This window comes from Tursiops truncatus, chromosome 15, assembly GCF_011762595.2.
Source record: "Tursiops truncatus isolate mTurTru1 chromosome 15, mTurTru1.mat.Y, whole genome shotgun sequence".
In the NCBI taxonomy this organism is placed as follows: domain Eukaryota; kingdom Metazoa; phylum Chordata; class Mammalia; order Artiodactyla; family Delphinidae; genus Tursiops; species Tursiops truncatus.
Genome location: NC_047048.1, coordinates 16,605,202 through 17,758,634, shown reverse-complemented (window position 1 = coordinate 17,758,634; position 1,153,433 = coordinate 16,605,202). Strand labels below are relative to the sequence as shown.

At 48.7% G+C, this 1,153,433-nt stretch overlaps 10 protein-coding genes and 1 long non-coding RNA gene across 40 annotated transcripts; 6 read left to right on the top strand and 5 right to left on the bottom strand.

The window, feature by feature from the left end:
• Positions 1 to 242,057: 242,057 nt before the first annotated feature.
• On the top strand, positions 242,058 to 288,189 carry KDM8 (lysine demethylase 8). 2 transcript variants are annotated; one of them, XR_012326065.1, is made up of 9 exons: positions 242,058 to 242,191; positions 250,683 to 251,178; positions 253,515 to 253,681; positions 255,091 to 255,223; positions 256,965 to 257,009; positions 261,092 to 261,241; positions 262,058 to 262,150; positions 262,243 to 284,035; positions 285,485 to 288,189. XR_012326065.1 is itself a non-coding variant. In XM_004315765.4 (8 exons), the coding sequence occupies exons 2-8, from the start codon at positions 250,711 to 250,713 to the stop codon at positions 262,405 to 262,407; spliced, it is 1,221 nt and encodes a 406-aa protein (XP_004315813.1). In that variant the 5' UTR covers positions 242,058 to 242,191; positions 250,683 to 250,710; the 3' UTR covers positions 262,408 to 288,189. The 2 variants fall into 2 exon arrangements, 1 of the variants encoding a protein (XP_004315813.1); XM_004315765.4 differs by having other exon boundaries at positions 262,243 to 288,189.
• Positions 266,955 to 297,964, bottom strand: NSMCE1 (NSE1 homolog, SMC5-SMC6 complex component). 4 transcript variants are annotated; one of them, XM_033839123.2, is made up of 8 exons: positions 297,845 to 297,964; positions 292,420 to 292,566; positions 275,492 to 275,613; positions 274,645 to 274,722; positions 273,282 to 273,428; positions 268,581 to 268,697; positions 267,642 to 267,762; positions 266,955 to 267,197 (listed from the first exon to the last, which is right to left on the bottom strand). In XM_033839123.2, exons 2-8 carry the CDS (start codon positions 292,553 to 292,555, stop codon positions 267,019 to 267,021), a joined length of 900 nt encoding a protein of 299 aa, XP_033695014.1. In that variant the 5' UTR covers positions 292,556 to 292,566; positions 297,845 to 297,964; the 3' UTR covers positions 266,955 to 267,018. The 4 variants fall into 4 exon arrangements, with proteins under 4 accessions (XP_033695014.1, XP_033695013.1, XP_033695016.1 ...); XM_033839122.2 differs by lacking the exon at positions 297,845 to 297,964 and adding an exon at positions 297,348 to 297,445; XM_033839125.2 differs by lacking the exon at positions 297,845 to 297,964 and having other exon boundaries at positions 266,955 to 267,172.
• Positions 297,965 to 323,142: 25,178 nt separating this feature from the next.
• IL4R (interleukin 4 receptor) lies at positions 323,143 to 364,434 on the top strand. Of its 15 annotated transcripts, none has more exons than XM_073792184.1 (11): positions 330,623 to 335,709; positions 339,583 to 339,655; positions 341,507 to 341,594; positions 341,994 to 342,168; positions 343,891 to 344,042; positions 345,225 to 345,376; positions 350,365 to 350,521; positions 353,683 to 353,782; positions 355,587 to 355,665; positions 357,084 to 357,133; positions 358,619 to 364,434. In XM_073792184.1, the coding sequence occupies exons 3-11, from the start codon at positions 341,525 to 341,527 to the stop codon at positions 360,153 to 360,155; spliced, it is 2,472 nt and encodes an 823-aa protein (XP_073648285.1). In that variant the 5' UTR covers positions 330,623 to 335,709; positions 339,583 to 339,655; positions 341,507 to 341,524; the 3' UTR covers positions 360,156 to 364,434. The 15 variants fall into 15 exon arrangements, with proteins under 15 accessions (XP_033695002.1, XP_033695008.1, XP_073648288.1 ...); XM_073792186.1 differs by having other exon boundaries at positions 330,624 to 335,709; positions 342,030 to 342,168; XM_033839115.2 differs by having other exon boundaries at positions 330,624 to 335,709; positions 339,583 to 339,661; positions 342,030 to 342,168.
• A 26,049-nt stretch (positions 364,435 to 390,483) lies between these two features.
• On the top strand, positions 390,484 to 434,886 carry IL21R (interleukin 21 receptor). 2 transcript variants are annotated; one of them, XM_073792183.1, is made up of 11 exons: positions 390,484 to 390,757; positions 391,233 to 392,046; positions 399,753 to 401,695; positions 418,941 to 419,004; positions 421,774 to 421,876; positions 424,899 to 425,098; positions 427,445 to 427,590; positions 428,232 to 428,409; positions 428,872 to 428,968; positions 429,959 to 430,043; positions 431,827 to 434,886. In XM_073792183.1, the coding sequence occupies exons 4-11, from the start codon at positions 418,956 to 418,958 to the stop codon at positions 432,589 to 432,591; spliced, it is 1,623 nt and encodes a 540-aa protein (XP_073648284.1). In that variant the 5' UTR covers positions 390,484 to 390,757; positions 391,233 to 392,046; positions 399,753 to 401,695; positions 418,941 to 418,955; the 3' UTR covers positions 432,592 to 434,886. The 2 variants fall into 2 exon arrangements, with proteins under 2 accessions (XP_073648284.1, XP_033696060.1); XM_033840169.2 differs by having other exon boundaries at positions 391,097 to 392,046.
• Positions 434,887 to 442,003: 7,117 nt separating this feature from the next.
• On the bottom strand, positions 442,004 to 514,764 carry GTF3C1 (general transcription factor IIIC subunit 1). Of its 3 annotated transcripts, none has more exons than XM_073792181.1 (38): positions 514,509 to 514,764; positions 512,333 to 512,542; positions 509,385 to 509,561; positions 508,492 to 508,635; positions 506,787 to 506,883; positions 501,940 to 502,063; positions 487,938 to 488,096; positions 486,224 to 486,339; positions 484,853 to 485,162; positions 483,860 to 484,074; positions 481,142 to 481,278; positions 479,396 to 479,549; positions 476,360 to 476,463; positions 475,206 to 475,390; positions 473,479 to 473,733; positions 473,067 to 473,212; positions 471,755 to 471,852; positions 471,164 to 471,260; positions 470,868 to 471,045; positions 468,002 to 468,143; positions 467,544 to 467,679; positions 467,024 to 467,105; positions 466,702 to 466,890; positions 464,773 to 464,930; positions 462,797 to 462,939; positions 460,606 to 460,687; positions 459,367 to 459,528; positions 458,139 to 458,251; positions 456,389 to 456,451; positions 455,408 to 455,501; positions 451,758 to 451,930; positions 450,281 to 450,568; positions 449,329 to 449,588; positions 447,972 to 448,252; positions 445,696 to 446,248; positions 444,977 to 445,028; positions 443,947 to 444,139; positions 442,004 to 443,009 (listed from the first exon to the last, which is right to left on the bottom strand). In XM_073792181.1, exons 1-38 carry the CDS (start codon positions 514,727 to 514,729, stop codon positions 442,797 to 442,799), a joined length of 6,504 nt encoding a protein of 2,167 aa, XP_073648282.1. In that variant the 5' UTR covers positions 514,730 to 514,764; the 3' UTR covers positions 442,004 to 442,796. The 3 variants fall into 3 exon arrangements, with proteins under 3 accessions (XP_073648282.1, XP_073648283.1, XP_033696966.1); XM_073792182.1 differs by having other exon boundaries at positions 459,367 to 459,513; XM_033841075.2 differs by lacking the exon at positions 459,367 to 459,528 and having other exon boundaries at positions 514,509 to 514,762.
• Positions 514,765 to 514,944: 180 nt separating this feature from the next.
• Positions 514,945 to 716,352, top strand: KATNIP (katanin interacting protein). Its single transcript, XM_033841133.2, has 28 exons — positions 514,945 to 515,017; positions 535,025 to 535,086; positions 566,412 to 566,488; positions 575,266 to 575,435; positions 577,034 to 577,131; positions 589,181 to 589,312; positions 611,202 to 611,469; positions 618,003 to 618,134; positions 632,779 to 632,951; positions 633,955 to 634,014; positions 635,490 to 635,608; positions 637,186 to 637,288; positions 641,191 to 641,406; positions 652,421 to 652,558; positions 671,074 to 671,941; positions 685,330 to 686,055; positions 686,864 to 687,069; positions 689,265 to 689,343; positions 697,481 to 697,658; positions 702,529 to 702,694; positions 705,969 to 706,126; positions 707,631 to 707,695; positions 709,016 to 709,126; positions 710,846 to 710,985; positions 712,862 to 712,963; positions 713,534 to 713,694; positions 713,818 to 713,906; positions 714,439 to 716,352. Exons 1-28 carry the CDS (start codon positions 515,011 to 515,013, stop codon positions 714,495 to 714,497), a joined length of 4,863 nt encoding a protein of 1,620 aa, XP_033697024.1. The 5' UTR covers positions 514,945 to 515,010; the 3' UTR covers positions 714,498 to 716,352.
• On the bottom strand, positions 627,538 to 641,227 carry LOC141276476 (uncharacterized). The gene is made up of 4 exons (XR_012326064.1): positions 641,116 to 641,227; positions 629,488 to 629,523; positions 629,239 to 629,385; positions 627,538 to 627,617 (listed from the first exon to the last, which is right to left on the bottom strand). It is a non-coding gene; the product is annotated as an uncharacterized lncRNA (long non-coding RNA).
• An 8,186-nt stretch (positions 716,353 to 724,538) lies between the features above and the next one.
• On the bottom strand, positions 724,539 to 942,633 carry GSG1L (GSG1 like). The gene is made up of 7 exons (XM_033840695.2): positions 942,101 to 942,633; positions 862,497 to 862,544; positions 802,217 to 802,369; positions 765,798 to 765,909; positions 750,779 to 750,946; positions 736,824 to 736,891; positions 724,539 to 725,225 (listed from the first exon to the last, which is right to left on the bottom strand). Exons 1-7 carry the CDS (start codon positions 942,453 to 942,455, stop codon positions 725,128 to 725,130), a joined length of 1,002 nt encoding a protein of 333 aa, XP_033696586.2. The 5' UTR covers positions 942,456 to 942,633; the 3' UTR covers positions 724,539 to 725,127.
• Positions 852,926 to 853,141, top strand: LOC101322629 (cytochrome c oxidase subunit 8A, mitochondrial). Its single transcript, XM_004314177.2, has one exon. The coding sequence runs from the start codon at positions 852,926 to 852,928 to the stop codon at positions 853,139 to 853,141; it is 216 nt and encodes a 71-aa protein (XP_004314225.1).
• Positions 942,634 to 949,306: 6,673 nt separating the features above from the next.
• On the bottom strand, positions 949,307 to 1,071,554 carry XPO6 (exportin 6). 7 transcript variants are annotated; one of them, XM_019921790.2, is made up of 25 exons: positions 1,070,925 to 1,071,554; positions 1,041,863 to 1,042,031; positions 1,036,583 to 1,036,673; positions 1,033,504 to 1,033,616; positions 1,032,508 to 1,032,705; positions 1,027,321 to 1,027,480; positions 1,025,109 to 1,025,186; positions 1,015,833 to 1,016,286; positions 1,012,427 to 1,012,553; positions 1,006,273 to 1,006,382; positions 997,497 to 997,605; positions 995,951 to 996,043; positions 994,524 to 994,593; positions 987,858 to 988,017; positions 984,659 to 984,751; positions 980,887 to 981,031; positions 979,078 to 979,224; positions 977,984 to 978,173; positions 972,347 to 972,502; positions 971,273 to 971,387; positions 970,926 to 971,097; positions 969,357 to 969,518; positions 967,968 to 968,066; positions 967,582 to 967,812; positions 949,307 to 949,612 (listed from the first exon to the last, which is right to left on the bottom strand). In XM_019921790.2, exons 2-25 carry the CDS (start codon positions 1,041,944 to 1,041,946, stop codon positions 949,580 to 949,582), a joined length of 3,390 nt encoding a protein of 1,129 aa, XP_019777349.2. In that variant the 5' UTR covers positions 1,041,947 to 1,042,031; positions 1,070,925 to 1,071,554; the 3' UTR covers positions 949,307 to 949,579. The 7 variants fall into 7 exon arrangements, with proteins under 7 accessions (XP_019777349.2, XP_019777348.2, XP_073648278.1 ...); XM_019921789.3 differs by lacking the exon at positions 949,307 to 949,612 and adding an exon at positions 964,327 to 965,031 and having other exon boundaries at positions 995,951 to 996,040; positions 1,070,925 to 1,071,553; XM_073792177.1 differs by lacking the exon at positions 949,307 to 949,612 and adding an exon at positions 964,327 to 965,031 and having other exon boundaries at positions 1,070,925 to 1,071,552.
• A 31,071-nt stretch (positions 1,071,555 to 1,102,625) lies between these two features.
• On the top strand, positions 1,102,626 to 1,153,078 carry SBK1 (SH3 domain binding kinase 1). 3 transcript variants are annotated; one of them, XM_033839969.2, is made up of 5 exons: positions 1,128,717 to 1,129,551; positions 1,134,737 to 1,134,927; positions 1,146,878 to 1,147,110; positions 1,148,547 to 1,148,749; positions 1,149,501 to 1,153,078. In XM_033839969.2, exons 3-5 carry the CDS (start codon positions 1,146,885 to 1,146,887, stop codon positions 1,150,332 to 1,150,334), a joined length of 1,263 nt encoding a protein of 420 aa, XP_033695860.1. In that variant the 5' UTR covers positions 1,128,717 to 1,129,551; positions 1,134,737 to 1,134,927; positions 1,146,878 to 1,146,884; the 3' UTR covers positions 1,150,335 to 1,153,078. The 3 variants fall into 3 exon arrangements, with proteins under 3 accessions (XP_073648277.1, XP_033695860.1, XP_033695862.1); XM_073792176.1 differs by lacking the exons at positions 1,128,717 to 1,129,551; positions 1,134,737 to 1,134,927 and adding an exon at positions 1,102,626 to 1,103,446; XM_033839971.2 differs by lacking the exon at positions 1,134,737 to 1,134,927 and having other exon boundaries at positions 1,128,718 to 1,129,551.
• The last annotated feature ends 355 nt before the right edge of the window (positions 1,153,079 to 1,153,433 follow it).

Here is a 1,153,433-nt window from a genome sequence, read left to right as displayed (position 1 = left end):
GCACAGCAACCGCCCTGAAAGTAGTGCCTAGAAAAAAAATTTATTGTATTGAATATATCAGAAAAGAGAAGTATCTAAAATCAATAATCTAAGCTTTTACTGTAGGACACTAGAAAAAGAAAAGTAAATTAAATTCAGAGTAAGTAGAAGAAAATAAATAATTAAAATCAGAGCAGAAATGAATTGAAAATGAATATTGAAAATCAATAGAGACTATCAACAAAATTGTAAGGTGGCCCTTTGAAAAGGTCAGTAAAATTGATATGCCTTTAGCCAGGTTGACTAATCAAAAAACAGGGAAGACACAAATTACTAATACCAGAAATGAAAGAGGTGACATCACCACAGATCTCATGGACATTAAAAACATAATTAAGGAATATTATTAACAACTCTATGCCCACATATTTCATAACCTAGATGAAATGGACCAGTACCTTGAAAGACACAATCTGCCAAAAAATACACAAGAATTAACAGGTAATCTGAATAGGTTTATATCTACTAAAGAGATTGAGTCAATAATTAATAACCTTCCAAAACAGAAAGCACCGGGCCCTGGTGGGTTCACTGGTGAATTCTTCCAAACACTTAAGGAAGAAATTATACTAATTCTCCACAATCTCTCCCATAAAATAGAAGCCAAAGGAATACTTCGTAACTTATTCTATCATGCTATCATTACCCTACTACACCCCAAGATCAAACACATTACAAGAAAAGAAAACTACAGACCAACATCACTCATACACATAGATGCAAAAATCCTCAACAAAACATGAGCAAGTAAAATCCAACACTGTATAAAAGAATTATACACCATGACCAAGTGGGGTTTATCCCAGGTATGGAAGGCTCGTTCAACATTTAAAAATCAGTAAACGTAATTCATCAAATCAGCAGGCGAAAGAAAAAAATTTTCATGATCATTTCCATTCATGCCTTTGACAAAATCCAATATCCATGCATGATAAAAACTCTCATAAACTTAGGAATAGAGGGGAACTTCCTCAGCTTGATAAGGAACATATATAAAAAAAGAAAACTTACAGCTAATAATGGTGAGAAACTCAAAGTTTTTCCACTACGGACTTCCCTAGAGGCGCGGTGGTTAAGAATCCACCTGCCAATGCAGGGGACATGGGTTCAAGCCCTGGTCTGGGAAGATCCCCCATGCTGCGGAGCAACTAAGCCCACGCGCCACAACTACTGAAGCCTGCACGCCTAGAGCCTGTGCTCCGCAACAAGAGAAGCCACTGCTATGAGAAGCCCACACACCACAACAAAGAGTAGCCCCAGCTCACTGCAACTAGAGAAAGCCAGCACACAACGAAGACCCAACACAGCCAAAAATAACTAATAAATAAATAATTTTTTTAAGAAAACTCAGTCAACAGCAATGCCACTGAACAGCATCTCAATATAGGACAGAATGTGGTTAGACAACAAGTATTTGTGAAGTGCCTATGATATTCCAAACGCTATCCCAGGATCCGGTGTACAATAGTAAACAAAAATAAAATATCTTCGCCTTATGAAATTCACAATCTGGTGAAGAGACAATGAGTAAACAAGTAAGTTTGATAACATATTAGGGGAAAGTAGGGTGGGGTAAGAGGTACCATTTCAAATAGAGTTGGTAGGGATGGTGTTGAAAGATGATACATGAGAAGACTTAAAGGAGGTGAGAGAAAGCCATGAGGATAGCTGTGGGAGAAGTATTCTAAGCAGAAGAAACACATGCAAAATCCCTGAGACAGGAACATGTAAAAGTAACAGCAAGGAGAGTGACAGGAGGTAAGAGCAGAGGGGAGCAGATTATTTTCCAAAGTAAGGACTTTGGCTTTTATTAGGAGTGAACTCAGAAGCCTCTGGTTTCAAGCAGAGAAGTGATATGACATGGCTTGTTTTTTTAGTGTAATAGGTATTAGCTTCCATCCTCAAAGTCAGAAAGAAAAGGAATATCACTTTATTTCCCTTAAGGCAACCTAGCTGTGACCCTTCTCTCACAGGAAAGCAATTCCCTCTCCTCCACAACTGCATCTCCCTCCTTTGCCTCATATCACTCTTGATTAAGGGCAGTGTATGAAGACTGGAGTGCAAAGGTCTGCCTGTAATGAGTTACATCATGGTCATTGCCGGTGTCCTTGCTGTCTGATCTGCAAGAGGTCCCGAGTCATGGATAAAGCATTGCTTGAGATCCCTTGCCAACAACCCTATCCTCCTATGTGGGGTTTGCAAACTGTATTTGTTCAGGTAACTCCAGTTGCTGTAACAAATAAATTCAAAATGGCAGAGGCTGAATGAAATGGGAGATCATTTCCTGCTCATGTGATATTTCAGATACCCTGGTGCATGGGGAGCACTCCTCCAAGTGGTGATGCAGGGACCCAAGCTTCTTGCATATTAACCTCCACAAGCCCCTAGAGAATCAAAGTTCCTCTGCCCCCAGAGAGAAGGGAAAAGAGAGGAAAAGCACATCCACTTCTTAGCCACCTTGACCTAGAATTCATACACATCACTTCTATTCACATTCCATTAGGGAGAGAGAGTCACATGACCTCACATGGAGACAAGGGAGGTTGGAAGAGGCTGCCAGCCAACACTGGGAGAAGATCTGAACGGTAATGAGGCTGACATGGGGCCAATGGCACCCTGATGAACCGTGTGTAGGCTGAGTGTATATGAGTTAGGTTAATGTCAACGTACTCCATAGAACATGGACTACCAGGTGGGAAAGGCTGTCTGAGTTTGAGTTCCCACTCAGTCTTGCTGGGAACTTGCTGAGTTCCATAGTGCAAGGCAGGCAACCTCTCTGAGCCCCTGTCTCTCCCATTGGAGTCAGTGATCTATCACTGTCTCTCCCATTGGAGTCAGTGATCTATCACCACAACCTGCAGGCACCTGAAATCCAGAACTTCCGTCCTATCCAAGGCCTGTATCCACGAGACCTGACCCTGTTAGAGGCTCTGTGCTAGAATTAAGAGGTTCTGGTCTCCTTACAACTCCACGTGTTTGTCTTATTAGGACCCCTCTTGGGTGGGCCAGTGTGAGTGGGCCTCTGTTTTGGGGAACGAAATTCTCCCAACAGAAAAGCAGATCAGGCTCAAGTGAGGTTAAGGGATTCCTAGAAATTTAAGGCAGAGAATGAAAGTTGGTGTTTTAATAAGATTTCAGGGAAGGGAGAGAAGGAAGAAGAGAGAGAGGTAAAAAGGATGGAGGGAAGAGTAGAAAGAAGGGAGAGAGCGTGTTAGGTAGAAATTTGGGAAAGGGAAGATATAAATTAGAAAGGAGGAAGGAAGAGAGAGAGAAAGAGGGACGAAGAAAGGGAAGAGGGAGGGAATTGGAAGGAGGAAGAGCTGGACTCTGAAGGCTCTTGGAGGATCTACAGATTCCTTTGGCCAGAGGCAAGTGTCACTGTGATCTGGGCTTGGTGCCAAACGCCCATGAGCTCCCACCTACCAGCCTCGAGGGCAGCAGCAGGCCCACTATATGCACAGTTTCATAAAGGACTCATCATTTTATTGTCAAGAGCACGTGCCGATCTCATCCAAATCAATTCATTCCTTAATCACACTGGGAATGGAGCAGAATGTGAAGCACCCATGTGGGAGCGATGAATATTAGCAGTATTTAACGTCCAAACACTTCTGATACCATAAAAGCATCCTCGAGGTTGCACGATAAAAATCCAAAGTTTAATTCTTGGGTAACAAGGCCCCAGGCAATTGTGCCTTATTAATTCTGACAACAGGAATATGTATGCGAGGGCGTGACAGCCGGCTACTTAGAGCCATGCCAGCTGCCAGCCCCAGGACCTGGAAGTGATTAGTGTGCGGCCCAATTGCAGAAAGATTTAGGATCCCTTTCACTATGGGATCTTTCTCAAACACCAAGCTGTAAATACATCATCTTCCCCACCCACCTGCACCTCAAGGGATGTTTTGGAAAAGGCAGAGGAATTGAAACTAGAGGCTTATGGGTGCAGGGAGGCAGACACTGGAGAAAGATCTGATGCAGGCAGGTTGGGACAAGTTATGTACTGCACAAGGCCTCCAGCTGAAGAGGGGTGAGCAAGGGCTGAAATTCTGGTCTGAGCTCTGCCCACCAAGCCATGTGCCTTGGCATGAGGCTATACCTGCTCTGAAAAGGCAGGTTTTTCCTTAATCCAACCACCCAGAGGGTGAGCTGCATAAACTCTTTGAAACTCGATTTCTCCATTTGAAGAGACTGGACTAGATGAGAATGTGCCTTTTGAATGGAACATTGCTTAATCCCAATTTGTTCTTTCAGTCATTCAACACACATATATACAGGTGCCTATTGTCAACTGTATAATAGATAAGACTCTGGAGATATGGAGATGGCCTCCTCATTTTAGAGGAAAGACAGGTCCTAAGGCAAATATTTACACTAGCAGTATATGGGGGGTTATGGTGGGACCACATCTCTGTTCCAGTACAGGAAATGCCTGAGGCCTTATTTTTGTGGCGTCTCTCCTGCAGCCCAGAACAGCAAGGGCAAACAGTAGGATATTAATAATGCATTTCTTATATTGCTTTGATTTTTTTTCTTACCCAATTTCCACCTTTACCAAGCTGGGATCTCCTGGAAGTCATAACTATGCCTTATTCATCTCTGGCACCCCAAAACCTAGCCTAGTGTCTGACACACAGCACAGGCTCATAATGGGTTAAGTATTTGCTGTATGTTAAAAATCTCTAGTAAGTACTTTATACATACTAACTCCTTCAGTCATCATTTTTGTTCTGCAAGGGGTCATTTATTATCTTACTTATTATCTCTCAGCCCCCAAAACACTCTCTAAACCATACTGCACACATTTTCTGTAAAGGGCCAAATACTAAATATTTTAGGTTTTGCGGGCCTAAGTATTTGTCACAAAGGCTCAACACTGCCACTGTAGCACGAAAGTAACCATAGGCAACACATAAACCAGTGAACCTGGCTGGAATTCATGGACGCTGAAATTTGAATTTTACATAATGTTCCCATGTCAACAGTATTATTCTTCTTTTGATTATTTTCAACATTTAAAAATGTCAAATTATTCTTAAGTTGTGGGCCGCATGAAAGGAGGCTAAATTTGGCCTGTGGGCTGTACTTTGCCAACCTCTGCTCTACTCTGACATTGTGGGGCTGGCTGTCTTCACACTTCATATCCCAGAATTCCTTGATGCCTGGCTTCCTTTGGGGTTTTGCCAGAAGGAGGCATTGCTGAAAGATCGGTAGAAGGGGAGAAGGGACTCGCTCTCTCCAGTTTCTGGCAGCATCTCTGCAACAGCAGAGGACAGTCAAGGCTCTAGCCACTCCCAGGAGTTGTCACTTACTGCCCCCATACGTGTAAACACCAGTGACCCAGTGTCCCCTAAGGTGTGAGGACCTCCTGGGGAGGACTTCCCTTCAAGATCCAGAGGCCCACCTACCAGGTATTCTCCCACGAGCACCTAAATGCTGTGGCATCACCTCTTGCCTTTCCTACCCAGCACTAAGGAACAGTTACTGCTGTCTACATTTCTAATATTTAGGATACTTTCCCTCCCCTTTTTCACTCTTCTAGGCTCCTAACACCTGTGTAACCAATCCCCTGTATTAAATCTTCTCCATTTGAAATACCTAGCATGATGAATGTTTTTCTAACCAAACCCCAACCAATATATCCCCATTTTATAGATGAGAAAATGAAGGCTGCTAGAAGTATAGGCCTTGTCCAGGTCATTGTAGCAAGTAAGTCAAGAATACTTTGTCCAAAATACCATTTCTATTCAACGTTGGGCAAAAGTTCATAAAAGATACAAACATTGAAAAGAAGTAAAGATACCTTTATTCAATTTGACATGATTGTGTATGCAGAAAATCCAAAGGAATCTACCCCCAAAGCTACTAGAACTAATAAGAAAATTTAGCAAAATTATTAAATACAAGTTGACTATTAAAAAATCAATTATATTTCTATATAATACCAATAAATAATTGGAAAATTAAATAAATATTTAATAGCATGAAAACTATTAAAAAAACGTAGAAGTACATTAAATAAATGCTATGCAAGAACCCTTTGCGTGCTAAAAAAATTACAAAACATCAATACATTGCTAAGTGAAATTAAACAAGACCTAAATAAATGGAGAGGTATCCTATGTTCATAGGCTGGTGGACTGGAGGACTTAATTTGTTAGGATGAGATCTCTGTACATTGATCAATAGATTTGATGCAAAATCAAACAAAATCTCAGCAGCCCATTTGTAGAAACTGATGAGCTGATTTTTAAATTTGTGTATAAATGAAAGACCTAGTATAGGCAAAATAATCTTGAAAAAGAACAAAGTTGGAGGACCTCCACAACCTGACTTTAAAACTGATAATAAAGCTACAGTAATCAAGAGACTATGGCATTAGAATAAGGATCATTGCAACAGAAGAGAGAATCCAGAGAAAGACCCATAATTACACGGTCAGTTGTTGTTGTTTTTCTTTACTAAGGAGCCCAAGCAATCCAGTGGGGGAAAGAAACAGCTTTTTAACAAATAGCACTGGAACAACTGAGTAAACATGGGGGGGAAGATGAACTTTGACCTCTATCTCACACCCTGTACAAAAGATCAAGTCAAGAAGGATCATGGATAGAAACCTAAAAGCTAAAACTATAAAATTTCTGAAAGAAAATATAGGAGAACAATCTCACAGCTTTGGCAAAGATTTCTTAGGAAAGAAAAAGGGCTAACCATGAAAGAAAATAAATGGAACTTCATCAATATTTTAAAATTTTGCTCATCAAGTTATATCATTTAAAAACAGGTCAGCCACAAACTGGGCGAAAATATATATCTGACCAAAAAAATAGTATCCATACTACATAAAGAACTCCTACAAATCAATAATAAAAGACAAACCACCCGATAAAAATTGTCAAAAGACTTGAACAGACATTACAAAAGAAGATAAATTAATGACATATTAGCACATGAAAAGGTGCTCAATATCTTTAGTCATCAGGGAATTACACGTTAAAACTCATTGAAATGCGTTAAATACTCATTAAAGTAATGAGATAAAACCTCACACCCAATATAATGATCCCTGTGTAAAAGACTGAGAACACCACATATTGCTGTTGGGAGTGTAAAATGGTTCAGCCACTTCAGAAAACTGTTTGGTGGTCTTTTACATGATAAAACATACACCTACACTATAATGCAGCAATTCTACCCCTGGACATGTGTCCAAGAGAAACAAAAACATATGTCCACACAGAGAGTTGTTCAAGAATGTTATTGAGAGCTTTACTTACCACAGCCCCAAACTGAAAACCACCCAAATGTCCTTCAAGAGGAGAATGGACAAACAAATCTTGATATAGCCACACAATGGAATACGATTTACCAATGAAAAGGGACAAACATTGATAATAGCATGTATGAATCTCACAGACCTTAAATCAATCAAAAGAAGTCAAACATTGAGCTTCCCTGTTGGCGCAGTGGTTGAGAGTCTGCCTGCCGATGCAGGGGTCACGGGTTTGTGCCCCGGTCTGGGAAGATCCCACATGCTGCGGAGCGGCTAGGCCCGTGAGACATGGCCGCTGAGCCTGCACGTCCGGAGCCTGTGCTCCGCAACAGGAGAGGCCACAACAGTGAGAGGCCTGTGTACGGCAAAAAAAAAAAAAAAGATGTCAAACTCAAGAGAACACATCGTATTTATATGAAGCTCAAAAACAAAAATCTATGGTGATAAATATCAGAGTAGCAGTTGCTTCTTGGAGCAGGAGACAAAATTGGCTAGAAAGAGGCCTGAGAAAAACCTTCTGGCGTGATGGAATTTGTCTTGACTGGGGTGAGAGTTTATGCAACTGTCAAAACTGTACAGTGAAGGTCTGTGCATATCACTGTTTATGAATCATACCTCAATTTTTTAAAGCCCCCGAAATATTTGGTGATAAATTGTTTGCAAGGGTGTGAGGAAATTCACTAGCATACATGCCTGGTGAGAGTATAAGTGTGGTGCAGTCTCCCTGGAGGGCAATTTTGACAATACCTATCACAATGAGTAATACAGATACGCACTTGACCCAGTCATTTCACTTCTAGAAGTCATCCTACAGATATATGCATGCATGATGTAGAGACAGTTGTAGAAAGATATTCTTTGCAAAATCGTTTGTGATAGCAAAAGACTGCAAATAACAGCCAACCATTTATAAAAGGCAGGTTAAATAAATTACAGTGCTATATGTTAATAGAATACAATGCAGCTGTTAAAATAATAAGGGAGATTGCTATGTACTGATATGAAATGATATTCAAGATGTATGATATATTGATACACAGGAAAAAACGTGTAGAACAAAGTTTATAACATTCTTCCATAGGTGTAAAAATAAACGTGCACATGTAATATATCTTGAGAGGTACATAAGAAACAGAACATAGCTGTTGCCTCTGGGGCTGGCAGGCTGGGAAGTGGGAGATGAGACACTGGGGGAGAATTATTTTCAATGTATTACCTCTTTCATTGTCTGAGTTTTTCTTTTTGTTTTTTACCATATGGGTGTTATATAAATCAATAAATTTTTAAAAAACAAAGAAAAAGACCAGCATAATGGGGTCAGTCCATTTTCCCTGGCGCTTGACCCAGACCCTTTAGTTCCTGTGCCCCATATACTCTGGGGCTGTCCTGATTCCTCCTATAATAATCACCCCATCATTTGTCTCCATGGCCTCCAACCTCAGATCTGACTCCAATCCACCTACTGTCTCGGTTTTGCTTTCCTACAGGACCACCAGTGCTTGGGTTATCAGATATTTCCACCCAGCACTGCCCTCCACCACTCAGCATTTCAGTTGTTGGATTTTCCAGGCTTTTCTTTATTCCTGACTTTTCCCAAGCAAAACAGATCTACCCATAGCTAGCACCATGCCTATGCCCCCAAATGAGACTATGAAATATCCCTGTAATTTCCAGATGCCTTAAGATATACACTCTTAAACAGTTAGTAGATTATAGATGACCTACAGCTTTAGTCCAGCTTTTAAACATAACTTCTTAACGAGGCTACCTGGACAGTTCGCCTCCAGGCAGAGCGTAAAGATAATTGTGACCTCCCTGATGAATACAAGGGTGGGCACAGGGGAATTACTGTGCATTGTTCATGAAGGCATCCTGGGGGCCTTGCACCCACTTCAGGGACAGATGCACTGCTCCCAGCTTCCTCTCTGATCCTGCAGTCTGTAGCCTGCTGTACAGAGATTTGTGGGCAGAGAATCAAAGAGCACGGTCTGAAGCCTAACTCTGACTTCCTGCGTGGTCTTGAGCACATCCCTTCTTTGGGCCTCTGGGCCTTTCTCTGTTGCATCAGGTAACCTCTCAGGCCCTTGCAGCATTTAACTTGAGACTTCCGCGTGTCTGCAATTATAACTATTTAGTAAAATTTATTTCACAATCAAAAAATGAAAAAGGAAGCAGCAAGGATTTTTTTTCAACTTTTAAAAATGGGTTAAAAATAAGAAATATTATATTTCTTTCTTTTTTTTTTTTTTTCGGTATGTGGGCCTCTCACTGTTGTGGCCTCTCCCATTGCAGAGCACAGGCTCCGGACGTGCAGGCTCAGCGGCCATGGCTCACGGGCCCAGCCGCTCTGCGGCATGTGGGATCCTCCCGGACAGGGGCACGAACCTGTGTCCCCTGCATCGGCAGGCGGACTCTCAACCCCTGCGCCACCAGGGAAGCCCAAGAAGTATCACATTTCTTTTAATCTTTGTTTTTCCAGCAGCACTGGTACCACCATGGAGCTCCTTAAAATGCAGAACCTCAGGCTTCATCCCAGACCTACCGAAGTAGAATGTGAATGTTAACAAGATTCTAAGATACTATTTTTTTTTTTTTTGCCTCTGAGCCCCCAAGGGAGATAGAAATGCATCAGAGATCTTATGTAAAACTGGCAGCTCTGGGAAAGAGTCTTCTCTGTATCTTCAGGTCTCTGACACAGTAGATGAACTAGATGTAAAGTAGGACTCAAAACATTGGATGCCTACAGAGGTCAGGAAAGTAACAAAAACTAGCAAAGGAGCCTGGGTGGAGCAATAGGGAAGGGTGGCAACTGTGGTTAAGTGAAGTGCTTGTTTCATCTTAAGTGGCCTAGTATCAGTTAACGGTTGCCATATGGAAATGCAGGATCTGTGTTGCCACATACTGTGTTTTTGTTTTTTTGTTTGTTTGGGGGTTTTTTGGTTTTGGTTTTGGTTTTCGTTTTTTCGGCTGTGTTGGGTCTTCTTTGCTGTGTGTGGGCTTTCCCTAGTTGCGGTGAGCAGGGGCTACTCTTTGTTGTGGTGCACGGACTTCTCATTGTGGTGGTTTCTCTTGTTGTGGAGCACAGGCTCTAGGTGTGTGGTCTTTAGTAGTTGTGACACATGGGCTCAGTAGTTGTGGCTCGCGGGCTCTAGAGCGCAGGTTCAGTAGTTGTGGCGCATGGGCTTAGTTGCTACATGGCATGTGGGATCTTCCTGGACCAGGGATCAAACCCATGTCCCCTGCATTGGCAGGTGGATTCTTAACCACTGTGCCACCAGGGAAGTCCCTGTGATTTCTTTTATAAGTTAACCTGGATATTCAGATTTCTATGTGGAATCTCTTAATGATAAAAACATCATCAGGTCAAACACAGCACAGTTTAAAGCCAAATGTAATAACCATTTCAAAAACCCTGAAGCAAGAATAAACTTGAGTTCAAAACACAAAAGGCAAATAAGCTGGCTGGAGTGTGATGAGTAACAGGTAAAGTAAAACAAGCCCAGAAGGGGAAAGAAGGGGTGTTGGCTGCTGACAGGAGGAGGCAGAATGATGTGGGGTTTATTGGTGAACATGGTGGTTAAAGGCGCAGGGACTGGAGTCCAAGCCTGCCCTTTTCTATCTCTGTGACTTTAGACAAGTTATTGCATGCATATGTACCCTCTCTTTCTTATCAGCAAAATGGATTTAATAATGGTATGCACCTGAGAAGGTCAAAGCAAAGAAGCAGAGATTAATGTAACAAGGTTCTTAAAATAGTGTGTAAACCAAAGTAAGCCTCAATGATTGTTGTGATTGTTATTATTTGCCTTCTTTCATTAGCACTACAAACGTCATGAGTACCTGCTGGGGGGCCAACCCACACATTAGACTTTTTACAATGGGCTTACCAGCTCTTCTCCTCCAAAACTTTCAAATAAGGAATGGGCACACAAAGATCTGTCTTCTCCCCTCAAGATGCCTCAGCCTGTCCTGACCCAGACCCAGCCAGGCTGTTTGTCCTGAACATTCTTTCTCCCCCTCCCCCCATAATTTGTTTTGTAGAGTAGCTCAGTGTTCAAGGCCCTCTGCAGGCTGCCCACTATCAAAGCAAGGCCATTTATTCATTGAACAAACATGTATCTGGCATCAACAGTGTGTTAGGCACTGAGCTAGTTCTTAGAGATTCAGGTGTGAACAAGATCCCTGTGGAGTTCCATTCTAGTACAGGGGATGGATGATAGCACATAAGAACATAAATAAATAAGACAATGTCAGAAAGCAGTAAATTCCACCAAGATGATGAGATCAAAGTAGGGGTGACCATTTCAGAATGGGCATTCCTGCTATACCTCTAGGTAGAGAATTAATTTGCCTTGACAGAAGTTTGAAGCCCTGAATGATTTAGACAAGAGCCCATCTGACACTCACTCATTCATTCATTTATTCATTCATTCCACAAATATCTAATGAGACCAAAGATTTGCCAGGCTTTTTACTAAGCAGTAAAGAAACGGAATGAAAACACATGATTCCTACCTTTAGTGGACTTCCCAGTCTAGTGATAAATGAAGACATATTAATAGACAAGTAAAGTCTGAAAGAATCTTTTTTAAGCAAAGTTTTAAGGAAGGAGTTTATTTCATTTTATAATAAGCAAACTTGCCTGTGGGTTATTATTCTTGGAGAAATTCAATTAACCTTAGCTTTCTCAACTTCTTGACTCTTAAGGTCCAGCTGGTTCAACTAATAGTAGTTCCGTCTAGTGACTACAAGGCAAAATTGCAGACACCAGATCCCCTGAGAGATGAGCCCATCTCATCTAGAGATGCTGTCATAAAATGTTAATGCCTGAGTTTATGCTTGTATAAGGATCACTACGGTTTAAAGTTGTGTTTCCTTAAGTGGTCCTGGCTAATGAAAAATGTACAAAAAGCGATGGATTAATAAAAAACGTTTTATCCTAAGTGATGTTTCCTCTCTTGTATAATACCCATGAAAACATCAAACGCTCATAAAAGTTTACTTTTATAAGATGATTTAATCACGATAGCAACACTGTGATGTATCTATTATCATCCCATTTTGTAAATAAGGAAGCTGTGGGCACAGGGATATTAATAACTTGCCTGAGTCCCTAGCTAATAAATGGCAGGAACAGAATTTTAACCCATTCATGTTGGCTTCTCAAGTTCATAGTCTTAACTATCATGATGCAGATAAAAGAATTTTGCAGTTGTCAGAATTTGAAAAGATTTTTTCCATCATAACACTGACAATACACTCAAAAAACCTTTCCCTAAAACTGTCAATACCATATTCACATTGCCAATGAAAAGCTATTTAAGCAACTCCACATCATCTGTCATCTTTAAATTAATGTCATCAATTTGAATATATGCTGAGTGAATCTTGAAAGATAAGAAGGAAATATCCAGGCTCCACGCATGAGGAGCTATACGGACAAAGGCAATGATGCAAAAGGAATGATGGAAGAAGGTGTGGGGTTCAGGTGGAGAAGCAAAGGATGATGAGGGAGTTTTTCCTCCTGACTACAATTTTCTTTGCAAAACAGAAGAATGGTTAGTTTGCTGAGGAAGGGGAAAATGGTGGCGGTGAGCTCGTTAAGAGGAAAGGCTTGAACTTGTGTTGAGTGTGGTCCTGCAGGAGGAAGCGTTCACCAGCTGAGACTGGAAGCCAGAAATTTGTACATGAGCTCCACGAGAAGATAAATTCCATGAGGGCAGAGCCACTCTCTGTGTTGGTCACTGCCGTATCACCAGGGTTAAGTTTGGTATACTTGGTAAATACTGACATGAACAAACGTGCTGAGGCACCAGTCTGACATTTTATTTCCTCGACAGCAATAGAGACGCCAGGGATAAAAGCCTTGAGGCGACTCAGTAAAGCTGGAGTTTAGGGTTCGAGGATATGAAAGATGTGTCCTGATCACAGAGCATCAGATAGACCACCTGAAAGACCATGGGTTTTATCTTGAGGGCAAAAGGCAGAGAGACAGGAAAGATCTGTGTTCCCAAAAGTCCACTCTGGGCTTTGAGGGGATTATCCAAGGGAAGAGAGAGGCTATTCTAATCATCCAGGTGAGCAATGAGGAGTGAGGTAATCCTGGAAGACTGGTGAAAACGGAGGGTCAGTTTCAAGAGGGCAAATTCCAAATCGTTATCAAGGACAGCTTTACAGTCGTAAGAACTGCCCAAACACGGCTGCTTTGAGGGGCAACGAGGGCCTACATCTACCTTGGGGGGATGCTGGGCTGAGAGAGCTGAGAGCACACTGTGAATCTGTGAAAGCCAAGTTGCCATCTTCACTGCCTGCCTCTTTGGGAGGCCTTGTGGCCTCAGCCGGATGGGAACCGTATCCCCTCCTCCCGCTTACCAAATTGCTGTGCTGTATTTAAAAGTCAAAGAGGAAAACAAACCCCAGCCCAAGGAGGGAGCGATTTTGGCATTAAATAAAGGGAATGTTTTTATCCTGCAATGAAACCACTGCGATCTTGGAACACAATTTGCATAAACAGACAGTTTGGCTATAAACAACCTCACCAGTAACTGGTATTTACATATAGAACAACTCAGTCAAAACCCAATTAAAGGCTCTGATGGATTGGGGATTGTCAAAACATTTAAAACACTTCACAGCAGCCAGGACATTTATACGCCTCAGTTGGACCAGGAGCTCCTGATTTCTCCTCCCATCTGCTCTTTCTCCTACCCCCAGTCGCCTACCAGACTGGTGACTCCCAACCCAGCCCCCAACCTGGCAGCCTGGCCTCCGACAGGAGGGAGAGGTCTCTAAGTGGAAGACTCAGAGGAGAACAGAACAGGATCCACCTGGGGTCCCTGACCTGCCTATGGAAAGCCGAAACCAGAGTCCCATGTAGCGTTTGCACATATGATGCTGTCAAAAGGGTCTGCTCAGATGAGGCAGGATTTCAGGATGATCCAGACAACACGGCACCTGATGTTGGGCAATCAGTACCCAACCTGTGGTTCTAGGTTCCAAAGTTCTAAGCAAATGGTTGAGGAGCAAGTTGGAAATTAGCCCCCCACCCCCACCGACCCATGGGGAAAAGAACTTGCTCATCAGGGACTGAGGCCAGCCATAGGAACGGAGTAGACATGCTGGGGAAATTGCGGACAGCTTTAATGGGAGGGGGAACCACGGAGCGAGAGGTTCCCCTGGGGCTTGACAGAGCCCACCAGGCTTAAGGCAGAACGATGACTTGGGCTAAGCCTCCAAAGTGTTCCTGTTCTCGGCACAACTGTATAGCTTACAGGGCCACCCCATGTTTCTATAAATGCAGTGTGATTAGAACACAGCCAGCTCATTCATTTATGTGTCTTCTGTGGCTGCTTTCACGCTGCAAGAGCAGAGCTGAGTAATCGCATCAGAGACTTTAGGTCCAGCAACGTCTAAAGTATTTACTATCCGGCCCTTGAAAAAAATATTTACTGACCCCTGGCCTAGATGGTCTGAGGTCTTATCTGGATGTCGCTGGTCATGTGTTTTGTTCTGAATCCAAAGAGAATTCCAAGGCAGAAGGAATCTGGCCTTCGATCTCTTCTCTTCCAGCTCTCCATGCAGGTAAGGATAATAGAGTCTTTGATTTCCTTTCCTCGACTTGAGTTGGGGTCCACTGAAACTGCCCCTATCTTCACAGTCTTCTTGCAGGAGGGAGCCCTCTCTGGCTAGTCTTCTCAGCCTCCTTCAGTTAGATGTTCTATCTCTTCCTTCCAGGAGCCCATAGATACGAATGGGGGAAAGGGGAACCACACCTTTCAGAATGGTCTCTGGGACACTCAGAGATAGAAGGAAGCTATAAAGTAGTGAGACTGGCAGTGTACAAGCAGAGAGGTCTGCTGTGAAAGGCCCTTTGGGCCTCAAATCTTGCATTTAGCGGCTTCTCAAACACTAACTCAAGTCCATGTGGTTACTGCCCTTGTTGAGTTCAGTGGCCCCCTCTGTGACCTCCCTGCCCCAAGCTTGGCAGCCTCTAATCCACCCTCCAAGAGCAGCAAGGGCCAGCTTTGCAAATTCAGATTTATCCTTGTTACTTCCAGGATTAAACTCCTTCAAAGGCTACACATCACACCCAGGATAATATCCAGACCCCATCTTAGTGTTTACTCGTCCTTTGGCCCTGCCGAATTCTCCAAGCTCATCTCCTACACAACCCACCTCCCATGCTCCAACCAGATCCAACAACTACTTATTCTCCAACCATGTGTGTCTCTCTACCTTTCCTCAGGCTGTTCCCTCTTTCAGGTATGCACGTTCCCTCACCTTGTGCATATGACGAACTCCTATGTATTCTTCAAAACCCAGCTCAGATGCCCCTCCTCCTGTTTAAAAGCTTTTCAAGATTTCATTTCAGATTAGTTTCTATTACTCAGTTCCTATGATGTACATCTTGATCACAGCCCTATTTAGAACTTATGACATTGTACTAGAGTAAGGTATTTGCAGGAATACATCCCCTAGCAGATGGAGTTCCTTGAGGGAAGAGACAGTGACTAACTCATCTTCACAAGCTTAGTCCAAGGTCTTGCACGTAGCAGATGTTCAATATATGTTCCATAAATAATTGAATGAATAAATAAATGAATGGGCTTTAACAAAGTCAAGATTCTAGGAGGTCAATCCACCTGATCAAACCAGGCCTTCTACCCACTTGAGGATTTCACAGCCATACTTTGTCTTTTTCCGTTAAGGCCAGATTTAGGACAATCTCTCATTCCAGATCTTTTTCCTTCTTTCTGTCAACTTCCTACTACTTTTCTGAATCCTGAGGCAGAACGCCTTAGTGGAAAGATGGGATCTATAGAGTCCAACGGAACTGACTCTAGACCCAGGTCTGCCCCTGGTCCCGTGTGTGGTCTTGAATAATGATCTGCATCTCCCAAGTGGTAAAATGCAGATAGTCAATCAACCAAGCACAGCTGCAGCGGGACCTAGCAGGTTAACATACATTCAAACACCAGGCTCCAGGCTCATAGTCACTACCTCAGAGATATATACTCCCTTCATCAAGATTCCTGAAGACCATAAATCCTAGGAACCTATCTGCTGCTTGAATTTGATACCTGGGATAGGTAGGCATTTGGCCTCTCTGTGATACCCAGCGATGGGGAGTCGTAATAAAAGTAGTAACAGTATCAGTAGCATGTTCACAGATCTTATCATTACAAAGCATGGTTGTAATTTCTGATTCTCACCAAAAAAAAAAAAAAAAAAAAGAACCATAAATCAATGTCCCCAAGTAAAGATGTGGCTCTGAGGCCCAGGGAGGTTGAAGACTTGGTCACTCAGAGATGAGCTGCTGAGCCAGAATTTGGTCCCAGGTGCCCTGCCTTGAGCCCTGGTTTCCAGGTGACCTCTGTGATCAGCGTGAGGTTCTTTGTTGTGTCTTTTTCTCCATGTTTCCCCCTCAACATACACAGTGGGGACAGTGCAGACTTTCAGATCTGAAGGCTCCCACAAATCATCATTGTCACCATTCCCTCCATTCCCACTGCTCTAGCTGAAGGACTGTATTGATCAAGGCTCTTGGTTAAGTGATAGAAAATACTACTCAAAATGATATAAGGGTACATGTGTCTTTTTGAATTATGGTTTTCTCAGGGTATATGCCCAGTAGTGGGATTGCTGGGTCGTATGGTAGTTCTATTTTTAGTTTTTTAAGGAACCTCCATACTGTTCTCCATAGTGACTGTATCAATTAACATTCCCACTAACAGTGCAAGAGGGTTCCCTTTTCTCCACACCCTCTCCACCATTTATTGTTTGTAGATTTTCTGATGATGGCCATTCTGACATAATTCAAAAAGACACATGCACCCCAATGTTCACTGCAGCACTATTTTACAATAGCCAGGACATGGAAATGCCCATCGACAGATGAATGGATAAAGATGTGGTACATACATATAATGGAATATTACTCAGCCATAAAAATAAATGAAATTGGGTCATTTGTAGAGATGTGGATGGACCTAGAGTCTGTCATACAGAGTGAAGTAAGTCGGAAAGAGAAAAACAAGTATCGTATGTTAATGCATATATGTGGAATCTAGAAAAATGGTACAAATGAACCTATTTGCTGGGCAGGAATACAAAGGCAGATGTAGAGAATGGACATGTGGACACGGGGGGGAAGGGAAGGGTGAGATGAACTGGGAGATTAGACTTGACATAGATACATTACCATGTGTAAAATAGATAGCTAGTGGGAACCTGCTATAGCACAGGGAGCTCAACTCAGTGTTCTGTGATGGCCTAGTTGGGTGGGATGGGGGCTGGGGAGGTCCAAGAGGGAGAGGATGTGTGTACGCGTATGGCTGATTCACTTCGCTGTGCAGCAGAAACTAATACAACATTGTAAAGCAATTATACTCCAATAAAAAAATGATATAAGGAAATAATAACAGTAATAATAATGATGATAATATAAGCTCTTTCTGTTTCATGTAACTGAAAGGTACAGATGTGGGCTCTTGAGGAATGGTTAGGTCCAGGCCTAGATGTCATTAGATCTCCATCTCTTCTTAATTCTCTTTTCCTCTTCACTGGCTTCAGTTTAGGCACCCCTCCCCTGTGGAAGCCCCCAACAGCCCCAGTCTTACACATATTACAACCTCACTGTTTCAAGCCCCATCAGAGAAAGGGCTTCTCTCCCATAGTCTTCCTAAGCAAAGCTCCAGAACTTAGTGGCATTGTGCTGGTCTAGGTCAGGGGGCCATTCCACACATGAAAAGTGACTCTGGTCAGGGGACTAATCTGTACCCATCAGCCAAACCTGGTCGTATGCCCACTTCTAGAGCTGGAGGATTCATCAATCTTATCCCAATTTCATGAACTGAAAATGGAGGATGGGTGATTTCCCCAAAAGAAAACCTGGCTTCGGTTACCCAAAATGTGTGTAGAGTGGATGCCAGTCTAGCAAAAACAATAGATGTCCTCATCTGTGACTTTTTGAGGCTTCGATTTCTGCCTGTGAAAACTATGGTATAAAAGTATCTACCTCTTTTTGCTGTATCAACCAGAAACAGAAATAAAAAGGATTGTACAACTCCTATTATGCTACTATAGCCCTGTGGTTTTTACCCCCTTCAAACACTCTGCCCTCTGAATCCATTCCACTGCCTCTGTTCTGGTTCAGGACATTACTGCTCACCTACACTGTTACAACCCCTTTGGTGCTCTACAGCCAGATTAATCGTCCACTTCAGCAGAGTCCAAGGAGCTAGAGAGCTCAGTGGTATTTAACTTGGCTTGTACTCCACCTCATGAATTTAAAGCCCATCTGATGGTGAAATAAATGAGTTAAACTGTTAAAAAAAATAAAAAAAGAAGAAGATCTAAATAACTGGAGTGATAGCCCATATTCATGAATTGGAAGACTCAAAATTGATAACAAGTCTTCCCAAATTAGATTCTCCCCTTAGATTTACTGAAATCCCAATCATAATCCCAACAGATTTTTTTAAAAGAAATTGACATGCTAATTTTATATGAAAATGCAAAGAACTTAGAATATCCAAAGCAACCCTTTAAAAAAGAACAAAGTTGGAGGGCTTATGGTACTTGTCTCCAAGACTTATTATAAAAGCTACATTAATCCAAACTGTATGAACTGACGTAAGGATCCCCCAATAGGTCGGTGGGACAGAATAGAGAGTCTGGAAATAGACTCATATATCTATATAAACATTTGATTTTCACCAAAGGCACCAAGTCATTGTAATGGAGAAAAGGAAAGTCTTTCCAGCAAAAGGCGCTGGAAGAACTGGATACTAACATGGAAAACTGAATTTAGGCCCTTGCCTTACACATATACAAAAATTAATTTGATATGGAACATAAATTCTAGAAGCTTCTAGAAGAAACTGGGAAAATATCTTTGTGACTTGGAGGTAGCCAGGATTTCCTAGACAGAATTAAGGAAGACAATAACCATAAAAGAAAACATGGTTAAATCAGACTTCATAAAAATTAAAAACTGCTCATCAAAAAGCACTATTGAGAAAGCAAATAGGCAAGCCACAGATTGAGGAAAAGATCTTCAAAACATATATCTGACAAAGGACTAGTGTCCAGAATATATATATCATTCCTGCAACTCAATAATAAAAAGACAGACAATTCAATAAAAATGGGCAAAGATCTGCACAGACATTTAACGAAGGAAGATTAATGAATGGCCAATAATCATATGAAAAAAGATGCTCAACCTCATTAGTCATTCGGGAAATGAAATTAGAACTACTGCACACCCATGTGAATGGCTAAAATTAAAATGACTGACATGACTGACGGCACCACTGTTGATGAGGATGTGCAACTGGGATTCTCAGATGTTGCTGATGGGAATGAAAAAAGGTACAATTACTTTGGAAAGTTCTGGCAGTTTTTCATAAAACTAAACACGCATCTAACCCATGACTCAGTAATTTCATCCCTGGATGTTTACCCAAATGAAATGAAAGCATATGTGCACAAGAACTATTGTATAGAATGTTTAGGTAAGCTTTGTTAATAATTTCCCCAAACTGAAAACAGTCTAGGTGCCCATCAGCAGGAGAATGAGTAATCAAAACCTGAGATATTGGTTCAATGAACTACAACTCAGCCAGCAAAAGGAATAATTTACTGACTCACACAGCATGGATGAGGCTTTAAAACATGCTACGTGAAAGAAGCGTTATGCAAGAAAGTATGTACTGCAGGCTTATGCTTCCACATGTAAAATCCTAGAACTGGCAAACAATTCTATGGTAAAAAAATAAAAAATCAGAAAGTGCTTACCTTTTGCAGGGAATGGGGATGGTGCAGAGATTGACTGGAAGAGATATGAGGGGACTTTCTGGAGTGATGGTTTGGGTTATACAGACATGTGCATTTGTCAAAACACATCAAATGGTATATTTAAGATAAGTGCATTAACTATACGTAAATAACACCCCCAAAAAAGAACTGTAAACAAATAGTAAACTCTAGTTAATGGTATGTATACTAAAGTAATTAAAGGTGAATTACATTGATGTCTGTAATAGACTTTGAAATGCATTAAAAATAAGATTAATGGATGGATAGATGATAGATATATGACAAAGTAAGTATTCTAAAATGTTGATTGTAGAATATAGGTGATAATTATACAGTATTCATTGAAAATTATTTTTTGGACTTCCCTGGTGGCGCAGTGGTTCAGAATCCGCCTGCCAATGCAGGGGACACGGGTTCGAGTCCTGGTCCGGGAAGATCCCACATGCCGCGGAGCGGCTGGGCCCGTGTGCCACAACTACTGAGCTTGCGCTCTAGAGCCCACGAGCTACAACTACTGAGCCTGCGTGCCACAACTACTGAGCCCGTGTGCCACAACTACTGAAGCCCACGCACCTAGAGCCTGTGCTCGGCAACAAGAGAAGCCACTGCAATGAAAACACGTGCACCACAACAAAGAGTAGCCCCTGCTCACCGCAACTAGGGAAAGCCTGCATGCAGCAACAAAGACCCAATGCAGCCTATATATATATATATATATATATATATACACATATATATATCTTTTTTCTTTTCAGTCTGTTTGAAAATTTTCATTAAAAACTGTTGGAAAATTAAATAAATAAATAAAATAAATAAAGGCCATCTGAACTGGAGCATTCATCTGCTCCTTCTTGACTCCCCATACTGAGGACATTTCCACACCCTCCTTGCCAATACCCAGCCACTTGAGCTGCTTACACGTATTTCTTTCTCAGGAAAGCTCAGAGGAAAAAAATATCTATCAAACCCCAGAATTTGGAACCTTTCTTCTATTATCTCATAAAACATCATGTTCATATCATAATTTCAATCTAGAGAGAGGATTTGCCGTGTGAGCTATGAGATGCATACAAATTGCCCTTCTCAACCTCTGGCTACAATAAGCAAACTTCAGAAGCGGACAGTTTACCTGATACATACCTAATAAAGCTTAAATAATTATTGAAAGCAGACAAATGAAAGAGTAGAACAGCAACAGGTGTTGTGCCGGTAAATCATAGGGAAGAAGGCAGAGCCCCAGCAGCTCAGGGTGAAGCAGATTCCCAGAAGCAGAAGAGAGAATCAGAAGCAGAGACCCAGGACTAGAAAGAGTCGGCAGTGCGTAAGTGGCTGGGGAGCCACTGATGTACAAGATGGGCTTCTTTGGGGGGACCAATAAGGACCCAATGTGTGACCTTTCTCAACTCCTCTGGAAGAAAGAGAATCCAGGAAGATTAGTGCACCTCATTGTCTGTCTCTGTCTACCCAGCTGTGGAGGCGGGTCAGGACTCCAGATATCACACCTCATTTATGAGCTCACCCAGCCCCAATTCCAATCTTGAGGCTGGAAGAATTCAAATCCTTCTAGGATGCCATCACCTGAACTTGACCTAGAGTCACCATCCCTGATGGACTTCAGGAAGGTATCCCAAACTCTTCATTCCTTCAGTTGTTCAACAAACTTTAAGTGCCAACTACGTGCCATAAATAATGCTCAACAAACTTTCAGTCTAACCAAGGATGGTTGTGGGAGCGGATCATTAAACAAACAATGATACATGCTGAAAATAGAAGCTTTGGGGGTTAGTAGAAGTTTAATCTGGTCTGGGGCAAGTGTGGGGAGCAGAAGGCTTCGTAAAGGAAATAGCACTTAAACTGAAATCTGAAAGATGAATAGGAGTTGGAGGAAGGGTGTTTCAGGCAACAACGATAGCAAGTACAAAGGCCCTGGGGTGTACAAGTTTTGTTGAGAGAAATCCTGAGACCTGAGCTCCCACATTGATGCTAATATGTGATTATTCCCATCCCCTGAGCACCCTCCCCACAGGAAGAGGTTCTGACTCCCATGTTTCTGAGTCCGTTACTGGTAAGTTGCCATTAACTGAGGTAGGTTTTTGATGCCCATTTTAGAGATCAGGATGCTGAGTCTCAGAATTGATATGGGATGGCTGTCACCTATGTGGTCATAGATTGTGTTTCTATTTTGGAATCTATCCTCCAAACACTCAGACCTGCCTTTTCCCTTTCCTCACTCTTCAGCTCCAGCCTAGCCAACCTCCCTAATTATTCAGAATGCTTCTGGGAGAGGATGCTTCCCTGTCCTGCCAGATTCCCAGCAGGGACCAGAGTTCTCCTGGATTCCCAGCTACGTGGGTTCCCAGTGACAGGATGCTTCTCTAGTGCATCCCTGGATGTCCAACCATCACTACACAAATGCACACACACGCCGCCACTGCCACCACTACCACCACACACAGACTACTTGCCTAGACTTCACAGGCCCTCCACGTATGCTGGGCCTTCCCCTCCCTCCTGATCCCCGATGTCAACCTCTACAGGTGCCTCTACATCCACAGCTTTATCTGCTGAGGTGACAAGAAGGCAAAACCGGATGTGAGCACTCATTCTGTTGGGATGACCCTTCCAAAGACATTCTGCTTGAGAAATACAGAAATGACTCAGGCTCTTATTCATCCATTCTCACAGTCATTTGGACTAGCCAACAATACTGCTTGGAGCTACAGTATCCTCTCCTATAAGATGGGCATAATTCTGACACATCATGCCTCCTGACAAAGTTCTAAATACTTTAAAGACCCTCACATTTGTATAACAGTTTACCAAAAAAATTCAAACATCATCACTAGGGTGATATAGGCAGAGACTCCCTCCTCAGTTGAAGGCTCGTTAATGGCTAACCCTGGTTTTTTAAGACTGGATGTGACTAAATTAATCTTTCTTCCCAAATGGTATCCACATGTCAGAAACTACTCCTCCCTGTTTTGCATCTAATCTTTCTATGGAAATGTGTAATAGCCACAGCTCTTGCAGTTGTAAGTAACAGAAACCCAATCTAAACTATTAATAGCTTAAGCAAAAATGTCATTCATTGCCTCACAAAACTGGGAAGGGTTCCAAGGTAGTGCCTGTGATCAACTCCCACAAAACCAGAGCCTCAGGGGTTCAGTCTTATCCAAACACTCTTTTCCCACTTTCTCAAATCCTATGTCTTATTTCTGTTTAGCTCTAGTTTCATTCTAAACACAAACCAAAAAACAAACAAAAACCTCTCTATATTGTGGGGAAGATGGCCACTGACAGCCCCAAATTCACATCCTCCCAGCTTAGAAAAACTGGCAGATAAAAAAGTCTCTCTTCCATTGTTTGTATATAAATCCCAGGGAAGAACTCTGATTGGCTCTCCTTGGATCATGTGCTCATTCCAAAGGGTGGTATGCAGGGAGATCAGCTCGGTGCTTTGTGACCACCTAGAGGGGTGGGATAGGGAGGGTGGGAGGGAGATGCAAGAGGGAGGAGATATGGGGATATATGTATATGCATAGCTGATTCACTTTGTTATAAAGCAGAAACTAACACACCACTGTAAAGCAATTATACTCCAACAAAAGGGTGCTATGATTAGTCAGGTCTGGGTCACATGACCACCCTAGTCACCAGGAGGGTTAGGGACTGTGATCAGAAGAAGGGAAAGAAGGGTAGAAATGTTCTAGGAAGCCAAAAACAATAGATCTCCAGCCTAATAAATGTTGCTACATGAGGAGGAAGGTATGTAAGTGTAGTATGTTTCAGGGCATGGGAAAATAGGAATGTTGATTGATACAATACTTCTATTGAGAAAATGTTAAATGTGTTTTCAAAATACCTAAAGAGTTTATACCTTTGATCCAGAAAGTCAACTTCTATGATTGCATCTTTAGGAGGAAAAAAGAATGTAGAAACGTGTGTACAAGAATTCTCACTGTAGCATCATTTTAACCAAACTGCACAACATTTATGATACATTAATTAAAGGGCATACTATTAATTTTTAATGATTCTGATGTACATCTATATACACTGACATGGAAAGAAATGCATGGTATGTTAAAAACTTTTTAAAAATCAGTTTGCAAAAAATGTTTAGTCAAATTTTTGGTTTTTAAAAAAGAGCATGTTTACCTTTGGGGGTAACAAGTGGAACAGGGAAAAAGGAGGATTTCTTGAGTGTAAGAATGTTCTGTTTCTTGATATGCTTGCCAGTAACAAGGGTATATTCACCTTATGAAAATTGATCAAGCTATCCATTCACGATATGTGAACTTTTCTTCATGTATATTATACTTCAGTAAAAATATTTTATGCAGATGTGTATGTTTAAAGAAAAAGATTTAGGGTAGTTTCCTCTGGATGGTGTAATAATAGTGAGTGAAACTTTATCTTTGTGCAAGTCTTCATTGTCTGTTTTCACAATAAGCATGTATTAATGTTGAAGTCGGTAAAAAACAAAAAAAAGAAAACTATTTCCATTGGGAGTGGGAAAGTGAAGAATGGATGAGATCAAAGAACTAAAATCTCAGTAGAGAGTAGGTCTAATTAGTTTGCATAGGACCTGAAGACATACACTAGACATGCCTACAGAGATAAGGCATGATGGAATGTATTGGTTAGAAGCAGCAAAAGTGCTGTAACAAATAGACCCAAATATATAATAGCCTTAATACAATAGAAGTTTCTCCCCTACACTGTGCGTCTAGGGAAGGTATTTCACATGGGCAGGGGCTCTGCTCCACACTGAGATTCAGGGGCCCAGGCTGATGGTGACATTTCCTTCTCAAACACTTCCAAGGTCTCACTGATCCATTCACATCACAGCTGTTTACCTTCCCTTGGAAAAGAACTCAGTCATGGCCACACCTAATTGCAAGGGAGGCTTGGAACTGCGGTCCCTGGCTGGGCATCCACGTCCGTCTGTGATTCTGTGGCTGTGGGAGAAGAGGAGAACGGATTTTAGTGGCAATTCACAGTTTATGCCACCTTGGGGAATGGGGAGTAGAAGCAGGAAGGAGAGGTAAGGAAGAGAAAGTTGACTTCAGCACACAACCACGACAAGGTCTACATCAAAGAGGTCCAGATACATGGCATGTGGCCCTAGTCCATTCCAGGTCATGGTGGTTCTCAGAGTTCACAGGTAGCAATGTCGTGGTTCCAGCGGAATGTCTGCTTTGGTGTGAGCTTCGCAAGGGCTTTGATCAGAATGCAAAATAGAAAGACAGGCACCTCCCTGGGCAGAAGTCTGGAGCACATACTCTATGGCAGTAAGACTGGCTGCAGGGCTGCCCTTCCCCAGGGACCCGTCCTGATAGGCTCCCCTCAGAGTCTGAACAGGGCTCAGCTTCCAGATAATTCCAGTGATTCCACCTAGGGTGGAAAGGAGCCAAGAATCCATCTGATAGACGAACAAAGGTGAGTGGTATAAATGCCTTCATTTGCCCCTCCAGTAAGGGGTAATAATAGAACAAAGGATTGGATTTGATGTTTTAGAAGTCGCCATTCTTCCCAGCTTCCCCCCACCCTCCGCCGAATAAATTGTGCACAGAAGAGGTCTCCACACCCCTCCCCCTCTGCATTATTTAACCCTTGAGGAAGGACATTCCACAAACCCCAGCCTCTTTATCTACAATGAGGGCAGTCAGCGCCAGAACACTTCGGGCAGCACCTGCAGGCAAAGTGTGGCGTGCACACGCAGGAAACAGGCAGCTGATGAATATTATCCAGAATGTATTAGCTGATAACAAATGCGCCCCCAAATCAATGAGGAAATCATCTCCTCCGCACCATCGGCACAAAAGAAGGACATTTGCAGTGTCCCTCCAACACAGCCCAGCTATTGTCAACTCTGGCCGCGTGCGAGATGATTAATGCACATGTGACTACGCGCCCAGATTTCAATTCCTAGGATGATGTGCACGGACAGCTTTTCCCCCTTTATGGATCCTCGACACTTAACCTGCTCAATGGTTTTTATTTGCATTGATCCCATTTTATGGTATGATTAAATTTGTATGGAAGAGAACCAATTAGTTTTGTTTTACACTTATTGAATGCCCTTTATAGTTAGACGAACTAACTCTCCACAGTTAGGTTGATTTGCGGCGGGAGGCTTGATGGGCCATGCAGGGTCTTGTGGGCTGTGGGAGCTAGAAGGGCTGATGCCTCCGAGAAATGGGCTTACTGTGCTGAGGCTAATGGCCCAGCCGATCACCCAGGTGTCCAGGTGGGATATCTCTCAGGAGAGTAAATACAGGGCTGTAGCTCGATGTAAATTTCAGGAGCCGATCAAGGATTTGTCTGAAGAGGAAACACTTTCTCTTACAAAGTGGAAAGATCAATGGAGTAGAATTCAGTTCTAGCTTTGACTCTTTTACTCTGCTGCTGTGAGATTGGGCCAATCATTTAACTTCTCTGAGCCTCAGTAAACAAAGATGATAAGAAAGCGGAGGGAGGCGGGCGCAGGGGAGCAGAGGGGAAGGAAGGGAGATCATCTTTCTACATAAATAAATTCGCTGTGATGATCAAATGTGAGAGTATGGATGAAAATAATGTATAAACTGTGAAGCATCATCTCTATGCTAGTCTTCCCTTTAAATAAAAAAACAGGAGCAGCACAGCACTGTGTAACACAAGAGTAATATGGAATCAAAAGACAGAGGTTTGAATCCCTGTTGCTTCCCAGCTGTGTGGCTTTGTGGATGTCATTTAACCTCTCTGAGCTCACATTCCCTCATCTGTAAAGTGCAGAGCATCACAGGATCTGATGAAATATTTCCGAGGGCAGTGCTTTCTTGACCGTCCTCATAAAATACCAGCCTCCTCATTTTCCATCTCTTTTTTCTGCTTTATTTTTCTCTGCAACTGCTGTATTCGTTTGCTTAGGCTGCCGGAACAAAAGCCCACAGACTGGGTGGCTTCAACAACAGAAATTTGTTCTCTCACTGTTCTGGAGATTAGAAGTCCAAGAACAAGGTGTCGGCAGATTTGGTTTCTCCTGAGGCCTGGGCCCCTCCTCACTGTATTCTCACGTGGCCTTTCCTCTGTGCACGTGTGCCCTCATCTCTCCTTGTGTGTCCAAATTTCCTATTCTTATGAGGATAGCGGTTAGATTGGATTAAGATCCACCTCAATGGCCTCTTTTGACTTAATCACTTTAAAGACTGCATCTCTGAATGTAGTCTTCTTCTGAGGTACTGGGGCTTAGGGCTTCAAAATATAAATTTGGGGGGACCCAATTCAGCCCATAAAGGCACCTAACATTATATTACATATTTCTCTGCAATCATAAACTCCACGAGAGACCTTGTTTTCTTCACTACATATGCCTAACACTTAGTGCCCGGCACATAATAGGTGCTCAATAAATGTTTGTTGAATGACTTAATGAAAACTGCTTAGAATAATGACAGTTCCAACATGGAGACACCTGCCAAAGGGCCTTCTAATCATTGGTTCCATGATTAGCTTCTACTGCACTTGGCTTGTGACCCTAGAATTCAAAGAAAACTCCACGACATGCTTATTTAATATTATATTCCCAAACTCAAGAAAACCTCCAGCTTCAGTGTTGTAAGGGAATTTACACATCATCAGATTCAACTTAAAAACTAGTGAAGGAAACCCCTTTATAACATTCCTTGATAAGCTTCCCCGTGATCAACTCCAGGGACTGGAAGCCCTTGACCTCTGGAAGCAGCCAGTTCTATGGTTAGAATGTGTTATTTTGTGCACACGATGAAGCATAAACAAAGACGTGCTTTTCAGAACTAGTTATCACAGTGAAAAATGTAACTGAATATCTCTAAGTAGGCAAACAGCAAAGGGTTTATCTGTACAGTAGTGGTAGTCTGCAGTCATTCAAATAAATTCTTTAGATCTACATGCAACTGAAAGGATGTCTTAAAAAAACACTATATTGGTGCATACAATATGATACTATACACACATATCTATTCATTTACATATCTCTCATATGTGTAAATATTCATTTAACAATAATGTATGTTACCTCTAGTAAAAGTACAAACACGTGCATGGGACGGATACACACCCACCACAAAGCAGTGGTGGCCTCTGAGAGGGGCGAGGGAGGGGGGAGGGAGGGGCCTCTAACGCTATCTGTAACATTTGTTTCTTTAACAAAGAGGCCTGAAGCAAATACGGCAAAATGTCAACATCTGATGCAACTTGCTGGTAGGTACATAGTATATGTCTTTTATTATCTGAACTTCTCTGATGTTTAAAACATGTCTTCGTTGCTTTTTTATTTTTTTTAGTGTATTTTAGTGAAGAGGGGAAATTGTCATCTTTAACGGAACCGACATTAGGCCCCAGATCATTCCAGCTACTGGTCCCAGTTGTGACCTCTGGGACCACTCAGAATACATTTTCTTCCTCTTTCATGTCGCATCCATGGCCCTCCTAGAAGGGGTGAGGGGAAACATAAGTGATCTCATCACCAGCCTGTGGCCAACACTTTGGCTGAATTGCATGTGGACATACAGACTCCCTGTTCCCCCTACTTATGAGTCAATCTGTGCATGTAGAGTACCTGCTGCTTACACACGTATTCATTTATATGTATTTCGTATATGTAAATATGCTATTTAAACAATAATACTCTTCTCCTCCCAGCTCATCGTCTAGTGAGAAAAACAGATACACAACCAGATAACTACCGCACAATGTTCTAACTGGAGAGCTTGCACCAAGAGCTTTAAGCTAGAGGAATTCCTGACTAACCTGCCTTAGGAGCAAGGGAGCCAGAAGGTTGGAGAAGCTTAGCTAGAAAGAGTGAGCCCTCAGTGAGCTCTGAAGGATGACTAGGGCATTTCCTGGAGGGTAAGACAGGGAAAGTGTCCCACGCAGAGACACGATGGCGTGAAAAGGACTGGGTCATTTGACAAATAGAAGGGTGTTTGCAATGGTTGTAGCAGAGGGCAGGTAATGGGTAAACAGCAGAAGGATGCCTAAAGATTCTTTTTTAAAGCAGTAAGCACTGACTAGGCTCACCCACTCTGTATCACTCCCACGGACGTCTTTATGTGTGACCATGGTTCCATGTGTTCCATATGCCATCTCTTGTAAAACTTGTTAATAGAAAATGTTATAAATAGGTGGGCCCAAAGGCAGCCGGGGTCTGGGTGTATGAATGCGCTGACCTCTACAAACACAACTGTTCCTTAAACTCAGTGAAATCCAAACTCACCTGCCTGTGTCATAGTAATTGCCTGTATCCAATTCTTTATGCAATAAGTAATATCTATGCTCTCTGTTGCATGGAAATCATATTTTAGTGTGCTCTGTTTTTTTTTAAGATTTTGCAGGGTTCACTGAGGAGACAAATAAGAGATAAAATAAAAGATGCAGGAAGGGCCAGCTAATAAAAGACTTGAACTTTATCTTGTAGGCATCAGTGAAGGTTCTTCAAGCAGAGACGTGCGTGCGTGACCGTGGTCAGCCTTTGTTATTTGGATTATTGCTTTGGAAGCCATATGGAAAGAGAGCTGGGGGAGGAAGACCCTTGGAGGGGCTACTGAAGATAAAGTGGATTACTGCTGGATCTCGGGCAGTGCAAGTGGATTCTCTAGACTCAGGATGATTCCTCTAACGAACCACCCCTTAGACATCAGTGGCTTGGCACAAGGGACATTTATACTCAGTCCAAGGCAGCTGCTCCTGGCTGTCTACCAATCCCTCATGAGTGTCCCGGAACTCAGCCTCCTTCCAAGCTTCCTTCCTGCTTTGCCATCTCCAGATCTGCCTCCCACAGTCACCGTGTTCATCGGTCTCAAGCTGGCAAAAGGGGAAGGAGACTGGACAGGCTCCCAGGAGAGGGTGGGATGGACCTGGTCTGGAAGTGGCTCCCATCGCTCTGCCCACATTTCATTGGGCAGAATTCAGTCACATGGCCACACGCAAGGGAGGAGGGGAAATGTGACCCAGCTGTGTCCCCAGGAGGAAGAGGAAATGGGTTTGGTAAGCTTTTCCCGTCTCCACCCCAAGTACTCAACAGAAAGGGCCAGATGGGAGGGTTGTTTTTAAACTACTGAGGGCAACCACAAGCACTCTGGATGGAGTTGTCGGCCGATGGCTGGGGCTTCTCAGCAGATAATTTGGCCTTTTCAAGGAAGAAAATTCAGAAACTGACGCACAAGAAATCAGCGATGCAGCCCCTTCCCTGGCAAAGTCTCACATGAGGAAAGTAACAGAGTCTCAGAGAAGCAGGGAGGGCAGACTGAGGTCCAGAGTGGAACACAGAGGGACAAATGGGGGCTGTGACTCAAGAGAGAGGAAGGGAGATGGGGTGGTCCTCACGTGTCAGGTCCAAGTACTGTGGGGAATTAAATAGGCTAATATTCAGGGAGCTGGAAAAACAGATTCTGAAGAGAGAAACAGTCTGAGGATCAAAGGCCAGAAAATATCCGGTTCTTTACTCAAAGGAAAAAAGTTTTTAATACAGAAAACTGCATTCACAGGGGCTGAACCCTCAAATGCTAATGCTAATAAATAATATGCTAATAAATAATAATAAATAATGCTAATGCATTAAATAATGCTAATAAATAATCCCAAATGCTAATAAATATTTATTGAGCACTTACTGTGTTCCAGGCATGCATCTAAGCACTAACATGCAATTATCTCATTGATTTTTCATGGTAACTCCAGAAAGTAGACCCTATGGTAAATGCCTCTTCCCAGGTAGGGGAAATGATATACCAAAAGTAAGTAAATAATTCGCCCAAGATCACAAATGTGGTGTCTAGCATTCAAATCCAGCGAGCCTAACTTCACAGCTCGGCCCCTTCACCTTATCCAAGAAAATGACCGGAAGCAACGCATGTTTTTCTTCCCTGCAGTAACTCCTACCTGTCAGCTTCGCCATTTGCGTCCCCAGATTTTGTTACTGTTCATTGTTCTTTCACATTTTTCGTGGCGCGCTCACAGTTCTCACCTAGTCCACACTACAACCCTACAGGGTGATTTTTTATCACTCTCCTCCTCTTGTTCATGGTGAAAGGAAAGCCCAGAGGCAGCGAGAGATGCACCCAAGTCACCCAGCAAATTAGCAACACATTTGGATGTGGGTCTCTGGCTTCCTACATCAGTGGACTTGTGGCCATAACTGTGTTTCCAAAAATGTGCTGCCCTATTTAAAAAATAATATTAATTAATTATCACGGGTAAACATTTTTTTAATGTATTGCCCACCCCTCTGGTAGAGCATGAGGTGACTTAGGGAGTTGAGGGATGCAACATTATAATTACATCATTTAAGATAAAAATTTCTGGGACTTCCCTGGTGGTCCAGTGGTTAAGACTCCAGGCTCCCAATGCAGGGGGCCTGGGTACGATCCCTGGTCAGGGAACTAGATCCCATAGGCTGCAACTAAGAGCCCACACGCCACAATTAAGATCCCGCACGCAGCAACGAAGACCCCGCGTGCCACAACTAAGACCCGGCACAGCCAAATAAATAAATATTTTTTTAAAAAGAGATAAAACTTTCCATCCTCCTCTCCCAAAAATCCAAACTGTGGTCCAGGAACTGATCTCCAAAGAAAACCATCTGCGTGAAGCTGAAGTAAGGAGTTCCTTCTGTGCCAAAACCTTTTTCAGGCGCTGGGAGAATAAAGCTTTGATATGTTAATCGATGTGTACCTTTTTTTTTTTCCATTCCTAGAAATGTCTGTGGCCCAGAGAGGCCTCCTCCATTCACAGAGCATCGAGGGTGTCCAACATCCTGCCTCAGAGGAGGGATGTCGGAGCTCTGGCAGATCTGAGCACAACGACCAGAGAGTGGAAAGACCTTAGATGAACGTATAGTAAGGTAAGCATCTCAAAAGCATACAAAGACACACTCCCAGACCAGATAAACATTTGGCAGGCTTGGCAGAGAGAGGAGAATTAGAGGGTAAAAGAGTGTGACTTTGGTGAGTGAATGAGAAGGGGCTATGTGCCCTTCCCCCAAGGCCAAGTTCAGAGTAATGGTTGGGAAAATTACAGAACCCCAAGATACCTGTGGGGACCCCAAAAGAGAGAGGAACCATGCTGTCTATCCCAGGAGGGAAGTCCCAGAATACAGCAGGATCCCCTGATCTCCCTACACCAAGCCAGCGTGAGAGCAGAAAAACCACCTGTGTGCAGTCTGTGAAGGAGGCCCTGTGACCCCACCCAGAATGAGGACCACAGAATGTTCCCATGCACCCTGGATGGAGAGAAGGGAGGCGGGGAAAGATGTGAGCTAAAGCAGACTTGAAGCTGGGTGTGAAAAAAGACACAGCAGCAACCGGTAGGGACCAAAGACCAGAGCAGAAGGGACCACACACAGCACAGGGGAACCAACAGACAGATGACAGCACCAAGTCCAAATTCTCCCTCCTCCGCGCTCCCACCGAACCCCGCTGAGATCTGGGCACTTCCAGACTTGGGCAAGACCCTGGGAGAAGAAAGACGCCCACCTGACCGAGGTTCAGTTCCTACCATCCGAGTCAAGCTCAGCCACATAATTGTTTAGACTCTATGTCTCACATTGCTAAGGTGATGAGATGAGATCTGTACCCACCACGCAACCAGGACACGTAACCATTTTGCTCCCTGAACCACCAGGACCCAGCTTCCCCTGCTCCCGGGGTACCAAGCGACGCCGGGATAGGATTTCTGGGGAAACTGATGCTGCCGCCCAGCTCTCACTCCCTCTGCACCAGGGTTATTTGACTGCAGGTGACAAGAACAAAGGGCTCTGTCAGAGCATTTGATGGACAGGTCCTGGCAGAGGGACCTGCTGTAGAAGGGTTGCCATTGGCCCACTGGGCCTGCTGTGACCTAGATGGGGACAGAATGCCAATCCTGAGAGGTTACTTCTGTCCCTGGCATCCCTTCTCCTCTTCCATAGAGCAGCCCTCACCTTCACCTGGGGAAATATGCTGCACCCCCCAGACGGCCCTCTTAGCGTGGCTTGAAATGGGGCTTATATGCTTCCCTCCCCCCTCTTGCCACCCCCAAGGACAAGCCCACTCGCCCTTTCCATAATTTCAGGGTTCTACCTGTGACCTTTGGGAACAGACAGATTGGAAGCACTATAGTCACAGTGGAGAAAAGTGAGACAGTTATTATCAGTATTATAATGATGATTAATATAATGTTTGAGGCACGCCAGGCCATGTGCTAAGTGCTTTACCATGTGGTTTTCTTTAACCCTCACTACAACCCCAGGAGGTAGATACTCTTATTTGCCACATTTTATAGATACAGAGACCAAGGCTTTGAGAGGCAGGATCACAAGGCTCGTATGTAGTGAAAAGAATATTATGGGCCTCAGGGTTTTCTGACTCCAAAGCCCATACTTTAACCACTCTACGCCACAGAAAGGCTGCACTTGCACGTACCTAGGGCTCATCTCTGACACAGTCACCTGGCTGTGACAGCAAAATAATTCTGAATCCTACTGGTAGAAAAGCTGCCTCTTCCCTGAACCAGCCAGGTGATGGGCTGGAATAAAGCTGGCTCTGAAAATTGTAAGAATCTGCACTTATGGCTGAAAGGATCTGGGAACAGTTCAGTTAGGCAAGTCATTCTTCTCTACCTGTGCGTTCCAGCTGCCAGAATAGCTAACGGAACACCAGGAGTCCTGCCATCCGTCAGGCTGTCTCATCTAAGCAGCTAGAAGACTCTGCAGATGCTTGCCTGCATTGTGGGTTAATGCGGCAGCATCACCACCTGGCTCTCACCTGCCGAAAGAATTACAGAACAGAATTTGCTCTATGTCCCCCTAAATACTTTGCATGAAAGGGACTTATGTCATAGCTGGAGAGTTAGGCGTTGACCCTCAGGAAAGATTATCCAGGAGGCATAACTTGAAGACGTTAGATCATTTGCTGTTCTATAGGGAACAAAACAAAACAAAGGAAAAAAGGAAGCAAGGGAGAGGTGGGGGGGAGGGACTTACTAGCTCATGTAACTGAAAGGTCCAATCAGGTTTCAGGTGCGGCTAGATCCAGGAGCTTTAACTATGTCATAAGAACTCTATCTCCTGGTCTCTTACATCTTTTTCTCTTGTGCTGTCTTCACTCTAGCAGATTCTACTCTCAGGATGGTGAGGTAGCTAACAAAAGATCCAGACTCACATCCTACCAGCTCGGAAGTCCTAATGGAAAGAGTGTTTCTCTTTTCCAGTAGCTCCTGGAGAGTTCCAGGGCCAATTTATTGGTGCAGTTTGGAGCTCTGGGTCTCGGTTCTGGGTCTCAGGTTCGGTTCTGGAGCCAGAGTGATATATGCTGACTGAAGGACAGAAAATGAGTGAGGAAATTGGGATTCTTCTGGTGAAGAAAGGAGAGTAGATAATCCACTGGGTCGTCCACTCCACCAAGGAAGGCGAAGTGGTGGGCCAGAAGTGACTGCCTCTGTAAGCCTGGAGACTTACGGTGTGCTAACCCACAGAGCTCCACAGCATCCCCATGGACTCACTCCTATCTTCCCAATATTTTCGTTGTTAAGGAAACTGAGACTTTAAGAAGAAGAATGGGTTGATCTATGCAACGTGAACTCATGTTCAAACTCACATCTGGCTGATTCCAACAGCAGCTCCATCTTTCATTCTGTGTCTTGGCTAGAAAGACAACTGGGAGGTAAAATTAAAAGTGGCCGCAGCTCCGTGATAAAGGCTATTTGGTTGGGCTCCTGTGCACCGATTACTCTTCTCCTCTGAGTTTTAGTTTCCACTATAAAACGACATTTCAGCATTGACAATGTTGTCCTAAATTAGTGGTGCTACCAGGTAGCAGAGGGACCTAGGGGTGACAGTTTTCTGAAATCCTATAGGATTCTGTCTCTTTCAGCCAGCACGACCAACCCTAAATGTGACATGCGGCTTCCTCTGCATCCAACGGCCATGACCTGGGGCAGTCAGTTCAATAATCACAATGATAATAACCCCATGTCACCTCGGTGCTTTGGGTACATTATCTCATTTAACCTTTTCCTTTTCCTAGTTCTGTTCAAACACACAGAAAATCATGTGTCAGACACATATACCCTAAGATTAAACAGATGTTAACATTTCACCATATTGCTTTCAAACACTTTTTAAAGAAACAGAATGTTACAGACGCTAGTAAACTCCTCTTCATCAATACCTTTTATTCTTTTCTCTATTTCTGTCCTGTCTCAGAGGTAAACTTAATACTGAATCGCTGTGAATGAACCACAAATATGTTAATGTTCATTGAATTTGTCTATATAAGCATACACTAAATTATACATGTATATTTATGTGCGTGTAATATACACATATGTGTATATGTTAAAATTTTTGCATGTTTTAAAATATTACATGTAATAGCCTTTAAAACTTGTTCTTCCTTCAAACATATTTTTCTGAATTTATCTGTATTGATACATGAGTCTCATTCATTCATCCAAACCGTGATATCATATCCTACAGTGAATAAACCATAACTTATTTACCATTTCCCAACAGAGATTCAGTCAAAAGTCATCATTCCAACCATTTTCCTTTGTCCCTTAGTCCCAGAGCTGTAAGTAATTCCTGTAGTTGCTGTCTTTGTGCTATCTTTGTGTCCTTTATTGCCTTTTATTTACCTAACCAACAATTTTACAACCGGTTTACAGTTCCTTATATTAAACTCTGTTAAAACAGCTGGTGCGGTTTCTGTCCCTTGACTGGACACTTACTGATAGAGCAACTTCACAGTGAATCTTGATGTCAAAGAAGGAAACGTTCTCTCTTTATTTTTCTCCTTCAAAATTGCCGTGATCTTCTTAGCCTTTACTTTTCCACACCGGTTTTATGGTCCTTCTTGTGAAGTTCCACTAAAATAATTAATATTAAGCATTTGGATATTTAAATATCAATTGCATAAATTTATAGCTAAATGTGTAACGAATTGACATCTGAACTGCGATTTTTCTGATCCATGAACACAGCATGGTTTTCCCATTTTTTTAGGTCTTCTCATATATTTTTCAGAAGGATATTATATTTTGCTCTACAAATTTTGCGTCTGTCCTCTGCTGGATATTAATTAATTTATAGGTTTTGTCGTTATGGTACATTGAATCTTTTTAATTACTGTTTTTAATTGTTTCGACTGGTGTTTAAGAACACAATTGATTTTTTTCTGTATATTGATTTTTTCTGTATATTAAGCAACTCACTGAACTCTTATATTTGTTATTAATATGACTATATTCTGTAGCATTTTTCTTTTTTTTCTGTAGCATTTTTCTGTGTAATCACATTAACTTCAAATAATGACAGCCTCATTGCTTTCTTTACAAATCTTATACCTTTTATTTCTTTGTGTGTATGTGTGCAGGTATGTGTGTGTGTGTGTGTGTTTTGTTACACTATCATTGTTCCTTCAGTTCAATACTGAATAGAAGCACTTCTTTTTCTGGCCAAGATGGAGCTACAGGAATTGGATTTACCTTCTCACATTTTTTAGATGTTTAGAAACATCTAAAAAAGTCATTTAAAACTTTATGAAACAATGGTTCTCAAGATATTGGAATTAGTCAAAGAAGGTCAGTGACCTCTGAGAGACAGGAAACAAACCAGGTAGGCTCTGGATTGGCCCAGCTTACCGCCAGGAGAAAGTTTCCAGGCTGCAGCATGAGGGGGTGGTGACCCCAGGCAGAATGAGATCCACCTGAGATAAGAAGATGGCGCTGAGAGACTAGGAAGGCCAATGTGGCTAGAGTTCACAGGGCTATTCAGAGATCTTCGGAAATCTGCGGAAGGCCCCCAGTGAGTCTTCAGCTGAGTACTGATCAGCTCATGAATGTGACAAACCGTCACCCCCTCCCCAAAGTGAAGTAAAGAACCACCATAAAGGATTAAGACATATAATACTCAGGAACTACACAAGACCAGGAAAGAATGCCTATCGTCACCAGCCACGCCAGAAAACCTCATCATTCACAGAGCACTGGGTGGAGTACCAGAAGGATTTTGTCACAGTGGTGGGGCACAATTAGCCCTAAAAGCTGCTCTGGCCCTGCCTGACAGTGCTTAAATGCAAGACACAAAAGGATCAAATAGGTTTCAAGTAACGTAATTACACGTAAGAACAAAGCTCAAAGTAGTCATCGGAAAGGAAAATATCTAGTCACTGCAAGGTGAAATTCAAAATCAAAAGTGGCACTCAAGAATTACTGAGCATACAAATACGCAAGAAAATACAACCCATAATAAGGAAAATAATCAACTAATCAAAAGCGATGCAGAACAGATACAGCTGATGGAATTTATAAATAGAAGGTAGGGAAAACATGGAAGAGGTTAATTAAGCACATGGAACAAAGAGAAACCACCAAATCAACTGCTAGAGATGAACACTAAAATGGCTGAGATGAAAAATTACACTCGATGGGGTGGATTAACAACAGACAAGACATGGCGCAAGAAAAGATTAGTGAAACGGAAGAAACGGTAAAAGAAACTACCTGCAATAAGACGCAAGGCTTTTAAAAAATAGACAGCACTTCAGTGAGCTGTAAGACAATGTTAATTTCCCTGATATACATGAAATTGGAGTACCTGAAAGGAAGAATGGAGAATAAAAAATATTTGAAGAAATAGCAGCTGAAATTGAAATGTATGAAATATATGAGTAGACATTTTGCCACAGAAGATATACAATTGGCCAATAAACACATGAAAAGATGTTGTATATAATGAACAATTAATGAAATCAAATTCAAAGCACCATGAGACATGATTTCACATTGATTATAATGGAAATCATCAAAAACACAGATAATACAACTATTCGGAAGCTTATAAAGAAACTGGAACCCCAAATTATTGCATGTAAAATGATGCAGCCACTTTAGGGAAGAAAAGTTTGGCAGATCCTCAAAAATTTAAACTTTTTTTTTGCGGTACACGGTCCTCTCACTGTTGTGGCCTCCCCCGCTGCGGAGCACAGGCTCCGTACGCGCAGGCCCAGTGGCCATGGCTCACGGGCCCAGCTGCTCCGCGGCATGTGGGATCCTCTCCCGGACCGGGGCACGAACCCGCGTCCCCTACATCGGCAGGCGGACTCTCAACCACTGCGCCACCAGGGAAGCCCCTAAACATAAATTTAACATAACATGCTATAATTCCACTCCGAGGTATCTACCCAAGAGAAATAAAAGATTATATCTGGACAAACACTTAAACCCAAATACTCATAGCAGCATTATTCATAATAGCCCAAAACTTGAGACAGCTCAAATGTTCATCAACTGATGGATACCATTCAGAAATAAAAAACAATGAACTACTGATACATGCAACAACGTAGATGAACCTCAGAAACGTTATGCTAAGTGAAGGAATCCAGACCCATCACCACACACTGTAAGACTCCAGTTATATAAAATGTCCAGAAAAAGCAAATCCAAAGAGTCAGAATAAGATTAGTGGTTGCCTGGAGCTAGCGGTGGGGACAGGGAATGTCTGCAAATACGCAGAAGGGATCTTCATTGGTGATGAAATATTCTAAAGTTGAATTGTGACGTTATCACACAGGTCTGTAAATGTACTAAAAATAATTCAGTTCTGTACTCAGAATAGGTGAATTTCAAGATATATACAGTATACCTCAATAAAGCTTTTAAAATGACTATGAAAAGAATAAAAGACAAAATACAGAGAAATTACTTGCAAATCACATTCTTGATTTTTTAAGATTGCATCCAGAACATATAATAAGAAAACAAAATGAAAGCAGTATTTGATAAAAAATTTGAACAGATACTTTACCCAAGAAGATAGAGATGGCAAATAAGCATGAAAAGATGCTCAACATCATTAGTCATTAGAGAAGCACAATGAAACCCCAATGAAATACCAGTACACACCTATTAGAATGTCTAAAATTTTAAAAACTAACCACGCCAGGTGTTGACAAGAATGTGGTACAGCTGGAAATTTCATACACTAATGGGAATATAGGAATGTGGAATGGCTCCAGGCACTTTGGAAAACAGTCTGGCAGTCCCTTAAGAGTGAAACATACACCTTACTTATGATCCCGCCATCCCACTCCTAGGTATTTATACAAGAGAACTGAAAGCACATGTGTATACAGGACTTGTATACAAATGCTCACAGGAGCTTTATTTGAAATAGTCAAAGCTGGGAACAATACAAATGTTCAACAGATGAATGGATAAACAAACTGTGGTATACCCAGGATGGAATACTTCCCAGCAATAAAAAGGAGTGAACTACTTATGCATGATACAACATGGATAGATTTTAAGGCGGTTATTTGAATAAAAGAAGGCAGATGCAAAAGGCACATATTGTATTATTTCATCGGTATTGAATTCGTTAAAAGTGAGCAGCAATCTATAGCAACAGAAAGCAGATCGGTGGTTGCCTGGGGTCGGGGACGTATGGCAGGCAAGGACAGGCAGGAGGGCGAATTACAAAAAGCACAAGGAAATATTCGAGGGGTCAGGAACATGTTCATGATCTTGATTGTGATGGTGATTTCATGTGTGTGCACATATATCCAAGCTTATGTGCAATTTACTAAATATCAATTATGCTTCAACAAAGCTGTTTTTTAAAGTAGCAAAAATATGGGCTAGAAGCAGAAATGCAGGCATACTTGTTCCATTGCCAGCTCTAAAGAAAATGCCGCTTAAATTTCACTGTTATGTATGTTTGCTCTTGGATTTTGGTACTTGATGCTTTTGGATGAAAAATATTACATCTCATGCTCTTTTTTTTTTGCGATACGCGGGCCTCTCACTGCCGTGGCCTCTCCCGTTGCGGAGCACAGGCTCCGGATGCGCAGGCTCAACGGCCATGGCTCACGGGCGCAGCCGCTCCGCGGCATGTGGGATCTTCCCAGACCGGGGCACGAACCCGTGTCCTCTGCATCGGCAGGCGGACTCTCAACCACTGCGCCACCAGGGAAGCCCTTTTCATGGGTTTTGAACTTTAAATCAATAGAACCATACTGTATTATTCATTGACAATTTGCTTTTCTCACTCAATGTATTATGTTTTTGAGATTCATCCTTGTTGTTACTTGTAGCTGTAGTCCATTTTCACTACTGTTTAGAATCTCATTGTATGTACCAAAATTTGCGTTTCCATTCCAATGCTGATAAGTATTTCCGGTCCTTCTGCTGTTATTAAAAGGGGTTGCTACGTACATTCCTGTATGCAACTCATGCTGCCCATCATCTTTATCAGAGAAAGCCAAAGTGTTTTCCAAAGCAGTTATAAATTTATAAATTTATCCTCCCACCAGAAACGTGTAAGATTTGCCATCATGGCCTCACCAACAACTGATATTGTCTGTTTGTTTTTTTTTTTGGTGGGGGGGAGTTTGGCCAATTAGGAAGTATGATATGAAATCTTATGGTTGTTTTAATTTTTATTTCTCAGACTATTAATGAAGTTGACCATCTTCTTCAGTGTTTAATGACATTTGTATTTCCACTTCTGTGATAGCCTTTATAAGTTGATTATCCATTTTTCAATTTGATTATTTGTCTTATTCATGCTGACCTATAGTTCTTTATTTTGCCTAATACTCATCTTTTACCAATCTTGCTGCAAATATCTTCTCCCAGATTTTGGTTTTTATTTTAACTCTCATCTTTGTGTGTTGGTTTTTTTAACAGGAATTTTTATGCAGTCAAGTTTATTCATTTCTCCCTTTATGATTTATACTTCCCACATATTGTTTTCAAAATATTGTTCCCTGATGCATAGTCACAAATATATTCTCCAATATTGTCTTCTAAAAGATGTTATGTTTGCCTTTCACATTTAAATCTTTAACCCAGCTGGAATTTACTTTTGTGTATAGTATGAGGGAGGGATACAATGACTCGTCCATCTCATTGTTACACTGTCTTACTTAGTACAGCTTTTTCATGATTTTAACCAATAATTTTATACTAGTTCTTAATATGAAGTAAGCCAGGTTTCCTCTCATTTTTCCCCTTTATGGGTATCTTATTCTTAGCCCTTTACTCTTCCATAAAATTTAGTATTAGCATAAAATGCTACAAAGAAAAAAAAATCCTGTTGGACTCTTAATGAGAATAGCATTGACTTTTCAGATCAACTTGGGAAGAACTGGCAGCTTTGTGAAACTGTCTTCTTATCCATGAGCATAAAATATCGCTTTATGTCTCCTTTAACATCTTCCAATAACATTTTATAATTTTCTCCTTAAAGGTTTCTTACAAATCTTTAGATTTCTATTTCTTTATAGATACTATTATAAATGGTATGTATCTTATTACAGTTTCTACCTATTGATGGCTGGTAACTACCAATGCCATTTATTTTTATAGATTAAATTTTTGTGCAAGAGTTGTGTTAAATTCTCTTACTAATTCTAAGAATTTATCTGTAGACTCTTTTGTGTTTTCTACATAATCATACCATTTTGGGAATATTGAGTTTTTCTTCATCTCTATCTTTATAGCTTTTATTTCTTTTCTCACATTACTGTGCTGTCTAGGACTTCCAGTACAACACTGAATACAAGTAGTGACAATAGATATTACTTTCCTGTTCCTGATCTTAAAGGGAATGCTTTCTTCAATTTTTCTTTAAATGCAAGGTTTCTTAGAATATTTTTATAGCAGTCTAAGAGAAATTCCCTTCTATTCTTCTCTTGCTAAGAAATGTTATCAGTTTTTTCTATATATACTGAAATTATCACAAGATATTTCTCCTTTAATCTGTGAATGGGATGAATGACATTAATCGACTTTTTAATGTGATCCAAACTCACATCCCTGGAATAAAGCCAAATCAGACATTACATATTATCTGTTTAATGTATTGATGAGTTCTTTTTTGATAAAACTTTGGGCTTTTTCCATCTACGTTCACCCATGTGATTGGCCTGTAATCTTGCTTTCTTATGCTGTCCTTGTTAGCTTTGGGTGTCGATGTTTTGTCACAGAAATGAGTGGAGAATGTTCTCTCTTCTTCCATAGTCAGTAAAAACTTCCAGAAAAGAAAAATCTGAGACTGCTGTTTCATTTTCTCAGCTTGAGTGTTCTCAGTATAAATTTGAATCTCAAATGTATGTGAGGAACAGCCAGCCTGTGGTTTTGAAGATATACAGGGACTCTTCCTACCCAGACATCAGATGGAAATAGACAAACTTGTTGTCTTGCCCCTTTACTGGCAGGTGGATTTTTTTGTCTACTCTCTCAGAAGATGCAGCCTTTTTAAGGGTTCTGTTTTACTATAGGTGTGGCCTCAGTCTCAACACCCCACCTCAAGGTTTTGTGTGGCTAAAAACCTTGTCTCTTGTCCTCGCTGGATATTAAAACCCACCTCCCCAAGTTGCTAAGATTGACACCCCACCCAAGATGGTCACACTGCCCATTTACATGCTTATTCTTCTAGTTTTCAGCCAATTAAGGATCCCCTTTATTGTCTGCAAACTCATTTCTTCATTTAAAAGTATACCTAACTATTTTCAGCACTTCTAGATGTTTCCAGTGGGACTGTCTTTAAGTTTCTAATCAGTCACACTGTCAGTACCACAAGTACTCCTTCAGTGACTCTCTACAATAACTTTGTAATAAGGGATATCATCCCAAATTTACAGATGAGGAAAATAAACTCAAATAGGTCAATACTCTACCCAAGGTCATGCAGCTAGTAAATATGGGAACCAGGAGTTGAACCAAACTATGCCTTGAGACAAAGTCTATGTTCCTGACCACAACTCCAAATTTCCATCTTTTATTAGTTGCTTGTAATCTGAGATCACCCATTCTTTACCAGGAAATGGTGGGAGGGTCACAATCCTGTGATGCAGGCACAAGCTCAGTCACAGATGTGGCCTAAAGAGGAAATCCTTTTTTTTTTTTTTAAATCCCTATAACAAGGAATCTGGTCTCTTTGCTTATTATATGGTTAAAAAATAATAATTTTTAAAAGTAACTTTACACAACAAGCAAAATTAAGAGGCAAAATACAAACCAGAAAATAAAATTGCAGCAAATAAGACAAAGTGCCAACAACCAATATATAAATTACTTATGAAAATCAGTAAGATAAAAACCAGCCTAATGGGAAAATGAACAAGGCAAATAAGCAGAAAGTTCACAAAAGACAAATTGTGAATATGCAACCTCGATACTCACTTTTTTATGCAATAGGCCTAAATGTAAGATCCAACTCTATCAAACTCCTAGAAGGAAACATGGAAGAAAATCTTTCTGACTTTGGGTTAGGCAATGGTTTCTTAGCTATGACACCAAAAGGACAATAGGCAAAAGAAAAAAATAGATAAATTGGACTTCATAAAAATTTAAAACTTCATGCTGCAAAGGGTATCATCAACAAAGTGAGAAGACAATTCACAATTTGAGTGGAAATATTTACAAATCATATATCTGATATATATGATTTTTATCCAAAACATTTAAAACTCATACAACTCAAAAATAAAAAGACAATAACCCAATTCAAAAATGGACAAGAACCTGAATAGACTGTCTCCAAAGAAGCTATACAAATTGCCGCCCAGTGCATGAGAAGATGCTCGATGTCATTAGCCGTCAGGGAAATACAAATCAAAAACACAATGAGATACGACTCCACACTCACGAGGATAACTGTAATCAAAAAGACAGACATGAAACTTATATAATGTTATAAACCAATGTTACCTCAATAAAAAATAAATCTGAAAAAAAGGAAAGACAGTAAGTGTTGGCAAGGATACGGAGAAATTGGAACCCTCGTTTATTGCTGGTAGTGATGTAAAAGAGTGCAGTTGCTTTGGAAGACAGCCTAGCAGTTCTTCAAAAAGTTGAATCTGCAGAGTTACCCTATGGCCCAGTGATTGCAATCCTAGGTTTATACCCAAGAGAAATGAAAACATACATCCACAGAAAAATTTCTATATGAATGTTCATAGCACATTATTCATAATAGCCAAAAGGTGGAAACAACCCAAATGTCCATCAACTAATGAATGGGTAAATAAAATGTGGTATATCCATTGAATAGAATATTATTCAGCCGTAAAAAGGAATGGAGTGCTGCTACACGCTACAATGCAGATGAACCTTAAAAACATTATACTAAGTGAAAAAACAGTCCAGTCACAAAAGACAATATAATGTATGATTCTAGAATATATATGAAGTGGAATTTATATGAAATATTTAGAATGGGCAAATATAGTTACAGAAAATGGATTAGTGCTTGTCTTGGGAGGAGAGAGGAAACAAGGAATGAGTCTAATGGGTACAGGGTTTGTTTTTGAGGGGGCGAAAATGTTTTAAAGTTAGTTTATAGTGATGGCTGCACAACCTTATAAATATACTAGAAACACTGAAGAGTACATGTTAAATGAGTGAATTATATGGTATGTGAATTATATCTCAATAAAGCCATTTATAAAAAGAAACAATGAAAAATGAGACACTTCTTTGGCTATCAAGCTGGCAGCTTTTTTTTTTTAATGATGCTAATATCATGCCTCAGCAAGGGCACAAGAAAATAACTATTAGCAGAAGTATAAATGGATGCATATTTTGTGGAAGACAGTTTTAAACACATATCAAAATCCTGAAAATTGGAACAGGCTTTGCTCCAGCAATTCCCCCTCAAGGAGACATAGCCTAAGGATATATCCAGAGACCCACGCAAGCTTTATATGTCACAATGCTAATTACATTAGATTTTTAAATAGCAAAACAAGAAAACTAGAGGCATATTAAATATCCAACAATGGATAAATAAAGACATTATTATACAAATATATGAAAAAATATTACCCATCCATTAAAAATCATGTTGTAAAAGGCAAACAGCAAGAAGAAGTCACCACAATGTTTCATAATAAATGAAAGACCAGGCTACAAAGTAATGTGTAGAGAATCATTCTAATATTGTAAAAAAAAAAAAAAAAAGCATTACTGAAAATACATACTTTAAAATATTAACAGTGATTTTCTTAATGTGACAGGATAATGGAAGACCATTTTTTATTTTCTTCTTTTTTCTATAGTGTTCTAATTTTCCATAGAGAACACTCACAGGGCTTTTAATGACAGGAAAGTAGAATTTTAATGTGTTTTGGATTTTCCACTTTCCTGGCCCATCCTCCCCTAAAATGCAATGATTGATGGGTTGTAAGACTTGAAAGTCAAGGACCCCTAAGTTAGATAATTTCTAAGATGCTTTCTATTCTTAAGACTTTGATATTCTATGCTTAGACTGTTTATTTTCACAGCTGGCCTAAGAAATTCTCAGAGACACATTCTTCCTATTTTCTTATAGACTGTGGGCCCCCATTTCCAGGCAGGAAGAAGCTGCAGTCTTGAAAAATAAGGCTATTCAGCAGTCTGGGGACCAGGACACCACAAGATGAGACAAGGCAACCCCTGCAGAGACCTGGAAACGATTTTTCTCTCTCAAAATATAATTAATCAATTTTGTCCGAAGAAGTGGAATCAATATTTTTATAAATGAGATGTTCATATGCCAAGAAGGAATTGTTGCAGTGGTCACATAATCTTTCACCTGCTAATCCAATGTAAATTTTATGGGCTTTTTAGCCAATGTCTTCAGCATTTGCCAACCGAACTTTTTTCCACTTTGGCATTCTGATCACGACCTTCCAATCCTCTTGTCCAACCCCCCGGCAGACGCAATGTGCCAGGGTCTCAATAAGCAATATGCCACCAATGACAAAACCTCGTATTCACTGGCTGCCCTGCTCTCCCAGGCCTTTGTAATATTGTCACATTGATCTTCCCGCCCTCCTGTAGGACACAGGGAAATGATGTGCGAGGGGGAACACTGGCAAGGCTTAGATAAATTGCAGCTTGATTGAATCCTTTTAATGCAAGAAACATTTATTAAGTGCCTACTATGCACCACAATGACTCCAAGCACTAGAGCTACAAAGGTAAATCGCAACAGTCACTGTCCCCGAGGCTCACGATTTAGTAGGGGAGACAGGCATGGAAATAAGGAGTCACATTACATCATCAGAGGCTCCACGTTGTACATCAAAGCACAGCATCACGGGAGCGCAGAAGAACAACGAACTCTTCCTGTAGCGATGAGCATCAGTTCCCCGAAATTCTTAAGTGTGAAAAATTGCTCAGTAAACAGATGAGGGTAAGAGATGTTCTGGCAAAAGAAGGGAAGCTGAGAAAAAGAAAATCACATTCAGGGAATGGGATGAGGGAAGGTTCCAGAGAGATGGGCCAGGGCCAGGGCAGGGCACGCTTCATTCACGTGCTCTTTTTACAGACATCTGTTGTTTTATCTACCCTGCAACCATCCCTCCTTCTTCCGGTACAGTACTCCAGTTTGCCTGTGGGGCTCCGCCCCTTCCATCTCCCAATCAGCTGAGGCTAATGGCACCCACTCCCATCATCAACTTCAAGGCTTGATATGCAACGTGGACCACCCTCATCCTGGTCACAGTGATAGTTTCAGGGGTGGGCACATGGCCCAGTTGAGTCCTGGAGAAGCAAATCCTGGGATTTTTAATAGATGATTGGGAAAAAAGGCACTGACTGTACGTCAATTATATCTCAATAAAACTGGAAATTTTTTTCAAAAAAATAAAAATTTTAAATTTAAAAAGAAAAGAAAGAAAACCACTGTCTTCCACCTGTGGTTACTAGGATGGAAGACTGAAAACCCAAAGCTTGCCAGCACCTGGGAAGAGCCTGCCTGAGAAGGAAGCCAATACAGAGAAAAGGAAAGCCAAGAAGAGGATGGAAATGTAGTCCTAGTGACGTCATTTTGTAAACCAAAAAAAAAAAAAATCCCCTTTTGCTTCAATCGATTTGATTGTTGTTTTTTAATTACTTACTGCTGTAAGAGTATTAGTGAACTGATACACCATTCCAGTATTTTGGGAATTAAGCCGGTGTAAAACAAGGCAAGTTAAAGAGGCCTTTGGGTTGACTTCAGATGGGGAAATTGAGATCCAGGGGTATTAAGGGGCTTACTTCAAATCACAGGGCCTGGGAAGAATTAGGGCTCGTGACTCTGGGGTAAGCACTCTGCTTTACAGCACTGTGTCCTGGAAGATTGATAACAACAGCAACGGCAAGAGTAATACCATTGGGTATGACATGCCAGGCACTGTTACAAGCCCTTTACATGTGTTAATTCATGGAATCCTCCGAACTACTCCACAACGTAGGAATTATTTAGTGAAGTAAGGAATTTTGGGGAACATTTCCAACCATCTGAAATGGTTGAACCATCTTTCAGCTTCCCATCTGAAAGACCAAGTTGGGACAAGGTCTAGGACTGAAGTTGCACTCGATCCAGGATGTCCTGGGGTCACCCAGGGAGAAGGAGACCTCAGGGTGACACTGAAGTTCAGGTGATCAGAGTCTTACGACTCTATTAGAGACTTGGGAGTCACTTTTGGGGGAGCAGGACCCCCCACGAGGAGTTTAGGAATATAGGAAATGGAGTCCTTGGAGAAGATCAGGGCTGTAGCCCGAAATGACTTGGGCTTAAGTCCAAGTTAAAGAAACAAAGGCAGAAATGTAGTCAGAGGGCTGGAACTAATGTGACCTCAGCTGCTGCCATCACATGGCCACGAGCAAGGTTAAGCGCTGGAGCCCTGGCCCAGCCCCCGGAGGTGAACTGGCTTGCCCGCTGCAGGGAGCTGCACACGCCCAGCTCTAACGCTGCTCAGGCTGCCTGTGCTTTACCAGCAGTTTCTTCTCCTTGATGAAAACCTCACAGGTTTGACGTATCAACCCTTTAGCTTTGTGTCCCACCCTGCCCCCTACCTCTTGACCGAAAACATATTTTAAACTCACATTTTGACACTTCAATATTCTCCTTCAGATAGGACTTAGATATTTGCCCACTTGTCCTGTGATGGCAAATAAGTGCATCTCCTATAAATTTTGAAAGGGTGGCAGAATCAATGAATGTGCAAATGAAACTCCACGGTGATTACCGAGCGCCTGATACATAGTAAATCTTTAGAAGCTTGTCATCCTGAATGACTACTAGATAGAGTGGATGGATGGATGGATGGATGGATGGATACATGGAAGGGTGGACAGATGGATGAGTAGTTGGGTGGAAAGATGGATGAGTATCTATGGGTAGAGGAAAGACAACGATCCTTGGCCATTGTTTTACTCTTTAAGATCCCTGGCATAGTGTACCTTTTATTTTTTTCAATAAATACACTGTCTATCCTATGGCGTTTATAAACCAGTGAGAGAGAGGTGGACGGGAGACTAAGTAAATAACTACCCCAATAAGTAATGAATTTCAACTGGATAGGTGCTAGAGGAACTTCCGGTGCTAGGCGGACATAAAATAGCAGCTAGAAAATCAGGTAAGACCTCCCCAAGGCCAAGATCGAAAGTACAACTGGGAGCTGGCCTAGGAAAGGGGGATCAGGCTGGGGGCAGGGGGGATCAGGTGGGAGTTTTAGGCAACAGGAATTCAGGCTGAAGAAATGCCAAGTGCACAGGTCCAGAGGTATGAAGGAGAATGGCCCCATAGACTACATGAAGGAAGAACAACATAGCAGGATCAGAATGAACAAAGCTTAAATGTCAAGAGAACAATGGAAAGGTAAGGAGAATGCTGGGTCACAACGAAATTGTGTCAGATGAAGGATTTTGTGCTTGTTCCTGCCTGTGATTGCAAGCAAATGAGGGGTCTGGCACGATCAGACCATGAGCATTCCATCTGGAATAGTAATGAAGCTGAGAGAACTGGGGAGACTGTGCCGCCATTCATTGCCTCCGACAAGGTGAGCAAAGAAGGCAGGCCCATGGGCGTTCCTGGTGGCGCGGTGGTTGAGAGTCCGCCTGCCGATGCAGGGGACGCGGGTTCGTGCCCTGGTCCGGGAGGATCCCACATGCCGCGGAGCGGCTGGGCCCGTGAGCCATGGCCGCTGAGCCTGCGCGTCCGGAGCCTGTGCTCCGCAATGGGAGAGGCCACAGCAGTGAGAGGCCCGCGTACCACAGAAAGAAAAAAAAAAAAGAAGGCAGACCCCCTTGACCATTTTTCTGCCCTATTTTCATCAGCCTCCCGGTGTGACGGTTTGGCTGTCGATGTAATCTCATTCTTTCCTTTAAGTGAAGTAAACGGCTGCCCTTCTGTTGGGAAGAGCCTAGTTCCCATTCACCTCAACATCCGTGGAGGCACAGGGATCTGTGCAACGCCGTGAAGCAGCGCCATCCTGCTTGTTCCCTCCAACAAGCTTTGTGTCCCTCCCTGCCCCCACCTCTTGACTGAAGACATATTTTAAACTCACATTTGACACTTCAATATTCTCCTTCAGATAGGACTTAGATATTTGCCCACCTGTCCTCTGATGGCAAATAAGTGCATCTCTTATTATACTCTTAGGCAGAGTGCTGTTGAGTAGATTGGTGAGTATATTTAAGGCTTCAAGAACTGAGCTGTCCTCCCCATAATAGCACCTAGTTTACTGAGTGCTTACTCTATGCTTGAAACTTGCTGTAAGTGTTACTTGAATTACCTCATTTACTCCTCCCAACATCCCTATGATGACATTTGACATGATGCCCACTTTACTGATGAAGAAACTATAATTGAGAACAGCCGTGTCACTTATGCAGAGCCACAGTTAGTAAGTGGTGGACCCAACAACCAAACCCAGGTCTATCTTACAAACTTCTACTCTTTCTACGAAACTACATTGGGTATGGGTGGTCTTCCTTTGATGCCTTAAGCACTGGTCAAGAGCAATTTCACTAGCCATTGTTTTTGCCGGACATTGGGTTCAGAGAACTGTTCATTAAGACTAGAAGACACATACCCACGGGGAAGGCCTCCAGGTTTCTACACGCCTAGACTGAATTCTTACGGACTAATCATATACTGAGCCTGGGCCCTACACCTTGTCTTGTTGGATCCCACCATTTATGTGGCTGTGTTTTTTAATCAAGCCATAGATTTCCCCATGCAGTCTTGCCCGTACTTGGACACAGAGCCTTCTGCTGCGGTGAGGATCCAATACATACCAGTCTTCATCCAAAATAATTCGCCCTCAGAGATAAGGGTTGAGACCTCTCTTGCATCTCTTGCATCCGCAAGAGGGAGGAGATATGGGGATATGCGTATATGTATAACTGATTCACTGTGTTATAAAGCAGAAACTAACACACCATTGTAAAGCAGTTATACTCCAATAAAGATGTTAAAAAAAAAGATCTGACTCCCTTGGACACTCCCTCGGACACTCCCTCCTTAAAATACTTCTTTCATAAGCGTCCAGGACATCAGTCTTCTGCTTTTCCACCTGCCTCTCAAAGCCTTCCCGTTTTTGTCTTTCTTGCTTTACCTCCTGCTTCCTAGTGGCACTGGCCAGAAAGGCCAGGATTTGCTTTTCAGACGGCTTCTCTAGCTACACTCACTCCCAAAGCGATCTCACCAAGTCCTCTGCCTTTCAATGTTATCTACAAGCTGGTGATTCTAACTTCCACCGTGATACAATCACCTGCTTATCTCTGCCTGGATGCTTCACATGTGACATAACCAAAGGGGAGCCCAAACATACGGCTACTCGCCTGGCAGGCTGCCCCATCTCGGTAAATGGCCCCTTCAGCTTGGGGTTCTTCAGGTGAAAAAGCCAAGACTCATCCTCAACCCTTAGCTTTCTTCCACACCCCACGTGCAACATAACAGCAAGTCCTGCTGGCTCCACAGGTAAACTTTATTCCGAATCTGCCTTCTTCCCATTACCTCCACGGCTGCTTCCAAATCACCGGCAGGGCCCTGTGGGGCTGCTGGGCACAAAAGCCTTTCTGGGTCCCCCATTTCTTGGTTACAGGTAATAGGCTTCATTCGGCCTCCATTGACCTTCCCTGAGTTCCAAAGAGCAGGTTCAAATAGCTGCTAATCAGGGAAGGGAGGGGACGGGAGACAAGGGAGAAGCAGCCTAGAAACAAGAGTGCAGCCTTGGGGCAGGGTCCCGGTTCCCCCTGAAGGGATACACATAAGAATATCTTTGAGCTGTTTTGCAGATACTGAACCCCACCTGGTGGAAGAAGTTAACCGTACGCTGCCCACAAGTGCGTAGACTCCAGACCGGTTGGAACCAGAAGGTTGATGAGCCTGACTCCCAGTTACCTCAACGCCAACCAATCAGAAGAATGTCCACAAGCTGACCACACCCTCTTTGAACCACTACTATAAAACTCCTCACTACCCGCTCCAGGTCAGGACACAGAGTTTTGAGGGCACTAGCCTGCTGTGGCCCCCTTTGCCTGGCAAAGCAATGAAGCTATTCTTCCCTACTTCACCCAAAACTCTGTCTCTGAGATTTAATTTGGTGTCAGGGTGCAGAGACCAGATTCGGCTTCACTATCACCCCTTTACTCAAAACCATCAATGACTACTCATCACACTGAGAATAAAACCCGTCACCAAGGCACTCGCTCCACGACCTGGTCTCTGCCCAGCCCTACGCCCCTGCCCACCTCACTCTCACCTCTCTGCCACATGGGCCTTCCTGCGGCCCTGCAGTCACTCCAAGCATCTCAGTTCTTTTTGCCTGGAATGTTCCTTCCCCAGATGTTGGCAGGGGTGGTTCCCTCCCTTCATTAAAGCCTCAACTCAAATATCACCTCCTTAAAGACAAGTCTCCTTAGTTTCCTTCCTAGCATTTATTACCGCCTGACATTAAAATTCACTTGTTTATTCTGTCTCTGCTGCTGGAGTGGGAGTTTCCTTGAGACAGAGCGTTTGTCTTTCTGGAGCCTTGTTACCTACAACAGGCTGGGCGCATGGTACACACTCTATAATACTGATTGAATGAATGGACGGATAGATGAATATCCAACTTACTAATAAGAATCTCCATTTAGATGACCTATCACACATGGAACCCGAACTCAGTATGCCCCGAACTAAACTCTGCACGCGCCACATCAGTGCTCTGCCCACACCCCCTGGATCCCTTTACTGGCTGTTCTGGGCATGCCGTCCTCCCGTGGCTTCCACACGCGACAGCCAGCACCAGCGTCGCTTTGTTGGAGGGCTGAACACAGGCTGCAGAAGAGACTTTTCCTGTAGGTGCACAGGGCCAGAAGTGCCCAGGGATTGATGTCGCCACCGAGGGCATTCTTTAACCAAAGATTGACAGGTGCAGGAGTATAAATACTCCGGGTCTCCTGCCCATGACAGGGACCCCTCTGAAGCGTGAACTTCAGGGCTCCCCTGTGGGTCTGAGTAACCATTGCCCTGGACTTTGCTACTTATCATACCACTGCTTGGTCTCCTTCCCTTCCCTAGGTTCCTACTTCTCTACCAGTTTTTTCTGGGATCACTTCCTAATGAAACACTTGACATGAATCCTCCTCCCAGAAAGAGGCCTCTGCTTCCCAAACCTGGTCCTCCTGTCTCTCCATCTCAGTGATGATACCTCTGCATATTCAGTGATCCAAGCAGAGACCAAACCCACCCTACCCTCCTTCTCTATCGAACCCCACCCATCAGTCTCCCTCATCCTGACCGCTCTCAGTCTTCATCCACTTTCCTCCACCCCTCTCCCACTGCCCGCCTCAGGCTGGCCCCAGTCGTGTTGCTGGCTGACTGAAGCCTGATGGTCACAGGAATGTAAACATTCTGCAGACTGCTCTTAGCTCACCAACCAGCGCCATCACAGCGTAGCCCTTAAAATCATCCACAAGGTCATCTCCACCCTCCCGCTTTAGAAGACTTAACACCAAAGAGTCTCCTTAGATTCCTTGCAGGTTACTGTCATTTGTATGTTATGATAATCGATTCCTCCTTTGCTTGAGGAGAAACAATTAACTAGCTACATAGCAAGGCACTGTGCAAGAGCCGCGTGGTATGGTTATAAAAGGCACAGCTCTAGACTTCAAAAAGCTCATTGTTTGGGGAAGAAGACATACATGCAAATACTTCATTACAATGGTGAAAGTGCCCCTCAGGCTAACTCTGGAGATTCCACATGGACCTGAACTATGTCACGTCCATCTTTAAATCCCTACCGCACTGCCTAACACAGAGTCGGCTGGTAATAAATGAATGGATTTAAGTCAAGCAAGTCAAGTGGAAGTCTTTCCAGAAGTGACATTTTTGCTGGGCTTTGAAAAACGAGAAAGGAGAAAAAGGGCTTGCCAGGCAGATGTCAGAGTATGTCAAAGACATGGGGAATGAACGAATGAGGTGTTTTAAAGAATGAGAAAATTGCACAGAATAGCTGGACAATGATATGCATAATGAGGAATAGCTAAGATGGGTTAGAACCAAGAGTGAAGGAAGGGGAATACAAAGTTCATGACTCTACACTGAATCTTAAGGCAAGACGGAGCTGTGGAAAGTTTTTGAGCTTCGCTGCTGGGTAGGAGCCCAGGGAAGCAAAATCATTAGCCTGTACCAGTCTCCAGTCACATAAATGACTCTTAAAAACTCCACTGGTGGCTCATATTCTTTCGGCCTAAGTAGCTGTGCCCCTAGTTCTGTCGGCACTGTTCTAATCTTGCATCCTTAAAAATCCATCACATGACACTGTCACCAGGGTTGGCGATCACGAAGCAGAGTCATCATTTCTCCAATTTTCTACCCCAAATGCACAAGAAGTGGGTTCTGCCATCAGATGAGAACAAACCACTATCCTCAGCACTGGGAGACAAGTGTGTGCTTGTGTGCGGATGCACGGATGGATACATGTGACTTTGTCCTTGGGTCTGGGTGTGAGTCCAAGGATGGGTTTGGGGTGTTGGAGTGCACACGCATGTGAATTTTCATGTGTGTGCATTCGCCTGGGCGTGGTGCCCTTTTGAATGTGTGTGCTTATACATAAATGTTAAGCATCTGTTTGCATGTGGACCTGTGTATGAGGTATGTACACACGTTTGTGTTTGCATGTGCACGTGCCCATGTGGAGGCATGCCCACACGTGCACATCTCCACGTGTGGTGCACACATCTTCAACCTGGCATATTTTGCTTGCGAGGGGCCCAGAGCCTGCCTTGGGGCATAGCCAGCCCCATCCCTTCCTACTGCCGGCCCCCGCCCACTAACGCAGTCTGCATTGGCTAGGCCCGTGGCAGCCTCTGCAGAAAGCGTTAGATATTGCAACTGAAGTCCTCAAATTGCTAAATGCTAACAAATAAAGTACTGCTTGGGCAGTCTCTTTGTAACCTTTGATCTGGAAGAAAATAATAAAAGCTCCCTATTATGTGTCAGGCATGAGCAAAGCACAGAGCATCTGCTAATTTAAATAAACCCAGTTGCGCAGCCCTTACTATGGGCCACGCCCTCTTTTAAGTGCTTCACTCACATTACCTTATTCAATCCTCCTAGTTACCTTAAGCATCCCCTTTTTCTTTCTTTTTTTTTTTTTTGCCGTACGCGGGCCTCTCACTGTTGTGGCCTCTCCCGTTGCGGAGCACAGGCTCCGGACGCGCAGGCTCAGCGGCCATGGCTCACGGGCCCAGCCGCTCCGCTGCACGTGGGATCTTCCCGGACCGGGCACGAACCCGTGTCCCCTGCATCGGCAGGCAGACTCTCAACCACTGCGCCACCAGGGAAGCCCAAGCATCCCCTTTTGATAGAGAGGGAAACTGAGACACAGAGAGGTTAAGTCACAAAGCTAGCAAGCAGCAGAGCTGCGATTTGAACCCAAGAGCTCTCAGTCCTAGTGCTGGTTCTCAGCCACTCCAACTGCATTGCCCCAGTGACTTCTCCCAACACATTTCACAGAAGAAGAAACTGAAGCCAGAGAGGAATAGCCACGGGTCACGGGGGTCCATCTGACACCAGTGCTGGGGTCTTCCTAAAGAAAACTCAGAGAACTTGCACAAGGCAAGGGTGGGGGGCGAGGGACTATTAGACAGGATTGAGCGAAACATTTCTAAGAACGCAAATGTTACCTTTTTCTCGAAAAAAAAAAGCTACTCTAGCTGTCAGACCATAAGCTGCAACCTTTATGTTTACAAAGCAAAAAGGGCAATTAAATGAGACAAAATAAATCTTCTTGGGTCTCCGTCAATGGGCCTTGCAGGTCTGCGGTCTGACGCCTGATTGACAGGACACATTACATTCGGGAGCAGACTCAGCCTCTTGACATTTCTTTGATGCAGCACTGAAGCAGGAGGGCCAGTTTCTTAAAGGGCCCCTGCCCCTTTCCGGGCTGCAGGATCCCCTCCAGCAGAGGAAAGAAAGGGCCGGTGCGATGCTTGGCTGAGACGGGTGGCGACGGCCACATTCACAGTGGAGACGACAATCACGATCACGGCGACGCCTTGACAACTGGCACGATTTGACAGTAAGGGCTCACTATGTGCCGGGCACGTAGCCACGTGCTCGTCAGTGAGGGGGGTCCATTTGTGGTCGCCATCTGTCAGGTGCCAGGACCTTCAGGGAATTCCACAGAGTCACACAGAATGGCTTTACTGGAGACTTAGAAACCGGGGTCGGTAAGAGGGGCCAAGGTTCCCCAGGCCTCTCATCGTCCTCAGACAGATGTGTGCCAAGGCCAAGGTGCTCTGCTAGACCCTCTCTGTGGGCTTACGTTCTGGGGAAAGACCCCACCCCCACTGTTACTCTCCCTTATCACAGCGTAGGGTGAGCGCAGCCTTGGCAGTGGGGAAACACAGCCTGGCATCAGGAATTCTGGTGTTCTCTGGGAAAGACCCATGGAAAGTTGGGTTTGCACACAGCTCCTTCTTCTGGGAGGAGGAAGCCATGCGTTCCATGAGAAAGGAGGTTTGACCCCAGCTGCTCCCTCTGGGCGAGGAACACCCCTGGTCCTGGTTGACAAATGTCCAGGGTTCACTTTGGACCATCCTCCTTGGATTCTGTTATCTCATTTGACCGTCAGTCCTCCCCAGTTGACACAACCAGTCCCTGTTTTTCAATGCTGTCCTGCAGATACAGCCAGTTTTTCTTTCACGTTCCCATCCCTGACCATAGGCTTTAGGGACGTGGGATGTTGTGGCACAGGGGCTGGATTTCGATTCTATTGATTCACTGATCAATTGATCAATCCATGACTGTTTCTGCTTCCATCTGGAGAGGCAGCATAAAACTCAGGCTCGGGGCCAGAGGGGCCCAGGTTCACATTTCTGGCTTCTGCATGAACTCCAGGCAGGAGTCCTGTATGACTCCACAAAGCCACTTAATGTTCTGTGCTCGGCTTCCTCTTCTGTCAATTGGGGATAACATCAGAACCTATTCATGGGGCTGTTGTGAGAAGTCAAATAAGTTAAAGTGTGTACAGTACCTAGCCACTCACTGAGCACATAGGGTGCTTGGTAAGTGTTGGTTCTTGATATTCTAATTGCTGTTGATGACGCTCTGGAGATGACATTCATGATGACAGTGACAATGATGACGATAAGATTGAAGTTGCTGTCCTCCAGACATCTTGTACCACATTCTCAGAGGAAAGACTTGAGCTGGGAAGATGTATGGCATCTGGGGTTTTGCATGTTCTCAGTAAGAAGGACAGTAAGGCCATCTTTGGCTCATGGGGGCTTTAGGCGTATAGATAGGACTTGAAGACAGTTGAGCTGGGAGAGCATAGGATCTGAGCAGGCACTGGGTTCCTTTCCTGGTTTTATTTGAGAGCCAGAGTTATTCTGGGATCCAGACTGAAACGATCATTCCTTTAGGGCTGTCCCTCACGTCTGCTGCTTGTCTGGGCTAATGAGCAACGCTGGACCAGCCTAATCACACCCAGCCCTCTGCCCTTTCAAATGCCACAAAAACCACGGTGGTGGTGGAATCCACCTAGTGATGTCCCAGCCATCCCATTGTCTTGGGTTTAGAGGCCAGGACACAAGATTCCTACAGCCCAAGATGATGACCATTCAGATCCCTAAGTGTGCTTCCTGGCATGTGAACGTTCACGTGGGCTTTGGCTGAGCCCTAAGGAGCCTTGCTAGTCATGAAATTGTTACAGGGCAGGATGACTGCAGAGTCCTCCCCACTGGAAATGAGTAGAGAAATGAATAAAAATCGAACACCACCACCCAACGTCTGCTCCAAATAGGACATTGTGGTTAGGGATACTAAAACCGAAGTCTGAAGACCTGAGTTTGAACATCTGCCTCTCCATGTCCTCCTGGGTGACCTGGGGCAAGTCATTTCCATTGGAACCTCATTTTTCTTGTTCATGAAATGGGGTAAGGACCTCAGCCCAGACCATCTTGCTAGGTTGTAGTGAAGGTCAACTGAGAGAAAGGATGTGCGGGACCTTTGAGAGCTGTAAAGCATGGTGAAAAAGCATGCTATTTATTAATAGCTTGTCTATTCTCTCTGACAGTTACTAAGGTGGAGAGAGAACCCCATTAAGGAGAACTCCTCCGCACCCAGCAGCAGTCTTGAAGATCTCTGCACCTGTGCTCGAACTACCACCCAATGTCATAATGAGGAGGAGGGTGGTGATAAACAGCAAGGGGTGAGGGAACATAACTGTATCAGTAACGTTTTCAGCAGCAAGTAACTGACTCAAAATGGCTTAAACAGTAAGACAATTTATAATCTCATAAGGTTGTATGAGTAGGAGGATGGGCCCCAGGTGTTATACGATCCAAGGCTCAATGAAACCATAAAAAACCCCATGTGTTTTCCATCTTCCCCACTCTGCTCTCCTCGTGGACCCAAGATGGTGTCCGCAGTTCCAATATCCAGTACATCGTAGGGGAAAAAATGGAGGGAATGAAGAAAACAATGTAGGGAAAAGAAAAGGGGGCACCTCTTCCTGGGCCTCCTTCTTAAGAGTGAGGAAGACTTTCTCAAGAAGAACACCAAAACGCTCCCCTATTGTTTTCACGACCTGAATGGATCCTTGCTCACTGGCAAGAGGAAGGGATCCCCAAGATTGATCTAGACCTGTGCTGTCCAACACAGTAGCCACCAGTCACACGTGACTATATTTGAAATTGAAATATGATTCACACACCGTAAAATTCACCCTTCTAAGATGTGTAAGTCCCTGGGCTTTCAAATATTCACAAGGCTGTGTGGCCATAACCACTATCTATTTCCAGAACATTTTCATCATCCCATAAAGAAACCCTGTACCCATTCCCTCCTCCCTCAGCTCTGGCAACTGCTAATCTTCTTTCCATCTCTCTGGTTTGCTTGTTCTTGACATTTCATACAAATAGCAACATCCTGTAATATGTGGTCTTTTATGTCTGGCTTCTTTCACTTAATGTTTTCAAGATTCATCCACACTGTAGCAGGTATAAGCACTGCAATTCTTATCATGTCTGATTAATTTCCATTTATGACAATTTCCATTTATGAATATACCACATTTTCACTATACCACATTTATCAGTTGATAGGCATTTGGGCTGTTTCCATTTTTTGCCTATTGTGAATAATGCTACTGTGAACATTCATGCACAAGTTTTTGAGTGAATGTATGGTTTCAGTTCTCTTGGGTATATACCTAGGAGTGGAATTGCTGGATCATAGGGTACTTCTAGGTTTAACTTTCAGAGGGACTATCAAACTGTTATCCAAAGTGGCTGCACCATTTTACATTCTTACCAGCAATGCATGAGCATTTCAATCCCTTCATATCTTTGCCAACACTTGTTCATTATTTTATTATAGCCAATGTGTAACTATTTAGTTTTAAATTTACAATAATAAAAATTAAATAAAATTTAAAACTTCAGCTCCTTCCTCAGATGGACTAGGTACATTTCAAGTACTCAGTAGCCCCATGTGACTACTGGCTACCATGTTAGAAAGCACAAAACATATCCAGCATCTCAAAAAATACTCACTAGAAGTCCCAGCCAGAGCAAGAAAAAGAAAGAAAATAAAATACTTAGGAATAAACTTAACAAGAAGGCAAAAGATTGGTACACTGAAAACTGCAAAACACTGCTGAAGGAAATTAAAGAAGACACAAATAAATGGAAAGACTTTCCATGTTTATGGACTGGAAGACTTAATATTGATATGATGTCAATAATACCCAAAGTAACCTACAGATTCAATACAATTCTTATCAAAATCCCAACAACACTTTTGCAGGTAGATAAAAGTCCATCCTAAAGTTCAAGAGATCCCAAAAAGTCAAAACAATCCTGAACAAGAACAGACTTGGAAGTCTCACACTTCCTGGTTTCAAACTTACTATATGTCCATGGTAATCAAAACAGTGTGGTACTTGCATAAGACAGACATATAGACCAATGGATTAGAATAGAGAGCCCAGAAATAAACCTTTGCATATATGATCAAATGATTTCAACAAGGGTACCGAGACCATTTAAGGGGGGGTAAAGGAAAGTCTTTTCAACAAATGGTAAAGGGAAAACTGGATAGCCATATGGGGGGAAAAAAGTTGAACCCTTATTTACACCATATATAAAAATTAACTCAAATGGGTCAAAGACCTAAATGTAAGAGTTGAAAGTATAAAACGCTTAGGCTAAAGAAAACATAGGGGGAAATTTTATGACATTAAATTTGGCAATTATTTGTTGGATATGACACCAAAAGCACAGCAACAAAAGAAAAAAATAAGTAAGTTGGACTCTCAAAATTTAAAACTTTTGTGCTTCAAAGGACACTATCAAGAGGATGAAAAGGCAGCCCATGGAATGGGAGAGTATTATTTCCAGAATATATAAAGAACTCCTATGACTCAACAACAGAAAAACAAACAACCCAGTTAAAAACTTGACAAAGGACTTAAACAGACATTCTCCAAAGAAGATATACAAATGATCAATAAGCACATGAAAAAGTGCTCAACGTCATTAATCATTAGGAAAACGGAAATTAAAACCAAAATAAGATAACCTCACATCCATTAGCATGGCTACTATCAAAGAAACAGGAAATAACAAGTGTTGGTGAGGATGTGGAAAAATCTGAAAGCTTTGTACATTGCTGGTGGGCATGTAAAATGATGCATCCGCCGTGGAAAATGGAATGGTGATTCCTCAAAAACTTAAACATAGAATTACCAGATGATCCAGTAATTCTACTTCTGGGCATGGACCCAAAAGAACTGAAAGCAAGAATTTGAACAGATGTTTGTACATCTATGCTCATAGCAATATTATTCACAATAGCCAAAAGGTGTCCATCAACAGATGAATGGATAAACAAAATGTGATGTATACATACAATGGATTAGTAGTCAGCCTTAAAAAGGAAGTTGTGATACATGCTACAACATGGATGAAGTCTGAAGGCGTTATGCTGAGTGAAATAATCACAAAAAGACAAATATTGCGTGTTTCCTCTTTTATGAGGTTCCTAGAATAATGGCATTCATAGAGACAGAAAGTAGAATGGTGGTTTCCAGGGGCTAGAGGAAGGAAAGTAAGGGGATGCTGAGGTTTAATGGTTACAGAGTTTTAGTTGGGGAAGATGAAAAAGTTCTGGAGACAGATGTTAGTGATAGTTGCACAAAAAATATGAATATAATTAATGCCACAGAACTGCACAGTTAAAAATGATTAGAATGGCAAATTTTACGTTACAGATATTTGGCCACAATTTTAAAAATCCAGCCCCCATAGAGCGCTTTTGCATCCATTCAGCCATTCTAAAAGTACAAATAAAGGTATTCAAATAGGAGGGAGGAAAGACACCCACGAGGATTTAATATAATCCTACCTTTCCTAAAAATGCAGCAACATTAATACTCAGCAGATAAAAGAGGCGCTCATGTATATTGGTTTAAAACATCCTTAACATGTTGAAAAATGATGAACAAAAAGGAAACATGGGCAGATGCAAACCTTCCAGAGGCGGTTCTCTTCTAGGTCCGCTAGTCATTATGGTAACTGATCATTAAAGAAGTTGATGTCTTGTGAGGGACTCCACCAGGCCCACTCCCGAAGATGCTCCTGCCCAAAGGGTGGAGCCAACAGAGGACGTTGGGAGAGGGTGTGTGCTGTGGCCAAGTCCAGCGGAAAGAGCTACAGGAGAAAAGAGACAAAGAGTCGGGGATGTTGGACTTACCTGAACCAAGGATGTTTCTTACGTCTGGCTCGAAATGAGTTTATTCTTTTCTGGCCCAACCTCCCTTCACCAAGGTCTCCCTCAATTTCCAGGAGAGAAATTCATTAGGAAGATCCCAGCTGGGACAGAGGACACCTGGGACCCATCCTGCCTTTGGCTCAGTTTCACTTGCTGATGGGGAAGAAGGCCTCTCCCTTCCTCTTTGCTAAGCGAGGATGCTGCTAATAATAGCTGTCATTTACAGAACCCTCACTATTCCAAAGCACAGGTTGCAACTAGACCATGCCTCAGAAACAGAGGACCAAAGTGGAGAAATGACCTGTTCAAGGTCACGCTGAGGAAGGAGTTCCAATTTTAGACAGGGTGGTCAGAGAAGGCCTCCCTGCAAAGATGATACCTGATGAAGACCTGAAAGTGGGGCAGAAGCAAGTCATGAAAGGGGAGCATTCCTGGTAGAGGGACCAGAGAGGACCATGCCTGGGTAGAGGGTATGCAGCAGGTTTAAAGGACAGTAGGGCGTCAGGCGTGGCTGGAACGGAGTGAGTGAAAGAAAGGCAGTAGGAGATGGGGCTGGACTGTGCCGGGCCATGCAGGCCAGTGTAAAGACTTGGCTTTTACCATGAGCAAAATGGAGAGCCATTGAGGGTTCTGAGAAAAGGAGGAGTGAGATCTGACTCGGGTTTACATGGAATTCCTCCGGCTTCTCTGTTGAGACCAGACCATGAGACGCTCAGGAAACAGAAAACCCAACTATCACACAGGCTGTTAGAAGCAGCTGGGGAAAATCACAGGGTGACGAGCCAGAGGTCTGGATATCTGTGCCCTTCCAGGCTGGGTGCCAAGTTCTCCCCAGCAGATTTCCCACTGTTGCATTTGATGACTAAAAACAGATGTTAGCTGTACCTTCCCCTTCCCTCCCCTTGGAAAGAGAACGCACAGGTATCTCATCTCAGAGACCACCTAACCTCTGCCTCTGATGGTGGTACACACTGGCACCAACCAACTCATCAGAGATATAAATAAATTTGAATTCACTTGTTGAACGAGTTCAGGTAGGGAACAGGGTATAGACTTCTGGCATTTGAGTCGAGAAAAGGTTGCCTTCGTGCGCAGATGGGCACACCCATGTGCACAAACACAAACCTGGTCTCCATCCCTCCTCCCCACCAGCTGGGCGGTCTCTCATCCCTTCTGGGGTGAAAAGGGTGCAAGACTTGGGCTCCCAAGGGGCAATGGAAGGCATGTCATTCGATAAGCCTGTGTTTGAATACTGACTCTGCCAACCACTCAGTTTACTCATCTGTAAAATGGACGTTTAAAATACCAGTCTCGCAAGGTTGCTATGGGGATTCAATGAGATGAACAAGTAAAGGTTCAGGAAGCAATACCTGGTCTCTAGCAGTTTGCCCACGGTCACGATACACACTCCCTTGCTCAGATCCCGTGTGTAGACCTCAGTGGCCTCTCCACCACACAACTCTCCCCCACCAACATACTCTCCGCACTAACTACTTAATATCTGAATAGGATTGTCTCTGGAAAAGAAATACTTTGGAATGTTCATTGTTTGGGCTCTTTATATTTCCACCTTTCTTTTCCCCTGCGTTATTCAAGCAGGAAAAGCAGGACCAAAATCAAAACTTTCCTGCAATCCTCTGTCTTCTATGTTCCAAGAAGCCCAAGCCCTTAGGAAAATGGGATTTACTGGCAAAGGCAAAGTGAGAACTATGAAGGAAAAGCATTTCTCCCAGCTTAAAAGAGAGGTACTGAAAGCAGAGAGATTGGTGGACCCCGGAGCACGTGTGACTTGAAGCCTACTTCCTGACAACACTAATGGACTGACAGCAAAATCCAAGTAAGAAAGGTCTGCATGGTGTGTCTGGAGGAAGCCATGATCACAGCTTGCAAAATATTCCCACGCCTAGCTTGGCCACTGATGGCCGCCGGAACACAGGGGTCACTCATGCGAAGATGGTGGACACCTCATCATCCGTCATCCTCATGACTGGTCAAGAGTGGACAGACTGCCTGAAGACCAATGGACTTCCCCAAATTCCTTGACACCATGTAAGACCCCAGAACATGAGATCATCTCAGGGACCTTCCTTAGAGGACCGCCCCCCCGAAATGATTGGGATTAATGTTGAAATGGGAGGGCTCAGATTCAGAAATTAAGTTGAGTTATACAAAAGAATTCGATTTTTTGTGCACATTCGAATTTGTGAGTTGAGATTCACACCTGCTACATGATTGGATCCCTCCTATGACCCCTCATTGCCCTAGAACATCAAACCTCTCAGCCATCTTTAAAGTCCCTCAGTGGTCGGGCTTCTATTTCCTACCAGGCTCATGTCTCACCACCCCCAACAGTCAACATGTTACCTGCCAGTCGTACTAAATTACTCGTATTCCCTAGAGGTTCCTGTCATGCTCTCTCACCTCCACACCTTTGTGTTTTTTCTTTCCTTTGCCTGGAATGCCCTTACACACTGAGGCCACCCTGAGAATTCCTATCATCTTCCGAAAATCAGCTCAAACATGAGACCAGCCCATGACCCGGGATGAATTAGGGGCCCCACCTTGATGTTCCTACAACATTAACACCGTTGTCATATCATACACCAAAGCTCGTTGCAGTTGTTGACTCACTCGCCATTTCCACCACCTGTTAGAAGTTTATTGAGTGCAGGAATAATATTCTCTTCATTTGTGCACCCCCATTGTCCAGCACAGGGCCCAGCACCAAATACACTCTTGGTAAATATTTGGTGAAGACCTAATTGAGTAAAGTAAATGACATCTCTCTATTGCCTCAATGTCCCCATTTGTTAAGCTGTGAAAGCAGACGATATGTTAACAGCTTTGACATCCTATGATTCCATGAACTTTCACTTGCTTGATAGAACCATTAGCAGGGGTTCAAATAGATTTTTTTTAAAATAGATTTTTATAAGCTCTTATGAGTCGGGTAGGATAGGAAGGGGTTAAAATGGGGAAATATTCATGCTTATCTCTTTCAAACAGGATCCTTACCAAAAAGGGGAGTTAACGATTCATGGAACTTGAAAACCTAAGGCTTCTGGGCTGGTTTAAGACAGAACTAAATGCAGGGGCTCAAATGATATGGCTAGGACCCTAACCTCTCCATCCCTCACCTCGCTTTGCATTCCCCTTAAATTCTTAATCAGGTTCTCTGTTGGGACGAGATGGCAGCCCAAGCTCTAGTTTCATGTTTAAATCAGTGGGAGCGTGTAATCCACTTCCTCAGTAGCTCTAGTTCGCTCTGACTGGCCTGACTTGGCTCTGGTGCCTATCCCTGAATGAATCGCTGAGACAATGGGACTGGCGTAGGCTTGGGTCATGTGATTCCCCCTGAGACCTGGAGTGCAGAATCACCATGCTGCCGGGGAAGAGACTGCAGTACGGCCACTCAAACAAAAATCAGCATCTGTTGGTGCAGGAAGGGGAAACCATGTAGACCTCCAAGTCTCTACACCCTCACTCGGGTCCCCGAGCTCTACCCAGCCAGGACGTAGAAACTAGAAATCCCATCTCCATCAGCAGTTCTGGAATTAACCTTGCTGCTCCAACTCCATCCCCCAGGATAGGGACAACCCCCCACGTACCCCTGAGCTCCCAGAATCTTAAGCTCTTCTGATTGACCCCCACGCCCTCCTCCATATATCTCTGGTGTTTAAATCCTGCTCTAGGATCAAGCCAGTAGTCTCAGGCCCACCTCCCTGCTACCCTCCCCCTTATAGTGGCTTACTCTGATCTCCCATGTCTGAATATCTGTCTGCCCGGAATAGACCAATCACCTAGAACGACGGTACTGCCACCAGCTGAACTGGGTACCACTTTCTGCATTTACCCCAGTGCCCAGCCCATTTTGGACCTTGGTTGTTAAGTGGTGACCACCACCCTGGAAGCCAGGCAAAAGCAGATTTTTTTTGTCCTAAATAAGCCCCCCTGATTCCTATTGCCTCTTTCTGCTGACCAGCTGAGCCACCAGGTTACAAGAATACACAAGTGCACATGACAGCCGCAGCTCCAAGGGGCTATCCTCCGGTTTCTCTTGGCAAGTATCCACTCACCCATCAACATGCCTTGAGTGTCTCCTGTATGCCAATTGCTGTGCTAAGGGCTGGGAATACAACGTTGAACAAGACTGACACTAGCCCTGCTTCCCAAGAAGAAGGTTTTTAGGCTAGAGAGGGAAGTGAATATTTACCAAGCAATTATGCAAATGATTATTTAATTTCAACTGTGACCAGTACTCTGAAAGACTGGAACAGGTTGCTATGAGAACATACAACTGGGTCTGGAAGATAGCCTTGAGGAAATTTTATTTAAGCTGGAAGCATAAGGTTGAGTAAGACTTAACCAGGTGAAGAGAGGGAAGAGGAGTGAGGCAAAAGAAGTAGCCCATGCAAAGGCCCTGAGGCAGGAGAGAGATGCCAGAGGACCAGCAGCTGTGTGAGCCAGGGGAAGAGGACCAGGCTGGGAGGTGTATTTAAGTCAGTGTCTTCCAGAGCTGTGAAGTTTTAAAATTTCTACATCTCATTTCAGTAGAAATGGAAAATCTCTGTAAAGCAGCCAGAACTGATTTTTTTTATTTTCTTTTACCCTTTCTTCCCTATTCTCATCCAATTCAGACTTCAAACAGCCATCCCTCACACCGCCTCAGGGCATTTAACCTGAAGCATCCTGAAACTCTGCCAATTACAGCACTCCACTTGTTAATTCCTCCACCAATAGGGCTTCCCTAAGAAGCAAGCCTGGTGCCTAAGGGGGCTGGAGAAGTTGCCCTGTCCCAGCATATACCCTCCCAGGAGCTGCCAGAGCGTTGAGTCCACTGATGCGATCTTGCTGCTCCCCATGCAGTTAATAATGCAATGTCTGAACGTCTCTCCCATTTGTGGGGGAGAAAAAAAGGTTCTGCTAAAAACAAACAAATAAAAACAAAACAAAAAAAAACACACACCCTGCCACTCAAACCCTCTCCAAACATGCTGTCACGGGCTCTGTCCCTTTCTGTTGATGCTGTTGGAATGATCCTCCCTCCCTGCCTGGCTGCCTGGGCGACCTCCATTATTTATGATGGGGCGTGAAACTGATTGTGGTTGAAAGAGCCACACTGGAATCAAATGAGCTCTTCAATTATCGCTGCACAAATAAATCTCTGTTTCCAGAGTTCCCCTGGGGAGCAGGCATCTACCCCCAGGTTCAAGGTAATAGATATCTCTAGATGGCAAAGTACAGATGACTCTATTGTAATGACTGTCAAATTATAAGATTCCCAGGGTCAAGTGATTCTTTCTCTCCCTCTCTGTCCCCCCTCCTTTAACAATTCCAAAGGAAGCGTATTCTGACGGTCCTCCCATTGTGTGCCAACACGGCCTTTCCCCGGCTGCTGCGTACATGACAGATAGTTCCATGCTGCGGGCTCTGGTCATTTCCAATCCTTTTTCACAGGAAATATGCAGTGAGTGTTAATGGGGTTACGGAAAGATTAATAGAGCTTTCAGGGTGTTCGGGCTTGGCTGGTATTTCTTCCACAGAAAGCCATCAGCTCAGGAAAATTTAATGATGAGACTCAACCCATTGAGACAACAAACAGACAACCTCCACCCATCTTGGGCTTAATCTTATTCTCCTTCCTCATCATACAAAACCTTTCTGGAGAGGGAAGGGAGGCAGAGAGCTCAAGGATGCTGAAGGGTAACTTCACGCCAGGTGTTGAGCTGCGTACGTTCACAAACATCTGACAGCAAAGACCAGTGATCGTGGGCTACATGTGGCCCACAGTTGCGTTCTGTTTGGTAGGGCCGATGTTTTTGGAAAATAAGAATTGGTGAATTTCACATACAAATCTGGATTTCCTTAAAATAAGATTTGGCTACATCTCACCTGCATATCTATGTGGCCTCAGTTGGCAGGAACTGAGGGGTATTGCCCCCTTCAGGTAGCAAAGGGCAAGTACCTTTTCCTATGCCTTAGTCCCTGCCTGGCTCAGTTCATTCATTTAACTGTCTGGACCCCATAAGCATTTGAATATAAAGGCCCTGACACTTCCCATGTCATCAAGTTGTCACCACTACCAAGTTCTCCCCTCAGTAGCTGTGACCACATGTTGCCCCAACACAAGACAGAGAAAATGGAAGTGAACCTGCGCACATGACAGCTGGAGTGAAGAGACTTCATGACAGCTTTGGGCTCTATGGGACCGTAACCGAGCAGGACACTGTGGGGTCTTCCAGGGGCAGACCGCTCCCCTCCCTATCCTCTGCTGTAGCTCCTCTCTGAAGTACCTAGATAACAGCATCTGGTGCACATTCCTGAGTGGTTTTACAGATGCTAAAACTCCCACAAAATGGAAGACGCTAACTACTTGATGACCCTGAGCACGTAGCCTCCACACCTACTGGAGCGTGAGGATTGACAGTGTGAACCCCTGTGACACCGCCCTGTCACCCTGTTACCTCACCATCAACCAATCAGAGAATGTTGCACTTACCCTGCTACCCACCCCCCTCGCCTGGCCTTTAAAACTGCTTTCCTAAAACCCATGGGGGGTAGTCGGGGGGGCGGGGGTTTGAGCGCTAGCTGCCCAGACTCCTTGCTTGGTGTCCTGCAATAAACGCTGCACTTTCCTTCACCACAACCCGGTGTCAGCAGATTGGCTTCACTGCGTGCAGACAAGCAGACCCAAGTTTGGTTCTGTAACAGGACCTGGACAGACAATGCCTCAAGCCTAGCTTAAAAAAAACAAAAACTAAAATTTAATAAAATAAAATATATCCTTATTTTTTATTTCCACTGAAACATTTTATAATCACACCCCAATTTCAGCCTCTCGTGTCACCCTAATGGCCCCCATTTTATGGGCTGGTTTTGAACTGCGAGGATAGGGAGACCAGGAGAAGAAGGTCACAGGACTGTGTTAGTGAGATTTGGGGGCACATGTGTGCCTGCTGTGGGGCCCAGGGGACTAAACCAGTTATCAAGCTGCCACCATCTTCCCCCCGTCAATTCAGAGGGGCCGTCCTCGCTGCTCTCATCCGGAAACCACACCACCTTCTTGTGGAATTTGGCATTTTGTGCTAGGCAGCATCTTCTACCCATGCAGGAAACTAAAGTTTCTAGCTGTTTCCAGGTGATCTTAATGTCTTATGAGCAAAGATTTCACTTGCATCTTTCACGGTGTTTATCATCAAGAGATTCAACTGGCAACCATGTGACACAAGGCCACATGGTTTAACTGTTGCTTTTATGCTATGCCAGTCATCAGTTTCAGGAGCAGGAACATGATAAAATCAGGTCCATTCGCATTTCAGAAACATATCCACTGCGAAACTGTGTACAGGACTCACCTGTAAAATTTAAATTGACTAAAGTGGAGTGGACACTCTCTAGCCACTCTTTTTGTTTTTGTTTTTGTTTTGGCGGTACATGGGCCTCTCACTGTTGTGACCTCTCCCGTTGCGGAGCACAGGCTCCGGACACGCAGGCTCAGCGGCCATGGCTCACGGGCTAAGCCGCTCCGCGGCATGTGGGATCTTCCCGGACCGGGGCACGAACCCGTGTCCCCTGCACCGGCAGGCGGACTCTCAACCACTGCGCCACCAGGGAAGCCCTCTAGCCACTCTTTTTCAACATATTGCTATCATTTGCCTCTTACGTAAGCCTCTCTGGACCATGTGCTTTCAAGTAAAACCAGACATCACGGCTCTCCCTGGCTGGACTCACGCACAAGGCAATGGTCATCATACATGGGCTGGGCAGGTGACCTGGAAAGAATTCTGTCCAAGAGGGGCATCTCATGATACACGACGGCATCCTGAGCCAATCAAATCCTCTCTTCTGAGCAGGTTAGTGCTAAAGGAGTAAAGAGGAAACATGTCCCCAAACCCCAAACTGTCACCTCGAGTGACACAGACCTCTTCCGCCTCTTCTACATAAAGCCTATCGTGCAGCTCAGCCTATGCTAGCTGGAATCCAATAGAACAGTGCAGCCCAAGGAATGAGATCCCTCCTAATTCTACTTTTCCCCTAATCAGCCTGTCTGTGCCAGCTGTACCACCCAGAGGACCTAAGTTCCCCTACTCTTGGTGCCCTGAGCCCTTACCTGCTCATCTAGCAGTGAGTTTGGTCTTTCCTCTGATTTCTCCATTCGAAACATCCCTCATAATTACCAAAGATTCTGACACTTGCCCTGACATTGGTCCTGCTTCTGTTCTCTACCTACTAATGAACCAGGAATGGGGTAAGCCCTGGAACACAGATTCTGCAACTTCTGACCCTGCGACAGCCTAGGGGGGATCTCTCCTGCCTTCAGGATGGAGAAGGAAACCTGTCCTCACTCACCAGCAGTGCCATTACCAAGACATCACAGTCTAAGCCCCAGCAGCCACGTCACCAATGGAGCGTTCCAACGAACCTCCCGGGAACGTATGACTTTTGCACAACTTACGATAAACTCTTCCAAGTGAGGATGGGTGTACGAACTGAGGGGAGACCACTCCCTACCATCAATTATAGTCAGGGGGCCCTACACAAATTGTCCACCAAAGTCAGCTCCTAATAGAGTAATTCTTTTACTACACATACACACACGCACACACACATTTTCCCCTAGGAGAAGCCATGACTAGCGATGACATCTAGGTAAAGATGGCCACATCCAGTGCTCCTGGAACAATCAGACTCTTCTGAAAGTTTGCCACAGCTATTTAGTGAGCTATCGGCTTGGTAGTGGTGCGAGGTTCAAGCCTGTCAGGTTCTCCTGTTTTCTAGAAGGAGGTCACTCACCCATCAGCCCTCAAGGGAGGTCCTTGGCCAATGAGAGCCTTTTCTGTACCAATACGCTTCTCCCAGGCCCTCTTCTGAGCACTGTAATGCCCACTGGTGGTCACCCTGAGCCCACAGGGGCACAGAAGCTACCCTGCCAGGAGAATGGCCAAAGAATGACTCTCTTCCTAACTCTCGCTCTTGGTCACCTACATTTTCAAGAAGCCCTGGTTGAGCCCATAGCATCACAAGGTTATATATGAACATAGCTTTCCTGGGTGTCCAGCTTGGAGAGAGGGAGAACGAATAGGATATATCCTATCGGCTCTGTTTCTCTGGAGACCCCTGACTAATACAGAGGCTGGCTAGAATGACAATGTACAGTCTGGCAGGAGCAGAGCTTCCTGAAGTGTGCGGAGGAGAGAAGAGACTGGAGATCCCACAGGGGCTGCTTGTGAAGGGTTTTGTGTACCATCCTACACAGCTTGGTTCTCATCCTGAGGGCGAGTGAAACTGCTGGAGGGATTTGAGCTGGTAGTGACCTGGTCAGGTGGATGTCTTAGAAAGATCACTCTGTCTGTAATGCCAAGAAATTGGAAGGAGAGAGGCTGGAGGCAGGGAAGGCAAGCACACTGCTGGACTGACTTTAGGCAAAGGTGAGAAGGACTGCTTAATGCAGACCTGGAGATGCTGACTAGCTATCAGGTCTTAGCAGTATTTCTAGGGTTCTTGCAGCTTTGAATCTTAAGGAAATATTCCCTTGTTATTCCTCTTCTGTGGTCAGAAATACTGGAGAAGGGGCTAAGGCACACTTAAAAGCAGAGGTTCAGAATCCCTGCATGTGACTGCAGGTATATCGATGCCTGCTTTACAGATGGGGAAGTTGAGGCACAGGCAGATAAAGTGATGTGCCTGAGGTCACCCAGTGAGTGAGTTGAGGGATCAGGAGAAGAAATGCCTGGTTATCGGTTACTGATCAAGAGTCAGCATCGTGTAAGGCGTTTCCACTGATCTGAAGTCTCAATGAAGGTTCACAACCATCCTGTGAGGTCGTAATTGTATGTCTATATTGTAGATGGAAAAACACGCTAGAGGCACGGGAATCCCAGTGGAAAGGAACAAATAGTAATATTCATGATCACAGCTTAGCATCCATCCTCCCTCATTCAGTGTGTGTCAGGCACAATGCCACGGGCTTTACACAAGTGAACTCACCTAATCCTCACCAAAACCCTCAAGAAAGGAAACCGAGGACAAAGAGGAAATGTCGCCTACCTGAGGCCACACAGCAACCGCCGAAGCTGAGAGCAGGCCATCGGACCCCAGAGCCCGTACTCACGGCTCTGCTAGTCTGGCTTTCACGTTGTGGTGGAAACAGTCGGGGCCTGAGGGCCAATCCGTGTCCCTGCTCAGATTTCCCAGCTGTGTGCACCTGGGATGTCCATGGTCAACTCCACTGGTGTGGTTTTGGACAGCCAGCCCCAAGTGGTTGGCTTGGGTTGCTAGACACTTCGCTGGAAGACTTAAAGAGTATTCAGAACTCAAGTCATGGAGCTGGAAATGCCAGACCATTCAGTAAATGCCTGCCCAGCTTATAGACAGAAACAAAACTTAAAGGGCCAATAGGTCCTATATGTCAAATACGGGAACTGACACCCAGACAAAGATAAGATTTGCTCTGGACACCCTAGCCAGGCCCCTCCTTGTGCTTTTTGTTCTTATTAGCTCTGGATTCAAGACAAGCGCATTTCATCCACTTGCCCACACTATTCGAAGCCCTAGTTAGCTTGTCATGACAGTGTGGCAGTCATTCTCGCCATTAACCAATATTTCTGGTTTTCTCCTTCGAAAGACTAAGTACATTGAACTTCCCCAACTCCTTCAACTTAAACGGAGCCATGGGACTTCCTTTGTCCAGTGAAACGTGAGCAGAAGTGTCTTGCAACTTATAGGCAGAGCCTTAAGGTCCCGTGTGAAATCCACCATGTTTCCATCCCACTTCTTTGGCGACTGGCAACAGCCCAGAAGTTCCATCAATCAGCCTGCAGGCCAGAGCACGAGGGACATGGAGCCCAGCCCAGCGTCACCCGTGATGGACACACACATAGTGTGAGCAAGAAATCAGCCCTTGTCATCAAAAGCCACTGAGGGTCCAGGGTGGTTTGTGGTTGCAGGACCACCTAGCCTGTCTTGATGGTTACAGGGGACGTGATGAGACAAATACAAGCTGGCTCTGCCCTCAAGGTAATCACAGTCCAGTGGATAGAAAAATCAGTCCACAAATACCAGTAACCCCGACCTGACTGCAGGGGATCTCTCTCAAACACAATGTTCTCCTGCACAAAAGTACTCACTCACGGGACACATACGTCCTAGAACTGGCCAGAGGGGGACGGGAGTATGTGAGTGCACTTCTCTGCAGGGAAGAACAAGCTCTCCCCCAGACGTTGTTTCCTGAAAGGCCCATCGTGTGGATGTGTGGCCCATCTAGAAAATTCATTTTTCTCCAGCCGAGTGATATGGCCCTATTTACCCTTGAGTCAGGAATCGCCCTGTGGGCAGCTGTGTAAACTCCAAGGGAGATGGAATATCGATTTGCAATCTCTTAGATACAAACACACACACACACACACACACACACACACACACACACACACACACAGCCTCCTTCAAAGCCATGGCTTCCAGCCTCTTTGTTGCCAACACCTTCTGATTCTTTTTCTCCTTCAGCTCAAGTTTGGAAAGACATTTTCTCCAAAACAACTGGTCTATAGTAGGTAATAGTTCCTTTCTTCCAGGCAGGTAATATCTCCTTTTTTTCAATGTCATTCCAGATTTTAATCCACAATCCTTAGTCACCAGCTTGTCTTTATTTCTCTGTCAGTGGTTCACAAATTGATGTGCATATAAGCACCCCTGGGTCCCAGCCCCAGAGATTCTGACACATTATGCTTGCACTGGCACCTGGGAATCTGCATTTCAGCAAAACCACCCAGGTCGATCTGGTGCTGGAAGTCGATGAGTCAGACGGAACAAATGCTGATTTTAGTGCTCCGTCAGAAAGGCACTGTACACCCCCGACTCCAGTAACTGCTGATGGCCTGAGAATGTCCCTTGACTCTCTCCAGCCCCACTGCCAAGGCTACATCCGCCTCCCCATCAACTCTCCGTATCATACCATTTAGGCTCGTAACTGATCTCCCTGTCTTTAGTTCCCCACCCCTAGTCCATCTCCGCACAACATCCCACATCCAACATGCCACCCAGCTGCAAAGCCTCCCAGAGAACCCTTTGCCTACAGTAAGCCTTTATTGAACACTTGCTGAATGCCGGGCAGGTACTACGCTAGCACTGTACATCTGGTGCCCTATTTAATCTGCACAAAATCCCTGTGACATAAAGTCTACTGTTAGTCCACCTTACAGAAGAGGTAACTAAGAAGCAGGCAGTTGAAGTAATGAGCCTTCCCTTGACAGTTATAGCCCTCTGGCAAGGGCAAGCTGTGAGCCCACAGCCCAGGGTCCTTCTCTTTCCATACTGGCTCCATCCCATACATCAAGGGGCTTCATCACACACGCGTGTGGACACCCCAGCCTGCCCATCGAAGCTTCATCCATATCCCCTGAAAACTGCCACACCTTGGGCACTGCTCAGAAGTGGGAATGTTCACACCAGTAGCAGGATGCATTCTCAGGGGGATGGGCTCAGCAAAGTGGTTCGTGCAGACCCTCGTGCAGAAGTAGGTTAGGGGATGTTTGAACAGGAATCATAAAGTTGCATGGTCTAGAGTGGGTTCTGGGCAGGCATGGCCCCTCGACCCCCTGCTTCCTCACCCCACAGAGGGCAGGGTCGGAGGAAGACCAGAGCCAGCCCTCTGCAGTCCTCTTTGCCAGGACCAAAGGCACTGCTGTGAAGGTGTTGCCACAGGGGCGAAGATCAGAGCACAGCTGGACTCCAAAGCCCATGACCTCAGTTATCACTTCCTTCCTCCAAGTTCAGACTCCTCAGCACAGAGTCTGCAGTCTGGTCCTGGCTGCCCTTGGCAACTTCCTGCTGCATCCACTCTCCTCTGCGCACGGAAGCTCCTCTCTGCTTCAGACCCAAGCTCTGTGATTTGCCAGTTCCGAACCATGGCATGCTCTCTCACTTCTCTCTGGCTTTGTAGCTCTAATTCATATATTTGAAATGTCCTTCTCTTTCTTTTTTTTCTGGACAACTTCTAATTACCTAAAGCTCAGATCAGATGTCCAGAGCAGAGGTTTCACCCCTCTCTTATGGTCATTATCATGTAAAACCCTCATCGCAGTGGTGTGTGGATGGACTTGAGCTTCTCTATAACCTCAGAACTGAGCACAGGGTCTGGAACATTCATTGCCGAATAAATGTTTTTGACAACAATCATGACAAAGCTGTTGACAAATCACTCTTAGCTGTTTCCCAAATACAAATAATTTTCAAGAGATAGAAACCTATCTTATATGGGAAATTCAAAGTGTATATATCTTAAGTAGAAAAAGAGGTTCATCATTAGCAAAATAATTGGAAATAACCCAAATGACCATCAAGAAGACAACTGGTTCATCAAATTAAGGACACACTGTATAACGGAATACTATGCAGATGTTAAAAAAGAACAGGGCTTCCCTGGTGGCGCAGTGGTTGAGAGTCCGCCTGCCGATGCAGGGGACACGGGTTCGTGCCCCGGTCTGGGAAGATCCCACATGCCGCGGAGCGGCTGGGCCCTTGAGCCATGGCCGCTGAGCCTGCGCGTCCGGAGCCTGTGCTCCGCAACAGGAGAGGCCACAACAGTGAGAGGCCCACGTACCGCAAAAAAAAAAAAAAAAGACAACAAAATACATTTATTCTGACACTAAAATGTAAATGAAAACAGTATATTACAGATCCGAAGATAATGATCACATGTAAATGTAGATATGTAAATATATATTAAATATATGTATTTATTTAATATACTCATAAAATGTACTCATAAAAAATGCTTGACATTCCATGTACCACACTATTAAGCATCATTTCCCCTTAGCATGCAGGATTGAGAGATTCACTAACGTCTTGCTTTAATGAATGGTTAGATTATTTTGTATTAAGAATATTTATTTTAGGCTTTTAAAACAAAGATACACTTTTAAAAGAAAGTGGCCTAAGGTTGGAAAGCTCCTGGTGATGCCATCTTTGTTGGAAGGTGCCGGCAGCCTCCCAGGGTGTATGCTTTGAAGAGGCTGCCCCTAGTCTGCATGCCTCAGTCCTGGGGTGTCTGCCAGAGCCCAGGCCTCGCAGTCTGCTCTGGGCCAGATGGGAAAGGTGAGCCGTTGACTCCCACACCTCTCCTTGCCATCTTGAGAAGAAGCCATGAGCCTGCACCTATTCCCCCGTTAGAGGATATGGTCCCCAAGAGTAGGGCTCCAGGCTCAGAAGTAATGCCAGCCTCGGGTGAGGAAGGATCTCCAGTCAGAGGTGGGCTTTAGGACCTTGGGGGAGGGGGACAAAAATGTCAGTTCCTCAGAAGGAAGGAAGCAGTGACTTATTAAGTGTCTGATTTGTGTCTAGTTCTTGTAAATACAGCATCGGTCTGATCCCTCCAACAACCCTGTAGACTAGATGTTAACATCTCCATTATACAGATGAGGAAATGGAGACTCAGAAAGGTTAAGCAATTTGCCGAAGGCCATTTGGCTAGGATGAAAGAAAGCAGATATGGAAACCTATTCACTGGACCAATGTTTGTTGAAGTCCTTCAGTGTGCCAGGCACAAAGTGGACAAGAATAACAAAAAGACAAGGTCCCTGACCGCAGAGAACTCACGTTCTGGTCACCCCCAAAGTTGAACTGTATTCCCACAGCACCACCTGATTAGAGCGGATGCTGCATGAAGACAGAGCTGAGCACCAACTCCTAGGAGATGTGCTTCCCCCCCAGTGAGAGAAGTGTGCCCCAGTTTCACCTCTGAAAGAGTCCCAGGAAGAACTATACAGTGTCTTACATACATACGGCAGGTCAAAAGACACAGCTTTCCAAGGCAAAGGCTCTTGGAAAGTTGAGGATGAATTCCTGACAAATATAAAGGGGAGTCACATCATCAACTAGGTTTCACACACGGTGGGGCTCAGAGGCAATGAAGATGAAATCCCAGACTCCAGAGGAAGGCTGCCGCACAGGAACTGTGCGCGGTGACACACCCAGGCTACCACGCTTGACCCCTGGGGGGCTCTGACGTCCTGGCCGTGTCTGCCGTCAGCCTTCCCCTGTTCACACTCCCCCCCCTGACCTAAACAATGTCCTGATGGATCATGACCAACACCTAAGGGAGTCACCGACATCGACCAGCGCCTAACCTCTCGGACTACCTGGCCAGACCCCAAAGCCATGGTGCAGAGGTTCACCCAGGCCACCTCTGCTCCCCCGGCCTATCCCGCTTCCCTTGCGTGAGCCTTAAATTAGAAAGTCACTATTGACTCCTTTGAAATTCTGAGCAATGTAACTGCATCTTTCCCTGCAGAGAGAGAAACAAAACTGAATAAAATTAGAACAAAAGGACGCTGAGTATGGTCTTCAGGCCTGGGAAATGGACCCTTAAGGGAAAGTTCCAGTCTTGTAGGGAGTAGGGCCGGGACCTGGGTTGGTCATCTATCCCATCCCCCATGGTCCTCGTCACCCTCCTCCGGATGTGCTTTGTGTTGCTCCTATCCCTCTTAGCGAGTTTTTATTTATTTTTAAATTAATTTTTATTGGAGTCTGGTTGATTTACAATGTTGTGTTAGTTTCTGCTGTACAGCAAAGTGAATCAGTTACGCACACACGTATACCCACTCTTTTTTAGATTCTTTTCCCATGTAGGTCATTACAGACTACTGAGTAGAGTTCCCTGTGCTATACAGTAGGTTCTTATGCGTTATCTAGTTTATATGTAGTAGTGTATGTATGTCAATCCCAATCTCCTGACTTATCCCTTCCCCCCTTCCCCGTTGGTAACCGTAAGTTTGTTTTCTACATCTATGACTCTGTTTGTGTTTTGTAAATAAGTTCATTTGTACCAATTTTTTAGATTCCACATATATCATAAGATATTTGTCTTTCTCTGTGACTTACTTCACTCAGTATGACCATCTCTATGTCCACCCATGTCACTTAAAGCGGGAAACCCAAAGCAAGGAGTAGAGTGTAAGCCTGGTGTTGTTCAAACTTTTAAAACTATAATTTATGGTAAGAAATACATTTTTTATCACAAACCAATACAGCCATATGTGTATATACGTGTCCACATACGTAGCAACAACACAGGGGTTCCTGGATCAAAAGATTTGCAGAGCAGCTCTACTCCTTGCAGTGAACTCTGGTATTTTCTGAATCTGACCATGACTCGTAAACGTGATTGCCTAACTCGAGGTGGAGCATGGCCCTTGGACTGAAAACCATTTCTTCCTGGTTAAGGACATTAACTTACGTATTGTTGGGAGCTGAGTAAGTGACTTATCTAAGCCCCAGTGTCCTCATATGTAGAGTTTAAAAAATACAGTTTGGGGGCCCATGTGCTGTTGTGAGAATTAAAGGAGGTAACGCACATGAAGCGCTTAGCACACACAATGCCTGGGATGATATGCAGTCAATAAATAAAAGCTCTCGTCGTTATCATTTTATTCTCCAACTGTAATCTCATCCCCCTAGAGCAGAACGAGGCCATGCATCCCCTACTTCTCTTAAAGCAAGTGAGGATCTTATTTACGGCCTTACAAGCACAACGACATCGTCATTATTGGCTGATACTGACCTTGCTCTCAGTCAAAAACTCTTAAATCCTTTCAAGCATGCATTGTTCTTTCTCCAGCCCTCTCCCATCCAGCAGGTGAGCTGAGGATGTTCTGAACCTAAATGCGTGCGCCTACGTTTATACTAGTCACATCTCATCTCAATGATTTTAGCATCTCATTCCATTTTGAGACACAGGCTGGCCCGCCAGGCGGCAGAAGCCCTCAGTGTACACTTTGGGAATTATACAAGGGGACCTGGACCCTCTCCTCACCCAGAAAACTCACCAATCATAATCCTCTCTTGCAGAGAGCAATTAACTTGTAGTTTGTCAAGCACAGACAATGATTTTATAAAAGACGGAGGAGAAACAACCCAATCCAAAAATGGGCAGAAGACCTAAATAGACATTTCTCCAAAGAAGACTGCCAGCAAACACGTGAAAGAATGCTCAACGTCATTAATCATTAGAGAAATGCAAATCAAAACTACAATGAGATATCATCTCACACCGATCAGAATGGCCATCATCAAAAAATCTATAAACAATAAATGCTGGAGAGGTTGTGGAGAAAAGGGAGCACTCTTGCACTGCTGGTGGGAATGTAAATTGATACAGCCACTATGGAGAACAGTATGGAGTTCCTTAAAAAACTACAAATAGAACTACCATATGACCCAGCAATCCCACTACTGAGCATATACCCTGAGAAAACCATAATTCAAAAAGAGTCATGTACCAAAATGTTCATTGCAGCTCTATTTACAATAGCCAGGACATGGAAGCAACCTAAGCGTCCATCATCGGATGAATGGACAAAGAAGATGTGGCCGTTTATACAACTGAATATTACTCAGGCATAAAAGAAACGAAATTGAGTTATTTGTAGTGAGGTGGATGGACCTAGAGTCTGCCATACAGAGTGAAGTAAGTCAGAAAGAGAAAAACAAATACCGTATGCTAACACACATATATGGAATCTAAGGGAAAAAAAATTTTTAAAGGTCATGAAGAACCTAGGGGTAAGACGGAAATAAAGACACAGACCTACTAGAGAATGGACTTGAGGATACGGGGAGGGGGAAGGGTAAGCTGTGACAAAGTGAGAGAGTGGCATGGACATATATACACTACAAAATGTAAAATAGATAGCTAGTGGGAAGCAGCCGCATGGCACAGGGAGATCAGCTCGGTGCTTTGTGACCACCTAGAGGGGTGGGATAGGGAGGGTGGGAGGGAGGGAGACGCAAGAGGGAAGAGATATGGGAACATATGTATACGTATAGCTGAGTCACTTTAAAGCAGAAACTAACACACCATTGTAAAGCAATTATACTCCAATAAAGATGTTAAATAAATAAATTAATTAAATTTAATTTAATTTTAAAAAAAAAGACGGAGGAGAAGTCATTTCCCCCATTTTACAGATGAGAACACTGTTTCACACAGCATGGTTAGAACACTTGCAAAAGAAAACCCTGCTAATTAGTGGCAGAAGCTAGATGAATATTTCTGTCTCCTGAGGCCTAGTCTAGGAGAAGCGGTAGTGAGTATGTGAGTGACTTACAAATGGCTGGGAATTTCTGACTATATTCCAAAACCAGTCGGGAGTGGTTCTTGGGTTGTCCAAGGCCATCTACTTTTTCGGGCCAGAATACGTACGACATAACTACATACACTGATCAATGACTTTTCTTTGCCTCCCCAAGGGCCCAGCTATCCATTATCCCTTTGCCCACTGTCACCACAGACAACTAGTCCCTGGCCCTCCAGTCAACACTGCTTAACATTTCTGACCCCCGAAGAAGAGAAAGGAAGAAAACATTTGATGTTCAAAATATCTGAGATCAACCGTTTAGAAAGATGACACGCCGCCGTAATTGCCAGAAGCACGCGCTTTAGAACAATTGCTGGATTTGACTCCTGGCCCTTGTACCTGTCCAGCCACGTGACCCTCGGCTGGCTCCTAACCTCTCTGAGCCTTCACAGCCACGTCTGTAAATAAATAATACTACTATGTCAAAGCGTTGTTGAGAGGGTTAGATGATATGAAATATATCAGACACTTGTCTTAGGCTGAGTTCTCCAGAAACAGAGCCTGAGACGGTCTTCTGAGATGGGGAGCTCTCTCCAGAGAAGGGGAGTGAGGGAAGCAGAGTAGGATGAGGGAAGAGAGAAAAGCAAGGATATGATCTCACCCCAAGACTGGCTTCAGCCTGATCCCACAGGGAGCTCTAGAGCACAGAGATAGTCCCAAATCAAGGCGAGGTGGCCAGCCTGGGTCAGTCGGTCATCAGCTGCTGGCAGGGGCAGGTGAGGGGGGACAGCTGTCCAGCCAAGGGGACAGATGTGAGCTGTTAGCAGCTGGACAGTGGGTGTGCAGCCAGGGTAGGGTTTCTGCAAGGCACCGATAGCATCTGCTACAAAACAGAGCCTGGCAAAATCAGTGTTCATTTGATGGTAGTTATCACTATTATTTTAAATTGTCCTCACAAGTTCCAGGCTAAGCCAGTTTCACATTCTATAGCAGAAACCATTACAGATCTTTGGCATTTGTTTCTGGTCCCAAGACCTGAAGCAGTCAAGACCCGGTGTGCGGTGATAACCTAATGACAGGAAGAAAATTTCCCTTCTCTGATCTGGAAACCAAATACCCTGAAGAGTCCCAACATAAGAAACCTCAGAAAACCCTAACAGGATGTTTTGACATACATAGTTCAGGCTTCAGACAACTGCTTCCCAGTGGAAATATGAACTATGTAAAGAAAAAGGCAAGGTTTAGGGAGTCAAAATGACAGGACAGATCAATTTGAAAAGCTTAACGTGCAGAGCTTGGTATGCAGAGTGATTATGCTGAAGTGATGGTTTTTCAAAGCAGATTTTCTTTGCCCTTTCTGGGACCACAGGAAATGGGGATATTTTCCCAAGTCACTAAGAAAATAGCCTTGTGTCATCTGCACCTGTCATATCTGGGGCCCAGACCTTAGAAGAGCAAAGAGCTACAGATGCAGGTCTAGCCTCAGGCAGGCAAGAAGAGAGACCCCAGCTTTATGCCCCCCTCTGTCTCTTGTCTGTTCTTCTAACACTATCTAAATGCTGATGGTTCCTGTGTTTAAGCCCTGGTTGGGATCTACCACATGAACTCCAACCTCAATATCCAGGAGTCTACATAACAACCCCACTGGGATGTCTAACAGTCATCTCAAAGTCAACACAACAAAGAGGAACTCCTGATGCGAACCCCCACCTGCTCCTCCCACAATTTCCCCATCTGTATATAGCGCAATGCAATTTTCTTAATCGCTTGGATCAAAAACACCATCTCCCTCATTCTTTTTTTTTTTGCGGTGTGTGGGCCTCTCACTGTTGTGGCCTCTCCCGTTGCGGAGCACAGGCTCCGGACACGCAGGCTCAGCGGCCACGGCTCACGGGCCCAGCCGCTCCACAGCATGTGGGATCTTCCCGGACCGGGGCACGAACCCGCGTCCCCTGCATCGGCAGGCGGACTCTCAACCACTGCGCCACCAGGGAAGCCCTCACTCATTCTCTTGCATAGCACATATTTAATCTGTCAGCAAATTCTGCTGTCTCTGCCTTCAAAATATTCCCAGAATCTGACTACATTCAACGTAGAAGCTGGATTCCCAGCAATGTCCCCCAGGACCCTGCATGATGCCACCCCCTCGCTAGCTCTCTGATTTTATGTTCTACTACTCTCCCCCAGCTCCCTCCACTCCACATAGAACGGATTCCGTGCTCCTCTTGGACCATGGCAGGCATGCTCTGGCCTCAGGGCTTTTGTCCCTGCTGTTGTCTCTGCCAGGAACACACTTTCTCAAAGACCAGTGTGGCTAGATTCCTTGGATCTTTCCTCAAATGCCACCTTCTCCAGGAAGCATTTCCTGCCCACCCTATTTAAATTGCACCACGACCAGCACATTACTTCCAATTCAGCTTTTCTGCTTTCCTTATTCTTTAGGACTTATCAAATACCCTCCTTTTACCTATTTACTTTGTCTCTGCCTTCACTACTAGACTGAAAGCTCCACCATGTCCCAGGGTTTTGTCTATTTTTACTCACCGCTATGTTCCCAACACCCAAGACAGCGTCTGGTAAATAGCTGACACTCAAGAAATATTTTCCAAATGAATGGATAAATAAATTCACTTAAACCTTTTTGTGCTAAATTGATTCCCATTTTAATGTAAGTAAATTCATTTTTAAAAGGAAATGTATATCTAGACTGTAAATGAACCAGAATCAATAGTCATACAGAGAAGTTACCCAGAAAAAGAAATACAATGAAAAGAAAATGCCATTATTAAATCTAGCTAGAAGATATTGTTGCCAGCCCAAGTCTCTAAGCCTGCAGCATAATCTCTTTTCCAAAAAGGGAGATCAGCAGGTGTTTAAAGACACACTAACACCAAACCGAGACTGTTTTTTAACTAATCAAAAGAGTCAATAAAGAATTGAAAGATAGGGCTTCCCTGGTGGCGCAGTGGTTGAGAGTCCGCCTGCCGATGCAGGGGACACGGGTTCATGCCCCGGTCCGGGAAGATCCCATATGCCGCGGAGCGGCTGGGCCCGTGAGCCATGGCGGCTGAGCCTGCGCGTCCGGAGCCTGTGCTCCGCAACGGGAGAAGCCGCAACAAGTGAGAGGCCCGCGTACCGCAAAAAAAAAAAAAAAAGAAAAAAAAAAGAATTGAAAGATAAATAGTTTTCTAACTCTTTGATTCAATGTTAACTGTTCTTGGGTCTGTGTATCATGTCCCTTCCACCCATAAATATAGAGCGTCCCACACTTCTGGAAGCAATAAAATAGATATTCATGACCTTCCATTTTCTGAGCGTCAATTCCTCCCACAATTTCCCCCCTGTCTAGGGCAACTCAATTTTCTCAATTGCTCAGGTCAAAAACAATATCACCATCTCCCTCATTCTCTTACATAGCGCATACCCAATCTGTCAACAAATCCTGTTTGCTCTGCCTTCAAAATATACCTAGAATCTGACCACATATTACTATGTGTAGTATCCCCCTTCTAGGTTGATGGGTGGAGAGGTAGCAAAAGTGGTTGCATATGAATACTGCCCGGAAGAAATTCACAGGGTGGGTGGGAGATAGAGCGTACACGCAACTGCCATGCACGTAATAGAGAGTAGAATGTTGTAAACTCCGCAAGAGATGCTTAGATCATGTGCTGTGGGACCTGTGGTTCGTTAATGTTCAGCAAATATCTGTCTACATACATACACGCACATCCTCACGAGAAGAATGCGCTTCTTTGCACACTGATATCAAGCTTGGATGTGTGGCTTGCTTTGCCCAATGAGACGTGAGTGGAAGTGACAGTTTGTGAATTCAGAGCCAAGGCCTTAAGAAACATTGCACATTTCTGCTGGCCCTCTGGGAGCATCCAACTTCTTTCTCGAGAAAAGCATCTCAGCCAGCCATTGCCCTTCCAACCTGAAACATGGGGAGCAGGGCTGCCACCACTAACCTGCAAGTACGTGGGCAAGAAACAAATGCTTATTTTTATGAGCTGCTGAGTTTGGAGGCTGTTTGTTATACATCATGATTGTGGTGAGAGCTGACTGAGATAGAAACTGACAGGAAGAAGAGATGACTTTGACTGAAAATCAGCCAGGGATATTTTCTGATCAAGGTGGTGTTCCAGGTGGGTTTCACACCACACACACCATCCCCAAAGCAATCTTACTGGGTTGCAGACCAATGGGGTCTCAGAAGAAAATAGCCCCAGTAAGACTGTGCCAGGGATGCAAAAACTCCTCTGAAAACTGCTTATGACCTCACAGCTCAAAGAGGTTAAGAAGCTACGATAAGGATAAGAAAGAAGGGAAAAGAAGAGAAAGACGATGAGGTTTGGGTTTTTTTCCCCCTAAGTATTCGGTTGTCGGTGTTTGCTCTTGGGTGATTTGTTCATTCTGTGTGTTTTTAGGAAAACCCACTCTTCTTCCTCTGCCTGCCTTTTAAGCATTAGTGTTCCCTCTTCTGTTCTCATGCCTCCCATTCTTCCTGGGAAATCTGCTGCGGCCTGGTCAGCCAGCACCATGACGTACATTCTCACGTGTGTGCCCTCGGGAACTGGTAAGAGTCTGTCCAGATTTGGGGACCACCGAAGGCAGATACTGAGACAAGGACTCAGCGCAGGGAGTTTGAGAGGTTTCTTTGAGAAAGCAGGAGTGAGAGAGTGGGGGCAGAGTGAAGAGAAAGGCCAACTGACATGTACACTGGATAGCAGGTGATGCTGTGGGCACCCAGGCTCAGTCCCACTGGAGATCCTCTGAGGAACCCTGGAGAATGTTCCCTGGAACTGCCCCCCTCCCAGAGAATGGGAAGATGGAGGCTTTTATCCACCTCCTCTCATTCTCCTTCGTTTGTTTGTTTGTTTGTCTGTTTGTTTTGGGTCACACTGGGCAGCTTGCGGGATCTTAGTTCCCAACCAGGGATTGAACCCTATACCATGGCAGTGAAAGTGCTGAGTCCTAACCACTGGACCGCCAGAAAATTCCCTCATCCTCCTTTGACTGAGGGTCTCCCCAGCGATGTGAACTCCCCTCCACCACTTCCTGGTGGCAGCTGCCTTGAGCTGACGTGCCTCCCACTGAGGCTGGCACGGAAGAGACAGCAGCACAAGCTTGGCTGGACACTGGCCACACCCCCAGCGCTGACATCAGAGGTGCCGAGGGGATGCGGCTCAGAGCATCACACGTGTCTGCTGTAGCTGGGAGTGGGAGGGGGCATTTCAGCAGAGGCTTTTCTCCTGAGTGCCACATACACACCTCGGATTCAACATGCTCCCAACTAGGTCAGCATCCCTTCTGCGTGACCCTGCTCCTTCCCTCAAATTCCTAGGCTCAGGGAATGAATGGCTCATCATCTCCTCCACTTTTGAAACTTCGAAGGTATCATCCATTTCTCCCTCCCCACCTATCAAATCAAAATATGGACTCTGAGTCCGAGTTCGGATATTCCCTCACCACCCTCACCGCGGCTCTGGCAGTCACCCTCCCCCATCACCCCGGCTCTGTTTTCTCACAGCGTCTTCAGGCCCCCAAACGCACTTGCTTACTGACTGTTGAAGTGTCCGTTGTCTGCCTTCCACACCTGGGATGTAAGCTCCGGAAAGTAAAACCTTCTCTTCCTGGTTCACCCCTGTATCTCCAGCGCCCAGAACGGTACCTGGTACGTGATGGGTGCTGGATAAGTGTCTGTTGAATGAACAGGTAAGCTGATGGGGAGAGGGGTCCACAAGGGAGGCTTGTCTGGTGGCGCCAAGGCAAAGGCCCGCTCACCATCACTGGGTCTGTCCCCTTCTGGCTGGCCCCACGTGTATGTGGCATACGTGAAGCATGACATCTGAACCCACCCTTTGGACAGGGAGGAAGCCTACAGGAAAGGGAAGTAAACAATTCTGAGCAGGCCATCCAAGCTGAAAAGAAAGTCTGCTGTGATCACTGAGGTTCAATACATAAGCTGTCGTTCTTTTCAGCTGTACAGTTGTGCATTTCAGTGACCGGCAGGGGAGTCGCCAACAGCCAGCACTCCGGCCCCGACCCACTCTGCCTTCTCTCCAGAGCTGCAGCCTCCCTGCCTTGCCCACCAGCTCCTCCATCAATACCGGACCCGGGGGAACATTCCTCTTGCTGGTGCAGACGGCATTTCCTCCCTGAGAGGGGAACATAAAGATTAACTAGGTGAGGAATTTTTCCCTTGGCTCTGAAGCTCAAAACATTTGTCTGATCCAACACAAATTCTCCTGGAGACAGGCTAAATTAAAATACTAATGGACTGCTGTTTTTAAAATATATTTACCAATGATTAACAGCTCGGTGGGTGATGTATGTTTCAATAGTTTCTTATTACAATGTGTGGAAACCTCAATAAATATTCTCAGGGTAATTAGCGGGTGCTTATTTAACATTCAGCTCTGTTTTCCTGCACACCCAGAAGGGTGTCATTGTGTCAGCCAGGCCCCTCCCTCATACAGAGATGGACCCAGCCCTCGGGAAACAGCCCTCCTGCAGAGATGTTTGGTTTGGGCCAAGTTATTGCTGAGTAAGTTTTAGGTGATTCGTTGCTATCATTCAAAAACAGTGCACATGAAAGTTTTCACTTGCAGCTTCTCTGACATTTCCAAAAATCTGGCAATACCCAGCTTTCCCCTGGAGACACCCTCAGTGGAGCCTGAGTCACAGCCATCCACTGCACCACTGTGTTTATTGAAAGATCAGCCTGGACCCCTAGATATTTACGTTTGCAACTCTGACATGCTCTGACTAATCTTGCAGTGAGCCACCCCGAGGGTGATGCCCAAACCCTGCACAAATGCCACAGCCAGGGATGCTAGCAAAGGAGTGGGTGGAGGGGCAGCCTCCAAGCAGAGGGCATCCCCGCTCAGACCTCTTGGACATAGGCCAGCTGGACCAGCTGGAGCTTCTCTTCCCTTGACCCCCAAACCAAGCAGTGTAGAGAGTGCTGGGTGGTGTACAGTCCAGATTCAAAGCCAAGAGGGTCTGGCTCAAAACCCAGTGCCATTAACCACCACTGACTTATTGTCTGGGCAGCTGTGGTGATTGTGACCAGGTGCCTACCACACGCAAACATACACACAGATACATACACACACACACACATACACACAATATATACACACACACATATATACACATACACACAATATACACACATGCACACACATACACACATACATACACATGCGCGCACACACACACACACACACACACATCCAAGCACAGATTTTGTCCAGGGTAGCAAGGTGCTCAGCTAAAACATGAATCTCACCACCTCCTTTGCACATAAAGGCACCAATGTGGCCCAATTCTGACCAGTGGTTCTAGGTGTGCATCCCTGGAGACAGCCTTCCTTCCCCAGTAGCCAGGCAAAGGCTTCCTAGGGTAAAACCCTTAGCCCGAGGGACGTGGGCACACTGCTGTGTGCCACTTCCCAGCCTGATCCAAAAACTCCCACGCAATCCTCTCACTCTCTTCATCCGTCTGAGCTGAGAAGGCAGAAGAGTCCAGAGCCGTGGACTGGTGGACATTGGGTCCCTGACAGACCACATGGAGAAGAGCCCCTGTGCAGCCCCTACTGGACTTTGATGTGAGTAAGGAATCTTTGTGTCTCACTAAAGCCGCTGGCATTTGAGGATTGCTTATGACCACAATCAGCCTATCCAGTTGAACATACCCATTTATCTCTCTTACCAAAGGAGAGGCGGGGAGACAAGATTTTGAAGACCTTCGCCTTGACCGTAGCACTGATCCCCACTGTGCAGGCTCCCAGTGTGGGGAAGCAGTCCTCCGTCTGCCCCTTGAATGGGGCTCACCCAACGGCCCACCAAAATGAGAGAGGAAGCTGCTCTTCTGAGTCAGAAGCGCTCCCCTGGGGTCAGCCTTCACAGCGGTCCCAGTCCTGGCTAACTCAGGTCAGGACCCTGGGAGGGAAGCAGAAACACTGACCCTGCCTCTCTCAGCCTTGAATTGCAGAGTCCTGACCTCACCTCTCACCGGAAGGCTGCCCTGAGTCCTCCCTCCTTCAGGTCCTACCCCTTGGCTCCATTTCTCCTGCAGCCAAGAAGGGAATCGCCGTCAAATCTCCCAAGGAAGAGGCAAGGTCAGCTGAGCTGCTGTGGGCTCCGTGAGCAGCTGCAGCCCAGCGGACAATCTGGGGGGGTCTCCCTGTGCCAACAGCTGGCTTTTCTCAACCTCATCACTCCCAGGGAAATAAATATGCTTGGATGCACTTTCCACGAGCATCAGTATTGACCAAGGGTGGAAGCTTCTAACTTGGACGAATGGCTTCAGCTCTTCTGGAAATCCCTTGGGTAAGCTCTCTTCAGGGCAGATGGCTGGTCCTCCCCAACAAGCCTCACCCTGAGGGGCTCAGAACTGTGACCAAAGAGAAGGTTTCCAAAGAGATGGAAACGCCCAGCCAGGGAAGTCCATCCTCTGCACAACCCCCGTGTCATCCCCCCAACCCCAGTGTGACCGCCCTCCCCTCTTCCATGAAGGTCAGTTGTCTGGGCAGTGCGCCAAAGGAGAGCAGGAGGAGAGGGAAGCTAGAAAGACTCTGGCTGTTAATGGCGACCCAGAGAGGAAGCAAAGACTGAATATTAAGTCCAGGCTGTCAGTCCAAGGGTGAGGGGACTGCTGTGCAGGGAATGTCCCAGAATGAAAATCCAGTGGGTGGGAGGAAGATGCTGCACCCTCAGTCCATCAACCCGTCCCATGCCATAAACTTCATCCAAGAAGCTTCCATCCAAGGAGCCCCCGCCCATCTCCCGACCTCTCTGACCCTTGCAAAGTGACTCCATAACAACTTTTGTTGGTCCCTACCCAGATTCTGCCCTCAGGGAAAAATGGGCAGTCGTGGCATCACCTTACCCCTCACACCTGACTTCCGGTCTTCTTCCCCAGTGCTTCTCTGCCCTCCTTACCTGCCTTTAACCACTCTGGGAAACATCCCACCCCATCCATCCGAGCCCTGGGATCTCACAGTATAGCACAGAATGGAGTCCAAGAGCCAGCAGATGGAAGGCCACCTCCACGATGGGTGAAGAATCAACCCCTACACCCAAGTGATCCCTGGGACCTCAGTCTCCAGTGTCCCCCGAGAAATCAGGCCTCAGAAGAAACAGACTTTCCTTTTAATGTACAGTTATCCCTCCATATGCACAGGTTCTCCATCCGTGGGTTCAACCAACCACGGATCAAAAAATATTAGGGAAAAAAAAATTCCAGAAAGTTCCAAAAAGTAAAACTGGAATTTGTCGCATGCCAGCAACTATTTACACAGCATTTACATTGTATTCGATACTAGAAGTAATCTAGAGGTGATTTAAGGTGCATGGGAGGATGTGTGTAGGTTATATGTTAATACTACCCCCTTTTTATATAAGGGACTCGAGCATCTGCAGATCCTGGTATCCCCCAGGGGCCCTGGAACCAATCCCCGCCGGATACAGAGAGATGACTATTATTTGATTAACAGGACTGTAGAGATTTCTCATCTGAATCTTGTTCAAAGACTGCCTTTGTAGAGAGCCAGGACTTGTGAGGTAACTCAAACAGCAAAACACCAAAGGGACTCACCTTCCCTTTGGTTGCCTTGGCCTCTGTGCGGGGTGAGGAGAAACTTCCAGAGAGACAGATCTTTGTGCCAGTGTCAAGCAAGGAGTGTGATCAAGCAAGAAGGAGCCTCAGTTGGAGAAAGAAGGATTCCATGTGAATGGCACTGGTCCTGGCCAGCTGGTCACCTAGAAGTAGGTCGGATCTAGACTGTTAGAAGCTCTAACCTCTGGAATGAGGTTGCTCAGGCGTCTCTGCAGGCGTCAAACATCCTCTTGCCCTGATGAAGAAAAATCCTTCCAGACGTTCCCTCCCTGAAGAATGTGACCACCCCCAGCCCCGCCTCAAGCCCTACCAGAACCATCTCCAGCCCTGATTTGCAACGGCAGAATCAAAAGGGAAAAGGAGGGGTCGGAAACCCAAGGACCCAGAGCAAGGCCTGGCCTCCCCTCTGTTGGTTGCTATGTCTGAGGTCAGAGAGAGGCTTTGGATGCAGGTCGGGTCAGATGAGCCCCAGGTCACTGACTTCCTAGCCAAGTGACAGCTCAGTTTCCCCATCTTTAAAGTAAAGGCAATGATGTCTCTAGCCCAGGAGGCTGTCACAGGGTCAAACAAGAAAAAAAATAAATATTTGTAATCAACAAATATATATGGAATCCACCTTGACATACGAGGTCCTCAAAAAATATCAATTCCCCTCTCTACCCCTTTCCGTAGGCATGCTCCCCAGATCCCTGCATCCTATCTGGAGCTCTCTCTTCCTGTCTCACAGCTTCCATCTCTGTGCCTCTCTGTCGCCCCCCTCTTTGACCTGAACTACATTCTGCTTTGTCTCTCTGGATTATTCTTTTATTTCCACATCACCTCCTTGTCTTCTCGGTTTGCCTCTCCCAACTCCATAGTTTTCTTTCCCTCTAGTTTTGTCTTGGTCCCTAGAAAGTTATCTCTTTGTCTGTCTGTCTGTCTTCCTTTCTGTCTCTGTCTATCTCTGTCTGTCTCTCTGTCTCTCCCTGTCCCCCCTCCCTCCCTCCATCCATCTTTCTCTACCTCTCTGTTACATTTTCTCTCTGTCTCTCTCTCTTCCTCTTTTTTTTTTTTTCTTTGCGGTACGCGGGCCTCTCACTGCTGTGGCCTCTCCCGTTGCGGAGCACAGGCTCTGGACGCTCAGGCTCAGCGGTCATGGCTCACGGGCCCAGCCGCTCCGCAGTATGTGGGATCTTCCCGGACCGGGGCACAAACCCGTGTCCCCTGCATCGGCAGGCGGACTCTCAACCACTGCGCCACCAGGGAAGCCCTCTCTCTTCCTCTTTATCTCTGTCTGTCTCTGTGGCTCTTAGCTCTCCCAAGTCTGTCTCCTTCTGTCCTCTCGTGTCTCTTTGAATATCGCTATTTCTCTAGATCCCTGGCACCGCCCCTACCCACCCCTCATCCCTCCCTCATCACTCAAAATCCCATCTCTGGGGGAATGAGGGGGAGGCCAGTAGGATGAGAAGCCTGAACAGAAGGCAGTGTTTTATTTCTCTGCAGAAGGGCTGTAAAGTCTCCCTGCCACTCTCTGCAGGAAGACACCTGTCTTATTGGGTCTCAGTGACTGGGGGTGAGGACAAGAGGCACAGACCCGGGCAGGCAAGAGGCTCTAACCCAGGGTAGGGGTTGGAGGAAAGGGGGTGCAGGCCCAGGGGCTTCTCTTAGGTCTGCTCACATCAAAACCACGTCTCCCCTCTTCAGCCACTTCTGCTCAGCTTAGCCCAGCCACCAATCAATGGTGTCCAGTGGGACACTGAGGAACATTCAGGTCAAACTGTGGACCCCAAAGAACCCCCCAAAGGACTCCAGCTGTTAATCACTCCCCATCATCCTCTGGGTTTCTCTCCACGTTTCCGGGACTCACGGCGCTCTGCAGCCCTCATTAGCATTGCTCTTTACACACCTAAAACCCAATTCTATTGCTTTCTCTGACCCTTGATAGCTTTGACGGATTTGGCCGACGGACATGCTTTGAGCAGCCTGCAGTATTTTAGAATCATTTTAATTAATTGCCAACTTTTAAAGACTGGAAAATTCCATGTGAAAATTTACTTCTCAGGTTCTGCATCAGTGTAGTCAGCCCAAACAGGGAGTCTCTCACCCTAAAAAAGAGAAAACTCCAAATCATCCACAAAGTCATTTTTCTCAAGCCCATCAGAGAACTGAGTCTGAACGGCTTCCACGTAGCTTGGAATCTGAGGGCATAGAAGCCAGTCCAAGGAGAGTCGGGACAGGAAGTTGGAACAGGAAGCTCGGCTCAAGAGGAAGGGGTGGCCCCCATCCCGGCGACACAGAAAGACCCAGCTCAGTTTAGAAAGCCGCTCAAGTTCCCGTGTGGGCTTGTGACTCTCAAGACCCCCTGGGAGCCCTGATCAAGAGTTCAGCCTCGTTGGAAGGCTCTTACCCGCTGACCCTCACGGGGCTCACAGGAAGGACAGAGGGCAAGGTGGCAACCAGAGAGGGCAGCCTCTCCTTGTAAGTGCAGGCTTGGGGAGGGGATCCAGTGCCCCCATGAGAAAGGCCGGAAACCCACCCCTCACACTCCCCACTGTCTGGGCTCAGAACCTCCTCTCATTTGGAGCAAACCTTGCTGTCCCTCGGGCTCAGATGAGGACCTGCTGTCCTCTGCGAGGGAGGGCAGCAAAGAATAAACCTTCCACCTAACAGGGATGGGCAGGAAACAGGGCACCATCAGCCAGAATCGGGCCACAGCAAGAGCACCAGGTAGAACTGTCTCCATCTCCAGAATCCCTCTCAAGCCCTGGCAGTCCCAAAGCACCTGCCCCCACCCCGCGCATGGCCCCACACAGCATTCCCTGAACCTCCAACATTCCATCTTTACTGCACTCATCACAGGACTACTCACTAATGGCTATAACAGCCCTAAAATATCTGGGGGTTGACACAACCAAACGTTTGCTTCTTCCTCATGTTACAGTCTGATGTGGGTGCAGAAGCTTGCTCAGAATCAAGCAGTCAGAAAGAGGCAGAGGTGAGACCAACCCAAACAGCCTGGCCCACCGCTCCTGCCCTTATCTGCATCCTAGGATCAATGGCTAGTAAGGTCTCGTTGTGTTTGTTTTGTTTGCACAACCAGCTCTACCAGCATATATGGCACACATGGAGAGGGCACCTCATGGTCTCCCAGATGGATATGTACCAGGGGCCTGGGGCATCCCCTACCCCAGGGCAAGGAAATATCCTGTTTGCCTTCAAGCTTTCCAACCACAGAGCACAAGTCAAAGTTTTCAGAGGCCTGAAAAATAACTAGGTTTGGACAAGGGCTTTGATCAGAGAGATGGGCCAAAGACCGTGGACATAGGTCTCAGCTTTGGACAAGTTAAATGCTGTGTCAGACCAGGAGACCAGGGCCCCTGGTGACGCAGTCAGAGGCTACATCACCCCTTCTGTGGCGTCCCTGCCTCTCCGCTCTGTTCTCTCCTTGAGTGAGCAAATATTTTTGAGTGGCTAAGCTAATAGTCATGTTAGCCAAGCACATAGTAGGTGCTCAACAAATACTTACGGAAAAATTTTTATTTACTTAAATAAATGAATAGAGGAACAAATGATCTGCATATGGAGTCCATAATCTGCCTTTTCTCCTCTGTAGACTTGGGCTTGAGCTGGGCTAAATGTGTCTCCAGAACCAGACAACAAACTGTTTCTAGAACATTCTTTACTCTTTTGCCATATCCTCCCCCCCGAGGGGGGTCTCGGTTAGGGGTTCTAATGAAACGAAAGGAATTCATCAAATCGGGTGGACGTGAGTGACAGGTTAGCAACAGTGACAACCAGCAGGACAGACAGCGACAGGCAGAAGAGCTTTTTGGGTGGTTTGGATAGGACCGCGAATTCGGGAACCTGGCGCTGGAGTGTGAATCCTAACTGAGGGTGTTACAATCCATTCTTCTGCTTCCTCATTTGTCAAGCGGGGGGAATAATGGTTTCTACCCCACGAAGTTGCCGTAAGTATTAGGCAAGTTAATGTTAACTGTGAAGAGTTAAACGTTGAGAACTGTATGTGGCTCATCAAACATTCTACGGAAGTGTTCTCTGCTATTGTTATTGAAAAACTGATCTATGCCAGGCACACACCCACTGTTATTTCAAGCCATACCTCTCCGAAACCAAACCCGTTTCCTGAATGCCAACAATCAGAAAGCCTTATCAAAGATCTGACTTCAACAAGGACCTACTGTAGAGCACAGGGAACTATACTCAATATTTTGTAATAACTTAAATTGGAAAAGAATCTGAAAAAGAATATATAAGTATATATATTATATACAGATGCATATACATATATACGCATGTATGTGTGTATAACTGAATCACTGTGCTGTACACCTGAAACTAACACAGCATCGTAAATCAACTGTACTTCAATTAAGATAAAAAGATCTGACTTCAGAAAACCTAACTGAGAACAGCCATTTCTTTCTGTTTGGCAGTGAGAAGCCATTCACCCGTCCAGGGCCACAAAATGCTTCAGCTTCTGCCACGTCCCCCGCTTTGGGAAACCAAGGATACATTCATCAGAGAGCACAGGAAAAACACTGAGATACCAGCCCAAAAATAACAACTCCTGGGCAGTCTAGACAAACATCTCAGTCTTACTGTTCCCCAGGAATCTGCTGTCCTGTCTTCACCCCAACAGGCATGAAGGTCCCGTCTTGATCCCTTCTTCTGCAGCCCTTGAATAACAGGTACACTGCATGGGTCTTCTAGGACTTCAGAGAGAGCTACTCTGAAAATATGAAGTGCTGAGATCAATGCCTTTTAGGAGTCCCTGGGGAGAGAACTCTGGGATGCCCAGAGGTCAGTGCCCCTTTCCCACCCACCATGGCAATCCCCTCCCCTCCCCCATGCCTTCTCCATTAACTGAGAGCCCTGAGCTGGTTAAACAGCTGCAGCTCCTGTGAGACACAGAGGTGCAAAGGCCATTTGTCCAGCTGCATGGGGCTGAGAATCTGAGAGAAGCAAATGTCAGGCAAGATCAATAAAGCTCTGAATGGATTGGAGGAATGAGGTTGGAGTCTTGGAGCACATGTTTAACCAAAGCACTGGAGACTGGGACGGATGACAGGTGATGAATGCCACAGTCAGCAAGTGTGGCAGCCCCCAGAGAGAGGGCAGGGAAGCCAGGCCAGAAGGAAGATCTGGAGAGATGTTAAGAACCTGAGAAGGGGAGACAAAAGATATGGGTTCCAGTCTGAGGTCACCACTAGTTTCCAGTGCAATGAGCACCTCCATTCAGCCTGGAGTTAGGATTAGGGTTAAGGTTAGGGTTAGGGTTAGGGTTAGGGTTAGGGTTAGGGTTAGGGTTAGGGTTAGGGTTAGGGTTAGGGGTTAGGGTTAGGGTTAGGGTTAGGGTTAGGGTTAGGGGTTAGGGTTAGGGTTAGGGTTAGGGTTAGGGTTAGGGTTAGGGGTTAGGGTTAGGGTTAGGGTTAGGGTTAGGGTTAGGGTTAGGGTTAGGGTTAGGGTTAGGGTTAGGGTTAAGGTTAGGGTTAGGATTAGGGTTAGGGTTAGGATTAGGGTTAAGGTTAGGGTTAGGGTTAGGGTTAGGGTTAGGGTTAGGGTTAGGGTTAGGGTTAGGGTTAAGGTTAGGGTTAGGGTTAGGGTTAGGGTTAGGGTTAGGGTTAGGGTTAGGGTTAGGGTTAGGGTTAAGGTTAGGGTTAGGGTTAGGGTTAGGGTTAGGGTTAGGGTTAAGGTTAGGGTTAGGGTTAGGGTTAGGGTTAGGATTAGGGTTAGGGTTAGGGTTAGGGTTAGGGTTAGGGTTAGGGTTAGGGTTAGGGTTAAGGTTAGGGTTAGGGTTAGGGTTAGGGTTAGGGTTAGGGTTAGGGTTAGGGTTAAGGTTAGGGTTAGGGTTAGGGTTAGGGTTAGGGTTAGGGTTAGGGTTAGGGTTAGGGTTAGGTAGGGCAGCATAAAGAGTTCAGGCTCTGGAACCAAAAGTTCAAGGTTCAAATCCTGACTCTACCGCTCACCAATAGTGTGACATTGGGGAAATGACTTAGCCTCTCTGACTTTCAGTTTCCTCATCTGAAAAGTGAGGTTAATAAAAATACTCACTTCATAGGATTGACGCAAGCATTAAATAAAATCAATGCATGTAAAGCTTTTAGAAGAGTATCAGATGCATAGGAAGCATTACTAACATTAGCTTATGTTATTGAAAACAAAGAGAAAGAGTCAGAGAGCAGGATTGTTCTGGAAGAGAGATGGCAGGCACAGTGGAGGACCATTCCTGTGAATTTTCCCTGTGCGATTCAAGGTAAATATCACAGAATGGCTTCTAATTGCCGCTCATTTCCTTCATCCAGTACCCAACAAAGAAACAATCATCTGTACCAAAGTTAGGAGAAAAATTGGCTGAGTCGTACTCATTGAGAAAAAACACAATGTACACAAAATAACAGGCATTGTACTTCACGAGCAATTTGATATACTTTTCCAAAATTTTAGCTCTCCATGATTTTCTCCTTACATTCTGGCTTGGGAACCTAATCTCCACGCACAAAGCAATTGTCCAGGATTCACTCACCTGCCTACTCTGGAATTTCAACTACCTAGAATGTTAGGTGGAGGGTGATTTTAAGACTTGGTGACCAGGAGTTCTGAGATCGACTGGCGATGTCTGGCATGGGCAGTGGTGGGACAGGTGCCATGTTATGTATGCCTGGTCAAGTTAACCTCCCAAGGGGCTTCCACTTCTGAAAATCTAAGAGCTTATGAAACTCACCAGTGGGATGAAGTGTAAAGATGCAGGAGCAGAGAAACAGTAAACTAAGGGCCTGTGTTTAAGTGGCAAGGTCCACCTGATAGAGCCACCGCTGTGCCTAGAATCTGGTGCCTACTCCCACTGCCACAGAGACCTATGAAATCACCTAAGCACAGAGAAAGGAGGTGAGCGTTCTGCCACTAACACACTGTGTGAGCTTGAGCAAGTCCCTTCCTCCCCAAGCCTCAGTTTCCACATCTGTAAAATGAGGTAGATCAACCTTGAAATTTAAGGAAAGGGTCAGATATTATATATGCTTGACCTCACTTCTGATGCCACAGACTGAGGTGACACGACCTTGACATGGGAGCCAAATGTCTGCAGGGGACATAAGAACAGGGACAACATCATTAACCCCATGACAGTAGGTGGCATATATATGTCCAAGCTCTAGATTTGAATATCGAGTTACCCACTGGAATTTCTTGGAGTTCTCAGAGGCATCTGCAATATGCTCTGTCCAAAATGAAGTTCTTATTCATAACCTCTGCCAAAACGACTCCTATCACATATTAGTAAAAGCAACCAGCTCCTGCCAAGATGCTCAACCCCAAAACCTTGGAAGAATACTTGGTGAATGAATGAATGAACGAATATGCATATTCTACACTCACATTAATCTACTTAAAGTTCCATCAAAGTCCAAATAAACCCACCATTTGGAACACACTCCTTCCTGTCGTGCCCTTCTCCTGATTAATGCCAACACGGGCCCCTCATGGGAAGCTTCATGGAACAGTGTTTAAGAATGTGGAGGATCCAAACTAAAAATAGAGTTGCTATATGATCCAGCAATCCCACTCCTGGGCATATACCTGGACAAAACTCTAATTCGAAAAGATGCATGTACCCCTACGTTCATAGCAGCACTATTCACAATAGCCAAGACATGGAAACAACCTTAATGTCCGTCGACATGTGAATGGATAAAGAAGATGTGGTATATACGTATATGCAATGAAATACAACTCAGCCATAAAAAAGAATGAAATAATGTCATTTGCAGCAACATGGATGGACCTAGAGGTTATCATACTAAGCAAAGTAAGTCAGAAAGAGAAAGACAAATACCATATGATATCGCCTATATGTGGAATCTAAAATATGACACAAATGAACTTATCTGTGAAACAGAAACAGACTCACAGACATAGTGAACAGACCTGTGGTTGCCAAGGGGGAGACCTGTGGTTTCATTGGGATTAGCAGGTACAAACTATTACATATAGAATGGATAAACAACAAGGTCCTACTGTATAGCACATGGAACTATATTCAATATCCTGTTTTAAACCATAATGGAAAAGAATATGAAAAAGAACGTATATGTATTTATAACTGAGTCACTTTGCTGCATAGCAGAAATTAACACAATATAAATTAACTATACCTAAATAAAATAAATTAAAAAAAAAGGGAATGTGGAGGATCCAGACTTCATATCCAGTCCTGTCACTCACTAGTTCTATAACCTTGAGTATGTGTATGACTTCAAAATGCCTCAGTTTCCCCATATGTAAAATGGGGATGATAATAGAGTGGTACCTTCCCCATGAGGCTGTGATTCCAAGAATTCCATGAATAAATACAGAAATAGCAATGGTTCTCACACTTAGCCACATGTTGGAAACACTGGGAACATTTTTTTAAAATACTGATGCCTGGATCCCATGCCCAGAGACTCTGATTAAGTTAGTCTGGGGCCAGGCCCAGGCACCGGGCTTTTTTAACTCTCTCCAGGCAATACTACTATGTAGCAAAGTTGAGAACCACTAGTGCCAACTGCTTGAAACTCTACCTGGCACTTAGAATGCATGAGGCAAGTACTAGCTACTTGTAAGTTTTAGGTAACAGCATACATTTCATTTCCTGCAGGAAGTCTTGTCTGAGTTCCAAGACCACGCTGGGTGCCTCTCCCACCCTGTGCTTCCTCCATAACAACACTCATCACCCGGGATTGAAATTGTCCAGTTCTTGCCCATCTTCCACACTAGACCGTGAGCTATGTCCCAACACGTGGAACGAGGCTGGGCGAAGAGGAATTCTCAATAAAATTGACCAAACAAATCCTCTGACTCCCTAGATGATCTCAGGCAGCCCAGTGGCTTTCCATACTGTACACCTGACATCCCCAACCTTTCCACCGAACTCAGACTCTGGCACCCAACTGGCTGCTCAGCATCACATGTGACTGTTTAGTGGGCACCTCAAGCCAAATATGTCCCAAACTAGACTTTATTTCCATCTCCAAACTTGACTTCCTGCTCACTCTTCCCATCCCAGTTAACCGGCACCTTCACTGTAGAAGTTTCTCAGACCAAAAATCTTGGAGTCATCCTTTCCTCCTCTTGTTCTTTCACACCCTACATCCAATTCATGAGCAAATCACATCAGCTCTACCTGTGAGCCAGGATCCAGCCATGACCGCCTCCACCATCACCACGCTGTGGCCCAAGTCACTGTCATCTCTCACTCAAAAGAGGACCAGATTCCTGTCTCCGTTCTTGACCCCCAACAGTCCATGACAGCACAGCAGCCAGAGAAATCATATTCTATAACATGAATAAGACCTGAAACTCCTCTGCGCGAAACTCTCCAATATCTCCCAACCTCACTCAAATGAAAATCCGAAGTCCTAGCACAGCCTAACATTTCCTGCCTGATAAGCCCCCAGCTCCCTCTCTGACCTTTTCTCCTGCCACTCTCTCATTCGCTCACTCCGCTATGGCCATGCTGGCTTTCTTGCTGCCACTCAAACACACCAGGTCCACCCGTGCTCAGGGCCTTTGTACATGCCAATCCCTCTGCCTGTAACTCTCTTCCTCAAATATCTTCTTGGTTCGTTCCCTCATTCCCTTCTTGTCTTTGCCTAAATGTTATAAGGAGGCCTTCCCTGTAACATCTAATGCAGCCCTCCAACCCCTATCCCTCACCATCCCTCTTGCTCTGCTGTGCTTTTTATCACAGCACTTATCACCCTCTGACAGAACATCTATTCTTTATTATCTGCCTCCCCACATACCCCATACTAAAAAGTAAGCTGTATGACACAACTCACAATAGCCAAGGCATGGAAACAGCCTAAATGTCCATGAACAGATGAATGGGTAAAGAAGATGTGGTACATATATACAATGGAATACTACTCAGCTATTAAAAAGAAGGAAATAATGCCATTTGCAGATACATGGATGCAAATAGAGATTATCATACTAAGTGAAGTAAGTCAGACAGAGAAAAACAAATACCATAAGATATCACTTACATGTGGAATCTAAAATATAGCACAGATGAACCTATCTACAAAACAGAAGCAGACTCACAGACATAGAGAACAGACTTGTGGTTGCCAAGGGGGAAGGAGGTAGGGGACGGAGAGGGATGGGCTAGGAGTTTGGGGTTAGTAGCTGCAAACTATTACATATGGAATAGATAAGCAATAAGGTCCTACTGTACGGCACAGGGATCTATATTCAATATCCTGGGATAAACCATAATGGAAAAGAACATAAAAAAGAATGTGTATAACTGAGTCACTTTTCTGTACAGCAGAATTAATACAACATTGTAAATCAACTATACTTCAATAAAAAATAAATTTTTAAAAATATTAAGCTGTAGGAGAGTAAGAATATTGCCCATTTGGTCCACTGCTGAACACAATGGCTGGCACCTAGTAGGTGCTCAATAAACAGTGAATGATGTCATCCTTTTGGGAGCCTGGTCAGCTGACATTAGTTGGATGGAAATTCACCTGGCTAGAGGGATTATCACTTAGGCATTGCCAACTCCTTAGAAACAGCAATTGGGTGCTACCTCCCCACCTCACTGAATAGTAGTTTCTTCAGGGCAGAGTGGGTACATTTCTCAGGAGATAAATAGAATCTCTATGGAAGGGAGAAAGGCCTGGCATTTCGTGGGTTTTTCAAAATATTTTCAACAGCAATTTGAAGGCTGTTTGCTCATCTGACATTTATCTTCATTTGGCATGGGAAATTGCTGAAAGCCATGGAGAGGAGGCATCCCTTATAAATGTTGGGTGGTGACAAAAGAGACCTCTCGCACGAATCTATCACAAAGGGCAGCCGTAGCCACTCAGTTCTATGAAACCTGCCCTCATTCTGCTTTGATTTATTCAGCCACGGTGCTCCCTGATAGCTTGATTCATTTGAAGAATAATTATCCACTGTGTTATAAATGCCACTCCCTTGTCCCTGGCAAGTTGGTGGCGAGGAGGTTAGACTAGTGACAAGTGACGAAGCATGTCTGATCATTGCTCTCACCCTGGGAGGGGGTGCCAGCTGGCGGCAGGTCACTGGGACCCAGGCGTGTGAGTAGGGGTCGGTGATGTCTGCCTGTATTACTAATGGGGGTGCTTCTCTTGTGTCTGCCATCTCTGAGATTCAGGCTGCCCTTCCAGTCTGTACCTCCTTAGAATGACACCTTCAAGGGCTGTGCTCATGTCAGCACCTGGAACACAAGCTCGTGTCGGGGGAGCAGGTCACTGTCACAGGGCTTGTGCCCAATGTTCTCTGTTTGTCCCTCAAAATTCACCCCACCCATTTCTATCTTCTCTGTGTCCCAGGAGCCTAACTACTTTTTCTTTCCGTTGTAGAATCAGCATTCCATTGTAGTTCTAAAGATTTCTCAGATATAGTCCCAGAATTTTTTTTTTATTGAAGTATAGCTGATTTACAATGTTGTGTTAATTTCCACTGTACAGAAAAGTGACTCAGTTATACACATATACGTTTTCTCTTTTATATTCTTTTCCATTATGGTTTATCCCAGGATATTGAATATAGTTCCCTGTGCTATACAGTAGGACCTTGCTATTTATCCATTCTAAATGTAATAGTTTGCATCTACTAACCCCAAACCCCCAGTCCATCTCTCCCTCTCCCTCCCCGCACCCTTGGCAACCACGAGTCTGTTCTCTATGTCAGTGAGTCTGCTTCTGTTTTGTAGATAGGTTCATTTGTGCCTTATTTTAGATTCCACATATAAGTGATATCATATGGTATTTGTCTTTCTCTGTCTTACTTGATTCACTTAGTATGATAATCCCTAGTTGCCTCCATGTGGCGGCAAATGGCATTATGTCATTCTTTTTATGGCTGAGTAGTATTCTATTGTATATATGTACCACATCTTCTTTATCCATTCATCTGTCAATGGACATTTAGGTTGTTTCCATGTCTTGGCTATTGTGAATAATGCTGCTATGAACATAGGGATGCACATATCTTTTTGAATTATAGTTTGCCAGAAGCCTAACTTCTATGGTGTGCGTCAATTAACTCCCTCGCTCCCTAGTTTAGACTGGGTTTGCCTGATGGGAGGTGTTCAGAGGCCATCAGAGGGCAGAGTATTTATTCTTCACTTCTTCTAATTAAAGTCACTGGCCCTGCTGAGTGAGCCTCTCCCTTGCCTACAGCTCCCTCTGGGTTCTGGTAAACCTTTCAGGTCTAGGGGTAGTTATGGCTGCCCACTGTGGCTAGTCAGTTGCCCGTATCCTTGCCCAGGCCTCTCTACACAGCCCCTTCAATGAACTGCCCTCATCTGTCTTCTTCAGCGTGCCTTGTATTTCCTGCCAGAACTCTGAATAACACTGTACCTTTATCACCTGTGAATCCTCTTCACAAGAGGCAGGATGAGCAAACTTGTAATAAGACATGCTTCCCACAAATATTACCGAGCCATGCAATGTACCTGGCACTGTACTGGCTGCTGGGATAGAACTGTAAATAAAAAAACACGGACGTGGGGGCTTCCCTGGTGGCGCAGTGGTTGAGAGTCCGCCTGCCGATGCAGGGGACACGGGTTCGTGCCCCGGTCCGGGAAGATCCCACATGCCGCAGAGCGGCTGGGCCCGTGAGCCGTGGCCGCTGAGCCTGTGCTCCGCAACGGGAGAGGCCACAACAGTGAGAGGCCCGCGTACCGAAAAAAAAAAAAAAAAAAAAAAAGAGTAACTTGTTCAAGGCTGAGTGGAGGAGCCAAGATGGGAACCCAAGTCTCTCTGACTCCCAAACTCAAGCTGGCCCATAACATCCCCAAATCTCCCCAAGGCTGGGCTAGTCTGGTTCAGGGTGCGGGCAGCAGGCAGGCAGCTAGGCAGAGCCAGGCAAGGTGGCTGGGCAGCTAGGCAGAGCCAGGCAAGGTGCCCTCGGCGTCCGTCCCGGCACCTGGAGGCTGCGTCCCACTTCTCCAAGCGCCTGAGACCAGGTGGGAGGGAGCAAGGGGAGGGGGGCAGGTGAGAAACAGCAGGTGGCCACGTGTTTGGTGTGGGCCCTGGCGACAGGTGGGGTAACAAACACCCTGACAGTGTGACAACGTTGGCAGTAATTGCTTCTGCCACACAGCGTTTCGGGCTGCGACATGACTAACGGGGCTGCAGGTGGCATGACAAAGTGCGGAAATTACTGAAGATTGAAAAGCACAGCGGAGGGAACCGCCGTGTTCTGCAGTAATTGCTTCCCCCCGTGGGAGTAATAAGAGAAGTCGCGCCCACGTGCTGGAGCTGGGACGGGCTCATCAGCCGCTGCCCCTCCTCCTTCTCTCCAGCTCCCGGCCACCTCCTCAAGCTGGGAGGGGCCCCTGCCATTCTTTGAGGCTCTTGACATATTAAAAAAGTACAAGGATGCTCCCAAAAATCTCACAAGAGTCACAGCACATCTCCAGTGAACATATTAACATTTTAACACCCTCCGGAAAAAAAAAAAGGCAAAGCAATATAATTATACTTTTCATAAGGTAATTATGGGAGTATTATCAATTCCATGTTCCCTATGGGCAGTGAGGTCCAGGTATGGGACATAAATTTAAAGTTGGAGAATAAATGACTTTTTTCAAACCTGTTGGTTGATCCCTGAATGTAATGGTATGTAAGTCTTCTTTGGACGTGATGTCAGAAACTTAAATTATATTTCTCTAACAAAAATACGTGTGTGTGCAAATAAAACTATCTATGAAACGAAAACAGATGCAGGGATATGGAGAGCAGACTTCTGATTGCCAAGGGGGAGGGGCTTGGGGGAGAAATAGAGTGAGATGCTGGGGTTAGCAGATGTCAGCTATTATATATAGAATGGATACACAAGGTCCTGCTGTATAGCACAGGGAACTATATTCAATATCCTATGATAAACCATAACAGAAAAGAATATGAAAACAGAATGTATATATACATATAACTAAATCACTTTGCTGTACAGCAGAAATTAACACATTGTAAATCAACTATACTTCAATTTAAAATTTTTTAAAATACGTGTGTGTGTACACAAGTGCATGTCTACACACCAGCATTTATTATGTGTCAGGAAGAGCTCACGACAGAGCTTTTAAAGTAGTAATGTATTTAAATTTCATAACAATCTTAGGTACTGTCATCACCCCCATTTTCCAGATGAGAAAACCGAGGCAGAAAAGGGCCAAATGACTTGCCCAAGGTCACAGAGCCACTGAATGGCAGAGCTGGGATTTGAGCTCAGGGCATCTGGCTCTAGTGCCTGTGTTTGTAACCCCCACCATGGGTGGATCGTTAAATCTTTTGGGAATATGAGGTCTGGGTCACCTGGACCTCCTGATCGTCCTGCTCCTCCAGAAGCGAGACGTAGGCCCTGTGGGTCAAGAATATTCCCTCAAAGAATGGTTGCATCATTTTGGCATCTACATGAGCAGCAGACCCTGAAAAACCGCCTGGCCTCCCAGGCTGAGCACCGCCCAGTCCTAACCCTGCAGGAGCGGGCCCCAGGATGCTCCCAGGAGAGGCAATTTTCAGGCTGCCCCAACCTCCTAATAGCTCCTGCCTGTTCTGCCTGATTGGACCCAGCATGCTGAGGCAAGACTGCAAATGCAAATTCCCATTCACCCACTGGAGGGGCCCTTTCTTTTTTTTTTTTTTTTTTTTTGCGGTACGCGGGCCTCTCACTGCTGTGGCCTCTCCCGTTGCGGAGCACAGGCTCCGGACGCGCAGGCTCAGCGGCCATGGCTCACGGGCCCAGCCGCTCCGCGGCATGTGAGATCTTCCTGGGCCGGGGCACGAACCCACGTCCCCTGCATCGGCAGGCGGACTCTCAACCACTGCGCCACCAGCGAAGCCCTGGAGGGGCCCTTTGACAACAGCACCAACAGGAATTAATTAGGCCTGTGACAGCCCCCAGCTCGGGACAGCTTCCTGCAGGTACCTGCTCAAAAATCCTCCCCAGAGAGCTCTTTCCCTCTGATAAGCAGCATGCTTATCACGTCACCCTGTTTTATTTTCTTCATAACACTTACTGAAATCTAAAATTTTCCAATCTGTTGAATTACTTCTGCCTATTTCTTGTGTGTCTCGGTCCATCAGAATTTAAGCTCCTAAAAAAATCCTACTTCCCTAGCACCTAGCGGCTGGCACATGGTAGGTACTCAATAAATTTTTGTTGAACAAATGAATGAGTGTGAGGGGCCAGCAACAGTTACCTTTCTGGGGGAAATTTCTGGGGTCGATTATTCTATAAATTCACGTTCTGCAAAACAAGCCACCTACGCAACAAGTTTTAAGTTACCATGTTGACAGAACTGTGGTTAAGACCGTGGTGAAAAGACCTTGAAGGATCACTATGAAGGCTAGAGTGGGTCTGTTTAACACAAGAGTGAACTGTAAATAATCAGACCAGGAGAAAGTAGTCAAATAGAAAAAAAATTTTGCGTGCTCACTTCCACCAGATAATAGTCTAGGTCCTGGGGTCCTGGTCCTCCACACACACTTCCTCCTCCAGCTGCCCAGGCTAAACTTCTGCCCACATGCTCACTCTTGGAGGTCACCAAAGAGCAGAGGGAAGGGACAAGCTCCATTTACGCTGCCAAAGAATGGGGCAGGTGAGGGAGCATCTCCCCCCTGAACACCTACTGTGTGCCAGACCCCGCTTGAGAAGCCTGTACCTTCAGCATCTTGGGTTTTCATCCCATAACTATAATGATTCCCCTTGTACAGATGAGAAAAGTAAGCTCAGAGAAGCCTCGTAATTCATCCAGTTCACACAGCGAATCGGGGGAGGGACCCAGGCCCACTTGGTTCCCCAAAACTTCATCACACTGACACTGCAGGGATTAGGGGGTGTACATCGCCCTTCTTGCTACACAACTATATTCACATCTTATCCCTGCTGTAACGATTACCACAACCTTAGTGGCTTGAAGCAACACAATTTTGTTATTTTCTAGTTCTGGAGGTCAGAAGTCCTCCAGTGATGGTGCCTGTGTTTCCACGGGAGGTTCTAGGAGAAAAATCTGTTTCTCTGCCTTTTTCAGCTCCTACAGGCTGCCTGCTTTCCTTGGCTCATGGCCTCTTCCTACATCTTCAAGGACAGCAGCCTAACAGCTTCAAGTCTCTCTCTATCCTCTGCTTTTGTCACCACATCACCTTCTCTGACTCCTTCTCTCCTGTCTCCCTCTTATAAGGACCCTTGTGATTACATCGGGCCCACCCAGATAATCCAGGATAATCTCCCGTCTCAAGATCCTTCACTTAATCTCAACCACAAAGTCCCTTCTGCCACGTAAGGTCACATATTCACGGCTCCCAGGGTTAGGATGTGCACATCTCTGGAGGACTATTATCGGTCACAAGGACTTTGAAGATCCCATCACCCCAACCCCCATCACAGAGGGGAGGTAAGACATGGCTAAATTTCGGTCCTATAATATTAAAAAAGTATCCATGCCAAAGAAAGAGTCAGATAAAGTACCGATGTAAGGGCTAGAGGGAGAAACTTAATAACCCCAATGGCCCTTACTTAGTGCCTGCAAGGCACTGTTCTGAGCTCTCTCTATAGTTAACTCACTGAACTGCAAACCTAAACTCAGTCAGGTAGGCACTATTGCTATCCCACCTTACAGTTGAGGAAACTGAGGCACAAAGCAACCAAGAAATTTGCTCACCCCAGCTAGTATGTGGTAGAACTGGGATTTGAACCCAGGCCCAGAGTCTTAATAACCACTCTGCCTTGGAGCTGCCCCCTCACATGGCTATCGACCCTGGCCTGCACATAGTATCTATTTTTAAGAGTCCCTTCTCACGATAACGCAGCTTCCATTGATTGGGGGCCTCATCGTGTGCTGGACTGCGGGGCTGTGCTAAATTCCTTGAGTGCCTTCTTTCACCTAATCCTCCCCTCAATCCCCGATCCTGGGATTCCCTCCCTTTGTAGTGATGAGATAAAAGAGAACCAGAGGGATGAAATAAGCAGCGATAAAGCCAAAATTGAACCCTGGGACTATAAAAATCCAGGCTGTTACCACCAGAGCCCACCTGAGACCAGGTGGATTGCAGCGCATTAAGACAAGGCCCCCAGTCTGGCAGGTCTGTGGAGCCATCAGCCTCCCTCCCCACCCCAGAGCCCGCTCTGCCCTTCAGCAGTGGTCCAGGGGCGGGGGAGGCAGTGTCAATAATGTATGACATCCATAAACGCTGCTGGCAGAAGCTCATCAATGGTGCAAAGGGGCTTTATGTTTCCCAGCTCAGATGAAGGCAGTTCCTTGTCTTGCCTTGGGCCAGCATAAAGATGTGACCTGCAGAGGTTGCATTTCTCTCCAGAGAGAGCCCCCGCCCCAGCTGATGGGGCTGGGAGGGCCACAGTGACACGTAAGCAGCAGCCCCACTGTTTCCCCCTCCCACCCAAGCTCAGCCAAGCCCCGCTCAGTCTCACGGCAGTTTCCCATCCTGGGTGTTATACCCCCCCACCGTGATTTAAAACTGCTGATGGAATTCAGCCCCTGGGATGGAGCCCCGTGGCTCTGGATTTGGGGATCCCTGCAGGGTTAGGATTAGGGTCTCTGGACTTCCAGAATGAGGATCCCAACCCAGACGTGCCTATATTCATTCACTCGCTCACCGAAAATGCATTGCGCACCTACTTGGTGACACACCCTGCTCCAGGCACTGGCGATGAATGATAATCGAGGCCAAGACCTCCTCTTAGAGATCGTTCCAGAGACGGGGCGGTATGCTGCACAAGGATCTTCATAATAATGTCTAAAAGCGGACGTTTAGGAGCAGAGATAGGGTGCTCCTGTCCAAGGTCACACAGGTTATGAACCACAGAGCTGCTCTCAGAACCAAGTTTGCCCTCTAAACCCTTCCTCTTTTAAAGGTTACTGACTTGAAACCCCTGTAGTGGACGAGAGCCAATGTTGGTTGGAAATCAGCAAATGCCTTAAACGTAAATCTCAGGAGGCAATTGTATGTGAAGGGAACATCTGAAGTTGTCACAAATCCTGGCGCATAGTAGGTTCTCAAAAAAATATTTACAGAAGGAAGTGTGCAAGGGAGGCAAGGAGAGAAGGAGGGAGGAAGGAAGGCGGGAGGAGGCTTAATTTCGGAGGTGATCGTGTTTCCCTGCTGAAAGAGACAGTGAAGCTGACAGTTTTATTGTTCAATTGTTTCATATGGATTTTGAATAAAAAATAAATTGGCTTCTTTTAAAGAGGACAATCCTGAAAGCCTGGGAGACCAGTGGTGAGTCATGCGTGACTGCTCTTGGCAGCCTTCTCACAGCAAGAACTCCCTGTTTGCAGGCGGGTGGGGCTTAGAGCTCAGCAGGGGTGGGAATGACCTCCAGGCTCCCCTACCAGGGTCCCAGGGGAGGAAAACTGCATGTGGAGGGACCTTCGCTACTCTCTCTCCCTGCTCACCATTTGCAAATAACTGCCCTGAAGGCGGGACCCCGGCTCAGTGCATGGTCCTTCTGTCTGTGTGATCTGCCCCAGACCTGGGACCCACTGCCTCCTACTCACTCTGCGATCGTGGGCAAGTCTCTTCCTCTCATTTGTAAAATGGGCGTAAGAAAACCTCCCTCCCAGGACTACTGTGAGAATTTGGTGAGACGTGGTATGTGCAGCATGAAGCACAGAACCTGCCTTGTAACAGGTATGATCGCTGATATATGATGGGATTTAATAGGGATTAAATGGTTCTCAAAGGTACAAAGGCCACCATCTTCACCAAGGAGAGAGGAAGAAGGAATAAGTAAAGGAGGGGAATTGAGGGCACACCCAAGGACACTTGCTCACCTTGAAAATGGATGGAGGGACGCCTTTCCCATAACGGTTTATTTGCCTTTTTTTTTTTTTTTTTTTTGAGGGCAGGAGGCTGAGAGTAATCCCCGAGAGGGCAGAGGGTAGAAGGAGAAACCCAGAAGTCAGCCAGGGTTCTTTCAGTTATACTTGAAAGAAACGAACTTAAAATGGTTTCATTGAGTGAGGGAAATGGATTGGCTCAGGTAACTTTGAAGGCTGGCTTCAGGCACGGCTGTATCCAGGTACCAAAGGATTGTGTCAGGAACCTGTGTCTCTCTCTGTGTTGCTGTCACCTTCAGGCAACTTCTCCCCTGTAAATGTGCCCAGTAGCACCTCCATGCTTTCCTTCTCCCTGCTCAGTAACCCTGATGGAAAGAGAACCTCTCTTCCAATAGGTTCTGTACCAGTCTCAGCAGTGGCTTCCATTGGCCTGCCTCAGGTCACGTGCCCACCCCTGAACCAAACACTGCAGCCAGCATGCGTGATGTGCCAATTGGTCAGGTACGGGTCATTCACCAACTCTTGGGACAAGAAGGTAGCGTTAGTCCCACCTGAACCAATAGGATTCAGAATGAGAAAGACGATTTCCCAAAGGAAAATCAGAATACTGTTTCAGAAGATGGAGAAATGGCTGCTGGGCAGGTAACAAATGGCAGAGGTACGCACACCTCAGAAGGCTTTGCAGCCCCAGGCTGCAGTGGGGAGGGTTTGCTTGGCCCTAAGGCCCACCACTATCTACTCTCATTTCATTCTCCAGCTCCCTGTAACACCAGATCCCGACCTGGAGAATCCAAGCTCCTCCCCCATTTCCCATCCCTGTGTGGAGGAGATGCTGATAGCCCTCCCATTCCATGCATTGAATACAAGCCTCCCATGGCCCACCAGATAGCTGGTGGCCAATATAAATTAACTCGATGCTTGTCACTCACTCCCTGTTAATCGCCTTGGACACTCTGGCTTCGTCCTGCTCAGCTCTGGGGTTGTATTTGTTTCTCTGAAGCTCTTCTTGCCTTTATCCTCCAGGTAAGAATGATGCTGTTTCCTTGGACTTGATAATGGTTGACCTCTGCATTCTCTAAATTGTGACCTGCACTCACCCCTGTGGCACCTCCTGAAATCATTTCTCCGAAACTTGCACTGAGACCCCACATCTACTGGACATGACACTCCCCCACTCACACCCAAAGAAGGATCGATCCCTGTGAGAGAAAATATATATATATATCATCTGCCTCTGGTTCCTGACACAGAGCTCCTAACACCCTTGGAATTTCCTAAGTGAGGAGCACCATTAAAGAGTCTTTTGTTATGTTAATGAGGCGACCTTTAGACATTTCCTAAGGATGGGGGCTGGTTGCCAGGAGAACCAACTGTGTGATTAAAGGGGTGGAACTTTCAGCCCCGCCCCCAGACCTCCAGGGAGGGGAGAGGGATTGCAGGTTGAATCAATCGCTAATGGCCAAAGATTTAATCAATCATAACTATGTAAAGAAGCCTCCATAAAAACTCAAGAAGGTCAAGGCTTGGAGAGCTTCCAGGTTGATGGACTTGTGGAGACTGGGGGAGAGTGGTGGGATCAGAGAACATGGAAGTTCCACGCCCTTTCCCTATGCCTTGCCCAGAGCATCTCTTCCATCTGGCTGTTCCTGAGTTATAGAATATCCTTTTATAATAAACCGTTAATCTAATAAGTGAAATGTTTCTCTAAGTTCTATAAGCCACTATAGCAAATCAATTGAACCGGAGGAGAGGGTCCTGGGAACCTCTGACTTATAGCCAGTGAGTCAGAAGTACAGGTTAACAACATGGACTTGTGATTGGCATCTGAAGTCCTAGGAGGTTACTGGAACCTCCAATCCGTGAGCTGATTTATAACAACCTGGACTTGTGGCAGTCATCTGAAATAGCTGTGTCGGGGCATGTGAAGGTGAGTGGGAGTGTTGTAGGATGGAACCCTGAACCTGTGGACTCTGATGCTACCTCCAGCCAGATAACGTCAGGATTGAGTTAAATCATACAACACCCAGCTGGTGTCCCGAGAATGGCCTGGTGGAAGCGTGGGGAACCCGTCTCCCACACTGAAACCGAATGCTCAAAACCTACTTAGCCCCTAACGACCAGAATTAGTTCTGAGGCCCCAGCAAACGGCCGTCCATAAAGCCAGCTCCAAGTCATTTTTATCATTTGCCATTTGCCACTTGAAACATCCTCACCCAATAATTTTTCCAACCGGCTTATGAATCCTTTAGAGCAATGCTAGCTGATGTAACAGATAACCCCCAAACTTCAGCAGCTCACTCTAACAGAACTTCTTTTCCCTCCCATATGTAACAGCCTGATGTGGGTGTTCCTGGATATTGGTAACACCGTATTCAGTGAATCAGCAACCCAGGCTCCTTCTGCATTGTGGCTCCTTCCCCCTCATGGATCCTTCCATTTTATGGCTCCACCATCCCCTAGGTCCTCAGAGCCTTCCACTTCCCACCAGACATGGAGAAAGGTAAAACAGAAGGCTCAACCTACATCTTAAGGTCCCAGCCCAAAAGGGACCGCTATGAGGTCTGCTCAAATTCCATTGGTGAATCCAGTCACGTGATCATGCCTGGGCGCAAGGGAGACAGGAAAATGAAGCAGCTGCTTTCCAGTGACAATCCCATACTATGCAAAGGCGAACAGAACACACATCTCTCCAAGGTAACAGGCTATCCATGCCACAGCATCATCTTATCATTTTATCATTAGTCACTAACCATAGGTGAATTGCTTTTTAAATGGATTTATGTTGTGCAGAGTCTCCGTGTATTAACACCCACCTTTCGATTCCCCAGTTATGATCACTGTGTTAACCAACATCGTGTAGCCTGCAGCAAATCAAGCCATTGCCAGGTTCCACTTGGGAATCCCCCGGGGGTCTGAGTAGTTGGATCCTGAGGCGCATCACAGGAAAGGATTCTTGCAGTGAAGCTGGGTCACAGGGATTTCTATTTTCCACGGTACACAAAGGCTTCATTTGGCATAAGTGAATGTCCCAAATATATCCCTTTCAATTAGAGATTAAAACTCCCCAAACCCATCTCTCCCTTAGAAAACCTAGTAAAAAGTGGCATTTTGAGTGTGTCACTTATACAGACTCACTGGGGACGCAGCAAGAGCACATCCACATGAATTATCGCACAGTGCCCAGCGTGTCACAGGCCTTTTAGAAATGTGTCAGGCCATGCAGATTGAGGTCTTTGGTCTGGCCAGGCATTGGATGGTCACCTAGGACAGCCGCAGGAGGACACGAGGTTAAGAAGCCAAAAGCCAAGCTCTGAGTTCCCAGATCTACCTCTTATTCAATCTGTGACCTCGAACACATCACTCAGTCATGCTGAAAAATGGGAATAACAATATGACCTACCTCCTAAGAGCGCCGTAATTATCCAGTGCCTGTAAAGTGCTTAGCAGAGCGCCTGGCACGTAGCAGGCATTCAGTAGATATTAGCAGTTGTTATTCTTAGGAGTTCATCTTATGAAAAAGTCATATATCTACTGATTTACATCACCTGGCTTCAGAACGTGTTGGTTCAGGATTGGTTAAAGGAAACGGCTTTGGGGACCACTGGAGTAAGAAAGGCCAAGGAGCAGAGGGGGCTGCCTGAACCCTGTTCTGAGGAGTCCAAACACCTCACAATAGGGACTAGCGGTCCTGACTGCAGTGAAGTCAGAGCCAGGCTTTGTGTGGACAGAGACAATGCCCTTTAGGACCCCAAACTAAACACTGAGCCAATAGGTCAAATAGGAGAGGAACCAAGAGTAGTAACTTACACACCTGCCCCAGCCTCTTCTGACCATACATACCACACACACACACACACACACACACACACACACACACACACTCAGAGCAAGCACTTACTACAGCAATTCCACTTCTGAGAATTTTTCCACAGGAAATCATTGGATTGGTGTATAAATATTTATGAACAGGGATAGTTATAGAACTGGAAACAACCTAGATATCCAACAATAGGGGATCCAGTCAACAATAATGGATAGCTCGTAGCATTATGCATCCATTAAAAACAATGACGCAGATCTCTATTTATTGACACAGAAAAACAGTCCTGATTCATCACGTAAAGAAATATCAGACTGAAATAAGCTTCTCGATTACAAAAGCATTTAGATAGCATTTACCATGTACCAAGAACTATACCAAGGACTTTACATATATTAACTCAATTTACTGCTCACACCAACCCTGTGACTCAGAACCTGCACAACAGTAATGCTGACAAGCAAAAAGCAAACTCTGGGTCCCTGATGGCATCTCTGAGCTGTGCACTCACTTGGGAATACCTATACATTTTTCTTGTCTTTTTTTTAAATTTATTTTGTTGAGGAATAGTTGATTTACAATGTTGTGTTAATTTCTGCTGTACAGCAAAGTGAATCAGTTATACACATAAATACATTCTTTTCCATATTCTCTTCCATTATGGTTTATCACAGGATATTGAATATAGTTCCTTGTACTATCAGTAGGACCTTGTTGTTTACCCGTTCTCTGTATAATAGTTTGCGTCTACTAATTCCAACCTCCCAATCCTTCCTCTCCCCAACACAAGACTGTTCTCTGTCTGTGAGTCTGTTTCTGTTTCACAGATAAGTTCATTTGCGTCATATTTTAGATTCCACATATAAATGATATCATATGGTATTTGTTTTTCTCTTTCCAACTTACTTCGCTTAGTATGATAATCTCTAGGTCCATGAATGTTGCTGCAAATGGCATTATTTCATTCATTTTTATGGTTGAGTAATATTCCATTGTATATATCTACCACATCTTCTTTATCCATTCATCTGTCGATGGACACTTAGGTTGTTTCCATGTCTTGGCTATTGTGAATAGTGCTGCTATGAACATAAAAGTACATGTATCTTTTTTAATTAGAGTTTTCTCCCGATATATGCCCAGGAGTGGGATTGCTGGATAATATGGCAACTCTATTTTTAGTTTTTTGAGGACCCTCCATACTGTTTTCCATCATGACTGCACCAGTTTACATTCCCACCAACAACGTAGGAGGGTTCCCTTTTCTCCACACCCTCTCCAGCATTTGTTATTCGCAGATTTTTTGATGATGGCCATTCTGACCAGTGTGAGCCTATACGTTTTTCTTGTTTCAAATAAATAAACAAACCCCAATATACTTAAGCCAGTGTTAGTTTCCTGTGCATTGCAGCCAGATGCAATCCTAATTCATATATTTGTAAATGGCAAGGATGGGATCTAACCACTCCTGCAAAGGTGGCAGTGCACAGCCAAAGCACAAAAGGAGATGTGAGAAGATCAACTTTCTCTGGGCTGCCCTGGTCCAGGGCAATCTTCTGCAGGGATGCAATATCTGTCTTCCTCCTGACCCAGCACAAGAACCTGTCACTGCCATCTTTTGCTCCATCTTGCCAGCTGGCCCGCCCCCAGGACTACACCCAGGAGTCTGGGGAAGCCAGGACACTCCCCAGGGTCATTCCTCCCTAAGCTCATGGCTCTGTCAGGTTCATTGCCGGAAAGACACTTTGCATCTCTTCTGCTCATTGCAATTCAGTCACGTCAAAGCAGCCCACAGGATCCGAACGCAATTTTCTCATTGAATTATGCTAAATCCTTCGGGGAAGGAGGCGAAATTATTTAAAACCTATAAAAACTAAAGCAACATTCTGGCTCTATATTTTAACTTTCTGATCATTATTTAGAGTTAACCTTTTCTGCCCCTAAATCACAAACCCATTTTGCTGTATATCAGGCAGCACGGGCCATAAGGCATGGGAAAAGAGAAAAGCACCCAGGCAAAGAGCAGACCTGGGGATTGCTACTTGGGCTCAGGCAGATAATAGAAAATGAGGTGGCATTTTGCTCTTAGAAATCAAAAGTATCAGGACGTGACTCATTGAAGCAGCAGAAAAATGAATTGTGTCTGTGTTGTTATAAATATTAGAGCAATAGATTAGGGGCGAGGTGTGTTTCTGTGGAATGCATTGAGTGGGGATGAGAATTCATGCATCAGGCAGACGAGGGATTGAATCCTGTGCCTGGGATCTCAGGAAATTAGTTATTCCCTCCATATATAAAATGAAAATAACTCATTCAATTAGGAGGTAGGTACTATTATTTATTGTTATTTTTTAAGTGGAGGAAACAAGGCAGAGAAGTCTTAGCCTATGAGGTCAGAAATAGCAAAGCTAAGGTCGATTTCAGGCTGGTGGCTTCAGGGACAGGATTGGCCTGCAGAGTAAATAGATATTCATTATCTTCTTTTTTGCTTAGGACAGTGCTTGGCATATAGTAGGTTCTCAGCAAATGCCGGATGAATAATTTGTATAAGTGTGCATTTATAATCAAATACATTTAATTTGTATAAATAAGTCACATCAATAACCTTATCAACACACCAGTCTAATTCCTGTTTATCATTTTTCCATAGCAGGCTATACTGAAACCCCAAAACTGGCTGGATGCCCCTTATTTGATGCTCTTATAGCAGCACCCTGTATTTTTCTTTCATGGCATTTCAATGCAATTAATTATCCATGTGATTAGCTGGTTCATATGCAACTTCCACTCCAGCCCTGTGGGTTTTACAATTGCAGGGACTGGGTCTTTCTCATTCAGATCCCCAGCACCTAGCACGGTGCCTGATAGGACGTACGCAGCCATTCAGCAATGTTGATTGGGTGTTTACTATGTGCCCAGCAGTGTTCCAGGCACTGTAAATAAAGTCCCTGCCCTCTCGATTCCAGTGAATTCAGTAAATAAGCAAACCAGTAAGTACTTAGTCAAAGGATATCAAAGGATATATCAAAGGATGTCTTAGTCTGTTCGGGCCACTATAACAAAATACCATAGAGTGAGTGGCTTAAATGACAGACAGACCGATCTCTCCCAAAGGACCAGTTTCTCAGTTTTGGTGGTTGGGAAGTCTAAGATCAAGGTACAGGCAGATCTGGTGTCTGGTGAGAACCCTCTGCCTGATGACCATCTTCTCATTGTATGCTCATATGGCAGAGAGCAGAGAGAGAGATCCTGTGTCTCCTCTTTTTACATGGGCACTAATCTCATCATGAGGGCCCCACCCTCATCACCTCATCTAAACAATCAGTTCCCAAAGGCACTATCTACTAACACCATCACATTAGAGGTTAGTATTTCAACATATAAATTGAGGGGGAAGGGAAAGGGGGGGGGGAAACAAGCACGTAGTTTGTAGGGAACAGTGTAAGTGTTTGGAGAACTGTAAAGCAGGGGAAGACTCCTGGGGGAGGGGGTTACTTTATAGAGAGTGGTCAGAGAAGTTCTCTATTAAAAAGATGGCCTAATTGAGCAGATAGATGGGAGGGGTCATAAAAATATCTGCAGAAAGAGCTTTTCAAGCAGAGACAACAGCAAGTGCAAAGGCCCTGAGGCAGAAATGTGCTTAGGATGTTTAAGGTCAGTGTTGCTGGAAGGGAGTGAGTCCGATTCAAGGAGTGGAGTAGATGAGGCCAGAAGGGAGATGGGGCAGATAATACATAAATAATTATGTGAAAGAACCAAAAAGAGACAGAGATAGTATCTGTGTTCTTCCTCTCCACATTCACAGACAAACATCAGGTGACCTACACAACACAGGGTTTGGAACACTGATGACCTCTGAGCAATTGATACAAAATCTCAGAGTCTCTGGCCTGAAGAAGAAGGATGGGGCATGGCCACAGTCTCCCAGCATCCAAAGGGCTGTCATGGAGAAGATGGGTTGAATTGGTTTGGGATCATTCCAGTGGCCAGGCTGGGACCAATCGATAGCTCTTACATGAAGGCAGAATAAAGGGACAAATATTCAAAGTCACGGTAGCTAGATTTCTTCTTCCAGGAAGATGTACTAGACACACTTTCCCCTTTCGTTTCCACTAAGTACAAACAAAAACCCTGGAAATTACATATAAAACAAACCTAAGGAGACTTTGAAAGGTGAAGAGAAGAAGACAGTCTGGTCAGGGAACTTGGGACCCCAGGAAAAACACAAGAGTGAGTTCCCCGGGTTCTCTCTTTGCCTCCTGTGTCTCAGACTTGGAACTGAAGGAAACAGCAACCGGAAAAACAAACGCCACAAACAAAAATAAACACTAACAAAAGCCTGATCTCTCCCAGCCGAAGAACCAGGAAAAAGGCAGCCTGGAAAGACAGAAAACTTCAGGACAATAAGCACACTACTGCAGCCAAACACCACAGAGAAAGGAACCGTGGCTCCACCACCCACACCAGCAATACAAGTGGAAAGCCTACGTGTTCACGCTTGTGAGGCTGTAACAGGGCCCCCAGGCCCTACACTGGGGTGACATCAAAGAGGTCGGAATAGGGAGCAACTGAGCTGCAATGTCAGCCTCAACAGCTCATTGATTCTCAACAATATTATTGCTAGAAGTCAGGCACACGCCTCAAGCATAACATTTGTGCCTAAGTTAACATCGCTACAATATAAGCAAGTACATCTGCCTGGTGGCTGGAAAAAGAAGTCTCTTACTAAACAGCAGATGTAAGAGAATGAAGGAGCCCAGGGCTCCCATCAATCAGGTGACCGAGGGGATTGGCTCAGGGACGTGCATGTGGCCCAAACCATTCCGGGGCAGGCACGAGACTTTCATTCAGATCACTGGTGCAGCAAGAGCTGTATTATGCTGCTCCAAGAAAAGAAAGTCAGTCTGAAGGTGGAACCAACACAGAGGAAGCAGAACTCAGCCATGAAGAGTCTGAATCCAAATGACGTCATTTGGAAACTAGATCAAGCCATACCTGAAGTTACTCCTGGTCTCTTCTGTTACAGGAACGGACAAACCCCCTTTATATTTAAGCGGCTTTGGTGTATTTTCCACCCCTTGCAACCGAAAAAGTCCTAAATGACTGAAATGGGTGTGGCGTGAGCTCCTCTCTCACTATAGATGCAGAAGCAGGGGTGGAATGGCCGTCTGTGAAGGAGGCGATAGCAAGATTCCAGCATGAATGGGAGGTGGGGCAACAGAGTCCCTGTACAGAGTTTTTCTTGTTCTTGGGGGTAACCTTCCATGACGTTCTTGGTGAGGTTTAAAGACCATTTGTTCTGCATCTAGACGAATGATGGAATTTCCCAGGAGAATAAATCAGCCCAGCAACCACTGGTTTATCTCTAGGATGAATGCTGGAATTTCCCAGGAGAATAGATCAGCCCAGCAACCGCTGGTTTATCAGGTAGGTGAGGTCCTGTGTGATCTGGCGGCTGCTCTCCTCTCTGACCTCTCATCTCACTCTCCCGCATACTCTCTCCTCTCCTGGTCATTTCTTAAATAGAACAAGCGTGTTCCAACCTCAGGGCCTTTGCACTTAACTGTTCCCTCCACCTCCAGACCTTTCCATGGCTGGGTCCTTCTCACCTCAACCCAGAGGTCACCTGCTCAGAGAGGCTAGGTTGTCCTTGATGGACACATCTGAATTGCAACACCCAGACCCCTCTAGTCTGCTACCGTGTCTTATGTTCATCACAGCACCTTTACAGTCTGAAACGACCTTAAATTAATCTCCATGAGAGCCCAGGCCTCCTCTGTGTGTCGACTGTGGTATCCTTGGAGTGCAGAATAGTACCTGGTAGAAGAAAGATGAAGGTAAAGAAAGAAGGAAGAAAGAAAGAACAGAGGCAAGGGACAGAGGCCAAGAGCTAGGATGGGAAACTGCTGTCCACTGGGGCCTTTCTGTCTCCTCTGGGGACCCACTAAGCGACCAACTTTCAGTGGTTTGGAGGTCCCAGGGGTGGTAAGCCTCGGGTGGCCACACAGGAAACCAGCTCATTAAAGTACACTTGACTGATGTGTCTCCAATCCATCCTCCCTCATCTGTGCTTCCTAGAATCACCTCCTAAAGGAAGTAAATGCCCAGATCTTTGTCTTTGGTGCTGCTTTCAAAGGAACCTATATTAAGACAGACTTTTACCCAGATCCATGCAAGGACACACGTGGAAATGTTCGTCACCGCCTTGCTCATGGTAACATGAGATGGGGGCTAACTTAGGTGCCCATCACTAGGGGAATGGATACTAGGAAGGAGTCAGATGGAGTAAAACAAATGAGCAAAAAGTAGCATGGAGAGATTTCTGAGACATAGTGTTGAGGGGAAATACAGCATGATGCTCTTTTTGTCATTAAAAAACACCCACCCTTAAAAATCAACATATATTTCTCCCAAATACATCCTGATTTAAGAACTCACTTAAAATATATTAGAGTGGCTGCCTCTGGGGGAGCAATGAAATGGGAGGAGAGATGGAGGTAAAGAGAACATATATACGTTCATAATGTTATGAACATAACATTAATTGCCTGGACCACTGACGTGCCACAAACCAAACGAGAAGTGTGGTTAATTCACCTCTGTGCAGCTGAGGTCCAAAAATAAAAGTAAAAAATAATAACTCAAATCCATCTTCTCTTCCCCGAAATAACTCCCACGCCTCCTTTGTATCTCCATGCATGACCCCCCGGGCTCAGACAGAACCCGCATCAGGTGCCCCTCCAGTGCCAGGTGCCTGCACTTCATCACGCCGTCCCAAGTGCAATATCACGCTCATCCCTGTCACTTCTGGGTCTCTGTCTGTCTTCCCCACTCTACTCTCGTTCTAGGAGAGCAGCAGATACATTTTCTCTGTTTCTCCCTCTTCCTTCCCTCCCCCTCGCCCTCCTCCCTCCCTCCCCTACACCCTGACCCCTGATGCAGCTTTTGGCGCTCTGCAGATTGCTGACTGCATGAATGAGTGAAGACATCCGTGAGAAAGCCAGTCATCAGAGCCACATACACGCAGCCACAAAGGTTCATATCATGCAAATCACACCAAACGTACACTCAGAAAACGCGTCACAGAGCCATACCCGCACATGGAATACGCACATGGAATATGCCTAGATAGGCGCACATTCAGAGCTCTGCACCACACAAAGGCACCAGGCACCAGCCCCCATTACTGTCAACTGCCTCCAGCCTGACCCTCCTCCCCCCACCCTGGGCCTTCCCCAGAGGCACCTGCCTGCCCCCATCCCTGGGCAACGGGGGTCTCCCAGCTTCCAAAGCCAAACGTCATTTCCTATCCCGATGGGTTTCTCCCTTTTAAGCATCCCTTCCCAACTCAAGCTCATACCCAGGTTTCCTCTGGAAGCCCCGTCCTTTCCTCCTGAGAACTTGTTCCCAAACTTCCAGCTTAGCTGGAAAAAAATTACTCAAGCTGCCTCGCCTACAAAGGCCAGCCTCCTGGTACCCAAAGGGGCTTTGGCAGGATAAACAGAAAAAAGGCAGACTGCTTTCTCATTTCAGAAAATGAAAGCAAAGGGAACAAGGAAGGAAGGGAAAGCAGATAAAGCTGAAAGCCTTTAGGGAAAGGTTTTCATGAAAGCCATGGTCCAGAGAGCTGGAAGCTTCCCTCTCCTGCCCTCGGGAAGAGAACTTGTGTGCAGTTATCCGGAGGCTTGCAACCTCAGCTTCAGTTAGAGCTCACACCAAGGAAGGCAGGATCTTATTTGCCCTGTCCCCAGTGCCTTGTCCAGTGCCTGGAAACACAAAGGGCACTCAATAAATATTTGTGTTCTGAGCAAACAGACTCAACAAGGGCAGAAGCCTGTGGACAGACACACCTTGTTGTCAGTATTAAGTAAATGTCGACTGTGACAAGGCAAGGGCTTTCATGTCTGTTCTCTCACTCTGTTGTGAAGGATCAGAGAGGTTTGTTCACTTGCCAGAAGTCACACAGCTAGCAGGAAGCAGGTGCAGGGTTGGAAAGCAGATCTTTTATTTGTTTATTCGTTCGTTCTTCTTCTATTACTCACTGAGCACCTACTACGTGCCAGGCTCTATTTTGGGCTCAGAGAACAAAATGTGGAGCAAAAAGAGCATATTCCCCTGTCATCTGAATGAGGGTGATGCTTGAGGAACTGGAAACATGTGGAATGAGTTATTAAAATTTAGTAGGTGGACTTGGGATTTGGGGATTGGTTGCATACATAAAGGGACATGTACGTAGTGCAAATGGAGAAGGGGAATTTGAATTGGCATCATCATCATTATATTACATGTATTTGCTGATACTAGGTGTCAGGTGCGGATCTGTATTAATTCCTTAATTCAGTTAATTTACTCGCAGCAAGCCTGGAGGCACGTACCATTGCTGTGCTAACATACAGATGAGAAAAGTAAGGTGGGATGAGGCTGGGTAACTTGCCCCAGGACACACAGCTGGTGAAGGCTGTGGCTGCGGAGTCCACATGACAGGGCAAAGTTGAAGGAAGAAGTGGTGATGGGGCAGTTTGAGGTCTCTTGTTACTGTTTGAGTCTTTGTGGATTTTTTCTTTAAGATGGAAAGACTCGAGCATGCCCCAGAATGGACTGGACACCTTCTACGAAGACCAGTGGGGCTCCATCCAGCAACGTTAGAAGTGCGTGTGCCCAGCATCAAGGAATTCTTCTTCTGGGAATTTATGCCATGGATACCCCAGCATGTGTGAGAAATGATGTGTCTGCCCCAAAGTGGGCACTGCAGCCTCCTCTGAAATTGTAAAAGATTGGACAACCCATACGTCCACCAGTAGGGGACTGGTTACATCAACAATGGTAAAGCCACCCAGTGGAATGCCATATGGCGATAAAAGGACTGAAGAAGATCTTTGTGTGCTGATATGAAATGATCTCCAAAATATACAAGGTGAAGAAAAGGAAGGCACCCAACAGTGTGTAGTGAGACCACATACCCATGGAATTGCTCGTGTGCATAAGATTCTCCGGGGTGATCCACAGGCACTAGCAATTTGGGTTAGTCTCCTGGAGGGAAACTGGGTTGTAACGACAGGAGCAAGGGAGAGATTCACACTTTTGAACCTTTTGATTATATCACTGTATCTATCAACTATTGCTGTAAAAACAAAGACCACGAAATCGCAGGCTGGGCTTGGGCACAGGCTGCAGGTTGGGTCTGGGTGATTGGCAGGGTCTGCCCCATGTCTCTGTCTCCTGGGGCGTGGTAATGCCGAAGAGCAAAAGGAACAAGCAGAACACACCGTTACTCTAGGATCTGTGCTCCAGAATCGGCTGCCGTCGCTTCTGCCAAAGCAAGTCCCAAGGCCAAAGGGCAGAGACGCACGCTCCATCCCTAGTGTGAGGAGTTTCAAAGGCGCCTGGCCAAGAGCAGGGTTCAGCGTTCATGCCCCACCTCCACAGTCACATCCCCCTAAATGCGGTCCCGAGTGTGGGCACACGCCAGGCATGCCTATCCTATTTCTCGGTTCTTTCCAGCACTTATCTCTACATAAGTCACCGCGTTAATTCGTTCACTTGTTTATTGTGACTTCCTCCATCCACATGCAAGCTCCCTGGGGCCGAGGATTTTGTCCTATCCCTCACTGAACATCAGCAGTGCCTGGAACACAGTAGGTGCTCGATTAAAAAAATAAATAAGTTCAAATGAACGAAAGGAAGTAGGAAGTTGAAAGACCTTTCTTCTGGCCATTTCTATCGTCTCTGTGAACTAGGAGATAAAAGATCATTTGCTAAGACGGAGGGGGTGAAGGAGGGGTAGGAATTGAGGGAGAAGCTACATCTGTGACGGGAATGGGAGATTAAAGAGCTGATTAAGGGTTTCTAGGAAACACAGAGGGTGCAACTGAGGCTGGAGATCATGAAATTGAAGCAGGACCATTGTAAGAGCCTCAGTGAGCTTCCTCTCTGCCTTTTCAATGGCAAATAAGAGGGCAAGTTGGAGGTCCGGGGCCTGGGATCTTCCAGGAGGCATGTGGTAGGTTGACTGCTGTAATGGTCTCAGTCATTCCAGCCTCCCTTTATCCACGCCCCTTGTCAATGTCCTCCCACCCGACTCTAGGATTGACCTTTGGACTTATCAATACTTTGGCCAATGGGATTGCAGCAAACAACTAAAGCTGAGGCTTTTAAAAGTGCTTGTACATTTCGATTTCCTCCCTTGTTGCCCTGCTTCTGCCAGGAGAACAGGTGCAGGCTACTAGCTGAGGCCATCCTGCATCAGCCAGCCCCCTGCTGATCCGCCAGCTGACTGCAGATGCTTGGGCAGCCAAGCCAGCCCGGAACCGCCCGGAACCGCCAAATCACCGAACTGACCCACAGATTCATGAGAATCATAAAGGGTTGTGTTTGCAAGTCACCGACTTTGGGTCAGATGTTGGGGCAGCATTACAACAAGATAACTGATACAGGCACATGAGGTCAAGGACGCTAAGTAACTGAGTCTATTGGCAAGCGAGTGGATGACTTTCAGTAATTCTGTTTCTACCACACCACTCAGAAAAGGTCACCCAAAGAGTTAGGAAAGATTAGCCCCAGATGTTGTAGGCTTCTAGGAAACTCGAAGAATATTGAGTTCAGTTCTGGCCGCTTTCTCCAATCTTGATCTCCCAACCCCCAGGTGTTTGGCTGGTAGGGAAACCAGATAATAAAGGCTGTGGGGTACATGACTCATGAGGAGAGTTTGGACATTATCCCATCTAATCCTGGCAGCAACCCCAGGTGGTCCATGTTTTGTCCCCACCGTGCAGATGGAGAGACAGGCTCAGAAGAGTGCGGAGCTTGCTTGGAGTCACAGAGCTGCTACGTGGGAAGGGAGGTGCTGGTCAGGTCAGTGACTGCAAAGCCCGGGCTGCTTCCGCCACACAGGCCCCCGAGGGCTGGCCATCCGCAGCCCTGTGCCCTCTCCCAGCCACCTCCTGGCCCCCAGCCCCACTCCTCCTGGCCCTAACTGGCCTGCTTAGCGTTCAGCCCAGTGAGACCACCCCGCCTTGGTTTAAAAGCTCTTCAGGAGATGGGAGAAAACTTGGCATTTACCTCTGCACACAGCTTTAAGTACACACACTGGCCAATCTTTATAGATTTAACTGTCTATAAAACTCCTCTGTGTGCGATTCCCACATGGATCTTCAGGGCCTCGCACGCTTCTTGGCTGGTGCTGTCTCCCAGGCTGGGGTACAGCTGGTTCAACACAAAACAAGGTTACCTGCCAGACTGTGTGACTTTGAGCAAGTGATCCAGGGCCTCAGTTTCCTCATCTGTAAATGGGGATAATCACAGCAACCTGTCACGCGGTCGGGAAAATTAAACGAAACCATGCAGATAAAGCTTTTAGTGCTGTGCCTGGCACACACACAACGTGGTAGCTAATATTTTGAGATCTCAACACATGTTTGCCCCCCTCAATTTCCTGGAACCCTTTCTCCCCCCTCCGCACCCCCTACTCCCATGTTTAGCCATCCACTTTATTGACTCGGGGGACAGGTGATTCAGAGGAAGATATGAGATGTAAGAAAGGAGGCTTTAAAGCTTCAAAACACTGAACCCTGATGAAATCAAGGTATACGGTTTACACCATAAGGAACATTCCAGAGAAAGAATAGCCAGTGCGTCAGCTGGGAGCCATCCTCCTGCAGGTAACAGAACACCCAACTCAAACTAGCTAAGAAATAAGACAAGAGCAGGACTGACAGGGCCAGAGGGAGAGCAGCTTCACAGGTGGGTGACCCAGGAACTCAACACTGTCACTCAAGACAGACCAACTGTCCTCCCTGCCTTCAATGGAGGCTGTTCCAAATCAAGGCTGGATCCCCAGGTAGGGACAAGAGAGCTGCCGGGTGCTCCCAGGGCCTTCCTCACCCAAGGGGGTGAGGGGGTGGGAGCACGTGTCTCCAGATAGCTCCACCCAGAAACCCCCAACCAACATCATCTCCCACCTCACTGGCCCCAAACGGGCCACGTTCCCACCTCTGAACCAATCCCTGGAGGAATGGGTTGTGCCGAATGGGTAAATCCGTGGGTCTTTATGCCGATTGGCAGATCCATCATCCCTGGGCCTCTGGGTCCCTCCCCTCCAAATACTGAGGGACTCTTGGGGGTAAAAGGGAGCTTCTTCAGTGAAGTTTTCAAGGCATAAAGTTTATGCCATAATGAATAGAGTGGAAAGAGGATAGATGAAGAGCTTACTAAAAATCGTCTTATCCATACTAGATTACTCCTTGTCTGAACAATATCTGTGCTATATACTTCAACATTTATCTATTGGAAAGTTCCTGTGGGGCTTTCATAGCCAAGATAGCTGTCATTATCTCTTTCAGAATGTGACACCCAGAGGTGACACTGTTCTCCAAGGAGGTCTGGCCAGCACAGAGCACCAGGGGGCTGTCATCTCCAATGGTGATAATAATAATAAACAGCTAACTTTTGTGGAGAAGTTACTGTCTGCTGAGTGCTGTGCTGAGCATGTCACCTTAACTCTTTCAATCCTCGTAAAAACCCTGTGAAAGCAGGTCCTCTTATTATCCCCATTTTACAGATGATGAAACAGAGGCACAGGGAGTAGAATTAACCTGCCCCAAATCACACAGCCAATCAGTGGAAGGTTTGAATCCAGGCAGACTTACTCAAGCTTGGATGCTGTAATGCCTCTCCTCCTATAGTGCCGCGGAAGTTCACATGAGACTTTTGACAGGAGGAGCCATTCGTTCACCTGGCAAACGTTTATGGACTGTGATATGCCAAACAAGCTATGACATTTAAAATTCATTTCTTCAACAGGAACTATTTTAAATGCTTACCCTGTACCGAGCACTGTACATAGTGCGAGGGGACACGGTGGTGGGTGATCCTGACCTAGCCCCAGCCTTCACGAAGTGCACTGTTTTCAATTTCCTTGCCTGTAGTGCTGAGCCCACCATCATCTAAAAGCTCAGGGCCGTCCCGTACAGTCTGGTTGTACAGTGAACGCACTGCTCAATGACACCCAACATAGAGGGGAGTGAGGACTGAATTCCACCGCTCACTCCCTTCATCAAATCCTGCGCTCTGGCATGTAGCTGAAACTGTCCAAAAAGACATCTTTTAAAAAAAAAAAAAAAAAAAAGACATCTTTTTAAGAAAGTTGCCTTTGACGCATCAAGCCATGCGCTGCAGTGCTCCCTCCACCCAGCAGGGGGCACTTGCTCTAATTTACACAAAAGCACCGTAGAATAACCCGACCCCGTAAGAGCTGCTTCTGCTCCCACTGCCATATTAGGAGTCAAGGTTTTGGTTTGGTTGGTTGGTTGGTTGGTTTCTAGAAGAGCTGCTGCTAAAATATGGCTCTTGGTTCCACTGTCTGTCCGGTTGGGTGTTTCTGATTTGAGCTCAAGGCTTACACCTGCTGCGTTTAATCTCTAAAGAGCTGATCCTATCGCGAGTACTGGTCGGTGAATTATTCTTCCTGAGGGCTTGCATCTTAAGAAGTTCATCACTCACCCAGGAGCCTCAGGGACAACCAGGAACCAGTCTCTTTGGAGGTAAGAAAGTCCTCCCCAGTGACCAGAGTCAAGGGTCCATCAACCCAGGGAACCCAGATCGGTCTACCTCCTCCCCATTCCCAAGTGGAGTTGAAGCAGCAGAGACCCGGTGTTGACACTGGGTGCAAGCATTGCCCAGGACCCATGGCAGGTGCTGTCAGCCCTCCATCTGCACCCCTTGGGTCCCCTTTACCATCCACACCAGCTCCCAACGTGCCTCCATCCCAACAGCCAGCACCTGCACCTCTTTGCTGGAGGATGGCCTCCAGGCTGCTGGAAGCCACCTCACCTGTGTGCACGAGGAGCCAGAAGTAGCTGCGGATTCATTTCCGCTGCCCCGTGGAAGCCTCTGACCTCTGGCTGCCTTTCCCCAGGCCTGGTCCGGAGAGGAGGTGTCACCTACACTGCCTCCAGGGCTGCCCCATGGAACTGAGCCCAAGGTTCACTCCATGGGACCTTGTCTGATGCCAACCCTGACTTCTTTCTTCCCTTCCGTCTCACTCCTTCACTCCCCTACTGATTTTCCCTGGAGGATGCTTCCTAATAAAAATCTCACACATGAGGGACTTTTCTGGTGGCACAGTGGTTAAGAATCTGCCTGCCAATGCAGGGGACACGGGTTCAAGCCCTGGGCCGGGAAGATCCCACATGCCACGGAGCAACTAAGCCCATGCGCCACAACTACTGAGCCTGCGCTCTAGAGCCCTCGAGCCACAACTACTGCAGCCCACGCGCCACAACTACTGAAGCCCACGTGCCTAGAGCCCGTGCTCCGCAACAAGAGAAGCCACCGCGATGAGAAGCCTGGGCACCACAACAAAGAGTAGCCCCCACTCGCCGCAACTAGAGAAAGCCCGTGTGTAGCAACGAAGACCCAGTGCAGCCAATAATTAATTAATTAATTTAAAAAAAAATCTTACACATGAAACTTCATCTAAGGGTCTGATTCAGAGAAATTGAGCCTAGAATGGGAACTGAAGGAAGTTAGCTAGGCCATGCCTGCTGGGTCCCCTTGCCCATGCCCCTTTCTAAGCCTCCTCTGTAATTTCAGGAGACATATGCCAAGTTCCAGTTGGGGCTGAGCCTCAGCCATTTAACTCAATCCATTGGCTCCCTATGGAATCCATCTCTCACATTTTTTTTCCTAGACCTCCATGAAAAATGATTTGCAAAGTTCTCTCTCTCTCTCTCTCTCTCTCTCTCTCTCTCTCTCTCTCTCTCCCTCCCTCCCTCCCTCCCTCCCTCCCTCCCTCCCTCCCTCTCTCTCTCTCTCTCTCTCTCTCTCTCTCTCTCTCTCTCTCTCTCTCTCTCTCTCTCTCTCTCTCTCTCTCTCTCTCTCTCTCTCTCTCTCTCTCTCTCTCTCTCTCTCTCTCCCCCCCCCCCCCCCCCCCCCCCCCCCCCCCCCCCGTCTCTCTCTCTCTCTCTGGTTAAACTTGGTGTTCAAGGACTCCCCGAGATGTTTCTCTAAATGACAGCTTTATGGGGCCATAGCTGCTGATGTTATATGTGTCCTCAGATAGGCAGGTCTTTTTATACTGTGTGTGTCCCCATAAAAATGATTGGTTTTAAGTTGTTATTCTAATACTGCTGTGATTGTAACATTGGAGCCGACAGTCTCCAAGGAGAAGAGTATCAAAGCCTGATGAATAGACGCAGGAGGTCCCATCGGTCTACATGGCAGGAGGATGAGGCTGCTGGGCACTGCCCGCCGGTGGGTAGGGCCTCAGAGGCTGTTGTTTTTATGTTATCATAAAGATAATAATTAATGTGATAGTGTCATAAATAATCAAAACTCCCCCCGGCCCAACTGGATAAAACCAGAAGCAGCTCATTGCGGCCTGAGAGGAAAGGAGATGGGCAGAGTCCAGAAGAATATAGATAGAAAAACACCGCTATATACAGAGGGACAAACAGAGAAGGATCTAGGCGGAAGGGGGAAATGAAGCAATGGGTTCAAAAAGAGACAAAGATATATGACAGACAGCTGAGTACTGGGAAAAGGGAGATAGGGACAGAGGGACCCATGGACAAAATCTAAGGCCGACAGACAGAGACAGACACACCAGACACACAGACACACAGACACTGGCAGTCATGGAAACAAAGAACAGATGACAGCAAGACCAAGACAGACAGACAGACGGAGGGGCAAGTAGTAGGAGAAGCGCAAAGGAGTGACTAGGAGAGGAAGACACACACGGGACAGGATGACAGACTAGAGGCCAACATCACAAGCAAAAGAGAACACAGTGGGGAAGACAGGCTGAAAGGCAGATGTTTAAGAGGAGGAGGTGGCGGAAGAGGAGGAAAAGAGGAAACAGAATGAAACCAAACCAGGCCGGCAGGCAGAAGAGTTCCCTAGGGGGACACAGTGGGGAGAGTCTGGGGGGTAAGAATGAGGGCTTAGGAGCCAGGTGCCTGGTCCCAAGCCTGGTTAGACCGCTTGCCAGTAGCTGAGTGACCTCGGGCATATTACTTAGCCTTTCTATGCCTCAGTTTCCCGATGTATAATGTGAGGCACATAGACCCAGCACCCACCCAGCCCCTCATCTGTGGTCCCTGGCACCTCGGCACACCTCTGGTGATAAAAAAAAAAGCCCCTGGGATGGCTCCCAATCACCCCCACCACCTGTGTTCATGCCTTCATGGGACATCCTGAGCGTGGGCCAGACCTAGTGACCAGATAGAACAAACAGGATATGGCAAAGGTGGTGGGGTGTTGCTACTGAGATTAGGTTGCCAACGCCTGTGCCTTCCATCTCTGGAGCTCTGGCCCTGGAGAGAGGATGTTGCCACGGTAAGGACTTCCCTATGGAGAGCTCCACATAGTAAGGAGCTGAGGCCTCCAGCCAACAGCCAACAAAGACCTGAGGCTACCAACAGCCACAGGAGCGAGCTCAGAAGGGGACCCTTCAGGTGCAGCCTCAGGAGACACCCTCAGCTGGAGGACCCAGCTAAGCCAAACTAAGATGCCCACAAACTAAGATAATGGTGGTTGTTTTAAGCCTCCATGTTTGGGGGTAATTTGTTGTGCAGGAATTAATACCTGATACAGATTTTGGTACCTGGGAGATAAGTCAGAGGAAGACAAATACCATATGATCTCATTTATATATGGAATCTTAAAAAAAAAAAATCAAGCTTATAGATAGAGAACAGATTGGTCATTGCCAGAGGCAGAGGGGATGGGGGTGGGCAAAATGGGTGAAGGGACTCAAAAGGTACAAACAAGTCCTGGGGATGTAATGTACAGAATCATGATAACAGTTAATAAGACTGCATTGTATATTTGAAAATAACTAAGAGAACAGATCTTGAAAGTTCTCATCGCAAGAAAAAAAATTGTATAACTTTGTATGGTGACAAGTGTTAACCAGACTCACTATGGTGATCTTTTCACAATATATACAAATACCGAATCAGTCTGTGGTACACCTGAACGTAATATAATGTTATACGTCAATTATACCTCAATAAAAGAAAGAGAGGGACTTCCCTGGTGGCACAGTGGTTAAGAATCTCCCTGCCAATGCAGGGGACATGGTTTCAATCCCTGGTCCGGGAAGATCCCACATGCCGCGGAGCACCTAAGCCCGTGCGCCACAACTACTGAGCCTGCACTCTAGAGCGTGTGAGCCACAACTACTGAGCCCATGTGCCACAACTACTGAAGCCCATGCGCCTAGAGCCCGTGCTCCACAACAAGAGAAGCCACCGCAATAAGCCCACGCACCACAACGAAGAGTAGCCCCCGCTTGCCGCAACTAGAGCAAGCCCGTGCACCGCAACTAGAGAAAGCCCGCGCACAGCAACGAAGACCCAACGCAGCCAAAAATAATAATAATAAATAAATAATAAATTTATTTTAAAAAAAGGAGAAAGAGAAAAAGTTGGGAGAGGCTTTGGAATGAAGCAAAAGACAGAGGTGGGATGGATGCCAAGCCACGTGCTAGAGAAAGACTAAACTTTGGACAGACTGTTACTGAAGCCTGAACTGTGAGGACACCAAAGGGTGGGGATCAAAGGGAAACGGGAGCATGTATTGGGAAGGGGATCTTGTTTTACAGTGACAGGAAGCTCGGCAACATTCTTGGCTTCGGTGACATGGAAAGTAGGAAGTGTGCCCATGAGCCTGGTGGTGGGTGGTGTTGGAAGCTGTCTCCTGGCTTCCTCTTGCTGCTTCTAGAAGAATGCCAGCAGGCCCTTGAGTGCCCTTTTTCTGTGTTGCCTGCCATAATGAACCAACCACGTGTTACTGTCCTGCTGCTGCTGTGACAATTTATCACGAACTGAGTGGCTGAAAACAATGCAAATGACCTCAGTTCTGGAGGTCAGACATCTGACATGGGTCTCAGTGGACTGATATCAAGGGACCAGCAGGCCTGCATTCTTCTAGAGACTCTAAGGGGAGAATCTGTTTCCTCCAGCGACTTCCCTTTTTCAGCTTCTAGAAGGCACCTGCATTCGTTGGCTCATGGCCTGTTCCTCCATCTTCAAAGACAGCTGTGTAGCATCCTCCAGTATGCCTCTGACCCCTACTTCCGTTGTCACATCTCCTTCCCGAACTCTGACTCAGACCCTCCAGCCTCCCTCTAATAAGGACCCCTGTGATGACACCGGGCCCACGCAGAGAATCCAGGATCATCTACCAGCTCAAGATCCTTAGTTTAACCACATCTGCCATCTTGCCATGTAAGGTAACACATTCGCAGCTTCCAGGACTAAAATGTGGACTTGAGGGGCCATTATTCTGGCCACCATGCCACTGTGCCAGCACTGATCCTCCTGTACTTTATGTATTGAATTATCTCTGTTCCTGACCAGGCTGTGAGCCCTATGGGAGGACATCTAACGTAGTGATTTAGGTCTTGCCCAAAGTCTAGTTTTAGAGAGATTTGCACGCAAGGCGTGACGCAGCCCCTTACCAGTGACACATCACTCAACTTCCCTAAACCTCAGTTTCCTCATCCAGAGGCTGGAAGACCAGCTCCTGCAGAGTTTGTGTGATAGGCTCACCCCTCGAACACCAGCCCTTACAAGAGTCTGGAATCATACCAGGTGCCTAATAAAGATTTATTGAATGAATAAAAAACAGTACCTACCTCATAAAGCTGTTATGAGGATTTAACGAATAAATGATACAGAGCACATAGCACAGGGCCCGACATGGGGTGGGCCCTCCACCTGTCAGCTATGATGATTATTAGATGGAGATGGAGTCAGCGAGAACGTGGCTGAGACCAGAGGCAGCAGCAGAGACCACGGGCAGATAGGCAGCGGCAGGAAGGGAAAACAGGGAGAGAAGCACGAGGGACAGAGGCAGGGGACCAGCTCACGTTGTCTCCCGGATCCACTTAACTCCTGCGTCTATGGGAGCAGCAGGGGTGCCTGCCTGGAGGCAGAGTCAGGAAGGGGAATCGTTCCTGTAAGACCCCAGCCTAGAACCAGGAAGAGACAAAGAGAGACAAACAGATCCCCAGCAAGGCTTGAGACAGGAAGAGAGAAGTTGAAAGGGTCCTAGAAAACAAGAAGAGAGAAGCTTCCTGGGTCCTAGGTGGTTACATCTGAAAGATCATGTGACTTGTGAGCACTTACTATGTACTAAGCATTGTGCTGTGTGCCATGTACACACAAGTCGCCTACATTCCTCTCAGCAACCTATGGATTGGGTGGTATTCTCATCACTGCCCTCTCACAGATGAGGAAATGGAGGCACAGAGATGTTAAGTAACTTGGCCAAGGTCACACAGCTAGCAAGTGGTCGGGAGAAACTGAATATCATGCAGATTGGCTCCAAATACTTTGTTCAGTTAGAGTCACAGTGCTGTTCTTCATGTAGGCCAGAACTTCTGAACCCACAGTCCATTAAAAGCTTCCAAGAGGCCCACAACCTCCTAAAATTATATATAAATTTTCAGTGACCCACAGAGGCACACATGCACATATACCCATGCCTGGGGCAATAGCTTATACCTTGAATCAGATTCTCTTAGGGGTTTATTGCTCACTGATCGGGAATAGCTCACTCCACCTTGTACCCATTTTACAGAAGAAGAAACTGATCCCCAAAGAGATAATAGCTAGCCCAAGATCATTCAGCAAATGAGTCTTGAACTCCTGGGCCCCATCCAGGACTCTGCCTCCTGGGTAAGACAATGCCCCCCACCGCCTGCACCAGAGACCCCCAGGTGAATGGGAAGGGGCCTCTCTCTGCTTTCTGGGCCCGGCTCATTTTGGTGTACCAGTGGGTGTAGAGGAACACCATTATTCAACCCTGAATCCCTATATACAGCCCATCGCTGCCAGGGCAGTGGATCCACTGCGCTCCCCCTCCTGGAGAATACCCAGGCCAAGGGAGTAAGGGGCAGGACTTAGAGATGCCAGAGTACTGAAATAAAGGGGGTTGAGGGTTCTGAGTATATCTCTCCCACAGCAAGATGTGAAGAAACTAGTTCAGGGATGGAAGACGGATTGATCATCAACTGACAGCCTTAACCTCACTAAGTGACCAGTTTCTCTTCCTCAGAAAAACCCCACGATGACCTTCACCTTCCTGGGGCCACCTCTTTCTCAGGTCAGCCACTATTTTTAAGCAAGAGTATTGGGGAACAATAGAAGAACATGAGGTCTTGGAGGTAGCCAAGGGCCAGATCACATAGGGTCCTGGAGCCCAAGGGGAGGAGTTTGGATTTTATTCTAAGCACCACGAGAAGCCATGGGAGAGAGATGAGCAAGGAGTATCCTGATGTGGCTTATGTTTTAAAAGACTCACTCTTTCTGTTGGATGGTAAATAGACTGTAAGGGGCAAAGGTGGGGTCAGGGAGACTAGTTAGAGGCTATTGCTGTGGTCCACATGAGCCAAGAATGGGAGAGGGGCAGTCCAGCCAAAAGATGCTGAACAGACAAGATCATATATCCACTAATCTTGTCTTCTCTGTACGTATCAGTTAGCTACTGCCATAAAATACTGTGTAACAAGCATCACCTGCATCAGTGGCTTAAAATAGCAATTACTCTGTCTCTCTCACAGGACTGCAAGTTGGCCAGAGCAGCTCCGCTCCATGAGTCTCATATTGAGGCCAAACTCAGGAGGCAGTGACTGTCTGGGGAAAGCTTTGTTCCATGGCATAGAAGCCCACAGAGTGGTAAGAAGTGCATGCTGCCCCTTAAGTCTTGGGCTCAGAACTCTCATGCTGTTCCTTCAGCCTACATTCCATTGGCCAAAACAAGTTCATGACCAAGCCTGACTTCAAGGGATGGAGTGTGAATATTTTCTGAACGGCAGTCTAATCCGCCACAGTCCTCTGGGTGCTCCTCACTCTTCTCCTGCCCCAGGCAGTCCCTTCCTGAACCAACCAGTCCCTCCCGCTCAGGGTAATGAAAGTTAACACTTGCTACAGGGTTGCCATGTGAGTGCTTTACATACATCATCTCCTTTATCTTCGCAATAATCCTGGGAGGAAAGTCCATTTGTTCTTTTTCCATTTTACACATGAGAAAACTTAGGTTCAGAGAAGCAACACAGCTCATTCAGCACAATCCAGGTAGTATCAGAGGCAGGATTTGAACCCTGAGAACCCAACTCCAGGGTCTGGAATCTTAACTGGTTGCACTCTTTTGCCTCCCCAGACCTAATGGACAATTTGGGGACATAGGATTCACCTCTAAGGACTGAGAGTATCCATACTCCAGAGTGGGGAGCTAGGAAAAAGCACAGGTTTCAGCTAAGTCCCATCTCTGCACCTCAGTTTCCCCATCTGTGAAATGGAGACGCTAACACCTTCCTTACACAAACGTTGTGAAGATTAAAAATGATGCCTTGTGCATACCAGGCACATGGGAAGCTCTCAACAGCGAGTAGCTAGTCTTACTAAAGATAGAACTAGGAGACAGCAACCCACACGGAGCATGTGCCGAGGAGGCAAAGGTCTCTCTCCGCTCCCTGCTCTCCACCCCCTACCTCTCCAAAAAAATCACAGTTGATCCACAGCCAGAGACAACTGTGTCAACAGTCAACAGTGTTCATTTTCTGAGTACTGTCATCTGTTATGCTGACCGAGAAACAGCCTGTTTCAAGCCCATTTGGCAAATGCAATTAATTTCTTCAGTATTAAATTGTCTTTTCCTAATTGTCCATATGGACACCCAGGCAGAGGGAGGAAGGGATAGAACGAAAAGGCTATTAATGGGACTTCCCTGGTGGCACAGTGGTTAAGAATCCACCTGCTGATGCAGGGGACATGGGTTTGAGCCCTGGTCCGGGAAGATCCCACATGCTGCCGGAGCAACTAAGCCCGTGTGCCACAACTACTGAGTCCGGGCGCCTAGAGCCCGTGCTCCGCAGCAAGACAAGCCACTGCAATGAGAAGCCCACGCACCACAACGAAGAGTAGGTCCCCCTGACCGCAACGAGAGAAAGCCCGCGCCCAGCAACGAAGACACAAACGCAGCCAAAAATAAATACATAAAATAAATAATTTAAAAAAAAAAGAAAAGGCTATGAGTAGCACTTCTTTGCCAGTGATGGGGTGCTCTGAGGGTGGACCCGAAGCTGTCCAGTCACAGCACTGGCAGCCAGACCAGGGAGCACCCACATGCCACTCAGGCTGAAGAAATTCCCCAGGGCCCCTCCCATGCACGGGTGTGTCCACGGCGGTGCGTGGGTGTGCAGCTCACCCGCCAAGTGTTGTCCGGGCCTCTCACTGCATCCCTAGGAGGTGTCGGATTCTAGGGCTGCAGCATGGGCATGCCTTTCCAATCCTTGGGTCTTCAAGCTGCAGGCACATTTCTAGTCGAGGCCCTGAGCCAGGTCTGACCACATTGGCAGTGTCATCCCACCAGTGGACGGAGCTAGAATAAGTCTAGCTGCCCTGGGCTGAGTGTCACATGTGCCTGGAGGATGCTTGACAGTGTATAACCACAGGGATCCCGCCTCTCCAAAGCCCGGCCTGGTCCACCCAGCTGTGCTTCTCTCTGCGTAGCTGCCGATGTCCCCCAAACCAGCAAGCCTGACCCAGGTGACAAACCTCCACCCTGAAAACTGCCCCTCCCCCCATAGCCATGTTGTACCACATGGTTGTACCTGACGTGCACACCCACGAGCCAACTGGAGGGGCACCATCAGACCCTCTCTGTGCATTCATACGGACTCTTGATGGCAAAAGGTAGACCTCCAGCTCAGACTGGCCTGGGCAAAATGGTAATGCATCAGCTCACGTCAACAAAAGCCCGAGGAGGGAAAAGCCCCAGGCTTCGCTGGATCCGGAAGCTCAAAAAAAATATTACTGAGACTCGGTCTTGACTCTGCTTCCATCTACAATGGCTTTATCCTTCAGTGCCACGAGTGACCTCTAGCAGGTCTAGGCTAATATCTGACCACCCTTGCAACTCAGCACAAAGAGAATGTGTCTCTCCCAAAAGTCCCAGCGAGAGCCCAAGGTGAGGACCTTACCTAGCTCATGTGACCATCCCTGAAAAAGTGTGCAGTGGCCACAGGACTTAGAATATCTGGTTGACCCTGCCGGGATCACAGGCTCATTCCTGGAGCTGAGGTGTAGGGGGAAGGGAAGATTCCTGCCTCCACTGCATGGACTCGGTGGCGGGGCAAGGATGAGGCCGTCCCCAGAGGAAAATCAGGGCGCTGGCACCAGAAGAGGACACTCTGCAAACCTCTTGGGAATCGGGACTCAACACTCGTCGATGTGAGCTCATCCCGTGCATGGACATTTGGGATAGGAACCTGTATGACAGCGATGTGTGCAGAGAGGCAGAGAAAGCCTGTCTGCAGAGTGCATGACAAATAAAATAGACTGTACAGAGCAAAGGGGCAAGCAACAAAGGCCCTGGATCACAGAACATTTTCAACTCCCAGTCCCTTATAAGCCAGACCTTGATAACATTCCCATTAACTCCAAGAGGGAGGAGATTGTGTCCAGCATGTATTTTCCCCAGGGAGCAACATCCCCAGCTCCCTTTGCGGAACCACGTCCTCCTCTCCCAGTGCATGTGGTTCAACTGAGGCTGACCCCACTCCTCCCCACTAAATCCAGTGGGGGGCATGTGAGCCAGGCCCAGCCAGTCAGCTCATTCCATACCTGTCCTTGTCAGTGACTGGTTCAGAGGGCAGGCATATGAACAAAGCCAGGCCAGCAAGGCCTGATTTCTTAGACCTTTGTTGGAACCTCAGGGACAAAGGCCATCTCTTTCCACAGGACCACTGACATTAAAACTGATGTGACTCCAGAGGTGCTGGAAGCCATGACAGGCTGAGGAAGAAGCCAGTGCAGAGGGAAGCAGAGATGACAGATGGAGACATATTCTGAAGCCACTGTTCGGGCTTCTAGATCCAGCTCTGCCTGAAGGCAGCCTCTATTCCCTGGCACTTCTGGCCCTTTTTCTTGCTTAAGTAAGTTAAAGTCAGAGTTTCTGAGACTTGTAGTCCAAAGAGGCCTGACTAAGAGACTCCTTCCCAAGCCATTTTCCTCCCTTCCGTTCCCACTGTTTGCTTAGTCACCCATGAGGAAGCATTTTGAAATCAGAACAGGAGTAGGATCCTGAGGAGGGTCCTGAGCGCCACCAGCTCCCCCCAAGATCCAGTATTGCCTGTTTCGGGCAGGTCTGACTAAGGCGCAGTGTAACCCAGCAGCTCTTCCCAGACCATCCAGTGGGTCTTGGAGTTAAATGTCTCATCCGGGATCAGGGACAAAGCCGCTCTGAGCCCCGTACCCAGGCTTCCTTCGTTGTCTACTAATCACACCATGAATGAGAATAAATACTGTTTAAATGCTAGGGCACTGCCTGATCTTCTTGTCTCTTTGTAGGTGAGCTATAGAGGGCTGTTGGTCCCAGGTCATCCTCCCAGGGCTACTGCTCCCAATGGTTGATGCCTCATGCCATTGTACAGACAACTCAGGTCATGATCTGCCTGACTCATGGATTCAGCAGTCACTGGGATTCTGCTCCTGCTGCATTCCTCCCACCCCATTGGAGCTCTTGGAACCAAAGATTGTCAGAATACACCAGAGGTATGTGTTGTACCTGTGGGGTGATATCAGGATGCATATGGTACAAAGAGCATATGGCCTTTGAAGTCAGATCTGGGGTCAAAGGCAAGTTACTTAACCTCCCTGAATCTTAGTTCCCTCATTTGTGAAGTGGAGGGAACGATGCCTGTCTTACAGGACTGTGTAGGAATAAGCGAAAGGTGAGCACCTAGGACAGTGCCTGGCACAGAGTGGACCCTGAATATGTTGCATGGAAGGAAGGGAGGGAGGGAGGAACAGAGGGAGGGAGGGAGGAACGAAGGCAGGGGAGGGGAGGGGAGAGAAGCACCCAGCACATGTGGCACATGACAGATGTTACTTACTTACTCACTCCCCGCTACCACTTCTCCCATTTTACACCCAGACAACTCAGACACTTTCTGTAGTTTTCCCAGGTTTTGACCTTTCCAGTCCTGACTCCACCCTCACGACGTCATCAGCCCGGTTACTCCACAGCCACACATCCCGGGGTCTCCTCCCGGGGCTGAAGTGCCCAGCCCAATGGTTCCAAGCCACGGGAATCCCAGAGACAACCTTTCCAATGCAGTTTAACCTTCGTCGTCAGAGGCCTTCTCGCGCACCCTGGAAACCTGAGGCAAGTCAACAGCATGTGCTTCCCAACACATCCCTGGAACCTGCCCACTTGAGACATCAGGCAGCAGGAACAGATGCTTCTGTTTAAGGAATGCCTATTATGCCAGCTTGCAAACCGGTGCAAATTCAGTCCATCCCACAGGTATGTTTTGTTTGACCTGAAAAGGGTCTAAATATTTGAATAACTTACCAACATTTAAATATCAAAAAACGTCACGTCAAAATTCGTTAACAGTCTGAAGATGTGGACTCACAGAGCCCCTTTTGACTGGGGCATGGGCTCCCATTTGCCACAGTCTTCGCCAGGCTAGCCCCTTTAGGCATTTGGGTGCAGGACTTCTGATATAATAACAATAAATTCAGATTAGAAAGGGAAAATTAAAACTGCCCCTGTTTGTAGATGGCATGATTATCTATGTAGAAAATTCCAAAGAATCCACCCACACAGAAACTTCTGGAAGTAAGAAGCGAGTTCGGCAAGGTCACAGGATGCAGGACCAACATACAAGACTCAATTTCTATATACTAGCAATGAACAAGTAGAAACTGGAATTACTTATCAGTTACAATTGCTCAGAAAAATTAAATGCTTAGGAATAAATCCAGCAAAATATTACAGGGATTGTATGCTGAATACTACAAGATGTTGATGAAAGAGATCAAAGATCTAAATAAATGGAGAAATGTACCATGTTCATGGATTAGAAGACTCAACATAGTAAAGATGTCAATTCTTCCCAGATTGATATACAGGTTTACTGCAATTCCCATCAGAATCCCAGTAAGATTTTTTTTGAAAGATATAGGTAAGTCTATTTTAAAATGTATATGGAAAGGCAAAGAACTAGGATTTGAAAAGGTTGGAAAAGAAGAATAAAGTGGGAGGAATCCTACTACCCACTTTTAAGTCTTACTATAGAGGTACAGTAATCAAGACAATGTGTTACTAGCAGAGGGACAGATGCATAGATCAAGGAAACAGACCAGAGAACCCAGGAATAGCTGCACCCAAGTACAGACAACGATTTTTGACAAAGGTGAAAAAGCGACTCGGTGGAGGAACGGTACTCTTTCAACAAATCGTGCTGGAACGTTTGGACATCCGTAGGGAAAATAATAATAAATTCTATGAGCAAAGGGATGTTACTCTGTTTTGTTCACAGTTCTACCCTAAGCACCTAAGGTAGTAATTGGCACAAAATAAGTGCTTAATCAAGGTTTGTGGAATGTAGAGTAGCTATAAAAGCTTCCATTTTTTAGCCCTGTGTCCCAGGAATAGGTGTTACTATCTCCGTGCGATAGGAGGGAAATCTGAAGTGCAGAGAGGTCAGAAAACGCGCCCAATATCGGCATAGGAGGGAGAGCCAGTATCAGACGCACACGATCTAATTGAGTCCGCCCGTAGATCCCTTTCTGCCCACTTTCTGCCGACGGAGAAGCTCAAGTTCAGAGACACTGCATGAATTTTTCGGGCCCCACAGCTAGCAGGAGGCAGAGCCAAAAGTTGATCAAGAATCTGCCTGATTTCAGGACACTTGCCACTGCTTCCCACAGCTTTCCCGGGCGGGATCCTCAGACCGGCAGGCTGAGTGACACTGCCCCTCTCGGTAAGCCCTCGCCTCTCCCTGTATTTGCTCAGAGCCTGTTGGCATATGTGGCTTAAACACCAGGGCTCCCAGGGGAGCGCAGTTCACCGAGCCGGCTCATTTATTCATTAATTTGCTTTCCGTATTTTCAAACAGAAAGCAGCCGTTCCAGGCAAGGCAAATCAATATTGTGCTCCTCGATTCGTCTTCATTCCCACCACATCCCTGCTCCGTTCCCGGTGCTTCTCATCCAGCCTCCTCCTAATGGCTTCCTGGAGGCTGACGAATGGGATGTTCAGAGGCAGCCGCGCCGCGTCAGAAGATTAAATCATTAATATCCACATCGGTCATTTTCACGAGCCCCCCTCACCCCCAAGCTCGTCACCACCCTTGTGTTGAGCTCACTGTTAGTGATTCGGGCAGACACAGTCAAGATGAAATTGCCACTTCGGAGATTTTATTGGCTGCAAGCTTGGAGATATTGATTCTCTCTTCTTCTGCTTTTCTGAAATCAGGTATCCTGCCCAGAGATGCAGAAGTTATTGAGAGGGGGACTGAATATGGACTGGCTGATTTCCCCAGCTCTGTTTGCCAAAGGGTTTTCTTGTTTTCCTAGAAAGGAGAGAAAGGTAGTTTCCTCACGTTCCTTTTGTAGTCACAGTTTAAAACAGGGTACTTACTATTTGCCAACCACCGCTAAGCACTGCACAGGTGATGCCCACGATGTCCTCCCAGCAACGTGAAGAGGTGGGAAGTATTATTAGCTCTTTTTGCTGAGAAAACTGAGGTTCTGAGAGTCCCCCCAAGATTACAGGGAACTTGAACTCAGGTATGCCTAACTCCAGAGACTGGGTTCTTGCCCATCACCGACACGGCCCTGCTCCCCCCTCATTAGCTTCAAGAGGGGCACAGGTAGAAAGATAAGAGATGTTAAGTGTTATAGACTGAATATATTATTCCCCCAAAGTTCATAAGTTGAAGCCTCCCCTAATGTGATGGTATTGGGAAGCGGGGCCTTTGGGAGGTGATTAGGTTTAGATGATGTCATGAAGGTAGGGCCTCCATGATGAGATTACTGTCCCTAAAAGAAGAGGAAGAGACCAGAGAGTGCTCGCGCGCTCTCTCTCTCTCTCTCTCTTTTTCTTTCTCTCTCTTTCTCTCTCTCTCTCTCTCTCTCTCTGAGAGAGAAGGTGAGAAGGTGGCCATCTGCAAGGCAGGAAAAGAGCCCTCACCAAGATCCTGACCATGCTGGCACCTTGATCTTGGACTTCCCAGCTTCCAAAACTGTTGTTTAAGCCACCCAGTCTGTGGTATTTAGTTATAGCAGCCCAAGAGGACTAAGACATCAGAAGTATCACTATATCCTGGAGCAGGGTTGCAGGTCAGCCCAGGGTGGGCAGGGATGAAGGGGGCAAGATGCTGGAAATCAGAGCACAGTGTGGATCGGATGCTTTTACACCTCCTCTGCCCACAGGCAAATCCACAGACCTGAACTTCCCCACCCTTCAAAGCAGGAGGGAATTGAAAGTATTTCCTCTTAAGTTCCAGAAGGTTTAACTTTATCTCTCAAGGATCAGATAATAAATATCTAAGGCTTTGTGGGCCATACAGTTTCTGTCACAACTACTCAACTCTGCCGTTGTAGCATAAAAGTGGCCACAGACAGGTAGGTAGATGAATGGGCATCGCGGCATTCCAATAAAACTTGATTTACCAAAACAGGCAGTGGACCAGATTTGGCCTGTGGGCTATAACTTCCCGTCCTGGAGGATGGGGCTTTAGGAGCAAGTGTTTGTGATTTCTGGACCAGTGACGCTGACCTGCCTTGCACCACTCAGTGGGACCAGGATGTAGGAAATGTCAGCACAGGGAGGGGAGAAGCAAAGTCCGCATCAACGTGGCCAGATAAAATGCAAAACCACTGCCACAGAGTAGAATCCAAACTGGAGTCAGTCAGGGTAACACAGCAGAAGGTAAGTCTAATAATAATAAAAGTATAAGCAAAAATCCTTACCATGATCTACAAGATGCTCATGGTACTCTCCCCCACCTCCCACCCACTCTACCTCTCTGTTCTCATCTTCCACTGCTCCTCCCCTGGCATGCTCTCTCAGCCACGCTGGCCTCCTTACTCTTCCTCAAACGTCCAAGCTTGCTCTCACCTCAGGGCCTTTGCACCTGCTATTTCCTCTGCCTGGACCTTACCACTGGGCTAGCCTGCTGGGGGATGAGACCACGTGGAACACAGATAAACTGTCCCAGCTGAGGCCCTTCTAGACCAGCTACCAGCTGACCATGAACAGGTCCAGTCAAGATCAGCCAAGCTTTGTCCAGGTCAGCAGAACACAACCAAACTCTAGACTCATAAGAAATAATAAGTCTTTGTGGTTTTGAGTCACTTCCTTTTTGGAGCTCGTTCTTACACAGCATGAGCTAACTGACACAGAAGGCTGGGCCACCAACTCACTGTATGAATAATAAAAGCATTCACTATGTCTGGTCTCCGAATTCCTCATCAGGAAAATAAGAGAATCATAAAAATTTTACTCCTTCCTTTGTCTCACGTTGCAGCAACATTCAGCACTATAGCACACTCCCTTTTTCTTTTTTTTTTTAATTGAAGTATAGTTGATTTACAATATTGTGTTAGTTTCAGGGGTAGAGCAAAGTGATTCCGATATATATTCGGATATATACATTCCTGTTTTTCAATTCTTTTCCATTATAGTTTATTACAAGATATTGAATATAGTTGCCTGTGCTATACAGTAAACGCTTGTTGTTTATCTATTTTATATATGGTAGTGTGCATCTGTTAATCCCCTACTCCCAATTTATCCCTCCACTCTCCTCCCCTTGGGTAACCACCAGTTCGTTATCTAAGTCTGTGAGTCTGTTTCTGTTTTGTAAATAAGTTCCTTTGTACTGTCTTTTACATTTCACGTATAAGTGACAGCATATGATATTTGCCTCTGTCTGACTTACTTCACTTAGCATGACAGCCTCTAGGTCCATCCATGTTGCCGCAAATGGCATTATTTCATTCTTTTTATGGCTGAGTAATACTCCACTGCGTATATGTACGCCACCTTCTTTACCCTTTCCTCTGTCGATGGACGCTTAGGCTGCTTCCGTGTCTTGGCTCTTGCAAACAGGCTCACTCACTCTTTCTGAGGCTCTTCCTCCCCTTGGCTTTCATGGCACCACAGTCACATGGTTCTCCAGTCTCTTCCCCCTGTTCCTTCTGCAGAGTCCTTCCCCAGTGCCTGGCCGTGAAATACTGAAGTTACTCAAGACTTGGAAGTAGGCCCTCATCTCCTCTCATTATAAATCTCCCAAAGTCATCACATCCACACCCATGGCTTCACTTGCCATCTCTGTGCTCCACTGGGCACACGCTTTCCTCTCCGTCAGTAACTACGGCGGAATGGGATGGTCATGGGCCATGTGTGGCCTAAGCTAATCACGGTCTGTGACCTGGGCCTGGGCAAGAAACCCAGCCTGAGCACATGGATCCTCCAAACATGGGGTCGTGACACTTAAAACAAGAGAGGCATGACTCTTAGGTTGGCAACTAACTGGACAACCAGAAATGCGGATACCATCCTTAACCTCTCTCCCTATAAACAATCCCTTCCCCTACCTAATCCATTAGAGTCTGGTGTATTTCCTCCTGAGCATCCCTCAAATCCACTCCCTTGTCTCTTGCTCCATCTTTAGCACCTATTCCAGGCCAATTGTGCCCCTTTCCTGGATGAAGGCGGCAACCTCACAACTGCCCCGCCACCCCCGCCTTGATCTATGCTACTTCCTCCCGCAGGGCCCCCTTTATTCAGCAACCACAAACTGACCCAGGTGTCTTCCTGCTGAAACTCTGAGTGCTGGCTGCTCTCATGAGGAAGCGGGCCCTGCCTGGACTGCCTCCTGCTGGCAGCTCCTCTGTGCTCCCCCTCACTCTCTCCACGGCAACCAGTTACTAACATGGGCCACACTGCCTCCCGCCGCAGGTCTTTGCACATGCTGTCTCCTCCTCCTAGACTGATCCCATTTCTCCTTTTATCTACCTAACTCCTTTTCATTCCGCAGATCTTAGCTCAAACATTACCTCCTCAGGGAAGCCTTCCTTGATCTCCTGACTAGGTCAGGCGCCCATATAACACATTTGTAGCCCTGTGTAACTTTCCTTCATGAGCACTTACTTTTACTGTCATCTCAATGTTCCGAGTATGATTCTTCGAGCAACAAGAACAGAGATATGCCACTCGATCACACTTACTTCTTCCTTGAAACAATCCCAGGATGTAGGTTCGACTACCCTCAGAGGCGAAAACTTGTTCAAGACTCACAGCTAGAAAAGACTGAGCAGAGATTTGAACCCAGGTTGATCTGACCCTAGAGTTGAACTCACTTCCTTTCATCAGTGGTTGTCTAACTGGACTCCATGAGGCCCTGGGATTCAGCAGGTGTAAAGCCTCAGGGAATAAGGGAAAGCTAAGCAGAGTCAGTACCCTGTACTTTTTGTCCAATCTTTGCCGACCCGTGTCCCTCCAAGAAGCATGAGCCTTTCTTTCCTCTCCTTATCCAGAGCCTTCATCCTGCACCATGTACCCTGGTTAATCTTGAACTTGGCTTCCCAACTTGTTCTTGGCTTCCCCAGGTCCTGTCCCCGTCTCTGGTCCAAGGCCTCCTGCCTACCCCTTGGATTGGAGATTCTTGGTACCAGCTTCTCAGCTCTTCTCAGAAGCTCTTCTCAGCTTCTCCTTCCTGGCCCAGCACCCAGTGGTCAACACACCCCCTTGGTTCACCTTACCCTGTGAGTGGGACTGGGGTACATGGTGGCTTTTAATAGTCAGTAATAACTTTGGCAGCTGAATTAGTCTTTCTCTCCACTCCCAAGTCCTTGGGGACTTTGATGTCCATTGTGAATGAGCCAGTCAACATCTTCAACCTCTCCAACTCCAATGGACCTCACTTTCCTTCCACTTCGACCACCCACACCCGTGATTATGACGTGCCAACTTTTGCTTGAACTTGAATCCCAGTCTCCTACTTATCAACCACAACCTCCTATCATGGCAACCAAGCCCTCCCCTTACGTTACTCTCTATAGCTTCCATCTCTTCTTGACCACTCTCCATCAGTTTTCCCCTCTTACTTGTTTTTCAGCCCCTCCTTCTTATTCATCCTCACCATTCAATCATGACGGATTCTTTTCGGTCTGGAAAAATCTAAATCCCTCCTGGAGCAGATGCTCTTGGTGTCTGATCCTGTCCCCTCAGTTTTTTACTATTGGCATCACTCCAATCCAACTTCCCACTGCCACCACCTTTGTCTCTTTGCCTGAGGGCTTCATCTGGCTGCCAGAGCCCACTCTCCCCATGCACACGGCAGGCCAAGTGTCTGGAAATTAATGCTTCCTCAACCAACGAGGAAGAGTCCTCAACCGATGACCGTGGGAATTGGTGGATAAAGACCCCAGCTCCCTCGCCTCTTGCGGACAGTAACTCAGGTGCACGTTCTGAATTGCCTTCTCTAGTTACCCAATGGGATTAAGTTCCATTTTCCCTCAGTGGTTACTTGCTTGCTGGCACACCCCTGACTGATTTCCTTACCTTTACGTCTCACTTCTTCACTCCCCTACTCGTGTTTCCTGGGATCACCTCCAAAATAAACTACTTGCACTTAATCCTGTCTCGTGTCCGCCCAATCCAACATCTCCTCTGGGTACTGCTCCTCTATTGCTTCCCTTTCTTGGACCAGCACCTACACCTATACTCTTCTCTCTTCCATTCACTCTGCAACCCACTGCAGTCTGGCTACCACCCCCAATGTCCCGTCAAAACTGTTTTTTCCTAAATATATAAGAGGCCTTCCATTTTATTTGGCCTCCGTACAGCTTTCAACATGTTGCCACTCTCTTCTCAGAACTCTTTCCTTCCTTGGCTTCGTGACATCACTCTCTCTCTGCTTTTCCTTCTACCTCTCTGCCATTCCTCATCAAGTTCTTTCTCAGCTCCTCAGAACTACAACTGCCCTTTAAATGCTGAGATTCCTAAAGGCCCCACCACCCTTGGCCTTCTCCTCTTCCTCTGAGGTTACACACTCTCCCTGGATGATACCTTCCAACTGCGTCCCAGTTGACTTTCCAGTTGCTCCGCCCACACAGAGCACAATTCCAAGGGTCAGATCTCAACTCCAGCTGCCAATCAAATCTCTCCAACATGTCCTAAACCCAAATCATTCTTTCCCCGCCCCTCTCTGGTTAATGTCATAACCATCCAACCAGTCACCCAGCCCACTTGGAGTCCTCTTAAACTGCTTCCCCTAATTCGGTCGGGATACATGATTCACCACCCAGTCGTGTCGATCTGGCCTCCTGAATCTCTGTCCTCTCCATCTCCATGATCATGACCGTGGGCCCAGGTTTCTGCAATAGCCTCCTTGCCAGTTTCTCTGACTCCGGTTATCCCAATCCAACCCATCCTCTACACCGCTGGCAGAGTAATTCCTTCTGAAGCACAAATAGGAGGCCCTCCTTCTCCTGCTTGAAACCCTCACTGCCCTCAGATAAGGTTCTGATCCCTTAACAGGATTCCAGGACCCTGCATGACCTCGCTCCTGGCCACCTCTCCAGCCACACCTCTCACCACTTTGCACGTTAGTGACTCTAACCTGGCTGAATATTAGCATTATCCGGAGAGCTTTAAAACAAGATACCAAAGCCTCGACCCCACCTCCAGAAATTATGACATATGTGGTCAGGGATGAGTTGCGGGCACTGGTATTCACCACGCTGATTATTAACTGTCTCACCACCTCAAATAGGTGGTGACTTTCATAGGGGGGTCTTTCATCACTCCAACAGCAGGCTCGATACAGGTTCATTGAATGGATGAATTAATGAATGATCCCCAGTCCCCTGTGGCCATGGGAATAGGAACTTGTCTTTTCACTGCTTCCTCCTCCTCCCATAGTTTGATGCCAAAGCACGTAGTAAGTGCTCAATAAATATTTGTTGAGTGGATTAATAAATATCAGACGTGGAGAGACGAGCATCCACACTGCCCTCATTTTTACAGGAGAGCTCTGGGGAGCAGAGACAAATCAAATTAAACTTCCTTCAGTTTTGCTAAAATGGAATTTGCCAAAGACGTCCTGAGAAATGGATTTAATTAGGTCTGTTAATAGGGGAGTCATTGGTGGCTAAGATTTAAAGCTGAGGCTGAAAAAGGTATCAATAATTTTACCGTTTTAAATTATACAGGAGGTTATTTCTCACTCCTGCCTTAATTATGACAATGCAACTTGATGAAACCTCAGCTTTGGTTTCAGAGGCAAGACCTGGTATTTCATTGAAATAGAGCATCAGAGGTATGGCAGCTGTACTCGACTGGCTCAGCCCAGGTGTGCTGGCCGTGGAAGAAGTGGACAAGGGGCGCTGCACAGCCAGATCTCATTACACTAACAACTGTCAGTACAACCCCGTGTGGCTTTTAATTGCAAGAAACATCCAGGAGAGGGAAAGGTGCAGCCGGTCTCTAATGATGGCGTGAAATTCTGCATAGGTTTTCAGAGCCCAGTAGATTTCTTGCATTTCATCCCCTCATTAGGCAGTTTTAGAGACCTGAGTTCTAATTAGTTCCACTGTCAGATCCTGAAAGGGGCACACCCTTCTTCTTTAGCTCACCACTATCAGAAATACTCAGCTGTCGCCAAAGGATGGAGCCAAGTAAAAGCAGCTGTTTGGGGTTCTAGCTTCCTTCAGATACAAAGACCCTTGAATACCCACTGGAAGACAATATGTTCTCTGGGGACTCAGAAAATGAGCCTGGATACATGGTAGGGCATCATTCATTCTACAAATCTTTCTTGAATGTAACTATGTGTCAGGCATCCTTCTGGGCAGAACTGGGACTAGGGTGAGGCAAGCGAGGCTCTCAGGGGCACAATTTGAGAGAGGGACCAAAAAACGCAGGCATCAAGATAATCAATATTTTAATACAATATTATTAAAAATAAAAATTAATGCAGGGGCTTCCGTGGTGGTGCAGTGGTTAAGAATCCGCCTGCCAATGCAGGGGACACGGGTTCGAGCCCTAGTCCAGGAAGATCCCACATGCCGCGGAGCAACTAAGCCCGTGCGCCACAACTACTGAGCCTGCGCTCTAGAGCCCGTGAGCCACAACTACTGAGCCCACGTGCCTAGAGCCCGTGCTCCGCAACAAGAGAAGCCACCGCAATGAGAAGCCCACACACCGCAACAAAGACCCAATGCAGCCCAAAATAAATAAATAAAATAAATAAGTTTCTTTTTAAAAATTAATTCAAATATATATATATATAATGAACAAAATATCAAATGTTTAACTAAAGACAGGATCTAAGGACCTACGCCTAAGGTGGTCCTTGCAGGACCTGCCTCTCCTGCCTCACCCCAGCCCCACCCTGGTGCTAGGCACTGGGGATACAGAGAGGAATTGGTCAAAACCCCTCCTCACGTAAATGTTCAAGTGGCTAGGAGACAATGAACACAATAACCAAGTCAAATATATAAGGCTGGTGGAGGGTGTTATGGAGAGATATAAAGCAGAGAAGGGGAAAATTCCATAGCTAACATCTCAAAACCCCCTCCCCAGTCCGGACTTTCTACTTCCTGGTATAGTAGGAAGAACAGGGACTCCCAGCCCAGTCCGAGGGGCAGAACCCAGACCCACCAGCCACCTGAACTAGGTCTTAGGGCACTTAAGTCACTTGCTTTCCAGGCTTCACTCACGCTCTACCATCTGAGGAATGGAAAGGTGGGAGTTCATAACCAGGGTCACAATTGTGAGCAATCGCTCTGCATGGAGCCCTGTGCTGAGCTCATGAAGTTCATTCCCTCATTCCCCCCTCAGCACGATCCAGCGGCAGTGGGTATTTCTACGGTGTGGAAAGCTGACACTTCACGTTGGACCCAGGGGAGGGTGGGGCTTTGAGGTTCTTCAGGCCAAATTCCCAGCCGTAATGCTGCACACCCCAAACTGCAGCAGGGTTCTGCGCCTGAGTAACCGGGAGCAAGCCCCTGGATCCTTCCGAGCCTTACTGTCCTCATCTGAAAAATGGGGATAATGATGCTCTCCCCCCCGACCCAGGACCGATGAAGCCATGCGTCTGGCATCCAGTGGGTGCCCCGTAAATGTGGGTGCCCCTCCTCCCCCTGGCCCCTGCCCTGGGCAGTGATACCAGTCTCCAAGGCAATGGGGCAGAATCAACCAGTGAAGTTCAAACGCGGCCCATTTCCTATTTTCCTGACAGCCTATTTCATGGATCACAGAGACCCAAGCACAGCTGCTCATTCAACGGAGGAAAGAATGAATTCATTTTCATTTTCATTCCTTAATAACTGATGTGACCTATTCTCTGCTGATCTCTCCTTTCCGAGGCTGCAGCCTTTCCCTTTAAATTTGGCCAGAGAGAGGGAATGTGCATCAATGACAGAACGTGCTGCCCGGAGAATGCTGGGAGCCACCTCAGCGCCGTGCAGTTTTAAGTCCAAATGAAAGATATTACGTCACGTTGTTTCAATTAAACAGAATTAAACTATAGTCCTAGATCATTAAAAATGAACCAATCTGCGGGACAGCTTCCGAGTGCTTGGCACTCAGTGCCCCAAAAGGTGCCCAGCTCCCACAGGGTTGTTTTTTTTTAACACCTTTATTGGAGTATAATTGCTTTACAATGGCGTGTTAGTTTCTGCTGTATAACAAAGTAAATCAGCTATACGTATACATATATCCCCATATCCCCTCCCTCTTGTGTCTCCCTCCCTCCCACCCTCCCTATCCCACCCCTCTAGGTGGCCACAAAGCACCGAGCTGATCTCCCTGTCCCACAGGGTTTTATGTCCTCATTTTCTGCCAATAATTCCTCCTCTCTGTGAACGTGAGGGAATAATTTGCTCAAAAGGCCATCACCCATCAGCGGTGGCCACATTCCGCAGGCGGCCCTGCTGTGCTAACTCAGGGCCAGCCCTGCCCTCACTGGCGCTCTCCCCCCTGCAGGCAGGGCAGCCTGGCAGCGGGGATGCACTGGTCGGCCCCAGCATAGGGACCAAGAGAGACTTTCAGAAGGAGGATGCTGAGCCAAGGCCCGGCTATTCACGTGGTCCTGCTGCATCCGCAGGTACCAATCCTGAAGTTACCTGTGCTAGAAAGGAAGAGCGCTCTGCTCACTGGCGTGCTCTCTGCCCTTTACCCTGGACACATCCCCAGGTGTTCCCTACAGTCCTCAGGCCCAGAGTGCAGAGTACCTGAGGCAGGTGGGGCGGGAAGCGGAGGGAATGTGAGTCCCAACAGGCTCACCATTAATTCCCAGCATCGGTGCACCTGCCCTGTTTTGCATTCGTGAAGGGACAGAGACAGTCTCGAGCCCCAGACTACCTGCTCGGTGTCCGCCCCTGCCTCCCTCCTGCCCGCCCCCTAAAGCTAGACCTTGTCCCTGCTTCCTACAAGAGCTGGCCCCTTCCTCTGGATCACCACCAAGCCACTGCTCTGTCCCTTCCCTGCCAGTCCCTGGTGGGGAATGCAGGACTGTGGGAACAAGAAGTCAGACAGCCGTGAGATGCCCTCATACCCAAGAAGGATCAGAATTTCCGAAGCAAAAGAGATGCCTCTGTGTACAGCAGAGGGACGCTGAATGGCCCCGGGCAATGGGAAAGGAATTCATAATAAACACGACAGTGGTGATTGGCCCTGCTGACTGCCAAGGGGCGGGGCCGCTCACTCTCCAAGGAGCACCTGCCTTCTCCCCTCACCCTGCATCCCAAACAGAGCCAGCCAGCCCTCTCAGACCCATCACAGTCAGGCTAAGCACCAGGGCCATCGCTCTCCCAAGTGTTAGGCAAGCGTTGCACTGAATCTTTATGCTTCTTGATCTTTTGAGGATCACGGACACCCTGGAGAGTTTGATGAAAGCTGTGACTCCTCCCTTAGGGGAGAAAAAAGCATACTTGTGGCTCAGTGCAAATTCTGTACACAATTTCAACGAATTCCCCGAGTCCTTAAAACCCACCTATGAACGCTTTAGGGGGGAGGTCAATGAATTTCTCAATTCAGTCATTCAGTGAACATCTATTAAGTATCGGCTAATAAGTGCCACGCTTGGCGTTCTCACAGTACTACTTAATCAGATTTGCACACAGAATCACCTACAAAAAAGCACAGGTAGCCAAGCCTCTCTCCCAGCACAGCAGTTCTCAATGCTGACTGCACGTTGGAATCACGTTGGAGAGCTTTTCAAAATTCTGATGCCAAAGTCTCACCCCAGATCAATTCATCAGAACCGCTGTGAGTGGGACCCAGGTGATCTCAGGTGATCCTGAGGAGCAGCCAAGGGAGAGCCACTGTCCTCAACAAACCAAACACTTATGAAAAGCTCCCTGCGTGGTTATAATGTACATCTGAAGGTGGTCGATTCACTCACTCAGTAAATGCTTAATGAGCATCTATTATGTTGTGTGCCAGGCACTAGGCTGGGTATCAGGGGCAGAGCAGAAAATAAGAAATCAAAATCTCTGCCCTCATGAGGTTGACATTGCAGCAGAGGGAACCAACAGCAATAAATAACCAGTACGTAAAAATCATCGCAAATCATAATTAAAGCCACAAGGCCCATAAATTAGGATGTGGCCTGAAGAATAATAGAGGGATCTTCTTAGGGAGGCCAGGGAAAGCTTAATGAGTGACACTGGAGCTGAAGCCTGAAGGGACCAAGGAAAGAGCATTCCAGGCGGTGGGAACTGCCAGTGCAAAGGCCCTGTGGCAGGTAAGAGCTCGGAATAAGAAAGCGGCTAGTGTGGCTGGGTATCCGAGGTAAGGACGGGGTAGGGTGTGACGTGGGATGAGGCTAAGAGCAGGAGCTCCACCAGGCAGGGCCATGGAAAAATTGAGGTTAGACTCCCGACTGTGAAATTCTCTGCAGTCCTCACAAGTGGCTCAGCGAGGAGTAAGCGGCTCAGAAGATGAAGTGACGTGAGGAAACACAGCACATAAGGGCCTCAGCTGGGATGCATGGCCAGGTCTCCTGACCTGGCAAAGCAGAGGCCACAGGCCTCTTTGAAAGTGGTTCTCACCTCTTCTGGCCGTGATCCCTTTATGAGAAGATTTGCCACTAGGACCTCGAAAAATGCAGACATGAGGACCCAGAAAACCCAGACTTCACCCAGAGTGGTTACTGCCAACAGAAGTAAGAAAGACCTTTAAAAAGTACACACTTTGTCAAAATCATCGATGGATAGCCCTATCTGCAGCAACAACCATCAGCAGAAGAGTCACACGTAGCCAACTGCACCGAGAATCAGCAACGGATGATGAGACCATCTACACTGAAAACCATTCTTGGGAAGAATACGATCCAGAGCCGTCAATGCTGGGTCCACCTGTGTTAAGACCACCAGTGGCAATAACATCAGTCCTGTGAACCCCCGTGACGAGCCATCCCTAACAGCATCCCTCAACGGCAAAACCATCTCTGTTGAGAACCATCGTTGGTGGGCTCACCTGTGCACAAACTCATCAGGGGAGACAACTGTTCCACGATGAAACCATCCTAAGTGGGGAACACCATCTACAACCAACACCAACCATGATGAGCTCAGAAGACACAACCACCAACCACAGATGGGAATGTCCACGTCGAGAGCCAGCTGAAGCGGGCGCTATCCAGGGAGCTCTGTCCCAAGCACGCTCTGTGGCACGCGCTGCCCACAGGAGCCAGGAGCATCTAGAGAGGACAACTGTGATGACTGCATCAATGGGGCCCCATCCCTGAGGAGCGTCACCCAAGGAAGCGTCACACTTTCACTTTGAACACTGTTTCCAGACAGCTTCAGGCCAGGATCTTCCCAGGAGCAAATGCTCCCTGACGTCCATCCATGTCTCTGTTGCGGGGGCGGAGAGGGAATGAGTGTGTCCTCGGAGGGACAGAAGCCAGAACAGTCATGAAGACATCCACTGGGTACCAGAAGGAAAGCTGAGGGGGCACCAAAGACAACAAAAGGTGTCTGGAGAGGTGTGTGTGTGTGTGTGTGTGTGTGTGTGTGTGTGTGTGTGTGTGTGTGTGTGTGTGTGTGTGTGTGTGTGAGTCTGTGTGCGTTCCAGGCACGGCTACCATGTCAGTGGGCCACGATCGTACTGAAGAACCGTGGAAGGAGTAGGGCTTAGCTACCAACTCTGCTACTTCTAAGCAAAATCCTCACCCTTTCTGAGCCTCAGCTTGCTCATATGGAGAATGAGACCAGTCACCCCTATTTCACACGTGCATAGGATGGTTACGTGGATTACACGAAAATGTATTTTAAGTACCTGGCTAGTAATAGACATTGTTTGTTCCCTTCCCTTTTTTGCCCATCTGTAAAATGGGTACAGTGGTTTCTGCCTTGTTTCACTCACAGGCACAAACGAGACTGCTTAATAGAGCATCTGCTTAGGAGTCAAGACGGTTCAGCAGCTGGGTTTGAGGAGGGGTGAGTTTTTCTGGGTTTGAGGGTGCCACGTGTCTGGACGGGTGGGTTCCTTCCCCTCAAGCATGAGCACCCCTTTGGAGGACAGTCTCCCTGACCTTCCTGGCTCTTCACAAACTGACCTAAATATGTTTTCCCTACCTCAGCTCCGGCTACTTCCTCCTAACCCTCTAGGTGCTGTCACAAACCTGAGTTCAAGCCTCTGGGCCTTTGCACACACTCTTCCCTCTGCCTGCCCTAATTTGCATGCAGTATAATTTCCATACAATATAATTCACCCTTTTTTAGTGTACAGTTCTATGCTTTTTGACAAACACACACATGCAGTCATGGTGATCCACCATCACCCCCAGAATACCAACTAGTTCCATCATCCCCCGCAAAGTCCCCTCATGCCCCTTTGTATCCGTCCCTCCTCCCACCTCCACAATCGCTGACCAGTTTTCTGTCCCTACAGTTTTCCAGAATGTCACGTACATGGAATCGCACGGTTGGAGCCTGGCTGCTTTCACTTAGCTGATGCCATTTGTGACCCACCAGCATCGTTTGTGTTCGTCCTGAGTAGCGTCCATGGTTTACCAGTCCTCTGGCCGAGACGCATTCTGCTTGTTTCCGTTTGGGGAGGTGATGAATCGGCTAATAAACGTTTATGTACCGGGTTTTGCGCGAACGAACGTAAGTTTATCATTTCACTTGGGTGAATGCCTAGGAGAAGACGGCTGGGAGGCATGTGAGCGTGCTTCGCTTTGCAGGAAAGTGCCAACTCGTTCTCCAAAGGAAGCTCTGCTTTACCGGAGCTTCGTATTTGCTAGCGCTTCGGTTTTTCATTTTAATGATCTAGCTCCCTGTTCATTATCGTAACAGTACGAGGAAGTTTGTTTCAGCCTCCTATTATTAACTCCACTTTACATATGGGGAAACTGAGGCCCAGAAAGACTAACACTGTGTGGGTTAGTTGGCAGGGTTGGGATTTGAACACAGGCAGTGTGGCTCCGGAGTCCATGATCCTAACCATTGGCCTCTCTACCCTCCCCTCTGTGCCTTGGACTCAGCGGGCCCCCAGCAAACCCAGCCACAGGCCACACCAAACACAGGGCCCCCAGCCAGCTGTTTCTTGTCTCAGGCCCCTAAATATGATGCCTCCCACTGGATGTGTCTGTCTCCCTGAGGGGAGGCGCCACTCCCACCCCATCTGATTTTTTTTTTTTTGGCCGTGCCATGGCTTGTGGGATCTTAGTTCCCTGACCAGGGATTGAACCCCGGGCCCACGGCAGTGAAAGCATCGAGTCTTAACCACTGGACTGCCAGGGAATTCCCGGCCCCACCCCATCTACATCCTTGAGGCCCCATCCCTGTCAGCGGCGCCAGTGATCGCCGAATGAATGAATGAATGAATGAGTGAGCAGGCAAGTGAGTGAAGGATGCATGGCTGAATCAGAGGAAGAGAGCTGGGTCCTCCAAGGCCCGTTCTCCAGCGACTACAGCCCACTGTCCAAAAACAATTGTAGCTCAGGATCCAAAAGTTAACTACCGCTTACTGTGCGCGCCCCAGCCCCCAGGACAGCTCCCTCCTCCTCTCACTGTCTGCCCGGCAGATGTGTGTTGGCCCAGCTCCCTCCCACCCCAGCACTGGGCACGCAGCAAGCACTTGAAGTGAGGATCATTTTTCATGTGGGCCCAGTGATTTTTTTCTTTCCTGTCCACTAGCTCGGCGTTCAGGGTGCAACAGAGTTGGAATGATGGGTCGGCTGCAGGCCCTGGCTCCTGAATTATTAACTGGGCTGGGGAGAGAGCTGCTTACAAATGCTGTCTGTCCGGCAGACCGCGGCAGCCCTCAGACTTCAAACAGGCCTGGAGTGGGCAGGCAGGACAGGTTGGTGGGCCTCACATGCTGACCAAATCCAGGACCTCTGTTCCCCTGTGCTCCCTTGGCCTCCGTCCCCCAGCCCTGCCCGGAAGGAGGTCATCTTTCACGCTATGATGTGCCTGTTCTGTTGGATTCAAGCTCCTGACCTCTCCTCCTCTGCCCACTCCAAAACCAGTGGGTAAAATGGATGGAGTCTGGCGAGTATGGTTCTCTCTGAGCCAGGAGCTTGCTGGGTAAGCCGGATTCTCAGTCCACGGCTCATAATGGGCAGGGAAGGGGAGTAGGGCATCCAAGGTCAGGTCCCCTAGAAGCAGAGCCTGAGCTGGGGGTTCTTGTTCCAGGGAGAAGGGAGGAGGAAAGCAGGTTGGGGAAGGGAAGGGCCTGGAGACCGGCCTCAGGCTGATCTCATGGTGAGGGGGAGGGAGTGGGAGGGGGGCAAGGGGCGGTGTTCTACAGTGTCAACTGCAACTCAGAGCTGGTCCCACCTTCAATCAAAGGGGGAGGGCCCTTCATGCCTCCATGCCTGGGTGAAGGGAACATAACCTCCCTGGTGGAATAGCTCCCATCCAACTAAGAGCAATTCTCCAGAGAAGGGACAGCTGTGAGTCACTAGTGGCAATGCCAGGCAGGCAGTCAGGTTGGCATGGTGGCCCCACACAGTGATCAGGAGCTCAGCTCCTTCCAGATCTCCATCCGCCATCCTTAGGATGGGACGCTCGTGCTCATGGTCCAAGATGGCTGTCCAAGCTCCAACCAACACATCTCCGTCCAACACATCGAGGAGAGCAGGGGAGGAAGGAGGGAAGAAAAGCTTGGCCCTTCTTTTTTAAAAAAGGCTTCCTAAAAGTCCCATACAACAGGGCTATGCCTAGCAATAAGAGAGTGAGGAAATTTGGTCTTTATTCTACGAAGCAATGTGTAGAAATGAAATTGGCATTCTGTTACTGGTAGGGGAGGAAGGAATGGATATTGAGGTACAAACTGCCCCCGATCAATTCTCCGCTTTTTACCTTCTAATAACATCACCCTTTCACTTAACACCTTTGGGGTATCTGGCGAAAATGGCCCCAATACCTAGCAACCCCTCCCACTAAGAGGAGGAGTCCATTTCTCCATCACCTGAATCTGGGTTGATCTTGTGATCTGCTCTGACCGACAGAAAGTGATGCTCTGCAGTTCCAAGTCTAGGTCGTCAGGGCCCTTGCAGTTTCCGCTCACACACTCTTCACTCTCCACAGCTATCACGGGATCAAGCTGGGCCAGGCTGGTACATGATGAAAGAATCCCCAGGCCCCCCAGCCGTCCCTGTCAAGGCCATCATAAACCAACCAGCCCCACGTGACCCACCAGGGACCACAGACACATGGACAAGCTCAGCCCAGATCAGCTGAGCCTGACCCAGACCAGAACCACCACCCACTGAGCCAAGCCAAACTGCTGACCGACAGGCTCCTGAGCTAAAGTGGGTTTTTGAAGCTGTTATCTTTGGGGCTAGTTTGTTACACAGATAAAGCCAGCTGCTACTGCTCTGCTATTGGCCCCTTGCTCTCAGGATAAAGAACAGAATTCTCCCCGTGACCTCCACGGGGCTGGCCTCTGCTGACCATTCTGGCCTCATCCGTTCCTCCCTGTGGTGCCTTCACTTCCTCAGACTCCCTCGCCCTGAGCCTCGGCACCAGCAAGTCTGGGACCCAGAATGTTCTCTGCGCCCCTCACTTGGTTACTGCCCACTCTTCCTGCAGAGTCAGCTCACGCGTCCCTCCCCTGGCAGAGGCTTCCCTGGCCCCTGGTGCAGCTCTCAGGCCACCGTGCCCCTCCCGGTCACAGCACTTCATTCAAGTTGTAACTTGACCCTTCCCTGTGACTCTTTGATCAAAATCTGCCTTTAGCTCCACAAGGACAGGGACTGGCTCTAATTTGCTCTTCGTTGGGTCTCCAGAGCCCAGAACAGCCTTTGCACAGTCGGGGCATCTTTGTGTCCCCAGCACCTAGAGCCAAGCCTTGAACACAGTGGGTGCTCAATGCATACTTTTGAATGAATCAGTTGAATCTGAGCATTGCAAGGCCAGCCAGTGGAAACTTGTCAAACCTCGACTGTAATGTTAGTTCTTAAAACACGAAAGGTCAAAAGTGAGAGCCATGGAGATTGAAAGTCTCCCTCTCTCTCTCTCTCTCTCTCTCTCTCTCTCTCACACACACACACACACACACACACACACGCACGTACGCACGCACACACGCACACACCAAGTCCGGCAAGGTCAAAAAAGTGACTGTTGACAGACTTACCTCTCGGGCTCTTATGAGTCCCTAGGACCACCTGCTCTCCTCAATGGACTGTCAGTTGTGGTTTACGAAAACTTGCCTGGAATCCCTTTCTTTCTAAAGAAAATCCTTCACTTTCCTATCACATCAGCTGTATGAGCACAAGGTGGCCTCATTCTAATCCTAGAATTCACAGCAACTTAGAGGCCAGATGGGGTTCAGCATCCCTGGGCACAAGTCTCGGCTCTGCCACACACCAGCTCTGTGCCTCGGAACATGCAATTTAACCTCTCTAATCCTCAGTGTTCTCACCTGTATAATGGGATGGAAATAGCACCTCCAGGGTAATCTGTGTCAAGCACATCTGTCTCAATGCACGGTCGGCCATCAATAAATGGTGACTATTTCTGCAGCAGACCCTGGGGCTGGCCTGACTCTCCTCCCAGGCAGCTCCCAGCCCAGGGTGTGTCCCGCTAGTTGCTGGTTTACATGTCTTTCTGCCCACCTCCCACCCTCCACCCCACCTCCAACCCCAGCCCTTAGCTCAGGGCCTGGCACAGAGCAGATGGTGATAAATGTCTGTCGAATGATGAAATAAGAACTTGAAGAGGAAAGACGGAATTCAACTCATTCACACATTCAGTATTCACTAGGCGCTGAGCCCTGGGCTAGATGTCAGAGAACCAAACCAGAATGAGACCATTTCTGCCTTCCGGTTGCTCCTGGGCCGGAAGTCAGAAAGCACCAGCATGCAGATTTCACTTACAGATCCAAGTGGCCGTCGGCCTGAGATCTGGCCACGTTCCCACCTGGCCGCAAGCTGCTGGCGCAGAGGTCCCTCTACTCCAGACTTATTTTTTGCATGGCCTGTAAGCCATTGAGTTTGCAGCCCTGGGCTGGAGGGAGAGGCAGATGGGTAGACAGTGCAGCAGAGGAGATGACGGAGCCAGAGGCGGCGTGAGGCCCTCACTCAGTCTGGGAAGACAGGGAGGCAGGCGAGGGAGGGACGGGCCATTTCTACTCAGACCACGCAGTGACAACGGGTAGGTCAGTCGCCTTCTCTGGCCTGAGTTTACTCCAGAGTTACATGACGGGGCTCTGCTAGATCAATGGCTTTTATATATATCTGTAAAAGTACTTGAACCCGTTCTCCCAACCCCACCCCAAAAGAAAGGAGACACGTGCGCAGAGAGAGGCCGAGCTTGCACAGCCGGGGGGCAGTGGGCAAGACCCTAGCCACTTGTCCCCCACCTGGAGCCCCAGGCCACAGGGATCTGGGAAGAACAGTGGAAAAGATGGTTCTGGCACTTGGGATTCTGAAACCACGTCTCATCAGTCCTCTGAGGCTCAAACCAGGGGTCAAAAACCCACGAGTGCCAGGCCCAGGCCCAAGCCAAGCGCGAGGGACCACAGGAGTCCCCGTTACTTGTCACGGCATCTCAGGCTGGACTCTTCCAACCCAGATAGATAAACTTGGCTTATGTATCAAGTACTTATTTTTTATTTCCATCAAGAAATATGTGCTCTTCCATTTGTCTGGAAATACATGGCCCTCTAGGTCTATCTTTGACTTTTTTTTCTGTTTTTGATTAAGATGTAATATCAAAAAAAGGCTCACTTTCTTCCTTGGTTGGTAGAAGAAAAATGTGGTGCAGGGATCATGACAGACAGAAGCTGCCATCAGCCTCAGGACAGGAAGGTGACAGGGAACAGTCGGGACTGGGGTGAACTGGGACCCGCCGAGCCCCGTCTCAGGAGAAGTTACCACTTAGCACCAGCCAATGGCCGCTTCGCAGGAAGGTGGCGCCAGTATTGCCGAGTCTGCGATTTCCAGAAAATTGGAAACTGGACTTTTTGTGAGAAATCTCCTGATTTTTAATGATTATTTCCTTTTTTTTTCAAACAACACACTGTTCTGGCAAAACATGTCCATAGATCCAGATTTATCCTAGGAGTCACCAGTTTCTGACCTCCACTCTAATAAGTCTGGTTTATGAAGCTGGTTCTCCTTGGAGATTGGCTGGCTTCCCACACTGAACTTGGCAGTGTCCCGTTTGAGCTGACAAGTTGGCAAAAGAAGTGAGTGGAGGTCCTTCTTGGGAACCCCACACAAACTCCCTCCCGTCCACACCCCACCCCCTCCCCCGAGAACAGATGTAATGGATGAACAGAAACAAAAAGGCAGCTTGAGATTGGACAGACTTTAGAGACATAAAGAATGATTTTTTTCCTGCAAAGGATGACAGGCAATCAGTTTGACCAGGGTGAGAAGTGTTTAAACCAATGCCCTGAGGGTTAACTACAGAAAACAAGAACGACCAAGTGCTCCAGCCAGCAGTCCCAGTATCTTTTTAAAACAAATCCAATCGCGTTTCCAGCACCTTGCTTAAACCTTCAATGGCTTCCCCCTTGCCCTCAGGGTAAAGACCAAATGCAAATGCCTTAACTTGACCTTGATGCCTTCCAGGATCCACCCTTTTCTCCAACCCCTCCCACACAAGCCCATGACCCCATGTAGTCCCCACAAAAGTACCTTTCCTTCTCTTCTGGGGATTTTTACAAATTTTCTCTCAATCTGGAACACCCTCCTTCCCTTCTTTTCCTCCCCAACTCTCTCCAGAGGACTCAATTCAGGTGTCCCCTGCACCTTCCCTGATCTCACCCCAGGCTGAATTTAGGTGTCCATTCCCTGTACTCTCACGACCTTCTGCTTTGCTCCATCTTTGTCCAAGTCTCCTGGGTTGTAATTGTCCACTTCCTTGGCAGTTTTCTCCTCTGTGGGGGCAATATCCCCAGCACTTAGCGCAGAGCAGCCACTCAAATGTGTGCTAAAGGAAGAAAGGAGGGAGGTCTGTAAATGGAATAAACCCCTTCCTACAAAGGCTTTGGGGTACAGATCTCCCTGGAAACAGAGGCCTCAGTGGGTGCTCAAAGTCCCTTCCATCACGTGGATTTCAAAGCATCAGAGTCAGTTCAAAGATGGCAGGACTTCTACTCAGAGAGGGACAGAATTTATCAATGATCACACAGCAACATGCAGGCAAAACTCCAATGAAAACTCAAATCAGGACTCTGCTGTGTTCTTGGCTCTTATTTACTTTCTCAAATGCCCCTTCCCCCACCGAGGGGTCAGGAAAAAGTCAAGGTGACGGCGTGGCTGGTGGCAGTGGTGGGGAGGACAGAAAATACAGAAGGTATTTTCTCTTCTAGGTCTTCGTAGGCACTGGCTTCATGAATTATTCATCAGGAAATCTGCTTGAGGTAGTATCTTAGCCTTAATTTTCAATTCCCCTAAAGCTGGCCAATTCTCTGCTGAAAAACCTCTCAATTATTAATGTTTCTAAAACAATATTTGTTGTCTCTGCATCTAGCAACAAGCCAAGGCCTCATAGCTAGTGATCCTAACCCGAAAATCCCAGAGAGAGGCTGGACTTGCTGATGAGGCATTTCAAGGGGGTCAGGCGGGTGTTTGGCTGCAGCAACAGCCAGACGGAGAACATTAAGCCCACGTAGAGAACAGGTACTTAACAGTTTCCTGTTATCAGGAATTCCCAGGACAAAAGAAACTACAATAAAAGCAAAAACAATTACTATGTATTGGTCGCTTATGTGCCAAGAGGGAGGCTAAACACTTTACTTTCACTTATCTAAGTCTTACAAAAACTCCACGGGGTAATATTTCTCATCCCCATCTTACAGATGAAGAAACTGAGGCTCAGAGAGGCCCGTGGTTCCACAGTTCACAGCTCAGGAGAACGCGATGAGGACTCAAGTCTATATGACTCCATGGCCAGTACATTCTCTATCTTGACACAATGGTGTCAACTGGGATTTTAGTTGCATACAAGGAAGAAGTTTCTGGAAGCAAATTATGTTACTTTCAAAGAGCGTTTGCAACAAGGCACTGATGGAAGGGCGATATGGATGAGATGAAATTCGGTTGGTGTGACAGTGGAAGTGGGGAGATCTCTGGAGCCCCCGTAGGGACTGCTCTCCTTTACTGTAATACAGCCTAGACCGCCCAGGTCTCGTTGGTGGCAGGTGGGAGGAGGGGCAGGAGACAAACTCTAAAAGCAGTGACAAAAGGCGTGTGTGCGCCACCTTTAACACTCAGACTCAATCATGGACAAAGGGCATGGTGGTGCTGCTGGAGCCTGGCTGAACAGAGGACCCAGGCTGCAGAGCCAGGCCAGCCTGGGATGGCGTCCCCAGCTGAACTACCCCTATCCTCTCTGCCTCTCATTTGCCACATTTGTGAAATAGGGTAATGCCAGTCCCTCCCCCATGGGGTTGTGTGCCCATGACGAGACTGACACACAGTGAGAGACCAGCAAATGCCAGCCCCCCTGTCCTTTTCCCTCTGCTGAGCAAGAGGCTAACATTTTCAAAAAGACTTGCTAAGGAAAAGGGGAAGGACAGAAAGGAAACAGAGAAAACACGTCTTTTTCAAGCCTCTTTAGTTGCAAGGGGAAAAAATCCACTCAAAAGGGATTGAGGCAAAAGGAGGAAGTGAGGGAGAAAAGGAACAGCTTACTGAGCACAAGGCGGGCTCTCACAGGATGCAGGACCCCGGGCCGGGTCTAGCAGAGCCTCACGGGCCAGAAGCACCGCTTCTCTCAATGTCTGCTTCTTCTCCAGAACTCCGATATCTCCTCTTCCTGTCCTTTCCTGCATTTCTTTCCCTCTCCTCTCTCTGCAAACCTGCTTTCTTGGCTTTTCTGCGGATAGAGTTGGACACTGCATGGCTCCCTGGTTTTCGAGCTCTTTTTCAAGGTCTCAGCAGCCTGATTGGCAACGCTTACGTCTCAATTCCAAATTCTGATTGGCCCTGCATACTGTCAGGTATACAATCTGATTGGCTGGGCCAATCAGATGTGGCCAGCAGGGAGGGTGTGGCTTAGTAGAAACATTGCGTCTGGGGCCTCTGTCCTTAGGGAACTTAAAACCGAACTAAGAATCCACTACACCCCCACCAGAATGTCTGAAATTAATGCCTTACAATACCAAATGGTGACAAGACTCTGCAGCAACGGGAGCTCACATACACTGCTAGTGGAGTGTAAAACGGCACATCCATTTGGGGAGATTTTTTGATAGTATCTGCCAAAGCTGAATATATCCCTACCCTTTGACCTGGCAATTCCACTCCTAGGTATGTATCCAAGAGAAATGATTGCTACCTCCGGCAAAAGGAATGTACAAAATGACCACAGCTCCAACTGGAAAATGTTCATAACTCCAAACTGGAAAAAAAAAAATCTCCACCAACAGTAAAATGGACAAATTGTGGCACATTCATATGATGGAATATTGTACAGCAGTGAAAAAAGAATGAATATTGCCACACATAACAACATCGATGAATCTCATAGGAATAACGTTTAGCAAAAGAAGCCATACACAAGAGAGTATATACTATAGGATTCTGTTTACAAAAAAGTTTATCCATGGTGATAGAGACCATAGTATGAGTTATCTTTGGGGAGTATCAACTGCAAGAGGGCACAAGGGAACCTCCGAGGGTGTTATAAATATTCTATATCTTTTTCTTGGTGGTGGTTATATTAAAAAAATATCACCAGGCTAAACATTTAAGATTTGTGCCCTTTACTACACATAATTCCTCAATTAAAAAACAAACTTGTGGGACTTCCCTGGTGGCACAGTGGTTAAGAATCTACCTGCCAATGCAGGGGACACGGGTTCGAGCCCTGGTCTGGGAAGATCCCACATGCCGTGGAGCAACTAAGCCTGTGTGCCACAACTACTGAGCCTGAGCTCTAGAACCCACGAGCCACAACTACTGAAGCCTGTGCACCTAGAGCCCTTGCTCCGCAACAAGAGAAGCCACTGCAATGAGAAGCCCACGCACTGCAACGAAGAGTAGCTCCCGCTCACCACAACTAGAGAAAGCCTGTGCGCAGCAACAAAGACCCAACACAGCCAAAAATTAATTAATTAATTAATTAAAAAACTTCTATAACACATAAATATAGAATCAACTACATAACCACCCCATCAGCAATACAGTCACCTTTGTCTGAAATAGAGATAAGCACAGGATATATAAACACACGTATACATATGTTACATACATATATGTTTTCTATATTTCACTTGATAAAATATTGACACCAGTAGACTGTAAAATAAATGACATATATAGATAATGTATACCCAGAGAAACCACTAAAAAAAAGATACATCCTCAAAAACACTATAGATAGAATTCTAAAAACTGTTCAAGTAACCTACAGGAAGGCAGGAAAAAGAAAAGAGAGAAATGAAAAAAGAGAACAAACATAAAACAAAAGATGAAAAGACAAACTTAAGCCCTAACACAGCAGTAATTACATTAAATATAAGTAGCCTAAATATATCAATTAAAAGACAGAGTTTGTCAGAGTGACCTAACTACATGCTCTCTACAAGAAACTCCCTTCAAATATAACAATATAGGTAAGTTAAAAATAAAAGAATGGGAATATATGCATCCTGAAAATTTTAACTAAAAATTCAAGATAAAGTATAATTCAGAGCAAAAATAATTAACAGAGACAGAAGGGAACACCACACAAAGATAAAAGAATGTACCACGAAGACATAACAATCCTAAATATGTATGCACCAAACAGAGCTACAAAATATATACAGCAAAACCTGATACAATTGAAAGGAGAAATAGATACACGAGCACAATTGGAGACATCGACACCCCCTCTCAACAGCTGATAAAACAACTATTCAGAAAATCAACAAAATCTTCTTCTAGTCAGAAGAACTCAACAATATCATCAACCAGCAGAATTTAGTTGACATTTATTGAACACTCCACCCAACATCAACATAATACACATTCAAGTGCTCGCAAAACATATACCCAAATAGATCGTATTCTAGGCGTCAAAACAAACCTCAATAAATTTAAAAGCATTAAATCATACAGAGTGTGTTCTCTGGGTGTAGTAGAATCAAACTAGAAATCAATAACAGAAGTAGAACAGCAAAATTCCTAAGCTTTTGAAAACTAAACAACGCACTTTTAAATAATCCATGAGTCAAAGTGGAAGTCTCAAGGGAAATTTAAAAATATATTGAACTGAATGAAAATAAAAACACAGTATGACAAAATTTGTGGACACAGATAAAGAAATGTTGAGAGAGAATTCATAGCACTAAATACTTACACGAAAAAAGAGTAAAACTCTCAGATCTAGGAACTAGAAAAAAGAGCAAAATGAACCCAAAGAAAGCAGAAGAAATATAAAAACAGAAATCAAAACTGAAAACAAAAACAATAGGGAACATCAATAAAACAAAATTTGGTTCTTTAAAAAAATCAATAAAATTGATAAACTTCTAGGAAGACTGACAAAACAAAAAGAAGATACAAATTGCCAAATTTAGGAATGAAACAGCAATATCACTACAGACCCTGCAAACATCAAAAGGATAATAAAAAAGGAATAGTACAAACAACACATACAATCTACACCCAGAAAGCTGGTAACAAATAAAATGAACCAATTTCTTGAAAAACACAAACTACCTAAACTCACTCAAAATTAAATAGGTAGGAGGCTTCCGGGAAGATGGCGGAAGAGTAAGACGCGGAGATCACCTTCCTCCCCACAGATACACCAGAAATACATCTACACGTGGAACAACTCCTACAGAACACCTACTGAATGCTGGCAGAAGACCTCAGACCTCCCAAAAGGCAAGAAACCGCCCACGTACCTGGGTAGGGCAAACGAAAAAAGAATAAACAGAGACAAAAGGATAGGGACGGGACCTGCACCAGTGGGAGGGAGCTGTGAAGGAGGAAATGTTTCCACACACTAGGAAGCCCCTTTGCGGGCGGAGACTGCGGGTGGAAGAGGGGGAAAGCTTCGGCGCCGCGGAGGAGAGCGCAGCCACAGGGGTGCGGAGGGCAAAGCGGTGAGATTCCCGCGCAGAGGATCGTGGCCGACCGGCACTCACCAGCCCGAGAGGCTTGTCTGCTCACCCGCCGGGGCGGGCGGGGCTGGGAGCTGAGGCTCGGGCTTCGGTCGGAGCGCCGGGAGAGGACTGGCGGCGTGAACACAGCCTGCAGGGCGTTTAGTGCGCCACGGCTAGCCGGGAGGGAGTCCGGGGAAAGGTCTGGACCTCCGAAGAGGCAAGAGACTTGTTCTTACCTCTTCGTTTCCTGGTGCGCAAGGAGAGGGGATTAAGAGCGCTGCTTGAAGGAGCTCCAGAGACGGGCGCGAGCCGCGGCTAAAAGCGCGGACCCCAGAGACGGGCATGAGACGCTAAGGCCGCTGCTGCCGCCACCAAGAAGCCTGTGTGCGAGCACAGGTCACTCTCCACACCCCCTTCCAGGGAGCCTGTGCAGCCCGCCACTGCCAGGGTCCCGGTATCCAGGGTCAACTCCTCCAGGAGAACGCACGGCGTGCCTCAGGCTGGCAACGTCACGCCGGCCTCTGCCGCCACAGGCCCGCCCCGCCCTCTGCGCCCCTCCCTTCCCCCGGCCTGAGTGAGCCAGAGCCCCCGAATCAGCAGCTCCTTTAACCCCGTCCTGTCTGAGCAAAGAACAGACGCCCTCCAGCGACCTACACGCAGAGGCGGGGCCAAATCCAAAGCTGAGCCCCTGGGAGCTGTGAGAACAAAGAAGAGAAAGGGAAATCTCTCCCAGCAGCCTCAGAAGCAGCGGATTAAAGCTCCACAATCAACTTGATGTACCTGCATCTGTGGAATACATGAATAGATAACGATTCATCCCAAATTGAGAAGGTGGACTTGAGAGCAAGATTTATGATTTTTTCCCCTTTTCCTCTTTTTGTGAGTGTGTATGTGTATGCTTCTGTGTGAGATTTTGTCTGTATAGCTTTGCTTCCACCATTTCTCCTAGGGTTCTATCCATCCGTTTTTTTTTGTTTGTTTAATTTTTTTTCTTTTTTTCTCTTAATTATTTTTTTATTTTAATAACTTTATTATATTTTATTTTATTTTACTTTATCTCCTTTCTTTTTTTCCTTCCTTCCCTCCTTCCTTCCTCCCTCCCTCCCTCCCTCCTTTCTTCTTTCTTTCTTTCTTTCTTTCTCTCTTTCTACTTCTACTAATTCTCTCTTCCTACTTTTTCTCCCTTTTATTCTGAGCCATGTGGATGAAAGGCTCTTGGTGCTGCAGCCAGGAGTCAGTGCTGTGCCTCTGAGGTGGGAGAGCCAACTTCAGGACACTGGTCCACAAGAGACTTCCCAGCTCCACATAATATCAAACGGCGAAAATCTCCCAGAGATCTCCATCTCAACACCAGCATGCAGCTTCACTCAACGACCAGCAAGCTACAGTGCTGGACACCCTATGCAAACAACTAGTGAGACAGGAACACAACCCCACCCATTAGCAGAGAGGCTGCCTAAAATCATAACAAGTCCACAGACACCCCAAAACACACCACCAGACGTGGACCTTCCCACCAGAAAGACAAGATCCAGCCTCATCCACCAGAACACAGGCACTACTCCCCTCCACCAGGAAGCCTACACAACCCACTGAACCAACCTTAGCCACTGGGGACAGACACCAAAAACAACGGGAACTGTGAACCTGCAGCCTGCAAAAAGGAGACCCCAAACACAGTAAGATAAGCAAAATGAGAAGACAGAAAAACACACAGCAGATGAAGAAGCAAGGTAAAAACCCACCAGACCTAACAAATGAAGAGGAAATAGGCAGTCTACCTGAAAAAGAATTCAGAATAATGATAGTAAAGATGATCCAAAATCTTGGAAATAGAATAGACAAAATGCAAGAAACATTTAACAAGGACCTAGAAGAACTAAAGATGAAACAAACAACGATGAACAATACAATAAATGAAATTAAAAATACTCTAGATGGGATCAATAGCAGAATAACTGAGGCAGAAGAACGGATAAGTGACCTGGAAGATAAAATAGTGGAAATAACTACTGCAGAGCAGAGTAAAGAAAAAAGAATGAAAAGAACTGAGCACAGTCTCAGAGACCTCTGGGACAACATCAAACGCACCAACATTCGAATTATAGGGGTTCCAGAAGAAGAAGAGAAAAAGAAAGGGACTGAGAAAATATTTGAAGAGATTATAGTTGAAAACTTCCCTAATATGGGAAAGGAAATAGTTAATCAAGTCCAGGAAGCACAGAGAATCCCATACAGGATAAATCCGAGGAGAAATACGCCAAGACACATATTAATCAAACTGTCAAAAATTAAATACAAAGAAAACATATTAAGAGCAGCAAGGGAAAAACAACAAATAACACACAAGGGAATCCCCATAAGGTTAACAGCTGATCTTTCAGCAGAAACTCTGCAAGCCAGAAGGGACTGGCAGGACATATTTAAAGTGATGAAGGAGAAAAACCTGCAACCAAGATTACCCTACCCAGCAAGGATCTCATTCAGATTTGATGGAGAAATTAAAACCTTTACAGACAAGCAAAAGCTGAGAGAGTTCAGCACCACCAAACCAGCCCTACAACAACCGCTAAAGGAACTTCTCTAGGCAAGAAACACAAGAGAAGGAAAAGACCTACAATAACGAACCCAAAACAATTAAGAAAATGGGAATAGGAACATACATAGTGATAATTACCTTAAATGTAAATGGACTAAATGCTCCCACCAAAAGACAGAGATGGGCTGAATGGATACAAAAACAAGACCCATATATTTGCTGTCTACAAGAGACCCACTTCAGACCTAGAGACACATACAGACTGAAAGTAAGGGGATGGAAAAAGATATTTCATGCAAATGCAAACCAAAAGAAAGCTGGAGTAGCAATTCTCATATCAGACAAAATAGACTTTAAAATAAAGACTATTAGAAGAGACAAAGAAGGACACTACATAATGATCAAAGGATCGATCCAAGAAGAAGATATAACAATTGTAAATATTTATGCACCCAACATAGGAGCACCTCAATACATAAGGCAAATACTAACAGTCATAAAAGGGGAAATCGACAGTAACACATTCATAGTAGGGGACTTTAACACCCCACTTTCACCAATGGACAGATCATCCAAAATGAAAATAAATAAGGAAACACAAGCTTTAACTGATACATTAAACAAGATGGACTTAACTGATATTTATAGGACATTCCATCCAAAAACAACAGAATACACATTTTTCTCAAGTGCTCATGGAACATTCTCCAGGATAGATCATATCTTGGGTCACAAATCAAGCCTTGGTAAATTTAAGAAAATTGAAATTGTATCAAGTATTTTTTCCGACCACAACGCTATGAGACTAGATATCAATTACAGGAAAAGATCTGTAAAAAATACAAACACATGGAGGCTAAACAATACACTAGTTAATAACGAAGTGATCACTGAAGAAATCAAGAGGAAATTAAAAAATACCTAGAAACAAATGACAATGGAGACACGACGACCCAAAATCTATGGGATGCAGCAATAGCAGTTCTAAGAGGGAAGTTTATAGCAATACAATCCTACCTCAAGAAACAGGAAACATCTTGAATAAACAACCTAACCTTGCACCTAAAGCAACTAGGGAAAGAAGAACAAAAAAACCCCAAAGTTAGCAGAAGGAAAGAAATCATAAAAATCAGATCAGAAATAAATGAGAAAGAAATGAAGGAAACGACAGCAAAGATCAATAAAACTAAAGGCTGGTTCTTTGAGAAGATAAAATTGATAAACCATTAGCCAGACTCATCAAGAAAAAAAGGGAGAAGACTCAAATCAATAGAATTAGAAATGAAAAAGGAGAAGTAACAACTGACACTGCAGAAATACAAAGGATCATGAGAGATTACTACAAGCAACTCTATGCCAATAAAATGGGCAACCTGGAAGAAATGGACAAATTCTTAGAAAAGCACAACCTTCTGAGACTGAACCAGGAAGAAATAGAAGATATAAATAGACCAATCACAAGCACTGAAATTGAAACTGTGATTAAAAATCTTCCAACAAACAAAAGCCCAGGACCAGATGGCTTCACAGGCGAATTCTATCAAACATTTAGAGAAGAGTTAACACCTATCCTTCTCAAACTGTTCCAAAATATAGCAGAGGGAGGAACACTCCCAAACTCATTCTACAAGGCCACCATCACCCTGATACCAAAACCAGACAAGGAGGTCACAAAGAAAGAAAACTACAGGTCAATATCACTGATGAACATAGATGCAAAAATCCTCGACAAAATACTAGCAAACAGAATCCAACAGCACATTAAAAGGATCATACACCATGATCAAGTGGGTTTATTCCAGGAATGCAAGGATTCTTCAATATACGCAAATCAATCAACGTGGTACACCATATTAACAAATTGAAGGAGAAAAACCATATGATCATCTCAATAGATGCAGAGAAAGCTTTCGACAAAATTCAACACCCATTTATGATAAAAACCCTGCAGAAAGTAGGCATAGAGGGAACCTTCCTCAACATAATAAAGGCCATATATGACAAACCCACAGCCAACATCGTCCTCAATGGTGAAAAACTGAAAGCATTTCCACTCAGATCAGGAACAAGACAAGGTTGCCCACTCTCACCACTCTTATTCAACATAGTTTTGGAAGTTTTAGCCACTGCAATCAGAGAAGAAAAGGAAATAAAAGGTATCCAAATCGGAAAAGAAGAAGTAAAGCTGTCACTGTTTGCAGATGACATGATACTATACATAGAGAATCCTAAAGATGCTACCAGAAAACTACTAGAGCTAATCAATGAATTTGGTAAAGTAGCAGCATACAAAATTAATGCACAGAAATCTCTGGCATTCCTGTACACTAATGATGGAAAATCTGAAAGTGAAATCAAGAAAACACTCCCATTTATGATTGCAACAAAAAGAATAAAATATCTAGGAATAAACCTACCTAAGGAGATAAAAGACCTGTATGCAGAAAATTATAAGACACTGATGAAAGAAATTAAAGATGATACAAATAGATGGAGAGATATACCATGTTCTTGGATTGGAAGAATCAACATTGTGAAAATGACTCTACTACCCAAAGCAATCTACAGATTCAATGCAATCCCTATCAAACTACCACTGGCATTTTTCACAGAACTAGAACAAAAACTTTCACAATTTGTATGGAAACACAAAAGACCCCGAATAGCCAAAGCAATCTTGAGAACGAAAAACAGATCTGGAGGAAGCAGGATCCCTGACTTCAGACTATACTACAAAGCTACAGTAATCAAGACAGTATGGTACTGGCACAAAAACAGAAAGATCAATGGAACAGGATAGAAAGCCCAGAGATAAACCCACGCACATATGGTCACCTTACCTTTGATAAAGGAGGCAGGAATGTACAGTGGAGAAAGGACAGCCTCTTCAATAAGTGGTGCTGGGAAAACTGGACAGGTACATGTAAAAGTATGAGATTAGATCACTCCCTAACACCATACACAAAAATAAGCTCAAAATGGATTAAAGACCTAAATGTAAGGCCAGAAACTATCAAACTCTTAGAGGAAAACATAGGCAGAACAATCTATGACATAAATCACAGCAAGATCCTTTTTGACCCACCTCCTAGAGAAATGGAAATAAAAATAAACAAATGGGACCTAATGAAACTTCAAAGCTTTTGCACAGCAAAGGAAACCATAAACAAGACCAAAAGACAACCCTCAGAATGGGAGAAAATATTTGCAAATGAAGCAACTGACAAAGGATTAATCTCCAAAATTTATAAGCAGCTCATGCAGCTCAATAACAAAAAAACAAACAACCCAATCCAAAAATGGGCAGAAGACCTAAATAGACATTTCTCCAAAGAAGATATACAGACTGCCAACAAACACATGAAAGAATGCTCAACATCATTAATCATTAGAGAAATGCAAATCAAAACTACAATGAGATATCATCTCACACCAGTCAGAATGGCCATCATCAAAAAATCTAGAAACAATAAATGCTGGAGAGGGTGTGGAGAAAAGGGAACCGTCTTGCACTGCTGGTGGGAATGTAAATTGATACAGCCACTATGGAGAACAGTATGGAGGTTCCTTAAAAACCTACAAATCGAACTACCATATGACCCAGCAATCCCACTACTGGGCATATACCCTGAGAAAACCAGAATTCAAAAAGAGTCATGTACCAAAATGTTCATTGCAGCTCTATTTACAATAGCCTGGAGATGGAAACAACCTAAGTGTCCATCATCGGATGAATGGATAAAGAAGATGTGGCACATATATACAATGGAATATTACTCAGCCATAAAAAGAAACAAAATTGAGCTATTTGTAATGAGGTGGATAGAACTAGAGTCTGTCATACAGAGTGAAGTAAGTCAGAAAGAGAAAGACAGACACCGTATGCTAACACATATATATGGAATTTAAGGGGAAAAAATGTCATGAAGACCCTAGGGGTAAGACAGGAATAAAGACACAGACCTACTAGAGAATGGACTTGAGGATATGGGGAGGGGGAAGGGTAAGCTATGACAAAGCGAGAGAGAGGCATGGACATATATACACTACCAAACGTAAGGTAGATAGCTAGTGGGAAGCAGCCACATAGCACAGGGAGATCAGCTCGGTGCTTTGTGACCGCCTGAAGGGGTGGGATAGGGAGGGTGGGAGGGAGGGAGATGCAAGAGGGAAGAGCTATGGGAACATATGTATATGTATAACTGATTCACTTTGTTATAAAGCAGAAACTAACACAACATTGTAAAGCAATTGTACTCCAATAAAGATGTAAAAAAAAAATAAAATAATTTTTTTTAAAAAAAGGAATTGGTAATTTGAATAGACCTGGAACTGCTAAGAAAAGTGAATTTATAATTTTAAAATTCCCCAAAAGAAGTCTCCAGGCTTAGATGGTTTCACTGGAGAATTTTATCAAGTATTTAAAGAAAAAGTAATAATAATTCTACACAATCTCTTCTAGTAAATAGAAGAGAGGGCACTTCCAATTCATTTTATGAAGCTAGTATTTCATTGGCACCAATGTCAGACAAAAACAGTACAACAGAAAGAAAACTACAGATCATTATTACTCATGAATAGAGATGCAAATACCCTTAATAAAGTATCAGCAGATAGAATTCAGCAATATATAAGAAAAAAGGACACACCTTGACCAAGTGTGGTTTATTCAAGTGACGCAAGGCTGATTCAATATTTGAAAATCAATCAACATAATCTGTGTTAACAAGCTAACAAATAGAAATCACATGGCCATATCAGTTGATAAAGAAAAGCATTTGACAAAATCCAACACTCATTCATGATTTGAAAAAAAACCCTCTGAGAATACTATAAATAAATGGGAATTTCCTCAACTTCATAAAGAGCATCTACAAAAAAACTATAACTAATACTATACCTAATGATTCAAGACCTAATACTTTCTCCCTAAGTTCTGGAAAAAGTCAAGGATGTCCACTCTCACCACTCTTATTCAACATAGTGCTAAAATTTCTAACAAGTGCAATTAAGCAAGAAAAGGAAATAAAATGCATATAGATCAAAAAGAAGAAATAAAACAGTCCCTATTTGCAGATGACATGATTATCTACACAGAAAATGCCAAGGAGTCTTTAAAAAAAGAAGAAAGAAAAAGAAAAAACTCCTAAGCCAATAAGGAAGTTTAGCTAAGTTTGCAGGACACACGGTAAACATACAAAAATGTTTAGCATTTCTGTATACTAGTAATGAACACATAGACACTGAAATTTAAGATACTATACCATTTTCAATTGCCCTCTCCCCCTCAAAATGAAATACTTAAGTGTAAATATAATAACATACATACAGTATGGACTCTTATCCTGAAAACTACAAAATACTGATGAAAGAAATCAAAGAGGATGTAAATAAAAGGAGAGAAATACCATTTTCACAGATTGGAAGAACTCAACAAAGAAATGATATCAGTTCATCCCAATTTGATATTCAGTTTTAACACAATTCTTATCAAAATCACAGAAAGAGTTTTTGTAGATGTAGACAAGATTATGCTAAAATTTAAATGGCAAGACAAAGAACCAGAATAATTAAAACAATTTTGAAAAGGAAGAATGAAGTGGGAGGAATAAGTCTACCTAATTTCAAGCCTTATTATATAACTACAGAAATCAAGATCATTGACAATAATAGAGGAAAGACAGCACAATGCATAAAATGAAAAAAGTGATACATTGAACATCATAAAAATTAAAAACCCTTTTCTCTGTGAAAGACTCTGTAAACAATGAAAAGACAAGCTACAGATTGGGAGAAAACATTTGCAAACCACATATGCAACAAAGGACTAGTATCTAAAATATGTAGGGTTTCCCTGGTGGCGCAGTGGTTGAGAGTCTGCCTGCTGATGCAGGGAACACGGGTTCGTGCCCCGGTCTGGGAAGATCCCACATGCCGCAGAGTGTCTGGGCCCGTGAGCCATGGCCGCCGAGCCTGCGCGTCCGGAGCCTGTGCTCCGCAACGGGAGAGGCCACAACAGTGAGAGGCCTGCGTACCGAAAAATAAAAAAAAAAAAAAACCTAAAATATGTAAAGGATTATCAAATCCAATAATAAGAAAACAAACAATCTAATTAGAAAAAGGGCAAAAGAGATAAACAAAAATTCCACCGAAGAGTATATACAGATGGCAAATAAGCACATGAAAAGATGTTCCAACATCATTAGCCATTAGGGAAATGCAAATTAAAATTACAAGACTACATACCTGTCTGAATGGCTAAAATAGAAATTAGTGACAAAACTAAATACTGGAGAGGATGTGGAGAATTTGGATCACTCATACCTGTGGGTGAAAATGTAAAATGGTACAGCCACTCTGGGAAACAGTCTGACAATTACTTATAAAAATACACATGTGACTACCAGATGACCCAGCAGTTATACTCCTGGGCATTTATTCTAGAGAAATGAAAATGTGTGTTCCCACAAAACCCTGTATACAAATGTTCATAGCAGCTTTATTCATAATAGTGATACATTCCAGATGTCTTTCAATTGGTGAATGGATAAACAAACTGTGGTACATCCATACAGTGGAATACTGCTCAGCAGCAAAAAGGAATAAACTATTGATACATGTAACAACTTGGATGAATCTCCAAAGTGTTACGTTAAGTGAAAAAAAAAAAAAATCTCAAAAGTTACATACTGTGTGATTCCATTTACATAACATTCTTGAAATGATAAAATTATAGAACTAAAGAACAGATTAGTGGTAGCCAGAGAAAGGGCAATACAAGAGATCCTTGTGGTGATGGAAATGTTCTGTATCTGGACCATAGCAATGTCAGTGTTCTGGTTGTGATTTGTACTGTGGTTAAGGAAGTCATTGCTATTGGAGGAACCTGGGAAAGGGGTATACATGGGCCCTCTTTGTACTATTTCTTACACCTGCATGTGAATCTACAATTATCTCAAAATAAAAAGTTAATTTATTGTTCTTAACCACAAGAAAAAAAAGCCCTCTAAACTCCCCTACCTCACCCTAGTTCTGGCCCTAGTCTTAAACCTAGACTCAGTTTAAGGCTTTTCCTCACAATTTTGGCAAATTGACCATTAGAAGGATGACTAATTGGGGGCAAATTGTCTTTGATGACTTGGCTTTGGATGAACTAACCTACACTCCAGTTACTCAGGGTTAGGAAGAAAGAGGCTGAGGGTGTATATTAGGACTGGATAATACCAGTCTTCAGAGCCGCTTTAAGGAACCTGGACACTGTCCTTGGGACAATGAGGGGTGTATTAGTCAGCTCATAATACCAAAACAAAGTGCCACGGACTGAGTGGCTTAAACAACAGAAATTTATGTTCTCACCGTTCTTGAGGCTTAGAAGTGTGATATCAAGGTGTCAGCAGAGTTGGTTTCTTCTGAGGCCTCTCCCTTTGGTTTGTAGATGGCCCTCTTCTTGTGTCCTCACATGGTCCTTCCTCTGTGTATCTGTGTCCTAATCTCTTCTGATTGAAGACAGCAGTCATGTTGGATTAGGGCCCACTCCCAATGACCTCATGTTAACTTTACCTCTTTAAAGATGGTATCCCCAAGTACAGTCACATTCTGAGCTACTGGGGATTAGGATTTCAACACATGCATTTGGCGGGGAGGGGATGTAATTCAGCACATAACAAGGAGTTATTAAATGATTGAAACACGGGGTTAGTGAGGTGATTCATATTTGTGTTATTTGTCTTGTCCTCTGGCTTCAGTGTGGAAAACTGATAGAAGGTAAGAAGGGAGGTGAGAAGACTGATAAGGAGGCTGTCACCATCGTCCAGATAAAAGAAGATGGGGGTCTGCACTGAGGCAGATGCACTGGAAGTGGAGAGAAATTTACAAATCCAAGGTGTCATAGTCAGGGCTGCCCTAAAAGCAGACTACAGACATGGACTTGGATACAGGTAGTTTATTTGGGAGATGATCTCAGGAAGCACCATGAGGAAGGTGGGAAAGGGAGGCAAGAAAAGGAGACGAACCTATAAAGGGTATGCCAAGGAGCAAATTCCCCCTGTGGGCACCTGGAGCTCAGTCTCACTGGGAACCATCTGAAGAACCAAGTAAACTGCCCACCGGAGACAGAACTGGCCCACTGGAGGACAGGGAGCCTGAGTAATTTATCCACCAACTCTCATCCCCCATTGGTTGGAGACGGCCCCCAGGGGTCCGCACACATCTGAGTAGTATATACACACAGCCGAGTGACCTTTGGAGGCTGTGAAGCACTGTCGTCTAATAGAACTTTCTGCAATAAGGGAAATGTTCTACATTGATGCTGTCCAATATGGTAGCCACTAGCCAGCCACACGTGGCCACTCAGCACGTGAAGTGCAGCTGGTGTGACTGAGAAACTGAATTTTTCATTTTACTTAATTTTAATGAACGTAAATTTATATAGTCATATGTGGGAGTGGCCATCCTATTGCCCAGCACAGCTTTGGAGAACGCAGAGACCTCACAGAACACAGGACCTGGGGCAGGAGCAGGGAACTGTCCACCACAGCAGTTCTGAATCGGGCTGGCTGAGTGGGTCCGACAAAGAGAGGGAGAATCAACAGGACTTGGTATTTAGTTGGATATGGAGTTGGGGGCTGTGCTGGTGGCTCCAAGTAGGGTGTGCTACAATTGGCCAAAGGCTGTGCAGGTGGTGTTTCTAGGGGCTGAGCTAACCAGTGCCATGGGGCACACTTTGGACCCTTACTATGTCTGCTGCTAGAAGGGGTCCAGAGGATCAAAAAATGGTTCCCTCACTGCTCTTCCGAACAGGACTAAGCCTCCCTTACAAAGGACAGGGCAGTCAGTCCTGAAGGAGGCAGTTTAAGGGGAGAAATATTAGTGTATTTGGGGTCTCTTGTGAATATTTTGTGGTGTTCTAAAAATGAACATAATTAAAAGCAGCATTTCTTTCAGAAAATCAAAACAAGGTCCCCACCTAAAGAAAGTGATGTGGGTAGATGCGCGTTGGTAACAGACTTGGCAGTGCTCTTGCAGTGCCTACGTGCTGACACGCTATAATTTTTTCTTGATGGTTAGACATACTCTGTTGTTATTCAATCTGACTCCTCTGAGACTGTTGCCAGTAGTCCAATTAAATAGTTAGCTGAATATATTAGTGCACATTGCTGTGTATTTGGCCCTAACGAGGTTTACAGGAAATGCATTTCCCAGGCCGCAAGGGCTCCAGAGGTGGGAATTGCTGATGGCTCTGCTCTCCTTGGCCATCGTCGCTGGCCCCAGGCCAGCTATCCCTGAGAAAGAGCCTCTGATAAACCAAGATGACAGAGCTAGAGCAAGGAGTTGGGGAGCGGCCCTTGGTTTCCTGAAGAGAAATAATCAGTCTTGGGCCTGCTCCAGCTGCCATAACAAAATACCACGGACTGGGTAGCTTAAACACAAAAATGCATTTTCTCACAGTTCTAGAGGGTAGAAGTCCAAGATCAAGGTATCAGAAATTTTGGTTTCTGTCTTCCTGGCTTGTAGATGGCCACCTTCTTCCTTGGCACGCACAGAAAGGGAGATAGAACTCTAATGTCCCTTCCTCTTCTTATAAGGACGTCAGCCCCATGGGATTAGGGCCTCACCCTTATGAACTCATTTAATTTAGTTATCTCCTTCAAGGCCCTATCTCCAAATACAGTCACATTGGGTGTTAGGGTTTCAACATATGAATTGGGTATGGGGCACAATTCAGTCCATAAAAGGGTGGTTGAAGACACCAGTTAGAACAAGCAGAAAGCAAACTGGATCTTGGTCACCTCTGCTTAGAAGGATGCATCCTGACAGAAACATCCCATGCTCACACAACCAATGTTTATTGAGCACCTACTATACACCAGACGTCGAGTTGGTGCTGCAGCTACTGTGGTGAGCAAGAGGGGTTTACTTCTCTTGGAATCTAGTAGGTCCAAGAGAAAGTGCAGGACACCATGAGAACACACACATCAGAGCATCCCTAGTCCTGACCTGGACAGCCCTAGCAGGCTTCTCCAAGGAAGCAACATTTAAGCTGAGACCCAGTAAATAATTATGGATCATTTTTCCAGGGGAAGGAAGTGGGAATGGCAGTGGAGTGCTGTTCCTGACAGTGGGGACAAAACCTATGCAATGACCTTGAGGTAAGAGAGCACGGCTCATTAGAAGAACAGAGAAGTCAGGGTGTCTAGAGCAAAACCCTTCCTTCCCAGCCCACGACAGCACCAGGGCATCATGGGCACCCACCCTCATGGGTCGGATGCTGGATGTTGCTAAGATGTTCACTGGCCAAGATTCAGGCTTTACTTTCTAAAGTTCTCTCTGGCCCTGAGAGGCTAAGACAGTTAGGGTGAGTGGTGTCCTCTCATATCAGCAAAGTTGGTGGAATCATCCCAAACAGACCCTTGCTAGCCTGAACCTGGGGAAGTGGCCTCTTGAAGCCCATAGTGACTCCCAAAACACCATCTGTGAGAGGCCAGATGTGGCCAGGTAGATGGCTTTTATAAAGCCAGGTAAGAGGCAGCACTTTGACCTGACCACATCTTCGGTGGCATCCCAGAAAGCCAGGACACAGCCCCCAAGTCAGGGAGTTCCTATATAGTACAGTGAATGGGAACTGGGGCCCTAGAGTCAGAAGGACCAGGATTTGAGTCCTACTTCTGCCTCTTCTGGCAAGTGACCTTGGGAAAGTTGCTCACCTCTCTGAGTCTCAGTTTCCCCATCTGAAAAATGGGAATTTATTCCACAAATATTGACTGGCTGCCTACTGTGTGGCAGATGCTGTGCTGGGTGTCTGTGATACAATGGTAAACCCAATAGACACAGGTCGCTTTTGGTCTAGCAGGGGAGCAGACAATCAACCCACAGATGAGGATAACATGTGACCGGAACAATAATGGAAACCCACAGAGTGAGAGGATGAAGACAACAGGAATGAGGAGGAGGGGCATCCATTCATACAAGGGGTCAGAGAAGGCTTCTCGGAGGAGGTGACATGTGAGCCAAGACCAGAAGATGAGCAACAGTCCCTAACTCCCAGGGCGGGTGTAAGAACTAAATGAAACACTGTCCACAAAGTGCCAAGCATGGTGCCTGCACATAGGCAGAGCTCAAAAAACTACTGACTTTATCATCAGCCACTAAACCATGAGCTCCTTTGTTTGCCAGAATACAACACATACAGAGCTGACTGAATTAACAAGCTTCTTTTTTTCTTATGCTATCGTGTTGCTGGCAAAGTCTTTATCTGGCCTTCATTTTTGAAGGACAGTTCGCCAAGGGTTAAACTTATAGCCAACAATAATGTCTTGTACACTTAAAATTTGTTAAGAGGATAGATCTCACTTTAAGTGTTCTTATCACAATAAAATAAAATTTAAAAGAGTTTACCAAATTAATACATTTATAATAGTAATGGTACTAGTAGTAGGAAGAAGAAGAAGAATTGCTAGTAGTTCTAAGAGTAGTAGTATTAACAGTGGTAGTAATAACAGTAGGAATATCAGCAACTCCTGCTACCGCCGACCCTTTCAACAGGGGCGCCATGTTGCAAGGGTAGGAATGTGAGATTTCAAGTCAGTCAAAGCCACACTTGAATACTCCTGGCCCCACTACGTGGTTACTGTGAAGCACTGAAACTCACTTCCCTAAGCCTCAGTTTCCTCATCTATATATGGTAGGGATGACAGAGTGCATCTCTCAGGGCAGCTGTAGGGAGTGGGGAGGTGTATGTATGGTGACTCAGACAGAGTAGGCCCACAATACGTGGTGATTCTCCACATGCCAAGACGTCCTGCCCCGTAACTGAACTCCAGGCATCTGACACTCAACCACCATCCTTAGGGAGAGATGGGGAAGCCAGCTGGGCATGTGTGGGTCAGGCCTTGCAGCTGCCAGCAACTTATGCTCACCAGGCAGCCACTGCTAATCTGGGTTGGGGTAGCTCACTTCGCTAAACGCTCTCAGACTTATCTGGTCCGGGAACTAGACCCCTTGGAAAATTGCTAGATTGAACTAAACTAAGTAAAAGTTTTCCACAGGACTGAAATTCCAGTGGGCAGAGAAATGTTTTCTGACACATTTAACTGTCAAAATAATGCATATCTATCAATCAACAAGAAAAAGCAAAACTATAAAATAGAAAACTGACAGGGACCTACTACATAGCCCAGGAACTATACTCAATATTATATAATAACCTATAAGGGAAAAGAATCTGAAAAAGAATATATATATATAAATAATATACGTATGTATGTATAACTGAATCACTGTGCTGTACACCTGAAACTTACACGATATTGTAAATCAACTATACTTCAATTAAAAATGTTTTTAAAAATCCATTGACAAGTAAAAAAAAAGAGAGAGAGAGAAAAAAGAAAAACAACCCAAAATGGACAAAGTATATAAATAGGCAACTCACACATAACAGAGACTTTGGACCAACTAACACACAAAAAGATCCTCGGCCCAGCAAGGACCTATGGAAATTAAAGAGAAGCCCTTTCAGACCTATCAAAGGGACAAAAAAATTAGATCAAAAGTGGCCAGGGTTGGTGACAGTGTAGGGAAATGGGTACTTTCATGTACTGTTGCTAGAAATGAAACATGGTAGCTTTGGGGAGGGCAATCTGACAGTGCCTGTTAAAATCTGAAATTCGGATATTATTTTAGCCACTGCTAAGTGAGTATCCTAGAGAAATACTCATATCCGGGCCCAAGGAGGCATAAAATAGGGATGGTCACCACAAGCATCATTTGTAAGAGCAAACAGTTGAAAACAGTGCAATGTCTATAGATACAGGAATGACTAAATTAAAATAATACAATCATATTATGGAATATAATGAAGCAGATAAAAAGAGATAGATCTAGACGAATGACCACAGACAGAAGATGTCCAAGACATAGTAAGTGAAATCAGAGTGTTATAGAATTAATGCATATAGTATAATCTCATTTGTATGGGAACAAACAGAAGAAAATAATGTATTCCTATAGGAATGTATGTGCATGTGTATGTGCACAGATACATAGAAGAAGGTTGAAAGAAAACACAGTTAAATGATAACAGTTGTTACTTCTGGGGAGAAAGGGGGATGGATTGAGGGGGACTTCAAGTGGAAGTTTAGTATTAGCCATATTTGAATTTTTTTCAAGAATGCATGCATGTAAGGGAAGACAGTTACAGCATACAAAACAAATCAACAAAGGATTGTTATTCAAACTGTATTAAGAATTCTTATGAATTGGTAAGAAGACAAAGCCCACTAAAAAAGTGGGGGAAAAAAGACATGAACAGGAATTTCCCAGAAGAGGAAACTCAAACAACTAATAATATAAAAATAAGTAAACTAAACCCAACCAAACAAAAACAAACACACAAACACGTAGATACATAGAACAGAGTAGTGGCTACCAGAGGCGAAGGGTCAGCAGGGCGGGGGAGGGGGGAGTGTGAAATGGGTAAAGGGGTTAGCTGTATGGTGACGGACGGAAACGAAATTTTCGACGGTGAGCACGCTGTACTGTACAGGGAAGTAGAAATACAATGTTGTACACGTGAAACATATAATCTTATAAACTAATGTTACCTCAATAACTAATAATTTAAAAGATGCAAATCTGACACACAGAAAACTCTTGGTACAACCTAGTATCATTTCAACATTCAACAGATGTGTGTTGAGTGCTTACCATGTGCCGGTATGGAACAAGGTCATGGCGGGTGGGGGAGGGGACTGATAATGGGGGAAGAAAGACACATTTAAGAAATACGGGAAAAAAAAAGAAAAAACAGACAAGAAATAGGAAATTTACAGATTAGGCTCAGCTCTGAAAATTTTTTAAAAGAAGAACTAGAACAGGAATGGGGAGTTGGCTGCCTTTAGATAGCCTTGATCAGAAGAATGTCTGTGAGGACACGACATTCGAACCGAAGGATCCAGTCGTGTGCAGAGCTCAGGAGAGAGTGTTCTAGCCCAGGAAGTATCAGAAACAGAAAGGACAAGGCCCAGTGCAGTGAGAAGCCTGTGGAAGTTTCTCAGCAAAGTGAGACAGGATCTGAGCTGTGTTTTAAAAAAATCCCCCGGTCCAAACCCATGGGATGTACAACACAAAGAGTGAACCAAGAAATGTAAACTGTGGACTCTGGGTGGTAATGATGTGTCCATGTAGGTTCATCAGTTGTAACAAATGTACCATGCGGTGGGCAATGTTGATAACAGGGCAGGCTGTGCATGGTGCGGGGTGGTCTTTGGGAAATCGCTGGACCTTCCACTCAATTTTGCTGTGAACCTAAAACTGCTCTAAAAACATAAAATCTTCATTAAAAAACTAAACTACTGGGGCTTCCCTGGTGGCACAGTGGTTAAGAATCCGCCTGCCATTGCAGGGGACACGGGTTCGAGCCCTGGTCTGGGAAGATCCCACATGCCGCAGAGCAACTAAGCCCACACGCCACAACTACTGAGCCTGCATGCCTGGAGCCCGCGCTGTGCAACAAGAGAAGCCACCGCAAGGAGAAGCCCGTGCACCGCAACAAAGAGTAGCCCTGCTTGCCGCAACTAGAGAAAGCCCACGCGCAGCAACGAAGACCCAACAAAAGCCAAATAAATTAATTAATTAAAAAAAAAACTAAACTACTGAATTGAAAACAAAATAATAAAAGTTGCAAATCATAAAAGCGCAAATTAAAACCACAACGAGATTTCAATTCCCACCAAACAGATGCACAAAATTGTTAAAGTAAAACATTCGCGGACTTCCCTGGTGGCGCAGTGGTTGAGAGTCCGCCTGCCGATGCAGGGGACACGGGTTCGTGCCCCGGTCCGGGAAGATCCCACATGCCGCGGAGCGGCTGGGCCCGTGAGCCATGGCCGCTGAGCCTGCGCGTCCGGAGCCTGTGCTCCGCAACGGGAGAGGCCACAGCAGTGAGAGGCCCGCGTACCGCAAAAAAACAAACAAACAAAAAATAACGTTCGCAAATGCTAGCAGGGATGTGGAATCACAGGAATCCTCAGACACTCTTGGTGGGGTGTTTGGTATAACCACTTTTGAAAACAGGTTGGATTTACCTCCCAAGTTTTACATAAGAAAATCCCATGACCCAGCAGTCATACTCCCGGGCACATACCTAGATAAACCCTTCAACAAGTGTGCCAGGAGACATAAATAGGAATGTCCCGCCAAACTAGTCCCCCCAAACGAAACAATTCATGTGTCCATCACCAACAGAATGGATACATGGTCTGCAGTCATTCACGCAACGGTATACCAGACAGCAGTAAAAACGAATTCAACCTTAGCACAAAATTCAAGATGGCGCTAATTTTTGGAAAGGGAGGGAAATTGTCACTGGGGAAAAGCACCTAGGAGGTTCTGAGGTACTGAGAAATGTTCTACTTCTCAACCTGGGTCTTTATTTTACAGTTACTTTTTAAACTCTGTGTGTGCTTTATATACTATTTTTTTATTCTTTTTTAAATTTTTATTGTATATTGGAGTATAGTTGATTTACAATGTTGTGTTAGTTTCAGGTGTACAGCAAAGTGATCCAGTTATATACATATCCATTTATCTATTCTTTTTCAGATTCTTTTCCCTTATAGGTTATTACAGAGTGTTGAGTAGAGTTCCTTGTGCTATACAGTAGGTCCTTGTTGATTATCTATTTTATATTTTATATAGTAGAGTTATACACTATTTTAATGTGTGTAATTGAAAATAAGAAAAAGTCATGAAGGAAAGAAGAAGAGAGACGACTCAGCCCAGTGGCACATCTGTTTCCCTCCACCCAGGAGAGACCACGAACTTACCTCTGGATCCACAGAGAAAAGAGCTCAGGTTAGCTGAACACCCCAAGAGCCAGCATGGTGATGACAGCGGCACAAGCATAGGACAGGCCCATGAGGACCCTAAGGCCAGTCTGCACCTTCCAGTCTCTTTCTCTGCTAAAGCCGTGGCCATTGTGGGTTTAGAGTAAAAAAGGAAGCCCACTTTCTTCCCCAAGTCATTGCTCTAGAAAGGCCTTCAGACATATCTGATCCAACCTCTTTGCCTCACAAAGACCCGAGAGAGGGGGTCACCAAATCAACATAGCCATTCAGTCTAGATCAGTGGTTCTCAACCTCCCTGCCCTCACCATGACCCCCAGGGCAAATGACGTCCACAGGAGTATCCTGTCAGGGATATATCCAGCCTGTGATCAGAGCATAGACAAGACAGACTCTGGGTTAGGTGCAACGGCCCCAGGGAAACTTAAAGTCAGGAATGGGTCCATGTCCCCTGACAGACCCCATCTCATTCACAGAACTGGCACAGTTCCTGACACAGAGCTGAAGCTCAATAACTATTTGTTGACTTAATTTTTACTCCATCTAATTTATTTCAACTAAACTCCCTGTGCCTTTAAACTGAAGAAGAGAAAAGGAAAGGCCTAAATCCACAGGGAGGTGTGGAAAGCATACCAGGGTTCTGGGAAGTGCAGGTACCATGTTTGAAATCAGAAAGCAGAGCCGAGAGGCAGCCACAGGCCACCTGGAAGCTACTCACCTTTGGGAAGTCACTTCTCTGTGGAACCTCTACTCTTCCTTACACGGCTGCCGTGACCTCCTCTCTCCACTACCTGGCTTCCTCTCTGACTCAGGGGTCCAAAATGGCTGCTCCAACCCGGAATCCACTTTGCATTCAAGTTCAACTGCCACTACCAACTGGGAATTCCCCTCTGAGTCTTGTTCAAATTCCAGGAGAGAATCCGATTGGCCAAGCCCATCCAGGCCACACAAGTGATAGGTGGTGAGCCAACCTATAGTCTGGCTGTCCTCAGGTCACATGGCCACTGCCGGTCCGATCAGCCATGACTGGGAAGAGAAAGGGTAGAGTCACTTATTATAGATGACGGCAGTTTAAGGTGACCCAGGGCTGTGAGGAGGGAAGTTTCTTGCAGAAGGCGGATGGATGCAGGAGAAAATTAGCATCTCTAGTCCTTTTAACCTGTGGTTCCTGAGGTCTGAAACGTTATCCTTCAGGGAACCTGCCTCCTGGGATCTGAGCGAGAGGGTCAGGGATATAGTGGTTGGCATGAGTGTCTTTTAGATTATTTATCTCAAGCTGGAAAAACGAATATGACAAGGATTAAGAGTATAGGGTGGGGCTTCCCTGATGGCACAGTGGTTGAGAGTCCGCCTGCCGATGCAGGGGACACGGGTTCGTGCCCCGGTCTGGGAGGATCCCACATGCCGCGGAGCGGCTGGGCCCGTGAGCCATGGCCGCTGAGCCTGCGCTTCCGGAGCCTGTGCTCCGCAACGGGAGAGGCCACAACAGTGAGAGGCCCGCGCACCAAAAAAAAAAAAAAAAAAGTATAGGCTGTAGAGTCAGACAGATAGTGATCTAATCCTGGATCTGCCACTTACTCTCTGTGTGTACTTCGGCAAGTTACTAAATGTCTCTGAGCTTTTGTTTTCTCAGCTGTAAAGTAATACTAGAACCTACTTCACAGGGTTGTGAGGATTAAAGGTGACAGAACATGATGCAAAGTGTTAGCACAGTTCCTAGAGCAAAGTAGATGCTCAATAAATGTCAGCTTGTTCTTCTGAATGGAAAGCCCTCATCCAGACACGTGGACAGACACCTGGCCACGTCACTTGAGCACCTGGATGCAGGTGTGCTTCAAGTCATTACCCTGGACTTTTTGGATAAATAAGCAAATAAACTCCCTTTTGTTTGCACAGTCCTGTTTTAACTGGTTCTGTATCACTTGCAGCCAAAAAAATGTCCTGACAAAAACACTGTAAAAAATTACTCTCACTCACTTGCTTTCTGACCAGCTTTCTTTCACAGAGAAAGAAAGCAGTGGATTCACAGCCAGTCACTGAGGACTGCATATAGCCCAGAGGCTGTCTTACCTGTGCTTCAGATCATAGGCTAGGTGTGCCTATAACAAGATACTCCTGTGGATGTCATTTGCCCTGTGGGTCATGGCAGGGGGGCAGGGAGGTTGACAACCATTGGTCTAGACTGAACAGCTGTGTTGATGACACATGAAGGTCCAGCAACCCCAACCCACCTCCTGCCAGCCCAGCCACAGCACAGCCTCTGAGGGTGTGTCTGAAGTACGGGGGTCTCCACACACCCTCTACCTCCACACACACACACATGCACACTCGCCTTTCCCGGGCATTTCTGACAATGCCAGTCAATGGGCAGAGACTAGGGTCCTGGCTCAAGTGGTCTGGACTCCCTGGGGTAAGAAGCGCTTCATTCTTCCAAAGACTCATTCTATCATTCACTTAAATACCCATTCTTCTCATGCACACTTCCTCTGTGCCAGGCTCTGTGCTGGGCGTGGGGGTGGAGGAAGTGCACAGAATGAATGACCACCATCCCGTGGAAAGAGCTCCCAGACCAGCAGGACTCTCAGCCATGGATGTAAGTGGTACTGCGGATGGGATAGGTACCAGAGGAGAAGAACAGACATGGTTCTGCGTTTCCAGAAGCAAATGCCAGGACACACAGTCTCACAAATACAGTCTCACCCACGGGGACATGATCAGGGATGTGGAGACTTTGAGGGATGGAGTACAGCCGGTGATGAGAGTGGTTACAGACAAGGGCATGGCTAGAAAGGGGGACAAGGTCAGGCAAGGGAATGTGGTCAATGGGAAGGTTCCCATGATTGTTCAGAGATGTTCAGTTTCTCTGCTTTATGTTATGTGGTAGGATTGCACTTCCTTTGACATTGGCTGTGGCTGTGTGACTTGCTTTGGCCATGATATGTCAGTGGGAGGGATATATGTCACTTGCGAATGGGCAACTTGGGACACCCCAGATGGTGGAGGCTCTGTCCACCAGGGTCCCGAGTGAGGAGAAACCCATGAGGGACACGAAGCATGAGGGAGGACGAAACCTCTGTGACTCGGAGCCACTGAGATGGAGATGGGCGACGTTTGTTACTGTGGCAGTACACAGTCTGCCCTGACTGATGTGGTCAGGGTAGGGCGATGAGGGAGCAGGGATGGGGGAGGGGAGGGACTGGGACCAGTAGATCCTGCCCCTCTTCTTTTCACCCTCCAGAGGAGTCTGGCCCCGCAGACAGGGTTGCTCTCTGAGCACAGCCAGCTGTCTTTGTCTTCCTTCCAGAAATTTCACTTGATTTCCCTGGAAGGGACCTGGAGAGCTCTCTCTCTTTCTCTTTATTTCATTCCGAGGATTCCTCATCCCCTCTGTGGAGCCTGCGTTTATCCTGAACTCTGTCAGCTCCGCTGAGCAGCCATAAATCAGGAGCTGTTGCAAAGAGAATCTGCAGAGAAGAAAGTCAAAGCCAGGTTCCTCGGGCAGAGAAGGGGCGTTGAGAACAGAGCCCCCAGGATGATGCCAGCTCCTCCAACCCTAGCCGGCTCTGCAGGGGGTCCAGACACTCTCCCCACCACACACACACCCAGGCAGCTAATGGTGGTAGCAAATTCTGCCTCCTGTAACCAACGGGGACCATATTTCAACAAATCTAAGATGCCGTTGACTGTACGGTGCACCTTTATGTACCACTAAGAAAGAAAGAACTCGGCCAATTAAACCAAGACATACTGCTTTATTAGCACTTAGAATTTTTATTTTATATGTATCGAAAGGGCTCTCTTAGACGTATTTAAATGTAGATTTTTATCATATATCACTATGGTGCCTATAAAAAATGGAAAACGTGAGCCAAATAAATTGGTCAAGTTATCCTACAACATCTTTGCCTTCAGAATTTGACTTTTGTGAGTCTCTTTTCAACTCAGAGTCATTGATGTTTGTGTTTTTCACACAATATCATCTTCTGGGACATCAAGAGCTTAGGTGATGCACCATCTCTTAAAAGAGTGTTCCACCTTTGTCCCTGAGATTTGATCTCAAGCAGACATTCATTCTCCAAGTTTTGATGTTGCCACTTTTTAAAAAATCTTGCCACAAGTTTCCAGGCAATGAAACTTGCCTGGAAAGTGCATCACACTGCCATCAGGCTAACAATTGTGAAATGCCATTTCATAAGATGAAACCTGTTTTCATGGAGAGGAGAAAACACGTGTCTTTGAATCAGTGGCATCTGCACCCACCTTCCCTGATTCTGCTTCTAATGTAATAGACAAGAGTTTGGGGTCATAAAGGCATGGCTTCAACTCCCAGCCACTCTACGTCTTAGCTGTGTGATGTATACCTCATTTTACTGTGCTTCCCAGATATTGTGTTTTTTAACAAACTGAAGTTTTATGACAATCCTGAGTTGAGCAAGTCTATCAGCACCATTTTTCTAACAGCGGTTGCTCCCTTCATGTCTCTGTGTCACATTCTGGTAATTCTCACACTATTTCTAACTTTTTCATTAGTATTATATTTGTATAGTGATCTGTGATCAGTGATCTTTGATGTTACTACTATGACTCACTGAAGGCTCAGATGATTGGTTACCTTTTTTTAGCAAAAAAGTATTTTTAATTAAGGTATGTACATTTTTTAGACATAATGCTATTGCACACTTAGACTGCAGTATAGTGGAAACATCACTTGTATATGTACTGGGAAACAAAAAAATTTTGTGTGACTTTCTTTATTGCATATTCACTTTATTGCAGTGGTCTGGAATCAAACCTGCAATATCTTTGAGGTCTGCCTGTGTTAATCAGGGTAGGCTATGATCTGCTGCAGTAAAAAACAATCCCAAAATCTCAGTGGCTTAACACAATAAAGGGTTGTGTTCACACAAATCTACTCAAGGTCAGGACCACGTGTCAGGGCAACTGTCCTCCACATGCTAACTGCCTAGAACACATGGTTCCATCACCTGGAGTGATGGGGGGGGTGGGACTCCATAATTATCGAAGGACATTTCCCTGCTTCAGCCAGGAAGTGACACCCATCACTTCCACCCACATTTCAATGGCCAGAACTAGTCCCATGACCCTGCCTAACGTAGGGGACTGGAAAATGTTCTTGTCTGTGTAGGCAGGAAGGAGAAAAGACCAAAATATTTGTGCCTGCAGTAAAGTCGAGCACAGTGATACTAGGCAATTTGCTAAATCTCTCTGAGCCTTTGTTTCATGTCAAAAGGAGGGTTATGAATGTGTCTATTCCTGTGGCATGGGTGACGGACGGATGATGCATGAGACACACACACTGCGTCCTGCCTGATGCAGGGTAAGCACTCAGTGAATACCAGCTGCGATGTATCGAGACCTCCTGAAGTCACACAGAACACCCTTCCCACCTGGAAACGACTATGCTTGCCCCACATCAACCCCTGAGGCATCTCTTCTCTCAGGTGAAACAGTCCCAGCCCCACCCCATCCCACCCCCAAGTCCTTCTCATGATTTTCTCCCCAGAAGAGACCCTCAGAATCACTCATCACCCCTTCTTTACGTCTCTGCTATCTGACAGCCCTGGTGCCTCCAAACACTTGCTTTGTGACCCTTGCCAAGTGCACAGGCCTCTCTGGACCTCTGCTTCCTCGTCCATAAAATGAAGAACGGCAGCAGAGCTCCCCGCCTCGAATGAGGGGAGGTAATGTCAGCAGGAACCTGGACCTGGAGTCTTGAGAACTCAGGGGCTCCCCCGCCCTTGTCTGGAGTCTTGAGAACTGCAGGAGCTCCCCCTAGTCTGATGGAAGGTCAGTCCCGCTCTAGCCCACGGGGAAGGAGGGGAGGATGTTAGCAGAGCTCTCCGTTTTTCCCAAGAAGGTGTGAAATCTGCCAGTTTTTAAATGTCAGCAACTACTTCTTAGGAAAACAATTAACCCTATGTATGCCAAACAACACATGTCAGTGGGGAGGGTTTGGCAAGCTTACAAGCTCTGGCTACACCTTAAGTCTTTAAGAAGCTAGAGGTGGGACGTTTTCCCTTTTAATAAATATTCCTGGAGCCAAAGATCTTATTATTCCCCCTCTCAGGAGAAGAACCACAGGGGGTCCAGGGAGAGAGGTCAGATTTGCTGGTGACGGTGATGTGTCTGCTTATAGGACTTGATCAAAACCAAATTCAATCAGCAGAAACATCCATGAATAAACTTATACCAGTGCCCACTCCACGCCAGGCCTGGGACACTCAGAGAAGAATCAGATCCAGACCTCACCCGTGAGAAGCTCCCACACACAGGAGAAGACAGATAGAAACACAGGCCACTGAAACGGCAGATGTGGGGATGTGTGAGCCTGGGGTGTGTGGCTGGGAAGGGGGCATCAGCCCAGGTGCTAAGCTGTTTTCCAGGTGCGGGGGTGGCGGCTGTGTATGCAAAGGCCTGGAGATGTGAATGTGCCTGTTCCTTGAAGAAAGAAGGAGCACTGCAGGGAGGCTGGAGCCTGGGGCTACGAGGGGAGTGGGAGGAAGGGAGACAGGTGACTGGGGGAGGGCAAGATAAGTCCCCGCCCCACCCAGCTCCCCGGGGGTTCACCTGGCACAGAGCCTGGCACTAGCAGGCATCAATCAAAAAGTCTTCCCAGTTGGTTTCCACCCTAGCAGCCCATTAGAATCGCCCACAGAGCTGTCAAAAATTACCAGGGTAGGGGCCCCACCAGAATTTCTGGAGAAGACCAGGTAATCGATTCAAAAGGTTCCCCAGGTGATTGTAATGAGCAGCCTAAGTGGAGAACGAGGGAACGGGAGGCGACGCTCCGAGAATCCAGCGCTCACCAGGTGCCAAACCTTGGGCAAGGCTCCTCTGTGGACCGTCACCCCATCCTCACAGCAGGCCCGTGAAGCTGGTGCTGGTGTCCTCGCTGCCCAGATACGGAAGGGACGATGCAGAAACGTTGACAACTTGCCCAGACACGTTTGGCCAGAGGTGGAATTTGTAGTCCAACTGCAGAATCCAGAAGGAAGGAAGGAAGTGAGAAAGGAGAGAGGGAAGGAGGAAGTTGAAAAGATGGATGGATGGAGGTATGGATGGAGAGAACGAATGGACGGTGGGCGGGCGGTGAAAGAATGAGAGGGAAGAAGGAAGGGAGGAATGAACGGAAAAGGGAAGAAGGAAGGCCGGGAAGGGAGAGAGTGAAGAAAAGTAGTATGCAGGGGTTGAAGCAATGAAGGAAGAAAGAATGCGTCAATTAAGGAAGTACAGTCAGGCCCTCCGTATCCGCAGGTTCCGCATGCGCGGATTCAACCAACCACGGGTCAAATTTTGGTTGAACCAGGGGATACTGAGGGCCAGCTGTATTACCTCACTGCATACAAGGGACTCGAGTGAGCATCCGCAGATTTTGGTATCCGCGGAGGTCCTGGAAGCAATCCCCCGCGGAAACCCGCTAGGGTAACAGAAGCAGCCCGAGGTCTCAGGCCGGCGCCTTCCGCGGCCCCCGCAGCCCTGAGCCAACTCGGGTCACCGCCCCGCCGCCGCCTTTTGCATCCCTTCGCCCCTTCCGGGACGTGGTCTGCGTACGCGACGCCGATCGGGCGGCCGCGCATCCGCAGGGCCCTGCTGCACCCTAGCGGCGGCGCGGGGCGCTGCAGCGCGGGGCGGCAACGGAACGCCGCGAGGACCACCCTCCCCAGGGACCCTCCGAGCCGCCCGCGTTCCCTAGCAACTGGCCCTAAATGCTAAGTCCCTCGCTCCGGCAAGCCGGGCGCCGGCTGCAAACTTTAGCATCTCTAGGCCTGGCATCCGCTGGAGGGAAGAGAGAGAGAAGCGTCTCCCGTAGCTTTTTCCCGAAAAGGTTTTCTCTTCTCTCCTCCTGAAAAAGGATAATGAGGTGGGGGTGGGAGAAGGAAATGGTTTAAGTTTTAAACTGTGTCTGCCGCAGGCAACAATCCAGGAAAGGTTTTTCCCTGTTTTTAAAGAGTCACGTTTGAAGCATTGAGGGAAGCTCTTTGCTGCAGCCCAGCGGCCACTGCTAGACCTTGGAAAGTCTCTGCAGAGAACCTGCTGAGTTAGAGAGGGTCCCACGGAGGAACAGCACCGAGGCTTGGCGGTGGCCGAGGTCAGTGGAATCGCCAAGACTAGCCCAGAACCCTTGAAAGGCCGTGGCTAACGTTGACTGAGGGCTTCCTCTTTGCCAGGCATTTTTCATATGTGGGCTCATTTTAAACGCAGGGAGCCATGAGGTTGGTTTTATCCCCACTTCGCCGAGAGGAAACTGAGGCCCAGAGGAGTTAAGGGCCCAGAGCCAGTTAGTGGCAACACCCGGGTTTTAAGCCATGAAGTTCCACCCAGGGCTCACAGGCTTAAGGGCTCTACGGTAACTGCTAAAAATGGATGCTATCACCCCTCTCACCCAACAAATACACTGAGACCTCCAGAGGCTTATTCAAGGCCACTTGTGTACAGTCTGCGGCCCAGACCCTCCCTCCCACCCTCACACCCGAAATGTCCCCCTTGAACACCAGGAGCTAATCTCAGACAGCCCCCCGGGCTGGTGGAAGAGTGTTGGCAGCCGGCCTCCAAGGTGGCCCGAGGCTGTAGTCCCCGACAGTATCCCTGATGACACAAGCTGTGTGCAGGGGGCAAGGGAGCTCAGGGGCTGAGCCACAAACTCTTCCCCACCTGTCTCTTGCCTCCTCCACCGTGTCCAGAGGCAGAGAACTGACACATGAGTCTTCATTTCACCTAACGACTCGTTCATACAATCAGCTGATATTCATTGAGCATCTGCAGATGCCAGGCCCAGTGCTGGACAGTGCGGGGGCAGGGGGGCAGCGGGGGGCGGGGTACTTTGTGATAAAGACAGGAAACAAACTAATCAACCAAGGAATGCACGAGATGATTTTGGATGCTAAGTGCTGAGAAATGAATGAAACAAGTGATGCACTAGGAAGGGGCTGGGGGAGAGGGGAGCGGAACACTGCTATCAGTACCCTTGTTTGAATCCAGCTTTGCAGTTGCACCTCTTGGATTCTGAGGTGCATGCCTCTGTCTGCACCTGTCCCCCTCACCACGTGATGGCTTGAAGGCAGAGCCTGTCCTCCCATCCCTGTGCCCCTACCCCAGGGCTGGGTGCCGGGCAGCACCTCAAGGAAGGGAGCAGAGCTGATCTGGTACTTGCTGAGTGAGGGAGCCCAGAGATGGCTGAAGAGTTTACCTCATGGCATTGAACTTGACACTAGTTTTGGGAAGAGAGATCCCAGTGACAGTCAGTGTTCTGAGCCCTTGCTCTGCTCAGTCATTTGCATGCCTCATCCCCATCAATCCTTGCAACAGCCTTTCAGATAGATACCATTACTAATCCCATTTTACAGATGTGGAAACTGAGGTCACATCTCTAAAGAAGGAGAGCCAAGATTTGAATGAAGACAGCCTGGGTTCAATACCATGATTCTAACCACTGCACCCTACATTCTGCCACCCAGCAGGCCTTACACTCAGTGGGAAATGTCTTGGAGGTGGAGGTGTTACCTTGAGCGAGTCACTTCCCCTCTCTGAGCCTCCGTTTCCTCAGGTCTGTGAAACAGGGGTGAAGCAGGGGGCCTACCCTGGCTGGGTTCATTTTGGGGATTCAATAAATAATGCAAGAAACCTGCCCAGCAAGAAGCCTGGAATTCAGGAATAGGTTTTTTAAATTAAAGGATGAAGAAATAAATGAATGAGCATGTAAATGTTAGTTCCCTTCCTTGTTCTTCAATTCTGTAATAATGGAAAAAAAAAAAAAAAAAACTAAAAAGCTTCTGCTGGGTCTGCTGCTCTGCCCAAATTCCTGAACACAGCAGACAGTCACATATCCCCTCAGGCGTCCCTAACAACGTGCACACGTTGCTGACGGGCTTGCAGCCTCTCTCTGGTTTGTGGCTAAAGTGTAAGGCAAGAGACCCCATCCAATTCCTTCTGCACAGCGTGTTCTTGAATCAGACAGACCCGGGTCTCCAAATCCCCATCTATCACCTACTTGCTGTGTGATCTTGGGCCGATGTCTTAACCTCTCTGATGTCTGAATTCTTCACTTGTTAAGAAGATACTGCCACATTGGGCTGTCCTAAGGAGGTCTTCTAAATCCCCTTTCCCTGTGAAGCGGTGAGGGTAGGCAAAGGGAACAAATCCAGAAGGTGATGTTTCCACACACACATAGCTGTGAGCTTCCTGAGCTTGAAGTGAGGTTGAAATTGAGTCGTCCATTATTCTCTTCTTCACGCTCCTTTCTCATGTGGCCTTACCCCTCCCCCACACCCAATCCACCCCATGGGTTTCACCTCAAAATATAACCCTGAGCCCATGCTCTTCTCTGCATCCTCACCACTCCATCCCTGGTCCAATCTACTGTCATCAGCCACCTGGACAACTAGAGGAGCCTCCCAAACTGTGCTCCCCACCCTGGCCCTCCCCACCCAATCCACTCCCCAGAACTTGAGCCAGAGAGGTCAAGTTCATCCCAAATCAGATCACTCCTCATCTTAGACCCCGCAGTGGCCCCTCATTGAACTCAGAATAAAATGGACACTGGACCACCCCTTCCACGACTGGACTAGATCTTCTCTGTTTGTCCCCAGGTCACTCTCCATCCTTCCCCACACTGTTTAGTGACCCAGAGGCTGACCTGAAGGGTCAACATCAACCTTTGCCCTCTGGCTTCTGGAGGTGCCAGCAGGAGATGGGGGCGGGAAGGAGGGAGGCGGTATCATTCCCACTTCCTCTCTGCTTGGCCGTGGGCTGGCATGGCTGGGTCCGTCTGATGAGAGCCACTGGTGGTCTCCTACAGCCATGACTATTTCTGGGTTCCCCTCACTGCTCCTCCCTGGCCCCGTCAGGGCTAGGGTGGCAACAAGGGCCCCACTGCTACTGGTGCCCAGGTGCCTCATGCCTCCTAATTAGTCTCCCTCAACCCCACCCAACCTCCATAAATAGTCCCCTCATTAAACTTTCATCGCTTACCTCCCTGAGTGTGCCGTCTGTTTCCTGTCTGGACAGCAACGGATGCTAAGACCCTCAAGATCTACCCCCTACCTGGCTCTCCATCCTCTTCTCACTCTTCACTGCACTCTGGCCACACCTGGCTTCTTCCTGTCCCTCCACCACAGCAAGCTGGGAACCTCCTTGGTGCCGCTGCATTTGCCATTCCGTCCAGCCTGGGACACTGTTCCAGGTCTTCACACAGCTGGTCTCCGCCCAAATGGCACTCTTCAGGGAGACTTTTCTTAACCACCTATCACACACGCCCTAAAGTGTTTTTTTCTCCAAACACCTCAGACACCAAGATGTGTTGGGTGTTTTCACACCAACAATCAATTCTGCAACTCTCCACTCACCAGCTGGGTGTCCTACAATTCAACACCATCTGACACTAAGCGCCCGAGGTTAGCACAGACCCCACAGGTTAAGGGTCCTGTCCCACAAGACAGCCCCCACTTCAGACCCCAACTGCAAGCCACGGGCCTCCTGTACTCCTGACAGACTGACTATGAGTCAGGGGCTCCCACAACTCCCTCACTGGGTTTGGCTAATTGTCAAATTACTCACAGAACTCAGGAAAACTGTTTACTTACGATTACTGGTTTATTATAAAGGATACAACTCAGGAACAGCCCGTGGAAGAGATGCACAGGGCAAGGCGTGGTGGAGGGGTGGTCCATGGACTTCCATGCCCTCTTCAGGCACATCGCCACCCCTGCACCTTGATGTGTGACCAACCTGGAAGCTCTCCAAACCCCATCATTAGGATTTTTATGAAGGTTCCGTTACACAGGCACGAGGGATTAAATCACTGGCGCTGGGTGACTGCACTCAAACTCCAGCCCCATCCCCTTCCTAGAGGTCAAGGGGTGGGGCTCAAAGTTCCAACCCTCTAATCATGCCTTGGTCTTTCTGGCAACCAGCCCCAATTCTGAAGGTATCTAGGCCACCACCCCCAGTCATTCTTAGCATATAAAACAACACTCTTATCATAAGTCCCAAGGGTCTTAGAAGCTCTTGAATCAGGAACCAGGGACTAAGACCAAATATTACGACAAAAGATGCACCTATCACCCCCCATCACTCAGAAAATTATAAGGATTTTAAGAGCTCTGTGCTAGGAAGTGAAGACAAAGACCAAATATATATATATTTATATTTCTCATTATCGCACAATATCACACATCCTAATCCATTTCCTTCACTGGATTTATACCAGTCCAAAATTAGCCCCCTCATTTATTTGTTGGCTTAGGTTTTTGACTATTTCCACCTATAAAAGTGTTAGTTCCACAAGGCAGTCTTTTTGTTTACTGCTGGAGCCCCAGCGCCTAGTGCCACACCTAGAACATTGGAGGGACTCAGTAAATATTTATGGAATTAATACAAGAGGTATATGTTCACTTAGAAGAAGAGATGGAGGACACCCACCTGGGACCCTGGAAGGCAGTGGGAGCACTTGGGTATCTTTTCCAAGCCTCAAACCTTTTAGTGAATCCTCTGAGGGCCCCGGATCCCTTGTAGTTCAGTTACAATCCCAGGTGTGTTTTCTGAGAAGCAGGTGGATGTTGATAAAAGAGCCTAACTCAGGAGTCAGACATATCTGAGCCTCAAGCCTGGCTCTGCTATACCCTGCACTTCCCTGAACCTCAGTCTGGAATAAAAGCACTGAAGGAATGTGAGCTACTGAAATCATTATGCAAGTTTGACTGCACACTGGGATCACCAAAGGAGCTTTAAAAAGCACTGATGTAACGAAAGAGTAAAACCTATACTCTGAAAATTACAAAACATTGTTGAATGAAATTCAGGAAGACCTAAATAAATGAAAAGACATCCCATGTTCATAGGTCAGAAGATTAAGTGTTGCCATTTTGGCCAGACTTCCCAAACTGATCTATAGCCTCAGTGCGATCCCCATCAATATCCCAGCTGGCTGCTTCCTTAGAAATCGATAAGCTTATACTAAAATTCATATGGAAAGTCAAAAAATCAGCAATACAATCTTACAGTCTTGGAAGAAAAAGAGAAAGTTGGAGGATTAACAGTTCCCAATTTCAAAACTTACAACAATACTACAGTAGTTGAGACAGTGTGGCATTGGCATAAATATCAATGGAATAAAATTGGGAGTTCAGAAATACACCCATATATCCATGGGCAGTTGATTTTTGGCAAGGGAGAAAGAATAGTCTTTCCAACAAACAGTGCTGGGACAACTAGATATCCACACGTAAAAGAGTAAATGAAGTTGAACCCCTACCTCACACCACATAAAAAATTACTCAAACTGGATCAAAGACCTAAAGGTAAGACTATCAAATGTAAGACTATATAGTTGTTGTAAAACTATCACATTCTTTGAAGAAAACATAAGATGAAATCTTTGTGACCTTGAGTTTGGATCTTAGATATGACACCCAAATCACAGCAACAAAAGAAAAACTAGATGAATTGGACTTAATCAAAATTAAAAACTTTGTACTTCAAATGACATCATCAAAAGAGTGAAAAGACAACCCATAGAATGAGAAAAAGGGTTTTCAAATTATATGTCTGACTTGTATGTAAACTAAATAAAGAATTATTACAACTCAACAATAAAAACATAACTCAATTTTTAAATGAGTAAAGAATCTGAGTAGATATTTGTCCAAAGGAGATATACAAAAGGCCAATAAGCACAGGAAAAGTTGCTTAACATCATTATCCATCAGAGAAATTCATACTGAAACCACAGTAAGATACCACTTTACACCTGATAGGAAGGCTATAAGCAAAAAGACAGATACCAATAAGTTCTGGTGGTTGTGTGAAACAAAGTGTAAGAAACCCTCTTGCCCTTCTGGTATGAATGGTGCAGCTGCTTTGGAAAACAGTCTGGCAGTTCCTCAAAAGGTTAAACATAAAGACATCATGTGACCCAGCAATTCCATTCCTAGTATATACCTAGGAGAAATGAAAACATAGATCCACACAAAATCTTGTACAGGAATATTTATAGTGGCATTATTCATAATAGCCAAAAAGTGGAAACAATCCCAATTTGCATCAGCTGATGAATGGACAAATAAAATGTGGTATATCTATATAATGGAATATTACTTGGCAATGAAAAGAAACGAAGTACTGATACATGCATGAGCCTTGAAAACATTATGCTAAGTGAAAGAAGCCAGCCTCAAAGGACCACATATTATATGATTCTATTTATAAGAAATGTCCAGAATAGACAAATCTATAGAGACAGAAAGTAGATTACTGGTTGCCTACAGCTAGGGTGGAGGGTGGAGGCAGGTGGGGGGATTTGGGAGTGACAGTGAAGGGGTGCATTGATATCTTCTTGGGGTAATGGAAGTGCTTTTCAGTTGGTGGTGGGGATGGATGCACAAGTCTGTAAATACAGTAAAAGGCATTAAATTGTAAGAGAGAAAGAGAGGAAGGAAGGAAGGAAAGGAGGAGGAGGCGAAGGTGGGAAAGGGGGAAGCGGGGAAGCGGGGAAGGGGGGAAGGGGGGAAGGAGGGAGGGAGGGGGAAAGGAAAGGAGAGGAAAGGAAAGGAAAGATGCTGACATTTAGACAATCTGCTTTAACTGGTCTGGAGGGCAAGTGTCTGCATCCATGCAGGCTCTGCTTACCAAGCCCTGAGCTCACAGGGCTGATCCTGCCCACAGGCATCTCCTTCTCCTAACTCACACTAAGGTCCTGTGGTGATGCTCCGGTAGCTGACTCAGTCCTGCCCTGAGGAAGGGACGGGATACTAACCTCCCCGTCTTGCTCCATGAGACTCTGGCAAGCCTGACCCTCCCTGGTCCAGGGATAAGCACATGACCCAAGCCTGGCCAGTCAGGGTGCTCCATGCACCTGGATACAGTGATTGGCTCAAGGATAAGCATGTGACCTAAAATGATCCAATAAGATTCTCTCTCCCAAGAATTTGAATCTTGAATGAAGTGACACCGGATGGAAAGTGGGTACAGCTAATTCATCCTGATGGTGAAGCTGCCCAGGCTCTGCCTCCCAGACCCCCAAGCAGCTATGACGGTTCAGCAGTTCCACACCCTTCTGACGAAGCATGTGTTTTCTGCATATATCGTTCTCTTTTGCTTGCAACCGCAGACTGGACCCTGATGCTCTGATCTGGTACAGGATCTCCCCAGCCAGACACCCCTAGGCTCAGCCTACCGAAGCTTCCTCTCCACATTCTAGGAGGTATTTGTCTCTATGTGCTTCTTGGTACAAGGTCAATTACAACTTTTCAGCAGTAACGCCGTCAACTGACCAAGAAGCACTTTCTGGTCTTCCTCCCCAGAATCCTAAAGTTGACCTGATCCACAGTGGGTACAGGGAAGGGACCCCAATGGATGTCAGGACACTAGCAGACTGTGGGACTTTGGGCAGGTTGTCACCCCTCTTAGGTCCTTCCATTTCCAATTCAGAAAAATGAGAGGATTGGACTGGACCCGACAGCTCCTATTACAGAGGCAGAGGGGTGGGATGGCAGAGTGGCTAGGAGGCTGGAGACTGCCTGCTTAGAATCCTAGCTCTGCCCCCTCCCTCACCATGCAGCCCTAGCCGGTAACTTCCCCTCTCTGTGCTTCAGCTTCTTCTGTAAATCAGTTTAGAAATAGGACTTGCCTCATTGGGTTGTTCTGAGGGTCAAATGATTTAATATTTGTGCTTAGAACAGTGACAGGCACATAAGTAAGGAGAGTAAAAAGCAGCCGTCCTGCACCTCTCATGACCCTTGCCAGCTATGGGCTCCTCTGGTCCAGAATGGGGCGAGGGAACAGGACCTCACAGGACATGTCACCCAGATGGCTATCTGTGTTCCATTGACTCACATGGTCCTCTGTCCTCAGGTCGTAGGTGTTTATGATGGGGGTGGGGAAAAGGAAGCTCTGGGTCTCTAAGCTTCCAAGGAAAGAGCAGTCTTTGACCTTTGCCTCTTCCTCTGCACCCATCTTCAAGGGCTGTAGGATGGCAGGGTGGGACGAGCTTTTATAGCATGGTGAGTGAGACTCCTGGAAAAAGGAAGAAGGCTTCAGGAGGTAGTTAGGTTATACCATGGAAAGAGGAGGCGTTTCGGAGTCAGAGAGGCCCGAGTTGGACGTTCTGCTTCTGCCACTTTCTAGCTGTGTGACCTCGGGCGATTTCGGTTCTCTCATCTATAAACCTGGGAGACTAATGCCCTCCTGACAAGTGCAATGGCTGTCTTCATGGCTTTAAACTGCATGCAGTAGGAGGTATCTTCCCCTGCCCTGTTTGAAAACTACCCCAGGTCCCGTGGCTCTTCTGACCATGACTGTCCTTCTCCAAGGAAGCAACACTAGAATTGCAGTCTAACAAGACCAGTCGTTGGTGCTCTGTTCATGGATGTAACCCAGCACCTAGAACAGAGGTCTCCCCCGCTTGGCTAGTCCATTGGAAACAGCCACACATCCATTGCCCTGAAACACTCTGGGAGTGCAGGCTAAACCCCTTCAAGCTCTCCTAGAGGAAGAGCTCCTAGGAAATGGTAGTACTCACCAAACATCCAGGTGCTCCTATGTTTCCCAGACTTCCTTGCAGTTGGATTAAAGCCATGTGACAAGTTCTGGCCAATGAAGTGAACAGGATTGCCATGTGTCCCTTCTGGACTGAGATGGTTAAGAACCTCAGAGGCTTCCACCCTCTAGCTCTCCTCCCTTGAGGGCCAAGTATTCTAGACAGCACTGCTATAAGATGGAAGAGAACAGCATCAGACTTCAACCTGAGCAGGAAATAAATCTTAGTTTGATTAAGCCACTGAGACTTCTGGGTTTATTTGTTACTGCATCAAAGACTGTCCTATCCTGACTAATACTCTCCACATACCAGTCTTACTGTTGTACTCCATACACCTATCTCTAGCTTTACAATGAAGAGAATAGCGCCTTTAACTCCTTAAGACAGGGAAAGAATAAGGCTCTCAGGATAGCTTTTTGTAAAGATATCTTCCTCACAAATTGTTTGCCTTCCTCTTCATTTTCAGTTCTTTTCTATTTCTGAAGTAGGTAAAAGGGGATTGAGAGTTGAGGTACATGTTTCCAACTATTTTATTTGTAAGTCTGCATACAGAGAATTGGCACCTCACTTTGAAATTGCTAATCTGTCTTATCCTGGTGCCTAATTGAAACCTCAGTTTTAACATCTAATTACACAAGGCTGTTGTAAGATAACAAGATTGAATAATATTACCATTCTATGAGTGAAGTTATGCTGAACAAGTAATATTTATTATCACATTTAATCCTTCCAGCAACTCTGAGAGACAAGTTACTACTGTTATGAACTCCATTTTGCAGATGAAGAAGCAGGTTTGGCGAGGTAAGTGACTTGCCCAAAGACACTAGGAAGTGTCACTAGGAAGTGTCAGAACAGGGATTGAACCCAAGTCAGATTGATGCCAAAGCCCCTGCTGTTAAGACATATAACCCTCCCTGCCCCCAATTCCTCAGCAACAAGCCAGGGGACTGAAGTCTCCTGGTGACAAGGGTCTATCTGCTGGTCAACAGTGGTGGTGACAAAACCAGCATCTGTACCCAGGTTCCTGTCCCCAAAGCTGGTGACTACACTGCTTCCATGTTTGTGAGGTACCCAGTAGATAGTAGGGACATAGTGATGTCAGCATCCCCTTCCATCCACAAGGAAATTAACCCAGTTAACTAACCTGGCAACTTTCCTTTGGAGGAGCCCCGCCTCTCTGGAAGATGCAGCAGGCATACCCAAGGTCTCCTAGGATGTATACGCACACAAACCCATTGCCATGACCATCCCTTAAGAAGCCCCATCTCTTTTAAGCCTCACTATCCTCAGAGAGATCTAATCCTATTCTCCCTCCTCCCATTGCCCCACACTGCTATCCTCCATTGGCACTCACTCCAGACATATTATTCATGGTGAATTCATTTGTCCTAAATGCAGATGTAAGATGTAATTCCCCAAGAATTCAAATGTAATTTAAAGTTATTTTCCAATATCTAATCTGCCTTTTATTTATTTAGGGCAATATTTCAGCAGGCGCCTCCCAGCCAAAGTACCAGGGTTTATTTACAGTGCCAGGCCCAGCAACAGAGGGAAGCCATGCACCCGAGACACAGACGTGACCAATTTAAAAAGTAATTACAACATTGAACACAGCCTTAAATAAAAGCAAAAAGGCAGGAGACAGGAGGGGAAGCAAAAACATAAATTGGGAACAATACTGTTTTCCCCAGACGTTCTGTAATATTTGCAGCTTGCCTGGTACTGGCACCCTGCCCTGGCTGCCTCAGACACAAGCAAAGCAACCAGCAAGGAGGGATGGTGCAGCTCTGCCCTGTAAAGAGGTGAAAAGAAGTCTCTAATTATGATAGATTATCTATCTGCCTGTTTGCCTGTCTTAGTATCTTTCACTAGTGAGACCCCTCTTAAACTGGTTCTCAGGAGACGAATTAGTAAGCTATATTATGACAAGTAACCAAAACTCAGCCCAACTCAGACAGACCTAACTAGAAAATGAGTATCTTCTGGCTCATGAAAAAACCATCAGTCATGTTAGCTTCAGGTACAGTTAGATCTAGGTACTCAAAATCTTCAAGAATCTCTCCATCTCTATCTCTTGGCTCTGCTCCCTGCAGAGTTGACTTCATTCTCCGTCAGGCTTTCTCCACCTGGTGGCTACGATAGAATCCCAACAGCTTCAAGCCTACATCCTACCAGGTTAGCATTCTCAACAGAAAGGCAGTGCTTCTCTTCCCATCGTTCTAGCAAAAAATCTCAGGTCAGGCTTTCATTGGCCCTACCTGAGTCACGGCTGATCCCTGAACCAATCACTGTAGCTGGCGAGTTTCAGTCCTGTGATTGGCCAGGCCTCGGTCAGATTCTCACCCCTTGAGAACAGAGGTAAGACCAGTCTTGCCCAAACCACAGGGACTGACAGTGGGGGGAAGGGTGATTCCTGAAAAGAAAATTGAGGTTCTGTGAGAGTTGAAGAAGCAATAGGATGCTGGGCAGGCAAATGCAGCTGATTTCCACCACAGATACAAATGATTTCTGTCTGTTTCCAATCCTGTACTCTTCCTACATCATCTCTAGACCATGTTTAAAGATGTGTGAGCAGGACTTCCCTGGTGGCGCAGTGGGTAAGAATCCGCCTACCAATGCAGGGGACATGGGTTTGATCCCTGGTCCGGGAAGATCCCACATGCCGCGGAGCAACTAAGCCCATGTGCCACAGCTACTGAAGTCCATGCACCTAGAGCCCGTGAGCCACAACTACTGAGCTCACATGGCACAACTACTGAAGCCCACATGCCCCAGGGCCCGTGCTCCGCAACAACAGAAGCCACCACAATGAGAAGCCCACACACATCAACAAAGACCCAATGCAGCCAAAAATAAATTTTAAAAAAAAGAAAGAAAAGATGTGTGAGCAGAGTGTACTCTATGCTCCACTGTCAGGAGTACAATAGGACCGTCCTGAAGAACATCAAACCTTTGGGTTCCTCCCTCAACTTTACTTAAAGAGGCTGTCAATTACAGATAGCATGACTAGGAATAGAAGGCATTTTTCATCACTGAGCGTAGCCTGCAGCATAAGGATAGGTACAAAGCAAGTTGCCCTTCAAGTGGACTTCTTTCAAGATGTAACAAGAGCTTTGAATGAGTCAAATAATAGCTAATTGTCTAATAATTAGGTCAGAGGGGAAGCATGAGGTAATACTTATGAACTGACTCCAAACCAGTGCCCCTGGGTCCACCTCTTACCCAAAGAGTGACTGTGTATGTGAAGTGACAACATTGACCATAGAGATGTAACCCTGGGGCCTTGGCCAAGCATAGCACTGAAGGAGTCAGAACACCTTCTCTTGACAGATACCCAGAAACTAAACCCAGTGTAACCACAGAACAAATCATCCACAAGACTGTGCAGAATTTATCTTCAGCGGTGACCCCTGTGGTAAGAAGAAGCAGCTGCAGCAGTGGACCTACCAGGCTCCTGCTCTTGCTTCGTCTGGGTTGGAGGAAGACATATCTCCTTGTGAACTAAGAAAATTTTTGAGGTTCAGAGAGCATTCCAGGGAGGGGGGGGGGGGGGCAAGGAAAGAAACTTAAGAGGACAGTGATAAGTGCCCTACTAATAAGGCAAGTGAGTGCTGCTGAAGCAATTGGTCAGAAAGGTACAAGTACTCTCTCTTATTTATGCCGCACTTTGGTGTGGGGTCCATAGAATGTTTTCCATTAAAACACTTTATATAGTAGAGTTGAAGTATCGCTGATAACAATGAAGTAATGAGAAAAAGTTTTAATCACAGAAGTCAGATTTCCATATTAGAAAGATACTCTGGCACTACGTTGGATAGAAATAGGGAGACCATTTTTGCAGGAGATTAGCTGAGAAATTATGAGGACCTAGACTGAAGAAATATAAGGAAAGATGAGGACACAACTTGAAGAGGTATGCAGGAGGGAGAATCAATCGGATTTAGTGATTGATTAGATGTGGAAGGGTGAGGATGTGTGGAGAGGGAAAGAGGAGAACCAGGATCCAAGGAAGGGAGGGAATAGCATCCCCAGGGTACAGAAAGGTAATGAATGTTGAGCTGGTGTGCTTACGGTAGTAATGATGCTGATACTGACGGTGGTGTTGAAGGCTCTGGTCATGATGTGGTGGTGACTGTGATGATGATAGTGATGATGGAGATGATAGAAGTGGTGATGCGACAGCGGTGACGGTGTGGTATTGATAAAACTGGTTTAAGGAGTGATGATGGTGATGATGGAGGTGATGGTGGTGCTGATGTTAATGGTGATGATGGAGGTGATGGTGGTGGTGATGGTGATAAAACTGGTTAGAGAGGAGATCATGGTCATAGTGGTAGTGGTAGTGGCAGCTGTGATTATGATGATGATGACTATAATAGAATTATAATCAAGATGTTATAACCAGAAAACCTAGACGTGAAAGTGGCCACATTCAGCATTGGCCACTCCGGCTGCCCCATCTTGACACCAAGCACCTACTAGGGAAGATCCTACCTTCTCCCGGCCTCATCCATGAAACAAAAATCACACCTCTCTTCTCCCATCACGATGGTAGGTATCACTCTCACGCTGTAATCACTCAATGGGAAATAAACTATAAGTGAGCACTGGAACCAGCAATTCCCCCCACAGCAGGGAATATCCATTATTTACCCATAAAAATATTTCAAGGGTTATTAGCATGTAAACTGTGATTAATTAAATTCACAAAAATTGCTTCCGATGCATGCAAATGCGGCGGCTCCTGCTGGGTGAGGCTGAGGTTTTACTCTCTCTGTGGCTGCTTGGGGGAAGTTGCTCAGCTTGTCCCTGACTCCAAAACTTCAGAAAAAGGAAAACTATAGGGTCCATATTAAATGAGGTTCTGCCCTGAGCTCTTCCAGACTCACCTCTCTTCCAGACTCATCTCTCTAGATCAGGTCTACACAATTAAGGGGATACGTTGGGTTGCTGGTTTCCCTATTTAGGAATTTATTCACACCCATGAGTTTTGATGGGGCCTGAAGGTCATGGAGCTTGAAGGAACCAGAAGGGAGAAAATCAGTTATCAGTGGTCCACTCTGACCACTGAGTCCAGGAAAGGGCCAAGACTAGCTCCCAGTTCTTCTTTTCTAGGGCTTTCTGTATGCCTCCTTAAATTCTTACAGGGTTTTTGTGAGGTCAGCAAGACCCTAGATTGCATACCCAAAGGAAGATGGCCCAGAATTTGTGGCCAGAAGAAAAGGGCAAAGGAAGACGGAGGGATCAGACTGAGTGGTGTTGCAGTGACCTTCAGCATCGAAAAGGTTTGTCCATTGTCTCTGTCTTTTAAGCCTCCGAAGATCCACCTGGCTGACTCTCTAGGCATTTGGTGCTACAAAGGGTCCACAGGAATTTCAGTTATCCGAGAACCCATACAGGTCCCCAGCACCCACCCTGGTACAGCCAGTTCCCAACAAGGGTTGTTCTCCCTGCAGCCTCCACGAGTTCAGTCATTGTTTCTCCAATCCCGGCAGGGCCCACCTCAGCCCAGATGTCTGCCCAGGTCAGGATGTTTGGAGAAGAAACAGACTGTGTGTGCCTGGGTGGAGTCCCTGCGAGGTCTGCAGCTCAGGGACACGCACTCTCCTGCTAGGACCCGCCCACATCCAGAGGCAACGAACACTTGCCCGCACCATCTATGGGCGGCCAGATGCTCTGTTGTGCGTTTTCACTCACAGCTGTGTAAGTGGTGGCGTTACTCAGGTTTTCCTGATGAGGAAATGGGGTCAGCCATGCCTTGAGGACACCACCCATACCAGGTGCCTTTGACAAGACAGGCAAACTCCCCAACACAGACCCCGATGCCCCACCCTGCGGCCAGCTATGTACACAGCAAGACAAGGTCAGATAGTTTCACTGTCCCCCAGAACACTTCCCTGATTCTTTTCTTTTAATTGAAGTATAGTTGATTTACAATGTTGTATTAATTAGTGCTGTACAGCAAAGTGACTCAGTTATACATATATATATATATACATTCTTTTTCATTATGGTTTATCACAGGATATTGAATATAGTTCCCTGTGCTATACAGTAGGACCTTGTTGTTTATATAAATGTCTTTTTTTTTCTTTTGGCCGTGCCACATGGCTTGTGAGATCTCAGTTCCCCCGACCAGGGATTGAACCCAGGACACGGCACTGAAAGCCCAGAATCCTAACCACTAGGCCACCAGGGAACTAACTACCTTAATTCTTGAGGGCAGGTTTTGGCCCAATGTCCTGGGGCCTGATTGCCAATCCTGAATCTTCTGCACCATTTCTCCCAGAGGCTCAGGAGGCTGCTTTGAGTGAGGCAACGTGGAAGTTCTCACATGCAACTCCCTTGGAGAATGGGGAAAGGGCTTTCTGAAGGAATGGAGTCTCAGGAAGGGTCAGGACAGGAAGATGAAAAGACTGACCCCCAAAGTCAGGACGAAGGAGTCAAGGGGAGCACAGCCTGGCACATAAAAGGGGTCATGAAGACATAACTGTCCCCGAGCCCCTGGCCTCAAGCAATCCCAACTCCACTGCCACCGCAGCCGGCCTAAGATCTGGGCGCCCAAATACCAGGGGCCTCTGGGCACCAAGGGACCCACCTGGATCCACATCCGCACAGCTGCAGGGTCTGTGAAGGGGAGTTCTCACACATTAGGGTCTCGGGGGCCCAATGATAACACTGGGGCGACCTAATAGTTGACAGAATTGGAAAAAAACAAGGCAGAACTCAGTAGGGAAACTCTCAAGTCTCCTGTGTCTTAACAACCCACTGCAGTCCTTGCCACGCAGAATGAGCCCGAAAAATTCTACACTTGCACTGTCAGGTTCCTTTTGTCCTTCTGGTGTGCAACCAATCTCTTTGAAAGACTTGACCTCTGCCGTTTATCCAGGTCATTCCTATCCATAGTGTTTTGGAGTCCTCTTACGGGGACCCAGCCCCCACTACCTCATAAATAACTTCTAGGTCACCTGGGATCTTCACAGACTCAATACTGACATTGCACTTGACTGGGCTGGTGTCTTGGACGATGGTGGTGGTTCCAAAACCTGGTCGGGTATCCAAATCTCCCAGGGATTTTTTTTTCTCTACTATTAACAAATAAAGGGAGAAGTACGAGATATAAATGGTAATCAAGTGAAACACTATCAGAGGGCACAGAGTCAAAGGGTAACTTTCCCACCTAATTCAGTCAACCAGTCCCCATTTTCAATCCCCACAGGTGATCACTGGACCAGTTTCAGGGGTATCCCCTCTAGAGAGAGTCACGAATATACAAGCATCCAGCTCCCCCAGCTTCTCCTCCCACCTCCAGAGGGAGACACACCATCAAGACTCTCACCATCTTGCTTTTTCCTCTTAATATTTATTGGAGAATATGCCATAACAACATGTGTACATCTGTCTCATAATTATAAATAGCTATGGATACCGTAATTTATTTAATGAGTCCCCGTCTGACGGACCTTTAATAAGTTATTAAATGCATCACATTTAATCTGCACAATCTCCTCTGAGACATGTTATTCCTGTTGAACAATCCAGTGCAGTTCAAAGGTGATCCGTGTACCAACTAAAATGATTAGGAATTCTGTGATATTGTGATTTATAATAAGATATATATATATATTTGACTTTTGTCCCTATTTCTGGCACAGAGCTCCTAAAATCCTCGGAATTTCCTAGGTGATAAGAGCAATAAAAGTATCTTGATATTTATAACAAACCCCTTTTGACCACACCTGAGTTTATGTTAATGAGATAATGGAGAGCACCCAAGAATGGGGGCTGGTTGTCAGGGGAACCAACCTCGCGATTGGAGGGTTGGACTGTTCAGTCCCACCTCCTGACCTTCGGGGAAGGGAGAGGGGCTGGAAGTTGGATCAATCCCCAGTGGCCAATGATTTAATCAATCATGCTTACGTAGGGAAGCCTCCATAAAAACCCAAAAAGACTGGATTCGGAGAGCTTCCGGGTTGGGGAACACACGGAGGTTTGGAGAGAGTGGTGCGTTCAGAAAGCATGGAAGTTCTGCAGCCCCTTCCCCATGATTTGCCCTGAGCATCTCTTCCATCTGGCTGTTGTTGCGTTACATCCTTTTACAATAAACCAGCAATCTAATAAGTAAAATGTTTCTCTGAGTTCTGTAAGAGGTCCAGCAAATTAATGGAACCTAAGGAGGGGGTCTTGGGAACCTCTGGCTTATGGCCAGTCTGGTGACAACCTGGACTGTGATTGGTGTCTGTGGTGGGGCAGTCTTGTAGGACTGAACCCTTCACCTGTGGGATCTGATGCTATCTCCAGGTAGATAGTGTCAGAATTGAGTTGAATTGTAGGACACCCAGCTGGTGTTCAATAATTGCTTGGTGTGAAGTTGGCCTCCGAATCAGAAGTCTTCAATCCTGGCCGCACAGTAGAATTACCCAGGGAGCCAGGCTGTCCCTCACAGCTTCTGGGCTGAGGTCTGCACTCCACCCCCTCCTCTGCCTTAGCTGCTGGAGGCTATGTGAGGTCCAGCCAGGCTTTGTAGTGATCAATCCATCCGTTTTTATTTTATGTTAAAGTTGTTCTTCCTGCCGACCACCACTGCCTCCAAGCTATTTCAGGGCATTAACCTTTATGGCTGGCCCTCCTCTGCCACTGTTTCTTGGGGTGGCATTTTACTCCACTCAGAAGACCCGGGGACAAAGTAGCGACAGTAACTGTGCAGTTAACACTCCAGGACCCCTGAAGTGCCGCCTTCCCAGCTGGGACTGGTGGCCTTCGGTTCTGTCCCCTAGATGGTGATGGAGCCAGACACAACTGCAGAGAAAGACACCAAGAGGGGTCGAGAGGACGGAGACAGATACCGAGAGAAGCAGAGAGACAGAAAGCTGTACCCTCGTCCCACCTATCCAAAGATGACTTGTATGAATTGGCTCAAGCACATCTTAAATCAGATAAATAATCATTTATTAAGACACTACTATCAATAAAAAGCACTACCCAGAGTGCCTACTGGATGCCAAAGGTAATACAGACCTCGCCTCTGGTTCTCTCTGAAATCCTACAAGGAGGTATTATTGTGAAGAAACTAAACTGCAGCCCAGAGAATTAAGCGCCTTACCCAAGTATATCAGTCAGCGTAGGCTAGGTCATGCTGTGTAAAAAACAGTCCCCCAAATCCCAGTCATAAAGCATCAGAGAGCAGTAAACTATCTCCTTCTCAAGCTGCGCGTCCAACAAGGCACGGCAGCGACTCTGCTCCATGTCACCTTCTTTCATGGACACTGTGCTTCATCCCCAAGATAGCCCCTTAGAGGATGAAGGACCTAGTCCCCAGTGATGTGTCGGTAAATGTTTAATAATAATTCTCTGGGAGAAAAAAATATAAATACACACATTTATTACAAATTTTGCTGATATGAAGAATGTATAGTGTACTGTTTATATATGATAATAAAATAGGTAATACTTTTTATTGTCAATTCCATATAGCCCAATAATTTTCACAGAATGCTTTTATTGATCTTTATTGAACTCATACATCCACAGCCACCTATAGTTGCAATTCAACTGTTATTTGACTTTTTTTTTTTTTTTACTATTCACAATGTAACAGCTACCAGTGACATTTAGTTTAGTCTGCCTTTTCTCCATCACTTTCTCCAGTCTAGACAATCAACCAAACAAAGGGAAAAGCCGTGATTTGTAGCATTTGCCAGTTTCTGTGGTATAAATACTCCCACTAGGGTGGATCTCAAGCTGCCGAGGTCACTGAATGCAGTTGCGTGACAGCACACGCTGTGCAGTATTTCCACCATACAATGATGGAAATCAGCTCAAGAGCTCAGGTAAAATAAAATAAAACAATTGGGAAGTGATGAGTCTTGAGTATTTATTACCTTTGTTTTTAATAAAATGTGTTTATACATTTATGTAATTTAATTTTTAATGATGACTATGGTTGGCAACTGGCTCGCCAAATTCCTGAACATTTAATAACTGGTTCTCACAGGCTGTAGAAGCTGGCTCCTTGGGGATTCCCCGGTGGTCCAGTGGTTAGAACTCCACGCTTCCATTGCAGGGGGCACGGGGTCAGTCCCTGGTGGGGGAACTAAGATTCCACATGCCATGTGGCGCTCCCCCCAGAAAAGAAGCGGGCACCACTGCTATTCTCCAGCTGCTGGAAGCGCTGCCCTCAGCCCGCAGCTGTGCTCCCTCTGCGGGAATTGCTCTCAGCTGAAGAGCTCCACCGGCTCCAAGGTTGCATTCCCTTCCTAGTGTGTGTTTTGCAAGGACAGGTTCATATTTTAGCCCATTTTGTGAGCCCCACTGTGCTTTATTCTGCTGTTCTATGCAATTTGACTACTAATGAAAGCAATACGGATGCATTGTTGCTGCATTGGTGTAATGGGTGGTTTTGCACTTAGAAGAGGCATTCGGATGATCTAGTTATAAATGTGCATAAAAGCCCCCTCTACTAGTCTAACTGCTTTCAGCGAGTCTCACCAGTGGCCTTACATCTGCAGAGCATTGTGGACTAGGCCGACTTTTTTTTTTTTATTATATGTGTTTATTTATTTATACTGTGTTGGGTCTTCGTTTCTGCGCGAGGGCTTTCTCTAGTTGTGGCAAGCGGGGGCCACTCTTCATCGCGGTGCGCAGGCCTCTCACTATCGCGGCCTCTGTTGTTGCGGAGCGCAGGCTCCAGACGCGCAGGCTCAGTAGTTGTGGCTCACGGGCCCAGTTGCTCCGCGGCATGTGGGATCCTCCCAGACCAGGTCTCGAACCCGTGTCCCCTGCATTGGCAGGCAGATTCTGAACCACTGTGCCACCAGGGAAGCCCTAGGCTGACTTTTTGAGAGGATTGAAATTGCTTCATATTGTGATCCTAAATTTTATATTCACTATATTCCCTAAAGTATGCCTTTATAAATATTTTATGACCAGGAAAGACAGAAGTTCCTGGGGGTAACTTACATTCAGTGAGTGATTGATATGAAGGTATAAAAGCTCAGACCATTGCCCCAACTTGGGACATCTCTGAAGGACCACCCCAGCTTCAGAGCTCTTGCTTTCCTCCCTTCATCCATGAGTGTGGATCCCAAGAGCATTACCTGGTAAACTTCATGTGTGCTAATCTCCATCTCAGACTCAGCTTCCCAGGGGGACCAGCCTTCACTCTGGGGTCCAGGTGATGGCTAAGCACATCTGGAACATTTTTGTTGGTCATCATGGAAAAAGGAAAGAAACGTTTCTGAGGGATCTCACTTCTGCTCACAGCCCATTGGTCAGAGCTAATCACATGATCCTACAACAATACTATCTAGTTCCCCCCAAATGGGAGCTCCAGAATACTTGGCAAACAGCACTGGTGATTACCACTGCACAGACACACGGCTGGGAAATAGCAGCTCTGGGATAGAACTCCAGGTTTCTCTGACCACAGAGTCTATGGTCTTTCCTCCAGGCCATTTGAGGAGTGAACCTCCTCGCTAGGTCCTAAGAATATGAAGATGAGTAATATTCATTCCCCACCCCGAGCTCCACACTGAAGCACCCACAACATGAAAGCTGATATATAGACTTGTCAGGTCAGAAATCCACACAGTGACTGAATCTTAGTACTCTCAAGAGACGCCTAAGAGACTACTAGTCTAGGTCGGCAGATACACTCCATCCTCCCACGTCACATACATTGCAGACATCACTAATCCATCATGACACTTCTTCCTGATAGGCCACGATGTGGTGAGATCTCCATTCATGGTTCCAGACAGACATTACCAATCGGTTATAGAAAGCACAAAGTTTAAAACCATTTGCCTCTCTGAAATCCTCCGATTTAAATATAAGGAAACTGAGGCCAGAGAAGAAAAGATCATAACCCACATACATGGTAAGTCAGTTTGGCCACATTGTCGCTCCAGCAAAGACATATGTCCTGGGAGGACAGCTACCTGAAGCACCCTGAGTGCTCATTGCTAGGAGGTAGAAAGCCAGCCTCAGCCCAGAGCTTTCCCCCTTGCTTGGCTGATAATAACTAAGAGCAAAAAACAATGATATTTGCCATCTATAGGGCACATTCCATGTGTGAACCCCAGTGGTAAATCCTTGAAATGCATTCATCATTTCTCATCCTTACACCATCCTCAGGTGGTTGTTAGGAATAGGTAGCATGATGTCTGCCCATTTCAAGATGGAGAACCGGAGACTCAGAGAGTGATGGTAGGAAGTCTCTCCTGCAGTGAGTGTTTATTACGTGGCAGGTTCTATCTCTTTTGATCCTCACAACAGCCCTATGAATGGGGTAGTATCATCTCTCATTTTGCAGATAGAGAACCTAGAGCCCAGTGAGGTTGTGTCTGTGACCTAATGTCACAGAGGTGGGATTGGAATCCAGACAGTCTGACTCTACCATCCAGCTCATGACAGTAGATGGTGGTTAGTAGAGAAGTTAGGACTTGAACCTCCTGTTAGTCTGATGCTCTCAACCACTAAGCTTTACTGGCAGTGCCCACTGCCCATCTGAGGGTGGCGCTAAGGAGAGACTTGGAGCTGCGTCTGGAATGCAGAGACCTTGCAGTCTGCAGAGCAGGGCAGAGCAAGAGAGTCGCATGGTTCACCCCAGGCAAGAGGTAACCGGCCAAAAGGAAGCTGTGATCAGAGGAATGGCGTGTTCTGATTGGCCAAATCTCAAGCCCACCCCCGGGCTATACATCCCCACAGCTGAGTGCAACGCCTGGCAAAGATTAGGCGCCAGAGAAATGATTGCTGAGTGATTGTTTCAGTTTACGTTTACTACATAGAGAACCACCCCTAAATGTAGTGGCTCGAAACAACAGTCACTGTATTTAGCTCATGGATTCAGTAGATTTACTGGGCTGGCTCATTGGAGCTGCGTGGTCGAAGGGGGTTCACCCACGTGTTAGCAAGCTGGTTACCATCAGCTGGGCGGCTCAACCGTGTTCCACGTCGTCTCTGCTCATCCAGCAGGCTAGCCCGGGCTTTTCCACGTGGAGTCTCAGGGCAGCACGAGGGGACTAACCTCAGCTGGCACCGCATTTGCTAACATCCCATTGGCCAAAGGCCATCCCATAACTGAGCTCGAATCCGCAATTTGGAGTAGACTTCACTTCTTAGTGGAAGAAGTGCATCACAGAGGGACTGGATACAGGGATAGGAAGAATTTGTGCCCGTTTTTGTTGCAACCTCCCACAGTGATTGAATAAACAAGTAGATGAATAAATAGAAAGGCAGAAAGGAACTAATGAAAAGGTTATGTCCAGGTTGAGCCCCTGAACTCCGTCTGAACTCGGAACCTCTTATATTCCTCTGTCCTTGACAAGGAGCAGGGGACGGAGCACAGACGTGCGTCAGATGGGATGAAGTGGCTGGGGAGAGGCCAGCAGGAGCGAGGGGCTGAGCAGATCCACGTGCCCAGGCCCCAGCTAGCCCAGGGAGGAGAAGCAGGCTTGTGTGGTCTGCAGGTTCCTGCGTACCACCCTCCCCCCTCCCCCTCCCCCAAAGCTGCATCCCTGCCTCTTGACCCAGCCATCCCTCTGCCCACCTGAGCATTCTTCCAAACCCCCTGTGTCCCTTATGACGCACAGTGCTGGGGTTTGTAATTGCTGTAGTGATTACTTACAGCCATTACATTAAGTTTTAAAATGCTCCCTTCAAATGGAACAATGTTTTTTCAAAGTCAACAGCTGGTTCACAGCTTGAATGCAGCCATTAGGATAAATTAAATAAAAAGGGTAATAAAATCATGGTCTAAATTTAATTTCTGAAGAGTGCATAGGCTCAAAAAAAAAAGAGCATTTAAATAATGCCTTTAAAATGCAGCCAGAAAAGCTGATGTTAATTCACTCCCTGATTATGTCAGCTAATGGGCACACTGGCACAATTACCCACATAATTGCCCTGGTGTGGACAAAGCCCGGAGCTCACTCCCAGGGTTCCTTTGTACAGCCCACAGGGTCCACAATGGGAAGGGGTTCTCAGACAGGTGGCTGTATATGCAGACATCCCCACAAACTGGCTAACACGCACACGCACACACACACACACGTGCACATCTGCTATAAGGGACCAATTGTCCCTTGAAGCAAAATAACAGCAAAGATAATGTACAGGGCAGGCCCCCATCCCAAAGCATCTTCTCATTACCTGCAGCCACCTGAGGCTACCTGCTGTTACCTGGCAGGCTGGCTGGAGCGTCTTTGAACTTGCTTGTATGCAAGTTGCAACATTCAGCCACTAAAACCCTTTGCCTCTGAAGGGTGGCAGAATATGCCACCCCAAAATATGCCATTTTGGCATAAGGATTCTTTTGAGCTGAAGGCAACTGAAAAAAAAAAGATACAAGAAAATCTCTCCATCCTTCTCCTATTTGCCTAAAAGCAGAACATAAATTTGTAAAGGTGTCCCTACTCTCTACCGGGAAGGACAGAAGTTAATCACTGGAGACAACTCTAGAATCTTATGAGCATGGAGATGACACTAGAGGAATCTACACAACAAACCTTACTAACTAGCTCTCATCTTCCATTAGTTTCCCCATAGTTACCTCCCCACAGTTTGCTGCCCTAGAAACTCAAAGTCCTTTTCCTTCTCATGTCACTCTAGCACTATATTGTGCCTGTGTTAAGATGCTATGTAAGCCCAAGTCCTGACCACTCCTTTGAGTTACTCAGCACTGGACACTCCCATGAGTATGCTAGACGTACATGTTAATAAACTTCTGTTTATCTCTTGTGGGTCTAATTCACAGGGCCCCAGACAATGAATCTAAGATGGGTAGAGGAAGAAAGCATTTTCTTCCTCCCCTACACCTCAAGGGCAACTTGCCTCATAACCCACCTAAAAAGACCTGTCCAGCACTTCCTCCGGGATCAAGCCCTACATTCCAATTTGGAGCCAGCCTGGACTTGAATCCCACTTCTGCCACCTACTTGCCATGTGGACTTGAACAGTGATCAGCTCATTCTCCAAAGCCTCTGTAAAAAGGAAACTCATCCATTCTTTCATACAGTCAGTAAATATGTACTGAGCACCTAGTCTGAGCTGGTACCTGGGACACAGCAATGAATCAGTCGGACAGAAATCTCTGCCTGAAGGAATGTAGATCCTAGTGGACCAGACAAACAATGAACACAATCAGGAAGAATATGTATAGACTGGGAGAAAGTAATTCATGTTTGGGGGAAAATAAGGTAGGGGAAGGAGGGAGGGGGTGTTGTAATTTTAAATAAGGTGTTTGGGGGAAGGCCCTGCTGAGAGGGAGCAATTGGGGTAAAGCCTGAAGGAGGACAGGGAGCCAGACACATGGATATTGAGTGAAGAGCATCTGGGTAGAGGAACAAAAATGCAAAGGCCCTGAGGCAGGAAGGAGGCCAGTGTGTCTGGAACAGAGTGAGCAGGAGAGTGGTAGGAAACAAGGTGAGAGAGCCACCAGGGGAATAATAAGATCCAATTCAAAGGGCTAATCCCTTCATTCAACCAGTATTTACTGAGTATTCAGACCACACATTAGACAGGTTTGTTGTGAGAGTTAAATCAGATCAAGTGAGGGCAGTTCCTGGCACCTACTAAGCTCTCAATACACGGGAACCACTATTACTGCAGAGGGGTGGACCCCCCTGCATCCTGGGCAGGTGGAGGTGGACACACTGTTCAGGAGAGCCTGAGTCCTGGCTCTGCTTTCTGCCCCTGGCTGAGGATGCCAGTGAGCCTGGCTCCAAAGCCAGAGCCTGAAGGTGTAAACAGCCCTTTAACAGGGTGCCCGGGTTGTTGGGGGATTTCTCCCCAGCTGTCGGTCCAGGTATGGAAGGTCCGCATCACAGCAGAACTCTGCTGTCTCCTCATCCCTTAAAAGAACCATCCTGTGTGGAGAGGGACACAGGAACTGGTCCCATGGAGGGAACCAGGGGAGGGCATGAGAAATCAAGAGAAGATGCTCCCACTCTGGGGACTGCCTTGTGCAGCCTTGGTTAAAGAAATCGGTCCCTTGTAGCAGGTGTGCACACACGTGTGTGTGTGCAGGCAGTGGTCTCTTTCCCCAAATCTGTAGTCTACCTACTACCCGGCAACTCTTCCTTTCCTTGTTAGCACCCAGCCTGGGCCCCGGGGTTCATTCACCACTTGAGTCGGCCACAAGCGGGCTCTCAAGGCCCCCCTTTCCTCTCCCTCCTCCCATTAATGTATCAGGCCAAGGCCCCACATCACACACACAGGCGCGTGCGCGCACACACCTCCTTCTCCATCTTCTCTCAATTCTTACTCTTGAAAGTACTTCTCCCAGGGCTGGCGTGGTAAGAGGTAACCTGGGGTCTCCTCTGGCTTTTTAAGGATGGCCACCCTGGGCTGGTCTGGTGGGTCATACAGACCACTTCTACAGAAGCACTCAGGTAGATGCTTCCTTTTTCCACTACTATGCCTTAAGGTAGTCTCTCCTCACCTGAGTGATATAAGACCTTAAAGAAAGAATAGCTGGGCTTCCCCGGTGGCGCAGTGGTTGAGAGTCCGCCTGCCGATGTAGGGGACGCGGGTTCGTGCCCCGGTCCGGGAAGATCCCACATGCCCCGGAGCGGCTGGGCCCGTGAGCCATAGCCGCTGAGCCTGCGCATCCAGAGCCTGTGCTCCGCAACAGGAGAAGCCACAGCAGTGAGAGGCCCGCGTACCGCAAAAAAAAAAAAAAAAAAAGGCAAGCATATGATTGTGACATTCTTATTGGGGCCATAGGTATGAATTGTTCTATAACTCCTGAAATAGAAGATATGCCCCATTTCTTTAGATGTCTAAATCAAGTCATACCCCCATTGGTTAGATAATAAATTCAATAGTAGTCAATTTCTGGAGTCTTCTCCTTTCTGTGGATCATACAAGGATTCCAGGGTTTGGTCCAAAATAATTAGAAAGGATTCAGTTTTCAGGTCTTGTGATCATCATCCCCTCAGTTACTGCTTGTGGCTGTAGAGCACAGGGACTAAGAATAGACTCTATGGCTTATGGCCTCTATTTAAATCCCAGTTCTCCCTTTCACTGGCAGTGTGACCTTGGGCAAGTTGTGCCTCAGTGTCCTCATCTGTAAAATGGGAGTAATACTGAGACCTATAACTTAGCGTATTTAATACAATGAGACCTGGCACTAGTGAACGATTGATAAATGTTTGCTACTGACGTTGTCACCATCATGCACTATGCCCCCACCAACAACTGCTCTTTGGGATGGGTGACAGATGCCCATCAAGGGTTCTCTTCAGTGATGCAGGCCTGTTTCGGGCCCCAGGGACCCCATTCCCAAGATTGCAGGACTGAGAGTCCAGCTTCCACAGCCCTCATGGAGCCACCCCACTGACGACCTACCACCTGGAGGGCCCTTTGCAAGGGCCACCACCTTCAGAACCTCAGCATCTCCTCACCCAGTCCCAGAGGCCAAAATATCTCTTTCCCCTGCGAGCACCAGCCCCTTGCACCTCTGCATCCCAGATGCAGCTAAATTCCACTCCAGGGAGCCTCAGACACCCAGGGTTCCTATCACCCACATCAGAGTCTCCTGAAGTGTCTGTTTAAAATGCAGAGTCCTGGGCCCACCCCAGAACTGGGGCCCAGGAATCTGTGTTTTCAGCCAGCCCTCTGCCTTCTGCCCTTCTGCTCTCAGGGGGTGTGGAACCTCTGATTTTGCAGCAGGTCCTGGGGAAATGGGAAGAAACATTCCTCTCATTCCTTTCTGACGAGCCTAAAGCAGTTGAGGAAAAAGAGGAAAAAAGACACCAATTAATTTTTCAGTAATTCACACTGCTCCCTAGGAATAACTTTGAATCAGCTCTAATTCTGTTGAACTTAATCATTCTTTGACCTCGGTACTTTAATGGTTTTTAATATCAAAGGGTTGTGATCAGCCTCCCCTCTAGTTACAGCCCCCGCCCACATATTTGGGAGGCCAGGAATAGAGTATCACTGTTTAACCCTCAGAAAACTTCCTGCCCGCCGAATCTTGTCCAGAACCCTGAAACAGCACGTCCCATTTTATGAAAATTTGCATTACGTGACTTGGAAAACGGCGATTTAAAAATATTAATAAAGACTTGCCGTATGTTCAGATTTTGAAATAATGCAGATCTTGCTTTGCATTTATCCCTCTGGGAAATTTAGTCTTGAATAATGCATGGCTTCAGGAATGAATCCCTTGCATAAATCTGATCAGAGCCGATCTGCTCTAATGTTGGGGGAGGGACCCCAACACTTAACCCTTTCTTCCCCTCCCCTGCCCTCCCCGTGTCCCCCACAGGAACCTGTAGCCCAGAGGTGGCCTGGGTGTCCATTCAGTTTTTTTGATAAGATTTCCTGACCAATCATTCTGCTGAGACCTGCCCTCTCATCCACTCAATCCCAATATGTTAAGCACCTACTGTGTGCCCGTCCTGTCATGTGGGCGTATCATCTTTGTGGAGTTTATACCCTGGACCAGCCCTCCCAACAGCCTGAGATGCCAGCGTTGTTCCCAGTGCAAAGGAGGAAACTGAGGCTCAGTCAGAGGTCACCCAATGATTATGTTATGCAGAAGCCACATTTGAAAGCAGTTTGTCTGATTCCAAAATCATCATTCCATCTGCTGGTTGAGAGGCAGGGTGTTGAAGTATCCCAGATCCTGGCCAAACACCACCACATCTCAACTACGGATCTGCAGGGGACGTCACTGAGACTGTGATCATGCTTCTGTGGACAACACTGGAGAGGGGAGCAATGCCTACGTCACAGGACTGGCCTCCTGCAAGGGAGGTCGGGAAGGCGTTTCGGCCGGGAGCATCCTGTTGATATATATATATGGGTTCTGTTATCAGAAGGGGGAATGGATATTGGGAAGGCAACCCAGAGTGTCTCGTGCAGAGAGGAAGCTTGAGGAGAGGTCTGGAAGAATGATAGGAATGTTCCAGTTGAACAAAGGCAGGGAAAAGGCTCAGCAAAGTTCAACATTCAGAGGCAGGAGAAGGCAACTGTTGACTTGGAGACCCAGAGACAGAAGAGGGGGCCTGGTGGGCAAAGAACAGGACGGAAGACAAGGCTGGGGCAGCTGCTGTGAGGAGACATCTCCACACTCTCCCATTCCAGCAGGTAGGACCCCAGGTGGGAAGGGAAAGGGGTGGGTGCTTCTCGTCACACCTGTATGGCCCATACGGACGGGCCGTCTCCATATGGGCGTGTTATGAGCTCCCACAAGTTAAGCCTCTTCTTCATAACAGTGTTGTATTTTCTCCCTCAGAAAGTCTAGATTCTGTGAAACACTACATCTCACTTTGTTTCTGTAAAACCAACCCAAGGTCCTCCGTTCCTCTCACTTTGAATTCTGCATATATTTCTGCATATAAAGAGAAATGGCTGCATGGGGTGGGAAGGGGTGCTGGTGCCTGGGAGGGTGCTGAGCTAATGACCATCTAACCTGGGGGTCCCCAGGCCCACCTGCCTGATTAACGGCAGTGACGGGGATTTACCTGCTTTGACAAGAATTTTGGCCTCCAGAGCCCTGTTTCTCCATCAGCAGTATTTATGGGATTACCCAAGGTACTCACATATACTCACAAATAGATCTGAGCCCAGCCTAGCTGCTGCCTTGCCAGGCACCAATGTCCCCACCATCCCCAGCCCTCCAGATGTCACCGCTCTGTGCCCTGTGTCGGGGAGGGGGAAGCAGGGGAGGCAAATGGATTTTTTTGTTAATTCACTGTTACAGCAGCCTCCTGTCTGAGCCCCTTGGGCCCCAGTGTATTCCAGAATGAAAGAGCTTTCTGTTTTGAGTTACAGCCATCTCCAACCCCACAGGGCGGAGCCCCCCAAAAGTCTCAGTGGCCTCTTTCGCTCCAGCCATAGAAACTTCTTGACTACAGTTAGATCCTTGGGGATACGTGCACAGCTCCCCCCAAAGTCTCCTTCCCGAGGAGACTTCCCGCCAAAGGGAGCGGATCCAGCAAGAGCGTTTGTTTCATGTAACCCCACTCCCTGGACACAGCAACAGGACAGGGCAGCTGACCCAAGCTGGGCCGTTCAGATGAATTTCTCCCAAAAAATTCAATGCTGAGGCCAAGAGACATTGGGTCTATTTTCTGTGAGGTCTGGAACTTGCAAAAATGAACCAAAAATCTGAGAAACCTCATCTGTGCTCGGGGCCAGAGAGAAACAGAGATGAGAGGCACGAGAAAAAAGCACGTGGGTGTCTGTCCTCTTCCCAGCTCCAGGCCTTTCCAGCCCATCACTTCCTTGAAGGCTCCATATGTCAACGCTGGTCAGGGCTTTGGGGTGCCTGCAACAGGCTCCACTCTAGTTGGTTGAGGAAATAAAGGCATTTATCAGCAACATTCACTGAGTCTCCAGAGAAGCTAGAGAATTAAGCCCACCAAGCCAGGGAGGGTCCTCAGATGACACTGCAAAGGTATTTTAGCAAAGACCCTACAGTGACCCCTCATGCTGCTGGAGCTGGACCCATGGCGCCCCTGCCAGGACCTTCCTCCTGCTATCCTGAGACCATCCCTGGTCCACACCCAGGTTGCAAGGGGGGCTGCCAGATGGCATCCCTTGACTTCTATCTTGAGGAGGCAGGGCTACGAAGAAAGACAATTTCCCAAAGATGTTCAAAAGAAATCACAGAGCAAGACAAATATTCACTGCCTCACTGTAGCAATGTCTGTCTCTCTCTCTCTGTTTTTTTTTTTTTTTTGCTCTTGCTAGTGGCTGTTATAAGATCTTATGATGAAAGTCTGGGCTCAGCATCCTGGCCTTGCTCTGACCACTGCAGCAGCTGGACCAGTCTAGCTTCTTACCAGGATCAGGAGGGGTGAGACAAGTATAGGGCTCAGGATGCAAAATTTAAGGAGGCGCTTACTCTCAGGCTCGTGGAAGTGTGGGACCAGCGCCTGGGAGTGAGGGTCTCCTTAAATTGGATGCTGTGGGTGCAGGCCCCGCTTCTTGCTGCTTCCGAGGGTTTGCTCTCCAGATGTCTCAGCCCTCATGTAAACACAGATGGGGGATCCATCCCCACCAGCATTCCTGACACATTTCAACATGCCTGAATCCACTTAGAAACCACTGGAAACAGGGACACATTTGTTTGGTTGACTGATTCACAATGATAACAACAAAAAACACTAATCACACACTGACCTCGTGCCAAGCACCTGGGTATTTCATCAACACCACAGCTCTATGAGGCTGTCATTTGATCATCCCCATTTTACAACTTCTGAGGCACAGAGAGGTTAAGGGACTTGCCCAAGGTCACACAGCTAGTAAGTAGCAGAACCAGGAATCAAACCCAAATCTCTGCACTGCCTCTTCCAAGCCCCCTTCAAGAAAATCAGCTGCCTGCCTGTGAGAACCACAGACACAGTGGAAATGACCATTTTTAACTCACTCAAGCTGTTTAGAATGGCCACAGGGCTATTGAGTCATCAGCCCCTAAACCCACTAGTTATTGTTATAATTAGTAGCATGAGTGTCGGTGCCAGTACAATTACTATTACCATGACCGTGACTGTGGATCAATTCTTTGTGTTGGATTTAGGCGGGTGATCTCATAAAACCTTCACTACAAGTAGGTGTATTATTATCCCAATTTTACAGTTGGGGAAACTGAAGCACAAAAAAAGTCAAGTTAGGGGGCTTCCCTGGTGGCACAGTGGTTGAGAGTCTGCCTGCCGATGCAGGGGACACGGGTTCGTGCCCCGGTCCGGGAAGATCCCACATGCCGCGGAGCGGCTGGGCCCGTGAGCCATGGCTGCTGAGCCTGCGCGTCCGGAGCCTGTGCTCCGCAACGGGAGAGGCCCACGTACCACTAAAAAAAAAAAAAAAAAAAAAAAAAAGTCAAGTTAGTTGCCCACAATCACACAGCTGGGAAGTAGTATCAGAGTACAATGCGGGTGGAGTGATGGGGTGGGTGAGGGCGCAGAGGGTCAAGAAGAGTCCGTGAAGCATATCCAACCCATCAACCCCAGACTCTTGAAATGGATCGAAATCTACCTCCTTCTGACTGGTCATTTAGGGCCAAAATAAGGCCTGCAGGCGCCTCTTCCCTCTCCGTGGCCTGTTCAGAGGAAAGATCATTTTCCCCAGAATCCCCACACAGTCTCCAAAAGACAACAGCCTTCCAGCAGCCTCACACGAACTTGGTGATGGAAACAGATTTCTCCCATCTTCTGCTTTCAACCAAGTGACATTTAATTCAAGCTTATAAAACCCACATAACATGTGGTAACAATTATATCACCATATTGAGGCTGAGAAGTATTAAAGTCCAGTATTAAATTAGTCAGACAGGCACGAAGAGGCCTGGAAAAGGATGGCGGCAGGGGAAATGTCCTATCTGATGGGCCCCAGGCAAAGCCAACAAGAAATCCATGGGCTGGACTGGGCTGGGGGAGCGGGAGCTGGGTTCTGGGACATGTTCTGGTATCGGGTGAGCGCACAAATTTTACAAGATGCTGTTCTGTTCAAAGCAACTGTTTAGCCAGGGATAGAGGTTAATATGGCATTAATGAGGTTCCACTCAAAATTAATGATGATAACGATGGTGGACATGAGTCACACTCCCCTTCTTAGTCATGTTTACCCCTTGGCATTTAACACAAGCTTAAAATACAGGAGAGATTCATAAAGTATCTAACTTGTACTGCATTGTGTTGGTGGTGATGAAAATATGAGTGATGGTGACAATGAAAGCAGTGGTGGCGGTGGCGGTGATTTGGTGACAAGTAGCGTCAAGTGGTGGTGACAGTGGTGGACTGTGGTGAATGATAATGGCAAATAGGCTCACAGTATAAGGATGGTGATGGGGGCAGTGTTGGTGGGATTAACAATGGTGATAGCAATGGTGATGAAGGTGTCATATTGATGGCAGACATGGTAGCACTGATAGTTTGGTGATGGTTGGAGTGGTTGATAGATGGTTGGAGATGGTGATGATGCCATGGGTGATGGTCACTGCTATGGTCATAATGTAACCAGGACAGTGGGCCGCCGGTGGTGAGAGCGGTGGAGCATCGTGAAGAGGGATGGTTATAACAGGATGGTGGTGGTGATGGAGGTTGTGACAACGATAAGTGAAGGAAGATAAAGGAGGATGGAGAAGGGAGAAAAGGGAAAAAGTATCCTGGGGCATTGATGTCATCAGCCTTGCTGACAGGAGCTTAGCTCCATTCCCTTTGGTCGCTGGAGGTCAAAAGGCTCATTATCCCCCAGGCTAGGGACCCCTCCCACCACCACCACTTCAGCGGGAATGTACAATCTCAACACAGGCCCTGCGGAAATCCCTTCCTAGGGGGAAGATTGGCCCAGACCAGGTTTCATAAATGCATAGATGCCCTCCCTCCATTGTCTAAATCACCAAGTAGGTTTCCGGGAGAGTAAAGACAGCAAGATGATGTGGCAGGCAAGAATCTGGGCTCCGGAGTTCACTTGGATTTGAATTCTCCATTGTGTTGTGTGACCTTGGATCAGTTACTTAACCTCTCTGAGCCTCGGGGACTTCATATGTAAAATGAAGCTCATAACAGCACCTATCTCCCAGGATTGTTGTGAAGATGATGGGAGACAATGCTGTAAACACATGACTCATTGTTTGGTGTCCCGTGGGAATTCAATAATGTCAGTTGTCAGTATTATTACCCACCATTGTTGTTAGATAAATAGAAGGGGCTTCAATAAAGGGTCAGGTCCCCAGAATTCTTTGGGGCAGGGAGATTGGCATCAAGAAGCTCTCTCACAGGGGCTTCCCTGGTGGCGCAGTGGTTGAGAGTCCGCCTGCTGATGGAGGGGATACGGGTTCATGCCCCGGTCCGGGAACATCCCACATGCCGCGGAGCGGCTGGGCCCGTGAGCCATGGCCGCTGGGCCTGCGCGTCCAGAGCCTGTGCTCCGCAACGGGAGAGGCCACAACAGCGAGAGGCCCGTACTGCAAAAAAAAAAAGAAGCTCTCTCACAGACTCTGTGCGCTCTCCAGGGCCATCTGTCCGTGGAAACACACAGGAGAGGCATCCTGCTTTCAGAGCAGCCATGCAGAAGTTAGAGTGGGACCCCTGTATGACCGGGTGGCTTCTGGCTGGGGATGGCAGGAAGAGGGTCCACATCAGAGCAGCCTGGTGGCGTAATTTAAGTGTTCCTCCTGTCTGCATAGCCTTCAAGTCTGGCGGTAGCCCTCTGGAAATTCTGTGCTCTATTAAATCATTTGTTATTCCTCTTCAACTTAAGATTGCTGCAGTGGCTTCTGTGGTCTTACAACAAAGAGCCTTAACAGCTGTGTTCCATGGCTTATAGCCCATCTCCTCTGACCACACACTGCCCTTGCTCAGGACACACGGCTTCACTTAGTCCCTCACCCTCTCCCAGGCACTGCCCAGGGCAGCTTTGCCTGAAAAACCTACACTCCAAGCCCCAGAGGATTGGGCACCAGCCACCATTTCCCTCATTCATCCAATCACAACGTTTTGAGAGCCTGCTAACCATCAAGTTATCTCAGAGTCCTGTGGAAAAGCGTCATCACAGGAGGAGTGTGGGATCCTTGCTCCGGTAGAGGCAGCAATAAGAATGGTGGTAATACCATCATCTAACATGCACTCTGCCCGGCAAGGTAGCAAATGTTTTTCTAAGCACTTTACTTCATTTAATTCCCACAACAACACGATGAGATAGATCATATTATTTCCGTTTCACAGATAAGGAAATTGAGATACAGACAGGTTAAGCCACTTGCCCAGAGTCTTATGGCTTTAAGTGGCAGGCCAGGACCTGAAGCCCAGCGGCCGAACCTGATCTCAGCTCATAACCACTCTGCTATCCTGTTTCTCTAAGGTTTTTTAGGAGCATATAACAGAGGCACCCAACCGAGTCCTGGGGGGCACAGGAGGAAGGGATGGTGCCTGGAAGCAGTGGTGCTACCTCAGGGCCTGAAAGGTTCGTAGGAGACAGTGAGGTGAAGAAATGGGGAAAGAATGTTCTTGGCAGAAGGGTTAGGACCAGCTTGTGCAAAGGCTCAGAGGTGAAAGAAGGCCTAAAGGAAGCCCAACTCATTTTTCTGAGCTATTCCAAATACAATAGTATACGGAGAGTTGTAAAACGAAGGAGAATGGGAGGAAGATATCTTTTGTTGTTTGCTTTCTGTGTACCAAGCATTGCACTAGTTAGGATAAGTAATTCCAGATGTTTTAACAAACAATCCACAAAATATTAGAGGTCTACACAATAAACAGTTGTTTCTTGCTCATTGAGAATCAGTCCAACATGGCAACTTCTGGCAGGCACGAGGCCTTCTATGTGGTTAGTCAGGGATCCTAGCTCCTCCTACCTTATGGCTCTGCCATCTTCTAGGGCAAGGGTCAGCAAACTTTTCTATAAAGGGCTAGACAGTAAATACTTTTGGCTTTGTGAGTCATAGAGTCTCTATCACGATTACTTAACTCTGCCATTAGAGCACATATGCACGGCAATAGACGATACATAAATGAATGGACATGGCCGTGTTCCAATAAAATTTTATTTACAAAAACAGGCAGCACGTGAGATCTAACTCATGGGGCATCATTTGCCAACCCCTGTTCTAAGGTATCAGAGCCTTCCGCTGGAGCTTCACACCCAGCCAGCAGACAGGGGAAGAGTAAGAAGGATCTTGAGGGGGGAGGTTATAATAGTCCTGGCTTGGAAGTAGGACATCGCTTATGCCCACATTCCACTGGCCAGAACACAGTCACATGGCCACATTTAACAGCAAGTGGGACTAGGAAATACAGGCTACGTGCCCAGAGGAAAAAAGAAAGGGATTTTTGTGGATGTACAGCTGTCTCTGCCACACACACTTTACATGCATCCTCTCACTCACTAAGTGGCAGGTAGGTAGCAAGAAGGTATCAGTGGTATACTGAGGCTCAAAGAGGGCTAGAAACTGGTTGAGATCACAGTCAGTAGAAAAGGCCTGTCTGCATGAAACTTCCAAAAGCAGTCTTGAAGGAGAAGAAAAAAAAGTAAGAAACTCAGCCTTGGGGGAGGGGAGTATAAGTAAAAATCTGCCACAACGGAGGATGAATTTGGGATAAAATTTGCTCAAGTCAAAACCCCAGGCATCATCCCTGATGTTTCCCTTTCTATAACCCAGCAAAAAAGGAGCCCACACCTTGGAGGTCACTGCCCCAGTCTCCCATGGCCACCACATTCTGGCACAGAACCCCAAGAAGTCGCAGAAGTCCTAATGTAAACTTGGCTTCCAGGTGCCTACAGAGAAGGTGTTTCCCAGGACTGGAGAGCAGGATATATTTCACTTAATAACGGTGTTAGCTTGACTTCTAAATATTAGACATGTATGGGGGTCCGCATTTGTGCTCTTGCCCCGGTCCTGCCAACAGTAGGGGTGGGGGCCTGTCTTTACCCTCCAACTCCGCTTCTTAACCATGGCAAATATCACCTCTCCATGTCTAACATAGTTCCCGAATCCACCCATTTCACTCCGACTCCATTGCTTCCACCTTAGTCCACGCCATCTTCACCTCTGCCTGGACTGGGAAGACAAATGTCCTCCTAATGCGCTTCCCTGCTTCCCCTTGAATCCCTCTCTGTCCTTTCTCCATACAGCAGCCAGAGCCACTACTGCAAAACGCAACTCAAATCCAGCTCCTTCTCTGCTTAACATCCCCCAGTGGCTGCCTGTTGTTAATATATTATCCAGATTCCTCATCACCAACAGCCATGTCTCACGCTCATCTCTTGCCCACTGCCTGCTGTTCCCCAAGCTTTTGCCACTCCTTCAGCAAGCCAAGCCTGTTCCTACCTCAGGGCCTTTGCACTTGCTATCCCCTTTGCCAGGATCATTCTTCCCCTGGATAGCCACATCTTGTTACAGGATTCCCCTGCTATCTGAAAGCAGAGCATTCCTATGAAACCTTTTGTAAGCCGAAATGGCATAAAGCAAAGAAGCAATTACCTTAGGACACATCTTGCTCACGGATGCACACAATAAAACAAGGTAAAGCACAGATGCTCACAGGCCCAGTTCAGAGCTACGGTGGCTTGATGCCGAGATGCTGAGTGTGGTTCCCAGGAAGGAGCTTGACAGGGCTGCATGACTGTGTCATGAATGGCTCGCTGCAAAGCAAACACTGAACGCTAATTTCACTTTTCACCTTTTTTTCATAAAAGAGAAAGCCCTCCTTGGATTTTTGTCGGTTAGCAAATAGAGGTCCTAATATAGGTGTTTCATAAGAGCAAAGTGGCATAAAGCAAACTTTCAAAAAATGGGGGATACCTGTACTTCCAAGGCCACCTGCTCAGGGATGCTCTCCCTGACTCTTCTCTCTAAAGATGTCTGTCTCTCACTCCATTCCCTTCAAAGCACCATTACAACCTGAAAGTAGCCAATATATTATTTGTCTCATTGTCACAATTCTCCCAGAGGAGAGTCAGCTCCAGGAATACAGGGCCATGTTTGCCCTTTCTACCCCCCAACACAGCGCCTGGCATAGTTTATTTACAAGACTGGGGAAAACCTATAAATAGAGGTTGGTGAGAAGGGGGCTTCCATCTTCACCATCAACCACCTTCCATCTTCGAGAAGCAGCCTAGCTAGGATGACCAACTGTCCCATTTTGCCCAGGACTGTCCTAAGTTTAGCACTCAAAGTCCCACATCCATGCTGGGACAGACCTCCTCGGTCCCAGGAAAACCAAGACAGCTGGTCACCCTAAGCACAGGACAGTGGTTAGAAGCACAGACGTTAAAGCCAGGCCACCGCATCCCAGCTCTGTCACTCACCAGCTGTGGGACCTTGAGCAATTTATTTAGAGGTTTGTGCCTCAGTTTCCCCACTGTGCAACGAGGATAACAATAGCTCCAACCTCATAGGGTTGCGGTGGGGATTTAATTGAGTTGACATTTGCAAAGCACTGTTGAAGCAGTAAGTAAAGGGTGCTGTGCCTAGCACTTAACAAGTGCCCTGTTAAATAAATAACCTACCTCTCCCTTCACCTCGAGGGAAATACCAGTTGAATAACGGAAGTCACAAGCTTGCAGCGATTCCTCTCTCTCTGAGAGTTGATAGCTCCGAGGTGGCGCTTACTCTCTCTTACTGGTCCTGAGAAGCAGCTTGTTCAAATGCCAACTGCCGCGTGTCACCTTAGCTGGCGGAAAAAGTTGTTCCCCTTGGTCATAACCCAGAAGTTATGATGCTTTGCTGTTCTACATGGAAGTGCAGGTTGGGACTCTTTGTAAGTTTTGGCACCTGCCAGTCTCAGCAGAGCAGATGAGGGAGAGAAAAGCCCAGGGCCAGGAGCAGCTGACGAAGAGCGGCTTTTGCACGTGGCTCAACCAAGATGCATGAAATGAGTCAGGCCTTTCCTACTCTTCTAGACCTGCCTGCCCAGCGGGAGTGATAACTCCCTAAAAGGGTCGCAAGGTCAACTCCAGCCCAGCCCTAAAGGCTTTCTCCCAATAAGAGACCCTGGAGCCCTTCCCTCCTTAAGTAAAGAGGAGATAAGAATTGGTCCGTTCTGACTGAAAGTCAATGTCATAGAAGGGGGGGTAATCTGGAGCCTGAAGGAGGGTGACAGCAGCCCTGCATCTCATCCACAAACACGGTTGCTCAAGAAATATATTCGTTTCTTAAATTCTTCTGCAACCCATTGAATCTCTGACGCTTGCCCTCGTTTTGCCGTGCAAGCATTAGAGTAAACTTCAGTCCGCTTGACTTTCCCGCCCCCTTCTGGGACTGGGCCTCGGCTCTGGGGTTCCGCGGTGCCAAGATGTTACAGCCAGTGTTGGTCAGTCACTGTCTGTGTGGGTTTCCATCCTTCCTGACCACACAACCCCTTCAGAAGCAGAAACTCTCTGTAGCTTCCAGAACATGCCCCAGAAACTTCGCTCAAGCTGTCTCTGGCACCATCCTCCGGAACCTGAGAACTCAGATGCCCCCAGGGACCAGACTAGTCATTGAAAGAAGAAGCCAGGTAGACTGGCTGTGACACAGCGGCAAGAGGTAGGGGCTTCGGGAAGTAGCAAGTTGGTGTCAGGCTCACCCGTGGGGAGGGGCAGCCTCACAGGAGCACAGGCCCAGGGCGACTGGATCTCTTTTTCACGAGAAACTGCAAATCTGAACCTGAATTTTCAAGAGAATTTTGAAATATCCAGTCTCTTATGGACAAATAACTAAAAAAAAAAAAAATTAAGACAATTCATGGGCCAAACGAAGCATAGTTGTGGGTAGGATTCAACCCAAGGGGAGGCCTTAGAGGAAGCCTCCTCTCCGGGACCTGGCCGGGGAGGTACTCAGGCCCCAGCCCTTCACCTCTCACCCCTCCCCTGCGTCAGCCAAGGGAAGTCTCTCTGCAGCCTGGGGAGGGGGTCCGTTCTCCCCACCGTTGTTCCAAGACGGTTCCGAGGTGCCTCAAATCCCCAGCAGCCTCTTGGTTCCTCCGAGAGCACTCTAAATTCTCCTGAAAGAGAAGAAAAGCCTAGAAAGGCTTATGGGCTATTTCTTCCTCCCCTTCTCCTGTATCCCTCCCCTGAGATAACAGCTGCCTGATTTGATGAGAAGGGAAAGGGGAAACTGGAGGCAGGTGGAACAACAAAAAAGATAAAGTAATAGATCCAAATAAGATGCCGCTTCGTGTACAAAAGCAGATGGGAGGAGGTGGGGGGAGGGGACGGAGCAGAGAGGACCGAAGTCCCTGGAACCTCAAGGGATTCAGGCCATTCCTCCCCGTGAGGCAGGGGGAGGGGATGGGTGACTGGTTGAGATGGGGTAGTCCCAGAAGGCCTCTCCGAGGAGGCGACATCTGAGCTGAAACCTGAAGGATAAAGGAGCCGGCAGCATGGAACCAACCAGAGAGAAGGCATTCCAGGAAGAGGGAACAGCAAGTACAAAGGCTCTGAGGGATATTCAAAAGAAGCCAGGGGGCAAGTGTGGCCTCGCCGTGAGGGAGGGCAGAAGAACCGGACACGTGTGCAGGACCACGGTGGCCGCAGCTTGGATTTCGGTATTAGCCCCTTTGGGAGGGTGGCGAGCATGCGAAGGGTGAGATCTGATTGACAGTTTTATGAGCTCACTCTGGCTGCTGTTTGGAGAACAAACAGTAGGGGGCGCAAGAGTAGCAGCGGGGATGGGTCCCCTGGGTGGGAGGTGACGGTGGCCCAGGCCGCGGCACTCAGGAAGGATCAGGAGACTGGTGCTTGCAGGAAAGGTATATTTCAGAGGTGCTGCTGGTCAGACTCTCTGGTGTTGGGCAAAGGAATCAAATAATAATAATAAAAAATAACAACAGCAACAACAATAAAATAGAAGAAAGACTCTGGATGATGCCTTGGTTTTTGCCCGAGCATTGATGAGTGTCAACCTGGGCCATTCAGTCATCTCTCAATAACTATTTATAGAACAACAATTTATTAAACACCTACTGTGTGCCAAGCTCTGGGCTAGGCCCTGGGGAGCTACAGAGCTGGAGAATACAGGGTTGGTGTCCCCAGGGCGCCACCCTAGGTGACCTGGGCTTTCTGTGACACCTCCCCCTGAAATTGCAGAGGAGGAGAGTGAAAAGGGCAATGTGTCCCTCCAAAGTAAATCCTTTCATCGAGTCGAAAATATTTCCTGAGCACCTACTATGTGCCAAGCACAGTTCAGCAGGAAACAAGACAGGCAAGGTCCCTGCCACTGTGAAGCTTCTACAGAGCAGACAGAAAATAAACGTTTATTTAAAATGCATGTCACGTTAGAAAAGCTGTGAGTGCTGGGGAGAAAGTCAAACCAGCGGAGAGAGGAGAGGAAGGCTAGAGCTGCAGTGTTAACTAGTAGGTTCTGAGAAGGGACATTGGAGCACAGATGCGAAAGCAGAGAGCCCTGGAGACTGGAGATGGAGTTGGAGAGCTCCAGGCAGGGGAAGCTGGAGCCTCAGAGGCCCTGAGGACAGGGAGACCCTGGAATGTTCTAGAAGCAGCAAGGAGCCAGAGTGGCTGAACAGACCAAGTGAGGCAGGTAGGAGTGAGAGAGAGTAGGGCCACATCAGCAGGGCTATGTGGACCATGGTAAGGACTTTGGGTTTTCCCCTGAGTGAAATGGGAACTCAGCAGAGGGTCCAACTTGCCGAGGTCCACTCCCCTCAGCTACTCTGCTACCCTCCCCCATATACCCATCAACCCCCTTGAGTCCCAGGGAAGGCCAGACAGAGCCCCCTACTCTCATGGGCTTTTCCAGCTCAGCTGCCAGCAGTGACGTGATTTACAAGACCCTCCCCGGGGTGGTCTGTTTTGAGGCATCTGTTCGTTTTTATTGCTTCTGTCCAGGGCTTTGGTACTCCTTCACAGATCAAATCACTGCCTGCCTTCCCGCTAATTCAAACAGCTGGTTACCGCTCACCGGTTCCCCCGCTCTAATTGCCAAGGGAAGAATTATAAATAAATGTGTACAAGGAAACAGATGCTGTCATTTAAAAAATCAATCCATCTAGCAAAAACGCCCCACTTAGGACTGAAGTGGCAGACTGCAGAGCATGTGTCTTGGTGGCATTTTGAATGAAATCAGAAAAACAATGACGGAGCTTCCTAATGGATTCCCAAGGAGGAAATGACCAAGGACGGAAGGAGGGATGAGGGGGTATGGACACAGTTTACAGCTCCAACATGTGGGACTCAGAGCCATAGCAGAGACGCAGGGCTCCTTTGTTGTTCTGAATGTGATTCTCTCCTTTCCCCTCCTTCTAACCTTCCCCTGCCTGTTCAACTTGTTGTGACATCAAGTCAGATCATTTGTTATTACATTGTGAGTCTCAGACGCAGTTGGCGGTCCTCACTTTGTGGTTTCTAGGAACCTTAATCCGGGGTGAGGTGTCACCCTCTTTGCTGTCCTGGGCACATAGCTAGACCATCTCCCACCCTTCCTTGTGGCCAGCTTTGTACTGAGAGGCCACTGGAAGCAGAACAGAAGTGACCATTGTCAGGCCTGGACCATAAAAATCTCCCACATGAGATCTGCCACCATCTTTCCCATCCATGGACGGAAGGAAGAGGACTTCGAGGCCCCTGCAGAGGGTAGGCCTCAGCTGGAGGGACTGTGGGTCCCCAGATGACTGTACGGCGCAGAGCCTCCTTGTGCCTCTACACTGGGATGCAGTGAGAGGGAGAAATAAACTTACTGTGTCTGGCCAAAATGTTGGGGTAGTTTGTTACTGTTGGGATCCTACTCTGACTAATACATGAGTCCCAAAATTCCTTCCTTCCTTCCTTCATTCACTGAGCACATAATAAAAATAATATCTAATTATCTCCTTCAGACATCACAGCAATCTGGAGTAATGAATGGAGAAACTGAGGTTCGGAAAGGTTAAGTAACCTGCTAAGAGACACACAGCTGATAATAACAATAATAATGGGGGCTTCCCTGGTGGCGCAGTGGTTAAGAATCCGCCTGCCAATGCAGGGGACACGGGTTTGAGCCCTGGTCCAGGAAGATCCCACATGTCACGGAGCAACTAAGCCCGTGCGCCACAACTACTGAGCCTGTGCTCTAGAACCCGTGAGCCACAACTACTGAGCCCACGTGCCACAACTACTGGAGCCCGTGCGCCTAGAGGCCGTGCTCTGCAACAAGAGAAGCCACCGCAATGAGAAGCCTGCACGCCGAAACGAAGAGTAGCCCCAGCTCACCGCAACTAGAGAAAGCCCACATGCAGCAATGAAGACCCAAAGCAGCCAAAAATAAATAAATAAATTTATTTAAAAAAATAAATAATGGCTATCATTTATTGAACACTTTGTATGTGCCAAACACTGTACTATATGCCTCATCTGCAGGAAAGATATTTTTTATTCCTCATAAAAATTCTCATAGGTATTGTTATTATCCCTATTTTACAGATGAGGAAACTGAGGCTTAGAGAGACTAATCAAAGGGAGGAAGGGAGAAAGGAAGGAAGGAAGGGAGGGACGGAGGGAATAAATAAAAGCAGAAGGATTCAAACTTTCTAGTTTGAACAGGCTAACACTACCTGTTCTTACAATCCCAAGGAGTCTCTAATAAGTGAATCACATTGCGTCTTAAAATACCAGCTTATCTCAAATCAGGCAGCCCTAGAGACACACACACACACACACACACACACGCACGCACGCACGCACGCACGCACACACACTGCATAAAGGTTAAAATCATTACATCAAAATAAAACATATGGCCACCCAAATCTGCATTTATTACATCTAATTGGAAGAGACACAGTCAAGTACTTGAATATTTTAGCAGTTTCCAACATGCAAATCACTGTGCCAAGACCCAATTACTCTCTAATCAGCACATGGCTGGCTGCTGGTGGCACTGAGTTGGAAAGGGCTCCATCCTTCCCCTCTCCGCAGCAGTGTTTGGGTGGTCTCTCATTCTGAGTCAGTTTGCATTTGTTTCTGCCTTTAAAGAGCACCCCATGAACAGAAAGACTTGAAAAGCTCCCTCTCACCAGGTTTATACCCTTGATTAGTGTCTGGGGAACACAATCGTCAAGGTATTTGGCTCTAAAACGAAATTGAAAATTCAGATCTTTTCATGTAATCTCTGACTAATCAGTTTTAATGAAGAGATTCTAGTGATTGCTGTTTAAGCCCTAGGACATACAGGGAACAAATGGGAATTAACAGAGATTTATTTTTTCTGGCCAATCCCAATAAAGGTCAGAGGTCCCTTGCAGAGAGCAAGCTGAGAAAACAATGGCACTATTTCCCCAAATGCTACTCATTTGAGTCCTTGCCCTGAGGATTTTCACCATATCTGGGTATCATCTAGCAAATGATTCACTTATTTTTCTTCGAACAAATTCACTTTTTATTTTGGTGAATTTTGCATCATTATGTAAATGAAAATCCAGTATCACTCACTCTATTTAACGTTTATTAGTCTGGAAAGGTTAGGCGATGCAGCAATAACAGTTGATCCCAAGAGCAAAGTTTCACACGACACGTGTTGCATCTCCACAGTGGGTTGGCAGGAGGCCCGCTTTACTCACTCAATGAGTGTCAGGCAGAAGCAGCAATGCCATCTGAGAACAGGCGATGAGAGAACAGGAGGGTCGCTCACAGGCTTTTAAATCTTCCACACACAGCCCATTAGCCACAGAGAGTCACAGGGCCCTGCCAGAGTGCAGGGGACTGAGACATAGGGGGGCGGGGGAGGAGGGGGGCGCATGCAAACTGGTAAGCAGTGACTGTCTCTGCTGCAAAGAGTGACTGCCAGAGTAAAATAAATAAATACGCTTAAATTCTACCCAGAAGGCTGTGTTGTAAGAACGCTCTGAGCCAGGACATTAAAAAAGAGAAGAAATGAGCAAGTGTTACAAGTGCTCCATTTGTAGCACCAAACTGAGACTTTCTCCTTGACCCCAACAAAAGGACTAGGAGGGTAATGAGAAGGCAATGATTGTCTCACAGTGTGGCTCAATGTTATTGAATGTATGTCCCTCTATCAACTAAAACCATTGTCAAGAAAAACCACACCATGGAAAGAGTTTCTTTGAAGCAAAATAGAAACCAAACAGGGGTGAAAGATGTTTTAAATCAAATAAGAATCCTTGGGCGGGTAGCAGAATCACTGTCGTGACAGATGGTGTTTTCCAAAAACGATGGCACCAGTATATCCCGTCTCATAAGCTCTTACGATGTGACGGTAACAGACCTTCAACCAACAAGCGGGAAATCTGTGTTCTCTCCCCTTGATTCTGAGCAAGGCTGTGATTATGACAGAAGAGAAATCCATGACTTCGGAGGCTATGTTTAAAAAGGCAATACACCCCAGTAGCAATGAGCCCACCTAACACCCAGATCTTGGTTTCTAGTACCATTCTCCAATAAAAGGAACCAGGGCTCCTTGGAGAAATGGCTGATTCTAGACAAAGGCAGGAAATAAACACGATAAGTCTGGAGCATCTTGTAGTGCCTAAAGGTAAGGAAGTGCGCGCGTGCACGCACGCTCACACACGCACGAGGAGGGGAATGAAAGGGACACAATAGTCAACCTGAAAGAGCTCCCAATGGCCAAAGCTAGAACAATTCAAGCAACAAAAAAAGAACGCACCCTAGCACAAAATAAATAAGTGAGTCAATACTGATATAAATAAATGATTGCCTACATAAACAAATATGGGAAACTAGACAAATCTCCCATGCAGAAGAATTTCAAATAATTTATGTTAGATACTCTGCCCTCAAGAAGGTGGAGCCCAACTCCCCACTCCTTAAGTGTGGGCTGTGCATATTTAGTGACTTCCTTCCCAAAAATACAGTATGAAAAAGGGGGGAAAGAGTAATTTTACAGTGGAGAAAACTAATAATCACCACCTCACCACATGATCAAAATTAACATCAACAGTGATCAGTCATGCTGACGGTATATACCCTTGGTATAATATGATAAGAAGGGCATTTCACCAGTGTGGTTTTCTCCCCCCAAACCCATAACCCCAGCCTAATCATGACGAAAACATCAGACAGATCCCAGTTGAGGGACTCAAAATTGTCACCATCATCAAAAACAAGGAAAGTATGAGAAACTGTCACAGCCCCAGGGCACTAAGGACATTAAATGTAATGTCGTATCCTAGATGGAATCCTAGGACAGAAAAAGGATATTCGGTAAAAACTAAGGAAATCTGAATAAAGTATGAGCTTTAATTATATAAAGGTATCAATATCGGTTCATTAATTGTGATACACGTACAACACTAACCTAAGAGAATAGGAGAAACTGGGTGTTGGGTACATGGAAACTGTCTATATTATCTCGGCAGTTTTTCTGTAAATCTAGAGTTCTTCTAAAACTGTTTTGATTTTTTTTTTTAGGTGATACAGCTTCCTTCTGGTACTCTTTTTCTTGGGTCGTACAACTTAGATGTCCTGTACTGACATGGAGAAGTCCATCTCCCTGACACCATCCCGTTGCAGCGACTGTGTAGCGGCTGCCTGAATCCTCCCAGCCCAGGGACCAGATATGTCGGTGAGCAGCCTTTCAGATGTCTCCAGTCCTTGGCCTTCTAGCTGCCCCAGCTGCCACCAGGTGGAACACAGGCAAGCTGTCCCCACCATGTCCAGCGCAAGTTGTAGATCTGGGCACAAAATAAATGTTGTTCTCAGTCGATTGTGGTGGTTTGTTAGGCAGCGTTAGATAAATGGAACCACTGGTCTGCAAAACCAACTTTGGTGATTGGTTGGTTGACTGATTGATTGATTTTTTTACGCATATGTATTGACCTTTGCTAGGTGCTGGGCAGTGAACAGCGATTCACAAGACCTGGTCCCTGCTCCTGAAGAACTCACATTCCAGAGGAAGAAACTGAGCTCCATGAGAGTAAGAACAAATGATGACAATACTGGATTTGAGCAAAGGGATGGATGCAGTATTTCAGAGACACAGAGACACAGAGAAGAGAGTGAATGACTCTGGGGGAATCCTGGGGATGTGAGCAAAGAGGAGCACCCAATGTTACGCTGTTCTAAATGTGTTACAACAGTCATATGAATTAATCCTTCCAATTAACCCCATATACATACATATACGTACATATACATATATATATATATATATAGGCAATGCCACGCAGCATGCGGGGTCTTAGTTCCCCAACCAGGGATCAAACCTGTGCCTGCAGTGGGAGCGCAGAGTCTTAACCACCGGACCACCAGGGAAGTCCCTCCAATTAACCCTATGATGTCATTATTCTAGCCAGTTTAGAGATGAGGAAACTGAGGCACGGGGAAGTAAAGAGATTTCTCAGAGCCTGCCCAGTGGCAGAGATGGGATTCGAAGGGTCTCCCAGTTTTCCCATCTATAAAGTGAGGGTATTGGATAAGGCACACCAAGGCCATTTCTACCTCTGAGGTTGTGTTATGCATGGGTTTTGCCTGCCCAGCATCTGCTCTCCTTCTTCCAGTAACAGCACCCCAATTTTTGAGAGCAGAACTGCTCAACCTCCACTCTCAATTAAGGGGGAACTCATACCTTTCCATGGCCAATCACAGTATCACAATGACTTTACACCGTGATTGGCTCAGGCATATATATAGGGATACAAGCCAGACCAATGGAAGTCTTCTCCAGGACTTTTGCTACAACTCTTAGGAAAAAGCACTCTATTTCCCCTGGAGTTGCTAATACTAGGATGTAAACTTGGAACTGCCAGGGGCCACTATAAGAAGAGAGTCTGCCTAGAAATAAAACCAACCAGTTCAGAGGAAAAAAGAGAGGCCAAAAGATGAGGCAACACCATCTGGGCACCTAGGTCCAGCCTTGCCTGAAGCCAAAACAATCCCTGGGATTATCTGTCATGTGATTCAGTAAATGTGACCATCTGAGTTGGACTTCTATAATTTATAACCAACATATGTCTGATACAAATCAATGATGATGATATGTGCTAGGGTTTGTCCTTATTTTTATTCTCCCTATTAACGTTTAAGTTCCCAAGAACATAAAATATGCCTTTTCATCTTTGTAGCTTCATCCCCACCACCCCCGCCAGAGTCTCACGGTACCTGGTTCATCAGAGGACTCAGGAAAATATTCGTGGAATTGCCCTAATGGGCATCACTGATCACTTTCACCCCAAGCTTCTCCAGCTCCTTCACTAGATGTAAGCCTTCTGAAGGTCTGGGGTACCCAAGCTTTGGTCTGATTCTTTAAAGAACACGAGGCTCTGAGCAATTAAAGTGTCTTCCTGCAGTTTCTGTAACCAGCCAGGACTAGAGGATTGGGGCACAACTGCGCCCCAGCAACTGTGCGACCTTGGGAGGGTTACTGCCTCAAGCTTCCCTTTTCTCATTTTTAAAATGGAGTTTTAGGGAATTCCCTGGCAGTCCAGTGGTCAGGAGTCCGAGCTTCCCCTGCAGGGAGCACAAGTTTCATTCTTGGTTGGGGAACTAAGATCCCTGAAGCCACGTGGCATGGCCAGTAGCTAAATTAATTAATTAATTAAAAAATAAAATGGAGTTTTAGTATCAACGTCTCCAGAACCACCACTGTTGAAAACAATGGTAATCGCAATCCTGATGATGATGACGATGATGATGTTAAATGGCCCTTCGAGTCCCCCTGGGGAAAATCAGCTAAGCTCTTTGTCTATATTTGCCCCCTCTCTGCTCGCGGATGATGGCCTCTCCCCATGGACACAGGGATGGACACAGGGCGAGGACAGGACATCCTGACTCTTCCTTCTGCTTCATCCTCAGAGGCGTCATCACACCAGGCTGGGCGCAGCTCCCAGAAACCTCCTGCAGCGGGGGCACAGCAGGGCAAAGAGGGAGCCAAGCCGAGACGTCTTGGTGGCGGCAACTGCAACGTTCTGTGAGGAGCAGAGCCCAGGCTGCTCCCTCTCAAGAGAGCCCAGAGACCTCCCTGGCGGTCCGGCAGTTAAGACTCCACGCTTCCAATGCAGGGGGCGCGGGTTCAACCCCTGGTCGGGGAACTAAGATCCCACATGCCCCGCGGTGCAGGGCCCCCCCACCCAGAAAGAAGACAGCCCAGAATCTCAAGCTTCTTCCCCACCCCACCCCACCCTGTTTTCAGTCTGCACTGAAATTGCTAGAGGAAGACAGTGCAGGAAGACCCCAGGCCTCTTCAGGTTATCGGATGGGATACCTGGGCTACTGGAGATGTAAAAAGCCAGGGGCTGGGCCTGGAGGCAGCAAGACCTGGTTCGGGCGGGTACTGACTACAGAGCCGAATGTAAAGATGGCCAGAAAGGGCCACCCCCCCGCCACATCCCTGGCCCCCTGCCACACGCTCACCCAAGCCGCACATCGTGAGTTCTTCCCAAGAGGCTCCCACTCGCGAAAGGCCTTTGCCAGTTTTCCCATATTCTGCCAACCCCTAATGATCGTACTGTTTTCTTACCCCTCTTTATCTATTCTAAGATGCATATTCTTTTTCACATTTAACGTCTGAAGCCAGGATGCCTCTAGCAGACTATGTCATCATGTAATCGCCGTAGAGCCGGTGGTGGTTGTGACCAACATGTCATTGCCTATACATGTGCAAACTGGGCAGACATTCCTGATGAAATGACTGCCACGATGACACTTCAACGTTCCCGGGCGTGGGAGAAAATGCCTCCCCAGGCAGCCCTTGCATCACCGGTAGGAGTGCCCATACTTTGGGGATCTTTGCTCTAAATCACCCCTATGGTCTCTCCTGCCCTGCCCCCCGCAGACAGGCTGTTTTCTCTTCCTGGACACCCCCTCTGCGTGGAAGGTATCTGAGTTACTCCGCTTCCCTTTATTTAATCCTGAGCTACTCTAAAGCTCGTACACGTAATAACCATTATAACTGCTTGCAGGTTCGATGGGGTGGGAAATGGCACGGCAGCGGCAGCTTGTCTCTGCTCCGTCACATCCAGGATTCAGCTGGGAAGACTTGTATGGTTGGGGGTAGAACCTTCTGAAGGCTCATTCACTCAAGTACCCGGTACCTGGGCTTCAGGGGGGTCAGACGTCTTACATGGGTGCTCCAGTCTCCTGAGAGTTCCAGGGAACAAAGCAGAAGCTGCGTTATTTTCTAAAACCCAGCCCCAGAAGTCCCATAGCGTCACTCCTGCCATATTCCATCGGTCAAAGTAGTCACAAGCCTGACAGAAACAAGGAACAGGAACTGGGGCCTGGACCAGTAGGCAAATGGGAAGTTGGAACGTATGGATTCTGGGACAAACAAGAGAATAGGGGGTATAGTTTGAGATGTACAGCTGTCTTATGAATACTCACCACCACTTTGGGATGTAGGTTCTCTTACCCATTTCCTGGAGGAGAACGCTAGGGCTCAGAGAGGCAATACGTGGACCAGTCTGTCTGACTGGACGTCAGAGACTTTTTGCCTCCATCCCAGTGGAGTCCACTCAACAAAACACCATGTTTTTTCCTGCCCAGACTTTTAAGATCATCTTAGACTCACTAACTGAGGCAGTGAGGATAACATACCAAAGTGGAAGGAAGGCACAGAATAGGTAATTGACCAGCCCTAGGTCACTCAACCAATCAGTGGAAGAGCCAGTATGTGGGCGGTTTTCACATCATCTTTAAACAATTGGAGTAAATTAAACATCTCTTCTGTTGCCAAGCTAAATGTTGTTTTCCAGTTTGGAGTTTTGTTTGTGTGTATTTTAAATAAATGTGATAATTAAGCCGCAAACGTTCCCAGCACACTTGGATATATTAAAGTTACAGGCTGTTGATCAAATGGAGAAAAATCACGAACACGGACATAAATGACTCCTTTTGTTTGTTCAGTGCCTCTTGCAGCACTCAGATGGGTCTGTCAGCTTGATGGCGGGGGAGTGAGGGGAGGTGGTGGATTGGCAAGGAGACTACAGAAAGTGAAACCCCATGGTGAAAGATTGTCGTTCTTTTCTTTTCTAAAAACATTTCATCTGTGCCTGTATTTCATCTCAACCAGCCAGTTTTGAAAACACAAACAAGCTGGCAAAAGGGCTGTTTCTCTCTGCCTGGCTGGCAGCACTTCACACTCAATGTTAAAGGCCAGAACCCCTTTCCTGATTGTGGAAGAGAATCAGAGGGTCCTTCTAGAATCAGGGGGTCCTGGTTTCGAATCTCCTTTGGTCCTTGCAGTGGGGCCTGTCTGGGCTCTTAGAGGCCAAGTGCCCCCCCCACACACACACACTGTAGTCTCTGTCCATTCACTGTCAAATAAAAAAACAAAATCAGACTTAGTAAGGGGAGACTTTGATTTGAAAGGATGATTGCAAAGGGGGAAAGGGGCTATTGTAACAGAGACAGTGCTGTGACCATAGTTCTGCAAGCATCTCAAGGATTAGGCAAAAGAATTTTCCTTTTATAAGAGGAGAAAAAGAGGCAAGAAGGAACTGGGAGGTTGGATGAAAGGGAGGCATGATGGGACAGGAGGTCAGGGAGTGTTTTATCCTGAGGCCGGTCTATTCTCAGGAGGGGCTGTCTGCAGGCTCAGGCTGAGAGTGGGCCAAAGTTCAGGGGCCTGGAGGAAGGAGAGAATTTAACCAAAGTTTAGTCAACAAGTGTCAACAGGGAATTCCCTGGCGGTCCAGTGGTTAGGACTCCATGCTGTTGCTGCTGACGTTGCGGGTTCAATCCCTGGTCGGGGCACTAAGATCCTGTAAGCCAAAAAAAAAAAGTGTCAACCGACAAAAAATGTACAACCTAAACACTGAGAGTTATGTTTTATTCGGGGACATTACTGAGGACTCCAGCCCAGCATATAGCCTCTCAGATAGGAACTGTTCCAAAGAAGTAAGGGAGTAGCCTAGACATATAGGAGTTTTTGTAAACAAACAAAACCTATGTAGTCAAACAGCAAAAGATTACTGCTAATCACAAATATCAGACATCTCACGTTAATGATTTCACTGCTTTTCCATGTTTGGGAAGATGCAAGAGTCTGGGCTCATTAAAACGATTCCTTTGATATGCATCTTAACTATCAAGGGCCGGTATCCTGTTTTTCTGCATCCTGAACTCTCCTCAGGGTGCACCGGTAGGTGCGGCTACAGTAGCTGACGGCTTGATGGCAGGCAACACTTTTCTCATCCACACAGGAATTTTGCTCAGAATGATTGGTGGAGACAAGCAGTTCAGCTAGTTACTTATGAGGCAAAGAACAGGGATTTGGAGGCTCTGTGGCTGGCCCTGTCATAGGTAAACGAAGTGGGCATCCATGAGTTCCCCTAAGTCACAGGAGGAATGGTGGTTCATTGCAGCAAGTACCTTTCCAGAACAAAAAAGGGTAAGGGGTCTTCCTCTAACCTTCACTGTTGCCAGGAGCACAGGGCTCAGGTAAAATTCAACGCTGTCATCACCCAACTGGGGATGATAATTATGATAGTACTATCTACAATTTTCATATTTTAAAAGTACCTCGGAAGTGCTTGGTGCGTAGTAAATGCTCAATAAATATTTGTGAATCTCACCCGTGAGATCTGGGAGGGCTGGGTAAGTTGATTCAGTGTGTTTTCTTTGGTACCAGCACAGTACCCAAGATCCACTGATCAGCTGAATTGGCCTTGAGCAAGCCTCAGTCTCCCTGACAGTACAGTTACTTTTTTTTTTTGGCTACACCACGCAGCCTGCAGGATCTTAGTTCCCCAACCAGGGACTGAACCTGGACCCTCAGCAGTAAAAGCACAGAGTCCTAACCCCTGGACCATCAGGGAATTCCCAGTTTCCTTGACTGTAAATAAGACATGATAATCTCCACCTCACAGGCTTGTGAAGAGAATTACATAATTTGGAGGAGTCTAGGGGGCCCAGACAATGCCTGACACATCTCTGGTAACCAGTGACAAAGACTCTCTCTTCAACTTAACTCTGGTCGGACTCTTCTGAGACCTCTTTGTAACTACACCTTGCCCTTGGGCTCCGTCTTTGATCTGCTTTGTCTAGTTTTAGCAAGAATTCTGCTGGGTCAGTTTAGCAAAAATCCCTTACCCTTCATATCTGATCAAAATCCTTATCCTTCACCCTTGATATCTTATCACCCTGGCGTGCCATCAGCAAAAAACCTGGGACCTTGGTTTAGCCAGAATTCCCCTTACCCATTATGTTTCCTCTTAATAAGTTTCCAACCACTGACCCAGATCCTGCTCCTTGGCTATCAATCTCCACTTGTCCTTGCTGTATTCAGAGCTGTGCTCCCTCGCTCTCCCCTATCACAACACTTCCGCCCCTCCCATCGCAGCAGTCCCAGTGAATAAAGTCTGACAAATACCACAAATAAATTTTTCTTTAACACCAGTAAATAAATTTCCCTCCTATTTCCACGTGGATTCCAAACGCAGTATGAGAACTTTCTATCGCCTCTGTTCAATGCTTCAAAGGGCCTAGTCCTTGGAGACCATGGGGAGTGTGCTCAAAACCAAAACCCCCAGTGACGCCCACACCACTCAGCACCACGCTAGCAGGGGCAGAAGGACGGACTCTGACTCCTAGCCCGCCACTCCGTACTGAAACCCTGAGTCCTCCTCACTCGCACAGGCCGTGGATGCAGCACTTGGGGGTGAACTTCGAAAAGTCAGGATCTGCGACTTTCCGAAAGTACGAGTATTTGACCACTTTATCTCACTGAGCCTCGATTTACCGCTCTCTAAAACAGAGAGAAAAATCCGAGTTGTACGATTAGATAAAATGGTAGATGTGATTGTACACGAAGTTATCGTTACAGAGGCAATCGCAGGTGTTACCCACTTGGAAACAGAAACCGAGGCGAAAGCCCAAGCCTAGGCTGTCGCTCCACCCTCCGGCTTTTAAATGGGGCGGGGCGGGGCCACGGCATCGATCACTCGGCGCTCCTCTAGGCACGCCTTGGTGATCGATACTCCTCGGGCAAGCCTCTGACTACTCGGAGACAGCCGGAGTATTCGGTCCAGAAGGAAAAGTCGTCGCCGGCCTCCGACGACTCGACACTGTCCAAACTCGAGACAGGTGAGTTTGAGCAACTCGAGAGGGGGGGCAGCTCCGGCTCCTTAGAAGCGGGGAGGCCGGGCTGAGAGGGGAGGACTGCGCAGGCGTAGCGTGAAGGGGTGAAGCAGGAAAGGACGGTCTCGCGCGTGCGCTTTGGGAAGCCCAGGGCGGCCCTTCAAAGCAGCGAAACCGAGCCGGGGGGTGGGGGGGTGGGGGGGTGGGGCAAGAACCTGGGGTAGCGCATGCGCTCTGAGAACGCAGGTTAGCCGTTCAACTCCAGCGCCTCCAGGGGTAGGAGGAAGGCCCTGCGCGTGCGTGGTGCGCTTCTTACGCCAGTTGTTTCTTTTTGCGCGTGCGTGAGACTAGGCTGTCGTGTCCCTGCGCGGTTCTTGGTGTCGCGTTGATGCGACTCTAATGCACTTGCGAGGCTTCCGATTTCCGCCGTGTTTGTAGTGGCAGGTGGTTGCCGGCTGACCCTCCCGGGCCAGTCGTCTTTTGTCGGTCTGGAGCTAGGTCGACTGGGCACGCTTAAACCATTGGGCCCCAAATGTGGACCAAGGGAAATGAAGCCCCGGGGGAGGCGCCGGGGAGGGAAAAGGTGTGAGACCTCGGGGTGGAGGGTTGGTGGGTTACGTAGAGCCCGCCCAGCCCGCTCGTCGTGGGGGACCCAGTGGGCCCTGTGCATGTGGTCGCCTGGAGGACGGGGGTGTCTAACTCGATAGGGGTTAATTCTGAGCGGAGATGGGTCACCGTGCCCAACAAGTTTGGAGTAAATCCAGGGGCAGGAGGTGGGCAGGTGTTGGGGCCACACCGACGGCCCAAGCCCGATCCTGTCTGCTCGTTACAAGACTGGGCAGCCTGGTCCCAGAAAGCCAGATTGAGGCCGACGTATTCTGGGAGGCGCTTTAGAGTTTTAAAGATAACTTAAGAGAATTCTGGGATGACTGCGGTGGCTTCCTAGAAGGCTTTATTTTATAAACGTCAGGAACCTACTTAACTAACAGCCAACCAAAGGCCAGCTTACATAATGCCCTCTATCTGGATGGTGAATTCATGAAGTCAGGACCTGAGTCGGGCTGTTGTCTACAGCCTGTAGTTGGCTTCTTGGTGTTTAACGTAACCAGCAAGAAGCCGTTTATGAAGTTCAGATTAGGCTGGTTTATAAAGCCAAGACAAAAGCCACTCTGAGAGGTTAGCTCGTACAACCTTGGTCTGACCCCCTTTTCAAGATGATTTCCTATGCCAACAAACAGTCCACTGAGAAGAGCAATTCTATGCTGCCTGTACCTGAGCTTCCTGTGGAAGCTGTCTCATGTCATGAGACCGGTACAGACAAGTGGCACTCCAGAAGGTCAGTTTACAAAGCCAGGACACACGACCACTCAGGGCACAAGACCTTCCTCTGGAAGATTTGTTCATTTAATACAACCTTTTATAAAAGGCAATTCACCTCTACCCTCACCCCCTTCAAAAAAGCCTTATGTAACCAAGAAGAAGTCTTTTAAGACCAATACCTGTCTAGCCCTAGGAGACTGACTTTAAAGTGAGGATACAAGGCCACTCAGGCTTTTTCATATGGCCTGTGATTATGGGGACCATGGGTCTCAATGTGCCTGGAATAATGCCAGTTTATGATTTGTCCCTGAAAACTACTATCAGTACTTCCAGTATTCAACTTGTGTAAGATGAAATTCCTACGTGCAGAAATGGCAGTTCCAAACAGTGAAAAAAAAACATTGGCAAAAATGATGAGAGTAAAAGATTTTGCAAAAGAAAAACGTATATTTTACCAAGCTAAATAAATAAAAGGCTTATATATAGCATCCTGGTTTGTATGATAAATTCCGTAGTTAATCCACCTATACCTGCTAGAAGGCTGTTTATGCAAGTTGCTTATCCCTTTTACGTGGAGCTCTGGGAAGCCAGTGTAAAGGCCAGTTTGCAGTCCCACTCTGAAAGACTGTTCACACAGTTTACCCTTGATTCCCTCCTCTGGAAGCCTCGTTCGTTTAATACAACCTTTTATTAAAAAAAGGCAGTTCAGTGAGGAACTCTGGGAAGCAAATCAGTAAAGCCAGGCCATGAGGCTACTCAGGCTGATACCTTACTCCAGAAAATTGCTTGATACAATTGTCAAGAAACCTTTCTATCAGACTAATGTGTGGGGAATGCTGGAAGCCTGATTTGTAAAGCCTGGACGTGAAGCCATTGAGAAAGGCAGCGTTATGTAGCCTCTGCCTGACCTTCAGTGGAAGGCCGTACCAACTGGTTGGTTGTTTGAAGGCTGCTGGTTACAGCCCACATGAGGCCAGCTCCTCTGGAAGGTTGTTTCACACAGCTGACAAGAAGGTGTTTCACCCAGCCAGGGAAGGACCTTGCTCCTATAAGGCCGTTTCAGATGGCTAACAGGAATCATGGAACATAGGTTTGTACAACTAAGACAAAGTCCAGCCTTCACCTGGCCCTCAGACGAGGGCCCAATATGTAATGAAGCCAGTTTTTAAAACAGGTCATGAGGCCACTTTGGAAGACTTTTATGTAACACGCTGTGGCTCCTCCTCGGAAGGCTGTGTGATTCGGCAACTAAAAGGCCAAATCATGAAAGATTCTGGGAGGCCGATGGAACCAAGCCATACATAAGACTACTCAGGTGGGTGGTGGCCAGCATGGCAGCTCACCGGGTTGCTACAGGCTGCAATTGTAAGCCCCCCCGGGAGACTAGTGTTTAAGATCAATCGTGAGATGCACAGGGCCGTTTCAGGTGGCTAACACAGAGGCAACCTGCAAAACCATTTTGAAAATGAACTCACAGCCATCCCGAAGCTCTCACCTCTGAAAGGCTGTGTCGTGCAGCATCAGCGTAAGTCTCTCTGAAGGCTTTGTTGTAAGACGTTCACTGAGGAACTCTGGATTCTATTTTATGTGGCCACGAAGAGGCTGTTCTGTACAGCCAGCTTGAGGCCCTCTCTCCCAGAGGGCTGGGCCACATGGCCATCAACCTGCGGCCCTCCCCTCAACCAGCTGGCGAAGCAGCACATCAGCCGCCTTACCAGGCCAGTTTATGAAAACCAGAGACCACCTTGGGAGGTCATTCTACAAAGCAGCACGTGGGGCCACCTTAGAAGCTGGCTTTGTGAGGCCTTTGCGAGGGACTATTTTGTAAGGTCACCCTGGGAGGCCAGTGTACAAAGGTTAAAATCTGTCCCAGGGAACTAGTTTATAGCCCATTTGAAACCCTCCAGGAGGCTATTTTCTAAGGCCACCAAGAGACCAATTTACAAAGTTGGTACATAGGCCCTAGCAGAAGCCATTTTTGTATTAAGGCAAACAAGCCGTCTTCTGGGAGGCCTTTTTGTAGACCTTTGTGAGAAGCCAGGATATGAGGCCTCTGAGGCCTTTTGCACGCTCAAGGTGAGATTTTTCGAAATTGCTTTATGAGACTCATGTGAGACACTCAGGGGATGAGCATTGAGGCCACCCAGGAAGGCCAGTTGGTGGGTCCACGTGCTGCTTTGCGTGTGGCTAGTGGATAAGACCATGCTGGAAGTCTGCACTGTGAACCTTTTTTTTTAAAATATATTATTTATTGATATTAGTATAGTATTTTTTAATAAATTTTTAAATTTTTATTGATTATTTTTGGCTGTGTTGGGTCTTCATTGCTGCACACAGGCATTCTCTAGTTGTGGCGAGCAAGGGCTACTCTTCGTTACGGTGCGTGGGCTTCTCGTTGCAGAGCACAGGCTCTAGAGTGCACGGGCTTCAGTAGATGCAATACCTGGGCTCAGTAGTTGTGGCTTGTGGGCTCTAGAGCACAGGCTCAGTAGTTGTGGTGCACGGGCTTAGCTGCTCTGCGGCATGTGGGATCTTCCCGGAGCAGGGCTCGAACCTGTGTCCCCTGCATTGGCAGGCAGATTCTTAACTGCTGCGCCACCAGGGAAGCCCCGCACTGTGAAGCTCTTAACGAGACCAACACAAGACATTTATGAATCTTCTAGGAGGCTGGAGATAGAAATCATCCTGGCGGGCTTGGGCCAGGCCACTCAGGCTCTCTGAGTCCTGTCATGCAGTAAGCCAGCTGGGAAGGATATCCATTGTGAACCCGGGACTGAGCTGGGATCTAAAGCTGCAAAAGCTGATGCAGTCCTCATGCCCGAACATGAAGAGTGTCTGAGTGGACACTGCCACTTACTGTGAAGTTTTGGACAAATTGCTTAATCTCCCAACTCTCACTTCATTCATCTGTAAAACCTCACACTGTAGAATTGTGAGGGATATGTTAGATAATGTACATAAAACATGGAGCATTGGGATTTCCCTGGCTGTCCAGTGGTTAGAACTCCGTGCTTTCACTGCAAGGCCCCGGTTTTGATCCCTGTTCTGGGAACTAAGATCCCACAAACCGCGTGGCACAGAAAAAAAAAAAAAAAACCAAAAAACATGGAGCATTGACATGGCGCATACGGAAGGGCACTGAGGTTGAGCTTAATCTCAGTTCTGTCTCTGCACAATCGATTGACTGTGGTCTGGACTTTTTTTTCTGGACTTTAGTTTTCTCATCAGCAAAATCGGAGGGTGGGGTTGCAGGGGAAATGATCACATACACCCCTGTCCACTTCACAGTATGTGAGGAACAAATAAAATTCGAAAGCGGTGCTGGGGATAGACTGCAGAACTGAGAAAAACTCTGAATTACTGCACTTACTTTAGGACAGGCCCAGGAAGAGGCACCTCAAAAATAACAAGCGAGAAGGGTACACCCTTCTCTTATGTGAAGTGATAGGGTTTTCTCATCTGTAGAATGGGGAGAAGAATAATTCCTTCCTCAGAGTTTTCTTGAGAGTTAACCCAGATGTGCAGCTTCATCATGTGCTGGCTTGTGATCTTGTGGCTCCGGTCCCTCGTTTATAAGATCATGGATTTGTGAGCTAGACTGCCTGAGTTTTAAATTTCTGCTCCACCTCTTATTAGCTGAATTGCTTTGGGACATCATTAACTTCTCTGCTTTAGCTTCCTTATCTGTAAGATGGAGATGATAATAGAGAGTTTCTGTAAGAATTAAGAGTATATATAAAGCGCTTGGAGCACTCCTGGCTTTACAGCAAACCTTTGTAAGTACTTTATCAGCTTCGTAGGGTCATTGTGGGGGTGAAATGAGGCAAGTATTCTGTCTGCTGAAATGAGCTGAAATGGAGCCCAGCAATAGGAATGGCTTGTCCGAAGCACCCTCAGGGACCATATCTCTAGCATCCCTCACACATCTTTGTTTCTCTGTCTACTGCTAACGTGTTCACACACATTAGAGCTAAAGGGAACCATGCTTTCTCCTCCTGTTCTTTGGTGTGAGTTATAGATGGAGTCCCAGCATGTCCAGGAAATCTGGTAGGAGTGTTTATTATCTATTGCTGCGTAACACATCACCATAAATTTAGTGACTGTAAAACAACACACGTGTATTATCTCTGTTTCTGTGGGTTGGGCGTCTGGACAGGGTTTAGCTGGGTCATCTACATCAGGGTCTCTCACAAGGCTCCAGTTACGGTGTCAGGGCTGAGCTCTCATCTGAAGGCTCAGCTGGACAAGGATCTAAGTGCCTGTGGTTGTTGGCAAAATTCAGTTCCTGGAGGGCTGCTGGACTGAGGCCCTCAGTTCCTAGCTTGCTGTTGGCTCTAAGCCACCCTCAGTTCTTTGCCACATGGGCCCCTCCAACAGGGCCACTTGCTTCATCGATGCGTGCAAACCAAGAAGGCAGTAGAGAAAGTCTGCCAGCAAGATGGAAGGTCCAGTCTTATATGACCTGATCCCAGAAGTGGCATCTCGTCACTTTTGCCATCTTAGACCAAAAAGTAAATAGCTACACATACCAAACCTACACACCTGTTGGTTAGAGGCAAGTAATAATCGTTTTCTATCGCTGATATAACAAATTATCACAAACGTGATGGCTTAAAACAAAAATTTGCTAGCTTACAGTTCTATAGGTTAGAATTTAAACATGGAACTAAAATCAAGGTCTCAGCAGGGCTGCATTCCCTTCTGGAAGCTCTAGGGGGGAATCCATTTCCTTACCTTTTCCAGCTTCTAGAGACCACCCACATTCCTTGGTTTGGGACCCCCTTCCTCCATCTTCAGAGCTGGCAACATTGCATTGTCTAACTATTCTGTAATCACGTCTCCCTCTGACTCTGACTTTAGCCAGGAAGGATCCTTTCAAGGACTCCTGTGTTAGGTTGGGGCCAGCCAGGTAATCCAGTATAATCCTATCTCACAGCCCTTATTCTTCATCACATCTGCAAAGTCCCTTTTGCCATGTTAGGTAACAGACTCACAGGTTCTGGGGATTAGGATGTGGACGTCTTTGGGGGACGTTATTCTGCCGACCACTCAAATCACAGGTCCTGCCCGTACTTAAGGGGGTTAGATAAGCGTGTTCGTAACAGCAAGCAGGGATCATTGGGCTCTCTTGCGCCTTAGGGTGACTTTCTTCCCTCACGAGAAGCGGAGCATGTGATGGGGCTTTATCACAGCAAGTCTTCGTTCTTGCCTTCACCATCCACCAGTGGCTCTTGAGTGTCAGTTACTTTTAAGGGTCAAATAAGGTTCTTTTATTATTAACCACAGAAACCCTGGTTGACATAAGCAAGAAGAAATTTCTTGGGAGACTGTGGGGCCCACAGAATCGACGGAAAGCTGGAGACCTGGGCTTGGAAAGGACGAGAACTAAAGTGCATCCTAGGAATTGTGGACAATAATTGTGAGGCCCTAGCAAGAATAGTCTGGTCCAGAAACTGCCACTAGGACAAAATGAAATGCCAGCTATCTCTGGTTAAGCTGACCTACTTAAAGTTCACATGCAAAGGAGGCAACTCATTGTCTAGCTTGGGTCACATACCCACCCCTTGGCAACATCCCACCAGACTGATCTCAGTGGGTATGATGGAATTTCTCAAAAGGAGATGGAGGTATGTTGTCAAGAAAGAGAAGAGGATTCTGAGCCACCAGAACTCAACAAATACCCTCTACTATGTTCTCTGCCATCTGTTTCCTCAATAATAGAAGGAAGTTACTGCTTCATTCAGGGCAGGATAACTGCTGCAACAAGCATCAACACCGTAGTGGCTAAACACAACACAAGTTTAGCTTTTGCTCCGGAAGCATTCCAGTGTGGATATTCCTAGTTGGGGGGCTGTCTTATGGCTCTGCCATCCCCTAAGGCCTCAGAGTCTTTAGCTTCCAGCCAGTGGATAGGGAAGGTGTGGAGGATCATACAGTGTTTAAGTGTTTATGGACCAGGCCTGGAAGGGGCATGCGTCACTTCCATTCATTAACTGGAACAAGGTGCTGTGGTCACATCTAATTACAAGTGAGAAATGGAGTCTAACTGTGTGCCCAGGAAGAAGATGGAATGGGCTTTGGTGAGCTTAAAGCAAGAGTTTGTTTTTGTAGATAAAGTTTTATTGGGACACACCATGCCCATTTGTTTACATACTGTATAAAGCTGCTTTCACACTACAGTGACAGAGTAGTAGCAACAGTGACTGTATGGCCTGCAAAGCCTAAAATATTTGATATCTGGCCCTTTACAGATAAAGTTTGTTGACCCCCAGCGTAGAGCAGTCTCTGCAAAAAGCATGATGGTCCCTACTTCTTAGTATCAGATGAGATAGGGCATATGGCAGCTGTTAGTATAATGCCTACAACATTGTAGTGCAGATAAATCACCGTAAGTTGTGAGCAGTAGAACCTATTCACATGTTAGTACTTATTCCTAGAGACTGGCCTGCCATCTGTATATGATGTGCAGGCTAAAGTCACTAAAGGCACCAACTGTGGTAAACCTTTTCGTATAGGATTTATGTATTTCCAGGTTTCCTCCAGAGACGTTAAGATCTCATTCTTTCAGTAGTCCTAATTGAGTGCCTACTATGAGCTTGACTCTGCAAGAAGCTCAAGGGCTATTCAAACCCAAAACACTCTCAGAGCATCTTGGCAGGCTTCACATAGGGGATCATTTAAGTTGGGCCTTAAAGGTTGGTTAGGAGTTTGCCAGAGAAGAGGGGTGTTGGAGGCATTTCAGACAAGAATAATACATGTTACTCTCTGAACAAATATGGGTCCGGTGCCCACTGTGTGCCTAGTGTTACGCCAGGCCCTGAAGATGCAGTGGTGACACCAGACAGATAGGGACCCTGCCCTCACAGGTGCCCTCACAGGGCGGAGAAGACCATTGTTGAAGATTCAGTGCAGATGAGATGTGTGTTACATGGGACAAGTCCGGAAGGCTTGGTAACCTATAGGGGTCCAGGTCTGTGCGTGGTCTCTCTCTCAGTCTCTCTTTTTTCTTAGGAAAATAGTTTATATATTTTTAAAATTTCAGTGGTTGACATTTTGGCCACTGGATGTCATCACAGATCTAGCTTGTTTTCCCCCAGTCTTATTTTATGAAAATGTAGAACTGTAAATATGTAGGCATACAACGTGGTGTTTTGCTGTAACTTATCTTTCCCCCCAGCACTCATCGGACTGAGCCGGCTGGGCTGATGGCGGGGCCGGGCGCGCTCTGGGAGGCCCTCTGGGCACTCCTGCCCCGCACGAAGGAGGAGCTGAAGCTGGAGCTGGGAGAGAAGGTGGAGGGCAGCGTGGTGACACTGCTGCAGGAAGCCGCTGAGCTCTTCTACGGGGACAGGAGGCAAGAGTGTCTGCAGACCTGCGAGGCGCTGCTCGACTACTCCTGGGAGAAGCTCAACACAGGGCCCTGGCAGCACGTGGACAAGGGCTGGCGGCAGGTGTACTCCTTCAGCTGCCTCCTGAAAGCCGTGTGTCTGTGCGCGCCGCCGGGGGATGCTGCCTCCGTGGCCGCCGCCCTGAAAGCCTGCGACATGGGCCTGCTGATGGGGGCGGCCATCCTTGGGGACATCCTCCTTAAAGTCACTGCCGTCCTCCAGAAGCACCTGCTCTCTGGAAAAAGGCCCGCCCCCGGCCCGAGCCAGGAGCCGCTTGGCATAAAGGTATCCAGGGGCGGGGGGGGTGGGCAACCGCCACTGACCGCACCCAACAAAATCCATCAGCCCTGTTTTCCTAGAAGTCACAGGTCAGCTCTCCCCTGGGCTGAAGCCCCTGGCGTGCTGACCCCTCTGGTTGAAAAATGGCATCTCCATCGATTTGGAAATGGAACAGCCTCTTGTCTCAATTTTTTTTTTTTCCCAGTTTGTGCAAAAGCCGTGCCCCTTGGGGAGAGCAGGAGGGTGAAAGCTTTGTGGTTCCTGAGAGGAATGGCTCAGAGGGATTGTGTGGCCGAGCCCTGCAGCCAGCGGGAGCCCTTCTCTTTCAGCTTCTTCCTGGCCCCTTGGCTGAGGTGTCACCCACTTTCCTGGCTGCCTCTGTCTTTGTGCTGCTGAGTTTGGATGAGACACTACAACTCACGTGACTAATCGGTCCTGCCCCTTAGATACTTGGCCATGTCCTCACTGGTGTTTAAGTGCATGTGAGTCACTGAGGGTGGTTTCCTCAGGCTTCACATCCCAGCACTGACACGCGGACCCACTCACAGCACCTCTGGGCAAGTCAGTCACCTCCTCTGAGCCTCAGTTTCCTTATCTGTGAAGTAGCAGAGTGCTGACCCCCGGAAAAAAAGGGCCGAGACTGTACTGGACACTGGGTGAGGGAGTTACGGGGTGTTTTCGACATTTTTCTAAATATTTTCTTGTTTTCAGAATTCCCTACAGTGAGCATTATTTTTCTATAAGAATAATGCAAATGGATGTCATAAATACACCATACATGTAACTGAAATAAAAAGTGAGCCTATAAACAGGGAAGAGAAATTTGCAGCAAAGCTGTCAGAGAGGAGATATCTTTATTGTATAAGAATTACACAAATCAACAGGGGAACAGAAAAATCTGGGCCCCAGGAGGTGGAGAGACCAGACACACGAACAGACTGTTCACAAGGAGGAAACAGATCTGTTAAACATGTGGGAAATGTCCAACCTCACCTCTGGTTTAAACAAACAAACAAACAAAGCAGCCGTTCTTGGCTCTGAAACTATCAGATGAGATTTTATACAACACCCAGTGTTGCCAAGGGTGCCACAGGGCCAAGGGCATGGGGTGTTGGTGGACCTTTCAGAGGGTCGGGCAGACGTGCGGATCAAGGGACAAATATCTGTCCCCTTGGACCAGGGGTTGCACCCACCCTTGCCCCGGCCAGGGCTGTCCCAAGGGATATGGCGGTGGCTTCATGGCCAAGGTGGTGTTCGCGGTCTGGAGCAGTGTATACAGTCAAGGGGGTGGGAGCTCAGGCTCTGAAGGCAGCTGCCTGGGTTCACATTCCTGTGCCACCCCCTGCTGCCTGTGCCACCTCCATTCCCCTGCCTGTAGGAGGGGCTTTGCTCGGCAGCCTTACTGAGCCCCAGCGGTGGCCCAGATGTGCCGGGAACCAAGGGCGTGGTCCAGACGCCCGTCCTGGAGCTGACATTCTAGTGAGGATGTGAAAGAATGTCTTCTCCCAGGTGGTGAGAAAGGGGGGGAGGCTGCTTCAGACAGGGTGGTCGGGGAAGGCCTGTCTGACAAGGGAGTACAGGGAAGTCAAAGTCTACACTGGGGACAGTGAGAAAAGAAGAGGCAAATACAAGGCCTCGCACATCGCCTGCAGGGAAGAATGTTAGCTGTCGCTGCCGCCACTGCGTGAGTGTTGAGAACGGGCCTGGGGTCCAGCAGGGGGAGCAGAGGGAGGTGACAGGTGCCAGGCGGCAGTGCTGGGTGCTTTACGTGTGAGGTCTCGTCACCCAGTGGGGTTTAACGTGTGGGGAAACGGGCTCAGAGACAGTAACTTGTTCAGGTCCCTCAGCTGGGAGATGGTTAAGTAAATGATGAGGCAGCCACTCAAGACATTGCAAGGACTGAGTGGCAGCATGGAAACTACTTTAGAGAAATTATTGGACAGAAGAGGCAGAGTTGCTTATTCATCGTGAATCTTAGAGTGGATCAGAGATGCATATGTGTGGACAAAGTGGGAAAGGAACATACAGTAATGAGAAGAATCCTTGTATGTTAGATGGTGGAGTTTGGGATAGTAAGTTTTCCTCTATGAAAGCAATATATTAGTTTTATAATTAAACAAACATTTTAAATGAACCGGTAGAGAAGAAAACATCTTGGTATCGTGAAAGGTCAGTAGTCGCAGTAGCAGCAGTAAAACTGACAATAAATGTTAACTGTTATTATTGTTACTAATGACACCTCAGCTGTCTTACTACCATTGATGCAAATTCCTAGTGGAATGCCTCGAATTTTGGCCTTTCTGCAGTTGTTGCCATCTTGTTTTGTCTTTAATTTTGAACAGAAAGCAAGGAATGACCACGTTCCGATTCCAGATATGACGTCAGAAAGCACGGTGCCCCGGCTTCACTGTCCATCCCTCCAGTATTTCAGGAAGCATTTCTTGGATCCAGGGAGGCCTGTGGTCTTGGAAGGTGTGGCCAACCACTGGCCGTGCATGAAGAAGTGGAGGTGGGTGTCTGCTGAGGGCGGTGTGGTTCCTCTTCCCAATTTAGCATCCCCAGAGACCCCCAAATTCCTCCTCCCATCCCCAGGTGAATACAGCCCCACAGACACTTCACTGGCAGTGAAGAGAGATGGATGGCCGAGGGGCTAAACAGGCATTAAAGGCACAGTGCTCTGAAGCGATGCCAGAGGTTGTAAGATTCTTAGCTTCTACAGCTTGCCGGCCCTAAGCAGTTTTTAAGGAGTGCATCATGGAAGTCCAATGTTAAGTCCATTATGCAGTTTTGCAGGATCTCAGGAATTCTGTGGAGTTTCTTAGGGGTTCCTGAGCCTTGAGAGTAGAAATAAGAACCCAAGGGCTTCCCTGGTGGCACAGTGGTTGAGAGTCTGCCTGCCAATGCAGGGGACACGGGTTCGATCCCTGGTCCGGGAGGATCCCACATGTCGCGGAGCAACTGGGCCCGTGAGCCACAACTACTAGAGCCCACTCAACTAGAGCCCGTGCTCCGCAGCAGGAGAGGCCACCGCAATGAGAAGCCTGCGCACCCCAACAAAGAGTAGCCCCCGCTCGCTGCAACTAGAGAAAGGCCGCAAGCAGCAACGAAGACCCAATGCAGCCAAAAATAAATAAATAATTAAAAAAAAAAAAAAGAACCCAAGACAGCCCCACCCCCTCTGCGTGGGCTCCAAGGGCTCCTGTGTTTATTCTCTCCTCATGTCTGTTTCCAGTCCCTCCTCAGATTCATGGTGGCGAGGTCAGATCAGGCAGCTGGACAGTAGCCTAATTTTGAAATGAGGAGGCGTGTCTCAGGCAGGTGGATGGAGCCAGGCTGTCTCGTGGCAGTGGTTTTGCGGAGGGAGTGGTTCCCGCTGACACTTGTGTGCTTGACCACGCAAGGCGGGCACATGCCATGTCTTCCCTCATTGTCCCCTCCCTGGTTCCTGTGCGACGGGCACTGTCATTACCCACAGTTTGCAAACGGGGAACAAGGGCTCAGAGAGGTGAAGGGACTTGCCACAGGTCCCCTGGTGGGTGACAGGCAGGGCTGGACTCGGCACCAGGCCACCGGAGGTGAGGACCCAGGCCCCTCACCACCCCGCACTGTCCTCCACTGGCCCGAAGAAGATCTCTGCTTGTGACAGGGCGAGCAAAGAGCGAAGTTGAAAGGCGCTAGGCAAGCAGGGAAATAGAGCTGCCCAGCAAGAACCAGATTCATTGGTTGTATCTGCAAAGCTGCCCAGCGCCAGGTGGGCAGGTGACCTCGCCTCTCTTGCACCTGTGTCTCCTCAGCAGTGAATTGGGTCTTCCTCCACCTCGTTTGTGCCAATGAAAGGAGACCAGCGTAGCACATTTAGCAGGGCACCCAATGGGTGTTAGCATACGATGGCGATGCCAATCCCTGTTTTCCAAATAGTCTGGAGTACATCCAAGAAATCGCTGGCTGCCGCACCGTCCCAGTAGAGGTCGGTTCCAGGTACACGGACGAGGAGTGGACCCAGACGCTCATGACTGTCGATGAGTTCATCAGCAAGTACATCAGGAATGAGGTGTGTCGTTTGACTCCTGTCCCCTAATACTTAGGAGGGAGGGGACGCGTTACATTTGGACAAATAACTTCCATGTGTCGCCAGGGGAGGTTTTGGAGGAGTCAAGAAGCTATTCTTTAAGGGCCTGTGGTCAGTAGGCTGGCCAGCACGAGAAAGGCAGGCGGGACATAAGGTTCCCATTTCAGGCCCTTTGTTTTTTGGAGGTTTTTTTTTCTTTGTTTGGGTTTTTTTGGGTACAATTTAGTGGGTTTTGGTATATTCACAAGATTGCGCAACCATCACCACTATCTAATTCTAGAACATTCTCATCACCCCAAGGAAACCCCGTACTCATTAGTAGTCACTTCCCATATCCCCTTCCCCACCATCCCCAGGCAACCGCGAATCTGCTTTCTGTTTCTATGGATTTGCCAATTCTGGACGTTTCACATCATTGGAATCATATAATATGTGACGACGTGTGTTTGGCTTCTTCTATTTAGCATAACGTTTTCAGGGTTCATCTCTGTCGTAGCACGTACCAGTGCTCCGTGCCTTTGTATGGCCGAATACTGTCCCTTTGATGGATAGACCGCATCTTGTTTGTCCATTCCTCAGTGGATGGCCGTTTGGGTTGTGTCCACTTTTTGGCCGGTATGAAAAATGCTGCTGTGAACATTCACGTACACACTTTTGTGCGGACGTGTGATTCTGTTTCTCTTCGGTGTATACGAGGAGCAGAATTGCTGGGTCAGATGGTAACTCCGTGTGTAACCTTTTGAGGAACTGCCAGATTGTCTTCCAAAGCAGCTGCACCATTTTGTCATTTCTTACAGTGAGGGCCTTGGGTGTCTTCCTCTTCCTGATACCTGTTGGCCACTCTGGCCGCAGTTTGGGTCAGTGGTGCCCAGCATCCCATCTGCCCCGCCCCCATCTGACCCTTGCAGAGGCCCTCGGGCATCTTCAAAGAACCCCTGAGCGTCGGGGAGCCCGGTTTGTAAAACACTGATCTTTGAACTCATCTGATTGGTAGAAATTTTCACAAAATGGTCATCTCCAGTGCAGGCAGTTGTAGGAAAGTGGACTCTCACATTAACTGCTGGTGAGATTGTAAATGATGTAACGCTTGGGAAAACAACGTGGCAGAAGCTATTGAGATTTAAAATCCACGTACTCCCTGACTGCATTGTTCTCCTCTTGGAAGCATGTAAACGTCAGGACCAGAGCATTCGGCTGTTTATTGAAGCACCGCGGCAGAACCACCTTAATGTCCACCAGCAGGGGGATGGTTGAATGAATAATGATGCATCCTGTCTATAAACATGCATGCATCAAAGGAGTGAGTCACATATGCGTGTACTGACCTGAAGAGGTCGTCATGGTATATCACTAAATGAAGAAAGCAGACGTCACAGTAATATAGATTGTATGATTCCATTTTTATTTAAAAAAATCCTTATGTGTGTACAGCCCCTTCACGTTTCATGTGAGAAACCTGAGCCCCGGGGCTCAGGGTGACTTACTCAGGGCGGAGGCAGGGCCAGATCTGAGTCCCCCCATCAGCCCAGTCTTGCTGGCTGGCAAGGGATCACATTCGCCCCCGGGTCGGAGGAGGGGGTACCAAGCAGGCCGGAGACGAGGGCCCTCCAGGTGACGCCTAGGACAGGGTGCTGAGAGCCAGCCACACGGGCAGCTCTGAGGAGGTGTCCCACGACTAACGGGGCTTTTCTGTGTCGCCTCTGGTCTTTCTCCCGTGGAGTAGCCGAAGGACATCGGGTACCTTGCTCAGCACCAGCTCTTTGACCAGGTGAGTCCGAGCCCCTCTACCCTTCACCCTCTCCCCTCCTCCCACCTCCCTTCCTAGGCGCTGGCCCCGGAGGGTTGGAAAGGGGTCGCAGCCTCGTTTGCTCCCCAGTGGTACTGCCCCCTGCGGTGAGCAGGGAGGCCCCTGTGCCGCTACCCGTGCCCTACTCGCCAGCGGACAGCAGGGGAGCAGAGCAGGCCCTAGGATGGCCCCCAGGGGATGGAGTCTAAAGCCCAGGCAGGTGTGGTCAGAACCGAGGAACAGGTCCCCCAGGTGAGGGTGGCAGGCTGTGACCTGACCCAGAACGAGCGAGTGGCCGCTGACCTGGACTCACAGAGTTCCCTGGGCAGGGCCTGGAGCCGCCCTGACCACCTTTCGGTCGTCTGCTTACGAGGCAGGCTCCCGGCACCTGGGCCTGTGTGCTGTGGCAGGGCCCGGGTTCCACTCCTCTGGGTATCCTGACTGGCTGGATGGAGGACCCTCAGGACGAACTGGTGGAGACTGAAAGACGAGGGGGCCGTGGGCTGGAGCTGAGGGGAGGAGCAGGGCTCGAGGCCGAGGCCAGTCCCAGGGAGAGGCGCCTCATGAGCCAGGGTCGGAGGGCAGAACGAACCCCACGTGCTGGGCGCGTCCACCAGCGTGAGAGGGTTTGGTCAGAAAAGCAGAGCGGGAAGCCGAAGAGGGAGGCTGGGGCCAAGCTGGCAGGGCCTTGAAGGCCAGGCCAAGACGGCGAGGAGCCTGGGACGTTTGTGAGCTGGAGGGTTCCCACTCCGAGGTGGTATTCCCGGGAGAATCCAACAGGGGCGCCGGGGGATGCAAGGAGAGCGCCCAGGGGAAGAAGAGGGACGGTGGCAGGCTGCGCTAGCTCTGTCTCCGTCACACATCCTCCCCTGAGACCGTCCAGGTGTGGCCCAGACAGCGCCAGCGTCCTGGCTTTTAGAGGTGCAGGGTCCATCCTGGGCCGCACCCAGATCAATGGCACCAGCATCACCCGTCACCCAGACCTGCGTCAGGTGGGGCCCGTAGCCGCCAAATGCAGAGCTGGGGAAGTGCTGGCAGGAACCAGGACCGTCTGGCTCGTGGGGAGTGAGGAGATGGGGCTGTGCAGTGCTGTGCAGGATGGCCACAGCTGAGTTGGCAAAGGACAGGAAGAAAGGCCGCAGAAGGTGAACAGGGACTGTCTGCGGGGGGCGAGAGGGCGAGGGGGTCCCTCCCTCTCTTTTCTGCGGTTTCCAAATCATCTATAATGAGTATGTATAGTCCTCATAACGAGAAGAACGAGACTTTGTTTTCAAATGCAAACAAAACAGAACAAAGTGAAGTGTAGCGTGAATCAGATTCATCCTGTGCTTTCAAAGCCGTCCAGTTAGGATGCCGAAACGCTCAGAGGAGGGCTCACCCTGGGGAGCCCTCCGTCCACCCCTTGCCTCATCCCCCGCTCTCCTCTTCGCTCTGTACTTGGGGGGTGGCCCAGGCTGTGGCCCTGGTGGCGGGCGGCAGATGGCTGCTTTGTAGGCCCCTGTGCACGGGCGCTGAACCCTGCCCTGGGGACGCAGGGACAAAGGAGACAGTCGCTCTCCTGCCCCGTGGACCTGAAAAACACACGTATCTGATGGTAATGAGCGCCTTGAAGGAAAGGAGAAATGTACCCTACAAAGGAGGCTGGGCGGGGCAAGGGCTCTTTCCATCTGATGGTCAGGGAAGGGGTCTTGGGGAGGTAATGTCTGAGCAACAGCCCAAAAGATGAGCAGTAGGTACCCAGCCACATGGCAAATATTTTGCCCATTTCTTTTTTATTGGGTTGTTGGTCGTCTTATTTTGAATTTTAGGAATCCTTTATATATGTTCTGGATGCAAGCTAGTTGTCAACTGTAAGCATTGTGGGTATTTTATCCCTGTCATCAACTTGCATTTTATATTCTTCTCGTGTCTAAAAGGACATGACAAGCGCCATGCCAGCTGGGAGAGCAGCAGGTGTGAACTTTCACCTTCAAGGGGCAGGAGAGTTCAGCATGGCCAGAGCCGAGCGCATGAAGGGGAGGGAAGTGGCAGATGGGGCCTGAGAGGGAGATCAGGGCTGGAAGAAGGATGGTTTTCTTAATGTGAAGGGAAGTATTTCCAGATGGCTGTGGCACTGTCTGGGGAGGAGTTGAGGTGACAGGTGTGGAAGCAGGGAGACCACTAGAAGGCTGCTGCAGCGGTCTAGGGAGAGCTGACGCCGTGCGTGGAGAGACGGGGTTAGGACGTGTGTGAGCTGCCAGCACCTGACGTGGTGGGCGTGCAGAGATCGAAAGAAAGGGAGCAGCCCAGGAAGACTCCTAGTTTGGGACCCGAACCACTCATTAGATGGAGCTGAGGCATCCTGGGGGACTCGGCAGATGTGGTCTTGGCCAGGCCTTACGCCACAGCTGCCCAGAACGGGCAGTGCTGGGCGGGAGGCGAGGTCAGGGGCTGGGTGTGTGCCCTGAACAGGGAAGACCTGGGTCATTCGGGGTCAGGACCACAGCCAGTGGGAAGCTGGGGTCCCTGTCCTGACCGGGGGGCCCCAGTTGGGGATGTGCCAGCCTTCAGGAGCTGCAGGTCCAAAGTTACAGGGGGGCAGGAGGTGATGGGGCCAGGTGGGCTGTGTCCTCTTGCCCAGGCGTCCCCATGTGAGGACTCGTGGGTCCTGAGTCCTGTCCTCTCTTGCTAAGTAAAGAAAAGGGGGATTCAAGTTGATCAGGCCCCTGCCACGTGATCTCAAGAGACCGGCCTGTCCTATCCCCTGGTCTCAGTCATAGTGGGGCTCGGCCTCCCAGGGCCCCTGGAAGCCACAGGTCAGCTTAGCTCCCTGTCCTGGAGCAGCTTCCTCGGGAGCCCTAACTTCACAGCCTCCCGGAGGCCCCTGATGCCGCCACGCAAAGGAGCAGCACGAGCTCGCTTCCAACTGGGCCGAAGGCCATGAATGGTTTTAAGACTTCCACACTTGACCACGTCGCTTTTTTTTTTTTAACCCAATTTTTATTATTTGTTTGTTTGTTTATTTTTGGCTGCATTGAGTCTTCGTTGCTGCCTGTGGGCTTTCTCTAGTTGCGGCAAGTGGGGGCTACTCTTTGCTGTGGTGCACGGGCTTCTCACTGCAGTGGCTTCTCTTGTGGCAGAGCACGGACTCCAGGCCCGTGGGCTTCAGTGGTTGTGGCGCGCAGGCTTAGTAGTTGTGGCGCACGGGCTTAGTTGCTCTGCGGCATGTGGGATCTTCCTGGACCAGGGCTCGAACCCATGTCCCCTGCATTGGCAGGCGGATTCTTAACCACTGTGCCACCAGGGAAGTCCTGACCACATTGCTTGATGCCACCAGCAGCCTGGCATGAGGGTGCCCCCTTTACCACATCCTCACCACCACTGTGTGTTACCACTTTTTCAACTTCTGCTAATTTGATCAGTGGGAAATGATGACAATGTTTATTGCTAATGAGACCGAAACCCTTCTTTATATCTAATTCATCTTTATGTGTGATCTGCTTTTTGTCCTTTTCTTATTTGTATACCTTATGTATTGGGATCCTTATTATTTTTCCTTATCAGTTTGTGTGCACTCTCTACATTAACCTTCCTTTACACAGTTCAGATGGTTCCCATTTCACTCCCCAACTTTGTATTAAGTAACTTCTCTTAAATGTACCAAGTGTGATTGCTTTACCATTAGGAAATTTTGGAAAATCTTCCCTTCCAGAGATTTCATTAACTGCTCAGTCCCATTTTCTTTTTGTTTTTCTTTAATTTGATGTTCTAAAATTAGAAAATTGCAAGCTGGTTTATTTTTAGGTACAAAGCAGTGGTATCAGGTTTTTAAGAAAAGGAAACAAAGTTAAAATGCATATGACGTGGAAAGAAATCTGAAAATAAAATTATAACCCTTCCCTAGCAATTATGTATTTACTTTTTAGAATTGATTTTTAAACTCCTATACAGTAAAATGTGGCTACAGTCATATTATTACACAAGAAGAGAGTGTGTATCGGCCTTCTGGGAGAGTCAGTGGACTTCTAGGCTGCTGTGTCCCACAGGCCTGGTCTTGAACCTCCACGTCTGCTCTGACCCTACAGATCCCGGAGCTGAAGCAGGACATCAGCATCCCCGATTACTGCTGCCTGGGCGCCGGGGAGGAAGAGGAGATCACCATCAACGCCTGGTTCGGTCCCCAAGGCACCATCTCCCCGCTTCACCAGGATCCCCAGCAGAACTTCCTAGCCCAGGTTGGAGCTGCTCAGAACATCGGCCTTCCCCCTCCTCCTGGCCCAGCCACACGCGGCCTGGCCACGTTGTCCACATTTAAACACTAAAGAGATGAACCACTGACAGGGACGTGGACAGAGTGAAAACAGAGAAAGAAAGGTACCAGGCCTCAGCGGGGGGCCCTCTGCCTGGTCGGGGCGGCTTCCAGACATGGCTCCTGCATCGTCTGGGTTCCCAGACGCCTCCTGAGGGCAGAGTGGGGCTGGGCGCCATCTCCGGATGGAGCAAGTGCCCCGACGGCTGCCTCTCCCCTGCCGTCCATCAGAACCAGGCCAGCTTCTCCTGCCAGAACCCTCCAAATACGGGGAACCTGCTCAGCCAGTGGGTGGTTTTATGGAGACCCAGATAGAGCAGCGCGCCACGTGCGTGCGTGTATGTTGTAAGGGGAGGGGCACCTGTTATAAAACCACCTTCCGTCGCAGGAAGAGAGGTTTGACAAGTGAGAGTGTTCTTCCAGCCCGGGGACCAGTCCCCAGAGGCAGCAGAGGGGCCGGGAGCCAGACCGCCTCTCAGCCTTGCGAACGTGGCCATTCACTTAACCTCTCTGTGCCTCCATATCCTCACCTGTAAAATGCGGGGAAAGGATAAACCACCTGGGATGGGTGTGCTGAGGCTCAGAGTTAATACACATGCAGCACTGAGACCGCGGTGCCACCGTCGAGGGCCTGTTAGCAACAGTAGCGCAGGCAGTGACTCCTAACCTGACGCGTGTGCTGGGCGCGGGGCGGCCGGGGCGGCCGGGCACCTGCTGAGGAGGGCGGCTCTCTTCCTTGCAGGTGATGGGCAGGAAATACATCCGGCTATACTCCCCGCAGGAGTCAGAGGCCCTGTATCCTCATGACACGCACCTTCTTCACAACACGAGCCAGGTGGGCCTGGAGGACCCGGTGGGACCCACCGTTTCCCCTCCTCCACACCCCGTCTCTGAGAGCAGGCCAGTGACTTCCTTCGCTTTCCTCAGGTTGACGTGGAGAATCCCGACGTGGAGAAGTTCCCCAGGTTTGCCGAGGCCCCATTCCTGTCCTGCATCCTGTCTCCGGGAGAGATCCTCTTCATCCCGGTGAAGTACTGGCATTACGTGCGGGCTCTGGACTTGAGCTTCTCGGTCAGCTTCTGGTGGTCGTAGCCCGAGAGGAGGGTGCCCGGCAAGCAGACGCGCTCGTGGTCACACATCCTCCGCCCTGTGCCCGGCCCGGCCTGCGCCTAAGGACTCCCTCGCCTTGGCACACGCAGGGCGAGGGGTGCCCAGGCCAGTGTGGGCAGCAGAGGCAGGCGGGTGGGACCCCAAAGGGACATTCCCGGCCCACAACCTGCACAGAAGCTCCGGGGCTCTGAGGTTGGCTGCCTGGATTCAAGCCTGGCCCTGTCGCTTAACCGCTGCATGATGTGGGGCAAGGAACTCCACTGTGTCTCCATCTGGGGAACAGGGCGGCGCTAGTCCTCACCACAGAGGGCTCTGGGGACGTGGTGTGGGCAGAGCTGCGCTACAGACCTCAGGCGCTGTCACCAGCCTTCCTGATTATTACTGTTGTAAATACTGGCCTGTCGGGACAGCCATGGCCCGCAGGCTCTGGAGCGGGGTGGCCATGGCCTGGTCACGGGGGTGCTCAGCTCAGGCCTCTGATGGGCAGTGGGGAGCCTGGGGCAGTTTCTGGCTTGGTTACTGAAGTGTAACCTGCCTTCAGGGAAGCGCACAGCCCTGCCAGCTTGCTGAATTTCCCACTCCACACGCTCCCAGCAGCCAGGAACCACCTGGCGGCCCTCCTGCCCCTTGCTGCCGCCATCGCCCGGGACCACTCCTCTCTGAAAGAGGGTTTTAGGCCAGGAGAGAGGCCCAGGCTTCAGACTTTCCATAAACACGTTTGTTTGTATAAAACATGGGTGGTTCTGTTTGAATTTTGACCAGGTAAGGATGCTGGGGGCAGGGGTGTCACAGACCTGCAGGAACAGCTGCGGAGGCGGCCCAGGGCCATGCCTCTACCCACCAGGCCTCTCTCCCTCCGTGGCCACCTCATGTCTGCTGGTCTGACCTTGGCCTCGGTCTCTTCCCTCTTGTAGGTAGCCTTCTTCCCAGGGGGAGAAGATGGCCCCAGCAGGTCAACTCCAGATCCCAGCACCTCTACCCACAGCTCAGAAACCTCAGGGAAGGTTCTGACCATTGGGCCTGGGACCTTCGCCCATTCTGGGGCAATGCCGTGGGGCAGGGAGTGGCTGCTCTGATTGGCGGGGCCTGGCTCACAGGCCCCCCCTGAGTTACTGTGAGAAGGGGGGTGGGAAGCATTGATGGGCAGCTAAAACTAGCTACTAATGTCCTCTGTAACCAGGCCAAGGAATTTGAACCTTATCATGTAGGTCTTGGGGCTTCAGCGTTTTGAGCAGAGAGATCATCAGAACATACGTTTGATTCTCAGCAGGGAAGAGGAGGGGCTGATGGGCAAAGCTGCAGGGTGGCCGTGGGTCTGACGCCGTGGGTGAGCCCGGGCAAATACGAGAGGTGTTTAGAAAGGAATCGCGGGCTCTGTGAGCAGTTGCTTGTGAGGTCGTTTATTCCCCTACCCAGCATTATTGATAGTTATTTACCTCATTTTTCATATGAAGAATTTATAGCAAATATCAACGCCGCTGAAGGCAGTCAGGCATAAAATAGGGATGCCACCATGCCCACAGGCTCGCCATCAGTGAGGAGACGGGCTGCAGACGAGCCATAACTCCAGGGCTGCCTGCATAACGCCCACTCCTTCCCCGGCTCCAGCTCCCACGGTGGCCCAGCCTTTAGGACCCCATCCATCCCAGCTGGCAGGTCCCACTCCTGACGAAAAGCGGTTCTCCTGTAATGTCATGGTTCTGAAGTTAGGGACTAGAGGAAGCGTTCATTAAAACATATTGAGGCCTGGCCGCCTCGAGCAAGTGTCCCTTGTCAGATGGGAAGATGAAATCTTCATCTGCTCTCCGGGCAAGGCTCCCATCTTGCTAGTATCCCCGCTGGAGGGCTGGCTTCAGCTCTGAGGGGTGTGGACTGAAGGCGGCTTAGAAGAAAGGTGCCAACCAGCTGCTCGCAGGGCCAAGGGGAGGTACGGGCACCCACCCACTGGAGCTGCAGAGGCCTGCTCAACACCGGAGTCCTGTGCCAGGCAGGGCGCGGCATCGAGCAGGATGGGGGCCCTGCCCTCCTTGTGTTTCATGCTCTTGGGGGGGTCCGGAGAGGAGACGGACAATAAAATAAGTAGTGCGGATAGTGATAAGTGCCATGAAGGCAAGAGAACAGGGTGACGGTGGAATGTGGCAACAGGGGAGGGATTGGGGACGTGACTTTCATAGCTGACGTCTGAGTAGAACCTTGAAGGACCTGGAGTCCAGAACTGACACTGAGATTTGAGGACGGTGCTCCCAGCAGCAGGTGCAGGAGCCCCGAGGCAGGAAAGCCTTGGCCTTGGGAGAGAGGAAGGGGCTGGTGCAGCACAAGCAGAGGGCGCTGAGGGAATGGGGAGGGCAGGGCCTGGACTGTGGCAGCGGGGGGAGGGATGAAGGTGCTAAGCAAGGAGAGACGAGGGCTGATCACATTGCCGTGTGAGAAGAGCCCAAAGGGGGAGACTGGAGGCCGGAAGAGCGGTCAGTGTCCCCGGTCCAGTAATCCCTGGAGTGACACGCTTGGGGCACCAGTGGGAGGGCAGAGTGGTGGGAGACAGGCTGTGCCCGGGGGTGGCAGGGCCGGATCACCAAGGCCTTGAGTGCCAGGCAAGTGCTCTGGAACTTGGGGTTAGGGCTTTGGTTGGGCCGTGCCAAGGGGTCCTCAGGAAGTTCGTGCTGGCATCACTGCAGGGGAGACTGGCAGCAGGAGGGCAGTGTCCCAGCAGCAGGTGCTCAGAGCTTCCTTGACACCTGCGTGGTGTGACCCTGCCTGGCCTTGACCGCCCAGCCACCTGCCCGGACAGGCAGGAGGGCCACGGCGTGCTGCTCTGCTTTTGGGCCCTGGCCTCCATTCGCCCTTGTCTGGAACAGCATTGTGGAGGATGCCCTTCCTCCCGGGAATGCAGCCTTGGAGGGTGTGTCAACCCGGAGCCCTTCCTGCACCTGCATCTTGAGGGCGCACTGGGAGGACGAACAGAACAGCTGGAGCTGCTGTGCAGTGGCTGCAGTCCCCACCGTGACCGGGAGTGGGTCTTCCCCGCCGGAATCCCCGAGCCCAGGGTCCATGTTTTCTCAGACCCTCCCAAGAAACCCCTTTCTGGGTAAGCTGGCTGGGGCTGGTTTCGGTGGCACAGCTGCGCCCACCCGCCCGCCCGCCAGTCGGGGCTCCCGCAGGGCTTCACCCAGGCTTGTGTTTGCCTTCAGAAGGCTGGCCCAGGGGCCGGGCCGGCGCACAGCTGAGCGCCTCTCGCTGCCTGGGGGTGGGCCTCAGGGCCCAGGCCGGACCCGGGTCCCGCCCCACAGTGGGTTGATGCAAGTGAATCGGGCAGAGGGTCCTTGCCGCACGGGTGGAGGACACCCCACCCTTTGGGCACCCACATTCATTCCCTCTCTCCCTGGTAACAGCGTCTTCAATTTGCTTAGAGAACCTCCTCCTCAGCCACGTGGCTCGGGAGGGGCTGCCCTACTCACGGCTCAGAGGTGGCCCAGGCCGAGAGTGCCCATTGGACTATCCCACCCTCCCCCACAGGTATCCAGATTGGATGTTTGCTGGGATGGGGGAGCCCCTAAATGAGGCCCGCCCTCTTCCTCCTGACGGCGGGGCCTGGGTGAGCGAGGCCTGCAAGTGTGGAAGCCATTTTGCTGCCCTGAAGAAAGAGGCTGGATTTGCTGGAAGACCGTGTTTTAGGCGCCAGCGTGAGGCCAACACTCATGATAACAGGGCAGAGAGAGAAATAGGATGCCTGGTGACATCACTGGAACCACTAAGTCAAGCCTCTCCTAAAGGACCCCCTCTGGCCAAGTCCTTCCTTGTTTAAGCCACTCTGAGTTGGGTTTGCTGTCATGACTGAAGGGGTCCTGATTGATTCTGGGGTGGAAGGGAGGCGAGACAGGGAGTCAAAATAGTGCGGCAAGTGTGATGGTCAGAGACACGCGGGGAGGTGGGGGACTGGAGTGGAGGTGGCGGCAGCCTAACTACGATCTAAAGGGTGGACAGGTGTTGCCCGCAAGGGCGGGACACGCGAGGGGAGGGCAGGCAGGCGGGGGAGACGCGTGTGCAGAGGCCTGGCGGTGAGGAACACGATGGTTCGTTCAGGGACAGAAAGAAATGCCATGCCCTGGAAGGTAGGAGGCGAGAGGGGCTGCGGTACATGGGGCCCCATCGCGTGGCCCAGGCCCGCGGGCAAGGGCAGTCAGCAGGGTCGTGCCAGGCCGCCTGGCACGGTGGGAAGGTGACTCCGCGGGAGAAGCCTGGAGCCGGTGGGTGATGCCGTTCAGGCCGGTGCGTCTTGGGCCAAGGAGGGTGCAGCCCGGGGGGCGTCGGGGGGGCCAAGGCCCCCACAAGCCCAAGTCGGGCCGGCCAGTGTGGGTGGGATGGGTGACCACAGCTGGGGACCGAAGGCAAAGCCGCCCTGAGCAAGTGGCCTCGGACGGTGCTGGGCAGGAGGAGCTCTGCCAGCCTCACTCCGGAGCCCAAGCCGGGGGGCTCCCAACTCTCAGTGAGCTCCAGGAAAGGGGGGCACCCAACCACAGACGAGGCCGAGGTGGCTGCTTAGTAAGTTTATTCCAAACCTGTTAACAAGTGAATGTAAAAGATAAAGGAGGTGAATCACGTGAAACACGAAACTGATGCCTCTCTTCCAAACGGGGCGTGCCGGTCACTGCCCTGAAGGCGGTGGCCGGCTAGTGCTGCCTGGATCGCAAGGACCTTTTGTTCGATTTGGAGATGCTGGCCTCCCTCTCCTTCTCGGGGTCGAAGACTTCTGTACGCAGAAAAGCCAGAAAATACTGTGAACGGTGCGGCCGGCTGCCATCCACAGCCACGGCTGTGTGCCAAGGACTCTGTCCTATGGAACATTCTACTCTCCAGGAAGGCAGAATTAGTCCCAGTTGACAGATAAACAGAGGGAGCTGGGGACACCGCTTATACCTCCCCTCCCGAGACAGCTGCCAGGGAGAGAGCCTCGTCTACACCAGACCCTCACATGCCTCAGGATGTCTACCAGGGTCTAGGGAGCCCTGTGGAACAGGGCAAGCAAAAGCTGGCCTCAGCTTACAGCAGAAGCTGCTTCAGCATGTGCAGCTCGGGTCCTGCGCACACGTGGCGGCTCTGTTGGCGCACCTTGCCTCCCTGCCCCCCGTGGCCCCTCAGGGCCATGCACCACAACTCGGGCACGCTCGCAGCCCAGCCGCCCAGAGGCCAGGAGGAGACAGCGGCTTAGGGACACGAACCTGGTATCTCGTGGGGCCAGTAGTCGTTACAATGGGGGCAGCGCGGCTCCGAATGGGACTGGAAGTACTTGGCCACACAAGGCAAGTGCATCCTGATTCCACAGGTCTCGCAGCTTTGACCCTGAAATGAGAAAGGTGATGGCTGTGGAGCCCGCCGTGTTCATAAACCTTCAGGAAACTGCAAGGAAAACGTCCCGCAGGCTCAGTATTTTTGTCTTCTAGGCCCCAGATTAATAATAAGAACAACCCGTAAGTCTAACTTAGTGCAGTGAGTTTTAGTAAAGAATCTGATGAATGAGCACACGGGGAGGAAGCTCAAGGCTCCAAAGGCCGGAGCGCGGCAGCGAGGGCAGCAGGCCAGGCCCTTGGAGCAGCAAGGCTAGTCCCAGGCTCCCAGCACGTGTGGGTCCTGCAGTGGGCGTGAGGACGGCCGCTTTGCAGAAGGCACTTTAGCAACGTGGAGCAAAGCTTTCAACAGTCGTGTGTGCACTCTGTTCCAGAAACTCCACTCCCAGGAATTCAACCCAAGAAAACCACCAGGTGCCCAAGGATGGACGTGCAAAGAGGCCTATCCCGGTGTAGGTGACGATCGCAAAAAGATAAAAAGGAAACACAAACATCCAGCACCGGTCCAGCTGCTCTGCTCTGCAGCCCTACAAAGTACACAGGGGAAAACAGATGACAGGGAAACCATGGTTGAGACAGAACGGTGTTCACCACACAGCTGCTGAGATAATATGGACCACACAGAAGACCTCTGAGAGCCTTATCTGGAAAAAAGTAGAAAGAGCCCTGGGACGAGAACAGAGGGACCAGGGAGGAGAGGCGGGCCTTCGTGTGCTCATCCTCAGACACTTCTGCGGAGACGCCCATCTTCTGCTCATGCTGGAGGAAGGCCTGGGGCCTTCTAGAAAGTGCCCGCCCCCGGCCCTGTGGTACCTGGATGAGGAGGCTGTGACAGATGGTGCAGACCTTCACGGCGTCGGGGTACGTCTCCCGGATGTACTGCTCCATCTCCAGGATGGCCCGGCCGTGCAGGGTGAACTCCCCTTCCTTCTGCAGGGACACAACAGGAAGAGGCATCTTTTACGAAACTGGCACACCTGGCCCTCTTCCCACCCTGTATCTCTGCTCCCATGGCCCGAGGCCCAGAAACGGGGAGAGGGCCACACGCCCCTCGCCGCACAGGCTTTCACCAACCCCAGTCAACAGGCATCCACGCCGGCCTCTTGCAGAGCCTCTAGTGGGGAAAACTTAGGTAAGACCTAAAAGGAAACCGAGGCAAGGACCCCCGCCCCCGCATCTTCTTGGCGCCTTCCTTGTGCCTTCACGGAATCATGGATCTTGCACGGCAGCCCCACGTGTGAGGCCTGCCCAGCCCCCCAGATGAGGACAGAGGCCGGGAAAGGGAGGCAGTGATCCCACAGCATGAACTCCACCCCCTACCCAAGCGCCCACTTCCTCCTCTCCTCCCCAGAGCCCCCCAGCCCCACCCCCAGGGAGCAGCACAGCAGGTGCCCCCAGCCCTGCTGCCTGGAGCCTCCGAGGGGACCATCCGTGATCACTTCCAGCCGCGCCACTTTACGGACAACGCTGGAGACGGTCCAGGGAGGCCCCCGGCATGGCTGGGTGGCATGGCTGGTAGGGCCTCCCGGTTCCCCCAACCAGACACGGTGGAAAGCCAGGACGTACAGAAAACCTGGCTGCGGTAACTACCCTACGGCCAGCTCACAGGGCAGAGGCAGGGGTCACAGAGGCCCACGGACGTTTATTCATGAAAGCCGACTAGTGAAGCAGGAGATGAACCTCTTAACCGTGTTCGTTCCCCTCCACTGCCCGCGCTGGGGGAGGAGGAGCTGCCGGTGGGGCTCCTGGGCAAAGGGCGCTGGAGGGCCGGTGGGGCCGGTGGGCAGGCCGACATTGCAGGCCTCAGGAGAAGCCACTACCGGAACCTGCGGCTGCTGGGTCAGCCTAGCACTCTTTCGTGTCTCCGCTCTTCTCCACCTGACGCCTGCAACGAGCGGGCCCCACTTCACACCCCCTCCCCACCGTAAGCCAGCCAGGAAGTGCATTCACTCTGGGCCTCCAGTGGTAGGCGGGCCACCACCCAGAGGGAGACACAGCAAATGGGCGCAGTCAGAGAGCAGGAGCGCTGACCGTGGAGAGCAGGGCGGGCAGGCAGGACGCAGCCCAGGGACTCAAACAAGTGGACGGGGGCCCGGCACGAGGCACTGGTGTCCCGTGCCGCAGGCTGTCGGGCCAGCCAGGAAGCGGACGGGAGCTCTGTGCCCCTCAGGTGCTGGGCACGGGAGGGCGGGCCTCCCAGGCTGCCCTGGGTCCTGTGGCTGCTACCTTCTCAAAAGCTCCCCAGTCCGTAACAACGCTCCATCTCCACGGCCACCCTCACCCTCCTAACCGCCCTCTGGGCCCACCCTTGCCCCTCTGCAACCCTGTCCAGCGACCTGAGCTCTGCGAGGCCCAGCCCTGTGATGCTCCGCCGTTCTTAGGCTGAAGAACCAAACCCCTTACTGCCCACCTCCAGGCGCACCTTGTCCCCTCTTCCAGAGCGCCCAGCCGCAGCTCCTTGCGCCCACCATGCCCACTCGGGCACAGGCTGCTCCTTCTGCCCTGGACCATGGTCCCCACCCCCAGTCCAGGTGCCTTCTATCCAGCCTTCAGCTGAGTGTCACTTCCTCTGCAGAGGGAAGGTTCCTCTGTTAGCGCTGTCATAAAACCCTGTTTCCTCTCTATCTGTAACTCTACTTCAGTGAGGTGCGGGGCTGACCTCTGGCTCCCTCCCCAGACCGTGGGCCGGCCCAGTTTTGCTCACTCTGTGTCCCCAGCACGTGATGCGAGGCCCAGCGCTCGGCAGTGCTGTGATAAACGTCTAAGGGAAGAGTTGCATCGACCCTTGCATCGATCCCAAGGAGGAACGCCCGAGGCTGGGGTGAGCAAGTTCAAGTTCAGAGTCAGGCTCGAGTTGCAGTTACTAAACATCTTCTAGCGGCCTGAGACTGCCCAGTGCTCACTGTTCATGACCCCACTCATCCTCGGGGCCGCGTCACCGGGACAGGCGGCCTGCCCTGGATTTCCAAGGAAGACCCAAACCCAGGTTATCTCCCAGGCCTCACAGCCATCCTTTGAGCTGGGATCCTGCGGTGGGGACTGGTCCCTAGGGTGTGCAGAGATGCAGCTGCCAGCAGACACCCAAGCTCCAAGGATCCGTGCTTTCTCTGAGGCCTCCTCCATATCTTGGGGCTCGCCTGCTGACCCTGACCACCCCCTACTCCGGGGCCCCCTGAGGGGCTGCACAGGTGCCTCAGCACCTCCGTACCCTGTGCAAGGCCAGGGCGGACGGAGCCTTGCACAGGGTACCGGGCGCAGGGTACCGGGCAGGGCTCTCCAGGTACTTTCGTAAAAAAGTGCCGCCAGGTGACATTCCCCCACAGCGTGGCTTCTGAGGAAAGTCCCGTTTCTGAGAGGCTAAGACTCAGACATGGTCCCTCCGGTCAAGGTGCTGCCCCAGGAAGACTGGTCGGGGAACTGGCCAGCACTCACCTCGCAGCCCCTCAGCTGTTCCTCGAAAAGTGCCACAGAACTCACCGCCACGCCCATGCCGACCACTTCAGAAAGCACTCCGCCCTCACTACACAAACACCTGCGTGCCACCACCGTGCTCATCCTTCAGACGGGAAACAGGCTCAGAGGCGAGAAGCCGCCGCCAGAGATACTGGCAAGGCCAGAGGAGGACCCTAGGGGTGTCTCACCACCATGCCCTCCCCCTCCTCCCGGGTCTGTTCCTTTGTCCACACGAGGCTGGAGGGGTCAGTCAGCACAGGGGGTCCCCGGAGGCCGTCGGGGCTGCGGAGGCCAGCGCTCAGGGAACCCCCAGCCCTGGAAGGACGCACCAGCACCTCCACTTCACTGAGGAAGAAGCAGAGAGCACAGGAGGCAGGGCCCAAGGCAAGTCCAGCGGACCCCAGAGGCGTCCTTTCCTTCTGTCGTCCCTGCTCTGGGCAGCAAAGCATCAGTGCCGGTAAAGTTGGGCGCACAGCCCTGCACCGTGGTGGGACAGCACCTGCATGTGCGAGACACACATGACCACCCTGGGGCCCAGAGCCGGGCACAGAGGCTGCGCCTAGGCAGCAGAGGGCGAGCTTCGGGGGATACGACGGGTGTTCGTACCCACACAGTCCCGTATGAATACTGCTATTTCCTAATCTACGAGGATTTCTTGTATTATTTTGGGGGTGAGTTTTAGATAAATACTGTTCCCCTGGAACTTCATCTACCCACCCGGTTGCCATTCAGGAAGTAGTACCTCCAGGAGTGATGAAGTACAACGATGAGGTCACAGTCCCCAGCCTTAGAAAGCCTGGCCCGAGGACACAGCATGGTCAGTTATGACCCGAGCTGCCCGAGAACATTCCGTATCGCCAAATCCACCCCAGAGAGAAAGAAGAACTGTGACAAAGCAATTGATGGGGACCTGCAGTCACCCAAGCTGGGGCCTGAACGTGGCTCTGCCACTTGCCGGGTGTGGGACTTCACCCAGATCACAGAGCTGCAGTGGGTTCAGCTACAAAACAGAGCTAAGGGGCTCCCCGCCCTCACAGGGCGGCTGCGAGGACCCAAGCACGTGCTGCGCAGACACGCCCAGAGATGCTGGCAGCTTCCCCTCGCCCCGCCCTCGCGGCTGTGGCCTCTTCAGACATTTCCTCCCATCAGGCAAGTACCTCAGGCACTGAACGTTTCTGGTCAGGCTACCAGGGCCCGCCCACCCTCTGAGATCAGTAACTCAGAACGCTGTCGCCAGGACTCCAGAGGTGAGCTCCACCCCAAAAGGAAGTGAAGCATCATGTCACCACAGCAGCGGCCTCCCACCAAATGAGGAAGTTAAGGGACTGTCTTGGCACGTCCTGCCCAGACACAGGCCCCCGAGGGGCAGGACTGTGGTGCACGAGGCAGCGCTCAGCCTGTCTGACTCGCATTTCTTGTAAACGGTGGTGCGTTTGTGGAAAAAGAACTGAAACATCTGACTGCTCCAGCCAACAGAATTAGATACGGGGCGTCAAGAAACTTGAACCTCTCAGATTCCTACAGCTCCTCTCCAAACGCTTATCTACACGTCCCCTTTGCTGTTCAAGGGCCACCATCTAAGTGAAAGAACCCCACAGCGCTGGCCCTGGGTAACATGACGCTGGCAACGATAACCAGGACGGGGACGGCGATTCCCGGGAGGGCCCAGCACTGGCACCCAACACGGCAGCTCGCCCCGCTCGCCACGCCCCCAGGGGCGCACGCCACCCCCACAGGAACGCGGGGGCACCCGCGCCACCAGGGTTCAGGCCCAGGGCTGACGCCAGCGCCGTGCTCCTGCGCGCCACACTACGTGGCCTGTCTGGGAGCAGAGTCTGGGGCCCACGGCTCTGCCGCTTCCAGCTGGGGCTCCCCCGGGTCACGTGAGTGAACAGGAGGTTCCAGTCCTCCTCGCAGGGTCACTGTGGGCCTCAAAGCAGAGAAGGGACCCAAACGGGCCTGGCTCAACAGACGTCCGTTAGATACAATATGGTTTTGGAGGAAAAACTGTGATTCATTCTAAAAAGTGAGCCAAGCTGGAAAATCCACGGCACAAAGTACCTCAATCAGCCATTTGTTTTGTACGAACTTCTGCAGCACATGCTCGGCTTCCTTCTTCCTCATCTTCTTGCCCTTAAGCTGATCAACCAGGTTCAAAATATTTGTGGAAGATGCAAAGCCAGTTTCTGAGTCAATAATCAGTTCCAACTGGAAGAAACAGATACCACATTCATCTATTAAACTGGCACAAACAACTTTCAAGCAATAATACCAATTCTGGCAGGGGTGCAGTTATACTATTCCTATCACAGACAGAACTGTAGGACTCTTCAGGAAAATAACTTAATAATATGCATCCAAAGCCATAAACAGTTTTGACCCAAAAGTCCCTCCTGTAACACCATCCCAAATGAATGACCTTCATGCCCCCCCAAATCAAGAAGGGTCACTTCACCTCCCTGAAGATGGAGAAGCTGAGGAATGAATGAATAAGGAAACGGGGCAGCACCCCTCCTACTCAAAGGTGGGCAGGCCATCAGGGCTGGTCTGAGTGGCAGGCTGGAGTCGGGAAGGGCAGGAGAGCAGGGTGGGCCGCGAGAGCACACTCGGGAGCTGCAGAAGCACTGTGGACCCAGGGCCGCGAGAGGCCGGCCGCCAACTGCCCTAACACTTCTGCCCACAGCAGGGCACAGCCACTGGGAAGACAGCTTTCCTGCACACACAGGTGTGTCTGGCATCTTAGAGCCCAGTTCTCAACCCTGGCTGCTGATCGTCCCCAGGGGAGACTTAGGAAGGAATGATTCTAGGACTCGGTCAGTCCTCAGAGACTTGGACTCGACAGACCTGAGGCCAGAACGTCTGCGTTGTTTTTACCTCCCCAGTTATTACGTTGCATCCAGAGCTGAGAACCACTGTCTTGACCGGGTGCTCAGCCAGGTGCGTGACAAGGTGGCTGGGGGAACAACTCCAAAGCCAGGCAGGCAGAGCAGCGCTTCACAAATGTGCCTGTGCAAACGGGTCGGGGGCACCTTCTCAGAATGCAGGGTCACATTCAGCAGCCTGGGTGGGGGCTGGGATTCAGCCTTTCTAGCAAAAGCTCCCAGGCGATGCTGCCACAGTACCAGGCAGTGACACCTGCTCACCTGCATCACACACCCAGGAGGCCCACTGCTGCTCAACCAGCTGGGGTCAAACCCCAGCTGGGGTCAAACCCGGACCAGCCTTTCTTTCCTAGGCAGCCGTGGCAACCAGCAATCGCCTGGCAGCTGTGAATTCTGGGCGAGGCGCTTGGTGACATCCCCCTGCAAAGGGCTTTCTCGGGCAGCAGTGGTGACCCTCTAAGATTGCAGTTTCCATTTCCAGTGAAAGACAGGTATTCCTATAAGAAGCCCAGCTGCTGGGCAATGGGAGTTACTGTACTTACAGCCTTTCTAAACAGATCCAGCTCATTCTCTGCAAAATCTGAGGCCATTTTAGAAATTGAAGTTGTTGCAAGATTCACCTAAAAAATAAGTCAGCGTGAGGGTCAGGCTGTGCCCTTCACTTGTCAGTTAATTCACTTGTTGGCGCTCTCTCCCTCCCTGCCTCCCTCCCTGCCTTGCCAGTCACGGAGCACCTGTGTCCCGGTACTGTGGGCCACAGGGATAAATTTGTAACCGGTCTTATGTTACAGGCTTAAACCTATAGCTCAGTCAGTATGTCTAATTTTCAGAGATTTTAGAATTCCCAAGATCGTGCGATATCTTCCAAACTCAGATAAATTCAGGAAACTTGTCTGCATGCTAATGGAGCTTCAAATGCAAAAGGCACTGGGAAGTCTGGCAGTAAATAAATCTGATTTACCGATTTGACCCAGCATTTCCATGTTATTTGATTCTATAACCCTTTCTTCCATGGACAACGTTTGGGAAACCCTGGGCTAGAGCCCCTTTCTGTGTGGGCCTGGTGGTTAGGAGCCTGATCTCCCTTGACAGCCTAAGGTGGTTCCCGAGCCAAGGATGGGGGTTTGTATTTCACCCCCTCCCCTAGCTGGGAGGGAAAACCTGAAAACAACAGGAGGCCCCAAATATGTCTCAGTCCTTAGCGGCCATGCACGTTGTTGCTTTTCCCAGCTTCTATGTCTTGTTCTAAATGAAAAGGCATCTTATCCCTTTCTCCCTCCAAGCCCTTGGTGAGGCGGGTGCACCTGCATTCGCCCCAGTAAGGAGGGCACGGGGCTGTCTCCACCGCGGTCCCTCACACATCCACCAGGGGGCTCTGTCTGCACTCACCAGCGCATAAATGGGTCTCCCGTCATCTTCCGTGACGCCTTTCTTTATCTCGATGTACAAAGACTCCAAGACACTGTTAATGTTGTTGATGAAGTCCTCCAACTTCTCTACGGTAGCAGTGCCTGGAAATAAACAGGCAAAAGCGAAAAAGGGGGAGGGTGCGCCATCAAAAAAAGTGCAGCTTGTTTCAACCCCGCCATCACCCTGAACACGGGACAGCAAAGCCAGAAATGGGTGGAGGCCCTGGTCCTGTTGGGTGAGCGCCAACGCCTGTGGCTTCTTTCTTCCTGGAGCAAAGAGACAGCGCTGTGAAGTACAAACGCCTGGGAAATGGCATCTGAGCCTGCTGAGGTCTTCCTGTCTTGGCTGGCAGCCCCCGGCCTCCTCCCCAGCCCCAGTTCCCTGCCGCCCTGTCACTGTCCCCACTCAGCACCTCAGTGCAGTGGGCATCACAGCCTGACTCCTCCGTAGAGCCTCTGCCCCTGCCTGTCCTCATGCACGCGTCAGGTCCACCTCTATCCTTCCTCCCTTTATTCGACATCCAAACACACATCGAACACAGGCACACCTGTGCTGGCCCGGGGCTGCGACAGTGAAGAATAACGATGACAGGGTAAGAACAGCAGCTCACACGGAGCACCCACCCCGGGGAAGGCCCTGATCTGAGCACTTTTCACGCAGTAATGAACCCACCCTGCCTGCAGAGGGGGGCTCACTCACCCAGCGTTACACTGCCAGGCACAGCGAGCAGTGGGGAGCCCTGACAGCACGGCCACAGCCCCTGACCTGTATGCCAGCCACCTCGTGCTGCCCCTGGTGACGCACAAGGCAGCAGCACCCTCTCCAGGGCCACCAGCCTGTCAGAGGAGGGGGTATGGACAGAGCCCGGGGAGCACCGCAGGGGGCTGGGGTAGATGGACAGCAGACTGGCAGGGGAAAGAAGGACGGCTGGCAGGGCTGCGGCGGCAGCAGCAGGAAGCAGATGGCCCAGGGCCCCACGGGCTAGGGGGCGTGTGCCCTTCCTCCTGTGGGACATGGGAGCCTCTCAGAGCTGGAAGCACAGGAGAGACATGGTCAGCCTTGGGTCCTGGAATCACCCTGTTGTACTGTGAGACTTTTTTAAACCAAACGTATGTATTACTGTTTTCACTTATTAAAATAATTAATTTCAAAAGATTTGTGCCTTAGAAAAATCACTGTAAGAAAAAAATAGCGGGAAAACAGACAATATACAACATTATGTTAAAAACAATAATAAAACCAACAAAACAATATGCAGGAAAAAGGCCAGGAAGGTTACCCACAAAACTGATGAACAAGGCCATTGCTAGGAAGGGAACTAAAATGAGGAGGTCATCCCAGGGCACTTGAACTTTATCTGTTTGGCTTCTTAGAAGGGTACTTGTAAGCTCCTTGTATAGCTAAATATTATGAAAGTTTAAAAAACTAAACGATCACACTGGTGGCAATGGCGGTTGCAGCCACGTAAAGTCGGCAGCTGTGACACAGGCACGGCGTCTGCTGAGGAGGCCCAGAAAAGCTAAAGACAAAGACCCGGACAGAAATACTAATACGTGAATCACAGGCAGGATCTAATCTTCCTTTACAACTAAAGTTGCTTAAGTTAAAGAAAAGAAAAAAAAGCAATTTAGGGAATTCCCTGGCACTCCAGTGGTCAGGACTCTGAGCTTTCACTGCCGTGGCCCGGGTTCAGTCCCTGGTCAGGGAATTAAGATCCCTCAAGCTACGTGGCATGACCAAAAAAACAAAAAACGATGAGGAAGAAAGCAATTAAAGAAAAAATTCGTATTAATAAACAGGTGGTACTCGGACGTGGCAAAAATCCTAACGGTAGCGTGATGATGAAATCTGGCCACAGCTGCTGAAACACCATGATCAGAGGAGTGAAACACGGTCACATTTCCTGCCTCCGTGCCCTGCTCACGCGCCCTCCTCCTCACTCCCATCGACCAGTTACGAAAGCCAACTTGCAGGGCACTTTTTTCCACGAGCTGTTCTCTGCTGCCCCAGCACGAAGTGCTCCTGTGCTTTTCTCCGCTCCCACACCATGCAAAGCATCTCGCCCCGGTGTGTGGGGCCAGCTACCACGGACGAGCCACGCGCCCGGCTTGCTGGAGACCCTTCGGCCCCCGGCAAGCACCCGACTCGAGCCTGGGAAACTCAGGCGCGGGGCCCCCAGGCACAAGGAACCATCTCCTGCCCACCAACAGGGCCTCTGCTTCGGGAGCCAGCCCGTCCGTCCCACGTGACGCAGTGGCAAGTCTCACATCCCCCTGAAAGCAACAATTCACATTTTCCACTGAAAAGGCCTCTCCTGGGTGTCGTTCAGAAGAATGTACTCTGTGGGCAGATCAAAAGCATTCTGCTACCTCGGACTTTCCTTGTCAGCACGGAGATGAGCTAATAGCCGCCCTGAGCTTTCCCCTCTCCTACCACCTCCAGTTTGCTGTCCAGCCTCACTTTTCAGAAACATGAATGTTCTCAATTTAAGAAAAAAAAAAGCCCTTCCTACCACTGACCTTGCAGCAGCCGGCCGCCTACTCAGGGGCTCCCGTGGGCTCCAGCGCACAGCGGCCCTCTCGGGGGCTCAGCCACAGCCCTCTGCTGGGCGGACCTGCCTGTGCTGCCCACAGATGCCCTGCGCTGCACCATTACCTGGGAATAAGCTGCTCTCCTGTTCAGCCACACCCCCACCCTAACTGGACTTCTTGGGGCCACAGAGGCAGCAGCACGGCCGGCCCAGTTCCGCCCCGCCCCTCTGTGGGCCCCCAGGCCAGCCTCTCCGTTTCTCTCATCCCTGAAGGCCACCCGCCACCTCACATCCAACCTCACAAATCGAGAACACTTCCCCACAACCCTCTCTCCACCATGCCTGCTCCAACCAGCCAGGCTTCTGACCGTCTGGTGTCCCAGACACGTCCCTTCCTGTGCAGGCCTGCCCTGACCACAAAGCATCAGGGTTCCGCGCTCTGTCTCTGTCCTCCCACGGTCCTCAAGCACTTCCTTCCCCATCACACTTTGTTCCAGTTACCAATTCTGGCTGCCCCACTCCCTAAGTAGACTCTACCAAAGAGTCTTCCTTTACCCCATCTGTGTGATTCTGGTGGGAAAACAAATCCCATAGGCAGAAAACCAGAGTGCAGGAACCTGCAGGGGCCAGGTCCCAGGTCAGCCAACAGTGGGCCAGAACCCGTGCTCAGCCTGTCAGACACCCTCTCAGTCTGAGCAAGGGACAAAGGGATGGCGGAAGGTGGTTCTAGCCCAGTCGCTGCAGGGGGAGGGTGACTTTGGCCGTGAGGTGCTGCTGTGCTTTCCTGTGCCTGGTGCCCTGGGGCTTCGGCCCATTCCCCAGTCTGGCCACCAGCCAACGGTCAGTCCCGTGTGTTCCTTTCCCAACAGCCTCCCAATACGTTCCTTTTCAGGTTGGCCAGAATTGGGAACTCTTGCTTGCTACCAAGATCCCTGATGTGCCCGTTAAGTGTCAAGGTAACACCAGATCAGTGCTTCCCAAAATCAAGTCTTCAAACCAGCTAATTTTCACTGCTCTGCCCCCTCTCCCTCCCCTCTTCCTGGAGCCCATGGTGGAAAAGCTACAGTTGGCAAACCTGTAGGAACAAAGTGGCCTAAAGCAGTGTCCGAGGATCCATTTGGCCCCAATATCCTATGAGTCCACGGCCATGATGCCGTGCGTGAGATAAAGACCACATCACATGATTCTGAGACAACTATTTCCAGTCTTGGTTCTACCACTTCAAGGGACTTCAGAGAACTAACGAGTAACCTACTCCTCCCTTCAGATCCCGAACCAATTGAGAAAAAAAGACAGGCTTCAGGTAAGTATCAAAATACCAAGTTTTTACAGGTAGAACTGGATCAGAGGCTGGGTCCCTCCACACCAATGACCAGCAGTCAGCAACATGGGATGACCAGCTATAAGAGGTAAAGAACAAGGCCCTGGACCTACCACAGCTGCCTCTTCTCAGAGAGCAAAGAGACACCCTAACCAGGACGATTAGCACCATGGCTGAAGCAAGCAAGGGTCTGTAGATCTTTGGTGCCACCTGTGTTCTCTCTCCATGTAAGCAGGGTGTACCTGTGCCTTTCTTACGGAGTGTGGTGAGGTTGCTACTGTTGGGCTGAGCACAACAGGCCTGTAAATGTGGGGCTGTCATCACCTTAGGATGTGCTGGGCACTCCTCATTAGCTTGGCTCATTGCATCACTGCAAGAACACTAACTCCATAAGGTGAGCTGTTATTATCACCTTTACATACCAGAGGTTAAACAACTCGCCCAGCGTTGGAAATGGAGCCCAGGCCAAGCTCCTGGGCAAGAAGCCACACAGCCTCTGTGGAGCAGAGCAAGTGTCCTCTGGGAACATTCCCTACCCCAGACCCCACCAAGGTCACACCTACATTCCTCCAGAACTTGGCACTGTGCCTTCAGGGTCACAAAGAGGGACTCAGCCAATACAGAAAGACAGGAAGTATCTGAGCAGTGCCTGGGAAAGACGCCAGAGGCGGTGCTGACGCCACAGGGCTGTGCCCCAAGGCCACGTACAGGGGCTGTGCCTGGCCAACATCCATCATTCCTCCAGCCCTGACTACTCAGCCAGGCCACGGGGGCCACATGAGCTGCTGCGGGAGGAGCTAAACTAAAGGCCAAGGACTCAGGAGAGGACAGAACAGCTCTTTCTTCAGCAGGAAATGCCCTTCTTCTGTTGGGGCAATTAAAAAATGGGACTCAGGGCAGTGGACTGGCTGGGGTAGCACTGAGCAAACGGGACACTTCTCTGAGGAGTGAGAGCTGGTTCAATTCATTTTGAGAGGTCGTTTTTTTCTGGCCACCACTGTTACCTCCTCTTCTTTTAAAATAAATTTTAATTTAACCAACAAACCTCTTCTTGTTAATCAGAGTCTCTGCTTCCCGGAAGCCTACTGGAACCCAGGGTTCACTGCATACTTGGGCAGCAGGAAGTCTGCCGCCCTAACTTCTGAGCAACAGATAGTTTTGTTCCAAACCAGGCACCACAGATAGAAAACTTTTAGGCAGAGGAAATACTATTTTAGGCAGAGGAAATAATAGCAAAAAATAAGACCCCAGGGGACCAAACCACTTATGGGCCAACGTGCCCCATGAGAGCTCTCTCATCTGCTGGGGCCAGCCGGGCTGTGCTCCTGAGCACTGAGGACGGGGCAGCCCAGGCCCTGGACCAGACGTGGGCACTAGGCCACATCAGGCCCGAGAGCAGACCCCTGGGCTGGGAGAGGCTGGCAGGCAGGCACACTGGGCCAGAGAGGTGTGTGGGGGGTTGCGTCCCAGCCTAGGGCTTTCACCTCAGTTGCCTGGGGAAGATGGTCCCCTCGACACTCAGGTATGTGAGCTGACAACGGCACTTCCACAATGCGGCTAGTGAGCAGCGCTGGGAAGCGCAGGGACAGGACAGCGGTCTCTCATGCGGCAGACAGATCAGACAAAGAGTTCTCTCCATCTGTATGTCACATCACTACGTGCTAAAGTTCTGCTCCCTCAGGATCTCATCAGACCCTCACGAACGACCGCCAAGGGGAGCCAGTATGTGGTACAGTCTGTTTTCCAAAAGAGGAAACCAAGGGTCAGAGAGCGTAAGGACTTATCCAAGACCACAGGGCCGGTAAGTGACAAAGTCCAGGTCAGAAAACAAACATCTGGCCTTCAGTCTGGCACAGTGACAAAAGGACCTGAGCATTCATTTAAAAAAAAAATTCTTACTCAGATATGCAATGAGGTCTGAGAATTGTGTCAAAATGATACGGGGGTAAGTAATCAGGAGCACAGATAAAACAAGATCAGTCATGAGTTATCATTTTAACTGGGTGACGATGTGTACATGAGGCTGCGTTGTATTATTCTCTCTACCTTTCTTTCTCCATAATAAACGGTTAAAAAAATATTTCGACACTCAACAACATAACTTGCTGCCTTAACCCCCAGGAGTCTGAATCAAAAAAGAGAAAAATGGTAGCATCTTGTGACAACGGAGATTAGCTCAGGGCTCTGACTGTAAGCTAGATCCCAATGACACACCACCAGTTTTCAAATTCTGGTGTAGGCTGGAGCCCTGCCATAAAGAGACACGGTGACTGCAGAGGCCACTCCGTCCCCTGACCCACCGGATAAGCGGTTGCGGTTTCTCAGAAGCTGGACTGCAAACAACTCAAAGGAGCAGACTGTGTCACACACATTCTTCTGAGAGACTGAATGTACAAACGGACAATAAACGTTATAGAAACAGGGCTCTGATCCACAATCTGCAGCACCCAGCCCAGGGAACCAACCCACCGCCTAGAGTAACCAGCCCAGGAAGCCAGCCTGCTACCTGTAAGTTAGACCTGTAGGAGGTCAGACCACTATCTCTAGCAACCAGCTCAGGAAGCCAGCCATAAGCTCTGTAATAATTGGCTCAAAATGACCAGGTCTTGGGCTTCCCTGGTGGTGCAGTGGTTAAGAATCCGCCTGCCAATGCAGGGGACACGGGTTCGAGCCCTGGTCCGGGAAGATCCCAGATGCTACGGAGCAACTAAGCCCGTGCACCACAACTACTGAGCCTGTGCTCTAGAGTCTGGGAGCCACAACTACTGAGCCCGAGTGCCCCAACTACTGAAGCCCACACGCCTAGAGCCTGTGCTCCACAACAAGAGAAGTCACTGCAATGAGAAGCCCGTGCACCACAATGGAGAGCAGCCCCTGCTCGCCACAACTAGAGAAAGCCCGCGCACAGCAACGAAGACCCAAAGTGGCCAAAAATAAATAAAATAATCTATATTAAAAAAAAAATGAACAGGTCTTGATTAATAACTGACAGCTTCCCTAATTTCTGTCCCTGCTTCCAACTTAGGACCAACCTGAGAAAGCCAGGTGTGCTCCCGCAACCAATCACAGCCTGTCCTGCTTCTAGACTGTCCGCCTCCAGCTTCCTGAGCCCACGGCCTCCTATCAGGGCACAGCTGAAGCCTTCCCTTTGTTCCTCTATACAGCTTTCCCACTCCTCTGCCTGCCAGCAAGTCTCCAAAACACAAGTCCCCCTGTCAGAGCAAGCTCTGAATAAACAGCCATTGCCTGTTCTCATCTGAGTGGCCTTCACTGATGTCCACACTCTGTACACGTGGGACTTGGCTCAGCACCCCGTTCCCGGCAGGGGTGAGGAAGGTGGCTGAAAGGCACGGGCAGGCCTGTGGTGCCATCGGAAGGATGACTCCGGCCGCTTTCGTCCGGCTCACTGCAGCCCTCCTCTGAGTCCCCAGCGCCTCGCCCCTGGAGTGCGACACAGCCTCCTCCAGCCTCCCAGCGTCCACCCTAGGCCCCCACCCGTCCTCCACATGCAGCCAGGGTGAAGCCAGATACCCGCACCACCACTGCCAACCTGGAAGCCACCAGTGGCTCCCGTGTGCCCCCTCGCTCTACTCTCAGCCGCGCTGGCCTTCCCGTCACTCACACCCCCACTCAGCACCTGCACTCGTGATCTCCTTCCACGAGTATTTCTGAGAAAATCCCAGCGCGAGAAATGCAGCCTATGGTCTACATAACAATTCCTATCACCCTACTTACCAACATCCTGGATCTTCTGAGGTGAGTTCCCACCCCCACCCCCAGCCCCGGGACCTGAGAGTAGATGGTAGGGGGAGGGACATACAGGAAGGAAGGGGCAGCAAGGCGCATGCACTGGACGTGGAGCAGGAAGTACTCTGTGCCAGGCACTTCACCTAAGTTCCTGTTTAACACTCATGACTTTTCCATGAGGTAGGTAAGATCTCCTCTATAAAACAGAAAGCAGAGACTCAGAAAGTGAAGAAAAACACACTTTCCCAAGTCCCTGATTTGAACCTGTGTCTTCAAGAAATGGCTTCCCTATTCCTGCCAGTGGAGTGTGTGGTAATCCTGCTGAAGAATCCACTCCCAGCCCTCCCACACACCCACACACCCTCCCTTGTGGCTGGGAGCCAGTATGAAACACTTCCTGGAGCAAATGAAGGCCACGCTTTGGGAGAGCGTGGAGCACACAGAGGCCCCGGCTCAGCAGATCCGCACTGGCCTAGAAGGACTGCTGGGGACCATCTCCCCGCTGGGTTCCTGCGCCGCAGTCATCAAGGGCCGGCTGGAACTTGGACACAGTGAGTCCTTCAAGAGCCAGAGATGTGAAAGCCACAAGAGTTTGTTTCCTCGTGGCTGCAGAGCTTCCAGAACCCAAAGACTCTGGTCTGAGCACATCACAACTGCCTGTTATGAAATTCTGTATGTTGAAAAATTCATCAAGTTGCGTTTGAGATGTTACTTTTCATGCTAATTTTATGCCACTTTTCAGTTATGGTCACAAGCCTAATCCCCCTTGATTAACTGAAAAGGCAAGCAGGCTGACAGCGGTATGCTTATTAACTGTTCATCACGGCCAAAGGGCAGAAATGGACAATGGAATCATTAAAAGCAGGAGGAAAACTTATTTGGAGCCAGCATCTAATCATCGCTGAGTCCTCCTTGGAAAGAGAAGGTGCGTATAAACGTGACTGCAGATACAGGATAGAATACTAAACTGAAAGGTGGACAGCATCACTGCCTCACCACTAACACGTGCCACCCAACGATGAGTCTGAGCCCTGAGGCCTGCAGAGACAACAGCGCAGATGCGGTCATGTAAATCCGCAGGAGGAAAACAAAGCTAGGATGAGGGCAGATGAGAGGTTTGACAAGAACGGAAAATATCTATCATCCATAATGTTCCTCTGACACTGTGTTCCCTAATCTATTTTTGGTACATGCACTTCAGTTCACTGGTGTTTTGCCTGAACGTCATATTACTTATTCTGCTCGCTGAAATAATGTTAAGTCTTAATTTTTTAATCTAAGATTTCAGATATTCTACCTAATTTGTCCTGAGGACAAATTGTATGTGACAACTAAATGTGACACATGACTCTGGGGTGGATCCTTTGCTAAAAAAGACAATATTGGGACAACTGGAGAAACACCAATGGGGTCTGTGGACTAGATGATAGTGATGGATCAATGTTAATGTCAGATTTAATGGTTATCCTGCGGTTATTCAGGAGAATGTCTTTGCTAGAAGGAAACACACCCTAAAGAATGTAGGGGTGATGGAATTTCAGATTGGTAACCTACTCTTAAATGATTCAGGGGGGAAAAAGTTCTTTGTACTATTCTTACAACTCTCCTGTGAGTTTGGAACTACTTCAAATTAAAAAAATTAATTTAGGGCTTCCCTGGTGGCGCAGTGGTTGAGAGTCCGCCTGCCGATGCAGGGGACACAGGTTCATGCCCCGGTCCGGGAAGATCCCACATGCCGCAGAGCCGCTGGGCCCATGAGCCATGGCCGCTGAGCCTGCGTGTCCGGAGCCTGTGCTCCGCAACGGGAGAGGCCACAACAGTGAGAGGCCCGCGTACCGCAATCAATCAATCAATCAATCAATCAATCAATAAATTTAAAAACCCTAGGAGCTTCAGGCAAGGCAGGCCCTCAAAGAATCGCGCACTGACTCAGAAGGCAGCACTGGGCAGTGCTGGGGCCCAGAGTCATTGTGTGAGAAGGGGCTACACAGCACACCAGACTCCCAGGGGTTTCTGCTTCCTGCTTTGTAAGACGAGGAGGCTGGACCCAATGATCCCCTAAAACCCAACTTGTTCAACCAAACAGAACCAGAAAGACCAGCCCCAAAATAGTTTAACAAGGCGGGTAACTCTGAAAGACTCGTTGCTATGAAACTGTGGGCTGTGGCAACTTTCTGCTTCTGCCCAGTAAAACCACATGATCAATGACACACATTCCAACCCAGAGTCAGGTTCAGGTTCAGGGCCCCCTCAGACCCCGAGCTGGGCAACACCATTCCCCGACAACATCATCAGGAATACCTACTTTCCAAGGGGACGTGGGCCTCCTTCGAAGGCTTCAAAATTCAGGCTTCCATGTTTGTTTTGTTTTTAGGAAATTGAACTAATGAATCTTCCCATAACTACTTGCCAACTCTCTTGGGAGTCAGACTTCACGGTACACGAAGGTTCAGCAGCCGTTCAGAATGAAATCCAGTGCTACCATGTCATCTATGACAAGAAAAAAGGACCTACTACCCAGACATCACTGGATCGGTTTTTCAGGAGGGTAGATAGAATTGAACCCAGCAAGGAACCTGACCCTGTGCCATCAGCGTCAGGCATGAGTGACACTGCAGCCTGCCCTCTATCTCCTATTGCTGACGATCCTTCAGCTCTACCGTCTCCCACCTCCTCTCCCTCCTCCAGTCAGTAACTCTTCTTGCCTGTTCACTCAACGCCAGCGCCTGTGTGGCAGGTGTTGTACTGCACCGCTGTACTTTTCAAGGTACTGTACTGTAAGATTTAAAATGTTTTCTTTATTTTTTGTTTGTTTTTTATGTATTATTTTTGTGAAAAGTATTACAAACCTATTACAGTACAGTACTATATAGCCGATTGTGTTAGTTGTGTACCTAGGCTAACTTTGCTGGACTTATGAACAAACTGGACTTAAGAACGCGCTCTTGGAATGGAACTCGTTTGTATGTAGGGGACTTACTATAATTAAACAGTTCATCCCGCTAGGGGATTGTAAGTAAAGAAAAAAGTATTGGCGACCTCTGGAAGTTAATGATGACCCAAGAAAGCAGACTTGCTTAGCAACAAAACCATGCAACAGAAGTATGAGACACACCCCAAAACAATAAAACAATGGTGGCATGAGACCCACATCCTACCCATATCCTGACTCAGTAAGTTAATGATTCCTAGGACACACTCCTCTGCATGTACTAAAAACAAAAATATAAGGAAAAGGTGACATTATACCAAAACCTGAGATGATTTAGCATTTTTAGCATATGTTACCGCCTTTTTGCTCATTTCCATAGTGCCACGACAGTCCTGGCTTGACCAAGTAGGGACAAGAAAACTCCCCCGGCCAACCTGTAGGAGGAGCTGATGATGGAAGCCTGACCTCTACTCTAGAATGAGGAAGAGGGTGGCCTTTACCCCCTCCCCACTTTTCCTTTGATTATAAAACTGTGGCCCACTAAGTTCTCGGCACACGGCACCCTCTTGCCCGTCCGCTGCTTGTAACCTCACAAGCATCCTATTCTAATAAATCACTTCTTATCTATCACTTTGCCTCTCACTGAATTCTTTCTGCACTGAGACATAAAGAACCGGAGCTCCTCGGAGACCTCCCTGAAACGCCACCTAGTGGTTTCAATTTGACTGAAACTGAGTTGAATCTATATATCATTTGGGGAAAACTGATATCTTAGCGATACTGAATTTTCCAGCCCATGAACATGGCATGTCTCTCCATCTATTTAGATCTTCCTTAATTTCTCTCAGCAATATTTTGTGGTTTTCAGTTTACAGACCTTACAAATTTTTGTCAGATTTATTCCTAAGTACTTCATATTTTTGATGCTATTATAAATGGTGCTTTAAAAAATTTTTCAGTTTCTGATGATTCACTGCTAACATACAGAAATGCAACTGATTTTTGTATATCTTGTATCCTGCAACTTTACTAAACCCACTTATTAGTTCTAGTAGCTTTTTCAAAGATTCCATCACATTTTCTACGATGATCATGTCTGTGAATAGACACTTTTACGTCTTCCTTTCCAATGTGGGTTTTTTTTTTCCCTTGCCTGAGTGCACTGGCTAGAACCTCTAGTACAATGGTGAACAGAAATGATGAGAATGGACGTTCCTGTCTTGCTCCTGATATTAGGGGAAAAGTATTGTTTCTCACAATTAAATATGTTAGCAGTAGTTTTATATAGATCCCCTTTATTGGGTTAAGGAAGTTCCCTTCTTTTCCTACTTGCTGAGGGGTTTTTTTTTTTTTGCGGTACGCAGGCCTCTCACTGTTGTGGCCTCTCCCGCTGCGGAGCACAGGCTCCGGACGCGCAGGCTCAGCGGCCATGGCTCATGGGCCTAGCCGCTCCGTGGCAAGTGGGATCTTCCTGGACCGGGGCACGAACCCGTGTCCCCTGCATCGGCAGGCGGACTCTCAACCACTGCGCCACCAGGGAAGCCCGTTTTTTTTTTTAAAATCAGAAATAGATGTTGGATTTTTCAACTCTGTGCAGACAGTTGTTGATTCCTCTCTCCTGCTCTAACGCCTGAGGTCCTGTTTATCTTGCTTACACCCTGCTCCTGAGGATCGCTTTCATTTTCTGTAAGAAACTTCTGCTTCATCATGCCAGGGTAGGTGTTGGATTTTGTCAAATGCTTCTTCTGCACCTACTGAGATGATCATATGGTTTTGCTTTTTTAGTTTGTTAATGTGGTGAATTACATTGATTAATTTTCAAATGCTAAACCAACCCTGCATTCTTGGGGTAAACCCCACTTGGTCATATTACATCAGCCTTTTTATATATTGCTGAATGAGATTGACAAAAACTGTGTTTAGAATTTTAGCATCTACATTCATGAGGGATCTTGGTCTTTAGTCTTCTCTCCTTGCGATGTCTTTGGTTTTAGTATCAGGATAACACAAGCCTAACAGAATGAGTTGGGAAGCGTTCCCTTCTCTTCAATTTTCTGGAAGAGTGAGGGTGGAATTGGTATTACTTCTTCCTTGAATGTTTGGTAGAATTCACCAGGGAAGCCATTTTGGGCCTGCAATAGGCACTATTCCCAGCCCCGTGTGAACATGCCACATTGTTTCCCTAATTCTTTCTTTCAACTGGTTCTTTCCTTAGCCTCAGGTAGTTCCCGTGCTGATCTGTTCTCAGCTGGATCCTTGATGGGGGTGGAGGGGCACTCTACAGATCTCTACTTTTCTCTCTGTGCATCTCTCTTCTCCAGTACAGTTCTCTGTCCTACAAACCCTAGCTGCTTTCATCTCCTTGAACTCTCAGCTCCATCTCAACTCAGAGTGTCTGTCTAGCTCTGCCTGGTTTCCCCTGTGCCATGGTCTGAAAGTGCTCTCACAGCAGTGAGCGGAGGCAACTGTAGGGCGCAACCCAATTCTCCCTGTGGTATAAGAAAGATACTTGCAGGTGGGAGGGAGGTAGACGCAAGAGGGAGGAGATATGGGGACATATGTATAGCTGATTCACTTTGTTATAAAGCAGAAACTAACACACCATTGTAAAGCAATTATACCCCAATAAAGATGTTAAAAAAAAGAAAGAAAGAAAGATACTTGCTCTTTGTCCCTGGTTCCTGGCACAGAGCTCCTAAAACACTTGAAATTTCCTAAGTGATAAGGTGATAGGCATGTCTTTTGTTCTAATGAGATGACTCTTGGCAGGTCCCTAAACAATTTCAGGATGGGGGCGGGCTGCCAGAAAGACCAAGCCTTGATTACATGCCTGGAACTTTCGGCCCCATCCCACAACTCTGGGCAGAGGAGACTGAGCTAATCACCAACGGCCAATGATTTAATCAATCATGACTACGTGATAAAACCCCCATTAAAAAAATCCCTAAATGTTGAGATCTGGAGAGCTTCCGGGATGGTGAACACATCCAGGTGCTAGGAGGGTAGAACACCCAGAGAGGGCACGGAGGCTCCAAACCACCCCTGCCCCATGCATCTTATCCATATGGCTGTTCTTGAGTTGTATCCTTTATAGTAAACCAGCAAATGCAAGTGAAGTGTCTTCCTGAGTTCCATGAGCCATTCTACCAATGTATTGAACCTGAGGAGGGCATCATGAGAACCCTGATTTATAGCCAGTCAGAAGTATGGGTGGCCCAGGACTTGAGACTGGCATCGTAAGTAGGGGCAGTCTTGTGGGACTAAGCCCCTCACTGGTGGGATCTGACTCTAACTCCAGGTAGGTAGTGTCAGAACTGAACTGAGTTCTTGGACACTCAAGTTGGTGTCCAGAGAACTGGGGAGGTAGTGCTGGGAAAAAAAAATGCATATTCGGTGTCAAGAGGGAAAAACCCTCAAGCTTACCTCTCAAGAGATCACTGTCCTTCACTGACTAATGACCGGTGTTGCATGTTTTTGTCCATTTTTTTATTGTTTCAGACAGGAAGGTAAATTAGTCCCTGTTACCCTATCTTGGTCTAAAGTGGAAATCCTCAAATCCAAGTCTTCTTAACCACCACTCCCCAGGCCTCCTGTACTTACTCCCATCAAGGGGGCTTATACTGGAATCATCTGATTCCGTGTCTGATTCCAGGTCTGACTCACGAAACCCAAGGCGAAGCAAAAGTTTATCTCTGTGTCAAGTTTATCTCTTGCACAGAGGCCTGGCCCACTGGAGAGTCTCAGGAAATGGTGCTGGATGGCCACATGCTTGAACACAAGCCCTGGTTCAAAATCTAAGGTGCTCCAATGCCAGGAAGAAAGGCCAAGGCTTTATACCAGGACATCAGAAAAAAATTGGAATTCTTCACTAGCCAGAGATGTGGGAAGTTGGTCTTCCCCTAATGACAGTAAAAGGAGAGCCCAAGCAAGAGCCCAGAATAGGAAGTGCTTTGACAAAGGGACAAATGCTCTGGGAAACTGAAACTTGCAGTTTCAAATACTCCTTTGTTTCATCATTCTCTGGGAACCTAAATATTTTTCTAGTTGGTAAAAGGGGAATTTCCTAGGAATCTCTTCAAAAGATAGGAGATTAATAATATTGGTCTTACAAGTTTTTACTTAATTTTAGATAATTTCATTCTATCATCCCTCAGTTTAAAAATCTCTCAAATAACATTAACACTTGGAAACAAGCTTTTCTCTCTCTCTTTTTTTTTTTAATGAACGATGGGAGAAAACACCTATAGTTCTATCCTGACTACCCTAGCCATAACCGTATCTTGATGCACAGAAATGGTACATAAAGTGTGAAGAATAAATCAATTCCTAGACACATTTTACAGGACTTTCCTAAATTAGGTCATGACAACTTTAAAGGTCAAATAAAGGCAAAACCACTTTCATTCTTAGTGCCCAGGCATCATACAGCTCCTTCCAGTGAGCTCTGAAACTTCCCCTCAACAATAAAGCTCACACTCAGGACTCAGATGAGAAACTAAAAGGGAAAAGGAACTGTCACGTAGGTAAAATTAAGAAAAGCATGATTCTGCCCATCACTAAAGGACATTGAGGGCCAGGTTTAAAGTCCTGCTGTGTTTTTTTAAGGAGCAAGAGAAGGTAGCTTGACAGATGTAATATTCCCTTTCCATAAAGGAGGCTCTCACCAAAGACCCCAATCCACCACAGTACAGGCAGTTAGAGCAAACATATTTTCAGCAGAAGGAGAGTCTCAAACACAGCAATAATTATGTCACTCTCCTGCTTCAAATCCTTCTAGAAGTCTGCAATATCCACAGAATTAAATTTAAAAAAAAAACCCATTACTATGGTGTACAATTATGAGTTCTTCATAACCTGTAAACCTACGTACCACAAGAACCTGTTCTCTTCCCACACGGCATATGTTCTTGTCCAGAGTTTCCCAAGGTTTGTAGGTCAATTAAGTTTGGAGACAGAAGATTAAACAGAGTTTAAAAGGATTCCTTACTGTAGGGCCCCTCCAAGCTTTTAATTTGTTGATGCGCGCCATCCAGCTCCCAGAATTTCCCGTGAACACCTCACTGGAGCAGCCGCTTCAAACCCTGCCTCTTCTCTACATGCCACCCTCTTAAGTCTTCCTTCTTCTGCACATCAGGAAGATACTGCTTCTCTCCTCACTGTCTTCCCTCTTACTGCCCTCCCCCCCTCAGCTCCTAGGGATCTGGCTTCTGCCTCTGTCAGGCCACAGACTGCAGTTCTCGAAATGTGTCACCTCGTCTTGGGTCCCTTCACCGGTGCACCCAGGGCCCCTCCCACACCTTTCCCCACCCCTCTCGACTTAGCTGACTACTTCTTTTGAAAATTAAAAATACAGAAAGACAAAAACATAGAATAAAAAACAAATACTTAAATTCCTGTTAATCAGTCAGAAGGACAACCATTAGACTATGCTGACAATGCCATGTTTGTCTTTTTTTTAATAAAAGAACAAAACAGGGTAATGATGAAGTATCCTTTGATTTCTAGTGACAAAACGATCCCACGCCTCCTCTCCCCAAAGGCAAGCACACTTATGGTGTACTGCACATCCTTCTAGAATCCACTTTTATATTTTTACACACAGATGTATGTATTCATGAACAATAAAGATCGTGAAGTTTTACAAAAACACTTAGCACAATGACATCATACAATAGGTATAATTTATCAACTTTCTTTTTCACTCAACAAGATCTACCCATACTGACATTCAGTAAGATCTACCAACATTGATTTCACTGATCTATCAAAATGGATCCTCTTGCTTCTACTGCTACCTCCAGTTATTGAAACCAGGCCCTGTCTCTAAGTGCTCCGCATGTGTTATCTTACTTACCCCTCCCGACAACCCACTGAGAAGATGCTCCCAATGCCCACAGCTGGCACAGGGCAGGGATGGCACTTCACCGATCTGGCCAAGTCCAAGGCTGTGCCCTTCACCCCTGTGCTAAGGTGCCCTCTTCCTATCAATAGCCAATGCAGCGCCTTCTGTGCCAGGTGTTTTGTATGTATTATGTCTCTTAATCCTCTGAACCACCCCAGGTATGAAGTACAAATGATTATCCTCATTATAGAAATGAAGCAACTTGGACTGGAGAAGGTGCTAGAGCTTTGGTGTGAACCATGACTATCCAGCTTCAGAGTCCAAGTTCTTAGCCACTGGGCTAAATTTCAGATTTACTTTAAAAAAATAAAAAGTTGAAGATGAGATGAGAAAGGTGGGCTGGCATGAGATGGTGAGAGACTTGAACGCCCAGGTCGGCAGTATCGGTTGACTGGGTACATGGTGTTAGTCCAGTGTCACTAGTCCCTGATCACACGGTGGCAGAGCAGCCTGGGAACAGGGAAACGATACTCACGGTCATGGACCTTATAGCAGTGCTTCTGCAAGCGCTGGACGTCCCACTCCTCCAGCACGCCGTGAGTCATCAGCAGCTGCAGGAACCGCCGGTGGACATCAGTCATGACGCCCATTCTCCTCGTGCTGCCCTGCATGGATGGAGGAACTAAAAAAGAAGCAAAGGCAATCCAGTCATGTCTGAGCACCAAAAGCAACGTTCCACGGTCCGTTCCAATTTACATTAACAGATAAAAGTTTGTTATGGTTTTTAAAATCTAGTTCATCACGCTGAATAGTACAAAGATGAAAAGGACACGAGTCAGGGGTGAGGCAAATTAGTACTGGGCAGTGGTGAGAAGTATGGACTCTGGAAGCAGCCAGAAAGCCTGGATTCACAGGCCGCTCCACCACGGAGGTGTGTGAAACGGGGACACTTAACCTCCACGTGCTTCAGTTTCTGATTTGTTAAGTGAGAATAGTGATAGAAACGTCTTCACTAGAATTACTATGAGGATTAAATGAGTAAATACACATAAAAGCCTATAACACTATAAGTGGAGTATAACCTTTAAAAATTGTGAATCACTCTGTTGTACACCTGAAACTTACATAATATTGTGTATCAACTATACCTCAATAAAAAAATACATATAAGAGCCTGGTAACAGACTAGACACTAAAAAAAAATTTGAGCTATTTTTACTAGTAGACTTCTGGGTCTGAAACTTGGCTCAGCCTCCTACCAGATCTATGGCCTGGGATAAATTTAGCTGAGGCCCCATTTCTCACTATAAAATCAGAATAACTTTCACTGCTTAGAGAACTACTAGTAAACACTTAATAAATGCTAGTTTCCTTCTCCTTTCCCAAACCACTAATAAAACAACTGTCATGCTAGGACTGCAAGGTGTTTTTCAACATCTCCTGCTCTCTACTAAAACGCTAACTTTCCACAAAGATCAGAGCTGATAAAAGGACTGCACAAGCCCTGATCAAAAAGCCTTCCCCGGGCTTCCCTGGTGGCACAGTGGTTGAGAGTCCGCCTGCTGATGCAGTGGACGCGGGTTCGTGCCCCGGTCTGGGAAGATCCCACATGCCGCGGAGCGGCTGGGCCCGTGAGCCATGGCCGCTGAGCCTGCGCATCCGGAGCCTGTGCTCCGCAACGGGAGAGGCCACAACAGTGAGAGGCCCGCGTACCGCAAAAAAAAAAAAAAAAAAAAAAAAAAAAAAAAAGCCTGCCCCTGCCACAGAGAGGTGGCGCAGTGCAGCAGCTAAGACCTGAGGGCGAGAACTAGACAGGTAGCTTTGAGACCTGTGCCTGCCAGACCCGCCTGATCTTAAGAATCACCTAACCTGCGTATTAAAAATGCAGACCCCCAGGTCTTTTCTGGAGGTTCTGACTGCAGAGGGGCTTGAAATTCTGAGGTTTTAACATCCACTTCAGGTGATGCCATGATCTTATACGAAAGTCGCTGTTACCTTAAGCAAATATAACACAGACACATTTTTAGCTAATATGCTTAATCTCAGTCTTTTCTTCTATAAAATGGGGATAATACGATCTTTAAAGAATAAAATGCAGTTTAAATGAGATATGACTACCAAGGATTTGCCAAGAACTAGCTCTAGGAGATTCGCAAAAAGGCTAGTTACTGCTCTTTTTAAATGGCATCATCAGCTGGGCCTCAGAGCTGGGAAGATGCACCATCTCATGACCGGCTTCTCTGACTGCCTGCTAGCCCTCCTCGAGAATATCTCACCAGCATCTCAACCTCAACCAATCCTAAACCAGACTCATCTCCTCCTTCCTCAACCCCTTCCTCCCCCCGAGTCCTCTTCGAGAATCATCTGGTTTGGGTGTTACAGTCCACGCAGACATACAGACACCACAGACCTGAGCATCAAACCCTGATCATCCTCTCCTCTGAGGCTGACTAGATCCAGCCAGTCCCCAAGTCCTGCCAAGTCTATTTCCTATCACTAGGATCAGGTACCTTCATTCATCCATTCTATTTTTAGGTATTGAGTACCCCTTATTTGCCAGTGATTGTTCCAGACACAAGAACAGAATACGCTGGGCTGAGGAATTTGGACTTTTACCCTAGAAACTCTGGAGATTCAGGCTTTCCAAACTAAGGGTCTTTAAGTAGATGACAGAGCCAGGCTGTTAAACCAGATCAAAAACTTGTCAAATTGAATCATTAATAAAACCTAGCTATATGACATAGAAGTTACCTCTAAAACATAAGAATGCCAAAAAATTTACAGTAAAAGGATAGGAAAATATACACTCTGTGAACTAACCAAAAGACAGCTGATGTGGCTATATCAATATGACACAAAATAGACTTAAAGGCAGAAAGCATTACTAGAGATAAGGATGGTCCCCATAAAATGATAAGAAGGTTCAGTTCCAAAGAAGCCATAACAATTTTAAATATTTAAGCACATAATAACAGAACCTCAAAACAGTTAACAGACCTACAAAAATAAACATACAAATCCATAACCATAGTGGGAGATTCTAAGATATCCCTCTCCATCATTGATAAATGAACAAAAAAATGTTGTAGAGAGAAGATTTGTAAAACACAACAAAAAACTTAATCTGATGGACATGTATAAAACATTGTACTCAACAGCTACAGAATACACAATCTTCAAGCATACCTGGAACAATTTTGCAAATTGCCACATATGGGTCAGAAAGCAAGTCTTAGCGAACTGTAAAAGACTGGTCTCATACAGAACATGTTCTCTGACTGCAATGCAATAAAGGTGGGAACCAGAAAACAGAAAGAAAAGTAGAAAAACTGTTTAAAATTTAAGAAACACACAGGTAGAGTAATGAATAATGGGTGATAATGGTACAGAAATGGACAAATAAGGCCAATGGAACAGAATAGACAACTAAGAAATAGAAATGGGGCCCCGCATACCGCAAAAAAAAAAAAAAGAAATAGAAATGTATACATATATGGATACTTGGTATGTTGAAGAAATGGAACTCCAGATCAAAGCAGACTTTTCAATGAAAGGTGCCAGAACAACCCATTATTCATATGTGAAAAAAAATAAAACTAGACCCTTCCTTCACATTATGCACAAAACTCAATTCTTGAGGATTAAGGTCATAAGAAAGGAAACACAATAAAACTTTTAGACAATATAGGAGTATATCTTTATGACCCAAAGGTAGGGAAAGCAGAATTTCTTTAAAAGATATGAAAAGTACAAACCATAAAAGAATATACTGATAAATCCGATTTTGTTAAAATTAAGAACCTCTGTTCATCAAAAATACAGAAAGTGGGGGAGAGAGAGACAGAGACAGAGAGACAAAAGACAAGCTCAAACTGGAAGGTATCTGAAACACATTTAAGCCACACACAAAAGATTCAGAATATATAAAGAAATCTTACAAATCAGTAAGGGGAAGGCAATGTAAGAGAAAAATGAGCAAGAGAAAATTTATGAAAAGAATGCACAAATGACTAATAAATACATAAAGAAATGTTCAATGTCATCAGGCAAATGAGTATTAAAACCATAGTGATTAATATCTTACCCGTCACCAGAAAGGCATACATTCTTAAGAATGGCTGAGGCTGAAACTTTCATCCACTGCTGGTAGAGTATAAGCCCTTATAACCACTTCAGACATTGATTTGATACGACTAAAAATCTGATATCCCCAGAAATCTACTATTAGGTATATACCTTACAGAAACTTCCACGTTTACCCCAGGAAGTATGTTTATGAAGCATGATGTAATAGCAAAAATCTGGCAACAGTATAAGTGCCAGTCAACTGAAGAACACCTACATAAAGCCTTTCTAATCATACCATGGAATTCAAAACAGCAATGAAGTAGAGCTACTCATAGTAACATGGATGCATCTCATAAATGTAATGTTATGCGCAAAAATCAAGTCACACAAAATATATATTTGGATCCCATTTATATAAAATCTAAAAACTAGCAAAACCGTACACTGCATTCATGAGCGATACATAGATACTAAAAAGTACAAGGAAAAACAAGGGAATGATAACACAATATTCAGGGCAGTAGTTATCTGTAGGGAGGGAAGAAAATGATTCAGTGGCGGCTTTGAGGATATGACAATGTACTATTTCTTAACTTGGTGGTGTGTGGATGGTGTTCACTGTACTTTTGTTCTTCAAACTTATATCACACATTTTTATAGGTGGGTAACTTATCTTAATAAAAAAAAAGAAAATTATATAAGTATGTTAAGGAACAGCCAAAATAAATGTTAATAAGGAGGTATAGAACAGTATACAATGCTATAATTTGGGAGAAAGGGGTGGGAAAATGAGGGTGAAAGATACTTATAGGCTTGTTTATGCAGAGAAGTCAGTAGTCTCTATGAAAGGGGGGGGGTGTATCACCATTCAAATAATTTAAAAATAGAAATATTTGTGGAATAAGCAAATCTCAAACATAACTATCTGTGCCAAGTGCTAGACACAGTATTAATGTTCCACATTCACAGTCTCATTTCATCCTCCCCAGAACCTTATGAGGAAAGCATTACTGACCCCATTTTACAGATGAGGAAACTGAGGCTGAGAGGGCACAAGGCGACACAGCGTTAGTGATGGAGACAGGGAAGTGACCATACAAAAGCAGGGTGAGGAACTGTGGCAGCCTCAGTCCGAATTAGTGAGAAATATGAGTGAACGATAAAATTATGATCCAGATCCCTTATCTGCAATTTTCAAATCTCGAAAGATCTCAAAACTAATCTTTTAAGTTTCAAAACCTGACCTAAGGTGAGACTATTTATGGTTGTTGTTTACCCCTTTCGCGTAAATATGCACATATTTAGCTGTGAGAAAAGTAATGTATTTGATCACAAGACATTGCCCCAGACCCCGCTGAAGATATGACAGAACATATAATATATGCGCCATATTACCTTTCGAAAATCCGAGAAATTCGGGATTCTGAACACATCCAGCCTCAGGGCTTTAAAATAAGGGGCTGTGGACTTGTACAAAGTAAGAAGTTCTGTACCCAAAATAGAGGGGAAGCACAGAGGCCGGCGAGACTAAGAGGGTGGTCAGTGAAGGCCCTATTTTACGTATTCAGTGTAGACAGAATTTTGTATTTTGCTTTTTCAACTAATATTATGATTTAAAGTATTTTTTCACCTCATATTACGTTTTTAAAATGTCTGTCTGCGTGTGATGGACGAGCTTCCGGTCTACCTAGCTCTGCCGCCCCTCACGGGGCCTCAGTTTCCCCATCAGGAATTGAGAAGCCCCAGTCCCCGGGCCTCGGAGCCACACTGTGGCACAGCACGCGGACCGACCCCCGGGGCCTGACCCCCCCACCGGCCGTCCGCCCCTCGCCTTCCTGAGCGACACTCTTCCTTCCCTGTCAGCCTCGCGCCCCCGCGCCCCGATTACCCACCACAGCGCTCAAGCACAGCCCACACTGCCGGCGGCGAAGGCGAAAAGGCGGGCTCGGCCCCTCCCTCGGGGCGGGGCTAACGCGGACGCGGCGCTCCCATTGGTGACTGTGGCAGATTTGTCCCTCCCACCGGGTGACTCACTTCCTGTTCTCCAGCCCGCGCCGTTGCCTTGGAATCGCGGGATCCGTCCGTGAGGGCGGGAGTTAGCGCATCTAAGCGGCTCTCGGTACCTTACAGGAAAGGGCTTCCGCTTCTCGTCCTCCGCCTCCCGCTCCGCAGTGGCACTACGCGGCCCAAAAGGGGGAAGAGCAAGAATGCAGTATGCCCTCTTCAATGGGCGCGATTCCGTGGGCACAAGTTAGTGCCCCGTCCCGGGCCTCAGTTTTCCCATCTGTAGAACTGACAGTGTGGCCTCATGGTCAAGAAAGAGGCCTCTGTTGTCTTATAGAGTGCGCTAGAATCCTGACTGTCACTTACTAGTTGCCAGATCTTGGGCAAGTCATGGAGCTGCACTGAGCCTCAGGTTCTTCTTCTGTCTAGTAGGGATAATAATAGTCCCTATGAAATAGTGTGTTTGTGAGGTTTTAAGAGATAATGGGACATGGAAGTGCTGATTAAATGTTAGCTACTGTCCTACCTGGGCATTGTTGTGAGAAGTAAATGAAGTTATTAACAGAGGTGAATGGACTGTTTTGCGTCTCCAGGGCACTCATTTTACAAACGTTTGTATTCCAGTCCCTGGTCTGAGAGCTGGTCGTACAGTCTAGCAGGGGCAACAGGTAACAGGTAACTAATTATAGACCAGTAGAAAGTGCAAGTGTCAATCCCTGTGATGATATCTTCAAGTCCCTACTTGGCCGGTTACCACTCCTGTGGTCTTGGGCAACTTCTCAGTCTCTCTGGACCTCAGTTTTCTCATCTACTGCGGGAGGAAACCAGCAGAGTACTGTGGTTAAAAACTTGAGCTCTGGAGCTGGACTGTCTGGACTTCAAACCTGGTTCTTAAACTCAGAATCTCTGAGACCCAGGGCAAAGTACTGAAGCTCTCTGCCTCAGTTTGCTGCCTCTATAAAGCAGGATAATAATAGCACTTTGTTGATAGGATTGTTGTGAAGATTGAATGAGTTAATACATGCAAACCACTCAGAGGTGTGTCTGGCACATAGTAAATCCTCAATAAATGTGAACTTCCATTACTAATACAGTACCTTGTAAATTGTCCTAGGGGCAGTCGAATAAGAAAAGAACAGCCCTAATGAGACCATCCATGTTTTATTTACTCTGCACAGTTTTGGCAAACTTTCAATTCATAACCTATATTTAAAGTTGAGGCATTTCACGTAAAACCCTAGGGTATCTGACAGCTCTTGAAAAATGGGGCACTGTAGTGGCAATCAGCCAGCATTCTCCCATGGCAGTGCTTGTTCGGAGCTTGGTAGAGACTGCACCCCTTCGTAATGAATTGTGTGTTTTCCTGGTGTGTGGAGGGATAAAAACTGAGGACCACGAGTAGAAAACGCTGGGGACATTTCAGGATCAAAGGGACAAGAAAGAAGGTAGAAAGACCAGAAAGAGATTCAAAACAGAGTGGTATCAGGGGCAAAATAGGTAGGAGAGAGTTTTGAGAAGCAGGGAGTGGTCGGGATCTTCAGCGCTCTGGACAGGGCAAGAAAGATGTGACCCGAGTTTAGAATTTGATGGCCAGTTAGAGCCCATAGAGAGAGGAAGAAGCTAGCTTGGCCTCCAATAGGAGTGGATGCACGGAAGCTGAGGTCGGGGGTGCTGACTACTTTTCGGAAGGATGGTTTGGGAAGGGGAGACACAGGAGCAGAGGGGAAAAGTAGAATAAAAACAGGGGAGACAGGAGAGGATGGGGTCAAGGACATACGGAGACAGGATTACTTTTATCTTAAGGAGGAAGAGAGACGCTCTGAAACAGAAGGAAAGGAAGTGAAAATGTTTAAATAAAGGCTCACCCCTGATGTCTTCTCTTTTCTCCATAAATTAGCAAACTATCATTCTGCTGAATAAAGGGGCTGGGGAGATGCTAGGGGACTTGAGGGGGTCAAAAGGTTTGGAACAGAGGCCGAAGTGAGTGCAAAAGTGAGGTTCCAGCGAAGGTTGAAACCTTAAATGTGTAGACGGGACAGTCGCTTACCCGGTTCCCCTCCCCCCCATTCCCCCCCCCCCGCCCCCCCGGCCCCGCACACACACAATCTCCCGTTCGCGTGTCAGGGGCCTCAGAGCAGAAGCTAAGTGTGGATTCATCCTGGGGTGGGTCTTGGTTGGGCATATGCCACTGATTCTAGAAGGCAAAGCAACTGGAGGCGTTGGTGGGAGGGCCTTTGAAGTGATCCACCATGGTGGGCAGGCAGAGGGAGGGAGGAGGGAAAGTGCTGAGAAATTGACGTGGAGGGTACTGCAACCAGAGGCCTCAGTGTGGCAGGCTGGGTTCAGGAGGAACAAGTAGTGAGTGAGGATTAGAGTTCATGATGAGGGAGTGAGTAACCCACCACTGGGTGACTGTCCTGTTCTCTGGTTGACTCCATCCTCAGAACACAGCCCATTCTCTGGTTGACTCAGTATCTATCTAATAGGACCTTTGCGTTGTCAGGCATTGGACTGTCTGCTACAGGACAACTCTGACAGCTCAAGCATTTCTTCTAAAAGTTGACCCTAAAAGATACAAGAGCTACATGTCTGTAAATGTGTTGTATCAAAGGAGGGTAACTGAGGGCTTGGCTAAAGAGGAAGCTTGGGACCACATCATAGGCTAAGGCAGTGGGTCTTTAACCCGAGGACCACAGAAGCTCTCAGAGAGGAAGTGATGAAATCAATTTTGTACTTTAGACAAAGAACATTAGCACATCTGTTCGTTTCAAACACAGTTGAAACACTTACAGAAATTGACTATGCACTGGCCCAGCAAAGGAAGCTTAAATTCCAAAGAATCTACAGACTGTATTCACAAACCGCAACAAAGTAAAATGAAAAATCAACAACAAAAAGAGAGCCAAAAAGAAACCTATTCAACTCACAAGAATACACCTTAAATTAGTAACTGCAGTTGCTTCTCAGGAGGGGGCCAGCAAGACAAAGTGATTTGTTTTTTTATCACCTGCATCTTTTACTTATGAAAAGTAAAATTGAAAATTATAAGCATACATTTGAGTTTTATTTCTTAAGCTGGGTATTCATTATATTTTTTTTATATCTTTTTGTATTTTGAAAGATTTTATAATACATTTTTAAAACAAAAACAACAGGGACTTCCCTGGTGGCGCAGTGGTTAAGAATCCACCTGCCAATGCAGGGGACACGGGTTCGAGCCCTGGTCCAGAAGATCCCACATGCTGCAGAGCAACTAAGCCTATGTGCCACAACTACTGAGCCTGCACTCTAGAGCCCACGAGCCACAACTACTGAGCCTGCATGCCACAACTACTGAAGCCCACGCGCCTAGAGCCCGTGCTCTGCAACAAGAGAAACCACTGCAATGAGAAGCCTGCGCACCGCAGTGAAGAGTAGCCCCCTCTCTCTTCAACTAGAGAAAGCCCACGCACAGCAATGAAGACCAAATGCAGCCAAAATTTAAATAAATTAATTAATTTTTAAAAAAGAAAGAAAAAGAACATACATTTGGTAACTGAAGAATACACACGGCTTGAAAAGAAAACCAATTAAAAAATTATAAAATATTTAGAAATGAATGACAATAAAAGCCTGACATAAAACTTGTGAGACATAAAACTTGTGGGATCTAACTAAAACAACAATTAGAGGAGGGATTTATAGCCTTAAGGGTACTTATTACAAAGCAAGAAAACAAAATTTAAGTGTTGCATATAAGAGGTAGAAAAATAAAAACTGAAGAGACAACAAAAGGGAAAGCAACTTTTCAAAAGCAAAATGAGAAGAGTAAAATGAAAAACAAAAGAAAATGAAGTTGATTATGGAAATCAAAACCCGACGTTCTGTTAAAGACAAATAAAATAGACAAACTCCTAGTAAGACTGATCAAGAAAATGATACACATAGGCAATGTTATAAATGGCAGAGGAGACACCAGATAGAAAAAAATGTTAGAAAACATCGGAGTACATAATGAACAACTTTATGCCAATACATTTGAAAACCTAGATAAAAGGTAATTTTTGACAAAATTACAAAACTTGGTCCAAAAAGAAGAGAAGTAGATGAACAATCATCAATGAACTTGAAAAGGTAGTATAGAAGACTGGCTCCAACTGCCAAAATGCCTAGACCGAGATAATTTTACTGGAGTGATACACAAAAAATGCGAAAAACAAAAAACAGAACAAAACTGTATCACACAAACTGCCCTGGAATGTGAGCAAGATAGAGTAGTCGATCCAACACATTCTATGAGGCTAGTCTAAACTTGACACCAAAATGAGAACAGCAGAATTAAAGAAAATGTCAGCTCCATCTATAGTACAAACATGGTTGCAAAAACTGAGTCTCCCAGTGTATCTTCCAGAAGAGGAAATTCAAATGGCTGCAAAATGTGTAGAAAGATGTTCAACCTTATTATTACTTGGAAATAAAAACAAAGAGATACCGATTTTCCCCCATAAGAATGACAAAACGTTGCCAAGGGTGAGAGGAGACCAGTATTCTGGTACGTATATGGTGGAGTTGTAAATATTATAGCTGCTCTGGAGAGCAATTTGGTGTTACTGAAATAGAAAAAGCTCATCTATCAGCTCCACTTCTAGGAAATTAACTGGAGAAAGCTTCCCTTGGGCTCTTCAGGAGGTTTGCTGTCACAGTGTTGGCAATAGAGGAAAAAAAAGAAAACATCTTTAACAGGGAAATGAAAAAGCAAAATATTCACGTGCCATAGATAATTGTGTAACAGTAAAAAGGATGAATTGACTCAAGTATTTCCGCGGATGAATCTTAAAAGCATAGAATGGCGTGGGAAAAAAGCAAGATACAAAAGGATGCAACAGGATTAGCATTTATGCAAAATTGATGAAATGCATAATGGGAATAGTTTATATTTCCAATAGATAAATATATGCATATAAAAGTATTTTCTTTTTAAGGATTGGAAATATTATCACAAAACTGTTACTAGAGGGGCTCTAGGAAGGGGGAAGGGGTGTGGGATGAGGTCGAAAATAAAGAAGTCTTGAGGTTTATCTGTAATATGATAATCTTAAAATAATAAAACCATATATTCATATATAGAGTTTGTATAATTTTGCAAACATCCCCTTTAACAAAGGGGATAGAGGTAAATGTGCCAAAATCTTAACAGTGGTTAATGTTGGATGGTGGGAAAATGGGTGACTGTCATTTTTCTTCTCTTTCACTTTTCTGTATTTTTTTAAAATTTCTAATAGGAAGAGTGAAAATAAGAAAAAGAATGAAAACCACATTTTAATTTTTTAAAGTACATGGCAATAAAGGGAGAAGAAAGTAGAAAGGTTAAACCCTTTTCGTTTTTTCATGACAGTCCTCGGTAGCATCTGTTACTCACATAATTTGGAGATTCATTACATTTGAAGTTTGATCTGGTGGAGGTAATGGGTATGAATTTGTGGAGCAGAAAGGGAAAGTGATTCCCCTCTACTCATCCCTTATCTTAGAAGGATGGAGACAGCCCCCAAAGGTCAGCTTTAAAAATGATCCCTATTTAGAGTCCAACAGTGGACTGGGAAATGTGCTTGCTGCTGGACAGTGTAGACTGTTCAATCTTCATAAAGGGCAATTTGGCTGTGCCCATGACGAGCCTAGACATATCATGTTCTTTGACCTCATAAGTCCACTTCTAGGAATCTGAGGACATAATCAGAGACTCACACAAAGGTTAATGTACAAAGAAGTGCATCATAGCCTTAATTCCATCAGAGGAAAATAGCAACAATTTAAATGTCTCCATATAATTAAAAAGGAGAATGGTTGGCATAAGTTAAAATTCTGCAGAACATTATGCAGCCTGAAAATCATGTTTTCAAAGAATACTTGAGGTCAGAAAAAAAACACGATGCAGAATATTTTCAGAGAAAGAGAAAACTAGAGAACTAGAAGAATATATACTAAAATATTATCGGTGGATATCCCTCATTGGGGGGATTACGGGTAAATGTTTTTTCGTGTCACTTTCTTATATTTTCCAACTTTTCTCGAAAAGCATGTCTTATATTCATGAGAAATATTATTTTTCAAAATAGAGTCTGTGATCATGAAGATTTTAGATATAATGAAATTGACACTATAAAAATTGGGATCTAGTTACAGCCATATTTATCTAGCATCATCCAAGATTTGTTATACAGAAAGGAATTTTCCATATAACTAGATTATCCCTTCATACACTAACATTTTAAAAGTTTTCTCTTTTCTGTATTAATAATTCTAAAATACTTATCTGCCATTTTAAGCCAATAACGACTTTTCTTGATGAGTACAGGGAAGCTTTTGAGGACAATTACTACTTCTAGGGCTTTTTGCCTTTGCATGAAATACCCCAAGTTTGTAACTGTAGCATCAGCTGTTTACAATATTTCCATCTTCTTCCCTCAGTCAAGCTACCAGCAGTCCTAACCTCTTCTTGTAATTGCCTTCTTTTAACGTCCCCTGGCCTGAGCAAATAAATGTTGGAAAAGTGGCAAATAATAATAAGAAAGCTAAATATTAGTAAAGTGAACACATTTAGAATTTGATACACCTACTTTCTCAGGCCTCTCTTTTGCCTGTGTCTGAGTGATTTTCAGATAAGATTCAAGGTCATAGTGATTTCCTAACTGACTTAAAAAGAAAACTTATCAAAGGTTGAATTCAGGGCAAGCTGATCAAAACTCCAAATCCAGCGTGGTCTCCAGTAAGCCTTTTGAGAGCTCTTGAATCGCAGTGACTGTTCTGATCACATAAGGAACATTCTACATTTGCTCTTCCAAGGTGGTCCATGTACTAGCAGCATCAGCATCACCTGGGAGCTTGTGGGACATCTCACAGCATGAGTCTGAGGCCCCACCCTGACCTACTGGAGCAGAATCTGCATTTTAACAAGATCCCCAGCTGAATCACGAGCACATCAAAGTTTGAGCAGGACTGATTTAGAAAACATTTAAATTTATTCACACGTCCCATGGCACAGGCTCTTAAAGGTTATTCCAACAAAAGCATTTTCTCTCTCTTTTTCTCACTGGGAACAGGTTGTAAATCATTTTCACTTTACATGTGTTTCTTTTAAAAGGAAGAAAAGTGGAGAATTCCTTCTCCATGGTTCTTCCTCATGGGTTCAGCAACCTCTTGGGACACTTTTATTCTGATTTGAAAATTATTAATTCCTTTGGGAATGATAGACAAATATTTCCAAATTGCTGCTTCTCTCTTTGTCCACAATACAGTGTTAGACATCAGGATTGGGGGAGGGGTGGGATGGGGAGATGAAAAACAAAAAACCCTACATATAGTATCTGTCATGAATTAAGAGCTTAGTGAATATTATTTTTGTTCTGATGTTTCAAAAGTATTTTATTCTTTAGCACTTAATAAATTTTTGAAGTTATGAATCAATTATAATATGATCGAAAACATATATATACATATATATTGCCACCATCATCATAAAAATAGAGGTAAAATCATATTTTTAATCTCTTAATTAAAACTCACTTGAAAATAGATTTGGAAGCCAAGATTGAAAAGAATGTATCTAGTTGACTCATCAAATTTTTCATTTTCATTCAACTTTTGCATTCATCCTAGCAAATAACAAACAAAAAGCTGAAGAATCAACTCTTGCACTGAACAGGGATGAGAGCAGCTTGGGGGACCCAGCTGGCAGAAGCTATGAGGATGCAGTCAGGCTGCCATCCCTTTGGGGTTTCATGTCACCCATCTCAGGATTTGTACTGGAGGGAGAGAGCAGCTGATTGGCCCCAGTCAGGTTTTATGTCCCACCCAAGGCAGAGGTGAGTGGACAACTTGATTGACAGTTTCACCAAAAAGGAAGGAGGGGTCATCCATCCAAACAAAATTGGTGCACTGTTACAATAGAAAGGGAGGGTGCATGCAGGTGGGCAAAAACACACACCTGCTCCAGAGCTGATCCAAATACCCAAGTATTCAGGGTGGACATAATCGAGAGGTTTTAAAGAGGTGACATTCAAGATGAGCCTTGAGGATGGGATAAACGTGATGAGGAGGAAACCGAATCTAGGCCAAGTGTGGATGCAGGGGTAGTATCATCTGCAAGAAAGAGGAGACTAGTTGAGTCTGACTAGAAGTGATTTTCACTTACTTTTTCACCCCATCTTGCCAGCTTGTCTTTGCTCCACTGGGTGTCAGTTCAGGAGACACAAGCGGGTGGAGGCTGGTGGGAATGGCTCACCCTCCAACACGAGTTGGGCACCTTGGTCTTCTGTGTTGACTGAGATTCTCAGTTCTCCTCCACATGGCCTCTCCTGGGGCTCACTTACACTGCCTCGGGCGCAGTGGTCTCAGCACGGTTGGATTGCTTATCCCGTGGCTTAGGGCTACTGAGGATGTAACAGTGGAATCTGCTGGGCCGTCTTGACCCAGACTGACAGCATCAGGCCCTCTGCAATCGAAGAATTAAAGTATTTGACAGGACCCGTGCAGGTTCAGAGTGGGAGGGGGCTGCACAAGACTGTGGATCCTGGGAGATAGGCTCCATTGGGGGCCGTCTTTGGAGACCAGCTACCATGGAGGACATACCTACTCTTGGCCTTCTTACTCCCAGCCTCCAGCCTAAGGTATGTGGTGAGAAGTGGGTAACGTTGCAAGAAAGATGAGTGCAGTGAGGTCGTCTAGGCCTCAAATGTCAGCCTAAAGAGTTTAAACTTCTAAACCATAAACGAGGGAATTCCCTGGCGGTTCAGTGGTTAGGACTCTGTGCTTTCACTGCTGTGGGCCCGGGTTCAATCCCTGGTCGGGGAACTAAGATCCCAGAAGCCACATGGCATGGCCAAAAATGTTAAATTAAATAAAATAATAAAAAATAAAACATAAATGAAAATGATGGTGCTGGTTGGGGGGAGGGGGCAGGGCGAGCAGAGGTCTTTCTCTTCATGGGCCTCTTTCCAGGTTTCCTCTGTATGTCTTATTGGTCAAAACTGAATCACATCACAACCTCTTGGTGCAAAGGAGCCCAGGAAAGTGAGAATCTGTCAAAGAGGGTTAGGACTGCTGTTTCTGGCTTCAGTCAGTCATGATTCATTCTTTAGGCATGGGCCATGGCAGCTTGAATGAAGTGAGAGAGAAGAAGGGGTGCTGGGTAGGCTATAATACAGGGGCTACCACCAGCAACAAAAAGCAATTTGTTGCTTTAGTTCATATGAGAGGGAGTTAGGGCCTGGACAAGGGCAGAAGCAGCAGGGAGAGGGAAATAGGGCAGATGTGAAAATGAATCCAGGAGTGGAGTGGGCAGACCATGGTGGCTTACAGCTGTCTTTCATGAGAGAGAAGGGGAAAGAGAGAGACCGACAGACGGGGGGAGGTCAAAGATGGTGACATCATTTCCAGCTTGCTTAATTGGATGGTGACACCATTAACTGAGGCTGAGAACACAGAAGGAGAAGTAAAGTAGGAGAAAGATGATGAGTTGGTCTTAGGCATGGAGTTTGAGAGGTCTGAGAGATAGCAACAGGGGAAACGCACACAGATGGGGATCGTGAAACACTGGGACACGGAGGACTGGCAGGGCCGGATGTAGAGACAGAATTATCAACATAGAGTTGTGGTCAAAACCACACTATCAAATTATGTCTCTGTTTGTACAAGAATGCACATCTCAATACTCATAGAGCTTCCTTCTGGGAAGAGGGATTGGGCGGGTCGGGGGTGGGGGACTAGATCCAGGGGAAAACATTCACTGACTTTACATCCTTATGCATGGTTGAAGCTTTGATCACGGGCACGTATCCGATAAGGGAAAAGTAAGTTTGTAAATGAGCTGAACAAGGAGAGTGCTAGAGGGAAAAGAAGAGGACGTGGTGAATGATCCAATTTAGAGGGAAGAAGAAAGGAAAGAGAAAAAGGTGATTAGAGAGTCTGGGTGGAATCTTATAAATCAACACAGGAGAACATTTGAGGAAGAACGGGCAGCTGCAGAGGTTGGGGAGACTGCGTGGGACCTGGAGAAAGAAGGCCTTTGTGTTGAAGCTGCCATTGTTGACCCTACAAAGTTCTGTAAGTGTGGAGATGAAATATAGTCACACACACAGAACTGTGGTGACATAAGGAGAGAACACGGCAGCTCAAGAAAGCGCTGGAGACAAGTGCTGCCACAGAAATGATATTTCTTAACTATAGCAGACCTATCACACCCTTAAAATGTATGAGCCCACCCCTCCTCAAAAATTTTAGCTAGTTTTTGACCTATGGGACTCCCACACCAAGTGTTAAATAAACCTGTACAAGGCACACACCAGTTATTGCTGTAACATCCTGCATCACCATGGGACCAGTAGTTGTGGTGTAGATAGGTTGTGCATCTGTCTTTCCCACGAAATTTTTTCTAGTCACAAAATTAACCAGAAACAAGAGAAACATAACCCCTGTCTCCCCACCGACCCCTTTTCTCAGCAAAAGAGAGACAAAGTTTCCAATACAATAAAATGAATAACGTACGGAAACTAAGTTAGAAATAGTCATAACAAGGTGATGATAGGTAATGGTTTCTTTGCCCATCCATGACAGGCTGACCCCCATGTTACAATTCTGATTATGGGATGCCCCCGGATAAAATGAACAAGGCTGTGTGATCAGATTGAGCACAAACCAAGCCCGAGGAATCTGGATTATTCACTTGTGAGTGGTTCCTCCCTTCCGTCTGTATTTTCTTTTGCTGTGCGTCCACCCACTCTCCTATGGACACACTGTAGAACTGCCCATGAGGCCAACACACGTACTAGTGGACCAAGAAGCATCACCCATCTATGACCTCGATTGGCAGTCAGCTCTTGTGCTAATGTGAATCTGGGTGGGGGAGTGGAGGCTGGAGAGTAGAGGGTGTTCATTGAAAGGGCCCCAGGAGTCGCACTGCCACTTCCTTTCAACAGTTACTGAGCATAAATTTCTGTAATAATGTATTCAATGGAATACTTTCAGCTGCTCATACCAGAATCCCCAACTCAAAGTAGCCCTCATAATAAGGACATTTCAGATCCAATTTAACAAAGTGTTCTAAGATAGGAAGTTCCAGAGTTGGGGCAGCAACTCAACAATGTCATGGGGCTTCCCTGGTGGCGCAGTGGTTAAGAATCCACCTGCCAATGCAGGGGAGACGGGTTCGATTCCTGGTCTGGGAAGATCCCACATGCCATGGAGCAACAAAGCCCGTGAGCCACAACTACGGAAGCCCGCACGCCTAGAGCTCATACCCCGCAACAAGAGAAGCCACCGCAATGAGAAGCCCATGCACTGCAACCAAGAGTAGCCCCAGCTCCCCACAAATAGAGAAAGCCCGTGCACAGCAACAAAGACCCAACTCAGCCAAAAATTAATTAATTAATTAATTACTTTTAAAAAAGATGTCATCAGGGCCCCTGACCCTTGCATCTTTCTGCTCTGACATTTTCAGCATGTTGACTTTTATCCTTGCCTCTGCCCTCGTGGTCACAAGATGGCTGCCACAGCTCCAAGCGTCACCTCTCTCTATGATACTGTCCAAGGTCTCTATCTCACTGTCTTTTTATCAGAGAGGAAAATCTTTCCCAGAAGCCTCTTGCACACTTTTGTTCAAGTCCTGTTGCCCAAGATTGGGGCACAGGCTCCTGTCCCAGCTGCAAGCAAGGCTGGGAAGATGAGTACTTTGCACTTTCAGTCTCTAAAGTGGAAAAAAAGGAGCTGGGAATGACTGTTGGGTAGGCAACCAAACACCCACAACAAGTAACAATAATAAGAATAACAAGTAAAAATAGCAGCTAATATTAATTGAGTTATTGGTACACGACAGGCACTGTTCTAAGGAATTAATATGCATTACCTTTGTTCATCCCAACCAAACTACTATAAGATTGGGCCCATTTTACTGAGGCTCAGAGAAGTTTAAAAAACTTGCCTCAGTGACACAATGAGAAAGCTCACTCTTGAGCATTTGGAGACCAAGGTCAGTGAGACTGTTCTTGACCTCAGAAGACTCACAGTTCAGAGAAAGGTCCAGGCCAGGAAATAAATCACTGTAACGTGGTGAGTAAGCACTGATACATGTGTAACAGGGTATGAGTTAGTAAGAAACTGTCTGGCCTCGGTATCCCTTGCCCGCCCCCCCCAGGCAAGCAAGACCATGCTGTGTTTCCAGTGAAAACTCCCAGGGAAGAAGGGAACAGAGGGAAGAGCTTGGGGGAGATGGGCAGAAGCAGCGAGTTCCTCAGCTGGGAGGAGGGGGTGCGGGCCTTTGGGGATTGTGTGACAATGCCATGCTGCCTCATGGTGCACAGGGAGGTGACAGGATCCCCTCTGTGGTGCCTTTTGTAGATCAGAGCCCAGAGGGTTCTCCGTAAGTGTCTACACTGCATACATGCCTCCACCCTCTGTCTCAACCTGGAGGCTGGGAGAGTCCAAGCAGCTACTTAGAGTAATTTGTTATACCCTGGGGCATGAGGTCTCGGCACCAGACAACTTTATTTGGAACAACAAATTCCTGTGGCGTTTCGTTCATCCAAAGAGAGAGCCAGCTTGACTTTACAGCTGCTCGCGCAGATAGATGGAAATGCCAAAAAAGGAATCACTGCCTCTGCTGTAGGAGAAGGAATCCAGAAAAATCGCCACAGAGGAGGTGCAGGTGAAGCAGAGTACTGAAGGACGAATAGGAGTTTCACCAGGGGAACAAGAGAGGGAAAAACATCTATGGAAAAGCAAAGAGGTATGAAAGGCATTGCTCCTCTCTGGGACTGTGAATATTCTGAGCGTTGGGCAAATGGTGCAGAGCTCAGGTGATGACTCTGGTAAAGAAGACACCAGGGTTTTGTCTTGAGCTCCAAGACCGTGGGTAGGTAAGCCCAGCTCTTAAAATTGCAGAAATGACTTTGAATGAGGGCTTCCAAACTTGCACTTTGAAGTAGAAGAACATTTTTTTTATGCATGAACACCTCTACAAATTGAAATTAACTGTAACTCCAATATAAAAATCACATATAATAGAGATACATTTTTCCTTGACCACAACTGTCTTGAAGTTAGGAAACACGGTTTTAGTAATAAATTAAATTAAGCCTGAACCTGTATGCCCAGTGACAAGGCTGGTGAGAAAGCTAATCTCTGTCAGAATGGGAGAACTTTTTCCCATCCAGCATCCAGTGAAAATCTAGGGTCCAATCCAGTCCAGATGGTGGATGAGAGCCTTGTGGTTTTCACCCACCCAGATGACTTCGAGAACGCTGACTGCCTTCTGCTGTCACCTCAAGCGGGCTCTCTGATGCAGGAGACAGGATTCTGTCCGTGGTCCAGCTTCCCTGGGGACAGCAGACAGCTATTTCCCTCTGAGCTGGGCACAGGCTCCAGCTACTGCCCAGGACCTCCAACTGGCCCTGGTCCCAGAGTGGGGAACCCGCCTAGCTCTGCTCACTTCTGGAGGCCCCAGTCTCCCCAGGCTCTCTCAGATTAAACCCTAAGTGCCTTAACCTGGTCTAAAGCAGTGTTTTTCAAACTGCAGGTCACGACCCATCAGTAGCTTATAAAATCAATTTAGTGGGTCATGACCTCTAATGCTTTAATTATTAATTTATTATTTAAGATCTGAAGGGTGAAATGACTCACTATTTTTTTGTGTAATTAATTGTTTGTTTTGGTCATGCGTACATTTATTTATTTTTATCAATCGCTTAATATCTTTTTGATGTTTTTGCCAAACATCTGATACTGAACTTATTCAAACATACCAAGAAGATATGAATACACATATTCCCACCATCTAGATTCTACCATTAATACATATTTTAAAAAATTTTAGATTAAGGTATAATTTACTTACAGTAAGATTCACCTACTTTAGTGCACAGTTCTGTGAGTTTTGACCAATACAGTCAAGCAGCCACTACCACAATCACGATTCAGAGCAGTGCCTTCAATCCAAAAAATTCTCCCCTGTCCCTTTGCAGTGACCCAGCTTCCCACCCCGTCCCTGGCAATCACTGGTCTAGTTTCTCTCCCTAGAGTCTGTCATATAAACAGAGTCATACAGTAGGTAGCATTTTCAGTCTGGCTTCTTTCATAACACATAGTACTTTGGAGATTTTTCCACAGTGTTGTGTGTATCAGAAGATTCTTCCTTTTTATTGTTGAATAGCATTCCATCATATGGATGTACTGAGGTTCATTTATTCATTCACCAGCTGGGGGACGTCTAGTTTTTGGCAGTTACAAATAAAGTCACTGTAAACATTTGCAGACAGATTGCTGTGTGAACCTGAGTTTTCATTTCTCCAGGATAAATACCTCAGAGTGGAAAAGTGGGTCGTATAGTAGAACATGTTTTACTTTATAAGAAACTGTCCAACTATTTTCCAAATGACTATATCAATTTGCATTCCCACCAGAAGGTGTGAGAATTCCTGTTGTTTCAATCCTCACTATCACTTGGAATTGTGATATATTTAAAAAAAATTAATATAAAAATATGAGCCATTCTAATATGTGTGTTGAGGTATCTCGTTGTGATTTTCATTTCTAAACCCCTAATGACATGATGCTGAGCATCTTTTCACGTGTTTATTTGCTATATGTCTATATTTATTGGTAAAATGTCTGTTCAAGTCTTTTGCCCATTTTTAGGAATTGAGTTGTTTTTTATTGCATTTTAGAGTTCTTTATATTATAGATACAAGTCCTTTATTAGATACATAGTTTGCAAATATTTTCTTACCATCTGTGGCTTGCCTCTTTATTTCCTTAGTAGTATCTTTTGAAAAGCAGAAGTGTTTAATTTTGGTGAAGTGCAATTTATCAATTGTTTCATTTATGTCTACATTAACATTTTTAAACAGCTTTATTGAGATAAAATCCATAAACCATGCAATTCAGCCATTTAAAGTGTATAATTTAATCGCTTTACTATATTCACAGATCCGTGCAAACCATCACCACAATCAATTTTAGAACCTTTTCATTACCTCAAGAAGAAACCCTGTACTCCTTAACCATCAGTCTTCTGCTGTCTCATCCCCACCTCCAACCCTGGGCAACATAATCTACTTTCTGGCTCTTCAGATTTGTCTATTTTGGAACTTCCGTATATACTAAATAGAATCACACAACATGTGATCCTTCACAGATGGCTTCTTTCACTTGGCACAATGTCTTCAAGGTTTATCCATGTTGTAGCTTGTATCAGTGCTTCATTTCTTTTTATTCCCAAATAATATTCCCTCGTATGAATAGGGCACATTTTATTTATCCACTCTTAGTGGATGAACATTTGTGTTGTTTCCACCTTTTGGGGATTATGCATAATGCCGTTGTGTGCAAGTTTTTGTTGTTTACATATTCTAGATACAAGTCTCTTATCGGATATATGATTTTGAAAAATTTTCTTCAATTCTGGGGATTATCTTTTCACTTTCTTAATGGTGTCCTTTAAAGCCCCAAAGCTTTTAAATTTGATGATGTCAAACTTACTTATTCTTTTTTCTTTTGTTGATTGTGTTTTTTGTGTCATAGCTCAGAAATCATTGTCTAGTCCAAGGTCAGGAAAATTTATATCCATGTATTCTTCTAAGAGTTTTATAGTTTAACTCTTCCATTTAGGTCTTAGATCCATTTTGAGTTAATTTTTGTATATGATGTGAGGTAAGGATCCAACTTCATTCTTTTGTTTTTTTGGGTTTTTAAAAAAATATTTATTTATTTAGGCTGCACTGGGTCTCAGCTGCAGAACTCGGGATCCCCGTCACGGCATGCGGGATCCCTCAGTTGAGTCATGCAGACTTCTTAGTTGCGGCATGCAGAGTCTTTAGTTGCAGCATTCAGACTCTTTTAGTTGTGGCATTGCGAACTCCCAGTCACAGCATGCATGTGGGATCCAGCTCCCTGACCAGGGACCTAACCCAGGTCTCCCACGGTGGGAGCGTGGAACCTCACGTGCTGGACCATCAGGGAAGTCCCCAACTTTATTCTTTTGTATGTAAATATCCAGTTATTCCAGCACCATTTATTGAAAAGGCTGGCCTTTCCTCATTGAATTGTCTTGACATGTGTTAATAGTTTTTTATATTTGCTTTATCACGTATCTGTAAATATTTCCATTCCTCTATCTATCCACCAATCTATTTTATTTTTTGATGCATTTCAAAAAGTGAGTTGCCAACACCAGAATATTTTCTTCTAACACTTCAGCCTGCATATCATCAACTACAGTTCTCTAATTGCCCACAATTTTTTTCCTTTTGATATAAAATGTACATACAATGAAATACACAAATCTTAAGTGTACCACTTGATGAGTTTTGACAAATGCATTCACCTGTGCAATGCAAATTCCTTAGCAAGATATAGAACATCAACACCACCCCAGAAAGTTTCCTCCCATGCATTTATTTTTATGTATTTATTTTTGACAAATGCATGTGTCCATGTAAGCACCACCCTAATCAAGATGCAGAATATTTTCATCTCCTAAGAAAGCTCTCTTTCACTTCTTTGCTTTTAATCTTGCCTCACCCCATCTGCAGCCCAGACAGCCACTGACCTAATTTATACCACTGTAGATTAGATTAGTCTTGTCTGTTACAGAATTGCATATAAATGAAATCATACGATGTGTACTATTTTGTGATAAGCTTATTTCACCCCTGACCAACATTTGAAAAACAAAATAGAACAGAATACAACATTTCAGAATGAATGGCAAGTCGCAGTGCAAAATATTGCTTTGTTGATCTTTGTTTCACACATGCATGCACACACGTGTGCATGTGCATGTGTGTGTGTGATTGTACCGGGCCAGAATAGAAAATGCATTTCTTACTGTGGGTTGTAATCAAAAAGATTTAAAAGCTACTATTCTCCTGGACCAGAACCCTGTGTTTCTTTTCCAACTGTCTTGTCATTCTCCCTGTCCCCTCAGCTTTTTTTAATCTCATATCAATTACCCCAGTAGTTGGTCTCCTCTTAATAACCTTGCAAATTCTGTTTCTTCCCCTGGGTCACTCTCCCCACCTCGTCCCACTCACGTTTAAACTGGAGAACGCCTACTCACCCATCAGATGTTCCACATTTGGCCCTTCCTCCAGAAAACTTCTGTTTTCATGCTTCCCTCTCAGAACTGGTATAACATTGTACCCTAATTACTTGGTCATGCTTTCCTCCAGCTGACCATAAGCTCCTTGGGGACCGGGACCATGTCTTATTCGCCTTTGCAGTCCCTAGCTCCCAGGATGTGATGACATATAATAGGCATCAATAAATATACACTGAATGAATGAATAAACCCCAGGGTTCTGGGTGACAGGGTTTTAAATAAACCAGCCTGTTTTTTCCCAAGGCCCCATTCCTGCATATTTTATTGTCCTGTATATCTCTGATTTCTTAACCATCATTTTTTATAACCTCCTTCAATCACCCTGAGACTTTAGCCTTTCAACTTTCTTCTCTCCATGCCCCATACTAGTCCTTTCATCCTTGTAACTTCCTTCCAGACATGCTGAGGCAAACAACTGTCTTTATGAGGATGACATAATAGCCTTATCTTTTTTTATTTTTATTTTTGTAATAGCCGTATCTTTGTGACCTCTGTCCCAGAATGGCCCCGCATCTTCCAAAATAACGCTAATTCTGTGACTGTGGATATGGGAGTGGGTGTGTAGGGTGTGAATGCACATGTGCATGGAGAGATGGTCATAGGCAGGAGAGTCATTGGCTCATTTTGGTCTGGGTCTTGCCCTCAAGGCAAAGAAGCCCACTGATATACCTCCCAGATAGAATCCCAGAGAGGAAGTATAGCAGAGTGGTCAAGGGCACAGGCTGTGGAGTAGGAGGGATATTGGGTATTGTGCATTTTTACCACTTGCTAGCTGTGAGATCTTGGGCAAGTTACTTAATCTCTCTGAGCTTCAACATCTTCGTCTATAAAATGGGGATACACAGTGTTGTTTGAAGATTAAATGGGACAATTAATTATATGGCACTGGGCACATGGCAAGTTTCCAAGGAATGGAAATGAGTCCAGTCTGGAGGAATGACATTTCCCAAGAGGTATGTCTGAGTGTCCGAAGGAGAAGAGAAAAGACCCAGCCAGAGGTAAGCTGAGTTAAAGACCAAAGACACAGATGGCACTCAAGGACCAGCAAAAGGCCACTCAGGGAACACAGAGACATCACAGGAAAGCATTGGACGTGGAGCCCCAGTGTGCCGAGAGCTGGTTTCCACGTTCTTTAACTGTCTGGGCTTCAGCTCCTCCTTGGTGACTTCCTGCTGGGCAGTCGAGGGTGACTCACCGAAGCTCTGTAGGTCTCAGCCACGTCAACGATCCCACAGTCCACGCCTTCATTCACTCACTCACTCAGCAGGTGCTCTGTGGGTGCTGGAAATACAAGACTGTTGTTTGTAGCTGTATCCCAGTACATAGTACAGTGCCTGGCACATAGTAGGTGCTCAATAAATATTGGTTCACAGAGTAAATGAACAAGACAGACAGAGTCACAGCCCGCAAAGAGCTCACATCTAATAGAGAAAACAAGCACAAAATCACAAGGTGCCCAAAACTCCTGAACAAGCACATTGGGTAAGTGACCACAGGCATACAGAGGAGGTACCCTGTCTGGGAAGCTCAAGACCTCTCCACTGAGGACATGTCAGGCCTTCAAAAAAGACGGTGGTTTCTGCAGGCTGAGGAATGCAAGAAGAGCACAGCCAGCCCAGGGAACAGAGATGGAGAAGGGGAAGCTCATATTATTGATCACTTACTATGGGCTGGAAATTTTATATTTGCTTTTTCACTCTTGGAAAGGATTAGGATTTATCCACAATGAAACAGGAAGACACTGCCGCTTGCCATGCCTAGAATCCTTCTGCCTCTTGCTCTCCCCTCTGCTGGGCCTCAGCTCTCATGTGCATTATTGCAACGCCCTAGCTGGTCACCAGCCGTGTCTCCCTCAGATTCACCATCCATGCAGCTGCCAGAGGGATTGTTCTATAACCCATGTTCATGGTTGAACCTCTCTTGCCTTGGTTTGGAATCCTTTGACGCTCCACATCACCTGGGGCTGGTGTTCAAGACCTTTTGTAATATGGCCCCAAGCTGCATTGCTGGCCCCAGCCCGGCACTCCCTGAGATATACTTGTACACCTCCACCCCTTGCTCGTGCTGCTTTTTCTGCCTGGGTGCCCACCTTCCCTCTTGTCTCCTTCAGAATGCTGCCCTACCTACCACTGCAGCTCATTCCTCTTCAGAGATGCACTCAGGACCCATTTCGGATGCCTCCCTCCCTGGTAGTCCCCACGCTTCCTGCTTGTAGCCTTTTACCCCTGATCACAATCTGGTTGTACTCAATTTGACTACTATCTCTTGAGTCCTCATTGCTCTGAGCTACAGATCAACCTCAGGGGAAGAGAAATAAGCCAAGTAAGGCTGGGTCTTCACCCTTGGGAAGCCCGCTGTCTGATGGGAGGGTCCCCTGAGAGTCCTGTGGCAAATTAGCTTTTAAAGGTTGGAAGCCTGTTTCCTTTAACCCAGTGGTTCCATGCCTGGGGCCACCACCACTTCCCACCCCACTTTGCATTTGGCAAAGTCTGGAGACATTTTGGTTGCTACAACAGGCAGGAGGCTTCTGGAATCTAGTGGGTAGGGGCCAAGAATGCTGCTAAACATCTTACAATGCATGGGACACCTCCCCACAACAAAGACTTATCCAGTTCAAAATGTCAATAGCGCCAAGGTTGAGAAACTCTGGTTTAACCATTAAGCAATGAGGAGTCACAGGGAGATTCTCAACCAAAAGAGAGAGAGATTTAACTTTGTGAATTCTGACAGCTGAGTCCGTGGTGGCCTGGAGGAAGGCAACCCTGGAGACAGTATAATTCAGGCCTTTTTTTCCTTTGTCCCGGGACATCAGTGAAGTAAGCAGGCAGGAGTGTACTGGTCTTCAGCCAGGAACACTAAGCTCTGTGTACATTCCTCCCAGATGGCAAATCAAGCATATTGCAACAAGCGCAGTGTTGCAACGTCAGTTAGGCTCCTGAGAGGAGCTTCTCTCTCCTGAGGAAGTGTGCTCACTCAGTACTCACCAGCTATGCAATCTCGAGCAAGTATCTTACCCTCTCTGTGTCTTTTCCCCAACTGTAAATGGACCTAATCATAGTACCTAATTCCAAGAGTTTTTGTAAGGATTAATTAATATATGACAAGAGCCTACAACAGAGTCTGGTACATAGGGCCACACTACTACGTAAATGTCAGCTCTCAACATCATCCTCTCATCACTACCACCATCACCACCACCATCCTTATCATTATCATCAACTTCAACACCCCCACCACTATCATCATCAACATCCCCGGCACCACCACCATGATTATCCCCACCAGCACCATCACCGTCATCATCATCACCATCATCATCATCACCACCGTCATCATCATTCCTTTCTTTTAGAAGAAAGCCTGTTTATCGAACCTGCGCTACCTGAGGTTTGATTGGATGTCATTCTGCCCCAAGGGTGGTAGCAAAAGGGATCAGCCCTCAGCCCCGTTGACACAGTCTGCTGGCTATGTCCACAGAGCTTGGTTCAGGGTTGTCATCAATCCCTTGGTCCTCACCCCCCAAAACCAGGTGAGCCAGGCCAGCTTGGAGGCCCCAGATGGCTCCAACTCTTGAAATAAACCCCCTGGATCTGCTCTGTTCAAAACTGCAAAATGACAAAAAGTCAAAATTTCTCCTGTGGAGAAATGGTGTCTGGAGGTAGACCACAGCTGCTGCGGTTCAGCTGTTCAAAGATGTCAGGGCTCCCATGTCTGGAAAACTCTTTTCACCTTACAAGAATTCCAGATATTGGCCCTTGCTGGAGTTGCTTCCGTAGCCCGCAGACATCAGGACTCCCGCACTGCGGTTGTCTCGGCCTTCCCTCCTGGAGGCAGGATGGTCTGTGTTCACAGCCGCGAGACCCCTTCTATCAGGAATACTAACATTGCCCCGGAAGCACTCCCCCGCATACAGACTTCCATGTGTGTTTAGTTGGCAGAACTGGGTCACTCAGCCACCCATAGGACAAGGGAGGCTAGGAAAGCTGGAACGGGACTGTCATGATTGGCTGAAACAAATCATGATCCATTGCCTCAGGGAGGGTACATCGCTGCCCTGAAGAAGCCTGGGTTCCGTTGGCAAGCAAGAACGTGAGAGGTGAGTATTGTAGGTCTGCAGCAGTTCAAGGTACAATGGCTGCAAAACAAACTATCCCCAAACTTTGTGGCATTTATTTAGCTCATGAATCTGCAACCTGGCCGGGCTCAGTGGGGACAGTTTGTCTCTGTGCTACTTGGCATCAGATTGAAACAGTAGCAACATTCATTTTGCTGGTGACTTTGCAATTTGGTCAGGGTTCAGTGGGCTCGGCTCATGTCTGTTCCTCTTGGTGTCAGCTGGGATGGCTAAGGAATGGGAGCTGGAAACATCTGAGGGCTCGCTTGCTCACATCTGGGCCTGGGCTGGGAAGTCCCGTACAGCTGGGATTCCTCCGGCCTTTCTCTCTGTCTCTCTGTGTTCTCTCCATGTTCTCTCTCCAGGACTGTGGCTTCAGGGTAGCTGGACTTCTCACATGTCAGCTCAAGGATCCCAAGTGTGAGCTGAGAGAGAGAGAGAAAGAGACAGAGACAGACAGACAGGCAGACAACAGAAAGAAAGAAAGAAAAGAAAGAGAGAGGGAGGAGGGAGGGAGGGAGGGAGGGAGGGAGGAAGGAAGGAAGGAAGGGATTCTATACATAGACCTTCTACCTTTCACAAAAAATAATGCAAAATGGATCATAAACCTGAATGTACAGTGCAAAACTATAAAACTTCTAGAAGATGACATAGAAGAAAATCTAGGATGTGGGTTTGGCAATAAGTTTTTAGATAACAACACCAAGAGCGTGATTCACGAATGAAAAAACTTAATAAGTTGACTTTCATTTTTTAATAAGTTGACTTTCATTTAAAGTCAAAAATTCCACTTTACAAAAAACTCTGTTAAGAGAATGAAAAGATAAGCCACAGCTTGGAGAAAATCTTTGCAAAACACATGTCCAATAAAGGACTTGTATCCAAAATATACAAAGAATTTTTAAAAACTCAACTCTAAGAAAACAAACAACCCTATTTAAAAATGGGCAAAAGATCTTGACACATGAAAAAGAATACACAGATGGCAGATAAGCATATGAAAATATGCTCAACATAATACATCTTTAAGGAACTTGTAGATGAAAACAACCATGAGCTACCATTACACGTCTACTACACTGGCTAAGATCCCCAAAACTGACAACACCGAATGCTGGCAGGAACGCAGAGCAACAGGAACTCTCATTCGCTGCTGGCGGAAATGTGAAATGGCACAGCCATTTTGGAAGAGTTGGGCAGCTCCTTACAAAACTAAATGTATTCTTACCATATGATCTTAGCAATCACACTCGGTATTTACCCAAAGGAGTTGAAAACGTGTCCACATAAAAACCTGCACACAAGTGTTTATAGCAGCTTTATTCATACTTGTCAAAAGCTGAAAGCAGTCAAGGAGTCCTTCTGTAGGTGAATGGCTAAATAAGGAGTGGTCCATCCAGACCATGGAATATTATTCAGTGCTAAAAAGAAATGAGGTAGCAAGCCATGAAAAGACATGGGGGGACCTTAAATGCATATGACTAAGTGAAAGAAGCCAGTCTTAAGAGGCTATATACGGTCAGATTCCAACTATATGGCATCCTGGAGAAAGCAAAACTATAGGGACAGTAAAAAGATCAGTGGCTTCCAAGGTTCATGGAGAGGAGGAGGTGAAGCCTAGGGGATTTTCAGGAAGGTGAAACTCTTCTTTATGTTGCTGTCCTGGTGGATAGATGTCATTATGCATTTGTCAAAACCCACAGAACAGCTCAGAAGAAAGCGAGCTTTAACCTTAATGTAAAGAGCAGACTTCAGTTAATAATAATGTATGAATACCGGTTCACTAACTGTTACAAATGTACTGCATGAATGCAAGACGTTACTAATGGGGAAATTATGCACAGGGGAGGGGGTACTATAAGAGCTCTCTGTACTAACAATTTTTCTGTAAAATCTACAACTGTTCTACAATTAAAAAAAACAATTTAAACCTGAAAGACAGGATTAAAAACAAGTAATGTAATGTGAGCTGAGCTCGTATTGAGGCCGAACTTGGCAACCGCCTGTGTTGAGGGCCTGAGTTGTTACTGCTTTGGGGCCTCCAACTCCCCCTCCAAGGCCTGACACAGAGCAGCCACTGACAAAGTTTGGACAGCTCAGGCAGGCATCCAAATAGTGCAGCTATATGCGAGAGGGCAAACTTTACATGTATTATCCTTCTAAGGCTTCAGGACGATGCCTTATTTTCGTTAACTCTTTTTTTTTTTTGGCTGCGTCGGGTCGTTAATGCTTTACATTGACATAATTTCAGACTTACAAAAAAGTGGCAAGTACAAAGAACTCCCATATTCCCTTTCTCCAGATTTCCCAAATGTCTTCACATCCAACCACATCTGCCCCATCCTTTCCTGTCTTTTCAGTGCTGTTTTTACCCCCCATTTCACAACCAAGCAAACAGGTGGAGGAAGCAGGCTCTGAATTGGCTTCTCATCTTCCTTCTGATCAGAACAACAGCGAACATCTATTGAGCGCCTACTATGTGCCAGGCGTTGCTCCAAGAACTTTTCATGCATCTCATCACATGTATTTCAGACCCTATGAGGTGGGGCCTGTGATCACCCCCACTTTGCAGATGTGGGAGCTGAGGCACAGTGCACGAGCCACTTCACCCAGAGTCCGACAGTAAGCAGTGGGGTTCGTACGCAGACGCAGTCAGTCTGGTGGAAGCGAGGGAAGAGTGAAGAATGACTTAAAGATGCAGAAAACAGGGTGGGAGCCCAGTTCGGGAGGCCAGGAGGGCAGACAGCCCAGACCACACATTCCCAAAGTGAGACTTCCACTGTCTCCAGATAAAAGTTGGCACAAACTCAGAGACACAAAGATGGGGCAAAAGAAGATTTCATGTTTAGGAGGGGACCCCAGCACTATCCAGCCTGGGTCTGCACACCTCCTACCTGACCTTCTTCCCCTCTCCCCTCCTCAAGGCTCTCCAGCCAACCTGGCCTTCAGGCAATTCCTCCAACATAATAAATTGGTTCCCACCCCAGGGCCTTTGCACTTGCTGTTCTCACTTTCTAAACTAGTCTTGCCCCCATCCCCCTCAGGCTAGAAGCTCAAACGTCTCCTCCTCCAGGAGGAGATAAGTCTCTCTCTGTTTTACTCTCTTCTTGGTATCTCTTGTTACCTGAAATACTTTGTTCATTTACTGTTTTTCCCTACCTTCTGGGCTCCAATAGGGCTTTTACGGTGTGCAGTGATTAGTGGTCCATGGAGCGTGGGTTGGAATCCCACACCGGCTGCATGATTCTGAGCAAGTTTCCCCATCTGTAAACTGGGGGACAGTAGTATAGCTCCCTCACAGGGTAGCTGTCAGTTAATATATGCATGGCCTTAGAAAGGGGTCTGTCAGATGGTACTAACTGTTGATTGAAGAGTTGTTTCACAATCTACATTTTTTTTTTTTTTTTTTTTTTTACAATCTACATTTTGATAGAGCCCGGCATATCGAAGGCGCTCAGAAAACGTTTGCTGAAGAGAAGAACACACGTCCGCATCCAGCAGAAGTTGGGCTGTCGGGGAAGAGTAGCAGGATTAAAGATGCCCAGCCCCCCAACCCTTAACGGACCTGCCCCCTGTGCCTAGAGAGGCAGAGAGGGGCCTCAGCAGGACAGGCAGGGGCAGGGGCGGTGGGACCGGCTGGTGCCAAATCCGGAGGCTCCACCCGGAGCTGGGATTTTATTCTGAGAGCTAGGGGAAGCCCTGCGGAGTTCTCCCCGCTGGGGTGTGACCTCCAGTGGCCTTGGGGCCCGGGCGCTGGGATCGCCTCCGGGAGAGATCGGCAGCCCCTTGGACTGCGGGGACGGAGGGGACCGGGACATGGACTCAGCTGTGACCGTCGGCGCCCCTGCCGGGAGGGCGACCCGAGGAGCGCGGGGTGAGCGGGGCGGTGAGGGGCGGCGCAGGCCAATGGGCGGGGAGCGGGGCGGGGCGCAGGAAGCTGGGCGGGCTTGGCAGGCGGCCTAGGAAAGCCCCGCCCGACGCAGCCAAGGCTGGGACGGCCGCGCGGGGTGTCTCCCACTTCCCGCTCCGGCGCTGGAGCGGCGACTGGGCCAGGAGCACACAGGTAGGACCCGGGGCCCGCGCACGGGTGGGAGGCTGGGGGATCGGCCCGGGCACGCGGCGGCGGTCCACAGAGCGCTGGGCCGCCGGCGGGACGCCAGGCGGCGGGGACCCCGGGATTTCCCGATCCCCAGTGGGGATTGCTCACCTGCCGGCTCCTCTTCGCGCGAGGGGCAGCGGAGCCTCCGTGCGTTCCGCCCAGCGCACCTGAAGCGGGGCTGGGGAGGTTAGGGCTGATGCTCAGACACCCGCACGCCCCAAACTCGCCCCGTCCCCGACACGTCAGAGGGGCGGCCCCTTGAAGGGGCTTGGGAACGTCGTGAGCGTGGGGGGAGGCAGGTCTTGGGCCACCAACCTCCCCCGTCTTCTCTGGGCAGTCACCCCCAACCCCGCGCACGGGAGGTCGGTGAGGATTTGGATAGAGGAATCTGGTGAAACAAGGCCTTTTCGACCTCTGCTGTCCTTATTTGAGTATTGGATGGGCCCAATAATAGCGATCATTTGCTGGGACTTACGTTGTACGGGCCTGCCCTGAGCACTGAAAGTATTCTGAGTTAAAGTTCAAAATAACCTTTCTGGTCGCTGCTTTGTGTTTATTGTGGCCATTTTGCAGATGAGAACTGCCGAGGCACAGGCAGCTTACATGACTTGCCCAAGGTGATGCCCACAAAAAAAGTGCAGAGCAGGATTCCAACGCACTCATTCTGGCACCAGAGCCCACTGCCCTCCACATGTCAACATTTGTCAAACTACCCCGGAAACAAATTCTCCAGGGGATTCGCTTAAGGTGCAGTTTCTCAGGCTCTTTTTGGTGAGATTCAGATTCAGTAAACCCAGGAATCTAGATTCCTCTTCTCCTTCCTCTCCTTCTCCTTCTTCTTCTTCTCTTGAACAAAATCTATGTTTCTTGTAATCAGGACAGTCTGGGGACCAGCAAACGGTGCCTGCTGCTGGGATTCATACATCACCCCCAGGCCAGCACTTACCCTGCCTGAATCCCAGCCTTTGCCCTCTGCGGCGAGGTAGGACCCCCGCCCCCCTGCAACTCCTCCCCTATGGGCGGCCTTTTAGGATCACCAGGCATTTGCTGGGACGGCAGTGCCTTTATTAAAATCCTTAAGTCCAGTGGGAAAACTGAGGCTCAGGTTTACTTTTGTCCAGGTTTCCCCCACAGTCAGGGGTTTCCAGAGTCCTACAAAGGCCACTTGAACTCAGCTAGCCCCACCCTGAGTACAGATGAGGATGCTGAGGTATACAAAGAGGGGTGACCTACCCCAGCCATTCATTCACTCATTAGCACTCACTAGGCACTGCTTGAGTGCTGTTCAGGGCACTGGTGTTTGCCCTCAAGGAGCTCCCTCTCGGGGGGGCAGTTGGGGAGAGCTATGAGGAAGGGAGGAAGCACAGGTAGGGGGTGATCAACCTTCATGGGTCAGTGGGACGGACTTCATGGAGCAGGGACCTCTGAGCCAGCCCTGGGAGAGGAGGAGAAGAGCTTGATAGGTGTAGAATGAGAGGGAACAGCATGCTGAACAGTGGGAACAGCATGGATAAAGGCTAGGAGGTCGTTCAGGGAGCGGGGGGAAAAGCCAGTGCTGGATGGAAAGGCGGGGAGTGTTGTGAAAGGCCTTGAATGCCATGCCGAGGAGTGTAGGCCAGTGTATTTTACCTTTGCCTGAACCATAAGAATCACGATACAGATTCCTGGGCCCCACCGTGGACCTCTGGAGCTAAATCTAGAGGGAGGCTGGGGGAAGGCCGCAGGGAGGGAAAACCACTAACCAGTCACACTGGTTACAATACACCCAGTTACCAGCAGGTCTGGGATGACCTGAGGTTTTCCAAATTCTGGACAGTGACTGAGTAACTGATGTGTTTTGTACAGCAAAGCCCAGGGTTGCAGAAAGCCGAGGGAGGGGCAGGAATGCTGTCCCCGAAGGCATTCCTGCTGTTCAGATTCAGAAGAGGAGCTGAAATGAAGTATCAAGGAAATGAGAAGAGAGACCCTTTCCCGGACCCCCTTCTCTCTACCCCCTTACCCCCCATCCCTACCCCCCGGATGGAGGAGAGAGTTTGGGATCAAATGTCCACTGCCCTTGATGGCAGCTGGGAGTGGGGCAGGGACAGAGGTCCCCTGGGTGCTTCGTTTCCTCACGTTTGTAAAATTGAGCTTCTGTGAGTGCTAATGACATCATGTTTTATAAGCTCCTTAGCACAGTTTCCAACACAACACATCCACAGTCAGTATCCATATCTGTTGTTAGCTGTCGAGAAATATAGCTTGGAGGTTAAGAGCATGGACTCTGGGGCCAGATCGCACAGGTTCAAATGCTGGCTTTGCCACTTCTCAAGACTTCAGTTTCCCCATCTGTGAAATTATAGTGTCTACTTTATACCATTTGTAGTGATGATGAACTGAATTCATAAGTGCCGAGCATACAGAACAGCGCCCAGTGTGAAGCAAGCACTATATATTTGTTAAGTAAATAAATGCACCCCCTTGGATGGCATTTAATCTGCCCATTTTGCAGGTGAGGAAACCAAGACTCAGAGATGTGTGCGGCGGCCTTGCCTAAGGTCGTACATCTAAGAGCACATCTAAGAGTGACAGATGGAGGGATTCAAACCTGCTTTCCTTCCCAACCTCTGTCCTTTCCCACTGTGCCACTTTGCTGGGGTGGCCGAGAGGGACACCTTTTGGAGCAGTCCTCAGGACTGTGGAGACATACCAGTCTTGTTTGACCAGATTTCCCTTGGCTCGGCTAGAAGAGAGGCCGACGCTTGCCTAGATGTTGTACGAATTTGCCCTTGCAAGAATGTGGATGGGAGAACCCCAGTGGAGGATGAGAGACCTAGAGAGACCAGGGGACCCTGCATCTGATGGGCCGTAACCCCTGTTGCTTTGCTTCCAGCCAAGTCATTCTGCTTCTCTGACCCTGAGGCAGAGAAAAGGCTTGAAGACAGGGAAATGTCAGCTTGCTGTTCTTCCTATCTGTGGGATCTGGAGGAAGTTGCTTAACCTCTCTGAGCCTCAGTTTGCTTGTCAGTAAAATGGGTGTTTGGAGGGGGAGGGGGCGGTGTTCGTGAGATGACTTTTGGAGATACCTTGCCCACAGCCCCGTGATTGCTATTTCTCTCCCCAATCAGGACAGAGTCACTTCTTCACATCCAGCGCCTGGCTTCCTCATTCATTTCTTCTTCGGATATTTATTGGGTACTTGTGTGCCAGGCAAGGTGCCAGGTGCTACTGATAGAGCACTGGACAAAGTCCTTGCTCTCCTGGAGTTCGACTTCTAGTTCTGAAAACAGGCAGTACACAAACAAACATACACAGATCTATACTCCTTATCTAACATTGGAAATCCACAAGCTCTGGAAACCGGAAGCGTTCTCATCACTCAGGTGGAAGCAAGACCTGACATGAGCTAAATGCGAGGCTCTTTGGAGGCTTTACTTACTCCCCTTGGTGTGAAGACTCGTGTGTCTCGCTGCAGAGATGTTCATGTGACTGGTCACAGTGTGCTCCTCGGGCCCCATGGCGGGCAGGGGTAGTTTTGATGGGTGGTATTTCATACAAGATGACCTTTCTCTAATCTGAGTAATTCTGAATTCGGAAACACACCTGGCCCCCAGGATCTCACCCAGGATGACAGGCACCTACAGTATCGTGTCACATAGTGACAGTGCTTGGAAGCAGTGTGGGGGTGGAGTCGGGGGAGCCTCTCTGAGGAGGGACATTTAGAAGGACAAGGGGCAGAGACCCTGGAGGAGCGGGCCAGGTGGAGGGAACCAGAGAGGATGCTAGAAAAGGTCTCGTCCGCCCGACCGGCCCCATTTCCGGGCCTGCTGCTTGCCCCCGCTCTGCGTGCACAGTTCTGTCTAAATGCACACATCTTCGCCTTTCCAAGAAGTGGTGATGCCTCTGAGGTTTCGGGTTTGCCTCCGACTGACTCATTTTCATTCTTGGGGCCCCCTTGGGACTCCTCATCTTCTCGACGTCACTTAAGAAATCCAAGTCTTCACCAAAGCAGGCCTGGGAGCTGCGACTGTCTGGGGATGCTCACCGTCTGGGCTGGCATCTGAGTCCCCCCTCCCCCTCCCTCCAGAGAGAGAGGGAGGAGGGGGGTCCGGGTGAGGGGAAGAGAAGCTTGGCCCTCGAGGGTTTGGTGGGACGGCTTTCCTGAGAGGGAGGAGGTGTTCTAAGCAACAGGACTGTGAAGGGACTAACAGCCTCCGGCCTGCAGAGCCAGTTTGCGAAGCTGAAAGTGACAGGCGCGCACATGTCTTGAGTGCCAGCGTGGGGGTCGCTGCTTATACTCAACTCAGCAAGCTTGCTGGGGCTGGGGACACAGCAGTGACTGATGCAGCAACAAGGGCCCTCATGGAGCTGACCATCTAGTGGTGGAGGTGACTTTTTTGTGTTTTTTTTTTGTGGTACGCGGGTCTCTCACTGTTGTGGCCTCTCCCGTTGCGGAGCACAGGCTCCAGACGCACAGGCTCAGCGGCCATGGCTCTGCAGCATGTGGGATCTTCCCGGACCGGGGCACGAACCCGTGTCCCCTGCATCGGCAGGCGGACTCTCAACCACTGTGCCACCAGGGAAGCCCTGGAGGTGACTTTTGAGCTAAGACCTGACATAGACACATGGATATCTGGGGAAAGAGTGATCCCAGCAGAAGGAACAGCAAGTGCAAAGGCCCTGAGGAAGCTGATGTGGTTGGCTGGAGTTGAAGCAAGTTGAAGAGGCCTGGGGAGAGAGGTCAGGCAGGCCAATAGCAGCCAGAGGCCTGCATTGTCTCACTCAACTTGTACAGTAACTCTACGAGGTAGGAACTGCTCACCTCCCATCGATCTGCCCAGCAGCCCTGTGCACATGGTCAGGCCAGGACCGACGTCACAGGTGATCCAATCATTGCCCAGATCATTCTACAGATTATTTTACTGATGAGCATCTTCCCAGCATGGCAGACACCCTAAAGCAGAGGGGACGTGGTGGGGCTGAGGGTCGTGGAGGCAGGTAGATGCGTCGGTGCCTCCCCAGTTCCCTGGGGAGGAAACTGAGGCTCAGGGAAGAGACTTACTCGGTGATACAACTTGGAAGGGGCAGAATCTGGATTCAAATCCAGGGCTGGAAGCCTATGCATTTAACTACTATTCTGAGCCATCCAGCCCAAGGAGCAGAGTTTAAAAGAAGTAGGTTTCTAGGTTAGAAATAAGGGAGCACAGTCACCAAGAGCTGTTTTGGTGAACTGCGGAAGGCCTGAGGGTTTCCTGAAGCAGCCAAGAGAGTGTTTTGTCTTTTTAAGAGGAACTTCTCCAGAGAGGAGGGACGCCAGATCTCTGCGGGGGCAGCCCTCCAAGCCCGCAGACTCTCAGCTTCCCAACAGTCTTGCTTATGGGGAGTAGGCCTTCTAGAAACCAGATTCTACTGTTGGACAGCTCTAACTGGGAGAATATCTTTCCTGGGATTTAGCCAAATTAGCTTTCCAGGAACTTTTGCTTTCTGGCTTTGCTTCTACCCCTTGGAGGTAGTAAGCATCCTCTTCCATCCCAGCGCAGTGATTCTCTTATTCAGATGACACAGCCATAATTCATTCAGTCATTCTTCCTCTTCAGTCTGGCTTTGGGCATGATCTAATTGGTCAGAGTCCCACATAGAAACCATTGCCTCCCCCAAAGCCTGCCCAGTCAGAGAGGAGGGAGACTCTCACCTCCTTCGATCTGGAGCCCATACCTCTGTTGATACCACCTGCAATCATACTTTGTAGTGGCCACACCCCAGTTGGGGCTGCTATTGAACTTGTCAGCTAAACCCTCCAGTTCTCTCCTCTACACGAGCTGCTGTCAGTTAAGGTTTCTTCCATTCTGAGGTTCCTTGTTTGAGGCTAACAGTCGTTCTCAGTCTTTCTTGTTTTCTAATAAATCAACTGCAGGCTATAATTTTTTCTCTGAGTACTGCTATGGCTTCATTCCACAGGTCTCGTTACACAGTGTCATTCACTGCTAACTATTAGAGTTTATAATTTCCCTTTTGATTAAAAGTGTTATGTGTGTTATAATTTTTTTAAGGTAGATGGAATATTTTAAGTTATCTTTTGATTGTTGATTTCTGAATGTATTGCATAATGGTCAATATTTGTAGATCCTATGATATCAGTGATGGAGAATTTGTCGAGATCGTCTTTGTAGGATTTTCTGGTCCATTTTTTTTCTGTTTGTTCCTCTTGCATTTGAAAGGACGTGTGTTTTTGTTGGGTTAAAGTTCTAGAAATATATTTTGTTCACGCTTACTAATTATATCGTTTATATTTTCTCTGTTTTTATGTAGTTTTCTCTACCTGATATATCTCCCACTATGATAGAGGATCTGTTCATTTTTCTCTGGCCTCCTCTCAGTTTTTTGCTTCGTTTTTGTAGGTATGTTGTTAGGTGCTTATAAACAATATACGATACGAGTAGAAGAGGGCTCATGATTTTCATACCTTCTTGGTGAGCTGCTCCTTTTATCAGTATAAAACAGCTACCTTTCTTGTAATACTTTGATGCCTTAAAATCCATTTTATTCAGTATTAATATCGTATACCTGTTATCTTTATTTGCATTTTTCCTGACTAACTTTCCAATTCTTTATTTTCTTTTCTTCCCCTCTAACGTCCAAGGACTTTTCTTTGACCCCAGTCTGGTAGCTGCATGAGTTTAAAAAAAAAACAAAAAAGAAACTTGCATTTTAGTCTCAGCTCTGCAACCCACTTGCTCAGTGATCTTGGGCAAGTCATTTTCCCTCTTTGGGCCTCAATTTCCTAAACCGTGACATGGGGATATGACTCGCTTTGCCCCTCTTTAGGGTTTTTTTTGAAAATAACAACACATAGTGAATATGAAAGGCATTGTAAACATCCCTGTACTCATACTAGTCGTTGGGTGTAAACACTGGCCGGCATTCTAGGCAGTGAGAATGGCATGTACAAAGGCCTGGAGGAGGGAACACATCCACAATGAGGCAGCCAACGACTTCAGTTTCGCCATCATTGGTTGGCTGCCTCTGCGTTCGCAAGGAGACGTGCATGAGACACAGTCCCTGGCCTGGAGGACTTTCAGTCTGGAAATGGAGCAATATGATGCGCACGGCTCACTCTTTATGAGAATGGAAATGATGTTTGGACAGAGGGACAGGCAGAGCTGGGAGGTGGGGGGAGGAAAGAGTAGCGTTTGATCAGACATCCTGAGAGGGTGGCGTAGGAGGAGGGCACTGAGAGGCAGAGGAAACAGCCCAAGGGAAGTGGGGAGTCTGTGGCTCATATGGGGAGGGTGGGGCAGGGCTGGGGGGGTGTAAGGACTGCTCTTTGATCCCCTCGTCCGCACCCCCTGAGGAGGAAAGCAATGGGGCTTTTGCAAAATTCTGGAACTCCTCACTGACAAATGATACTGCTCGGCCACAGGAGGGCAGGCGGTGATGGCATGTCTCCAGCCTTGCTCCCTCTCATCACCATAACAACCGCATCCCACGGGGACAGAAGGAAGGAACGTTTGGGAGTGCCAGAGCTTAGGGAGCTTAGGGAAGGTGCGGGGGAGGGGTCTCACCTGTTGCTTCTTTCCTCTCATTGGGGGTCTTCTGGTGTCTCAGGACACCCACTCACCCAGGAGGACATCACCTGGTGGTTGTAAGCCACAGAGGGACCACAAATGTGGGGTGTGGTTTTTAAAAATTGAGCATTTAAAAACCAGGGTAATATACATACAAATCTGGGTTTCTAGCTTCTTGTGAAAAATCGAGCACCCTAGTGACCCCTAGGTCTTCATTTACATGGTGCAAAGCAGAGTGGCGGGTACCTGTTAGGACTGGACATGTGCTCGCCACCTGCCCCCTCTCTACTCACTGAGGTCATGCATCTGCATTCTCTTAGATATTTGGTTGACGTTGGGGGAGATGACCCTCCGTGGCCGTGAGAGGTGGCTGGGAGCTGGGAACTGCCCCCGGAGGGAGTGAGTGCCCCATTGCTGGAAGCAGGCAACTAGAGGGTTGATGGCCCCATGGCAAAGGCCTAGGGGAACTTGAAGTGTTAGCTGACTTGGACTCCGGGGTCTTTGGGGATCCACCAGCTCTGAGAACTGGCTGTTCTGAGACCTTCGATGACAAACTCCAGTAGCCTTGTGCACCCTCTGCTCTATTCCCTTCCCTCTCACCCATCGTATTTTTCTTTTTCTTTTTATTGCAATGTGCATGCAGACAAGTGCCCGGCTTCACAAAGTAAACACAAGCGTGTAAAACCTGATCAGGAAACAAAGCGTGACTCACCCCCCAGAAGATTCTCTCCCGCCCCACCCTCCCCAGGACACTTTCCTGACCACTAACCCCAAGATTGGTTTGTGTCCTTTTGGACTTCATATAAATGGAATGAGTATTGCCCTTTCAAGCCCAGCTTCCTATACTCAGCTTGTACTCTGAGACCCTTCTGTGCTGTCATGGCAGCTGTCATGTACTCAGGGTCTGTACTTGGCGTTTGGAGACGAGCTTTTGCTGCCTGCTCCATCAGCACTGCCCTAAGCCTCTTCTACCCAGCTATGCCAGCCATGGTCTCTTTGCCTCCCCTCAACCGCCCCAGGAGGCAAGTGGTTCAGCTCTCATTTCCCAGATAAGGAGACTGAGGCTCTGAGAGGACCACAGTGTGTCAAGGTCTCCCAGCCAGTCAGTGCAGAGTCCTTGCGCTTAGGCTCAGAGTTACGCTTCCGCATCTTAGATGCTCTGGGGTCCCTGCCCATGTGGGTGTCCCCACACATCTGCGTGTCCCTGACCGTGCCAAGAATGATAAAGGATGAGACAACAGAAAGAACTCGAGGGACAGCCCCATCCCAACCCCCGCCTGTCTGCAGACAGACCATGAACAGGGAGCTCTTATCTGTGCTGACTGCTTTGTGTTTGCCCAGGGACCAAAGTCCTGGTCCCTGTTGAGACATGCTCCCTGTGAGGACTGGGCAAACAGTGGTCGTGGTGGAGGCCAAGTTCTAGTTCATCACTTCCTGCCTCGTTACCTTGAGACTATTTCTGAATTCCCCTGAGCATCAATTTCCTCCTCTGTGCAGGTAATGTTTAACCACATCTTCCACACGGGGCTTGCTGGGAGGAGCAAACAGAGAGGTGTATAAAAGGAGTGAATTTACGGCTGCTTCCTCCATGCCAGGTGCTGTACTGTGACTCCAGAACCAAAAGATCTGGGTTCAATTCCCAGGCCCACCTCTTACTAGCTGTGCATCCTTAGGCAGGTTCCTGGACCTCTCTGGGCCTCAGTTTCCCCATGTCTACAAAGGGAATGATAATAATTGCACCTTCCATGTTCCTCAGTTGGGGAAGGGTGGAACCTATGGGCAGAAGGGCCCAGGGCATGGTCTCTAAAGACTCAAGGAATTGGGGGCAATCATGGTGACTTCTGGTGACCTCAGTAAGAAGGCGAACTGGGAGCCGTGACTGTCACTAAGACAGCCAAACTCTAATCAGCATCTTGGGGCCGGGACATCTTGTATCTGTGTATCAGGGCAATGAGCAGTAATCAGGGTAACGCCCCAATTACCAGCTCTCTGGAGATCAGCTCCCCCCTCCCCTCTTGGGGTGGCCAAGATCGGTGTGGTGCCTGCCTTGGGCTCAGAGGAGACTGAGCCAGAATTGGTCAGTGTTTATCCAGCAGTAAGAGGCAGAAAATGCCAGCTCTGGGAGCTGTATCCCTGCCTCCATCAGGGATGGCTGGCCAGGCCGCACTGGACACAGCCAGGGGGAGTGCGTGCATTTATTCTTCCATTCAGCAAATATCTATGGACCCCCCCCCCCGCTACTGTGTGCCAGGCGCTGTGCTAGGCTGTAGGGCTATAGCAGTGAACAGGGTGGGCACAGCCTGTAGGAGCTGGTGTTCTCTGGGGGATTTGGACTGTGCACAGGACACATGCGTGTGTGACAGGCAGTGAGGAGTAAGTGCCAGGAAGAGAAATAAAGCAGAAGAAGGGCTTGCAGAGTGAAGGAGGCTGGCCGCTGGTCCTGAGCAGGTGACGTCTGCACTCAGGTCCTCAGGCGCAGCCTCCTCCCTGGGGGCACTGGTACCTTCTGAGGATGGGCGTGGCTTCCAGGATCCTAGATGGAGTCACCCGGCTGCCCCTCCCGTGGACATTTGGACTTAATGTGTCAGCAGCCAACGTGAGCGTCCACATTGCCATAAGGTGGCTGTTAGCACAGGATGCCAGCCTGTCCCGGAGATGGTGCACCCCCTTGGGGCTCTGGCCCAGCCGAATCCCACAAAGGAGGTTCACGGTCTCCAGCCCCCTCCCTCCCCTCTCAGACAAGGCTGTGTGTCTCACTCTGCAAGCTCCCGCGGGCTTCAGCCACAGCTGATGACCTGCAAACCGGTCTCTAGCGTGAGCCTTCCTTCTGAGCTCCAGGCCGCTAGGACATACTGCCTCCTGGTTGCCTCTTGGGGCCCGTCGCCTACTTGGACTCACCAGGTCCACAGTATGGTGAAGTGCATGGTCTTCCGCAGCAAGACCATGCCTTTCCCGGCACCCGCCACTGTCCATCCGCCCGTGCTCCAGCCCAAGGCCACCTCCCTGCTCCCAGCTCCCAGCCACCAGTCATCACCAAGTTCTGCCACGTGTACCTCCCAAACAGAGCTAGAGCCTGGCTTCTCTTCTGCAGGTCGAGCGGCACCGCCTCTTCTGTCAGCTACTCCTGCACTCGTTCTCTACACGCAGGTCAGAGTGGGCTTTCTGGAAAGCAGCTCCTCTCCTGCCCAATAGCCTTCAGTGGCTCCCTACTGCCCTGAGGAAGGAGTCTGAATCGCTTACCACCCCTGGTAGACAGTGTTGTCTTCCGGCCCTTCTGACTGCACTGCTCTCATCCCCTATGACCCCTGCCCCTCACTGCAGCCAAGGGCCTGTCTTGTAGGATGGGAAATGGGCCGCGTCCTCCCTATCTTAGGATCCTTCAGAATCTGTAAAATGGGTTTAATAATTGTACTCATCTCATACGGGGTCTTAAAGCATCCTAGAACAGTACCTGGCATGAAGGAAGCACTGTATAAGTGTAAAAGTCAGAATAAAGTAAAGTACATAAGCTCATTTATTGAGTACCTGCTCTGTGCGGGGCACCGGCTAGGCTTTCTGCTTCCAGAAGATGGAGCACATCCCCTGCCCTCACGGAGCCCACCATGCCTTCTGGGGGACATTCTTCCTCCCTCTCCACATGCCGCCGTCCCTCCCCTGGAGGATTCTTGTTCATTTACCTGCCCCCTGGCCCCCCACCAACCCTGTAGGACCAGGTGGCCCTTCCTCGCCCCTCCTCATGTCCTCAACAGCCTCTTGCGTATCTGGTGATGCCTGACCTCACGCTGGTCCTTCCCACAGCCCACTCCATCTTGGTGGGTGGCACCTGCATCCTTTCAGTGGCTCCGGCCGAAAGCTTCAGAGTCATTCTTGACCCCTACTTGTCCCCTTTTCTCTGACCCAGCCCCCGAACTCCATTCTGTCAGCAAAGCCTGTTGACTCTACCTTCACAGCAGATCTAGAATTTAACCTCTTCTTACCTCTTCTTCCCTACAACCCTGGTGCACCTGGCACCTGGTGCCTGGGCTAGTCCAGTGGCCTCCTCATGGGTCCCTGCGTCTGCCCTTGACCCCAGAGGCCGGAGGGAGCCTTTGAAGTCTCACCTCTGTGCCCCAAATCCTCCAGTAGCTTCTCTCCTCACTCAAATATTTGTTAAGGGAAAGAAGGAAAAAAGGCACGACTGAATGAATGAATGGCCTTTTCCACATCTGTCCTAGCTGGCACGCAGTAGGTGCTGAGAAAACACCTGCAGCAAGAATACATGGGGCCCCAGCGAGGGGGTGAGGACGCGAAGCACACAGTAGGCGCGGGGGGAGCCTGGTGGGCTCTTTGGCCGAGGTGTCTGGTTCTTGCTGCTGCCGCCCCTCCCCTCCACTCTCTGGGCTGGGGGTGGGGCAGGCAGGCAGAGCCCAGGCCATTTTGGGGCCCTGGCCGGACTTCCTCACTATCCTGGGTGGGGCTGGTGATGTGGCTTTCGCTTCTGGGAACCCTAGCTGGACGGCAGTTCTGGGAAGGCTGCTGACCCGTGGAGAAGTGTATCCCTACCCCCCCTGCCAGACCAGCTCAGCAGACGCTTCAGGCCAGCGTAAGATTGTGGAGTTTCAGGGGTCAGCGGCTCCAGAGGGAGGTCACCCGCAGCGCCTGCTGTCCCGGGCTTCCTATCCACATGCCTCTTGTCAGAGGACCGGCTGCATCCTGTCTGCTGATCCAGCCTCCCACCCCCTCCACGTCGGTTTGCAGCCAAGAGAGGGGAGAGGACCCGGAGGCCTGCACACCCCACTGGCTTCAGGAAGAGCCCCGCTGGGTCACTTCTGTGCCGCTGCTGGCTTCTGACATTTCAAGACTCGCCACTCATCTCCCCCCAAATAAAAAGAGTGAGTTAAGTGTGTTTCCCGGTCAGCAGGAGTGTTTTCCCACTCTGTCTGCTTCTGCTCTTTTCTTGGTCAGGCTTTCACCCACTCTGCTCCTTCCTCACTCCATGAACTTGGCTTTGTCACTTGCCCTCTGTAGGCCTCAAGTTTCCTCTTTGGCCAATCTGACTAATAACACCACATGCCAGGGCTGCAGGGACGACATTCTGAGAGGCAGTGGTGCGTGGATTCTAGAGTGAGATTGCCTGGGTTCAAATCCTGGCTCTGTGACCACAAACGAGTGCTCTGGCCTCTCCGTGCCTTCATCTCCTCATCATTAAAATGAGGATTTTTTTTTTTTTTTTTTTTTTTTTTTTTTTTTGCGGTACGCAGGCCTCTCACTGTTGTGGCCTCTCCCGTTGCAGAGCACAGGCTCCGGACGCGCAGGCCCAGTGGCCATGGCTCACGGGCCCAGCCGCTCCGCGGCATGTGGGGTCTTCCCGGGCCGGGGCACAAACCCGTGTCCCCCGCATCGGCAGGCGGACTCTCAACCACTGCGCCACCAGGGGAGCCCGGATTTTTTTTTTTTTTAATTATTTTTTTATTTTTGGCTGCGTTGGGTCTTCGTTGCTGCGCTCAGGCTTTCTCTAGTTGCGGTGAGTGGGGGCTACTCTTCGTTGCGGTGCACGGCCTTACCGTTGCGGTGGCTTCTCTTGTTGTGGAGCACGGGCTCTAGAGCGCAGGCTCAGTAGTTGTGGCGCACGGGCCGAGTTGCTCCGCAGCATGTGTGATCTTCCCGGGCCAGGGGCTCGGAACCCGTGTCCCCTGCATTGGCAGGCGGATTCTTAACCACTGTGCCACCAGGCAAGCCCTAAAATGGGGACTTTAATGGCATCTACTTCATAAAGTTGTGAGAACTAAATTGCTTAATATATTATAAGCACTTAGAACCACGCCTGGCACGTAATAAGTACTGTACATGAATGACAGTTATTAGGGGCAAAGGCTTGGTACGTACTCCATGTTTAAAAACAGATTATTGTATTCATTGTTGTTGAATTTTAACCAATCATTGATTTAATAGATGTTTCATGAGCACATACTGTGTACATGTCAGGCACTGTTTAGGCACAGGGGACAAAGCAATGACCATGGCTATTTCACTTAAAGGAATGTTTGTCATGCTGATTTGTAAGACCACTTTATATGTTAAGGCCCTTCACTTTCTGTAACGTAGATTGCCACTTTCTGCTAATCTTTTGCTTGCTTGCTTTTTTTCTTTACGGTGTGTTTTGATCTGGGGAAGTTCAAAACATTTCTGCAGTCAAATCTTTCTATCTTTGCCATCTACCTACTGAAATAAAATAAACATTCACCTATATAACCTCAGAGATATGATGAGAGATGGTGATAAGTGTATGACAGAAATAAACCGGGTGCCGTGATGAGAAGTAACAGAGGGTGCCCTCGCTGGATGGTGTTTCCGGGTGTAAAGGGTGCGAGGGAGGAAAGGGACAGGGGTGTGTCAGAAGGCCAGTGGGACAGAAGGCTCGTGGGGGAGGGAGCACGAGGGAGGGAATAGAAGGGGATGGTAGTGGGGTCTCCGGGGGCCAGATCATCAGAGGGGCTTGGGTGGTTTGGGTTGGTTTCTTTTTTTGCATTTTCTTAAACTTCTTATTTTATGGTAATTGTTGTAAGGATTAATCCACGCAGTTGTAAGAAATAATACAGAGAGATCCCCTCTACTCTGTTTCCCCCAAGGGTAACATCTTACAAAACTATAGTTCGGTATCACAGCCAAGGTATCGACATTGATAGAAACCACCGATCTTCCTCAGATTGCCTCCGTTTTACTGGTACTCGTTTGCGTGTGTGTTTGCGTGTTTGCACACGCACGCACATGTTATTTTTATTCGTTTTGTTAGCTTGCTTCTCATTAATTTAACTGTATCACGTGTACAGTTTTTGTCTCCACCACTGCAGTGAGATACAGAACAGTCCTATCATCGCAACGATCCCTGTGTTGCCCTTTTATAGCCGTGCCTCCCTCCCTCCCTGCTGCCCCCCCCCACCCGTGCGGGCAACCACGAATCTATTCACCACTTCCATAGTCTGATCATGTCAAGAATGTTACATAAAGGGAATCAAGCGGCATGTAGCCTTTTCAATTGGCTGCTTTCATTCCGGGGCTTGGATTTGATTCTGACTCAGAGATGCTGCTCTTGGATGGGCTGTGGACCCCTGGGGCTCTGTGCTCCCCCCCCAACCCGACCCCGGGGTGAAGACATCTTTCACCAGAGGCCAGAGGCCAGTGAAGTGAACAGACAGATCATGGCCTGGTTTCCAATTTGAAAATGACTCTGGTTTCATCATGGAGAAGAGACTCGCGTTTGTAGCAACTGCTAACTGCCCCCCACCCTGCCGGCTCCCCCTCGTTTCAGTGTTCTCCCCAGCCCCAGACTGGGTCTTGGAAAAACCTTGCCACGACCCTATTCAAAGACCCTCAAAAACCGCTCATTGCCTGGGGGGCGGGTGGGGCTTTGACCTGGAGTCCTTACTTGGGCTTCAGTAAGCTCAAGGAGCCGTTGTGTCTGAACCGCTAAGACGGAATGCAAAATTGAATGTGTGCACTTTTCTGGAAACAGAGCTTGGAGTTTGCATCAGAGGTTCAGATGGGTCAGGGACCTCCAAAACATAGAGAACTCTGGGGTCTAAACACAGATAGTGGTTAAGAGCCAAGGCTCTGGAGCCCGACTGCCCCCCAGGACTATCACCTCTCTGTAACCTCAGACAAGTCACTTAACTTTCCTGAGCCTTGATTTCCTCCTCTAAAAATGGGAAAAAATACTAGTACTTACTGAAGAGGGCTGTTTTAAATATTGAATTATTGTATGTAAAATGTTTAGAAAGAAACTTGGCATGTTTAAATATTTTGGTAAATATTGTATGCTAGAAGAGCTGGCTGGGGTTTTTTTTGTTTTTGTTTTTGAGGTACGTGGGCCTCTCACTGTTGTGGCCTCTCCCGTTGCGGAGCACAGGCTCCAGATGCGCAGACTCAGCGGCCATGGCTCATGGGCCCAGCCGCTCCGCGGCATGTGGGATCTTCCCGGACCGGGGCACGAACCCGTATCCCCTGCACTGGCAGGCGGACTCTCAACCACTGCGCCACCAGGGAAGCCCTAGAAGAGCTGTTTTGATTATTGAATTAATCGATGTAAAATGTTTAGAAGGAAGCAGGTTGACCAACTCTTCCTGGCCCATTTCATTCCATCTTGTTGGGTTCAGTCTGTGGTTCTAGGAGAAACTGGAGTTGGTATATTGAAAGGTACCTTGGTCTCAGAAGCCAGCAGACCTGGATTCTGACTCTGGCCCTGCCCTCTCGCCAGCTGTGGGACCCGATGGGCAAGTTATTTGATCTCTCTGGCCTCGGTTCCCTTAGGAAGAAAGTGGAAATAACAACCCATCTTGCAGGGTTCTTGGGCAGAGTCAATAAGGTAATAACTCTAGTGCACATGGCAAAAGGTCAAGCACATGTGAGTACTTAATAAGCAGGACTTTGTCTACACAAATGCTTGGTTCAGCATAAGGGAGCTGTTTCCAATAGTCAGGCTCTGCTCAAAAATGACCTAGGGGTGACCACCCCATCCAGGGAAAGAGTACAAGCAGAAACTGGATGGCAACATGTCAGAGATGGGATCTCGGCAGGCACCCCTGTTCAGGTTGCCACTTGGGCTGGGCAGGTGACCCCAAGACCCCCCCCCAGCCCCTACATGTCAGGGTGTGGACTTGAAATTATTTCCTTTTGCCATGTGTCTTACACCCTGATCATTTGGTAATTATTCTTTTTAATTCCTTTGCTTCTCTGCACCTTCGTCCTTCGTTCCCTGTGATGTTCAGAGAGGCCTTGTCGCCACCACATCTGTGCCGCGGTTTCTCCTGAGATGCAGCACCTGCCATCCCTGTGAAACCAGTCAGTGTGCGTGTGTGGGTGTGTGTGTGCACATGCATACGTCTGGATGTGCCTTCCAAAACAGATCAAAGATAACACCCTGACCGCTGTAGATGTCATGATTTAATCTACCCTGGGGGGGTTGCTTCACTCCCCCACACCTTTTTAAAGCACTTTACCACGGTAGCCTTTCTGCTGTGTGACCTTGGACACGCGTCTTGACCTCTCTGTTTCTCTTTCTTCAAAATTGGGGCTAGAGTGACCCCTTTGACATCTCTGCCACAGGATGCTGTGGATGTCTGTGAACTCACAAGAAGGAAGGTTGCTGGGACTTGGCAGAGGAAACCAGCATCACTGTTTTCCAAACCCCACCCCCACCCCTCCTTCCTTGGTCTTCACTGTGGCTCTGCCAGGAAGGCCAGTTGAGACTTTGAGTGGATACCAAGTCTCCCCCTAGGGAGAGCTTTCCAGCCCCGTGCTGAGCCCATCAGCGGCCCCACATCATGTCCAAAGTGAATTTATTCGACAGACTTGCCTGAGCACGTGCTGCGTGCCAGGCATTGCCGTAAGTACTAGGAGATTGGCCGTGCACAAGACAAGCACAGGCTCTCGGGATGACAGACACACAGTTGAAAGGAGAACATCTCCCATTCTCCTTGCCTTTTGCCCCCAGGGCACTTTTGGAAGAGTCTAGGCCGCTTCCTGCATAGACTGCCCCTCAGTGTAGGCTTGTCTGATGTTTCCATGTGATTTGTACACTGGGGGCAGGGACCCCAGGGAAGTGATACTGTGTTCTTCCAAGGGCATTGTTTTCAGAAAGCTCATGACCTTGGTTTGTCCCATTCCTGGCCATGTCGACACTGACCATTTGGTTAAGGTGGTATCTGCCAGGTTTCTGTATATAAGGTTCTATACAATTACATATATCAAGTATTGTATGTGAATTATGTAAAGTTAATTCATGTGAGTTTGTGGGGAGATACTTGGAGCCTGCTGTGGTGAAATAGAGCTGTCCCTTCCCCCCACTTACTCATCTTTATCGCCGTAGACTCCTGCACCCCTATTTTAACTCTAAGGGTTACGGCTGGTTACTATAATATTCATTGTGAGGTTCTAATTGTGCCCGTTTGGGCCAGTGGGCATCCATCCTAGCTGGCTCCTGTGTCTTTTCAAGCGGTCCCCATCATTCGTGGAGTACTTCCTTACTTTCTGGCGCAAGAATTCCAGGCTTTTCTTGTACTTTCCCTGCTCCTGGAGTCAGCTGTTTCTCCGAGGAGCCCTGGTTCCTGTCAGTCGAGAATAGTATTTAGACGCCAAGACCTGGGCACTGGGATGGCATGATCATCAGATGCAATGCATGATTCTGGACCAGATCCTGGACTTATAAAGAGCATTGCTGTGGCAATTAGCAAAAGGGAAACAGGGTCTGTGCATCAGCTGGCGGTAATGCATCCGTGTTAATTTCCTGGTTTGGATGGTTGTGTTGTAGCTATGTCCGCGGCTGTCCTTGTTTTTCTTAATAAACACTGGAGTATTAAGGGGCCATTTATTCATTATGAATAGATGGATGAATAAGATGAACAAATGAGAGAGAAGACAGAGACAGAGACTGAGAGAGTATCAGTGAGGACAGGGAGAGGAGAGGCATGGGGGTGAGAGTGAATCCGTGGTATGTTTGAAGAACAGCAGGAAGTAAAGGTGTGCAGGGGGGCAGGTGCAGGCCTGGCGGAGAGGGAGGCGGGGCCGGGTGGAGGGGGCATGCGGCGTAGGGGGAGGGCTGTATCTGGAGGTGAGCTCTGAAAGCTGGGCTTGGCATGATGGAGGCCGTGGGAATCATGAATCAGCGCTAACGGGCTCACTTGCTCCCAGCAGGCGCTGTAGGATCTCCCAATGGGGTGGCTTCACTCTGGGCTCACGTTTTCGGTGGGCTGTCTGATCCTGGTGTGGGCGGCAGGCTGTGGTAAGTCACCATCTCTCATTCATTCATTCCTTCCTTCATTCAGCAAACCTTTACAGTATTGATTGTTTATGCACCAGGCTCACGCCGTGGGATAGATGCCTGTGATGGTGGGATAGCTACCCTTAGACTGACATATTTTTCCTTTAATTCGGCCAAGGGCAGGTAGTTGCATTTGCATACTATAGAGGTGCATTTGGTCTGTCTCCGCTGATGGACCCTGTACCCAAGGGTATTTCTTCAGCTGCAGGCATCACCCCAGTGCCAGCTGGGAAGCTCACAGAGCCCCATTCCTGGCCCCTGCATTGTGAGGACCGTGCCTCGGACAGTGGTTTTGTTGTTTTGTGATGGGCCCCTTGGTCTCTTTGGGCTGGTTTCCAACCCATCCCTCTTGGTCGTCAGGCTCCAGCTGCTCAGAGGTCTCCTGTGTCTCCCCAGGGAGCGTGAGGGTCGTGCAGGGGCCCACCTGCTTCTCCGACTACGTCAACATCTCCACCTGTGAGTGGGAGATGGCCCGGCCCACCAACTGCAGAGCTGAGCTCCGCCTCTTCTACCAGCTGAAATTCTTCTACTTCGAGTAAGCCTGGGCTGAAACCGGGAGTTGGGGAGGGTTTGCCTCGGAATTCGCCTGGCCCACCTGGTACCCCGGAGTGCGTGTGCTCAATGCGGTTCACGGGGGCTTACCGGGCATGGTAGAGGGGAGGTGCCCTGGGGTGCAGCGTGTGTAAGACACAGCGAGTGCGTCACGGTGCTCCAAGCTCAGTGTCACCAAGGCACGTGGCATGTGGATGTGGTGGAATCCTGGACTAGACCAGCAGTTCTCAAGCTTTTTCATCTCAGGACTCTCTTGTGTGCTTAAGGATTAAGGGACTTACTAGGTGGTCCAGTGGCTAAGAGTCCATACTCCCAGTGCAGGGGGCCCAGGTTCTATCCCTGGTCAGGGAACCAGATCCCACATGCTGCAACTAAGAGTTCGCATGGTGCAACTAAAGATCCTGCATGCTGCAACTAAGACCCGGTGCAACCAAAGAAAGAAAGAGAGAAAGAAAAGAATTAGTGAGGACCCCCAGAGCTTTAGTCTGGGTAGCTCACATCTACCAATATTTCCCCTATTGGAAATTAAAACAGAAATTTTAAATCACAACAGCCCACAAGTTCACATTCAACAGGCTGTTGGAGCAACGGCCCATCATCACACATCGTGTACCCTCTGGAAAAGTCCACTGTACACTTGTGAGAGAAGGAGAGTGGAAATGGCAACTAATGTCAGAGTATTACTATGAAACCAGTTTGACCCAGTGGAATCCCAGACCACACTTTGAGAACCTCTGGGCTAGGCCATTGTTTGGGGGTACAGTGTTAGCGGTGGAGTTCACAGCCATGGTTGGTGGACCATGGAACTTGGGATATGTTTTTCCAGGTGGTTCACTGGGATAATCCATGGTACACAGGGGTGACCAGTGGTATAGGTGGTGCTCCAGGACATGATCCAGTACACGAGGCACACAGTTGTGGAGCACGTTGGGATATGCAGCACACCTGATGTGGGCCACACTGACAGAGCTGTTATGCCACGATATACTAAGGTGGACCAGCTGTGCTTCTGTATGGGCTACATTGGCCTAGACCAGGGACCTGCAAACTATGGCCCACGGGCCACATCTGGCCTACCACCTGTTTCTGTAAATAAAGTTTTATTGACACACAGCCATGCCCATTTGTTTACGTATTGTCTATGGCTGGGGCTTTTTTGTGCTGTATCAGCAGAGTTGTGTAGTTGGAACAGCAAGAGTATGGCCCTCAAAGCCCCAAATATTTACCATCTGGCCCATTACAGAAGACGTTTGCTGACCCCTGGCCTAGTCCATGAGACACGGGGTTGGCTGTTTTGGGTGACACATTAGGATTAGGCTGTGGGGCACAGGGTATGTGCCTGCCGAGCCACAGTCCGCTGTACTGGGCTAAACTGTGCTACCAGAGGGGTGCTGGAACAGACACGTATGTTGTTACAAATTCTTTCATGCTGTGGGTTCTTCCCTTTTGCTGGCTTTCAGGGTCCAAGGCTGGGGTCAGGGGCGGATAAGAGTCCATGGTGGGTGTGGTGAGGGGCTGTGGCCAGCAGGGAGGCGGTCCCAGGCCCCTGTCCCCATTGCATCCTGGCCACTCTGCTCCCAAGTTCCCAGATCTGGTCCTTGAGGCAGGGTGACCAGGAAGCTGGAAGGGCCTGTGGTTCCTTGAGGTGTATCCTGGGATGCCCGTGGGTCACATGACCAGCCTAATGCAACATCTGTGTCTGCAGAAACCACACGTGTGTCCCCGAGAACAGAGCTGGCGCGGTGTGCGTGTGCCACATGCATATGGATAACGTGGTCAGTGTGGACACCTACCAGCTGGACCTGTGGGCTGGGGAGCAGCTGCTGTGGAAGAGCGCCTTCAAGCCCAGCGAGCATGGTGAGCAGGGCGGGGCAGGGCGGGGCAGCATAGGGCGGGGCTGCAGTTGTTCCCACATCGCCAGGGCACGGAAGGCAGGCTCCCCTTGGGGGAGGGGGCCATTCAAGCAGCCTCCAACCCCTGATGGGGTTGTGGCCCCTTTCTGGGCCTCAGTCCTCCCATCTTTGAAATGGGGCTGGGCTCAGCAGTACGTCAGGACCCCTTCGGTTCAGATATTTCAACGCCCTGTGTTTAAGTGCCCAGATCGGGGTGCTGAATGAGGCATATTTGGTGGAAGGCATGTTTGCTGCAGATCAGAAACTGAACCGGGAACCGTCCTTCTGCCCTCTGTCAACTGTTCAGCTGCTGCTTCTTCAGACAGCCTAGACCGTGGGAGGCTGACCTCATCCTGGTACCCAGAGTTCCCGCAGGAATTCCCCAAGAGCTTGCCGGGGTGTAGTGACAGGAGTTTAAAACACTACTTATTGCTGTATGATCTTGGGCAAGTCATGTTACCTCTCTGAGCCTCAGTTTCCAAAAGACAGTTATTATCCCTATTTTGCAATTGAAAAACACCGTACATAGTTCAGAGAAGGCAAGTAACCTGCCCTCAGGTCACACAGCTCCTCAACAGCAGAGGCAGTATTCTCACAGAGCTCACAGTAGTCACCACTCCATCAGCAATTCCGGAAGGGCTTACTCATACCCGGAGTTGGAGGGTGTGTGGGGGGGGTGATTTAAATTGACCCAGGAACGAATCCATGAATTGAAAGAGTTTTCATGTGTGTGTTGATTTTAATGCTCATAATATACCTGTGATCTCATGGATGTGATTGCTTTAAAAGAGACTAAGTTTTAAAACACATGAATCAAAATAAAGAAAAATACTTGGTAGATAATAATACAGAGCACGGAGATGGCCAATAGAGTGAAGGATAAAGGTAGAAAGGCCAAAGTTTGGGTTACTTCGCTTATGCATTTTGCAGTCACTGTGGAAATGTAGTTAACAACCACTAAAGTGGATTTTAGCGACGTGAGAATCGGTATCAGGGTTTTAATTCTCCACCACGACGAAATCTGTGTGGTATCCCATCAACGTATTGCGGAGGTGGCGTTGACTGAAAATCTAAATGGTCTGCAGGCCGGGCCGGGCCTCCTCCTGACGCCCAGCCCAGCCCCTCACCAGGCACCACTTCTCCGCAGTGAAACCCCTGGCGCCCAGAAACCTCACTGTTCATGCCAACATCTCCCGCACGTGGCTGCTGACGTGGAACAACCCGTACCCTCCTGAGAATCACCTATACTCCGAGCTCACCTACCTGATCAACATCTCAAATGAGAACGACCCCACGGATGTGAGTGGGCGCCCTGTGGGGTCTCTCTGTGACCTCTTGAGACTCAGACGGGTCGAGACTCAGGCTCTGGGGTGGGAGATGGGGAAAGTGACCCGCGATTGGACAGCAAACCCTGGGGATCTGGACCCCCAGCTTCTCCTCTGGCTCTATGCCAGGACCAGGCCCTCCACCGCTCCAGGCCCCTGATTCCCAGCGTGCACATAGGGGAGTTTATTTCCGGGCACTGTTCCTCATCTATAAAGAAGGACTCTGGACCACATTTGTTTCCCAGGGGGCGGGACACTTGGGATTTTAGGTGATACCTCCAAACACACTTAAATGAGCGAATCCCAGGGTGAGACGGTCACTCCACGCCCGCGCTCCTGCCCGACCCTGACTGTCAGGGGAGGCATCTCGGCTGAGCTGATCGGTTTACTAATCCTTCTCTTTAACAAAGAGAAGAGGCTGCAGGCTCAGAGCCTTCCCCCAGAAAACAAGTTCAGCCGAAATTTCATGCCGTTACGTGGTTTTGATTGCGTTTCCTTTATGAGATGCTCATGGCATTTCGTACTTGCCTTCCAGTCATAGCAGTGGCAGTGAGGTTCCATTTTATTTTATCTTATTCTATTCTGTTATTTTATTTTATGATGTTCCTTTTTTAAAAAACGAATGTATTGACATTTTTAAAATAGGGAGAGCTGATTTGTAGGAAACGATGAAGTAAAGAATCACAGGGGCTACACAGTGGGTGGCTTGGCCTGACTATTTTAGGTGCAACTGGGGGTGGAGGCCATTTGCAACCACCCATGTTTTCCCCTCAAATATTCCCATTGCAGGGATGCCATGTGAATACCAGGGGCCTCAGAGTCCTACAGAGCTGGGTTCCAGTACCTGCCCTGCCACCTGCTGCACGATCTTGAGGTTTTTGCTGAACCTCCTTGTGCCTCAGTTTCCCCATCTGTAACGTGGCGATAACAAGAGTACCCATCCCATAGGGCTGTGGAGAGCAGGCAATATATGACACAGACAGGCTCCCCTGTCATCAACGTCATCCTCCTTTTCTCCTGAGTGCCACAGGCCTTGGAAATCCCATCTGACTCTCCCTCCCGCGCCCTGGCCTGTTACTGTTGAGGGTCTGCTGGGAGCCATGCCCTCGTGTCCTGGGACCCAGGCTGGCCTGGCTTCGGCTGCCGGGGAGCAGGCCCCTGACATCTTGAGCTGTCACATCAGCTTCCGTCCCTGCTTCTTCTCTTCCTGGCCAAGCCGGGGGCGTGGCAGGTGTTGATTTATCTCTCTCAGGTGTGGTTTTCCTCCTTGGCACTGGGCCAGGATGTGGTGTAGAAGCAGGAGTGGGGCAGCCAGGCTCTCAGAGCAGTCGAGAAGAGGTGGTTGGCACAGACGCTGGGGAAAGACACAGGGTCAGTTTTGTCAGTAAATCCCCTTCCCGTTCCTGGGCCTGTGCAGGCTTCGTTCAGGGCATAGCCTGGAGGGGAGAGAAGGGTACAACCTATAGGGCCCAAAGGAATATCAGTTATTTGCTTATCATGGCTGGATCCAGGTTCCAGGAATCTCCATCCTTTGGTCCTGCTTTATTCTATGTTGGCTTCACTTTTAGGCAGGCTCTTCCCTCATGTAGCTGCCAATACGTCTACTAGCAGCTCCAGGCCTGCATCTTAAAACCGCAGTGGGAAAAGTTCTTCTCTCCAGATAGTCCCAGTAAAAGTCCTGGGGCCAATGATCAGTTATCTGCCTGGGATCACATGCCACACTCTGAACCTGTCGCAGGCTGTGGGCAGGAGACGGGGTGCTGGTGCAGTGTTCTCACTGGCCAGGGCTGAGTCACATGCCCACCTCTGGAGCAGGTCAGGTCAGCCTCACCCAAACCAGATGGGCTGAAAATGAAGGAGGGGTGGCTCCCCAAAGGAGGTTCTGCGGAAGAGGAAACAGAGACTGGGCTGGCTGAAACACAGCTGGGTTCAGGCCCCAGCACCAGACTCCAGCCAGCGGACAGAATTGTGCCTGGGCTATGGCTTAATGGTCATGTAGGTGCTCGGGGCTGCCTCAGGCCTCAGAATTCCAGGTCCAGCTTCTCTTGCTGGTGGGGCAGAATCTCCTGAGACACCCTTCCCCCGTCTCTCCCTTTCCAGGGACAGAACCGGGCCTGAAGAATTCCCCTCATTAGTCATTGGCCAGAGATAGTCACGTGCTCCTCTCTAACCAGTCACAGGCTAGGGAATGAAATAGCCGTGATTGGTTTAGACCAATGAGAATTAACCCTGGAACTGGAGACAGAGGCTTACCTGCCCTGAGCTTTCGGTACCTGACCCCAATTGTGTAGATGCTGGGTGGGTGCCCAGCTGTGTTTGCTACAGTATTGCAGACACCACCTGTGGCTCAGACTGGTGGGATCAATTCTAAAAATATTAGAAACTCGCTGTGGAATTTGGGAGATGGAGATGCTCATTGTCCTGGATGATTTCTGGACGAGGTTCTATAATGGAGTTAGAGTTTTGGCTTGGGCAGTGAAGGATGTATAGGGGTTCTCTAGCTAGGGAGTGGTAGGCCAGGCAGAGGGAACTACATGAGCCAAGGCTTGGAGGCATGAAAATTCATGGCATCTCTGAGGATTATGGGTCTGTGGGAGTGTGTACAGTGAAAAGGCAGAAAATGAGGCCACAAGCTTACTGAGGGCCATGAATGCCATGTTCATGATAATGTCGCGGGTGCTTACTCTGTGCCAGGCTCAATGTGTATTATCACTAATGACTGGGAAAGCCCTGCAGGTGGGAAGGTGTTTGTCTATCCATTTTAGTGACCAGGACACTGAGGTTTGGAGAGGTGGAATGACTCGCCCAGTGTCCCACAGCTGGAAATGGCCAAGCTGGGATTTGAAGCCAGGATTTGGACTGAGGGACCTGTGCTGTTCTCTTCTTCCGGATCTTTCTCTCAGAATGGTCTCCCGAACACCTGGCCTTTTTTGTTAAAAAACACACCAACCACAAGTAATTCCTCGGAAGCTCAATTTCTTTTTTGTTTCTTAGTAAACCATTTCCCAATTCCCTACACCTCTCTAAGGTGTGTGATTCCTTCAGTGAACGAGATCCAGCTGCTGCTTCCTGTTTACTGCGATTTAGAAAGAAAGGAACACCGGCAGTAAGAGTGTCCTCTGTCCCTGCCCTGGTCTCCTCCTGTCACTTCCACCCTGTCCCCAGCTTCCCTGGAAAGTTCCAGCTGCCCTCCAGTTTCTCCAGCAAGCTGTTAGGACTTTGCTTCCTTGCTGTGCACACCTCCCCTCGGCTCCCTTTACACCAGACCGTTGCCCCCAGGTGCTTCCAACCTGCCAGCAGGAGTAGTGTTGCCAGGAGCTGGGAAGGGGCTGTGGGGGATTGGAGGGGGGGGCTGCGAAGGGATGGACCCTCCACTGGGGGAGAAGCCCAGGCAGAGGATTCAGGCCACTGTCGTGCTGTCAGAATCCATCCTGAACCCAAACTTTACTTCATTTTTTATTTTTTTAAAGTCTTAAAAATAAAAGTAATATTCACATGAAGTAAAAAATTCAAAGGCTACCGAAGGACTTAGAAAGGAACTATGTTTCTCTCCTAACCCCGATCTCCAGTACCTCTCCCAGAGGTTGACCACTGCTCCCCGTCTCTTGCCAGGAGGGGAAGGCCAGGCTAGAGCAGGCAGAGGGTGTGGGGGCATGTGTGTCCTTCTAGAGAGAGTCTATGCCTGTACGAGCAAATGTGTGTGTGTTCCTTCATCACTGTGAAGTTTTTATTATTACATGATAATATTACTGCAAACAGAACTGCTTTCAACAGCACATATTTATTGCCCCAGAGTTTCTGGGGGTCTGGAGTCTGGGCACGGCTCAGCTGGGTCCTCTGCTTAGGGTCTCACAAGGCCGCACACGCAGGGGTTGGCCAGGGGCTTGCTTCCAAGCTCCTGTGATGTTGGCAGCATCCAGTTTCTTGTGGGCTTTGAACTGAGAGCGTCGGGTTCTTGCTGACCTTTGTTGGGAGGCCGCTCGCAGTTCCTTCCCTTGTGGCCTTTTCAAAGCCAGCAAGGGGGAGAGAGTCTCCTAGCAAGTTGGAGTTACAGCCTTGCATAATGGAATCACATCCACGTAGTCCCTATGTATCCATCACCTTCACCATATTCTGTTGGTTAGGAACAAGTCTTAGGTCCCCCTGCCCCTTTAGGCAAGGAGAGGGGATTACACAAGGGCGTGATACAAGGTGGGGTCACGGAGCCATATGAGGCTGTCTGCCACCATCACTATGCCTTCTCCCTCTATGTTTTGAACATGAAAGGCAACAGACAACACATACTAATCTTCATGTTACCTTTTTCACTTAACAACAGATCTTGAACCTTCCTTCCCAGTTGGGGCTAGGTTGGGCGGGACTGAGATGATGGGCCATTGTGTTTGGGCTTGACTTTGGAGCCTCTAGAGAGCCCTTGAAGGAGAGAGAGGGACACAGTGACCCTGTCTGTGCCTCAGAAAGATCACTCTCATGCTCTCCGCATGCCTGGCCCTGTCCGAAGTGCTTACCTGTGTTAACCCACTTAATCCTCACAGAAACCCTGGGAGGTAGGCACTTTTATTATCGCCATGTTGCAGAAGAAGACATCAAGGTCCAGAGAAATTATGGTTACTTATCTAAGGTCACACAGCCAGAAAGTGGCAGTAGGAACTCTTACCTTCATTGTACAGATGAGGAAACTAAAACTCAGAAAGGTTCATCGACTTGCCCCAGTCACGTCAAAATGGCTGATCAGGGTGGGAGTGAGGGTCAGGATAAGGGCTGATTCCCTGACCCATCCTGCTCGATTCTGGTCACAGTTGTGGAAGTGACAAACAAGGGCCTGAAATTGGAGGAATAACCAAATACCTAGGCTGGTGGCTCTTACACATTGTGGGGTCAGCTAAGGACAGCAGCCCGGGTGGGAGCTGGTACTCCCCTCCCCCAGACTCGGTGCACTAATGGCTCCCTTTCCTCTACCAGTTCAGAATTTATAACGTGACCTACAAGGGGCCCACCCTCCGCTTTGCAGCCAGCACCCTGAAGTCTGGAGCTTCCTACAGCGCCCAGGTGAAGGCCTGGGCTCAGAGCTACAACAGCACCTGGAGTGAGTGGAGCCCCAGTGCCAAGTGGCTGAACTGTGAGTATCCTGCTGGGAGTCCTGAGCAGTCGGCCGCGCCACATGGCTTGCAGGATCTCAGTTCCCTGAACACGGAACCAGGGATTGAACCTGGGCCACGGCAATGAAAGCCCGGAATCCTAACCACGAGGCCACCAGGGAATTCCCAGCAGTTAGCATCTCTGTTCCCCACTTTCATTCTGTGGCCAGAGACTTCCCCAAGCCAAACATCTGGTTTCCATATCACAGGATGCTCTAATTGCAGTGACGGAATTACCAACTGATGTGGTGTACTGGTCAGGGTAGGGTAGGTTACGGTAACAAACACACGAGTTCTGCGGCTTAACACTGTAGAAATATGTTTCTTGCTCACATAACAATTCAACACGAACTTTGCTGATTGGTAGGTGGTTTTCCTCCCTGTGGCTCCGTCATTCTCTAGGACAGAGATTCTCAGCCTTTCTGTATCATGGACCCCTTTGGCAGTCTGGTGAAGCCTGTGGACCTCATCTCAGAATAATATTTTTATTTTTTTAAATTTTATTTTAGAGTATAGTTGATTCACAACGTTGTGTTAGTTTCAGGTGTCCAGCAGAGTGATGTAGTCATACATATTCATATATCTATTCTTTTTCAGATTCTTTTCCCATGTAGGTTATTACAGAGTATTGAGTAGAGTTCCCTGTGCTGTACAGTAGGTCCTTGTTGATTATCTATTTTATATATAGTAGTGTGCATATGCCAGTCCCAACCTCCCAATTCATCCCTCCTCCCCACCTTCCCCCCTTGGCAACCACAAGCCAGTGTAATATTTTTCAACGTATCAAATAAAATACATAGACCTTCAAGGGAAACCTAATTTTATTGAAATGCGATTATAAAAAGATTTTAAAATATACTTGTTATCTAGGAATACATGCTTCTTTAATAACACATTAAAAACAGGATCTAGTGGTAGTTGTCATAAATACTGTAATTTCAAAGTAGATGAACATAAGTGGTATTTCCTGCTACTGCAGCTGTCAGGTGATTTGAGAATAGCTGTGACTTCTGATGGGGGCTAAGTAACTAATGCTGCTATTACTGTGGTTTGCTCCCTCTATTCCTAATGGGAGGAAATGCCAGGTTTCAGAAGTTAGTGAAAACAAAGATATCATTTCTTTCCCCTCCAAGTTCCCAGACCCCTAAATCCTAACGGCAACCATGTTGGAGGTCTGTGGACCCCAAGTTAAGAATCCCTGCTCTGTGGACCTGCCATCATCTGCATCCAGCCAGCAGGAAGGGAATGAGAGCGGGGAGACCACACCTGCTTCTTAAAAGTCTTAGCCCAGAAGTGACACACATCCCTTCCTCTCAAGCTCTATTGGTGGAGCTGGTCACATGGCCACACATAGCTGTAAGGGATTCTGGGAAATGTAGTCCCTCACCTGGTAGCTGCATCCTCCAAACAGCTCTTTGCGTCTTTATCACACTTTTGCAAAAGAGTATTGAATTATCTTACATAAAATGAAGTCTTTATTTTATTTTTTTTTGGCCGCGCAGCATGTGGGATCTTAATTCCCCCACCAGGGATCGAACCCATGCCCCCTGCAGTGGAAGTGCGGAGTCCTAATCATTGGACTGCTATCAGGGAATTCCCCTAAAATGAAGTCTTGCCAGTGGACCTTCCTGGTTCATACAGCCGCTCAGTTACATCACCCCAGAGTCTTTTCTTTCCCTCTGGCATCCCTAGCATGGTAGCATTTTATCCTTACCCTTGTCACCTCATGGCCCCAAGTTGTCTGCTGCACACACCCTCATGCCCAAGACCCAAAGGAAATGGAAGTCTGCCACAAGGAGTGTATCCCGTGCATCTTTTATCATGAAACAAAAACATTTCCAGTCCTGGTGGCCTTTCCCTTGCCTTTCATTGTTCAGGACTGTCACGTGGCCTCTCCCAACTGCAAGGGAGGCTGGGAACTGAAATGTCTGAAAAGGGGACTAGTTTTGGCCCATGATTGGCCCAAACCTCAGGGTGGGCACATTGCAGCCTAGCAAAGAAGAAGGGGAGATAGCTGTTGCGTGGTGGAGGCTGCCTGGGGCATCATCCGTACAATGGAGAGAAGGAAGGGCTGTTGTGAACATTCAATGAAGGAAGGATTCTTCAAAGTGCTGGGCACAGTGGTGATTGGCAGGTACCTCAACCCAACCCACCACACGCCCCTCTCAGCATCGCCTATCCTGTTCCATGGATACCTCTTGACCACCTGTCTCCCACTCCGGGCTGTGAGCTCTATGGGTAGTATCTGCTCTGTGTCTGTATCTCCATTGCCCAGCATGGTGCCAAGCACACAGTAAGTGCTTAGGAAAGTTTTGTCAAATTGATTTGATTCTTCCTTTAACCTGGAGAAGGGAAGGGAAATAACTTGTATGGGACAGATACCATGTGCTGGACACTCATTATTTCCACAGATATTTCTTGAGTTCCTACTACGTGCTGGCCTAGTGGTGAACAAAATAGGCAAAAATCCCTATTCGTGTGGAACTGACATTCTAGAGGGGGAGACAGAAAATAAACAAGTAAACAAAAATATAAATGAGATCTAGATCCCGAGGACAATAATTCTGGGAAGGAAATAAAGCAGGGGAAAGGGATGGGAGGAGGCAACAGTAGAGAGGGTGTGAGGGAGAACTTTTGGGACCTGACAGTCAGCAAGGAGAGGGGGCCAGCTGTGTGAATGGACGTGCGGGCACGGCGTCAAGTGTATATTAAATCGTACGATCCTCAGAACAACCCTATGAGTTAAGTAGTTATTAACCCCGTTGCACAGAGAGGAAACCAAGGTACAGAGTGAGTAAGGGGCTTGTCCTGGGTCGCCAGCTAGTATATGACAGAGTCAGGCTTCGAACTGGGGCCGTCCAGCTCCAGAGTCTCTGCCCTTGACCTCACTTATTTCAAAAAAGAGAAAGCAGCACGTTCAAGATCCTGAGGTGGCCCCGAGATTTGGAGGAACAGGGGACAGCAAGGAGGCCGATGTGGCGAGGGCTCCATGTGCAAGAGAGGGGAGTAGGAGGGGATGCAGCGGCCAGCTCACGCAGAGTCTTGGAGGATGCTTTCACGAGGCCTCGGTCTCCTGCTCTGGGAAATGGAGACCAGGCTGGACGCAGCGCGATGCAAGCTCATGGCTTCCCTCCACTTCCAGACTACGAGGCGACCTTGGAGCAGCGCCTCCCGCTGGGCGTCAGCATCTCCTGCGTCATCATCCTGGCTGTCTGCCTGTCCTGCTATGTCAGCATCATCAAGTGAGTCCTGAGCTGTGCAGGAGGCTGCCAAGCCAGCCCCCTGTGGTGTGGAGTGGGTGGGAATTTCCCCTCTGATCTGTCAGCTTGCAGCCCTTTCATTCAACGATAGATATTTATTGAGCAGCTACTATGTGCGAGGCACTGGGACCGACAGGGACCCTGTGTCCTTGGGGAGGCACAAGATGCCAGGCCACCAAGTAACCATGGCTGTTTTCCATAGTGATCCTTGCGCTGAAGGAGATATGCCAGGGCGAGGGGGCCTGTTTTGGATGGGGAGGCCAGTGCAGGCCGCTCTGACGAGGTGTTTGAGCTGAGACCTGACTAGGGCAAAGGAGCTGGCCAGGGCAGGAGCTGGGGGCAGGGCCTTCCTTTGGCAGAAGTGAGATGGATCATGCCCAGGGTATGGCCCAGACACTTGAAGGCATGTGGCAATAGACAGAGGAATTCTAGATGATTGTCCTGCAGAGTCAGACCTGGGTTCAGATCCTAGCCTTGCTGCTTCGTAGCTATGTGACCACGTTTCTGAACCTCTGTTCAGCCTTGGGTCCCTATTTCATCAGTCCCAAGAGTCCTAAGGGACTCCCCGATCACTCGGTGTAGGGGGACAGAAGGAGCGTTGTTTCCAGTGAGCTTGAGCCCTTGGAATCATGGAGTCTCAGAGCCTCAGTCCTCCCACCTCTGAAATGGGACGAGCGGGCCCCAGGTGACCACTTAAGGATGGCGATGGTTGAGGATTGATGTGAGCAAGTGTCTGTACTCTGCCGGGCACACAGTAGGTGTGCAGGGAATGCAAGGTCCCCTCTCCACGTCTGTTGCTGATGCCTCTGAGCCCCCCTGGGCTGGTCTTTCTCCTTCTCTGAGCCTCAGTTTCCCCATCGTCTGTCTTCCCTACCCCTACTCACTGTGTTCCAGTGCTCCAACCTTGCTGTTCTTTGAACGCCCCAAGCAAGATCTTCCCTTGGAGCCTTTGCACTCGCTGTGCTCTCTGCCTGGAAAGCCCTTTTTCCAGGCATCACCGAGACCAACTCCTCCTCCACCTACAGTTGCCTCTCAGAAGTCACCTCCTCAGGGAGGCCTTCCTGGATCACACTATTCCTCTCTAGTCCCTATCTTCTTTATTTTTATTCCTGGCACTTATCGCCAGGAATGAATGATGTCACATAATCATTTCTGCAGGGGTTTTGCCTGTCTTGTTCACTGTGTGAACAAGAGGCCTGGCACAGTGAGTGGTACATAGTAGGTACTCAATAAATGTGTGTTAACTGACTGAGTGGAGTGGGTGGAGGCTAATCCAGGGGGTGTCTGAGGACCTTCCCTCCCAGCACTGATGCTCCGTGGCTCCAGGCTGACCCAGGAAGGGAGAAGGAATACCTCAGCCTCTCAGGCCATCCCAGGCCTCTCCCCAGCACCTTATCCTCAGCTGCTCCAGAGTAAAGGTTGTTGAAGGGGAAACCCAGAATTCTCTCTCTGCAGCTTGAGTGTCTCCTGATTCCCTGGAACTTGTTCCCTCTGGAGCAGAGGCGGCCACATTAGGAACTCCACTCTGGGTAGCAGGATGCTGGAGCCCAAACCTGGCTCTTCTGCCCACCAGCTGTCACTTCACCTCCCTGGGCCTCAGTCTTCTCATCGGTAGAGTGGGGTTAGCAGTAGAACCTGTTTCACGGAGTGAGGGTGAGACAGCCAAAAAACCTATCGACATGATCTCTGACCCCTGATAAGTCTTGGTGACTATGATAATTTTTATGGGAGGAATGTCAACCTGTTAGTGATACAGGGACCAACATCTTGTCCTTTTCTTTTTCAGGATTAAGAAAGAATGGTGGGACCAAATTCCCAACCCAGCCCACAGCCCCCTCGTGGCTGTTGTCATCCAGGATTCTCAGGTAGGAGAGGGGGTTGGTAAGGATGCTGTGCACTACGTGTACAGGGAAATACGACTCAAGACGTCTGGGATGTTCAGGATATTTCTTGGCTTTGGGGGTTGCACATGGGAAGTCAGGAAGGTTTCAGGGTAGGTTGAGTCAGCAGCTAGAGGCTTTCACTCCCTTCCCTTTGGCTTCCATGACTGTTCTTTCAGCCTGGGTGGGAGACAGGGGTTCCTCTGGGGTTGGTTTTTTCCCTCCCTTGGGAGGAGATGATCCCTGAGGTCATCGGCATGTCATCTCTTGGCAAGGTACCTGTACCAGAGCAGGAGGCCAAAAGGAGAGGGAGAAGGGGACAGGCTTTCTGTATATTCCTCTTAGGAGCAGGAAACTGCCCCCCAAAACACTAGCAAATCTCTCCATTCTCATTGGCTTGAATTACATCACAGCCTCTTTCCTAAACCACTCAGTTGTAAGGAGTGGGAATACTTGAGACCAACCAGGTGACCACCCCTGAGCTACTGGTGGGGTCAGCTTCCCCAATGCGATGGCCAGGTGGGGTTTGCCTTAGTGCCATCAGGGTTCTCTAGGACAGGGGGAGGCGGGGATACAGGTCCCGTCTAGAACAGAAGGTCTGAGTGTCCTCAATTCTCCAGGGACCCTGTAGCAGGCTCTGGAGTCCAGTGGTACTGGCTTTGAACCCTGGCTCTGCCACTTACCTGCAGGTTAGACTTAACAAGTTGCTTAACTTCTCTGAGCCTCAGTTTTCTTGTGTGGGTTATAGCAGTGGTTATAACAGGGCTGGTGTTGGAATTCACCAAGACAATCCACATGAAGTGTATATTACAGCGTCCTGCACATAGTGTCGTTTATGTATCAGTTAGATTTTGCTGTGTAACAAATCATCCCAAAATTTAGAAAGTTAAAACAGTAGCCACTTATGTAGCTCTTGCTTCTGCAAGTCTGTAGTTGGGCTCTGCTCAGCAGTGGGGGTGGAAGGATCCTGGGTTTGGCTGGGCCTGTACCAGTGGTCTCACTCGCAGGTCTGGCAGGTGGCTGACACATCTGGGGCCATGGAGGTTACTAAGCCATGTATGTGTCTGTCATCCTTCAGCAGGCTGACCCAGTTAGCACAGTATCACTTCCACCACATGCTATTGGTCAAAGCAAGTCACACAGCCATGCCAGGTTCAGGGATAGGAGGAGGTTCAGAGACTGTGGCCGTTTTTGCCATCAGCCACAGCAACTTAATAGTGCAGCCTCCTTAATTCTCAGAAAACTGAGGCTCAGAGAGGGGGAGTGACCTGATCAGACCTCAGACCTGTGTGATGTCAAGACTCAAAGTCTTCTCACGGCAAACATGTGCTGAGCATTGCTGGACGATAGGCTGGGCCGGCAGGCCTCTCGGCTCTGTGTCACTGGCTGTCTCTATGTTTTAGGTGTCACTGTGGGGGAAGCGGTCCCAAGGCCAGGAACCAGCCAAGTGCCCGTATGTATATGAACTTGGGTCATCGCCTATGTGGATTTGGAAGGGGATGGAATTGGGGTGGTGGGCCCCATCTTGAGAGTCTGCCTTATCTTCCTTGTTCTTCAGCACTTGTCCTGTGACACTAGACTTCAAGGGATAGCAGGGGGAGGGGTGGTCTGGGTAGGTCAGCTGCTGGCTGAGTCCCCTGAGCTTCACTGGGGGTCAGGTACATACTGAACCCCCTTGGGATGCCCAGTCTGTCCTGAGCAAGCCTGATGGGGGTAACAAGCAGGGCAGCTGTACCACTTGTTAAACTGTTGACATAGTGGCATACTGGTGGGCAGATACCACTATCCTGGACCCTTGAATATGCCACCTGGCCTCCTTAACCCCTCTCTCAGGGCCCCTTGAACCTACCCACAATCCAATAACTGAAGGGTTTATACCTAGCACAGCAGGGGACTCCAGGATGCTGCCCCAGCCCTAGGACTCCCCAGCCATTCTAATTGGCCCTTACTTATGCTATGGTGTTGATAGGTATTTTATTTTTATTTATTTTTTAACGTCTTTATTGGAATATAATTGCTTTACAATGTTGTATCAGTTTCTGCTGTATAACAAAGTGAATCAGCTATATGTATACATATATCCCCATATCCGCTCCCTCTTGCGTCTCCCTCCCACCCTCCCTATCCTACCCCTGATAGGTATTTTAAATACCATCATCCCTGACAAAGACTTCTCCTTATTCAATAGATTGAGTTTGTATTATATGCCAGGCTCCAGAAATCCCAAAGTAAGACACAGGCCCTGCCTTCAAGGAGTTCCCAATCTAGTAGTGAGGGTGGACTGATAGATTATTGATTATAAAGTCTGGAAGTGTGTTTGCAACAGGCAGACATTGACACCCACCAGGGTTCTCGGCCTTCCCTAGTCAAGAGAAATTGACTAGATGCCAGACAAGAAATTCAGGCAAGGCTCTACTGGGGCCCCTGCTGCAATGGGGCGGGGCGGGGTGGGTGAGGGGCTGGGGGGTGTTGGAGAACAAGTAGCAGGTTCTCTTGCCCACTCCCCGAGGGGGGCAGGCGAGCTGGTTCCTGATGTGGGGTGAGGGTAGGGGTGTGTCCAGGGATTGGGCCGGAGGGGTGGCTTAGGTGTCCTGCCCACCCCTCTGGCGGTGTGAAGTGCAGGCGGCATGCGCAGTACCCTGGTTTTGCTCCTGGCTCTTCAGAAGTGGCAGTTGCGTTTTTTGGCCTTTCTGTATCTTTTGTACAAGCCCCAACTGCGCTTGCAGCCAGTGTTTTTTAGTCCCATATAGTTTCTTTGTATTTTGTTGCTGGAGGTGAGGTTTGTCCACTTGCAAGCATCGTAGCACTACAGCAAAGGGTCCTGGGTCCCAGCCTGTCTCAACATCAGTCCAGGGTGATTTTGAGCTGGGCTTTGAAGGATGAATAGGAGATTTTTCAAGTGGAGAAACTGAACCCTGATCGAACTTTGCTCTTTTAGACACTGGAAGACTTGTCTTGCCAAGCTTCTGCCCTGTTTACTGGAGCATGGCATGGAAAGGGATGAAGATTCCTCCAAGGCTGCTAGAAATGAGCCTTTCCAGTGTCCTGGAAAAGTAGCATGGCACCCCATGGAGGTCAACAAGACAGTCCTCTGGCCAGAGAGCATCAGCTTGGTTCGGTGCGTGGAGCTGTTTGAGGCCCAAGTGGAGAATGAAGAAGAGGAAGTGGAGGAAGATAAAGGGAGCTTCTGCCCATCACCTGACAGCAGCGGGGGCAGCTTCCAGGAGGGCAGGGAGGGCATCGCAGCCCGGCTGACAGAGAGCCTGTTCCTGGACCTTCTCGGGGGCGAGGTTGGGGGCTTTAGCCCACAGGGCTTGGAGGAGTCCTGCCTTCTTCCACCTTTAGAAAATCCAAGTGTTCAGAGGCCCTGGGCCACGTCCCCAAGTGTGGGGCCCCAGGAGGCATCGTCTGAGGACAAGGAGCCTTTGAACCCAGAGTCAAGTCCTCCAACCCAGAGCCCAGCCAGGCTGGCTTTCCCAGAGATGCCCGGCGTCATCGCAGACAACCCCACTTACCGCAACTTCAGCACCTTCCTGAGCCAGTCCTCAGGCCCTGGAGAGCTTGACTCAGACCCACAGCTGGCCGAACACCTGGGGGAAGTGGACCCCAGCATCCCCGCCGCCCCCCAGCCTGAGCCAGAAACGTGGGAGCAGATCCTGCGCCAGAGCGTCCTCCAGTGCAGGGCAGCCCCGGGCCCCGCCTCGGCCCCCAGCAGTGGCTACCGGGAGTTTGTGCAGGCGGTGAAGCAGGGCGGCGCCCGGGACAGCGGGCTGGAGGGCTTTGGCCCTTGCGGAGAGGCTGGCTACAAGGCCTTCTCCAGCGTGCTCACTGGCACCGCTAGCTGCCCGGGGACATCTGGGCTTGAGCCCAGCAGTGGGGAGGGGGGCTACAAGCCCTTCCAGAGCCTCACTGCTGGCTGCCCCAGAGCCCCTGCCCCAGTCCCCGTCCCCCTGTTCACCTTTGGACTGGACGTGGAACCCCCTCACAGCCCTCAGGACTCACTCCTCCCAGGCAGCACCCCAGAGTGCCCTGGTTTGGAGCCAGTGGTCAAGGAACAAGACAGCCAGAAGGCCCTGCTATCCCCGGAGCCAACCACAGACCCCCCCGGGGATGACCTGGGCAATGGCATTGTCTACTCAGCCCTCACCTGCCACCTGTGTGGCCACCTGAAGCAATGCCACGGCCAGGAGGAACGTGGCAAGGCCCACATCGAGGCCAGCCCCTGCTGTGGCTGCTGCCGTGGGGACGGGTCCTCACCCCCGGTGAGCCCCCTGAGGGCCCTGGACACCCAGCTCGGTGGGGCTCCATTGGAGGCCAGCCTCTCTCCGGCCTCCCTAGCACCCTTGGGTGTCTCAGAGGAGGGTAAGTCCCCCCTGTTCTTCCAAACTGCCCCCAACAATGCTCAGAGCTCAAGCCAGACCTCCACGGTGGTGGCCATGCTTTCCCCAGGGCCCACGTGCACGGACGCTTCCTAGGTGCGTGCCCACTTCTTGCTGGAGTCTACAAGCGAGGACTGGGCCTTACCCATGACTGCGAAATGCCTCCCTCCAGAAGGCAGCCCGGCTGGCAGGGTTCCAAAAGACTCAGGGAACCCTGCTATGAAGTGGTGAAGTTGTCCAACACTGGGGCTACGGAGACCGGCCGTCCCCGGCTCCCAACGTTGGCCCGGGCTCGCCACGTCCCATGGGAGTGGAGGCACCTGCAGAGACCAGGAGGTTCCCGGGCGCCTTGGCTTGTGAATGAGCTGTTGGTCATTTCACGGGTCCACAGCTGCCCCAGTGGACTATCGCTGTCACGCTCAAGGTGTGTTTTGTCCACCGAGTTGCTCTGTTACTCGTGTCTTGCCCAGGCCTGGGGTTAGCTGCCACCATCTCACTGGATCGGATGCTGAGCCTAGAAGCTAACCAAGCCAATGGGAGAATGACTTGGGAGGCCTTGGGAAACTGAGGTCCAGAAAGGGTGGTCATTTGCCCAGAGACGCCTGTTCATTTAACAGAGGTTGACACTGGCAGCAGAGCCTGAGCTGCGGAGGGGCGCTTAGTCAAGTGGAGTTAACGAGGACATGAAAAATTGTGATTACCGAGCAGTGACGGCGTGCTGCCAGTTTCCCACACAGCTGTAAGATTGGGGGTTCCTGTTAATCACTGGATCCCCAGAACAAGCATGCCTGGTGACCTTGGGGCCGGCGTGTGCCCCCATGCGTGCCGTCGCTGGCATCGGTGGTTCAGAGGGAGTGGCTCAGGTCTCCTGACCCAGCGAGCTGGGCGTCCAAGATGCCGACACCAGGCACGTCACCTGCACCTCGGCCCCGACCTCAGGTTGAGTAATGTGCATTGTTTGTGTGCATCTCAAAAATTGTTTCATCACCTGGTGTTTGTGTTTGCTGAGGAGGGTAGAATGGGAGGGGATGGAGTTTTGTATAAATAAAGGTTCTTTACCTCCTTCCCCACCCTCCCCACCCCATTTATTAACCAAACATACTGCCAGGCACTGTTGCGAGTGCTTTATCTCTATTAACTCGTAGAATCCTCCCATCCAGAGGTACTGAGACCAACCCAAGAGGTTAAGTAACTTCCGGTCTTCTTGGGTTTCCCTGAGACCAGGATTCAACTGCAGTTTGTTGAAATAGGTGGCGATCCCAGGAAGCCCTGCTTGGAGAGCGGGGAAAGGAGGCAGGGAAGGGCAGGAGGCAATAAAAGGTGTTATCGCACAGAGTGCCAGCGCGGGCAACAGGTGCGTCACGCCGCGGGGGAGCTTGGGCAAGCCAGGCACAGTGCATGCCTAGAGGTGGGGAGCTAGCTGTCCACCAACTCCCATCTGTCATTGGTGGAGGGCTGCTGCCAGGGGCAACTCCCCAGCACTTCCAGCTGCTCCAGGAAAAATTCCTCCGATTGAGAGCTGGGGGGGTGGGGGAGGAGCGGTGTTGGAGCAGCTTTGGGCACGTGGAGATGTGGACAGGGCTGTGATTGGCAGCTGCCCCTTTGCCAAGGTCACACAGCTAGTGGCAGACCCATAGCTGAGCCGTTGCTCAGCCTCTTTGTAGGTGATCCCTGCTTAACATCTGGGCGGTCGGTGTATGGAGTGGGCCTCAGACAGGCAGGCAGGGGATCTTAAGCTCCTTTGTCTGCGATCACTCTGTGTCTGGGTAGCCGCCCTGACTGCCACGCTTGCAAAATGAAGGGCTCGGCTGTTTGAGGTTCCTTCCTGCTCTGGCATCTTACGTAATACATTACAGAGGTGACGGGGACCTCACTACCTCACATGCAGCCCTATGTTTGTGAGAACTGCCTCCTTTGTGCTGAGCCCAAATCTATCCCTTTAGCTGCCTGAGTCACCACCCCACACCCACGGTTTGTAGATGAGGGAAACTGCTCTAGAGAGGAAAAGGGACTTGCCAACGTCACACAGTGAGTGGCAGAACCTGAACTAGCCCTCTGGACCTTTTGTCTTCAAGAGTTCTTTGTAATAAAATATAATAATTTACAATAAAAATAACTAGTTAGGGCCAAGCAATTTGCTTGGTGTCGTACGCTGACTGTGTCACAGCTCTAGCGAGCAGGTTATTATCCCAACTTTACAGATAAGGGAGCAGGCCCAGAGAGGTTGAGGTTTAGCTTAGGGCCACACAGCTGGGAAGTCCGGGAGCCAGGATTTGAATCCAGGTCTGATTGCAGAGCTCCCAGCCACCATGGTGTGCCATCTCATGTACAGCGTGGCACTGACTCGATTGTCAGCTCTGATTAGCCTGCGGGTCATCTCAGAAAATCAAATTTTAAAACTAAGCAGCCAGTGGATAGGACTCGGTGCTTTCACTGCTGTGGCCCAGGTTCGATACCTGGTCGGGGAACTAAGATCCCGCAAGCCTCGCGGGGTGGCCAAAAATAAAATAAAAACTAAAAAAACCAAGCAGCCAACAGAGAAAATATATTTGGGTGAGTGCTGGAGAGCTGGTTGGATTGCAAGTCCAACAGAATTGAGACTGACTTATTCTATCCCCAGGATCTTAGGAGGAAGACACCTAACTTGTCAGCTAAGGCTCATATTACAGAGTCCGCCAGGCTTTGGGAAACTAGAATGGAGAACTAGGCAGAGACATCTCCCATCTCTTATCCAGATTTCAACCCACCCTCCCAGGTTCAGGGAAGCTGGAGAGAGGTCACCGTTCTGGCTTCCCCAACCCCCTTCTCCATCTTAACACAGGGAAGGAGGAAGCGGAGAGAGCGGGAAACACATCCCACTGATGTTTACTGAGAACTTACTATGGGCCAGCCACTGTGCTGGATGTGAGGAAACTGAGTGACACAAAGTCCCTTCCCTCTTGGATCCTACAGTTCAGTGGGGTAGACAGAAATGTAAAAGACAAAAGGAAAAAATAGGAGTCTGAGATGGGGGGGTTAGTGGAGAGGTCTTTAAGGAGGTGACATGTGAGCTGAGCCTTCAGTGACTAGAAGAACCAGGATGGACTGGAGGAAGAGCATTCCAGGCAGAGGATAGAGCAAGTGCAAAGGCCCTGAGGCACAAGGAGTTTGGCGTGTTCCCAGTAAGAAAGATCCGCTACAGCGCAGTGAGCCAGGGACAGTGGTGAGAGATAAGGTCAGGCAGGATGGGGGACTGGAGTGAGGAATTTATATTTTGGCTTAAATGCACATTAGCCCCACCCACTGAGAAACATGGTCCAATAGACACCCATCTCTCTTCAATCTCTCCAGTCCCAAACGTAATCCATCTATAAGCAGGAGCCCAGGAGAGGAAGTGGAGGCACTGGAGATGTTCCTCCAATAGGACTCCCTCTCACCTCGCAGAAGTGGAGAACTAAGGTTCCTTCTGACAACAGTGACGGGGGTGGTTAAAATCCTCCTTGCTGCTCTTCTCACTCAGGGGTGAAGTGAATTCCACCAGAAATGTGTTGATTAGCACGGGGGAGTGGCTAGCTGCCAGGGTCTTCCTTGGGAATTTCTTTGATAAAAGACTTTTAAAAATCCCCTTGAAATCTGATCTTGACCTCCCAGGCATGTCTCCAAGTTAGGCAGGGAACCCAAGGGTCTTCGGGGTGTGAATTCCCAGCCCCCATCTCTGCTCTCTCTGTCTCCTTTGTCCTGCCTGTGTCTTCATTTTTTTCATTTGTAAAATAAGAAGGATAATAAAATCTGCATTGGAGCGTTGTCCTGAAGATAGTCTACATTATCATCATCTTCATCATCTCCTGGGTTTACTCCAACCTGGCGGGGGCACAGGTAACAAGAGTGAAAAGGTACAACCCGCTTAGAAATCTAGAATTCTCAGCCTCAGCGACTGCTCTGGGCTTCCTCCCGTGGACCAAAACCAACCAAACAAACAAAATGTTGCCTGCCGTTTCAGTCAACAAAGAATGGTGTCTGCGTTCTGGTAAACAAACATAGTGCCCGCCATCAAGCCTTCCGCCACTGCAGCTGCCCCAGGACAGTGAGCCCCGAAGGGAATTCGGGAGAAAAACAGGATACGCGCCCTAGACAGTTAAGATGCCCGGACTCTCGCATCTTCCCAAACACAGAAAAGCACTAAGATCATTAACTTGAGATGTCTGCTTTTTCTTGTGATAAGCAACAATCTTTCGACGTTCTACTACATGTTTTGTTTTGTTTCAGCAAAAACTCCTATAGATCCAGGCTGCTCTCTTACCTCTTCGGAACAGTTCCTCAGAGCGCTGAGAGGCTGTATCCCAGGCTATATAGTTCTCAGTAACGTCCCTGAATAAAACATAATTCTCAGCTTTTACGGTGTGCTTTTTGTTTTGTTTTGTTTTTTTTCAGTAGACACTCCAAATCTCCCTGGTAAGCCCCTGATGACTCCCACTGCCATTAGTTGATCCTGACATGGGAGATCCCCAGCTCATGCCCGCCCGCCTCAGTCCCCCATGCTCTCTGGTTTCTGCCTACTCCTTCAAGGTCAGGGCTTCCCCAGACTAAGCCTGGCGAGTCACTCCTTCATTCAAATATAATTACTCCCTGACAGCAATTGTTAAAACAAAAATAAATTTCTCAAATTATGAAAGTGGATCAAAGTTTTATTTTAGATTTTTAGGGAGGGAATCAGAAAAAGAGAGAGAGAACATTGGTTCAAGGAACAATCTTAGTGTTACCAAATGCAAGTTCATGTGCCGGACACACAGTGAGACCAACAAACCAAAATGTCGGAGTTTGGAGCAGAGAAAGGTTTATTGCAGGGCCGTGCAAGGGGAGTGGATGGCTTGTACTCAACCCCGAACTCCCCAAAGGGCTTCAGCAAAGCATTTTTAAAGGCCAGGTGAGTCGGGGGGGGGGGGGGGGGGCGAGGCGGGGGCGTCACAGGGTGTGAGATCAGCTCGTGCACGGTTTTCTGATTGGTTGATGGTGAGGTATCAATTGTTAGGCGCCAGTAGGTCTGGGGTCATCAGTATCAAGCAGTTAACTTTCTTCCATTTAGTGGTGGTTTTAGCATCTGTAAAAACAACTGAGGAAATGTGCATCAGATGCTATTATCTAGATATCAATACCTCATAGAGGAGCTACAGCAGAGGATACAGGGGAGGGGTCTGTCCCCAGAAGGCCCCAGAAGGTCCCGCTCTGTTACATTAGGAAGGGGTTTATAGCAAGACAAATGAGTGTCCGGAATAACGCTATCCAACAGGAATTTTTGCTGTGATGGAGAGCTTTCACGTTGTCCAATACCGTGGCACTAGCCATGTGTGGCTATTACACACTTGAAATATGGTTAGTGTGACGGAGGAACTGATTTTTTAATTTTATTGAATTAACATTTAAATTGAAACAGCCCCCCCCAAATTTTAAATAGCCCCAAGTGGCTAGTGATTACATTATTGGTATTGGACAGGAGGACAGGGCTAGATCATTACAGTCCAAGGTACAACTTTAGCAATTGCCTCAGCGTGGAGGAGAGAGGATAGGGTCCGAAGAGATGAAAGGAGAGAGGAGGGACAGGTTGCATCAAACGTTTGCCCCAGAGCTACTGAGGGGCGGGGTCTAATGGATCGGGTGGGACCAGCGGGGGACCGCCCCACCAAGTAGGAAGTAGGCGGCAGGTGTGGGCGGAGCGAGATGCTGGCCGCGTGAGTTTCCCAGCGCCCCTCGCCGGTCTGCACCAGAGGTATGGAGAGCAGGAGGGGTTCCCCAGGGTAGCAGCACCAAAGGGGGCTGGGCGCGGCCGGAGACTGGAAGGTCTCAGAAGAACCCAGGAGACCTCCAGAGGCATTGAATTCGGGGTCCCCCCGCCCTAGCCCCGCACACCCCCCGCCTCAGTTTTACAAAGATTTTTCCAGAAGGTGGGGGTGGCAGGATGGGGGGTCGTTTCCGCTTTAGTTTTTTTTTTTTTTTAAAACAAAACCCCTACTTACCAATTTTTTCTGATTACTAAATCGGCACGTGCCAGCCTTCTCCGATTCAGGGAAAACCTAAACGTTTTAGGTTAATAAATAGGAAAGTGAAAAACACCGGAAATCCTGACCCCCTCCCCAGCACCTGGCATTTCGTGGGCGGTCCCAAAATGTGTATGTTTGTTTTTGAAGGTGTATCTCCGTTAACATCCTGTTGAATAACCTGACATTATTTTCCCACGAAAGTTATTGATTAAAAAAACAACAGCACAAACAGCAAGAAGTTTCTGAGCCCCCGCTGCAAGGGAGGCATGACCTCACCGGATCCTCACAGCAGCCAGAGACCTCTGTGCGAGACTTTTCCATGACGTACCCTGACTCCTTACCACTCTTGTCTGCCGTTTGCCTGGATTCTTATACCGCTTTTACAGGTGAGAACACTGAGACTCAGAGAAGCAAGGCTCTGCACTCATCCTGCCTCGGTTTGAACCTGCCTGTGCCAATTCGGAGCCGTGTGACTGTGGGCAAGGTGTTGACCACTCTGGGTCTCAGTTTCCTCCCCATCAAAGATGGATAAGAGAAGTACCCTGCAGCCCACAGTGGTGGAGTGAGGAGCAGATGTCTTGATGGGTGAAGGCCAGGCGATGCCCAGCTGCTCTTGTGACGAACTGGCCTGAGCTTCCTGACAGCAGCAGGACAGTGCCAGTTCTTCCTCAAAATCCCACCCTTTTCCAGCTTTATTAACGAGTTGAGGACGCCTGGCCAGTGGAGATCAGACTGGCTGGAGACCAGCTCACTGGTCCCTGCTGCCCCCTAGTGGCTCACTCTTGCCCAGCGCCTGCCTCTGTGCCTATGGAGGTACCATGCCCAGAAAGCCCAGAAAACTAGGCCTGGGCTACCTCCACCCTCCCGACCTCTCCTCTCTTTCATCCCTGTCTTTCTCCTCCATCCCCTCCAGCACCTGGCAAAGGGCTTGACATACATTCAGAACTCAGGGTGCTCCGAGGACCAGCTGTGTGGCTCAGGGCCAGTCATGGAACCCCTCGGTGCTTCCTTCCTCTTCTGTAAAATGGGAATAATAATAGTACTGACTTCATGGAGCTGTTGTTAGAATTAAATATGTTAATACGCATAAGGCTCAGAATGGTGCCTGCACATAGTCGTGCTGTCCGAGCGTTTCCTAGCATTATTGTTATTATACTGAATGGGTCTGTGGGTGTCATAAAACATAATTAAAGGAGATAATAATATTCTAAATTTAATGTCACTTTATTTTGAAAAGGACAGACTGGACCAATAGAAATCCGACACAGAAATGGTCCCGATGGCATCACCCCACCAACTGTGTATGTGTCCACATCCCTTCTAGACATGGTCCATGTGCAGAGTCAGTGTTTGTATCTTTGCAGAGGTTTCTGTCATGCATTTCTCATCATATATTCATATATATTATATAAGACAGGTCTTTCCAGAGAAGGAGAACAAAACAAGAGAGACCAAGATGCAGAGAGAGAGAAACACTAAACAAACTTCTGATCCCAGCTCCAGTTTGATACTTGACTCCAACTACAGAATGACCTCTGACCCAGCTGTAGACTGATTCCTGACCCATGCTGTGGACCTATTCATGATCTTAGCTGCACACTGACCCCAGCCACCTGCTGACCCCTAGCCCTGGCAACAGAATAATCTTTGACCCCAACCACAGACTGATCTCTGACTCTGGCCACTTGGACCCCTCACTCTTACACACTGACACACCACCCCATCTGGGAAATGGCATTTCCTGATTTCCAGCTGGTAAATTCAGCTTGAGTTGGTCAACATATCTGGTCTGTCTGTCCTTCCTCTCTGCCATGGAACCACAGAGAAAGCTCGCAGTTCTCCTTTCTAGTCAAAGAGAGCAGTGTTAAGGAAGTCCCCTTTGCCACCTTCTCTTCTGCTTTGGATGTGATGTCTGGTGGTTTGGCAGCCATCTTGTGATCATGAGGGGACAAGCTAGGAGAAGAAAGATAGTGCTCTGAGTGGGGCAGAGTGAGAGTAAAAATAGGGCCTGGGTCCTTGATTATATCATCAAGTGATCAAATCGACCTCTGGATTCTGAAATAAACCATAAACATGCTTTTGTTTAAACCACGTAGATTTTCTTGGTTTAAACAAGAAAAGCCACAAAGCAGCTTTAAAGTCATAAAGCAGCCTTAAAGACTGTAGTTGGTAGAATAATGGACCCCTAAAGACGTTCACGTCCTAATCTCTGGAAACTGTGGACATATTACACTGCAAGGGAGAATCAAGATTGCAGGTGGAATCTCAATTGCTAATTAACTGACCTTGAGATGGGAGATTATCCTGGATTACGTGGATGGACTGATATAATCACAAGAGTCTTTATAAGTGAAAGAAGGATGTAGGAGGGTTAGAGTCAGAGAGAGAATTGAAGATGCTCCGCTGCTGGCTTTGAAGATGGAAGAAGGAGCCAGGTGCCAAGGAATGCAGGCAACCACTAGAAGTTGGGAAAGTCTAGGAACAGACTCTCCTTTCGCGTCTCCAGAGGGAATGCAGCCCTGCTGACACCTTGATATTTAGCTCAGTGAGACCAGTTTCAGACCTCTGACCCTAGAACTATAAGGTAATAATACATTTTTGTATTTCAAGCCCTGGATTTGTAGCATTTATTACAGCAATAGGAAACGAATCCACAGATACTCCTCATTCATCTGGACACATCCCAGCGTTCTTTTTCCTCAAGCCCTTCACCCATCACCATCCTCTCCCTCATTTTTGCCACTCAATCTCCACTTCCGGAGGGTTCTGTCAGATCTCTGCCTGCTCCGTACCTCCGTCACATCCACCATTTCTTGTTAAAGTGAACGTGGGGCAGGGCTGAACTTCATGGACAGGCCACCAGGGCACTAGTGCTGCAGGGCCCTGTGCTTGGAATTTGATGCTGTGAGGTCCCTTTCCTGAAATTCTTAATAATTTTATTTCTGAATCTGTGCTTTGTAAGGGAAGCCCCATGGGACAGTAAGGCATGCGCCAAGGGCTTGGAGTCTCTGCTCGAAACTCCCACCTCCAACCATCTGCCCTCCCCCCTGGGAGAGGGTCATAGCCACCGGCTCCTGCACCCCCTGGCCCTCTAGATACTACTTGGCCTCCCGCTTCCCCCCTGCATCCAGTATCCACTGGAGGGGGCTGGACACAAGGAAGGCACAAGGGAGGGTGGAGGTCGGTTGCTCACTTCATGGGATCTTGGTGAAGAGTATGGCGGTGACCGTTCCCACCCCAGGTGTGTCTGCCGGGTGGCCAGAGGCTGCAACTCAGCCGAAGCGAGCCTCTTGCCTGCCCCCCATCCAGGTACCAAGAGTCACCATCTTGAATTCTTAGTACTTTTTGAAGAAGAAGCCCTGAGTTTTCATTTTGCCCTGAGCCCCTCAAATTCCGTAGCCATTCCTGACATGAAGTCATTCTTTCTCTTCAAGATTGAGCCCTCCACCTCCAAACACCATCACTCCCGTGTTTTCAGCTTTTTCCCTGTGCAGGCTTCTTCCCATCACCACGTGTAGCTGTCCTGGTCCCTTCCATCTGCAGACAACCAAAGCTTCCTTCCACCAGCCTCCGACTTGCCCTCTCTCTGTCTCTCTGTCTCTGTCTCTATCTGTCTCTGCCTCTGTCTCTCTGTCTCTCTCTGTCTCTGTCTCTCTCTCTCTGTCTCTGTCTCTCTTTCCCTCCCCAGACACAGTTCTCGAAAGCAGTCTCCTCTCTCTGTCTCCGCTTCCTTAGAGCACACCCACTCCTCAGCCGTCTCTGCGCAGAAGCACTTCTGCCTGGAGCCTGCTTCCACGGACAGCAGCTACCAGGTCCAGGCCTGTTTCACTCCCTAGCGTCCCCTGGCACCAGCCTCTCCCTTGTTCTTGAGGCTCTGCCCTTCTTGGTTTTCTTGCTGCAGGCTGTTTGCTCCTGGACAGGCTCCCTTCCCAGGCCTCCTCTGCCCTCCCTGAAATGTTGGGAATCCTCAAGGCCTGTCCTGGGCCACACACACACACACACACACACGCACACACCCCACGGGGAATCTTATCTGTGTCCATACAGATTGTAGCCAACCACAACCTTTACTAAATCTAGACCAGAGTTTCATGGGGTAGGGACTGTATTGTCCAGCACCCAGCATAGTGCCTGGCCCACAGAGTGTGCTCAAGAGACATTGGTTCAGTGCATGAATGAATGAATGAATGATGCCTTCTAAATATGTCTCCCCAGCCCAGATCTCTCCCCTGAACTCCAGACCCATATAGCCAAATGCTTTGGGTGTATCTCAATTTCCACATCTCCCACCCAGATATGTCCCCTGTAGTAAACATCGCTATCTAGTGTGACATCAGTTATGATATATTGTATGAAATATTGTCCTTGATTTCTCATCAGGTCTCCCATGCCTTTCCCACTAGAAGGTAGACTTCACGGAGACAGAGATTTGGGGTTGGTTGGTCTACTGCTGTACCCTGGGGCTTTAGAACAGAGTGTGGTACATAGTAGGTGCTCAAGAAATACTCTGAACAAATGAATGGATCTCCACGTGGATGTGCCCACATCTCAGACTCAGTGTATCCTCAGCTAAGTTCTTCATTATCCTCCGCACACTGTCTCCTTCCAGGTCCTGGTCTCAACTGCTAAACCGAAAGAGTGAGCGTTACTCCAGGCAGCGCCCTCCTCCCTCTCTACCGAGATTCGGGCGCTGGCACCCTGTTCCTAGCACCCCATCTCTCTTTCCTGCTCACGGTACCTCCTGGCTTGCATTAGCCAGAAGTGTGGCACACATACCCCTGGGGTAATCCAGGTGGGGGACACAAACCCCTGGGGTCCCTAAGATGATTTGAAGTGGAACATGGGTGTGGGGTAAAAGGACATCGAGAAAGTGATCCCTTTTTCAATTCTCTTTCTCTTCATCTGACTAGCCTTCCACAGGCTACAGTATCTAGCTAGAATTTCATAATTCGTTTTTGGTGTCATTGTTTTTGTTTTTATAGTTCATTTCTGTTTATGAAAAGGAAGGCTGGTTTTCCATTTGTGATGAAGACAATGTTTCTTCTAAAAATAAAATTCTTTAAATAAAACAAGTAAGTCAATATGAAGAAAAAGTTTTAAAGTGATGGAGGGCTTCCCTGGCAGTACAGTGGTTAAGAATCCTCCTGCCAATGCAGGGGACATGGGTTTGAGCCCTGGTCCAGGAGGATCCCACGTGCCGCGGAGCAAATAAGCCCGTGCGCCACGACTACTGAGCCTGCGCTCTAGAGCCTGCGAGCCACAACTACTGAGCCCACGTGCCACAAACTACTGAAGCCCATGCGCCTAGAGTCTGTGCTCCGCAACAAAGAGTAACCCCCACTCGCCGCAACTAGAGAAAGCCTGCACGCAGCAACCAAGACCCAACGCAGCCAAAAATAAATAAATTAATTAATTTTTTTAAAGTGATGGACAAACACGTACATCTGGAAGAAATAAACTGTGGCAGTGTGGATGAGGGACAAAAGTTTGGAAGATGTGGGTCTACAGACCAGAGCCCAAACCCTTTGCAGCCTGGCTCCTGGCTCCTCCCTTCTCATTCCTTCAGCCCATACTACTCCCCAGACACATGACCTTGTGTGATATAACGACTTATAATAAGAAATATATATTTGGTCTTCGTCCCTGTTCCTGGCACAGAGCTCCTAAAACCCTCAGAATTTCCTAAGCGACAAGAGCATTAAATGTCTTTTGTTATGTTAATGAGGTGAGCTTTGGGAAGCCCCTAGGTCCCCTAAGGATGGAGGCTGGTTGCCAGGGGAACCAACCTTGTGATTAGAGGGGAACTGACAGTCCCTCCCTTCAACCTCCTGGGAAGGGAGAGGGGCTGGAGATTGCGTTCAATCACCAATGGCCAATGATATGATCATTCGAGCCTATATGATGAGGCTGCCACAGAAACTCAAAGGGACAGGGTTTGGGGGCTTCTGGTTTGGTGAACATTTGGAGGTGCTGGGAGATTGGCTAGTTCTGGAGATGACCTGGAAGCTCTGTGCCCTTTCCCCATACCTTGCCCTAATGCATCTCTTCCATCTGGCTGTTCCTGAGTTAAATCCTTTCCTAATAAATGAGAAACTAGTAAATAAAATGTTTCTCTCAGCCATGTGAGCTGCACTAGCAAATTAATCAAACCTGACCAGGGGGTTGTCAGAACCAAAAAAAATCTTTTTATGAGCCAGTAAACCCATTTTAAAAAGCTAGTTCTGTCACTTGCAACCACAGGGCTCCTGCTTGAAACAGCGTTTTCTTGTTTTGTTTTGTTTTGTTTTGTTTAGATAGAATTCACATAGCATAAAATTCTCCATTTTAATTACTTAAAAATATACAATTTACTGGGTTTTAGTATATTCACAGTGTTGAATCCATCACTGCTATCTAATCCCATCATCACCCACCACACCCCTCCTCGCAAAAATACCCCAAGTCATTAGCAGTCACTCCCAATTTTCCCTCCGCACATCCCCTGATACCACTGATGAAACGTCATCTTTTAAGACCCAGTTACAGTGGGCATTTCCCCAGAACCTTTCACTAAAGACAAGGCAGAATTGTTCTCTCTTTTATATACATCCCTTTATTATCACTTATGATTGCCAGTTTTATTTTTTGTTTTTAACAATGGACTATTTTGAACATACAGAAAATTACTACTCCTGTTTCTCTGACTAGACTGCCTTGAGGGCAGAAACTATATTTCTTCTGTGTCTCCTAGCCCCCAGCCCAGGGCCGGGTTCAGACAAAGTGTTCAGTGAAAATAAATAAATAAATAAAATATTAAAACAAAAAGTGAACAAGGGCTCAGTCCAAACATCCCAGCCCTGGGCTGGGCCAAGACGTGAAGATGCCAGAAAAGGTTTGTTGACTGACTGCTGGACATCCTTGGTAAACAGTTCCACAATGGATAACACTCTTACCTTGTTTGTGTGTGAAGGGCAGGTGGGGGTGGTATGCTTTAGCTGAACTGATCATTTCCCACACTCTGACAATTAATTAAACCCCAAACTAAAGTTACAGTTGGTTGCCATGTCTGGGTACTCCCTAAAATTTCCCCAAGCCACACCCACTTCAGATGCTTAGAGGCAGTAGAGTGGGGAGGCAGAGCAAACCAGCCATCACGGGCATGTTGACTGAACTTCTCTCATCTCAGTTGTCCCATCTGTACAATGGGGCTAAAAATACTAAGTATGTCCTAGGGTCATCTGAGGATTAAATGAGTGAAGATTTGCATAGCATTTAGATGAGCACTGGCTCATTTAAGAAGTCTATTAAACAGGATACTTTTTCTGGGTTAACCAAGTAGTGTATGAGATCACTAAATCATTGCACATGCTGTTTCCTCTGCTTGGAAATACTCTTTTCTACCCCTTACTCACTGCCTTACTCTGTCACCTTTCCGCTTAGATGCCCCCACCTCCAGGAAGTCCTCTGGCTCCCTAGACTTTGGTTAGGTGCCTCTCCTCCAGGCTCCTTACACCTGTGCTTCCCCATCAGCACAGGTAGGGATGATCTGAGACATCTTGGGGTGCCCGTTGTCTTGCATGGGGCGGGTGCTGAGTTCATGAAAGGACATATCAGAATATACATCAAAGGATAAACAAGTGATTTTGTTCTCATCCCTGAGCGCTTCTAACTGAGACTCTTGCCCTGCCCTGGGCACCAAGGCCCTGGTTGCATCCTCCATGTGTCCCTGGGAAGACAAGGCTGTGGACCAGTGGGCATCCTAAGGCTGGTTTGCACCAGCTCCAGAGAGCAGCTGTGTCATCTTTACTCAGCCCTGCATTCTGTGACATCATGTTGGTAGCTTGAAAGTGGCCAGGGTGGGAATATTTACAACCTGGAAAGCAGCAAACACCACACACCAGTTTTTTTTTTTTTTTTTTTTTTTTTTTTTTGCGGTATGTGGGCTTCTCACTGTTGTGGCCTCTCCCATTGCGGAGCACAGGCTCCAGACGCGCAGGCCCAGCGGCCATGGCTTGCAGGCCCAGCCGCTTCGCGGCATGTGGGATCCTCCCGGACCGGGGCACGAACCCGTGTCCCCTGCATTGGCAGGCGGACTCTCAACCACTGTGCCACCATGGAAGCCCCACACCAGGTTTTTGTTGTTTGCTTTTTGATGGCTGACCGGCACAGCCCCCGTTGTTATTTGGGGGGACCACAGAACGCTTGTTTCAGTCTCACCGGGACATGCTTTCCCACAACTAGATTTTGCGCGTGCAGCTCCCTCTGCCTGGACCCCTCCTCCCCTCCCCCCACGGCTAACCACGGCTCCCTCGTGGCCCCTGACCTTTGAAGGACAAGACCTGTGCTGCTTCCTCCTGCCCTTTCCCTGCTGCACCCAGCCTAGCCTGCAAGCTGCTGCTGTCAGTAAATGCTTGTTGATTGTCTGACGGTTCTTGGTAAATACTTTTGTGAGTTTGACCTTTTCCCCATGTGAATGTGGGGAAACCACGGCAGCCTGAATTTTCAGTAAAGAGGAGCCTCTTTGAGGAAGGGAGTCTTTGCAGAAACTCACCACAGCTGCCTGGAAGCAGAGTCATTGCAGCCCTTCCTCCCTGCGTGCGCAGCCTCTTGGAAGACCCAGGTGACTCGGGGCCACGGCTCCCTCCGGTGCAAGATGGGGGAAGAGGAGGAGGTTGGGGACTTTGGGGCAGCGGCTCTTGGTGGGGTGGGAGGCCCTGGAGGCTGACACGCGTGTGCACACACACAGGTGGGGTTGGGCACGTCAGCAAATGCATGTGGATTTGTCACTTGGATCGTGGTCTGGTTTCAGGCGGGTTGACAGAGGCCTGGGGATCTTCCGACCGCAAAGGGTGCTGAAAATAATGCTGGTCTCTGTCGCCTGCACAACCCACCTCCTGCCAAGACCCAGGTTGTGCCCTGTGGCTCCAGCAGAGAGCGAGAGGGTCTACTCCTGTGTGCACATGTGGGGAACAGTACTCACAGTCCCTGATGCATGGGAAGGCTCAGCTCTGCAGAGTGAACTCTCAATAACCAGGACCTGTCTGATTTGACCATGATGCGTGCATGTCTACACAGGCGCGTGCCACCCCCCCCATCCATTACACATGTGGGGAAGGCGGGAACTCTGTTTTTGTCACTGCTATGTCCCCAGCACAGTGTCTGGCACATAGTAGATGCTCAATAAGTATTTGCTTTTATGCAAGTGTGCACGTGTACACACATATGTGCCTGTGTTCACGTGACCGTGTGTGTACCTGCACATGGGTGAACATGGGTGGATGGGGCTGTTGTGTGCTTTCCGTACAGCCACGTGAACAGGGCTGTGCACGCCTGTGTGTGAATGTGCCTGAAGAGGGAGCGTGAGAGAGGGGGCTGAGTCCTCACCGGCCCACGTGACCACGCGTGATGCATCTCCCAATAGCTGGGAATCTACTTCTGAGACCTCAGGTTGCACGTGCGCATGGGTGCGTGAGCAGGGGTGTGATTTCATGTGCACGTGTGTGTATGTGAGAGCTGTTCAGATGTACACATGGGGGTGTGCATGGACTTTTGTGAGAAAGGTGATGGGGCGGTGGTTAGCAAACTGTCCAGGCTCAAATTCCTTTCATTTCATAACTCGTCCATCTGAGCAACCATGGACGAGTTACTGAAACTCTTTGTGCCTCAGCTCTTTATCTGTGAGATGGGGTGAGAATAGCAGCTGTCTCCTGGAGCCATTTGGGGGACTAACTAAGACACTAGCCCTTGGCACTCATTCCATTAGGAGTGGCTCTGGGCGTGCCCATGAGAAGCCCATTGGGTGGGAATCTTCCACTAATGCCAGTAGCGAGTCCCAATCATGCCGCCTGCTACTGTTTTAAGTGGTGTGTTGCACATGGCTCTATGAGCACATCTGTGTCCCCAACCTGCCCCCACCTCAGCCATAGCGAGATAAGAACCCTCTCTGCTGGGCATCAAGATTTGCATGTGGGTTACAGGGAAATAATCAGGCTTCGGTCTAAGATGATTGGAGCAGGGTGGAGGTGGGGGGAAACTGGACTCTCATCATTGCAGCCCCTCTCCTCAGCCATCCTTCCTCCCCGCTCGGAGGAGCAGAACTTGGTCTTTCCTTGGTCACCTGACTCCATCCTCCCAGCCTGGAGAGATCAGTCTTTGCCCGGCCAGCTCACTGGGCTCTGGGGAGGAAGATATGAAACGATGGGCGAGGAGCTCACTCTGAGAAAAAGTGGTCCTAGGATGTGCTCACGGTGATTCCATTAGGAGTGGCTCTGGGCGTGCCCATGAGAGGTCCATTGGGCCGGAATCTTCCACTAATGCCATAAAATGGAAAGAACCAGGTGACTTTTGGGGGTCTAAAAAGAGCGATCATGCTCAGGAGGGGAACTTCGTACCTCAGAAGACATCAGAGGAGACTGTCAACCGATCAGTGTGATTAAGGAGGATGAGGACTTTCCTTCACTCCTGCCCAGGCCCTGGGAGGGGCTGGAGGACAGGAAGTGACCTCCGAGGCTAATCCAGAGTGTTCATTCATCCACTGATTCACTTGAATCACATTTCTTGAGTCCCAGAAGATTCTAGGCCCTGGGGGATCCAAGACCGGTTCCTGCCCACGTGGAACTTGCAGTCACATAGAAAAGCCCCAATAATGCAGTGAGGCTCACAGCACGATGAGGGAAGCATGGGCCCAGAGGAGGGGTGACTCACCCAGTCTTGGGGCATCAAGGAAAGCTTCCTGTAGGAGGTGACATCTCCAGTGAAATCTGAAGGATGAAAACCAGTTTACCAGGAGATGGCAGGGGCGAGAGGGCATCTGGTGGAGGATACGGCACAGGCAAAAACCTGGAGGAACAGCCTGACCTGGCTGGGGCACACAGTGTGAGGTGGGTGAGGTGGTAGGTGAAGCTGGAGGGGAAAGCAGAGGCCTGGGAGCCACACGTGGTGTTTGAGGCTGAAAGGACCTTGTCATCTGCAGGCCATCCTGACTCGGGGATGGCAGGGGTGCCTATTGCCTGGGATGAATCGAAAGTGGGGGTGGAATGGGGCTGATGGTGGAAAGGAGGGCCTTGAAATACCCATGCAATCACTCGACAAATATTTCATGAGCACCTACTATGCGCCAGGCACTGCTCTGAGGGTGGGGGGCTGTGCAGTGAACAGAACAGACAAACCACGGCCCTAATGAAGTTGCGTGTCTACTGTGGGGACAGACAGCCAGGAGATGGGCATGAGCACACTGAGTGAGGCCGGGTGGCAGTGAACAGGCCAGGGAGGTGAGGGAAAGAAGGGCAGAGAGCTGCCATCGGGGGAGGCCAGGGAAAGCCTCGCTGAGGGGTGGGGGCGTCTGAACACTGGCTTGACGGGAGTAAAGGAATGGGCCACGCACGCATCTGGAGGTGGGAGAGGCAGAATGTTCCGGGTGGAGGGGCAGCCTGGGCAAAGGCCCTGAGAAGGGAATGCTGTGATCCACGAACAGCAGGGAGGCCAGAGTGTCCGGAGCAGAGAGCGAGGGGGCGAGGAGATGAATTCCCTGGTGGTGGGGACCAGCCACGGAGGGCCTTGCTGGTTCCCTAAGGACTTCGGGTTTTTTATTTGTTTGTTTCTTTTGGCCGCACCGTGCGGCATGAGGGACCCTAGTTCCCCCACCAGGGATTGAATCCGCACGCCCTGCATTGGAAGCACAGAGTCTTAACCACCTGACCGACAGGCTAGTCCCAGAACTTTGGGTTTATTCTACACATGACAGGAAGGCTTTGGGGGGCCTTCCCCAAACACTTCCCCAACATGGAAGTGACGAGATCAGATTTTTGTTTTATTTATTTATTTTCATAAATTTAATTATATATTTATTTTTGGCTGCGTCGGGTCCTCGTTGCTGCGCGCGGGCTTTGCTTTTAGTTGCGGCGAGCGGGGGCTGCTCTTCGTTGCCGTGCACGGGCTTCTCATTGCAGTGGCTTCTCTTGTTGCGGAGCACGGGCTCTAGGCGCGCGGGCTTCAGTAGTTGTGGCATGCGGGCTCAGTAGTTGTGGCTCACGGGCTTAGTTGCTCTGTGGCATGTGGGATCTTCCCGGACCAGGGCTCGAACCCGTGTCCCCCTGCATTGGCAGGCGGATTCTTAACCACTGAGCCACCGGGGAAGCCCCCAGATTTTTGTCTTAAATGACTACTCTGCAGGGAGGAGAACAGGATGTGTTGGGTGGGGGAGGTCTGAAGGCACAAGTGGGAAGAGCGATGAGCAGCAGCTTGCTGTGATCATCCAGGTGAGGGATGCTGGTGGCTCAGGGCAGGTGCTGACCTTGGAGTCTGGGTGTGTTTTGAAGGTAGACCGGCAAGACTTCCTGACACATGGGTTCAGAGTGAGGAAAGAAAGCGAGAAGGCAAGGATGACCCTGGGCTGAGGCCGTGCTGGGAACCCAGGCGCACTTGCAGTCCACCCCCTTCAGCCTGGAGCAGGTGGAATAATTATCACTGAGAAACATAATCATAACCCCTGCTGTCTGTTTAGCCCCTACTCGGCCAGCCGTGGTGACCTCATTGCATCCTCGTTATTTTCCCATCTGCAGGTGGGGGTGTAGAGGCTTAAAAGAAGGAGGCCCGCCCAGGCTCTCTCGGCCCTAAGGGTTGAGGTTCACCTGCGATGTCATCAGTAAGATTGTGGGTCCAACACCGCTCCCACTACAACACCAAATCAGGGGTCCTCTCCAGGGGCTACCTGGCCATGTCTAGTGACACTTCCGGTTGTTACTACTGGCATCTAGAAGCCCAGGATGCTGCTTAACATCCTATGAGGCAGAGGACAGCCTCACGGCAAAGAATCATCCAGCCCAGATGTCTACAGCACCGAGGTGGAGAGACCCGGCTCCCCCATCCTTCCAGCGCCCCTAAGAGACCACCTGAGGGATTTGGGAGCCCTTCCCTGAATGAGAAGTGAGTCTGTGTTAGGGTGGCAGTTAGCAGCAGGCAGCTGTGGTGACAGAGGCTGGTTCCTCTGTGGAACTGAACTTGACATCCTTGTGGCTTTTCTTGTCCTTTTCAATTGGCCCAGGCATCTGGGCCTAGGCCTCTCATGTGTAGACAGTCTCCAAGGGCCTGATGTGTCCCCAGCCCACTACCCTGCTGAGGACCTTCTATGGCTCTGGGTACCATCTTCCCTCCAGTCAATGGCCTCACCACTTCCCTCTTGTCCACCCATACCAGGACCCTCATTCCGCAAATACCCTGTGTCTCTGCTTGGGGCTTTGTTGCTCATCTCCAGGGCACACTTCCTTCCTCTTTCAGTCTGTTCTTGACTGTTTTCCTTCTCTTATTTTCTTCTGCATTTATCTTGCTGCTCTTTCTCCAATTCTTGAGAGGGATGTTTGAAACATTCCTTTTTAGCTTTTCTTCTTTTCTAATTTATGAATTTTTAAGGCTACAAATTTCCCTCTTGGTATTGTTTTAGCTGCAACCCACAAGTTTTGATATGTACTTTTTGTATCGTTCAGTTCAAAATGCTTTCTAATTTCCCACTGTGATTTTTCTCATTGTCCCTTAGGTAATTTAGAGGTGTATTTCTTTGTTTCCCCATCCACATTTTTGACAACCTTTGGAATGGCCTCTCCTATCTTTTCAACATAGTGAACTGCTCTTCTGAGTCCAGTTCAAGTGGCCCCTCCTCTGAGAAGCCTTCCCTGGACAGTCCCTCCACCCCAGTCCAGGCATGTAATTAGTAGTTGCCTCTTTTCTGTTCCCATGGCACTTTATACAGACGATCATTGTAACACTTTTAGGGCACACAGTAATGTATCTGTCAAGACTCTTTCAGTTTCAAGTGAAAGAATACTGATTCTTTTGGCTGAAACCAAAAGAGAACTTACTGTCTCATTTCACTAAGATGTCTGACTTTTAGGCATAGCTGGATCCAGGTGTTCTGATTCCTGACGACTCAGTTTATCTCTTGGTCATTTCCTGTATGTTGACTCCATTCTGTTGCAAGTTCTCTCATTGTGGCCATGAGCTATCTGCAGCTACTCCAGCTACTGCAGATATAGCTCATCCTCTCTGCTCCAAGTCTGGAGTCTTTGCCCTAATTGTCTCATCAAAAGTTTCATGGAGTCTCATTGGTTCTGACTGGGTCACATACTCTCACTGGATTAATTAATGTGGCCTGGAGAATAGAATACATTGGTTTAGGACAGGGTCATGTGCTCCCCTGGGGAGAGAGACAGAAAAAATCAGAACACAATTACCAGGAGAGGAGTAAGCTAGTACCAGAAAGCTAAAAAAGAAAAAGAAAAAGTAAAAAGGCACTACTCCTAAATACTGTTACTACTAACAACAACTATTTAAGTCAGTCTTATACTCATCGAATGCCACCATCCCAAGTGCTTTACTTTTAGTCTTGCGTGTCCCTTTCCCACTGGACTTGAGACCATCGACAGTGAGGGAAGTTCTATTCTATTAACTGAGAAAAATCAGAAGCTACAGGGAAGGAAGGAGATGGGTAACTCTTCCTCAACCCTGTTAGTGTAGCTGCTGCAGTAACTCTCTGTCTTAATCAGCTCTGGCTGCCACAACAAATACCACAGACGAAGGGGCTTAAACAACAAATTTATTTCTCACGGTTCCAGAGGCAGGAAAGTCCAAGATCAAGGTGCCGACTGATTCAGTTCCTGGTGAGAACCCGCTTCCTCGCTTCGACAGCTGCTCTCTCACGGCATCCTCACGTGGCCTTTCCTTAGGGCCCGTGGAGAGGGGGAGAGAGAATGAGCTCCCTGGTGCCTCTTCTTGTAAGGACACAAATCCAATCCTTAATGAATTCCTTAGCAGCCCCATCTCCATATACAGTCACATGGGGGGGTTAGGGCTACAACATGTGAATTTTGCGGGGACGCGAACATTCAGTCCAGAACACTCTCCATCCAGGATAAGCCCTCCCACATCTTTCCAAAAATGAGAGCCGCAGAGACACTGAGCATGAAAGGAGGCTTTATTGGCCCTGTGGTCCAACCACACATGCAATCAATCTGACCATACATACACCCACAGCAACAGGTGGCCAAGCCTTGGTTTGCATACGACCGGGGACAGGAAGTTCACCTTCTACTGTAATTAGGCAGCTCTGACTGCGCTGGTCTGGACCTAAAGGTCAGCTCTCACATCCCGCACCCTGAATCTTCTCTTCTTCAAGCTAAATACCTCTGCTCCCTCGTGGTTTTCAGACCCTCTTCACACCCCTCCCACCTTTTTGGTTGCCTCTTCTGAATATACTCCAGTTCACCAATGTTCTTAAAACGAAGGGCCAGAACTAGACATAGGCTGCAGGTGTGGCCACTACAGTGAGGCTCACCTCCCTTGTTCTGGGCACCACACCTCTCTTAAGGCAGCCTCAGGGTGCCTCAAGTTTCTCTTGGCCATGACATACTCTTGATGTTGGGAAAACCCCCCAAGCGCATGTTGCTTCAGTGGTTCTAATACTCGCACGTGTGAAATCGACTAGTTGACTTGAAGTAAAGGATATAACACTCATCCTTGGTCAGTGTCTTTGGAAGGACCACTACTCACATCTCTATAAATTTTTAATGCCTTCCCTCTTGCCGTGCCCTCTCTCCAGCATGCAGGTGCTTTGTGACCTTCCATTTTTAATTTCAAAAATGGAAATAGCTTCATTATTTTCCTCAGATTCCAGAAGCAATGTATCACTTTAAAAATCAATACAGGGGGGCTTCCCTGGTGGCGCAGTTGTTGAGAGTCCGCCTGCCGATGCAGGGGACACGGATTCGTGCCCCGGTCTGGGAAGATCCCACATGCCGCAGAGCAGCTGGGCCCGTGAGCCATGGCCGATGAGTCAGTGCATCCGGAGCCTGTGCTCCACAACGGGAGAGACCGCAACAATGAGAGGCCCGCGTACCGCAAAAAAAAAAAAAAAAAAAATCAATACAGGGAATTCTCTGGTGGTCCAGTGGTTAGGACTTCACGCTTCCACTGCAGGGAGCATGGGTTCAATCCCTGGTTGGGGAACTAAGGTCCCACATGCCTCATGGCACAGCCAAAAAAAAAAAATCAGTACAGAAAAATACAAAAAATTAAAAATAAAAATTCCCACCATCTAGATATAGCCCCATTAACACTTGGAGCTAGACTGCCCAGATTCAAATCCTGACTTGACCACTTTCTAGCCCTATGATCCTGGGCAAGTTGCTTAATCTCCTGCACCTTCATTTCCTTGAGTCTAAAATGCAGATATTAAAAGTGATAACTTAGGGACTTCCCTGGTGGTGCAGTGATTAAGAATCCACCTGCCAATGCAGGGGACATGGGTTCGAGCCCTGGTCCAGGAAGATCCCACATGCCGCGGAGCAGCTAAGCCCCTGAGCCACAACTACTGAAACCCGCTCTCCTAGAGCCCATGCTCCGCAACAAGAGAAGCCAGTGCAATGAGAAGCCCACGCACCGCAACAAAGAGTAGCCCCGCTCGCCACAACTTGAGAAAGCCTGCACGCAGCAATGAAGACCCAACGCAGCCAAAAATAAATAAATAAAGTGATAACTTAGCACAGGGCCTATTAGATGGTAAGTTCCTTAAAACTGTAAACAATTTTGTTATTAATAATTGTATCAGTCAGGGTTCTGTTTCTCTGGAGAACCTTGACTAATACAGAGAAATATGTCTTAGTCGGTTCAGGCTGCCGTAACAAAATACCATAGACAGGGGCGGGGGTGGGGGCAGCGGGTGCTTAAACAACAGAAATTTATTTTCTCACTGTTCTGGAGGCTGGAAGTCTGAGGTCAAGTCTGAGCCAGGAAGTCAGCATGGTCAGGTTCTGGTGAGGGCTCTTTTCCTGGCTTGCAGACGGCCATCTTCTTGCTGAGTCTTCATGAAAGTTGGGGAGGCAGAGAAAGAGAGAGAGAGAGTGTGTGTGTGCTCTGGTGTCTCTTCCTCTTCTTATGAAGCTATAGTCTTATCAGATTCAGGCTTCACCCTTATGACTTCATTTAACTTTAATTACCTCCTAAAGGCTCTGTCTCCAGATAGTATAACATTGGGGATAAGGGTTTCAACATATGAACTGGTGGGGGGGAGGGGATGCAGGTCAGTCCTTAGCAATAATATCAGTATATGTGATGGCTATTGTCTTTGTGTAACATGACTCTGTACCCGCACCCCCTTCTTTTTGTGATAACCACAGCGATGGGTTGGCAGTGACCCAATCAGAGCCTCCCTCCTCTTGGTCACAGTGACTCGTGCAGGTATGGCCAGGTTACTCCAGCTGAGCCATCCTTGACCCCAGACTGGCACACAGATTGGCTTGTGATTCAGTCCAAGCCAATGCAAATAATTCCCTGGGGTTTTTCTGGCTGGAGTCCATGGAATCTACTCCTTTCCACTCTGACTGCAGAGCTGGTGAGTTGGGAGTTTGGGGTCTCCAGGTGCTGCACAGAGAAAGCCCGACTGCAGTAGGAGAGAATCCCTTTCTGAGCTTTGCCCACCTGCTGCAATACATTCCCAGGTTTGCTAAGCTTGCTTGGTTTGGTTTTCTACTACTGCAACTGGAATAATGTTGTTAGTAACAGGCCCCGAGTAATAAAATTTGTTTAGTTTATTTTCTAGGATATGAGAGATTGTTCGTTGTCAGTGTCAGTTTTATCTTTTTTCCTCCATAACAAGCCCCTGATGGGCATCTATCCATCAGTCAGGATTCTATCTGCATCTATATCTACCGCTATGTCTACATCCACATCTGTATGCAAATCTGTATCTATATTAGTTCAAATACAGGTTCGGTTGCATGCAACAGGAACTCAAGATGATAGTGGCTTAAATGAGTGTTTTTTTTCTTACATGGACAGAGATGTCCAGGGCTGAGTGGTGCCCCACAAAGTCACCCGGGCACCAAGGCTTCTTCTATCTTACTGCTCTGCCATCCTTAGGATATTTTCCATGTCTGCATTCTCCGAGATGGCCACCACCATGCCCACATTCCAGGGATCAGGAGAAAGAAAGGGGGCAGAATGGCAGGTTACATTCCCTCCCTTTATTTATTTTATTATTTTCATTTTTTAGTGGCTTTAAACAACCATTCTGTCACGATCAAAAGTTCTGTGGGTCAGGCATTTGGACAGGACCCAACAGATATGGTTTGTTTCTGCTCCATGGTATCTGAAATTTGAGCTGGGGAGATTTTTTTGTTTTGGTTTGCCCACGCCACGCGGCTTGCAGGATCTCAGTTCCCTGACCAGGGATTGAACCCAGGCCGCAGCAGTGAAAGTGTCAAATCCTAACCATTAGAGCACCAGGGAACTCCCAGAGCTGGGGAGATTTGAAGGCTGGGGGTGACTTACCAGCTGGGGGCTGGAATCATTTGATGGCTCGATCACCTGCAGGTCTGGCACTTGGGTCAGGGTGACTCAAAAACAGGACAGCTGACCAGCAAACCTATACGTGATTTCTCTGTGCAGCTGGATTTCCCCACGGCGTGGCCGCCTCAGGGTTCTTAGAGGTCTTGCCTGGCAGCTCAGCGCTCCCAGTAGAAGTGTTCCAGTCTTTTTTTATTTTTAAAAACTTAAAAGATTTTAAAAGTATAAGACACCTCCCTATAAAGGTATGACTCTGAAATTGCACGTGGTACTTATACTCACAAAACCTGATTTTCTCACTTGATCTATTACATCTTTTGATTTTAAATAATATAAGCTATCTATTTCTATATCATCTATTTTATATACAAATTAATTTTCCCATTTTAATATCTGCAGAGTATTCCATGATATCAATGTTTTATAAATTATTAATACAACCCTCTCTTCCTGGTTCATTCCAACTTTGTCAATATTTTTATATGTACCTGGCATAACTTGTTCCACCAGTCTGGGTATACAAATAAGCCCCTTTCTCTTTCTGATAGTCATTCAAACCCCCTGTGTGGTTACAGGTTACATTCAAATGGTATGAGACCAACCACAGTGGCTCAATTACTTAAGGGTCTATTCTCTTGTGTAATGTGAAGCCTGGAGGCAAGTAACTACTGACATTGGTTCATGGCCTGTGATATCAGCACCAAGTTCTCTGTGAGTCTCTTAGTCTTTCCCTTTGGTTCCAAATGGCTGCTAGAGCTCCAGCCATCATATCTACACTTTAGGCAGGAGAAAGGAGGAACTGGAAGAATAGAAGGGCCAAAGGGTGCTCTCAGAAGCTCTGTTTGAACATTCTTATCATTAGCTTCAAGGAAGGCTGGGAAGTGATCTGTTAGCTGGGCTGCCCAGAATTACAGTAGTTCTTTTTTTTTTTTTTTTTTGAATTTTTGAATTTTCTTTTATTTATTTTTTATACAGCAGATTCTTATTAGTTATCTATTTTATACGTATTAGTGTATATATGTCAATCCCAATCACCTAATTGATACCACCACCACCACCACCTCCGTCACTTTCCCTGTTTTGTGTCCATACGTTTGTTCTCTACATCTGTGTCTCTATTTCTGCCCTGCAAACCAGTTCATCTGTACCATTTTTCTAGGTTCCACATATATGTGTTAATATATGATATTTGTTTTTCTCTTTCTGACTTACTTCACTGTGTATGACAGTCTCTAGATCCATCCACGAAGGACCTAATTTCGTTCCTTTTTATGGCTGAGTAATATTCCATTGTATATAGGTACCACATCTTCTTTATCCAGTCATCTGTCGATGGGCATTTAGGTTGCTTCCATGACCTGGCTATTGTAAATAGTGCTGCAATGAACATTGGGGTGCATGTGTCTTTTTGAATTATGGTTTTCTCTGGGTATATGCCCAGTAGTGGGATTGCTGGGTCATATGGTAATTCTATTTTTAGATTTTTAAGGAACCTCCATACTGTTCACCATAGTGGCTGTATCAATTTACATTCCCACCAACAGTGCAAGAGGGTTCCCTTTTCTCCTCACCCTCTCCAGCATTTGTTGTTTGTAGATTTTCTGATGATGCCTATTCTTACCGGTGTGAGGTGATACCTCACTGTAGTTTTGATTTGCATTTCTCTAGTAATTAGTGATGTTGAGCAGCTTTTCATGTGCTTCTTGGCCATCTGTATGTCTTCTTTGGAGAAATGTCTATTTAGGTCTTCTGCCCATTTTTGGATTGGGTTGTTTGTTTTTTTAATATTGAGCTGCATGAGCTGTTTATATATTTTGGAGATTAATCCTTTGTCCGTTGATTCGTTTGCAAATATTTTCTCCCATTCTGAGGGTTGTCTTTTCATCTTGTTTGTAGTTTACTTTCCTTTGCAAAAGCTTTTAAGTTTCATTAGGTCCCATTTGTTTATTTTTGTTTTTATTTCCATTATTCTAGGTGATGGATCAAAAAAGATCTTGCTGTGATTTATGTCAGAGTGTTCTTCCTATGTTTTCCCCTAAGAGTTTATAGTGTCCAGTCTTACATTTAGGTCTCTAATCCATTTTGAGTTTATTTTTGTGTATGATGTTAGGGAGTGTTCTAATTTCATTCTTTTATATGTAGCTGTCAAGTTTTCCCAGCACCACTTATTGAAGAGACTGTCTTTTCTCCATTGTATATCCTTGCCTCCTTTGTCGTAGATTAGTTGACCATAGGCGTGTGGGTTTATCTCTGGGTTTTCTATGCTGTTCCATTGATCTATATTTATGTTTTTGTGCCAGTACCATATTGTCTTGATTACTGTAGCTTTGTAGTATAATCTGAAGTCAGGGAGTCTGATTCCTCCAGCTCCGTTTTTTTCCCTCAAGACTGCTTTGGCTATTCAGGGTCTTTCGTGTCTGCATACAAATTTTAAGATTTCTTGTTCTAGTTCTGTAAAAAAATGCCACTGGTAATTTGATAGGGATTGCATTGAATCTGTAGATTGCTTTGGGTAGTATAGTCATTTTCACAATATTGATTCTTCCAATCCAAGAACATGGTATATCTTTCCATCTGTTTGTGTCATCTTTGATTTCTTTCATCAGTGTCTTATAGTTTTCTGAGTACAGGTCTTTTACCTCCTTATGTAGGTTTATTCCTAGGTATTTTATTCTTTTTCTTGCAATGGTGAATGGAATTGTTTCCTTAATTTCTCTTTATGACCTTTAGTTGTTAGTGTATAGGAATACAAGAGATTTCTGTGCATTAATTTTGTATCCTGCCACTTTACTAAATTCATTGATTAGCTCTAGTAGTTTTCTGGTGGCATTTTAAGGATTCCCTATGTATAGTATCATATCATCTGCAAACAGTGACAATTTTACTTCTTCTTTTCCAATTTGTATTCCTTTTACTTCTTTTTCTTCTCTGATTGCTGTGGCTAGGACTTCCAAAACTATGTTGAATAACAGTGGCGAGAGTGGACATCCTTGTCTTTTTCCTGATCTTAGAGGAAATGCTTTCAGTTTTTCACCATTGAGAATGATGTTTGCTGTGGGTTTGTCGTATATGGCTTTTATTATGTTGAGGTAGATTCCCTCTGTGCCCACTTTCTGGAGAGTTTTTATCATAAGTGGGTGTTGAATTTTGTCAAAAGCTTTTTCTGCATCTATTGAGATGATCATATGGTTTTTATTCTTCAATTTTTTAATATGGTATATCACATTGATTGCTTTGCATATATTGAAGAATCCTTGCATCCCTGGGATAAATCCCACTTGATCATTGTTGTACGATCCTTTTAATGTGTTGTTGGATTTTGTTTTTGCTAGTGTTTTGTCGAGGATTTTTGCATCTATATTCATCAGTGATATTGGTCTGTGATTTCCTTTTTTTGTGGTATCTTTGTCTGGTTTTGGTATCAGGGTGATGGTGGCCTCATAGAATGAGTTTGGGAGTGTTCCTTCCTCTGCAATTTTTTGGAAGAGTTTGAGAAGGATGGGTATTAGCTCTTCTCTAAATGTTTGATAGAATTCACCTGTGAAGCCATCTGTTCGTGGACTTTTGTTTGTTGGAAGATTTTTAATCCCAGTTTCAACTTCATTATTTGTGATTGGTCTGTTCATATTTTTCTGTTTCTTCCTGGTTCAGTCGTGGAAGGTTATACCTTTCTAAGAATTTGTCCATTTCTTCCACGTTGTCCATTTTATTGGCATGTAGTTGCTTGTAGTAGTCTCTTAGGATGCTTTGTGTTTCTGCAGTGTCCACTGTAACTTCTCCTTTTTCAATTCTAATTTTATTGATTTGAGTCCTCTCCCTCTTTTTCTTTATGAGTCTGGCTAATGGTTTATCAATTTTGTTTATCTTCTCAAAGAACCAGCTTTTAGTTTTATTGATCTTTGCTATTGTTTTCTTTGTTTCTATTTCATTTATTTCTGCTCTGATCTTTATGGTTTCTTTCCTTCTACTAACTTTGGGTTTTGTTTGTTCTTCTTTCTCTAGTTCCTTTAGGTGTAAGGTTAGATTGTTTATTTGAGATTTTTCTTGTTTCTTGAGGTAGGCTTGTATTGCTATAAACTTCCCTCTTAGAACTGCTTTTGCTGCATCCCATAGGTTTTGGATAGTCGTGTTTTCATTGTAATGTGTCTCTAGGTATTTTTTAATTTCCTCTTTGATTTCTTCAGTGATCTCTTGGTTATTTAGTAGTGTATTGTTTAGCCTCCATGTTTTTGTGTTTTTTAAGTTTTTTTCCCTTTAATTGATTTCTAATCTCATAGTGTTGTGCTCAGAAAAGATGCTTGATATGATTTCGATTTTCTTAAATTTACTGAGGCTTGATTTGTGACCCAAGATGTGATCTATCCTGGAGAATGTTCCATGTGCACTTGAGAAGAAAGTGTAATCTGCTCTTTTTGGATGGAATGTCCTATAAATATCAATTAAATCTATCTGGTCTATTGTGTCATTTAAAGCTTGTGTTTCCTTATTGATTTTCTGTCTGGATGATCTGTCCATTGGTGTAAGTGAGGTGTTAAAGTCCCCCACTATTATTGTGTCACTGTTGATTTCCTCTTTTATAGCTGTTAGCAGTTGCCTTATGTATTGAGGTGCTCCTATGTTGGGTGCATATATATTTATAATTGTTATATCTTCTTCTTGGATTGATCCCTTGATCATTATGTAGTGTCCTTCCTTGTCTCTTGTAACATTCTTTATTTTAAAGTCTATTTTATCTGATATGAGTATTGCTACTCCAGCTTTCTTTTGATTTCCATTTGCATGGAATATCTTTTTCCATCCCCTCACTTTCAGTCTGTATGTGTCCCTAGGTCTGAGGTGGGTCTCTTGTAGACAGCATATATATGGGTCTTGTTTTTGTATCCATTCAGCAAGCCTGTGTCTTTTGGTTGGAGCATTTAATCCATTCACGTTTAAGGTAATTATCGATATGTGTGTTCCTATGACCATTTTCTTAATCGTTTTGTGTTTGTTTTTGTAGGTCCTTTTCTTCTCTTGTGTTTCCCACTTAGAGAAGTTCCTTTAGCATTTGTTGTAGAGCTGTTTTGGTGGTGCTGAATTCTCTTAGCTTTTGCTTGTCTGTAAAGCTTTTGATTTCTCCGTCGAAGCTGAATGAGATCCTTGCTGGGTAGAGTAATCTTGGTTGCAGGTTCTTCCCTTTCATCACTTTAAATATATCATGCCACTCTCTTCTGGCTTGTAGAGTTTCTGCTGAGAAATCAGCTCTTAACCTTATGGGAGTTCCCTTGTATGTTATTTGTCATTTTTCCCTTGTTGCTTTCAATAATTTTTCTTTGTCTTTCATTTTTTGTCAGTTTGATTACTTTGTGTCTTGGCGTGTTTCTCCTTGGGTTTATCCTGCCTGGGACTCTCTGCACTTCCTGGATTTGGATGGTTATTTCCTTTCCCATGTTAGGGAAGTTTTTGACTATAATCTCTTCAAATATTTTCTTGGGTCCTTTCTCTCTCTCTTCTCCTTCTGGGACCCCTATAATGTGAATGTTATTGCATTTAATGTAGTCCCAGACATCTCTTAGGCTGTCTTCATTTCTTTTCATTCTTTTTTCTTTATTCTGTTCTGTGGCAGTGAATTCCACCATCTGTCTTCCAGGTCACTTATCCATTCTTCTGCCTCAGTTATTCTGCTATTGATTCCTTCTAGTGTATTTTTCATTTCAGTTATTATATTGTTCATCTGTGTTTTTTTGTTCTTTAATTCTTCTAGGTGTTTGTTCTTTAACTCTTCTAGGTCTTTGTTAAACATTTCTTGCATCTTCTCGACCTTTGCCTCCATTCTTTTTCCGAGGTCCTGGATCATCTTCACTATCATTACTCTGAATTCTTTTTCTGGAAGGTTGCCTATCTCCACTTCATTTCATTGTTTTTCTGGGGTTTTATCTTGTTCCTTCATCTGGTGCAAAGTCCTCTGCCTTTTCATTTTGTCTGTCTTTCTGTGAATGTGGTTTTCCTTCCACAGGCTGCAGAATTGTAGTTCTTCTTGCTTCTGCTGTCTGCTCTCTGGTGGATGAGGCTATCTAAGAGGCTTGTGCAAGCTTCCTGATGGGAGGGACTGGTGGTGGGTAGAGCTGACTGTTGCTCTGGTGGGCAGAGCTCAGTAAAACTTTGATCTGCTTGACTGCTGATGGGTGGGGCTGGGTTCTCTCCCTGTTGGTTGTTTGGCCTGAGGCAACCCAACACTGGAGCCTACCTGGGCTCTTTGATGGGGCTAATGGCAGACTCTGGGAGGGCTCACACCAAGGAGTACTTCCCAGAACTTCTGCTGCCAGTGTCCTTGTCCCCACGGTGAGCCACAGCCAGCCCCCACCTCTGCAGGAGACCCTCCAACACAAGCAGGTAGGTCTGGTTCAGTCTCCCCCGGGGTCACTGCTCCTTCCCCTGGGTCCCGATGCACACACTACTTTGTGTGTGCCCTCCAAGAGTGGAGTCTCTGTTTCCCCCAGTCTTGTCAAAGTCCTGCAATCAAATCCCGTTAGCCTTCGAAGTCTGATTCTCTAGGAATTCCTCCTCCATTGTCGGACCCCCAGGTTGGGAAGCCTGACGTAGGGCTCATAACCTTCACTCCAGTGGGTGGACTTCCGTGGTATAAGTGTTCTCCAGTTTGTGAGTAACCGACCCAGCAGTTATGGGATTTGATTTTATTGTGATTGTGCCCTTCCTACTGTCTCACTGCAGCTTCTCCTTTGTCTTTGGATGTGGGGTATCTTTTTTGGTGAGTTCCCGTGTCCTCCTGTCGATGATTGTTCAGCAATTAGTTGTGATTCCGGTGCTGTCGCAAGAGGGAGTGAGCACATGTCCTTCTACTCCCCAGTCTCTCTACACTGTGGTTCTAATATGAGGAAGAAGGGCAGGAAGGAAGCTGGGAGGCAATTAACAGTGGCTGCCATTTGCCCTGCAGCCAACGTTGGAGCCTCACCCTCATCATCTCAGCTCTACACACTGAGGGGTTCTTATTGCAAATACTTGCAACTAGTAGCCCGAAGGCTTATTGTTGACTGCAGGTACACACAGGAGGGCAGCTGAACTGCCCCTGGAAGCAGCCCTCTACTAATGGCAGGTGGGGTCCTAGTGAAGAAATACCCCGGCTTCCCTGCTCCTCGTCTGGGACAAGTTGGAGAAGTTAACTGGATTAAGTTCCAGTTGCCACAGTACTAACCCGCTCTTAGAGCTCCCTGTTGGCTTCCTGCCCGGCCGTGCCTCACTTGCTGACTGGCCTGCAGATGTTTTCCGGGATCACCTCTCAAATCCATCACGTGCACTTGAATCCTTGTCTTATAAATTGCTTCTGGCTCTGCAACAAGAGAAGCCACCACAACGAGAAGCCTGCGCACCACAACGAAGAGTAGCCCCCGCTCGCCGTATCTAGAGAACGCCTGCGTGCAGCAACGAAGACCCAATGCAGCCAAAAATTAATTAATTAATTAATTAAAAAGAAATTGCTTCTGGGGGAACCCAACCAAGACATCCTTCCTGCCTCAAACAGCAATAATGTGATCCATGGCTGGGCAATCTGATCAGCCCACCAGGGAGACTAATTTGAGGAAGAGATTTAGAAAATTCTAAGACGTTATCATCATCTGCTTGAATGAGAGTCCTGTTTGGTCCACAGCCTCAAACACACCAAGGTGAGTCTTGAAAGCAGGATAATCATTTCCCTTCTGTGTTACTCGTAACTGGGGGCACCGTTTATTAGTTTTACCTTTATGTTCAGCCACTGCTCTTGAAATAAATCCACTGTAACAGCGTAACAGAATGAAAAGATGGTTCCAAGTCTCAGCCACATGTGTGTACAGCCCAGCCCTCCTGCCACCACCCTCTAGACGTTACCTTCTGCTATGGTGAGTTCTCAGTGTAACACCTCCTGCCCTTCCTTGGCTAGAGTCCTCAGCAGACCATTTGGTCCATCAAAGGAGACCTACAATGTTGGGCCTCAAAAGGAAATGGATGCGGAAGGAGGTGCCTGAGAGAGATTTTAAAAGATGTAAATAAATGGAGAGCTAGTTCATGGGCATGGATTGGAAGATACAATATTTTTAAGATGGCACATGTCCCCCAATTGATCTATAGATTCGACACAATCCTTGTCAAAATCCCAGCAGATATTTTTGCAGAAATTAACAAGCTAATCCTAAAATTTATACAGAAATCCAAAGGAACCAGAATAGGCAAAACAATTCTGAAAAAGCAAAGTAAAGTTGCATGACTTTCACTTCCCAATTTCAAAACTTGCTACAAAGCTACTGTAATCCAAGACCTACTAGAGAATGGACTTGAGGATATAGGGAGGGGGAAGGGTAAGCTGGGACAAAGTGAGAGAGTGGCGTGGACATATATACACTCCCAAACGTAAGGTAGATAGCTAGTGGGAAGCAGCCGCACAGCACAGGGAGATCAGCTCGGTGCTTTGTGACCACCTAGAGGGGTGGGATAGAGAGGGTGGGAGGGAGGGAGATGCAAGAGGGAAGAGATATGGGAACATATGTGTATGTATAACTGATTCACTTTGTTATGAAGCAGAAACTAACACACCATTGTAAAGCAATTATACTCCAATAAAGATGTTTATCAAAAAAATTTTTTAAAAAGCTACTGTAATCCAGACAGTGTGGTACTGACACACAGATAGACTTAAAGCAATGGAACAGAATAGAGAGAACAGAAATAAACCCATACATTTATAGTTAATAGGTGCCAAGGTAATTCCATGGGGAAAAGATAATCCTTGTAACGTATTCTGCTGGGACAACTGGATATTCACACGCAAAAAGATAAGTTTAGATGATCTCACACTATACACAAACATTAACTCAAAATGAACAATGGTGCTAATCATAAGAACTAAAACAATGAAACCTTTAGAAGAAAACATAAGGAGAATTTTTGTTACCTTGGGCTAGGCACATTGCTCTTAGACATGCACCAAAAGTGCAATCCACAGAAGGGACAAATAATTGGGAAACTGCACTTTAATAAACTTAAAAATGTAGAGAATTTCAAGGCTCAGTCTTTCCACTGACACAAGCATTAAGCTGGCAAAACCTGTCAGAATCAACTTTTTTTCTGGAATCTAATCAAAACTGTAAAGCAACCAGGGGGCCTCCTTGATGAAGAAAGAGACTCAGTATTTGCTAAGAATGTATTGTGGCATTTTTGCTTATCTGCTTACTATTTCCTATTCCCCAGCTCAGTGAGTGGGGGGGGTGGGGTGGGAACAGTGGTCTGCATTTTGGGTGTGATTTGCTAGAACAGGAAAGGGCAATACAGACTTTGTTCTCAAAGAATTGTGGTTGTACCTTTTGATCTGTCTGGTAGCTTCCTGAGGGACTGCCTTGGGCATTTGCCTTCGTCATGCCCCCCCTTTGAAACTCTTTCAAGACTGGAGCTGCTTCCTAGGTAGTGTCTGTTGAAATAATTTAAAGACATATACTGCCCAACTGGGGCAAGGGGTGATGGACAGAGCAAGCACAGACAGACCAAAAAGCCTGGGAAGGAGGAGGCTGGAGAGGAAAATACAAAGGCATTGAAAGGCTTCCACATATACCAGGGAATCTGGAATGCAATGCATGTGCCCAGGGCTGAATGCAGCACAGAAAAGATCTGAGAAGACCCTAGGTTTGCACCTCTGGCTAATCTTTGGATTCTTCACAAGCAGGTGAAACGCTAAGGTGAAAGCTAAAGTGCAGTTATAGTCAGCCTGGCTAAGCATTGAAGAAGTGTCCCAGCCAATCTCTAAAGATTGAGAAAGTAGTTTTTGTTCTGTGTGCCTTATTCATTTTGGCTCCAGGTGTTTAAGGAAATCTCTATCAGATCGCTGGCTGACTGCCAAGATAATGGAATGGAGTGGAGACTTCAGTGAATATACAACAACAAGGAATAATACAGTATTTGCAAAAATAGATTGGAAAAGTCACTCAACAAATGGATGGCTGCAGCCAAAGCAAACAACAAAAGCAAACCCTGTTGGGGCAGAAGGGCAGGGGAGAATCTAATTTCCAGAGTTATCACATTACAATGTTCAAGATGTCCAGTTTTCAACAATAACAATAACAATAGGGCATAAAAGACATAGGAAAGCATGGCCCATTCAGATAGGAAAACACAAACCAAAAAGGAAAACGACAGAAACTGTCCCCGAGGAAATCCAGACATTGGGCTTACTAGATAAAGATTTTAAATCTGGTGTCTTAAATATGCACAAAATGCTAAAGGAAACCATGGATGAAGAACTAAGGGAAACCAGAATGATGTATGAACAGATAGAAAATATTAATAAAAAGAAATTATACAAAGGAACCAAATAAAAATTCTGGAGCTGAAAAGTAAACACTGAAATGAGAAATTTACCAGAGGGGTTCAACATCAGATTTGCAGCAGGTAGAACAAAGAATCAGTGGCTTGAAGATAGGCAAATTGAAATTATCCAGTTTGAGGTGCATAAAGGAAAAAAAGAGTGAAGAAAAGTGAACAGAGCCTAACGGACTTGTAGGGCCCCATTAAGTATAACAACCTATGATTTATAAGAGTCCCAGAAGGAGAGGAGGGAAAGGGCCAGAGAGAATATCTGAATGGCCTCCACCATTTGTTACTACAAATCAGTAACCTAACTGTACACCTTAAGGAACTAGAAAAAGAAGAGCAAATTAAACCCAAAACTGGCAGAGGAAGGAAATAAAAACGATTAAAGTGGGGACAAATGAAACAAAGTATAGAAAAACAGTGAAGAGGATCAACAAAACCAAGAGTTGTTTCTTTGAAAAGATCAACAAAATTGACACACCTTTAGCTGAACTAAGCAAAAAAGAGAAGATGCAACAGACTAAAATTAGAAGTGGAAATGAGGCCATTATTACCAACCTTACAGAAAAAAGATTATAAGAGAATAAAAATTGTATGTCAAAAATTAGATAACCTAACTATCCATTTAGAAATGGAAAGACTCCTAAAAAGACATAAATTACCAAAACTGACTCAAAAAAAAGGAAAGAAAATCTAAACAGATACATAAGAAAAAAATAGTTGAATCAATAATCAAAAACCTCTTAACGAAGAAAAGTCCAGAGTCAGAAATGCTTCACTGATAACTTTTACCAAACATTTAAGGAAGAATTAACATCAATCCTTCTCAAACTCTTCGACAAAATAGAAGAGGAGGGAATACTTCCTAAGTCATTCTATAATACCAAAGCCAGATAAAAGCAGCAGAAGAAAAGAAAACTACATTATGTGCCAATATCCTTTATGAATACAGATGTAAAATCTTCAACAAAATACCAGCAAACTGAATCCTATCGCATGTTAAGGGGATTATACACCATGACCAAGTAGGGTTTTCCCAGGAATCCAAGGGTTGTTCAACAAAAAATTAATCAATGTAGTACACCACATTAATAAAATGAAGGAAAACCCACATGCTGATCTCAACTGATGCAAAAAAAGAGAAGCATTTGATTAAATTCAATACTCTTTCATGATAAAAAAAACACTTAGCAAACTAGGAATAGAATGGAAGTCCCTCAATGTCATAAAGGCCATATGTGAAAAACCCACAGTTAACATCACACATGATGAATGATACACCAAAAGCTTTTCCCCTAAGATCAGAAAGAAGGGTGCCTGCTGTCACCACTGCTATTCAACATCGCACTGAAGGATTTTGCCAGAGCAATTCAGCAAGAAAAAGAAATAAAAGAAACTGGAAAGGAAGAGGTAAAATACCACTATTTGCAGATGACATAATACTATAGCTAGAAAATCCTTAAGAATTCACCAAAAAATTATTAGAGCGAATAAACAAATTAAGCAAAATGGCAGGGTACAAGATTAACACAAAAGTTAGCTGTGTTTATATACACTAACAATGAGCAATCCAAAAAGGAAATCAAGAAAACAATTCCATATATAATAGTATCAAAAATAATAATACACTTAGGAATAGATTTAACCAAGGAGGTGAAAGACTTATACACTGGAAACTACAGAACATTGCTGAAAGAAATTAAAGATCTAAGTAAATGAAAAAGCATCCCATGTTCATGTAATGGAAGAATTAGCATTGTTAAGATGGCACTTTTCCTCAAAACAACATCTAGATTCAGTGCAACCCCTGTCAAAATCCCAATAACCTTTTGTTCTTTCAGAAATGGAAAAGTTGATCCTAAAATTCATATGAAATTGCATAGGGCGCAGAATAGCCAAAACAATCTTTAAAAAGAACAACAAAGTTGGAGGGCTCAAGCTCCCAATTTCAGAACTTACTACAAATCTACAGTAATCAAAACAGTGTAATACTGGCATAAGGACAGAAATAGAGATCAATGGAATTTAATCAAGAGTCTAGAAATAAATCCATGCATGTATGGACAGTGACTTTTGACAAGGATGCCAAGACAATTCAATGGGGAAAGAATAGTCTCTTCAACAAGCAGGTGCTGGGACAACTGGTTATCTACATACATGGACCCTTACATCATATACAAAAATCAATATAAAGTGGATTAGAGACTTAAATATAAGAGCTAACAAAATAAAACTCTTAGAGGAAGGTATAAGGGTATATCTTCATGTCCTTAGATTTGGTGATAGACTCATAGACATGACACCAAGAGGATGGGCACCAAAAGAACAAAAGAGATAAATTGTACTTCATAAACATTAAAAACTATAAGAAAGTGAAAAGATGACCACAGAATGGGAGAAAGTATTTGCAAATCATATATCTGATAAGGGTCTAGTATCCAGAATATATAAAGAACTCTTACAACTCAACAACAAAATGACAAACAATCTGTCTTAGTCTGTTCAGGCTGCTATAACAAAATCCAGTAGACTAGGTGGCTTATTAACAACAGAATTTACTTCTCACAATTCTGGAGACTGGGAAGTCCAACATCAAGGTGCCAGCAGATTCGATAGAGCCCGCTTCCTTGTTTATAGACTGTTGTGTCCTCACACGGCAGAAGGAGTAACTTATCTTTCTAGTGTCTTGTTCATAAGGGCACTATTCTCATTCATGAAGGCTCTGCCCTCATGACCTAATCATCTCTCAGAGGCCCCACCTTCTAATACCGTTACATTTGAGGGGTAGGATTTCCACATGTGATTATGGGGGAGAACAGACAGTCTATAGCACAGCCCAAGTTAAAAACAGGCAAAGGACTTGAATAGATATTTCTCCAAAGAAGGTGTATAAATGACTACCAAGCACACGAAAATATGTTCAACACCATTAACCATTAGGGAAATGCAAAGCAAAACCACAATGAGATACCACTTTATACACACCAAGATGGCTCTAGTAAAAAAAAAAAAGGAAAATAGTAAGTGTTGGCAATGACGTGGAGAAATTGGAGTTCTCATACATTGCTGGTGGCAATGTAAAATGGTGTGGCTGCTGTGGAAATCTGTTTGTCAGCTCTTCGGTAAGTTAAACATAGAATGACCCAGCAATCCACTCCTGGGTGTATATCCGCAAGATTTGAAATGCAGGTCTGCACATAGATTTGCACGGATATGTTCATAGCCGTATTATTCGTAATAAAGATAAAGTGAACACAATCCAACTTCCACCAGCTGATGAACGGAATAACCAAATGTAGCATATCTGTGCAATGGAGTATTACTCGGGCATAAAAATGAATGAAGTACATGCTACCGCACAGAAGAAACTCACACACGTTACACAAAAGAAAAGAAAGCAGACACAATAGACCACATGCGTGATTCAATTTATACAGAATACCCAGAAAAGAAAAAGGAAAATCAGTAGAGACAGAAAGGAGATTACTGGGGCTGGGAGTGGGAACGGGATTGACTGCAAAGAGGAACAAGGGACCTTTTTGGAAATGTTCAAAAAATTAGATAGCAGTGACGACGGTTGCAAAGCTCAGTAAACTTACTAAAAATCATTGAATTGTACACTTACAATGGGTGAATTTTATGCTGTGTAAATTATACCTCAATAAAACTGCTAAAATAAAAAAGAGGAAATGGGTTGAAGGAGGGGCTGTGTCAATTATTTTTTTCCCAGTAGTCCCCTTGGCTGAAATGCAAATTTAACCACTTCCTCCCCACTGACCAGCTTTAAATACTCAGGGGTGTTGAGAGGGTGTTGAGAGATCTTATTTCACCCTCTTCTGAGACCTCCTGGGCCACATTCGCGAGACAGGAACTGACCTAGAGGGGTCCCTTAAGGGACCCTTCCCTCAACACAGATCTATTTCTAAGGGGACTCAGGTTCACCCCAAAGGACATGGCAGCTGTTAACTTTCCATCTCCAAAAGCATCTACTTTTTAAACACAAAGGGTTAAGTTGCCACTGCTGCATCTTACCCACTCCCTAAATCATGGCCGGAGCACTCTTTTGAAAATGTAGATTGGATTAAGCCACTCCTCTGATGAAACCTCGGATGACATCCATTTTCCCTTGGAGCCAAATCTACCTCCTTCACCCCATCCTGCAAGGTCCTAGGTGGTGTGCAGGATGTGGGACTTCCACGACTCCGTCTCCTAGCATTCCTTTGCTTGTTCACTCTATTCCCCACACTGTTCCCAAGTTCCTGGAGCGAGCCACACTCCCTCCCACCTCAGTGCCTTTGCACTTGCAGGACCTTCTGCCTAAAATGCTTCCCCTGTGGCTGGGGTATTTCTTACCATCCAGGGTGCCCCCTCTGTGTCACTACCTAGACCTCTCATCTGTTTTCTATGACAGTATAATTTGCATTTAGTTTGTCCATTACTTCTTTTTGTCTGTCTCTCCCCACCAGAATACAGGCTCCATGAGGGCCACCACTCTTGTGTATTTCTGGAGAATGTCCCCAGTACCTAGCCAAGGGCATGTTCAATGTCGGCGGGTAGAAGGCCGGAAGGAGAGAATGGGTGGGTTGGGCTGCGTGGGTGCATGGGTAGAAGAATGCAAGAGGGGGTGGGTGGGTGAATGGGTGGGTGGAAGGCAGGCAGCTGGGAGGGAGGGTGGGAAGAGGGACTGAATATCCCTGGGTTAACATACATCCAGAAGCAGTGTAGTGCAGTGATCAAGAATGTAAACTCAGGAGCCCAAATGACTGAGTTCAAATCTCATCTCCACCAGCATCAGCTGTGTGACCTTGAACAAGTCACTTAACCTCTCTGAGCCTTGGTTTCCTTATCTGTAAAATAGGGATGATGTCGATGATGGTAATAATAACTACCTTCTCATGTTATTCTGAGGTTTAAGTGAGGTGATACACCTTTAAAGTCCTTAAAACCCTGGCACAGAATCAGCTTTCAGCAAATATTAGCTCTTTTTTTTTTTTTTTAACTACTCCTTCTCTTGATCTTTCATCCATGGTATCAGAAAACTCACCCTGAAGATCAAGAGACAAAGAAAAGCTGGCTTCCTCTCAAGAAACGTGCTCCAGAGAATACAAGTTATTTTGGTTGTGAGGAAGAGAATCTCTTTAGGGCAAACATCTTTTGAACCGGCCACAGGGGAATTTGTACCAAGTTCCTCAGAAACAACTAGAAAAAGAAAAAAAAAAAAGAATAAATAACAAGATGCTTTCTCTTTTTCTCTGGAGCGGTCATGTGGCTTAGCTGCAAATTATTTCCCAAAAATGAGTCAGCTGGGGAGAGATGGCATGTGTGTTTGAGCCAACCTGTGTCATTAAAACAGCACAAAACAGCCCCCATCCACCCTGGTAACATTTCAAGGATGAAGTGTTTGGGCCCATTTCCACAGCCTTAGGAATCTGATCGACCCAGGTTCAAATCCCAGCTCTGACACTTCTTGGCTAGTGTGACACGTCACCCCTCTAAGCCTTGGTTTCTCCCACTGTAACATAAATAGTCATAATCTTATTTGCCTCACAGGGTTTGTAGAATAAATGAGATCACCTAGTGCCTAAGAGATGCAAGATACTAATAGTGGCAGTTGTGGTGGCACCAGCTCTTTGAGGCTGCTGGGTGTGAACTTGCTGAATTTTGTTCCCAGGTTTCATAAATGTTTGCAAGAGACATCTGACCTTCTCACGGGCCCTTGGCTTGTCAGCAAGACAAGAATTCTCTTGAGAATTTCTTTTCTCTATTTTCTTCCTGAGTTCCCATGTGTAAAACGGCTAGGTCTCCCCATTTGACAGACGGGCAAAGCGAGGCATTCAGAGGGGTGATGTGACATGCCCAAGGGATTGTCTTCTCAAAGGCACGGAGACAGCATCCTGCTCCCTGCAGCAGGAAGCCGGATTCAAAGGAAAAAGGCTCAGGGAGTCTGGGAGGGGGTCCAGAACTCAGACCTCTGCTGGGCCAGGCAGGCAGCGAGAGGAGTGAAGCCGGCCAGCGTGCAAACTCCAGAAGAGGGGCCATTGCCTCTCCATGGGACCTTGGGCAGGTCTCTGGGTTCTCATGCTTCTCTCTGAGCTGAGACCCCTGGGGACCTCGCGGGTCTCGCTGTGCCACCTCCTCCCCCCTCGGAGCTTCAGTTTCCACAGCTGGGAGAAGCGGCGGCTCACCGCCCCCCTGCCCGCCTTAAAGGTCAAGACTGTGAGGCCTGTGGGGGTCTTGTCAACCGTCCGCAGGAGGCAAACGTCACGCCGGTGGCCCCAAATGTCTTCCTAGCGGGCGACCTTTGGTGAGCAGTGGGCCTTGCCCTGGGGCCGGGCCCCCTCCCACCTCTTTCTCGCTCCCTGGGGGAGGAGCCGGCTGCTCTGTGGGCGGGGCCTGGGGAGCGGCTCACCACATCCTCCCCTTCCTCCCCACCCTGAGCACGCGGTGGGGCTGGGTTGGCAGGCACCGCCTCTGGCGGACCCACTGGAGTCTCTCTGCTGAGCGACCGAAGAGCTCGGGGTCCGACTGTCTGCCTGCTTCTCCCTGCGCGTGACTGACAGCCATACGGCTGTCTGTCTGTCTGCCTGGGTGGCCAGCTACCTCTTTGCTTGGCTTCTCCTGTCTGACTGGCGGGCCAGCCCTTGGCTGCTGTCAGTCCATCCCCCATGCAGCTGACCGGTCCCTGCCCAGCAACCTCTGTCTTCTGTCCGTGTGTGACCTCCTTGGGACGTGACTGATGGTTGCCTTTGCTTCTGCGTGGCCCGCCTGCCCGGAGCCCAGCTGCCGTCCGTCTGGGTGACAGGTCTTGTGCTGTCTGGTCGGTGACTTGGGGCAGGTTTCAGCTTCCCACCCCAGTCCCCTGCCTGTTCTCCCAGACCCCCATCCCTCACGCCAAGCCCAGCTGCCGTCCCCTGGGAGCCCACCGGATTGCCCGAAGCACAGAGAGAATGGATTTCTGAGAAAGAAGTAGGACAGCAGGTAACTCACCTCTAGCTACCGCTCTGGAGGGGGCGTTGGGGGGGAGGTACCTTCTCTGCCCAGGAAGACGTGCAGGGGTCCTGTGGCCTCATCACACCTGGGGACAGTTCACCTGCCTGGCGTGCCTCTCTATGGGTCTTCAAGAGGCCCCAGGGACATAGAGGCAGAGGCATAGGCATGGCTGAGATGACCCCCTGAGGTTGTGGAAACCAGCCTCCAAAAGGCAGGGGCTGGGGAGGGAAAGCTGGTTCCAGACTGAACATGATGTGACAGTCACCATGGTTCTGGGCAGCTGAGCCGGGCAGGGGTGGGCATGAGTGTGACGGGGTCTGTTTGGGGAAGTGGGGAGGCATCGACTTTGTACCAGGTTCTGTGTTTTATCTCCTTTATTTTATCTAAATCCTTTAAGATGCGTTGGTGTGCCCATTTCACAGATAAATATAGGTTCTGAGAGGTAGAGTGATTTTCCCAAGGTGACTCAACCAGTACGTAGCAGGGTCGGCAGGTGACTTGGAGGCTGGTCCTGCCCTCCACATGCTATCTCCTCATCTTTCCCCTGAAAACACAGCGGATGTGCTGATTCTGAGAGGCAAATCCGTTCTGTGTGTGCGGAGGAGAGGGGAATGAGGAGACTCAGGGAGGCTGAGCCTTGAAGGATGGGTTGAATTTTGACTTGGGGAAAAAAGGGGGAAGGAAGAAACAGGCAGACACACTCCTGGCAGAGGAGCAGGTGAGTAAATGCCGGGAGGGGAACTTAGGATGCAGAGGACCCAGGGCAGGTGGGGCATTAAAAAGTCAGGGGCTGCTCCTGGGAGGACATCTGCTTTCCCCTGGGGGAAAGTGCGGGGGTTTTAGAAGCACATGGTAGAGTGGGGAAAACCTGGCGGGTTCAAAATCCAGCCATGCGGCTTCCTGGCTGGGTGAACTTGGGCAAGTTTCTCTGCTTCTTCTAGCCTCGTGGAGCCTCGGTTCTCTCATCTGTGAAATGGGGAGAATGGCAGCTCCGTCCTTGTAGGGCTGGTTGTGAGGATTCGAGGGAATGAAAATATCAAAGCTGCTGGCTGGGGTCCTGCCCAGGAAGGGAGTCTGCATCATGAGGAGGCTGGAGCCTGTGGAGGAGAAAGACCAGTTTCCAAGAGCCATGGAAGGTGCAGGGACACACTCGGGAACGTGCAGTCGGTCCCACCTCCCTGAGCCGCCTGGGTTCTGGTCCTCCCGGGGCCAGCGCTCAGCATGCAACAGGCGTGTGAAGCTCTCCCGTCATCTTCACAACACCAGGTGAGGCTGGTGGCCTCATTCAGCCCATTTCACAGATGAGGAGACTGCCCCTCAGTGAGGAGAAGCTTGCCTCAGGTCAGCTGTGACCATAAGATGCAGAGCTGGGTTTGGAACCCCAGGGTGGCAACCTGCTGGACAGGATAACAAAAAAGCAAGAGTCATAGTCCTGGGGCACCTTCTGAGAGGGGCATTGGATCAAGGGGGCTGGGCAGACCCCAGAGCGGGAGCCCCGATGACCTGTTCCCCATGGTGGGTTCAGCAGAAGCCCTAGTCTTGTCTGCCCCACACCTGGCAGGGAGTCTGGATACTCACATCCCCGCGGTGGAGGAAACTAAGAGCCCTTATGTTAGGACGTGGCCAAGACCCCGGGCCAGGAGAGGCAGGTGAACAAGACAAAGGATGTGCCCCAGATGCTGCAGCCTCCCGCCTGCCCATCAAGGAAGGGAAAGGGGTTGGAGGTGGGGACTGGAGCCCAAAGGGGCTTATAGGCAGAGGAAGGGGGCTTGCTGGAGGAGGGGCCCAGTTTAAGAGAAGATAGAACAAGTAAAGCAGGCCACCAGAAACTTTGGGAGGGACCAGCTTCTCCACAGCATCAGGACCACCCTGGGGCCTGATAAATAAATGAATGAAAGGAAGGAAGGAAGAAAGGGCATCCTTCCTCCCAGCGAGGGGAGCCAGTGCCTTGAGAACCCTGGCAGGCCAGAATGATGGCTCAACTTCTCCACACAGCTGGGAGGTCTCCACAGTCAGCTGGGGAGCCCTGGATCTGGCTCATCACCACACTACCGATTGTGATTTGGGGCTTTGAAAACAGTCAGACCTAGGTTCGAGTACCATCTCCATCACGTAGTACCTGTGTGACCTGGAGTGAGTCACTTAACCTCTCTGAACCTTTGGTTTCCTTATCTGTTATATGGAAATAAGAATGCCTATCTCGGTTTGCTGTGAGGTTTTATTCAATGTGTATTTATTGAGCACTGTCCTAGGTCCTGGGGACTCGGTGGTACACAGACAGAGCCAGTGCCATTTTGAGGGGAAAGAGCTTAGCAGCGGCTCACGAGAAACAGCAGCTACTGTGTTTTACTTTAAATGTCATTGGTGATAATCGTCTTGTTATTACCCAGGACACTTGGTGTAGCTTCTGGCATATCCTCAGCCCTCAATAAGCGATCATTCTGTGATGATTCTACTCCCCCCTTTCTCAGATGGGGAAGCTGAGGCTCTGAGAGGGCTGGGGATTCCTAGGGTCACCCAGGGAGTCATGTACAAGCAGAGGAAAGAAAGCTGTGAAGACAAGCGAACACTTTCTCGCGGGGGGGGGTCTTCCCCCCATCACAGCCCCTTCCTCCCCCGCTTCTCCCCTTCCGTGCCTTCTGCGGCACCCTAGCCCCCAGGGGCAGGGGAAGGGGGGCTAAGAGGAGCCCCCGCTTCATGGCTCACAGGTGGCACCGCCCCCACTTCTCGCCCTGGCGCCCGGCCATAGGGACTTTTTACGACAGCTCAAATGAGAGCTCTGAGTAAACTTGGAACTTCTGAAACAACCTGACAATATTCCCCGGGGTGTGAGCAGAGGTCCCTCTGAGGGCCCCCGATGGCCAGGCCACCTGCAAAAGGGCCCTGGCCTGCGGGTCCTCACAGCCCCCAGGAAGGATCTGGCCACTCATATCGTCCTGAGTGAGGTGGGGCAAGTGCACCAGCCTGGCTCCCTGCTCGGGCCCTGGCCGCTCCTCGCTCTGTGACCCTGGGCAAGGCTCTGGGCCTCTCTGGGCCTCTATTTCCTCACGTGCCAAGAGGGCTTGATGATGTAGCCTGGGACGGGGGCCTGCAGGCTTTCTCCAGTCTGAACCAGTAACCCCCAGTCTACTTGGGCCAGGGCCAGGGCAGGCTGATGGGGGCATGCTGGGCCAGGATGGGATAAAGGGCAGGTCGCCAGCCCTGCCCCCCACCCCACCCCAGCCCCCCATCCCCCCCTCATGACCTCAAGCAGCCCTGGTTGAAGCATCCTCTTTTCTCTGCCTTACAGCTAGCCCCTCCTGGTCAGGGGGTCGGGGAAATGGGGCTGGGGTGAGGTGTGGCTACCGGAGCCCAGGGAGGCTGCACAGTCTGGCTGGGGTTGCCCAGCACAGTGAAGGGCAAATAGAGATGGCACAGGAAGGAAGAGTTTGCTGGGAGTGGGGCATGCGCCTCAGCTGGGGGAGGTTGCACAGGCTGGAGAAGTTCCTGCAGGGAAAGGCCAGTCAGGCTTGGAGAGGCTGCGTGGACAGGGATTCATGGCCCGGCTGGGAGAGAGAGACGGACTAAAAGGTTCCACAGGCTCAGAGGTGGGACAGGCTGGGCAGGCCTTTCCCCTCACGTTCAGCTCCTACTGACTAAGCTGTCATCCCAGGGTCTTGGCACACCTGTCCTCAGACACCCCCAACCCACCCTTTGTCACCGCCCCCCGCCCCAAACTATGTAAAAGGCAACTTGCAATACTCGCACACCTACAGTGTGCCCCGCACCCGCCTTACGCTCCCTCAGCCAGACCAGGGCCACTGCCCCCATTCTACAAATGAGGAAACTGAGGCCCAGAGAAAAGAAGAGCCCAAGGTCCCATTATGAGTTAGAGGCAGAGCCTCCTTCTGGATCCAGGGCCACAAGGCTGGTTCTTCCCCAGCCTGAGAACTCCGCTTTAAGAACTCGCTGTGTGACCCTGGGCAACCCAACGTCCCTCTATGACAATTTCTTGCTGCTAATCTGATGACAACGGTCATGGTCACTCAGACCCTGGGAACTGAGGGTGTTGCCCCGGGTGGGGGGAAGTTCCTGAGGACAGTGACAAAGTGGATGGAGAAACCAAGACCTCTTGGGGGCTGCCTTGGGGCTTGCTCCTTGTAGGACTGGACACAGCAATTTGTAGCCTCTGTCACTCATTCACCATTCGTCAGCTCCTTGTTAAGTATCTGTTATGTTCCATGCCCTGTTCTCCGCGCTAGGGATGCCGCGTGAACAAAATAGGTAAATTTCCCAACCTCTGGGAGCCTGTGCTTCAGGATAGAGACAGGTCATGAACACAAAACCAGGAACATTTGCTAAACGAATCCTAATGTTACAGTTGCCAAGAAGGAGACAGACAAAGAGGGGTGTGTGGCACCCAGAACTGCAGGGGAGACGCATTTTAGACAGAGAGGGTTGCCTCTTTAAGGAGGCAACACTGTAGCTGAAACCTGAGGATAAGAAAGTAAAGAAGCAGAGGGGGAAAGTGTTCTAGGTAGAAGGAGTGGCATGTGCACAGGCCCTGAGGTGGGGGGAGAATGTTGGAGCTCTGGAGCCTTTATGCTTATCAAGTGCATACAGATCTTCAGTGCGCTGAATTCAAGAAAGAAGAGTCAAAAAGAATAAGATTTATCTTTGGAGTGTACAGTCTACATGGGTTTCAACATTGAGGGTAAGCTTCAAAATCCATTATGATGGAAAGCATCTTCTTGTGTTTAGTCACTCATGTAACAAATGCTTTGAGCACCTACTGTCTTGTCAGGCACTGGTTAGCCACTGCCATTCAGCAGTAACCAAGCAACACGTGGTTCCCGCCTAGAAATTGCTCAGAATGTTGCCAAAAACACCATGAGCAGTGTGCTCTGGTGGAAGGACGGACCCCAGAGGAAGGAGTGACTCATGCCTTGGAGAGGCCAAAGAGTTACAAAGGAGATGACATTTGAACTGGCTTTTGAAGCCTGAGTAGGAAGCTGGTAGACAGCCAGGGGAAGCAGACAGTTCCGGTGGCTGAAAGAGCACGTGCGAAGGTGTGAGAACCAGATGAATGGGGATGTTGTGAAGATGTCCAGATGTCGGGGATCTGGAGAACCTGGAGTCCGGGATGAAGACTAGGGGCAAAGGGAATGTTGGGGGGCAGATCCTGACATGTTTTGAATGCTGGGCTGAGGAATTTGGGGCTTTCTCTGAAGGGCAGTGGGGAGCTGTGGAGAGACATAGCTGGAATGAGGACTGGGCTGGAGGGGCCACAGCTGGAGGCAGGGAGGTCAGGGAGGAGGGCAGGAGGAGGGCAGGTGAGCAGAAGTCCTTGGAGACCAGGGACAAACTAGGAGCCCTTTCTTCTGTGTTCCCTCTCGGGAAGTCCCTCAGTCTTGACACTTCCCCTTCTGGTGACCTGTTGGGTCTTGTTTCTGGCACCGCTGGGGAGTCCCTCTTCAACAACCTCATGTCGTCTTGGTCCCTATGGAAAACGGGCCATTTTAATTTTACCACACCCCTCACCGTTCACTCTCAAACCCCAGTCCCCACCTGGGTCACATTGGAAACGATGACCGGCTTAAGGATCTGAATGAGTCTCATTCCTGAATCATCGGTGAGCGAAAGAAGATACAGGGGAACCAAGAACTTGGGTTCTTTCCAGTTTGGGGAGGTAAATAATGCTGCTGTGAGCACTCCAGTACACGTCTGCTTCTGTACATGTACATTTTGCTCTTTGGTGCATAATCTAGAAACGGAATTGTTGGGTCTCCTGTTCAGCAGAAGTTTTCCAAAGTGGTTGTACACTCCTCAGAGAAACTTGAGTAGAGATTGAGAGTTTTGATTAGTTCATATCCTTTTTAGCACTTGGAAATGTTTTTTTCATTTTAGTCATTCTGGGCTGATGTGTAGTGCTATCATATTGGGATATAAATTTGCATTTCTTTGATAAGTAATGATTTTAAGCCTTTTTAACATGCTTGTTGGCTGTTTGGATGTTCTCTTTTAGGAAGTGTCTGCTTAAGCTTTTTGTCCATTTAAAAACAAATTGAGTTCTGGGTTATTTATTTATAATTGTTTTGTAGGAGTTCTCTCTATATATGTTGTATATAATTGTATACATAGTTTAACATATTATATATTTATATACAATTATATAAAATATATAATTATATGAAGGAAACTATAACAGATATAGATATAATCTCCCATTTCAGTTTCTTTTCCATTCTTGTTTTTCAATTTGTCTTTTTGTTTGTGTCTTTTTTTTTTTTTTTGCGGTTCACGGGCCTCTCACTGTTGTGGCCTCTCCCGTTGTGGAGCACAGGCTCCGGACGCACAGGCTCAGCGGCCATGGCTCATGGGCCCAGCCGCTCTGCGGCATGTGGGATCTTCGCGGACCGGGGCACGAACCCGTGTCCCCTGCATCGGCAGGTGGACTCTCAACCACTGAGCCACCAGGGAAGCCCTGTTTGTGTCTTTTATAAGTGAAAAAATTTCTAAATTCAAAAGGTACTTCCACTGGAGAAAAAAATGGAATTACAGTGTGACCTATTATTGTCACCTTTTTTGAGAACAATAAAACATACCCCAATTTAATGAAGGTAGTTTACTCCATCAATCAAGCTATCTTCATCAACATTTGGCAATTTATCTGACACCTCAGTATATTAATCTATTATTGCCTGATGCATATTTTTGTAGATTTTAGACTTATGCACAAGGTAATTGTGCAAGTATTTATTTCCCTTTTGATAAGCTATCTGGGAAGATACCAGGACACAAGAGGTATGATTTGTTTCCCACATATTCTACTTCTCCATACTTAAAAAAATTTTTTTTAAATAAGGAAAATAGTACATAAATTTTGCAGTGTGGCTTATGACTTCTTAAAATGAAACAAAGTTGGTTCTTCTTAAAATAGAGGTCAAAATTAGTATTAGTATTCAGTATCAACATATGAATGTTGATACTGAATCACGTATCAGTTGATTTCTACAAAGTTACTTAATTTACATTCTACTTTGTAAAGGTAAATTTGTCAGAATCATACATTGCTATGTAAAATTAATATCCTCTCTATAATTGATAGTTTATTTTATGATTTAAAATTCTCCTTAGTTTCAGTGATGGTGATATAAAGTTCAAAGTGAATATTTTAATAAGCTGTGTCATTGCTTTTAGAGAAAATGCATTGTATTCAAGTTGCAATATATTTTAGTTTCTGCAGCATTACTCAGTCTTTATAAAATCGCTGAAAACATGTTTTTGTGTACTTTTGACATACTCTTTGAATGAAAAGACATAGGCAAAGCTAGAATAAATGCAATACTCAGTGTTGGTGTAACATTATGATTTATGGAGTAATAGTCTGTTCATGAAATTTAACTACACTGAACAAGACTCTCATTGCAAGTACATACATTAAAAAAATTTTTTTGCTGCTTTTTTGTTGTTGTTGTTTTTGCTCAGTAATGCACCACATTTTTTTTTCTTTTTACCTTTTGACCCCCTTCACCTGCTCCTCCCACCTCCCACTCCTTTCTTCTGGCAACCATCAACCTGTTCTCTGTATCTATGAACTTATTTATTATTATTATTTTTGGATTCTACATATAAGAGTGATCATACAGTGTTTATCTTTCTCTGTCTGGCTTATTTCCCTTAGCATAATACCCTCGAAGTTCATCCATGTTGTTGTAAATGGCAAGATTTCATTATTTTTCATGGCTGAATAATATTCCATTGTATGTCTATTCCACATCATCTTCATCCATTCATCTGTTGAAGGACACTTAGGTTGTTTCCATATCTTGATTATTGTAAATAATACTGTAATGAACATAGAGGTGCAGCTATATTTTTGAGATACTGATTTCATTTCCTTTGGGTGTATACCTAGAAATGGAATTTCTGGATCATGTGGTAGTTCTATTTTTAATCTTTTGGGGGACTTCCATACTGTTTTCCATAGTGGCTGCACCAAATACATTTCCACCAACAGTGCACAAGTGGTCCCTTTTCTTCATATCCTTACCAATACTAGTTATTTCTTGTCTTTTTGATAATAGCCATTCTAACAAGTGTCAGGTGAAATCTCATTGTGATTTTGATTTGCATTTCCCTGATGATTAATGATGTTGAGTGTTTCTTTCATGTACCTCTTGTCCATCTGTATGTTCTCCTTGGAAAAATGTCTATTCAGATCTTCTGCTCATTTTAAAATCAGATTGTATGAGCTCTTTATATATTTGGCATATTAGTCCCTTATCTGATATATAATTTTCAAATATTTTCTCCCACTCAGTAGGTTGCCTTTTCATGTTGTTGATGGTTTTCTTTGCAATGCAGAAGCTTTTTACTATGATGTAGTCCCACTTCCCTATCTTTGCTTTTGTTGCTTTTGCAGTCCACTTAGAGCCTACTTATTTCTTCATAATTCAGTCTTGGCAGGTTTTTAGGAATTTATCCATTTCTTCTACATTATCAAATTTGTTGCTGTATGATTATTCATAGTTGTATCTTATAATCAATTTTACTTCTGTGGCATCAGTTGTAATGTCTCATCTTTCTTTTCTGATTTTAGTTATTTGAATCTTCTCTTTCTTAGTCTAGCTAAAGGTTTGTCAACTTTGTTGATCTTTAGAAATATATTTTTTATATTAGTCTCAAATTCAGTGCCCTTGTTTAACAGTTATTAGCTAACAGTTTATCTGTTAAGTATCTGGACTTTTAAAGATAATATCATTCCAATCCTTATAGTTTTCTAATATTTATAAATTTATTTATTTTTCTTGCCTTATTGCATTGACTAGGACCTCCAGTACAAGACATTCTTACATTTGTCCTGCCCTAGAGGATAAAGTGTTCAATATTTGACCATTAGGGATGTTAGTTGTATATAGTGTGTGTGTGCACGTGTGCGCATGCGTGTGTGCTCCCTATCAGATTAAGAGCGCTCCTTCTATTCCTGGTTTCCTGAGAGTGTTTTAAAAATCATGAATGAGTGTTGCAAATTATTAAATGTCGTATTAAAAGTTATTAAATTATCGTATAAAATTTCTTCTTTATTCTGTTTATGTGGTGAAATAGATCACTGACTTTCAAATGTCAAACTACCCTTGTATTCTTGGAATAAACCTCATGTGATAAGGCTATATAATTTACTTCTGTATATATCATCAGATTTGATTTGTTAATATTTTGTTTACAATTTTTGTAAGTATATTTATGAGATTAAACTATAATTTCACTTTATTTTAATGCAAAGTGTTGGTTTCAAGGTTATGTCTTTAATTTCAGTGATTAGTTCATACATTTAATAAAAATACTGAGGTGTTTGGGATTAAGTGTAACTTCTTACTATTTGTTTTCCTTTTGTCCTATCTATTCTTTGTTCCTTTTCCTTCTTTGTTCCATTTCTTAGATGAATAAAGTTTTAAAAATTATTAATCTCTGTTTCCTGTCTATTAGTTTGTTATATTTTCTTTTGTAGCTCTTTTAGTGTTTTTCTTAGCGATTACAGCATGCGTAATTGATTTTTTCTTTTGGAGTCTACCTTTATATTAGTATTTTTATCACTTCCCAGACAATACAGTGACCTTTAACTTTATTCACCCCTTCTTATCTTTGGGGTATCATGGTAATGTAGTTTAATTCTGCATATTGTTTAAACTTCATAAGATATGATCATTATTATTTTCAGCAATCAGTATTATTTATATTTATAATATTCTATTGCTCTTCATTCTTTCCTACAGTAAATTGCTTCCCATCTGAGATTATTTTCCTTTTGCCCCCAAAATTCACTTTAATATGTCTTTTGATGCAGGTCTACAGGTGACAAATCCTCTCAGCTTTTTTTTTTTTTTTGGTATAAAAAATAAAGATTTATTTTGCCTTCATTTAAAAAAAATTGTAATTAAGATCCAATTCACATACCATAAAATTCACTCTTTTGAGGTATACAATTAAGTAGTTTTTAGTATACTTATAAATTTGTGCAATCATCACTACTATCTAACTGCAGAACACTTTTATTGCTCCAAAAATATCCTATACCCATTAGCAGTCACTCCCTATTCCCCCTCCCTCCAACGCTCTAGCCCTTGACAACCACTAATCTACTAACTGTCTATGGATTTGCCTGTTCTGGGCACTTCATATAAACAGAATCACACAATATGTGCCTTTCTGTGTCTGGCTTCTTTACTTTGGATAAATTTTCAAGGTTCATCCATGTTGCAGCATGTATCAGTAATTGATTCATTTTTATGGTGGAATAATATTCCATTGTATGCATAGTCTACATTTTGTTTGTCTATTCATCAGCTAATGGACCTTTGAGTTGCTTCCAGTTTAGAGTTATTATAGGTAATGCTGCTATGAACATTTGTGTAGAAGGGTCTTTTTGTGAACATATGTTTTCAATTCTTTTCGCTATATACCTAGGAGTCAAATTGCTTGGTCATACTATATTAACTTTTTGAGAAACTGTAAAACTGTTTTGCATAGTGGCTGCACCATTTTACATTCCCGTCAGCAATGTATAAGGGTTCCACCCTTATACCCTCACCCACATTTTTTATTTTCCATTTTTAAAAATAGTGGGTGTGAGATGGTGTCACTCCATGGTCCTTATTTGCATTTCCCTAATGACTAATGATGATAAGCATCTTTTCATGTGTTTATTGGTCACTAGTATATCTCATTGGAAAAATGTCTATTCAGATCTTTTGCACAGTTTAAAATTGGGTTGTCTTTTAGATCTTGAGGGTTCTTTATGTATTCTGAACACTAACAAATATATGGTTTGCAAATATTTTTCCCATTCTTTATATTGTCTTTTCACTTTCTTGATAGTGTCTTTTGAAGCACAAAAGTTTTAAAATTTGAAATAGTTCAATATATCTGTTTTCCTTTGGTTGCTTGTGCTTTTGGTTTCATGTCTAAGAAACTACTGTCTAATACAAGGTTCTGAAGTTTTACACCTGTATTTTATTTTAAGAGTTTAATACTTCTTCCTCTTCGTACTGGGTCTTTGATCCGTTTTGAGTTGATTTTTGTATATGGTGTGAAATAGGAGTCCAGTTTCATTCTATTTCATGTGGATACCCAGTTGTATGAGCACCATTTATTTTATTTTATTTATTTATTTTAATTTTTAAATTATTTTATTCTATTTTTGGCTGCGTTGGGTCTTCGTTGCTGTGCGCAGACTTTCTCTAGTTTCGGCGAGTGGGGGCTACTCTTCGTTGTGGTGTGCAGGCTTTTCATTGCGGTGGCTTCTCTTGAGCACAGACTCTAGGCGTGCGGGCTTCAGTAGTTGCAGCATGCGGGCTCAGTAGTTGCGGCGTATGGACTCAGTAGTTGTGGCGCACAGGCTTCAGCAGTTGTGGCGCGTGGGCTCTAGAGTGCAGGCTCAGTAATTGTGGCGCACAGTTGCTCCGTGGCGTGTGAGATCGTCCCGGACCGGGGCACGAACCCATGTCCCCTGCATCGGCAGGCGGACTCCCAACCACTGCGCCACCAGGGAAGCCCCCCCCCATTTATTTTAAAGACTATTCTTTTCCCCCAGTGAATTGTCTTGGCACCCTTGTCAAACATCGATTGAATGTAAATGTATGACCTTTTTTCTGGACTCTCAGTTTTATTCCATTGATCTATATGTGTATAAATAAGCCAGTACCACCCTGTGTAGATTAATGTAGCTTTGTAGTAAGCTTTGAAATTGAGAAGTCTGAGTCCTCTAACTTTGTTCATCTTTTTCAAGATCATTTTGTTTATTCTGGCCACTTATATCTCCATATGAATTTTAGGATCAGCTTGTCAATTTCTGCAAAAGAGCCAGCTGGGATTTTGATAGGGATTACTTTGACTCTGTAGATCATTTGGGGGGAGTTATCTTAGCAATATTAAGTCTTCCAATCCATAAACATGGGATATCCTTCCATTTATTTAGATCTTCCATTATTCTTTCAACAATGTTTTGTACAATAGTTTTTAGTGTACCAGTCTAGCACTCCTTTAGTTAAATTTCTATTTTATTCTTTTTGATGTTATTGTAAATGAAATCACTTTTAAAATTTCATTTTCAGATTGTTCATTCCTAGTTTATTAAAATACAGTTGATTTTGTATATTGATCTTGTATCCTGTAATCCTGCTAAATTCACTAATTAGTCCTAATAGTTTTTGTTTGGTTGTTTGCTTTGTTTCATTTTATTTTCTTGGTGTGGATTCTTTAGGATGTTGTATATACAAGATCATATCATCTGCAAACAGAAATACTTCACTTCTTTCTTTCCATTCTGGATGCCTTTTATTTCTTTTTCTTGCCTAATTGCCTTGGCTAGAACCAAGGCATTCAGTACAATGAGAGTGGACATCCTTGTTTAATAAAAGTCATGAGAGTGGACATCCTTGTCTTGTTTCTGATCTTAGAGGGAAAGCTTTCAATTTTTCATCATTAAGTATGATATCAACTGTGGGATTTTAGTAGATTCCTTTATCGTATTGAGCTTCCCTACTTTTTCTGATGATATTTTTGCTGGATATAACATTCTAAGTTGGATTTTAAGTATATCTTTGTCTTTAATTTTTAAAACAGTTTTTCTATGATGTGCCTAGATGTGGTTTTCTTTGTATTTGTTTTGGGGTGGCGGGGGAGGGGTGGTTGTAGAACTAGAATCTGTAGCTTAAGGTTTCTTGTTAGTTTTGAAAAATTCTTAACCAGTATCTCTATTATTGCTTCTGAGTTATCCTCTCTCCTCTTTTTCTTGACTCCAAATACATTTATGTTAGACCTTTTCACAAGGTCTCACGTGTCTCTTTTGCTCTTTTCTGTATTTTTAAACATTTTTTCTCTGCGTGCTTCAATCTGTTCATTTTCTACCAATCTTCCAGTTCACCAATCCTATCTTCTGATTTTCTAATCTGTTCCTTTATCCATCTATTAAGTTCTTATAAATTTCAATTCTTGCATTTTTCAGCTCTAGAGTTTCTACTTTTAAATAGATGCCATATTTCTGGTGGAATCCTTGAACATACTGATCATAGTTATTTTAAATCCTGTCTCATAAGGCCATTTTCTGAATCACTTATGGGTCTGTTTCTGGTTTTGCTTTGGTTTTATCTTCTTGGCTTTTGGTCATTTGGTACTGTTTTCTAGTTTGTCTTATCAATTTAATTCAATGCTGGACATTGTGTATGGGAAGTATGGAGGCTTTAGATTAAGCTAAGTTTTTCCAGATAGGTTTTAATTTTTTTTTCTAGCAGACATATGGCATATAGGCAGATCATCTTGATGCAGTGAAGACTGAACTATTTCTGATTTTTCTTATTCCCAAGGCATAGCCTTTCCTGAATAACTGGGTATTTATCAGGGCCCATTTTTCTTAGACTCTGATTCTTTCCTTAGCATTGTGACACTGACAAAATCTCTTCTTAGCGTTTTAGCCTGTTACCGGATGCTTTCTGCTAGGTTTCCTGGAATGTAACTCATCTGCAGTGACTTGGCAAATTATTTGAGGGGACATTGCATGCAGAATTTCAATACATTTTCCTTCTCTCTGGCACCCTGGCCTGTCAAGTACTATCTAACTTGGTTGCTTTCTCATGCTTTCTAGTGGTTTTTTTTTCTCCTCTTGTAGTTGTTCTTAGTAAGAGGGTTACTCAGATACCAGCTCCATCATGGCCAGAAGTGGCCACATTTTATTTTATAAATCCAAGATTCACTTACGTTTAAAATGTTATGAAATAGTTTGGACATACAAAAAGGTATAAAGAAAAACATAATCAACACCCATGGTAGCTTCACTCAGTTTTACCAAACTGTTGAGACCCCTGGAGACCCTCACTTCATCACATCCCCTCCTTATCTACGCTATTCAGGATTTGATGTTTTTCATTCCCTTGGATTTCTCTTTATATTCAGGACACATGTATATTCACCCAAACAATATATAGAGCTGCTTTACATGGTGTTAAGTGTTACACAGATGGTGTTATTATGCCTGTGTTCTTTTCTAATCTTTCTTTTGCTTCAGAAAGAGTCATTTGCTTCGTGGGTTTTTTGGTTGGTTTTTGGTTGTTGTTGTTGCTTTTCTGTAAGAGTCATTTGCTTTGTTGTGTGAAGCTATGATTCATTTTCACATTGAGTGATTACACCATAGTTTATCTTTCCATTCTCTTGCTTATGTATATTTAGGTTGTTTCCAGTTTTTCAATATTAAAATCAATGCCACTATAAACATTTCTGCCTATGTTTCTTGTACACACGTGCCAGTGTTTCCTTGGTAGTATACCTCACAGTGGAATTGCTGGGTCTTAGGGTAAACACTTGTTCAAGTTTATTAGACCATGCCAAACTATTTTCCAGACTAGTTGTATTAATTTACATCTCCACTAGCTGTAAATGAGAGTTCCCATTACGTTGTGTCCTCAGCAACACGTGATGTTGTCAGACCTTTAGTTTTTACTAATCTGATAAAATTTAAATGGCATGTTATTGTGGTTTTCATTTGCATTTCTCTGTTGACTGTGAAGTTAAGCACTTTGCGTTCTCCATAGTACCTGCTTCCATTTGACTTCCTCCCCCCAATCTTCTCCACATCCCCAGACTCTCCTGAAATTTGGCCAACTTTTAGTCTGAAGGACCACAACCTCAGAAATCATTTCTAGGCACTGGAGCCTGGTGGATAAGCACCAATTTAGGGCTCCATCCCATCCAGGACTGCGCTGGAATGCTTCACATGCAATAATGCATTTAGTGCCTACAACAAAGATAAGAAAACAGAGAATCAGAGAGGTCAGGAACTTGCCCAAGGTCACACAGCTGGCACCTGGCAGACTCCAAGCCAGGTGTTCTTCACTGCTCTGTAGGAGGCTGCAAGGCACCCTCTGTCCTTCACTCAGGAAGCACACCTGCTGGTCTGGGTGCATGTGGGGAGTAAGTTGCTGTTGCCCTCAGGAGTCAGCTGAGTGGGAAGCCCCATAAGGGGTGGATTCAGGGCAGGGAGGGTAGTGGGACCGGGAGGTGTTCCTACTTGGTGCTGTGGAAACAGGAGAAGACGTCATCATTCAAGGCTGATGTTTCCCAGAATTGAGTGGCTTGTTTAAGATGGTGTTAAATATCCCTGGACCCCCTAGTGAGAGAGTGAGACCTTTTTCAAATTTCTTTCTATCCTCTGATGAGGGAGGGGGTGAGAATCTCAGCTTGATGCTAGTATGTCTTCAACACCTCTCTAATACTCTTTAATCTCCCTTTTTAAACAAAGGCAAACTAGATCTCCAACTCATCAGAGTCTTTTTTTAAAAAAATAAATTTATTTATTTATTTTTGGCTGCATTGGGTCTTCGTTGCTGTGTGCGGGCTTTCTCTAGTTGTGGCGAGGGGGGGCTACTCTTCGTTGCGGTGCGCGGGCTTCTCATTGCAGTGGCTTCTCTTGTTGCAGAGCACAGGCTCTAGGGGCACGGGCTTCAGTAGTTGTGGCATGCGGGCTCAGTAGTTGTGGCACACGGGCTTAGTTGCTCCGCAGCACGTGGGATCTTCCCGAACCAGGGCTTGAACCAGTGTCCCCTGCATTGGCAGGCGGATTCTTAACCACTGAGCCACCAGGGAAGCCCCATCAGAGTCTTAAGCAGGGAATAGTATCTCACTAAAATTCAATTATTGTCTTTTGTTTTCCTTGTATTTAGTTTTTACATTTCACTGCATTTTGTTTTATGGTAAGTTGATTGCTTTGTTTAAGAAACACTTATATAACATCTGCTATATGCCAGGCACTGTTTCAAATGCTTTACAATCATTGACTGGGGAATGATACACAGCTATGGGGAAAAAATACACAACTATGTGCATTATTGCTTAGGTTGAAGTTGGAGTTAAATTTTTAATAGGGTCTGTTTATAGAAAATATATTAAATAAATAATAGTGCACATGATCTACAAATATGGCCAACTTTTGGAAAATGAGACATTTGGGGACCTCTTGGGTAGATCACTCAGGGAGTCTGTCCATTCTGATGCTTTAAAAGCCTGTATCCATCACTGTTTCTTGAGTGTTTGTGTGCCAGGGGCTATGCCAGGGGCCCAGTGATTCTATAAATGGAGGCTTTGAATCCTCACCAGAATCCTGGAAGCAGGCTTTACCATCTTTACTTCTAAGGCTCAGGGAGGGGAAGTGACCAGCCGAGAGCCACGCAGCTGAACCTGTCCGTGCCCTGCACCACTGCCTGCCTGGTGACCTGTTTGGGAGCTCAGAGGAAGCTCCCAGCGGGGCCAGAGTAGGCTCTGGGGGAAGCCGGGTTCAGGGATGGTGTCCGGAAGAAGCCATGTGTGTGACCTGGTCCCTGCACGGGTCAGCCCTCTGGGCTCCTGTTCCAGCTACACACCTGTCCATGGGATCTATCTAGGTAGGGTTCTTGGGACCCACTGGCTTCTGGCTGGTACCTCCCCAAGTAGACACAGAGCTGGGGGTGCAATGGACAAAGTACCAGCAAGAGCCTGGCATTGCCAGCCTGGTGGGTTGTTCTTGTGCCCAAGGTACCAAAGTCCGCTCTTCCTGGACAGGCTGGCTCTGGTCTCCAAAGAGGTCTCTTCTTCATCTCATGCAGATCAGGGTGTCCAGGGCACCTTCGTGTGGTCAAGCTGGGTTCCCCCATGCTTGCTGGTGGGCTAACCCGGGGGAGCTCTGTATTTGGGTAGGAACCCTCGCTATTGGGCTAAACTTATCTTAGGTATGCAGGAACTGTCTCCTTTGTGGGCTAATCTTGGATTTGCTACTCATTAAGAAGCCAATTAATTGGGCTAACATCAACATGGGGGTTTTGTAAGAAAGAGGACGCAAGATCTCTGCCCGCCAAGCCCCTTTCCCCTCCCTGCCTCCCTCTTTCTTATCTAGATGGATAAACGTGCACACGTCGTGCTACATCAACAGGCTTAGCAGGGGGGGACCAGCAGCGAGCTCTTCCCCCTTTTCATCCTCCTCATTTGTGATGGTGCTGGGGGCCCAGGCAGAAGCGGGGAGAAGCGGGTAGGGATCCAGGGGGCAAAGAAGCCACTTCTAAGGGACAGGAATCCTTGGGGGCAGCCTCAGGCTCCTCAAACTCTTGTTTCTCAGAAGCAAATCCAAGAAACTGAGGCAAGTCTTCCAAAGGAGGGATGGGGACCAGAGGATGTTCAGGGTCCCTTGGTCCCCAGGCCCCAGGCCCACCCTCTCCCTGTGTGTCTCTTCCAGGCTCCGGCGGGCAGCATGCTCTGCGGCTGGGCTGCCCCTCTGCTCCTGCTGATGCTCCAGGGGGGTAAGTAGTTGCCCCGTGGTATGTGGGTGGAGAGCGGCCGGGCTGGCCTTGTGGGCTCCAGGGCAGGGTAGAGGCCACAGGGTCAGAGTCTGTGGCATCTGTCCACTTGCGGCCGGCGCAAGTCCAGTAGCCATCTCTGCATTAGCTAGAGCCCATCCCACCAGAGAGCTCCACTGTCCAGAAGTGAGTCCCGGTCTCCACGTCTCGCTGGCCAGGGAAGCGGGGCGGGAGGATGAGGGACTTCATCCTTCTTCTCTCTGCCTTGGCTGGCTCCCAGTTCTCAGCGTGAGGAAGTCCTGCCTGTGATCTAACCACAGTTTCTCCTCATCTCCTAGCAGATGTTTCTCAACAATCACTGGATCCACTGCCAGCACACATATTCCCTGGGTGGGGAGAGTGGCTGTGGAGACAAAAGCAGCCAAAGCCTTAGAAGGAAGCCCCGGAGGAGCAGGAGATGTTGCAGTCAGAGGGAGAGATGTTCGAGACCCGAGCAGGGAAAGGCCAGGTGTTAGACTTGGGGGCGCAGTCAGGGCTGAGAGATCCAGGAAGCCTTCCCAGAGGAGGTGGGACACAGCACACAGGCTCGAATGGGAGCTGGCCCGGGGACAGGGGTGCCCTCAGCCGCCGCTGTGCTGACTCATAAGCATTTCACTCCGGTTTTTACCGAAAGACCCAAAGCCTCAAATAGCTCCATCAGGAAACAGATGTCAGTCTCCTTTATTTTCCCTTTCTGAGTGGTCAGAATCCTGTCTTAGCCTCTAAAGGGCCTTTGGGTCACCCGCTGCCTCTCCCCACCCCGTGAGCACAAATAACAAGCCCCTGCTGTGTCCCGGGGGCCGAGCATCCTCATTCCCTTCTGCCGACAGCCTGTGAGGCTCAGAGAGGGTGAGAGGCAGGTCCACGGCCACACAGCCGGGCAGTGGCAGAGCTGGGACGGGTTCCCAAATCTGCCTGATTCCCGTGGTCTTAACTGCTTTTATTGGGTGAGTGCCACACGCAGGCCGCCTGGGCTGCACTGGCGTGATATCATCTAAACACCTCCCCACCCCGTCCGAGGGGCCAGTGTCTCCCGCTTACAAATAGCGACTCAGAGCACGTGTAAGTCACGTGTGCACTTTTCACGGCTCCCACTGCCTCCCACACGCTGTGATAGCCCTGGGCGGGGTGGGGGTGGCCCGGGGGCTCTCTGCGCAGGGCTCAGGGTAGTGACCGGTGACAGGGTTTTTACTCCCTCTGGTCCCTGATGCCACCTCCACACTAGTTCAGGGACTACTGTCTCCTCTCCAATGTTTCATTACAAGTTCGGGACAAACCCTGTCCCTTGGTGGCCTTGAGTCTACCTAGGAAAGGCAGCTCCTCTCCAAGTTCTGGAGCCCTGAAAGAGAACGACTAGGATACGATGAACTCAGAGAGGACACAGCCACCTGGGTTTTGGTCCTACCAAAATCAGTCCTCTTTTCTCCACAAAGTATCTGAACGGGCCGCTCTGTGTCCACCGACAGGCCCCGTGCTCCTCCCCGAGGGAAACTTCCTCCTCCAACAGGATTCCTTTCCACATCTCAGATCCCTTGGTAGTGGCTGTCTGGAGCCACTCAACTGTGTTGAGAAGGATTCTGAGGCCACACCCAAGGGAGTGAGGGCCATGATCGATTAGCGGTGTCCGCCATGTGTGTGGAGGTGAAGAACTAGCACAGATTAGATTTTGCCTTTCCTGGGTCTCCTGAGCCCAGACCAAGAGCGAGACAAGAGGTGTGGCCCAGTCTCAGAGCTTCAGTTTTCTCATTTGTTAAATGTGATGGGAGGAGACGTAAAGGATGTTTCCAGTGACAGTGTTCTTGACTACAAATCCAGCTTCTGACCTAGATGGAGACCCAGGAGGAATGTACTGCTAACCCCTGGGTCTTCATTAGTCAAGGAAAAATAGGAAAAAGCCACTAAGAATGAATCCATTTAAAAGGGGAACAAATTTCTGGTAAATAGTGGGGGGTGGAGGCAGGGGGAATAGCAGCGTTGGCACTTGATCTTACAAAACAAAACTAAACTAAAACTTATTAACTGGATTTTGTCAAACATTTTTAGAACAAAGTAAAGCAATTAACGATGGAGTTGGGAGAGTATTAAATCTTGCAATAAAATTGCCTGAGGGGGACCATACCTGTGTCACTTGGTTGGTGGTGGTGGTGATGGTTTGGGCAGTAGGATAATACAGACATCTTGGCAAAGGTATCCAAGGGCTTCTCAGTTTTCTGAAGGTTTCTTGCTCCCTCGAAGCACTGCCAGGTCACCGAGGTCCATGTCCTGTCTTGGACCAGCTGCGGGGAACAGAGGGAGCATGTGGTCTCTCACTGACCACACGAATCCCTCTCGCAGGATGTGCAGATTCCCCCAGCAACCGGGGAGTTCAGGACACACCACCTTGAGAGGGAGGCCGGCCAGGAGGGATGCTGACCTGGTGTCTGGACACAGGGCTTGTGGGGAGGGCGCTGGGTGGGGACCCGCTTAGTTTATGATGTTTCTCGTTAGGAGAGTCTTGTCTCCATAGCCAACCTCGCAACTTTGGGGGCTCAAAAATAGAATTCTTAGGTGGCAAGGACCCCCTTGCTCCAGGCCTTAATCTTAGTGGCCCTAGGGTCATCATATTCATCCTGGCTCTGGGACCCCTGCTTCCCGTCATCCTCCAGCCCTCAAGGGGGTGAGGGGGTGATCAGCTCTGCTGACCCCGACCAGCCCCCACCCCAACCAAGGTCTCTGTGTCCCTTGACCCTCCAGCCTGGGGCTGCTCAGACCTCGTCTGCTACACCGATTACATCCAGACGGTCACCTGCATCCTGAAGACAAGGGCCCCGCACCCTGGCACGCTCACCCTCACCTGGTAAGTGGCCAGACCTCGCCAGCCTCGGGGATGCGATTCAGGGTAGCCCTGGAGGGCTGGGGTGGGGCAGGACTGCCAGAGGCCACAGACGGAGTTGGACCTACTGTGTGCCTGGCAGGTAGTTTAGCAATAAAAATAATGGCTGCCACTTCCGGGGGCTCTCTCAGCCCTTCCACCGACAGCTTTTGGTTTCACCATGAGCTGAGAATCACTGACCGTGATCTGGGACTGGGAGCTGGGAATCACTGTGCCTACCTTACAGATGTCCATGCAGGACTCACGAGACTTGTCCAGCGAGCAGGGCTCCAAAGACCATACTCTCTTGCCCACACAGGCCAGACTGTGGTTTTGAGACCCCAGGATGACCAGACTGCCACATGATTTTTTTGAACACTGAATACATGCCCGGCATCCTGCTACACTTCACATGAACCATCACTTCCCATCCTCACAATTATTACTCCCATTTAACAAACGAGGACACTAGGGTTCAGAGAGGTTATGCAGTTTGCCCAAGGTCACACAGCCAGTGAATGGTGGAGCTGAGATTCAAACACAGGCAGTCTGACTCCAAGATTCATGGGTCCCTATTGTTAAAGAAAACTTTTTCATTGCACTTGTTAAAGAATGGTAAGGCAGACTTTATTCAAGACCGTAATGATCGGGCTTCCCTGGTGGCTCAGTAGTTAAGAATCCGCCTGCCAATGCAGGGGACACAGTTTCGAGCGCTGGTCCGGGAAAATCCCACATGCCACGGAGCAACGAAGCCCGTGCGCAACAATTACTGAGCCTGCGCTCTAGAGCCCGTGAGCCACAACTACTGAGCCCACGTGCCACAACTACTGAAGCCTACGCACCTAGAGCCTGTGCTCCGCAACAAGAGAAGCCACTGCGATGAGAAGCCTGCACACCGCAATGAAGAGAGCCCCCTCACCACAACTAGAGAAAGCCCGCGCGCAGAAACGAAGACCCAACGCAGCCAAAAATAAATAAGTAAATAAATTTATTTAAAAAAAAAGAATATATAAGGGATTCTTAAAAAAAAAAAAAAAGACCATCATGATGGGTGTAGGGACTGCTGCGTGGGGTTTTGGTGTGGGGAAGAGAGCTTGGGCTCAACTCGAATACAACAAGGAAAATTAGGAATTTATAGCTAAGGAGCAGGTCAATGGATGGAAAAATACTAAGAGGAAACATCAGGGGTAAGGGGGGTTCCAGCTAAACTGACTTAACAGGATTCTTGCTAATGGAAGCCCAGGGTGAGCCCACATCACCTGGGGGTGGTGGAGGATGAGGAATTCGATCAGATATCAAGGATGGAAGATTCTGGCTAAAATGACTTAGCAGGATTCTTGCTAACATTAGACAACGCAGAGACGAGCTTGGGAGTCCCAAAGTCAGGGCCTCGTCGAGGAGAGAGTTCTGAGGAGCCTGAGTTGAGCCTGGTCAAGGAGAGTCTTTGTCAACGTGCTGATCAGGATAAAGAACAGCTGGCTTTCATTCTGTCATCACCCATTCATTCGTTCATTCAGTTACTTCTTCAGAACATATTTATTAAGCTCTTGCCAGACACTTGCAGGCACTGGGGGCCCAGTAGAGCCTAAGACAGACCAGGTCCCAGCTGGTCCCGGAGCTGACTTACTACAGGTGGGGAGTGGCTGGGGAGACAGACAAGAAAAACGAAAACAACCAACAGGATGCTTCCTGAGAATAATGAGTGCTTTAAAGTCCAGGAACCTTGAGCCTTGGGTGGAAAGCGAGTGACATGGGGAGAAGGTCTGCTTTAGCCAGGAGGGTCGGGGCAGGCCTTTCTGGGTGAGAAGGAGGCAGCCAATGAGCTGGGGAAAGGGCAGTGCAGGCAGAGGGCACTGCAAGTGTAAAGGTCCTGAGGTAGGGAGAGACTAATGAGTCTGAGGGACAGCGAGGAGGTCAGTGGGGCCAGAGCAGAGTGAGCCAGTGTGAGAGAGAACAACAAGCAAAGGAGATGAGAGGTAAGCAAGGCCCAGCTTCCCCCCCGCCCCCCGCCCCCGGTACACGGGCCTCTCACTGTGTGGCCTCTCCCGTTGCGGAGCACAGGCTCTGGATGCACAGGCTCAGCAGCCATGGCTCACGGGCCCAGCCACTCCGCGGCATGTGGGATCTTCCCAGACCAGGGCACGAACCCGCGTCCCCTGCATCAGCAGGCGGACTCTCAACCACTGCGCCACCAGGGAAGCCCAGGGCCAGCTTTTATTGTGTGGGTGATGAGAAGCCACCCGAGGGTTTTAGGCATGGGGGTGACAGGCAGTTTTTAAAGATCCTCCTGGCTGCTGTGCAAGAGGTTTAGAGAGACTTTATTCAGCAGAAGTTTCTATTCCAGCAAATATTTAGCAAATAACTGAGTCCACACATCCATATTAGCCTTCAAGGGTGGTCATGTTCACAGCCTGAAGATGTAGGTAGGGAAATAAATATCTGGTGAACTCCTATACATACTTCAAAACCCACTGTTTCTGCCCACTGGCAGTTAAAAAGCCAGAGCATTTTCCCCCAACCTTATACCAATAGCCTCCCTGGTAGTTCACCCAAAGCAGGGGATGAAGTTCATTTGGCTCTTATCTTGGCCCTGAGCACAAGCACTTATTAGGTATTCAGCAGATGTTGGACAGAGGAGGTCAGGAAGGAGAACTGAAATGCTTAGCACCCTTTCTGTAGGACAGTGATACAGTTGATGGAACTGACAGGGACAGCTTTAGGCTCAGTCCAGGCAAGAATGGCCCAAATTTCCAAAGTTAAAAGCTGCTGTCCTTAAATGAGGTAGTGAGTTCCCGGTCCCTTGGAGGCATACAAGCCGAGCCTGGACACCATCCATCAGGGCTACTTCAGGGGAGGAGTATCTTCCCGGGGAAAGGGGTAATTCGACCAGGTGACCCCCGGCACCACTTCAACTCCCTCCCAGCCCCAAGATTCTGGGCTGGGGTCCTGGCCCTCTGCCCTGAGCCCCGCTGGCTTCCAGCCATAACCGGCTGCTCTGTCCTTGAAGGCAAGACTCATATGGAGAACTGGAGGACGAGGTCACCTCCTGCAGCCTCTGCTGGTCCACCCACAATGCCACGCATGCAGAGTACACGTGCCACATGGATGTGCTCCAATACATGGCCGACGACGTTTTCAGTGTCAACATGACAGACCATTCGGGCAATCACTCCCAGGAGTGCGGCAGCTTTGTCCTGGCTAAAAGCAGTGAGTATCCCTTGGACCCCAGAGCTGAGGAGGACACATGGTCCCTGAGACGGCTCCCCTTCCCCCACCATCATAGCTGACCTGTCCTATGTCCTTACCTCCCCTTAGAGTTCTGCTCTGTAGGTGCACCAATATTTACTAAGGTGTGACGGGTTGATAACTAGGTTTGAGCTTTAACCAAAGAGAGGCAGCCGCGGTATGAAAAGGAGCTGGACTGGGACCCAGGATCTCGGCCTTCAGTTCTGGTTCAGCCCTGCCTATCTGTGAACTTGGACCAGTTCCCTATTTGCAGAGTGAGGGCCCTTTTAACCCTGACTCTTAGGGATTCTGTCTACATTATGAGGCAAGTGGGGACACTGAGTCCCAAGAGAAAAACTTCCCTGAGTTTTCTCCCATTCATTAGCTCCAGTGAGGCCTGGAATTTCCCTCCAGGCCGGGGGCGGGGTGGAGGGGCGGTGCTGGCTGGTGGAAGAAGTTGTCTCTGTGGGTCCAGACCCAGGGCCGGTCCAGGAGGCAGCTTTTAGTGTGTGTGTGTGTGTGTGTGTGTGTGTGTGTCCCCAAAGTGGGATTTCCACGGAGGGGGTGAGAAGCCCGTGCTCAGAGGCATGCAAATGCAGACTGCTAAGAGAGTCCTGCCCTCCTCGGGAAGGCCCAGCCTCTGCGAGGAATCTCTGGGGGATTTTGGCCCTAGGTTCCCAGTGGTGGGGCAGGGGGGTGAGAGGGTGTCTGTCACCTGGAGGGGGTCCAGGTTTGCACCACTTCGCTGAGTGGGTGTCACACTGTACAAGGTGTGAATGAAGGTTCACACACACGCAGACACACCCAGAGTCTCTCACACGCACACTCATAAATACACCCTTGGACAAATGCACGGGTGTCCCAGCAGCCCTGGGCCTAGCCAGCCTGGACACAGGCCCACGCTCTCTCACACACGCCCATATGCACACATACGCACACGGTCACTCAGCCATGCAGATCCAGGCGTGGGAGCAGGGGCGCCCCCTTGCGCCTCTCAGTGAGCGGGGCAGACTGCAAGCCTCCCCCTGCCCTGCAGAGGAGAAGGAACTGCTCCATGGCCCCTCCACCTCGCAGGGCGGCTCCAAGCCCCATTTCTCTCTGGCGCTCTCCCTTTCCCCCTCCCTGCCAGGGCCTGAAGCCAGGGGGCAGTGTTCTACTCCCTTCCCCCTCCTGGGCTCTGGGCCCCCATCCTTGACCCCATCCCTGATCCCCAGCTCTGGTCCTCACCACCCAGCCCAGGACGTACAGGGAAGTGGAAAACCAGGTCTCCGTCGGCCTGGGGAAAATAGGAGAGGGCTTAGCAGTTATTCCAGTCCCAAAGGACCCATCGCTGAAATAGCAATGACAATAAAGCCCTCGCCGCAGCCTCCTGAACATCGCAGGCCTTGGTGCTGAGTCGTCCGTAGCCTCAGAGTTCCTTTTTGGAATCCCTGGAAGGTTCATTTGTTGGTTTAACAAGTATCTCTTGAGGGCCTGCTGTGTGCCGGCTCTGTCCTAGGAGCTGCGGACACAGCACTGACCTGGAGAACAAAACCTCTGTCCCAAGGAGCTAAGATCCCCAAGACAGGGGCATATGGCAAGCCGGATCACAGAGCCCAGGAGGGCGTGGTGTTGTGGCCCAGATCTCTGCTCACGCACTTTCCAGAAGATGTCTGGGAGATGACAACGGTCACATCGAATTCTCAGGGCCCCTGCGGGCGTCAAAATGCTCGCTGTAGAGCAGCCCGGCAGGCACTCAGAGGTGGTAACTTCCATCATTAGCATAATTGGTGCTAATTAATTAGCATGATGCTAATTACAGTCTTTTGATTCTCAAGGAAGCTAGAGTTAAAATAAAGTGATTCGGGCTTCCCTGGTGGCGCAGTGGTTGAGAGTCCGCCTGCCGATGCAGGGGACACGGGTTTGTGCCCCGGTCTGGGAAGATCCCACATGCCCCGGAGCGGCTGGGCCCGTGAGCCATGGCCGCTGAGCCTGCGCGTCCGGAGCCTGTGCTCCACAGTTGGGAGAGGCCACAACAGTGAGAGGCCCGCGTAAAAAGAAAATGATGCCATCATTTAGAAAAGAAATGGAGAATGAGTGGGTGTCGTTGGTTTCCCCCCGCTCCCCGGCTACGCCAGTCTGCATTCTTGCCCCCCTGAGTCGTAGCACCCCCACTTTAGACTCATCTAAATCTCTCATTTCTCAGATGAGTAAACTAAGGCCCAGAGACAGGGGATGCTTTACCCCAAGTCATTCAGGGTCATTAGTCTTGATCTCATCAAGGAGAGCATCATTCTCAGCTGCTGCAAAATCTCATCCCATTTTATCTTTCTGGCTTTTTCCTCTAAGTCAAGCCATCTCCCCCTTTCAATGTGACGGTGACCTTCTCTGGACATTATAACATCTCCTGGAGCTCCGATTACAATTTGTACGCGCTGAAGGGCAAACTTCAGTATGAGCTGCGGTACAGGAAGCTCGGAGACCCCTGGGCTCTGGTGAGACCCTCAGAGGACTGGGGCGGGGTGAAGGCTTCTAGAGGCATTCTTTGTTTAGAGTGTTGGAGAGTTCCAGAATGGCCCACTATTTAGAACAGTCACAGATGAAGTGTTCTAGAATTATCCATCCTTTAGAATGGTCCCAGTTTAAGATTTTCATAAATGCCATAGTTTAGACCATCCCCAGTGGAGGACTTCCAGAGGTACCCATTGCTAAGACGCCTGTCGTTAAAGACGCCCAGAAATGCCCACTGTTGAAAGTAGCCACTGTTGAAGAATTACAGAAGTGTCCGAAGTCTGGAATGCTGCCAGCTAAACATGCCCAGGAACGGCCACTGCTGTTCCCGGGACATTCCCAGGCCCAGCAGGCAGGGTCCCCTGTGGGGCTGTGAGTGACTGAGCTGGGCTCAGAGAGAAAGCGACCAAAGCACTGTATCACAGGCAAGGCCAGGGCAGCGCCCGCGGCTCTGTGCTGCCCACACCGGAGTGGCCAGAGCTCAGACTGACTCTTGTGGAGGGGGTGGAGACTTGCCAGGAGAAACTCCACCCCTTTCCTGGGGGCTGGTAAAGGGTGGTTCTGCTGGAGGCGGGGGCTGGCCTGGGCGGTCCTAACCCAGCGCATCCTTTCCCTGGGTTGGCAGAGTCCAGGGAGAAAGCTGATCTCAGTGGATTCGAGAAGCGTCTCTCTCCTGCCCTTGGAGTTCCACAAAGGCTCAAGCTATGAGCTGCAGGTGCGGGCAGGGCCCCAGCCTGGCTCCTCCTTCCAGGGGACCTGGAGCGAGTGGAGTGACCCAGTCGTCTTTCACACCCAGCCAGAAGGTAAGATGTGAAGAAGGGATGGACACCCACTCCTTGTACTAAATCTTGTCCTAGCGCAGCGGCCCCGAGCCCTGAGATTTTCAGCACGGCTGGAAGGTTCCCACTCAGTCATGCATCCCCTTGTAGCTGTTCCACAGCATTTCTGGGGCCCCTGCTCGCCAGGCCCTGCATTGGGTGCCAGGTGCTTCTCCTGGCGGGGCCTTTGATCCTCCTAATGTATCTGTGAAGTGGGAATTATTATCCCCATTTTGCAGATGAGAAAACTGAGGTTCAGAGAGATGAAATCACTTGCCTAGGGTGGGGGTGGGAGCAGGAGTTGAAGCCAGGTCCATCCCACCGCGAGGCACCAGCAGCCTTCCCACCCACTTCCACTCCAGCCCAGACCCAGTGCCCTCCACACCCAGCCCAGGTGGCCTCTCGTAGAGGTTGGTCAAATTCACCCAGTGTTTTCTTCCTTCCCAGAGATAAAGGGAGACTTGTACCCTCACCTGCTTCCCATCTTGGTCCTCGCATGCCTCGTCCTTGTCATCTTAGGCCCGAAGATCCATCAGGCTTGGAGGTGAGGCCAGGGAACAGGGTGGCAGGGAGGGGCTCAGCCTGGGCCGGGACCGGAGGACACACCTGTCACCATGACAATAGTAATGACAGTGATGGTGATACTAAACTGGGCACTGTGTAGAGCACATGCTTAACCCTCACAGCAGCCAGATGAGCTTGATACGCGGCATTTACTTCCATTTGACAAATGGGGAAACTGAGGCACAGAGCTGTCTAGGAACTTGCCCAAAGTCACACAGCAGTGAAGTGGAGGAGAAGTGTTATGAAGTGCTCATAACAGTGACCTCAGCTGTGATCTTGTCCAGTGAATTCTAAGCTTTGAGTCCTGAGGGTCAGGAGGGGCCGCCAGGTGGGGGTTAAGGGCTGGTGGAAGAACCCCCCTGACAATCCTGCTTCAGAACCAGAGGTTTTGCCTTTATCTCTTTATGTATGGGGTTTCTGCTGAACGTGGCCATCGAGAGAAGGGCTGATGCTGATTAAAAACATTGATAAAACCTGAGCTCCCCTGGCCTTCGTGCATGCTGCTGGCTGGGGCTGAGCCCTTGCTAAGTGGCAGACACTGGGCGGGGGCCCTGCATACCCTGTTCCAGGCAGAGAAGCCTGCGAATCACAGAGGGTGTTGCAGACCAGTCTCTGGGTGCTGGGGTGCCTGGCGCTGTGCCTACACTTCCTGACCCCTCCCTACAGCCCCATGGAATTGGCTGTTGCCTCATCCCTGGTGGTGGAGGAGGAAGTCACGGCTCAGGGGCCAGCACTGGCTTAGCAGAGAACAGGCAGCCAAGCCCTTAAACTTGGAGCACCTTCAGGAGACTCGCTGCCCCATTTTACAGATGTGAACACTGAGGCCTGGGGCAGAGGGGCGGAAGGGAAGGGCCTGGGTGTGTCTTGGAGGCTCTGAGCCTCCCGCAGGACACATTTGGGGAGCCTCTGAGCGGGAGGCCCGGCTGCCCTCTGGGAGGTGCGGGGGGCTCACCTCGTCTCTGCCCTCCAGGCTATGGAAAAATGTGTGGGTGCAGGTGCCCAGCCCAGAGCCCTTCTTCCAGCCCCTGTACGTGGGCCACAGCGGAGACTTCAAGGTGAGTGTCCCCACCACATCATGAGCCCCTGGGAGCCTCTCACACTCTGGGAGCTTGCTTCCACCCACACATCTAGACCACCAGCCCCACCCTGTAGGCCTGGGGCACCCAGATCCCCGACCCGGGCTGGAACCAGGCTTCAGTCTCTGCACATGCAAAGTGCAGGAAATAATTCCAGTGGGGCAGAGTTGGCATAAGAATTAAACAAGATCCTGCAGCATTTCCCAGCCCAAGGAGCCAAACTGGGAGAGAGGGTGAGCCAGGTGGTCCCTTGAGCCACGAAGTGGCCTCCTGGTCCTTTGGTAGAAGCCCTTGCTATGGAGGTGGGGAGGGAGCAGCTTCTGGGAAGGATATGGCCCTGCCTGCAAAATACACCAGCCCCATCCAGGCCCCAACCCCCGCTACCAGCGCCATCGCCCTTGGGTTCTCTGTGCCTATTTACCACCCCCCACCCGGTGGCGGCAGTCACCGCAGAGAGGATGTGGTGACCCATCTGCTCCAGCAGAGTCTGGAAGTCAGGAAGTGCGACATGCCATCTGCTTGGCACTCACTGAGCGCTGTCTCACCTCCACCCTTTCATCCTCTTAGCAGCCCCTGCAAGTGGGGAGGGTGTGTGCTCCACCATCCCAGGGGAACCACGAGGAGACTGAGGCTCAGAGCCGGGCAGGGGAGGAGCCTAGGCTGCAGCCCACATTGGATAAACCCTTTCCTCTTTCCTCTGCACTTTCCCTGAAGCTCAAATATCACATCTATTTTGTGTTTGTTTTACCAATACTCTTACAGCACTTGCTGTGCACCAGGCACCCTGCTAGGAGCGCCACAGATGTTATTTAATTTATCATTTAATCCCCACAACCACCCTGTGGAGTGGGGACTATTAGCAGGCCCATTTTACAGATGCAGAAACTGAGGCACAGAGAGGGTAGGTAACTGGCTCAAGGCCACACAGCTGAGAAGTGACTTCAAATCAGTGGTAGTGGCCTCAGCAGGGTTCTGAGAGGAGTTTTCTGATGGAGTAGGCTCAAAACTGGGAGATTCTGGTTCTCAGGGATTTTCTCTGCCAACTGGATGGAGACCCTGTGTCATGAGTGGGACCCCTGGCAGGTGAGGGCAGGGGGATCCTTAAAGTTTAGGGACAGCTGCCTCAGTCCATTGTCACCCCACAGCCCTTATCTATTCTGAGTGGCTGGCCCTTGATCCACTCCATTCATTCATTTAGTTAATATACATTTATTGGGTGCCTACTGTGTGCCAGGCACTGTGTGAGCCTCTGGGGACACAGCCGTGACCAGAAGAATTGGGGCTTCTCCCCTGGTCATGTGTCCACTCTAGTGAGGACACAAACAGAAGAATGCGTGGTTTCGAGAAATCTCCCCGAGGACATAAAACAGAAGGCCTGGTGAGGGCTCTGTCACTCAGCTCTCAGGGCCTCCCACCCCTCGTCCCCACAGCTTGGGAATCTTGGACCCACACCCATACAGACCCCAGGCCACTGAGCAGCAGATTGTCTGCGCCTGCAGGCTGCTGAGGGCCGTAGCTCCCTGCTATAGGCAGGGAGACTGAGGCCCAGGGAGGCCGGGACGGCGACAGGAACTGTCCCTGGATAGGGACACAGCACGGTGCTCAACTCCCCCCACCCCCATCTCTCTCTTTATCTTCTGGAGTCTTTGTCTCTTTCTCTCTTGCTGTCTGTCTTGTCTCTGTGTCTGTCTGTTGATATGCTCCCCCGCCACCCCTTGTCCCCCATCCCATCCATGACTCTCCCTCCTCTTCTCTCTCGCAGAAATGGGTGGGCACCCCCTTCACTGCTTCCAGCCTGGAACTGAGATCCTGGAGCCCAGGGGTGCCCTTGTCCCTGGAGATGCACAGCCAGTGCCTACCGCAGACTGCAGCCAAGGGGCTGGTGCCCACAGAGCTGCCAGAGCCCCCAGACCTGGTGGAAGCCGACGGGGTGCTTGAGCCGGGCTCCTGGGGCCCAGCCCACTCCACCGCCGGCAGCTTGGGCAGCTCAGCTCACAGCCAGGAGAGGGACCGGCCGTACGGCCTGGTATCCATCGACACGGTGACCGTGGTGGACGCAGAGGGGCTGTGCACCTGGCCTTGCACCTGCGGGGATGACGGCTACCCAGCCCTGAACCTGGACACCAGCCTGGAGCCTGGCCCGGGCACGGAGGACTCGCTTCCGGGCACGGGGGCCACAGTCCTATCCTGTGGCTGCGTCTCAGCCAGTGGCCCTGCCGGGCCGGGGGACCCCCTGGGCAGCCTGCTTGGCAGGATAAAGCTGCACCTCAAGGATGAGGAGGGTTGGGCCCCCGGGCCGCCCTGGGATGGCGGGTCGCCCCGAGGGGTGTCGGACAGCGAGGCAGGTTCACCCCCAGCTGGCCTGGACATGGACACGTTTGACAGCGGCTTTGTGGACTCTGACTGCGGCAGCCCCGTGGAGCATGACTTCAGTAGCCCCAGGGACGAAGGGCCCCCCAGGAGCTACCTCCGCCAGTGGGTGGTCATGGCCCCTCCACCTGCAGGGCCTGGGCCCCAGGCCAGCTAGTGAGGCCGACTGGCCGTCCAGAGCTGGCCATGCCACTGAGCCACGAGCCACGGACAGGGTCACCTGGGCTGAGGTGTAACGAGGCCTGCAGCCCTTGGTCTCCCGGCTGGGACCCCTGAGCCTCATGTTTACAGTGCACGTCTGGGGCTCAGGTGCCCACTGGCGTGGCTGCGCGTGTGAGTGGCCTGCGTGCCTGTGGACACGGAGCTCGGCCGTGGTTCTGCCGTATTCCCAAGGCCACTCGTGTGTCTGTGCCGACGTGAGCTTCCTGCGTGCGCGAGTGTGAGCCGCACGTGTGTCTGTGGGCACGTGATGACAGCCTCCCTCCCTCCGAGGCACGTGGGTGACCCCCAGGTCACGTGCCGAGACCAGGGCACTGCCTGGGACAGACACCAAGCCCAGCCCCCCAGGTCCTGCCTGCAGAGCCGCACAAAGTCCAGACTGTTCCTTATCGCCTTTCAGGGGGAGGGGAAGGGGACCAAGCGAGCCCACAGTGACCCTGGGGGTGGGAAGATTTTGGGGGGAGCCAGTGGACCTGGGTCTGAATCCTGACTCTGACACCTCCTGGCTGTGCCACCTTGGGTGAGTCACTCCCCCTCTCTGGGCTGGAGTTTCCTGTCTTAATAATGGGGGCGGCCTGACCTACCCTGGGGAGAAATTGGAGAGGTCGCCCATGTACAGGGTGCAGCCCAGACTCTCAAAAAACGTCAGCTTCCTTCCTTCTGCGGCCAGGACCAAGGCTTGTGCTGGAGGTGGGTGGGAGTGAGAAACCAGACACAGCCCAGGTACCTGCGGAGGGGCACTTGGGGGATTCCAGGTTTAAAATCAGCTTAGTTTCTTAGAATCAGCCCCTCACCAACCAAGATTTCTTTTTCTGCCTCCTGCTGCCCATTTTGTTGTTCCCTTTATGCACCCCAGAAATATTTATTGAGCACATTTACTGAGTACATGCAGGTGCTGGGATACAGCGAGAGGACGCTCCCCTTGGCACTCACACTGGGGAGGGCCGCAGGCCGGACTCGGCAGCAATGACACGGTGGTCCTGATCCCCTGGCATCTTCCTTGCTTGTCCCGGGGAATTGGAGGAAGTCAAGTTCTTTTTAATGATTTGTCGGAGAAACTGCTGAAATGTGAATTTAAGATGCTGAGAAAATACTTGTTTGTGACGTTTTGAAGGCACCTTATTGAACGTCAGCTCTGGACAGGAGCTCGATATTGGTGCTGCGTATTGCATACAACTCATACTTAAAAAAAAAAGAAAGAAAGAAAGAAAGAGAAGAGATCATTTTCCTCCTAAGGGCGCTCACCTTCAGAGGCTGCTTTTTCGAGGCCGGGAAGCAGGGTTAAAGGAGCAGAGTCTGATTCAGCCGCGGGCTCTCAGAGCCCTGAGGGGAATCCCTACCCTGGCCTGGACCTGCCTGGCCTGTGGTCCTCCCCAAAGGCCAGGCTGCATGCCAGGTGATGCCTGAAGCCCTGGCTTGTCTCTGCTTTTGGACGAGGGCTCAGCTGTCGACCCTGCTGATGGTTTCTCTGTGACTCTTCTGTAAAAGGGGATGTTGGAAGAAGTCACTGAGAGAACACAGGATTCTTCGGTTCTGAAAGTTCTAGAACATTGGTGGTCTTGATAGTGGGACTGTTAACCTGGGATCAAGGCGTGAGGCTCGGATGGGAGCTCAAGTGTGAAACCGCAGCTCCTGCAGGTGTGAGCAGCCCTCACCATCCCCCACCGTCACCCTGGAGACGCTTGGGTCAAGGTGTGCTGTGGTTTTCACACCCTCAAGGAGGCCACAGGTTCCAGGCACCCCGTGAGCCCCAGGCTCCCCGTGGAAGCAGCTCAGCTCTCTCTCCAGCACACACAGCTCTGGGCCAGGGAGTAGGGGGAGGGGACACCTGGGACACTGGCTGATGCCAGGCCGGGGGTCAGGGGGATGGGGCTCTGGCCTGGGCCAGACGTGGCTCCTCACCAGCTCTGTCTTTGAAGGGGACCCAGCTCATAAATGTGGGTGCAGAACGGAGACAGGAACTGGCCCACTGGGAGGCCAGATTAGTAGGACGGGGTGGATGGATGATTTATGGACAAGTGGGCACATTGGTGGGTGGATGGATGGATAAAAGGATGGTGAAATGCTTGAAGGAAGAGCAGTTGGATAGATGGATGGAGATAAACAGTTGCTAGAGACAAGGATGAAATATCAAACCTAAGCTCCATGAAGGCAACAACTTTGCCTCTTTTGTTCACGGCTTTACCCCCCGTCAGGCACCTAGTGGGCCCTCAATAAAGCCTGATTTGCAGTGTTTGCTTATTTCCATGGTGTGAACACTTTTACCACAGTCAATTTCAAGCTACCAACTTGATGGCTTTAAACATGGGGTTGGAAGAGATGTTTACAATCAACTCTCCTAGCTGGTATGAGGCAGACCCGGCACACCATGGGTTGGAGCCCAGACAGGCAGCAGGAAGGCCCTGGGGGGCTTCAGGGAGGAGGTGGTGTTTGTTGGGCTTTGAAAAATGAATAGGAGTTGTTAGGGACACCAGCTACTCAGGCAGAGGGAAGAGCTTGAGCGAAGGCCTGGAGGGGTGACTGAGCCCTGAACACATGGGGCTGGGGAAGGCAGTTCCCTGTCACCCAGAGTCCAGGCCAGAATTGCTAATGACCCTGTCTTCAGAGGCAGGAGGATGCCACATTCTGTTCCTGACCCAGCCCTTTTCCATCTGCAGGCTCCAAGGGGCAGGGTATCCATCTGACACATGAAGGTGCAGAAGGGGCCGCTGACTTGCCTGAGGTCACACACAATTAAATGTCAGAGTCAGAACTTGGACTCTGGGCTCCTGATCCCAAGTCCAGCTGTCCTCACCTTGCTCTGCTGGAAGGCACCTAGGTCAGGGGCGAAGAAACTCTCAGCAAACACCTGTGGGTGCCTGTGCTTCTGCCCTCACAGCATCGTTGGGGTGGCTGACCCCAGCTCTGGGAGTGACCCAGGCCTGGCCAAGAGAGTATTCTCTCCTCCCGGCCTCAGGGCCAGTTCAGGCTCAGACATGTGACCAAGCTGGTCCGTACGCTTTTCCTGCTGGGACTGCTCAGCTGCAGGGCTAGACTGAGCCTGGAGCTGCTGGGTGGTGGGACCGGGGAGGCGGGGGGGCACCAGGAAGAAACAGCTCACCTAATATGAGGCCAACACACTGGAAAGCAGAGCTGGGAAGTGGGCGTATACTCCTGGTAATATCCTCTTAAGCTCCTGGGTCCAGCCATGCCTGAAACTACATTCCCCCTGGACTTTCGAGGTACCCGAGTATGGAAGTCATACTGTTCACCAAGTATGTCCAGCTCTCGGCCTTCTGCCCCGTCTTGTGGTCAGATGGTACCACATGACCAGGATTGGCCAATGAGTGGTGAGCAGAAGTGGTAAGTCTCACCTCTGGACCAGAGCATGGAACTGACCGTCGTGATGCCCTTCAGAGTGCTCCTCTCTGCCACGGTGACCAGTGATGTGTGAGATGGTGGCTTCTCCCTCAGCCCGGGGCCTCGAGTGCGGAGATGTGGGGCAGAACTTCTAGTTCACCTGTGATGGACACGTATTGTGAGCAAGAAAGAAATCTTTTATTCTAATCTGCTAAGATTTGGGGGCTGATTGTTTCCACGGCATAACCCAGCCTATCCTGACTGAATCAATGAGCTGTAAGGTTCCTTTTTTTGCTTCAGCATGTTTGAGATGGGTTTGTCACTTGTAGTAGACAGTATTCTCATCTCACCCCTGCAGTGAGGACTGTCCTCCCATCCCAAGGAAGGAGCACATTCAAAGGGACCTGAGGACCAGGCTCCATCATGTATCATGAATGACCTTGGGCAAGTCGCTCGCTGTCTCTGAACCTCAGTTTCCTCTTTTGTAATGTGGGGCAGGAGTCAGCCTCTCGGCTGACTGTGGGGATGAAAAGGGAGGATGAGAACAGGGACATTAACTGTGTATGTGCTTCTCTGCCATCACCTTCAGCTGGCCTCTGGGTCAGACGAGGAAAGGGCTGTGGTCCCAGCCCTTCTCCAGTCTCCTTCCCAGAGAAACACCCTGAAGCTGACATTGCCCTGTGCTAGGATTTAAAGAACCCAAGAACTCTAGCTTCCAGACGTTTCCCCATAAGCTACTGCAAAGTCTCAGCGTCGGATGCTCTCTGGGTGTCCCGGACCATCTACTTTGGGAAGAAGGGAGAGGGTGCAAATTGGACCCAGCCCTTCATTTTACTGCTGGGGAAACAGAGGCCCAGAGGGGCAGTGACTCGCCCAGTCACCCGGAGTCCTGCTCTCCACTCTGCATCCTCGGCTCCTTTTTGGCCCCTTGCTGGAGGGAGAGCCTCTTCCCCCCTCCTCCCACCCATCTGGGGACTCGGTTTGCCTGGGCCGCTGCCGGCACTGCATGCAGGATAGCCCGTCACAACCCACCCCAGCTGTGGTCCCTCCAGATGCACCATCAAAACCCAGAACAGGGGACTTCCCTGGCGGTCCAGTGGTTAAGACTCCATGCTTCCACTGCAGTGGATGGGGGCTTGATCCCTGGTCAGGGAACTAAGATCTCATATGCCGCACTGCACGGCTGAAAAAAAACAAAAACAAAACCCAGAATGGGCCTTCCGTGGGTGATGGCAGAGTGAGCGCGTGTACTTCCCCTCCGGGGAGATCATGACACCAAGAACAAAGGAGAAAGGCGTATAAACTCTCCACAATGAAGGGGATGGGACAGGGGGTCACCTGCAGTCAAGAATCATCAACACATGAATGGAAGACAAGCAGAGTCAAGTCTTCGCTCAAATGTCACCTTCGCAGTGGGACCGACCCTAGTCTCCTTACTCAAAACTGCAGCACCCCACAGACCTAGTTTTATTATTTTCCATAACATTTTTTAATCTATTTTATTTATTTATTTATTTTCGCGGTACGCGGGCCTCTCACTGTTGTGGCCTCTCCCGTTGCGGAGCACAGGCTCCGGACGTGCAGGCTCAGAGGCCATGGCTCACGGGCCCAGCCGCTCCGCGGCATGTGGGACTTTCCCGGACCGGGGCACGAACCCGTGTCCCCTGCATCGGCAGGCGGACTCTCAACCACTGCGCCACCAGGGAAGCCCCTTCCATAACATTTATTGTGCTTTTAACATATGTCTTTTACTTGCTTATCATATTTACTGTCTGTCCCATTAGCACAGGGATTTTGTCTGTTTTATCCACTACTCGGTCTCAGAGCCTAGCATAGTGCCTGGCACATAGCAGGTGCTCAACAAATACTGAATGAATGAATGAATCAGTCAAAGGCAGAGTTGTGACTGATAAAGAAGTGGGCAGAGGGGAGGGAGGGGACTGAAACCAGGAGGGACCCACTTGCCCTTGGACTTGGAAATGGCCCAGAATGGGACATGAAAGTGAAAATAGGGGCCTCCTTGAAGTCTGTGAATGGAGCAAGGGACACCCCCCTCCCCCCCACCCTGCTGCTCACACTGTAGGGCAGCTGGGGATCTTCCTTCATCTATAGTGGCAACAGGCGTGAGGGGTTTCCTCCTAAAAAGTGATGTTCCCAGAAAAGAAATTTTGCATTCTGCCATTTTGTGGGTCTCTCAGCATCATGCTGGCTGCCCATCCCGAAGCAAACCCCATCCCTAGAAAGAACTGTCAAGGGGGAGGGCTTTGAGGCTGGACGGCCTGAGTTGGGAAGCCAGCAGACCCACTTACTAGCTTCCAACCTGCAGAAATTATTTTACTTCCTGTGCCTTGGTTTCCTCATACATGAAATGGGTATATTAATTGGACATACTTAGGGCTGTTGTGAGACCAAGAGTTAATATGTGTGAAGTGTGGAGAGCAGCGTGGCACATTGCAAGTGCTCTGAAAATGTTGTCACTTTATCATCATCTTTGTGGCCAAGTCCCCCCCACCCCAGCAAGCTTTTGTTGATCTCAACCTTAAACGTGGATAGACAGCGAGCTACAGAAATCTGGAGACCCAGATGAACCAGCAGGAAACGGAGATGTTGGGCTGCTGCTGCCACCTGCTGGTGACCACTGGAACTTGGCTGAGGAGCCGGCTGAAGGCGGTGCCCTCCCCGCGCTGCGGTCCAGGGGCTCCACTAGCATCTGCCTGCGCTGTCAGGTGGCTTCACAACTGTCACAGAAACTCCATGCGGTGGGAATGTGGCGATGAGGACACAAGGTGAACGGGTAGGTTCTTTTTGTAAATTGAAGTATAGCTGGTTTACAATACTGTGTTAGTTTCAAGTGTATAGCCTAGTGATTCGTTTTTTGGGGTTTTTGCGTGTCTTTTTTTTTCTTTCCATATTCCATATAGGTCATTATAAGACATTGAGTATAATTCCCTGTGCTACACAGTAAATCCTTGCTGCTTACCTGTCTTACGTATAGTTGTTTGTATCTGTTAATCCTAACCTCCCAGTTTGTCCCTCCCCCTCTCCTTCTCCCCTTTGGTAACCAGTATGTTCTTTTTAATTAATTAATTAATAATTATTTTTAGTAGGTTCTTTTTAAAATTCAACAAGGGCTGAATTCTACTCCTTGGGTGGGTGGACCCGCATTGGGCAGTGGGCAGTGTGGGCAGTGAGACCACACTAAGCAGGGAGATCACATGTGTGTGCGCACACACACATGTACATGTACACACATACTTCACACACACAACACATATATGCACGTGCACATCTGGAAAGTTCCCGGCATAAGTGGGTCAAGGGCCCAAGGGAAGGATGGGTGGTCAGATAGTCAGAGGACAGAGCTCACTCAGCCCAGGGTCCTGGGTGGCCTTGGGCGAAAGGAGGCTGCGAGGGAAGGGAGGGGACGTGGGAGGAGGCTGGCAGCAGCAGCAGACTGAACGAGATCTGATTGAGCTCCAGGAGGAAGGGAGGCGGATCCTGAGAAGGCAGCCAGGAGGATGCTCAGTGGGGGAAACCAGGAAGCAATTTCAGTGAAGAGGGAATAAAATCAGGACCTCAGTGCCAGGACTCCCACCATAGAGATTACGTAGCGTGTAGCTCTCTACGTGCGGATACAGATGTGCCAGGGACACTGCAGGGTGAACAGCAGGAGCGGTGTCACTATGTAAAGTGTCATCACAGGGCAGCGTAAAAGGTATGTAAATGAAGAGAAAAGGCCTGCAGGAGAAAGCAGCCTGGAGGCTTAAATCATATCTGTAATGTTTTAAGTGTTTAAAGAGAATGGATTGACTCATGGTTTATGTAAGTAAAAAGGAGTAATGAAACCGAGCAGGACCCTGTGGGGCTCCTGGGCACGGAAGCTTTTCTATCCCCTGCTTTCTTTTTCTTTTTTCTTTATTTTTTTGGCTGCGCCCCGCGGCATGTGGGATCTTAGTTCCCCGACCAGGGATTGAACACGCACCCCCTGCAGGGGAAGGATGGAGTCTTAACCACTGGACCACCAGGGAAGTCCCCTGTCCCCCGTTTCTTGTAGGGAACAGACTCCAGCCTCCATGACCTTCCCTGAGTTCCAAAGGGCAGATTGGAACAGTCACTAATCCGGGAAGGAAAGGGATGCAAAGACAAGGGAGGGGCAGCCACGAAACAATAGTGCAGCCTGGGGGCAGGGTCCGGGTTCCACCTCAGGGGATACACATATCAGTGTCTTTAAGCTATTTATTATAGAATTAAAACCCAACAAATGGAAGATGTCAGCATTTTTCATACCAGAGAAGCTCATCAACAAGATTACCTGAGACCAGATCAGAGGAGTGCAAGCCCTGCACACACCCTAATCTTAACAGCAACCCCACCCTTGAAACATTGATAAAACTCATCAAATCCTCCCGGGTTGGGACATGATACAGTTTTTCAGGGCAGGAGCCTGCTGTGTCCCCCTTTGCCTGGCAAAGCAATAAAGCTATTCTTTTCTGCTTCCCCCAAATCTCTGTTTCCGAGATTCAATTTGGCGCCTGTGCACAGAGGCTTGAGATTTCAGCATCAAGAGCTGACCCCCACATCCCTATGTCCCATCTCCCATACACATGCCCAAACTGCCCCTCAACTGGGGAAACAAGAAAGGAAACAGACTTGGCTGAGCTGGGCTTGCCCTTGGCGCTCTTCAACTCCTCTGGCCCTCCTGTGAGGGGGATATTCCATCCCCATTTCTCAGATGAGAAAACCAAGGCCCTGAGACCCGAACATCAAGAATGGATCCCAGGGCTTCCCTGGTGGCGCAGTGGCTGAGGGTCTGCCTGCCGCCTGTCGAAGCAGGGGACGCGGGTTCGTGCCCCGGTCTGGGAGGATCCCACGTGTCACGGGGCGGCTGGGCCCCTGAGCCATGGCCGTTGAGCCTGCGCTACGCAATGGGAGAGGCCACAACAGTGAGAGGCCCACATAGCGGGAAAAAAAAAAAAAAAAAAAGAATGGATCCTCAAAACAGAGTCCTACTACAAAGCATAGGGAACCCTAGCCAATCTCCTGGGATAAACTTTAACGGAAAAAATATAAGAAAAAGAATGTCTCTATGTGTGTAACTGAGACACTTTGCTGTACAGCAGAGATCGGCACAGCACTGTCAATCAGCTATCCTTCAATTAAAAAACCAACCTTACCTTGCTCCTGCCACACAACGTACTCCCACACAATCGGCACGTGTTTACAAAGCAGATCACATCCACTATTCTACCTGATCTCAGAACATCCCCCCAGATGCTAGTTTTCCACACTTGAGTAAAAATGATGCTAAGACTTGGCCAGGTCTTGGCTGTGCTAGGGGGGTTCACCCTCAAGACCCTAGACCTCATGCCCCGCTCCCCTGCCCACCGCCCCGTCACTCTGGAGTCTGGCCCGGGGACCAGGCGCCTGGCAGAGGGAGGATGGAAACACAGGGCCGCTAGCTGGGCCAGGTCAGGAGCTGCAGGCTGTGAGAGAGACGAGCTGCAATGGGCCTGAGACCGGGCCTGGGGGTGCAGCGGCGGTGACTAGGGGGGCAGGTCCCGTACGTGTGACCGTCACAGGCAGTGTTACCAGGTTTCTCATCTTTCAAGAGAAGACAGAGATCTGGATTTTTAAAAAATGGGAAATCTCCAATTTTAAAAAAACGTTGGGAACTAAAAAAACAACAGAAAAAGAAGTGTGCGCTAAAGAGAACAGCCACGGGCCAAATCCACGCCCCAGGCCTGAGACCTCTGCGGCCTGCTGGCATCGTGGGCCACGACTGGCCGGCAGGCCTGCCCTGGATTGGGTGCTGCCGGACGCCTGTCTAGGGACAGGCACGGGCCCAGCTGAGCGGGAGGACGGGCTTCCAAGGCAGCCGCAGGCGGTCAGGCTGTGCCCAGCACCCCGACTCTTCGGTTTTACAGGCAACATCTCATTCCCGGCTGTTCCGAGGTTGAAAAACAAGGAGCCCCCAGGGGATCAAAGATTCTTTAGATAACACACACAACAAATTGCATTTTACTTCGCTTTAATTAAAAAATATATAAATACATGCCAGGGGATTTTTTTTTCTTAATAACAGGTTGAAAGAACAAAACAAACCCCAAACCTGCCGGGACTCCCCGTTCCTAGGTGGCAGGAGGCCTGCAGGTGGGTCGCAGGCTCAGCCCCAGCCCAGGGGTCAGGGGTGCTGCCTGGAGAGGAGCAAGTCTATGCCGGGCCCTCGGCAGTGGGGCACCCAGCCCTGCTCTGTGACACGGCCCCAAGAGGCCCTGCCCCTCAGGCCACAAGGGCTTTCCAGGGAGCAGGGAGAGTCCTCCGCGGCGGGGTGGCTGGAATCTGGAACGCGAGGTCTGCGTGGATGGGGCAGACCCCCACGGCCCCCAGATCCTGACCCCTCAGTGGCCAGTGGATGTCCGTACAGAAGGCTCGGGGCCTGGGCAGCCTCGCCTCGGAAGCCCTTGGAGGACGCTCCCCACAACCCAGGTTCCAGAGAGATCGGGAACACGAGGAGGAGAGCAGGCGGGACCAGTGTCTCCAAGCTCTCCCCCAGGCCCCGGGCTGACGAAGCACAGTCCTCGGGGCAGTCCCGGAAGGGCCTGGGAGCAGGCGGGCGGGCAGCCTTCCTTCCAGAGTTCCAGGCCAGGAACTACAGGCGGGGCCGCAGGCTGGGCACACAGTGTCCCCGTGCAGCGGGTGGGACGCAGGGCCCCCCCGTGCCCTGACCTCCCCAGGCTGCACCGCACACGTGGGACCCCCAGGAGAGAACATCCTCTCCTCAGGGCCGGCGCTGGGACAGGAGGCTCAGAAGTGGACCCACTTGTTCCAGTTGGCCTCGTGGGGGAAGGCGCGGCCCAGGCGGAGCGTGCAGTCCAGCGTGGGCTCGTAGAAGACCATGCGGCTCCCGCCCGGGCTGGGGGGCGTCTCTGCCTCTCCGCCCGCCGGCTTAGAGAAGAGCGAGACGGCCGGGAGCTTTCTCAGCTGGCGCTTCTGAACGCAGCCGAGGGATTCCAGGCCCTGCAGATGACACAGACAGACCGGTTCACAGGGGCATTCGAGGACCACGTCCTCTGTGCCCGGAGCTGCTCCCAGAACAAACACCTGAACCTGGTCTTGAGAGATGAGTAGGGATTGACCAGGGGGGTTTAGGCAAAAACCCAGGGCAAGAGAGAGAAGCGCGTGACCAGCATCTGTACAGCGGCCCTGTGTTGAGCAGGGGTTGCAGGCCAGCTTCCAGATGGGGTTCTGTTTGGCCCAGACCTGCTGTAAAGCGCGGGGAATTTCACACTGAACTTCCCGTTTCCACTTCTGTGGAAAAGCTGGAGGCCCAGGGCACACAGGGCCGGAGCGCACGGCGGCCATCAGGCTGGGCGGCCATCAGGCTGAGCGGCCCTCAGGAGGCCGCGAGCACGTCTCCAGCTATCCTGCCACCCACGGGGGCTTGTCACTCACTACTCACCTGTCCCTGTGGGCCTGTGAGCCTGAGCCCTGGTCTAGAGAAAGGGTCAGAGGCAAGACCCCGGGAACGCCAACATGTAGGCCTGGGCAGCAGCTCGGGGCTGGGAAAGGGTGCTGTGAGGGACGGCCTGGGGACAGGAACCCAGGGCAGGGGTGGGGGATGTGGGAGGCTGGGCGCCAGCAGCGCTAAAGGGCACAGAGGCCAGAGGCAGGAGGACAGAAGCGGGCGTGGGGCTCGGCCAGCGCCGCGGCCTCAGAGGGCAGTGGGGCTGACGGGGCGTGGGGAGTAAGCAGTGCGGGGGACACCTGGGGCCCGAGGCTCTTCTGAGGAGCCTGGCTGTCTGCCAGGAGGCCAGTGCACCCCCGCGGGCCAAGCCTGTACGTGGCGGCCACACCCTCGAGCTCAGCCAATGCGCCCACCAACCCTGGCCCTCTGAGACTCAAGCCCAGACCCAGGAAGAGGGAGCTGCAGTGGGGGACGGGGACCCAGTCACACCTGGAGCAGCTCGAGCACGGCGAGGGGCTGCAGGACGCCCTCGTAGTGCTGCAGCAGGCAGCTCTCGGGCACGCCGGGCCTGGTCATGATGTGGTGCAGCATGCCCTCCATCATGCCCTTGATCACAGGCGTGTTCAGGCGGCCGTCCACGATGCGCCACGGGCGCCCGATGAAGCGGATGCGCTCACAGTCCCTGCGGGGTGGGCACACCGGTGTCAGGCTCGCACGGTCCCAGCTCCGGGGATGGGACACCAAGGCTCAGCGAGGTCCGGCGCCTGGCCTGGGGCTCAGGGCTGGGGCCCGTCTCCCTCTTGCTCTTCCACCTCCCCCTCCCCCATCTGGACAGACGGGGTCCCAGCCCCACTGCCCACGAGCGCCGGACCCACATCACCACACACTGGCGGGGGCAGGGGGATGGGGGCGGGGGAAGTGCTAGGACCTCTGGATTTACCAGCTCCATCTGGGACCCGGGCCACTGGCTGCCTCGCCTTCTGACCAAGTTCTCAGGTCTGTACTCAAAAGTTCTACTTCTGTGCTGTATAAGGGGGTTCCAGACACACTTTCCTTAGAAGGTTTCTGCTAAAAGCTTAACCAGTGACTGGTCTGACACACAGGGTCCCGGCGTGAGACAAGCCCCAGGGTAGCTGGACACTTGGCTCTGACCGCGTGACTGGGCCCTGGCGGGGGGCGACATCTAAGCTGGGAGAGCACGGCCCCGCCAACCTGAGGGTGATGTACACACTGGGGCAGGCGCCCCCTCGCCAGAAAGGCTTTTGTGACACCCACTGCTCCCGACGGGCCGGGCGCTCCAGCAGTCAGCATGCTGGCCCTCGTCCACCACATGCAAGGAGCACCTGCCTGGCCCCCCAGGGAGCGGGACCAACAGTCCCTCCCATGTCCCGGACCCCTGTGCCACACAGATCTCTGTGAAAGGCCTTCACGTAATAACTGATCTTGGACCCTGGGGACAACCCCCAAGGCCCTCACCGCTCCCCCCGGCCCAGGCCACCTGAGTCCGAAGCACACCCACCTTTCCCACGCTGCCTGGGAGAGGCCCCCGGCCGCAGAACCGTCCGCCAAACCTGTCAAGAGAGAAAGGGTGTGGGAGACTGAAGAAGGTGAGGCCCACCTCTCCCTCCCTCATTCATCCCGCAAGTCCTTCTGGGTCTGGGGATAAAGCAGTGAACAAAGCAACAGCAATCCCGCTCCTCAGAGCCTTCACCCTGGGGCGGCGTGGCGTGGCGGGCAAAGCCTGCGTGCCCAGGACGACACGGGACAGGTGGCAGGGTGCAAGTGTGCAGCCGTGCTCAGGGCACGAGGACGCCCCGCCCCGGGGAGCGGCGAGCGCCGAAAGCCCTGACTGCAGAGCTGGGGGTGTGAAACCCTTGGGCAAAGACATCCCAGAGGATTATAGCATGGGAGAGGAAAACGGGGCACCTGCCAGGCCCCTGGGGAGGCCAGAGCCCTCCCCTTTCTGCTTCCTGACAGGGATGCTTCAGGAAACACCTCTTTCCAGAACCAAGAGCGCCCTGTCCTCATGATTCACAGGTCGTTTAGGAGCATCTGAGGCCTCTGCCCTCTAGTGGAGATACGAGTGTCAATAGGCAAGAGCTTCCCCCTCGAAGCTGAGGCCGTGAAAAGCTGACGTAAAGGCCCCTTCTGTGGCTGCAGCAGGTTCCTGGCCCATCGGGCCCCGTGATAGAGAATGGGCGGGTGGGGGAAGGTGGTGTGGGGGACAGGGTTTGGTACCTCTGGGGTCTTCAGGGCCCTCCGGAAGCTGGGCCTGACAGCTCAGCTGCTCTCGGCCTGGGGAGCTGGGTACCCCGACACCCTCTTGGTCCTCTGGCCTGCCTTCCGATGCTCTGGGGGAAGGCTCCCTCACGCCTGTGTCCTCAGGAGCTGTGGGCAGGGCGGGCACCTGGGTTTCTGGTTCTTCTGCTCCGGGCCCCAGGCTGGGGGCCAAACGCACGTCCTGGAGTGTGGGCCTCTTTGTGGGGGGCTCCGGGGCACTCTCGGGGCTGGCGCCCCCGCCCTGGCTGTCCACATCTGCACCGGCCCAGCTGGCACGCCTCTTGGCGCTCAGGGGGCCCTGAGAAGGTGATGCCTGCCTCTCAGAGGGGCTGTCCTCGCTGGAAGGCCCCTCGGGGGGTCTGGCCTGGGGATCTTCTCTTTGAGGGTCAGCGCCCTCCTCTTTGTCTTTCAGCCGCACCGAGTGCAGGAGCCAGGGCTCGGCAGAGGCCATGGACACCAGGCGAGCGGTGTTGCCGCCGACTTCCAGCACCTGCTGCTGCTCTAAGAGGTCCTAGGAAAAGCAGGAGACACACGGCGTCTGTAGGGATCCCCAGGGTCATCGGGGTCCCCTTCCCCTGCCTGAGGTGTTTAAGCGTTCTGAGCAGCGGCCAGCCCAGCTCCTTCAGGACAGGTGGCTCCGCCTGCGCCCTCAAAGCTGATGTGACCTTCCAAGTCTCCTTCTGCCTGGCCAGCTCCTCCTAGACTTAACACCCCAAGGGTTACCAAGTTCTTCTGCAAAAGCCATAATTATTCCCAAGTGAAGGACAGTGACTCCTTCCCTCGTTCACCACGCCCTCTTCCCACGTCCTTGTTCTTATCTATGAGCTGCACCAACTCTGGGCAGCACACGGGGATTCACCAACATCTTTTTCTTTTTTATTAAAAAACCCACAAGTCAAGATTCAAGGAGTTTGCCCCTGTTCACAGCCTGGACGCAGGACTCACGCCCACATCACGCGGGTCTGGGGAGGGTTAGCTGCGCACGCGCCACTAGGGCCCCGTGCTGGACACCAGGGAACAGAGGGAGCTGCCGGCCCCTCGCCTCTCGGCAGCCAGTGGGATCCGCTGCCTGGGCTCCAGCACTGGGGCCTGGGGAAAATCCTCACCCTCCCTCCCAGGGCCCCAGAGGCACCATGAGTTTTAAGAACAATCCAACACCAAGTGAAAGGTACTCAACAGCCCTCTTGTATTTCCTGTATGGGTAAGAACTCCTTTGATAATGACAAGTATCGACTTCCACCCCCTCCCCGCTGCCCCAAGAACACACAGCAAGGCAGGCACCTCGCAACATCAGTAACACACAACATCGATGACAACTGACACGCGGGAGGGCAAGCCAGGTCCCGGGGCACTTGATCTAAAAGGTCCAACTCTTCTCACATTCTTCGGGTTCAAGGGTCACTGATGAAAATGGGTCCGGGTAGGGAAAGCTGTAACCAAGCAGGACCCTACGGGGCCTTTGTGGGGCAGGCCTTTCCCCCACATCCTCTGCTTTAGCTCCTCTCTGAAGTACCCAGGTAACAGTATCTGGTGCACTTTCCTGAGTTGTTTTACAGAGGCGAACCACACACCCCACCCCCACCCCATCAAATGGAAGAAATTTAAATTTGCAGTCCCCAGACCTACTGGCACCTAAGGACTGACAATGTTAACTAACCCCTGGGACACCCCCCTGTTCCCTCACCATCAGCCAATCAGAGAACTGTACACGAGCTGATCACGAACCCTGAGACCCCTCTCCCTCCCCTGGCCTTTAAAAGTGCTTTGCTAAAACCTTTCAGAGAGCTCGGGGCTTGCTGGGGCATGAGCCACCTGTCTCCTTGCAGGGCCCTGCAGTAAACCTTTCTCCCCTCCAAACTCCGACGTTTCGGCTTGTCGGGCCTCATTGCGCGTCAGGCACGTGGACTTGCGCTAACAAAGTGGTGAGTACTGTGGAGCAGGTGCAGGGTACCTGGAGACAGCAGAGAGCTGGGGAGGACAAGGCCCATGGCTTGGGGGGGGCTCCGGCCAGCTGTGCTGAAGAAGCAGGGCCCAGAGTGGCCAGACCTTCTAACGTTCAGGAGAAGCTGGCAATATTTCAGGCAAGATCTCCTGTCTTCAATGTTGACAACGAATCCAGCTTTTGAAAAAATTCCACTACGTGCCCCAAGCCAAGCCCACCCGCAGCGTGCGTCTGGCCCGTGAGTTGCTACTTCTGGTCTGGCTACCACAGGCTGCCTGAGAGCACTGCTCACCTGGACGTAGTCTGCGAAGGTCCGGGAGCGCTCCCCATCTGTCCTCGCCAAGGCGGAGAACCTTCGGCGCAACTCCTCCCTGTCCACCCCGAAGCAGCCGGCCGCTGCGATGGCCCCCTGGACTTCCAGGGCGGCGGCCACGTCTCTGGGTTTGTACCCAGACAGCGCCAGCTGGTGGGCGAACTCTTCCAAGCTGCAGGTGTCCTCCTGCCTGTTTATCAGCCTGGTGAATGTGTCAGGGAGGCAGGAGGTTCCCACCATCAGCTCTTCCAGAGAAGTGACTGTGGAGACCAGGAGGACCAGAATCAGCCCTGAGAAGCCCCTCCCCCACCAGACCAGTGTACAGGCGATGCCGAGGCAGGTCATGCTCCCACACCGACTCACTGCTCCCCAGATGTCCAGGGGTTGCCTTCTGGGTGGACACGGTCGGGCCCCTGGCAGTCGGGCGCCTGATACATGCCGCCCTGGGCCCTTGACTGCAGCCCACGCAATCCCCAGAGCCAGTATGATTCTCTCGTTCAAGACTCACAGGGAAGGGCTCAAAGGCGGGGCTGGGGTCTGAGAGCCAGAACCCTAGAGCTCTGGAGGGAGCGGGGTGGCCCTCCACTCAGGCTGCCCGGGCCCCACCCTTCCTGATGCTCCCATGTCCACGGCTCGCAGACCCCGTGAGATACGCCGGGACCCCTCCATGAGTCCCGACTTTTGTTCACACCAGCCACGGCTGGTTTCTGGTGCTTCCTGTACAAGGTGTCTCTGCTCAGACCACAGACCACAGGCCATCACATTTTTGCCTGGGCCAAGCTCCTGACACAGCACAGAATACTGACTGTGGTTGTGAAGGTAAACACCTCAACACGTGAAAATAAAGGCAAGTCAGACAGAGCAGGAAAGGGGTAGGAAAGGGGAAGAGAAGTGCAGGGACGAGGCCCTAATATTCTCGTTTTACGTGGAGGGAGGAGAGACTGCCAGAAATTAAGGGTGCAGGGAATGGAGGTTTAAGCAAGTCATTATCGTCTCAAAGGCAATCAACAGAAAGAACTCAGAAAAGTGTAAAAATTGGAAGTAAAGGAGATGAGATGATGAATATAAGCAGAATACTCGTCTTTCACAGCAAGAGGTCGAAAGACAACACTCAGGCAAAGAGACCATGGTGAGCGCTACCCACACGGTGGGCACAGCCCGGGCTCCCTGAGCGGGCCACTCAGGACTCGCGCCCTCTGCGCCGGCGGCTGCGGACAGCAGGGCTTTTCCTTTGCTTTCCGCTTTGGCTCAGTCAGTGGTGGCTGCCGCACGTGGCCTTGGGAGCCTGGCCGTGAGCCCCAGGTCTGGGCCGCGAGGCAGCTGGGGGGGCACTCACCAGCGGCTCCGAGCCCGGTGGGCTTCGGGGTGCAGCGCAGCCGGAGCTTGACCCGGCAGGAGTTCACCACGATGCTGTCGCTGGGGTTGAGGTTGCGGTTGCTGACGATGCCGGGGGCGCAGCAGCCCTTCATCAGCAGGTAGTTGGTGTGGGAGGCCTGGCGGGCTTTCACCTCGATGCTCCGGCGCTTGGCCCCTGAGCCTTCGTCCAGGTCTTCCTCTTCATCCTCGTCCTCTTCCAAGGCGCCGTCCTTTCCCAGGCTAGGAGCAGAAAACGGACCTGGACGACGGAGCCCAGCCAAGCCTTCTGCTGGTCTGGCCGCCCCCTCAGAGAGCGGCGCTCCGACCACAGACAAAGCCCTGGCATCCGGCTGTGAGGTCAGGTCAGCACAGACTGCGCTCCAGATTCATCTCCCTCGTCCACCTTCCATACCCGCCCCCCACCCCACGTCCCTATACCTGTGTCTCTGCAAGGGCTGTCCCTTCGGCCTGGAAGCCCTTCCTAGTCTCTGTCCAAAAATGCCTGCTTTTCCATTAAGTCCCAATTCAGCTGTTACAGCCTCAAGGAACCTTTAACGACCCCCCTGCTCTGCCTACCCCACCCTCCGTGCCACACTGTTCTGGGTCCTTCTCTTTGGTGTGGCCCAGTCACCCCCTCCTCTGGCTCCCCCGGCGCCCAGAGGCACCAGCAGAAGGTGCTGCACTGGACACCGTACTGGAATCCCTGGTTCACAGATCCGTGAGGCCCCGACCCGGGAGCTCCCGGAAGGCACTGCCGATACCCACACAATGCCAAGCACAACGCAGAGAAACGCAGCACATGTTTGCTGAGAATAAAAACCAGATGACGGAGAAAATAAAATTGCAGATGCCACAGCCTGAGAGGAAATGATGGTTCCCAAAGCCCCCGACGGTGCTCAGACCAGCAGCCCAGCGGCTGCCCTGGCTCTTACCTCTTAATGACCTCGTTCTCCACCATTGAACTGTCCACGACAACGATCTGCTCTGGGATCCTGACGTCCATGGAAACAAGGCCCAAAGAGAAAAGGGTCAGGACGGCCACACAGTGTCCTCCAGGGCCGTCCAAAGAAAATGCCACCAGGTCGCTCGTGGAGTCGTTATTATCCTGGTCTTTGAAGGAAAAATTATCAGGCTGGTCCAACTTGCCAGCAGCCCGGATTCTGTCGAAGAACTGGAATGATTCTGTGCAGATGGTACTCGGAAATCGCCACGTGAAAATCCTACGCAGAAAGAGAAGGGAAGGGCCTTTCTGAGGACAGGGTGCTGGAGGCCTTGGTGCGGATGGGCTGCTGGAGGCCTCGGTGCGGACGGGCTGCTGGAGGCCTCGGTGCGGACGGGCTGCTGGAGACCTTGGTGCGGATGGGCTGAGGGCACTTCAAACCTCGCCGTCAACACTAAACACACCGGCTTCTCCCTGGAAGCCCTGTTTTCCATCTCAGATGAAGATGCTGCACCTTTTCATCTAACCCAACACCCTAGGCCTTGCGGTACCAAATTGGGGAAGACGAATGTGCGTTCTGTAATCATCTTTACACAAGGCAAGCCCTGAACCCCTACAGAGGAGAAGGGACATGCGTGTGTTCGATCTCACAGTCTCCACTCGGAGCCTGCAGTCAAGCCCTTGCCTCTGTCCAGACCCTGTAACAACCTCTTGCTGATGTGCCGCAAACTGGGTCTAAAAAGTACATGATGGGGTTTCCCTGGTGGCGCAGCGGTTAAGAATCCGCCTGCCAATGCAGGGGACACGGGTTCGAGCCCTGGTCCAGGAAGCTCCCACATGCCAAGGAGCAACTAAGCCCGTGTGCCACAACTACCAACTCTGCGCTCTAGAGCCCTCAAGCCACAACTACTGAGCCTGCGTGCCACAACTACTGAAACCCACGTGCCTAGAGCCCGTGCTCCCCAACAAGAGAAGCCACCGCAATGAGAAGCCCACACGCAGCAACAAAGACCCAACGCAGCCCAAAATAAATAAATAAATAAATTTATATATATATAAAAAGAGCAACTTAAAAAAACCCAAAAAGTACACGATGGCTTCCAAATGAAGTGTGTGAGCCTGTAAGGCAGGCGGCCTGGTACAGCTCGGAGCCGTGAAGATTAGGACCGAGGTTATGCCCAGCCGGGAGGGTGCACTTTTAGCTGGTCTAATTATTAGAAACTCCCCAATTTGATGGGAAAAAGGGAAACAAACTACCTACAAAATTGGTAAAATACCCCAACACAAAATACGGCAAGCATTAACCTTATTCCCATAGAAGGGGGGACAGACATTGATGAGAAACTTGGTCCCAGAGGCTGTGTCTCGCGAGGCCCAGGCCGCCCTGCTCTCTGATGAAGAGGGACGCCCATCACTTCCGCTCACCTGTGCTCCTCTCCGCAGACAGGCCCCGCCCTCCCCGTGCTCACCTGTGGTAGGTCTGGGACAACTGGTAGGACATGGGCGCGAAGGGCAGAGCACGGTTTTTCTTGGGGCCCAGCGTGTGGTTGACCCGGCGCCGGTTGACCAAGCTCCTCTTCTGGTACTCCACGAAGGCCTTCACCAGGATGTGGTCCTTGTACTCCCGGTAGAGGCGGAACGTCTGTAACACAGCAGGCCGTGCGTGAACAGGGCTCTCCAGCCGGCGGGGGCAAGACCCAGATGTGGACGCACAAAGCCACAGCTGATCATTGATGGAGGAAGCGGTTGGCGGTGGGGGAGAGCCCGGAGGAAGCCCGCATCCCGACGGTCGGCCTGCACCCACCTTCACGTCACCTCAGAGAGTACAGAGAACAGGCAACTGCAGGGAAAGGCGGATGCCTATTTCTCTGGCTGCAAAGACGCTGGGAGCTGACGCAGAATCATCTCTGATACCACTGTATCCCTTACCACGACCTAACCCATCAGCATGTCTGCTGGGCTCTACCCCCAAAATACGTTCCCAGACGCATCTGGTCTGCGCCATCTCCACTGCCACCATCTGGGCCACGCCACCATCGTTTCTCCCCGTGGCCCCCTGCCCCCAGCCCGGCCACTCCGCACAGCAGCCAAGTAGCCCTTCGATGCCTACATCAGACCACACGTTCCTTCCCTGCCTCGAAGCCCCGACGGCATCTGTCTGCAGGGGGAGCTCTCAGTCCTCACTAGGCTTGACGAGACCCCCGTGAGTAGGACCCGGTCCACCACCCTGGCCTTGACTCCTACAGTAAGTGCAGCCCTTGCTTACCACCCTCCAGCCTCACCCGCTTCCTTACGCTTCTTGAACAAGCCAAGGCACTGCCGCCTCGGGGCCTTTGCACTTCCCGCTCCCAGTTCTCGGACAGCACACTCCCCCAGTCTCTACGTGGCTGACTTCCTAACATTCAGCTCTCAGCTCACACACTTCCCCTCAAAGGCCAAATCCTCCTCCGTCCTGCTCCTCTGCAGTCAACTCAATTACATTAACCCATAGTAACTGTGTCTACCTGAAACGATCTCATTTGTTTATTCACTGTCACTCTCTTCCAGAAGAACACAGACCCGACTCGTACTGCTGCCCCCGCAGGCACCTGGCACCCAGCATGGGGCAAAACAGAGGGCGGTGTCGGGTCCTGGGTGCCGAGGCTCCCCCCGTGGGCCACGCCGCCATGGCTCCCTGGCTCGCAGATGTGGAGCCCGCCCAGAGGGGCAGCAACTCAGAGGACTGCGGGACCGGCAGTCCCGTCACTCCAGTTTTCCGAACAGCGCTGGTTCAGTCAATTGACAGCAAATGTCGACTACACACCAGCCTCCAGGAAAGTTCAAAGCACTGGCCAAGAAAACCTGCAGGCATGGTCTGAGAATCCTGGCTTAGCAAGTTCTCTGCTGCACTGACCCCGGGACCCGAGGGTGACAGGAGACTGAGGCTCACCGGCTTCCAGGGATCTTCCGAGGCCACACTGCTGGGAGGGGCGGGACCAGGGAGAGGACGAGGTCTCATCCTCGAGCCAGTGGCCAGGGGACTGGGAGTCAAGTGGTGGTCAGTTGGGGTGCTGGGGCAGCATGGGGGTGGCTCTCCCGGAGACAGAGTGGGGTCTGGGCACATACTGGGTCCTGTCAGTCCGAGGTGCGCACAGTGCCCTCGATTTCTCCAGGTACCAACTCTACGTCCGTCCTGGTGCACGGACTAGCAGGCTGATGGGGAAAGACTGAGCAGGGCGGAGGGAAGAAGCAGGACGCAGCCGTCAGGTCATCACTGCTTCCCCCCAAGCGGAAGTGGAAGCTGAATCCAGCTTCCTGTGAAACACCTGCACCTTCTGCTTGTCTCTTCCATGTGGAGACGAGGATAGGCACACTCCCCAGACGGCCGCTGGCGTGGAACAGGGGCGCACAGACCACACACAGTGAGTGGGGAGTGTGGCACAGTCCGTCAAGACTCCCAAGAGGCTGGGCTGTCACAGACACAGTGAACTACCGCCATCTGGGGTGCCTGTGACGTCCACCTTCCTGCAGCACACTTCCCGGAAGCTCGGGGCTGCAGGGAGCCTGGTAGGATCCCGGGTGACCTCTGACCTCATCCCTTTTCTTTTTTTGGGGGTGTGGGGGGTGGGCACGCCACGTGGCTTGTGAGATTTTAGTTTCCTGACCAGGGATGGAACCCGGGCCCTTGGTAGTGAAAGCGTGGACCCCTAACCACTGGACCACCAGGGAATTCCCCCGACTTCATCCCTAATGACCTCCCACTCCCTGCTGCCAGGGGGAGGGGGTCGCTGAAGAAGGGCCCTGTGTCCTCCTTGGGCTCAGGTGCTCTCTCTCACGTGACTTCCCACACCCTGGGTGGTCAGGGAGAGTGACAGCCCCTTGGCACCATCCCTACCACTCAGACCCAAACTGGAAATGGAGCTAGAGGAAGGAAACGTGAGGCCACGGCCCTGGCTGGGACACAGGGACCAGGCTCTTGCCATAACTTGGGGGCTGGGCTTTCTCGTGTGATGGGGGTTGGACCGACCCCCGAGGTCCTGCTAGCTCTAACCCCGGCTGGGCAGGAGAGCTCGTCAGCGTCCTGCCCCCTCCACTCCTGACTGCAGACTGTGGGGTGGTGCCCGGGGTCCACGTGCCACGAGAGCTCTCCAGTTGACTCGGAAGCATCCCCGCAAAGTTTGGGACAGCACCCATCTAGACAGATCAGTGGGATGAGAAATAACACCAGCCTTTCGTTTTCTTATTTTTTTCTCCCTCATGTCCCAAACTGGCTTGAAGAGCTGAGTTTTGGGTTTAGAGACTAAATACGAAAGTAGACAGGCTCCACTTGGAACACACTTTTGCAATCATTAGAAACAAGGGAAGCGCAGGCTCGGGGAGTGGGCCCCTCCGCTGGGGGCTTGCAGCCACACAGTCTCAGGTTAGACGGATGAGCTCTGGGATCTCGGGCATGGGCTTTTTATTCTCTGAACCTCAAGTTTTCACACCTGTAAAAGAGTACTTCCCACGCTTAGTGCGGGGCTGAATGAGATCCGCCTTTCTCTTTCATCCTCATTCGGCCACAATAAAGCAGCATTACAGTTCTAGTAAGTTCTCAGGAGATATATGACTCAACACCTGCAGAAAGGCAGCTTTCCCACTGGGCGATATCTGGCAATCAAAATACGTTGACAATTGTCCGTTATAATTGGAAAAGATATGCCGTGTAGTCCAATTACTTTCTCAGCTCTTTTGAGAGGTTCATTTCCTCTTCTGCCTAATTTTCTGCCTTCCACATTAGACTCAAAACCTCAGCGCTGGGAGGGATTTTGGAGGTCACCAGATCCTGTGCCCATACTTCAGAGATGAACAGGGGAGTTCCCTGGTGATCCAGGGGTTAGGACTCAGTACTCTCACTGCTGTGGCCTGGGTTCAATCCCTGGTTGGGGAACTGAGATCCCAAAAGCAGCGCGGTTCGGCCAAAAAAAAAAAAGAAGAAAAAAAAAGATGAACGGCGTGAGGGGTAGAGTCCCAGGGGCAATCAGGTCCTCTGAGGCCCTGCGGTGAAGTGAAGCGGTGGAAACCTCACACGGCCCGGCCTGGGAAGGGCCCGAGTTCCAGAGCACTGCTGTGAAGCCGCTGTTGCGCCCCCAACACCCACCTGGAATGACTGGTAGATCTCCATCTGGCTGTCCGAGAGGGCCAGCGTGCTCTGGATCAGGTTCTGGAGCACCAGGAAGTGGATGTCATCCACGCTGAAAGAGATGAGGCAACGGGGCCACGTGAGCCCGCAGGCCGCAGGGCACCACTCAGCTTGGGTAGGTTCGGTCTCAAAAAAGTTTTGAATCTCACAAAAGTGATACGAATGTCCAAACTAGTCATAAACCAAAACAAAAGAAATGATGGTTTTTATGCCTTACTGATTGGTCCGTTTTCACAGGGAAAAAGTTTCAGTCTGGTGGGCAAGGGGTGACATAACCTGGAAATGGGTTCTCATGACAACTAACACGTGTGGTTAGTGCTTAGATTTTCTGTTTGTCTAATTTTAAACAACTGTTTCTCCCACGAGAATAGGCTTTTCATTGAATACAGAGCTAAAAATCAAATTGAATACTGATTACCCAAGATGGAAAGAAAAGGCTGAGGCTTCTTTCTTTCTTTTTTTTTTCTCTTACTTTTCGCCGCGCTGTGCAGCGTGTCAGATCTTAGTTTCCCCACCAGGGGTCAAACCGGCGCCCCCCTGCGGTGGCGGTGCGAAGTCTTAACCTCTGGACCACCAGGGAAGTCCCAAGGGAGTTTTTGCTTGGGAGGTTCATGGGCTAGGAGTTCAAACCCCTTCCCCAACCCGTCCTCAGGCTGGGCCAGTGACAGGCGGGGTGAGGGGTCTCTCCCCGCACAGGGCCTAATAATAAATAATTCAGTCTCTTTGGGCCCAGTGGTCTCTGTTGCAGCCACTCAACCCTGCCGTGAGAGCGTGAAAGCAGTGCAGACTACACGTGCAATGGGTGTGGCTGTGTTCCAATGACACTTTATTTCCAGAAACCGGCGCCAGGCTAGATTCGGCCCTAGATGACCCTGTGCTAGGCTGCAGACAACCCAGTCGAGCAGCCTAGGAAAAGGCACTGGGTCCATCGGTACTTGCCTATGAAGTTCATCCTCTTTCCTGACTTGGTCTTTTTCATCTCCAATCATCAAAACTCGGTATCTGCATAGGAAACAGAAGAACTTGTGAATGGAGCCCAGCTCACCTTCCATAGCCAAGGGGATGCTCGCGGGAGGTGGCTAGTGACTGGCTAACGTGGCGGAAAAAACAGTAAAGTCCCTAAAACTGAAACATGTACATGTAAATTAAAATGAGAAAACACCACGTTCTGCCCATCGAATTGAGCGTGTTGCAAGAATGAGGGTTGAGGAAATGAGGAATGTTCGTTCACTGACCATTTTGAGGCAACAAGGAGACGTGAACTCACAGGGAGCGACTGTTAAGTGTTACCGGAGGAGGACACACAGCTGTGGGTTCACCATGATGAAGAACAAGCGTAAGGAAGAAGGTGGCGAGAAAACGCCCCACAGGGCATAGCTGTATCACGTGATGGGATTACAGGTTAACCCCCGGCCTACTTTTCTGAGCTCCAAGTAATATTGTTTTACTGTGTTCATACCAAGCAAATAAATATAGAAGTAAATCGTAGAACTCTACAAACAACATGGCCACCTATTTGAGACATTTCTTTGGTTTCTACAAAACTAAAGTCAAAACTCATCTTTGCAATCGTAAATACTTCCTAAAATTTAGGAACAAGACAAAGCACCTTTTCAGAAAAACGTGACCTGATTTGGGCCAAACAAGAAAATATTTGGAACCATCTTCTTTTTTGCTTTGCCTGCCCGAATGCTCAAGATCAAGTTCAGTGGTAAACTGTTACAGCTGGAACTTTCTTCTTTCCTCTAGATGGGTCATGAACTCTTATTTAAAACTCTTAAACGTCTCCTTTCATAACTAAAAGTTGCCCCACAAATTTATTGAAAATATGTGGGGACAGAAATTATACATAGGTAAACAGGCCACTTGAAACATCTTCAAGACTGAAGAGAAACCATGCCACCTGTGGGTTCTGGGGAAGAGTCTGTGGCAAAGGCAAACGACTACAAATCGCTCCTTGGCCCTGGCACACGGTGGGCACGACATCAACTATTTGTTGGGTGAATGAAAGGACGAGATCCCCAACGGAAACGCAGACAGCTCACTGAAAAGGTACCACACAGTTCACAGTGGGACCTGATGGATGGACGTTGTCTCTACAGGAAGAAATGTGGAAATACAGTGGCGAGAGTGACTATCCTAATGAGGATGGTGAAGAGAAGGAATTCACGTTTAGATGAAGCAGCGGAAATAGGTCTGGTTCACGGCCCTCAAGATTTTCAAGTTTCACAGGTCTGGGCTCAAAGCCAAGCATGTTCTTTTCCAGATGCCCAGTGGCTGAGCTGGAAAGAGCAGGGGCTCTGGGGTCAGACCTACCTAAGCTCAAATCCTGGCCTGGGGCTCACTAGCACTGTGACCTTGGGAAGTTAAGTACACCTCAGAGTTTCCTCGTGCTTAAAATGAGCAATCATAGCAAAAGGACTCAAATACTTGAGCAAGCCAGAATTAAGTCAGAGCAGGGCCTTCCTGTAATGGAAGGGAGTACTTGGTGGGGCGCGAGGGATGGCAGTGCCTCCCATTTTCAAGTCGCCCATGAGAGGAGACGAGGGCATCCAGAGTCAAGGGTAGTGCAGGGTTCGCTGCAAGGTCAAGTGGAATGGCTGGTGGGGGACACGCCCGTGGCGGTCCTGGCCGGTGACTTTTCCTCTTGCCCCAAAGTTCACACAGAACCTTCTCAAGGGAACCTTACCTGGCAAACAGCTCCTTGAGCGTGTCTGGGATTTCAAGGTTAGGATTCCTTAGGGCTGAACTGAACTTCTCTTTAAGCTTCTCCACAAATTCTTTAAACTCGCTGGCACAAACCTTTCAGCATGAGAGAATGAGATGTTAAGCCCTTTTTCTCCCTGAATGGAGGTTTCACTAAGACACGTTGAGGGAAAATCTTGTAGCAAACTCCCTCGGCAGCGACCTCCCAGAGACACTGACAGAAACACCGTCTCCTGTGCCCTCCTGCCTCCCCAGCCCCCCGGGAAGGCGACAGGTGCTCACCACTTCACTCGGAGGTGGAGAGCCTTACACCTGCGCCGCCAGCACTCTCCCCCAAGCCCCGGATGGGAGCCCCGAACGTGTCCTGTGCAGTCTCCTCCAATCAGCAGGCCTGCGTCCCCTTGTCGCCTCCCCCCGCCCAGGTCTGTCCCTCTGTGACTCACCTGTGCAAGTCGGCCTCCACCGCCACGCTCAACCTTGAACCCCAAACCAGACCCCTCCTCCTCTGTACCCAACCTGCGACCATCCCAGTGCAGACCTGGATCACAGCGTGGTCCCTCACTGCCTTGCCACCCCCAGGCTCACACCTCCAACTCATCCCCCATGGTGTGGCCGGCAAACCGACGCCGTCACCCTGCCGCCCGGTGTCCGGTGCTACAGGACAAGTTCACACTCCTCCCTGACGCCTCTCACTGCCGTCCTCCCATGGGGCACCTCGCCCCCCTTCCTTCTCTGCCTTTCCTCGGCTGGTCCCTCATCTCTGCAGTCTGGGCTCAGTGCTGACACATCTGAAAAGCCCTCTGTAGTACATGCCGTTGGTCGCCTCCTTCCTTCATCCCGTTCTCTCTTAGCAGTGGAGCCAGCCCTAATTTGGTGTGGGGAGAAGCCTGCCCAGCTTCCCGAGGCGAGTCAGGACGGATCTTCTGGGAAAGGCTGTCCCCTCCCTGGTACAAGGGCCCTCTCCCCACTTCTTCTTGCCCTGGGATTCTGTTGTGAGGACCAAGCTCCAGCAGTTACCTGGCAGCCATGAGGTGACCAGCATGAGGATGGAAAGCTGACCACCAGGGATGGGGACGGAGTGACAGGATAAACTTGGGACCCTGAGGACATCTCTGCTTTGCTGCACCTGCATAGGATAGCCTACTTCCAGGCTGCTTGGCACATGGGGAAAAAAAAGCCTTAAGCCCTTGTTATGTTTTCTTTTCCATCACCTGCATCAAAAGCACTCCTAGGGCTTCCCTGGTGGCGCAGTGGTTGAGAGTCCACCTGCCGATGCAGGGGACATGGGTTCGTGCCCCGGTCCGGGAAGATCCCACATGCCACGGAGCAGCTGGGCCCGTGAGCCATGGCCGCTGAGCCTGTGCGTCCGGAGCCTGTGCTCCGCAACGAGAGAGGCCACAATAGTGAGAGGCCCGCATACCGCAAAAAAAAAAAAAAAAAAAAAAAAAAAAAGCACTCCTAATTCTCCCTCTGAGACCTCAGCGGCCTGTGCTTTCCTCTCTCAGGGCGGCTGCACTGTTCTGCGGTGCACATTTACTTCTCTGCCTGTCCCACTGCCCTGTGGCTCCATTTCAGCTGGTCTCACTTGGCGCAAGGCCGGACATACACGCAGCGGAGTCCGGTGTTAGCTCAATGAGTGAGGGGTGAGCAGACTCTGAGCCACAGAGCAGAGAAGCCTGGGTCTGGAAAGACAGCTTCCTTCCTTGTCAATCACCGTCCCGGCCCCACCCACAGAAAACTCAGAAAGAAAACTCATGGTCGGGCTTCCCTGGTGGCACAGTGGTTAAGAGTCTGCCTGCCAACGCAGGGGACAAGGGTTCGAGCCCTGATCCGGGAAGATCCCACATGCCGCGGAGCAACTAAGCCCGTGCGCCACAACGACTGAGCCTGCGCTCTAGAGCCCGCGAGCCACAACTACTGACCCCGTGTGCCACAACTACTGAAGCCTGCGCGCCTAGAGCCCATGCTCCACAACAAGAGAAACCACCACAATGAGAAGCCCGCACACCACAACGAAGAGTAGCCCCCGCTCGCCGCAACTAGAGAAAGCCTGCGCACGGCAACAAAGACCCAACGCGGCTAAAAATAAAAATAAAATTTTAAATTAAAAAAAAAACCCAAAAAACTCATGGCCTATCCACGAGCTTTCCAGAAGTCTAGCTGTTTGTAATTTCTGAAGAGCAACCCTATTTTCTTAATAAAATAGACCCAAGACACAGCAGCGCTGCAAAGAGACATGGCAAATTCTAATCATCTTTAAAACTGATGCTGGACCCAGATCAAGTGAGGGCCACAGCCAAAGAACTGACAAGTCAATTTCCCAAATGAGCAGGGGGAAAGCCCATGTTTGCAAGGCTGGCAGAGGCACCGTGGGGCCCAGAGGACCAGACTAGAACCTAGAAATCCCTGCCTTCAGGGCAGGCTGAGCCCGACCACCGCGCGGGGCCCACCTTCGGGTCTCCGTAGTCGCATTTTCGATTCATGAAATCTCCAACCAGTGCCTTATCCTGGTACACCTCGGCGAGGCAAACCCTGTGGGGAGAGCAGGCCACAGTGAAGTCTGGGCAATGTAACGATGCCCACGTTCAGAACCACTGGAAGATTTCTGTCCTAACAGTTCTGGCCTTGGGTAAACACGAAGTATGATCTGCTTATGTGCCTGCTGGGTGATTATAGCTTTTGAAGATGAAGGATTTGGGGTCGGCCTGTTTGTGCTCACGCTTCACATCTCGACTTCTCTGCGCTTCTGTCCTCCACGTGCAAACTGAGAACAGTAGCTTCCACCCGCCTACCCTCACGGGGGTTTGGCCAGGACCACAGGAGAGACCTATGTCAAAGAGGATCTTATATTTAAAAACAGGCCCTGGTGTTTGGTATTCAGAGCTCCGGCCTCCTCCAGCACTCTGTCCATTGCGCACCTCTTCACACCTCCAGGCACCAAAAGAGCCTGACCTGCCCAAAGGGAAACGGAGGGAAAGACAACCAGCGTTTGCTGGGTTCTAGGAGCTGCGCACTTTGAAAGCTGAAGCTGCTCCTTCATAAACAGCCTGCAAGGTAGAGACTGTCATTCACTTCACAGCTCAGTGGGGCGTAAGGTCCGCCCCTGCCCCCGAGGTCACACAGAAGCCAAGGGCCAGGGCAGGTGGGACAGGTGTGGATACTATTGGTATCGTTCTGCTCACAGCCTCTAAAGGGATAAATGCCCCGTCCCAGGTCCCACAGCTCTGAGCTGCAGGGGACGGAGACCTGGCCTGCGCACCCTGCAGCCCTCTTCATGTCCCCCTTCCCCGGCTGCTGCAGGACAAGAGGAAGAGCGTCAGGCAGGGGCCAGGAAACCCAACTTCCAGATCTCACTTCACTGCCAGCTCACTGTCACCCCAGCCAGCTTGCATGCTGTCTCTGGGCCTGTTTCCACTCTGCAAAAAGGAGGACTTTGGACCAGGTGACCAGAGCCCTTTCAGACAGAACATTCTAAGAGTCTTCCATGCACTGGGGAAGTGGCTTCACACAGAAAGGTCCCTTGGTGTGTCTAACCCAGTGGTTCTCGTCGGGGTGATCTGCTCCCCCGGGGGGGCGTGTGAAGACATTTTTGTTTGTCACAGTTGGCGGGGGGTGGGGGTGGGGGTGGGGGTGGTGGTGGGTGTGGGCAGGTGGCTGCTAAACACCCCACAGTGCCCAGGACGCCCCACAACAGAGAATGAGCCGCCCCACGTGTCAGCAGCGCCGAGACTGAGGAGCCTGGGCAGAGGGCTGAGTCTCCTCTGCAGTCCAGGGCTGGGCTGCTTTCCTTGCAATCTGGCTGACTGCAGGCAGCGCACGGCTCGGAATCAACCCGGAGCCAAGCTCTCCCACTGACCCGTGGCCCGAACATCAGCTGGTGGAAGCAGCTCCGCTTCCCGGCCTCACCCTCATGCTGGCTGCAACACTCGGGTACCTTCCCACACCACCCGCTGGGCTTCCCCACTCGAGCCCACGCCGGCAGGGGGAGGGAGCTGCAGGAGTCTGACGGGGCTGGGGACGGCTTTACACCGTGGCCCTGAGAGGAACAGACGGCGGGCAGCCTCCCTGGCAACTGACGATGGGGGAGGCTTTGCAGCTCCCGGCCAGCTGCCATCCCCTCACGTCTTTAGGGAACGCCCAGCTCTGCTGAGGAAATGGCTGAGTGCGTTTGATCCATTGATCCCGTTCCTGTCTAGCTCCTTTCTGGAGTGAGCCATTGATGGACCACTAACACGGAGACATCGAGAGCTGCTCTGGAGTGTCGAAACCCTAGTGGAAACGGGCAGAGGCCTCTGCTTTCACCACACGCTACTCAGGTGAGGGGAAGAGGTAACATTCAGCGCTGTCACCTAGCCTGTTTCTTCACCTGTAACAAAGGAGCACCTGCTTCGCAAGCTGCTCTAAAGTGTAAGTAACACCTTGAATGTGCAGGTGCCCAGAATCACACCCAGCCCCCAAATCGAGGACAATGTCACTAACAGTCTCCAACAGACTACTGACGCGCTACTGGACGACTCAGACTTTATCTATCTGGATTTTACCGCCGACCCTTAAGCAAATGGGATGAAAGAAGTGTAAAGAGTGAACTAGAAGCACCGGGATACCCTGTCTTGGAGTCACGGAAGTTCAAAGGAGGCTTACTTGTAGTTCAGATAGGCCTGTGGATTTTTGACTATGTAGCGAGCTCTTCGTCCGACCGAATGGGATGTTTTATCCAAAGACTCTTCCAAGCTTGAGTGCAGAATGTCCCGCACGACCTGCCAGGGGACAAACGGGCCCTTCACCTGGATTAAACACAAGCCAAGACACAAACTCAGTATCCTCGGAGCCCACATTATGGGTCACTAATGTAAAGGAGGGGGGAATACGTCCTGTGGAACCTCTTTCCTCAGCGGACACTCAACACTGTCACCTCACGCATTTACTGGGCACTGACCATGTGCCTGGCCCCGAGTGGGTGCTGGGCAGAGAGGAGTAAGACAAATCCTCCAGGTCCAGTGGGAAGAGTATCTTTTGGTGACTAGTAGAGGTGCTCGGAGGGTGCTTGGGTAATACTGACTGGAGGGCAATGCGCCACAGGAGGTCAGGAGTATAGAAGATGCATTTCATTAGACGGTTGTAGAGGTTTAAGTACCCATCGTGTACACTCAAGAACGCTCTGTGTACGGCGCCTGTGGTTACACTAGTGGAAACGGAACGTGCCGAGTCACAGACTCAGGAGCCCCTCTCAGTGAACACACGCAGGAAGGCACAGCCCAGGTAAGGAAGGAGCTTGAGGACAGGGTTTTTTCTTTAGCGCCCCAGCAGGAGTGGGCCCAGGAATCTGGTGTAAGTTGAAGCGAATGAGTGGAGGGTCCGTGCAAGGCTCTCCTGGCTCCCCTGGCTGCGTGGAGGGCGGGGGGTGGGGTGGCGGGGGAGAGGCCTCTCCCATCAGTGCTGTGATGAGACGAGGCCAGGTATTAGGGACAGCAACACGCCTTCGGGTTCCTCCTGGCAGAAGGGATTGGGTGGGGATTTAGGAAGGGGTGGAGAGATAAGAAAATCTGGGGCAATAATAATACAGGAAAGGGATTTAATGAGCTTGCAGGCAGGGTGTCAGACCTCTCAGTGGGTTTCTCTTGGCTGGTGTGGCTGAGAACAGGAAACACAAACGGGGCTCCTATGAAGCCGCCTCACCTACTCTGCCTGGCGGTATTACTGCCTGGAAGGGGCCCTGGACGGGACACTGGCAGAGCCCACGCTCTGGGTGGCTTCTGGGAACCAGCCTGATGGGACATTCGCCTCGGCATGGCATGGGAGCCGGGGAGTGAAGCCGGGGACAGCCACCGTCCCACGCCGACTTGGTCTGCATGGACAGAGGGATTACTGCATGGGAGGCACCACGCGAGGGGCTGCAGCTACAAAAACAAGTAAGAAGTCTCTCTGCCTCTAGAAGCAGCCACTCCAGTGGGCTAAGAGGCGCCAGAAGCCAAAGGAGCAGCGTGAAAGGTACGCGTCCAAGGGGCAGAGCGAGAACGCAGTAACTGCTTCCCTTTGGCAGGATCAGGGAAGCCTTTCCAGAGATGATAAGCGGTTACTGAAAGATAAATAGGAGTTTTCCAGGCAGATGAGGGTGGGAGGCGGGGAGCAGGGAAGGGTCAGATTCCTGGTGAAGAGCGAGAGAGAGCACGGCTCTCAGCCGTGTGGCCTGCAGCCAGGCAAAGACATAGACGCGGGGGCCGAAGCCAGGAAACAGATGTGATAACTACGAAGAACCTGCAGTATAGCACAGGGAACCGCTATCAGGACCTTCTAATGACCTAAATGGGAAAAGAAGCTAAAAAAGAGTGGATATATGTATACGTGTAACAGATTAATTTTGCTATACACCTGACACTAACGCAACACTGTAAATCAACTATACCCCAATAAAATTAAAACAAAACAAAACAAGAAAACGAGCGTGGTGTATCCATTGCTAGGATTCTGGGAAATGCTTCTCCCAGTGGCCAAGTGGAGTAGATGGGATGGGTGAGAGGTCCCAGGCATGAGCCTCCCTATGTGGGTCCCATAGCGAGAGGGACTCGCAAATCAGCGGGCCAGAGGCTGGGAGGGGGCGGGGGCGCTGGGCCGGGTACCTTGGTGTTGAGGACGTTACTGGCAATCCGGCAGAGCACGAGCAGCCCGTCCTCCTGCATGGACCAGGTGACGCGCAGCCGGGTCATCCTCTGCAGGGCGCTCTGGTCGGCCTCGTCGTGGTATCGCAGCCTTTTGCTTTTTTCTTCCGGGAGCTCTTCTAAGGGGGGAAGAGGAGAGGGGGCCTCTAATAACCAGTTTGGAGCTGTCACTGTGGAGAGGGGAAGGGTCCCTACCCAGCAGGTCAGACTGCAGCAAGGTACTGGTTATCAGAATCTCATCGTGCGGGGAGTCATTTAAACTAATCACAAAAGACTCAGCCCATCCCGACAGACTTTTTTACCCCTTTCGTCATTTCTCTTTGGTCACATTTCATGGCGATGGGCTGGGCAGCCTGACGCAGCCTCTTGTTAGTTATCTGCCCATCTCTGATCCTTCCCTTGGAGGCACTGAGCCCTTTGAAAGCACCTCGCACAGAAGCCGAGGGAGCCTGCTTGGGGTGCGCTCTCTGGACAAGTGGGTCCCCACCATTCCCTGCTCTGCGACCTCAGAGATGCTGTGCAAACCCTGGCGCAGCGTGGGGACGACAAGGCCCACTCTACGGGGCTGCCTTGAGGAGTGAACGAGACTGGGTATAAAACACCTCGCGCAGCACCTGGCACAAAGTAGCTACTACCTGAATAATAACGGTCACTGACGTTACGGAATGTTTACTAGGTGCCAAACGCTGGAGTAAGCTTTTCACATACATTCACTTATAATTAAAAATAATACTTGGCAACAACCCCATGAGAAGGATACAATTATTATCCCCATTAGGCAGCTGAGGAATCTGAAACACAGAGAGATACAGCACCTTGCCCAAAGTCAGAGCCTAGTAAGCAGCAGACAGGATTGGAACCTGGAGCTCTCAACCACTGGGTTTCCCAAAGTTACTTCCCCTCGGGGAGTCGCTGGTGGTAGTTTCACGGGCAGACGCCATATGCTACCATGTGCTAGTGCCAACTCCCAAAGACTGTTTGTTTAGTGAGTGTCTTCCAGACGAGGGCAGGAGGAAAGCGGGCAAGAGCATTTACATTCAAATCGACACCACCGCGTATTTTGCCTTGTAATGAATTCGGGTCTCTGCGGGCCAAATTGACCTTCTGTGCATCTGGACGGGCTAAACGGAGGCGGCTGCTTCAGGGACGTGAACCTATTTGTTTTGGGCACCAGCAGAATAAACCACTAAAAACAGGTTCCTGTTAAGATATTCTGTTCTCAGCTGAAATAGCTACAGCTATCAGATCACCGTTAAAACACGCACACCACTGAGGTGATATAAAGGTGGCCTAAAACCCGGACACTGGTCTCCTCGCTGCCCTCCTTCGCTGTAAATACCGCCCAAATGAAGACTCCAAAAGGGCAATCTTTAAGGCACCGCACACGATGGGTTCACGAGATCTGGAGAGATCCTGCAGGCTTAAGTGACACCCATGTTGCCTCTGATTTAAAAACACAACATAACTTTAAACTTTGCCCTGATTAGCACAGAGGCAGATATTAAAAAGCAAACCAAAAGAATAATAGGATTTGGGCTGGTTGTGATGAGGACTTTGCTATGGATTTTTTGCCAAGGTTTTTTTTTTTTTCCCAGTTGAGAAGAAATTAGAAATTTGAACTGAGGGAGTTACTAAGTGAAAAGGCTCTACACAATGCAGAGACAGAGAAAGCAGGGGGAAGTACAGAGTCAGTTCGAGGCCCTCTCGGTCAGCAGGCTGGGTGTGGAAAATAAAACGTGATCACGCAGAGTTAGTGCTCCAAATTTAAGGAGACGGAACCCGAGTCTGAAGGCAGAGCTCAGGCTGGGCTGCGGGGAGGCTGCTGTCCATCCCCAGCCAGACCGTGCGTGCAAAGGCAAGCCTGGCAAACACGAACGAGCATCCCGAAACCTTTTTTCTTTCTCTTGATCTTCTTCCCAGGGTCCTTCTTCAGCCGTTTGCGCTTCTGGCTTTTCCCACCCCTCACTTTCTGGTTCCTGTCCAGCGTGGGCTCTCGGCCAACCTCAAAGTGCTCTTCTCTGTCAGCACAGAGCCCCGATCCCGCTCGCGCTTCTCCCCAGACAGTCAACCTGCCGTTGCCTGGAAATAAGCACAGGACACCGCCGCTGCAGAATGACCTCTGCAAAGGCCAGAAGCCAAAGCCAATGTGCAGCGATCGTGTCGGCCCGAGACGGTCCCACGTCTATTTCTGCTGAACTCCTGGCCCACGTACCTCCAGCGCCAAGAGGCAACGGGCGCTTGGACAGAAACGTCTGCAGCCTCACCGTGAGCCCGTTCTCCGACGCGGTGGTCTCCTAAAAGACGAGGATGGTACTGGATAAAGTGTGAGCTTTCATGGACCCCGGGGAGCCCAGGGCAGCCACAGCGCTGAGTTGCACGAGTCTCTGACGAAGAGGCTGTGCGGGGACTGCCACCCTCCTATCACACACGAACCCCCTCCCCATGTGACCTTTGTCTTACAGACTTTCTGTTCTTTGTTTTAAAAAGGCATACTTGTCCACATCGCAGAATAAATTAGAATCCATTGGGGGAGAAAAAAAAAAAGGCCAGGCAGATATTTAAGGGGCCTGACATGCCTTTAGTATACATGGAAGTAATTATTTGTGTCTCTGGTCAGTTTTGGTTTGGCCAGTTCAAAATCTGTGAGCCAGGAAAGGGACACGCAGGTGAGTAGCAATGGCAGCCCCCTGGGCTGGGGCCCGGGGAAGGATGCCCCCGTCCTGAAAGCCCACCCTTTTGGCCTTGTCGATGATGTAGCTGGTCCAGATCCAGTTTCGCTTCAGGTGTCCATAGAAACTGGAATCGAGCCCAGCGGCTCCCAGCCCATCTCCGGGGATAAAGCCTTCATCCACGACCTCACGGCTGCCCCTGGGAGATGGAAATAAACAGAAAACAAGCCCTCCTTGGGAAGTGAAAAGGGAGCTCATGGAGTGGGCAGGGGGCATTTATTATTAACTGTTACCTTCCCAGAAAAACACCTGGCAGGTGGAAGTAAAGGGCTTGTCAGAAACCCAGACTGTTATGTAAAATTCCCAATTTCTGCACCCACGGCCACTAACTTGCAGCCTTGGCACCAGAGACTCAGGCTTCCGGGCCTGATGGGGAAGCCCGATGGGGGGGCGGGCCAGAGTCTGCAGGACCAGGACCCCCGCGGCTCTGCGTGTGGGGGCGGGGCGGGGCGGGGACGCACGCGGTGTACTCCATCATGGCACACTTGCGCTCCAGGGTGTGCTTGTCCATGGCGCTCTCCTGCTCCTTCTGCAGACTGCCCTCCTCATCGCTGCCCTGATCTGGGCCGCTGTTCTTCCGGATGCGCGGGCAGCGCACCACGCCTAGGAAATCAGACACAAGCCCCGCTGAGGACACCTTCCTGCCACGGTCTGCTGGCCACGGCCTGCCGCGGGGTGGCAAGAGAAGACTGGATTCCCTTTCTGTGACCAGGCTCCCCACCAGGGGAGAGGGTCTGAAACTGGTGGACCTCCTTGCACAAAATGCAGAAGGCAGAGAGTTAAAGCTGGTCGTGAACCTGAGAACAGGGTCTGCGTGCAGCCTGTACTCTATTTGGGCGGCAAGGCGAGCAGGCAACCAGAGAAAGCCCCCGCCTTCTTCCCTCCAGGGGGATGCCCCGGGGAGCTGTGTGTCGCACAGAGGAAGTGACGAGTGAAAACGGCTGCACACGCTGGTGGCTGCCAGGGTCGGGCTGGTGGGAATCTAGACAGTGCGAGGCAGCCTCACAGTCTCCCTGGGCGCACTGGGCTCCAGGAACAGCCAGACGTTTCCTGAGTGCCCGAGAGGTGCATTAATTTAGTTGGGAAATTACATTCAGTGATTCCACAATAAAGCATCTCTTGCAAGGAAATATAAAATACGATTAAAACCGTTGCTTGAAAAAAACAAAACAAACAAACAAAAAAAACTGTTGCTTGTGTCGGGCCAGGGAAGGCTGTGATAATTTGCAGACGACCGAAGAGCATCTCATAACGTGATCGGTGGGGAGAGTCCATGCCCTGCACCTCCCAGCTGGGGCTTTACGTGAGATGTCTGGTTCAAGCTTCACCTCAGCCCCACAAGGCAGTGGTGGTGCTCCCAGATTAGAAATGAAGAAACGGAGGCTCAGGAGGTTACAAAGAGCTCACCCAAGGTCATGCATTTGAATGGACCTTGAACCTAAGAGGACTTCAGGCGATGCTTCACCTTGCACCACCGAGCTGCCTGTGGGAGACGCAGATTCAGGCCCTCCCCAGGGCTGCTGAATCCAAATCCCTGGACCGCGCCCAGTAATCCGCATTTCAGTGGGTTCCCCAGGTGCTGCCTGTGTGCACTCATGCTCTGGGAGCCTCACTTTAAAGGATCCTCACGTCTCATTATTGAAGGGGCAGAACCCCCTCAAATGTCTGTTGAATGAAGGGACAATCAATGCCTGATTAACGGACTCAATAAGCCCCCCGACATTTCGGCTCACGAACATGGGAAGGGATGGAAATTCACCAGTGGTCAAGCCTGAAAAACTCTGGTGCAAATAACATACTGGTTTGCAAATTTTTATCTAGGTATAAAATGCAGGGGAGCTAGGGCACTTTAAAATCTGCCCTGGTAAAAGCCTAGCTCACTGTTGATGCCAGAGGATTCTACAAAACACTGTTTCTAAAATTTGTCTGGACCCATTCAAGTACCTCTACTAGTGCTCATTAGCGTATGGGCATTCAACAGTTCTACCCAATAAACATGTGGCCCCTGCTTCGCAAAAATCCAAGTGTAACCTTGATCTTCCAGCTCTGTGACAGAAGGAAGAGAGGGAGTCCTCTCCCGGGTGCAGATGCAATGTGGCGTCCTTTTCCTCCTGGGGCAGGTGGCAAGAACGGAACTGATGAAAACTGGCTTAGAGGAAAGAGCACAAGACTGGAGGTTCTAACGCCTTCTACGAACCCTCCATTCATTCCACAAACATTTACGGGATGTCACCTATGTACCAGGCACTCTGAGACACGCTGGGGATACAAGCCAAATTCCCTATACTCAAGGAATTCCCAGAATGACATCAGATGACAGTAAAGATGCTGGAAAGGCTTTCTCGGAGAGAGAATGCTTGAAGTAGGAGTGGCCATCTGCAAGGTGAACATAGGTCGGGATGTTCCAGAGAGAGAAGAAAAAACAAGCCAAGGCTTAACTCAAAGCCCAAGTCATCTGACCCACTGGACAGTCTGGTCAGTCCCTCCTCCTAAAGACCTCCCAGCCTGTCCTCTGTCTTTCACTATCACCAGCGGACCTCTCCTGGACCTGAATCACAGCCCCTAGCTGGTCTCCCTGCTTCCACTCTGGTGCCTCTCAGTCTGTTCTCCACACAGCAGCCAGGGCAACTCTGAAAGACCTGAGATCTTGGCTTACAACCTCCAATGGCTTCTCACTGCTCTTAGAACAAACCTAAACTCTCCTCGTGTCCTGCAAGGCCCCGGAGTCTGCTTCCTGCCTGCTTCTCCATCTCATCAGCTGCCACTCCCCTCCCACGCACACCGGCCTCTTCCGTTTCTCCATCAACACTCGGGGCTGTTGCACCTGCCTGGGATGCTCCTCGTCAGCTCTGGTCACGGCGGACTCGGCCTCACCCTTTAGAACTCAGCTCAAAGTCTCCTCCTCAGAAAGGCTGCTCCTGACCAGCCCAGTAAAACACCCTCGATTCATCACCTGGTGTGTTTCCTCCCCAGCTCCTATCACACTCTGGATCTCTGTGTGCTGTGTCTTCGCCAAGACAGCATAAGTCCTGTTGCTGTGTGATCGTGCGCGGGAAAAGACACACACAAGGTGTTCAATAAATACCTACTGAAGGAGCAAAAGAATAAGGACAAAAGCGAAGCTGCGTGGGCTCAATGGGGTGGAGGGCTAGTGGCCCTCCCAGGTAAGGCCCACCACTGCCCTTTCTAAGGGAGCTTCCAGGACACTCCAGGCCTCTGGGGGACAGTCGGAAAACCAGCAGGCGGCTTCCAGTCTCTTCTAGCTCTAACTCCCGCTATCCCACAGAAAGGAGGGAAAACAGCGAGCCCAGTAAAGATGGATGGTACCTAGCGGGGTGTTGAGGCAGACGCACTGCAGATCGAACCAATAGTTCTCCACGTCCTGCATTGAGTTCAGGACGTAGAGACGCCTCTCGAAGGGCCGGCTGCTGTGGGCCAGGTTGTAATGGGGGTCACAGGTGGTGGTGTCCACGATGACCACATTCTTCTTCAAGAAGATAAAGACCTACGAGGGAGACACCGGATGGGGTGAGGGGAGAGCCTCAGCCTCAGCACCGGGTGAGGTGTCTGGAAACTGCGCTTAGCCGTCAGGACCGCCTTCCTCTGGGCCTGGAGGCTGTTACCTGATCTTTATCCTGAAACTTCTCTGTGGGCCCGAACTGGAGCAGCCCCATGTAGCACAGCTTCTGAAGGTTCTCCACCACCGAGAAAATGTAACGTCTGGAAAACAGAGGGGGTGGCGGGTTCTCAGCTGCCGTCAGGGGGTCTGCACGGGGGTGAGGGATGTGACTTGCTTCTTCTCCTCTCTTCGACCTGTGGGACCTTGAGGACGGGCCTTGGGCCTGAACTGTGCTGAGACCCAGAACCCTCATCCCAACACCAACCAGGGCAACGGGGCATTGATCCTACTTGGGGGGCTTGAGTTCGAAAGTAAAAGTAACAGAAGGAAAGACCCACCTCATTACCTGCAGTCTTTATCGGCAGATTTTACTCTAAAAGAACCTTGAAAGCAAGTACTAAAGTGTCCCAGCCCACACTGCATTTGCCTCTGTGCTTTATGAAGAAGGCACAGGTGGCTGAATTAATGACCTTGGGTCGCTACAACCTGGCAGGCAGAAACCTTTCCTCTTCCTGGTCAACGATTACTCAGAAGCGTAACTCCAAGGGGCCTACCAGGACCCTCGGCCGCCCTGAGTCGGCTGCAGGGACCTCACCTCTTGTACAGAAGCTGTTGCCGGATGGGCCTGGGGAGAAAGCGGATCAGCGTGTGCTTCTTCAGAGGGTCGTTCAGAAACTCCTCGAGGTTGTCCACCTGAGAGGTGATTTTCAGGCTCAGCTCACCCTCAAGGACAGGGTGAATTGCAAGAATTGTGAAAAAAAACCCACTACTTTCCAGGCTGTGGTCTCGCTGAATCTGGCCATCCGTCCCACGGGAACAGAGCCCCCTCTTGCCTGTCACTCCAAACCCCCCACATTTCTCAGTCCTGACGCCCCTCCCCTCCAACCCATCTGCCACACTGCTGGGTACAGTAAACAGGCGGCCTCATTCACTGCTGGTGGGCATGCAAAGTACTAAAACATTTCTGGGGGACAATAGGGGAATATATTTATTCATCTTTAAATAATTTAAAAAGGATGAAGGATGCTTATTGCCTTTAAAGCCAGTGATTCCACTTCTATCCTTAACCCAAGACGAAAAATTTTGGAGCTGCCCACAAATACATCTAACAAAAAGTATTCATCAACCTGTCACTTACACCACCAAGAAACTGGAGCTTAAATGTCCAAAAATAGAGTATTGGTTAAATACATTAGGGTACGTGCATAAGAAGGAATACTATGGATGTACTTAATATCAAGGGAAAGCAACGATGTGGAAAATACAATACATTGTTCAGCGGAAAGAACAGATCATAAAAGAGTAAATACAGCATGGTCTCAATTCAGTTTTTTTTAAAAAGGAAGACCTCACATATATACACATGCATTACATACAAACATGGCACAGGAAGAAAAAGACTAGAAGAAAATGCACCAGAAACACTAGCAGTGATACCTCTGAGTGATGAAGCTATAGCATTTCTATGGTAATTTCTATTTCTTCCTTTTTCTGTATTTACCAAATTTCTAAAAATATATTTTATTGCTATACCCTAATTGTCTGTCTTTTGACTGATCTAGAAGAACAAGTCTTTGAAATATTTCCCTTGACTCACCATCTATCCATCCATCCACCCAATCTATTCTGTCTGCCTTTCTCTTTCTTTCTTTCTTTGTCTATCTATCTATCTATCTATCTATCTATCTATCTATCTATCTATCTATCTAGCGTGTCTATCTATCTATCTATCTAGCCTCTCTCTCTCTCTCTCTATCTACCTACCTACCTATCTATCTACCTATCGAGCCACCCAGCCAGCCAGCCAGCCAGGCAACTGCAAGCATTTTCTCTTGACAGGTGAGTGTAGGCCCTCTGGTATGGAGCTGAGGGACCAGCCCCTGAGAAAGCCTGGGAGTCATCAGTACCTTGTAGCTGACTTGCACAATCTGGGTGAAGATGGAGAGGGGCAGGCAGAGAAGAATGTCACTGACCAGAGCCCAGCCGAAGCCAAAGTCCTTGTGGACTGGGACGGGAGGGATGTAGCGCGTCCACGAGGCTTCATCCACGTACACTGGGAGAAAACAGGGGTCAGTCCTGAGACAGGGTCCCGGTCATGATGCTGGTGTCGCCTCCCAGTAGGTCTTGGTTCCCTCGCACCACGAACTAGGGCAACACCCTCCTCGTCAGGCAGGAAGCCCGGAGGCTCAGGACGCTTGGATGATGTCTTTGTTTGGATCAGGGCAATAGGGGACTCAGCCGGTTCAGGTCATAAGGACAAGGAACCACCATGACTCCCCTCTGGACCCCACTGGGGCCTGCCTGCCCAGGGCATCTCACCGGTCTCCGTGGAGAGCTCCACTTCACCCTCCCGGGTGGCTCCATCCTGGGTGTCCTGGGGTGGGGCATCCAAGGAGGCCTCCAGGTTGCTCCCGGAGGAGGATGGGGCCCCCGTCCTCCTTTCGCTGCTGCAGCCCGGCTTCTCCACCGTGTCCTTGGCAGGGTGCCCATAGATCAGGTACCACAGAAACATGTGGATCACCCGCAGGCGAGGCATTTTGGGCAGAAACCCTAGAGAACGCCCAAGTCCAGGAACTGGGGCAAGAAAGGAGGGCGATGCTTGAAAACCCCAGATTCAAGTGAGTTCAATTCATTCAAAAACTATTGAGTGCCACTGTAGCCCAGGGGCCAGAGACGGCAAATGTTTTCACCCTCACAGGACTTACTTTCTAGCGGGAAAGGGCAGACAGTAGCAAACTACCTAAGATAGTACATCAGATGGAAATAAAGCAAGGAAGGCAGAGGAGGGCTATAATTCTACAGAGGCCTGGAAGGTCTTACTGGGGAGAGGCCTTAAGGGACATCCTCGAGTTGGTGAGGCAGCGGACCATGCAGACACCTGGGCAACATGCCCCCCAGGGCGAATGCAAGAAGCCTGAGACGGGGGTGTGCCTGGCACAATGGAGGAAGGGCCGGTTGGCCCGAGTGACGGGGTGGAGCAAGGAAGGAGGAGTGTGCAGGAGGTGAGCCAGAATGTAAAAGGGCAGCGGGCCACCACGACAGACCCCAGCAAGAGGACCTGAGGCTGATGGGGACTGTGCAAAACATCCCAGAATCGAGGTTCTTCTCAACAGCTTATTTCTTTGACACAAAGTGCTCCTTGACTTTCCCCAGTGAGAGGAGACAGGTGAGAGCCAAGGGACGCATAGGAACAGGGTGGCGAGGACAAGGGACTGCAGGGCCCCTCCTCTGCCGTCAGGCCTGCACCGCGCAAAGAGCTCCCAGCTGCCTCTGGTCCACTCAGGTGCACGTGCTGCTCCGCTGTGCCGCCTCGTGCGCAGGTTTCTCCCTCCATCTGTACTTTCTAGATGTGACACCTTAAGAGTCTGGGCCAAGTCCCTGTGCCCGGAGCCCTCAGCAAGGGAAGTCACACAAATGACCTCTCCTGCTCAGAATCCCCGGGTTGCCGGGTCCCCCACCAGGACGTTTCTGCCTGACAGAAGTCTGTGGGCCGTCACCATTGTCCTCCTCCTCCAGCTGCATGCTGTGACCAGAGACTACAACTACACCCCAGCTACGAAGGCCCGGCCGTGGGCACCGGCCCAGCACAAGCTGACGTCAGAGCAGCTTGGTGTGGGGTGAGGGGAGACGGCCCTGTTTGAGATCTGCAGCCCAGAAAATTAGATGAATGCTCAAACCCGTCAGTGGCTGTAACTACCAGAGGCTTGTGGGCTCAGGAAAGGCAGAGATTTTCTGTGGTTTACAGAATGTTCCAGCCCAAGGGTATTCAGCAGAAAGAGTTAGTCTTCGTGAACAATTCCTCAGGTTGGAACTTGGCATAATTTCACCTGGGCCTCACAACAGCCTTGTGAGGTACTCCGGGCAAGAATCACCCCCATTTTACAGACAGGAAAACTGATGCTGGCACGTGACCAGCCCCCCACAACCCCAGCTGTTGATTCAGACCTGACTCTCTGCCTGCAGCCCGGGGCTCGGATGTGCAACACCAAGTGACTCAGAAGACGACATGAAACACAAACAGACCCTGACAAGAAGCTGCTTTTTACCTACAACAGGGTGATAGTTTTTCAGCTGGGTTATGCCCATTTTCTCATCAGTCTTCTTCACCCGTCCACTTTCTACTTTAGAGGAAGCATTCAGCTGAGAGTCTCCTGATCCTCTTGGGCCCCCTTTTCCTTGACTTTCTTCTTCAGCTTCCCCTTGAGGCGCTGGAGGCTGGGGCGCTTTAACCCTGAAGTCCAAATATAAGATGTTAGAAAACCAAGGGCTGAGAAAGGACAGGGTCTGTCCTCAAGAATTTGGCCCTGGGGTTTCAAATCAACTGCCTGTAGGGGCCAAACAGGTGATGTAAACGGATAAAATGTGTCGGGGCACTGGACATTTGGGGGTGACCTGGACAGTGGACCCCCACCTACGGGGCGGCTGCTACCTCATGAGAAGGGCTGCCCAATGTGCTGGGGCCGCTGACACTTTCATCGATGCCAGAAATCAGGAATTTGACATGAAATTAATTGGTAACTGATTCAAAGCCCCTGTGGCCAAGGCATGGCAGGCCACACAAACCAACATCTGCGAGCCCAGGCGCCACCTCTAATTTAAACCCAACTGAGAATGTTCTCCCACCGAGCTTTCTGCCAGTCCATTAGGTGGTTTACGAACAAAATGAGAGAAGACCTCAGAAAGGCAACCACAATCGTTCTGAGCTATATTATAAACTATGCAAGTCTCACATGTCATAGGGCCTATGACTTGGAGTACTCTGTCCACACTCTTAGAGAGCATAGAATTAAGAATGTCAGCAGAGGGGAGCTCTGCTCATTATTCTCTAACAGCCCAAATGGGAAAAGAATTTGAACAAGGATAGATACGTGTATAACTTTATATATATATATATACACATACACACATATATATGTATAACTGAATCACTTTACCGTATACCTGAAAGTAACAATATTGTTAATCAACTATGCCCCAATATAAAATAAAAATTAAAAAAAGAAAAAAAAAAAAGAAGAATGTTAGGATTTTTTTCCTCTTGAAGAATCCAGAAATTGATCCTTTTTGAGGCTAGAGGATCATGAACCATAAACCCCAAACCAGTGGCTTCACTGATCTCACAAAAGCATGAATAAAGGGCTTCTGTGGAAACTGCTTCAGGTTGGGACACACTGTGGGTCCCGCGGGAGCCGCCACTTGCCTGCTGGCCGTGCTGGAGTTGGACATCCGGAAACGGACCTGCTCAATGGCGCTTCTCACCAGAGGGTCATTCTGGTCCATGGACGGGTGCACCACCAGATCCACCTATGGAGAGAGGTCGGGGGTTCCAAAGGGCTGCGGAGGTGCCAGGGGAGACTTAGTTCCACAACTCGGTTCCCTGGTGGAGCCCTGGTTATACCTGCTGTCACTGACATTTCCAAAAGGCAGTGATGAAACGGGAAGTAAAACGTTACACAGTGTGCCCTTAGAGTTGCTGGCATCAAGACCCCTCAAGCGCCCAAGCCAGGAAGCGCCGCCATCCGTAACGTGCCGCTCTGACCGGTTAGGAATCCTGCCCTGGAAATCCAGCGGTCTGCCCTGCAGCCCCCCAGCTGGGCTGTCATGGCCCACTGGTCCCAGCTGCTACCTGGGGGGCTGCTCCCGACACCCCATCCTGCTAGCTGAGCATTTCCCACAGCTGCTCGGGAATCCCGAGGGCTTCCATCTGGAAGAGGTAAGCGGCTTTCATTAACCTCCCCTTGCTGAGAGTGCTCTTGGGGGACTCCTGCCAGCTGTGCCTCTAAACAAGGTGACAGGGGATCTAGGGCTGCCTTCTTTGTTTTAGCTGTTCCAAGGTGCTGAGCAGCAGATGGGAGTGTGAGGCCTGGGCCCCAGGAGACAGCAAGGTAAGGTTTTCTAAACAAGTGACTCTGGCCAGCAGGCTTCATGCCCAAAATGGCCTGAAGAGGGTGGGTCACGGGGGACAGGTGGCCATGGCTGGACAGCGACTCCAAAGGCCACACGAGGCTCCATCTCTTCTGCTCCTCACTTGGGAAATGGAGACCCTTCCCCGCTGCCCCGCCAACTGTTTTCGTGGTTTTGTGAGGTTCAAATGAGATACAGTTAGGCAACACCTCAGAGAATCTATAAGCCAGGAGCAAATACAAAGCACTCCTAGTTCCCCACTTTCCGCAGCCAAACGGCTGGGCCCACTTCCCAAGAGTCCGATGGACGGGGCAGGACGCAGGAGCAACGGCAAAAGGCGGGTGCCGGACACAGCAACTCCAGCCAGCACGGCTCCAGCAGATCGGCGGGAGCCAGCCAGCAGCGCACGCTCCGGGTGCCAGAGAAACTGAAGCTTACTCTGGAGGCAGATGTACAATACGGCGGCCCTTCCAGCTGGCAAATGGGCGATGACAGTGGTAACCCCCTGGCAAGAGGCCCCCAGTACCGGACACTGATCGACCCTCAGTGTTCACCTGGGACACTCACTCCTCATCCCCACCGCTTGCCCACTCCCTCTGGTACCACCGATGGATAGGTGACCAAATAGGCATGGGGGTGGGGGGGGCTTCCCTGGTGGCGCAGTGGTTGAGAGTCCGCCTGCCGATGCAGGGGACACGGGTTCGTGCCCCGGTCCGGGAAGATCCCACATGCCGCGGAGCGGCTGGGCCCGTGAGCCATGACTGCTGGGCCTGCGCGTCCGGAGACTGTGCTCCGCAACGGGAGAGGCCACAGCAGTGAGAGGCCCGCATACCGCAAAAACAAAAACAAAAACTAAAACAAATAGGCATGGGGGACACGGCAGATGTCCATATGTCCACAAAAACACAGTCTCTCTCCACTCCTAGGCTGGGGGAGATTTCATTTCCCTGCTCTCAGTTACTGCCTGAGGAGGCTGCACGTCGGAAAGACCTGCTCTGTGAAGACCAACAGAAATCAGAGGCATTAATGCTGACCGGATGGGCTGTTGTCCCCCAGGGAGAGAGGTCAGCACCAGGACCTCCTGCCACGCTCAGGGGGACGAGAGGCAGGCAGCCTGGGGAAGGGAGAGGGGCGATGTCAAGGGGACCCACAGCAAATGTAACAACTGATGAGCTGCCCAACTTGGGATGGTAGAAACAGAGTTTTTTAAGTCATTTTCTAGTACTGCTCTATGTTTCTCAAATTTCATAGGTCTCAAAAAAATAAGATAAAGTAAAAAAGACCAGAAATGACCTTGCCACCTTATTAAGAAAACAAAACATCAAAGCAGAGCTTTCTTAAGGCAGATTTAAAACGTAGTCAGAAGAAACGGCAGGAAATTACAAATGCCTATTCCGCAGCACCATTCCCTTTGGTCCCAACGCCCAGCCGGGTATCTCAAATGACTCTGACCCTGAAAAATTTATGCCTTAGAATATGTGCAAAGCCACTGAGCTGCAGTTGCTATGGGAATGGCCCCAAACTTTAAACTTTACAGAAACAGATACATTGGGAAAGAAGAGATCCACTGTCCTCATTGGGCGACCCGGCAATGCATGCTAATTGAAGCGCTGACATCATTTCCTCTGGGATATGTTTCTGCAGATCTCTGTGGCTAATGTTTTTGCTGCTTAGTCTAAATTTTCCACCTTAATTTATTTATTTTTGGCCGCATTGGGTCTTCGTTGCTGTGCTCGAGCTTTCTCTAGCTTTGGCGAGTGGGGGCTACTCTTTGTTGTGGTGCATGGGCTTCTCATTGCGGTGGCTTCTCTTGTTGCAGAGCACAGGCTCTGGGCGCATGGGCTTCAGTAGTTGTGGCTTACGGACTCTAGAGCACAGGCTCAGCAGTTGTGGCACACAGGCTTAGCTACTCTGTGGCATGTGGGATCTTCCCGGACCAGGGCTCGAAGCCGTGTCCCCTGCATTGGCAGGCGGATTCTTAACCACTGTGCCACCAGGGAAAGCCCTAAATTTTCCACCTTCTAAATGTTGCTTAATTTCTCCCAGTGCTAGTTAGCTGAACCTGGATGCCTCCATTACCATCCTCTCCTTCAAGGCTGGCTGTGGGGCAGGACACCTGCCTTGGGCTGCACAGGCTGCTCTACAATCCAAGCAGGTTATTCCTCTTTTCTGCTTCCAGCTTCCACAGGAAGTGGAGATAATCCCTGTTGCCCCAGTGAGGAGGCATAATGGGAAATTCCGAACTATCGGCAACAAAGGAACAACCGAGGGACAAGGATGTGGGAAACTGGGTAAGAAAACGCCCAGCACGCGCAGTGGTCTGTGTGGTTACCTTCTTCTTGATGCCGTCTTGAATGACGGTCGTCCGATACAGCCTCAGAAGGCCTTCCTCGGACAGGTTCCGCACCAGGCGAACGATGGACTTCTTGCAGCACTTGGTGGACACACCTTCTTGCTTCTCCTGATCCATGATCATCTTCTGAATCCTGCAGCGTCACAAAATAAGCCGTTAATATTCCCAGTCTCAACATGGAAGGCCTTTCTAAACCCAGGCAACCGACACCTGCCTAATGGGATCCAGCGGAAAGTAGGGGAGAATTAAAGGGTGTTTCACCACTGAAAGGATGACCTCTTAAGATGGCAAAGATCATCTCTCTTTGTGATAAATGAGTTAGCTGAAGACAAGCCACCATTCACAGCAGCTTCACGTTCTGAGCCTTTCACCAGGAACTAAAGAGATTACATGATTCAAGACAACGATGGTGGAGAAACTGAGCTCCGGGATGGAAATCTGTCTTCACTGAATCTCCATTCTAATTCAACATCCAGCTAAGGAATGTTCCAGTTTACCACCGTTGATACCCTCAGATCTGAAGCTCTTCTGACTCCTCTCCTCGTGTATCTTCTCTCTAGATGTTACTGAGTCACTATGGTGAAGTTTCTGTATCACTACTCATAGAATGGCAGGTCCAGAAGGGATATTATCTCACCTGCACAGAAGAGGAGACCCAGGCAGCAGTATCCACAGGCGGTCTCCCCATCCCCTAGTTAGAGAACTCACATCCTTGACTCAAGGGTAAGGCTCCTTCCAATCGAGTGGCTTTGACCTTGGCTGCCCAGAAGCCCAAGGATGTCTCCCAGGACGTGGTGGTAACAGTGGGTTAGAAGGACCAAACCAGGGAGCAGAGCCTCCACGGCACCCTGGACACAGAAGCTCCACCTGTGTCCCTTTTTTTTTTTAATAGATCTTTATTGGAGTATAACTGCTTCACAATACCGTGTTAGTTTCTGTTGCACCACAAAGCGAATCAGCCATATGCATACACATGTCCCCATATCCCCTCCCTCTTGAGCCTCCCTCCCACCCTCCCTATCCCACCCCTCTAGGTCATCGCAAAGCACCGAGCCGATCTCCCTGTGCTATGCAGCTGCTTCCCACCAGCCAATTATTTTACATTCGGTAGTGTATACAAGTCCATGCTACTCTCACTTCGCTCCAGCTTCGCCCTCCCACCCCATGTCCTCAAGTCCATGTCTTCCTCTTTATTCTATGTCTTCCTCTTTATTCCTGTCCTGCCCCTAGGTTCTTCAGAACCATTTTTTTTTATTCCATATATGTGTTAGCATACGGTATTTGTTTTTCTGACTTACTTCACTCTGTTGGACAGATTCACAGTCCCTTTTGTTTTTGTTTTCATAAAAGATTTCATTTGAACAAAAGGCTCCCTGGAGAACTAATAACAATGTTTCTAAGCTGATGCTATTAGCTGCCTCCGTCTCCTCTCTCCCCTTCCTGAGCACCAAATTCCTAAGGAAGGAACAAGGCAGATGCACTTTCCCCGTGACCTCTGTTTCCTGCCCTGTCATTCTCTCCCTGTCAAGTGTGTGGGTATTCCTCCATGTCTACACTTTTCAAACCACACAGACTGCAAATCCTTTCTACCACAAAGGGCTCCTATGAGAATCTATACAGCAGAAGAGAGATGCAAATGCCTCTGCGTCATTTCTGCAGATGGTGATGACTGACTGATGTGGGATTTACTACGAATGCAAGACAGACAGACAGACTACTCCTTACGTGAATAAGCTCTCGATTAAGCGGAGGTTGGTGACAGCCTCTATAATCAGATTCCTGCGTTTCAGCAGTCGGTAAGTCTCATGGTGTTTGTCTTGGCCTGGGCCGTGCTTCCCAGTCTTCTGGGAACTGCCACTCTCCTAGAACAGGGACCAAAAGCATGAGAAAACTATGGACTCAGCAAGGTTTGGGGGCCAGGCACCACTCCTGCCGGTACGCTTTCCCTCTTTACGGAATTTCTACGCCATATTTCAAGAAGAAAAGTCAAGAGGATTACTGCCCCCATAGGATCCCACTACCCCACTATTTCAGTGCTTTGTAACGGCACAGACATCTGCCAGCAGAGGAGCCCAGAACTTTATGAAGATCAGCTGGTTTCAGCACAGAAAGCAGAGGCATGTACTCCAGCCCTTCCCGGGGAAGGGGACCGCATCCACTCAGTCTTTCCTTGGCTCTTCCGCCGTGGAAGGGAGGAAATGCACAGACGGAGGGCCGACCCTCTGCCGTCACCCTATGGGGCTTCTTCATCCAGAACTCTCAACCGCCTCATTGTTACGGTCCCCATTTTACGCAAGAGGAAACCAGGGCTCAGTGAGGCGAAACCACCATACCGGGTCCCGGGGCGTGAACGTGCGCCAGGACGCGCTTCTGCCTCCGCCTCAGGGAAGCCACGGGCAGCCTCTCTGGGAACATAAGGGAGATGCAGAGGCAGGCTTCCGATGAGTGGCGAGTGAATGACGGAGAGGAGAGCGGACGGGTGCCCTCCCCCACCCCTGCTGCGACGCCCTCTTCTCTCTTCGTGGTTCCTTTTAGCTTCCAGGAACTTAGAATCTGAACCTGTTCCATCTGCCTTTGGATCAAAGATGCTGAAGCCCAAACGTGCACCCTGAAGGGAAAGGAAAGTCCAACCCTAACCCACTCCTGGCCGATCACTCAGCATAGTTCAGTGCCACCTGGCGGTCCCATGGCCAGTTTTGCTGGATGCCCTCCTCGCTTGGAGAAGCGCTTCCAGAGAATGAGAACACGCCTGAGGAGGCCCTTGGGCCAGGGTCCCATCACTTTCCTGCTGGCACCGGTGCTCTGGAAGAGGCTCGGTTCTTTCCTGAAGGGGGCAGGGCTCGAGGGGCGAAAGAGTCACAGATCCAAGGGGCCCAAGAGTGGCAGAAAGACTTTGGTTCTCTCTTGCGTTTCAAAGCAAACATTTTGGAGGAGAACCACGTGAGAAAATCTGCCTGCTTTCCACGCTTCACCAAGGGACCTCCAGACAGGACAGTTCACGCCCCTCTTCTCAGCAAGTGAGCCAAAAGGAGGACAAGGTTCTGCCATTACTCTGGGGACAGATTTCGAAGAGGAAGAGAAAGAGCTGAGCTAGGAAGAGCTGAGCTAGGAAGCTAGCAGCAGGACTGGCAGGGCCTGGAGGGAGTGTGTTGCTGGGGACACGTGGACCTGATGAGGAGGTGCAAGGCAGGTGGCAGGGCCAGGATGGCAGGGAAAACCTTCAGGAGCTTGCTGGGATCCACCTGCCGGCAGGTGCTTCAGGTGGAGACAGACCAATCATGACTTGATAAAGAGTCATGGCATCCAATGATAGGACACAGCTAGCAGGTTCTAGAAAATTCCACAGAAAATCTCCCCCACCCCATGCTCCATCACTCCTGCTGTAGGGATAGAACCCAAGCTCAGGCTTCCACACCGGAAACAGAGAAGCAGGGCAGGGTGGGAACTCCACACCCACGGGTTCCACTCTCCATTTTGTCATTAACTGAGCAGGCAAGTCCCTCAGTCCCCAGAGGCTCTGGTCGCCTCCTCCTGACCACAGCTGGCTTTCATCTTACAGGGTTGCTGTGAAGCCGGAACCAAACAGCAGCAACAGCATCAAAGGCCACCCCGATCCCAAGTGTGTTCTGTGCTGGGCAACTGAGGCACCATTGGCCATATCTGAGGCACCTTCCAGCGACCAAGGACAGCACTGAGTGAACTGAATCACATAATGACAAAGGCATTCCTGTGTCAACTGCCTTTTAATCCTTCTAATTACACTGAGGAAAAAGTATTGGTTTGATTCTACTGTCTTTAACAGTGTGAAGTAGAACACTGTCTGACCAGAATGGACTAAGGAAGTTTTGTTTTTATCAGATCTATTTTACGATCACCTTCTTTTTATGCAAATGATGTTGGCTTTTCATCTAAAGCAGGGTTTTTCAACCTCAGCACTGCTGACACTTCGGGCTGGATAACTCTGCTGTGGTTTACCCTGCACACTCTAGGACATTTAACAGCATCCCTGGCCTCCGCCTACGAGATGCCATTAGCACCCTCTCCCCGATGTGATGAGGAAAAACATCTCCAGACATTGCCAAATGTCTCCCGGGGGGCAAAATCGGGCCAGAGTGAGAATCACTGATGTAAAGTAGCCATACACATTTTTCCTTCAAAATAAATTTCAGTAGAAAGAGTACGTTGTTGGAAATTTTAAAACCCTGTAAATAATATGCAGGTGGTTTCTGCTAAGGTGGGCTGCGTGAAGGTGGCGTGTCAACGTGCATTGCGTTCCTACCGCAGAGGCCCCCCCACCTACACGGCCTGAGCGTGTGGCACTTTTACTATTATTGATTTTGTTGTTGTTGTTGCTGTGATTCTTAAGCACAGAAAAGCCAAGGCTGACATCCACCTGCCACAGGCTCCTTCCTAGAGGAAACGCCCTCCCCCGTGGGCACTCACCTTTGGGTTTTCAAGCCTGACCTCTTCTATCACGGCTATGTCGCCGCTGTGACTCTCCATGCAGTGGGAGCCCAAGGACACGCTGGGGTCTGAGGAGCTGCTGGTGTCCAGGAGGTTGTCCCCCCTGAAAGAGCTCTGGGAGGCTCTCTCAGCAGCTCCCAGGGAGGAAGACGGATGCTTCTTCAATGGGTGAAGGCTGATGACTTTCCACCCCCCTGCAGTGGAGGACAGGCGTAGAACGGATGAACCGCGGCCACAGCAGGGGGAAAGCGAGAGGGGCACTTCTGCTCAGCTGCCGGACCAGAGCCGCACAGGCCAGAGGAGTCCATGTGGTCAGTTTAAGACGAGGGAAGTGGACCAGCAAGCAGCGAGCCGCACCCTCCTGACCCCGACCCCGACCCCCGATGTGCAAATCTGTCACCAGCACCACCCTCCACGTGTTTTAAGAAAAGTCTTCCATAACTAAACTAAAACCCCAAGGGCTTCTTACACAGATTGTCGGAGGGAAAGGGATAGAGGAAGTTTAGGGAATTCCACCCCTTTAATAGTCAAAACTTAACAAACAAAACATGTGCCAAGGGGACTTCCCTGCTGGGGCAGTGGGTAAGACTCTGTGCTCCCAATTCAGGGGGCCCAGGTTCGATCCCTGGTCAGGGAACTAGATCCCACATGCATGCCACGACTAAGGAGCCCACGAGCCGCAACTAAAAGGAGCCCCAGCACAACCAAATAAAAGCAAAACAAACGAAACATCTGCCGAGGAGAAATGACTTGCCAGCAGCCTGGAGACAGACCACACACGCATCTCCTAAGCTTACGATTACGTGATGCACGTGACACCAAGAGGTCCCTCGTTAGGGCAGCACCAAGGCCATCCTCAGGTGTCTGCTGGACTGAACGTCCCCAGAGCCAGGAGGGATAGGCAGCAGCTCAGACTGAGGGCGCGCACCCCCCTGCCCAGCCCCCTACCCCCCGCCCCGAGCACACCCCTACCCTTGGTCGAGGTGGAGTGGTGAGGCTGAGTCCTGAGACTGCCGTTCGAGAAGGACCTCGAGTCCCGCTGTGACCCTCTGCCTCTCCTCCTGCCGCCGCTGCCCTCCTCCTCGCTGTCCGACTCGGAGAGGAAAGCGTCCTCGCCCTCGGGCAGCAGGGACTCTTCCTGCACCGAGGCCAGGCTCACGGTGGTCAGCAGCTCGCTCCGCGCCTTCTCCCTCTCGTACTGCCGGCTCAGGTCGCTCTCCTCCGCAAACACGCAGGAGATGTACTTGGTGGTTCGCTGCCGTCCTTCGTCCTCCATGAAGCCCTGGAGGGGGTGAGATGTGTCTAAGACGCTGCAGAGGACGCCGGGACACCCAGGCGTTCGGGTGACCGGGCTTCTGCGGTGTCTATTTCCTTGTCATTCCCACGTTCCCCCACGTCTCCTCCACACCTCACGCCTGGGCCCCAGCTCAGCCCCTCGTGGGTCCTCCCGTCTCGCCATCCCTCAGGTTCTGCTCCCACAGGAAGCAATCCTGACTGTGTGTCTGCCCTAGGAGACTGTGAGCTCCCTGCTGGGCAGGGCCCTAACCTGGCCTTCCGCAAACCCCCGGGGCCTGGCACAGGACGAGGCCTACGAGAGACGCTCAGTGAGCAGAACTCAACGGTTCCTAACTGTCGTCACAGACTCGGAGTCGGGGCCTTGAGGTCACCAGCTCCATTCGGCCACTGCCGTGGGGCGTGGTGCTGAAGCTGTCACTCAGCCGCTCCCCTTTGTCTCCTACAACAGGGGAAAGGGACTTTCTGCCCTTCATGGCAGAAGGAGTAACACCTCCCATGTACCAACCACACGCCAAGGACAGTGCTAAGTGCTGCACAGTCATTAGCTCAACTGAAACACTGCTTTCCAGCAAAACGGCCAACAAGCTGGCAAGAAGGGAGCGAAGCGCAACGGGCTGAGACAGCAGGTCTGGGTCCCAAAAGGGGACACCAGACACAGCTGGCCGACTCGGCTCCCCAGGACCCAGGCGAGGAACGTAAGTGAGAAGGAGGGCCGGGCTGGGACTGAGGCCTGGGGGTGCCCGCTTTGTCTCTGGGCGCCGTCGGAGGCGCCACCTCAGCTGACGCCCACGCGGGAGTGGGGGGCCTGCTCCCTGGGCAGCAGCAGCTCCTGCTGACTTTTCAATGCTGACAACTCATTCAATTTTCAAAAAGCGAAACCCAACAAAATCCACGGTGGGGGTGGGGTGGGGCACACTTGTGGGCTGCGCTCAGCACTCCCACCCTCCCTGGCAGCCGAGACGGAAGGCCGACCTGGGCTCCCGACGTCCGAGACAGCCCTTCAGAACGCTGTGTGCACATGCGAAGACAATGAACTCACGCTGTTACCTTGACCACTTTGAATCTCTGAAGGAGACGGCACAGCATTCTGGCTTCCAGTTTTCCCACGTTCATAGCCACTCGGATCTCAGCTTGGGAAATGCCTTTCGTGCCTCGACGCTCAACTGTGTGAAACAATACACTTGAACCCCAGCCTCCACCACGGAGCCGTTCTGCACAGGTCAGGTCCGTTCCCAGACATTTCAATGCCGGGAAACCGACACACACAGTAAGACACCTGCCTCCTCCCACCCTCCCCCTCCCCCTCCCCAGACTCTGACCACTCGACTCATTGCTCATTTTTAAGCACTCGCTATCTGCCTCTTCCACGCCAAAGCAATCGACGCCTGATCCACCGAGTTCCAGGGACGCTGTCTTATCCTGCAGCAGGAAGTGTGCTTCCACATGAGCGAACTTTCTCAGCGAAATTCAACTGAGCCTTTTAAGAAGCACCGAAGGAATGTTTAAGGAAGAACATCTTCCCGTCCTTCTCGGTAGACTCGGAGGCACTACGGACACCGATTACTGCCTTATCCCGTAACAGCTGCCGGCCAGCAGGGGCCACAGAAGGAAATCATGCTATTTGGCCCCGTAATAAATGACCGATAGGCAACTGTGCTCTATTACTTGCTCTGTCTGGTGTGTCAGCTCCTGCCCTGCTACACGCTGTGCTATTACTGTATCTTCCTCCAATGAGCCCTTTCAAATGTACTCGACTACTCAGGGGTTGGGAACTCCAGGAAGGAGCCTGGTGGGGTGGCGGTGGGCGGGAGTCCCTCCAGTAAAATACTACAGGGCAGACTTCGGGGCAACACTCTTGGACCGTTCAGAAGGAGCTTCCCCTTTACTTCCTGATGTGGCATACACTTGAGGCCGCCAGGCAAAACCGATCTGGATAAAGGCAGTTTTGCTGTATTGTCCATGCATAAAAATAAACAGCAGAATTGAAAGAGGTGACTAGAATGTGTTCCTACGTTAAACTAGTAACATGCTAAAAGCGGGGACGAAAGGGTTAAGGACAGCATTTCTCAAACTGTGTTCTGAGGAACAGATCCTGAGAGATGTTGAAGAGTTGATGGAAACAGCCTTCCCTAAAGGCTGTGCTGATTCGCCAGGTGCTTTCGTACCTGCTGGCTGAACCAGATCTCCTGCAGCCCCTCCCCTTCTGCTCTAGACATCCTCCGCTCCACAGCGACCTGCGGCCACGCCATCTATGGCACTGGGTCACTGCTGTCTTACATAGATTTTAGGGGATTTAGGGGAAGGGGGAGGAATGGACAGAGACATGTTTCTTCCCCCTTCATCACAACACTCCCCAGGCTGCAATGATTCCAGACCAGTTTTAGAAGTTGGTAGGTGACTCAAATCTTTGAGTAGTAATATTAGTAGGTAATTTTTTTAGTGCGTTCTACGTACCAGGCACTACACCAGATGTTTTAATCCTACTTATTCAGTCCTCTTACGTGCTAGGGGAGATATCCCCATTTTAAAGAGGGAACGGAGGCTCGGAGACCTTGCTAAAGTCTTCAGCTGGCGCACAAGGGGCAGAGCAAGGACTCAAACTCAAGTCTGACCCCAAAGCCTAAACTCTCAAGGGGACCAGGGGGCTTCCCGCTGCATGACATTCTCGACAGCAGGGCCCTCTTTCAACATGTGACCAAAACACACCTCAACTCAAAGCTCGGGGACCCTGTGTAAATGCAGGTAGGAGAACGGGACTTACTGAGTTCGTAGGTCTGTGTGAGCATGTCCCGCTCGTACACGATGTCCACCGGCGGCACGGCCTTGGAGATGGCCTCCTCGTCCTCGTCATCGTCCTGGTCTTCGACCTTCCGCTTGAACTCCTTCAGCAGCCTCAGGCAGCGCACCATGACGTCGGTCCCTGGGAACACAGGCACACGGTTCCATGATGACAAATCAGGGCGGCCCCGGGGTAGGCGGCCTCAGCAGACCCGGAGGCCCCGAGAAAGGCCGCACAGGCCATCTGAGCTTGGAATGTTTAACACTGCACACCTCGGGGCACGAGACCTGAACACTGACTCCATAAAATTGCTTTAAAAACAAAAAACATATTATTAGTGAACAAAGAAATGCAAATGAAAGGAATAATGAGAGGCCTGTTAAATAAACAGCAGCCTCTGCTTCAGACAAGCTCCATGACTACAGGAAACGTGCTTGTCTTTTCCCATCACCGCCCCCCGCTCCCCTGAATAGTGCTTGGCACACAGCAGGCACACGGGTGGTACTGCTGAAAGGATGAATACCATCTTCTCCCTTTTAAGCCAATGCCCGTTGCCACTAAGGTACGGCAGCAGTGTGAACAAGTTCTATGACCTTTCCAGAGCATTTCGAGAGGCCTTTGACTCCATGATTCCAAGGGTAGGAATTTACCCCAAGAAATAACGCAAAAGGAGGCAAAACTGCCAATAGTAAGAGGTCCACCCAGAACTCTTGATAGACCCAGCTTCTGTGAATATAAACAATGACCAGGACTAAGAGGCAGGACACGGACAAGTCACCACGCTCTGCAGGCGAGCGCCTGCCTTCAGACAATCAAAAGGCACCGGTGCTCTCAACCTACGGAAGCACCGTGTGGGGAAAATAACAAGCTCACGCCTATGGCTGTAACACGAGAGGTACAAGGAAAAGGAAAAACACCTCGACACTATGTGTGCTAACTCCTTTGATCCCGACAACCCTAGGAGGCAAACAGATGAAGAAACTGAGGTACAGACGCGTTAACTAACTTGCCCAAACTCCCAGCAGCCTGTGACAGGGGCTAAGTGACTCAGGCGGGTGCCAGGTCTCTGATACGGAAGAGATGGTGTCCTGTGATACTGACAGCCGGGAGGCAGAACAGCAGCCCCTCAAGCATGTCCACGCTTTCATCCCTGGAACCTAAGAATATGTTACCTGCCGTGGCGAAAGGGACTTGCAGGCATGATTTAAGTTAAGGCTTTTTGTCGTGGTGCTGGTGGTCAAGGATTTTGAGATTATCCTGAAATATCTGGCTGGGACCAGTATAACATCACAGAGTCCTTGTAAGAGGGAGGCAGGAGGATCAGAGTGAGAGATTGGAAGACGCTTCGCTGCTGGCTTTGAAGATGGAAGGGACCATGAGTCAAGGAATGCAAGCAGAGTCTAGAAACTGGAAAAGGCCAGGAAATGGATCCTCTCCTAGAGCCTCCAGAAGGAGCAGAGCCCTGCCGAAACCTCGATTTTAGTCCAATGACAGACTTCCAACCTTCAGAATGATAAAATAACGAGTTTGTGTTGTGTTAAGTCACTGTATTTGTAGTAATTGTTACAGCAGGGCCATCAGCAGCTTCTCCACCAGCGTCCATCAGCACACCAAGGTGCAGAATCCTCGGGTACCAGGGCAAGGACCAGTGGCAGGAAAGCTGGTCTCTGCAACCCAGTGCCTCCTAAGCAGGAGCCGTGCCACTGAGGGCCCTGCTGTGAAGGTGCGTGGAACACCCACATCAGGGCAGCACAGACTGAAGTCTGAGCAGATCAAGTCCCATCATCCCAACTCAGGCAGGGGATTCTCTGTAGGTGGGGGACACAGCACGTGGTTTGCAAGTGAAGTTCACAAGCAGTAAAGCATCTCAGGGGCCTGATATCAGAGACTTGACCCTCAGAGTCAGGTCCGCAGAGGCTGACCAACCAGAACCCTCCGGGAGGGCTGGCCTGGGGCCAAAGGTCCGCAGGGCTCGGGCACCCGCTGATTCCCCTCCACTCCCGCCAGTGAGAGAAAATCCCCCAGTTCTCGACTTTTCATGAGAAGAAACATGAAGCCCGCGTCTGGCACAGCCTCCCTGCCTCTGGCTCCCTCTGCGCCTGCCAGGTCCTCCCTTCCTACTTCCAAAGCTTTGCGCTTCGCTCCCGGTGCCTGCCCCGGCCTCTCCCTCCCAAGAGGGAAGACCTGAGTACGAGGGGACTCCTGGGCCATCTGAATGGGTGAGAACCATTTCAAGGCTCCGGGCCCGGGACTGGGCTCTCCGTGGCCAGCACCCCCAGCACGTGGGCAGGACACTGGCCGCCAAGCCCCTCGCCACCGGGTCTTCCTCTCTGTCCTCTACCTTGAGCTACTCCCAAGCCCCTAAGCCCCCCTCTCACTCCTAAGCTGGTACTCACAGAGCGACCTCCTCTCCTAACAATAAAACCACCACCACTCCTAGGACGCCTGCCAGGCCCCTGACGCTGATCTAAGCTCTCCTGGCAGGTTACACGGGTTAGCCCTCGTCACAGCCGTAGGAGGTGGGCTACCATCCCCGTTTCATACCTGAGAACGTGTGGAGCGAAGGGATCTGCCCAAACTCCCATCCCTTAGCAAGTGAGGAGCTGGGATTTACTGGGCAGTCCAGCCTCGAAGCCCAAGCCCTAAACCTTTGATGACATACGGCCCCTAATTCAAAGATGCCCATGTGACCGAGAACAGCAGGTGACCCGGGGCAAGGGCCAGCCCGCGTGAGGGGCGACACAATGCAGCATTTATGGAGGCCGACGGACTGGCTCTCAGGGAAGAGCCCAGTGTGATTCTTTCCCACATTTTTATAACTTCCTTAACGGGCTAATTAGCCAAGAAAAGATACACAGAACAGTCCTCAAAGTAAGCTAAGTGGAAGAGGAAAAACACTGCTAGTACGCTCACGGACGCTAAGGCAACAAAGGCAAACGCCCTCGGCCACCAGCCTTCTGCTCCTCATGCCCAGGCAGTGCTGTTCTCACCTGCATCCCCCGTCAGAGCCTTCTCCTGATAGCACAGCTGCACCCTCTGCTGACAGCCAGGACGGAAGGATGCTCAGAGGAGAGTGGGGGTAAACGGGCTCCCGGGTCAGGCACATGTGGCTTTCAACCTCAGCTCTGTAACTCTGGGGCAATGACTTGTAGCTCTCTGTTCCCCACTCAGTGAAATGCGATGATGATGTTCTCTCCCTCACGGGTTAGTGTCAGCGAGACCCGAGATGACGTCTGTACAGAGGCTGGCGTGGAGTCTTGGACCAGGCACTGTGTTGTGAGCGTTACATAAATTAACCCGTCAAATCTCATGATCTGAGGCGGGCAGGCCCCTGTAAGCTGCACTGTACAGACGCAGAAGCTGAGGCACAGAAAAGTTAAGCGACTTGCTCAAAGCGACGGAGCTGTGAAGTGGTGGAGCTAGGGTGTGACCCAGGCTGTCTGACTCTCAACTAACAGAGCAGTTGCTCTTAACGGCATCACCGGCACCTAGCACCGTGCAAAGGCATGACAAACAGGAGCTGAACTCAAGATGGTTGGTCCCTTCCTGTCAGGCAGGAAAGCCCCACAACTGGCCCACGGTCGGGTGACCTGGCTCCTGGGTCCCATGGGAACTCTCTCCTGCTCTGGTTCTGAGCATGGGGCTCAGGAAAGCGCCTAGGCAGGCAGGCCGCTGGCTGGGGGAGGCGGAGGGTGACGCAGGAGGACCAGGCTGCTCCCTGCGACTACACTGGGCACCGTGAGCCCCACGACCAACAAGGAGCATGCGATCCAGTGGGGGGAGGGCGAGTCCCAACACATCGCAAGGGGTGAGCTCCAGCATCTAAGGCTGGGCTGAGAAGGAGGCTGCTACGACTTATCCAGGTGGCGCCTAGAGAGGCTTGCGGCCACAGGGCCTGCAGCTCTGCCTGTCCTTGGGCACAGCTCATTTCTCTGCCCTGAATCCCAACTGCACTTGTTTCTGTATCCGTCAGAGAGGTAAGCCCTGGGCATTCACCCAACACACTGATGGCGGCAACGTCTCCCTTTCCTCAGGCCATGTCATTTGCATCTTTCCTTTGGAAAACCTTGCGTGAGAGCGAGCGAGCCTGCGCAGTAGTTAAGAATCTGGACTCTTCTGCCTGAGCTGGTGTAGGAACCTGGGCAAGCTGGTCGACCTCCCTCCGCCTCCACCGACTCACCCGCAAACCAGGGCTGATGAGAATGGCAGCCTCGTGGGGCTGGGGGAGAGACGCAGGAGAAAAAGCAGGTACAGGACGGGGCACAGTGCAGTCTGAGCTTCATGATCCAAGGGACCACCTGGAACTCGTTTCACCAGATCTTTATGCATTTCCCATAGTTCCAGAGTTTTTTCCAGACTCAGAATTTCTGTTTTTATTAAAATCCCTTCAGCTCATACTTGCCTTTTTGTTTTTGGCTGTGCTACGCAGCTTGCAGGATCTTAGTTCCCCAACCAGGGATCAAACCCGGACCCCCTGCAGTGGGAGCGGGGAGTCTTAACCAGTGGACCACCAGGGAATTAAGTCCCTCATACCTGCTATTTTTAAGGATATTGTCCTAGAGCACAAGGCAGCTGAAGTCAAAGCAGAAGGGGCTCGAGTGAGACTGGTCGGCAGACTCATGCAGGTGAACGTGGCCTGTCACTCCATTTGAGCTGCCCCCTCGGTTACCTGCAGCCGCCCTGGAGGAATCGCGGTCCGTTGATGTCGGCCACTGACCCCTGGGTGCGGGGCTTTTCTTCCCAGGAACAAAAGGGAGGAGAAATACAACCGGCCAGATCACCCTCATGCTCTCAAACACACAAAATTTTAGGCATTTTACACATGCAGAAACATGTGGCATGCACTAAGGTCAGCATTTCTACACCAAGGAACCACGCGGTTCTTCTGCGTCAATGATCCAGGAAGGGCTCCACCTTAGCATGAAAAGTGCCTTAATTTAGACATCCTGAAGATCTAAAAAGGAGGAAGGGAAGGACAGAATCTGTACCGAGTACCTGGGATGGGCCAGGCGCTGTGTTAGGTCCCTTCAGAGGCGATTTTACTTAATCATCATGTGAATTCTGCAAGTTATTATCACCATTTTAAGGAAAAGGAAACGGAAGCTCAGGGGGCTCAAGTGATCTAAGTGGCCTTGGACCCAGCAAGTGGCCTTCCTTCCACACTAGGCCACATGGTTGGGCCTGAATCTCACATTTCTCTCAGAAAGTTCCTTGTAAAGGAACAGCCAGGGCGGCTGTGACGCAGAACCAATAGCCCGTGTGTCTCACGTTCCCAGTGAAACGTCTCATCCGGCATCCTAGCAGAGGGGTACCCTGAACTGTGATCAACCCCGGGAGGAAGAAGAGCAACAGATGAGCCCCAGGACAGACTTCCTCTTAAAGGGTCACAGACAAAGGGACAGTCCTACTAGCAAGCCAAGCGGAAGTTATGTAAATTCAGTGTTACCCCCTTCACCCCACCAACACACACACACACACACACACACACTTGAATGGGGCTGGGTTGGTCAGGGCTGGAGAGTCTGAGAAACTGAAACTATAAGCGAGCCCATGGGACATTCTAAGGAGGTGACTGCCTTGGGTACCGGCAGAGAGGCCTAACCAGAGATGCAAGGACAGCATTCAGGGCAGCACCCAGAAGGACGGAGGAGGGTGCTGCAGCCCAAGCCCAGGGCGATGGAACTGGTGAGAGCCCGCCTCTGCCCCTTACTGGCTGAGCGATCCCACAGCCCTGTTCCTCAGGCTGCTCAGCTATGAAATGGGGACAAGAAGAGCCTCTTCCTCAGAGCGCTCAGGACGGTGCTTGCTCCGGCTTTATCAGTACTGTTATCATCTCCACAACCTCAGAAAAACAGAGCTTGGCGGCTCAAGTGTCAGACGGAGTCACCGCTGTTGAAAATGTCGGGAGGCTGCTTGGGGCCTTTCACTCAATTTCACACCATTTATTCTGTGATGCGCCTAGAACACATAAAGAAGGACAAGACAGGGTTCCCACCCCTGCAAAGGGCTGTGTCTGAGAGAGAGGCCAGGGAGCCTCGGACAGGGTGACTGGGCTTCACACGGGCCTGGGCGTGAACTCCGGCTCTACCACAAGCAAGCTGTGAACCTCTGAGCCTCAGGCTTCTCAGCTACAAGGCGGGGATAATTCTACAACGTGTCTAGACTAACCTGGGAGTGAGGACTAAGGGAGTGAATGAGTTAAGTGCTCAGGGCACACTATCCAGATGGATGGCTACAGAGAAATCGGCTATAATGCACTCAGGGCTCTGCTTCGAAAACCCACAGAGCTGGCAAACAAAGACTACGCAGGGGAAGGGAGAGAGGAGGGGCCATCTGGGTGGGACATTAAAGGATCCGGAAGAAACTGTCTTGGCAGAAGAGGACAGGCATTCCAGGCGGACGGAAGGGCACCAGCAAAGGCACAGGGGTGGAAAAGGACTGGCCATTTGGGAAGGGGTGCTGGTGGGAGAGGCGGGAATGAGGATGAGGACGGAGATTGCAGATGACTGCAGATGGTCTCTAGCCCAGCAGAGGTTTTATTTTTCATTCTGCAGGCATGACGGGAAGTTACCGATGGGCGTGTAAGAAGGGCTGATGGAGGAGTCTCCTGCCCCCGGCCACCCAGGCCGCCTTCCTTCGCCTTCGCTTTCAGCCCCCCCTCCCCACAACCCTGCTTGCACTTCCTGTCAGTCAGGCCAGCCTCTCAGGAGGTGGAGGCCGCAGAGGGGCCTGATGGCCGCAGACTCAAAAGCCACACTTTTCTCTGCTCATTCCCCTACCAGCACTTCCCAGCTCTGTGACCTTAGGCAAGTGATCTGTGCTTTAGTTGCTTATCAGTGAGGAGTAGCACTGAGAAGATGGGGTGATAAAGGGATCAGAGTCAAAGAACCCCACAAATCTGCGAGGCACAAAATGGCTAACAAAGTGCAGAATCTCCCCTAGCCCCTTCCTCTTTTTCACTCCCTAAGACAAGCCATCAGAGTCAAAGGTCTCTCTGGCTAACTGTGCAAGGCAGCACGGGTTCTGACAGTGGCACACACGGGGCTCACACAGGTTTAGGAATCTGCGGAAACGGCCTCGGTCTAGAGGTTCAGTCACCCTTCAATACCTGCTCACCTGTAGGCCAGCCCTGTGCTCACAGGTCCCAGCACTTGCCTTCGGGCTCTTCCAAGCATGGGGAGTCTCCCCCCCTCATCCCTCGATCATACCACAGAAAGTTCTCAAAGGACAAGGTCGCCAGTCCCTCACCTCCGAGGCACATCTACTAGTATGCGCCCCTCTCATTCTCCAGAATTCTGCCCCAGACCTCACCACCCTTCCCCCCGTTGCCAGCCCGCTCCTTCCACCCCACAGACCGGGCAGGCCCATCTCCCTGCTCGGGGGGGGGGTGCGATGGAGCGGCCAGCAGGCTTGAGCCCGTGTTGCCTCCTGTGGGGGGACACAGAGGAAAGGACTCTTTTCCCACAAGGGCACCCTCCAGGTGCCTGTGCCCCCTCAGGAGAGCCGCCTCCACCCCAGTGAAGTAACCCAAGGCCCAGAATTTATGCCATTGAGGATTCTACCCCTTTCTCTACTCTTTTAAGTTCCTGCCTTTAATAGTTTTTGCCATATTAAAAGGTCTTTTTATTTTATTCATCTTAATTATTAATGAGAGTAATTATCTTCATATTTTAGCTAGAGTCCCTTAATCAATCTTATCACTTTTAACTTAAAGAAATCTCGCTTTTTTTTTTTTTTTTTTTTTTTTTTTGCGGTACGCGGGCCTCTCACTGTTGCGGCCTCTCCCGTTGCGGAGCACAGGCTCCGGACGCGCAGGCTCAGCGGCCATGGCTCACGGGCCCAGCCGCTCCGCGGCATGTGGGATCTTCCCGGACCGGGGCACGAACCCGCGTCCGCTGCATCGGCAGGCGGACTCTCAACCACTGCGCCACCAGGGAAGCCTAATCCTACTGTAACTTTTTAAATGTCCCCTTCTGCCATTTTAATGATCATAATTTAGTTTGCTGTACCCTGTTGTAAGTGTTTGTTGGTTTTGGTTTCCATTTTTTATTGCAATTTTAACAGCTTTATTGAGATGTCATTCATAGGCCACACGATTCACCTGTTTAAACTATACAAGTCAGTGGTCTTTTAGCATATTCACAGGTATGTGCACCCATCACAAGTCAGTTCTAGAACATTCTCGTCACCTCAAACCCTTTAGCTATCACCCCTCTGTGCCTCCAGCCCAGCCCCAAGCACTCACTAATCTACTGTCCTATCTGGACTCACCCCTACATGGAATCCCATAGTCACGGCCTTTTGTGATTGGTTTCTTTCTCCACTGAATGATCATGGCACCCTGGCTGGAAAGTCAGTTGACCACAGATGTGTGGGTTTATTTCTGGACTCTCAATTCTATTCCATCAGTCTCTAATTCTATCCCTGTGCCAGTACCATGCTGTCTGGATTACTGTTGCTTTGTAGTAAGTTTTGAAATTACAATGTGTGAGCCCTTACTGGATTCTTCTTTTTCAGGGTTATTTTAGCTTTCTACATACCCTCTAATTCCATATGAATTTTAGAATGAGTTTATCGATTTCCACAAAGAAGTCAGCTGGGATTCTTACAGGAATTGCGTGGAATCTGAAGATCAGTTTGGGGAGTACTGACATCTTAACAATGTTGCCTTCTGACCTGTGAACAGGGGATATTTTCCCATTTACTTAGATCTTAAGTTTCTGTCAGTATTTTGTAGTTTTCAGAGTATATGCTTTGTACTTGTTTTGTTAAATTTATTCCTAAGTATTTTATTCTTTTTGATACTATTGTGAACAGAACTGTTTTCTTAATTTCATTTTTGGACTGTTCATTACAAGGGTAAAGAAATAGAACTGATTTTTGTATATTGATCTTGTCCTGCAATCCTGTTGAACTTGTTTTTTATTTTTGAAAAGTCACAGGGCAGCAGCTTGGGGGAAGAGTCCACACCATAAACAGGGAGGTAGACACTAGAACTACCCCATCCTCTTCACAGCTGGACTCACCTTGCCACTGAACCCGGGAAACCCGCTAAATGCCTGTCTCGGTCATTAGCCCCAGGGAGCCCAACTTCTGTCAACTGCTTTCGACTGTGATCCTTTTCCGAGCGATTACAAAGTTAACTTCTATTTCTCTTCCCTTCTGTTCTCAGCACAACTTAATAAACACAGAACGACTGCTAAACACTTGAAGAAAATAATCCAAATTTGCAAAACACATCAGTTCAGGTGACTGTTTTCGTTACCAAGATACTTTTGCCTTTTGCAAAACAGATCACTGCAGCTTTCTGTAACACATCTGAAATATGCCGAAATCCAAACTCTTTGTTTATGTCCTTTTAGAAACACTCATATACATCCAGGCGCACCTGTAAATTTACATGAAGCAATACATCATCTTTATTTAAGTCTTGTCTACTCCATAACAGCTTGGAGGGAAGGTTTTATGTTAATTTTGCAAACTGGGAAGACACAGCTCAAGGCAAGAAAAGACTAAAAAGCTGTGCACTCACCCCTTGTCTCCTGCTCCAGGAAAGTCGCTGGAAGGGCACCTAATTAAATTAAATTGGCTAAACGTTGACTTAGCACCTACTCTGTTTCCAGCAGACAATGCACAGACATTAAGGACAGAAAGTATGTGAGGGGTGCGGCCACCACCCTCAAGGAGGGTGGCTTAGCTGGGAAAAAGTCACACAGATAAATAGCTGAGACACAGCGTGGCAGGCCTGTCCTGAGAGGTGGTGACAAGACCATGCGGGATGAGATGAGCCTCCTGAACAGTCAGAAACGGGCTCACTGCGCGTGTGCGTGACAATCTAAAAACGCCAACTGTCATCTCATCGTCTTAGGTATTTGCCCTCTTAACCTCACCACTGACATCCTTAGTACCCAGTCTGAGGCGTGCTGATCCTTCTTCCCAGCACTGGGGCTCCAGAAAACCAGGACCACTCATGGTGTGATGAGGACACACCTTCAAGGGTTAGGCAGACGACATACCCAGACTGAGGCCAGCTGCGGGTTAAACAGCAGCTGAATGAATGGGGAAGGGGAATGCGGAAGGTGTGTGCCCTCAACAGAGGGTGGCACACCTCTCTGCCTCACCAGTTGCTATTGAAGAAATGCAGTTCAATGTTGCCTAGTTTTATTTCTACAGAAAAGTTGAAAGGCTGACTTTGTAGGTGAAATTTCTGATTTTTAAATGCCATCAACTACAATTAAAACAAACACCATAAGGCCAACAAAATACACTGCCAGAGGTGGCCCAAAGGCCCTGCTCTGTGTACACTGTCACCTGCAAGCTCCACGACACTCTGGAAAGATATATTATTCCAGATAATCCCGATGAGGAAACTGAGGCAGAGAGAGGTCAAAACTTGCTGAAGGACTCCCCAACAGGAAATGACGGGACAAGAATTCTAACCCAGGCTGTCTTACATCAAAAGTCCATTCAGGTGTGACAGTCTCAAGGGGCTAGTTTGAATTTCCAAGGACCTGAAGCTGTGGAGGAGCCCAACAAAAAAAGTTACTTAAGGCTATTTCTTTCTTAATTTCTCTTTACTCTAAAAAAATACTCATCTGCTTATTTTTAATGCCTTTCTTTCAATAGGTCAGGAAATAAAAATGCTTATTAGATCCACAGGTCATGACATTTTAAGCATTCAGATAATCATATTTCCAAGTCAAATGTGAGGTGGGAATCCCCAGCACAGCTCTCAGTTCCTGAAGCCTTTTCTTCTGCCGCAGGGCCCAGCGGAACTTCCTGGTCTCCTGTCTACTTAAAGGCTGATGCTCCCCACCCCTTCCCCTGAGGAACTCCAGTCATTCAACCAGTCACACATCTACTCAGCACTCAAGACACTCAAAGATGAAGTCTGCTCTTGGGGGGCTTTCCTACCTCCAGGGGCTCCTGCCTTTTATACACCTGTTGTGTGGTAATATCTGGGCGCTACCATCTCCTCCACAAGACTTAGACACAGGGAAGTCAGACAGGGTGGGCAGTGATTCCATTAACTAAATGAGGAAGTAAAGGAAGAGACACAGCTCCCTCAGACTGGCAGCTCGGTCACTCAGCAAGCACACCACCTCCCTCCTGCGGGCACCAAGCCAAGTGTTGGGGATGCCGTGATCTGTCTTCATCCAGCAAACGTTCTCTGGAGCTGTTAGTGAGGCCAGTCTCCACAGGTTACTTGCTATGCCCACATAGTCAAGCACACGGGCCTTAAGTTGTTTAAAATTACACACCTTTTAGTTTTACCTGGCGTTAATAACTTTTTTCCATTTGCTTGGTTTTCTCTGTACCCATATCGAATTCACACTCAGACTCTCTGCTAGCATACAAATTTCCCTTCACACATTCACAGGTACTAAGCAACTGATCCTTTGCATGGGCTTCCGTCCCCCACGCCCCCACGTCTGTCATCATGATTTCCCTTCATCATCTCTCCAGGGTTTCCCATTGTCCCCCCTCTTCCTGGGCCCCATGCTTTCCTGTCTCTTAGCTTAGCCTGTTATTTGATGGTGTACATCCTCCTGTGGCTTCCTAAAAGGGAACTTGGAAGATCAGAGATGAATTGTTTCCAATCCGCATGTACGAAAATGTGTGAGGTCCTTATCCTCACACCTCATTGACTGGAAGATTCCAGGGTGAAAGTCCATCCCCATCAGAAAGTTGACGGTGTTGCTCCAAGCTCTCTAGCTTCCGTTACTACTGGGAAGTCTGATGTCTCCTCTCTGGAGGCTCTTCAAGCCCCAGACTTCTGAAGTCTCTGGCTGTTGGATCCTGGTGTGGGTTTCTTTATGTTCATCATGCTAGACATCTGCTAGGTCTTTTGATCTAGAACTTAACATCCTTCAGATCTGGGAAAATTCCATGTCATTTCCCGTCATCTCTTCCTTTCTACTCCCCTGCACACACACTCCCTCCCCTTACTGTGAACTTGAACTCCTACTGTGTGGACATTGGATCTTTTAGACTCAGCTTCTTATTTTCAACTTAAAACTCTCCTATTTCCATCCCTTTTGAGTTTCTGTTCTTTACAGGAGATTTTCTCAACTTTATCTCACTATCTTTCCTTCCACCAAATCTTTTATTGCAATAGTCATATTTCTTTTATTTCCAAGAGCTCTTTCTTATTTTCTGCATGTCCCTCCTTTATAGCCTCTTGCTCTCGTTTCATGATGCAATATCTTCCTTCTCTCCTTTCCTTTTCTTCTGCTCCTCATTTTGGTTCTATTTCCTAAGTTAGTTTCTCTTACATTTGTGTTAGAGTTCTCAAATGCTTGGTGAAAAGTTAAAATGCAGGGGATTCCCTGGTGGCGCAGTGGTTGAGAGTCTGCCTGCCAATGCAGGGGACACGGGTTCGTGCCCCGGCGCGGGAGGATCTCACATGCCGTGGAGTGGCTGGGCCCATGGGCCATGGCCACTGAGCCTGCGCTCCGCAACGGGAGAGGTCACAACAGTGAGAGGACCGCGTACAGCAAAAAAAAGTTAAAATGCTTCATTAAGATACTGCTGTACATTAAAAGTCCTGTGTTTTGCAGGGTCAGGAAGAGAAAGGGAGAGGCTGCCATTGTGTGGGCTTCTATGAAGGGGGAGCAGGCAGAGGCTGGCTAATTTGCTAGGAATCCCCTAAATTTCAGGATCTAGAAGACTTTTCTCTTGGACTGGTCAGTTTCCGCAGAAAAGAAGCCTCCAGCCTCTGGCTTTAGGGACTGTAAGCCTGGCTGCCAGCGTTTTAGGAGCCACAGGGGGAAAGGCAGTGAAGACTCCTACCTCACTGTGTATAGAGATTATCTCATACCGCCTGTTATCAGCACTGTACCCTGTCCCCAGCTGCATCTCATGTCTGAGAGTCTCAAAAGCCTCCAGTGCATCTTCTCTTGAGGTTAAGTCCAAGGAATGAGGAATCACTGGAGGTACTAATGAGGAAAGACTGCTAAGTCACAAAGTCCAGACCTCTGTTTTTGTGGGAAAGGGCTTGTTACCTGGCTATGCCAAGTAGGGGAGGGGACCTGGGGGGTGCAATGGCTCTTCACAGACTATAAACCAATCCTCTTGTCTCTAGCCCCATCCAGACTGGTGCTTTCAGAGGTCCCTGGTTTATTTCAGGTTTGAGGTGTCCACTCTTGGCTACTGCCCCACACAAGCATTCAGCTTTCCCAGTCTGCGCGGTCAGTTACCGTTTGTACATCTGCCTTTGAGCACAGAAACGTAGACAACTCTCCCTGCCGTCACTTCCTGTCCTAGTCTCTTTGTACTTGCAGGTTTATTCCTTTTATAGCCTATCATCACCAGGAAGGAGTTGGAAGAGTGCAGAAAACCGCATCTATTCCTTCTGTCATCTTTTACTGAAAGCTCTGACCCTAAGATTTTTAAACAACTTTGGTTAATCAGGAGGAGTTAAACAGCATGGGATAAAAATCAAGAACTGAGAAAAACAAAGGACTAAGGAAGGTTTTTAAAGTTTCATAGTCTATTGTCCCTAGTTTAACTTTCTCAGAAGTTCAAATCCCACCTCCACCACTTCCTGACTGCTTAACCTCATATAAGTTACTTAGCATCTCTTAACTTTAATCTTACCTGTAAAATGGTAATAATACCACCTACTTTGCAGGGCTAGAAAATGCAATCATGCAACACACAGATCAGGTACTTAAAAAATACTGGCTTAGCATAAGAAGGAAAAGATAAATTTCGGTTTCTGGACGCCAGGAATGGGAGATGTTGGAGGGACATCCATATAGAGATGTTTGCTGGGAGTCAGAATGGGTTTCATTCAGCAAACGTTTCCCGAGCGCTTTTTATATAGAAGGTCCTGGGCCAGGCGCTGAGGAATAGAGTGGAAAAAATAACGTGAAATCATCCTACCTCAGGGCAGAACATGGTAGGAGGGACAGGCTGGCACTTAGAGGGGAGAAGTGAAGACTGTCCGTGCAGCCCAGGCAGGAGCCGAGCCTGCCTTTACCTTTCTTGGTCTTGCAAGGTCCACGTTCAGGGTGGATCTCTTGTAAGGGAAGAGGCACCACCTTGGCCAGCCCCGCATTCAGCATGTACTGGTACAGGCGCTTAAACGTCCTCTCGCACAGCCCCTGCAAAATCGAAACGCTGCTGTTAGGGAGAGCAAGGTGTCTGAAACTACTGGAGGGTCACGTACACGAACGAGCAGGGACCCGAGTTAACTGACGATCTGGAATGAGGAATCACTGGAGGCACTAATGAGAAAATACTGCCAAGCTACCTTGTCCAGGGAACAAAACGAGTCTGCAGCAGCATATAAACCATCCATTTGATTACGAGTGGGGAAAGAGATTTCCCCACTGAAAGGGGTGAGAATGAGGCAGATGGGGGCAGCACTAGAAGATTTTCACTGTATACCGTTTCATCTTGTTTTGGTTTTTTTAAACAAGTGTATTATTAATTATTAATAGATACATACATATGTACACACACCTCTCACAGGCAGTGGAAGAGAAAAAATTAAATTTAAGACCTTTAAAAAAATTTAGTCTATCTGTGAAGTTACAACAAAATGAGGATGAGTACATCCACCCCGTCACTCACATTTCTGCGAGGAGGCAACACAACCAAAATGACCCAAAGCGCTCCTAACTGTCGAGGTTACCAACGAGCAGCCTCCAGTGCAGGCCGTGTTTTTTCATCTACACGTTTTCTTTGCAAAAGGTAATTTACGGGGCTTCCCTGGTGGCACAGTGGTTGAGAGTCCACCTGCCGATGCAGGGGACGCGGGTTCGTGCCCTGGTCCGGGAAGATCCCACATGCCGCGGAGCGGCTGGGCCCGTGAGCCATGGCCACTGAGCCTGCGCGTCTGGAGCCTGTGCTCCGCAACAGGAGAGGCCACAACAGTGAGAGGCCCGTGTACCGCAAAAAAAAAAAAGTAATTTACTTGCCAACATTGAAAAGTGAGAGAGTTCATTTAAAAAAAAAACAGATTCTGGCTTCTCTTGAAAAACAGGATCTGGCAACAAATCCTAGGCCTGCGGTTCCTCCCAGCATCAGCCAGAGGGAGGTGAGGACCAGCTGCTCCCTCCAGACAGGCACGCCCGACCCGGACGCCCTGGCCTTCTCTGCCCATCAGACCCCTTACATGGTGAGGCCGAAGGTCAGTTCCTGTTTACCACCATTTTTGTGCTGCTTTTCTCTCATGATAGTTAAGAGGAAAGTTGAATATTTCTTGAATCCACACTGATATAAAAATTTTTTTTTTTTTTTTTTTGGCCCACGCCACGGGGCTTGCAGGATCTCAGTTCCCCAACCAGGGATTGAACCCGGGCCACAGCAGTGAAAGCGCTGAATCCTAACCACTAAACCACCAGGGAACTCCCTCAAAAAATTATTTTACACTTGGCCTGTTTCACTAATCCACACCACCCTCCTGGCCACTACTAGCATTTGATTTTGCCACCACTGGAAGAGCCAGGCAGGTTCCCACCCGAACAGCAGGAGGCACTCGCGACTAAGCGTGGTGCACGGCTCCTCCCAGGTTTCCTCTTACACTCTGGGGCAGACAGAGGCAGCATATGTCTGAGGGCCGCTGCCACCACCCACGTGCGTGTGATCTCCTCTCGGAGGAGCCAGTACGCTAACTGCTGGGCAGCAGAACATATTGTTATCAAAGAAATACCGACAACTCACATGCGGCTCACTTAACCCGCTGGCTGGTAAACGGCGCCTCTTGTTAATCCAGCCGTGCCCCCAGCGTCGTGGAAAGACCCTATGGAAACGCATCCATCGAACCCTAGCCCTCAACATACGGCCCTGAGCCCTGGACCATCCTATGGGGGGCTGCCGTCGAGGACTCACATAACCTGCCCAGAGGATGGAGGATGACGTAGTCCTTCCCTTACGGGGGGGCCACCGTTGAGGACTCGCACCACCTGCCCAGTTAAAGAAAGTGGCCTTCCCCACTCCCCCCATAAGACAGCATCCACATTCACGGCGTCCACCTCATCCAGAGGTTAATTATTCACTAAATCCTGCTCAGCCTTCTCTGACCCCTATTTCCAGCTGCTGACTAAACATCACCAAGTCAAAGTCCCAGAAGATCTTCATACTCAATAAATCCTAAAATCAAATTTGTCAGGTGCCTCAATCTCAGGCAAACTCACTCCTCTTTCTGAACTCTGTACTTTCATTGTACACTCATTCAACAAATCTGGGCTCGGCGTCTCCGTGGGCCAGGCCGTCCTCATGGTGGGGGGTTGGCAGGCACGATCCCTGCCCTCAGGTACCCGCCCTCCAGCTCTGGTCCACCCCAGGGAGGGGTTGCTACTCGAGCTAGACAACAGACTCCTTCTCCTTCATTGCTCCCCACGCCCGACACCCACACCCTGGCTTCAGTCACTCACCAAGTCCTGCTAGTGCCACCCCCCAAATATCACCAACAATTCAAGGCGTCACCCACCCTACCTGAGGCCACAGCACCCACCTCCCCGCCCTGCCTCCAATCCCCTCCCCATCCATCAGTTCATCTCCCCAACACTCAAACTGCAGTTCACCAGGCTAAAGGCTGAAACCCAAGTCCTCAGCCTGGCACTTGAGACCTTCTTTATCTGGCTCCAACTTTCCTTTCCAGCCACGTCTCTTACTCCTCCCGCCGGGCACGCTGCCGCCTGGCTGCCCCCTGTGTCACTGCCAGCCTCGGAAACACCCATCACCTCCCACAGCTCCACGCCTTTGCTCCAGCCCGGCTCCTCTGCCTGAAAGATGGTCTCTCCTCTGCCGGATGATGCTGACTTCATCTTCAAAGCCCAGCTCAACTGGAACTGGCTCTGCAAAGCTTTTCCCATCTCTCCTTTCACGCAACTCAAACACATCCTTCCAAGGAGCAGTCTGGCCTGAGTGTGTGTTCACACGTCAGCCCCTCCAATTAGACTGCTCTGCGGCAGTGTAAGACCGTCATCCTCGTTCATTTTTGCCATGGTGGTGCGAAACACGGTTCTGACTCCAAATAGATACTTACTAAAGTATTTGTTGAATGAATAAATAAATAAACAGTGTCCTCTATCAGTCAAATCTTGTCACTTAGATCGTCCACAGCTTGACCTGAGATGCTCAGTTTCTCTACCCTTGAGTGACTCAGCAGGGCAGAGGGTTTTGATCTTCAGTGTCTGCATGGGCTGGACGAACAATATAAAGAACAAAGCGGGCAGATATTTCTCTCCGCTTGTAGGAGTTTCCTTCATCTTGACTAGGGCCTCTCAGGAAGAGGCCTTATCAGTCTACCTTTTATTCCCCACTCTTGACAGACACTCAGATACTGAGAAATACTTCTCTCCTCCTGAACAGCAGCGCTCAAAGAGTGACAAATGGCACTGCCTGCCTGTCTGAGAGGTGACAGGAGGGAAGGGGCCTGGGGTGGGCGGCCAGCACACAACCAGCTCCAGATAACTGCTATCACAAGAGACCACGGGCCCAGGCTGGCCAGAGCCTCTGATATTTCCAGGGAAGCTGGTAACCTAGATTTTGAGGCAAAATCTCAATTTTTAAAAGATGCTAGGTCAAAGTTCTTTTTAACAGTGTGCAGGCTGAATCCGACCCACAAGCTTTGGTTTATAACCTCTGCTTTAAAGAGACTTGGGCATACAGTGCCTTTAGCAGGAGGGGCGAGAGCCCTTCCCTCAGCGCAGTGAAATCAGAGAGCAGGGCCCCCTGGGGGCAGCACAAGGTGAGGAGCGAGAAGGATCTACCTGGAGTCTACAAGCAGACTCCAAGCCATGCTCCTTTGGGGACTAATTACGATCACCCCCAAATCTTGACTTCAAATCCTACTGTTCCACCTACAGGGCAGTCATACTTTCCTCCCGTTTCCAGTGATGGCTCCTTCCTAACTTCTACGGAGGAGGGCTCAAATCAGACCGGAAGTAGCATCACCCCTGTGCTTTCTTCCTCCCACTCTCACTTCATCACTGCCTCTGTTCCTGGACCCAAAGATGAAGCAGGTCCACAACTGCTTTTCTCCCTGTGTTGTCTCTCCTCCTTCTCAGTAGTCACTCTGTTATTTCAGCATAAAACCACTGGGAACAAAATGACAAGCTTGATTATGAAAGTAAATCTAAACGCTCAGATTCACCATTCCACAGGAACTTTTATAGCAGGACTTGGCGCAAATCCCCGGGAAAACTGGAGGCCACCCAAGAGCAGGAAGGACTTAAAGACTGAGCCCTTTTTCATTCTGTAAAGCAAAGTTCTGCTTGTTTCATGGCTATGTTAACAGAGAAGAGCTAATTCTGACTCCATGTTGATGTTTCTGACTTTAACCTTTGCTTTTCGTTGCTTTTGTTATTATAATCATACACAATGACCTGCCTCAGGGAACCCTGCCCCTCTGCCTGAAAGCTGAACTAAAGTGCCTTTGTTCAGCTCACAGGGAGACAATCTGACCCTGCCCACCTGTGAATGGCTGCACAAAAGAAATTAACATATCCCCTCCCTGATGCTGGCCAAGCCAGGCAAAACTATTGGCCATGTTACTTTACTTCCTCATCTCCTACCCCGCTCTGTTCTATAAAAAAAACTGGCATAGGACAGGATGGTTTGTGGGGACCCCAGTCCGCATCTTCTTGGTCTGCCGACTTTCCGAATAAAGTCATTATCCCTTTGCCTCAACACCTCGCCTCCTGATTTACTGGCCTGTTGTGCGGCGGGCAGAACGGGCTTGGACTCGGTAACAGCTAGGGATGGTCAAGCCCATGACAGGGTTTTCAACTGCGGTGCACTGAAATCTACACTTGACAATGCTCCCCACTGCGTTACAAATGGATCCAGCCCCCGACACGGGCAGGGGCAGCTCACCAGTTCCTCCCTCAGCTTTCCCAGTGTCTCTGTCCGGTTACTCCGTGTGCTCAGCACAGCTGAGAGCTTCTCCATAAGGATGTCGTATTTGCTCCTCCTGCGAGAAATATAAAACACTTCATTTTTTTCCAGACCTACTGCTAAAGATTGCCTGTTTTTTAAAGATGACAAGATTTAAATGACAACACATCAAACTACAGAACCTCGTGGTCTTAGGTCTCAGAGAACATCCAGCCCAACTGCTTGTCCCTTACAGCTGGAAAGACTGGGGCTCTGAGTGGTTCAGTCTCACGGCCAAGGTCACCGAACTAGTGGCAGTGTACAGACTAGCCTCCGTGGCTAAAACTGTCATGAAATGATTCTTTAAAATGCCTTACATCTTTTGATCATACTGATAAATGGAATACTGCCAGTCATAACAGTAAACAAAGGATGTCACAGTCATTAGCAATTGCAGCCCTCCAAGGTGAGCCAGTGAGCCCTGAGGAAACTCAGGAAAGAATACCTACCATGTAGCAGCCATCAGACTGCAGCCACTCCCCATGGTGGGCCCTGAGGAAACTCAGGATGTGAAAACACAGGATACTGGCCCCAAATAGCTGAGGTGCATATCAAAGGAATGATTTCAGTGAGCCCAGACTCTTGCACCTTGCCATACACAGAAATGCGGTAAATTCCTTAACTTGGTTTTCTTTAACAGTTATCTTTTGACGTTCAGATTACCTGCCCTGGGCTTGAAGTCCTAAAAATTCCCACCGAATAAAACATTTAGATTGTGAATATTTTTTGAGTTGACAATACCTTAAAGTTTAGGAAGCACCAACATATTTCCTTATAAATCACTTGGTAAGAAAGGATAGGGATTATTTCATAAAGAAGATAAGCTTTTCTAAAATTCAGGCACAAAATGTGAACCCAGGTCTTCTTCCTGGAAATACAGTGCCCTCTGCAGTAATCAGGACACCTCTCTGATTCTGAAGCCCTGGTTTCTATCTCTCACTTCGCTGGCATGACTGACTTTCCCTTCCTTTGCATTTTTATTGTGAAGTGGATGTCATAATAAATGCTTACAAGCTAATGGACGCCAAAGGAAGTTATTAAAGGAGCCAAGGGCTACCCCAGCTGTGTGTGGGTGGGGGGGTGTTGGAGGAGGGGCAGAGAGGATATATGGGATCCAGAGACGCCCACTTCTCCATTTTTACTGCCTTTCAATGAATGAAAGAATAGATGAAGGCACAGATATTCACTGCGTATGAACTAGTACCAAGCTTTGTCATGGCCATTCTACAGAAGAGGAAACAGTGGTTCAGAGAGGTCAAGTGATCGTACCCAAATCAGGAGCAAAGACTTAAATACAGATCTTGACTTAGTCCATTGTTCTCTCTTCTACCCACAGAACCCTGTCACCATAACAAATCAAATTTGACTTATTTACTTTTATTTTTACACTCCCAAATTTCACCAAAATGTTAACAGTTCCTATTGCTGGGCTGTGGGGCGATAGGCATTTTTTGCCCTTCTTTTCTATATAATTTCCAGATTTTCTAAATAAGCAACACTTATTCTCATAATCCAAAATAGGTGGTAAACATCTTTTTTTTAAAAGCTAGTCATATTCTGATTTGGCCTCTAGGACTTTTTAAAGGTATAATACACATGGCTGAAAGACAGAGGGAAGGGAGCATTCTGGTGTCTCACACTGTACCTGTCCATGTGAAACCGATTCAGGAGGAGGAGAATTGAGTGCTGCTGGGCTCCGGTGGGTAATCGGATCACATGTGACTGCATCGTAATGAGCCCATTTTTGTTCAAAATTTTCCTATGATAGTGGAGCTTCCCAGCATCAACCCTGGAGGAGAGGAAGAGAGTGGGCGGTCATTTTGCTTTGCTGGTTGCTTTCACCCCACAGTGTGGAGGACATGAACACCAGAGACACACACCTCCTATCCAGCCAACCTGAGAGAACAGTTGCTATGTGACAATGGCCTTGGAAAGAACAGCCGTGCCTCAGCCTAAGGCACACCCCAGACCCCCAAGAGAGGTGGATGGGGAGATGGGGGTAAAGGAGAGGGGAAACGGAGTGGGAAAGGATGGCTGGCGCAGGAGACAGTAAGGGTTATATTAGCAAGGAGCTAATCAGACATGGGTCTCTAATCATATAGCGGCCAATAACTAGGGTTGCCATGCATTCTGGCTCGCCAGGTGGTCTCAGTTTATGCCCACTGCCTTGGTGTCCCTTCTGGTCAGCTCCACCTTCCACTCTCAAAATGTCTGGTTTGGACAATAAATTCTATGGTCACCCCAGGGTCTCTCTCTCTTTCTTTTTTTTTTTTTTCTTTTTTCAGCTGCAACATGAGGCATGCAGGATCTTAGTTCCCCAGACCAGGGATCAAACCCATGCCCCCCTGCAATGGAAAGGCAGAGTCTAAACCACTGGACTGCCAGGGAGTCCCCTTTTTTGGGTCTTTTTTCCAGGGTCTCTTCAATGAGAAAGCATCGTGCTTCCAATCACCATGGATGTGGGGACTGCCCAGGTGGCAGGGCCCAATGATCAGGGAGCCCCAGCATTGACAGCAGAGAAGCAAAGCATCCCCTCACTTGAAAGCAGTGCTGTGGAGGTCTCGTTGAAGCTCCCCTTGCCACCGGGACCGGCCTAATCGCTCCAAAATGCAGTAGGAGAAGTCGGGGAGCTTCAGGTCGGGGTCACCCTCCAAGCCGATCAAGGCCCGGTACCGCATGTCTTGGGAAGCAACAATGATCAGTTTCTTCCGCCACCTGCAAATCAGAAGCCACCGCAGGAAGAAATAACTGTAATTGATTTTTAAGAAAATCGAAATATGAAAAAGCAGAACCTTAGTGAACCATCATTTCCTGCTAATTCTTGGAGGTTCACAATCCCCCAGTTAAGGAGGTTTCCATCCTAGAACCACAGAGCGTTCAGGGGGAACAGAGCCAGTCTCACCAGTTCCTTGCTCAGAGCCCTCCCCGTCCGGCCAGGGCCCTCAGGCCATACCCCCGACTCCCAACCAGGGCCTGGCCCGTCCTGCACACCCCCACGGCCCTGCCCTGCGTCCACAACAGCCCCGCTGGTCCTCTGCCCAGCTGCTCTGCCCTCACGTCTTCAGGCCACTGATTCTCACCATTCAGGCCACTGCTCAGATACCAACACCTCAGGTCTTCCTGAAAATGCTAACCAGAGTCTATCCCCCGCCTCTGACCATTTCCAGACTCTTCACAGCACCTGGCACTCTCAGAAATGGCCGCTTTCTGGGGCACACATTTCTGCAATAAGCGCCCTAAGAGGGGGCAGGTTGTCATCAGGGTCCCCAAGACATCCTCAGGGCCCAGAATGGCTCTGGTGCACAGCAGGGTCTCTGTAAATATCTACTAAGTGAACGAACTCGCCTACTGAACTGGATGGATAAAACAAACTTCAGAATCAAAAACAGTGCCCTGCGTCATCAGTGGACCTGCAGCCTGTTGGAGACCAGACTCGGGACAAATCATGAGTTCCTCCTACTGTCTTGGTGTGTGAAAAATAATGCCCGAAAAAGAGGCCAAGAACACTTCCCAGCCAGGTGCTTCGAGATGTCGCAGCTGGGAAAACTGACTTCTCTGCTGAGGTCTAACAGTCTACGGCGCTGAAGATGGGGACTCCACCCTGGCGCCTTGCCTGCTGACTTACATGGCCATCTTGGGCAGACTGTCTCAGGTCCTAGCCCTGCCAGAGATCCCACAAGGGTGGGCTGGCAGAGAAGCTATCCCCACTCACTCCTTGGCATCGAGACGCACCAGCTGGAGGAGCTCCCTCTCCCAGGGGAATGAGTCTCCAAGGGTCCATGTTAGAGCCCAAGGGCTCCCAACCCCTCCCGCCTAGAGCCACCATCTACTGCTCCCAGCCTGTGGTATACAGATGCCTGATCGCAAGGCCTGTCTTCAGTCACATCGCTCAGTCTGACGGTTCCTCCTCTTGGCCCCCCCTTGCCGCCCAATGTACCAGATGACTTCATTGCTCCCACTGAAGAGGCAAAAAGGAAACAGAGGAGGAACTGCCCATTGCCACGTCTACATTTTCATTTAACTGCAGCTTCTTTCACATTGCCTGTGACCCATAATTAGTCTTCTGCATAGTCACAGGGTCTGTATGGTCCATCTTCAAAAAAGAATGTTAGGCTGTGAATACACGTGACGGACAGAAAGTCTACTTTTCTGTGTCTGTGTGTCACAAACTTAGGACCTGTGTTCTCTGTCTCGAAACAGGCTCATTACGTTAAATCGGAAGAGGTCAGTTGAGAAGAGAAAAGTTTGAAAACAGGGGAGCTGATTTGCTGCTTTAAGAATGTGTTCAGGGTGGTTTACTCCCGTCCTATCAGAACTCCAACATCTCCCAGTAGCTGACTCTAGGACTCCTGCCCGAGGCCCACTTTGCTGAGCCTGGTCATCACATAGGTTATCCAACACTGATGAAGCGCCTCGCAAGGTACCGGAGATGCCAAGATAAATCAACATGGCATCTGCCTTCACGGAGCTCAGAGTCTACCGAAGAGAAAGACAAGAAAAGGAACACTTACTCTGGGATTCGATAACTGTGGTCAAGGTCATGGAATGACATGTGTGAGGAGCCCCAGTTCAGGCCTATGTGCGTGAAGAGAGCGTGTGTGCAGTCACCAGGGAGAGCTCTTCCTGAGCTAGCAGGAAGCCGGGTGGGGGAGGGTCAGGAAGCAGAAGCTGCAAAGCTCCAGAGCCAGAGGAGGGGAGGGGAGGTCAAGAGGAAGAAGGAGTGAGTATAGCTGTTTCTTCCAAGAAGCATGGCTGCAGCAACGGAATCACAGCTACGGGGGATCCAAGGCCAAGAGATCTTGTTTTAAGATGAACGCGCCACGGTAATGGGCTGATGAGAAAGTACTGGTCAACAGGCAAAAAGCTGCAAATAAAGGAGAAAGAGGAGCTCGCTGACAGAGGTCGGAAAGAGCACTAGGTACGGCGGGGGGGGGGGAAACGGAGGAAGAGAAGCATCCAGATGACAGCCCGAGGCAGGGCCAGGCTTCCTGTCTCCCCTGAGGTGAGGGAGGGGGAGAGAAATCCGGGCAAGCATGCAAGCTGAGGAAGAAGGTGGCAACTAGGAGAGCTCACACTGGAAGCTTCTCCCTGTTCTGTCAGGTAGGAAGGGAGGTGGGGATGGGGCGAGGGGCTTGAGGCAGCCTGGGAAATTGGGACCCTGACTGAAGACTCACAAAAGTACGGCTGGGCAGCAGAGGACGCAGCCTGGACAAGAGAGCGAAAGGCACCAATCCAAATGACAGCTGCCTGCCCTGCCCAAAGGGCCAGGCGGCCTGTGGACACAAAGGGAACAGAAAGGCAGCGCCCCACCCCCGCCCCCAGCAAAACTAGCCCCAAGAGGAGGGGAGTGGTAAAGGACTGGCTTGGGGCAGGGCGGACGCACTCTGATGGGCACGAGGGCGGCACGCCAGTTGTGGCGCTCTGACCACACCCCCAACTTAAAGCAGGAAGATGCCCACAAGTTTCCCATGATGCAAATCAGTTACCTGCCAAAGGCTTCCACCATCGTACAGCGGGGCTGTAACGTCTTGGTCCTGATGTCACTGGTAATGTTTTTCCTCTCCTTAAAGTACTGGCATGAGCCCTGGATGCCATCTTTATTCTCCAAGATCATATGAATGGGGTAGACATCCTCCAAAGGGACCGGGTCCCTCCTGGACTCCAAAATGCCAGTTTCCAAGTCAATTTCTTCATACCTAAGGGGGAGATCACAGATATCAAACCACAGCTCAGCCTCAGAAATAACACGTTTGGCGTGTTCTTCTGACAACCTCTGGCAGAGGTCGGAGAGAGGAAGTGCGATCACCTGGTCGCACCTGTCTTCCAAACGCAGGTCATCTTAACAAGCAGCGTCCCTGCCTCTCTATCCCAGACAAGAGACTTTCCTAGGAGTCTCTGAATCCACCCTGGATGCTGAATGCTGAAACCAGAACCACCTTCCTGGCCCAAGTCATGGCCTTTTGTTTTCCCCCCAATCCAGTGCCTGGTCTCCAAACCATCAAGTTTGGACTTAATGACTCAAGGCTTCCCTACTTTAAGATGTTACCTTTCCACATCTCTTTAGTTATCCCTCTCGTACTTCCATCCGTTTTTATGGTTTCAATTATCGCTTGCATATTAACAATTCTCACCATCAAATCCTCAGTCTCGTTTTTCCCCCAAACACTAATCCTGCCTTCAACTGTCTACGCCTCAGATCTGATGAGATCAAAACTAAAGTTATGGGCTTCCCTGGTGGCGCAGTGGTTGAGAGTCTGCCTGCCGATGCAGGGGACACGGGTTCATGCCCCGGTCCGGGAAGATCCCACATGCCGCGGAGTGGCTGGGCCCGTGAGCCATGGCCGCTGAGCCTGCGCGTCTGGAGCCTGTGCTCCGCAACAGGAGAGGCCACAACAGTGAGAGGCCCGCGTACCGCAAAAAAACAAAACAAAACAGAACAAAAAACAAAAAAAAACTAAAGTTATGACTGCCACTCCCCACCTCCAATAAAGTCCCTCCTTCCCCTCCTTGGTACCACTTTCTCCCCGTCTGGGTTCAGATTCTGGGTTGATGACCCTCTCTGCGTCTCAATTTTCTTTTCAGGAAAATGGGGATAAGAATATCCAGCTCCTAAAGTTGTTGTAAAACTTAAATAACTTGCTATACGTAAGGATCTTGGAACAGTTCCTGCTTACAATAAGCATATATGTAAATTTGAACTATTATTCCTCATTCACTATCTCCAGTTCTACACTTCAACCCAACTTAACGTACTTCTCTTCCTTTGGAACACTCTGCCAACTGGCTACCTAAATCCAACCTTTAAGTCTTGTTTTAGACAGTATTACCTCTGGGAACCTCTCCCGACCCTCACAATATGGCTTAAGAGCACAGACTTGGGAGACAGACGGCCTGGGTTGAGTCAACACTCAGTCACTTACAATATTCATAACTTTGGACGAGTTACTTAATCTCTATCACTCAGTTTCCTTCTCTGCAAAATGGGGAAGATAACTGGGAATTCCCTGGCAGTCCAGTGGTGAGGACTCGGTGCTGAATGGGGAACTGAGATCCCGCAAGCCCTGTGGCACAGCCAAAAAAAGAAAAAAATGGGGAAGGGCACCTTCCTCATAGTGTCACTGTGAGAATGAAGTGGGTTCAGTCTCCTGAAACTCCAGGAACAAGATCTTAGAATAGTAGGAGGCCATAACGAGCACTAAATAAATGTTAGCTATTATTATTGTTCTTGTTGTTGCTAAGCTTGCCGACGTGAAGACTCTAGTTGCCTTAGGCTCTCTAATCCAGCACTGAACGAATGCTGTTCTGTGGAACTCAACTGTCTCCAGTCTTGAGCTGAACAGCCTGCTCCAGTCCTAAGCTCCACTTCGGAGGAAATACTCTCTGAAACACAAAGCATATCCTCCCAGTCTTGCTCACCACCACCCCAAACACACACGAACATAATGGAACATCACCAGGTGACCCCCCCCAACTCCATCAGACGCCTGGGTCCTGCCAGGCCTGAGGGACCCCCAAATCAGCCTTTCTCTGCGCCTCCATCAGACTCCGGGTCTTTCTTCCGCTCCATTCCTTTTTCTCCCCTCCCGTAAGAACCTGGCCCTCTCGCAGCTCCATCAGACCCGGGTCTCTGCCCCCGCCCGCCCGCAGAGCCAGGCCGCTGACCGGTCTTGGAGCTGGAGATCTGGTCTCTCCCGAGGCTCCTCGTAGAAGCTGATGCCCGGGTGCGTGGCAAGGGCCCGCCACAGAAACTCCTGCGTGTTGGGCTCCAGAGGCAGCGGGAAGGGCGGCACTCGCGTCTCCAGACGGCTCCAAAGCGCGGGAAGACACAAGCCATCAAGCCCCTCCAGGGCCACCTCGTCCAACAACGACTCCAGTGCGTCCATTGCTACTTCAGTTGGCAGCAACCGGGGCGCCTGCGCACCACGCCGCCAAAGGCCCTGGTCCAGAGCGCCTGCGCACAACGACTGGCAGCCAGGGAGGCGGGGAGGATCCGGGTACCGGAGGAGGAGTTCCAGAGCATGGTCGTGCTGTCACTCCCTTTGGGGGAGGGTTCATTCCGTGGAACTCCATTGCCATTGGTCCGGAACCCCGCAGTAACCAGGGGAACTGCAAACAGTGTAGAGGCCGCTTCCGGTTCGAGCACCCGGAACCGCCGCCTCTAGGGATGGACGGTGAGTGTCCGCGGGCCCCCCCGGGAGGTCGGGCAGTTACTCTCCCATCCCTCCTGAGGGCTCCCCCGACCCGGGCAGAGCCCTAGGCCACAGACCCCTGGACCACCACTGCCTGACCCAAGGTGGTCTCCGTCTGAGGGAAAGGGAGCCTTAGTGGTCCGGGATGGGAAGAGGAGGCTGGGGGGAGTGGTCAGTGATTTGGTCACTATGCTGCTTGTGGTTGTGTTGGAACCCCGTACTGGCCAGGGCATCAGAGTAAAGGTTGTCGACTGAAAAATTATTCACAACCTAAAAGTTGAGAGTTATGTTTCATTTGGTAGGAGTTTTTATAACTTCAACCCCGCTAGGCAGCATCTCAAGTAATCCTGAGAGAACTGCTCAGAGGAGGCAAGTTGGGGGAGCCCGGATATATAGGAGTTTTGCAACAAAGGGCAGATAGTGTGAACGTCAAAAGATGTTAATTAAAAGATGTTAATTAAAGAAAACCAGATATCCCAAGTTAAGGCATTTAGCGCTTTTCTGTGTATGGGAAGATGCAAGAGTCTGGGCTCTCTGAAATCATTCCTTTGATACGCACCTCAGCTATTTGGGTTCAGTATGTAGGGAGTGGCTGCAGTCTGATGGCTGCTAAATGGCAGGTATTCTTTTTCTTCCTGAGTTCCCTCAGGGCTCACTGGCTCCTGTTCGAGGGCTGCAATTGCTGATGACTGTGACATCCTTTGTTTACTGACATGGCAGGAAATATTCCGTTTGTCAGGGTTTAGGGTGGGAAAGACAAATAGAGGTGGGGGGTGGGGTTCTTTGTGTCCTGGGGCATGGAACTGTGGAATACGGGAGGGAGTTGGTATGGAAGTAAGCATTATCACAGGGAATGCAGTCTGCAGCTACTGGGAGATGGGACTTGGTAAGGAGGATGCGAGGGAGACTCTCTTTCTGTGCTTTGATGTTAATGATACTGTTCAGTGCCCGGAACTCTAAATGTTGTCAAGCAGCTCGATAAACTGCATAACAGTCTTTTGAGGTCAGTGTTATCCCATTTTACAAATGAGGACGCCGAGGCTCAGAGAAGTGAAGTATCTTTTGCCCCAAATCAAAGTCATCAAGTGGCAGAGTGAGTAAGGAACCCGGACACTGTCTCTGGAGCTGAATTAGGGAGTTTGAGATTTGAAAGGGATTTTAGAAGCCCTTCATTCCAGAAGTTGCAGGTGCAGATATTTGCAGGGGCAAGTCTGGTGGGCTGGATTGGGCTGTGATTAAAAGTCAATTTCTTTTCTGATTAAAAAGTCAATTTCTTTTCTGAAAGGGAAGCTTCTCACTCAGCTCCAACCAGTTAGTTTCCTGGGGTGCTTCTCAAAATGCCACAATGGCCAATCAGTCTGAAGGCCAGATGCAGCCTGTGGGCCATCATTTAGGGATCCCCATAAGAATCAGAGAATTCTATGATTCTAAAAATAGGCTACCCTGATATCTCATTTTATAAATGGGAAGAGTCGGCCAGAATCCACATAATTTTTCTCATTATACCACTGTCCCTAACTTCTGGGAAATGTTGTTCCTTTGTGATATCTGCTTAACACAGTGTGGAAAAAAAATTTTAATTGAACAATCTGTTATGTGCTTAAAAGACATCTTTGCCCTTTGTACTTCAGAGGTAGTATAAAATGGCATTCACCAGTTTGCCCAGTGGAAAGGTCAATGTAATGTTGCTGTAGAACAACAGTACTCAGATCTTTCTGGTCTCAGGATGCCTTTATGCTCTTAGCTCAAGAGAGCTTTGTGTGTGTTATAGCTATGATATTTACCATATCAGAAATTAAAGCCAGGAAAATCTTAAGACATTTGTCATTTATCAACTCATTTAAAAGCAATAATAAATGCATTACTTCTGAACGTAAGTAATACTTTTTATTGAAAAGTGGCTATATTTCCCACCAGAAAGGTTAATAGGAAGCATGATATTGTTTTAGAGTTTCTTAAATCTCTTTAATATCTGGTTTAATAGGAAATAGCTAGACTCGTTTCTGCTTCAGCAACCAAACTGTTGTGTTATTTTGGCTGATATATTTGAAGAAAATGGGGCCTCACACAGACATTTTTTTTTGGAACAGGGAGTATTTTAATTGTCTTTTCAGATAGCTGTAAACATTCTTCTTTGACAGTATTCCGAAACTTAGCAAGTGGTAATTTCTCAAAGGTTAGTCACAATGTGGCATCTGAAACCATATTGGTGAACTTTTGTTTGTACTCTGTTACATTAAAGCCCATTGGTCTATCTCGCCCTTTGATTGCGTAGTTTACCCATGTATGATTCCGTAACATTAGGCATTTGTCAATTGGAAAGTTCACTGAGTTATGCAGATCTTCTAAATGTTGACATTGGAAATACAACATTAAATGGCATGTCATTACACAATATCAAAAAATCACATTCCTTAGTATCCCTTTTTTAAAAAAAAAGAGTTTAAGTATTGGGAAGCTATTAAACTCAAAGTACTGGAAACAAGTTTCCTACTTGTTTTCACTTGAAAGCTTGAATTTTATCACTGGCAACAAATACCATCAGTTGTTTTCTTGAAGTGACATGCTTACTTTTGTATTTAAGAAAATGTCTGCCAGATACTCAAGTCTGAATAACTATAGTTTGTCTACTAGTTGTTCATTCAAGTAAACATGACATTTGATACAATATGTGGCTACTTCAGCTGGCAACTTAAACACACAAGTGTTTTGTAGGATCAACTGTTGTACTTTGGCTTATAGCCGAAGTGCTTTATATGTACTTTGCATTTTTTCACACAGAATATTTAAAAGATGTGTTCTCATGGGTTCAGGTTTAATAAAATTAATTTTTATTTAATTTTCATCAGGACATTCTTAAGTGAAAATGTTTTTTTGTTTGTTTTATCATCAGCACGTGGCACTAAAGAGTATAATGACTACTGATACAGTTTGGTGCCGCTGCCTTGTAGCCACTCAAGCTATCAGCAGTTTTACCTACTGTTGCTTTTGCATCATCAGTGCAAATACCAACACAATGAAAAAGTCTTAGAATTATGATGAAGATAATACTTGTCCTTGGGAACCCCTCTTCCTCCCAGGATCTGTGGAACACACTTTGAGAAACATTGCTGTAGACCATTTTCAAGAAGTCTGTTCAGTCAGTTCTGTTATCATCTCAGTGCTCCTGAGCATTATGGCCCAGTGGAGGAATTTGTCCATTTTTAGATTGGTTACAAAAAGGAAAAATTTGTTCTAAGAAAGTGTTTGCCCTAAGATTAGATTTAGCATTCAAAGGATCCCTTTTTCCTTTGCAATTTTTAAAACTTTGATCTCTGCACAATTTTCCAGGCATATATCTATTGGGTAAAGTGAGGCATACCGTGATGAATTTTGATTCTAGCCAACTAGATAGATAAGCCAAGTCCAGCCTTGTTAGAAAGATGTTTACTTCCTAAACCCACAAAAGCTTAAATGTCTGCTAAGTATCCCCAGACTGGATTGTAGTTTGGTTTATTCCTCCTGTCCTAGTCAGCATAGCTTTTCACAACATTTTTTCTGGCCCGTTGGGTTTGACTTGGCGGGTTCTATCTGGCTCTGCGATGCGGCGTGGTGTAATATTCATAGGTTTTGCAGACCAAATAGCCCTGGATTTGAATCCCAGGGGTGTACTCTGACCTCTTTGAGACTCAGTTTTCCTGTCACTAAAGTGGAGATGATGATGAGGCTTACCTTGTTTTGTGTGCCCATCCGTTGGTGAATCTGTTATTGTGAATTCAGTGAGACTATGCATGAATGCACTTAACACCAAGTCTGGCGTATAAAAAGCGCACCTATGTGGTAGCTGATGCTGTCATTGCCTGCCAGTGTGCAGACTTCTTCCGCATTGCTGACAGAAGAGGAAGGAGGGAATATGGTGAAGCTCTCTAACGAATCATAATCTTTGCAATTAGCTCACTCTTTGTTTAAAAGAAAACCCAGTGTTTGACATGGTTTATTTACATGAAAGTAAATTGGCAATGTGTGAGTCTCCTGCCTATGTAAATGTTCACCTTTATGTCAAAGTCGAATTTCCCCCATTGCTTTTAAAATATGAGATGGCCGAGAAAAAAAAAATTCTACTCAGCTTTCCAGGAACATAATAATTAGACAAAAGTTCAGCACATGGAGATAATTAGAAAGGATTTTAAAGCTAGGCATTTGCTTTGGTTCCCCCCAGAGCAAGTACTCAGTGTCTCCCCTGTTTATACTGTTCATTTGCCTAGCAGACTTTCTCAAAGAATTAATAATGCCAAGATGAAATTTAGCCTAGCTTGTCTAAATAATCCCAAACTGCAAAATGGGTGACGGTTGAATTAGTTAGGTTTTGCTGAAAGTCCAGTCACCGTGTCTGATCATTTCTGTTCTTGTGTGGTGTTTACCTGGGCTCCTGGTGATTTGTCTGTTTCTCTTCCTACTCAAAATAAACCAAGCAAAAAAAAGAACAAAATAAAACATAGAAAGCATTCAGCAGGCAAAATAAACATGTGGTCCAGGTAGTCTTTGTGTCGGTTCTTCCTCCTTTGCTTCCATCCTTTTATCTGATTGATTTCTTTTCCCTTGCCGTTCCTCAGCATTCACTCCATCCTGTCGTTTTAGCTCACAGGAACTTGGCACACTCTGTTTTGCTTATTTTTCTTGGGGGCATTTCTTCAGTTACCACATTCAGCTCCTTCTGTGCACTGGGATCCAGAAATATCAAGATGAATTAGATTGAATCCAGGTGAAGTGTAGATGGGAGTTTACTGTAGTCTTCTCCAAATTTTCTTTAAAGCTGATTTTTCAAAAGCATGTAAGTTAAAATTTTTTAACCCTAAAAAATAGAAATGTAGCAAATTTTAAAATGAAGTCTTCATATCAGAGGTTGCACACTGAGAGTCTTGGGCTGAGTCAGCTCACGGGCATATTTATTTGGCCCATAATGGTTTTTAGTTTTTTGAATTAGTTGTCAACATTGAAAAATTGGGAGATTTCTCATAAATCTCTGATTATGGTGTTTTCTTTAAAATATCAGTAAAGTTGATATATCAATCTCAATAAAAAGCAATAAAGTTAACACTGAATTGAAATTCTGCATGGCAAGAGTTCCCTCGGCTGGAGTTAAGTGGAATCTGCCCCCTAGAAGGGAGGTGCCCTTTCCAGTCCATCACAGCCTCTACCTGGCTGGCTTCCCTCATTGCCTCTGGTACCTGGCTGGCTTCCCTCATTGCCTCTGGTACCTGCCTGGGCCCCTGTAGGCTTTTTTTTTTTTTTTTTTTAAATATTTATCTATCTATCTATCTATCTGGCTGTGCCGGGTTTGGTTACGGCATGCGGGATCTTCGTTGTTGCATGCGGGGATCTTCAGTTGTGGCATGCGAACTCTTAGTTGTGGCCTGTAGGATCTAGTGCCCTGACCAGGAACTGAACCCAGGCCCTCTGTGTTGGGAGCATGGAGTCTTAGCCACTGGACCAGCAGGGAAGTCCCCGCTGAAGGCATTTGAAGTTACAGTCCTGCTCTAGTATTAACTGGGACAATTTTGAAAACCTCTACATACTTCATTGTGTGCCATACTGTGCTTTACTTGTTCTTTTAGTTTTAATCTGGAAAAAAAAAAAAGTGTGGGGGGGATATATTCTCTTCACTGAAGAACTTCATAGTCGAGTGAGAAAGCCAGACATAAACAGATAACTATAGTCCAACATGGGGGTCCCCGGAAGATAACATTTGTAAAGGTCTTCCCCATACCCAAAGCACTCTGGTCCACTGCTGGCTTTTGTAAATAAAGTTTTATTGGAACACAGCCACACCTATTTGCATACAAATGCACACCAACACTCTATGGCAGTTTTCATATTTCAGTGGCAGAGCTGACTCATTGTGACAGGGAACAGATGGCCCCCAAAGCCAAAAATATTTACTGTCTGGCCCTTCACAGGAGAAGTTTGCCAACTTCTGCTGTAGAAGACCCAGTTTGGTCCTTCAGACAGCTCAATATGATGCTGTAATTGTGCTCATTTTACACCACACAGCTAGTTGGTGGCAGAAGCAGGACTCAGCTGAATAAAGTCTACACTCTAGTGTGTCATCAAAGACCCAGCCCAGCCCTGTCCCTGCCAGTGTGTGGCTAGGTTCTCACACCTGGGGAGTGAGTCTGCGGGTGAGGCTTGCCCGTTAGGCTGGTTTAAAAGACACTGTCCTCTACTACTTTCTCGGCTCCCTCCTGGGTCTGACCCTGTGGCTGCTCCTCTGTCCACGTAGGAGGGGCTTACGAGGAGCAACACGGTTGGTTGGAAGGAGGAGCTTGGAGCTGTTCATAGAGCACTTCATGTAGGAATAAGAAAGCATCCGTTGGGGCTTCCCTGGTGGCGCAGTGGTTGAGAGTCCGCCTGCCTTATGCTGGGGTTGCGGGTTCGTGCCCCGGTCCGAAGATCCGAAGATCCCACGTGCCGCGGAGCGGCTAGGCCCGTGAGCCATGGCCGCTGAGCCTGCGCGTCTGGAGCCTGTGCTCCGCAACGGGAGAGGCCACAACAGTGAGAGGCCCGCGTACCCCAAAAAAAAAAAAAAAAAAAAAAAAAAAAAAGCATCCATTAATACCACTGGACTGACTACTGGTGACCCATGGGTTTTTTGTGTTTTTTTTTAAGATTTTTTTCATGTGGACTATTTTTAAAGGGACTATTTTTAAAGTCTTTATTGAATTTGTTACAATATTGCTTCTCTTTCAGGTTTTGGTATTTTGGCCGCTAGGCATGTGGGATCTTAGCTCCCCAACCAGGGATGGAACCTCACCCCTGCATTGGGAGGCAAAGTCTTAACCACTGGACCACCAGGGAAGTCCACCCCATGGGGTTTTGAACAGCCTGACCCTTGTAACCTTAACAACTGCCCTGTGGACATAGCACCTTTAATCGGAGAATTTCCCTGGGGAAGCAGTCCCCCTCCTTTCCCCTATCCCTCTGTTGGTCTCCCTCTTCATCTTTAGACACTCACCCACCCACTCTCATGCCCAGAGGTTTTATACTGGGCTGAACTGGGTCCACAGATGTGTTTTCCCACATTTAAAAATAATAATTTCCCATAAAAACCTGGACATTTCAGTCTCTTGATGAAAGGGAGCTTTAGCCCTGGGGCTGTGTAGACCTGCCTTCCTACACAGCCCCAGTGGCCACCCCCTTGACCTTGGGCATGTGATAACAGTTTGAGTCAGCCTTCTGGCTGGTGGTGCCAGTCATTAAGTGTCTGCTTCTTGCATTGAGAATACTGGCCTGACCCTACAGGCACCTGTGACTTCAGCCCCTAGCCAAGCCACCTCAGAAAGCTGGCCGTCTCTTGAGCACCCCGTATCCTTGCCCACCTCCCTGCCTTGCCTTTGCTGTGCTCCCTGCCAACCGTGCCCTTCTTTCATGTCACTTTCACACTGTAGATTACAGTGAGTAACGTCACCTGCAGTCTTAATTCCTCCCACGCGGTGGAATCCTGTGGCCTCTCAGGCATGGTGCTGTATCACAGGTACTGGGCTCCACGCCTTTCTCCTTCTCTGTGGGTAGAGACCCATTCTTGTTCCTTTGCATGCCCAACACTTGGCCCAAGGACTGGCACAGGGAGATGCCCATGAGTGTTTGCTGGGTTGACATTGTAACCAGGAAAGAGATGAATCCATTTGTTCCTTAGTGAATTGCTGGCTGGTCTCCATTAAGCAGAGAAAAAGCCCTTGTAGACAAGCCTCCAGGCCAAGTTCCAGAGACCTCAGCTGGTTTCTCTTTCCCTGGTGGACAAGTATGGTTCCTCCAGACTCTGTCCTTTGCAGCAATTCAATGCAGTCCTAATAATATACTCTAGCCTAGCTACCTTTACTATACCCCAGAGCCTCTAGTTTTATTTTGTTCTTCCTCAGCTTTTCAGTTGGCATTCTTATGCTCCCCCATTCCCTATCCCAGTAAAGCCACTGTCACTCCTACCTCCCGACTTATTTTGGAGTCCGATGCTATTATACCTTGACCACCCTTAGCTGATGGATTCTCCAGACACAGCCCCTGACTTATGTCCTTAGGGGATAGGAAAGTTACAGGTGAATGCAGCACCTGGCAGGAAGTTGGAATATCACAGATGTCTAGTCACCAACCACAGGTCCTCTGCACGGACTACAACACTTTTCTAAACTCTAAGTGAACTTGCAATGCATTGTGTGTGTGTGTGTTTCCACTGTAGAGGGTCCCAAACTAATTAGATACATTGTATGAACCGACATAAAATCACAGAAGGTTAGAGCTGGAAGGGACTTGACAGATCTAGTCCAGGATCCCATTTGGGGAATGCTGATATATCTCAGAACACTGAGGATCCTGTAGAGAGGTCATAAGTTTAGAAGCCTGCAGGGACCAGGCAGGTAATATAATGGCGGCAGTGGCCAGGGTTTATTTCATTATGCTGATTTGCGTGGGGCCTTTTCAACACCTAAATACACTTTGCATATCTGGGAATTTCCTAAAGAAATATGTTGTCTACTAATTTTTTTAAATTAATTAATTTATTTTTGGCTGTGTTGGATCTTCGTTGTTCGGTGCGGGCTTTCTCTAGTTGCGACGAGCAGGGGCTACTCTTCATTGCGTTGCACGGGCTTCTCATTGTGGTGGCTTCTCTTGTTGCAGAGCACAGGCTCTAGGGCGCATGGGCTTCAGTAGTTGCAGCATGCAGGCTCAGTAGTGATGGTGCACGGGCTTAGTTGCTCCGTGGCATGTGGGGTCTTCCCGGACCAGGGATCGAACCCGTGTCCCCTGCATTGGCAGGCGGATTCTTAACCACTGTGCCACCAGGGAAGTCCCTCTACTAATTTCTTGAAGCACGTGTCTTCCTCCATCTCTCTGTCATCTATACAATAGAGATAATAAATGTATTCACCTCCTAGGGTTGTTGTGAGAATTAAATACATTGGTAGCTGCCAAGCCCTTAGATCAGGGGTTGGCACATGAGAAGTACACGTGTTAAGTACTTTTGATAATGATGTTGATTCACTCTTGCTGGAGACGTGGACACATGAACCTTCACTTGCATCTTTACTGTAGGGAAAAACCTCAGACCTGCCGATAACGGCAACTTGGACTTGACCTCTGTGATAGGGAGGCAACCGGGGAACAGGGAGGGATGGGAGGGCACCATGCCATCTGGTGGGCATTGCCCTCAGCTCCTGACAATGGCTGCCAGACAGGAACGCAGGTCCTGTGTTGACAGATTTTTCAGTTTTTCAAAAGAATCCAGAACTCAGGATTTTTAAATGTGACATCATCTCCCAAGCTTTAAATGTTGGCTGGGAGAAAAAAAAAAATCTTTCTTAACAGTTTGGAGACCAGACAAATGTATATGGGCTGGGTTCAGCCAGCGAGTGACTTTGGATGTAGTCTGATCACTGTCATTTATCAGATGTGGAGGCCGAGGCACGGGGTGTAGTTAAGAGCCCCCGATGGGCAGCCCAAGAGCAGGTGAACAAGGCTCAGATCGCTTTCAGTCCGGCACCCCTACCCATACCACAAAGCCTTTCTCGTAATGAGCCTGCACAGCAGAAGTTCTGTCTCCTGCCTCCACTGGGATGGAGATTTCATTTTAAGCCTGCAGAGTGGAACTATGAAAACCAGGGCCAAGAATTTAGACTCTGCTCCCTCTCTTCATGTTGATGCTCACCTGAGCCTTCCTCACCCTGGAAAGGAGTGGAAGGAGCCGAGCTCATGGAGTTAGTCAAAAGGGCTTCGAGGGGCTTCCCTGGTGGCGCAGTGGTTGAGAGTCCGCCTGCCGATGCAGGGGATGCGGGTTCATGCCCCGGTTCGGGGAGATCCCACATGCCGCAGAGCGGCTGGGCGCGTGAGCCATGGCCGCTGAGCCTGCGCGTCCGGAGCCTGTGCTCCGCAACAGGAGAGGCCACAGCAGTGAGAGGCCCGCGTACCGCAAACGAAAAAAAAAAAAAAGGGCTTCGATTTCTGGCGACTCCTCTTCCCAGCCACGTGATCCCGGCTGGGGGAGGGGCGTTAGTTACTTCATCTCAGTACCTGGACTCTTAAATTGTAAAACGGAGATTAATAGAGTGTAACTGGGAAGAGCTAAATCGGACTCCATGTTGATGTTTCTTTGACTTTAACCTTTGCTTTTCATTGCTTTTGTTATAATCATACACAATGGCCTGACTCAGGGAACTCTGCCCCTCTGCCTGAATGTTGAACTAAAGTGCCTTTGTTCAGCTCACAGGGAGACAATCTGACACTGCCCACCTGTGAATGGCTGAAATTAACACGTCCCCTCACCAAAGCTGGCCATTCCAGGAGATGTTTTGCAAGACTGATGGCCCTTTTTACCTTACTTCCTCACTACCTCTCCCTATTATGCCTTTTTACTTTACTTCCCTCTCTGATTCTATAAAATAAACTGGCATCCAGACCCCATAAGATGGTTATTTTGAGACATTAGTCTGTCATTTTCTTGGTCTGCTGGCTTTCCTTATAAAGTCATACCCCTTGCCTCAACACCTCGTGTCCAACTTATTGGCCTGTTGTGCGGCGAGCAGAGCGAGCTTGGACTCGGTAACGGTAGGACCTTCCCATAGGGCTGCTCTGAGAACCAAGTGAATTCATCTATCTAAAGCCCTTAGAATGGTGCCCAGCACTTAATAGGCTCTCAGTAACAATTAACTATCAGAGGAACAAATGCATCTTCTTCCTTAGGATCCCGGGGCTCTCATGAACCAGTCTCATGTTTTCCAAGCTTGTTTGGCTGATCATTTTTTGGAGGGGGATGAAAATACTCAAAAGATACTTGAATTTGGATATACACACACATACACATATTTCCACAAATGCGGTCAGTGTCCTCACTTGTGTTCTATGGGGAGCTGGGATGTGGGAGGAGAAGGCTGGGTGGGGTTTGGAGTGGGAGTGCGTTTGGGAACTTTTATGATGGATACAGAGGTAGATCAAAGTCCATTTTAGCCTGGGAAGCATGTCATCACGTAGACCACTGATTAGATTACAGATGTGTGGCATTTACTTATCTTCACTCTTTCAAATGAAAAAAATCAATATTTTCCAATTATCTCCAATGGTGTATTTTTTTTAAACTTAATTTCTTTTTGGCTATGTTGGGTCTTCGTTGCTGTGCGCTCCAATGGTGTATTAAACTTACTTTGTCATAGTTCATTTCACCATCCCAGAAAGAGCAGGGGGAAAGGGTCAGGAAAGCACATTGCAAGAGAAGATGAAGTCATTACAGCAGTTCATAATCATGCCTCCTGCCCTTCCAGCATTGTCCATTCAGAAATTTGGTCATTCACTCATTCATCAATTTCAGAAATGTCTACAGACGCCTACTCCATTTCAGGCACCGTTCCAGGTGTGGGAAATTCAGTGATAAAAAAGCCAGACAAGCAGCCTCTGATTTCACAAAGCTGATATCTAGTGAGGCAGGCAGACTACATCAGCAAATAAAGATCAGATAAGTGCTATGCAGAAGATTAAAGTAGGGAGGATTGGGGGCTAGTCCACTCTGAGCAAGTGGGTCCCTTTAAGCTGAGATCTGATTGATGAGAAGGAGCCAGCATGAGAAGACCTAGAGGGATGAGGACAAAGGCCCGGAGGCAGGAATGGATCCTGAGTCCAAGGAGCAGAAGAAAGACTGGGGGCTGCAGAGGTGTGAATGTGAGGGAGGGAAAAGGGAAATGTACAAAGTGAAATACACCAGTGGATGGTCAGCCAGGCAGGTGTCATCACTTGGACTTACGGCCTTATTTTTCGATGGCTGCAGTGGGAAAAGCCAGCAATAGTGGAGGGTGGAGACCTACCAGGTGGCTATTGGAAAGATGACAGGGCACACAAAGGGGTGACAGAGAGGAAGGAGCAGATTCAGGATATGTTTGGGCAGCAGAGTTCAGCGGAACTCCCTCAGATCCACAAACAGCTGTTTCTGTGGAAGGAAACTGCTAAGTACCTACTATGTGCAGGGCAGTGTTCTAAGTGTTTCTCTTGTACTATCTTAACCCTAAAAATGGAATTGGAACTCTTAGGATTCCCAAACAGGTAATTAGTGGCAGAGCGAGACAGGCTGACCCAGAGCCTAGCCTCTCAGCCACCGCACAGCATCGTCCCCAGGCTCTCATCTGATTATGAAGCTGGCTGAAGAATGCACGGCTAAGCATTTCTAAACCAAGCAAATGCGCGGAACGGTGTGCAGGTTATAAATAACCATTTCTAGCTGCCAGCTGCTGTTTAGGTTTGGAAAGGAAAAGAGAGTCTTAGCATGACTTGTTTATCTCAGGTAATTTGGCAGTAAACTGGGCCCTGGGAATTTGAGTTGTACAGAAAATGCAAAGGAAGAGTGACAGGGATATTGTTTCGGGCTTTCAGAAGACAGGATGTAACTTAAAGGCCCAGAACCAGCCTGGAGGTGCACATGGAGTATTTGAAGAGAAAAATGTGTCTCAGAGCCAGTGTTTGTTTACTTGGCTCCCAAACAGTCATGCTTTTTGTCTAATAGATTCTGTTCTAATGATGATATTTCCTTAAAGAGGTCTCCCTTCCCCCTCCCCAAAAAGGGTCCATGGCATTGAGATAAGGAAATAACCGGAGGAGTGGGAGATTTTCCCATCTTCTGCCTAGTTGTCTACTAGGTTGGAAACTAGAGGCCTCTTTTGTTGGGCCTGTCCAGAGCTCTAAAAAAATTTTAATTACTTGTCAACATTTAAAAGATTAGAAGCTTTCTCATACAACTGGACTTCTCTGGAAAAATCTCACCCAACAAAACTGAGCCCACATTCCTGCCTGGAAACCTACGGCTGGAGACAAATAGTGCTTCCTCTTTAGGCTGGGCAGGTGCTTGCCAGACTGCCCTGTCCCCACCCTGCCACACGTGTCTCTGCAGAGGCTGTAGGTTCAGGAGGCTGGGATGGGGCTGAAGGTGGGTGTGGTGTGGCGTAGAAAGGCCAGTGGGCCTGGAGCTCTGGCACTCCTGGAGGTGAAGAAGGTGTGCAGGCAGGCGGGCCACAGGATGCAGTGAACACGGGATTAGCAGCTAGCTGATGGCTTCTTAACCCCAGTTCTTTCTCTTCATTGCTCTGTGACCTTGGGCAAGTTACTCTGCTCCTCTGAGCCTCCCTCCGGCTTTGTTGTTGCATATGCTAGTGAGGGAATCCCAAGAACTATCACCTGGGGAGGAACCTGACCATGCCCGGTAAACACTAGGAAACCACGAGTTCCAGACAAGCCATCTGGACAGGTCTCAATCTTCCTTTCCTTTTTTTTCTTTTTCTCTTTTTCCTTTCTCATCTTGTCTAGACGTTTCATAAAAAAAAAACTTAGCCCTCAAGTAAACGAGCAGGTCACCACCAGCCTACTGGCTTAGCTCAGAAACTGTTGTTTCAATGTCCAGAAACCATATTTTGTCATCATTTCATTCTTAACTCTCACACATTACAGACTGATCTCTTAAAAGAAGGCAGCTTGTTCTCCGAAAATACTGTGTCCTTTCGAGCATGCTTCGGGGTCCGAGGTCCATGGCGGCTACCTTGTCTCCCTCCGCAGACCACACCCTTGGACCTTAGGTGGGAGTGTCCACAGCGTTTCTCACTATATTTAAAAAAAATCTGAACTAGCCCTTTTGGACATTTAATGTTTTTTTTTTTTTTTTTTTGCGGTACACGGGCCTCTCACTGCCGCGGCCTCTCCCGTTGCAGGGCACAGGCTCCGGACGCGCAGGCCCAGCGGCCACGGCTCCGGCGCCCAGCCGCTCCGCGCGGCATGTGGGATCTTCCTGGACCGGGGCACGAACCCATGTTCCCTGCATCGGCAGGCGGACTCTCAACCACTGAGCCACCAGGGAAGCCCCACATTTAATGTTTTAAGTTTATTTTAGTTTCTTGAGTAGGAAGAAGTTCCAACTAAATCATTCAAAAATAAAAACAATAGAAAAAGTTTACATTGAAAAGTCGCTCTTGGGCATGTGCCTTCCAGGTGGTTCTTTGTACAAACAGAACCAATACGAGCATATATTCTTTTCTTTATATATAAGTTCATTTGTACCTTTTTTTTTAGAGAAATCTGTTTTTATAGGTGTTTTTTGTTTTTAAAAAAATTTATTTTATTTATTTTTGATTGCATCTGGTCTTTGTTGCTGCGTGCAGGCTTTCTCTAGTTGCAGCAGGTGGGGGCTACTCTTTGTTGTGGCACGGGCTTCTCACTGCGGTGGCTTCTCTTGTTGCAGAGCACGGGCTGTAGGTGCATGGGCTCCGTAGTTGCGGCTCACAGGCTCTAGAGCGCAGGCTCAGTAGTTGCGGCGCATGGGCTTAGTTGTTCTGCGGCATGTGGGATCTTCCACGGACCAGGGATCGAACCCATGACCCCTGCATTGGCAGACGGATTCTTAACCACTGCACCACCAGGGAAGTCCCAGGAGCATATATTCTTATTTTCCCTCTTTCATAGAGAAAAAATTGCATACTACGTCAACTGTCTCCCCCTTGAGTTCATTTAACATATGGTCATATTACCAGCTTGCCATTCTTTCACCCAGTATTCCATTTCCATTGTGTGGATCCACCATATTTATTCAGCCAGTCCCCACTGTGATAGACTTATAGGTCACTTCTAATATTTTCCATTGCAAATTATGATGCAGTGAATACCTTGTGCATGCATTTGTTTCCTATTTGTGGAGCTATTTCTTCCCGGTAGATCCCTAGAAGTGATATTGCTAGCTTAAAGGGATACTGCCAAAAGCCTTTTTGAAGATATTGCCAAGATCCCCTCCACAGAGCCTGTACCATTTTATATTTCTCCCAGCAGTGCTCGAAAATGCCTGCTTCCCAGATCTTGCCAACAGTACATTGTCAAACCTCTGGAATTTTGCCAATCCAATGGGTAAGATTAAGTGGCATCTCTGGGATATTTGCCATTTGCATTAAATTACATAGATATATAAAATGAGAACAGGGTGAGCCCTTATATTTGGACTGCAGGAGAAATAAGCTCGTTTTAGTAACCTAGTAGAAGCACCATCACCCCAGTTGGGAGAAACAAGTTCTTCATTTAAAACTCCTTTTCGATGGGGAGGTCCCTGCATGGTCTTGGATTTCCGCTGAGTTGCCTTTATTCTCCAAAGCCCAGCCCTGCTTGCCAAGGCTGAGCGTTGTACCTGAGTGGATGGGCGTGAGTGTCTAATGCCAACCTGCCTTTCCACATCTGGCACTTAATGGCAGTTTTCTGGCTAATGGGGAACTCCATCTTCCTTGACCCTTGGGGAATCATTTTGTTCTAATCCCCTTATTAATTACTCTAGGAGTCCAAAGTACATTAAAAAGCTGCATCACAGAAAGAAATCCTTAAGTCAGACTCCCTCTCTAGCACATGCTAGCCTTCTCAGACTTGTCTTTAACCTGACGGAGGGGCAGTGTAGTCTAGTGGTTAGGAGTGCAGGCTCTGGAGCCAAACTACCCCGATTCAAATCCAGGCTCCTATACTCGCTAGCTGTGTGATATTAGGCAAGTTTCCTAACCTCTTTGGGTCTCCGTGCCCACCTTGGACAAGTGGGATAATAATAGTACCTATTTCATAAAGTAGCTATAAAGAGTACATGAGGGGCTTCCCTGGTGGCGCAGTGGTTAAGAATCTGCCTGCCAGTGCAAGGGACACGGGTTCGAGCCCTGGCCCGGGAAGGTCCCACATGCCGCGGAGCAGCTAAGCCCGTGCGCCACAAATACTGAGCCTGTGCTCAAGAGCCCGCAAGCCACAACTACTGGGCCCACGTGCCACAACTACTGAAGCCTGCGTGCCTAGAGCCCATGCTCGGCAACAAGAGAAGCCACGACAATGAGAAGCCCGCGCACCGCAACGAAGAGTAGCCCCCTCTCGCCGTAACTAGAGAAAGCCCGTGTGCAGCAACGAAGACCCAACGCAGCCAAAAAAATGAAATAATTAATTAATTAATTAATTAAAAAAAAAGAGTACATGAGTTGGTTCATGTACTTAGCTTGGAGCTCAGCGCCTGGCACATGAGAAACCCTGACTAAGGTGAGCTCATGTGGTAATGATGATGATGATAGTGACGCTGGTGATAGTGATGCTGGCGCTGGTGCTGGTGCTGGTGATGATGGCCATTGGGAGCACACTGAGCCTGACCACCTACAAGCTACCCTTCTCTGGCCTTGAGTAAGCAGCTCAATCACTCACCCTCAGTTTGTTTCTCATTTCTTCATTGGCTTGTTCTAATGGGAATAGCTCTGTCCACCTGAAACAAGAGTCAGCAAACTACAGCCTGGGCACCATATCTGGCTTGCTGCCTGTTTTTGTGAATAAAGTTTTATTGGAACACAGCCATTTGTTTACATATTGTCTATGGCTGTTTTCACGCTCCAGTGGCAGAGTTGAGTAGTTGCACCAGAGACCTTATAACCTCATGACTTGATGGTCTATAAACTAAAAAAATATCTACTCTCTGGGCCTTTACAGAAAAAGTGTATTGACCCCTGATCTAAAGGAGAGTCTGTGAGGATGCAGGAGATGAAGCCTGTGCATAGAACCTGGACCATAGCAGGTGTCTGGTACAGTGGAGCTATATCAACTAAGGGTTTAAGCTTCAGGAGCTCAGTGCCTGGTTCTTGCCACCATCCCCGCCCCCGCCCTCTCCTCCTACCCCAAGATGAGAAACAGAGGGAATAATTACAATATCAATAGCTTAATTAGAAATACCATAAAATTATATTTTGCATGTGTATTTTACCATGTACCATGCATTTCCAAATGCACCAGATATTACACATGCACATTAGTCAACAACAGTGGATATAAAATCTGTGTCCTGGAGGCTGTACTTTACAGGAGGTTTAAGGCTCTTTTTCAAGGGGAATTTTTTTTTTTTTCCCCCAAGGGGAATTTTGACACTGATTTTCCCGTGCCTGAGGACTTCAGAAGCTAACATCCAAGGAAGACACAACTTCCCTCTAAATGGTAGTGATGAATATTATTATCTGCATCCAAAGGAAAGTAAAACGAAAGTGTCAGAATCTTCTAACCACTGAAAATTAATCCTAAGTGCAGATAAAATCTCTCTGAAATCCTAAGTGGGAGACCGGTATTATATTTACGACAATTCCATGCAGTCCCTTTTTCTTTTCCCCAGGCACACATCTGTTTTCTAAAGTGAGGTGTACACGTGGTATTTACATGTGGCCTTATTTATTGTTTCCTGGCTGAAGCTGGCAGGTCACCTTGCAAAATGCAGAGGAACACCCCCTTAATTTTGCAAGCAGCATATATTGATATTAATGTCACCTTCTTACCCCTCCCTAAGTCGCTGTGAGGATAAAATGAGATCTAGGTAGGAAGCTAGCTACTCAGAGAAGCTAAGTGCAGTAGACAGGCACAGTGTAACCTGGTCGCTTCTGTCCTTGGGGAGAAGGAGTCGTCTCCATGTCGAGCTACCTGGAGGAGAGAGGGGCTCGGTGGGGCGAGGACAGAGGCATTCGATAACAAATGTGCATAATTAGAGTGAATTATCTTCATTGGAAAATAAGCAAATTATTTTCCAATTTAATGAATAAAGGAGCTTCTAATTAACTCCAGTAGAGAGATTTGCTTGCAAATTTCAGTGGTTAAGCTCTCTGTTCTTTGTATTAATATTTTCTTCTTATGGCTCACCTGAATCCTTTTTTTTTTTTTACTGTTCTTTATTAGTATAAAAGAACTTTAGAGATGGAAAGCAAACCCAGAGGTGATTCAGTCTAATCCTCATTTTAAAAAAATAGGAAGAAAATATGGCCCATAGAGAACCTGTTGGATCTCGTGAGTTATCTAAGATCTCATAACTGGTCAGCGATCCACTGGACTGGATCCCCAGGCATGAGTCTGACCAGAACAGGAAGGGCCTCAGCCGGACCCTGGGGTCTGCCGTGTTCACCCCCGAACTAGCACTGTTTCCCTCCCGCTCCCTACCCTTGCTCTGCTGACATCTTACTTGCCTCAACACTGCTTTTGCTGCTAGAGCACCCTGGCCTGTCAGCACAGCATTCCTGCCCTCCAGTCTGCTCTGCGCCCTTCCAGCTCCAGACCCACCTCCCAGCTCCTGGCTCTGCATTGCGTGGCCTACTACCTGGTATGTCATCCTCTCTGGTCGACCTTAGGGCCTACCCTGAGGCCTTGACTGACAGCCAGAGCAGGTGTGGATGAGGGTTTGGGGGAGCTGTCCACCCAAGCTCCTGCCCTAGAGCATCAGGGATCAGGAGGTCACGATAAGATTGACAACAACCCGGATCACCTGATCCCTAAATCCTGGGCTTTTTTTTTTTTTTTTTAGTTAATAAACTTTATTTTATGGAGCAGATTTAGGTTCATAGCGAAATTGAGTGGAAAGTACAGAGAGTTCTCATATATGCCCTGTCCACCTATGTAAATCCTCCCCCACTATCGACATCCCCCGTCACAGTGGTATCTTTTCCGGGGTTCTTTTTCATCTTTAAACCCTAGCTTCTTTGTCTTAAGGCAAAAAAAAAGAGGCAACAGACACACACACACAGAGAACCTAATCTAAGTGGGTGTCTGTGGAACACAAAGGCAAGCGTGCAGTCGGTTTCAGATCTGTTCATTCTGTCTTGGCATTCTGTGTTAGTCTGTCCCCAAGGCCAGTGGCTGGTGGCTGCTCACACATGGAGGTAGCCCTGCTCTGGCCCTCTATCCTCTCTCTCAGAATCAATTTCAGTGTTAGGGGCTGGGATTCTGATTGGCTGCAACTGGGTCAAGTGCCCATACCCAGTGCAGCATATGAAGTTCAGGGTATGGGGTCATGTACAGTCATGGCTGCCACAGGACCCCACTGTGGTGATGGGGAGGAAGAAAAGAGAGAAGGGAGAAGTCTAGGGTGTCATTATGAGCTGAGCAGATACCCCCAAAGATGTCTACCATACCATGATACTGTACATCCCGGGGTCTCCTATGAACAGCTGCCTCTTTTCTACATCCTCTTATGTATTGGCCCCAAGTTTGGCCAGTGCCAGAAGTTCATCTTTGGACCTTTGCTCTTTCCCTTATTCTCACATTTTTGGAAAGAGCATCATCCCTTGACCTGAGCTTTATCACTATCTGTGAGCCCCTCTGCAAGTGACCGCATCCAAAGACAAGCGTCTTTCCTCTCAGATTCGCTCCCCATCTCTCGCCTCTCTATAAGTCATCACTAAGCCTTTTTGTTGCTGCCTTCAGAGTGCTCCTGGCTAATGGGACATATGGTTGTGGTACTCTAGAAAATAGCCACCTGAGAGTGAAGCTGGACAATTTGGGAGACACACTGGCAACGTGCAGTGAGGCTCGCATCTTATGTTTTAAAACCAAGGCGATCCATTAATTTCCCACCAAGGATTCCTTTTATAATGGACACTTCCATTGAAGTTGTAAAAACTGCACTTGGAACAGCATACTTAAACATTCTGATGTCCATCTGTGAAATGTATGCATAACTTCAATATTAGTTTTCCAGTTTTCCGAGAAAAGCCACAATTCTCTCTGAAATTGCCCCATTATGTGAAATGCAGGTGATTACTGCTAATTCACATCTGCACCAGCACCTATGTGGCGAGTTTGGGGGTCTGGTGCAGTGTATTGGCACACACTCATCAAAGGTTATGTGTATGTGCACAGTGGAAGGCATTTTATATAACTCCAATTTAATAAAAATGTAATCCGACTGGGAAAAACTAGTCTGTCAGCCCTTGCAGAGTGCAGATAATGTTCCAGATTAAAGAGTGGAGGCTTTGTTCATTATAGTCAAGTAATATGAGTGTGTGAATTACCATTTCATTGCCGTTGGTCTATTTCAAGAGTATGCCATTTTCCCATTATCATAATAGGCTACACTTTCTTAAAATCACTTGATTGTGATTGGTCCCATCTATTAGGTTTGCAAATAAAAAGCTTTTGTGGTGATAAACTAGCTGTTTTAAAACAGCCTTAATCTCTGTTTCTGTTTTTGAACAGCTACAAATCAGACTCTGAAGAAGGCTGAGAGAAGCCGGTCCTGCTCTCGGGAGAAAAAGGAGGTAAATGAGTCGCTGGGGAGGGCAGGTGGGAGGCAACTCTATTTAAAGAGACCTGAGGGAGTGGGCTGGTGATTAAGTATCCCTGGATCTCCTATTCTTTTCTCTCATTCTCAACTGGAGTTATCAACCCAGTGTCACTTATAGTAATAATCTCTTACCGAATGTATCAGTTAGCTTTGGCTGTGTAACAAGTCACCCAGATTTTAGTGACTCAAAACAACCACAGATTTAGTTCATGATTCTGAGGGTCAGCCATCTGGGCTCAGCTTCCCCAGGCAGTTCTGCTGATGGGCCAGGCTCTGCTGACCTCAGCTGGGCTCACTTATGCATCTGCAGTTAACAGAGGTGTTGCCCTGGGGCTGCCTGAACATCAGTTAGGGTGCTTTAGTTCTCCTCCGATGTTCTCCCATCCTCCATCAAGCCAGCCAGGTTTGTTCACATGGGGGCTCGGGTTCAAGAGCATGAGATTGGAAGACGCAGGAACTCCTGAGCTCTAGGCTTAGCACTGGCATGGTGTCACTTCTGCCACTTTCTGTTCTTTAAAGCAAATCACAAGGTCAATGCAGGTTCAAGGGGTGGGGGAATAGGCCTTACCTCTTAATGGGAAGAGCTACAAAATATTGAAATATACCACATTCTTGAAATTTACCATTCTTGAAATTTTTGAAATTTACTGCACTGAGCCCACCTGCGCTGTGCTGGGCACCAGGGCCAGGACTAAGGGATGGATGAGAGACAGTCCTTGACTCAGGGTGTGCACAGCGTAGTTGGAAGGGATGTGCAATGAGATCATTACAATACAGTGTGAGAGTGCCAGTACAGGGAGAGAGGGACAAAGAGTGGGATTTCAATACGGAAAAAGGGTCACCTGCCTCTGCCAGTAGTATCAAGAAAGGCTTTGCAGAAAAGCGGATGTAAAGACCAACTCTTGAGGGTGAGTAGTTTTCCAGACCAAGTAAATAGCATGGTCAAAGGCAGAGAGATGGGACTTCCCTGGTTGCACAGTGGTTAAGAATCCGCCTGCCAATGCAGGGGACATGGGTTCGAGCCCTGGTCCATGAAGATCCCACATGCCATGGAGCAACTAAGCCTCTGCACCACAACTACTGAGCCTGCGCTCTAGACGCGAGCCACAACTACTGAGCCCGTGTGCCACAACTACTGAAGCCTGCGCGCCTAGAGCCCGTGCTCCACAACAAGAGAAGCCACCACAATGAGAAGCCCATGCACCGCAACAAAGAGTAGCCCCCGCTCGCCGCGACTAGAGAAAGCCTGCGCACAGCAACGGAGACCCAACTCAGCCAAAAATAAATAAATAAATGCATTTAAAAAATAAGTATACAAAGGCAGAGATATATGAATAAGGAAAGCTGCAAGATCATTGAGCCTGAGGTGGGAAGTGGCAGTTAGGACCCATGAATTACTGAAGGGCCCTTCAATCAAGACCCAAGCTTGTGGGAGTTTACATTTGAGTCTTACTTAGCGGCTGATGGGAGCAGGAGTGTGAAGGCTTCTTGCTCATCATCAATATCAACCAATCCTGAAATTCATCGACACTTAAGTACTCACACTCTTGACTGTAAACTGACCTGATTCCAAAGACAAAAGGGAATTTCTCTGGCTCAGCTGGGTCCAGCGGCTCAAAAATGGCCACTAGACTTGATTCTTCTGTCTGCAACTCATGGCTCTGCTTCCTCGGTGTTGGCCTCACCCCAGACAGCTCTGAGGAGGCAGGTCAGGGTTGGCTTGCAAAGGGCCTTGTGTGCTTTGCTGTGACTTTCATCCTGTCTCCTGTTGCCTCCTTTCTCAGCTGTAGCCAGAAGAGCCAGTGTGGCTTTCCTCCTTCTTGAATCGACCTGCCTGGGATGAGGGCTGGGAGATAACTTAGGAACTTGGATGCTGCCGCAAAGACCTCCATGTCAGCCCCAGTGGACACTCTAGAAGCTGAACCAGGGTGGGTTTTCCCACTCCTTTCTGGTGGAGGCGTTTTTCTGGAGGCAGGAGCAGGTGTCCTTGTCTCCACAAAGTCCTTCCAGAAACCTCAGGGTGGAGGAGCCACGATGGGAGTGAGCGCAGACCTGCAGGCACCAGGTCTCCCTCGATTAAGTAACCAAGAGTGAGGGACTTCCCTCGCAGTGCAGTAGTTAAGAATCTGCCTGCCAGTGCAGGGGACATGGGTTCAATCCTTGATCCGGGAAGATCCCACATGCTGCGGAGCATCTAAGCCTGTACTCCACAACTACTGAGCCTGCACTCTAGGGCGTGCATGCCACACTACTGAGCCCGCATGCTGCAACTACTGAAGCCCATGTGCCTAGAGCCCGTGCTCCGCAACAAGAGAAGCCATCCCAATGCGAAGCCCGTGCACCACAACGAAGAGTAGCCCCTGCTCGCTGCAACTAGAGGAAGACCGCCCGTAGCAACGAAGACCCAATGTAGCCAAAAATAAATAAAAATTAAAAATAAATTAAATTTATTTTTTAAAAAAAGTAACCAAGAGTGGGGACCAGTCCCCCTAGGCCAGGAATGAATTGTTTAAACCTGAGGCCTTTGGTTGCAGAATGACAGCATCCGATTTATCCACATTAAGAAATTCTCTGGAAACATGACAGAGCAGGGCAGCCGGTAACTAGCAGAGATACTTTTTCCCTCCCCTCCTCTCTCTCCTTGGCAACAGGACTCCCCTAATTGCCGCTTTCCCGGCTACTCCCATCATTCCAGTCACCCGAGAGCATTTCAGATCACTCTTCTGAAAAATGCTTGAATGAGGAAAAAGGGAGAGTGGGGTTGTTTATCACAACATCTGAGTTTAACCCTGAAAGATGTTTAAAATGGTTTCACGCCCTCTGAAAAAGAGAGTGCTTTCTTAACAAGGCTTTCGTTTGGTTAGAAAAACAAGAGAAAGAAACTAATAGCAAGCTGCCAGGATGCTCATCCTGATATATTATAACATGCCTGTCCACCCACCTCCTCCTTCCACATCCTTCCCCACCGCCCCCCCTCCGTCGTCTTTGAAATCTGCACTTCCTGATCCTCTGTGCTTACACAGGATGCCAGGTATAGAGGCAGCTTTGTCCTTGCGAAAGGCAAGGAAAAGACAAGCTGGTTAGAACAGGCAGACAAGGACACTCATCATGTTCCTTCGGAGGTAGGGTATACGGGCCAGCTCACACCTTGGCAGGTGGATGTGCAGTTTCCATCCTGGGTGGGGATTGGGTACCATCCTGCATGGTCATGGGCCAGCACAGCAAAGGGAGGATGGGAAGTTCTCGGTGAGCCTGCCAGGCCACATTCAGCCCAAAGATGTGTTTTCTTTGGCCCATACCCTACTACAGTTTTTAAAAATTAGGAGCTGCATTCAAAAATTAGGAGATTTCACATTAAAATGCTGACTTCTGGCTTCTCTGGAAAAATGGAGAATGACAACACTGAGTCCTTCCTTATTCCTATAAGGAATATTCCTGTAACAGTGGGCAATGGCTTCTGATGAGAACATGTCCCCCTTTTGATGGGACCCTCCCTGTCCCCCCCGACCCCCCACCCACTCAACAGCAAGCAGGTATCAGCACCCACATGATGCCAGGCCCTGTGCTGGGTGCTTGATGTCAACAGTTCACAAATGTTGCAGCACGTTAGAATCACCGGGGAGCTATTAAATACCCCCATGTCCAGGCCTCTTTCCAAACCAGTTAAATCAGAATGTCTGGGGGTGTGACCCGGGCATCAGAATTCTTTAATCTTCCCAAGTGCTTCCGATGTGCAGCCACGGATGAGAAGCAGCGTTTTACGGGTTATTAAGTAACCCCTGGTTCTCGGTGCTTCCCCACGCACCGCACGCCTGCCCTGCTCCAAGGATGCTTCGGTTCTCAAGCCCCGTCACAGACACAGACAGGCACAGATCATAGCAGAGAATGAGGAGACCCAGGTAAAGCCCCAGCGGGTGCTGGAGGAGAGAGAGAAGACTTCCTGGAAGAGGCGGCTTTAACCGAGGTTTTGGAAGGGTTACAGTCATTTCTGAAAAAATGTACCTTTGATGGTTGGCTTGAAGTCGGTATATACTTTTGAAGTAGCTGGTAAAAGTATTCTCCACTTCTTCTCTAGCAAGAGATTATATAGTGTTTCTGGCCCTTGGTCATGAATTATTAATGGTTTTGAAATCGTGGTCACTGTAGTTTACTCAAAAATCATTAGAAAGTAAATTTATTATACAGTGTTAAAAAAGAAAAAAACCAGGAAACCGCAGTGGAGGAAGAAATCTTTATTCATCATCCCCCCCCCCCACTAGGGTCCACACTGATGGCCATGGCACCTTGGGGCTCACAGACATGGCGCTGGGGACATGTTCTGCTACCGCACAGAGGCATGGAGGCCCCAGGCAACTCTGTGAATTAGTGCCCACAATGGGCTTCTGTCTCAAATCCTTGTCCGGTGACCTTGGCTGAGTCTCTTGACCCCTCACACCGGATTTGATAATTCCCACCTTGGAGACTCAGTATACAGAGTCAGGGCAGTAATAAAGTGCCTAGCATAGCACATAGTAAACATTCCGTAAGTGTTGGTTGCTACATAATTGTAATCATTCCTTAGAGTGTCTAGAATTTAACAGAGAGACAAGTCGCGGCCTTGGAAGGAAAAGGCAGCACAATTTCACTTAGTACTGAAGGGGTCTCCCTTGCTCCAGCTGGACTTTAGGCTCATTCCAGCCGTCTAGGCTCCTGGCTGTGCGCCCCTAGTCAAGCGAGCCCCAGGCAGGCTAGCTCTGGGGCCCCCACTGTAAACCACTTTGAAGGCCTTCTGTGATCATGGACTGCCTCCTTGTGCAGCTGATTGGAGATTCTGCAAAATGCTTCTGACGGCACACTCCTCTGTTGAGCTCACTTTGTAAAGGACTGAAAAAGTCATTTAACTCAACCACCTAGAAAATGTTAAGCCTTCCCTTTGCACGCACGCATAAGTGTGCACACGTGCACGTGCACACATACGAACACTTCCTGCTATTAAGCAGAGCCTTGTGGTGCAAGGACTAGAGATGCCTTTCATCTTGCCAAGCAAAGGAGGAGACTGGGTTCTCAGGGGAACACAGCAAAGGAGGGAAGCCAGGATCCAGGGTGCCTCCAGGGATGGGGCTATCCCAACAACCTCTCCGTGTGCCACCACGGACACGCCTCTGCTCCCCTCTGGTCCCTCCCTGTACCTCATTGTCGTCTTTATGCTCCTCTCTCCCTGCTGTTCCTTCTTTCAGCTCAGAGGCCACAGAGAGAGTCTAATCAACCTGGCTAATCGATGCTAAAGGGCATTGAGGGGGTACAGTACTCAACATTAGCTCCCCGGTTGCCCTCCCAAGAGACAACCATTGAAATCAATTTCTTGTGTCCTTCCAGAAATATTCTATCTATCCCCTCTGCCCTTACCCCTACCTCCTGCCTTTGAACACAATGATAGCATGCAATACACATTGTTCTGGATTTTTCTTTTCACTTAACAACATGTCTTAGAAAACATTCTATAGTACAAATCTCATCCATTCTTTTTTTTTTTTTAATTTATTTGGCTGCGCCGGGTCTTAGTTGCGGCAGACAGGATCTTTAGTTGCGGCATGGGGGATCTAGTTCCCCAACCAAGGATTGAACCCGGGCCCCCTGCATTGGGAGTGTGGAATCTTAACTGCTGTACCGCTAGGGAAGTCCCTCATCCATTCTTTTTTATGGCTGCCTAGTACTCCACTGTGAATCCACAGAAACACAATCCTTTATATGAAATCTTTGGGACCAAATGTATTTCATTTTTTTAGAATTTAGAAAGTAATACCATCCCAGTATGGCCTGGGTCAGCACTCTATAATCAAATATGTTAATATATCTGTAGGAAAATAAGAATATTCATACTGTGTGGGGTAAATCAAGACTTTAAATTTCATGTCAGTTCAGATCTGGTTTTGCTTCTAAAAAAATGACATATAAAGGATCGTGGGCCTGTCCATAAATACACGAGTTATGACGGTTAATGACTAATCTAGGCTATCAATAGTCTTCTGCTACTCTAAGAGTACTGGAAAGAATATTCTAGAGCAGGCATCTCGGTACACTTGTGCAGGAATAGCCAAAAGTTAATTCTTGCAAATAGAATTAAGGGATCACAGGGGATATGCTTTTTAGATGAGTGTTTGTTTTTGTTTTGCGGTATGCGGACCTCTCACTGTTGCGGCCCCTCCCGTTGCGGAGCACAGGCTCCAGACGCGCAGGCTCAGCGGCCATGTCTCACGGGCCCAGCCGCTCCGCGGCACGTGGGATCTTCCCGGACCGGGGCACGAACCCGTGTCCCCTACATCGGCAGGCGGACTCTCAACCACTGCGCCACCAGGGAAGCCCTAGATGAGTGTTTCTGATTTGTTTTGTAGCAGTGCACGAGGTGGGCAGAGTTTTTTGTTCCAAGACACCTGGTAGCATTCTGGCCAGATTCAAGTGTGGCTACCGTTGGCGGAGGCACCCACACTCAGTGGCCTCTGCTGTAGTTCCCCAGCCCGCTTTCCTCAGCAGGGAGTGGGAGCAGGGCATTGTCCTGAGAAGGACTTGGGGACGTGTCCAGCACCTCGATTTCTGAATGCCATCTCTCACGGGCCCTCAACTCCAAGCACCTGTCTTGGCCAATTGCAGGAGGCCAGTGGGACTGGTGACTCTTCTTGTAAACTTCAGACGCCACTAGCCTGGAGATCCTCCCCTTTCCTCATTTCAGTTCTCAGTGTTCTTGCAGCTTCAGTCTCCTGGGGGAATCAGGAGCTGCACCTTGCATATTTACAGATCTCCACTGCTTTGTTTAAAATGTTAAAAAAAAAAATTTTTTTTAAGGAAGGGAGAAAAAAAAAGACAATGTAAGCTGATGGTGCTGCATTACAAGAGCCTGTCTGATGTGACAGCTGACATTCCAAATCTGCACTTTTTCTGGAAAAAGTTCACATTTCTGGGCAGAGGAGAACTAAATCCATTTTACATCCAACTCCCAAATGTGTTCCCAGTTGCGAAGTTACCGTTGTCAGTTTTTTTGCTTCTTGTGCTCTTGGTCTCCATTGCTTTGAGACCTTGGACAAGTGGGGGCCCTGGTGACATGAACAGCTTCTGATTTCTGCAGGGTAGGGCAGTCACATGGCAGGGTTTGAAGCATCATAGCCAAGTGAGCCCTGGAACCAAACAGCCTGGATTCCTAGGCTCGTGCCATCACTCGGGCAAGATACCTAACCTGTCTGTGACTTGACTTCCTCTTCTAAAGAGTAGGGATAATATAGGGAATCCTCGGTGGCTCAGTGGTTAAAAATCCACCTGCCAATGCAGGGGGCACAGGTTCAAGCCCTGGTCCAGGAAGATCCCACATGCCGCGGAGTGACTAAGCCCGTGCGCCACAACTACTGAAGCCCGCACGCCGAGAGCCCGGGCTCCACAAGAGAAGCCACCGCAATGAAAAGTCCGTGCACTGCAGTGAAGAGTAGCCCCCGGTTGCCACAACTAGAGAAAGCCTGCACACAACAAGGAAGACCCAACACAGCCAAAAATAAATAAATAAATAATAAAATAAAAATTAGAAAAAAAGAGTAGGGATAATATAGAAGCTGCAGCCTAGGGGTGAGGTAAGGATTCAGTGAGCTGATGCGTGTAAAGTACTTTGAACAGTGCCTGGCACTTACTAGGAACTCGATAAGTGTTGAGTATTATAATTTAGTACTGGTATTATAATAAGTATTATATTGACGGCAAAATGGCTCGTTAATCCCTTCCGAGTCGGAAGTGGATGAGAACTCTTTCTTAAAAAAAAGCAGGACACGGATTGGGCCATTGTTCCTCAGCCCTTCGGTGTGACGGAACAGCACATAATCCCTCCTGTGAGAATTACCTTGCCCTTGAATCACCACCTACCCCCAGACCCCTGCAATCAGGCTGGGAGCTGCAGGAAGCGTGTATACAGATGCCGTGCCTGTAACCCAAGTTAAACAGCAAGGCCAAGACTTGAGCTTCGAAAAGCAAAGAGAATCAATTTCTGATAAAATGCCAGGGAGGAGATTGACATGTCTAAAACCTTCCTGGTATCAGCTGAGCTTCCAGCAGAAGATTAAACTCGGGGAAAAAAACCCATCAGAGAGCTGCAATTTGTGACCAGAAGGAGATAATGTTGACAGCTTCTTCTTCCTGAGTCGGTTTTGGATAAGCATTGTGCCCTTCACCAGAGCATCATCAAAGTTTCCTATATCCTCAGATCTTAGGCATGAAATTGCCCTGAGTCTCCCTTCACCTCTCCACCGCCCCCCCAAATCACTTTATAGAATACAGAATATGATTAGAAAAAAGAATGATACTATCTGAAGGAAGAAGTTTCCTGCAAATTACTGATGAAAGGTATGTGTCCAGGGTGAAAATGCGCCCGTAGAATCGTTCCTCAGTCTGGGGACACCTCTGGAGGAGCAGAACGAGGGCTGTAAGAGTGCCAGGGCACCTGGGCTCCAGTCCTGAGTCACCGTGGCTGACGGTAGGCACACTCACTCTCCCCGCTCTGGGCCTCCGTTTCCTCTGTGACTACTCTGGGTCTGATAAGAGCCAATGGTCCTGTGAACTTCAACTTCATTAGGATTCACAAGCTGTGTCTCTTAGGCTCTGTTCAAGTGATAGAAGCCTTCCTCAAACCAGCGTCAGCAAAACAGGGAATCCTTTTTTGCCTCACCTAGCTGTAAAGTTCAGGGGTGGACCACGTCAGGAATGGCTGGATCCAGGCGCTCCGGCTCAGTCCTTCTGACCCTGCCTTCTTCCAAGACGTGGCCATTCTGCAGCTTCTGGTCCTGCTCAGTGTAAACTGGCCACTGGCAGCTCCAGGCCGACTGCATAGAGGCTGGATAGCTCACGGGTGCAGGGGTGCAGTGGGGAGAACCACACAGGCACTGGAGCCAGATAGCCTGGGGTCGAATCCTGACTCATCACTGACCTAAGTGCTTATCTGCCTCTGAGCCTTGGTTTCTTCATATGTAGAATGGGGATGAGAGCAACACCTACCTCTGCTGGTTGTCAGGGATACTCTGAATGGTGCCTGACATGTAGTAAGTGAGTGCGTGACAGAGGCTTCTTCCTCTTCTCTTACTTTTTTCCTGGCATTATTACAATTCTCTCAGCAATTTCAGCAAAAGAGAGTCCGCACGTTAAGCACATGGTAAGGAAGGGGTGTTTTCCCAAAGTACCATCAAGATCCAGTTACCAGAAGAAATGGGAAAGGCTGGTGGGCAGGCAAAGCCCAGCCACTGTCCATCACCTGGCCACTGTGTAGTGGGTGTGGTAAAGCGGACAAATAGCGCAATTGTTAAGAATTGCTTTCAGGCTTCCCTAGTGGCGCAGTGGTTAAGAATCCGCCTGCCAATGCAGGGGACACGGGTTCAAGCCCTGGTCCGGGAAGATCCCACGTGCCGCGGAGCAACTAAGCCCGTGCGCCACAACTGCTGAGCCCACGCTCTAGAGTCCGTGAGCCACAACTACTGAACCTGTGTGCCACAGCTACTGAAGCCCGTGGGCCTAGAGCCCGTGCTCCGCAACAAGGGAAGCCACTGCAATGAGAAGTCCGCGCACCGCAGCAAAGAGTAGCCCCTGCTCGCCGCAACTAGAGAAAGCCTGCGCACAGCAACGAAGACCCATTGCAGCCAAAAATAAATAAATAAAATAAATAAATTTATTTAAAAAATAAAGAATTGCTTTCACGTCCATGCTCACAGTACTCGGTGAGGTAAGCGATAGTATCCTCATCTCGCATGTGAGGAATGTCGGCTCAGGGCAAGGAGGCCACCTGCCCCAGTTAACACAGCAAGCACTGGGCCCAGCTGATCCCGCACGTTCTGTGCACGTGGCAAAATGGAGGCAGGTGGGGGAGCTTAGGCACGTTTCTTCACCCTTCCCAGACTCAGTTTCTTTAGCTGTAAAATGGGCATTATCAGTCCTTCCTCCTCAGGTGCCTGAGGGCTCAGTGAGGTTGAGGGAGATAAACACGGGACACCCAGCCCCTCTCAGGACGCCCCTGCCTCTCCCCTCTCCTCCCCACGGACCCTGCTGCCGGCTCAGAGCTAGACTGGGGGACCCCAGGCTCCTGGGACCATAGAGCTGGGCGGGTGAATGGGAGGCCAGGGCAGTGACTGCCAGATAAATGGAAGCCTCGGTTTCCTCACCTGATGGGCTGAGATAGTCTGACACTGACTTCCAGCTAAACGCTGTTAATGATGGCTAGATTCCCATTAGAGGCCAATGAAGAGATTATGTGCCCCTCCCCGCCCCCCACTACGTATTTCAAAACAAAAACTGAAATAGGTGTAGGAAAATTCAACAAAGTTCTCCATTTCTTTTCCCAGGATGACTACTTTGATGCCCTTTTATGGTTTTTTGGTTTTGGTTTTTTTTTGGCTGCGTTGGGTCTTCGTTGCTGCGCGCGGGCTTTCTCTAGCTGCGGTGAGGGGGGGGCTACTCTTCATTGAGGTGCGCGGGCTTCTCATTGCGGTGGCTTCTCTTGTTGCGGAGCATGGGCTCTAGGCACGCGCGGGCTCAGTAGTTGTGGCTCGTGGGCTTAGTTACTCCGCGGTATGTGGGATCTTCCTGGACCAGGGCTTGAACCCGTGTCTCCTGCCATGGCAGGCGGATTCTTAACCACTGCACCACCAGGGAAGTCCTGCCTTTATGTTTTTAATATAGAAGGCTAAGCTCTTTCAGAAAATTTTCTTTGGGCTGCTCATGCTCTGTTGATGCCCTGGGAGATGGCTTGGCACATGAGAGATGGAATGGCAAGACTGGTCAAGGGTAGGGAAGGGGTCCAGGTCGGACTGCTTGGGTTTGCATCCTGGTTCTATCTCTTAATTCGCTGTGAGGTCTTTGACACTTTACATAACCTCTCTGTGCTTCAGTTTCTGTCTGCAGAATGGAGCTGAAAGCATAGTGCCACCTCATGGGGTTGCTGAGAGAATTAAATAATACACATAAAGTATTTAGGACCATACCCGTAAGTGCTGTTTAAATGTATGCTGTTATTCAAGCCCCACCACTGGATCCCCTTCATAGAATGTTCCATCAGCTGGGGTAGCTGGGGGAGGCAGGGTCACATTTGTAGGCATTTACCTCAGTGGGGCCAGCATTAGACATTTTTAATCTCTTTCTGATTCCAGAACTGATGCATGCTGATTGTAGAAAAATAAAAGAAGCAGAAAGCTACAAAAATTAGTCCTTATCCTACCTATATAATTACTCTTACTTTTTTTTTTTTTCCCTCCTAGCTTTTCCCAATGCAACTATATATATTTCAGGATTAGGATCATAGTAAGAGACAATTAGAAATGCCTACCTTCTATTATTCTTTATCAGTTTTTTTTTATTTATTGAGGTATAACATATACAATAAAGGGGATAATCTTTGGCATACAGTTTTGTGAATTTTCATGTATGAATACTCCTGTGTTAGCACTACCCACATCAAAATATGGAACATTCCTAGCAATGCAGGAGGCATCTTCATGCCACCTCCCAGTTACTACACCTCTCCAAGAGTAACCACTATCTTGGCTCTAATAGCATAGATTTGCCTGTATTTGAACTTCATATAAATGGATTCACACAGTAAGCACTTTTTTTGTCTTTTTGTTAAACATATCTGTGAGATTCATCCATGTTTGTTTTTTTATAAATTTATTTATTTTATTTATTTATTTTTGGCTGCGTTGGGTCTTCGTTGCTGCGTGCGGGCTTTCTCTAGTTGCAACGAGCGGGGGCTACTCTTCGTTGCAGTGCACAGCCTTCTCATTGTGATGGCTTCTCTTGTTGTGGAGCATGGGCTCTAGGCGCGTGGGCTTCAGTAGTTGTGGCACGCGGGCTTCAGTAGTTGTGGCTCACGGGCTCTAGAGTGCAGACTCAGTAGTTGTGGCACACGGGCTTAGTTGCTCCGCGGCATGTGGGATCTTCCCGGACCAGGGCTTGAACCCGTGTCCCCTGCATTGGCAGGCGGATTCTTAACCACTGTGCCACCAGGGAAGCCCCATGTTATTAAATGTATCAGTAATTCACTCTTTACCACTGTGGTATTAAACCTTCAGTTATTCTTTCATTAGAAAAATTAAATTGTAAATTTAAAAAATAATTTAGTTGTCATTATTTTTAAAATTTCAAGTTTGCTCATTAAATCAACTTTGCTCTCAAACATACCCCAACTTAATTCCCCTTTCTAGAAACAACCTATTATCAGTAGGATGTTCATCTTTCTGGGCTTTTTTCTATTTATACAATTCTAGTCATTGTTTCAGTTGGGAGTGCATTTGGCTGCAAAGAACAGGAAACCCAACTAACAATGGCCTAAACCAGGGATCAGCAAATTTTTTATGTAAAAGGTCACACTGTCTCTGTCACAACTACTCAACTCTGTCATTGTAGTATGAAAACAGCCATAGTCAATATGTCAATTAATGGGTGTGTCTGTGTTCCAGTAAAGTTTTATTGGCAAAAATAGGCAGTGGGACAGATTTGCCCTGTGGGGTATAATTTGCTGACCCTTGGCTTAACAACAGGGATTTGTTTGGGCCATGTGGCAAGAAATCTAGAAATAGCCTCATAAGAAAAGCTAATAATTTATACTCCTGCTAAAAATATTTGAGAATGCTGGACTCTCTAAGACCTTGCTAATAGTGGATATTAACAGCCTATGCTGTTTTTGCCAGTACTCTTTGTGTTTTTCCTGTGTTTTGGGGGGAAATACCTCTGCCTGATCTTCCAGCTCAGTAATTTTCTCTATAACTGTATCTATTCTGTTCTTCATTAACTTTTGATTTTTTTCTTATTTTGATGATTAAATATTTTATTCATGATTTCTAATTCTTTTGCATAGTAGGTTGCTCTTGTTTGATGGAGTCAACATCCTCTCTTATCTCTCTAAGAATATTAAATGTATTTTTAATGTCTCTGCTTGCATCGTTATCTCTGTTTCTTTGGTTGTTAGTTCCGTTTGTTGAGTTGGCTCTTCTCTTTCATGGTGTGAGTTTTCTTGGAATGTTTGGTGATTTGTGAATATGTGCTCTTCTATGTAACCTGATCCCGTTTTCTTCTCTGTGGATGCTATTTCTTTTTACTCGAATTTGCTGCCAGTGATTGTGGACAGAGGGGTGGAAATTGCCACAAGAAGTGTGGTGCTAATAGTGTATCTTCTGAGCACAGAATCTTCCTTTTCCTTCTGGACACATCCTGCCTTTCTGTCCCAGAGACCCACAGTCACAGCTCCTACAAGCTGGGTGGATTCAAGGGCCACTTCCTAGCATCCCCACAGGCATTCTCAATCAGTCTGTTTGACCTTTGACCTTAGGCCCCCTCCTCTCCCTGGAGAATGTGTTGCCTCTAGGTTTGGAGCAGCCTAAGACCACCTTCCCCTATCCCAGCAGTCCTTTCTAGCTTCGGATTTGGCCTGTGCTTCTTTTCATTAATCCAGTTCTGTCTGCCATCCATTTCTCAGGAGTTTCTCAACATTTTAAAGCTGCCAGTAGCACCCCCCCATATCTTCCTGTGCTCTTATGAATTTTAAGTGGTGTCATTTCTGTGACTTGGGTGGAAGAGGCTGATGTGTGAACTTGCTCTTGGTCTTCCCAACTTGATTCAGTCTCAAGGTGACTTCTTGTTAGAGTTTTCACCTTCCTGGTCACCTTCATCTGGACAAGTTCATCTTTCTCTAAAAATACACTGTGTCAGAACCAAACTGAATATTCCAACTATGAACAGATCAATGTAGACTATGGAGATGGAGTGTACTTTCTAATAAGAACTGGGTTCCAATACTAACTCTGGTCTCTACTATCAACACATTGGTCAAGTCCCTTCACTTCTCTAAGCCTCAGTTTCCTCACCTGTCAAATGGGAACAATGATTATAACACCCCCCTCATAGGTTAATGAAAGTATCAATTGCAATAGCGTGTCAAGTGTTTAAGGTGGGGCCTGGTACACAGTAGGTGCGGAAGCATGTGAGTTCCCTTCTTCTCTCTGATGCTGACAAAATTTCTAACACACTCATCATGTTTGCTGTGGTGGTGGCCGTTTTTGGCAGCCACGTCACCCTGTTAGCTCATACTGAACACATTAGCTAAAAGCCCTGCCTTTGTCTCGTGAACTTTTCTCAAGCAGACTTTTCCAGTGCCTCTCCTGGTATAGGACCTTTACCTTGGCCGTGACGCATTTTATCAACCTGTTCTTGATCCATCTCTAGCCCGTAGAAATTGATCTGAGCCCAGATTCCATCATCCAGTTTGCTTTGTGTGCTACCCATCTGAATATCATCTGCAGACTTAATAAACAGCCTTCAACAGCCTGATCTGACCATTGCTAAAATTACGGCCTGGGATACGACCAAGGACAGAACCCCATGGCGTGCCGCCCCTCAGGGGAAGAGTAATTTAGATGACTAGGCAAGATGATTAATTTGTCCAGTTCCTGTAATACTCTGTCCCTGTGGCTTGATTATAATAATAATATTAGCAACCATGTATTGGGTGTTACTTACAGGCCAGGCACTGAGGTAAGCATTTTTCATATATTATTTTTATTCCCTATAACAAGTCTATAAGGTAAGTCTTTGTATTACTTAGGACTTAGTCCCTGTTCTGCTAAAGATGGAGTTTATTTTTTTAAAATCTGTTACTTCATTACAAAGCTCTAAAGAGTAGGTGCTTCCCAGAAGCCAAGGGCAGGGATGCATCTGGGTGGCACGATGACAAAAACGGTGTCAAAAGTGGTGAACCCATGCCTGCGGCCCCTGAGGTCCCAGAAAATCCTCTCTCTATGGCTCTTATCTTTGTATCTGTCAGTACCTGTGTCCTTCTTCTCACTGGGTGCAAACCAGCTTTCTCTGTTTCTCAGTTCACCTGGCAGAACATAATCCCACCAGCAACTCTGAGTTCATATTCCCCCTTTGAGAAAACAGCCAGATCTTCCCTGAGCCTGTTAGTCCCAATTCCCCGGGATTATTGGCTCTGCTTGGGTCAGGTGCCTGCTCCTGGGCAGTGGTGGGATCACACTGTCCGGACATGACCTCCAGGAGTCTCAGTGCTATGACCTGGTGGCCATGGGGCAGGTGACATCCAGAGTCCTGCCCCATGACATTTGCACATTTTAAAATGACAGGGAGGCCCAGAGTCACATGGCAAGTAAGTAGAGGAATCAAGACTTAATCCTGGTTTATCTGATGCTGAAGCTTGTATTGTTGCTGCTCTGTTCCTTACACCGGGCCACGTGGTCCCAGGGCGGTGCCTGTGGTGAAGGCTGGCCTGTGTCTCTAGCGGGGCAGCTCAAGCACCCACCTAATGCCTCACCATGTCCCAGATCAGGGCTCTGAGACCCTTGGTTGGTTGGTTGGTTTGCTTGTTTCTTTGGTGACTCCGCAGATGCCTCAGTGCTGGCCATCACAGGACTCACACACAACTTTGATGAGGGAACTGATACTTAAGAGGATAAGCACAGACTTTGGAGCCCAGTAAAGCTAGGTTCAGATTCCAGCTCTGCCACTTTTTCCCTGGTGACTCTCTGTGCCTCAGTTTCTATAACTGTAAAATGGAGGTAATACCACCTACTTTGTTAGTTGTTGTGGTGGTGATTTAATGAGATAATATGTGTAGACCACCTATGGCCAGCATAGAGTAATCGGTTCATGCGTCCACTTAGCAAATATTTGTCAAGTACCTACTGTGTGCCAGGCACTGCCCTGGGGCCTGTAGATTTCGTGGTGAACAAAACAGACACAAATCCACACCCTTGTGTTCCAGTGGTTAGAGGCAGACACCAAGCAAATAAATGAGCAAAATATAAAGGGTAGCAGGGAAACAAATAAATCAGGGAAGCGGGATGGGGGCTGCTAGGCGGCTTGTTATGTTACATAGGTCCTCAGGCAGAGACCAGAGGAGGTGAGAGGGGAGAGCTTTGGGCAGAGAAGACAGCAAAGACCAGAGGCCCGAGGGTGGAGGCCGAACTGGGGGAATGAGGGGCAGGGTGGTGGGAGGCGAGGAGAGGGGCAAAGGCCAGGTCGTGGAGGGCCTTGTGGCCGTTAGTAAGGACTTGGGCTTCCGTCTGAGTGAGAGAGGAGTCATGGGAGCATTTTCAGTGAAAAAGGGCCAGGACCCGATTTTAGCAGGATACGCTCCCTGTCTGTATGTGGAGAACAGACAGTGGGGAAGGGCAGATGGGGAGACCTGTCAGGGCTGTTGCAGAAACTCTGTGGAGGTGACAGTGGCTTGGACTTGGGGGGTGCAGCAGTGGAGGAGCAGAGAAGGCGCCAGGTCCCAAGCATCGTGAAGAGGGAGTCGCTTGGATCTGTGGTTGGACAGGATATGAGTGGGGAGGAGAGAGAGGAGGAGTCAAGAAGGACTTTAAGTTTTGGTCTGAAAACCAGAGAGATTGGTCATCTCCTAAGATGGGCACGAGAGTGGGGGCGGGTTTTAGGAGGAAGATCAGGAATTCAGCTTAAACCCTGTTAAGACCTCGATTGAACCTGCAGCTGGGTATGGGAATCTGGAATTCTGGGGAAAAGTCATGTCAGGCTGCATCTGTCTGGAATGTTGGAACCATTGATCTTTTTTTTTCTTACTTTTTTGGAGAAGGGAAATGGGTGGATGGAGGTCATTAGTTAGGCAAGTAATACAAGAAAACAGCTTCCTTAAGAAAATATTTTTTACCCTCTGGATAAGCCTGGAGTCCCTTGTGCCAATTCCCAACCCTCCCTAATCCCAGCCTTCCCCCCCTGGACTAATTGTTGTCACAAGCTTGGCATGCATTCTTCCAGACCTTTCTCTGCACATCCACATATTCGAGTGTATCCATAAAATATACGTGGTATTTGGGGAGTGTATGTATTTTAACAAAACGGTGTCGTAATGAACGCGTCATATGTGCTTTCGTAACTTGTCATTTGCCTCTCTTCTCTGAACGGTGTCTTCAAGATCCATCCTCGGTGTTACAAACAAACCCAGATTTTTCTAAACTTGTTACGGTATGTTATGGACAGACTGTGGGTTACTTAGTCATTTTCCAGATGGAGGGCATTAGCATTTTGTACACTCCTCCTCCGGCACCTGTGTGAGTCTTTCTGATAGATTCCAAGGAGTGAAATGGCTGGGTCTGAGTAGACCGAAGCTGTTCGGGGTTTTTTTTGTCTTGTTTAGTGGAGACTGCTGTTGCTCCCTGAAGTCACCTTAATCGCCAGCTGTGGCAGGTTTTTCATGAGGGAGGCCACAGGGATGTGTGTTGTCGAGCAAAGCACAGTGGCAGGCTGTGGGTTGGAAGGAGCGAGCAGGAAGCCGAGAAGGGAATTTGTGGGCTGCTGTTCTGCTCTTAAGAACCCACATTCAGAGAGGACACAGGCTACTTTAGGGGCTGGGAGAGATGCTCCCAATCCCTTCCTTTCCTCCTGAAAATAGATTAGCACAAATGAAATACCATCTCTCCTGCAGCCTGCACGCCTGGCTTCTTCCCTGTCAGCCAGTTTCTATTCCTAGCCCTCCTCAGCAGCTTGGAGTCATCCCCTTTTGACAAACACACCAATCAAGACATTATAAAAATGCTATTTTTATTAGAGCAGACCATCTCCTCCATCAGTGGGCCCCTTATCCTGACCCCAGCCTGATAGCATCCTTTGCCTGCCACCCTCGACGGCACATTCAAGGGTTGGTGCACGCCCAAGGTTGTGTTTGTCACCAGCTTGGCGCCTGTTCTGAGGGTGTGATTGCAGTCCCACTCCTGAGGCAGACCGAATCCTACACCCAGCTGCTCTCCCCTTCCTACACGGGAAAAGGAAAGTTGCAGCCTTTGAAAAGTTACGTCATCTTTTCTTTGCATGAATTTCAGGCGGGTGTTAACTTTGTGGTATAAAATGCCTTTAGGGTTAGCTCAGGGAACTGGGTCTAGGGTCAACTCCAAGTTCAGGTTTTGTGCCATTGTAATTAGAAACTTCGAAATATTTCTCATCAGCATCATCTTCATTGCTAACATTTATCGAGCATGTATTACACATCAGGCAATATTCTAAATATTTTGTGTTTATAAGGTGGATGCTTTTAATCGTCATTCCACTTTTTTTTTTTTGCCTTTTTTTATTGAGATACAATTTATGTTACACAAAATTCACCATTTTAAAGTGTACAATTCCAGGACTTCCCTGGCGGTCCGGTGGTTAAGACTCCGCACTTCCACTGCAGGTGGCACAGGTTCAATCCCTGATCGAGGAATTAAGATCCGCATGCCTCATGGCGCAGCAAATAAAAAAAAAAAGGGTACAATTCAGTGATATTCGCAAAGCTATGCAACCATCACCGCTATTTAGTTCCAGAACATTTAGATCACCCCATATAGAAACCCTGTACCTGTTAGCAGTCACTCCCAGTTCCTCTTTCCCCCGTTCCCTGGCAACCACTAATCTACTGGTACTTTCCGTCTCTGTGGATTTGCCTATTTCGGACCTCTCATATATATGTAGCCTTTTATGTCTGTCTTCTTTCACTTAGCATAATGCTCTCAGGGTCAGCCGTGTGGCCACATGTGCCTGGGCTTCATTCCTTCCTATGACCAGATGATATTCCATTGTAGGGACATGCCACAGCCTGTTTATCCATTCAGCCATTGATGGACAGTTGGGTTGCTTCCACTTTTTTTTTTTTTTTTTTTGCGGTACGCGGGCCTCTCACTGTTGTGGCCTCTCCCGTTGCGGAGCACAGGCTCAGCGGCCACGGCTCACGGGCCCAGCCGCTCCGCGGCATGTGGGATCTTCCCAGACCGGGGCACGAACCCGCGTCCCCTGCATCGTCAGGCGGACTCCCAACCACTGCGCCACCAGAGAAGCCCGGGTTGCTTCCACTTTTGGGGCTATTATGAACAACACCGCTAGGATGGCATCCCAGTTTGACAGCTGAGGAAACTTAGGAACAAGTATCTTTTCCCACTCCAAAGAGCCTGATGGGATTCTTACCCAGGTGCCTGGGTTCACAGCCAAGTCCTGACCACCCAACTTGGCTGTTTAGCTGTCGAACTAAGGCCTGGAAATTGAGGACCTATGTCACACACCTTCATGGCAACCACGTTTCAGAATTAAATATTGGGCCCCGTGGTCTGAGGAATTCATTTTTGGGGGACTTGGGTCTGTCCTGTTTGAATTCAGGACCATTGTGGGAAGTCCTGGCTGAGTCAGGACTGTCCATTCAATTCAGTTTGCGTTTACCAATGGCCTTAGATGTAGCAAGGTTCAGCCCTGCCCTGGGAGTTCATGGTCAAGTAACTGCTGTCGGTCCCCAGGAAGCAGACTGTGGGATGGAGATGTGCATGCAGGAGGCTGACTGGGGAGGGCTCTCAGGAGCAACACCCGTGAGGATGAGGGAAGCAGGGTTGGACAGAGGGAGGAGCTGAACTGTGATGCCGGCCTTGCTGACCCCACAGGGAGCTGTGGGGATGGGTGGCCCTTCAGAGATGTTCCCAGTTGAGGCAAGGAGCCTGGGTCTTTGTACCCTTGTCATTAATCAGTATCAGAGATCAGGTATAACTGGCAAGACAGGCTTCTCTCTGGGAGGGGACACAGCTCCCAGCAGCTGGGGTGTGAGTGGGTGATCTGGGCCCATAGCACAGAGTCCACTATACACACCTAGGCCCATGTCCATGGTGGCTTTCATCAGTGTCCTGACAGGGAACAGTCTGTGAAGATGCTTCAGGAGCACAGCTGAGGGAGGGTGTAACCCAGCCTGGGATGGTGAGCAGGGAGGAAGGGGCATCTTAATTGTGCGATGCACCTTGAACCCCAAACCTATACATTCCAACCGCCAGTCCACGAACTCTGCCTCTTGGGTGCCTCAGAGTAGCCACATGACTGCTCCAAGCCAACCTCAGCCTCGCCCCTCCTCCAGCCTTGACCTCTCCGAGAATGGTACCACCACCCCTCCAGTTACCCAGGCCAGAGGCTGCACAGTCATCAATACTTCGTTCTTCCTCGCCTCCTTTTTCCAGCCCATCACCAAGTCCCCCGCCCTCACCTTGGAAGCATGTTCTCCCTGCTTCCTCCATGTGGCTGACACCTCTTGTCCGAACACCCACAGCACCCACTCCTGGCTGCCTCTCACTCCAACCTCCACCCTCTACCCCAGTAACCCCACGTGGCTTCCCATTGGTCTGGGCTTAAGGGAAAAACTCCCTGCTGTGGCCCACATGGTGGTCTTGCCCGCTCAGTCCTGAGTCAACCCCTGCTCCCCTGCCCACCGGCTCCAGCCCCTCTGTCATTCCTTGTCCCTCTTGATACCGACCAGGGTTCTTGGCCTTCCCCAAGCAATAGAAATGGACTAGAGGCCAGACAAGAAATTCAGGCAAGGCTTTACTGAGGCCCCTGCAGCCACTGGAAGGAGCAGGAACAAGTAACAGTTCCCCTTACTTGCTCCCCAAGGTGGGGGGGGAGCCGGTACCCTATATGGGGTGAGGGTAGCGGTGTGTCCCGGGGTGGGGTCGGAGGCGTGGCTTAGGTGGTTTGCCCACCCCGTAGGTGGTGAGTGCAGTGGGCATGCGCAGTACCCTGCTTTTGCTCCCGGCCCTTCAGAAGTGTCAGTTGGGGCTTTTTTTGGTCTTTCTGTATCTTTTTGTCTATAATTTGCCCCAACTGCACATGCACGCAGTTATTTTTAGTCCCTTATAGTTTCTTTGTAATTTGTAGCTTGAGGAGACATTTGTCCAGGTGCAAGCACTGCAGCACTGCAGCAAAGGGTCCCACATCCCAGCTTGTCTCACTCTTACTCTCTGCTCCCTCTCACCACGTGGCCTTCACACGTGCGTTCATTTTGCTTAGAGCACACCCCGCTCTGCGCCCGTAAGTTAACTTGTTCGTCCTTCACATCGTGTTTGTTGTCACCCTTCCATGGAGCGTCACCTCACCTCCCTGCCACAGTCGTGTTTCCCATTGAAAACCTCTCAAGGCACCATGCACCTGCCTCCAGAAATGGCTGACGATGTACTTTGGTGGTGGGGTCGTTTGCTTAAAGTTGGCCTCCCTCCCTAGATGGTCCATTCCCTAAGGCAAGGGAACTTGTCCCCGTGGGGAATAGGAGGTGCTCAGTCAAACTAAAGGGGGGAAGGGGAGACAGAGGGAGGGAGGAAAGGATCACAGCTCCACGTGATCAGGGAGGAGACGGGGGCGAACCGTCTCCTTTACATTCCTGGATCTCCAGGATCTCACACGGCAGAAATCTCGACTAGTGTGTGAGACAACATCAAAATGGGGACCCTGAGCCCCACTGCACCGCCCTAGACTTGAGCAGAACGTTTCACTCCCTTCCTGGCTTTCCCCACCACTCAGCACCTGTCATCGGCGCAAACAGGCCTTGTCCCTCATCGGGCTTTAAGCTGGCTGGAATGTCGGAAGCCAGGGCTCTCCCCTGCGATCAACCAGCATGCTCTGACCACTCTCCACCCCAGCCCCGAGATGAGCTGCCAGGGTCTCCTGGCACCGGGCCTTTGCACACGCTGTTCCCGCCCGGATGCCCTGCCCACCCCGTCCACCTCTGAGCTCCTTAGCGTCGGCACCTGTCCTCTCCTCTGCAGGGCCTGCCCTACCCCGGAGTGGTGCCAAGGACCCGTCCTCTCCACCCACCGCCCCCGGCACAGCACCTACTCCCTGGCCTCAGAGCAGTGTCTTTGCTGCTCCTCTAATTTCCTTGAGGACGGGGATCTTGTCTTCCTGCCTCCCTCTCTCTCTCTTCCTCTTCATCCCTTCCTTTCCACAAATACGCTGGCCCTGCCCTCATGGGTCTGGCATCCCAGCAGGGGAACCACAAACAAACAAACAGAGATACTTCCAAAGAGGGAAGTACTGCCACGTCGAGGAGGCTGTGAGGGCCGGGGACAGTCAGAAGAGGCCCCAAGAAGGGCCACACATGCCCATGAACAAGAGGAAGCTATCCAGGCAGGGGGAAGAGCAAGTAACTCAGCCCTGAGGAGGAAGGGGCCTCTCTGAGAAACAGCCTGAAGAGCTATTGGGCTGAGGGGGGTGCAGGAGGTGGGAATGAGGTCAGGAGGGTGGTGGAGCCAGATTACATCCATCTCTGTCTCGGGCCCTTAGCGCAGCACCCGACCCATAGGAGAAGCTCAAGGAGTCTTTGTTGAATCAGTGGGGAGGGGCCCTGAGTGCTCCCCTTTTAGGGGGCGGGGGGGCAGCCCTGGGAGGAGAGCGTCCACTCAGGCAGCCCAGCTTGCTGGGCAGGAGGTGATAGGTAAGGTCCTGGGGATGGATGCGCTCTGTGAGAGGTTCACTCCGTTAGAAGGAAAAATTCTCGGATGCAAATCAAGTGGTGGAGGCAGAGATTGGAGGGAAAATTCCACCCAGGCCGCCTCTCTCCTCTCATCAGGCCAAGCGACGGGTGCTGTGGGATTAGAGGCTCTGACAGGTAATAGCCGCCCTAAATCAGTTTAGCACCAGTCTGGGAGTTCAAGGGCAGGCGTGCCTTGTTCCCTCCTTAGCAGTCAGAGGCTGTTTACACTACTGGGCTTCCAGTGGGCCCTGCAGGCCTACGTCCCCTCCCAAGCTCTCCTCAGGGTGGACGGTGGGAACAGCCTCAGCCCATGGCAGGTCTGCTCAAAACCCTCCACTAGCTTCCTGGTCACCTCATAGTAAGACCAGAGTCCTCACCATGGCCTCCGCCCCCCATCTCAGGGCCTTTGCACTTGCTGTTCCTGCCACCTGGAAACCCCCTTTGTCCAGATTCCCATAGGGGTTCATCTCCTCCACTTCCTTCAGTCTCTGCTCAAAAGTCATTGCACCAGAGGCCTTCTCTGACCCCCTGGCTAAAATAGCACCTCCCTCCCCACTCCCTCTGTTTTTCTCTACCTCCTATTTTCTATAGCACTGAGCATCATTTGACATACTATATATTTACTTTTTTTTTTTTTTTAAATTACTTGTCTCCTCTTGCTAGAATGTGAGCTCCGTGATAGTGGAGACTTTGATGTGCCCACTGTGTGTCCAGAAGAGGTGTTCAATAAATATTGAGAGAACAAATGAATTGGGGAGATGAGGTCAGCGCCTCCCGCCTCTCGGGGTTGCGTGGACGTGGAATTCCGGGCACCGAGCTTCCCAGTGCGTGGTTTGCACACTTGCACAGCACTGCAGGTGGCATGTAAACGTGCTATTTCAGCAGGGCCGTATTTCTGTTTGCCTTCGGTTTACGGCAGGCGATAATGATTTTCCATTTATGGCGTTGATATAAAGTTTCCTTTTTGAAGCAAGCTCATTCAAGATTAAAAAAAGAAAAATCTATATTTGCCAGCCTAAAAGATAGTTTATAATACACGTTGCCATCTTACAAGGAAACTTTTCTGAGACTACAAAGAAACGTTAATTATTTTCTAGCGGCTATGTATTGAAAATGATTTTTTAGATAGCCGTGGAAGAAAAACATTTTCATAAAGATGCAGCGTACCACGTCCTGGAGACCAGGAGGAAGCCCTAGATTCTGGTTCTGCGTCAATATTCTACAAACCTGAAACTAAGTATCAAATCTCAAGGTGTACATTGGTTGCAGTAAATAATGGTGCATAGGTGTTTGAGAAATAAGCCAAAGTCTTCTTTGGATTATCTACCTGGTATGCGAATAGCATATGATTTTTATTGGCACATCTACCCAGGGCATGCGACACTCCAACCTTTGCTTCAGTGTTTGTGTTGTTTTGATCCACCTCTAGGAGGCAGTCTCAGCCATCGCTTTAGGTCTCGCAATGTAAGCATACTAGATGCGGAGTATTTATTGTTCTTGTTTTGAGGATGGGGGTACATCTGATATGTCAGCAAAAGCCGCAAAAAGCAAACTCAGAACTATGCCTTTTCATTCAACTAATATGCATTAAGGACTTACTATACAGCACTGGGACACGAAGAACAGAATCACTGGGAGAACACTGGGGTGGGTTTTGAAGGAAGAGTAGGAGTTTTGTACTGTGAGATACATTTGGATCGTCGCTTTCTGTGGGCTTAGGGCCATCGTTGAGAATATTCATTAAGGAATTATTTTAATCCTCTACTAAATGCTCCTCTGGCTGTAGGACACGGCAGACTTCAGATTCAGACACCTCTGAGTATTAGTTCTTCCACTGTACCACCGAGAACTCACTCAAGTGTGAGTTACACACACACACACACACACACAATTCAGAGTGGCTTGAGTAAAGAAAGGAATGTATTAGCTCTTGTGACTTAAAAGTCCAAGATAGTGCTGGCTCCACGCGGGGCTGGTTACGGGGGTTGAACACGCTTAAGAAGTTCTACTTTCTATCTGGTCTGTCTCTCTGTGTCCTCAGTTCTGCTCCCTCTATGTTGCTATCACTCTTGGACAAATCTCTTCATGGAACATAGAAGAACATTCATAATAGTGAACCTAATCCGTTGATTAAAAAATAACTTCTTGGGCTTCCCTGGTGGCGCAGTGGTGGAGAGTCCGCCTGCCGATGCAGGGGACACGAGTTCGTGCCCCTGTCCGGGAAGATCCCACGTGCCGCGGAGCAGCTGGGCCCGTGAGCCATGGCTGCTGAGCCTGCGCTCCGTAGTGGGAGAGGCCACAACAGTGAGAGGCCTGCGTACTCCCCCCAAAAAAATAAATTAAAAAAAATGACTTCTTCCTTTTGGTGGCCCTTGTAGCTCTCAGCTCACATCAGCTAATAATTCCAGGGGAAGAGGAAGACGGACTTTTCCAGCAGATTCAACCAATCCTGGGGTTGAGTCTGTTGGCCTGGCTTTGGGCATGTGCCTAGTCCTAAACCAGTCACATGGCCAGGGAAACGGACTAGCCAGAGTAGCCTGGCCTTGAGTGGCCAGGCCTCTGTCATGTGCTCGCCCTTGAAGTGCCAGCAGTGTTATTTCCACCCACACCACATGGACTGAGAGTGGAGGAGAGGTGGTTTCCCAAAGGAAAACCAAGACGATGTAACTAGAAGAAAATGAATAGATGCTAAACCGACAGAAACAACAAATGTCCACCATCTCCACTTGGACATGGCCTTTGGGCAATTCGCTTCAGCTTGCAAAGCCTCAGTTTCCTCCTCTGTAAAATGGGGATAATGACCCCAGGGCATAGCATTATTGCAGACAGCCACAATAAGCACCACAGAGAGCATCATAAATGGTCATTAAAGCGGCCCAAAGACTGGGCTCCAGTAACCTCGCTTGTCGCTCATAAATCATCCCTCAGTTAAGATGTGGCATTGGGGGAGGGGGAGGGGCAGGGCAGGTGGAGTAGTCAGTCAGGTGTGCGGAAGTGCTTCAAGAACTCTGTGGTGCCCCCGACACAGTGTGTTCACAGCTCATTATTAGACCATTCCAAGTTATTGTTCTTCTCCGCTGGGACTTGACACCTACAAAGTCAGGTCCTCAACGTCCTCCAGCCCTGGCAACCGGCCCTATGCTCTAAGCTGCTCGTTAATGCAGCTCAGGCTCTGGCACTCGCTAAATCAACCCTGTTTAGGAGAATTCCAATATTCTGGCCTCAGAGGAATACGTGATCCCTGAAATATAGACTCTGTCGAGTTCCTTTAAGCATAACTGATTCTTGGCGTTTCTCTCCAATTCCATTTCTTTTTCCCCCAGAGAGAATTAATAATATGGCCATTGATAAAATTCTGCACCATCTCTGGGGCCAGCATTAGGGATAAAGATGATAAGGATAACAATAATGGCAGTGGGACTTTGCTTTCGCATCACGTCCAAATTCCTTAAACCTTTTCCCGTACTTAACTCACGCCTCCCCGACACCCATCACTCTAGTCAAACCCAACTTCTGGCCAATCCATGAACGTTTCAGGCTTTTTCAGGGCCCCAAACCTTTGCCTGTGCTGCTCCAGCTGCCTGGAATGCCTTTCTCTTATTGCCCAGCAAACCTTTCAACTTTCAAATCTCAGCTCAGATGTCTTCTTATTTATTCATTTAGGGCCCATTGTGTGCCAGACAATGTCCTAGGGGCTTGGAATACACAAGTGATCAAAACAGATGCAGCCCCTGCCTTCATGAAGTTTCCATTCTAGTGCAGGGGATGGCCCAATAAATAAAAGGCTTGATGAATAAGATAAAGTAGAGATTATTAGTGAGCGGTTGGGAGTGTGTACGTGTATGTGTGTGTGTGCGTGTGTGCGCATGTGCGCATACGCGCACGCACAGCTTGCAATTTTGAATAGGATGGCTGGGGAGGACCTCCCCGAGAAGGTAAGATCTAAGACAAGCCTTGAGGAGGTGAGGAATCTGGGTATTTACCTGGGGGAAGGAACGGTGGGTCTAAGGCCCTGAGGTGGGCACATGCTGGGTGTTGCGGGTACTGCAGTGATGAGGAGGACAGTGGAGCAGTGGGAGGAGGTCAGGGACGTGGATGGAGGCCCAGTGGGCAGGGCCTGGTGGCCGCTGGGACCCGTGCAGAGTCCAGAGCAGAGAAGTGACATGATTCAACTTCCCTTTCATCAGGACCCCCGGCTGTAGAAAGGAGAACGGACTGTAGGGGTGAGGGCGGGAGCCGGAGGCCAGTGAAGGGTCCTGAACCAGTGTGGTAGCGGGGAAGTGGGGAGAAGTGGTCAGCTTTTGGATACATGGTATTTTTCGCGTGGAGCTGATGGACTGGACGTGGAGTGGGAGAGTGAGTTAGTGAGTTACGCTTCGAAGGTGACTCCCGAGGATTGGGGCCTGGCCGTGCCCTCAGGGGCCTCCTCTGTTCCCTCCTTCAGATCCTTGGCCTCACATTTTATACATTTTGCTGTCATCACTTGTCTCTTTTTTTTGGCCTCAGACACCCTGGGTAATCTGATGAAAGTTATGGACTCTCTTCCCAGAATAGTACCCTTGTGCAGTCAGTTGAATCGATGTGCCCAGAGCCCGCTGCGGGCCATCCCCCATATTAGGGACCCCTGGCCAGTGTGTGTTGCTTGACTGGGTACATGAAAGCAGGGGGTGCCGTTCACACCGCACACAACAGGGATGGGGGCAGGGTTGTGCAGATCGGCCCCTGGCTGGCGGTTGGGTACTGTCTACAGGCACGTTGGAATCTGAACGCACGCTGGGTCAGTTTTTTGTTAAACCCTCATTGCATAGGTAACAGCCACACAGTAAACACTTGATCAGTGTTTGCTGAAACACAGTGATGATAAACCTGGCGCTTTCTAAGTTTCTCCCACCTTTGTGGGATGCCTTAAATATTAATTAATGCCTCCGTTTTATAGCCTGAGAAATAAAGCCTCAGCAAAGTGAAATATGCCGTGCTGGGGAGAAGTAGTGTCTGACGTCTGACCAGGGTGAGGGTTAGCCAGGTGGGTACTCAGTCAGCCTTAGCAGTTATCATCACGGAGCTGGATGTTGTTGAAGCTGAGACCCGAACCCAGGACTCCAGGCTCCCCACATGATGGTCCCCTCCTTCCCCAGTTCTGTGCTCCAGGAATTTATAATCCAGCTGGGGAATCAATAAGAAGAAGAAAGAAACGGATCCTAAATTACTTCTACTTTTCTCCTAGTTAATCCTTAGAGCAGCCCTGCCAGGTAGACCTTATTACTATTCCCTTTTTACAGATGAGGAAACTGAGGCTCAGAGAAGGTAAGTAGCAGAGTTCAGGACTCACCTCCAGGTCTCCAAATCCCCAGATAATGAGTGAGCAATAGATATAGTTAAAGGCTTACAGTGTAGCACTTAATTATATGTGATTTCACGCTGTATTGTATATAATTTAATACTAATTGCAGGGTTTCAAAATGAGCTGAAGTGAGCGGGGGTGAGAATGGTAGGGGAAGGCTTCGTGGAGAATTGGGGAGCTGAGCTGGGCCTTGGCGAGGATTTGGGTGGAGGCTGGAGGGAAAGGGAATCGAATGATTAAGGCATCAGGATAGCAATGAGCTGGCTAGGAGTGGGGAGGGGCCAGGATAGTACTAGTTAAATAATGGAACTCCATAAATGCAAATGTAACTAACGTTCATTGAGAGCTACCCAAGTGCCAGATACTGTGCTATGTTTTTTTTATTGTTATTGCATCCAACCCACCTTTGACCCTGTGAGGGAAAGACAAATCCAACCAGACAGGCACTATTGTTACCTCCATTTGATCGATAAGGAAACAAATAGCACTGTTGTGACTTGGAGCCAGGCCTGGACTCCAAAGCTCACATTCTTCACAGCTCAAGTTCAGTGCTGATCTGATTAGAGGTGGGCGTATCGTGAACAGTGGGGAATAAGCTGGGCTGGTCTAGGGCCTTGCTGGCTAAGTGTGGCCCATGGGCATTGCCTGGGAGCTTGTTAGACGTGTGGGCTTGGGACCCTTCCCAGTCCTACGGAAGGAGAACCTGCATTTCAGCACAATCCCCAGGTGATTTGTGTTCACATCAGCATTTGAGAAGCACGGGGCTGGTGAGCAGTTTGGCTGGATATATGCCTGAGCTCTTCAAATCTTTCCTATGACATCTCCCTGCTGGCAGAGGCGAATAAATGTATTCCCTGAGGGTCTGAGGTAAAAGCCCAGGACAGCCCGCCCCACGCTGAGATTCCTCTGAAGTCTCATATTTCATCTAAAAATGTCATTGACTATTTCATTGCATACCATAATATATCAGTGGTCATTTTAATATCTCAAAATGGTTATGTAAATTGCCATGGAGTAGGATCCGTGTTCCGGGGAGATGCATGGGATGGGTTTCCTTGTATCTTAAATGGGGTACTAATAACCACTTCAAAGGCTGCTGCAAAGATCAAAGGAGAATCATGTATATGGAATTGCTGCGTCAACTGTCCGCATCGTGCACATGTTGTTGTGGAAGGAACTGAGAATCCTCTCCAGACCCAGTGTCCCGCAACCAACCAGCTGTCCAGAGGGCGGAGGTCACAGTGCTTTTCTCACAGTCAAGGTGAGGCAGGGCTCAGTCCCGAGGAGGACAAGGGAACATCTCTGGGCATCTCAGGAAGCCAGGGAAATAGGAATAGGAACACCTATTGCTAGTTTGTTTAAATTTCTTATGATTTCATAAAATCACCCTTTCTTATTATTCCCCACTTCCTGATTGGCCAGATTAGTTAAGCCGGAAAACCCCAGGAAAATCCAGAGGCTTCAGAGACATCGGGTGAGAGAAGATGGGAGTACAGCATCCTGTCCCCAGGTGGCCCAGAGAGAGGGGAGCCTGGGAGGAAAAGTGGGGGTGACAGGGAAAGAGGGAAGCAGATGGCCACAACCTGGAGTCCTATAGGAAAAGGGGAGAGAAGGGGACTGGGCTGTCAGCCCTGGACTAGCAGTGACTCTCTGGCTTCCCCATCCAGGGGACCCATTTCCTTGTATCGGAAGAAGAGAAGACAGAGGGAGAGAGACCCAGAGAGGTGAGATGGACAGAGACAGTGACCATCCACGTCCAAGGCCAAGGAAGAAGGGCAGCCAGAGAAGGCGCAGGAGGGAAGGAGGCTCATTCAGAGCCGCAGAAGCTACAGGAGGGGAATTTGGGGACGGATGGGTGGGAACAGCTCCCCATGGCCCGGAGCAGTCGAAAAGGATGAAGTTGGGAAGAGCTATTATATTTGCTTAAGGAGGTTATGAGTCACCCTTGGGGAGAGTTCTGGTAGATTAGTGGGGTTAAGGCCAGATTTTGAGGCGCTAAGAACAGAATGATGGAGATTCTTTTTTTTTCTTCTTCCCATGATAATCGTTAGGATTTTCACACCAATTGTGTTTCTCTTACAAATGTCTTACTTGCCATTTAACACTTAATCCCTGTGACTTGTGACTAGAATGAAGCTGATATTGTCCCTTTAATCCACTCCTTGGCGAAAAGTTAGTTAAGAAACATAGAAAATTACAAAGCATTGTTAACAGTATAATCCGACTTTTGTTTAAAAGAATGTGTGTGTTTGTGTGTGTATTTATAAATATGAACATATGTATATTGTAAACAAAGAAAAACATCTAGAGAAATATGTATCAGATTGTAATGGGGGTTTTACTGGTATATACATGTTGCTTTTAATATGTATAGTTTATTATACATTTATTATCCCTCCATAAAGCTGTAACAAATTCTAATAGGGGTTATCTCTAATGGTCAGGTTACGGTATATGACTTATAATTCTTTTGGCTACAAAGGGCAGAAACTCAGCTGAAACTTTAAAGCAATAACTAAGTTGTTCCAGTACTTCTTCAGGCATGGGTGGATCCAGGGGCTCAAATTATGTCATTGGGAATCTCTCCTCTCCATCTCTGGGATCTGCTGTCTTCTTTCTTGACTTCATTCTCAGGCAATTCCAGGCCTGCGTCTCATCACTTTAGCACTCCAGTGGAAAGAGAACAGCTTTTTCCCCAGGAGTATTAGCAAAGTCCCAGGGCTGACTTTCAAAGGGCCGTGCTCAGGCTCATCCCTAGACTAGTGAATCGTTGTGGCTGAGGGGAGAACTATGTTGATGGTTGAGACCAAGGCCAAGGTCATGTGACCCAAGAGGAGACCAAAGGAACTTTCATGGGCATCTAAGGAAGCCAGTGAACTGAAAAAAGGGGGCCGAATGGTTCCCCCGAAGAAATTCAGAGTTCTGTGGCCGGAAGAGGAAGCAGGAAACCACAAATGTCTGCTTTAAAGGAGCCTTCACTCTCTGGGTCATATATTCTTTTGGGGGGGGTCATATATTTTTGTAACGACTGAGCTGTTTATAATAAGCATGCGTTTTTCTTACAATGGCAAGAGAAAGATGAGCTTCTCCTCTTTTTTTTTTTTTTTTTTTTTTTTGGCAGTACGTGGGCCTCTCACTGTTGTGGCCTCTCCTGTTGCAGAGCCCAGGCTCCGGACGCGCAGGCTCAGCGGCCATGGCTCATGGGCCTAGCCGCTCCGCGGCATGTGGGATCTTCCCGGACCGGGGCACGAACCCGCGTCCCCTGCATCGGCAGGTGGACTCTCAACCACTGCGCCACCAGGGAAGCCTGAGCTTCCCCTCTTAAACAACTGATCTGGGTTCCATCTGGTTAGGACAACTGAGATCACAAAATCATGAGTGTGGAGAAAACAGTAAAGCCCAAGTCTTCTCAGAGTCCTTGATTTTATAGGACATGGGAGGAAAGAACAGTGGCAAGGCTGGGGAATCGACCTTCTCCTTTTCGTAGATTGTTAGTTGTGTATGTTCAAGACCCAGTTGGCCATCAGACAGTCTCTGGGGCTCTGGGTCACCAGGGTGATGCGCCCAGGGAGCTGGACCTTCGTCAAGGTCAGCCTCTCTGCCTCTCGGCCTCCTGTGTGGTGTGTGCTGTACCCAGGCTTCAGTAAAGCTTCCCTGCATTCCGATATCACACCGCTCTGTTTCTTCATTTCAGGGTTACACTAAGGACATGGTGACAGACTTTGATGAGAAACACGATGAGTATTTAATATTGCTCCAGCAGAGGAACCGGTAAGATGAAGCCGCTCAACGGCTGCCCTTCCTATTAGCCAAATCAAAATCCTGTTTAGATGTATTAACAGCATGCAGGCTGTCTCACATAGGAATGGGATGCAGTCACCCTCCACTCAGAAGCTTGGAATAATATCTGCCGTCCCAGTTCCTATTTCTCCATTCACTGGTTTAATTGCATCTTTTGACTGAGCTGTAGCAAACTGTTCGACGCGTCAGAGCCACGTCTCGCTTCCCTGCTCCGGTTCTGGGAGAAGCTGGGTTTGCCATGAAAAGCTAGACTTTGGCAGGGCCTGTGCATTAGTCACCTGAATAGGCCAACCTGTGATCTCACAGGCTTTGAAGGTCCCTGGAAATCTGAGCCTGTAATCATGCCTTGTTGTATAAAGGAGGAGTCCTTTTACACTTGTGTTTGAAGGTGGTTGATGTCATTTAAAGTTCAGTCAGTCCTGATTTTGACTCTGGAGTGCTGGTTCTCGCAAAAGCCTGCAGCCATGCCACGTGTAGTGACTGGGATCAAGGCTTGTGGTCTGGCTTGAAAGAGAGCGGGTATCGTGTCCTCCACGCCTTTGCAGGGCTGCGCAAGTTCATTTGCAGTTCACTGTGCTTTGTCTTCAGGCCTGGAACCTTACAGAAAGCTGGGTTTGCAAACTCCGATGCTAGGAGGGGACAGTCAGGGAGTGAAGCTGGCTCAGTGGGGACAGTGGGCACCTGGAACTCTCACGGGCCAAGGGGTCCGTATCCTCCAAGGTGGCCAGAGAAGCTGGAAATCTGGATTTGTGTGGTGAAGTCTCCTGAGTTTTAAAATGTTGGTAATGAATTCAAATCAAAGCACAAAACAAACGGAGGAATTCCGCAGGCCCCCCAGACAGATCTGCAGGACGGGGAAGGACAAGGGCACTAATGTGGGGCTTTGTGTCGTGCGCTGGGCTTGGGGTCCTGTAGCTAAGAGAGTCTGTGGGTTGTTATTCTGAATGTGAATTCAGCCTTGTCTGATGGACTGGATTCCCGGTGCTTGTCAACTGGGGCCCCGGTGGCATGTCGCATGGGGCAAGTTTTTATGGTGCGGGAGTTTCCCATGTGTTGTAGGAGTTTAGCATCCCTGCCTACCCACCCCTTTACTTAATTCCACTAAGACCCCCAGTATCTATGACAACAATACCTGCCCGCATTCCAGATGCCTCCTTGCAAGCTGGTCCCGCCCCCCATAGAGAACTTCTGAATAGATCAACTCTCCAGGACCAGCCAGAAATGCCAGGCAACATCCCATGTGCCCAGCTGCTCTGCACTCATCTCTCTCCACCCCAGGGGCAGCCTCAAACCCAGGCTTGTGCTGATTAGACCCATGTGGGTTTTTATCATCATTAATGCCAGGAACAGAATGTTTTTATTCAGTTTCTGGCAGGCTGGATGGTGCCACTGAACACCTGGGCGCGATCATTGAATCATATACATGTGACTTGTCTAGGAGGAGAGTGTCATAGTTCTTTTTTTTTTTTTTTGCGGTACGCGGGCCTCCCACTGCCGTGGCCCCTCCCGCTGCGGAGCACAGGCTCCAGACACGCAGGCCCGGCGGCCATGGCTCACCGGCCCAGCTGCTCCGCGGCATGTGGGATCCCCCCGGACCGGAGCACGAACCCGTGTCCCCTGCATCGGCAGGCGGACTCTCAACCACTGCGCCACCAGGGAAGCCCCTGTCATAGTTCTTTACGAGCAAATTGCTTCTCATTAATCGAGAGATCAATACGTGCGTGATCAAAGGGCACAGACCAATAGCACAGCTGAACAGATCCAGAGATGAGGTTGCAGCACAAAGGCCATTAAAAAATATGTCAACATGGAGCTGCCATAAAATTTGGGGGATGTGTTGTCACCAAGAGAGAGCTGGCTTGATGACAGGAAATTAGAAAGTAGAGCTAGAACACCTCCAAATGGAGACCTGAAGAGTGGGAGTGCCCCTGAGCTGCCATCAGATGAAGCCTGAAAAGGCACCTTTGCTGGAGTGCCAGTTGTGTGGCGGGCACCTCAACCCCATCGGTACAGTTATTGCACCCATTTTACAGATAAGGAAGCAGAGACCAGGACAGCAAGCAATTTGCCCATGGTCATGCAGCCAGGAAGTGGTGGAGCTGGGCCGTACTTTCTTATTTATGTTTTGTTTGACATTGTCATCAATAATCAAAAGGAGAGAAACCTGCCAGGGTTGCCAATGGCTCTAAGTTCACTACGGAGGAGTTTTGTGGGAATAAACTGAAACTGATTTGGAAATGTAGTTACAAGACTGGGTAGAAAACCAGCCTCTGAACTTTATATTGGGCATAGAGGAAGGTGAAAACCCGGGCTGCTTATCTGCGTTGCCTTGTGACCCAAGAAGGGGGTGTGCAATCACTGGGCTGAGTTCTTAGACATCTGCCCAGAACACAGCTGCCCACAAGATGCTGGTGACATTATTCTTCTATTCATTCAGCAGGATTCCATTGAGTACCTTCTCAGTGCCTAGCATTACCACTGGTATGAAGGAGAACATTGCAATGAGGGAGACACAGACTGTATTAGTTAGCGCTCCTTTGCTTGAAGGGACAGGAACCCAAGGTAAATGACTTTAAACAACGAAACGTACTGACTTGTGAAATTAACAAATCCAGGATGATACACTGGCTTCAGGCATAGTTGGATCCAGGCACTCAAACTGGGTCACTGAAATCAGTCACTCTCCATCTCTCAGTTCTGTTTTCTCATGTTGGAATCATCTCAGGCAGGTACTTCCCTCACGGAGGCCAAGGCAGCCACTGGAAGCCTCACACTTACATCCCACCTCGAGGGGAAGAGAACACATCTTTCCTAATAGTTCCAGCAAAAGCGCTGAGGAGGGCCCCCGTAGGTTTGGCTGGGGCCCCATTCCCATCCCTGAGCCAATCGCCGCCCTGTGCCTGGTGGGGGTGGCAGGGTCTGCCTGGCCACTCCTGGGCCACCCCATTAACTTGGGCGATGGTGTGAGTCTCACCCAAACCACGAGGAGTAAGAGGAGGAGGGGAGTGGTTCCCAAGGGGAACCTGAGGGGCTGTGTTTGGAAGATGGGGGAGAGTTGCTGGACAGGCAAAAAGAACAGGTGCCCACCACACAGCCCTGGCCCTCAAGGAACTCCCCAGGCAGCGGCAAGTGAGCACAAGGCCACCTGTGACTATGCCGGAAGCGCAGAAAGTGGTCATGTGCTCCAGGAGAGGACTGGGGAGAGTGGAGAAGGTGTGGCCGCCCTGTTTCACCCCGTACAACCCTCGCCCAGAGGGTGCTTAGTGATTCTAGTCACTCAGCTTCAGGAAAGAGGTAATCATGGCCAACAGGACTCATGAAAATGCAACCAGAATCATCAAAGGGCTGAGATATGAGGAACAGTTAAGGGCTAACGGCCAAGAGGGGCTGTAATATACGCACTAGATGTGGCAGATCTAAGATCTAAGAATCCAGCAATGGTATTTGCTTTTTTTTTTTTTTTTTTTTTTTTTTTGCGGTACGCGGGCCTGTCACTGCTGTGGCTTCTCCCGTTGCGGAGCACAGGCTCCGGACGCGCAGGCTCAGTGGCCATGGCTCACGGGCCCAGCCGCTCCGCGGCATGTGGGATCTTCCTGGACCGGGGCACGAACCCATGTCCCCTGCATCGGCAGGAGGACCCTCAACCACTGCGCCACCAGGGAAGCGCAGTATTTGCTTTTTGAAAAAGGTTGTTTGAGGGAAATTTATAGGAAAACGTACCCATATGAGAGGTGAACCCACTGCCCCAAGAGGAGATTCAGGCAGAAAGAAGAAAGGGGAGAACCAGCACCCAGGGCAGGCCTTGCACAGGCCCGTCTCTGAGCTGGAGATTCATCTGGTATCCCCTTCCATACTCTTGAGCCACAGGCATCCCTGGTCTCATTTTACAGAAGAGGAAACAGGCCCCGGGAGGTGTAGGGAATTGCCCAAGGTCACGAAAGCTGGGAAATGGGAGAGCCTCCAGTACGGAGCTCTGTCCTCCAGCCACATGGGTGGGGGTGGTGACATCCTAGAAGACAAATTACAGAGCCTGTGGGCCCCCAGGTTCTGAGAGGAATGGCAGGCTCTTTGCACCACTGCCTTCCTCCTCTGCATCCTTCAAGGCTGCACTGAAATGACACCACCTCCAAGAAGCCCCCACCTGGGAGCTGCTGCTTCTCCTCTGAACTCTCCTTGCTTGGAGCCCCTGCGGCATGATGCCTGGTGAGGAGACAAGCAATGGCACAATGATGTGGCTGGGAGACGGGCTCTGGAGCCTCATGGACTGGAATTTAAATCCTGGCTGCTTCCTCGGCTCTCTGACCTTGGGCAAATTCATCTATGAAACAGATCGATGGTAGGAACTTAATCCCTGGGCCAGTGAAGGATTAAGCAGGACGAGATGCTTGGAGGTCCACAGTAAGCCCACCCGTCCAAGTATACTTTCTCCATCATCATCATCATCGTCATCACCGTCATTTTAATGATAAACATGCCTTCTCAAATGATGTCCAGATAATCCTTGAATGCCTGACCCTTAGAGAACCCCTCAGTTGATCCTGGGGGTGAATGAGGTCCAGAGGAGGCACGTGGCCAGCCCACAGTCACACAGTAACTGTGGCGCTTAGAGACCGAGATGGTTCAGTCATAAACCCGGTCACAGTTAGGCCCATGAGCAACACGCCACCTGCCCTTTGAGCTCAGCTACGTCCTCTCACCACCTGGACCCCTGCTTGTGCCCTGACCGCCCAGCCGTCAAGCATCTCACATCCCCCCCCCCCGACCCCCCGTCACAGTCCCTCACGTGACACCCTGTGCTCTAACTCACAGTGCCTCCACTTCCTCTTCTGAACAGAAGAGCTCTCTGTACAAGTGACCCCAAAGGTCATTACGAGATAAGCGGAAACGATGCCTGTGGCGTGGTTAGATACACGGTGGCTGTATTAGGGTGCGCGTCCATGCCTTCTCTCTCCTGCTAGACCTTGAGTTCCAGAAATATTGAGAGTATTCCTCACCGTTCCTCACACTCATCACGGACCCCACACCCAGGGGGCAGGAAGGGAGAATAAACAGGCACACAGATACTATTCCATAGCATGAGGCAGGGAGACACGTGCTGTGAAACAAACAGAATCTGTAAGGGAATAGAGAGTGACAGGGCAGCGGGTGGCTGGGGGCTCCATCTCCGGAAGGGCAGGGACTTAATCTGATTTTTCTGAATCCCTGACACTAAGGGCAGCTTTTTATGCAAAGTAAGCTATCCGTTAAAAAACACCCACTTTCTTTGATGCCACATGTGTACTGCTGATGTGCTCAGCTGCAGCAGGGGAGTTCCTTTAGTGATTCCTTTCACAGTCTGAATAATTATCTCCTCATTTATCAGTTTCATGAATCCACATTTTCATAAATCACTCTGCTTGAAGAGAGACCTGTGTGGAGCGCCAGCCGCAGAGCCTGGATAACGGGATGCCACCGTGACCATTAAGGTAGCATCAGGAGACAGGGTGGTCTCCAGAAGGAAGTTGAGGCAGGCACTCCCTGGCTAGATGGTCAGATTTTCCTCGTGCCGCCCCTCCCTGGGCTCCCTGTTCTCCCTCCCCGGGGACTGCTGGTACCCACTGTGCCCTTTGATTGTTTGCTCCAGAGAATGCAGCTACTGCCGTGTTTGGAAATTGTCTCTTAGTTACTTGTGTTTTCCTTCTGTTTTATGCTGTTGCCCAACAATCAGGCATCTCCCAGGCTTCCGAGGCTGGCAAGAGATAAGCAGTCTGTAATAAACGTTCCTGCCACGATTGGCAAGATGGATGTATCAACCATTAAAGAAACAGTTAAAAAGCAAACAGAAATCACCAGTAATACCACCACCCTCCCTCAACAGCTGATTTAATTTTCACATTTATCACCCTCCACTATGGGTCCACAAACACACTTTTTTCCAACTTTGCACTTATCACATATATACCATTTTTATCCTTCCTTTTTCACCCCCCCACTGAACAGATCACAAATAATCCCCTATGTTTTGACAGACTCTTCGTAATTTTAACAGCTGCATGAGATCCCGGCTTCCACTTCCCTAGTGTTGGACATTCGAGTTGCTTTCATGGTTTTGTTATGACTGAATGCTGACCATTGTTCCTGATCAGAAACAATTTGCTTACTGGGCAAAGACCAAGCATATGGCATTTTCTCTATTTTCATATTACTTCTGAGAAGGTCTTCTGAGTTTCCAGCAATGTCTAAGTTTGCCAGTTTCAGCTTGCTAGCTTTATAAGTCACCTTTGTTGTGGTGAAGACTCTGGGGCCACATTGCTTCAATTTGCATCCTAGCCCTGATACCATACTAGCTGTGTGACCTTAGGCAAGTTACTTAACCTCTCTGTGCTCCAGTTTCTTTATCTATTCAATGAGGTTAAGAAAAGTAATTACCGCACAGGGTTGTTCTAAAGATTAAAGTCTTAATACAGTCAGTCCTTATTATTCACAGATTCCATATTTGCAAATTTACCCACTCACTAAAATTTATTTGTAACCTCCAAATCAATACTTGCAGTGCTTTTGTGGTCACTCAAAGGCACATGCAGATGGCAAAAAAATTTTAGTTGCCCAGCACACACGTTCCCAGCTAAGGTAGAACAAGGGAACACTCTGCCTTCTTGTTTCAGATCTTACAATGTAAAGTGTCCTTTTCACGTTTTACTTAGTGCTGTTGTAACCGAAAGTGGGGTCCAGCTGCTCACCACCCAAAAGCCAATAAAGAGTCCAGGTTGATGGAAAGGAAAGTTTGCTTTATTTCAGACGCCGGCAACCAGAGGGGAGGGCGGACTTCTGACCAAAGGCCAACTCCCCCCACACTGACAGTCAGTGGGCAAGAACTTTTATAGACAAAGGAAGGAGGCTACAGGCAGAAACAGAACAGTCAACTCTTGACGGTCATCTTGAAATTGGTCCTGCGGTGGTCTGACCAGCATCATTTGATTGTTTTAAGTACAGTTAATCTTCAGTTCCAGGGTCGGTTTGTTCCCATTTCCTTGAGGCCAGTTCTTGGAATTGTGGGAGCTTATGTCATGGCTACAGTCCTGTCATCATGTAGTTAACTTCTTCCACCTGGTGGGGCTTTCAGTATCTACAAGACAGCTCAGTGGATATGGCTCAGAATATTACCTATAGCCCTTGAGAAGGAACTAAAGGTCTTGTTGGACTGTTTTCCTTTGTTTCTGCATTTTCTCACTTCTCTGATGAAATTTATTCTTTGGCTAAAGTTTTTCCACAGGCAAAAGGCAGGCTGAGGACCTGGGGGCATAGACCATAGGGTCCTGCTCCGTTTCACCGTGTTTTTTATATTTTTGTACTTTTCATTGATGACTTTGCTGTTTAAACTGCCCCCCCCGGCACAGGGGTAAAGTGGTGTCTCGTATTTATTTCTAAGCCCAAGAAGGCTATGATGTCCCTTACGGAGAAAATACACGTGTTACATAAGCTTCCTTCACTCATGAGTTGAAGTGCTGCTGGCATGAGTTCAGTGTTATTGTATTAAGTACATATTAAATAAGGCGCCTTCAAACAGAAACACACATAAAGCAAGGTTTTGTATTGATCGGCTGATGAAAATGTTGTGACCAGAGGCTCACAGGAACCAAATCCTGTATTTTCCCCTAGGAACAGTGGTTCAGTATTCACTAATTCAGTGTTTGCGGCAACTTTATGGAACATAACTATTGTGAATAATGAGAACTGACTATACGCAAAGCATCTAGAACAGGGTTTGGCCTTCTACCCTTTATGTGATTGCCATTACTATTATTTTTTTTAATTTACATTTTGCTAATTTGGTGGGAACTTACTTAATCACTGAAGAGGATGCACATTTGTTGCCATGATGGTTGGTTGGTTGTATTTCTTCTTCTTGTGCGGAAATAACTCTGGTTTGTGCGGGGTCCCTAAAAGTGTCTGTAAAGGCGCTGAAGGGTTTGGCGTCACACGGGAGCAATTCCGAAGAGGACACTGCACACCGTTTATGGCAGTGAACATCAGGACTGGGGAGAAAAGGACCAAGCCAGGGTGCGAGGTCGGGCTTTAGAGAAAGCTGAACAACGGACCCGGCCGTGCTCACGCCAAAACCCTTTTAGCCAAAGGGTGTGATCATCACATCATTAATCTTGAGCAAAGCCTGCACTGGTGTATTTTTAAACTGCATCAGAATATAAAATAATGACATTTGGGATATCGGGGGTGGGGGGAGTGTTTGAGAACACATTTATTTCCTGAAGCCAAAAATCAGCCCACCTGGCCTGATGATGGCCGTTTCCTGATGTGTGTATGTGTTCCGTGCAATCTCTCTCACAAAGGCTTAGACCGCGTTTTGTTACACGTGGAGCAAAGGGCTGCTATCCAGGCAAAGTTGAGATGCGCGAAATTGGGATCATCCCTGGAGATCCGGGCTGTGTGTAGCAGCGTGCACACGCGCCTGTTTTTGTCTCAGCCACCTTGGGGGCGAGGCTGGGTGCCCAAGGTTTTGCTAACGTATGTCTGAGCCTCAGAATGAAAAGCAGAAACACCCCTGCAGGGTCCGGAACAGCCTCCCCGTCGCTGCTCCTGCATGTGTGTAATGGGCCTCTCAGGGCTGTTTACGGATGAACAGCTGGGCACCGGCCACCGGCCTCGGATTAGAGACGCTTGGCTGTCAGAGCAGCAGGTCCCTCCCCGCATGGGGGTGGGCGGTGGCCCAGGCTCCTAGAATGAGAAGCCAGCAATCGTTTCTCTTCCAGGATATTAAAGCATTTGAAAGCCAAGGACCCCATGCAATTGAGGCTGGAGCACCTGGAACACGGGTTCTCTGTCTACGTCAACGGGGCCAATTCTGAACTGAAGACATCCCCTCGGAAAGCCGTCCACCCCAGCTTCTCCAGAAGTGCCTCCCACGCCGAGGGGACTCACGGTGAGCACAGGCCAGCAACAGCTCTGCAGACAAATTAGGGACAGTGGAGCCACACCCCATGCACAGAAACTAGTTAACCTATACAAGTTAACTCTACCCACTTGGCCAGAAAGAAAGAACATGAAAGTGAGAGAGAGAGAGAGAGAAATCCTTTTCCACTTCTTTTTAAACTAGTCTCGGCCTCCACCCCCCCAGGGCAAAGGTGGCCAGAGCAGTCCATTCCTGGCATTTACATTTCCTAGGTCTCATGTGCCAGTCGTTTAAGGAAATGTCAAGGATAATTTTGATTATACATGATTTTCACTCACTATGTCTTAACTTTAGTACCTAACCCCGGTGATAATTGATTCCACTGTTCATGTCTGAATTTAGTTAATACATACTCTGCAGACTTTAAGCGGATTTCAGGTGTCCTATAATAAAAGACACATGAAATAAAATCTGGGAAGTGGCCTAGAAGGCACCCGACCCAGTGGCTGGCCCCATATAGGCACCGAAAATGATTTGGTGGTGGTTGAATGAATGAAATGGCAGTGCATAGGAGTCAGATACCAGTTTGGCTGTATTGCTTTGGGGAAACCATTTTTGTCTCTCTGCGACTTTGTTTTCTCATCCTTAAAATGGGGCTAATGAATGCCAGAGTGCCCTTCAAGGCGGGTCACTTTGTCTAAGAGGACAGTGTGCTACTGGGTTACAAGAAGAGGATTTGGAACAAGGCAGGGTTGGGTTCGAACCCTGTTCTGCCACTTTCTAGCTTTGAGACCTCTGGCAATTGGGTCCTCTCTGACCCTCAGTTTCCTCTTCTGTAAAATGGGAGTAATTATGCCCACCTTACAGGCTTCCCAGGAGGATTAAACAACGTAAGAAGTGTAAAGTGTCCAGCACACAATAATCTTGACTTGTGTTCTAATTCATTGCCTCACAGGGATGGTAAGATCCCAAGCTATTAATAGACAATAAAAGTCAATACAACAACAAGGGGATAAAAGGAGTAAGTGGTGTCTTCAAATCTTCCCCTAGGAGAGCCACTGCATTTCTGCTTAGAGTTTAGCATGCGTTTCCTAGCCCCCAGGGCAAAGAGGGAAATGGGATGGACTCTCCTAGCTTTCATGGGGGAGGAGTCTGGCTGACCTGCTAGTTAGGAGAAGCCGGCCTTTCCTGGTCCAGGTTTCAGGGAGGTGCAGATAACAGGAATCTCTGTACTTGGGTCCCCAGCAGTATATTTACTCATTCAATATATCTCTCTCCCCTCACCCCTCTTTTATACTAATGCTGGTCTGTTGTGCGCCCTGTCCTATGTACCCTGCTTCTGTATCTTAGAGATTGTTCCTTTTGTACATAGACCTGCCCAGTTCAGGAACATACCTACTGTTTCATAGCACAGAGATGCTGTGACTGATACCCCATCCCTTTTTCTTGGGCATTTAGCTTGTTTTCTGATGCCTTTTGGCTACAAACAGTGCTACAAAAGTGTATTGCTTCACATACAAGACTCTGGGCACCCTGACGGGCATTGTAGATGTAAGTTACAAAACCACCATCAGTGTGGGCTCGTCACCGGGGCCTCACCAAGTCTCTTTCCCTCATCTCTGGTGCAGATTGCGGACGAAAAACCCTGTTTCGAGAAGCTGAAGAAACTTTAAGACGCAATTCACGGACGGCCCCCAGCAAAGTCCAGCGCCGAGGATGGTACCAGGTGTGGAAACCCTGGGCAGAGGCAAGGCGGTGGCCCCAGCTCACACTTTAGAATAAGCAGCAGGGTTATTGTGAGAATAGAAACATAATCAGAGCATTTGGAATCCCCACGGGCAGGGGTTGGGTCTGGCTGGGCACTGCCATGGTGCCTTCTCCGCCTGTGGCACTGGCCTCTGGAGAGCAAAGGAGCCCTGGGGACCCTCCAGCCCACTCTGTGGCATGATCCTCCCTTCTGGCTGGAGCCACCCCAGCCCCAGTCCGGAGCATCACAGGTCAGACTCACAGCCCTGTCATGATGATGTATTCGTACAGCTGTTTTGTACTGAGCACCTGTGATGTGCCAGGCATGGTCTTAGATGCCATGGATGCGGGGGGTGGATAAGACAAAACCCCTCCCCACAGACCTGAGATGCTCTTCGGATTGTTACCGATGCTGCTGACCTGGCAGCTTGCCAGTACCAGGCGTGAGCTAAGCTCCCACGTGACTCCTCTCCTTTACCCTCACAGCAGACCTACAGGATAAATTCCAAAGTCCCTCCTCTTTTCATGATGCTGAGGACACGAGAGCTCAGAAAAGTTACGTGAGCTTTCCAAGGTCAACCACTAGGAAGTGGCAGAGTCAAGACTCAAATCTAGATCTGTGGCTCCAGGCTCGGTGTCCTTGCTCATACAGTCCTGACACCTTCCCCTGCAGTTACTCAGCCTTACTTGGGACCAGTGGGACCCCCACTGCACATTCGCATCACCTGGGATTCTCAGGCCCCACCCTCAGAGATTCCGGCTCACTTGGTCTGAGATGAGGCTTAAGCAACATATACATACGTATATGTATATATATGTGTGTGTGTATCGTGTGTGTGTGTGTGTGTGTGTGTGTGTGTGTGTGTGTGTTAATCCTTTGTTCACCGAGGTTGGGAAGTGCTGTTTTATAACATTTCACACTGCCCACACGTATGGGTCTATGGTAAATGCTTTCCTACGCTTTATCCGCTATCTTTGCAATAACCCTGGAGGTACGTAAGTATCCTCATTGTGCCACTGAAGAAATTGAGGCCCGGAGAGCAGAGAGGTAATAAGGTGACTTGCTCCCATAGATGCTAAGGGAGGACGTAGGCTGAGGTTTGCACCCTGGACCTGTGACTCCAAACGCAGTGGTCCTCACTTCTCTGCAGGGACATCTGTGGGTCTCTGATGAAGTGGGGAGGGGTGTTCCTGCCAGCTAACTCCCAGGCCTCATCTGGATGCTGATGAGCAAGGCCTTCAGGGCACACAGCCTGGAGGCTTCCTTTTGTCCCCAGCAATGAATGTTAATTTCCCAATAATGAGGCCTTTCTCCACTTCGCACTTCAGAGAGTTCTCCTCGCGGTTTTGAGTGCCTTCTATTATCAGGAGCCATATTTGCATCTTAGACTGTGACTTAATGGCTGACCCCAGAGTCTGTGCAATTTAAAGACTTGGCCTAAGATTAATTAGCATCCCTCCGCAGTCTCTCCCTGTGCTCCCACACTTCACAGGGCCTAATGGCTAATTTCCTGGCTTTCTGATGCCATGAAGGCTGTAATTGGCCTTCTGTACCGCATCCGTCAGGGGTCAGTCAGTGCTAACAACAGAGACCTCTCAGGCTATTTGAAGCATAAATGAATGGAAGGCAGGGAATTGGGTGCTTGCATCCAGCAAGAGGATGGGCTCTGAGCCAGGCCTCCAGGAATGGTACCCAGCATCCTAACGCGGACCTACCAGGAAAGCTGCTACCTAGGACACAGGAGGGAAGGTGGAGATCAGCCTCAGGAATGTGTCACCTGAGCTGTGATCCAGGAATCAGGAAGCCAGTGCCACAACCGTTGGCCTCAGAGTGATGCTGTGTCTGCTGGAGCGACACTTTGAAGAAAGACCTTGCTCACAGCTCATCCAGCCAGGGTGGGACATGGATGAAAACACTCATGGCCTCTGCCACATGCTTAGCACAGAAACAGCCAGCGTGTGTCCCCTCCTTTCCACCTCACTTCCTTCTGCTGTCCCTGCCTTCCATGAGGCCATCTGATCTGCTGCACCCATGTCAAATCCAGACCCCAGCTGGGAGGGAGGTAGGGAAATGCACTGTCTGGCTTTCCAGCCTCTACTGAACTGAGAGGCACCCTTGGAGGAGAGCGGAATGGGTGCTGGGGGGCCACCCCCCACCTTTGCGTCGACTCTGTTCCACCCACACACAGTCCTTTGGGGACCAGCCCTCAGAGTGAGACAAACCCGGGAACCGTCAGAAGTGGTGGTGGGTGGACTGGGAGCCATATGATGAGAGAAGCCATCCATTAAGTTAACGGACATGTATTACCGCGGGCCAGGCACTCTGCAAGTCTCTGGGGTTAAAAAACAAAAATCAGGAGGGCTTCCCTGGTGGCGCAGTGGTTGGGAGTCCGCCTGCCGATGCAGGGGACACGGGTTCGTGCCCCAGTCCGGGAAGATCCCACATGCCGCGGAGCGGCTGGGCCCGTGAGCCATGGCCGCTGAGCCTGCGCGTCCGGAGCCTGTGCTCCACAACGGGAGAGGCCACAACAGTGAGAGGCCCGCGTACCGCAAAAAAAACCCACAAAAAACAAAAATCAGGCTCAGTTCCTGCCCTGGAAGAACCGACTGTGAAGACATGGGCACTGCTTATCCTGGGGGGAAGGTGCAACAGCTGTTCTCCAACATACGGAGGGCTAGCCCGGTAGACTCTGAAAGTTAACAGCTTGAAGCCTGTGGGCTGAACTGGCCCCCCAGATAATGGTTTTTGGACTCACACAGTTTAAAAAGACTTAATCACTTGGTAACATTTAAATTCAAAAGATTTTACACATTGTTTTAAAAGTTCGATTCCTCCTTGCCTAGGGAAACGGGAAGATCTGGCCCCCGTGCTGGGCCGCCGCCCAGAAGGCAGCCATCCGTGGCAGCCGAGTGGCGGTTCCCAGTTTAGACAGCGAACAGCCCTGTTTGCCGTGGTCCCCACCACTCCCTTTAGAACCCCAGCGCTGAGGCCGAGTGGTAGCTGCAGTTTGTCATCATGCTCTGGCTGCTGCTTCTCTTATCCCCAGCAGCCTCCCCCTTGCCATTCCCCACCTGGCTCACTGGGGCATTTGAACCTGGGCCCCTGGAGAGTAGAAGAGAATGGGCTTTGGAGTCAGACAAACAGCTTACTAGCTGTGTGCCCCTGAGCCAGCCACGTGGCCTCTCCGAGCTTTGCGCTCAGCATCCATAAAGCCTCCCAGGGCTGCTGGGAAGGAATGTGTGTATCGTATGTGTCACGGGCGGTCCATCAGCAGGGGCTGTCGGCTCCCTCAGGTAGGAGCACCTGGAGGCAGGTGACAGACAAGTCCAGATGGTTAAGAGCACAGCGGCCTGGGTTCAAAACCTCAGCTCTACCAGTTGCTGGCTGTAAGGCCCTGGATAAGTGGCTTGTCTTCTCATCTGTAAGTGGTAATGGTACCCTCCTCAGCGGGTAGTTGCTGAGGACTGAGTGAGCGAACCAGTGTTTGTGGAACGTGCCAACCGGTGCCCGGCACAGAGGAAGCCGACAGTAAACGGTAGTGACCGTTGTAATCAGCTGAGAGACAGGCAGATGCCGAGGGCGGCTCTTCACTCCAGAGGCTTCCTTCACTCGTTCAGTCCTTCATTCATTCCGGGACCATCTACTGGACACTTGCAGGTGCTGGGGTCAGAGCAGTAAGTGAGGCAGGCTAGGCCAGCTCTGGTGTGCGGGTCGGGGCTCTAGAAGACCCCAGAAAGGAGCTTGCGTTTCATCTTACACGTGAGGACTCCCCTGGAGGGTTTTCAGCAGGAGACTTTTGTGTTGGGTTCCTGTTTTGGGTACATCCGCAGCGTTTGCACGGGAGGACCAGGTGGGGGCTGGGAAGCAGGGCTCCCGGTAAGCCTAACGGGCCTTTTCTCTCTCCCAACCTTCCCCAGCCCCACCCTTGCACCTGCTCCCTTCCCCCAGCTTCCCCTTCTCATTTCAGCTTTCTCCAGGTCACAGTTTTTATCTCCCTCAGTATTCGTTTGTTGAAATTTTCCAAGAGAGAGACCTTCTGAGTCTCTCAGCTGGTCTTTGTTACTCGGGTCACGGCCTGGCCTGCCGGTCAGCCTGACGAGGCGCCCGCTCAGGCCTCAGTCGGCCGGGACTGGAGGTGGGGACCAGGTCAGACGACTCAAAGCCTGCCTGCCCTAGAGCTGTCCCCTGAGCAGGGGCTGGGTCCCCACCTTCTCGCCGAGGAGGCTGAGGCAGGACAGTAACTAGACTCGATTTGCCAGCTGCACTGTTACTGTCAAGAGGAAGAGGGGACGGATGGGCTTCCTTTGGCCCCAAGAAGTGGAGTAAAGTAGAAAATTTCTCCATGGTGGAAAGTACATGGAGACAGATTTGGGGGTGCGAAGGATAGAGAGGAAGGCGGTCTCTCTATCTCCATCCTTTCGGATGGGTACCACTGCCCTAGGAGGCGGCCAAGGTCAGGCAGAGTGGCCGAGGCAGCAGAATCTCCAGTGGCCACTGGTGGCCAGTTCTCAAAAGCCACCCCATCAGGAGAGGGACCATAGCCCTGACCCAGTCCTCTTGTGTGCTGTGCCCAGCAGGAGGGACAGGTGGGGCCGCACAGTCACTGGGTGTGTTCACACAGGCCGCGGCCGGGTCAGCCGGGGACACAGCGGTCACAGCCAGCCCCCAGCCAGCACCACTTTCTCCCTGTTGCATCCCCGCCCCCTCCGGCTTGTCACCTTGCCCGTTTCTCTGAGCGGCCCCCTAAACTCTCTTGAGTCCCACGTAACCTTTCCACTGACCAAGCCCGATGCCTCTTCCAGTAGAATAGAGTTGCCAGCTTAGGGTCTTGCCCACCAACTAGGAAGCACTTTTGGGTGGAGCTGCCCTGATAGAAGGGGCTGCCGCAGGTGCACGGGCCTGAGGATACCTGGGCCAGAAGGTCAGAGAGTCATCCAAATGCTGGGCGAGATGCTGACCGCTCCACCCGTAAAACCCTTCCCTGACTCTCCAGTGCTGGGGGAGCCAGGGAGGCAGTTGGCGACACTGGGCTGGGCTTCCGAGCGGCCGCCTGCGCTGTGGATCGGGCTGGTGGTGATAAATGGCTCTTGTCGGTGCTGTCCTTTTTTCCCCCACTGCTTCTCGGCCTTAGATCTTCCTGCTGCTACCAGTGGATGAAGATTTATGGCTTCCTCAGACTTGTAATACTTGGGTGGACAGAGGCCTAATCAACAGAGCCGTCGTTTACCAAAATGCTGTCAGAGTTGATGAACGTCATCGGCTCTTAGCATTAAATTGGTAGTGAAGGGATTGGCCTTCCAGCGATTTACTGTGGGGTGGGCTTTCCTTAAAGGCCTGGAAAGCAAGTTCATTGCAGTTATTAAAGCAAAGGCTTTGTCCTCACTCTGCCGCCATATCCGCTTTCCTGTTGGGGGCCAGGCAGCTTAAACACCTCCAGGAAAGCTCCTGAGTGAAAATGTGAAGCGTGTGGGGCCCTTCCCTTTGTTTTCTTCTTTTTTTCTGAGTTTTGAAAACCCCTGCAGTGAGGACCATAAATGAAACAACCCATAAAGCATCAGGCTTCACAGTGACCTTGCTTGACACAGACTGTCAGCACGCGAATGCTGTTATTTGTAAGAGATCAGACAGATCCGGGAAGAACATCTCAAATAAGGTCGATTTATTCCCCACCCCAACCCAAAGCTGGCTCTGTCAGTATCTTCAGAGCTCTCCCACCTCTAGAGGGAGCCGTTTACATACTGCACAACCTGTGCAACCATCCAGGGCAGCCCCCAGCCTTGCTCTTTTTTTCTAACTGATAATAAGCGTTAATGCAGACCTCTTAGAATACTTTGCTAAGAGGGGTGGCGATACACACAAAAAACTCTGAGCACGACACTGGGCTGAGTGTGGCTGAGTACAGAACAAGCTGGCCTTGGGCTGGCAAACCGGAACACGGGTGTTTAGGCATGAGGGCTTTTAAACCCTGTTCCAGTATATGGTCGATACCGCAAGGGAGTATCAGGTCTGGGCACTTGCAAGTAGGCAGGAGAGAGCAGCCGCTTAGAAACACCCACTCTGGGTAAAGTGGTGTGCCGAGCAGGGAGCCAGCCAGAAGCTTGGGCATCATCTTCGCAAGGGCGTGAAGGTGGGAGACAGGGAGCGGGTGGGTGAGCCCAGGGACTGGGTTGGAACCTGCCACCTCGCTCTCCTCAGCAGCAGGTGGGTGTCCTCGTATGGGCGGGGCTGCTTGCCATCTCCTCCCGATGTGGGTAGAGGCACCTCCCTGGGGCTGGGGCGGGAGAGCCGGCCAGATGGAGAGACTATTTATTTCCCTCTCCAGCGCCCACTCAGTGTTTAGACACTCTTTCTGGACCGCATTAATTTTGTCACATGTTGCTTCATAAACACATTTTCCGTTATGTGTGCTGGGTGGGTTCCTTGAGGCCCGGACATTGGTTTAAAAATTATTTTATATCTTGACATGTTTCCAGAGCCTAGTACGCAGTTAGCACTTGGTAAGGACTTGCTGATTGTTCCTTAATGCCTATTGCAAACCTGTCTCCCGATATCTTGGTGAGGTGAGCGGTTGTGCTAAGCTCCTTGGAGGGAGGACGGAAAAGCTGCAGCACAGAGAGACACACATGGACTCTTCTCCTTGGACGCTGGAGAGCCTTCTCGTATTTATAATTAAGATCAGACCAGTAGAGCTGCATTAATCCCAACTCTCTTACTTGCCAGTGGGAATTCCCACTTCAGGTATGGCTGGATCCAGGTGCTCAGACAATGTGGCAGGGCTCATTCACCATCACCCAACTCTGCTTTTTCCCATGTTGCCCTGGGTGAACCAAGATGGCCACCAGCAGCTCCCAACTTACATTCTTTCACCTGCTGTTACATTTCTTTGGCTTCCCTAAACCAATCACCCAGAGACCGTGGGCCAGCAGGATCTAATGCTCAGAGTGGCCAGGCCTGGGTCATGTGCTCTACCCACCCCTGGATGCAGTTCCACATGAATGCTTGGGTTGGGAGTGGGGAAAGGGAGGATTTCCCAAAAGAAAACCAGGGTACTTTTACCAGAAGACAGGGGAACGCATGCCGGACAGGCAGAAGCAATAGTGCCCACCACAAAACCTCACAGACCTCCTGATCTCACACCTCGCCAACTTTAATGTGCATATAAATCACCCGGGTTCTTGGTAAAATGCAGATTCCGATTCCTGCATCTGAGGTGGGGCTTGAAACTTTGCATTTCTCACAAATTCCTAGGAGAAGCCAATGCTGCTGGTCCCTGGATCCTCGTCCCAGCCCTCCCTTTCCAGAGAAAGGAACAGAAACCCATGGAGGAGCCAGGCTGCGCCCCAGGTCTGGGCCCCGTGCCCAGTGGTCCTCGCTCTGTTCCCCCTCCTCCTTCCCTCCTCCGCTCTTGGACTGTTTCTTCCCAACATTTTTTTTTTTTGCGGTACACGGGCCTCTCACTGCTGTGGCGTCTCCCATTGAGGAGCACAGACGCTGGACGCGCAGGCTCAGCGGCCATGGCTCACGGGCCCAGCCGCTCCGCGGCATGTGGGATCTTCCCGGACCGGGGCACGAACCCGCGTCCCCTGCATCGGCAGGCGGACTCTCAACCACTGCGCCACCAGGGAAGCCCCTTCCCAACATTTGAACATCACTGAGTGGTTTCCGGGAGGAGGAAGGAGCACATTGTGGAACACCCATCCCAGCCATGAACTTCAAAGCCTTCACAGCTTCATCCGGGTCCAAGGCGGGAAAGCTCCCAGGAGCCTCCTGGCCTGGAAAGGCCCAGGCCTGTGGATTCCGTGGTGCCCGCCCTCCACGTGGTGCCCACTGCTGGCGCCAACAGACTCTCTGAGAGCGAGTTGACAAAGCCTGGGAGGCAGTGACACCACACGGGAGGCCAGAGCCCAGGGCAGCGAGGCCGACGGCCAAAAGGAAGATGGGTGGAAGGTGCAGTTCCAGAAAGCGCAAGGCGCACTTGGAGTCTGGCGAACATCGCCACAAGACGGGATCGCCCGTGGAAGGAAAAGTGTCCCAGGGCCCCTTCCTCGTGCACCTCTGCCTCCCCGTTCTCCGATGGGGGGCTCCCTACCTGCCTTTTTCTGCCTCTTACACTCTCCAAGGCCTTTTCCTGGAATGATCTAGAGCCCAGCTCCTGCCCCTTTAGTGTTAAATAGTCTCAGGAAATTCTTGAATCCCTCCTTGTTCTCCCCAAGGGCCACTGTAGCCCGGGCTGGATACATTTCTTCTTCACTTGCCTGTTGGGGACAATACAGCGTCGAGGTGCAGGACTGGGGTCAGTCAGAAAACTACAGCCCCGGGGCCAAATTCGGCCACAGCCTGTTTCTGTAAATCGAGTGTTCTGGGGACACAGCCATGCCATTTATGTAGGCATCGTCCAGGGCTGCTCTGAGCTACAGTGGAGCAGTTGACGGTTGTAGCAGAGACCACAGGGCTGGTCTATTCTTTACAGGAGACTGGCTCATCCCTGTTTTCGAATAAGGCCTCTGGAGCCACGCTGCTGGGGTTCAGATCCAGGTCCGTGGCTTCCTAGCTGTGTGACCTTGGCCACGTGGCTTACACCCTTGTGCCCCGGTCTCCCCCTGGGATGGCTGTGAGGACTAAGTGAGCAAATGCCCCCGAAGCTCTTGGAGTGGCACCCGCTTTGCATTAAGTGACTTGATGCCCCAGGTGACGGCAGGGGGTGGGGTGGGAGTGCGGGCGGCGTGGACGTGATGAGAAAGAACGTCCGTCCTATCCCACGAGAGTCCCGCAGGTCAACAAGGCTCACCATCCTCATCATCTAGATATAGTAATAGCTCGTTTCACTAAGCTTGTGGGGAAGCTGAATCTCACCCCGGGGGTGGAGGGTTCTTACGCTGGGGCATCAGGGGAAATGCAAGCTCTAAATCACCCTTGACTGTCCCTCGGCTGGGAAGCAGGTCCAGTCCACGTGGCTTGGTGGACCTCTTCTGACTCTCAGAGTGACATTTAAGGAGGCCCTGGCTCTCGGACTTGTGCACGTGCGCGGCCTCACCCATAGGGAACACCTCCTTAGACGTTGCTCCCTGGGCACCTGGCCCGCCTCACACAGGCCCCAGCCTCGCTTACCAAGTCTAGCACAGCCAAGGCTGGACCGGGGGCGGTTTCTTTGCTTGACTACCCAGGTACTTTGGTCCTGGGTCCATGGTGGATGAAACATACCCTTGGGGGCAGGTCTGGCCCCCTGTGTAGACTTCATGTCACCTAAGGTGAATGGTGCAGCCCCACTGCGCTGCTCATCACAGCCCCTCGCCAAGGGCTCAGCCCATCACCACGAGTCATCCTCATGGCAGTTCTGCGAGGAAGATGTCATTAGTGCCACTCTGACAGATGTGGAAACTGGTGCCCAGCGAGGGTCCATGACTTGCCCAGGGCTGCACAGGGAATAATCATCACAGTGCCAGGGACCGAACCCGTCTGCCTGAATTTAGAACCCAGGCCCTAAACCACATGTGAGCAACTCTAAAACAGCCACAAAGAGTGACGAGTGCCCAAAGGAGGGTTATCCACTAGGGTGCAGCTCAGCTGCACGTAATGGACACTGAACCACTGGGGCTTAAAGACTGTTGTTGTTCTTCCTCTGACACGAACAAGGCATTTGGAGGTAGCCAGGCTGCTAGGACGGGTGGATGATGCCCCCAGGGACCCAGGCTCCTTCGGTTTTGCCGTCCTTAGCACATGGCTTGCTTTCTTATTCTCACAAGATGGCTACCCTGCTCCCAAAAGTTACATCCACATTCCATCAGGAAGAAGGATAGAAAGATAATGGGCAAAAATCCTGTGTCCCTGAGTGAGTCTTTTTTTTTTTTTTTTTTTGGCTGCGTTGGGTCTTCGTTGCTGCGCACAGGCTTTCTCTAGTTGCGGCGAGCAGGGGCTACTCTTTGATGTGGTGCGTGGGCTTCCCATTGCGGTGGCTTCTCTTGTTGCACAGCACGGGCTCTAGGCCCACGGGCTTCAGTAGCTGTGGCACACAGGCTCAGTAGTTGTGGCACACGGGCCTAGTTGCTCTGCGGCATGTGGGATCTTCCCGGACCAGGGCTTGAACCCGTGTCCCCTGCATTGGCAGGCGGATTCTTAACCACTGCGCCACCAGGGAAGCCCCCTGGGGAGCCCCCCCTGAGTGAGTCTTGATTAACAGGGCAACAGTGGCTTCCTCGGCGGCTCCTCCAGCCGCTCACATCTCCCTCACACGCCTTCCCAGCTGCAAGGGCCTCCAGCGACACGACCATCTTAAAGGGGCACAACGCCGACTCGATAGAATCGGGGCTCCATTAAGTCAGGATGGAGAGGGCCATGGGTAGCTATTGGGTGGTCAGGGAGTGTCTCCAAAGTTTAGATAGGACTTGGGTACATGGAGAAGATTTGAAAGAACGGCCTTAAGGTCGGGAGAACAGCATGAGCAAAGGCACAGAGGTGGGGGAGTCTGGGGCCCAGGCAAGAGTCAGGACTGTGTCACCAGCAACATAAACCCTATTCACATTGGCTTAAGCAAAAGAGAGGAAGCTTCAGCGATGTCTTCCTTCAGGCATGGCTGGATCCAGGGGTTCTGAACAAATCCACCAGGACTCTGCTTCACTCTTTCAGCTCTCTTTATCTCTGTGGAAGGGGCACAATGGTCCCCAGCAGCTCCTGGGGTGCCTCTCTGTAGCTTAGCACCCCTGTAGGAAGAGAGCACCTCCTCCGACAGCTGTAGCAGGAGCTACTGTCATTGGCTGCCTTAGGTCCATTCCCGTCCCTGAACCGCTGGCCAGGCGTATTGTGAGGGATGGAATGGGCTGATTGGCCAGGCCTGAGTCACATTCCCACCCTCCCTTGGGCCACATGTGGACTGAGTCAGGGAGGGAAATGGGGCCTGGAGGAAAATGAGGGAGACCTTTCCTGCAGGCTGGGGAATGGGTGCTGGGCTGACAAAGCTGCAGATATTCGGGGTACAGGAAGCAATTTTGCTTGGCCCAGGTGTCAGGTGTGTGAATGTATGTGTGGGAATCAATGCGGGAAAGATCGGTTGGGGCCGTGTTGTAGAGACCTTCACATGCCAGGTATACACCATTTAGGGTACAGGTCTGGCTCCTAAAGCAAGGAGATCCAAATATTGGCTTAAACAACATGAAAGTTGATGTCTCTGACACAGGTTAGCGGTGGGCAGTCACCTTGCTCTGAGAGTTCATGGAGGAACCCCAGCACAACCTCTTTTTTTCGCTCCAGCATCCTCCAGCTGTCGCCCCCTCCCCACAGTCCTCAGCAGTCGGCAGGAAGGGGGGCAGGGCAAGGGGGGCCTCTTCCCTTCCCTTTCCGGGCACAACTTCAAAGATGTACATGCCCCTCTCACCCACCCACACACATCACGGACCAGAACGTGTTCACCTGCTTCCTCCCAGCCGCAGGGGATGCTGGGAGCATCACTTGAACATCTGGAGACTCAGTACAAGAGAGAAAGGGGAAACGGACATTCCAGGGACAGCCTGTGGGCTGCCACACCAGGCCAAAGGATGGGTATCCTAAAGAATGATCCAGGGAGTGCTAGGAGGAAGAGGCCCCACCACACAGTTTCCATGGCCCCAAAAGTTTGGGGTATGTTCCATCTGTATTCTGTTTTAGGATATCCACAGTGTGTGTGGAGGAGGGGGTGAGGGGACCGTTAAAGGCCCTGAGAAGTCCTGGCCCAAAACCCGGGCTTTCCTAAACTTATTTAGATCACAAAGCCCATTTGGGGAAGTTTAGCACCCACTAAAATTCTACCGATAAGTTATTTCAAACCAAAAAAGTTACTGAAAAATTCTACTGAACACACTTTGGGCAGTAAGAACCAGTAGAGACTTGAGTGGAAGTGGCGTGACCCATCCAGCTGGCCTCCCCGGGATGACGCCGGGCCAGGTGCACCCCGACCTGGCTGCTGTCATGTGCAGCGAACCCCTACAGTGCTTGCCCCTCGGAGGAAACAAGAGGTTCGTTTCACTGTATCTGAAACGGTCTGACTTTTTGTGTATAGAAATCTGTGCAGATCAGAACAGAAGCTGGCCCGCGGCTCCACATCGAGCCTCCTCTGGACTATTCTGAAGACTGTGAGCCACGTGGGGGTGTGACTGTCAAGGCAGAGGATGCTCCTGGGGCTCGTCCACAGGTAGGACTGGCCTCAGCTCGGGGCTATAGCGGCTTTCGGGGGCGCTTTCTAACACTTACTTATTCCTTCCTTTGCGAGCCCTTGCCTTCCTTCACTCTTGCATTTATTTCCCGCACTTTAACAAGCAGACAAATCTTGTGCTAGACGCTCTGCTAGGGAGGGACCCAGTGTCCAAAGGTCAGCAAGGCTGGTGTCTGACCCAAAAGAGGCAAAAGCATATAATCCCTTTACCGCAAGAGGGAGCTGAGAGGTGGGGCAGGGCATAGCGGGACCAGGAGGGAGAGCATCTAGGAAGGCTTCCTGGAGGGAGTGACATTTACCTGGTTCCTAAAAGCTGGATAAGAGTGTGAGGGCGAGGAAGGTAAGGATAGGTAAGCCGAGCTAATACTCAGCCTGTCCACATCTGTATGCCTAAACCTGTTGTTAAATAGTTTGAATATCTGCGCCCCCTCCCCCTCCTGCCACGGCACCAGAAACCACACATGGCAAAACCCAGAGGCCCTGTGTAGCTGTAGCTCAGAGTCCCTGGCCGTGTAGCAACCCACAGGGTTGACCATGGGGTGTTTCACTCCCCTTCCTCAAATTGTCATTTCATTTCTGAAATCCTTGGAATTGCAACAGTAAACCCCAGTCTCCCATTCAACAAGCATTTGTTGGGTACCTACTTTTGAGCATCAGGCTCTGTCCTAGGCACCAGAGATGCAGAAATGAACAAAACTGACAAGGGGCCTATTCTTTTTTTTTTTTTTTTTAAACGTCTTTATGGGGGGGGGGCCTATTCTTAACAACTCATGTTCCCGAGGGAGAGACAGACAATAAAGAATAAAACCAAGAAATAAATAATGCGATTTCAGGTATTGATACGTTCTAGGAAAACAAAACAGAAAGGGGAGATGGGACAGCCAGGAGATCAGACAGCATGGGAGAGAGGGAACATTAGACGGTAGAGAGGGAAGGAACGCCTCTCTCAGGTATGATGTTTCAGCTGAAACTTGATGGATAAGAAGGAGCCGGCTTTGGAACCAGCAATGGGAAAAGCATTCCAGGCGGAGGGAACAGCGGGCACGGATGACCTGAGGCTGGGCTTGTTCAAGGGTGCATGATGTAGATGTGATGTGAGCCAAGGGGAGTTAGAAGGCGATGAGGTTGGCGGGGTAGAGGGGCAGACCTGGCACAGGTAGGGATGGAGAGTTGAATTTTATTTCAAGGGCATCGCTCTTATAATTAGAATGAGTATGTAAATTATCTCCATGGTTATATACAAGCGAAATTTTAGAGAGGAGGCAGAGCCAAGTTGCTAAGCCAGTCCTGCCCCATTTGCCAGAATGAGACTGTTCAGCCACAGACCCGGGCTGCAGATTCCAGAGCCTCACCAGGAGGACAGGCTTCCTTCCGCATGTGACCTTCTGTACAAAAAACCTGCTTTTCTGAAATGAAAACGACTCAAAGTGGAGATGGGAATGTCATCCAGGAAACATTCCTCTGATCACCATTGCATGTTGGTGTTTCCTTCTTTGCTTGTAAAGGAAGGACGATTTAAGGAGCAGGGGATCACTTTGTTTCACATTCCGGCTGCAAAAAATCTGAAAGTTAAAGTTAATTGCAAATTTTTGTCTTCCTGGAAAAAAAAAGTCCTTTTCTATGGAAGGACCCAAAGACCTTGTTTCCTTAAAAACAGTCCACAGAAATGGAATTTTTACAGTGGGAAAAATCGTGGACTTTATTGCCCTCAACACGCACCTCCCACACGACACAGACAGACAGACAGACACACACACACACACACACACACACGCACGCACGCGCGCGCGCGCTTCGAATCAACCAAAAGGTTCTCTGCTCAGGATCAGTCTGTGCAAACAGCCCTCAGCTTCCCTTAGGGAGGCAGGTTTGAAGCCAAGTTCGGTCTGTTGCAACCCTAGCCCCGCCCCCTGTCTCAGAACGCATGCATGCCCTTCAAGCAGGAGGCATGCTCGTCCTCTCCTCCTTTGGCCATTTGGTGCCGCCTGTTAATTGAACATATACAGTCTTCCTTCTTTTGCAAGCTTCCAAGCTCCCTGCAACACCACGCAGCCTGTCCCTCACAAGCTATTAAGCTCCATTAGTGTTCCTGCGTGAGCGTGCTCTGAATCAGCATCTCCCTGCTCACCCGCAATTAATTTTCTCCACTGTGAGTGCCTGATTGTATTTCTTCCTTCCCTTTTTCTCCCCAGCTTGAGGGGGCACTCTGTAAGCCTTCACAGTCAGTTTCCCCTTAGAGTTATTTTCCTGCTACATGAAAGAGTGAAATGGCCATGCCAGTTTTCGGCAAAGACAGAAGCCTTAATAGATGCAATCTGAACAGAGAAGGAAAAATAATGCCTGGCTACGTATACTCAGCCCCCCTCACACTGTTTGCAAATGCAGTCTGAAATGGAGCAAAAGGAATTCCTGTCTGCATGTGTACTTTTCATCTGACCTTCACTGTTGAAACACACCAGCCTTTTCGCCTTCAGTCAGATCCTTAGTGAACTTCAATTTCTTGGCACTCTGAGTTCACAGACCCGCATATGCAGACGTGTTCTGTTGGCCTTCACCCCCACTGACTGTGCCTTTTTAAAAGATGTGAATTCCTCGCTGACATTTAAGAATCAGGAGAGTTCATGTCAAAATCTGAATTGGGGGTTTCTCTTGAAAAGTCGAAAGATTTAGGAATTACATTCTTAAATGACAGCCGTGAGTGGAGCTGGGGGGCAGCTGTCCCCTTAGACAAGTGTATGCTGCATGTACCACAGTCCCCACCGTGCCCCAGGCACCATCTAGACGCTGAAGCTAAAACAGACAAGTACATAATATGCCAGCAGATGATCGGGCTTGAAAGAGAACTAGGGCAGAGCAAGGGGCTAGAGAATGTGGGCAGAGGCTGCCATGTGATATGGGAGGACGGGGCTTACCCTTGATGAGGTGCTGTGTGAGCAGGGGCCTCAAGGAAGCCAGGGAGTGAGTAGGTAGAGAAGAGCTTCCACACACAGGGAGCAACAGGTGCAGAGGCCCCGAGGACGGAGGACAGCAGGGAGGCCAGTGTGGCTGGAGGTGAGTGAGCAAGGGGACAAGGAAGAGGGGGTGAGGCCAGAGACGTAGCCAAGGCTTAGATGGCACTGGGCTTTGAGGGCTGCGCTAAAGGTGAGGGATTCTACTTTGAGTCAGAGGAGAAGCCATCATAGGGTTTTGTAAGCCATGGTAGCTTAACAACTCCAGGGAAAGGAGGACACCTCTTTCTTTCCAGAGAGTTCTGCCTAAGTGCCAGGTCTTGGTTATGTTGGCTTGCCTTGGGGTATGTGTTACAATGGATAATAAGGCTCCATTTAAGGACCAGGAATGAAAGTACACATTTTTTTTCCTATTATTAAGGTATCCTTTTTTTCCTGACAATGCATGATCAATGTTAAAAATTCAAATGATAACACAGAAAATAAAAGTCCTCTCGTAATCCCACTGCCCCAGAGATTAGTGCCGTGAATAGGTGGGTATATTACCATCCAGACTAAAAATTGCATATATTCATTATTTTCCTTGAAAGTATATATTAATTATATCCAAGATGAGACAGTTGATCTGGAATGTTCCAGTCCTGGCCTGTTCCCAATGAGTGGTATTTTTTGCATTATCTTATCAGTCCCTGAGAGCGTGACAGGTGATGGGAAGAGGATTGGCCCACTCCGGCATCTTCTGGAATACCTTCTCTGAGTTTTTCTTTCCATTGTGTAGATCCTGGAGTGGCGTGAATTGGATATTTGGCCACAATTACAATTCAGTGTTTTGAAGTCATTGTTACTTGCTGACACATACAACAACTAAAGACCTGTCTTAACCCGTGTGCCACCGGCAGGGCTGCCACATGTGGACCCTGCTGTGGTCCATGAAGGCTCACCCACCTGTCGGTACAGTGTGGATTATGGGGCTGTGCCATCATTGGTGGAGCATCCCTCAGTGGACCAGCCCACCCCACTTTGTCCCCGGCAGGGCTCCTCAGCAAATCCCTTCAGTCACCCTTCATTCATTTCAATGGTGAGACTTAAAAAAGGAAGGATCGTTTTTTAGGGCAGTTCTATTGCTTGGGAACTTCTGCTGTTTCAGATTGCCATATAAATAACCTTTGAGTGAGTGCCTTTTTAAAAAATTTTATTTGTTTATTTATTTATTATTGGGTCTTCGTTGCTGCGTACGGGCTTTCTCTAGTTACGGCGAGCGGGGGCTACTCTTCGTCTTGGTACGTGGGCTTCTCATTGCAGTGGCTTCTCTTGCGGAGCACGGGCTCTAGGTGAGCGGGCTTCAGTAGTTGTGGCACGCGGGCTCAGTAGTTGTGGCGCATGGGCTTAGTTGCTCCGTGGCATGTGGGATCTTCCCAGACCAGGGCTCAAACCCATGTCCCCTGCATTGGCAGGTGGATTCTTAACCACTGCACCACCAGGGAAGTCCCTTTTCTTGATCTTTTATTGTTCTTTCCGCATAAATGGGATTATACTATCCAGGCTATTTGATAGCCCCACTGTTTTTAATCAACAACATGCCAGGGCCATCTTACCACACCAGTACTCACTCAGCCATCTGAACCCAGTGGCTCTGAGCACTGTTTAGCTTGTTGGTGGCCAGAGTGTGAATCCCGGACCACTTACCAGCTGTGTTCCTGCAATGGTGTTGGTAAATCAGGGATGAGTTTGATCAGATGAGCTTTAAGAGCGAGAATGACTTAGGGAGGCATAGAGACCAAGAGAGAGAAAGAGGACCCCATACATCTCCAGGGACGTAAGTTTCTTTTACTACGCCCAGTTCTCTCTGCTTGCCCCTAGGATACCAAATCTCCCATCAGCACCACGCCCTGTGATTTTAATTTCTCCCTTCTGAATGTACATGGACGCCCCAACCCTCCAAGCAGTATAGACAGAGAAAGGATCCTCTTAAGTATTCAGGATGTAATGGTAAGATGGACTTTCACATCCTAACTGTCAGGGGCCAGGGTCTTCATACCAAGCAGCTGGGCCATAGGATAGACCCCACGAGAGAGTCTCCATTTACACCTAGGAAAACAACACAGATCACAACAGGATTGGATGTTAACAAAAAAGCCTCTGGCCTACCCACCAGAAGATTTCAAACAACACACAAGAGGCTTGACTTAATACCACTATTTTCTTTAATGATAGTAAAAGCTCACATTAAATGAGCACTTACTCAGTACCTAGCACTGTGTGGAGTGTATAACATCCATCACTGCATTCATTAACCCTGCAAGTTACTTGCTAGGAATTTTCATTCTCATTTTATAGTTTGAGGAAACTGAGGGATGAGAACTGATGTTGCTCACCAAGGCCTCAGAGAAGCCCAGACTGGAAGCCCAGACCCCAGGACTCCTTGTTCCATAAAATTAACAATCACAGGCCGGGAATTGCGCTGAGCTGTTTTTGGGCAGGGTCTGTTGTGAATATCATTGATGTTCTGCCTAGGAGGAAGGTGTTCAGAGGTGGCCATCCATTGGTTCTGCTTAACTGTTTTAAACAACCTGGAGAAGACCTCTACTCTGACAAATATTCCCCCAGTGAACCCCGAGCTGGGAACATTGATGAAAAATGTTTTTCAAAAGTGAAGTCCAATGAGGAAACAACCAGACAAAGCCAAATTGAGGGACAGTCTACTGGCCGGGAGTCTTCAGAAATGTCAGTTGCATAAGAGACAGAGAAAGGCTGTTACAGATTAAAGGGGGCTAAAGAGATACCACAGTTATGCGATGTGAGATCCTGGGAGGTTGGGGGGATTGCTCTAAATTTAAGGATGGTTTGGAAAAATTAATAAAATTTGAAAATCATATTATATTAGAAAATAATACTGTATTGATGTTAAATTTCCTGAATTCAGCAATTATATTGTGGTTATGTAGGAAAAGGTCCCTGTTCTCAGGTTTCTGAGAATTGGTGAAGAATTGTTGAATATAGGTGATGGGTATTTGGGCATTAATTATACCCTTCTATTATACTATGCTGATAAATTTTCTATGGGTTTTACATTTTTTCAAACCAAGTTTTTAAAAAGCCAGTACATTAAGGAGGAGATAAGCTGCTTCAGTAGAGCTAAGCATCAGCAAAGGAAGAAAGAGAGAAAAGTAAAAACAAGGAGACCTAGTTTAAAGAGCTTAGCAGGATTGTATTGATGTCAGTTTCTGGACTGTGCTATTATGCTGTTGTTATATGGGATGTTACCGTGGGGGAGACTGGATGAAGGGTACATGGTATGGCTCTGTATTGTCTACAGTTAGCTCAAAACAAAAAGTAAAATCTAACTAAATAAAAGAAACACAAATGTCCAAGTCATATCATCCAGAGATTTTGATTCTGGTTCTGGATTTGGACTCAGACATGGTTCCTCTGTTTAAGCACCCCATGTGACTGTAATTTGCAGCAATATTTGAGAACCACCGTTATAAGGAAAAAATAGAGCCATGGATCTTAAAATTTGATATACACAAGAATCACTAAGGTACATCAACAGATGAATGGATAAAGAAGATGTGGCACATATATATACAGTGAAATATTACTCAGCCATAAAAAGAAACAAAATTGGGTTATTTGTAGTGAGGTGGATGGACCTAGAGTCTGTCATACAGAGTGAAGTAAGTCAGAAAGAGAAAAACAAATACCGTATGCTAACACATATATATGGAATCTAAAAAAAAATGGTTCTGAAGAACCTAGGGGCAGGACAGAAATAAAGATGCAGACATAGAGAATGGACTTGAGGGCATGGGGAGGGGGAAGGGTAAGCTGGGACAAAGTGAGAGAGTGGCATGGACATATATACACTACTAAATGTAAAATAGATAGCTAGTGGGAAGCAGCCGCATAGCACAGGGAGATCAGCTCGGTGCTTTGTGACCACCTAGAGGGGTGGGATAGGGAGGGTAGGAGGGAGACGTAAGAGGGAGGAGATATGGGGATATATGTATATGTATAGCTGATTCACTTGGTTATAAAGCAGAAACTAACATACCATTGTAAAGCAATTATACTCCAATAAAGATGTTTAAAAAAAAATAAAAGGGAAAAGTAAATAACAACAACAAAAAGAATCACTAAGGAGATATATATATATATATATATATATATATATATTTTTTTTTGCCCATGCTGGGTCTTAGTTGCGGTACGTGAGTTCTTTGTTGCGGCATGTGGGATCTTTAGTTGCATCATGCGGGCTCTAGTTCCCTGACCAGGGATTGAACCCGAGTCCCCTGCATTGGGAGCATGGAGTCTTAACCAGTGGACCACCAGGGAAGTCCCACAATATTTTTTTAAATGCATATTTTAGGTCAAATTTTTATGCTAAGAGAGTTGTTTACAGGAGGTAGCACAGTTTTTAACAGATGAACTCCTGGGGATTCTGAATCAGAAGGTCTGAAGATTAGAGCCTCTCTCAAATGGAAGGAAAGTTTTCGAGATCATTTGGACTTTGTGGCTTTGATTTGGGGACTATAAAAGAAAGAAATGTTAAAATTGGAAGTCAAAATCTCATATGTCAGATAAAATTAAGATAACTGTAAAGTAAAAAGCAAAATAAAATAACAACAAAAATCCGGAGGTTCACAAAAGCCAGAAAGGGATGAGAGGGGGCTCTTCCCTTGTCTTCAAACCATATCCTGTACTTCTGGAAACTCGGGTAGGAGAGGATGTCACTTAATAAATGAAAGATACGAAAGCATAATAGCTCCTGGCAATATCTCCTGTATTATAGATCAGTTTCTCTCCAGAATATTGATCATTCGTATTAAGAAAAGACTAAATTATATTTAATATACATATTCTTTTAAGAAGACAAGGACGTCTTATCTATTTTAGAAGTACTTTCATTTAAAATTATTTTATTTAGGTTTTTGACTATTTAAAGGGGTGAATTTTAGATAAATAGAAAATTCATTTTATATTATTAAGGAATTATTATATTAAGAAAATGAATATGCACCCTTCATACGTGGTTTTCTCACTTCGGTCACATTCAAAATATATCGCACATTCAAAATAGGTCTCAAACTTGAGGAAAAAAATTCAGAAAAAATAGGGGCATGTAAGAGAGGATTTCTTATTAGTTACGACTTGAAAAAGTTATGCTTAAATTCAAGATAAGGGTAGAAATATAGTGATAAATGGAAGAGGATATATCCAAAGGGGAGGGTTTGGACCCGTGACCTCAAGGGCCAGCTTCAGCTCACGGGTGTGTTTCATTGGCTGGTCTGGTGTTGTGCTATGATCATTATTGTTGCTGTTTTATGGGGTTGGCCAAACTGGAAAAGAATCCGAACAAACTTTTTGGCCAAACCAATATTTTGAATTAGAAAACTTTTATTCTGAGCATATGCACCCTTCACTCTGCCGTAGTCCTCACCTCTCCCTGTTGTCTGACACTGTGTCTCCCATTGCTGTTTCACACGACGTTACATTTTCTGAAGATGTAGGGAGCTCGTGGCTCCTGTTTTAGGGAGGAAAAAGAACCAGTGACTGTGACTCAGCAAGTCTGGAGAGGGTAGTTTGAGCTTTTCTATAAACTCTGTGGGGACTTGGCTAAGTCACACTCTTTTAGAGCCCCATTTCCTCCCCTACAACAAAAAGGGATAGATTAGATATTTCCTGTGCCTGTCAGCTCTGAAATCATACATCCTAAGGGGGAGGTTATCGGTGTTCCCATATTGCAAAATCCACAAGAACAGAGGATACCTGGTAGTTCATGGAGCCCTCCACTCATCCAAGGACCATTTCTGGAGGCTGTTTGCAAGTTACATATTTAGAGCTTCAACACCCTCCCCCCGCATCCCAGATCTAAGCTTCATGATGGCAGAGACGTGTGCTATCTCTTGCCTGCCGTGTCTCTGGCCCCTAGAAAAGTGCCTGGCGTAGAGTTAGTTTGCAAATCTTTGTTAAGCAAGTGAATTGGGTAGTTGATTGATTGAATCAAGGAGCTAGCGTGGCAGAGAGGTTGATTAGGCACCCTGGCCAGCCCACACATAGCTGAGTTCAGTTATCACATCGCTAAGTTATAATTATGATGACAGTATTTTCCAAACTATGAATCAGGACACATAATCTGACAAAGAATTTCTGTGCTACTTGGGGTAGAAGTGTCAGTTTGGGAGATATAGCTTGGATTCTGAAATATTGGGATTTCTGGCAGAGGGTGCTAATTAAAATGAAAATTTAAATGACATGAGTGAGGGGGGTTGGGGGGCAGTACCAAGGATGGCACTTGGCCTGGGTGTCAGGGCATGGTAGAAACTAGTGGGGATGTAGGGAACAGTCTCTACACAGCTCAGCTGACTGTCGTAGGGGCCCGGTGGCACCAGGCTTTCTAATTTTAAGAGAAGTCAAGTATCTGGGCTTGTTTGTGTTCGATTTCTCCCATTTTTTTTTTGGTAACTAATTCACGATTTATTTGAACGAAACGAGATGTACCTGCTGGCCAGGTGTGGTCTTCAGGCCACCAGCTTGCAACTTTTGATTTAGACAATGAAAGCTTTGTTAGCTCCTGACAAGAGAAGAGGAAGAGGTTTTTTCCTTTCCAGTGACACTTGAGTTAGCCCCTCTGGTACCAAGAACCATCAGGGGCATGGCATCCTGAATGTACCCAGAGATGCCCAGCTGGATAGCTCAGACCAAAGGACCACCTGGCTAATGGCATTAGGAAGGTCCCTGCGCAGGTAGGTCAGACAGCACAAAGCCAGCTGAGCAGGAATAAGTCAGTGATGAGCATGAATGATTTGTGTGGAATGATGCTGAACAAGCACTAACTACCCATAAGATACAGGTCCAGAACTGAGAGATGTAGTAATCCTTTCACCTAATAGAGCATCCCTGTAAGTGAAGATACTGGATGGTATTTGACTTCCTAAAGCATCCTTTTCAATCTTAATGAAAATTTAAAATGATCTCTGAATCAATACCGGAGTAAATAATCTTTTTTATTTCTTGCATTTATAGTCTACTTAGAATTTCTTAGGTATTTTCACATTATTTTGTCATTTTATATAACCTCTAATACATGAGTGATTTCTCATTAGAAAAGATTCAAACAATTAAGGAGTAAACTGAGTAAAATAGGAAAAGCTCTCTCTACCACCCAGACACAGCAGGCCCAGCTTTCAGTTCTATTGAGCATGCATACTTTATTTATTTTGTCGTTCATTCATTCATTCATTCATTTACTGTTGTCTATTTCAGTTCATTTCTGCTTTTATCTTGATTCCTTCGCTAAACTTTTTGGTTTAATTTATTGCTTTGATTCTCCCCCCACCCCCATCCCATAACCTGGCTTCTTACTTTAAATGCTTAATTGCCTTATTTTCAGTCTTGTTTTCTAATACAGCAATTTTAAGCCTATAAATTTTCCTCTGAATACTGCTCTGTCCTTAGCTCACAAATTTTGCGTGTATGTAGTGTTTTCATTGTCATTTACTTCTTTTGGTTTGTGATTTTAGGGATTTTTTTTCTCTTTATTTAGAAGAGTTTTACAAATGTTCTAAGTAGAGAGTTTTTGTCTATCTTTCTGTGTTAATTTCTAATTTTACTACATCATGGTTAGAGATTGGTCTGTTTGATTTCTGTTGTTTTGGAAGTTTTTGAGACTTTGTTTGTGGTCTACCAGATAATTTTTATGAATGCTCTATGATATTTCAAAAGAATAATCATTCTCTTTTTGGTATAAAGTTCTCAGTATATCTATTAAAGCAAGCTATTAATTATGTTATTTAATCAGGCAATTATGTATGTCCCAGTATAGTCCCAGACCACCTATATCAGAATCACTTTGGCTTCTTATTAAAAATGTAAATTCTCATACCCCGTTCAAAGATATAGAGCTGGGTTTACAGGGGGCATGGAGTGCTCAGAGTCTTCATTTTTAATAGGACTCCCAGAAAATTCTTATGCTCATTAGCAAACCACTGCAACAGAGCCCCAGTTAATTTTTGTCTATTTAATCTGGGTGATTTCTGTGAACTTATCAATGTTCCCTTATATTTCTCTGTTTTTGCTTTAGACATTTCAAATCTGTCATTGTATATATAGAGAGTCAAGATGTTTTCTGACAGGTTGTTTGTTTAATCCCTATGAATATATCAGTGTCATTCTCTTCGTCCCGTTTAAAGCACTAGGTGGGCCTTTTCAGTCTAAAGGTTTATGTCTTTCTTCAGCATTGGAAAATGTTCATTTATTATTGTTGTTTTATTATTTTCCATTGTTTCTGTTCTATCCTCTGGAACTTCTCTTGGACAAATGTTGGCCCAGATCTTCAAGTCTCTTAATTTTTCTTTCATATTTTTCTTTTTGTCTTTTTTTTTTTTTTTTTTTTTGGCGGTATGCGGGCCTCTCACTATTGTGGCCTCTCCCGCTGCAGAGCACAGGCTCCGGACGCGCAGGCCCAGCGGCCATGGCTCACGGGCCCAGCCGCTCCACGGCATGTGGGATCTTCCCGGACCGGGGCACGAACCCGTGTCCCCTGCATGGGCAGGCGGACTCTCAACCGCTGCGCCACCAGGGAAGCCCTCTTTTTGTCTTTTTATACTGTTACCATGTGAAATTGTTTGGCTTGAATTTCTAGCACATTTAATTTGTCACCTTTTAGCTCTTTCTGTACTTAGTTTATCTTTTCCAAAATGTTAATGATAAAATTAAAACTTGAGATCTCTAGCTGTTTCTTTTTCATGGATGAAATGTCCTCTCAAATCTCTCCAGGCATATTAATTTTCAGGATTCTAAAGTCTTCCTCTGCTTATTCTATTAACTCGCTTTCATTGGGTGTTCGTTCTTTTGTTAATTAAATTTTGTCCCAGTCTTCAGAGTTTTGGTTTTCCCAAATGTTTGGTCATTCTCGGTTGTCTGCTCATCTTTGTATTTGAGAATCCTACTTCTTCTGCCTGTTCTATTTAATATAACCTGACCTTGATGTTGGTTGGGGCACAACATGCTCCGGGAGGCTGTGTGCCTTAGCTCCTCTTCCAGGTATGGGAACTCCTAGCTTACTTTGGGGAAAACAGCCTCCTGGAGCATTGCCCACATCCAGGCATCAGCCTGTGTGCACTTAATACAGCTGGGGAGGGGCCAGCAGCCCTAAAAGCAGCCCCCAATGAATGCCCCAGGGCTTCCTCTCACTCCACCTTGACTCTGGACTCAGCTACACACACACACACACACACACACACACACACACACACACACACACAATTCCTTGTATGGAAAATTTTACTGCCGTTGTTTTGGTCCATAGTTTCTTCTGCTTTTACTGCTTCATAGATGTGATCTCTGCTTTCTTGCCTTTCAAGAATTCCTCAAAATTTCTAGTGATCCAGCAGCATTCTGTGTTGTTTGGTCTCTATCCTGTCATCCCTATCTGATTTCCTTCTCTTGGTCGAAAGATCAAAAGCCACCCTCCCACCCCTGCTCTGGGCAGGCTCAGGTGAGGCAACCACAGCACACTGATGCCACAGGGTTTGCCCAGGGCCTCATAGCCAGGAAATGGTACCCTTCTGCTTCCTGAGTCTGTGCTCTTCCTCTTATATCACTCCACTCCTTAAGACAAGGATGGCTTTTTTCTTCATAATAATGGACATTTGAGACTGAACTCTAGGGGGCTTCATAAATAAATTTAGCTTTGAATGAAAATCAGTGAAAGAAAATCCAAGGTTGAAAGGGGGCAGTAAGAAAGTAGCAGAAAACCAAAAACATCACACAGGTACTTGAAGCTCAGATAAAACTCATATTTTCCTAGCCATAGTTCCATCAGAATAGATGTAGGGAAATGTGATTTAAAAAATATACAGCATGGACCCTATAGTTAGAGCTCAAGTCACTTTATTCTGGGAAGTTTGTGATCTAGATGCCACCAGGCTTGAGGTGTGGACTGGTAAGCCTCAGATGTGGGTTCTTGACTCTCGTTTTATTGGTAATTTCTTATGGAATGGCTGTCTTTATTGCCAGATTATAAATTCCATGAGAACAGGGACTCTGTCTTATTCCTCACTCTATCCCTAGCACTTAGCAATCAGACCTGCTTACGGGGACACATACATTCAACAATAAATGAATGAATGAAAAGAAGGACAGATTAGTTAATTAACCCCTCATTGCAGGGTAAAAATCATTTCTGGGTCAGGCAGTTTAATATATGTAAAATGGCTCATATAAGGCAATAGGAGTTGGTGGGAATTATTGCAACTAACAGTGCATGCAAATCCCACTTTTATAAAATTGCCAATCAAATGAGGACATCATTGGGGGTTCGCGGCATGTCCATGACCTCTACGCAGAGACTGCTGCTTCCTCTTGAGGACTCACAGTATCCAGTGTGGCTTCATGGGCTAAACGTCTGATATTCTTATAGTCAGTGTCAATAGGGTCTGAGAGATAGAAAAGAATATGCTGTCATCTCAATGTTAAGTTTTCTGTAAAACCTAGACCTCTGTTAGAGCAATCACGAAACACTAATTCATAGCTATTATCTCATTGCATCCCTTCCACAAACTTGTCAGGTTGTCAGGGAACATTTTCCCACGTGAGAGGTGGGGGCTTGAGGCTCAGAGACTTGCCTGGGGACATAGGGCCTCTGGAGTCGGGCCTGGAACCCACACCCAGAACTTAGGCCAAGCTGTTCCCTGTTCTAAGTGGAGTTAGAGGCTTAATGCTTCATCCACTAACACCGAACACATACTTTAACACATTCGGTGGCCTCGTGACAGCTTTGTGGCAAAAGCTCTTACAGGCAGGTGTCATCAATTTCGTGTAAGCCAATGGGTGATCACAGAGCGCCCGACTTTCATCTCACTCTAGAGACCACTGGCTTCCAATGCATTGATGCCAGGCAGGGAATAAACGTGGGCATGGAATGAAAAACCTGGACTTTGGAGTCAGACAGTCCTTCATCCAAACCCTGGCTCTGCCCTTGCTAACCACGTGACCTGGGGCTGCCATTTAAGTGCCCTGAACCTATAAGCTAAGGACCCCTACACACAGGGGTGGTGGGAGGCTGCAGGGAGATGAGGTGTGTAGAGGGGTTAGCCTGGTGCCTGATATGTAGCAAAAGCTTTGTAATCAGCAGCTGCTGCCATTGTTATCACAGTTGTGGTTGCTATTGTTGCAGACATTTCATGTGCTATGGTGACCCGGTTTTGCTCTTTTCCTAGCCCAGCAGAAAAGAGGAAGATCAGGCATGTAAGGCACTAATCCACTGACCATGAAACCTCGGCTGCGTTTTAGTCACTGGTCCAGCATCCTTCCTTCCCTCGCCTCCCCCTGGCTCTCTAGCAAGAAGGCCAATTTGTATACAGTCCCATCATCTGCTCCCCACCTGTGGTATTTGCAGCCTGGCCTTCATGCAGAAGGCTTTCTGTTGAAAGGGCTTGAACTGAACATTTTAAGGGCTGAGCATTGAAATTGCATATAACAAGGTTTTAAAGCAAAGCTATAAAGTAAGTTTTCACAGAGCTTTTTCTGGATGACAGCTTCAAAGCAACTGGTAGATGCCCTAGCAGGGTATCCCTTTGAAGTATCGGCAGGTTGGCTTTCAAAGCAACCAACCCAAGGTCCTCATCTTTCCAGGTGGAAAGGATTTGAACAGCTTTCTCGAGGGAATGTGGCTACTTAGTTCATCTCCCCTGTGCCCCTGGAACAGATGGTTTTAGATCACGTGGGCATTATAAGGGCCTAGGTTCTTAAAGTGTGCTCACCCAGTGTAAGCAAATGTATTATTTTCCTCTGTGAACAAGATAGCAGTAATGCAGGATCTAGGCTTCTTTTATATATATATTTACTATATATATTTTTAGTAAATACAATTATGACATTTAAATTTGCATTAATTTGCCAGAAGCAAAACCAACAGAATTATTGAAATTCAGATTTCTTTATCACAAGAGAGATTTCTTAAAACATCCCGTCCGTTTAATAAATTATGAACAAAATATTAAGAGATCGGAGTTGCCATTTTTTAAAACCCTGTTGTTTCCATTTAAGATGGATATGAATTGACTAATCTGCTATGGAAAATGAGGCCAGGTTGCACCCACACTGCCTGCCCTCTTCTGTTTTTTTTTGTTTGTTTTTTTTGCGGTACGCGGGCCTCTCACGTTGCGGAGCACAGGCTCCGGACGCGCAGGCTCAGCGGCCATGGCTCACAGGCCCAGCCGCTCCGCGGCATGTGGGATCTTCCCGGACCGGGGCACGAACCTACGTCCTCTGCCTCGGCAGGCGGACTCTCAACCACTGCGCCACCAGGGAAGCCCCCTCTTGTGGTTTTTGTGAGCTTCGCTAAGAGCTTAGGTTTAGAACATTGCATTTTGGTCCATAACCCGGATACGTACAATTGTCTAATACAGTTGACCCTTAAATAACACGGGTCTGAACTGCATGGGTCCACTTGTACGTGGGGTTTTTTTCAATAAATATAGTTCCTGTATTTTCATTTTACAGATCTTTAAGTATGGGGAAAAGTTTGTGTTCGGTTAGAGATCACAATATGCGAAATCAAAAGAACTGGGGTTTGAGTCCTCTTCTCTGCAGACTGTTTCAGCTTCCTGCCCTTGGGTGAGCCATTTATCAATTCCTTTGCTTTTGAGGCAGAGATAGCAGTACATGGATTTTCGACTGCATGGGGGGCAGGGCCCCAATCCCCGTGTTGTTCAAGGGTCACTTGTATTTCTTTAGTCTCTAAACATCTTCAGTGCTCACCATTAGACCTTTTATCATAGGGTCTCCTGGTCTGTGTTCTTTATTTTGATTTTACTTTTCATTGTTTGGATTTTGTCCTCTGGAGGTTTTTTTCCGAGAAGGACTTATGGGTGCTATATTTATATTACCGGAATTTCTCCCTGTTGAGATTGGTGGCTTGTTACTTTTAAATCTGGACCACTTGAGTGGATACAGTAAGTTAGACGCTGCCCATCACCTGCCAGCGTCGAGTGCCGCAGCTCACCCATTTCTGAATCCCTCTTTTGGGGACAAGATGTGTTCCAGGCAGGACTAGAGATCAGTGACTATCAGACAACTGGCTGTTCAGGGTCCTCCACACCACTGTTCCTACCACTCCTATATGGAATTTATTTATTTTCAGGAGTAAGGATTTAAACATAAATGTAAATACCTGATATTTTTCTATTTATAAAATTGAAAACATGCTTATAATAAAAAATTAAGTAAAACAAAGCAGAAAACAAAGTCCCCATAATGCCACCCCAGAGAGAATATTAAGAGTTTGATGTTTCCAGACTTTTTGTATGCCTATATGTATACATACTAATATAATAATTTTTAAAAGAATCAGGTTTATACTATATGTACATTTTCCAACATGCTTCTTTTTACTTAAACATATATCTTGCTGTCTTTCCGAATAAGTGCGTGAGACCTACCTCATTCTCTGTATGGGCTGCCTGGGGCTCCGTCAACGCCTGCTCTATTAGTAATTTAACCCATCTCTTACTAATGAACATGCAGGTCATTCTCTTTTATAAATGATGCCTCAATGATCTTTGCATACTTAAGAATGAAGGGTAAATTCCTAGAAGGGCTGGGGTGAAGGGTATGCACATTGTTAATTTCTAGTCAGCCATTTCTGTCATCTCGGCCTCCAAAGTACATCTCAAAATGCATCTTCTGTCCCCACCTCTGCTTCCACCTTCCTCTTTACCTGCTACCGCAGGTGCAGCTGTCTGCTGTCTGTCCTGTTTGCATCCTGGCCCCGCCTCTCAAAATCCACTTGGTATCCAAGAGCCATAGTGATCTTTAAAAACAGAAATCCGATAATGCTGCATTTCTGCTTAGCACCCTTCGTGAGCTCTCATGGTACATGAAAGAAACTCCAGACTCTGCTCCGAGGCCTACAAGGCGCTGCCCCTGTGACCCCCTTCCTGCTCCCCACCCTCCCCTCCCAGTGTGTTTGGTACCCGCTGCCCTCCAGCCATTGCTGCCTCCAGGCTTTTGCCTCTGCTGTTCCTCCTGACATACCTTGTGCCCCAGACATTCACTGGGCGTTTCTTTATCACCCAGCATTCCGTGACCAGCTTTCAACAGGGCTGCCCTCAGCCCACTCACTCTTGGTTCCATCATGCAGGCAGGTTCTTTCCTTCCCAGTCCTGGCCACATCTGAAACGCCCCTGATTCTTTTTCTTCGTGCACTGATTGCCTGAAGCTTCGCCATCTTACTCCCCACCATTACCTCAGCCCTCAACGCAGCGCCTGTAGCACACCTGCGTGTGTGAATAAACGCATGATAACAGTTGCCGCGTCTTCTTCCCCACTGGCTGGACCACAGAAGTGAGTCTGTTTTACACTTGGATAGTCTAGAAGGAGCAGGGAGCCGTGGCTGAGGGCACACGTCACGACCCTGCCACTTAATCATTGTGACAGGTCGGACCAGCTTAAAGGCTCTAGGCCTCGGTCCTCCGACTTGTGGGGACTCCAGAAATTCAGTCACTTAAAATATGGGGCTACCACAAGGTGAAGGTGATGAAGAGGCTGGAGGGAACCTGCTCAGCTGACCGCGGGTTCTAGAATCCTAATGCCCCATCCAGCTATTTCCTGGAACTGGCAGTGGGTGGTAGCTCCACTCGGCCTTAGGCGTCAGTGGGGAGGATCCTGGGCCCTGGGGCCGACCAACATCTCCTGGACAGTCACAGCAGTCTCCCATCCGGGAATCTCCCAGTTCAGCTGGCATCGCTTTTATCGTTTTTTTCCACCGCGACTGGGTGAGAATACCGGGTTTGCCCCCTGTTTTCTCACCTAGCCTTGCCTCCACCCCTGCGGAACAGAGAACTGAAGATGATCCCATCTGAGATGGGTGGGGTGGACCAGGAACCGGGACCAACTGCTTATCCTGCTGTGGCCGGAGTTCACGTTATCACCAAAGCAAGTTGCACTCCACCCATCTATGTTGCAGGGTCACTGTGTGGCTCAAATGGGGGAGGGAGTTGAAAATGTTTTGTAAAGTCAAGGATTACTAGCTTTACAGGCACTGCAGTTGCTGTTAACAGCAGGCCCCCCAGGAACTCATGTCTCCCCACGGAGGAGCAGTAAACCTGTTCGCCCTCCAACTGCCGACCACAATCAGACTTTGAAGACATGAGCCATGGCTTCAGTCTGGCTTCCGTGAAGGTTGCATGGATCACGTCAATACACTCCGCTAGAAGACCTTGCTGTTATCTTTTGAAATGCCATTGGTGAATACGTGCTCACTTTAATGTAGGGTTTTTCACTCACATCACTGTTGACATTTGCCCAGATATTTCTTTGTTGTGGGAACTGCCCTGTACATTCTAGGGTGTTTAGCAGCATCCCTGGCCTCCACCTACCAGATGCCGCTAGCACTCCTTTCCCCCAGTTCTGACCAAAAACATCTCCAAATAATTGCCAAATGTCCCCTGGAGAGGGGACAGCGTCACCCCCAGTTCATACCACTGCTTTAATAAAACAGTTCAGTGACGTTGGGATTCGTTAACCCATTTTTATGGGTGGCACAATGCAGATCAGAGGAGTTAAGTAACTTTCCAAGAGTCACATCACTAATGCCACCGCCAAGGCAGGTGGGTGCTCTCCACCCCTGCCTACAGCTTCTACCCAGTCACTGACATAAATGAGTCATTCAGCACGTATTTGTCAGGCATCTACTATGTGCCAGGCAGTGTTCTATTTGCTCAATAAATATCACTGATACTTGATATTGGGCAGGGCGGGAGGGAGAGAGCTATAAAAGATCAATAGCTGTATTAGTTTCCTGGGGAATTCCTTGGTGGTCCAATGGTTAAGACTCAGTGCTTCCACTGCCAGGGGCCTGGGTTCAATCCCTGGTCAGGGAACTAAGATCCCACAAGCTGTGAGGCATGTCTAAAAAAACAAAACAAAAAACAAGTTTCTTATTGCTGCCATGACAACTTACCACAAACTTAATGGTTTATCTTACAGTTCTGGAGCTCAGAAATCCAAATTCCGTTTCATTGGTCTAAAATCAAGATGTCAGCAGACCTATGTTCCTTCTAGAGTCTCTAGAGGAGAATCTGATTCCTTGCCTTTCCAACTTCTAGAGGCCACCTACATTCCTTGGCTTGTGCCTTTTCCTCCTTCAAGGCCAGCAGGGTAGCATCTTCTCTCCTCCCTAACCTCTGCTTCCACCCTTGTATCTTGTCTTTCTGATGCTGATCTTCCTGCCTCCCTCTTAGAAGGACCCTTGTGATTACATAGGCCCCTCTAGATATCCACGATAATATCCCCCATCTCAAGATCGTTAATCACATCTGCAAGGTCCCTTTGCCATGTAATATTCACCATCCAAGGTGATTAGAACATGGACATCTTTGGGGCCCACAACAGTCTGCTCTCGGGCCCCCAAAGATTCATGTCCACCACACATGCAGAATACTTCCATCCCATCCCAAGTTTCCCAAAAGTCTCAACCCATTACAGTAGCAACTTAAGTGCAAAATATCATTTAAGTCTCATCTGCTCAAAACTCCCAAAGCTCATTATCTATATCTAAATTAGCTAGGGGTGAGTCTATGGGTATTACTCATCTTAGGGCAAAATTTCTCTCCCTCTGTGAACTTTTAAAACTAGAAAACAAGTTATCTGCTCCCAAATACAGTGGTGGGTCAGGCATAGGATAACAGTTATAGACATTCCCATTACAATAGACAGAAAATTAAAGGGAAAAAGGAGTCACCAAACCCAATCAATTTTGAAATCCAACTGGGCAAACTCCATTAGGTTTCAAGGCACAGGAATAATTCTCTGTGGCTCAGGATTCCGCCCTCTGGGCCCATGGCTGCACCCTGGGAGTCACTCTTCCTTTTTCATGAAGGGTAGCATGCGTTTGCACCTACATAGTTTTATTAACCTGTTTCCTGTCTGTAGAATTTTGGGAGCCTGTCAGCTTTCTTTAATTTTGTCCTTTCTCTCTCCCACTGAGTCCAAGCTGGCAGTGTTTCTGCTGGTATAACAGTCTCAAAAACCATGTGCATCTCCTCTGTATGTCTCTAGGATTCACTTCACTAGACAAGAGGCTCCTCCACAAATCTTTCCTGGCTAATCCCATCCCTTTTCCTGGCTTCTGCTGAGATGTCTAAGGGGATTCATGAGTCACATGTCTAATCTCTTCAAAGAGCCCTCATTGTGATTGAATACTCTAAACCAGCGGTCCCCAACCTTTTTGGCACCAGGGACCGGTTTCGTGGAAGACAGTTTTTCCACGGACGGGGTGGGGTGATGGTTCAGGCAGTAATGTGAGCGATGGGGGTGGCAGGTGAAGCTTTGCTTGCTGGCCCGCTGCTCACCTCACCTAACAGGCCGCGGCCTGGTACTGGTCCATGGACCGGGGGTTGGGGACCGCTGCTCTAAACTGTAGATCCTTCTGAGGTTTTGGCAAAAGGTTGTGCAGCCACACCCTTCGTTTTTTTCTCCAGAGCACCCTTCCCTGGCTTTTTCATGCTTTTTTTTAGCATCTTTTGCAGTAGGCTGAGAGCTTCCCAAATCATCAACTCCCAGTTCTTTTTACTTAACAGTTCTCTCAGCCTGTCCCTTTCCTCTAGCATTTTACTCTAAGCAGCAAGAAGGAACCAGACTGTATCTTTAACACTTTGCTTGGAACTCTCTTGAGCTAAATATCCAAGTTCATCCTTTACAAGTTCCTCTTACCATATAACTATAGGACACAGTTTGGCTAAGATTCTGCTGCCACATAACACGATTTTCTGTCCTCTAGTTCCCAATAACGTGGTCCTTATTTCCTGAGCCCTCACCAGCAGCACCTTTGATGTCCGTATTTCTATCATTGGGCTTTTTAGGATGATTTCTCTAAGATGATCAAAGTTTTCTGTGTGGTGCTTCTCACTTGTCCATGAGCCCTCATTAATTCAGTGGGTCCAGGAATAAGGACTTGGACATCTTTGGGGAATCATTGTTCAGCCTACCACACAACCGTTAAGTTTATGGTCAACCGTAAACCTGATTGCTTCTCACGCTCTCACAACTATGTTAGTTACTACGAGGGCTACAGGGATAGCATAGCGAGGCTAACCAAACATACTGGTTTCCCCAGACAGTCCAGTGCACACTTTCGTCCCAGTATAAATGTAGCAGTGCCTTTATTCCCCTTCCAAAGTATCCTGGGGACTTCCCTGGTGGTGCAGTGGTTAAGAATCCTCCTGCCAATGCAGGGGACACGGGTTCGAGCCCTGGTCCAGGAAGATCCCCACCCACATGGCGTGGAGCAGCTAAGCCCGTGCACCACAACTACTGAGCCTGTGCTCTAGAGCCCGTGAGCCACAACTGCTGAGCCCGTGAGCCACAACTACTGGAGCCCGCGTGCCTAGAGCCCACGCTCCGCAACAAGAGAAGCCACCGCAATGAGAAGCCCGCACATCGCAGCAAAGAGTAGCCCCCACTCTCCGCTTTCCATGACTTAGAGAAAAGCCTGCGCGCAAAGACGAAGACCCAATGCAGCCAAAAATAAATAAATAAATAAATTCAAAGTATCCTGGCTTCAGTGATAAATTTTTTGATCACTGTAAGTATAGCTTAATGCTTGGTCTTAAGATTGTAAATCTACAATCTCTTAGAGGCAGAAGACATATGAAAAAATTTGCAAACAGCTACAGAAAACCACAATTAATACTATAAAACCAAACTCTGCTCCATCCAGAGGAGAGTTTCTTATTTGTCCCTGACCCTTTGTTTTCTCATCCTCAAAGTGAGCATAACACGTGGGTTGAGATGGTTTTGGTAAACGTTAGCTTCATGGGAATAGTTCTTTGATTCTAATGATCTATTTTCAAAAGAGTTTTTCCTCAAAGGAACATATTTTATTTTTCACTTCTCTTCTTGACTTTTGGCAGGAGCTAAGAAAAAGCCTGGAACTTAGTGTCAACCTACAAAGGAAAGAAGAGGATGGTTCCAGTGATGAGTACGACTCTATCGAAGAAGATGTACTCTCTGAGCCGGAGCCTGAGGACCAGGTGCTGGTGGGTCGTCCTAGAGATGACTCCCCTCTTCCCAGTGGGGACTCCGTGCAGAAGAATGTTTCCGAGGACCAGGAGACAGAAGGACACCCTCCCCAGGGCCCAGATACCCTCGTAGTGCTGGAATTTAACCCAGCTTCCAAAAGTAAGCTCTGTCTTATATGGCATATCTTTGCCTTTGATGTCTCTGGATCTAATAATAGGACTTAAATTTCCAGTGGTACTTTGAATTCAGCTTTGGGTAGACCATCTCACAGGCCAGGGTATATATCACTCAGGTCTCTGCTGATTGCAAGAGGTGAAGGCTCCCAGAAGCTTACAGACGACCCTGAAATTCCAGATGGTAAATGTCTGGCAGATAGTTGTAGGGGGCTGTCCTGTGCATTGTAGGAAGTTTACCAGCATCTATGCGGCAACTGGCTAGTGAAACTGACTTGAGCAAAAGGGACTGTTTATTGACTTGGATAACTAAGGAGTCCAGGGCTGCAGTAGGACTCATTTCCATTCCCCTCCCCTCCCCTTCCCTTCTTCCTTTTCTCCCTCTTCTCTCTTCCTTCTTTTGTCTTGGCACCATTCTAAAGTGGGCTTTCCACATATAGACACAGAATTGAGACACTGGCTTTGCAACTCCATCAGAAAATGGATTTCTCTTCCTAAAAGCTCCAGCAAAAGTCCCAGACTTGGCTCTTGAACCCACGTGGGGTCACATCTCTGAACTAGTCACTGTGGCTCTGATTGCCAGGTCCGGCCAACAGGACTGGGGGTGTGGTTATCGCCACCCAAACCACATGGACGGAGATAGTAGTTTCCAAAGGAAAATTAAGGTGAATCTGAAGGAGAAGGAAAGCAGCTGGGCACCAACAGCAGTTGTCCACTGGAGAAGGTTTTTCAGAAATCACCCTAGAAGGTAGAGTCAACAGAACAATGGGTGGGTGGCAAGGAGGGTTACGGTTAGGGCATTCTCCCCAAAGCCGGAGGTGCCGTATTTCCTGAACCAAATACCAAGACCAACCAATGGGGAAGCATGAGTGAACCTAAGGAAGGAGAAATGAGGGAGTGTTTGAAATCGGGCAGTGAGTATATTCGTCTGCCCAGGCTGCCGTAACGAAGTACACAGACCAGGGGTGGCATCAGCAGCCATGGAAATGTAATTTTTTTCACAGTTCTGGAGGCTAGAAATCCAAGATCAGGGCTTCGGCAAGCTTGGTGTCTTCTGAGGCCTCTGTCCTTGGCTTGCAGGTGGCTACCTTCTCCCTGTGTCCTCACATGGTGTTCCCTCTGTGTGTCCCTGTGTCCTAATCTCCTCTTCTTATAAGGACACCGGTCATGTTGGCTTAGCACACACCCTGAAGGCCTCATTTTACCGTAACTACCTCTCTAGTGACCCTATCTCCAAATACAGCCACATTCTGAGGTACTGGGGGTTAGGACTTGAACCTATGAGTCTTGGGGGGACATAATAATAGGCAGCTCTGGAAAATCTACACCCCACGGTTGATGTCTCCAGCGAAGAGAACATTTGTCCCTCCGACATGCTCTCACCTCCTTGCTGGGCTGTTCCCTCCACCTAGATCACCACATTTCCTTTCCTCTCCACTCTGACCCATGAAACCTGGCTCCCTGCTTTTTCCTCGAGACTCAGCTCAGAGGCTGCTTCCTCCAGGAAGCCTTCTTGGCATTCCCAGCCTGGCCAGCTAGGTCGGTGCCTGCTCTGCTCCTGTAGCATCATCATGACACTAGTCTCAATGCCGGCAGTTGCCTTTCTCTCCCTCAGGCCTGTGAGCTCTGCCAGGGCACAGGCCAGCTCTTCCCCTCTGTTGCATCCCCAGCTTGCAGCCTTCACCTGCCACATTCAAGCCATTTGGGAAATCTTTAAAATAAACGAAGGGCTATGCCCACCTGCTAAAGCATCTGGTGGTCACAGCAATGAACAGACCCATTTGAATGAGAACCACTGGGGCTGCGTCGTTGCTGTGGATTGTGTTTCCTCCAAGGGGAAGGGAAGTGCTGTGAGGGGGTTGACTGGGCCCCTGCCCTGGAAACAGGGGTGTGGCGGGGATGGAGGTGGGAGTGGGTATGACAGTCACTTCCGGGTGTGGAGGACCAGACCACAGAAGGGGAGCAACTGGACCCCAGGCAGTTTAATAGTGATACTGGGCATAAAGCTAAAGGAGAGAACTTCACTTTCTTGCCATTTTACATTTTTTAACAATTAGATTGCTTGGCAGGCCCCGAGTTGACCCTGGTGATGTCTGCTGAAGGCGGCGGGTGCCCAGTCTGCAGTACACGAAGGCGGCACGAACACCCTCTACCGCCGCTCTCAGCCGCCCCTTTCATCTGCAGCCCCCGGCTGTCTTCTCAGCCCCAGCAGGAGACAGGCTCCCACCAAGGGGAGCAAGAAGGAGGCTGAGGGGCCTGTTACAAGGTCTCCCGAGACCCCAGCATGGGATTGGAGTTCTGAGATGGTCCTGAGTGTTTACTCAAGAACAGTCAGCAGTAACCTGAAAAGATGTGCTTGGTTCTGGGCTGTTCATTCATGCACCGGGCACGCATCATGCCCCAGGCACTGCGCTGGGACAAGATGGGCCCACTCATTCCACGTCATTTAATCCTAGCAGGGAAAACAGACAATAAGCACATAACTACATAAATAATAATCGCCAACACTTACTGAGTTGTTATTAATGTGAGCCAAGAGCTATTCCAAGGGCTTTACTTATGTCCCTCATTAAATCCTCACCCGCACATTAAATCTCAACCCCAAGGGAAGTCCTGTCATTGTACTTGTTTTACAGAGGGGAAACTGAAGCATAGAGAGGTCAAATAACTTGCCCAAGGTCACACAGCTAGGAAAGGGCAGAGTGGAATTGAATCTGCAGCAGTCTGAGCCCAGAGCCTGCACTCTTAATCTTTAGGCTAAATAAATAAACCAGATGAAGTTACAAAGTGATAATTAGGCTTTGAGGAGCCAGTAAGTAACCCCACCCCACTCTGCTTTCCCTTCTAAATTGTGAAACAAATGAGAAATGATCATGGATGGAAGGTGAGCAAATGATTACCTCTCCAACTGAAAGTACTGCCCCTCTGCCGTAGACTGACCCCTGACCCCAGATGTTGGCAGAGCTGGACCGCTGATGGCATCCGCATGGTAGAAGGGGGCCATGTGACCTGACGGCACCCCCCGCCCCACCCCAGCCCACAGAAGAGGGAAGAAGGAAGGCCTGGGCTGAGCCCCGATGGCTTCCTGCCCCCACTCTCTCCCATCCCATTTGTCCTCCTTGTGAGCAAGGGGCAGTGGATGAGCGGCACAGAGAAAGGCAGAAGTTATTTTTCTATTAACTGGAAAGGGGAGGGCTGGGTCATGGGTTAGGAATTCAGGGAGGAGGAGAGAATGGTACCCTGATGGTCTTGAAAGTTGTGAAGATTATAAAACAGGACACTGGTTGGGCGATGGGGGTCAGAGAAGGATGCTAGTAGCTGGAATGGTCAGAAAAGCCTTCTCAGAGGAGGTGCTGTTTAAGCTGGGACAGGAATGAGGAAGAGAAAGCAGTCATGGAAACAGCAATCCAGGTCCAGGGATCAGAAAGCACAAAAGGCTTGGAGAGGGAAGGAGCTTGGTGTACCCAAGTACAGAGAAAGGGCCAGTATGGCTGCAGCCGAGTGAGTCGGGGCCAGGGGTGGGGGGAGGGTGGTACAAAATGAGTGAACCCAGGCCACTTTCCATGAAGACCTGATGGTTTAGGATTGCACCAAGAGTCTGGGTCCTTTGGTGCCCTGAGAAATATCCTTGTATAGACTTTTGATGGCCAAGGCAGACCTCCACCAGCGTTGCAGGAGGGCAGTCTTAAGGAGAGGAGGGAGCCAGGAGACAGGGAATGAAGTGGTTAAGGGCAGGGCTCTGAGCCAGGCAGGCCTGGTCAAATCCTGATTCCCTCACTTCCTAGCTCTGTGTTGTTGGACAAACGACTTGAACCTCAGAGCCTTACTCTGCAATAGTATGTATTAGTTTTCTGCTGCTGCTATAACAACTTAGCCCAAACTTGTTGGCTTAAAACAATACCAACTTTTTATCTTATAGTTCTGTGGGTCAGAAGTTTGACATGAGTCTCACTGAGCTAAAATCACAGTGTCAGCAAGGCTATGTTCCTTCTGGAAGCTCTAGGGGAAAATGTGTTTCCTTGCCTTTTCCAGCTCCTAGAGGCTGTCACATACCTTGGCTCCTGGCCGCCTTCCAAGCTGGCAACGTTGCATCTCTCTGTGCTTTTCTTCTACAGTGACGTCTCCCTTTGATCTTCCTCTTCTGCAGCACTTTTCCACCTGTGTGCTGCTCACGCACATGTGTTTTATTGTGGCAAAATATACATAACATAGAATTTACCGTCTTCACCCTTTTTAAGAGCACAATTCGGTGTCACGAAGTACACTCACATTGTTGTGTAACCATCACCACTATCTATCACCAGAAGTTTTTCATCATCCCAAACTGAAACTCTGTCCCTCTTCCACTTTTAAGAACCCTTGTGATTACATTGGGTCCAGCAGAATAATCCAAAATAACGTCCCTAGTTTAAGGTCAGCTGATGAGCACAGTCAGTTCCCCTTTGCCTTGTAGCCTAACACAGTCACAGCTTCCGGAAATTAGGATGTGGCCATTTTTGAGGTCCATTATTCTACCTACCCTCCACCAACTAGGATGGCTGGGGAAACACATGAGACAGTGTGTGCCAAGGATCTGTCCCGGTGCCTGGGCACTCAGGAGGCTGAACTGAATACATGCTGGCTGTCGTTCTTACCATCATCAGCATATTTTCAGCACCTAGACAGCCAATCTCCATTTGGGCATTGGCCCCTCTCCATTCTTTGTCTTGTCCCACTGGACATGGTGGCTTCTCGCTCACACACAGGTCTGCCCTTGGGCCCTGGATATCAGGCCAACCAGGGAGCAGCCACCTGAGAAAGTGTAGAGAAACACGTGTCCTTTGCAAAGTCAAGCGGGGATAGCAGAGAGGTTAGTGCAAGTCGGACAGACCCCACACTCGTCCCCAACATCTACCCTGACCTCCCAAGAATCCCATAGCGCCCTTGATTCTGGGGCTTCCCTCCTTTGGGCCACCACAGGCCCCAGGATTTCCTTTGAATTTGAGCAGACCCTTCCCAGGTTTTCTGCCTTCCCAGGCTGGAGGTTCCCAAGTCCAGGGACCTAACTCTTCTCCCTGCTTTTTCTCTTTATTCCATTTAGCCGCCTGCTCCGCTGCCCCCTGAGCTGCTTTCCTGCCTGGAGCCACTTTACCCTGACTTGTGCCATTTGCAAACCTTCTTCACAATTTTTTTTTTTTTGCCAAATTCACAGACCACTCATACTATTTTTTAGCTGTTATTTAAACCAGTCATCTTTCTTCTTTCCTTCTTTCCTTTTCTCTCCACCCCCTCACCCCTTCCTTCCTCACTCCTTTCTTTTCTTCCGTAATTCTAGGATTGTTCCACACAATAATATACATGAAATCAAGGTTTGATACACTGGTTGCTTATTTTTTTCCCATACACATTAAGATAGATAATTGCTTTCTTTTTTTAAATGTTTTTTATTTTTGGCAGCGTTGGGTCTTCATTGCGGCGCGCCGGCTTTCTCGAGTTGCGGCGAGCAGGAGCTACTCTTTGTTGCAGTGCACGGGCTTCTCGCTGTGGTGGCTTCTCTTGTTACAAAGCACGGGCTCTAGGCACACAGCCTTCAGTAGTTGTGGCACATGTGCTCAGTAGTTGTGGCTTGCGGGCTCTAGAGCGCAGGCTCAGTACTTGTGGCGCACAGGCTTAGTTGTTTCGCGGCATGTGGGATCTTCCCGGACCAGGGATCAAACCCATGTGCCCTGCTTTGGCAGGTGGATTCTTATCCACTGAGCCATCAGGGAAGTCCCAGTCATCACCTGTTTCACCAGTGGTCCAGGCACCCCACTTCGGGAAACACTGACTATAAATTATGGCCCGTGGGCCCTTCACTGTCTGGCTCCTCTCGCCAGCCCAGACCCTAGCCACTCACCTGCCACACGCATGTCAGCTCTCAAGACTTCACACACACTGTTCCCTGTGTCTGAATGCCCCCCTGTTCTGTGCCCTGGAGACACCCTGGTCATCTGTAAGTGTTCTCTTCAGTGTCTGCTGCATACCTGCCAGTCCTGTCCTCCAGGCTGCATGCTCCTCTGTGACCCTGGTACTGGATCCCTTCTTCTGTGCCAGCCCTGCTCTCTTATCCATTCAACCATCCTTTTCCTTGGCGAGAATGTGCCTCGAGGGCAGCAAACATGTCCTACTATACTTTTCCTGCTCTTGCATATCCTTGGTTACATCATTATTTTATGTATCTTGCTGCCAATTAAACCCAGTACCCCATTGTTTATAAGACTTGTCCCTATTCAGAAATGTTAAAACTTGAAAACCTGTGTGTGTCCTAGAAGAATTCACTTATTTACCAAAATGTGGTGCTTGGCACATAACGGCTCTCAGCAAACTTGTTTTGTTGTCTGCAGCAAATCCGAAACTAGCATGGTGCCTGGCACAGAGCTGGGATTCCATCAATATTTGTTGAATGAATAAGTGAACGCACAAATAAACAGATGCTGGAGCAGAATTTCCCAACTCTGCCTGCACTCAGTGTTTGACATATAAACTATTGTGTTTTTACAGGTAATAAAAAGGAAAGGAATTTGTCTGCTAAGCGGAAGGACAACGCTGAGGTCTTCATTCCCAGCAAACCCGAGCCAAACCGGAGCCCCCAGCCCCTGACCGTGTTCTCAGACCAGGAGAGGGCAAGCTCAAGTAAGAGTTCTGTGTGCACCCCCGAGCAGTTGGGACTGGGCTTTGGGTGAGTGGGGTGCCGTGATGGACCTCCTCCCCGAGGCCTGAGCTGACCTTTAGCAAATGTATTATTGGTCAATGTCTCCAGAGAAACAGAACCAATAGGATGTGTGTGTATATACATATGCAGATATATATATACATACATATAGAGAGAGAGAGAGAGAGAGAGAGAGAGGGGTGGAGAAATTTTTTTTTTCATTTTTTTTATTGAAGTATAGTTGATTTATAATGTTGTGTTAATTTCTGCTGCACAGCAAAATGACTCAGTTATACACATATATACATTCTTTTATATATTCTTTTCCATTATGGTTTACCCCAGGATATTGAATATCCTGTGCTATACAGTAGGACCTTGTTGTCCATCCATTCCGTATGTAATGCTTTTCATCTGCTAACCCCGTACTCCCAGTCCTTCCCTCCCCCAGAGAGCAATTTGTTGTAAGGAATTGGCTCATGCAATAAAGGAGGCTGCCAAGTCCAATCTATACGATGGGTCAGCAGGCTGGAGACCCAGGAAAAGTCAGTGTTCCAGTGCGAAGGCCATCAGGCAGGAAGGGCCAGTGTTGCAGATGAAATCTGGAGGCAGTCTGCTGGAGGAGTCTCTCTTGTTCGTGGGAGGATCAGCGTTTTTGTTTTATTGAGGCCTTCCACCGATTGGATGAGGCCCACCCACACTATGGAGGGCAGTCTGTTTTCTTCTGTCAATTAAAATGTTAATCTCACCCCCAAACACCCTCTCAAAAACATCCAGAATAGTGTTTGACCAAATAGCTGGGCTCCCCATGGCCTAGTCAAGTGGACACCTAAAATTAACTGTCACAGTTACTTTCTGGGTCTAAAACCAAGATGTGGTTATAATTGAAAATTTGTTTTATTTTTGTTTTTACTTTTAAATGAATTTGCTTACTTTATATGGGTAACAATACATGCAGATGATACTACATTCTAAAGGTACAAAGAAGTTTATGGTGAAAGGTCCGTGTGCCGCCCTTCTAATGAAATGAGGGGGTCCATTGATTGAGTACATACCATGAGCCAGCCACCATTGTAAGCTTTTATTTATTACAATCTACTATGTGTTTACTTATCATTTACTTATATACATTATATAGTTTACTTTTATATATATAAATTCTATATGAAATTTACTCACCTATATGCAGTAAGTCCCCTACATACGAACCTTCAAGTTGCAAACTTTCAAAGATGTGAACATGCATTCCATCAACGTCAGGCTTCAGTGAAATTGCAGCTCGCCCTCCGTCTCTTATTGCTGACGATCCTTCAGCTCTACCATCTCCCACCTCCTCTCCCTCCTCCAGTCAGTAACTGTTCTTGCCTGTTCACTCGATGCCAGCCCCCGTATGCCAGCTGTTGTACTGCACTACTGTACTTTTCAAGGTACTGTACTGTAAGATTTTAAATGTTTGGTTGTTGTTTTTGTTTGTTTGTTTTTTTGGCCACACTGTGCACGGCGTGTGGGATCTTAATTCCCCAACCAGCGATCGAACCCACAACCCCTGCATTGGGAGCACAGAGTCTTAACCACTGGACTGCCAGGGAAGTCCCCTAAAAATGTTTTCTTTATTTTTTGTGTTTGTGTTTTATGTATTATTTGTGTGAAAAGTATTATAAACCTATTATGGTACAGCACTATATAGCTGACTATGTTAGTTGGGTATCTAGGCAAACTCTGTTGGACTTATGAATAAATTGGACTTACGAACCCAGTCTCGGAACAGAACTCATTCGTATGTAGGGCACTTACTGTATAAGTAAATTATATATGTAATTTATATGTGTAGGTAAATTATAATCCTTATCACCAGGCTTTGAGGTGGGTTCTCCGACTGTGTCCATTTCTCAGATGAGGAACTGAGGCACAGAGCAGGTGATTCACACAGCTGGAAATCAGCAGATGTAGGCCTCAAACCCTGGTGGAGTGACTCCACTGCTGTGTCCTTAACCAGCAGACTGCACACACTGGAGGCTGCAGATGAAACATCTCAGTCTGAGGCTGTGGATCCAAACTAGTGGCTGGAGTGACTCTGTGAGGGCAACTTGCTTCTGATTTCTGTGATCCAAAGAAGCTCAGAGAGCTCAAGGCATCCTGGTGTCCTAAGAATTTGCAGCTGTGGGGTGCCTAGGGCACCCAGGCACAGCCCCAGGCAGCCAGCCTTGTTAGACAAGTGACCTCTGTGGCCAAGACATTCCATCCACGTTTACTGAGGAGCTGGAGGGACTGTTTCCTGCAGGGACGGGCCAAGGGACTTGGTGGCAGGAAGCAACCCCTACTCAAACAGTCACGGTTCCCAGATCTGGACCAGTGCACTCCGTGCATGAGGCCTGAGGCTTGAAGCTCTTTTCCCAGCAGCTCAGGGCAGATGGAAGGAGGCGGAGGAAGTGATAACAATCCTTCCACTGACTGGGCGTTTGTTCCCTGCTATGTAAATATTGTCTTGTTTGGATTCCCCGGAACCAGACTCTGAGATGAGGTCTCCAGAACAAGTAATCGAGTTGGGAGGTGGTCCCTGGAAGGGGACAGGAAAGGGGAGGAGCCCAAACTGGCTTCATCACCAAGCAAGTTCACTGGGCAAGTGGAGCTCCACCTGGCTGGGGAGCTCAGGGGACAGTGCTGAGCAGAAGCCTGCTCCCACCCCGGGGTGGATGAGGGACCCTCCCTTCGGTCCGGGGTTGTGGGCTGCGCCTGGTGGTGTTGACCCTCCAGTGCCCTGGCTCAGGAGGCTCCGGGTGCCGGTGGAGCCCTGAGGCAGAGCTGCAGGTGGAGGTCTGGCTAACGTGGCACCCAAGCATTCCCTGATTAACCCTTATCAAGCCGCAAACTAATGGGGGGAAAAGACCGTACTAACACAAGGCAAAGCATTTTTAGATAGCAAGTGATAAAAAGAGTGGATTGAAGGAAAAGCATCTACATCAACCCATGTAAATGAACTTTCAAAGGTGGTGTGATCTTTGGGCACAGCCAGACCCCAGTAATTAAAGTATGTCAGCAGTCTGCCTCTCCCCACCTCTGCCACAGCTTCTCCTTTATGCCCTACATTCTCAGAAAGGCTCTTAGGGTGGTGAGACAGCCCACCAGCAGCTCTGGGCTGACAGCCCACCAGCCCAGAAACCCTGGCAGAAAATAGGCCCGGCAGACTCTGCAGCCTGACCACCTGGTACAAATCCTTCCCGTCCACCTACCAGCTCTGTGACCTTGGGCAGGTTACTTAACCTCTCTGGGCCTCACTCTCCCATCTGCCAAACAGGGATAAGAGTAAGACTGTCCTCTGAGGGTCAGTATAAGGATTAAAGGACTGGATGGATAGCTTGCTTAGAGGAGCACCTGGCTCAGAGCAAGTGCTTGCTCAGGGTCAGCTGGTGGAGAGTGTGGAGGGCAAGCCCTGAGCCATTGTTTCTTCTACACCTGGACTGGCTCCACTGACCACTGCTCGAGTTGACAGGACTCCAGTCTACTGCTGGTGTTCACTCTATGTGAAAAATTTAAAAATGCCTTTTTAGAAAATTCCTCCAAGACGAGTTATTAAGGGCTTCCCTGGTGGTGCAGTGGTTGAGAGTCTGCCTGCTGATGCAGGGGACGCGGGTTTGTGCCCTGGTCTGGGAAGATCCCACATGCCGCGGAGCGGCTGGGCCCGTGAGCCATGGCCCCTGAGCCTGCGTGTCCAGAGCCTGTGCTCCGCAATGGGAGAGGCCACAACAGTGAGAGGCCCACGTACCGCAAAAAAAAAAAAAAAAAAAAAAAAGACAAGGTGTTAAAAGAAATGAAACCAAGGGTAGAGTGCCACTGTGCAGGAAACTTCCAGAGCCCCTGGTAGAGTGGGAGCAGCACAGTGGCAGTCAAGCACCCTTCCCAGCCGTCCTACTGGGCTCACTGGGATCTCCCTCCTTCATGTGCTGGCCATGATCACTAAATATTTACGTTTCTGGGTAATAAAATGAAGAACCAGCACTTACAAAGCACTGAACCAGCTCCCAGGCTGTGTTTTGTACCACACGTGTTAATCTTGCATTTAATCACCCAAACAACCCCGTGCAGTGGGTACTGCTATTATCAACACTATTATACAGAGGAAACCAAGGCACAGAGAGGTTGAGGAATCTGTCCAAGGTCACACAGCCAGTAAGTGTAAAGCCAGTGTTTAAAACCTGGCTGCAGAGTATCTGTTCTAAATCACTCCACTGCATGGCCCCTCGTGTGTCAACTAAACTGCTATTTGCTTGCGACATACCCACATCAGTCTAGTTCTAAGCAATGACGTGCCTAAAATCCACAGGTTGGAGTCACTTGTTCTGTTTTTTCTAATGTTCATTAATATAAATATATAGTTAACATTTTTAAAGTTAAACCATGTATCAGCTAAAATCATTTCAAATACTGTATTCATTTCCCAGGGCTGCTGTAACAAAGTACCACAATCTGATTGGCTTAAACAATAGAAAGTTATTGTGTCACATTTCTGGAGGCTGGGAAGTCCAAGATCAAGGTGTCAGCAGGGCCATGTTCCTTCTGAAGGCACTAGGGGTGAATCTGCACCAGGCTTCTCTCCTAGCTTCTGGTATTTCCTTGCCTTGTGGCAACATAACTCCAACCTTCACCTGGTGCTTTCCTGTATACACTGGGTCCAAGTTTCCCCTTTTTATAAGGGTACCAGTCATATTGGATTGAGACCCACCCTAATGACCTCATCTTAACTCGATCATCAGCAAAGACCCTATTTCCAAATAAGGTCACATTCACAGGTACTAGGAGGTTAAGACTTCAACAAGTCAACTGTAACACACACCTTCATGTACAGTTTTTTGAGAAGTCGAGCTTCATTGATTATTTATAATCTGCCTTTCTCCAAGAAGTTCTGACATGTTCTAGCAAATTTTGTAGTGCAAGAAGACTTTAACAAATATGTAAGGAAATGAAGGTAAAGGGAAAACAAGAGTAGGAACAATAAGTTGACGCCAAGGGGTGAACAGATGAATGCCTCAGGGGGTCACACTCATGACTTTGAGTTTCCTGACCACCATGGCAAGGAAGCAATGCATTCACATAAACAGCACATGTCACTGGGTCCATCTGGTAAAAATCAGATTACCAGCTGTCCCTGGCACTTGGTTCTCAGTTTGTCCCATTGACTCCCTCAAAGAGGACACTGTTTGAGGTGGCGGAATCCTCATTTTGAACAGGTTTGGAGGTCAGCCTTTATCTGTTAAGTATACATGGCTCCTACATAGGCCAAATTTGAAAAAAAGGAAAGTTGAAACCCATGGCATTGTTACCACCCTCATACTGAAATGGGATGACATTGGAGCCACATGTCCCACGGGGATGAGGTTCTAAAGGTCAAAAAAAAGTGCAGGTGGTTAAAGCTACCCTTGAAAATCCCTCAGACTGATGATCAAGTGCAGCGTATGGCTCCTTCTAGAAAACCCCATACAGCCACGTCACCTCTCCTGAAGCCCAAGAGTCATTGCTCCTCCAGGGTGGGGACAATCACAGCTTCTTGCTCAAGCCCCAGATGAAGCAGTTGGCCTTGTTTAGGGTCTGGTTGTAGGGAAAATGTGACTCTAAGCACTGGCATTATGCTGAGGTCACTGAGATATTCCTTCCTCCAGAGGCACAGGACCCTGAGACTTGCTGAAAGGACAGAAGACTCAAACCAGCTCTCACTTGTCCAGGCAAAATCTGGACTGCTTAGATGCTTTACTTTCTGTTTGTGGGGGGGACGTCTTTCTGGGGGGCATACAAAATCAGCCTTTTTATATCTTCCTGGTGAACTGAACCTTTTATCACCATGTGTTGTCTCTTTTTCACTCTAATAATGCTTTTGTCTTAAAGTTGACCAGCTTTCTTTTGCTTAGTGTTTATGTAGCGTATCCTTTTTCATCCTTTCATTTCAAACATTCTGCATCCTTACATTGGGGTTTGTCTCTTGTAAACCCCATGTAATTGGTTTTTATTTTTATCCTCTAACAATCGATGTGTTTTAATGGGCACATTTAGTCCATTTACGTTTAATGTAATTGCAGATATATTTAAGTTTAAATCTGCCATTTTATTGTTTGCTTTTTATTTGTTCTGCCTGTTTTATGTTCCTTTTTCTCTCCTTTCTTGCCCTATTCTGAACTGATTACTTTACATTATCCCTCTTTTTTCTTCTCTATTAGCTTGTTAGTTATACGTTCTTTTACTATTCTTTAGTCATTACCAGAGATTGCAGCATGTATTCTTGACTTATTAGAGTCTACTTTAAATTAGCAAGTTTACTGCTTCTCATTCAGTGGAGACCTTTCAACTGTGTAACTCCATTTACTCCCATCCAAAATTAAATGCTATTATTGTCATGCATTTTAATTCTCTCTAGATATTAAACCTCACCAGACATCATTATTATTATTAAAATAGTCAATAGTAATTTAGATTTGCCTACATTGTTAACCTTTCTGTGCCCTTCACGCCTGGCTCTTTCTAGGTCACCCTGACTCTCGGACTGTAGCCCTGAGTCTGTCACCAGCTCTCTTCAGTTTCTCAGCCTTGCAACAGCTCTTAGAATCAGCAGCACCTTGAGGGGAAACACTTCCCAGGTGCTGGGGTCACCTCTCTAGGTTTCTGTTCTCCTGCCTGTAACCCTTCACAGCCCTGTTCACTCTCCATGCCTTCAAACAGATTTCTTTTTATAAACAGATTTTTATACTACTATCTGGTCCAGGTTTTCTAGTTGTGCTCCAGGGACAGGTTGGTCTGGATTAGATAACCTGCCATTACCATAAGTGTAACCTATTGCCTGCTCTCTTAAAAGAGTTATTTCTCTCCTTGCTCCTTTATCTTTGGCCAAGGTCATAAAATTGAATTTATGTCAATTAAATGTACATATGGTGCAACTCCACGAGAGCTTAATTCCTCTCTATCACTATAACTGTCCCTTGTTCTAATGAAAGGGCCTCATGCCCTGGGTTACTTTGGTCTCTATCAATAAGCCTTCCAGGAAACTTCCAGAGACCTGTTGTCTTGTTGAAGGTGAAAGAAGATCAGTCTTTACTGCAGAAAGTTTACTGTCCAAGTCGTCAGTGCTCTAGGGAAGTTATATATCAGAACCACTTTACCCAGACAAGCTGCCAACCACAGAAATAAAGTAACAGCCCTCAGCGTGAGTGAATTAGAAGACCCTAACAGCCCTGCAGTTAGTGCAGTTAGCATTTCTGTCAAGAAAACCTGCAGCAGGAAGACCATTCTGCCAAAGTCCAGAGTCTCATAACATATGTCAGTGTTCATTATTAATAGCAAGTGTCAGAAATGCAAACTGGCTGAAGCAACAAAGGAAAATGTATCGCTCAGAGACCTGAAAAGTCCAGGACTATAGATCTGCCCTCAGGTATGGTGGGATCCAGGTACTCAGATGATGCTATCACCAGGAACTGTTTCTTCATCACTTAGCTCTACTTTTTGAGTCCAGTGGGTCTCAAACTTGAACATGCATCAGAATTATTGGCCAAGCAAATTAAAACCAGATTGTTGGACCCTGCCCAATTTTTAATTCAGTGCATCTAGGGTGGAGTCTAAGTATTTTAATTCCTAACAAGTTCCTAGGTGATACTGATGTTACTGCTCCAGGGACCACACTTTGAGAACCACATCCGTAGTCTCAGGCGTGGTCTGGAGATGGTCCCTGGTGGCTCCAGGCTCGCATTTACTGACTTAGCAACCCCCGGGGAAAGGGACTGCTCCTCTCCAAATAGTTCCAGCAGAGTCCAAGAACCGGCTCTACCCTGAACCGATCTCCAGTCTCTGTAGTCAGGGAGAGACACCTGTTCTCTCAAGGGCCCAGGAAGGGCCAGGAGTGGGGGCAGATCCAGATCCATCCAAAGCATATAGACTGAGAAGATGGAGAAGAGGTGGTTCCCTGAAGGGAAACATGGATGCCGTGAAGGTCACTGCTGCTGGGAGGATGAAAGCAACTGCTGCTCATTTCTTACAAAAATTAACCACACAGGACACTTTGCTACAAATTCTTCAGGGGCCGGGTGCAGAGCAAAGGACTGTAATATGCGAGGAAAGAGTAAAGTCATTTAGTCAGGGATGGGGAGATGGGGGCTGACTGCCTTCCTTGAAAAATCATTAAAAATCACGTGCATTCCTGGGCTCACGAAGAGACAGCAGCGGAAGAATGAGTATTAAGGGTTACAGACAGCATCTGCCTGTGGAGAGGCCCCCAAATAAGCTTCAGAGATGAGAAGAGCACAGACCTGGACAAGCCAGGTGTATCAACTATCTCTTGCCGCCTAACTGTCCCCTCCACACTGCAGTGGCTGCAAGCAACAATGCTTTTATTATTGCTGCAGGGGGGCTGGCCGGTTCCATAGTGGGTGCCTGGCTGGCTGGTCTCGCACGGCCACCCTCACAGCGTCTGGCAGTCCCGCTGGCCCAAGGACCTCAGCTGGGACACCTCGTCTCTGCTCCACGTGGTCTCATTACCCAGCGCCTGGTGGTCTCCAGGCAGCCCGAGAGGACACACCCCAGCATGTAAGTCCTTTCTTAAGTTAGGCTCCGCTTGGTCGTGACTGCTAAGGACCTGTTGGCCAAAGGAAGTCACCAGGCCATGCCCAGCTAGAGAAACAGATTCCACCCACCTTTTGATGGGAGATGCTGCAGCGCCACAGGGCGATATGGCACGTTGCAGGTGGGATGCAGGTGGGAGGCATTTGTGGCCATTTGTCGCGGTCTCCTACGCTGTGGGGAGCGTGTAGCCTGCTGAGGCTGGCCAACTTAAAATGCACAGAGGCTCTGGAATACTCAGACGTAAGCTATTGTCCCAGCGGGCAGCCCCCTTCCCCCTCCTGGGTGGATTTTAGAGGGAGTATGTGCCGCTCAGGACAAAACAGGGCTAAGCCAGCTGTTTCCCTGGACCTTTCACGGCACAAATCGTGCAGTTTCCGGGCTTACAGGCACGTGACCATCACTGATGCCACGCCTGCAGCAGGAGCTGCCCCCCAGCTCACGATTGCCACGTCAGATCATAGGACTTTTCAAGAGATGCCAGGAATCCCGATTTTCAGGTGGATTTCCTATTCTTTTTTTTTTTTTAACTTAGCATCTGTTTCCAGTTTTTAAAAAAAGTCACACAACGCAATCTGCAGGCTGGCTTCAGCCTTTGGGCTGCCGGCCTACGAGCTCTACGTTTGACCCTTGTGATTCTCAGATGTTTGCCTTTTCAGTGGATTCCCAGGTGATGTCAAAGGTCCCTTGCATGTGGGAAGGGGTCATTTTGCTGAGACTCTGACTTTGAGCTTTTCGAGTCATAGCTGGCGAGTGGGAAGAAGCCACCTGGCTGGTGAGCTGACCGGACAGCCCCCATGTCCTCACGTCTTCTTTGTGACATGTGCTGCATTCATGGTAAATCTCCTGAATTGATACACTCTTTTGTTTCCCTGCAAGAGAGATGAAAGCCAAGTTCTAGTGAAGCAAAGAGAAAGTGAAGTTAACAGTAGAGGAGTGGTTTTCAACCAGAAAAGAGCAGCTTGGGATAAATTAAAATGTGCCATTTGGCTTTTGCTGGTGGCAACGATTTGTGTGAATAAATCCACCGTTCTCCAGATCTGTGATGAGAATAAATCCACCCTCACGTGGTGCTCAGGCCAGTGCGGAAACGGCTCACCCAAGCGAGCAAGGAGCACTTCCAATGGAATCAAAAGGCAGTGACCTCGTGTGCAATGAGGAAACGCACAGTCTACACAGCTGGGCAGCGGGGATGTGATTCAGGAGGACACGGGCACTGTGGACACGCGTTTCTGGGAAGCCATGGGTGGGGAGAGCTCTGGTGGTGGAGCTGTGGCCTTGACCTTCACTCAGAGAAAGCCTGATTTAATTTTTAAAAGCATCTTCTTAGCCTAATATGACTCAAAGGGCACAGGCAGGACCCAACGATCGTGTTGTTGCAGGAGCATTCCCTCCCAGATGAAAGGCGCTCAGGGCAGAAGGGTTTGTGCAGACAAAGCTGAACCCCGCTGCAAGAAAATGCCTTCCTGATTATCCTTTTCCAAGAAGAGGTGATTGTAGGGTTGTAGTGGCCAAGAACAGATAGTTATGTTGGGCGCGATGCTCCACCATAGCCCCAGGCCACTGAGGCACAAGCAGACGGGGCTCTTGCCCACATAGTGGCAATAGATAGGCAAGGGTTACCACGCAGGGGCTCTCCTTCGACTGACTTTATAAGTGCTCTAGGCAGGAAATGCAGCAGGAGCTTACGAATCTCAGGTTCTGCTTATCCTGATGTTGCCCGAGCCTCGCACTGATGCTGGGGTTCGCACCCCCAGTGTCAGAGTGCTGGCGCGTTTGTTTAGCTGTACACAAGATCCTTGGCCCTTATTTATAGGATCTTTTGTAGGATCTGAAGGGGCCTTAAATTTCTCAGCTCTGCTTTACTGCAGATGGAGGAGGAAATGATATGTTTTAATGATATTCACAAATACTGAGATTGACAAGGTTCGGAATTGAAATCGTTTTCCATCCATTCATTTGACAACGATCCTAATGCCGGAGCCAGGGCGTAGCAGCAAACAAGGTGGGCGTGGCCTCCTGGAGTAGCAGGAGGCCTCTGGGGCTTACGTGGCCTCAGGGTCCCATGAGACCTGTCCACCCCCCGCTGCCCCCCAGGCTTCCCTTCGCTCCCCGAGGCCAGCCCCCCTGCCATTCCTCCCTGTGCCAAGCTCCACCCACCACAGGGCCTTGACACCTGCTGCTCCCTTGGCCTGGAACAGCCTCCCCATATGGGTATTCACCGCCTTCAGGTCTCTGCTCAGATGTCACCCTCCCTGACCGAGTGTCTGAAATAGTGTCCTTCCCCCTCCTGTCATCTCTAGCTTTTATCCCACTTGATTTTTTCCCCAGCACTCATCACCTGCTGCTGGCGTGTCCTGTGTGCCTGACCCGTGTCTGTCTGTGCCCCGTGACTGTGAGGTCTGTGGGGACAGGGACATGCCTTTCCCACCCACGTCTGTACCCCGGCACCCAGAGCAGCATCTTATCCCACAGTGTAGTGAGGGATACTACCTTGCGGGGAACCCAGTTCTGCTTCAGCTCCCCCTGGGATGAGGGTGTGTTGGTGCTTCAGGATTCCTCAGTTCCAGCTCCAGACAGACTCAAGGCCACTTCTTTTCTTTCACTCTCTTTTCCTGTCCTCCCAGCTGCGTCAGGGACCTGCGTGAGGAAGATCCCAGTGGCCTCACCACACCCCTTGGACCCACAGTGTTTCCATAGCAATGAGAATCCCCACCTGCATCAGCTCCTCCCAGCTCTCACCTTCTCATCCCTCGAGTTGCAGAGCAGGTCGAGTAGCTGATAAGAAAGGAAAACAGAGTTAAAGCAGCCTTGACTGGGGAGAACAGAATCCCCAGGTCACATTGCCAGCAGTGCCTTACTCTGTGTCCCCAGGAGCAGTACTGGAGCCACAGCAAGAGTCCATCAAAGTCAGAGGACGACCCACTGCCATTATCACCCAGGCCAGCCAGCCATCCGAAGGCATGCAGGGCTTCCTTTGACTTTCCTGGAGGAGCAGCTGGGACTTGCCGTGGCCTGTATTAGACCAGCCCTTGGGTTCTGTTGGCTTTCACTTTCCTAAAAACTGCAATACTTTATGAACAAATAAATTCAGGGGGATTTCACATAAACATCAGATTCTAACTTTTCTTGGAGAAAAACCTGGCAACACTAGAAGCACAGCTCTGTGTGGCAGGCATTGGCTGGAGCTGGGCAGTGGCTCAGCTGCCTCCCATCTCCCCTACACCCACCCCGAGTTCAGTCTCACTCACTCAGAGTGCCTGCCCGGTCCCTGGGCATTCACATCCAAAGCCCCTCTCCTGGGTGCCTGGAAGAAATTGGTGTCCCCTCATTTTAGCTTAGCTTTTCCATCAACCCAGTACCTGGCTATGCTCCCTCTCCTGCCAAAGCCATTCTTGGTGTTGCTACTTGAAGCCTCATTCAGATGCAAATTATAACATAGCAGGAGGATAAAGGGCTCCAACTAAATCTCTAATAATCAGCGGTGCCTGTTTACTGAGATCATGAGGATGGAAGGTTGCTGGGGTTTTTTTGTTTGTTTGTTTGTTTTCAATTTTTATTTATTTATTTATTTATTGGCTGCGTTGGGTCTTCATTGCTGCACACAGGCTTTCTCTAGTTGTGGCGAGCGGGGGCTGCTCTTCGTTGTGGTGTGCGGGCTTCTCATTGCGGTGGCTTCTCTTGTTGCGGAGCATGGGCTCTAGGCACGTGGGCTCGGTAGTTGTGGCACATGGGCTCAGTAGTTGTGGCTCATGGGCACTAGAGCGCAGACTCGGTAGTTGTGGCGCACGGGCTTAGTTGCTCCGTGGCATGTGGGATCTTCCCAGACCAGGGCTCGAACCCGTGTCCCCTGCATTGGCAGGCAGACTCTCAACCACTGTGCTACCAGGTAAGCCCAGGTTGCTGGTTTTTAACAAGCCTTTGTACCAGGCTATCTATATCTATATCTCCCCAGAGAAGTCATAGCTATCAATTCCCAGTTAGTTAGTTATAGGCCAGCATTAATGTCAGTCTTTGATACTATTGTTAAATGATGCAACCAAGTTGCCTAGGTTGAATTCACATCTCCAGCCCAGACCACCCTCCCAAACTCCACACTCGTGTGTGTGTACAGGCCAACTCGACAGCTCCACCCTGATGCCAAAATCATATCTCTGGGCTCCAAGCTGCCCCTGCTCTTCGCTTCTAAACCTGCTCCTCTGACAGCCCTCCGCAGCTCAACTGAAAGCAACCCCATCATCTGTTTCCTCAGGCCAGAACCTTGGCATCATTCTTGACTCTCTTTCTGCACCAGCCACATCTACTCTGTCAGGAAATCCTGTTGGCTCTGTCGGCAACATACACGCAGAAACTGACCACACTCTGTGTCCCCCCTCCACTGGGCAGCTGCAGGAGCCCTAACTGGCCTCTCTGCTTTCCCCCTCACCTCCCTTCATTCTGTTCTCCACTCAGCACCTAAGTCAAATCAGGTCCCCTGCTTTCAAGCCTTCAGTGGCTCCCCATTTCTCTCGGAGTAATGGCCTTACAGTGTCCTCCAAGGCCCTGCCTTGGCCCTCCCCACCCCTTCTCAGGCCTCTCACTTCACACTGGTTCCTGGAACACACTTCCCCAGCGCTCCGTGAGGCCAACCCTGCCACCCTGCTCACCCCATCTCTGTTACCCTGCTCTGCTTTTCTTGTTTTTCCGTATCATTTTCTGACATGGAACACCCTAGAGCATTTCTTGTTTCTCCGCCTATTGCCTCTCTCTACAAGGGCAAGGGTCTTGATCTCTATGGTCACTGCAGTGTCCCCAGTGCTAAGAACAGAGCCTGGCAGAGTGGCACTCAATATTTGCCGAGGGGTTGAAATTCAGTAGGTTAAAGCCTCTTTAAACATCCCAATGGAAACATTTTGAGCAGTTCTATTTTTAAATGGAGATTTTTTTTTTTAACAGAGGAAGAATCCAAACATAAGTAATTGAGAGGATGTTATCATAACCCCCCATGTTCATTACCCGACCTTGGCAATGGTCCATTGATGGCCAATTTCATCTGCACCCACACCCACACCCCAGGTGATTATGAAGCACATTCAGGTCACCATATTTACCTATAGATATTTTAGAATGCCTTTCTTTTTACAGATGCGTAGTATTCCATTGGGTAAACGTACCATAATGTATTTTTTTCCAACCAGTCTTGTTGGGTACTTTTTCATACATTGCAAATATTTTTGCATATTATAAAATCAGTGTTCCACTCATTAGAACTTCCAGAACCGACTACAGCTTTGCAATACTTTTTTTCTTCAGTTGAGGAGTAATTTCTTCGTAACTCTTACTACCCATCCTTATGAAACATAGCAATGTTTGAAATATGAAACAAAGCAAAAATATTCCCAAATACCCATCCTTCTTCACAATGTCAGGTATTAGTCCTTACAGGCACTTTGTTAGAGGGCTAACTTTTTAACTTTTTATTTCAATTTTAGACGTAAAGGCAAGTTGCAAGCATAGTACAAATGACACTCCCGTTCCCCCAGGTTCACCAGTTGTTAACATTTTGCCGCAGTTACTTTATATTTGCTCTGCGTGAGTGTATCTTTAAATCATTTGAGATTAAATTGTAGACAGCATCCCACTTTACCCTGAACACTGCAGTATGTATCTCCTAAGAACGAGGGCATTCATTTTACGTTGCCACAGTGCACTTACGTATGAAATTCAGGATAGTTAGCATTAATACAATACTGTTATCCAAGTCACAGACTCTACTCGATTTCTCCACTTGCTACAATAATGTTCTTTACAGGGATGTTCGCCGACCCAGGATCCAGCCTCGGGATCGCCATTGCATTCAGCTGCCATGTCTGCCCCGTCTGCTTTCATCTAGAGCAGCTCTCCAGGCTGTCTTTGTCTTTTTTGACCTTGACATTTTTGGAGAGTATGGGCCAGTTGTTTTTATAGAACGTTCCTCAATTTGAGTCTAATCGATTTGGGAGCTGCCCTCCAAGAATGCAATCTAAAGGCTCACCCCCTGTTTTCTGCCCCCAGGACCTGGAAGCCACCGAGAGAGACCCCTATCAGCAACGCGAAAACTCGTGTGCAAGGCTGAGGACCGAGAGGAGGACGCCTCAGCCGTGCTCAGAGCCATCCAGGTGGAGAACGAAGCCCTGCAGAGGGCGATCCTCAGCAGAAAGGCTGAGCGCCCTGCCAGCCCACCACAGGTGTGTTCCCAGGCAGAGGGAAAGGATGGAGAAGGACTTGGGCTACTCAGGGACCAGGCAGTGTCTGAGCGGTGCTGGCCAAGAGCACATGGTGAGGAGAGAGAGCGGTGGAGGCATCCCTGACCTTAGACCAATCAGCGCATCCCCTGTCTGATGCACAGCTGCTTACTGACCTGTCGAAGTCCCCATTTCCTCCACCTCCTTTCCATCTTTTGTTTCCTAGGCCTAAGTTGGACGCTAATATGCCTCCAATTCTTGCTGATTTCCTTACAAACCCTGAATACCTTCAACTACAGTTGAGCATTGGTGTGTCAGAGACAGGATGGTGCAAACAACCAGCTCTGGCTTCTCTGGAAAGACCCCCTTCCCCAGAGCATGAGCCCTTCCAGCCTCCGCAGTCCTCACCACTCCTTAACGTCCTGCTCCTGGCCTGCTTCACCTTCTCAGGAAACCCCTCTGGCCCTACAGGTGTTTGAGTTGGTGCCCGCAGCCTTCGGCTTTGAGCAGCAAACAGGAGGATGGATGGTGGGGTGGAGCGGGGGTCTCTGGGGAGCTGGAGGCCTTGGACATCCCTCAATGTCTACATCCTTTCTCAGAAGCATGTTCCCTGACTCACCTGTTGAAATCTTTTACCTTAGCTTGATGTTCACAGTAGCCCTGCAACAGGCAGGGCTGGTTTCATCACACTGTTTTATAGAGATGGCTGATAGCACCCAGGGAATCCGGGTGGCTTTCTCATGGCATATCTGTGGACGTGGATGAGGTCTGCCTGCCTGAAAGCCTAGGGCCCCGTCCACACCGCTAGTTGCTCCCCAGGCCCTGTTGGCGGGCTGCTCTTTGGGGTGACCACCAAGCAGCATCTGTTGTCTGTTTTCCTGGTGCTCGGCCCTTTGCCCCTGACATTTGTGTCTATGACCTCAAGACAGTCTGTACCTCTATCAGTGAAGGATGTGAAGTGGATGGCTTTATTCTGACCTCAGATCATGTGATTCCATCCTTCCAGGGCACAGAGAGACCACCAGCAGAGTCATGGACCGGTCTGCTGAAGGAGGAGACCCCTGAGGTCAGTGAAGGCCAGAGAGGGACAGCAGAGCCCCATTCCCACAGCAGCCAACAGTCTCCAGAGGGCCTTCCCCACACGGTCCCAGCAGGACCTCACTGTGCTCCCTCAGCACGCCAGCATTCTGCCCATCTCCCAGATGGGGAGACCCGTGCTGAAGCACGTTGCCCAAGGTTACGAGTGGAAGCCAGACCTCACCCAGGCCTGCTGATTCCAGTCCCTTGTTACGTTTCCATTTCCTGACAAGATAACACAGAAAAGGATCTCAGTATCCTAAATAAATAAATGTATATCTACACCTATCTAGGTCAGTTAGGCCAATCTCAGCAAAGATGGCCCCAGGAAATATGGTCGTGAATTAATAAAACACCTGGGAACGTCTTTGTTAAATTGTGCACAGGTCTATGCTGTGTCCTCAGAATACAGAGGTGACCGAGTCAGACCAGAGTAGCCCCTGGCCTCAGGGAGCTTTCAGACAAGATTCGGGTATATACGAGTAAAGCCGTATATAACCAAGGTGACTTCAGAGAGAGGTGGCAATACAAGGTGCTAATGGGTGAGAGAGTGACAGGGTATAGGATGGTGGCTACCTCCCACGGGGGGATCCAAGGAGGCCCCTTGGAAGGTGTCCTGTTTAGGCTGAGCCCTGCCCAGTAAGAAGGAACCAGCCAACAAAGGAACAGCATTCCAAGTGGAAGGAACAGGGGAAAAGCTTCGAAGTGGGAACGAGCCTGGCCTGTTCCAGGAGTGGGAGAGTCGTGGAGGAGAAGAGGACAGGGGAAGATAAGGGGTGGACAGTAGGGAATTGGAGAGAACGCTCATGAAACAGAGTGCCGGGCAGGGCAGCACCCCAGAGCAACATAGTGGGTTTCTTTTGGCATCGCTCCTACTTTTTCTATTACTTCCCAGTCATCTTAAACCATTGCCAGCCAATATTTCTGACAGGTTTGCCACTTTGCCCACCCCGCGGTCCAGGATTTCTGGATGACCTGACCCCTGATTCACAGAGCTTCCAATGACTACAATTATTTGCAGATAAAGATCAGAGCACATTTCTAGTTTAAATGATAAATGGAAAAGAAGGGGAAAAGGCTTGGAGGATTAAAAATGAAAGGGTCTAATGTTACTGGCATTCTCCATGGAGTCCCATTACTTTGTAGCAAACAGAACAGAGATTCACTGGAGGAGGGGAAAGGTTTTGATGAGAGAAATTTTTCAATGGCTCATTGAAGCAGACCGTTTCCTGGGACCTCCCAGATCATAAGAAACTGAGATCCCACCTTTTTTGCAAAGATGTGAGGGGATTCTAGATCTAATCAGCCCCAGGTAGTCGCTTTCACCCTCATTCCTGTTTCCAGTTTCCCGCAGCAAGACTGATGGCCTGCGGAGTGTGTCCCTTTGACCGTGGCTCTGCTGCGTCTTGGGCCAGGAGGGTCGCCTCGGACATCTGTTTAATAAGCATTTCCATCCTCCCTCAGCCACCCTCCATCACCGCGGCAACGGGCACAGCGACCAGCTCGCAGGAGCAGTCCAGGGCAGCAGGGGGAGCCAGAGCCGTCAGTGAAGCCATCGACGGGATCGGCCTTCCGGGGAGCAGGTACTGATCGAGGCAGCTTAAAAACAAAAACAGCAACCCGTAGCCATCCAGCCACGAGCATCTTATTAACTGAGGTTTTTCTTTGCATTTTGATTCCAGACCATTTAAAACTGCTCCCTTAGACTGCATCCCCCCTCACCCTCCCTCCAACCCAAAAGCCTGAAATTGACTTGATTTCTTTCAGACACATGTCTCTTGGCTTGTTCAGTTCCGCTCAGCCCATGTAAAACTTCAGTCTCCTCAAAGGTTTCCACGGAAGCAGCCCACGCGGCAGACAGTGACCCAAGGCAGTGTCCTCTGAACCTTCTTTTCTCTATTCAGAGTTTGTTCAAATGCAGCATTCTCTTCCGTTCACACATAGCATCAGTGATTGGCACTGTCAAGTTTTATTATCAAAATAAAGGCTTTCCTGTAGTCATCAGGCAACACTGATCTTCAGAAAGACGCACCATGCCGAGCCAATAGCTTCAAGCACACATTTGAGCCCCACCATGCTTCCCGGGCCGCTGTGCAGAGCTGGGCGCGTGGTAGTCTGTGCAGCGCCCATGCCTGGCTGAGCGGTGAGGGCAGCTGAAATCCAGCCTGCACAGTGGTCGCTAAGCTGAGGCTCTGGCCTGAGGCTGCATCAGCCCCGAAAGGCATGGGGGCTTTTTCTCTGCACAAAGGAGGAATTTCCTGGCCAGTCTATGTACTCTCCAGATCTGTGTCCATCCAGAGGGTGTTTGCCTTTGATAATTTGTAGAAAAACTCTGAATAGGCTAAAGGCAGTGCTAGCCACTCCTCCAGGAGTCTGCAGACCCCAGATTGGAAACCATGCTGTGGACCACTGTGGCCATGAATAAGAACTTGAAGTTTCCTCCGCGAGTGAAAGGGCGGGGCCATGAGGATATGTTACATCAGATACAGATACAGGATATGTTACAAGCAGCACACACATCACCAAATGCTTCTTTCTTCATCATCAAGATCCTTTGTGCTTCAGGGTCTTGGGAGTTCTCAGCCTTAAACAGCATAAGTAGGGTGTGTTTGCAGACAGCTCTCTGCTAGGTTTGGAATGCTGTGTCCTCAGAAACTAGAGATGCAAGGCAGGTCACTAGATCAGGAGCTGGCAAACTTTTTCAGTAAAGGGCCAGATAGCAAATACTTCAGGCTTTTCACTTTTTGTTTGTTTGTTTGTTTTAACAACGCTTTAACAATGTAAAAACCATTCTTAGCTTGCAGGCCACACAGAAACAGGCCGCGGGCTGCATTTGACCTGCAGCCTGTATGTACTGTGTAGACACCCGCTCTAGAGTCTTACAGCCTAGCAGTCAGCTTAAGGAGATCGTCTGGCCATCTGGCCCCAAGCAATTTCTCTTACTTGGCCCTTCTTTCATCGCTAATTGTACAATTATTTATAAAGGGAGAAAACCAGCTGGTGTGCGCCTTTGATCTGTCTGCGGGGGTGTGAGTATTTTCGTCTCAAATTGTTACTTCTCTCTGAAATAGAAAAGTAAGCCTGGTACCCTTGATGCAAACTTTCCCTCTTGTGTATCGTTACTATCGATACCTGTTTGCTAAAACAAAATCATTTTCAGACACCAGCAGAAGGTTCTGAAAGTCCTCCAGGCCATCGAAAGTGACTCCACCCAACTCAGCCAGGTTGTTTCACCCACTGAGGAGCAAGTTCTGGACCCAGAGGTGAGAACCTTGACTTATGAGGGTTTCTGAAGGCATTCATGTCTTGCCTGAAGGCTGAGGGAGGAAGGGCCCCTCAGTACAATCATTTCTGTTTGGTGGGAGCTGCTCTGACAGTGGTAAACTCAGCATCTTTCTGCCCCAGTCTCCATCCCCCCTCCTCCCCAGCACATAGACATCCATGTAATGGAGCGTGAAGTTTCAGAAGACAGAAGCCTGTCCACACAAGAGGAAATATAAATAGCCTGTTAAGCCCATACAGAAATATCCAGCATCACTTGTAATCAAGAAATACAAATTAGAGCAACCTCAACATCCCATTTGATGTTAACAAATCTCAGTTAACAAATGATTTTTGATGATAACCTCTAGCACCGGCAAGGTTACAGTAAAACTGGCAGTCTTACCCTGCTGGCAGCAATAGAAATGGGGGGAAAGCTTTTGAAAAGCCGAAAGACTCTTAGGAAGAGCCTTAGAAATATTTATGTCTTCCAGCCTGACAATCCCACTTCCTTACCCTGAAGAAATCACTCAACAGAAATAAAAAGCTATAGGCGCAAAAACGTCTCTTGCACAATTATTGGAAGTAGGGAAAGGTGAGAGAAAAAAACACTGAAATAACATAAATGTCTCACAGTAGTAGAGTTAATCAGGAAAGTATGATACGTCAGCACAATGCAGTCGTGTAAAAGGATGGAAATTTTCATTATGGAAGTTATACAGATAGAAAATGTTAAGGATATAAAGTTAGCTGCAAAAAGTGATGTTCATCTTCATCGAGTCCGATATGACTGTAGTGACCGGGCAAGGATATGGCTGTGAGCGGGTCAATGGAGCTGAGACACGAACGGTGAAAGGGCAAGGTAGCATCAGGGTGGAGGGATAGCGGATGATGCGTTTCTCTTTTGGGTCAAAAGGTGTGTGTCCAGCACATCCTCTCATCTCTTCCTCTACCCAAGCCTTTCTTATAACTGTTTGGTTCATCGGTCACCCATCTTGTGATTGGCCAATGGGGACTTAACAGGAAGCCCTCCCAAAGTCACACGTAAAGCTCATATGAAAGCAGAAAGAGCCCTGCTCCAGCCCAGACTGGAGTTCTGGCTTGGGGTCGGGCATCATCATTTAGAGGTCGTGTGACCTTACATAAGCCTCTTAAGCTGTCTGGTCCTGGGGATGTGTGACTGTCAAACTGGGTAAGTAATCCACAGCCCACGGGGCCACTGTGCAGCTGGAAGAGGAAAGGTCTGTAAGGGCAGATGGCTCGGTGCCTGGCACAAGGCAAGGAGGAATCAGGAAATATGCCGTCTAAAAAAATCTAGGGAGGGCTTCCCTGGTGGTGCCGTGGTTGGGAGTCCGCCTGCCGATGCAGGGGGCGCGGGTTCGTGCCCCGGTCCGGGAGGATCCCACATGCCGCGGAGCGGCTGGGCCCATGGGCCATGGCCGCTGAGCCTGCGCGTCCGGAGCCTGTGCTCCGCAGCGGGAGAGGCCACAACAGTGAGAGGCCCGCGTACCGCAAAAAAAAACAAAAAAAAAAGAGAAGAAAAATGACACATTTCTTTGTAATGAATGCCGTAGTCAGGATCAAGCAGGGCTTGATCCAGAAGCTCACGCTGTGTCTGTACCGTGTCAGCTGCATCCTGAGCCTCACCCCCACCTCAGTGCCCAGTCCCAGCTCTGCGCTTTCCCTGTGATCCCTCAATAGCTAGAATGATTCCCACCTCTTGCCCTTATACCCTCAGACTCCACAGTCAGGAGAAAAGAGCAGTTTCTCCACACACAGATCTGAAACTGGGTCATGTGCCCATCGCTGAGCCATTCCCTCCAGGTGGCCCGGGTGACAGGACACACTGATCAATTGGACCAGTTCATCTCCTCCTTGGGGTAGGAAAGTGTCCATCCCCCATACCTCATGGCTGAGAAAAGAGAAGGGGCAGCTTCACCAAAGGAAAAGCAGGTGGTCTTGTTGAGAGCGGGGCAGTGAACGCCAGGGACCGGAAGCTTGCCAGCCAGCATTTGCCTCAGACCCCTCGATCCTAAATCGAGCAGGGGTGGCCATGGGGTTGCAACGCTGACAAGTTGTGACACTTCCTTAGTGAATAGACCCTTCAGCTTCTTCATTTAGAAACCCCGCTGCAGGAATTTGCACACCTTAGATTGCACTGTGCGTGAGATCCAGCAGCCCCTCCTCGAGGCAGCTCGCCTCCCATCTGGCCTCCTCCCAATGGCCAACAACCACGGTGACCAGCGCCGCATCCTCACGCCTCCCACAGGGCGCACCTGGCAGCGGAACGCGCCTCCCAAGCACAAGTTCATTAACCTCCCGATCCCCGAGGCTTGAGCCGGGCCAGTTGAGTTTTATCACCATCCTGCCTGCCTGGGACTCAGGCCCAGGGTAGCAGAGGGCTTGGCTTGGGCCCACAAGGCCCCGCGGCAGAGAAGGAGGAAGCCGTGGGGTCTGCTGATAAACACAGCCCCTGCGTTCCTTCCGGGAGCTGACAGCTGACTTCCCTCCCTGCATGTCCCCATCCCATCACCTGACAATCAAGGCTCATCCAAACACACGCTGAGAGCACTAGCACGTCTCACTGGCTATTAATTAAAAAAATAAGTAGGGAACAGTTGCTGTTCATTTGCTCAGCTTCCTGCTCACAGAACCATTACGGTGTTAATTAAGAGAGGGCATGTGCGTGCGGGGAAGGCACCATTTTCTAAGCGGCTGATCTGTGGCGACCAGCACTGCAGTCGGAGCCCGAAGGGGCCTCGGGAAGCCATTCCACAGTGTGGCCATTGATTGACGGCATTCACGACCTCTCAGACCAGACAACCCACCCGCGAAGGAGGCAGCATTAAAATCCAGGGAGGAGAGAAATGGGCGGAAGTGGCCACTTAGAGAGTGCACGCAGGCCAGGACTGCTGACCGGGTCTTCTCCGGGTGCGTACCCCACTTAATCTCTGGGACAGGGTTGTCAGATCTATGGTGTCATCTCCTGGTCCCCAACCAGGCAGGGGGATGTCAGCTGACTTGTCCAGGGTCCTGTGTTATCTACTGTGTTAGATAGGCCGTCTGCTAGGCTACCACAGCCAAGTACCACAGACTGGGTGGATTAAACAGCAGAGACTTCTTTTCTCACAGTTCTGGAAGCGAATCCAAGATCCAGGTGTTGGCAGGATGTTCTCCAGCTTCTCACTGAGTCCCCACACGGCCTTTGCCTTGTGCCTGCCCATCCCTGGTGTCTCTCTAGGTGTCCAAATGGCCTCTTCTTGTAAGGGCATCAGTCAGAATGGATTAGGCCCACCCTAACGGCCTCATTTCAACTTAATTACCTCTTTAAAGGCCCTGTCTCCAAACAGTCACCTTCTGAGCTACTAGGGTTTGGGCTTCAGTATCTGAATTTGTGTGTGGTGGACACAATTTTGCCCATAACACCAGCCCAATTCAGCAGGAGTTGTGACATGCCTATAGGACCTGAACCCTAGGTAGTGGGTGAGAAAAGTACGTGTTCAGGCAGAATCTGATGCCTTTTAAGCATTCTTTGTTATTTGCAGACTCTTACAGAAGATACTAAGTGCCAGGGTTCATAGTAACTTTTTTTTGGCCATACTGCATGGCTTGCAGGATCTTAGTTCCCCGACCAGGGATCGAACCTGGGCCCCGGCAGTGAAATTGCCAAGGCCTAACCACTGGACCGCCAGGAAATTCCTCTAGTAACTATGTTTGAAACGCCTTAGAAACATGAGCTCATTTAATCTCCATGATAACCATCTGTAATGGGTGCTCTTCTTATCCTCATTGTACAGAGGGGGAAACCCGGCACTGAGCGATTAAATACCTTGTCATTTAGCGGTAGAGCTGGATTCCACCTGTTGTGTTTCCATCCTTTGGCATTACTTTTCTCCTCGCTAAGGACAAATCGGGACCGAAAGCAGAAGAGATCAAGGATGCCATCTACGTGACCATGGATATCCAGTCCAACTGGGGCAGCGCGTCGTGGGTGGGTCTCACGGAAGTGGAATTCTTTGACCGGAACGACATAAAGCTTTATGTGTCGCCTCACGATGTGGCTGTCCGGAACTCTGACACGCCCGGGGAGCCGGGCCACCTGGTCAGCAGGAACTTAGCTGTAAGTGGAGGCGGCCTTGTGTGAGTCTTGGCCGCATGTTTTGATGCATTTTTTCTGCCCACGATAAGCCCACGATAAGGGTGTGGGTGCAGCAAGGGGAAGGATGATGTAGTCGTCCACAGCCATTCATTTGGGCAGGGTGGGGAGGAACCGGAGGGCAAGGTACAGGGAGGGGCCTCCAGCGGCACCCCCCACCCTGAGCTCTTGCCCAGATCCCTGCTCTGTAGAGGGTTCTTATGGGGGGTGAGGGGCCAAAGAGGAGCCGGTTCACCCCCTTTATCTACATTGCAGTTTCCCATAGTAACCACCAAACATGGGACCTTGGGATGTCATTGAGGGCAACACCCATGTTTTGTAGATGAAGAAACTAAGGCTTGGACAAGGGCATTGACTTGGCCAAGGTCACACAGCCGGAAGGTCGGGGAGCGGGGAGGGGGGCGGTGCAAATGCACCCCCTGCAGCCTGGCCCAGGGCCCACGCACCCTCTCAGGGTCCTGCTTCCCTGGGGCATGGAGTACGCACCCAGCAAACGTGGAACATCACTTTCTTTTAAATATCTGAAAGTTAAAAAAGGAAAAGCACTGACATTTTCTCTTCCTGCCGCTTGCAAGCTGGACACAGGAGACTAGACAGACCGCCCAGCACTGACATCTTTACGGTGCTAGTGCTTCAGCGTCAGTCACCGTGACCTCTGGGTGGGGCCCGAGATATGGGGAATAGAGGTTGCCTCTGGGCCACAGAACTGGCTGAGCAAGGGACAGGGGCGATAGGAAGACTTTCGCTTGGATGCTTTTTTGCATCTTTTAAATTTCCTGCGACGTACATGTATTTGCTATTCCAAAGAACAAATTATTAATTTTTTAAAGGTATTGAAAATGAAGACAATTGCCACATGTTCAGTTCTTGCTTTGTGCCGGCACCATGCTAAGTGTGTTGTGTATATAATCTTATATAAACGAAACAGTGTACAGGCTGGAGAAGCAGAGAGGCCTGGGTTCAAAGCTTAATCACTTACAGCTTCATGATCGTGGGCAACTCACCTAACATCTACTTTGATTTCCTCGTCTGTAAAACGGGGAGAATAATAATACTTACGTTCATACGCTGTTTTAAGGATCACGTGTAAATATGATCCTCACTCTTCGAAAGGGCTTCAAAACATCATCTATTACTGTTTCCGTCGTTACTAGTCGTAGTAGCAGTAATACCACTATGAAGTAAATATTATTGCCATTTAAAGGAAAAGAAGCAAGAAAGGAGGGCTTTGAAATCCCCAGCTCTAGAGACCCAGGTTCTGGTCTTGACTCTCTAGCCTTGGGCATCTTACCTGCCTTCTCTGAGAGTCATTTTTTTCTGCCCCCTGTAGAATGGGAGTGGAGGGCCTGGGTAATTCGTATGATTCTTATTTTTCCAGCAAAAGAAACTGAGTCTGGCTCTCTTTAGCAGATTTTTGAAAAGAAATTTGTTGCAAGGCTTTTGAGTAGCTGGTGTGTTCACTGTCACCCAGGCCAAAAGAGGACAGGCCCCGTGAGCAACTTGGGGTTCTGGGTAGCTTCCCGGGATGCATGAGTACCGACAGTTTGGTCTTCTTTTTTTTTGGCAGGGGGTGCAGTGTTTGTTGGTTGCTTGGTTGGTTAGTTGGTTTGCCATCTTGTCATTCTGCTGGAGATATCCAGTCCAGGAAAGGCAGGCTGATGGACCAACCTGGCTAGGAGGGCCAGGCACCTTGCTGCCAGTTCCACTAAGATGCCCCAAGTGGGGCAGGGAGGGAATTTTCCCTGAAGAAATTTGTGGTTGTTACTGAAAGAAAGGCAGGTAGATGTGAGATAGCCAGGAAACACCGCCTGTCCGTAGGGTTGGACTGAGTGGTTTCTGAGCCCACTTAAAGATTAGCAGCTCTGGGACCTTGAGGGAAACAGGTCGTGGCCACTTGGACGCTCTGGCCTTGCATCCCCCTCTCTGCTCCTGCTTCAAGTCTGTAGGCTCCCATGCGTGCTGCGGAGGCTTGGACCAGCCCTCGCTAAACCTCTCCCGTCCCCCTTGTGCGCAAAGCAGTGGCACTTTGGAAGCCTACTGTACAGAACAGAGCATACCAGGGGCGATAAAAAGCATCACTGGATTTAATGGGGACAGATTCTGATGATTGCTCTCCCCTTTTCTCTGTTTAGCAGAGGCTGATGAGCATTGCCATGGATAGCAGTGAGGACTTGGGCCCAGGGTTTGGGTGGGTTTCGTTTTTTTCTTAAATTTTGGGCCCTGAGGCAGCTGTCTCACCCTGGGCTGCTAGATCTCTGGGCCCAGCTGTGGGTGGGCTGGATTCCCCCTGCTGCCCTGGCCTGGGGTCTTTCTGATAGTCGCCCTGTGAACCACGCCTGGGGCCACCAGAACACACTGCCTCTCAGAGCCATTCAGTTTCGCTGGGGTCTCGGGCATCCCTCACTGATTCCTCACATGAACCTCGGGATGACTTTCCGCATCTGATAAACGAGAAAACCGAGTCTCAGGGAGGATGAGTGACTCGTCCAGGCCACACTGCTGTGGAGTGGTGGGGCTCGGCTGAAAGCTGAGGAGAAGATACCTGAAAGCAGAGTCTGGGTTTGAAAGAGAAGTTGCTTCAGTGGAGGTGAATGTGGCACCTGCGGGGGGCTGTATGAGTGCCCCGTGTTCAGTGCAAACCCTCCTTCCTGCCCTGCCCACCCCATCTCTCTCCTCGCCACCCCCAGGCCCATGGCTTCAAGTTGGCTCCAAATTTATATGCCCAGCCCTGCCTGCTTCCGAGTTCCTGACTTGAACGTCAGCTTCCGCTCAACACCTCAGACTTCAGAGACCTGAAACCTGAGTGTCGATTGCCTGGCCCACGCCCTCATCTCTTCCTCCTCCAGCTCAGTAAATGGCATCCCCATCCGCTCAGCTGCAAAGCCCACCACTTAAGAGCCTCCCTCGGTTGCCCCACGCCCCCTCCCCTTCCAACACATCAGGAAGTCCTATTGATTCCGCCTCCAACACGGAGCCTGGATCGGGCCCCTGCTCTCCATTTCCACTGGTTCTTCCCAAGTCTGATCAGCTGCCCCCTCTCACTGGAACTATTAAGTGGTCTCCTCTCTCACTCCTTTCTTCCATTCTTGCCCCCATCCACTCCATTTTCCACTCTGTATCCAAAGGGATCTTTAACAAATGTCAGCTTGCAGCCCTCCCCTGCTTAAAACCCCTGCCGTGACTTTCTGGGGAAAATTGGATGCCTGTCTGTGGCCCCGGAGGCTGTCTGTGAACCGACCTCCAGCTCCCTCTCTGCCGGCCTCACATACCAGGGCTCCCTTCTGCTCCCTTGACCTGCCAAGCTCGTTCTCACCTGTGGGTTTGGCACTTGCCGCCCCCTCTGCCCAGAGCATCCCTCCTCCAGATGTTCATGTGGCTCCTTCCTTTCTCGTCACTCAGATTTCAGCCCAGGTGTCACTTTCTCAGCAAGACCTTCCCGGACTCTACAAGCTGGAGGAGTCCTGTTCCCTCCCTATGCCAGTCTCTATCACATCAGCTTTGTTCATTTTTTTCAGACCACTTCCCACCATCAAAAGTGATTTTGTTCACTTGTTTCTGATCTGTCTCCTCCCACCAACCTGTACGTTCTTGTCCGTCCTATTCACACTGTATCCCTAGCACGTAGAGCAATACATTTTTGAACTTTTAAAAATAAATGATTATAGACTCACAGGAAATTGTTTTTAAAAAAACAGTGCAGGGCTTCCCTGGTGGCGCAGTGGTAGAGAGTCCGCCTGCCGATGCAGGGGACACGGGTTTGTGCCCCGGTCCGGGAGGACCCCACATGCCGCGGAGTGGCTGGGCCCGTGAGCCCTGGCCACTGAGCCTGCGCATCCGGAGCCTGTGCTCCTCAACGGGAGAGGCCACAACAGTGAGAGGGCTGTGTACTGGGAAAAAAAAAAAAAAAAGTGCAGAAAAGAGAAGAACAATAGAGAAAAATCAACAAAGCCAAAAGTTGTTTTTTGGAAGAATCAACAAAATGAACAACCTTTAGCTAGACTGAGCAAGAAAAAAAAAGGGGGAAATATTCAAATTACTAAAATCAGGAATGTAAAAGGGGCCACATCACTACCAAACTAATAGAAATAAAAAGGATTACAAGGGAATATTGTGAACAATTTTATGCCAACAAATTAGATATCCTAGATGAAATGGACAAATTCCTAGAAAGACACAAATTACCAAAACTGAATCAAGAAGAAATAGAAAATCTGAATAGACGTATAGCAAGAAAAGAGATTGAATTAGTAATCAATAAAAAACTTCCCACAAAGAAAAGCCTGGGACCAGATGGCTTCACTGGTGAATCTTACCAAATATTTAAAGAATTAGCACCAAGCCTTCACAAACTGTTCTAAAATACAGAAGAAGAGAGAACACTTCCCAGCTCATTCTCTGAGGCCAGTATTACCCTGATACCAAAACCAGAAAAAGCCATCACAAGAAAACTACAGACCAGTATCCCTTATGAATACAGATGTAAAAATCCTCAACAAAACATTAACAAATCAAATCTAGCAGTTTATAAAAAGATTTATATATCAAGACCTAGTGGAGTTTATTCCAGGAATGCAAAGTTGTTCAACATGTGGAAATTAATCAACAGAATACAACATATTAATCGAATAAAGGAGGAAATAACCACATGATGTCTTAATAGACACAGAAAAGGCATTTGATAAAATTCAACATTCTTTCATGATAATACATCAACAAACCAAAATAGAAGGAAACATCCTCAGTCTGATAAAGGGCATTTATGAAAACCCACAGCTAACATCATACTGAATGGTGGAAGACTGAAAGCTTTCCCTCTAAGACCAGGAATGGGACAAGGACGCCTGCTTTCATCACTCCTATTCCGCATTGTACTGGAGATTCTACCCAAGGAAGTTAAGCTAGAAAATGAAATAAGAGGTTGGAAAGGAAGAAATAAACTATATTTGCAGGTGAAACGATCTTATATACAGAAAATCTTAAAGAATTCTCAGAAGTTACTGGTAAAGCTAACATGGAGTTCAGCAAGCTTAGAGAATAAAAGATCAATATACAGAAATCAGTAGTATTCCTATACAGTAGCAATGAACCATCCGAAAAGGAAATTAAGAAAATGTCCATTTATACTAGTTTGATGCTATTTAAGAATAAAATACTTAAGAATAGACTTCACCAAATAAGTGAAAGACTTGCACACTGAAAAGTACAAAATATTGTTGACAGAAATTAAAGAAGACCTAAATGATGAAAGCTGAAAAGATACATGTGTTCATGGATTGGAAGACTTAATACCACTGATATGGCAGTGCTCGCCAATTATCTACAGATTCAATGTAATCCTACTGCTTTTTTTGTGGAAATTGACAAGCTGGTTCTAAAGTGTATAAATTGACAAGCTGGTTCTAAAGTGTATAATGGAAATTGACAAGCTGGTTCTCAAAGAACCAAGAAGAGCCAAAACAATGTTGGAAAAGGACAAAGTTGGAGGACTCCCACTTCGAGTGAGTCCAGTTTCAAAACTTACTACCAAGCCACAGTAATTACGACTGTGTGGTTCTGGCCTGAGGATAGACATATAGATCAAGGGAATGGAATTGAGAGTCCAGAAATAGATTCATGCATCTATAGTCAATTGATTTTTAACAAGGACACCAATACCATTTGATGAGGAAAGAACAGTTTCTTTTCAACAGATGGTATTGGAGCAACTGGATTTCCACATGCAAAAGAATGAAATTGGACTTCTACACACCATTTACCAAAACTAACTCAAGGGGTCAAATACCTTGAGACGTTTATAGTGTTAAGGCTATAAAACTCTTAGAAGAAAACATAGGTGTAAATCTTCATAGCTTGGAATTTTTCAATGGAGTTTTAGATATGACCTCCAAAGCATAAACAACAAAAGAAAAAAATAGGTAAATCAGACCTCATCAAAATTTTTAAACAAACGAAAAATTTTAAACATTTTTGCTTCAAAGGACATTATCAAGAAAGTAAAAAGATAACCTACAAAAAAGGAGAAAATATTTGCAAATCGTGTATGTGATAAGGGTCTTGTATCCAGAATATATGAAGAAAAGGACTCAGACTCAACAACAAAAAGACAAACAACCCAGTGAAAATATGGCCAAGATACTGTGAATAGACATTTCTCCAGAGATGATCTACAAATGGCCAACAAGCACATGAAAAGATGCTCAGTATCATTAGCCATTAGGGAAATGCTAATCAAAACCATAAGGACATATACTTCATACCCGTTAGGATGTTATAGTTTCTTTAAAAAAAGAAAACAGAAATAACAAGTATTGGTGAACAGCATACGGAAAAATTGGAATCATTATACCTTGCTCGTGGGAATGTAAAAATAAAATGATATGGCCATTGTGCAAAATAGTCTGGCAGTTCCTTAAAAAGTTAAATGTAGGGCTTCCCTGGTGGTGCAGTGGTTGAGAGTCCGCCTGCCGATGCAGGGGTCACGAGTTCGTGCCCCGGTCCGGGAAGATCCCACATGCCGCCGAGTGGCTGGGCCCGTGAGCCATGGCCGCTGAGCCTGCGCATCCGGAGCCTGTGCTCCGCAACGGGAGAGGCCACAGCAGTGAGAGGCCCGCGTACTGCAAAAAAAAAAAAAAAAAAAAAAGAGTTAAGTACTGATACATGCTACAACATGGATAAACTTGAAAGCATTATGCTGAATGACGGACGTCAGACATAGGGATCATATATTGTATGACAGCATTTATATGAAATGTCCAGAATGAGTGAATCCATAAGACAGAAAGTAGACTAGAGGTTGCCAGGGACTGGGGGAACGGGGAGTGACTGCTAAAGGGTTTCTTTTGGGGGTGATAAAAATATGCTAGGAAAAGATAGTGGTGATGGTTGCAGCACCTTGTGACTATACTGAAAACACCACTGACTCGTACACTTTAAAGTGGTGATTTTATGTATGTGAATTACATCTCAGTTTTTAAAAAAGTATAGAGAGGTCCCACGTGCCTTTGCCCAGCTTCCCCCAATGGTAACATCCTACGTGACCATAGTACATTATCAAAACTAGGAAAGTGACATTGGTATAATGTGCAGACCTTCATACACGTGTGTGTGTGTGTGTGTGTGTGTGTGTGTGTGTGTGTGTATGTAAGTTCTTTTCAGTTTTTGTTTGGGGTTTTTTTTTTGCGGTACGCGGGCCTCTCTCTGTTGTGGCCTCTCCTGTTGCGGAGCACAGGCTCCGGACGCGCAGGCTCAGCGGCCATGGCTCACGGGCCCAGCCGCTCTGCGGCATGTGGGATCCTCCCGGACCGGGGCACGAACCCGTGTCCCCTGCATCGGCAGGCGGACTCTCAACCACTGCGCCACCAGGGAAGTCCAGTTCTTTTCAATTTTGTCACATGTAGATTTGTGGGACCACCACCACATCAAGATGCAGAACAGCTCCATCACCTCAAAGGAATTCCCTCATGCGACCCTTTATAGCCACCCCTCCCCACACCTGTCCCTAACCCAGGCAGCCACCAACCTATTCTCTATACTTTTTGTCCTTTCAAGAATGCTATATACATGGAATCATACTATATGTAACCTTTCTGAGACTGACTTTTTCCCACTCAGTATAATGCCCTTGACATCTAACCAAATTTTTGTATCAGGAGTTTGTTCCTTTTTAAGGCGATAACTTATTAAATCGGGGCTACTCCTGAGGGCAGTCCAGCATCTCCCTGGGGGGGTGTGGATCTGTGTTAGGTTAAAGCTGGAGAAAGCACCTATGTTAGGAGTTAGAAAGTTACCTCCTGAGAGAAACCTTCTTCTCTGACCATCTGTTCTAAACTAGTCCTTCCATTGGCCATTAATAATTCTCTCATATTTTCTTCATTGAATTTATTCCCCCACCCCCAGCCCCACTTGATTTTTTTTTTTCTTGGCAGTGTTACTTGTTTGCCTCCCCTCCTGGCACAGAGCTGGGATCTGCTGGGCCAGGCGCCCCCCGCACTCGGTATTTGTTGAGCAGGTGGGTAGCAGATGCCGTTGGCGCCTCCCACAGGCCCTTCCCACCTTGGTCCCTGCTGGCTGCTCTTCCCACTGCCAGCACACACATTTCTCCGATGGAGGATCTGTTTTCTGGCCTCCAGGGCCCACTTTGCCTCCCCTGTAGCAGGCCCAAACTGGTGGGGAACTGAGCCCCCAGGAGCAGCCCTGAACCTACACTGATGGGAACTGGGGTGTGGATACCCCAGCTCCCTTGTCCCGGAAGTGGAGTCACCCTGAGGTGTGTTCCACACTGGCTCCCAGGTTCCCTGGTGGCGTGGAGCTCACAGGTGTGCCTAGCCTGGTAACACACTCTTTATGGAATGCCTCTCCCCCTCTCATTTCCCCACCCTCCAGCTGGTGTTTCCTTCACTGTCTAAATCAACTCCTTACACTTGCCTTGCCTCAGGGTCTTCTCCTGGGGCAATCCAAACCAACACAGAATGAATGAATGAATGAATGAAAAACCTAGGTTTAAATCCTCACTCCATCACTTGGGCAAACCACACCTTTTCTGGACTCTGGTCTTCCTTCGGTGACACGGGTGTTACTGCAGTACTCACCTTCCAGGGCTTGGAGAGAACCCAGTGAGATAACAGCAGTGCACAGGTGCCCTGATTCTTGTTCTGCCATCTTGATTACCACCTGCGATGGGCATGTGCAGCAGACGCTCTCCTGCTGGCCTGGCACCTGGAGGTTTGCCCAGCATGCCTTGGGTCAGCCCTCAGCAGCTTCCCAGCAGCCTTCCTCTCGGGGACTCTGTCTGTGGAAAGGAAACATCAGAAGGCCCAGTTGCTAATGAGGCCCAGATTTACCCACAGGTTAATGTTCTCCGACTTTGAACACCACGACTCCCACTTAGCCCTCCCGTTATCCCTCCCGCTGACGGAAATGTGATAGGAAATCAATTACAGTCCCCTCGCTTGTGTCTAAGGGTCAGCCTTCAGTCTCTGCCTTTGTCAAGCAGCCTCAGCGACCCATTTTAGGCTCCAGTGAAGAGAAGGAATGAGACTCCCCTGCTGGATTTGAGATGTGCTATCTTTGACCCCTCGCAGCTGCCCAGAGCACTAAAAGTTCTCGCAGAGCTTGAGAAACTTGCCAGAATAAGTCAGAACCCCTTGAACTCATCTCTCCGCCTTAACAAAGCAGCCTCCTCCCTCCTGAAAGGCACCATTGTCACTGGGACAAGCCACCTCTGTCCTCCGCGCAGCTGGAGCCTGAGCCTCATGTCTCCTGGGGGCCAGCAGACCCCAGAGGCAGGCACGGTCCTGGGGATGGGAGCCCATGAAGACACTCGCAAATATGGGGCGATGCTCCTTTCAGATAAAAGGAGCAACTTCAGCCAGCGTCAGAGATACAGGCTGCTTATTGGCAGAGGGGACTTTGACTGTTCAGCCCCTAAGCAGGGACCCTAAACTAATGCCTGCAGGGGCCGGGCAGAAGGTGAGGTGGGTGTAGAACAGTAGGGAATGGTGAGGACTGGGGCACCAGAGAGCACCCGCCCTGGCCGCCAGAGCAGTGCACTCAGCTCCAGCCAACGGCTGTCAGGGACCCCGTGTTGCCGCGTCTCCTAAGTCTGTAGACAAGCCAGACATCTAGCTCTGAGGGGGAGGGGATATCTTCCACCTTAAAGTCTTGGCAACGAATTTGCCTTTAAAAAAAAACAAAACACTTTCATGAGCTAGACAAAATAGCTCTGCCGGCCAGAACAGTTTAGTCTCTAAAGTTTCAGTGAGAGGACAGATATTAGGAGGTACATTTCACTTATCTGTTCATTTCTTCATTCAACAATTGTTCAAAAAATTCAATTTAAAGATTTTTTGGTCATTGACCAGGTGCCAAGGAACTGTGCTGAACGCTAAGGGTTCTGGAATGAATTAGAAGAGCTCGCAGCTGAGTGTGCGTGTGTGTGTATGTGTGTGTGCGCGCGCATGCGTGTGTTGGTGGCGGGGGTGACATAGATATGAAGACAGGTACTTGGGGGACACTGGGTAATTGTAACCTCAGGTGTTGCAAGGAGCCGTGGGCACCTGGAGAAGGGAATGATTGTGACAAGGTAAGGGGTGACAGTGGGGGAGACAGCACATCTGAGCTGAAGTTCCCAGGGGGAGAAGGGCAGGAGAGTACCGCACTCAGAGGCCCAGCCTGTGCAAAGGCACAGAGGCCGAGCCAGCATGGACATATTTGGGAACAGCTGTGCGTTTTGTCCAGACAGAGAGCAGAAGAGGTACCCAAAGAGACAAGAGAGGAGGTGACCAGGGCTGAGAAAAGTCCCCCGATTTCACTTGTTCCCATCTGCATCCCAAGCACTCATGCTATGAAATTTCGTTGGTGCAAATGAAAATGACAGCAAGGCTCCCCTTCTCCGCTGCCTCTTTGGCCTTGAGAATGGCCTTGGCAGCCTCGCTGGCAGGCGGAAACTGCACACAGGGGTCCCAAGGCTTGGAAACCCTGAAAGGGAACAGAATAAATCCTGAGGCTCAGTGCCATGGCCCCGTCCCAACAAACGCCTGAGCCAGTGTCTTTCTTTTCTATTTTAAAAATTTTTTAAATTCTACAGGGTTTTACAAAAGAAAATCAAAGGCTCTGTTTGCCAGGTTAATCAAACAGCTCAAGTCATGGCTCTTTTCCCGTCCTTCTCCTCCAGTCTCTCTCCCCAACAAAGCCGATTAGGTTGATTAAAATAAAGCCCGCTGCATTTTAAATTTGGTCTGGGTGGCAGGGGCAGAGGGGCCCACGTGACAGCTTTGTGCCGGGGACGAGGGTCAGTAGCCTGCTCCAAAATGCGGTCCAGATGGGGTGAGATCTAAGACCCCACCCAGGATGAAGTAGAGAAGGTGGGTGGCTTCCCACCCTCATCCTCCCCTGGTTTCCATAGTCACTGCCCGCTTACTTTGGGGTAAGGCAGAATTGTGCTAACAATAACAACTTCCTTCTCTTGCTGGCGTTTCAGGGCAAGAAAGACCCTTCCTTGTGGACGTGCCCCTTCCACCCGCCGCTCCAGCTCTTTTTTGTTATCCGCAACACGAGACAGCTGCGTGACTTTGGTCTAACCAAGATCAAGGTTTGGAATTACTGCACGGCTGACGGCGTAAGTAACAGGCTCCGGTTCCTGGCTGGGCATTTGCCTGATGGAAGCACTTGGTGCTTTCCCGTAGCCTGATTCCCGAAGTTGCAAACTGGGCACCACGAGGCCCCGTTGCCCTTCCTCCTGGGTGTAGCAAGCGCCTGCTGGGGGATTTCACTTCGCGTTGTCAGAGCCCCCAGGAGCAGAGCCTCCGCTGAAGGTTTGGGAAGTAGAATCAGGTCACCTTTCGGGGGAACTGAAGAAATATGAACCGAGGTGCAGTTTTAACAGATAAGGAAACAGACACACAGAGAGGTTACGTAACGTGGCCCAAGGCACACAGCCAGTGAGCGTCAGAGTGAGAATTTGAATCCCTGCAGTCAGACTCCAGGCCCATTGGCTTAGCCAGCGCTTCTCCAACCGTATCCGCAACAACTTGCCTGGGATCTTGGTAAAAAGTGGGTTCTAATCCAGCGGGTCTAGGGCAGGGCCCGAGATTCTGCACGTCTAACCAGCTCTCACATGTACCAGTGATCCTGGTGTGTGCACCCCACTCTAAACAGCCAGGCCCTTAACCTCTGTGCTCTTCAGCCCCTCTGGTTTCAGAACCCCTCCCCTCCTTCCCACCCTCATACCACTACCCAGGCCCTCATCCTTGCTTTCTTCTCCGGGCTGTTTTTCACATGTTCATATGCATTTATTCCTCCATTCAACCTTGATTAGTGAGCACATCCTAGGTACCATCAGGCTTCATGATCGATTCTGAGCGCACTGATGTAAAGACACAGTCCATGCCTTGGAGGTACTCCTTATCTAAAAGCTGGCAGACAAGTACATGTGGACGTGTGAGGCAGTGTGATGAAGGCCTTGATAAAGCTGAACCCAGAGAGCCGGGGTTTCAAACAGAAGCCCCAGGGACTCAGCAGGGAACGCAGTGAGCAAGGAGGGACAGGACTCTCGCAGCCTCTCTCGGTTTCCCCTCTTATGATAGAAAAGGGAGCAAAACTTGTTCTACTTTCCTTTCTAATCTGCTATAAGGGAAGCAGTAGTACAAGCGAGATGATAAATGGCAACCAATCCTCGGCCTCAATGTTGTTAGAGAGACGCTAGGGCCTGGTGGGGAGCGTGGCAGACTGGCAAGCGCATGGCCCAGGTAAAGGGCAGGGCACTTTTCAGCTTTAGCTAATGACTGATGTGGAGCAATGCCAGCCAGTGCTGCTAGACCTTCTGAACGTTCCCAGAGAGCTGGGAATCTGGATTTTGAGATGAGCTGTTTGCAAACGTCAGAAGCTAATTTCACTTCTTTTGAAGCCACCATACGGTTCAAACCAAACTCATCTTTGGGCTGGAGCTAGCCATTCCCAGTCTGCGGTTGCTGGAGCCTGGAGGAGGGAGCCCGCCTCAGGCTGGGAGAGGTCAGGGAAGGTGCTTTAAAGAGCGCGTACCTGAGCTCTAGTGGAAAGAGAAGCCCTGAGCCAGACAGAAAAGGGAAAGACTCTCCAGGTGGAGGGAGCTTCGCGGGCGAAGGCGTGGAGGTGTGGAAGAGTACAGCCTCCTAATCGCTCTCCCTGACCCCGGGCCCAAGCCTCCGGTCTGTCTCCAGTAGCCACTGCGAGGTCTGATCACGACTCTACTGTTTCAAGCCCTCAAAGGCTCCCCTTGATCCAGAGAATGCAGGACAGAGGGCCCCTAATCCCTGTGCGTCAAGCCTGCCTCTCTCTTGGCACCCGCCCCTTGACCAGGCCACCCTCCAGAGTGCCAGCGGCTCGTGGCTCTCCACCGCCCTCCCTGGTAGGCGCACCTTTAGTCCCTGGCCCCTCCCATCTCGCTCAACTCAGAATGCTTGCCTCTGCCTTGTATTCCTGGGAAACCCAGACGTCCCTTTCTCCAGGATGCTCGCCTGACCCCCTGACCCTTGTGCACTTCTGGACCTCATGAACTGGTTCTATCGCCCCTGTACCAGGATGGGCACTTGTCCCCCCATCACACTGTGGGCCTCTTGGGAGCAGGGCCTGAGTCATCTCCACCACTGCTCTGTTCCAAGTAGAAATACATGGTTGTCGAATGAATGAATGAGTTCATTCCCCCAAGAGCCCATAAGCAATTGTCTCATCCTTCTTGAGATCCAGATGAGAGACTGAGAGTAGGAGGGGTTAGGATGCTTGCCCAAGGTCATAGCGCAGGTTAGAGGCCAGCTGGGGCTCAATCAGGAGACTCCGTGCCCCCTCCCACCTTGCCGTCCTTCCCTCCTGTACCTCTTCTGGCTGGTTCTTCGCTCACCCACTCACCCAGCCGTCCCTCCAGCTCCCGAATAACCATCTGCTAGGCTCTGGGGATCTGGAGGTTAACATGGCAGACGCAGTCCCAGCCGGCTCTGTTCACACACTGTGCTGCCCCAGAGAAGTAACAAAAAGCTTTCTCTGATTTCTCTGTTTTGATTTTTTTTTTCAAACAAATGCCTAAAGTTTAAATTTGAGAAAAAGTCCAAACTATTGGAACAAATGAGAAAGTTCCTGTGGGCGTGTCAGCCTCCCCTGCCCGGGGTGTGCGCAGGGGCTGTCCTCTAGGCCCCGGATGCAGCCGCGGCCCCATGTAGCTGCGGCGCGTTCCCAGCATCTAGGGCTGGGTCCTCTCCTTCTCCAGTTCACCCGGCACTTCCTGGCAGGTGGTCACCAGTATATTCTGGACTGGTTAATGAAACGGCGCTGGCTGCCCAAGCCCGTGCCCTGTAGCTCATCAACTATATCGCTCAGGCCAAGAAAAGCAGATTTTATGTGCTGTATTACAAAGAAGATAAGCTTCGTCCCTTTAGGCTGAGGCCTGCCTTTCTTCTTTAACCTGCACTCGGCCTTCCCTGTGTGCTGAGAACAGAAAAGGAGCAGGACACCAGGGCGTCGTTGCTGTTGTGGGCGCTTCGGGGAGCAGCCGGCCGCGGGGATTAGAGACTTGAGGTGTTTCTACACAGAGGAGTGTGTGGAGGACCGCAGTCCCCGGCAGGGCCACCACTTATGTAACGCACACCTATCTGTTGACAGAATTTTCCGGGGACAGAAAGCGCAAACAAATGCAGCTGCAGGTTGGTTTCATTTAATATTCTCCAGAGAATGCTGTTACCGTGTGTTTTAGAGGAGATAAAATGAGAGTTTATAGGAAATACAGCTCAGCCCAGCAGACACGGCTTGTTAAGACAGTGTTTTGTGTCTGGGAATTCAAGGAAGCAAAGTTCAGTGTGAGGCGCTGATCCAACCAAGGCTTATTTAGAGCATAAGAAAAGAAGGTGCTAGAAGAAAAGGAGTCTCTTATTGGAAAATCTGCTGCCCGTTTAATCCTCGGGCTAACTTGGATGGGTTCCTTCCCCCTCGTTAGGTGATGTGGTAAGCGTAAACCGGCCCGGAGGAGAGGACTTCCGGGCAGGGTAAGGACACGGAGGCTAGCATCTGTCCACGCAGGCACACAGGGTGGCCCGCAGATGTGGGTACTCATCACAGCTGCTGTTTACCCAATGCTGCATGCATCAGGCAGGCGTGAAGCCCCCACTGAGCACTCCATAAACATTTGATGCCTGAACAAAGAACTGAACAAATGAATCATCTCAATTAACCTCCCAACCACCCTACAAGGTGGATGTGGTCGGGCCCCACGTTGTAGATAAAGAAGCTGGGGCTCAGGATAAAAAGCTCCTGCGGGACAGATAGCTGCGTCTGTTTTGTCAACTCTGCTTGGAAATGGCTGCCTGGAGGGCTGTCTTGGGAAGGATTTAGAACTTTCCTTCTGGTTCATCCAGGAAAGGGTGTGTGATGGATCCGCGATGCCTGTCTCGGGCTCAGGAGGAGGACGCGATAATATGTTTGTCACATTTTGTGATGTTTCCCCAGATTAAATGACTGGCCCAGCTAGTGAGGAGTCAGGGACCGAGGTGGGAAGGGAACATGGGGCTGTGGGTTTCCCTGCGTTTTTTCTCGACATGGCTTCCCCTGCAGAGCGACATCTGCTAGGAGAAAGGAATCAATGGTCTCCCTCCTCTAGGATGTAATAACCCATCCAAAAAGTGGGCTTTCAGCTGCTCGCCACGGTCCATCTGTTTTCGTTTATAATAAGCACATTCATCATCTACGTGGCACCATTCCATCACCATTTTCACCTGCAGCATCACCATGCAGATGCCACCTCCAGCCTGGTCACAACAGCAAGTGAGGCAGGACCCAGTGATATATTTTATGCATGGAAATGGTGCTCACTAGTTTTTGAATTAATTAATTAATTAATGTTAGATTTCCCCAATGGTGTATTTCTTTTCTTTTCTTTTTTTTAACTTTTTATTTTATATTGGAGTATAGTTGATTAACAATGTTGTGATGGTTTCAGGTATAGAGCAAAGTGATTCAGTTATACATATACATATAACTATTCTTTTTCAAATTCTTTTCCCATTTAGGTTGTTATGTAATATTGAGCAGAGTTCCCTGTGCTCTACAGCAGGTCCCTGTTGGTTATCCATTTTAAAAATCCATTTTAAAAAACATTTTAAAAAACAGTGTGTACATGTCAATCCCAAACTCCAGTGGTGTATTTCTGTGACTTGCCATGGTGATCCAGGCCAGGACTGCCCAGTAGAACTTCTGATGATATTAACATGCTCTATCTGCCCTCTCTAGGGCAGAAGCCACTAGCCCCAGGCGGCCACTGGGAACTTGAATTGTGGCTCCTGTAACTGAGAGACTGCATTTTACAATTTATTTCATTTTAATATTAAGGTAATTGTCCACATGTGGCTGGTGACGACATATCGGCCCATAAGGGTCTTGGTGCTCAGGGAGCCGTGTTGAACGAATAGACAAGGTCCTGTTCATACAGCCCTGTCCCTTCTCATGAGGAAGGGACAAAAAAAAAAGGGCACAAGTGAATAGTGTCATTTCAGGTAATGCTAAGTGTTCTGAAGACGATAAAATCAGGCAACGGGAGAGAGGCAGGAGGAGAAAGAGGCAGGGCTGCTCCGGACAGGTGATCAAAGGCCTTCCCCAACCTGGATGTGAAGAAGGAGCAGCTAGCATCAGTGGGAAGAGAATTCCCATCAGGGGGCACAGCAAGAGCAAAGGCAGGAACAACCAGTTTAGGCGGAGACTGAGCTGGTGAACAGAGGAGAGGGTAAGGGGAGGTCCCAGGGGTAGGTGGGAACCGGGTCGTGTGGGCCTTACTGGTTTGGAGGCAGAATAGGGGGATGGTCAGAGCCAGCCCAGCTGAGGCAAACCCTGGCTCCTCCTCTTCCTAGCCATGTGACCTTGGGCATGTTACTCTATGCCTCAGTTTCCTCATCTGGAAAATGGGGTGATTCTTGTTCGGTTAATACGTATGAAGTGCTCAGAATGATTCCTGGCCTTTGTGAGCACTATACAAAGGTCAGCTCTTAGTATCATTATTGGAGGGTTTTGGGCAAAGGGTGATACAATCTGATGGAGGAATTTAAAAGATCACTCAGGCTGCTGTTTGGAGAAGGGATCAGAGGGAAGAGGGAGCCCCAAGAGGAGGCTCTTAGCATAGTCTAGCTTGGTGGCTTGGATGAGGGTCACAGTGCCTCTGGAGTGCACCACGGGTAGATTCAATTCATCCCAGGGCAGTATCTGTATTTTCAGAAAGGCCTCTTTTTTAGGCAGGGTGGCGGGCGGGGGTGGACTTTCAAATGAATGCAAGTGAAGAGATTAGTTCAATAACGACCTATGTACCTGTCACCAGCTTCATTAATTATCTACATTCTGCCATTTTTGTTCCATCTCTTCCCCTAACATTTAAAAATAAATTGTAGCTATCATAACATTTCACTCATAAATTTTTTGTATGCATCTCTAACAGATAAGGAGTTTGTTTTTATATAATCCCAATGCCACTATCATACCTGACAATAATTAATTATTATGCTGTAATACCCAGTCCATATTCAAATAGCCTTGATTGCCCCAAAATTATTTTTTTTAATAGTTGATACAAACTGAGGCCAAACATGGCAATGGCTTTGAAGTCAAAGATGTGACCTTCATTTGGGCAGCTGAGTCAGTGTAGCCCGACGGCTCTGCCGTAGGGTGGGGTCTGTGCACCCTTGGGCCTGGAGATCATGATGGCATCTTAACAGGGCAGCTGGTGGGAAAGGCACTAACCCAGGCGCCCAAGAGCCTTCCTTAGGTGTTGACCTCAGGCTTGGTCTAGGCCATTGCCTGTCACCAGAGGGTGTTCTCTTGTAGGTGGGCTGCAGGATCTGAAATCTATATGCAGAGTCCACACTCGGGAAGATACAGGTGTGGTCATCTTGAGAGTCCCAGGAGACTCAGGTTTGAAGCAGACCCCCAGCCAGCAGGGGAAGGAGAGGTGAGCAGAGAATTCTGCCTTGAGAGAGGGGGCCCAACGAGGTATTCAGGCTCCAGCCAGAAGGTTGGAATTCAGATCCATACTGTACTCCCACCAAGGGATGAGAACACAGATGCAGAACCAGGGTAGAAGCTGAGGCCCATATCCTGTTCTGTACAGACCAGGGGACAGGCTGCATCTGGGACCAGACAGGTGTCTAAGCAGGGAGAACTCTCACCCATGTGCAGGGGCCAGCCTAGGACAGCAAGATAAATTCCAGACCCCCTAGGGGGTAGGGCTCCCCATCTCCTGCCTGCCTTGGCCAGGACTGATTTAGTAGCTGAATCTGTTGATTAAATTTCTCAGTCCCAGCGCTAGTGTATCAGCCAGGATTCTCTTGGTAACAAAGGACAAGAAAACCCAATTAAATCCAGCTAAGGACAAAAAAGCGTTCTTTGGCCCGTGTTACAGGAGAGTATGAGTTTGCTGGCTTCAGGCATGGCAGGATCCAGGAGTTCACATGATGCCTTCAGGAAGCTGCCTCCCTCCATCACATATCTCTGCTTTCCTCTGTGTTGGCGTCATCCTCAGGTTCCAAGTGGTGGTCCCTGATGACATCACTCTTGATTTCAGCACTCTGAAGAGAGACTCTCCTCAAGAAAGTCCCAGACTGAGGCCCCACTGGCCAGGCCTGGGCTGCAACCTGGGGTGAGGCCCACATTATCCACATTGAAGTCAGGTCGAGGGAAGGGTGGATTCCCAATGGAAAATTGAGGTGCTGTCTCCAAAAGAAGGGAACATCACCAGGGAAAGTAGAAAACGATACCCAAGCTAGGTCCTTTTTCTTTTCCTCTAAGAATGCAGAAGTCACATGCTGTTGAATTTATTCACTAAACCCTCCCCAAGGCTTAATTTCTGAACCAAGCTTCGCTCCTAGCCATGAGATACTTTTCTTTGGCATTTCCGCCCGGCCTTGCACCGACACCCCAACTTGGTATCCCCACCCCCAGGCCCCTCGGCCCCAGTTCCGGCTCTGCTTCCTCTTACTGTCTGCAGCAGCGCCCGACTCCCACCTTTGAATCCTCCGCTCCCCCCTTTGCCCCTCACTGCCAGTCATCCCTAAGTCCTACTGTTTCCACTGCCCAAACCTGCCTCCTTCCAAGTCCAGCTCCCCCTTCCCCTGCTGCCCGCTGCCCCCGCCGCCTCCCCGCTCCGCTCACTCATCTGCTCAGTCCCTGCATCTCATCAACAGAGCCGTTATCGATCGCCCCACACTCAGGCATTTTGCTGGGGCCGGGAATCAGACACGCTGTCTGCCCCTGCGAGCTCTCACCCAGGCAGGAGGGCCCAGGGGGATAACGGCAAACCATAGTTCAGTGGGGCTGGGACAGTGGCGGGAGATGAGCCGAGGGCCTCGCCACTGCAGAATGCCTCAGGGGAGAGGCCACAGTCCCCGGCTAGCTCGTGCTGCCGGGGCATCCTGGGAAGAGGCTAAGCCCCGACTGACCAAAGGCAGCTCACAGATTGCAGCTGGCTCACAGCGTGTTTTCAAAGTTCTTTAATTAATTGCCAACATTTAAAAATTGGAAGGGATTCTGTGCAAAATAGGGATTTTTGACTTTTATTGAGAAACTAGACGATCTGGCGACATGAGGTCACATCCACTCCTGGAAGCTTTGGCGGAGCTGAGTCACAGCGCCGCAGTCCCCACCACTCCTACTTGTGTCCCCGACACAGTGGCACAGTTGTCCTGACACCACACCACCTCTCCCATTTGCCATGCTGGCCCGGGCCCTGCGTGCATGTGCACTGGTGACCTTCTCCATTTTCAGACCCCAAAACTGGCTCTCTGGCTCTTCCATCCTTATGCAACTTTCATTCCCTCTGGTCCCTAGGAAACTCCTCTCTTCTGTGCCTTTGCTCCTGCCCTTCCCAGCACCTGGAATACCTAGTCGGTCTCATTACAAACCCTGCCTTTGGAAACATCAAGGTTCTGCTTCACCCACCAGCCTCCTGTACACCCTTAGCCTGCCCCAGGCCCCTTCTGGTGGTCTCAGCCACCCCTCCAGGCACCAAGTCATGTACTTCCCTAGGGTATCCCTCAGTTTCCTGAGCCTTTGGTGTCCCAAACGGGTGCCCCCGGCCAACTCTATCCTGCAGGCGTATTCCGTTTGGCACTCACGATGTTGCACCGCTTGTGAAACATTTGACAACATTGGAAAGTTGGCTTTTGATGAGCTGGCTATATTCCCTCTGTGGCATCCACCGGCTGGAGCCCAGTGACCCCTGCGGCCTCTGGACTTGCAGGTGTGCATTCCCCAGCTCACCAGCGTCCCTGTGCCGCTCACGTCTGTGGTGCTGCAAGCATCTGAGTCTGTGACACCTAATTATTCATACTTTTGTGAACTCCTTAAGGAGAGGAGACTTGCTCTCGTCTTTTGTGTCTCACACAGGCCAGGATCCTGAAAGGCCCCATGTGGTATGAATAAAATTGCGAGAATTGCCTGCTGGGGCCTGAGCCCAGATCGAGGGGAAGCTTTTTTTTTTTAATTTATTTTTTATTGAAATATAGTCGATTTACAATATCGCGTTAGTTTCTGGTGTACAGCACAGTGATTCAGTTATACATATATATGTTATGTGTATACATATGTACACACATATATATATATATTCCTTTTCAGATTCTTTTCCCTTATAGGTTATTACAAACTACTGAGTAGAGTTCCCTGTGCTGTACAGAAGGTCCTTGCTGGTTATCTGTTTTATATAGAGTCGGGTGTATATGTCAATCCCAACTTAGGGGAATCTTGACCTAAGTCAGCAGGAGTAATGCTAGGCTCCACTCTGGAGTGGATGGGGTTCTCCTGTGCCTGCTGCCAGCCTCTGCCAGGAACAGGGAACTGCTGCACCAGGACTTAGGGGAGCAGGGAGTCTCCAGCCACGCTAGCCCTGAGCAGCCAGCCTCAGCAGGTGCTTCCGTCCAGGTGGTAGATTGGGCACAAGATAATGATGGCGGCTTGCGTCTCTTGAGTGTGTGTTATGTGCCAGTCAGCATTCAAAGCACTTTACACATATGAGCTCGTTTATTCCGTACAGCAGTCCTATGAGACTGGTACTGTGGTGATCAGCTCCATCCTACAGATGGGGAAGCTGAGGCCCAGAAAAGCAGAAGAACTTGCTGGTAGTCACATGACTACCAGGCAATCTGGTGCCCACCACCTGGTTCCACCTTTCAATAGAGAGTAACTGTGGTCACTGGCAAGCCGGGCCCTGCCTAGAGCAGCCATCACTCTGCCCTGGCCCCGCCCTGCCAGATGGCCTAAATCTTCAAGAGAGGCCAAAAATGCACATCGTTATGTGAAAGCTCTCAGTTTTTAGATATTATCAGCTGGTTCTGAAATTTTTAACTGCTCTATGGGCCAAACCAGCCCAGATTCAGCTGTAGGTCCTCCAGTTAGTGACCCCGTCTGTCAGATCCCATCCCCGTCCTTTGTCCTCTGAGTCTGTGACGCCAGGAGGTCAGAGTCGTTGGCCCCCAGCCTGGCATGTAATAGGTTAAATGTAGCTTGTTAAATGTCACATGTCCCCACCATCTTCTTCAAGTAGCTTCATCACAAAGAAGGTTTTCATTGCTCTTCCTCCCAAAGGACATATGAAAGGCCATTGAGATCTCCTCTCAATAAAGCACTCAAGTTCAGGTGGAAAGAGCAGGTTTAGTTCCCAGAGCTAGGCCTCAGGATAGATGGGGATAGGCCAGAAGACAGGTGAGCACATGGGGCCACCAGGTAGTAGGCGCAAGGGTCCAGTCACAAGCCCAGCTGCGAGAGCCTAGAGGGGGACCCTCAACTCAACCCGAGGAGGTGCGATGGGGCAGATCGGGAGAGCCAGGGGCTTCCCGGAGGGGTCGTCAGCTCCTGAGCCAGGTCCCGAAGCCTACATGGCAGCTCTCTGGGCAGCGCAGCTCACTCCCCGAAGTCCCCCGTGCTTGACTAGCCTCCCAGTCAGCCCACAGCCCCTCGGCCTCTCCTGCTGTGGACCCAGCACTTCCCGGCAAAGAGAGCAGTGAGGGACGGCAGCCCATGTTCTCCCTGTGCAGTGGAGCCAGCGTGGGTGCCCAGCAGGTGACAGAACCCCTAGAGTGTGGGCCCCCTCGGGCTGTGCATGAATGAGGTCCAGCGACACACAGCTGGTTCGACTCCAATTGTCACCAACGCCGAGGAAGGGTTTGCTTTAATGGACCCTCCCTGGCATCCGGCCCGTAGGCTTAGCCAATGCTTTGCTCCAGATGATTTCCTTCAGGCTTTTCCACCTGTGCTGAGGGCAGTTGTTGGTCTCTAGGGAAAGTGTTTTGTGAGCACAAGAGCCCCCGCCTCTGCTTGGGTTGTTGTCATGATAGAGCCGGGCCGCCATCAGTCTTTGCTGAGCAATTCATGTGCTCATTGGAAGAGACATGTCATTTGACCCCAGGACCAGGGAGGAGAGTGGCCTTATCGAGTCAATTCAGTTACTTAGATCAAAATAATATTAATGTTCTTGTGTTTAAAATGCATTACGGTCTCAACGTGATTGGTTCTCCTCAACTGGAAAGAAGGATGAAGTCTTTCTTTGGACTAGAGAAGGTGCTCCCATTGACTACGTGGCAGCCACAGAGTTTCAAAGTGTCCTTTTGAAAATCCACTGCAAAAGGGGTTTGAGACAGCATCAACAAAAGGCATAGCAATAACTCTAGTTAAACGAGGAAGGAAATATGAGCCCCGAGGAAGCAAGTACACACACACACACACACACACACACACACACACAAATGGTAAGGTCAGCAGCAGCATGGAGTTTCACCTCGATTTCTTGGAAGCTGAGGCAAAGGAGAAAACAGCCAGGACTAGAGCCCTCTTGTTGGAAAGGAGGGAGCAGGCTGGTTGTTTAGGAGTGAAAGGATTTTCCCTTGGATCTATTCCCAAAGGCACCCCTCATGCAGAGCTTTACAGAGGGATGCCAAGTAGTACAGACCTGCAAAACCTCGACCCCGTCTTCTCCACGGAGCAGACGTGTGTCTCACATAGCTCTGGGCCACACTCTTGAGGTGTGATGGCCGTTGCATCGATATGTATGTAAACACATAGGAAAAGTCTGGAAGGACACAAGCATACGTACACATGCTCCCCACCAGTGCCCACAGTGACTGCCTCTAGGGAGTGAGGAGAGAGCTAGGATGGGAGTACGAGATAGTTGGTCCATGGGGACTAATTAAGAAGCAGAAGTGGGGACTCAGAGTTCCACCCAGAGCGGGTGGCCAGGCTAGCACGGCCAAGACGGAGGCCCTCTCCAGGTCTGGCTTGACCCAAAGGGAGGTGGCAGTAGGACCTCAGGGTGCCAGCCAGAGTGGCTCCCTGTGCCCCAGCTGTGTGACCTCAGAGAAGGCTGAAGCTCAGTTTCTTCATCTGTCAGATGGGCCCTAATGCCCAAGACCTTGGAGAGTTGTTCCAAAGACAGCATGGGCCAACGCATGCAGCCTTTTTTTTTTTTTAACACATGGAATCCCCAGAGAAGTGACTCCCTACCGTTCCCCACCGGGGATCCCATCCTGGTGATGCTTGGACCAGATCCACCCACAGATACGGCTTGTTTGGTCTGCAGGGTGTTGGCAACTTGGCAGGTTTAAACACCATCAGGTAAGGGGCATGAACCTCTCAGCTCCCCACACCCCCCGCCACTCCCTGTGGTTTCCACCCCAACCCTGTTCTCTCTCCTACCTGCCTGATGCTAGGGGCATGAGAGGTCACACCCCTGCCCCAGCCTGCTCCCCTCTCTCTGTCCCCACTCAGCCAGGCTTCTTGGAGAGAGCTGAGGTCAGACGGGGCTCTAGGCCGTTCGCGGACGGTCAAGGAGCCCATTGTGGAAACCAGGCATCTCCTTACGGAAGCCAGGATGCCCATGTGACGACTGTGCGGACTGAAAGGTCTCCTCCCCACCCCACCGCCTCTTTCAGTGAGAGCGTGTCTGTCTCACCAGATGTTTCCACGGCGGTAATTTTGCGGGACTAGTCATTGAAAGCTGCCCAGGCTGTCCTTCTCCAATAGCTATTTCCTGATTAATTCACAGCACACACTTGCGCTGCGCCTCCGCTAAACAGAGAACACATCCGTATAAACATGTAAAAGAGGGCTTTGAGAACCGACTTTTCTGACAGGCAGCAAATAGTAGCCTGCCATCCTGCAATTGGACGTTTGAAGCTGGGTTCCTGTGGTGTAACACGGGCTTGACGTTTCTCATCCTAAATTGCTACGGAAACCTTCATAGCAATAACTTAGTGAACTAGGAAGTTAGCTGGAGCTTCGTTGCCTGGATTTCAGGAGCGCTAAGGCAGGGGGAAATAAGTATAGATGGACACCTCTGGGATCTCAGATCTTGTATCCCAAGAGCAGATCAGAAGCCAAAGCAAGATGGAAAACGGCCTGGGGTTGAAACCAACAGGCTACCATTTTTCTGATCAGGTTTCTTCTCTGATGATCGTTGGAGAGCAGTGTTCCCCGGGGAGAAAAATACCTGTGTTTATTCACTTATAATTCCAAAGGGATTACTGAGCAGCAGCTGTGTGCCAGGCCCTTGCTGGGCCCTTGGACGAGATTAGTAGGCTCTGTGCTGTCTTGGAGCTTAACTCTGAGTGGGGGAGACAATAAATAAGTTAGAAAGCTGATGAACAAGACCATTTCAGAGACCAGGAGGAAAGAAAACAGGGCCATGGGCTAGAGAGGTGACTGGGTGGGGCGGGGGCTGCTCTAGGGAGAGCAGCCACATCTCTCTGAAGACAAGGAGGGGCCAGCCTTGCAGGTTTCCAGTCAGGTGCCCAGGTCCCAAGGTGGGCAGGAGCTCCCTGGGATCACAGAGCAGCAAGCAGAGTGGTGTGTTGGAAGCAGAAGGGGAGGGGAGAGAGAGGTCGTCACAGGACCAGATCACGCAGGCCACATTGACCGCTGAAGGGAGCTGGAATTTATTCTCCACGTAATAGGAAATCATTGGGTGTTTGTTTTTTGTTTTTGTTTTTGTTTTTTTTGTGTGGTACACGGGCCCCTCACTGTTGTGGCCTCTCCCATTGCGGAGCACAGGCTCCGACGTGCAGGCCCAGCGGCCATGGCTCACGGGCCCAACTGCTCTGCGGCACGTGGGATCTTCCCGGACCAGGGCACGAACCCGTGTCCCCTGCATCGGCAGGCGGACTCTCAACCACTGCGCCACCAGGAAAGCCCCATTGGGTGGTTTTAAGCAGGGGCCTGCCGTGATCTGATTTAAGTTGTTTTGGTTTGGTTTGTTTTTTTCTGGCAGCGCCGTGCGGCTTGTGGGATCCCAGTTCCCTGAGCAGGGATTGAACCCGGGCCCCCTGCTGTGGAAGTGCAGAGTCCTAACCACTGGACCGCCAGGGAATTCCCTGATTTAAGGTGTTTTTTAAGAAAGACTGGCTGCTGGAAATGAAGTGTGTGTGCCGGAGTGGGGTGGGGGTGGGTGGGTGACGGTGCAGAGTGGATACACAGAGAGCACTTAGGAGGATACGGTCGTTGTCTCCAGGAGAGATGACTGTGACCCAGGCTAGGAGGCGGCCACCATTCAGGGAGAAGAGGTCAGATTCCGGAGGGGGTTTGGAGGTAGAGCCACAGGGCTTCTGATGGATTGGACGTGTGAGTGAGACAGCAAGAAGACTCAAGGACTCCCAGGTTTGGGGCAGCTGGTTGAACGGCGGAACCACTTTTGAGACGAAAGATGACAAGGTTTGGGAAGAGTGGATTGATCATTCTGTTTGGGGCCTGTTAAGGTTGAGACGCCTGTTAGATATCCAAGAAGAGAGGTCACATGGTCACTGTGGGCTGGATGGAGAGGTCAGGATTGGAGATTAAAATAGTCAGGAATCCAGTGTTAATTGGCATTATTCACAATAGCCAAGACATGGAAGCAACCTAAATGTCTACTGACAAACAAATGGATAAAGAAGATGTGGTATATATACACAATGGAATACTACTCAGCCATAAAAAAGGACAAAAATAATTCCATTTGCAGCAATATGGATGGACCTAGAGATTATCATACTAAGTGAAGTAAATCAGACAGAGAAAGACAAATATCACTTATATGTGGAATCTAAAAAATGATACAAATGAACTTATTCACAAAATAGAAACAGACTCACAAACATAGAAAACAAACTTATGGTTACCAAAGGGGAAAGGGGGTGGGGAAGGATAAATTAGGAGTTGGGAATTAGCAGATACAAACTACTATATATAAAATAGATAAACAACAAAGACCTACTGTATAGCACAAAGAACTATATTCAATATCTTGCAGTAAAACATAATGGAAGGGACTTCCCTGGTGACGCAGTGGTTAAGAATCCGCCTGCCAATGCAGGGGACACGGGTTCGATCCCTAGTCCGGGAAGATCCCACATGCCATGGAGCAGCTAAGCCCGTGAGCCACAACTACTGAGCCTGCACTCTAGAGACCGTGAGCCACAACTACTCAACCCATGTGCCACAACTACTGAAGCCCGCGCACCTAGAGCCCATGCTCTGCAACAAAGAGAAGCCACCGCAATGAGAGGCCCGCACACCGCAACGAAGAGTAACCCCCGCTCGCCACAGCTAGGGAAAGCCCACGCACAGCAACAAAGACCCAATGCAGCCAAAAGTATAAATAAATAAATAAATTTTATTTTTTAAAAAAACATAATGGAAAAGAATATGGAAAAGAATATATATATACACACACATATAAAATGGAATCACTTTGCTGTACGTGTGAAACTGAAACAACATAGTAAATCACCTATACTTCAATAATAAAATTAAATTAAATAGGAGTCACCAATGAGAGAACGATAGTTAGGGCCCTGGGCCTGAGTGGGACCCCCTAGTGACAGGGTGCAGGAAAATCGGGAGGCCGGGGACCAGCCCAACCGGTCAAGGCCCAGCTGAAGAGGAGCAACAGCGGGGAGCCTGGGTTGCGGTGAGAGCAGGGGCAGGAGGACAGCCTACCTGAGAAAGGAGAACTTCTCGGTGGGTCTGATCCCCTGCTGGACCCCAAAGCTGATTGTCCAAACCAGGGCACCCCTGAGAGTGAAAAGAAGGCTCTATTGAGTGATAGACCAGGGCAACAGGAATAGATCAGAATCGTCCAGGCAACAGGGAAGTTCTGTGACCCAGTTGCTGGCACCTTTGGCAGGGTGGGTTCGTGTAGAGGAGGAGGCAGAGGCCAGCGGGCAGGAGGTGCAGCTGTGACTGTGACTCTTAGAGTTTGCTGTAGAGGTGGACAAACAGATTGTGGGGCACGCCAGCAATAAGAAGGAATAAAACTACTCATTGACACAACATGGATGAATCTCAGAGTTATTATGCTGAGTGAAAGAAGCCAGGCCCCAAAGAGTTCATAGTGTGCGATACCTTTTATAGAAAACTTCTAGAAAAGGCAGAGTAATCTATAGTGACAGAAGGCTGACGGGTGGTTGGCTCGGGGTGGGGGAAGAAGATAGGGTGGCAGGGATTACATAGGAGTACGAGGAACCCTTGTGGGTGATGGGTGTGTTCATTACCTTGATCATGGGTGGATATGTGTTAAAACTTATAAAGTAGTGTGCTTTATTCTTTTTTATTGAAGTATAGTTGATTTACAATGTTGTGTTAGTTTCAGGTGTATAGCACAGTGATTCAGTCATATATAGTTATATATATATATGTGTGTGTGTGTATATATATATATATATCCTTTGCAGATTCTTTTCACTTGGAAGTTATCACAAAATATTGAATATAGTTCCCTGTGCTATAAGTAGATCCTTGTTGGTTATCTATTTTATACTTAGGAGTGTGTATCTGCTAATCCCAAACTCCTAATTTATCCCTCCCTTTCCCCTTTGGTAACCATAAATTTATTTTCTATGAATGTGGGTCTATTTCTGTTTTGTAAATAAGTTCATTTGTATCTTTTTTTTTTTTTTTTTTTTGCGGTATGCGGGCCTCTCACTCTTGTGGCCTCTCCCGTCGTGGAGCACAGGCTCTGCACGCACAGGCTCAGCGGCCATGGCTCACGGGCCCAGCCGCTCCGCGGCATGTGGGATCTTCCCAGACCGGGGCACGAACCCGTGTCCCCTGCATTGGCAGGCAGACTCTCAACCACTGCGCCACCAGGGAAGCCCTGTATCTTTTTTTTAGATTCCACATATAAGCAGTATCACATGATATTTGTCTTTCTCTGTCTTACTTGACTTAGTATGATCATCTCTGGGTCCGTCCATGTTGCTGCAAATGGCATTATTTCATGCTTTTTTTAATGGCTGAGTAATATCCATTGTGTGTGTGTGTGTGTGTATATATATATATATATATATATATATATATATATATATACACCACATCTTCTTTATCCATTAAGTTGTATGCTTTAAACATGTACAGTTTACTGTATGAGGTATATATTATATTCCTCGAGAAAGCTGTTTATTAAAAATGTTTTTGTGGGCTTCCCTGGTGGCGCAGTGGTTGGGAGTCCGCCTGCCGAGGCAGGGGACATGGGTTCGTGCCCCGGTCTGGGAAGATCCCACATGCCGCAGAGCGGCTGGGCCCGTGAGCCATGGCCACTGAGCCTGCGCATCCGGAGCCTGTGCTCCGCAACGGGAGAGGCCACAACAGTGAGAGGCCCGCGTACCGCAAAAAAAACCAAAAAACTGTTTTTGTGTAAAGAGGTATGGCCAAATAAGGCAGTAGCAGGAGGAGGTGTTATTTGATGTTTTTTTCTTTTCTTTTTTTCCCTTTTTTTTTTTTGGCTGCATTGGGTCTTCTTTGCTGTGCGTGGGCTTTCTCTAGTTGCAGCAAGCGGAGGCTACTCTTCATTGTGGTGCGAGGGCTTCTCATTGCAGTGGCTTCTCTTGTTGCGGAGCACGGGCTCTAGGCGCACAGGCTTCAGTAGTTGTGGCATTAGGGCTCAGTAGTTGTGGTGCACGGGCTTAGTTGCTCCGCGGCATGTGGGATCTTCCTGGACCAGGGCTCAAACCCGTGTCCCCTGCATTGGCAGGCAGATTCTTAACCACTGCGCCACCAGGGAAGCCCCCTAATTTTAAGTATGACCCAAGAAGCGTTGAACACCTGCCTCATACGGGGCACATGTGCTGGGAGAGGAGGAGACAGAAGGCTAGCAGGGACCCTTTTGTGAAGGTTCCTGTATGTCATACTGAGGGGTTCGGAATTCATCTCACGGGTCCACACAAGTGCAGCGCCCACACCGCATCCTCTGGGCTCCCCTCGACTTGTGGCCACAGCTGTGTTGGGACAGTCCCGGGTGTGCTGACTGGGCACCACTTCCAGCGCTTCCAGGCTCTGAGCCTTTCTGCTCGGGTCCTTTTGCTGAAGCTTCTAGAGGGCCTAGCCTGTGGTCATGGCGGGGAGTCAGTTTCCCCAGGGGCAGCCATCAACAGCAGGGAAGGGAGTCAGTGGATAAACACCCAGCCTCCCGCCTTTGGAGGGACACTTCTGAGATGCGTTCTGCCGGTCCCTCACAGTGTCCCAGCTGGATGGAGCCCCAGTTCCCCACAGCAGTGACCAGCCCCAAAACCTTTTTGGGTTTTCACCTGCCCTACCTGACTCTCCCTCTTAGGAGCACCTGCTGATAAGCTACCTGCACTCAAATCCTTGTCTCAGGCTCTGCCCTCAGGGCCCCCAAAATATGGAGCCTAGGGCATCTGCATTTTACGTGCCTGCCAAGCTTTTCTGACGCAGGAGGCCCAGGAACCATACTCTAAAGAACCCTGCTACAGGCAGTGAAAAAAAACATGAAGAATTTCACAAAGGGATGTGACTGGGCCAGATCTGCTCTTGTAGAAAACTAAGGCAGGTGGCAATGTGAAGCTGAGGTCACAGGAGCAAGAGACAGGAAGCAGGGAGACCAATTAGCAGGCTATTACATGTGTCCCAGCAGGAGGTAATGATGATGAAGATGGTGATGGAGGCCGCCTCTTTGTGCAAGTCCTTTGATTTATAACATATGTAACCCTTTGCACCGAAATGAAAAGGAGTCTGATTTAACAGCCCCAGTGCTGTAGTCTCAGAAAGCTCACGTTTCCAGCGTCCCACATTTGTCTTTTTCACGTGCTCCTTTCAAAATCTGATACATCAGGCCGATGCCACGCATCTTCATTTTGTGAAATTTTGTGTTTTCAGGATCTTGACATTGGGGCCAAAAACGTGAAGCTGTATGTCAACAAAAAACTCATCTTTGATGGCAACTTAGACAAAGGAGGTGAGGAGGCCCCACAGAGCATCCTGGTGGGCCTGCAAAATGAGAGAATGGAAAATAGCGTTGCAGCCCACTCAGAAGAAAGCAAAGGTGCCCGCAAGAGGAACAGCACCGATGGGGACAAGCAGCTCGGTGCCAGTTACTCGCAGCCAGCTGGAGCAGCAGAGGATGTGAAGGCTTCTTCACAAGGACATTTATTTGGTGGAAGGATGAATTCTCCTGACTGCATGAAAGACAATTTGTCCAAGTTAGAGGAAGAGTGCAGCTTTTTAGCCGCACCATCCTCGCCGGGTGGCATGCCCAGTGTCCCTCCCCACTCCTCCCCCGCGGAATGCCCTCCTCCTCTTGACCAGGAGCTCTCGCTGATCCAACAGCTGGAAAACCTTATGGGCAGAAAAGTCTCTGAGCCTCCAGGGAAAACCCCATCCTGGTTACAACCTTCTCCCGCAGGGAAAGGCAGGAAGCAGGAAGGCCTGAAGTCAAAACCCCTCTGGCTGAGTCCGGAGAAGCCGCTGGACTGGAGAGGCAGGGTTCCGTCAGAGGATATCATCCGTGAGGGGCCTGGAGAGACCGAGGCTGGAGATACAGGCCCCAGGCGTGAGCAAGGGCGGACAAGCAGCCGGAATGTCATCGCCAGCGAGAGAGCTCAGAGAGCGACCCCAAGAGTCTGCGGTGATGACTTCGACACCTTTAACCAGCCCTCCCACAGGGAGCACCCTGCTAGTGGGAGGAGGGGCCTGAGGAAGGACGCCCTCAGCAACAGTCATAGTGATGGCCAGCCAGACAGCAGAGGTAAGCTTGGGAAGCAGTCTGACTCGGGGCCATCTCACCTGAGCCGGGGCCACGGATTGGCATGAAGCCATTTTGCTCCCTGGACCTCAGTTTCCTCATCTGCAAAGCAAGTGGGTTCTTCTCAACTAACGGTCACAAATTCCCTGTCTCAGGGGCCACAGGGGTGGCAGCAGTGAGTGAAATGGGCAAGGCACACTTTGCATGTTAAACTCATAGATATATTTGTCATTACCTCCAAGATACGTTCCTTTGTCCATTTTTCTTACAAAACATGGCTTTTCCAATCTAGACTGCTATCCCACCTCTGACAGAGACGTTGGTCTCTAAGAACTTCACTTCTTTGTAACCATACCATTAGGAAAATAATACAAGTGTGATGAAAAATAGCAATCAATTCTTGCCTGGGGGTTGGAAGGACTATAGGGAATGGTGAGGACTATGGTATTCAGGAATACAAGACCAGTATATGCCAGATCTCCCTTTTCCTTTTATCAAGAGAAATCAAAATTGTAGAATATTCTTGTTTTTCAACATTGGCAACTGATGGAGATTATTTTTAAACCACTGTGTGGGTCAAAAAATATATATATACATCTGCTAGCAGGATTCACCTGCTCTGTGAACTTTGCAGTAGATTATCTCTAAGAGATCTGAAAGGAGGTGCCAACGGCTGGGTTTCTGAATATTTGCCCTCAGATTTGGCTACTGGGATGGAGTGTAGCATAGCAACAAGGAGTCAAACCATTTGAATTCAAGCTCTGCTACTTATAGGTCTGGGACCTCTAGACTGGGTCCTATAGAGCTGGGCATTTCCACTTTCTGAGCCTCAGCATCTTCATCTGTGAAATGGGAATGAACCCCCACTCCCCACAGGGTTGTGAAAAATGAATGAGTTGATAGCTTCAAAATATTGACCAGAGCCTGGCATGTAGAAAGTGCTCCAGAAGTGGTGGCCATGATTTCAACACTAGCATCTACATCCTTTATTGTCCACAGAGCTCCTGGACCTACCAAGGCAAGGCTCACCTCTAGATCCTCTGAGTTTATCCCCAGCCCCTCCCACACAGGAGCAGAAGCCCTAGAGTCAAACTGACTGGGCATGTATCCTGGTTCCCCACTGCCAACCCACACTGTGGGCAAGTTCTGAAATCCCCCTGAGCCTCAGTTTCCTCGTTTATAAGGACACCAGTAATATCCAACTCACGAGGGGCTGGGAGGATCAAATGAGATCCTACGTGTGCAGCGTTTGGCACTGTGCCTGGGACATAAGCGCACCCAACAGATGTTAGCTACTGCTATTTATTATTATTGTTGTTGTTGTTATCATCATCATCACCGTCATCCCCATTCTGTGACTCTGCCTCTTGGTGTATCTGTATGTGAAGCCAATGTATATATTTTCAGTGAATTACATTAGCATCTGCACTATGACTGTCTACTGGACAGACCCCGAAGGCCTGCATTTAGCCAGAGTTTACACCTAGAAATGTGAAGCGTTTGTGGCCTCTTTCAGACCCTTGATGTTACTTAGGGCAGAGCAAGTCCCTCAGACTCTTTGAGTGCCTTTCCATGGTGAGTGGCTGGCTCCCTTCTCCCAGGCAGGGCTTCCCCTTCTGGCTCCCCAGCCTTACAGATTCTGCTGCCCACCCCCACCAAGACTTAACCCTGAGACTGGTTAGCAGGGAGGAGAGCAGAGTGGGAGAACAGAACCGAGAAGCTCTTTGGGGGCAGGGACTGCGTCTTATTTGTGTTGGGGTCCCCAGGACCCAGGTGCCTGACTCATGGTGGGTCTTCTGCAGTGTGGGAGAAATGATGGAAAGAAGGAACTGCAATGGCTAGATGCATGGCATGTTTGCTGTAAGCCAGGCTGTCATTTGGGCACGTTACTCAAACGGGTTCACTTAATCCTCATACCAGTCCCATTTTACAGATAAAGAAAATGTGAGGTAAGAAAGCAGGGTGAGATGGGAGGTTCGAGATGGTGGCATAGGAAGATCCTGAACTCAGCTCCTCGCATAGACACAACAAAACTACAGCTACAAGTAGACTAATTCCCTCTGAAAAGGACCTGAAAACTGGATGAACAGAGTCTCCACAAGAAAGGGTAAAAGGGCAGCATCATGGCAGGTAAGAGAGGCAGAGAGATGACCTCATCAAGGAAAAAACCACACCCCAGGTGCAACAGTCCACAGATGGGAGGGATTACACAGGTACAGTTACTTTCCCTGGGGATTGAGAGATTTGAGCTTCACGTCAGGCACCCCAGTCCTTAGATCCTGCACAAGAGAGATGAGGCCCCAAAACATCTGGCTTTGAAAACCAATGGGGAATACACTCAAGACTATAGAACTGCAGAGAATGGAAAGCTAGCTTTTAAAGGGCACACTCACACTCACTCCACCTGAAAACCAGCACAAAAACACCAGACTGAAAAGTGCATGGACCATAGGTGAATGGGACCCACCTACTAATCTTGAAGCATCTGCTGGAGAGGCAGGAACGAGTTGGGATGCTCCCTGGGGACTGAGAAACTGGAGGGAGCCATTTTTCCAGTCTCAGGCTACCTTGCTGATTCCAGTGCTGGTGGGTGCCATTTTGGAATTCTCCCTCTAGTCTGTTAGCACCAGTCGGCACACCCCACTTAGAGCCCCACCCACCCCTGCACCTCAGCCAGGCCTCACAGCTGACTGTGTGATAACCCTGCCCACTAGAACCCATCAGCCATTGTGGCCAGCATTGCAGTCTTTCCAGGGGCCAACCCTGCCCACCAATGCATGGCAGCAGCATCCACGACCCTGCCACAACAAGAGGGTGCGCGCAACCCATAAGGGGACACTGCTTGAGGACCCGGCTCTGGTGGCCAGGCATGATTGCATTTCTGAGCCCCACAGGACATGTCCTACATAAGGCCACTCCTTCAAGACCAAGAGAGGTAGCTGCTTTACTTAATATATAGCAACAAACACAGAAAATTAGGCAAAATGAGGAAACAGAGGAATATATTCCTACCAAAAGAACAAGACAGAACCACAGTAAAAGAACTAAACAAAACAGAGATAATCAATCTACCTGATAAAAAGCTCAAAATAATGGTCAAATGCTGCTCATAGAACTTGGGAGAAGAATGGACAAACATGGCGAGAACAACAAAGAGATAGAAAATATAAGAAAGTATCACACAAATTATAACTGAACTGAGAAATACACTAGAGGGGTTCAGCAGCAGATTGGATGAGGTAGAAAAACAAATCAGCAAGCTGGAAGGCAAAGCAATGGAACTCACCCAGACAGAGCAGCATAATGAAAAAGGAATTTTAGAAAAATAAAGATATTTTAAGGGATCTTTGGAACATCAAGCAGAATAACATTCATATTATAGGCTCCCAGAAGAAGAGAGAAAGGGCAAGAAAAATTATTTGAAGGAATAGTGGCTGAAAATTTCCCTGGGGAAGGAAATAGACATCCAGGAAGCCCAGAGAGTTCTGAATAAGATGAACCCAAAGAGACACCCACCAAGACACACTATAATTAAAATGGTAAAAGTTAAGGATAAAAAGAGAATCCTAAAAGCAGCAAGAGAAAAGCAACTTGTGACATACAAGGAAATCCCTTTAAGGCCATCAGCAGATTTTTTTTCAGCATAAACTTTACAGGCCAGAAGGGAATGGCATGACATATTCCAAATACTGAAAGAAGAAAACTTCCAGTGAGAATTCTCTGCCCAGCGAGTTTATCATTCAGAATTGAAGGAGAGATTAAGAGTTTCCCAGGTAAGCAAAAGCTGAAGGAATTTATCACCACTAAACTGGCCCTACAAGAAATGTTAAAGTGACTCTTTTAAACTGAAAATAAATGACACTAATTAATAATATGAAAACATACAAATGTAAAAATCTTAATGACAAAGGTAAATATATAATAAAAGTAGTGGATCAATTAGTTATAAAGCACAACTTCCCTGGTGGTGCAGTGGTTAAGAATCTGCCTGCCAATGCAGGGGACATGGGTTCAAGCCCTGATCTGGGAAGATTCCACATGCCGTGGAGCAACTAAGTCTGTGCCCCACAACTAATGAGCCTGCATGCTAGAGCCTGCATGCCACAACTACTGAGCCTGTGCTCTAGAGCCTGTGAGCCACAACTGCTGAGCCCATGTGCCACAACTACTGAAGCCCGCACGCTCTAGGGCCCATGCTCTGCAACAAAGAGAAACCACCACAATGGGAAGCCCATGCACCGCAACAAAGAGTAGCCCCCTCTCGCCACAACTAGAGAAAGCCTGCGTGCAGCAACAAAGAACCAACACAGCCAAAAATAAATAGATAGATAGATAGATAAATAAATTTATTTATTTAAAAAAATCAATTATAAAGCAAGCTTGAAGGTTAAAAGGCAAAAGTGTTAAAATTAACTAAAATTACAATAGTTTGTTAAGGGATGCATAAAATAAAAAGATGTAGTACTTGTCATCAAAGTATAAAATGTGTGGAGGGGGAGTAGAAAGACAAAGCTTTGGACTGTGTTCAAATTTAAGTTGCTACCAACTTAAAGCAGACTGCAGCTTACCTAGGATGGCATATGTGATCCTCATGGTAACCACAAGGAAAAAACTCACGGTAAATACACAAAAGAAAATGAGAAAGGAATCTAAATATAGCACTAAAGAAAGCCACCAAAACATAAGGGAAATGAGAAAAGAAAGGAACAGAGGAGAACTACAAAAACAACTAGAAAACAATTCACAAAATGGCAGTAATTACATACTTACCAATAATTACTTTAAATGGGCTAAATTCACCAATCAAAAGACAGAGAGTGGCTTAATGGATTAAAAGAAAAAAACACTCGTCTATATCTGCCTACAAGAAGCTCATTTCAGAAGTAAGGACACACGCTGACTGAAAGTGAAGGGATAGAAAAAGATATTCCATGCAAGTGAAATGAAAAGAAAGCTGGAGTAGCTATTCTTATATCAGACAAAATAGACTTTAAAACAAGACTATAATAAAAGACAAAGAAAGGCATTACATAATGATAAAGGAGTCGATGCAACAAGAAGTTATAACATTTATAAATGTATATGCACCCAACATAGGAGCACCAAAATATATAAAGCAAATACTGATGGACTTAAGAGAAATTGAAAGCAATACAGTAATAGTAGGGGACTTTAACACCCTGCTTACCTCAATGGATAAATCATCCAGACAGAAAATTGATAAGGAAACATCAGACTTAAGCAACACATTATAGCAGATTGGATTAACAGATATATACCAAATATTCCATCCAAAAGCAGCAGAACATACATTCTTCTCAAGTGCACATGGAACATTCTCCAGGATAGATCACATGTTAAGTCACAAAACAAGTCTCAATAAATTCAAGAAGTTTTAAATCACATCAAGAATCTTCTCCAACTACAGTGGTATGAAACTAGAAATCAATCACAAGAAAAAAAATGGGGAAAACCACAAAAACATGAAGATTAAACAACATACTACAAAACAACTGGAGGGTGGGCGGCATTGAAGAAATCAAGGAGAAACAAAAAATACCTGGAGACAAATGAAAACAGAAATACAACATACCAAAATCTGTGGGATACAGCAAAAGTGGTTCTGGGAGGGAAGTTCATAGCAATACAGACCTACCTCAAGAAATAAGAAAAATTCCCAATAAACAATCTAACTTAACACCTAAAGGAACTAGAAAAAGAAGAACAAATAAAGCCCAGAATCAGTAGATGAAGGAAATAATAAAGATCAGAGCAGAAATAAATGAAGTAGAGACTAAAATAAAATAGAAAAAAATCAATGAAACTAAGAGCTGATTCTTTGAAAAGATAAATGTAGTTGACAAACCTTTAGCTAGACTAACCAAGAGAAAAAGAGAGAGGGCTCAAATAAATAAAATCAGAAATAAAAGAGAAGTTACAACTAATACCACACAAATACAAAGGATCGTAAGAGACTACTATGAACAATTATATGCCGGTAAATTGGAAAACCTAGAAGAAATGGATAAATTCCTAGAAACAAACAATCTTCTAAGACTGAATCATGAAGAAATAGAAAATTTAAATAGACCAATTACTAGTAAGGAGATTGAAACAGTAATCAAAAATCTTCCAACAAACAAAAGCCCAGGACCAGACGGCTTCAGTGGTGAATTCTACAAAACACTCAAAGAAGATTTAATACCTAGTCTTTTCAAATGCTTCCAAAAAACCGAAGAGGAGGGAAACCTTCCAAACACATTTTATGAAGCCAGCATTACCCTGATACCAAAACTGGACAAGGACATCACCAAAAAAAAAAAAAAAGAAATCACAGGCCAATATCACTGATGAACATACATGCAGAAATTCTCAACAAAATATGAGCAGACCTAATCCAACAATACATTAAAAGTCTCATACACCATGAATAACTGGGATTTATTCCAGGGATGCAAAGATGGTTCAATATCCACAAATCAGTCAACATGATACAACAAAATGAAGAATACAAATCATATGATTATCTCAATAGATTTAAAAAATGGTTTTGACAAAATTCGACATTTACTTATGATAAAAATTCTCAACATCGTTGGTATAGAGGGAACATACCTCAACATAATAAAGACCATATGTGACAAACTCATAGCTAACATCATACTCAGTGGTGAAAAGCTGAAAGTGTTTCCTCTAAGAGATCAGGAGCAAGACAAGGATGCACACTCTCACCACTTTTATTCAACATTGGAAGTCCTAGCCACAGCAATTAGGCAAGAAAAAGAAATAAAAATCATCCAAATCAGAACAGAAGAAATAAAACTCACTATTTGCAGATGACATGATACTATATATAGAAAACCGTAAAGACTCCATCAAAAAACTGTTATAACTAATAAATGAATTCAGTAAAACTGCAGGATACAAAATCAATATACAGAAATATGTGGCATTTCTATACACTAATAATGAACTGTCAGAAAGAGAAGTAAAGAAAACAATCCCATTTACAATTGCATCAAAAAAAAACAATACCTAGGAATAAATTTAATCAAGGAGGTTAAAGACTTGTACACTGAAAGCTATAAGACACTGATGAAAGAAATTAAAGAAGACACACACACACACACACAATGAAAGATATTCCTTGCTCATGGATTGGAAGAATTAATATTGTTAAAATGTCCATACCATACTACTAAAGCAATCTATAGATATAATGCAATCCTTATCAAAATTCCAGTGGTGTATTTCACAGAACTAGAACAAATAATTCTAAAATGTATATAGAGCCACAAAAGATCCCAAATAGCCAAAAGCATCAGCATCTTGAGAAAGAAGAACAAAGCTGGAGGTATCATGCTCCCTGATTTTAAATTATACTACATAGCTATAGTGATCAAAACAGTATGATACTGGCACAAAAAGAGACACACAGATCAATGGAATAGAATTGAGAGTCCAGAAATAAACCCATGCACATATAGACTATTAATCAATGACAAAGGAGCAAAGACATAGAATGGAGAAAGGACAGTCTCTTCAATAAATTGTGTTGGGAAAACTGGACAGCCACATGCAAAAGGATGGAACTAGACCACTATCTTACACCATACACAAAAATTAACTCAAAATGGATTAAAGACTTGAATATAAGACCTGAAACCATAAAATTCCTAGAAGAAAACATAGGCAGTAACCTTATTGACATCAACCTTAAAAATGTTTTTGTGGATCTGACTCCAAAAGCAAGAGAAACAAAAGCATAAATAAATAAATGGGACTACATCAAACAGAAAAGGTTATGTACAGTAAAGGAAACCATCCTCAAAATGAAAAGGCAACCTACCGAATGGGAGAAGATATTCACAAATCATATATCTTTTAAGGGCTTAATATCCAAAATATATAAAGAACTCATACAACTCAACAACAAAAAACAAACAAACAGATTTAAAAGTGGGAAGAGGGTCTGAATAGACATTTTTCCAAAGAAGACATACAGATGGCTGACAAGCACAAGAAAAGATGTTCTATATCACTAATTATCAGGGGGATGCAAATCAAAACCACAAGGCAATGTCCCATCACACCTGTTAGAATGGCTACTATCAACAAGACAAGAAATAATAAATGTTGGAGAGGATGTGGAGAAAAGGGAATTCTTGTACACTGTTGGCAAGATTGTAAATTGGTGCAGCCACTATGGAAAACAGTATGGGTATTTATCTGAAGAACATGAAAACACTAATTTGGAAAGATATATGCACCACATGTTCATTGCAGCATTATTTACAAGAGACAAGATATGGAAAAAACCTAAGTGTCCACTGATGAATGAATAAAGAAGATGTGGTATATGTGTATACATATATATATATAGTATATATGTACATGGAATAATGTATGTACAATGTAATACTTCTCAGCCATAAAAAAGAATGAAATCCTGCCATTTGCAACAACATGCGTGGACCTTGAGGGTATTATGCTAAGTAAAATAAGTCAGACAGAGAAAGACAAATACCGATGACTTCACTAATATGTGGAATCTAATAAACAAAACAAACAAAATAAAACAAAGACAAATTTATAGATATGGAGAGCAGATTAGTGGCTCCCAGAGGAGAAGGCAGTTGGGGTGTGGGTGAAATGGATGAAGGAGGTCAACTGTATGGTGATGGATGGGAGCTAGATTTATGGTGGTGATCACTTTGTAGTGTATACAGATGTTGAACCACAATGCTGTACACCTGAAAGTTATATGATTAAAAAAGAGAAAAGAAAAGAAAATGTGAGGTTTAAGTAACTTTCCTTGGATCACACAGCCAATAAGTGTTAGAGCAGGATTTGAACCCAGGCAGTCCTGCTCCAGCATCCGTGCTTCGAACTACTACCCTACAGTGCCCTGTTTCCCCAGCTGTCATCAGCCACCTGCCCCAGAAGAGCTAGGCAATTCCAAACCTTCCTGGTAAACAGACCCAAAGAACCTCTGGGAGTTATGAGGTGATGGGCATTTTTCTAACTTGTCCATGTTCAGAAGACTTTGTCTCACTTTAATTTCCTTCCAGGCATTTCACTGCTCGGCTCAACACACATTAAGAACTGAGCCCCTGAGATTTCATGCTTGTTAAGCTGGTCGTGCTAAAAAGGAAAGTTGCTTAGAAATTTTAAATTACCCATTACATAGAGCCAAATCCCATAGCTGTTCCCGTCAGGAAAGGTGGGGGCCAAGCCCTCCAACAGTGCTTGTAGAATGAATGACTGCCCACGATCCTCCCTGGGACTGGAATCTTGCTGTCACCGTAATAGAGAGCCTGGAAATCCTTTTGTTAAACAAACTATCTCATTGTAATGACATCTGCATTTTGGAAGTGTCTTTATCAGGGGTCAGTTAGCTACAGGTGAATGAAATCTCATTGGCCCAGTTTGAGCAGTAAAATGGGGTGTTATTTGAGAAGCTCCTGGACCCCCAAAGGCAGGAGGCATACATGGGATTTGAAGGAGGAAGCAGAAAGCGAGTAGGCACCGAGGAAGCTTCTCCCTGACTCTCCAGGGCTGCTGGGCCCTGCCTCTGCTGCTTTGCAGGTCCACTCTTCCTCACCCCTCCTCTGTGCACATGACAGGAAATGGCTTCGCAGTCCAAAAGTGACAATTTCCCAGCTCTAGCTCCAGAATGCAATTCCAGAGTCTCAGGGCAGAAGCTGATTGGCTGGCATGGGTCAGGTGTCCACTCCTAGTCCAATCAGCTATGGCTAATGGGCTGTTCACCTCCAATAAACGTGGTTCTGTTGCATCTCACTACATGCTTTTTCACTTCCCGTTTTAATAGCAATTAATGGTTACCTTACAGTGGTGCCAGTGATTTTTATAAACTGAAGTTCAGAATTTTGCAGTTCATATTAATCTCCACCAAAGAGTAGTTTTGAACCTTTAATCCCATCATCTCATACTGGTCCCTCCCAGACCATGAGGACTGCAGATTAAAGCAGTAGCTTTCTGTTATCAGTTCAGATTTGTTGGCAGGAATGTTGACAGACGGGACAAAGCACCAATCCCAGCAGCTGCCCAACTCCCAAAGTCTAATGAGTCATGTGTGACAGAGGGAAATGGGGGCCCCAGCCTGCTGTTTCATCTGAGAGGCCCAAGACAAAGTCTATATCTGTCTGCTTTTAAAACCCAGGGCGTACGTACATCTCGGGGAGAATAGGTCAGAAAGCAGATGCAGGATGAAAGCCAAGGCCTGCCTTTCTTGCACACCCCGGCAGGGAAGGGCAGGCTGAGTTCCTGACACGTGACGTTTGGTGCATTCTCCTCCGTTGCCCTTGCAGACCAACCCAGCCCATTCATTTCAGCCAATGGAAATCAAATCACAGTAAACTGAGGTCATGACAATCCATATGGGAAGTTCCTTCTGCCAGATGTTAAGCCTCATGCCTGAAAGAAAGGATGGAGGGCACTCCTGGGGTCTTGTTAATGACAGCTGAGACGGAGGGGAGAGGACAGGAGGTGCAGGAGAACTGACAGGTGGAGGGGGAGTCCCTCGGCGTCCAGCCCTGAGCACAGGGGGTACGTGATGGTGGTGCCAACCACCCGTCCCTTTACTGGCACACGTTTATTGAGCACTTCCAGGCACCAGGTTCTGTGCCAGGCCCTGGGATGCAGCAGGCAACAGGGCAGAAAAGGCCTCTCCAAGAAGGAGGGTGTCAAGAAGAGCCAGCGAAATGGGGCTCTGGGAGAAGAGCGTTCTGGCAGAGGGCACAGTAAGGGCAACGACTCTGAGGCAAGGAGAGACTCGTGTCCATGGAATGAAAGGCTGGCGTGGCTGGAGTGGGATGCTCGTGGAGAGAAGGGTGTGAGGCTAGGCTGGAGAAGTCAGCCGGGAGTTGGGGGTCCACACTCAGGGCCCTAGAGGCACGGTGAGGAGTTAGATTTTCTTTATTCTCAATGTAGTAGAGATAATGCCAATTAGAGGGGTTGATGACAAACTCCATTTTAGGTACCCGGAGTTTGAAGTGACAGAGTGGACATGTCTGGACCGTCCAAGGGGTCTTTGGAATTGGAAGATGGTACCCCAGGAAGAGAGGCCAGAAGTTGGTTGATGTCAGCGAGCAGGGCCTGCATGGGAGCCAGGAGCTGGATGAGGGCAGTGTCGGGAGAGGACGGCATGGAGCTGAGGGGTTTGGGCACCACCAGACTTAGAGTGCAAGGAGGAGTGGAAGGCGCCATGACACAGAGAGAGGAGCCGTTGGCCGGGGAAGTGGAGAACCAGGAAGGGATGATGTCTCCTAAGCTGGTGGAGGGGGGACTGCTGAGTGGAGGAGCTTTGCCTGGGATGTCAAGCAGGGAAGGAGAACTGAGAAAAGGTGGTGTACTTGGAGTCATTGTGTACTTGGAGGAAGTCACTTCAGTGGAGGGTTGTGGGAATTATAGAACTCTTATGGATGCCGGGAACAGAAAACCACAAAGGGATGGACTTCAGGTGCGGCTGGATCCAGGGGCTCAAATGATTGTCATCAGGACTCACCATCTCTCAGCTCACGTTCCCCAGGTTAGCTTCATTCTCAGCCAGGCTCCCCACACACAGTATAGCAAATGGCATCCAACAACCCCACCCCTCCATCCTCCCAGCCCAGCAGTGCCCATTTAAAGAGAGCCCCCCTCTCTCCCCGTAGTTCCTTTCATGAGCCCAGCTTGGAAGGATACTGTCAGTGTTTTGCCTAATCTGCATGGACTGAAGGTGGGGAAAATCAGAATTTTGTTCCTAGGAGGAGAAGTGGAGTCTGGGTGGGCAAAACAACAACTCTGCACACAGGAGCCAAGTTTCAGGGGGTTGAGAGAGGGTGATGGTGGTGAGAGAGGGCAGTGGTGATGAGGACGCAGTGTGTTCGGTGAAAGGAGGGAGAAAATAGGACGGTGGTGGGAGGGAGCCCCAAGATCAGGTCAGTTTCCTTTTTCTCTCAGGTAGGAGAGATTTATGAATGTCTGCAGACGGAGAGAGGGGAAGATGCCAGTGGGGCAGGAGTGATTGAAGATTCTGGAGAGAGGAGATAATTGATGGGGCCAGGCCCCCGAGGAGACAGGCAGAAAATGGAGTGCAGGGCGCAGCACGATATGAAAGGAGGAAAAACAGAATGTCAGTGTCATCAGTTGCTGTTTTTTCAGAATGACACCCTTACATGGCAGTTGGCCATGGCGTGGCCGTGAGGACCGGCCGCTGCTTAGATGCACACGCCGGGGCTTTAATGTTCTACAAGCAGGAGAGCAGGGCCGTCAGAGCCACGCCTCCGAGGGCCAGGCCCGCGTTCTCCGCATGCCCCAGACGCAGCTTCAGCTCTCGGAGCCAGTTTAAGCACAAGTAGAAGGAAATTCCTTACCTTGTAATATACCTGGGTTGTTTGGTTTTTTAATAGAATTTGTCTCTGATTATAAAAATTACACGTAGGGAACTTAGAAGATAAGGTGTCAAAGAAGAAAGTACAAGACTTTCCTACTCACCATGCAGAAACGATGATATTAACACGTCGGGACATGCTGCCCACACTAGGAGAGGCCGCATCTCAAATGGCCTATATGGCTCTTTTTTTTTTATTTTTTGCGGTACGCGGGCCTCTCACTGTTACTGCCTCTCCCGTTGTGGAGCACAGGCTCCGGACGCGCAGGCTCAGCGGCCATGGCTCACGGGCCCAGCCGCTCCGCAGCATGTGGGATCTTCCCGGACCGGGGCACGAACCCGTGTCCCCCGCATCGGCAGGCGGACTCTCAACCACTGCGCCACCAGGGGAGCCCCCTGGCTCTTTTTTTTTCCCATGTAACATTCTTTCACAAGTCTTCCGCCCGCTATTAGGCAGTCTTTGAAACACCCCGTTAGAGTCACGTGGCTGTGACAGCCTTCAGAGCAGACCCTGGGGTTGCTGACTCAGACTCCGCAGGCAGCAGCATCGCCCTGGGTCATGTGAGTCTCTGAAAAGGTTCTCACACAAGCAGAGAGTGTTCCCTTGATTTGCATGGTAGTCGCATTCTTAGAAAATTCAAAGTACACCGAGAAACACTGTGCTCTTTGTAAAACAACTAGGTTCCAGACTCGGGTGAACATAAACAATTTTTTTACCGACCTCAATGGTGCCTGAGACAGGAGAGCGTACTCTGTGCCTGGAACCATCCCCGGCAGTGAGGGACAGTCGCATCCCTGGTCCCACCCTTCAAGTGCCAGCAGGGCCAATAGGCACTGAGACAGCCAAGAGCATCGAACCGCCCACTGGTTTCTAGAATCTCCCCCTGAGGGTGACCCCCACCCAGCTGAGAGCCACTGGGTGAAACGATCTCTAAGGGTCCCCACTTCCACACACGCCACTAATGGGGCTTCGCCTCTCCTGTGTCCTTCCTTCCAGAAGATGCCTGGTCCACCCGGACGCCACTGCGGCCCCAGTGGCACAGCAAGCAGGAACACACCTTACGTGAATCGTGGAACTCCCTCACCGTCTTTGACCACTCCCACCGGGGACGCATCTCCAACGTGGAGTTCCAAGGCGACATCCTGGATGAGTTCCTGCAGCAGCAGAAGAGCAGCCGGCACAGCGACCAGCCGCAGCCCTGGAAGGAGGAGAAGCCGGAGCCCATGAAAGGCCAGGAGCACGGCTCCCTAGAGGTAGATGACGGGGGTGACTTTAAAATCCCCGTCCTGCCTTATGGACAGCACTTGGTCGTCGATATCAAGTCCACGTGGGGGGACAGGCACTACGTTGGCCTTAACGGGATAGAAATATTCAGTTCCAAGGGAGAGCCGGTTCAAATAGTGAACATTCAAGCCGACCCCCCGGACATCAATATCTTACCGGCCTATGGGAAAGACCCCCGTGTGGTCACCAACCTTATCGACGGGGTGAATAGGACCCAGGACGACATGCATGTCTGGCTGGCCCCCTTCACGCCGGGCAAGTCCCACTCCATCTCCATTGATTTCGTGCAGCCTTGCCAAGTCGCCCTGATCAGGATCTGGAATTACAATAAATCGCGGATACACTCCTTCCGGGGTGTGAAGGACATCACGATGCTGTTAGATACACAGTGCATCTTTAAGGGAGAAATCGCCAAGGCCTCGGGCACCCTGACGGGAGGTACGGTGTGTCTGTAAGAATGCTCTCGAAGCCCCTACCTGCTACTCGCTGAGGCTCTGAGGAAAAACTAAACTTAGTGGCTAGCCAGTGACAGACAGGTCTCTCTCCTTTCCAAGAGCTGGCCCCCTCCTCGCCTTTTGCTGCTGGGTGTGAAAGAGCTGACCTCATTGAAACGCCTCCCCTGGGTACCAGCCTTCCTTAGCCTCCTAGGGCCTGAGCCTGACGAGTGCAAGTGAGTTATGGAGGGAGTGCTCTCAGGAGACCCTGTAGGGCAGGGAGGGGTGTAGGATACGGAAGGGTCGGGGGGAGAAGCTAGGCAAGGATATCGTTTCAGGGGAAGCCCAGCCTCAGCCTGATCCCGAGGGGAGCTCTGGAGTGTAAATCGCAGGGTCTGTCCTGCCTTAAGGCAAAGCAGCAGGGCTTCGGAACCCTCAGACTCCCCTGGTTGGGACGTAACTCCCACACCCTTCCAGGAAGGCCCCCTATAAGGATGGCAGAGGGTCTGGATGGGGCAGCAGCAGCCACAGCTACCGTGCCTCACCCGCGCCTGAGAAACATCCCTTATTTCATGAGAGACCACAGTGACTCTCATCAGATTAGGTGCCTTCATTAAATCTACGTGGTTCTTATGGTCCGTGAATTCCATCTGCAAATGCGTAAAGAAGAATAAGGCTCAGTTACACAAATCAAGACATGTTAGTGGTTTGGGACTTTCTAGCCCAAAGATTGATGGGTTTAGGTTCCTGGTCTGCACATCACTGGGACGTGGGGTGAGCTGACTCTTCTGTCTTCCTGGTACCCCTTTCAGCTCCAGAGCACTTTGGAGACACGATCTTATTCACAACGGATGATGACATTCTTGAGGCTATCTTCTGTTCTGATGAGACGTTTGACTTGGACGTGGAGAGCCTGTGCAGCCTGCGGTGCGAGGAGGCGCTGAGGAGGCCCAGCACGGCCGACGGCCTGGGGGAGGAGAGGCCCTACACCCAGGCTGGCTCCTGGGCTGATGACCGGGTAGGACTGGAGGCCCAGCACGGCCGGCGGCTGGTGGGAGGAGAGGCCCTACACCCAGGCTGGCTCCTGGGCTGATGACCGGGTAGGACTGGAGGCGGGTGGGCGCCCCAGAGAGACTTCTCCTCCTGACTCAGAGTATACCAGGAGGAATGAAGATGGATCTCCTTTAAGCTGCTGGTACTCCCGTTTTGACATTTCCCATTTTTCTGCTTCATTTTTGTTCTGTAGGTCATATTTCATTCTCTAATTATTTTTTATTTTTTTTTAAACCAAAGTGAAGGAAGTATTCAAATTTTAATCAAAGCTAGGGGAAATCAGTTCTGGTCATTTCTGGAATTTAGAGGTTGGCAGTCTCGGGAAGTTTTGCCTTGGGTTGCATTTTGATCACTCACTGTTGTTTTTGATGGAAGGGCTAGAAATGCTTTTAATAGGCGAACTTGAGAATTAAAAGAATGATGATCCTGGCAGTCACTTCTTGGGCACATACCAGTGATCCAGGTGTGGAGCACCTTGTTGTCGTGCTTAACCCTCGTGACAGCCCTTGGAGTGGAGATGATTAATATCCCCGTTTAGGAAACCAAGGCTGACAGGCTAAGGGCCTTGCCCAAGGGCACATCTTGGGAGCATAACAAGGCTAGAACTTGAATGCAGGACTCCAAAGTCCGTGCTTTTAATGGACAAATTATCAAAAATGAAAGATGACCTTCAGGGCAAGGGTCAGCCCAAGTCAAAGACGAGTAATCAAGGTGAAGAGACACCAGGGTCTCCGGGGATGTTCTTGAGGCCATGGGAGAAAGAGGAGACGGTTAAAGAGGGTGGGGGGAAGAGTGGAAAGAACCAGGAACCAGGGACAAAAGGTTCGGACACAAGAAGGTCATGACCAAGGCGGTACAGTGACATGCCCCGCCCACTCAGACAGGCTAGCTCGTTGTTGACGGTTGTCCTGGTCTTTTCAAAGAAAGCCAGAAATCTGGATTGTTACGTAAAAATCTCCCCATTAAGAAACGTTGGCAACTAATCCATGATGTTTTCAACCCTTCTGCGGGCCACAAAACATGTCCGTGGTCTGGCTTCGCTGCACAGGCCTCCAGCTGGGAGATGGCCTTGAGGCCTTTCATTCCCCCAACATTTTCCAAATGGCAAAGTCCCTGCTCAGAACCTCTGGTAGGATCTAGTCCTGGGAGGGGCAGGGAGGGATCACTCTCTCTGCCTTAGAGATAGGACCTCGAGCTCAGGGAGGCCCCGTCAGTGTCACACCCCTAGCAGGTGTCTGGGCTGGAGCCGCCCCACGCCCGCCTAGGTGTCCCGGGTCGGGTGCATCCACCAGGGGGCGTGGCAGGAGGCTCAGGGAGGGCAGGGCGCCAGGGAAGGCAGGAGGAGGCACGTGGGTTCCAGGGCAGCAGCTTTCCTGGAGGCCACTCAGTGTCAGGGGTTAACTTCTGGCAGACAACCTTCCTCTCCCTCCTCGCCATAGCCGGGCAGGGGCATGGAGGGGCTGTCCCTAGGGGCTGGACTGAGGGGTCATCAGGGTGTCACTGGGTACCGAAACATCATCCCCACTAAAAACTCTAAGATCCAGAGAAGCGACTTCACCTCTTTTTGCATCTCAGCTTTCCTGTCTGTGACGCAGTACAGGCACTTCTACCCTGACTTACGGTGCAGAGATCTAATGAAAAGAGTTTACATAGAGACCCAAGAAGCAGGGTGTGGCAGCCCACCATGTCTGTAGACCAAGGGTTCTTTATCTGCCTGCCCATGGGAATCACAGAGGAGGTTTTAAAAATGCAGATGCACAGGCCCCAGGGTTGAGAACCACTCTCTACGTTTGAATTCTTTCTTCTCCTTCCCTCCATCCCTCCCTCCCGATCTCTCTCTCTCCCCCCTTCCTCTAGTTCACTAGGTAAACTAGATAGGGCCCTTCCCTGTTCCAGAAAATCTAATCATCTGAGCTGGTTAGTGTCAAACTCCTCCCCTACCAGTAAGAACTTCCGGCAAGGACTCAGATGCACTCAGGGTTTCTGGGCCCGCCGTATTACCAGTCATGGAGCTCCCACCAGGGCAGAAAACACCAGAAAAGACACTGGGACTTGCCTGGGGCACAGAGTGGGCATCTAGCTGGGAAGATGTCCAGTGAGATGCGTGGGTATCACTAAAATCACCCCCTTTCCCTCTGCTTCTCTCCAACCTGTGTGCAGACTCCTGAACCAGAGCTGCCCCCCAGCCCCCCTGTCCCTGAAGTAACCACGCCAGAGCCGGGCATCTACCAGGGCATCTGTGAGTACCTTCTCTGGGAGCAGCGTCAGGGGAAGGAGGACCTTCACGGGTCGGGGGTGGGGAGGGAGTCATGGCCGCTTGGGACGGGGTTTCCCAGGACAGTTGGGCAGGTTGTACCTTGACACAGAAACACCAGGCCCCAGGATAAGTCAGGGCTGAAACCAGCCTGCACTGGCGACACTGGCCTGGACAGGGCTGCATCCCTTCAGAAGAGGGGTCCTCCTGGCAGTGTGCCCTCCCAGAGGGGCACTTCTGCATTTCACACGCAGACGTCTTACGTGTTAGCTGCAGCCCTGACCCGGGAGGCGGCAGTCAGAGCCCAGAAGTTATAGAGCAAGAAGACATAAGAGCCAGAGAGACTTGGGCATCTGTCAGTCAGGGTTTGAGTTGCCCCTTCAAACTGGACCACAGAGCAGGTGCTGGAGCAGAGAAAGTCTGCATCCTCCTGGCTCTGGGGGGGGTGGGGCAGCAGGAGTACCGGCGCAGGTGCCAGGTCTTCTGAGAAGTCAGAAATCTGGATTTTTACATGAAATCTCCAGATTTTTCAACGTTGGTGACTAATTTTACAGTATTTTAAAACACCCTATGAGCCAAACAAACACGTGTGTTCGGCCAGCCGGCTGCTGGTTGGTGGCCTCTGAGCAGATCCCGTCTGGCTTTCACTGTGTCTGTTCTTCTGTCTCCTCTGCCTGTGTGCCATTCCAGCCAGTTCCTCTCTTACTCCGCATACTTCCCACCAGCACCTCCGCCTGCATCCCAGGGAATCCTCAGGCCCAGCGTAGCGCTGTGATCTCTCCCACCGGTTCCCTGTTCACAAGGCTCTGGGGGTTTGCTCACTGCGGCCTCCCCTCCTGCTCTTTCTCTTTTTTAAAATTTTTTAATTTTTAAATTTTTGGCTGCGTTGGGTCTTCTTTGCTGCGCGCGGGCTTTCCTCTAGTTGTGACGAGCAGGAGCTACTCTTCGTTGCCGTGCGCGGGCTTCTCACTGCGGTGGCTTCTCTTGTTGCGGAGCACGGGCTCTAGGCACGCGGGCTCAGTAGTTGTGGCACGCAGGCTCAGTAGTTGTGGCTCGCAGGCTCTAGAGCACAGGCTCAGTAGTTGTGGTGCACGGGCTCAGTAGTTGTGGCTCGGGGGCTCTAGAGCGCAGGCTCAGTAGTTACGGCGCATGACAGGCTTAGCTGCTCCGCAGCATGTGGGGTTTTCCCAGACCAGGGCGTGAACCCATGTCCCCTGCATTGGCAGGCGGATTCTTAACCACTGCGCCACCAGGGAAGTCCCCCTCCTGCTCTTTCTTGCCCCCTCGTGCCTGTCATCTGCCTCCAGTTATCTTCTGAAAAGAAGAGACGTGCCATTGTCACGCCCCCTCCCCACCTCCCCACCGTTGTCTCCAGAATGAAGCTGAAGCCGGAATGTGTCAGAGTTTAGCCTCCTCCCCGCCCCACCTCCCCCTGCAGCCTTCTGTTCCCTGCTCTCCATCCCTGCCCATTGAAAGGATGTGACTCTCGATTGGGTTCCCAAGAAGCAGCCTCTGAGATGGAGTTACTGGGGCATGCTTTTGGGGGAGGGCAGGAAGCAGGGCTGGGCAGAGGGAGAACTGGGCCGCGGGGCAGTCGCAGCAAGGCCTCTGGCAGCTCCACAGGGAGCTGCAGAGTCCCCTGGAAGTTGCCCCTGAGTTGAGTAAGGGGGCTGGGCCTTTACACACCTGTGTTAGCATGCCACTGGATATGGGCTGGCAAGGGGCAAAGCCAGAGTTAGTCACAAGTGGGGGGACTCAGCTGTGGGCTGTCAGCTGTCAGCACTCCCAGCCACTGGAGGGATGAGCCCTTCAGCCCTGGGGATGGGAGGTGGGATCTGGGTGGTGCCCCACACTGTCCTCCACTCCGCCTTCCTAAGGCCTTGCTGTAATCCCTCCCCATCCCCAGAAGCCTTCCCCACGGTGCCCACTGAGAATTCAGTTCTCCCTCCCTCACTCCAGAAGGATAAATTACCTCTTAGAAAAGACGAAGTCTTCCTTTGAATCCTCACAGCCCCTTACTTTCCAGAACTCTCTCTCAATTACTTTGGGACTTTGGGACAACTGAGTAATTTAAAAGCCAACCTAATGTAGTCAAGAGCCTGGTTTGAGGCTTGGTTGTGTATCCCATTCAGGCACTGTGCTGGGGCTTTCCCTCCCTTATCTCACTCACAGCTCTTATTCTCCCCATTTTTCAGATTAGATTAGGAAACTGAGGCTCTGAGAAATTGAGAAAGCCACCCAAAGTCACACAGCTAGTGCAAGGCCGAGAACGGGACCAAGCATATCTGAATTCAAAGCCCAGGTCCTCACCAGTCAACACACTCCCTGAGAGGCTGCCCCACCTCAGAGGTCTTTGGGAAGAGTCAGCATCCCCACAGAGCTGTAAGGTCCTGGAAGACAGCAGTCATTTCTTGTTTAGTCTGGACTCCCCTAGGTTGGTCAGGATCCTGAGCGGCGGGGTCCGGGGGGAACAATGGAACTTGAATTCCAATTGAGTTACGCAAAAAAGAGCATTTCTTAGCTTATGCAACTAAAAAGATCAGGCGTTGCTAGTTTCCCCGTACTGCCGGATCCAGGTGTGCAAATGACGTCATCAGGCCTTGGCATCTCCCTGCATCTCTCTGCCCTATTTCTCACTCTCTTGTCCGTCTCCCATTCAGACTCTGTCCACATGGGAGCCCCTAGAAGCTGTACCCGGTAATCCCAGGTAAAAGAACTTCTGCTTCCCAATTAAGTCCAACAGTTGTCCCAGAATTGTCTCCTCACCTGGCTTGGGTCACGTGCCCATCCTTAACTAATAATCACCGTGGCTCACCTTGGCAGGGAGCAGGGTGTGATGGAAAACACGGATTGGCCCGGCCTGGGTCAGAAGCCCATCTTTGGAGCCAAGGGTGAGGAGTCAGCTTCCCATACAGTGCTTCAGAGGAGGTTAGAGTGCCATAACCAGAGGAAGGGAGGAAGGAGGGAAGGAAGGAAGGAGGGAAGGAAGGAAGGAGGGAGGGAGGAAGGAGGGAGGGAGGAAGGAGGGAGGGAGGGAGGAGGGAGGGAGGGAGGAGGGAGGGAGGGAGGAAGGAGGGAGGGAGGAAGGAGGGAGGGAGGGAGGGAGGAAGGAGGGAGGGAGGGAGGAAGGAAGGAGGGAAGGAAGGAAGGAGGGAGGGAGGAAGGAGGGAGGGAGGAGGGAGGGAGGGAGGGAGGAGGGAGGGAGGGAGGAAGGAAGGAGGGAGGAAGGAGGGAGGGAGGAAGGAGGGAGGGAGGAGGGAGGGAGGAAGGAGGGAGGGAGGGAGGGAGGAAGGAGGGAGGGAGGGAGGAGGGAGGGAGGAAGGAGGGAAGGAGGGAGGGAGGGAGGGAGGGAGGGAGGAAGGAAGGAGGGAAGGAAGGAAGGAGGGAGGGAGGAAGGAGGGAAGGAGGGAGGGAGGGAGGGAGGGAGGGAGGAAGGAGGGAGGGAGGGAGGGAGGAAGGAAGGAGGGAAGGAAGGAAGGAGGGAGGGAGGGAGGAAGGAAGGAAGGAAGGACGGAGGGAGGGAGGGAAGGAAGGAAGGAGGGAGGGAGGGAGGAAGGAAGGAAGGACGGAGGGAGGGACGGAGGAAGGAAGGAAGGACGGAGGGAGGGAGGGAGGGAGGGAAGGAAGGAAGGAAGGAGGGAAGGAAGGAAGGAAGGAAGGACGGAGGGAGGGAGGGAGGGAAGGAAGGAAGGAAGGAAGGAAGGAGGGAAGGAAGGAAGGAGGGAGGGAGGAAGGAGGGAGGGAGGGAGGGAGGGAGGGAGGGAGGGAGGAAGGAAGGAGGGAAGGAAGGAAGGAGGGAGGGAGGGAGGGAGGAAGGAAGGATGGAGGGAGGGAAGGAAGGAAGGAGGGAGGGAGGGAGGGAGGAAGGAAGGAAGGAAGGACGGAGGGAGGGAGGGAAGGAAGGAAGGAGGGAGGGAGGGAGGAAGGAAGGAAGGACGGAGGGAGGGAGGGAGGGAGGGAAGGAAGGAAGGAAGGAGGGAAGGAAGGAAGGAGGGAGGGAGGAAGGAGGGAGGGAGGGACGGAGGAAGGAAGGAAGGAAGGACGGAGGGAGGGAGGGAGGGAGGGAAGGAAGGAAGGAAGGAGGGAAGGAAGGAAGGAAGGAAGGAAGGACGGAGGGAGGGAGGGAGGGAAGGAAGGAAGGAAGGAAGGAAGGAGGGAGGGAGGGAGGGAGGGAGGGAAGGAAGGAAGGAAGGAAGGAAGGACGGAGGGAGGGAAGGAAGGAAGGAAGGAAGGGAGGAGCCACTGTCCTCTTCATCTGATGATTTCCCCAAAGATGCTGTATGTAAATGTCTGTCCCACTGAACCGGCTTCTGACCTTTCTTGGAAATGTTATTTCAGTGCCTTTGGGAGTTTTGCCCTGGAATAGCGCTCCCAGACCTTTTTGCTGCAAGGAAAGTGTAATTTCTCTGCATCTCTACTCAGCAGGAAGGCAGAAGAACCTCCTGATCAAGGACCTTCTGCCCGTCTTGTGGCCTGTGATTTCCGAATCTCTCTTCTCTGAACCTTTGGCTTTTTCCTCATTGTATCCCAAATCCTAACCGTACTTTCCCAGCCTGTGCAAATGAAGAGAGCTTTGATAAAGTGACCCAGGGGGGATGCGTTGGGGTTGGTAAATACGGCCAATCCTATCAATGTTTTGAACGGGGATATATGACTTGCTAATTTGCAGATGACACTAATTTTGGAAGTTTTGCAAATATCAGTGGTGATGAATAGGAAAGGAGCTGAGAGAGTTGAAATATGGGAGAGAAATAACAAAATTAACTTCCATTTATATAAATACTAATTGATACACCAGAGGAAAATGAATATGGAACACAGATATTAGCTCAAAAAGGAGAGCAGTCACTTTGAGAGCAGCCCTAGATTAGACGGCGTCCCAGTGCATCTCGCCAGGCAAACAAAGGGGTGGCAGGCTTGGGAGAGTCTGGGGTGCTGCCTCTTGTTTCGAGGGGGGGTGGCATTTCTCCCTCACCGGGATCCCCCTGATCTAAATCCACTCCCTCCTTCACCTCCCGGCCTTCTCCATCTCAGGAATGGTACCCACAGCTACTCTGTCTCTTGGGTCGAAACACTTTCTCTGTTCGTTAACTCCATACAGGCCATTGAGAGCCCTGTCAACGCTGTCTCCAAAACAGATCCCGAATCTGTCCACTTGGCCCCCGTTTTCACCACTACCGCCTTCGTCCCGGCCACAGGTGTCACAACAGCCTCCTCCCTGGCCTCCCCATGGAGTCCAACCCCGGTGCGCTTTCCAAGACACGGGTCCGATCTTGTCACTTCTCGGCTTCCACATCTAAGCCTCCCTAGCTGCCCACTGCAGAGAAGAAAATCCAGACTTCATGACGTGATCTAGCCTCCACCTAACCTTCTGATCTCATTTTCCTCCATCTTCTACCTCAGTCACTTGGTTCCAACCACAGATCAAATATGTTCCCATCCCAGGGCCTTTGCCCTTCCTGCCCTCTCAGCCTAGAATGTTCTTCCAGAAATGCTAGAGAATGGCGGCCTCCTTCTTATCACCCAGGTCTCAGCTCAAACATCACCTCCTCAGAAAGGCCCTCCGTGACCGTCCCTATTCCTGCTAAGTTAGTCCCTGTCTTCTCTCTTTCATTTTTTTCATGGTATTCATCACTCTGTGGAACTATCAGATTATCTTTTTGATGTGTGTTCATTGTCTGTCTTCACTGCAGTGGAAGCTCCTAGAGAGATTTTGCTGTGAATTTGGCCCTGTGAATCTCCAGGGCCAAGAACAGGGCTTGGTACCATAGTAGCAACATGTTTACCATTGACTGTGATTTTGGTGAAACTCAAATGATTGTATTTTGATTCATTTACCTACACGTATCTACTAAACACATACTCTTCAATCAATCATTTATTTTTTTAAAAAAAGCCTTAATTGACCATCTGTTTTCAGGCACTATTCTAGGCTCTGGAGATAACAACAGTGAACACAGCTAACAGAGCCCCTGCCCTCAGGGAGCTTCCATCTTAGTGGGAAAGACTGATGAAAACAAATAAGCAAATCAATGTAGAACATCTTGTCAGGTGATAAAAAATAAAGCAGAGGAAGGGTTTTGAGAGTGATGGGAGAGGGTGCTATTTGAGTTCAGGTGGCTGGCAGGGCCTCTCTGAGGAGATGACAATTAAACATAGACTCATCGTGAGAAGGAATGCATCAGTTAGCTTCTGCTGTGAAACAAACCAACCCCCAATTTAGCAGCTTAATATAACCACCATTAACTGTGATTTATCGTAATTCAGTGGCTTGGCTGGGCACTCCTTTGCCTCTGAGCCAGGCTGGCCTCTGCTGGCCCTGCTCACGTGTCTAGTCAGCTGGCAGATGGGCTGGCAGCTGAATGACCTAAGATGTCTTCACCCACATGGCCTGCAATTGGGAGGCTAGCCTGGCTCCTTCACATGGCAAGACTCCAGGTGTGGAAAGAGAGGCCAGACCCCTGTATACATGTGCTTTACAGCCTCTGCAAGCTTCGCTTTTGCTTCCGTCCCATTGGCCAAAGGAAATCACATGGCCCAGATTCAGGAAGTGAAGAGATAGACTCCACTTCTGGATGGGAGAAGCGGCGAAATCACATTGCAAAGAGGCAAGGACTCGGTGGGAGGAATTTGTGGCCATCTTGCAGGCTTCTGGTGCTGTGAGAAGCTATGATGTGCCCAGGACCACGCTGGTCACACATCTGTTTCATGTGCCCCCAAGATGCTCAGAGTTACCTTGGCACCACGGAGGGCAGAGGGATCTGAGACCAAGTTACAAAATGTATGATGGAAACGACAGGGGCGTAGGAGAGGAAGCCACGCTCCAGGGAGGTCACGTGGCTTGGCCTCCCTTCCAGCCACAAGGGCGTCTGCAACCTGCCTGAGCTGAAATGGGTGGAGCTACGTGAATCCGGGCTTCCTCCTTCCAGTGCTACAGTGCTGGCATTCTGTGACAGTTGCAACAAGTGTGGCCCTTTGGAACACAGCCACCCAAAAGAGTGCTAGAGTAGGCCCCCTGTTCTCCAAGGGTAGAAGAGTTCACGGGGCTTGGTCCCGGTCCTGCTGTAACAGGGGACCATTCAGGAAGGAGGAACTCCAGCCGGATATTGGATAGAGAGTCATCGGCTTTGCACTTTCTGGGCAAATGAGTGACTCACCTGGGCAGTTTTGCCCAGAAGTTCACTCCTAAATGCTCCCTGATGGAGAAGGGGCGGAACAAGGGCAAAAGCATGGGAGTGTCACATGGGTCACTTCCTTTACCTTGACTCCTCATGATAGTGGCCAATTTGCATAAAATGTCCATTTCTGACGCTGAGGCTCACTGCTGCAGCCTCCTCTATTTAGTTACTTGTTGAATCATTCCATCTGTACTGAGCTCCTACTGTGGGGCAGGTACTTTGCCAAGCTCTGGGGGCACAATGAGCTAGCAAAACAGATGGGATTTCCGCCCTCAGGGCAGATGGGTATTTACCAAACGATCACAAGATCACACTGGTGACCAGAGCATGTAAGGGGAAGTTCAGAGTGACATGGCAGGCTGTGAGTGGAGGCTTGGTGTGGTCAAAGAAGTTGGGAGGGCTTCCCTGAGGAAGTAGCTGGGATCTGAAGAATGAGCACAAGTTAGTTTAGGCCATGTGAGTTCAGGAGGGAGAGAACAGCATGTGCAAAGGCCCTGTGGTGGGAGAGGGGAATGTGAATATGCGGGACTGAAAGACAGTCTGAGTGGAGCAAGGGATTTTGGGTGCAAGGTGAGGTTAGAGAAGTAGGCAGAAGCCAGATGACGAAGCCTGCTGGCCAAGCAGCATGGGAAGCCACGCTAAGGTGTTAAGCATGGGGTGGGCAGCGTGATTGATAAGTGGAGAAAAGACCCAGGGCTGTGTGCAAGTTTAAACCACACCGGCGCACTCATCCTGCAGACATTTCCTAAGCGTCAACAGTGACCCAGGTCCGAGGGCCACCGAGAGGCAAGGTGCAGAGCCCGCTCTGAAGGCCCTTTCATTGAAGTTTGGGCTTTCCGGTTGGTAGAATGCAGAGGCTGAAGATCACTCCTCTTCCTCTCTCCATCTTGGGTACCTCCTCTGGAACCTGTGATGTTCACGGGACACTTTTCTTCCTGCTGCAGGCCTCCAGCTGAATTTCACTGCCTCCTGGGGAGACCTGCATTACCTGGGGCTCACAGGCCTGGAAGTGGTGGGCAAGGACGGCCAGGCACTGCCCATCAACCTGCACCAGATCTCTGCCTCCCCCAGAGACTTAAAAGACCTCCCTGAGTGCACCAACGACTCCCGGACCCTGGACAAGTGAGTGTCTGTAAGAAGCACAAGCAAGGCTCATGACAGCAGGGGTTCGGGGACCTGATCTGTATCGTAGGTTTCAGATGCAACCATCAAGCGGCATCTCCTATTCCACCTTCTCCCAGCCACCCCGTGAGGTCTGGGGTCTGCCCATTTTGTACTCAAGGGAAACTGAGGCCCAGGAAAGGGCCACACACCTGGAAGAGGTAGGCAGGATTGGAAGCCAGGCTCTCCTGCTTCCAGACCCAGGTGTGCTTTGTGTTTTCTTCACGGTGCTCAGCGTGGGCCTCACACATGGTGGCTGCTTGGTAAGCCTTTAGCTCGGTGTTTAGGCATGAGGGACCCCACCTCTCGGGGGCTGAAAGCTTTCCCCTCCCTGAGGTCAGAGGTGATGGCTGAGGAGTCTCCACAGGTGGCTACAGCTGCACTTTCCTCTGCATTTGTCCGATTCATAAGCCCAGGTTGGGTCAAGTCAGTAAGAGAACACAAGCCTGCATATAGCCCTGACCCACGGGGCCCCAGAACCTGCAGTCTGGCACTCGGCCCCCCTGAGTCAGCACAGCTGTCAGTCTTAGGCCCTGCCTGGAGGTGCAAACAAGAAGAGTCTAGGGGAGCCAGAGGGATGAGAGTTCAAATCCTGTCTCTGCCCCTTACCAGCTAGTTGCTTAACCTCTCCAATAATAATAGTCATGATAATAATAATAATAACGGAAATTATAACTGCCATTTTTTGAGCATTTATTAAATGCTAGACACTGGACCATGCTAAGCAGGTTGCAGTTTGCAGATGTTCATTCATTTAAACCTCAAACAGCCCAAAGAGGCCCCCACTCTACAGATGAAGAAACTGAGGTACAGAGAGGTTAAAATTGTCACCCACACTAGTTGAGTGGCAGAGTCATGATTTGAACACGGGTCCATGGGAGACCAACACCCATACATTTGACCACTAAGTTATGCCTCAGTTTCCTTACCAGTAGAATGGAGACAATAATTCCCATGGCTGGAGGGCGGGAGGGGGATTGCCACATCACAGCTGAGCCCTGTCCCTGGCCCAGAGCGTGTGTGGGGTCCACAGCGGACTCCTACCTGCTTTCCTCTAAGGTGCCCCTTAGCCGCAGCCCTCACAGCCTGCTGTCATTACCTGCTCACGGGCCATCTTGGCGAGTCACACCCCTGCACACTGTGGTCCCCGCTGCCGATTGTAAAGGTGATCAGCTCATGGCTGGCCCTGCTTGTGCATATCCACACCCACCCTCCACGCAGATTGTGTTGCAGCAAATCCCAGGTCTGATAGTATTTCATCTCTACATATTTCAGTATGTAGCTCTAAACAATAAGGACTTAAACATAATCCGAGTACCATTATTCCAGCTAAATAATTAACAGTCATTTCTTAAATTACTAGCTATCCAGCATGTTTCTATTTCCCTGACCATCTTTTTCCCCCTTTTATAACAGTTTGTTCCTTGAATTGACATCCAGGTAAGGTCCATACATTGTGATTGGTTGTTATGCCTCGTTTTAAAAAAAATTTTTGGGAATTCCCTGGCAGTCCAGTGGTTAGGACTCCACAATTCCACTGCAGAGGGCCCGGGTTTGATAACTGGTCGGGGAACTGGGATCCCACAAACCGAGTGGTGCGGCCAAAAAATAATTTTTTTTTAATTTTTAAAATTTTATTTATTTATTAAAAAAATTTTTTTATTGACATATAGTTGATTTACAATGTTGTTTTAGTTTAGGGTAAGCAGCAAAGTGATTCAGATATATATATCTATATATTCATATTCCTTTTTTAGATTCTTTTCCATTACAAGTTATTACAAAATATTGGGTAGAGTCCCCTGTGCTACACAGTGGGTCCTTGTTGGTTGTCTATCTTATATATAGTAGTGTGTATATTTTAATCCCAAACTCCTAATTTATCCCTACCCCGCCTCTTTCCACTTTGGTAACCATAAGTTTGTTTTCTATATTTGTTTTCTATGACTGTGAGTCTATTTCTGTTTTGTAAGTAAGTTCCTTTGTAGGTTGATATGTCTGTTAAGCCTCTCATAATCTCTAGGTTCCCTTCCATCGTTCTTCTTTTTTTCCTTATAAATTATCTGTTGAAGAAACCAGGGTTTTTGCCCTGTTGAGTCTGGATTTTACTGGCTGCATCGCTATGGTATCGTTTAGCCTGTTCTTCAGGCCCCTGTATTTCTTGTAAATTGTTCACCAGATCTAGAGGCCTGATCAGATTGAGGTTTGACCATTAGGGCAAGACATAACCATCAGGGCGTGGATGTCACTGTGTATTCCCTTCAGGACTCATGGAATATCTGGTTGTCAGGCTTTCTGTGATGTTGGCAGCCAATACTTAGTGGTTAGATCTGTTACTCTATTGGGGGTTGTGAAACAGTGATACACTGATCCTATCACTCTTTTTTCGTCGATAAAGGGAAAATTTCCCTCAATTATTTGGTTACTTTGAGGTACAATTCAAACAGGAAAGACAACCTAAACGTTTGATTCTTTCCCTTTATTTTTCAGTTTTCAAAAGAGCAAATTGTTTCTCTAGCATCCTTTAAAACATTTGTTTGCTTTTGACTACCATAAACTCATGGATTTAAACCTACTACGTTTGAAGGGTTTCAATCTATTACGGTTTTTATCCTATCGATGCTCAAATTGATCCCTCTTTGGACATTGGGACCTCCCAAATCCTTTTGTAAAGTAGCAGTCTCTGATAGCTGCCTTGCTTTCTGATGTCACAAGGTAGTCCAGGTTCCTCTTTTATGTGTATTGTCCCAGGCATGGAATCAGCTATTTCTCCAAGAAGCCCAGGTTCCTTCTAGTGGGAAATGGTATTTAGAGACCATAATCTAGCCACTAGGGATGCTCATTGCTACTGGGTCAATCCTTGTTTCGAGGCTTTGTTTGTGGACAGAGCTAGGAAGTATCATTTAGATATCCTTGAGGGTGTCTATGGGGACCTCCCTTCGCTGTCAGTTGTGAACGCGTCATCGGTTCTCTCCACTCTCAGAATTGGGCAGTAGTTTTGCTTTAGAGGTGGCACCATATCTAGGACAGAGAGGTAATTGCTTTTGGAAGGAAATAGAAGGTTCTCTAGCTTTAGACCTCAGTCAGCTTAATTCCACAAACACCCCAGGGTTAAATTGCTGGATCTCCTCAGTTTTAAGATGCCAGCAATTGTAAGACACACCACCCATCAATTTAATAACAGCCTTTTAGAGAAAAAAAGAAACATTACCTCCTTGGATGAACACCTCGATTGTAAGATTTCTTCCAAGTCCAGAACTTCAAAACGTAAGAGGAAAAACATAAAGTTTATTTTAAAATCTAGGAAACGTGGGGCCTTCCCTGGCAGTCCAGTGGTTAAGAATCCATGCTCCCAATGCAGGGGGCATGGATCCTATCCCTGGTCTGGAAACTAAGATCCCACATGCTGCACCACCAAAATAAATAAATAGAATGTTTAAAAAAAAATTAAAAATCCAGGAAATGTGGCAGCAGCCTGTATCCCTCCCAGGGCAGCAGCTTCAAGGTCACCAGGAAAATGGGAGGGTGAGGGGAGGAGGTCGCCCAAGAGGCTGAGAGTTGGGCCCCTATCTCCAGGGCCAGGTCTCTCAGCGGTAGTGAGCTCAGGGCTGGGGTCTGGGCTAGGGTGTGCTGGGCAGAGTTGGGAAGGATGAGACAGGATGTCCCAAGCAGGAGAACCAGAGACTGGCCAGGATGGGACTGCAGTGTGGTGACAAGCTCTTTTAGAACATGAGGGTGCTGGGGGCTCCCTCCCAGCGGTGGCGGGCTGCCCTGGGATATGCAGGCTGGGTGACTACAGGCCAGACCATCTCCTCCCCAGAGGCACCTGCCCCTTCTTGTACTTGTCCCACGCCAGGAGCTGCCAAGTTTCCCCTGGTGCTTTAGTATCATTCTCCCCCAGCACAAGAAAGAAGGAATAGGGCTTCCCTGGTGGCGCAGTGGTTGAGAGTCCGCCTGCCGATGCAGGGGACACGGGTTCGTGCCCCGGTCCGGGAAGATCCCACATGCCGCGGAGCGGCTGGGCCCGTGAGCCACGCCCGCTGAGCCTGCGCGTCCGGAGCCTGTGCTCCTTCAACGGGAGAGGCCGCAGCAGCGAGAGGCCCGCGTACCAAAAAAAAAAAAAAAAGAAAAAAAGAAAGAAAGAAAGAAGGAATAGAATTCTTTCAAAATGTACCATGGTGTCAATACATCACTTTATAGAAATTTGGGAAAATACAAGTAGTCACCCCCCACCCCCTGACAGAAATAGATCTTTCACTTTCGCGTAATCTCTCCTGGTCCTTGTCCTCGTTTTACAGCATGAAAATCAGCGCCCCCGCCTTTCCCCATTACTGCATCATCCTTGTGATTATCATTTTAACTACCGTACAGATTTACTGAACTTTTCCCTATTTTGAGAGCTTTCAGGGTTTGCTTGTTTGTTGCTAATGTAAGTAGTATCTTGGTGCAGATAGCTTTTTGACATGTTGAATAAATTTTTCTTAGGGGGAATAAATTCTAGAAATGGGATCGCTGGGTTAAAGAGTCCTAAAAACTAGCACACACCCGCATCCCCGCTTTAAAACCCTTCATGATTGCTTCACTGTACCTTTAACCGCACAGACTGTTATTTTTCCCCTTGTTTTCCTATTCTGTCTCACTTCACACATGAGAGGTGGCTCCTCACTGCTGCTTTAATTAGTCTCACCTCCCCGTAATGAGCCGGATCCAGCCAGGCTCGTGCCAGGCAGGGGCTGCCGTGGGGACAGGAGTGGGTGTAGACCCCACACTGTGAGTTCTCCCGGCAGACCGGGCTGCCCCCATCTCTCCGCTCCTTCCCCGCTGAGTGCAGGTTAATCGATGGAGCCAACATCACGATGGAGGATGAGCATATGTGGCTGATCCCCTTCTTGCCGGGGCTGGACCACATGGTCACGATCCACTTCGACAGAGCCGAAAGCATCGCAGGCCTGCGCTTCTGGAACTACAATAAATCTCCCGAGGACACCTATCGAGGGGTAAGCCGGGCAACGGCAGCCGCGCTCAGTCCACTGTCAGGGAAACAGCACCGTGATGAATGGCTGGCGTGGCTGCCAGAGAGGAGCATAAATCCTCCAGAACTTTCCAAATGAAGCTGGGGGAGGTTACAGCCAGGGAGAGAGAGCTGCCGCTGTTCCCTTCTGCCAACAGCAAATGCAAGCTACAGAGCCCGGGGCTGACTCGGAGAACTGCAGCGCCTTGTCTCTTCTGGGGGCTCAGGGGTCCTCAGCAGGCCCAGCCCCCACTCACAGGGGTCGGTGGCAGCCCTGCTGTTCACTGAGTGCTTTGGCGGCCAGGCCCGGGCTGAGGGCTGCTCATGCCTTTGTCGTTTCATTGGACCTGCATTCCAGCCTCTGGGAGGCAGGTGTTATTACCCCCATCTTTCAGGGTATTGAAAACTGAGGTTCAGAGAGGTCCAGTCACTCGTCTCAGGTCACACAGCTAGAGGCCCAGTCCATGTCTGCTGAGCTTGGAGCCTACACTCTTAATTTCTACACTATGTTCTTCTCCTTCTGGGTGTGAAAAAGCAGGGGCCTCTGTTGGCATGTGGAAAAGAGCATCAGAAGTGCCCCCTTGGGGCTTCCCTGGTGGCGCAGTGGTTGAGAGTCCGCCTGCGATGCAGGGGACACGGGTTCATGCCCCGGTCCGGTAGGATCCCACATGCCGCGGAGCGGCTGGGCCCGTGAGCCATGGCCGCTGAGCCTGCGCGTCCGGAGCCTGTGCTCCGCAACGGGAGAGGCCACAGCAGTGAGAGGCCCACGTACCGCAAAAAAAAAAGAGAAGAAGTGCCCCTTTTCATGGGCTTTTCTGACCTGTGTGACCATGAACCATGAGACATTTGTCCCCTCCCACTACATGGAAGTGATGATGACAAGGTCACCTGAAATATAGCAATGCAGTTAGGGCCCTCAATGCACAGCTCTGCGTCTGAATCCCCCCCTCTGACCCTTACCACCTGTGTGACCTTTCGCAAGTGGCCCGCCTTCCCTGGACCTCAGTTTCCTCATCTGTAAAAGGGGGAGGAGGATACCTGCCTCTGGCCCTCAGAAGTTGACAGAGCCAGGACCTGGCCTGTGAGGATGCCGTGAGCCCAGGCCTGGGTCCTCAGTACGTCCAGGGACTTAAGACTGTGGGGGTTTATCACAGTGGCGTGAGCAGCCCCCAGCCCCCGGCGCTTGTCTTCAGGAGCATTGGCTCCCCTGAGTGTGCAGTTTACAAACCCCGCCCAGGCCGCCCTGGTGTCTTTGTAAGCGTGCTCTTGGGTCGAGCGCGAATAAAATGTCAGCTATATTGGCGTTAAAGAAACATTCTTTTGCCTCAACTCATGCCTCTGGGCCTTTCCCTTCCCTTGAGTGAATCCCTCTTTCCAGTTGAGCTTCCACGACCTGGATTTACCGCCTGGAAACGTTGGGCCCAGAGGCCCTGCTTCCCAGGTCTGGCCCCCACCAGCCTTGGTGCCAGTGATGAATGGCCACCATGGGAGCGGGAATGAGCGCCATCTGAGAGGGCGATCCCAGGGCGCAGAGTAATGGAACTCTGGTCCCGCCCTCCCCAGGGAAGTGCATCAGATGCCTACCCCACAAGGCACCACTGGGCACCCTGGCTCTGAGCCCCTGGCATGAGGTTAGAGCCAGGCCTGGCACTCCAAGAGGTGGGCTTCACACCCCTCCAGTGTGTCCTTGGGCAAATTGCTTAGCCTCTCGGAGCTCTAGCTTCCTTAGCTATAAGATGGAGGTGATGATAAAAGCCCCTTCTGAGGCAATGAACCGGGGTCTGGGGAAGTCAGAGATGCTCCCAGGAGGTGGTGGTGGCCCTAGAAGAGGGACAGGGACTTCCTGGACCTCTGCTCTGCTCTGTTGCCAGCTTCACTTCAGGTGGCTTTCTCCTCCAGGCCAACCCTGGCAGCTCTGGGCTTGCATCCTGCATGCTCCAAGCCAGCAAAACCCCAGGAGCCACGTTGCTCTTGCATCCACATGGCCCGTGGGTGACAGTTCTCTGTTTGGCCAGGCCTGAGTCACAGGTCCAGCCCTGGGGCCCAGGCAGGAATTAGGCTTGAGGAAAGCAGCGTGGAGGTGTAGTGACAGCTTTGGGGTCGCCGTTTCCAGCCCCTGTACACCTTTTAGGTTTAGGCACCCTGTGACCGACTGACTGAGTTACGGCGGGGTGAAGAGCCCCAGGGTACATTGTTATCCACGAGACCCAGGACAGGGCCCCTTCCTTTCCTCACGGAGAAGCCCTCTGTGTCTTCCAGGGTGAAGCACCACCAGTTTGGTCAGCAGCTGGCTGGGCTGCTAACCATGAAGGTGGAGTGAGGTGCCAAGAAGCCCTGATTCCAAAATGTGGAGTCAGAGAGGGTACTGGCTTAGCGCCCTCTCTGCTCCCCTACCACCGACCGCCCTTCCCCAGGGGAACGGAGCTGAGCCACCTCAGATCCTGCCATTAGGCTTTGACATTTACTGGCAGATCCTGGCCATCCGGCTGGCAAGCTCTGCCTATAACAGGGGGCCATGGTGGCGCAGATCCAATCAATTCAGCAAGCTCCTACTGTGTGCCGTGCCCAGAGGCGGATGTAGAGATAATCCAGCTGGGGTCTCTGCCATCAGGGGAGACCCCGCAACCATGGAGGACACAGCTAGGGAATACATGCCCTTCAAAGGACAAGCCAAGGGCTGTGAGAAGGAATATCAGGAAGGGGCCCATTTCTGTCGCAGGGGCAGGTGCTAGGAGAGGAGATGAGGTGTGAGCCAGGGTTTGGAGAAGGATCAGTCCAGGCTAACACTGGTGCAGGGTGTATTTGTGCAAGGCACTATTCTGTTCTAGAGACTTTATATAAGTCAGCTCCTCGTTGAGCCCATCTAACAGATGAGGAAGTTGAGGCAGGGAGGTTAAGTAACTTGCACAACTACTCATGGTGGATCTCAGAGCAGCTGAGTCCACGCCCTTGACCACCATGTCATACCTCCTCAGGCCACTGCAGCTGAGTAGACCGGGGAAGGTCTGTACGTGTCCACCGTGACTGGAGCCTCACCTTCCTGCTCCCCTGCTCTACGTCCAGTGCCCAGCACAGAGTAGGGATGGCACCGGAAAGGGGACCCCGGCCAAGTGGCTCTGGCCTGGGAGAAGGGCCTGGGGGCTCTGTGAAGGCCCCCAGTCATACATGCCAGCTGCCAGCAGCGCCAGCCACGTCAGCGCTCACCACCCTCCTCACACTGGCTCCTGTTCTTCAGACTCGTTATTTCTGTTGTTTGCCAGGCTAAAATCGTCCACGTCTCCCTGGATGGCCTGTGCGTCTCCCCTCCTGAGGGCTTCCTCATCCGGAAGGGGCCGGGCAACTGCCACTTCGATTTTGCTCAAGAAATCCTCTTTGTGGACTACCTGCAGCGCTGCCCGCTGCCCCCACCAGCCCAGAGGTGAGGGGAGCGGCTCCATGAATGGTCCCTCCCGGTCCAAGGGCACTGGCTTTGCATCGTGCTCTGAAATGTGTACCTAAAGGGTTTTGAAATGATGATCAAACACGTTGCTTTTCAACTCGGCTGTTTTGTAAAGCTTAGCCAAGCCTCTCCGGAAGCCTGGGGGATGTGCCCGCCTTGTCTGGGGGTGTTGGGCTTTCTCATGGTCTGGAGTGCTTGAGATTTTAAATGCTTCGTTGTGCTTCCTGCTGGGAAGAGAGGCTCAGGCCTGCCTAGATTCCAGAACTGCCTGCTGGCCAATTTGGGGAAGGGCCTTCCTCCTCTTGTTTCTGTATTCCTGATTTAGAAAGATTCAAAGAGAAAAATAGAGCCTAACATTTCATGGATTCCCAGGGATTGCTTGGCCCGTCTCAGCTGCGTTAAGTTCATAACAATCTGTAAATGCCACGTTAAGTTTATTCATTTAAACCCCGTGATGTCCAAGTACCAGAGGCCAAGCTCTCAAAACAAAATGAGTTTCCCTCCACTGTAGCTGGGATCACTCCCTGGGCCAGATACTGGGGATAGTCACTTAATTATAACACTGCCCTTGAAACTGAAGAAAACCAGGCCAGGGCCGGAGGGCACTGGCCATGGACCAGGGAGAGAAGCCCCGCGGGGAGGAGTCTGGAGGAGGAGAGAGGCTCCCTCCCGTGTGCCTGCTGTGAGCCAGATGCTTTGTGGTCATCCTTCGGGGAATCCTTCCAACCACCCTCTGAAGCAGGGATTGTTAGGCCCATTTCACAGATGTGGGAACTGAGGCCCAGGCGAATGAAGCCTCTTGCTCAAGATCATGAAGCAAAGACTTCAGGGCTCTCCCCACCTCTCTGCCTCCTCTCCCTGCCCGCCTCCCATCCCACCCCACACTTCAGCCCATCTGGCTGCTTTCTGGGACAAACATCAACTGTCCAGCCCCGTCCCACCTCAGAGCCTTTGTTCTGGGTGCTCTTCCGCTTGGAAGGCTCGGCTCTGACTCTTCCCATGGCTGCCTCCTCCTTAGCTCAGACATCACTTCCCTGATTACTGCCTGGGGTAGCCTGCCCCCTCCCAGCACTCTACCCCATTGGCCCATCATGAGTCTCACTCAGCTCTCAGAACAGTGTGGACTTACCTTGTTCATGAAGGGGCTAAAGTTGGGTGGGGTGATTAAGAGTGTGGACCCTGGAACCAGACAACCTCAGGTCACATCCCACTTCTGCCACCTCCCAGCTGTGTGACCTTGAGCAAGTGACTTCACTTCCCTGTGCTCCAGTTTCCTCACCCACAACAGGGATGTGAGAGTACCCACCCCCCAGGGTTGTTTTGAGGAATGCAAGTCAAACCCAAGGTGACGAGCCTCCCCCAGTAGATGGGAATTCCAGAAGCTTGTGTGTCCTTCCCCCACTGCCTCCCCGGGGGATAACTGACCAGCGACTCGGGCCACTGCAATCCTCTGCTTCCTGGTGCTGTTTTGTGTTTTTTTCAGACTGGACACAAAGAGCCTGGAGCGGGCGAGCATGGACTATGAGGCGCCCCTGATGCCCTGTGGCTGTATCCTCCTCCACCGGCCTCACATCCCGGGCACTGGGTCTATGCCCAGAACCCAGGGAGAGGGCGAGGCCCTTGTGGCCTCCTCGCGGGCCCTGACTTGGGGTCTGGGCCTCAGCTGCTGCCCTGGGTTTCAGCCAGGCCACAGCCAAGGCAGCTGGAGCCCATGCAGCGAAACTAAGGGGAGGTTGGGAGAGCTCCCGGGTCCCTGGGGACACTGGGTGCTGCTGGGACCGAGGAGTTCCAGGCCCCGCCCCCCTGGTGGGCTGAGGTTCAGGAGGCAGCACCAAGGACTGTAGCTGGGAGGGGCCAGAGAAGCTGGAACCGACCCGGGGACTGGGCTGGGGTCTCTCCTCGGAACCAGGCAGGGAGGAGGTGAAGAGAGAAGGAATCATAGCTCAAATGTGCTGGACCCTTTCTGCCGCCCGGCGCTGTTCGCAGTAGATCGCCTGTATGAACCTCATGTGTTAGCCCCATGAGGTGGGTACTGCAGCCCCATTTCACAGCTGAGAAAACTGAGGCGCAGGGAGGTTAACTAACTTGCCAGGCCACCTAGCCGGGAAGGGGTAGGACCGGGTTAGTGGACACAGACAGCCTGGCTCTCTCACTAGCCTGTTCTCCCTCCGGCTTTATCGCCTGGGGACCACCCTACCACTTCTCAGGCTTCCCGGCCTGCCTGCTCCTGGGGATTCTGGAAGCCAGTGGGGGACAGAGCTGAGGAAGGGCTGGATGCCTGGTTGTCTGTGTGAGGTGCAGTCAGCAATGCGGGAGTGGGGGGGTGGTCACCCTGCCAGGGCCCATCCCCCCAATACTGTGATGCTCCCGCATCCCCCCCTCCCTGTTCACACCCTGCACACTTGAAACGGGTGGAGCAGGGAACAGGCACTCTGTTCGTGTCATTTTACAACCAGGGAAACTGAGGCAGGAGGTAGTTTGAGGCCTGGTCACTGTTCAGCTCTAAATACTGAGTTTGTGACAGATACGTCCCCCCTGCCAGCTCCCTGGAGCACACCCTCCCTGCCTGTCCTCCTACCTCCTGGGGCCTGGAGAAAGCTTTTGAATTCTTAAAACACACATACACACATTCATATGCAGTTTAAATTAAAGAAAATTTCATGCCACATACATTGTGATTGACTTCAGTCTCAAAGGAAAAAGAAATCATTTTTTTCTCTCGTTCATCTCTATAAACATGTATATATATATATATATACACACACACATACATATATATATATATATACATATCCCTTTTATCTTTGTAATTGTTTTCCTCTGTTCTCCAGAAAATTAAGCCTGTTTTTCCTTAATAACATGTTGCAGTCATTTTCCAGTTTCAGCTCCTGACCAGCTGGGGTGACCCCTATTACATCGGTCTTACCGGCCTGGAGCTGTATGACGAACAGGGAGAGAAAATCCCTCTGTCGGAAAACAGTATCCTTTCTAGGCAGAAGGGGGGCTCCACCCAGACTGCAGGGAGCATGGGAGGGTCAGGGGAAGAAGCAGAATCCTCGAATGTAGAGAGAAATGTCCCTGTAGGAACCAGACCTGGAAATTAAAAATGCCACTGGGCTCTACTTACAGTCAGATGTGACCCTTGCAAAGCAGAGAGAAGCTCCCAGGCACACCTGCCACGACATCTATAAGACAAAGAGTCCTGTGGTTCAGGGATTTGAGAGAGGCTACCACCTGCAGCCCCCTCTTGGAGAACCACAGACACTTTGGAGTTGTAAAGGCTCTGACAGGACCTGTAGGGAGAAACCTGTTCTATTGTGTTCAACCCAGTGTGTCCTGAATTTATTGACCGTGGAGCCCTTTGCTCACAGAATACCGACACCAGAATTAGCAAACTGTTAGCCCAGTGAGTTTTTAAATGTTTTGAGTTAGTCGCTAATATTTTTTAAAAATCAGGAGGTTTCAGATGACAACCCAATCTTCAGCTTCTCTTGAGAAGTTGGCAGTGCGAGGCCACAGTCCTGCATAGTGACGATGGCTGGACCTGAGTGTCTGCTGCCCTTTCTCCCCAAGCGCATCCACCTAGTTGATCCCAGTCCTCTACCTCCAGTTACCTCCCAGGCCCCAGAAACATAGTGTTAATATTCACCAAGGGCTCACTCGGTGCCAGGGCTTGTCCCATGTACCTCATTTGCCCTCACAACAATCTTGTGAAGTGAGGCACAGAGAGGTTGAGTAACTTACCCAAGGTCACACAGCCAGTGAGCTGGGAGTCTGGCTCCAAAGACCATGCTCTTGACCACTGAGCTGTCCTGCTTCCCTTTGATACAACCTGCCTGACCCCTCTGGGCTCTTGATCTGTGATCCCTGACGCACCAGTTAGGGAACTACCAGAGCAGGTCAAACCCAAAAGCCTCCCTTGCATCTCTCTGGGGTCCCTGGGTTCTGATTGGATCCTTTTCCGCTTTGTCCTGGTGGCACCATGCTCCTCACCTGGGATAAGTGATTCTTGGTGGTTTTGATCGTTATTAGTGATTCCTTAGATGTATAAGTCTTCATCAATTCTGGGACAGAGAGATGTTTATTCCCATTTTACAGATGAGGAAACAAGCCCAGAGATAGCCCATGACTTGCCCAAGATCTCACAGGCCAGGATGGCAGAGTCAGAGCTGGGACCATGTCCTCTCCGTCCACATTAATGCCCATTCGTTGAGTAGCAATAGCTGAGTCAGGCTCCGCCCCCCACATCCTTCCAGTCTCGGTAGGGTGGTCACATGCCAAGGCAGAATCCAGCCATGACCCCGTCCATCCCCTCTCAAAGGAAGACCTCAGAGTCTGCCCTCCACTCTCCAAAGAGACAGCAACAGTTTTTATTCCCGCCTCCAGCCCTTCCATGAAACCCGTCTTTTTCAGCCTGCTCTCTGCCCGCTTTCCTCCCCTTTCCTTGATACTGGCCACGCCTCCACTCTCACCCCGACTCCCGTCAGCCTCCTTGCTTTCATTTTCCCCAGAACATGTCTAATGTGGCTGTCACTCCTCTGGCTGCCCAGAGCAGCAGATGGCGGCTCTGCCCGCCAGGCGCGCCCGCCCTGGCGTCCCCTGAGCCGTGCCGTCAGCGTGATGGAGGCTGGAGGCCGCAAGAGGTGCACGGTGGTGAGCACTCCACTTTGGGTTATGAGAGCTTAGAGGCGTCTACAGATATCGCCGCCTTCCCCGACAGCGTCAACTCTCTGGAGGGCGTATGCGGGGACGTCCGGACCCCCGACAAGCTCATCGACCAAGTGAACGACACCAGTGACGGCAGACACATGTGGCTGGCTCCCATCCTGCCCGGCCTGGTGGGTTCCGGAGGCTCTCAGCCCTGGGGTGGATGCTGGGGGCGCTTTCTGTCCCTGGTCTCAGTGACACATCTTTCTTCCAGGCCAGGTTAACCTCGAACAAGTCAAAGTGCCCAGGGGCCGCCAGGAAGCCTCGGGTCTTTGCTAACACATCTGACAGGTTGGCTCTTCCTGGCCAGAGTTCTTTCCCTTTGCTCTGAGGGTGCATATTATAAGGGGACACCAGGGAGATGAAGGGCTACATTGGACTCTGAGGCCAGGAGCCCAGTGCAGCAGTCCTGGGGGCTTGGGCATCTGTCGATCCCTGCAAGACATCCCTCTCTGGTTCTCTTTTCTGCCCCTGTCTCTCTCTGCAGAGTCCACTCTGTCCTCTTTTTCCCAGCCCCAGCCTCTCCACATTCACTGTTTCTGCTCCCTTTTTATGCCGCTGGGCACTTGACCCCAATCTTGCCCTCTCTCTGGCCTCAGACCTGCCTGGTAAGCTCTTCCAACCAACTGACTCAGTCTCCCAGATCTCAGACTCTGCAGTTGGTCCTGCCTATCTCTTTGCTCCAAGGCCTGATGGCGAACCTCGGGGTAGGCCTTTGCCCACCTGGGCCTGGTCGATAGTGGTAGAGAGGGAGGTGAGAGACCAGGAGATGGGAGGGGTTGGGTAGCACTCCCTAGCCTCTCAGTCACGGGGCCAGATGCCTGTATAGATGTGCAGCAGGGGCTGGGCATCTACCCCTGTGACCACTGGGTGGGAAGATAAGGGGTACATTTTCCTCTCAAAACCCTCACAGGAAGGGGCAGCACCCCTTCAATGGTCCATCAGCTTCCCTTGAGAAGAGGCCAAACCCCTCAGCCCCACACTGCAAAGGAGAACCACATAGATCTATCAGCCCTCCGACCTGGGGCTGCAAACTGGTGGCCCCTGGCCAGTCCAGCCGGCTGCCACCTTGACCTTGGCCAGCAGGCATCTGCCAACATCTTTCACATGAAGGCCTCTGGGTGCAGAGCAGCTTCTCCGTCTCTCCCTCTTCTAGCTGGACTCAAACATTTGTATCCAGTTGAACGCTGTGGGCAACTGAGTTTGAGGACCCTCCTCTAGACCTTTATTATTTCCATGGTACAAGCGGAAGGCTGACCCTGTCCACATCCCCCTACGTCCTCTCGGGGCTGAGACCCAGGGCTGGAACCACACGAAGTCTGCAGCCTGTGGCCAACACTGAATTCTTATGCTTCCTTCTGTCTTGCAAGGGGCCCCCTAATATTTGCGAGTCTTTGCTGGGGGTGAGGAGGCTGTTGGGTCCCACTTTACTAGCTGATCGGCCACGGATCGGGACACCTCCCGCCCCCTCCGCCGGCAGAGGTTCAAAGATCTCCGCTGAAAATCACCCGGCGGTGCCTTCAAGGCCACTCGGCTGTGCTTTTCATTTATGATCCGGAGAAAGGACAAACAGGGGTCAAGGCTGTCCTGATTGCTCGGAGGTCGTGCCTCTTGACTCTGGAGCTGGGGACCGTTCCCTTGGCCCCTGGAGCCCCAGACTGTGTTTCTGGACCTGACGTGGAGGAAAGGGAAGGGCGCGCCCAGTTCTCCACAGGCATTTCAGTGACGGCCATGCCAGGCCCAGAAAACAGGCCTTTCAACAGCCAGCTCAGCGGTTTGTTGCAAACACAGCCACACGTGACCTGACTCAAGATGGGCTGCAAGGAGAAGAAAGGCGGCGGGAACCCCACGCACAGCGGCCCCGAGCAGCCCAGGCGGCCCACCTGGGCCGGCACTGCCTCGGGCACCCACCCTCCTCGCGCCCCGGCCCACGCCTGGCACCCCGGGCCCAGCCCAGTGCCTCTGTTCCCAAACATGCCTGTTCTAATGAGTTCTTCTCTCTGACAGGTGAACCGGGTTTATGTGATTTTCGATCGGCCTACCACGGTGTCAATGATCAAACTGTGGAATTACGCGAAAACACCCCATCGAGGGGTGAAGGAGTTTGGCGTAAGTACTTACTGGCTGCGTTTTTTGAGGTAATTATGCTCATTGGTAATTAGGCTGCCGGCAATTATCATTTGCCGCAGTTTGACTTACTTCTCTCGGCTGCAACCTTAGACACAGATGCCTGGTCCTCAGAGGCAGGGAGCTGTACCATCCAACCGTGAATTCAAAACCTCCGAGTGATCGAATCATCACCCCGAAAAAAACAAAGTGGCTTTTCTTTCATCTTTTCTTCTTGAATTGCACTCGTGTAGGGAGCTCTTCCTGCCGGAGGCAACTCTGGGGTAGGGAGAGCTAGGGCCCTGGGGGACCAGAGACCCGAGTTCGCCATGCCCTGCCACATGGGCGAAAGATTTTAGCCCTTTGAGCCTCAGCTTCCCCATCTGCAATGTGGGGCTAATCCAGGCGCCTTTCCTGGTCGTCGTGAAGGTTTGAAGTCATAACACGGGCCGCGCACCTAATAAGCGAGGCTCTGAGCAGTGATGCACTTTGCCCGAGGTCACACGTGGGAAGGACGAGGGGGATGATGGACCACACGCCACCCTCCACACAGCCCCTCCTCTGTCTGTCCAGCTCCTGGTGGATGACTTGCTCGTGTACAATGGGATCCTGGCCATGGTGGGCCACCTGGTCAGGGGCATCCTGCCCACGTGTGAGCCCACAGTACCCTACCACACCATCCTCTTCACCGAGGACACGGACATCTGTCACCAGGAGAAACACACCGCCATCAGGTGCGCCCCGAGCCCGTGACCTCCCCTCCCCCATCACCTCCCCTGCCGGACCTAACGAGGAAGGATGGCAGGGACACGCTGCCTGGAGCCTGATGGAACCTTCTGGCTTTTCCCTCCCTGCAGTAATCAGGTGGAGGGGCAGGACGTGCAGATGATGAATGAAAACCAAATCGTTACCAACTCGAAAAGGAAGCAGAATGCAGCTGACCCAGGTCAGCTTCCTTCTCTGCCCAGAGCACCCCTCCCACCCCCCTTCAGGAATCTGGCCAGAACAGAGAAGGAGCTGGCAGCATCACACACTGTCTCTCGCCCCTGCCAGCTCTCAGACACCTCTCCTCCACCCAGGAGCCTTCCCCGGGGAGCTGTGGGGGGGCTGATGGGGGCAGAACCCCGGGAGCAATGTGGTGTGCTTCCCAGAAGCCAAGCCTTGCATGTACAGGGGGAAAAGGGCCATTAAGGGCAGAAGCGCTATATTGAAAGGGTTGTCCTGCCCTGGGCCACTGGAAACCAGGAGAGGATGCACAGGGTGAGGGCTTCCCAGAGGAGGGATGCTCGAGCTGGATCCTGAAAGATGCTCAGGGTTGGTCAGGCAGAGGGAGCTCGAGGCTGCTGGGGGCGGAGGCCAGGTCTCCAGGGGCCGTGAATGGCAACCCCGGGCAGTCTGGATTTCACCCCAAGGGCATGGGGCAGCCCTCGGGGATGGCGGCTGGGTGACACTGCTCCCTCTGTGCTCTCCCTCGACAGCCTTACGCCCCAAAACCTGCATCAGCGAGAAGGAGACAGCGAGACGCTGGCGGTGCTGACCGCTGAAGGAGGGGGAGCTGGTCCTCTCAGCCAGGGTGGGGCTCCGTTACCCAGCCCCAACTCAGCACCCATGTCCCCCGCCCTCAGGCCTCCGTGTGGGCCAGCCCAGACCCCAGACCCCAGACCCCAGGAGCTGGAAGGGAGCTGCAGCATGGAGGGAGCCCGCTGGAGAGAAGGGACTCAAGGGGTGAATGGCCCTGGGAAATACAGGAGTTCTGGGCAGGTGGAAGAAGTGGTGTGGTGTGGCCTTCCACTGTCCCCCGCGGTCCTGGGCCAGCTGCGGGGAGCCTGGGGTCCCCTGGCTCCGTGGCTCTACCGTGAGATCCAGCAAAGCAGGGCCCGAGTCTGCTGAGGCCTGTCGTGGGATCCGCGGGCTCGGCCTGACTCCAGGCAGGAAGGTACCGTGGCCAGCCATGCCAGGGCCTGGAGTAGGGCTGAGCGGGCGAAGGAGGCCAGGCGTCAGACACCAACACCGACAGGCGTAGAGTCCTGCCTTCCGAGGCCCCCGCTGAGGGGCCAGCAGCTCCCACCCCCACCACCTCCCTGCCTCATCTGGGGGCTGCGGAGCCAGCTGAGCAGGTGGGACTTTCCCCTGGACCCCTGCAGATGTCTAGCCTGGACTGCTACCACCCCTTCACCCATCCTGGGTCCCGCCCAGGCCCAGTTAAGAAGGAGGGATCCCCTGAGGCGAGCCGGTCCTGCAGGGCCTCTGTCCTCTGGTCAAGCCCAAGAAGGGATCTGCCAAGGGCATGTGTCCTGCTGGGCAACGGAGGGAGCTGAGCCCACCGGTGGCCTGCAGCCGGCCCCACCCTGGCATGCGGAGCCTTGTCCCTGCGGTGCTGCCCGGCCCAGATAGGACAGGTGGGCAGCGTCATAGCCCGGAAGGCCAGTAGGACACACCCAGATGCCGTCTGGATGCAGGGCCCGGAGCCAGAGGACCGGTGCCCCGGCCCCACGCTCGGGCCCCAGAAGCCCCGCCCCCTTCCGCTGGAACTAGCCTGGAGGGGGCGGGGCCCTCACTCCCCGCCTGTCCCTGCCCTCGGTCTGATCCAGGCTTTTCGCGCTTGCTGTTTCCCTTTCCATCTGTCCTTGACCCCGTGTCCTGGGCATCGGGCAGTGAGGTTCTTGTTGCCGGGGGTCCCCACCCCTTCTCCCTCATCGAGCAGCTTCCCAGCAAGTTGGAAATAGGCCTTGCACCCCCCAGCTGCGTGAAGCCCAAAACGCATCTATTTCCACCCGTGTAACAAGCTCGGATCAGGGACCTAATTGGTTTCCCAGTGGTGGGTAATTTCTTGTTCCAAATATTAATCCGTTGTTTTCCTGGCGCCCGGCCCAGCCCCGCCGCGTTACTGTACTCTAAGTAGTTCCTATGCAACCAAAAGCCCCAGCAGATACTTTATGAGCTTTGCAGCTTCAGCCGAGCAGCTATGCAAATGCGCTTCTCATTTGGAGCGTGGGGCTGATGTGAAGATAAGGAATCGTTTCTCCCAGAGAAGATCCATCATTTCTGTAGCTTGCAAGCCCCCGGCTGCCCTGCTCACCCCCCAGATGTGGCAAGTGCCTCTGGGGCCTGGGGGCTCCCAGGAGACCTGACCAGCTTTTAGTGACCAAAACCAGTGCCGCGGGTTTCAAGGGAGCCCAGCCTTCCATCCCCACCGAGGCATGTTTACAGGTCAGACGTGTCCGGGAGCTTGCACGAAAACCGCACACACTTGCTCCCAGGATCTCAGTTGATGTTCAGAATAATTGTATGTACCATGCAATTCAGGGGGAGAAAAAGCTGTACAGGCATTAACTCTAAAATAACTTTCTATTTTTTTCTCTTGTAAAATCAATAAAAGATGTTGTTAAGAATATGGTCTGATGCACTGGATTTGGGGTCAGATAGAGGGAGCCTGTGCTGCCGCCAAGAACTGAGTCAGTCCACTGGAGGCTGGCTGTTCTGTTTTCCCACCTGCAAATGGGGTCGTGGTCCTGACCAGGTAATAGAAGCCCGTACGTTTATAGTGGTTATTACCTGCCTGGAATTAACTCATTTCATCCACATGCAACCCTGTAGGGTAGGTATGATTATGCTCCTCCTTTTACAGACAAGGGAACCAGGGCACAGAGAGGTTGAGTAACTTGCCCAAGACACACAGCTTGGGGAGCTATTAGTCAATACACAAATCCTGAGATAACCAAGGGAGAGCTGAGATGGGGTGAAATTCCCTGGGCCCTGGGGTTTCCCTTCAGCATGTGTGGATTCTGAAAGCCCAACCCCCGGATGCTGGATTGCTGGCTCCTCCTGCAGTTCCCCATGCCCCTGCATCCCTTAGGGGTGAGCATTGGCTTCTGGTTAAAGCAGCCCTTGAGTGGGCAGAAGGTTCAGTCGAAGGGGCCAGGGGTCTAGACTGCAGCTCGGTTGCCAGCAATTGCATTGGCACTAGGTAAGAGGGCCCTCTGGAGACCCCACCTCCCTCCACTGAACCAGTGAGAGGGGAGAGGGCCTCTGTCCTGCCCGAATGTAAGGAAGATGGCAGGGCCTCTAGGGGGCCCGCCCCGGCCCCTGCTCCCCTCTGAGTTCCTGTGAAGACAGAAGGGCCCTGCTCTGCCAGCCACCCTGGTGTTGCCAGGGCTGTGTCTCTGCGCCAGCCCTGGAGACCCTGAACGCAGGCCAGCCCTTCCCGCACTCCAGCTGTGGGCTGTGAGGCCGGCCGGGCATCCCAACGTCTAAGCCTGTCCAGCCACCAGCCGGGGCCCTGGGCCTGGGTCCCTGTTGCTCAGGAGCCAGGCAGGCAACGTCGGGGAGCAAAGCTGGCCTCCAAGGACCTGGTCAATAGGGCAGCACGGGCCCCTTCTAGGGGGCAGCTGCAGCTCAGCACCCAGGGTCCCGCAAAGCCAGATCTTCAGGGGTTTTAAGGGAAGCCAGGAATCCAGGTGTTTTCATTATTTTTAATGTGAAATCGGACTTTTAAATGTTGGCTCTAAATCGTTTAAAGTAAACATTGAGTGAGCCAAATAAATCTGGTTACAAGTCCTGCACAGCCGACCGTCCACCCCAGCTCAGCCTGAACGTCAGCCCTCCCTCCCTTCCTGGCCCCCGGGAGGTTTCGGTCCCTGACCCCCGGCTCGGTGAGTGCCCAGGGCTGGTTCCCTCCAGCCCTCCTCGCCTCTCCAGGGAGGTAAAGGGAGGGAGGGGAGTACTCCTGAGGCCTCAGCCCCGCCCCTCAATCCCCAGGGGCAGAAAGGCAGGGGTCAGTGGGGTAACCTTTGCTGGACTGGAGCCACAGTCCCCACCCCCAGCCCTCCTGGAGAACAGAGGCCTTCCTCTCTCTCCACATCCCGCTTCCTGTTCCCTGCATCCCACCCCGACCCTGTAAACACAGGGGTGTAAATCAGCCCCAAACCATAGCTGTCAGTTGGCACCCAGACCACGCAGGGGGTTGTTGGTACCCAGGCATGGTCTGCTGGGAATGAATCTTGGCCACAGCTGACAAGAGGATTAAGGAAGAGTAGGCACAGGCTCCCAGGGGAGCCTCCCCCAGGCCTCTGTGCCCTGGGGACCTGCCTTCTCTGATCTACAGTGGGAAGGGCCTGCTTCTGTCTGTCTGTCTGTTTGGCTCCAAACAGTTCCAGCACTGGCACCATGACCTCAGAAGGGCCCAGAGGGTCCCGCAGAGCCTGCCAAGGCTGTTGTTTCTGTAGCCAGACAGGTGATAACTGCCCCATGCCCAGACACGTTTGCTGAGATGCCCTGGGTCCCTCCGCAGGCCTCACCTCCCACCCCACCTGGAGCCAGGATGGCCCTTTCCTGAGGCTCCAGGCACCCCCTGGCCTCGGAGTGGAACGGCAGCTCACGGTCCGGAGGCTCGGCCTCCTCGGGGTTGGGTGGCTGCACTGGTTTGGCAATTCCCTGCTTCTCTGGAAAAACCGGAAGCTCTGGCAGCTCTCATCCCACATTACCAGATGGTCCCCAAAGCCAGAGCTGGCCCTGAGCCCGGCAGCTCCTCCCGGATCACCACAGTCCCCACCAGCCCCTTTTGCCTCGCTGGCCTCGACATCACACCTCCACAGCATCCGACTTGGCACCCCTGAGACAGAGACAGTTTGATCATGTGGAAGAGCAGGGGGGACGGGGTGACAGTGCTGCAGGGCCCGGCAGGGGTGGGGCTCAGCCTCCTAGGCACGCAGAGAGCTATCCTGGGGGCCTGGGACTCAAGCTTCAAACATCCAGTCAGGCAACAGGCCCAGGCCAGGGGGCCGGGGGAGGCAGGCGAGGCGTCTGTCGTGTGTCCCAATGTGCCATGGGGCTGGCGGTCAGACATGTCCCTGGACCTCTACGTGGCAGTCACGACACCACTTCCAGGTTCCCAGCCTCTGGGAAACTGCTCCACTCAGCCCCTGCCAAAGGGGCAGCCTTTGGTAGTCGTGTTCTGTGATGATAACAACAAAAATAATAACAGCCAACGCAGGCGAAGCCCGTACCAAGCTGGATGCTCTGGGGGTTTCGTCACTGAAGGTGCACATCACCGTCAGACACCAAGACCTCCAGGGTACCCTTTCCCCAGCGTGCTGCTGATGGGAGCAACGGCCCTGGGGCCAGCCAGCCGGGGCTCAAGTGCGGCCCCACCGCCTCCTAGCTGTGCAACCTTCTCGAGTGACCTTGTGCCCCGCGCTTCCTCAGCTTCCTTACCCAGGTCGCAGGGTGCCAGCCGTGCCTGCTCTGTGGAGTCGCTCTGGGTGCCCTTGGGGCATCTCCTGGGAGGGAGAGCACGCTGGCTAAGTTCCATGATTGCCCTCATGTTTATTTATTTATTTTTTGGGGGGGTACGCGGGCCTCTCACTGCTGTGGCCTCTCCCGCTGCGGAGCACAGGCTCCGGACGCGCAGGCTCAGCGACCATGGCTCACGGGCCCAGCCGCTCCGCGGCATGTGGGATCTTCCCGGACCGGGGCACGAACCCGCGTCCCCTGCATCGGCAGGCGGACTCTCAACCACTGCGCCACCAGGGAAGCCCGATTGCCCTCATTTTATAGGTGTGCAAACTGAGGCTTTCACAGTAAGAGAGTGGCCTGGGGGCTGAGGTGGGACCCCAGGGCTGCCCAGCTCTGGGCCGAGGCTCCTCACCAGAGCGGTGCGGCACTCTCTCCCGCTCCGCCCACCTGAACTTCTGGGATGCCCTCCAGCCTCAGCTGGTCGTCCTCAAAGGGCACTGGCCTTAGAGAGTGAGTGCTCTCCCCTCCCCCACCAGCTCTTGTCCCTGCTCCGAGCCCCTCCCTCGCCTCCTCTCTCTAACCCACCCTGCCTGCACCTCCCACCCCTGACACCCACCCACTCACCCTGGAAGTTCTGGGGGAGGGTCAGCAGGGTCCAGGGAAGGGGGCTTGGTGCACTGACTCACCATCTTGGCCTCATGCCATGGAACTTCTCCCAGGCAGAGGCCCCTTCCCGCTCCCCGCCCCCCAAGTCCCAGGGCCCCTCCCTCCCCAATGTCCTGGCCAGTCCTGGCCGCTGCCTGCTCCCCTGCCAGGCCTCTGGCCATCCCCCAGCCACCGGCCTCCCCGAAGGCAGAGGCTCAGACAGCGTCAGTCCGGGGTGAAATGTGGCCCGAGAAGCAATTTCCAGGGTATGGTGGGCCGGGCTGTGCGGGCACAGGGAAGAGGTCCCGCGCCGTGATTTTCTGTCTGTGCAGTAAATCCCCACGCGGAGGTGACTGGCTTTTCCTCATGACTGGTGGTCCGGCTGGGCTGAGTTTATCTTCGGTCCCACGGCGGGGCTGTCCACCAGCACAAGGGTGTAATTCGTTCACTGCCCAGAGGCCCTGGGTGAGGGGTGAGGGGTGAGGGGTGAGGGGTGGAGCTAAACTCCAGGCCTCCCAGGCTGTGTGCTCCAGGGCCCCATCTCTCGTGCTTTGGGGACAGGAGCTTTTCTAAGTCATCCACTCAGAGGACACTCTTTCCTGGTTTCCACGAAGGCCTCGTGTGGCCTACAGCATCCCTGCCTGCACAGTATCAAAGCCCCAAAGGGAGGCTCAGAGAAAGGCCAACCCAATCCAGGCGCCCCTCACCCCCTCCCCATCTCCCTCCAGGACCTGCAGCAGCTCCTCTCTGGTCACCCTGCCTCTGCCCTGCACCCCATCTCCCAGACCTGGATGAATTTCCCAAAACGCAGAGCTGATGTGTCCATCTCTTAAAACCCTCCTATTCGAGGTTCCCTGCGGCCTTCCAGGTGAAGGCCAAACTTGCCGTAATCCACGAGGCCCCATACACTCTGACCCCAGACGCCTGCCTGCTCAGTAGCAGCCCTCATGCCCTCGCCTGGAGCGCCAGGCATACTGTCCCTGTGTCACACACAACCACACGGCATTCGTGTCGACCCCAGGGCCTTTGCACATGCTGTGACTTCTGCCCACACCGCCTCATCACCTCCTTCCTCATCCTTCAATCCCTGTTGCCATGGCCCTTCCTCTGAGAGGCCCGCCCTCACCCCTGCAGTTTAAATCCGGTCTTTCCGTGGTTCGCCTACACAGCACTTCGCAGAAGCTGAACTGATATTTTTGTTAGAATTATTAAAGTCATCTCTGTCTCCTCCCTGGAATGTACTTTCCATGAGAATAGAGTCAGTGTCTTTCTGACTCACCGTGGCAGCTCCAGTGCACACTCAGCGCCTGGCACACGGAAGCCCCTCAGCAAAGAGTTCTCAATGAATGAGGCCCAATGCAGGCCAGCGGTGGTCTCAGGATTTGAACTAACTCTGCAGCCCCAGCTGCTTTCCTCTGTCCCCACTTCCTCCCAAACAAGGAGTCGGCACCTTGGAAGCAGCAGCTCTTCCCAGAGATGAGCCTCCCAGCGTGCCTTGTCCTCAGGCCTGGCTGCCGCAGAGGAATGGCCATGAATCAAGTTGACGCTTCCATTACCTGAGGGAGTGTGTGGCCAGGATGGGTTGGCTTTGGTGCTGGTGGCGGGGAGGACGGCTCATCACAGCCACCAGCCGAAGAAGGCAGTCAGCCCAGTGACCTCCAGAGGCCTGGACCTGCCCGCTAGCCCCCGGGCAGGGGAAGGACCATGGCCCCAAGGGCACCTGGGGAGAAAGGGGGTGACGTGAGCAAACAAGAGGGCAGAGCCTCATTTCAGGGCACGGGGCATGTGCAGTCACAGGTCCAGGGCTGTTACGTGTCCAGGGCCAGCACGTGCCCACAGGAGCGCGTGCTCAGGGCCAGTGGGAGCACACAGGCAAGGGTGGGTTAGCAGCTGTGCACGTACAAGTTGCTAACTCAAGCTTATACAATGTCGAGGTTGGCGTGTGCACACAAGCCCAGGGTGTGTGGCTACAGGGAGGCTGGGAGCAGGTGCCCAGGGCAGAACAGGCTGCATAAGAACTACTCTGGGCTGTGGGTCAGGCCAACCTATGGGGGTCAAGGTCAACATCCAAGGTCAACAGCCATTCTATCCATGGACAGACGGATGGTCATTCTATCCATGTCTGCTCAGTGCAGGGGATGCAGCTGGGAAAGCTGTCCGCCGGGGCGGGAGGAGGGCGCCTTTGCCTCCCCATCCAAGCCTCTGTGTGCTCACCCAGGACCCCTGCTTTCAAACCAGGTGGTCCTTCCTCCTCCCAGGTTCAGACAGACAGTGTGGCATTTGTTCCCTGCAAGAAGACAACCCTTCCAGTAACTCTCAGTAGGGACTCATCGGGATCACTCACCTGGCCTGCCTGGAAGTGCTTCCTTTAATCTAACCTGCAGCCTTCTTGCTGCAACCTCTGTGAGACCGAAAGACAGCTACTTCTCCCCACCGCCCAGCAGGTGCCCAAAAGGACTTGAAGCCTGAGCGGTCCCATGGGCCTCCTCCCTCCTCCCCGTCTCCCTCTCTGGCCTGAGCAGAGGGTAAGAATGGCCCTCGCTTGAGTCGTCCGCGTACCATAATCACATACCACTTCCACGATTATTTATTTAATATTTTTCTTTAAGCCAACGTTTTTCCTTTGAACTTAAATGCCTACTTTGGTTTCATCTTAAGCAATAACGTCTGTGAAATCATGGCACTAATGTGCCCGTTATACATTTTTTTCCTAATACACATTTACATGAACACAACTATTAAAATAGATGAAAATTTTTCCCATGTGTCAATGAAACTCATCTCCCGGACCTCTGTGGTCCACTTGTAACTTTGAAAGGATCCTGGGTGAGAATAAAGAGCTCCAAGGGGCCCTGGGCCAGATTTCCCTTTGGACACGCCCCTGCCCAGCCTCGCTCTGCTGCTGTGGTTTTTTCTCGCCCAGAGGCCAAAGCCTGACCCTCTTGTCCTGACACTCAAAGCCTTTTTATTTGGGTCCCAGACCCAGCTCCCACCCCTCACGGTAGGTCTGCAATATTTGCTGGATGAATGAATCACTGACTTCACAGCTGCATGAATGAATGAATGAATAGCACACACCTCCACCTGGTGTCCCCCAGGCACCTGAGACTCAACACATCTGACCCTGCCCCCGCCTCCCGCAGCCTGAGAGTCATCGCTGACTTTCCCCTCTCCTCCCCCCACATCGGCCTATCCTCCCTGCTGACTAGCTCCTGAATCTGCTTTCACTGTCCCATCCCAGGGCCTCCGTGCTGAAGCAGCCCACCCTCTTCTCTCCCTTCAGGTGTGGTGAGGGTGAGGAAGCGGGCCGTCCTCCCGCATCTCGGGGACCTTCCTGGAATGCACAGCTGGGCGCTTCCCACTCTGCTGAGAGCATCCCCTGCTGCTCCATCCTAAAGAGGCTTCAGAGTCCCTCTGGCTCCACCGACCTCTGCTGCCACATTTCTCATCACCTCCGCTGCTCTCCCTTCTCTCCCCACCTGCCATCTAGACTATCTTAAAGTTCCTATAATGTTCCCAACTTTCTTCCCCTCTACATTTTTGCCTGCCCAACATCTAGACAACTTCATATCTCAGCTTAAATGTCATTTTCCCACAGGAGCCTCCCCTGACCACCACTCCCCCGCCCCCAGCAAGCAGGTGCGGCCTCTGGGCTCCTGCAGCGTCCCCCCCTCAGTTCCCCTCATTGAGGTAACAGCAAACACCGACAGAGCGTTTGTGTGCCAGGCTCCGTTCTACAAGCTTCACATACATTCCCTCCTTTAACCCTCAGAATAGTTTTAAGAGGTAGGTGTGCTGATGACCCCCATGTGCCCACGGGGTTGAGGCACAGAGAGGTCAGGTAACTTGCCCAAGGTGTCAAGTGGAGGAGCTGGGATCTGAATCCAGGCTGCCTGGTCCCAGAGCACTTCGCACACTGTCCTATATAATCATCTGTCTAGTTATGTGTCCTGCCCACCTGTGAGCTCCGTGAGGACAGATGCCCTCTCTGGATGGTGCAGTGTCCTGTCTCAAGCGCCTACCACAGTGTTCGGCACATAGTAGGGACACATGAATTATATCACTGGATAGATGGATACACAGATGGATGGATGGTTGAATAATGAGGATGGGTGATGCATGAAAGGACGATGGATGGACGTCTGATACAAGGAAGAAAGACCACTGATGGGTGGATAATGGATGAACGGATGGGTGGCTGGCTGGCTGGCTGGAGAGGTGGATGGATGGATGGAAAATGGCTGATGGATGGTTGGATGACGGGTTTATGAAAGAATGAAAAACATTCTCTACTTGAGGGAAAGCTCTAGAAATCCTTCTGGGAAGGGATGAGGCCTCTTGGAGTCAGGAGTCCTGGTTCAAACCCTCACCTGCCGTTTGCTAGCTCTGTGGTCTTGGCCAAGTTACATCATCTCTGTGACCCCAGGTTCCCTCGTCTTCACTATAGGAATGCTTCCCCAGTCACCTAAGCCTTAAGATTCCATGTAAATGTGGCTCTAGACACAGGGTAAAGGGTCCCTGTGGGAGGCAGGGTAGCTTAGCGCCTGGGCTTGAGGGCCTGTCTCTTGTCCACCCAAATCTCCCACCTGCCCGGCCCCCACCTCGCCCACCCTCTGGAATCCAAGGCAGCCTGCCAGCCTGGCTCCATCCTGACCCCACCCCCCAGGTTCCCCACTTTGCCCCACCCGCCCATGCTTCAATGTCTGGCCCTGACCAGCTCACTCAGGGCCATCTCATCTTCAGGTTCCTTAGGGACCTGATGGGGGGGCCAGGAGGGGGCAGCCACGGCCCAGAGAGCAACTGGCCTCCACACACGGCAAGGAAAGATTCAACAAGCATTTATTGAGCCCTTGCTGTGTGCCTGCTGTGTGATGCCCCTGGTGCCAGTGCCACTGCCCCTCCTTCAGGAAGCCCCACCCATTCCCTGCCCCCCGCAGGGCTCCGCACGCTGGGGACCTCCTGAACTTCCCGGCTGGCTCGTGGGTCCCAGGTTTTCGGTGGCCGAGGTCTGTGTCTCTCCCGGCATCCCAGCTGCACCCAGCAGGGCTCTGCATGTGGCGGTGGCGAGAGTTAGGAGTTGCTGTCCCAGAGTCACGCTGTGCAGCCCTGTGCAGTCCCTCTGGCTGCCCTGGCCCTGTTTCCAGGACCCTGAGACCCAGGCAGCGGCAGGCAGGGCAGGCCACATGTGTCCCACACAGGCCAGGTTTCCAAAGGCGCCAGACCAGTGGTCTTGCAGCAGGGGGCTGGTGCCGATGACGGCCCGAGGTCTGGAGCCAGGCTGGTCGCTGTCACACCCAGTGCCCCAGGACCCAGCACTGGCGGTTCAGCTCTGGCACCTCCTGTGCAGAGCTCCGGGGCCAGGAATCTCCCATGTGTGGCTGGTATCCTGCAGAGAGACGGTGTGGTCAGTGCCGACGGCTGCCTTCCTCCACCCCCACCCCATCGGCCCACCGACGCCCACCAGCTCCCCACCCACCCATCTATCAAGCTGCACCCAGCTCTCTACCCACTGTCCCACTCACCGTATCACCATCCGCCCACCCAGCTCTCCACCTCTGCCACGCCCCCATCACCCACCTCTCTGTCCACCGGTCCACCAACACCTAGACATCCACCTGCCAGTATCCGCTGCCATCCACTCACCAACCCACCAAGATATCCACCATCACTCACACACGATCCCCCCAGGAGCCTGCCACAGCCCTAGAACCCACTCAGGCATCTCCCACCTCTCAACACACCATACGCCCACCATTGCCTCATCCAGCCTCCCAGCACCCCATAATACTCCCACCAGCCTGGCTTCCCACACACACATCTACCCGTAACCTGAAACATCCACCCATCCGGCCACCCAGCCACTCTCCAACTCATCCGGTTACTCATCTGCTTCCCAAGCTGCCAACACATCCACTAACTCATCAAGTCTCTACCCCTTAACTCACCAACATACCCACCCAACAATCCCCACTGCCCCACCACCAACCCTGTACACCCACCTGCCCTGCCCTTCACCCACCCCACTCAAGCCATCCACCCACCAACCTTCCATCCCCCCCCTTCACCTACCCACACCCTCACCTGCCCCCCAGCCACCCACCCCGTCAGGCTTCCCTGGGCTCCGCTGTGGGCTCCCACATGCTTGAGGAGCTGTGGGAGCGTTAGAAGGAGAACAGTGTAGATGACTCCTGGGCCCCAATTGTACTTGACCTCAGGCCAGCGAGCAAGTACGTGGACGTCCCAAAGCCGGCCCTGAGCAGCTCCCTGGGCCGAGACGTGGGGCAGAGACTCTACCGCCTCCCACTACGGCCCTCTGCTCTTGACGGCCTGGGCAAGCACAGGGGCTGGGAGGCTCGACTGATCCAACATGCTCACTCTTCTGTTCTTGATTCTCGGAAGCTCGCTCCCCTGCCTTCACCCAAGCACCTCCTTCATGTCTTCCTAACACACCAGACCCATTTCCATCTCCAAGCTGGGACCTGCCTAAAATGCCCTTGTACCTACTGCTGAATTGAACACTCAAAGCCCAGCTCAAGTTTCTCCTCCTACAGGAAGCCCTCCGGACATCCTCTCTCCAGCCTCAGGGGTCTCCCTCTCTTGGAGCATCCACTCCAAGTGGTGCTCTGTCAGCAACCCCCCCAGCATTAGACAGCCCAGCAGAGAAATGGCTCAACCCCTGGAGAATATTCCACGGTGAATCAATGGAGCCAGAAAGATAAGAACAAAGGGGATCACAGGGAGGAGAGACTGCGTGGCATGGTGGGTGGGACTGGCTCAAAGGGCAAAGGGGAAAACTAACAGCGACAGAGTGCTTATAGTCTACACACCCTGCTAGGTTCTGTCCTCGCAAGCCTGAGCCCATTTTACAGATGAGGAAACTGAGACTCAGCCAACATAAGCAGCTGTCTTAGGATTCACAGCTACAGGCCTGCTGGGTTGAATCAATTTCTTCCTGATTCGAAACTTCAGCATTAAAAGAAATGTGTTCTCTGCTCATTTGCTTCCCCCTCCGAGCTCTAAAGGATGCTCAGATATACTTCTCATCCTTTAGGGTCAGACATCCTTCAGAGCAAGCCCCTTGAGGTGGGAATTCCTGCTGAAGGCTGCTTGCACTCCTCCAAGGACAGACAGCTCATCACTCTTCCTCCACCCCCAAAGTAGCTCTGACTATTGGGAGATTCTTCCCCATAACAAAGGCTGGAAGGGAACGGGCAAAGATGGGGACGTTTGTACCAATGGTGGGGAGTGTGCATGCGTGATTTTTTTTTCCTTTGGCGTTTCTTCTATTTTTAATATTCTTTAATGTTGGTGCTTTGCTAATTTTACTATATTTTAAAAGGGGGTGGGAAACATTTGCCAAACATTCTGGAATCGTTTGGCCTCAGGAAAAATGTTTGTTTTGGCCCCAGTCACTGAAACAGTTGCATTCTTTGTAAGTGCCTGCTGCTGCCAAGATATAGGTGTTGGGATTTTTTTTTAAATCTAAAAGCAAATATTTGGTGCACAGAAAGCCTTGATTGTTTTTCTAAATGACTTCTGTGAGTCAAAATCAGGTCAATTCGCTGATGACTGGGGTCCTCCTCCCTTCTCTAGCCTCCCAGGAGGGGCTTGGGGCCCAGAGCCATTTACAGTGAGGGGAGCCCTGACCTCACCATACACCCCACCAGCCCACCACGACTCCTCACTCACTTCCCTTCTCCTGGTTCCTTTACTTTGGGGCCAGTCACCAGCCAGGAAAAAAGGAAAAGCCGTATGCTATAAATCAGAGAATCCCACCTCAAAATGCCTACTGGCCCAAGCAAATGACATAATTGGGTGAAGTGGCCAGAAGCAGCCTTTCCTCAGCTTTGGTTAACTGTTGCCATGGGGAATGTGGGCTTGGGCCTCCCAAAATGATCAGAGAAACTGAAAATTGGGATTTTGAAATCAAATCTCCTGGCTTTTAAATGATGACAACTAAGGCTATTAAAGCATTTAAAACCGTCTGTGGGCCAAACAGCATCTCTCAGGCTCGACTCAGCCCACAGGAGGCCATTTCTGACCTCTGACTACTTCCCGGCCGGCGTCTTTGTCCCATGGCTCCGGGGTCTCCCCAACTAACCTGGGGACTCAGTGCCGTCAGGGACTGGGTCTGATTCATCCCGGAGCCCACAGCCCCCAGCACCTGGCTGGGCACAGAGCATGTCCTGAGCTGACTTTTTGTAACAAATGAAGAAACCATGCGGGAGGAGAAGGAGCGATCCCTGAGCTGGAGGCATGTGCTCGGCCCACCTTCCCTGAGATTCTGTACGTTTGAGAGTCTCTTTGCTAGCCTCTCCTCCTTTGGGTACAGACTCAGGGCAGGGAACTGTACTTGGAGTCTGATAGTCAAAGGTTCAAATCCAGGCTCCACCACTGACAAGCTGAGTGAACCTATTTTTTTTTTAAAGCTGTGTGACTTTTGACAAGTAGCTTCACCTCTCTGGGCCCGCAAATGGATGTTAGTTACAAAGGAGTCAGCAGACCCTGCAGGCCCCCTGCTAGAAGCCTTTCATTATGTGACATCAGAGAGATGTGAAAATTTAAAAATGCCAGTACAGAGGGGGTTTGGGTTCAATCACCTCTCTTCACAGATGAGGTGGCCAAGGCCCAGAGGTGGGAAGAGATCTATCCAAGGTCTCACTCAGAGGGTTGGCAGCAAGTACTGTGCTTCAAATTCCCTGGGAACCTCCCAGGCTTAGCAGAGTATTCAGCCCATAGGAGGTTCTCAGAAGATGTGATTTATCTTCCATTTTTGGTCCAAATATCAAACATGAAGTTTTTTAACATTCAGCCTCTTCCAGTCCTAACATCTCAATCCCTCAGTGGGAAATCACTGTCTCAAACTCTCTCCAAGGCACCAAGATCCCGGGAGATCAGCTCTCAGCTCTGCTGAATTGTGTGAAATCACATCCACTGTTCCAGAATGGATTCAGTGGGTTGGAAGGGTCCTTCAAGACCAAGAGCGGCATCACAGATGTGCAGAGAAATGGGGGTGATCACAGGGGAAGTGACTTGTCCAAGGTGCTCCAAAGCCAGTAGGGGAATTAGTGAGGGTGGGCAGGCGGCTGGTATTGACGTTCTTGACCCCAGAGGAGCTCAGCCTATCACAGAAGAGCCAGATGGACCCTCTCCACCAGCTGTCCAAGGTACTGAAGAACTCTCTCCAGGACTCATGGGCCCATCCAGAGCCTACTGTCTGGCTGCCCAACCTTGAACTCTTATCTCTAGAAAGACTTGGGATGTGGGGAGAGATGGGGAGAGGAATCAAGGTTGGCACGGAGATGTCTGGCTTTGGAGACCCTTCCAGCTAGTGACACCGTCATCCCTCTTCCATTGCCGCCCTGACTGCCTCTCCAAGTCAACCCTGCTCTGTAAATCTGCACGTTGAGGACGCTTCAGAAACTCCATCATATTTGGTAATATGTTTACTTGTTTCCTCCCGTTTTCCTCTTCTAGGCTGTATGTAACATGAGGACACAGGCTAGCTCTGCTTTTATTCATCGCTGTGTCCCTGGCACCCAGCACAATTCCACACACAATGCTGAGAGAGTAGATTTGTTGAATGAATACGATGGAGGATTTGGGAAGGATTTGTGTGGGATCCATGTGGAGGGGAAGGTTGGGTTTTCTGGTTTACCTTGGGGATGGGTTCTCTCCTAGGAGATCGAATGGGGGTCTCATCCCTCTCTTCACTAGAGTCCATCTGCTGGGGACTCCTTCCTGGGCCATAACATTCTCTCCATCTCTTTCCCACACTCGGGATCAGGCTGAGTCCATTGAACCTGCCACCTCTCCCCAGAGCCACTGATTCCTTCATTTCCTCATTTGTTGAGCACCTACTGTGTGTCCGCCTCCATCTGGGTGCTGGGTCTGCAGACAGGAGTCAGATGCAGACCTGTCCTCTGGGTGCTCACAGTCTAGTGAGGGGAAGAGATGACAAGAGCAAACATGCCTCCAGCTCTCACTGTGTCAGGAGCCATTCACTGTGCCTCGTGTTCACTGGCTCATTTAATCCTCAGAAATGGGAGTTAGGTGCCATTACTATGCCCGTTACACGGATGAGGAAACTCAGGCTCAGACAGGTTAAGTGACTTGTCCAGGGTCTTACTGCTGGGATTTGAACCTAGGCAGCCTCACTCCACAGGCTGGACTTGTAACCACTATAAAATTCTCCCTCATCTACTCCAGCGCCAGGGAAGGGAAATGCAGAGGTGAACACACCACCGCCGCTAGGGGCTGGAGAGGGGACTGGTTACTATTGCTAGAATCTGAGCTAGACTTGGAAAGCACTGTGAAGCTCACAATTCCACTGCTAGGGTTTGTTTTTTTGTTTTTTTGTTTTTTGCCAAAGGGAGGCAGGGAGCAGGTCATTTCAGGCAGAAGGAACAGGGTGTGAAATAGGTTCTTGGCAGGGAGATGAGGTTCTCAGGAGGTGTGAAAAGCTCATGATGTTGGTGGTTGGAGGAAAGCAAGATGGTCTGTGAGGCTGGAAAGCCCAGTACACGGGGCTGGAGGGGTGAGGAGTGCAAGGCTGCAGCTGCAAAGACGCTGGGTGCCAGGTGTAAACGGCCCGGCAGGCCCCTGGGGGTACAGGGCTTATCCTGCACCTGGGGTTTCTGCTGTATCATCAGACTTACCTGAAGCCAATTCCTGGCCTGCCGCAAACCAAGGAATTGGAATCTCCAGGGAAATCTGTATTTTAACAACTGGCCCCAAGTGTTTCTTAGGATCGGGGATGATCGCAGCAACACTGCCTTGGGCACAAATGGGCATAAAGAACAATGACGCAGCTTTGAGCTTAGAGTCGCCCAGACTTCTAAGCGAAGAAAAATGACACTGTTGCTCGGAATCCAAGGCACTTCACCTGTAAAACGGAAACAGTCCTCAGAGAAACTGCCCCATGGAGACAAAGGGAGCTCAACCGTTCACTGGAAAGGTACTGAGGCCCAAGCCCGTGCTAGGCACTGGGACTGCCACACAAATGTGGTGACAAGGTCCTGGTCCTCGTGACATTTCCATCCCAGCGGGGAGAGAGTTCGCAAAGGAGGATTCCAAGAGTGATGAGTGACTGAAAGAAAGCGGAAGCACGAATGGGATGGCTGGGGAAGGCTTCCCGGGGAATGTCCAGGAGGGTTGGCACAGGACCTGACACCCACCAGGGATGCTCTCACAGGAAGGTTTGGGGCTGGGAGGGGGTGGAGAAGACATGATTTTGTGTCTTAGGAAGATGGATGGGAAGAGAATCGGCCCTAAAAGCAGCAGTTTCCATCCAGAAGTTGCTGGAGAGCCCAAACAGATGACAAAATGCAGACTCCCTCCTGGCAGCAGCCCAGGGACAAGTGCAGTTCAGAATGTGGTCTGTGGAGCAGCAGAAGCAGAGTCTCTGGAAATGCAGAACCCCAGGCCCCACCCTGATCTCCTCAGCCAGAAACTCTGGGGTGGGACCGAGCAATCTGTGCTTCAGGGAGGCTTCCAGGGGATTCCGATGCTGACGCTGGCTCAGCTCTCTCTACCCCAGTGCCAGGGTCTCAGTTATCTCCAAGCTGCATGGCTGTCTGTGTGTCCAGCAAGTTGGCATTGATATTTATTTCAGAAATATTGTCTGTTTCCATTTTAATAAAGGAAGCAGACTCAAGCAGTACTATATTGGATTTGATTTTGATCTAATAAAAATGCCAAGTTGCTCTGAGCCCAGAAAAGTCTTCCTTGAAATTCCCTCTGCTATTTCAAGGGCAGCGGTGGCACAGACTCGTCTAGATGGAGCGCCCAGAAGCCACCTCTATACCCGGCGAGTGACAGCCTTTCACTCAGCCCAGCCTCACAGACGCACCTGGCAAAATCAAAAGCTTGTCTCGGGCATTGAACTGGACAGCTGCAATCAGCCGCAAACCCCAGCTGTCCCTAAAAGGAAGATGCAGACACCTGGACCATGCGGCAGCACCGCCTCCATTAAATGCCACATCTGATGTGCCCCCGAGCTAGCTGGTGGCACTGCAAAGCCCCAAAGGCAGCTTTCAAAGGCAAACTCCTTCCTCAGGAAGAAAAAAGAAAAAAATGTGGCAGAATCTATATCACAGCAGCCCAAGAAAAAATAGCAACTTTTGGAACAGTTAAGATAACCAAAAGTTCATGTAACTGTTTATGTAAAAGTGGCTTCTCGGGTGGGATATGGTGGGAGAAAATGAGAAGTTTAGAGAGGCAATTCAGCACCTACTGTGTGCCACCCACTGCTTTAGGCTCTCAGGATACAGGCGTGAACAAAACAAAAGACAGGGTGCCTAATCTCATGGAACCCAGCGGAGAAAGGCAGCAAAACAAAAACCAGGTATGTAAGTATAATGTCAGAGAGGTACAGATACGATGAAGAAAAGAAAACACAGTGATATGAGGTCGACTGGGGAAGCTGGTGCAGGTTAGGGGAGCTTCTCTGAGGAGAAGCTTAAAGAGGATACAAGGGACTTCCCTGGTGGCGCAGTGGTTAAGAATCCGCCTGCCAATGCAGGGGACGCGGGTTCGAGCCCTGGTCCGGGAAGACCCCACATGCCATGGAGCAACTAAGCCCGCGAGCCACAACTACTGAAGCCCACGCGCCACAACTACTGAAGCCCATGTGCCTAGAGCCCATGCTCCGCAACAAGAGAAGCCACCACAATGAGAAGCCCGCGCACCGCCATGAAGAGTAGCCCCTGCTCTCCACAACTAGAGAAAGCCCATGTGCAGCAACAAAGACCCAACACAGCCAAAAATAAATAAATAAATTCTTTTTTTTAAAAAAAAGAGGAGACAAAGCCAGCCATGCAAAGATTTAGAGGGAGAGCTTTTCAGGTGGAGACAAGAGCACGTGCAGAGATTCTGTGGAGTGAATGAGTTCTGTATGTTCAAGAAAGAGAAAGGCCAGGGTGGCTGGAGCAGAATGAAGGAGGGGAGAGTGGGAAGAAATGAGGTGGAGAGTTTGGGGGCCAGAGCAGGAACGGCCTGGTTCCAGGATAATGGGAGAGATCTACACGCCAAGCTGAGTTGTACTTCCCCGGGGGACCAGAGATCTCAACAAAGTCAATCTGCGTCTCAGAGCCTCAGCCTCTCAGTCTACACAATAACAACACTCAACCCTCCTTCCCAGGGCTGTGCCAGCCATCAGATGAGACGGCTGTGAAGTGCTGAGCGGGACCTGCACACAGTAAGTGCTTAATAACGCAGGCTCCCTGGCACTCCTCCCCCCACCCGTGCGTCCTGCTGGCAAGTCAGTACACCAACCAGATCTGAGCAGTTGCTCAGTAGAGAAATATTGCAAAACTTGTCCAGGACTTTCCAAAACATTTTCTTGGCCAAAATCCCACTAGCAGCTAAGAGGCCGCATTCTGGAGACGGTGTCCTTTCCCTAGACGATCAGGCTGCTCTCCAGCCCATGAACCATGTGAGGACCCAGTCCACAGGTGGCTGGGCCCTGCATCCCCAAACGCTGCCTGGGGTCTGGCAGATGGGGTGTGCCCAGCCCACATTCGGGTGCCTCCCCGTCAGCTCCGACAGCAGATGGGGTCTACCTCTTCCTCACTGTTGTGACTCTGAGACCCCAGCGCCTCCGCTGGTCCCCAGGGAAAGACAGCCATCCGGATAACTCGGCTACCTGACGAAAGGCACACATGGCAGAGGTGCTGGGGACTCTGAGGTTCCTTCTTCCCCGAGAGGCTGGGACCTGGAAAACCTGTGGGGGCCACAGGCCCTTCCCCACCGGCTTCCATGCTTCTCTTTGAGCCCCAGGGTGTTAGGACCTCATGGCTTCTCCATCTCTCCCCACCCCACACAATCTCCCTCGACGGTCTCAAAAGTCCCCCAGCTTCAACTGTCTCTGTCCTCAACCCTACACGCCCCTCAAACTCGTCCTCTCCAGGTCCATCAGTGGGTGACATCTGGCCCTTGACTGCTGGCCTGAAAGTTCTGTGCGTATCTTAGGTTCCTGGCCGCCTCCATCCGTCACCTCAAGTCACACAAGCTGAGGCTGTGGGTGCGCCCTCCCTCCCAGCGGAGCAGGCTGCTGACCTCCTACGGCGCCAGAGCTTTCTCCACCCACCCCAGGAGAATTCATGCACCCCACCCTACCCCAGCAGCCTTCGAACAACGCCTGAGGAGAGCTACTGTCATGCCCGGGGGGGATAACTCAGACCGTGTGCTCTGCACTGGCTCCCCAGGTCACCCAGCAGGGCCTACAGTGATAACCAGCCTGGAGCACGGCTTCCACCTGCCTGCCTTTCCCTGCTTAGTCCGCCTCCCCGGCACCTATTGTATTTTCCAGGATCACCCAAATAAGGTGCTTGCTGTTGGGTCCTTATCTCGGGATCTGCTTCCACAGGAGCACAAAGCACTCAGACGACTCTTCTTGTCGTCTTGTATCCTCCCACTTTTATCTCTGTTGCCATAGGTCAGGCCACCGTCACTCCGGGAGATGAGGGGACAGCATCTAAGCTGGTCTGCTGGCCTCTACTCTTCCTCCCCTCCCATCCTTTTCCCACATTGCAGATGGATGGAAGGAGGGATGGATAGATGCGGATATAGGTAAAGATGATGTAGACACAGATATAGACACAGCTATAGATACAGATACAGATAAATAATCTGGGCAAGTCTCTTCCGCACTCACAATGCCCCTCCCCCCACTGCAGAGCCAGCTCCTTCCCATGGTCCTGCCTCCTGGGCACCCCAGCCCCGTCTCCTCCCGCATCCCAATCCCCAACCCCCATCGCTTCCCTGCTCCGGCCACGTGGCCTCCAGTGCTGGCTGCTGTGGAGACTTGGCACCTGCAGGCCCCTCTGCCTGGAAGGCTCTTTGTTTGACTGACTCCATCTATTTCCTTAGGCCCCAGCTCCAGCGGCCCCTCAAAGAGGTGGCTCTAAGGAGGCCTCCCCCGATCCCTCTTTATCATCGCGTTCCTTAGCACTTGAGATCACCATGCTTGTTTCTGAGTTCACTTCTTTCCTGATTCTCCCTCCCTCTGGACTCCCACCCCACAAGGCAGGAGCTTTGCCTGCTCTGGCTCCCGGCTGCCTCTCCAGTGCCGACACAGAGGGTCTGCACAGCTCAGTATTTGCCGAGGGCATGAAAGGTGGAATTCTCTGCAGGCTGTTGACCTGGGGAATGCATGTGATGCCTGGGAGGTGAAATGGACGCCAGGACAGAGGTGAGGGGCTGGGTTGGGGGTGCAGGGCTTCTGCGGCTCCGCCGACACTGGCTGTCCTCACTTTCCATCCCAGGGCTCGCTTTCAGGGCCAGATTTGCTCTCTGGACTCTTTCTTCCATCGTCAGTCCTCAGGGATCTGGCCTTTCCTCCTCCCAGCTCCCTAGCTGCCCCCACGACCTCTTTCCACCCAGGGCTTCCTGCCCACTCTGCAGGGGCCTCAGGGGGCTCCGGCCCAAGCAGGGGAGCCGGTGGCCCTCTGGAACATGCCAGGGCTCTCAGCCTGTGTCCCTACCATGTGCTTCCTGAACCCCTCTGGTGGATTCCTGCTCTCTTCTGTTATCCCTGAGGCAGGTGCTCCCCAGCCTCCTCCATGCCCTGGCTCCTGACCCCTTCCTCCAGGAAGCCCCCCACCCTGACACCTGCCATGAAGCCACAGTCTGTGGGCCCAGCGTCCACCCCAGTTCCTCGGGTAGGCAGTTAGCATTCTGGACATCTTCCTGGGCTGGTGTCTCCTACAGGAGCCTCTTCCCTCAGCGTGAAGACCAGACCCTCTCCTCCTCTCCAGCCGGGCCTCCTCCCAGGCTCCTTCACCCGCCTCCATCTTCTCCTCTCAGCAGAGCCATTTCTCACTCTGTTACTAGGATCCCAGGGGTTGGGGGCAGACAAATCTGAGTTTAAATCTCTGCTGTCTTAGTTCAGATTCCCCAGAGGCAAACCCTGAGATAGGAATTGGAGCAAAGGGGTGACACTACAAAGATGCAGGGAAACTTGACAGAGGCGGGGACATGGCCCAGGGGAGGGAAGGCGGCCAACCCAGGCAGCTGCTAGACCTGGTAAACCTGGCTAATCCTGCAAATCACACACCTCGGGGTGATACCACTCAAGGGGCGAGGGAGCCGGGGTATCTATATACCTGCCTTCTGTGGGTGGAGGCGGGGCAAGCCCCCAGGCACAGAGATGCAGATACTGGCAGCTGGGAGGCCTCGTAGCTTCCTAAAAGATCTGAGAGATACAGGCAGGGCACAGACAGCACCTGCTCTAAGGGCTCTGCCACTGAGTAGCTAAGCTGTGTGACCTTAGGCAAGTTGCTCCACCTCTCTGAGCCCTCATTTCTGCAAAGTGTGGTTAGTAATCCCGGCTGTAGGGGTTGGCGGTCAGCAAGAACAGGAGATCAGGCATAAAAAGCCCTTAGTACAGAGCGGGGTGGGCAGGGAGCACGGGGTGGGCATTCAGCAGGCTCGGATGAGATCCTGCCACTTTAGTCTCAGCTTCTTTCTTTTCTGTGCAGAGCAAGGCCTTTCTCTCCTTTGACCTCCCCTTTGCTTTCTGGTCCAGACATTTGTTTTCTGAATAGGAGCCCTAGATTCTGACCCCCACAGTGAGGCATATGAAGTCAGTGCATTCTGAGCTGCCACCAGTATCCACTGCTCAGACAGATCTTGTGAGCTATCACCTCCCTGGCTCGGCTAGCTCTGCCCCGGAGCCGTTGTCCCTTCCAGCCAATGGCTAACCCCGGCCTGGATGGAGCTGTGGTTCGCCTGCCTGTCTTTAAGGCACCCCCATGTCCCTCTTGCTCCCTTAGCATTCCGACCCCATTGCAAGGGCCGTGGCTGCCACGTGCGGAAGACTTGCTCTGCTAAGACCCCAGCCTCAGTTTCGCCATCTGCAGTATGTGTCTGGGGGAGAATGCAGGGGGGCAGGGAGAGGTTGGCCTGGCCCATCTCCGGGGTCCTCTCTTCTCAGACAGCTCACGAATCTGCAGCACTGGCTCCTGCAGGTGAGGCCACTTACGGGCAGGGTATCTCTCGTGGTGGCAATCCAAGCGAAAGTCCTCCTCATGCCCATCCCCCTTCTCCATCCTGGAAAGAAAAGAAGCCAAAAGCCAGTGTAAGAAAAAGCAGGCTGAGCTGGCAGAGACCCGGGACCTGGAAAAGTGCAGCCCCGCCCCTCTGGGGAACATTTTGCGAAGCAACGTGGCCCATCGTCCCACGGGATCCTTCCCACGGCCCTGTGAGATGGGCATCGTTATCTTTCCATTTTATTGATGAAGAAACTGAGGTATTGAAAGGTGATGTGACCAATCAGGTGCCATGCAGCTGATAAATTAGAGGCGGAATAGGGATGCAAACCTACGTGCTCTCACAAAAAGATGTTCAATCACATGCAAATAGCATATGACACGAGAATGTGTACAGTTTGATTTGCTTAAAAATTACACACGAATATGCACAAAACATTACTTGTCAGAACATATACCAAAGGGTTAGTGGTGATTAACCCCAGATAATGAGAATATAGCAGATTAAATCTAGAACCTTCTTTTTGAACTTACCCCTATTTCCTGATTTGGGGGCAAAGGACTTTTATTCGCTGCGACACTTTCTTTAACTAAATCAAAATATTCCCTAAAGTCATTTCTACATAGAAACAAAGCCCTGGTCTTCTGACCTCTGCCACAGCTCTCTTTCCCACCAACAACTGTGAGCATTTCTCCTCTGGCATCTCAAGATCACTGCAGTTCCAGAGGGAGCTGTCTCTACTGGCCTGGCCGGGGATGGGATGACAAGCACAGAGCAGAGGAAGCGTCAGAGTGGAAGCAGCTGCAGATTCTCCAACACATCCCATCCTCACCCCCATCCCACCGATGACTGAGCCAGAGAATGGGCAGGGCCACAGTCCCACATGGCACTCATCCACGTGTAACCCAAATACATTCCAGAGCTCTACGAGGTCCGGTCCACATGTGCCTCATCTTTAGACAAACATAACCTAGGCCTCCAACGTAGAAACAATTCCAACCATTACTGTATGTCCTAAAGAACACCGAAAGCACCCCCAATTCCTTATCTGTGGCCCTGCACCTTGACATCGGCCCTCTATTCCTTGCTTTGCTTTTACTTGCCTTGCAGCTGTCCTAGAACCTCTCTCATCTCACATCTCACTTTCAGGGCCCCCTACACTCTCTCCAGTGCCCCCAGCATGGAGTCTTCCCTCTTCCCCACCCTCCTCTTCTTTCCACTGCTCTCCTCTTTTCTCTCACGCAAGGATGTCTCAATTCTTTCCAAAGCAAATGCCCCACCCCTGTTTTCTGACTCTTCCCATCACCTCTTATTCCTAGTTGCATAGCTGTGTCCAGAAGCTTGGGGCTAGAGGAGACGTGGGGCAGGCAGTGACTGACAAGCAAGCAATGCCAGAAGTGTCCCCAGTAGAAGGGAAAGAAATACTCATGCAATGATAATTTGGGTCTCCTAACATTGTTCATTCACACATTCAGCAGGGATTTCCTGAGGCCCTGCTCTGTGTAGTTTGTACCAGATGCTGTAGAGGGTGGAAATGTCTACTTCATAGTCTCTGCCCTCAAAGAGCTTCTAGTCAAGTAGGAAGTCAAGCATGCACACGAGTTAGAAAATCCCATGCATTAAATAACACACTTCGGGATTGCCTACGATAATGTCTGTACCAGGGGCTATAGGCCTGTGCTTCCCGGGAGACAAACCCTGAACACAGATCTTATTAACAAGGACCTTCTGTGGCCTAGGAAGCCTCAGATGGCAGAACAAAGGCCTGAGTGTAGATGCTATAGGAAGGCAGATATCCTATAGATAACTGACGCTATAGGAAGGTTCAAGGGAGGTTCAGTATAAGGGAAGATGTATTTTTGTTTGTTTGGTTGGTTGTTTTTTTGATTTTTGTTTTTTAGTGGAAACATTCTTGTTAGTTTCCTTATACCACAGGCTTGTTTAAAAATTTCCAACTCTATGGGCTTCCCTGGTGGTGCAGTGGTTGAGAGTCCACCTGCCGATGCAGGGGACACGGGTTCGTGCCCCAGTCCGGGAGGATCCCACATGCCGCGGAGCGGCTGGGCCCTGAGCCATGGCCGCTGAGCCTGCATGTCCGGAGCCTGTGCTCCGCAACGGGAGAGGCCACAAGAGTGAGAGGCCCGCGTACCGGAAAAAAAAAAAAAAAAAAAAAATCCAACCCTATAGACAGAGCAAAAGTCCCCCTATAATTAAACCTCCATGAAGGGAGATCACCACAGATAGTAGTTTAGGGTTTCAGAATTAATACTTTTTTTTACATAAATAGCCTCAAATTAAACAGATTTTTTTGTAATCTGATTTTTTTTTTTTTTTTTTTGCAGTTGAAAAGCAGCCACAGACAATATGCAAACAAACGGGCACATTGGGGTTTTTTGTTTGTTTTTTTTTTTTGCAGTACGCGGGCCTCTCACCATTGTGGCCTCTCCTGTTGCGGAGCACAGGCTCCGGACGCGCAGGCTCAGCGGCCATGGCTCATGGGCCCAGCCGCTCCGCGGCATGTGGGATCTTCCCGGACCGGGGCACGAACCCGTGTCCCCTGCATCAGCAGGCGGACTCTCAACCACTGCGCCACCAGGGAAGCCCAGGGCACATTGTTTAATAGATGGTTATGTACAGCAGGTGGTGGCCTGGACTTGGCTTCCGGGAGATAGTAGATTTAACCTCTGGTCTAGCCAGTGGTTCTCCGTGTGGAGGCCCCCTGAAGTCACCAGGGGAGTTTCAAGTTGCCCGGTGATCACAGTGTACAGCCAGGGTTGAGATTCACTTGTGTCGGGACCAGCAGAGGCTGCACAGGAGGAAGCGATGCTGGAGCTGCATCAGAGAGGGAGCTGGGATCCAGCCCAGGTCTACCTGTCTTTCTGCTGTGCTGCGTGGCCATTCTGGGAAGAGCTGGTTCCTTGCACAAATGCAGCCCTCTCCACCAGGTTCGCCAATGAAAATAAACGGCCTGCAGGGTCCTGGCAGCTGTCTGGTGAGTGGCTAACGCTCGGTTACGGCAACGCCTGTGACCCTTTGTCCCCCTAACCCCCGTGCTTCCTGGCAGAAAACACGTGAGGACAAGAGGATGCTTTGGGCACAACTGAGACCTTGGGCCCTGCAGTGAGGCAGGATCATGGCTGAGCCCAGCTCTGTTATGAATGGACAGCTCACCCGCTCTGAATCTCTGTGATCCAGAGTTTTCTACGTGGCCATGGGCAGGACAGTGGTGGTAGGAATGACTGTAGGACAGCTACCACTGCCCCACTGGTTGTTGTGAGGTCAGAAGCCCAGGACCTGGCACGGAGGGAGGGCTCAGAACAGAGTAGCACTACTACTGGTTTTCAATCTGTTTAATCACTGGTCTCCCCACAAACATTTTAAACTCAGAGAGAAGAAGGATGGAGTTTATCTCCTTCTCCACTTGTAGTCTCTGGGCCTAGCACAGCGATGGCACAAAGTATCCCAAAGAATGTCAGAAGGGAGGGAAGGGAGAGTGGGGTAGGTAGGGAGGCAGGGAGTTGAGGAAAGGAAGCCAAGGCTAAGAGCAGACCACCGGGGAGGCAGCCCAGGTTCATCCAGGGAGCCTGAGCTTTGTATTGAAAGAAAAGGAAATACTCAACTGTCACTAGATGACTATCTTCTTTAATTCGAAGTACGTCCTGCAGGAAATATTATGTGCTTTCTGAAGACAGGGTTTTTTTTGTTTTTTTTTTTGATGGTGGTGTGAGGGGTGACCCACGCATCTAAATAAGTGCCTTGAAGGGTTAGCGGGGGATGCTTGGGGTGAAGCAGTGCTCAGAAGGGGCAGCGGGTGGGGCCCAGGGCCCCTCAGGTCCTCCACGCACCTGCTGTGTCACCTTCCTCGCCGGGTCTCAGCGTCTCCTCTGTGAGCGGGTGGAGCGGTGGCTCCACCATGTACTAGCTCTCTGAGTCTGGACACGTCCCTGTCATCCCTGAGCCTCGATTTCCTCATCTGATAAATGGGCATAATGACGTACCCACGCTTAGGGTTGTCATAAGGATTCAGTGAAGAATACATGCTCCAGCTCCATCTGTTTGGCGTTCTTACAGCACCGCCTGCACTTGCTACTGTCATAACTGTTATTATCATCGTTGTCGTCATCCTCATCGCTGGGGCCTTTGCGGTCGGTCACTCTGTGACTCCACCTCCCAGCTCCTGATGCGGAAGGCTATTATTTTAACATATTAACCAATGCTTCCCCTCAAAAACCCCCACATACACCCCTTCCTTTCATCTCATCATTTTGACCTCGTTACGTCAGGAAAGGGATGTTTTCCAAGAAGCAGAGAAAAGGCTTCAAAGTATGAAACACCTCTGGATTCAGGGCAGAGGGAAGCACAGGGAGTCACAGCACAGCCTTATGCCCCAGAAGAGAAGAGTCTCCCCAAACTGGGGACAAGGAGAGTCAGAGCAGAGGCTGAGTGAACCGATGCTGTGATGTGCAGAAAGGTGAATGAGCCCTAGGGAAAGGCGACAGAAACAGAGGTAACTGCTCAGACTTTCACAGGAGAGAGAAATAAACGTGTACATTGTTTAAATCCTCATTATTTGCGGTATATTTACACCTCATTATTTGCAGTATATTTACACTGATTCAAACCTGTATCCCAACCACAGAGGCACTACCATCGTCATCGTTACCATCATCCCCATTTTACAGATGTGAAAACTTTGTAACTTGCCCAAAGTCTAGTGGTGTGCTGGTAAAGATCAACAACCAGCTCTACAAGAGAGGGTGCTCTGCTTTGGGGTGTCTGTGGACCTCTGTGGGGTGAAGACTCCCAGCACGGCTGATCTGAAGCAGAGAAAAGGCTTCAAAGTGTCAAACACCTCTGGACATCACTGAATGTGTGATGTCACTGAACGTGGCACCAGGAAGGCATCTGTACACTCTGCTCTCATGGGCCAGCTCCACCTCGGCAGCTGGCTGGTGGCAGGGCAGGGATTTGAACTCAGGTTTATCAAGAAACAGGCCCAGGCTTCCCTGGTGGCGCAGTGGTTGAGAGTCCGCCTGCCGATGCAGGGGATGCGGGTTTGTGCCCCGGTTCGGGAAGATCCCACATGCCGCGGAGCGGCTGGGCACGTGAGCCATGGCCGCTGAGGCTGCGCGTCCGGAGCCTGTGCTCCACAACGGGAGAGGTCACAAGAGTGAGAGGCCCGCGTACCGCAAAAAAAAAAATAAAAGAAAAAGAAACAGGGCCCAAGCCTGTTTCCATTGTGACCTGCAGATTCCCGGCTGGCAAGGGATGCTCTGTCAGACTCACCATGGGTACACCTACACTAGGAGGTCCCAGTGGAAAGCGGGGCTGGGCACCATCCAACTCGGGCTCTCCCAGAACAGCCAGCAGGTGTGCAAATGGCGGCGGGGGGTGTGAGCACACTGTCACAGAGTCACTGCCCCAATGACCCACAACATCTGGAATCGGGTTGAGCCTGGGCATTTGCTCTTTCTGAGAGAAGAGAAGGACGCAAGCGATGGAGCAGGGAGGCTCCGAGGATTTGATGGTGTGAACAAATGTCTTGTCTTACGGAGAGACCCCGGCACCTGCCCATCTAATTCCAGAGCCAAGTGTGGCCACAGCAGCTGGGGCACTGGCAAGAGGTCTACCGGGTCTTACCTCTGTTGTGGCGGGAGCCCCAGGCCTCCCCAGCACACAGCTCCCAGCACGCGCTCCAGCTGCCGTGGCCCTCTCTGCGCCATCCTCAAAGCCACACCCTTTCTTGCTGCCCCAGGCTGGCTTGTTCCCCAAATCTCCAGTCACTTCCTGGTATAAAGCGGCCGTCTACGTGGTGGGCTTCTCAGACCATCTGATAAAGGACTAGGTTTTTCCCCCTTAATTTTCAATCTACCTCGGACCAAAGTTTTAATAAAATACAATAAAAATGAGTTGCTAGAAAACGAAACACACACACACACACAAAAGGTAAGCTTGGGTGTACCAGCGATATCAACTCACTATGAAAGTTTCCAAACACGTGTCTCAGTTCCTCTCCTTATATCATCATGGACATTTGCAAATGGGCCCCGGTCCAGGGACCACACTTTGAGTAGCACTGAGGTGTAGAACCCTTCTTTATCCACTGGCCTCTACTGGCCATGTCCACCTCCTGACCCATAACCGGGCTGCATCTGCTCTGTCCTCTAGCCCAACGTTTCCCAAATGTGCCAGTGCCCACAGATCACCCGAGGAGCTTTTAAAAATGCAGATTCTGGTTCAGTGGGTCTGGGGCAGTGGGTCTGGGGCAAGGCCTGCATTCTAACAGGTTTCCAGGTGGGGTCGATGCTGTTGGGCCCCAGACCACATCTGAGGAACTAGGCATTGGACCATGGGCTCTGGGCACTTGTGAGGCTCCGCAAAGGGTCAGCCCAGTCACCCTCTACGTCCTGGGCTGTCACCCAGTGGGCCCAGGCCTCCAGTGCCTTCCCCACAGTCCCAGCTGCAAATGAGCTTCACCGAAGAGCCCGCAGTAGTGACGGTGGGAAGGAGGGCACCCGGAGCCCTCCCGCCTCCACTGGGCTGAGATTTGGAGAAAACATGGAGGTCAGGGAGCAGCTGTCCTGCAGGATCATTTCCAGTTCAAGGACCACTCTGTTCTTTTCGCTTTCCTTTCACAAAGCGTTGGTCATCGAGCTAATCTTGGGAGGGCCCTGAACCTTCCATGGCGCCATCTCTAATTTCTGGGCACCTCGCGAGAGGTGCAAGGCATCCCTGAGAAGTAATATTCAAGCAGCGAGAGTGGAAACAGACAGGTAAGAGGGAGCTGTGCTCGAACACGTCTCAGAGGTTAAATGGCTAAGAAACAGTCACAGAGGACAAAGAACACAATGATTTTTTTTTTTTTTTTACGGTACACGGGCCTCTCACTGTCGCGGCCTCTCCCGTTGCGGAGCACAGGCTCCGGATGCGCAGGCTCAGCGGCCATGGCTCACGGGCCCGGCCACTCCACGGCATGTGGGATCTTCCCGGACCGGGGCATGGACCTGTGTCCCCTGCATCGGCAGGCAGACTCTCAACCACTGCGCCACCAGGGAAGCCCGAACACCATGATTTTTAAATGATGCACTGATGATGGAATGAAGGATGAAATTAAAAGAAAATTTGTCAAATAAATGACCACAGGTGGGAGATTAAGATTCTATAAGATCCCAGCGGAAGTGCCATTCCAAGACGGCGGAAATAAACGGGTTTTTTAAAAGATTCTTTTTTTCTCTCTCTTTTGCCATTTTGTAAGATCATCATGATACAGAACGGCTGGAAAATACAGGGAGGATAAATAGCCACAGTGCCAGTGCCCCCCCGACCTTCGTGTGTGCTGACAGTTCTACCTCCTGTTTCTCTACTGGGTTTTAAAAAGACGCCTCTAGATATCAGCGCCTTGAGATTATTTTGGGAACAGCATGGGCTAGAAATTACTACTCAGGAAAACAATCACTAGCGTTAGTGGAGTCCCTACCCCTGCACCCCGTGCCCGCCTTCAACAGGTCTAAAGGCCCCTGACAACATGAAAACCTCTACACCTGACTTATCTCAAAAGTCAAAAGACCAGGTGAGCAGAGGTGAACGTGCCTGAGCAGCGTGCTGTTCAGCACGGCGGCAGCAGTGTGGGAAAGGCCATGCAAGCAAGACCAGTGGCAGCTCCTAGAGGACAAAGGTCACCTTGGCCAACAGACTGACCAGCGACCTCCCCACAAGGCTCCTTCCCCTCTGCTGTCACCCTCTCCATCCATCCCTTACTTGGGAATAAAGAAGGGAGTGGACCTGTATCCCTGCCCTGTGGAATTTGCATCCATGGCCAGTGCTGAGAGAGGACGGGCGGGGGAATTCAGTCCAGTTCAGAATCGATGCTTGAGGACTTCCTTGGTGGCGCAGTGGTTAAGAATCCGCCTGCCAATGCAGGGGACATGGGTTCGAGCCTTGGTCCAGGAAGATCCCACATGCCGCAGAGCAACTAAGCCCGTGCGCCACAACTACTGAGCCTGCACTCTAGAGCCCGTGAGCCACAACTACTGAGCCTGCGTGCCACAACTACTGAAGCCTGCGCACCTAGAACCCATGCTCCACAATAAGAGAGGCCACTGCAATGAGAAGCCCACGCACCGCAACGACGAGTAGCCCCCGCTCGCCGCAACTAGAGAAAGCCCGTGCGCAGCAACGAAGACCCAACACAACCAAAAATAAGTAAAATTGATTCTAAAAGAAAAAGAAAAAAAAGAATCGATGCTTGAGGTAAGATCTGCAGGCCCAGAACCAACAAGGCGAAGAATGGGGGGCACCCCAGATAGAGAGGACAGCCATCCTGAGGTTGCATGGAAGCAGAACGACTCTGTCTGGGGAACTTCCAGGGGAGGGGCAGCTGTGTGCAGGCGAAGGGGCCCGGGTCCACAGGGAGGCTCATAAGTTATGGGGGGGGGGAGCTGGGCCTTTGTCCTGAGGTTGTGGGGGAGGCACTGCAGTGTTTTAGCAGAAAGATGAGGGTAGAGGCACCCTGATCACATTAGCATAGTGAAGAGGCTTTGGCTGCTGGGGGAGGACAGATGTGGGCTTTACATCTCACCTCCACATAGGAGGTGAGAGCTGCTGCCCTGGACGAGGATGACGGGAGTGAAGACAAAGAGAAGTGACCCACCGTAGGGGAAAATCACTGGATTTGGGGTGTCCTGACATGATGTGCAGATGTCTGCTTGCACAAGCAGGACCACCCTGGGGAGGAGTGTGGAAATAGGACCAGGTTTGGGGGAGACCATCATGAGTGGGTACTGGCTGTGTTGATTTTTGATGCCTTTGAAGATCCAGAGTGGAAACATCAGGGAGGCGGCTGGATATGGGGCTGGGGGTCAGGAGGGGACTAAGAATTCAGGAGTCCTGGCGCGTATGTGGCCGCTGAGGCTAATGTCGAGGAAGGGCCTAAAACTGACTTTGGGAGCATCTCCATTTAACAGAACAAGGAGGAGGGGGTGGGAAGGGCTGCCTGGAGACCAGAAGAGTGGCTGGTGGGAGCTGGGCGGGAGGGTGTGTGCACATCATCTAGGCCTCTGGGAGCTGGTTCAGCGGAGTCAGGGGTGGAGGGCAGCTTGCAGTGGGTCGAGCCATGAGGGGAGGTGAGGAGGTGAAGACCAGCCCTTCCAAAGGTTCGTGACAACAGACAGAAGAGAGAGCAGAGCCAGTGGGGAGTGGGGTCCTTACGGCCCTTTCTGCTCCAGCCATGGGGATGGGTAAAGAGGGGGTGGTCCTCCACTATGCCAGAACGACTTATGTCCAAGCCAATCGCCCCCAGGTTGGGGTGCAGCTTCTCTGCATCTGCCCAGAGCCCCGTGAGGCCTGGCACTCAGGAAGGAGGCTTGGGGATGGTCCCCATGCCACCTTCTCATCCCAGTAACATCCAGTCCGCTACTGCGCCAGCACCGCCCCCCACCCCAAATGCTGTGGGAGGACGAGAGAGATGAGACAGCCAGGCCGAACTCCCACCCATACCCTACTCTCAAATCACACCAAACTGCTTAGAGTTTCCTAACTACCCTTGCGTGTTGCCCGTCCTGGCCTTTGCTCGCACTGTTGCCTGTGCCTGGGAACGCCTTCTCCCACCCACTGCCCATCTGGCCATGCACACTGTGCGTACCTTTAAAAACCTGGCTTGAGGGTCTCGTCTGTGAAGGCTTCTCTAGCCTCTGCCTTTCCCAGGGTGCCCAGCCCTCCACCTGGAGTGACCTCCAGGAGACCCCATCGCGGCACCCAGGGTGATTTGCTGCACTCCCTAGACCAGAGCGGGGGGGCCGGCAGGTGATGGAAGAGGCTGGAAGGCTCTGAGGTGAGTGACTCACCTGGGGACTCACAACTAATAAACTGCAGAGCTCATTCCAGCCCTGGTCTATTTCCTCATGGCTTCCACAGGGTTAAGTGAGAGTGTACAGGTAAGGCCCTCGAACAGTGCTTGCAACAGAGGGGACTGCACCACTATAACGAACAATATAATTACTACAGATAGTTGATAACTTGTTGAGCATCTGTGGCTCTAGGTGTCAGGGACAGAGCGGAAGCCAAGAAAGCTCACTGCTCTGGCGTGGAGGCAGATAAAGTGCGTGCACAGGTTCAGAGACTGGGACGCGCACCTCACGCCCTGGAGCAAGGGCATGTGACGGGGTGATCTGACCCTGGGGAGGGCAGCTGCGCTCCTCCCTGGAGGCCCCGGCCCTTTGCTCCCACCCACCCACGGCAGCTTCCCCGGGAGCGGGATGCTGGCTCAGTTGAATTCCCCCTGGAGTCCAATCCAACAGCGTCTCATTTCCTTCCCCGCATTGTTAAACGAGATCTGAACGTCAAGCATTCAAGAAAGCCCCGATGTGCAGATATTTACCTTTCGTCCTGCAGCTTTCGACCCTCCCCTGGGAGGCCCGATTAAGACGCCCTTCTTGGGGACGATAGGCAGGGTGAGGCTGGGAGGGTTTAATGCCAGACGTTTCTCAGAGCTGGGACAGGCAAGTTTGTTCAGAGGAAGCAGGCTCGCCCTCCCCCACAAGCCCAACATACAGGGGCACACTGGCCCCTACACATGCATACGCGCGTGCACACACACACACACACACACCCATACCTTTCTTCCACACACCACTACATTTCACAACCTCTGAAAACGGTTCGGGATCTGCCCGATCACTCTTCAGACTCACAACTGGCTCCTGCAGAGAAAAATCCAGCAGGACAGGGACGGGGTGCAGTGGGGTGGGCGGCAGTACGGGCCCTCCTACTCCATCAGCCTCCACAGGGCACCGTCTTGTCCTCAGTCAGGGGTGGCTCTCCGCTGATAGGAATGGCAAGGGCGGGGGCGGGGGGCGCCTGGGAAAACCTGCACCCTCTCCAAGGGCACGTCTTATCCCACAGCGCTCTTCCGTATTCACAGCCCACCTCGCACCTCACCCACCTGTTTGCTGTGGTTATTTTTTATTTTTATTTTTTTTGTGGTACGCGGGCCTCTCACTGTTGCGACCTCTCCCGTTGCGGAGCACAGGCTCCGGACGCGCAGGCTCAGCGGCCATGGCTCACGGGCCCAGCCGCTCCGCGGCATGTGGGATCTTCCCGGACCGGGGCCCGAACCCGTGTCCCCTGCATCGACAGGCGGACTCTCAACCACTGCGCCACCAGGGAAGCCCCTGCTGTGGTTATTAATGTGCTTCTTAGATGCCCAATATCCACAACACTGTCTTCCCCTCCATCCTAAGCTGGTCATTCTCAAGCTTTGTACTTTGTATCAGTCGCAGAAGGGACACCTGAAATGCCCTCCATGTGCCACGCACTGTGCTTACCACGTGACCTGGGTCCAATTTGAGCCTTCCCGAGATGACGAGAGCTCTGGGTTCTCCTACTGTAGGTCAGCGGAAATCGACCCAGAGGCGCTCAGTGACTTGCCCCAAGTCACATAGCAGTGAGAAGACAGAACTGGAAAATTCAGGTCAGGGGGGCCCTCAAACCCCTATTCTCTCCACAGCACGCCCTGTTCCCCAAGGAGTAAGAGACGTGGGCAGGGGGCTCAAGGATCTCTTCCCTCACGTCCCTGGCTATGGTTTCAGGGACTCTGGCCACTGCAGGAGTTCAGCCCTGCTGCTGGGTCCCTACAGACCTGTGTAGACATCTGTCTGTGTGCTCTGAGCTCTTTGCAGAGAAGGTACCAAAAAAAAGAAAGAAAGAAAAAAAAATGAACAGCCCAGCTAAGCTGAAGTGTTCTCCTTGGAGAGGAAGGGAAATAAAATTTGATGAACCTCTGCATAATGTTCAAGTTATGAACATGTAAAGTGATATTCTGCACATATGCTGGGAAGCATTTATCTTCTCCCACATCGTTGGGGCCTGAGCTGTTCAGGACCAGCGAACAGCAGCTTCTGGCTGATGAGGTACAAAGAGGTCCTGTCTTCTGCCTCAGGAGAACGAGGGAGCCCATGATGCTCCGGGCTCTCCCACAGCCCAGGTGACAGAAGATGCGGTGTTCATGGGGCAGCTTTAGACACAAGGCTGCCCACACAGCTGCTGTAAACACTTCCTGAGCACCTACTACGGGTCCCGTGCTCTGCCAGTCATCACCACCTTCCTAGTGGACGGGCTCTTTCCACAGCCGTGAGCAAGGCGGGCCTGTGTGCCAGGCTGGCCTGACCTCCCTGACCACACCTGACAGGCCCAGGACTGGACAACTGACCTGGGACTTTGATGAAGGGGCACTGGGATGCTGAACCTGCCCAGTGATGGTGGGGCTTGAGCTGAAAGTGGACGAGGCAGTCAGGGCTGAGGTCTCCAAAGAGAAGTATTCAGCCAATCACACACACACACACCCCAAACTAACCCCCAAAATGTTAAATGAGCACCTATTAGGTGCCTGGCCCAGTCCTCGGTGCTCAAAATACAGTGGGGAAGAAGTCAGCAGAGCCCTTCCATCATGGAGCTCCCGGTCTACAAACTACCAAACAGATAAACAAATAAAATAATGTCAGGGGCTTCCCTGGCGGCACAGTGGTTGAGAGTCCTCCTGCTGATGCAGGGGACACGGGTTCGTGCCCCGGTCTGGGAAGATCCCACATGCCGCGGAGCAGCTGGGCCCGTGAGCCATGGCCGCTGAGCCTGCGCGTCCGGAGCCTGTGCTCCGCAACGGGAGAGGCCACAACAGTGAGAGGCCCGCATACCGCAAAATAATAATAATAATAATAATAATAATAATAATAATAATAATAATGTCAGGTTGTGTAGGTGCTATGAAAAAATAGCAATGATAAAGAGTGACTAGGACAGGGTGTATGGGGGTGTACAAATTTAGATGAAGTGATTAAGGAAGGCTTCACTGAATACGTGACATCTGAGCCATGACCTGAGTGAGCCAACCAGGTGAGCACTCCAGGCAGGGGCACAGCAGGTGCAAAGGCCCTGAGGTGGGGATGAGCTTGTAGTGTTCAAGAGACAGAAAGGAGGCTCATGGGGCAAGGGAGAGATGATGGGGTCTGCAGCAGTCAGAGGGAGGTTCTGGTGTGGCCCCCACCATCCTCCACCGTGCTACTTCTTGACTTAAACCCTTCCATGTGCCCCACGAAGAGTCCAACTCCTCAGTGCTGCCCAGCTCCACAGTCTCCTTCCCCCTTTTCCTCCTCAGACTCTGTCATCAGTCCTGAGAACCTTTCAGTTCCCTGCCACCAAAAGGCATTATGGCATGTCCAATCAGCTCCCCCAAAGCAGGCTGTGATAAAGATTTGGGTACAGGTAGTTTATTTAGGAGATGGTCCCAGGAAATATGATAACCATTTGCTTGTCCTTCCACCCATGCATCCATCCATCCATCCATCCATCCATCCATCTATCCATCCATCCATCCATCAATTCATCCACATAACCACCCACCCAACCATACATACATCTGTCCATCCGCTCAACCGTCCATCCATCCATCCATCCACCTACTATTTATTGCCATCTTCTCTATTCCCAGCTGGACTCTAAGGACTCAGGTGATCAGATGTGGTCCCTGACCTTGAGGAGCCCTCCTCCTCTAGCAACCGTCACGGATCCCACTGCTGAGTCTTTTTTTTCACTCAGTGCTGTGACACAGCCCAAGAAGGAAACCTTGGTTCTGCCTCTCTGTGACCCTATCTTGGTTCTAGGAAGCATGGGGCCCAAGGGCAAACACTCAAACTTGATTCCCTTCTTGGTTTCTCAGGCTCTGTTCACATAAGCCCAAGGCAACCTCATGCCCCATAAAACATTAAAATGTCCCAGAAATTCCAACATAGTGGGTCCAAACGCTGCCTCACCCAGCCTGCCCCTTCCAACCCGCAACCCCCCAGAACACTTCCGTCAGATCACTCTAGTTTTCGACTGGCGCCCTGTGGCCACTGAGGCCGGGCCTCGGGCTTCTGATTCCCAGTGGTGGCCAGAGGTGACCCCATGTGCACTGACCTCTCCCGGAAGTACTTGATGGCCTCAGGGTCTATGAAGGTCGGCTCCTCCCGGTAGCCCTGCTCAAAGACCTTGCGCTTGTGCCGGAACTCAATGACCGTCTTGGTGTAGGAGTTGAGCGTGGTGACAGAGGCTGCCATGCAGCAGGTAAAGGAGCCCCACGCCAGGCTGCCAAGAGACGAGGAGAGAGGTGGCACGGTGAGGGTGGGCAGGGGACAGAAAACCACACCCACCAGACATCCGGACCTGAGCATGTGCTGCTGCAGAGAAGAGTAAGACTTGATCCCTGCCCCACCCGTGGTCTGGCCTGGGAGACAGCATTATCTGTACACTGTGATGCAGACACCACAGAGGTCATCACTGGGAGGCAAGAAGAGAGCGAGTCATTCCATCCACAGGTTGGCATCAGGGAAAGTGACCAAAATACAACAACGCCTGCAGTCGGTCTTGGAGGATGAGTGAGAGTTTACTAGGGGGAACAGCATTCCAGGAGGAGGGAAGAGCACGTGTAAAGGCGTGGAGACAGGAGGCAGTAGGAAGCACGCCACAAACCGTAGGAGGTTTGAGGTGCCGAGTGAGGGGGTGTGAGGAGGTTAGTTGGAGTTGATGATGGAAAAGCAGAGGGGGGTCAGATGCCCTAGTAGCTGATTTTCCATGAGAGTTAATTCACCCTTGTTCCCGAGTGACCTTGGCAAAGGTGTTTCGCCTGTCTGCCTCATAGAGTAAGTACCATGTCACAGGCCTGTTGCAAAGATTAAAGGAAACGACCCATTAAAAATATCTTAGAACAGCTCCTGGAAATAGCAGGCACTCAAGAAAGGTTTGCCCTCGTTACTGCCATCACTATTATCAACATCCTTACTACCCACTTTTTTTTTTTTTTAAATTGGGATAGAGTTGCTTTACCGTGTTGTGTTAGTTTCTGCTGCACAGCGAAGTGAAATCAGCCATATGTATACATAGATCCCCTCTTTTCTGGATTTCCTTCCCATTTAGGTCCCCACAGAGCACTGAGTAGAGTTCCCTGGGCTACACAGCAGGTTCTCATTAGTTATCTATTTTATACATATTAGTGTATATATGTCAGTCCCAATCTCCCCATTTAGCTGACTTGGTTTCCAAGCTCTTTCTCTGTTAGATTAAGGCTCTCTGCTCACACTTCCTCCAGGCACAGCTGGGGACTCCTGGCTGCGCTCACCTGATGTGGATGTCAACCAGAGCTGGAGAATCTGTCCCGTCCACATCTGGAGAGAAGGGAAGGGGGGTGTGGAGCTAGGAGAGTCAGCTGGCCAGGCTGCTGGTCTTCTCTGCTCCAGCGTCCACTCTAGAAATGGCCTCCTGCCTGCTTCCTCTGATCAAGACCGTGCAGTAACATGTAGAACCAGAAGTGGGGCACCCGCCTTGCTCCAGTTGCACCCGGTCTGGTTCCCAGGTACCTGTTGCCCAGTCTCTGTCTTGATAACTGGTTTCCTACACATCAAGGGCTCAGTTTTGCTGCTGCCAACGCTGCGCCGTCTCAGGGCCTCCAGCCTCCCCTTCCACCAGCCACCCATTGGGTCTCTCAACATCACCACCCCTGCATTCCTCAAGGTCAGTGCAGCCCACCTCCCATACCCACTGCTCTTCTCTGTGTCAGCCTCAGAAGGAAAGCAAGGGGAAATCTGAGGATTCCGCCTTTCTCCCAGGGATCCCCATTCATCATCCCTCCCTTATCGCAAAACCCTTTAGGAGGGGGCTTCCCTGGTGGCGCAGTGGTTGAGAGTCCGCCTGCCGATGCAGCGGACGTGGGTTCGTGCCCCGGTCCGGGAAGATCCCACATGCCGCAGAGAGGCTGGGCCCGTAGGCCATGGCTGCTGAGCCTGCACGTCCGGAGCCTGTGCTCCGCAACGGGAGAGGCCACAACAGAGAGAGGCCCACGTACCGGAAAAAAACAAAAACAAAACAAACAAACAAACAAAAAAACCTTTAGGAGATTCCCCTGTTTTTTCATCAGAAACTAATTTAGGTCCTCTAGAAACTCTGAGTATCTATAATAGACAGCTGCAGGGTGTCAGTCTGGCCCCTCGAAGAACTGCCCTGTCCATCAAAGGGCGTAGTAGGTGATCCCACCCTACTGTTCACAGATGATTGGAGGAGGGCCGAACATCTGTCCCAAGCTGGTCCAGTCAGATACATTGCTCTCTCTTCTGAACAATGAAACTGAAGAGTCTAGCTCAATCTGGGATGTCTGTTTGAACTAGAGTGATGGAAATTCAGAACATGAGGACAGAGAATGAAGAAGCAGGCTTTTTCTGGATTCCATGAGTACACGTCTGTTGGTTTGGCCTGACCAGCACCCATTCTGTAAAGGGACCACTACTCCCCTCCTCTTGAGCCGTGTGGTTCCTGTGGGGTTGGCCTCACCCTCAAACTTTAGGGGTGTGCACATGACCTAGGCCTGGCCAAGGAGAGTGTCACTTCCATCTGGCCACAGTAATTGGTTCAGGGATGGACATGTGACACCCTGATTAGGCTATCGAGACTCATTCCCAGGACTTTTGCTGAAGCTATTGGGAAACAGGGCTCATCTTTTTTCTGGGGTGCCAAGCTGGTGGGATTTGAGCCAGGAGCTGCTGGAGCCCATTTGGTCACACACACACCCCCACCCTGAGAATGAAGCTGACTCAAAAGGAAGCAGAGCCGCAAAAAGGAGCTATAGATCCCTGAGTTGAAGCCATTACTCCTGGACTTTCAATTATAGGAGCCCAAATGCCTTTTTTGGATTTTTTTCCTCCCTCAAGCCAGTTTGAATTGGGTTTCTTTCATTGGCAACAAAAGTTCTTATACAATTACTTTCTATAAATTCCCTTCTTTTGCATAAGTTCCTTTTGAAGTGATTTTCTCGTCTTTACAACCAGGGATCTTTACTCTGAACAGGCCTAACTCTCAACTCTGATGACTCAAGCAAGATGGCGCATCACATTTTACCACATACCCCTGTTTAATTTCACCACAGTCCTCATAACACCCTGCACTTCTCTTGTGTTTTCTTTTTCTTCTTGTGCCTTTTTATCTATTATTTTTTTATTCTTTGTTTTTATGATTATTATTATTATTTTTTTTTGCGGTACGCAGGCCTCTCACTGTTGTGGCCTCTCCCGCTGCGGAGCACAGGCTCCGGACGCGCAGGCTCCGGACGCGCAGGCTCAGCGGCCACGGCTCACGGGCCCAGCCGCGCCGCAGCATGTGCGATCTTCCCGGACCGGGGCACGAACCCGCGTCCCCTGCATCGGCAGGCAGACTCTCAACCACTGCGCCACCAGGGAAGCCCCTATTCTTTGTTTTTAAATTAAACATTTTATTTTGAGATCATTACAGATTCACATGCAGTTGTAGGAGGTGATTCAGAGAGATCCCTGTGTACTCTTTACCCAGTTTCCCCCAATGGTAACATCTTGCAAATATAGTAACAACCGGGATAGTAACACTGATACAGTCAGGATACAAAACATTTCCATCCATCACCACAGTGATCCCTCCTGTTGCCATTTTATAGGCATACCCACATGGCTCCCAGCCTCTGGCAACCACTCATCAGTTCTTTGTTCCTATAATCTCGTCATGTCAAGAATGCTGCAGTAACGGGGTCACCCAGTCTGTATGTTTGGGGTTGCCTTTTTTGCTCAGATTCATCCAAGTTGTGTGTAGCAAGCATTTGTTCCTTTATATCGCTGCATCGGATTCCTAGAGCAACGTATGAGCTGCTCCACACTCTCACCAGCGTTTGGCACTGTCACTATTTATTAATTTTAGCTATTCTGAGAGACATGTAGAAATATCTCATTGTGGCTTTCATTTGCATTTCCCTAATGGCTAATGGTGTTGAACACCTTTTCATTTGCTTATTTGCCATCTGTGTATCCTCTTTGGTAAAATGGCTGTTCACGTTTTTTGCCCACTTGCTTTCTTTTTATAAATTTATTTATTTATTTTTGGTTGCGTTGGGTCTTAGGTGCTGTGCACAGGCTTTCTCCAGTTGCAGCAAGCGGAGGCTACTGTTCCTTGCAGTGCGCGGGCTTCTTATTGTGGTGGATTCTCTTGTTGCGGAGCATGGGCTCTAGGTGCGTGGGCTTTTAGTAGTTGTGGCTTGCGGGCTCTAGAGCACAGGCTCAGTTGTGGCGCGCGGGCCTAGCCACTCTGCGGCATGTGGGATCCTCCCGGACCAGGACTCAAACCCACGTCCTCTGCATTGGCAGGCGGACTCCCAACCACCGCGCCACCAGGGGGGAAGTCCTGCCCACTTTCTAATTGGATTGTTTTGCTCTTGTTGTTATTTACTGTTGAGTTTTAAGAGTTTTTATATATCCTAGATATTAGTTCTTTGTCAAATATGTGGTTTCCAATAGTTTCTATCAGTCTGTAGCTTATCTTTTCAACCTCTTAACAAGGTTTTTCGCACAGCAGAAGTGTTTAATTTTTTTTAATTAATTAATTAATTTAATTTTTGGCTGCATTGGGTCTTCGTTGCTGCGCGTGGGCTTTCTCTAGTTGCGGTGAGCGGGGGCTACTCTTCGTTGCAATGCGTGGACTTCTCATCGCGGTGGCTTCTCTTGTTTTGGAGCACGGGCTCCACAGCGTGCCGGCTTCTGCAGTTGCAGCACACGGGCTCAGTAGTTGTGGCTTGCGGGCTCTAGAGCGCAGGCTCAGTAGTCGTTGTGGCGCATGGGCTTAGTTGCTCCGTGGCATGTGGGATCTTCCCGGACCAGGGCTCGAACCCATGTCCCTGCATTGGCAGGAGGATTCTTAACCACTGTACCACCAGGGAAGTCCCAAAAGTGTTTAATTTTGATGAAATCCATTTTATCCATTTTTCCTTTGACGCTTTTGATGTCAAGTCTAAGAACTCTTTGCCAGGTCTAAATCCCAAAGATTTTCTCCTAATTTTTTTCTAAAAATTTTATAGTTTTACATTTTATATCGAGGACAATGATCCATTTAGAGTTACTTTTTATATAAAGTAAGGAGTTTAGATCAAGATTTGGTTTTGTTTGTTCGTCTGTTTGTCACCATTTGTTGAAAAAGTCATTCCCTGTTCCACTGAATGGATTTACACCTTTGTCAAAATCAGTTGGGCATATTTGTGTGGGTCTATTTCTGGGTTCTTTGTTCTGTTCCATTGATCTGTAGGCCTATCCTTCCACCAACACTACACAGTCCGGATTACTGTAGCTATACAGTAAGTCTTGAAACTGGGTAGCCTGATCTGTCCTGCTTTATTCTTCTTTCTCAAAATTGTTTTAGCTATTCTCGTTCCTTTACCTTTCCTAATAAGTTTTAGAATAATCTGGTCTAAACCTACAAGAAATGTTGCTGAGATTTTAATGGGAATTGCATTAAACCTCTTTCCCAACTTGAGGAGAATCAACATCTTTACCGTGAACATGGTGTATCTCTCCATTTATTGAGATCTTCTTCTATTTCTTTCATTAGCATTTTGTGGTTTTCAACAAGCAAGTCAAGTAGCTGTTTTGTTAGATTTATGACTATTTCACTTTTTGAAGTGTACATGGTATTGTATTATTTAGTTTTGTTGCCCAACAGTTTTTTCTAGCTTATAGAAATATAATTGATTTTTTTGTATTTTTATCTTGTATCCTGACACCATACTGAACTCATTTATTAGGTCTAGGCATTTTGGAGGGGGTAGATTTCTTAGACTTTTCTACAGAGACAATCATGTCATCTGCAAATAGGTGTAGCTTATTTCTTCCTTTCCAATCTCTATGCCTTTTATTTACTTTTCATGCCTTACTGCACTAGCAAGAACTTCCAGCACTATGTTGAGTAAGAGTGGTGTTCCCAGTCTTAGGGAGAAAGCATTCAATCTTTCACCATTAAGTATAATGTTAGCTGTAGGTGTTTGTAGATGCTCTTTGCCAAGTTGAGGAAGTTTCTCTCTATTCCTAGCTTTCTGCAAGTTTTTTTAAAAAATCACAAATGGATGTTGAATTTTATCAAACTTTTTTCTGCATTGATTGATATGATTATGTGGTTTTCACTTTACGTCCCTTAATCTTCTGCCATCAATAATACAATTGCCTTAAATATTTCCTGAGTATTTAGAACCACATCAGACCACATTATAATTTTTGCTTCAATCATCATGCATGATTCAGAAAATTCAAGAGAAAAAGTAAAAATGTTCTTTCTTCATTCCTAACATTCCAAGATGCCTTCTTTAATTTTTTTTTTTTTTTTTTTTCCTGTTTAGAGAACTCCTTTGGCCATTCTTTTAGGATAGGTCTGCTGACAACAAATTTTCTTAGTTTTCCGTCATCTGAGAATGTCTTGATCCGCCCTTTCCTTTCCTAAAGGATATTTTTGCTAGAAATGGAATTCTGAATTCTTTTCTTTCAGGAGTTGAAATGTCATGTCACTTCCTTCTAGCCCCATGGTTTCTGATGCAAAATCCCCTGTTTAAATTGGTTTACCCTACAGTTAAGGTATTGTTTCTCTCTTGCTGCTTTCAATTTTCTTTTCTTTTTTTCTTTTTTTTTTTTTTGCGGTACATGGACCTCTCACTGTTGTGGCCTCTCCCGTTGCGGAGTACAGGCTCCAGACGCGTAGGCTCAGCGGCCATGGCTCACGGGCCCAGCCGATCCGCGGCATGTGGGATCTTCCCAGACCGGGGCACGAACCCATGTCCCCTGCATCAGCAGGCGGACTCTCAACCACTGCGCCACCAGGGAAGCCCAATTTTGTTTTTTTCTTTGACTTCAGGTTTTTTAAAAACACAGATGTATCATAGTGTGGATTTCTTTGGGTTTATCCTGTTTGGGTATCCACTCAGCTTGACTCTGTAGGTTTATGTCTTTTACAAAATTGGGGAGTTTTTCAGCCATTATTTCTCTGAGTATTTTTTCAGCACCCTCTTTCCTCTCCCCTTCTGGCACTCCAACGTTAGATCTTTTGTTATAGTCCCAGAGGTCCTTGAGGCTCTGTTCATTTTTTTAAAGTCTATTTTCTCTCTATTGTTCAGATCAGGTAACTTCTATCTTCAAGTTCACTGATTCTTTCCTCTGTCCTCTCCATTCTGCTGTTGATCCCACTCACTGAAGTTTTTATTTCAGTTATTGTATTTTTCAGTTCTAAAATTTCCGCTTGTTTCTTCTTCATATTTTCTAGTTCTTTCCCGAGACTTATTTCTTTCCTGAGACTTTCTATTTTTTCATTTGTTTCAAGGGTGTTTGTAATTGCTTGTTGAAGCATCTTCATGATTGCTTTAGAATCTTTCTCAGATGATTCTAACATCTCTGTTATCTCAGTATTGGGATTTCGTCTTTTTACTTTCAAGCTGAGATCTTCCCAGGTCTCGATATGGTGAATGATTTTTAGTTGCAAACTTGACATTTGGGGTATTTTTTTAATGAGACTCTGGATCTTGTTTAAACCTTCTGCTTTAGCTGACTTCCTCTGACACACTGTTCTGACACAGGAAGGGGGAACACTGCCTTGTTAATGCCAGGTAGGAGTAGAAGTCCAGGTTTCCCACTGGGCCACCACTGACATTCAAGATGGAAAGGTTCCTGGTTACTGCTGGGCAGGGGTGGGAGTTCTGACCCCCTTAGGCCTTTGTAGATACCACTCTGGTTGGGAGGGGCAGAAGTGCCTCATTACTCCTCCCCAATTTGCCTCCACTGACACCACAGGGAGGGGGATGTCTTCATCACCACTGGGCAGTGGCGAAAATCCTGACTCTCCACTACGTCTCCTCTGACACCACTCCAGCAGGGACAGGGAGGGTTCTTACTTGTTACTGCCTACTGGGGATGGGAGTCCAGGCTCTCCAGGTGACCTCCACTGACACTCAGGGGTGGGTAGGGCATATTACCGTCAAGCAGGGCAAAAGTCACAGCTCCCTACTCTGGTACCAGCTCGGCAGGACGTGGGCGTGCAGTTGAGTGCCTCATTATAGCCTGATGCCATGAGATCTAAACTTGGCACGAGTGGGGTAGAGCCACAGGGTGGTTTTGCTGTTGTTGTTTGGGGTTTTTTTGTTTGTTTGTTTTTGTTTTTTTCCTGTGATGGGTGACTGGGTAGAGCAGTTATTGCTAAAAGTTTTCTGTCTTGGTAGGCTGGCCCTTTTCTGGTTCTTTGACAAGAAAGCAGACTTTTAGAGGCATTTTTATGGGGTGGGGCACAGGGGGGAGTCAGTGCCTTTTGGCATTTCTGAGTTGTTGATTTCTTCAGCTCCACATCTGGGATGTAGGAGACAAAAAGTACTCACCAGTGTGTTATCCCTTGGGTCCTTAGCCAGGCTACTGTCTTCCCTCCACCTGTCAGAGGCTTATTATGTTTGTTTTATATATAATGTCCGGGATTTCAGTTGTACTTAGCAGGAAGGTAGGGAGAAGTGTGTCTGCTCCATCTTCCCAGAAGTGCAAGTCCTTATTATTTGTTTTCGGATTGTCTTCCCCCACACTCCAGAATGTCAGCTTTATGAAAACAGGAGCTTTATTTCATTCACTGCTATTTCCTTAGCACCTGAAACAGTGCCTGGCACATAGCAGGTGCTCAATAAATATTTGTAGAATGAATAAATACAGATAAAATAAAAGCAGATAGAAAAAAACCCGTTCTGGTTTTGATGTGGGTGAGGGGTTCAGGGGTGCATCTGTGAGTCTTCAACCTCCCTGCTCCCCAAAACCCCCGGCCCTCAGGCCCCCATGCAGAGCACAGATTGAAAACTTCACGTCTGGGACGCCTGCTGGTGTTTGCAGCTTACATGGCTGGACTGGTACAGTGAGGCACGTGGGTGGTTGGCCTGGTTTTTGGAGACAAGGACAGAGTGGACACTGTGACACGGATGGGGGAGGGGAAGGGCAGTGGCTGTCAACTAACTCTCTGTCTTCTGGGAGCTATAGGGGTGGGTCGGGGGATGCTAGGGGACCAGATTCAGAGATGCATGGATGCCACCTTGAAATCCACCCCAGGCCCTGCTCGGTGGAAAGATTATACCTGGTCACTGAGGGAGGCAGCCCCCGTCCACCTGCAGGCCAGATGGGCATAGGGTCACTGTGTGGGGCAGGACATGGTGCAGATGCTCCTAAGGTAGGCCATCCTCAGTGCGTGTGAACTGAAGGAGCCAGGAGGTGATGACGGCAGGTTCTGGGGGCCCAGCTGGTCCATCCACGGCAGCAGGGCACCCTTGGGCACCACACTGCTCTCTCCCTGCCCTGTTCTTAGAGAAAAGGAGGCCAGTGCCACCTGCCTAGGAGGGGGGATGAGTAAGAGCAAGAGATTCCTGCGGACCACACAGCCTCTCGGTAACACCAGCAAACACCCTGTCCAGTGGTTCTTTGCAGCCAAGGCTCTTCCAGAACCCCCCTCCTCCTGCTGCAAGAGATCAACTTGCTGAAATGCCAGCTCAGCCCTGCAGAGAGGGCAGGGCAGCCTGGGATCCCCAGAGAGGGAAAGGGCTAACCTGCTGTTTCCACAGGGTCATGTAGACTGAAAAGGAGGGGAGGGGAAGAAAGGAGGACAGTGGTGAGGCCACCACATGACACACAGATGGGCCCCAGAAGCAAACAGAGAGGGACCACCCTCCTGGGACCTGGCCTAACTTGCTACTCTCACTGCGTGACCTGGGACAAACTACTTAACCTCTCTGGGCATCCAGCTTTTATAAGCTACAACTCCATGATGTTCTACTACCCTCATTCTGTCATGTGAATGCTCAGGATTGGGGTTTCACCGTGTGTGCTAGGGTAGGAGGGCCCCTTTATCCACCTCTCTCCATTTTGATCAAATGCAAAGCGGAAGTAGAAAGTGACTAGCTTTCCATTCTCCCACCATCACCAGGAAAACTGACATGTTGACATTCCAACCGGGATCACAAACTCCAATTCCTGCAAGGTCAGACAAATGACTAAGTGAGGAAATTGTAAGGCAAGGGGAGGCAACAGGGAGCAGTGGGGACTTGGGTAAAGTAGAGAGCAGGTGCCTCATCTAAAGGGGGCAGCCTCTACTCAGCTGAAGCTGACTGCTGCCATGTGGCAATGCAGGCTAGACACAGACATATCTTCCAATAGTCAAGAGAAGCCAGAAACCTGGATTTTTACGTAAAGTTTTTACGAATTTGAATGACAGAAATAAATGCAAATTAAAAAAAAATAAACCACTGTGGCAGGTCAAACAAAACATCTACAGGCTGGTTTAGCCCTGGGCTTCACGCAGTTTGGAGCCTCTAAAGCTGATTGTGTGACTCGGGCCTTTGCCCTTTCTGAGCCTGTATCCTCATCCCTCAAGTAGACATGGCAACCCCTCCAAGTGGGAGTCAATGGCAGGACCGGAAAGCTCAGGGCTTGTATAGTGCCTCCTGCTGTGCCTGGTACAAAGTTAGGTGCTGACCAACCTTGCTCTCATCCACCCCTTCCCCACACCAAGCATGTGCTGTGTCCCCGTGCCCCCCATCTGCCAGGGTCTTGCCTTGGCACTGTCATAGGTGGACCTGGAGAGAGTTAAGACAAAGAGCTGAAATAAAGGAGCAGGCAGGAGAGCTGGAGGGACCGGGGTGCAGGGCAGGGATGGGGTTCCGCAGCTTAGTGGGGGCCCACGGAGGGGAGTCTGGGCGTGAGGGGAGGGTGTGGCCAGGGCTGGATCTCAAGGAAACACTAAAGTCCTGAAAACAAGCGTGAGTAGCAAGTCGGGGCAGACTGGGAAGAACGGAGCGCAAGGGGCTGCCTGCAAGCTCACCGATGTCGTCCTCTTGGACATTTGGGTCACATGTCTCTCAAAAAGTGACAATGGCATTACCAAAGGCCCAATGTCATTATCACCATTTATAATCGCTGCCACTTACACTTACTGTGTATACACACTTTAAGAGCTGGGTGTCACATGGCCCTCACAATAATAACCCCATTAGACCTGCATTACCGTGATCCCTACTCTAGAGATGAAGAAGCTGAGACTCGGAGAGGATGGGTCGCTTGCGTTTAATAGCAAAACGCATCGAGCACATTCTCTGTGCTAAGTGCCTCATGTGCGTTATTTCACACAGTCTCCAAAGATGCCCCCCACCCCTGAGACACACCTCCTGGGGTTCACACTTTGTGCAGCACGTTCTCCTCGACCCTGGCCCCGTTACTTGCTCTTGACCATCAGAAAGCAGCAGACGCGACACTGCGTGTCTTCTGAGGCAGGGTCCTAAAATAAACTTGCAGCTTCCACTTGGATCTCTTGGGACACTCTCCAGGGACCCAACCACCGTGCCTGAGAAGCCAGTCTCGCTGACAGCCAAGCTCCCAGTGCCAGCCAGCGCCGACTGCCAGCATTGCGAGGGGTCACCCTGGATGCCTAGCCCGGCGGGGCCCCAGAGGACTGGCCCCAGACAGCATCTGACTGAAACATCGTGGAACAGCCCGGAGCAGGACACCCAGCTGAGTTGGGTCAACCCACTGAACCATAAGAGACAATCACACATTTTTTATTTTAAGCCACTAAGTTTTCTGAGGACGTTTGATAAATCAACAGAGAACTAGAGCACCACTCACAAGAGCCCCGTGACGTGGAAACTCAGGCTGTCCCCATTTTACAGCTGAGGATACTGAGGCGCAGGGAGGGTGAGTGACTTGGCCAGGCCCACCGCTGGTGAAGGTCAGGGTCAGGATCTGCTCCCAAGCTGCCTGATTCCCGAGGCCGCCCCTCAACCACGCCCTTATGCTGCTCACGGTGGCCGGCAGTGCCCGTCAGGGCGAGGTTTGAACCCAGGCTGGTGGACCCCTAACCATGGAACCTTCGCCTTCCCGTGCACGTGTGGCTCTCGAAAGCTGGTCCCCAACATCCGTTGAGCTCCTCAGAAGCCCCAACCGACAAGCCCCTGCAGCCCGTTCTTCCTCTCCTGCTGGGCCGGGAGACAGAGGCCGGTGCGTCTTGCCGTGGAGCTGGCCTCCTCCCTGGTGGGGGGCTGGGGGCAGAATTTTGACAAATGGCCGCACACATATTAAACAAGAGAGGTGACACTGCACAGCCCTGGCAAGGCCCCCAGATGCGAGGGATGAAAAATGGGGCTGATCTGTCTTGCGGGCCTCAGTGACAAGGAGAAATGGATCAGACCTAACAGGGGCTGCACACTGGGCACCGGCCTTAAATAAGTCAAATGGGAATTGGGTGCCCCTTGAGAGGCTGGCCTGGGGGGAGCTGAGGAGCAGGGCAGGAGGCCTGGCTTTCAGGGGAAGAAAGGTTCCCGTGGGAGACCAGCAGCCTGGGCTCCAGGCCAGGCGGAGAGCCAGGGGCTGCTGGAAAGAGAGGCACGTCGGGGGAGGGGGTCCGGAATCCTGAGCAAGTGACCCAACCTTTCTGAGCCTCAGTGTCTACATATGCAACAGGGGGGTATCGTGCGCGTTAAATTTCATGTCAGTAACGACAATATTAGAAGAACTAGTGTTCCCTGAGCATTTACATGTGCCATGTGCTATTAGCCCACCCCCTCTGAGAGGCAGAATACAGAGGTTGAGAGCGTGGGCTCCAGAGCCAGACTGCCTGGGTTCAAATCCCAGCTCCGCTGCTCACAAGCTGGATGACCCTGGACAGGTTACTTAAGTTCTCTGTGCCTCAGTTTCCCCTCCATGAACCACCTACCTCATAGCGCTGTGGTGAGGTTTCCCCACGACTGTTCTACTTAAAGGGATCAGGGTCTGTGTTGATGGGTCAAGGTCCCTTTAGGGCACATGCCTTTAGCTTTAAGGGGGCGGAGCCAAGCAGAGAGTGGGAAGGGGCAGAAAAACAGCAGGAGTGCCCACCGGTCACAATCAAAGCCTTTCTTGCTCCATTCTGACCACCTTTCCCCCAAGACGCCCTCTCACGGGCAAGTCTTTGCACCTGCCATTCCCCTGTCCAACACGCTATCTTATTCCCTCCTCCACCAGCTTGCCTGACCAAATTCTCCCCCGAGGACCCTCCCCAGGGGAAGCTGGGTCAGTGACCCTTTCTCTGTGCTTCCGTGGCTGTCTGTGACTCCCCCCACCCCGAGCCAACCACCCACATCATAGCATGGGTTCAGAGTACTGCTTGTCCATTGTCTTAAGCCCCTGTTACCACACTGTCTCAGCCACTGCTGTACCCCCAGCACCAGCTGCCCCCAAATAAGTGCTCACTCGGTTAATATGTGTTAAATGACTGAGTGGATAAATGCCCCTAGGCACCAGAACCGGACCTGGATGCCCTGCGTAACAGACAACTGTGGTCACTGTCTTTGCCAGTGCACATTCCTCCTTTTGAGAACACCTCGCTCCGCCCTTGCCCCACCCCCAGTTATCCATTAGAGGACCTCTCCTCCATCTTCCTGTCCAAGAGTTTGGATGGGGCAACCCCACCCTCTGCACCACATGACTTAGGCCAGACAGTTAGAGCAGCTGAGTCTCCTCGGGGTCTAAATCATTGGTTGCAGTATGGTCACATGACTTAAGCTAACTCAGTGAAAGTCATAAACAAGATTTTGTCTGGCGATATTGGAAAGAGGCCCCAACTCTCTGCTGGTATTGCTACATTTGTAACATGTAAGCCTAGAACTGGGCTTGGTGACCACATGTGCTACCACCTGGGGAAAAGCTGCTTATGAATAGAGCCGCCACAAAGAGAATGGAGTCAGAAGTGGGGAGAGAACGACTGAGTTCCTGATCCATCACCTGACCACCTGGATCCAGCTGTGCCTGAAGCAGACATTGCGGTAGCTCACCCAGCATCCATTCCACCCACTCACCATGTGAGAGTTTTGGACTCATTCCTCGTTCCAGAGGAATGGTCCAGCTGAGCCAATGTGCTCATGACACTCCCCCAGCCATGGTGACAATGCAGAAGAGAGAAAATGACTTAAGTTGGGCTTCTCAGAGGGAGGTTTGCAACTTTAGTGAATGTTAGAGAAAGAGCTCTTTCCCCCCCTGTATGTGAAGGAAGAAGCACCAGCTTCAAAGACGCTTTCTCACCACTAGGAGGGAAGCCCACCCAGGGACAGAGGTAACATGGGGAGTGGGCAACGCTCAGGTGACCACAGAGGAAGAAAACTCAGCCCTGATGACAGCAGAAACTCTGGATCAAACGTTCCCTGAAGTCCATGCCAAGCTGCACTTTCCATTTACAGGAACCAAGGTATTTCCTCATTGATTGGACTGAGGTGGGTGGGTTTTTCTGTTACAATCCATGCCCCCACCCCCAGCTGAGCCAACTGGGCTTTTCAGTTCCATGAACTAATACACACCTCCTGTTTACTTAAGCTTGGGACTCCATCACTCACAAGCCAAAGAATCTTGACGGATGCTGCCTTTCTCTTGCACACCGTGCTCTGAGGTGCTGGCCCCTACAGTCAGAACCCTTCACCAGGCTCTCAACAGCTTCCATCCCACCTTGCAGAGCAGCCTCTAAGGCAGAGGCTGGCCAACTTTATCTGTAAAGGGCCAGATGGTAAATATTTTAGGCTTAGTGGGCCATTCAGTCTCTGTCACAACCGCTCAGCTCTGCCATTGTAGCGTGAAAGCAGCTGTAGACAATATGTAAACAATAAGCTTGGCTATATCCCGAGAAAACTTCATGGACACTGAAATCTGAATTTCCCGAGAAGACTTTATGGACACTGAAATCTGAATTTCCCGAGAAAACTTTATGGACGCTGAAATCTGAATTTCCCGAGAAAACTTTATGGACGCTGAAATCTGAATTTCCCGAGAAAACTTTATGGACACTGAAATCTGAATTTCCCATCATTTTCGCACGTCCCCAAATATTTTTCTTCTTTCGATTCATCTGTTCAAGCCTTTAAAAATGTAAAAACCATCCTTAGGTTGAGGGCTACATAAAAACAGGTGATGGGCTGGATTTGGCCCAGAGGCCATAGTTTGTCAACCTCAGCTCTAGGATCTCAAAGCATCTTTGGACTCCGGGCTTCCCCCCATGCCCCACCTTCCTCTGTTTCCCAATTAGGTTGAGCTACTGAAGTTCCAGCATGCCTCGGGGCTCTGGTGTCTGAAAGTCAAAAGCCACTTACCAGAAGGACCACCCGTAGTCCCAGGAATGGGGCCTCCAGTCTTCAGGGCCGAGGCTCACGGTGACCTGGAACACCTGCGTGTACATCATGTGGGCTACCATTCCCAGGAGGCCTGTGAGGGGGGAGCAGGACAAGGTGTCAGGAAGCAAGGTGGGGCTTTGTCTGCCCACCAGGGGCCTGTTAGTGCTGGGGAGAGCATGGACCCCCAGGGAAGGACAGGCAGCAGGACTGGAACACGGAAGACCAGAGGGCAGTGGTTCTCTAAGCCTGCCAAGGAGTTTGAGTTGAGCCCGAGGGCAAAGGGAGACCCTGGAGAAATGTAAACAAGGGAGACACAGAGTCAGATCTGCTTCTGGATGGGGCAAAGTTTTTCTGTCAGGGGCCAGATAAGTAAACATTTTAGGCTTTCTGGGTTTCAACTCTCCTCTGGCAGCACAAAGGAGCCACAGACAGTACATGAAGGGATGAGCATGGCCGTGGACCAATCAAACTTTATTTACAAAAGCAGGCCTTGGGCTGGATTTAGCCTGTGGGCCAGAGTTTGCTGATACCTGTGTTAGAAGGTCATTTGGGAGAAGCTGCTTAGAGAATGTTGATCAAACCGCAGGTCTTGACTCACTAGACTAGTGGATTGTGAAGTCAACTTCATGGATTGCAACCAGCATTTAAAACAAACAAATACGGGTTTCCCTGGTGGCGCAGTGGTTAAGAATCTGCCTGCCAATGCAGGGGACACCGGTTTGAGCCCTGGTCCGGGAAGATCCCATATGCTGTGCTCCACGTGCCTAGAGCCTGTGCTCTGCAACAAGAGAAGCCACCGCAATGAGAAGCCCGCAACTAGAGAAACCTGCGCGCAGCAGCGAAGACCCAACACAGCCAAAAATAAATTAATTAATTTTAAAAAATTTTAAAAAATAAACAAGAGTGGAATGGAACAGATATCTGATACCATCAAATGTAGCAGAAGTAAATACTGTTTTGTGAAACTTTTCTATACATGTTCTATACATGTGCGTGTCCACGCGCGCACGCACGTGCGTGTGTATAGTGATTGTAATATGAAATGTTTTTCCATGCTCATGTCAAAAATCTTGAAACCCACTGGCTGGGAGAACTCTGATTCCAAGGGATCTGAGTGGGAATCCTTTTCCACCACCTTTCCGCTGTGTGGCCCTGGGCGAGGCACCTCACTCTTCTGAGCTTCAGGTCTTTCAACCCTAAGATGAGGATTATGACAAGTAAGGTGAAAAGTGGCTGAAATGAAGCAAGGCAGCCTCCATGTCTGCTGCCCAGCGGGCATGCAATTGTTACAGTTACCAGGATTATTATGAACCTGGGGACATTGCTCGTGTGGACTATGGCATCTGGAGCCTTTGTGGGCTAACTGGCGTGGACCTAATTTTCAGATGGAGTGATACGGTATTGATGAGGAGGGAAGAGATAGACGACAAGAGGAAGGAAGGAAACCAACAATGCATGTGCACCTACTGTGTGCCAGGCACTCTGTCAGACTCGTTCACCTCCATTACAGTATTATCTTTTAATCTTCATGACAACTCTCTGAAGTAAGTATGATGATGTGGGCCATGTACCGCTGTTCAGGCTGCCCACTGCACATCTCCATACGGCTCCATTCACATCACAGTCTACGTGCACATCACTCCCTGGAGTTGAAGCAGAACCACACCTCCAAGGCTCTATATAGTAGTCCTGAATATGATTATTCCCATTTTACAGGTGAGAAAACAGAAGTTCAGAGTGGTCAAGTCTGTCCCAGGTCACAAAGGGAGTAGATGGCTTAGTTGTGACGGGGGCCCAGATCTAAATGCCCTTAAAGCCAGGGCTCTTCCCACGCTGCCTAGAATGCGTCTGTCCTCCCCTTGTTGCCCAGTCACCCTTTCCCCTGTGGAGACGAGAGAAGAGATGGAGAGAAGGAGAGAAGGGGTAGAGATAAGGAAAGACAGAAGTAAAGAGGCAGTGAGGTACTGAGTCCTGAAACCCAGCCTTGCGGGCAGGTGTGAGGGCAAAGGGGGACACCCTGTGCTTTCATGGTGTGAAGGTAAATGTTTAACATCAGGTTCCCCAAAGAGGGAGAGAGAGAGAGAGAGAAAAAAAGCTATGATTTGTAGCGTTTGCCAATTTCCATGGTGTGAATAATCCCACCATGGCCAATTTCAAGCTACCCGTGTAATGTCACTGAAAGCGAGTAGACAAGAGGGGTGCACAGTCGGGTCTCGGGAGCTGAGCCAGCAGGATGCAGCACACCTGTCTCCTTGCAGCCACCTGACCCCAGGCCCCACGGAGACAGAGGACTCAGAGCTGGTTGCCTGTATCTCTGGGCCGGGGCCAGCCCCTCAGGGACCTCTGGCCTCAGATGACAGCTGCTCTCCAGGGCTGGTGGGGAGCACCTGAGTCAGGAAATCCAGGGAGAGGGTGACTGTGACAGGTGCTGAGGCCCCCAGAGATCCCCTAAAGGCTCAGCCTTCCCCAGCTGTCTCTGCCAGGCTTAGACCCCATCCTCAGTCATACCCCGGCAGGTATGCTAGAAGCCTCTAGGGTCCCCTCTGCCTTGGCTCAGTTTGTTAGAAGGAGACAAGGGCTGAGCCACGTGGGTATCTTATTTATCTTTACTTGACACAATTCCTGGTCAACTTCCAAGAGGTACATAACAGACGTACCTTATTCTTTGGAACTGATGCATAAGATTCCCTGATAATGACACACCATGTTTTATTTATCCAATCAGTTGATGGTATTTAAGTCATTTCCAGCTTTTTGCTCTCTAAGCAATGCTGCAATGAACACGTTTCTACAAGTCTCTCTGTGCGGACAAGCAAGTATGTCTCCAGCGTGAACAAGAGGAATTGCCAGGTCGTAAAGCGCGTGCATTTTAAATTTTAATCAGCGTCAGTGACCTGCTCTCCTGAGCAGAGGTACCGTGTCGTACTTCCGCCAGCTTCGTGAGAGTCCTCACCCAAATCCTCACTGATACTTGATGTTATAAAACATGAACAATTTTGCCCATTGCATGGTAAAAAATGACACCTCAACATTGTTTTAAGTTTTATAATTTCCCTCATTACTAGTGAGCTTGGGCATTTTTCATGTTATTTATTAACCATTGTTATTTCTTCTTCTATGACTGTGCTTGTCTGTATCCTTTGTCAATTTCCTTTTATTAAAAATCTTTCTCCTTATCAACTGACAGAAATTCTTTATATATTCTGGATACTAAACCTGTCTATTGTATAGACTCCAAATAGCTTACTGCTTGTCTTTCCCCCCTGTACAGCACAGGGGAAAAAGCACTTTTTTTTTCACTAATAGATTTATTTTATTTTTTATTTTATTTTATTTATTTATTTGGCTTCATCAGGCCTTCCTTGTGGCATGAGGGCTCTTCATTGTGCCGTGCGAGCTCTGTAGTTGTGGCACGCGGGCTCAGTAGCTGTGGCACACGGGCTTAGTTGTCCCGCGACATGTGGGATCTTAGTTCCCTGACCAGGGATCGAACCCAGTCCCCTGCATTGAAAGGCGGATTCTTAACCGCTGGACCAACAGGGAAGTCCCAGATTTTATTTTTTAGAGCAGTTTTAGGTTTACAGAAAATTAAGCGGAAAATACAGAGAGTTCCAGAGTTCCTAAATGCCCCCTCTCTCTGCCTTCACAGTTTCTCCCATGATTAACATCTTTCAACAGAGTGTGTATTTGTTACAGTTGATGAGCCAATAGCGATATATTATTATTAATGAAATCCACAGTTTACATTAGGGTTCACTCTGTGTTGCACAGTCTATGGATTTTGACAAACGCATAGCGACATGTATCCATCATTACTGTGTCCAGTAGTTACGGCCCTAAAACCCCCTGTGCTCCACTTGTTCATCCCTCCCTCCCCACTCCTTCTGAACCCCTGGTAACCACAGATTTCTTACTGTCTCCATAGCTGGGGTGCTTTCAGAATGTCATGTAGTTGGAATCACACAGTACGTAGTCTTTTCAGATTGGCTTCTCTCACTTAGCAATATGGATTTAAGGGTTCTCCCCTATCTTTTCATGGCTTGTTTGTTCTTTACCTTTTTTTTTTTTTTTTTTGCGTTACACGGGCCTCTCACTGCTGTGCCCTCTCCCGTCACGGAGCACAGGCTCCGGACGCGCAGGCCCAGCGGCCATGGCTCACGGGCCCAGCCGCTCCGCGGCATGTGGGATCTTCCCGGACCGGGGCACGAACCCGTGTCCCCTGCAACGGCAGGCGGACTCTCAACCACTGCGCCACCAGGGAAGCCCTGTTCTTTTCCTTTTATTGCTAAATAACATTCCACCATATGGATGCATCACTTATTGAAGGACATCTTGGTTGCTTCCAAGTTTTAGCAATTATGAACAAAACTGCTTTTGTCATACATTTTGATATTTAATACAAATTTAGCAGTCTTTTGCTTTTTTTTTTAATTTTAGTCTTTTGCTTTTTGCTTCCTGTGTCTACTTTAAGAAAACCAACACCATCAACACATTATCCTATATTTTTTCTAACATACTTATAGATATTTATGTTAATTCATCTGGAATTTATCTTGGTGAATGGTGTCAAGTAAGGATCTAACTTAATTTTTTTTAATGAGTTGTTAATTGCTCTGAACACTTATAGAAGGGTCTGTTCTTTCGCCAATGATTTCTGATAACACCTTTATACCACACTGCAAGCCTCACATTACACGAGTCTATTCCTAACTCATTCTGTGCCATGGATCTCTCTCTGTTCCTGCGGGAATGCCACACTATTTTTTTGTTTTGCTGTGCCACATGGTTTGTGGGTCCTAGTTCCCTGACCAGGGATTGAACCCAGGCCCCCAGCAGTGGAAGCTCAGAGTCCTAACCGCTGGACCGTCAGGAAATTCCCGCCCTCTGTTTTTTTAATCATTGTAACTTACGGTGGAGTCTGTTAGCTGGAAGGACAGGTCTCTCTTCCTTTCAGCCCATTGCTCATTCCCTCTAGAAGTGCTACCCTACCCAGAACCTTGCTCCCTCTGTGTGGCAGGACCCCTTCTTTAGCCCCACGCCAACCCCACCCACTGCCCTGTTCCCTTTCTGAAGGCAGGACTTGCTTTCCAAACCCCCAGCTGTTGTAACGGTCAGCTTCTTCCTCACCATGTCTGTCCAGATGCTATCCAAGTTATCTGATCTGTCAGTGCCTTGGTTCTCTCATCTATAAAGTGGGGATAACAGTAGACATAGGTAATTCCAGAGAACATCCACTAAAGAAGGAAAACATTCATGAGAACAACTACTCCATGTACTAGGACAGCGGGGACAGAAGAGTATTTTAATACAAAAACTACCAACCAAACCCAGAAGCTGGACCCAGCCTGTTGGCAGAATAATTAATTTTCCAAATTGTTAGTTTAGAAATGCATTGATTTCTCAATTGAATCCCATTTATTCCCAAATATGAAAGGCCATGCTTTAAGACAATTCAATAAATGAAAATTACAAATCATTCAAAGATCGGCTGGTGAGATTTTCTGATTGCATTCTAACGATTCTGCTTTTAAAACAATAGAGCTCTCAATCAAGTTTCTGGAAGCATGTTTGCTCTGTAAAGTGAGGTCCCCCACCAGGAGCATCTGCTGTAACAATCCTCGGCAGAAGGAATTGTTTCCAGCTCATTCTGAATTAAAAAGTGACTTTCTGCTGAGTTATGGTACCTCCTAAATCAGTGGCAACTAAACGAACGCAGCTTTCTGTGCTGCTTCTGCTGCTTCCTGGCATGGACTCACACCACGAAACTCACAGCTGTAAAGCTCTCATCCTGTGGTTTCTGGAATCTCCCAACTCCTGACACCAGAAATGGGCTTCTCAGCGCCTGTGGTGAGCCAGGCATGGCTCCTCCCTGCCCCTTCGGGACCTTGGAGAGCACTGACAGGTGGGGGACGCTGGCTGAGGGCTCAGAGCTGGGCTGGGTGTGACGCCATCCAGAACCCAAGGCAAAAAGAGCTGCCATGACCCCCAGGCCTCCCTCCGCGGGTCAGACTGAGGAAGCCGAAATCTGTTGTCAAGGCCGGAGGGGCTGGTGTCGGGGCCAGAATTAAGAGCCGGAGTCAGGAGAGTCAAAAGGTGAGCCCACAGTAAAGCAGGGGTGAAACAAAGGGAAAGGGAGGGTCTGGTTGCCAGCTCTGTCTCTTACAAGCTTGGGTAGATTACCTTGCCCGTCTGTGCCTCAGTTTCCCCAACTGTAATATGGGGATAATAATAATGCCTGCCTCACAGATTGATATGAGGACTAAGTGGCTTATACTGTAAAGCACTTAGAATAGTGCTTGGCAGGTAATAAGCCCTACATGTTTCAATGAATGAATGAATGAATGTATGTTTGAGACTCACTACGTAGGCCTCACTACGTAGAGACGCGTCAGGAAGGCAGGCGAGGACCAGGTCATCCAGGACCTTGTAGGTCACAGTGAGGAATCTGGCTCTCTTCTAGGTACTATGGGAAGCCATAGTAGAGGGCCGAAGCAGGGGCCTCATTTATGTTTTCAGATCATTCTGATTACTGTGTGAAGACAGATGATGGAAGCTGAGGTAACGAAGGGCGCCCAGGCCGAGCTGCTGCTGCTTGGTCGAAAGTTGTTGCCAGCTCTGGGGCAGGTTTCGAAGGTGGAGTCCACAGGACCTGCTGATGGGCTGGGTGTGAGGGATCAGGGCTACCCAGAGATTGGGATGACCTTGGGGTCTGCGTTTGGGCTATTGGGCAGACGACGGTGCCACTCGTGAAGATGAAGAAGACGGAGGAAGTTGTCTGGGTGGGTCAAACCCCATTTGCGCTACATTCACTCGAAATGCCTACTTTATACCCAAGCTGAGACAACACAGCAGCACTTGGGTGCACAAGTTTGGGGTCCAGGGGGTAGTCAGAGCTGGAGATTTAAATGCGTACGGACATGGGCCTAGAGGAGGCCTGTAGGGAGAGAAGAGAAGGGCCGGGATGGAGCCAACATCCAGTGCTGAGCAGAACAGGCGGAGCCAGCAGAGGAGGGTGAGGCCCAGAGGCCCAGGCAGCAGGAGGAGAACCGGCGCGCGGCATTGCCGGGGCCAGGAGGAGGGTGCATATCGAGGGGGAGGAAGTGGTTTGTTAGATCAGAGATGAAGACAGGGAAGTGACTGCTGGATGTGCCAACATGGAGGCCATGGGGGACAGATGCTCCACGGAATACGCTGAGCAGAGGACAGAAAATAGTCAAAAACGGTTCGAGAGAAGACGTCCAAACCGCTGCATGGAGAAGCAGAGAAATGGGGTGATAGCTGGAGCAGGCCTGGGGTTCAGGGAGGGATCCTGAAGAGGGGACATATAGGATGCTCCTGCGTTTACCCAGAGTGCTCGAGTAGACAGGGGGAGCCTGAGGGTGCGGAGGAGCCGGACAGCAACCGTAGAAGCAAGGGAGAGAGAAGGTTCTGGAAGATGATGAGAGCAGGGATGCTTGGCCCAAGGGAACGGGAAGCAGGGCGTGCGAGTGAAGATCCCAGTACTGGGGCGGCTTTGCCTCTCCCTCGCCCCAATGAGGCCAGGCCACCAGCCGAGAGCGAGACGGCGGATGTAGGAGTTTTGAGGAGCCAGGAGATGGTGTGAAATGGTCCTTTCAGAGCGTGGGAAAGCACAGAAAAACCGTGGCAGTGCGTGTGGCCGGCGGGGCAGTGCTGCTGCGTGTGAGGCCTGAGCTCAGGAATTGAAAGTGAGACCGGGCAGCATGGCCAAGGGATTCGGGTGTGGGGAGAGGAGTCAGCCTGGCCATGCAGAGCGGTGTCTCCTGGGTCTGGAGGACACACAGGAGGGCCAAGCGGTGATGCCTCCCCCCAAGATAGGGATACAGAGCAATGATGCCCCAGTGAGCTCCAGAACTCCTCTTGCCTGCAGCCCCACTTCTCTTTTGCAGGGTTTGTATGTATTATGTTAGTGCCATGCTCCGTTTAATTGAGATGGCAGAGGAATCAGCTGATGAATTAATTTATAATAGAGTTTATCATTAAAGATGCTGTTCAAGAAGTTATTCCTCAGAACACTCGGGGAGCGTTCATGTCTAAACAAACATTCCGTGTACGTGGGCACCGGCCTGGATTTGCCAACATCCCATGCATGTCATGTCAGGGACGTAAGACAGAGGGGCCTGTGGGGACTTGGAGGAAGCTGAAACCAGATGAGGTGAGGCACAAAGGTAGCAAAGGGAAACCCCTGCTAGGGCAGCCTGACTTTCAGTTAGTCGCTGAGCATGTATTGAGCACCTGCTGTGTACCAGGCCTCCTTCTAGCTGGGGGAATATGACTGGGAATGAGAGACCTGGCTTTCAATGCTCTCAGGGAGGTGAGAGACAGAAAACTGGGGACTACTGTGTGGCAGGGCAGCCAACGGGGGAGGCCCGCGGCCTGCGGGAACCCTAGCTGGGCTCTTAGGCCAGGTTTAGGTGGGGAGGTCAGGAAATGCGTCTAGAGGGGGTGACATCCAAGCAGGAGGGTGGACCAGGCAGTGGAGCAGCTCTAGCAGAGCCCACAGGCAAAGTGGTTTGGTGGGGCCTTAATGGGCCGTTAGGTAGAGCATGTGGGTGGAGAGAGCGGCTGCTGGAAGGGTAAACAAGACGCTGCATGGAAAATTCTGAAGCCATCCTGGGAGTTCAGGCTTTCTCCTGAGGGCAATGGGCAGGAATTGCATAATTGGTAAGTTCAGGGCAAGAACCAGGCGGCCTTTTTTAAAGCCCTCTCTTCCTGCTGGTGGAGGACAGATTGGCAAGAAGGTGGGAGCAGAGAGGTCCAGGAGGTGCAGCTGCAGTGAGAGGACGAGGCCAGGCCAAGGGTGCTGAGATTAAGAGGTGGCAAGCCGGTGGCTGGAGGGAGTCACATCTGGCACCGCTGAGATGGATGGATTCCCAGCAAAGCCTCAGGGCACTGGAGAGGCCTGACTCAGGAATGGGGACGGACTGGGAGAAGCTGGTGGGACTGACCCAATTAACATCAGCCCTAAAACTTCCTCCCACAGAAAGAAAACTTGGAGATCTTAAGGGCTGGTATTTCATGACACCAATCAACTGGGGGCAGACGGAAAAAGAAATCCCTTACCTATGCAGATCCAACACATCCATCCAGACGTTTGCCCCGACAGGGGCTAAGGGCTGACTCTCCCTTCTGCCCTTTGGCCTGGGGAGGACCCCAGCCCGCCCTCCGCGAGGCCTGCACTTAAAACCATCCCCAAGAAGCTGAGCTGATGCTGTTTAAAGCTCGCCCGGATCTATTTTTAAAGAACAGGCTATTTTTAGATACCCTGCAGAGACTCCTCAGCCTCTCTTGGTAGCATATTTCAGGCTTTAAAAAGCTCTTCCTTACGCGTAACCTAAATCTTTCCAGCGCCAATTGAAGCTAATTTCTTGCTCTGCCCTCTGAGGACAAGGGGGTTGGGGAGTAAGCTGGTTGGCATCTCCCTGAGAAGAACCTTCCCGGAGCCCTCAACTCTGTCTTCTCGGCACTAGATCATTCCAATCACTCTGCCCTTGCTCCAAAGGTCTCCTTCTGGGCCCCTTGAGTTACCAGCACCACTCCTGATTGGATTCTGCCCATTTCTCTATTTGCTTTTTCAAGTGAAGTGGCCCAAATCAGAGGTGGCATTTAATGAGGGACCAAGGTTTACTGAACCCTCACCAGCCTCGTCCTCCACCCGGCTGCCCCCATCCAGCCCTGAGACGATGAACGGGCTAAGACAGACCCCTCACCCGGGGGCGGGGGACGTCTAGAATGAGGCCACGCCCCCAGTTCCCAGTGAATCTTGGGGTGGCCCGGGGCAACTTGGTGGTGGGTGATTTTTTTTTATATTAGTGGGTATGTCCCCATACCCTCCTTCATTAGGGTAACTAGATATAAGACCTCGATGGCCTCGGCTATCACAGAGGACTGAGAAAACAAGAATCAAACCCCTGGCTTTGGGGATTTCAAAAGCCTACATGCAGGGGCTTCCCTGGTGGCGCAGTGGTTGAGAGTCCGCCTGCCGATGCAGGGAACACGGGTTCGTGCCCCGGTCCGGGAGGATCCCACATGCCGCGGAGCGGCTGGGCCCGTGAGCCATGGCCGCTGAGCTTGCGCGTCCGGAGCCTGTGCTCCGCAACGGGAGAGGCCGCAACAGTGAGAGGCCCGCGTACCGCAAAAAAAGCTTACATGCAGGTGTTCAAAGAAAAGGTTTGGAAGCATATATGATCAAGCAGTTCCCCCTAACCTCCACCTGGAGACCAGGTAAAGTTGCCCGCCTGGGGGGAGGAAGAAGAGGAGGAGGAGAGGATAGTGGGTCCCAGGAGAGAATGGACGCAACGATGCAGGCGTGAGCAGGGCAGCCCCCGAGGGGGCCCAGCCTCCCCTTTATTCCCGGGAACACAGGGGAGTGAAGTGGCCTCCACGAAGGGCCCTGTCCCCGTCTGGGTGGACCGGGAACATCCTGGGAGTCGGGCCACGTGCTCACAGACAGCGCCAGTACATCCTGTTCAGGACGATTGCTGTCTGCCTGGGTCCCGGCCCTCGACTCCCGTAGGACTCTTCACGTGGACAACCCCACTGTGACAGCCCTGGATGCCCCTAAGCCCCCCAGGATGGAGGGTCGGCCCTCTGGCCTAGAGGATGATGGTGCGAGGAAGAGGAGAAAGTCCCCCAGCCCGTGCTTGGGTGGGACTGAGTAAAACACGCTGGGAACCTCACACAGACATCCAGGCAGAGGCCGGAGGCCCCCTTCACAGATACACACACCCAAGTCACAGTCCTGCCCCTCTCCCACATCTCCACCCCGGAAATCCATGCGCCACGGCACGGGGTCTTGACATTCCACCCAAGCCTTGGACTTGGGCTGCCTCTGTGGGGAGCAGCCCTGACCCTGTGAAACTGAGCAGAACCCTGTGGGGCTCCTGTACACAAAAGCCTTTCTGGGTCCCCCATTTCTTGATTACAGGAAATAGGCTTCATTCAGCCTCTATGACCTTCCCTCAGTTCCAAAGGGTAGGTTTAAACAGTTGCTAATTAGGGAAGGGACCGGATGGGGAGACAAGGGATGCAGAGACAAGGGAGGAACAGTCAAGAAACAACAGTGCAGCCTTGGGGCAGGGTCCTGGTTCCCCCTTAAGGGATACACATAAGAATATCTTTGAGCTGTTTTGCAGATACTGAAACTCCCACCAGGTGGGAGAAGTTAACTGTATGCTGCTCACAAGCACGTAGACCCCAGACCGGTTGCAACCAGAAGGTGGATGAGGCTGACTCCCGGTTACCTCACTGCCAACCAATCAGAAGAATGTCCACCAGCTGACCACACCCTCTTGGAACCATTACTGTAAAACTCCTCACTACCCCTCCAGGTCGGGACACACAGTTTTGAGGGCCTTAGCCCGCTGTGGACCCCTTTGCCTAACAAAGCAATAAAAGCTATTCTTTTCTACTTCACCCCAAACTGTCTCTGAGATTTAATCTGGTGTTGGGGTACAGAGGCCGGATTTGGCTTCACCTGGGCGTGATGTTCCCAACCACATGTCTGCCACGTGGCCCCTTCTCCGAGGCTCCCAGCCAGCCCCACCTGCAGCCTCTAGTCCCTGCTGCTAAACGGAAATCCCTGAGGATCCCTGAGCACTTAGCGCAGGGTCCGGAGCAGTGGGGGCAAGGATCAGATTACAGGGTAGAGGAGACAGCCAGGGCAGATGGCCCTCTCAAGGCTTAATCACTGCTCACCTCTCCACTGCCCTACTAGGTACAGTGGCTGAGAGTGAGAGGGACCATATCACCGATTGCCCAAGCCAGGACACCTTGGAGATGAAAGGGATGTAACTAAAACTTACCCTGGGACAAGAGGAATACGAGCTCTTGACAATGGTGGTAGATAAATGAATGAGGGAATGAGCCCCAATCTCTCCAGGGATCCCCCTTCTACCTGTGGATGCCCCTAACCTTTACCGAGGGCTTTCCCTCTGCCAAGGACTTTGACACCTGCTGTTTCTCTGACGGGGACAGACTCCCCTTATGGTGTCCATCCCACAAGTGAGATAAAAAAAGTTCACCAAGGAGAGGTTACGTGCCTGACCGACACTGGGGAATCCGGGAACAGAATCCACATCTTGTTTTTTGCCCAAAACTTCCTTCTTTCCTTCCTTCCTTCCTTGCTTCATTGCTTCCTTCCTTCCATCTGCACGTAACAACGGAGCCCCTACTATGAGCCAGCACTGTGCTAGGGGCTGGAGAAAGAGATAAATGAGACAGACGTGGCCCCTGCCTGCTTGAAGGTCTAGTTGGGGAGACAGACACAAGCAGAAAACAACTGCCAAGGGTCAGAGAGTTAGGAGGTAGGAGGGTCAGGGGCCATAGGACCTGACATCTGGAGTCCTCTGCTCCGGGGGTCAGGGAAGGCGTCCCTGGGGCGGGTATTCCAGCTGAGCCTGAAGGATGAGGCGCAGTTAACCAGGGCAGAGCTGCCCAGGTATGGGGCATACCTCCCTGGGGTGCTCAAGCTTATTTTAGATCAGGAGTTCTAAGCCTCAGCACTACTGGCATCTGGGCTCAGATAACCCTTAGCTGCGGGGGTGAGCTGCCCTGGGCATGGCAGGTTATTTACTCATTACATGCCAGGAGCATTCACCTCCCGGCTCCCCTAGTTGTGACAACCCAAAACGTCTCCAGATGTTGGGACTTCCCTGGTGTTCCAATGGCTAAGACTCCATGCTCCCAAGGCACGGGGCCTGGATTCGATCCCTGCTCAGGGAACTAGATCTCACACGCATGCTGCAACTAAGAAGTCCTCATGCCGCAAATAAGGAGCCCGCATGCCACAACTAAGACCCGGCACAGCCAAATAAATAAATAAATAATCAAAATGTCTCCAGATGTTACCATATGGCCCCGGGGGTGGGGAGGGAGCTGACAGTGCAAAACCACCCTACCCCCCACACCCCGGTGAGACCAACGTTTTAAATGCTACATAAACGTCTTTACAATGGTAATGTTTTTATTTTTACAGATTTACAATTCCCTTCTATTTACTGCAAGGGATATTGGCTTTTTATTTCCAAAAGTGATCTGAAGCTTCCTTGCTGGATACATTTAAATTTCAAAAAAAGTGAGTGATTTAGAGGAAAAAAATGCTAAGTAAATAATGGCACATGGATGTGGCTATAGTCGTGGAGGAAGAATGCCCAGGCCTGAGGGCTGAGAAATGCTGAGTCAGGTGAGAGTGGGGCGTGTGGCACCCAAGGAAGCTAGCTGAAGGCTGGTGTGTGTGTGTGTGTGTGTGTGTGTGAGATGCTTGGGAATGCCCCAGGGCATGCCATCCTGGAGAGCACAGCCTTTCCCTCTGGAGTTCAAGGCCAGCTTTCCTCCTGCCTGGCAACGGATTCTCTCTCTGGGGTTGGGCACCAGAAGAAGGAATTGGCTAAACTTTGGGGGCCCAAGTGGTATGAAAGATAAGAATCTTTAAACACCAGAAGCACACTCTTTGAGGCAAGATGCTCGCGTTATGAAAGGCATTGGGAGCCCTGAGCCGATGGAGGCAGAGCCAGCGCACTGGACAATCCCATCTCACTGTCCTTCTGGGGCACGTGTTCATAGAGGCCACTAGGCAGACCCCCTCCTTTTGGCTTTTTTCTCTTTCTACCTCTGGCTCTGTCTCTCTCTTTCTTCTATTTCTGCCTTTGACTCTCATTCTGTGTCTGGTGCTCGCTCTCTCTCTCTCTCTCTCTCTCTCTCTCTCACTTTCTCATTGCCCCAGGAATATCTAGATACATGAACCCAAGTTATAAGCAGGAATAGTCACTGTACTCAGGTCTCATGCAGTGAGCCCCCACTTCCCCTCCCACTTAGCCCATGAGGGACCCTGGCCTTCACAGAGAAACCTGGGGTGGGTTTGGGGCTGAAGTTTCAGGCCCACGCCTCACCCCCTGCCCGCTGCCTCTTTCCACCTCAGCACAGAGTGAGCGGAGACCTTCATAAGCAGCCTCGAGAACTTTCCTCCCAGGGCTACCCTTCCATGCCTCCATCACATTAGCTGAAATGCAAAGCCGACACTTCTGGCCGGTTAGCTCTTAAGTGCTCTGACTTCCCTGCAGCGATGCTATGATACCATGCAATTAATTTCACTGCCTGGGAAGCTGCCTGTGCACTAGGAAAATGAGATGCCTTACTGCAGAACCTCTAGAGAACAAAACCTCTGCACAGCCCTTCCCTTCCCTGGGCACTCTACAGTTTGTAAAGCACTCAACTGTCCCATATCTCATATAATCCTTGCCTCATCCCAAGAAGGCTAGGTTTGGTGACACCCTATTTAACAAATGAGAAAGTGAAGCTCAGAGAGGTAAAGCAATCCACCCAGCAAAGCACAGCATGAAAGGAGTGTGTTTGAGTCCAGGTCTGCCCAACTCCAAGTCCAGACGTTTTACCACTCCATCATAGCCCTTTCCATCCATTCATTCAGTCAACACATATTTATTAGGTACTTACTGTGTACCGGGCTCTCTTCATGGTTCAGGATATAAAGGAGTACGTAAGATGAGCGAGGTCCCTGCCCTCCCGGAGCTGATAGTCTTATGAAGGAAGATAGAAAATAAACACAGAAGCATCTAAAATTTAGAGTTTAGAAGACTTCCCTGGTGGTCCAGTGGTTAAGAATCTGCCTTCCAGGGCTTCCCTGGTGGCGCAGTGGTTGAGAGTCCGCCTGCTGATGCAGGGGACATGGGTTCGTGCCCCGGTCCGGGAAGATCCCACAGGCCGCAGAGCGGCTGGGCCCGTGAGCCATGGCCGTTGAGCCTGTGCGTCCGGAGCCTGTGCTCCGCAACGGGAGAGGCCACAGCAGTGAGAGGCCCACGTACCACAAAAAAAAAAAAAAAAAAAGAATCTGCCTTCCAATGCAGGGGACGCAGAACTAAGATCCCACATGCCATGGAGCAACTAAGCCTGCACTGCAACTACTGAGCCCGTGTGCCAAAACTAGAGAGCCTGCACGCCACAACTACTGAGCCCGCGTGCTCTGGACCCTGCGCACCACAACTCGAGAGAAGCCCGAGAGCTACAGCGAAGAGCCTGCTTGCCGCAACGAAAGATCACGCAGGCCTCAACAAAGCTTCCGCGTGCCACAACTAAGACCCAACGCAGCCAAATAAATAAATTAATTCAAAGAAATAAATTAAAATAAAATAAAATTCAGAGTTTAGTAAATGCTGTGAAGGAAAAGAGGGGCCATGAGGAAAAGAGAGATTGGGTAGTTAGTCTGGTCAAGGAAGTCAGGGCAGGCACGTCTAGGAAGGTGACATTTAAACCGAGACCTGAATGTTTTGAAGATTTGGGGAAGAGAGGCTTAGGCGAAGATGAGGGCAAGCACAGAGGCCTGGAGATGGGATGGAAGCCAGCTGTCCTCAGTCCAAGAGGCCAAGAGGGCAGGCGCCTCACCTCCACGGCGGCAGGGAGGTGGGGTTACGAGCTGGGAGGAGGTGGGGGCAGAGCACTCTCAGCCCCTCCTCCTTCGTGAGTGATGCTGGCTCTGGGGGTCTCTCCGCAGGCCCCCTTCCTGACCTGGCTCAGGAGGACTCAGAGGGGCCCAGACGCCAATGGACCGCAAGCCCCACTGGGCCCACTTCTGTCCTGGGACAGGAGCTAAGATGGGAGCCTTCAAGACTGGGACCCGGCCACGCACGGCCAGGGTGATGGGAGGACGGAGCTGGAGGGAGACAGCGCAACAAGCCCGGAGCTGGATGTCGAGGGGCTGCCCCAGTCACCCCCCGGCGGCGCTAAGAGCTCCCTCGGGGTGAGAGGCTGGGATTGCCTGGGGCGCTCTTGGAGGACAGGATGTGTCACCACATCACTGCGGGGGGGGGGGGGGGGGGGGCGGACACCACTGCCTTTGCTCTTATCGGCCCAGTGCCCCTGTGCCTAAGACCTTCAGCTTTCCTCCTCTGCTCCTCCCTCAGACAGGAATGGGTTTTGCAGCCCATCTTCCAAGGAAGGCCTCAGACTCAGGCAGGTGCCCCCACTGGGGCTCCCCGGGTGCTGAGAGCAGACGTTAGGGCTGGGGGTTCCTCGGGCCACGGGGGGTCAGCTGTGTCTGCGAGCTATGGAGGAGCAGAGGCAAGTGAGGGGTGTTTTGTTTTGTTTTGTTTCACTGTTCAAGGTTTATTTATTGTTCTAGTTGGTATAACACTTAGTTGTCTGCATTATTTATGTCGATTTTTCTTTTTTACATTACATGGCAATGTACACTATTCTGATGCATATAGTACATAAAATACAATTCTTTAGAACAGTTATGCACAAGACATGCAATACTGGATTTATAATCAATCCCAGGATGTGATTAACTGGAGAAAAAAAGAGTTGGACTAGGCATCTTGGCTAAAGGAACCAGAAGGTATATAACACAAAGTTAAATACACATCTGGTTTGAAGGGCAACTGTAGCATCTGCAACATGGTCAGTGGTACCTTTTGAGGAAGTAGAACTATTTTACACGAACCAGGTTAGGACCACACAGATAAGTGCCATGCAGCATCAGGACAGAGCTGCAGGGTTTTATGAACCGTTCCTATTGCTAATGCTAGGAAACCGATGTTTGTCCTAGGCTGTCCTAACATTACTGCTTTAGTCACAGTTCAGATATAAGGGACACTATGCACAACCTCCATTTCCTGGCCACGTCCCTCAGGGTCCAGCTTCCCCTGGGCCAGTGCCTGGCCCCCCTCATGTTTCCCCAGAGACCAGGCCCCTGAGTACCTGGCATCCGTTGCTACACCCACTCTGCTAAGTAGCTTAAAAGCACTAGAACCAAGCAGTTCCAGGACTGTGGGTTTTACTTCCAATCTTTATTAAAATTCTTGCTTCCTCCTATCCCCCCGCAAAGCCCAATTGCCGCCCGGCTCTGTGTCTGGGGCCAGCCTCATTTGTATGAAAGGCCCAGTGGGCTGCACATTCCCCCAGTCCTCGCTTCCAAAAGCATGCAAAGGATGTGGCAGAATTTCAATCACCACGACCAGCCTCGGCGAGGTCAAGGACAGACACAGGCTGCGCCCTCGGCACCACCTCCTGAAGACACACCGGCTGCCACCCAGCTGACAGGTCCTGGTTCCCTTCCAGAATCTTCAGACCCCTCTGCAGGTCCCTGACTTGCTTCTAACACTCCAACTCATTCATTCAGCTAACATTTGTGAAGCGTTCTCTATACGCAAAGCGTTGGATCAGCCCCTGGGGATACAGCTGTGACTACGGCACGGCCATTCCCCCAAGGCTAAGGAGGAGAACAACATAAATAGTGAAGGAAGATCAATGATTACAAATACCAAAATAGAAGTATATACAGCCACGCTCGAAAACCGGCAGCCCAGGAGCTGAATCCAACCTGCAGATGTTGGCTAGAGCTGTAAAAATGATGACTTTTTTTTTGGCCAACATTTTTAAATCTGGAGGATTTCCGTTAAAATATGGGAGTTTGGCCTCCTCTTGTAAAAATCAGAAACTGTGGCAACACTGGGTCCGCATTTCCCCTCGGTGACCCTCAGCTGGAGCTGATCAGAGCCATGCTGTTTAGTGAAGACCTGCGGTGGCCGAGCCTCACAGGCTGCACGGCGCCCATGGGGCCACCGTCCCCCTGTACGCTGCCTTTGCCGACCCTGTAATATTCCCACCCACTCACGCATCCACTTTTCCTTCCGGGCCACTCAAGGCATTTACATTTTCAACCCCTGCAAAGGACTGGAGGGAGAGAAGGGGTCAGTGTTACGTGGGCTTGGGGGGCTTGGAAGGGGAAGCGAGCTTCGAGCTGGGTCCGGAAGGATCAGCGTGTGTTCACCAAGAGGGGGCAGGGGGAGGCGGGGAAGAAGGAGAAAGGCAGCCTGAACAAGAGCCCAGGCAAAGGCAGGGAAGAGAGAAACAGCCAGTTCTGGGCCTCCCGGTCCTGCTGAGTGGCATTGGCTGCTCTGATGGGGCTCCTGACTCAGGAATGTCCCAGCTGTGCTTCTCCTCTCCTGGGACCTGCCACGGACAGGAGAGAGCAAGGCTACAAGTGACGCAGACCACAAAGTGTAGGGGACATAAAAAGGGGAGGTTTCCAACCATATCATCTGTAAGCCACCTTGTAACTCTTACTGGAATTTTTTTTAAACTTCTTATTCTGAGATAATCATAGAGTCACAGGAAGTTGCAAAGAAATGTACAAGGACGTCTCAGGCACCCTTCCCCCGGTGTTAACACTTACCCACCTTGCATGGTCCTAGGGCACAATATCAAAGCCAAAAAATTGACCATGGCGCCATCCATAGTTGACTCAGATTTCACTAGTTCTGCATGCACCCGTTAAGTGTGTGTGTGTGCGTGTGTGTGTGTGTTCACTTGTGTAGCCTGGCATAAACACCACCACAGTCCAGATACTCAACTGCACCATCACTAGACCCCATCACGTTCGTTGCCTCTTACTAGACACACCCAGCTGCCCCCCATCCCTCATCCCTGATAACCACCAATCTGTTCTCCATCTCTGGAGATACATTTGTTACATAAATGGAATCATGCAATATGTATCTTTTTGAGATTGGCTTTGCTGGCTCAGCACAATTTCCTTGAGGTCCATCCAAACTACTGTGCGTAGCAGCAGTGGTTCTTTTTTTCTTTTTCTTTCTTTTTTCTGAGTAATGTTCAGTGGGATGGATGTGCGCAATTTGTTTATTTACTCACTCACTGAAAGACGTTTGGTTAGTTTCCAGTTCGGGGCTATTACAGATAAAGCCGCTATGAACACTCCTGTACAAGTTCCTGTGTGAAAATAAGTCTTCTTTTCTCTGGGATCAATGCCCAGGAGTGCAATTCCTGGGTCTCCTGGTAAGTCTTACGGTCAATCCATCTTTACTTTTGAAAATAACTGCTGAACTATTTTCCAGAGCGGCTGTACCATTTTACATTCCCACCAACAATGTACACAGTGATCAACTTCCTTGATAACTGGGCTTTTATTTGAAAACAAAAACTTAGAGTTCTTACCAGGAACCCAACCTTTCTGCAGTCTCAACCTTTCTGAGCGACCCCAGGACTTTGACACCCAGGCATCCCATTATTGTCAGCCTTGGACAATGCCCGTCTCCTCCCTCTGCCACTCCCAGGCCATAAGTTCATAGAAATTGGGCGCCAGGCCCTGATCAGGTCTGCAGCCCTGGGTCCAGCATAGGCACAGTGCATAGCAGGTACTCTGTGAAGGAAATTAAATTGCACAGAAAGACTAAGCAAGTCAGCAAAGACCCACAGCCAACAAGTCGGTTAGAGAGGAGGGTAGATGCCAGGCCCCCAGGTCCCGGGGCCATGGCTTAACTCACCTTCAGGCAGGCGCTACATGAAAGTGCTCAGTGCTCAGTGCTAAAAGGTCACTGTCATCCTAGCACACGCAAAAAAATAAAAATCTAACTGTGTAGAAAGCACAGATGTACATCATGTGTGTAAACAGATACATAGTGTATCTGTGGAGTTAAGATTTCATGAAGGGAGGGGCAATTAGGAAAAGAAAGTGTAAAACGTGGAACAAGAGTGAATGTAAGGTTGAGAAACGCTGTCCTGGCTGCACATCTTGGCCTTCGACCTGTGAGTCAGAGGGAGGGCTCCTGACTGGCAGAGCAGACCTTCCAAAAAGGCACTCTGACTATCTCACTCCCCTGATCTAGAACCATCACTGGCTCCCCACTGCCTCCAGGGGAGAGTCTGAACTGCCCAGTATGGCCACCTCTCAAACCTCATCTCGACCCACAGTGCCCACACCCACCACTCACGTTGCAGCTGCAGGAAACTCCAGATTCACCTGCACCCTCCAAGCTCTGCCATGCCTCCTTGCCTGCACACCTGCTGTTCCTTCTGCCTGAAATGCCTTCCCCCAATTCCTTACCTGATCTTCCTTCAAAGAGCAGTCAACCTGTCACCTGTGTGAAGGCTCCTTCACCTTTCCAGATGCTCCAGGTGGCCTGCAGTGCTGTGTTCACCCTTCTATGGCATCTTTAACACATCAGATTGTCACGAAGGTATGTCCTGGATGGTTTCTCCAGGCTAGACTCTGAGTTCCCTGGAGACAGGGGTTGCGTCTTACTCACCTGCAGCATTTAACGGGCATCTCAAGTTAGTATGCCCCAGATCTAAACTCCTGATCCCCCAAACGTTCCACCCACCCCGTCTGCCCAACCTGACTGAAGGAGACTCCATCCTTTCAGTGGCTCAAATCCCTCTCTCTCTAAATCTCTCTCTTAATGTCCATCTCCATCTCCCCTACATCTGATCCATCAGTGCAGTCTGTTGTTTCTACCTCTGAAACACATCCAGAAGCTAACCACCTCTCACGCTTCCACCACTGACCCCCCAAATCTAAACACCCACATCTCTCACCTGGACCGTCGTGGTAGCCTCCTCACTGGTCTCCCTGCTTCTGCCCTTCTCAACAAAGCAGCCACTGTGTTCCCTCTAAGACTAGATCAGATCATGCTTCTCTGATCAGAACACTTCAATGGCTCTCGATCTCCTTGGGGTCAAAGCCAAAGTCCTCATAAAGGATAAAGCGGCCGACAAGGACTCCACAATCTAACCCCCGCTCTTCCTGGTCTTTCTCTACCTTCTAACACTTTCCACTTTGCTCATGCCACCCCAGACAGGTGGCTTCCATTCCTCAGGAAACACCAGGAACACTGCTACCCCAGGGCCTTTGTACTTACTGTCCCTTCACTCTGAAATGCCCTTCCCCAGTAGTCCCACAACTCCCTCACTTCTTCCAAGTCTCTACTGAAATGCACAATACCTCTGCTGAGAGGCCTTTCCTGACCACCCTGTCTACAACAGCCCCTTCTTCCATCACTCTCTATGCCCTTACTTTATTTTTGTCAAAGCATGTTTCATCACCTGACATTATATCATCATATTATCTTTGTTTATCTAATTATATGTCCATCTCCTCCACCAGATTGAAGAACAGTGATTTTGTCTGGGTTTTTTTTTGTTTGTTTTTTGCGGTACGCGGGCCTCTCACTGCCGTGGCCTCTCCCATTGTGGAGCACAGGCTCCGGACGCGCAGGCTCAGCGGCCACGGCTCACGGGCCCAGCCGCTCTGCGGCATGTGGGATCTTCCCGGACCGGGGCACGAACCCGTGTCCCCTGCATCGGCAGGCAGACTCTCAACCACTGCGCCACCAGGGAAGCCCGATTTTGTCTGTTTTGATCACTTTTGTATTTCCCAGATCTAGAGCAGGGGTTGGCAAACTGTGGCCCACCCACCAAACGTGGCTGGTAGTCTGTTTTTGTAAACAAGGTTCTTTTCCTCCCAGTTTTACTGAGATATAATTGACAGATAACATTGTATTCATTTGAGGTAATTGGTGATTTGCTATATCAAATCACGTGATGATTTGATATTTGTATGTATAAATGGTCCCCAATTTATGATTTTTCAACTTCACAGTGGTGTGAAAGTGACAGGCACTCAGAATTCTGAATTTCTCTTTTCCCAGGCTAGGGACACGTGCTTCTTTCGTGATGCTGGGCAGCTCCCAGGCAGCCACGCAATCACGAGGGTAAACAACCGATACACTTAGAACCATTCTGTACCCAGGCAACCATTCTGGTTTTCACCTTCAGTACAATATGCAATAAATTACATGAAATATTCAACACTTTATTATGAAATAGGCTTTGTGTTAGACAATTCTGCCCAACTGCCAGCCAATGTAAGTGTTCTGAGCATGTTCAAGGCAAGCCAGGCTCAGCTTTGATGGTTAGGTGTATTAAATGTATTTTCAACTTACGACATTTTCAACTTAAAACAATGGGTTTATCAGGCATACCCCCCTCACAAGTTGAGGAAGATCTGTGTTGCAAAATGGTTACCATAATAAGTTTAGTTAAAATCCATCACCTCACATAGCTACGATTTTTTTCTTAGGATGAGAATTTTTATGATCTACTCTCTTAGTAACTTTCAAATATATGATACCATGTCATTCATTTCAGTCACCATGCTGTACATTAACAACCCCAGGACTTAGTTATCTTATAACTGGAAGTTTGTCCTTTTGACCACTTTCACCCATCTTACCCAACCCAACCTGCCTCCTCTGGCAACTACCAACCTGTTCTCTGCATCTATGGGTTCTACTTTTCTTTTTTTTTTGATTCCACATATAAGTGAGGTCATACAGTATTTGTCTTTCTCTGTCTGACTTATTTCATTTAGCATAATGCCCTCAAGGTCTAGCCATGCTGTCACAAATGGCAGAATTTCCTTCTTTTTATGGCTGAATAATATTCCACCGTGTGTGTGTGTGTGTGTGTGTGTGTGTGTGTGTGTGTGTGTGTTTGTATATTTCTCACATTTTTCTTCATCCGTTGATGGACACTTCAGTTGTTTCCATGTCTTGGTTATTGTAAATAATGTTGCAGTGCACACGGGAATGCAGATATCTCTCAAGACAGTGATTTTGCTTCTTTCCAAGAATTACTCAGAAGTGAAATGACTGGATCATATGGTAGGTCTATTTAAAATGTTTTTAGGAACTGCCACTCTTAAAGTTGTTTTGGAAGATGACCATGCCCATCATCTACATATTGTCTATGGCTGCTTTCAACCCAATGGCCTGCAAAGCCTAAAATATTTACTCTCTGGCTTTTTATAGAAAGAGTTTGTTGACCCTGTTCTAGAACAATGTCTCGTATGTAGGAGCTCAATAAACATTGGTTGAATGAATGAATGAACCAATAACTGCTATCGCTATTCTCGGAATTCTGTTGTAATTCATTAAGATACACACACACACACACACACACACACACACACACACACACACAGCTGTATTCCAGACTTTATTCAACAGTAGAGGGTCCCCAAGGTCTTCGAGTCAGAGAGGGGGTTAATCGTAGGATTAACTGTGATCATGGGTCTGGCACACAGTAGGGGCTCAGGAAAAATTAGTGTCTCTGCTACCGTTTTCTTGCTGTGTCTCTTCCCTCCTTCCCCCCACCCCCTTGGCTGTCTCTTTCTCCCTGTGTGTGTGTCCCCCTCCATCCTAGGGGGTCTGTCCATCTCCCTCTGCCTCCCCCAGTCTCCTGCTCCATCTCTTTCCTTACCAGGGACCGTCTACTCTCCTCTCTTTCCTGCCCCCTCCCTCCTAGCCCTGGACAGACTGAGACATGGTGAGCAAGTATGTCCCATGAGAGGTCCCGTCTCAGCCCTCACACACCCAGAATGCACCCTCTTCCTGACCTCAGGGCATGACTCCCCACTTCCCCATCATAGTCACAACCTTGGGCCCATCAACAACTCCCACCCCTGCCCTCCAGGAGCTGCCAATCCTTCTCTCAAATCCATCCCCATCCCTCTCTGTTCCCACTGCCACCACCTCCTTGGGGCCAGACACCCACATAGCCTCCTAGCCGGGCTCCTGGATCTGTGCCCACCCCTCCCTCTACCCCAAGAACCATATTTCTAGAACTTGCCCCTGACGTTACCACTTCTTTGCTTAAAGCCTCAGAGGTCCCCAACTACACCCCCACTCCGGCGAGGCCCACATTTCCTGGCCTGGCTGTCAGTCACAATGAGACCCAAGTTTCCACTTCCCCGCCCTTGCCCAGCGCATCCGTGTCCAGCAGTTCCAGGGGGTCACCTTCCCTGAAAGCTCCTTCCTGAAAACCCCTAATGCCTGGCTTCCTCCCTGTTGTTCTACTAAAACTCAAGCCCTGCCCCATCCGTCTCTGCATCTCATCCCCAGCCCTCCCTTGCTCCCCGGTCTCCTCCCACGGCCACCTTCTCACAGATCCTCCGACATCCCGCCTGGATGGGGCCTTTGCATTTGCTGCCCCCTTGCCTCGGGCACTCTCTCTCACCCCCTCCACCCCCACCGCCTCCTCACCCAGCTAACTCTTCCCATCCTTAGGGCCTCTGGAGGGGCCCCTGAGCCCCCAGCAGCGTGGTCTCTGGCCTTGGGACTGTCTCTTCATATCACAGTCCCAACTGCTCACTAATTCACTGCTTCCCCGCACTAGACACAAGCCCCCGAGGGCAGAGAGCTTGCCTGTTTGTTTTCCTGGTACCTGGTACAGAGGAGATGCTAGAGGACTCTTTGTGGAAGGAAGGGAAGAAGGAAGGAGAAATGAAGGATGGGTGCCATGTGTCCCTCCAGCCTCTGCATCTGTCATCCTGCTTCCTCCCCAGCAAGGGTTTTCACACCTTTCCACCCATCCTTGAAGGCTAAGAGAGTCTTTCTCTAAGTGTCTGTCAGCCCCAGGGTGGAATTAACACTTACACTGGCGAGAGGCTGCTGTCACAGCCCCATCCCCCAGCTCCAAGCAGTCCCCACCCTGCCTGGCCTCCCTCCCTGTTGCCCAGCTGTCAACAACCACAAGAAAAACAAAGCCCAGATGAAAGTCAGCAAAGAGTAAAAAAAAAATTTTTTTTTTAAAAAGAAGTCCCATTGTTCCAGCAAGCAGAGAGAAACAGAGCGGAAATAGACCAAGCACTGGACTAGGAGAAAAGGAACAATTCAAAGGAGTGACAGCCAGAAAGGGCTGGCATTGGGGTGGGTGATTTCTGCCTTAGGAAAGAGGAGGGGAAGATGTGGATTCTTTTAAGAAGAAACGCAGAGAATAAGGCCAGAGAAGAGCCCCCAAAAGTGGGTGAGCAGACAGTTTATCATCCGAACCAGGACGCTTCTGGGAATGAAAGGGGCCTGTTAATAATGATTCTGGGGGCTTCCCTGGTGGCGCAATGGTTGAGAGTCCGCCTGCCGATGCAGGGGACACGGGTTCGTGCCCCAGTCCGGGAGGATCCCACATGCCGCGGAGTGGCTGGACCTGTGAGCCATGGCCGCTAAGCCTGCGCGTCTGGAGCCTGTGCTCCGCAACGGGAGAGGCCACAACAGTGAGAGGCCCGCGTACCGCAAACAAACACACAAACAAACAAACAAAAAAATGATGCTGGGACTGTCCTGGGCACACCTGGACACACGGTCACCTACCCAGAAGTGTACAGCCTTGTACCCGATCCCATCGGTGTCACTGTTCTCACCCAAACTCTTCAACAAACAAGACCGAGAATGTGCTGCGTGTCCCCCTGCTCCACTGGCTCTTCATGTGGTTCAGGGGATGTCATTTCATCGCTCAAACCCATCTTGTGCAGATGTTACGAGATGCTATAAGTAACCTGCCAGACCACACAGTTTCAACGGGACCCAGCTGTGGTTTGATCTGATCTGTCTGGTTTCAGAGTCCCTGCTTGCCCTCTTGGGGCGAGTTGCAAACCCCAAAGCTCAAACGCCAACACCCCCACTGTGAGGGGTCTGGCCCACGCGTGTCGCCTCTACAGTGCACTCCTACATTCAAGGAGAATTTGCTGAGGGCCAGGCCCTGGGGATACAGCAGCGAAGAAGACAGCCGCGGCTCTCAGGGACCCCACTGGCCAGGGCAGTGGTTCTCAACCAGGAGTGCTTTTTGCCTCCCAAGGGACATTTGGCAACATCTGGAGACATTTTTGGTTGTCGCGACGTGGGTGGGGCACGACTGGCATCTGGTGGGTAGAGGCCAGGGGTGCTGCTCATCACCCTACAACGCACAGGACAGACTCTCTTCCCCACAGTAAAGAATGATCTAGCAAAGAGTGTGCCACCGCTGAGAAAACCTGGCCTGAGGAGCAGAGATGGGGTGGCAGACAAGTAAACAAGTCAGTATATAAGTTCTCTTATCCATTCAACAAATATTCATTGAGTGCTCACCACGCTTTAGCTGATGCTCAGAAAGCAGATGTGCCATTAAGAAAAACAAGCAGGGGCCTCCCTGGTGGTCCAGTGGGTAAGACTCCCCGCTCCCAACGCAGGGGCTCAGGGTTCGATCCCTGGTTGGGGAACTAGATCCCGCGTGCATGCTGCAACTGAGTCCACATGCTGCAACTAAGAAGTCTGAATGCCGCAACTAAGAAGTCTGCATGCCACAATTAAGACCCGGCACAAACAAAATAAAGAAATAGGGCTTCCCTGGTGGCGCAGTGGTTGAGAGTCCGCCTGCCGATGCAGGGGACACGGGTTCGTGCCCCAGTCCGGGAGGATCCCACATGCCGCGGAGCGGCTGGGCCCGTGAGCCATGGCCACTGAGCCTGCGCGTCCGGAGCCTGTGCCCCGCTATGGGAGAGGCCGCAACAGTGAGAGGCCCATGTACCACAAAAAAAAAAAAAAAAGAAAGAAAGAAAGAAAGAAAGAAATATTTCTAAAAAGGAAAGAAAAACAAGCAGGAGGGGATGGAAACGACTGGGGGAAAGGAAAGAGCTCCTAAGGAGATGCCATTTGAGTGACAGCTGGCTGAAGGAGGAAGTGAGCCAGGCTCATGCGGGGAAGGCAGCCACACGGAGGGGACCACGGGCCTGGGCAGGACCAAGCTCAGAGAGCGTGAAGGCCAGCAAGGAGGGGCTGATTGCAGGAGGTGAAGTTAGAGAGGATGGCAAAGGCCACATTTTGTGGTCTTGGGATGGAGTTTAGATTTTGTTTACAAAAGTAACATTTGATAAATACCAACTAGAAATGACAAAAACAGACTTTGTAAAAAAAATCCCCTAAAATGTCCAATGAGGCGAAGTGAGAAAAAAGCCTTCTATATTTAAAACTCTAAAGGAGCTGGAACTTTATCACACGGAGAGCCGTACACTTGACAAGTATCAACCTGAGGTCAGTCGCTAAGTATGCAAAATGACCATTCGGCAAATAGGTGTGGCGGAATATTTTTAGATGGTAATTCATGCTTTTTTCCCCTGTACTTTTCCCCTTTTTCCTTTCGCTTCATTCAAACGGTAAGAGGCTCTGGACTTCTTCGTCCCAGAGGTTTTGCAGCAAAGAGGGGAAACCCATCTGCAAAATCCTTCCCTCCTGGCTTTCATGTTTAGAAGCCTTAATTTACCGAGGAGGTTAGACAGGGACCTCTGAGTCAGGGAGAGAAAGAGTGAGCTGTCTTCTAGTCCTTAGGACAAAAAAAAGGGTTGGGGACTTCCTTGGTGGCGCAGTGGTTAAGAATCCACCTGCCGATGCAGGGGACACGGGTTCAAGCCCTGGTCCAGGAAGATCCCACGTGCCGCGGAGCAACTAAGCCCATGGGCCACAACTACTGAGCCTGTTCATTAGAGCCTGCGAGCCACAACTACTGAGTCCGCGCGCCACAACTACTGAAGCCAGTGCGCCTAGAGCCCGTGCTCCACAATGAAGAGTAGCCCCTGCTCGCCACAACTAGAGAAAGCCCATGCACAGCAACGAAGACCCAACGCAGCCCCCCCCCCGCAAAAGAAAAAACAAAAGAAAAAGGGTTGGATTGTCCTTGTCTGGGGCAGGAGTGGATGCTGGGGGTCTGCAGTGGTGTTTTGTTGGCTAATACAATGTTTTGAAATATTTTGAATTAAAAAGTTAAACCTAGGGTTACTAGGTCACCCAACAATTCCTCTCCTAGGAAAACATATGTCTACACAAACACTTGGACATGAATGTTCATAGCAGCATTATTTGTACTAGTCAAAAAGTGGAAAACAACACACATGTCCATCAACTGACAAACAGAGAAATAAGATGTGGTGTATTTGTGCCATGGAATATTATTCGGCAATAAAACGGAACGCAGTGGTGATACACCTTACAACTTGGATGAACCTTGAAAACACCATGCTCAGTGAAAGAAGCCAGTCATAAAAGACCATATAGTGTATGACCCCATTTATATAAAATGTCTAGAATCAGCAAATCCATGGAGACAGAAAGTAGATCAGCGGTTGCCTAAAGATGGGGTGGGGGTTGGTGGAAAATAGGGCGTGACCGCCAGCGGGTCCGGGGTTTCTTTCTGGGGTGATGAAAAGATTTTAAAATTAGATTCTGTGACGGTTACTAAAAGCCTTTAAACTACACACTTTACATGGGTGAACTTTACGATATGTAAATTCTATCCCAATAAAGCTGTTTAAAAAACATTTTGAATTAAAACTCAGGAGATTTTCCTATAAAAAAGCCAGCGTTGGGCTTTCCTTGAAGGCCGTGCATCTTCCTCCACGGCAGCAATGGGGTGCTGGTGGGGCGTGCACTCCCAAGTTGGCCACCATCCCCACATCCACTGCTGTGTTACATCTGGACAGCTTGACTCACTTATGTCACCTACGTGGTCCCTGTAGGCACTGCACTTGAGACCTCTGATCACCACAGGCACTGAGGTCACCAGCCCCCTTCTCCCACCTCCCATCTGGCCCTAGAAGCAAAGAGCTCTGGGGACTGGAAGGGACCCTGTGAACAGGGCATTAGAGGAGGCTCAGTGGCAACCTACATGGACCCACGTAACAGTAAAGCACGTGGCTTTGAAGCCAGAACCGCCACATACTCACTCTGTGCCTCAGTTTTCTCAACTGTAAAATGGGAATAACATTTACAGATGGGAACATCTGTAGGGTTCAACAGAGGGAATACGTTTAGAACAGTGTCTGGCATAATAAATGCTCAATAAATGGAAGCTATTGAGCCCTAATTTCTTATCGGCAATTCCAAATTCCCAGAAGTTCTGAAACCCAAAAGCTTCTTCGTAATTCATCTGGCCACAAAATCTGACTTGGCCTGAACTCATTTAGCACCAAAAACCTGACGTGAATGGACGTGAGGTTATTGACCGTCTTTCTTTATTCCCCCCTAGAACGAATATTCGCGTGTTTCACTCTGTTTGCTTACACGGTGCTGCCCCAGCCCCTACTGGGGTGTTGTGTAATGGATGGTTTATGTATTGCCTTACCTGCCCAAATCTGAAAAGTTCCAAATTCTGGAACACTTCTAGCCCTAAGGGTTTCAGATCAGGGACTAAGCTGTATGATGAAGATGATAATGACAAAGATTAAACCCCACCCCCTCTTTGTCTGACACGGCGTAAGACCAGACAACGGCAGCACAGCCCCAGGCAAAGGCAGTAGGGAGTAAGCCCCTCAAAATTCTGACAATACATCTTCTACCAGTCCAGGAGGATGGGAGCACAGGATCAAAATGAAGCTCTTTTCCAGAAATGAAAGAAATGCAGTGTTCCTTGCAGAGCTGGATTCAGGGTATGAGAACCACATAGGCCAGGTTAGCTTCGGAGGACAAAACCTCACCTTGGCCTTGGTTTAGCTCCCAGACCTCGCTGGGTGTCTCTCTCTTCCTTTGGCTGGTCCTGATTTGGATCCTTTATGACGATACTGTAACCCGAAGTATAGCGCTTTGCTGCGTTCTGTGAGTAGTCCTAGCGAATTATCAAACTTCAGAGGGTCATGAGGAAGCTGATTTGAAGCCAGTTGGTTAGAGGCGCGGGCAGCCCAGGGACCCCCTGAACTTACAGGTGGCACCCGCAGTGGGGCAGTCTTGCTGGGGACCGTGGCATCTGATGGCAAATAGCGTCAGAATTGTACTGCAGGGCACAGGCTAACGTCAGAACAGCACCCTTTGCCTTGGTTTGTCCTTACCCATAACCCCCCCGGCTGGCACCAGAGGGCACTGCAGGTTTAGCGGACAGCTCCGGTGCATGTTGGTGGCTTCCTTCCTCCAACACTTTCCATCTCAGGTGGCGAAGGCCAGAAATGCTGGGGGAGTCACTGACTCAGGAGTGCCCCCTAAACCAGTGATGGATGAGAGATGGTGAAGAAATTCCACTGCTTTCTCACCCCTTGGGTGTCCTACAGTCTCTCAGAGGGTCCCCAGCAGGAGGGAAACCCAGTTGCCGCCAGTGGTCACCCGCCTACCAACATTCCCTTTATTGGCCCTCCTGCCTTCTTGTCTTACAAATCCCCTGTCCGAACATACTTCCTGGGATCACTTCCCAAATAAACTACTTGCACCCATATCTTCACCTTAGGGTCTGCTTTGGAGGAACCCACATGAAGACCTCTACCATTCCTGGGGCTCTTGAGTCCCTTAGCTCCACCGCTGACCTCCTGATCATCTCCCAACTTGACAAGCCAACCGATTCCCAACCACTGGGACTTCCAGTCAACAACGCCTCTGGGCAACCACTTGTCCACCATTGCATAGTAATCCTGCTTGGTCCATGGCTAAGCCCCCACCGCAGGTGTGCTTAGAGACCCAGGCCCAGCTAATCACAGTGTCTCATCCTCTGGCATGGTGACTGGTTCAGGAATGAGTCTATGAACCCAGCTGGTCTGATCATAGCCCCTCCTTGGAGTTTTACAGGAGGCACTTGAAAGGAGTCCTCTCTGCCTCTGGAATCTTACGTAAGGCTGGAGCTGCTTATGACTACCCACTCTCCACACGGATGGGCCTGACTGAGACAGAAGCTAAAGGAAGTCAGAGTTTGGAGATACAGCTAGATTCCTGATGACATGATCACCTGGATGCAGCCATGCCTGAAGCGTAACCACCCTGTACTCTTCAATTACATGAATCAATAGAGTTCAATCACGCCCCCCCCCAACTTCTTCCTTTAGCTAATTTGATTGGGTTCTTGTCACTTGCAAGCAAAAGGAGCTTTTAATGATATTGAAAAACTCATTTCTCTGATTTAGACCCTCTGTACTTTTAGCCACAAAAATACATAAAAGTACTTGCTCTCTCAGTTATGAGCAAGAGACCCAGTCTGGCCAGGGCAGAAGAACTGAACAGAGGGCGCTATGGGCAGGAGATTCTTTTTAGCACAGGCCCAAGGTGGCAGGGTAGCTAGTGGAATTAGCGTCTCAGGAAACTCACCCTAAAATACAATGGCAGTTTACGGTAGGAAGTTACAGATCATCACACCAAGAGTAAGCTCTAAGGAAGAGTCAAAGAATTAAGTGAAGGGTGGACTGGGGAGGAATTCAAGACCACAGGCAACCTCGCTTGGTGGAAGCTGCCATGACTGAACATAAAACAAACAGATCTAAGCTTCCTGGCAGCCAGTGAAAGGCAAACCTGATGGGTTAACCAGCTTACATTCGCTCACAGAAGGTAGCCTCAGACCAGGTCGTAGGGCCAATGGCTCTATAAAACTGCCCTCCTGGAACTCACAGGCTTCATGGCTCATGGGGCTGGAGTTGGGTCCAGAGGAGCAGGTGTGCGCACTTTGCGTGCCTCACAGCTTGGTTTCTGAGGATTCTGGTGGTCCCACGGGTGTCTGCAGTGCAGTGGGATTTGCCTGCTGTGTCCCTCAGGCCCCAGGCCTCCAGATCCCCAGAGGTCTATCCAAAACACACGGGTAGGTGTCCACCTTGCAGGCTTGCCCTTCAACTCATACCTCACCTTGAAAATAGCCCCTGAAATTTTTTTAAAGTGTATGTAATGGTTAAGACTTTAATGCTTCTCAGTCAAAATTCTGAGAAGTCATTCTGAATGCGTAAGATTAGAATTCCTTCAAAGAAAAACATACAAGATTCAGACTTTAATTCCTAACCTAAGTTTCTACTAGCCCTGTAGTTTGGGGTCACAAAAGCATCAAAACATCCCCAAGTCCCATCATACTCCATTCAATTGCCTTTCAAGTTTAAGATATTCTGTATTTTTAAAAAAGAAAATTAAAATAAAAATTTTCAAATCACACATTATGTATATAAGGTTAAGAAACTGAATACGAGATTAAGCGTGGTGTACTGTGCAGTGAAATACATGCTTTAGGATGAAGCCAAATATGCCAAGATTACATAAAAGATAAGGCTCTAGTTTCCCGGATTCAAAGAGCTACCTCAGCCTTGGTCATTTTTTGTTTTATCGCAAAATTTCCTTTTCTCGATACTTAACAAAGTAGACTCTTGCTGACTTCTCCCTGAGGTCTGATTTTTTCCTGGAAACAGACGTCCTCCTCTTCATTCCAGTGCAGTTTTTACTAAAAGCCCACCTGTGTTAGCCTGACCATCCAGGAGTTCTCCAAATGACTTTCTTTCCTTCCTAAGTAGATCAGCCTCATTTTTCGGAGAAACTGGGGAAGAACAGACATCTTCCAGCCTGCTTTCACATCCTCTCCGAGATACAAGACCCTGGCCGCTGGGGGAAGAGACAGTGGCACAGGGAGCCCCATCTTCTCCAGCAGCTCTGCTAAAGTCACAGGACTGGCTGGGTGGGGGCGACACTGGCAGCTGGAGCCGCATCCCCGTCTGGTATTAGTCTTGCCCAGGCCTGAGAGATGGAGAAAAGCTGTGGCCCAGTGCAGGGCCACATTATGACTTTCAAGGGCCCCAGGCACTTTTGACTTCATGGGCCCGTTCCTCCATAACAGAAATATTAAAAATTACATTTTACGATGGCAGTGGTATAAAAAATACCAGTCCAGCCTAGATTCACTCTTATGCCTTCATTATTATTCTCTTTTTTTCTTCTGATTTTAAAAACAGTCAAAATTAAAGCACTTTGTGGGTCCCTAGAAGCACTGGGAGCTCTAGGCTCTGGACCAGCAGACCAACAATCTGTACAACCACCCTCCTGCCAGAAGTGGGAACATAGCCCTGCTGGCCCTGCCCCACCACCCCTTCTCCCTTGGCCGTAGAGTCCAAATCCCTCACCCCAGCCTCACTGTGACAGGGCTGGTCCCTGGGGCCCTGATCTGCCCTTCAGTTTATTCAGGGACAACTAGGAATAATAATAACAACAGTGACAACCTGAAGTCCTGGGGGCCAAGCCCTGCTCAAAGCACTCTACGCGGCAGGCTCTGGGTTCAACCACTGGCGAGCTATGTGACTGCCGGCAAGTCAGTTTTCCCATCTGTGGAATGGACGTAATGCCCCTCCCACAAGGACACTGAGGAATAAAGATATTAACACATGCAGCAGGCTCAGGCCAGTGCTGGTGCAGCATGGCATCTCAGTCCGTGTTGGCAATTACGATTAATCCTAACCCACTGGCTCCTTATAATAATTAATTATAGTAACTGGCTCCCGTAGGGGCTGCCCTGCCTCTGCTTTCTCCTCTACCCTAGAAGGCGTTGACCTCGGGCTGAGGACCCCTCGGTGTGAGCTGGTCCAGCAGCATCACAGCCCTGGCAGCATCAGAGCCCAACCCTCTCCCCACAGGGACCCAGTCGATGCTCGCCCACTCCTTCCCCTCCCACAGCAACAAACCAGAAGCCCACCCACCTCCTCCAAGCTTCTCACCCTCCCCAAACACCCCCCCCAACTCCCCCCCGCCACCAGCTGTCTTGTTCTCAAGGGGCTCCTGAAAGGCCAGCTTCCTGGTTCCTCCAGGACAGGCAAGTCAGGGGCTTGGCTCTCTCCTGGTCTCATGTTTCTCCCGGGTTTATTTTCTCCCAGGCATGAATACAGAATCCTTTCTCTCCACCACTTGCTTATCCCATCATCTGGCTGCTACATCCCTCTCAGTGACTGTTTTCTGAGGACTTAAAAGTCTTCTCCCTCCCTGCCCGCCCGGTCACTCCTGCAGTACGATCCTGAGAAAAGAGCAGAGGGCTTTGAAGCCAGCAGGAGCCGGGTTTAATCCCAGCTCCACAACTGACCAGCTGTGTGACCTTGGGCAAGTCAGTTAACCTCCTTGAGCCGTGCATTGTTTATCTGCCTGAAATTACGGAGATGATCTTATTTTCTTTAGCAGTGGGACTCCCCCCAGAAGGAAACGGGGGTTTTTTGAGGGGTGAAAACTTTGATAAGCCGTTTGAGGTAGGGGGAAGAGCCCCCTACCCGCTTCCCCACGAGAGAGGCTTGAAGAACCAGAGACAGCTGCCTTGGGCTGGCCACCAGCTTTTGTTTTGTGACAGGAGTAAGCAGGTTGAGGGGAGGGCTGGATGCTTGGGATAATGGAGGGGATTCTTTGATGCTTGGTAGAGAGAAAGAAAAGGAGAGATGAAACCACTGACAAGAAAAGGAGCCTGGACACCCTGCAGCACCTCACACCCAACCTGTTCAAAAGGGACCCATCATCTCCCCCAGCTGCTCTTTCCCCACCTTCCCCATCTTGGTGGTACCATCCCATCCTGGCCAAATGCCAGCCCAGATCAGGGGTCTGGCCATCTAGACCTAGGGACCCCCTCCCCAGAATAATGTTTTCAGCTGCATAAAATAAAAGGATATAGAAGAAACCAGTTATACTGAAATACAATTAGCAAAATATTCAAACAAATGTGTTATATAGTCATATATGTGCTTCCTCATTAGCATGTTAGATAAGATTCAGCGGAAGCTCTCAGAAGTATTGCCCTTTCGAAGGAGTGCATTTCAAGATATGTGCATATGAAAAACGTGGTTCCTATTGGTGACTATGTCACAGGTGCCGCCCACGACTGTGATGCGTTACCTCCGCTCAGATTTGAAAGATATTCTAAATGTCAGTTGCAAGTTAGAGAAATGAAGATGTAACTTCTCCCCCATCCAGGTTCATGGACTCTCTGAATTCTGTGGGCTCCACACTAGGAGCCTTTGACCTAGAGTCTTGGTTTTTTCCAACCCACTCATTCCCGCCCACCTCTCTCCTTAGTCAGTCTGCAGGCACTGTGCCTGCATCTCGTATCCCCACAGCCACTGCATGGGGTTGGGGCCTCCCCCTTTCTCACCTCCTGGCTGGCCTCCTCACCTCCATTCTGGCTCCACTCCTCCCGTGCTGCACCCTGAACCCTCATCCCCAAATGCAAACCTGACCGTATCACCCTTTGCTCTGGATTCGTCAATGGCTCCCTATTGCCTGCATGATAAAATCTATAGACCCGTGCAAAGCACCAAGACCCCTACCCGGCTCTCCAGCCTCAGCTCTCGACACTCCTACTCGCCTGCCTTTTCACGTTCCCATTAGTTTGAACTACGTGAAGTTTCCAGAATATGCCACGTCACTAAGCTTTTTCCTATGCTGTTCCTTCCACCCAAAATGCCCTCCCCGAGTTGTCCAACAAGGCAAACTCTTAAAGTTGTTTTCCAAGTCTCAGCTCAAATGATTGCTTCCTCAGGCCCCACCCCACCCATGGGCACCCCCTGGGCAAACGTAGGTGCCCCCTTGCGGGACTCACCACACCCAGTTCATGAAGGTCAACTTGCCACGTTACAAGGGTTTGATGAGTCTGTGTTGCTACAAGATGGCAAACTTCAGGAGGCCAGGACTGAGTCATCTTTTCTTTGACTCCCGCAAACCTAGTACCGACCCCGGAGCCCAGGAGGCCTTCAGTGAGTGTTGGTGGAGTAAATGAATACAATATGAAAAAAAAAACTGATTTCAGGCATAATAAACACATCTAATAACAACAAACAAAGAATAACCCATCTCTCGATCTGGAATAGCTGAAAACAGGGTCACGGGGGAAGGGGAGGGCGGCCAAAATCGACACTGTGCTGTGAGGATCTCTCTCCTTTTCTTTTCTTCCCTTTACTATTCTGGTTAGATTTCCCACATCCTGGGAATGACAATGCGCATGTTTTGATCTATGCAGCATGCTATAATTTCTTGAATTCCGCTCTCTATTCTTTGAGAGATCCTTCTGTTATATACACATACCTCAATTAGGGGGCGATTATCTCCCTTACCAAAAGGCTCATCGTTTCGGTTTCATTAAATAAAGAGTTCTTCCAGTGCATGAAGAATAAGATTAGATTTATAGAAATTCAGTTTATATTTGGCTTTTTAGGAACAGATGTCGTACACAGCCAAGCCACTGCTCTGTCAGGCTTCCTGAAGTTATGGTGTCCAGGCTCCTTTGACTCCCTTCTGGCAAACTCCTGGCTTAACCCCTTATGACCCGGGTCTGCTGAGGCTATTCCGGGCACCTGGCCACCTAATCCAATGACCTTTGCTTGGAGCCTTCTGTCTCCACTTCCCTGAGTCGTGCTGCCGCCGGTGACCATCCAATTTTCCCTGAAACCCTCAAAGTCCTTGGCCTTTGTCCACAATCTCTGCTCACCCCACCTTCACCACTGAGATTCCAAATGTGTTTGTTCATCAAACTTCCTGCGGGCCATCTCCCCATGGAGGTCTCAAGGGCAAATACGACAAAGCAGATGAGTGACGTGCCCACCACACCCAGCAGGCTCCCCTTTCATATCCCTGTGAAAGACGCCACCGTCCGCCTATTTTCACAACCACCTCCCTTTCCCTCGTGCCACAAATCCAATCCATCGCCCGCCATGGGGCGTTCGTCTCCTGAATACATCTCCAGCAAACCCCTCTCTCTCTCCCATGTGTGTTAAGCTCCATGAAGCACTGGAACTGTCTGTTTCCATTCATTACGATAACCCCATACTTATTAAACACATGACCTGGCACACGAGACACTCAGTAAACACATGCTGAATCAGAGAACAGGGGAGCAGACAAATCCTACTTTACAAATTGTAACACTGAGGTTCAGAGAAGAGAAGTGATTGGCCCATGGTCACCTAGGTGGACCGATCAGGACTTAGCCCGAGGGTGGCTCCAGCTCCCGCATTCCCCTCTGCTCTGGTCACAGGGTTGGTTCCAGTGTGTTCTTGCCCCACTGCCCGAGGCCCTCTGCCTTACCTGAGAGCACCGTGAAGACCGCCGCAAAGGCATTGAGCTTGAGCCCGTCGATGACATTGCTGGAGTGGAAGAGCTCGAGACACATGAGGCTGAAACCAACCACCAGCAGGAGGATGTAGAGCACCTCGGAGACGACCGACAGCCACAGGACCCCTGCAAGGAGGAGGTAGGGAGGTCGTGAGGTGAGGACGCACAGGGCGGACTCTCCCTGGGTTCGTTCCACCCCACGCCCCTGGGTTGGGGGATCAAGTCGTTTTAGAGAAGACCTCGGTTCTAGGGTGGGTCCTGATCAGGTAAGGCGACCCTGGCCAGCCATCCTCCTCACCAGGACTGGCTCAGGAAGCCCGGCCTAAGTCAGTCGGAGCGTGGCACTCTCAGGATGACAGCTACTGGTTCAGGGAGGCATGTGACCAATAAGCGGGTCCATTCAGATTGGAGGGAGGAACTTCCATCCTGTGGCCGGATGGGAGGCTCTCTTTCTCTTCTCATCTGTTACATGACTTCCACTGGGAGCCATCTCATGGCCCAGAGAGCACCTGCCTTAGAACGAAGCTGACACTGGTTGCTGAGCAGAGCAATGGAAAGATGACCTCACTGGGCCACGCAACCACCAGCCCCGAGGGCTTTCCTGTGGCTACGCTGGCCAGTATGATGTTCTCTGTTACCTACAGCTATAAGCATCCCAACTCTTACACACATCATGCTTGCCCTCAAGGTACACCTACATTTTTATTTACCCTGTTCCCTACTCCACTTTTTTCTAGATACCACCACTACTATTCCCACAGCTTCAACCTTGTGGTTCTCTTGGGAGCTGCCATGTTCTGCTGTGGTCCCACCCACTGGGCACAGCTAATTGATCCAATGTGATCACATGACCTAGAATTGGCCAGTCAAAGCCCTTCTCTAGGAATCTGTGCTTGGAACCCACCGAAGTAGACAGGAAGAGAGGCCCAGATGGGAGTCCAGGCACTCTGTCAGTATGAGCGACTGGTTCCAGCTGTTCCTGAAGGCCAGCTGAACCCCATCCTGCCAGTGTTTTGGCTATCCAAAGCTTCTTTTTATTCCTTAACGTAGCACAGCTCCCTCTTCCCCCAAATTGGTCCAAATTGGATTACCATCATTTGCCACCTAATTTAGGGGGCACCTTCTATTTCTCCCATCCTACATTATTCTTCCTTCTTCCTACATGCTTTTTATTGGAAGAACCCCTTTCCTCTCTCAGTCTGTGCAGTTTAGTTGCATCAGATTCACACCCTGGCTCCATGACTCGTATCTGGCCAATCAGAACTCCGTGTCCTTCTGACTCTAGTCATTGGTTCAGGAATGAACCTCTCTATGCCTCAGTTTCTTAACCTATAAAATGGGACTAATAATAACTCCTATCTCATAGTATTGTGGTGCTGCGAGGATTCACACAGCAACGTAATGAGCTTGTGCTTAGCGTATAGTAAGAGCTCAGTTCATGGGCGTCATTACCACTGTTGGATGCGAGGAACACGGTGGGGACCGGAAATGGAGCCGAGGGGTCCTTGAGTGAGGTCAAGGTTAGAGACGGTCAAGAGGCAGAAATGACACTGTGGGAGCAGAAGTGATTTCTGAGAAAAAGGGTGGTGAGTAAGAGGCGGAGGACATCATGTGACTTACCCTCCAAGCCACGCTAACCATAGGTTTTGAGAAGGGACTATGGATGGACCAGGCCTGGCCAGCCGGAGATGGACACATGACCCAAATCAGTTCAATGAGTCAGGCACAGGACTTTTGCTGAAACTATTGGGAAAGAAAATTCCTTTTTTCCACTGGGTTTGAGGCTGGGAAGATGGAAGGATGGAATTGACTGCATCAAGTAGCAAGGGCCTTCCTGGGGGCAGAGCCAAGGCCAAGGAAGGCGGCACCAACAGATGGAGGAAGACCGTGTCCTGTGACGTTGAGCCCCCAGATCCAGCCATGCCTACAGCTGCCAGTCATTTGTTCTTTCAATCACATGAACCAAGAGATCCTTGTCTTTGCCTAAGCCGGTTTGGGGTAGAACTTCTGTCTCTTACAACCAACAGTCCGGACCTTCAGTTTTTCTTTTCTCGGAAGCTGCCCTTCCCTACCTCTCTGCCTTTGCACAAGTTGTCCTTTCCACCTTAATGCCCTAGGGATGCCCGATATACACCATTCAGTGAAGGAAGCAAACAAACAGCAATGTCTGAGCCCCGATCTATTCTCTGATGAAGAATCCAGATTCTCAAACACCCACTATCATTCCTAATGCAACAGGGCTTTCAGAGCTTTGAAGAACTTTTTTCTTTTCTTTTTTTTTTTTTTGCTACAAAAATATCGCATCTCCTGGGCAATCCCTTGGATTTCTGTAAGAGAATAATGTGCTCTTGGCAGCCTGGATGTTGTTAAAACATCCCCTGGCACCGTACGCTCGTAGCCTCTGAGGCCCTTCGCTGGCCCGAGGCCCACCGGGCAGCGAGGAGGAATGCAGGAGGTGCAGGGTGAGCTGGGCCATGCAGGGGTGCGGCTGCCCTCGGGGAGGCCTGCTCTCCCTCCCAGCAGCCTTCACCTCCAGCTGCTGTTGCCCTGCTGGTGGGCGGAGCCTCACCAGGGTGAGGCTCACTGACTCAGCTGACTCCCCCGCAGTGCCCCCGCTCCCCCAGGGGATGCTCTCATCCTGCCCAAGTGGGCCCCTGGCCAAGCCGCCACCCCACCCACCACCCCTCATAGCAGGGCCCAGCTCTGCTCTTTCAGATGGGATGGAAATGGGGGACTGAGATGCTCCAGGAGTTAAGTTAATCATGGAGAAACAGACAGTGGAATCTCAGCTGCATGGCTGGGGTTATGCTTCTTATTTCTGCCAGATTTATTTCCCTGTCTAGCCACTGGGCTCAGAGCATCTGTCTGCAAGTTACAGCCCACCTAAGCCAGAGAAATTAATAACTATAGTAAGAAGCGGAACTGTTGCTGAGGTCATGCTAGTAGCAGCAACGATGTCACCGTAAGGGCCAAGGGATATTAGGTGTTTATCACGGGCCAAGTCATACTGGACAATGTCAATGTTCCACCCAATGTCCCTGCACCTCTTTTTAGCATTTCTGTCTTTGGGCAACTGGACTACATCTTGCCCATATTCATTCAGAAAGTGCCTGGAAACTTACATCTTCCTCTCTGTCCTGTTGTCAACCAGTGGCCGACTGGGGTAGTCCTGCCCCATGGCTCCGGTGGAGACCACCCTGGGTGGTGACCCACACTGCAAAGATCCCTCAGGGCCCAAGCTGAAGCTGCCCTCTCTGGGCCCTGGCCTGACATCACCCCCTCACTTGCCTTCCTCCCTTCCCCGTTCTGCTCCCCTCAATCCCCTTACCATTCTCCTCCAGGGCATTTCCTTTATAAATGACTTGCACATGGATCCTCAGAGTCTGTTTGTAGGGACTCTGGCCTCAAACACCAGCATTCACTTGCATGATCTCCCCCAGTCTCCCTGACAACTCTGCAAGGCGGCAGTGCAGCACCCATATTACAGATGAGCAAACTGAGGTTCAGAGGGATTAAACCACTGGTCTACACAGCTGGATAGTGAGTGATATAGTCAATCTGGGTTCAAACTCAGGCCTCTCTGACTCCAGAAACCATCATGGGTAGGGAGGTTGTAACCTATCAGGATAGAATGGCCACTCTGAAGTCATATCAGGGGAGTTGGGTTCCCTGGCGATGGCTCTCATCTATGTGCACTCCAGCATCCCAAAGAATTCCTGCATCGGAATTCTTGCAGGAAGATGGCCACGGAGTGGGATTATGGTGGGGCAGGGGGTTCTCAGTGATCCTGAGCCCAGCTGGCCACCAGGTGTGGTGGGGAAGGAGGTCGCAGGGAAGAGCAGATGGGTCTTGAGGATGCTGGTGACTCAGGCTGGGACCTAGGACCTGGGACCCTTTTGCTGCAATGCTCGTACCCGGACAAAGTCTCTTCGAGCAACAAAACACAAAGAAACTATAAAGGACTAAAAATAATTGTGCGCATTGGCAGTTGGGGCAAATTATGATTATGGAAAACAAGATACGAAAAGACAAAAACCCCAACTGCCGGGGCTTCCCTGGTGGCGCAGTGGTTGAGAGTCCGCCTGCCGATGCAGGGGACGCGGGTTCGTGCCCCTGTCTGGGAAGATCCCACATGCTGCGGAGCAGCTGGGCCCGTGAGCCATGGCCGCTGAGCCTGCGCGTCCGGAGCCTGTGCCCCGCAACGGGAGGGGCCACAACAGTGAGAGGCCCGCGTACTGCAAAAAAAAACCCAAACAAACAAAAAAACCCCAACTGCCACTTCTGAGGAGCCAGGAGCAAAAGCGCAGTACTGCGCATGCCCCTGCACACAGCACCACCAAAGGGGTGGGCAAACCACCTAAGCCACGCCTCTGGCCCGACCCCCTGGACCCGCCCCTACCCTCACCCCATATAAGGAACCAGCTCGCCCCCCTCCCCCATCCCCACCCCACCCTCACTCCGGGAGTCAGCGAGCAAGGGAAACTGTTGCTTGTTTTCGCTCCCTCTTGCTGCAGCAGGGGCCCCGGTAAAGCCTTGCCTGAATTTCTTGTCTGGCCTCTTATCAATTTCTATTGATTAAGGAGGCCAAGAACCCTGGTTGGTAACACTGGGAACCAGGCTGGAAAAGATGGGTTTGACCCATGCTGCAGAGGCAGGTGCAGTCCTAAAGGGCTTAGCAAGGGAAAGACACGCAGGGAGGCTTGCTCTGGAAGGGGGGTGGCTGGAAGACCCGGTGGAGGTTTGGGCCGCGCTCCATGAAGAGATGGTGGCGGCCTGGGCCGTGGCAATGATGGGGGCGGGGGTGAGGACAAGTGGGGAGCTTGATAACTCCAGAGGGGTGGGCTCAGTGGACTGCTGACCCATGAATGCGATGGCAAAGGAGAGGGAGGAGTCCAGAGTGGGGCCATGTTTCCAGCGCAGGCGTCTGAGCAGACAGTCATCGTTCCTCAGTGAGAATGGGATGATGCTAAAGGTAGGAAGGTGGTGAGCTCAGCCACTCCTACATGTGCAGAGTCTGCAGCAGCTGCAGGACCTCCAGTGGGGATGTGCAGGAGGCAGCTGGAGCTCAGACAGGGATGTGGGAACATTGGCAAGACATGGGCACTCACTAAATGTTTGCCGTGATTGTTAAAGAGATGGATGCCCAAAGAAAGCATTTAGAGCAAAAGAGAAAAGGGTAAGAAGTAGAATCCACAGGAACATTAATGCTCAAGGGGAGGGGTGGGGAGGGGCTGCAAAGGTGCAGTGACACTGTGGGTGTCCCACCCATCCCTGCCGACAGCACTTCAACGCACCTGCCACCTGCCAGCACCTCTCTGCCCCAGGGGTTGCCCTGGTCACCAGAGCCTAGTCCCCACCTGCTGGGACACTGACACCACCCTGCCCTCCACCTCAGCAGCAGCCCTCAACCAATGCCTGATGTGAGCTGATAAATAAGTACATATTATACCTGTGTTTCCCACTGTAATAGGGAAGAACAAATCTGACTCCATATTGGATTGGTTTCTTTTCCTTTAAGCTTTATACTCTATTGCTTTTGCTACAAGTTAAGAATATTGCCTATAGCCTGAAATATACAGGATGGCCCATTCTCAAGGTTCTGACCTTTATAGGTATAACACTTTTCCATTCATATAAAAAGTTGCAGAACAGAGAAGAACATTTGTCTTGTTGGAGGTTTACAGGAACATCCTGACCTGACCTAGCTGGACAGTTGCAAGAACAAAGGATTCCGGCACCAAGAAGTTTGCAACAACTAACCACACCCCCTCCCATTTCAGTATAAAAGAAGCTTGAATTCTAGCTTGGGGAAGCTGGTTCTTTGGGACACGAGTCCACCATCTTGTCAGTCTGCTGGCTTTCGGAATAAAGTCGCTATTCCTTGCCCTAGCAGCTCTATCTATTGTCCTGCCATGCATGAGCAGTACAAGCTTGGACTCAATAACACCACCACCAGGGGAGAGATGGTGTTAAGTGTGAAGAACCACAACATTAAATTGTCTGCATCAAAGAGTGAAAACGCTATTCGCTTTTCCATTATTTTAAAAATTCTTATCAGTCCAATCAAAAGAGTTTCCGCTTGGCAATAATATGTCCTTAACACCTTCCTAACACTTGTTAATTGTTTGAAACGAGAGGGCTCAGATCTTCAGCAGTTCCTAAGCAGACTTGAAGAACATTTTGACAGTTGCCTTCTGTGCTGCGGACTCTCCATCACCCCCATCCTCTCCCTCCCCTCCCAGGCCACAGCTCTCCACCCCTCTCTGCCCTACTCTGTGCCCCAGGGGACTGACTCCTTAGAAGGGCATCCCCAAGCTCCCTGGTCCTCTGACTCAGCAATGGGGGGCACCAGTTGGAAATCGGCACATGGGAGGAGAGAGGTCAGCGTGCTTCTGCCCTGCTCCCTCTCTGTCTCTGTCTACTTCTCTGGCATCAGCTTCATCCTCTTGCCCATGACTACAGCTCCGTTGTCACGGCTACTATTCTCACAGACCCAAGAACACTGTTCTTGCCCGTTTCTCCTTCCTGTCCAAGGCTGTCATCAGCCTCTGTCATCAGCCCTTGGGGGCCTCAGATTCTCTTAACCCTTCCCATGCCTCTGTTAGGAGTTCTTTCATCCAAGGGCCTTCATTTGAACCATTTGGGAGATTCTGTTTCCCGCAGAGAGCCTCCTTGGCACATCATTTTTTATGGCAAGGGATCCAATTAGAGGAGTGATCTTAGCCAGTGGTCCCGGAGTAGGCCCCGAATAGCAGCAGCAGCAGCAGCAGCACTTGGGAACTTGTGATGCAAATTCTTGGGCCTTTTACTGAATCCAGGAACTCTGAGAGTAGAACCCATCTGTGTCTTTTTGTTTTAAAATAAATTTATTTATTTATTTATTTTTGGCTGCTTTGGGTCTTTGTTGCTGCGCGTGGGCTTTCTCTAGTTGCAGCGCACGGGCTTCTCATTGTGGTGGCTTCTCTTGTTGCAGAGCACGGGATCTAGGCACGCAGGCTTCAGTAGTTGTGGTGCACAGGCTTAGCTGCTCTGCGGCACGTGGGATCTTCCCGGACCAGGGCTCGAACCCTCGTCCCCTGCATTGGCAGGCAGTTTCTTAACTACTGCAGCACCAGGGAAGTCCCCCATCTGTGTCTTAGCGGGCCCTCCAGGTGATGCTGATGCACATTCAAATATGAGCATCACTGATCTGAAGTCCCCTTTCACATGTCTGTAGAAAAAAGAGAGTCGACTTGTGCGGGGGAGGGGATTGAGTCAATAAATGCTGGACCATAGTTTGTTGGCGTCTGGCCAACGGAGAGAAGGTATAATGGGAATAATGAAACAATCGGGAATCATCCCGTAGTGTCTGGTCTAAAATCAATGCCCACTATTAGCGTTATGGAATGCAGGCACGTGTGAATAAAGGAAGCTGGGAAGGACAGTGGGCTGGCAGCCTCTGGGCAGGACCAGCGGGGAGCCTTGGTGCCACCCGGAAAGGCTCACTAATCACAGAGATGATTGTTTCAAGTCTCTGAAACTTGACGCTAATGGCTCAATTTGTAGCTGAGAACTGGTGACCTCCCGGGGCAGAAGAAATGAAATGATTTCTCATCAGGTGCAGGGCCTGGGGGGTGACAGCTAATCCTGTTAGCTGCACTTTTTGCCTTTTTAAAAAACATCTTCATGACGCCAGCTCTGACCCTCCACTGATGCAATTGATGGGTTTGCAAGAACCATTTCCCTTTTGCCCAGGAATCCCGCCCTTGCTAAGACACTTTCCAGGGCCAGCTCATTGGCTGAGGGGAAAGTCACAGGCGGGAACCGTCTTGGATGTGTGACGTTGGCTGGGGGCCTTAACCTTTTGCCCTCTGTTTCCTCAATTGAAAAATGGGCGTGATAGACTTGTGAGCATTAAATGAGACAATATCTTTAAGTCACACAAGCCTGGCACTTGGAAAGTATTCAAGAGAGCTAAGTATTACTATTACTTCCTAATTAGTATAATTATTAGCAATTACAATAATTACAAGAGGCAGTGAGGCATAGGGGTGAAGAGCCGGACATGGGCCAGGCCGCCTAGATTGACACTAGCTCTGCCAGTTACTAGCTGGGAGACTGAGCAAGTGGTATCTGCTGTACCTGTTTTCTCGCTTATAAACTGGGGACAGATCTAGTACCCACTTATGGACTGTTGTGAGGATAAAGCAAGTTAATTGATAAGTGAAGTGCTAAGGGCAGTGCCTGGCACATAGCAAGTGTTAAGTAAGCGTTAGTTACTGTTACTATTATTGTTGTCATCGGTGTCATTCCCATGGGACGTAGCCAAGGAGTAGGCAGCCTGGAACAATTGCATCTCAGCCACTGGACAAATAAAATTTTTATGGCGGTGGGGGGGCGGGGGGTGGTGCACAGGGGGATTGTGGTAAAATCCTATGAAATCCCAAGATGCAATGGCATTTTAAGAGAAAACATTTTTCCTCCCCAAATCCATCAGTTTCATATGTCAAATCAATAAGTCGTGGTGCAGTGGCCGCTGGCTGTGGGCTCGGTGACACGCCCCCTGAAACCCAGCATGTTAAATCATGTAAATGGCATGGGCCAGGACCCCTGAGGCTGGAAACAGCTCCATGATAGCTGCTGTTTGCGAAATGTCAATACTGGAAGCTCAGAGGCAGAGATGAACAGGGGATGGGAGGAGAAAGCCAGAGGCCTCGAAGAACTGTGGGGAGGGACTTTGGGGGTCCCCGAGCCCCCAGCCCTCCATCTGCAGATGAGAAGTTAGCCCAGAGAGGAGTTAGGATGTGCCCCTGTCACAAAGCACATGGGGGGCAGATTGGGGTAGGGGTGGCTTTGCCACCTCCCCGGCTGCTCAATGTTGCGTGATTGGGGTGACTCTATCACAGGCACTGGGATTGAGATTTTAGGGGAAAGGGGCTGGCTTGAAGATGGTGGCTGCACCGCACGTCTGTAGCCCTGAGTTCCAGCCCTGATGCCGCGGGACCTCTGGAAGGCCCCCGTGTCTCCAGGGGCCTCAGTTTCCCTCCCGGTAAAACAAGTGGCTTCTCAAACAAGCTGCCAACAGGCCGAAGCCAGTCCGCAAAATTGTCTTGTTTGGCCCACACAGTATTTTAAAAATATCTGAATTCATTATCAACATTTAAAAATAGGAGACTTCACATAAAAATCCAGATTTCTGGATTTGTTTGCAAAATGGGTGGATGCAGCCCTATAAGACCCGCACCCCCATATGATGATGACTGTGAGGCTGAGCTGGGGCGGCCCCCCTCAAACAGGGCAGCCCAGTTCACCCCTTCATGGCTCCTTCCTAGCACTCGTGAGCACTGGGTTTACAGCCCCCCATACAATGCTGTCTAAGGTCATTTCTATCCCTGACACTCGGCAGCGATGCAACATTTTGAGACCCTGTATGGTCCTCCCTGATATTTACATGTGGGAGTGAAATACACGGCAAAGTCTCAGTTATCCAACTTCCTCAGGGATGGGGGGGTTCTAGCAAACACCATGCTACCCCACACAACCATGCTACCCCACACAGGAGGTACCAATTTTCAAAGAGCCAGATTCAAAGGACAGACATTCAGCTCTAAAAATATGCCCAGATTGATTTAACTGAGCCAAGAGCCTGGGTCTGAACGCTATTTCCAAGAGTCATCTTGTCCACCCCAGCCCTACATCCTGTCCATGAAGGCCTGAGAGGGCCGGTGAGTGGCCCGAGGTCACGACACTGGGAATCTGCCTTTCATGAGTCAGATAGAACCTTTTAGGCTTTGACTGGAGGTCATGGTGGAGACCCTAGGTGGCTGCTCTCGTGGATGTGCCAAAAACGTTGGGTAACAGAGCGCCTGGGAACAGAATGCCATTCAAATGCCCATCAGCACGTCGTTCTGGAAACACACGGCCTGGCTGGGGCTGTTTTCTGTGTCAGTCACCGTCTTTTCCAGAACTGTCCTTTTCTAGAGCCTCTCTACTCAAAGCAGACCTACTGACTCAGGTCTACATTTTAACCAGATCCCCAGCTGACCCGAACACACGTTCAAGTGTGAGGAGCACTGCTCTAGAGGATGAAGTTCATGTGTTTTACTATGGGACCGGCATCCTTGACAAGCAGGTGCTAAGTAGCCCTGCCCACCTCAGCACTGGCTGCTTGCTGAACATTCCACGCCCTCCTGTGCCTCCAGCACAGCCCTGGCCCTTGGAGTGTTGTCCTCCTCTGGGGTCAGCTGAATAATGGCAAAGATATCCACACCCTAATCACCAGAACCTATGAGTACGTTACCTTATTCAGCAGAAGGGACCTTGCAGACGTGATTATGATCTTGAGATGGGGACATTATCCTGGATTAATTGGATGGGCCCAATGTAATCACAAGAGTCCTTATAAGAGGGAAGCAAGAGGGTCTGAGTCAAGAACAGGAGATGTGACAATAGAAGCAGAGGTTGGAGTGATATGGGGCCACGAGCCAAGGAATGCAGGCAGCCTCTAGAAACTGGAAAATGCAAGGAAACAGGTTCTCCCCTGGAGCCTCCAGAAAGGCATGACGACACTTTGATTTTAGCCCCATAAGGCTCATTTCAGAATTCTGATCCCCAGAACTTTAAGATAATAAATCCAGGGACTTCTCTGGTGGTCGAGTGGTTAAGACTTCGCCTTCCAATGCAGGGGGTGCGGGTTCAATCCCTGGTCGAGGAGCTAAGATCCCACATGCCTCACGGCCAAAAAAACAAAACATAAAACAGAAGCAATATTGTGGCAAATTCAATGACTTTAAAAATGGTCCACATCAAAAAATAAATAAATAAAAATAAATAAATCGACGTTATTTTAAGCCATTAAAGTTTGTGCTAACTTGTTACTATAGCAATAAGAAACTAATGCATCTTCTTTCTTTGTTCAAGATCAGCTCTGCCAGGAAGCCTCCCCTGACTACCCTAGCCCCCACTGCGGCCCCCAGACAGACCTCAGCAAACAAGAGAGCTTCTCCATCACTTCCAGGTAGATGCCTTACTGAGATGGAGAGAGCCCGGACTTGGCGTCAAGCAGGTCTGGATTTGACCTTGGACCCTTATCTAACTTCTCTGAGCCTCAGCTTCTTTGGCTATAAAATGGAGTCAACACCACCAATCTCACACATTTTCTGGGCAAGTTAAATGAGATTATGGCTGCAAACCCGCCCCCAGCCCCCAACAGTCCAGTTCCTGGCACACTGTAGGTCCTCAGTAAATGTTGTGTATCAAGCTGACACGCTGGGCCCAGAGAAATGAGTCGTTCTCCTCTGAGCTCACAATTAATAAATGAGTTTATCACTGGAATGGATTTTGACAATGTCTTATGGTCCCCAGAGTTCCACAAGGTTCCAGTCTCTGTCAATTTAGAAATGACTCTAGCAGACATGCCCTTTAGAAATGCCTCTGTTGGAACCCTGGGACAATCACTGAGCATTTGAGATGTGTCATGGTGACCTTGGCCTTCAGCATCAGGCTACAATGATTTTTCTCTCTCTTTAGGATCCAGAAGCTGGTCTTGAAAATGATCTCTGGCCCACACAAGCCGGGGCCTGGGGAGGAGGCTGGGAGGGGGAGCGTGGTGGGAAGAACTTAGAAGGCCGAGGTGAGTACTGGCCACTACACCCCACCCGGACCTCCCATCACTTTAGCAAGTCCTCTCATCGCTCTGGGCCTCCCCCTTCCCCATCTCTAAAATGGGGTTGCTATGTAGGCAAAGGAAGTAGGACGGGGTAGGTCAGAAGTTGCAAACTGGCCTGAAGACAAGTTTTTGAGATTTTTTTGCTGTGTTTCCTGGGTTGGTGTTTTGTTTTGGTTTGGTTCCTTCTCTTTCTTTGTCTCTCTTTCTGTCTCTGTCTCTCTGTCTCTGTCGTTCTGTCTTTCTGTCTCTCTCTCTTGTTATATGTGGTATTTTTAAAATTTTGAATTAGAAAAATGAATTTGAAAAGTGGGAAAATCACATGAAAATCTAGATTCTTTTGGAAATCTGGTTGACCAGGGCCACCTTCCTACAGGAAGATGACGGCTGGAGCCCGGTGGTGGCCGCTCCCCGCAGGCAGTTTCTCTCTAGTTTGCCAGAGTCCTCACCCTTCCCTACAATTTCCTGCCCTGGAGGCTGAGGGCTACAGTCCAGGGAATCACCCCAGAGTGCAGGCAGGTTCTTTTACAATGAGAGCTGGGAGAAAGCCTCTGGGGGCTGGGGAATGCCAGGCGGTGTGCAGCCAGGGGACAGAGATGGGCAGGGCTTGGGGAGGAGGTCGGCAGGGGGTGCTGGGGAAGGCGCTGCATCAGAAGGGCCTCCCAGACACCAGCTGGTTCCTACTCCAGCTGCCACCTGCTGCCAGGTGGGAGGAGTAGTACCCTGGAGAACACAGCTGTGAACATAGAATTAGGCTGGTCATTGCAGAGTCGGTTTAAGAAGGAAATGGTTATCTGCTGTGAGACGGTAGTGTGCCCAACGGTTAAGGGCATAGCCTGGGGAGCCAGACCACCTACAGGAAAATCTCATCTCTGCTAAGGACTTGCTGTGTGGCCTTGGGCAAGTTACTTCACCTCTCTGAGCCGGTTTCCTCCTCCACCTCAGAGGGTGGTTGTAAAAATTAAATGAGACATGTATAAAGGCATAATGCAGGCTCAGCTCATGATGGCTCACGATAGGCCTCAATATAGGTCAGCTGTCCCCATTTAACAAATGAGAACACTGAGACTTGGAAAGAAGAAGAAGAAATTCATCTGTCTCAAGCCTGACAGAGCCAGGCCGAGTGGGCAGTGGGGAGGTACTGTCAACCAGGTGATCTGGATTCAACATTTGCCCAGGATGTCAAGAAGAAGCACAGTCTAGCCCTCTGCCTTCGGCCTCCCTGTGGCCCCCTCGCTACATCAAGGGCATTCTGACTTGCCCTCCCCAATCCTCCCCACACCTCTAGAGTGTCCCTCTTTCCTTAAACTCACCTGAAAAACCATAGTCTCTGCACCAAACAAATTTCCCAAACCCAGACTCTGCAGAGGGCACTATGGGGAAGGCAGAGGGGCACAGACTTGGATCCAGCCCTCTGGGAACCCCACATTTAACCTGAGGGCTGAGATACACCCAATAATGACAACCACGTTATACATCACCTAAGGAGGGCAAAGCCCCATGCTGGGGCCTTGGCAAAGAGAAGCTCATTTCAACCCACAACAACCCTATGACTTGGGTGCTATTATTTTCTCTGAGTTATAGATGAGAGGAAACTGGGCACAGAGAGATTCACTACCGAGCCCAGGAACATAGCTAATAAGTGGCAGAACTGGGATTCAAAGGCCAGCCAGCCCAGATCCCCCTGCATGCCAAGCCCAGCTGGCCTCAGGGTCTGGTGAGCCAGTGGGAAACAGGGCACTTCCTGATAACCTCTCGGTGGCCTGCCTGGTCCCTTCCAACAAGCATTCAAACCAGCTGATACAGGCTCCATCTGACAAATGAGGACACTGAGGCCCAGAGAAGGAGAGTGATTTGCCCAAGGTCCCACAGCATTGGCAAGGGGAGGAGTCATGAGTGGTGCCCAGCTCTGTCTGAGCCCCCTTCCAGCTCTCTGCAGGGGCTCTGCCCCTCTTCTGGGCCATGGACCCCTATGGCATCTGATGAAGCCTAACATTTTTCTCTGAAAAATGTTTTTAAATAAAACAAACATACAGGATTGCAAAGGAAACCAATTATATTGAAATGGAGTTATCAAGACATTTTAAAAAATCAAATATATAATATTAACCTATGTACTTTTTTATTAATGCACAAAATAACAAGATCTAGTGCAAGTCTAATAACTTCGGTAACTTTGAAGGAGCGAGGAAGAAAGTGATATTTTCAAGACCTCTGCAAACCCTGTAATGTGTTACGAAAACTGTGATTCCAACTGGCAACAAAGTCCCAGGTGGGGCTAGGACTCCACATATCATGGAAAGAAATGTTTAACTGCCAGTTAGAAGCTAGTGAGAGTAAAGATATAATATTTTGCCACCCAAGTTCTGGGATCCCCTGAATTCTGACCACTGACCCCTTGGGAATTTCCAGGTTAAACATTTCTGCCTGAAGCAGCTGTTCTCCAATATGTAAGTGCTTTGCTGAGATGCAATTCCCAGGCTGGCCCTAGGGAAGCTGATGCTACAGAGATGAGGAAGAGGCTGGGCTCTGCATTGTGAAAAGCACCCCAGGTCACTCTGATGCATGGGCCATATTTTGAGAAAGAGGCGTCTTTCAAAAGCGCAAACACCATGAAGTCTCTTCTTTGTTGCAACCTTCTGGAGATTTCCCACTGCACTTGGAATAAACCCCAACTTCCAGCCCGGCTTTCAAGCCCCGCCCCCAGATTGTCAAGCCTCTGCCTACCCTTTGACACCTCCTCACCCACCGCGCTCCAGCCACCTCAGGGCCTTTGCACTTGCTGTGCCCTCTGTCCAGAATGCTCATCCCCCAGTGCTGCTTGGTTGACTGCTTCCCAGATCAGACGCCACAGACCGCTTCATCTAAATGAGCCACACACCCAACACACACAGTCACTTCCTATCCTTCACCCTGTTTTTATTTTTCATTATTTGAAATGGCGTCTTCTCTTGGCTAACATGTGTGGTCTGTTCTCCATTCACAGTGAAAGTTCCACGCGGGCAGGGATTTTGTCAGACCGTTCAGTGCTGTCTCCTAGAACAGTATCTGGCACTGGCCAGGGAGACACTAAGTAAAAAGTTGTTAAATAAATAATTAAGAAAGGACACAAGCCAAGAGGAAAAGGAGGAGACGGCCAGACTCCCTCAGCTGCAAAGAAGCCAAGGGAAGAAACTGCTTCAAGGATGAGGCAGCTGCTGCTGTGAATGCCACCCAAAGGTCAGGAAAAAACGAGGACCAGGAGATGAGAGAAAGGCCATGGGCTTTGGAGATTTGAGCCCCTCTAGTGACATCTGCGGGGAGAGAGGCAGAGTCTTCAGGGGGGACGATGCCAAGGGGAATCTGACTTGAGGGGCTAGGGAAGGAGTGGGCGGTGAGGCTGGCGGTGCAGACCCCCTGGGTTTTGATGATGAGAACCGGCCGGCCCGGGGGAGGTTTGCTCAAGCTTCAGTGCAGAGGGAGAGAGAAGGGGAGGCAGCCAGTTTGGAGGTTTGGTCATCTGGACTGGGTGGGTGCCCAAGTCATTAATTCAATTTCAGGGGGGCAGGGACAACCCTGGCAGAGCAGTCCAGGAGTCCAGGGGGAAAGAGCGGGGCTCTTGGGAGCCCTGACAGAGTGGCTTCAAATCCCACCTCCTCCACGTACCAGCTGTGTGATTCGGGGCAAGTTATTTACATCCTGCTGGGCCTCAGTTTCCTTATCTGTAAAATGGAATGCCTACAATGCCCATTTCAAGGGTTGTAGCAGGGATTCAATGACCTATGTGGAAATAGAGCCTGGTACACAGTGAGCGCCCAGCAAGTGCAATCTTTTATTTCCTAAATGTGCCGGCGCTGTGACGGAGCTGGAATGTCAGGATGAAAGGCCACTCTCAGGACACACCAGAGGGATGAGGAGAAAGACCAGCTAAGCACGGTCGGTCCACGCATGAGCCTGTAAGCAGGGGCTGTGGCCAGGCTGGGAAGTCCCAAGAGTTTCTGGAGGAGATGCTGCCTCCAATGGGACTTGAAGGACGAGAGGCGACTGGGAAGGGCAAAGGCCCGCAGGAGAAGGAGTTAGGACCACAGGGAACTTCAGGTGTGGCTGGACCACAGAGGCCGAGAGGTAAAGGGCTGGGGCTGGGCGGAGGAGGCCACTTTATCTCGAGGGCAACGGGGATCTAGTGTCCAAAAGTTCATGCTGGTGCCACACAGAGAGGGGAGGGAGGGGTGAGCCTGGAGTCGACGCTGACCTGTGGGGAGACCACTCTGGGTATACAGAAGGCAGTGGTGGATAGTGTGACCAAGGCAGCCACACGGCTCACCCCTGAGGACTCCAGGGCGAGTTAATCTGATGCATGTCCCACTAGGACAAGTACCTGAGGTGGCCACCAAACTCCCACCTGACACCATCAACCCTTGTTCCCCCAACTCCATCACAGCCGGCTGAGGGTCACAGATGGAGCCTATTCGCAGTGTGGCGGGGAGGGGACTTCAGCTGCCGAGACTCCATCCCGGGGGCTGTGGACAGAGAACAGCTTCAAAGCTGGGATGGGCCACCAGGGCACCAACCCCTGCAGAGCAGGCCAGGAGTCCGGGGCTCAGTGGACAGACTGCAGCTCCACCCTCCTCCCCAAGCTCCCATTTGGAAGTCCTGGCCCCAGGAGGGCCCAGCCAAGACACAGACCCTCAGAGGTCCTCCACGAAGCCAGTGCGAGCTCCTCCAGTGGGCTCAGCCTGTAGGGGGCAGCAGTACAGTAGCCTTTAACTCCCCCACACCTCCTGACCCCATTTCCTACTCTCCCCCTTGCTCACTTCCTTCTAGTCATACTGGCCTCCTTGCTGGTCCCTAAATACATCAGGCACACACCTGCCTCAGGGCCTTTGCACTTGTCTTTCCCTTCCCCTGGATCTCCCTCTCCTCCCCTAAGTTTTGCCCAAATGTTATTTCTTAGTGAGGTCTTTCCTGATCCCACTGTTTAAAACTGTCAACACCCCTCCCCAGTATTCCCTGGCCCCTTCCCCTTTTTATTTTTTTCTCTAGCACTTATCACCATTCAGCAGCCACAGGCATCTCTCTAGAATGTAAATGGAATCTCATTCCTTTAAGCCCTCCAATGCTCCAATGTTTTCCCATCACACTCAAAATAAAACCCAAGTTCCTTCCAGGACCCTAAATAATCTGGCCCCTGCCCGCCTGTCTGGCCTGATCTCCCTTCCTCCTTGAGCCAAACGCACAAAACTCATTCCTACCTCAGGGCCTTCGCACATGCTTTTCCCTACCTTTGGCAGAAAACATGGGTGCAAGAAATGTCTTACTTTCTTCCTTAAGTAAAGGCACAAGCACGATAATAAATGGAACTGACACCCGGCTTCCATGTCAGGAAGACAAGAGGGCAACAGGGTGGCAACTGCAGCCACCTGGAGGGCCCTACCCCAGGGAAAAGGAGAGGCTGGCTCAACTCAGCCAACTGCTGGGAGGGTGAAACCAGGGTTGCCAGATCTTCCAACTTTTCAAAAGCCAGGAACCCTGATTCTTTAATGTGAAATCTCTCCATTCTGAAACATCAGCAACAAATTCTAATATTTCCAAACACCACGTGAGTCAAACACTGATGAGCGGTGGCGGCGTCCTACGACACTAGTGTGCATCCTTCACAGAACTCAAAACCCAATCATAACTGAGTCCTCTCCACTTCATCATTCAGATGGTAAAAAGTCACCCCAGAGAGGGAAGAAGAATTAAACAAGGTCACACAGCAGCACACTGGACTCCAATCCAGGACTTCTGGTTCTTAACAGACATGTCTTTAACTCCTACAATGCTACACTAGACCACCACACAAAGGGGAAAATGCTAGTCAAGTTCACGTCAACACCTTTAAGCCATGCACGGAATAAGGGGGAAAAAATGCTTGCGGGCAGAAATCTTTTAGGACTTATCTGCAAGGGTGTGAGAAGGGCTATTCCAGCACAAAGGAAGGGCTTCTTCCATCTGAGTAGGACATTCATCATGGTGGGGGGGGGGGGGTTGGGGGAGTAATGCATGATTCTGCCTGAGTCTCCCTTGCACTTGGAATCTCTTTTATTACCCTGGAGCCAGACAGCATCTTTTCTCTTGCACCCTCCCTCCCCCACCCCCCACCCCACCGTCACCACCTCGGTCTAAAGGATCCTAGTTTTCTGACTCTAGCAGAGATTCTAAAAATACCTAAACTTACCAACTTCAGGGCTTTATTCTCTCATCTGGGAGGCACTCACAAAGCTTTTGCCAATATAAATGGCATTTCCTTTGGTATTTTTAAAGATCAGAGAATCCAAGAGAATATGCAAGCTGGACGGGGCCTTTGAGATCACAGCTTCCAAATGCCTCATGTTTCAGGCTTAAAAAAAAAGCGGGCGGGGGCAGATTTTAAAGAGGCCCAAAAGGTTAGGTTTCCAGATAATTCACAAAAGAAGAAAGAATGTAGTTAAAATTCTATGGAAAAATAGATTCAACCTCATTAGTAGTAAAATTTAAATGAAAACATCCATGAAATACCACCTCTAACCAGCATATTGAGCAAAGGTTTTCCAGGTAAGAGTTTCTGGCCAGAGATGTTAAGGGAAAGTGGGTTTCCCTTGCAGGAACGCTTCTTACTCAATAGCCATGTGATGCCTGGTGTTCCAGACCCCCTGCAGATAGGAAGGGCTGTGTGACTTGTCCTGGCCACTGTGCTCTGAGCAGAAACATGCATCACTTTTGAGGAAATGCATAGAAAAGCTGGCATGTGACCTCTGTAGCCCTCACCCCTGCTTACGGGGAGCGTGGGAGACCACAGGTTGAGATGTTGGTGTGTAGACCAAGTTTGCTTCAGCCTGGGGCCCTCTGCACCTAAGCTGTTCCTTCTGGAATGTTCTTTCCCCTTATCCTCACATGGCTGACTCCTTTTCTCCATTCACGTCTCAGCTGAGACGTCATCTCTTCAGACACGATCCAGAAAGGTCCCAGTCTCTCTGCCAATCCAGCCTTCCTCTCCCCAGACCATCCCCACTCTAACAGCTTGTTCATCTTCCTAGCAGCTTTCCCATTTGAAATGATCATATCCTTGGCTCAGTCTCCTCATCTGTGAAATGGGCAGTTGGACTCAACAGTTCCTAAGGGCCCTTCCTCTGGGACATGACTTGTGGGACTCGTGGTAGGTACTCACCCCCACGTCCCTCCCCCTCCCCCACCCCCACCCGTTTCCACCACCTCTCCCACTCCTGTGCCCTTGGCCAGCCCAGCATCCCTTTTGGGAATGGAATCTGCTTTTCCCTCCAGGGACCACTGCTCCCCACTACAGTCCCGAGAATGGGTGGGACAGACACCACCACCCCCCCCGCCCCAGTTCCAGTGGGGCTGGGACTCAGGCCACGGTGATTGGTTCAGGGATGGGCACATGACTCAAAGCTGAGCCAATCAGAGTCAGTCCTGAGCTTTGCTGAACCATCTGGGAAGAAGGTGTTCCTCTTCCATGCTGGGTTGCTAAACTGGGGAAGATGGAAAGCTGGAGTGGCGGGGGCATCTCTGCCACTACATAACCCACTTGAGAATGAAGCTGATGGGAACACCAAGCTGAGAGACAGAAGCTGCTCCCTTAGTGGACCCGGCTGTGCATTTTGGAGATCTACCCGACTGCTGGGTTACCTAGGCCGGCACGTTCCTCCTTTGGCTCAAGCCTGTTGCAATGAGTTGTCTGTCTCTTGCAACTAAAACAGCCTTCAGCCTTCACTGGCCCTTTAAGAATGCCTGTCACAGCCCCCGGAATGTTTGCTTATTGGCCAGTGTCCCTTCAGGCTGTGAGCTCCCGACAGCTCCTGGCAGGGCCTGTGGCCTCTCTGCCCCTCCACTGCCCTCCACAGCCCTGGCCAAGTGACCGGAGATGACAGAAAGCTCAGTAGCTCAGAGTCCTTAACTGGGGAGCTGTTCTGTCAGTCGAGAAGCTTCAGACTGTGTGATCTGAGCAATTAACCTTTCTGCAGAGGCCAAGGCCAATTATATCCCCGGGCCATCTGTGACATCTGTGTAACAGACCGAGTACCTCAGCCTGACTGCCTGGGCTTTTATAGGACAAAAGTAGCGTAATCAATCTCTTCCATCACCACCGCTCTTGCCGTGGTCCTTTCCCGTGGCTGCAGCAGCCTCCTCGCCACTTCCTGTCGGCCCCTCCAGTCATTCTCCACAAACTTGTCCCCAAGACAAGACAAACGACCTCTGCTGCCTCATCTGTAGCTACACCCCAGCTCTCCAATCCCCCAAACTCCCTGTGCAATAGATGACAGACGTGGCCCCAATTCTTCACCCCCCCTTGGGTCTGTGTCCTCTGCACTACCCCCCTGCTGGGACTTTAGGCTCCACCGCGTGACTTGCTTTGGCCAATGGGGTTCGAGCGGTTGAGACACAAGCATAGGTGTGCCCTGTTGGTTGCCCCTCTATTATTGCCACAAGGTCATGCCCGTGGCAAGAGGTAACTGACACGTATGACACATAACTCACATGTCATTACTTCGGCAAGAGATCACTGACACATCTTCCAAGTCCCCCAAACACCTCCAGCCTTTGCAAGGGCTCTTCTATCTGCCTGCAAGACCTCCCCGTCCCCACTCTGATCTGCCTGGCCAACTCCTACACATCCTTCAATACTCAGCTCAAGTGTCTCATCCAATGAAGACCTTCAGGAACTTCCTCCTCCCATCCCACCCCAAGATAGTTCATTTCTTTGTGCCCCTGCAACAGCCCTCTGTTAAAACAGGCTGGAGTCAGACAGTGTGGGTCAAGTCCTGGTGCTACCACTTACTAGCTCTGGGGGCTTTGGACCCATCATGTCATCTTACTAAACCTCGGCTTCCTCACCTGAAAATCGAGATGATGATAACAGCACCCGCCTCATAGATAACCCACAGGAAGGGCTGAGCACCGTGTCTGGAGCACAGATTTCAGTGCACCAGACACCTAGCTGTTATTCTTGTTACCATGGTGCTTATCACACCACAATGCAATTCGCTGGCTCCCTCATCAAGGCATGAAGGCATTTGGGCTCTAGAAGTCAGGACCCACACCTTGTTCACCACCACCTGCCTGTGGCCCGGACCATAGAAAGATGGAAAAGGTAAAGTGACCCAACACCCCCCATGACCCAGGTCTGGATAAGCTGGCACTGCTGATTCTCTGAAGAGGGCATTAACAGCCCCATTTCATTGCTAAGAAAACTAAGAGGCAGAGAAGAAACATAACTTGCCCATGATCACAGAGCAATTAAGTGAGGTACATGTCCCTCCTGTCCTGTCCATATTTGGGACAAAGAGACATGTTGTGATATCCAAGAAAAGTGAATGGTTCTCTTTGGTATAAATAATAATAATAGCTAATACTGTAAAGCATTTGCTATATTACTCGTGCTGTTCTAATCAACTGACTTATTTCAACATATTTAATCTTTGCAGAAACCTCTCTGAGGTATGACTATGATTATCCCCATTTTACAGTCAAGGAAACTGAGGCACAGAAGGTTCATTGACTTGCTCAAGGTCACACAGCTAGTAAATGTCAGAGCTGGGGTTTGAATAGGCTGCCTGGTGCCATGGAGCTTTCTAGGCTGATGGGCTCTCACGGAAGACAGGATCCAAGAGGTGGAGAGGGCACCCCAGCACCACTTCAACCTGTGGCTACTACCCTGTTCTGGGCTCAGCCTAGCTGCCCCGGCACCTCCTCCAGACTCAACCTCACCCCTACCTGAGCCCCACCAGCCTGTGAGTTCTGGCATTAGTCATGTTGCCCCAGACTAGGAAATGAATACTAATGATCCCCAGTCTTCCCACCAGAGATGCCCAAACATACATACAGGTACACACACCTTGTCAACCTGCCTTACACAGTGGGAGCTTGCCTCTGTCTCCACCAAACACTCCAGTTCCCTGCGCAGAACCCCAGGCAAGGGCTGGGGCCCCAACAGTCTCTTTTGATCCCGACCACTTCCTCCCCAGCAGCTGCCAGACCCTGCCACCCCCACCAGCCTGATCAGCCTCTCTCAGAGTTTCTTGGCAGTCAGACTCAAGCCTGCCGTTTGCACAGCCCAGCACAGTCTGGCCCCTTTCCTCTCTAGCCTCACCTCCCTAACTCTCCTCTGTTCTCTCTTTACTCCAGGCACAATGGTCTCTTTGCTGCTTGGCTGTTCTTTGAACATACTGGGCATTCTCCTGCCTTAGGGCCTTTGCACCTGCTGTTCCTGATGCTTAGCACATTCTCCCCCCAACTCCCCCCCAGATATCCTCATGGCTTGTTCCCCCACCTCCCTCTGATCTTTGCTCAGACGTCACCTTCTCAGTGAGGTCTGCTCCGGCCACTCCATCTGAAACGCGAACACCCATTCGCTCCCCGTTCCCTCCTTTTTCTCCACACTTATCACCACCTAAGAAAACCATGTAATTGATGACTTTTACTTTTTGAATGTTTGTTTCTCTCTTCAAGAGGGTAAGCTCCATGGAGCCAGGGATTTTTGTCCCTTTTTACACCACTGAACCCTTGCATCTCGACCAGTGCCTAACACAGAGTAGGCATTCAATAATTGTCAAATAAACAAATGATTCACTTGCCGGCTTTGAATTCAAACTACAAACTGCTGACTACCTACTGTGGAGGTTCAGGCTGAGGCTTGGTTAGTTCCTACAAATCCTACGAGGGTCTGACAGCCACCACTGTCCCACTATATGGCACCCAAGCTCCCAGCCTGCCTGGGGTCCAGGCCCAGCCACTGGACCACCAGGGAAGTCCCTCACTGTATTTTTTTTTTTTTTTTTTTTTTGCGGTACGTGGGCCTCTCACTGCTGTGGCCTCTCCCGCCGCGGAGCACAGGCTCCGGACGTGCAGGCCCGGCGGCCATGGCTCACGGGCCCAGCCGCTCCGCGGCACGTGGGATCTTCCCGGACCGGAGCACGAACCCGTGTCCCCTGCATCGGCAGGCGGACTCTCAACCACTGCGCCACCAGGGAAGCCCCCTCACTGCATTTTTATTATTGGTACTTTGAACTTATTTTCATAAATATTCTTTTGTATCTATTCCAATATTTAATGAAGTCAGGTGTTTTTAACAAGGAAAACAGGGACTTCCCTGGTGGTCCAGTGGTTATGACTCCGCGGTTCCACTGCAGGGGGCACGGGTCATCGGGGAACTAAGATCCCACATGCCACACGGCATGGCTTAAAAAAAACTTTAAAAAAGGAAAACAATAACTAGGGAAGGCTAGAGCAAGGAGGGCTGGCAAACTATGGTCCATAGTGTGGCTTACATCTTGAATTTACAAATAAAGTTTTATTGGAACATAGCCATGTCCATTTGTTTACGAGTTGTCTGTGGCTGCTTTCACACTACAATGGCAAGGTTGACTAACTGCAACAGAGACCACAGACCCACAAAGCCAATGTTTACTATCCAGATATTTGCTATCTGGCCACTTTGCAAAAAAAGTTTGCTGAACCCTAGGCTAGAGCCTTGAGCCAAACTCACACACTAAACTAATTATTTTAAATGTTTGTACTTAGTTTTTTAATTTAGAAGTGATACACACTCATTGTGAAGAATTTGAAAAATATGGCAACATGAAAAAATAGCAGTTTTCCTTATAAGGTCAGCACCCAGCAATAACCATTAGGAAAATTGGGAGATATTTACTTCCTTTTTTTAATGCATCTGTTCATCCCCCCCCCCCCCCATAACCAGGAGCACGCTGATTATGCAATTTGGTACCCTGCTGCTTTCACTCAATATCATCTTAGAAGCATTTTTCTGTGTGGCTTAATTACATTCAATTTTTGCTATTATAAGTAATGATGCAATTAGTATCCTTGTACACACATTTTTGTTGACAATATGAAATATATAGTCATCCAAAATGAATTCTTCAAGGAATTCTTAATGATATGGAGACTGTCATGGCTGCATTATTTATACCAGCAAAGAGGCTGGAAACAAGATGAATGGGCTGGCAGTAGGAGAATCATTATAGGAACTTGGTACATTATTGGATGGAATATTCTGTAGCTATGAAGTGTGACGATCATAAAGAGTAGAAAAATGGCTGTCTTTCAGAGCCTCAGTTTCCTCATCTACAAAGTGGAGACGATACCTTGCAGAGTTGTTTTAGGAGGATTAAAGGAGATGGTGCTTTGGAAGCACGTAGCACAAATGTCCTGCATCCTCTGTCCTAGAGCTATTATCATTAAAAATAATAATAAATAAATGGGGAAAAAAAGGATATAATCAGGCTGATAGGTCAGTCCGGCATCCTACCAGCTGCTAAATTTTTGAAGATCGCCCCTGGCTACAACCACACTTAAGTAAAAAATAACAAGCTTCTGGAAGGGGCCCCAGCAAAGTGGCAGGAGGCACTCTTCTGGCTCAGCTTTGCAGCCCTGTGAGGACTGTTTCCATATCATTTGTCGAAGGACTGTGATCACAAATGGGCTTTGATGAGAACATACCTGCCACCAAAAAACGAGCAAATGGCTCTCGACTGCAGACAGAGCTGAGCCGCTACTACGCAGGTATTGATCGGAGCTGAGGCAGAACCCAGCTGAGGGATGCGGTGATCCCCTCCCCTAGAGGCTGTGTGTGCACACGCATGCACACACACAAGCACACCCAAATTTGGTTTCCAAAACAGGAAGGAGGGAGGGAGGGATGGGATGGGGTCTGAACACGTGACCTGCTGCCCAGGAAGTCTGGTGATTTAGGGAGCGTTTGCCAGACTCCTGTTTCAGTTAGGAAAGAAATATTTGAAAGCAAAGAAATCCATAAACAGCAGGAGGCCTTTGGGGGCCATAAATAAAGATCAGGGCATACAGGGCACGGTAGTGAGCAGACAAACCACAGGGGAGAGTCAACTGGCTTCCTGGGCTCATGGCCCCACCAGTCCTCATTCACACCAGGAACATTTCCTGAGCACCTTCTATGTGCCAGGCACTGTTCAAAGTACTGGGGATGTAGCTGTTTCTTTCGAAACGATGAGTCGGATCCCTTGAGGAGACTGAAAATAAACAAGCTTTAAGAAGTCAATGAATCTTGTAATAACCTATAATGGAAAAGAATCTGTAGCTATACACCTGAAACTAACACAATGTTGTAAATCAACTATAGTTCAATAAAAAAATTTTTTTAATTAAAAATTTAAAAAAAGAAGTGAATGAGATAATTTCAGACAGTGCCAGCCAGAGCAGAGTGGCTGAAGGTACAGACTCTGGAGCCAGACGGCCTGGGTTCAAATCCTGACTCTGCCACTTGCTAGGTAGGGACATTGGGCGAGTCATTTAAGCTCTTTGTAGTGAATGCTACCCGTGCTCTGCCCACATCCCCGGCTGCCCGGACTGTGGACCACTAAATGTTCACGTGGCTTCACGTTGCCCCCTTTTGCAGATGTCCTTGGCCGATTTACAGCAACCTCACCTGGAAGGTCATGTTCATTCCCTCTACTTCTTGAGGCAGCCAATGAGGGGAAAAGGCCTGCCCCCTTTGTCTGAAGGTGGGACCAGCTCTGCGGTGCAATTCATGCTCCAAAGCTCCCCGCGGGATCAGATTGAAGCCGGTCTCTCAGAGGCCACATCCTCGCTTAGTCCTTCTCTGCAGCATCTTGCTTCCTTCACACCGCTTTCTCCTGAAGGTGCCTCTCAAAAACCTTGGGCACCGGAATACACACCTTAGGCTGTGCTTCTAGGGAACCTATAGCTTAAGACACTCATTCTTATCAGTAAATGGAGGCTCTAATGGCACCTCTCTCTGGAAATTGTTGTTGACTAAATGAGTCAATATATTTCTTTTCTGCCCCAAGCTTTATTGAGACATATAATATTTATTGACATATAACATTGTGTAAGTTTAAGATATACAACGTGATGATTTGATAGAGGTATATATCGTGAAATGATTACCACAAGAAGGTTAATATATTTTTAAGTGCTTAGGAGAGCACATTACAAGTGCTGTTTAAGCATTCATAATTATTAAAGAAAAAATAAGATTGTTTCATGCAAAATAAGTGTCTAAGAGGCTACAGTAGTTAAAAGTGTCCAGTGAAAGTGTCTATGAGGAGGTGACATCTGAGCTAAACTCTGAGTGGTGGAAAGGAGTCAACTAAGTGAAGAGCAGGATGAAGAGAAATCCGCACACAGCAAGTGCAAAGGCCCTGTGGTGGGAATAATGTTGCTTAGTGCTTTGTTCCTGTAACAGAAGGCCAGTGTGGCTGGAACCTCAGAGGGTTTTAAGTAAGGGTGTATAGTCTAATTTGATTTACACTGCAGATCACTCTGGTTGATGAGTTAGGAATGGATCTGTTGGCTCAACAAGTACTTCCTGGTGGCTTGTTTTGTGCAAGGCAGTATAACAAGTATTTGGAAGGATTCAGAGATGAACCTCACATCAAAGGGTTCATATCCAGAAGAGGCAGCAAGCCTTAGCATCAGGACTCTACCATCTAGAAAGTGCTGATAGACAGGGGCAGGTGAAACCTGGGGGAGCCTGGGGGTGGAGAGTTGCTGGACCTTAAACAGCGACAGGAATGTAGATGTGAAGAGAAAGAGAGGATGTTCCAAGCAGAGGGAACAGAATGAGCAAAGGCACAGAGGCGGGAAAGGAGGAGACGGTTGAGGGCAGTTTGAAAGTCCAATTAACCTAGAGCACAGGATACCTTAATCTGAAGCCAGAGAGAGAGAGTGGAGCCAGACTGTGGGAAATCCTGGATGCTGGGTGAGAACTTGAACATTCCTCCCAAGGCAGTGGAGAATTATTCACAAAGTTTTCAAGAGATGAATATTAAACCATCTGATTTTGCATATTGAAATATAAAATTTATAGCAGCCTTCTTTTAGTTGAAAGAGACAGAAAATACAACCCAAATAGGCTTAAACAGAAGAATCATTTATCAGCTGAAAATTATACAGGCAGGTGTAGCTTCAGGCACAACTGGACTCAGGACTTGGTCCTCTCTTTTGGCTCCACCTCCCACTTTGTGGCTTGGGTCTCTGGCTCTTTGCAGTAGCTAGAAAGCTTCTGGCAGCCCTCAGGCCAGTGGAGTGCTGGCAAGTCAGCTCTCAGGGAAAAACACGTCCCTGATTTGTGGCAAATACTTCCACTGTGGCTGACTTCGAGCTACCAGTGTGACATCACTGAACGTCAAGTTGAGAAGAGGTGCAAAATGAGCTCTTAAGAACGTGGGAAACAGCCCCAGCACACCTAGGCCTATATCCTAACACCTTCAAATCCACGGGCACAGTAGCCTTGCCCAGGGGTTGCAGCACATGTTTCACTACATCTCATAACCTCTGTGGGGTCATGGGTCCACCACTTGACCCACTGCCATGATGAGGTGACTATCACGGTAGAGGCCTGGTTCTCGTATCCTATCCTCAGCCCCAAAGCACACAGCCTGAGCACAGGAAGGGATTGGTGCCCAAGGAAAAAACCAGAGTACGGTTACCAGAAGGAGGGTGTGAGACAAACATAATAGATTGTTAGGTTCGAGTGAGAAAATGGCCATGAAAACTCTTTGTAAAGTGGGAAGCCCTGTGTAAGTTTCCTAACTTGCTAGACATTTTTATTCCTGGTCTGGTGCTCCAAGCTGCTGATACGTCTGACTTAAAGTCTCATAAAATGCTACAGAAGACACCTCCGGGAGCATGTGGTCTTGAGATGAATGACTCACCACTCCTTTTTCCTTTACCCATGGCAGACATTGCTAATGGATCGTAGCACTCTCCCATAGAGCCTGGGTGATACTCACAGTCCTTCTCTCCATAGCTGTCCAGGCAAACACTACCAAGTGAACAGAGAAGGGATGAAAGATGAAATCTTTTTGTTATCCTTGAACTAGTCCAATTCCATCATGAGCCAGAGTGGAAACAGGCCCAGAGAAGGGTGCAACTGGCCCATTTCACTGAGCAAGTCCTCAGCAGAGCTTGGGGATGCCCCTAGTCTTCTTACTCCTAATTAATCCTGGTAATATCCAAGATGACTCATATGAAGGGATGAGTCAGGAGCGAAGAAGGTTTGAGGGTGTGGAGATGCCCAAAGTGGTGATAGCTTCCCACTGCTGTTAGAATGAACTCCAAATCCCCTACCCTAGCCTGCAAGATTTTCCACAGGCTGGCTCCTGCCTTTCTCTCTGACTTCCTCTCCTACAAAGCTCCCCTCCCCCTCCAGCCCCAAACATCCTGTCTTTTTGTTCCTCAAAACATACCAAGCTCAGCCACTCCTCAGTGCCTCTGAAAGATTTCCCCATGGGGAGACAAAGACCAGCAGCTCAAGCCTAACATCCCACCAGCTTAGCCCACAAACCCCACAGAAGGAGAGCTCCACTTTTCCACTAAGTGCAGCAAAACCCCTAAGCCTGAGTCTCATTAGCCTCCTAGACTCCAGAACCCACTGTGGCAGCCAAGATGCAAAGCTGACTGGCCAGGCCTGGATCCTGCATCCCTGGAGAGCAGAGTCAGCCTCATCCTGATCACGCAGACTGACAGTGATGCAGAGGTGGTCGCCCATGAGGACATTACAGCACACTGGCAGAGGAAGGGAGGAAGGGCTCCACAGACACGCTAGCTGGTAACGTAGAGTCCATATCATTCGGTTTTCACCTGGAAGGAGGAACCTGAGAGACAGGAGGTTTGGGTGCTTATTTTCCCAGGACCAAGAACAAAGAGTGCAAAGGTAAATGGATTTATCCCATCTCTCCTGATGAGGGTCCATCCTCCTCCATGCAGATGGCATATTCAGAGAGGGCTGCATTGGTGAAATACTGGGGAATCTTGACAGCAGAGAAGGGACCTCTTTAGCCATGATCAGAATGTCTTCCTCTGAGGCCTACTGAGGCCTTACATGACCACTGGACTTCAAAAGGACCCCCCCAAAAAAAGATCTCTCATTGTCTTATTTTAAGATACCCCCAAGCCCTGAATAGCCAACATTCACATCCATGCTCCTGTAACATTCAGGCTTAGTGGTGCCATGATCAATTAGCAATGTCTGCCGTGGGCAGAGGAGTGGGAAACAATGGCATGCCTGCTGTGTATTTGCTGACCCTAGTCTACCAACTTTCTTGGACTCTAGAGTGGCTGCCTAAGGCCAAAAAGATCCCCCCTGGACCTGAGCTGTCAGCACACCAGGTTGACGTAATTAAAGTGAGCAGAATTACTAAGTCATTATTTAACAGATCTAAAGAGTTTCCAGAAGTCCTTGGGAGCACGTACCACCTCCAGAGGAACTGCTGTGTTTTCTGTCCTCTGCCCTGGCTGCGTGGCTCTCTCTCTTTTATCATCTCTCCCGCAGCAAGCGTTTTCCCTGCTTGCTAACTGATCACACAAAATGGGAATGAGACATGTTTTGCTCGGGAAAACACAGAGCGGCCCAAGGAGCGTGGGACAGCCACTGGGGACAGCCACCGGGGACAGCCGCCATGCCGGGAAGCCGCTGTTCATCACTGCATGTTCCTGTCACCCTCCCAGTGACAGCCTGCAGGAGCCTTGTGATGGGCTGAAAAGCCCTCAGGGAACCTGTAATTAAATCCCAGAAGATTGCCAATTCTCTCGCTGGTGAGGGGAGAAAAGAGCAAGGCACAGCAGGCATGTCCAGACAGGGCTGAGCAGAGACAGCCAGCCAGGGACAGAGGCAGCTTGGGCTGCAGTGGCCAAGAGCAGACCATGTGGGGAGCTGGGGATATGTTCAGTCACAGGGAATGAGGGGCCAGATCGAAGCAGGTGATTTCTGGCCAGGCCCAGGCTGAGAAGGACTGGAAACTTTTATATTCTGTCGGGTGGAAAGAAATCAGCCCAGATCCCTACCCAGTCTAAAATTCTATTACCCACCAATCCACCTGGTGAACAAACATTTGCTGTGACCACAGACACTTTTTTTTTTTTTTTTTTTTTTTTATGGTACGCAGGCCTCTCACCGTTGTGGCCTCTCCCGCTGCGGAGCACAGGCTCCGCACGCACAGGCTCAACGGCCATGGCTCACGGGCCCAGCCGCTCTGCGGCATGTGGGATCTTCCCGGACCGGGGCACGAACCCGTGTCCCCTGCAGCGGCAGGCAGACTCTCAACCACAGCGCCACCAGGGAAGCCCCAGAGCCACTTTTTAAAGCATAAATCCAATTGTATCATTCCCTTGCTCCCAACTCAGGTCTGCTGGTCAGCTGATATGCACCAGTACAGTCATTCTGATGGTTCGAATACTGAAATACTTTCACACCAGTTCATACAGGTAAGTAGTTGCTATCTTGAGCACCACCTCCCTGTCCCCAGTGTTCCTCCAACACACATACACTGTCCTCGCCCCTCTCCAAGACCCTTAGTTTTCCCTTCCAAGACTTTCTCCAGCACCATGGCCGGAGTCTGTACTTATGGTTGCTGCCTGAGTGTTATTAAAAGATTTTGAATATCACTCTCCACTATTTAAAGTCCATAGCCTTTCATCTGGCATATTCTTTTATACTCTCGCTCCTACTAACTTTTCTGGGCTTATCTCTCGCAACACAATCACCATGAACCCCAGTAACATGAATTTCCCACCATTCCCCAAGCAAGACTAAACAAGGCACATTCTCCCTACCTAGCTTTAGGCCTTCCTCATCTTTCCTTCAAAACCCCTACACGTCCTTCACGAGCCTTCTCAGTTTTGCCCCAATTCATACACTTCAGCTTCCTGCAAGTTGAGGAACTGGCTTGATAGCTTGGATTCTGCTCTGTGTATAAACCAGATCTCTGCCTTGATTTCTTTTCCAAGTTTCTGTTTTGGTGATGTGTCTTAGACTGGAGCCCCCTCCTAAGATGAGGACTCTACCTTGATCGTACCTGTCACCCATTTTTTTTGGCAGCAGCAAGAGACAGGGAGGGAAACCACGGCATCAGGATGTCACAGTATCTATATAATAACTCAAGCCAACCCCCTAAAGACCACCAGAAGAGTATCTCCAGCCTTCCCTCCGTCCACCATGTCCTCTAATCAGCTGTGCTGATGAGCAAACATAATAAACAAATTTATCAACATCACATTTATTTACCCTTGTTGTGACCATGCCTGTACACATCTCCTTTATCCATCACTCATCCTTTTCACCCTGAAAATGACTTATTTCTCTCTCCTCTGCACTACTCTAGTTCCTCCATCTCTCTTGTGGCCACAAGAATGTCAAAACTGCAGTTTTCCCCTCTTTATCATGCATGTGTCTCCAAGTATCTTGCTGCACAAGATAGTTGTCTATTTCCATTGATCCAATATATTCTATTTCTCCCAACAAAACAGGCCTATAAAACATTTTCCAACACACACAGCCATATAATTATACTTTTTTCCTTCACATACCTATAACCAAATACACTTTATATGCTTACTACTTAACCTAACAAGTTTCCCTACTCGATTACAATAGATTGGCCCCCGACCAATACTACCAATCACCTCTAGGGGAAGATGGGACTCTTTGATGCAGATGCTGACCTGATTCCCAGTCTCTGTGACTCCCTCCCTATCTCCTTTCCTTTGTTCACTCTGCATTCTGCTTTCTCTCGTGACCCAAGCCTTCAGCACTGCCCACTGGACAGCTCCCCAGCACCATGTATCCCAGGGTTCAGAGTCCAAAGGTGGATGGCACTCAATCCTACACAACAGCCTTCTCCCCAAACACAGACAAGGGGAGGCATCCCACGCTGATGCTCCTGGATCTCCTCATCCCCCCTCATCTCCCACAACTGATTCAACATGTCGCTGTTTAAACATACTATTTGCATATATAGATTTGACAAATTGGGCCAGTATTTACTGGCTGGGTAAAGCCTGGTGCTGGGAGATGGGCTGGACATGATCATCAGGCTTTGCTCTGCTGCCGCTGGCTAGGGTCAGGCTCTATGTGGTACTCAGCACACCACGGCCATCTGGGCAACTGGTGTTGAGCTTCTGCCTCTGTCCCTGTGCTCCCAAGACGCTCTAGACACCCCCAGGATGAGGACCACCTCTCATTTCTACACCCCTGATACACTCTGTCAATGCCCTGCCCTACTGCAAAGGGGGAGACCTCACCAGAAATCCATGGTACACGGCATGCTTCAGGAAAGTTCCAAAAGACCAACTACAAAGAGTACTGTGGGAGCCATTTTTTCAGGGACACTCACAAGGAGTGTGCCATGGTGATTAAGAGCCCAAACTCTGGGGAGTTCCCTGGCAGTCCAGTGGTTAGGACTCGGCGCTATCCCTGCCGTGGCCAGGTTCAATCCCTGGTTGGGGAACTAAGATCCCCCGCCCATGGGGCACAGTAAAAAGAAAGAAAAAAAAAAAGCACAAACTCTGGACCCCAGCTCTCTGTGTTCAAATCTTTGCTCCCCCCGCATACTAGCTTTGTGCCCTTATGCAAGTTACCTAACCTCTCTGGGCCTCAATCTCCTCAAAGTATTATTAAATAGGAATAATAGTACATTCCTCGGAGGGTTTGTGAGGATTAACTCAGTGTGTTAATGTTTAAATTTATGAATATAATATTTATAAACTGTTTAATCTGTAGGAGCAAAATTATATATATAGGTATGAATATACATCTACACATACACAAATATATATCATTATATATATCATATATAATTAGTATATAATTAGTATATACCATATATACTTATTGAACTATGTAATCAATATTAGATGTTATTATAGTACACTATATACTATACTTTATACAGTATGTTTAGTATAATGTATATGTGCGTGTGTGTGTACACATTACTAAAGGTAGCAGGAAGTGGGGGTAGAAATGAACAGATTCACTACCCTAACAGCTATCATCATTGTTTAAATTCTTTTCTTCTGATCTTCTTTTTCATTTGCATACATTTTTATATCATGCTGAACCTACACTTTTGTGTCTTGATTTCTGGGCATAAATAATGTTATCAGCATTGTTTCATATGACTACACAACCTTAGAGTTCCTTTTTAATGGCTGTATAATACTCCAATGAGTAGATAGACCCGGATTGACTTAGCTGTTGCCCTTATATCTGCTAGGGTGCTTTAGGCTGCAAGTAACAAGAAGCCCTGATTCAACTACCTTAAACCATAAGGGATTTTCTTATCTCACGTAAATGAAACCTTGGAAGGAAAGCATCTCTGGGGGTGATTAATTTGGCAGCTCAACAGTATCATCACAAAATCCCTTCTATATTTGGGCTCTGCCATCTGCAGGTGATGGATGATGGATTGCTCTAAGATCCTTACGATCATAAAAGGACTGCAGCGATCCAGGCTGAAGTGGAAGAAGGGACTGATTCTTATGTCTCTTCCTAAGAGGAGGAGAAGCTTTCCACTGTCTCCCAGCAGAATGGGGTCACACACCTACTTCTAAGCCAGTCACTGCCAAGGGGACAGGACAACCTTGTTGATTTAGACCAACTGGGATTCATCCCTAGGCTGGGGATATAGGGTTACATTCCCCAAAAGGGGATACATGTGGATAGCTGAACAGAAGCCAATTCCTTTGGAAGAAGAAAGGTAGGGCGGACAGATAGTGGGGAGACAGTTAACGTATCTGCCTTGTTCCTCGTTTGGACGTTTCACTTACATGCAACTTGGAGAAGCAATTAAGCCCGAGTAAAGGGATTAAAATGCTTAAAGGAGGTGACATTTGATCTGGGCTTTGGAGGATGTGTAAATGTCAGCAGTGTGGGAGGAGCCAACACTTCAGGCTGAAGTTCCAGCATGAGCAGAGTCAGAGGTGCAGTAAACTGTGGGGCATTTTCCAGGCAGAATGAATGTCCCAGGGAAATTGGGATGTGGGGTGCTAGAAGTGAGGAGGGGTGGAATGTAAGGCTACACTGAGGCCAAATTGGAATAAGTGTTTAAATGCTAGTTGAAGAGGCTGGACTTGGAATTTGGGGCCATGGGAAGCCACTGAAGGTTTCAGAGGAAAAAAAAAAAAAACAGAAAAGCTGAACTTTGGGGGGAAAAACCTGGGCATAGATATAGGATGCAGGGCAGGGGAGAGATGGGTGAAGGGAGACCACTTAGGAACAAGGCACAGTCGTCCAAGGGTGATACCACAGGCTCACCCCAGAGCAGCACTCATGGGAGGGAGGTGAGAGAGTCTACCCATCCAGGGAGGTGGGATCCACAGAAGCAGCGGTGCTTTCACGTTAGGAGAGGGGCCAAGGGGCAGGGGGTGATTCGATGAATGATGGCATCATTAACCAAGTCAGTAAAGAAGCAAAAATAAAGAATACTACCCGACCTGCGGCACGCATAGAGTCTTAGATTTCCAGGCTATGTGCCAGCACCTCGAATGGCGACAGCAGAGAGCAGCCCAGGAAGTGCAAACAAAAATGCATTTATGCCAACATCGGAGGGGAAGGGGAGGAATTAGCTGAATGAAATGGCGTGTGTTGTTAAAGTTCCAGAGGCATCCTCCGTGGAAGTTTTTCTGCATTAATGGAAGTGGGGCTTCTCATTGGATTTCAATAAAACGGGCTTCACGAATACAAGATGGAGAAAAGGAATGACAAAGCCTAATCTACAATTATGGTTCCATCTTCTCCAAGGAAAGGCCCTGGACATTAGATCGTAAGCGTGGGAAGCCATCACTGAAGGGTTCCACAACCCCGACCATAGGTCAGTCTGGACTCAGTCCTGGCTCCATAAAACGCGGGAGGAGTTATCCATTTATTTGTTCCTTCTTGGCGCTCATTCATTTATCCACAGACATTATGTGCGTGCTATGTGCGCGGCACAGAAAAAGAACCATGAAAAAGAATCATAGAAAGAGAGCCATGATCCAAGTAGTGATGGTCCCTGCCTTTGCAGAGCTCGTGTTCAGTCTAGTGGGGGATGCAGATGAGTACAAAACAAGCTGATAAGATGCACTGACAAGGAATCCCAGTGGAGAAGCAACGAGCTGGAAGACGTGCCATCTGGGATGACGACTGAAGGGTGAGAGGGTAGCACAGAAGGTTGACCTCAGTGAAGTGTCCACTGTGGAGGCAGGTCATTATCTCCCACTTAATGATCACGACAATCCAGCGAGGTGGCTATTACTACTATCCTCCCTTTTCAGATGAGGAACCTGAGGCTCAGAAGGGTTAAGAAACATGTCAGAGACTGATGCCAAACCCAAGCCCCTGACCTCTACATCGAGCCACCACCTCACCCAAGCCTCCGTCTCTGCTCACCCAGATGACTATGGTAACCTCCTGATGGGTCTCCCATGTCCACTTAGATCCCCCTTCAATCCACCCTCCACACAGCAGCCAGAGGGATCTTTTGAAAATGCAAATCTGACCTTGTCACCTCCCACCAGGATCCTTCAAAGGCTTCCCTTACCGTTCAGATGGAGGAAAGACTCCTCACCACAGACTTCAAGGCCTTGTGCAGTCTGGCCCCTCTCATGTCTCCACACTCATCCTATCTGTGCTCCAGCCACACTGGCCTTTTCTCAGACCCCCTCCCCAACGCCAACTTCCTTCATGCCACAGGGCCTTTGCCCATGCTCCTCCCTGTCTCGAGCATTCTACCTCACCTTCACCCCCACCAAGCTCCTGCCTTAGTTGGCTCACACCCATCCTTCAGCCCACCTGTCACCTCCTCCAGGATACCCTCTCTGACTTCCCAGTATAGGGAAAATCTCCCCAGGTACAGCCACAGTGGAGAATCAGTGCCTTATCATAATTTCTTCAATGCATATATCATAATCTTATTCATGTTTGTTTCCTCCACTAGACTATAAGCTCCATGGGGGCAGAGGGTTTCCCCAATCACCCCTCACCTGAGAAAGTAGGCACACAATAATACTTATTCTGTGGGTGAAGATCACCATTGCAGCCAGTGTGTGCCAGGCCCGCGGACTTCACGTGCACTGCCTGGTTTCATTCTCACAAAAACCCTATCAGGTGGGAATTCCTATTAGCCCCACTTGACAGATGGGGAAACTGAGGCTTAAGCCAGGATCAAGATCACAAAGAGAAGCGAGTCCCAGAGGGTGGATTCCAGCCCCGATCCATCTGACTCCAGAACGTTCTCCCTACCCAACCCTGCCCATCTCCTCACATCATGGTAAAAAATAACATCTGTGAAGCTGCCGCCCCGAGACTCTGATTAAGTGTTTGACTCGGTCTTTCCCAGCCTCTTCACCCCCGAGCCCAGCTCTAAGGAAAATAAAACCCTTGTGAGTGGAGAGAAAACAAAGACCAGGGCTCCATGTGTCAGGCCTACTGGGCACCAGGGACAGGCATCAAATTGGATTCTGTCCAGCTGACCCGGATCTTCCTGCTGCCACTTGGCTGGTGCTGGAGGGTGCAACAAAGGCCTGGCTCAGAGGGTCCTCGGAGTGGCCCACGGCCCGGGCAGTATGACTTTAACCTCAGTGGCTTTGATGCCCATCAGAAGCCACACTCTGATGAAGCCCACCCTGATGAGCTCCATCCCTGGAGACCCGGACACTGGCCTGGAGCTCAGTTTAATATAAGCCAGAGACTGGCTAAGGGGTTTAGAGTCTGCTTACGGATTTCTGTCCCTTTGAACTTTCTTCCTTCTGAGCCGGGAGACTGAAAAAATCTTTCCTAATCACAGAATGATAATACGTGGAGTGAATTAAGGAGTGGGAACCCAGGAAAGTGATTCTCAGCTCTGGCTGCCAGAGGAGCGTTTAAAAAATAATGGGGCTGGGGTCCTACCTCAGACCTGTGTCTATCCAGGTAGGGCCCAGGTACCTGTATTGCTTAAAATCTACCCAGGTGGTTTTAACCTGCTCCCAGACTTGAGAACCACTGCACGAGAGGTTCAATGGCTCCTTGAAGGTGACAGAGGGTAAAATCATAGTGGAGTCACCCAGTCCATCCTCCCTTCTTCTGGTAACAGCGGCCTGGTTTTCCTTACCCTCCCTCCACTCTCATCCCTTGGTTTGGGACAGTCTCACTGCTGGCCCCGGGAAGGTCACATGACCCAAACCTGGCCAATCAGAGTTTTCCATCTCCCTGATGACAGTGATTGATTCAGGAAGGGCAAGTAGCTCAAGTCATCGCACTGAGAACCAGCCTGGGGCTTTTGTGGGCACTGCTGGGAAAGAAAAGCTGTCTCTCCTCTGGGGTTGCTATGTATGGACGCTCCAGCAGTCACCAGGCCACCTCCTGGAAAGAGTCAGCCAGATAATGAAGCCATAACAGAGGAACTGTAAAGCCAACAGCTGAAAAGAAGATAGATTCCAGAGATGTAGTGTGAGTCCTGGATCCAGCCAGGCCTGAAGGTTGCCTCAGTTACTTGGGCCCATGAAATTTCCTTTTTCCTTTCAGCCTGCCTGAGTTGTGTTTCTGTCGTGTATGATTTTTAAAAGTCTCGATGGCTGGAGCTGGGATTAATCTGCCTGCTCCATGGTGAGCTTGGTGAGGTGAGGCTGTGGGCCAGATTCCATTCCACATGCCCGGGGCACCCAGCTCAGAGTGAGAGAATGAGGAATGGGTGGGCAGGGTCCCAGCTCTCTGTTCTCTACTATCACACTCTCATCTTTCCTGCTCTTATGGGTCTCCTACAGCCCAGATCACACCCCAGAAAAGCCTCTCTGTGATGAAGCAGTAGCCAAGCCCTGCATAGCTGGCCATCCCCACACGTGCAGCACTTACTGAGTGCCCCATGCTGCGTGTCAGAGAGCAGGTTTGAGCCCAGCTGCGCCTCTTGACCATGGCTGGGACTTGCATGCCTCTGAGAGTGAAGGTCTCCTTATATTTGTTTTTGGGTTTTTTGGGTTTTTTTGGGGGGGGGGGTTGGGATCTTTTTTTGCGGTATGCGGGCCTCTCACTGTTGCAGCCTCTCCCGTTGCGGAGCACAGGCTCGGGACGCGCAGGCTCAGCGGCCATGGCTCACGGGCCCAGCCGCTCCGCGGCATGCGGGATCCTCCCAGACCGGCGCACAAACCTGCGTCCCCTGCATCGGCAGGCGGACTCTCAAACACTGCACCACCAGGGAAGCCCTCCCCTTCTTTATTTTATTTTTTTATTTTTTTTTGGCGGTACGCGGGCCTCCCACTGCCGTGGCCTCTCCCGTCGCAGAGCAACAGGCTCCGGATGCGCAAGCTCAGTGGCCATGGCTCACGGGCCCAGCCGCTCCGCGGCATGTGGGATCCTCCCGGACCGGGGCACGAACCCGCGTCCCCTGCCTCGGCAGGCGGACTCTCAACCACTGCGCCACCAGGGAAGCCCCTCCTTATATTTTGTACCCAAGGCCCTTAACCTTAGTCTCAGCCTGCTCCTGTGGGCAAGAGGAGCTCCTGTGGGCAAGTCACAGGACGCCCCTGAATCTCCGCTTCCTCATGTATAAACTATAGTCGTTGTACAGAGGGCCTACTAGGTGTCAGGAGCCACTCAGTGCTTTTTTGTAACGCCTTGCTGACCCCACGTGGTCAATCCCCTCATCCCCTTTGGGTCTTTATTCAAAGGAGCCTTCCTCCGGCCCTATTTACAAGTGCATTCACCCTGCCCCACTTCCCTGCTTAGCACTTAACACCAACCACACCTGCTTAGCACTTAACACCAAGCACTTAACACCAACCACCTTAATAATCTACACGATCCACATTCACTTCTTATCTGACTCCCCACTGGAAGGTGAGCTGCAGGAAGGTAGAATTGTTTTGCTTTTATTCACTGCTGTATCCCAGGGCCTAGCATACGCCGTGCACATAGTAGGTGCTCAATCAATGTTTGTTGACTAAATGAACGAGTTCAGTCTTCACAAGGTCCTGGTATCACCCCTGAGGTGATATCATTATCTTTCAGCCCCCGGCGCATAGTAGGTCCTCGACTGACGTGGTTCAGAAATGCTCTTTTCTTGACTTCCATAGCAACCTGAGAAAGAAGGGTTTGGGGGCACCTCTCAGGCCACTCATAATACAGCAAATAATGTGACATTTGCCTCTTCTTTCAGGTTCTTCATGGGGCCAATCAAGGGACAACAGGTTTCCTATCTCAGAGCTGCTAATAAAGGTTAAATAATTAATGCCACCGGGACAAAGCAGATGAGCCTGGACTTCTTTCCAGGTGAAATCTCCTGCCTGTGCCCACTGAGGCCTCAGCCACATGGATGCCCTGCTCTGACCTCAGCCCAACACGTCCAAATGGGTGGCCTGCACACCTCTGCCCCCCGCCCAGCCCCCTTCCCGGCCCCCGCCCCTCCCCCGACCTCTCTCTCCTGGTAGGAAGCACACAGTGTGAAGGATGTGAAGAGGCTGTTTCCAGAAGCGGAAACTCAAACCTGAGGGGCACGTGAAGAGACACTCAGACGCATTACTAATCAGAGAAATGCAAATTAAGGCAAGGTGATTAGGCTTTCTACTGATTTAGACAGGTAAACGTTAGAAAGCTGGCTGATACCCGGATGTGAGTCCGATGGTCAGAATATGGAGCGTGTGGGACCCTCCAGCGGCGCTGGTGTTAATGTTGCAAAGTAAGAGTATATCCTACCCTACGACCCCGTAATTCTGCTCCTGGGTGTACACCTCAAGGACATCCTCACAGGGCAGACGCAAGGATGTTCTTTGCAGCATCGTTTGTGGTGACAGAGAGTGAGAAACAACCTTGGCATCCATCTCTAGGAGAACAAATAGCACACAGAGGAGATGCTCAGCATGGCGTATCAGGCAGGTGTTGGATTAGGTGTGCACACAGCCACATAGATGGAGCTTAAACACGTAGTGCTTAATGGAAATTTAAGAAACAAAGTGAGACCTAAAACAGATACTGCAATCAACTGCATTACTGTTCAGCAAACAGTCTCACCCCTCCTTCTTGGGGCAGGACATACTTCCCCACCCTACTAACTTTGGGGCTGGCTGTGTGACTTGCTTTGTCCACTGGGATATGGACAGAAGTGGCCATGCACTATCCCCTGGCCAAGACTTAAGAAGGCATCACAGATTTCTTTTCTTTTTTTAGGATTTTCTTTTTGTTCTTGATGTTTTTCATGCATGAATGGGACTTTCATTTATTTATTTATTGAAGTATAGTTGATTTACAATGTTGTGTTAATTTCTTCTGTACAGCAAAGTGACTCAGCTATACATATATGTGTATATTCTTGTTCATATTCTTTTCCATTATGGTTTATCACAGGTTATTGAATATAGTTCCCTATACTATACAGTAGGACCTTGTTGTTTATCCATCCTATATAAGATAGTTTGCCTCTGCTAATCCCAAACTCCCATTCCTTCCCTCCCCTACCCACCCTCCCCCATGGAAACCACAAGTCTGTTCTCTATGTCTGGCATCACAGGTTTCTCTCATCCCTTTTGCATTTCTGCCATCGCCATGAGAATATTCTCCAGGTAGATGCCGGCCCCAGCGTGACAGGACACGCCCAGGGCAGACCTGAACCCAAGGCACAGCCTGGAACCAAGCCCAGTCAGCCCACAACCCACAGCAGTCACCGCCCAACTCTCAGACCCACGAGCAAGAAAAATAAAGCTTGTTTTTGTAAGCCATTGAGTTTTGGGGTGATTTGTCATCATACTGCCTTACTGCAGAAATAGCAATACACGTACTATTTATATAAATTTAAAGGATGCAAAAAGTGACACATGTGCAAGAATATATACAAATATAAATACTTTAAACAGAACTGAGGGTTGCCAGTACGGAAGAGAGGGGAATGGGAGGAGGGTACGGGGGATAAAGAGAAATCAATCAATCAGTCGCGTACTCGCACGGACCACTGATGGTCACTGCCTCGATCAGAGTAGTAACAAGGGCTCACTCTCTTCCCCTGAGTTTCTGCCTCAACAAAGTCAAGCCCAGGAGGGCAGGGACCAAAAATAACCCTGGGAGGGTGGCGTCCACAGTTGGTGCCCAAGAAATACCCGTTGAATCAATGACTAAGATCAAAAATCTGAAGGCTTTTTGACTCTCGGAACCCCAGAACTCTCCCTTCCAGAAGGTTCACACGATTTTGTCAGAATGCAAAACTCAAGTGCCTGGAGGGAGGGTCTTTGTCACCTTTACCTTGCAGGTCTCAGAGAGGTTCAGAAGCAAGTCCAAGGTCCCCTGGGTGCTGGCCCTGCTTGGCCCCAGTTCTGCTGGAGGTGAAGGCCCTATTTTGAACCCCGGCTCAGAGGTCCTTCCGTTGGCATGAGTGCAGGAGGGGGAAGGGCCAGAGTTGAACTAAATTAAATCGTTCTGACCGTCTCAGCCAGTTTATTTATCAACTTCAGTCGTAAAGGGATGTTGATGAGAACTCCACGGAAAATAATGAGACAGCAGAGGGGAAGCCAGGACGGCTGGGCAGCCTTCCGTGCCCATCAGGTTACCGGTCCATTTGTAAGGGCCCCTCCCCCTTCAGCTTATTTAACTCTAAATAAACCTCAGGATGGAATGCCCTTGAGGTGCAGAGAGGGAAGGAGGACTTAAGTGAGCTCTGAATTTTATTTCCAAGGAAACTAGATTTGGAAGAGAACAAAAAGTAGAGAAAACCCAGAGCAAATGGCTCGGAAGCCACCACAGAGCCGGTTCTGGAGTCCAGGCGGCCCCGGGTTGAATCCCGATGCTGTCACTTTGCAGCTGTGTGCGTGTGAGCAGTGTGCTCAGCCTCAGAAAGAGGAGAAAGTCCTCCTCTTTCTCCTAAACCAAACAATGGTTCATTCCCCATCCCCCCCGCCACAGTAGCCCTGCCAACCATCTCCTCCCTAACCACACCACCTTCTTAATGAAACTGACCACAGCCCTGGGGCGTGCTGGGTGATCCCGCCCCCTGCTTCAGCTCATCCAGTCTGAGTTGTTCCCAGCTCCAAGCTGGACCAATCAGATTCTCTGTCCTCAAGTATTTGAAAATGGGACCTAGAGATTTAGTTAACAGATGGAAGGTCAGTAGACTACTATAGGGCTACGGTCATCACGCAGGAGAGGCCACAAGAAAAGAAACAGATGTGCAGAGGAAGAGAGGTAAGACTCCTGGTCAGTCCCTTTCTCATGTCCTAAGCTTTGGTCTTTAAATACTTCTCATCTGGACTTTGTGGGGTTGTCCTGTCAAAACAGCCTTTGTAGTTAAGCTGGTCTGAGCAGGCTTCTGGCTCCTGCAGCCAATCTTCCTTCTTTTCTAGAACCTCCCACCAGTCGCCGGTCCAACAATGGTGCCAAGCATTTTGGGAGCACTGAGCGATTGCCTGGGTCTGTCTCACTAGGAGAATGATCTAGAGGTAGACTGCCCATTTCAGATCCCCTGTCAACAAGGGAGATGGTCTCCTGAGAGAGCACAGGGCCATGCAGGATGACCACTGACCTTCCAAGAGTCCAAACTTCATGCTCCCCAAAGGCTTCCATCGAGGCAAACATGCCTCGACACGGGCTGGAGTCCAGCAGGGATGGGAGGAGACACCCTAATGGGGAAGGAAATCTCGAAGGCCCTGTAGGCAGGGTGTCAAGATCCTGTCGGGATGGGCAGGCGCCCACGACCAGGGACTGAGCTGGTGAAATCTGCTGGTGAGAGCAAAAATGAGCTCTGCAGTTCTGTTCAGAACAAGAACAACTGGGCAGGAACAAACAGTCTGCTCAGGGCCAACAGTCTGATGTCAAAGCATGACAGGAAGCGATCGGAACGCCACAACTCTGCTTTATTTCCGACTTCTGTGGCACGAAAGAGGATCAGTTAAAGTGAAAAGGGCAGAGTGAGCACTGGCAAGGTAGAGCCGAAGTCCAAAGGGAAGTGAAGTTCTGTGCTTTCTGAATCAGCCTCCAAAGCAAATAAACACAGTCCAGGGTGCAGGGACCCGCACCTGGGATTGGTGGCCCTTTGTTGCTGTGCAGGGGGGAATCCTGCGGAACCAGTGAGGAATCAAGAACCTGAAAGCAGGTAATGGACGTTTTGATTTTTAAAACGTGCAAGAAACTAGTATCTGCAAACTAAAGGGTGGCAGACACACAACTGGATTCTTGAGTTAACAGTAGCAGGATAATTTTTTGAGACATTAGGTAAGGTTTCCCACAGTTTTCCTGAACCCCTTGTCCTTCCCCACCTGTATCCACTGCTGCAGGGGAGGGGGTCCAGGGGAAAGCAGGGCCAGGTCTCAGGACACAAGAGCAAGGCTCCTGAGCTGCAAAAGCTTGGACTTTTAAGTTTAAAAGCCACAACTTTTACTGTAAATATTGTATTTAGAAAAAGAGAAGAAGACCTGGGCTACCTCCCCTCTCCTGCCCCTTCTCCCCCCGACATCCCACACTCAATAAAGCTCCCCCGGCCTGGGGGACAGAGAAAGGGAAGACAGAGGGTATGGCAGAGACTTCCACGTGTCACCAAAGCCCATGTCCTTTTCCTCGTGGGCACACAAATAAGCTACATTTCCCTATAGCCTTTGTAGTTGAGTACAGCCATGAGACTGAGTTCCAGCCAAAGGAATGTGGGCGGAAATGAAAGGAGCCACTTCCCAGCCCAGCCCGGCCCATAGGGACCTCCCACACCATCCTCTTTCCCCAACTTCTGGCTGGATGGAGAAGACTCCAAAGCCTGCAGGGGAAGGAGCCTGGAGCTCTGGATGAGCATAAGGAAGGGGGTCGGCCATGGGGTCACCTGCACAGGACCTCCCGTGATGGGAAAACCAACTCTTATCATGGAAGGCGACTAAGATTTGGAGGTTTCTTTGTTACAGCAGCTAGTGTTGCTAATTCAAGGGAAGCAAGAAAGCACAGATGCTGGAGTGGGTCCCTGAAGGGGGCCCCTGCACCCTCTGCCAATGCGCACACGTGCATGCACACACACACATGCACACACCATCCTGCCAGGGAGAGAATAACAGACTAGGAAATCTTAAAGCAGAAATCACCCAATCTCCCAAGGAAGACAAGGAGAGTAGCAAGACTGAAGAGTTCTCCTGCACCCAGTGCAGCGCAGGAACAAATGAATGTTTGCAAAGGTTTTCCAGACAAATGGGCCCGGGACAGCCTTGGAGTATTTTTCATGAGGCCAGAAGGATATGCATGCAGCTGGAGAATCAAAATTATTGGATGGATGGATGGATGGATGGATGGATGAATAAGTTGTGCGTGTGTGTTCATGCTCTTAGAAGGAAACAGGGGGAAACTTCATGACATTGCATTTGGCAATAATCTCTTGGTTACAACAACAAAAACACAGACAACAAAAGAAAAAGCAAATAAACTGGACTTCATCAAACTTGAAAGCTTTTGTGCATCAGAGGACACTATCAACAGAATGAAAAGGCAACCCACAAAATGGGAGAAAATACTTGCATAGCATATATCTGATAAAGAATGATATTCAGAATATATACAGAACTCCTACAGCTCAACAACAAAAACCAAACAACCCAATTCATAGATGGGCAAAGGACCTGGATAGACATTCTCCAAAGGAGATACACAAATGGCCCAAAAGCACAAGAAGATGCTCAACATCACCAGTCAAATCAAAACCACAGTTAGATACCACCTCACATCCATTAGGACGGCTGTTATCAAAACAGAAAATAACAAGCATTGGTGAGGACGGAGAGAAATTGGAACCCTCGTGCACTGTGAATGTAAAATGGTACGCTGTTATGGAAAACAGTATGGTGGTTCCTCAAAAAATTAAACATAGAATTACCATATGATCCAGCAATTCCATTTCTGGGTGGAAGAAGTGAAAGCAGGGATCTGAATGGACGTTAGTACACCAATGTTCACAACAGTATTATTCACAATAGCCAAAAGGTACAAACAATCCAAACGTCCATCAACCGATGGATAAACAAAATATAGTATATAGGCTTCCCTGGTGGCGCAGTGGTTGAGAGTCCGCCTGCCGAGGCAGGGGACGTGGGTTCGTGCCCCGGTCCGGGAAGATCCCACATGCCGCGGAGCGGCTGGGCCCATGAGCCATGGCCGCTGAGCCTGCGCGTGCGGAGCCTGTGCTCCGCAGCGGGAGAGGCCACAACAGTGAGAGGCCCGTGTACCGCAAAAAAAAAAAAAAAAAAAAAAAAAATATATATATATATATATATAGTATATATAACAGACCACACCAAAACATTTTGTTTCTGACACATCCACAGTGAGGTACATAGATGGACCTCAAAGACATTATGCTAAGTGAAATAAGACAGGCACAGAAGGACAAATATTGCATATCCCACTTATATGAGGTACCTTGAGCAGTCTTATTCATAGCGACAAGAAGGAGAATGATGACTGGGAGGGGGGAATGGGAATTAGTGTTTAATGGATACCGAGTTTCAGTTTGGGAGGATAAAAACGGTATGGAGATGGATGCATAACAACGTGAATGGACTTACTGCCACTGAACTGTACAGTTAAAATGGTCAATTTTATGCTATGGGTGTTTTCCCACAATTTTCAAAATTAAGAATTTATATTCATCAAAAGACATCTGTGATAAGGCAAGCCCACAGAGTGACAAAAGGGGTATGTAATACCTATAAGCAACAAAGGGTTATAATATGTAAAAAAAAACCTTATAAAGCAATAAGTAAAAGACAAACAATCTAATAGACAAAAGATGTGAACAGGTACTTCACGCAAGAGAAAACCCAAATAAACATGAGGAGATGCTCAACCCCTCTGATAACCAAGGAAATGCAAATTGAAAACCACAATAAGATACCACTTCTCATCCATCCATTGGGCAAATTTTAAAAATCTGATAAAGCTAATCATTGTCGAGAACAGAACAATGGGAATTCTCATACCACGTGTGTGGGAGTATAAATTGGTACACCCGCTTTGGAAAACAAGACGACTAGTAAAATTAAAGATATACAGAGTTGGCCCAGTAATTCTATGTCTAGGTAAACACTACAGCAGGGATTCTCAAACTGGAGGATGCATTAGAATCACCCTAGGGGCTTGTTAAACACAGACTGCCAGCCCCCACCCGAAGTTTCTTGTTCAGGAGGTCTGGGGTGGGGCTTGAGAATTTACAGTTCTAACAGGCTCCCAGGTGACGCTGATGCTGCTGGTCTGGGGCCCACACTTGAACTAACAGCATTATTCATAATAAAAACTGAAAATGTCCCAAATGCCCACTGAGAGTAAAACGAACAAGCAGAAGGTCTTAGAGTCACACAATGGAATATTACACAGCAATAAAAATGAACAAACTACAGCTACGTGATTGCTACAGACTGAATGTCTGTGTCCCCTACACACACACAGATTCATATGTTGAAATTCTAACTCCCAATGTGATGGTACTTGGAGGTGGAGCATTTGGGGGTGATTAGATCATGAAGGTGGACCCCTCATGAAAGGGATTAATAACTTATAAAAAGAGACCCCAAAGAGCTCCCTCACCCCTTCTGCCCTGTGAGAACACAGCAAGAAGACGGGCATCTGTGAACCAAGGAACAGGTTCCCACCAGACACTGAATCTGGCGATGCCTTGGTCTTGGACTTCCAGCCTCCAAAATTGTGAGAAATAAATTTCTGTTGTTTTTAGCAGCCCGAATGGACTACAATAATGATCAACATAATGTTAAGCAAAAGAAGCCAGACACAAAAAAAGGTTCATCATTTGATCACATTTATGTAGGAAGTTCAAAAACAAGCAAATCTATTGTGTTTAAGTTTGCATACTTGATGGTAACCTATGAAGCAGGGTCAGCTAACCTTTTCTGTAAAGAGCCAGGGAGGAAATATCTTATGTTTTTCAGGCCATACCATCTCTGCCATAACCGCTCAACTCTGCCATTATAACATGGAAGCAGCCAGGGATATACATAGGGAATGAGCGTAGCTGTGTTCCAGTAAAACTTTATTTACAAAAACAAGTAGCGGGGGCTTCCCTGGTGGCGCAGTGGTTGAGAGTCCACCTGCCGATGCAGGGGACACGGGTTCGTGCCCCGGTCTGGGAAGATCCCACATGCCGCGGAGCAGATGGGCCCGTGAGCCATGGCCGCTGAGCCTGCGTGTCCGGAGCCTGTGCTCCGCAACGGGAGAGGTCACAGCAGTGAGAGGCCCGCGTACCGCAAAAACAAACAAACAAAAAAAACAAGTAGCGGGCCATGCTTTGCCAACTCTGAGGTACAGCTAAGCAAGGCAGTGACTACTCTCCTCTGGGGACAGGAGCTGGTAGTGCTCAGGAAGGGGCACATGGCATGCTGGCAATGATCTTCTTCTTTGACCTCAGTGGTAATAAAGTTTTTGCTTTCAACTATTTGTTAAGCTATATATTTTATGTACTTTTTGGAATCGTGCTGTATTTCCCAATTTTAAAAAGGGTTGATAAATAAATCTCTACACAATGAAATATTATTTGGCAATAAAAAGAAATGAAGTACTGATACATGTTACAGTATGAATGAACCTTTAAAACATTATGCTAAGGGCTTCCCTGGTGGCGCAGTGGTTGAGAGTCCGCCTGCCGATGCAGGGGACACGGGTTCGTGCTCCGGTCTGGGAAGATCCCACATACCGCGGAGCGGCTGGGCCCACGAGCCATGGCTGCTGAGCCTGTGCGTCCAGAGCCTGTGCTCCGCAACGGGAGAGGCCACAACAGTGAGAGGCCCATGTACCGCAAAAAAAAAAAACACATTATGCTAAGTAAAAGAAGTCAGGCACAAAAATCCTCATATTATATGATTCTGTTCGTATATGTCCAGAATTGACAAATCTACAGTGACAGAAAGGAGATCGTTGGTTGTGTGAGTCTGTGGAGTCTGGTGGATTGAGGGATGATGGCTAAAGGAAACAGTGTTTCTTTCCAGGGTGATGAAAATATTCTATAATTCATAGTGGTGATGATTGCACAACTCTGTGAATACACTAAAAACCACTGAACTTTAAGGGGACAAACAAATGGTAAGTGAATTATATCTCAAAACAGCTGGTACCCCCCAGTCAAAAAAAATTTTAACTAATGAATAAAACCAACAGCTTCTGCCCTCACCACCAGAGATGGGCCAGGGAAGAGGAGTGTGTGATGAGACCAACAGACAGACACCAGCTTCGGAGAAACCACTTTCCTTCCTCGTGTCTCCGGAACAAGTGCGCGCGCGCACACACACACACACACACACACACACACACACACACACCCCGGGCCTTTCTCTGCCTTTGGCAAAACACACGCTGAATACCAGAAGCCCATGAGGCCAGAGATTCTGTGGACAAGCAGGGGACCAGGGCATCCCTGCCAAGAGACACAGGACTTTTTAAACTCAAAATGAAATTTCAGGGGAAAGCCTAAGCGAAGCAGAGCCCATGGGAGTCAGGCTGGCTCCAGAAACGGCACCAGGTCTGCAGGAGCAAATTCCTGGGTAGCAAACCAGGGCAGGGGCTTCAGCCCTCCAGGGCCTGAAAGGGCCTCTAACTTAAGTCCATCGTTCCTAGTGGGTTCAAGATATAGATAAGGTCTCTCTGCTCCTCACACAGGCTAAAGGCAGTGGGTTTGGGAGATTCTGTGTCACATCACAGACTTAGCGCCTCCAAGGAGCCCGGCAGATGGTTGCAAATGACGAGTCTGCGGGAGCCAGCAGATGTGGTGCGTGAGGAGCAGAGGGTGCCAGGAGCAGCAGCAGCCATGGGTCCCCTTAGCTGCCACCTCCCTCTGCTCCACGCAGGCCCTGACAGCTGTGAGCCAATGGGGCCACCTGGCTGGGTCAGAACACACAGCAAAGCCAACCAAAGAACTTCCTGGGCCCAAGGAGTGGAAGAGGGGCCAGGAGGCCCCAGGCAGGGTGGAAAGACCTGTGAGGTGTGGCAGAAATAGCACGTGACTGATGGGATACATTGCTTTGCTGTGTGACCTCAGGCAAGTAGCTCAACTTCTCTGAGTCTGTTTCCTTGGGTGTAAACCAGAGATAACAGCACCTCCTCAAAGAGCTGTCAACAGAATTAAATGAACCAAGAGATGTGAAAGTATTTAGCAGGGAATGGAATTCTGTGCATGAGTCAATGAAGGTTAGTTGAGTAGAAGTAAACTCAAATTTGAGTTCTTGCCAAGTTAGCTTTCCAGCTGGTCGGGCCGAATGGAGGAGATGGCGGAAATATGCTGGAATATTCATTCAAGCTAGTGCTGATTGAGACAGACCCCGTGCTAACCCCTCGCGTGGATTATTCCATTTGACTCTCGGAAGAATTCCACAGAGTGGATGCTATTTCCCCCATCTTTCAGATGAAGAAAGTGAGCCGTAAAGAGGATGAGGAGCATGCCTGAGGTCCCACAGCTGATGAGGCAGAGTCACAATTTGAATCCAGAGCCCGTGCTCCGCATTAACACTGCACTCAGCTCTGCGATTAAACCCAAGCTCTGCCCCTCCCTGGACCGGGAGCAAGTGTCTTAGCCTGAGCCTCAGCTTCCTGATCTGAAAAGAGGGATAACAGTAAACCCACTTCGTGGGCTGTTGAGAAGATTAAATGGGATACGATGCCTGAAAGGGACTGGTATGTAGCAGGTGCTCAGTAAGTGTTCCTAGAATTGCCAGGGCTGGGCTGGGGGAGGCTGCCCCACAGTGGGGACTCCACTTCTCAGGGACTGGTACGCCACCTGTACACTCCTTATACAGGCACACCTTGTTACTGCATTTTGAAGATACTGCTTTTACAAATTGAAGATTTGTGGCAATCTTGCATTGTCAGACGACGGTTAGCATTTTTTAGCAATAAAGTATTTTTAATTAAGGTATGCACATTGTATTTTAGACATAACGCTGTTGCACACTTAATAGACTACAGTATTGTGTAAACATAACTCTTCTATGCACTGGGAAACCAAACAATTGGTGTGACTTGCTTTATTGCGATATTTGCTTCATTGCGGCGGCCTGGAACTGACCCCGCAATATCTCTGAGGTCTACCTGTACTCAGGCCATGGCAGCCACGAAGAGTTTTATCTCAGGGCCTCAGTTTTCTTATCTGCAAAATGGAACATGTGAGACCAGCTCTCTGAGGCCTTCCCACCTGACAGCCCATGTGTGATGGTTAGACTCCTATCTTGGAACTAGAAGCATAACAAGAAGGAAGCAGCATTAGATGCATGAGTCATAAGGGCTTTGGAGGATGACAAGTGTCATCCCATGTGGTATGACTGCCCTTTCTCCCTCCCAGACCCACCCAGACAACACTTACCTCGTCCCTTCCTTTCATTAGATTTTAGTCCTTCCCTAGTCGCGGGGATTCTTCTTCTATTTTAATAGCTCGCATCAGGGCAGCAAGTGGAATGGTAAAGCACAAGGACTCTGCAGCCCACCTGCCCAGGCTCCAACCCAGCACCACCACCGCAACCCATATGGCCTTGGGCAAGTTAACTTAACTTCTCTGGGCCTCAGTTTCCCCACCCATCACATAGTTTAACGACAGCACAAACTCACTGAGTTGTTGGGGGAATCAGCTGCGTCTGACACATTGGCAAAACAGAAATAAGTTTTTGGTACTATTATTATTTATTTTAAAGCACCTCGGAAAAAAATAACATGGCACACTAAAACCGTGAATTGACAGATCTCATTGCTCAGGATGGGGAGAAAATAATTCGACTTTGTAAGTGAATCAACGTAAAGAGAAATAGTAAGTGAATAATAATATGGGGGTGCAGTATACAGCCCAAATCGGGAAGGCAGTGCAAAATGAAAATTCAGGGGACTTCCCTGGTGGCACAGTGGTTAAGAATCTGCCCGCCCATGCAGGGGACACGGGTTCGAGCCCTGCTCCGGGAAAATCCCACATGCCGCGGAGCAACTAAGCCCGTGCACCACAACTACTGAGCCTGCGCTCTAGAGCCCCCAAGCTACAACTACTGAGCCCACGTGCCACAACTACTGAAGCCCACGTGCCTAGAGCCCATGCTCTAGGAGAAGCCATCGCAATGAGAAGCCCACGCACCGCAACAAAGAGTAGCCCCCGCTCGCCGCAACTAGAGAGAGCCAGCGCACTGCAACGAAGACCCAACGCAGCCAAATTAATTAATTAATTTAATTTAAAAAAAAAAGAAAATTCAGGGCTTCTTGTTGAAAAAATTATTAAGAATTTCAAGACAGATTTTGACTTCACGACCTTGGGTTCCGGCTGCCTGCTACCTGCGGTCTGCTCTGTGCGGTCATGTCTGTGCTGACTCCACTGCTGCTGAGGGCCCTGACAGGCCCGGCCCGGCGGCTCCCCGTGCCGTGGGCCCAGATCCATTCCAAGCCGCCGCGGGAGCAGCTCGGAACCATGGATATCGCCATTGGGCTCACCTCCTGCTTCCTGTGTTTCCTCCTGCCGTCGGGCTGGGTCCTGTCACACCCACAGAACTATAAGAAGCGGGAGAGACAGTAGCTGTCCTCTCCCTCAGCCTGCGACCTGGCCACCCGGCCTGTCCTGATCATGTCTGCTGCATTCCTGGCCGGCCTCCCCGGGACCCTGTCCTTCAGTTACAGTGACCTCTTCTGCAATCATGACCCCTTCATTTCTCCATGTTGCCATCCTGGGACCACATGTATCCATTTAGAAGGCGCTGCTCGGTAGGGCCTCCCTTGTAACAGTAAAGTCTATTTAAACCCTGCTTCAGGGGGAATTCCCTGGTGGTCCAGTAGTTAGGACTCCACTCTTTCACTGCTGAGGGTGTGGGTTTGATCCCTGGTCAGGGAACTAAGATCCTGCAAGCTATGTGGCCTGGCCAAAAAATAAAAAAATAAATAAACCCTGCTTCAGAAACTCAAAAAAAAAAAAGAATTTCAAGACAGTTACAGTATAGCACTAAACCAAACGGAGGGTCCTTCCGTGCACGGAATCCTATGCGACTATAAGGTCACGTGCCCACGAAGCTGGCCCTGGTTCTACATCTTGGCAAGGATGTGGGCTACATGGACGTATGCATTTCTTGAAACTCATTAAACTGTACATGTAAACTCTGTGCCTCTCACTCTTTGTATATTATATAAATGAAATTATATCAATTAAAAAAGAAACATGACAAAATCGGGTTATAAATTCCCTGCTCCTCACAGGCAGTGCGGTTCAGCAATGAGGTGCAGGTATAGACCTGTATGTTGAATGTTGTCTTCTTTTAACCCAGTCTGTGTATCCCCAGCCCCTGCCTACAGTCGTACAGGATGTGCACTGCCCAACCCAATGCCACTCACGTGGATGAATCATGGCCCCCAGAGTTGCACAGTGGGTAACCTACACAACTGTACCTGGTGGCCTTGATGGTACAACTTCATTTGAAGGACTCACCATTTGTCTAAAGTGGAGGTCCTGTGTGAATGCAAAGCCTGGGCCAAATGGAAGGGTCTTACGGCAAATTCCATCCCAAGGCCTCCCATGCAGGCAGAGATCCAGAAGGAAACGAGCCCATGCAAAGACTTTCCTAGAATGTGCAAAGGAGCCATCTTTCAAATGCCTCCACCCCCGTGCAGTTCAGCAAGCCCTATTTCCCCAATGCTGCTGAAACCTCTGCTCAGAGGGGCAAAGAGCTGGATTTAAGCATCCGAGGTAATTTCTCAAACCAAAGTATGATAAGACCGAAGAGTCATTTCGAAATGTTAATTACCACTGTTTACACTTAACGGAGTCTTCTCACCATGGAGAAACTGTTTCCAATTATGAAACATGAAAGCTGGTCACCGTTTGGGGTTAATATGACACTCTCTGAGAGAGCGAACAGGCGAGACTACCCAGACACCTAATTACCTGGAAAGATAATCTTGAATAATTGGAATTAGAGCAACTAAAGCAATTATTGGATGTTGTGATCTCCGGGAGCAGTCCTCTACCGGCACGGGGGTTTAATCACTTTTAATAAGAGCACGTAATTAGAGGAATCCAGAATTTCAGAACGAAAGTGGTAGAACCAGCACTTCAGAATGAGGGAGGTGGGAGGACCATGTGTGATGCTAGAGAAAATGAGGCTGGAGGAATGGGTGGGAAGGAAGGGTGAGATGAGAAAGGATGGGTGGTGTTGGCAGGGTGGGCGGGATGCTGATTAAAAGCCCTCAGGATCCTGGCAGGTGACTCTAACCTAAATTTGCTGTGTGACTTTGAGCAAGGCACTTAACCTCTCGGGGCTACACCTTCCTTCCACACTTCAGTCATTCAGCAAGTGTCTACTGCACATCTGTCACGTGCCTGGCACAAGGATACTGGGTCTCACGTCTTTGCACACGTCATTCATTCTACCAGGAATGAGCCCCCATCCACCGCCGTGACCCTTATGCAGTAGAAGGAATGCCACTCATCCTTCAGGACCCTCCCCACGTGGAACCCTCCACACAGCCTTCCTATACTGCCATCTTTCCTTCCACAGGCCTCTGGGCACCCCCATGGGTCCCTGATTCACAGATGTGACTCTCCACCTCCTTGTGTGTCTCCCCCACTAGAAGGCTCCTCAAGGTCGGAAGCTGTGAGGCGTTCTCCTCACTGACCCAGCTCCTGGCACACAGCCTGGCACCGAGGGATGCTGCCCACTAGCCTGCCCTGGGAAGGTGGAGGGAAGGTGGACAAAGGTCCCTGCAGCCCTTCCCCGAAAACAAGGCTGCAGCCTGCCCTGCTTCCAAGAATGGAATGGCTCCAGGTGAGGTGGCCTGTGTTGTGAGTTTATTGAGAATGGCCAGGAAATGATCTCCTTCTGCAGGAGGATGCCAGAGCTCTGCTGCCTCCACAGAAGGACCAGGGCCATTCAGACAAACGATGCCCCACCCACGGTCAGAGGGCTGCAAAAACTAGCTCAATGTTGTCTGGGAATGGCAGGTGAGAGGGAAAAATGGACGTGTGGACCACTCGGGCCAGTCTCTTGCCTCTTTGTGTCCTGAACTGTCTGTCTTGTTGGGATGAAAGAATCACAGTTCCCTTTTTGTCAGGCCCTGGACCACAGGCGTGTACTCGGTGACTTGGGAGCCCAGAGCGGGCATAACTAACTCAGCCTGGGGGCCAGAGAGGACTTCACAGAGGCAGGACCTTTGGGTTGGCAGGTGAAGGTGACAGTGAGTCCCCCAAGCAGCCAGGGAGAAAAGATCACCCAGGATTAATGCACAGGCACGAGGACGCACCAGTGACTCGGTGTGTTCAGGCTGCCGCCAGCAGGCTGACCTGCTTGCAGCTCGATGTCAGAGTCCGGGCAACTGTGGAAGCTGGTTCCCCTCTCCCTTCCCTGTTCGGCATGTTCTGATCTATGCACCTTTCAGTTCTGTGACATAAATCAATAAAATGCACTAAATAAATTAAGTGAGCCGCAGAATTGTAAATCGATTTCAGACGGAGAACAGAGAGGTTGAGGGAAGCAACAGGAGACTCTCATAGGAACTCAGTTGAGAAATAACTCACGCAAGACTAGGGATTGCGGCCACAGAGCCACCACATTGTTGCATATCCCTGAAATATTAAACAAATGAAACCTACAAGCTTAGGAAACTGTTTCACAAAAATTGCCCAAAATCCCAGCTCCCTGGGAAAGAGGAGCAGGGCGCCGGGATGGCTTAAAACACAGCTCAGCGCAGGCGGGACAGAGGAGACCATGGCTTCCAGAGTCGGGATCCAGATTTCCAAACCCAAATGGGACTCCCAGTATCTATAACGTGGCCCCTGTTCCTTCCTTCCTTCTTTCCTTCATTCAACAAAACTTTATTAAATTCTTGTTGTGTGCCAACCCCATCTGGGGCACGGGAGCCACTGGAAAGACAAGATCCAGTGCCTGTCCTCAGGGAGTGTCCAGTCTGGTGGAGGAGACCATCTCAAGGCAGTGTGATGGGTGCTAATAGCACCAGTGGGTACTTCTGGGGTCCGAGGTGCCTTTTCAGAAGAGGTCATGTCTTAACTGGGCTTTGAAGGATAAATAGAAGTTTTCATGGCAAACAAGAGGTGGTAAAGGTAGGTCAGGCAGAGGGAAGAGAATATGCAAAGGCACAGAGGCATGACATATGATGGAGAGTTTGGGGGGAAATGTGTGCAAGTAAGGAGGCGGGGCTGGAGCACAAGGTCCACATGAGGGATTACAGGAGGTGGAGTGGAAAAGGCGGACACACAGTAGATCACGAAGGGCCACGAGTGTCGTGTTACATGGTGTACGTTTAGGAGCCAGGAAAGGCCTTTAAGCAGGAGGCTGATGGAGCTGGATTTCCAGTTTAGAAAGATAATTTAGAATTCAGTGCGGGAAATTTTTGTTTTACTTTTTATGGAAGTATCACATATACAGGAAAGGGCATTGATCACAAATGTACAGCTTGATGAACTTTCATAAACTGAACACATCGTGTAACTAGCACCCGGCTTAAGAAACCTAACATCGCCAGAGCCCTCCACTGGCTCCCTTTCAGTCACACTCGCTCTTCAAGGGTAACCCCTGTCCTGACTTCTGACGGCACAGATCCGTTTTGCCTGATTTCCAGTTTTATACAAATGGAATCACATACTGTGTGTTCTTTTGAATCTGGCTCCGTTTGCCCAACATCCGTACCGCTGAGAGAAGCTGGAGACTGCACGGTACTCCACGGTGTGTGTTGATGGGCATTGAGGAATCACAGCGATTTACCAGTAGAGCCTTGGTGGCAAATACGAATCAGGACGAGCTCAATTCCTTCCTTCTTCCTTCCTTCTTCCTTCCTTCATTCACAGTGAGAACCCATCCACCTGTGAGGGGAAGCTCCAACCTGGGATTTAGGAACTGGGAATTTTCCCCATACCACACCTTGACAAATGACTTGGGACAGATCTTTACTGGGGGGTCCAGTTAACATAACAAAGGGCAGAAAACCCCTAAATCCTCATGGACGCCCCTACCCCTGCCCCACGGCAGGATCGGAGGTGGCAGCCATCATGTCCCTAGCCTTTTGCACTGGAGGGTGGCCTCCTTGTTCCTCGGCTGGAGCCCTCCCACGGTGCCTGATAACTATTTCCGTAGCTCTCTCCCACTCCTGTAGGGCAGGGATCTTCACCTCATTCGTCCTTGCATTGCCCCCCATACCTAGCCCAGAACTTGGACTAAAGTAGGTGCTCAGGAAATACGTGTTGAATTGGAAGGCGTGTGTGCAGGTGACTGGCATGCAGAGGTTGCTCAATGGATTATTTGGGGAAGGAATGAATTACCTCCCTCAAATATTCTGGTTACTTTCGGAAAAATAAATAAGTCACTTTGGGATGACAATGACCAGAGGAGACCCTGAGAAGCAAATTAAGCACATACACCCAGAAATCCAGCTGGGCCAGTTCCAGCACAGCCAGCTGTCAATCATCCTTAAGGCCTGTGGTCAGGCCCAGGCGTGGCAGATTAGACTATCACTCAGCAAATATTCATTCCCACTCCACCCTCCATGTGGGTCATGCCTGGGTCGTGTATTTCTTGCCCCATTGATGCTGGATGCAACCCCATGACTTGCTTTAGCCAACAGGGTGTTAGCAGATAGGATGTAAGCAAAGGTTTTAAATGTGCTTGTGCATGGGACTCCCGTGGCAGTCCAGTGGTTAAGACTCCACGCTTCCATGGCAGGGGGCATGGGTGCAATCCCTGGTCGGGGTACTAAGACCCTGCATGCTGCACAGTGCAGTCAAAAAAAAAAAGGAACTTTTTTTTTTTAATGTACTTGTGCAGTTAGCCACCTTGCATTTCTGTCCCCTCTCTTTGACCCCCAAAAAAGAATACATGTGGAGCGGACTTGAGCCCAGTCTGCAGCCTGGAACCAAGACAGCCTACATCAGCTAAACCTAAGTCAACCCACAGACATGCAAGCAAAAAAATACATGCCGAGTGCCACTGAGTTTGGGGATGGCTTGTTACACAGCATTATAGTGACTATTGCTGACCAATACACTAGGTTTGAAAAGTATCCAGTTGGTCACAATTATTTGGTAGGAGAATCTGGCCCCAGGGGATAAGAGGTTGCGATTTGGAGAGACAAGGGAAACCTTGAAGAGGAAGATTAGGAAGCATAAGAAGCTTTTCCTCTGCATTTTCAGTAACAAGTTCACAATACACAGACGTTGCTGTTTATCTGCATTTGCACATTTCATCTTCACAAACTGCTCAAGCGTCCTTAATTCATTCCTCCTCCTCTGCCTCTCATGTCCTGCTGGGCAGATCTTTGTCAGAGAATTTATTACTCTGCTCTGCCAGTAGGGCTCCAGTGCTGGGCTGGGCCCTGGAGGCCCAGAGGTAAATAAGAAACCACTGCTCGGAGGGCCCCATTCTCGTGAGGGAGAAAGATATGTGTACAGGTTACTATTATTCAGCTGTGATACAAGATTCTCAAAGTGTACTGGGGATATAATCTGAATGTCCAGTGATAGGGCTTGGTTAAATAAATTGTTTCTATGTGATGGGCTATTATACAGCTGTTCCAAAAGATAAGTGAGTTCTATGTATTGATATAAAAAGCAATCTATGATTTTATACAGGTGTATAAGTATATATGTGTATATACGTATGTGTGTGTATTTATCTATCTACCTATCTATCTATCTTTCATCCTTCTAACTTTCTTCAGGGACTAATAAACCAAACCATTACCAGTGAATATCTAAGGGTGGGCTTATAAGAGACTTTCATTTCTCATTTACACATTTAAAATTGTTATAATTTTTATAACAAGAGTGTATACAGTTAAAAATCAATGTTCATTTTTCATTAATTCAACAGTGCCAGGCATTGCTTTGGGCCCTGGGGATACAGTGAGTCACACACACACACACACACTCACACACTCACACACACACACACAGAGGCTCGGAAGGCCTAGCTTTTCAGCAGAAGAACCAGGCATTTAAGAGCCAGACAGCTCAGTTTTAAATCCCAGCATCCTAACTATGTGACTTTGGGCAAGTCAATTAACTCTCTAGGCCTCAGTCTCCTCATCTGTAAAATGGGGATTAAATGAGCCACCAGGTATAAAGTTCTCAGAACAGCACCTGGCACGTGGTAAGCACAGCATGAAAGCCAGTCTGTGTTAGTGTCGCCTAACACTAATTATTATGATCGGATTTTGCAGAGCCGGAAGGAAGTCACAGCGGGAGTGGGTGCAGCCAGAACGTGGGAGAAGAGTGCTCTTTGGGAGAGAACACGTCTGGGCTCCAATATCGGCCCGGACTCCCTGTGTGACCCTGAACCAGTCCCCCTCTCTCTGCAGCCTGGGGTCCTCATCTGTGGAACAGACAGCGTGGAGAGGACTCGGCGAGCACGTGGAGGGGTCCGGGGACACTAGGCTCCTGCAGGTGCCCCTGGGAGGACTGGGCCGGGAGGTTCAGAAACAGGCCACAGAGCTGCCTGACCAAACCCCGCCAGCCCCAAAGGCGAGCCTAAGTGCTTGAGAGGCAGTGAGCCCATGAAAACTGGTCTGCAAAGCCAGCCCACTCAGGCTTCTTATAAACGTTTTTCTATGTACAGCCAGAAGGTCTTCGGCGTGGCCACCAAGCCCTGAAAGCAAAATCACGAGGCCAGTAAAACACAAAGATACAACCCCTCTGGGGCCTCGGTCCTCACACACGAGGCAGGAATAAGCCACCATACAGTCCACACTGTATGTGGACACACACACGCATGTACGCACATCCATACGCTCATACGTGCACACATGTGTACATGCCTCCGTGCCCACACTCACCCACGAGTGTGCACGCAGGCACACACACGAGACCCATGTGCACACTCTCAGAGGAGCACCTGCCCATGCATGCATATCCTCGCCCTCAACCAGACATGCACACACATTTACATATGCACACACAGGCCCAGCTTCCTGGAAGCCAGATTTGGAGCAGAGGTGACCCAGGAACTCCAAGGCCTTGGGGATTATGGGATGAGCATCGGAGAGGTTGCCTACAGGTATTGGCTTCTCAGATGCAGTACAACGGAGGGGTACGGAGCATGGGCTCTGCTCCTTATGAGACGTGAGACGTGAGTGGCTTAATGTCTCTAAGGCTCAGTTTTCTCATCTGTCAAGTGGGGTGAGAATGTCAGCCTCTTCTTAGCAAGGTTGTGGGGAGGTTTCTCAGTTGATACATTTAAAGTGCTTGGCCCAGTGCCTGACACATTGTACCTGCTCAGTAAATATCAGCTATTTATTAGCAGCTGTAGTATTTTCTGAAGAACTCAGTTTGGAAGCTGTGGCCCGAGTTGCTCAGCTCGAAACTTCAGGGATGGCCACAAGTAGCCACGAAACAGGGCATCGCCACTGGGAAGCAGAGGAAACAGAGGAGGTAGTCCCCACTGCAAAAAGCTTGCTCAGAGGGGGAGCCCAGCCTCTTCCTGGACCCGAGAGCACTATGGGCTCCCTGTCACATGCCCCTCAGTCTCACCAGCTGCCACTTGGCTGGAACTCTTCAAGGGGACAGCGTCTGTGAGACAGGAGCGTCACCAGCCTCAAAGACACGCAGCCCCCTTGCCTGTCCCACCTCTCCCAACACCCTGGAGGGGTCAGAGACGGGGCACTTCAGGCCCTTGAACCTCCTGACACTGCAGGGAAACTGCAAACTCAGCCCCACCAGCAGGGGCCGTGGGTGACCGCACAGACTGGATGTAAGAATTTCCCCTGAGCCTCGGCCCACCAAGGCCCCCCATGTCGGGACAGTTTAGAACTGAACTCTTGTCTCAGTTTCCCCACCCCGACTCCCAGGACCAGAGCCCTCTCCTGATCTCCAGGCTGTCTGAAGAGACCTGCACACCTGTTCTCTCTTGGCGAGGGTTCTCCTTGGTGGCAGGGTAGGGAAGTAGGGAGGCGGCCATGCCCTACGCTCCTGCGGCAGCGCATCCTCCAGTATCCATTCTCCAGTTCTTTCCTAATGATAAAACCCCTGCCTTTCAGCTGAGCACATGGTTGCCAGGATAAAGACCTCATTTCCCAGCCTCCCTTGCAGCTGTGATCAAGTTCTGCCCAAGGGGATATAAGCCCGTGTCATGGGGCAACTTCTGGGAACCTTACTGTTGACATGCAACCTTTGCCCTTTCTTCTTTGCCTTTCCTCTACCCTGTTGCCTGGAGTGCAGATGTGACGGCTGTAGCTCTAGCCATCCTGTTAGTCCATGAAGACAAAGGCCACAGGGATGATGGAGAGGCCCCTGGATCCTGAAGACCGCATGAAGCAGAGCCACCCTAGATTTGAAACTTTTAAAAGGAATCAATACATTTCTCCACTGAAGCCAGTTACTTGGGGCCGCCATTACTTGCAGCTAAACCTAATCCTGACGGCTCTGCCCCCTACACGAGCTGCAGCCCCCTCCTAATCATATCTGGGCATCACTGGGCTCAGAATCTCCGCTGTCAAGCCCTGTACACCAATGGGTCCTTTCTGAATGGCAGTGCCCGATCAGGCTGGACCTCCCCACACCTGTGAGACAACAGAGACAGAACGTCTGGCTTCCCTCCCCCAAGGTCAAATCCTACACTTGGAAGCAATGCCAACACTGGTCTTGCCTCATCCCAACTTCCGCACGCCCATCCTACCTCCCCCAAAGTCCCAGCACGCACTGGAAGTAAGGGAAGTGTAATGGCTCTCAGCACCATCTCACTTGGGGGGCGGGGGAGGGCAAGATGATGTCCCTCCACCTGCCTCTCCCCCTGCACTAACCGCTCAAGGAACTCAGAGCTTTGCAACAGGACTCTGGCCCCTGGGGCACCATCACCCAGGGATGCTGAAGGACAGGATCAGGGCTTCGGGAAGTGTCCCTGGAGAGGGCAAGGTTGGCACACCGGAGCTGGGGCCACACTTACCTTTCTCTGACGCTGGGGCCAGGTCAATGAAGCTGCGGCATTTCTCACCTTTGAAAAAAAAAAGAAAGACAGGTTTTCAGAATATGAAAGGAAGTGAGAGCTTCAGGCTTCCGCCTCTCCCCCTCCCATGAGCCCTGTACGGATCTGGGGGTAGCGGGGCCCAAACATCTCTAACCCGAGCAGCATCTTTCTCTAAACCCTAATTCCCAGAAAGCCAACGTCCTGAGGAATGTGGATGGCGAAGCTGCAAGTCCCCATGATGCCTCCTTCCGTCACCTCCCGGTCCAATCCATCCAGCCCTGTCACTCCCACCTCCTCAAAGCCCTCCTGCCCTTTCCACGGACTCCACCCCTTCCAGGCCCAGCAGGACGAGGGCTGAAGCCGTCACTGGGCTCCCTGGACCTCCACTCTGGCTTCTGTCGGATCCACTCTCCACACTGCAGCTGGAGGGATATTTTCAAACCACACAGCTCTGATTACATCACATGCACACACGCAAGTAGGCACACTCCTGCTCAAAACACTTTATCCCCAAATAAAGCCCAAATTCTTTCACATGGATCCAGGACTGGCCTCCACCGGCCTCTCCATCCACACCCCCTCCCCACCCCTCCTCCCCTCCCCTCCTGTCAGCTCCTATGCTCTTCGTGTTCCCTTCCCCCACCCCCCGACTGGGAACACACTTCATCCCTATTAGAAGCTCTCATGGCACCATGGCCTCTCCTAGGTGGCAGCTAGTCACCTTATAACTCTTATCATTTTGTGTGTGATTCTCAGATGGATGGTTCACAAGCTGGAAGTGGAAGCCCCGTGAAGGCAGGTACCACATCTTCAATTCATCCCTAGCTCAGAAAATGGTACCTCCATCCTCCCAGATGCTCAGGCCAGAACCTTGATATCATCCTTTGTTTCTCTCTTTCTCTCACACCTCCCCATCTGATCTGCAGGTCCACCTTCCCAATATACTTAGAATCCAACTACTTTTCACCACCTCCTCTGGTCCCAGCCCCATCATCTCCTCCTGGATTACTGCAGTAGCCTCTGCATGGGTCTCCCTGTTTCTGCCCTTATCCACACAGTCACCAGAAGGGTCCTGTTATAACCTAAGATGGATTACGTCTCCTCTCAGAACTTTCCCACGGTTCTCAATTCACTCAGAGTCAGAACCTAAGTCCTTACCATGGCCTATAAGGCCCTGTGTGATCTGTGCCCCCATCACCTCCCTGACCTCACTTCCTACTGGCTTGCCCCTTGCTCACTCCACTCCAGCCACACTGGCCTCCTTGCTGATCCTTAAATGTGCCAGCCACATTCCTGCCTCAGGACCTTTGCACGTGCTGTTACTTCTCCCTGGAGCATTCCTCCCCCAGATAGCTGAATGGTTTGCCCTTCCTCTCCTTTATCACTTTCCCCAAGTCTTACCTTCTCAAGAAGGCCTTTCCTAACTAGTTTATTTAATATTCCAAACACCTTTTCCCTGACTCTCCCCATCTCTCTTCCCGCTGGACCCCTAGCACCTAGAACACTGCCTGGTACATAGAGAGTGCTCAATAAATATTTACTGAAGGGGTATACGAATGAGTAAATGAATGAATGAACAAACGAATGCCTTCCACCCAAACCTTATGCCTATAAGAAACTTCAACTCTTCAGTCTTTCCTCCCAGCCTCCTTGATGCCAGGCCCTATGCTGGCCATCAAGGACACAGTGAGAGCAAGATGTGACCTAGCCTTAAGGTCCTTTCTCAGATGGGACACGTGCTCTATACTTTGCCACAGTCCCCACCACACCCTGTTGCTTTACCCCTAGACCTTAGACCTCACTGGTCCCTGAGACACTAGATTCGCTGACCTTTAGGGTGAGCTTGCAACTCCTAGTTCAAGGGTTTTACTGCTGAGCATAGCAGCAAGAAATAGATTTCACTGATGAGCCCAACAAGGAGATAGACTTTGAGTCCAAATGGAGTCAATGTAGGTTGGGGATGAAAAGAATCTGGAAGCTTCCAGCATTCTCAATTCTTGTGTCTGCTTGAAGCTTCCTAAATTTTCCTCTAAGAAGGTCCCTTGAAGCCCGTTTGGGCTCCTGAACCTCCTTCCAGCCCCATACAAATGCAAAGGCAGATATCAGGGAGTGGTAAGAGATGAGGCTGAGAAGGAAGGCTGGGGCCAGATCACGAAGGGTCTTAAGTGCTGAGTTAAGGAGTGGATTCCTCTCTTATATATGTCACCCCTTCCAAAGAATCATGAGGCCACAGGTGGATGGATCCCACTCCTGTGATTCCATCGTGCTTGCTTCCTCCCCAGGCTCTATATTGAGATGTAGGACCCTCTCCTTCCTTTATAGAAGAGGCTCAGGGCCACTGAGTGATCAGCCAGGACCACACAGCAAGTCAATGATACTGAGATTATAAAGAGATGTTTGCTGACAGCCAAGAACCAGAAGAGGATTTTTTAAAATGAGAATAGGTAGTGTGCTAAGAATGGATAGATTTTGAATGCATCATCTTAAACTTTCTTTATGTTATATTGTTTTCTCAGAGCTAAAGAGGGAAAATTTTAATGGCTAAATTCAGACCAGCAGCCAGGGCCCCATTAAGACTTTTGTGGACCCTAGGCTCTTTTGCCTTTGGAGTCTCTTCCTCAATAAAGACAAATTAAATTAAAAATTGTATTTTAGGGGGCTTCCCTGGTGGCGCAGTGGTTGAGAGTCCGCCTGCCGATGCAGGGGACACGGGTTCGTGCCCCAGTCCGGGAAGATCCCACATGCCGCGGAGCGGCTGGGTCCATGAGCCATGGCCGCTGAGCCTGTGCGTCCGGAGCCTGTGCTCCGCAACGGGAGAGGCCACAACAGTGAGAGGCCTGCGTACCGCAAAAAATAAATAAATAAATTTTAAAAAATTGAATTTTACAAATGCATTGGTTAAAGATTAATATATTAACATTATATATTAAAATTTTTCTTCACCTAAAAGATTTTTTTTATTCTGATTCTGAAAGAAATTAAAACATTTTATGGGCTTTTGCTCTGACCTTGTACCCTGAAATCCTGCTGAATTCATTTATTAGTTCTGATAGTTTTTAGTGGAGTCTTAGGATTTACTATATACAAGATCATGTAATCTACAAATAGATATAGTTTCACTTTTTCCTTTTAATCTCGATGTCATTTATTTCTTTTTCTTGACTAATTGCTCCGGTCAAAACCTCCAGTATAATGTTGAATACAAGTGGCAAGAGCAGGCATCCTTGTCTTGTTCCTGATATGAAAGGGAAAGAATTCATTCTTGTACCACAAGTATGATGTTAACTGTATTCTTTTTCATAGATACTCTTTATCGGGTTGGGGAAGTTCTCTTCTATTTCTAGTTTGTTGAGTAGTTTTATTGTAAAAGTGTGTTTACTTTCTCTTTAATTCCACAACAACCTACAATGTAGTTCTGAGAATCCCCATTTTAGAGACAAGCAAACTGAGGCTCTGAGCTTTCAATGACTTGCCCAAGACCACATAGCCAGTAAGTGATGGACTCAACCCAGTACATAGACCCCAAACTCCATGCCCTAAAGTTTTTCCAGCTATCTATTCCCATTTGCAGCTAGCCATTCCCACTGTGCAGAGCTACTAGGTCCTAAAAGTAACTCTCTGAGAACATACCTCCATGCAGATAGGGAAAATCCACCAGGGACTAAATAAAATGGCTCTCATGCTTCTATTTCTGCTACGTAGACAAGACCAAATAGAAGATGTTTGAGCAGAGATGGTCAAACTTGGCCCAACACTCCCTGTACAGGGCAAAGCTGAGCTTTAAGGAAAAATCATAGTAATGACATAAGGACAACTGGATATTTCAATGGTCACCAAGTCTAATAACTAAAATCCAAACACAGAAGAGTGGTGGTATGTGGCTCTAGAGCCAGACCTGCGTGGGTTCAGCCTGGCTCCATCACCTATTAGATATGTAACATCAATGTTAGCCTTTTGGTGCCTCAATTTCCCTACCTATAAAAAGTGAAAATCACTAATGCTAGTGTTTCTGTAGTGCTTATTACAGGGTGGATCTGTAGGGCTTGGTGCCAACCACCAGGTGACACAGCTAGGACAGCTCAGCAGGCAGGAGTCCAGCCAAGTGGCAGCTGCAGGGATACGTGGGTTCCCCTACGGCCCCGCACCTTCCGTTGTCTCCCCCTAACCATTGGACATTGCCTGGTAACTGCCTCATTTTTGCCCCATGAAGATGCCCTTTCTCCCATCACTTCCTCCCACTCTGATTCCCTCTGACCCAAGATGAGCTACCAAGATCAAGCGGACAAATGGGTGTCAGCCTCTCCTCCCCAGGAGGAGAGTTCCCTAAAGATCCATTGTGTTCCCAGAGGGCCCCTGGAGGGTAACGCTGCCCCACTTCAGGGAGGGGCAGAGGAGGGAATTTGTGCAGGAGGAGGATAGAGCCAGCAGACCCCTGGGGAGAAGTTTTTGGGGGTCCATGAGCCACAGGACCTCCACAGCCCCCTATGGAGATGTCAGGACCTTCTAGGAAAACAGCCTGGGAAAGCTGGACTTTGGGGTCAGAGGTCACAGATTTAACAAAAATCCTGCACCCCAGTGAGGGTCTCAGGGCCCCCATGGGCCCAGGAAACCATGAGCAATGAGGACAAGAGGGGCAGAAGAAGACCAGAGATTCTCCCAAAAGTTCTGAAAACTTCACATCACCCCAGGGCTGTGAGGGAACCTTCATTATGTGAGATCTGAATTTCTCACTATCCCAGAGAATGGACGTTCAGTCCCATTAGACCAGAGGAATAAACTAATGGGAAGTACCTTGCCTGTAAGAAGGGAGCGTGCCGATTCAGATCCACCATAGCCTCGAAGGGAAACATCCTGCACAAGGTTCCTCATCCTTGCATCTCGCTCCAAGGTCCGTAGCCAACAGATGGGACTTGGAACCCAGTCCCAATGCAAGGGTGGTCAATACATGAGATCTCAACATCCAGCAATGACTGGGGAAGCCTGTGGGGACTGGGTAACCTGGAGGAGGTGTGCCCTGTCTAAAGGAATATGAATTAACATCCTGGCCATCTGGACCAGTCAGGATCCTGGCAGGAAACAGATGGCACCCTGGAAAGGGCTCACCGAAGACTGCTGAGTGTAGGGCCTATTCATAGACGTGTGGACAAGGGCGAGGGGTGAGCAACAGTGGGGAGCCCTCACCTCCTCCAGCCTGAAGGGGCTGGGGAGGGAAAGGAGGCTGCGAGAGATGATGCCACAGAGGAGGAACTGCCCCTCGGAGCTTAGCTGCACCGAAGCAAGCATCAAAATCAGAATTTCTGCGGCAGGGCCTGAGAATCTGCATTTCTAACAAATTCCCAGGGGTTGCTGATGCTGCTAGTCTGGGGACCACACTTTAGAACCACTCCTTAGAGGAATGCAGTCACTGTCAAAACCTCAACAGGCCAAGAACAAGGCAGGGGAGGGGGAAACACCCCGACCTTTCTCTCCTTCTGCCCTCTGATTTCCTTCCTATGCCTCCCACTGGCCAGAACCAATAAGAAACCAGAGGACGCAGAATTCCGGGCCATTGCATCTGCGCAGGGCAGTCTCCCACGGGGGCAGTCTCCCACAGGGGGCAGTGGACAGACGCGGAGGGGTGAACGGCGAACAATCAGCATGCCACCCTACCCCAGGTGGCCTTCACCCCTCCTCACCCATCACTCTCATCCTCTCACCCTGCATGCTTGTCTCTTTCATAGTCTTACCACGATTACTATCTGAATTGATCTTGTGGACGCATTTGTTCACGTGTTTATTATCTGTGTCGTCTACAGGATGTGTGTGGACTTCTCCTCTGTTGTGGGTTGTATTTACATGTAGGTATGCATAGGCTGTGGGCTTGACCACATTCTGGACCAGGATGGAGGCTGCACACAGTGATGCAACGGTGAAGATGAGATCTCTCTCTCTCTCTCTCTCTCTCTCTCTCTCTGAATCCTAGAAATCCAAATCACATCAAGCAGTGATATTTGGGGATGTCTGAATTAATTTTTTTTTAATATTTATTTATTTGTTTATTTTGGGCTGCATCCGGTCTTAGTTGCGGCACGCGGGATCTTTCGTTTCGGCGCGTGAGCTTCTCTCTAGTTGTGGTGCACAGGCTCCAGAGCGTGTGGGCTCTGTAGCTGTAGCACAGGGGCTCCAGAGTGCGTGGGCTCAGTAGTTGCAGCGTGCAGGCTTAGCTGCCCCATGGCATGTGGAACCTTAGTTCCTCCATGGCATGTGGAATCTTAGTTCCCCAACCAGGGATCAAACCCGAGTCCCCTGCATTGGAAAGAAGATTCTTAACCACTGGACCACCAGGGAAGTCCCATGTTTGAATTAGTTTTGACCCCTAAAAATATACTTCTCTTTGGTTCCCAATATCAGTGTTTAGTATTCACGCACTTATACTCAATGAACATTTATTGAGCACCTACATGCCAGGCACCATTCAAGGCGCTGGGGGTGCAGCAGAGAACCAGAAGGCAAGTGACCACCCTTGCGGAGCTGCTGTTCTAATATTAAAGTGTATGTATAGACCACTTGGAATCCTTGCACCAAAGAGGGCGTTCCCCAGCTCATCTAAACAGTGCCCAGATGCATATATCCAGACAAAACTCTAATTCAAAAAGATACAGGCACCCCTATATTTATAGTAGCACTATTCACAATAGTCAAGGCACGGAAGCAACCTAAATGTCCATCGACAGATGAATGGATAGAGAAGATGTGGTGCATATATACAATGAATACTACTCAGCCATAAAAAAGAATAAAATAATGCCATTTGTAGCAACATGGATGCAGCTAGAGATTATCATACTAAGTGAAGTAAGTCAGAAAGAGAAAGACAAATACCATGTGATATCACTTATATGTGGAATCTAAAATACGACACAAATGAACCCATCTATGAAACAGAAACAGACTCACGGACATAGAGAACAGACTGGTGGTTGCCAAGGGGGAGGGGGGTGGAGGAGGGATGGAGGAGGGATGGAGTGGGAGGCTGGGGGTAGCAGATGTAAGCTTTATATACAGGATGGATAAACAACAAGGTCCTGCTGTACAGCACAGAGAACTGTATCCAATATCCTATGATAAACCATAATGGAAAAGAATATTAAAAAAGAATGTGTATATATGTATGACTGAATCATCTTGCTGTACGTCAGAAGTTAACACAGCATTGTAAATCAACTATACGTCAATTGAAAAATTAAAAATAAATACGTAAACAGTGCCCAGACGGCATCTCTGAGACAAACGGAAGCTCTGTGATCAGGTATCTCATTCGCTGCTGTGTCCTCAAAGCCTGGGACACTAACAGGTGCTCCGGACATGATGGTGGAATGAGTAAATGAAGAGCATTTCACAGATTGCCTTCATTAAGGATTACACCAAAGGGGGGCGCCTCTGCAGAACCCTACAGGTATGGCCAACACACCTGCAGGCAGAGGTGAGAATGAAAGTTGAGCTCCGGAGCGTCTCGGGGCCCATCTGAGAGGGAAGAGGCAAACAGAAAGCGGGGGTCTTCACCACCCAGGGAAGAGCAGCCATGCCCAGCCTCATGTCTGCCACGACGCAGAGGAGCCCGGAGATCAGCCTGGGCGTGATGTCTTTGATGGTCGCCTTTCACCTCCTTTTCTGCTGCTTTGCGCCTGCTGATTCAGATTTACAACCTACCTTTTCCTACCTCTCGATCTCGACGTCTTCTCTCCCTCCATTTCCCCGTGTCTGACGCAGCCCCAGCCTTCAAACCCACCAGCTCCCCCACCGTGAAGCCTGCCTTGTTCACCAACCACCTGCCCCGCCTCGAAGAGATGTCTCCCCGCTCTGAATTCCCAGTGTTTTATCATGATATCTCCCATGATACGGTCACTTACTACCATGGGCACAGCTTGGCCCGTTTTGGCCCCCTTTGGGCTGTTAATAGCAGATCTACCCACCATCAGGTGGAAGCTTGAGTTTGTCATGTTGCCTAAGATCCAGGATCCAATGACCCAAGGAGAATCCAGGGCAAGCACCGTGCTAAGAGCATGGCACACATCACAACTGTGTGAGGTCAATATCCATCCCCACTTTACAGATGAGGAAACTGAGGCTCACACAGGCAAAGCGACCTACCCAAGGTTACACAGCCAAGAAGCAGCAGAACCAGGAGCTGGACCCAGGTCTGTATCTTTCCAAAGCTCTCTCCATCATGCAAGGGATTGACTTGTCCAGACGGGGACAGGGACCCAGGACATTCCATGACCAGACCAGCTTGTTTGGACTCCAGCAAATCAACACTGTCTCTGAAATATCTTTTTTTTTTTAACATTTTACTACGCAAAGTTCCCATCTTTTACAAGAGCAGAGAGATCAGTATGAAGAGTCCCATGTCCGCAGCCCAGCTTGGAAACTCACCTTGTCTCTCCGCACCAGCAGCCCACCACTAGTGGGGTTATCTTGAAACAAGTCCCAGAGGTTTGAATCTAAATGCCTCTTTGAAGGGTTTGCTCCCTTGCTCAGAAAAGACAAATGGAAGGTCATTTCTTCTTAGACTCTCTGGCATCACCCTATGGGGCTGCTGACTTTTAGCACCACGGGAACAAAACGTGCAACCCAAGAGGCCCTGACCTGCCCTAGCTGCTGACTCTTTTTGACCCACTGTCTGCGGGACCTGCCTGAGCTAAGGGTGACGGGGCTTAGAAATTGCCCTCAACACAGCATCTTCAGCTTGGCAGCCGGCGCTCCAATCCCACCACCAAGGGGAACACCTGGCAAGGCCCTCGGCCGAATCCAGGCTTCCAGGAATCCACACCAGAGACAATGGGAGGGTCACAGCTGCCTCCTCTCTGGCTCAACACTCGCGCCTCATTCCAGGAATCTTACCCCGAGGTCCCTCCTCCAGGTCTGATCTACTTGAGAAAGAAACTCGTGGTGGAGGCCAAGGAAGGCGGGTAGCCTGGGGTTCACGGGAGCCAGGCAGGCTGCGCTCCCTGGTGAAAAGCCTGGGCTCTGGTTTCACACGGACCTGAAGCCAAATCTCAGCTCTGCCACCTGCTAGCCGTGGAGCTCTGGGGGAACCATCGTTTTTATTCATTTGGTTGGGTTTTTTGGCCAGTGAAGGATGATGATTCCAGCCTCACGAGGTTGCTTGAGGGCTAAATGAGGTAACGGGTATGAAGCAAGACGTCTTCAGTTAGGATTTAAATCAGGCAACACCTGCGAGGGATCAGCTCAATGTGCCGACACCCACATCCCCAGCCCGTCATTCATCACAGCTCTTGGGCTCCCTCCTCGAAAGGGGGTGCTCTGAAGGCAAATGGAGGTGTCTGGGCTCAGAAACCACAAGACGTGCGTTCAAATCCCTCCTCTGCCTCCCCCTGGCCCCGTGACCTCAGGAAGTGGCTTCACACATCTGAGCCTTTTCCTCAGGTGCCAGATGAAAGTCATTTCAGCTCTGCCCTCCAGGCTTGCAAAAAAGGCTGAAAACGGAAGGGAGTGTGAGAAAAATGCCTGCCCCGCGATCGGCTCCGTAAATAAGCGCTATTTTTGATTCCATCCCTGGATCCTAAGTTAGAGTCACACTGCGCTCCTCCTAAGGAGAGCCTGGACGTCTTCCTGAGCCAGGAGCAGGAGGCTGTAACTGTGCCTCTTCAGCGGGAGTAGGTGGGGGGAGCCTGGCAGGGCCACGGGCAGAATCCAGGGAGGTGGCCAGAGGCAGATGCCCAAGGCTGGCAGAAGGGTGAGGAGTGCCGAAGGTCAGCCAAGCTGCCCTCGGCGTGAACACGCAGGAGCCAGATCTGGTTGGCAGCGGGAAGACGGGCAGCAAGAGGAAGGGGCACTGGGGAGCCCAGTGTCCTTGGCTGGGTCCCCAGGTCATGGGTCTGAGGTTCGTGACTTAATTTCACAACCCATCTGATGGTGGAGTTGAGGTTTCTGTGGCTTGCAAGGTAGGGAGGGGGCACCCGGAGGGAGCCCCATGGTGAGGGGCTAGGCCCAACGTGCTCTACAAACTACCACCCCCATTTTACAGATGAAGAAACTGAGGCACAGATAGACTGAGTAACTTGTCTAAGGTCGCACAGCCAATGGTGGAGCCTGGATTCAAATGGAGACAGCCCGCCACAGAGCCTTTGCATTTGGCCACTACCCTGTGCTGCCTCTTAGGAGAGTAAGCAGGTTCTAGAAAAATCTATTCTTTCTAAGGGAAGTCTCAGATGCCCTCCAAGAGGACTCCACACGTGGCAGGAGAAATCAGCATCCATCAGGATGTGGCTGCATTTCGAGATGTCCAGCCAGATGCCCAAACATGGCTGGTTCTGCTTTTGACTCTGGTTCTGAGACCCAGATTCCATGGAGCCCAACCTCTGGGCAGGTGCATGGCTAGTTTTCTCTATAGTAGGAGCTTTCAACTTGCTGGGAGGGCAGAGAAAAACAGTCCTGGCCCCCAACAAATGTGGCCAAAGAGAAACCATTTTAACTGTTTGGCAAGGGTGAAAATCCACACACCTTCGCTGGGCTGGATTCAAGGAATTCAGCACCGAGAGCGGGGAGTAAAGAAAAATGCCAGCAGATCTTGCATGAAGCTTCTCCTCGCACTATCCAGGCTGGCGGCAGAGCCTTGGCAGCACTTCCTTGGAATTCTCCGGAGGCCTCTGCCAGTTCAACTGACAGGGCAGCAGATGGCACACACTTATCTGCTGATGATATTTTGATTTATTTATCTCTTACAGATGGTACCAGGCCTTGATTTCTGGCAGGAGTTCAAAATATGGGTCAACTTTCTGGAGAGAATCATTTCTCCAAGTGGATGAAACACTGGAAACTAAAATCCTGCCTGGCATCATGACATGGCATCACCATGACCTCCAGACGTACCTTGCTTGGGCATTTGGGGGCATTCTGGGTAAACTGAAGGGAATAATTTGTTCTGAAGAATTTTACAGCCAGAGGAACCTAAATGCTTATTTAAAATTAACACCATAGTGGTTAAATGGTAAGAGCTTTGAACTCACAGAGCCTCTGCCACTTACAAACTCTGGGACCCAGGCCAGACTCTCTGGGTCTTAGTTTCCTCATCTGTAAAATGGGTATGATTGTCTTCTCCACCCCCATAAGCTGTGACAGAATTACCTAGCTATCCACCAAAAAATGTGCTACTCCTTCTGCAGTGTGGCGTTATTGCTAGAAAGTGGCTGCCCCACCAGGTACAATATTTCCCAGCACCCCCTACATCCTCCTGGGGTCATATGACTGGTTCTTGCCTATAAAATGTGAGTGTGAGTGATGTGTGGCACTTCCTGGGGTGGGCTTTTATGAAGTAGACGTGCCTTTTCTTTCCTCTTCTGCCCAGATGCAGAGGCCTCCGAGGTCCTAGGAAATGGTAGAGGCACAATATGGAAGTTGCCGGGTCCCCAAATCACCATGTGGAGGAGAGCTGCCATCCACCAGCATCACCTGTACCGAAGCGTCACATGAGCTACTGTGTTAATCCCCTGCCATCTCAGGGGTTTATTGGTTGCAGCAGTTGTTGTTGCCTTATACATAGTTGGGGATCAAATGAGACCCTACATGTGAGACAGCTGGTGCATGACAAGAACTCAGCAAGTGTTCACAGTTATTATTATTGTCATCTTTCAAGGGAACTTGATAAATGAAGGATATTGTGATTTTTTTTATGTCATCCCATATGTTGTGGTTAGTTAAAGCAAAGCAAAGCTGCTTTTCCTGATACCTCAGTCTTATTTTCACCCTTTTTTTGATACTATCAGGAAGCCTTCTTGCCTTGTCACGCCTCAAAAGAATGTCCTGAGAGAAATTAAGGAGGGAGAAGGTATGGGTAGTTTTGGGGGGGCACACTCTGGCTGACACAGGGACATCATGGCCCACAATCATCAGTGTTCCCGTTTTGCTTCTCTCCTCCCGCAGCACAGAAGTCTCCACCCCAGCTGGAGATGGGAGGGGGGACCTGGGGACCATGAATCCCACCACCCTCAGCTTCCGGACGTGGAAACCAAGGCCCAGGTAGGGCTCGCAAGTTGCTTACGATCTCATCACCAGGCAGATATTGAGCTGAAGCTGGAACCCAAGTCCTCTGCCTTCTAATCCAGAAGAAGGGATGGGAGGACAGGGGCCCCACAGTCTGTGGCTCCAGAAAATAACAGTAGCCAACACTTACTGAGCACTTACTAGGTGCCAGAAACTGTTCTAAATTTCCATATGCACCACCTTCTTTAATTCTCATAACAACCACAGGAAGGAGACACTATCACTGTTCCCATTTATCAGATGAATAAACTGAGGCCCAGTGAGGTTAAGTATCTCACCCAAAGGCACAGAGATAGTAAGTGGTGGATCCAGGATTCCACCCAGGACACTCCAATTCCAGAAGCTTCGCTTTTAATCATGTTTGGAGGGACGGAACTTGTAGGAAGCTTTTTTTTTTTTTTTCTACTTGACTCCAGGGAGCAGAATTAAACCCTGTGGGCCCAAGGAGCAGCTCTCTACCTGGCACAACCAAAGAAGAGTCCAGCCATAAAAAAGGCCCCTCCAAGGTGGCATTAAACTTCCCAGTGGTGAGGGAATTTCCTGGCGGTCCAGTGGTTAGGACTCTGTGTTTCCATCACAGGGGGCCCGGTTTCGATCCCTGGTTGGGGAACTAAGATCCTGCAAGCCACGGCACGGCCAAAATAAAACAAAAACAAGAACAAAAACAAACTTCCCCTTGCTGAGAGGATGTAAGAAAGGGTTGGATTCCCACGTGGAGATGTTGCCAAGAGATTTAAGTAGCCAGTGGGATATCTGACTGGGCCAGTGCTTCCTCACGTGTCCCACAGGTGGTTTATGATGGGGGATGTGGCACTAAATTACACGGAATCACATCATGGGTAAACGATTTCCCTTCCCAATTCTCTTCCAACCCTTCAAGATTACTTCCAGGAAAAAACTATCAGTTTTGCGCTAGGCTGTCCTTAACATGGCTCTAACACTTGCTAATCTTCTCTTTTAAAAAAGGAGAAAAGGCAAAAATATCCAGTTGGAATTTGATAGCATTGTGGTCTTGTATGCATACACACACGCATGTGTACATATTTCTTCTATTTTTGGCAAGCCGCGCTGATTTTCTATTTCCAGTTGGAATTGAAAGCTCCCCTTCATTTACGTAAGGAAAATATGAGCCAATATAGAGCAAAAAAAAAAAAAAAAAAAATTCATAGTAGAACAGGAGGACGTGACTAAGAACTAATTCCTAAAGGCGTTATAAGAATAACTAAAGTTTGGCAAACACTGGGATAAAAGCATTCTACGCTTCTAGGCCCACTCCAGGCTAAGAGGTTGCAGGGTCACCACCCTGCACAATGCTGGAAGCACGGTCCACATCGCGGTTTATACAAACGAGATTCCCTGGAGTCATGCAGTGCACAGCCTGCATGGCTGTACACAGCAGCCGTGGATATTTTTAGAGTAACAAATACACCAAACATAGGATAAAAGAGAAGTAATCTTCTGTTCAGCTGCCCTGAAATTGGCAAAGTTCCTCACTCCAAATTATAGCACTCTCTGATCTTCCCACAATGTCCCCATGCTCAGGGGGCCCCCAGGCTGCCCAAGCAGCGCTGGCACCCAACCCATCCTCAGGATGAATGGAAGAACCCCAGGCACGGGGTTCTCCTCGGGCGATGCAGCAGGAAGATAAATGGCAAGTGAGCTGCATGTTCAGCTACAAAGGCAGCGGGCAGACGTCCTCAGACACAAAGGCACTTGGAGAATATAGAGTCCGTGAACCATTCCTGGAATGGCTAGTTGACACTGAAATCCAGCTCACCCGGGGATGAACCAAAATCAACTCAAGAATTCATAGTAAAATCACCAAGGTGAGGAAGGAATCTATGTGACACACAAACAAAGTGAAACTATTGTAGATATGAGGGGCTTACAAGCCAGAGGCTGTAATGCAACCCTGACTTTGTAAAACTCATACAAACAGCAAAACTCGTGAGGTCAGGGCAGTAGGAATGCTGGTGCTCTCATGTTTCTCAGGTGGGGTCGAATACTGGAAACACCTTGTTTAAAGGCTGCAAGCACACATTTTTTTCCTCCCCTCCCCGCCCCCGCAAATCACAAAGGTAACCATATACCCAGAGTCAAATGACCGGGCAGAAGGGAAAGGAGATTAGAATTCAGGCCTGACATGTGAACCCAGGGACTCACTTGTCCCCAGGGACCCCAACATGGCTCTCTGACCCAGCGTCACTGAGAAAGAGCCTCTCATGTCCTATGAATTTCCCAAGCTGATAAACAAACAAAACAAGAAAATCAACTTACACTCACCCATGCCACGTCAGTCCTAAACTTCTCTCTCTCTCTCTCTCTCTCTCTCTCTCTCTCTCTCTCTCTCACACACACACACAGAGACACACACACACACTCATCTCTCTCGAGGTCCACTGCCTCAGCCTCTCCTCCGGCCTCCCTGCCTCCACACTGTCAGCCACAGGGATGTTTACGGAGCCCAGATCTGAAATTCTGTTCAGGAGCCTCCAGTTCTCACCAGAATCATCGTGCCCTCGGGCATTTATTAAAAACGCAGACTCCCAAAGATGCATATTCTCTGTGACCCAACAATTTCGTTTCTTGGAATTCACCTTACAGACATACTCACACGTGTGCGAAGTAACACAAGGTCAAGCTAATTTGTTGCATCATTATTTTAATAACAAAGGACTGGAAATAATCTAAATTCCCATGAATTAAATAAGAAATACACATTCAATTTATGGAATATTCACGCCCATTAAAACAAACAGGTACAGCGCACAGAATATCAATATTCCACGAAAAAGTGGATACCCTGCTGCAGTTTGAGACCCACTGCTCTTACGGAATAACCTAAACAATTCCATCTGCCCCTTCTTTTATCCAGTGTGGTCTCAATCTTCTCCCTCAGATACTGTATCAGTTTCCTATGGCTGCTATAACAAGTTACCACAAACTTAAAGATGAAACAATACAAAATTTTTATCTTATAATTCTATAGGTCAGAATTCCAACATGAGTCCCACTGGGCTAAAATCATGGTGCTGGCAGGGCTGTGCTCCTCTGTAGAGGCTCTGTGGACCATTCCTTAGCCTTGCCTTTTCTAGCTTCTCACACTCCTTGACTCTCGGTCCCTTCCTCCACCTGCAAAGTCAGCCGTGTTGAATCTCTTCTCTTCCATAGACACAGCTCCCTGTCTGACTACAACTGGAAAGGTTCTCCTCTTTTAAGGACTCATGTGATTAGACTGGGCCCATCTGGAAGATTCAGGATAGTCTCCCCAACTCAAAATCCTTAACTTAATCACATCTGAAAAAGTCTCTTTCACCATTAAGGCAGCATATTCACGCCTTACGGAGAGTCTGATACCGATCTCTTGGGGAAGGGATATTGTTCTGCCCACCATGGATACTCTGGACTCCGGCCACCAAGGCACTGGTCACATCTCATGAAACCCAAGATCTCGTATCCATCCCTCTGCCTGAAATGCTCTTTCTCACTTGCCAGACTCCTACTCAAACCTTCAAGGCTGAACTCCACAGCCCCCTCCTCTGTGAAGCTCTCTCTGATTCCCCCAAGCAGAATTAGGGACACTGCTGGCACTTTGGAAAGACCCTTCTGTATGACACTCGTCACTTGGCGTTTGAGTTATTTGCCTATACGTGCATCTCTCAGTAGCCAGCAAGCAACTTAAGAGTGAACACTTATTCAACCACACATCCCCACCATTCAGCACGATGCCTGGCACACAGTAGGGTTAGCAAACACTGAAGGGATGAATGACTTAATCCTTTCTATTTTACTGTGGCATGAAAAATATATATAAATATACATATAAAATACATATATTATGTATATGTATGTATATATGTGTATATATATATGTGTGTATATATATACATACATATATTTACTTACTGATATTTATATAATCTGTAATCCAAATATGATTTTTTTTTTTTTTTGTGGTACGTGGGCCTCTCACTGCTGTGGCCTCTCCCGTTGCGGAGCACAGGCTCCGGACACGCAGGCTCAGGAGCCATGGCTCACGGGCCCAGCCGCTCCGCGGCATGTGGGATCTTCCTGGACCGGGGCGCGAACCCGTGTCCCCTGCATCGGCAGGCGGACTCCCAACCACTGCGCCACCAGGGAAGCCCCCAAATATGATTTTATGTGTCTGTTGTTGTTACAGGTATGTTGTCGTTGTTATTGTCAATCCACGCGCCTGGCATACGATAGGAGCTCAATAAATATTTGTTGCGTAAATAAATTAATAAGCACACCCAATATTTATTGAACTTTTTCTATATTCCAGGCACTTGGCTAAGCTTTTTATAAGCTCTGCCTACCTCATTATTTTTTCCACAATAACTCTCAAAGGACTACTACAGTAGCTCGGTAATGAATACTAGCTGCTGTTACAAACACCTCAAAATCCTAAAGGCTTATTTCTCAGATGTCTCTCCTGCATGACTCCCATCCATGAGGTGACTCAAGGACCCCAGCTCCTTCCATGGTGCAGCTGTACCACCAACGAGGGAGAGAAAGCATGGGGAGAACACATTGGATACTTACCCACCTTAGCCCAAAGAGAACATATGTCACTTCCATTCATATTCCACTGGCCACACCAGTCACATGGCCAATCCAACTGCAAAGGAGGCTGGGAAATGCAGAGGAGCTCATGGATACTGATAAGCATAGCAGTCACTGCCACAATCATTACCTGCCTCATCTTACCGCTGGAGAGACAGAGGATCAGAGGAATGGAGACATGGCCCAAGACCTCGCCGCTAGTGTGTGGAGGAGACCAGTTCAACCCCAGGTCTGTCTGCCTGCACAGACCACACTCTTAACCATTGCTTGCTCATAGGCCACCACAGAGGGCAAAGGCCTGCCTGGGACCTTGCTGAGTGGCAGGAAGGATCCCACCCTGGGATGGACATTTCCTCTGGACAATCCCCATATCGGATAATCCACACAGAGATCATCGGGAGTTGGCCAGGTCCGGTTCCACCATCGATTTCCTTACCTCTCCAGTGTCAGCTTATTCATAAGCATCTGAATGATGACACGAGACAGATGTTTTGTGCTTGATTTTCCCCTCCAGACTGTTGCAAGAGGGGAAACAAAATCTATGTTTTTAAGAGAGCATCAGATGATGCTTGAACGAAACCAATAACTCTTTCAGGACAAGCAGCTCTCTAAGCTTCCCACAGACGTTCTCCGAGTGTCATTTCTGACGTTTATTTGGGAGTTGTTTACTGCCTGCAGAGAAACATCGCCCCTGCCTGTATATGTTTCTCCTCTCCTCCTCCCTGTAACCTTCCCCCACGGCGTTAGCCCTTTGCCCTTGCAGTTTAAAATTGTAACAAAAAGATTTCCCCTAACCCCGGCCCCAAGTTGCTTTGCCATGCATCAATCCCAGATCCTGCATCCTCTCTCCAGATCCCATCGTTCTAGTCTGCCTGTTCCTTGTCTTTTAGCATCAGCATCTCAGCTGACACAACTGCAATTATAAGTCAATTCGCAGTTATTCAGGGCTGATTATTCAGGGAGTGGATTCCTCGGGCTTCTAGCTTCCCCCCTCCCTATGGGCCTGGCACCACTCGTTAGCACTTCCATCAGCAGGAAAGAAAGGAAAAGAAAGTTTGCCAAACTCTTAGCCACCAAGAGGAGTTCCTGGTCAGCCACTCCTGTTTGGCAAGGAGGCAACTCAGACACTGGACTCATCTGCTCATGCTACCTCTTCCCCAATCACACAGATAATTCGATGTTTGCAATCATTTCTCCAGAAAGGAAAAGGGAGCTATGGCCGGTACCAGACTGGATCTCCCATCCTCAGGGCTGCTCCCACCAGCCTGTGATGTCTGCACGCTTCACAACAGCACGCGTACTTTTGTGAGCTGTGAGCGTGTTGTCAGCTACGGCGCACAGCTTGATGGCAGGGGCTGTCTCTTTACATCATGAAATATGTCGAGGGATCAATGTGTAATGGCTTATCTAATAAATGCAATGAACTTTTTAAAAACAAAGCAGAGAGAGACAGATGGAAGGCAACTCACCCTCGCATGAAATCATCTTTGCCAGCTGACCCAAGAAGGGGTTTGTTTTCTGACACAAGGCCCTTCCCCAGGCCAAGGCCCCCATTCCTGGGGAATCTGAACCATGGTTCCCTACTGAAGGACTCTAGGAAACACAGGGGACCCACTTGAGGTCGTCTCCAGGGCCCACAAGAGAAAGAACAGACACTGGCCCAGGAGACAGAGTGCACATCAGCCCAGTAGGGGACCCAAGGTTAGTCCAGGTACAACTGGGCCACCTCTGCTGCACTCACCACCTCCATGCCGCCTGGCAGCCCAGTCTCCACCCACTGCTTGGGAACCTTTAGAACCATCATCTACTGGGTCAGAGCAGCCAATTGGCAAGAGGTGGGGGGTCCTCTGTGAGAAAAATGAAATGGGTCCTTTACCTTTCTCCCAGCAAACCCAGCCAAGCTCCAGCTGATCTAACCCTCAGTCCTTTTACCATTTTCTTGCATTCAATCAACAAATCTTCATTAAGCCCCTACGATGTGTCAGGCACTATTCAAAGCACTGAGGAGTCAGCAGTAAACAAGACATTTCATTCCAGCAGAGCAGACAGTAAATAAGTAAACAAATAAGTAAATAACAGACGGTGATATATACTCTGAATACAACAAAACAGGATGGAATGACTGGGGTGGGTAAGACTTCTTTGACAGAGTGATCTCCTCCTCTCTAATGAAAGCATAGTCCAGCTGCAACCTGATGAAGACAGGCCAGCCATGTAAGGGTCCAGGGGGAAAGCACCCCAGAGAAGCTCATCAAGTGCAAAGGCCCTGGGGCAGGAATGCGCTTGGAGGGCTGCAGGAGCAGCCAAGAGTCTGGAGGGCCTGGGGCTGAGTGAGTCCTGGGTGAACAGAAGCAGGAGTCAGCAGGGCTGGGTCTCACGGGCCTCGGGCCGGGGTTAGGCTGAGGAGCTATGCTGGGGCTCTGGGAAGTCACTGGAGGAATCCAAGCAGCACAGTGCTGTGATCTGATTTGCATTTTTAAAAAGCTCTATCTGGAGGCTGTGTAGTTACAAAAGACCGAACCAGCTCACAAGCTTATGCACGGAACCTTGTTAACCTGAAAGGATACAAGCGTATCTTGCTGAACCCAGATGCAGGGCCTGCAGGGATCTGGGAGCCATCGGGAGCCAGGGCAGCCTTTCTCTGGCCATCTCCGCTCCGGGGTCTCTCTTCTCAACCCCTCTCTGCTCCTCAGACCACTGGCCCCAAGCACGTGCTCCGGCCCCTGCTCCGCATCCAGCCCTCCAGAGTCTGACCAGTCCTCCAAATGCCCAGGAGGCTGAGGCTGATTGGCCCAGCTCAGACCACGTGTCCAACCTAGTGGCCAATCAGCACAGCCCCCGGCAAGGGCGAAGCTGCCCAGGAAAACATGGCTGCCGGCAGTGGCCGCAACTGTAGGTGGGGAAGCTCCTGGAGAGGAGGGCTGGGCAGACACCTCCAAGTGCCCTCTGCTTGGCGGTTCCCCAGAATTCCCTCTCGGCAGCCTTTGATGACTTCCTGAATTTCCAGTCTCCATCTCAGTCCCCACCCCCAACTCTCCAGGAGACCGTGGGCTGGCCAGACCCACCAAAGTTCCCTGGGGCTTAGGAAGTGGGAGAGCTTCCCACTCAGAGAATCAGGGGACCCCAGAAGCAGGGGCAACAGAGGGGACAGGCCAAATCCTGAAGACTGAGGCTGGGGTCTGACAGGGAGAAAACCTACCCGGCAGACCCTGGAACCAGAAATCAGGGGCAGACAAACGAGAGTCAGTGCCGCAGGGTCAGGGTGATTGCCGGAACAGCTGCTGGCGCCTATGGCTGGTGTCAAGCACCAGCCAGGCCTGCTGGGGCTGACAGCCACTCTGCCGGAGGCTCATGTGTGCAAGGCAGGCTCAAGGAGAAAGGACAGAGCCCACGGGGAGCACAGAGAAAGTGGGGGCTCAGCTTGGCTCCTCTGCGGCTCAGGTGCCTCCTCTCCCAGGTAGGGAGGTGTCTCCATTGTCAGCTCAGTGCTGCTGCCATCAGGGCCCCAAGCTGAGACAGTGCGGGCACCCTGGGACCTGGGCATGCCTGGGCCTTCATCAGTCAGCGATGCAATACAGAGGGCCGCTCTGGGAGGAACGGTGGCTGGAGGGAGATGAGGGGCCTGGGAGGGGTCCTCTCTCATCTGCAGGGCCAGGAGGAGAGGAGGGAAGGAGGGAGGCAGAGAGATGGATTAAGGGGGGGTTAGCAGTGAGGAGACAGAGGAACAGTGAGTGAGAAAAAGACAGAAAGATCAGGACAGAGTAAGCAGAGCCAGAGAAACCAAAGGGAGAGAGACAGAGACGGAGACAGAAGCAAGGAGAAAAACCACTGGAGAGTCAAAGAGGGAGAGCTGCCTGGGTTCAAATCCAGGCACCACAACCAATGACAAGTCACTTGTATTAGTTTGTTGGTACCAATAACTGGGCAGCTTAAACAACAAGAATCTATTGCCTCACAGTTCTGGAGGCTATAAGTTCAAGATCAAGGCGTTGGCAGGAATGGTTCCTTCTGAGGCTGTGAGTGAAGAATCTGTTCCGGGCCTCACTCCTTGGTTCATAAATGGCTGTCTTCACGTTCACGTGGCGTTCTCCACATATGCGTGTGCATCTCCAAACTTCCCCATTTTATAAGGACACCAGTCGTGCTGGATTAAGGCCCACCTTAATGGCCTCATTTTAACTTGATTATCTCTGTAAGACCCTATCTCCAATCTCCTATCACATTCTGAGGTACCGGGGCGTTTAGGACTTCAACATATGAATTCTGGGAGGACACAATTCAACCCATAACATCGCTTAACCTCTCTGTGCCTCCATTTTCTCATCTACCTTCCCCAGAGGATCATTCTGAGGATTCGTGAGTTTCTAAACATAAAACCTGGCAAGCTGTAAATGCTTATTAAGTGTGAGTCACATTACCATCCTTATTATCATTATTTGGCGTGTTAGGCAGGATGATGGCCCCCAAAGATGTCCATGCGCTAATCCTCAAAACCTGTAAGTATATTACTTTCCACGACCAAAGGGGACTTTGCAGATGTAATTAACTGCATATCTTGAAATGGGGAGATTATCCAGGATTATCTAAGTGAACACAATGTAATCACACGAGTCTTTAAAAGCAGGGAACCTGCCCCCCCACCCCCGCCCAGCTGTGAAAGGACTCAATCACCATTGCTGGCTCTGAAGATGGAGGAAGGGGTCACAAGCCAAGAACACGGTGACCTATAGAAGCTGAGAACAGTCATCGATTTACAGCCAGCAGGAACCTGGGCACCTCAGTCCTACAACCTTGAGAAACTGAATTCTTCCAACAATCAAAATAAGCAGAAGCAGAGCCTACACTAGGGCCTCCAGAAAGAAATACAGCCTGCCAACACCTTGAGTTTAGGGGGGTGAGACTGTGCAAGACTTCTGACCTCCAGAACGGTAAAATAATAAGCCTGTGCTGTTTTAAGCCACTACATTTGTGGCAATTTGTCACAGCTGGCCCCTCCCCCACCTCCTCACTCACCGTACTCCAAACCCCGTGGCTTCTGTGCTGTCACCCACACCGTCCAGGCTCAGACTTTTGCACCTCCTTGCCTTCTTCCCCCTGCTATCTGTGGGTTTGCACTCTCAAAGGCCTGACCCCCATTATAAGACAGCACTCTGCCCCTGCCCCCTTGACCCTGCCGGACATGGCTCATCAGCACACAAACCTGACTGTGGGCCCAGACGCCTTTGTTCCTGTGCTGTGTGTGCTCATCGTCTGTCTCCACGGACCCTCAGCTCCGTGAGGGCAGGGGGTCCCCTCTGTCTTATTCACCACTAATTCCCTAATACAGTTCCTGGCACAGAGCATCGGCACATCATATATCGGTTGAATGAGTAAACGAATGCTGCTTTGCTGTTACCCACATCTCTGCTCATACCAGGAAGGCTCACAATGGAAGCCAACTCAGCACCATGCTCCAGCAAAGAGGTTTTGGAAACGCAGAGGTGCCCCAGAAAGGGCGCTGGCTTGGGCGTCAGCGGGCCTAGAATTGTGTCCCAGCGCGCACCTCATCCAGCTGGGTCACCCTGAGAGATTCACTGTACCTCTCTGAGTCTCGGTTTGCTCATCTGTAAAATGGGGGTGATGACTTACTTCAGCCAGCCTCACAGCTGTGGGCAGCACGACCAGTACCAGTCTGCCAGTACCAGAATCCCTCTGGGGGATAGCAGTGACTTTGTTGAGCAAAATGTTTGGATGAGTGCTGGAGTACAAGGTAAGTGTCCCACCACATGTGCACACGCAAGGTTGTATGTTGGCTCCAACGGGGAAGGCTTCAGGGGAGAGGCATCAGGCACATCCTGGGAAACCCAGGGGGAAGGAGGGGCCCGTCAGATGCCAGAGCTCCACACTGTGCGCGGTAGCCTCCCACGGATCTTCAGTAAAGTCAGCTAAATCCCCCAACGCTCTCACTCTCTGAAGAGGGGTTTGTCACCATGGAAACCAAAGAAAGGACAGCATCTCATCTTGGAGCTAACCCCATTCATTAGGGGAGTCAGCTGTGGGAAACCCAGACCCTGAATGCACAGGGGGCCTCTGGGAACTTGGAAATAGTAGGGGGTGGGCCCCAGAGACCGTATGCTTTGTGGAGAATTGCGCCAGATGGACCTGGTTCTCCAGGGGGACAGACGTCCCAGCTGAGAGATGGCGCTCAGAAAGAGCAAATTAGACCAGACTCCTACTGGTATGGGAGAGCCTTCTCCACACTGTGGAGTGCTAGCTGACCTTGAGGCGGCCATGCCTTTTCCTGCCCACAGGGACCTTTGGTCTCCAGGAGTCCTGCAGCCCCTGGGAGGCAAGCCTCTCTGCTCTCCAGCTCCACCTGAGTATCTTCATCAACATTCACCCCTAAAAGGAGACCTATTCATCCCCCCTCCTGCCTGATAGTCCCAGCTACGGAGGCTTTGGTGTCAGGAATCGTGGATACCAATGGATGGCGGCAAATATCCCGACACAGGAAATCATTCCTTGGCAACTGGTCCCCCAGCGAGAGTGGGAAGAATATAATCTAGAGCTTCCATGGGGCCTCGACTGCAAAATCCATATGCAGCCTAACGGCCCACAGCTGCCTCTGGCTGGAAGTCTGAACAGCATCCCAGGCCAAAAGGCTCCCGCTATGCCAGCCTCAGCCCTTTCGGGGATGGGAAAGCAGGTCAGGGAGCCTCTGAGGGCAGGGCTGAGGAGGAGGCTCTGCTGGGCCAGCCACTCTCACCCCTGCGTGGGGACTCCCGGGGAGAGCCAGCTCCCAGGGCAAGGAACTCACATGCCTCAGGGACCAGGTGGGTGACGCAGGTGAGTGAAGGAGCAGATGTAAGATGGTTGACACCAACCAACAGTCAGGGCCACAAAAGGGAGTGGTGGGGACTGTGGAGAACTGAGCGTACAGGCCCTGTCCAAAAGGGTGGATGCTATTCAACTCATGTCTGTGTGGCCCTGTGTGACCCACCACTGCTGGAGTCTTCCTGTTGTCCAAGAGCCTGAACCCTGAGGCTTCCATGAAATCTCCTGATCTTGCCAGCTTGAAGTGAAAGAGACTCTTATTCAGCCCCAATATCCACCCTCTCCTCCTTTGGCGGCTGGAATCTGGCCATGACCGTGGTCTATCTCGGACCATGTGGACGAGGGCAGTATTTGGGGATGCCACAGTGACAATCTAGGAGAATCCTGGGTCCCCAGTGTGGAGCTGAGATGCCTGACTAGTTCAGGCTCTTATGTGAGAGAGGAAAAAAAGCTTCGATCACATGTAAGCTGGGGTGTTTGGCTCAGCGGTCAGACTTAAAATCCTACCTAATACAGTTGGCCCCAAATTCCACTGAAGGAGGCTAAGTGAGCCCAGCCAGCTCCGTCAGCCAGCCAGGGCCGGTTTGCAGCCCTGACCTGCAGTGATGTTCTGAAAGGGCCCTATGGGCTCATGTGGCTCCTCTGGTTACGAACCTCTGAGAGTTCCCGTCAGCTCGGCTAAGTCCAAACTCCCTGGAACCCCAAAGCAGGGCCTGCACAACCAGCCCTGCATTTGGTTCCATCTTTTATACTCCCATGCAGTTGCGATAGCTACTCCAAACTACCCACAGTTTCTAAGCCTTCAAGGTCACCGCCTCCTCCAGGCAGCCATCCTCTCCCCCAGGCTGAGTCAGTCATGCCCTCCTCTGCCTTCCCACCACCCCTTAAACATACCCTATTAATACCTTATTACATCATGTGGCATTCTAATTGCATCAAGCTGTGAAAGCCAGGGCTCTGGAGGCAGACAGACTGAAATCTCAGTGCCCAAACTCACAAGCTGTGTGATCTTTGGGCTGGTTAGTTACTCAGCCTCTCTAAGCCTCAATTTCCTCATGGGTGAACTGGTGATAATACCGATTAAACAAGTAGAGACAGAATACCTATCGTGCCAGGTGTCCTGCTAAGTGCTGAGCATACAAAAATGCACCTGTCATCCATCGTGAAGCTTACAAACGCACGGTAAGGACTGCCTTGAAAGAAAATCTTTTCTTTTTTTTTTTTTTTGCAGTACGCGGGCCTCTCACTGCCGCGGCCTCTCCCGTTGCGGAGCACAGGCTCCAGACGCGCAGGCTCAGCGGCCATGGCTCACGGGCCCAGCCGCTCTGCGGCATGTGGGATCTTCCCAGACCGGGGCACGAACCCACGTCCCCTGCATCGGCAGGCGGACTCTCAACCACTGTAGGAAGCCCGAAAGAAAATCTTATACAACAAAAGTTACTTCAGTGCAGTTGCGATTAAATTTACAAAGGAAAAGTACCATATGTGGGTAACAGGGGGATCCAACCTAGTCTGGGGGAGGGGGTCAGAGAAAGTTTCCTTGAAGAGGTGGCATTTATGAAGAAACGGAAAGTAGGGGCTGGCTAAGGCCAGTGAGGAGAGCTGCAGGGAAGGCAGTCCCAGAAAGAAGGAAGAGTATATACAAAGGCCCTGAGGTAGGAAGAGAATGTCCTTTTCCAGGAACCCAACAGGATAATGATAATGATGTTTGAGAGCAGAGCAGCTGTGTCTTTGCGTCTCCAGGGCCCAGATCGGAGCTTGGCACGTAGCAAACATTAACAGATATCTGCTAAATGAGTGAAAGACTCTGTTCAGAGTCCACCACCCTCTGTTTCAATGACTAACACGTTACCACGCACTGGCTGCGTGTTTGCCAAGCACGAACCACACACCAGGTGCTGCGTGGGACTGAAGAAAGATGCAGACGTGGATCAGTCCTGGGTCATGCCCTCAGCCTTGCCATTCCCAAAGCCGGGAAGCACGAACAGGGGACCCCACACATGAGGTTAAGGCTCAAGGCTTGTGGCAGAGACCAGCCGTCGTCCACCAAAACCTGTTTCCTTCCTTCCATGGTACTGATGCCACGCAAGCCTCCTGGGCAGCAGGCATGGCCACACAGAGCTCTTGCCAAAGGTTTACGAGTCGACACTCCAGGTCAGGGATGAAGACGCCAGGCAGGCCTCCTCCACACTCTTTCCCAGCTTCCTGGGTGGCCCAGTTTCAACCATGCAGACAACTGGGTGCCCTAAGTGTTGGCAGAGTGATGACTTGGACGGAACCAAGTTCCTGAAATGACCGGCAGGGGCAGAGCTGCTCCACCAACCGAGACTATTACCTAAGAGAGAAACAGCCTCTCGGTTCCGTAAGCCTCTGTATGGGGGGTCTCTTTGTTACGGCAGCATAGCCTTACCCTGACTAACACAGCACCTGAATAAGAGACATGGTTCTAGGAGTTTGGAGCAGGAAGTGGCCATTTTGTACTGCAGGAATCAAGGAAGACTTCCTGGAGGAAGATGGCATTTGCACTAGGCTTTAAGGAAGTCTGTATTCCAAACAAATAAGTGTGTATCCATTGTGGCAATACTAAACAGCTAATAAAGACAATGAGGCAGATCCATATGTGCAGACATGGGGAAAATGCCTGAGTTCTGTTGTTACGAGAAGAAGGCAAAGTGCATACATCCATGTTTCCATTGCTCTGCAGAAGAACGTGGTTGTAGATGGAGAGAAAATAATGGGGAAAATACTGGCTAAACTGAGAAGTGGGGCCGCAGCACAAGGGAAGAAGAAGGATTTTCTTAATTTTCACTTCTCCATTCTACTGGGCTATTGTATCTTTTGACGATGAATACCTATCACACTATAATAAAACTTTCCTGTATTTCTAAAGCAAATTGGAAAATGTGCTTGTCCTACCCTGCCCAGCCGGGACTTGAGCTCTGGAAGAAGGCCCTGGTGTAACTACTGGTCCTCAGAGTGTGGGACTCAGGGATTCCGGGACAGGGAGGTTAGGAATCAATTTCCAGTTAGTCAAGTCTGAGCTTAGTGGTTTCCCAGAGACAGAAGTCTCAGAGGCAGGGAGTTCACCCTCTCTGCCTGGGCCAGGAGCGAGGAAGTGTGACCTCATAGGGCCAGGCCATGGCTAAACAGGGAAGGCCTGGGCAACATCCCATCAAAGGCAGGATGGGTCCCTCGTCTCCTGTGGTACAGGATGGACTGTGACTCAGAGAGGGAAGCCCACCCACGGAAAAGGTGGCCAGATGAATCCCAGCTGCTTCAATTAGTGACTCCTCACATCTCATCTGTCCTCGGCCATCAGGGAGGAACTGAGGCAGCCCAGCTGGCAATGGCGAACTTGTACTCACTGTATAGTAGAGCCTCTTTGTCACAGCTGCAGACCTTTATCACAACTGCACCTGCCTTCTGGGAAAGGGATGGGGTCCTGGGACCTCAGAGCAGGAAGAGGCCATTGACCTAGGAAGTGGACCATTTTCATAATTCTAGAACAGAGGTCAAGAGCCAGAGAGTAAATATTTTAGGTTTTTTGGGCCATCCGGTCCCTGTCACAATTACCCAACTCTGATGTTGTAGCAAAGAAGCAGCCACATGAGATACATAAACGAATAGGCATGACTGCGTTCCAATACAACTTTATTTACAAAAACAAGCAGTGGGCACAACAATGTGGATATACTTATCACTACTGAACTGTACATTAAAACAGGCTGACGTGGGACTTCCCTGGCAGTCTAGCAGTTAAGACTCCACGCTTCCAATGCAGGGGGCATGGGTTCAATCCCTGGTGAGGGAACTAAGATCCCGCATGCCACGCGGCCAAAAAATGGCTGAGATGGTAAATCTTATAGTATGGTTTTTTACAATTAAAAATTAAAATTTTAATTTAAATTAAAAAACAAAAACAGGCAGTGGGCTGGATTTGGCCCCCAGGCTGTAGTTTGCCAACCCCGTTCTAGAACATCGCAGCTGGAAAGACCCTCCGAGGACACAGTCTCTTCTCCTCTAAGGCAGGTTCCTTTAACAAGGGTACTTCATCTGTGATGGGTAAATAGGGAAAGGATGTTGAAATAACAGGGAAATTGTGCCCATACGTGATTTTCCCCAGCACGCTAGTATTTTTAAATAGTCCGGAGCAAGCACAATTTTAAAAAATATCTTTAGCAGGATTTAAAGAACTTACGAAAAAGACTAGAATTCTGTAGAAATGCCTTCGCTTGTTATAAGTAGTAGCTGGATCAGCGGCTCCAAGGACCTCCATGCTGTCACAGGATTAAGCAATGCGGGGATATGGCAAGTTGAGATGAAGAAGCTATAAAGTCATTCCTACTACCTCTCCTGAAACAATGAATTAATGACGAAGGCTATCCTTTCAATCATATTTTTAGTGAAAATGGTCCTGATTAGAAGCCACTGCCCCCCCAGGATCTCCCTCTCAGGAGGCAAAGGGAGCCTCAGGGTTTAAGGCTGAAACGTGTGAATGAGTGTGTAGCTGGGCTCAAATGCCCCTGGGCGTCTGCACGTGCTCAAGCGTTTATTAGAATTGGTATTGATTTTGTGGTGCTCCGGTAGATTCTGAGCAATCCACCTGAACTCTTTTTTTCTCGTTGGCCCTGTTCTTATTAGTGCACGATTATACAGATCACAATGTCTCACAAGAGCGCCTTTATGGCAAGAGAGCAGTGACACCTGGAACTTTTCTCAACCACACCGCACCACTGTGGAAGAGAACTACGACCAATAGTGGCTGCTAACATTCATTGAGGGTTTACTGGACGCTGGCATTGTGCTAAAGGACTTATACACCCCCTCTCTCCACAGCAATCCTATATTATCATCCCTGTTTTAATAGAAGAGAACACTGAGTCTCAGAGAGGGTAGGGGACCTGCCCAAGTCGGTAATTAGAGCCAGGGAGGGCCCTCTCACATCCTTTCAAATCTCCTTGCCTGCCCCATGTCCTCACCTCCTTACAGCACGCACGCCTGAGAATCCTAGAATGTGCCTCCACCTGCAGAGTTGATTATTCAAAATACATAGTGAGAACCAAGGGAGAGAAATTGGATGCTGACCTTGAAGAGAAGTTCCCACAGATGTGTGGGGAAACTGAACCAGAGGCAGCTTTGATGACTGAGGATGTCAAATCAGTTTTACCCTTACTGGGAACTCTAAAATCAGCAGAACCCAGAGATAAAGCCATGAGTGAAGCAATGGCCTTAAGGCACCCAAAATCACTTAGAGGTGATCACTTAAAGAAGTATGAAAGCCGATATTTAATGGCAAATGGGCAGAGCACCTTTAAAGATCAAAGGTCAACTCTGCTTGGCCACAGGGCCATTCAGAAGAGAACATGCCCAGGACCGAACGTCGGTGAAGGTGTAAGCAACACGAGCATTCAGCCACTGCTGGGGGAGTATAAATGGGTGACGCCACTTTGGAAAAGCATCTGGCATTACCTAACCAAGGTAGCATGTGCATTCCTAAGACCCAGCAAGTCCACTCAAAAGCATATGCCCCAGAGTGACTCTTGCCCATGTGTACCCTGAGACATGGACAAGAATGTCCAGAGCAGCCTGTTGGCAATGGCGACAGAACAGCAAGCATCCCAAATGCTTCCGTTTATATACAATTCAAGGATAGGCATCATTAAACATCATATGTTTGTGGACACATGGGTGAAACGACTATAAAGAACAGTAGAAAATGATCAGCATAACGTTAAGGATAGTAGTGAGCTCTGGGGAGAATTAGGGTCTGATGGAGAGGGACACACAGGGAGTATCTCAGGTTTGGTAATGTTCTAATCCTTAACTTAGGTGGTAAGTATATGGGTATTTTTATTATTATTCGTTAGACTATACACTTACGTTTTAAACACTCTTTTTGCATAAATGATATATTTCACAATTTTTTAGGTTTAGAAGTTAAAAAAAAAAAAGAAAGAAAATGGCCTGGGGTAGGATAGAGCAAATTCAAGACCCTGTGGATGTTTAATGGGCAGCCAATTCTCCATAGCCTCAGATAACATGCTCGAGCACTCCCTATAATATTAGGAATGCAGCTTTCGGTTGAAATCCAAAACTCCACTAGAAGTGGCCTAAATAATAAAGCATTCAATGATCTCTCATAACAAGAAGGTTGGTGGTTAAGGGTTGATCAAGTAGCTGAGTGATGCATTTCTCTGAAATTCTCCTAGAGGCACACGATGGCTGCTGCAGCTCCAGACATCACATCTTCACCCAACCAGAAGTAGGAAGTAGGGAAGGAGCCAGGATAGTAAGGAAGACTTCCCTCATATGCCCACATCCTTTCATCAAGGGGAAAATATTTCCCCAAAAGTCCCAGCAGAGTTCCACTTACATCTCACTGGCCAGAACTGGGTCATTTAAACACTGCTAGCCACAAGGGAGGCTGGGTAAATATCTGCCCTTTTCAGCCTTCCTGTCAGATAGAAAGGAAGGAGAGGGAATGCCCACTGGGCAGGAAACCGTAATGCCTGTCCCAACCCACCCCCACCTCTAGGCAAATGAAGTACATCTGTCCCACCACTGATGCCTTCAGATCTGTCAAATAAACCATGCCTCATGTGGAAACTGGAGTGGATACCACAGAGCCCCAAAACGAATGGTTGAGATGTGTCTGTTTCCTCCATGAGATTCTTGGGAGGGGGGGTGCTCTGAAAAGCGTTTGCTCTCCAGCCCCCACCCCAGCTCAGAGTGATAAACATCACTTTGTCAGTCGATAACAGTCGCTATCAGATGATGAAGTAAGTCAGCAAGTCCTCCTGCTGTCATGATCTGGTCATTTGGAACTCTGGTGTATGATGGTGATGACCCCAATGCCAGACCCTATAGAAAAGGGAGAAGCTAGTCAGGAGAGGCCACTAGCCACTTTACCCACTGGTTGCAAACCAACTGGAAACTTGAGCTTCGAGGACCCAAAAGTTCACTACAGGGGTAGGCCATGGCAGCAAAGCACTGAGGCGGGGAGCAGAAATCCAGGCAGTGCTGGCCAACAGTCCTGCAGACAATGACAGCCTGGCACCTGAAATACAACAGCCCTGGAGACAGGGCATCTGTTGTCCTGTCTGCCGCAGTCCCCACCACTCCCTATTGTCTCTCCAACACTGAGGCCAGGGGTTGACTGCTGTTTATCATCACGCTCACATGGTTCTTATTGCCCTTGGCCACTTCCCAAGTTTGGGTTACCTGTCTGGTCTTACACTTGAGTTTTGGATCCTTGAACTGAAGCACTGAAGACAGTCAAGTTTCCTGTTCTGTGGTGAAAGTAACAAGTCTACTCTCACATCAATGCCTTCATTCGCTCTGGGGCACTGATGCGGTAAATGATTGAAGTCAGACTCAATGCTTGTTCCCAAAGAGATGAAAATCAGCCCTACCATCTCGCTGGGCATCAGTCCATGCAGTGAAGCCGACATGCAAAATGCCTATGCGGGGTGCTATCTCTGCACACTGGCTCAAATGCTGCTCTGGAAGTGACTCCAAAGCACAGCTCTTCGTGACTATCGTTACATGGTGTGTCATTCCAGGAAACCCAAGCACCGACTTACAGTTACAAGATTAGGAAATAAAATGAAGCCCAGAAAACTTCATGAAGGTGATGCACTTGGCAGCATGTCTGAAATAATAATGACAACTAGGGCTCCTATGAAGCTTATCGTGTCAGCCACTGTTCTAAGTGCTTTTACCCAGATTCATTCACTTAATCCTCACAAAAACCCTAGGAGGCGGGTACTACTATCCCTATTTCAGATGGGACGTGGTAACCAGCCCCCTGCATGACTCCAGGGAGCCTTACCTCCTGCTCTGCACACCCTTGTGCATGAACCAGGGATAACGGACTGCTACAGAAGGGGCAGTGTGTGGCATCCAAGGCCAGGTCACAAAAGGCACTGCAACTTCTGACTTGGTTTCTGGACCACCTGCGCTGGGGGAAGCCAGCCGCCATGCTGTGAGGGCTCTCAAGCAGCCCCATGGCGAGAGGCATGTGCCAGTGCCAGCCTGGCAACAAGACAGTGAGCCCCCTTGCAGGCCAACGATCCAGCCCCAAGAAAGCCTCAGGTGACGTCAGCCCCAACCCTCATCTACTGCAATCTCATGAGAAAGCCCCACTCAGAACCGCCCAGGAAACTGCTCCCAGATTCCTAACCCATAGAATCCCAGAGAGAGATAGTTCACAATTATTGTTATTTTGAGCCACTAGGTTTTGGATGTGATTTGTTAGGCAGCAATAGGTAACTATTCCAGGTGGTGAAACTCAGGGAGGGAGACAGAAGTTCAATAAACTTCTGCTTATTTATTTTAACTGGCAAGTAGTGGAGCCGGGATTTGAACCCAGGCCATCTTGAGCCCCTGCAACTAACCACTCCACTATACTGCCCCTCTGGCTGTTTCCAAAAGAGATCCAGCTTGTGTTTAACTGTATTCGTCTCCCTTTCTCTGAGTGCCTGCTCTGTGTCCCCAGTGTTACCTATATTCATTCATTTCACTTCCCAACCACTCTGGCAAACACATAATATTCTCTCCATTTTATTCTTTCTATTAAAACGTAATTAGCCGAGTAATGCCTCAATGCATTCCTCCTTCCAAAAAAAAATCAATTAGAAGATAAGATCCCTAAATCTCCTTAGAACACTCCCATCCCTACCTCCAGGTCCCTCTTCCAAACTGACGTCATCAGTTTGGTGGGTACCTTTCCAGATCTTTTTTTCTAGTCATTTATATTCATGTTTATGTCCCCCCAAAACTACACAGCAGAAAAGCTATGTGGTGAAGTCTCACGAAATAATGTTGAGCAGGACACCAGTCACAACAGAATCCACTGTGTGACTCCTTTAATGTAAATATAAAACATAGGCAAAATTATACTGTGGTGTTAGGGTTGTAGGCTTAGGTGGCCAAATTGTCAAGTGAATCAAGGCAGTGACCACCAGAAATGCCAGGGCAGTGGGTACTTCTCAAGGTAAAGGTGGGGGTCATTGCAGAGGTGTGAGAGGAGTTTCTGGGGTGGTGGCAATGTTCTATTTTGACCTCCGAGGTGGTTCCACGATGTTGGCTTTGCGATAAATTATTAAACGGGGCGTTTTCGTTTTGTGTACCTTTCTATAAGTACAATTCACAGTTTTAAAAGGCTTAGTTTAAGAAACTATGTGTTCTCTACTTCTGTTTTATAGCAAATTTCTCGTTCTATCTTTCTAAACGCTGCTTCTGTTCACTCACCAATAAGTCTATCCATTTGTCACCTGAAAATTTACTTCATTCTTTTTTAACAGCTACAGAGTAGATATTCCACAATTCACTTAGCCATCCCCTGATGAATATTTGGTGTGTTTCTAATATGAACAAGACGGCAGTGAACATCTTTGTGGACATGGGCGTTTCCTTAGGGATGACCCCAGCAGTTGGAATTGCTGTGGCAAAAGGTAAGAACATTGATAGTTTTAATAAACGTTGCCAAAATAGCGTTCATCATGGTTGTACTGGTTCCTCTCCCCCCAGCATCATGTGAGGATTCCCACGTTCCTTCATCCTTACCAACTCATGATATCCTCAGAGTGCTCCATTTTTTGGCCATTTGGGGGAAGGAAAATAGTGCCTCCTAATTGTCCATTTCACAGATGAAGAAACAGAGGCTCAGAGAACTCAAGCGATTTGCCTGAGACCACACAGCAAGGAAGTTGCAACACAGGGACTTGAATTCAGATCTTTTGCCTCCAAACCCAAGCTCTTGCCAAGATGTGGGGTTTTGATCCTTAAAGAACAGGTGCTCTTGAGACATGCCATGGATACCCCCTACCGAGGGGCTAAAGGCAACCTGATGTCCCCAAGGTCACAACCAGGTGAGATGCATGGGGAGCCTGGCCCGGGGGCTGGCAGGTAGACCACCACCTGCATGGAAATCATCGGGGAGGAAATGAGCTCGAAATGGAATTGACAAGGTGCCACCGCCAACTCTGATAGTAAATTAGATAAACTTGCATCTGACACGATGCATTTAGAGCATGGGAACACGAGGTTCTCAGCTGCTCCCGAGCAACAAGCCACTGAGAGTAAAAAATAAAACAATCTATGAAGCTACAAAACGCAATAATGAATGATAACAGGCCCCAGAGCAGCAAGGGAGAATTATTGGAAAATCAGCTAAGAGCTCATCAGACTGGAGGCCTGAGCAGCTGGCAGCAGGAGACGGTGAACAGTGGCAGAGAGGACAGGACCTGCAGTCAGAGATGCCTGGGTGTGAAGCGACTCCCACACTTGCCGACTAAGTGACCTTAAACAAATTCCTGAAGCTCTCAAAGACTCAGCTTCCTTGACTGTGAAACAGGAATGAAAACAGCATATATGACCTCCTAGCACTATTATGAGGATTAAATGAGATAGTGACTAGACAGGGCCCAGGGCTGCCAAGCACAGTTGTTCAGGTTGTGCACAAACAAGGACATTTACCTGAGGCTGCGAGTGGGGCTTCAGTCAAACCCATCCTCCATGCCCAAGCAGGAGGCTTTCTCAATTTCGCCAGAGCCTGCCGTGTGCCGCAACAGCCCTGAGAGTGCTAGGCACTTTCAAGCAGGTGCTTGATAAATGGGAGTGTTAGGATCACGGCCACCTGATTCCCCACTTGGGGGCTCAGGCCATTCTGACGGTGTCTGCAACAAGACCTCCTCTCCTAGGACCAAGAGAAAGTCCCCATGCGAAGGTCCTGAAAGCAAACCTTGCAGGACTCAGAGGAATGAGTCGTGTTCCCCCAACAGCCCATGTAAGAAAAGCTGGAGTTCCAGTAAGTGCAAATGAACCAGGAGTTGCTGTGTCCTGTGCCTGCCATGGAGCTGCTGGCGAGCCACATCAGCAGGGAAGGAGGCGAGAAGCCAAGGTGATGGGAGAGCTTGACACTCCCCATACGGGAACTCCCAGGAGGGGAGGGCTTGGGAGGACTGGAGCCCCACCTCTAAAGGGCCGCCCCAACCTCCATGTCTTTGTGCTTTTCTTTCTGCCTAAAATGCTCTCTGCTTTGTCAATCTCACCCATCCTCCTAGACCCAGCTCAAATGCCACCTCCCTGGCTCCCCCAGGCCCTCGCACAGCTGTCCCAGGCTAGAAGGACTAACTGGGTCTTATTCTCCCTGGAACCGCCACCCCCCAACTGGACATAATTGGTTATCTGTCTGATAAATTAATGAATAAGTGACTGAGAGAGAGAGAGAGAGAGAGTCTGGCCTTCCTCTAGGACCCTATGAAAGGGCAGGGACCCTCATCCTTGCCTGTCCTTTTATAATTAGGACCAGTGAGGTCTGAAGTCAGAGAACAGTGTGTTAGGACAGGAGAGCGCTGACAGTTAGGCGTGATGTGCCTGTCATTCTGATGGCCCCAAGGGCTACAGCAGGGTAAAATGTGACCGACGGCCAAGGCAGAGACATACCATGGCAGGTGCTGCGTGGAGGATAATGAGCTGGGGAAGGATGCTCCTTGCCACAGAAAGAAGATCTCTAGAGGCCTTCAGTCTCGCTGGACCACCTGCACTTGTAGGACCACACTTCTATTCCAGGGTCGTTTTTAAAGAAATTGATCAGACAAACACGGCGCTCCAGGTCCAAGGCCAGCCAAGCTCCCAGGTCGTCTTGGGCCTGGGTCTACCACAGCCCTCCCTGGTCCTGCTGCACCTTCGTCACTTGCTTGCCAATCACTCTCCCTCCCAGTTGTGAGCACCTGGAGGGCAGGGACTGAATCTTGTAAGATCTTCCAATTCCAGCCCCCGGCGTAACGGCAGGAGCTCAGTAAATGGTTCTGACTGAATGAACGGCAGCAAGCTCAAGAGAAACCAGGAGAGGAGCCCCTTCTGCCCTGGCCTGAGTTTGGTCCTCACTGGAGTCTGATGCTGCCGCAGACTTCAGATCCCAAAGTGGATGAGAGCAGGAAGCAGGATGGTAAGAAGGAAGAGGGTCAGGATGGGTATGAGGCAGCTTTTGCTGCAATGATGAAGAGTCCTAAAATCTCAGCTGCTTTCAGTACCAAACATTTATTTCTTATGCTTGTTACACAAGGGCAGCAGGTTGGCCACAGCTCAAGCAGGTTCAGCTGGGCTCAGCTGGGCGTGGCTGCACTGGGCTCTGCGTGTCCTCTCTCTGGGACCAGGCAGAAGAAACAGCCACTATCTGGGGCTCTGTGTTCTCATGACAGGGGTCTGAAGCTAAAGGAGGGCAGAGGCTTGCCATGCTTGGATACGGCAGACATCACATCAGCTCACATTTCAATGGCCAAAGCAAGTCACATTCCAAACTCAACGGTGGTAGGAAGTACACAGGGCCTCCAGGGACACATGGTAATGGCGGAGAGGAAATGAATAATTGTGAATAAATAATACTATCGAGCACAGTATGTTATTTTTTCACTCTCCAGCTTCCCCTCTCCTCCACTCCGGAAATATATTCCATGTGGTGTGAGCAGACCTAATCATCCCCACCACCGGGTAGGCAGAGGAATTAGGCCAGCCAATCGGAGTATCCCATTCACACCCCCAGGCCACGATGATTGGTTGAGGAATGGAAATGTGGTGTAAACAGGTCAATGAGAGCTCTCCCTGAGACCTTTCCACCAGGGCTACCAGGAAAGATGTTCTCTTCCCTCTGGGGCTGCTAAGCAGGTAGGGTGTGAGTGCAGGGCTTACAAATGTCCACACCAATCCCCACAGAGAGCAGCACAGTCCAATATGGCAGCAATGGCGGAAATGTTCTGCGCTGCCCACATGTGACTGTGGCTGGTGCAGATGAGTTACTGAAGTTTACATTTTCTTTTGGGTTTAATTTAAATTTTATTTTATTTTAATTCATTTTGCATTTCAATCTTATAGCCATAGGTCGCTAGTGGCTAACATACTGGATGTGACCAATATAGAGTCATCTAAGAAACGGAAGAGCCTTTTATGATTTTTGGGGACCCCGGGTCCCATCAGGTTGAACCTGATGCCTTTGTCACTTATAAGAGCAAGTAAATTTCTTTGCTTTGCTTAAGCTACTAGGGTTTCCATCATCAGAAGTGGAAAGAGTGTCAAGTAATGCCATCAGCGGCAGTTATCACCTCCATTTATTTTGCCCTACTATGTGCCAGACATTCAGCTGATACACATGTGTCATCTCACTGATCTTTCTAAATAAGCCCATGAGGAACTCGGGAGCCAGATGGCCTGGGCTTGAGTCCCACCTTCACCAAGTACTGGCTGTAGGGCTTTGGGCAAGGTACGCACTTCTTGATGCCTCCGTTTCCTTATCTGTCCAGTGGGGATGACGGTCATCCCTACCTCGAAGGGCTGTGAAGGCCAAGTGAGTTATTAAATGTGGATTGCCTACAACAGTGCCAGGCACGTAGCAAACAGTCCCTAGTGTTAACTGGGTTTTTTTATTATTATTTTCATCCTGATCCTGCAGGTGAGTAAACTGAGGCTCACCCTGCAAAGTGGCAAAGGTGACAAAGCCAGGACTAGAACATCAGCCTATAGGATTCCAGAATGGAAACTCTTTACCACCACATTATGCTGCCTGTGGCTTTTAAACTCTGTCCATGGTCATGACAAGACTAATATTAATAAGCTCTAGCACTCATTGCATGCCCAAGAATATACATCCCAGGCGGTTTTGCCTCAGAGCCCAAGCTTTTAACTCTCAGAGAAAGAAAATTATTCCCTTTTCAGTGCTCCTCCTGTCCTTCTATTAATACCAAGGAGAAAGTCCCAGCTTAGTGCTGATGTGTCTTTAATGCCTCTCTAGTACTTGTGCAGAGAGAGCCAGCCTGAGGCTCAAAAGCCGACCATACTATCTAAAGGGGATTTATTACTATCTAATAGGCCCTGTGCTTAACCTCTATGCTATATGCCTCCAGAAGATGCAGGAATTCCCTCTCTCTAGAGGTACTATGGCTCCTGGTAGCCAGAAAGGCAGTAGTTAGAGACGGGAGGCCTCAGCTTCAGGGAGCTCTCAGAGCCTGTGGAAGTGACCCACAGTCTGCCAGGCTCTCATTCCCAGCCCAGGTAACTTTCAGAGGGTGATGGATGGCAGGGCACTGGTCCCCACCAGCAGCCTTCTGTGACACCACCAGATGTCACACAGCCTGCATCAGCTGGTGGACAGATTCTCAACCTGCAGTGAGTGGAGCTGCAGAAAGTGCCTTGACTCACAGCACGCGATCAGAAGCCAAAGGCCCGTATCTGAGTACCAAGGTGAGGGTCCTCGGGCAGTTCTCTGCCCTCTCTGGGCCTCAGTTTCCTCATCTGAGAAACAGACATAACAATACCCACCCCCAAAGAATGGTCCTAAGAAACAAACGAGGCCATACATGAGAAAGCACCGTGTAAAGAACTGAATAAACGTGAACTGATGCCATTTTTATTATTTGAGTACAAGTGTATTAATTACACCTAGGAATCATTAGCACAAAGTAAATGGCTGACACTAAGGTGAGATGGGAGCACCTGTAACTTTTTGAATTTTCTTTGTTTTTGTATCTGTCTCTTGCTCTTTCAGGGCAGGGATCTTCTTACCCATCTGGGGAGCTCACTGCCTAAGGCAGTGCCCAGATCAGCAGAGACAGCAACAGATATTTGTTATATGGATGGATTGTGGATAAATGGAGAACTGGATGTGTGGGAGTATGGGGGCATGGACGGACGGATGAAGGGATGGATGATGGATACATGGACTGTGGATGGATGAATGGATGGGTAGTGATGGATAGATGGAAGGATGAAGGATTGATGGGTGATGGATGTATAGTGGATGGATGAAAGACGGATGGATGAATGGATGGGCGGTGAATGAGTGGGTGATGTATTTATGAGTGATGGATGTATAATGGATGGATAAATGGATGGAGGAGGGATGGTGATGAAACTGAAATTTTAGGATGCAACTCTTGGCTGGGTCAGAATCTTACTCTGGTACTAGATCCCAAAACCCTCAAGGCACAGGGAGCGTGTGTGTGTGTGTGTGAGTGTGTGTGTGTGTGTGTGTGTGTGTGTGTGTGTATTTGTTGTGCTGTCCTGAGCGTGTGTGTGTGTGTGTGTGTGTGTGTATTGGTTGTGCTGTCCTGAGCATGCGTGTGTATTGGTTGTGCTGTCCTGAGCGTGTGTGTGTGTGTGTGTGTGTGTGTGTGTATTGGTTGTGCTGTCCTGAGCGTGCGTGTGTGTGTGTGTGTGTGTGTGTGTGTGTGTGTGTGTGTGTATTGGTTGTGCTGTCCTGAGGGAGAATTTGGCAGAGAATGTCGGCTGTGAGAAAGAAGTTCAAATTGAAACGTACTTCCTTTAAGTGCCGGCGGCCTCCGGGGCGGGTCTCCAGCTTGGGCAATGGAAGGACTGACGGACTCACACACCTGGCCTGGCACCACTTGGTCACTCCCTAAAATGTACTTTTTGAAACAACTTCTGGAGTATGCCCTCTGCGAGTCTGCCTTCTCCCCAGTCTCCTACGCCAGCTACACTCCCAGACGCATGCAAGGAAGGCTTGTGTTCAAGAGGCTGCAGGTAAGGTTGGTCAAGGTCAAAGATCCCCAAAAGGCATCCATCGTGCAGTTCAGCACAGCTCAGCCCCAAGGGGCACTGATTTATCTCAAATGGATTTTCAAGAATGGTTGCGACCAAGAGCTCTGGCCTCTCACCAGAATTCTCAGTTACCTGGAGTGGCCTGTCCTCCAGGCAGCCTACCTATGATGGGTCAGTCTCAGTATTTGTCTGCCTCACTGTAGGTCTCTGGGGCCCTCCTTGAGCCAGAGGTGGGCCCGGCAGGTAGTAACCTGGTGCAGTCTAATTCCCAGCCCCTCTCAATACCTCAGTGATGGGGGCAAAAAGCGGGAGCAGCTAACCCCACCTACAGGGGCCAAGGAAGCTTCATCAGGGAAGCAGCGTTGACTTTGAATTAGGCTCAAAGGACGTGTGGGTGAGCCCTAGACGACTCACAGCGGCTTGACCGCACCGGGGCTCCCCTCATGCATACCGCACTTTCACCGGTGAACAGGTAACTATGACAGAGTGTGGGCGGAGAGATGACTCTGCACTTCTCTGTGAGCTGGGGGGAACAGAGAACAGGGCGAGACGAGGCACACCAACCAGGTCACAGATGGAGGGAGCCTTGCTTGCACAACCTCGAAGCAAGAGGAGGAAGGACTTTTCCAGGAGGACTGGGTGGGGGCCATTTCAGAAGGGAAGTGCTTGCAAAAGACACAGAGGCATGGAGAAGCTCTTTGAAGAAAGATGTAGCAAGGTGCTTGTCTGTGGTTCTGCCGGCCCAGCACCCATGCTCCCCTGACTCTGGTAGCGGCATCTTGACTCTCTTTGGGGCACCACCACCCTCAGTGTGTGAGATTCTGTTGGGGCTGACTCCACCCCTCACTCCAGCGGTGAGCCAGTGACCCAGGCCTAGACTATCAGGGCCACATTCTTCACAATGGCAGGGTTAGTGATGTCAAGTGACCCAAACCTGGCTAACGAGCCCTGCCTGGGAGGTTTACTGGTGCTAAACTGGGGGGAATAAATACATGGAGCTGTTGGGGGCTACCATAGAGTGAATCCAACAAAAAAAAAGAAGAATTCTGAAATGGAGAGGGAAAAAAAAAAAAACAGAAACAGAAGGAGAAACAAAGGGAAGTGGAGAGAAAGAGAGACACTGAATCCCGTTGACATCATATGAGCACCTGGATCTAACTGAGCCTGAAGCCGTGTCTTTTCCCGTGCGTGAGCCAATAAAATCTTGTTTGCTTAAGCCTCTTTTTCCCAAAGTCTTTTTGCTTCAACCAGTTTGAGTTCTGTCACTTGTGGCCAAACAAGTTGCCTTATTCATTTTTGTATCTCAATTCCCATACCAGGAACTCAGGACTGGGAAAGGGATGGGATTCAGCCCCGTGCTTTATGGTAACTGTGCACAGGCCACGCTGTAGTGGTTCATTAGTATGAGCATCATTGCTTGAGCTCATCCATTAACTTTCCCAAAGCAAGGTGTCCAAGAACATGAGGCCCCTCTAGGTTCCAAATGGATGTGTCCATTTGGACATTCATAAGAGGCTTCACCAGAGGGGTGACCTTAATTTCCTGCCTACTTTAAGATCCTAGATTCTTTGTAGCAAGCTGATGTGACCTGAGAGATAAGCACAGTTGTGACCCCAGCACACGGATGGTGCTCTATAAATAGCTGCCCGATGAATCGGTTAATGCTACCTTACGTAAATGTTAACAGAAATACGAGACTCGCTTTCTGGATGTGCAGAGCACAGAAGGTGAACTCCGTGCCAATTTCCATCAGCAGCCCCTCCAAGGAGAGCCTTGACGTCACAGGGGGAAAAAACTGCATCCTGGGGCTTTTTGAGCCTTGACAGGAATTACAACCCTGCTGGAAAGGAAAATAATCTAGAAATAGAGAATATTAGGATTTATAATGAAAAAGCAATGAGAATGTATTATGCCAAGATCAGCAGGGAGCCGCGTCTCTTGGGTTTTCAAGATACACAGGAAAGAGAAGAGACAGCTCCAGCTCTATACCGGACGGTTCCTCTCCAGTGAGCACCCCTGGCTTTCAGGGTGGAAATGGCTGGAGACGTATGAACTCAATGAGAAACACACTTCTTTTCTTAATTTGGGTATCCAGCAGATTTGATTCTCCCATAGATTAGGTAAAGCTACTGAAACAAGTAAGAGAGTTCCTAAAATCCAAATACAAGCATCCAACCGATGTCTTCAAATTCACTACAGGCCACGCTTGCTTTGGAAAATTAGAAAGTTACAAAATAAAAAACATGAATGATGGGCTTCCCTGGTGGCGCAGTGGTTGAGAGTCCGCCTGCCAACGCAGGGGACGCGAGTTCGTGCCCCGGTCTGGGAGGATCCCACGTGCCGCGGAGCGGCTGGGCCCGTGAGCCATGGCTGCTGAGCCTGCGCGTCCGGAGCCTGTGCTCCGCAGCGGGAGAGGCCACAACAGTGAGAGGCCGCGTACCACAAAAAACAAAACAAAACAAAACAAAAAACCCATGAATGATAACATGCAGAGCTGGTATAGTTAGGGTGAAACGAGTAGATTCCTACACTGATGTATGCACTAAGCACTCCCAGGTAACCTCAACCCATCCTCCCCGCCATCTCCCTTCCTCACACCATCGCCCCTACCATGCCCCCTCTACTTGACATGGCCTCTGCGCTGTCACACAGACACAATACACTTAACACGGCCAGTCTGAACTCAAGATTCCCTCCCCTCCTGCTAAATAAATTAATAATAAATAATAAAAACAAAAATCTGTTCCCACTTCAATCTTCTCCATCCCAATAGTGGACACAATCATGTGTGTAGAACAAAAGTCTAGGAGTTGTCCTCAGTGCCTCCTTTCCCTCACTCCACATCCAGTTTGTCAGTTGATCCTGTTGGCTGTATCATCAAGCTATACCCTGAATCCATCTAGTTCTCTCCACCTCCCCCTGAGGCCAAGCCACCAGCATCTCTCACCTGGCCCATCACCTGTTAAGTCTCCTATTCCTGCCTCTATCCAATAGTCTCCACTCATCAGTCAAAATGCTCTTTTGTTCAATGCAAATCATATCCTTTCACCTCTCTGCTTAAAAGCCCTCAAAGGCATCCCAGTGTATTTAGCATAAAGTCCAAATTTTAGACCACCGCCAACAAGGCTCTGTATGACCAGTTCTCTCCCAAGCAATTTGACCTTTCTTGTTCTGCAACAGCCCCACTGACCTCCTTCGAGGTCTTGCAATCTGCCAGCCCATTCCTACCCCAGGGCCTTTGCACTTGCTGCCTCATCTTCCTGTACCACTCTTCCTTCCATTCTTACCATCTTCTAGGCTTCCACTCAAATGTCACCTCCTTAGAGAGGCCTTCTCTGCCTCCCCTCCCGTCCAAAGGAGATCTGCTCCCACACAAGCCCACAAGCAGAACAGTGGGCAGAGCGTGACCCCATTTATAACACATGAATATATACAAATACTTGAAAAGTGCTATCAGAGGTCACCCCTGGGAGAGGAAGTGGATGGCTGGGAACAAGGAGACTTTTTACTGTGCATTGTTTAACGCCTTTGAATTTTAAATCATGTGCATATATTATTCTTCCAAAATGTTTCATTAAATCAAATAAAATAAGGAAGGAAAGAAGGGAGGGAGAGAAGAGAAAAAGAAAACAGGGAGAGGGAGAGAAAGAGAAATACTCTTGGGAAATTGTCCTAAGGAAATGATTCCACAAACAAAAATGTTCTATTCAAGAAGATAATCATTGTGGTGTTAAACTACAAGGAATCCAAAAACTAAAAATAAAATAAATGCCCAGCGACACAGGAAGGACTCAGGAAATAGTGCTTTGTGAATAGGACGGAGTAGTATGAAGCACTTAATAGTGATCATTATTAAGACTGCAGAAATGTGGAGAAACATTTATGACAATAACGGAAAAGCAGACTCTAAAAGAGTATATTGAGAAGGGAAAATACTGTCAAATTGTTGAAGAGAGAAGGCCCATAGCTTTCATCACTTTCTCCAGGGAGTTGCAACACAGAAAAACATTGGTAACATCTCAGCTCTAAGCATGGGCCCATCTTTGAGATCAGAAACTGAGGCTCACAGGGTGCCCACGCAGGACTGGCGTGGCAACAAAGGCAGGGTTAGGACTCCAGGAGATCTTAGCAGGGTGATACCAGGCCAGGGTTTCATAGCCTCCGCACTATTGACATATGGTGCTAGATAATTCTCTGTTGTTAGGACTGTCCTGTGCACTGTAAGATGTTTAGCAGCATCCCTGGCCCTGACCCACTGGATGCCAGTAGCAGCCCCCGCATGCAGCCGAGAACCCCTATACTGGGCAAATGTCTGAACTTCTCTGACTGTCAGTTTCCCCAGCTGTAAAATAGGAGAGTGGCTAGCACGTAAACTCCCTCCCCTCCTTTACATACACTAATATATAAAGCTACATATTTTTTAATTCTATTATCTGGCTGCATCGGGTCTTAGCTGCAGCACGCTGGATCTTCCTTGCGGCATGCAGGATCTTTCGTTGTGGTGGGCGGGCTCTCTAGTTGCGGCGCACGGGCTCAGTAGTTGCGGCGTGCGGGCTTAGTTGCCCCGCGGCATGTGGGATCTTAGTTCCCCGACCGGGGATCAAACCCGCATCCCTGCATTGGAAAGCAGATTCTTAACCACGGGACCACCAGGGAAGTCCCAACAGCCCTATTTTTTACAGTAGATGTATATTAATTGGGTTTCTATGGTGCCTTTTTAATTTAAATAAAATAGGTGAGGAGCCTTCTCTCGTGGGAACCCCAACTGCCAGCTTTTCGGTAGCCCGTCTCAGTGACAGTAATTATTTATCGTCCACTCACCCCCACATACATACGGGTCCGGTTTTATAGCACACGGGTGCCCCTTCACAGGGGGGCTCTAATGGGGCCACGATTAATTCATAAAATATTAGGAAGCACTTCACCACACACCATGATAATAGCCCCGATTTCCACACGGGGTCTTTGTAGTTTAATGGCAGCTCAAATAATAAATTGCTTTAATGTCTTATTCAAGCTTTTCCAGAGACTGGAAATGTCAGCTCTGGAATGAGAGATTTCCTCGTCCAACTCTCATTTTTCAGATAGGAAATCTGAGCTCCTTCCACCTAAAGGGACGTGACCTGTCTGAAGTCTCACAGCTCATAAACAAGAAAGCTGGCACGAGAGAGAGCCCGGCCCCCTGGGTCACTGGGCCACCTCGGTGCCACCCAGCCACAGTCCCCTGGGAAAACACCGTTAATCAGTGTAGGAGTCGTTTGGGTCAGCAAACTGGGCACTTCTGACCAGCAACTGACCAACGACTGAGCATCTGAGTGGGCTCCCGTGGAATTAGCCTGAGAGTGAGGCTGCAGTGGTGGATTAGGAAAAAGAAAACCAGCTGTAAAAGCTATTCTTCCTCCACGTCCACCCACCTCCAAACTCCCCCAGTCACCTGTGGGATAAACAGCCGGGATTACAGCACCTCTCAAGTGGGCAACATGGACTAAATGCCTTCAAGATTCCACATCGCCCAGGGCAGACTCAGCGCAACTCCTCACCAGCGGTCATCCAGGCACTACTTCCCTAACCCCATTCAGGAGGCTCACTGCCAGCTCCCAACACCGCCCCTGTGCTTCCTCTGGGCCCAGCACATGCTCAACCAGCACCCAGAGCGGGGAAGAAATCAGTGACGCCCTCAGCCGATGGCCCATGGCAGTTGGTGGGGCACATGCCTGACTCCCCCGCGTCTCAAGCTGTCTCCCAGAGTCCTCCGTGGGGTTCCGCATTGGAACACGCACTGTACCAGCTGCCTTCCCTACCCCGCCTCATGACCCCCCCTCTTCACCAGGGCTTCTGGAACCCCCTCCCAAATAAATTGCAGACACACAAATGAAGTCCTCATTTCCCAGTTAGCTTCTAAGGCAGTGGCCGAGCAGCCCAGGCTGGCCTGAGCTAAGCCTCCTTCCGTTAGCTTTTGTCAGCACAGTCTCCCTCTGATGGTGACTCTGGGGTCTCCTAGGACAAGTCAGGGCTCTCTTCACCACAGACGTCCTTGAGACATTTCAAGACAGCTCCCAGATGCCCCCAGACCACTCCCCCTTCCCTGCTTCTCTTTCCTTGGCTTAAAATGCCTTTCCCCACAGTTGAAACCCTCCGCCCAACACACACAGTGTTCATTGCACTTCCCATTGTGTATGAGAATCATGGGCCTGGTTTATACTCCCTAGAGGAGTGTACACTCCATGAGGGCAGAAGTTCTCTTTGTATCTTTCTTAATTCTTAGAACTGCAAGCCATTAACAGATGAGTAAGACACAGCCTCCACTTCCCTGTGAAGAAGTCACCCTACTGGTTCCTCTCCAGAAGACCCGTGATAGTTCATTAATGCCCCTCTTAAGGCCAGATGCTTTGGGTGTGCCTCCACTATAGCAGAGAAGAGAGGGGCCACGCCTCCCTCATGCTATATATAATATTTCTAGTGATGTAACCCAAGGTCACATTCTGGTTTGGGGAAGTCATTTTTCACTGTTGGCACAAAATCACAGTAACAACAGTAGCAGCAGCAGCAAAGATAACAATAGTGTGTGTGTATATATATATATATATATATATACACACACACACACAGACACTATATATATATACACACACACACACACACACACACAGACACTATATATATATACACACACACACACACACACACTATATATATACACACACACACAGACACTATATATATATACACACACACACAGAGTATATATATATATATATATATATATATATATATACACACACAGACACTATATATATATATACACACAGACACTATATATATACACAGACACTATATATATATATATATATATATATACACACACACAGACACTATATATATATACACACACACAGACACTATATATATATATACACACACAGACACTATACTTATACACACACAGACACTATATATATATATATATATATATATATATATACAGACACTATATATACACACACACACACAGACACTATATATATATATATATACACACACACACAGACACTATATATATATACACACACACACAGAGTATATATATATATATATATATATACACACACAGACACTATATATATATATATACACACAGACACTATATATATATATACACACACAGACACTATATATATATATATACACATTTTATATATATATAGGTACTATACATATATAGTATATATATATAAGTGTATATATATATATATATACAGTAGTATATACCTATATATAGTACTATATATATATACATATATATGATGTGCCAGGCCCTGTTCTTATACCAAATTCACAGTTAACCGGAGCCTTGCTGAGTCTCTCATATGTTGCTGGACTTGCCCATTAGATCCTGTCATTTGCTCTCTGGACCTGAGTGCCTCACATTACGTTTTTCCATGTAATATTTCCCCTAGTGGGATACAGCCACCACCATCCTCTCCCCATCTCTCTGTACCCTGAACCCTCCCCCTACTGTCTGACAGATACACGGTTGGTCAGAGTGCCCCCAATCCCTCTTGCAGGTCATGGATTAAATGTGTCCACATCAGCATCAAGGACAGATCCTCACTACCACCTCTAAACCTCTGGTCCTCTGGTCTGGACGCCCAGACACCCACATGCACAACTGATCCACTTCTCCCCATCTTGCCATGGCTTTGCAGCAAGCTCTACAGAAACTGGATATATACCAGCCTTGTTAAGTTCATTGACTTTTTAAAAAATTAATTAATTTATTTATTTTTGGCTGCATTGGGTCTTCGTTGCTGCCCACGGGCTTTCTCTAGTTGCGGCAAGTGGGGGAGCACGGGCTCTAGGTGCGTGGGCTTCAGTCGTTGCGGCACGTGGGCTCAGTAGTTGTGGGTCATGGGCTCTAGAGCGCAGGCTCAGTAGTTGTGGCACACAGGCTTAGTTGTTCCGCGGCATGTGGGATCTTCCTGGACCAGGACTCGAACCCATGTCCCCTGCATTGGCAGGAGGATTCCTAACCACTGCGCCACGAGGGAAGTCCCGTTAAGTTCACTGACTTAACAAACACTTACGCAGCCAGACACGGTCCTAAAAGCTTTAAAAATATCAATCCATTTAATCTGCACAACAACTCTGTGGTAGGTACTATTATTATCCCACTTTACAGCTGAGGAGCTGAGGCACAGAGAAGCTAAATAACGTGTGGTTACACATCCAGTAAGGCTAGAGCTGAGACGCGCCCAGGCAGGCTGCCCCACCTGGCATCAGCACGGCTCCAAGCTGCCGGCTGCCAGAGTCATGGTCTAGTTCTTGGGTCGCCTCATTCTCAAGGGTTCTTATCAAATACACGAATAAAACACAGTGAGGCCACACATTGACCTTCGGTGAGAGGACAGCACAAACCACAGGTCTGGTGTTGTTGAGTGTGTTCATTTGTTTGTGTTTTGTTTGTTTGTTTGTTTTTGTTTTGTTTTGTTTTTTGCGGTAGGCGGGCCTCTCACTGTTGTGGCCTCTCCCGTTGCGGAGCACAGGCTCCGGACGCGCAGGCTCAGCGGCCATGGCTCACGGGCATGTGGGATCTTCCCGGACCGGGGCACGAACCCGCGTCCCCTGCATCGGCAGGCGGACTCTCAACCACTGCGCCACCAGGGAAGCCCCTGTTTGTGTTTTTTTAATCAAGGATTTAGATTCCTATCATTCTGGGTTCCTGAGGTCCACATTAACAATACAGTAAGTGAGGCTACACTCAGAGTTTTTGAGAGTTCACAGGGTTCTCTCCCACTGGAGATGGAGTTTGATCCTCCCATAACTTTGCAGGGAGGGGGGAGTACTTTATCTTCATCTCACAGATGAGGAGATGGAGGCTCCCAGAGGCTGAGCCGCTTACCCACAGTCACACGGTCAGGAAGGGGCAGAGGCAGCACCTGAACCCACAGCCCTGGCGTCCAGATTCCACGGTGCTGTCCCTCTCTAAGGTGTCCTCTGACTCCTCGCTTCTGCCCAAGCCAGAGGAAGTCTGGGTAGAGGGAAGAGGGAATGTGCGTGTGTGGTGAGTACATATGTGCAGGAGTGTGGAATCAGCTCCACGGAAAGAAGGTGGGGGAAAGTCTGTCTCCATGGTTACACGGAACCTGAACAAAACATCATACACCACACAGATTACCGTAGCCTTGAGCATTGCCACTCCTCCTCCCGGCGACAGCCTGAGACAGCCAATTGCAGGGCCTTCCAACCTGCCCGCCCGCTTCTGAGAGCCTTCCTTTTTCATTATTCCCATTATTAAACATGGCACTTGATAACAGCTAAATGTTTTCTAATCATTTACAGGTTCACCTTCACAGCACCCCATGAGATAATGATCCCACTGCACATTTCTGTAATATTCTGCCTACCTCCCAAAACTCAAACTGAGTTACCAAGATTATCTCATTGATCCTCCCACTTACGGCTCTGTCAGATCCATAGAAAGCAGTTAGAATTGCTTTCATCTGACTTGCAGGGACACTGAGGCACAGATGGATAAAGGCTGCTGTCTAGGATTTCACTGTAAATCACTGTGTGGGCCACAGAGAGCATTCTGGGTTGTTGTTTTTTTTTTCTTTTTCTTTTAACCCTACAATAAGGAGAATAAATGGGCTTCCCCTCATTACCAATCCCAGTCATGGATAAGAGCTACTGGTCAGCTGTATTAGAAGGATTCTGAGGCGGTATCGAGATTTGTAGGAAAAAGTAGTGTGATCAGTTAAGGATGTTGACTATGGGTAAGGGAGAGGGTGGTGCTGGCACCTGTACTGTGTATTTTCCATTTCTTCCTATGACAATGGCAAACGTCCCTGAGAAGGTTTCATGTTGGTTCTCAACCAGGAGCGATTTTGCCCCCCAGGAGACATTTGGCAATGCCTGGAGACATTTAGATTGTCACCACTGGGATGGGTACTACTGGCATCTAGTTGGTAGAGGCCAATGACGCTTCCAAATACTCTACAAGGCAAAAACAGTCCCCAAAACGAAGAATGATCCAGTCCAAATGTCAACAGTGCCAAGGCTGAGAAACCCTCAGCAGAAGCAGAACACACCCACGCAAACACCACACACACACACACACACACACACACACACACACACACACACACAACAGTTTGGATTTCCGTCCTTGGTCCTCAGCAGGTCAGATGTCAACATGAGTATCTAGACGTTAATGTGACAAAAAACAAAATTCCCGATTTTATCCCTAAACGTGTTCCCCCTCCTTTTCCTCTGGCACCACCTGTTTGTCAGGCCAACATCCTAGGGCTCATCCCTGACTCTTCTCCTTCCTTTGTGAGCCGTATCATCAAGTCCTGATGTTTCTTCCTGCAAAACAATTCCCACACTCACCCACCCTCCCTCCAGGCCCCCCACCCCAGCTCAATCTACCATTTTGTGTGGACCACTGTAACTGCCTCCTAACTGGACCCCCAGCCATACCCACCTTTTTCAGTTCCTTGCTCCCACCTCAGGCCCTTTGCACTTGCTGTTCCCTCTGCCTGTTCTGCTTTCCCCAGATCTTCACTGGGAGGCTCCTTTTTGACATTCAGGTCTTAAGAAAAACATCACCTCCCCAGACAGGCCTCCCTGCCCCGATGACCCGAGCTAAAGTAGCTCTTCAGTTACCCTCCAGCCCATCACTATTTTTTTCCTTCTTTCATTGTAATTCTCACTCTCTGACACCATCTAATTTATTCATTTGTTGCCTCATCACTCCCCTTAAAGAGATTTAAAAGTTCATAAGAGTAGAGACCTTTTCCACCACTGTCTCCTCCTCATTACCCCCATGAAACCCCAACGAACACAAAACAAAACACACACACACACACACACACAGCGTTTGGCAGACAGCATGCACTCAGGGAATTCCCTGGCGGTTCAGTGGTTAGGACTCTGCACTTCCACTGCCAAGGGCCAAGGGTTCAATCCCTGGTCGGGGAACTAAGATCCTGCAAGCCACGTAGCATGGCCAAAAAAAAAAAAGAAAAAGAAAAAAAAGCAGCATGCACTCAAAATGTTTTCTAATAAATGAATGAATGAAATTTCAAGGATAGATGCCTTTCCAGCAACCTAAGAAGAGACCCCTTTTGTTGGGTAAGACCCAGCAGATGAAGACAGTCTCACAGCCCCAGAACTGAGAACCTTCTCTCTGCCGAGCTCTGGCCCTTCTGGACACTCAGGCAGGTAGGGGGTTTGCGGGTAGCTCCAGGGCCTCCCCTCCGCCCCCGAGGCAGGGCAGTGCCAACTGGCTTCCCAGGCATTTCTTGGAACCAGTTAAGATCTAACCAAACTCTCTTTTCTCAACAGTATTCCTATCCCAGGCCCTCCTTTTAAATTCCAAGTGCTTTATTCAGACTTGAAAGTAGCAAATGTGCGCATACCTGCCTATGCCGAGTGCTATGGGACAGCACTCCTTGCCTGCGTCCTCTCGGCCTCACAACAACCCTCCAGATGTTTGGGGTTTTTATGGCCATTTTAGTGATGGGTAAAATGAGGTACCATTGTCAAGTCATTTATTCAAGATCACACAGAGCTGGTAATGAAAGAATTCCTCGGAGGACAAAGACCCAATGCTAGCCGTCTTTTATCTCTAGTACCTATCAGGTAAGCACCTGATATAATATGAGCTTAATACTTCAGAGCTTAATAAATGGTCGTGGAATGAACAAGTGAGGAAATGAAGGAATAACTGAGCCACAATTCCAATTCACGTCTTCTTATTCTAAATCCAACAGAGATCAAGTTTCCCCTCCTCTTTATCAAAACCTACACTCAACAGAGGGTGCAGGGCTTCTGGGTTAAGACTGGTGGCACACCAGGCATGTATGTCTTGCCCCTTTTATCCATCTTCCAATCAAAATGCTCAGGGAGACACATGAAGCAGTGAAATGTTACAAGGGGACTAGAAATTGGGCTTATAGTCAATGATCTCGGCCAGACCGAGAAGGAATTTCTATTAATCGATTTATCTTTGCAGCCAAGAAGGAAGACCAAAGGGGTCCCACCGCCCTCATGCAGTGACATCACTAGGTCTGGTAGAGGTGGTGCCCACCCTCTGTAGCCCAGGACCCACAGGACTGTTCAGTCCCCAGCCTCCATCCATCCAGTATCTGTGATGCCCAGTGAGGGCACATGGCGAGGGTCTGAAAGGATGAGCAACAGTGCCTTGCATCTTGAGTTGAACTAAAATGGGGCAAAGACAAGAAGAAATGTAGGAATGGTGTGCTGTGGGAATTGGAGTTTTACATCAGCCATTTCTGTTAAGAAAAGAACTAGAAAGCATTGCATAGAACAGGAAGGTCATTCCTCCTTTCCATACTCAAACCACCAGGAGGGAGAAAGGGAGGTCCCACCTCCAGCAAGCTGAGTCACAAAATGTAAATAAATCCTGAAAAAAACCAGAAATCGGCTTAAGGATATAAATGCCAACCACTGGTACCACTTAAGATACATGAGGAAGAATCTAACCGCGACCAGGTGAAAGGTGAGATGGATGAAAGAGAATCCACACATCCTAGTTTAGAGTAAACATCAGGCCTGGAGAGACCTTTCCAGACCCAAAGATGAGGAAAACAATGACAAATAGGGCATTGGGGATAATTCTACAACCTAAAAAAGAGGAGCAGAAACACATCTTCGAAATGTACTTATTCCAAGATAATTCATGAAAGCATTTGTTTGTGTCCCTGAGAAAATATAAACTCTATAACTGAGACTCAACAGACTGGAGACTAAGACAACAGATTTAGTTGAGAAGAGCCACCAGGAAGGCAGTCTAGGTGAAAGAAGGGACTTTAAGGAACTAAAGGTGCAAAAAACAGAATCCAAATATACATCTGGGGCTTCCCTGGTGGCGCAGTGGTTGAGAGTCCGCCTGCCAATGCAGGGGACACGGGTTCGTGCCCCGGTCCAGGAAGATCCCACATGCCGCAGGGCGGCTGGGCCCGTGAGCCATGGCCGCTGAGCCTGCGCGTCCGGAGCCTGTGCTCGGCGGCAGGAGAGGCCACAACGGTGAGAGGCCCGCGTACCGCAAAAAAAAAAAAAAAAACAAATATACATCTAAAGCAGTAAAAAGCAGACTCAACCCTACGGAAAATGGAATCGACATTGCAGCGTGTCAGTGACACTGAGCTCCAGAAAATTACACCACAGGCCCAAGAAGAGATGTTTTGATATGAGTTAGGGACACAAGGAGGCACAGCTCCAGGGCAGAGGGAATCTTCTTTTGTGTCTCTGCTCCTCCAGCTGGAACTGAAACTAGGGCCTGGAGCCTCCTCCTGCTTTGGTGGACGCAGCACATTTCATACCCTTAGAGGTCCCAACAGACTCAGTCTGGGCACAGGGAACAGGAAGCAAGGGGACCTCTCAGACTAGACCAAGGCGCCCTCAGAGCTGGCCGAGCATCGTCCAACCGTGATCACTAGAGTAAGAAAGCATCAAGGATATAGGGTCTGGAATCCACTCTCTTGAGCATTCAGAGGTACCAGAAGCTGGAGAACAAACTTTCTAAACTATGTTGGCAAACAGAAGAATGAGACAGGACTCTGGTTTCTGGACCAGCATGTAAGAGGCTTGGAAGTCACCAATCCGTCCTAAGAACAAGTAAGAAAGCTGAACAAACTGAAAAATCAACAACTCTTCTTAGAGCCCTAAGAGAAGTGAGGTCACAGGGCAAATGGCTGCCCCCCAAATTGGAGACAGGTGGATTCAGAGAAATACAACTTACTGCAGTAGAAACCACTGTGGGAACCAGCGCGGGCTTAATGCATCCTGAACTGTCATTGACGAATTGCTGGAGGCTCAGCGTGGACAAGTCTGAGTGATGAAAACTCCCCGGGGGGGACTCTGTCATCAGGGGTCCTCACACTTTTGTGATCTTACCTCCAGAAGCTCGACCAGGTCCTCGCAGTGAATATCAGAGAAAAATCCCCTCCTGCTTCAGGACAGGAGGAGGAAAAGGAACCATTTTGAAATTCATCAGAGCATTGTGTTCTTAACAAGGCCTGCCCTCAGGACAAACTAGTTAACCAGAGCCTAACCTACTGGGGTGTTATCAGAGCCCAGCTGACCTGGGGGAAGGGAAATACCCAACTCCAGGCATCCTATGCCACCTAACAGGATCCGGGACTGAGAAGCACTTGGGAAACTCACAGCCCAGGGGCACAGGCTCACTAAAAGGCCGAGACCTAAGTCACAGGGCACAGGACACTCGCCCTGCCCCACACCTCACCACCACATTACTAAAGGCTACTTACAGCAGTTCCTTTTACCCAGCACATCATGTCCAGCTACTAAGAAAAAAATTACAAGGTGCAGTTAACATATGATCCAGCAATACCACTCCTGGGCATACATCCAGAGAAAACTCTAATTTGAAAAGACACATGCACCCCTGTGGGACTTCCCTGGTTAAGACTTTACCTTCCAGTGCTGGAGGTGTGGGTTCGATCCCTGGTCAGGGAGCTAACATCCCCCAGGCCTCTGGCCAAAAAACCAAAACATAAAAATCAGAAGCAATATTGTAACAAATTCAACAAAGACTTTAAAAATTGTCCAGATCAAAAAAAAAAATCTTTAGAAAGAAAAGATACATGCACCCCAATGTTCATGGCCGGACTATTTACAATAGCCAGGACATGGAAGCAACTTAAATGTCTACTGACAGATGAATGGATAAAGAAGATGTGGTACACATATACAATGGAGTACTACTCAGCCGTAAAAAAGAATGAAATACTGCCATTTGCAGCAACATGGATGGACCTAGAGATTACCATACTAAGTGAAGTAAGTCAGACAAAGACAAATATCATATGATATCACTTATATGTGGAATCTAAAATGTGATGCAAATGAACTTATTTACAAAATAGAAACAGACTCAGACATAGAAAACAAACTTATGGTTACCAAAGGGGAAAGTGGGGGAGGGTTAAATTAGGAGTTTGGGATGAGCAGATACAAACTACTATATATAAAATAGATAAACAACTAGGTCCTACTGTATAGCACAGGGAACTATATTCAATATCTTGTAATAAACCATAATGGCAGAGAATATGAAAAAGAATATATATATTTTATATATACATGTATTTCCCAAATTAACATCAGACATCAAACCACAGATCCAGGAAGCTCAGAGAATACCAAACTGGAAAAATTCCAAAATAATGAGCCGAAAAGAACATTAAGATTATGTGACAGACAATAATAGCCGTAGAGGTCAGGGAACAGAAAGCAATCCCATAAATATGACGTGGGTGTTTCTGAAGAAGAGCCCAGGACAAATGGAATAGTAGAAACAGTTGAAAATATAATACAATTAAGCTTTCCTAAGCTGATCGCAACAGGTACCTGGCCAATTAAAAAAGAGATTTATTTATCCTGTGATGAAATTCTATTTTGAGGATGAATGGGGGAAAAAATCATACAAGAGTTAAGGAAAAAACAAAACAAGCTGCCTACAAAGGAAAAAAATTAGGCTGACTTCAGGCATCTCTTCCTCAACGCTAGATGCCAGAAAACATGGAGCGATGCCCACAGGATGTTGAGGGCAAAGGTTTAAACCTGTGGCTTCTATACCCAGCCATGGTGTTGTCATTCATAGCCAAAGCTGTTCTTAAATAAACAAGAGCTAAGAAGTAGATTATGTGCATTGGGGATAAAGCACAGCCCTCCAGGCCTACAAAGCTCTCACCTTGTCTCTGCTCCCTCTCCCACTTCGCCCCACACCACTCTCCCTAGCTCACTACCCTCCAGCCACATCCATCTTCTCTCCATTCTTCCCACTCACCAAGCTCTGTCACTCTGCAAAGGCTCTGCACTGCTGTCTGCTCTGCCTGCTCAGGGCCAGCTATTTCTCGCTCTTCAAGTCTCACTTAGATTCCCCTCCTCAGAGGGAGATGGGTTTGCTTCCTTGTGTATTGTTTACATACACATGAGCACACACGTATGCACACACATACACACAACTAGAAGTTCCAGGAGGGCAGGAACCTACCTCATTGGCCTCATCTCCGTTGCCTCTCAGCATCTAGCATGGGATCCAGCACACAGCTGGTGGCGAGAACATACACCATCGTATCTAGAGTTCAAAGCCAACCAAGATATGAATAAAATGTGCGGGAAAATGAACTAAAGGGACTTGCAATTAGTGCTGAAACCAGTTACACAAGGGATCAAGCTACAATTATTACTACAAATACGAGCAAAAAGCAGAAACCAAGAGCAACTAATCTCCTCCTACCATGGAAGATGCACCATATACAGCTCTTCATAGTTATTAGAGAAACAGAAACCCAAGTTTTAAAAACAGAATTAACAGCAATGTGTATACTTTTTAAATCAGTAGTGAAGAAAAAAGAAACAAAACCAAATCCACATATCGAAGGATAAAAACAAAGAAAATGTTTAAAGAAAAAGGAATAAAGAATTGAAGCATTCACCAAGAAGAGAGAGATGAGATCAAATTTATTGACTGTAGAAATAAATGTCATTTGGTTGTACCAAAAGACAGAATCTAACTATGCTGTTCTTACCAGATATGCGCCGAACAGAAAGACGTGAAAAAGTTAAAATAACAAGGCTAGAAAGAGATACAGCAAGAGGACACAAATAAAAGAAAACTGGGAGAGCGATATTAAAATATGAAAAAACAGAAGCCAAGGCAAAAAGCATTCACTAGGGGAAAGTAGTCATTTTATCTTGACAAAAGATAAAATCCACAATTCCACAGTGAAAATGTAACTGTCACAAATCTTTTTGTGATGAATAACAAAGAATCAAACTTTATAAAAACAAAAGCTACCAGAAACACAAGTAAACATGGAAAGAATTCTATTGAAGAGAAAGACTTTGACCTACCTCATCCAGCTTTTGACAGATCAAGAAAGCAAAGAGAAATAAATAACAAAATGATCCTTGAAATTCTAAATTCTGGAAAGCTGCTTTCCCTTACATACAGGGAAATTACCCGCTTTTTCAAGTAAAACTTTTACCGGAAAAAGTATGAAGTAGAACCTCACAGGCCACCTCCTCCAACATTCAGTAACACTAGAAATTAATGACAAAAATTTAAGCAAATAAGGCAAAGCACCAGGAAATTTTTAATGCTCCACTAAATTATTCTTGGATCAATGAAGAAACAAAACTGAAATTTCAGAACTGCTAGAAACAAAATTGTAATTACAGAATTTTTAGAAAACAATTTTGGAAAAGGCACTGCATTTTTTTTTTTTTTTTTTTTTTTTTTTGGCCATGCAGCATGTTGGATCTTAGCTCCCCAACCAAGGATCAAACCTATGTCCCCTGCATTGGAAGCATGGAAGCTTAACCGCTGGACCGCCAGGGAAGTCCCATGCATTTTAAAACTCACAAGATATGACCAAAGTGGTGCTCATAGGCAAACTCATAGCCTTAAACACATTCTTTTTCTAACTATGGAAACAAAGTTTTCAACTCAAATACTTGAAAACACTAACAAAACAAACCTCAGAAAAGTAAGCCAAAAGAAATTTAATGATGCATTAGGAAATTTGAACAAATAGAATTTATAAATACAAAAGTATAGATTCTTTGAGGAAAAAAAAAAAAAGTGGGGGAGGGCAATAAAACAGCCTAGGTGGCAAGACCTGGACCAAAAACAAGGGAGGAAGCTGGAACAAATTACCAGAGCCTCCAACCCAAGGATATGACATCTCAGTTCAGATCCCATGTAAAGATTTCAAGCCAGTCTGCTCTTTCTGGAAGGTCTGAGAAGCAATTTTCACCAGGACCCCTATCACCCTGAGCAGATCTCAGCAAGGTAAATCAAAAGAAAGAGAAAAAAATACACAGGACTAGGAGTACAAAGAGGAAACTCATCAAAGAGAGACTTTTTCTTCTAATCATAAGAAAATACTTTGCTAAATTTTATGCAAATAAGTTCGAATCTTTTGATGAATAAATTATTTTCAGAGAAAATACAATCCACTAAAAATTAACTCAAGAAGTAGAAAACGGATGAACTTATTCTGCCTAGAATGCCCTCCCCCGCACCAGAACTCTGAGTGGCCACCTTATCCTAGTCATTCAGGTCTCAGTTCAAATGTCACCCCTTCAAAGAAGTTTCCCTGACACCCCATCAAGAACTCCACCCTCAGGTGCTACCTCATGACCCTGCTTCATAGCACTTAGGTCTATACTGATTGATAATAAATGAAATTATTGCTTTATCCCTTTTAAACTTATTTATTTTCTCTCTCTCCACTGGAATGTGAGCTTCTTGTGAGCAGGGACCTCATTCATCGAGTTCATCAAGTATTCCTGGTATAGAGGAAAGGACCCAGCACAGAGTAGATGTTCAAAAAACATGTCTGAATGAATGAAAACCAAAGAAGACAAGAGGATAGCTTCCAGAAAATCCTTCCAAATAACCTCTTATTACAAAGGAGGACAAATCTTTCAAGATGGAAATAACTATCCTGGAAAATACTTCAAGGGTCAGGACAACTGGGCCAGCAGGGGAGGGTTCATATACGGGAAGATGACCACAGGTCTCAAAACCCTACTCCAACACCATTAGAGGGGGAATGAAGAACAGGCTTGAGGAGCAACCTAAATGCCCATTGACAGATGAATGGATAAAGAAGATGTGGTACGTATATACAATGGAATACTACTCAGCCATAAAAAAGAATGAAATCATGCCATTTGCAGCAACATGGATGGACCTAGAGATTGTCATACTGAGTGAAGTAAGTCAGACAGAGAAAAACAAATATCATATGATATCACCTATATGTGGAATCTAAAAAAAATGATACAAATGAACTTATTTACAAAACAGAAACAGACTCACAGGCATAGAAAACAAACTTAAATTACGGGGAAAGGCAGGGAGAGATAAATTAGGAGTTTGGGATTCACAGATACACACCACTATATATAAAATAGATAACCAACAAGGACCTACTATATAGCACAGGGAATTATACTCAATATTTTGTAATAACCTATAAGGGAAAAGAGTCTGAAAAAGAATACACACACACACACACACACACACACACACACACACACACACACGCACACATATAACTGTGCGGTACACCTGAAACTGAAACTAACATGATATGTAAATCAACTATACTTCAATTTTAAAAACTCCATTAAAGACAGTGAGTATTCTGACTCTACCACAGATTAAAAAATAAAATAAAACATAATAAACAACAAGGGCCTACTGTATAGCACAGGGAACTATATGCAATATATTGTAATAACCTATAATGGAAAAGAATCTGAAAAAGAAAAAAATATATATATATATCTGAGTCATGTTGCTGCACACCAGAAACGAACACAACATTGTAAATCAATTACACTTCAATTAAAAATTTTTTAAAAATCAGCCTTGAAAAGTCACAGAGATGTGACTGGCTTATGCAATTAAGAACACACGTGGAAGCAGTGAGTGGCCTGTTAGCCCTCAGGGGGTCCAACTGCTTCCCTGGCCCCTGAGTCCCAGGGAATCTGGTGCTGCATAAGCCATGATGAGCGATAAAACCATTCTCATTGTCCGTCCCCCCTAGAACGTAAGCTCCGTGAAGTCAGAGCCTTTGTCTGTCTTGTTCACCACTGAATCCACAGTGGCCTCAGTAAATGTAGGTTAAATGCACAAATATATAAACAACCTCTTACTCTTTCCCTGCTCTAGAATGTAAGTTCCATGAGATTAAAAGCTTCATGTCTTGCTTGCTGCCATAATCTCTGCACCTAAACAAAACCTAGAAAGAACATAGCAGGTATTCATGAACATGAATGAAAGAATGAATAAAAATCTGAAGTTTTCCAACTTCCCACCATGTGGCTTTGGGGAGGCCGGGGAGTGCCATTTTTTAAATAACAGCTCTTCTGACAAACAGAGCAAAAGTCAGGAAACTAGATGTCAAGGTCTGTGGATCTTCAAGGGATAATCGAAGACCAGCAACTAGAAGCCAGGGCTGAGGGGGATGCGGTCCAGGACCCAGCACCAGCTCTGCTAGTGACAGGTGTGGTTTACAGGAGGTCTGCTCCCCTGCAGAGACCTGAGTGTCCTTGGCCATAAAACAGAGTTAAGCAGCTAGTGGTTCTCAGAGTGTGGCTGGCAGATCCCTGGGTCATTGAGGTAGGTCCAGGGACTGATAGAATGTCACAAGGGAAAAGTGTTATGAAAAAAAATTAAGCTGAGTGGTGGAAGAGGGTGTGCTGGGGTCGCAATTTTAAATAGGGTGACCAGAAAAGATCTCAAACGAAAGGAGGCATTTTATTAAAGTGAGGGGGCAGAAATCTCAGGGAAGAGTGTTCAGGCTGAGGGAACTGCAAGTGCAAAGGCCCTGAGGCAGGCACATGCCTGGGGCATCTGTGCAAAAGCCCAGAGGATAGCAGGGCTGGAGCTGAGGAAACAAGAAAGTATGTAGTGAGAGACGAGGCAGAGGGACATCAGGGACAAGTTACATCTTGCAGCCACTGGGAGGACTCTGGCTACACCCAAGTGAGATGGGAGCCACTAGAGGGCTTAAGCAGAGGAATGAGGTCTGATGTGTAGTAGGGTCCCTCGGCAGACTGTAGGGACACATGAGGCAGGAGGACCAGTGTGGGGGGAATGGAGTCGTCCAGGTAAGAGATGGTTCTGGCTCGGACCAGGGTGGCAGAGGAGAGAGGGAGAAACAGTTGGACTCTGGAAGTATTTTTAAAAGAAGCCAATAGGATTTGCTGATGGATTGAATGGTGGTGGTGGTGGTGATAGTGGTGGTGGGGTGTGTGTGTGTGTGTGTGTGTGAGAGAGAGAGAGACAGAGACACAGAGAGACAGAGAGAGACAGAGAGAGGAGTTAAAGAGGACTCCAAGGTTTTGCCTGGGAAAGATGGCATTGTCCTTTATTGTTTCTTGAGATGGAGCTGAGAGGGACAGGTGAGGGTGAGGTAGCCTTTCATGGTGTCACCAATCTTCCCAGTCCTCCCCTTTCTAGGCGCCTGGCAGGATAGCAACGCTCCAGCCCCCGAGGAGATTAGCTATGGCCATGTGACTTGCTTTGGCCAATGACATGCAAGCCGAATGGCATGAGGCACTTCTGGGCAGAAACTCATCCCCCTTTCCTGCTCCTACAGCCAAGGAACCCGGAGACAGAGGCTCTTTTACCTGAGTCCCTGATGGGGACAGCAGGGAACAGAGCCCCCAGGGTTGTCTGAACCCTCCCGGATTTGCAGATGATCAGGGCAGAGTGACCCAGCCTACCCCAGCTGGTGAGGGCAGAAGAACAGGCGGTGGGTTGAAGCTTGTTCACTGGAGATGCTGGTTAGAGCTCTGAGCAGAGGTATCAACTGAGTGGAGACACTGAGACTCGTGTCCACCCTCTCCCACCCCGGCTGTGTCTGGGGAGGGTCTCCCTCCCTCTGCACCTCTTCCAGGACCACCCAGATTTCTCCTGAGGTGGGGTTCGGCAGAGTGGGGCAGCAGGGGACGAAGCCAGCAGCCCAGAGCATGGGAGGGACGGACGGGAGTGCTTCCAGAGCTGCACCCTCAGATAGAGAAAGCAGGGTGGACAGAGGCCCAGAGAGAAAGGGGGACAGAGGGGAGGGGAGGCTCCACAAGTGTGTCCCAGAGGCGACAAGGGTACAGATCCAGTTGACTTGCGGAGAAGCTGCCTCCCACGTACTGAGTTTACTTAGGCTGTGAATGACTAATAAAATACCATAGTTTTAAGACAAAGAAACAACCCTCAGAATGGGAGAAAATATCTGCAAACGAAGCAACTGATAAAAGATTAATCTCCAAAATGTACGAGCAGCTCATGCAGCTCAATATCAAAAAAACAAACAACCCAATCCAAAAATGGGCAGAAGACCTAAATAGACATTTCTCCAAAGAAGACATACAGATGGCCAACAAACACATGAAAGGATGCTCAACATCACTAATCATTAGGGAAATGCAGATCAAAACCACAGAGTGGAATCACCTCATACCAGTCAGAATGGCCATCATCAAAAAATCTAGAAACAATAAATGCTGGAGAGGGTGTGGAGAAAAGGCAACCCTCCTGCACTGTTGGTGGGAATGTAAATTAATACAGTCACTATGGTGAACAGCATGGAGGTTCCTTAAAAAACTAAAAACAGAGCTACCATATGACCCAGCAATCCCACTCTTGGGCACATACCCTGTGAAAACCATAATTCAAAAAGAGTCGTGTACCACAATGTTCACTGCAGCACTATTTACAATAGCCAGGACAGGGAAGCAACCTAAGTGTCCATCAACAGATGAATGGGTAAAGAAGATGTGGCACATATATGTACGATGGAATATTACTCAGCCATAAAAAGGAACGAAACAGAGTTATTTGTAGTGAGGTGGATGGACCTAGAGTCTGTCATACAGAGTGAAATAAGTCAGAAAGAGAAAAACAAATACCGTATGCTGACACGTATACATGGAATCTAAAAAAAACGGTACTGATGAACCTAGTGGCAGGGCAGGAATGAAGACGCAGACGTAGAGAATGGACTTGAGGACACAGAGGGGGAAGGGTAAGCTGGGGTGAAGTGAGAGAATGGCACTGACATGTATACACTACCAAATGTAAAATAGATAGCTAGTGGGAAGCTGCTGCATGGCACAGGGAGATGAACTCGATGTTCTGTGAGGACCTAGAGGGGTGGGATAGGGAGGGTAGGAGGGAGGCTCAAGTGGGAGGGGATATGGGGATATATGTATACGTATAGCTGATTCACTTTGTTATACAGCAGAAACTAACACAACATTGTGAAGCAATTCTACTCCAATAAAGATGTGAGGAAAAAATACCATAGTTTTGCTAAGATGTTTTTATTATTCTCATACATGAGTCATCATTATTATTGACTTGTGACAGTTCAGAGAAGGGCTGGAGAGCCGTGATGGGCAGAAGCCCCTCAGGCCCACCCACTCCCACCAGCAGCGGAGGGATGGAGGCAGGAGGAGGGAGGAGCCTGGGGGAGGGACTGGCCTGGCTGCCCCGCCTTTCCCACCTGCTGGTCACCAGGAGCTGAGGTCCCTGGGCAGAGCCGCCTCCTCTCGCCATGGACGCAGCTGTCCTGGAAAAGAGCAGCAAGAAGGGGCCATATGTGCTCCTTCCCGCCTCCCGGGGGCTATTTCAGGCTCCCCTCACTCGCCTCTCCTCCCAGCTCCTCAGGCCTGCTCTTGTGCATGTGTGTGTGTGTGTGTGTGTCTGTCTGTCTGTCTGTCTGTGTCTGTGTGTGTTTCTCTCTCTCACTGTATCTCTCCCTTTCCGTTTCTCTTTTTCTCTCCTGGTTTCCGTCTCTGTGTTTATCCCTGTGTCTCTCCATCATCTGTATGTGTATCCCTGTGTCTGTGACTCTCTCTGCATCCCTGTGTCTCTCTCTGTATCTGTGTGTCTCTCTGCCTCGCTCCCCCCACTCCCGCTCTCACCCCACCCGTATGTGTCCCCTTTCTCTGTCTCTGTCACCCTCTTTCATTACCTCCCTTCCTGGCTCCTCTGTCTGATCTCAGCCTTTCCCTGGGTCCCTCCCATATGCTGGGTGTATCTGCCATCTCTGACCCACTCCCTGGGACACTGGGACACAGGACCAGGCCCCCACAGCCACTGCCCCTCCCCCAGGCTCCAGCTCAGCTCCCAGAAGGTGGAGCTAGGACACCCACCGCTGGTGTCCACCAGCAGGAAGGGGGCAGCCCCTGAGAGAGGAGCCTGCAGTCAAGTTGTCCAAAAGCCACTAGGAGGCAGCCTCAGCATGGGCAGGTTGGGGCCAGGCCACCTCTCACACCTTGCCAACGCCAGCACCCAGCTAGAATCTAATGACAGAGGCCAGTGCCACCGTATTCATTTTTTGACAGTGATTCTGGCCTCCCAGTTAGAGTAGATTTAAGCAACCAGGAATCACAGGAAGGAGCTGGTCCAAGAGCTCAGGACTATCACCCCACTTGTCAGATGGGGAAACTGAGAACCACGTTTCCTCTGAAAACTCAGAAGAGGAAAATCTCCTGCTTGCTCTGCTCTAAACCTCTGTCCCCATCCAGACCACATCTTCCTCAGAGTCCTGCGAGCCTGCCCAGGCTTCCACTCCAAGTGTGCTGAGGGCCTCTCCTCACCTCTGACCAGCACCTGGAAAGTCCTGGAGCCCCGGGCTCCACCCTCTGGAACAGGCCTGGGGGGCCGTGGGGCACTCCCCCCTGGCCAGGAAGGCCTCTGTGCTCGGCTGGCCGATCCTGCCTGCCACCTTCTACCCCCTACACACACACACACACACACACACACACACACACACACACAGACACACACACACACACACACACACACACACACACACACACACACACACACACACACACCCTGGCCCTCCTGGCAGCCCTCAATGCTTAATTTTGCTTTAAGCATGTCCAAGATAACGTGCACATCCCATGGAAGACCCACATCCTGGGACATTGAGACCCTGGGTATCAGCTCTCCCACCCAAAGGGATTCTGCCACTTCCTAAGGACCACTGCATTCTGGTTCTGGGACACCACGGTAAGAAGCTGAACATGGTCTCTGGTCTGCTCTGAGCTGCTCACTTTAGGATGAGAGGTACAAATCGTAAATGTGCACAGAAATAAAAAAAACAATGTCATTTCAGTGAGTGGTAAGTGCTGTGAAGAAAAGAGACCTTGGGAGGACACCGCAGTGAGGGCTGGGGCTTGGGGAGGGTCTGCGGACGTGACAGCTGAGACAAGTTCTTCATATTTAGAGGAAGGGAACAGCAAACGCCCGGTGGTGGGAAATAAGCTCGATGCGGCTGGAAGTGGAGGGAAGCAGCAAGGCACAGCAGGGAGCAGGAGGCTGAGGTGGGCTGGCCGTCATGCTCTGCGCCACGCTCTGCGCTAGCCCTTCCTGCTGCCTCCCTCCCAGATGCAGAATGAGAGGCCTGGATGGGAACACTGGTGCCCATGCCTGCTGTGTTCTGGAAACCCCTGGGGAAATACAGATCCCTGGACCTCACCCCAGACCCATCTGGCAGTAAGTCCAAGGGCAAGACCCTGGGAATCTGTATTTTAACAAGTTCTCTAGATGACTCTGGGGCACAGCCAACTTTGGGAAACACCAGATGAATCAGAGGTTCTCAACCTGGTGTGGTCTCCAGTGTGGGCCTCGGGAAACTGTAGTCCAAATTGTGTGTTTAGGGGGACGCATTTCTCTGGATAGAGGCCCCTGGTTTCATCCCAGCATCACAGAGCCCCAGAGCCCCACACAGTTAAGAACCTCTGACTCAAGAACAGCTGCAGTGTCTTGGCTAAAAAGGAATTAGGCCAGGGATGGAGGGCATGGCCACAAACTCCTTCAGCTCCCAGATGTATCCTTGTTGTGTAAGTAGGGGGCATCTGTTATTCTTATCTGACCAGCATCTATTTCCCCTCTTACTGGGACGAGTCCCCGATTTTGACGAACCACCTACGATACAGTGATTGCTTTAATGGTCCCAATTCTTCACCCCTCCTGTATCCATGCCCTTGGCCATTATAACTCTGTGGTGCCCCCCGACAGTGACTCCAGGCCAATGGGATGTAAGTAAATGTAACGTAAGCAGAGGCGTGGAAAGCACCTGCACGATTTGGCCTGCTCTGGCTTTTACATTTCTGACACCATCTGAGAACATGCCCAGGCCAGCCTGTTGAAGGACAAGAGGCACGTGGCCCAGCTGCCTCCTTCACTCCAGCCAACAGCCAGCGACCAGCACACGTGTGAGTTACCTAACCTTTAGGCCCAACCTAAATGTGGACCCACAGACTCTTGAGCTAAGTAAATGCTTACAACTGTCTGCCCCTGAGGTTTTGCTGTTACACAGCATTGCTGAGCCAAGGGCCAACTGACATTCCCCTCTTCCACTCTCAGGCCTCACGGCTTAGGGGGACCCGTCCTCATCAACACCATCTACCCCTCGGGCCACACCCATCCATTCAGTCCAAGTTGGTCCAATGAGAACCAGTTCTGGGACTTTTGTTTGGAACTTTGGGGAGGAGGATCTCTTTTTGCCCTGAAGTTACTGGAAGGACAGGAGGTGAGCTCAAAGCTTTGGGGGCTGACCACAGTGGGAGAGCGCACTTGAGCATGAAGCTAATCCAGAAGGAAGCAGGGCCAAGGGCTGGAAAGAGAAATTCCCAATAACACTGTGATGCAGCCGTGACACAACCCCAGACTCTTCTTAGGAGACCTCCTATCAAGAGCGACCATAGGAGAGGAACCAAGATGGCAGAGTAGAAGGGCGCGCGCGCACTCCCTCTTGTGAGAACACCAGAATCACAACTAGCTGCTGGACAATCATCGACAGGAAGACACTGGAACTCACCAAAAAAGATACCCCACATCCAAAGACAAAGGAGAAGCCACAATGAGACGGTAGGAGGGGCACAATCACAGTAAAATCAAATCCCATAACTGCTGGGTGGGTGACTCACAGACTGGAGAACACTTATATCACAGAAGTCCACCCGCTGGAGTGAAGGTTCTGAGCCCCACATCAGGTTCCCAACCTGGGGGTCAGGCAACAGGAGGAGGAATTCCTAGAGAATCAGACTTTGAAGACTCATGGGGTTTGATTGCAGGACTTCGACAGGACGGGGGGAAACAGAGACTCCACTCTTGGAGGCACACACAAAGTAATGTGCGCATCGGGACCCAGCGGAAGGAGCAGTGACCCCGAGGGAGACTGAACCAGACCTACCTGCTAGTGTTGGAGGGTCTCCTGCAGAGGAGGGGCGTGGCTGTGGTTCACGGTGGGGACAAGGACACTGGCAGCAGAAGTTCTGGGAAGTACGCCTGGGCGAGAGCCCTCCCAGAGTCTGTCATTAGCCCCATCAAAGAGCCCAGATAGGCTCCAGTGTTGGGTCGCCTCAGACCAAACAACCAACAGGGAAGGAACCCAGCCCCACCCATCAGCAGACAAGCGGATTAAAGTTTTACTGAGCTCTGCCCACCAGAGCAACAGTCAGCTCTACCCACCACCAGTCCCTCCCATCAGGAAGCTTGCACAAGCCTCTCAGATAGCCTCATCCACCAGAGGGCAGACAGCAGAAGCAAGAAAAAATACAATCCTGCAGCCTGTGGAACAAAAACCACATTCACAGAAACATAGACAAGATGAAAAGGCAGAGGGCTATGTACCAGATGAAGGAACAAGATAAAACCCCAGAAAAACAATTAAATGAAGTGGAGATGGGCAAACTTCCAGAAAATGAATTGAGAATAATGATAGTGAAGATGATCCAGGACCTCGGAAAAAGAATGGAGGCAAATATCGAGAAGATGCAAGAAATGTTTAACAAAGACCTGGAAGAATTAAAAGAACAAACAAACAGAGATGAACAATACAATAACTGAAGTGAAAACTACACGAGACGGAATCAATAGCAGAATAACTGAGGCAGAAGAACAGATAAGTGACCCGGAAGACAGAATGGTGGAATTCACTGCTGCAGAACAGAATAAAGAAAAAAGAATGAAAAGAAATGAAGACAGCCTAAGAGACCTCTGGGACAACATTAAATGCAACAACATTCACATTATAGGGGTCCCAGAAGGAGAAGAGAGAGAGAAAGGACCTGAGAAAATATTTGAAGAGATTACAGTCGAAAACTTCCCTAACATGGGAAAGGAAATAGCCACCCAAGTCCAGGAAGCGCAGCGAGTCCCATACAGGATAAACCCAAGGAGAAACACGCCGAGACACATAGTAATCAAACTGGCAAAAATTAAAGACAAAGAAAAACTATTGAAAGCAGCAAGGGAAAAATGACAAATAACATACAAGGGAACTCCCATAAGGTTAACAGCTGATTTCTCAGCAGAAACTCTACAAGCCAGAAGGGAGTGGCATGATATACTTAAAGTGATGAAAGGGAAGAACCTACAACCAAGATTACTCTACCCAGCAAGGATCTCATTCAGATTCGATGGAGAAATCAAAAGCTTTACAGACAAGCAAAAGCTAAGAGAATTCAGCACCACCAAACCAGCTCTACAACAAATGCTAAAGGAACTTCTCTAAGTGGGAAACACAAGAGAAGAAAAGGACCTACAAAAACAAACCCAAAACGATTAAGAAAATGGTCACAGGAACATACATATCGATAATTACCTTAAACGTGAATGGATTAAATGCTCCAACCAAAAGACACAGGCTTGCTGAATGGAAACAAAAACAAGACCCATCTATATGCTGTCTAAAGAGACCCACTTCAGACCTAGGGACACATACAGACTGAAAGTGAGGGGATGGAAAAAGATATTCCATGCCAATGGAAATCAAAAGAAAGCTGGGGGCTTCCCTGGTGGCACAGTGGTTGAGAGTCCGCCTGCCGATGCAGGGGACGCGGGTTCGTATCCCGGTCTGGGAAGATCCCACATGCCGTGGAGCGGCTGCGCCCCTGAGCCATGGCCGCTGAGCCTGCGCGTCCGGAACCTGTTGCTCCGCAACGGGAGAGGCCACAACAGTGAGAGGCCCGCGTACCGCAAAAAAAAAAAAAAAAAAAAAAAAAAAAAAAAAAAAAAAAAACTATGGGATGCAGCAAAAGCAGTTCTAAGAGGGAAGTTTATACAAGCCTACCTCAAGAAACAAGAAAAATCTCAAATAAACAATCTAACCTTACACCTAATGGAACCAGAGAAAGAAGAACAAACAAAACCCAAAGTTAGAAGAAGGAAAGAAATCATAAAGATCAGAGCAGAAATAAATGAAATAGAAACAAAGAAAACAATAGCAAAGATCAATAAAACTAAAAGCTGGTTCTTTGAGAAGATAAACAAAATTGATAAACCATTAGCCAGACTCATCAAGAAAAAGAGGGAGAGGACTCAAATCAGTAAAATTACAAATGAAAAAGGAGAAGTTACAACAGACACCACAGAAATGCAAAGCAGCCTAAGATGCTACAAGCAACTCTATGCCAATAAAATGGACAACCTGGAAGAAATGGACAAATTCTTAGAAACCTATAACCTTCCAAGACTGAACCAGGAAGAAATAGAAAATATGAACAGACCAATCACAAGTAATGAAATTGAAACTGTGATTAAAAATCTTCCAACAAACAAAAGTCCAGGACCAGATGGCTTCACAGGTGAATTCTATCAAACATTTAGAGAAGAGCTAACATCCATCCTTCTCAAACTCTTCCAAAAAATTGCGGAGGAAGAAACACTCCCAAACTCATTCTGTGAGGCCACCATCACCCTGATACCAAAACCAGAAAAAGATACTACAAAGAAAGAAAATTACAAACCAATATCACTGATGAACAGAGATGCAAAAATCCTCAACAAAATACTAGCAAACAGAATCCAACAACACATTAAAAGGATCATACACCATGATCAAGTGGGATTTATCCCAGGGATGCAAGGATTCTTCAATATATGCAAATCAATCAATGTGATACACCATATTAACAAACTGAAGAATAAAAACCATATGATCATCTCAATAGATTCAGAAAAAGCTTTTGACAAAATTCAACACCCATTTATGATAAAAACTCTCCAGAAAGTGGGCATCGAGGGAACCTACCTCAACATAATAAAGGCCATATACGACAAACCCACAGCAAACATCATTCTCAATGGTGAAAAACTGAAAGCATTTCCTCTAAGATCAGGAACAAGACAAGGATGTCCACTCTCACCACTATTATTCAACATAGTTTTAGAAGTCCTAGCCACGGCAACCAGAGAAGAAAAAGAAATAAAAGGAATACAAATTGGAAAAGAAGAAGTAAAACTCTCACTGTTTGCAGATGACATGATACTATACATAGAGAATCCTAAAAATGCCACCAGAAAACTACTAGAGCTAATCAATGAATTTGGTAAAGTTGCAGGATACAAAGTTAATGCACAGAAATCTCTTGCATTCCTATACACTAATGATGAAAAGTCTGAAAGAGAAATTAAGGAAACACTGCCATTTACCATTGCAACAAAAAGAATAAAATACCTAGGAATAAACCTACCTAAGGGAGACAAAAGACCTGTATGCAGAAAACTATAAGACACTGATGAAAGAAATTAAAGATGATACCAACAGATGGAGAGATATACCATGTTCTTGGATTGGAAGAATTAATATTGTGAAAATGACTATACTACCCAAAGCAATCTACAGATTTAATGCAATTCCTATCAAATTGCCAATGGCATTTTTTACGGAACTAGAACAAAAAGTCTTAAAATTTGTATGGAGACACAAAAGACCCCAAATAGCCAAAGCAGTCTTGAGGGGAAAAAACGGAGCTGGAGGAATCAGACTCCCTGACTTCAGACTATACTACAAAGCTACAGTAACCAAGACAATATGGTACTGGCACAAAAACAGAAACATAGATCAATGGAACAAGATAGAAAGCCCAGAGATAAACCCACGCACCTGTGCTCAACCAATCTATGACAAAGGAGGCAAGGATATACAATGGAGAAAAGACAGTCTCTTCAATAAGTGGTGCTGGGAAAACTGGACAGCTACATGTAAAAGAATGAAATTAGAACACTCCCTAACACCAAACACAAAAATAAACTCAAAATGGGTTTGAGACCTAAATGTAAGACCGGACACTATAAAACTTTTAGAGGAAAACATAGGAAGAACACTCTTTGACATAAATCGCAGCAAGATCTTTTTTGATCCACCTCCTAGAGTAATGGAAATAAAACCAAAAGTAAACAAATGGGACCTAATGAAACTTCAAAGCTTTTGCACAGCAAAGGAAACCATAAACAAGACGAAAGGACAACTCTCAGAATGGGAGAAAATATTTGCAAATGAATCAACGGACAAAGGATTAATCTCCAAAATATATAAACAGCTCATGCAGCTCAATATTAAAGAAACAAACAACCCAATCCAAAAATGGGCAGAAGACCTACATAGACATTTCTCCAAAGAAGACATACAGATGGCCAAGAAGCACATGAAAAGCTGCTCAACATCACTAATTATTAGAGAAATGCAAATCAAAACTACAATGAGGTATCACCTCACACCAGTTAGAATGGGCATCATCAGAAAATCTACAAACAACAAATGCTGGAGAGGGTGTGGAGAAAAGGGAACCCTCTTGCATTGTTGGTGGGAATGTAAATTGATACAGCCACTATGGAGAACAGTATGGAGGTTCCTTAAAAAACTAAAAACAGAATTACCATATGACCCAACAATCCCACTACTGGGCATATACCCAGAGAAAACCATAATTCAAAAAGACACATGCACCCCAATGTTCATTGCAGCACTATTTACAATAGCCAGGTCATGGGAGCAACCTAAATGCCCATCAACAGATGAATGGATAAAGAAGATGTGGTACATAATGGAATATTACTCAGCTATAGAAAGTAATGAAATTGAGACATGGATGGATCTAGAGACCATCATACAGAGTGAAGTAAGTCAGAAAGAGAAAAACAAATATCGTATATTAACGCATGTATGTGGAACCTAGAAAAATGGTACAGATGAACCGGTTTGCAGAGCAGAAGTTGAGACACAGATGTAGAGAACAAACGTATGGACACCAAGGGGGGAAAGTCGCGGGGGGGTGGGGATGGTGGTGTGATGAATTGGGCGATTGGGATTGACATGTATACACTGATGTGTATAAAATTGATGACTAATAAGAAACTGCTGTATTAAAAAATAAAAAAAAATTTTTAAAAAGAGCAACCATAAATTGTTTGTTTGTTTGTTTCCTTAAACCCATTTCAGGTGAGTTTCCCTCACTTTCAGTGAGTCCTGGTGTCCTGCCTAACAGGGTCGACTCCTTTGGGGATGTCTGCCCAAGCCCCTACCTATTCCCCTGGCTTCCCCTTCCCTCTATCCACAGAATGGAGCTGTGTAATCCTACATCTCCACTCCCAGAACAGAGCAGACTGGACCAGCCATCATGGCCACCAGCACCACACTGTCCAATCAGACTGTCTCTCAAGACCATGAACCAGTAACCATGGAAACAAGGAGCTGGGACTCCAATCACATGAACAACAGAGCTCTGGCTTAGAAGTTGCAAACTGGCAGGACAGGGTCTGCTCATCCCTCATAAGTGTTGGCTTTGGGCCTGCAGAGCGGGCTTCTTATTTTTAATTGAATTCATTGCCAAATTTCAACCATCAAGAAGTTTGGTATATATGTCAAAACAAAATTTGAGAAATTACACTTGAAATATTTTCAATTTTTCAAAAATTTTAAATAAAAACAAGCTAATATACCTCAACAACTTAGCTAAATTTTTTAAAATGTAAAATCTACAATTTTTAATATAAAAAAGTTTCTGTTCATCTATTTCCATGATTTAATAAAACTATATTATTTCAATTGCTCTTATAATAACCATTCATCTACAAATGTATTATTTTATTAATAAATATCCATCTCCTGTTAACGTTTTCCTAACAGAGAAAGAATAAAACAAATAAAAGTGGCAGGTATCAATTCTTACTTAAAAAAAGAGGTTTGGTATAAAAACCTGGAGTGTTGACAAAATGGACAACTTGGTACCACACAGTCTCCCCTCCCCCAATGATAATGGTCACCTGGAGCTGAACAGTAGCTGCCGCTTTAGGCCAGGCAGAGACTCCCGGTTCCCCACAGTCCCCTGCACTCCCTGTATGTTTACTCTCTTTGGTTTCCAATCTGGCCCCTGTAGGATTTTAGTTGGTGGCTCTAGACCTGAGGAAGGACTCCTCAACTCTGGCCTCCAGGAGCCCAGAAGGTCCCGGCTCTGACCTCCAAGACCTTTGCCTGGATTCTGTAGGCAGCAGCATCATCCTTCTTAAAAACTCCCCAGGCTTCCCTGGTGGCGCAGTGGTTGAGAGTCCGCCTGTCGATGCAGGGGACACGGGTTCGTGCCCCGGTCTGGGAAGATCCCACATGCCGCGGAGCGGCTGGGCCCGTGAGCCATGGCCGCTGAGCCTGTGCGTCCGGAGCCTGTGCTCCGCAATGGGAGAGGCCACAACAGTGAGAGGCCCACGTACCACAAAAAAAAAAACCTCCCCTTTATCCTTAAGTGGGCCTGAGTCTGCTTCTATCACTTGGGACCAGAAGAGCTTAACCACCGCGGATGGTCCCACAGGCAGCACAGAGGCCCAAGGTCACGGCATCCCTGCAAGATGGTTCTGAGTCTGATACCCCAGGATTTAAACAGGGAGGATGACCATAGTGAACCCCCTCAGCCCTTCACAGCAGCCCACTAAATACCTCTTCTTGGGAGCAGAACAGGGGAGGGAAGAGGGAAGAAGGAATATCTGACAAGTCCATGGGAATGATGGGCACAGAGCTTGGGGCCTCTCACTGCACACACAAGTCCTGAGAAGGTCCTAGAATCCCAAATGCTTTCAACACGTATTCACCAAACCCTTACTCAAAGCCAGCTCGTCTAGTTTCTGGGATATGGCATTACGTGAAATGGACCAAGTCCTGCCACCATGGAGCTAGCATCCGTGCAGGGCAGAGACATCATAAAGAAGACAAGTGAAAACCAGAAATAGAGTCACAGATATAGAAAACAAACTTATGGTTACCAAGGGGGAAAGGGGGGCAGGGATAAATTGAGAGATTGGGATTGACATATACACACTACTCTATATAAAATAGATAACTAATAAGGACCTACGGTTTAGCACAGGAACTGTACTCAATACTGTGTAATGACTATATGGGAAAAGAATCTAAAAAAGAGTGGATATATGTATAACTGATTCACTTTGCTGTAGAGCAGAAACTAGCACAACATTGTAAATCAACTAGACTCCAATAAAAATCTTTTAAATTTTTTTTAATGAAAGGAAGAAGATAAATGAGTGTGATATGTAGTGGGTAAGACGATAATGAGAGTGATGGGGGAATAAGGAAGGAGGGAGAAGTGCTTGGGGGTGGTGAGGTCACTGATATACATCGTGTGGTCTGGGAAGGTCTCACTGAGAAGAGAACCTTTGAGCAGAGACCTGCCTGAGAAGGGAGGGAGCCTGGCAGACAGCTGGGAGAAGAGTTCCCACACAGAAGGAACAGCAAGTGCAAAGGCCCTGAGGCAGGAGGTCTTGGCCTGTTCAAGGACCAGCAAGGAGGCTGGTATGGCTGGAGCAGAGCAGTTGCGGGGAGAGATGGTCAGAGGCAATAGGGGCAGATTTCAAAGGGCCCACAGGCTTTGGAGGATGTTTGGCTGTAACTGAGCGAGATGAGATGCACAGGAGGGCCCTGAGCAGTGGAGGGAAGTGACCTGACGGATTTAACAGGATTCCTCTGGCTGCTGGGTGGAGAGCAGATGGTGGGGGGCCAAGGGCAGGAGCAGGGAGCCCAGGGAGGGGCTACTGCCCTAGTCCAGCGGAGAGGCACCAGGAGCCCGGCCAGGGCAGAACTGGTGGAACGTGATCAGGCAGGGGCTGGATTCTGACTGAAGAGCTGACAGGATTCACCTATGGCTGAGACGTGGGATGTGAGAGCAAGAGGCACCAAGGAGGACCCCAAGGCTTGGGTCCTGAGCGCCGGGAAGGTGGCAAAGTTACCTCAGTAGTGAGGAGGGGCGGGCGATGGACTCCCAGAAGGGTCAGCTGCCACTCCCACAGGAACCTGGGCCCAGTGCTGATGGATCTGCCAGGTTTTTGAGAAAAGCCATAAATCCAGGTGTTTCTGTGAAGTGTCTCAATTTTCAAATACTGGCAACTTATTCAAAGATGCTGAAGACCCTGCAGGGCCAAACAAACAGATGGACAGTTTGGATCTGACCCGATGGCCATGGGTCTGCAGCCTCTGACACGAGGTCAGGTCACCAAAAGCTCCATTATTGAGTGATTGCTGTGTACCAGCCAAGCATCCACGTTATCTTGCTTTAACTCCAAGGACACTATCATGAGGCAGATATCATCGTCCTCTTGTCCCAGCCAAGGAAACTGAGGCCCAGAGAGGGCAAGCCCCTGCCAGAGGTCACACAGCAGGTGAGTGGTGGCATGGTGGCTGGAGCCTGAACTGTCTGACCACAAGGCCTGTGGTCCTGGGGTGCTCTGCCGCCTCCATCAACCAGACAAAAAACAAAACCAAACCCTCATTTTACACATAAGGAAAGAAAAGGCCACAGAGAGAGGGAGTGTGACTTGTTTAAAGTCACTCAGCAAGTTGGCACTGGAGGCTGGACTTGAACCCAGGGCTCATGACGCCTGGTGCAGCGTCCTTCTCAGTGAGGCCTCTTAGAGGTGCCTGGGGAGGCTGCGTGAACTGGGTTGGGGGGACGGGGTGCAGCACAGCACCGCAGGCAAGAGCCAGGCTCTGGAGCCTTCTGCATATCACAACTCTGCCACTTGGAAGCTGTGTGACCTTGAACAAGTCACTTCACCTCTCTGTGCCTCGGTTTCCTCATCGGGTGTAACCATGGCACCTACCTCATAGGGCTGTTATGGGAACAAAAGGAAGTAACACTTTTGGGGGCTCAAGCCATGCCCTTCAAAGTCCAACTCTTCATGTATCAGCTGCTCCTGGCCTGTCTAATATTACACCAACGTATTCCCAAGCGCCGCAAGTCCCCAGGTTGGGGACATCACATGCGTCCTCATACTTGTGAAAATGTAGCAGCATGATATAAGGGACGGACAGAAGAGCTGGGGTTTTCTGTAGAAATGAAGGGGAAGCAAGAAAGGCAGGGGGGTGGCAGGGGTCTTCTCCTGAGGGCTTATGGGCCCGCCCCACACTCATGCGTGTGTGTGTGCATGTGTGTGTGTGTGTGTGTGTGTGTGTGTGTGTGTGTGTGTGTGTGTGTAAGGAGGGGTAGATGTAACAGAAGCCTCAGCGGAAGGGGAGGGGTCCCCGGCCGGGACCCCTGCTTCCCTGCAGCATAAGAAGACACTTAGAGCCTGGCAGAGAACCGGACACAAAGAACAACAGACATAGCAACCAACATCTATCCCACAAATGTTGACTGAACACCTACTGCTGCCAGTGTCCTGAGCACTGGGGAGCCAGCCGTGAAACAACACAAACTCAACCTCCACCTTCACGGAGCTGGTGGACCACACACAAAACAAACGAGGAACACTGAGGAAAAGTCAACGGTGGCAAATGCTAGCAGAAAAATCAAGCAGCAAAAGCGTGGGGAGATAAATACTGAATGGGGTGCTGGGAAAGAGCTGACTTCAAGAAGTTTCCAGAAACCGTCTTGTGGCCAACTGGGGGAAGAGCATTCCAGGCAGAGGGAAAGGCAGTGCAAAGGCACTGAGGTGGAGTGTGCCTGGTGTCAGGAGCCAGTGTGGCAGAAGCCAGTGACCAGGCGGGAGAAGGAGAGGACCCCAGAGAGGCAGAGAGGCCATGTAGCCAGGGAGGGGCTGAGGGCCACCTTCACGCGGGGCCTCAAGCTTTGGGGAGGATGTGGCTTTGACTCTAAGTGGGGGGGGGCAGTTGTCAGAGGGGGGCTGTGCAAAGGAGAGACAGGATCTGATGATCACTCAGATGCAGGGTGGCCAGGGGACTGGCAGGGGTGGGGGCAATGGTGGAAGCGGGGAGGCTGCTGCCCAAGTCCACAGGAGAGACGTGGGCGGCTCGGACAGCTGGCAGCCCAGAGGTGACCAGGGGCACTCACACACCCAACAGGTGCCCGGCACTTCCCTGCACTCTTTCACTGAATCCTTGCACCATGAGCAGCTGCTAGTTGCTCTGATCTCCCTAACCCCATTCCCCAGGGCAGCAAACTGAGGCCCTCACCCAAACCACACTGCTAAAAAGAGGCAGCGCGTGGCATCCATCCTTCACAAGAGAGAGTGGGCACTGTCCCACCCATGACAGGGGAGAGAGTGGGTCTAGAGTCGGGACACCAAACATCCAGCTCCTCCTCTCCCTTCTCTCTGGCCGCCCCTATCCCACTTCCCTCCAGCCACGCTCACAAGCCCTCCTAGACCCTGCCACCCCATCAGTCCTCCGGAGCCACCCACTTCCTGAGGTTCCAACACACACTCCCTGAGACTGAAGTCCAGCATCACCTGTGCTCCCTGGTCAGCACAGCCACCTGCCCGCCAGCCCCACCTGCCCGCCTCCAGACCTTCACTCGTGACCCCTCCAGGCCTTTCTCTGCTGCCCCTCCAACCCCAATGCCTGCGTCTGCACCCACCCGAGCCTTCCGACCATCTAATCCAGCAGAGAGATCCAATCTGCGTGAAGGGCTTGGGGTAATTCTGCGTCGAGGCCACACTTCTCTTTCTGTTTGTTGAAGGAGGCTGATGCTCCTTCTTGGAGGAAGGAGAAAAGCTTCCTTTGTGCCGGGTCTGGGGAGATTGTGTCTGTTTAGGACAGGCTGCAGTTTTCTTTGTGAACGCCGTAGATTTTTTCGTGTGGGAAAAGGGTTTATTAGATCTCCCCGTGGCTGCGCAGAACGGGGAGAGGTTTTTCTGAGCACAGAAAGAAATTACCAAACAGGCGTTTGAGAGGAAGGAACATTGAGCAGCTGCTTCTCACGGAGAGGTTAGTAGTTCGTGGTTGGTGTTTTCATTGGAGCGAACATAAAATGCAGAGAAAGGGAGAAAGCCTTCCCTGTAGTTTCATGGGCATGAGGGAAGGAAGTTGGTCCTTGATGTTCTGGCGGGGAGGACAGGATTTTGTTTGGGGGGGAGGGCTGTTGGGGTGTTGTTTTTTTTTTCTCTTCAAGTAGAAAATAAATTTTAAAATGGTCGCAGAACCCAGAAGAAAGGTTGTCATAGCAACAAAAGTTTGAGGCCAGGTACCTCCTGACACCCTTTCAGTACCGTGACCGTGGAGACACCCTTTCAGTACCGTGACCGTGGAGGGGCAGGATTTGGGCACTGTAGGATCAGTGGGGGAAACCATCCAAAGCTTGGCTCAGACCTCCCAAATTTCTCACCAGCACTGACAGGCTGATAACTATTTTCCAAGCTCCCAGGGAGGAAAATTGTGATTTTCTGGGAGGGGCGATCTCTAGCCAACAGTGATCAAGAGGAAAGAGAAAACTGTGGGTTTGGTTCATTTACCCAACAAACTAACCATCAATGTTTTTATTAACCAAGGACTGGGGGTGAGGGTCTTATGCTGAGCCCCCCCAGATCACGCCTTTCTCTGACCCCCAACTGTACCGTTCTCTTCCCTGATCACTTCATTTTGATTCCTTTGTGCCCCATGAAGACAATTCAGGCCCCCTCATCAGCTGTGAGGCCAGACGAAAACCTCTCTTAGCTTCAAATTCCTCATCTGAAAAATGGGCACCATAGAAGTGTCTGCCACAAGGGCGTTGGCAAGGATTCAACGAGATCCGGCCGGCGAGACGTTTTAACAATGTCTGGTGCACATGAAGGGCTCAATAAACGTGAGCTAGCATTGTTTTTAATGAACAGTTTTTTCAATGCTTAGCTTTAAACATCCTGTATCAAGCCCTGGAGGAGCTACACGGACAAGCTACAGGGAAATAACTGCAAGACTTGGGGGGCGTGACCTCCAGGAAGAAGCTAGGAGAGACCTCAAACAATTGAGAGGCTCAGCTGGCCAGTGAGGGCCCAGGCACTCCATGGGGCAGAGACAGGAGAACTCCGCTGCAGGATACAGCATTGGATTTAAGTGTGTACATAAAGGAAAGGGCAGGGAGTCTGCGTTTTTACACGAAGGAGAAACTTGGTGAGAGGCGGAGGTGAGGTGGGGGGACCCCACCCCAAAGGGTGCAGATATTTCCCAGGACGAGGCATTCCGAGGCCTCCATGGGAGAGGATTGGGCTGAGCGGAAAGCAGGGAATTTTAGCCAAGATGTCCTTTAAGGTTAATTATTATTAAATCATTAAATTATTATTATTATTACATCCCAGAGTAAAAATTCAAGTCCTGAGTGCACACCAGAAGTGAGTCTGATGGGGTGAAACTGGTCAGGGGTGGGACCCTATTCGGAGTGTCTTTGGCAAACAGCTGGCATGAAGCAGGTGGTCTCAGGAAAGTTCAGTGGGGCACCCCTCCAGGCAAGACAGAGCAGGCAGCACCCCGGGAAGCCTCTGGCTCACGGTCCCGAAGCCTCATCCAACATTTATCCTGCAAATAGGTATTGAAGACCTTCTATGCACTAGACGGTACCCAGAAACTGGGCATGGCAATGAACAAGACGGCTGGGGCCCTGCCCTCATGGAGTGACATCCTAATGGGTAAGGGTGCCAAGAAGCTGGTGACCAAAGGCATGCCCGCAGAAAACTTCAGGTGTGCCAAGTGTGATGGGGGAGATAAAAATGGTGATGAGCTACGAAGATGGGGAGACCCTGCCTCCAAAGGGGGATAGGGAGGTCTTCTCTCCAAGGGACCCGGCCTGGGAAGGCGGGTCAGGAAGTCCCATTGGAGCTCAGGAGGAGCCAGCCAAGGAAGATGTGGGGAAGGGCATTCCAGGCAGAGGCAGCAGCCTCCCCGGGTTCATTTCACACCTTCCTCCCTCTGTCCTTTAAACCAGTCAGGCCAACGCCGTATTCAGGACAAACTAGCGGTTGTGGCCCACTCCTGTCTACATGAGACTACACACATAGCCCACACTGACATCGAAGAGCTAGGCAGGCACGGGGAGTTTTAACCTTGGGCAAAGAGGTCAATTCCACTCAAGAGGGTCCCCAGACTTGGCCTCGGAGCAACATCGTCTGGGAGGTACCGGGTGGTGTGGACCAGCGTCCCCAGCATGTGGTACAACCACCGCCAGGCAGCTTTCCCCTGAGCCCTGCCCTAGCCTCAATGCCTGCCTCGGCGACACCTACTCCGGCCCTGGCTGCCTCCGGCGGCAGGTCCAGGAAAGGGTGCGAGGCCGAGGGAACAGTTTGATCTGCCTTCTGAAGAGTCCCCCCCACCCCGCGCCCCAATTCTGATCCGAGCCTCGCCGAGCTGTCCCGCTTTCCCGCCGCATATTCTCCCGGGCAGGGGCCGGGACGCGAAGGGCTCCCTGCCGGGAACCCACCAGACTGCCCCCACTCCTCACTCCCGTGCTGCCCAAACCCGGTCCGGGAGCGGTTTAGTGCGGGCTGGAGATGGGGGTGGAAGAACGAGCCCCTCGGCTTCTGGCTCTGTGGATCTGCGGTGGAAGGGGCGGCTGACAGCAACAGTCCCTGCGCCAACACCACCGCCACCCCAGGCGGGAAGGGATGGATGGGAGTAGCCAGTGCCCCGCGAAAGGAAGAGGGGGAAGGGGCGAGCGTGGAGATGAGTTCTGGCTCGGAAAGGAACGGGGTGGGTGCCGGGAGACGCGCCTCTCCAAGGCGCGGCGACGTCCCCACAGGCGCCTGGTGCTCGTAAGGAGCACAAGCTCTGCCCGAACCTTGAAACGGCGGAGCGTCCCGAACGCCATCATTCGACACCCCCGGACCTGCCCACCGCGCTCCCCGCCCCCGAACGTTCGGCCGAGCCTGCGGAGCGCGGGGCACGGCGTCCTGGCGGTGGCGCGGGCCCCCGTCCCGGGCGCGAGGAGGGAGCGCGGGTTTGGGTCTGGGGCGCCGGGGCCGCGCAGCCCGGGGGAGCCGGGAGCGGAGCCCCGGGGCGCCGCCGCTCACTCACCGAGCCCGCCGAGCTCCTCCTCGCACGAGTACCAGATGCCGGTGTGGAAATTCCTGAAGAGGAATCGGTCGTCGCCTGTCTCCCAGCTGTAGAGCTCGACGCCAGGGGGGCCGTTCCCTGCGGCGGCGGCGGCGGCGGCGGCGGCAGCGGCGGCGGGGGCGGCGGTGCCGTTGGCCGTGGCGTTGGCGCCCGAGTTGGGGCAGTTGGCGCTCCCGCCCTGGCCGCAGACCGGCTTGGGCACCCGCTGCGTGCCCTGGCACCAGTGAGTGGTGAGGAAGGCGGTGGTGGCGAAGAGCAGCGCCAGCAGGTTCAGGGCCACGGCCAGGAGCGCTCGGCCGCGGCGGTTCGTCTTCATGCCGCCCGCGCCGCCGGGACTGCGCCGCCGGGGAGCTCCGCGCGCGAAGTTGGCAGCCGGCGCCCCGCGTCAGCAGCCGCTGCCCGCCGCGCCCCGGGGCTCGGGCGCCTGCGATGGGCGGCGGCGGACGCGGCGCTGGCCCATGCCCCCGCCCCCGGGGTGGGGGCGCGGCGCACGGGGGGCGCGGGGGGCGGGCGGTGGCGGAGCGGCTCCTGCGCGCCCGGAGCCCGGAGCGCGAGTGCACCTCGGCGAGGAGCCGCTGGCGCCTGGCAGCGGCCACGGCGCAGGGACGCGCGCCCCTCCGTGGGGAGACACCTGCAGGCGGCCGGCGACACTGTTCTGGTTCCCGCCCTCACTGGGAGAGGGGGCGCCCCACGCCGGGCGCTGGCGGGGGCCCGGCAGAGAAGGGCGCCCCCTAAAGAGACCCGCACCCGAGTGGAGAGTCTGAGAAGCAAAGAGAGTGCCAGAGAAGGCGCTCTCGGAGAAAGAGGCTTCCCACCGGGGACGTGAGGCAACAAAACCAGCCAGGAGGGGTCATCTCACGCAGGAACCAGAGAAGTCCCGCCCTCTGGAGAGAAGGGCAGAGCCTGCTGGGGCTCCCCACGAGGAGCATGGACCCGCAGCACGCTCCCCCGGAGGCCCGGTAGGGAGCCCCAAGAAGGAGCCCCAAAGAGTCTGAGCTGCAGAGTTGAGTTTTTTGGGCTTCCCACACCCAAGAAGCAGCAGGGCCCACTGAAAAGGATGCCTCATTACTGATCCTGGAGTTGCAGGACCTGTCAGGAGGGGTACCTCACCAGAAATGCGGGGTTGTAGAGTCTAAAGGGCTTGTGCTTCCCCTGGGGGTCTCCCAGGGAGATTTGGGCTGTGTGAACCAACAGGACAGGCTCCCCTGGCAGGATGAAGCTGCAGTCACCTGGGGTCCTTATCATGGCATGGTATGGCACGAAGGGTGGCAAAGAAGTGTGCCACACCGGATGCCAAGTGTTGGATATGACGAATGGGACTTCCCCATGCAGGCATCCCCACCCACCTGAGATCCTTAGCAGTATGACCCAAGGAGGTACCACACCAGACACAAAGTTGTTGCAGTTATCAGGCAGGGGTGCCCTACAGAGGCTGCCAACCCAGAATCTCCAAGGTGGGGGGTGGGAACAGAAAGGTCAAGAATACTGACTTTGGGGTCAGGCGACCCTGGGGCTTGACCAGCTGTGGGCTTTGAACAAGTTATTGTACTAAACCTTTCTGAGTCTCAGTTCCATATCTATAAAAAGGTGGAGGAATATTGGGCTGTCGGAATGAGATCACACCTGCAAAAAGCACTTGGCACATAGTACGTGCTCAATAAACGCTGGCCATCATTATTATTATTATTAACATCTGAACCAAGATCAGAGGACTAAATTCACACAGACCTTTTCAGGATCTCTTGTGCAAGGTGGGATTGCCCAACTATGAACGCTCCATCCCCACCTCTGCTCTAAAATAACCATGACCCCTGAAGCCCCGTCACACTGCAAAGCACAGGGTGCCCGGATGCCCAGGATGTGCAACAGTCAATTGCATGTTGATTACAAGAGCTCATCTGAATTCTGCCCAAGCTGAGAACTGCTCCAACAGCCCCCTGCTCGTGGAGTGGCAGGGCCTGCAGAATTCAAGGTTAACGGATTATGAATTGCCTTACTCTAGTGGATGAGCCTGTGCTCCTTGGCGGCTGGTGCTACTTTGCCTGGGGGTAGGTGAGAATAATTGTAGGCAACGTTCCTGGCAGGAACCCATATGAAGGATGGCCGAGGGTCTCCAGACTTGTTCATTAGATCCCTTTTCTGGCCCTAGGCAAGGCGTTCCCAGCTCTTTTGAGGAGGACCTCCATTCAGTATTGAGGGTATTGGTTGAGAGAGAAAATACATCATGGCCAAACAGCTGAAAAGAATTCAGTGACACTTTTAAACGGCCGAGCAATATTCATCGGAGGAGTATCTGTACACATTTGAAAACCAGTCCCTCGGATGTTGGCTTGAGACAGTGGTTCATGTGCATGTGTGTAGCACTCAGGGACCTACAGGCTGGGAACCCTGTCCTGGGCATTCAAAGCCGGGAGAGCCCAAGTGACATATGTCTCAGGGACCACACTCTCTTAAGAAGTACCCAGAGGAAGCACAGAGGGGTTTGAAATTTCCATCTGAGACAGTCTTGCACTCTCTGAGTGCCCATTGGATGCTCAGCATCAGAGAGAAAAGAGCATGAACAGCATTAATAAGTACGTTGTAGAGTCGGCAGGTGTTAAGAGCCAAGGAGAACAATAAAGCAGGGAGGAGGATAGAACTGAGGGAAGCAGATTGTGATTTTAAATCAGGGCTTCAAGGAGATCTCACTGGGAAGTTGATATTGGAGCAAAGGCTTGAAGGAGGGTGGGAGCAGGCCCTGGAGATATCCCAGGAAAGGAGGTTCCAGGAAGAGGGAGCAGCCAGTGCAAAGGCCCTGAGGTAGGGGATAACTGAGAAAGCGGTGTGGCTGGAGATGAGTGAGCAGGGAGAGTAGAGAGGTGATGGGGGGAGGGGACAGGTCATCGTGTGTGGAGTCAGTCACAAGGACTCCAGCATTTACTCTGAGTTGGGTGGGAGCCTGGGGAGGTTCTGAATAGAGGAGAGACATATCTGACTTGGAGTATAACAGGACCACTCTCGATGCTGAATTAAGAAGGGGGAAACAGAGACCAGCTGGGGGCCAGTGAGTGAATCCGCGCAAGTAATGCCAGCGGCTCAGACCAGGGTGGTTGCAACGAGGTTCTGCATTTGTGTCAATTTTCAAAAGCAGATCCAGCAGGATCTGAGGTGGGATGTGTAAGACGCCTTTGAGGTGTTTGGCAGGAGCTCCTGCAAGGACAGAGCTTCCCTGTGCTGAGCCCGAGCAGGTGGGGGCGGGGCGCGGGGAAGCTCCAAAGTTCTGACTGATGTTGCCCTGGACCTTGTACTCCAAGTGAGGATAAGGACGAGGGGGTGGAGATTGTGCCACCAGAGGGCGCCACTGCATGTGTCTACACACCCTTCTGGAACCGAATCCAAACTCATGAGCAAGCCCCTTGGATAGGGTACGTATTTTTATCCTCAAATAATGTTACAGTTGCCTTGGGTGTGGACAGGTGTTAAAGAAAAATTATCCATGACACCTGTTAAGACGGTAAGGCAGCCTTTATTCAGGGACCACTGCAAAAGGAGTTTTGCCACAGGAGAGAGATTGGGCTGAACTCTGAACACAGGGACAAGAGGGAATTTATCGCCAAGGAGCAGGGGGGCGGTCAGTGGGCGGAGGAAACCTCAGGGCTGGGGGGATTCTGGCTAAAGCGACTTGACAGGATTCCTGCTGAAGGCGGCCCAGCAGGGTAAGCTGTCTGGAGTGGGGAATGAGGAACTTGATTGGGTTTCAAGGATGAGGGATTCTTGCTAAACTGAACCAGTAGGATTCTCGCTAAAACTGGAGTAAGCCGGCCAAGGACAGAGCCTAAGGTCAGGGCCTAGTTGAGAGAAGGGCTCAGAGGAGCCCGACTAAGGTTTGGTCAAGGAGGGTCTTTGCCTGGGGTGGGGCTGAGGTGGGGAGGGAGCTTGTTTAGGAGGCCAGAAATGTGGGCCCAAGCCCCTGTCCCCTCCTCTTCAGACACTGTCAAAGGCCAAGGCCTCCTGTCTCCCAAGACCCCCGACCAGGGATTGAACCCCGGCCACGGCAGTGAAGGCACCGAGTCCTAACCACTGGACCGCCAGGGAATGCCCCCAGTGCCTCTGTTTAACCTGCTCAAGTACTGCCCTCTGCCGGCCCCAGGACAAAGTCTATATGCCCCAGTTTGCCTTTCCAGGTCCTGTATGGCTGGCCCTGCCCACATCTCAGCCCCTCCCATGCTGCCGACACACCAAGCCACTTTGCGCTTCCTGATAACCATGGCTGGGACAGTCCCCCAGGCCTCGCCCACCTCCCTCCCTCCCCCTCCCTCCGCCTGGATGCCCTCGCTGTGCTGATCCTGTGCGTCCTTCAAAGTGCTGGTCACACATCGCTCCACGCACGGCAGAGCCTTCCTTGGCTCTGTCCTTCTCCGTCTGGCCCTTCATCACCCCTCCTGTGCTGTGATGTCTGTGTTCACGCTCATCTCCCCCACGGGCCTGGGGGTCCCTCAAGGTCACCTCCACCGGCAGCCTGCAGGCCAAGTCTGGCCCATGAGCATGTTTTGTTTGGCCTGGTTGGAATTGGCCTCCACAGGTTGCTAAATTTTCATGAGTTGCCAACATTCAATAATCATGATTTCACATAAAAATCTAGACTTTCAGCTTCTCTGGCAAGATCAAGTTACCTGCCGACACCGGGCCTGCATTTTTGCCTGGCAACCATTGCCAAAGTTCCCCATAAAGCGGATCACAAGGGACCACAGTCCCACTGGGCCCTTCCATCGTTAGGGACACCTGTGGGGAGCCCCTGGGGCATTCAAATTTGAAAACCTGGAATCAAGCCCCCAAACATTTTTGATAACACCATTTGGCACGTCTGTGGTGCTAGAAGTCAGGGTGATGGTTAGTCTCGAGGTGGCATAGTTACTGAAAGGGGCCCCTGGGGGTGGGGCTTCTGGGGGCTGGTCACATAGGTGTGTGCACTTCATGAAAACTCATTGAGCCATACAGTTGGGAACTGTGCCCTCTTTTATATTCAACAAAATTTACCAGAAAAACTGTTGCTGTTAATAATGAAATTCATACTTTTTAGGAACCATGAATATGCTTTGAAGGGACACGACCCAAATGCATCTCACTTTCTACTCGGAGTGGGTTGCTGCAAACACTCTCACCAGCTTCTGGACCTCCTAAGTCACTTCCTGTTTTCTTTTTCTTTTTTTTTTTAAATTTATTTATTTGTTTTTATTTTTGGCTGTGTTGGGCCTTCGTTGCTGCGTGCGGGCTTTCTCTAGTTGTGGTGAGCGGGGGCTACTCTTCGTTGCAGTGCACGGGCTTCTCATTGTGGTGGCTTCTCTTGTTGCGGAGCATGGGCTATAGGCACGTGGGCTTCAGTAGTTGTGGCACGTGGGCTCAGTAGTTGTGGCTCACGGGCTCTAGAGCACAGGCTCAGTAGTTGTGGCGCATGGGCTTAGTTGCTCTGCGGCATGTGGGATCTTACCAGACCAGGGCTCGAACCCGTGTCCCCTGCATTGGCAGGCGGATTCTTAACCACTGCACCATCAGGGAAGCCCAGTCACTTCCTGTTTTCTAAGGCTTCAAAATAAAGCTTGGGAAACCAGAGCATCTCCGGCCTCCAGGCCCTCCTAATTATAGCAAAGGATTAGCCAATTTCCAATTACTGGTGAGGTTTTTTAAACATTGACTCCCAAGGTATCTAAGCCTAATACACACTTTACTCCCTGGTTCAGTTTCCTCTCCAGGGCTTCAGTGAAAGCCGGCCTCGCGACGCTGGTGTGTTTATGAGGCTGCCTGCTGCTTGGGGCCAGTGTTCCCAGGGGAGGAAGGGACCCTGGAGCTCTGTGTAATCAAAGAAGTCCCAGAGTGTGGGGTCTCCAGAGGAGGAAGGAACCCACTTCATTAGCAAGTGATCAACCGGAGTTTTCTTTGAAACTGTCTTAACTCTTCCAACAACTATTCAAGAAGAAGTTAACAGGCCCTGGCTCTGTGCTAGGCTTTCAACGAACAAGACCAACCAGGTCCATACCTTCATGGGGCTATGTTCTAGAAGAGGAGACAGCAATGAGCAAGGAAACCGCTCATACATTCAGTAATTGCAGATGGTAAAACAGGATGCGAGCGACAGCAACCAGGGGCCTCACTGAGGAGGGACGGTTGAGCTGGGATGTGTTAGCAGATGTCCCAGATGGAGGGTGGAAGGTCTGAATTTTAATCCTGGCTCTGCCACATCTGGGCCACCCCTACCTCTCAGAGCCTCAGCTTTCTCATCCGTAAATGGGGAGGGGGAGGGGGCATCAACACGTGCTGAGCGTCCTCACAGGAGGAGACTTCCATCCCCTGTCACTCTCAACCCTCACAAGGCTAGTTGCCTCCATTTGACAGATGAGGAAACTGAGGCATGGAGGGAGAAGACGCTTAGAGTGCAGGGGGTTGGGGAGAGCTCCTATCCCACAGCCTTGAACATCAACCCAGGAGCTAAGGTCTTACCCCATCAGTGATGAGGATCCAGTGATGACTGTGGAACCTAGAGCATGACACACCCAGGGCTGTGTTTCTGGAAGGTTGCCCAGGGGGCCGGCAGGGTGGGTGGCTGGGAGGTAAGGAGTCCTGGAGGTGTGTCAGGAGGCTCATGCTGTGGTCCACACCTGCTCTGGTGATGAGATGGAAGCCTGGGCTTGTTATCTGGCCGTATTCACAGAGAACAAACAGGCTCGGGCACACATGCACCGCAGGACGTCTACTCAAAAATGTGCTCAGAGGGCTTCCCTGGTGGCGCAGTGGTTGAGAGTCCGCCTGCCGATGCAGGGGACGCAGGTTCGCGCCCCGATCCGGGAAGATCCCACATGCCGCGGAGCGGCTGGGCCTGTGAGCCATGGCCGCTGAGCCTGCGTGTCCAGAGCCTGTGCTCCGCAACGGGAGAGGCTGCAACAGTGAGAGGCCCACGTAACGCAAAAAAAAAAAAAAAAAAAAAAAAATGTGCTCAGAAACCACAGCCATAGGGTGACCAACAAATCCACCTCAGCTCTGACATCCGGGGCAGGACGGAAGTGAGCCAGTCCTGGAGAGAAGTGGGAGGAGCACAGGAGGGCCTCACACCTGTCCCCGCCATCAGCCTTGATGTCCTCTGGATGACAGGCCAGGGAAGATCTCAGGGGGATGGAGCATGAACGAATCACGAGAAAGAGTGTGGGAACATTTATTTAGGACCGAGGGCACGTCAGGCACTTTGGCCAAAGGGATGTAACTGAACCCTTATGGAATTCTTAATCTCAGCTGGAGAAACTGAGGCTCAAGAAGTAGCAGGGCAGGGGCCGGAGTCCAGGGCCTGGCTGGCTGTCGTCTTCAGGTGAATCAAGTGTCCAGGAGGAAGCCCCATAGCCCACGGACTCCCCTCCTTGTTTCCAACACTCAGTGGGATTTTTCTCAGTCCTCAGGGGCTGTAGCTGGTTTGTTTTACTCCAGTCTTGAAGGGGACAGTGAGGAAGGCTGGGAAGAAAACAGACATTCTAAGGTGTCTCCTGAAACCAGCCCTTCTCGGGCTATCTTTCTGAGTCCGTTTTTCCCACAAGCTGTTTTTTGCTTCCCTCTTCTGCCCCCTAGAGGCTGAGAATGGGGCAGCAGGCTCTGCTTCCCTGGACCCCGAAGAAAGCCCCCTCTCTCCCCATCCACCCTCCACCAAGAAGCTAAAATTGCCTCCACAGCGACCTGAGGGACACCTGGGACTCGATTAGCTGATTGAGAGCAGAGGTCTCCAAGTGGGCATAAAAGTTTATAAATTACAAATATATTACCAGCAGTATAAAGCATATATAAAAACTAAAAGAATTTAAAGGACATAAAGATTAAATAAACACGGCTTTTAAATGTTTTTATTTTATTTACTAACAGTGTAATAGACCTTCTGGCCTTCCTTTATACATTCTTTATAACATATTTTTACAGCTAGCAATGCAACTGCATACCCTTTCTTCAATTTTTTGAAAAACATGGGTTAACACTGTGCTGTCGTGATTCAGGAGTCTGGTTCTGTGTAGAGTTACTTCCATACTTGATTTGGCTGTTAGAGCTGAAAAGAGCGCTTTCATTTGGATTTATACAAATATTTCTAAATCCAAATGAAAGAAGCACCTCATGGGCTGTGTTTTCTTTTCTTTTTTTTTTTTTTTTTGCGGTACGCGGGCCTCTCACTGTTGTGGCGTCTCCCGTTGCGGAGCACAGGCTCCGGACGCGCAGGCTCAGTGGCCATGGCTCACGGGCCCAGCCGCTCCACGTTATGTGGGATCTTCCCAGACCGGGGCACGAACCCGTGTCCCCTGCATCGGCAGGCGGACTCTCAACCACTGCGCCACCAGGGAAGCCCTGGACTGTGCTTTCTAAACACCAATATTCATATTTTAGTCCCATTCTCAAAATAGGGAACGGTTTTTGGTGAAATCTGGCTAACCTACATTCATCTTTCTAGATATCCATCACTATGTTCAGCAAACAAATCGGAAGATTAGTATTCATGTTTTTTTAACAAATGGATTCAAAACCCCCTGAAAGTTTTCTTTTTGGAAGCTTTTTGAAATCGGTTGGAATCTTCCGTTTTCAAGTTCTTGAAGTGTGCAGGCTTGGAGAGTTTCTAAGGGAAACATACTTTCCTTGCTTTTTGGCAATACAAGCTCATAACAATGGAAACATCTCCAAACATCTGCTTTCAAAATGCTCTTTCCGAAGATGTAAAAAAGCAGTTACATTCTCTCCCATTGTTTAAAAGTTACCTTCCTCCTAGAGGAGCAGATTAGGTGCTTTGTTTTCAGGGGGGCAAATAGTGGACAGTCGCGTGTCACCCCAGAAGAGGTCAGCGAATGTGGGCGCTTGTCTTTAAATACATGAGCCTCATCTCCAGACTCAGCAGCTGTTTGAAGTCACACTCAGGGTCCCTCCCCATCTCGTAACAAAGTATCACTGAAGAGTCTTCTATGCAAAGTTCTTGTTCTTAGTAGTAATAATACAAATCATAAATACGGTGATAGAGAAGAGGGACTCTGTGTCAGGCACTCTGTAAGCGGGCTCAGACGGATTAACTTACTATATCCACGAACAGCCCTGTGAGGCAGGTCCGATTCTAGACCTTTTTGACCGATGGAGAAACTATGGCACGGACGTGGCAAAACCATGAGAAGCCAACTGGACAGCATGTTTAGGACATCGTTGTTGTGACTGACAGATGATACTGGCAAAGGGGAGACTGTGGATGGGGCCGGTGTGAGAACATGGGGACCCTCAGACTTGGGAACCAGAGTTTCCCCCACCACCCAGGAGACACCATAAGCTTCTAGCGGATTTGAGTCCAGGCCTGTGGTTTCGGCACAGCCGCAAGGGACACCCACACTCTGATGGGAGGCGAAGGACACAGAACTCACTGAAAAAGGGTGAATCTTGCCTGTGCTCGCACTGCCTTATCTTCCTCGGGTTTCTGATCAAGACATATGTTCTGGAGCCTCTCACCTTTACCACACAATCTGTTAAACAGTAGAGATGCTCACACACACACACACAACATACACAACTGCCTGACACTCCTTTTATTGGTTTAGTCTCCCAAGTAAAGCAAAGAGAAAGATGATTTATTGAACATCTACTAAGTGCCGTATGGTGTACCCAGACCTTTATACGCATGACCTCGTTTTTTCCTTGCAATAGCCCTATGAGTCAGGGGCCCTTGTATCCCCATTTTATAGATGAGAAAACTGAAGCTGAAAGAGGAGTTGACCTGCCCAAGGTCAATGGCAGAGCTAGAGTTCAACCCCAGGTATGTGACTCCCGTTCCTGTGGCCCAGGATACCTTGACCTGGCAGCCATCACTTCTGGAAGTTCCACCTGGCAACTCTCTGAGTGGTCAACTCTGTTCTGTGTGCTGGGAGGGGATTTTGTTTATTTGTTGTTTTTTGGTTTTCCTAATGGAATAAATTTGATGACATGTAACATTGTGTAGAGTTTTTGAGCAGAAAAGAATTCTACTGAGTTAGAAGAGGGTTTCGTTAAAATAGGTGAAGGCAGTGAAGCATGGAGAAACAGAAGTAGGAAGAATGGGATGTATTCCATTCGTGTCTCCCCAGGAGTGAGGAAAACCAAACCCTGGGTTCAACCCAGTGCAAGGGAGAGAGCTCCCTCATTGGGGTAAGTTTATCATGAAGAGAAAATCTACCGCCTGACCAGCACCCCTGAGGGGAGGCTGCCCAGGAAGGGACTTGGCTGGGGTTTGTGAGCCAAGGGTGGGCACACAGGGGGTGGATTTATGCTGTTGAGATGAATAAATGAGGTAGATCCCATCCTTGGCCCCCATTCTTTATCCATCCTGTATCTGTACCCTTTGCCATTTTACACTGTCCTTCCACAGTGGGTGGGGCCTGCTTCCCTGCCTCCTGACTTTGGACACGGCTTTGCCGAGAGCATGAGGTCAAGATGTTGGTGGCTTGGTCCTCAGTCTAGGCCTCATGAGATCTTGCAAGTTCCCACTTGCACTTCTGTCGTCGCTGTGATCAGAACACACCTGGGCTAGGCTGCTGGCCCCAGGAGGGGGACCTTGACTGACAGCCCCTCCTGATTCCCAGATACGTGACCAAGCCAGCCAAGACCAACAGACCTCCCTTGCCAAGTCCAACCTGCCTGGATTCCTGACCTCACATTCTCACATCACGCCAGCTCTCTCTTCGATGATGGGGAAGTTGCTCTTTCCCAGAAGCCCCAGCAGATGGCTCTTGACGTCTCACTGCAGACAGAGCGAATGGGATCCTCCAACTGGCTTAAGACAGTCAGGACCCACCCCTGGAGCTGCGTCTGGGGTCAGTCCCTGCCCAGACATCATGGAGGAGACAGAGAGAGGTGGCTACAACAATTATCTATTGCTGTGTTAACAACGTGCAAAACTTAGCAACAATTACTGTTTCTCACGATCCTGTGGGTTGGAATCTAGGCAACTATACTTCTCTCGCCTGGTACCATTCGTGGGCTGCAGTCTTCTGATGGCTCGACTAGGCCCTAGGATCGATGAGGAGCTCACTTGTACACCTGGAAGCTGGTACTATGCTCGGTGGGGTGCCTTAGTTCATCACGTGAGCCCCCCCTCCAGTCAGCTAGACAGGGCTCCTGTTTTGCGTGTGTCTTGGAGGTCTTAGAAGGCACAGGTGGAAGCCACAAGGCCTCCTAAGCTCTGCCCTAGGCACACACATGGAATCACTTCCAGGCATTCTATTGGTCTAAGCATTTCTGCCCAGATCTAAAGGGAGAGGGAGTATTGCAAAGGCCTGGTAGGTCTGCAAACAATCCCCACAGGTGATTAGGGCAGATACAAGAGAACAGATTCTGGATGGCCAAAATGGCCAATGACCACCACGAGAGGGCAGAGGGAAGCAATGGCAGAGAGGCCTTCCCGGGCAGTGGGCGGATCTTTCTGCCCACGGGTGCCCTGGCAACTCAGCAGGCAATGCCCCTGGAGACAGTGCTCGTGTCAAACACAGGAATGTTCCTGGGACCTACGCCCGGGGATAATCTTTGAGATCAGGACGGTAGGGGCTGGGATTACATGTCTCCCTCTCTAAATTGAGTCATGAAACTTTTATTAAGGGATCTAGCTTGTCAACGTCAAGAAAACAAGGCAATTCTGGGCAGACCCATTAAAAGCAAATCCTTCTCCACTATCGCCATCGCCGGTCCTGGAGGAATTGTGAAATGACAGGGTGAAGAGGCGGGTCGGGGGTGGCAGAAGGGGCTGTCTAATCTGCTAATTGCATGCAGAGTGCTTTCCCAGGCCCCTAAGAATGCAGGCACAGCAGCCACATCCAATTTCCCAAGGTTTCTTCGCAGAAAACTGCCTCCTTCACAGACACGCGTGACAGCTGCTTCCATCAGACACGGGAGTGTGTACCCAGCCACTTCTCCATCAACCAAGAAGGAGGGTCAAGTGTGGCTACGTCATTTCCGGAACCTGAACACCCCCCTCCTGCCCCCTCTGACTGAAGGCCTCAGGGACCCAGACCTCCTAGCTGGAGAGACCCTCTGGGCCCCCTGGACCACTCTGCTCAGGGAATGGGGCCACACAAAGCCCCCACTTGGAAGACTATGATGTCACCCACATCCAGATTGGCCATCTCGTAGATATGTGTTGCTGGTCAAGCAACTTAGCCCCTCTGAACGTAAGATGGGTACGACAGTGTCCACTTAACCTATGGAAAACTCCTGGTATGACTTTTTTTTTTTTTTAATGTGAGCCAAGATTTTAAATCAGGAGATAGAATACAAATAATTGGATTCTCCAGCTTCTTAGGGACAATCTAAAAGTCTGCCAGCACTGGGCCTGCATTCCCAGCTGGCAGAACTGGCTGGAACTGAGTAACTGTTTTAGATAGGATACAGTCTCTCCACTTTGCCACAGTCCCCACCACTCCCTATTGTCTTACATCAGATCTACTTTGCTCATTCCTATCCCTGACCTAATCCCAGCAGGCACTGGAGTTTGCCACCACTGGGTTAGAATTTTAGTTCCACTGTCCTCAGAGCTCTACCAGATCGTTATCCCAGGATCCACTGTCACTAAACCAACAGCTCAACATCTGATCTTTGTAGGGAGCCGTCATTGCCTCCTTCTGCATCCTCCATCGCTCCAGCCACCAGGGGACTTGGAAACCACCTCCCTAGCCAGGCATCTGAGTGACCGGATCAGCCTTCAAACGTCCTTGTTCCTCCCTGTGGCTGAAGATCCTGGGGTGAGGCCTCTGCTTTCAGCAGTTTGCAGGGCCCCAGAATCCAAGTCTGTTTTACTTCTCCAGGCGCTTAGTCTGCAAATGGTTTCATCTCGGTCTCTGGGCTACTTGACTGGAGCATCCAGCTGCCGTCTCTGATGTTTCAATCTTTCAACAAATCCCCGTCGAGCCTCTGTTACAGGAAGCAGCAGACCAAGGCGCATGGGCCAAATCCAGCCCTCCACCTGCTGCATTCTGCCCACAAGCTAAGAACAGTTTTTACATTTTTTAATGGTCGAAACAAAATCAACATAAGAATCATATTTTGTGACACATGAAAATTATATGAAATTCAAATTTCAGTGTCCGCAAATAATGTTGGATTGGAAAGTAGCCATGCCCTTTCATTTCCATGTTATCTGTGGCTGCCTGCGGGCTCCAGGGCAGTGTTGGGTTGTCGCAACAGAGACGTACGGCCCACAGCCCACAGAGCTTCAAATGTTTGCTCTCTGGCCCTTTCCAGAGAAAGCCTGCTGCCCCCTGCTCTGCTACATTCCAGGCCCTGTTCTGGGTATTGGCGCTACAGAACTATTTCCGCTGCCTGGTGCTGCATAACAAAGTACCACAAATTGAGCGACTTAAAACAACAGAAATGTATTCTCTCTGAACTCAAGGTGTCGGCAGGGCCATGCTCCCTCCGGGGGCTCCAGGGGAGGATCCCTCCTTGCCTCTTCCAGTTTCTGGTGGCTCCCGACATTCCTTGTGGCCGCATCCCTCCAATCTCTGCATCCCACCTTCCCCTCTGGGTACATCTTTTGGAGACACTCATCATTGGATTTAGGGCCCACTGGATAATCCAGGGTGGTCTCATCTCTAGATCCTTAAGTATATCTGCAAAGACCCTTTTTAAAAATAAGGTCGCATTGGGCTTCCCTGGTGGCGCAGTGGTTGACAGTCCGCCTGCCGATGCAGGGGACACGGGTTCGTGCCCTGGTCCGGGAAGATCCCACATGCCGTGGAGCGGCTGGGCCCGTGAGCCATGGCCGCTGAGCCTGCGCGTCCGGAGCCTGTGCTCCGCAACGGGAGAGGCTACAATGGTGAGAGGCCCGCGTACCACAAAAAATAAAAAATAAGGTCGCATTTACAGGTTCTGGGACGTGGGCATATCTTTGGCTGGAAGGGGTCATCATTCAACCACTACAAGTGGTTTATTGCCTTCTAAAATCTTCCATTCTTTTGAAGGGAGATTAATGATAACCACTTACCCCCCCCCGCAAAAAAAGACCCTAACAGGTCAGGTGTTGATGAGAGCTGTAGGTGAACTACAGGGAGGTGAAGCAGATGGAGAGGAGGCTGAGCAACAACCACCCCGGGGGGTGGTTGAAGGTGGGAGGGGAAGCCCTAACCCGCAGGGCCCGGGGGGACTGGAGGGAGGCGGCCGAGCCACCCGAGCCCGGTCCCCAGGGTAGGGGAGGAAAGCTGAGGCTCAAGAACAGGGGCCTGAGGCCTGCCCCAGGGCAACAGGCCACGCCCGGCCTGGAGGGTTGGAAAGGCAGGAGCTGCTCCACCACCCACTTAACTGCTGGGGCACCAAACAGCATCGAGTCCTCAAGCCCACTCACTCTGATTTTCTACTCTGCTAACGGGAAGGTGGAGACTTCAGGCGCCGGTGACAACCTGCTGTGTCCTGGTGGGGATGGTAAAGGTCAGATGTCACAGGTAAGGGTCTGGCACGCAGACACACTTAGCTTCAGACACAGGATTCAGTCGGTTTCGGATATTCAGTCCTGAGGGGACCATGATCATCTAATAGTGGCCTTTTAGTCTGAGGATCCAAAGTCCAAAACAAGACCTGGATGTCCCTCCCCCAACCCCATAAAGACGTCTGCCTCCCCCCAAAAGCAATCTTGGAAAGAAGAGGGATGAGGGGGAAGGGAGACCTCTTTAGACAAGACACTTTCAGTGGGGAGTTTGACAAGTCTGCCATGGACAGCTGTGCAGGTTGTTCACCATCCAAGAAGGCCTGGCTAAGGGAGCAAGTGTGGGGTGAAATCTTGCTTACACTCCACTCTCCTGGTGCAGAAGTGCCCCTATTTGGAGGAAGAGGTGCCTTTTGAAATTCTCACAAAACTTGTCTGAAGTTTGAACTTTAATGGAATATTTTATCCAGAAGAGCCTGTTTTAAATCTGGAGAGAATGATTTCTGTTTAATGGGAAAATTTTTAAAAAATACATTTTTCCGGCCACCAGTTTTGCAGTGTAAAATGAGATGATTTCTAGAAACAGGTACGTTTTGTGTACATCTGAGTCAGGTCAGAGCACAGAGTATATTCTGTCCGTCACCTCACACATGCGCACTGTACACACACACACACACACACACACACACACACACACACACACACACACACATTCTCTCTCTCTCTCTCTCTCTCTCTCTCTCTCTCTCTCGTAATTATGATGATATGAAGGACATGGACCACTTTCTTGAGGGCAGGACCCATGGTTATCCACGCGTCAGGCCTAGTCCTCGACCCAGTACTGGTCACAGTATAAACCCTCAGTGAATGTCTGGTGATGGACCGGCAGACTGAACAGGTGAGTGGTGCATAAGCGATACACACCTTTGAGCTGAGCGTGGGTCAGACACGCAGCGTTCTATTAAGGGAAACCTACATAGCTGGCCTTTGTTTGGCTCCACAGCCCCTGTGCACAGAGAAACCCCAAGGAGCCTTGTGCTCAGGGACGGACCGGAGTGCCCAGGGTCTCCCAGAAGTGCACTCCACCTGGGTCATCTATACAAACTGGATTCTGCAAATAGCTCTCAAAGCCGCCAGAGGAAGCAGAAGCAACTGTGTGGAGCATACTGTGCGTCAGGAAGCAGTCCTCTCCTCACATGCCCAGGCTCTAAAACCAGAAAGGGATGGGACCCGGCAGACCCAGTGAATCTGGGCCCCCAGGGACCCTGACTCCTGGCTCTCAGCTTCCCACTGTCCCCACAGCCAGCTCAGGCTCTGGCTCTGGGACTCCTCCAGCAGTTCCATCCACAAGCACTTCCTCTCAGGAAGAACAAATCCGACTCCAGGCACAGCAGCCACAGCACCTCTGGCAGGGAACAGAATTTGGAATCCCGTAGACCTGGTTTCCCGCCCTGCCACTTACAAGCTGTGTGACCTCAGGCAAGCCACATAACCCCTCTGGGCCTCAATGTCCTTCAAGTTCAAGGGTGACAGTGACAAATGTCCTGTCTCCTCGCTCAGCAGAATATGAGCTTAGGGGACGTCTCTGGTGGTCCAATGGCTAAGACTCCACGCTCCCAATGCAGGGGGCCCGGGTTTGATCCCTGATCAGGGAACTAGAACCCACATGCCGCAACTAAGGATCCCACAGGCCACAACGAAGGTCCCACGTGCCACAACCAAGACCTGATGCAGCCAAATAAATATTTAAAAACAGAGAGAAAGAAAGAGAGAAAGAAAAGAGAAAGAGAAAGGAGAGAAAGAAAAAGAGGGGAAGAAAGAGGAAGGAAGGAAGGAAGGAAGGGAGACAGAAAGAAAGAGAGGAGGGGAGGGAGGGAGGGAGGGAGGCGGGAGGAAACGAGCTTAGGAATGGCTGACAGGAGCACAGAAGCTTCCAAGGCCCCTCAGCATGCCGTTTCCCCAGTGAGGCTGAGCGGAGGCTGGCTCCTCCTTGAGCACGGGCATAGCAGAAAGAACGCAGGCTCTGGAACCACACAGACCTAAAACTGGACCCCAGCTTTGCCCATGACTTGCCGTGTGGCCTTGGGAAATTCACTTCCCCTCTCTGCGTCTCAGTCTCCTTATCTGTTAGCGTTTGCTCTGAAAGCAGCGGATCCTAAGGGCTGGGGTGGGTGCCTGCAGAAAGCAAGCCCTGGGCAGCGTCTGGAAGGCAGTGGTGGTCTGTCTCGTCCTGCAGCGGAGGAGGCGGGAACCATTTTTGGAAATGCCACAGTACAGATCAGTAAGGTAATAACAGCCCCCAGAGTGTCCTCGGGGCTCCCAGCCCCTCCCCAGGTAGGCTCAGCAGGGGGAAGCTGGAGATGCTGTGCACATCCTTCTCTGGAGTCCGAAACACTTCTACTCCAGTGGCCTTCAGAGGCTGGAAGCAAGGTCGCAGCGACTCCAGGGGAGCTCAGGACTTGGGCAGAGAGAGGCAGGGCATGGGCTGGTTGCAGCCTCTGGACCTCAGGCCCCACCTCGGCAAAGTGAGGATAAGTCTTCCTCAAGGGCTCCGAGATTGGACAGTATCTGTCTTGGTTTTTCCGGAAGGAGCCGCCCCTCTGGACGAGTCTCTAGCCTCAGGCCCCAAGCTAACTCCAGACACCAACGTGGGTCCAAGAGCTGAGGGCCCAGATTACCTCCTACAATGTTCCAGAGGCCACTTCTACCTCACTGGTCCCCGTCACGGCTTAGGCAGAAACAGCCAGACAGCTGGGGTCTCTAGGGGTCTGTGACCCACCAAAAGGTGTGTATCTGCACAGAGGCCTAAGGGGGCAAAACCCTGCCACACACATAACAAACATCATGTTGTACACCCTGGAAGAGGTGTGTGCATGTACATACACCCAAGGAAAGGTCTGGAAGGCCACCCACTGAGTCCTTATAATGACTTAAGAAACTTCTATGTTCTTTGTTTCTCTGAAAGGAACATGTATTGTTTGCACAATAAAGAGAAGGAAAACTGGAGCTGCTGGATGTGTTTAAATAATTAATCTTTCACCCTCCTGGCCCCCCACTGCGGGCACCACACAGGGCTCTTGGCGTAGACCCAGGAGGCCGCATAACCCATGTCTGTGGTGAAACCCACCACCCCACCTAGGGCCCGAGCCAATCAATTAACATGGCTTTTAAAAGATGTTTCCAAATGATGCAGACAGGGAAGAGCGGAAAAGGGAGTCCCTGAGCTGAAGAAATCCTTCACTGAAGAGCCGTTCTCTCAAGTGCTTTTCCCTAAGGAGCCTGAAAGTAAGGCCAGGCGTTCTGAGAAGACACCAAGGACGCGGCTTCATTGTGTTAAAAATTAGCGCCAGGAGAGACCTCAGTGTGACTCCAGCTTCCTCCTTTGAGGAAAAACCCATTTAGATACATCTGGAAAATCCTCACGCACTCAGTGTTTTGGGGGCACCTGCTCCAGGCCCTACACTGAGCGCTGGGGACACAGATGCTCCCCTGCCTTTAAGGAGGTCTCATCCCGGCGGGGGACAGAGGCGCCGTATGGTTAGCAAGGAAGCCTCGCTGTCAAGGAGCGTGCAGGAGAGCTTCTGAGTGGAGGACCTGGAGGAGGGCAGCCAGCTCAGGTCCAGAGGGTCAGGGAAGACCCCAGCTTTCCCCTGGAGCTGGTGTGGGGATGAACCAAATCGGTCAAACTGCAACCACCAAAATGCTGGCTGTGCAGAACACGATGTTGCTCGTCATGTTTCTCTCAGTGCTGGGGACCAGCTCAGAGTCGATCCCTCCTGATGAGCCAGGCAGCTGCACCTGAAGCTGAAAGGAAGGACGCCGGGGATCGTCTGTCTTCCAGACACTACAAGCCTCCCAGGGCCGGACACTTTCTCTTCCAGGACTAGGGAGAACAGAAGTCCCAGTTTACACCTGTCGCCCCAGAGTTACTGTGATAATGTCTCTTTTCACTCAAGACATCCGGGTTTGGGGAAAAAAAAAATTATAGTCATCCTACCCATCTGTCCACCAAAGTTTCATGGCAATCTTCAAATGTCTCCGGTCAGCGCCAGCCTGGTTGCCAGCCTTAAGATGCCGTCACAAGGTGTCTTCAGCCTTCCTCTGCCCACTCGCCCAGAGGCGAGACCTGCTCAGATGATCGTCACCTGTAACGAAGTCTCCCCTGATCCTCAGCCCTCCCCTGATCCCCTAGTTCTACAACCCTCTCTCCATCTTCTGGACTCCCAACCTTGATCACAGTCCTAAGTACTTAGATTCTGCAACAATCTGTTTGCCTTTCTCCTCACTGGTCTGTGAGTTCCTTGCAGACACAGGCTGTGTCTTATTAATCTCCAAATCCTTCCCTCGCAGCCCAAGCACCTGCCTTATGGAGGCATTTGGTAAGTCTGTAAAATTGACGAGCCACCACCAACCATGGCTCCTGTCAAGGTCCCTCTCCCTGGCCCCAGCTGCCTGGCAGAGGTGTCACTTGGGGACACTAACATTGCTCAGAAGTGGGCAGGAGGCCTGGTTAGGCTGCCACTAACCAGCCAGGAGGCCCTGGGGCTCAGGGTCCCCAAGATCCACAAAATTAGGGGCTGATTTGGTCAAATGGTCTCAGTGGAGCCTTACAGCTCAGACATTTTGCAACTCTGAAGTCTGTAACTTTCATCCTTCTTCTGAATAGAAATCAGGCCCCAGTGATATCACAAGCCTCAAAAATATTTGACCCAGCAGTTTCACATGTAGGAACTGAACCTATGGAAATAATCACACAAGTACCAAGATTTATGTACGAGGACGTTCACTGCAGCAGCATTTGTAATAAGAAAAACTATAAACAAATCATGGTATAGCCATATGATAGAATACTGCCAACAACTGCAAGTGTGTGTGCCTGACACCCAGTGAGGCCAAACGGAAACATCAGAGTTTGGAGCAGAGAAAGGTTTATTGCAGGGCCACGCAAGGAGATGGGTGGCTCACGCCCCCCAAAACCCCAAACTACCTGAAAGCTTGCAGCAAAGCATTTTAAAAGGTGAGGGAGGGGTGTGGCTGGTTGTTACAAACTTCTTGGTGCAGGAATCCTTTGTCCCCATAGGTCAGGTCACCATGTTCCTGTAAACCTCCAACAAGCCAAGTATTATTCTCTGTTCTGCAACATTTTATCTCTGTATGAGCAGAAAAGTGTAATACTCTTTAACAGGTATAGCCCTTGGGACATTGGGATTGACATATATACACCTGTTGATACTACGTATAAAATAGGTAACTAACGAGAACCTTCTGTGTAGCACAGGGAGCTCTACTCAATGCTCTGTGGTGACCGAAATGAGAAGGAAGTCCAAAAAAGAGGGGATATACGTATCTATACATATAGCTGATTGTAAAGCAACTATGCGCCAATTAAAAAAAAAAAAGGGGCTTCCCTGGTGGCGCAGTGGTTGAGAGTCCGCCTGCCGATGCAGGGGACACGGGTTCGTGCCCCGGTCCGGGAAGATCCCACATGCCGCGAAGGGGCTGGGCCCGTGAGCCACGGCCGCTGAGCCTGTGCGTCCGGAGCCTGTGCTCCGTAATGGGAGAGGCCACAACAGCGAGAGGCCCGCGGACCGCAAAAAAAAAAAAAAAGGTATAGCCTTGAGAATAGGCTGTCCTGTATATTTCAGGCTATGGGCAACATTCTTAACTGGAAGCAAAGGCAACAGAACACAAAGATTAAAGTAAAAGAAACAGACCTAACATGGAGTCAGATTTGTTCTTCCCTATTACAATACCATCCACCATTAAAAACCATGTTTTAGTAGAATATTTAACAACATGAGAAAATGGTCATGTTAAATAAATCAAAAGGAGACTACAAAAACAGGACCTCTATTTAAAAAAAAAGGAAAAGGAAAATCATACATGTTTGCAGACAAATAGGGAAATGTTGAAAGAAAATTCACCAAAATACTAACACTGGTTTTCTCTGGGCACTGGGATTAGATGACCCTATTTTTTTTTTTCCTGCATTTTGTACATATTCTTCTACAACATTTTGTAGTTGGAGGGGGAAAAAAAGGCTGTTAAAAAATGTCAACCCTCCGTTGTGTGAGGCCAATGGTAGGCAATGGAAGAAAATGCCATAAATTGTGAAAACCAGAAAATTTCATCAGAACCCTTCCCAAAGCCAGCGGCTGTGCCTTTGGCAGATGTAAATGACATAAACCAGAGGAAAAGCAGGACATGGGCATCAAATGGAGCCGAGACAAACTCCTTGCACCCAAAGGTGGCAGGGAAAGCAGCCCACCTCATTGAAAACCCCCAGCCATTATCTGACCTAAAGGCTCCCTCTTGTCCATCTCTATCCTTTCCCCATCCCCTTCCTCAGATCACAAAGACAGTTTCTGGATTTGCCAAGGGCCTGAGAACTTATCCAATTCCACCCAGGTGTCCTAAGGCCTGCTCTGTACCAGGCCCGATGTGGGGCGCTGCAGTCAAGAGAAATCGGATCAAGACCTGTCTGACCTCCCTCCCAGGGGAGGAACCCTTCCTGCAGGTCATCCGGCCTCTTCTTGTCCACCTCCAAGGACTGGGAGCTCACTACCATCCATGCAGCTGGGGCCGCGCCCATCAGTCTTAGAATAAAAATCCTCCATCCCAGCCCACCTTACTCCTCAAGGCCTTTCCTCTACCATCCCAAGTCCTGCCTTGTGTTCCATCCAAGGGTGGGGCTCACAGGCGACCAAACCCATTCCCTCACCCCCTCGGTCATTAGGCATTCAAAAAGCCCTTTCATCATCTCGGGCACAGGCAGTGCTCCCGGCCTTGCCTAGCAGGCAGGTGAGGTGGTGTTTATAGCCCAGGAATAACTGGATGCTAATTCCCTTCTGTTAAAGGGCGACTGAAGTTTCAATTCCCTCCTCTATGAACTCTGAACTGGGGCTAGCTGCAGCTGGGAGGCTGTGACTGACGCGGAGCAAGGGGCTATGTGCACGTGTGCGCGTAGCTCAAATCCAGCCCACGTCCCCACTCCCACCAAAGTTATTCTTATAAAGAAAGGCCTCAGAAGTAGAAGCCATCAGCCCCCAACTCCCTCCCCAGTTCTGTCAATGAGCCTTCGCATAACACCCCTACCCTCACTTTCAGGTGAGCAAACCTCTTCCTGTCAGGCGTGGTGTTCCTCATTAGAAGCAACCCCAGTCCTGTCTGTCCAGTCCCTGTCACACCTAGAGCAGGAGGAGCTGCCGATCCGTTACCCTAGAAACTTCACGGACAAGTGCCATTTCTGCACGTGAACAGCTGGTCAAGGCCTCACGTCTCGGACACACCAGCAAGCCCTGAGTCCCACCCACTCCTCGCCCCTCACACAGCTACACCCTCCTTCCCCTCCCCAACCCCCATTCTCAGACAATCCATTAAGAGACCTTCACCTCCCTGTTGTCCTCAGGCGAGACTTCGGTCTGTTGAGGGGTCCACTCTCTGGGAGGGGGAGCAGTGGGAGCCCACGTTTTGAGAAGCAGGGGTGTGGACACCACCTGGACTCCAGGCCCACCTCCACCACTAGGGTAGATGTCAGACCAAGTCCCCCACCATCCCTGAACTTGAGAAACAGGGACCCTGCGTCTTCTCACTGTTATAAAGATGTTGTCGAGAAGAGGACGGGATGTAAGTTAGTCCTCCTCGGAGGGGCTCCCCCAGGGCACCGACACAGGCCTCACCCCTTGCTGCCCGGCACCCTGCCAGGACGCTCCCCTTCACCTGGATGCTGGCCCTTGAGGAAGTTTTGAGTGGAAAAGAAGCTCCCTAACCAGCGTTTATATAACAACAACATAAGCATTTTATTTTTTCATTAAGCTTCTTAGTTTCTTAGTATCACAATGGAATGATGAGAAAACAAGAACAACAAAAAAAAACCCCACGGGTCTGCAAATCTCTGACAAACAGCAGAGACTTCAAGGCATTAAGGGGGAGGGAGGGAGAGGCCTGACAGAAGTGCCAAAGTAGTTCCAGCATCAGCCTCTCCTTAGCCGGCTGGGCTGGGGGGGGGGGGGGGGGGGGGGGGGGAGGTGGAATGGTGAGAAGGTGGCACTGTCACAGCTGTCCTTGGCATTTCTGCCTCGTGACTGATACACGCATGATCTGCACGGACCACCCCACAGGGTTTCCCGTTGCCTCCCCGGTACCTGGCCGCATGATCCCTGCCTGCTCCAAACCCCTGGACACCCCGGAGCCAGTTCTGCTGGGTGGGTGGCAGGAGAGGAGCGTGGAGGGGGGTGAGGGCAGGCGACGCCGTTCCGGGTGTGAGAAGCCGAGGAGTGGCCGAGGCCCGCCCGGGAGACACCCGTGGCAGCAGGCGGAGGTGGTGCAGGTGGCGGCGGCAGGAGTCCACGTCCCTTGGGCGGTGAGCAGGCCACACCTAGAGCTTCACGGTGCCAGGGGGCAGGCTGTCATTGCAGAGTCTGTAGTAACGCAGGTCGTTGACCAGCCTGTGCACACTCTGGGTGAACGAGGGCAGGTCCTGGAAGGCAGGGGCACAGCTGCAGCCCAGCCCCACCCAACACCCAAAATCACCCCCACCCCACCAGCCACTCCTGTCCCACAGGGCGTCCGGAGCTCTGAGAACATTTGACAAAACGCGAAACTTCACTCACTCTTGCCCCACGTGTCAGCAAAGGCACGGTGGGAGAAAAAGAACAACAGCTGATACCGCCCTAGTGCCCACCACGTGCCAGGCCCTGTCCCAAGCAATTCAGAGACAGAAGTTGTTCAATCCTCACTGCCAGCCTGCGGTGCAGGTTGTTAGTACCGTCATTTGAAGGATGAAGAAAGCGAAGCGCAGACAGATTAAGAAACCTGCCCCAGGTTACACAGTCAGGAAGGGAGGAGATCCAGACTGGAGTCGCTCCCGAGCACGGATACGGCTCCCCTCCACCACGGCCGGCCGAGCCACATCTGCAGAACCCTTCTCCACCCAGGGCTCCAGGCAGGCCCTGCCAATCAAGAGTCACAGTGGCCCGTATGTCTCATGACACCGAGCCTGCTAGGCCGCAGAATACAAACAGAGAAGGCCCCTCACAGCAGGAGGCCCAAATTCAACCATGGACCACTACAGGACCACCCGAGGTCTGCTTCTTCATCTTTGGATTGGGATTACTGAAGGCTGGATTGCAGGTCCACAGGCAAGGTAACATCAACGGTGCCTGTCCACACCCCCTAGGCAACCTGGCTAACCTCTCCTCCTCTTCAAACTTTAGCTCAAAGCCTGCCTCTTCCAAAAAGGCCACTCGGATACGTCCTATTTCCTGGCTCCAGTGGGCTAGGTCGGGGCCTCTGCTCCAAGCTCTCTGAGGCCCTTGGCTCACCCTGCCTGTGGACAGTGAGGGCGGGCTCTGGAGCCAGAAGCCCCAGCTCCAGATCCCGCTTCCTGGCTCCACCAATCCCAAGTTCTGTAATTGCCAACCAACTGCTGCCCCTTCTGAGCCTGGGTTCCTCTGTGAAGTGGGGTTAAACAACAGGACCTACACTTCAGAAGGCTGTTGGAAGGCTATAAAAAAGCCGAGGCAAATACGGTGCTTGGCTCAGTCTGGTCCACAGAGGGCGCTGTTGCCCATCTTCCCAGCAGGACTCCTTAAAGGCAGGGAGGCACGAGCTCCTGGACACCTGGCACAGGGCTGGAGAAGAAGCCAGCTTCAAATACACAGTGGATGGATGAATGAATGAATGAAGGCGCTGATTCCTTTACTTATTTCATCCTCAAGAAAACAAACCAAGGGATATTTTTAAAATCAGTGGTGCCCAAATGCCAAATTCGAATGTCTTGAATGGAACATGGCAGTATATTTCTGCATTTTTAATACGCACCCCAGGTGCTCTGATGCATACCTATCAATAGCTTTGAAAACCACTGCTTTAAATCAAGAAGTTGACTGAGAATGACATCATTAGAAGCTGATCATTAAATATTAGGATTTGGCCTCCAGGATAAGGATGACAAAATACCCAACTGGCTGAAGTGAACTTAACGAAGCTCAGGAGAAAACAAGATCAACGCCAGGGAGAGAAAGTTTCCAAGACAAGGGAAAACAGGAGCCGAGTCTAAGAAAGAACGACCCTGACATGTATCACAGACGAGACAAGCAAGCAAGACGAAGAGTTTGCTCCAGCAAGAGCAACACGCAACCCTGGACGCTGAAGTGGAACGTGGATGGGCTGTTCTCGCACGGCGGTCGGGTCAACACCACCAAGAGGATGTGGGAGAAAGAGAAGGTGTCACTGCATCAAGTGTGAGTGGCTGAAAGACGAAAATTACTTATTCGATAGGAAAAGTTCCAGGAAGAGCCTCTTGGCGGGCGAACAGCCAAGACTTACAGCAGCTGAAACTGGAAGGAGGAGGACAGATGAGGGCCCAGCAACGAGGCCTCAGGACAGGAGAGGCTGGGCACCACGGGACCCGGACACACTAGCAACGATGGCTTCACGTGCATCCACAGACCTCACCACCCCAGTTCCCACTCAAGGGGCTGCCCAGGCGGAACAGCCCACCTGACCGTCTCTGGGTGGGCAGTGGGAGGCAAGAGCATGAGCACTGTGAGGCTCCTCCCAGGGCCTGGCAGCAGGTCAGCCCCACTGAGCCTGGCATCTGGAAGAGCCCAGGGCCCCACCGCTAAACCCTGATGCTTGGGCTCCCAAGCGTCAATCTTCATGGTCTGTCTGCAAGTCCTGGCCGTACTGGCTCACAACCCAGAGGAAACAAGAGCTGGGCCCCAGTCAGAGGTGGGCTCAACAGGGTGCAAAGAAGCTGAGACAAATTAGGCGGACGGCTGGGGCCAGAACCGGGCCCAGTAGCTGAGACAAAGAATATACGTGCTGCAGAGGCCACCACTGGGGGACAGCGTGTGCCCCTCAATCCAGCCACGGCACCAAGTCATCCAGGAGCCGCACGAGCTACAGTGGAGTCGCCGGGGGCACAAAGCACGCGCGAGGCAGCCTGCCCCCCTCCTCTCGGAACAGGTGCCAGGCTTGAGAGCCCACGCCTGCCCTCCCTTTAGCCTGGCCTCTCTCTCCTCACCCGATCCATCTTGAAATTCCGCCCCAGCACATTTTTCTGGTTGGCATCCACACCATCACAGCTGGTCAGGAACTCTGGGAGGAAGGCCGCGAAAAAGCCATCGAAGTCCACAGAGGCCATGTTGTAAATGGCGATGCCAATCTCCTCCTGCAGGAGGTCGTGGGACTTGTGAACCAGGACCTGGAGCAGCACGTTCACAAACTGAAAGAGCATGGTGGTCCGGAAGATCTTCTGCAGACAGAAAGAGCAGGGTGAGCGAAGGCCGGGCGGGCTCCCTGCCTACTTCCTGTTGTGCTCCGCAGCCACTGACCCGAGGAGGGTGGCCTCGGCCTGGGCCCATGACACCTCTGAGGAAGAAACCTTCATCTGAGAGCTGGGGCACTTACCTTGTGGTACAGCTTCTGCTTCGTGTTGAGAGTCTCCAAGTAAAAGAGATTTTGTTTAAATAGGTGGATGTCAGGCTGGAGAAAGGACTGTCCAAAAGCCTAGGAAATAAGACCACCATTTATAAGCAGCCTTTCAACACCCTCAGACCCAGCCCTTCTAGGGCACCTCCCTACGCCCAAAGAACTGACACTTGGCGGCGGTTCCCCATGCTGATGCAGGGCGCGGCACCTACCGCCTCATTCTCCTGGCCTGTCTGGTCAGATCTTTGGAACGCTCCTGTGTAGTCTGAGCTCCCAAGTTCTCCCCACTGGGCCTCACTTATTTGGTCTCATCTTGCACCTTTTGTAATAAACCTCCACACCTTCACAGGATCTGTCTTTGAAGGAAGCAGCTAACACCTCTAGGCAAGCACCTCAGCCATCTTAGCAGATACCAGAGGCTGCCCTCCCTGCCTCAAGCCAACCACTCGCCCATAAACCACCCTCTCCTTGGCATCCCAGATCTTATAAACCACAAATCCTTGAAGGCTCCTTCACACCTGGCTGCCTCTGCCTTGGGGTTAAGCAATAGCAAATTTTTAAACTGCTTTGCAGTTTCTGGGCTGCGGAAGTTTCCAGTTCACCCCCCCACCCCAAACACAAAGAGCCCTGCTCCCACAGAAAGTGACTGAGGAGGAGTGGGGGAGGCCAATGAAATGCAAACCCAGTGGTGGGCAGGGCACTCCCCAGAATAAGCCGGTGATGGCCTCGTCATTCCGTCCCTGGGCTCCTAAACTATGAGAAGGGGGTCTTATAGCCACAGTGGTGTGTGCTCAGCCCCCAGAGCTCACTCTCTAGGGTTTAACAGTTGCACTTGATCAGAAAGGGAGACAATCACAGGGCAGTGCTTCTCCCAACACGGTACAAGCCAGAATTATCTCTCAAAAATGCAGATCAACTAACACACTGCTGCACGTAAGGAGGGCCCCCGGTGGTCCTGACGTGGGCAACCTCCTCACACGTGGGGCAACTCTGCTATAAGGCAGAGGGAATTGAGATGTATCCAGCATCCTGGGTGCCAGGAACGCTGTGTACACTCTCATTTAACCCCACAACAAACCCACGAAATAGGCACTATTATCCCTACTTTACAGATGGAGAGACTGAGGCTCCAAGAAGTTGACTAACTTCATAGGTACTAAGAGGTAGAGCTGAGCTTCAGACCCAAGACCACGAGGCTTCAAAGTGCCACTGTGTGGCGCCTGCTGCAGTGGCCACGTTAGAGGCAGTGGGACCATATGCCACAGAAGCAAAGCAAGGGACAGTCGGCCAGTGGACCCAGTTGGTGTCCAGAATGATGCCCGTCTGTTCCTGGATCACAAGGCAGCCTCACCAGCTCTGCCACATTACCTGCATGATGGCACTGAACTGAGGCTCATTCTCCATCTGCTCCTCAGCAATGCCCCTCTGGACACTGGCCAGGACGGTGGACTTGAAGAAGTACCTCCAGTTGTGATGGAGCGTCCGGAAAAGGAGCTCAAACAGCTCAGCCTTCACGTCAGGGGAGGGGCGCTGTGGAGACACACACAGACCCTCAAACCTTCAGGGAGCCACTCACAGCCTGGGCCCAGAGCAGCAAAGAGGCCTGAGAGATGCCTCCTAACAGCCAGCAGCGTGTTGGCTTTCCACCCTCACTCTCGTCCTGTCAAGCCCCCTGTGGGCCAGCAGTTCAAACGAGGAGTTCTTCGGCAGAGACATGGCCGCAGTTGAGACACAGAATGCCTGGGTCGGTGCCAAGGGGCCCTTTTTCTGATGGAAGCACTCAGCTTTTTAAGCTAAGAGAAAAAGGCTACTAAATGGAAAACAATTAGGAATATGGATTTCCTGCCGAGCAAGCAGCTGATCTGATCTGTCACATCTTCTTGGTGGTGCTGTTCCTTTGCCAGTATAAAAAAAAAGCTGTCCCAGCTAACCTGTTGGCCTTATGCAACCTCTGAGGATAAAGACAAACAAGAAGGCTTAAAAGAGGTTCTGCCCTCTATAGAAAAGGAGTTTAAAGAGCACTTAGAAACCACCAACAGCAGCATTAGAGGGCCTCCAGGTGGAAGCAGCACCTCGGGGGAGGCACTGTGTGGCGCTAATTGCTCTCCCAGCCTGTCTCCTTTCTCACTGGCAAGAGGAGAGGGTGAGGGAGGCAGGCTCAGCAATAATTTTCACATTTATCCAAAAATCTCCAAGTCACTGAAGAGCATGACAGGTCACATTATTCCACAGGTCTCAGCAGAATTAAAAATTATAAGGCCCAGATCTATTTAATTCAGCTTTGATTAAAGTTAAATTAAGACCAGGGGGCACCAACTTCCATGGCAGGAATCCTCAGAGGGCGCAGGTGTGTTTAATGATGCAAAGCAACTGGACTTACTTAAGCCTTAGTCTGGGCAGTTAGGAAGGTTAGCCCTTATTTACGTAACTATTACAGAAAACTTAAGTTAAATATATAATTATTCTGAATTTTGTCATGTTGAGTGGCTGTTTTCTAAGAAGGACAAAGAGCTTTCTAATGATGAAAGCTTTGAATGGTTCTAAGAACTTGTTTTGTACCCCTGAGATCATGAAATTTCTTAATAGGAAAGTGTTATGAACTGTTATTACTACAACATTTGTTATGTTTGCTGGAGAAAACCATATATTCACCTAAAGTTCTACATTGTTTGCCATGGGACACTGATCTTACTTACCAACCAACCTTGTGACAATTAACCTGTTATGCTTACACCAGATTAGCTCTAATTAACTCAACCAATATAAAAAAACCATATCAAGCTAATGGCATTCTTTCTCAGAAAAAAAATTATTTTATAAGAAAAATAAAATAACTAACAAATTAGCTTTAAAGCACAACACATTTTCCTCAATATTTCATTCCGTCCCCCATCTCAGGCAGGAGGCAGCACAGTGGACCACCCCAGCCCCTCATACCTCGGCGATGATGGGATACACCTGCTCCATGCACAGGGAGATGATGCTGGGGAGGAAGGGCTTGAACACCTGGCCAGGCTCCTGGACCACCACCTGCAGGATCTTCAGGAACTTCTCAACTACCCGGCAGCCAGTACTGCCTTCGTGGAGGATGCTCTCGGCCAACTGTTCTCTGCAGACAGAGAAAGCACACAGTAGCCAAGAAAATGTTTCTCTGGGGAGCAGTATGAAAACCAACACTTGTGGCAAGTGAAGGAAAGGAGCAAAAAGTCCCACACTTTGTAGCCAGGTCGCACCACTTCTCAGGTTGAGTCTGAAAACCTTGGACACAGCGGGTCTGTGGTTACCTGGTAAACATATTGAGGAAAGTCTGTATGATCTGCTCAGTGAAAGGCACGCCCATCTGTACTCTAAGGCCTCGAAACAGAGTGAGGAAGAAACTCAGCATCTCATCAGTCACATCTAAATAAAGGGACAAAGCAAATGATCAGAGGCACGTACACAGGGATAAACAGACGCCCTTGGCTTGATGCACTTCCTTCTGCAATCTGCACTATCCTTTCTCTTTAATTTCCCCAACACCATCACAGCCAATGACGGAAAGTGGGAAATGATTATGGATGTGCTGAGAAAACAGCTCTGGTACAGAGAACTCTGCCTGATGGCTCACAATAGGAAAAGAAGGTCATCTCGAAGCCGCCCTCACTGCCCAGCACCCAGCGCCATGCAGAATTCTCACTGCAGGTGGGTTATTCTGTACCCGCTGATGCAACTACTGAACTGGGTGAGCCCCTGAGGGCTTCAGCCACTTCTCTATGACTGGTAATCTGCAGTTGGGTCCAGGGTCAAGTGGCTGAAAGTGGACAGTAAGGGTGTACTCAGATTGCATGGCCCTGGGCTATTAAATAGATTAACTGCAGAAAATACTGGTTACATTTAGTGTGGCTCCACTTCCAGATCTAAACAATCATCTCGTACAGTACGTTCTGGCTTGAACTGCACACACTCAGGGGCAATCGGTGAACATCTGCTGACTGAGAAGCCCTGGATATTTCTCTCATAAGACTGACAAGACCACTGTAAGTGGTCATGAGAGCCAGGCGAGTACATCCAGAGACCCAGAGAGAGCCTCTCTGAGTGACAGTGACAGTGTGCGGAGGTGAAGCATCCCAGCAAAATCCACCTTGCCGTGTAAGTAAATAAGTGGAGCTATCAGAAAAGTTCTCTGTCCCGCTGCAATGCCCCTCTTACTCCAATCCATTCATGTTCCCAAGCGACTCAGCGACACACGACATCACCGCCCTCCGCCTTCACCATCTAGGCCGACCCCACCGACTGACTTGGCCTGCCCTGCAGAGCTAAGCAGTTACTCTGGTCCTTGTCAGCACCACCCAGCAGTGAGGCCTGCAGCCAGCTCCTACCTGACTGATGGATAAAAGCTGGGAAGAGGGCCAGGGAGACCTGCACGGATTCCTGCAGGGACTGGTAGCAGATCTGTCGGGACTTGGTGGATTCCCCAGAGATATTCTCCACGATATCTTCTAAGACACTAAGTGTCTGGTGGATAATCACTTTGGCTGCAAACCAAGATTAAGTTGCCTGTTATGACTTGTCTGAGGATAAAGCAGGGTAAGAGGGAACACAGGGAAGGGGAAGAAACCTGCAAAGTTATTCAGAGGACAATCACACAGAAGTCTCTCTTGACTGAGTTATCACTCTCTCTTTGTATCTCTCTTTCTACATCCTTTTCTTCCTTTTTTGTTCCCTTTTTACTGTCAGAACTCCAGTTGCCTGACAGCCAGCCTGCTCAGTTTTTTGCCTCTATTCTGCCTCTATCCACCTGAAACATGTCCACAGAGAAGATGAAAGGTCCCTCAGGTTAGGTGCCTTGCACTTAATCAAGACTGTAAGATGGTGAATAGACCAGTGAGAATGTTAAGTGTCACAAGGTAATCACCACAGGCAAGAATGGACACATGCAGATCAAACACCCTCCTTGAATTGCAGACATGGCTCCAGCCCGGTAATCCACACAAGCACCGGCCATGCACATCTACTGCTGCTGTGTTAAGGAATAAACTGCCTGATCAATCCTTGGTCTATTGGGCCTGAGGGCCTGAAAAAATACATATAATTATTGTTATTATGTTGCATTATATTATATTGTAATATATATTGTATTATATGTTACTGACAATAAATACTTCTAACAATCCCCTGATGTAAGAGCTCACTGATGACTCCATACAGCACACAGGGGAAACAGAGGCAGTGGCTAGCAAACAGGCAGGATCTCAGAGGACAGAGCAAGGGCCTGGGTCAGAGGGGCCTGGATGTGAATTGCATGTGGTCAACACAGCTACACATGGGGGCAGGATCCTCATCGGTACACCAGGGTTGGCCAATAGCTCCCACCTTTGCAGGGTTGCTGTGAGGATTAGAGACAAGGTTCAGAATGATTCTCGCAAAGCACCTGACATATCAGGAGATCCAGCACAGGGAAGTTGTCACCATTCCCCAGCACCTGTGGGGTTTCTCTTCCCACCGGCTGCCTCAAGAAGCCCCACAGGGCTCAGCCTGAGCTTGACAGACTCGACCCTGGCGGAGCTCCAGAGGAGGAACTGGAGCTGGGCTGAGAGCCAGCCTCCACCTGCTAGGGCTCTCCGGGTGGTGCTGACCCCCAGAGCCCACCAGCCTCTGTGAGGGCTGCAGCAGCTTCCAGGGAAGGGGACAGCAGAAAGAATCCAGGCTTTAGAGGTGCTTGGGACCAGGTTTGACTCCTGACTCTGCTTATTCTGAATCTCGGTTTCCTCATCTGAAAATGTGGAGAGATGACACCACCTCACTCATAGGACGGGGCATGAAAGAAGACAATGGCTCACAACAGGCCTGGTCCACTCAAGGCTAGTTACAGGGATGCTAGACACTGAGCTCCTGAAGAAGCCATTCACTCACAACACTACCAGCACACGGATGCTCACTAAGCCAGAAAACTGCACCTGGCAGACGCTTCCCCAAGAACACACAAGGCACAGGAAAGGCAAACAGAGTCAAGAGACCAAAATCTGACCTCTGATGTGAGCGTATTTAAACAAGAACCAAGATTTATTCACAAAAATGTGCAAGTGGAAAACTAAAAGCACAATTAAATATGTAATAGGAAAATGGATTAAATATGCAAAAATAGGAAATATGTAAATTGGTACTTCCATAGCATAGGATGTTATAAAACCATTAAAAACACTGCTTTCAAGAAGAAAGGCTAATTAATAATAATTTTTAAAAAGGTGGGGGGGGGGCTTCCTTGGTGGTGCAGTGGATAAGAATCCACCCGCCAATGCAGGGGACAGGAGTTCGATCCCTGGTCCGGGAAGACCCCACATGCCACGGAGCAACTAAGCCCGTGCTCCACAACTACTGAGCCTGCGCACTACAGCCCGCGAGCCACAACCACTGAGCCCGCAAGCCACAACTACTGAAGCCCACGCACCTAGAGCCCGTGTTCCACAACAAGAGAAGCCACTGCAGTGAGACCTGTGCACCACAATGAAGAGTAGCCTCCGCTCGCCACAACTAAAGAAAGCCTGCGCTCAGCAACCAAGACCCAACACAGCCAAAAATAAATAAATAAACTAATTAATTAATTTAAAAAAAAAGAAGAAGAAGAAGAAAGGGGCAATGTGGTGAAGAGCAACGGATCTGGAGCCAGTCAGACGTAAATCACACTCCTGACGCCACCACTTTCCCTGTGATCCAGAGCAACGTACACCTGCCAGGCCTGGGGTGGGGGATAGGGGGTACGGGATACCTTTATTGTGGAGAGATTGGCAGACACTCCCCGAACCTGGTGATCACACTGAGCATCGCCAATAATGGGATAAACAGAAGCAATGCAGTGGAAGTACACGTCACTACCTGGGTGGTATTCCTGCCAAAAACTACTGGAAACAACCAGACAGAATAAGATTATGGGACTTTCTACAAGAAAACAGGTCCGGACGCTTTAAAAATGTCAATGTCGTGACAAACAAAAACTAGGAATATTTTTCTTTATTAAGAAACTAAAGAGATGTGACAATCAAATGTAACTCATGATCCTTGAAGGTATCCTTTTTTAAAAAGCAAAAAAGGACAGTCTGATAACAACTAGGGAAAATTTAAATGTGGTCTATGTTATTAAACAACATTATTGTAACAATGTTCCACAGCTTGGCTGGCTGTGTTAATGGTGTTCTGGTTATATAAGAGAATATCTTGTTCTCAAAGATAAAGGTTAAGTACTCAGGGATAAAGTGTTGATGTCACCAACTTCCTTTAAATGGCTCAGTTAAAAAGAAAAAGTGTGTGTGAGGTTGGGGAGAACACAAATGTGGCAAAATATTAACAACTGGTGAATCCTGGTGAAAGATACCAGTTTCTCATTTACTTAATCTTTTTAAAAAATTTTTTTATTGAAATATAGTTGATTTACAATGTTGTTTTAGTTGGAATGGGGGTTTAACTCTGTTTTACTACCATGTATTTTCTTGGCTGCTCTGGGTCTTCGTTGCTGTACGTGGGCTTTTTCTCTAGTTGCGGCAAGCGGGAGCTACTCTTTGTTACAATGCATGAGCTCCTCATTGTGGTGGCTTCTCTTGTTGAGGAGCACGGGCTCTGGGGCGTGGGCTTCAGTAGTTGCGGCACGTGTGCTCAGTAGTTGTGGTTCGTGGGCTGTAGAGTGCAGACTCAGTAGTTGTGGCGCACTGGCTTAGCTGCTCAGTGGCATGTGGGATCTTCCTGGACCAGGGCTCGAACCCCTGTCCCCTGCGTTGGCAGGAGGATTCTTAACCACTGCGCCACCAAGGAAGTAGTTAGGATAGGAAAAACTTTCCAGCCTTCATTTCACCACTTGTAGAATGAGGATAATAAGACATAGCTTAAAGGGCTATAGGGAAAGCTAGATGAAACAACGTATATAAAGTTCCCAGCCCAGTGCCCGGGACAGAGTACACACTCAACAAATGTTAACTATGTTTTTCATTACGTTTACTGTGGAAATCATTATGCTATTCAGCAAATATTTCCTCACATGGTGGCAATCACACTTCCCACTTCCTCTGAAGTTAAGCCCTGGCCATATAACCATTCACTGTCCAATGAAATGGGAGTGGAAATGACAAGCATCACTTCTAGGCAAGAGCTTTAAGAACCACTGCACAATTCGCCATGTTCCTTTCCCAACGTAAGCAAAGACTACAACCGAGCCATCATCAGCCTGGGTCCCCGAGTGACTTGAACAAGAACAACCTCCCCAAACCCCTGACGCAAGCTGGACATATAGTAAGAGCAAGAAAATAGATGTTTTCCCTGCATTTAAGCCCCTAAGCTTTGGGGGTTGTTTGGTACCACATAGCATAACCTAGCTTATGCTACCTGATATAAGTACATGCAAGATAAAGTGAGAAAAGACCATTAAGCTTTATAAAACATGATTCCACAATAGCTGTATGGAACCCCTAGGCAGGTTACTTGATCTTCACATACCTTAGTTTCCTCATGGATAAAATCAGGATAATTAACAGTACCTAACTCATAAAGCTGATACTAGAATTAGATGAATTACTCAATGTAAAACACTTAGAACGAGGATCAGACAAATACCAGACTTTGAAGGTTGATGTTGGCACAGCCAGAGATTTGATGAGGATGTAAGATCGCCAAGGCAAGAGCCTGGCACACAGGATGCCCTCACTAAGCCAGCCATTCTTATGCAGCTATATAACTATAAAATATTTTTACAAGTAGAAAAGGGAAGACAATGAGGAATTAAACCTTAGCTAGACCAGGAGTCAGGACAGGTCTGCAGGGGGAGCTATCATGCCCCACCACGTATTATTGTCAGTTACTACAAATAGGAAGGTGTTGCCTACTTATCCCGCAGGAAGAAGAAAATTATTCTCCCACCTGAAGACAGTCCAGCCAATCACAGACTGTAGCAGCCTAACCAGTGAGAAGTCTTTATACTTTGGACTCCCAGGTTCCTCCAATGGACTCTGGTTATTACAGCCCCTAGCAACTCCCCCTTCTACCCTATAAAAGCAAGTGCCCCTTCCTAGTTCTTTGGATTCGCCTGTGGTCTGCCGTAGTCCTCATATCCTGAGAACTGCAATTCCTCTGGCTATTCCTGAATAAACTCACTTTTGCTGGTAAAATAATTGGCTATTACGGTATATTATTATTAAGGTTGACAACAATAAGACGGTTAAAAAGGTTACTTTCTAAAATACTAAAAATGGTGAGATTTAAGAGTTTCTTTTTCCATCTGTATACCATTCTAGTATTTTTGTACAATTAGTATATGTTAATATTTCTAATTATAAAAGTAATGCTTTTTTTAAAGAATGTTGAGTACATATGACTAACATTTCACAAAGCATTTTTGTTGACATCAGCAATGTTCTATTATTTTCTTTCTGTGAAAATAGACTGTATTTTCAAAATATTTCTTTAATATTTGTTATTTCAGGAAGATTTTTCAGAGAAAGCTGATGCCTTCTACTTGAACTATTGAGTTCTCTTGATTCTTTTTTTCCCTCCTCCTTTAATATAAACAATCAAACTTGAAGATACCAAGCTCTTTCAAAGCCTCTTAAATATATTTGGAGAAAGGTTAGAAACGGTTTCAAAAGATAGTTTCATGTTTCCCAGTGTGTAGAAGTGAACTGCTTTGATTGCTTATACAAGTATCTGAAATGGATCAAGAATCACTGTAGGATGTTTACCCACGGAAGGCTTCATCAAATAATGCCTTTAAATGGATGTTTTCCTTATTTTGGACATTTTAAATAAGAGACGGGGGCAACCTGCATTCAGGAAATAGGTTCATCTGATGTGCTCACTGAATTCCACAGGTGAGCAGGATTCTACCCCCAAGTCCGACTCTGCTGCTTAGCAGCTGCGTGACTATGGACAGATGAATTCACCCATGAGCCCCAGATGCAAATCCCATCTGCCACAAAGGAAGAATGATGCCTGCCCTACCTATCTCCCCAGGCTGTCCCTGCCTAGGGGCCACTTACTGTCATCCAGGGGCATCTTCCTCTGCGGGGCGACAGCATTGGGCTTCAGGTTGTGATAATCCCGGGAGAGTGCAGAGATGAGGCTGGCATGGTTGATGGAGCGCACAGGCCACTGCTGCTCATTCTCTGGGAGATTTGGCCATGGAAGCAGCAGGATATTAGAGAGGGCTCGGCACACCAACACCTGAGCCTGGAAGAGACCCCAAGGCGTCCATCAGAAGTTTACGAGCAATGTGGGCAGCAGAGGGGCTGTGCCTGACACAACCTTCAGTACCTACCGCACACAGTGAGCTCAGGCCTCAGGCTCCTTTCTTAAAACCTGGGCCTGGGACTTTGGTCCAACTCAGATAATCCACGGAGAAAAGAGAAACTGAGGCAAAAACACCAAATCTGGGTCTAGCACATCTCAGGGCCAGCCTCAACAATCACTCTTAGTGCTGACACTTCCCCTCTAAGGCAGTACTTGAAGCATTACAGAGGGAGAAATCACAGACACTGAATCCAACCTGTCCCTCAGCTGCCGGCTTCTGACACCCTCCGAGAAGCTACTCAGAACAGTGCTGGTAAGAGTCTCTTACAGTCAATGTGCCCTTGGCGTCAAGTCAGAAGCAATACACTCACATCCCAGGTGCTTTTAACTAACTGCTTTGATTCCCCTATGACCCCACCCCCGTTTTGTTGTTTTTAAACTTCTAGCCTGAGCCTCCCGGAGGATTTTAGGAGAATATACTTGTCTGGAGTGTCTCAACCCTAAGAAAACAAACATTTAACAACAAAAGCAGACTGTTTTAAACCAGAAAGAATGCAAAGAGGACTCTCCCAACACCAGCCAAACTGCCGGCTCTCAAAGCAGCACCATCTCCATGCCTCTTGGGAGGAACACTGTATGTGTGCATCAGCACACTGACTGTGTTAGGAAGGTCATGCCAGAGAGCACTGAGGCCGCATCGGTGCCACGCGTATAAGAAATCCATCGATGCTGGCACAGCCTGTAAGCTCTAAGTGCAAAAAGAAAGGCTAGACTCTTCTTCCTCAGCTTCCCTGAGCCTGAGCCACACGGCTCTGGGGACCCCAGGGTAGCCCTGAGGCCTCACCTTATCAACCAGCCGCTGGGCAGAGGCATCGGTGATTCTGTTGAATACTTTCTGTACTGCGGGGATGCTGATCAGAAAGACGGGCCGCACGGTGGTGGCCAGTGAGACCAGTAAATGGCACGCAGATAGCAGCAATTTGTCTTGGACCTGGAGAGGGAAGAGGACATGATATGTCAGCTCATGACATCTCCTGTGAGACTGATTATTAGAAGAACTTAGTGAGGCAGCCACGAGCTAAATATGGCTCTTGGATGCGAAAGTATACCACCTAGGCTCTGGCTCAAAGAACTTTTCCTATAATGACGCCCAGCAACAAGGCATCCTCTTCCTTGCCACATCCATAGCTCCTGCCCTCAAGCCAGGACCACCCCCCCACGCCGCCCCCCCAGTTCCTCCCATTCTCAGTCGCCGGCATCTTTGAGCTCAGTCACTTCTCAGCTCAAGAATCTACAGTGGCTCCCGTCAGCTCTTAAATCACATGGCAAACTCCCTGGCATATCATTCAAACAGCTGGGGATTGTTCATCTCGCTCTTCTTGCTCCAATCAAGCCCAGATCTCTCCACGCGCCCCCCCCCCCCCCCGCCGCTTTCTGCACTCCATCAATCGCACCAGGCTCGCCTACTTCCTTCACCTCAACATGCCAATCAAAACCTTGGTTCACATACCATTCTATCCCTTTCAAATTAGCAAAAGAGAAGACTCTTTGAAAACAGGACCTAATGCTAGTAAGACTGTGGTGAAAACAACACACCAAAGAGTCAGTGGCATGTAGAATAATTTAGGAAAAAAAATTAAATAACTTCCTAGAACCACAAAATATCCCTAATTTTTAACCCTATAATCCCACTTATTCTAAGAAAACTACCTAAAAGGACAAAGCTACATTCATGAGTACACACATTTCAGAGTTATTCATTACAGAGTGACTTTTTATCAAGCGGAGGCAACGTAAAATACCAGCAATGGGTAGGTAAGTTTTGAAACAACCCCTCACAGGGTATCATAACTCATTTACAATTACAAACACAACAAAAATTTACAGAAAACAATACATTGTTCTGTTAATAGTGGTACAGGATGCCATGTATGATTAAAACTACCCCACCCCCCCCAAAAAAAAGAAAGAAAAGAAAAAAAGTATATGCTTTAGAAATATAAATTGGTGGTCTTCTTGGAGGACGACTTAGAATCTATCAAATTTTACATGGATATAACCTTCGACCCAGCAATTACACTTCTAGGAATCTACCCTGCAAGGATGTACACACAAGGATCTAATTTCCATCAACAGAAAAATCATTATACACTCCCACTACAGAACAGCACTGGTCAATTTGAAAAACTGAATTTGTTTGACACGTCTCTGAGGCATACTGTTAAGCAAAAGAAGATATCTGAAGATATCTCTCCAACTATCTACAAACTTTTACGTATGCAGTATGTGAAAACAGGAAAAAGTCTGAAAGATATACAACAAACTGTTGACAGTGCTTCCTTTGGAAAGGAAAATGCTTTGAAGGTAGGGATTAAAGAGTACCATAATTTTTTAGTCTGTATATTTGAACAGTATTTTACTTTTTGACAATGAGCATGTATTCATGTGGGACTTAGAGAACCGAAAAAATAGTTATATTTGAATTTATATGGACTACAACTAAAAAGGAACATGAAATGACACATAGTTCTATCACAGCGGTAAGAATTGGGTCTAATGCTTTGTGGTATTTTAATGTTATAATAAACGGGTATATGAACAGAAGGACAGACGTGGAGTTAGAGAAAAGGTGCAGCCTTTGCTGTTTCAAGACCTTGGTGCTGATCAGGGGTGTGACTGCATCCATGGTGGTGGAAATGAGCGTAACAAACTGCTGCGTATTCTGCCGATGAGCCTCACTGCAGTACTGTGCTAGCCAGTGAGAGTAAGCCTGCAGAGCAGCCAGGGACTGAGCGTGCCTGCGAAAGGAGAGAAGATGCGATTTTAAAGGTTATGGTCAAAATACATTATCACTAAACTTTTTTCCACAGGAGGGAAGAATTTCATCCATCACATTTACTATTCTAGGACATGCGTGGAAGTGTGGAAACCATTTACTTGCTCACGTAGTACCTAAAAGTTAAAAACCCATCGTCTAAATATTGCCACCACTGCCTGGAACACAGAAGGCAGTTAGTAAATGTCTACCAGATCTCATTCAACCTTTCTGTGACACATGTGAGCTCAGCCGAGAGAATGGTAAATAATGAAAACAGAATCAAAGAACTTAAATGATAATGTGTTGACTTGGGAACTAGTAAAAATTTTATATCCATAGCTACAAATCAGGATGTAGAAAACTACCAGGAATTATAGCTTTATAAATAAGCATTGATATGAGTCTCTCAAGTTTAAGCTTCCATCATACCATGCATGGTATTTGGCTAGAGGCTTGAAGTAGCAAAGACTATGTTTGGACTATGTTTGCACACACAACAAAATATACATCATAAAAGCTCACAATTCATCAGATAATAATCAACCTTTTTACAAGTGAGGCAGTTGTCTCAGAGCTTACAAAACACCAGATCTTCTAATAAACCTAAATAGGTTATTTCTCCCTTTTCTGAAAAAATTAGTAAGTAATCTTGGGGTGATACTTTAAGACTCTAAATAAATATACCATTCCCCAACAAACACCCATTGAGGAACCCTGCCTAAATCATTCTTACACTGGTGGTTGCAAACTAGTGGTTTTTCTTTCTTTTTCTGTTCATTAGCTGTATTCTTCTGTAAAAAACAGCTTTCCCTCCCTGATCTTTTTCTTTCTTTTAAATCATATGGATGCTTTATATTCAATATGTTGTAACTCATTATCATCCTCATTCTTTCTTGATGATCACAATGTCAAGTCTGACCAGGAAAAACCCTTTCATGCTAGCCCCCATGTCCTTTTCATATGTTCCTAACCTTCCTTACTGACTCAACAAGATTCTCCAGGGTCAACCTGCCCCAGACTTGGAGCATTTCTCCAAGGAACTCTGGTTCCTTTTGATGGAGAATGTATTTTAGAAGCCAAGAGCCTGAGTCCTAGAGGTAGCATTGCTACTGGAGTGTCACTGCTTCTAGGACCTTTCAGTGGATGTAGCTAGGTTATAGGCAGACAGTATTTAAAAATCAAACTCAGTATCAACAATCCAGGGCAAACTGACCTCAAGTGCCTCTAGATATGATGCAAGAAGGACATGTCATCTCCTATGCAGTATTCTTGCTAAAATGTTTAACCTCAATCGAATACAGAGAAAAACAACTACACAAATCCAGATTAAGATTTTCTTAAAAAAAAAAAAAAACAAAAATCAGTAGGATCTGGATCTCCAGAAAGCCAGTCTCTCTCTCCACCCCACCCCTCCCAAACATGCACAATTTGGGGAACTGGTCTAGGCTACAGGAGACACACACAATGTGTGATTCATTAGTTAGAACTCAGATCCAGAAAATGTATGTCTATAGATATATATGTAAAAAGGACATTCTTGGGACAATTAGGGAAATTTGCATAGGGAATATATATACATATACACTTAAAAATAGGAGACATACTTACATACTTACTGACATTACTGTATCTATGAAAGTTTTTGAGTGTTGATAATGGTATTATGGTTACATAGGAGAATGTTCCTAGGAGATACATGCTGAAGGATATACATGTGAAGTGATGTGTTGTCTGCAATTTATTTTCAAACAGTTCACACACAAAAAATGTATGTGTGTGCACTTGTGTACACAGAGAGAAGCACAAGAAAAAAAAAACAGCAGGGCTTCCCTGATGGCGCAGTGGTTAAGAATCCGCCTGCCAATGCAGGGGACACGGGTTCGAACCCTGGTCCGGGAAGATCCCACATGCCGCAGAACAACTAAGCCTGTGCGCCACAGCTACTGAGCCTGTGCTCTAGAGCCCGCGAGCCACAACTACTGAGCCCACGTGCCACAGCTACTGAGCCGATGCATCTAGAGATCGTGCTCCACAACAAGAGAAGCCACCACAATGAGAAGCCCAGCAGTGCAACGAAGAGTAGCTCGCCACAACTAGAGAAAGCCTGCATGCAGCAATGAAGACCCAATGCAGCCAAAAATAAATAAATAAATAAATAAAATTTATTTTAAAAAAAAAACAGCAAATGTGGCAAAATATTTATCATTGATGAATCTAGCTTGAGAGTATGGTATATGGGTGTTCATTCTATTTTCCCCTTTTCTATAGATTTGAACTTTTTCAAAATAAGTTAGGTAAGAAAAGGTACTAAGTACCTTAAAGTAAGAAAATATTGGGAATTTTATATTCATAGTGACAAAGCAGTTATTTTGTATTTTATCTTTAGAATCCATTGATCAAAAAGTAAGTACCAAAAGTAAGGAGGAAGACATCAAAGTGCGTCTTGGGGTGGGAGGGGGCGGGTTCCTAAGAATTTCAATCAATCTATCAAACTTACAGAGCTCCTTAAAGGCTGAAGGGAGAAGCTCTAAAACTTCCTGAAATTGTGTTCAAGGCGTGTTTATGAGCAAATTAGCACTTTTCTTGGGAGAAGCTTTCTCTAAATTCTCAAAAAGGAAAGCAATATTTAAAAAAAAAATTTTTTTTTAAACAACCACAGTAAATAAGACTCTTTCTATTATTTATCTAATTTGAAGCTCAAGAATGCTCTAGAACAGGGGTCAGAGACTTTTTCTGCAAAAACCAGAGTATAAATATTTCAGGTTTTATAGGTCATCCACTCTTGTTCAGAACTATTCAACTTTGCCACTGTAGTGCAAAAGCAGCTCATAGATAATACGTAAATGAATGGGCATGGCTGTGTTCCAATATTAACTATTTACATAAGCTGGCAGTGGGCTGGATTTGGCACAGGCCATAGCTTGCCAACTCCTGCTCTAGTCTAGAGCAAGCCTTCTGGGCAGTGTAATCTCTGGGATATGGCCCCATCTCCAGTCCCCATTCCTCTATCCCTCCCATATGGCACTTTCCTAATGGCTTTTCACCGTCTGTAAAGTTTCTCAAAGAGTGGTCCCTGGATGCCCCGCTTTCAAAATCACTTGAGGTTCTTGTTTAGTATGTAAATAACCGAGGCTTATGCCATCCTGCTACAATCAGAATCTCTGAGGGAATATGTTTCCCAAGCAATTCTCCTGTACCCTGCAGTTTCAGTCACTGGTCTACAGGGTAAGAGTCATGGCATTCAAGGTGAAACACTCAGCCCTAACATGCCTATCCAGCCCCGCCTCCCGCCACACCAACTGCTCACCACATCCCTAACTGTGTGACTCTGGAACACTTCTGTGGCTTGGCTTGTGCTGTTCTTTCCTCCTGAAATGCCTACTCCATATACCTTCTGCTGCCAGCTCTCATCTGCCTGATGAATTCCATTCACTCCAACCACCCCGGCCCCGAGATATCATCAAACAATCTTTCTCTTTCTAGGTTTGGAGGTGGGAGTTTTTCATCTTTTCATGGCAGCCACTACAGTCCCTTTTTATCTGTAAAGTCATTTGGGGCCAGACAACAAAGCCTTTCTGAGAATACACGAACATCTAACTATACTTACACATCAATGAGATCAGGCTTCAATACTGATGGCACGGCAGTCTCAATGTTGTACAATTTTATCTGAGATCCATACAAAGTGACTTTGACCAGCCTGTCGGCAAAGAAGAATATAAGAAAAAACATTCAGTTTATGGACTAAAATAGACAAAATGGACTAGGTACCAAGGTCTCGAGGACAGACTTTTTTTCAATCAAAAAGAATCCAGACCAGGTCTTCAATTTTATCCCAAAGACATAATCTGAGATGTGCATAAAGATTTATATACTAAGATACCAACTAAAGCATTACTTACATTGAAAACAATATAACACAACACAGAGAACATAATGTAATGTAACAATATATACAATAAAAATGATTAGGATGGAAATTTTTATGCTATGTGTATTTTACCACAATAACAAAAATTAGAAAAAAAGTGAATGTTTCAGGCGGATAGGTATATGATAAAGAAAATACAGCAAAATGTTCTCTGTAGAATCTATGGGTATTTCCTACACAATTTTTTAAATTTCTGAAGAGCTGAAATGGGGTGGGGGGGAGGGAGGCCACAAAAGTTTCTAAAATAGATTAAGGTATTTTTAACTTCAAGCACAATTCTTTGAGAAGCAAGTTACTGAGTCCACTGGTTGCCCAAGGGCTCACTATGTATCAGTACAAACGAACACTGAATACAATAACTAACAGCCAGCTCTAGTGGGAAATGGGAAATGCATCTTTCACTAGAGACAGACATTCCTTTCTGAGTAAACATAAACAAACCAACCAAAAAAACTAGAGACCTGGCTAGGTTCTCTCTGTGCTTGCTCTGTAAGGAAACCTGGGAGCAGGTCTGAGGGGGACGCCAGGGAAGATGGTGCATGTTTCTCTCCCCCAATCCAACAGTGGGGAGGGTCTCAAACTTCACTGAGCGTAAGAATCAACTGGGGAACTAATTACAAATGCAGTTCGCTGGTGCTACCCCACAGACTGACTCTGTAGCATTGAGGGGGGTCTGGAAATGTGCATCTTTGAAAAGCAGCCAGGGGACTCTGATGCATGTAGACCATACTCTGAAAAATGTTCCTCTCTGATGGTGGGGAGAAAGCAGGACTTTGTTACAAAACCACAAGCTTGAGCCACAAGTTATTCAGGGTTGGGGAGCAGTCAGAAAGACGAATTTCCTGTCAGTCAAGGAAATAAGGGTAAAAGAGCCAAGGGTTCTCAATCTGAAGTCCTAGGAAGCAGGGTGTGGTGGTGGCAATAACTAGGCATCAAATCATTCCCCATCAATAAGTAAGACGCCAATGCGCAGCCAGTATTTAATTCTTTAAGCTGCCCCACATTTTTCACATTCATACAATAAGTGTACAGCTCAGTGGTATTAAATATATTCACAACGTGCTAGCACCCCCACCATCCATCTCCATTACGCTTTCATCTTGTAAAACTGCACCTCAGCACCCATTAAATAACAACTCTCCATACCCCCCCACCCCGGCAACCAGCCTTCTATTTTCTGTCGCTATGGTTCTGACTACTCTAAGCACCTCATATAAATGAAATCATACCGCATGTGACTTTACATTCTGTTTCTTCATTCAACGGCATTCTTTAACGTTGTTCTACACTAAAAATGAACATCTTTTAATATTTCTATGTTTAGCAATCTTAATATTAGGTTTTTTTTATGTAACCTGTAAGTGAAAACACTGCTAATCACAGTGGCTATTAAGATCACATAGCCATAACAAGGAGGCTTCTCTCACACTTTATTCTAAATGAAGACAAAACAGCAAAGTATCTTTACGTACTGAGCCTGAAAACCTAAGCAGTGCAGAAAGATGTATATATTAAGGACCTACAAAATAGCAATCCAGGATCTCTGAACAGTCATTTCACTATGAAGTTGAAATGACTGATGGATATAATATATTGCTTAAGTTTAAATTAAATATAGATTTCAGACAGAAGGACATGTTCTATTCCTACTAACCATCAGCGGAAACAGGCCTAGTGCAGGAAAAAGAAGAAAAAGAACTTGAAGTAGAAGCTCTGTGGTTTGGAAAGAGCACAGTATTTGGACTCAGGAAACTGGTTAAAGTACCTGTGCTCCCACTCATGAACTGTGTGACCTGAGGTAAGGCACTCACCCTCTCTGGGCCAGAATTTACTCAGATAAAATGACAATACCTGTCCCTCAAAGTATAGAATGAAAGAAAATGTACAAAATTACTTTTGAAAATTTCCTACTACTGTATGCTGCTTTTATTATTATTAATCTGGTTTTTCAAGATTTATTTAAAATTCTTAGTTATCGCTGCTTTTAAGCTAAGAGTAATAGTTAAAGAAAAATCTGGCATGCAAGTAATTAGGCTTGAGCCCCAGCTACCCCTCATGTGTTACCAACGATACATCTACTGGGTAAATGAAAGCACCAGGTGTCTCTCAACTTTTGGCTGGACCCACACCCACCCAGTTTTGATCGAATCAACTCACTGGTTACCTTGAAATGATCTGAAAACCTCCTGTCACTTTTATTTTAAGCATATGACTTTTTAAATGTATGAGTTCATGAGAAGGGAGGGGGCAGACTAGGTAGTAGGAAATGGTCTTCAACAAATGCAGCCGTAAACCCTGTGGGGGACCCTCGAGGAAGAAGTAGTAAAAGGAGCCTGGTGGTGGGAAGGCTGGGATCCACCCCTCAGGTCAGGCTTGGAGGCTGCCCAGCTTCAAATCCTCAGGACCCTAAGAGGACTGGAAAAACCAGTCCCATTCTAAAAGGACCAGAAAAGGTCCCACCTCTGGCCTCTGGCTGCCTACTCAGTAGTGCCTACTGCCTACGTGTTTGTCCTTTTATTAATATGGCTCTCTTCATGTCTCTTTATGACCTCACCTGGTTTCTTCTGAGGTTACTCCTATCTTTAAATATAAGATCGTCTATGAAATAACAGCTTATATTTACTGTTTGCTACATACTAGGCCCTGTGCTCAGTGCCTTACCTCATGTAATTCTCACAATAAACCTACAGGATACTACGTCCACTCCATTTTACAGATGAGGGACCTGAAGTTCAGAGAGGGTCAGTGACTGCTCCACACTCCCCTGTATGTGGCAGAGCCTCAATTCACCTGGTGCCAGAGCAGAGCTGCCTGGCAACAGCTGTTCCTCACACAAGCAGGTAAGCTGAGCTCCATGCTGTAACTGCCCACCCACCTCTCCACCACCGTGAGGGCGTCGCTGAAGCGCACAACGAACACGTCCCCGATGAAGTACTCGGCTAGGCGGCCCACAGCCTGCAGGAGGGAGCTCAGGTCTCGCAGGGAACAGTGCAGCCGCCGGCAGTCGTTCTCTGCTGTGATGTTCAACCTGTGTCCTGGAACATAACACTTCAGATGGTTTTTCAACAGGAAGAACATGCTTTAATTACCGCTACAGATATCTGCTCATCCAGGCAAGCTACTTTCAGCAAAACCAATTTTTGAAACATAGCAACCCACAGGCTGCTTCCCAGTACCAAGCAGGGAAACTGGGCAGGCTCCACCTACAGCCAGACCCACATGCACCCCAAGGCCAGAGGGAGAAACAGAGACAACAGATAGCCCGGGCCGTGCTCACATGGACCGATCTGATCCATGACTGGATTCCTCTGGACCCTGTGAGGAATGACACCGCCAATTTCACAGACAAGAAAACACACCCACGGGGGCCCAGTAACTTGCCTAACATGGGTCGTATTTCCAGGGCAGAGCTAGACTCCTAAGCTAAGTCTATGCGACTCTGCGGGCTTTCTGCAAATGGCCCTGGTGCAGAATGGAGTCTCCATGGGCTGACAGGGTTCAAAGAACAGGGTGCACTCAGCACTCCCCCCCAGGTTCGCAGGTAGCACCGTATGGACCAAAGGCATAGGACTTGGGATTCAGAAGACACAGGTTCCCTGCCACGTGCAAGCTCTGTGCCTCACAGAGCCCTCTAAGTCTCAGTTTCTTCATCTTTAAAATGGAAGCAAGCGCTACTATCTAATTCACTATAGTAAGGGCTGAATTAGAATGTGTAAAAACCCTATGAACTATAAAACATTATTCAGTGTTTGTAATTAATAATGAATAACAAAGAGCTAGTGATTTTCTAAGGCCTGAAACTTTCCTTCAACATTTCTTCAAGTTGAGCAAGGAGGAAACAAAGATGAAGGACAACAGCATCCTCAATGCAGCCACATCCTTGCCCTTTGGACCCCTCTCCCCACACAGGTCTACAAAATATATTAATTACTGCCAAGCCAGAGAAAGCGCTCTCCGTCTGACCAAGTCCTCCTCCTGCATCCAGGAGGAAGGAGGGAGGGGCAGTAACAGTAAGATCACTGCCACAGGGCACCTGCAATCCATCCACTCCCTAAATACTTTTCAAACCTTCTCCTGCCACTGCCACTTCAGGATTTTACTCTGCTGGAGGCAGGAACCTCCCCCCTCCATGGCGCTCCACAGCATCTTCCTAGAACCCAGATCTAAGCACAAAGCTCCCAGCAGGCAAGGTGCCAAACCCTTCTGGGGCTCCCTCTGGCCAAAAGGGAAAATCCCAACCTCCCCAGCTTCAGCTGAGGTCTCTGTGACTTCACCTCCTCCTCCGATCCCACTATCACCTGGACCCACTGATGACCCCCTGGTGCCTCGTCTCTGCACCTCTGCACAAGCTGGGGTCTCTGCCTGGAGTCCCCACGTCACTCTCTGGTCACGCACACCTCACGGCCCTCATATAGCCTGCAGGCTCACCTAAGTATCGCCTGTCCTGGAAAGCCTTCCCTCCCCACTCCCCCAACAGAGGGAACTCACTTCCCCTCCTACACCCCCCCAGGGCACTCCGTGCACGTAAGGAGATAAACTACTGATTTATAAGTCTGTCTCCTCACTGACTGTGAACTCCTTCGTGGTGAGGGGCTCTGCCCAGCAGCCAGCACGGCACCTGGTACAGAATGAGTGACCACAGATGTACGACTGAATTTGACACACACAACAGAGAGCTAACTAGAGCAGGAGAGAGAGTCCTGGGGGCCTGCATTTTCTCATACTGCCCTTGGGAGCATTCACTTTACTATGTAAACGTGAATATGGATAAGCGACACTGGTGGAGAAGAAAAAGGAAGGATGACACACCTAAGAGACTGGGGGTGAAGCAGCAAGTTCGATGCCTCAGCTCCTACACTGACTTCCAAGTGCTGAGGCTGGAAGAGAGCCTGTGACAGCCCCGAAGGAAGGACAAGAGCCTGGAAAAGGGGACTCTGTGACCAGGGTGTTGTTACAGTGGGTCACACCCCAAGGAGCAGAAGAACAAAAGGAAGGGGCAACTCAAGGAGAGAGCCAGTGACAAAGCCGGCCCTGACCTGCCCGATCACCTGTCTGCTTGCAACACTCCCCGTGGAGAGCAGAGCCTCGGGGCAGAAACACGGAGTGGGCTTCTCAGCCTCAGGCAGCCCTGCCAAGGCCGCTGGGTGGGAGTCTAAGGAGGGTGGGCCAGCTCCCCTAGTCAGAGCAGGAGGGTGAGCGTCCCACACCTCCAGCCAGAGGAGCCCACAGAATACACAGAACCAAGAAGTGGTTCTGGTCGTGCTTGGTCACATGAGAGGGAAAAATGCCTCTCTCCTCTCCTCTCCCAGTTAACAGGGGTGCCACAGTTACACACCTTCTGAATGTCAAGGATGTTCAGGGTTACTGCTATGTAACTGAAGCCCAGAGTAAACAAAAACCTGTTGTTCCACCTGTACGCAGACAACCAAGGCTTAGGGCTCTGTGGGAAATAAACCCTTAAGAAAAACACACCCTGGAACTGGATGGGGTGGTGGTACAGGCTTCAAAAGAGATGAGGCCAGCTCTCCTTTCAGAGAGCAACGTGGACAGGTTTCGAATCCGCATCAGTGGCCCCTCACGCTCCCTGCACGTACCCGTCCTCATCTTCCACCCCATCTCCCACCGAGCTCTACCCTGACGAGTCGGTTTCAACTTATTCACTGTACTAAATACCAAGAACTAGGTACCCTTAGGTACAACCTAAGAACTAGGTTCTTAAATATTTTAAGCATGAAGGAAAACATTCTGTGTTTCTCTTTTAAAAACCAAACCAAAACACCACCCTAAATCATGTTTCCCTAGTAGAGGGTCATGAGACAGCTTAAAAGCCATGGTGACCAGGCCTGCCCCTCTTCCCCTTTGGCCCCTGCATCCACGCATACATCTGAAGCATGGCCTTCCCCCAGCCTTGCCCCTCCAGCCTCTTCCTGGACACCTCAACTGAATACTAGAGAGCCCAATGCCTCTTGAGGGAGTCTTCCATCTTTGGACAGCTTGGTCAAAAACACAGGGGTCTCCCTATAATTGCTCCTTATTACCCCTGGTCCCGCCCTTTGAGGGGAGGAAAACAAGCCTGAGCCTGCTGACACGTGACAGTCCTGGGGAGATATGGAGAGAGGGGTCACACTCTTGCCAGTCTCCTCTTGGCTGAAATACACCCCAGGGCCCCTTCCATTCTCTGTGTCACCCTCCCTCGAGAATCCTTGCCATCCTGATCACTCCCCTCTAAACCTACCCTAATTTGTCTGACAAAAAGCAGTACCTAAAATGAAAAACAGCTCGCAAATGCTATGTGTGTCTTAGACTATTAGTTTGAACCATATGAGATTGCTGATATTTGACCGTTTCTGACCTAACAAAACTGCAATTCCATATAATTCAACTTAAAACATATGTGCCATTCAAGGTTCACATTAATCAAAATGGCAGTTGGCTCTTCCCTGCTCCATCTGCAAGGCAGACAAACATACAGGCAGTAAGTACCCTAAATCAGTCTCCAGCCCCTGCCCCCCAGCCTGGAAACCACATACTACCACCACCACCAAAAAATCATGCAGGGTACCACACCTCAACCTGAGGGGCGGGCTAGAGTTCCCGCTGTGAAAAGCTGTTCAGATCAACCCACATTTTCTTCTATTTGGCTAAGGCTTCATTCCCTCCCTCCTCCAGTCAACAGCATAGAACATCCGCAAAGTGGAGCCTGCAGGGGAGAACACTGCTAGGTACAGCTTTCAGAGAGAGAAAATATCATGGCCACACTGAAGTCCTATCTTACAGAAAGCAAGTCACCCTGCAGCTGTCTAGATGTACCTAAGCCACATCCAAAGAACAGCTCACTGGCAAATCACTGCCCTGGAAAGAAACATCTTAATGTTAAATATAATTCGGTCTTTCTTTCTTTTCTTTTCTTTTTTTTTTTGGGGGGGGGGGTGGGGGAGGCTGGGAGATAAAGGTATAAAAATTAGCATTTAAGGTATTCCACTCTGAGAGAACAAACAAGTCATAAACGAACCTAAGCAGAAGAATTTAAGTCCAAAAATCTATATACTGTAGCTGGAGCAATCTCTTAGGCAGGGAAGTTTGCACAGCTAAACAGAAAAATTAACAGGGCTGCTTAGAGCAGAAATATTGCCCCAATGAGGGAAGATCTCAGTGAGGGGTGGCAGAAGCCAATCACCTACAAAATGGATACCTGAGGGCCACATAAGGACACAAATGCAGCACTAGGGGCACAACAGGGCTTTGAGGATTTCTCAGACCACAAAAGGGACAAACAGCGAGGGCAAAGGATGATTCCCAGGGGTAAGGGAGGAGGCACAGTGACTGATGTACCTACCACAGGGACAGCGTGTTTTGCCTTGGACTTTACTGAGGAAGTGGAAGCAGGAGGATCAGCAGAAGCAGAGTAAAGAGTAAGACTCCCATCTCACAGGCTCTGGAATTCAGGCCAGGAGAAGGTCAATGCAAATGAAAGGAACGGGCCATAACCCATCAGGGGAAAGAGACGTAGTTTCTGGTAAGAGGCAGTAAGCCTGACTAATATAGCATGGAGGTTATATGAGGGGTAAATGACCATGGGAACCAAGGAACAAAACGTACTCAGAGTTTCCATTTTTTAATAGCCTTTGCATTGGAAACTTGGCTTTTGCTTTGCCATGGATAAGAGAGCTCATTTTAAAACAGGAAATAAGGATTTCTCTGGCCTGAGAGGTTCTGCCACTGGGGTATATGCACCAAGGATCAGTGCTAGGGATGAGGTTTAGAAATGACCTGGAAGAGCCAAGGGCACTGTGAAATTGCCAGTAAATGGGCGGCAATGAGAGCAGGCATAGGATATTTCATTTAGGGAAAAATCATTCAGATTATCCTTCTCAGATAAGAAGCTCTAAGTTATCAATTATGTCACAGAAAAAGGACTTAAGAATCACTGCAGATTTTCACCTGAAGACCGACTCAATGTAATGTAAAAAAAAGTCAGCTACTAACACTGACTTAAGGTCAATTTTGGGGGAAAGGAATACAAGCTCGACTTTTTTTTTTTTTAAGATCAAGAATGTCTTTAGGGTCCTGAGTATATTCTAGTTTGAATAGTGGCCCTGAGGGAGAGATCACCATAGTACGATTTTTCCCAAGAATGGTTTCTGGAAACATCTGCAGCATTTGTACACAGTCAAATGTCCATAAATGCTGACAGCATTTTACAGGCGCATTTGCTTTGAAAAGTGGTCTTTTTAAAGTTCTGCATAAGCTGTTCTTACCCTATCTACACAATCAGGGCCTAAAGCTGGGGCATGCCAAGTCCCATCAACCTCCTGGGGCCCAGTGGATTATTTAGAAGCTAATATAGTCATGGAAACAAGCCGTCACAGGCCACCAAGAAGGGCAGCCTCAGAAGGAGCCTCTTGGGGAGGCTCTGCCACAAATAACAAGCTCATCCAGGCAGTGGGCTACACCCTGGACAGCTCTGTGCCAGGCTGAAACGAGAGTTACACAAGAGAGCGGAGCCCGGCCAGGGCCAGGCATAACTCCTGTAAGGAAAACTGGGAGGAAGAGCAGTGTGAAATGACGTGTGTGTGTGTGTGTGTGTGTGTGTGTGTGTGTGTGTGTGTGTGTGTGTGTGTGTGTGTGTGTGTGTGTGTGTGTGTGTGTGTGTGTGTGTGTGTGTGTGTGTGTGTGTGTGTGTGTGTGTGTGTGTGTGTTTTCTCTCAGCTGGCAGAATGAATGTCAGATTTTGGTTAATTCAACTTTTTATCATTCCCTAGTACTAGCACCAACAAGCCACGTGACCTTGGGTAAACTAACATCTCTGAACATTAATTTCCTCTTCTGTAAAACAGGAGAACTATTATTAGTACTTACACCTCACAGGCCAGTTGAGAGAATTAAATAACATAAGCAAATAACATGGTGCCTGGCATGCAATGTGTGTTCTACAAATAGAAGGTATTATTTTATCATTATTATTAACAAAATAACCAAAAAATGCTAACCCTAAACCCCAAGCTGGTGAAACCTGCCAACAGCAGGCCAAAATCTTTCCAACTGGCTACAGTCAGGGCTATTGACACAGGAGAGCTAACCATCCCCTAGGGTGAGCTTCTACCAGTCCACCTGCTGCAGAGTTGCTCCCATGTCCTCCTGATTCTAAAAGCCAGAGAAGAACGAACCCGTCGCAGGAAAGTCCAAGACCATTTTTTTCTAGTGTACTAGCTGGCTTAAAGGACACAGAGAAATATTCTAATCACTAGGGTTTTTCAAAAGTCCTACCTCTTTGCTCCAAACCAGCTTCCTTTCTCTCACTGAGATGCCTCTTTGGAATATGCGGTCACAGCCTCATCTCTTACCTCCCCCAAAGCTCCTTTTTAATCATGATTTTGTGTGTGTTTTTTTTTTTTTAATTTTCCCTGTTTAGAAATGGAGAGAGAGGGAGCAGTAGGGAGGGGGCAGTGGAGAAAGCATGTTCTGACAACACAGAAGGCAGTAATTAAATATCAGTCCAATTTTTTCTGAACATTAAATTAGAAAATAAAAGCCAGTTCACCTGATGCTGAAGTAACTATAAACTGCTGTAACCCCAGATAAACTTCTAAATTGTCCTGAAGAACTGGAAACTGAAAACAAAGAAACAAAGATTTAAAAACTAAAAAACAAAAAAAACACAGCATAAATGCAAATTGTAACAGCATTTCAACAATGAAAGAAGTACCTATGGTGGGGAGGAACAGGATAAAAACCTTTTCTCTGGGAAGCTTTATATGCAGCCAAGAAGAGGTGGCACCCTTCAGCACCTCCCACCCCCGGCAATTTCTACAATTGAAACCACCAGTTAATATTTGGAATAAGAAAGAAAATAACACACCAGTTTGATACTTTTTCTATTTTTTATTATTTTATTTTTTGCGGTATGCGGGCCCCTCACTGTTGTGGCCTCTCCCGCCACGGAGCACAGGCTCCGGACACGCAGGCCCAGCGGCCATGGCCCATGGGCCCAGCCGCTCCGCGGCATGTGGGATCTTCCCGGACCGGGGCACGAACCCGCGTCCCCTGCATCAGCAGGCGGACTCCCAACCACTGTGCCACCAGGGAGGCCCCAGTTTGATACTTTTTCTAAACAAAGCACTGGATGCTGGGTATGATTATTATGATTATTATGTTCTTAAAAGAGGACATCAAGCTCCCAAATGATCTACACCTTCTAGAGCTCTGAGACAGGGCCCACCTCCGTTCAAGTCCAAGGAAAACCCTGCCTTTGAAAGAAATAGCACATATGCCTTATTAAAGTGCATGGCAGAGTGAAAAGACAGCCAAATTATTTGGAGTCAGTTTGCCTTACTCATTTAGCAGACAGGACTTTCATAACCAGAGCTCTACCTTTTCTTTCTAAAGCTGCTAACTCACCATTAAGATAAAATTAAGACGTTAATACGACAGGTCCCAAAGAAAGGCAGACGGCAAAATAAAATGGCTGTGCAATGCAAAGCTGACCCTAATAAATTATCTTGCCTCTAGAGGAGAGATGGACTTAATGAAATCTCCTCAAATAACAAACACCACTTAGTAAATGAAATCAGTCCTTATGACTAAGGATTCTAGCACATACACACAGGCAGAGAGTACCCAGCAAATAATTTGTCAAGAGTGAGCTTTACAAAGGCTAACTTTTCAACGATGTAATTTTTATAAATATATCTTCCACTTGGCTTAGCCACTTCTGAGCTACTGATGAAAGCATCAGTAAAATTCATATTACACCCAAGAGTTTAGGAAAGAAAAACAGAGCTTCCAAATGTTGATTTTAAAATATCTGGGCGAAATGTTAACATTTTTAAATTTGAGGGTCAGTTATGGTAATTATTATTGTTTAAAATATATACACTTTATAATACTGGTGAGCAAAAAAGCCTTACTACTCGTGCTATATGCAGGGAAATAATTAGGCTCTTCGTTCCCCTCCAAGTGGTGAGTTACCAGTGTTGAGAAGGCGTGTGTGGGAAGGAGCTCCATCACTTTGGCCACTACCTCCAAGCTCTGGCGTAAGTACCGCTGCCACTCTGTCTGCTGCTGCGGGGCAAACACAGAAGGATCAGCTCTCCCAGACAGGCAGAGTCTCGTCATCTTCCCTGCCAACCTGTCCTCAACCTCAAGTCCACTCTCAGACATAAATATGTGAAGAAATAGCAAATGATGGAACCAGGTTATTTGGTATTTTAAAAAGGCTAAGCTAAAAAAATTTTTTTATTTTTTAATCCAATGAATTAATTTCACAAGAAGCTATTTCCTCAAAAAGCAAATGATCCACATAGAATGACCTACTTTTCTCCCTATTGTCATAGGAATAAGATATTTTTAAAAAGCCACCTGTGAAATGCTCAAGTCCCCTTTACGTCATCCCAGCTATAGGAATTGGTTCATTACCTTCTGAGACAGCCCGTTACTAAGCACATATAAGTATAACCAACCACACCAGTGCCAGGCAAAGTATGGTCCTCAGACAGGCAGCATCAGCATCTCCTGGTGGTTTGTCAGAAATGCAAACTCTGTGCCCCCACCCCAGACCTCCTGAATCAAAGTCTATTTAACAAGCCATCCCAGTGATTCTTATCCAGGCTAAAATATGAGATGCACTGGCCTATATCAAACAGGTAACGGGAAGTGAAGCTAAAATTCACCAAGCCTCTACTATCCACCAGGCACGTGGTCAGTACATCCACATGTGCTACCCTCACATGTAACTGTCAACACAGGTCAGTTCAGATATATCCTTCCACTTTTGGGAGATGAGGAAATTAAAGCTTAGAGAAATTCAGCGACCAGACCTCTACCCCCATCCTACCCAGGGTTGCAGAGATTCAAATCCAGGCCATCTGATTCCAAGTACAAGGCTCTTTTGAACCCAAATATGGCTTCCCTCAAGGTCTTGACCACACCACAGTGGCTGTTATTTTGAGAGTCATACCAGTGACCTGAAATTTTTTAAATGCATGGTGCTTAAGAAAACGGAACACTGGAGTTGTGTCCTTAAAGACATTTTCCTTACAAACGCTGGGCACACCAGCATTATTAAATTCAAGATTGATTTTAAGAGATATCAGTTTACAAAATATATATAGTCAAAAGAGACATCCTTTCATTCTAGCCTTATCATTTAAGTATCTCTTTAACTATTTCCACCAGCATCCAGCTAGCTTTTATTTGTTGCCCAGAGTGTGGGTGCAAGGCAGGGGAAACAGGAGGTAGATGCAGAGTTCTTACTAAACCACTTTTCACTGTACATATGGTTTTCTCTACTTACCTCTCTAGTCCATAGAGGTAAATGCCTGTAAAACTTTTTTTTTTACAGTTAATGAACCCAAAGAGACCAGTCGGATACAAATTTCAAATGCATAACTCAAATCATAAGACCACTCTGGCTTAAAAATAATCTCCAGAGCAAAAGGCCACGGGTTCCAAGGCTCCATTTCGATTCATACCACAGCATGACAATGAATAAGGTCAATTAGGATGTGCTGCTTACATCGTCATCCAGTGTCTCGTCATCCAACTCCTCCAGCTGGGCCTGGTTGTATCTGAACTGGATTCGATTCAACACCTCCGTGAGCAAGAGGACTAGGGCGTCTTCGTACCTATGTGGCAGGGAGAAATTCAACATCAGATGAAAGGAGGCTTTTAGCCTAGGATTTCAAAAAAGCCTCCTGTACTGTGAAGGGAATGGTGTCTGTGTTGGATCACCATACACAAGAAGCATCTAAACTAAACTTAGTTTATGGTTTTGCAAGTGCTATGTGAGAGTGGAACAGTAGCAGGGGTGTTTGTTTATTTATGTAACTATGTTCCAGGCACAGAACATACTGGATTGAACCTTCTTGATGGATTGAACCTTTTATCATTATATAATGTCCTTCTCTGCCTCAGGTAGCAATTTTTGTCTTAAAGTCTGTTTTGTCTGATATTAGTATAGCTACCCTTGCTCTCTTTTGGTTATTGTTTGCATGGAATATCTTTTTCTATCTTTTTACTTTAAACCTATTTGTGTCTAAAATTCAAGTGAGTGTCTTGAACAACATGTAGTTGGATCATGTTTTTTAATCCATTTTGCCAATCTTTGCTTTTTAACTGGAGAAGTTAATCCTTTACATTTAATGTAATTACCAATAAAGGACTTACTTCTGCCATTCTGCCATTTGTTTTCTCTATATCTTTTCTTCCTCAATTCCTCCAGTACTGCCTCCTTTTGTGTTAAACAGATATTTTCTAGTGTGCTATTTTAATTCCCTTGCCATTTCTTTTACCAAATATTTTTAAAGTTTTTTTCTCAGTGGTTGCCCTGAGAATTGTAAGTACTATATATAAATATCTATTAATTCAATGATTCAGTCCTTTTAACAACTGTGACAGGTAGGTGGTATTATCGGTACTTTTCTGATGAGGAAACTACAATTAACAGAAGCTAAATAAACTGCCCAAGGTCACAAAGCTAGCTGGTTTGAACCCAGAGCTCCCTAACTCAACATGTCATGTTCTTCTCTCTACGCATAAACCACCAACAGGCTTGGAGCCTGCTCCACCCACTCCAGAAAACCTCAATTCTAGTCAATTTGTAAGAACACTTAAAACCTAAAAGGAGAGATGGAAAAAGCCTAAGGGAACAATGACCCTTTGATCTATGTCTAAGAATAATTTCTCAAAGAAACATGTGGAGCCCTAGGCTTGGATATTTCCCACATGTGATAAGAACCTAACTCAGAAGACACCATAGTTCTATGTGACAGTTGCTACCACAAGGGCCAACAAACCACTAACTTTCAAGAACAAATCAAGTAGCCTGAATGCTTGCCTGTCCTGAAATGTTTCTACAAGAAGTTCAGACCTCGTCTTACTCACAAGGCAAACCAGCCAGGCTGGTTATTCAGCTCTCAGCGCCAGGCCGCTCTCCACGTTTTGTGATGCTGGGACTCAGACTACACAACGCACATTTCTCCTCTGCCTGTTAGGCTCTGTCAACAGGGGCACTGGAGGAAAACTGGAAGGCAGAAGGAGGGGCAAAGGGACCCCATTCTTCCTGTGGGCTTGCTGTCCTGGCCAGTGTCACCCCAACAATGGTCACCTGGCAGTAATAATTGGTTCCAGCTTCCACATTCCCCAAACCAGCCCCATCACGAACTCTCAGAGGTGCTAGCAGCAGCCAGGTTACATCTTCTCCTCAAAGGATTAAGTCCCAGCTCCCTGGGGCCTCTCCTCTGAGCTCCTGTGGCAGTTGGGTGATACCCTCTCCTCAGAGATCTGAGCTCTAGCAGCATGGGGGCCGTCCCTCTGATATTTGACATTTTAATGACACCAACACCTCTTTCCTTTGTACCGCTAGCCCTAGTGGTGGAGCTGCTTCCCACAGTTATCATCTGTGTTGTCTCAGTGGTCAAGGACATGGAAAGAAGTCATCTGGTGGGACCTCTGGGAAAGCTTCTTTTGTCTAACCTCTCCCTCTTATTCCTGCTGCCTGAATCACAGGTGTGATGTCTAGATTCAGCAACCATCTTTGACTATAAGGTGACTGTGGAGATGGAAGCCATGCCTAAGGCTGGTAGAACAACAGGTAAAGGGATCCAAATATTAACTGACAGGGACTTCCCTGGCAGTCCAGTGGTTAAGACTCCAAGCTCCCAGTGCAGGGGGCACGGATTCAATCCCTGGTCGGGGAACTAAGATCCTGCATGCCGCACGGTGCGGCCTAAAAAAAACAAACAACAAAATATTAACTGACATACCAAAACAAAGGAGACACTGAACATTTGTCAAGGGAAAGAAAATCAAGATTATCACAGATGACACAGATGTTGAATTACCGAAGATTTTTAAAGCAGCTATTATAACCATCCTCCATGAGGTTCTATCAGCTGGAAGGTGTTTTGGACTGAACTGTGTCCACTCAAAATTCCTATGTTGAGGGACTTCCCTGGTGGCGCAGCAGTTAAGAATCCGCCTGCCAATGCAGAGGACATGGGTTCAGTTGCTGGTCCAGAAAGATCCCACATGCCCTGGAGCAACTAAAAGTCCGTGTGCCACAACTACTGAGCCTGTGTGCTGCAACTACTGAAGCTTGCGCACCTAGAGCCCATGCTCCACAACGAGAGAAGCCACCGCAAGGAGAAGCCCGCACACTGCAACGAAGAGTAGCCCCCACTCGCCGCAACTAGAGAAAGCCTGTGTGCAGCAACGAAGACCCAATGCTGCGAAGACCCAACGAAGACCCAATTTATTTAAATAAATAAATAAATAAATTCACATGCTGAAGCCCTAACTCTCAGTGTGACTGTACTGGAGACAAGGCCTATAAAAGTTAATAAAAGTTAAGTGAGACCATAAGGGTGGGGCGGGCCTTAATCCACTTATATGAAGAGGAGGAGACATGAGGAAGTAGGAGCGAGTGTGCTCACTCTCCCCCACTCCCTGTTCATGCACAGAAGAGAGGCCATGTGAGGTCACAGAGGGAAGGCAGCGTCTGCAAACCACGGAGAGCCCTCACCAGAAACCAGATCTGCCAGCACCCTGATCCATGACTTCCAGTCTCCAGAAGTATGAGAAAATTAATTTCTGTTGTTTAAGCCACCCAGTCAGCGGTATTTTGTTATGGCACCCCGAGCTGATTAAAATAGAAGATAAAGGATAATGAAAAAGAAACCTGGAACTTCAAGAATGAAGGGAAAGCAAGAGAACTGACAAATCTCTTGGTAAATACAACAGATTGCTTATTGTTTCTCTTAAGATCTTTAAAATATGAATGTTGGATGAAAGCAAAAACAGAACACTGTCTGATGGGGTTTTCAATGTACACAGATGTAAAATATATGGCAACCTCAATACAAAGAAGGGAGGGCAAAAAGATCTATATGGTGATGAGGTTCCTATATCACACTTGAAGTGGTAGTATGTTAACGTGAAAAATTAAATATATATATATATATACACATATTTTTTTTTTTTTTTTTTTTTTTTTTTGCCGTACGCAGGCCTTTCACTGTTGTGGTCTCTCCCGTTGCGGAGCACAGGCTCCGGACACGCAGGCTCAGCAGCCATGGCTCACGGGCCCAGCCGCTCTGCGGCATGTGGGATCTTCCCGGACCGGGGCACGAACCTGCGTCCCCTGCATCGGCAGGCGGACTCTCAACCACTGTGCCACCAGGGAAGCCCGTATATGTATTTTAATATACAGAGCAACCACTTAAAAAACTCACATAAAGAGATATAGTCAAACACTCAATAGATACATTGAAAAGGAAAACTAAACTTGTGTGAAACAACAGTCTCAAAATAAATGAAGCAAAAACTGATAAAACTGAAAGGAGATGTAGACAAATCCACAATTATACCTGGGAGAATTCACCTCTCTCTCAGTAACTGATAGAACAAACCGGATAAAGACAACATATAGAACACCATCAACCAACCTGACCTAACTGACATATCTAGAACACTCCACACAACAACAGCAGAATGCACACTCTTTTCAAGTGCACAACGAACAATCACCAAGAAGACTAGATCATAAAACAAACCTTAACAAATTGAAAAGAATTGAAATCACCCAAAATGTGTTTGCAGATCATAATCAACTAGAAAACAATAATGAGAAGACATATGGAAAATCCCCAAAATCTGGAAATTAAAAAACAAAGAGGAACCCAAGAGAAATTACAAAATATTTTAAATTGAATGGAAAGGAAAATAAAACATATTAAAATTTGATAAAGCTAAAGCAGTGCTCAGAGAGAAACTTATAGCATTACATGGTTAAATATACAATGTAAATACACCCATAGACCTGGGTAGCTCAAGCCACAAATGTGATTCCAAAAGCACCTCAACTTCTTCTGAGAGTTAAATAAAATTATACACATTAAGGTGACTACATAGTAGGTGTTTGTAAACATATGATGAATGAAAGAACAAGAGAACAAACAAATGAATAAACACGCAGGGACTACATAAACAAAACTACAAGTCAGATAACTATGAAGCACTGAAGCACAGTCCTGGATAGCTTTTTCAACTCAATGAAATAACTAAGATTCCATTCCCTTGCTCTCTGGGGCAGTCAACAGCATGAATTTCTCGTAGCAAGAGCTAGAAAGCTACTGAAGCCCTGGTACAACCCTAGTTAATACCTTCTATTAACTGTATCAAAATGCCATGTGTCACAATGGCACTTCCTCTCTATTTAGCAGAAAAACCCACTTAGAAAAAAAGGGCAGCAATTTTTCTCACGCTTACCCACATTTGTTTATAGTCCAATTGAAAGTCACCCAGAATCCCTGGCAGGTCTATGGCCAGCACTTGCCAGTACTTTCATGACAAAGGGGTTCACAGGACATGACTCAATAACTTCAGGTTGCTTAACTCACTTCAGGTTTCCTCATCTTCCTGTAAAAATAAGTTTCTACACAGGTGTCTCCCTTCACATTGACAAGCATAGAGAGAAGGGAGTGAGAGAGAGAGAAAAGGGACGAGAACCAATACTTATTTACTGAACACCTACGGTCAGCCAAGGTACTTTACACACACTGGTTCATTTAATTTGCTCAACAACTTGTAAAGTAGGAACAACCATTCCCAAAGTACAAAGAGGAGAAGGAGACTGAAATTTAGGTCTTCCCACACCACAGATTCAAAATGGCAAACCTGAACAGTAAACCCCATTAGCAATTTTGTTCAGCTGGGTATGTTACAGAACATTTATTCCATTAACACTGGGACTCAAGTTCTCTAAGTCCCCACCAGTTCTGACCAAGAAACTCTTGAGGATCCTCACTGAACAAGGAACATGCAGAGCTCCAATTTCCAAGCTCCTAGGACCAAAAATAAATCCATGTACATTTGTGCTTCTAAATTCATAGCCTACAATGCCTATCACTTTGTTGTGATGAATGATGCAAAACCTTTAAACCACAAGGGACAGGAACTGAATGCTGTCTCTGTGACTTAACCACACCTACGTTTTACATTTAAGATACCAAGAAAACATTCTTGACTACTTCCTGCAAGATCAGTTGCTTCTGAAATTCTGGCTCAAGCCACAAAAGCCCCCCAACTTCTTTCAGATACATTTTCTCAGTTGAAAAACATTTGATTGCATTTACATGCTCTTCATTAAAATGAATGTGGTAATTATCTGTAGCCAGTGCTCTTTACCAGTTGCTTCTGCAAAACAGTGTATCTCTAATATATTGGGATCTCTAATATAACCTAGAGCAGTGGTTTGACTTTCATTTAAAATTTTTTCAGGGCTTCCCTGGTGGCGCAGTGGTTAAGAATCCGCCTGCCAATGCAGGGGACACGGGTTCAAGCCCTGGGCCGGGAAGATCCCACATGCCGCGGAGCAACTGAGCCCGTGCGCCACAACTACTGAGCCTGTACTCTAGAGCCCGCGAGCCACAACTACTGAGCCCACGTGCTGCAACTACTGAAGCCCACATGCCTAGAGCCCATGCTCCGCAACAAAGAGAAGCCACCGCAATGAGAAGCCCACGCACCGCAACAAAGAGGAGCCCCAGCTCGCCGCAACTAGAGAAAGCCCGCACGCAGCAACGAAGACCCAACGCAGCCAAAAATAAATAAATAAATTTATTTTAAAAATAAATAATTTTAATAAATAAATAAATTTTAAGAATAAATTTTTTTCAGTGCACACTTGTGTAAGCATAAGAGGTGAAAGGAAAAACATGTTAAGTTAAAGTTCAACTATTTTCTTTGCACACCTCAGCAGACTACACCCTTCTTTGTAGTCTACTACCTTAGACCACTAGAGGGTGTCTGACTGACAAGCAGTTCCCCAGAAGATGGTTGTTACCATTTAACAGCATAAACCACAGACAAGCTTTGAAGGTTTGGGGTTTTTTTGTTTTTTAAAGGCATGAAAGTGTTATACATGTATGTTGAAAAAAAAAAGTCATGAAAAATTAGAAAGCCTTATTTAGGATAATAATCAAATGATCAATGAGAAAAATCCCTAGTGCTTCTTTTTAAAATTGGAGTACAGTTGCTTTACAATATTGTGTTAGTTTATACTGTAGAGCAAAGTGTATATATGTATACATATACATGAATGTATATACATATACATATATCCCCTCTTCTAAGGATTTCCTTCTCATTTAGGTCACCACAGAGCACTGAGTAGAGTTCCTTGTGCTACACAGTAGGTTCTCATTAGTTGTCTATTTTATACACAGTATCAATAGTGTATATATGTCAATCCCAATTTCCCAAATCATCCCACCCCTAGTGTTTAAAGTGGTCAGCAAGAACCACTGACAACTGTGACAACAGATGACAGATGCCTAGGCAGGCAAGACAATATCTGCAAGTGGGCTGAAAGTCTTTGCTATCCAGGGACCCTGTCATTTAACTCCACAGTCACCACCTCAGTCAAGTAACAGCAACATCTTCTATTACTTATTATTACTGTGTACTCATTACTATGTCCATTTATTGAGTGCCTAATACGTGATCGATAGTGTGCCAGGTATTTTATATACAATTTCCTTGAATCCTAGCCATTCTGCAAAAGAGGTATCAGTATTAGTATGCTCATTTTGCAAGAGGAAATGTGATTACTATATAACTTGACCAAAAGTAACACTGCTGCCATGAAGCAGAAAAGAAATTTAAACTGCACCACTGCTCCTTCTATTGGTGCAACAGTCTGCACAAGTATATATTTTCTCAATGGAACCATACTCTCCACACCTAAAGCACATTTGTACCGTGCTTTAAAAAGCATTTTCATATTAATCATGTATGTCCTCAGTTTATTCTTCCAATAAGCCTGAGATATATGAAAGAATATCTACCACTTAAATATAGCAAAATCAGGCACAGTCCCAGAACCAAAGGATGCAACTGCTCAGCATACAAGAAAGAGAATTTGGCGGAAGTGTCTTTTCTTTGAACAATCTCATTCAACAACACAATTACTCACAGTTGGCAAATTCACAAAAACAGGATCCACTGTTGTGTAAGAAGGTTTCTGACACACAAATAAACTACCCATAACCACATGTGACCTGACACCATAACAAGCTGGAAGCTATTTTGCAAAAATCACAAAAATAGTTTCAGGAATGAAAGTGCAAATGCTAAACTTGGAATGCAAATACTGTTTCAAATTTTAAAAACACGTAAAACCTCAGCAATGGAAAGGGTTTTAGAGGCTCAGTCCAACTCTCCCCAGTTGGGGGGTCTCCTCACCACCTCCATTTGGCACATTTCTGGGGGAGAGGCGTTCACTATCTCCACCATCAACCACTAATACTATTTACTGAGCATCTGTAATGTGCTGAGCATTCTAGATATATTAGCTTCAAATAATTAGATATATAACGACCACAGTGTACAGGAACCATACTTTCTGCCTGCAAACAAGAAAAAATGGGCTTGAGAAACGTGGGGAAAAAAACATTTCCCCATTTTCTGTTTTTTAAAATAAAATTAGAAGTACAAAAATGACTATCTCTGGACTGCGGGATTATAGATAACTTTTCTTTATATTTTTCTATCTTTGCTAGTTTTTAAAATAAATATTTTTTTCCTGACAAGTATTTATTACTTTATTTGGGAAATTTTCAAGCACATACAAAAGGAGTGAGGCTATAATGAACCCCAAATTCCTATCAATTAAGTTCAACACCAATTATCAACACATGGCCAACCCACTTCCCCCTCTATCCCCAGGGAATTTTTTTTTTTTTTTTTTTTTTTTTTGCAGTACGTGGGCCTCTTACTGTTGTGGCCTCTGCCGTTGTGGAGCACAGGCTCCAGACGCGCAGGCTCAGCGGCCATGGCTCACGGGCCCAGCTGCTCCACAGCATGTGGGATCTTCCCGGACCGGGGCACGAACCCATGTCCCCTGCATCAGCAGGCGGACTCTCAACCACTGCGCCACCAGGAAAGCCCCCCAGGGAATTATTTTAAAGCAAATCCCATATATCATTTTATCCAATAAATACTTCAGGTTGTACCTCTAAAATAAGGGCCATGGGGAAGGATGGGGACCACAAAAACATTATCATACCTAAAAAATTAACAATACATATTACTTTTTTAACCAGAAAAATGTATTTTTAAAAAATGAGATATTTAAGGGGAAGAAAGAAGAAAATGCTCAATGGCTTTACTACCTAAACAGCTTACATGACTCAGTTTCACTAAAGAGGTCTGACTGCATGGTTGCCTCTTTAGGCCACAAGAAAAACTGACAAAAATGTTTATTTCTGCTTATAAATGTTTCTGCGGTTTACCTGTTGAGAACTGCTTCCTTGTCTCCCAGACGGCTTTTAATTTTACTTGTCAGATAGTCCAAAAAGAGCGTCCAGATATCCAAACAAGAGAAGTAACCTTCATGAGTAGGCTATGGTGCAAAAGAAATCCAGACAATGAAATTACTTAATGCAACTACTCCTTAGAAACACACCCACCAGTGTTTACATACACCAGAATGCTACAACCATAAGCCTAGGTTCCCTCGGCTTCTTGGTAACCACAGTTGGTGTCTTTTATTCGGTCTTCACGATTGGGCCCTGTTGAACCTAACAAGACAAGGGTACCATGGAACACATCATTAAGGAGATACTGTACTATGCAGGGCAAACCAATTTACAAAATAAGCCGAGCGAACACCTGTTTTAAAGTCTGAGACTGTGATGCGGACAGCTCTTACAGATCATCCAATTCAAATCTGTTTTAGAGAAAAAGAAACTGAGATCCAGAGATATGTTCAAGGTCAGGGGTAGGAACAGGTCCATTTAACCCCAGCCAATGCTCTTTCCACTACATACTATTACAAAACCAAAACTAAGTTTCAGTGGCTCCAAAGTGACAAGTTTACACATTTGAACATTAGGAAAGTAACATCTGCAGTCTTCCTACATAACAGATTGAAAATGAGCTCGTTAAGACTGACCTACAGGCTTTAGCTCATCTGCAAAGTAGATGTGTCAAACAGGCTAATAGCAACCTCTTACCAGGTGTCGATAAGGACAAAGTAAGGAGAAAAGAGCAAGTCTTTGTAGGGTCCTAGTGCCTGGACCACTGCACTGATCAACTTTCTCAAGAGCCTTGAGATTCTATTTCATGCAAAATCCAAGCACTATATTCTCCAACATCTAGTCCTTCTCACACATATTCAGTTTCATCTGTGGCTCCCCAATCCCTTATATATCCACTCAAATTCTTGCTACCTACAAGAACTCTTTGGCTTTACTTGTGATTACTTCATTGAACCACATATTTGATGGCAGGATCAGATATGGAAAGAAATAATACCATCATCTTCTTGAGTCAGTTTCCTTCCATCTCTGGGCCAAAGAAATCCAGAAGTTTACAAGGGCATGTATGGAATCTGTCCAAGAGATAACTACCAATGACGGTGGTGGTGTACCCAGGCTGAGTCTGAGACAGAAAAACTGTAAACTTAAAAAATGTGGCATGGGGCTTCCCTGGTGGCGCAGTGGTTGAGAGTCTGCCTGCCGATGCAGGGGACACGGGTTCGTGCCCCGGTCCGGGAAGATCCCACATGCCGCGGAGCGGCTGGGCCCGTGAGCCATGGCCGCTGAGCCTGCGCGTCCGGAGCCTGTGCTCCGCAATGGGAGAGGCCACAGCAGTGAGAGGCCCGCGTACAGAAAAAAAAAAAAAAAAAAAAAAACGTGGCAGACCCCACTCACAAGCCACAGGGCAGCTCTGGAACTGGACTGCTATGCTACAGCTCAATCAGGACCACTGGCAGGGCCATCCTCAGAACACAAAATGAACCAGAAGAATAAGCAGAAAAAACAATAAGCCGTGTGGAAATAATATGGGTAGCTTGTGGACAGGCACTTGACTTGCAGCCAGGAGATGTAGTCTTGTCCTGGCTTTGGCTTGCTGTGCTTCCAGTAAGGAGGTCACCCAGCCGCCCTTCCTTGCTTTGAAAATAAATACCTACCAGATCCCTCACCAAAAAATATAACTGATCGATGCACGTGGAGGTGCTTTTGAGAAAAGCCACCATATAAATCCAAGTGTTATGGCTATGTCAAAGGAGTTTACAATTATACATGTCTTTCTCATGCGTTTGAATTGAGGATTTACTGTGTGGCTCAAGGCTGGAAAAAAAGTTGGGCAAATACACCCTCTGTAGGACCTGAAACACTACCATTCACATCCATCTCTACAGGCCCCACTGTGAGGCCTTATGCACTGCCCACAGTCTGGCCTTTGACAATTGCTCTGGGCACAGACTGCTAAGGTCATAAAGGCAATACGCTGACTGCACTTTTGGAGTCATACAACTTTGCAGAGCCCTCATGGACCCATTTTTAAAATGTACCCATACTCAGATTTTTTACTTTTCAGATTCCAGGGCTGGTTAGTCACTAAAGATCCTGGCAAGTTCCTTTAAAAAACTAATGATGCTACTCTTCTCTCCAAGTGGTTTGTTTTGATTTGCATAGGTCTATTTGATCTTCACAACAGTCCTGGAAAGCGGAGAGATGTCTTTCTTCCTCCCATTTCACAGACAAAGAAACCAGAAGTCAAGTCATCTGCCCAAGGTGACAAGATAAAGAACAAAAACAGAACTAGACTGTGGATCGTAAGACTCCCCCAGTCCAGACCCTTCCCCCTATGCCATACTATCTCAGGCATGTTTTAAGAAGAAGGGGCAAAATGGAAACTGCAAGACCAAGAAGGAATTGGTAATGATACAGCAAGAGAAGGAGCCGGAAGACAGAAACCATATGTTTATACAGACACCTCAGGGGCTCAGCAGTGGTGGAGGCAAACACCTGGTGAGCACTAGTGGCTGGAGGGACTGTAGCAGGACACTTAGGTGAAAGAAAAACTGCAGGAAAATAAACGGAAGAGAGAAAATGGTTACAGGAAGATACTACCACCATCTTCATCTTATTACTATTCTTTAAAAATATGCTGACCAGGGACTTCCCTTGTGGCGCAGTGGTTAAGAATCCGCCTACCAATGCAGGGGACACGGGTTCGAGCCCTGGTCCGGGAAGATCCCACATGCCGCGGAGCAACTAAGCCCGTGTGCCACAACTACCGAGCCTGTACTCTAGAGCCCGCGAGCCACAACTACTGAAGCCCACGTGCCTGGAGCCCGTGGTCCTCAACAAGAAAAGCCACTGCAATGAGAAGCCTGTGCACCGCAATGAAGAGTAGCCCCCATTCACCGCAACTAGAGAAAGCCCACGCGCAGCAACAAAGACCCAACAGACCCAAAGATTAAATAAATAAATTAAAAAAAAATGTTGACCAGGATTAATATTTCCATGAATTGTAGGAACAAAAGGCAAAGTACACTGAGAATAACCCTCTAAACAAGAGAAAAGACACATTTTCCCACTTTACAGAGAACTTAGCTATGATAAAGGAAGAACATGCTGTTAATGAACAGATGAGAACTTAAAGCTCTCTCTTGACAGCAATTTAATTTCTTATTCTTTTTTTTTTTTTGCGGCATGCGGGCCTCTCACTGCTGTGGCCTCTCCCGTTGTGGAGCACAGGCTCCGTACGCACAGGCTCAGCAGCCATGGCTCACGGGCCCAGCCGCTCCGCGGCATGTGGGATCTTCCCGGACCAGGGCACGAACCCGTGTCCCCTGCGTCGGCAGGCGGACTCTCAACCGCTGCGCCACCAGGGAAGCCCTAATTTCTTATTCTTAAACCTTATCCTAAAGAAATCTTTCACTACCAGCTCCTGGGCCTAGAGTGTGCCCTGCCAGCTTTCTCCCTCCCTGCCTCTCCAGCAAAGGGCAGCTTCCGCCGGAGCCCCTTCCAGGTTCCTGCCCCTCTGGCCAGTGCTCAGAATCGGCTTCTGCCTGCACCTCGAGGCCACCAACCCACACAGCCCAGAGTCTGCACCCAGAAATGCAAGTCCTCACACAGGAGGCCAGCAGAACACAGGGAGCTCAGCTGACAGTGACCCGCTGGTGAGGGAGGAAGACAGAAGCTTGCTGTTTGCCTCATGACCAATCTATCTCTTCCCCCAGTATGTAATTAAAACATATATAAATATATAAAACCACCACTCTCGGTTCAATGGAAAATGAACCCGTAGGATTCTAGTGAAAGAATCACAGAAGATGAATATGGAAAGACCCGAAAGATGCCCACTGCAGTCTATCTCCCTAGGAAATTTAAAAGACTTATCCAAGGACAGAGACCTAACAGAAATAACCAGAGCTCAAACACAGAACTTTTGGGTCCACATCCAAAGAAGGAAGCATCAGACATGCATACTTCAAAGCACTTTTTAGCTTTCTTCTACACCACGTATACTAAAAAGGTCCCATTTTACACAGGGAGCAAAATCGGAAGACGGTTCATTCCGTTTGCCAAACAAACCCTTCCTTCTGCCCCCAGCACTGGCTCCTTATCTCTCGTTCGTTTCTGCTGCACTTATTCAAAGGTATCTATCAAATCCTTCCTTTTTTCCTGGTCCCCTTTAAGATTTCTCCAGATCCATCTCAAATCTCTCCCACTTCTGATGCTTCTCTCCTACATCCTCACCCTCCTATATCTCATCACCTCTTCTATCCCTTCTTAGGCCTAGTGAGATCAGCGTGCTTCCTTCTTGCTCTGCACTCACCGGCCCCTCTATCAGACATCGGCCCCTCTATCAGACATCGTGTCACTTCTTTAACCTTTGATCCTCCTCCTCCATCCGCACCCTTCCAAATCCCCTTTTACATACACACACCCCTCCCAGCCTCCACCCTTACCTCTCCTCTAGCCTCATTAAGTTACAACATCAGTGATTGAAACAACCAAAAAAGACTGCTTGTAAAATCAGATGCCCTCACTGACCCAGCAGTTTCATTCCTGGTAATATACCAACATACACAGAAAGAGCTACGTATGTACATCAAAAGGCAGACACAGGAATATTCACTGCAACATAATTCATGACCACCAAAAACTGGAAGTGGCCCAAATCAGCACTGGAGTGGCTTTTCTAATGACTTCCTATAAAACAATGAGAACAAACTACTGCCACACACAACACAGATGAAGCTCACAAACATAATGTTGAATGAAAAAAGTCAGACAAAACAAATCTACATTGTATGCTTCCATTTAGAGAAGTTCTAAAACAGGCACAACTCATCTGGGATATTAAAGTCAGGTCTGGGGTTACTTCTGGGGAGGATGTGGTGGGGAGTGATGAAGGACATGAGGGGATTTCTGGGGGTGCTGGTAATGTTCTACTTCTTGACTTCGGTGGTCACATGTCTTGTTCGTTTTGGGAAAACTCACGAAGCTACACATGTATGATTTATGTGCTTTTCCATACGTGTATGATAGTTCAACAAAAAGCTTTTTTGGGGGGAGTGGGGGGGGCTACACTGCAATGCTTGCAGGATCTCAGTTCCTCGACCAGGGATTGAGCCCGGACCACACCAGTGAAAGCCCCGAATCCTAACTACTAGGCCGCCAGGGAGCTCCCCAAAAAGCTTATTTTAAAAAGACACACAGGGGCTTCCCTGGTGGCGCAGTGGTTGAGAGTCCGCCTGCCGATGCAGGGGACACGGGTTCGTGCCCTGGTCCGGGAAGATCCCACATGCCGCGGAGCGGCTGGGCCCGTGAGCCACGGCCGCTGAGCCTGCGTGTCCGGAGCCTGTGCTCCGCAACGGGAGAGGCCACAACAGTGAGAGGCCCGTGTACTGCAAAAAAAAAAAAAAAAAAAAAAAAAGACACACAAATGGGCACAAGTGATAGGGCATGACAGAAATGTTTAAAACTGGACTCTGATGATGGCTGCACAAGTCTATAAATCTACCGAACATCACTGAATTGTACAATTACAATGGGTGAATTGCACAGTAAGTAAATGTTATCTCAATAAAGCTGCTAAAATATATATAGAAACAAAAAATACTGAGTCATCAGAATGTAAATTCAGTGAACGCAAGGACTTTGTTTACAAGGGTTATAGGCCTCACTCCTGGAACACAACAGAAGCTCAAAAAACGTTTGCTGAATGGGGGAAACAACTGGATCCACCAAAACTGAACTCTTGAGAACTTCACTATTTACAATGTCTTTGTGGGTAGTCTTAGTGACAGCTACAGACTAGAACTAAAGGCCCTAACGTCAGACTTTTTCTATATTTTGCTTCTTCAACATAACAGTGATTAAGAGCAGACTCTATCTGGCTCCACCGCTTACTGTATGACCCTCAGCAAGTTATCTTTGTGCCTCAGTTTCTTTATCTGTAAAATGGGGATGATAATAATACCTACCTCATAGGGTTGTTATGAAGGATAAATGTGTTAATCTTCATATAGTAAGCACTATATAAATGTTTGACAAATAAAATAAAGAAGTTCTTTCTCCTGAAAATAACAAAGTAGACATTTTGAGTGGCAAGAGAGAGACATGGGCAGTTCCAGTGCTTTACCTGATGAAATGTGTACTTGAACAAAAGTGTCAAAAACTCCACCACAGGGAACTGGGAGTAGGACTCGATTCGTCTTAGGTGAACACTCACAAAGAGCCGCAGAAAGTCAGTAAACTTCTCAATGTAGCTAAAGAAGACAAGAAGACAAAAGGTGACAATGAGAAACTCGGCCACCTCCCTAGAAGAGAACTCAAATTCAATCCAAATTTCTTTCAGTACAAAACTATACAGATTTATAACAAATATATTTTCAGTTAAAAATATAAAGGCCTGCAACAATTACCTACAGGTCAGGCAACCCTTCATTCCATTACCACCTGAAACATAGCAGAAAAGCAACTTTAATCCTCAGACACTATCTAGGTAAGGCATCTTATAAGCTAGCGTCCTCATATTTTCTAACTCAGTGTTATGACCCAATTAAAGTGAAAGGAAATGGTACTCAAAAGGTCCATGGGCAGATGATCTGTCATTTCAATGTGGCAAGTCTGGAGGGCTGGTTTTCTTTGCTAGGAGGCCAAAATATTAAAACGAATGTGCTAAAAACCCAAAAATCAAAACAAGGCTATAGGAAAGGGATGGCATCCAGGTAAGATATATTCAGTCTTGCAACCTAATGTTCATGTTTTTCCCCCACCCTCTGGCTCCTGGTGCTAATTAAACATAGCACGTCCCAATCCATTCTAAAAGTGATGTCAAATCTAAGGGAGGAGGACTGTTAGAGCTGGACAAGACTCAAGGACAATTTACTGATGCATCATTTTAGAGATGAAGCCCAGAGAGATAAAGTGACTGGCCCAAGGTCACTCAGCCAGCTCACAGAAGAATGGGACTACCATCTACTCCCAATCCAGTGCTCTTTCTTTTCACATCACAGTGAATTCCCAATTCATTTGTATTCAAATATCATTTCACAGAAGAGTGTGGGTCACAGCTGCAAGGATAAGATATTTTTGTTATTGAATACACAGCACATCATCACTCTCACATTTCAGAAACTGTCATTTTAAGCTCCTAAATACCAAAAGGTGATTAGAAAATGAGATGGGCATACCTCCATAAACCACATTTCAGAGACAGATTAAAAAAGATAAAAGATACACTGGGCCTTAGCCAAATATTGAATGATGGTTAAAAGCAATTCTGAAACTCCTAACTGCAAAAAGCTGTGTTTTTTTTTTTTTTAAAGCAAAGATGTATGAGATAATAAAGGGGAAGAAGACTACTCCTCAGAAGAGCAAAACTGGCCCATAAATAAAACGTCCCATATTGTTTCTGGGACCTAGCACCCTGAGGGTGGCCAATCTGTGTGGCCGCCACACACAGGTAAGCTTATTTGCAGCTTAAAAAAATAATAATAATTTGTTTGATAAGGATCATGGGGTCAAATACTTGAAAAACAGTAAGGCACTAATCAACTGTTTTTAGAGATAGGAAAGTACAAAAAAACTTCTCTGAGGCCTTCAATCACTAATACTCAAGAGCAGGAACTCCTCATTCCTCGCTCAGCCTATTACACATTTTTATGTGGTTATTCAAAGACATCAACCAGTTTGCTGCTCTTTAGGAAGATGCACTCAATTCCCTACCACCCATTAAAGAATAAGGAGAAGTCATGGGTCAAATACCACACAATCTCAATTTTATTTGAATCTCCAACCCAATTTTTTTAAAGAATACAAGCAAGACTGTTCAGTAGCTAAAACTCCAATTTTATTTCACCTCATTTTCTTTCCCTTGCCCACCTTCTGGTACAGGTGCTAATGAGCAGTAGAAAGTTAGAAAAAAAGGCAGTAGAGGAGAAGAGAGGAAGAAACCTGGTTAAGCAGCTCCTAAACAACTGAGAATGGACTTAGCTGTTTAGAATTAGTGGTAAGGGACCCAAGAGCCAGGAAGCAAGCACACAGTGTTGTTCATGTCACCTTTCTGCTTCCAGGCACCTCTCAGCTTTCACAGGGCAATAGGAAGCATAGGATTAAAATATAAAACCAAGAGCACAAAAGTTACACGTAACAAAATCAGAACACAGATCATCCATGATGACATTTTTATACCACCCAAATGTAAGCCATAACAAACATTACACCACAGTAAAAGTCAGAACAACTGATATCTGATGGTTGGTACAAGCAGTTGGGTTACTGTTGTGATTTTTTTAAACATATGAAAATACAGCCTTTCTTAACCAAAGCTAGAAAGGATATAAACATATAAGCTGTGTGTCTCAATGCTGATGTTTTTGAATTCAAATAGGAAGCTATTACCAAATAATGAAAAATAAAACCAACATATTACCATATCAGATTATGAGTTCTTTTGTGATTATACAAAGAAAATTTCACACAAAGCTTGTTTACAATGAACCAAACCAAAATAATCTCATGTATCAATTTTTTCAACTTTAGAATAACTTATTAAAATTGCTAAATTTAGAAAGCAGTAAAACTGTCTTAACTTCAGGCACCTGACTTTATATCCTGCTGCTTACTCTAAAGAAAAAGAAATGGCTTAACTCTGTATAGCTTAACAACAAAAACAAGCCAAGGAAAATTGATGAAAATACTAACAACTTTTGCTGCCAGGCAATCTATAAATATTTACTAATTCAATACAATTTATCTGTTTGAAAGTCTCTGAACAGTCAACATAATGTTCTTAATATAAGCTTCCAATTTTCCCTTTTGTTTTTACACAGCAGTAGCATCATATTAATGAAAGCTGTAAGATACATAAATGACATCATCTGTAAGGGAAATATAAATGAGACCATGCCTCAGCATACTGTGGGACCATCTGCTAAGAGTCCTTAATAAAGCGAGGCTAAGTGATTTCAGGCGCCATTCAAGAGGACAGTAACCAAGAAACTCAGGTGTGTGCCCCATTAACAACTCTCCTTTCTTGTCATCAGTGTAAAACTCACAATAGTGACAACATTCCTATACACTGCACGACGTTCACTTGAGAAAAGTCAAACAGGAAGAACCAACAAGCAACACCAAGCAAGGAAGGGCAAGTGTAACTCCTGTACCTCCACGGGCCTCCTCTCCTGTGCTTGGCTACGCATGAGCAGCGGTCCCAGTTCCTGCACCACCTCAGACCTGCAGGCAAAGAGTGAGGAGAGGGCGGACAAGGGTGGAAGGGAGGACAGGAGGTGGACGGGCAAAGAAGACAACCAACCTACACAATTCACACAATTCACAACTTTTCCAACTCGACTCGCTTCCCTTAACCACCCTAGCCCTTCCAGCTAAGCTTGGACTTACTGGTACACACCTACCTCTCCGTTCCTCACCAGGAGCCCCAGATTCTGAAACCAAAGAGGATTACAGACACTATGCAGCGCAACGTGATAAACAGTCAAGGCCCATTCTCAGGGCACAGCCGATGCCACACCTGTTTTCATTACCTCTCATCGAGTTCTTCTAGCCTGCTCTTCACCGTGTGGGCATTGTTATCCTTGGTGATTTTCTGCAGGAGGTAGAAAGTCTGCTGGAACATACGCAGTAAGTACTCCTCGAACTCCATAGGCACACAGTTCTTGGACATGAGTTCATTGATGCAGGACATGGCCAGGACCCCAAGCCGGCCGCGCTCCTGACCCAACACACAGTTCTGGCTGCTGCCGTTAACTGATGCCATCTTTCTGGCCCGGATGTCACAGCCAAAGCGTGCAAAGTGGAAGATGGTGGTAAGGAGGGACGGGGTGATGCTGGCAGACAGAGGAATCCAACTGAAGAGATGGGCCAGGCACTCCAAGGCCAGGGAACAGATATACTCACTCTCCACATCAAGGATGGGGATTGGCTGATTCAACAGTTTGGCTGAACTAGGACTCTGCAACAGGTTACTCAGTAAGTCGCCTGAAACACAAAAGGCTTTTAAGATACACACTATCAAATCTCTTATAAACCAATTTAAGTAATTCTCCTTACAAAAAACAAAAACAAAAAACCAAGCATTAGCATAAAGCAGAAGTTCTCAAAGTTTGGTCCAGGGACCCCTGAGAGCCCCCAGACGCTTTTCGGGGTTCACAAATTCAAAACTATTTTTAAAAGAATGTTATTTTCCTTTTTCACTTTTATTATCTCACAAGTGTACAACGGAGTTTTCCAGAGGTTACATGCCAAGTTACAAGCAACAGAGAAAAAGCAAACGCTATATATCATTAAGCTACATATTAAAGAGATTTACAAAAATGTAATGCCGCTCTTCTCAGTAAGTGTTTTTGTTTCCTTTGGAAAAGTTATTTTTCATTAAGATGTATTATTTGTTAATATGCACTGAGTTCATCACAGTTACTTTTAAAAGAATTAATAAATATTTCCAAATTTTCTCAGTTTGAATACCAATAGATAAAACCCACAAAGCTCTTTAAGGACCTCAATAATTCTTAAGAGTAAAGGGGTCCAGGGAATTCCCTGGTGGCACAGTGGTTAAGAATCCACCTGCCAATGGAGGAGACACGGGTTCAAGCCCTGGTCCAGGAAGATCCCACATGCCGCAGAGGAACTAAGCCCGTGTGCCACAACTACTGAGCCTGCGCTCTACAGTCAGCGAGCCACAACTACTGAGCCCGCATGCCACAACTACTGAAGCCCGGGCGCCTAGAGCCTGTGCTCCGCAACAAGAGAAGCCACCGCAGTGAGAAGCCCGCACACCGCAACGAAGAGGAGCCCCCACTCACCACAACTAGAGAGAAAGCCTGTGTGCAGCAACAAAGACCCAATACAGCCAAAAAATAATAATAATAATTAATTAATTTTTTTTAAAAAAAGAATAAAGGGGTCCAGGGTGGGCGAAACAGGTGAAGGTGGTAAAAAGGTACAAACTTCCAGCTGTAAGACAAATAAGTCCTGGGGATGTTATGTACAATATGGTGACTATAGTTTACAATACTGTATTGTATATTTGAAAGTTGCTAGTAGTGTAAAATAAATTCTCACAAGAAAAAAATTTGTAACTATGTGTGGTAATGGATCTACATTTACTGTGGTGATCATTTTGCAAATATACATAAATCACTATTTTGTACACCTGCAACTAACACTAACAGTGTTATATGTCAATTATACCTCAATTAAAAAAAAAAAAGAGTAAACAGGTCCAAAGACCAAAAATTTGAAACTACTGGGCTAGTCAAGGTGAGGTCTGTGGACCTGCATCACCAACATAACCTGGAAGTTTGTCGGAAATACAAATGATCAGGCAACACCCACACCCACTGAAGTAGAACCTGGCGGGCAGGGGCAGGAAGCTGTGCTTGTACCAGCTCTCCAGGTGATTCTTACGCTTGCTTAATTTTTGAGAAGCACTAAACACTAAAGGAAATCACACAAAATGAAATTGGGGGTGGGGGTGGCTATAAAATGATTTTAGAGAAGACAAAAGAAGAAAAACATTCATAACTATAACAAGAAGAAGCCTTTCCTGAAATAAAGGTGTCACTATACAAAATGAAAGGGCTTATTCAGCCCCAAGAAAAAAAATGAGTAATCAATACAAAAACTTCAGTAATAAGGGAATGTAGGCAGAAAAGGCACATATACAAAGGAGAAAACCTCGAATTCAGACTTCACAGTAACAGTCAAAGCCAAAAAACAGTGGTGCAGTATCTACAAGTTCTGGGGCAAAGAATGACTTAACCCAAAGGTCCCCTTTGAGTATAAAGGAAGGTGACATTTTTTTAAAACATGCAAAAATTCAAATAATATATTGCCCACAAATTCTTAGGGAGCAACTGAACGATGAAACCATGCAAATAAAGAGATAAATAAAAAAGAATTACAGAATGGTGAAGCTGTGGCAAAGGGACTAATGCAAGCACTGAATTAAATACAGAATCAAGACTAAACAAATGGAGGAATTATAGAAGGGTGTGCTAACTAACTTTCTCATCTTTCACAAGCACGGAGTCTCAAAATATATGGTCTAAAATGAAAATATGTAGTAAGAAATTGGTTTTCATAATCTTTTTTTCTTATCCTTGGAGATATCTTTTACAAACTAATATTCCTTGTGGAAAAAGCATCTCAAGGTCAGCAATTCCTTCCATTTAATACTTCCTGTTAAATTCAAGTAAAACTAAAACTGAATAGTCTTTAGCAAAAATATATGATACCAAAAAAAAATATATGATACGATACCATTTGGTCCTTTTATTCAGTTTAATCTACCTTTAACTGCATTTATGTAGAGAGAGAGGTCTGGAATGATGTTATTTCTGTATGGTGGAATATTGGGTAAATTTTTACATTTTGTTTTTTACCTTATAGCAGCAGTTCTCAAATGTTTTAGTCTTAAAACCCCTTTACACTCTTAAAAATCACTGAGGACAGCAAAAAGCTTCTTTCTGTTTATGTAGGTTATTTCTATTGATATTTGTCATATTAGAAATTAAAACTAAGAATTTTTCAAATATTTAATTCATTTAATAATGATAAGCCCATTACATGTTAGCATAAATAACATTTTTAAATGAAAAAATTATATTTTGCCCTCCAAAAAATTAGTGAGAAGAATAGCACTGTTTCTACATTTTTGGAAATCTCTTTATTGTGTGGCTTGAAAGAAGATAGCTAGATTCTCTCATCTGGTTCTGTACCCAATCTGTTGTACAATGTTGTTTTACTGAAGTATATGACGAGAACCCAGCTTCACACAGATATACAACTGAAAGAGAAGGAAGTGGCCTTTTCAGATAACGGCAGCTATTCTAATACTAAAATCTGATGAGTACTAATTTCTTAAAGGTTAACTGCAATGTGGAATCTGAATGAGCTTTTTTTACTCGGTATACTCAGAAGAGTGAGAATAAAAATGACAAACAATGTCTTAGTATTTTTATGACCACATCGTTGACCTTTGGGACCCTGAAAGGGTTTGGGGGGACCTCCAGGGGTCCCCAGACCTATTGAGAACTGCTGCCTTATACTAATGTTGGATTAATATGAACAGAGTAGTTAACGTTTCTCAGCCTCAATCTCCTCAGCCATTAAAATGAGGATTTTGTGATTTATTAATAAGAGTTTAATTTCCATTGTTAAAACTAGATTAAAAAGCTGTCCTCTGGCATCTGTCTTGAAAGGTGTTTGCTGGTTTCTATTCTGAAAGAGCTGCATTTGATACCAGATGAGACTCATCATGATCTCAGCTACTCAAGCTGGTAATCAGAAGACCTGGTTTCAAAGAATAATGCAAGAAGGATGTTCAAGCAGAATCTGCAAACGTTTCAGTTTGTTTATTACTGGATTAATAATTTTGATTTTTGGAATTGCTGTGGTGGCTTTCCACTTGAGTCATACAACTTTCTATCAATGGTTGTTTCTGGTATTGCTTTTTTCATCGTTCATGGACTGACGGCCATTTATGAAAGATGCCAGTTAGAGGAAATCACCATTACCCAACTATTAGAATTATCAGGGCATTTACCAACCAGGATCAAATTGAGGCTTTAGCAATGGAGGAACCAACAGACACCACCTCAGTATGATCTTATACTAAACCCGGACACTGTTGGGCCCTTGGGCCTTTTTAAAGTCTCTTGCACATTCTTAAATAGAAATAAATTCTGGCTTTAAAAACAAAAACAAAACAAAAAAGTTGGCCCTATTCTTCAGCTCAGAAGAATTTTTCCAGAATGGAATTCTAAGGTGGGGTGTGGGGAGAGCAACACATCAATGATAACACTGATGTTAAGAACAGCTACTAGGACTTCCCTGGTGGCACAGTGGTTAAGAATCCGCCTGCCAATGCAGGGGACAGGGGTTAGAGCCCTGGTCTGGTAAGATCCCACATGCCGCGGAGCAACTAAGCCTGTGCGCCACAACGACTCAGCCTGCGCTCTACCTGAGAGCCACAACTACTGAAGCCCGGGTGCCCAGAGCCCGTGCTCCGCAACAAGAGAAGCCACTGCAATGAGAGGCCCGCGCACCGCAACAAAGAGTAGCCCCCGCTCGCCACAACTAGAGAAAGCCCGCACGCAGCGAAGACCCAACACAGCCATAAATAAATAAATGTTAAAAAAAAAAAAAAAAAGAACAGCTACCATTTCATGTGCTATTATTATTTGCTTGGTGCTGCACCAAGCACTTTACATATTCTCATTTAATGCTCCCAGCTCTAAAGTAGGTATTACGATTATCTGCACTTACAGACAGTTAGAATAACTCAAACACAGATAGATGAGGCATTTCCCCCATGTTCCTCAGCTAGTCAGAGGCAGAGCTAAAACTAAAACCCAGGTCTAGCCCCAAAGCCTATGCTCCTTCCCAGAAGCCAGGTCAGGAAAGATTATGCAGCCAAGAAAAATGATCAGTCAGAAAGCTAATATTCAAAAATAGAAAAATATGTAAGATCCAAAGTCACATGTAAAATAGCATGTGTACACCATGACAGAAACTATAGAAAGATACAAGCACAAGGACAAAGACTGAACGGGAGTATGCAAAGGTAAAAACCTGTTTATGTGGATAGGATGATCTCTGACTATTTTTTCCCCTCAAAACAAGTATCTTTTAATGTTGTTTCTCGATAAAAATTATTTTACTCAACTTTAAATGTTTCAGGGAATTTTAGTAAATCATAGAAGAATTTTTTCCAAAATTATATATATTTTTTCTTTTTTTTCTTTTTTTGTGGTACGCGGGCCTCTCACTGTTGTAGCCTCTCCCGTTGCGGAGCACAGGCTCCGGACGCGCAGGCTCAGCGGCCATGGCTCAGGGACCCAGCCGCTCTGCGGCATGTGGGATCTTCCCAGACCGGGGCACAAATCTGTGTCCCCTGCATTGGCAGGCGGACTCTCAACCACCGCGCCACCAGGGAAGCCCCAAAATTATATTTTAATCCAAGTGAAGGCATCGCCACAGAACAGAGACCCTGCTTCATGCTGCAGCATTTCCAAAGCTATGCTGAGACAGCTTTCACAAGCTCTTGATTATAAAGAGGACTTGTAAGAGGGCTCCTCGATTTTAAAAAACCTGTGACCAACTTCATCGTCCCTGAATTGGGCCAGGCCCTGGCGGCAACAGACACCCATGCCCCAAGTAGTACGTAGGCTACTCTGGGGCATTTACTGACTTGGAAGTAACCCAGACATGGCTGGAACACTTGTAATGGGCTTTCATACAAAGATCCCCTCAGCTTTCTTCTTTTCTTACTTATTGAAATTCCACATGTGTTCTATTCAGTTCTACATTCACTAAGAGTTTCTCAACCTCAGCACTATTCACATTTGGGGCTGGATAATTCTTTACTGTTCTGTGCACTGAAGGATATTTAGCAGCATCCTTGGCCTCCACTCACCAGACGCCAGTAGTACTTACTCTTTCTTCAGTTATGTTAACCAAGAAGTTTCTCCACATTGCCAAATATCCCCTGCAGGGCTAAATCACCCCAACTAAGAACCTCCGACCTAACTGTAGCCTCAGTCCAGTAAAATGGGGAGAAACTCTTTTTAAGGAACCCTTGGGAGGAGGAAACAAGATCAAAAGAGTTGTGATCCAAAGTCCCATTTTTCTACAGGTGAAAAGATCTGCAAGTACACGAACATGTGCATCTTATAAAGAGTTTGGGAAAAAACCAGAAGGCGTAAACTGGTCGTAATCAATTAGGGCTAAGACATCTTCACCCTAAAAAACTTTCCATCGCCAGTATATATACACATCTATATTTAAAACTAAATACCATGTGTGCAAGACCGATATGGCCCCTTAATTTTTATTACAGAACAAAGCTAGCTCAGAACTACAGTATTTATGTAATTTCGTTTTGTTCACATTTTTTCCCATTTTCCAAGCAAAAAGAAGCAAGGACAAGAGGAGAGTAACTAAGGAAGAGGGCTGAGGCTGCACGAGCAAAGAAGGAAGCCGCACCACGGCATACAGACGGTACATCCACACCTCCCCTCACTCACTCCTCAGAGCAGAGCTGCTCTTCTACAGAGAGGACATCCAAGGTCAGAGAAGGTAAACCAAGTAAGCAGCGAGCCAGGACTCAACCAGGGGAAGGAGGAGGCAGGCAGAAATGGTGAGAGTGACCGAGACAGCAAACTTAGAAGAAAGACAGTGCACCTCGACTGGGAATGATGGGTTCACGTCACTGTCCCACCCCTCACTGGTGATGTGACCTCTGGCAAGTTACCCGCCATGAACCCCAGCTTCCTTTTTGTAAATAAGAGAGAAAACCATCATCAATTTCACAGGATTCTGGTCTAGTGAGGTGAGTTTAAGAGATGAGGCAATAATTTGGGGAACTATTCTGAGAAATGAACTACACACACCTGTCAAAATTTTTTCTATAACCAGACTGTTAGAGCAGTTGTCAGAGGGACTAGTCCCTGGGTTTTATTCTTTGAAAGTGATCAGACAGAAAATGACATTACAAGAAAACATATGAGAAAAGAGACCAAAAGCCCACGGGGCCAAGTCTGATGGGTAGCTGGGCAGGGCAGTGAGAGTCTGGCAGGGACTGCTGATGGGGTATGTTTAGGAATTATCTGAGTTTATTCACTGGGCCCTATGGTTTCTCAGAATTTCCTCCATAAAACTGAACTCACAGTCAAGAGAGCTAAAGAATTTTCTAGACATTTTACCACTTAACTTGGTGTCTTAAGGGCACAAAGGCAGTTGAGCAAAAGCATCAAAATAAATGTTGATTAAATCATTAGCATTTTTGCCCATACAGTGAAGCAAGATCTGATGACTTCACTCACAACTCTCACAAAGAGAGTTAACAAGTGAACATGCAATTTTTTTTTAAAAGAGGAAGCGTACCAACTTAAAAGCTTATTTAACTCCCTAGTCCACCCCCCCACCAGTTTCAATTTATTCTGCTTTTTCTCAAACACTAAAATTCAAGACTTCAAAAATTTTAATAGTGTCTAAGAGGCAACTCTCAAAAAGCACTCATCATATTTTTAGGTTTTGTTTGTATGGAATGTCAACTGAGTTCTTATTTTATTTCCCCTAACCTCATAAACAAAACCTAGGCAAAACATGAAAGAGTCAAGCATTTATTTTTGATTTGTATTATCTAATATTCTCCAACCTGGCCTCCAGGATATAAGTCTATCAAAGTATCAACTGAGTTAGCTCAGAACATGTACCTGAAAGAAGCCAACTAAAACTCACAACTTTTGGTACTGGAAAACGATGTCAGAAAAACAAGTTTTACTAAAGTAAACTGCTGCTGCTCACTTAACCTGGATACTAAGATAGTATTCAACTATCAAAAGAACCAATTTTTGCAAACTACTATTGAAATGAGATGACAAATTTTTTTTTTTGGCCACACCACACGGCCTGTGGGATTCTAGTTCCCCCACCAGGGATTGAACCCGGGCCCTCCGCAGTGAGAGCACGGAGTCCTAACCATTGGACCACCAGGGAATTCCTGAGATGACAAATTTTAAGATCAGCCAAACTGCAAGAGATTCCAAGGTGTATACTCAAAAATCAAATCTCTGCATCTTTGCAATTTTTTCTTTAATCATTCAAATATTGCAAAATATAAATCTGCTAAGTCACCTCAAATATCCACTTTGAAAATGAAGGTTTGCCACCAAATACAAATAAAGTTCAATTTCCTGTAGGCTTTTAATATACTCTAGAACTCTGTAATAGTTTTTAACCTAAGAAGTATGACAAATGACTAACAGTTTTTAATCCAAGTATGATAAATAGAATTGAAATAAATTAGTAAACTGTAAGCAGTCCTCAAAACTTCATGATGTATTTTCAATTCTACAGCAACTCTGCAAGAATTTCAACTTCCACATATTAACAACAGGCTACATGAAACAGCTAGGGCTCAGAGATGTCTGATTTCAACAGCCTATTTCCTTGAGGTAAAGGAGAAAGATGAGGAAACACTTCTCATTAGCCACATCAACCTTTACAGTAGAGGAAGTAGTATGTGTCATTTCACAGGATGTACTCTACTTGAAAAGAATTTGTGACCATTTAACGTAAACAGAAGCCATTTAGAAGTGAAAAGTTCCTGCTCAGACACAATTTCCTCTTTCCATCCATCCTTGAAAGTAGCCATTTTTAGGTGAACTGCACTCTGACTTTTGAAACAGATATTAATATAACTATGGACAATAACTAGCCACCAGTAAACTATTTAATGGCCACTGTAAATATGCCCACACTTGATCAAATAAATCCGAACTTTTGTAAAGTCAATGCTGATTACTGCACACTGGTTCCCAATCTGTCCAGGCCAAGATGACTTTTCCCTGAGCCCATGAGGAAGAAGCACTCCACATGCCCACGTCCCCTCCTTCGGGCTGCCACCCACCTCCTATGACCTGACCCCTGCATGACTGCAAAGCAGACCCATCACGCCCACAGGCTCATACCAACCTCAGCATGAGCAATACAGCCATGAAATATGAGAAAAAGGGAAAAATAAGCCAGGAGGGACAGCAGTCATAAGCTGAAGGTGCCACCTTCCTGATGGGCAAGGAAGAAACAAGCTATGTTGTTCGAAATATTATATTAGAAAGTACATGTACTTACAAGGAACTAAGAAAGTCAGCTACTCAGAAGACAAGGGCAGAGAGGCCAAAAATAGATTAAGGAAGAATGTGCATCTGTGTCTGGCATAGATAAGCAATTGCTACCCTGCTGAGACCCCCAACTGAATTTAAAAAGAGGAACACAATGTGTGGTGCAGACCATACCACTTTCTCCTGAGGTTGGGGATGGTGGTGGGGTGGCAGCAGTCACGCTGTGTTTGTCCCAGACAGTCTCCAAGATACCTACCAAGAAAGGAGAAACTGAGTTTAAGAGAGAAATAAAACCTAACATATAGACGCAACAGGGAAGACATATGGGAACATATGTTTATGTATGACTGATTCACTTTGTTATAAAGCAGAAACTAACACACCATTGTAAAGCAATTATACCCCAATAAAGATGTTAAAAAAAAAAGACAAATTACAAAACAGCAAAAAAAAAAAAAAAACCTAACATATAAAAATCAGATTTAGAAAAACAATGTATTGATATATTTGATCAAGAATCAGTATTTAAACAACTGTCTCTATGTCTAACTGCTTTTTCTGGACACCACCACTTGGATATTCCAAACTCAATTTATCTTCCCCCACAAACCTGCCACTAATATTCTCATGCTCCTCACCAGTCAACAGTACCATCCGCACAATCTCAGCATCTGGCCTCTGCTCTCCCTGTCCGGCCTCACCCCCACCCCACACGCAGGCTTCATCACACTGCACTATTTACTAGCTGTTCCTTTCTCATGTGTTCTCCTTCTTAACCTCTGAACTGCTCTCCCCCTTCCAATCCAACTTGACCTTTCACCAGACTAACTAACTGCTACCTGTCTGTCTCTCAGAATTCCACTCAGCTGTCACCTCCTCCAGGAAGTTTTCCCTGCTCAGTTTTGCCTGCACATAAAAACATACCTCTACCATAACTCTTAACACATTGTCTTTCTCCCGTACTAGAGTATACCTTACTAGAGGGCAGGGATTATGTTTTATTCCTCTTTATATCTCCTTACAGAACCTGGTATATAAGATGATCATAAAAGCTTTTATAAATATTCTGTTCTCAAAATATTTAATATTATAACATGGAAAACACTGAAAATATCATGTTAAGTAAAAGAAGCTAGACACAAAAGGTCACATATTCTATGATTCTATTTTTATGAAAAGTCCAAATAGGAAAAACCAGAGACAGATAATACACTAATGGTTGCCAGAGGTTGGGGTGATGAAAATGTTCTGGAATTAGACAATGTGATAGTAGCACAAGCTTGTGACTATACTAAAAACCACTGAGCTGCTACACTTTAAAATGGTAGATTTTATGATATGTGAATTATATCTCAATTCAAAAAATTTTAGTGTCTGCAAAAGTAGGACACAGAGATATCAGACATGGTCCCTAACTCCAGAAATTTAACATCTAATTGTGGATGTCAATGAATATGCTTTGAATGAATAAATGCTCTGAGGTTTGGGTTTCCCCCAGGGATTTGGGGGAGGATGGGGGGGTGGTAAATGACAAGTTTACTTTTAATCAAAACACTCTTATAACCAATTTTAAGTGCCCACCTCATGACGACTGCTTTTGTAACACATGCAGGAAAAAAAAAAAAAAAGTCCCTAGATATCCAAGAAGCAGCCTGAGTAGCAGAGCTGGAGACAGAAACCCTTCTGGTCCCTACAACATTCCCTCCAGCGCGCGGCTCAGCCTTGTGGCCCAACACCGCCCAGAACCAGCAGCTCCACTGACAGCACAGCGGGCACGGCCCTTGCCCTGTCTCCCTCGAGACACAGGGGCTCCGTTCTCTTCCTACCCTCCTGTCTCATTCTGCAGTTTGCTTTCTGTTTATTCTTACTCTTCACTCATAGTCACGAGGCTCTAACACAACAGACCAGATGACGAAGCAAACGCTATATACAACTACAACCTGGCGCACAGGGTGCTGACTCCACACCTGGTCTCACTTCCTTACTCAGAATTCGAAATGTTCACATCTTCCTCCTCCTCCTCCAACTTCTCCTGATTTAAATTCAAATCATCTTAAATAAAGTGCCTGCCACCCACCTTACTCAGAATGCAGTAATCAGCATTTCAATCACATTCCTATGACCCTGTCTATACCACATTAATCATGGCTATAGTGACGACAAAATAAAGACTTTAAAAGGAAAATAAATTACAAGCATTTTTTGAGACCCTACCGTGTGCTAGATACTGGGCTAGGTGCTGGGAATACGGCACCACATTCTTTGTGTTTTTACGTTCGGTCTCAGTAACAGCTAAGGCAACTGCTCAAAAATTCTGAGTGCCAGGGCCTGCACTCCGGGCATCTGCAGGCAGGCCTCTGCCTTCTGGTGCCACCCAGCTGCTCACCTGTCAGTAGCCCAAGCACTGTCTGCACCTGTTCCAGCAGCAGCTTTCGCAACTCCTCCTTCCGAGCCACGCTGAGGTCCTCACGGGGACAAGCCAGCTCTTCTGAAGTTGTCTTCAACATGATCAGCCCGAGGGGAGTTGTCACAGGGGACTGGATCAACTGCCAGGAAAAAGTAAGTTTCTGAGCAGAGTGCCTGGCTAATTAAGGTACAAAGAAGACTGACAAATGGTGAACCTATGAAGTACAGTCGTCCCTCGGTATCCGTGGGGGGGGGGGGGTGTTCCCAGGACCCCCGTGGATACCAAAATCCAAGGATGCTCAAGTCCCTTATATTCAATGGTGTCGTGTGGTCAGCCCTCATACAGGAGGGTTCAAATTCTGTGGATACAGAATGTCAACTGTACCTCTGTGTGTTTAATCTTACATGAACAGGCTACATAAATCAAACCTTTAGAAAAATGACTGAGTACACTTTGTACCTTTTTAACCATTCAAAATATATTCTCATCTTATTTTAAAGACAGAATTCTAAATAACACCATGAACTTAAAAACAACAAGAAAGCAATGCTCTTTTACACCTAACATGACAATTTTTATACATGTCCATACTCCCAACAGAGCCTTGGTTACTCTGCCCAGGTTACTATATTAGTGATTAAGGTATGTGTAAACCAATTTGTGATATCTTTCCAACATTCAGGTGTTAAATCAAGTTTACAGTTCCAAGCTTTGAATGCTTCGTAAGAGTTCAAGATTAAACATGTGGCAGAGCAGAAACACACATACACGTCATTAAACTATGATACTGATACGGTGGACTTTGCAAATACCTACGTAGCAAATTAAGGTACTTTTTCTATCACCTGCAATATCCACTATGCCATAGGAAAGTTTCCTTAAACAAGAGACAAAAAAAGGTACACTTTCAACAGCATAACACTACTTATACCTTTCTTATCAATTTCAATATATTCAAAGCATTTATTTTTTAGTTTCCAGAAACGGTAAAAGTAATCAAGGTACCATTAAAATCCTACTGGGTTATATGCTACAATCTATGAAAGAGCAAACAAATTGAAAAACTTGACCATTTTCTTTAATCATAGTTAACTTTAAATGTAGTTCATTCCCTGATAAAAATAAGTTTTTTATTTACTCAATCTATAAAATATAAGCCTTAGGGAAGAGGAGGTCAGGAACTACACCCAGATAGAAAGGATATTCTCCACTTCAAAAAACACAGGGCACTTTCCTGTCCTTGAAAACAACTCTTCCCATTGCAGACCAAGGAAAAGCACATCCCCGAAGAGCAGGACTCAATATTGAGAACTTAAAGAGAAATTCAACTGCCCTCAGCAGCAAGCAATAGTGTGTTGAAAATGCTCTCTATTAAATCAGCTAACACTTCAAGTACATCCTCCACAAGTTTTCTCTTCATTTGCTACAAGTTCGGGCTATTTCTAACATCGACTTAAAATTCAGATAATGCAGTAGGGGAGAAACAGGAAATCCCTCCTCTAACAATTTTTCTTTACATGATAACGTGAATAGAACTTTATAAGCATCCCTTTTCACTCAGACACCTTTGGATTATCAATCTGTATTTTAAAAGATTTCTATTACTTCTCCCCTTTCATTTCCTTCTTTCTCTTCCACCCCTTTTGTCTCTATTTTTCCCCAAGACCTCATTCTTACTCTCTCAGCTGGGAATGACTCATTACCAAATAGTCCACTGGGCAATACTTTCCTGTACATATGAAATGCTTCTGTGCTCTCCAGAAATAAAAAATCCCTAGAGTATGGAAAATGTATCTTAAAGGTCCTCCTTTCTCTCATCATTTGGGAGAAGGGAAGAGTCAGACAAGAAGCTGGCTGAAAATTATTCTTTACTTGAAAGAACAGCCTGATAAAATGTGTAATTTTCCTTCTCACTAGCTTTGTTTCCAGAAAGCTTTTTATTAAAAGAGTGTTTCCTTTCACCATCTTCACATACATAATTAAAGCTCATGACATAGGTAATCTCTGCAATTTATTTTAATACAGAATAAGCACCTTCAGGTTGCAAATCAATTTCAGGTGCTTAGTGTTAGCTTCAGAAATTTTTATCATACCAGCCAATCAGAGAAGAAACATCAAAATTCTTTCTATGCTTCTTTTCGATGCTTGCCCCTTAAGTATCTGGCCCCAGGCACAATGTGACCAGAAGTCCAGCTCAGCAGATTCCAGGACTCTGAAGAACAGACTCTAGAAAGGTGTGATGTATGTGCTAGTGCAGGCGGCTGGGGGAGGTGGGGAGAACAGGGGTCGGTTCTCACTTCAATGATTCCTTCTCCAGTGGCCTAGAAAGGCTATACCAACACACAGAATTGCAGGTATCTTTCTGGGCCCCAAATCAACCCCTCTTTGCCTGGTATGACAGTCATCATAATTCTGGCATAAACTGCACAGATGCCCCAGGCCAAATGTTACAGAATTAAAAAAAAAAAGGCTATGCACCCCAGACCGCAGGCCATAATGGAACTAAGCCAAAAAAAACCTTTCAGATGGTTTAATCAACAGATCATATAATTGTGAAGTTGATTCCAGAACCAGTCTGGTCTTGTTTACCAATGCCTAAAGAAAAGATTTTATTATCATTATCAGAAATGTCAGCAATTTAGCACCAATCATTCTTGACATGGCTTTCATGCCACTGACTGGTTCTCATGCATGAATAAGAAGCGGGGAATAATACAACTGGAAAGAATTTTAAAGATCACTTAGTCCAATCCTCTCGTTGTACACAGAAGGAAATGGAGGCTCACATAGGAGTTACTAAAATCAAGGTGATCTGTGACAAAAATGGACACAGACCCCAAACCCACTGCCTCCCAGTCCAGTGCCCCTTCCACTACGGGGTGTTTCAAAGTCATGAAGGCTGCATGGGGTGAAAGGAGTCATTTCTGAAGGGTGGAAAGCGGGAGGTGGTGGGCAAGAGAGGAAGACAGCTACCCTTCTGAAATCTCCATGAGCACCTCACCTAAAAATGCTCTTCCAAATTCTCATTTATCATCATTAATCATACTTGATGGGCAGACAAGAAATGTCTGCTTTTCACCGAAGGAAATGATCCCAGCTGGGCGAAAACATGGCTTCTCCTCACTGTTGCCGACAAGACTCAGCTCTCTGTCTGGCTCACATTCCACTGCTGCTTCACACAAGACACACCACTGACCAACCCAGGATGGAATCCACTCAGACCCCCCCACCTTCCTGGTTCTTTCCATCTCCATGGACTTCCTCGCTCCCTCTCAGAGAGCCATGGAGACTTACCACAACTGCTTTTCAACTTGGAGTGAAAGGAAGCGTGTCAGAGAGAGCCAGCAAAGCCTCTGGCCTCCTAACCCACCACTGCAGGCTCCCCACCTCCTTGCCATTCCTCGGGTTCTTTCCACTGTTACTCCCTTTGCCTACAACACTGTTCCCCTGGAAGCCCACATGGCTCACTCCATCACTTCCACTCAGTTTCTGCTCAAGAGTCTGCTTCTCAGAAAAGGCTTCCATGATCGTCCCATCTAAATAACACCTCTGATATTCACTCCTCCTCACCCTAGATTTAGTTTTCTCACAATACTTATACCTACCTGAAAGAATTTATTTGCTTATTGTTTACTGATGCCTCCCCCTTGGTATTATAAGCTCCATGAAGGCAGCTATTTGTTCATTACTATATCCCCCAACGTACCTAGTTATTAGTACATGGCTGGTATTCAACAAATAGTTTATGGAATAAATGCATGAATCTCCTTTACAATAACAATTCAACAAATCTCTAGATAAATGAATCACCATACAAAACAAAATAATATTGAAGGAAGAACTTCTGGACCACCTTGAGAGGTGATCCAAAAGAAGCAATATGGATGCTGAATTTTTTAAATTGCTGCATCATTCAAACGGTTTGCAGGGAGAGCAAGCAGAACATTAGAAAAGGGTATTGTTCTGGAAGATTCTGCCGTCACTAAGACTATAACCAATTTTCAAAGAATTTTATTTCTATAATCTGTACATAATACCCATTTCCTACATACCCAGACTGCCTCGATAATATAAACATTTCCAACTTTATCACAGGAATCAAATGAACAAAAGCATCGCCCTCTTGGCTTTTAGGTCCCCCCTATTCCCTGATGACTTCCAAATCCTGAACCCCAGATCCACATTTCCTAATGTCTCACCAGACGTGCACAGAAGGAACACGCAAATCTTAAATGCATTTTCTGCCAAACTGAATTCACCATCTTCTACCCAACCCCATTTCCTCAGATGGCCTAGAAAATCTGCCATCTGAGCCAGGAACTTGGAAGGCATTCTAGCTTCCTCCTTCCCTCCTCCCTACAGCCTAGTCCCTGCCCAAAGCCGCCTCCGTGCCTCGCTGCTGTCCAGCAGGTAAGCCCCGGCTTGGCTCAGGCCCCTGGGCTCACTCAGACTTCTCCAGCAGCAGCCTTCCAGGCCTCCTTCGCTCCGGCCTCACCCCTCTGCAATCCAGACTCCAAACTGCTGCCGAAGTCGTCACTCCAACATAAACATGTGGCCACGTTGTCTCCCTTCTCCAAACTTTTCATTAGTTCTCGAGTAAGGACTATGAATTAAACACTGATGCCCCCTGCAAACGCAAAGCCCTCCCTGCTCTGGCCCTGTCCATCAGCCTAGCCTCTCACTCTACCACTCAAGCCACCACCTCACATCTCATCACCAGCAACACTGAAAACACCTCAGCTCCTTGAGTCTAAATGCCGTGTCCTCACTGCACTTGGCACAATACTTCGCTACAGTCATTAACATATTGTTGGGTAATTATTATTTCCATCGCTTTCTCCCCACTAAACTATAACTATCAAAGGCCTCATCCTGGCACCCAACACCTGGCACGGTACCTAACAGGCTTTCAAATACTTGCTGGACAAAATTTCACAAGAAGTTAACAAAGTGATTGGGGTTCCCATCCCCCACCTTCTCCACTGCACCAAGGTACAACACGTCTCAGGAACACAAGGTTAAGTGAATGAGATAATCCACCCCACAATGACCTCACCACTGCAGTTCCAAAATGCTCATCTTAAAAATCCTCTTCAAGACAAGAAAATAATCACTTCTTCAAACAAATTACTTACAAGATAAAGTTTCCATAGGTTATCTCCTTACCTGTAAAATGTTAGTAAAAAAGTCATGGTAGAACATGGGCCAATCTTGACGGCCAATGTCAACAATCACTTTGCAGAGCTTGTTCCGGATGAAGTAAGGTAAGGTTTTGTGGTGAGCCAAGAGGAGTTTGGGCAGGCAGCTACGGATTTCCATCTTATCCTGAGATGGGACCCCAAGCCACATTTTATTGATCAGATTCTGAAAAACAAGTATACATCTTGTAAGTTAACAATCTATACACAAAACAAACTGGTTTTCATCCAACAGTAGCTATCTCCCTCAAACAAGAAACTCTGCTTTTAAACAAAGGTTTGGAGCAATTTGGCAATGAGAATAATAAAATATTCAAATTTTATGATACAATAATCCCATTCCTAGGAACATAATTTAACAGCTACATGATTTAACAGAAACAAAAAGGTGTAGGTGCAAAAACTTTCTATAACACCATTGTCTCCACCAAAGAATAATGACAGAAACAACTTTAATGTAAGAATAAGAGAATGGCTTGGTGAATAATGGTACAACCACTTATAGAAATATAATATAAAGGTTAAGTGGGGGGGAAAAACAGAATGCAAAATGAAACGAGCAATATGATTATAATTAGGTTTTTTGAAAAAAAGTGTGCACAGGAAGGCAATGATTGGAAGAGAGTTGAAATAAATGAAGATTTTTAATGGGTATCATCCCTCCTCCCAACTGTTTTTCTTTAATCATCTTTCTCTTTTAAATGATAACATGGAAGGAAAAGTTACATGTTACCACAAACGACCTCCCGACCTCACCTATCTTACCTTTTGGTGCTGAAGATGGAAAGGTGCCCTGGAAAACCTGACATCTTGACAAAGGCAGTATATGGGGAAGAAGCCCCTGAGATGGGTTACCACTATTTCCCAGCCATGTACACATCAAAACTAAAGTCTAGTGCCAATAACAAGGCAATGTGACTAAGAAATACTCTTCAGAATAGTATAAAAGTATCTGACAACTTACCTCAAAAACCGTTAAACTGTACATCATTACATAGTCATTCCTAGTGCTGGAGAGAAAATACAGGCAGAATCTCCAGGCTCCTATTTGCTGAGCAAAGTTATTAAGAAGTTCCTCTGGAAAAGTTAAATAGCAACAAGAGAAGGCTATGAAAATACACAAAATTAATACAAGGCTGGCTGTTTTACTATTTTTTTTTTTTAAAACACACCTCTTCTACATAATGTAATGACATCAAAACCAACTACAAAACCCAGCTGATTCTTCAAGATAGAAAGGACAAAGCATACAATATTTTTCTGACTCTGAGGTGACCATGAACGCTGACACCCAAATAACAATAACCTAGCTACGGACACCTTTTTTTTTTATGGGCACTATTTTAGGTAGAGAAACTTTCACTGCTGAAATTCTTAATCTAATGTGTAGACAGACAGATAGAAGAGTATCATTTTTACCTTACAAATGATGGCCAACCGGTAACTTACTTCCTCTGGGGTACAGCTAGATGTTATCTCCTCACCACTCACTCAACACTGTTCTTACACACTTATACACACACACACACACAAAATGATGGCCAGAAAAGCAGGAAAAGAAAAAATTAAGACTAATCTTATAAATGCAGGATTGGAAAAAATGCAAGAGAATTCAAGATGGCTAACTCCCTTCATCTGAGTTGGTTTTATTTTAAAATATCACCCAGGAGTCGGCAAACAAGAGCGGCAGTCATGGGAGTTGCCAGGAACCACCCTGGGCACCTCAAATCAGTTAGAAGTGGTTTTCTTCCTCCTGAGGCTGCTGGACAAACAGCAAGCATTAAGAGTCTATCACCGTGTTTCTGGACATGCTGCCCCTTAGTCACCTTGACCTGCTGCGCTGGTCATAAAATATAACACAGAGTGGGTAAAAATACAAAGGCAACAACCCTGAGAGATTCTAGGAAGCCCTTGGAAAAGCAGCAAGCACTGCAGCCCGTTCTAACCCTAAAGTCACCGCTCTGCCAGTGCCCTACAACGCAGGCTAAGTGCACCAAGGCAGTCTCATTATAAATCCCATAAAGGAAGCTGATGATGTGTTCTTATAATTAAGCAAAAGTTTCTATGACTCCCAGAGGTGAAGTCCAACCAGAGAGTGATCTCTGGCTGGAAATGAGGAACGCTGGACTCTGTTCTAGACTTTGCCACTAATTCACTGAGTCTGATCCCAAGCAAATCACTGCTCCTCTTTGATGCTTCAGCCTTCACCACTTTTAAAAATGACCAGACTGTCTCTTGAGGCTCCCTGCTAACAGCTCTATCTCTAGAGCACTTTTGGTGGAGGATGGGTGGAGCCTCTATAATAAAAGGTCTCCCTCCTTTCTCCCACCTAGCTAGGAAAGACTTTAGTTTATCCTAAGACATCAAAAAAGAAGCAAGAAGTGGTTCCAGCCCACACACTCAAATAAAGCTATGGAGACTAGGTACAAAAAGAACTAAGGCACGCCTACTACCAAACCCCCGGATTCTCCTTAGCCGGCATTTAAATTAGACTTCTGTAGCATCTGGTTATTTAAAACTATTTAAAAAATCAGATTAGAATAAAAATATGTTAAAAAGCTTCCACTTTTAATTCATGAACACTGAGGTGAACAACATTAGCTTTGCAATCCAAAACTTAAAGAGAAAAACAAAAAGCATATCAATTATAAGCTTAAAACAGGACTATGGAGAAATTAGATATAAGGGAAAGATCCTTCACCTCCTTTGGTAAAAATCACCACTGATACTTTTACTATGAGGTACTTTGGTAGCATAAAAGTAACAAGAGGCTCACTCTGGGGGCAAGAGGTGGGTCAGCCCAACTGAGTAATAAGAGAGAACCTAGGGAAGCAAGCAGAGGGGATCTTCTAAGCCAGATGCCTGATCATCTACTGGGCTCAGCTTCCATCAGTATCCCCTGTTTATAAACTCTCTGGTTCCCTACAGCACAGTCCCTCAGAAAAGAAGGCATATACAGGGCAGGCCCACAAGAGACCACCACATTTAAAATTAAGAGATAAGAAGCTACATCCACCGGGAGCTAATGTGATACTCAAAGGATGCAAGGGAAAATGGGCTGCAGCCAAAGGTCTACTAGCCACCTGAAAATCCAAACGCTAATCAAGCTTTGGCCCAAGGGCAGAAGTCAGCCATAACACTGAGCTGGCTAACATGACTTAGAGAAGCCACGTGCGACAGAGAAATGGCTCTGCAGAGACCCGGAGACACAGAAAAAAGCCTCCAAGGAAGTGAAAGCAATGAAGGTCAGTACAGAGCAGCCAGACACACAGGGGAAAGCCTCGAGGTCTGGATCAAGAAAAACATTTTTCATCGTCAAGTTCAGGGCTTAAGTGAGGACTCAGAGAGAGAAAAAGATTACTCTAGGACTTCAGTGCAGCATGTCCCTGAAGCAGAGATCTCACAACTTAAATAAACCTTCTAGTTTACAGTATGCTTTAATGAATATTGTGCATGTCAGTGAGTATAAAATTCAAAAAGAGGTTCTAGAAGGTGCCAAGGTTCCCAGAAGACCTGAAATTACACCTACATCTCTCTGTTGTTTGAAGCCTTTATTCAACAAAACTTGCAGAATGAGAGCGATAACAGTGGCAATAAGGAAAAAGCAAGAAGGCCCCAAAGGATACACCCGTTAAAGGATCTCTGGGCACTAGATGAGGTTCAGGATAGACCTCTACACACCAAAAACATGTTTGTTTTAATGCTTTCACGAGTTTTTTCTTTAAATTAAGTCACAGACATCTTATAAAAGTTTAACATTGCTAAAATTAAGAGCAAAGCAGGGGTAGGGGTTTCCACACATGGCCAAAGGAAAGAAAATCCATCACTATGGATTATAGTGGGCTCTACCGACTACAGCCCTTGCAGCTAGGTTTGTAGACCTCACCAGCCACCAACCAGCAGGACTGGAGCAAAAGGAGCCAGAATTCAAGGGGAAACATGCAGGCTTGACCAGGCTGCCAACATCAAGGCTACCAACTCCTTCCTCCCCATTGGGGCCTTTTCGTTATAAACGACTCTTAACTACTCAACATTTCACTTACCTATCTCACGTTTTCTTTCATTGGTTGTACAGTCGTGGAAAAACTCTGTCATCAGACTTTCCAGTGCCCTGAGAGAGGCTTCTTCAGATGCCTAACAAAGAAATTTGAAAAAAAACAAACAAAAAAAATCAGTAGCTGTATTTTCAGTTCTACTGTTCCTCAGTTCCTTCCAGGTCACATTCAACAGCCACAGTAATTTACTTCCTCAAAACATCTTGGTTCAACATTCTTCAAATACATGATATAAGCCAGAAAAACTGCAAGGAATTTCCCAGCTGACTCAAAACCCAAAGTTTTAGTATACTCTATAAATTCATGCTACCGTGCTATCGATTTTCAATTATTTATGCTAAGGAAAAGAGAGCAAATAATTTAAAATTTAATTCTTGAAACATACTGAAAGCAAATTAACAGCCCCTGGCTCTGACTGAATAGGCAGAATGAAGAGATTCAGAAAGGTTAGGGTGCCCTATAGACTATCCGTCAACGTTATTTGCCCCATGTCTGAATAGTTAGCCATATTCTAATTCAGAGCAACTGTAGTCAAACTGCTGCATGGATTCCTGGGGCTTTCTGAAGGGACTTCAGGAGCCAAACATCCACTCAACTCTCAATCTCACATGAGCAGTCAACAGAGATTAAGGTGCAGCTAAGAGCCAAGCAGAGCAAGGACTCAAAATGAGACAGTACCTCCCACGCTCAGGCCCACAGAGAGCCAGACTCTCAGCAGAACCACTCAGGCGGAGAATAAGAGGAGAGGGACCCTAAGCCCCCTAAGGCTCATCCTCTCCCTTTTCCATACGGAGCCCCAAACCCACTTCCTCTTCTCTCACTGAAGGAGGGGACATCAGGTGCAGCAATGAACTTGAGTCAACACTCCTTCACATAACCAGTCTGCAACAAGGTGAGCGTTCGCAGGCCCCTCTCGAATCCTCACTGGCAATAATTACCTAGACATGATCAGAAGCCAACAGCAGTTTTGATTTCTTAATCATCTCCTAATTTCCTTCTTCCCACCCACCTTCCCTATATCCTCTCCACTGCCCCTAGAGTGAGAGCTGACTATTAAAACTGTATTTTGAAACAAGCTCACAGGGACTTCGCTGGTGGTACAGTGGTTAAGAATCCGCCTGCCAATGCAGGGGACACGGGTTCAATCCCTGGTCCGGGCAGATCTCACATGCTGTGGAGCAACTAAGCCCGTGCACCACACTTCTGAGCCTGAGCTCTAGAGCCCATGTGCCACAACTACTGAAGCCCACACGCCTAGAGCCCGTGCGCTGCAACAAAGACCCAATGCAGCCGAAAATAAATTTATTTTAAAAATAAATAAATAAAATAAGCCCACACTCAAATGTATCACGTATCAAGCTGTAATATTACCAGGGGCCTCCACTTGGTAATGGGCTTTTGAGGACACTGAGGAACTTGGGCCATTTCTGTGGATCAACGAGCACTTCTTGGGACTGGCACTAATTACAGAGGCTGAATCAGGCTTGCACCAGCCCACCTACATCAACCAGCACATGTTAGCACACTAGACAGCACACGGGGGGCCACGTTCAAGCAGTGCCAGGCACGGCTGTCGCTCCCATGCTGCAGTCATGGTGACAGCTGTGCAATGACAGCTGAACTCTGACATGTTGAGTGATGAATTATTGTTTAATAGTTCTAGCACTTGTGAGTTTGAGGGACTTTTTTATTTATTTATTTACTTTTATTTATTTATTTTTGGCTGCATTGGGTCTTCATTGCTGTGCGCGGGCTTTCTCTAGTTGCAGTGAGCGGGGTCTACTCTTTTTTTTTTTTTAATTAATTAATTAATTAATTTTGGCTGCATTGGGGCTTTGTTGCTGCACGTGGGCTTTCTCTAGTTGAGGCGAGCGGGGCTACTCTTCGTTGCAATGCGCGGCCTTCTCATTGCAGTGGCTTCTCTTGTTGTGGAGCACAGGCTTCAGTAGGTGTGGCACGTGGTGCATGGGCTTCAGTAGTTGTGGCACGTGGGCTCAGCAGTTGTGGCTCACGGGCTCTGGAGCGCAGGCTCAGTAGTTGTGGTGCACGGGCTTAGTTACTCTGCGGCATGTGGGATCTTCTCGGACCAGGGCTCGAACCCATGTCCCCTGCATTGACAGGCGGATTCTTAACCACTGCACCACCAGGGAAGTCATGAGGGACTTTCTGGTCTGAATTTTATGATAAATATTAGCCCTCTGCTCTTTTTTCAAACCAATATATCAGTTCAACTAAAAAATACCCTTGGATTGCAAGTTAAGCTTTTTAATGCAGAAATAACCGGAATGTGGAACAAAAATAGGACTGCAATCCTCTTTAACCTGTTTCAAGTTTTTGTGTTGATCAAAACAGCCTCACTGAGAAAAAAAAAAAAAAAAAAAAAAAAAACAGCCTCACTGTTCTCAGTGACAGATTTGCTAAGTGTTATAAATTCATATTTCAAAATGAATTTGTATAAATAAAAAAATGCTTCGGTCTGCTTCATTAATCAACTTGGTGTACCATTTCATTTGAAAAAACAATTTTTAAAAATGTTTGAGGGAAGATTTAAAAGAATCAAAGGAAAATCTCCTATGTTAAAGTAACTTATTGGCAAAGAAATAAACATAAATCAAGACATATTTCTCGAACCAAAATCAGCTATTTAGTCAAAATAAATCTATAGTTTTTCTGGAGCTAAAATAGGTTCCTGAACACTAATGATACATCTTCAAGTCACACCTGCTACATAACTTATTCTTTTTTTTTTTTTGCCCGTGATGTGCAGCATGTGGGATACATAATTCCCTGACCAGGGATTGAACCGGGGTCCCCTGCAGTGGAAGCGTGGAGTCTTAATCACTGGACCGCCAGGGAAGTAAGTCTCTCCACAACTTATTCTTGCAATGAATCATTTTAGAGTAGATCCTGGAAAAAACCTGAGCTTATCACATTCAAGCAATCAACTGTCAAGGTTTATTTCATATGGGTTCTTGAGGCAGAAGTTTGTGAACTTGACAATTACAGGCCATACATCAAAGCCTGCTGAAAGCAAGTCTCTGACTCCCCAGAGAATCCAACCCTATCTCCATTCCCAGTCCCATCAACCTCACCCCTCCCAGCTCCAACCCTAGCTAACATTCCCAAAGAAAGTGGAAAGACAAAAGTATCCACAAAAATCACAGGATGATAGTCTCACCTGATTTTGTAAATGATGGTTATACGAAAAAGGAAACTCTAAAACCTAATAATCCAGTGGCACACCAGGTGTTTCTCAGCAAGAAAAAATAACATGCTGTTTGCATTTTCAATCATTTCGATAACTGCAACAGGAATACCTACCCCATGGGGTGTTAAGAGGATCAAATGAAATGCTCCATGTAAAACTGATAGGTAAACTCCACGAGGTTATCTAATTCACAGTTATGGCTGTTATCATTTTTATTTGGTCTCAGATACCAAATGAAAACAGACCAAAGCAAAACAACAAAAGTGGTCAGGCCTACTTTGAAACTGGAGATTCATGCCTTCAGGCTTAAGGGCTTTGTCCCAAACATTATCCAGTGGCGCTTTTTTCTAACTGGATTTCAAAACAAAACTATCTTGAGGAGAAGAAAAGAAGGGTGAGACTTTTCCAGGATCATACAATCAGAACAGAGCTATAAGGACATAAAGGAGGGCTTCCCTGGTGGAGCAGTGGTTGAGAGTCCGCCTGCCGATGCAGGGGACAGGGGACACGGGTTCGTGCCCCGGTCAGGGAAGATCCCACATGCCACGGAGCGGCTGGGCCCGTGAGCTATGGCCACTGAGCCTGCGCGTGCGGAGCCTGTGCTCTGCAACGGGAGAGGCCACGGCAGTGAGAGGCCCGCGTACCACAAAAAATAAAAATAAAAATAAAAGACATAAAGGATATGTTCAAGACCTGCAAATGGTTGAAGGATATTGGAGAATTAGCCCCATTTGGCAAGAAGGGCACTGGACCCTTTGCTAGCTGTTTTAAGCAGGTGGTGAAGCCAGAATCCAGACGGCAGTGGGTTAAGAAATTAGTGGCCTACTGAAGCCCGCGTGCCTAGAGCCCATGCTCCACAACAAGAGAAGCCACTGCAATGAGAAGCCCGTGCACCCCAACAAAGAGTAGCCCCCACTCGCCGCAGCTAGGGAAAGCCCACGCACAGCAAAGAAGACCAAAAATAAAAAATAAATTTATAAAAAAAATTAGTGGCAAGTAAGTATCAATACATGGGAATATTCCATACAGACTGCACTTTCAAGTTATAAAAGGACAAAGACATTTAAAAAAAAAAGTGTCATGGTGTGGTAGGAAGAGAGGTTTCAATTCAATTCCCAAAGGCTATTCAAGCAATGCTCTGATTAACTGATGAACAACATTCAGGATTCAGAGACACCTGACTGCTTCCCATCTTGGACTTGGGATTTAAGACCCAGATCTTGCAGAACTAAAAGACAAGGTTAGCTTAAAACCAAGCGAGGCACATTCACACACACAAAAAATTTCAGTTACGTGACAGACATAAAATGTAAGCAGTAAAACAATAAAACTTCTAGAAGATAATACAGATCATCCTCATGACCCCGGGGTAGGGAAAAAATTCTTGGAAACACTAAACATAAAGGAAAAGATTGATAAATCGGAATATTCATCAGATGGCACAATGAAGAGAGTGTAAAAGAAAGCCATGAAATGGGAAAAGATATCACCAATATGGATAACAGAGAACTCCTATCAGAGTATAAAATAACTTCTACAGATCAATAAGGAAAAGATAAATGACTCAATTTTTTCAACAGGCAAATAGTTATTAAAGAGGATATCCAAAAAGCCGATACATAAAACAAGTGCTCAACCTCATCAGTCATCACAGAAATGTAAATTAAAAACAAGACAGTGCTACAAATCTACCAGAATGGCTAAATTTTTTTTTTTTTCCAGAATGGCTAAAATTTAAAAGACAGTAACAAGTATTGGTGAGTATGCTGAGCAACTGGGACATGCACACACTGCTGCTGGTGGGTCTATAAACTGGTATAACCATTTTGGAAAATGAACATATGCATACTTTATGATCCTGTAATTCTACTCCTTGACAATATATCCAACAGAAATTTGGATACCCCACAAAACGTACACAGATATTCACAGCACCATTATCCATAATATCCAAAAAGTCTAAAGAACCCAAATGTACATCACCAGTGGAATGGACAAATAAGTTGTAGCTTATTCATCAGGAAGATATTATAAGACAACAAGAATGAATGAACAGGTACTTCCGTAAGTAGCGCAGTGGTTAAGAATCCGCCTGCCAATGTAGGGGACACGGGTTCGAGTCCTGGTCCGGGACGATCCCACATGCTGCGAAGCAACTAAGGCCGTGCGCCACAACCACTGAGCCCACGTGCCGTGATTACTGAAGCCCGTGCGCCTAGAGCCCGCGCTCTGCAACAAGAGAAGCCACAGCAGTGAGAAGCCTGAGCACCACAACAAAGAGTAGACCGCGCTCACCACCAACTAGAGAAACCCCGCACGCAGCAATGAAGACCCAACACAGCCAAAAATAAATAAATTTTAAAAACAAAAAGAATGAATGAATATTGCTTCATACAACAACATGGATGAATTTCACAATGTTGAATTAAAGAGGCCAAAACACATCCTTCATTATTCGTCTTATATTAATTTTTAAAAACAAGCAAAACAAATCCATGGTGTTATAATCAGAATAGTGGTTATTAACCTCTGCAGAGGAGGGATTCTGGGATGCTAGTAATATTATGTTTTCTTGATCTGAAAGTTACACCAGGATGACTGTGCACTTTTCTGTAAGTACATATACACAATTTTTGAAACTTAATGTTATACTTATTTTTAACATTCAGGTTGGTATTTGCAGACTCTGATTTCAGAAATTGTGTTTTTCCTCTATTAGCACAATTATTAAGAGCAGTTGGGAGGCCTACAGGTGAAGTCTGAGCATGAGACTCCTGGATTCCTAGGAATCATCACCGATTTGTCTTCAAAGCTCCAAGGGTGACAACAGAAAGTATTATAATCCCATAAGTCTATGCTTCCCCTGGGCTCACCTCAACAGCAAATTAAAATCCTTAGGATGATGAATTAAAAGTGGCTCAGAATACATACACTCTCGGAGACCTATGTATATATCTAAAAACTCTTTTGTGTTCCAAAAAGAGTTAAAATCTGCCAAGTGGAGCTTTCAACTATGCCTGCCTTGACTTTATCTGCATTTTTATTGCACTGCTCATGGTCCAGCAGTTCAGAGACTATGCTGTACGACTGACTCATTTATTAAGGAACTACTAAGTCAACCAAGACTCACAATCACCTAATAAATTATAAGAAAAATTGGCAAGAAGGGCAAGGGCCACATAATTTGAAATCTTCTTTGACTTTTCCCTCAATACCACTTCTACCAGGCCCTAATCACCCCCTGCCTAGATTGCTGTAACTTCTTTTACCTAGTCGTCCTGATGTCAGCTTTCCCAATTCCAATCCAATCTGTACTTCACTACCAGATAAATACTCCTAAATATCCATTTTCTGCCCCAATTATTCTAAACCTAGCTTTAAAGAGGCTTTGAATCTGGTCCAACTGAGACACTCAGCTATCCACTCAACAAATAAACTCAATATTCACTAAGTAACTGATACTGCATTAGGTCCTTGAGATACCAGGATGAGTAAGACTGTCCTTGACTTCAAAGAACTGGAGATGGCATGGGGGGTGGGGGGGGCGGGGAAGAAGGGTAGAACCTATGAATAAAAACGTAGAATGTGATGGTCTACATCCTATAGTAATGACATATATATAAATGGCTTTAGGAGCCTAAACAGAACTAACTCTGTCTGAGGGAGACAAGAAAGCTTCACAGAGATGATAATATACATTGGGATTTGAAGAATGCAGAGTTTACTAAGAAGAAAGAAGGAAAGCATGCCTGATTCACCATTACTCACCACAGGAAGCCATCACTCCACTCTGAATACTCATGGTCTCAGAACAAATGTCTATTCCCATCCTGCATTTGCTCCTGGGTCTGCAATTCATAGTTCAACCTTCATGAAATTTCTTACGAAGTTTACAGTGCAGATCCCCTCCTTGTTTTCATCTTTTGTCTTTTCTTGTAATCGGTATCACAGAATTTTGCCCATGGCACTGTTCTCTGCTCATTTCGGAATGGCACAATGAAAGAGCACAGGCTCTGGTGTCAGGTTCCTTGGGTTCGAATCAGAATGCACCTTGGCCTAGTTATGTAACCTATTACTCTTTCTCCTCTTGTGCAAAACTGGGGGTAAGAGAAACTAACACACGGGGTTGTTCTGAGGATTACATAAAATAATCTATGTAAGGCATGTAGTAAACCTAATGCCAGGAATAAAGTAAGAGTTGAAAGTCGTATCTGTAACTATTAATAATTCATAGATATTAGGCCTCTCTAACCAGAACATAAACTGTCTGGAAAGAGATTCTGCCTAATATGTTTGTACTTCCTGTAACGTCCAGTATGGACTGGTACTCAAATATTTTACAGACCAAATTCAGGAGAGTAAAAGGAACAAGTAGACTGTTAGTATCAGTTTTATTTTCTCAGGAATAATGGTAATTCCCTCCGAATTCAAGATACATATGACTCTGTTTAAATTTCCCCCTTTAAGAGCTCTGATCAGGGCTTCCCTGGTGGCGCAGTGGTTGAGAGTCCGCCTGCCGATGCAGGGGACGCGGGTTCGTGCCCCAGTCTGGGAGGATCCCACATGCCGCAGAGCGGCTGAGCCCGTGAGCCATGGCTGCTGAGCCTGCGCGTCCGGAACCTGTGCTTCGCAATGGGAGAGGCCACAACAGTGAGAGGCCCGCGTGCCACACACACACAAGAGCTCTGATCAGAATGACCTTTGCTCACAAGCACTCAATGAATACGTTTTGAAAACCAGGAGACTGCTAATAATTTATCTTAAAAACACTGAGACTGATGATGGGTAATATGGTGCTTTGTTTGTTAAGACACCTAGATGACAGTTTTCTCAAATCCTGATTAAATCTGTAATGTTTTACCTAATTGCCTCTATAACACCCCTCTCTAACACATAAACTTTTTATAAAATAGATACTGGGGAAAAAATGACTTTTTTTTTTTTGTGGTACGCGGGTCTCTCACTGCTGTGGCCTCTCTTGTTGTGGAGCACAGGCTCCGGAAGCGCAGGCCCAGCGGCCATGGCTCACGGGCCCAGCCGCTCCGTGGCATGTGGGATCTTCCCGGACTGGGGCACGAACCCATGTCCCCTGCATCGGCAGGCGGACTCTCAACCACTGTGCCACCTGGGAAGCCCAAAATGACTATTTTTTTAAAGAAGGTTTTTATCAAGCTTTTTGCCAGGAGCCACGTTTTGTCTATCCTTCAAGGAGGTGAATCACATGAGCCTTCTGTATTCAGGTTCATGCTTCCTTGATAGTAAACCTAAAAAAATGACGGCGAGCATAGCGGAGTTCCAACTCAAATACTCCCGTGGCATATCTAGAACAGTTTTACTACTCTATTTACTTATACATAAAGAACGTTTCTGAGAAAAGTGATTCTATACTAACTGCTGACCAAGGTTAAAAATAAAAAGTATGCAAAACATACCTGGTGTGTTACAACAGACACCATTAGCAAAGAAATTCAATCTCATATAAACTCTGGGAGCTAACAGGATTACCATGGATGCCTAAACTCTCAAAAGAACACTCTCATTCTTCCCTATACCCTTCACCACTGCAAAGAAAACAGACAAGGGAAAAAAATCTCTTTGGCCTTTAGGCCTGCATATAAGTAGAGATGAAATACTAAGCTTAAAATAACACACAATGGGAATCAATGTGACATCTATCCATCCCCTCCTGCAGTCAGCTCAAAATGCTAAGAAGCGCACCAAGGAAGCCCCAGGCAGGAGAAGAATACGCAGAACAAGTCTTCTTCCCACCTTTCCCATCACTGCTCTTTGTGTCTCAACCTGCAGATACTGTCCTTTTAAAAAACAAACTAAACACACCATGATGAAGTAGAACTCTCACTTTATTTCTCTGAAAGCAAATTGGTAAAACCAGTTGAATCTTCAAAGTCTGACACTCAGAAGTGCAGTCACCCTGGGGGTGTTGAATGCTTCCACCAAAGACAGAGGGGAGACAAAGGGTACAGATACACAGTGAAGTAATTAACTCTAAAAGTTATATACCGGGCTTCCCTGGTGGCGCAGTGGTTAAGAATCCGGCTGCCAGGAAGGTTAAGCTGGGACGAAGTAAGAGAGTGGCATGGATATATATACACTACCAAATGTAAAACAGATAGTTGTGGGAAGCAACCGCATAGCACAGGGAGATCAGCTCGGTGCTTTGTGTCCACCTAGAGGGGTGGGATAGGGAGGGTGGGAAGGAGACGCAAGAGGGAGGAGATATGGGGATATATGTATATGTATAGCTGATTCACTTTGTTATACAGCAGACACTAACACACCATTGTAAAGCAATTATACTCCAATAAAGATGTTAAAAAAAAAAAAGAATCCACCTGCCAATGCAGAGGACACGGGTTCGAGCCCTGGTCCGGGAAGATCCCACGTGCCGCAGAGCAACTAAGTCCGTGCGCCGCAACTACTGAGCCTGCGCTCTAGAGCCTGAGAGCCACCACTACTGAGCCAGAGTGCTGCAACTACTGAAGCCTGAACTCCTACAGCCCATGCTCCGCAACAAGAGAAGCCACCGCAATGAGAAGCCCGCGCACCGCAACAAAGAGTAGCCCCTGCTTGCCTCAGTTAGAGAAAGCCCGCGTGCAGCAACAAAGACACAACACAGCCAAAAATAAAAATAAATAAAGTAATTTTTTTAATTTAAAATTAAAAAATATAAAAGTTATATACAAAAGTTGCAAGGAAAAAAAATATTTTCTACTGGGCTTCCCTGGTGGCGCAGTGGTTGAGAGTCTGCCTGCCGATGCAGGGGACATGGGTTCGTGCCCCGGTCCGGGAAGATCCCACATGCCGCGAAGGGGCTGGGCCCGTGAGCCATGGCCGCTGAGCCTGCGCGTCCGGAGCCTGTGCTCCGCAACGGGAGAGGCCACAACAGCGAGAGGCCCGCGTACCGCAAAAAAATATATATATATATTTTCTACTGAAGGAAAGACATGGAGAGCCACACCATGTTCCAGGAAAGCAAGGCCGGGGCAGATGCACTTACCACAACTCTACGAACACATGACTGGAACTAACCACTAAAGTTATACGTGTGCCTCGAAAGGCTCCTGGTTGTCTCACCTACAGCTTAAATCTGAGCAATATTTGCCCTTTGAGAGTAACTACAGACGTAACTTTGAATGATGTCATCATGCAGATACTTAATATTTGATTAAAACGTATACTGTGGCTGTATCTAAACATAACTCTAATCATTAAAAGGCACCTATCTGCTTTAGTCTAAAACTACTATAAAGGTGATCAACTACAAGACATTCCCGCCCCTCCCACCCCCAGTATTTCTTGGGTTTGCAGAAAGTGCCCAGTCAGATTCTCCGTCCCTTCCATGAACAAAAGGATCTGTTTACTGCTGAGGACCAGGAGTCAGGAGCAGGATGACTGCCAGTCATCTGGGCCAGAAAGCCCAATGGGTCCCACTATGGTAGTGAGAAAGCCAAAGCAGTATATTCGGTCCCTATGGGGACCAATTAGAGGAAACATCTTGTACACAGAGGACAGTGTGTTTTATGCTGGGAAAAACCAATCCACCCACTACTAGACAAGCTATAATAACAAGAGGCACCAATTAGCTACGAATGGACAGGTGCCCTGGTTTCAAAATTTTCCAGCAAATCTAAAGAAAACTACAGAGTCATGACAAATAACTGTCATTCCTGATTCTAGACTAGATCCTGTACTGGAGGGAAAAAATGCTATAAAGGACATACTGGGCCAACTGACAAAACTGGAATACAGATGGTAGATCAGATAAAAGTACTGAATCAATGTTAAATTAATTAAAGTTGACAACTGCACTATGGTTATGTAAGAGAATATCCCTATTAGGAAATATACTATCTAGGGGCAATGGACCATGATGTAGGCAACTTACTCTCAAATGATTCAGAAAATATCGTGTGTGTGTATATGTATGTATGTGCATAAATATACATAGAGAGGAAGTGCAGATAATAAAAGCAATCATGGCAAAATGTTAACAATAGGTGAGTTTGGGCTAAAAGTGTAAGAGTGTTCTTGGTACTACTCCTTCTTTGCAAGATTTCTGTCCAATTGGAATTTTTCCAACTAAAAAATCTCATCTGTTGGATTGGTACTCTCCACCTTGCTCCTCACTGCTCCAAGCTAGCTGGTCAAAGAGGAAAGAAAAAGTGACAAAAGAGTACAATAAGAAGGAAAGGATTATGTTACTCTCTCAGATGCCAGATTTATTATCTCACACTGTTTCTGAAAAAGGATAATACATAGCCTAGACATTAAAAATTTTGCATCTGCTGGTTGGACAAGAACCACATCCCACTAAGAGCTAAAATACATATAGCTTATACACTTACTTATTTATATTCTAGTCCGAAGGCTTTAATTAGACAGCCAAAGAAGCAAATGATAAAAATAGTTATTCTGCAAGAAACTGCCTAAAATAAATGTGTAATACAGCCAAGAACAGGCTCTCTTCACAATCCCATCTGCTTCTCTTTCCCAGGTACATATCCCAGGAGGATGAATGTTTATACCAGCATGCCTAGTCAATTAAACTCAAAAGATACTTAGTGAGCACATTTAACACAAGGCATGCTACCAAGAATTCCTAAAAGAGGACCACAGAATCTTAAGAGAGAAATAAACAAACCCCAGAGAACAGCAAGTCCAACCTCATTTTACAGATGAGGAAAATGAAGCTCAGAGTATCTTGCCCAAAGTCAGCCAGCTATTGGTCAAGTCACTGGGCAGGGCCACCAGAGTCCTTTCCCAGCGACGGCTCCTCTACCCCTTAAAGAAGCCCAGAGAAGTTCTGCTCCAAGGGCTGTGGGAACGATGAATGAGCTGGCATTACCCTGCATTCGATGAAATCAGGAAATGAATGGGTGCAAGGTTGATGGACCACCATAAAAACACACTGCAGGGCTTCCCTGGTGGTGCAGTGGTTAAGAATCTGCCTGTCAATGCAGGGGACAAGGGTTCAAGCCCTGGTCTGGGAAGATCCCACATGCCGCGGAGCAACTTAGCCTGTGTGCCACAACTACTGAGCCAGCGTGCTGCAACTACTGAAGCCCATGCTCCTAGAACCCGTGCTCTGCAGCAAGAGAAGCCACCGCAATGAGAAGCCCGCGCACCTCAAGGAAGAGTAGCCCCCACTCGCTGCAACTAAAGAAAGCCCGCGTGCAGCAACAAAGACCCAACACAGCCAAAAATAAATAAATTAAAAAAAAAATACTGCAAATCTGAATCACAATTAACACTACAGCTCAAATGTAAATAATTTCATTTCACTGCTGTTACCACCTGCACCATTTAAGAGCAAGTCTCTTGTAAACCCATACCACCTTCCTCCTGAATTACTCCCAGAATGGCCTTTTAAATAAGTTAAAATAACATGTTTGTAATTTTGGCAAAAATCTCCAGACTATATTACAGACTGTTGGAATCTGGGGGAGCATAATCATTTCCCTTCTCTCATCCTCCCTGGTTCTATCCATTGATATACAGTCTCAAGAGATCAAGTACAGGTCAAAGTCTAATGTCCTCCTCAGGACGGGTAAAGCTGCAACCCCTTTCTCGTTCTAAACTGCCCTGGCCCGCCCATGCCTAGCCACAAGGGGAAGGCGGGACACAGAGGAAGACAAGGTTCTCCTGAGAGGAAGCAAGTGAGAGGGCACAGGCACAAAGCTGGGCAGTGTTCTGATACAGTCAGTGACCTTGCACCTAGTAGATACGGGCCTTGGTGCTGGGCTCCCCCCAGTGCAACCATCAAGAGATCAATCACTCTTGTGGGAAGAAAGAAATGCGAAGAGGGAGACAGGGCCCAGAAGACTGTGCTCCAGTACTGCTCCCACTTGGGGTACAGACGACAATCCCCTGAATGTGCACCAAAGCAGGAATGAGGGGACACAGAGAAGGTGCTTTTTACACGAGCAATGACAGAACTAACAGGCTGCATGGGAACCAATGCTACCACTGAGAGGTCCTCAGCCACAGCCTGGCAGGCAGAGAAAATACCAAGTGAGAGCCGGCCCCAGCTCCAGAATACAGCCTGCATAAATTTGGGCAAATCCTGCCAGCTCTTGGAGCATCCTTGGTACTAAATGCAATCAGGTGTGTGTACTGCATGTTGATTATAAAGCACTATGTAAATGTTGGCTAATACAGTAGTTCCTCTCTCACTACAGGTTTCTCTTAGCCCACCCTCATGTTTGGATTTGCTTTTATAAAGGCAAAGTCTCCTAAGTTGTCCTCAGCTTGTCCCTCTCAATACACCCAGCACCACCTTAATGCTGTAATTCTTAATTTATGATCAGTCACATTACCCTAAGGCTCTCCAAGTATCACTGCCGACTGCCAAAGGGTGCTTATGTATCCCACACAACGTAAACAATGATGCCCACGGGAGCAGCTGCTGAAGGACCTTTGACGGTGCTACATTCTGCAGGAAGTGTGATGCTGCTACACAAGCAGAGATCTGCGTTCAGTAGGAGGTGACTCTTCCTGACTGGGGAGTTCTAAATGCTCCTCCCATCACCATAGATGACTACTAGTCACCAAGAAAGAAGACACCACATGCTCTGGTGAGAGCAACTCTCTCCACCAGGGACTATCCTGGGTGCTGGGTTCTGCACAGCACTATTAGTCGATGCAATTTTCTTAAGTTTTACTTTCAACAGTATGCTTGGTAATCACAACTGTGATTTTTAAAAAGCTGTAACTTTTACAATATGGAAAGCTATCGTAATATTGAAACTATTCATGATTCTCTTCCTCCACCCCACTGAAGATTCACTGGGTTAGAAGACAGAACAATGGCAGTTCTGGGGATGTTTTTTTAGGAGTGGGGGAAGTGGAGGTGGGAGGTACACAGGAGAAAGGAAATGGATACTTAGCTCCTGTCCAACTGTCTGATCCTGCCAGGAATCCTGGCCTTGCTCACAGCCCTGGATAATGAAGGGATGACTCAAGAAGCAGCCTTCTATCAGCCTCCAAACCCCACACAACAAGCATAATTAGCTTGAGACGGGAGCATGTAACCACCCTTCCTACAGTTCCCAACCGACCCTGCTAGGACATGGGGGAAAGGAGTAGAAACAGAGGTAAAGATAAAGTGCTGCTTTTGATTCCCACCTCCCAGCTCTGCTCCTTCACTCTGGGCAACAGCCCAAAGGCAAGGACTAGAAATTCCACACCATTCCACCTGAACGTGCCCTTCCACCATACAGCTGGCTGGGTACTCCCTATCCTGGGAATGCCTTAAAATGAATTGTCACAGCGTAACTGTGAGGGGTGTGGACTCTGGAGTCAGCCTCAGGTCTGTATCTGACCTCTAACTTTACCACTTTGTGCATGACCTGGCACAAAGTACTTAACGTCTCTGAGCCTCAGTTCTTCACCTGCGAAGTGGATTTACAACAGCTCCCCACCAGGTAGCTGTGAGAAGTAAATGACATAACACACAAAAACCCCTTGGCACCTTTAACTATAAATGAGCAGAACTCTTTCACTATATATTTCACTGATGAGTCAGTAAGCTTTAAAAAAAGGAAGAAACCAAATAAACAAAAATCCCACATAAGTCAACTAAATGCTCAAAAAAATTCCAAGAATGCCACCGTCTTCACTTTCATTTTTATAGTGATCAACCTACCAGTGCCGCACACAAAGAATAAAAGAACAGCACCATTGTCTTCCGGGCTTCTATTTGTGTTTGGGACAACATGGGTTGGAATTAGATTCATGATTCCAGCAGCAAAAGCTGTCTGGTCTTTTTTTTAAGAAAAACATATTACATAGAATCCCAATACATAAAATAGACTCCATCAGAGACTGCTTAATTAATGGGGCTGAAGGAGGAGAACCCAAACGCCTATCCAGCATTTGGGATACCTCCAAGAAAGTACCACATTAAAATTCCTCAGAATTAAAGCCCTTCCAAAAAAAAAAAAAAAAGCCCTTCCAGCTTCGATTCAGGTTCTACCAAGTCTGGCAAGTTTTCTTCAGGTAATAAATGGTTTATAAAAGACTGGTTTGCAAATTCTCCCTCAAGTATCTTTCAACTGCAAGCCTCTCACCACCACTCAGGGGCTTTGCCACCTGACCATCAGGGGTGATCAAGTCACCCCATCACCTGGCCCTGACCTGCCCCCATCCCCATGCTCCCTCTTCCAGTTTCCTCAACCACCCTGTGCCCCAGCCAGACCCAGCTTCTCCACATAACAGCTCCATGTCTTCACAGATGCCATTCCTGCTACCTAGGATGCACTTCTCTACCCAGAAAACTCCTACCTATGCATTAAGACTCCTTGAAAATGGCACGACCTCTGTGAAGCCTACTGAAGTTCCCCCGGCAGGGCCGGCCATTCTTTGTGGGCTTCCTAACATTACACTGAACACGGTGAACTGAAATGACCTCTTTCACACAACACTGGCGAGATCATAAACCAGTGCCACCACAATGGAAGACGATTTAGCAGTTATCTACAAATTTTAAATGCATAGACAACTTCACCCAGCGAATATACTTACGGCAATTTTTTTTTTTCCTCCAAAAGTTTATGTGTGAAAGGACCTTCAAGTCAACACTGTTTGTAAAACAAAAGATTGGGAACAACCTAATTTTCCATCAAAGCAAGACTGGTTAAATAAGGTACATCCCTATCATGGAATACTATGCAATAGTGAGAACGCTCTATACACATAGGTATGTGGAACTACATCCAATACATTAAAATTTTTTAAAAGGCACGAAACAGTGTACCAGTATGTACAGTATGCTACCCATTAGTAGAGGCAGAGTAGGGAATATGAAAATACACACGCTTTTCTTTAAACTGGTAACGGTGGTTGCCTCTAGAGAAGAAAATGGGGTTCTGGGGACAGGAGAAGGGAAAGAGGCTGACTTTTCTCTGTACACTCTACTGTATCATTTAAATTTTGTACAATGTTCACTTGTTTAAAAAAGAAAACAGAGAAAACAACTAGAGAAAAAAGAAATTTCCTGCTAATGTGTGGGTCTCTCCAGTAGCCTGGAGTGCATAGGCAGAGACCACTTCCTAGTCATCTCTGTTCCCAGGGTCTAACTAGCACACAGCAGGCACTTAATAAACACTTGTTACAGGAATTATTTTAACTCTTTCTCTTATACTAAGTGAAGCTATAGTTACTCAATGGTGATAACTTAAAAAACTAACATTTACTTAGCACTCAGTACATACCAGGCACTGTCCTAAGGACCTGACATCAACTCCTTTAATCCTCGTAACAATCCCATTGCACAGATGAGGGAAATGAGGCCCAGAGAGATGAAGTAACTTGTCCCAGGTCACATACCTGGTTAAGTGGCAGAGCCAGGATTCAAACCCAGGCCCCAAACCCATGCTCTTAAACATGAGGTTATACTATTTTTCAGATACCTAGGAATGTATTAAAATTGCTAAACACTGAATGCATTCCTTACTTGAATACTTGCTGCAAAAATCCGTCCTTAACTGCTTAATCATAAGCAATGTTGAAATAAAATGAGTTAGGCCACTGCCTACTTGGAGACTGAGGTATCTCTAATCCAAGTTCTGATCACTGGCTTTGCTGATTCACAATGACCCCACCCCACTCTCATGGGTATCCGGCTCTGGGGAAATAACACACTGACTAATGAAAACAAGACATTGACTTGCCCACAGAATTTACCATGGAAGCTATAATTTGTTCCATAAATAAAATCCTCTATCTACACCAAGCATTCCATTTCAGTGGGTGCCTGATCAAACTCTGAAGGCCTTTGGAAAAACGACCTGAAAAATGAAAAACCACACAAACACACAAAACTTCCCCCACTACCAAGGACTTCCAATGAAGATGTCAAACACGAAAAAGACACCGCGGACCCTCTCTGGTTGTCCTTGTTGTCCCCAACGCCACTCTTACTCCTAAGCAAAAATTCGTACATTTCCTGAGGTATTGTACATTAGCTACTGTCACAAATGCATTCATTCATTTTTAGGCTGGCTATTTTGTTGCTATTGTTGTTATTTTTTGATGACACGGAGGGAAGCACCTTACCTAAAGTTCTCCAAATCATGCTGCTGTAGAGGTTAACTTCTAGACGAGTTTCCTATATAGTCCCAGCCATGGAATGTGCTGTCATTTCACTGGCTTTCACTCTCCAAGCCCATATTCTTCCAATCTTTGTCCCTATTTCAGGTTCCCTCCTCCCCCAAGGCCTGTAGCCCTCTGTTCACCAACAACAACCATAAACTAGGAATGGGACATCTTGACCAACTAAATATGCTGAATTCAAGACTGTTGCGGGGACTTCCCTGAAGGTCCAGTGGTTAAGACTTCGCCTTCCGATGCAAGGTTCGGGTTCGATCCCTGGTCGGGGAGCTAAGAACCCACATGCCTCGCAGCCAAAAAAAAAAAAAACACCAAAAAACATAAAATAGAAGCAATATTGTAACGAATTCAATAAAGACTTTAAAAATGGTCCACATCCAAAAAAAAAAATCTTTAAAAGAAAAGAAAAAGACTATTGCCATAGATGGACTGTCAATTTTCAAACTTTAATATTAATACATAGACTCAATTCAAATTTTATTTAATCTAATTCATCTTTTTTTCTGCTTTAAAGGATATTGAGATGCCATGTACTATATGATCCCATTTATATGAAACATCCAGAATAAGCATACCTATAGAGACAGAAAGCAGATTTGTGGCTGTCAGGTGCTAGGAAGAGGCAGAAATGGGGAGTGACTGCTCCTGGGTACTGGGTTTCCTCTGGAGTGATGAATCACTCTAGAACTGAAGAGTGGGAGTAGTTGCATAACAGGGTGAATGTACTTTAATGTCACTAAATTGTACACTTTAAAGTGGTCAACTTTCTGTTATGTGTATTTGAAGAAACAATAAAAATCAACTTAAGACTATGGAAAAAAAAAGTTAAAGGCACCATTTCTAATATATTACAGTAAGCGTAAAGGATACTTAAATAGTAACTAAAGTAACCATAAGGGATCTGTCTCCCATAAACAAACAAAAATAAAATCTAACTTGGTAAAAACTTTTCCTACAAAAAAAGATATTAAGGAATAATGAAAAGCCATTTTTTTAATCTACTAATTTTGCAACAATTTTCTTAAGACTACCCAATGCTGATGAGTATTTATCCATACCTAGTGGAGGAATAAACTGGCGTAACCTTTCTGGAAAATAGCTTACAACATACCTTAAAAATGTTTATACTAAATCTAAAACTATTTTAAAATAAAAGATTTATTAAAAAAAAAAAAAACTTCATACCCCCTTGGGCCCTTCTGGGAATCTAGCCTAAGGCAATTTTCTGAAATACAGAAAAAGCTTTTTGCAAAAACATTAATCACATATTATTTACAATGGCAAAAAATGGAACCATCTAACTGCCAAAGAATCCATGCAATGTGATATTATAGAGCCACTGTAAATATTTATGAAGTATTTAATGATTTGGAAAACTACTTATACTATGTTAAGTGGAAAAGGCAGAAGAAAAAAGTACATTTGTAGTGTGATCTCAACCATATTTAAAAAGTAAATAGAAAAAAAGACTGGAAGGAAACAAAAACGTTATTAGAGGTTGAATCAGATGGGGGTAATTTCTTGTTTATTTTATACTATCAAATAGTCTACAGAGTTCAAAACACTTTTTACAATCAGGAAAAATAAGCAAAAATCAAAAAATGGCAGAGAAGACCTTGTGGTCACATCAGTACCTACTTTAACAGCCAAGCAGTACTGGAAGGAAGAAGGTGCAGAAACTGAGCTAAATTACTGGAAGACTTGGCTACTGTGGTTTTGTTTTTGTTTTTGTCTTTAATAAATCCCTATGGGAGAAGAGTATACAGGAACTCCCTGTACTATTTTTGCAACTCTTCTGCAAGTCTAAAATAACTCAAAATAAGATATTTAAATTGAATAAATAGGGACTTCCCTGGTGGTGCAGTAGATAGGACTCCACACTCCCAATGCAGGGGGCCCAGGTTCCATACCTGGTTGGGGAACTAGATCCCTCATGCCACAACTAAGAGCTTCCATACCACAACTAAAGATCCCGCACGCGGCAATGAAGATCCCACATGCCGCAACAAAGACCCAACAGCCAAATAAATAAATAAATAGTTTAAAAAAACAAAATAGATAAACAACAAGGACCTACTGTAGAGCACAGGGAGCTATATTCAATATCTCATTAAAACCTATAATGGAAAAGAATCTGAAAAGAATATATAATGTATACACATATATTCTATATATATACACATATATTATATATATATATATGAATCACTTTGCTGTACACTTGAAGCTAACACAACATTATAAATCAACTATACTTCAATAAAAAATAAAAATTAGGGACTTCCCTGGTGGTCCAGTGGTTAAGACTCCATGCTTCCACCACAGGGGACACACATTTAACCCCTGGTTTCCAAGATCCCACATGCCTCGCAATGTGGCCATAAAAGTTTTTAAAATAAAAATTAAATTTGTCTTTCTCTAAAAAGAGAATGCAGAATATAGAGGAATAATTTCCTAGGTAATAATAAAGCACATGGCTCCTTCCCTCAATAATTAAATAAAAACCTTTCCAGGAGTAGCTGCCTTCACAGACGTCACCTGCACTGCCTATTAGAACTCCTTATTCTTCAACATTTCAAAGCTTTCATCTTCACGACCTGACCTAAACACGCTGCGTTTTTTTTACTCTTCTGTGTATACCTGTGGCTCCATCTGTCCAAAATGGCCCTTCTGCTTCCCCACCACCTCATGTCCCAAATTCTATGCCTAGGGACTTCCTACTTCTGCTTTGAAACCCAACTCATTTGCCACCTCCTTTGGGAAGCCTTCCCTGATACAATCCTCCCATCCCCAGTGTGGCCAGGCTTTTTTTTTTTTCTTTAAGTACAGTTATACCTCTTACAAAGTTATTTTTCTGTACTTATTCCCCAGCATTGTAATCATTTGCTGACATGCACATCTCTTCCAGAAGTTACAAACTTCTGTAACTTCTAGTCACCCTTTTCCATGCTTACATTCAATAGCTGTAGGCCAGCTTCCAGTTATCTTGCAACTCTGTTGCAAGTGAGCCCCCAAATTCACCAACAATGTTTCCTCCAGCTCCTGACTTTCCCTTTCAGTAAAGAATTACAAATTACACACATTCCAGTGAATAGAATAACACCACAAATTAAGTGTCTTTTCAATTTTCTCTAAATAATCAGCAACGTTTGCAATGGCCCACCTAGTATGAGGAATTGTTTTCCTTTCCTTCCACACCTAGAGTATGGTGGATCCAAGGAACCAAGTTTTTAACATTGTTCTCTAATTTGTCCATAACTCCTTTTTGCTAACTAAGAACTTTAACTTCCTCAGATCATTTCATTTGCATCACCAGTTCTATTAGTTGAATTTCTTTGCAGGATTTTCTTTCATAAAGTAATGAAGATTGTCATAACCCTGAACAGTAAAGAACCCCCAGGCTGTACTGAGCTAGGAGATCAGCCGGGCCCACTCATGTGCCAGCCAAGTGAGTTGCTCCTGACACCTGAAGGTATTGCAAATCATACTTTTTTTAAATAACAAATGATTTATCAAAGGCTTTGAAGGTTACTGACAATCAAAAACACAAGTGTTACGTACCAAGGGTCTATCTACTGAGTATGCCAATAAAAGCAGTCTACTCAAAGCTTTCAATCTGTTCCCTCTTGAGGTGTAAAGGGGTATTTTCTCAAAACGTTTCCTTATATTTCTTTTGAGGTCTTTTCAAAAGCCTTAAAGTTTTTTCTCTTCATAAGAAGTCTCCTTTACAGATACACCAGGATATTTTTCAACGCTCCTCATAAAAGTATGTCTGTCCACAGAGCTCAGGAGACGTGGACCAGGCACCCCCACAGTAAAATGTGATGATGGCTACACAGCGCTCCTCAAGATAATGGATGTGCCTGGATCGTTAATTTGCTTGTAAAGATTGGGGAGGGAGGGAAGGGAGGAACAAAAGAAGAGAGGGAGAGAGGAAGAAAGAAAAAATATATATTGACTTTTAAACAACACAGGTTTAACATACAATTCAGGATTATCAAGAAACTTCAGGTTTACAGAGAGCTGCTATGACCTAAAGCCCCAGGACAAGGGCCTTCTCTTAAGCAGGTGTAGGCTCTCTCTGCCATTAGAGGAATTTCAGTAGAAAATCAGGGAAACCCTAAGCATGATCGGTAAACTCTCCTATGAAGCTACTTCATATATCTTTTTTTTTTAAACATCTTTATTGGAGTATTTGCTTTACAATGGTGTGTTAGTTTCTGCTTTATAACAAAGTGAATCAGTTAACTTCATATACCTTTTAACATTCTAAATTCATGCACCCAATTAACAGGACCAGCAACAAATGATTACCAGAAAAATCACTTCATTCACCAGGGTGAGCACTGCAACTTTCTGGCAATAGAAGTTCTTTCCTATGATTAAACCTGTTCTTACATCATGTTATGACAAATACATATGAAACCAAGTGGGAAGGAATAGACAACTTAATTACATGGATCATCAGACAAAAGGTCTGATGGTTCAGAAAACTATCAGATTACAGCCCCCTCACCAAGACAATCTTTTTATTCAAGTCCACAATACTAGTACACAAGAAATAATAGTGTTCTTAACCTGACTAAAATTAGTGGCATGAGATTAATCAACCAAATGTGCAAGCTATTCCAAACCTAATTTTATCAACATTCTAAAACTATTCAGCCAAATTACATTTAAAAAAAAAAAAAATGTTGGCTGACCCAACAGAAAAATGTATAGAGGTCAGGAATGGTCAAGTGACATAGGAAAAAATACACATGGAAATAAAACATCAAAAGATGTTCCACTTCACTCATAACTAAAGGACTGCACATGTTATTCCTGAAGTGCCATTTTCATCTTTCACATTAAAAAGTTTTATTGGTGTCAGCCAGAAGGTGGGGAAACAGGAACTATCCCACTAGTGAGAATATAAACTGATACAATCTTTTTGTAGAAAAAGCACTAAATACCAGAATTTTTAAATGTACTTTTTGCCCCACAATTCCACTTCTAGAAACTTATCCTACAATCTCACAAAATGGACAAAGAGAAATTTGATGTGTTTATTGTAGTACTGATGCAGCACACACTAGAAATCTAAAATATCCAACATTAGGGAACCAGGTAAAAACATTAAGGCAGGCATACCATGTTCTAGGGCAAAATGATAAAAGAATGATCCACACTTAAAGATATCCTAATTGAGTTACTGAACTTCAGCAATACAGAGTTCTCCTAGCAGTCATGCAAAAAAGGCAAGTTCTCTCTCACTGAGGTAAAGGGAGAATGCATTAGGCTAACCAGGCTTTTCCACACAACAACCTTCAATGGAAGAAAACAATGGAGAAATATCCACAGAATTCTAAGGAAAAGAATGTATGACCCATTAATATTATACCCAGCCAAGTTACCATTTATGGATAAGGACGACAGACATTTTCAAAACAAATAATTCAGGGAACAGAGCAACCATGAACTCTATTGGAAAAAAAGTGTACACACACACACACAGACACACACACACACACGTATCAACTAATCAATGTTAAATGGCGAAGTGGTTGAGAATCCGCCTGCCAATCCAGGGGACAAGGCTTTGATCTCTGGTCCAGGAAGATCCCACATGTGGCAGAGCAACTAAGCCCGTGCGTCACAACTACTGAGCCTGTGCTCTAGAGCCCACAAGTCACAACTACTGAGCCCACATGCTGCAACTACTGAAGCCCGCGCACCTAGAGCCCATGCTCCACAACAAGAGAAGCCACCTCAATGAGAAGCCTGTGCACCTCAACAAAGAGTAGCCCCCGCTCACCGCAACTAGAGAAAGCCCGTGCACAGCAACAAAGACCCAACACCGCCAAAAATAAATAAAATAAATAAATGTTTAAAATAAATAATAAAATAAAATTAATAAATTCAAGTAGACGGAGAGACCTCAAGAGCACTGTGCTCAGTGAAAAAAATCAATGTCTAAAGGTTACGGCCTGCAGATTACATTTACACCACTCTCAAAATGACAAAACTGTAGAGATGGAGAACAGATTAGTGGTTGCTAGGAGAGAGGGAGGAGGGCTACAAATACAAAGAGTATTAGGAAAAATATACTCAGGCATGAGTTAGATCTTCAGCGGTGATGGGACAGCTCTGTACCTTGACTGTGGTGGAAGTTACATCAATCAATACATGGAATAAACTGCATAGAGCCATACACACACATGAATGCAGGTCAAAAAATGGTGAAAACTGAATAAGGTCTGTAGTCTAGTCAACAAATGCCATGTACTAATGTCAATTTCCTGGTTTTGATATTGCACACAGCTATGTAAGGTGTCACCGTTGGGGGAATCTGGGTGAAGGGTACAACAGGAATCCTTGCACTCATTTTGCAACTTCCTGTAAGTATATAAAGTATATAAATATTTCAGAAAGTTTTTTTAATACAAAAAATAGTAAATTGATTTTTATTTTAAAACTAGCATGACCCAAAAAATCAGCATCACCACTTTTTTAATAAAAGTACTTATTTTAGATATCTAACCTTATCTTATAGACAAACAGAAACAAAGACATATGGATTGTTAATCATAGTTCAGGGTAGGAGGATTTAGGGGATTTCTTTTTTTGCCATGTTCTTTGTATTGATACCTTTTGATACTGCTTGATTTTTAATGAGCATACATAATTTTTATACAAATTATCCAACTGTTAATCTAAAAAAAAAACCCTGATCTATCCCAGGTCTGATTATTAGCCAATTTAAAAACTAATGACTTCCCCCACAACTGCATTTAACTCATAAAATACCTTTACTTTTTCAAGGAGTCTGAGATCAGAGATATTTTTCATTATAACCTTCATATAAAACAGCAGCAGACTGCTCTGATGTAAATTAACTACTGTGTATGCTAAGCCTAATGGGCTTAACTGAACTGAAATACATAAAGAAGCCAAGCAACCTTCCTCTCTGTTGTCCTGTAACGTGGTCCAGCTACCACTTTGTCCTCGAGTCACATTTTTTCTATTCTATCACATTAGAGCATATGCAGAAATATCTATTTTCTCGTTTGTTATCAGTGAACTTTTACCATCTTGCCCTTTCCATTACCAGGTGTAAATTATGCAGCTTTTAAGGTTAGATGACTAAATGTACTGTTTTTCCTGGGACAATATACCCAGTTGGGCTACATTTCAAGTAACGTTTGTCATCAGCAAACTTTTACCATCTTGCCCTTTCTGTTATGAAAGGTAAATTATGCAAGTTTTAAGGCTAGCTGGCTAGATGTACTGTTTTTCCTGGGACAATATACTCACTTGGGTTACATCTGAAGTAAATATACCTATGTAAATGTGCATAGGCTTAAAAAGAAATCTAGTGCTACAGAAAAAACTTGGGCTGTGCGTTTAGAATCTTGGGTCAGCATCCCATCTCCATCAACTTGCTATGTAACTTTAAACAAGCTACTTATATTACCCTCCCTGAGCCTCGCGGTCCTCATCTTCCTCAACTGTAAAATAGGAACAGACAGTAATACCTACCTTGCAGGGTGGCTGTAAGATGAAATGAGGTACTGTCTGTAGTATACATGAGGGCCCCTAAACAACGGCTAACACAGAGTGTTGAAACACTCACAGACCTTTTTTCTCCCTCTGAGCCCCAGCTTCCTTCCCTTCCCATTAGCCTCTTTCACCTCCCTCACTTCTCTCTGCCTTGTGGGTTTCCTCAGGTACATCCACAGCTCTCACCTCACCCCACCCCTACTCCCACTTGTTCCCCAGCAGTCCTCCCAGAAGCAATCAGTTTTTGGAGCCTCGCAGGAAGTGTACCATCTGCACAGCATTTGTTCTAACAATTCCTCTTGCTTACCTGCTCCCCACCTCCACCTGCCCAGGGCAAAAATGCTGCTATCTGAGCTTGCTGGCTGCATGGCTTTTGGAAAAACAGGGTTTTACTATATTCATACTCTATTTCAAGCTTACTATACTCTCTAAATGCTGCTACTATCATTTACTAACCTCAAGGGCCTACCTTGACCTTCTTGGATTTGTTTTCACACCTCTTTTTTTGGGGGGAGGCGGGGGGGGGGGGGCGCATCACACAGCTTGTGGGATCTTAGTTCCCCAAACAGGGATCGAACCCAGGTCCTTGGCAGCAAACGCAGCGTCCTAACCACTGGACCACCAGGGAATTCCCATCACACCTGACCCTTTCAATTACCTAAATATCTGTTGAATGCTTACGGGGCACTGGAAATGTAAAGAAGACTGAGATTCATTCTGATATGGGCTCATAAAGAGAAAGAACTAACCCTCTCCACTCCCAGGCTTGGAGGGGGAGAAAAGGAGAGGAAGCCAAGGAAAGGATGGAGGAGGTTCACATTTTGCTCTTCAAACTTCTGAGTTATTTGACACTTACTACAAGAATGTAGCCTTGTAATTCTTATATAATAAAAACAAATAAATCAAAATAATAAAAGCAAAAAAAAAAGAACACCTAACTATAATCAAAGATGAGAAATGTTAAACTAGTGGCTGGAAAGCCTCAAAGAGGTAGGTAAGGTCTCAAAAAGAAGAAAAGGACATTCAAGCAGAGGGAACAGCACTGAACAAAGGCAGAGACGTACGAAAGCGTACTCGGTGTTCTGGGAATGACAAGTGGCTTGCTGTGGCTAGAGAACAAGATATAATTTGAGAAGTTTTGAAATGATATATCGAATGAATCACTTTAAGCATTTAATAAATCATCTTCTCCTAACTGAGAGGAGTAAAAGAGAAATTATGAAAATCCAGGACCCATGTGCTTTCCACTACTCTGCCGTGATAAAAACTTGGTCTCTGGCAACACTGGGGACCCTCTGCTCAAAATAATTTGGGGTCAAGCGACATGACCACATCTGAGTTCCATGTGGTAGCTCTGGTAGGAATACAGAAAGAAGATGGACTGGTGGAGGAAGAACCTGGAAGCTGTCAAGACACCACCCATGAAAGCAAGAGATGACAATGGCCTGACCAAAATGGAGGGAATGGAGGGAAAGCCCGAGGTCAGGACACAAATGAGTTAGCTGCAGCATCAACAGGCCTACAAGTGGAGGACTGATGGCAAAAAGGACGTTAAATATGACTCAGGTTTATCACTTGAGTGTCCAGTGAATAAGATCATTAAGAGAACTAGGGCATGGGGGAGGAGGCGCTAACCTAAGGGGAAGATGACGGATTTGGTTTAGTCATGTTTAATTTGATGTCTACAGGACACTCCGGTGGATATCCAAGGCTGGAGAGGGTGGTTGAGTTCTCATTGGTACACAGGCCATAGCTGAAGCCATAAGAAAGAAGATCAAGGGAGACTGAACCAAGAGTTATATCATGGAAGCCAAGGGAACCAAGAAAAAGTGTTTCGGGGGGGGAGAAAAAGGGACCAGTGTTTGCCAACAGCCAAAAGATGGCATAAGGACTGAAAAGAGGCTATTTATGCATTCACTGTACTACGCCAACTTATGTAAGGAACTTGAGCATCCATAGATTTTGGTATATGCAGGGGCTCCTGGAACCAAGCCCCCGTGGATACCAACGGATGACTGTATATACTGGAGTCAGCACACAGTGGTCGTTGGTGATCTTGAAAAGTAGTGAAGACAAACAATCAGTCTGCAGTGGGTTGCACAACAAACCACTGGTGGAGAGGAAAAGGGAGGATGAAAAAGAAGCGGAAAGTAACAGCTACACATTCAGGAATTCCCTCCCTCTTCACCCCAGCTGGTGCAGTCACGTCTCCCTTGACTTGGACACATATGTCAACAATCCAACTACCTAAAAGTTGTCAAGATCCTTGTCCTGCGCAATGCCAATTACCTTCATCTCAACACAGCAGCATCTGCCTCCCTACCTACAGAGCCAAATCCCTTATTTTATCGGCACATGGACTGTCTCCTGTCATCTCCCTGTCAGTTTCTTTACCTGTCATCTCTTCCATTCCTTCCAAATCCAACCACCAATTAATTAAAATTTCCTACTATTCCCAATCACCAGTTCAGAGGCTTCCAAAATCAGCTTGAGCTCCTCCCTTTTCTTCATCCCTTGAATCTGGAATCAGTCAGTTTTAAGTGATGACTCTCTTGGTCAAGTCTTCCTCTCCACTCCTAACTCCAAATCCAAGAACAGGCCTTTATCACATCCACACAGGCATGGTGTCCTATCTGTTTTCCCACACCAATCTAACCTACACACAGTAGATGGATTAATGTTCCTTTAAGGAAAAATCAGCCAAAAAACAAAGCCAAACTCCCTTGGGTAGTACTGGAGGCCCTTCATAACCCAGCCCTTGACTGCTTTTATAAGCTTTCTCCCCAACCACTTCTTCACAAAAATCTCCACCATTGCCAAACCAGTCTATTATAGATCCTTTCATAACACTACACATTCAGTTACACCCTTCTCTTCTGAAATACCCACTCTGTGCAAGTTCTATGTACTCCCTTTCTCTAAAGGTCTTGAACACCCAAGACCTCCACAGCATTCCTAACTACAATGTAACTGTCTACTATGCCAGCAATTGTTCTAGACTCTCGGGATACATCAGTGAACAGAGCAAAGCTTTAGGGAGTTAATATTTTAGCACAAAGAGATAACAAAAAATAGATTTCATAAATAACATTAACCATGTAAAATGTTTAAAAGTGTAAATGCTACAAAAAGTAAAGCAGGATGTGAAGGACTGGGAGCTCTGAGATGGGGTTACAATTTTAAATAGGGTGGTAAGGACTGGCCTCACCGGGAAGATGCCTCTTGAGAAGGCCTCAAGGAGGTCACGCTAGTCATATAGACATCTAGAGGAAAGTGCAGTCCAAGCAATGGCAACAGCCAGGCCAAAGCCCGGAGGCAGGCACACACCTGGAGCATCTGAAGGACAGCAAGGAGGCCAGAGTAGCTGAACAGAGTGAGCCAAGGGGAGAGTAGCAGGAGATGGGTTCAGAGTGTAACCATGGGCCAGAATATGGAGGGCACAGTAGGCCATGGAGGCGCACGTGGGCCACTGTGGCCTTCGCTCTAAGTGAGATGAGGAGCCATGGGAACAAAACAAAGACATGATCTGCCTTAGACTTTTCAAAGGATCACTGAGGCTACTGTGTTAAAACAATCTATCATGGAACAAGGTCAGAAGCTAGGAGAACAGTTAGGAGGCAACTGCAGTAATTCAGGCAAGAGATGATGAAGGCCTAAACTAGAGAGACAGCAGTGGAGGGAACAAGAAGTGATAAAATCCTGGCTACATTTCGAAGGTAGAAAACAATCAGCCTTCCTGATACGGACCAGATGTGGGATATGAGAGAAAGAAAGGTCAAGGATGACTCCAAGTTTCTGCCACAAGCAACTAGAAGGATGGAGCTGCCCCCAACTGAGAAAGAGAAGACTGTGGGTAGAAAAGAATTAAGGGGAAAGTCGGGAGTTGGGTTTTAGACAGGTTACATTTGACATGCCTGACAAACAAGCTTGCATGTCAAGTAGGCATCTGGATACATGAGAACTGCAGCTCAGGAGGGAGGCCTGGCCTGGGAGCTAACTAGGTCTGAGGCCTAGAGCACTCCAGCTGTTCAAAGATCAGTGCGATGAGGAAGAAATATCCAGTAAGAAGGCGGAAAACCAAAAGCACATCTTAGTGTCCTGGAGGCCAGGTGAAGAAAGACTTTAACAGAAGGGGGAGTGTTCAACATGTCCAATGCTACGGACAGACTGACTAAGATGAGAACTAACCCCTGCGTTCAACAGCAGCGGGGTGGGACCTTGACAAGTGAGCTTGGGAGAGAATGGAAGGTGAGGAATCAAAGACCACTCCTTCCTGGAGTTCTGTTGCACAGAGGAACAAGGAAATGGGGCAGCAGCTGGCCAGGAAAGTAGGAATAAAGGTATTCACGATGAGAAAAAATAGCATGTTTGTGTACTGTGCGTATAAACGCACATAAAGCCCTACAAAGTCCTAAGTACTCAACAAATGTTAATTCCTTCTTTCACTTCCACCCCGACACCTATTACTTTCTATTATCTTTATTGATACATATCTAATCTTTGTAACTATCTGCAAACTTTCAATTAGAAGGCTCTCCCCCCCCACCCCACCTCCCGTGTCCAGCTGTCAAACTCTTCCTAACCCTTCAAGACTCAAATATTCCTCCTGGGAAATCTTCCCTGTTCCCTGTCCTCAGGAATGCCACCTTTGTATCAATGCATTCTGTGTTAATGGTCACCCTTAACACAGCCTCTCATAATTACCAGAATATATGTCCCATTTCCTCATTAAACTGACCTCTAGAGGGCAGGGACAATACTATCCCTCCTGGGGTGAAAGTGTAACAGTTGAGAGCACTGAGTCTTGAGCCAGACTGCCTGGCTCTGAATGCCAGTTCTGCCACTTGGTTGTAGTGTGAGCTTGAGAAGCTGCCTAACCATTCTGGGCCTTGAATGTTCTCATCTATAAAATGGGAAATAAGAACTTCCCTGGTGGCGCAGTGGTTAAGAATCCGCCTGCCAATGCAGGGGACACGGGTTCAAGCCCTGGTCCGGGAAGATCCCACATGCCGCGGAGCAACTAAGCCTGTGCACCACAACTACTGAAGCCCGCGCACCTAGAGCCCGTGCTCTGCAACAAGAGAAGCCACCGCAATGAGAAGCCCGTGCACAGCAAGGAAGAGTAGCCCCTGCTCGCCGCAACTAGAGAAAGACTGAGTGCAGCTATGATGACCCAATGCAGCCAAAGATAAAGAAAAAAAAAAAAGAAAAGAAAATGGAAAATAACAATAGCCTCTGCCTCCTGCAATTGTTTTAAAGAGTAAATGAGTTAACATATGTAAACTCATTAGCCTGGCATATGCTAAGCCCTATAAATACAGACTCTTTAACATATTGTATCCACAGTACCTGGGATTTTAAGCTTGATGAGGGAAGTCAATAAACAAATGAATAAACTGAGGTACTCAAAAGCTGGCCTACCATACAGAATTACTTCTCTGTACCACATTAATAGTGCTTTTGGGGTCTGCTTAGCAGGTAATTTTATCATTTGAACCATGTCATCTTCTAATTTTTTCACAAGCTGTTCAAGTCATTTCTGGATATTTACTTGTCTCCCAGACAACCTCTAATGCCGTGACTGCCACAGAGCCCCTCTGAGAACCGCTGACCTTTCCCTGCCATCTCCCTCCACCGCCACAGCTTCTTCACGCCTCCCGCCCCAGTGCACAATCCAACACAGTTGCTGAACTAACAGAAGACACACCAACTGAGTGGCCAAATTTAAGGTCTGATTTTCCCTCCATTACAGGGACCATTCATGGAACATGACAGTCAAAAATAAGAAGGTAGGGCTTCCCTGGTGGCTCCATGGTTAAGAATCCGCCTGCCAATGCAGGGGACACGGGTCTGAGCCCTGGTCCAGGAAGATCCCAACATATCGCGGAGCAACTAAGCCCATGCGCCACAACTACTGAGGCCCGCGCACCTAGAGCCCGTGCTCCCCAACAAGAGAAGCCACGGCAATGAGAAGCCCGCACACTGCAAAGAAGAGTTGCCCCTGCTCGCCGCAACTAGAGAAAGCCCATGCGCAGCAACGAAGACCCAACACAGCCAAAAATAAAATAATTAAAAAGAAAAATGAGAAGGCAGACTTCCCTGCTGGTCCAGTGGTTAAGACTCAGCACTTCCACTGCAGGGGGGCACAGGTTCGATCCCTGGTGGAGAACTAAGAGCCCACATGCCTCGCGGCACAGCCAAACATAACAAAAATACAGAGTTCAAAAATGAGAAGACTTTGTAACTAAAGCAATCTTCTAAGCAACTTTAAAAAAGAAAAAAAATGCTAATTTAAGTAAGGGTTCAATTTTGCACAAAATTTCCACAATAAGCAAAGCTCATTTGATATTAAGTAACAACTTTTCAGAGAAGTAGTGGGAACCTCTAAGATGTTACATCACTTGAGAACTCATGGGAATTCAACCTAAAATGATGATTTAATCCAATGTAGTTAGAGTTTAGCTGTTCTAGGAATTCTGTACTGCAACTACAAATTTTTTTTAACTAGCTCTAAATTTGCAGGTCAAAATCCCTCCTCCTAGAGGGACAGTTTAAAGGAAATTCCCATGCTCCCCAGCCCTCATCACTATCTCAGAACCAAATAAAATATAGTTGGATAACATTCCCAACCAACTTCCACATGAGGAAGCACCTGTACCTCAAGGAGCACAGGCTTTGGAGAAGAGCACCTTGGACCCAAATGCCAGCTCCACCACTTGTTAAACAGGTATCCTACACCAGGTCTGTTCATCTCCTCCTCTGGTAGTAACGGCAATAAGGTAACCAACCTACCAGTGTTGGTGTGCTTAACTGATACTGAGTGACTGAAAGAAAAACCAAATAAATGAAAAACAGCTAGCTTAGTATAGATACTTAATAAATGGTAGTTCTATCATATTACACCATTTTCATCTTAATAGAGAGTTGAAGTTTTAAAAAGAAGATATTACAAAGGCCCATACTTACTTGCCAACTCTTTAAACGCTTTTTAAAGTAAAAATGTTAAGTCAGTAAGAAATGGAAAAAAGTTCCTGGAACAAAGAACTGTGATCCCAGGCAAAAGACCCTCCTCTGGGAAGACACAAATCAGGCAATGGCTTCCTTGCAACCAGGGACAAGGCCTGCCCCATCCACACCCCTGAACCTGGGACACCTATAGGAGATGAACCCCTGGTGTCAGTACTGCAAAAAGGATGTAATTTGACAGTCCTATTCACCTTAATCCGCTGTGGTCACCCACTGTATGCTAAAATAAGTGAGGGGTAGGTTATAGAAAACTTGACTCAAAACTTACCTCAGAAAAAGTTGTAAATGGTAATCATGAAGTCAACTACTACTACTACTACTACTTTACAATTAATTGCTCAAAGGTGGTCATTTTCATAACACTCTCCTGACTGCCAATTAAAATGGAACCTGAATACAAGAGTGCTTGGCCAGCTTAAATCAATAAACAATAAAATTCTGTCCAAAGGTTCTAAAGCAATGTTGTCAGCTACCCGAGGAGAGGTACGTGTCTATCTTGTTTAGCTGACATTCACTAGAGCCTCGAATATAGTGGCTACTTAAAATTCATTAAAAGATTTGTACATCCATGTTCACAGCAGCATTACTCACAACAGCCAAAAGGTGGAAGTAATCCAAGTGTCCATCAACAGATGATCGGATAAACAAAATGTGGTCTACACACACAATGGAATATTATACAGTCTTAAAAAGGAAGGAAATCCTGACAGATGCTACAACACGGATGAACCTCGCAGACATTATACTAAGTGAAATGAGCCAGTCACAAAAAGACAAAAACTGTACAATTCCATTTATATGAGGGACCTAGAGTAGTCAAATTCATAGAGACAGAAAGTAGAATAGTGGTCACTAGGGGACAGGGAAGGGAATGAGAGTTACTGTTTAATGGGTACAGTTTCAGTTTTACAAGATGAAAACAGTTCTGGGGATGGACGCACACAATGTGAATGTACTTAATGCTACTGAACTATACACTTAAAAATGGTTAAAATGGTAAATATTACGTCACATATATTTTACCACTATTAAAAAAAATTCATTGAAAGAATCAATGAAGGATTACTGAATACTACTTTCATCGTTCACTAAATATTATACCTCATACCTTTAGATTATTCATTAGAAAATCCCTGTCTCCACATTTTATAGCTGAGGAAACTGGGACTCAGAGAGCTTAACTGATCTGCCACTATCCTACATACAGTATCTATTATACAGTGCTGCTTGGCATTAATGGTGCATTTTATCTGACTGGTTGTAAGCCCCACGAAGGCAAGGGCTATGCCTTAGGTCTTCTTTCTCCGCCCAGAACCTAACACATAACCCACAGGCCCCTTGAAACTTCTGAAAACCCCACTGGCCTGAACAGTTATATTACAGATGTAATCCCCCCCTGCATCCCCTTCTCTACTAGACCACTAGTGTGGAAGACGTAAAATGGGCAACCTTAAGAACACTTCTGTAACTGGAAATGGTCAAACACAGGCCAGGCAACCACCCCAGTGGGCTTACTATGTTCCAAAAGCTGGGGCAGATAAAAGTTCAGACAATTTCATCTTTGAGAGTACTGAGTCTACTGCAATAGACAATAACAATAACAATAAGACAAATGCTTAAAAACAGATGTGACCGCACAAACCTAAGGAAGTACTGACAGTGCCTTTGGGTCTGGAAAATGTGGAATGTTATCTTCAGAAGTGGCTTCTGAACTAGATCTAGAAAGATGAAGAGTTCTCCAGGCACTACCAGGGAAAAGGCCAGAGCATGTAGCAGAAAGAAAGGCAGAACGGGTGTCAAAAGAATAGGCCAATTCCTGACTTTGATTCCTAGTTCCTATGATCTAGGTAAGTGACCTCTGAAAACCACAAACCCTCTCAGCTGTCCCGTATATAAACCTACAGCAAGACCCCCTCCAGCTCTGTGAAGTGTGTTCTATCAAATAGGAGCTCTGAAATCAAGACTGCCTGGGTTCAAATCTTGCCACTGTTACTTAAGAGTGACCTTGAGCTGGGTAATTAGCTGCTCTGTGCCTCAGTGTCCCCACTTCAGAACACAGGGCTGGTGTGCTAATTAAATAACACACGTCAATCACTTTAGCACAGCGCCTGGCACATAGTAAGCACTCAATAAATAAATGATAGCTACCATCATGATGAGCTGCTACAATGTAAGAGAGGCAAACACCAGATGCAAGGGTTGTGTCCGCTCGGCGTCCAGGTCCCTCCCAGTTCTGAGCGATCCCGAGGGGGAGGGGGGATGGGAGCTCAGAGCCCTGCTGCAAACCCTGCACGCATGTGTCACTGTCGGGCTCGGCACGCGCCTCTCCCCGCCCCGGGGAGAAGCGATGGCTCAGCAGTCCCGGGCCCGCTCCCACCTCTCAGACCCGGCACCCGGGAGAGAAGGGGCTCCGACCCCACTTACCATGCTGGCTGGGGGAGAGGGCGGCTCAGGTGAGCTAGCTCTCGGGCTTCGGACACGTCCCGCTCGCACAGTTCAGGTCATGGTCCCGGCAGGCTCGGGAAGTCCCCCACCCATGCAAAGACAACCGCCTCCCCACCCGGGCCCCGCGGGGACCCTCTACAAAGAGCGCGGCCCCCTGGCCCGCCTCATCGGGGACCCCCGGAACAATTCATCCAGACCCACCCGCCCCTCCGCAAGGAAACTGAAAAAGCAGGAAATGGGGCTCGGAGGCCGGCGAGGAGAGCAGCGGCTCGGGGCCCCCCGCCCGGGCCCGACCCCCAGTGGGAGGCTCCGGGCCCAGGCAGGGGCTCCCCGGCCCCCGCGTTCAGAAGTGGCGGTGGGCCCGACCCCGAGGCTGAAGGGGCGGACGCTGAATGGGCCTCGGCGGCGCAGCCCGAGCGGCCGGCTCAGGGGAAAGGCCCGAGGGCCCGAGCTATCCTTGCCGCCTCAGCCCACACGGCCGCCGCCGCCGCCCCCCGGAGCATCCCTGCGCAAGCCCGCTCCAGTGCTGCCCGCTCGCGCCGCGCGGCCACCCCCAACCAACAGCCCCAACGCGCCGGAAGTGGCGAGTGCCCGGCGCGGCCCCACGGCGCGGCCGCCGGGCTGCGGCGCTGGAACCGGACCAATCCGGAATCGAGCGGGCGGAGGCCCGGGGGGGTGCGGGGCGGGGCCGCACCTGACGGCTCCCTCTGGCACCGCCCCCATTCGGCCCCGCCCAGCGCCCGGCGCCCTCAGCCAGTCCACGCGGGCCGGCGGCCATGTTGGTAAAGGGTACCGGACCTGCCACCTTGGTAAAGTGTCGATTTCTCTTTCGTTTCCTGCGCTCATTCATTCCCCATATCTTCATGGAGCGCCTTCTGCGTGCCCAGTACCCGGCTAGAAGTCGGCGGCACACAGCCTCTGCCCTTGTGGAACTTACATCCATTCAGCCCACACATTTTAGCCCTGCCATGGACCTGGCGCCGCTGTGGGTGCTCGGACTAGTGTAGTAAACAAGACTACTGTAGTCTCTGCCCTCAAGGAGGCAGATAAGCAGCAAGTAGAGAGCAAGTGAATAAATTAATTGTAAGAAACGAGGAGTGCTGTGAGTGAAATGAACGCAACAAACACGCAGGGTCCGGAGATAGAAAATGGAAGGGAGGGATGGAAATGTAAACTGAGGCCTGAAGGATAAAGTCAGTAGCGGGAAGTGTGATCAAAGTCGAAGGAACAGCAACTGCAGAGGATCTCAGAGGGCAAAGATGCGTTGGGTTCCTGTTCCTTTCCTCCAACCACCTTACTTGTGAAAGTGCTGAGTTTAAGAAATAGAAGCAAGAAACAATCCCAGGCAGCAGAGGTGCTGCTAGCGTGCATAGGCTGGATAGCAAATCTGTATAGTGGCTTTCAAACTCCAGCATGAACCAGAATCACCTGGAGGGACTGTTAAAACACTGATTGCCGTTCCCCACTCCTAGAGCTTCTAATCAGTAGAAGCTCATGATTTACACTTCTAACAAGTTCCCAGGTGATGCTTGTGCTGCAGGATCACCCTTGGAGAACTGCTGATATAACTCATGGCTACAGAAAGCAACCACTTTCGTTTACTCTTTCATCAAATATTGTTGCCCACTAAGTGACAACCACTGTTCCAAGGATTCAGTGCTGAGCAAAACAGACACACTTGGGCCCTTATGGAATAGAGAAACAAATTATTTTAAAAGTATTACAAAATAAGTCGGGCTTCCCTGGTGGTGCAATGGTTAAGAATCCGCCTGCCAATGCAGGGGACAAGGGTTCAAGCCCCCGTCCGGGAATTTCCCACATGCCGCGGAGCAAAGAAGCCCCTGCGCCACAACTACTGAGCCTGCACTCTACAGCCCGCGAGCCACAACTACGGAAGCCCACGTGCCTAGAGCGCATGCTCCACAACAAGAGAGCCACCGCAATGAGAAGCCAGGCACCGCAACGAAGAGTAGACCCTGCTCGCCGCAACTAGAGAAAGCCCGCGCGCAGCAACAAAGACCCAACACAGCCAAAAATAAATAAATAAAATTAATTAATTAATTAAAAAAATAATAATAAGTCATCACTTACAATTGTAATAAGAGCATTAAAGTAAAATACAAACCACTTGAGAGTTAATAGCCAAGAGATATAAGCTAATCTTGGGGGTTGGGATGGAGAGGCAGTCAGGAAGTGACTTTTATTTAGCTGTGGCCTGGTAGACATGTTGTAGTTTGCTAGGCAAAGAGAGGGGACATAGAATCTCCTAGGCAGCATAAACTGCATGTACAAGAGAAGCCATCTCAGAAGATAAACAGGGACTTCCCTGGTGGCCCAGTGGTTAAGACTCCGGAGAGTGCCACAACTAAGAACGGGTGCAGCCAAATAAATATATATATATTTTTAAAGAAGATAAACAGATGAATCAGGATCCATGCCAGGTGACTTGGCCTTTCTTGGCTCAGTTTAGTGAGATGAGCAAAGGCTTTAGGATGAGACAGATTTGAAGCGGGAAACCCCGCTCTTACTGCTAGCTGAGATACATTGAGCAAGTCTTAATTTTCTCACCGTGTGATTGGATTAAATAACAGAAAGTCAACCCACCCTCAATAAGAGGTATGCCTTTGGCTCGCATAACTCCCATGACTGGAAAACCAGAAATAAGTCAGCTTCAGGCTGGGAGTGATGGGAGCCCTGGATCCATTCCTCTAGGATTTTCTCGGCTCTGCAATCCTCCATGTATCAGCCTTGTCCTCAAGATGGCTGCCAGGGCCAGCCAGGGCCACAAAATTCCCTGTTCACATCCAGCAAGAGAGAGCACCTTTTCTCATGTCCTATCTCATGGCAGTAAGCTTTATCCTACCGGTCCTAATTGACCCAGGCCTGCCCATCCCTGAACTAGCCATGTGGAGGAAGATGGAATTGCTATAATTGACTTAAAGAATCCTCCCCTTGGGCTGATTTCAATTCCCCAGAATAAAGTGGACTTGTTGGAGTCACCACACGTCCATCATACCTCCTTTGCCAGGCTAGAGTGAAGATTAAATTTAATGTACACAAAACGTCTAGCACATAAGGCATGCAATAAATCACAGCTATTATTAATTTTACTCCAGGAATTTTGTCCAAGTCAACTAAATAACATTCTGTTATTAATATTAATCTCAGGCCTGTCTATTCCAAAAAAAGATTTAAGACTGCTATTACTTTTTGTTGGCACTGCAGGGATGGCCCCCATCCATCTCCTCCTGACCATTCCTATTGCTACTGCCTTGGTCTCATTCATTCAGTTATTTGTTCAACATTCAATGAGTTAGTATTAACTTTCTGCCAGACCTTTTGCAAAACCTAAGAGTTCCAAAATGAATAAGATTCAGGCAAATTGTTCACTGCCTCATGGTGGAAACAGCCACCCAAAATTACAGTATAGTGTGACAGGTGCTATAACAGAGGTGTGTACAAGCCTTCTAGCTATGGCAGGGGGAGTAGTTGGGAGGCTAAACAGAAATTGTAACGTTTTAGTTGGGTCTTGCTGGATAAATAGAAGTTCACCTGACTGCTGCAGTGTCCCCAACTCCTCTTCCCACTCCAAGCTGTCTTGTACTGTGCCAAGACTCTTTCCACTGCAAGTGACAAAGTTGGGACTCTAGAGTTGGAATTCTAACTATCATATGGAAAAAAGGGACTATATTGTCTCAGGGAGAGATCCAAATGGTCGCTTGGATTTTAGACATGGCTGGATTCTGGATCTGAAGTGATGTCATAGAACTCAGTTTTTCTCCATTTCTTGGTTCTGCTTCCTTGGTTCTGGCGGTCCACATGGTGGGCCCTACATACCCAGGCTTTATCTTCTCCCAGGTTGAAGCCTGGTAGAGAAGAGAGTATACCTCTCCTACAAATGTTCCAGGAATATAATCCCATTGGCTTTCATTGGATCGCTCCTGAACCAATCACTGCAACCAGGGGGAATATGATGCTCTGATTGGCTGGACCTTGGTCACATGCTCCATCCCAAGCTCCACAATAGCTCTTTCAATGGCCAAGATCTCTCTGAGCCCCACCACAATTCTGCCAGGCTGTTAGAACCTGGAGAATTCTCCCATTTTGCAGATGAAGAAACATGTTAGTTTCTCAAAAGACATAGGTGTTAGCGGTAGCACTCAATATGGACTTTAATGAAAGAAGGGAAAAAAGGGTGAGTGTCTGGCACCCTCTATAGGTGATGGGAACACACTCTCTTTAACCTGTCATTCAAGGCCTTTGACAGTCTTTGAAACTCTGTAACCAGAGTCTCTGGGTTGAGTCTTTACTCTGCCTCTTACTAGCTGTGTGGCCTTGAACAAGTCACTTAAACTCTCTGTACCTCAGTTTCCTCATCCATCAAATGGGAAAAACATCAGTACCTAACTGGCCAGGTAGGTACCTGTGTCAGTCAGGTTCTATCAAGAAACTCTAATTCAGATTTGAAGAATTGACAAAGGGGTGTTTCAAAAGGGGTTTTTGTAGGGAAACCCTACAAAGGATAATGCAATACCCCGGGTCTAGTAACAGCAGGACTACTGGTACCCCTAGGCCTAGAGGGGCTAGAGGAGGAATGGTTGCCAGAATCTGGCAAGGGAGAATCATGTGAGAGCAGCTGAAGGAAGCATCCAGCCAAGGTGATCCTGCAGGGAGGAGGCCAGTGGAATAAATACACTGACCTCACTCTCTTCCCTCCCTCTCTCTCCTGCTGCGGCTCCCCTTTGCATAAATCCAACTAGAAGCCAGAGACCAAGGGAGGCTGGTGATACAGTTCATAGAGGCCAACCTCCTGGACCCAGGGTTAGGTAGAGAAGGGGAAATGGAAGAGACCCAGCAGAGCACCATGCAGTATTTAGAACTATGTCTGGCATATTAAAAGATTTTCAATCATTTTAGTTATTAATTACTATCTCCATCCTAGTTCCAGTCCTCCTTTCAATCTCCTCTCTCTCACCTAGCTAGAATCCTCATGGCTCCTGGAAAACAGCAGCCTCTTTCATGTCTCTGAGCCTATGCTTAGGTTGTTCAACCTTTTAGAATGACATTTTCCTAATCCCTTTTCCTCCCTTTCAAAATCCTACTCATCCCAAAGACCAAACTCACATGTCTCCTACCAAGTGTCCTCCTCATGTGGAATAAAGGGCAGTTAATAAACAGTCATTAATATGATATCGGAGAAATATTGTCTGAAGACTTAACTAGTTGTAACATCCACCAGAAATATCCAACAGGAATCATCCATGGGTACAGCATCATGGGGAACAGACCCCTAGTGTCCAGCAATATCTCCCCCTGTTCTCTTCCAAGTACAGGGGAGGATTACATGTCCCTATTCCTTGCAGTTGGGTAGGATGATGCCAACTGAGTGGAAGTGACCCATGTCACTTCTGGGCCAGAGCATTTCCTTGCCTGGGCAATTCCCTTCCATTCTGCTCTCCCCTGCCATAGTAAACCCTGAGGCACCATGTTGAAATTGTGGTACCATGAAATGAGTGACTACATGGGACAGAACCCCTTCCAGACCCACACCAGACTAGCAGAACAAGCAATAAATAAATTTTGTGTTTTGAGGCACTGAGATTTTGAGGTAGTTTGTTACTGCAGCATAACCTGGCCTTTCCTGACTGGTACACATGACCATGTGTGCAAAGATGAGCCCCCTCTGAGTCATATCTGTCAGTATTCTTAGGCTTATGTAGTCCCCTGCCCTTGAACCTGGGCTGGCCCTGGGAATTCAATTCTGACCAATGAATTGGAGTGGAAGGGAGCATGACTTCCAAAGTTAGATCTTAGAAAGCTTATAGCTTTTACCCAGGTTTCATGGAATATTCCCTCTGGGGCAAGTCAGCCACCATGTAAGAAGTCCAATTATGTAAGAATGCCACGCTGCGAGGAAATTCTGGCTAGCCACATGGAAAGACGGTGGGAAGAAAGAGAGTGTTGCCTGACCAGCTTTCATCCATCACAGCTGGCCCAGGGGAGGCACCAGCCATGTAAGGGAAGAGGCCATCTTGGATGGTTGAGCCCAATCATGACTTGGGAAGACTCCAGGCCCAGCACCTGTCTGCCTACAACTGCATGAAAGGCCCCAAATGAGAACCACCCAGCTAGGCCTGGTCAATCTGCAGAACTGTGACAGATAATAAGTTGTTGTTTTAATTCATTAGGTTTTGGGAGACAACAATACATGCCCAGAACCTGCAACTATCCATAACCAGAACACTATAGTAAGAGTCTGCCCTTTAAGGGAGCCCATAAGGAGCCATCACAGCTCCTTTCTTGTAGGACTATGAAAAACCAGTTGTCCACAACCCCAGTCAACCACTGGGCAATCCCTTGACAGGAGACCTGGTTAATTGTCTGTTGACTGTGTCCTTAAAAGACAGAAAGTGCCTGAGGCTCACATCATGCAAGATCAAGACCATCCAACCTCAAGACACACCCAGGCCTCCTACAGCTTCACTGAGTCCCCGCAACCTTCAGATCAGAGACCCTCCAGCTCAAGCCCAACCCCCGCCTCCACCTTCACCGTTAGCTAGTTGTTGAAATGGATTTCTGTTGACCTGGCAAACTTTGGAAAAATGAAGCAGGGCATATGTATTATTAATGGAAAAAAATCTGTGAAGTTGCAATACCTCAATTCTGAACATTGTGTGTAAGAGTTATTTTTACCTAAGTTATTTCCCAAACAACATCTAAATTTAGGAAATCCATAAATAATTACTTTTTTAATAGCTAACGAAAATGGTGAGGGTAATAAAAGATCATAAATGGTTCCAAAAATATGGTGCCGACAAAAGAGAAGATGAGCCCTGGTCTGTGGACAAATGAATACAAATTGAGTGCAAAATATCTCTATTTTATATGCAGATTAGACCTAACGGGAAAAAATGTAAAATGCAGAAAATTAAAAGGACACCTTATGGGAATTCCCTGGCGGTCCAGTGGTTAGGACTCCAGGCTTTCACTGCCGATGGCATGGGTTTGATTGCTGGTCAGGGAACTAAGATCCCACAGGCTGTGCGGTGCTCTGGCCCAAAAAAAAAAAATTTTTTTTTTAATTTTAAAAAGAAAAGGGCAATTTATTATGAAGCAGACAACAAAGAGGAAATAAATCTAGGGCTTTAATGAAGGAAGATATAAAAAGAGAAATTAAGTGATGTAGCTACAATATAATCAAAAGTCTTTTTTTTTAAAGTCTTTTTTTTATAAATTTATTTTTTTAATTTATTTTTGGCTGCGTTAGGTCTTTGTTGCTGCGCGCGGGCTTTCTCTAGTTGCGGTGAGCAGGGGCTACTCTCTTGTGGTGCGCGGGCTTCTCACAGCAGTGGCTTCTCTTGTTGCAGAGCACAGGCTCTAAGTACGCGGGCTTCAGTGGTTGTAGCACGTGGGCTTCAGCAGTAGTGGCACGCGGGCTCCGTAGTTGTGGCTCGCAAGCTCTAGAGTGCAGGTTCAGTAGTTGTGGTGCACAGGCTTAGTTGCTCTGTGGCATGTGGGATCGTCCCAGACCAGGGCTTGAACCTGTGTCCCCTGCATTGGCAGGCGGATTCTTAACCACTGCACCACCAGGGAAGTCCCTGTAATCAAAAGTCTTATATTCAGGTGTAACCCAGGTGTCAGCTGTGTCTTTGTCCTCTGGCTCCTGTGTGCTCTGCTTTTTGCCTTACATCAACCTGGATGCAAAACCCAAAACATCTTCAAATTTCCCAAAACAATTGACTCACACCAAAGCAGTGTTTCCAATGGGGTGCGACTGGCCGTGTGTGAGAAACATCTCACCAGTTAGTATGATCCTGGCCACCGAGACAGTAATGACCATGCCCTCACCCCCAGCAGCCATTGTGGCCAGTAAAAACAGCCCACGTGTTTCTAATGCTGCTGGGGCAGCGCCATCCTCAACAGAGTAACCGTGCACCAAAGCAACAAGGACCCATCTTTCCTAAAGATTTCATAAGGATACAGAAGAGGAAACTTACATCACATACCCCATTGCAAACAACCTAAAACCTTCATTCACACTCTGCTTTTTTCTACAATCCTTCATCAGCAAAACTGCTACTGGCTCATTTTTTCTTTAGCCCATCATCTCTCATAGTGCCTGGCAGTCTAGTTCATTTCTCTCCCTGCAGAATTTCATTCCAAATCTCAAGTTTCTCTCCTCACTATTATACAGAGAGGAGACTTATCATTGCCCTGGATGCTACCCCATATTTGCATATGCACACTCATCATTTGCTCAGCAAAGCAAAGGGCCCTCATGTCAACAGAACTTGCCCTCCTTAAAAGGTGGTTTAGCCACCATCTCTGGTTACCTGAACACATCTTGAAATCTTACCACAAGCGTCATATCATCTGTGTTTGCTCTGGACTGTTCTGATGAAGAAAGTTGTCTCCATCTTGTTACACTGGAAGAACATAAATGACGCAGGGGACTCCTATTTTTTTCCTGTCCCTTCTTCTGATAACCTCAGTTTTGCTCAGAAGGTACCTCTCCTCCACTCTCAGTGTTTAAAGTTTGGATGGACTGACTCCATGTCAGGGTTAAGCATGTGACCCAAGATAATATGTTTTCCATTCTTTTACTAACAAAATCAATACTGTAAAAAGTAATCTTGGGGACTTCCCTGGTGGTCCAGTGGTTAAAAATCCGCCTTCCAACGCAGGGCACACAGGTTAGATCCCCGGCCTGGGAACTAAGATCCCACATGCCACGGGGCAACTAAGCCCGTGCGCCACAACTAGAGAGAAGCCCGCGAGCCGAAACCAAGAGCCCGCACGCACCGCAACAAAAGATCCCGTGTGCCACAACTAAGACCCGACACAGCCAAAATAAATAAATAACTAAATAATAAAAACCTTGTGCATCTACATACATAAGTATGCCAGAGTGTCATAGAATAAATTCACAAAAGTAGAATTGCTGGGTCAAAAGACGTTTTTGATGGACGGTGCCAAATCACCCTCCAGAGGAGTTGCGTACTGCCCTAAGCTACACAGAGAGTATCTATTTCCACACAGACTGGCCAGCAGGATATATTGTCAAGCTTCTGAATTTTTTTGCCAAACTGAGAGGTGCCATCACAATTTTTTTGTGAACTGTCAATTTATGTACTTTGCCCCTTTTTGCCATTGAATTGTTGGACTCTTGCCAACATTTCTAGGAGTTCTTTATGTAATTAGGAGATAAACTATTTGTGATACTGACTTGCAGGTATTTTCCCCAGATTGTCATGTGTCTTTTGATTTTGCTTATGGTTTTACTTTTCCAAGAAGTTTTAAATTTATTTTTTATACTTGAATTAATCAGTCTTTTATGATTTCTGGATTTTGAGCCATACTTCGCAAAGATGCTACCGTGCCAATGTTTGAAGGAATTTGTCCATGCTTTCTTTCTTTTTTTTTTTTTAATATTTATTTATTTATTTGGCTGCGCTGGGTCTTAGTTGCGACACACAAGATCTCCGTTGCTGCGTGCGGGATCTTTAGTTGCGGCAGGCGAACCCTTAGCTGCGCCATGTGGGATCTAGTTCCCTGACCAGGGATTGAACCCCCCCCCTGCATTGGGAACGCAGAATCTTAGCCACTGGACCCCCAGGGAAGCCTCTGTCCATGCTTTCTTCAAGTACTTTTATAGCTTTAAAAAGAACACCCAACAACAACAGGTAAATCTCTGATCTGCTTAAGAGTTTATTTTGGTGTACAGTGTGAGGTATGAATCCAAACTGTTGTTTGAGACAGAAGACTCCAAACCCAAACCAGGCACAGACTAAGGTGACTTAGTTCCCAGAAAGAGGCCAGGCCAGTTGCTAGGACCTGATACACAGAACGAAAAAAAGTGCCCAGAACTGGCCAAGTTTAGACTCCAGGACAGCAGGAACGAACAACAGGTCCTAGTAGAATGATAGCAAGAAGCAGAATCAGATGGCAAGCCCAAGGTCCCAGCCAGCAGAGAGACAAGGAGACGAGGAGAGGGCCTGGGAAGCTGCTTCCAGCACTCCAGACGAAGCCTGCACGTGCCTGACCTCTGGTAAAGTCTGTGGCTCCAGGCCTGTCAAGCCTCATGGCCAACGTTCCCTTGAACCCTGCTAACCTGATACATGGAGAGAAGTGGGAGAGAGTCCTTGCCCTCAAGTTCTCATTCTTAAGGGAGAGCCACAGGGTATTCCCTGGTGGTCCAGTCGTTAGGGCTCCATGGTTCCACTGCAGGGGGCCCAGGTTTAATCCCTGGTCAGGGAACTAAGGTCCCACAAGCTGCCTGGCTCGGCCAAAAAAAAAAAAAACAACACAAGGGAGAGTCACAGCTATCTGCCACCAATTCTAATGAAAGATTGAAAGCAGAATAAAGGTCAAGGAACACTGAGCAATACATTCTGACTGGGGGGCTTCATGTAGGAGGTGATGGCATTTGTGCTGAGCCTTAAAGAATTAGTGAGCTCTGAACAGATGGAGTTTTTTTTTTTTTAATTGCAATAGCATATATTATACAGATCATCTTGGGAAGAAGCGACATCTTTATGCTGTTGACTTTTCTTTCAAGAATAAGTCTGTCAGGGCTTCCCTGGTGGCGCAGTGGTTGAGAGTTCACCTGCCGATGCAGGGGACACGGGTTCGTGCCCCGGTCTGGGAAGATCCCACATGCCGCGGAGCGGCTAGGCCCGTGAGCCATGGCCGCTGAGCCTGCGCGTCCGGAGCTTGTGCTCTGCCACAGGAGAGGCCACAACAGTGAGAGGCCCGCGTACCGCAAAAAAAAAAAAAAAAAAAAAAGTCTGTCATTCCATGAGTTCAGTCTTCTTTTGCATCCTTCAGCAGCACTTTAAAGTTTCCTTCATATAAATTTTTCATTTTTCTTTTTATAAATTTATTTTTATTTTTGCCTGCATTGGTCTTCATTGCTGCGCGTGGCCTTTCTCTTGTTGCAGTGAGCAGGGGCTACTTTCTGTTGCGGAGCATGGGCTCTAGGTGCGTGGGCTTCAGTAGTTGTGGCACGCAGGCTCAGTAGTTGTGGCTTGTGGGCTCTAGAGCGCAGCCACAGTAGTGGCGCAGGGGCTTAGTTGCTCCGCAGAATGTGGGATCTTCCTGGACCAGGGCTCGAGCCCGTGTCCACTGCACTGGCAGGCGATTCTTAACCACTGCGCCACCAGGGAAGCCCCAGACCTGGGTTTTCCAGATATAAAACTATATCACCTGCAAATCATTTTCATTTTACTTCCCTTTATCTATTTTCTAGAGATGACGGGAAATCAAGGAGGGCATTCCTCCTGATTTCAAACCCTACATGGGAGAAAAAGGAGAGAAATTTGCATCTAATATAGTACCTCATGGCCTTTACATATGTTCTTTCCTTTGCCACTACCTCTCCCTTTACATAAGAGATCCCCATTGAGACAGGAGGGAAGAGGGCAGGGCACAACCATTAAAAGAATGACATAGCTGTTGAGGATACAGACAAAAACTTGTTAGAACCAACTAGGTCCAAGATGGCGGAAGATTTGACTTCCAGTCGACTCTGAGCCTCAGTATACACGCATAATAATGCATTATCATGCTAAATGACACACCCACAGGTGCCAGGACAGTTCTGAGGCTAACCATAAAAGGCCAAAAAGTGGGTGGTGACCCAATTCCTGGAAATCTCCACCCCTTCCCCAAAAATAGCTGGAATAATCCTCCCCCTTCTTAGCCTATGAAACTATCCAGCCCATAAAAACTAACCACCCCATGTTTCAGGGCTGCTGTCCCTTCTGAGATGGACTACATTCCGTCTGCGGAATGTGTATCTCTGCATAAACTTGCTTTCACTTTACTGTGGCTCCCTCTTAAATTCTTTCGTGCATGAAGCCAAGGACCCTCACCTGGCAGCCAGTCCCAGGGACTCACCTGAGACCTGTGAAGGGACCATCCTCTTGCACCCCGTTTTTTCTTGCAGCACCATCACTCTTAAAGCCTGGGATCAAATGTTGCTTCCTCTGGGAAACTCTCCCTGACCACTTGGCCCAAGTCTGGTTGGCTTGTACTTCTCCATCATGGAGGTCACCCCAGTCCATTGTACTGCCTTGTGAGAGTATGTGATTAGCCTCGGCCTCCTGCAGGCTGGAACTCTGAGAGACAAGGGAGTGTGCTCATTTGGGGAGCACTTGTTTTCAATCTGCCCGACATCCATCTCCCCCTCAGTTCCCTTTTGACGTTTTCTTCCTCTTATGAAATATGAAACCGAGCCCCCCTAAAACTGAGTTCTGCTGAGTTTACGATTAATCTCTCTATCCAAAACTTTATTCCCTTTCTTGTCCCGCCCGTGTTCCCCTCAGGGTTGAGGAATATCAAAGAAAAGGGGGGATTAAAACCGAGCAGGACCCTGCGGGGCCTTCCCAGGTACAAAAGTCCCTCTGTGTCCCCCATTTCTTGCTAGTAGAAAAAAAGGCTTTAGTCTCCAAGGGCTTCCCTGAGTTCCAAAGAGCAGGTTCAGACAATTGATGATTAGGGCAAGAGCCACAGGACTCTAGTTCCTCCTAAAGGGAAATAGATAACAATCTGATGCATACCTTTAAGTTGTTCTGCAGAAACTAAGACCCCCACCCAGGTGGAGGATGGTGACTTCCTGCTGCTTCGAAGCAGACCCCAGGCTGATTGGAACCAGAAGGTTGAGATTCCTGAAACATCACCCTGTTACCTCGCCACCAACCAATCAGAAGAAGGTCCACAAGCTGATCAAGCATCCTATGACCCTCTCCACTAACACTGTCTTTTAAAACCCTTGCCTGAAATCCAGTGGGGAATTCAGGTCTTTTGAACATGAGCTGCCCCTTCTCCTTGCTTGGTACCCTGCAAATAAACCCTTACTTTGCTGCAAACACCCACTGTCAGAATTTGGCTTTGTCTCTCGTGGGTACACGAGCCCTTGCTCAGTAACAAATACAATTAGCAGGGCTTGAAATCAAAGATTTTCTCTCCTCGTGCAAAGGGGAATGTGTGAACCCCATTACTCATGTTGTGGGACTCGAGGGACATTGTTCCAGCTAATGATTAAGAACTCTCCAGACAATAGGGGCTTCTTAGACAATGGGTGAATTTCCAGGATGTCCGGCCCCCTTCCGAGAAGGAGGGAGATAACAAAATGTAAAAAAGGTGTCTGTCAAAGACCAATCAGGCAGCTGAGGACAAGTTCCCTCTCTGGTCCGAGCCTAAGCCGGGACCAATCAGCAGGAGAACACAACCAAATCTATAATTTACATACGGGGAAGTGGGAACCTATAAAACTGACATATTCGCGCCCCAAAGGGTTCCTTCTTCGACCTCCTGCGTGAGGACCAAGGAACCCCGGTGCACCGGCCTTCAATAAACCTCTTGCGTTTTGCATCGACTTCCGACTCTTGTTGTTTCCTGGGCGAGTCGAAACTCCTAGGAGACCGCGCAGGTCTAACAATGTAGTCAACACTTGTTGGACGTGAGAGGATTGACATTGAATAAGAAAACCTCAGTGTAATGAAGGAAGGAAATTATTCAGTGAGCCCTTAATCCTAGGTGACCAAGAAAGTTAGTTTAGCATACAGCCAAAACTAGGTCAGATGGAGCCCTCCTCCTAGGAATTTGAATACTGAGACAAAGAGATCGAAATGATTAGACTGTGATTCCAGATGCAGTGCCTGCTCCATGTGACTATTTCCCCTTCCTGACCTCTGGAACTGCCCATCATCTCCAAGCCTCCTGTTGACTCCATGGGCAGTCCATTTCCTTCCAAGAAATTCATTTTTGCTTAAGTTGGCCACAGGTGATGTCAGGGTAGGTTATGCTGCTGTAACAAACAATCTAAATTCTCAGTAGCTTATCACAGTAGAAGGTTATTTCTTGTTCATGTCACAGTCACAGTGCCTTGGCAGGAGAGCTTCGCTCCACACAGTCATTTGGGGTCCCACACCTTTTCCATCTTGGGACTCAACCCACCTTTAGGACCTTGGAGTCCTTCATCGGATCCTCTGCATCTGCTGGCAAAAAGAAAAAGAGAGAGTGTGGAGGATTCCACTGGAGTTGCTTTAGGAGAAAGGCCTGGGAGTGTCATATATCACTTCCGCCCCAAAATCCTTTGGCCAGAACTTAGCCATATGGCCCCACCCAAATGCAAGAGAAACTAAGAAATGTAGTCCAGCTGTGTGCCAGAATGAACAAAGAAACAGTGTTTGCCACCATTGCTTACTACCAACCAAATTATATCTTGACTGATACACTCGCCATTGTATTTTTAGCTTCTAGCCCCATACCTGACACAGAGTGTCACGCAATAAGTATTTATTGGGATTTCCCTGATGATGCAGTGGTTAAGAATCCGCCTGCCAATGCAGGGGACACGGGTTCGAGCCCTGGTCTGGGAAGACCCCACATGCCGCGGAGCAACTGAACCCGTGCACCACAACTACTGAGGCTGCGCTCTAGAGCCAGGGAGCCACAACTCCTGAGCCCGCACACCTAGAGCCCGTGCTCTGCGGCAAGAGGAGCCACTGCAATGAGAAGCCGCACACCACAATGAAGAGTAGCCCCCGCTCACCGCAACTAGAGAAAGCCTGCGTGCAGCAACAAAGACCCAACGCAGCCAAAAATAAATAAATAAATAAATTCTATAAAAAAGTATTTATTGAATGAAGAAACAAATGAACGACATTTTATACTGTTTAGTGTTCACGATAGCCCTGATGAGGCTCAGAACAGTTAAGTAACTTGCTGAAGGTCACCCAGATAGTAAGTGGCAGAGCTAGGATTCAAAGCCAGGGTATCTTCCATTGTCCCATGCTGCCACCCAAAAGTTCCATCTGTGTGCAGAGCCCTAAGCTGTGTAGAAAAATGAAATCAACAAGAACCAGCCCCTGGCCTGGAGGAGTTCCCATAAAAAGAGGAAGTTGAAAAGCAGCCCAAGTTTGCCAAGATTTAAAGACCAGCTAAGGACAACAGATGAGATGGCACATAATTTAGTGCCAAATGCACTGCACAGACAAACGTGGAGAGCAGAGAGATGCGCTCTGGGCTGGAACCAATGGTCTGGGAAAGCCTCAGGGACAAGGCAAAGCTGAACCATCAAGACGAGCTATATGCACCCAGATTCTCCCAGGGGAACTTTGGAATCAGGCTCTGGTCATCAGTGCATTGCAATGGATCTGACAATAGGCAATGTGGGCCTTAAGTCGCTGCCTAGAGGCCACACTGTTCTTCATGAGCTGAAATTCTCAAGACATTTTTACTTTGTATGAAAGAAAGCAATTCAAACTGGCTTTAAGAAAACAGTGATATATTCTGATTCACATATATCCTTTTATAATTCTTTTTTCCTTTTAATTTATTTATTTATTGGCTGCGTTTTGGGTCTTCGTTGCTGCACACGGGCTTTCTCTAGTTGCGGCGAGCAGGGACTACTCTTTGTTGCGGTGTGTGGGCTTCTCTTATTGCGGAGCACGGGCTCTAGGCACGGGCTTCAGTAGTTGTGGCACACGGGCTCAGTAGTTGTGGCTCGCGGGCTCTAGAGCGCAGGCTCAGTGGTTGTGGTGCACGGGTTCAGTTGCTCCGGGGCATGTGGGATCTTCCCGGACCAGGGCTCGAACCCATGTCCCCTGCATTGGCAGGCGGATTCTTAACCACTGCACCACCAGGGAAGCCCCACATATATTCTTAGAAGTTTCTGTGTAGGTGGTCTTCAGGCATAGCCTGATCCAGGAGCTCCTACCATGTCCTTGGTCTCTATCTCTGTGGTTTTGCTTTGCTCTTGGACAGGCTCTCCCCTAGTGGTGGACCCTGGTTCCTCCATACTATCACCCTCTCAGGAATGATTCTAAAGGAAAGAAAGGTTTTCTTCTTGGATTGCTCTGGGAAGAGTCCTAGGGCTTATTCTAGGTTGGCTTGGCTTGGGCCATCACTTTTGAGCTGGATGGAGTCAGATTTGAAGTTCTGGATAGTACACATTCTCCAAACACCAACCATATCTGTACTCTGTCAACCCTCTATTTTCAGGCCTTGATGACTTCGGTTGAAGAAGGATGCAGAAGGAAGGGACTAGCAAAGGGATTTCCCCTTGCATAAAGGAAGACCTCAGCCTGGCACCTTCTTCTGGAGCAGTCACGAACCTGCCCAACGTATCATGACACACCTGTAGAAGCCTTCTAGTAGACAAGTCTGGATTTTCCTCAAACACCCAGTGAATGATGGCCTCTGCTGCCCAAAAAGGGGGCCAAGGAAGTACGGTGGGTCCTGAGGTTGACAATAGTTGGTGGACTATCTCCACCCTTCAGCCTGCTTGAAGAACCAAGGTTTTCCACTCAGTACCCCTCAGCAGAATTTACTTACCTATGTGACTCACTTTGAAACATAGAGCCTGGCATGGGGACCACCAGGACAGAACTGCTGGCTGGGTCTGGGCTGAGCATGATGGAGGATAGTTAGGAATACTCTTGCATCCACATGGCCCAGAATCCAAGACATTGTCACTGTGTGGGCACCAGTCATGACAATAAAGAGAAACCCATTTGTGCTAACTTAAATAAAGTTATAGTATATACATTAGGAATGGTTTCAGCAGCAAGAAACAGACATAAAAATGAGGACTTATTTTTCTTGCTTAATAGTAAATAAGTGATGCTGTGTAAACTCAGCTTCTCAACGGGTCGGTGGCATCTCTGATTCTCTTAGCTTTGCCTTCATGGTGGCAAGATGGCTGCTGCAGCTCCAGGCATTGTGTTCACATTCTAAGTAGGAAGCAGAGGGAAAGAGATGGTGGCAGCCACACCTGGCCTCTTTTTTTGGATAAAATAAAAGCTTTCCCGTAAACCTTGAGCAGTCTTCTGCTCTCATCTTATTGACCAGAACTGAGAAATACAGCTTCCCTAAGCTGCAAGAGAGGCTGGGAAAGAAAATCTTTAGCTTTTCCAGGCTGTACAGTGGCAACAGCAAGAGGGAAGGAGGTAAGGAATGCCAGATAGTGTCAACCACAGGGAAGTTTCTTGAAAATATGGCAGGACAATATTTTGGGGATATTAACCTATGTTTTTTAAAATTTCCTGATATTTTCTTTTTTCTTTCCTGCTGTCAAGCCAAAACCTGGGCTTGTCACCTCAAGAGAGGAATGTGAGTGGGTAAAAAGCCATGAGTCTGGCTTTTGTGTCCCAATAGCTTAAGTCGTAACTGGAGAAACATAGAGGCTTGCCAACTTCAGATCAGAAATATTCCCCTGAGGTATGGGACAAAAGGGAGAGGCAGAGGAGAGGTAATGAAAAAAGAGAGTTTGGGAAGTCTCTGAGGGTGAGGCCCTGAACTCAACTTCTTGTGGGGAAAGGAACAATATCCCAGAAAGAGGTTTGAGAAGCCCAAGGGCAGATGGAAAGAATGCGGGTATGGGAACAGCAGAACGATCCCTGAGCCTTGAGGATGGTCCAGAAGAGGCCAAAGGAGCTGCAGAGACAGAAACGAGGGGGACTGTACAAACTAAAGGTCAGTGGCAGACGGCTGAGGGCTGATGTTTTGGGCACACCTGCATGGATAGAGGACTTTAGGACAGACATCGCCCACCATAGCTGGGCATTTCAAAAGCCACCCAGGAATTAGACACATTCACACAGAGAGGTGGCAGTGCCATCCTAGCTTGCGATAGAAATTATGCTAAGTTGCGGAAAACGCAAAGAGAGTTCTTCACGTACCCTTGAGTACCTGGACTGAGGCCACGGTCTGTGGTTGCCTCCCACAGCATCCATTCTCCCCTTGCTCCTTAGGAATAAACCCTTGCTTTTAGCTGGGCACATTTCCCAGACTCCCTTGCAGCAAGGTTTGATCATGTGACTAAGCCATAGCCAATAAGATGTTAGCAAAACTGCTCCATGGGACTTGCAGGAAGTTGCCTTTAAAAGGAGGGACCCACTCTTTGTCCCTTCTTCCTTGATGCTGCCGGTAATAAGGCAACTCCGGCAGCCATCTTGGTCCAAGAGGTGACCTTGAAAATAAAAGGTGGGAGAGAAAGTGGAGCCTGAGTCTCTGTGACATGGCCATACCATCTTGGACTGCCCACCTCCAGACTTATTTGACATGAATGGGAAATGATCTATATTAGTCTGCTCGGGCTGCCATAACAAAGTGCCGTAGGCTGGGTGGCTTAAACAACAAAATGTATTTTCTTACAGTTCTGGAGGCTAGAAATCCAAAGTTGTCGATAGGCTTCTCTCATTGGCTTATAAATGGCTGCCTTCTCCCTGTTTTTACGTGGTCTTCCCTCTGGGTGTCCCTGTGTCCTAATCTCCTCTTCTTATAAGGACACCAGTCATTGGATTAGTGCCCACTCTAATGACCTCATTTTACCTTAATTACCTCTGTAAAGACACCATCTCCAAATTCAGTTGTAATAGGGAAGAACAAATCTGACTCTGTATTAGATCTGTCTCTTTTACTTTAACCTTTGTGTTCTATTGCCTTTGCTTCCAATTAAGAATGTTGCCTATATCCTGAAATATACAGGGTAGCCCATTCTCAAGGCTCTGACCTTTAAGAGTATAACACTTTTCCATTTATATAGAGATAGAAAGTTGCTGAACAGAGAATAACATTTGACTCATTGGAGGTTTACAGGAACATTGTGACCTGACCTATGCGGACAGCTGCAAGAACAAAGGATTCCGACACCAAGAAGTTTGCAACAACTAACCACTCCCCTTCCTTGCTTTTAAAAATGCTTTGCTGAAAGCCTTCAGGAAATTCGGGTTTTGGAGGCCGAGCCACCCATTCTCCTTGCATGGCCCTGCAATAAACCTTTCTCTGCTCCAAACTCTGACGTTTCAATTTATTTAGCATCACTGTGCCTCGGGCACAGTGACATTCTAAGGGACTGGGGTTAGGACTTGAACATATGCGTTGGGGGAGGGGGACAACACTACAGAACAGGTACTTGCTAGCAGGGGCCAGGCCCACCTTGCTGTGCAGCTCTGGACAGTTAGCCCCCCAGACCTTTCTGAGCCGCAGTTTCTTCTGTTGTGAAGCGAGGGGTTTAACATGCTGACGGCTGCTGCTGTGCATTTTGCTTCTCACGCTCACTCTGGGGCTGCTTTGCAGCTAAATTTAGGGCCAATCTGTCCCCGCTGTGGGCTTGTGGAGCTGGAGAAGGGTGTGGGTGGACTTGTGAAGTGATGGCTGCCAGCCTGCAGCCTCCCTGCCCCTCAGCCTCACTTGCGGTCTCCCTCCCTCGCATGCAGTGAGGGTCGGGACTGCCTCAGGCCCTCCACTGACCGTTGACTATCCTCCCAGGCTGCACTTAGAGGAGTTATGGACAAGGTCTTTTCCCGAAGCTGGCGTCTGCACCCAGCCTACTCAGGGCCTCAGAGAAGAAGTGAGAGTTACATTTGATAAGTCAGTGCTAAGTGCTTTTCATGGTTAGCTCATTTTACAGATGGCAAAACTGAGGCAAATCCCGACACTTACACCCGGGCCTTGAATTCCAACACTCCTACCCTCTTGCGAACCTCTCTCTTCTATATTTTCAACCACTTTCTCTCAACTGGAATCCATCCCATTCATTTTTTGTTTTAGATATTCATTTATTTATTTATTTGGCTGCACTGGGTCTTAGTTGCAGCGCGCACAGGCTTACTTGCCCTGCGGCATGTGGGATCTTATTTCCCCGACCAGGGATCGAACCTGCGTCCCCTGCATTGGAAGGCGGATTCTTAACCACTGGACCACCAGGAGTCCCCCATTCACTTTTTAAAGAGTAAATAATTTACCGGTTTAATAAAAAAACTAAGAATAAAAATAAAGTTATGTTTGTCTTTTCTGTTCCCCATCCTCCCTATGTCCCAACCTTTTGTGATAACCATTTTTTACTTTTTCCCCCTCAGTGGTTTTTTTTATGTAAATAAAATATATTTTCATATTTCCCATTTCCCCCATGTCTTACACAAAAGATGGTATTCTAAATATACTCTTCCTTTTCTTGCTTTTTTTGGACTTAACATTGTCCTAGTGATTTTTCCACTACAGCACATAGAAACTTTCATTTTTTTATCGCAGTGAATCAGTCTTTTTTTCATTTATAGCAAGTAGTCATTAAATGTTTATTACTTGAATGAATGACTAATAATTTCAATCCAACAATCTTTAAATTGCTTAAAACTATGACACTATTTACCTTTTCAAATTTCATATAATCTTATTCTTTCTCTGCTCTAGTTTCTAAAATCTTGATAATTCTTTCTATTTCTTATCAAAAATTCTTATGCAGCAAATTGGTCCCCTATTGATGGCTTCTTGGGCTACTTCCAGTCTTGTAAGAAAAAAAGTCAACAGAAACAATAACCAACATACACACACACACACACACACACACACACACACACACATTTTCATCCATGTCAAGTTGCTCTATAGCATAAATTCCTGGAGGTGAGACTGCTGAGTCAAAGGATAAAGGCATTTGTAATTTTTAAAAATTGTATTGAACTATAGTTGATTTACAATGTTGTGTTAATTTCTGCTGTACAGCTAAGTGATTTGGTTATACATATATATATATATTCTCTTTCATATTCTTTTCCATTATGGTTTACCACAGGATATTGAATATAGTTCCCTGTGCTATACAATAGGTCCTTGTTTTTATCCATCCTATATATAATAATCTGCTAATCCCAAACTCCCAATCCTTCCCTTCCCCACCCAAGGCATTTGTAATTTTGATAGATAATGACAAATTGCCGTTCACAAGAATTGTACAAATTTGTACAACGCATCAGAAATATACACAAGGGCCTATGTCTCTTTTGCCTCACAAGAGTCAAAAGAAAAATGACAGGGCTTCCCTGATGGTGCAGTGGTTAAGAATCTGCTTGCCAATGCAAGAGACATGGGTTTGAGCCCTGGTCCGGGAAGATCCCATATGCCGTGGAGCAACAAAGCCAGTGCACCACAACTACTGAGCCTGTGCTCTAGAGCCCACGAGCCACAACTACTGAGCCCGCGCGCCACAACTACTGAAGACTGCGCGCCTAGAGCATGTGCTCCGCAACAAAAGAAGCCACCGCAATGAGAAGACTGCACACCACAAAGAAGAGTAGCCTCCACTCGCCGCAACTAGAGAAAGCCTGCGCACAGCAAGGAAGACCCGACACAGCCAATACATATATACATAAATAAATAAAATTTATTTAAAAAGAAAAGAAAAATGACAAGCTAGGGAAATATATTTGCAGCTTATATCACAAATGAAGGACTCTTTTGCCTAATATGTAGAATTCTTAAAGTCAACAAGAAAAAGACCAATGAACCAATAGGAAAAATGGGTAAAAACGTGAAAAAGATAGTCTCTAAAGAAAAATTTCCCCTAGACCTTTGAAAAGATGCCAAGTTCACTCACAATAAGAGAAATATACGGTGAAACCATACTGAGAGGCTATTTCTCACCTATCAAAGAGTGACAAAGAGGGCTTCCCTGGTGGCGCAGTGGTTGAGAATCCGCCTGCTAATGCAGGGGACACGGGTTCGAGCCCTGGTCCGGGAAGATCCCACATGCCGCGGAGCAACTAGGCCCGTGAGCCACAACTACTGAGCCTGCGCGTCTGGAGCCTGTGCTCCACAACAAGAGAGGCCCGCACACCGCGATGAAGAGTGGCCCCCGCTTGCCACAACTAGAGAAAGCCCTCGCACAGAAATGAAGACGCAACACAGCAAAAATAAATTAATTCATTAATAAACTCCTACCCACAACATCTTCTTTAAAAAAAAAAAAAAGAGTGGCAAAGAAAATTCAAGTTTTCACACTAATATATACAAAATAGATAATTAATAAGAACCTACTGTGTAGAACTGGGAACTCTACTCAATATTCTGTAATGACCTACATGAGAAAAGAATCTAAAAGAGTGGATATATGTATATGTATAACAGAAACTAATGCAGCATTGTAAATCAACTATACTCCAATAAAATTTAATTTAAAAAAATAAAAGAAAATTCAAAAGTTTGCCACTTCATCGTTATTTATACATTTTCCAAGTTGCCCTCTCCGGCACTATTTCTCTTCTCTACGAGCAATCTTCTAGAAACAACTACCTAATGTCACTGCCGCCATTTGCATGCCTACTCAAAACACGCTGCCGAGGCAGGGGTTCTCAACCAGGGTCAGCTCTGCCTTCCAGGGGACATTAGGCAACATCTGGAAACAATTTCGGTTGCCACAGCTGGGGAGTGGGGTGCTACGAGCATCTAGTGGGTAAAGGCCTGGGCTGCTGCTAAACAATCCTCCAAGACACAGGACAGCCCACAACACAGAATTATCCAGCCCAAATGTCCACAGTGCCCAGGCTGAGAAAGCCGGCATCCAGACTGCCTCTGCCATAAACGTTACATCCAGTTGGCTTTTTCTAAGTCTTCATCTCTCTTGGCCCCTCGGCAGCGTTCAGCACTGCTCACCCTCCCTCCCTCTTAAAAAGCTACTTCTCTGACCCAGGTTTCCTTTCTTCATTCCCTTTCCTGGCTCATCTCCGTCTATGTGGCAATTAAATTTGGGGGTTCCTCAAGGCGGGGTCCTAGCCCCCTCTTCCTCTCACTCCACACTAACCCTCCTTGTTGTCACTTACTCCCTTGAGTTTAATCACCATCTGCCCAAACCGACCCTGGAGGTTCAGTTCTGCATGTCTAACTTGCTACTCCTCAATTCCACCCGGATGTTTCCTACGCCCGTGGGACCCCTCAGGCTAAGCTTGCCCTCACAATGCTCCGTACCAATTCTCTTTCATCGTTCCTTATTTCATTGACTGACAAAACTGTCGGTCTAGATATGTGAGCCAGGAGCCTAGAAGTCCCCCTCTTCCTACAACCTCACCAAGGCCTGAGATTTACCCTCTACATATCTTTCTAGTTCATCCTTCTTCCATTCCCACTTCCTCCAGTCTGCTCCAGGCCACTGTCACTTTTAGCCTGGACCACTGCACCATATCCCGCATGGGTTCCCCACCCTGACCCTGCCCTCAGCAGCCAGACGGGACTTTTCAAGTCACAAGTCTGATCATGTCTTTTCCTCCTGATTAGCCTCTGTTTACTCTTAGGATCAACTCAAAACCCTTAACCTGCTGGCATGGCCTGGTCCCTGCTGGCCTTATCTCACACAGATGACCTTCCAGGGGCCTTCCCACCTTAGATATTGTGAAATTCAGGCCCCTGGTCATTTATAGCCCTTAGACTATACAGTGACACTTGAGTGACACAGACCTGAAGGAACCTGTGGCAAGTGATGTTGCTACCTGGGGGAGGAGTGTTCCAAACAAATGAACAGGAAATGCAAAGACCCTTCAGGGATGAGAGGAGTTGAATATCTTCCCCATATACTTATTGGCTGCTTCTATTTCTTTGTTTTGGAACTGCCAGTTCACAGTCTCTGCTATTTGTCCTATTGGGTTCATGGTCCTTTTCTTTCTGATTTGAAAGAGCTAATTTTGTATTAAGGACACTAGCTCTTATCTATCATTTGTACTACACACTTTAAAAATAGTTGGCCGGGCTTCCCTGGTGGCGCAGTGTTTGAGAGTCCGCCTGCCGATGCAGGGGACACGGGTTCGTGCCCCGGTCTGGGAAGATCCCACATGCCGCGGAGCGGCTGGGCCCGTGAGCCATGACCACCGAGCCTGCGCGTCCGGAGCTATGCTCCGCAACGGGAGAGGCCACAACAGTGAGAGGCCCGCGTACAAATAGTTGGCCATTTGTGTTTATTTGGTTTGTAGTAGTTTTTGCTGTGTAGAAACTTTTAACTTTTTTATAGTCAGATTTATAATTTCTGAACTTGGTTTCTCACCAGGAGAACACTTTCTCATTGAGATTATTTTTATGTATGGTTTTTTTTTGTTTGTTTGTTTTGAGGTACGCGGGGCTCTCACCACCGTGGCCTCTCCCGCTGCGGAGCACAGCCTCCAGACGTGCAGGCTCAGCGGCCACGGCCCATGGGCCTAGCCGCTCCGCGGCATGTGGGATCCTCCCAGACCGGGGCACGAACCCGCGTCCCCTGCATCGGCAGGCGGACTCTCAATCACTGCGCCATCAGGGAAGCCCTATTTTTAAAATTTATTCATATTTCCTTCTAATTCTTTTATAGTTTTATTTTTAACTTTGAAATCTCTGATCCATCTGTTGTTTCCTATGCTTTAACGAGTGAGGTATCTAGTGAGTGAGAATCCAGATATATATTTTTCAAAGACTATCAAGTAGCCCATCTTTTTCTCACTAATCTGAAATGCCCCGGTGCCAGGTATTAGGCGCAAACCTACTCCTTCTATACTTGGCCTCGTAATGCAGGGGCCGGGGCTATGCAAACCACCTCTCTGCTGGGTCAGAGCTCTACGGTCGTCTCTGTCCATAGGCGGCGCTAGAGGTAGACTTCGAGGATGGAGGACTGAGGACGCACATTGGCCCTGGGGCAATGGTGATGCTTAGGGGTGACTGAGCCGCTCAAGCCCTCCCACCACTTCATCAGTTCCCCCCACAAAGTCATCCCAAATAAGCATTCTAAATTCAACAGCACCCTGGCTCTCCACTGCTGCCTCAAAACAAGCTCCTCTTCCTCTTCCAATCAGATTGCCTTCCCAAAGATGTCTACGGAGAAACTCTGGAACTGACCTTACTTGGGTTCAGAAGGAGAGATCATCAAGGTCCAAGGGGGCTGGTCTCCTAGGTCCAAGACCCACCTTGCTGAGATCTGCACACAGGTCACCCAGCCCACAAAACTTCTCTTTGCAAAGCTGAGCCCACCCAGGTATATTGACCCAAAGACAGCATTCCCTGCGTCCCACTCTCTGGTTCCTCCTTCCCACCACATACCACTCCGGAAGGGGGATGCAGACCTGAAGGCGGAGTCCCCCAGTACCAGGGACTGACCCTGCTGGGCTGGGAATCCAGTCGCATCTCTGAGGCCACCAGGCTTCTTCAGCTGTGGCCAGTGCCACCGTAGTTCTTTGGGCAGCTCCATCACAACACAGGGTCACGAGGCAGCCGCTCTCTAGCTGGCATCTGAAGGAAGGGAGGGGCGGGATTCTACTTCCTTCACATGGGTCCCCAAGGGTAGACATAAGGCTGGTGGGTGGAAGGCACAGGGGCTCTTCCTATTGCTTGTAGCCGTCTTGGAAGGCAGTGAGCTCCCCATCCGTGATCCTTCATCTGGAATGGTTTTCTCCCAAGTATTAACATTACTCACCACTCACCTCCTTCAGCTGTATCACTCAGGTGTCACTTTACCAGTGAGGTCATCTGCGACCACCTTATCTAAAATTGCAAACCTCCCTCTCCATCCCTCTTCCTTGCTCCACTTCCCTAGAGCATGTCATCATATATTTTCTTAATTGATTTTGTTTAGTATCTGTCTTCCACCACTAGAATATAAGCTCCACAAAGGCAGGGGTTTTTATCTGTTTTGTTCATTACTGAATCTTTTGTGTCTAGAACAGTGTACATAGTAAGTGCTCAATAAATATCTGTGGACCGGATCCCTCCCAACCACCTTCAGAAGTAAGTAGTATTTTTATTTTTTGGCTATGCTGTGCAGCTTGTGGGATCTTTGTTCCCCGACCAGGGATACAACCCAGGTCCTTGGCAGTGAAAGCTCGGAGTCCTAACCACTGGTCCTCCAGGGGATTCCCAGTAAGTACTATTTTTATCCCCATTTCACAGCTACAGAAACGGAGGCATATAAAGATGAAATAACCAGACTTAGCAGCAGCCCTGGGTCTCCAATCCCAGGCATTCTATGTCCAGGGCATGTGCCCTTAACTCCACACTGCATTGCAGTTACAAAATGCTTATATTCCAACATTGTCTGTAACAGAAGGCTACAAACACAGTTAAATAAATTACAATACTAGGCATCCTGTTATAGCCTATAAAAGCAACCTATAAACAAATTAAGTAGATCTATATGTGCTTATCTGGAGTGACCTCCAAGTTATTGTTGAGTGAAAATAGCAAGATGCAGAACAGTGCATAGCATGGGCTCTTATCTGTAAAAAAAAAAAAAAAATCATAAACAGAATAATCAGACACAGATAGCTTGGATGTGCAGAGAAATGTTCTGAATGGATACTCTAGAAACTGTTGGCAAGGTGAAGGTCTCTAGCGGGAGAAAGCCTTTGCATTCCATTTGGTATTTTGGGGATTTTATTTTATTTTATTTTAAAATTTATTTATTTATTTATAGCTGTGTTGGGTCTTCATTGCTGCGTGTGGGCTTTCTCTAGTTGCAGTGAGCGGGGGCTACTCTTCGTTCCAGTGCGCGGGCTTCTCATTACGGTGGCTTCTCTTGTTGCAGAGCATGGGCTCTAGCGTGTGGGCTTCAGTAGTTGTGGCACGTGGGCACAGTAGTTGTGGCTCGCAGGCTCTAGACTGCAGGCTCAGCAGCTGTGGCACACGGGACCAGCTGCTCCGTGGCATGTGGGATCCTCCCAGACCAAGGCTCAAACCCGTGTTCCCTGCATCAGCAGGTGGACTCTTAACCACTGCACCACCAGGGAAGCCCCCCTTTGGGGATTTTAAATCATGCACATGATTTATTTTTTTCAGCAACGTAAATCTTCCACATGGTTTAAAACTCAAATAAAACTACAGGGCTTAGGGACTTCCCTGGTGGCACGGTGGTTAAGAATCCACCTGCCAAAGCAGGGGACACAGGTTTGAGCCCTGGGCAGGGAAGATCCCACATGCCACAGAGCAGCTAAGCCCGTGCACCACAACCACTGAGCCTGCCCTCAAGAGCCCGCAAGCCACAACTACTGAGCCCGTGTGCCACAACTACTGAAGCCTGCGTGCCTAGAGCCTGTGGTCCACAACAAGAGAAGCCACTGCAATGAGAAGCCCATGCACTGCAATGATGAGTAGCCCCCGCTCGCCACAATTGGAGAAAGCCTGCATGCAGCAACGAAGACCCAAGGCAGCCAAAAATTAAAAAAAAAAAAAAAAAACAACCTACAGAGCTTATATCAAACATTAGCAGTCCCCTACTCCACCTCTCTTGTACTCCAGGTCTCTTCCTAAAGGCAATGAATTCAACTCTTCCAGCTGTTCCTTCTGTTTGCCATTCTCTTTCTTTTCTTCTTTTTTTTTTCATTCTCTTTCTAAGTCAGGGTTTCTCAAACTTCAAGGAGCACGTGAATCACCTGGGATTTTGTTAAAATACAGGTTCTTATTCAGCAGGTCTGAGGTGGGTTCCAAGATTCTGCATTTCCTTATTATTTGTTTTAAAATATTTATTTATTTATCTGGCTGCACTGGGTCTTACTTGCAGCATGCAAACTCTTAGTTGTGGCAAGTGGGATCTAGTTCCCTGACCAGGGATCGAACCCGGGCCCCCTGCGTTGGGAGCGTGGAGTCTTAGGCACTGGACCACCAGGGAAGTCCCTGGCATATGCTCTTAATTTGTCAGAAGGTTTGCTTGAGCCACTGTAATTGAAGGCCTCTTTGTTACAGCAGTTTAGCTGCACCCTAATTAATAGAGAGTGAAGGGCCATCTCTCACCCATCCCCTGCTGGGCAGGTGGTGGGAGTGTTTCCTCTCTGGACCTGTCTGGGCCCCCACATGCACTGCCCAGCATGGGGGGCCTGGCCTAGAGTGTGCACCCGGTGACTACTGAATTTGAACTTGAAATGGGAGCTATTTGTGTCTGTATTTGCTTCCCCCTCGGATTATGAGCAATTTAGATTCTGTCATTCAGGTCTCCAATGAAGGACTTCGAAAAGCCCCAGCCATGCTCAGGTGTGCCCAAGGGGAAGGTGCTTTGTCCAAGCTTCAGAGGCCCCTGGGCGAGAGAGCCCGTCCAGTTACTGTGTACCTGGCATTTCACGTGCCCTGGTTCACGTAATTCTCCCCACCATCCCCCGAGGTAGATATTTGGAGTAAACCTCAGTAGATTTTGCCTGCCCACCATCCACGGAGGTGAGAGGGAATGAGAAATGAATCAAAAGGAAAAAAAGGGTCCTGTGTGGACCGAGAATGACAATGTGCCATGAACTGAAGGGAAAGATTAACCTCGCCTTCTGCACACCTGAGTCCAAAATGGAAAATAAGGGGCATGGGGGAGTGTTCGCTGGGGCCTGGGTGGACAGGACAGGTGAGGCCTTGCAGTCACTGTTCACATCCCAGTTCCTGGTTCACGAAGGCCAGGGTGCTAGGCTAGGAACCCGGCAGACAGCCCCTGCGGATGGCCTGAGTGTTTCCACCCAGCAAAGGCGTGGGTCCAGGGTCCACCAGGAAAGGCCTAGGCTCTCAGGTAAGGAGGTGGGTGGGCCTCTCCAAGGTCAACACATTCCAGGCCTCTTCCTTTTTTAGAGGCTCCCTGTGCTCTGGAAACATTAAGAAGTGCTAGAAACAGCATTATGAACGCCACGGTGTATCTTAAGTGTTTATACTTGCCTAATTAACATACATGCAAGTACAGTGCAAGATAGTTGTTCCGTTCACAAGGTAATGACAGGATTCATAAAGGACAGTGACTCAGGGATACCCCATGGACGGGTCAGGGGAGGATGTGGTCTGAGATGGGACAAGTTCTTAATGTCCCATAAATGTTCTCGGTTCTCAATCCCATCAGAGAAATTGTCATGCCTGAATGTATAACTGCACGTAGAAATCGTATCAGAAGCTTACATTTAAGTCTCTTCAGGAATGTGAGATTCCCCCGACGCCTGAGACAGGTCTGTGAGCCGAGCCTGAGCCCAGGATGGCTGGGGCTGACCCTGAGTGCCAAGGGCTGCAGGCCTGACTCCAGCCCCCCAGAGCTGGTGGGGCTGCCCCTGCTGACGTGTTTCTGGCCCATAAGTCTGGTGCGGGGGCCATCCCTCTTGGAGGGGGGTCAAATGGCCGAAGTGTAGTGCTCAGACTCTCCCGAGATGCTTGGAGCCGCCTGGTGACTCTAATCTTCCCTCCCCAGGCGGGGCTCAGAAGCGGGTGGGGCCGAGAGAAGGAAAGGCAGAGTCTCAGGCTCCTGCGAACTGGGTGTGATCCTCCACCCCCACCCACAGCCCAAGAGCAGACCCAGCCACCCAAACAGTAGACAGACAGAGCTTCACAGCCACTGAGAATTAAAACCTATTGATTTTCCCCATTAGCTAGAGAACACCATCAGAGTGCATTAAAACCAGGCAAAGCACCAGCGTCATGAATAATTAACATCCACAAATGACAAACCCAGGGGGCCCAGGGGACGGGAAGGGGCGCCTGGAGGCCTAGGGCACCTGACCCCTTATGACTCCCACCCCAGGGAGTCCTAACCTGGCCTGCCCTCCCCTCCCCTCCCCTCCCCCTCCTCCATGAATCTCTACTAGTCCTCCTATCCCCTCTCATTTCTTGTCCTCTCCTTAAAGAAACATCAAGTCTCCCAGGGAAGCAGCCTAGGAAGACAGAGCACTGAGGCGAGAATCAGGAATGCCTGGCCCTGCCCTGTGTCACTGTGTGACCTCCAGGGAGTCTGCCCCTTTCTGGGCTCATTCCTCTGGCTAAGTCTATAGATCTATGGTTCCAGAGAGGGACGGTGACTGGCCCAAAGCACACAACAGGTCTGTAAGCAGAGACCATACTTGAACCTGGGGCCCCCAGTCATGCCCCCCCTGTCCCGCCTATGGGGCACCTTTAGGCAAATCAGAAAAAAGTCCCCCGCTTTGGATTGATCACTGGAAAATGGCACCCCTCTGGGTGAAGCAATTAGATGAAAGCATGCCCTCTGAACAGATCAATTCAAAAGCTACCCCCCTTCTAAGTGGACTAATTTTTAAAAAGGCACTCTTCAGGCTGACCAATAAGAAAAAGGAACTCTTTTGAGTGGACCAATTAGAAAAAGGTGCTCCCCAACCCCTGCATGCGGTCAGAGTTTTAAAGGTGCAAGACTGCAGAGCAGAGGTAGGGCTGCATGTCAGCCCCCACTCACCACCCACCGGGCTGCCCTGTGCAGTGTGTGCAGCCTAAACAACTGTGTGTGGCGGGCTGTGTCCCCACCCCCACCTTTTCTTGGCCAAGGAGGCCCAGATCTGTCCTTCCAGCCGGTGGAATTCAGTTCACTGAATTGGTGTTTCCTTCCAAGCCGCTCCACCTCCCGCGTACTTCCTCAGCCCCTCAGCTGACCCAGGTCCCCACTTCCATCCTCCTCCCACCCATTCTTCCTCCTCAGAGCCCCGGGAGGGGCAGCGCTGGAGTGAATACCTCCTACATCTCTGACCCGTGTTACCTGCATCTTCTTCCTGTCCTGCAGGGCACCCAGCATCTTTCCATGCGTCTGAGCCTTTGCAGGTACACTGCTCTCTGCTGGTGATGCCCCACCTCTAGAGCCCCTGGGAAACATCTACTCACTCTAAAACTCAGCTTCGAGACCTTCTCCTCTGCTCCTCACTCTGTTCCTTAAACATGCCAGCTAGTTCTTGCCTCTGAGGCTTTGCACCTGCTGGTGCCTCTTCTTGGACCTGTTCTGCCTCCAGATATCCTCCAGCTATTCCAGCTGGCTCCTCCTCCTGCCGGTCACAGCTCGGGTGTCCCCTCCTTGTGAGGTCTTCCCTGAGCACTCTGTCAAACCACCTCCCATCAGCCTCCCTCCAGCTCCACGTCTTATTTTTTGTAACACTTTTCACAAGATGAATTTATTTTTCCTTTGTTTACTGGTGCTTCCCAAGCCACTATGAATGGCTGTGCATGTTGTAAGTTGCAGAGGAGGTGAGTGGGGCTGCAACCCAGCCTGCCATGCACTACAAGCTGGTGCTGGGGAGAGGGGCGGGTGTGTGTGTGGGGGAGGGGCTGCACCTAATTCACACACTGCCACCAGTTATACAAGCTTCAGCCCCAACAGCCTCCAGCTGTGACAGGCAAGCGCACCAACTCAGGAAGTGTCTGCCCTCTCCGTTGCTGTGAGTCCAGTGTCCAGCACAGTGCCTGGCACATAGCTGGTGCTCAATAAAGATTTTTCAGTTTTTTTGGGCTGCACCTCTCGGCTTGTGGGATCTTAGTTCCCCGGCCAGGGATTGAAACCGGGCCTCGGCAGTGAAAGCGTGGAGTCCTAACCACTGGACTGCCAAGGAATTCCCAAACATTTTTCAAGCAAACAAATTCTACTGGGATTCCCCCACTCCCACCCTCTCCCCACTCTTCAATAGAATACACCATGCATGTGGTCCATTTCTGGGTCCCACAGGGGCTGCGTGTGGTTCATTGTGGCGGGGCAGGGGGGTCCCACAGGAAGCCAGTGACAGAACTGGACCCAGACTTGGTGACGGTAATTGTTTGTTAAGGGAATGCAGAGGGGATCCAGGAGTGGATGTGTAAGTGAAGGAGTCCTGGGGATGCTCCCTGCAACTCAGTGCCCTGCTCATGACAGGGACGACGCCCTGAGACCCCAGTCTCACCCGGCTCCCTGGAGAAGCGCGTGGTGGGTTCAGGTGGCCCCGGGCACTCTGACCAAGATCCAGATGCCGAGCGCTGCACAGTCATTCTTGGGCAAGAGGTGGCATCTGAGGTCCCGTGGGAGGCAGACCAGGCTCAGGCGGGGGCGGAACTCAGGCGCTGCCTTCCCTCTGCTCCCTGCGGCCACCCGCCTACCGGCCTCCCAGCTCTGGCAGGGAAGGAGTTAACCTCCCGGCTTCTCAGCGTGAATGTGTAGCTATTAATACCCACAGCCAAGCCGGTCTGCGGAGCAGAGCCGCCACTGAAGTCGGAAGAGCCGGGGCAGAGGGAGCTCCAGTGGGAGCCAGCGCTGGAGCCTGGACTCCAGGGCCCAGAACTTTTCTCGGGGATAGCGAGGGCACTGTGCCAGCCTCACCTGGTCCTTGCCCACCTTCCAGCTTCAGGTCCCGGCTGTCCTTTCCGGAGGCCACCCGTGCCGTGCCACCCACCCCAGCTGGGGAGAGCAAACTTTCTTAGGGAAACCACCGCCACTGCCGTGCTGGCTGGACGGCGGGGAGCAGACGGCCGGACAGACAGATGAACAGATGGACAGGACATCTGCAAACCTGTCCTCCTGGTCCTGCCTCTGACAGGCTGCAGCAGACTGGGCAGCTGAGGGGCCTCGGGCGCCACCAGGGGCAGCAAGGGGCCCTGCTGGACCTTTGTCCACCAGCCAGCTGCCTCTGAGTCCAGGCGACTGGAAGCTGCTTCCCGGGGCCCAACCCAGTGGCTGGAAGGTCTGTGGGTCAGGACAGCAGATCCCACCAGACAGAGCCCCAGGCTCTCCCACCCACCGAGGCGACGGGTAACCTGAGTGAAAAGGCACAGGTGGCAGGTGGGCAGGTGCAGGCGCGGGGTCCTGAAGCCAACAGGCTACTGACCCTGGAGCACGCTGGCTCGGGGACCCCTGCCCAGGCAAGGGACGATGCTGCCGAGGCCGCCACCAGCCACCCCTGCCCCGTCCTGGAGCTGCCTCCGGCCTGGCCCCTGGGCTGTGGAACAGAGGATGTGCCAGCCTTCTGCTTCGTCTGTTTCCACAGGGAGGAGGAGGAGGAACTGCTGGAAGAAGTCCCGCTGCAGAGGTCAGTGCCTGCGGTGGGCAGCGGGTGGGCAGGGTGAGGGCACAGGGCTCAGATGGGGCCCCTGGGGGCCTGGAAGTCCTGCTTCCGAGTTCCTCGTCTGTCCACTGCTTACCAGCCACCACCACCTCCCTGTGTCAGACTCTCAGATCTCCCACCTGGGTATCCCCACAGCCTCCTCCCTGTCTCTCCCATCCTGCCCCCACAGTGACCCTCCTGTCCTTTCCCATTGTGGTCATGTCCTCCCTGCTCAGAGCCCTCCATGGCTCCCAGCTCCCACACGATGAAGTCAACACTCAGCTGGGCATTCAAGGCCTGCGAGATCAGGCAAGCCCCACCCACCTCATCTCGCTCTGCTCTCCTGTATTTACCCCCAGTGAAACCCTGCCCAGACTTCCCTTTCCCTGGCTCCCCTCCTTCCAGGCCCGGCTGCAATACCTCCTCCTCCAGGAAGCCCTCCAAGAAGCCCCTGCCCCAACCCAAGCTGAAAGCCACCTTTCCTCCCTACACTGACACCTAATAGTGTTAGGTTTTCCTTGAATTAAAAAGTGGAAATGTCTGTGTGTGCATATGCATGCGTGTACGTGAGTTTGTGTATAAAAGAAAGGGAGGGAATGAAGGGGAATGAAGGTTTGTGTGTGTATGTGATTGGGTGTCTGGGCGTGAGTATGTGGGATTGTAAGTATGTATACATGTCTGTGGCAGTGAGTGTGAGTTCTACGTACTTATTTGGGGGAGGGGGTGTGCACTGGGACTGGGTCGGGGGGGTTCATGCCCTAGAGATCATTGTCTCTTTTGCCAGCTCTCCCTACCCCCACCTTCAGGAAAACCCAGGCTCCAGCCAAGTGCATTTCACAAGCTGTGACCGCAAGCTCTGGGAATAGATGGAACATCTGTAGGGGAGACAGGGGTCACCTCTCTCCAGCCCAGCCTGCCCACGCCTCCATCACTGCCTGAGTCAGCACTGCCCTGGGTGGCGAGAAGGGCAGGCTCAGGGCCAGCCCAGGTGTGCCCTCCGGGCCCCTAGTAGGAAGGCGGGGGTATGGGCTCCTGCAGCCTGGGACAGGTTCCTCCCTGAATCTCACTGGGTCGGTCATTTCCCTTCCGCGGGTCTCTGTCTCCTCATCTGGGAAACGGTGGGCTGCTCCTTGCATGGTTGTCAGTTCATCATTCAGCAGCGACTGAGAACTCATAGTGCGCCAGGGCCCCAGCCCTCGTGGGGTCCAGCCTGCTAGGAGAGACCCGAAAGCAAACCGATCAGTTTGGCAGAGCGATGGGCGCCTTGATGGGCGTGAGTGCACTGCACGCAGGGAGTGAGGCGGAGGGACTGACCACCTTTGCCCTCAGGAACCCTAGGAGCCCCTGCGGGTCTGTCCTCTGCCAAGTGGTGAGTGAAGTTAAGGAAAGGACATCCCAGGCAAGGGGTACGGCGAGAGCAAAGACTTGGTGATATGAAGAAGGAATTGTGTGGGCATGGTGGAGATGGGGCTGACAGGGTCTGCGGGGGCCAGATCACCAAGGGCCTTGACTGCTGAGCCAAGGACTTGATCTATAGGTGATGGAGCGAGCAGTGGGGAGGGATTGAAGCAAAACGGGGCCAAGTTAGGTGACTCAATGAGGCCACAGGTGTGGAAGTGTTTCTCGAAATCCAAACCAATGGATTCCTGAGAGCAGCACTATTTTCACAGTAAGAGCTCAAAATGCTTGTTGAATGATTGGACGAATGGACGAATGAATGAATGAATGAATGAATATGATGTGGGGAGATGGGACATCAGAATCACTGAGCTGGTGGGCGCTGGCCCTTTAAGATCTGGAGAGGGGACACCGCCAGACTGGGCAGAGACAGTGACCACAGGTGCCAGGTGGTGAAGCTAAAAATACTGAGTGATGGTGGACACCCAGGCTGCAGGGGCCGGCAGTGCTAGCGGGGAGTGGGGGGGGAGGCTCTGGAGTGTCTCTTTCCTACTGGAGGAGGGGCAGTGGGTAGTGAGGTCTGGTAGGGTCACCTTGTGGGTATAGAGGAGCCTGTTCCCCTCCCCCACGACTCTCAGACTTTCTCCAGCCCCTGGAAGGTGCCAGGTTTCACTCCCAATAGCTTCCATGTTTAGTAGCCCCAGGGCGTGCTAATTCTGAGGCATCCTGCTTCTCTGTGACTCTGGGGAAGTCATTTCCTCTCTTTGGGCCTCTGTAAAATTAAAGCATTGCTGGGGCGCTTTTAGGGACAGAGAAGCAAGGAGGGATGCAGGCAACCAGTTCACTCGTGTGTGGATTCAGCAAATGTTCCCCGAGGCCTCCTGGGGACTGGATGCTGAGGCCACAGAGATGAACACAAACCAGGCACTTCCCTGGAGGAGCCCAGCAAGGATACACTGGAACAATTGCATGCAGCAGCAATGCGCTGTCGTTGAGCTGTGAACGCAGTGCCCTCCGTGGGCTGATGCAAGAAATGGCCATACTGAGAACTCAACTGCATTTGGTGAAAATTTGTCAACAAAAGCATCACCCATCAGCCACCTCCACTTGATGCTTGGCGTGTGATGAAGGTGAGGCTCGCAGCCTTAATGAACAAGCCCTGGAACCGCACGCGCTTCACATGGTAGAGCCTCCTGTGCTGTTCACGCAAAGTCCAGAGGGGGCTGGGGTGTGGGGGACACTGCTCTACTCAGTCTTTCGGGGACCCAGGCTCCTCCCACCTTGTGATACTGTCATCACCCAGGGCCTCAGAATCCATCGCCGGATCCTCTGCTTCCACTGGCAGATGAAAAAGAAAGAGGGTGGAGATCACGTGGAAGGGTTTTCCGAGCCAAAGCTGCAAGTGGCCTACTTCACTTCTGCCCACACTCCATGGCCAAAGCAGCTAGTTGCAAGAGAAACTGGGAAACGTAGTCCTGCTGTGAAAATGATATATTTGGTGTACATGAAAGCGCCTGGCACACGAGAGGTACCCAGCATGTTCGTGCAGAATGCATTCATTCATTCTGCAGATGTCACTGAGCCCCCTCAGTGGACTGGACAGTGAAAACACCAGTCCTGCTCTCACTGGGCTTTGATCCAAGGGGGAGTCAAACAAAATACAAGTCCACAAACAAACTAATATGATCTTCCGTGTTCAAAACCCACTGTTAAGGAAATGACAAGAGGGATGGTTGGGGGAGACACCCACTTGGCATAAGGAGGAGGGGAAGTAGGGACAATTCCTCTAAGACCTCAAGAATGAGAAGGAGCTGAGCAGAGTTGGAGGAGGAGTATTTCAGGCATGGAGAACAGAGAGTGCAAAGGCCCAGAGGCAGGTTAGAGTTTGGAGACTGTGAGAAAATGTCAGGTCATTGTGGCTAGAGGAGGGTGAGTGATGGGAAGAGTGATACGGGCGATGGGGAGAGTGACAAGGGTGACAGGGAGAGTGCCAAGGGCGATGGGGAGAGTGACACGGGCGACGGGGAGAGTGACATGGGCAATGGGGACAGACAGGAATGGCTAGATCATGTAGGCCTTGTGGGCCATGGTGAGGAGGATGGATTTCATTCTGGATAAGATTGGGAAAGCTTTGGAGGCTTTTAAGTGGGGGAAGCTATATAGTTTGATTGACATCTTAAGTGATCACTTGGGCTGCTCTGGAGAAAATCCATGGCAGCCAGGCCAGAGTAGACACAGGAAACCGGGGTGGAGGTCACGGTGGTGATGGAGGGGGACCATGGCGTTGGCCTGGACCATGGTGGCCCTTGGAGACGGGGGAAATAGGTGCCTTCTAGATGTATTTGGGAGACAGAATTTGCTGATGGGTTAAAGGAAGAAGGGAAGCAAGGATAAATCTGAGGTTTCTGGGTTGGATAAGTGTGGAGATGATGGGAAGGTTCAAGAGAGGGAAGAGACGTGGTGGGAAACTCAAGAATTCGGCCATGGATGTTTTCAACCTAGAGGCACATGAGATGCCCAAGTGAAGATGTCAAGTGAGGACTTGATACTAAGAGTCCGGAGCTCAAAGCTGTAGTTTTTGGGCGGGCGAGAGGATATCAGAGACTTCAGTGTGAAGATGGCATTGAAAGCCATGAGGTTGGGACTTCCCTGGTGGTGCAGTGGTTAAGAATCCACCTGTCAATGCAGGCGACACGGGTTCGAGCCCTGGTCCGGGAAGATCCCACATGCCGCGGAGCAACTAGGCCCGTGAGCCACAACTACTGAGCCTGCGCTCTAGAGCCCGCGTGCCACAACTACTGAAACCCATACGCCTAGAGCTCGTGCTCCGCAACAAGAGAAGCCACTGCAATGAGAAGCCCGTGCACCGCAACTAGAGAGAGCCCGCGCACAGCAACGAAGACCCAACGCAGCCAAAATTTAATTAATTAATTAAAAAAAAAAGAAAACCATGAGGTCACAGGAGAGAGAGGAGAGGAGAGGCCCCAGGATGGAGCCCTGAGGAACTCCACAATTTTGGGGTCATGCGGAGGACACGCTAACAAGGGCGGAAGAGAAGTAAAGTAGGAGGGAAACCAGGAGCATGGGTAGTCATGGAAACCAAGAGACGAGTGTCTCAAGGAGGAGAGAGAGGTGGACAACTGGCTTCAGAAATGCCAAACAGCCAAGGAAAAGGAGGATAGATTCAGCAGCACAGAAGCTGAAAGTGACCTGGCTGAGAACATTTCATGGAGGGGTGGAGACAGGAGTAGGTGTGAGCAGAAACTTCCGGTTAAAGATGGTGGATCGAATACACACATCTAATTTCTCTGTGTCCTGAAACCCCACGAAAAAGAAGTGAGTGGGGTTTTTTTTCTTTTCCTTTATGGTTTATTACAAGATATTGAATATATTGATAGTTCCCTGTGCTGTACAGCAGGACCTTGTTGTTGTTGTTTTTTTGGTTTTGTTTTTTACTGGTGTTTTTTGGCCACACCGTTCCCTGACCAGGGATCTAACCCGCACCCCCTGCAGTGGAAGCACAGAATTTTTTTTTTTTTTAAGATTTTGTGGGTAGGAGTTAATTAATGAATTAATTAATTTTTGCTGTGTTGCGTCTTCGTTTCTGTGCGAGGGCTTTCTCTAGTTGTGGCAAGCGGGGGCCACTCTTCATCACGGTGCGCGGGGCTCTGTTGTTGTGGAGCACAGGCTCCAGACGCGCAGGCTCAGTAGTTGTGGCTCACAGGCCTAGTTGCTCTGCGGCATGTGGGATCTTCCCGGACCAGGGCTTGAACCCGTGTTCCCTGCATTAGCAGGCGGATTCTCAACCACTGCGCCACCAGGGAAGCCCAAAGCACAGAATCTTAACCACTGGACCCGCAGGGACGTTCCAGGACTTTGTTGTTTGTCTCTTTTATATATAGTAGTTTGTATCGGTTAATCCCAAACTCCAAATTTATCCCTCCCCCACGTTCCCCTTTGGTAACCATAAGTTTGTTTTCTATGTCTGTCTGTTTCTGTTTTGCAAAAGTTCATTTGTACCGTATTTTAGATGCCACATATAAGTGATATCATCTGATATTTGTCTTTGTCTGGCTTACTTCACTTAGTGTGATCATCTCTAGGTCCATCCATGTAGCTGCAAATGGCATTATTTCATCCTTTTTATGGCTGTGTAATATTCCATTGTGTGTGTGTGTGTGTGTGTGTGTGTATATATATAAATATAAAATTGTATATATACATTGTATTATATATATATCACATCTTTTTTATTATTATTTTTATTGAGGTAGAGTTGATTTACAATGCTGTGCCAGTCCCTGCTGTACAGCAAGGTGACTCAGTTTTACACATACATACATTCTTCTTTTAATACTGTTTTCCATTATGGTTTATCCCAGGAGGTTGGATATAGTTCCCTTTGCTATACAGTAGGACCTTGTTGTTTATCCATTCTAAATGTAATAGTTTTGTAGATAGGTTCATTTGTGCCTTATTTTAGATTCCACATATAAGTGATATCATATGGTATTTGTCTTTCTCTTTCTGACTTACTTCACTTAGTACGATAATCTGTAGTTGCATCCATGTTGCTGCAAATGGCATTATTTGTTCTTTTTTATGGCTGAGTAGTATTCCACTGTATCTATGTACCACATCTTTATCCATTCATCTGTTGATGGACATTTAGGTTGTTTCTCTGTTTTGGCTATTGTGACTAGTGCTGCTATGAACATAGGGGTGCATATATACCACATCTTCTTTATTCATTCATCTGTCAGTGGACATTTAGGTAGCTTCCATGTCTTGGCTATTGTAAATAGTGCTACAGTAAACATTAGGGTGCATGTATCTTTTCGAATTCGAGTTTTCTCTGGATATATGCCCAGGAGTGAGATTGCAGCGTCATATGGTAACTCTTTTAGTTTTTTAAGGAACCTCCATACTGTTCTCCATAGTGGCTGCACCAATTTACATTCCCACCAACAGTGTAGGAGGGTTCCCTTTTCTCCACATGTGAGTGGGTTTTTAAGGTATATTTATTGCTCTTTTGTTGCTGTCATAACAAACTACCACAAACTTCGTTGTTTAAAACCAAATTTATCATCTTACTCACTATATGTCAAAAGTCCAACACAGGTCTCCCTGGGCTAAAATCAAGATGTTGACAGGGCTGCTCTTGGAAGCTCTTTCTGGAAGAACTTTCTGGACGCTCTAGGGGAGAATCCATTCCCTTGTCTTTTCCAAGGTGCCGTTTTCCAGTTGGCCCCCTCCCTCCGGCAAGGGAGCGTCTCTCTGGCCCTGCTTCTCTCATCACGTCTTTCTTGGACCACAGCTGGGAAAGGTTCTCTGCTTTTAATGCTGCATGCGATTAGCTTGGGCTCATCTGAGCAATCCAAGATCATCTCCCCATCTCAGGGTCCTTAACCTTAATCACACCTGCAAAGTCCCTTTCTGCCACGTAAGGTAACATGCTCCCAGGTTCCGGAGATTAGGACACAGACATGTTGTGGGATTAGGTGGTCCATTATTCTGCCTGCCACAGCATGAATCAGCAAGAACTAATACATTGAAAAAGGAGACAATAGCAACACAGTTTTGGAATCTGGAAAGCAGAAGAACATAGTAAATGATGTAGCAGTCTGATGACATTGCACCTCAAGTGAACCCTAAATTGGGGGTGAGAAAGCCAAGGGGCACCACGGTTCCCCCACAAAACCCCAAAAGGCCCTGGTGTTAATGGACTAAGTACCGCCTGGAAGTGAGCGTAAAGCCGGGGCCAAACACAGGAGGATTGGTCTAAGAAGGGCTTTAATTCTCAGATTTCTTCCTCTGCTCAGCACCACTGGGCAGCTGCCTCTCCCCCACCCTGACAAAGACCGAAGGCTTATTGTCCAGAGAGGATAAAACACAAGAGTCTCTGAACCAGAGGACAGGGCACCGTGAGGATGAGGGGAGAGTTCTATACCCTACTGGCGGGATTATTTGAATATTGCATCCTGAATGTGGGGAGCTCTGCCCCGCCCCCATCACCTGGGGCCTCCTTCCCCATCTCAGCTCCCAGAATAGTGAAGTCCAGCCTAAACTCTCCAGGCAGGACACTGCAGATTTATTCCCTTCAATCTCTGAATATATTAACGATTGGTATTTTTTTCTTGCTCTTCTCTTGTTTCCTGTTTTAGTTTTCTTCTCTCCGTGCAGTTTCTGTTTCCTCCAGATTTTTTTTTCTGTTCAGATTAGTTCTGTCTACTACTGAGTCCGTGTGGGTTTAGTTGCCCTGCATCATGTGGGATCTTAGTTCCCCGACCAAGGATCGAACCCGTGTCCCCTGCATTGGAAGGCAGATTCTTTTTTTTTTTTTTGCGGTACACGGGCCTCTCACTGCCGCGGCCCCTCCCGCCGCGGAGCACAGGCTCCGGACGCACAGGCCCAGCGGCCACAGCCCACGGGCCCAGCCGCTCCGTGGCATGCGGAACCCTCCCGGACGGGGGCACGAACCCGCGTCCCCTGCATCAGCAGGCAGACCCCCAACCACTGTGTCACCAGGGAAGCCCTGGAAGGCAGATTCTTAACCACTGGACCACCAGTGTCAGACTCTCCAAGAAAAGGATACCTAAAAAGGTTGGCATCAGGGATTTCCCAATGAAACAACCCAATGCAAATTCTCTATATTGACCCCCTGAGTCAGCCAAGCCCCCTACCCATAGCATAGAGCTACTCAGCAGCTTGCTTGCATAAGTTGTATTTTTATATTCTTTAATCAAGGCATAATTACTGTGAAATGCAAAGGTCTTAAGTGGCCAGCTTAATGAGTTTTGACAAATGTATACACCTGTGTAACCCACACCTCAAGCAAGATATTACCATGTGAGGTAACATTCAGGCTTTCATCATGCCCCAGTCAATACCCAACACACACAGAGGCAACTACTATTCTATCAGCTCTTTAACTCTCTTAAATATGAGCAGATAACCAGGGACCATCAACATTTGCGAAAAACCTCTAATATGAGAGTCAGAGCAAAAACAAACAGAAAAACAGAATTTAGAGGAAACAGAATATGCAGGGAAAAGAAAACTTAAAAGCAAAACTATAATAACTATATTCAGAGATTTAGGAAAATATATTGCAACTATGAAACAAAAACTAGATGCTATTTTGAAAGGGAAAAAACCTCTGAGGATGAACAAAACAAAACAAAAAAGTTCTTAAAAATTAAGAATATCATAGCAGTGGGAGTTTGGAGTTAGCAGATGCAAACTAGTATACATAGAATGGATAAAAAACAGGTCCTACTATATAACACAGGGAACTATGTTCAATATCCTGTGATAAACCATAATGGAAAAGAATATGAAAATGTGTGTGTGTGTGTGTGTGTGTGTGTGTGTGTGTGTGTATGCTGAATCACTTTGCTATACAGCAGAAATTAACACAACATTGTAAATCAACTATACTTCAATTAAAAAAAGAATATCATAGCAGAAATGGAAAATTTATTTAATAAAGTTAGGGGTCAGCAAACTACAGCCTTCATGCCAAATCCAGCCTGTCACCTGCTTTAAAAAAAAAAAAAATTTTTTTTTATTTATTTATTTTTGGCTGTGTCAGGTCTTAGTTGCAGCCCGCAGGATGTTTTGTTGCAGCGTATGGGCTCTTTGCTTCATTGCAGCCTGTGCACTTCTCTCTAGTTGTGGTGCACGGGCTCCAGAGCACGCAAGCTCAGTAGTTGCGGCCCGTGGGCTTAGCTGCCCCTCAGCATATGGGATCTTAGTTACCCGACCAAGGATCGAACCCATGTCCCCTGCATTGGAAGGCAGATTCTTAACCACTGGATCACCAGGAAAGTCTCCTGTCACCTGTTTTTTAAATAAAGTTTTATTTGAACACAGCTACACCATTTGTTTATGTACTGCCTATGGCTGCTTTCACATTGGTGGAGTCAAGTAGTTGTTACAGAGACCCTAAGGCCCATAAAGCCTCAAATATTTACCATTGAGCCCTTTATAGGAAAAGTTTCCTGACCCCCGGAGTTAAAGGATAAAGTTGAGGAAATTTTCCAAAAAGTAAAGCAGAAAGGTAATGATACGTATCTGTTTGGATCCTCCAGTAAACAGATGGTGAGCTGAGTTAGCAGTGTAAGAAGTCCTGGGGGGCTAATGCCTGTGAAAAATAAAGGAGGAGGAATCAGGATTGGGCAGGAAGAGTCTTCAGACTGTGACGTAGATCTGACATCTGTGAAATGAAGGAGGAAAGGAAATAAATCTGGGAAGAGAGAGCCTGACTTTGGTGTAGATCAAAGTCTTGACCAACCCAGTGGGGGCTGCAGAGCAAAGACTGTCCATTGGAGGAGCCCCACACTGGGCAGAAAGGGCCAGGTCCTGGTGTCCCCGCTGTGCTCAGTCATTGGCTGGGCTGCCCAAGAAGACCTTGGTCTTGACTCAAAGGCTGTGGTAGGTCTCAAAGGCACTGTAGTTGGAGGCTGTCAACCAACTGCACTCTTCACAGCTGAGTAACAAGTTCTTTCTTGAAGGGAGAACCCAGTGGGGCACCTGCATGGCTGCCACACATGGAAAATAGGAAAGAAAGAGTAAGAAAGAGGACCAGTGCAAGAATCTGACACCTTAACAAAGGAGTTCCAGAAAGAGAAGAGAGAAAACAGAGAAGAGGAAATAAGTCGATGAAATATTTCTCAGAATGGAAGGACCTGAGTTTTCAGATCAGAAGGGCTCACTGAGGACTTCCCTGGTGGTGCAGTGGTTAAGAATCCGCCTGCCAATGCAGGGGACACGGGTTCGAGCCCTGGTCTGGGAAGATCCCACATGCGGCAGAGCAAAAAAAACCCATGTGTCACAACTACTGAGCCTGTACTCTAGAGCCTGCGAGCCACAACTACTGAAGCCCATGCACCTAGAGCCCGTGCTCCGCAACAAGAGAAGCCACCACAATGAGAAACCCGCGCACCACAACGAAGAGTAGCCCCCGCTCGCTGCAACTAGAGAAAGCCCGCGTGCAGCAACAAAGACCCAACGCAGCCAAAAATAAATAAATAAATAAACAAATTTATAAAAAAAAAAGAGGGCCCACTGAGTGTCCAAAAAATGGATAAAGTTCGACCCACACCACAGCCAGTCACTATTAAATTTCAGAACGCAGAGACAAGAAGAACATTCTACCATATTCTACTAAGGATCAAGAATCATAATGGCATCAGATTTCTCAACAGCAATCCTGGAAACCAGAAGACAAGGAAGGTATTTTCAAAAGCATAAAAGAATTATATTCGGTCTAGAATTTGATACTTAGCCAAACCATTAATAAAGTACAAAAAAGATCTTTTTAGATTTACTAAGGCTCAAAAATTTACCTCCCACGCACCCTTTCTTAAGAAAGCTACTGGAGGATGTGTTCCTAAAACAAGGAAGTAAACCAAGAAATAGTAAACCTGGGATGCAGGAAACAAGGGAGCCAACACAAGAGAGAGTTGAAGGGCATCTGCCAGATGTTGGTGAAGGGAGATCCCAGGGCAGCTTCTCTGAGGAGCAGGCCTGGAGGGCAGGCAGTTCACATTGGAAAAGTCAGAAGGTTCTAGAAAAGGTTTCTTCAAGGAGATGAAACTGATAGGATGCCCAGTATACTTAAACTTTTGAAAGATTTACACAACAAAGAGAGAGTGTGGGTTGAATTAGACATAAACAGATAGAAAAACAGGCCCTACCCCCCCCCAAAAAAAGCTATTAAATCCAAGAAAAACAACTTTTGTGCAGAAAAGGGAAATTAAAAATTTTAAACTTCTGCTCTAACACACGGTTAAGAGAATGAGAAGATAAGCCATAGAATGGGAGAAAAACATTTGCAAAAGACATCTGATCTGATATAGAAATGTTTAACTGATAAAAGACTGTTATCCAAAGTATACAAAGAACTGGTGAAACTCAACAATAAGAAAATGAACAACCCAATTAAAGAATGGGCAAAAGATCTGAACGGCCACTTCACCAAAGATGATCTGCAGATGGCAAATAAGCATATAGAAGATGCTCCACATCATATGTCATCCGGAAACAGCAAACTAAAACAACAGTGAGGGGCTTCCCTGGTGGCGCAGTGGTTGAGAGTCCGCCTGCCGATGCAGGGGACACGGGTTCGTGCCCCGGTCTGGAAAGATCCCACATGCCGCGGAGCGGCTGGGCCCGTGAGCCATGGCCGCTGAGCCTGCGCGTCCGGAGCCTGTGCTCCGCGACGGGAGAGGCCACAGCGGTGAGAGGCCCGCGTACCACAAAAACAAACAAACAAACAAAAAAAAGAATCCGCCTGCCAGTCTTCGGCTTGCGAGCGAAAGGCCGACATCATGGATCAGGTAATGCAGTTCGTTGAGCCAAGTCGGCAGTTTGTGAAGGCCTCGATTCGGCTGGTTAAAAGATGCACCAAGGGCTTCCCTGGTGGTGCAGTGGTTGAGAGTCCGCCTGCCGATGCAGGGCACACGGGTTCGTGCCCCGGTCCGGGAGGATCCCACATGCCGCGGAGCGGCTAGGCCCGTGAGCCATGACCTCTGAGCCTGCGCGTCCAGAGCCTGTGCTCCGCAACGGGAGAGGCCACAGCAGTGAGAGGCCCGCGTACCGCAAAAAAGAAAAGAAAAGAAAAAAAAAAAAAGATGCACCAAACCTGATAGAAAAGAATCCCAGAAGATCACCATGGCAACGGCAATAGGATTTGCTATAATGGGATTCATTGGCTTTTTTGTGAAATTGATCCATATTCCTATTAATAACATCATTGTTGGTGGCTGAGTACCTTTTTAGAAAAGTGTTTTTCCATCTTGGGGATTGGTGAACAAATGAGGATTTGAGACGCTCATGGAGTGAAAATTTCCCTATATGTTTTGTGTTTTTCTTTCATTTTTTTTCTTCCAAGATGTTTTCTATTTGTAAATTAAAATAATTAAAAAAAAAATCCGCCTGCCAATGCAGGGACATGGGTTCGATCCCTGTGCCGGGAAGATCCCACATGCCATGAAGCAACTAAGCCCGTGCGCCACAACTACTGAGCCCGCGCGCCTAGAGCCCGTGCTCCACAACAAGAGAAGCCACCGCAATGAGAAGCCCGCGCATTGCAACGCAGAGTAGTCCCTGCTGGCTGCAACTAGAGAAAGCCCGCACACAGCAGCGAAGACCCAACACAGCCAAACATAAATAAATAAAATAAATAAATTTATTAACAACAACAAGAAAGGAAATGGATGGAGATGTGTGGTGGAGGAGACACCAGAGCCCGCGAGCTGGGGGGACAATCCTGGAGAAAGGAGGAGGGGGAAGGGAGGGGGGGGATGTCCTGAAGAATCCAGGGCCCAAGGGAGGGGTTGGCCTCAGAAGGAGAAGGGCCACCCCGCACTGAAGCCTTTGGAAGAAGTGAGGAGCTCGGAGCTCGGTGGGTTTGTGCTTTGATGGTGGGAGCCAATGCAACTGCATCTGGTCCATCTGTTTTCTCAATGAAGTGGCAGCCACGGTTTGAGGAGCGAGGAGAAGGTGGGAAGACCTTGCCATTCAGAGTGGGGTGCATGGACCAGCAGCAACAGCACCCCCTGGGGGCTGGTTAGATGTGCAGAATCTCAGGCCTCACCAAGATCCCTAGGAGATGCACAAGCAAATTAAAGTTTGAGAATCACTGCTCAGAGAGAGTGGGGAAAAGCAACTGACAGGCATACTTGGGTTGTAGGGCGGCAGCAGTGAGTGCCCCTTTGAGACCATGCAGGGAAACTCCCAGCCAGGTGTGGGACCCTCTGACCAGTGCTAGCTCGTGCAGTTGCAGGCAGAGAGCAGGTGATAGCTGGCATTTTTCCAGGCAGGTACTTCAACAGGAAAGTTGGGCCCAGCAGTGGGGAGTGGTTTCCAGGGAGCGGCCATGGTGAGGGTGTGCGGAGCCCAAACAGGGCACAGTGGACAGTCGTGGCAGAAGGAGACTGATGGGCAGTGAGAAAGTGATGGGGACAGTGGGCTGGTGGCCTCGATGAGATCAAAGAGCTGTTGTTTCTGGGTACCAGATGAAGACGATGGAAGGGGGAAACAGAGGGAGATGATCAAAACAGATCTCAGAGTGGTTGGGGTTGGGATAATTACAAGGCTTGGGTGTGAGCCTCAGAGGCTGAAGGGAGCAGAGAGGGTTAAGGTGACAGAAAAGGCCAGAGAACGGAGACGCGTGCTGCAGACTGCCTGACATCTCCTCTGTCCTCCCCTCTAATGATGGTGGTGTGGCCTGCGCATCAGGACTTTTGAAAGTTCCCCAGTAGATTATAATGTGCAGCAGAGTTTGAGAACCACGGGTGTGGTCAAGGAGACCCAGGCTCTGACAGAAAGAAAGAGACACAGAGGAGCAACCAGAAAGTTCCTTGGGGCTTGCGTTGCAAGTGGAGCCTGACCAGGGAAAGGGGCAGTTGGGTAGGGGCCGCATGTCCTGGGTTGTAGATGAGGAGATGGAGATGTCGTGGTCTTCCCCTGGAGAACCAGATAGTAAATATGTGTGTGCGCGCGCGTGCATGTGTGTGAGACAGAGACCGAGAGATCGGACCGAGCAAGGCCAGCGCCCCGTTAGCCCGTCTTCTGTCCTGCACTGTTGCAGACTGGCCGCTAGAGGGAGCGCCGCGCCCGCACATTGCGGGACGGCCCAGCAGGTTCCAGTGGTGAGGCTTCGGCCTCTTTTTCGGGCAGTTTCTGTGTTCAAAGTTCAGATTCTGCAGCCACGTACCCCTGGGTTTCACTCCAGGTCCCACTACTTCCAGGCTCTGTGATCTTGGCCAGTTACGCGACCACTCTGTGACCCAGTTTCGTCCGCGGTACAGTGGGCACGGCGTTAGTTCTAAGCTGAGATGGTTCAAAGAATGAATGAGGTCACGCGGGTGAAGCGCTGAGCCACACTGGGGAATGGCTAACACGACCTGACAGTGGAGGAAGGTTTGCCCCCGCCTCTGTATCTCTCTGCTTCTCCTGCAGCCCCTCAGCCCTGCCCAGCCCAGATCCAGGGTGAGAAACGAAGTGGGAGGAAGCAGAGGCTGGGTTGGGGGTGGCCTCTAGGCCAGGGACATGCCTGGGCTCCTCCCTTTCCTGCTCAGTCTTGCTGATTCTTTTGTTTTGCAGCAAACCTCACCCTGTGGCTCCTTCCTGGCCACGGTCTCTCCTTCTTACCCCAGACCTTCCCCTGCTCCTCCAAGTGCCCAGGGAACCAGCAGCTGCCCTTGCCTGGCAACCACATCATCCCTGGATACGGGATGCCTGGTGCCCAAGGGCTCAGCATGGGTGCTCCATCCCAGCCATTCTCCTCACTGCCCCCGCTCCTTACTGGCTCCTGCCCAAACCAACCAAGGGCTGACCTATGAGGCCACACCCCAGGGGATGTCTGCATTTCCAGGTTTGCCAAGACCCCCGGTGTGGAGGTTGCAGTGGGTAAAAGGCCCACAGGAGCAGTCCCTCTGTCCTATCCTTGGTCCCACAGAGGGGTATAGCCTGCCTGACATTTTTAAAATGATTTGCCAATATTTTAAAAATCAGGGCATTACACCTTAGGATGCAGATTTCCAACTTCTCCTGAATAATTGGAAGCTCTGCAAACCTGAGTTCACGTTCCCACATGACAGCAGTGGGGCCACAGGGGAGGGGAGGCCGCCACTCAGGTGGGCCAGGGCTCTCCGGCTCACCACGGTCCCCACCTAGGCCGTGCACCCCATTCACAGTCCCTCCCTGGCTCCCGTGAGCATCTCAGTCTGCGATCCCAAGAAGGGGGAACTGTGCCTAAGAGGGTTCATGTAACGTGTCATTGTTGTAGCCACTGGCCCAAGGCAGGCAGAAATGCAGAGGTAGAGGGGGTGGGGGCCCCGGAAATGAGAGCAGACCCTCAGGGGCAAGGAATCTTGGGGGGCAGAGAGCTGCTTAGTGTCCTCAGCTGTTCGTGGAATTTCATGGTCCAGGGGCCAAGGGCACTCTACACACACACACACACACACACACACACACACAGCCCATCCCATTGGCCAATCGGCCAGCAGATCCTGCCACTTCTCACCACCTCTGTTCCTACTGCCTGGTCTGTTGCTATCTTCTCTTGCCTGGCTGGGTACAGGAGCCTCCTCACTTCCATTCCCCCACAGTCTGTCTTCCCCACAGCAGCCAAAGGGAGCCTGTTAAAACCTACAACCCACCTCCTGCCTCCTCTGCTCAAAACCCTCCAAGGACTCCCACCCCGCTCAGAGTCAAAGGCAAAGGCTTACAGTTGTCCTGAACAAACTTTCCCCGTCACCTCTCGTCTCCTCCCTTGCTCCATCAGCCTCCTCGTTGTTCCTGAGCATCCCAAGCACACACTCTGGCCTCAGGGCCTTTGCACTGGCTGTTTCCTCTGCCCGGCCCACTGTACCTGCCCGCCTTCCTCCACATCTGCATGGCTCCCTCCCTCCTTCACCTCCTTCAAGTTTCTGCTCAAATGTAACCGTCTCTGTGAGGACCTTCCTGTATGCCCTGTCCCCTCCCTGCTTTACTTCTTCCCTCCCACTAATCCCTTGAAGCATAATCGTTTACTCGTGTACCCTGTTTTTTGTCTTCTCCCCTCACTACAATGGACAACGGCAGGGATTTTTCTAGGTTTTGTTCATTGCAAATGGTGCTTGGCATGAAGGAGGCATGCAATAATATTGGGCTGGCCAAAAATGTCGTTCGGGTTTTCATAACATCTTAGGGAAGAACCCAAACAAACTTTTTGGCCAACCCAATATTTTGCAAGTGAATGAATGCATGAACAAATATGTGAAGTGAGGGCAGTAACGGTACCAAGTAAGCAGAGTGTCTGTGAGGACTCAGTCAGTGTGCAGCATTCAGGGCCCCACACTTGGGCTGTAGTGCTCTGTGGTTGGCATCTTGCACTTTTTTTCATTTTTTGGCTGCGCTGCGTGGCTTGTGGGATCTTAGTTCCTCAACCAGGGATCAAACCCTCGCCCTCAGCAGTGAAAACACAGCGTCCTAACCACTGGACTGCCAGGGACTTCCCAGCATCTTGCAATTCTTAATCATTTCATCTTTGAAGTGTAATGAAGTCTGATTAACAACGGCGCATGCACTGTGAATCCCACCTCCCTTCCCACATCCCCTGGGTATGTCTTGGCCACCCACTCCTTGCCCCCAGCCAGTCAAGGCTGCTATCCTTCGTCTGGCAGTGGCCTGGGTGCAGGAGGGTTCCGTGTCAGGTGTGCATCAAGGTGGCCCCAGGCACCCATGAGGGCCTGCACTGGCCCCAGGAGTATCCCTGTGCCCAAGGCAGCATGACATTAATGGCAGGCGGAGAGAGAGGCTTGGGTAGGAAGGAAGAGCTTCTCTTCTGCTTTCTGAACAAGAAGCCCCACATTCTGTAGCTGGCCCTGGTGTCAAGGACACACACCTCACACGTGGTACCTGCTCCAGCCACGGTGCTGTTGTTGTTACTCAAGACCCCATGATTAGAGGGAAACAGAGCCCAGCAGGGGAAAGCCCCCAGGCTCCTGGGCCAGCTGCTGGCCTCCCAGGGGACTGGCTTGGAAGAGAACATTCCCCTGCCACCCACCACCTGCCTCGCATCCACTCTGTGAGCGGTGGGCTGAGGATGCGCCAGGGCACACCCCTCCCTCCTGGCCGCCGTTGCCACATCTGTGAGCTGGGACTGAGAGCACTGCAGGTTTCCCTCTGGCAACGACAGCGAGTGCTTTGCCAGCTTAAACCTGGGGGAACGTGAGGGTGGTGGTCACGGTTCCCAGGGATTGTCGTGGCTGCTTTGCAGGGTCCCTGGGTCAGGGCTCATTTCCTGCCTCCATCCCCCAAAAGTTCAAAGGGTGATATAGCTTTAAGCCCTGAGTGGTGGGTGACAGGAAGTCAGGTCTCCATGGTGACCTCAACCCAAGCATCCCAGAGCATATGTGGCCTTGGTGAGGGCACTGCACCCTGATGGTAACTTCAGGCCAGACCCTGGGGGTGGCTGCTGACCCCGATGGTCTCAATAGTGGCCTCAGAGCCCCACGGTGGCTGCAGACCTGGTGACGGTGGGGAGGTGCCAGGCACTTTATCCCCCCTCCCTCCGTCCTGCCTAAGCCTCCATCTCTCCTCCGCAGCCACTAGGATTTGAGCCATTCTCCAGGATCCACTTAATTAGCTGAGCTCACTAACTCCCACAGGCTTCTCCTCGCCACCTAATTAACTAACTTAATTAGGGCTTGCAGGCCCGGTTCCACCTGGCCCCCTCCGACTGCACCCTGCCCACGTCCTCCAGGCCCCTGGCTCAGCCAGGCCTCCACCGGGCTGCTGCGAACGGATGGGGGTGGCGCTCGGTCCCTCCAGCGCCCAGGCCTCCACCCTGTGTCCCTCCCTCCAGTCCGGGGTCCCAGCGCAGAGCCCCTCCCGGGCAGAAGCTCATGGGCAAAGGAGTGGAAACCAAGAGAGGGAGGTGGGTAGGGAGAGGGATGGAACTGAGACAGCGGGAGCAGGTGAGAGGAGGCGAGGTTGTTGGGCTGGATGTGGCACCGGAGTAGTTCGGGGCCTGGTCTCCGGAGCCTGCCTGGGTTCAGGCCCAGCCAGTGTGTCCACCTCGGCAGCTTCTCACCTCCGTGTCTCAGGTACAAAATGAGAGCACGCCCACACCGTAACGTTGTTGTGAAATTTAAACGAGTTCACCTGTGTCAAATGCTTAAAATGTAACACCAATCTGTGTTCGTCAAATAAGCGGGTGGTGTGGGCAAAGGCTCCCTGCGGAGGAGGGGCTGGAGGAGGGGAGGGGAGGGTGCTGCCCGTAGGTGTCGGGGAGACAACCCCCACCCCCACCCAGGCCAGCAGTAGAGTGGGCCTGGGAACTGCAACCAGAGGCTGCCAACTGGGAGGGACCCTTGACCTGGGAGAGGTTAAAGGGACAGGTAGCAAGAAGGGCACAGGACAGAGCGTCCTGTTCCTACTCCAGCGGGTGGGAGAGGCTGGCCTTGCTCGTGCAGGACCCCCATGCTCTGTGCCCTAGTTTCCCCATCTGGGGGAAGGTCTAGCCTTGTGGAAGCACCTGGCACATCCTAGTTGCCTCATAAATGTCTAGAGCCTCATACCTGAGAAGCGAGGTGACCTGAAAAGGTGTTCAACGGCCTTCACCCCCCCCCCCCCCCCCCCGGGACCAAAGTAAAGAAAGTGGGCTGCACTAGCAGCAGGCGGGATGCATGTTAGACAGGAGGTGGGGCCTCCAGGTTGAGGAGTACAAGATCCCAAATGCGGGAAGGAGAAAAGTTGTGTCTGAGCTGCTGAGCGGGCTCCGGGGGAGAGATGGCCGATCAGCAGGGAGCAGGAAGGAGTGAGATGGGGCCTGGGACTACTTAGCTCACAATTTGACGTTGACTGGTGTGAGTGGTATGGGGTCTCCCCCACTAGACTGGAGGCTCCTGAAGGCTAGGATTGTCTGTTTAGCCCACCCTTTTATCCTGGTGCCCTTACACAGCAGGTGCCAGTGAATAAATGTGAATGTGTGAATGCACGCCTGCGTGCCTTGGCCAGGAACACAGAGGTTCCTGATGCTTAGAGGGAAAGGGGCCCCACGTGGCAGCCCAGGCATCCACCCTGCCTGCTCAGCTATGATCCCCCCAGCTCTTCACGTGGCCCCAAGAACAACCAGCCTAAGGCGGCAGGAGCTGGGCTCCAAGGATTCCAAACTCCTGCCCCTGGACACAGAGCTCCCTCTGAGAATCTCTTCAGACAACCTGGGATGCGGAGGAAATAGTGATTATGGGGGACAGAGGGGAGAACCTTTCATTTACTCCTGCATTCTTAAACACTTTAGAAACCCCCATTTACACATAGTGCAAAGAGCTTGGGGTTGTAAGTGACAGAGACCCAATTCAAACTGACGTAAGCACAAAAGGGATTTTTGGGTTACACGACTGAAAAGTCCAGGGTCTTCAGGTATGGCTAGATCCAGGGGCTCAAATGATGACACTGGGATTCTGATGCTCTCCATCTCTTGGCTCTGCTCTCTGCTAGGTCAGCTTCTTCCTCTGGGAGGTTCTCCCTCGTGGGAGCAATTCCAGGCTTATATCCCACCCTCTTCCGGGGCAATGGAAAGAGAGTTCTATTGTATCAGCCTGGCATGGGGCACAGACATGTCTCAGAAACAATCAGTGTGGCCAGGGGACTGGTATATGCTGATTGGCGGGAGCTGGGTCACAAGCCCACCCCTAGAGCTGAACAGGTGAGCCCCACTTTCAGAAGCCCTAATGAGTAGGGAAGGGTATGTCAAGGAATGTGAGTGCCCAAAGGAAAACTGGGGTTCTGTTGCTAAAAATGGGGGACAGATGATGCTGTGTAACAGAATTCCACTCTACTTGGAATAGATGGGCCTCAAGCCACCCCCAGGGCCCTGTTCGAAGGGCTGGTTATTTGTGGCAGACACTGTCCGTTTCCCGCCCGGATCTCCCTGGGCCCCTTCCCAACTTCTATTTGCCAGTATCCTGGCCCCTCTTCCTGAGGGCCTTCCCTGTTCCAGCCTGCTCTGCCCACATCCACAGGGGCCTGCGCCCCTGCCCAGCAGCTCTCACCAGTGACCGACAGGAGCTGGGATATCATACATGTTCAGTGTATGGCCGTGCACGTTCTACACCGTCTCTGAGAGTGCCCCAGTGTGTTCACCTCCAGTTGCCTGCAGTGGTGATTTGTCACGGCCTTCCTGTCTCTTTTCTCTACCCCCCTACCTGGGATCACCTGCCAAAAAACCCCCACAGGATATCGAATCCCTCTCTCAGGGTCTGTTTCTGGGAAACCCAAACTAGGACATCATTAAAGCCAGCCCTCCAGGGATGTGTACAAGACAGCACTTTCTTCCTTTCAAATGTCTATTACATTCCTGGGGCTGGCTTTGGTGACCCATCCTTGAGGAAGGAACAGAGACTGACAAGGCTCTGAGTAGCCTCTGTTCTGAAGATGCTCCCAGGTCCCCTGCAGTAAGCATGGTGGGGGAGGGGCAAAGACCTATCAGATCCTCACTCCACTATGTCCCAGAGAAACAGCCACATCCACCCCTAAGGAACACAGGCGTTCAGATCCGCCATGAGCAGTAGGTACAGGTGGCAGGAGGCCAGGGAGCCAAATGTACTACTCATTCCCGTGCTCCTCAGAGAGCGAGAGATGAGATCATTTCAGATAGTTCTTAGACCTGGCTTTAGAAAACAGAGTCACACAGTGAAAAAATTATTTTTTCCTCTCTTTTTTCAAGATCCCATTTAAAAACGCTCCCACTAATTTTTAATTATTTTGAAAAAAAAGTTTAAAAAAATAGGGAAAAGTGTAACCCTGTGCATATCCACAACTAGAATCAATGTTAACATTTTATCATATTTGTGTCAGATGTTTTCAATAAAAAAATAATAAAACATGACAGGTAAAGGTGAATTCCCGTGATCTGTCCCCGCCCCAGTCCCATTTCCTGGACTCCATCCCCAAGGGCAACCACAGTTAGTCTTCTCAAATCAGTTGGCACGCTTTCAGCTGCAAAGGGACAGAATTCCCTTCAAAGCAGCTCCAAGTACAACTCAGCAGCTCTGAGGTGTCACAAAGAAGAGGGTTCTTTCCTCTCTGCACTACCATCACTCTGTACTTCCCATCATCAGTGGCATCCTGCTGGCCGTGGACACAGAGTTGTATTTCGACCCAGGAGGTGGAGAGCCCATCAGGACTCTTGCTAGAACACTGTGTTTCTCACTTCAGAATATTTTCTCTAAAAAGGTGTTGAGAGATTCAAAGATCCATGGCCTCCAGCTGCCATACAGCTGGGGCTGCCCCACTGTCTGCTTTCTGGTCCATTGTGGGTTCAGGTGGATTCTTGGTCTTCCTTACCATCTATAACTTGACCTGTGTCTCCCAGCGGCCCTGAATGCTCCCGCTCCTGGCTGTGGGCAGCTTCTGTACCTTTGCCCCAGATGGCATTGTCTTCAGCATCCTAAGCCTGATCAGCTCTCTGAGCTACTCAGTCACCAATGCCACCAGGGCCCCTGATCATGCTGCATGAGCCAGTCGCCAGCAGCCATGTCCTGGGCATGATGGTGGCCCTCCGGGGGAGGAAATTATTCCTGTACAAGACCATCATAATGCAGACCAACAAGCCAGGAACGTCTTCTCCCAGTCATGACTGGGGCCAGATGCAATAAGGACCATCATAGAACATAGAGTACACTGGGGAAAACCCCCAAAGGCCATCATTGTTCATTGATGGAGATGATCAACACGGCCAAGACAAGGTCTCAATAGAGCCCTTTCAGTACAGCTGGTAGAGGTACCCAAACCCATATAGTTTGAAACACTATGTAGATTCTAGAGGACAGGGACTCTCAATTCCTTCCCTGTTTCCCCCAACAGTAACAGAAATTTCTGACACATCAATGCATAGAAAATGCAGCCAAGGGAAAAATGCAAAATCATCAAAAGTCCTGTGGTTCCAGGTCTCACATGCTTCCCTGTGCAGGGAGCAGCAACTGACTGTCCAAGACCATGAGGACATGTCAGCATTGGAGAGGGGTGTGGGCAGAGGAAATCTCAGTGGAGGTCTCTGTTTTCCAGTGTTCCTCCCGTGTCGCTATGGAGGTGACAGTTAAGTTTTACGTTTGTGTCCTGCTATCCAAGTGACACCCATCAAAACCCTCTCTTGCAAAGGCAGCATTTGCTGTGGGTGCAAAATTTGAGCTGGCCAGAGTGGCTTATCTCTGGGTGTCAAGGAAAAAGGGCTGCAGCATTACACACAGCTGTTTTAGTTCCTCTCTTCGCATACATTGTATTGGTTCAGTCCTCCAAGAAGTGGGCCAAGACGGGGTCAGATATGCAAGAGATTTACTGGGGAAAATGCTTGGGCGGGAACATGGGGAAGGAGCCAGAGGAGGCTGGGAGAACTGTCAGACTGAAATAGATCCAATATTTGGAAAAGGGAAAGAAAGGAAGGAAGGTGGGATAGGAAGCGTCTTAGATTGCAGTGCAATGTTAAGAAAGTTCCACCAAATCCAATGGAGAGTGCTTGATCTCAAGTTGCCCGTCAGAGAAGCCCTGTATCTCCCAGGAACTGGGCGCTTTAGAGTCTCTGCTGCGCTCAGTCTTTGGCTGGGATGGGCTGGAGGGAAGCAAAGGAGCCTTCTCTGTGAACCCTGCAGACTCCACAGCTGCTGCCCTCAGTCACCATCCCTGCAGTCAGAGATCTGGGTGGTGCATTCTCAGGGCTGCCACATCCCACCCCTTGTGCCACATGGCTCTTCTGTGGATGTCATGAGCCTCTCTTTCTAAGGGGAAAATTTGAAGAGGGAGATCAGTGGAACCAACTACAGCTCCCCTCCCTTCTGCTGCACTTGATCTCAGGGACATAACTGGTACTCATCCCATTCCCCTTCCACCATCCATTCTCAATTATCCACACCCTCAGCTGTTACATTGGCAGGTCTTGATGGGTCACCGGATGGTGTGACCCAACCCTTCAGTCCTGAGGGGTCTAAACTCTTAGTTATCATAACCAATGGATTACTTCAATGGATCACTGGGTTCCACATGTATTTCTCCCTGCTCCCACTTTGTAAAAGCAGCCCTGCCTTGTTCTAGTAACTGATCAGGGTACTTCTAGTACCTCCTAATAACTAATGAGGGTCAGTTACTTCTGCCAGGACAGTGACTCCTCTTCTTGCCTGCTGGTCCCAGAACACACGGAGTCCAGAGTACCCCGGCAAGCAGCCATAGCTTAAATTTTAATAGGACCTTTGCTGTGTCCCCTGGTAAGAGTGTGCCCCCTTTGGGGACCAAGACTTCCCTCCCTGCAGAGCTGGAACGGGGGTGTTGATTACCTACAATGCATTTTGGCAAAGCTTTACTAATCACAAGGGTGGGAATCAAATCCCCAGTTGAAGAATCAGGGAAGGCTTCTTCGGAAAGTGGCCTTGAACAGCACTACCCTTGATAACCATAGCTGGGAGAATTTCAAGGCCTGATTCTACCTCTGCTCCTCTCTAGACCTCAGTTTCCCCACCTGTAAAAAGAGGAACTACTCTCTAAATGCTAATGTTCTGGGACTCATGTGTTAGACGAAGGAAGATATTCCCTTCCTTCTTTCTCTAGTCTCCCTCTACTACCTGCCCAATAACTCAAACCCTTCCATTCATTTGTTTGGGACAATAAGGCCTTACTTGGAGAGGATCAGAGCACCGAATGAAATTTGAAACTCGGGAACATTGCCAGGACAGGGAGCAGAGAGGAAAGGTAGGCAGACATACAGGAGGTATCTTGGAGGAAAGCTGTTTGGAGTACAAAGAAGAGGGGAAAGATGTTCGAGGCAGAGAAAACAAAATGTATAAAGGCACAGAGGTCCAAGAGAGCAGATGTTCTAGGAATACCGGCTGAGGTCAAGGCTGAATGGAGAAGAGGGGGCCTCAGCAGGGGAAAGGTAGGAGGCCCCAAAGGCTAAGGGCTTGGAATGCCCGGATAAGGTTAGAATTTTACCCTGGTGGTAACAGGGAGTTATTGACAATTTTATGTAGGGGAGCAACCCAATCTACTTCGTACTTTGCGGAGCTGATGATCACATAGACTTGGATTCTTTTTTTTTTTAAAGTTTTGATAGAGGCTGGAGGGAGACAAGTTAGGAAGTAAGGCAATATTCTCCCCAGCAGAGGTTGCAAACCGATGGCCCATGGGCCAGATTTGGCCCCAAAGAATGTTTCATTTGGCCCATTCGGTATTTTTGAATTTGGGGAATTAGTTTCAAACATTTAAAAGTTGGACAATTGTATGTTAGAATATGGATTTCCTGCTTGAAAAATCATCTGTCCACCCAGGGCCCATGATGCTCGTTTGCTTCATCTCCACCATTCCCTATCACGTTACACCTGACCCCAGTCACTATATTACCTATAAGTTCTTGAGTTTGCAATCCCTGGCTCTAAAACTTCTAGAAACAGTCGGGGGGCGGCGGGGGGCGGGCAGTGGTTGGGAAGAGTGTGCTGGGTGGACAAATAGGGAAGGTGCAGGGGGTGTTAGGGGCTTTCTCTTCAGGGAAACAGTGTGGGTGAGGCTGAGAAAGAGGAAAATAGGGCCTGGGAGGCTGAGCTGCCCCCATCTCATCTCCATCCTCATCCACCCCACTTCCTTCCAGGTCACAATTTCCAGTTACCAAACAGACAATATCCTTCATACCTGGGTAGTGCCTTCGCACATGATGCTGCCTGGAATCCCCTTTCTTCCCTTGTATCTGGTGAGCACTGTGAATCCCAGCTGCATCCCATGACTAGCCACTACCTGTTTACAACCGGGGTCAAAAACGCAACCTGGGCTGGACATGACCTTCAAGGCCCCAGTTTCCAACCTCTTTCCTAAGTAGACTTTCCTGAGTTAGTTCTCTGACGTTCTGCTCGGATGGATGGATGGTTGGATGGATGGATGGATGAATTTACATCGGATTGCAGGGTTTAGATGTTTCCCTCCTTGAAAAAGACAGGCTCCGCCCCACAAGAACAGACTGGGACAGTCTGGGGCAGTCTGGTCCCGCAGGAGCCAAGAGGCTGGACCAGGTGACCCTCTCACACTCCCCCGACTCCTCTCTAACCTCGTTCTCGCCCCCTTGTGGGCTCTGACCTAGAAAAGACGGGGATGGGAGGAGAAAAAAGCAGCCCTCGGGCGCTAGGACCCAGCGCGGCCGGAAGGCGGGGTGGGGGCGCCGCGCGCTACTCTCGCCGTGAGGGGAGAATCTGCGCCCAGCGGCGCGCGGCTGGAGGGCGCGGCGGGAGGGCGAGAGCGCGCCGGAGTTAGTGCGCGTGCGCGAGGGCGCGCGCCAAGCGGGGCGGACAAAGGGGCGGGCGGCGGCGCGCGAGCCAGAGGGCGGAGCCGCGGGCCAGGCGGGCAGGTGCGCGCAGGCCGGAGGGCGGAGCCGCGATGCCGCGATGGAGCGCAGCCCGGGCGGGCGCCGGGGCCGGGGCCCGAGCACCAGGCGGAGCGCGAGCAGGAGCCGCAGCCAGAGCCCGGACCAGGCCGGGGTCCGGGACCGCCGGGCCGGGCTGCTCGTAGCGGCGGCGACGGAGCCCCCCAGCGGCTGAGGGGCTTCCTCCCAGCTCCTGCGGTGGCCGGGACTCTGCAAGCCCCCGCAGCCGGGGAGCGTGGGGATCCCCCCACCACATCCAGGACCCAGAGACCCTTAGGAAAGCGGGTGGCCCCTCCAGATCCAATACAGAGCTATTCCCCAGCCGGGGAAGGCGGAGACTACCTCCGTATTCAGAAGACAGCGACCTCCCTGCGGTTCCGCGAAGACACCCCCTCTTCAGTCGGGGCCCCCACAAGACCTAGAACGCAGTGACCCCCCTGTCCAGGATTGTGGGGACCCCTTCTCAAGATCCTGGCCATTACAACTCCACACCTCAAGACACGAAGACCCAGCTCAGAACGCCCCTAGATCAGGGGTATTAGACCTCCCCCCCTCCCCGATTCCGGCTCACAGAAACCCCAAATCTAGGGACCCGAGGACAGCAAGAGCTATCCCTCACCAGCAAGAGGCCTCTGGGACCCCCCCCTCGCAGCTCCAGGACTGGGGCGACTGAGCCCCTCGCGGCGCCCTTCTCATCCCAGCCCATGGTTGTGGCGCCCTGAGCCCCCCGGGCCGGGCTGACGACGAAAACCGAGACGGCGCCCAGGCCCCCTGCCGCGGCGTCCCCGCGGCCCCAGCCCAGGTAAGCCGGGCCCAGGTGAGGGGCAGCAGGTGAGTGGCCGCCGAGGTCCCTAGCCCTGCAGGTGGGGAAGGAAGTATTGGGTGCGCACCGCCCCCTCCCCAGCGTCGCCATGGAGCCGAGGCTGAAGGACGTCTCTTTGTGTCTCGCTTGGAGGAGCCGCCCCCTCCTCCTCTCCCTTCCCCCACCCCACACCCCGGCCCCGGGGTTTGGGCACAGCTTCCCGGCCCTGCGGGGGAGTGGTGGCAGAGACCCTTGCGCCACAGTGAAGGAGGAAGAGGGTGAGGAGTCCACCCCCCAAAATTGTGAGCCTGGAGCTGTTGGATCCTTGGTCCTTGGAGTGTATATACCCCTCCCCCAAAGGCCAGGCTGAGTTCTCAAGTGAAGTCCTCCCCTGGGAAGAGAAGATTTGGGGTGTCCACAGGTGAGGGGGCCTGCAGTGTGTAGCCCTAGGGTGATGGATGGGGCTTTGGGTGTGTGTCTTTGTCTGCGAGAGACAGGGAAGGGGTGTGTTTGAGAGAATGGGTGGGATTCCCTTCTTTTCTCTGTGATTCCACTGCCCCCAACCCAGGCTGGGAAGGGGTATCTTTACCCAGGCCATGCTTCGTGCTCCCTTCAGGACAGGAAGGGACAAGCCCTTTCCAAAGTGAGGCTCTGGTTTCTGGGGAAGGGAGGAAGTCTGGAAGAAGAAGCCATTTCAGGTCAGGGCACCTTTCTGTCCCCATGTACCCCAGGAACAGCAAACCCAAGGCCCTCCCTTCTGCTCCTGACCTCCAAAACACCCAGGGCCAAACCTCAGGTGGGGTCAGTGTATCCTGGACAACCAAGGAACCATTCTAGGTTCTCACTGTAGCTTTATAGGTGGTGTACAAAGCAGTACCCCAGCCTGGCCTTCAGTGAGGTCCTGAACCCCAGGCCTTGCAGCTCATGGGAAGATGAGAGGCCCAGGGGATGTTTTATCCTGGAATTCTGGATCAGAGATCGTAAGAAGGGACTGGACCATGCCGAGGGAACACACTCTGGGCTGCTGGCGTTTCCACCAGCCTCCTCTCTCTGAGCCCTCTGCGGGCGAGCAGTGATGCTGAAGAAGGTAGGACTCTGAGTACAGGTAGCCCCACCAGGAGTTCCTTTGTTCACTTATTCATTCAAAAACCTTTAGCTAGTGTCTGTGATGTACCAGGCCCTGGAGTCAAGGTCCTTTTTCCCACTTCATCCTCTTTCCTGATCTTTCCTGTTCATCAGATGTCTGGGCTGTTCTCAATTTGCCCAGGCTGTGCTTGGTTGGATCAGTTGGGGTGGGTCTGGTCAGGCCCAGCTGACCGGTTCTGACCCCACTCCTGAAGCACCTGATCCTCAGCAGGATCTGCATCCCCAGCCTGGTCCCACACTCCACCCTGGGGCCCACATAGTGCTGCAGACTTGGGGGCGCTGAGCCTGGGCAGCAGCTTACTCCTCTCCCTGCTTCCCAGTACCAAGTGCCCCCACCCCCACCTGCTGCTGGCATGGACCTAAGGGGTAGGATGTGGTCAGCCGGAGAAGAGGTTGGGGAGCTCCAGGCCAGAGCCCTGGCAGCCCCACCTTCAAATTCAAGGACAGTTGAGACAGTGCCCCTCAGCCCAGGCTGTGGGGGGAGCCAACTGCCCTGAAGACTGGGTGACCTTGGGCAAGCATGTGGCATCTCCCAGAGATAACGGCAGTGGGCCACTCACTCTGCAGCCGGTGGGGTGGATGTGGATCGCCCTTGGGCGGCAGAAGCATCCAGGTGTGTCCTCTCCATCTCTAAAGGAGTTCATTTCCCCCGGGGGGTTCCCAAGAGCCCAGGGCCTTGTCAGACGACCCACCAACGAGGGAGTGGAGTGAGAGGCTAAAGAGTGGAGATTTGAGTCACTGTGACTAGGGAAAACCATCAAGAGGCCAGAGGGGGACAAGGGAGTAAGATCTTCCCTCCTCGCTAACCTGCAGAGCTCCCCGTTGAGTCTGGAATAAAGCGGCATCAAAGCCCTTTGCAGTGTGGCCCGAAACCACCTCCTGAGTGCCAGTTCCCGCTCCTCACTCTCCAGCCTCTACTTCTGCCTCCTGTCTGTCCTTCCCTCTACCATGTGCTGTTCGCCTGACCTGGAAAGCCCCACTATAGGATGGCTCAAGGGCAGCTCTCCGCCTCCCCTTTTGATCTGACCTGGGCTGGCACAGGGTGGAGAGTAGAGTTAGACTGATGGATGGTTGGTGGCTGGGAGACGGTGGCCCGTGTCTGTATGTGCTGTGAGAGTGTGTCTCCACATCCAGACTCCGATCTCCGACCTCCAGGAGGTGGGACCAGGTCTGCGCCCTCCCTGCTGCATCGGCTTTGTCTAACCCAGAGCCCAGCATATTGTGTAGCACATGTTGTAAAACACAACTGCTAGACACATCTTGTTGATCCAAACAGTGTTTTTCTCATGTTTGTATTTGTTGCCAATGCTAAACAAACATACAGTTTCACACACAAATATTGATTTTTGGATCCTCTTGGAAAATCAGATGCTGTGATAAGCCCAGGCGAGAACCAAAGAATGACAACCTTCTTTAGATTGGCTATCACCCTGCAGCTTGACCCAGGCCCCACCTGGCCTGTTCACTCATTTCCATGACCTGCTGGCCCCTCTTATAGGCATCTGGTCTTGCAGGCCTAGGGTAGAGGCCAGAAAATGTTTGCTCAGAGGGTGACCTTTGTCTGTGTGTGTTTGCACACATGTGTCTTTCCTGCCTCCCCCATGGCCAAGTTAGAACCTGTACAGAGCAGTGTCCCTCCGAAGCTTTTAGGGCTAAGTGGTGCAGTGAGCCTGGATTCCTCCAGCCAGAAGCATCTCCAGCCTGGTCCCACTTTACACTCTGGGCCCCATCTTGTGCCCCCTCCTCTAGATTAGAAGGATTCAGCCAGCAAAAACCTGTTTTAATTGTCCTACTTCCCCAGGAGCAAAAGTCCAAGGTTCTAGACCCAGGTCCTACTGAGGACTCTTGGGGAGGTCTGCCCTCTGGGCCTCAGTTTACCCATGTGTCAGGGAGGAATTGGACTAGAGGTTCTCTCAGCCATAATCTTCCTCCTTGTTCTAACTTTCTAGGACTGAGTCCAAACTGCTGTAGTTTTGGTCGGGCAGGAGACGTGCGGGCCTAGATGCAGAAGTCATGCAAAAATATTGACATACCCTAAACATTAAGGAAACCAGTGGGTGACACTAAGTAGCTGAGCCAGGGGTCAGGAGTCAGCACTGGGCCCCAGCCCCTGGGCATGGCCCTGGAAGGGAGTGTGCCATCTTCCTGGATGAAGGTCTACAGCAGCCCGAGGCCAAAGGAGACAGCAGAGCACTATAGTTGAGAGCACAGGCTCTGGACTTCTGGGTCTGAATTCCATTTAGCTGCTGTGTGATCTCAGGCAAGTCACTTAACCTCTCTGAGCTTCATTTTACTTATGTGGAAAACAAGGATAATACCTACCTCAGGGTCAACAGGGGGATTAAGTGAGCTAAAGCATGAAAAGGGCCTAGGACAGGGTCTGTCATGTGAAAAGTGCTCAGAAACTATTGGCTCCTATTGGAAAGGGCACATTGGCAAGTGGGTAAGTAACCCTTGGTGGTAATGTCTTCTTGGTCTTCCTATAGCTGTTCTGGGGGAGCCAGAGGGCTTTTGGTCCCCAGGAAAGGCGAAGCAGGTATTTGAGAGGCAGTTCTGTGTGGTGCTTAAGGACCTACCTGCCCCTGCTACGGGTGGGGTAGGGTGAGAGTCAAGCCTGAGGGGTGGGACATGCATATGGCAGCTGTAGTTGAGGTCCTTCCTGCCCAGAGCTGCTTTCTAGGTGAGGTGCCTGCCAGGCTTCTGTCCCCAGGCTTCCTCCTCCAGGCAGATGGGCCTCTGGCCAGAGCCAGGACCAGCATCTCCAACAGACCTAGTCTTCTCCAGACTGCCCCCTCCCTCCCCTATTCCCTTGGTCCCCCTTCTCGGTCTCAGGAAGCTGTGGCGTTAGGCCTGGTGGGGCCCGTTAGAGCCCCCTCTCTCCTCTCCTGTCCACCCTCTCCCCATCCTCCCCTCCACCCACCGTATAGCTTGGCCACAGTCTGGAGAGGGGACAAGTCCAGACTCCCCGCTAAGCCCCCATTCAGGGAACCATGTAATATCAGGGTTGGAGGGAAGCATTCTTCAGTGTCAAGTGCCCCACACCGGCCACTGGACATCCTTTCTCATTTAGCACCGAGAGCAGCACCTCCTTAACCCAGAGTGGGGATTTGAGCCCAGCTCTGTGAACCCCCAAAGGTTTTGGTGAAACTGGCATCAGACTGCCTTGACCACTCACTAGCTACGTGACCTTGGATGAGGCAGTGTCCTCCATGCCTCAGTTTCTTCGCATGTAGAATGGGAATAATATCAATACTAGCTCCTTCCTAGAGTTGTGGGGAGGATTAAATGATAAAGCACTTTTAGCTCTGCCTGCTCCTTAAGTGTTTGCTTAATACTTCTGCCACCCGCAGCGGGGTATGCAAATGAGTGGGTCCAGCCACTGTGACTCCCCACTGCACCTGCTCTCCTTCCCTGTGGCTTTAGCCAGTCCTGGGAGAGGCAGAGAATGTTCCACCTGCCTCTGGGTGTTGGGATGGCCCTGAGGGGCAGGGGTGGGGACTGGACAGGACAGAGCTGCCTCGTCCTCCTCCTGGTCAGGCCCTGTTGAAGCTGCACAAATCCCTGCCCCAGGGTAGCTTCTGGTCTGTTGGGCCCCCCAACATAGCAGGAAGGCTTCCTACTCTCGAACTGGAGCCCACAGTCCTGCAGGGAGATCATCCCATCCCGAGGGCTTGGGTACCTGCCAGCCCTGACCCCAAGTGTGTCTGGGAGGGAGTGGGGCCAACAGTTAACATGGGTTAGTGGCCAAAAGCACAGCCTCTAAACTCGTTGTGTGATCTTGGGCCAGGTGCCTAGCCTCTGTGCCTCAGGTCCCTCACCTACAAAAAAGGGGACGATACTAGTACTTGCCTTGTAGGCTCATAGTGGATTAAGTGATGGAGGTTTGTAGAGTGCTGTGAGTGGCACCCAGTACCCTCTAAGGTTTGCTATTACCATCAGTCACCTGAAGCCCTGAGCAGAAATGCTAGTCCCACTTGTACAGTTTTAAAAAAAAATGGAGGCTTGGGGTGAAGGTCTTTACTCAAGCTTCCATATCTAGGATTCGGAGAAGATTCTGCCCGCTCTTCCATCATTCACACATAGTCCACAGGCCACGGCCAGCCAGAAGGACCCGGCAGAACCTAACCTGGGCCCTGGCTGCGTTCCTGGACATACTGCCCGCACACCTCTTCTCACCTGGGGCCACGACAGCCGAGAGCTGCAGCACAGAGGAATCTTCGAAGGAAGTCTGTAAGGCTCCCCTATTCCTTCCTCACTCAGCCCCTCCAAGGACAGTGGTGGGATGCTGCTGGGGGCTGGACTGGGGGTCTCCGAGTGCAGCGGAGTCGGGTTCCTGCTGTCTCTTGGCCTCTCGGGGCCTGGCGCATGGGCTGGCTTCAGGAAGGCTTTGCCCAGGTCCGGAGTCTGGCATGCATCTCCAAGTGAAAGGCAGGTCCTCGCCATGGCCTCCAGGGCCCTGCCCACTGCCCCCCATCCCTTACCTCTACACTCCGCTCTGGCCCCTTGCACCTTACCTGCTACTCCACAGCCATGCCGGCCTCCTCACTGTTCCATGAGCGCACCAAGCACAGCCCTTGCCATCCCCCCCTTGCCTCTGCCAGCAGGGCTCTTCTCCTACAAGATCTAGTCTCCACATGCTTGTAGCCTTCTCAGGGGCCTTTCCTGACCCCCCTCACCCCACCATCTACAATCCTATTCCCCACCCCCGGCGTTTCCTCACCTCTCCCTGCTTTGTTTTTCCCTTTAGGACTTCTCACTGTCTGACTGACGTCTCTTACTTACCTTTATCATTGTCTCCAAATTAGAATATAAGGTCCTTGAGGACAGGGCTGTTTGTCTGGTTCGTGAATGTATTCCAGACCCAAACACATAGTAGGTGCTTGGCAAATATTTACTGAATGTTCTGGAGCCAGGCAGATCTCCCTAAGCCACGCCTTAGCTGTGTGCCACTGGACACGTTACTTAATCGTCCCTTCTCTGAGTCTCGGGTTCCTGAGCTGTGAGGGATATAATGGGAATAGCGATAGCAGCTTCTCCTAAGATGGTTATGAGGTTTGAATGAGTCAATCTGTATAAAATACTTACACTTCAGGTGGCTCATAAATGTCAGCTATTATTAATAATACTTCAACCTATTTAAGGTATTATTAACCCTATTTTACTGATGAGGAAATGGAGGCACAGAGAAAGTAAGTGACTTACCCAAAATTGCATGCTGGTGACCTGGTTCCACCCAGGGGTGGCTGAATCGGGGCTCCAGGCTCCTAAGCTAGGCTACATCCCCACTTCCATCCCTCAGTAGGGGCTCAGGGAACGGGGGACAGGGTGAAGGCCTTAGCTAAGGAAGGGCTCATCTCTTCAGGGAGCCTCTGCTCACCCAGCCATCTCCCCACTGGCCGGCCCCTGTCCACTGGTGGACACCCAGGCGAGGCCCCTGAGTGCCGGGCTGCCCACGTCACCCAGCAACAAGGCTCATGCCTCCTCCCACACCCACAGGGGCTGCCACAGGTAGGCTGGGAACGAGGAGGCCCAGGGCTCCCACCTCCCCACAGGGCCTGGCTGGAGAGTCTGTCCCAACTCTGGGCACCAGCTGCAGGCGAGCGGCAGCATCAGCTATTAATAACCACCAAGGATGTGCCCTGGGGAAGGGGCAGACTGCACCAGCTGGGAGGGGAGGCTGAGACAGAGGCTGGAGCCAGAAGCGGAGCCCGGCAGCACAGGGAACCCCAGGCTGCCCCTGGTGGGCAGGGCAGTGGGAAGAATGTTGTTTCCAGCTTCTGCTGCTTGATCTTGGGAAAGTCTCAGCTCCCCCTCTCAGTCTCCCACCTGGGAAATGTCGGGGCTGGCCCACGTGATCTCCAAGGTCCTTCCTGGCTCAAGCAGGTTCTGGGAGTAAGATTTAGCAAAGCCAAAACGGCCCCCATGTCCAGCATAGAAAACCAAGACTCAGTGAGAGTACAGCCTCACTCAAGACGGCGCAGAGTTGTCAGGGTCCAGGACGGAACCAAGGTCTCAGGCCCCTCTTCCCAGCAGATTCTTCCTGAGCATCTGCTCTGTGCCAAGCACTGTAGGAAGTGCCCCTTTAATTCTTACAGAAACCCATCATGTTAAACAGGCATTCTCACCCCATTTTACTGATGGGCAAACTGAGGCTTAGGCAGGTGTATGACCCCACAGCTTAGGCCACACAGCGAGAGGGGATGTAGCCAGAATTTGCACCATGAGGGAAGACGAAAAGATTTGAGAATATTCTCCTCCTCCTTTTGACCCTGAATAGAATGTTTGGCAGAGTCTGTATTTGTGTCAAAGGACCGAGGGGAGGGAGAGGACTTACCTGGACTTTCTTATGGGCTCCCTGGGGCCCTGACCCCCTGGTGTTGTATGTAGAAGTGTGAATGTGGTGGCTGGGGACATTTTTCGGGGGAAAGCGTACTGAGACTTCGGTGACCCATGAAGGGATATGAAATGGCTCATTTCACAGATTGGAAAACTATGGGCGGGGGAGCTGGACAGGGCTCCCTGGGGACCAGCAGCAGAGGCCAGAGCTTACCCAAGCAACTCACAGGCCTCTTTCTGGGGTGACAGGGCCCAGCTCTGGACCCCCCACTCCCTGGCAGCAAATAGGAGAGCCCACACGTGAACTGATTTCTGCCCTGGGGTAAAAAACATGAGGGTCAGGGCTACCCTTCCGAGAAGGTGTTAAGTGGCATTGAACCAGACTGGGCACTGGCCTTGGGGATGTAGGGGGAGGGCTCCCATCAGGGGTGGGTGTCAAGGGGGCTCCCAGCTGCGCCCACCTTCCTGAGCACAGGCCAGCTCCATGTGGAAGTTCAGGGCAATCAAGCTGGACCACTCCTCCCCAGGCCCCTCTCAGGGGACACCACCCTGGGGTGCTGAGCCTGGGCGGGTGGGCACGACCTCTCCTCACACTCTCCCTTGGCATTGTCTGGACCCCCAGCCATGCCTGATTCCTTACACCCTCCAGACCCAACAGGATTGTACCTAGTGAAAAGTTTAATTCCCGCCCTGCCCCTATTTGCTCAGTTCCCACTTCTCTCCTCAGACATTCATTTGTTCATTCATTCATTCATTCATTCTTCATTCATTCACCAAATATTTATTAAATGCCTACTATGTGCCAGGCACTGTGCTAGCTGCTGGGGGTACAGCAGTGAACAAGACCAGCCCAACTAAGTCCCTGCCCTCCCAGTGCTTAAGTTCTAGTGGGAAAAGAGACATTCACAGTAGACATTACATTAGACAGTGATACACTCTACTGGGGAAAAAAAATAAAGGCAGGAAAAGGGAGTGCAGTAGGATAGCCCTAGTTGAGAAGGTGCTGTTTGAGCAGAACTTGGAGGAAATGAGCCATGTGGATGTCTGGGGGCAGAGGGAACAGCCACCAGGCGGGGAGCTGGCGTGTTCAGGGAACAGCAGGGAGACCAGTGTGTCTGGAGCAGAGGGAGGGAGGAGGCGGGTCAGAGGGGTAAATTGAGGGCCGTTGTAAGGACTTTGGAATGAGATGGGAGCCAGTGGAGCGTGTTGACCTGGGGAGTAATGTGATCTGATTGGGGTTTGATGGGCTCCCTGGCTGCTGTGTCGAGAAGAGATTGGGGTTGGGGGGGCAGGGGGGAGCAGTTAGAAGGTCGCTGCTGACGACTCAGGCCAGTGGGAGTGAGTGCTGAGGGTTCATTAGTGCCTGGTTGATTCCAGAGTTACTTTATGCACATGCAAGCAAATGAGGAACTTATTCCTGTTTTCCCCCACTTCAAAGTAACGTACTAAACAAAGTGATATGGAGGCCCAGAGAGGGTGAGGGAGCAGGCAGCAGCTGCTATGTTCCACCAAGAAGCAGCCCTCCCCCTGCATGGCTGGGGGAGGGCCAGTGCAACAGCCCTCTGGGGGACATCGAGCTCTCTGCAGAAATTCCAAATGCACTCATCCTTTAACCTGGCAACCCATTTCTAGAATTGATCATACAGACACACCTGCACACTGCAACATGACTGATGTACAAGGCTACTCATTGTTTGCGGCAGCAAAAGGTTGAGCACACCCAACATCTATCAGTTGGTTAAATAAACGGCAGCACATATATCCATACATACCTTTTCAGCCCCGGGGGCCTGGGTTTGGTTTGTCAGCCGTTCCTCCATCCTTCGGCCCAGCCTCCTTGGGCCTCCCCTAGCCTTGCACTTTGTGCAGGGCTGGCCCGGGTGCTGTCCACACCTGTGGTGCTGAAGACATGGGGCTGGAGGGAGGCCTTGGCTGCAAACCAGAGACCAAGAGTAGGAAAAGGGAGATAGAGCAGGAGTCATTCAAGGTTCAATTCCTGGCTCTGCCTCGTACCAGCTGAGCGACCTTGGGCAAACTGCTTAACCCCCGAGAGCCTCAGCATCCTTATGTGTAAAATGGGGTTGCTGTGAAGATTGAATGGCAGCAGCAATGTAAAGAATTGGCAACTGAGAAAATAAATGATCATTTTAACTGTATCATTTTAGAGACAGTAAAGCACAGTGGTTAAGCTTTTGGACACGGCAGTGATAATGCCTGGATTTGAATCCTGGCTCTACCACTTGATGGACGGTCTTGATCAAGTGACATGACTGCTCTGTGCCTCAGTTTCCTTGTCTGTAAATTGGAGAGAATAGCAGCCCGCATGTCACAGGATGTTGTGAGGATTTGACGAGTTAATTTACCTGAGGGACTTGGCACAGGACAGGGGTTCCTTAAGTGTTAGCTCTTACTGTAAATTTCTTCTCCATTATCTTCATCATTCTCATCACAGCACTCCAGCCTCTCTGTTCACAGTGGCCAGTGTCACTCACAGCCACTCCCATCTCTGCTGTGCTTGGGGCTGGGGCTGTTAGAGCGAGACCGCACCTTGCCCTGCAGATGCCCTGGCTTCTAGCCCAGCCCTGCCACTAACTTTATATGTGATTTTGAGCAAATCACTGTCTCTTCTGGCCATCAGTCTCTGCACCTGTAAAATGGGGCTAATGATCTCTCACACAGGCCCCTGGGAAAATAGCTATGTGCCTGCAGGGTCACATTCAGGAAAGCCAAGATATAAAAAGTTACAGCTTCCCAGACACGTAAAGAATTATTCACCGGGCATTTGTCACACACTGGCTAAGTGCTAGGAATAGCGAGATGGTTAAGGCATGGGGCTTGCTTTCAAGGAGCTCTTGGGTTTCTTGCTAGATTGTTAATCTCCTCCAAGGCCCATTAAGGTGTCACCTCCTCCAGGAAGGTACCCTGATCCCCACCGCCAGGACCCTTCTTGGAAATGTTGGGGCACTGATCATGGCCTTCCTGGCCTCATGATTATCTGAGTCCTTTATTTGCCTCCTTGACTTGTAGGCTCATACCCTCTATCTCATACCCTCTATCTAAACTACTCACCCTGTGCCAGCACCCAGCACAGTGCCTGGGCTCAAATAGATATGCTTGTCTGGAGGCCTTAGGCTGTAAGCTACACAAACTCAACTCAAACTGGCTTAAGGCAAACTCATCTCAAGCTGGCTTAAGCCAAAAAGGAAATGTATTGATTCATGAAACAAACATTCAGGAATGTAATTGGCTTTCAGCATGTCTGGAGGCAGGTGCTCTGGACCATCAGAAGTCTTTCCATCTTTCTGCTCTGCCTGTCTCTGTTGCTTCATTCTCGGTCAGGTGCTCCCCTCATGGTGGTTCAGCCAGCCCCCAGCAGCTCCAGGCCCGTGTCCTCCAGCTTTGCAGCCCAGGGGTCAGAAGGTATCTCTTTCCTGATAAGTTCAGCAAAAGTCCTAAGGCGAGATCTCAGTGGGTCACTTTGGTCATGTGTTCATCTCTGAACCAGTCAACAGTGACCTGGCGGATGGGATGGATCCCCTGGTTGGCCGGCCCTGGGTCAGACCTGCGCTTAAAGCCAGAGTGGGGACAGCCCTACTGAACCACCGGACTGAGAGAGGGACCATTGCCTGGGGAAAGGGAAAGTGATGCTGGGCAGGAGAAAACACCACAGGCCGATACAGGGAACCACTGAAAATGCAGAACAAGGCAAGGATCAGGTCAAATCTGGTCTTGAGACAATTTATTTGACCCTGCAGGTGGGGAGGGCTAGAGGGGAGAAACGGGGAGGCGGGCACGCGGAGAATGCAGGGTGTGGGGAGCTGGCTCAGCCACGCAGGCTGAGGGGATGAAGCTCCAGCCCCTCCCTTGACAGAAGCAAAGTGAAGCAGGTGAGAGAAGCCAGAGGGGCTCCGTGTCCCCACTGGGTACCTGAAATTCCACCTCGTGGCTGCTTTTTCACAGGGGTTTTTAATAATAGAGTCACCCAGAGAGGGGACCCACCCAGGCACAATTACTATTCAGTGGCATCTTCCAGGCCAGGGCTTTGTTGAGGATACCCTTGGGGTTTGCCTGTGCTAAGGGCATAGCATGGGTCCAGCGACCTGAGAGAGGGGACCCCGGCATGGGGACAGAGAACCTTAGACTCCCAGAGTGAGAGTAAGAAAGGCCTGGCTGACTCGGTCCAGCCTCACCCCGCATTGATTTCCCCCAACAGATGGGCTTCCAGTATCTGCTTCTCTGCTCCCAGCGGCAGAGAACGCACTTCCTCCCTGTGTGAGACTGTGAGACTGTGAGAACTGTCTCATTTTTGAGTTGCTGTCTGCCTGGGTCTGCCTGTAGGAGCCTCACAGGACACAGCATATAAGAGCATGGGATCTAAACCCTGATAGCTGGAGTTCAAATCCCACTCTGCTAGTTATTAGCTCTTGGGCAAGTTACTCAGCCCATCTGTGCCTCAGTATCCCCTTCTGTAAAGTGGGGATAATAATAGTAGCACCTGCCTCTGAGACATCCTGCGATTAAATGATTTAATCCACTGTTAGCGTACCACCTGGCATATGGTAAACAGTAAACATTTGCCAGTATTATTATACTCCCACAAGACAGGGTAAGAGCAGTCTCCCTTCCCTTCACAGGCTGATCACCCTCCACCTACTCCTATAACTGGATTCTTGGTTGCCAGTGTTACCACCATCCAGGTTACCTTGTCTGGCCACATTCCAGGCAGTCGAAAACACTGAGGTTCAAATCTTAGCTCTTTTGTTTACTTGCTACATAACTCTTGAATTAGGGCAGTATTAGCTGCTGTAACAAATAAGCCCCATATATCTCAGCAGCCTAACAAGTCTACTTCTGGCTCACAAAATACAGAGCAGGTAGTCCTCATCGGCAGGAGGCCTCGCATGCCCAGGGGACCCAGGCTCCTCCTGTCCTGTAGCTCCACCACCGTCTTCTAGAGCCTTGGAGTCCTCTGCATCAAGCCACAGAAGAAGAGGAAGAAACTTTAGCCACTCTTAAAAGCTCCAGCCTAGAAGTGACACCTCACTCCTGTTCCCATGCCACTGGGGAAAACCAGTCACAGGTGCCACCCCAGGTGACCACACCTGGAAGCAGGCGAGAGGAGAAATGTAGTTCCCTGCTGACAGCCACCCTCCAAAACAGCTCTGTATTATAGAAGAGAGAACACAAAGCTTTGATGGGCAGTTGGCTATCTTTGCCATAACCGTAGTAAGTCACGGTTTGCATGACTTAGGGCAGAAGTCATCTTTGCCATAACCGTAGTAAGTCAGCGGTTTCTTGGGCCTCTGCTCTTTACCCACAGAGTAGAAAGCATCACTTGACCACAGCAATGGTTGCACAGCTCCGTGCATTTACTGAAATCATTGAATTATACACTTGCTACGGGGGAGTTTTGTGATATGCAAGTTATACCTCAATTAAGCTGATTTTTAAAATGGGAGGCATCTTGCCCCCTTCTCAGGATACTTATGAGGACTCAGTGAGTGAAATTTTGCCAGACTGGCACTGCGTGTGTGTGTGTGTGTTTGCGTGTGTGCATGTGGTGGGGAAGGGGGTCCCAGAGTAGGCCTGAGTTGGGTTACGCTTTGGGTGTTGTTTTCATGAAAGAGGCACCCAGCTTGAGCCACCTGCCAACAGGAAGTGGTAGATGGTTCGGTCTTGCTTCTTGCTTGGGAAACTCTCCCCCACACTACCGTGGCCCTCCCAGCTTGTGGCGGAAGACCCAGCCCATGGGGCCAGAGTCTTTGTGGTCAGGGCCACGACCACTGCCATGAAGACGGGGTGACGCCCTCCTGCCTTCCGCACCCCAGATGGGGAATCGAGGGCCTCCCTCGGGGCCAGTGAGGGCACACACTTGAGTGCAGGTCACGTGGGGTCCCCTGGGGCAGCACTGCCAGCTCGAGTGTGCACGGATGCAGCACCAGCTACACCGGGTGAATGGAGGTTGGCCAGGACCTCTGCTGCCTGGTGCTAGGAAGTTCACGGCCGTCAGGTCCTCGGCTGCTTCTCCAGGTGGAGGCAGTGAGAGAGACGAAGGTAAAATGCTTTTAGGTCAAGTTCCCCCTGATGCCAGACGTCTATGCCTTCAACCACCAGTGAGGCTGATGTGTCTCGCTTCACTCTCTGGGCTCAAGTCCCCACCTGAAAAAGGAGCTGGTCCACCTGCCTCGGGGACTGTTGTGAGGATTGAGTTCATACACGTGGCACACCTGGACCGGTGCCTGGCACCCAGTCGGCTTTCCGCAGGAGCTCCGTGACGGCATGCGCATCCCTGGCTGAGGCTCTATCCTCTTCTGGGTCTCCATTTCCCCACTCAGATACTGAGGGATATGGATGCGATGTTCACACATTCTGACTTGGGGGAAAAAATAGTGGTTAAAAGCACCAGCTTTGGAGCCAATGCCAGCAGTAGCTGGATGACCTTGGGCAAGTTATTCAGTCTCTGCGCCTCATTCTCTTCACCCCTAAAATGGGGATAATAATAATACCTACCTCATGGAGTTGTGAAAGTGAGATGAGTTCATCCTCCAGACAGGGCCTGACGTAGTGAGTACATTTAAGTGTTAGCCGCCGCTATTACTGTTATTATTTTCTTCATCTTATGGATGTGGAAGCTGAGGCCCAGAGAGGTGATGTGACTTATTCAAGGTCACCCAGCTAAAAAGTGGCGCACGTTAGGATCAAGGCCAAGCCTGCTGAGCCCCAAGGCCCGTGCCATTTCCATCGTTCCCCACTGTGCCTCTTAAGTCACGTGTGTAGTAACTGGGACGGAGGCAGTGTGTACCTGGGGGGATGACGCAGCCGCAGGGACAGGGTGCGGGTTAATTCCTTGTCTCCTGCTGACACCTTGCAGAGAACAGGCCTGAGGGGAGAGGGAGGTTGAAGGAGTGAGGGGGGGGCAATATACAGGATCCCCCAACCTGGACCCTAGGAACTAAGGGAAGGGACAAGGAAGAGTTGAATTTGATGTAGTACCAGCCCCCAGGGCGCTCTTGGCCTGTTGATGGGGACAGACAGGGACACACAGCTGAGACCACCATATTCAACAGAGGCCCTGAGAGAGAGACATACAGACCCTGTCTGAACCCTGGGGCCCCTCAGAGACAGAAATTGGCACCTGGGGCAGCACGGAAGGCTTCCTGGAGGAGTGGCACCTGAGGATAATGAGATAAGGAGGTGGGGTGTGGGGCAGGGGACAGCGAAGGCAGGCAGCAGGAATGGCGGAGGGCACTGGAGAGGCGTGTTTGAGCTGTAGAGAGGCAGAGCTGGGCAGTGGTCAGAGCACGGGCTGAGCCTGGGGTGAGGGAGCAGGTGTGCCCCCCACCAAGCCCGGTGCCTGCCCAGGGCAACTCTGAGGCCAAAGCAGCAGAGATAAGCCAAGCACTGACAGTCCCTGGGGGAGGGAGGTGGGGCGGGAAGAAGGGCTTCTAGCAACTGGCGGCTGCCAGTCCAGCTCCCAGGAGATGTGGAAAACGGCCCAAGCTGATCTGACAGGGGCCGAAGCCCGAAGTGGGCGCACTGCCACACGTCCTTGGGGAGTCCACACACATCAGGAGAAGTAGGTCAGCATAGCAGCCCAGCGCCGGGAACTCTTCCTGGTGGGCAGGGGGAAGAGCTCCAGATGAAGAGGGTGTGCGCTCATCGGCACCCCTCGGGGTGGGGTGGGGTGGGGTAGCCCCACACTCCACAGGAACAGCCTTACCTCTCCCGGCTACTTAAGAGCAGGTCGTTCTCACTCGGCGTCCTTTCCCCCCCAGCTAGCGGGTGGACATTTGATAAGAAGAGAGAGCTGACCCCTTCCAGCCCTGCAACCAGAGGAAGCCTTGTGGGGAGATGACACCCCACTCTAGCCCTGCAGCAGGAGGGCCCCAGTGCTGTCCCGCCCAGAGCAGGGACTGCAGAGGCTTGACGACGGTGCCAGGCAGGGTTGGGTTCAACACACTGAGGGTGGCGGAGGAAGCAGGGCCGGGTGTCAGTGGGCCTGGCGCCATCCCTCCATCTTCAGGTCTGTGAAATGCGCTGGAGACTCTGAGGACATCGTGTGGGACTTTGGCGGGCTCATGAATGGAGGGGAGGGGCCCGCACGGGGGAGCGGGATCCTGAGGAAGCGGAAGGGGGCGGGAGCCAGAGCAGAGGGGGCGGGGACGGCTCCCTGCCCCGCCAGCCAGCCGGGAGGACGTGCAGATGGAGCTCCGTTTGGGGCTGGGTGGGAGGCAGGAGGTTCCCTCCTCGTGCTCCTCCTCTCCGCGTGAAGTGGGAGGCTGGGTCGTGCCGAGGGGGAAGGGGAGGCAGAGGAGGAGAAGAGGGTTTGGGCCTGGGAGGGGAGCGGCCGGGCCAGGGTGAAGATGCCAGGCTCGCCTCTGCCCCCAGCCTCCAGCCGTGCTCAGCAGGCGAGCATGGAGGTCATCCGAGTGAGAACGCGTCCACACCTGACACTGGGAGTGCTTACTGTGCACCAGGCATTTCGTGTCCTTTGACCCTTAGGGAAAAGATACTATTATCCTTTTGCTAAGGCGGGGAAACGAGGCACAAAGAAGTGAAGTCGCTTGCACGAGGGCATCCAAATAGCGAGTCATAGAGCCAGGCTTCAAACTCGGCAGTCTGGCTCCAAGTCTGTGCCTTCCCTCAGAGCCGCGGGGTTGTTCTGCAGGGGTGGCGGCTGAGGGTGGGCTGCGGCTGCTGAGAGCAATGGGTGGTCCACCTGGGATTGGAGGGAGAAGGCAGTGAGGGCAGAGGAGCTGCAGGAGGAGGCAGCTCCCGAGGGTCCAGCCTAGAGCGGATTCAGCGCTGGCCTCCCCTGCTGGCGCGCACGCAGACACGGACACGCGGACACCTGCTCCCGGGGCCTCAGCGCCCTGGTCTAAGCCTCCCCCATTAGACAGACGAGGAATGCAGACTCCAGATGGGCGTTCACTGTCACCCGGCCCTGAACTCTCCCCATTGCAGCTCTCTGCCCCCCTCCCCGGCACCATCTGGAGGCAAACTCAGTACCCCCGACGGGGTAGGTGTATCCAGGAAGGCCTTCTCACCCAGCTCGTGTGAACATTGAAGGGGTCGGTCGGTGAATTTGGAGGGTAGGGGCGAGGGAGGGCGGATCTTTGCAGCACAGGCATTCTGTCCTTGTGTCTGGGGAGCCTGGGTGGGGCCCTGGGGCTACAGCTGTGGCAGTGTGTACCTGAGCCAGCCTGTGTGTTGTCCTTTGAGGTTGGGGGAGGGATTAATGCTGTGATGGGGGTGTGGCCACACCTGCACCGCCCTGCCAGACTTTCGTCCGAGACCCCTGCCCTCAGACCTCGTCTGCCCCTCCCCCTGCCTTATTTTCTCTATGGCGCATGTCACCTTTTATCATAATATATCATTCATGGGTTCACTGTGTTTTGTCCATTTCCCCCCTAGGACGTAAGTCCTGTGAGGGTGGGAGTCTGGTCTATGTGTTCAGTGCTCTGTCCCCAGGGCTCCAAAGAGCACCTGGCGAAGAGCAGGTGCTGATCAGTACTTGTGCACTGGAGCACTCATGTGAACTCAGTATGTGGCGTGTCTTTGTGTGACATAAAAACGTGTGCCTTGCCTGACACAGTGTCTGGATGATAGCACGAGACAGGCCAGCGGTACCCAAGTAGGGGCTGGGAGGCAGTGGCTGTGTCTCTGGGGAGTGCTGGCTCAGGCCTGGCCCTGAAGCTTTGGGGGAAAGGTGATGCAGCAAAGATGCCTGTTGCCCCCTTGTGGTCATCTTCGGCCTGGCTTCGGACCCAGCCCTGGGGATCCTGGGCCCTGGGGAGGGAGGAGTAGACCCTGGCTTGATGTCACACTCCATGCCACACAACAGGGAGAAGATGAGCGTGGGCTGCCCAGAGCCCGAGCCGCCCCACTCCCTGCCCTGCTGTGGGCCAGGGACCGCCCCTGGGCTGGGTGCAGGCGTGCCCCTCCTTACTGAAGACATGCAAGCGCTGACCCTCCGCACGCTGGCCGCAAGCGATGTCACCAAGCACTACGAACTCGTCCGGGAGCTGGGCAAGGGCACCTATGGGAAGGTTGACCTGGTAGCCTACAAAGGCACAGGTGAGTGTCTGCAGGGTGGCCAGCTCTAAGACAGGAGTGGGGACTTGGCTGGGGCTCTCTGTAGGGGCCAGGAGGCCAGCAGGAGGCAGAGTCAGTGGTCCACGTGGAGAGAGTGTGGCCTGAAGTGGCCCAGGGAGGAGGGGACCAGGCAGATGGGACAAGGGAGCAATTTCTGGGCAGAGTGCCCAGACTGGAGGGTGGGCTGCTTTGGGGCCATCCAGAGTGCCTTTGGGACAGCCAAGGGGATACGCCCGGGGACATCTGGAGTCAGGGGAGAGGTCAGGGCCAGCGGTGGTGTCTGGGGAATCACCAGCATATCGGTGATACCAGCCCCCAGGGAGGTGGACCGAACTGAGGGGGTCCTCGGGAACAGGGCACCATGCTTACAACAGGTGGGAGAGGGCCTTGTGCGGTCAGTGTGGCCGTCTCCATTTCTCAGGTCACTGAGGACTCTGAGACCCAGAGAGATTCAGTCACTCAGCCAAGGTCGTGCAGCTACAGAGGATGTGAGCTAGAATGAGACCCCAGTAATCAGCTCCAGGGCCTTCTTGCTTAACCCCTGAACTTGATGCCTTCCCCACAGTGTAGGCTCACAGCAGTGCCCACACAGCCAGTCAGGGACAGGGGCTGCATGAGCGCCCACAGCTGCACACAGAGGAGACAGGGACAACAGGAGGAGTACTGGACATGGGGTCACCTGAGCTTTGCTACTTGCTTGCTGTGTGACCTTGGGCAAGTGACTTAACCTCTCTGTGCCTAGGTTTCCTCCTTTGTAAAATAGGGTAGCATTAATGCCCAGCTGATAGGGTCCTAATGAAGAGTGAGCTGTGCACATGAAGTGCAGAAGGCAGACCTGTGATGTGTAAGTGCTCTGTGGACACACACGTGTGTCACACAGCTATGCACCCAGGTGGCTACAGATGCCTGCTCAAGCTCAGAGTCAGGGACGTGCGCCTTGCAGGTCCTCATCTCTCCGTGTCTAGTGCCTTCTTATTTATTCATCCATTTAAGAAACATCTGTTGAGTACCTACTATGCATCAGACTGTTGTCGGCACTGGAGACACAGCAGCAAACAAGACAAAGGTTCCTGTACTCAGGGAGCAGCCTTCTAGGTGGGCGAGACAGACAGATAAATAGGTACACAGTATGCCAGGAAGAAAATGAGAGGGTGGAGGAAGCAACAGGCCCTCCTCATCAAGGGCTTCAGGCTGGGCATGGAGGACCCAGGCTGACCCCTGACTTGCTGCATGGCCTTTGACAAGTTCCTTCCCCTCTCTGGGCCTCAGTCTCCTACCTGTGAGATGAGGAGAGTCACACCTGCTGGGGCCATCATTGTGCACTGTGGCTGGGGCAGGCTGTGCAGACAGGCACGGGTGTGTGAGGTGCAGGGGTACAGGGAGAGGGGTCTTCACCACTGTCACTGTCACCTGGCCAGGCACAAAGATGGCACTGAAGTTTGTGAACAAGAGCAAAACTAAGCTGAAGAACTTCCTGCGGGAGGTGAGCATCACCAACAGCCTCTCCTCCAGCCCCTTCATTATCAAGGTCTTCGACGTAGTGTTTGAGACCGAGGACTGCTACGTCTTTGCTCAGGAGTATGCACCTGCCGGGGACCTGTTTGACATCATTCCTCCTCAGGTACGGGGGTGGTGGCTGAGGAAGGGGAGACTGTCTTCTGGGTCCCCGGAGTAGGAGAGTCGAGGAGGAGTCAGGCGCCTCCCGACTTAATCGTTTATTAGGCGCCTACTGTATGTCAGTCACTGTTTGGAGGGCTGGGGATACACAGCAAACAAGACGAGGTCCTGCTCTGGTCCTAGAGGGGGAAACAGACACTCCACAGTCAGCCAGATGATGCACTGAGATGAGGAGCAGCCAGGGTGATGGGATGAACTCCAGCAGCCCCCTCCTCCGCAGTTGCATAGCAACAGGTGGGGACCCAAGAGGGGAGGTGGCAGGGCCACCAGAGGAGGTGCCCTGGAGGGGGGAGAGTGCCCGGGGGGACTCCAGGCACCTGGTTTTTTGCAGTCGGCCAGGGTGAAACTGCTCTGCCGCTTGCTGGGTAAGTGACAAGGCCTCGGTGTAAGGGAAACGGGCATGTAACGCGCTGCAGAGTTGAGTCGTGCGGGATAGGTCGCTTAGCAAAGCACCTGGCGCAGTGTAGGCGCTCTGGACAGTTGTTGCGGGAAAGGAAATGCGGGGAAGGTGAGGAAGGTGGGAAACCACGGGGCCAGGGAGGGAGCCTGGGATGAGGGAGGGTGGCTGGCACCGGATCTGCCCAGGAAAGGGACCCGGAGGGAGTTCAGGCGAGCGGTGGCGGGGACGGGAAGGAGAGGACTGGGTCGGGGCCGCCCGGCGCCCCTGATCGGCTCTCCCGTCTGGCCGGCCGCAGGTGGGGCTCCCCGAGGACACGGTGAAGCGCTGTGTGCAGCAGCTGGGCCTGGCGCTGGACTTCATGCACGGCCGGCAGCTGGTGCACCGCGACATCAAGCCCGAGAACGTGCTGCTGTTCGACCGCGAGTGCCGCCGCGTGAAGCTGGCCGACTTCGGCATGACGCGCCGCGTGGGCTGCCGCGTGAAGCGGGTCAGCGGCACCATCCCGTACACGGCGCCCGAGGTGTGCCAGGCGGGCCGCGCCGACGGCTTCGCGGTGGACACGGGTGTGGACGTGTGGGCCTTCGGCGTGCTCATCTTCTGCGTGCTCACCGGCAACTTCCCGTGGGAGGCGGCCTCGGGCGCCGACGCCTTCTTCGAGGAGTTTGTGCGCTGGCAGCGGGGCCGCCTGCCGGGGCTGCCGTCGCAGTGGCGCCGCTTCACCGAGCCGGCGCTGCGCATGTTCCAGCGGCTCCTGGCCCTGGAGCCCGAGCGCCGCGGGCCGGCCAAGGAGGTCTTCCGCTTCCTCAAGCACGAGCTCACGTCCGAGCTGCGGCGCCGGCCCTCGCACCGCGCGCGCAAGCCCGCCGGGGACCGCCCGCCGGCCGCGGGGCCGCTGCGCCTCGAGGCGCCCGGGCCGCTCAAGCGGACGGTGCTGACCGAGAGCGGCAGCGGCTCCCGGCCCGCGGCCCCCGCCGTTGGGCCCGGGCCCGCGCCCGCGCCCGTCCCCGTGCCGGTCCCCGTGCCCGAGCCCGGTCTGGCTCCCCCGGGGCCCCCCGGCAGGACCGACGGCCGCCCAGACAAGAGCAAAGGGCAGGTGGTGCTGGCCACGGCCATCGAGATCTGCGTCTGAGCCGCCCCCGCCGCCCTCGGGCCCGGGGCGCCGTGCAGCAGCCAGGCCGGGGCGCGGGAAGACGCCCTGGGCCGAACCGGCCAGCCCCCCGCGGCGGCAGAAGGGAGTAGTGGTAGACGCCCGGCCCGCGGCGGGCTGGTGAGATCGCCACCAAAAGGAGCCAAGCCCCCCCAGGCCCGAGGATTCAGAGGCCCCCTGACACCAGGAGCAAGGGAGCTTGCCGGCAGACTTCCCACACCTCCCTGAACCCTGGAACCCTGACTAGTTGCTCCCGGCCCTTTGCACCCCCTGGCAGATCCTGCAGGCCCGCCCCCGGTCCTGCCCTCCCGGCCTCCCCGCCCCCCACCCCCACCCTGGGCACGAAAAGGGGCTGAAGTGCTGGGGCAGAGAAGGGCCTTAGGGCCCCTGGGCACTGGCTGGGAGGAGGGAGATGAGCTGAGGGCGGGGGCGTCGCTCAGCGGCCACCTGCCCCTTTCCTGGGAGGCTGGAGGGGAGGGACCAGGCCCCCTGCAAAATGTAGCAAATGTCTGGAAGCTGCAGAAGTGTGTATGTGCAGACACAGGGCCCGACTCCCCACCACCCAGTCCCCAGATGAGGACACTGAGCCCAAAAGGAGGGCAGCCAGCCAGAGACCACACAGCCAGAGAGGTGGAGCTCTGGCGGCCCTCCCCTCCCCCACAGGGATTTCAGGACAACTGAAGGGCTCCGGGACCCCTACATCCCTAGGCCAAGGGAGTGAGTGCAGGGCCGGGACCGCCTGCCCACCGCACCTTCCCCAGGCCTGGGAAACCTCAGATCCTTCTCAGTCCTCGCTGCCCCAGCCCAGACTCAGGGGCCTGGGCTTTTGGCAGGCGGCCAGGTGATCTGTGCCGGGAATCTCTCCTGGGTTTCTGCTGGGGTCTAACATGTCAGCCCGGGGCTGACCCCATCCCCACGTCTCCCAAGTTTCTGGTACTGGGGTGTGGGTGTGAGAATGGGAGGCCCTGGAAGTGGGAGGGGGTGAGTGTGTGAATAGGTATGTGTGCAGTGTGAGTGCATGTGGAGTGCACATGTGTGCGTGTAGCCTCGTGTGTTCAGTGGCTGCATCCAGACGCCTCAGTAACTCCACCCCAGGATTCTCAGCGGGCAGCTGCCAGAGGGCTTCCAGGCCTGCGGTTCAGCACACCCCTCAGGGAACCCAGCAAGGAGGCACCTGCAGGTTGGTTCAGGACCCTAGGCAGCAAAACAGACCAGAGGGACCCAACCTCACCCAGCACGACTCCACGACCCCCGCCCCCTCCGTGGAGGCCTGGGACCCCGCAATAACCTCAACATGGGTGAGGCTGCTCCCTCTGCCTGGCAGTGCCCCATCCACTGTCCCGGGCCACACCTTCCAGGGTTCCTCCTGGGGTTCTCGGCCATTTGAGGGAGCTCCCTGACACGCCAGGCTGACCAGAGGGGCCCCTCTGGCCTGAAGTCCCCACCTCTCCATTCACCCTCATTCACACCGCGCAAAAGGGCTATAGGTCCCCCTGCCCTGCCTGGGTCCAGTTTACAAACTGTGCGGTTGCCCCAGGGCCTGGCCCCCACCCCTCCTTGGTGTGCCCACCCCTCTTGAGACCCACCTCCCCAGCGGGCATTGGGGCCCTCCACATGCCAGGTAAGTAGCAAACCCCTCCTCCCACCAAGGGCCAAGTCTCAGAGAAGGCCCCCCCATCACTGCCCCCGGCCCACCTGGAGCCCATCTGGGCACCTCTCCCAGCCGCAACTTCTCCTTTTGCCTTAGGCCTCTTGACATCCTGTCTCTCCTGCAATAACAAGGAAGCGAGATTCCAAGTAGACGCCCCTTACGTGCGCCCTCTCACTCTTTCTCTCTCTCTCTCTCTCTCTCTCTCTCTCTCTCTCTCTGTTAAGATCCTGTCTGAGAGTCTCTCCCTCGTAGTATCTAGGATGTTAGAGTGGGGAAGGGATCATAGTTCTGTAGCCCAGCCCCTGTTTCCGGAGGCACAGAGAAGGGGCAGCAGCGGCCAACAAGGAAGCAGGACTGGAACCGGGTCTGCGCCCTCCCTGTTGGGGCCTTGCTGCCGCTGCCGCCACCACCTCTGCTGGTTGGGCTGGGACCCTGTGCCCCTTAGGAGAGGTGTTGGTCACAGATGTTTACCTCAGTTTATGTCACTGTCGAAGAAAAAATAAACAGCAAAAAATAACATCATAAACATGAAGACTTAGAAAACAAAAAAGAACAAAAAACAAAAAAAAACCCCTCGCGATTCTTCTGTGAAGGTGTATGTGTGTGTGCGTGTGTGCCTGCATCTCTGTCCTCCCCTGGGCAGGCCGGGTCATCCCTGCCCTCTGTCCCAGCCCTGTGCCCCCCACACTGCCCCCTGTCCTTCGGTGCTTCCCAGAGGCCCCTCTGAGCTGGCCTGTGGGGTGTGGGGAGCCCCTGCAGGGGAGGCAGGGCCACAGGTTAGCTAGAGGGTCTCCCACCAGGCCAGCTGAGCAGAGCCCTAAGGCTGCCACTGCTCCCCGAGCCCACTCTGTGGCCGGCAGGACAGTCACGATGGCTGGCGTCGGCATCCGAGCCTGGCTCAGGGCCTGGGTGGAATCCCATCCCCAGAGCCCCAGACCCTTATGTTGCCACCGTCCCCCACCATGTGTTTGTAAATACTCTGGCATCCTTTGGCCCTGAGAAGGTTTTTAAACGTGTTATTTACTTCTCTAATCATGACAATTGCTATAAAATAAACAAAAGTTTAGAAAAATTACCACTGGGTGGCTGTCTTGTCTCAGATATGGGGTAGAGAGGGAGGCACACAGAATTACTCTGGAAACTGAAAACTTGACAGATGGGTTAAGGTGGGGTCTGCAGAGTCCAAGGGCAGCTACTCCAGGGCTCCTGCGACCTCTCATGTGACCTAAAGTAGGCCCAGCCCAGGGACTGAGTGTGGAGGGAACAAGGACCCACGTTCTGGGGGAAGAGGCAGGGACTTGTCCCTGGACTGGAGTCCAGCTTTGGCGTGGAGCCCTTCAGACTGGGCAGGAAATAGAAACAGAAAGCCCAGAGGAACAGAGTAGGCGATTCATCCAGCCGCTGCTCAGCAAATGTTTACGGAGTGCATT

Excerpts from the sequence above, each read along its gene's own strand:
- KDM8 (XM_004315765.4), top strand. The coding sequence starts at position 250,711 with ATGGCGGGGCCGGGCGCGCTCTGGGAGGCCCTCTGGGCACTCCTGCCC. Across the intron at positions 255,224-256,964 it reads GCAAGTACATCAGGAATGAG|CCGAAGGACATCGGGTACCT; the intron begins GTGTGTCGTTTG and ends CCCGTGGAGTAG. Across the intron at positions 262,151-262,242 it reads TTCTTCACAACACGAGCCAG|GTTGACGTGGAGAATCCCGA; the intron begins GTGGGCCTGGAG and ends CGCTTTCCTCAG.
- NSMCE1 (XM_033839123.2), bottom strand. The coding sequence starts at position 292,555 with ATGCAGGGCAGCACGAGGAGAATGGGCGTCATGACTGATGTCCACCGG. Across the intron at positions 273,429-274,644 it reads TGGATCTGTTTAGAAAGGCT|TTGGAACTGATTATTGACTC; the intron begins GTAAGTACAGTA and ends TGTTTCTTCCAG. Across the intron at positions 268,698-273,281 it reads AAAACAAATGGCTGATTGAG|AAGGAAGGGGAGTTCACCCT; the intron begins GTACTTTGTGCC and ends GTGTCCCTGCAG.
- IL4R (XM_033839111.2), top strand. The coding sequence starts at position 341,525 with ATGGGGTGGCTTCACTCTGGGCTCACGTTTTCGGTGGGCTGTCTGATC. Across the intron at positions 350,522-353,682 it reads CAGTGCCAAGTGGCTGAACT|ACTACGAGGCGACCTTGGAG; the intron begins GTGAGTATCCTG and ends CTCCACTTCCAG. Across the intron at positions 357,134-358,618 it reads CAGGAACCAGCCAAGTGCCC|ACACTGGAAGACTTGTCTTG; the intron begins GTATGTATATGA and ends TTGCTCTTTTAG.
- IL21R (XM_073792183.1), top strand. The coding sequence starts at position 418,956 with ATGCTCTGCGGCTGGGCTGCCCCTCTGCTCCTGCTGATGCTCCAGGGG. Across the intron at positions 425,099-427,444 it reads CTTTGTCCTGGCTAAAAGCA|TCAAGCCATCTCCCCCTTTC; the intron begins GTGAGTATCCCT and ends TTTTCCTCTAAG. Across the intron at positions 428,969-429,958 it reads AAGATCCATCAGGCTTGGAG|GCTATGGAAAAATGTGTGGG; the intron begins GTGAGGCCAGGG and ends TCTGCCCTCCAG.
- GTF3C1 (XM_073792181.1), bottom strand. The coding sequence starts at position 514,729 with ATGGACGCACTGGAGTCGTTGTTGGACGAGGTGGCCCTGGAGGGGCTT. Across the intron at positions 508,636-509,384 it reads CTCCACAGCACTGCTTTCAA|GGTTGATGCTGGGAAGCTCC; the intron begins GTGAGGGGATGC and ends CCTCTCCTCCAG. Across the intron at positions 443,010-443,946 it reads CCGTGCTCGAGCTGCTCCAG|GGCCTGGAATCCCTCGGCTG; the intron begins GTGTGACTGGGT and ends TGTCATCTGCAG.
- KATNIP (XM_033841133.2), top strand. Across the intron at positions 577,132-589,180 it reads AGCGCCGAGGATGGTACCAG|AAATCTGTGCAGATCAGAAC; the intron begins GTGTGGAAACCC and ends TTTTGTGTATAG. Across the intron at positions 713,907-714,438 it reads GCAGAATGCAGCTGACCCAG|CCTTACGCCCCAAAACCTGC; the intron begins GTCAGCTTCCTT and ends CTCCCTCGACAG.
- LOC101322629 (XM_004314177.2), top strand. The coding sequence starts at position 852,926 with ATGTCTGTGCTGACTCCACTGCTGCTGAGGGCCCTGACAGGCCCGGCC.
- GSG1L (XM_033840695.2), bottom strand. The coding sequence starts at position 942,455 with ATGAAGACGAACCGCCGCGGCCGAGCGCTCCTGGCCGTGGCCCTGAAC. Across the intron at positions 802,370-862,496 it reads GGCCCCAGCGTCAGAGAAAG|GGGTCCTGTGGCTGTCGGTC; the intron begins GTAAGTGTGGCC and ends TCCTCCTTGCAG. Across the intron at positions 736,892-750,778 it reads ATCAAGTACTTCCGGGAGAG|GATGGAGAAGGGGGATGGGC; the intron begins GTCAGTGCACAT and ends TTTTCTTTCCAG.
- XPO6 (XM_073792177.1), bottom strand. The coding sequence starts at position 1,041,946 with ATGTGGGATCGTCCCGGACCAGGACTCGAACCCGTGTCCCCTACATTG. Across the intron at positions 994,594-995,950 it reads CACACGCCTTCTCAACACTG|TTTCCAGTTCTTCAGGACAA; the intron begins GTAACTCACCAC and ends CTTTGTTTTCAG. Across the intron at positions 988,018-994,523 it reads TATAGTTACTTCAGCATCAG|GACACAGGTTGAACATCACA; the intron begins GTGAACTGGCTT and ends GTTATGTTCCAG.
- SBK1 (XM_073792176.1), top strand. The coding sequence starts at position 1,146,885 with ATGAGCGTGGGCTGCCCAGAGCCCGAGCCGCCCCACTCCCTGCCCTGC. Across the intron at positions 1,147,111-1,148,546 it reads GGTAGCCTACAAAGGCACAG|GCACAAAGATGGCACTGAAG; the intron begins GTGAGTGTCTGC and ends TCACCTGGCCAG. Across the intron at positions 1,148,750-1,149,500 it reads TTGACATCATTCCTCCTCAG|GTGGGGCTCCCCGAGGACAC; the intron begins GTACGGGGGTGG and ends GGCCGGCCGCAG.